The sequence below is a fragment of the Neopsephotus bourkii genome, unplaced genomic scaffold, assembly GCF_033783945.1.
Source record: "Neopsephotus bourkii isolate Nb327-2 ecotype Australia unplaced genomic scaffold, CSIRO-AGI_Nbou_v1 NB_1765, whole genome shotgun sequence".
Taxonomy (NCBI): Eukaryota; Metazoa; Chordata; class Aves; order Psittaciformes; family Psittacidae; genus Neopsephotus; species Neopsephotus bourkii.
The window spans coordinates 3,141,020-4,291,025 of record NW_026902239.1 but is presented as its reverse complement, the minus strand read 5'-3'; the positions used below and the strand labels follow the sequence as shown (position 1 = coordinate 4,291,025).

The window sequence follows — 1,150,006 nt, the reverse complement described above, 5'->3', positions numbered from 1 at the left end:
AACGGGGTTGGAGAATGAAATGACATTGAGGCATTTGAAGTGTGTTTTTAAACAGAAATGCTGTGAAATTGGCTGACTTACTAAATTTTTTAAATTCTTAGGGGTTTCTATTAAATATTACAGGAGAAAAAGAAGGACAAATAGTACTTACATATTTGTATGTCATATCAGTAGCTCTGTCCTGTTAAAACTGATGTTGATAAGGCTAAGCAACTTGTTGGCATGAAGCCTGCTCTTGTATCATTGTTTTCCATTATCTCTGTAGACAGAGGATCAATTTTGGAATAATTAGAAAATTAGTCACCGCAGTACCTTCAGTTGCTCTGTTTGCTTTTGTGTTGAGCAGTCCCCTTTTTTTGATGAGATATGCCTGGTATTTGCTTCTGCTGATAAGAAATGGGTAGAAGGAGTGGGAAGATGGGGAGGAAATCAAAGACTCATTTATTACAGGGAAAAGTTAATATTTGCTAATTGCCAGATACAGTAGGTTATTGTTTCTTGCTACAGTCTGAATGGCAATCAGTGTTTTTCTAAATTATGTCGTTTTCCGCAAAATGCAGATTCAGTGTTAATCCATTCAGCATTGCAGTTACATCACCTTACAGGAAGCAAGAACAATATGTCCCTGTTGCTCTCAAGAACAGCCTGTGTTTGTCAACTACAGAAGGAAGTCATGGACTGAAAGGAGACGGAAGCAGCATGCTATTCCACTTAGCATTACTGGCTTGTGAGGCTTGCTTCACTATCAACACCGTGTCTATTCCAAATTCAAGTTAGTTTTTCTGTTGATTTGGATGGGAGTGAGGCTTTACCCTAAACGGGGGGGAGGGAGGACTTATTCAAAATGCTTTTGAATAACAAACACAAATTGCCCACGTTTTTGTAAAGTGAAAACACACCTTTTAATCTGTAAGCTCTCTGAAGTCAGCAATTATACATTTAGGAGCTCTTGTGTTTTAACATCTGATTAGACAATAATTCCAAGGATTTTTTTAATGTTTTTTTAATAACACCTCATGTTTTATGAGAGGTACTCTTACCTTGTTTGCTTGTTTCTAAAGGGCTGTAAATTTAACATATTCAGCACCAGATGATTTGCATATAATCACAATTGGGTATTGCCCTGTTCCAACTCTGTTTTTTTTCTAAGGACAAAACTTAGAGTGGGTAGCTAGCTGGAAATTTTTTGAAATAACAACTCTTTCTTCATTATGTTTTTACAGGTATACATCATTGGCCTCTAGGTTTAACCACAATTATAGTTTTAACATCCAAGAATTCACCAACTTTCTTAGTTGCCAATATAAATGCAATTTTTGATGAGTGACAACATATGATGGATGACACAGGCTTGATTTAGCCACTCAAACTAGTGTAAACAAGACCCAAGACCAAAAAAGGTAGTTCAAATGTATCCAGATTTACAGAGATGAAATCTAAACCATACATGCATTTAACATAACTCTACCCAAATTATATTTTTCACGTATTATGGCCATTAGTGTCCAGTTAAGGGAGAAAAATGATTCTAGACTAATCTACATTTTGAATTTTAGTAGTAGTGCTGATAGAATTGACAGAATGGACTAAAATGCATCGCTACAGATACTGGGTTTAAAATAGACACTAGATTTCATCCATAATTTAACGGCCTCTTACTTAACTACATTACAACTAATATATAGGAATATAACTAACATATAGGAATGAGAGATTGGAGATGCACGTAAACTCTTCACTGATAAGAAGGACAAAGAAGTTTGGCGGAGTGAAGGAGTGAAGTCCAATATGCTTCAATTATGGGTGTAAGAAAAGGCCAAGAAATTTGCAGATACAAAATCCAAGTGAGATCTTGAAAGTACTTAAACTAAAGCAATTTCTGTAAGCTACTGACCAGAACTCTCACAAGCAGCAGAAATGATTAAAATAAAAACCTCGTTTCTAAAAAGTTAAATTAAAAGTTAGGGTAAGGGTATCACTGTAGACAATCAGAACCAGCCTTTATGTTCACTAGAAAGCGGGTAATTTTATTATGAGGCAGTCAGCCACCAGTCTTTAAAAAGAGGTAAATCTATGATTACACTGAACATTTAAAGAAGTATTTAAGTATCACAAAGGATCAGGTAAATAGAGACTGCTGCGCAGCAGCAGATCATGGAACAGTAATAACAAGATCAAGCTGTTTACCAAATTATGGCATGGTGCACATAAATGGCAGTCAGCAAATGCTGAGAGAGCAATGCAGATACATCACTGGGTTTGGGTATTTCATCAGTTAGAACTGTCCTTGGAGCCTTTGTCTGGTGAGCATAGTGAAGAATGTGCACAATTCTTGCTTTCCCCCCAGAACAATTCTCATGTTTCTTTCTAAATCTCCTCATCTAAATCTTCCTCTGCTCTAGTGTCTTTCCTCCTCTTGCGTATTTTGTTACTTTAAACTTCCAGAAAAGTCTCCATGCTAACTGCTTTTTCCTTCCAACTTCTACAACCCTCATTGTCCCTTTACATTCATTCCTGCACCCCCCTTGGCTAATTTCATTTGTTTATTTCCATTGTTGCCAGTTTTGCAATCTCATCGTGACCCTTGGGAAACTAAATGCTTTCCTTAAAGCTTCAGCTGATAAAACTTTAATGACTATATGGGAACTTCAGCTGGGAACAAACATCTCTATGTTTCTGTTAGTCAATAAATGCTCATTATTGTAGAAGAAAATATTGATGGCATGAAGCCTACTGAATGGTTCTATAACTAAGACAGAGAAATGTTTACTGCAGTCTGTGAGTATTTTCAGTTTTTTAAGCTACCTGTCCCTGCATGTGAGTGATATTGAGCTCACAATCTGGTAGAATTCTCTGGTAGAAAGCTCTTTTACCTTTGTTTAATTGTACTTGAGCCTTCCTGATTACTGTTTGTGTGGCCCAGCAAAGCTTTTGGGAGGATTTGCGTATACATCAGTGATGGTCACCAACTCAACTCACACCTAATTTAGCTGTCAGCTGACAACCTGAGGAAATGAGGGACGTGTTAGTAACAGAACAGAGCTTATTGGATTTAAAAGAGTGGTCAACCCAGTGTGAGGATATTGCTGTAAGCATCTCAATTAGCATTTAATGCTAACGAGGGGTACCAATGTGAACTGAAAAGTTACAGCCTAAGCAACTTTATTTTATTTTTGATTCGTTGAAGTGATATTGGGTTAGGAATAAAATAATCTCGGTGTAGTTGCGGCATTCCGCCCCAGAACCGAAGGCTCTCAGTTTGTACGTGGAACGTGGCTGCCACCTACCGCTGCATGGGGGATAAACAGTGTCGGCCGGTGGCGAGGCCGGTTTCAATGGCTGCATGTAAAATAATAATAAAAAATGAAATAAAATGCTCCTGTGGTTGCTGATCCTTCATGTTTCCTGAATTTACTCAGGCGGAGCTGAGGAGGAAACGCTGTCATGTTTGTCAGCTTTGTTTGTCGGGCCCTTCTCTCTTTGCTTGAACATATCTTTTGTTTCTTTAATTGCATTAAAATCTTCCTACACAAATACTTCCACTCGCTCTTACTACTTTGCTTCCTACTTCTAAATATCTTGAAAGCCTAAATTCGCAAGTCGGACTGAAAAAAAGAATGTTTTGGGGACTAGTCCTTCTCTCAGGACTTCCTTGTAACCTTTTATCCACTTCCTGATCTTGATGTCTACAAAAATTCTTTTAACCTGTCTTTAAAACAAAGCTGGGCCACTGATAAGAATAACTTCCTGTTTGTGTAACCTCTTTGTGGAATTTCACTCATTACAAAAGATCAACTAGATTTGAAAATGGACTTGAAACCTTTACAATACTCAGATCTATCAGCAATAAATTGCCCATAAACCAACTGGACTTTACCATCAAGCACTAGACTCCCAAACACCACCTCCCAAATGGCCATGTCGAAATCAACCTACTGAACCTCAACAGTGGCTGTGATTCTTTTCAAATATTGTTACTGGTACCCCAGCCACAAAGGGCAATTACTTTAAAAAAACACACTTTCTCTGAAAATTGTCTACAAATTTGGATTTTGAAAATATACATTGATTAAAAAAAGATTTCACAGAGGCTAAAATCAGTGGAATTTGGCCTGTAGTAGCCAATTCCGTAAGGTATTCCAGCGCCCCAGGGTTAAAATAACTCATGTTGTGTCTATCAATAAATTAAGCCTATAAATTGCCAGTTGTGAGGCTTTGGGAGCTGCTGTGATAATCCCAATGATACGCTAAATTGAGCTTCACTTGCAGTGGGTTTGCATTGATTTGATTGTAAAATCCTGGGGACTGTTCAATAGCATATTTGTTTTCATTTTTACCATGAGATCAAGAACTGCCTAATTAAGGGATCTGCATTTGAGTGCCAATTTAAGCAGTATGTGTGGCTTTGCAGTAGATTTTGTAGCCAAGGTTTAGTTTTAAATATAAAGCTGAGTAGCAAGAGTATGTAAATATCCTCCAACCTCCATGACGTAACCGCTGTACCTTCCTAATGTGTAAAATAATACTTTTACATTTTTATCTTTACACTTTTGGGTGGGTCACTAAAACTAACTAGGATAGTCTGTGTCCAACTAGAATACTTGTTGTATTTAAAGTTCTGTACAGCATATGCAGGATAGAATGTAATAAAACCTGCAGCTGATACTCTGCTGAAATACTTATTTCCTAAACCTGAACACCATCCCCTACCCACTTCCTTTCAAAGCCAAAATTCTCACTGGCTTGAATAGAATTTGTCATGGGTGTAAGAGGTCATGAGTTTGTTCATAAAAGGGCATTTAGCATAAGTGTATCACAAGATATGCATAAATATGCAGATAAAACATGCAGATGTACCCAAGAAACTAGAGAAATACCTTACAATGGGTTTTTGAAAGGAAAATGACAGGTAACATACATATTTACACTATAATTGAGACATCTTATGTTCAAGCTGATGTACACACAAGAAGCAGATGTATGTCTTAGTTAAAATACAAAAGAATGGATTGTGTCTCAAGTTTGGAAGTCACCTCCATCTCACCAGACGGGTGATTTTGCACAGTTGTTTATGAGAAACCGGCGGCTAGTGGTCCAAAGCCTGGTCGGGATCACGTGACCTTAACCGCAGATCAAGGTGCATGACAATCTAAGAGTACCAAGTGATGAATTTCGCAGTAGCCCTCCTAAGTTTGCAGCTCTCCCCTGAGGCGGTCAGAGGACAAAACTGCAACGGACTAAATAAGCTACCGAGGCCCAAGGCCGCCACCACCTCTATGGTCGGTCACAGTGCGACCCATCAGCCACGGCAGAAGGGGCCGGCCACCCACAGCCAGCAGCAGCTCCCTTGCAACCCAGGCAGGGGGTCCCTGAGGCAGCAGTGACGACCTCTCCAGCAGGGTCCGCCCCTTGCCATCGCCAAAGATGGCGGCGCCGGCACCACACGTTCAGCACCGCCCGTCGGGCGGGGCGCTTCCGGCGGGGCCGCGAGCGCGGCAGGGCTCAGTGGAGGCCCGGCCGGGAAACATGGGCACAACGGGAGGAGCTGTTTTGCGGCTGCCGGGGCTGCACGGCTACGCGGTGGAATTCTCGCCCTACTGGCCAGGACGCGTGGCTTGCGCCGCCGCGCAGTACTACGGCATCGCAGGTGCAGGCGGGGCTTCCGCGGCGGGGGGCAGAGGGAGGGTATTTGTTAAAGTCCCTGTTCGGTGGCGGCTCGTCACGGGGGCTCTTTAGTGGCTGGAAATCTGGGTGTCCGCCTCGACAGTCAGTTTCTGTGGAAGCGTTTGGGGATTTCACGTTGCTTTTGTCCCGCACTGGTGCAGCCGAGCTGGGGCTAAGGTTGGAGCAGGCGGCCGGCCGGTGCTTCCACTGAGCTGCCCGGCCCGGCGGGTCCTCCGACCGAGGAAAGCGCAAACCCGCTGGTTTGACGGTAGTCTCTCAAAACCCTCGCAGGGGAGTACTAATTTAATAGGGTCGAGAGTAAATGTAGTGGTAGAGACGTATCCAGTGTGACTAAAATGTCCTGAAAATAGTTCATCCTTCAAATTTTAACTCTTTATTCTCAGAGTCACTGAGTGTCCGGACACGTCCTGGCGATGCCCGGTCCTTGGCAGTGTTTAAGACCAGGTTGGACAGAGCCTTGAGCGACATGGTCTACTGTGAGGGGTCCCTGCCCATGGCAGGGGGGTTGGAACTAAATGATCTTGAAGGTTTCTTCCAAACCACATCATTCTGTGATTCTGTGACTCTACGGTCCCATTGAAAACGCAAGCAGAGCTTAGCAGTGGGGTGTTGGTTTTTTTTGTTTGTTTATTGTTTTATTTTGTTTGGGGTTTTTTTGTTTGTTTGTTTGTTTTTTCCAATGGGAGTATTGCTGCTGAAATAAATGATTTTCAATAAGTTTCTAAATGTGGAATGACTTTGACGATATCCCAGTCACATGGGAAAGCAGCACCCGTGTGTGTTTTCTCAAATTGTTTCATTTCTGTTGAACCATGTTTGTATTACTAGGTTCAGCAGAAAAAAAGAGTTTTATGTCTGCTCTGTTATCAAAAAAGATAAAAAGGAACTCCATGCTGGTATGTCTGTAATGTGAGGCTCATAGGGGAAATGCACTTAGGTGCTTTGTAAGCGAAGTGTTTCTTTTCCAAACTCATCTGCAGGTATACTGGAGTAAACAAAACAAAACAAAAGCCAATCTGATGTAAATGAATTACTGTTTAGAGAACTTGAGACAGCAGGATGTTTATTTTTATGCAACTAGTTGTTTGGTCTCTTAAAGTTCGGATGCTCTTTGGAGCTACCTAAGAACCCCAGTAGTTTCCTTTGGCATGAGTGAACTCGTTTGTGTTATTTTGTTCTGTTTTGCTGGTTTAGGCTGTGGGACTCTGGCAGTGCTGGAACAAAATGAAGCTGGCATTGCTCTACTCAAAAGGTAACATAGGTTTTGTGTTTTGTTTTCACAAGAGAAAATCTTATTATGTACCTGTGTGTACAAGATGCGACCCAAATATTTTGGGTTGTTGTTAGTGATAAGAAGTATTGTATCCATGCTGCAGTATCTACTGAATGTGTGTCTTTGTATTTACATACGTATGATTCTATTTGTATTTACATACAAATGAGAGATTTACATTCCACAGATTTTGTTACCGGAAGTAATCCAGATTGCACCCTTTCCATAATATAAAGCATTTTACAGAAAACTCACAGTGTAAATTTAAAAACAGCCTCGCTGCCCTACCTTTAAATGAAAAGTTTTAACCTTTTAGGAAGAGCATATTGCCATCTAAGTTTATGCCCTTAAGATTGACTTGTACTGAAAATGCAGCAGGAAGCTCTGTAAAGTCATAGAGGTCCTTCCTAGGAGATCCAATATTTTAAGGGTTTGAGAGGAGTTTGATTTGGGTTTGGGTGCGAGGAGGAGAGAGGTTAGGTCAACGGCAGTCAAGTAGTAAACCCTAAAGTTTTTTTTAAATGAAGTTTTGAAACAGCAGTTTTGTTTAGATTAACAGGGCTGAAATAGAAATGCTTAACAAGTAGTTAATCATATTCCGAGAAACTGTTTAATTCCTAATTATAAAGCAAGACTTGTTGAAGTTGTTAGTTATGCTAAGTGCACTGGTTTAGTACTGTTCATTTCTACGTTTCAAATGACTGCACTTATTTTGTGATAGAAAGTTACTCAATTTCCTGATTCATAAGCTGTGTCATTTTCTCTGTTGAAACATTCTGTGTGCATGCCTTTCTCTCATCATTACTGCAGGGTGCCATGAAGTTTAACCTGAACTTAGCTGAACCTTCAGTGAAAAGGGGGTAAACAAATTCATATTTGCCATCAGATAACAGCAGGGTCAGTGATAGTTGTTGCAGAGCAACTAACATACGGTATCAGATCACATATGATAAAATTGTTGGCATGTTGAAAGCACTTTTAAGGGAATGTATAGCTCTTTAATGTGCTCATGACTGTCTTTGTGTTGGTTTTAGGGTGTGACTCAGCTTCCTAATGGTGTTGTCAACTGGATAGAGCTCTCCCACCACAGTTTTCTTTCTTTACCACAATTGTTGCAGGCAAAGAGCTCTTACCTCTGTAGCAACACCCTGGAGAAACCATAGATTAGACTGAGACATGTGGTACCTCTGTCTCTGCTTGACACGTTTCAGACTGAAATCAGATTTAATTCTCTGTTTGTGGAAGGTCCTTGGCTCATTTATGCTTTAACTTAACCTATTCTGACATACAGTTGTATAAGTTGATACTATGACAAGTTATTTGTAAAGGGATTTACTGGAAACTAATATATAAAAATGCTGTTTAGGGTGGTAAAGAGGGTGACTTAAAGAAATGCTGTATTTGCATGTAACTAGTCTAGACTTTGATGTTATGCTTTCTCATGGAAAATGTCTTTATTGTTCCAATTTAGTTTTGACTGGAATGATGGCCTGTTTGATGTGACCTGGAGTGAAAATAATGAACATGTGTTGATCACTTCTAGTGGAGATGGATCTCTGCAAATCTGGGATACAGCTAAAGCCAAAGGTCCGCTGCAAGTCTATAAAGAGCACACTCAGGAGGTAAACCAGGCAAACATGAAAAATTTAATGGACAGTCTAATATTTGAATTACTAAAAGATTTATTTGTGGACTTACAGTCAAAAGTGGGTTTTGTTGTCTATTTTTTAATTTTATTTGGGTTGATGGTTTGAATTTATAACTTAACATTATTTTGAATATAAATTGTCTATTGTAAATATTTATATATACACTCATACCCTGTAGTAGGTACCACTTAATTACATGAATCCAATATATTCAGATACAGCTTTTGTGGTTTCTTACAGGCTAAGTAATCACTGTGTTGTATGAAAGTACTGCAGTCTTTCTGTGATATTTAGAGAGCATTATTGGATAGGTCTAAATCAGACAGCAGATGTATATAATCTTAGGACAGTTAGGGTTAGAAAGGACCTTAAGATCATCTAATTCCAACCCTCCATATAGCAGTATTATCCTTGAGGACAGAATGATAAACATAATGGAGATCCTTAGGACTTCTGTTGTACGTGGGAGCTGCTTATCATTTTCCATCCTAGTACCTGTGAGATCCTACTCAAGTAACAGTAGCCAAATACTGGGGCAGCATGTGGGGTTTCTAGCCTTGGTTTGATACAGTTTCTTTATGCAGTTCAATATCGGTAAAGTGTTATATTCATACTCATAATTGTATTTGCATCTTTTCAGGACATTTATGCTTTAGTATATTTATCTTCTCCCAAGTGATTCTGATTTTTCTACTTTTTTTCTTTTTCCCCATGCTTTCCTTCTAACCATCCACTCTCTTTGAACTTTAGATGCAGTCAGCCTGGGTTGCTGACACTATCTAAATGACATAAATCTTAATAAAATTATCTAATGGATGTGTAATCAATAAAAAATGATGGAGGAAATCCAGTTTTGTATTCCCAAAGACTGCAGTAACGTGACAGGCTGTCTTTTGTACCTGAATTCTTTGTTATTTTGCTACTTTGGTTTAATACATATACTGTGTAAATAAAGCATTTTGAGAGATGGATTTGTAGTTATGATCGGGATTTTATAATAGTGTTCAGAGGCTGATGGGAGAAACAGAAAGACGTAGGCAAAGCATAATAACAAATTGGGTTGGGTTTTTTTTTGTCTTTCGAAATTCTATCCATAAGTTTATTTTTGTTCAGCTACACCATCTGTTGTTTGTGAAATAAACGTTTCTGTGTCCAAGTCTTAATTCAGCAGGTAGCATGGGGAGGTGAATTCAGTCAACCATGAGTTAGGAAGACAGTATAGAAAGCATGGGCTGAGTGTTTATTGTGAGATATGAAAGGTTTGTGTTGACTCTTCATAAACATGCATTAACAGGATAGATCCCAGGGGGAATATACCTAATAGATTGTGGTAAACACTGTCAGATAATGCTCTTTAGAATGATTGACTACCTTCTTAGTACTTAATCCCTTCTGACATTTCTAATGACAACTTCGTCACTGCACTTTATAATTTTTCGAATGCAAGACTGACAGGGATCTGTTTCTTGTTTTCTAAATGAGGTCATTGTCTGTAGTTCAAAAAGAATGTGCATTTTTAATTTCAAAGCGCATCTTTACTATCAAAAGACAATGAGTTTTATTACAGCACTAACCAACTGCTGAATCTCATGAATAAATTAATCTAATTTACTTTCATTTTGATGAAGTCTCACTGAAATGCGAGACAAAAGAATGCTTGAATTAAATTTGTCTTGTAAAGTGAGCCCAAACATTTATTTTTGAACTATTATGTTTCTGTATATTTTTTCATCATGTGTTTTATGATTGAAGATAAAGCACTAGGAGATTAAACAATGAACATGAGCTGGCAGTGTACGCTTGCAGCCTGGAAAGCCAACCGTATCCTGGGCTGCATCAAAAGCAGCGTGACCAGCAGGTCGAAAGAGGTGATCCTGCCCCTTTATTCTGCTCTTGTGAGACCTCACCTGAAGTATTGTGTGCAGTTCTGGTGTCCTCAACATAAAAAAGAGATGGAACTGTTGGAACAAGTCCAGAGGAGGGCCATGAGGATGATCAGGGGACTGGAGCACCTCCCATATGAAGATAGGCTGAGAAAGTTGGGGCTCTTCAGCCTGGAGAACAGAAGGCTGCGTGGAGACCTCATAACAGCCTTCCAGTACCTGAAGGGGGCCTATAGGGATGCTGGGGATTGACTCTTCATTAGGGACTGTAGTGATAGGACAAGGGGTAATGGGTTAAAACTTAAACAGGGGAAGTTTAGATTGGATATAAGGAAGAAATTCTTACCTGTTAGGGTGGTAAGGCACTGGAATAGGTTGCCCAGGAAGGTTGTGAATGCTCCATCCCTGGCAGTGTTCAAGACCAGGCTGGACAAAGCCTTGGGTGATACAGTTTAGTGTGAGGTGTCCCTGCCCATGGCAGGTGGGTTAGAACTTGATGATCTTAAGGTCCTTTCCAACCCTAACTATTCTATGATTCTATGATTAACAGGGAAGGTTTATTCTGTCTTACTAGGCTTTTCCAATTGCTCAACACAGCTTCTATTGAAGCATCTGTAAATATTGGATGATAGCATGAAAAGCAAAGGTTTTAACACCTTCTGTTTTTCATTCTCTTCCCATCAGCCACACCTGTCACATGCCAAATAGAAAACAGCTCTTGGGTTTTCCTAGCCTGTTGTCTGTTCTGCTTGTAACTCTTGCCTGAAGGAAAATTTGCCCAGGTTCCATTGCCTGTGATGCAGCTGCAGAGGGCTGGGCAGTCCTAAACATGTCTGCCATATGTACGCAGATCCATGTCACAGCACATGTTCAACAGAGTTGTGTGCTGATAGCTTGTGAGTGAGTTGTAAGCCATATGTGTGCTTTGCCTTGTCTGTGCAGTAGATCTGATACATCCCAAATATGTAGGGCTGGGTGAATTGTCTGGCATGGGTGTATATTTCTCACACTTACTTCTTTCTGGGAGATCCTGGACATGAGTAAAAGAGCCAAACACTTCAATTGAGATGACTTATAAGGCTGTTGAGGCATATGAGAACTAAGTATCACATGGAAGAAGCATTAAGCATTATGTAGTGATACATTTAGGGGCATTTCCGAACAACAACAGCTTAAAAGGTGAAGACAGATTCAGGGGGAAGGAGAGAGGGTAATGTTTATGTGGAGTTTGGGTGCCACTTTGGAGAACTGTGATGCCTTCCCTTCTTAAAATGTAAACAGGTACTTGTGTGTCTCCTTTGTTACTGTTCTGATAGGAGTCAGGTTGAAAAGGAGGGTGTTCTAATGAGCTATAGTACTGGTAGTTAGCTGATGAAAGTAGAAAAACCAAGAGGTAAAGGCATTGTTTGGAAAAACAAACAGAAGAATTGACTCTTAGTTTGTTATTTGGTGTTTGTGAAGGTAATGTTCAAATGTCTTGTGCATTTGGATTATAAGGTCCCTAAGGAAAGGAGCTAGCAGAAACCGGTGCCAGAGCAATATGCCTTTCAGTATATAGAAGTGTGACATTGTAAAATGAAAAAGGAAGGTTGTAGAAAATCCAGTTTGTGGGCAGTGGTTGCCTTCCACTTACGGGAAATAAGCCAATAGATGAAAAACAGGTTAAGTTGGATCTAGCATGGATTGAAATATTGCTTAGGAATGAAAATGCTCAGAACTAGCTAAATGATTCCTTGTTTTTCTTTCTCATACAGTACACTTCCCATAGAAGACTTTGGCTTTTGCTAGATTTTTTTCCTGGTCTAGCTTCCTCTGCTGTTTTTGTCTGGTGACACAGGTCCAAACATTTTCACCTTCAAAACAGGGTTGCTGTTATTTGATGCACAATTCCATCTATCCAAGACAAATACAGCATCTAGTATGTTGACTTGCAAATTAGATCTAATGCTGTGCTAGAACTAGACTGTCCCAGCTGGAGTACAAACTTTCAGTGGTTACTGGCCTGGCTGTTTAGCACAGTGCCACTTACTATTGGTAGGTAGTGGCCACATTTCTGAGAAGTGTCATGGTGGGTCTGTTTGGGTCAGGAGGTTAAGCAAATGAACTGTTTTAGCTGATATCTATCCACCTTAGGACTGATATGGTTCGTGTCCCACTGCAGCTTATTGAGACATTTTAGTATGGAGTGGAACTAGACAGTATAGAATGCAGCTTCCATTAGTACATAAAAGATACGGTGCATTTCATGATGGAAGTTGTACATGGTCTTGAGACTTTCAGATTTGAAGTAATTTGAAGAACTACCTTACAGCGTTTTTTCGGTTGAGGCAGCAGAGCTGAAAAATCAGCAGTTAAGGAGAGAGATCCTCTGTCAAGTGCGAACCAGCATTAGAATAAACTGTCAGAGAAGAGGGAGCTTATTTCAACTACACAGGGAAAAGCAGTTTTTAAATAGCTGAGATGATTAGTCACAAGGGAAGTTGATTTGTTTATTTTACTTGTTTGACGAGATGAATGGTAAAAAAAGAATGTCATAGAACCTGGACAAGATGAAAATCAGGAGTATTTTATGACATGTATTTCTTAGGAGAATTAGATACCATAAGAAAAAGCATTTCTTGTTAGCTAAAACCTCGAAGTCAACTCCGTAGTCAGCTCTGAAGAGACAGAAAATTTCACTGCTAGCAACTAGAAACTCCAGATATTTGAATAAATTGGATCAGATACAATAGATCAGTCTGAATTACAGCTTTTTTAAGTGGTAGAAGCTTACAGTGATGGTGGGTCTATGTGAATTTTATTACAATTCCCTCTCCCCTCTCTATTTTGGCCCATCTTTACCTTTTTTGGGTACTTTTCTGAGCCTATGTGTTTCTTTAATGTCAGACTGGGAGGTTAAGTTAAATTTTTGTTAAGGTAAATGGCATTGTTGGAAGCTTTGTTGTACTTATCTGATTTGGTTTCCTTAGCTGGTTGTGATACAATCTGTAAATCCAAGTCTATTTTGTGAAATTTTGGCTGACTAGAGTCTCAGATATGTATTCTAATGCTCTTTCTAAATTAGGCTGTTATATCATTTATAGGCATATAGTGTTGACTGGAGCCAAACTAGAGGAGAACAGCTAGTGGTGTCTGGTTCATGGGATCAAACAGCGAAGCTGGTATGTTGAGGTGGAAAATGGGATTTGTTTTGGGTGTGAGAGTTCTTTCTGTTAAGAAACAGCATTGATTCGCTTTCCCTCTTTACTTTTACACTGTGGCTGAAATTCTGGTTTAACTGATATGTTGCTTTATCCCTCAGTTGATACCAGTTTAAATATAAAAATGCTTTTCATGACACATGGTAAAAAGTTCATTTAGTCCTTTCTGCATAAAGTTTTGTATGTATGAAACCTTTTCCTTTCTTTATTGAATGTGTGCCTCAACAGTTTTCTTTTTACTTTATTCAGTGGGATCCAGCTGTGGGGAAGTCACTGTGCACTTTTAAAGGCCACGAAGGTGTCATTTACAGCACTATATGGTCTCCACACATCCCAGGTTGTTTTGCATCTGCGTCAGGTAAACATGATCATAAAGGGGTTTTCACGACAAAAAAAAACCCTTGTATGTTATTGGATTAGTTTGGCTCTTTGTCCAGCAGATGGTAGTGTGTGTCATGCATTAAAATGGAAAAGGCAAGATAAATGCATCGCTGCAGCTGGATTTGTAGGTTCTGTTCCAATCTATAAATCATCCTCTTGGCCATTTAAACAGGGATCAGCAGTTTTCCAGCAGTTATTTTAGTGACCTTGTGACAATTTCTTTCGGGTATTTTATGTAGCTCTCTTCCATCCACCTTACTCTTGTTATTGACCACTAAATCATGTTATATATTTTATTCTTTTTCTGGCTTACATTTTTTGTTCAGATTTCCTCACGTGTCCAAACACTGTTCCTGCTCCAGAGAGACAACTCTGGAGTAAGACCTGGAGCCTAGCTGCTGGCTAACTGGGTGATGGGTGCTGTGAGCCATAGAGCTTGCTTGGGAAGTAGAGGGATAATAAGACACTACCTTAATTCAAATACTGGTAGATTAGCTCCAGTGGCTTAAATTTCTCTGATTTCAAGCCTTTGTCTTCAAAGGTAGTAACTGAAAATGTGTCTGAAGGGAGACTTTGTACTTCCTTTTACTTCTCTTAGTTCTTTTAGCCCTTGTAAAACAAAATGTTTTTGAAGGGTATTGTTGAAGGATGTTGAAACATCCCCTCTTTGAAGGAGGCTGTGCTGCTTTAGGTTTATAGTGTGTGTGTGTGTGTGTGTTTTCTCTCTTTCTTGCCCTTTCTGTTCCCTTTCTCTTATCCTACATCACAGATACCTACTCACAACCATGTACTTACTTATTATCTTAATAGCATAAAGTCTTAGCACTTTAGACCAGAAATGAACTGTTTCATGTTGCAGCATTTTCAGTTTTGAGTGTGTTAGCAAAATAAGTTAGGTGCGTTGTTAACCATAGATTGGAGGAAATGTTGGTCTTGAAATGCTTGTGATTTCAGTAAATTTAAGTAAAGCCAGCACTTTTTTTTTGCTTTTTATTTTAAATAAGGTAAGAAAGAGAGAAGGAGATTTAGGAACCTTTTGCATGCCTCACCCCTGCCCTTTTTCTGACATTATTTGAATCCACATAGATGTCAGCAGAAGTTTAATTTCCACTTAGATAATTAGTTTGTAAACACTGAAAACAGAAAACCAAACATGACTGTAAGCCACAGTAGAACAGCTGCTCAGAAGGACCATTATATGCCTAGACAACTTTTGCATGAAGCTAATAAGGTTAAATATTTGCTTTTGGGATATGACTTTTTCTCAAACTATTATGAGACTAGAAAAAGAATATGAGTGAAGAAAATGAGAAACTTAAAACTTCAATATAAAGCAGTTGAAAAATAATTTGATACTAAGGGTAGTTATTTTGCATCATTAGGTCTCCGATCTGAATACATGCAGGAAAACTAAGTTTGTCTGCAGTGGGCAGTAAAATGCAGTTGAATTAGAGAAGATAAATATGTCTGATGCTTGAGTTAAATTAGCTTTCATTCAGTATCTAATACACTTCCATTAACATTTACAGGGATGCATGAGGAATTTTAAAATGCTGTTGTCTTCACATGCAATCATTTGTATTTTCAGAAAGCAAGTAAATGGCTTACCATTTTCCTTTGTTTAAAATTGGGAGTTAATAGTAACAGAACAAACTTAATTCTGTGTATGTAAATAACTGCTATTGTGATGTCAGCAACAATTTCTGAGCTGATAAGATAAGCAAGATGTTCAGGTGTACGTGCGGCACCAAACCAGAGCCCTGGTAAATGTCTGCCTTACGCTCAAAAAAACACTGATATAGAAAATGTCATTAAAGATTTGACATAAACGTTTAACAGCATCTTCATGGCTAAAAGGGTTTGAGTCATTGTGTCATTTGCCCAGAAGGTCTCTCCCTCTCTCTCTCTCTCTCTCTCTCTCTCTCTCTCTCCAATTTTTTTTTTTTCAACCCAAGAGAGCAAATCGGTGAGAGGCACATAAAGACAGTACCAAATGCACACAAAGTTACTGTGTAGTCAAGTGTAAATCAGTTCTGCTCAATGATTCTCCCTAACTGCAAAGGCCTTGCCTGGTCCTGTGGTTTATAAAGAAGCTGTCCTTTATAGTATCAGCTATTTTTATTGCCCTTCAAATTTAACAGTGGGAAGTAATTAATTAGTACCATTTTACCCTTATTGGCATAACTGTAGTATGTTTTGGTACAGATATGACACTGGCAAATGAAAATATAAATGGTTTGGATTCAGCAAAGCCCAGATTTAGACCAAATGCTAGCTTTTATCTTAGCTGCTGGGACCTCAGTTTTAATGCTGCATTCACTTTAAAAACATTAGTGCTCTCCTTAAGTTTACTGATCAGGACAGATACATAGTTTTTTTAACATCTTAAATCATTAATAAGGGAAAGAAGCATTTCTTAAATCTGTAAGATAATGTCTATATTCATCAGTATTTAGATTAATTAATTGCATTCTCTGCTCAAAGGCTAATTTTTTTTTTCAGATTGAAAGCCCAGGGCAGAAATAAACAAAATTACTTATGCTACAACAAGGAGTGATCATTTCTAAGAAATTTTTGTTATGTTGATGAAAGTGTTTGAGAACTACAGATGTGCTGGTTTACAAAGGAACTCGTAAATCTAAGCTCCGCTCTTTGGAAGCCCTTGCATCCAGTGCTAGGTTTTAAGGTTAAAATTTAAAAATACAGGTTTTTTCATGTTCTGTTTGATTGCCAGCCCTGGCATAGTGTGTTGCCTTTTAAAAAGTTTGTCTTCTTCCCTACTGGTCTCTTAGTGACAAATGTGTGTAGTTACAGGGTTGTCAAGCTCGTAGTTTCGTAACTCAGGCTGGCATGTAGTCTTGGCACGCCTTTCTGTGTTTGGGATCCAAACTGTGAAAGAAGACTAAAAATTAACAAATTTGTTTGCATGAAGTAATGAGCTGGGGAAGTTGTACATCTATGAAGTGGATGGTTACTGAGTTAGCTGGAAAGGAATACTTCTCAGTGCAGCTCCTCAGTAAAGAAGTATTTTCCATGTGGACATTTGGGGTTGTGTCTTTGTCTTCAGCTTCCTCAAGCTTCAGATTATGTTCCTACTTCAGAAGCAGCACAGGGCAAAACAAGGGGCTGTTGGGGAGTGGGGCTTGCAGACAAGTAATTCCAAAGATGTTTGTGTTCAGGTTCCTAAAAAACTGAAGGAAATAATTTTCTGTTCTGCCATGGTTTGTCATGAGTTTGAAAACACTATTTGAGGCTTATATTCCATTAGTTTGTGTGTGGTGTGGGTCCACTCTTTGCTTCTTGCAAGTTCTTTCCTAGCTGTTTACCTGTTGAGTGTATTAAAAGAAATGCCATCATTATGAAGTGTCAAGGCTTTGCAAAAGTTGGTCATTTCTTGAATCCAGTTCCTCAAGGGATAAAAGAATATAAGAGGCTTCAATTTACTGCATGGTGCCTTGTTTACAAATCAAGCATCTAGATAGCAAGCTGACTACAGAGTTCCTGTTTTTTGTTGCAGTATAGCTAAACTACTGTTCACACTAGGAGCCGTGAAAATATAATTTGCTTGCTTATTTTGCTTGCTTATAGTATTGTGTCAAATCTGTGTATTGAAGTAAGGTGGGTATTTTCATTTGCAATCTGTTGCTTCAAGACATACCAACACAGAACTGAATTAATCTGAGTCTTGTGCTCAGTAAGCTTTACTAAATCAACCTCTAAAGTGCAAGCTGAAATATTTCTCAGGAAATGAATTTGGGCCTCAATTTATAATATGTGCTAACCATAGCAAAGTATTGTATGCAGCACATGCTAGAATCATAGAATAGTTAGGGTTGGAAAGGACCTTAAGATCATCAAGTTCCAACCCACCTGCCATGGGCAGGGACACCTCACAGTAAACCATCTCACCCAAGGCTTTGTTCAGCCTGGCCTTGGAACACCGCCAGGGATGGAGCATTCACAACCTCCCTGAGCAACCCTTTCCAGTGCCTCACCACCCTAGCAGGAAAGAATTTCCTCCTTATATCCAGTCTAAAGTTCCCCTGTTTAAGTTTTAACCCTTACTCCTTGTCCTATCACTACAGTCTCTAATGAAGAGTCCATCCCCAGCATATTTATAGGCCCCCGTCAGATACTGGAAGGCTGCTATGAGGTCTCCACGCAGCCTTCTGTTCTCCAGGCTGAACAGCCCCAACTTTCTCAGCCTATCTTCATAAGGGAGGTGCTCCAGCCCCCTGGTCATCCTCGTGGCTCTCGTCTGGAATTGTTCCAACAGTTCCATGTCCTTTTTATGTTGAGGACACCAGAACTGCACACAATACTCCAAGTGAGGTCTCACAAGAGCAGAGTAGAGGGGCAGGGTCACCTCCTTCGACCTGCTGGTCACGCTTCTTTTGATGCAGCCCAGGATACGGTTGGCTTTCTGGGCTGCGAGCGCACACTGAAGCCACCTCATGTTCATTTTCTCATCGACCAACACCCCCAAGTCCTTCTCTGCAGGGCTTTCAGGTTACACTATTTTATATTATAATCTCGTATTGTATGGTTTAGTGTTGAGAAGGAAAGTACAGTAAGTGTTTTTTACAGTGAATTAATATGTTTTGGGTTGTTTGGGTTAGACTTGGGTATCTAGCCAATATTGCTATTTGCTGAAGAATGGATTAATAGTAAGTCATAAGTAAGGTCAATTTTGAAATAAAAACTTTGTCCCAAGATTTATGGTTAATTATATTGGAAAACACTGAAATAAAAGTTTTCACCTTTTTTTTGTTTGTTTTTTACAATTTACTTTCTCCTTAAAAAGAGTCAATAGAGCCCTTCTGTGAAATAACTTAAAGCTCTTCTGATTTTTATCTCTACAGCATTTTGTATGAAACTGAAAAAATACCAGTTGGAAACTATGTTTCCACTGGTAATTATGTTTACTTGGAATCTAGGTTGTGCTACATGGAAATAGATATTTTGTATTCAGTGGAGTCCTGTTGGATGATTTCAGTAATCTGTTGTGTCACTCTGTAGCTCTCTTTGTGTGGAATCTCATGAGCTTTGTTAATCCTGTTCTAGGTTCGCTTATACTATTGTTGTGTTTAAACCCCAGCTGGCAACCAAGTCCCACACAGCCACTCACTCACTCCCCCCACATTGGCATGGGGAAGAGGATTAGAAGAGTAAAAGTGAGAAAACTCGTGGGGTTTTGTTGTGAGATAGACAGTATCATAATAAAGTATAGGCTACGCATGTAAGCAAAACAAAACAAGGAATTCATTCACCACTTCCCATGGGTGGGCAGGTGTTCAGCCGTCCCCAGGACAGCAGGGCTTCCTCACACGTAATGGTTACTTGGGAAGACTAACTCCATCACTCTGAATGTCCTCCCTTCCTCCTCCTTCTCCCAGCTTTATATGCTGAGCATAATGTCATATGGTATGGAATATCCCGTCATTCAGTTGGGGTCAGCTTTACCTCCTGTGTCCCTTCCCAGCTCTTGTGCATCACCACCCCCTTGCTGGTACAGGTAGTGCCTAAATCATTTAATCTGGTTTAGTATTTAAAAGTACATACAAGTAAGCAAGTAATGTTAACTTGTAAGCATTTGGTGGGACTACAGAAGTAATTTAATCGAGGTTTGACTTTTAAAAAAGCCAGTGTAGTGGTAGGACAAGGGGTAATGGCTTTAAACCAAAAGAGGGAAGATTTAGATTAGGCATTAGGAAGAAGTTCATCCCAATGAGGGTGGTGAGACACTGGAACAGGTTACCCAGAGAAGATGTGGATGCCCCATTCCTGAAACTGTTCAAGGCTGGGTTGAATGGGGCTTTGAGCAACCCAGTCTAGTGGAAGGTGTCCCTGCCTGTGGCAGGGGGTTGGAACTAGATGATCTTGAAGGTCCCTTCTAACCCACACCATTCTATGATTCTGTGATGTAACACCATATATGCCATACTTGTCTTTTATGCTGAATTCCTATAATAAATTGAAGATATATTATTAGTTTGTTATTCTTTTTCTCTTGATGAGAGAACAGTGCCAGATCAGGTTTCTTGCTTTAGAATAAAAAAAATTCCAACAACCACCTCCACCCCCCCCGAAAAAAATAATAAATACCCCACACCCCAAAAAATTTTTTAATAAAACTTTAAACTACCAGTACTTTCTTTCTTGAAAAAAGTTTTATTTATCCTGGTTAGAATCTTTTTTGCCTTCAGATGTTGTTTAAGGTTTCTTGGACTTTTATTAATCTTCCAAATACCTAGCTATTTTTTTAAAGTTAATGTTTTACCTCTGCAGTGTCTGACAGTGATGACTTAGGTGGTTGTTGTCACAGGATATAGAAGATTATGATTTATGGATTTGGGTAAAATACGTCAGTGTGTAAAAAGCCAGTATAAAACCTACATGAAATTTAAATCTTAAATAAACTGTATCGTTTCACAGCCATGCATTGTTATTCACATTAGCAGTCTTTATCCCATGTATGGGGTGATGTACTTGTAGATTAGCATCTCTTTCAAAATTTTGAATAGATGAGTATATATTGTGTAGTTCTATTGGTTCGGCCAAGATTTCACAAATATTCATTAAAATGAAAGAATGCAAGTACAATATACAAACAAATCTGGAATCATAATTATCTAACAGACCAGCAAAAATCTGTTGCCATAGAGAAATTGCTTCCTACAAAAATAGAAGTATTTTATGGGGGAAATGTTGGCTGCTTTTGTGGTTGCTTACTTTGGGATGCCAACTGGAAGTGGCTGTTAGTGAATATGATTGTACTAGGTGTGCTTTACTTGTACTGTTTATTATTGTCCTACTTCTGCTTTACCATATGGAAGAAATGCATCCTTTGTAATGCAGATTTGAAGGAATCATGGAAATGTGGAAATTCCAAAGTGTTTAATTGCATTTTTTGTTGAAATGAAATGTGAAAAAATACATATATTGTGAGGCCATGGAAAGATGTTTGAGGTAAAAAAAAAAAAAAAAAGGCTGTCAAAATATGTAATATGGCAAGATTACATTGGGGTTCCCCCCCCACCTTTTTTTTTTTTTTTGGCTATTAATCTGATTTTTCCACTTAAACGGAAAAGCTCAACTTGCCTGTGGCTTTAATTCAGTCTGTTCTATTCACAGAAAAGTTCGCTTGCATGTTATGTTACTCCATTAAAAACATCTCACAAATAGTGCCAGCCAGAATTAATAACAGCTAAGTCTAGCATTTTCAAAGAAAAAAAGAAAGGGAAAATAACTCTTTTTCCTGTGCATCAGCATTTTCTATTAGAAAAGAAATAATTGGAGCAATTGTATCTTTAGTGTCAAAATTGTTATTGGCAGAGTAACTGACTTTTCCAAATGTTTTTGGCTCTCATAATGCTACTGTGGTCCATCTCTGTAGCAGTTAATTCCAGTTCACCTGAATTTGTACATTTATGTGCTTGGGAAAAAATGATCTTGTCTGCAGTGAAATATGCATTTCCCCTTCAAATCTGTGTTATCTGATGAAATTAAAATGAAAGCTTTTTGAGAAGTCCATTATAATATTTCAGATGGACTTAAGGCTCAAACTGAAATCTGTCCTCTGCAGGCAAGCAGATTAGTTGGACTAATGGTGGGTGGATGGGTGTACCAGCTTTTTTTTTTTCTTGTGCCAAGACCCTGCTGGTCATGTTTCTTCCTCTCCATATGTTGTCCTGTTTTTATAAGCACCATAGTGATGTTTGGGGCTTCAGCTGACTGCAGGGTGTTACTGTCAGGAGTGTTGTACATACTATTCTGAGCAGCAGTCTTGCTCTTGACAGTATTAAAATAGGGGAGGGGAGTGAAAACCATGAGAAATCATGTGTTGTTCCCACCACGCAGTTAGGGAATTTACCCACCAAGTGTACAGTATCTCTTACATTTTGGAGTCTGAGGAAAAGCCCACCAACCATCAGAGCAAAGCTTCCTGTTGTCTGTCTGGTACTACAGCCATAAGGCCAGTTTTGTGTCATATAGTGGAACCAAGCACTTTCTAGCTTAATTTTTGTATTAAAAATTGCAAAACATTTTAGGTCTTTCTGCAAAGTCTACAGGGTATGTAGGAATAGGAATATTGTTGTGATTCTAGGGATGGTTTTGTTTGAACTGTAGCCAGTTTCTTGAAAAGAGGTACGATTTTGGTGCCCAGCTGTATATTTTAAGGTCAGTGACCAACTGGGCACTCAAACCATCAAAATGCTTGTATCTAAACAGCATGAAATTGCTATTATTGATGATAACTTATTTGAGGATTTTCAGAAGTGTTACTGGTAAAGAAATAATAGTAATTTCATGGATGTTTGGATATAGCTCTAGTGATCTTTTTTTTGTCTCTTGGTTGAACATAGACATAATCATGAACTTAATTTTATCTCTCTGTAAACAAATGGGCTGCAGAATCAGGTTTTGCTGATACAGAGCTAAATATTCAGGGTTAATAAGGGAACCCCTATTAAAAAAAAGTGAAAAGCATGGTTGTCTTGTCAGCTGATGCAGTTTTCCAGGTCTTTGTAAGCCATTATGAACTGAATTTGTTAGAAGGATATACGCAAATGCTAAAGTTCTTTAGGAGTAGAAGACAAATTTCTGACTGAAGGTAAAGAGAGGCTCAGGTAATTTGCAGCCTTAAGTGGGACACCGTTCATAGCTCTCTGAAAACCTTTGAGTTTGTGCGTGCACGTGTGCAGGTGTATGTATGTGATCTGAGGTTAAAGTGGACATTGCCTTTAATATGTGTAACAGTTACAGCAACAATTACTTTATCTTCCAATATTTCAATTATGAGAGTAACTGTGCAGGTTTTGCACATGAGGAGTACAGGTAATGTGTCTTAAATTTTCCTTTAGTTGAAAGAATCTGCAGCTAAGTTGCATTTTAGATACTACTTGCTTTTCTGTGTACCAAAAGCCTGTTTTCTAAGCTGGCTTGCGGAGAAGGTTTTTTCATGATTCTGGTTTTCTAAACCCTTTTTTTAGATGGACCTTAAACTCCTCCTTTAATTGAAAGTCATGTAAGCATTTTACCTTACGTCCTTTCAATCAAATCAGACTTTAAAAAATAAAAAAAGTTAAGAAAAAAAAATGAAGTGTTTGGTTTTGTTTTGCTTATTTGGGTTTTTTCCTAATGAAAGAGCAGTAGTGAGTTTTGATTCCTTTTGTGCATCAATCTGGCCTCTGAGCCTATAATGTGCTTGCTTTACTTGGCAGGAGTGTCTTCATATAGTAGTTTGTATTTCATACAGGTCAGAAGCAGTTGTCTACTAAGTACTAGTGAATTAACTGTATCCCGTAACTGATTCAACAATGTTGAATTAATTTCCTTTTGTTTCAGGGGACCAGACTGTAAGAGTTTGGGATGTGAAAGCCCCACGAGTAAAACTTGTGATACCAGCACACCAGGCTGAGATTTTGAGCTGTGACTGGTGCAAATATGATGAGGTATAAACCTGTTCATCCATCTGTTTTCCTAACTGAACCACTCTCATTAAATATCAGGGATTTTTACTGCAAAATTAATGCATCTTCCCTTTATAAAAATATGTATAGTTGCTTTATTGCTCTCATTCATGACTACATCTTCAGAAGAGCATTGTTCTAACAGATATATGGCCCAATTGGATCGTAGGTTTTGATTATTCTTTTGTATAGTAGACAGAATAGTCCATAGTGGAGAAACAGTTTGTATTTCTGTGTTCTCTTTTGATTTACGTGCTGAAGACCTCATTTATGATTTATTAATTTCTGTTGTTTGATTTACTTAACTTTCATAGCCAACACATGCTTCACTGCAGTTTAATAATTAAATTTTCCTGATATATCTGTGTTTTATCAACTCATCAGAACTTGCTAGTAACTGGTGCAGTTGACTGTAGCTTGAAAGGCTGGGATTTGCGGAATATCCGACAACCAGTGTTCATCTTGCTTGGTCATACCTATGCTATCAGAAGACTAAAAGTAAGTTGTATTTTATTCCCCATTGACACCACTGAATTGTTACACTTTTTTTTTTCTTTTTTTTTTTTTTTTTGTGGAAAGCAGTAGTATAATATCTAATAACTAGGAAAAAAAACCCCAACAGGTGAAGATTTTAGATGCTATGGTGACTGTTCTTGGAAACCTTCAGTTTAGCACTGTAAAACATTTTGATGTTTAGCAGTTTGCTGGGATTTCGAAGTAAATGACATCTTCAAATTCAGTATATTATCCATGAGGAGTGTTCAAGAGCTTGAGAGCTAAGTTACAAGGGAGATTTGGGAGAGGGGAAATACCTTCCCTTGTTTGTTTTTTCAATGGTTCTGTGCCTTTTTTTCTCCATACAAAAGGTCAGTATTCATGTAAGGGAAGGTATAGAACTCGTGAATATATAGTTTTGTGAGCACAAGGAAAGTGTTAATATGTCCAAAGAGTTTTTGAAACTTTGTACATGAAAGGCTACAGATGATCATTCTGGGTCTGACTATTACTAGATCAACCACTGATAAGAATTTATTCTAGATGCATACTTTTTAATTTTCATATTAATCAGTGCTTTTTTTCTATATTAGTCAGATAATATATGATCCTTCTAAAGGCTTTCAGGAACAGGAATGTTTAATAATATTTTCTAGGAAAAAAATATCCTGTGTCGGTATTTTACTTCACATGCCCTTGGAATTTTTTATGTGTTTCTAACAACTTAAACAGTTACTGTGCTCAGGTTGTAATTTGTCAGAAAAGGGTGTGGCTGTAGGGAGTAGTTCCATATCACAACTCCTGTTTGTGGCCAAACAGCCAGAGAAGCTTCTGTTCCTCTTTCTTTATCCCGGCTACCCTTGCCTGCTATCCCCACTGGTAGTAGCTGTCCAGTCTTTTTCTGTACTTTAATTCCTGCATGACCATGCTCTAACCTGGCTCTGTGAAATGTTCTCAGCAGAAGAACATTTAGCAGTGGTGTTTGAATTTGTTTTTTAAACAAGATTATTTTGTGACTCCAGTTTGACAACCATTAAGACAGGTGAATCAGTGAAGTATGAATCAATACAGACTGTCACATTCTTACTCTTTGACAGTTAGTGGTATCTTTGAAAAACAGCTCTGCCACTAAGGGATTTATAGCATATTGTTTTCACGATGAAATGGAGAAAGTGAATATAGAATTGTTATTCACCATAACCTGTGATAATAGGACTAAAGGACACTTGATGAAACTAGTAGGTGGATTTGCAAACAGATGGAAGTACTTTTACACATCAGGTTGTAGACTTCTTGAATTAGCTCTCAGCACAAGGGTGCATAGGCAGGCAGTGTCATCAGGTTCATGGACAGCAGCAGGTCAATAAACATACTAGAAGAGCTAGACAGGGATAGCATCTCTTAATTTCTCTACTCCCTATTATGCTGGGCTGCATTAAGAGTGTGCCAGCAGGCTGAGGCAGGTGATCCTTCCCCACTACTCACTGCACCAGTAAAACCACATATGGAGTGCTGCGTCCAGTTCTGGGCTTCCCAGTACAAGGGAAAGACAGACATACTGGAGTAAATCCAACAAAGGGTCACAAAGAAGATTAAGAGACTGGAGCCTGTGTCCTACCAGGAGAGGCTGAGAGCTGGATTTGTTTAGCATGGAAAAGGCTCAGGGAGGATCATGTCACTGTGTATGAATGATTGGCATAAAGGAGAAGACAAAGCCTGACTCAGTGGTATATAGTGAGAGGATCAGAGGTGATCTGTACAAACTAAAATACCAAAGATGCTATGTAAACATAGAGCGCTGGTCTTGAAGGCTGTTAGCGTAACCAGATAGGGTATTTTTATATTCTTATATCGTCTTGTCCGAGTTTCCATTTTATCATGCTCCCTGTTTTCTTAAAGTGCCTTGAAATTATTATTAGGAGTTGGCCAGCTACAGAATTTCAACCTCTGAGATCAGTTCACTAAGTGGGTTTAAGGAGGTGGTTGGGGTGACTATATGTGTTTACATGTGCAGTAGAGATGTATGTGAGAGTACATGACTTCTGTCTTAGCAGGATTTCATGCTTCCATTTCAAGATATACATGATCCCTGTGGACATGAGGTATGAGGATGTGGCCCAGCACTTAGAGGTGGTGCAGCATATCACAGAATCCCAAGGGTTGGAAGGGACCTCAGAAGATCATCTAGTCCAACCCCCTGCCAAGAGCAGGGTAACCTAGAGTACATCACACAGGATCTTGTCCAGGCGGGCCTTGAATATCTCCAATGTAGAAGACTCCACAACCCCCTTGGGCAACCTGTCCAGTGCTCTGTCACTCTCACAGTAAAAAAGTTTGTCCTGATGTTCACATGGAACCTCCTATGCTCCAGTTTACACCCATTGCCCCTTGTCGTATCACTGGACATCACTGAAAAAAAAACCTAGCTCCATCATCCTGACACCCACCCTTTGCATATTTGTAAACATTGATGAGGTCACCCCTCAGTCTCCTCTTCTCCAAGCTGAAGAGACCCAGTTCCCTCAGCCTCTCCTCATAAGGGAGATGTTCCACTCCCTTAATCATCTTCGTGGCTCTGCGCTGGACTCTTAAGCAATTCCCTGTCCTTCTTGAACTGAGGGGCCCAGAACAGGACACAATATTCCAGCTGTGGCCTCACCAAGGCAGATTAGAGGGGGAGGAGAACCTCTCTTGACCTACTAACCACACCCTTTCCAATACACCCTAGGATGCCATTAGCCTTCTTGGCCACAAAGGCACATTGCTGGCTCATGGTCATCCTCCTATCTACCAGCACCCCCAGGTCCCTTTCCCCTTCGCTACTTTCCAGCAGGTCAACCCCCAACCTGTACTGGTACATGGGGCTGTTCTTCCCCAGATGCAGGACTTTACACTTGCCCTTGTTGAATTTCAGCAAGTTTCTCCCCGCCCAACTCTCCAGCCTATCCAGGTCCCACTGAATGGCAGCACAGCCTTCTGGTGTGTCAGCCACTCCTCCCAGTTTAGTATCATCAGCAAACTTGCTGAGGGTACACTCAGTTCCCTCATCCAGGTCATTGATGAAAATATTAAACAGCACTGGTCCCAGCACCGACCCCTGAAGTACCCCACTAGTTACAGACCTCCAGCTAGATTCTGCCCCATTGACCACAACTCTCTGCCTTCTTCCTTTCAACCAGCTCTTGATCCACCTCACTACCTGATCATCAAGCCCACACTTCCTTAGCTTATCTATGAGGATGCTGTGGGAGACAGTATCAAATGCCTTACTGAAATCAAGAAAAACTACTTCTACCGCTCTACCATCATCCATCCACCTAGTTACTTCCTCATAGAAGGCTATAAGGTTGGTCAAACATGACTTCCCCTTGGTAAAACCATGTTGGCTGCTCTCACCCCTCATCCTTGATATGTCTAGAGATGGTGTCAAGAATAAGTTATTCCATCACCTTTCCAGGGATGGAGGTAAGGCTGACCGTTCTATAATTACCCGGGTCCTCCTTCTTGCCCTTCTTATAGACTGGTGTGACATTTGTCATCCTCCAATCCTCAGGCACCTCTCCTGTTTCCCATGACTTACCAAAGATGATGCAGAGTGGCCGAGCAATGACCTCTGCCAGCTCCCTCAGCACCCGTGGGTGTATTCTATCCGGACCCATCGATTTATAGATGTCCAGACTGCTTAACTGATCCATAACCCAATCCTCATTTACCAAAGCAAACTCCTCCTTTGTCCTTGACTCCTTCTGGGGCTACAGGAATATTGGGCCCCCAGGGAGAATCTGCAGGAGTAAAGACAGAGGCAAAGAGGCATTCAGCACCTCTGCCTTTCTTAAATCCTCTGTCTCCAGGGCACCCACCTCGTTCAACAGTGGGCCTATATTGCCTCTTGTGTTAGTTTTATCTGCTATGTATTTGAAAAAGCCCTTTCTGTTGTCCTTAACCCGACTAGCAAGATTAAGTTCCAAGGAAGCCTTAGCTGTCCTAATTGCCTCCCTACATCCTCTAACAACTGTCCTATATTCCTCCCAAGTGGCCAGCCCCTCCTTCCATAACCCATAGATTCTCTTTTTCCACATGAGTTTGGCCAGCAATTCCTTGTTTAACCATGCTGGTCTCCTGGCTCCCTTGCTTGATTTCCTACCCATTGGGATACTCTGATCATGAGCTTGGAAGAAGTGGTCCTTAAATGCTGACCAACTAGCTTGAGCCCCTTTATCACCTAATACCCTTTCCCATGAGACTTCCCTTAGCAATTGATAGAAGAGGCCAAAGTTAGCCCTTCAGAAATCCAGAATTGTGGCCTTGCTAGGTATTCTGTTCCTCCCACACAGGATCCTAAACTCCACCATCTCATGGTCACTGCAGCCAATGCAATTTCAACCAGACCCTCCTTGTTGGTGAGTACTAGATCCAGCATCGCTCCTCTCCTAGTTGGTTTGTCCACCATTTGCATTAAGAAGTTATCATCAGTGCACTGGAGGAACCTCCTAGACTGTGAATGATTGGCTGTGTAAGTCTTCCAGCAAATATCGGGGTAGTTAAAATCCCCCATGAGGACCAATGCATGTAGTCGTGAGGCTGCTTTCAGCTGCCTGTAGAAAGCCTCATCAACTCCTTCGTCCTGATCAGGAGGTCTATAATAGACCCTCACAACTGCATCACCCGTACCAGCCAGTCCTTTAATTCGTACCCACAGACTTTCCACTTGCTCCTCAACTGTGCCTGGACAGAACTCAACACATTCTAGTTGCTCTCTCACTTAAAGAGCAGCTCCACCACCTCGCTTTGCTGACCTATCTTTCCTAAAAAGGACATAGTCATCCATGACCACATTCCTGTCATGTGAGCTGTCCCACCATGTCTCTGTAAGTGCCACCAGATCATAACCTTTAGACCACACACAGACTTCTAACTCCTCCCGTTTATTCCCCATGCTGCGTGCATTTGTGTACAAGCATTTCAGGGAGTTGGCAGAGCTTGCTAGTGGGACCCTTGGGACGCAGGAGGCCTTCTGGTCTTCATTAATACTAGAACAATGCCCCACTAGTTCAAACCCAGCTACAACCCCCTCGTACTCTGAGTCTAACCTAAAGCTCTGTGAGTGAGCTCTGTTGACTCTTGCCCTGGTACCCTTTTTCCCCTGCGGGACAAGGTCTATCCTTTCCCTCAAATGAAGCAATACATTGACAGTCCTCCCTAGTACTTCACCCTTCAAGCCCTGTCATGTTTCTCTGTCCCCAACAGGCCCAGTTATCTCCCCTTCCCCCTTCATATCTAGTTTAAAGCCCTGTCAATGAGCCCTGCTAACTCCTGCCCCAAAAACCTTTTCCCCCTCTGGGACTGGTGTATCCCACCTGCCACCAGCAAACCAGGTGTCTCATACAGCAGCCCATGATTAAAAAAGCCAAAACCCTGCCTTTGGCACCAGTCACGTAGCCATACATTAATCTGCAGACTCTCCCCATTTATTTCTTCACCCTTGCCTGTAACAGGTATGGAGGCAAACACCACTTGCACTCCAGATGCTCTAACCAACCGTCCCAGGGCCCTGAAGCCTCTCTTCATTGCCCTTGCCCTCCTTGTAATAATTTCATCACTGCCAACCTGAAAAACCTGCAGCGGATAGTAGTCAGAGGGCTGCACCAGATCGGAGAGTTTCCTTTTAACATCTCTTGAGCCCCAGGTAGGCAGCAGACTTCCCTGTGGGATGGATCTGGTCAACAAATGGGCCCTTCTGTTCCCCTCAGAAGGGAGTCACCCACCACAGTTACTCTTCTTTTCTTCTTGGTTGAAGAAGTTCTAAGGCATGAGGGTGAGTGACAAGCACTAGGTGACTCACTAGATAGATCTACCCCTCCATCTCCATTTACCTGGCCCTGTAGTTCCAATACCTCATACCTGTTATTCAAGGGCAACTGGGAGGAAGGAAGGGGTTGTGAGGGTTTTCGCTTACCTCTCTGAGGAGGGACCTCCCTCCATACCTCCTTCTCCCTTAAGTTCACTCCTTCTGTCTGATGGTGGGAGGGAAGGGGATCCACCACTTGTTCAACCACTTCCCTCTGCCCTTGCCTTAGGGTGTGGCTCCACCAATCTATTTCACTTTCCCATTCTCTGATGGCTCTCAACCTTTCCACCTCCTCCCTCAGTTTAACCACCTGCCTGAGCAGATCATTTATTTGCTCACACCACACACAAGTGGTGTCACTGGCTCCCTTCAATACAAGTGGCAGGCTCAGTCATTTACTGCAACCAGAGACCTGCACGGCCGCGTGTCTGCAGGAAGGCTCAGTGTGGGTACTCACGTCATTGCTCACTATAGCTTTTGCTCGTGTTGTGACCATGATCTGGTCGATCGTTCCGTCTACGCCTCTCTGCACAAGCAAGCAGTCCTTCCCCCTCCTGCGCTGCAGACGAGTCCTCTTGACCAGGCGGTTATCCCGCTCTCCGACCCGCGCGAACTGCCTCGACCCGCTCTGGTCCGTCGCGCTCTCAGGGCAGGTTTTTAACCGCTCACAGCTGCCGCCGAGCCTCCTGGCTCCGCCCCCGGTGAGTCAGCCCCTCGAGTGAGCTGAGCTGAGCTGCCGGCTCCTGCGCAAGTCCTGTCGAGGAGTTGAGGCTCCCTCCTCGGTGGCTCTTGTCGCTCCGAGGTGAGGCTCCTGGACGCGGATCACGCTTCGCTTAGCACCGCTCCGGTGTTGCAGGCGTCCTCTCTCACGCTACTCACCCCAGCAATCTGCTCTTGTGCAGTGTAATTCAGCAGGCATACTAAATGGAGACCTGGATTCTGCCTAAATAGAGGCAGCTGTCCCTACTGATGTCCTTTCCCTTACATTGTGCTGATGCTAGCAATTAGAAAGCTGTGTAGCAGGCTGGCTCTCATATCTTCACTGGCTTCAATGTTTTATACTGAGATGTAGTTACAGTTTTTGAGTTTACTGAAAAGGATATATACATGAGTGATCTATGAAATGTTGGACATGCATCTCTTCTGTTTACATACAACTGTTGATAGAATTGTAGAATCTTACAGTTCAGTGGAACTGAATTTTAAAATACTCTCTTTGTAGCAGAAAGACATTGCGCAAATTCTTTCAACTTACGTGTTGAGATACTGCTAAGTATTTAGACAGTTTGCTTAGGTAAGTTTCTAGGATACTTAAGGTTAATGACAAAACTTTTCAGCTTTGACAAGATGTTTTTGCTTCGTCTGAAACTATGTGGACAAAAATGCAAAGGTGGCATGTGGGAAGTCTGACACTGGTTTTTGTTGCACATCAGGCCTCTCTTTCCCTCTTCTGAGGTGCAGAAGAAAAGATGTTTTGGCTTTTTTTTTTTTTTTCCTCTAGAAAATTTTTAGGAAATCTGAGGGTGGTAAAGTTCAAGCATGCACATCCCTCAATTCTGCTTTAGTAAAGAGAACTCTGTCAGCAGAGTTCAGCAGGCAGCAACAGACACAGATCTCTTGGCAACTTGGACAGTTATGGCAGTAGCCCAGGCTTAACTTTTGACTTTGTAGTAGCTGTCAGTAGCAGAGAAAGTCTTGCGGGGAAAAATTTTATATTTGAACCATGATCTGGGGGACCTGCATTCCAAACTGAAGTTACGTCATTATTTCCTGTTGAGAAATACAGACCTTAAAATAGGTGGAAACTGAAGGTTGCCAAATAGCTGGAGCCAAGGTGAAGAGCTTTTGCATAACTGCATCCTTATTGCTTCAGTTCTTAGCCCTGTCTGCAAGAGTCCACAGAAGAGCATGTCCCATAAAATGCCCTGCAGGAGAGGAGAAAATTATGAAGTGATGTTATATTGCTTTTGGTTTTTCAACATATCTCCAATTTTCCCATCTCTGTAAATAATTTCAAAACTTTAGGACATGGAACTGATGACAGTAATATAGCTTACATTCTTTGTAGTATGGAACAAGTTTTCTCTCTCTGAAAATAATAAACTGCTCACATAGCTTTTCTGAAACTTACTTCATATATGAGATGATACTCAGCTTGTCAGCCAAAAGCAGAGTTTAATAGCTGTTTATATGACTGTCCTAAAACTTCTTAACTTTACAAGAGGGTTGTTTGGCACTGTTGTAATAAAATCAAACCAAACCAGGGTTCCATAGAGCATTTGTTGTAATTAGAAGCATAACAGGGACATTTGTTGGTGTAGTCAGTTTTGTTGCAGCATGATGTGGTACCTACTAAGACAGTTTAAATAGTTAAACTTTGGCAAGTTTATATTAAGACTGCATATGTTCACATTGTTTTACTTTAAAAGTTGTTCTGGTTTGTTTTCTTGCAGTTTTCACCATTCCATGCAACCTTATTGGCCTCTTGCTCCTATGATTTTACTGTGAGGTATGGTATCCTTTTATTGGATAAAAATGGAAAGATAATCTGTTTCAATGTGGTTTGCATTAGAAAACAGTTTTAGAGTGGACATACTGAATTGCAGTTAATGTTGCTGTCCGGTGTTCTCTCTCTTTGTAAGCTGTGTTGAAAATGCATTGGTTCTTCACTTAAAGGCTAGCTAAGTGACTCTTCTGAATGATATCTGCTATGACAGATGCTTTCTGTAATCCTTTTCACATCATTCTGCTGAATGTAGTTGTATCTGGCTGCGATAGTGTCTGTCTGAAGGTAATAACCTCTGAAATGAATGTGGGTGGGTGACCTTGTATTTCTGTGGCATATTTTTATTTAAGTTTTTCATTAACAAGGTTTTTTTGTCCTACCAGTGCCTGAGCAAGCTTTAGTATTGTTCACAGTGTGTATGCTAAAGTTCTTCCAGTACTTCTGCAAGTTCCCCTGGCTGTTCAGTGTATCTGATTCTGCTGAGGATTTTACAGTACAGCTGATTTAAAGCTGTTTAAAAGTCCTTCATATAAGAACTTTTTAAAGATGCACAGTGTCGTAAGTCGATACACTATGAAGTACATTCTTAAATAGTTCAATCACATTCTTTAGTCTGCATTTTAATTTTATAACATGACTGAATATACTAGGCAGGACATTTACAAATGGGAGAAGCCTTCTTGCCTCCACAACTGTCTGCAGTTATCCCACTTGCCCAAATCATCCCAATTAGTGTCACTTCTGATTATGTCCTAAGTGGTCTGACACCAGACATGGTTCTGTTTTGTAAGGGAAATGTTGCTAACTGTCATTATCTGTAAATATTTTAAAATCATAAATTTATATAAATTTAGTCTTGTTCCATAACGTCATATAAAGTTGCATCATGAAGTTAGCGTGTTAAGCACTCTGGGAATTTTGTATACTTTCAGAAGTCTTAGTGGGAGAGAGGTATAGCTGGAAGACTCTGTTTTCATCCAGCCTCTTGGTTGCAGCACTCAGAATGCAGCTAACAGAAACATTCAGGGTTGCATAGGGGCTCCAGAGCTCTGCTATAGATGGTGTGGGACTGCTTGAAAGTGTACAGTGACAATGGTCGCATTCCACAGGGAGACAGTTGCTGGAGCAGTTGTTTTTGACATATCTGAGTCCTAACCTCAACAGTGCTAGAGAAGATGTTGCCTTTCAGGTCTTAGGCTGCAGGGAGATCCTGCTGCCTCTTCCTGGGGGGTGGGAGTGATGGTGGGCCCATCTGTGGGAGATCTGTTCTCTTTTGCTTACTGTAATAAAGGGAGCACCTTGCCAGTGATACCCACTGTTGTGGTTGGTGCTAGGAGCCTGACAGTGTAAGTGCTGTGATGTCCATGTGTGTATAACTTTCTAGGCTGCTGTACCAGCATTCCATCTTACATAAAGAGCTTAATTTTATTTATGTTTAAAACACTCTTCTGAGAATACTGCACAGTGTTCTGTGAAAGGTTATGGGATCTTAGTTAGCATTCTTTCCTGATGCAGTGCCAACTGGTTTGCAGCATACAGTTTTTAAAAAGTCTTCTAGGTCTAAAATAAAAAGCGGTAATTGATTTCTTCCAGTGGCCTTGTATGAGCAGTAAGACTAATAATCAGCAGACCGATGCATTGAAGTGACTTAATTGTATTGTCATACTCTTCCCAGTTTTAACACCAACTATACATCCTTCAGGTTTAGCATTAATGCGCTTCATGCAGTATCGAAATCTATTGCAATTTCAGCTCTGAAATTTTCGTATGTTGAAGCTGTCAGTAAACATGAGGAGAGCTCCTAGTTTATATACCCAGTGTATCTGTAAATGCAGAGCTTGGGAATCTTTTCACAAAATGCCGCACTAGGCATTACTTTTCATTCCAAACAATTACTTCTTGTCACTAGGGGTAGAGGGTGGGGTTGAAAAGATGAAGTACAGATTTCTAGTTTCCTGTAACCGTTAGTTGCTGGACTTGGTATGTTTGGTATGAGTGAACAAACAACAGAGAAGGCCAGGTGAAAGTCTTTGGAAAAGGAGGCACAAGCAAAATAATCTATATAATGGAGGAAATTTGTAATGACAACACTTTGGGAACATCTACTTTAAAGGATATAAAATGATGACCATGTTGTACCTGTACCACATATCCTGTGCTGTCATTTGCGGGAAGGAGCATAACACACAGCAAGAAGTGGAGTTCACTTAGAAGTGTTGAGAATTTGAGTGGATACACCATCCACTCCACATGCAAGTGCATGTACACATTCTGTCACATATGCACATGCCATATACAGACACATGTGGACATAATTATATATACATTTCAATTTAAGAACAAAAATACTTGGTAAATATTTAAAATATGAAAGGCAAGTACAGATTCAGTACATGGCTACATCTACTGAAGGCCTGTGACTTTAGCCACATTTAATAGTAATTCATAGAACAGTATGATGTGACAGCCCTTTAAAAACAGGTTCACTGATACAGTGTTATTTTAATAGCAACTTACTTATAATAGGGTCTTTTATTTTCTCTAACATTTTGTTTGAAGCTTAGAATTGTCTGTAAGCAATGAAATATAGTAGATAAATCTGTATGGCATAGCTTACTGTTTAAACTTTCTAATCTTAAAAGTTACTGAAGCTTTATAGTTTAATCAGACAAGTACAAATCTTATATAAGATTACTCAACTGTCATGTAAGAGGCAGAGGTTTTGCATGTTTCCGGTAAAACAGCTAGTTTGTCACATAATTATAACTGGATATCTAAAAGCAAAAAATAGTAGGTTGAAAGCAAAGTTAACAATGCTTAGCTTCATCCTTTGCAAATAGTATAATGATTGTAGTGGATATAGCATGTAGTGATGGGGGGAATGGCTTTAAACTGAAAGAGGTAGATTTATGTTTGATACTAGGAAGAAATTCTTCACTGTGATGTTGGTGAGGCACTGGTACAGGTTGCTCAGAGAAGCTATAGATGCCCCATCCCTGGCAGTGTTCAAAGCCAGGTTGGATGGAGCTTTGAGCAACCTGGTCTAGTGGAAGGTGTCACTGCTCATGGCAGGGGGGTTGGAACTAGATGATTTTTAAGGTCCCTTCCAAACAAAACCAGTCAGTGACTGCATGTGTGCACTGTGGTAAAGCCACTGAAAAGAAAATTATTTCACATGTCAGCTTCATACTGGGGGCTAAGAAAAAAGAGGGTAAATTTTCACTTGAGTTTTACATACTTGGGTGTAATGAGTTTGATTTAACTCCTGTCTAGTAAATGTCATTGAAACAATTTTTTTCTATACCATTTCCTTTTTCTTTGGAAGAGTTCAGGAAAAATGTAGGTTACTTAAGGAGCAGTTTTAACAGAAACGAATCATTAAAATGCCAGGAAATGCACAAAGTACTTAATATTTCCAGAACTTACTTAGATCTGTATGCATGTTCTTAAACGTTATCTCTATCAAAATTCAGTTTGAAAGAACATCGGTGTCATCTCTTACTGGAATCACTACTCTGTATTTTTGGACTCTCTTCAGTATTGAAAAAAAACATGTTGGTGCATTAGTCACAGACAGTGCTCACCAAACTCTAAAGAAAAGATTTGATAAATTATAGGACTTCATTAAGCTGGTATCAGGCCAAATCTTAAAGTGCATTCACAGAAGCTTGCCTCTGAGGCAGTAAGATGATTTTTGGTGAAAGTTGTACTATACTGGACACCATCTCTTCAAGATACTTTAAGGTAAACCACTCTCTCCAGCTGTCCATCACAAAGTACAGGTTCAGTAACTTGGATCAAAAGAAATCTTGAGAACTTGTGCAGTAATGTTGCTCTTAAGAGAAACTGGTTTTCACTGCAGTTAATTGTCCTTGTCTTGGGGGGGGGCCCCCCCCTTTTTTTTTTTTCCCCAGGGTGAAAAAGTGTTTGCTCATTTGCTCTTTTTAATTCCCCTGGTTGCTAGTGCTACTCAGAGCTTTGGGCATTACATCTGGTGAAAATAACAAAATTCAGAACTTTGTGTACTTTTCATTTACAACGTAACTGTCTCTTGCAACTACAGAATTAGTCAAAATAACTAATACACTAGTGTAAAGCATATCTGTTCTCTTACATGTGTTCATTTTGGACTAAAACAATAATTAAATTTCGTGGTAAATATTTTGACATATAAATGAATATCCAGGTCCTTGTGGTTTTTTAAGTTCACTGGCATTTTTCTGCCTGCACATGCTAGTTTTGAAATAAATATTACAAGATGCAATTTCTCTGAGAACTAGGAGTGTTGGTCGCAGGAGCTACTCGGCAAATGATTCAATCTCATAAATAGACTAATATATTTTAGCTATCAAAATAAATTTTCTGGTGCTACAAATAGTACTATAATGTTGAAAAAAACAGCAAAAGGATATTTTGGGTTTGGTTTTTTGGGTTGTTTTCTTTTCCCCCTCTTAAAAATCTGGTCTATGTAGGTGTTAAATATTTGTAATTAAAACCTTTAAGTATTTAGACTTGAATATTTAACTATGGCAGTGTCTGAATATTTTTTCTTTGAAAAGGGCAACTTGTTTCTTCTAAATAATCCCCTTCCCCGTTTTGGTTGTGAAGCTATCCATTGTTTCTGTTTGTCATACAAATACATTTAAATCTTTCTCTACAAAACGTATTCTGTCTGAAAGGCAAAGTCAAGGGGTATGTTTTTGTGGACAGACAAGGAAACAGAAGTACTGAGAGACAGCACACATACCTACAGTACAATCTGTATGTTAGTGACAACCACTTCTGCATTTGCCAGGCATCTGACTTAACCATTTTTTGCCAACTGACCTTTCCCAGTGCTTGATGAAGAGTGGGGCATGTCTCAAAATGAACTCAAGCTCCAGTCTAGGATTATGATACCAAAGAATGGGGAATATCTAAAACCTCTGATAAGAACACATGCGTCCATAAGTTATTAGTCGCCATCCCCTTTTAGTTAATTCCTGTTTTGGGGAGAAATTGGGGAACAACGAGTTAGCTGGATAACTTCACTCTCATAACTCATGGGAAATAAGCAGGAGGAGCTGGAAACCTGTGTTAAGTCGGGAGATTATGATCTGGTGGCAATTACAGAGACGTGGTGGGACAGCTCACATGACTGGAATATAGTCATGGAGGGCTATGTCCTTTTCAGGAAAGACAGGCCAGCCAGGCGGGGTGGTGGGGTTGCTCTTTACGTGCGAGAGCAGCTACAATGCGTTGAGTTCTGTCCGGGGACAGATGATGAGCGAGTCGAGAGTCTGTGGGTGAGAATTAAGGGGCAGGCTGGCAGGGGCGATGCTGTTGTGGGGGTCTGTTACAGGCCACCGGATCAGGGTGAGGAAGTTGACGAGGCCTTCTACAGGCAGCTGACAGCGGCCTCACGGTCACAGGCCGTGGTCGTCGTGGGGGATTTTAACTTCCCTGATGTTTGCTGGAAGGACTACTCGGCAACCCAGCCGCAGTCCAGGAGGTTCCTCCAGTGTATGGATGATAACTTCCTCATGCAAATAGTGGATGAGCCAACCAGGAGAGGTGCGCTGCTGGATCTCATCCTCACTAACAAGGAGGGTCTGATTGAAGGAGTGAAGGTTGAGGGCTGCCTTGGTTGCAGCGACCACGAGATGGTAGAATTCAGGATCTTGTCTGGTAGGGTCAGTAGAATAGCAAGTAGAATCGCAACCCTGGACTTTAGCAGGGCAAACTTTGGCCTCTTCAAGCGATTGCTAGGGGAAATCCAGTGGGCTAGGCTGCTTGAAGGGAAAGGGGCCCAGGATAGTTGGTTGACGTTCAAGGACTGCTTTTTCCGAGCTCAAGATCGGAGCATCCCGACACGTAGGAAGTCGAGGAAGAGGGTCAGGAGACCTGCGTGGTTAAATAGGGAATTGCTCGGTATGCTCAAGTGGAAGAGGAGAGTTTACAGGTCATGGAAAGAAGGGCTGGCCACTTGGGAAGAATATAAGGCTGCTGCTAGAGGATGTAGGAAAGCTGCTAGGATGGCTAAGGCCTCCTTGGAATTAAAGCTGGCGAGAGGGGTCAAGGACAGCAGAAAGAGCTTTTTCAAATACATGGCAGGTAAAACTAACACCAGAGGCAATGTAGGCCCGCTGATGAACGGGACGGGTGCCCTGGTGACAGATGATACAGAGATGGCAGAGTTACTGAATGACTTCTTTGTCTCTGTCTACTCTGCTGGAGGCAGTCCTGAAGAGCCCTGTACCGCTGAGACCCCGGATGAAGATAGGTCAACGGAGCGGTCTGCCTTAGTTGATGAGGAATGGGTTAAAGATCAGTTGAGCAATCTGGATATCCATAAATCCATGGGTCCAGATGGGATGCACCCACGGGTGCTGAGGGAACTGGCTGAGGTCATTGCTAGACCGCTCTCCATCATCTTTACCAAGTCTTGGGAAACGGGAGAGGTGCCTGAGGACTGGAGGAAAGCAAATGTCACTCCTGTCTTCAAAAAGGGCAAGAAGGAGGACCCGGGTAACTATAGACCGGTCAGCCTCACCTCCATTCCTGGGAAAGTGATGGAACACCTTGTCCTTGGTGCCATCTTAAGGCATATCAAGGATAAGAGGATTATGAGGGGCAGTCAACATGGCTTCACCAAGGGGAAGTCGTGCTTGACCAATCTCGTAGCCTTTTATGAGGAAATAACACGGTGGATGGATGATGGTAGAGCGGTGGATGTGGTCTACCTCGACTTCAGCAAAGCGTTTGACACGGTCTCCCACAGCATCCTTGCGGCTAAATTGAGGAAGTGTGGTCTGGATGATGGGGTAGTGAGGTGGACTGTGAACTGGCTGAAGGAGAGAAGCCAGAGAGTTGTAGTCTATGGGGCGGAGTCTAGTTGGAGGCCTGTATCTAGTGGAGTGCCTCAAGGGTCAGTACTGGGACCAGTATTATTTAATATATTCATCAACGATTTAGATGAGGGAATTGAGTGTACTATCAGCAAGTTTGCTGATGACACTAAGCTGGGAGGGGTGGCTGACACGCCAGAAGGCTGTGCTGCCATCCAGAGACCTGGACAGGCTGGAGAGCTGGGCGGGGAATAACTTGATGAAATATAACAAGGGAAAGTGTAGAGTCCTGCATCTGGGCAGGAACAACCCCAGGTTCCAGTATAGGCTGGGGAACGACCTGTTAGAGAGCAGTGCAGGGGAGAGGGACCTGGGGGTCCTGGTGGACGACAGGGTGACCATGAGCCGACACTGTGCCCTTGTGGCCAAGAAGGCCAATGGCATCCTGGGTTGTATTAGAAGGGGGGTGGTTAGTAGGTCGAGAGAGGTCCTCCTTCCCCTCTACTCTGCCCTGGTGAGACCTCATCTGGAATATTGTGTCCAGTTCTGGGCCCCTCAGTTTAAAAAGGACAGGGACCTGCTGGAGAGGTTCCAGCGCAGGGCAACTAAGATGATTAAAGGAGTGGAGCATCTCCCTTATGAGGAAAGACTGAGGGAGCTGGGTCTCTATAGTTTGGAGAAGAGGAGATTGAGGGGTGACCTTATTAGTGTATATAAATATATAAAGGGGGAGTGTCACGAGGATGGAGCCAGGCTCTTCTCAGTTGCAAACAATGAAAGGACAAGGGGTAATGGGTACAAATTGGAGCACAAGAGGTTCCACTTAAACCTGAGAAGAAACTTCTTCTCAGTGAGGGTGACGGAACACTGGAACGGGCTGCCCAGGGAGGTTGTGGAATCTCCTTCTTTGGAGACATTCAAGACCCGCCTGGACACGTTCCTGTGTAACCTTATCTAGGTGTTCCTGCTCCGGCAGGGGGATTGGACTAGATGTTCTTTTGAGGTCCCTTCCAATCTCTAACCTACTGTGATACTGTGATAACTATGCTTAAATTACTAACAGCAGCAGTGAAGTTACTACTCTTGTATGCCAGCCAGCCTGTGAAGGCTCATGTCTTCTTTTTACTGGATTAGACTAGCATGTGATGCTGCATCTTGGCCTGCATCTGGTTTTGATTTAGAAGTGCTAGAGAAAGCATATACTTGCCTAAATGGAGTTTCTCACTTGGATTTCTTAAATCAGATAGACCTTCTTAGTGACAAGAAGTGTATTTTGTGAACATGCCCTGTTTTTCAGGGCATTCTGTTTCTGGTTTAGGATCTTTGGCTGGTACTTCAGTAGGGTGATGATTAAAATATATTATGGTTTTAAGCATGTGATGATGAGAGTTATTCTCAATCATTGTTTGTGGTAAAGTATTAAAGATAATGGTAAGTTTTGCAAATTTTCAGAGCTTCAGAATCAGAAGGGGTATTATGAAGGCTAGTAACTAAGTTGTTCTTCGAAGTTATTCTGTTTAGTTGTGGCTGAAGAACTGAACCAGATAACTTGCCATTTTACCTTATAGCAAAATGTATGGGATTTCGTTTTCAGGACATCAACTTACACATGTAATAAGAAAAACCAGTGATGCATATGTAGGGTCATGCTCCCATAGGTGGTTTGTTTTCTCATACAGTTCGTAGGCAGTAAACTAAGAAGTGAGAATTTTAGCAAAAAATTACTTTGAAATAAAGCATATACATGGAGTCCTTAGGGAAGAGCTATGCTACTGGAGCAAACTCAAAAGTAAAACCTATTTCAGAATTATTTTTTTGGATTCTCTTCCATCTGATTTGGCTCTCAAGCAATTCCTCCTCTTTTCTTTCATGCTTATGGAAGGTAATACTTTGAATAAGTGCTTTCTTTTGTACCTGAGCAGCTTCATAATGTTGATGGTTTACTGTAATGTTAATGAAATAATCTCTAAAAGATACTATTGTGGAAATAGTTAGATTTTCAGTTCCCAGTTAATGCCTGAAGTAACAACATTTCCCTGATTATCCTGTATCCAAAAGTAGCTTACTCAGAAGTTTTTCTAGTTTGCAGGAAGAATTATTACAGGTAGCTATCTGCACAGGGATTAGAGAATGGGAACAGGAAAATTAAATGTGTGATACATGGGTAGTAAACTAACACTGAGTTCTGGGTTGCTCTTGAAAACTTAGCGGTTATATACATCCACATGCTACTGTAACTTCTGCCTGATGTGGTTGCAAGTGCATGGTGGCATTAGTCTTTGAGTTGGTTTTTATGGAAAACAGCCTCTAAATAGCCGATTTGCAGCCACCTAAAAATACAGTATATGAAGACATCTTAATTTAAAACCCAAGAACATCAGTAAACCTTTCATGAATACGTATTTGTCATAAATATTTTGTTTCCCAGAAGGAAGTGGACTTCAGGAGTTGTGTTCTTTGTGCTTCCATCTGTGCATTTTTCCCTGAGACATTTCCTGAAGTAACATTTGAACATATTGAAAACTTAATTGGATGTGACAGGGAAGCTGTAGTCCAAATTTGCTAAGCCTATACAAATTTAATGAAAACTCATGAGCATACAAGAGAAGGAAATCCAAAGGATTACCTTAAGGAAGATGAAGACAAGCACCACCTGTCTGGTGCTTGTCTGTCATAATCCGCTTGCTGATCTGCTGACTCCTCAGCATATAGCACTAGGCTGCCACATCTTCGCATAATGGCTTGTTTAGAATAAGCAGTTGCTTTCAGTATACATGCATGTGAAGTACATGTAAACCAAATAAGAAACTATCAAGAAATGAGAGAAAAGGAATACTTTCGACAGTTCCAGTGAAAAAAAAGTGTAGAAAATGCACTCATAAAGGTTGCAGGGTATCTATGGTCAATGCAGATGTGACTGCACTTGTGAGTGCTAGTTTTAATGTACATAATATGGCTAAACCTGTGATTGTACAGGCTGTACAAACCTGTAAGGGACCCTAAAAGCCTATGTGATTGTGTGGCTTCCTGTTGAAGTTCATACTGCCAACTGCATAAGTACACCTACAATTAAAGTAATGCAAGCACACTTATTTGTGCTATGAATGCATCTTCATTTTGCTCTACAGCTATCGTGCTGGGGTAAACACTATTAGAAAACTCACATTGTGCTTTCAGTCTTCAGAATGCAATGGATATTTACTCTGAGCAAGATACTGTTGTCACCATGCTGGTTTTGGAAGCTGGGCTGCTGAGTGTTTTTCACTTTGGACTGTATGGTTGATATGAAAAGCATCATTAATTAGTCATCAGTGGTTCTCAGTCCTGAGAACCATTTTCTTCTTTTGGACTTTCACTAGTAATTATTTTCACATACAAAAAAATGTCCTGGACAGTCTGTAGAATGTGAACTAAGTTGCAGTACTCTTAAACTCTGTACTGCTTCTGACTTTGCAAACATGACTCCATACAAGAAACACCAAATTGCCCTATGATTTTTAAAATTTATTAGAAAGTCTTTTCTAAGTTTTTGTTAATGTGGATCAGAAGTTGTCTCCTTTAATCTTAGTTTTCAGTTATGAGCATATTTTCTTTCAGGATCTAGTATAGAGCTAATGTGGTAAGGAAGGCCACCACTATTATTTAAAAACAATGAGATCTGTTTCTTACCTTAGGAACAAATGTGGGAGGATGAAAACGCTGAGGTGGTCTTTTTCTCCTCTCTCTTGCAAAATAAGTTATTTATCTTAGATCTCAGGTACTAGGAAAAAGTTAAGAGGGTTGTTGCTATGGCATGGTCATTGTGCTGATACCACTCTCCTCATTTATGAAGGAAATAACATCTACACCTTAAACAAACTGATCCTGTTGGCTCCAGTGTTTGCTATTTTACCTGAATTGGTTTGAACATACAGTGCTTTCAGTGTAGCTGGTCTGGTAATGAACTGTTCTTATTAAGTATTATCACCTTCTCCAGTAGGAGCAAGGCCGAGTGACCTCTGTGCTTGTTGCAGAAGAAGAAAAGCATACAATTGGCCACTGTGTGAAAATTTGAGCTATAGAAAATTTGAGTACAGCAGCCAACCCACAAAATGTGCTGTGCTTTGTGTCCTGTGGACTTTTCTAAGCAGTATATACAGCGCAAAAAAAGAAAACAAAACTTTCTTTTCTGCCATCACATGGTGTCTTGTCAGTGTGTTATTATCTGAAAGCTCTATTCCCTAGTCCTTTTCTCATTACTGAGGTTACCTGTACCTATACTTTCATTCCATCTCCTCTTACACCTGTCTTATCCTTGTTGTTAACTGCATTGGTGGACACTGCATCTAACAAACCTGTAACTGGGATAATGAGAGCGCTTCAGAAATCTTCTGAGCATTTATATCAAAGGAAAAAATGCTTTTTGAAATACAAGTTGGAGGTATTAACTGCATAATGCAACTGATCTTTGTATTACAAATTTATTAATAAATTATAATATAAAATTCTGTTTTCTAGGGAACAAATTTAAGATGGGTCTCAAATTTGACACTGGGAATGACCAATATTTCTGAATGAATGTGTAGTTTTCAGTAAGTAAAGACTCCATAGTGAACAAGATGAAAAACTGAGCAAAATTGTAAATTGTGCTAATGTCTTTCAGGGATAAAATTCCCCAGTCATCAAGAAACATAAGAGTATGCTAACCTACATTTTGTTCTGCTTTAATAATGTCCCAATGGCTGCTCTTTGGTGCCAACTTTGATCTCAGTTTCTGCAATAGGAGACAAAGATGGTTTTGCCCAGTGGAGTTTATGCAAATCAGCAGATGGCTTTGCAGGAGTATGATTTGTTATGTTTCCTAAGTGAATGAATTTGCTTTTTTAAATATCCTGGCAGCAACAGATTTGTCAATATCTTGCATTATATTTTTTTTAAAATGGCCTTTCAATTACTTTTATTCTGATTTGTTTGATTTTTCGGATTTTTTTTTATTCCCCCACCCCTCTCCTTTTTTCCCTCTTTCTATAGATTCTGGGACTTTTCCAAGCCTAACCCTTTGCTGGAAACAGTTGAGCATCATACTGAATTTACATGTGGACTGGACTTAAGTCTTCACAACCGTGGTCAGGTAAGAGCTGGGATGAATTTACTTTTCATTTGCCTATTATAGCCACTGTGGTCATGGCTGGGTTGTAGGACTCAGATCTTGAGTAAGAGCCACCAGGGTGCAGAAAGCTTCTGGAAGTGAGTCTGGCTGAATGCTTATTAAATAAATGTCACTTAAGGTCCATTTTTATTTATAAAGTAGTTCTTTGTGTTGGGTAGGAGAGAAGGGCGGGAGAGACAGAATTGTAAAATCAGTAGCTAAAATTTAGTGAGCTCAGGGAAAATGAGGTAGTGTTGTTTCAGAAGGAAGAGTAATAGAGAAGGGCCTAGAATGCTATGCTGAGATACAGAGCTTTCTTCCATCTACTTAGAATGCCAAGTTAAACACTGGTAGTGTCACACATGATACCTATCAGAATATTTGTAGTACTAGAATAGGCTTAATATGTAATTAGAATTCTAAAACCCTCGGCTAATGACATGAGTGAGTGGAACCTGTTTTATGAGTGGCACTTATTTCTGAATTGGTTGTGGCAGAATCCTCCTCTGCTTCTGTTGCTACTATAGTTTCTCCTTTGTAAACAGAGTATTGTTGTTTGTAGTAAGAACTGTTTTTTCCAGGCAGGAAGGGCAGAAATTTTTTTTTAAAATGAGAGACTGTAGTTTTCACACAGACATCACTGTCACTGAGTTAGCTGTGACTAATGCACTGTTTAATGTGCCACAGACATCATTTGCATCTAGATTCATTTGTAATTCACAGTGAAATTAATTTTTTACCCCAGATAAAAATGCTTTGTAACATCTGCTTGAAATTCTGATTGGACAAAGGAAGTAAGGCCATTGTAATTTGTGCTACTGATGAAAGGACACAGAAGAAAGGTGTAAGTTTGGCAAAATAATTAGCTTAATGCATGTGGAACCATTCTAGCCAGATGTAAGCTTGCAGAGTTTCCTGCCTGGCTGCTTGTTCCCTTAATTCTGTTCATTCATGTGGTCATGCTGTGAACCACATAAGGGGGTTTGTAAGGCTGAAAAAAATTCTCAAGTGTCAGGTTATTTTGTCATTGAGGAAGGGCATGAACAGGTAAAGGCCAGTTGCTGGAAATTAAAAGTTCATCCCAAATGAGTGCATAGTTATGATTATGGCGAATTGGGCCCAGAAGGAACAGCAAGCATAGTGTAGTGCATTAGGGCCTTACAGTGCTACACTGCTTTGAGCCTAGTTCAGCTTTGCATGAAGTTGGTGTGGGTTTTGCCATGAATCTGAATGAGGCAAGAAGATTTTTCTTCATTTTGTGTTGAGGATGTGGTTACCTCTTGATTATAAGCCTGTTGCAAAGAGCCCTATGTGTTACAGAATGGATCTCAGTAGATGATGTTTCTGACTGCCTGGCTAGATATGATGTCTTTTTCTATTATTTATCTGTCAAACTTGGAGTTACTGTTTCAAGATAAAAGGCCAAGTAAATGCTCATTGATGAGAGATAATGAATTGAAAGCAAACAGCTGCACGTGCACTTGTACGTTGGAAAAAAGAAAGTGATGGTGTGCATACCCATCTACATTAAGGCATTTGTGCATCCCGCAGGTATTTTTTTTCCACACAAAAATTCTGCAAGTCCAAAGTTGGACAAAATCTGTAAATCTGGGGTACATATCCATATACTTGCTATGCCAATATGCCTTCCAGACAGAAGTTTGGCATCTGCAACAGTTTTAATATTCCTCTGTTTTTTTTTTCTACTGAGTTGATTTAGTCTATTGTGCGGGTTGGCTATCACAGCAATGCAAAATATACACATTCGGCTTTTTAAAAGAAGTTTAAAACCTTGCAATAGAATTAAACTGTAACTGCAAGATAAAGAATGAACACAAGGGAAACATAACCTCCAGTTTTAAAAAGGAAAACAAGATCCAGGGAACTACAGGCCAGTCAGTCTCGCTTCTGTGCCTGGCAAGATCATGGAGCAGATCCCTCTAGAAGCTATGCTAAGGCACATGGACAATAAGGGGGTGGTTGGTGACAGACAACCTTCACTAAGGGCTTCACCAAGGGCTTATTTTGCCTGACAAATTTGGCAGCCTTCCTCAACGGGGTCACAGCATTGGTGGATAAGGGAAGAGCAACTGACGTCATCTACCTGGACTCATGCAAAGCATTTGACAAGGTCCTGCATGACATCCTTGTCTCTAAACTGGAAAGGCAGCCCAGAAAGCCAACCGTGTCCTGGGCTGCATCAAAAGGAGCATTTTCAAAATAGATGCTGTGATTAAGTACCTGGTCTAGGACTTACAAGACATTTCTGTGGAACTGATTAAGCTTTGAAGAGGGTAGCTACATGCAGGCAATCTGGTTCTTGTACAGTATCCTGCTAATGGGAGGCAACAGGTGGGAGAGAGATCTGTTCATAAGGAATGGGTCCCAGATTACGAAGGTAGGTCATTTAGCTGGATGAAAGAGAAAACTCTTTGTGTTTAAGATTCTGATATCTAATTTGGGGTATCTGTCACTATGTAAATGTTTTTTGAAAGCTTTGCATTTTGATAAAATCAACTGTTGCTTGGTTTGGGGTTTTTTTCCACCATAATGTTGGTGTCAGGTGCATAGCAGTTTCAGATGACTACCTAACAAACTTTCAGATGCACAGAAAAATGCGCATTCTGCAGTGCAAAGCAGTAATGGAAATGATCCTCATGGTGTTCAGGGTTTTTCTCTGTTAAACTGCAAGTGCTGATGTGAGAGCTTGCAGGGCAGGTTCTCTAGGAGAAAATGCCTCCAACTGCAGCTTTCAGGCAAAGTAGCTCTGGTATGCACAAGAACAGTGACACCCTAAGCACCAAAAATCTTTTAAATTTGTAATGTTGTACAGTACTAAGAATGGTACGAATCCATTTGCGTTGTCAGCAGTATTAAGAGCATGCAGTTTTTAAAGCAGACATGGTAGTTCTTTCCAGAGGTTGGGAGTAACAAAAACAAAGGATGTATATAGAAAATATGAAAATGGTAACCACCTCTATACTATTCCTCACTGATAATGCTAGACCATACATGGAATTGTACTCTGTAGCTCATTGTATTACTTACTTCTCTCCTGATACTTACTCTCCCTGTATTGTGGTCTGTGAATGTTTTGATGAATTATTTGTGCAGCTTTATTTAAAAGCAGCCTTTTTCTTCAGCTGTAGGTTTAATGTAATATGGCAGTAATGAATTATTTTTAATTTTAGTTAATTAATTTTGCTTTAAATTTGATTAAGTTTAAATGCCTTTTAGGCAATCCACCAATGAGAGATAAAAAGTGCAGATACTGTGAACATTCACTTCTTGTCTTCATTCTGAAATTATTTCAGTAAGTACATAAAGAATAGAAAATACATATATGCATCATGAATACCCAGCCCTTTCTGTTGTAGTTCTAAAGCTGTATTTTGCTTACACAAATGTAAGAAAACGCAAAGCTCTGAATTCTGTGTGAAACCCATTTTCAGCCTACACTTCATGTCTGTTCTGAACTCTGTAAACCAGCCAGTGGAAAGTAAAAATTAATGCTTTCCATTCAGCCAAGCTTTCTGTATGAGAACAGGACTAGGTATCTAATGGGAACGGGAAGAATCTTTCAATTTCTCTATGCTTGTACACTTTGAACAGTGACATTCCTAAATTGCAAGGATATGCGATTTTCAACAGAAGTGATGGCAAGTGGTGTAGTGATTTAGAACACTTGATATGTGAAGAGCACATCAGACATCTGTGACATACCTAATCAGACCAAGATATATATATTTAAACAATATACAAAACTGAGATGCTCTCTTTGGAAAATAAAATAGTTCTGTACCATATGAGGATAAAACAAATGTCAGTTTTCTGATCCAAAATCATCTGTTATCTGAATCTGTGTTAAAGGTTAGTTTTTAGAATAATTTATGTACACTATTTATGTACAAAACATAGTGATCACTTACGATTTTCTTTTACTGTGGTTGTCTGCGTTTGGATGGTAATTGTACTACAAATGGGCAGCTAGCTGTCTAAATAGCTGTTTGTGTCAGCATACTTGGAGAGGCAAACTTAGGGGGTTTTTAGCCCTCTGTGTATGGCTCCTTATGTAACTATTCCCCCAGAGGAGATTAGTACACATAAAACTGTTGTTGGCTTAACTGATATAGCCAAATATAAAAGCAGAAGATGTCTTTAGAGAGGCTGGTTTGCTGTGTATTTTACTGTTCATTTAAATTAATTGTGCACTCTCAACAGGCCCAGACTTGTTGACTGTTTCACATAAAAATGGAGTTACAGCTTGTAGAAATGTACAGAAAAAAAAAGAGACTTTATCTGTTTGTTTTGTGGTGGGTTTTTTTATTTTCTTTTGATTGCTTGCTCCTATCTTTTACACTTAATTGCTAAGGAATGTTAGCTTTCACCCAGCTGTTGGGGCTATCACACTCCTACTTTATTTTAGTCTCTCCTTATGGTCCTTCTCCAGGGTGCTACTGGTGTTATATAGTTAGTGATACTTTGAAATAAAAGGATCCCACTTACTTAATTTCAGAGTGCATTTTTTGCAAGGAGAGATCAAATTTAATCAGTTGCAAATGTTAAACCAGTTTGAACAACTTTACAGGGTTGGAAGGGGGCAAGGAAGGTGGCATTTCTTAGTGGTGGTTAATGTATGTCTTTTCCAAAATGTTAAAATTAAGTTTTCCTTGTGAAAGTCAAAGCTAGCCTTTCATGAGTAACGGTCATTCTTTGCCATTATCAGCAGAAGTCTCATCCTAAGGTGTTTGGAAAGGTTGCTGTCAGGTATCTCAATTCAGTAAAAGCTGTAAGTGTATGGAGAGGAAAATGCACTTCGATTTTGATTCTCAAGTGCTACGAAGAGGTGGGAGGCACTAGGTTCTTACTCAGTAAATGTGTTGCTTGTGCACTGTATTTGATTCACTGGCTTATCTGTGATTATATCCCAAAGGAAAGAAACTTAATTCTGAGGTAAAGGATGAGGCTGAAGATTGGGTAGGTTCATTAGGAAACACAGTTTCACATACTTTTGTGGTCACCAGGGTTAGTATCAGCACAGAAAGACATTTTGCAGTTCCAGTGTATCTTCTGAAAAAGACTTTATCAGTTAAAAACAGTCCTTGAAAAACTGGGGAGATGTCCTTCCCCTAAGCCATGGAGTACAGAGGAATTGCTACAGATTCTATGGAGATTCCAAGGGTTTCTCTCGAACCTGCAATCACATCTCAATTTGCTTCACATGTAATTGATGAAATGTACACTCAGAAGACTTGTGTTTAGAAATCCGTCAGCACAACTACCAAGTCATCTTCCTGTTGCCTATGTCAGAGCAATGACACAAATGTTGAGACAGGTCCATGGTTTTCAGATCAGTTCTTTGTGACATATCTTTGCAATCTGAAAAACAGTGCCCCTCAAATCTTCTATCTTTTCTCTCCTCAAGAAAGAAATGGATTTCTTAAGCAGTGTTTGGAACATCAGTTTCCGGTAACTGTAGTTTGAACCTATATCTTTATAAGAATTTCTGTCCATTACTGGAAACAATAATTAAAAAATGTAATTTTTTTTTAAAGTAAATTATAAATGGTATTATTTCCCATGGGAAATAAAAAGGTTTTAATTTACCAACTCCATCCACTCTCATGTAAAGTTAGGCATCATGAGCAGTTCAACCTGGCAACTGTGGACCAAACCAAAGACCACACTAGTGGTTTGGATTTCCTAGTACAAAACAGGTATTGAATGCATTTAAACTCATGCATGAGTCCTTATGCACTTAACCAACTAGTTTTAATGATCACCTGCGAATGTGATTTGATGAGTAGCAAACCTAATAGCTTGCTTTATCTCTATCCCACACACTTACAGAGGATGGTCAGAACCACACAAAAATACGTCATAATAATATAAATAGACCATTAAATTCTGTATGAAAAGACATAGAAGATAAGGTAAAAAAGGAAGGGAATCACAGTGTTGATGGAAGTAAGGAGCTGAATACTTCTTCTGCTGTCTCTTCTACAGAAAAAAAGACAGGTCTTATTAGTTTTATTTGAAAATGGGATGGGATGAAGAGAAGCTGAGAAGAGAGCTGGGTCACTCTCAGACACATTTATGTATTATCCTATGATTTATTATGAGCACTCTGGAGTGGCACCAAGATACTTCCAGAAATACTAATCTAGAGAGGGCTGTACTTTCTGCTGATGAAACCCCTTCCTAAAGGGGTTACTGAAGATAAAGTTTTTACTTGTTCTTTTAATGTATTTAATCCTTGTTAGAGCTTGGGGGTTTATTACACCTCCAAATATTGGAAAAAAAAAACGTTAGCTACTAACTTGGGAGATTTCCCTTGTTTTTCTTGCTGCTTCTGAATGGTAAAGAAGCAGAATGTCATGCAGGTAATTGCACTAGACTGAATGGATTGCCCTCGGGTGCTTGAAAAGGTCTAAATCTATTGCAAAGCAAGACGATTGTGATGAATAGGGAACAGAGGGCCTGTCAAAGAAGTAAATCAGCTAGTGAGTCAATGGAAATGGGTTTGATAAATGAATGCATGTCAATATTAAATCAGTTGGTGCGAAACATTGTTATACTCTGGGACAAGGATAAACACTTCAATAAAATAGAGGATAGCTGTTTCATTTGGGTTAAACTATGATTTTCTAGTCAAGCAATCAGCTTCCTGTGATGACTGCAGTTTTTCATTTGTTTCCTTGCTTTTTGGCTTTACTTAGGGGGAAATACAGCTATCCCCATTTTATGTGCTTCAAATAGACTTGCTTAAATCTCTACTGGCAGATAACTTGGCATGATGCTTTTTCTGCAGTAATAACAGTGCAGTACCCCTAGCATATATACTAGCACTGCAGTTTTGCTACTGAAATAAAAGCATTAGAAGCAAGTAGTAAATGTCATTTTGTTAGACTTCCTTTGTCCCACGTAGCTTTAGTTATAATTAAAATTATCAGGTTTAGAATGATTTTTCTATTTGCATTGTTTATTGATGTAATTTACCAGTCAGTGTAAGGTGGAATATTATTGTTTTACAGTTAAGCTCTAGTTATCTATCAATTTCTGATAGTTAAAAGTTGCTATAGGAGAATTCTATTTTATAGTTACAAGGGCAATTTAGTATTCATAAATGATAGTGATAATTGCATGGCATACAGATGTCCAAAATATTCAGTAATATAATTCTGTTACAATTCACACAGTTCTTTGCAATTGAAGTAAACTGTCCTCCACTCTGTTTGTGTGACAGCTTAAAAAAGTAAATCATGCACCCTCTAAACATTGAAATCAGTGAGATTTTTTACAATCTGAGAGTAAAATTTGTCCCCAAGACAATGGACATTTTCACAGAAAGACAAATCTATGTGCCTTCATATTCCTAATGGCAAGGAATTATATCAGGTATGGAAATAATGGGTGACTGTTTTCACTTATCCTTTGTCTTTCATCTTACCACAGGAGGATTTTCTCTGCTTGTTTGTAACATCATCTCATTGATTAAAATAAAAACTGTAGGAACCTGCAGCTTTTTTTTTTTAATACTGTTTATTTACTGTGGCGTGCTGGATCAGCCCTCATCCCAATGGAATTCCTGCTGGTATTGCAATATTTAAATTAAGTACCATTTATTTATTTTTATTTTTTTTAAGGGCTAAAGTGCTTTACAGTATGTATTTAAAGTGTTCATATGTCACATGGAAATTTACATTGCTAAATACTTTTAAAGCATTTCTATTCAGTATCTTACGTTCCCCTCTTCTGGGGAAAGGCATACAATGGTCATATGACTATTGTGTAAGACAGGTCATTAAAAAAAAGGGCAAAATGAAAAGGGAAGACATTTCATAAACTGATGCAGTAGTTGTGTGAACAGACACTTCTCTTTATCCCAGGAGTCATTTTAGTCATCTGTATTTGAGGCAATGATAATTGATGAGGTACTGCAAAGGGGCATGTAGCAGCTGTCCGTCAGTTAATACTGGCTGCAAGTGCTGTGAGTTAATGGTTGTTCCCTTTTTCTTACAGTCTTGGATGTATTATGGAGAAACTGTTATGGAGAAATGGAAATGCTATTGCATTTTGTAATGCCATTCCGTGGTGTTGTGTCCCAGTTTCCCATACATACCCATTTGCTGTTCTTTGCCTGTGTGTTTTCATTAAGGTTCCTGATACCAGTATTCCATTATAGACTTCCTGCTGCACAGGAGAACTTGAGAGACTATTATTTGCTGTGGCTTTTTGTTTGCTGGCTATCTTTTATCTTTCATATGCTACCATTAAGTCAGTGAGTTGAGCAAATCACCGCAACTGAACCTTTTCAAACTCCCTTTTAATATCCCCTGTTTATTTTTAGTGTTGCTAGATTAGATGGTTCTGTAACTATATTTGTTCAGAGGCTACTTCAGGGATGCTAATTACATTGATAACAGGTGGGAATTCCCATGGGATTTTTTTCAAATGTTATCTCTGTTTCTTGTTCCTTTATGAAAGTGGGAAGTGTTGCCTATAGAAATACGGATACTGATCTAAAGCTGTGGAGAGTATTAAAACCCCTCTGGTTTTTGTGATTGCCCCTCTCTACATAGCATTTAGTGGAGAACTCAAATTTTCTTTTTGGTACGATTTGGGGGACTGCAGTGCAGCAGAACATTACATTACACAAAGCTCTATTATGTCATATAAATACACAGACATATTATCAAGAGGTTTTTTTGATCCATTTAGATGTATATGGAAAGCACTTTGAATAACTAAGTAGAACCAGCTAAGGAAGTAATAAAAATGAATAATAGTGCTATATAGTAAACACAAAATGGGCTAATTATAGTCTGAAATAAAATATTGAAGTTGGATTTCCAAATTTTTAGTGTGCAGATGTTCATTCTGGCTCTAGAAGAGAACAGGAATTGCAGTCTGTAGCAGAAAGAAGCCTGTGCAGAGGATCCAATACTGTATCCTTTGTGATCCCAGCTGGAAAAGACGTTGTAAAGATATTGCAAGATGGATTCAGCCAGATTCACTGGAATATATCTGTGGGGCTCATCAGCTTTTTCTGTTTAGCTTTCCTCTTTCTTCTTCCCTTTGCCTTAGGTCTCACATTTTGTGCATATGTATTATTGGTCATCTACTTGAGTAATGGTCAGTGTGGTTAACCCTTTCACTTTGTTACAGACTCTAAAGTGCGTTATCAAATAATTTTCAAACCCAAAACACCCTGTAGTCATCTTCTGTGGAATCTTGTTATTTATTAAAATCTCTTAATCCTACAGAATAAGATTAAGCTTCTGGTTTTATAATTCTAGGTTCAAGACTGCATCTAGAATAGAGCTGGGCACTTGCGATTCAGAAAAGTTTCAGTTCTGTTGGAGTCAGTCACTGTGTTTGTAAGATGCCATTGGCACAAGCAGCATCACTTCTCATCAGACTAGTTGGGTTTAGGAAGTGCTTGAAGCAACATCACCACCCCCAGTTCTCAATGCTCAGCAAATAGACATCTCCTCAGCAAAATACAGCACAGTGATCTCATAGCCTATCAGTGTGAGACTGAAGTTCTGCCTTAATTCTTCCAGATGCTTCCTGCATCATTTTGGTCAACTTCTTTGGTTTTCCATTCCTTAGCTCTCCATTAGGGATGTGTCTATAATAATTTTCCATACCTACAAGTATGTGTTTATATAACATGGTAAAAGGGTCCTGAGACCTTGTAAAGAGAAGAAGCACCACAAGGTCTGGACTTCAGTGTGTCTTTCATTTCATTCTCAGTTATGTTCTTTAGTTTGTTTGGAACAATCAGTTGAAACTCAAAATTTCCCAGCTTTCCTAATAGGGAGTATAAAAAATAGGAGATTGCTAATTTTCATGGATCTCAGTAAAGTTAATACAGAGTTTTATAAAAAAAAAAAAAAACAATCAAACTAACTGTGTTATTATGTAATTTTGAAGCATTGTATATCAGAGTACCAACAAGCATTAACTCCACAATAAGCATTGATATTTCTTCTAAGTTCCTTCTGGTTTTTGGTTTTTCATTTGGTGGCTTTGTTGTTGGGGTATTTTGTAATAATGACATTTATAGAAGGATCTAAATACATTTGGATTCTTTTGCTTTGTAGGTTGTAGACTGCGCTTGGGACGAACTAGTCAAGATCTATACTCCATCGTGTCTGGCAGTTTCTGTCTAGAGAAAAAGTGAAGAACACACCAGGAACGTTTATTTCCTGACCCACAACCAGACTTGTGCTGAAGTGTCAACTGTATCACTAATCTTAGTGTCTCTTTTTAAGTAAAACTCTGCTTGAATGGAGTGTTGTGCACTTAAGCATGTGGAGATTTCAGGGCTTGGGTTACTGCACAGGAGCTAGCAAAAACAAATGGCCAAAGAATGGTTGTAGCAGACACAAGCTGGTGTCTTTGAAGTAAAATCACACAATTTTGTGATCTGTCTGGCTAATGATGGGAGCAGAGGCCTGAATCTTCTTGATCCTTATGCAGATTAAAACTGGTAGTGTATTTTGAGAGAATCGCGCTGTGGAAAAGAAAAAAGTGGCTTTTCATGGTCAAGTACTGTAATGTCAACTGAGATTTGTATCGCTCAGATGCATTTATATTTTTATGTTTTGCTGTGACTCACACTGTATTATTTTCTTGTGCAATATGAAGAATACTTTTGATAAAGAGTAAATGTCATAGTTTATAGCCAGCTGATTTGTTTGACCTTTGTGATGGCCGCTTCACAAAGATAGTAAAGATTATTTTCATACATTTTTTCCGTTAGATGTCCTTTAGTAAAACAGTTGATGGGAAAAGATACTCTGATGATAGAGAAAACACTTAGGAAAAAAATGAAATACATACAAAATAATTGGATCACAATCCTCAAGATTTAGAGATAGGACAACCATCTCCTCTATTAGACTTCTGCTTGCATTTAGAAACTTTTCTCCAAGAGACAGAAGAGGCCATGTATTCAATTTTTCTGAACCTCTGACAGCCTGGCCAAACTGAGAGCTGATGTCCAGACCAGCTGAACCTACAGATTAACCGCATGATGTAAGCATAGCAGATCCAGTATGGCCAAGCTATTATACTTAGAAGAATATGCCCAACATATTATAGGTAAATCGAGTACTTTGCATGCTTACTTTGACTCCTCAGCCCATGTGCTGGTATTTTCATTTGAGTTTTTCTGAGGTGATTAGAGACATTCAGTTTCTGTGCTTCTCCAGTCTCCTTGAATACTCTTTCACAATCCAGCTGTGATACTCCTGCAGTTCTCAGGGGTATATGCTAGGCATCTCTCTTCTTTTCCTTCCTGCTAGTTTTTTGTTTGTTTGTTTGTTTGTTTGTTTTTAACCTGTCCGCTCTTACCTCTTACCAACAGTCTTTACCATCAAAAGACTCTTTGCAGGTTGGGCCTTTACAGATCTTTGCTTAGGTTTTCATAGTCTCCTGTTAATGAATGCTGTACACTTCTGGGTTGCAGCACTCATCTATCAAGCAATAGCAGACACTGCCAGATCTTCTGGATGCTTTGAAGAAAGGAAAAATAATTCAGCAGAACTAAGCCCTGCAAGTAGCAAGGAAAGAATGATTGTGCTATCTTGGTGAAAGAGCCAGGGTACTAGCAGGTAGCCACAGGGAAATACACAAGTATTGATTTGGTAATAGGACAAGACAGAAAGAAACCCTCTTCTGCAACGTGAGAATTTGGATTCTGATAGGATCTTCTTATATTCTTGGTCAGTGCAAACTGACTGCAGAATGCCATCTTCTGAAGCTGAATTAAAAACAAACAGTATTTTCTTTTTTGTGACAGTGTGTTGCACCAAATCCCAAATGTTCACTGCACTTTAATTATGTTTGCTGAGGAATGATGCAACAATAAAGCTCTATTCTGTACAGTTTTCAGCAATACAGTGGGCCATAAAATCTAATTTTAGGCATTAAAATTGATTATTCCAACTTTAATAGTTTCCCCACTCTTGTGGTTTACCTCCCTTTTCTGCTTAGACTGCAAGGTACTGTCTGAATGAGTGGAACATTTTGATGCTGGGTATGTATTTTAGATGCATGTTTCTGGGGGGAGGGAGGAAAATGGTACCATAGCCTATCAGTTGCAAGGGCAAATTTAGAATACCTAGCACGGGGAGGGGGAAGGGAAAAAGAATGGAATTCTGAACACACGCACACATACACAACACATGAATTAAACCTTTCTTAACTGCCTCCTCTACCCTCATATCCTGGTTAGTTTCAGTACTGAGGGTTGCAGCATCCGGATGTAATTCTCCTGAAAAATTAGTGCATCCAGAAAATGCACGTAGTAAATAAGAACTGTGGCCTTTGATCTTCCTATGTGATCTTTGCATGGACAGAATGTGCTGTAACATTTCTGCACTGTAACAGAAAAAACGATCTGGCAATAGTTGTTGCTGATTCTTAATTCTCAGGGAATGTTCGCTGTAATTGTCATGAAGAAATACTTTACTAGCTTCTGAACTTCTTTTCATTTACTGAAATGGACCTTTAGCAGCAACAATCTGAAAAGACGTGTTCTACTTTTAAACTTGCTCCTGTGGAAGATTTTGTCTTATGGAAGCCCATAGGTTTCTCTTTGGTTCATAAAGCATATTGATTCATCATGTTCTGAAGGAGTGGATTTGCTGTTCTATAACGCTGTTGAATTAAGTGCACACAGTGTTTTGGCTACTCTTATGTTCACGTCTCTAGTTGAGAATTGTTGATCAAAAAGTAACTGCAGTGAAAGATGCTGACAGCATCTTATAAATAAAGAGTATCATAATCATGGTTTGTGTTTTGTATGAATACTGGGAGACGGTACTTTTATACCTCATGCAGCTTTGCCTACCTGTATGCCCCATCAGGTCTGCATTATGGTAAAGAAAAGCTAGTTCAAATGATTCTTTTTGTCTGCTTGTGTACACTACATGTTAGTGATGAGGTAATCTCTTTCTTCTAGCCAAGTACAACACTCATCTCAAATTTTGCTGCACAGGCATAGGTGTACTAAGCCTCTCAGTAGTGCTGCTCAGTTTTGAATGTGCTCAGGGTCATGTGCTGGGGAATGGATACAGTTCTGCACAATGCTTTCTCTATATGGTTGCATTAGACCCTAATTAAAACAAACTGCCCATTTTATACAGATTGATACAATTTTAATTAAAAAAAATAGAAAAAGGATGCCCTTAGGAATTTGACATGAGTTTGCTCCATGTTTGGTTTTTATACCTCACTCATGTCGTTGTACCTAGGTGAAATGCAAAGCTGACCATAATTTACATCAAAGGATTAGAGTTAAGGCATCATAATCATCTCCTTACCCAGAGCTGTTACTGTCATCTGTGCCCCACCGCTAGGTCAAAATTCTGTTACAGTCAGCTTCTGAACTGAAGGTCCATTGCTGTCTCTGGACACAAGAACAGCTAGCATAAGGGAAGTACCTTCACAATGGTGTTACCTCAGATTATGTCACTTTATCCGGTGCCTTTTCAGTGAAGTCCAGGAGAACGTGTATTTTCTGAGTGTGGTGTGGTGGAGAGGTGGTGGGAGGCTAGTACTGGGCCTGGCCTGGATCCATGTTGAGAAAGGGGTGGTTTGGCAAGACACAGCACCTTCCCCTCACCTCCTCAAGGCCAAAATCAGGAGTACCACAAGGCATGTCGCAGGAGAGGCTGGCCTTGCAACACCTGTGAGTTCCAAGAGAGGAGATGGTATTTGAGACATGGATGCCTGAGTTCCCAAATTTAGTGTGGCCTCACCTTGAGTACTGGGCAGTTCTGGGCCCCACAGTCTAAGAAGGATGTGAAGGTTCTTGAATGTGTCCATAGGTGAGTAACAAAGCTGGCAAAAGGGCTGGAAGGCATGTCCTGTGAGGAGCAGCTGAGGACTTTGGGTTTGTCTAGTTTGGAGGAAAGGAGGCCGAGGGGCAACCTCATTGCTCTCTACAGATTCCTGAGAAAGTGGAGAGGGAGGTGCTGATCTCCCTTGGATTCAGTGATAGGACACATGGAAACAGTTCAAAGCTATGCCAAGGGGAGATTTAGACTGGACATTAGGAAGCATTTCTTCACTGAAAGGGTGATCAAACACTGAAACGGGATTCCTAGAGAGGTGGTTGATGCCCTAGCCTGTCAGTGTTTAATAGGCATTTGGACAATGCTCTTAACAACAGGGTTTGAACCTTTGGTCAGCCCTGAAGTGGTCAGGCAGTTGGACTAGGTGATCCCCAGGGAGGAGACCACTGACAATGTCATTTTGCCTGAAAACTTCTTAGTTTCAGTACATTCCCAACTTCTTGTGCATCACCAGCTCCCTTGCTGGTACAGCAGCATGAGAAGCTGAAAGTCCTTGACTTAGTTGTTGCTGAGCAGTGCTTACACTAAAACACCAGGGTGTCACCAACATTATTCTCCATCTAAATCCAAAACATGGTCCTATACCAGCTGCTATGCAGAAAATTAATATATTCCAGACAAAACCAGGACAACTATCTAAGACAGGAATGGGCAGCATGATCATTTTAACATGTGATTTTTAACCATTGATCATTTAACCATTAAAGGTTGTTTTTGAGAGTCATAAGATTTGGCTTCTGCTCTTTGTTCTTCCACAGATTTTCTATTGGAACCTGGCTAAATCATTTAATCTGGTTTAGTATTTAAAAAATACATACAAGTAAGCAAGTAATGTTAACTTGTAAGCATTTGGAGGGACTACAGAAGTAATTTAATCGATGTTTGACTTTTAAAAAGGCCAGGGTAGTGATAGGACAAGGGGTAATGGCTTTAAACCAAAAGAGGGAAGATTTAGATTAGGCATTAGGAAGAAGTTCATCCTGATGAGGGTGGTGAGACACTGGAACAGGTTGCCCAGAGAAGATGTGGATGCCCCATTCCTGAAACTGTTCAAGGCTGGGTTGAATGGGGCTTTGAGCAACCCGGTCTAGTGGAAGGTGTCCCTGCCCGTGGCAGGGGGTTGGAACTAGACAATCTTGAAGGTCCCTTCCAACCCACACCACTCTGATTCTGTGATCATTTACTTTCTTCCCACCCTGAGTCAGCAAAGATTAAACTTTCAAGTATCCAGGTTACATCTCTGACTTTTGTGACTGAGAAATTCAGTGTTACTCTCACTTTTTAAAAGGTGGCATATATACAGAGGCTGGTTTTGTTGGGTTTTTTTCAGTTTAGTATTTCAATGAGTGGAGTTTTTAATGTAAGTACTCAAATATTATTAAAACTAAAGATCTGCATGTAAAAAGAAGATGAAAATATAACTGCCTTAGTAAGAACCAGAAAGAGAACAAAATGGAAAAAAAACTGTCATGGAAAATAATTAGGGAGCACTTAAGAGTCAAAAGGGGAAAAGCCAATTTAAAATTTCAAATATCAGGTGAATCTTCCCACAGATTCTGTAAAAATGAGGAAGAGAAAAGGTAAAGGAGGAAAAGAGAGACTGCAATTTTGAGTCAGGTGAGTATTAACATGGCCCTCACTGTAATACTCAGTCTTCTTCTTTCTTGTCAGCCTTGTCAGTCTTGTTCTTTCATTAATGTCATTCAAGCTCTGTAATGGGAATGGGAAAGGAAGGAAAGAAGGTGAAAAGCTGCCAGGCAAATAAGAGGGAGTGAGGAAGAGCAGCTTGATAAAAAAACCTAATAAATTGAAGATTGGAAAATAAAAGGCAGGAAAGCTGGAGACAGCCTCTGGTGTGAAAGAATATTTACCTGGGAACACCTGCCAAAAAGTAGAGGGAAGCACTGCTGTGTCTGCAGCAGCCACAGGCAGTCAGCAGCAGCTGCTGGCCCCTGCAAAAAGCAGGCTGATGGCACTGACATGCAAAGTGGGCTTGCACTCAGCTCCAGCCTTCTGGAAGCTGGCTGCAGATTAGATTCCAAACATCCCAAAGATCCCTTCTGCCTCCATCCACATGTTTACCCCAAAGGCTGAAAAAAAATAAGTTCTTTTAGGTTTTTCCTAGAGAACATAGATTTTTCTTGTGGCTTATCTTTAATTTCAATGGTACCCATGGTTTCCTTTCCCTCATTACCAGTTTTCATCTTCAAACACTCTTACCTTAATGTGTACCTCTGTTGTTTCATTTTAAAAACCTTGCCCTCCCTCCTTTCCCAGCTCCACTGCTAGTTCTAACCCTGGAAATACATAACACAACCCTTTGGCGCGACTGATGCTTGTGACCATCGAGAGCCCCTTAGTGCACCCACCAATAACCCTGTCCATACACAGCTTCTCCTGGTTCTGAAGCAGAGCCCAGTGCTTGCAGGTCCGGTAGGGTTTTCCTGCCACTCCTTCATCCTAGGGTGATTGTTTCATGCCCACTTGCTCACGTGGCAGTCCTAATGCCTGCTCTGCTCTTGTTGAGAGCTGTTGGCATCAGCATCCCTTTCCAGCCACTGCTACAGGTCTCACCCGAACACAGCAGTGTAACGACTGGGAAGAAGTACAGCTGGCTTTAGAAGCTGGGTACATCTAGTGAGCTCTGGGAACTGAACCAAGTGAAATGTCATGTTACATGCAACATGTTTTAGTGTGAGGTGTCCCTGCCCATGGCAGGGGGTTGGAACTTGATGATCTTAAGGTCCTTTCCAACCCTAACTATTCTACGATTCTATGATTCTGTTTCCACAGAAATCTCACAGAAAGTACTTGTGCCTTTTTGATACTGCCAAAATGTGTGCTGTTCTTGTGCTAAATTCCATACAAACCCACCAGACCTGGTAATCCTTGTCAGGATCAGGTCCACTCTTTTTACAGTTAATCTTCCAAAACCAAGCGGCTGTTATCAACTGTGCCGTTTCCCCCCCACCCCAAGCTGGTTCTAACACCTTTCCTGTGGAGAGGGGGCAGACTGCTTTTGTTTAAAATAGAGAGTAATTTTCCTGTCTCCTATTGATGGGTGAGAGAGACCTAACATGTATGATGTTAAAAGGCTCAAGAATACAAGCCACCTCTGAATAAAAGTATAGTTTTTCATTCCCTTACGGTGCCTGACACTGCGGGAGACCGGCAAAGGACTGACTGCTCGAGAAAACTGCTTTTTCATAGAGTTGAGGTGATCAGCTGCAGTCTCCTGTTAAAACCTTCATCTGGCAAGTCGAAAGAGAGAGTTTATTTGAACTTTAAGACATCTTTAAGACATCTCTTTCCAAGACTGTGTGGTGATCAAGTTTTAATGACTTCCCAAGGAAAGCTCCCCTACTAGACACAGGTTCTCCCTGCTTCCTCATCAACGGTTCCACTCTCCGCCGCTCCCCGCCGGCGAAGAGACTCTCTGGCGAGCCGTGGAACGAGCCGGACCCCAAAGTGAAGAGCCTGGGGCTGTGGGAGGGATGCCCCTGGTATGCTCGACAGATACTTTTACCTGGGAGGCCGTGCGTTCTTGGGGAGAGAAAAGCGGTGCTGCCCTGTTTGTGCACGAGTTGGGGGGCGGAAGGGGTGCTGCACTGAGCTCCCCGCTCCGGGAGACATGGAGATTCCTAAGGGCCTCCCACGTTATTTTCGGGCCGGTCGCGCCCTGTCGCGATGCGTTTGTGTCCCCTCTGCTGAAATCACCGCTCTGCGCTGCGCTTCCGCCGGCCGGCTCCGGGAGGGCTTGCAGAAGCCGGGGGGGGGGGGGGGCGGCGCTCCGGGGGACACCGCGGGGCGAAACTGGGGGAGAACACTGGGAGGGGGAGCACCTAAAACGGCGTCGGAGACGCAGTGGGGATAGCGGCGAGGCACTCGGGGAGCTGCGGCGGAGAGGGGGCAGGAGGAGCGGGGAGGCGGGGGGACACGTCGGGGGCGGTGGCCGCCCTCCCGGGAGCGCGTACTGCCTCCGCCCGCCCCCCGCCTCCGCCCGTGCCCGTCCCCCGGCCCCCCCCTCCCGCCGCGGCGGCGGGTGGCCGGGCGGGCGGCAGTGCCGCGGGCCCCGGCGGCGGGGCCGTGCGCGGGGAGGATGGGCCGGTGGCGGGGCCGTGCGCGGGGCGTCGCGGTGGCGGTGGCGCACGGGCTGTGCTCGGGCTCACTGAACATCCTGCTGAAGTTCCTGCTGGCCCGCTACCACTTCGCCTTCCTGACGCTGCTGCAGTGCCTCAGCAGCGCGGCGGCGGCGCTGGGACTGGAAGCGCTGCGGCGGCGGGGGCTGGCGGCGCTGCCACCCTTCGGGCCCCGCCTGGCGCGCCCCTTCGCCGCCGTGGCCGCCCTGGCCACGCTGCAGTCCACCCTCACCCTCTGGTCGCTGCGCGGCCTCAGCCTCCCCATGTACGTCGTCTTCAAGCGCTGCCTGCCCCTCGTCACCCTTCTCACCGGTGCCCTGGTGCTCCGCGACGGCATGCCCTCGCCCGGCGTCCTGGTCGCTGTCCTCATCACCACCTGCGGCGCCGCGCTAGCCGGTGAGTGCGATCGCGGCAGCGCCGAAGGGACGGGACGGGGCGGGACGGGGCGTGCGGCCGCTCCGCGGGACGCCCGACGGCAGCGCCGGCTCTGCACCAATGTCCGTCGCCGCTCCGGTTGGAGTCCGGGGCGGGACAGGGCGGGCAGCGGCAGCCCGGGGGAGAGGTGTGAGGGTGCGGGGCGTGTGCAGCCTTGCAGGGCAGTTGCATCCCTCCTGTGGCAGGCGCGACTTTACGGGGACCGGTGCGAGCCGAGGAACGCAGCCCAGGTGTGACAGGCACAACCCTACGGCTATAGGGGCGTCCTATGGGGATCGGTGCAGTCCTCTAGGGTCAGTTGTAAACCTATGGGAGTCGGTGCAACCTTATTGCAACCCCGCTAGGGAAGGTGCAGCCCCGTGTAGGGCGTTGCGGTCTTAGGGGAAATGTGATGTTCTTACAGGGGTAGGTGTAATGTTCTGGGGGGCAATTGCGACCCCGTGGGGGCACCTGCAGCCCTACTGGGGTAAGTCCAGTCTTACAGGGGCAGGTGCAAGCTTATGGGTCGTCTGTGGGCCCCTAAGTGTTGATTTCCAGCCGAGGTGTAGGTGGGATGGGAGGCAAAGCTGGCTCCGTGTGGCCTGACAACACTCCTGGATTGGGGGCTGCCCCAGGGTACAGGGCACACATATATGGGAAGTAGTTTGATCTGCAAAGTAGCTTGAAAGGGGGCTCAGCAGAGAGGCTCTCACCGCACACAGTTTGGCTTTGCTGGGGGGAGCAGGAGGGTCAGGGGGCTGGAGGGCATGTGTCGCGGCCAGCCAGAGCTGACATGCACCCACTCTGGCAAGAGGATGCCCAGGGTTGCTGTGTGCATGTGCTGCTTTGGCTGTGAATCTCTCACAGTGTCTTCAAAAAAGGGAGAGCACAATCTGATTTTGTCAATGGGATTTAGGGGGAGAGTTAAAGACATTCTGTAGGTTTGCAGCATGAAAAAGAAGACCACAAAAAGATGTACCTGTTGAGAGGTGAGTATGTACAGCCTTGGGAAAAGCATGACAAATGCTAGGAGTTACATCAAGTGCGCTGATGCCTATTTCCTAAATATCCCCTAGTCCTAAGCTGTGCTCTCTTTCTGTCTCACATGCAAAAACCATGCTTGTTTCTTTCTGTCACTCTCCCGACAGGAGCTGGTGACCTGACCGGGGATGCTATGGGCTATGTGACAGGAGTGCTGGCCGTACTCATACACGCTGCCTACCTGGTGCTCATTCAGAAGACCAGTATAGATAGTGAATATGGACCCCTCACAGCTCAGTACGCCATTGCTGTTTCGGCCACCCCTTTTCTCATCATTTGCTCCTTTGCCAGCATGGATTCCATCAATGTCTGGTCCTTCCCAGGGTGGAAGGACCCTGCCATGGTATGCATCTTTATCGCTTGTGTCCTGATTAGCTGTGCTATGAACTTTACCACCCTTCACTGCACTTACATTAACTCGGCTGTGACCACCAGCTTTGTAGGGGTGGTGAAAAGCATAGCAACCATCACAGTGGGCATGGTGGCATTCAATGATGTGGAGCCCACAAAGTTATTTATAGCTGGTGTTGTGGTCAACACCTTGGGGTCTGTCATTTACTGCGTGGCCAAGTACATTGAGACCAGACAGCAGAGCAACTACGAGGACCTGGAGAAAGAAACCAGAGAAGAGGAGGGGAAAAGCCAGGCGGGAGACCAAGCACTGTTTGCAATGGAGGCAATTTCCCATGAGAAGGGGGCTGAAGAAGCAGCAGTGGAAGGGTCAGCCACAGGGGGCAGCCAGAGTGGAGAGGAAGAGGACAGCACTGAGAAACCTGCCAAGGGAACAGTGATTGAGGAAAACGCCACCGGCACACAAGAAGTGAACAGGAGCTCACTGAAGGATGCCTATCTTGGAGTATGGAGGTTGGTGAGAGGTGCTAACTATATAAAGAAGGATTATTTGATAGAAAATGAAGAGCTACCAAACCCTTAAAAAGTGGGTTTGAGGACAGACATGGTCCTCTGTACAGGGGGAAAAGCAGAGCATACATTTCCACATCAATGCTGACAAATCCAAATCATGCAGGATGACTTTACCTCATTGTCAAAAAGCAAAGGGTCAGAATTTGCTCATGCTTTGTCTTGCTTTCAGCTGCTTTCAGTACATCAGTTTAGACCCACCACAGCTAAAGGTGCCAAGTCCTCTACTGCGGACACAGAGAGAGTTGGGTAATGGGAAGTCACAGGGTGCTTGCCCAGCAGCCTGGGCTGTGAGGAACATCAGTACCATGGAGTTAGTTGGCAGTGTCAGTAACACAGCAGTGGTCTGTAGCTTAGCTTGTGTCTGGAGCCTCATAATTTTAACACCATTCGGAGGCTCTGTCAATGTGCTTCCCTGTCTGTATCTGTCCAATTATAGGTACTCTACATAAACATATTCCTACAATATATAAGCTTCTAGTAACTGCACCTTTTTGTGCTCCTCTGTGTCTACAATTGCAACAGAGCTAGAGGTTGTGCTGTTTCAATTAGATTGGTGTAAAATCACCCGCTTGACTGAAGAATTGAAACTCCTTGATTCCATGGCCAGGCTGGGTCTTGGACCTGGTTTGCATTGGGTGGTTTGTGTCTTCAGTAAAAATACTTATGTCTTGCGGTGGTGTACATGAAAGCAGAACCAGATCTGAACTTTTGAAAAGCTTTGGTTAACAAAAGAAGGATGGTTTTCTATGAGCTTTAACTACATGTAGCATTGGGAATATTAGCTTCACCCAAATAAAGGAGTTTGGAAATGCTGGTATATATTGATCTGGGAGGGCTATTAAAAAATTAGTGAGGAAATGTGTGCCTTCTGCTATCCCCTCCTCGTACCCTGAAGTCGGTTGAATTAGAGCCTGGACTGGAACCTGGCCGTCCTCTCCCTCTCTCAGAAGTAAAGGCTGATAGCAGAGCTATGGACACTGTCTGGGAACCTTCTGCAGGGCAAGTTTGCTATATCCTGGCCACATACTGGGACATGACTTTGCGTGTATCAGCCCTCACTGCCCTGCACTCTGCTGTCCAGCGAAAGAAAGCACAGGCAGGAGCGGCAGCATGCTCCAGCAAGATCCCTCAGATGAGTGGGTTGTGGGCCAGGATGCTTGGTGTGCTTGGCACCGAGACATCCATGGCTTTGGTGGGAGCTGCTCCTCAGACTGTCCCTTTAGGCTGCATGGAGCAGAGCTGCCCCTGCACCATGGGCACTTGAGTGCTACTGAGGGAAGTGGGAAGCAGGAAGCAGGTGCTCCAGAGAGGCCTCGACTGCATATGCTAATATTTTGTACCACATACGGTTACCAGGAAAGACTGGGGAAATGGATGTTTGAGCATTTCTTAGCTTGGGGATATCCTTTTGGTATGTGAGGATTCTTCAGTCAAAACTTTGCTCATAACTAGGCAGAGAAGAGATTTGACTGAGTCTTCCTCATCTCAAAAGGGTGCCCCAGCCATCGGGCCATCTTGACCAGAGGCTGAAATAAGTTGTTGCCATCTCCTGAAAAAATTAGCCAAGTTTGGTTTTTATTATTATTTATTATTATACATTATTTATTTTTATTATTATTTATTAAGCTAGTGAACTGAAAATCAATTATCCCCACATCCCTAATTAATCAGCCCCTAGCCCAATACTCTCTCAAGCCAAACAGGCAGCATGAGCCTCACAGCGTGTTCAGCACAGAAATCCGAAATAAGCAATTTACCCAGCAGGGGATATTTGCAAAACTGATCTCTGGGGGAGCTTTAGATTCTTGACAATAAGTGTGCAGGCAGAAACACTGGTTTGTTTTTTGAGTGAGCACAGAAATCGGGTGATCTGGCATCACCCATGAAGTTTGGAAGAGAGGGCTGTGGAGACAATTCGGGCTAAAAGCTGAACTGGAGAACCGGGCATGGAGGTCTGTACATCACGCATTATGTATAACTTATGTTTAAGAGTTAAGAGATATTGGCTGTATGCCAACGTACGTTTACTTTCTGTTCACGCTCCATATGGCATCTTTTTCAATAAAAGCAGTATTTATTGTTCATAGGCTAATATAATAGGGGTTTTGTTAGCTTTTCAGGTGCATCCTAGACTACAGAAGTTTCTGCCTATGACTTATAGTTGATGTATCACTGAACTCATTATGATATTGAAGTCCTTTGTAATCATACAGACGGCTGAAGAGAAGCCCACACTTCTGATCTGTCCCCACTGTGCTCAGTGTTCTCTCTCCACAGCAAATATGGATCTTTTCACCATCTGGATGCCAGTCTTAGATCCCATAGCGTACACTCCGTGTTTGTCATGTGCTATAGAAAGCTCTCCCTGGATTCTTATTGCAGGACCTTTTCCTGGGGGAGTTCAGTGTTTTGTCACTTACTGCTGTTGAAGTAGTAGTAGAAACTTGTGGAAATTCAAACCTTTTTGACTGTTAAAAAAGCTGCTCTTACGATGTTGTATATTTGCATGTATGGTTGAGATGTGGTTATATTGTATTCTGTTTATACCTGTAAATTCCCTAAATTAAAAGGGGGTTTGGCAAACGCAATCCACTTTTTCAGTAATAGAGACTGTTGCACAATAAAATAAAAACAGTGCCTCGTGCTGAGGTATTTTAATAGCATCAGTAGAAGACTGCAGAATGAAATGTGGGAATAAAATGCACTGCTTTCCAAAAGCCTTCTTGTTTTCTTATTGTTGCTATTTATTTTTGGTTCATTTATAGTTATTCTTGTGCCTTTATACCGTCCAAGTTTTCTCAACATGTGACTGCACGCTATAAATGCTATCATGGACAGAGGGACTGAGGACAGGCAAAGGAGCACAGGAATCTGAAGTGGCCAAATCCTCTGTGCCTCTTGGAAGTTTCTGTGGTTCTCAGCAGTGATTTCTTTGGTTACATATATAAGATGATTTAGTGCCACTAGTGTAACTGCTGTAACTTTAGAATAAATAAAAATAAGAAGATGCCACTAGTAATAGATACATTATAAAATCATTTTATTATTAAAGAACTTAAAATTGATTTAGCTTTACAATATTAAGTATTTTTATTACCAGCTATGTCACATGGGCAACCAGGAGATAACTTGAGCTTTAAGTTTTACCTGTTTGCTTCTGATGAAAGCAATTATTCATTATTATGATTATGTGCCTGTGGCTCAAACTGGGTTGTGCCAGACACTGGGGCTGGTGATGATTGCAGAATTCATCTTATTGTTCCACACAAATGTGCCTGCAGGACACTTTAGAGAAAACAACTGTCCTTGTTCCAGGATAAAGAATGAACCTGATGCACAATGACTGCTTGGAGAATAAACATTAATTTCCGTGTCAACGCAGCATCGAGTGACACCTGGTGTAGCACTACTATATACACATGCACACAAATACACATGCAACAGGGAAATGAAAGCCAGAATGGCTGTCTTTTCTAAAATACATTATTTTTTTCAAATAAATAAAAGAGAGGTGAGATTATTTGGAGGCAGGGATAGTTAAAATTTCTAAGGATAAGTTAAAAAATTATGCAAATCACTGACAATGGTCCTGCATTTACCATCACTTCCAGGAGGAAAATGAAAAGCAACCTGCCACAAAACAGGTGAGAGGGAAAGAAATTTTACAGTTTATTAAGCAACACTCCACAGCGCCGTGTGTGCCTGGTGGTGGTTTATTTCCAGTGCTTAACAGCCTCCTGTAATTTGATTGTGTGTGTTTGCTGCAGGCAAAGGCTTGATCAGGCAGAAAGGTGCAAGCCCTTCAGCTCTGGTCTCTAAATTAACAACCGAACGTTTTGCTGCTTGTCACGATTAAGCTTTAACACCACAGATTCCTGTCTCCTTGCCCTCTGTGCCTGCATCCCGTATGATTACACATACTCGTTTGAAGTTTCTTCTGTGTTTTTTTAACCTGAAGCCTCTAAGTGCCGTGCAGGCAATCAATGCTGCCTCTCAATTAGCCACATTATTCATGCTTCAGTGGCTTGGAGCTCATCGGAAGCTTTTCACTTCAACCTTGCTCCTGTCGGGAATTGCTGAGCGTGCACATACCCTTATTTCTCTTCCCTTATTCCTACTGTATTTCCCAATTCATGTTTCCAGTGTCCAGCCTGAAGACTTCTGCCAGTGTAGAAGGGCAGGGGGGGAACGGACCAGCAGTATCTTGTATGCCCGGATTGCTTCTTGCTACCTTTGTGCATGTTTCTGCACGCCAGCTCCCTGCTTCTGAACTCCCTTTATAACTTAGCTGTGACTGCATACCAGGAGCTGGGCCAGGGCGTCGTACCAGGATCCTGCGGAGCTGGGCTGTGAGCAGGATCGACGCAGGAGCAAGGGCTATCCCTCTGCCAGCCAGGCAGTGCCGAAATCTCCTGCTCATGCACACCGCTGTGGATATTTATTATATGTAAAACCAGAAGGATGTTTTTTCACAGTAAGAGCATTTTGAGTAATACAGCTACAAACCTGAAAAGGGGTGGATGTCATTGATATTGAGCCAGGTTAATTTTTATTGTAGGTGGAGATTAACAAAGCCAGTCACATTTTAATGCTACACACTGTTTAACAGCAGACTGTGCCTGAAATGGAAGCCTGGGCAGAGAACATGAAAACAGTGCTTAGAGGGATGGATGGATGGAGAAAATATGAGAGTTAAAAATTAGAATGGATGGGGAAAATGTGATAGTTTGCAGAAAACCAAAATGTTCTTACATGGAAAGAAGCAGTGACAGCATCAGAAACCCAGAGCCAAACAATGCAGTGAATCTGCAGTGAATGCACTTGTATCTGGGGACCAGAAAAGCAAAACACATGAAGGAGAGAAGCAGAGTGAATGATCTGGCTTGGGGGAAGATGGGTAGATGTGCTCTTTGTGGTCCTGTGATTTTTTTCTTCCTGGACAGATGTAAGAAGTTCTGCTCTGTGTACATTAATTTTGTTGTTAAGTTTTTCCTTTATTAAATAAAAGCAATGTCAGTTCTCTCAAAATTATACCTACCATTTTTTAAAATTAGGTCCTATTGATTTCTTTTCTGACAAACCAAGACGGATTTTGACAATTTTTAATAGAGTTCAGGATTTCTCTGAAAAAGAGTAATAATTGCTAAGGTCACAGACTGTTTCTTACCTGACATGGAGGTCAAATGAGAGAGGATAATGAGCTGGAACTGGTCATTTGACAATAAACCAGTCAGGTTTGCTGGCTGCTGTAAATATTGAGTATTATCAATAAATCAAACCAGCTACAGGGTGCTGTGTGTATCACCATTAACTCCTTGTGTAATGAATTATCCTAGCTCTTTAAGTGAATTTTTGATTTTCAGAGTATCTCTGTAAATCTGTCCTTATGGTCCGTCCAATTCCAAACCATGTATGCTTGGTTAAAAGTTAAAATATGGATTTGCCTTTAGATTATCAGACCAGTAGCCTACCTGGGATCTGAAAGGGAAAGAGTTTCCCTCTGTCAATTTACCTTCTTGAATGGGTGAACATTCAGTGGCACAGAAAAGTTACAACAATTTTTGTTATTACAAACATATGGAAAGCAACTAAATGTATCCTCATTGCAATTTTACAGGGAAAAAAAGCATTTCCTCAAGCATAGTGGTTGAAAGGTCCCTGGTTCTGCGTATTTGCTGAACACCAGAAAGTTGATGCATACGCAGCACACCACAGCTGACAGGGCATGGTCACACAATTGCTGTCCTGGGATTTACGATATTTTCTAAACCAAAACAGACTGGGATGCCTTCACCTGGCATTGTGGAAGAACTTGCTTAACTTTGGGAAGTTGGGGTGTAGGTCTATGTGGAGAGGTCTCCTCCAGAGAACATCACTGTGAAGTCAGCAGCACATTTCAGGGATTCCTGAGGCAGGGTTGGACTTTCAAAATTGCTCAAATGTTTTATTTGGTTTTGAGGTTTTTTGGTTTTTAATTAATAACAGATAAGCATGAGCAGAATGATCTGTAATACCTGTGCTGCCTTCTGGGTGCTGAACTCTTCAAAACCACTTGAATGTTCCTTGATCAAAGCAGAGATAATCATGCTGCATCCAAGTCTGTCATCCAACACAACCAAGGCAATTTCTTTTTCCATTTGGAGGATTTACTTAACAGTGATTAAGTACATTTGCATACTCAAAAGGGCCTTTCATAGACTCAGCTTCTCCAAGTATTCAGTGCTACAGCTCAGGAAAGATGCTAAGCCATAGCTAGCTACCAAAGAGCAGTCTTTTGGGTTATTTGCTATCTACACTTTAGACTTTTCCCAGTTTTATCTTCTGCAATGCCTTCCCTTAAAACCTGCAAATTTTAGTCTTGACTGAGCTTTGGTGCTGATTTAGCACCATTCTTTTTTTATTCTCTTTCTGCAAGCTTCACCTCTGCCTGTCCCCCTGTGGCTGGTTAGGGAGGGCACAGTGCAGTCCTGGGCCTGGCACTCACCCTGTGAATCCTCTTCTGGGAAATTAAAGCAGCAGCTAGCAGGCAAAAAGCATCAGATCCTGTTCTCCTGGATGAAAACAAGGACATGCTGTTCTGTCACTGAGCTTCATTACAGATTTATACTGATTTATACTCATCATGACCAAGCAGAGCCAGTGAAGCCTTCAGAGCCAAGGAGGCTTCACTGCATCCCTGCATTTAAAGCATGGGTTGAATCCAGAGATTATTTCATGGTGGGGCTCCTCTTGGTGACTGTATAATGTGCTGGTGCATAAACTGGCAAGCTTTGAAGGCTCAGGCTGCTGTGTGAACACAGGTTCCTAGATGGCAATACAGAGAAGCTGCTGCAACACCTTCCCAGTTGCCATCACAGATGCTCTCATTCAGCAGTCCTTGCCCTTGTACCAAAATATTTAAGTGTATTTTTATTTTGTGCCTCAACAGAGCCTTCATTCAGTAGGACACCAACCTAAATGAAAACATTTTTTCTACATTAAGGGCTCAGTAGTTGCTGGTGTTTCACCTCCCCAACCCCAGGAGAGGCTTAGAAGTACCTGTGTGGGGTTACTTCTTTATCTCACCTAATGGAAGTCTGTTTGAGGAGCTGATGCTCACAGTTCTAGCTATGCAAAGTCAAAAAACCACCCCCTCCACTCCAAACCTCACACTGCTGTGGCAGGACAGCCAATGGCAAAAGCACCTGATGTAGAAGGGAGTTTTTGCTGTTCCAGATGTGCCATTGGGTTATGTAGCACAGCCGGGCCACTAGAGAAGGGCCACCAGCAACTAGGGCTGTGCCAGCACCTTTGAACAAGCACAGCCGTAACTGCAGAGGCTTTGGAGAGCATCTCTTGCCACTAATGCTGCACGGGTTAAGTGTTCTTCTGTGGGGTCATGGGTTTGCCCCTCTCAGAGAGCACCTCAGAGGGAGCTAGCATACTGCAGCTTGCTCACTCCCTCCCTCCACAGGGTAACAGGTCAGCTCAGACATTCGGTGGCATTGCAGTGAGGGAAGGGAATGGGAAACATTTTAACCTGTACAATCAAGCAGGCTGTTACCAGAGCATAAATGGTTCCTTTATTACTTTTTTTTTTCCCCGGTCACAGCTCCCTTTATGTTTTTGAAAGGAAGAATGCAAATCCACTATTAGTTCTTTTAGGAGAAAAGATTTATTTAAGAAACAAGTTTCTGCAGGCAATGCAGCACTGCTGAGCTTGCAAAATAATTCCGTGTATGGTATGGATTAGGTTGGCAGCTTCCTTATTTTCATTGCATTCAAAGTGGCTGAGAAAACGAAGATGTAAAGGTGAGGACTATAATAAAGAATGAGCTCTGTAAAGAGGCTTTGCTACAGCAAACCCTTAAACCCGTTTTAGAACATCAGGGATTTAGCATAATTCTTGATCTGACACACAAATCTGGCATCTTTGCAGTTAAGCCTCAGAATGAAAAATGCCATAAATTCGATCTCCTGCAAGATGAGGAGTAGCCAGCTGATTCCCAGGGCACAGGCAGTGCTGATATGCCCCTGCTACCAGTGCACTCTGCTGTGATGGGATATCTAATTTAGGTAAGTGCATTTCCAGCATTAGGGTGCAGGAAGTCTTACTGTGGGTGGCTGCCAATAGAGGCACACAAGATCAATTTTGCAGATTCACACAGAAAACTGCTCTCATTTTAACTAAAATGCTAAACTGAAGTAATAATATAATAGTATTATAAGCTATAAAGAAAGAAGAAAAGCCAAGAGAAGCAAAACAAACGGTCTCACAGACACGTTTCCAAAGATTTACAGTGCTGTTGCTCTGCATTTTTCAGTCAGAATAATGAATAAACATTTGAGTACTGACAAGATGGACACAGATAATTTAGATTATTTTAAATCCAGCATCAGTGTCTGATCCACATATAGGTGCAAGGAGACCATGACGTGCTTCAGCAGGAGCAGCCATCAGCATCCCAGTACACCACAGAACTTCTAGGTGCCTAGAGCTGGCTGGAGCAGGCGCCATCCATGGCACACAGGCAGCTGGGAGGCTGGAAATAAATACTCTGCTGCCTCTTTCTGTCCGAGAGTGCCTTTGTGTATCTGAAAGTTAGAACTCCACAACCATTTCAGGTCGATGGTCTTGTTTGCTGCCCTCTTTCTTTCAGGGGCAAATCTGTCCACACCCACATAGTTTGTAACAATGCCTAAACTGGCATCCACACTGCAGTGTTGGCAGGAAAGAAAGAAAGCAAGGCAGAAGTGTTGATTTTTCTCTTTTGACCACAGCCTTCAAACTAATTTAGTCATCTCTGTTTCTGCTTAAAGACTGGTGAGGGTTTGAGTGAACTGTTCTATTCACTTATGGTCTGATCATTCACCAGAGCTGGCATTTTTGTTACATCTGCTGCGACAGGAGTTGCTGTGTTCCAGGGTTGGTGTGCACGTTTAAATAAAGCCCATTAGACTTGGACTACAGCCAGGCCTTTCACTGCTGTAAGCAAAACTGCACTCTCTCTGTAATTGTATTGTCACTTGCTTTTGCGAGAGGAGGCATGAGTATTTGGGGATTTCACCTACTGATTTTTACTGTGACTTAATTCTGTAGATTTGGTGAAATCGATGTGCTTCAAAAGAAGTGAAGAGCCTGTTCTCTACTGCTACACTGGCACAGTCCCATAATGCAAATTAAATTGATTGGGAAGAAGTTGGTTCAGGACAAATAGGTCCCTCATGGGCTGTAAGCATCTCTCGTGGTCAGGAAACTATAGACATAAAGCTGCAGAGTTCTCTGCTGTGGCAGCACAGAGGAGTGTAAAAAGGCTGTGAGGGAATGTGATTTGGTATACTTGCCACAAGGGTTGCTGAGGGTTTCTGCCTTGTTACTGTTTCCCATGTTATGGAGCAGTTTCCTATGGGAACCGTTGTCTACCTGCATTTAGGGATGTTGAATGAAGAGCTTCTACTAATTATTTTTATCTTGGTGCTGCACAGTTTGCTGTCATTTTGTCATTAATTAAGGTTTTCACCATATTACTTTTGTCCAACCACAAACACTATGCTGGGAGGGAGATACCTGCTTCTTGAGTCCAAATGCAGTCTGCAAGTTGTGGATCTGCTACTTGGCAAAATTCATGGGTAGGAATGCCTGATGTAGGAAATGGGGAGTGGATGAACTCAGTGGGGGCTAAAAACTTCCTCCATCAATGGCAGATCCACTTGAGATAACTGTCCTTGTCCTCCTTCCAACTACCCACTGACAGACTTCCTACCTCAGTAGCAGGCTTCCTTGTAGCATGTGCTGAATAAACAGTGTGTGGTGCTGGGGGACTGAAAACATAGAAAAACTGTACATTTTGTTATTAAATAGTTACCAAAATGAGTGATTGCTTATGCACTAAAATTAGCTTCCCTATTTGTATGGCAGCTATGCCTAGGCATCCTGATGTATCTGTACTGTGCTAGATATATCCTGTGAATTCCTGAACAGTGTTAGACACTGATAGAAGCAATGTGAGCATTAGACCCTGAGCTGCAAGCAACTTTGAATTTCCCACCTTATGGTAATCAGCAAAAAATAAACCACACATGGCTAAAAGGATGCAGACAGGATCTGTCTTGAGTTGGCAGGAGGAAGATAATGATCACATTTCTGCAACTCTAGAAATGTTTGTGATTACAGAAATGACAGAAATCTATGATTCCCATTAGATTTCAGATCAGTAAAGCTGTTCTGCATTAGCAACCAGCAAGCTCAGCAGATCAAGCTCATCATGGGTTCATACACTAGCATTTGCTTTGGTTACTCAATTGGTCCTCTGGGTCCATGTAGCTGCTAAATCTGTCTGAAACAGCAATGGGCTAAAACCACTAAGTAATGCAATCCATGGACTGCCTTTAAGGGCTTCTTTTCCACTTCTCTGATCCCCTCTAAGAAAGTCCAGTGGTATAGAATTGTTTACTGGTTGAATTAATTCTGACGTGGTGGTTTGGTATCTTCAAAGGGAAGAGTAGGACGTGGGAAAGCTAACAGACTGAAGGCAGAGTTATATAATCCCATTTACATTGGCATTAATCGGAATTAATTAAATGACTGTTACTTGAATATCTGAAATGGTTAATCTTTAATTTAGCAGAAAGTTACATTCTTGTACTCTTTATTGTTGTGCTGCATTTCATACTGTCACATCTTGGGCCCATCTCACACTGTTGGCCCTTCTGGTCATGTCTACACTGCAAGTAGTGCAGAGTGATTGTGTCCATGTTATGTGACTATTCAGTGCCATCAAGGGCAGACTGGCCTTGTCCACATCTGGCCCTAGTTTTCATTGGGTCCCGTTGCCCTCAGGGGTAACTGTTATTTTCATTGTGGCTTTTTTCAAGTAGAATTAGCTGTTAAAATGTGAGGACTGTGCTGTAGCTCTGGATTCAAAACAAATAGAAATGCCATTCATAGAGGAGGCATTAGACTGGTGGCACTTGTTGCCAAAGGATGTAGTGGTAGCTTTACAACATGGGTGCATGGAAGAGAAGTCCACAGATGTATAGAAAACCACACATAGTTCAAGTTGAATCTGGGGGAGAATTCAGAGGATATACCATGCACAGCCTCCTGTGTTCTTGTCTCAGGCACTGGCTTATCACTGAGGATGGGATACCAGGGAAGGTGGACCACTGGTTTGACCCAGTATGGGCATTTGTGTGTTTACTCTAACACCTTCTCTAGGAAGAAAACCTGGAAGTTTCCTCAAGATAGTCTCCACCTTCCAAGGTCTTATAAAACCTGTCCTTCAGCAATTTACTTACTCCCTTCTGGCCCTGATCCTTATTTCAACAACTGTGCCTACCTGCTGTTAATTTCTTTGATGCAATCTCTGCCTCGGTTTTTATCCTCTGCTGTGCCAAAATACTGACTCAGCATGATTGAAATATCCTTGCAAAAGCCATTGAGTTCTGGTAACAAAGTTCTCCAGCACTGACTGCTTTTGGGCGCATGCCCTGCTGGAATCCCCCACCTCCTCAGCACTTACACCACTGTAATCACAGACATATAATATTTATAATTAAGAAAGGGAGTCCCCACTTACACCATATTCCTAAGAGAATACCCTGTAAGTGAATGATGTACCTACTCCAACCCCCTCAGGCTGCTACTAGACTATCCCCGGGTTACAAGCATGACATGGAGCTGTGTCAATAGATACTCATCAAAACCTCTGTGTTACTATTCCCATCTACCATGTTTGTAAAACACTTAACTGGAATTGGGCTGGTGACTTGCTGTGCAACACTGATCAGTTGCTTACAGTGGCAGCTGTAAGAGGTAATGGTCTTATATACTTTCCCTTTGTTTTATTCACCATTTGTTTTCTAGTCCCACATCCTGTGCAGGCTTTTTACATTGCAAGATATGCTAGGGCTTCAGAGTACTTTCTGACACAAAGAATATGGAAAAGTTGCTCAAAATCATGATCTGGATGATTGATCTAGCTGGATCTTACATGTAGCAGCAGAGGACAGTTTTAAAACAGCAAAATCTCTTAGCAAATTTTACATACAGGAGCTTTTAATGACAGTACAGCCCAAAGCCAGAAGACTTCAATACCCTGTAAGTGCCAATGCCTGGAATTTCGAAGGTCTAAAGGCAACAGAGAAAAAGTTTTACCTAGCCAGGCTTAAGGCTGTACTAAATCAAAACTTTCTTCAGTGTTCTTCTGCTCTGGTTTCCCCTAGTGATGAGCCTACACTTGAGGATTCAGGGGTGGTTTGGTCTCCAGTAAGACAGATGCACAGAGCTCAGTACCAATCTACAAGTACTTAATTGTCAAAGTTTTCCCAGCCGACAGGACCTATTTGCTAACCAAGTAGCAGAAAACCCATGCTATGGGCTGCAGGTGAGTGTTCAAGCATCAAATTCATGCTCTGTGTGCTCAGCCCAGGAGTATGTCACCCAGACAAGCAACAGCCATGTGTGTGTGCGAAAGGCAAACGGAGGCATGGCTCTAAAGATAGTCCTGGACTCTGCAGTCAACCATGGCTGACTGAAATCCATAACTGCATCTCTACAGTAATCCCAAGAGTGCAATAGTAAAATACTTCCATTGATTTTTATGTTTAACATATTAATTTGAAGACTGACACTTGATCTGATTTGAAATGACTGTATTCAATGACAATTTGATTCACATGGCTGGAAAATCTGCTGAAGCCCTAAAAACTGAACACAGGCAGGGCTGAACTTTCCAAAGATGCAAAACAACCAGTGACAAAGACATGGCCACAGATGGCAAAACCTGATTTTAATTGCTCTTGCCCCTGTGGAGGTCTCCACCCCCAAATTAAGGTGACCAGCCCCTCCCAGGTACAAATATATGCTGAGTAGATAATATAGAGGCTTTTGTGTGCTATGTGTAGCCATCAGGGTTGCAAAAAGCAGGATAGGGGCAGTCATGTGCTGCACATAAGGCTTGACCTCAGGAGCTGAACCCTGCACCCACTGGCTGTACCAGACAGCTCAGCTTTCAGCAGTTGTCTCCTGTGCCTCAGGGAGAGCTGAAACAGCCACAGTCACTACAGTAATTTTCTAAGGGCTGCAGCAAGGAGATCAGAGCTCACCTAAGAAGATGCTAACACATCTTCCTTTGGTGCAGGATTGTAGGTTTTTTCAGCAGATGCCTAAGTACCTGTTGCTACTGTGACTCTTCATTCTGGTCTCTTTTCTGGAGCCAAGGGTTTCAGCTGGTTCAGCTCCTTGTCTTTCAGTGTCTGCTCAAATTAGATACTCTACTACAGTGCTCACCAAAGATCAAGGTAATAGAGGAACCTGGTCTGGGTCTTGTTGGCAATGGTTGAATGTAAAGGTGGAAACTGGTAGTAAAACCGATGTGGTATAGGTGGTTAGTGATCTGACTGCAGTGGTTTTGTTTGGCCAGTGGCAGGAGACTCAATGACTATGGATGTCAGAGACAGGCAGCAGCTGAGGAGTATTTCTGTAAACATGTGTGTGTGTTTCTCTTTGAGCTTGTAGCTTTTATTTTAACATGCACTTTTGCAATAAACGCACAGAGGTTTAATTTTTTGTAAAGCAACTGACACGCCACCAAGTGGATTATACCAGCTTTATGCGGTGGAAGGACTTGGGAGTAATTCAATCTTGTGGGCTAATAATATTTAGAATTTACATTCGTGAAGTATCTGGAGCGCACAGACAAAATCAGGTCCCTATTGTATTAGGCTCTGCTTATACAAGAGATGGTCTTTGCTCAAATACTTTGTAATCAAAATAAAATGAGATATCCTCTGCAATTGTATGTGTTACTATAAGATAAAAGTGCATCAAGTGGTAATGAAATTGCTCACAGCTCACAAACCTGTCAGGGCAGATATATAGCATTGCCTCATCTAATACAGGTTTCCATCTGTGGGTAACCTCTTATTAGTAAAATACATTATGCAATATCCCTTAACAATTCATAATAGATTGTATCTGAAGAAAGGAAGATGAAGTAATGAAGACAGCTTACAGGTGTCAAAGTGAGATAAAGGTGTAGCAAGTCCTCTTGTAGAGCAGCTGCCCAGATGCTCTTTTCCTCTTTACAGAAAAGTCCTCTGAGCCCATAGTGTATTGTCTGCAATGAAAGACTCAGCTGAGCTGTTACTTGAGATCACATTGTCTGGTGTTCTGTACCAGTGAGCTGACGTATATATTGCAGATGGAAAACGTTGCTGCTACGTCTGACAACGCTTTTCACTCTGGTAGAAGAAAAAAAGATTCTGCCTCTGACTCTAAACCCAAGTAAGACAAAGTAAAGTGTGGGGTTTTTTTTTAAACCTGTTTCTCATTTCAGAGAAATAACTATTGAATTACTGATCATATAGTCTTGGGCATGTGTGAGCATGACTTACTTTAAAAGATAAATGGAGTGTGAGTGGTAAACAGCTTTTCTTGTGAGCTTCTTGTTTAGTTAATGGGAGTTTCACAGATGACTTCAATGGAACCAAGCAAACCAATAATGAGTGGTCATTTGAAAAAGTCCTGCTGAATTTTATAATATGAGAAAAGATGTTTAATGCATTTCACTAGTAAGTTTTAATCTATGCTGTACTGCTGTATTATGAATCTGTTGTGTTTTGGAGGCTCTCTAATAACTACATTTTGAAGATGGCATTTCTGTGGTAACATAGGACATGGTTAGTCCTTGTTAGCTCTGCAAAAATTACCAAATGACCAACTTTAAGCTTTAGACAAATTACAGTGGGCACCAAGTGAACAAAAGAGCTGAAATACCTTGCCAACAGTCATACTCAGATGCACTGCCTTGTTTAGCTTTCTCTATGTTAACAGTTCTTGGTTGGCAGTGCGTATCTACCTCCCACTCACACGCTGCGGCACCTGTCCCTACCCCAAGAAACCTGCAAGCCTGCGTCCCTCTTAAACGGCAGAGGACTGCAGGAGGGAGCCTCAAAACTGGGCACTACCATTCCCAAAGGGCTTTGAAGCTCTCATTCCTCCTCTGTAAAATGGGTTGTGACACTCCTGGGTTGGTCTGCTCTGGGGATTAGTGTATGTGTTACTCTCAATAACTCATTGTTGCTCTTGGGAAGGTTATCTAAGGTATGGAGTGCCTCAGGTGCAGAGACAAATGAGGTAGCTCTGTGTGACAGCATGGCACTGCTTGGGCTGGTTTACATGGGTGTAGCACCATGTGAACACAGCTGCATTGCTCCTGAGCTGTCCAACTCTCACACATGCCTGGCCCTGAAAAGACCTGGTGAGACAGCTTCCTGAACATCCATAATGTTTTATTTTCTTTGGGGTTTTTTTTCCCTGTTTCTTTGGGGTTTTTTGGAGTTTGTTTTTCTTTTCCAAGCTATCTACTATTCCTGATAACAGAGACCATGCTATAAGACCTAGAGGCTAGGTATCCAGACATCTCTGACAGTTTATCTGCTGTTCTTGTCACAGACAACTGTTTCTATAGCAGGAAACAACATAACCTCCAGAAGCAAGTGAAAATGGATATGAGCACCGTATGCTGCAGATGGGGAATGACAGGGTACTGACCATCAGAAAAGATGGTCAAGAAAAAGAGGAAAGAGGAAAACCAAGCTTGTCTTCCCCAGAGACTTACTATGTGGTCCTTAGTCTGGGACTGTCTGTGCAAGATGAGAAAACCCTCAGCTGGGTTAGGCTTCAGGCTGTATTTCCTTGTCCTTAGAGTCAGAGAGTTTGGAAATTTAAAGTCTGGAGCTGGAGCGCTTGCATTTTGTGAGAGGCAGCAGATGGTTGCCCTGTGCCCAGGAAAGCAGCAGCATTGCTCTGTCACAGCTGAGCATAGCAAATTCTTTCCTTTGGATCATACTGTCACTGCTGTGTTGTGCAGCAAACACAGCTCCTGGCTGCCCCCATCCCTTCCCAATGTAACAAGCGTGGCAAAGGCTTGAAATATGTTGAACAGCAAGTAGCAATTTCACTTAATCTGATATCTGCTGTAATACGTTGCATCATACTATAGTGCTTTGCTCCAGCCTCAGATTTTCCTATGGCCTCTACAGCTTTTCCAGTCTCTGGTCCTTCCTGAGTGTTTACATGAAACCACTTGTGATTTCTCAAAAAATGTTTTTCTGCAAAAGAACAGGATCCAACAAACTAAAAAAAAAGTTCTGCACTCTAAAAATAAAATGAAATTTTAAAAGGGCTATAAAAAACTGAGTCATTGACTGGATCCGGATGATCTACATGAAAGAGAACAATATTCAATTTGTTTAAACCCCCAAGTTCTCCTCAAAAGGAGCTATAGAAATGCATTCAGAGGCATAATGTAAATTAAAAAGCCTCCAACACAGTTCATACTTGAATGAAAATAATTCACACAGGATGCAGCAAATATGGTATAACTACAGCACCATTATTTTTTATACCACCAAAGCCTGTCTTTCCTTTGAAGGTTGGTAATTGTAAGGAATACAGTACTTTTGACTTCCTACATAGAATTGTTCTCCCCAGCCTCTCTATGTTGCACAGTGTGTTAGCTACAAATGATTAAAGTTGGCCTCCTGGCCATTTGGTTGTTTTTCAGAGACTGTCAGTGTCTCCCATGGGCTGAAGTTTCACAGAAGAATATTCTGTGTATGAAGATAAAAGCATGCTATTTGTCTTCAAAGAGAAAATCAATAGAGAAGACTTGACAGATCTCTTGATTATTTGGGTTTCTCTGGAAGAAAAAAACGTATTGCTTTTATTGCAATAAATTTTATAAAGAAGGTAAACTCAAAGCAAAATATGAATTAGTATTATCTCTGCTGGATTCTGCCAGGAGCACATTGTCATTCTACCTATGGTGTTCATACCTTCTGAAAACTTGTGAATCTTGAGCTGCTGATTCAAACTAAGATGAGGTTGTCTACAACGATCTGAACATGTTCCAGGGAGCCTGGACAGTCCAGCTTTATCTTCCAGGGCACTTGTCCTTCCAGAAGCAGAGCCCCCATTTTCTAGGAGCTCCATGAAGAAAAAGATGCAAGCACCATAATTTGCTTTTTCTGATGCGCCAGCACAGAAACTAAGAGGACTACATTATGTCTACCTGCTAGTGCAAGGTGAACACTATTTCCAGGCTTCAAATTCACTTTTATAGCATTGCTCTAGCAGAAGGAGGAAGCACTCATTGTGGAAGATGCATCCTTCTTCTTGCTGCATGTGAAGCATTACTGTGGGTGTCACTTAACAGCCTTACGATCTGGTATTATGGTCTCTTCATTGTAAGAGCAGCACGACATGGAGGATTGCTGTCAGCATCAATTTTTGAGTATAATGGTAACAAAATGTTCCCACTCATTTTGAGGACTTGCGCCTGCATGTGACCATAAGGAGATGGTCCAGAATTTGCATGAAACATAGTAATTATAGCACAGAGCCAAAGAACCAGAACTACCCAAATGTAATATAAAATCTGAAGAACTGGAAGAAAAATTTGTCTTTGTCTGCACTATTATTTGATCTGGCAGAAATTTGATTGTATTCTAACAGTATTTTTCATCCCATAGAAGGCTGGTTGTGATTAGCCTCTCAAGTACTTTGTTGAGTCTCTGTTATGTGTTTTATAAATTTGAACCTATAAGAGCTAAAGATACCTACAGTCATTTTTATCCAGTCTTTAATATAACTCCCTTCACTATTTTATGAAGCTCTTAAAAATGACCAAGTTTGGGCCCATTGTATCTACTGAAAGGCCTTTCCAGGGCTTTAAATCTCCAATAATGAGAAACTCTGTTCTCATTTCTAGCCTGTTTTTTCTCTCTGTGATTACATGCTCTGTTTCCAAATCATAGATAGCAATTTCACAGTTTAGCATATCCATCCCCCTGAGCCATTTTGGCTATGTCCTCCTTCTCATCATGTTCTGCATCATCTTCACTGGTAACAGCTGAAGCAAAGGTTTGCTAACATCATTGGATTATTTCTGAGTTTATGTCTGGTTGTTCAAGTCCTTCAAAACTGTCACACTGTAATAGTATGGTTTTTTTCTTACATGGTTGCTATAAATTCTACTCTTCCCTGAGACATCTTTTGATGTGGAATGTCTCTGACTTCTGTGGTTCCTATTTCTTTGTTAAAACACTTTGTTGAAAGTATTTCTTTAATGGCTGGAGGTGTGGAGTGTGTGGAACTGCGGTGTTTAAATGGTGAAAAAGATAGATAGGTTTGGATTTGGCAACACCTGAGTGAGTCTTGGCAGGGGACACACTTCAATTATGTCTCAGCCTGACTGGTATCCAGAAATAAATTGTTGGGTTTTTTTCCTAAATTTCCCTAAGGGCTTATCAATTTATCTGTTTTGAGAATGTCTCATACACGCTGACAAGTCCTCATACTTGTTGGCTGTTAGGTTCCCCTACAGGGCATCCAAAGGAGTCACCAGTCTTTCCCTTGTAGGTAGCATTTACATTAAATGCAATTTATGAATAAAATACATAACCAGTACTGAGAGACAAGAATAGATGACTTCTCATTGCTAACAATAAATTATTTAGTTGCTTCCTTTTTGCATTCTTCAAGAGATGTGGAAAATCTTCCTCCTTGAATTGCTATCTTGCCTCAAAAGTTCCTGGTGTGCTGAGTATTCAAATTGGTATAGGTTTGGATCCCTCCTTGGGCAGAGGAAGAGGTTAAATTTTGTGACTCACTTCCTGGGTGAATGATCCAACCTTTCAAATACACTGGTGATACCATTACTACCTAGTAATCCTGCTTAAGAGAAGATTAAACCCTTCTTGCTTTGAATTCTATGAACCATTCTACAGCTCTCTGGATACCTGTTTTCAGAAAGTATTTTCAGGGCTCAGGATACTGAGTATAGGGGCTTCCTTTCTTTACACTTACCACATCTTTCCTTATACCTGCTGACATTCCAGCAAGGCAAGAGATTTCCCCTTGCACATTCCTGTTTGGTGTTTTGGCTTGGTGGTTTAACATGGGCTCTCTGCCTTGAACACTGATTCCCGAGACCCTGTGAAACACCTGACTGTCCTTATTCTTTAAATAGCAGCTTTGGGAACAAATCAGTTTGGAGTTCACTCTGGGGTGGGTTCCTACATTTAAGACCCTTATTGGATTTTGCTTTCCTCTTGCTGTTTCTTAGGAAATTAAGAAATACAATTTCAGAAATGAGAAAATAGTGAGAACCCACTGCATATGGTATTATTAAAAACCTCAGGCTACATCTCTGCTATCTGTAAAAAAGGAAGTCAGTGACCACCTTCAAAATACAGAACTTGGTGGGGAGCTTTGCAGGCAGACAGATAAAAAGAGTTTCAGTATGGGTTCCTTTCTGGGAGCCTTTCCATGTGTTCTTCAACCACTGTCTTGGTGATTAGTGTGTGTGATTTAGGGCTGAGATGGTGGCTGGTAAAAGCTGCATTTAATCTACTTCCCTTTCAAAAATCCTGTTGATGTGAGAATATTTGTCATAGATTTCTCTCTCTGAGAATAACATAGAGAAAAATAGCCCCTCTAAGGCTATTTCAAACCAAGGCACACTCATGCAATTAGAATACCTACCAAGAGGAGGCTGTACTTTATTTTACTTGGAGGATACAGAGCAGAGCTGGCTTGAACTTTCTGAGCAGATACTAGAGCTGTTTCAACAGCTTAGGAGGATATCCCATACCATATGACATAGTGCTCAGCAAAAAATGTTCAGGAAAAGGAGGAGAAAGGGGAGAGTGTGGAATTTGTCTTCCCAAGTAGCTGTTAGGTGTGATGGAGCCCTGCTTTCCTGAGGATGGCTGCACAACTGCCTGCAGATGTGAAATAGTGAGTGAATTCCTTATTTTGCTTTGCTTGCATGCACAGCTTTGATTTCTCTGTTGAACTATCTTTATCTTGGCTCAAATGTTTTCTTTTACCCTTCTGATTCCCCCCAGCACCACTGGGGGGTGCTCTGCATGTGGCTGCATGGTGCTGAGCTACTGGCATGGGCTATCCAACAGCAAGGTTTCACAAACACAAAACCTCAGACTGAACAGAGGAAAAGAAAAAAAACCACACAAAACGTAGAAACAAACATATGTAGGAAAACGACACCGAGCACGTCTTGGCTGCTTGGCTTTCTGCTTTTGAAATACTGAAACGCAGAGTGGTTGAGAAACACGTCTGTCTGTTACTTCCCCTGAGATCCAATGCTGCCCTTGTTCTGTATATGGTAATGTGACCAGAGGCACCACCTCAGTACTAGGGCCAGACCAGCAAGTGTTCCCCTCACCTGCCAAAAGGTGTCTCTCCTCTCTGAATATAAATGTGTCTTCAGTCTCTGGTTTCTGCTGTCCCGCTTGGGATGGATGAACTTCTGGATGAACAGCAGGATGAACGTGTATGAGGTTTCCCTTGGCTGTGCTAATAAGATATTTCCTGTAGAGGAAAATGCCTGGCAATGTCATATGCCTCATAGATAAAACTACTGAGCTAGTTAAACCAGCTAAAACTATTTAGCTAGAGACACTAATTTTGATGAATGGAAATCAGACAAGATTATAAGCACTCCTTGAGATTAGATGCAATATCATGAGCTACCCTAATGAAAGAGGTCTCATTTGGAAACAAATACAAATGCACAGATGAAAGTGAGTCCAAGCAGTGTGTGTGCTCATCTGTGGTTGGTTACAGAGCCAAGGCTGCTCCAGGTTTATGAAGTTATGTATCACACTTATACTCCTTTGGAGCAGCCTGTCAAGTTTAGCCTTCTAACATTACCCTATATTGTAATGTATTCATCTGGGAGATAGCCATTTAATTTACATTTTTAGATACCAAAATAGCATGTGGATTTCACCCACTGCAAGGTTTTGTCTCTGTAGGTGTACTCATTGCACCCCAGAAGGTTCATATTGAATCTGCTACTCTGCCATTTTTGTCCTTTTTCTATTATTGAAAAGACTTGGAGGAGATGAGATGGGACTGAACTGTGCTCTGAAGCTCTTACAACTTGGACAAATAACAAGGAAATGGCATAGCTGAGAAAAAAAGGAGTGAACAGTGGAGCTCTGCTTAAGCCAGCGTGACCAAAGTCTCAGTCATCTTCTCTCTTTGAAACTGTGTGACTGATAAGTGTCTGGCTCTCTACTTCCTCCTGCACTGCTGGCAGCAACTTTAAAATGTCAAAAAGCTGCAGCAGATTTAGTGTTTCCATTTAGCCTATCCATTTTGTGCTTTTTAAACTTCCAACTCTGATTATGAAGAGATTTTCATTCCCTGGGTGGGCTTCCACCATGTGGGAAGACTCAAACATCCTTGGTTTCTTTAATGTACAAAGGGCCTGGACACAACCTCAGCCTCTGAGAAAGAGAGGACTTCAGAAAGGAAGGAACACCTCCTTGTCTGCGGTGTTCATGGACCTGGAGCCAGGCTCTCCGGCACTGTCCTGGCCTCCCCAGTCAGTAGTAGTGTGACAGATTTCTGCCAAGCAGCTTTTGTGGTTTAGAGAATGAATCAAAGGATTTCCCCTGCAGTTCCTGGTGTTTGTTATAAGAAGTTAAAATGTGTCTTGGCAGCCAAAAAGCTTCTGTTTCCTTCAGCTCTGCTCCAGCTCAATGAAAACCACCCAAGACAGGAACTGAGTCCCTGCATGTATTGCACTAGGCAGATAAAAGCTGAGAGAGGTTTGGGGAACTTTCTAAATACTAAGCACAGAGTAGTAGGGGCAGAAATAGAAAACAAGAAGAAATACTTTGGTTTGCCTGAAATCCTAGTGACATGGGTTGCAAGCCTGAGGATTAAATCCAAAAGCCCAGTCCTGGATCTGAACTGCTAAGAGTTTTCCATCCCTAACTGAAGCTACTTGTCCATGTTGGTATTTCTACTGTGCTTGTTGCTATGAGATTTCTATTTTGAATAGATAAAATTCAAACTACCTACGTCAGGTGCTTAGTTCAACTAAATTTCAGCTGTGTACCCTGGCTTTTGATGTTTCTTTACAATTAGGAGCACCAGAAAGGGCACTAGATTGTGGAGTAACAAGATTACCTTGGTGAGACTGTTAGGATGAGGTCCTTCCCAGCTAAATCCATGTGGAGTCTCATGTGCTCTCTTGCAGAAGAGACAAAAACAAGTAGTAATCAAATCAGACTGAAAGAAATCTAGCCATCTGCCCTGTGTCATGGTGACTAGAAGTTAGAAGATAAGCCAATTTAGAAACCTAGTCTCAGTGAGGTTGCTTGTTTTGGTCTTTATATATATTTCCCAGGAACTCTTATGGCCTCACTATAGCAGACAGCTGATAAATGCTAACAAAGTTAAAAGGAACAGATCTGCCTTCTTACTAATGAAAAACGTAACAGTAAAAAGCTAGGGAAAACAAGCCACAACTAGTCCATCCACTTAATGGATTTTAATTATTGCCATTTACTGGAATATTTGGCTTTGGATCAGTCAGGAGCCATAAAGACGCATGTTTTGTCTCTGTCAGGCACTTAAAACTAAATTTTAAGGGAGCCAGTGGTAACGTTACCTGATCACTGCACAAACTACAGATGATAGGGTGGGATGGTTTTGCTTTTACAGGATGGGCTTCAAAACAATCATAGCTATTAAGATGACACCTAGGATAAGAGATTCTTCATTGCTGAATGCCACACGAACATCAGAAAATCAAGTGTTAGAGAGTGTTTCAGGCATTCAAAACAAAAACTACAGTTCCAATTTTCTATCCTGACTGCATCTTCCATCAAATGCAGGGCTGAGCCCCCTTTCATGAGAGAAGGTGGAGCTTCTCTTCCAAATGCTGCTGCCCTTGCAGGAGTGTCCAGTGCTCAATGCAATCACTGAGGATCTCAACTGCTGGCCAGGTTGCTCTGCAGACTCAAGCCCTGTCATAAGAATGGATCTCTTTGTCCTTCCCCTTCCTCTCCCCTGGTATTGAGAAGGAAGATGGCAATGTGGCAATGGCTTCTAAATGACTTGCTTGCTTGGTTGGCCAGGATGCATGCTGAATCTGAGAAGCACTAAAATGTCAAGATTTTGCTGAGATTTCCTTGAAGGTTAGCCAGGAAAGGGAAACTTGTATTATCCTCAACAGACTTGAGGAAATAGCAAGGCAAAGGCAGCAGGGTAAAACAGCTATCGCTATAATAATGTACCACTTCCAGGAGAATGGAAAAAAATTGAGCATATACTATTCAGACCTAAGGCCAGCTCCAACATGTCGCACTGCCATTCTGCACTAGAGGAAGGCTGTGGGTTGGATCCTCTGTGTTACCTAATCAGCTTATTTTTATTAATGCTATTGATACAATCTTGGAAAACAGGAGTATTTTTTATTCCGCAAGCATACTCTGCATTTTGAAGAATAAAAGGTTTTGAGAAGCATGCTGAGATGCAGCTTGTGTTGATTATGCAAAGGTTTCTGTTACAGATATTGGTGTACGTAGGTTAGAACTGGTCCCTCCTGAGGGACCTGTTTAAGAGAAACTTATTAGCTGGCACAATAGAGCTAAGAGTCTCTTTGCCGCACAAATCAGTTGTGTTTACTAATTGGGTAAAAGGTGATAGTCTTGCCGCACCCCTCTGTGTTGGACTGGAATGTGTTTACAGAGACCCAGGACTGTTTTGACAAGGGCTGCCAGGCTGGGCAGTTCTGACACCTGTGTTTTTGACAAACAAGAAGTACAGTTGTCCCCAAAGATTATGATGACATATTTGTGATGAGAAATTAAGAGAAATTAAGGATGTTGCAAATACAGAAAGGACACAAATGGAAGTAAATTTATGTTTTACTAGCAGTATAAGGTACATCAAAGGTATTGTGGGCTACCCATCAATTGATGAATACAGTAGATGGTTTAGAGGGTTTTTTAAGTTCATTCTCACATTCATGCTTTAAAAGCCATGGGATCAGTTTGCTGACAAACCTCTGCTTCCTTAGTAGCGGAGGAGCATACAGACCAGCCGACTGCTGGTTTCAGAAGCTCAGCAGAGCAGGTGCCATTGCTGCTGGTGACATTGCTTTGGGCACTTTCTTAGCAGCTCCAATAAAGTCCCTTAGTGAGCAAGAGACTGAGAGAAAGGAGCAGAATTCAGATTTCCTATCACTACCCCTATATTTCCCTAGAAGTATCTTTACTTGTAATCCTTATAGGAAGCTTGAATGCTAGCTTCAGGCAGAGGTTAAACTTGTAGGTATAATTAATTTGGAGCCCTTTGACATATGCTTTCATTACTGCATGTTGAGAATCCTAGTAGGTCAGTGCTGGAATGTAGGCACTCCTATTTCCAACAAGATCCTGCCAAACAAAGTGGGTAGAAAGCTCCTGCCATTCCCCCAGCGCAGGTGCAAGGCTTCTCTACTAATTTCCAGCATGGTTAAATTCCCAATTCAGTAGAACAGAAAACAGCCCTTAAAGAGCTTTTATTGTTTTTCTTTGCTGTTTGGCAACGCACATAATCTTTAGTGCAACCAACTGCACTGCCTGGCATTAATTTTGCTGGCTATCCCTGAACAATTGCTGACTATCTCTTTCTGCCTGATAACTGCAGCCCTATTGTCAGGCTGCTTTTTGGCTACAGCTTAAAAATGTGAGGATCAGGGAGACAGAGTGTAGGAGGAAAAGCAAAAATAGCACCGAGCAGTAGAACAGACTGGTAGCCATGTTTTTCCACAGCTCTATGAAGTTTACTAGAACTTATATTGTGTTCTTATGGATCTGGGTAAATAATAAACATCTGTTTCCATCAATCTGTGAGCTATGAAAGATCCCTTGTATGCCAGGGAAAAGTTCACACCGCAAGTTTTGAAGTTTATCATGAGAGAAACAGAGCACACGTTTTAAGAACCGTGGGAGAGTAAACAGTCTCTAATTTACGCTGCACAAGCTGAATCCCTGTGATCTTTCTGTAGATGTAATGGGGCTTACATGACAAGGAGCAAGGGGCAGTCTAAGAAACAGTTCTCCCAGAGACAGGGTGAGAAACAGATGTACAGAAATATTCTGTTTATTTTGCATAGAGAATAATTAAGTAAACCTAGAAACACAAAACCACTTTCCAACAGTTGGAAAAAGAAGTGAAAGAAGTTCTGGTGAAAAGGTTTTGAAGAAGTATTGGTGAAAGAAGTTCTATGTTGGAGAGCTTGCAGCCAGAGGTCATTTAGGAGGAGCAGCCGGCTAAGTGTGAAATAGCTATTCAGAGCTTAAAAGACCAGAAGCCTGGAAGCTGGCACAGATAGTGAAGGGCACGGTTGAGAAACCTGAACACCAGCAGAGAAGACCCCATCTCAGCCCAGACAAGAGGTTTGCAAGAACAGACCAAAACCTCTGGTCATCTTGTGGGTCATCTCTGGACTCTGCAGCTGATTCACATACCAATTTTCTACTGTAAAATATCACATTTTTTTTTAATTCAAGCCAAACTATGTATGTGTATAGCATTATATGTCCAACAACTTCTGAGGGAACTGTGACCTTCATGGTTAGTTCATGGCACTGCAGAAGTGGGATCCGTGTTTAGTCCTCTCCTGCCCCACAGCCCACACTTACTGTGTGATGGTTTTCAAGCCATTTTAGCTTTTCCATGTACATGTATCAGTTTCCCTGTCTGTAAAACTGGGATAGCAACTCCTCCTCCTTTGAATTTAATAACTATGAAATTCTTGGAGGGCTTGAAATATGAACAGAAATAAAAATCAAGGCCAAAATTAAAATACACAAATGAGGTATTGGAGTGCTAACTTTCCTAATCCAACACAGTAAAAAATGCTTAAATCTTTTATTCTCTTTGTCACACTGAAAGAGTCCAGGTATTTTGTAGAGTTTCTTGCCGTTTTCAGTTGAGGGCCCTGCTGAACATTTTTCTTGACTCCCAGCTTGCGGTGACATGATCATTGAGAGTTTAGAAGCTCAAAGCAATTTTCTGCCCTGATGCTGGGCTATGCTGCTGTCAGCATGCTGACTTACTTTGGACACCTGGCAGATACTGTTTCTTAATGCCAACTTTTGGAAGGCAGAGCTGATGATGCATGTTTACAGCCCAGGCTGCTGCTGCTAAAGCCAGTAGCTGGATGAGTTACTGTGAAATGAGAATGGTTTCTGGCACTATGGGAGTCACTGCAGCAATTTTGTATCCTAGCAGAGAGCATTTGCTAAAGCTGCTTTTAGACATGAGGAACATCTAAAAGACTCAGATGAACAACTCTGTAACTTTGTCAAGGTAACAAGTAAAGCAGAGTGAGGCTGTCTTGCAAGTGATACAGAATTAGGACTGTTCCCTTTCCAAGTTTCTAAGCATGCAGAGACCTTACAGTATTGTAAAGAGCAGTGGCAAGCCATGTGCATTGAAAGCAGGAAGAGTGTGACTGGAAAACATAGCTGCCGTGCAGGATATTGCTCCACCAGTGAAATGGATGCAAAAGACAAGAGCTGTGTCTTCTCTCCACGAGTGAGGCTTTTCATAGCTGTGCTGCTAAGGAGCAAACCCTCTTCTTAAAACTCATCTTAGTCCAGGAAAATCTTTCTCAGCTAAACTGATTCTGGAGGTTTTAGAAAACAGAAGTCTGTACTTTTTGTTCCTTTTTTTTTTTTTTTTTTTTTTTGGTACCAGAAAGGGAAAAGATGGTGAGAAATCAAGGAGACCAGCTTAGTGCTATTGCCAGTACAAATTACCAAAAAGTCTTTCTGGTTTCTAGGTGACACTGAGCATGAAAATGACTTCCTACACTTACTGATACGTGACCCTGGGCTGAGGAAGCTTGAAACCTACATGCAAAACTAAAGCAGAAAAATTGACTTGCTACTGTGTCTTCCTTTTATGTAGAACACTGGTATTTTGAATGGACAGAGGGAGACAGCTGAACAGGTTTAAAACTTTGACTTTGCAAGACTGAATCATGTCAGAGATAAAGGCTGCAGTTGTTCAAAAATATGGTGCTTGGAGTGACTGTTTTTTAACTCCACTGTATAGATGAGCCAATATTTCTTATTTAAAGGGGGGGAAAAAAAGGATTAATCAGTTTTAAGACTTGACAGCATATGAACATCATTATACCATTCAGCATATTCCAGGCAAGAAATGCCACCCATCTGTTAGCATTATTGTTGAAGAAAGACATGCTTGTTTGAAAGACCTACAGGCATTGGATGATTTTCATAGCCCTTGTTAAACAGTCAATTGTCCTTGTTTTAAAATGTTGGAACCATGCTGCTGATCTATTTTAAGTTTCACTTGCTTCGCATTCTAATCAGTTCATGTTGGTTAAGTCTTTATTTACAGGTTAAACCTTACAAAGTCATGACTTAACTCTCATCTGAAAAACTCTGAGAGATTTTTGGTAGTCCTACATTCAGGAATTCATTCCTCTTTCTGGAAGTGCTAAAGCATAAGCTTAACTAATAATTTAATTTGAAATCAGTAGAAATTGAGCATGTTTTGGTGTGGTCACTTGCTAATAATGTAATTTGAAGTATTTCCTTGCTCAGAATATTTTCATATTGTGCATTTTCTAGATGTTGAGAATATTTTTTAGAGCTCTTGCTGGACCTATGTTAATATCCATAGGAAGAACTGTGCTGTTTGCTGCTGTTCCGAGAGCCCACCTCTCCTAACCATTACGTACTGCGAATGACTGGAACATCACAGATGTTAATACACTACTGGCATATCCAAAATGCACCTGCTTATCCTCTACCCACAGTTAGCCACTCCAAGAACACTTGCTGATTCTACTTTTGTAGAGAGCATCCTCACCTCAGCCTTGTCCAGCATCCCATGCTCCTTTAGTGGTCTTCAGCCAAGATGAGCAGAGTGCCCTGTGATGTCCAGGCAATACAGCTGCTTGCATCCAATCAATAGCTGTCCAATTTGGTTTTTCTTTTAACAATTTGATCATTTCCCTGTGCTTCACATTACAGGATATCCTGCATCATGTATTAAGCAGTCACCATGTATTCCTCACCTGGCTAACTTCACACAGTGGGTGGGCACTCTGGCTGCAGTCCTTATCATGCCAGGTACACAGCTGACACTGCATTTTTGCCTGCTGTATCTGGACTATCCCATCTGCTTGTTTCCATTGTGCAGTAGTTTTTCCAGGGCTGCTGTAAGTCAGACCACAGGTACCCTGCGCTCAGATGCCTGTTTCAGTCTCTCCAAGAAACCCATTACAGTTTTAAGGAGCAAAACCACACTTAGAAGTTACAGTTACTTTTCCAAAACTGTGTGTGCCCACACCTAGTTTCATCTATCAGTTCCATCACCATTAGATCTTATTGCGATAGTTAGGTTTCCTGTTTTCAAGCTCAAAAGAGCATTGCTTTAACCTTTTATGGTAGTATTTGGTTTCTACCTTCATGGCTTGACTTATATTGTAAATGCGATGCCGTTTTTCCAGTACTGACCGTAACAGCTCTGCCACAGTAGTCAAGAAATATACATCCTTTTGTTCTTGACCTACTGCTATGTAGTTCTATTAATTTCCCACATAATTTTCAAAATCATTGTTTTCAAAGCTACAAGTAGCCTTATGATTGTGTATAGCCTCTGTAATGTTTGCTTCTAGATATATGACCTTGCTTTTGTCTGCATTAAGTCTCCCAAATGTGGCTAACCAAAGTCTGATGAAGTGTAATAAAGACTAAGAATGGGTCAGCACTCTTACTGCTTGGCTCTTCCATGTAATTTACAGTTGCCTCTTGTTTGAAACCTTGTGGGTAAAACTACAAATTTATGTGGCAGTTATTTGCTCCTTACTAGCTTTTTGGCTTGCTCAAGGTATCACATCCGATCAGCTTCATTTCTTTAACATAATTAGAATATTTTCAGGAAAAATATGAGTAGCTTTCGGGATATTAAAGAAGAAAAAAAAAACTATGAACAAGTTACTGGTATTATATTAATGGATTTTTTTTTCTGCCTCATCAATTCCAGAACTTGACTAGTTAACATGAAAAATTCTTTTGCATACGAAAGAAAGTTCTCAGGTTACTTCCCCCCCCCAATTTCTTTTAAAATGCATCTTATACATATAAATGACTGCATAATCTAGTATCAGTTCTGATACAAGTTCAGATCAAAAGGAAGCAACATTGAAAGTGCTGCAAACTTCTATTACAAATATTCTGGCCCCAAAACTAACTACTATTTCAAAGCATAAATTTATCATGAAAATGCATCTATGATTGTATCTTGTGCCCTGATCACAAGGTGTGTTAACTAGGAATGAGTTAGAGGCCCCACACTGCAAAAGATAATTAGGAGATTATGGACAAAGAGGTCAGTTAAGAAATCTTCTGAAAATACTAAGAAAGGTTTCATATTATTTAAATGAGGCTGGCAGTAGTAAAAATTTTGAGTTTTTCACATCTCCAACTATTTTTCCTCTCTCACACTGAGCTATAACCCTCCTCTGTCACACAAATGTATAAGTATTTAGGTACATGATCTGTATGTTATTTCTGGTTTGAAAGTCTGTTAAAGTGTTTCAGAGCATGAATAGTCACAGAAAACACCAAGGTCATGCAACAGATACATTACCTGAGAGTAAAGATATTGGCAAGGGTCTTCCTTCAGAAATACACCTAACCATGTACCTAGTTTGGAGGTACAAGTTTTGAACACCATAGTTCGTTTGTTTTGCTCCATTAAGTGGAAGTGACATATAGGCTTTGAAAATGAAAATAACAACTGCCCTAGTAAGAAATTTCTAGAATATCCTGTTAATTTACTATCATAAATAAGTATCACATAATGTGGGGGGAAAAATGAACTTGTATCAGGGGTCCTAGTCAGGATATCAGGTAACAAAAGGAAGCCCATAGGCACACTTTCTGGGTCTGCCATGACAAGTGGAATATGTCTGAAGCAGCAGCAGTGTGTCTGGTACAGACTTATGTGAGTTATTCATACCAGCCTGCCTTTAAAGTCATTGGAGAGGAACAGACATGTGAAGGACACGAATCATACAGATGTTGTACTGCAAGCACCTAAGGGTGAAACACAATCCATCCAGTAAGATTACAGGCATCACACTGAATCCTATTGTGCCACATTTCCCCCAGTTTAAAATTCATCTAATTCTTCCTTTCTGCTCCCTTATGTCTGTTGAGCTTGTAAGCACACCTTCTAAAAGAAGCATCGCTGGCTGCCCACCTGTAAAACACAGTATGGAAGTGACCCCACACTTCAAGAGAAATAAATAAGACTTCATTGAGTAGAAGTATGTTTATAAACCAGAAACAAGCTATACAGTGGAATGCCCTTAATGTCCACAAAAGTCAGCCCATATCACTACAAGTAGAAGGAGCGAGTCCTACAGAAAACTGCGTTGTGTCAAGATACACAAAATAGCCCAGAAAAAAATGTCATATTATTGCTTTTTATTTGCTAAAAATAACTGCTTTCAAACACTGATAATTTCTTTTGGTAAGAATTATAATATGAAAGTCCTAACAGCATCCTGTGTAAAAACCTTTTTTTTTCCAAAGATAATCTCATAACCATCATATTTTGCGTGAGAGATTTACAATGAAACTCAAAATCACTTTTATCTTATCTAGAAACTGCTATAAGTAACATATGACTAATAAGTTGTTCAACTGTGATGGTTCCGAAAACTTTAATACATTCAGATGTGTCTGCTCCACTAGAGTTCATCACTCTCTTTGGCAAAGTCAGCAAGATTTAACATTTTAAAACATCTTGGAAAATTACAGTTCACTCTTCCATTTCTACATGCAGTCCCCATTGCTCCTGAAATCGCAGGAGATATATTTCTTGGTCCTCTGATGATTCATCAGATACCTCTCTCTCACACAGTCTGGATAAAATTCCCTCTTTCTCAGGATCTTCACACTTGAATGCTCTTTCACATACCTGATTTTCAACACTGGACAAAGTAGGAATATACAGTCTTCCAGTGTGAGGATCCCAATCTACTAATATGGTCTGTTCACCTTTTTTATCTGTGAGGCCCTGTGTTATTTTTTCCAGCTGAGGATAGGATATCTGCCCAGATTTTCCAGTATCCAAGTCCACCAAGTTGACATGCGTCACACCTGGCAATTCATCTGCCCCATCAATCATCTTCAAACTAAGTTCCTCTATTTTGTGTCCCAAACAAGGGTCTGCTGCCCTCACCTCTAGCTGGGGGCAATATGGCTGTCCTGTTTTCATAGTAACCAGGTTCTCCAAGGCAATCTGTGGCTCACCTAGTAGTCCCCTGGGGGCAGAAATGTTCTCTTCCAAGTCCTCAGCAGGACTGAAGTCTTCAGCCCTTACATCATGCTCATACTCTACAGTCTCTGTACTTTTCTGTCTCAAAGTATTCTTTGTTCCAGGATGGCCATAGGATGGCCATTTCCCAGTTTGGTCCCCTTCTGCTAAAATCTCTTCTTCATGCGAAATCTCTTCATGTGAAGTCTCAAGCTTCAATTGTTTTGTTTCCAGCACTTCTTCTGAAGGGAAATCCTTCTCTTCAGTGCCATTGTAAACAGTGTAGTAATGGGGACTTTTCCGTTCTGACAGATGATTGGATTCCTGAGATGGCTTGTACTCATCCCCGTTAACAGTGATAAGGTTGATCACTATTTTCTCACATGGTACGAAAACTTTCTCCCTGCATTTGTCAGTGTAGTGCCATAACTGGAAAGCAAAAATATTTTCATTTGTGTGAAGTATAATAAAAATACCATCTTGCTGCTTTTTACACTGTCAAGTATTTTTAAAATATAAGGCTAGGTCAGACCTTATTAGGAGATTATTTCAATTCAAGGAAGAAACCTCCAGGAATGTTAATACTTTTTTTATGTAAAGTAAAATTGTATCATGACCAGTTCTAATGTCCCTTTACTTCATCTTCCCCATATGTCCCTTTACCTCATCTTCCCCATGTCAAAATAATGAGTAGAACAATTCTGTCAAATTCTGGTTTGGTTTCCATCAGCACCAACTCCAGTGACTTTGGAGAAAACATTAGAGTTGTCCATGGGTCAACGGTTACAGAATCTATTCTGCTCTTTTAACAGGTAAAGAGCAAGTGCAGCCAAAACCACATCCCTTAAGCACAGAGTCAGGTACCATGTTACAGTATAGCTTACAGAGAATTAAATATCCCATTTCCTTTCAGAGAGGAAGCTATACATCAGGTTGAAAAGTGGTGTATGGAGCCTGAATTGTGCCATCTATCACAGGCTGCTTTTGTGAACATTTCTCCTGCCACCTCTGTGCTGCTCTAGATTTCTTCAGAAAGATCAGCATGTTGAAACCAGCTCCCTTACACCTCCCATCCCATGGTGTCATGCAGGTTGTATTAACACCAAAATGTTTATTCATTATTGTAATTTTATGTTTACAGTCCAGTGATTTGTTTAGAGACAGCTGGGAGAAAGGTCTACTGGGCTCATGACCTGGAAACCAGGAATATTTTTTAGACTTTATTACATCTTTCTAAAGTTACCAAACTTGGCAGCTATAAGAAACTTACAACCATTTTTACACAGCTATTTAAATAATAGAATGTGTTTGTTTATGCATTTTGGGGTGTTAGGAAATGGTGCCATATTTGAAAGTATAGTTGAAATGCAGATTAAATTACTCTATGATGCACACATGATGAATCCTTCACAATTACAATTAAGTGGAAAATACCCAGTAATACTCCAAGAAAACGTCACAGAATTTCTGTACTGCTTTAATTATCTTCCCTTCTTGTTTCTGAATTCAACCAAATAATAACTTTTGTTTACTAAATCTCTACAGTGCTTCTTCCTATATAAATTTAAGGAGTGCTGACTTCCTGACAGAGCTTGCCTCAGTGCTTATGGCAATGGCATTTTCCAAAAAAAAAACCAGCTCTGTCCTGATGCTCACTAGCTCTGGTCATCTTTTCAGATCTGTTCACCTTTTTAGACATAGTTGCTAACTTGAATTACTACTCTTTTTCTTGCATTTAATAACACTCAATGTGAGGTTCTTTTTGTGGTATCAGTGCCTACTAAAGCTTTTATTTGCAGATAGACAAATTGCAGTTAGCCTGGGACTCTGACTCAGAGCCCCAGAAAATACACACACCAGCTGTGAGTGTCAAGATTGGCAGTGACCTTCTGCAATAGAGAACACTTACCAGGTTTGCTGGATGTTTCTGTTTGCTGACATGAATATACTTGTGCACACAATAGCATATCATTGAAACAGAAAAGGCAGCTAGCACAATAGGCAGAACATATCCAAGTATGACTGTCATAGTCTCATCACCTGTTTTATCTGGTAACAAAACATAAGTTTTCATTATACTGAGCAACTTTTTAATGCATTCAGATAGTAATGTGTGCACACAACACATATTCTGTATCCAGAAACTACTTTCTAGATATGGGCTATAAACATCTTAGATAAACAAGTAATTTGCAGGAAATTAAAAAATTAAATTTGAGCTACAGCAAAAATTATTATCATTATCAAAATTATACATGAAATTTTAAAAAGTAGTAACAATCCCCTTCCTCAGGTTCTCCTGCCGCTAACTTCAGACTGACCCAGATCTGCTACTCCCAAATACCATTCAAGAAGAAGAAAAACATATTCTCCATTCACTAAGACTCCAAGAAGGCAGATCTTTTTCTTCAGAGGTAGTGATGTACCTTCCAGTCAGCAGATCCCAGCTATGTTTTATTAAAGGCAAAGGCTTTCTTCATCGGTACAAATACACAAAGAGGAAAAAACCAATGCTTCACTCTCAGAGTGGATACATAAAAAACTTACAAACCTAATCATCATGATTTTTTCTAACTTGCATCTTCTTTTTGAAATTTGCCAGTTTATACATACCTTTCAAGGTAGCAATGCAATATTCTTTGGAGAACCCACTCCGCAAAAGTGGTGTGGTGACACGTATCTGGGCGCTGACACAATAAGCTGTTTCAGGTTCTAACCAGGGCACAACCAAGGTGTTGTTGCTGATGGAGAACCACCACTGAAAGACATTAAAAAAAAAAAAACAAAAACAAAAACAAACTTTTTTTTTCTCCTGTACCTCCTGAGTTACAGAAAAGTAAGGAACTTCTGTACCAAATGCGTCACAATCACACAAACATTCTGGAAAGAATGATAATGTAAGAACTTCAACAGCATCCTTTTTTCTTTTTTTCCAAATGCAATAAAAACTCAAGTTATTTCATAGGCCACATCCTCTGAATACTTCATCTTCCATTCAATGATTCTTCTACTGAACGATTTCATGCTTTATCTGAAGTAGCACTATGTGCCGTGAGTCAGCCACATTCTCATTCTGATGTTGAAATGGAGCTAAAGCATCATTCCAGCACTGTCCTGACCCAAAGGCCAGTGAAAGGCACACAGTACAGTTCCACAAAACCTTTCAAATTGGGATGTTCTGATAAAGATAGGAGCCTTAGAATAAAGGCGATATGCAGACCTTGGAGCAAAGTAATTGTTATGCATCAAGTGTATTGATGAAAAAGAAAAAACAAAACCCACAACATGACCAAAATCCCACAAAACCCCTTTTGTCTACTTATAATTGCTAATCTTGGCATTTTAGTATCTCTTTTGACAGAAAGTGACCTTTCTGGTATAAAGTTTCTTGTCTCTTTTCAGGAAATTCTGAGACTTGCCAGAAATATACTGTGCCTGGAAGATGGGAACAGAAGAATGAACGTTTTTGTAACAGATCACTGAACTCTTCCTCACCTACTGTGCTTATGCTGGGAACTACTACTTGCTAATGGCACGTAAATCAGCAGAAGCATCAGATGTGATGAGAATGCAGTTTGTCATGATGTATTACGAATACTCCCACAGGACCAACTGGCTGGGGAGCAGCCCTGCCAAAGAGGAACTGGGGACAGGCAGCAAGACCATGAGCCAGTCAAAATGTCCTCACAGTAAAGGAAGCCAATAGAATCCTGGTCTCTGTTAAAAGAAGGAGCAGACAGAAGGGAGGGATTATCACCTTCTAGACCATGTCTAGAACATCATGACCAGTTTTGGTCCAACCTAATACAGAAAAGTCTGACAAACTGGAATGGGTTTAAAGGATCACCAAGCTCCTCAACCTCCAAGTGCTAGAGCACTTGCCCTGTGAGGGGCAGCTGAGGGACTAGAGTTTGGTCCATGAAGGGAGAAGTAATGGCTTCAGAGGGTACCTAACAGCAGTCCGCAGGGTGACCTATCAAGACAATAGAGACTCTTCACAGTGCTGAATGCAGGAAAGATGGAGACAGTGGACATAAGTTCAAAAACAGAGGTTCAGATTTGATAAAAAGAAATTACTTTCTCCCTAAGAGGAAAGTCAAGCAGTGAAACTGATTTTGCAGTCCCCATCCTTGGAGGCTTTCAGGATGCAACTGGACAAACCCTAAGTGACCTGGTTACAGCTGATGCTGCTTTAAACAGGATTTGGGATTAGAGACCTCCTGAGCCCCCTTCCAACGTGAATGATCCTACAGTTTCTCTAAGGCTATGAAGCCTATTTCAGGCAGACCAGAAGAAAGTGCATTTCAAGAGAACAGATTTAATAATAGCAGTTCCACAGACTTGTCAAATCTTACCCTCTTCTTTGTTTTTCTGTTGAGGACAGACACGTTGTATTGCAGGCCAGGATACACTTGAAGCAGAGATATGGATTCTCCCTCAGGACTCCTCTTCCACTTCTCAGGAGCAGTCAGAATGATTGAAATAGATTTCTCAGTAGAAGACACACTTACCATGGGTGGATCAATTTTAGCTGGAAAAATGAACATGTACAAAAAGCAGACAAATGCAGCAGAAGCACACTGATTTGACCATGAAAGGTTTCTTTAAAGTGATCGACATTAAATTTTCATTATGCTTTGGGGAGTCTAAGTAGGACTTCGAACAATTAACTTATATTGACAGAAAATTATTTCATCAGATAACTTAAGAGGATCTTTACAGTGAGAAGGTGAATACCGGCTTAGAATTTTGCCTAGGAATTCCTGTGACTTTGCAGGATAAACAACCTTGAAACACAATTCGCTGAAACAAGTTAAATTACCAGCATGTTCTCAGATTATCTGGCACAGATAAGAGATATTGTGCTCTGGAGTATGATTACTGCTTGGTTTAATAGAGCCTTTTCAAAATCTGAGTTCTTTATGCTATGGATGGGCCACAGCTTTTATTTGCCTTGAGTAAAGATTTACCATACCATAAAATAACATTCCATTTATGTGAGACCATACATACAACACACATCTAACCAAATTCTAATACAATTATTTCAAATTACTTCTGCCAAAAGCACAAATGTGAAACAACCGCAAAAAAATCTAACCTCATGTTCAAATTAAAGTATTATCCTCTATGAAGGCACATGCATTCTGAGCACACAGATTAATCAAGGCCATAGAACATCTGGCTGTGTGATTAGCTTTCCTTACTGTCTGTAAGAGGGTTGAATCGTGTGGTCTCTATCCAGTCAGAGCACATCCCATTCAGAAAGGCTTTAACGCTTGCATAGTATTGCTCTTCATAGTCAGAGGTCTCACTGGACAGGTCACACCATGTTCTGTTGATATTCCTGCATTCTGGCTTTCTAATCCATTTGCCAACACCATATCTATATTGAAAAAGAAAGAGAAAGGAGCTGTATAAAAGCTCTTGTCATGATATTAGTCAGCTGATAATATATCACAGAAACTGCTATTATGGCTGATAAAACAGTTTACTTGTTTTGCAGAAATCTGCACTTCAAGGAATCCCCAGCTTCAGCTGAGATAAAACACCTGATTTCCACAAGGTTTTGCTGAAAAATAAATGAGAGTAGGCTTCAGTCTCCACAGCTTTAAGCTGTAAACACATGATAACAGTCAGAGTAACTATTTATATATAGACAAGTAATTCAGAGTGGTCAGTGCTTCATCCTTGTGTAGCGACAGATTCTGCTCAGGGTCTTCAAGATGAGCCGACAGGAGACTACTTAGTAATAAGTGTTACTTCTTTTTCTAGTTGAAAAGAAAGACTCCATTGGAACACAGTGAACTTCAAAATCCTTCTAGTTAGAAAAATGGGCATATACCTGCTACCAACAATGCATTAGTACTAACCAGCTCCTATACACTAGTAGAAGAAATCAAGATTTCCTTGGAAAATTCTTGCCTGAATTTCATCAAAAGCTCCTGCTCCTCAAATTCGCATTATTAAGAATTCCCCCTTTGCCTGCTAATTAGTGAGGATGTGTGGCAGCTTCTGCATGACTGCAGGACAGTATCACTCACTGGCATTTTCCACCAAGCTCGAGGCATTGCTTTCCTAGGTAGGTAGAGGCACATATGTTTATGTAAGATGGCCATACCTAGGACTACATATTCTTCTGCAGACCAGCTGACCTGGCAGACAGTGTAGCTAGTGCTCTCTGAACATTTTGTCTGATACACAATCATCTTTCATTCCATAATTACTGAGTACTCTCCCCTTTTCCAGGAGGTCAACTATGTAATTCCTATTAGCAGAGGGCAAGATCTGAGCAAAAGATGTTGCTGTCTCTGACTGTAAAAGCAACTCCTTGTTTTTTCTGGTAGTCAGTTCCAGTCACTGGAAGCTTCTGGAGATTTACATTTGTTTTAGTGTCATGAAAACAGTACTAGATTGAGGGAAGTGTAAATATTAGAGGTAAAGACTGGGAGAATTACATTATCCTTGACAACAGTGCTACACCTATTTATAAGCCAGACTTCCAGCACGGTCATTTAGAATGATTCAGTGCTCTCTTGGAGGGAATAAAGGAAATGGATTCTGGTCCTCACTCAAATTCCCTGATACCCTACAAAGCTGCAGACCTTGAAAATATAAGGGCCTGATTCCAATCACGTTACTTGATTTTTTACAATACTTGATAACTTCAATGGATTTTTCAGGGGCAGGGTTGGATCTGTTAGAGGAGACCAATGGAACACTGGGTGCTGTTCATATTGTATTAAATGCTACATCACCAGATCTGTTTAAATACGTACAGAAGGCTAATGTGTACAGATGCCAATCCACAGCACAGTCCTCCTTCATCCTTCTGTCTCATTTTTCAGGAATGCCCTTGAAAGCTTTAGTCTGTTGCATCCTACACTTCCTTCACAGGAAGAAAGTCTCCTTACAAGTGTTTTTAATTGGATTTGAAATAAACAGTGCCAGAGAAAAATTAAAGTCCGTACTGCTTAAGTCTAACCCACATTTTAGTTCACACTTTTTTTTGCAGTCATATCTTGCAAAAAAATAAAAAATTTTTAATTGCAATTTAACATGCTAAAATAAAAATGGAGAATAAAATAAACAAGCCAACTTACACCAAATACTTCACCTTGTAGAGTACTCCATCTCCTGTGCCTTCTGGTGCTGACCAGTGAAGGACATTCTTCATGTTTATAGATTCAAAATGGACATTCCTAGGGTTGGGCAAAGAACAACACAACACACCTGAGAAAAAAAATAAGAAAGAACCAACATCCCTAAGAATCTGCAAATACACATGCTTTCAAGTTAAGAAACAAATCCAACTTTTAAGTAAGCCATAAAATTCTACGTACTGCCGTTCTTAACATTAAAGGCAGAAGGAAGAGGCCATGGAAATTCAATTTTTTCAAAAGTGTCCCTAGCTAGTGCAGCCACAAATTCCATCTGTATGAATGTTTTTTCTCTAGCAAAACCAGCTTTGCCATTTAGGGTAGACAAAGGTATGGAAACATCAGGGACTGGAAGCTAGAGCTAGAGAAGTTCAGCATAAAAGACACGTGCATTTTTAAAATTGTCAAGGACCATCAGAACAGTTTAACACTGGAAATTGTAAAAATATTCTTGATGCTTCAGTAGAATCTTGTTGTAGGTGAGCAGACTTTAAAAAGTCAAACCAGGTATTTTAAAAAGACATGTGGAGTCTACTGCGTATAGAGCTTTACATGTATGGCTTCAAACTGGAGAATCAGAGTGGACAATCACAATACCCCCAATGTCATTTGATCATCCATGTTGGTTCTCCAGAATGTCAGAAGTGAACACATACTGCTAGGTCACTCAGCTAAATTTCTGTTCATTGCACCACCTTTTGAAATTAATAAACAAGCAAGTCTGGAGCTTTTAAGAATCTGTTTCTCATCTTCCTAATACACACTCCTAACAAATCAATCTCATGGAGATGATCGCATGGCTTAACTGCTTCCAAAACAGAGGCCCATGGGCCCAGGGTTAGAATCCAAAGCTCCAAGTTGTGACTCAATCACCAGCATCTCCTCCATGATAACTGTGCCCATGGGAGCAACCCCTAGACCAGCCCTGAAGCTGGAAAGGAGGTTCTTATTTTCTAGCAGCCACAAGAGCATAACGGGGAAGAGAAAGCATGGCTCTGTGGTTGTTCTGGACTTTTCAAAACCCTTTAAGCTCTTCCTCCAGGGATGCAATTCTTGTTCTTAAGACATCAAAAGGAGACAAAGAAAGGGGGAAATAAAGCATATTAACATGAACAGTGGGAACCTCTCTGAATGAACAGTCCTTAACCTTTGTTATTTCTGTAAGCAGATCTTACTTTTTTTTGTCGTATATTTCACTATTACTAGAGTAATTGTGTTCATCCTCCTGTATATGCAACATACAGTTGCTTTTGTATGTAAAGGTTACTGATTAACTTGATCATTCTATGTGTCTTTGAGGCAAACAGCATCAGCTTTTCTATTTAATACATTTATTAGGGCAACGTACTTGCAATTCTGTAAAGATCAACTACTTTAAACTGTCTTGATGGAAACTGTGGGTATTCCAAACCTCAAGCTGTTTGTTAATGTTAAAAACAAACCAACTCCAGTATATGCCTGCATCTGTATTTTCAGGTCATAAAGCTGTTTACGGAGGGTATTTCTAATGTTGCTCTCTTATCTCTATTATTTAGCTTGTGTTGAGCGTCTTTCCATTTTTTTCTAGTATGAGAACAAGTTTTGTCAGATACAGTCCTTAGGCCAAGCTTACTTATTTACAAAAAGTATGTAGAAAGTCTCATTTCCTGGAATATTTGAAACAGAAATGCCCAGTGACAGTCATCTTGTAAGAGCTCGAACTATAGATGACCAGGGATGTGAAAGTAGCAGAAAGAGACCTCCAGGATTCTGCCTTAACATTTGCTTCCAAATGAGAGATACAGAACCCAGAAAATAAATGGTTTTGATTTCACCCAACATAAATGTCCTCTACAACTGCTTCACTAAAAGTAATTCAAATGCAAATATGAAGCTGTCCAAGAGAGAGAAAGAAAACAGCCTAAAATTTGCCACATCTGTTCAGTAGAATAGAGAAGCTCCTAAACCACTAATGTATATGTTACTAAGAAGAACAAACCAAAACCAGCATCATGTGGACTATGAAAAATCACCCATGCACCAAGTCTTATTCTTTGCACCAGATCCCAGCACTAAAGTGTATGAGAGTGCATGAAACATATCAACTGTTGAATGAAAGATTACAAAAAAAAAATAAAATCTTAAGTCACAAAATCCTGCCCAAGCCCCAGGAAAGGCAACGAGCCAATCCATGTAGGAAAAGGGTCAGTGACCGAGGCACAATCAAATTTTCTGATCCAATTTCCAAGTAGGAGGAAATACTACATAGATATTTTCTTAGATTGCTGGGAATCAAAGCCATAAAAGGCTTCTTATTAAACCTTTGGCTCTGAGCAAGGCATCTGCTTTGTAGCAGCCACAAAGAACAGAGGAAGACAAAGTCTTCCCTAGGTTGGTTTATCTCTCTAGTTAGGATGGACCAGACTGGCTGCATCTCTCTCCCTCCAGTGGAGATGGTGGTCAAGCCCATAAGCCCTGATGTCTGCTTCCTCAGCAGTTAAATTTATCAGAGATGCACCTTGTCCAGGGAGGAGTGGAGGGGAACACTCTATGTCTTTACATCTTTACATGAGAAGGATAATCTATGCTCCATGTCCACCACAAACAAGGAGGAAGAGAAACAGAGTTCAGTTTCAACAAGAAAAGAGCCACTGGGGAAGCCTTTTGGGAAGAGGAGTGACACATCATGATGGGTCACCTGAGAATGCTGCTGGAAGGTTTGAACAGCAGATTAGAAAGCCATCTGCCAGAAACTACATCAGTATAGCTGATTCTGCTTTGGGTCAGTGGGATGGATGGAGTGATCTCATAAGGTCAGTGCCAGCCCTATTCTGATAGTCCTTCGTATATCATCTAATAAATCTGGCTTTGCACTGCATAGTAAAAAACCTGGAAGGGATACTGCTGTATCAAGGTACAACCATATAAAGGTACAGGGCATCCCTAAAAGCTCACTTCTCGCATTTTTTTTTTCTTTAAGAAAAAGGGTTTTAAAGGTATGTACTGCTTATCAGGCTAATCCAAAATCACCAAACTGAACTGGCCAGAGGCAGCCAGGTGACCACAGACAAGGGAAATCACTTTCATGGTTTTCTGAACAGTTTTTGTTTGCCTATACCTTCCATTTGTCCATCCTTGCATTAAAAACATTCATATTCTTCAAACACATCTTACAGGAGCAAGAATCATGTATTTCTCTTACATGAAAATATTTTTAAACTAGAAACATATAAAGGTGTTTTTGTTGCCTCTTTTTTTTCCCCTCCTCCGAGTGTGGTTTCTGCTGTGGTAAACGAAGTTTCAAAACAGAAACACTGACTGCAGCAGATGAGCCAATCTCAGCACACAGAACCCACAGACTGTATCTTTACAAGATCTAAATCATTACAACACTGCCAGTGTTCTCCCACATACCCCCAGCTCCATGTGATTTGGAAGGTAGAGGGACCAAGACCATTAACTTTCCGTTAGCTGCAAAAGCAAAGGTCTGGTTTCCAGTTCTGGTCTTGCTCCTTTAGTGAAGGGTTGCGTTTGCCCTTACAACAAAACATGCAGATTTTTCATTCATCAATTCTGCATCTGTAAAGCAAGAATAAAACTAGTATGCTCCCCTATTTCTCCAGGAAGAGTTAAGAATAAACTCCTCCATGTCTATTCAGTGCTCAATAGTAACAGGAGGCATGTGTAGAAAGCACATCATATGTAGAGCTTGCAGGGTTGTCAGTCAGGAAAGGACTCAAGTATATGTATCAGCTGCTTATTTCGGAATCCTGTCTTTAAACACAACATATCCAGTTGTGTTCTAATTCTACTTCCATTAGCCAGGATTAATAGCATGAGTATCACATGGAGTATTTTCAGTTCACACTGGCCTACGTGACAGCAGAAATCAATCATACAGGTTGCTTTGCTAGGTTTAGTTTGTCTCATCGATAGTCTGCAATGGCTGTCATCACTTCCCAGCACGGAAAAACCTGCAGCCCTTATTACAGCCTTTGGAAACTCTGTAAATCAAACCTTGAGTAATATCATCCATCTCTTCATGACTCTGCACACCTGGACTGGAAAGAAAATAATAACTTAGGCTTGCAAACTTCACCACCACAATGAAAAGCCAAGTTCTGATCTTAGAATAAGCTACTGTGAGACTCTCCAAAATACACATGACTTAGCCTGAAAACACCCTCACGTGCAAGCAAAAAACCACACTGACGTCAGTGAGATTATTCACATGAGTAAGACTGCATGGCAGGTACCTCATCTTCTCTTTGTGGAAGTGTCTGCTGAGTTTACAAACCTGGTCAGTTTTAACGGCATACACCTCCCTACCTGGTATGTGCCTTGCTCAAGCTGGTACTGTTCAAAGATTGGTTTTGGTTGTAGTGGTATCTATCTACCTGTCTATACACATAAACATACACACAGACATACATATATATACACACAAATATAAACATACAATTTCTATGTTACAGCTACTACCCATTCAGTGTATTTCCTTTTCATCTGTAAGGAGGCACTGCTGCCTATCTCAGTGACAAATAGCTGTGTTTAATGCCAATGGAGCAGAACAACCACAGCTGCAACTACCTGTGAGCTCTCCTTATAAACAGACTTGTTAACTTTTCACTTGACTTGGGTAACTTAACAGCTGCAAAGCATAAAAATACATAAATATATAATAACAGATATTTTTTCTGTACGCTGGCTGCTAAAGTTCTGGGGTGGGAAGCAGGTAGAGTATCCACTGAAAGCTGACCTGCTGGCACAGAAATGCCTCCTGTGTAAGTACTGTCGTTAACTGCACTACTCCCAGGAAGAGCAGTATGTTGTATTTTACTGTGGCATGGCTAGAAGAGTGCAAACACCAAATTATCCAATAAAATAAAACAACTGAGAAGGCCACAGGGCTTCTCTAGAGAACTGCAAGATATAATTAAGGACAGCGAGTGACATGGAAAGCATTAAGACAGAACAGCGAGCCTTACTGCAACACAGCTTTTCCCAATAGCACAGCAGTAAAACAAGAGACTTATCTCCTACAGGATTTAAAAGAGGAACTTCTTTTCTGACAACACCACGGACTTCGTCTTCAACTACTGTTGCATTTTCTTACATGGAAGCAGCCCTTGGGAGCACCTCTGATGGAAGCAGCTCCTTTGTGCTGTGCTGACTTCAGCTGTGCTGACTTTATGGGCAACGCTGCAGGCACTCCCTGTGCTTTGCCATTTGCAGCTGCCACTTCAAGGCCATGGATGTGATCCATGCTTACACACCTATGAGGCAGGACAGCCTTTCAGATAGGCCAAGTCAGAGGTTCACCTTCTACTGGGAGCTTAGACCCACCAATGTCACATCAAGCAATTTAGGAGCAATCTAGGACACCAAACATTGGCTTCAGAAAATATTGTAAGCTATTGCCCTTTCTTTTGTCTTTCTGTTCAGCTTTGGGTGAGTTCCACCAAACTCCTATAAAATCTTGCTTGCTCCTCCTATGATGCTGCTGCTCTTTATTTTTTAAGGAAGTTTTGCTCTCTTCCGTCACCTCATCTGTTTTACTGGTTATGTTGCTCTCAGTGAAAAAATACTCCCTCAAACACATGCCTATGCAGAACTTAAAATGGCCAGACTCAGTCAGAACAAATGTCCATTTATCACCATATTTGGTGACACTCTAGCAGAGTGTTGGGGCTTTCTTTTCCAGTACATCTGCAATCTCAAGCAAGCTCGCACTGGCCATGTGGGAATGCGAGGGAGTACACCAAGTGGTAAACAGGGGAACCAAGCCAAAACTGGAGATCAGTAGTTACAGAGAGGAAGGGAAACCCAGTAAAGCCAGGAATAGATGTTAGTGTCATTACCTGCTATTAGTCATCTTAGCAAGAATTTAAATTAGTTGACTGTTTTAAGAGGGCTCAAAATTTTTTCTCTGTGCTGATTCTTTTGAACTCAACAGGCTGGATAACAAGGAAGAGAAGGAGAAGCACACAGAAGTTATTGCAGCTTAGCTGCCTTCCCCTTGTAGGTTGCTAGAGCTCTGGGACTGTCGGGTCTAAAGCCAGACTAACAAAACCCTTTGACTTGAGCAGCGCTGGTGGGAATGTGGGGAGGAGTGCGGAGGCGATTTCCTGTTTGAGTCACAACAGCACTCGAGAGCTAACCACAAAGCACTATCTTACCCTCCCAGAATTAGAGCCCATCACTCCATTCACAGCCTGTTCAGAGGGGGCACAGGGAAGAGACAGACAGGGACAGAAAAAGGGACATAATACTATATGAAAACCAGGTGGTGGAGCAGATAAAAAAGCATGAGAGAAGATGTAGAGAAACATTGAAGAAGGATGACAGTTGGGCATGTAGTTTGTTTTTGAAGAAACAGGCAGACTGCCATTGAAAACAGCTGAGCTTGAGGAGGTCATCTGGGGAAAGAGTGTGAGTGGAAATACAGCACAAAGAATGGGAGAGATTCAAAAGGGGGCTGAAGCTGCAGCTTGCCTTAACACATTCTCCTCCATGCGAAGCCTTGTGTTTGTTATCCTAACTTACAAAAACACTTCCACAGAGAATATTGATCAAAGAACATTTCAGACTCAGTCTAAAAAGACCCAAGTTCAGAAAGGTGGAGAAAGTCTCCCCAATCTATTGAAGGCTTGCTAGGAGATAGCCAAAGAAGGCCAAGGCAACTGACACCAATTCCTTTCTGCTAACTTATACAACAGAAAAGAAATAAACTGAATTTTTTTCTTGTTGGTTTGCAAGTGCAAGAGTAAAGCTCACACTACCTAACCATGCCTTGCTGCAAAAACCTTTCCTTGATGCACTCCAGCAGGATAAAACTATTGTATGTATGTTTTCTATTAATTCTGAGTGATCAGTACTGGCCTGAAACAAGGTGAGTAAAATTCAAGGTGTGCTTGTCTAAGGTTACTCACAACGCCTTCAAGACTTTCAGAGTCATAACCCATTTGAATGAATTTCTGTTGAGTTTGGAATGAAAAACACTTTGAAAAAAGAACTAAATTAATTTTAAAAGCCCATTGTTGGCACAATTCCATGACAACAGCTTGCTTTTTTTTTTTTTTAACAGGTGTTTTGAAGTTATATAAAATATTAAAAACATCCCAACTATTCTTGGTTTTGTTTTGAGGACTTCCTTTTCTCCCTGGAACATGTTTAGCATTACCAATGTATTAGTACTTTGATCAAGCACAACCCAACAGTCAATGAAATAAAAGCTTAATTAGAATACCTGGCATTAGAATACATCTTACATTGGCTTTTCAAAATACCCAGAGTTTAAATAAGTTTTCTTCTTGAAATACTCTAAAAATTATGCTGTGTAACAGTTACCTGTTGAATCTTGATACACCAAATTTTGAACACTCCTAATCTATCCCTACATAAAATACATGTTTTTTACATATAAACTGAGCAAAAGTTAGTTTGGGCTTTCATCTTTTAGTGCTGGCTATTATCAATTAGGCAACAACTGTCAATTATAACTTAAATAGGGGAGATTCAAGTTACGTATAAGGAAGAAGTTCTTTACTGCAAGGGCAGAGAGGCACTGGCAAAGGTTGCCCAGATAAGTGGCAAATGCTCCATCCCTGGCAGTGTTCAAGGCCAGGATGGACAGGCCTTTGAGTCAGCCTGGTCTAGTGTGAGATGTCCCTGGCCTTGGCCGGGAGGTTGGAACTAGATGATCTTACAGTCCTTTCCAACTCAAACCATTCTATGATCCTATGACAGCATTGTTTTTATTGCCTCATAGATGTTGCTACTTGCTCTCTGGTGTACTGATGACTTGTTTAGAGAAGGGATTTTACTTTTCTTGGAATCCAAACTAATTTAATTAGAGAAATTACTGATTCTGAATCCATTTTCCCTGGACAGGAGATCAAGTGTGATGCCAATGGAGGATGAAAACTTGTCTTCATTTCTGACGTAAAGGTAATTCTCAAAAACAAAACAAAACCAAACCAAAACCAAGTGAAATACCTTCTTCTGCATCCAAGATGTGAGAGGACGGACCAACACTCCCATCAAACTTGCAATGCCACCTCTCACAGGTAATTGGGCTGCCAAGGTAACACAGCCACCCCTGTCTGAATGATCATACATAGCCTATTTCCAGTCCCCAGCCAGTGATTGCAAACGGCAAGAGAAAATTTCAAGTTCCCCCTGTGGGACAGTCAGCACGGCTCTTGCATGGTGCTGCAGACCCGCCAGCAACACCCCAGCAAACATGAGGCAGCAGTGGGGCACATCTCTGCCTCTTTGAAGCACTCACAGAATCATTTTTCCCCTCCTGTGCTCCACATTTATGCCTCTCCCCAGAGATGATGAAGGACCCAAGTGCCTCTGGGAAGCAGCTGCTTGTAGAGAACCCACAAGAAATGAAGGTTTCCTGGGGTACACACCCATTTCTGTTGGCCTCCTGTCAGGTATGGGCTGGTGAGTTTTAAGGCACTGTATGACTGTTCAGTGTACCACAGTAACTTCAGATGTGAACATATCAGTAGCTCATTATAGGTATAACAGTATTTTTAGTATCTTTCCTGTACTCAATAAGCATTTTTTTGTTAAAATCACCAGTCATGATTTTCAGACTCATTTAACCACTACAGATTAAAGTGATTTTGCTGTAAAGAGGAAGTTATTTAGCATAATCATCTATGCCTTTTACATGTAAGTTCACAGAAGTCTGCCTCAGAAATGGTTTTAAAGATGGTACCATGCACAGCTGGGACAGCTGACATTCAAGGGAACAGCCAACACACTTCAATGAGATCAGGAGCCTGACCATCACCTGGGCTGGCAGAGAAGCTAGCTCTCGGTCATATCTGGATGACTGAAAGTTAGTTTGAACTTGGAGAGCTGAACAGGTTTAGATCTGTACCTGTCTGCTACCTTCTTACAGTGGGAAAAAGCCCTGTCAGCAATTACACGTGCCTCAGCTTTCTCAGGGCACAGTTTTTGGTACTTCTGAGCCACATCCTGTACATTACTATTTTGACTACAGTACCCCCTAAGAGCAGGATATTGATGTACTTTCAGGAAAGGCAAGGAAAGCAAAAAGAAACTTAAGTCTTTTGTAAACCAGATACAATAATAAATACTAGTCCAACTGCTCCCTCAAGCTTTAAAAAATTAGTAGGAAATAAATTAACCCCTTTCGTCTAAGAGCCGTAAATACCTACTCATGTGTGTTCTTATGCACAGAGTGTGACTAAGCTCAAACACACAGATCTTGGTAGCAGCATATAAGATCCTTTCAGCCCCTGAAGCAACATACTCATCTTTCATCTCTTTGGACACATTCCTATTCACATCATCGTAAAGGGGGTAGAAACAGCTGAAAAATACTTAAGCTCTCAGGTGAGGTTTAACTCAAAGTGGTGTAAAGACGGTATATACTGTGGTATAAGGAAGGGAAGTCTTCCTCCTGTCCCTTCACTGACCTTAAAATACTCTTGAAGTAGTCAGGCAGACAGGAAAGGTCATCTATTTTCCTTAAGAAAGAGATATACTCTCTTCATATGTAAACTATCCCATACCTCTAGTCCTAGAACTTGTTTCCTTCTCTTTCTAGTTAGCTTAGTTTTACTGTACTGTTTTCAAGCTAGGGTAAGCAGTCAGTAAAAACCTGCAAGTTACTGGTATACCAAGCATAAAGCACACAGATCTGCACATCATTTAAACACAGTTGTCAAGAGAAGCCTCATTCTTGTCTAGAGAAAGGCCTGTCTTACAGAATTCAGGCGTTTATAAAACTAAGCTTCTTAAAATATGGGAGCTTTTGTTTGGCTCGTGAAAAGGGTGATTTTTCTCTCTTTTAGCTATTAATCCTGTAGTTGTAGATAACCATCACCTCCTGGAGAGAAATAACCAGCAGAAATCAGTGTGCAAGCCACAACTATAACAACAAACATAAACTGGAACCACATAGGCACAAATGACTTGAGTAATCTTAACCACTTGCTTCTCTTGGAATTAAGACTATAAAGGCCACTAGAGAACAACAGCCATGGAAAGGTAAGGTTGTCAGCTACAGTGGTGAACCTGAATGTTCACATGCAGAACTGCAACCCACATCTAAGTTCTGGACTTTAATCACAAATCCAACAGTGTTGGAATTTTCTCTGTAGACTGAGGGGCCTCCTTCAATCATTTCCATTCCTAATTACCAGGCAGTAAGAATCTGTTAAGTTATGGAAATAATAAGTGAAGCCAAGCACTAGGGCACAGACTGCAGCAGTGTCTGAAAAAGCCTGCCATGAGACTGGAAGTTAAAGTTGAGAAGGATGAGCCTTTTGACCATATGAACATGACAATCCTTCATATACTGTAGTTCTCCTTATCAAACATTTCTTTTTATTTATTTCTATGTTACATTTATTCTTTTCCCCTTCACCTGGCAGTGAGTCAGGAAACATCACACACACACAAAAAAAAAACAACCAACCAACAATCTCAGCCCTCCCATATACTGACACTCTTATTACTGAAGCTTCGTGCCCTCTCTGGTAAACACATAGATTATCACTACCATGAATGCAGTTCAATCTTGATGTGTATATAGATATATACTAGGTATTTTCTACTTTGAATCATTTAGCTAATTAAAGAAGAAAATTACCTGCGAGTTCTGACTGCATTTTGGTAATCAAACTTCCCAGGACATACATATCACAGAGCACAGCCACAGGGCAATTAGCCTGCTTATTATTTGCACATTCCATTTCTTGTATAAGGAATAATCTTATATAAGAAATAATCTTCCATATGCTATTTCATACTTTAGCCACTACTTACTGGCTATGTCTATGCAACAGATCAGCCTCTTCCCAAATCCAAAACATACCTTAATTAACCCCATGTCAATACCAAAACATCTAAGCACTGCTCAACTTGAAGCCAAGCATTTCCCTTCTGTCCCTCACAAATTATGACTGGTGGTCGAATACAAGGTATTCATGCAGGAATAAAAGTGGTTTTCAGGCCTTGTTTCTATCAAAATAAGCCAAGCAAGTTGCTTCTGCTGCCCCAGTTTTCATGGGGAGTGAACTGCAAAGAGCAGTCTCTCCCTTCCTCTCAAGTTCCGGAGCAGCATCCACACAGGTTTTTAAAGTACTGCATACACACTGACCTCAGGAAGCCTTCTCAAGGATTCACTGTGTATATGCAAGGAAGAAAGGAAGTAGATTATTAGCACTGGAATACTGCCTGCCTTCTGGATGGTTGTAACATGATAAAATATGTCTGGGCATCTATGCGGACACTGAACTCCAGTTCAAGGCTTTAACTACAAAGCCCACATGGTGACCCCTTTTATCCTTTTATTCTGTATTTCCCAGGACGACAACTTGATCAAAAGGGATGTTTTGTATATTTCAGAGCTCTTGTAACTCTGACAGAAAACATACTGATATTTGCTTAAAGGGAGGCCTGCAGCTGCTTTTCAAAATGTAAATCTATTTTATAATAAAAATATGACAATGTAAAAGATGAAAGACAAGTAAATTAAATCAGGTGTGTCAATGCAGACCAAGCAACTTACAGAACTACCAAAAAAAATTAAGAGGGGGAAGCTTTCAAGGTCCCATCATAAGAAATGTAGTTGGTATAACCACAAACCAACTCCAGTGACATCCAAGGCTATGTCTACGTTAACGAGTAATGCAACCCAATAGGAGCAGGTCTGTTACATGAAAATATTGGTATTGAAAAAATCTTGTCTACACTACATGCATTTCAAGTTTTTTTTCTTTTTAAGACTGGACTAGCTCTACTTGCATTAGGTATGCTGATGAAGCATGTCTTCCAGGGCATCTTCATCCAGAATAAATTCAGTTCTAAGACTATGTCACAGTACAGACAAAAGCACAGTAAGTGAAATGACTGAGATTTGTATCAAAATCATATTCCTCACCTGAACAAAAATAGTAAGCACACATTAAATAAATATTCAGACTCATTTCCCTTTCCTCCTAATAAGTATATATTGTACTATCCCTGGCATTCTTTCTTCTATATAAATCTGCAAGACAGAGGCTGGATTCTACAGGCCATAAATTTAAAGGTTTCTCTAATTGCAGAAGAATATGGTTAGGGAAACCTCCACTAGGAGCATGGGGAAGGATTTAAGATGGAGCTTAGTAAATAGATTAACATTTTACTATTTCCAAACTTCAGGATGTACCTTCCTATCCTTATGAGCTTCTTGCAAAAATTGCTGAACTCTCCCATGTGGTAAAGAGGCGTATACTACATTTCTTGATCTTCTTGATTAAACAATCACCTTTTTTTTTCCCATTTGATTTTCCATTTTCTGTGCTTTTTCATTTATTCTGGAGTACAGATTTTAAACAGTGAGCAAAACAGCAATTTATAAAAATCTCACCAAAGTGCAGTGACAAGTGGAATTTTTGTCCTGGGTAAAACCAGGCAATGCTCAGAGCGCCTGTTAGGTTAGCAGATCATTAGGCAGCAATGCCCCAGAACAGAATGCGGTCAGACACTACCAAAACAGTAGATGTCATCCAATAAGGATGCACTTGTACCCACTAACACACCACAGCAAAAACAAAAGGTGTTTTGATGAAAAAGGTGAAAACTGAAGCTCTAAACCTTCAGTGTAAGGCACAGCTCTCCCTTCTGTGCTGGTATTGCTGTCAACAAAGCCCCTGAAACTATATCAAGCTAGAACCTCAGGAATGTGCAGATTCCTTTCTCCCTTGAACAACCATGAGACAAACCCAACATAACCCCCTTGACATTTTTTTAAATATTTCCTGGAATAAAAAAAAAAAAAGTAGTAATTAGATTTTTATAAATTCTTTCTTAAGGGCAATTAAATGACAGTTACGCCTATTTTCCAAAACACTTGTAGTGATCATCAACAGAGTTATATAAGATCAATACAATGTGGTCAGTTAAGTAAAAAGAACCTGGAATTAGTACCCTCTGAAAACCACTCAAAATCATTGATGCGTAATGGAGTAGGTTGGGAAGAGTTAGGTGAAACAGAGTACTCAGTGCTACTCCACAGTATTCCACTGTATGAAGAACACTCCTTACTACTGTTCAGCTCTCACAGAACCTGGAAGTTTTGCTGTGGATTAAATGGGAGCAAACTCTGTCCTTCTGTATTTAGTTTTGGAGGCAACATTTACAGTGGAGAATAAGAGCACGGAGTAAGTTTCTAATCTCTTCAACACCTTGCTCAGTTTTATACTCAAGGGATATGAAAAAGGAAATTGCATCTGATGCTTTTAACAGCAGCAGGGGACCCACCATGCACACATATTTAACAGCTGGAGTTTACAAGCTCATTCCCATTGGGGAATGTCAAGTTTCAGGTGGGAGAAGAGAATCAGAGCCATTCACGACACAGGCATACAAGATCAGTATCTTTGCCAAAACCCCACCCTGCTTTCTGTTTTAATCTCTCTCTTGACTGCGCAGATAGGACTCCTGGGCATAGCAACTGCCAAGCACAAACATATTTTGGGAATACAGGCCAAACGCATTTTGGGAATCACCCCAATGACTATAAACAAGGGCTATCTCAAGAGCATGCTATCAATTTACAGTTGAAAATATATCAACCTACAGCTTTGCAAAAATGTATTTCCAGCATAACCAGGGAGAAAAAGAGATGAAGCAACATTACAGAAACACACAGTCCTTGTCTTCCAGTTCAGTATCGGGGGCCAGAAACACGAATATTAAATACAGGCACCGTTGGCTAACACGAACGGCACACAGCAGCCCCGCACTGGCCCGACCGGCGGCGGCAGAAAGCACCTCCCGGGCTCCTGGATCGGTTCGGAGGGACAAGCCCGCGGAGCTGGGCCAACTCTGCTCGCCCCGGCCGGCCGCCCTGCCGGGATAACCGAGCGCGGAGGCAACCGGAGACGGGACCCGCAGCCCTTGGAGAGATGCGTACCCACGGAGGGCCGGCAGGCAGCGCCGCCACCTACCTGCGTGCGCCGCGGGGGGAGGCGGCAGGAGCAGCAACAGCATCAGCACCCATGCTGCCCCCAGCCGCAGCTGCCCGCAGCCCATGGGCGCTCACATCTCCCGGACCGCCGGTGCTCTGCTTCCCGCGGCCGCGCAGGTGGAAAGAGCCGGCCGCTGCGGTCGGGACGGGGCGGGGCGCAGGACGAACAGTAGCAGCCCTGCGCGGACTGGTGTCCCCACGGGGGGCCGTGGCGGCAGGCGGGGGCTGTTCGGCTGTTTACGGGTCCCGCCTAGGCAGGTGTCGCTGCTGACGGCTTCGTCTTGCGCAGTGGCTGTGTCTCCCAGACGAGGGATTTCTTCTGCTCCACCCCTCGGTGCTTGCACTGATGAGTAACTCTCCGTTGAAGCCACTAGATGTGCGTGGGATGTTGTACCTCTTTTTTTTGCAGCGGAAGGTGAAGGCCAACACACTACAGCTGTGGATGTTCAGGTGTCTTTTGTTTCCCATTATTTTTTGTCAATTAACATGTTTGAACATAGGAAGAGGCTACGGCATCACTACCCTTGGAGATACTCAAAATCCAGCTAGTCATGCAGCTGAGCACCCTTCCCTACCTGACTATGGTGGGACTACAGAGTCTGTAGAGGTGTGGTCCCACATCAGTAGCTCTGTGATTTTGAGAAAGAACACGTTTTTGTTGCAAACAGAGCTCTTGCTGACTTTGTGGGGAGCTGCTCACTGCAACTGCTAATGAGAGCGGAAGGAGATGAGGGAACCTGAAAGGGAACATGCTGTGCTCGTGGGATGCCACAGACTGAATACTTGAGGAGGTTCTAGCAGTTGAAGGTGCTGTGACATGAGTGCTTCTCCTCCCATCAGATGGACCCTGGCCAGCTAATTTCCTGCCAACTGATCTGATTTGCTGTTCTCCCAGTTGTTTAGCCCCCTTACAGCTTATCTCCACCATCTTTGGCACCCATTTGCCAGGTTCTTTGGTTTCTCCATTCTTTCAGCACCATTTCCCTCTATGCCATTTCCCTCTCAGCCTTTTCTGCATAAAAGAAGATCTTGCAAGCAAAAGCTGAAACCTGACTGCTACATACCAATCCACTTTGAAGTGATGGTCAGCATGGGTTGTGTTGACTGGTAAAATGAGGGGCTGTGTCTGGAAATCGGTTGTCTAAGTCTAATTTGCAGAAGAAACTAAAAACTGCATATGCTATATATATATATATATATATAGTGCCTGTTCTTATAGTGGAGCTCTTGCTAGATCTTTCTCCCCAGGTGCTGTTTCCATGTGCTTCACACTGGTTTCCCTCCCAGTTAGGTGTCTCTGTCACTCCTCCTTGCAACTCCCGTGGCTTTGCCCATTGTGCCATCCACATTAGAAATGGGGTATTTGGTGAGAAAATGAGGTTTCCAGACTCAGTTCTGGCTCTACAGACAAAATACAGTTCTCAAAGTTCAAAGCCATGGTCACGAGGCAAGTAATCCTGCTTGCTCGTGGGGTTAAATATACATGAAGTGATAAGAGGATCAATAGTAAGTTCAGATGGCCAGATTTTTCACAGAGGCCAAAAAGGTGCTTTGATGAAAGATCACACTGCTTTTCCTAACTGGAAATATGTCCACATTCAGTTGAAAACTTCTTGAACTCTTGTGGATAAACATAGTTGGAATTTTAAGCAGAAGCGGGGGAGGAGGCCTTCTGGTGTTTTTTTATTTCCCTACTCTTGTTCTTGGAAATGTCTCCACTGATTGGCTTAAAGCCTGAGGAAGGCTTAAGCCTGGATTCTAAACTGGAAACCTTGTCACAAGTGCCTAAAGTCTGTCAGTGTTATAAACAGTGAAACTGGTCCCTCAATTTCAGTGCCTCCCTTGGCGTTTTCTTTTCTTGATGAAAAAGAGTAATGCCATTTGTATATCTTTACTTCCTGACAGAGTTCCTCACTGTCCATACGCTTTGCTGTCACCTCTGACTGCCCCTACCACCTATGGCGGTGGAGCTTTCTTTCCATGTAATTTGGTCCTTTTCCTCAACTGCATTCTTTTTTCTAAAATAAGGCATATATATATGTGTATATATATATATATATAAAATATCAGTGATGGAAGGATCTAATTTTAGCAGGAGTGTTTCTGTTATTTACATCACAGGAAATCTGCATTAGCCCTTAACTGTGTAGCTTTACTCCAGATTGATTGTACAAGAGAGCAGTTAGGAGCTGATTTTAGCTGCTATCCAAAGTGGCTAAAAGGCTGAATTGGTTGAATAATCTTTGCTGTATTATAAAACAGTAGCTCAAGAAATGAGTTTATTTATACAATTGGAAAATCAGGAGACCATTTAAAATATGTACCAGTTAACTTTGCAAAAAAACCCAAACAAAAACACCAAAACAACAAAAAAGCCCTCACAACCTAGTCCTTGGTACATTGATTTATACTCCTTTTTAGCTGTTGGGGCTATCCATTGTCAAACAAATGTGGGAAAGAGATTATGATCTTTCCTGGTAAGAAGCTGCGTGACACATGTTAAGGAGCAGCTTACTTCTCCAAGGAACTTGCTGTCTGGCTTGGGATGTTTCTTGGCTTCTTCACCTGACCTCCTTGACCTAGAAGCCCAGCAGAAGGGAGGAGATTAATGTGCTTGACAGGGCTGTTCGTGGTTGTTAACCAGCTCAAATGCATCATCTGGAATTGCAAGGGTCCTTTCATTTTTTTCTTTCCCTGGAACTGGATCATGAGAGATGCAGTAGGAATCAAGTCATAGCTCTGCTTTTCAGCAAACTCCCTCTCATTCTGAGTATTGCTCATGTTTCTGAGAAATATGTTTATTTTATGGAACAGTGCACATGCATGCATGTGTACAGGAATACAGACATCTTTTGACTTCATCACTGTCTGTAAAATCCCATGCTCCTTCCTCAGTCTCAGTTCCTGTTGGCTTCCATTGGAGATTTGCCTGAGTGAGGCATGCAGTGTCTAGCCTCATGTTTATGCCAGATGACAGTGATATATTGACTACACTTGGGTGGTGTCTATTATTGGGTGTGTTAATAGGCAGAGAGTGAGGTAGATGGACTGCATAGATATTACAACCGATCATGTTTATTTTCCACAAGCAATAGACCCCCCCCGTTTGGACAAAATAGAATCTGAGTTTAGACTAGGACATCAGGCTGCTGATGCATCCTCCCCTGAATCTGTATCTGCTATCAGTGAAGACAAAAAACATTTTAAAGACTTTTCTTCCCATCAGTAAATAGAGAGATGGCCTCGGAAAATGAGAGCCTACGTTTTATTCTATAAACAGTTTAGCTCAGGAGTGTAAATAGAAGACTTGGAAGGAACTGGAAAGCTCAGATATGTGGCCATGATACAATCCAGCCTTGCAAAATGGATCATTCTATGGAAATATTTAAGTGGTTGTAATTAAACACACAGGGAGGCAGCCCTGGGCAATTTTTAGATTATACACAGGAAAGAGAAAGCGATACTGTTCCTCAGAAAACATTTCAGGAAATTTTTGGGATTTTTTTGCACTAATTTGATGGGGCAATAGCAGCTTAGTGTTCTTCAGTGGAACTTGAAGAAAAAGTGCTTGAAAATATTAAAAGATGCTCTCATTTATATTTTGAAACCCAAGTGTAGAACTGAGGAAGGTGTTGTGTTTTCTGCTCACTATAGGAACAGACTTGTGTGCCTTGTGTATCCTGAACACCAGCTACCTTGCACTCATGAGTAAGAGTTTTTGCGGTTTAACCAATTGATTTAGGGTCAGATTGGGATGCTTTTGTTCTGCATGTTTTGTTCCGAATGTTCCAAAGGTTTATGCCTTTCCTGTTTGCAACTTGTTTTGCCTACCCCTCAGTCGTGTGTTGTTGAATCTATTTCGCCATCTGGGTGAAAACTCAAGTGCAGGCTTCTAGGTTTTCCTCATGCAAGCAAGAGACAATGTTCTTACCATTCAGCTCAGCAGAAGATTGATGCTAAAGTGTGTATTTTGCTAGATCCTGGTATGTTTTACTTTGCTGACAGGTGCCTCTGATACTGTTGACGTCTATGGGAAGACTGCCTGACTGCTAGCTTTGCTCCCCTCTGTGCTGTTATTTGAAAAATCGTAACAAGAAAATATCCACAGAGCTCATTCAGTTGTGATTCTTCCTTTCTGATTGTAAAAATCAGTCACATTTTGAAAATGAAAGGAATACATAGTTAGGCAACAATAAGTTAATAGCATTTTTTCCTTCTTTGATATGTGACTCTGTCAGAGCTTTCAAAGGGAAAGCTGAGGAGAGCAAAATAAAATTGCTTTAGGTGTTACTAAAGAGAGTTTTGAGTGATGACTCATGTTCCTTCCAAGTTTATAGGTTATTCCTCAGCTACTAGTTTCAGTGTAACAATGGTTATTCATCTTCCCCAGAAAGTACCTCTTGTGAAAGAGATCCTACATCATCTTGTTTCCTAAGATACTTTTGTTATTTACTATAAAGGATTATATAAAAGTTCATGGTTTGCAAGGTATGCAAAATAGCACAGTTATTGTCAGTTGTAAGCTGAAACAAAAGGATCCAATGTTTGTATTTCACTAAAAACTTGGCAAGAGGTCAACAGATCTCATTTAAACAGTGGTCTTCTCCAGAACTTTGGAAAAATAAACATCTCGGAAAGTCCCTCTATTGCTCACAGGGAACTGGAACACCTTAAAATTCTTGTTGCTCTTCCTTTGCTCTTTATAGATTGACTGACTGTAAACTTAAGCTCATAAGTAAAACAAATCATCAATCAAAAATTATTCTTATACACAGTTGTAATTAGAAATACACCTTTGCAGAGCACTCCCTAAAGCACAAGCTCAGGATGAATGAGATTAGTGCATATTCTAAACCCTGAAGATTGTTATCTGTGGTTCTTTTGCAAACGCTTTGCCTCTTGCCTCTTACAAGCTGTTGCTAGTAAATGCAAACTTGACCAAGGAAGAAATTCTGATGTTCAAGATCCAGCGTGTGTGTGAATGCTTTGAATATAGGCTCCCTTCAGTGAAAAGGGTGAAAATGGAGATGCGCTTCCTTGTCCACTCTGTCTCCTTCCACAGAAGCCAGAGTGGCAGCGCTGTCTGTGTCAGATGAGACCGTCCCATGTGTAGCTGACCCCGATGTTTCCCGTCATGGCTGAATTGAAGCAAATCTTCCTCAGGACACTCTCTTGACTATTTCAGTCAAGTACAGAGATAGTACAGTACAGAGAGAGTCAGTACAAAGATAGCTAGTACAGAGATAGTTACACATGCATTCTGTTCTGGATTTTATCAACAAGGAAATTCCAAAGTAAAAGGTTTTCTCCCAGTCAAATGCCTCAGACTACTGAATCTACCATGCTGTCAATGATCCCCATAAAAATAAGCTTCTTGTTGTAAGCACTAACAGACCAAGAAAGCATGGTAAACTTTCCAGCAACCACACTTGCTAACACCTTTACCAGAGTTGTTGCCTCTCTCTAATTCAACTAAGAAGACTGATTTTGATTCACTGTTGTATTACATCATGTGTTATATGTAGGAGGATAAGGCATATGATCTTGATTGGACTCCACCTGCTGATATTGCCAAACCCAGTAAAGTTAAACCACTGCAATAAGGGAAGTGAAAATCAGCCTTCTGCCCTCCAAAGTAGCAGCTGCAGAGCTATTTTGAACAGTGTATTTACAAATCCTGATTTGCATAGTCTAGACAGCAGGCCCAAGCACTGACCACAGCCAAGAGCACTCCTGTTTTGTAAAACCAAATCCAAGGTGAGTGCACTGGGATGGAAAAATCTAACCTAGACAGAGAAGTCATAATCATAACAGCATTACCCCCAACTGGGCTTGACCCAGGACACTCACTGAAGCACAAAGAGCTCTGAGAAACGTCTGAGCCCAACAGTGTGCAATATGAAGCATGGTTCTGAGTTAAGATACTCTGCCAGTGGAAGTCAGTTAATGCATTCTCAAGAGGAAAACAACTGACATCCTTCCTGAAGAGACTAAATTTATCCTGTTAGCAGAAAACAATCCCCAGAATATCAGTTCTCACCCAAGGTGTAAGTGGGATTGAGAGAAGCTTGAATGAATTGACCATGAAATGTATATCACTCTGCTGACTCTTGGGGAGGGATAGTAGGGGAAACTAATGATTCAGTAAGACATATAGGGCTCACTGAGCTGGTGGAGCTATTTTCTTTCACTCCCTTCTCTTCATTAATTTATTGGATAGTTAAGCAACACAGTAAGATGCAATCCTGCCGTACAAAGGAGCAAGGGTCAAGCATGTCTCCCAGGATGACTCTTATCAACCTCCAGAAAACCAGGATCATGTTATGGTAAAGAACGTGCCAATCATGCAAATCAGACTTCTTAGCTTTTTTGTCTGACACATTTGTAGCCTTAAGATACAGCCTTGTAGAACAGAAATGCATCTAGAAAACACCTGAAACAGGAGGTAAAGGTATTCCTTTCTGTGTCCTCAGAATACAACCTGCCCTTCATGTTATGGCACCTGGCCTAGAAACTGCAGGTAGGTGTCTTAGCTATATCCCCTGCTGCTATTCATATGATTTCTGGCCTGAAAAGAAGAATGATGCAGTATCAGCTGGGTTTAGGTCAGACATCTGTATCTGTGGGCTTACTCTAAGTTTACAAATAATTTTTGAGCAGCTGAAGGTTTTTTAAGGCTGGAGGGATTTTTTTGGGTGCTACCACATTTAGATGGATAATGTGCCTAAGCTTTAAAAAGCCTGATTTTCAGTCACCTGTTCAAGTGTTCATATTTTGACAGCACCACCTTTTTTTAGGTATCTTCCTCAAATGGAGGCCTCCAATTCACTTTGGGAGATCTTGTTGTGATTTTGCCCTGCTCAAGTGGCTAGGAAACTACAGATAATTATTAATGTAGGTACCCAGAGTCAGTCGTGTCTTAAGTATTAGAGAAGCCTAAATCTGGGTAACTTACATTGTCAGGGCTCATCATCACACATACAATAAGACTGGAGCCACCACACACAGAACACATTCACTATAGACATGTATATTGAATGATCATCACACAGGTAGGCATGGCACATCCAAGTTGTACTTACAGTGTGCTTGCTGTGGGGATCGCCTTTCAGACCATGGCCTGGTTAACCCATTAATTCAGGACATTAACTACAGCTGGAGGATGTAAAAGACAAGTAACAGCATGTTTTATGCTGGTTCCTGCAAAGTGTGATACAAAGCTGAGTACCCTGATGGCTACTTTTGTTGCAGTGTACACTTTCTGAGGTTACTGTCTAAGTCCAGCCTGCGTTTGCTGTGACTGGAGGTAATACAAGGCTAGGGCATTTAAAGTAACTGGATGAGTGCTAATTGGCTTGGGAGTTTTAAAAAAGAATTCCTTGGATTTTTCTTTCATGTGGTTTTTTCTTTGGCATCAAACTGTCCAACTGCAATAAGGCTTTGCCTGCAATATGCTGGTAATGCTTTGGATCCAGTTTAAGGAGGCGAGTTGCCATCTTTCATCTGATGAAATCCCTCATGAAGCCTGCAGCTGGATGTCTCAGGACAGTCACACCCATCACTGAATTTCTTGGGAACAGAACATGATACACTACTTCTTGAAGAAAGCTAGCTCCTAATTTGCGAAGATATTGGCAATGATCATAGACATTATACTGTGGACAAACAAGGCAATTTGAATAAATTAATAGATTAATTAATGAACTGTATTCTAGTGCAACCTCATGCAATGATTGGTACTATGATGCATGTAAATCCCTTGAAACCCATGGAAGTGGAGCCTTATCTTAAAGCTCACAGAAGCAGCAACACAGCGAATGTATGCATATGGAGAAGTTCAACATTGCAAGAGTTTAATGGTGTTGCTGGTCAGAAATTAGACATATGAATCACAGCCTAGTTTTTCAGAGGCTAGAGGATGAGTTTGAATTTACAGTAGTAACAGCAAATATCCTAAACAGGAATTTTGCTTCCGCTGTAACTGTTCAGAAAGTGAGCAAATCACATGACTTCTGAATGAAGTTTCTGCTGATGTTATCTTCCCTGTTTAACCCCAGTACTAGACTGTTAACCTTTGTAATCAAGGTTTTACAGGTATACAAGTATTTTTCTGCTGTACGAAATTGAAACAAGAAATAGACAGCCTATGAAGAAGCATAATGGTATAATTTTAAAAGCATTAGCTGTAACTCAGACTGCTGACTTCTGAAGGAAACAAGCACTATTGCTACTTGATTTCCATGCAGTGATAAAGAAATTGATATGAACACAAAAATGCTTGCTAGCATGAATACATGAGTCATTGTAAATTCTATTAAACCTGGGTTTTTTTAATGTCAACAATTCACTCTCTCAGAAACTGCAACTTACTCATTATATTTATCAACATCGATGTCATATCAAACACATTTTATATGCATTTTATCTTTAGAAAATTTATATTTGCTACAAAAATTTTGAAGAGTTTAAAGATAAAAATTATCTTGTGTTTGCTTACTATACCAGCTCTAATTAGAAAATGAATAGGGGAATATCTGTATTCATTGCCCTAGACCAGTGTTATTTAGGAAAGTTGTACTCGAAAGCATCAGCTTACTTTTACAGTGAAAACCTGTCAAAGAGGAAATACACAGTCAAAGTTGAAGTTGCAACTCTGAGTAAGATTAGCCTCAAAATTAATGGCCAATTAGCCAGCTGATGAGGATGTGCAAGCCCTTTGCATGCCTCAGTAGTGTCCTGCCAAGCAGATAGCAACATCAGCCTCACCAAAAAGCAAGAATTACCTAAATGTGTAGAATGGAGCTGTGGTCTAAGTCGGTTTCTCTTCTTTGCTGTTATGATGTAAAGAACTATACTTTCCTTTGTTTTTCATTTTTGCCTTTCCAAAAGGATCCTTTGGTTTGTGACTAATAAGCCTCCTGCTCTTAAGATGCCACTTTGAGAATTATTCCCTATTTCTGGTGGAGGTGTTGAAAGCTCGAGGCTGTTTTTGAGTTCACATCTGCCTAACTGTGTGCACTTGACTTTATAACAAAGTGGTTTTTTTCCTGTTATCCACTCTGGTACCAGACAGTATTTCTAAGCTTCTGCAGGTTTTTGGTACTCCATTCATGTGGAGGTCATTCACATGCTCTTTGTTAGTGAAAAAGCTTGCAATAACCCATGAACTGGTGCTGAAACTTCTCCTGATGATCCCTCAATTATGCTGTTTTATCAAGTACTTTCATCCCATATCCCCACAATATTTATTTAACTGAAAGTGAAAATACAGTTAAAATTTTTTTAGGAAGGACTCCATCATTTGTTTTTTACTTTAGGAGACTCAGTCCATGAAGTTTCCTCCACATCTACTTTCTTTCTGGGATGGAATCACTTTTTCAGCCAAAAGGAGTCTTAAAGTAAAGGTTAGAGTCTCCGAACTTGCTTAGATACATATGTCTTCTCAGAATGGGCTTCAAGTATATAAGGTTTATTTCTCTATCAGTATACTTGCTTCTTTCCCTCTTTTTCTGAAATGTCCAAATGAACTAAAAAATTTACCCAAGTAGCAACTGGATTTTTTCTCACACTATCTACTGTGCCTTTTTACTGCAATGTTGTAACTTTTGTGACGGCCAACAAACCTGTACTGCGTGTTTGAACTGAAGGCACACCGAGATACTTGCATCCCTACTGATGGGGTCCTTGGGGACTCACTTTGGAATTAAACTAATTTTCAATATGGAATCATTTTATTGTGTGGGTGCATCTGCACATAAACTTTACATTGGGTTCTGAGCAGCATATAAAGGCTTGCAAGAGATAAATTAGACTAAGTAAATAAAGCACTCATCATTAATCAGGGTACTAAACAAGCATGAGCGCTAGAGAATGAACACAGCTGCCACTTCATTTATCTTGCTGTCAGGATGTAACTCTCCTACAGAGAGAACTTCAGAAGTGCTGGTTTGGGGTCTTTTGTGTCTCTCAGCTTGCAGAGAATATGTATGCTCATGTACAATAAATACATATCTATGTTACATGCATATATGTTATTATATATACTACACAAGTATACCACAAATAAGCCATTTTTTGTACTGGTGTGTGTATACTGATGTATATGTTCTCAATAGCCCTAAACTCTAGTTTGAGCTAAAATGTGAGAGATATGCTTGTTTATTTAAAAGGAAAAATATTTACTACTTATTTCTGTTCACACTGGGTATTCTGATTCAATAACAGAAATCTTGGCCTCAGTCTTACTGTAGAGTTATCTTCTGTGATAACTTTCTTGAGCTCTCCCCTCATGAAGACGTGATGTACGTGTAGCTGATATGGTAAATCAGAAAGTCTTAGCTTTCATTTCAGAAGGAATGTGATGCTGGGAGGTAATAAAACCTATTTTCCCATTTGCTTTGGCAGAAAAAAAACCAGATAAGTAAAGTACAATTTACTGAACGTCTCCAAGTGTTATTTTTATAGTAACTTCTCTATGCCAAAGGATATTTTGAAGGCATGCTCAGTATGTGACAAGCCATACCAGTGGCTTGTCAGCTACCAAGTTTATAAAGCAGCAGACTCCAGTGGCTGGTCTTCCTTAGTCTGACCTTTTGCATGAAAGCAATAAATCAGCTAGCCTTCCATGTCTCTTGTATTGTCCCAAGCTCTTAGAAAAAGGATGGTTGAATAGGAAGAATTAGTGCTGCTGCATAAAATTCAGCATAATGGATAGATCATTAACCTTTTAAGTCTGGTATCCTGGCTTCTGCACTGCCCTACCATGGCTGCTTCAAGTAAGCAAAACTATCCGTACTTAGCAGGGATGGTTTGTGCAGGGAAGGGTAAAATTTTCCTGGACTGGAGCCATGAGAACAGGTTTTGTGCAAGGCCAGGTGGCACTGCAGCCACAGTGGGACAGCAGTGTAAAGTACATCAGCCTGAGGAACACGAACATGGACAAGACACGTATACAACCTCAGAACAGTGGCTATGCACTCATTGTGCTATCCCATGGTGGCATCTAGACCTCTATCTGAGGTATGTGAGATACCTATAGCAATGCGCCTATGGCAATATTGAGCTCTGCATGGGCTGCCCTACTTACGTGGTTAGCTTCTGGGGGCATTTTCAAGACCACCCTCCTAACAGCATCCAAACTAGCTAGTCTGAAGTCATCATATGAGTGCACACCTAAACACTGATGCAGGATGTGCACTCATTTTGACTGCCATGTTGTATTCAGTCTTTAGTGTATTTGAACAAGGATGTGTGCTTCATATGTGTGATTTGCTGTACCTCAGCCACAAACTTGCACAAGAAAAATACATCACCACCTAAGAGGACAGTAGTATTAATATGCAACACTCTGGTAGCTGATAATATTAGATACCCTGTTTACCACGCCTTTGTGTATTCAGGACATCTGCAAGAACATGTATAGGGAGACCTATATTTTATAGGGAGACTTGAAGTCTCCTTTACAGCGGCATCCAGAGACCTCAGCACTTAAAATGTACTTGCTGTCCTGATTTAAGTAACTACATTCTGCCCCAGGTGTATGTTTACAGTGGACTCCTATTAAAATTGAAATTACATGCTGGAGTTAAATGAAACTTCTAGTCCCCTGTGTGATGTTTGGTCTGAAAAATGTTGCTCAAAGGTACAACTTCAATTCAATTGATTTGAACTTAACTCTTAGGATGTGTTTTAGTGCTTGAAAGAATATGCCAGGGGACTCAGCCTGACAGGGCTTCCTGCAAGAGAAAGCAGCTAGATGTCAACAAAGCTACTCGAGTGACAGTTAGATCAACCTCAAAAACTCCCATCAGCTAAACATGATCTTAATTTCTGGTAATTTTGATGAGTCCGCACTGAAAGCGTGTGTCCATAAGGTAGTTCATCTCTATAAAATCCTAGACTTTATGGTCCATGGGATTTAATTCATATCTTAGCAGCCTCTCACACTGATCATTACAATGCTTTGTGTGTTGTCTTGCCATCTGCCCACAGGGAGAAATTATAGTCCCATTGCATTAGACTGCTGGGACGATTTAAAACCCTAAGAAAACACCTGAGGAGTTTTCTGCTTGATTGATGCTGTGATGTTTCCTCAAATAGCAATAAAGGTTGAGAGTGTGTCAGTGTGGGCTGACTTTCACCTCACATTCACAGTCTCATGGAAATCTCATAATGATATTTTGTACTTCCTCCTTTCTCACTGTGCCTTTCTAACAAGCAGCAATGGTACAAGAAGCTGGAGTGACTGGCTGGCTTTAAAGGAGCTGAGAACAAACATAAACTTGTTTCTAGCTGTGGTGACACCTCTTTCCAGCAAATCACATGTCAAAGTGGGGTATTTACCAGAAGACCAAAGGTGGAAACTGACTGGACTGCTGAGAGTGCCTACTTCAGAGGTAATCAAGTATCCAGCGAGCTACCTGGCAGCCTGAATTGTGTGCATGTTCACAAAACTCTCTATAGAACCTCTGGGCATGTACTGGGGTACAGGTTTCTCTTTTAAAAATTATCTTATTCATGTCTAAGCCTGCCCTCTAGTGTTTAACTATTATTGCCTTTATATGGTCCCCTGAGGTTTGTTTTCATCAGGAGGTATACTGTCACTTGCCCATTGCCTGACATATCTCACCTCAAGAAAGCTTCTGTGCTAGGTACTATTTCTGGACTACATTCAAGACATGTCCGTCCTTGTCTGGTTTTGCTGTTGTGGAAAAGTTTTTACCAGTTTCACTAATAGATCTTTTAAATAGTAGCGAGCATCACAAGCATCTGAGTTTCACCAGTTATCTTCTGTCATTGGCATGTGTACTCATAGCGTAACAGGTTTCACCCATGGGAAATCAGATTTTCAGCTTCTACATTTGCTTTGCATACTGTTAATTTCAGCATATCGGGGAGGAGTTGGGGACCTAAGTTTGTCCAATAAAACTGAAAAACAGTTGGAGTGTAGGCCGCGCTGTATGGAGAAACTTCGTGAGGCTTCGAATTCACAGGTCACCCACTGAAACTTCCTCACATGGACGAGGTGTGTTGAGAAACCAGAAGACTGTCACATTGCGAGCCCTCGAGGTTTGCAGTCGGTCAGGAACGGGGATGTCGTCGCACTCCCCCTTCCGAGGAGATGCAGAAGTTCAAGAGGAAAACGAGGCACTTTGCCTCTTCAGGTACCTAAATGGCCAGATTTGAAATGCTCACGGCTTTCAAAGCAGGTTCTCAGTTTCAAGTGATACGATTTTCAAGCTAATACTTACACGTATCTGTATTGCAAATAGCAAGCTACTCTTATGTGGAGCAAGATGCTTTCTTCTGAAGACACATAATTTCCTGTCTGCATCCTGAAGAGGATTGCTAGTCATCATATGGCTTGTGTAAGCTTTGATCTAAACAAATCTGCCCTTTTGCCAGGGCTCCATGGGGCAGGGAGATAAATAATGAACACATTGCAACATTCAGCATTGCAGTATTCAGCACTGTAATATTTGATTTCTAGGCATCATGCTTAGCACAGTGCACAGTATCAGGTGAAGTGCGTGACTTGCTGGGGAGGAGCCCCACTGCTGTTACCATCTCTTTCATATTGCCATACTCCCACTCTGAAATCTTTCTGTGTCTTTCCTCCCTTGTTATAACCTGGCCTGTTAGTACTCCCTGAATGCTGCTTTCTTGCCCTTCTCTTGTCTTCCTGACATGCTGAAGAACCTGGATGGAGCCTGAAGCTGTCCCTGCAGCGAACTGCTGAGAGGGAAAGGCAGCAGTGGCTTCAAGTCATTTGGTACTTGTTCTGACATTATTTATTCTGACAATTGACATTTATGTCAGGACAGAAAGGCAGTGTTGGGGATGTGAAACAACTTTGTCAGGTGCCAGCAGCCACACAAAAATTATTGCTTTTACTATAGGTAATAATACCGCATGTGGTTCACCTCCAGAAAACATTTCCTCCACTGGCAGAACGGGCATTGCCTGCTCATTTCTGTAGACTGCAGGTTTCTTACCAAAGGAGTCACAGCTCTTCTGCAGCCTTCTGCTCCTTTGTGTGTGAGGAGCTAAGTACTGTGCAAGGCAACAGTGAATAGCAAAACTAAATTCATATCAATATAAGGTGCAGCAGAGTCAAAACTGCTATTTCATGCAATTCCCTTCATACATTATAGGGCCATTAATATGAATCTGGTTTTATTTACAACAGAGGTTAAAAAGTCAGGACATAGCAGTGTTTAAAACACCTGAAGCTGTATGTTGAGGATCCACATTTTTGCTGGCCTTAGAAGTAAACGAGTGGCATTTTCTGGTGAAGAAGAGAACAGACTGTTTTTTGTTTAGTGAAAACATCTTGCTGCTTTTCTAGTGTTTTCTTCCTAGTAGCAAAAGAAGGGATCCATCTTTAGTCATTGTAGGATGGACAAAGAGAAGGGAACATCATGCTGCCAAGACAGCCGTTCTGTAGCTTCCCGCATCTTCTGAAATGCTGCCAGAATGGTAATTTCTCCTTAAAACGACTTGGCACCTATGATTCAGGCTGACCTGTTGACTGTGATATGAACTCCATCATTATATTTATTGCAAAGGAATACTTACGTTCAATTTTGGCATTCATGTATTAGTTTGGTAATTGTTTTTGAATGATAGCCGGTGTCACAACAGTCTCGTATTTAAGGTCCTCAGAGAAAATAAGGTCCAGCTCCCTGCACTGCCTATAATCTTTCTAAGTAATCTTAGCAAATCACCCAGTTCAAAGGTGATTGAATGCCTGTATATCATTATAGACACCTCTGCAGATCGTTATAGACCAGATTAGAGCTCTTCCCAATTTCATGTGGATACTGCAAAGATAAATACATTAAAGTTTTTAAGACACTCTCAAACTAGGGGTTTTTAGATGACTAATTCCCACTGGAATAGTTTGGACTAATTTGGAGTTAATAGGCTCTGAATACTTTGTTCTTCACAGGAACATGTTTCCATTTACCCTAGGAAACATGAGCTTTGCCAGCTGGCTTGCTGTGTTAGATAACTGTGGTCTTCGTGGAGCTCCATGCTTCAGACTTTTATCATAGCCCTAAAATAAGGTGCACCAACTAATCCTGAGGAAGTCTTCCAGCTTGTGCAGCTGATGGTGTGGTGAAACTGTGGTTGGTGAACCTCAGTTCACATCACTTTTTAAAGAAAACATTAAAAAAAATGGGAATGAAAAAAACCTTTCCACAGCTGTTCTCTGGATAGGATGGGTTGTAGCTCTCTGGCGCTAGTTCTTGTCACTCTGTAAGTCCATACAAGAGGGAAAATTAGTACCAGGCATCACTAGATGGAGCTGGCAATATTTTATTATGAAAGGCTTAGGGCATTTGCTGAGAAGACAAAGGAGGGGTTCCACTCAGTGACCAAATTACATAGGGAAAGAGGTACACAGTGACCATGCTCACAGCTATTTTATAGCTGTCTTTTCTGAAATGGCTGAAGTTCTTAAAACTGCAATTCTCTCTGCAGGCTGGGGATGTCCTGCCTGACTGCCTGTTACCTTGGCCAAGGGGACTTTCAGGCCAGATAGCTTATTCATTGCCACAATTCTGGGAATTACTTTGTCTGCATGCTCCATTTCCTCTGGTGGTGTTTTTTGTTAGTGGTTTTTTTTCCCCCCAAAGCATTAGCGATATGGGAAAGATTATTCATCTGAGTCACTATCATGGGATAATTTTTTTGTAAAACAAAGACCTTTCTGAATGGCTGAAAGCCTGGAGGTTGAAGGCCTCCAAAAGCACAGATGTAGCTTTGTGCTCACTCTCTCCCGAACTAGATGAAGCTCTTCACTATACTAAGATGTGGAAATGACTCAGTTGTTCCTTATTGGAAGCAATAGTTGGAAGCATTGGAAGGAGCCAGTGATGAGGTCTTGCTTGTATATTTTCTCAGATTACTTGTCCCTGTCCTCAATCTGGGACTGAGACTTCTCTCTGCTCCTCAACGGGAGAGGGGGGGATAGTAGCAGATAGTTACAAAGCGATCAAGGCATTGCATTACTACTGTCTTGCCACAATATGTCAGTATAATCCTATGTGTGATTCAGTCAGGCTGTTTTCTTTGTAGTTCCGATTTATTTAGAAAGGATTGCCTTGTAATTTGGGATTTTGCTGTTGTCCTTTGCAGCTTTGGTTTTTTCCATCTGTAGAGAAACACTGTATAGAAATGTATCCGTCTTTTCTGAGAAAATAAAAGCAGACCTGTTTCAGGAACAAAAAAACCTACTTGAATTTGTTGCACGCCTCAGAACCAGTTTACACTTCAGAAATATTGCTACTGATACAGTATAAATATTAGTATTGATACACTACATTCATTAATACAAACAGCTGATTTCTGTATTCTGTGGTACCTGCTTGCAGGTTGCCAGCCAGGTGACATGGGGGTAGTATCTTCCACTCCATTCTTTTGGCCCACTGGTTGCTCAAGTTTTGAAACACATTAGAAAATAATTTCATTGGCAGTGACATTTGGATTGTAAACACTAAACAGATCATGATTAATCATGATTGTTTATAGAGGTACACCCTGTTTTGCACTATTCAGCAGATAAAATGAAATGCAGAGTGGGTAGTTAATACTCAGTTTGCTACATGGAAATCTCAGTAAGCTGTCTGAACCCCCATGATTATATAGCAGAAGTTTCCTGGGCATTGTTTCTGTTGTTTTATTCTTTTCTACCCAGTGCAGCAAGGAAATGTGAAATTTGCAGGAAATTTGTGAAAGTTTGTGAAATTTGTGACATTTTGTGAAATTTGCAGGAGCGCCTGCTGCAGGGAAGAGGCCTGGCCAAAGGCTGGGGAGATTATTTGGTTTTATGTCAATGTGATACTGATACATCAGTATCTGTTACTGAAATCACAGGGGTGTAACTAATAAGAAGCAGAATGTGACCGGCACAGCCTCAACTTCTGATGTGACTATCCCTCTTAGGACTGAAGGCTGTGTACAGCAGCATCTTTCTTACCTTTTGCCTTGGACCATAGGTGTATGCTGTGTTTCGGGAGGGTTATTGAATTATTCAGCTTTCAGAAAAATAACACTGATTGGAGTACAAGTTCTGACTGGATGTATTGGATAAAAATTGATCACAGCTGTCAAGGAAAATTTCCATTCCTGTCCTACTCTAGGAAATTTAGACATTGCACTGGAAATCTTACAGCATGGAAAATGAAGGACACAGATTTTTCGTCACAGAGGAAAGAAAGTTATTTTGGGTTTGTTTTTTTTCCTTGAAACCCATCATGTTATGAAAGATATTTTGATAAGTGTGGGTTTTTTTTTTCTCTGTAAAATTCCAGTTTTTCATTAGAAATATTTGTCTGAAAGTGTTTTCATGGATCCTATTCACATGTAGTGCTGGGGCTTATGGCAAATCTACTGAAGCTCTCTGCTTTTCAGTTTGCCCTCCCTGTTTGGCTCATTTCGTCACCTTATCTCATAGTATGACTGGCTACCACTGGACATTGAGTGGTCATATATCTGGCCACAGTTCACAAGGTGTTGAGATCACAGATACACAGTTCTTTCCTTTAGTCATGTTGATGGCCTATATCTAAAATATTACTTTTCCTGCTTTATCTGGAAGTAGCAGGATAGTTTTTGTTGTAATGATCAGTCACAGTACAATGAACAACATAATGTTCCTTTAGATGGTTGCTGGTAATATGAGCTGGTGCTTTCAGCTGTCTTTAATATACAGCATGTACAAAACATAAGGAAAAAATTCTTTCCCAGACTAAGCCATTTTGGCCAGTTTTACTCCAGTGCATCACAGGTACTGTGTTTGCCCACATTAAAGGACAGCTCTTACTTGATTGCGGCTCTACTTCATTTTTTGAGGTGGTAGCACAGCTTGCAAAGCAAGGAGGCACATGCCTAGAATGTATACAAAAACAGATCTGCCTGTGTCTCCCAGTTGGATTTCTTGTTTTGGAGAATTCTCCTCAGCTCTTCCTACTGCTTCTGCTTGACCCCAGCCTCTTCTGTTTCAAAACTTGAGGACAGAAAGTACGTTGCACTTTATGTCATTGTTTTTAGATAGATGTCTATCTAGATGCAATGACATAGAAATCTATCTTTTTGTGGTAAACAACTTCGAAGAGCAAATTGGCAGGAAATGGTGGCCTTGTACATTCAGGGATGGCCTTATCTCTAAATTGGAGAGACATCAATTTGATAGGTGGACTGCTCAGTGGATAAAGAACTGGCTGGATGGGCATATGCAAAGAGCTGTGGTCAACGGCTCAACGTCCAGCTAGAGACCAGTAACAAGTGGTGTCCCTCAGGGGTTGGTGTTGAGACCAGTCTTGTTCAACATCTTTGTTGGTCAACACGGACAGTGGGATTGAGTGCGCCCTCAGCAATTTTGCTGATGACACCAAGATGTGTGGTTTGGTTGATACGCTGGAGGGAAGGAATGCCATCCAGAGGGACCTTGACACGCTTGTGAGGTGGGCTGATGCCAACCTCATGAAGTTTAACCATGCTAAGTGCAAGGTCCTACACCTGGGTCGGAGCAATCCCAGGCACAGCTACAGGTTGGGCAGAGAAGAGATTCAGAGCAGCCCAGCGGAGAAGGACTTGGGGGTGTTGGTTGATGAGAAACTGAACATGAGCTGGCTTCAGTGTGCACTCACAGCCCAGAAAGCCAACTGTATCCTGGGCTGCATCAAAAGGAGCGTGACCAGCAGGTCGAAGGAGGTGATCCTGCCCCTCTACTCTGCTCTTGTGAGACCTCACTTGGAGTATTGTGTGCAGTTCTGGTGTCCTCAACAGAAAAAGGACATGGATCTGTTGGAACAAGTCCAGAGGAGGGCCATGAGAATGATCAGGGGACTGGAGCACCTCCCACATGAAGATCGGCTGAGAAAGTTGGGGCTGTTCAGCCTGGAGAAGAGAAGGCTGCGTGGAGACCTCATAGCAGCCTTCCAGTATCTGAAGGGGGCCTATAAGGATGCTGGGGATGGACCGTTCATTAGGGACTGTAGTGATAGAACAAGGGGTAATGGGTTAAAACTTAAACAGGGGAAGTTTAGATCGGATATAAAGAAGAAGTTCTTTACTGTGAGGGTGGAAGGCCCCAGAATGGGTTGCCCAAGGAAGTTGTGAATGCTTCATGCCTGGTGGTGTTCAAGGCCGGGTTGGATAAAGGCATGGGTGATACAGTTTAGTGTGAGGTGTCCCTGCCCATGGCAGGGGGGGTTGGAACTTGATGATCTTAAGGTCCTTTCCAACCCTAACTGTTCTATGATTTTATGATTATGATACATCTTGTTGTGCAGCTGAAAGAATTCAACTTATTTAGTCTTCTTCTGTAGCTTTGGCATAATTTTTTGTGATATTTATTCGATTGGAGCATTATTTCAGCAGGTGAGAGAATCAGCTTCAAAAAGATATTCAGAATAAGTGTGCTATCAAGTCATACCAAACTGAGGTTGCTTTCAGTTTATATATATATATATATAATTTTTTTATAGAATTTTTTTTTCTCCCTTGGAAGCATTTTATAGAAGATCTGAAAGGAAGTTGCAAAGCAGACTGTAACTTTCATGATGATGAACACCGGTGTCATTTCTTTTCCTCCGCTTCTCTGGAGAAGTACCTTTGTTTTGCGTCCTTTGTGGCAAAGTAGCTCTCAGGACTTTGGATTCTGTTCTAGTCTTTCTTCTGTTTTACCAGACAGATTTTACACATTAGTATCTTTGATTTTTGTAGCAAAAATTGAAATCCATAGAAAACCCACAGACACTCCCACCTATTTAAAATTAATTCCCTGCAGTTTGGAATATTTGATAATGTCTGATAGGTCTGTGACAGAAGCTAATGTCAGTTCACAACAGCACCCCATCCCTCGGCCATGAGAGCAGTTCTTAGCTGAGATCAAGTCATACAAGTAAATAAACCTCAAGTCCACATCTGATTAGAGCAGATATATGGGAGATATGAACAGGACTGGCCAGATGCTAGACCATATGATAAACACCAAGGATCATGGCATCATATAAAACTGGACATTTATATGGTACAGCTGGCTATGCATAATCTTCTCCTAATTTATAAGGCTGGAGCATCTGGTCCATTGCTGTTGTTCTATCAGCTTTATCAGAGCCTTGTTCTCGAATTTCTGGTAGCTGAATACTGCTCTTTTGAGTGCCAGTGGAATGGGAAGTTAAAGCCATCTACAGTGGGAGATAAGCTCTTATGCCATCTGACAGATGAGAAAATGCTCAGCCACTGTCATGAAAGAAAGAAGGGAGGCCCTTGTGGGATGGGCTCCACTTCAAGCAAAAGTCAGAAACTGCAAACTCTAAAAGATATAATACCTATTTTTCATTGGCAAGACCCTCAGCTGGCCATATGGGACATGGAGTCTGGCCAGCTGAGGCAATTGCAACAGGCTGTGCCCATGACTGCAGATATCCCCTAGTGAGGTGGCAGGCGAGGTCTTACCAAATAGGTTGTACAAGCCCCACTTCTGTTACACTGCTTGGTCTTCCCCACTCTATGCAATAGCCCTAGAGGCCAGCATTTATTTCTATCTTTCCTGAATCAAACCCAAAACTGGCATTTGGCATTTTGTTAGAAAATGCCTTCTCTGTAAGTGACTGAAAAAACAAGAAAAGGGTGTTTACAGCTGGGTCTTGCAAACTTATGGCCAGAAGGAGTCAAGCCAGCACTGTAAAGGTGTCTTGCACTGAGTGATGTGCATGTGCACCAGCCACTATGAAGCTCTGTGCTAGCCCAGGAAGCTCTGGAGGGGTGGAACCACAGCAGATGGCCTCCTTGTGTCCACAGGAGGAAGGGGGAGGAGGACTGAAGCTCACTTTTCCAGGTATTTCCAAAATAACTTGCTTGCAGAAAAGCACTAGCTGTAGTTTAGAGAGCTCTTCCTCCATTCCACCCTCATGGACACTTAAGCAGCTGTGCAGCATACAGACTAACGCACAGAGAAGCTGTTTTTAAAAGCTAGAGCAGTACCAGGGCTATCTAGAAGCTGTAGGTGCAGACCACCCAGCTACAGTATATGCTACAACAAAGTAGTCTGTTCTCTGACTAGGGTGAGTAGATGTTACTTTAAACTTCATCATCGTGTTAACAACAGCAACATGAGCTGCCCTTCAGAAAAGAAGTGAATTTGAGAAATAATTTAAATTACTACAGATAATATTTTCAGGCTGTGATAACCCACAAGTGGCTGAAGTTATCACTGCTGAAATATAAGGCTATTTTTTAATATTTTGCCTGGATTATTTTATTGTGGTTCTGCCCAGTGCAAGAGGCACGTCAGAGCAGAGCAGTGCTGGATCTAAGACTTGTCTGTATAGAACCTAGCGCTTGTCATAGCACTAGGTTCTATACAGAGATCTCATAAGCCCTGCTTCCCCAAAAAACCTGCTCTAAATTAAGAAACTGTGGGATATGGGATGGGTAAAACAGTTGGAAAAAATGGGAAAGAAGCAAAAAAGGGAAGCATGCTGAAAGCAACCTGGGTTTAAGGACTAGGTATGTGCACACATGTAGACACCTGCAAATCTAGTCATTCAAACATGTCATGTGTTACAATCAGATGGTGGAAATATTTAATACGTCAAGCCCTCTTTTGTTTTGTTAAAGGCTGACCACCATTCACTTACTGAAGCAGAATCTCCTCACAAACACCTACTGCCAGCATCCTGATGCAGCTCTCAGCAGCACTGCCTCCAAGTGAGGTGTTAGTGACAGACCATGAAAAATGCTTTGGATGTGGCTTAAGTGAACTCCAAGTCTGTTACTTAAACTGAACTGATCCACCTTTGTGCATGTTAATTAAGGGAAATGTGGATTATGTAGCAAGGGGCTCCCAGTTTTCCCAGGGCTTGCTTTGCCCTCTTTGCCCACTCCCACTCCTCTCATTTAATTGGCAATAAAAGAATGTGCTTAAGTATTAAGATTCTCATTACTTACAGAATCTGCAATGTGGAAAAGCCACTTTACCTCATCCTGGTGTGGCTTAGTGGCTTAGACCTTGCCCAAGAATTCTTTTCCCTTGTGAGATGAAGACTACTAGAAATCACAAATGGTGGTCAGCATTTGTTCATCATTTACTGAAATATAGGTCTCTTCCTTTTAACTGCCTGTCACTGACTCAAAGTGTTGATCTTTTCTGTTTCAGTTTAAATGAGCTCCTGCCTAATCACATACTGGTTTCACTATCAGTTATGTTGAGGGTACTATGAAGACATTGTGATCATGGGGTATACTCCTGTATTGTACAGTTCTTATTTTAAAGAAAAGAATTTTTTTTTCATTTTTGTTGCCACCTTTGTTCTAGAAGAAATAAAATATCTGAAACTTATATTTTATAAATTGTGTTTTGATTGCAAGGCTTAGAACAGAAAATCCCTAGGAACAATCTTCAGAATACTTTCACAACTGCTTTTTCAATATTTTTTTTTAATAATGCAAGACTGTTTCCTTTGTAAATGCAAATGTATACTATGTGAATTGTAATATAGGGCATACAAAAAGCCTTTGCCTTTTTGTAGCATAAAATGATTGTGATGAATCAAATCCTTTAATGCAGTAAAGGTTAATTTAAAAAGGAGCCATGTATTCCAGGCATGGACTACAGATGTCGATTTACAGCTGGATCTGTGATGGGAGGCATCTTCTGCTGTTACCCTTGTAGCTGGGAAGAGAAAGAGAATTGCTGCTGAAGCGCACATTTAAACCAGACAGCATTCCATTCAACCAAAAATTAAACACATCCCATTTGCCTGCATCTCTCCTGTACCTCCTGTACCAGCTCTAACCTGAGCTTTCAGCTTTTTATAGAACTTGGAAAGCAAGCAAAAATGCAGGAGTATCACCTAGAAACTGACTCTCTCCTTAGCCTAAACCTACTGAACAGTTATGAAGAGAGACCAACATTGTGCATTTTATTATGAAGCAGAAGGAAGAAAATCTATGATAATTAGAATACTGAACTGAGAATAAAAATACAGGTTCAGACTTTAATGCTGTTGCAGTTTTTCTCCATCACCCCTAGGAAAGACCCAAATCTCAGCTTGCTAAGGTAAATGACACTGAGGTCAGCTTTGACTTAGGTCTTTATACACTCTGCGCCTTGTCACCTGCAAGGCAGAATTGATAGTAAATCTCTCTGCTGGGCATATGATACATGAAGACAGTCTAGTGATATAGGCAAGTAACGAAACAGATTTTTCAGCCCAGCCAGTTGAGCTAGCTCTTGAATTTGGCATGTGGAAACTCATGAAATTTGATAACTGATTTGTTTTTAAACACATCACGCTGCAAGAATGGCCATAAAAAGAGAGGATAGCCTCATCCAAATTATACATCAGAAAAACTCCTGAACAGGATTGAAGAGCTTGCATGAGAATTGCACTTTCATAAGTGTCATTTTCCTAGTTAATTATTACTTGACAGCAATAGAAACCTGTGAAAGCAATACTGTGTATAACTGTTTAAAGAAAGGGAAGCAGGAGGCATTTCTGAGGACCATATCAGCATACAAATAATTATCCACACCATTCCTCTAACCTTCTTGGCCATATCATTCTTACCTGGTGTGAAACTATCTGAGATGATGTAAGAACTCTGGCTAATATTGTCATACGAGATGGCAGTTTTTAAGCTACACTTTTCTTTCTCATTTTCAAGGGTAACTGCCTTTGGTGAGGAATAGCTCTTGACTCCCAGAGTCATCTCCAGTTTCAGCTCTTACCTGTCACAGAGGTGTTAATCTTGTCACTGCAGCATGGTGCACTGCCTGCTGCTGTAGGCACTGCTGCGGTCCAGCATTGGCACATATGTTTTAGCCATGATGCAGTAGCTGACTCCAGGCCTCAAATCTTCTATCTTAATAATCTTGTGTTTTCCTTCATAGACCAGGACCTTGTGTTGCTTCAAATAGAGCGGAGTAAAAACAGCCAGTCAAGAACATTTCCCTAGCAAGTGTGCTATGAGTAAAGTTTGATAAGAATAGAGGATGGAGAGCAGCACATGGACTTGCACAATGTCAATAGCATTAGCAATTTATTTATTATTTTTAAAGAAAATTCCCCTCCTGTCCCAGTTTTTTAATCTATGTCTTAGAGTATGGAATACTAAGTTGAAGGAAAAAATAAAGGGAGGAATTACAACTGAAATCAATCAAATTAAATTCCTGAAAAATAATCTACTTCGGTTTTAAATATTTACAGAGTCATCAATGTTCTCACTATCTCAGAAGACTATTTCAGCTGTGAAACAAGAATAGTGTGCCCATACTTTCCTGGTTTTTCAATGGTAAAGGGTTCATATTTGAATATGCACTTACCTCGTCTAGCAAGTTGTTAATTATGAAGATTTGATATAACAGATCATAATAATTTGTCATCGGTATCTTGCTGCCTCTCTTCCTTTTATAAGGAGAACGTGGAGCCTGGAGCTTTAGTATTATGGATTTGCTGCTATGAACCACATCTATCGTCGGAGGTCCTATCACAGCTAAGATGAAAAACCAAAGCTATGAACACAGTTATAATTTATTAATAATGTTTCACAGAACACAATTTGAATATATTCAACAATTTACTGCTTTTGTTTACCAACAATCTGTTATGCTGTATTTACTATCAAAGTCCTTACTTCTTGGTGGTTGTTGCTTGGACTATTTTGTGGGTGAACTTTCCTGTCTTTTAAATCTCATTTTGAGCCAAACTTCTTGGAATCTCTTAATGCTGCACATTGATGACTGCAGGCTGGTCAAGGAAAATGCTTTGGATTCTTTGCCCTGATTTTCTCCCTGCCCCTTGAGCCATTTGTACAGGAGGCTCAAGGCAGTTTGCACTTCAGGGCTGTGAAGTGCATTGATACAATTCAATTTTGCACTGACCAGTGAGGGAAAACTGGTTAATTCATGGAGAACTTACTGGTAGGTATGCTGGTACTATTCAGTATTTTAACAGTCCTCCAATTTCTAACACACTAGGGCACACTATGACTGTACTAATGAAAAGTTTTGTGTATGTCTTTTCTAAATACACGGCAGCCAGGAAACACATAAATGTGAGAATGGTGGCCACACAGCTCTCAGTTCTCTTCTTTGTTTTCCCCTGAAGCAGAGAACGTTTCCTTCTTTTCTATCTTGTGTCCAGTTCTTCTAGCAGCACAGAAATGGCTGAAGAGAATTTGTGTAGTTCCATGAGGAAGAGGGTAGGTTCAAAACAGCCAAGCACTGCTGATCCCCTAATTATTGGTAAGTGGCTACTTATCCATAATTTGTAGGCTTTCAAGTGTTTATCACAACACTTCACTGAAGAGCTATTGACTTGCAAATTCTTTGGGTACTGCTTTGTGGCTAGAAAAGGATTACTCATGTTTGCAAACTGTGAGCAGAAATTATATATTCCACGCCACAGAAAATCCAGTTACTTTCTCAGAGACCCATATGATTGCACTCACTTTCTCTCCAGGGAGTGAATCTGCAGCTGAGGCTCCAGTTGGAATAAATGCCAGCCAATGCAGCTTTCACTCTGCCGTAGTAAGGTTCTTGGATGTCAGAAGTCTCATTTGTTAGGTCACAGACACGGTTTTGAATCCCCCAGCAGTCAGCTTTGTTTTGCCATGTGCTCTGCCCGTACCTATGAAGAAAGAAGAGGAAGGATGTAAGCTATAGGTATTGCTGACTTGGTCCACACAGATTTTTAGCTGTCTGTTTTAACTTGGCGGTACTGACAAGCCTTCTCCTGTGGAAATTAACTCCCTTCAATTTGATAACAGGGAAGACTGATTTCAAGGGTGTTTGAGAGCTACTGGTGTCTGTCTTTTGTAAAAGAAACCTAAATCAGAGGTACAGTCACCACCCCTGCAGGAAGACATTGCACACTTGCCCCTCTGGAGAGGGGACCGCTTTGGCTTAACCAGTGTGTTCAATGATGGGCAAAATCCCAGTTTCCACCAACTAGCTTCTCAAAGGCAGTAGCGATTTTGGGCGCTCACCAAGCATGCCAGGGATAGGAATGTACCTCTTATGAGGGCAAGTCTCTAGTACTGCCTCAAATTTGCCGTGTGAGGGACCTTGCAGCAGTGTTGTAAGGTGGGCCACCAAAATACTTTTTATGTCCTACTGCAGAAGTACCTGACCTAACTAAACCTGCTTCAGGAAGGCAGTTGGACCCAGTGGCTTCCAGAAGTCCTCTGCAAACCACATTTTTCTGCACCTCTATGCTGCAATGAGGATGCACAGCATATTGCTGGAGGTGCTTGTTCCCTGATGCCTTGGTCCATTCATCTGCATCTTACGGGCTGTTGATAAGAGCAGCAACAACTGAGAGCTGGCAGCCAAGTAGGATGTGGACATTCCCCAGGTCATGGAATATTCTCTCCAGTATGAGGAGGATATCATGTGACACCTGGGAAATCCCTTTGATGTGTCAAGCATGGATGTGCCCCTGTCCAGCAGGAGGCTGGAGTTCCCCCTGTACTTACACTTTATACTGCACAAAGTAGACTGTGTCTCTTGCATCTCTGGCCCTCCCAGGCTGCCAATGCAAAGTGTTGTTGAGGTTTAATGAATGAAACTCTACCTTCTGTGGCTTAATTGAGTCTTGCAGGTTTTCCAAAACTAAAATTGCTGCAAATAAAAGATAAGGAATGATAATACATCACATTTGTCACAGACATGAGCCTTTATACCTAAAGCAGCAGGTATTACTACAGCTTATTTGGCTTTGTGGCATGTTCAAAACTGTCAAAGTCACAGTGACCAGATCTAATAGTTACAGAACAAACATATTTAGTAATATGAAAAGAGCAATTTTATCTGGTTTGGTTTTGTGGAGTTTTTTGGAGTTTTTGCTTTTTAATGTCTCCTTATTTTTCCCAGTGATTTTGCTACTGTGAAAGATGCCTGATGGACATCCCAGGAAACAAGCCCTTCAGATCAGTTCACAAAGCCTGCAGTAAGCAGCACCATCAGTAGTTAAAGTTAAGTGCTCTTTCCTCCACATGTCAGCATTAACCTGCAGGGGTTATAGCTGTGTTGCCACAGCTGTGTTTATCAGCTCTTGCCTAGTAAAAAATAACCTGAGACTCACTGCTTTTCCAGTCGGCACTACAAGAAAAAGCTGTCTGACAATTTCAAAGACAATCTGTTTTCAAACTGATGGTTACTAATGGCAAAATCAGTTAGCAATCTCTTTGAAGTACCCAAATCCTAACGTGTTTTTTTTTTTTCGTTTCATGACCCATATGACTGCATCTTTATCCCTGGCATATAACAGAATCAGGTATGACTTGCAGTAGTTGAACTGAAACTGGTAATATAGATACGAATCATTTTAATTCTCAGCATGCTTGTTTTATCTGCATTTCAGAGCCTTAAAAGACAAAATAACAGACTGATTTGGAAATCACTGGGATTTTGAAACCACTGAAAGATCCAGAGATTTCTTGACTCATCCACAGATTCAGTAACAGATCCATAGTCCCCCACCCTACATAGGTAAAGAGCAGAAAGCCTTTACTTACTAGCTATGCTCTCCTGAAGCAGGTGCATCAGTAAGCAGAGGGAGGAAAGCATGATCCCTCTCATCCTTAGGACAGCAGCTCCATGACTAAAGAGCATCTCTCTCATGGGCATGTCTTATGAGGAAGTAATTGTTAAACATTCCAGTTCCCCTTTCAGCAGTTCCCAAAATGTCTGGTTTGCTTTCTTTTAATGTAGCTAGAAACATATGAGTTACTCTAAATTAAGCATCTGCAATTGTTCTTGCTCAGCAGCTGTGGTCACTCTGAAGTTTGGAACTAATGATGAAGAAAACCAGCATGGAAAAGGTCCTTTTTTTTTATTTATTTTATTTTTAGACACTAATTCCCAAACTATGTCTGGCAATATTGCTTTATCCTGTAAATTTGTCACACAAGATTGCTTGCTTGCCATGCTAAGATATTTATTCATTTATTTATGAGTTCTTTTTTAATCTATCTATCTATCTATCTATCTATCTAATTTATGTTTCAGCTCACTGGTCACTCCGAGTTGAAGAAGACAGGAAATTTTGCAGTAACCATGTGAAAGACCTACCCATGGCATGTCACCTGATTTGTTGGCCTGTCTTAGAGGGATATGCAAACGGACAGAGTTTGCAGGTGCATTTGCAGAAGGATGTTGTCTAGGAATACATCACTGGAAGAATGAAGGGACATGAAGTTGCTGCCAGCTGTACTGCTGGACAGCATGTTCATATCATGCCGGCTGCTGGAGAGGAGCCAACAGGGAATTCTTCATCTATCCATTTCCCAACACATTTTCAAAATTCAGTGACCTTTAAGTAGTTCCCCACACCAAATGCAATTAGAATTTCATCACATTATATGAACTCAAGTGCGGGAATAGGGAACTTTTATAAATGGATTACCAGACTAAAAGGTCATCAAAGTTTAGTCATAGATTGTCTATTTGCTTACTTGAATTGTACCAACACACCTTCCCATACTCCACGAAACAACCCATTGTAAGGAACTGAAGTGTAGAGCTTTGCCAGAATTGATGTTGATGGTGATTCCTCCTACAAACGCAGAGCTGAAGGCCAGACTGCCCAGCACTGATGGGTTTCACTTGGAAAAGGCAGCTTGGCCATGTGGTGAAACAGGGAAAGAAATGCCTATCCCACGGAAAAACTCAGAGTTTCCCACATGCCTCACTCTGATAGCTCTTTATCTGCAGTTGGGTTTGGCACTCTGAGGTAATCAGTAACTCTTTACATAGTTCTTGTGGTTATTGAAACAGCCACTGGTAATGCCCAGGTTACTAGCATTGTAACATTGTCCCACTCATCAACTTCAATCATGTTTCTTCAGTGCTTTTTGCAGTAAGGATAGTTGCAGTCAAATAAGTACCAGCTACACACACACATATACAGACATGTTCATACATCTTGAGTTTCGCAGAATCTATGTATTGTATATTTTAAAATGAAAACAATAGAGGAACACTATAGATCATGTGCATTGCAAAACAAAATTGTTTAAGAATACTCTGAAAAGTACTTTATGAAAAGATGGAAAATTAAAATGTATTACTTTACCCAGCAGAGTCCACATAGGTATCATACACTGAAGTATCTTTTTGATCCAAACCTTTGTGAAACAGCAGTACTGATGTTCCAGTGAACTGACATAGAACTGTGGGCATGCAAATTTTCTGTTCCTGGAATAAAAACCTATCTGAATGTTGGGTAAGCAGATACGTTTCTCTTGAGGACTGGATATTGCTACACAGAGGTGAAAGTCAAGTATATTCTTGCTGGAAGCCGCCTGACTCATCCAATTTGATATCACCACCTCGTTGGTTTTGGTGGTTTGTGTTTTTTCTTTTTCCCTTGAATAAGCTGTTCCCCATCCACAGGAGGAGAAAATTTAACCCTGGATCTGCTTCTGCAGCACCACCTTTGGCTTTTCAGGTATCAGTCTCTGATATTTGCAGTGGATGTGATGGTGGGTTTCACTTACACACCTGAATGAGGTTGTGGGAAGATGAAGGAAGGGGAGAAACTCCCAAAGGACATAGAGATCACTTCTAGTAACTGGCAGAGGCCAGACAAGTCTCTCCCATGTTGTCACTTCACGCAAACTGACAATAAAAAATGGGTGGTTCATATAATTCTGGACTGAAAGACTATTCTCAGTTGGAGACGTAGTTTCCAGTCTCGTTCTAAGCAGCCAGCATGGACTCACAGCAAAACCTGTCTTAAGAGGGGGCTCTAGAGGTCATCCGGTGCAGCCTAGTGCTCAGAGCAGGGCTAATGGCAGTTCTATCCCACACTTAACCACTTTCAGCATGAGTTTTTCCCCCACACGTCCAAGTGGGATCCCCCCACTGTAACTTCTGACAGCCACTCGCTGTGCTTTGATTGGCGGCCTCGGAGAAAAGTCTCTTTTCTGCCAATGTTTGTATCCCTGGCAACTGCAGTTAGATCCCCTCCCCAGTCATCGCCTCTCTCAGCTGAAGGGACTCAGCCCCTGATGTGTTTGTGGCAGGACAGCCCTTTTCCAGCTCAATGGGGACTGGCAAAATTACTTCACACAGGGAAAAAACTACAATACAGGAGAAAAAAAAAGAAATAAAACCACAAGAAACCCCCTCAGCCAGGCAGGAGGGACTTTCTGGATTTTTTTTCCCTGCCTTTCAGGGAAGAGGCATTGCATCACATCGGTTCTTACAGAGAAGTTTCTGGGGAAGCAAGCCTAACTTTCACTGCACAGTACGTGCCTGCACTGCTTCCTGCCCACAGGTACAAACTGTTTGACTCTCGCTGTTAAAGTTGGGTCAACATTTTAAAGATTACAGTTAGAAACTCCCAGTGCCGTGCTGCACTTTGATAGCGAGGCACTGGAACATATTAAAGATGAAGATCTGATGAAGGCTTGTTGTGTAGCAAGTCTTTATTTGCACATACAATATTTATTTAATGATGTACAAGATGCTGAATTGTACCAGGAAGTTAGTAACCAAGGTAGCATTCATTAGGAACTATAGATAATACCAACCCTCAAAACAGCTCGAAGCCTGTTATCTAAATGGCAAGTTCCCTAAAAATTGTCAGGTTTTCTCATTTGCAAAGCCCTGTGGTTTTTTTTTTTCTCTACCACTAAAGAGTGCTGTTATTTGTTTAAGCCCATTGAGAAAAGAGACACTTTTCCTTAGCTTTGGGTCCCTCACCAAATAATATGCAGATGATCTGATGATAAAAATCCTACCAGTTTATAGACACATGGAATTAATATGCTGGAATTAATGGAATTTATATGGGATTAGTAGCCTGGGCTGCATCAAAGTGAATGTGGCCAGCAGGATGAAGGAGGTGATTCTACCCCTCTGCTCTCATGAGATCCCACCTGCAGTGCTGCATCCAGCTCTGGGGCTCCCAATACAGAGTACATGGACCTGCTGGAGTGAATCCAGAAACCACAAAGATTATCAGAGGGCTGGAGCACCTCTGTTATGAAGACAGGCTGAGAAAGCTGTGGTTGTTTAGCCTGGAGAAGAGAAGGCTCCAGGGAGACCTTAGAGCAGCTTCCAGTACCTAAAGGGGGCCTCCAAGAAATCTGGAGAAGAAGACTTAGACATTAGGAAGAGGTTCTTCACTCTGAAAGTGCTGAGGCACTGGCTCAGGTTGCCCAGAGAAGCTGTGGCTGCCCCATCCCTGGCAGTGTTCAAGGCCTGGTTGGATGGGGCTTTATGCAACCTGGTCTAATGGAAGGTCTCATGCCTGTGGCAGCGGTTTTTGGAATTAGATATTTAAGGTCTCTTCCAACCCAAACCATTCTATGAATAATCCATAGTTTGTTGGTTTTGCTTAGGTAATCTTAAAAGTGCCAGGTGATCACTTAGCCAGCAGAAGCCACAGATAAGCCTAGAGAAGTAGGACACAGATATCACTCATGCTTTCTTGATCCACTTACTAACTTGAAGGAAGAAAGACTCAAAGCCTGATAGTGCCGATGCTTGCTCTCTCCAACACACTGCCACCAAATGCAGCTGAGGCAATGCCTGGAGTATTACCAGTGTGGCTGGGATACAACCCACGCATTGATTTTGTCGTAGGCGGTGTTTGGAACTCTCCATGCCTGATCACTGAAGCCTTGTCCAGCCCAGCTCACAGACCATGCTGGGCTGACTCACCACACAGCACAAGAAGGGTGGAAGGCTGGCAGGCACATGTTGGGGGAGTAGACAGAAGGAACTGGGATGCCTAATTCTGTATCTGTCATCAAAGCCTGGGCTGCAGAAGGAGCAAACGCTTCTGGTAGCTACCTTGTGCAATAAAACCTGGAAAGATGTATGCTCCAGACAGCCCTGGCTAGCGAAAAAAACAACCAAAACCCAAGAAACTGCCTTTGAATTATCTCTTCTGCAAATGGAAGTCTGTAATTGTCACACTTGCCAGCATGTGGCTCAGTTCTGTGGTTGTGTTTCAAATTCTCAGTATCATTTCTGTATCATTCAAGGGGCACAAACTCCAAAACAGGGCTCTATTCTAACAACAGTCTTCACCACCACCATCTCCAAATTGCGTTTGTAAATGTACTGTAGTTTTATGAGCCTTTTTTTAAAATGCAATGTCTCAGATCTTGTCTGGATAGTCTCTTGGCATTCAGGAATCAGCATGCTGAGCATTTTAGCACAGATTCCTTTGTGCTCAGCGTGACTGGGTTTCACACTTCTCGGAGGTGTTAGTTTCAAGTTTACTCTGATGTGACCATTTTACCAGAAAAATTTAGATCACCTTGTGATACTTAGTTGACAAAAAGCTTTGTCCCGTGTTCTTTTTCTTACAGGAGATGAACTTCGGTGCATCTCAAGTAAAATTGATAGTTTTGCCGCACACCCTGGAAGCAGTAGGTCAAGTAATTCTTACTAATTCATCACCTAAATTTGCAGTGTTTCATTCCAATTCCTATTCAGACCTGGGAAGGGGGCAACAGAAACTATACTAACACCTGATACAAGGCCAGAGTGATTCCTGGGATGAACAAACATGGAAGAAGGAACTAAGGAATGGCAAGGTGCCCTGTAGCCATTCAAGCAAGCTTCTGCAACCCTTCTTTACCTGTTAGAATCCCACGTTTAATCACATCTGCCAGTTGCAATCGTGGCTCTTGTTGTCCCAGGCCTCAAGTCTTCCACATCTCACAGCAGAAAGCACACACCCCTACATACAGTTCCCACCTTCTGGGATGGGACTGCATATGCCATCCACCCTTCCTATAATTAACTCAGCTGCTGTTAACTTGCAAAAAGACCCCAACCCACCAAAACACTGAAAATGTAACACAAAACCACCATACCTCCAAAGAAAATACAACATATTAGATTTTTATTCTTTCCCTTTGTAGTTTTTGTTGTTTAAGCAACCCTTCAGAGTCTGCACTGTTCAAGAGATGTTGGCACAGCAAAGAACCAGACCAGACTTGACATTGCTTACTGCTCTACTGCACGCATTTTGCAAGTATTGTGACAACTGCAGGATTAATTTTGCAGAAGACATAGCAAGCTGCCTGGCAGAAGAACCTGGTTTGCTTGCTCATCACTTGCTCTGCATGTAATGCATGTCCTGTGGTTGTACAGCAGAAAAGAAAACTGCTTTGCCCTGAAATAAATGAAAAATTAGTTTCCAGCATAATCGGCTACCCTGTCTTCCTAAGCAACCATCATGCATGATGAAGCCCTGCTGTCCTGGGGATGGTTGAACATATGTCTGTCCATGGGAATTGTGGAATTAATTCCTTGTTCTGCTTTGCTTGCGTGTGCAGGTTTTGCTTAACTGTCTTTAAATCAACCCACAAGTTCTTACTTTTCCAATTTCCTCCCCCATGCCACAGTGGGAAGTGAGCAAGTGGCTATGTGGCCAGCTGGGGTTAAACCACAAAACTAAACTAGCATGACACTTCAAGACAAATAGTTGATTTCCAAGATATGTATAAGGATGCACATGCTCATGGTTAGGAAGTAAACACCATACAAGCAAGACTTCTGTGATTGTTTAAAATACAGTAACAGGATAGTTTCAAGGAAGCCCTTTCTTTGTTCTGTAGCCATTAATCTCTTCAAATGGTGTGACCACTTAATCCTTACCCTCAATTTTAAAACAGAACTAGAGGAGAGGCCCCAGGCTCAAGCAACAGAACTGAAGTTCTTGCAGGCTACATCAACGACACCAAAGGGCAAAAAAGAAATTGCAAAGCCAATGATGTGGCCAGAATGAGCAGATCAAAGAGCTCCTGTGTGTCAGCCCTCCTATCTCTCAAAGATCTCCTACTGGAGTACAGCAAAAGTATCACCTCTTTCAAAACAAATGGATGTAAGTTGTTGTCCTCAAAGTCAGACTTCCACTGCTGCCTGGAGCAAGTGGTATTTTACCCGAAGTATTTCTCGACAAATGAGAAACCAACTTAGGTTAAAACTACTTCTCTATGCCAGTACCTCTGGTTAGTAGAATACAGTGACTAGCTACATGTAATTAAACACATGCTATACATATCATCCTCAAAAGTGTTTTCTATTAATTTTCAATCATGTTCAAACATATGCTACAACATACATAACTTGAACTGAGCAAGCTTCAAAAATGGATTTAGTCTCCAGCACAAAAACAGTAAGAAGAAGTGGAGCACACGCATTTGTCTTCTGAAATGTCTTTTTTAATTCAATGTAAAAGCATTTATAATTTACAGTATTTACAAGTAGTTCAGCTACAAATTTCACACAAAAATGAAAGTATGTTCAGCAGGTCCACTGTAGATAATGAAATGTCTGAAGTCAGGAAAACTTGCATTAAACACCAGAAAATACTTTCTAGACGTAAAGAACTCCTATAATAAATTGCCTTATGGGATTGTGGAATCCTTAAACAAATGGGTAGTGGGAATGATACATTTCTGGGGAGAAGAATAAACTGTGGACCCGTGGAGGTCCCACTTAGCCCAACGACTGCATCTATTTAGAGAATATAGAAAGTGTATTAATAAACAAGGCCTTCATTATTAAAGGACTGCATTTTTTAAACCACACCAAAGAAAACTATACAGCTTACTCATTTCGTAAGATGAAAGGTGCTTTGTGTCCAGTTTGGTGTTTTAGTTTTGTTGGTTTTTTGGGCGTTTTTTTTTTGTGGGTTTGTTGGTTTTTTTTTAAGACATGGTGAAACTATTAATTTGAACCAAGTATAACAGCTCGTTTATTAATATTAAGCTACATGGCACCACTTCAGAACAACCAGTTATTTCTAGCCTTGAAAAAAAGAACACCAGCTCTTCTCATGCAAGTTTCTTTTCCTGCCATATTAACAAGTGAAAAACTACATACAAATATGCATGTCTTGTGTCCTGGTTTGAAGCAACCAGGACACAAGATGTCTTGTTTCCAGAGGTCATTTAAGCTAAATTACTGATTTATGCAGAAAAACCATAAAAGCCCAAGTTGGTACTTCTGTGCCAGCATGCAGTATTGCCACAATACTTCACTGTTAACTGAAGATCTGAAAGTAAAAAAGTTACAATGTCCATGCAAAAATGAGAACCTAAGAAATTCTTAGAAATGTTGTCAGGTATTAGGCTGAAGTTTGTGATACAATTTTGATTACGCAGGATATAATGTTTTGGAGTTTTATATTCCATCATCCCCCAAATCATTTTTAGGCGACAGGAAGGGAGAAATGCTGAGCAGTCATAACAAGATAAAAATCACCTGAGAGAGCCCTGAAGTGGTGAAACCTTTCACATATGTCATATGGGTTGCTGGTATGCCTATAAAAGGCACAGATACTAAATGATCTTGAACCTGTAAATGTTAGGCACTTTGGTATCCTGTGTCAAAGCGTGATACATGAATATCCAGAAGCTTAAGCAAACTACTTCCTCATCACAAGAATATCTATTAATTTAAACTCATTTAGTAATTAAGTGAAAAGGCATAGATAAATACTACCTGACAGCTTCCAAACCCTATGGCTTAAGATATTTGGTACTATGGGACTGGAAAAGTAAGGCTAACTAGCTGTAACTAAAAGGCACTTCCCTGTCCCAAGAAGTCCTAACACTACAGGCTGCTAGACTGTACCCTAGCAGAAATATGATCATGTACTTACTCTTTTTAGGCTCTCTTTTACTATCACTCCTAGCAACTGCTGGAAAAAAGACTCGGGCAAATAGAGCTTGCTAATGCAGGGAACACATTCTTCTCTCACTTTGGCCTCACATTTTCAGCTAGTCACAGCTAGTTAGAGAGTCTAATTTGTGCACCCTTAAGCTTCTTTATTTCACAATTATAAAGCCTGCAAGCTGATCTGAGAAATTTAAACATCTAAACTATCCCTGTGCTACTGGCACTTGTGAAGTACACACTACATAGGAGATGCACCTTACCTGCAGGGAGGGTGTCAATTCAGTGGCTTTTGTAATTACAGTTCAGAAATTTTCATTAAAAAAAAAAAAAGGATAATACGTTTAGCCTTGTGATAGTTACAAGAACATGTCAGTTTGTGCTTATACCTATGCTCTCAGACTCCTGTGCTTTATTTTCAGCTTACAGAGTACCAGTGCCTTTCCATCACATGTAACTACCTGCCATACCAAATTTTTCCCATATGCTCATGATTTGTGTATCATTTCTGATCTATCTTAACATTCTTGTCATTAACTATTATCCCAGCATTCCGCTGGTCCCTTTTACTCACATTGGACTCCATGTGACTTGAAAGATTCAGGACAAAGCACAATGTAGTAATATTGCAGGGGAAAGTGAAAAGAACCAGAAACAGTCGCTTGGTTTTAAAATGAATCTGTCTGCCCTCACATAGCAAAAACCATCACTCCTCTTCCAGCACAGCAGCAGAGGAAAGCCTTCCAGAACAGAGAGCACTTAGCGACCCCTTATGTTCACACAAGTCTAAGAGGCTGAGTTTTGGTTAATAATTCTTTTAATAGTGCCATGGTTTCAACACACAATTAAGAATGTAAAGCTAGCATTTTCAAGAAATAACATACTTCCAGCAGAACAGTTCTGAGGCGGATACACCAAGTGGAATGATTATTGTGGCTGATTTCTGATCTTGGAGAACAGCAACCTTTTTTCTGGGTGGGGACAAAACTGATCTATTATCTTCCCACACAGAGTAGAGAAGGGAAAAATAGCTACTGCCTTTAAATCTTCAGTAACTGATTACGCACCATTGTGGTTAATGTTGGGTATCTGTGGGAATGGAAGCAGTCCAGAAACTGCTGTATAAACTAACTTTATCTTAGGATGTCCCATTCCTGGCAGTGTTCACGATCAGACTGGTTCAAGATCAGGCTGGCTGAGGCTTTGAACTGCTGTCAGCTAGACGGTCCCTTTGAACCCAAACCATTCTATGATTCTATGAATGCTCATGCCACCGAGACAGATGAGAACAGAAGTACTATGATACTGTTTTTCCTTTAAAACCACCTGCTATAACATGTAAACATTTCTAATAATCCTATTAAAAATATCTTTTAAAACAAAGATATTATTTGGTATAAATGCACCACCTTGTGTCTGTAAAACATCCTTTTTTTTTTTCTGAACTAAGCTTCATTAGGAACTATTGCAAACAATTCCTACAATCAGAAAATACCCCTCAGATCTCAACTAAAGGGAAATAACTGGATTGCAGGCATTAGGCTCAAAAGCTTTTAAATATGAAGATAAAATACTCATCCTTCAGTTTTCAACACTTTCATTTCATTGTACAAAATTCAGAGGACTGTCAGATGACAACTTCTGAAATACAACTTACCACATTTTCTATTCTCTTGACATGTATTTTTAGAGTGTGGTTATTTGGTGTAGTTATGGCATAAAAAGGGGGGAAATGGTAGTCATTCTCAACCTGCTAGAAAGCATGCTTGGAAGAAGTCCTGTTGATATCTGTTTCAAAAAATCATACTCTAAGAACTGGGACAAAAATGCTCCTGAGGAAAGTATGCTTCTGCACTTTGAAAACATTTTCTCAATAATTTGTTCAACCATGCATTACACATTTTTTTCCCCAATGAAGATAAGCCAGCATGGTAATGCAGGAGTTACCCAGAATGTGACATGGTTACACAATGTATCTAGGTGAACCAAACAGATGAATATATACAAAAATAACAGCACCTTTAAAATAGCTTTTTTCATTCACAGGACTTACAATTGAAAGGAAAAAGCCTACTGTTTACTCGCTGAAATGTACAAAGCAATGGTCTTGGAAATACATACTTCAGTGCAGAAAAGACTGTAAATAACTGGTTTTAGCCATAGACTAAATTCTTAAGATACACAGGAAAAGGCTATAGGCATATTCTCACTTAAAAGAAATAGCATTTTGTTTAATACAAAAATAGTTTTCAAGAGAAAAAGACAAGCAGGAGAAATACCTCCAGCAAAGACAAGAGCTCCCAAAACAGTTCTTGCACATCTCTATCATAACCAAGTGAAGGCCTTTTAAGCATTACGTTAAAATTAATCTTGAAAAGGCTTTGAAACTGGAGGAAATTAATACAGCTGCTGTTTTATACCCCTTCATGAAGAAACTCGTTCTCCACAGAGTACTGTTAAAGTGCTATTTCAAAAAGAATAGTGAATTATGTCATACAAACACTTCTAAAGTGGTTAATATGAAATTTCCCCCATACTTTTTATGCTGTTCTCAGGCACTATTCTCAGTGCCTGATCAGGATCCCATTGTCTATACTGTGCACTGGTTAATTCTCACTGGATCAGAGCAAATGCACCTTGTAGATTTTCATAATATAACCTGGACATTCCATAATCTTCAGTAATGCTGTTCGTCCTGAGTTCTGATTAAACACGACAGCTATCCTGGTTAGTCAGTTGGCCTGTAAGCAATCACAGGCTGTTCTTCACCAACATCTATCAACATATCTAATGGAACATGAGGCTTGTCATAGCCAGAAAACTTGAGACAGCTGTTTGGAATGACTGTTTGCTGTATTTCTGTGGCAGGAACCTCTGGACCTGAAGAGTTACAGCATATATCCGTTTGGCTACTGTCAGAAATAAAGTAATTCTCTCTTACTTTGTGATTTTGTTCATCATCAGCAGATACCTCCTCTGTGCTTTCCTGCACAGACACCTCTTCTGCTTTCGCTGGTGCTTCTGGCAGAAGAACAGAAGATACTCCTTCACTGGAGTTCTCAGGACTAGCAGTTTCTTCGTTTGGTTCTACCTCCAGTGAGGTTACTTGATCATTTTGTGGCAACACTGACTGGCCTGCCACGAAGCTTATTACAGACATGTATTTTACTTCCGATTTTGGTTCTGGAATGCTGTCTGTGTTCAGGTTTCTTATCACACTGACCTTAAATTGGAAAAAAATAAAAAAAAAAAAATCCCTTTTAGTTCCACATAACCTACTAATTTGCTTTATCGCCTGTCAAAAGTTTTGAGGTTGAAAAATAGAAAGTAACAAGTTCATAATACAGATTTAATGTTATTAAAACCAATCCCAACAGAAATTACCAAAAATAGAATCTGGCTAGGTCAATTAGACTACATCTGTGACTTGAACCGTTCCATTAACACTTTCATGCAAGCTTCTGTAAATGCTTTCTATGTGCAAACAAGTATGCAAGGACCAAATCCATTTCATGTTACCCACTGTATTTTAAGTTATTTCAAGTTTGCAATGTAGAGGAAACCAGTGAAGGAAGAAAAAGCTGTCATACTCTGCAACTAGCTGAGGAAAACTTTCATATTTAGAGCTAATGAGTGTAACTAAAATGCCTAATATTTTGTGGCAACTGTCTCAGCTAGGAGGGAAATGAATTTTGGCAAGAGATCTTTAAAACTACACGAGAACCTTTATGTGTACCCACTAGTCACATCTACGCTGAAGTCCTAATTATTTTCTCCTCCTTCCCCAAGCACTTCTTCAATGCTATGACAAGCTTTTAACATTTCACTTTGAAACTCCTCCCCATGAAGAACATGCCAATTCCTTCAATGGCCAGGCTGCACCCTGTTTTAAACATTTATGACATACTTTCAGGCAGTTTAGATTCTTTTATGTGTGTGTGTGTGTGTGTGTGTGTGTGTTTTCAAGGGCAATTTAGATTCTTTTATATACGTGTGTGTGTGTGTGTGTGTATGTGTGTGTTTTTCAAGGGCAGTTTAGATTCTTTTATATATATGTGTGTGTGTGTGTGTGTGTGTGTGTGTGTCTGTGTCTGTTTTTCAAGGGCAGTTTAGATTCTTTTATATATATATGTGTGTGTGTGTGTGTGTGTGTGTGTGTGTGTGTGTGTTTTCAAGGATACTTATGAAAATCAAGTAGGGTAAATTTTCAACTGTCTGATAGCATTTCCTAAAGCTAATAGAAAGCACAGGGAGAAAGGGTTACTCAATTAAAAAATGCCCTTTTCCAAATTTCACAATTCAATATATGTCTATAAGAGATGACCAAGTACTACAGATAAGCCAATTTCTTAGTAAAATGTACACACTCACTTTCTTCTGAGATACTCTGTAAACAAACAGTCTGACTGAAAAATCAGGTTGAGACAAATTTGGAAGAAAGGGATGTAGGTAGGAGGAGGAAAGGGAAAGAAAAATAATGTTGTTTTAAGAAAAGCTACAGATAGGCAAAAATAACCTCCCAGTCCAAATTAGTGTTAATAACTGAGCCATCAAAATCAGATGATCAAATCTGACTGTCCTTTTCCAGAATCTTCCTTGATCAGAAGGTTGTGAGGCTGTAACTTTGCAGTCTTGCCTTCACAGTGTGCTGACTTCATCAGAACTTCCTTCATCTCCCACTTCAGCCCCATACCTTCCCCCCCAGTTGCCCTGATATCTGTTGATGGTACTGTGGTTTAGACTGGATCAATGGAATTACTGGAGCTTAAAAACCAAACACCATCACTATAAAACCCTACCAAACACTCCCTGGAGAGCAGTTATTTGTAACCTAAGTGAGTTTTATAAACAGCTGGTTAGCTCCACTAAAGTGAGGTGGTCCCCTTGGCTACCACTGGAAAGCTAATAAAAATAGCATTAAGGTGACTCTTAACACTGAGAATATACCACAGTACAACCTAGCTGTCATTCAGCCATCATTCTCTCTGGATGTTCATTTTCTGTTATGCAGAAGCAGTCAGAATACTATATAAGTAATGTTCAGAGTGATTTCCATAAGCATGTATGGAAACCACCCATTCCTAAGAAGCAGAATCTTAGAAGATAGTTACAGAAATCAGAAAGCAATTAATAATGCACAGATACTAAAAATGTTATGAACAGCTGGTAGGATTAATGCACCTTTTGAAAACCTGTTCATACAGATACCTGAAAAAACACTGGATATTATGCTACACCAACACTGACCTTGAAGGGACCAGCACCTGTAATTTTAGGGGGAATAATGAAAATATTACTCCAATAGTCACACAGTAAGTGACAAGAGAAGACAATACGCTATGTAAGCCGGAATACTTGAGGAATGCAAATGAAAAGAAAATGCTAAAGAAGCTATGGCTAAAAGCTGCATTTACAACTTTCCATTTCTCTCCATACCAGTACATGCTACACTGAAGTTAAAACCTAAAACCAAGGACTTCTTGCTTCTGTTCTTAGGATTTTCACGTAGCTCTAAAAAAAAATAAAAATCAGTCCTAAAATGCGTTAAGGGACCACCTTGTACTCTCTGCAGTTTCAGCATTTCACAGTACCAGCTGGCAATACTAGAGATAGTACCCCCGAATAAAGTAAGTACCCTCTGTGCAACTACATCTAAGACTTTAGTTCTCAAAAAGGAAATTGTTTTTCTCTCAGTCAGTTTTTGACCAAAGCAAGACAATGCAAATAAACTCTTACTCCCATCCATGAAAGAAGACAGCGATCAGAATTAAAAGACTCTTGTAAGTTTCCTGGTACCAAAGGTTCTTTAAAAGTCACAGAGTGATGTCAACATAGCAATTCCTGCAGTTGTTTCTAACTTCCATGAGAAGTTTGCTTACTACACTAACTGGAATGCCATTCAAAGCATCTCAAGCAGCATGAGTAATTAAGATATGGTTGTTATATGAAGAGAATCATTTACTGCAAGCAAGTTGGTATTTTTCTTTTGTGCACATTATCTCATACTAGCAAACTGACAGCCAGTGAGTTTAAGCTGGATGACAGCAGTATTTCCTGGCATGTACTGGTGCTTAGATATCTTCCTGTCTTCAGTGGCAGTATCTGAGATTTCAGGTCTTCATTGTCTCAACAGACTAGCAAGATACACCAGTGAAAGCCAGGATAAAGGACACACATAAACCACATAAAAAAAAAAAAATCCATAGAACTTAAGGTACCAGTTTCTTAACTTTGTTTTCTAAGGGCTCATCCACCTACAAATTCCCAGTAATTTTAAGGTGCATATTTTCTGAGGAAAGTTTGAGAAGTCAGTTTCAAATCTTGTTAGGACCTTGACAAAATCTGCACAGCCTTTGCGTGGTCCACAACAATTTAATGCTGTGTAAATGCATGAACAGGAGACTGTGGTACTGCCCTGCAGGTGCTCACAAAGGGGGAAATATTCACAAAAGCTAATGAAGCAGCTTTTCTCTTCTAAGATGACAATTATTTGGGCAAGTATCAGTCAAAATTTACAGGACCAATTACAATCCTCCAAATCAAAAACATCGTATAACTAAAGAAGCCAAACAGAAAATTCTTACATTTCATGAATATCTGTAAGCGGTCTACAAATAATGTGAGAGAACACAGCCTTGACAAGTCAGTCAGGCTCACGAAAAGCATCAGCAGGTTGCAAAAAAGCTAACTTATGTATGAGCCAAAACACTGAAGCTGGTGCTTCTCAAGGATTCTCTCTCAGAGAGCGGATGTTTTCTACCCAGGAAAATATCTGCCACTATTTAAAGAGGCAGAGGGGGAAAAAAAGTGAAGTTAAAGTAGAGGAGATGCCTGTGGCGTACCAGTAAATCAAGGCCAGACTCCTTTGAAAGTGGGTATGCCCTTACCACAAATCTTACAACAAAAATCTAGTACAGGACAACTCACACAGAAGACAAACTGAAATGACTGAAGATGGTCGGTGGAAGAAGACAGCCTCCTGAAATACTTTTTTTGAGATAAACAAAAGAAAATGAATGCCTCTACCTACAGCTCGGCTCCTGTGATCCAGCAGAAGACTAGTATGATGAAGTCTTGTAAGGGAATCTGTCCATTCACTAAATACATATCCTGGTAGAATTCTACTAGGAAATGACTGACACGTTACTCTTGGGAGTCACAAGCAGCACAACGAAGACTAACTATAGAAAATATCTTTGGATCTAAACGGCAATGGATTTCTTTGTTTAATTTGGGTATACAAGAGCTGCAAGCGTAGCTGCTTGATGATTACCATTTTCTTAGTTCTCCTTCTGTTGGAGAATTTCAACTTGCTGAAAGTCACTCAAATGGTGTTTTAGCATCTACTTAAAGCCACCAGGAAGCAGATCATGGGAAGGCAGCAGTCCTAAGATACGACATCTTGCCTAGCCTTTAAAGAGATGGAAAAATCCCCCAGGTTTCATTTTCAGACAAGCTCAGGTAAAGCACAATGTTCATAATCTATACAGAAAGAAACGTCTAGTACACATTCTAAGGTCAGGTTCCCAATTTCAAGAAGTCTAGAGACAACTTCGTATCATTAAAGTTACTATTCAGATCATTTACATTATTTATTACTTTAAATGAGTAATCATAAAATAATCTATAATTAATTAGCTAAGTACTTATTTTACAGTCCCACATTAGTCATATCTGCAATTTGTATTTGTTACTAGAAACTTCAGTGAAAAAGGACATAATCACAGAATATCTTGAAGGAAGGGACCCATGCATCCAGTTGCACAAACTGTCAGAATACTAGACTGGTATAAATACTAAACATTTATGGTTAAAAAAAAAAAAAAGAGACAGGCATAAAGGTGTTATAGTTATAAAAGATAACTAGCTGGATATTAAAAAATCTGGTGCAGAAAAGTCTGAACTTACCAAAGACTTAGGTAGCTTTATGTTGTTCTTCCTTAGTTTTTTGCAGCCACAACATACTGTCAATATTAGGGTCAGGCTCACAATAGCGACACACAGAATGATGATGTTTTCTGTGCCTAAGGAGTTAGACAAAATCTGTTAGAAAGCACTGCTGTATCATTTAGAATAACTTCAAAAAAAGTAATAGCTCAGAATGACAAATATACATTATAGCCATGCAATTTACCACCTTTTTTTCACTAAAAAAAACCCTTCATTTATAAAGCATTATATCAAGTAAATCGAAATTAGAATTAGAATGAAGATTTTCAATTCATATAAACAAACGATGCTTTACAGAGCTAAAATTTTGCAATTAATTTTTTGTTCCTTAGAGATGATGGGGTGCATGAACAGATTTGTATGTCTTACATATACAGATTTGTATGTCTTACAGCTGTGTATGTCTTACACAGCTAAAATGTGACATTTTCCATAATCATAGAATCATAGAATAGTTAAGGTTGGAAAGGACCTTAAGATCATCAAGTTCCAACCCCCCTGCCATGGGCAGGGACACCTCACACTAAACCGTATCACCCAAGCCTTTATCCAACCCGGCCTTGAACACCACCAGGCATGAAGCATTCACAACTTCCTTGGGCAACCCATTCCGGGGCCTCCCACCCTCACAGTAAAGAACTTCTTTATATCTGATCTAAACTTCCCCTGTTTAAGTTTTAACCCATTACCCTTTGTTCTATCACTACAGTCCCTAATGAAGAGGTCCTCTCCAGCATCCCTATATGTCCCCTTCAGATACTGGAAGGCTGCTATGAGGTCTCCATGCAGCCTTCTCTTCTCCAGGCTGAACAGCCCCAACTTTCTCAGCCCATCTTCATACGAGAGGTGCTCCAGCCCCTGATCATCCTTGTGGCCCTCCTCTGGACTTGTTCCAACAGTTCCATGTCCTTTTTATGTTGAGGACACCAGAACTGCACACAATAGTCCAAGTGAGGTCTCACGAGAGCAGAATAAAGGAGCAGGATCACTTCCCTTGACCTGCTGGTCACGGTCCTTTTGATGCAGCCCAGGATACAGTTGGCTTTCTGGGCTGCAAGTGCACACTGCTGGCTCATGTTCATTTTCTCATCAACTAGCACCACCAAGTCCTTCTCTGCAGGGCTGCTCTGAATCTCTTCTCTGCCCAACCTGTAGCTGTGTCTGGGATTGCTCTGACCCAGGTGTAGGACCTTGCACTTAGCATGGTTAAACTTCATGAGGTTGGCATCAGCCCACCTCACACGTGTGTCAAGGTCCCTCTGGATGGCATTCCTTCCCACCAGCATATCAACTGAATCACACAGCTTGGTGTCATCGGCAAACTTGCTGAGGGCGCACTCAATCCCACTGTCCATGTCAGCGATGAAGATGTTAAACAAGACCGGTCCCAACACCGATCCCTGAGGGCCACCACTCGTTACAGGTCTCCAGCTGGACCCTGAGCTGTTGACCCTAACTCTTTGTTTGCAGCCATCCAGCCAGTTCTTTATCCACCGAGTGGTCCACCCATCAAATTGATGTCTCTCCAATTTAGAGACAAGAATGTCGTGTGAGACAGTGTTGAACAAGTCCAGGTAGATGACATCAACTGCTCTATCTCTGTCCATCAGTTCCGTAGCCCCCTCACAGAAAGCCACCAAATTGGTCAGGCAGGATTTCCCCTTAGTGAAGCCATGCTGGCTGTCACCAAGCACCTTGTTGCTTTTCATGTGCCTTAGCATGCCTTCCGGGAGAATGTGCTCCAAGATTTTGCCAAGCACACAGGTGAGACTGACTGGTCTGTAATTCCCTGGGTCATCCATTTCCCCCTTCTTGAAAATGGGGGTTATATTTCCCTTCTTCCAGTCATCAGGAACTTCACCTGACTGCCATGATTTTTCAAATATGATGGACAGTGGCTTAGCAACTTCATTTGCCAACTCCTTCACGACCCGTGGGATGAGGTCCCATGGTACCTTTTCATCAGGTAACATTGCTCTTATGTATAAAAAAAGGAACACAACCATGTCTATCAATTTTACCTCTCTTCTCTAGTTTTGGGCCATAATGAAGTAAGATTTAAAATTTTCTAAGAGGTTATTAGTAACATCTAAAATTTTCTAAGAGGTTATTTATATTATTATATAATGTTATACCTTTATTATATAAAGTTATCTCAACTTTATGACAAGTTTATAGCTGCTTCACACTCAAGGAAGTGTATGTACATGTTCCAAAATGACAAGACTAAGCAAAAAGCCATTTGTTAGAAGTGAGACAATCTTTCTGAAAACCATGTAACTTGATGAATGATCCATTTGTCATTTGTTAATTACATCAACCATCAGGTGCAATGGAAACAGGTTTTGTAATACCAATGAAGCAGGACAAGCACCCAAAGAAATTAAGGGTTACTTGAAAAATAATACAATTGTCAAAGGTCTGTAGAACTGGGAAGTGCTTTTGAGAAAGAATGACCATGTTTTCCCTTTTTTCATATTCCCCCACAAGCATCCAAGTCATTCCATGGCTGTATCAAAGCTTGAATACTTAGCTAGATCAGATCTCTAGTCAGACTCAGCATGTTTGTACTAAAGCTCTAGAATCCTCTTACTCAATGTCCACTTGAGAGGAATATCAATGCAGCTTTCTTCTGATGGGGCACCAATCATCAGACTGCCATATAAAGTTCCCTTTGCTGAAACACAGTAAGTGGAACCTTCATCAGGAACTGGGATGTTGACGCTACATTTATACATCGTACAGTTGTCTTCTGGGAACAATTTTTTGCTCTGTAATAAAAAAATTAAAGTCACATATCATTTGAGTCAACACAACAATATAGGTATTACAGTATCTACCAATACTTCTAAAAATCCTAAAACAGTATTTGGTATGGCTCCTACATTATCTATATGCCTTGCAAAAGCTGTGTAAACTTCAGCCACCAGTTTATGAGCTACCTTCAGATATTCTCTCTGATCAGACTTCCAGGTAAAATTTGTGCTGTTCATGGTCTAGATTTGCAGCCCTAATTCACTTATAAAACTTGTATATTGTCATGGCTTAACCTCAGCCAGTAACTCAGAACGATGCACCACCTGCTCACTCCCCACCCCTTTTTTCCCCCAGCTCCTAGAGGGAAGAGGAAGAGAATGGGAAGAATGTGACTCCTACGGGTTAAGATAAGAACAGTCCAGTAACTAAGGTATAACACAAATCACTGCTGCCACCACCAATAATAATAATGATATGGGAAATAACAAGGGAAGAGAATGCAACCGCTCACCACCTGCCGACTGACACCCAGCCCAACCCGTGCAGTAATCTAGCCCTTCCAGGTAACTGCCCCCAGTTTATATACTGGGCATGACATGCTGTGGTATGGAATACCCCTTTGGTTAGTTTGGGTCAGGCATCCTGTCTCTATTTCCTCCCCTCTTCCCTAGCAGAGCATGAGACTCACAAAGTCCTTAGTCAGAGTAAACATTACTTAGCAACAACTAAAAACATCTGCGTTATCAATTAGTGTTGTTCCCAGGCTGAAAGTCAAAACCACAGCACTGCACCAGCTACTAAGGAGAAAAATGACTGCTACTGCTGAAGCCAGGACATATGCATACGAAAAGGTAACTGTAAATAAACACATCTATTACAGTTTTCCAGAAAAACTAAATAAAATTATTATTAAATAAAACCAGTATCAGTTTCTTGAAAGGTTATCTTCCTAAATGAAAAGTCTAGCTAGACGAGTAAAAGGTGCATGAGTTACTAACGTTTTAGCATGCATGCAGAAACCATACCATGAGATCCAGTAACTATCTTGTGTACAACTAATACAATAATCTCATTTTTGTTATAAGACATCCATTTGGACAACTAAAATCCAGACCTTCCAGTCGCATATCTCACTGTGACACATTCACATTTTAGGGCATCAGTGGTCCTGTGTTACGCTCAACTCTTTTGTTGGCATCTGTTCCTCTATGTGTCACAGGAGTAAACATCTTGTTTGTAAGTTTAAGGTAAACAAGTATTTTTAATTTGAAGTTTTCATCTGGAACTCACCTGATTTTTACTATCCCGAAAAGTCACCAAGTACATGATCTCTGAATAAATGTCTTCAATCCCAGGAAAAAGCTCCACTGATGGGAATGCAGGATGGTAAATATCAACTACAATTTTATCACCACGCCTTGAGAGATTCAGTTTTGGTGGTCCTATTTTTCCTGCAATACATTGCACCTTTGCTATTAGGCCACAGCTTTTAACATAAAATATGCTATTTATAGGTACCTTTCATAAATTCAAAGATTTGAGACGAATTACATGCTTATTTCAATGCTGTTAATATTGAGTAGCTATGACACTTAGAGGTATTTGGATACATTCATGAATCTGCTTCTAAAACAGAAACAGAGATTGTCTGTGCAGAGCTTCACTGTTAAGCAACCCAACTGTCCTATATGCATAAGGCCATAAAAATTCAGATCACTGAAAACCAGAAAAAACTAGCAAAGGAATTAAATTTACATGTGAATAAGAACAAAATACAAAATACTTCTGACTAGATCCCATCATAAATTACAGTCAACTAAAAACAATACTGTTCTGAAACAAAAGTTACCTGAAAATCTAAACAAATCTCATCTTGAGCAACAGTACTCAGGAAACCTGATTCCCCATGGAAATGGCCTATGTGAATTTCCGGTATCTAATGATCTGACTAAACATACGCGTTCCAGCTAAAAACTTTCATACTTCATTTCATGCCAGACTCCTGAATTTATGACATTCACTCCCAAATGAGACACAACAATACAGCAAAAAGGATAATTACTAAGTTTTTTAACTTGGGAGGAAAATTACAAGGTTTAGTTTATGATGAACTTACCATGTTTTTGCAAAATAAACTCATTTGTCTCAACATACTCAGACTGTTGTGACCCAACAACAGCTTTAACTCGAAGCCAGTGAGAGGCAAAAGGCTCGTATATTTCCCCTGAGAGATCACAAAAATGGGCTGAAATGTTTACACAAGTTGAGACGATCTTATAGTAACCTAAACTGCAAAACAGATGAAAGAATAGTTAATACAATTTCAGCTGCACGGTATTGTACAATACACTGCTTGTGACAAAATATCTGGGAGGGTGACAGAGCACTGGCACAGGTTGCCCAAGGAGGCTGAGGTGTCTCCATCCCTGGATATATCAGAAGCGATCTCGACATGGCCCTGGGTGACCTGCTCTAGATGATCCAGCTTGAGCAGGGGGATTGGAACTACAGAGATGGCCTTCAGAAGTCCTTGCCAACCTCAACCACCCTGTTATTTGACAATTTCTCCATGAATTTACACACAGACAACCCTCACCTCATTGAAATAAAATAATTTACTATGGACTGATTGCTTTTTTATGCTTCTAGAGAATATCAGGTACAGGAAATGACAAAAGAGTAAGAACTTACTTGTAAGGTTTGATTTCCACAATAAAACGAGGAGTTTCAGACATAGGTGGGTACTGCCAATGCAAGACAGTTTTGAAATTTTCTGATGTTACTGTGATCTGCATTGGTGAAGGCACTACAAAAAACAGAAAAATTGCACTTTCATAAGCAGATCCAGCCAAACGTAAGAACAGCTAAATATATTTCCTAAATTACTTGGAAAAGGCAACATGCTAGAAATGACTGGAAAAATGAGACATAATAATCACAAATACTTCCCCTCAAATGGATTAGTTTGTCAACAGTATGAATAAGTACTAGTCCCATAAGATGATTTATTAATCTCACCTACAGAGACAGCTTTCTCACTGTTTGCAGTCCAAAACCTATATAACACACACACGTTGAAAACATGTCCATCAGATAGCCCATATCAGATTCTTAATCTATGGTGATTATACCCCTATGTTGGTATTATACGGGTATACCAACAAGGCACATAATATGAATCTATTTAAGTCAGAGGAAATTAATGCAGCTCCTGTAGATTTCTCTTGCTCTTAGAAACTGAAGTAGGAAGAAAATACCAAAGCTGCAGTACCAGGGTCTGTGGTTCAGAGGTGCCCTACTGAATCCTACGGTCTCTTTCCTAACTCAAGCTTGCCAAAACCACAACAGGCCTGCCAGGGAACACCTGTATTCAACACAAACTGCTGACAATGACATTTTTACCACTCCTGTAGTATTTTCAGAAAGCTGCAATGATGACTATAATAGACTACTAACATTTGTAAGGAATTTGAATACTGAAACTGTAATACAGTTCTATATACAGGAAAGCGCTTAAGAGTACATTCAGTAAACAACATCAAAGATAATGAAGTAAGACACACAAAAATAAACAGCAGCATGGATAGAAGCTTGCTGTATGAGACTATTTTAAGCACCAACGGTATTGGGGAAGCAGCTCCAGGGGAAGGAAAATTACATGATCTTCTAATTACTGAAGGCTGCCACATGGGATTCAGAAGGAGAAGAAGGAACCCGATGGTCACTCAACCTATTTTAATTGTTACTTCTTAGCTTCTCAATGTCTAGTTTGGCTTTCTTAATATATCTTTTGTGAAATGATGACAATTAACTCATATTTGACCTGCTCTACACTGCTGCTTGTTCATAAAGCGTTCCAACTTCACTCTGTGACATATTGAGGGAAAGTAAACATTTTTCACCTCTTGAGAACAAGACCACAAAGATGACACTCCACAGAAAGTAATACACAGAGGCCAAGATAATGCTATTAACCACGAAGACATGATACACATAACACACATCACTGCAAATGGTGCTGTGGTTTAGTTAAGTTTTAATACATTCAAAAGTGGTATTTCAGTTACTGGAAAAAGGAACACAACCATCAAATTCTCAACCACAAGAAAAAAAAGTGACAAGTTGACAGAAGAGGTGTCAAAGCACACAAGTGTTACCTCAAATTTTTAGCATTACTTCAAATTTTTAGTGTTAAGGCACAGCAGTAAGTCTTACAAAATTTTACTTTTGTGTACTCTTATACAAATAAAACTACGTTTAACAGAAGAGTGGAAAATGATGTCCCAGACCATATCTGAACTGATAGTAGAAGCTACATGGGCTTTTAGTTATGCTATTACATACCACTTGGCTTTCTCCTCCCTCATTCTTCTTCCCAACCCCACAATTTTGTGAGGTTTTTTTGTATGCATTCAAAGTTGCTACCCTGGATGCAAAGAAAGAAAACTTTCAGGCTACTCAGGGAGCTACTTAGCAGTATCCCCTGGGGATCTGCTTATGAGGGCTTTGGGATCCATGAGGGCTGGTCAGCTTTTAAGAAAGACCTTTTAGAGCACAGAAGGAGACAATCCCATGGTGTCCTAAGTCAAGCAAGCAGCTCAGACAAGCTTGGCTGAACAGGGAACTCCTCATGGAGCTCAGGAGGAAAAAGAAACTGTATGACCTCTGGAAGCAAGGTCAGGCTTTGCAGGAAGATTACAGAGCCGTGGTTTGGAGGAAGAAGACACAAAAAGCCAAAGCTAGAGCTGAAATTGGCCAGTGTTGTTTCAGACAAGAAGGGCTTTTTTAAGTACATTAATAGCAAATGGAGTTCTAAGGAAAACACTGGACCAATACTTGTTGAAGATAGTCACTTAACAGGGATGAAGAAAAAGCAGAGCCATTCAATGTTGGGGTTTTTTGCAGGTTTTTGGTTGGTCTCGTGTTGTTCGGTTTTTGTTTTGGTTTGGTTTTTTTTTCGGTCTGTAATAATCATAGAATCACAGAATAGTTAGGTAGATGTTGGGATACCTGATCCTCCAAGTCAGAGGACCCTGACTGCGGGAACAGTGACTTACTTCAGTGAGCACTGAAACTTTAAGTGGCCAGCTGTATCAGCTGAATGTTCACAAATCCATTGGGCCTGATGGGATTCACCCCACAGCACTGAAGAAGCTAGCAAATGTTAGAGTAGGATGCTTCTTGATCATCTACCAAAGTCCTGGGGAGGTTACCATTAACTGGAAACCAGCCAACACTACTCCAGTTTACAATACGAGCATGAGGGAAGACCCAGGAAGCTACAGATCTGATAGGCAACTTCAGTACCTGGAAAATTTATGGAGAAGACCATACTGGGTGCAACTGAAAGACATTTAAGAACATCACAGTCATCAGGCACAGTCAACATAGGTTCAAAGGAAAAGCCCTGTTAAACTAATTTAATATCCTTCTACAATAAGGTCATCTGCCAGGTGGATGAGGGGAAGGCAGTAGATGTAGTTTTCCTCTGGATTTCAGTAACACTTTTGCTAGTGTTCTTCACAGCATCCTTCTGGACAAATTGTCCAACTCTGAGATGAGCAGGTACCTGGTGCTCTGGGTGAAGAACTGGCTAAACAGCAGGGCTCAAAGCGTTGTAGTGAATAGGGCTACATGTGGGTGCCTCAATTCTAGGACCCGTTCTTATCAGCATTTTTGCCAATGATCTGGATGCAGAGGGATCTACATAGATTAGAGCACTGGACACTGATTAATGGGATGAAATGCAAGAAGTCCAAACGCCAGATTATGTACCTTGGACAGAGTAACTCTGGGCACAAGTATAAACTCAGAGGGGAGTGGCATGGCAATGTAATGCTCTGAAGTACTTGTGAGCTTCAACTCAACTAAAAACTAAACAATCAAAAGCAACTAAAAAGCAACTAAAATGACTCTACTCCTCCACAGCTTCATGAAAGACTATACAACTTAAGCCTCTGCTCTTCTACCCAGAGATCATTTTTAACACACTCCAGCTCTGAGACTACAAAGGGACTAGCAGAGAACAAACTTTCCTCAGTAAGACAACTTTCTTCACAAACGATACCACCATGCAAATCCCTTTACCAGGCACCAGGAACATCACCATCAACATCAATACCTCTGATGGCACTACAAGTTGGCTTTGATCACTTACAGGAACGAGCTTTACACAGACTGCTACCATATGGTGGCAAAGATTCAGTAGGTGGGACTACTATGTGATGTATTTACATATATATAATCAAATACCTTCTCAATGTGCAATTATCATAGAATCATAGACCAGAAAGGACCTGAAGACCATCTAGTTCCAACCCCCTGCCATGGGCAGGGACACCTCACCTAGACCGTATCACCCAAGACTCTGTCCAACCTGGCCTTGAACACCGTCAGGGATGGAGCATATACCATTTCTTTGGGCAACCCATTCCAGAGCCTCACCACCCTCACAGTAAAGAGCTTCTTCCTTTTATCTAACCTGAATTTCCCCTTGTGAAGTTTAAACCCATCATCCCTTGTCCTGTTGCTACAGTCTCTGATGAAGAGTCCTTCTCCAGCATCCCTGTAGGCCCCTTTCAGAAGGCCGCTATGAGGTCTCCGTGCAGAATTATTTTCTCCAGGTTGAACAGCCCCAATTTTCTCAGCTCATCTTTCTACAGGAGGTGCTCGAGCCCCCAATCATCCTTGTGGCCCTCCTCTGAACTTGCTCCAACAGCTCTATGTCCTTCGTATGTTGAGGACACTAGAACTGCACACAGTACTCCAGGTGGAGTCTTATGAGAGAATTAACTAATGTATTTCAGTTCTGTTAATTAACATCTTCAGAAAACTTACATAGTGGACAGGAAGGAAATACATGTGGGAGGAAAACCAATGCAACCAAAAAGACTTGTTTTACTGCAAATATGGGCTGCTTGGTTTCAGGCTGCTAAGAAATAATGGGTTCTTTTGGTTTGTTGTTTCGTTTTTTTTCCAAAGTAAAAGGAACAAGTATACCTAGTTGCATCTTCTAAGACTAACTCATACAACTAATCCACTAGTTGCATACAATATATGATGCCATTCTGCTTCAAAACCATTCATCAAGCCGGAAGAAATGCTTGCTTGTATCTACAAGACAAGTTAACTTGTCTTGACTTGTCTTATTTTGTACATTCACTTCCCCAAGTTGAAAATGCCACACCACACATCCTTCACAACTCTCATGAAGGTCAAACACACACAGAAAATTTTTATACTAGCTTGAAACTACACTATCTTATTCACTATATAAAAGCTCCTGAATAACACTATGTATAGAAAGGACTCAATGAAACAGAAGTTTGAAGCAAGCATAAATTCAATAAACTCTGTTTTTAAGCATATACAGAAGGACTTGATTTTTACATATATATATATGTATATGTAATACACGTATATGTAGATGTTTCACCAGACCATTGAGCCTCAGCAATGCATCACCCAACAGCAAAAATCAAAACAATGAACTACAGAAAGACAAGCTATGAAAAAAAAAATTAAAAAAAAATGAAAACATCTGTTGAAAGTCTCCTCCTTTCTTCTGGATTTCCATGAAAACCCAACAAATCCTTATAATACCCAAGTGATACACTACAGGAAAATAGTTTTAAGCCACTTCGATAGGCCAAGAGGGACAACAGTTTGAACTCTTCTGTGGATTCATGCCAAATGTTTAACTCGTTCTTTAACCAGCTGAAAGACAGCCAGACACATCACACTAACAGATCAGTCCCTTCTGGTCCTCTGACTGGGAATACAGTGTGCTTTCCTTATGCCAGCCCTGTGCTCCACTTGAGCTCCTATATCCACTTCAACTGCGTCCAGAAAGGGTAGCAGCTTTGGTGACTGCACAATTGTGAAAAACTAACTCTCCTCAGCTTTCACCACCACTGAAAGAGACGACAAGGGAAAAAAAGATCAGAAAAGTCCACACTACCCAAGGAAACTCTCACAGGACTTTGCAGCCATACACAGTGAAGAAAAAGAAAAAAATGCAAGTGTCAAGAAGGCAGCCAATGCCCTGAAAAACAGGCTCAGAGAGTAGTAAACCAGTGCCAAGAAGGGTGAAAAACAGCATATAAAAAGAATTAGTCTGTTTCTGAAAGCTGCATTTCCTTCTAGAATGGCCCTCTTTAATAATTCAGAGTCTCACTTCAATCTGTTCTGAATCAAGCAAGACTGGCCTGTATTAAAGCAGGGTACAGCCACCTGGTGACTAGAAGAGAGCTAGGAGCACTGCCCAGAACTGCAGGACAGAATTTTAGCTGCAAGAGGTTGGCACTTAGCACAGGCAGCAAGAGCATCAAGCACATGCCATAGGAAGAAACTGGAAGTGACTGATACACTGATGTCCAAGTACTGGCCCTGTCCACTGCCACGCTCCCCTTGAAGGTAGTACGCCTGGGTTAACATGCATCTATCTCTACTGTGCACATCTGGCACTGAAGACGAACAGCCCAGCTACTGCTAGTCAGGCTGCTGGAGGGTAGAGCACCTGTTTGGCTGGCTTTGGTGGTGTGAGAGACAACAGAGATCACATTCCACTGTCCAGTGTCTCAAAGACTGGTGTGAGGAGCCAAAGTCCACTGTCCCAAAGACGGGTGCGAGAAGCCGAGATCACATTCTGCTGTCCATTGCCTCAAGGACTGCTGGTGATGGGAAACTGCTGATGAGACTATACAGTCAACATGTTCAGCAGAAACAGCCTGACTACAGACAGGCACAGCTGCAGAGCTGATTGCAAGATCAATGAAACTGGATGTGGGGGATCAACCAGGAATGTGCAATACTTCATACTGCCATGGAAATTAACAATAAGAACACAGGTACTTCCCCCTAACGCATAATAATTGACAGACCAGCAAAAAACAAGCAGCAAGGTGCCAAAAAAAATTTGCTTCAGCTACCTGATCGACTGCCTTCTAAGTGGCAGCACCCACACAGCATATGTGGAAAGGTTTCATGTGCCAGCCTTTACTCATTTCCATTTGTCCCTCCAAAAGCAACCCAGAGCACATACATCTCTTGTAATGCTGCTCCTATACCCTGATTGTACTTCCTTAGCTACTAAAACCAATCTTAAATTAGTGCATGTAACAGCAATTTCATGCAGATTGTTCTACCAGAAGTTCTCAAAGGATCTTAAATTAAAAAAGGAAACCACATTCTATTTACAAATGAAGGAAGTACAAAGACCAGGGGTAAAATTTAAAGCTATTAATTTTTTAAATATTTAGTAAAATTAAATTAATGATTTCATAAGAATCAGGAATAAACACTATACACAGTATTTAATGCACTTTTGCAGCTTCTAAGTACAGGAGGTTTTCATTTTCCCAGGGCTCAGAGGTTTGACACTGTTCCACAAAACTCTTAAAATCATTGTTTACAATAAAAATCTCAAGGTGGTATGCTGTACCAAGAAGAGAGGCAGACCTAGACCACCATCTTAAGAATACCACAGGAAGTTGCACAAATGGACATTTTAAAAACTACTGTAGTAGTAGAAGCTAAATACTGTTTTATCTATTATATGACTCTTCTTCCCTTTTGTTACAGCTGATATCCAAAACCAGCACTTTCTCATCTAATCTGTTTTCGTTTGCAGCTGGACAGACAACTGCTATGATTGCCAATAATCTGAACCACAAAAGAACAGGTCAAGACTACCAAGGTTATCACACACACGAGAAAGTCAGCCACAAAAATTAAGTGCACACATCACCTTGGAAACCTGGCTTTCAATGTGCATGAAGCACCAGAACCTCTACCACAGTCTCCAAATCTTCTACTACTGTAATCTTGACCAGGGACCTCCTCTTCCAGGGTACTATAATGCAGATTGAGAGTTCCCATCAGCGAGTGCCCAGCTCCACTGATGAGTCACAGACCTGTCAATGCAGGCAGGTTAGGCACCCAGCTGTAGGAAAGGCAGGGGTGTTCACAGCTACTCAAACATCTGCTGTTAGGTTCTGGCTTTTCTAAGGAAAACTGTGTCCTAGAAAAGATGATAAAGATGTTCCTCATTGCACACTCAGCCTTGAGATACATATTACACTACTGGCACACTGAAAGCCCTACTGAGATTTAATAATAATAATAAAAAAAAAAACCAACAAAAAAACCCCAACACCATAAAACTGCAAAGGAAAGCATCTTAAACAAGCTTCGGAATTCCCCTTCTGGTTGTGGCCAACCTGAGTGCAAGGCACCAGGAAAACTTGTGTTTTCAAAACACAACTTGGAAGCATATTCTGCTTCTTTCATCTGAGGGTTTGCTGTACTCACGTGAAGCAAAATCAGCTTTTTTGCTTCTAGGGAGCTTGCTACATCAACTAGACCTCAGCACTGCTCTATAGTCTTAGACTGAGGTAACTGATGTGCTAGACTAGGCTGGATTATGCCAGGTTTGTTTTGCAAAAAGCTATTTACTGGCATTGTGTTTTTTTACCTTAAAATTGCATAATGCAATGTAAAAGTAGCATATTCTACTAGCAATAAAAGCAAGCCCTCGAAAGAAGTGAAGTCAAATCTTGAAAACCAGTATTTAATATATCAAGCCTCTTTACTGCTAAAATATGGAAAACAAGGGGAGATTCCCTCTGAGGTTTACCAGATAACTATTAACCACCAAGTCCAACAAACTGGATACACTAAATGTAAACTACCAAGGGAGAAGTCGGCAGGCATATTACCGTTTTTATTGCTCCTAGTCCACATCAGGTAAACCTACTAAAGTCCCAATATGTTGTGGCCTACCATGGATCTAAACAACATAAAACCCCAGCGTACCTGCACTGTGCAGGTGCACATTCCAAGGAGCCTGAGCACCTACAATCAAGTGGGTAAAACTCAGAAGAGTACTGCTACACTACCTAGTATGTGGACACGGTTCCTATTCAACCCCTTTCATGAAAGACATGTAACACTGTGTACAACTCTCAGTAGTAGAAACTAAATGCATGTTCTCTTTTGACCTGAGCTATTAGACAGCAACCTCTGGTTTTAATGAACTGTTCCGCTTTGAGGTGAAACTTACAAACCAGACTGAACATATTTCTTGCATAATTCATTTGCAACAACCCTGAACAGACAAAACCCTGCTCTTTGCTGACAGTGCTTGGCTGGAAAGTGCCCCCCCTTCTGAAGTCAATATCAAGGGTTTGTCTGGACCCCCCCCGACTCACACTCCCCATCTTTGCACTGAAATTCCCAATTTCTCCAGTTTTTTTGGACACGCACATTTATAAAGTACCGCGGAGTCGGCCTGATAGATGCACACCCTGCATCGCCTACCTTACAAAAAGTACAAACACCAGCGGCTGTCAGACACCTTACCGTAAGGGCATGTAACCATTTACTGCGGGCGCCATAACGGCAGATAATGCCTCTAACAGTAACCAGAAAGCAGGAACACGTTCAAAACACACCGAAGGCGCGGTGCCAAAAAAACGGGTTGGCGTGCCGCTTCAGCACTTCCCCGGCAAATCTGTCTCGCAACCCAAAGAGCTCAACCGGTACAGGGTCTCCTCGGTGTGACAAGAGGGCACAGACCTCTAGCAGGGGGACTATCATGTCTGTGCGTGAAGCCGAACAAGGCGCGACCCAAGCCACCGCCCATCCTCCGGGCGCAAAGCCAGGCGCCACCGCTTCCACTGCGGCTCCCTGTGCCCGCGGAGAACGGCGACAGGGACGCGTGGCCGCGGGCCCCACCGCGGCGCTAGCCCACGAAGGGCTCCAGGACAGGGCACAGTATCAACGGCGTCGCCAGTTCCGGGCCCGCCACCCCTCTCCGCGCCCCTCAGGGGCTCATGCTGACAGCCTCCAGCCCACACCGTCCCGTCCCGCTCCATCCCCCCTCCCCGTCCCGTCCCAGCCCGCTACCTGCGGGAGGCTGCTCGCCCTGGGAGGCCGCGCTCCGGCGGGGTGCCATTAGCGCCGCCAGCGCCAAGAGGGCCACAGGCACCCGCATGGCGCTCGCCTGAGAGGGAAAGCGCAGGCCACCCCTTTCCGTAATGCCCCGCCGCTCCCCTCTCCGCTCCTCGCTGGCGCCTGCGCGCTGAACTCCCAGCCAGCGAGGGCGGGAAGGGGCGGGTGATTCCGCTCACAGCGGGGGTGCGGAGGCGTGGGTAACTGACGGGCATCGGAGGGCCGGGTTTGGGCAGGGGCTGGGGTGGGCTTTAGGGGGCTTTGGGTTGGGGGCGGCCATGGAGCCTATAGGGGATGTAAGGGCGGAGTTATAAGGACTGTTAGCCTTCGCGGTGCCTTGGTTTTGTTAACTTCGTGTTCTAAGTGGCGATACTGCGTCATATCTCTAAGCCCCAGCCGCTCGCCGAAAAGCCATCACCCTCCTAATCACGCTGGGACTTGAGCGCTCTTCACGTCTCTTAAAGTACACAAAGTGTCCATCCTGTGGAGTTGTTTCGGAAGCAGTGCTTTGACTTCATACGTGTAGCGGAGTCGTAATGTACACTGAGAGATTTTATTTAACCTGAATTTTCAGGCATTTCAAAGAACTAAATGAAGCGCTGCCAAACAAGATGGAGATTGCAGCTTTTCCCATGCCCCTGTTTCTGTGTCTACCGCCCATTGTCCAGTGCCAGGTAATTATGCACCTTAACCATTCAACCTCAAGGTCATCCTGGGCCAGATGAGGAGAAGGAGACAGAGCAGACCCTCTTCTGCTATGCACCTCCCCAGCTGTAAGGAGCATGTAGCAGCTTCTTAGGCTCTTGTCACAGATTCTGCACATAACCTTTTCTAGACCTAAAATGGAGATACCTTGATAAATCCTTGACATGCTTCTTCTCAGTGAAGAGTGGGGTTGATTGAAGAATAGGGTGGATTGGAAAATGGGGTTAGTTGAAGAATAAGGTTGATTGGAGAATAAGGTTGTAAACAAGTAACCTTGTGCTTTGTTAGCAACTATAGAGAAAACAAAAATTGCTAAGATAAGCTTTGCCAGAAACACCTAGTGGTTACTGATATGACAATGATCCTAAAACAAAGTGATGAAGAAATAACCACTGGGGTCCGAAAGCCGACTACCACATCTTTGTATGCATACAGGAGGCATTGTCTAAGAAGTATGGTGTAATGTATGTGATCTAATGAATGTGTGTGTTTAAGGACAATATAATCACAGCCTGGTTGATGCCTGGGAGAGACACGCTTGGAGGAGCTATCCCCCGTGTCTCCCAGTGCCACAATAAAGAATACCTGCTTGTCAACTGAAAACTTTGTTGGCGAGTTCCTGGAGTTTTCTCTGAATCATCAGCCTTTCAGAAGTTAGAAAGGAGGTGACAGAGCTACTTGCCATTATGCTTCTGTTTTACACCTCTCTTGGACATTTACGTCAGCCGCTTCCTTGCCTTTACTTCCTGTCCCAAGTTTTGCCCTACTACCTGGACATAGGTGTGGAGGAACTGCTTTTCTTGCCATCAGCGTTTAAAAAACGCTGATTTGCTGGAGGGGTTGGGAATGAGTAGCAAAGAGAGGGGAGATAGGAAGCCAGCAGTGCATGTTGAGTAAACCACCTCACTGGTATGGCCTCAGAAATGGTGGTGTGCCCAGAGGTGATAAGGTGCTGCTGTGTTACTACACTCACAGACTAACCTTTGTGCTTAATGCAAATGCAGTAACAAGTTTCACAGCGCTTACCTGTCTTGATTGAAATACTGACTGCTCACTGGCATGTGGATTTTAACTTCCTGAATGGTGGCGTGCTTGCATAGTATTTTCTAGTACATAGAGATAGGGTGAGAGGAAATGGCCTGAAGCTGTGTCAGGGGAGGTTTAGATTGGATACTGTGAGAGGATTTCTTTAGGAAGAAGGTTGTGAAGCATTGCCCAGGGAAGTGGTTTGATTCACCATCCCCATAGGCCTTTAAAAGGTCAAAAAAAATATAGTGGGGTGCTTAGGAACATGGTTTAGTGGTGGACTTGACAGTGCTGGGTTAACAGTTGGACTTTATGACCTTAAAGGACTTTTCTAACCTAAATGAATCTGTGATTGAAATGGTATTTTACACAAAAGTAAGTGAGAACAAGGAATGACCAGCTGTGACTAGAGGCTGGGTATTGGACAGTCATATCAAGGCCTGACAGTGTGCCTCACCTATGTGTCACATTAACGGTGTTTAATAAGGCTAGGGTGTTTTATAACAGTATGCACAGACTTGGCAGGACATTATAAAAGGTGAAAACAATGAATAAAACTTAAGTCAGCTCTCTACAGAGAAATTAAGGAAATCTAATTCTAGTTATGAGAGCTGTCCCCAGCACATCTTCTGCCTGTGCCACTAGAACCCCTATAAACACAGCTCCCAGCAGAGCTGCTCTCACTGTGCAGCCAGGGGAGTCCTCCCACCAAAACATTACAAACTTACTAGAATTCTTTCTTGAGTTCTTGCACACTGGAAAGAAGAAAAAAAAAAATTGCCATTATGATTTAAAGCATCTTGTAACTTCCTCCTTTGCACTCATTGTTCCCAGCCTAAGAGGTGGTCACATGCCCCTCTGTGAGAAAGGTCTTGACGAAATAAACAACTCACATCATGGGACAAGTTTCTGCAGCCTTTTGCTTCCTTGCTTGTTTGCTTGTTTGTTTCTTAGCTGTCACTTAATTGTGTCACAGTTATTGTGCCTTTGTGCACGTGCATCTGCAGTAGCATTCCTTGGGGTATTGCTGGCCTTGCAGAAGTAGGTACAGGATGTTCACCTCACTTGGTCTGAAATGCCTACTCCTCTGATTTGTCGTAACAGTCACTGCAGTTACCTACACACTTTCTCACAGGCTACATTATGGACCTTCAGGGTTTTTAAATACTGCCCAAGAGCCTTTGAAAAACTCAGATAGATACAGTACCAATGCGGAAACAAGTCTGGAGTCTGTATGAAGCTGTTTAAGAATATTCTTAGGAAAAGTGCGGTTCAAAGGTAGCACCACCTTTTCTTTTAAATCCATTATAAAAAGAAATCACAGACAGAAAGAAGTTATCTCTAGCCAGAGCTTTCCCCCAGTGATTAGAACTTCTAGCTGCAGCTTTTTAGGGACTTGCTCATCAGCTCACAACCTTTGGAAAGCACCTTTCCCAAAGGTATTCTTGAACAGCCTTGTACAGACTCCAGACTTGTTCCCACACTACTACTGTATCTACCTGAGTTTTTCAAAGGATCTTGGGCAGTATTTTATAAACTAATGAATTGATATTGCCTATTTTGTTGAATGTCATGAATTTCTAAAAAGCATTTTCATAGCATAAGCAAGGTATCACAATTGGAGACACTGCAATTCTACATGGTACCCAGTGATTTAAAATTCATAACAGAACCATCATGTATAGTCAGGATAAGCATTAATCAATTCAATCCAAATTAAGTATTGCTTCTTGTAAATCTGTGTAGGGACTATTCAAAAGCAGAATGGAATTATAACTAATGATACTTTGAACAATACACACAATTCAGAACAAGGTATTTTAAGGGGGAAATGTAAGAACGTACCTTTAGGTTCTTTTTAATCCTCATGATTTAGGTTTTTAAATCCTCATGATTGGGTAGATTGTAACTGTAATTCCTGTATGCTCATAATATTTGTTATTATTATACTGATAATATTTATTATATATTAAATATAATGTTATTATTATCCTTGTGAGACCTCACTTGGAGTATTGTGTACATTTCTGGTGTTCTCAACGTAAAAAGGACATGGATCTGTTGGAACAAGTCCAGAGGAGGGCCACGAGGATTATCAGGGGGCTGGAGCACCTCCCGTATGAAGATAAGCTGAGAAAGTTGGGACTGTTCAGCTTGGAGAAGAGAAGGCTGCGTGGAGACCTCATAGCAGCCTTCCAGTATCTGAAGGAGGCCTATAGGGATGCTGGGGATGGACTGTTCATTAGGGACTGTAGTGACAGGACAAGGGGTAACGGGTTGAAACTTAGGGGAAGTTTAGATTGGATATAAGGAGGAAATTCTTTCCTGTAAGTGTGGTGAGGCACTGGAATGGGTTGCCCAAGGAGGTTGTGAATGCTCCATCCCTGTCAGTGTTCAAGGCCAAGCTGGACGAAGCCTTGGGTGACATGGTTTAGTGTGAGGTGTCCCTGCCCATGGCAGGGGGGTTGGAACTTGATGATCTTAAGGTCCTTTCCAACCCTAACTATTCTATGATTCTATGGCTCTATGATTCTATGATACTGTTACTATATTTGGGCCTTTTTTTTTTATTTATTTTAAAATAATCTAAGAAACATTTCCAGTGAAAGGAAGCTATGCAATATATTCTCTTTGGCAACAGCCAAAGAACATGGTATCTAACTACAACATGTGTGGATTGATAAGCCAAGCGCTGGGTGTATAATTCAGATTGGCCATCCAAAGTACTGGTTTCACATAGTGAAGGTATCGCAGGTGACATGACGTGAGGATGGGACTTGGGAAACAGCAACATGAATCAGTAGGAAACCAGGCTTTATTGATTGTGCTGCTTACAGTAAAAATCTGTTATATGAATATGTTTTTGCTGAAGCAAATTCTATTATCTTGAAAAAGAAACCGTAATTGAAATGAGCACCAGACAAAGAAGGTGGAGTCAAATAGAAAAATCAACATATTAAAAGGCCAGTGTGTGTACTGATACCAGCCAAACTTTTTTTTCTTTTCACAAACATTCAGGGAGAATTAAAGCCACTGCAGTAGATCTCCTATAGCTAACTAATAACAGGAAGAGGGAACTGAGGATTTTCAGATGCCATTTGTACACAATGTTATATTGTTACCCTTTGACAGAGTTGAGATGAGGTAGGGCTCAGTTCGGGATCCCAGAAGGAAAGGGAGTATTCCTGAGCCAGGATACTGTTGGGCTTAGCCATGGAGGTGCGTTGCTGAGAGATGTCTCAGAGGAATGGCTGAGATTAGTCTTCATTTAACTTTTTTTAACATCTTTTACATTTGAACCCGTCTCACCAAATTTGTCAACTATCCTTTGTTAACCCTTTGGATAGAATTTGTTGGTTTTATTCTTCTGTTGTTTAAAAAGAACTGCAGCATACTGTATAAATTAGTGGTGGGCTGGGAAACTGGCACATCAGCTGAAGCTGGAACAAACACTTATCTTTATTTTATACAACAAACTATGGGCAATGGCATTTAATTTTTATTTTTTTAAATTTTTTATCAGTTATCAAACTAATCAATTGTTAAGTGTGTTAAACCCAGCAGAGAGAGGAAAATACCAATTCCAGAATTTGAGGAAGCAGCTAGGTGCTGAACTTACATGTAAAGATAAAATCACTCCACTAAAAAGTGTCAAGCTGTCAGGAACAGAGAGGTATGGCTTGTCCAGAATATACAGGCATACTTTTTTATTGCTGTTTCTATAAACTACTCATGTTCTAATCCATTTTCCAGGAAAGCCAGTGGGAGACAGAGGTCACAGTGGGCTGTACGTGTACTGCAGATTTAGCATCAGCGTATGACAGGTGAAACGTAACTTTTGTCAGTGCATTTTATTTGGTAGTACAAACTTCTATAGGTAGAACAACAGACTTGAAATCATGCAGACCACACACATGGACTGTTTCACGATTTGGTTCCCTAACGACCCTGTAATTCAGGCAAATCTTTAAACCTACACAGTGAATGTGTGAGACAAAACTAGCGACAGTCACATCAGAAAATCATGTGCCGCCCTATGTTCTCATTCAAGGCATTCATTTTTATGGAAGCCAACCAGGAAACTAAAGTTCTTTCAGATATCTTAGATAAGAAATGTACCTTTGAGCTTGCTGTTTCAGTACAATTATTTAGTATGTGGGTATGTGCCTCTGAAAGACTTGCACGTTTACAAGTATACAGAATGGGTTGTAGAAAAGCAATCATTCTTGGCTTGATGATCATAATTAGTGTCATCTACTCACTCTGTAACCATCCACTGAGTAAAAAGAGAGGATGAACATGGAAAAATTGCAAGTCAGATGCACAAATTCCTAATTCCTGCTTCTGTCTGGAAAGGAAGCAAGGTGTTAAGGGATGTTAAGAGAGTGGCTGCTTCCTCCAGATAAGGCTTTTCCTTTAACAGGACCCACAAGTAGGGCTTACGTAAAACACAGACAGAGAAGACCCTCTTCTTGGTCTGGCAGAGGTGGAAAGTCACTAGTGCAGTCACACGCATCACACTCTCTGGGTTCATAAGCACGTGTGCACCCATGGATCCCTTGAGCACCAGTCTGCCTGCCCAGCACCCTGCATGCATTCCAGCTCCCCTTACCTGCCCCACAGGTATCCCACTTGCTCACTGCAAATACACACACACTCACTCCGTCATCCCACAGATACCCCATGTTCACAAGTCTCCCCAGGCATAGCAGCACTGAGTCCCTGCCTACCTGATACTCCAGACCAGAGGCCCCTTTCTTGCTGGCTGGTCCAGCTTAAGGGTTGCTGGTGAGCACACACTTTGCTGGTTTGGGGGAGTTCCTGTCCTGCCAGGACGTAATGGATGGAACATAGCTGACATTTGATTCTCTCTCATGACTGAGAGACAAAACAAAGTTTGTTTTTTGTCAAAGTGTATTCGGTAGAACATATTTATGTTTAAGTGTTGGAAAGAGGCAGGAAAACAGAGGTGTGCAGCTGCTCTATGACCTTCACACTTGGCTGCACTGGGGTGCCTGGCCAACACTCTCAGCGTGGACAACAGTGAGATCATGAGCAACTGCAAAACCTCATGAGTAAACAGTAAGAGATATGGCATAAAGCTGGTTGGTTTTCTAAGGGTATAAAAGCAGGACCCTGTTGGGGTCGAATCCGAAGCCTCACCTACAGGTAGTGGATGCACTGTGTAGGAATTTTCCCAATTACCTGAGACTCTTGGCATCAGCTGCAACAGAGCTTCCCAGCTTGAAGTGTGGGCCTGGGTGATGATTCGGTGGTAACTGGTGATGTATTTCTTCTTAATCATTATTCTCTCTATGCAGTAATGATTTGATGGATTGCTAATTTTTCTCTATGCTATACATATATATGTCTCATTCACTTTATTGTTCTTATTTACTAAATATATAGAGAGATACATAACCTGATTCGTGTTAGTGTGCTTGTTTGCTTTAGTGTGCTTTTTCACTTTAGTGTGCTCGTTCAATAAACTGTGCATGTTACACAGCTAGTGTGTGGTCGTTTTGTTGCATACCCTGCCTGTTAGCAGGACATTTTTTTTAAGATGAAGAAAACTGTTGCTAAGACAGATGTAGAGCTGGATATTCTTGGCTGGTAATAATTACCTCATCGTACTTCGGCTGCTGAGCGGTTGTGTCATGGTTTATGTGAGAATATGCACTCCTGTTTTATGGAGGCAGAACCCCTTGTTGTAGTGAAAAGTTTACAAAATGTTTAAGTGAATGCTCTTGGGAGATGAGGGTGAATTCTGCTGGCTGCATACTGAAAGCAGCATCAGCAGAAGAAGCAAGTATGTAAGAATAAGATTGATTTGGAGAAGCAAGTATGTGAATTGCAGGGAAAGATGTTATGTTGCAGTGCCCAAATCGACTATTAATGGATAAATTGGATACTTATCAAACAGCAGTAGAAAAAGCAGCTGTAGCCAAATATAAATATTGAAAGTGAAGGGGTTGAGTAAACAGGAAAAAAGTGTATGCAGTGATTGCAGAGGCAGGAATAAATTGGAACCCTCAGAAATGGGCCTGGAATGTGTGGGATTCAACCAACATATATAGTTGTTCAGAGGGTGAAATGTTTGCTGGCATGATTTAGGGGCTCGAGGAATGAGACTGAATTCAGAAGACAGTAAAATATTTTTAATGTTAAGCTCCAACTCATTTGTTCAGGATGCCTTCCGAGGCACCAATGGGGAAAGTAATTTATTAAGCCTGTAACAAAAACATACCCCATGGAAGGCAAATAGCCCAGTGACCTGTATGCCAACATACACAGGAAAGGACTGTACCACATACAATATGAGGGCAACTGAATTGGGGAAAATTACCAGGGCAAATGGTAATCTGACAAATGGATTATATAGGTCCTCTACTGGCGCATCAGCGTTCTCAATATGTGTGTACAGCCGTGGACACATACTCTGATGTTTGATAGCACATCCATGTAGATGAGCAGCCCAGGACAGTACAATTAAAATAATTAAAATTGATTATTTTATATTATGGCAGTCCTTTGCAAATTCAGAGTGACAATGATTCACACTTTAAAAACAGTACCACAATTTGCTGATATGTATTTATCAAGAGATATATATATTCCTCCTCCAGTCACTAGCACTGAGCCCCTTACTCACCTCCCTCACCCCTGTGGAGGACAGACTGTGGTGATCATACACAGAGCTCAGCCAGACAAATACACTGACTAGACCCATTTTACATGGGACTGGCCCCCTTTATACCCTTTTTTGCATATCGTCTTCCTTGTTCCTCCCTGTACTCCTTCCTCTCTGGGTCTCCCAGGGATCTGTACAGCTCTGCCCATTCCTGCACCCTGGCTTACAGTCCCAGCCATTACAAAGTCCAGACTGATCTTCCTGGAGTGGTGCCAGTAGTTTCTTGATAGGCCACCCATTAGTGTGGTAGGTTTATGTCATTGTTTTGCCAGATCTATGTCTTTGTCTCTTTTTGCCTTAGTCCCAATTGACAAGGTCCCCTACCAGATAACCTTGCTGGAATAAACTTTCCTATGATGTAACTCACCGCAACAATTAGTGTGACTGACAATGTCTGGTTCCTGTCACTGCCTTTCTTCACCATTTGTTGGTCAGAGTTGTGTTTCCATGTCTTGTGTATGGCTTCATCCTTTTCTTACTGTCATAGAATCATAGAATTATAGAATAGTTAGGGTTGGAAGGGTCTTACCCCTTTTCTTCATTGAATAACGTCCTTGTCCAGATGCCCTTGAAGGAGCAGACACTTTCCTCCCACTTACCTTTACACAAGGATTGGAGTATACATTGGCAGGTCTCCAGGAGATAGAAAATAACTAAGTTTTCAATTTTCAAACTAAACTTTGTAGTTGTTATTCTGGAGTGATCTTCACATTTACTATTTTTTTGAGTGCAAACTGAAGGAAAACAAGTGTGGCCTGGGAAGTCAAGTACTGCCATAGAAAAGCTTTAGGTCCAGCTGGGTGAAAGGGAACGATGTCCCAGGTTTTGTCTGTGGGTTTTTTGCTTTTGTTGTTCCCCACCCACTCCTATCTCCACCCCCCCCCGCCCATCAGTTGTCTTACATTGCAAATATGTGGTAGGAATGTATATTCTTTGTGTCATCACTTTGGCCCACCCTTTAGGATAATTCCATGTGTGCTGAGCTTACACGGGTAAGGCAAGGTCCTTGCATCTTTTTAAGAACTTAGGTTAGGGACTGCTTGCTGTAACATGGACTTACGGGGCTGCAAAGTGGAGAAAAAGGTCAGAGAATTAAAAAACACCACAGGTGCCATCTGTATTTGCAGGAAATTGAGCGAGACAATACATTATCCAACAGAAATTTGAATTAGTTTCTCATAAACCCTTGCCTGTGAGCACCCTGTTTCCTAGCAAGGGTTGGCCAGTTTGCTCACACTTTCTTAATTCAAAAGTTTGTTAACACTGTCGTGGTTTTAACCCACAGCCAGACAGCTTGTTACCCACTCCCCCCCTTCTTGCCTTCCCCCTACTCCTGGGGGAATGGAGAGGAGAATCAAAAAGAAATGCAACTCCCATGGGTTGAGATAAGAACAGTTTAGTAACTAAGGTATAACACAAATCACTACTGCTACCACCAATAATAGTAATGATAAAGGAAATAACAAGGGAAAAGAATACAACACCCCATCACCAGGTGACCGATAACTTGCCCCCCCCAGCCCGACCAAGCACCGACCGATACCTCCTCCAACCCTGCAGTCCACTCTCTCAGTTACATCCTGGGCATGACGTGCTGTGGTATGGAATACCTCTTTGGTCAGTTTGGGTCAGGTGTCCTGTCTCTGCTTCCTCCCAGCTTCCCTCCTCCCTGGCAGAGCATGAGGCCCACAAAGTCCTTGGCCAAACCAAACATCATTGTTTTTCAGCTCTGTTCCCAGCTGAAAGTCAAAACAGGCTGAAGCTACCAAGAAAGAGAAAAATGACTGCTACTGTGAACCCAGGACAAACACAGAGAGAATTCCTTTGATTCCTCTGTGAGGTTTGTTTGGCTCAGCTCAACTCAACTTCATGGTGCAGATAAACAGCAGTGAAAGTGAAGAGGAAGATTCAAGGTGTCATCTGGAGAAATCCGGGAGATTTTAACCTCAGAAAAGTACCCAACTGGGACAAGACTTTAAAAGGAACCAGAAACTACCCTAAAATGAGAGAAGAAGCAGCATAACTTGGAAGTGTGGTTGATTTGTAAATTTTGCTTTTCTGCAGATATGCATATGAAGACATCCAGATGGAATTGTCATTAAATGAAAGTATGTAGCCATGCAGCTACCTTTGGTTAGGTGCTGTTTTGTCTGTTGAAGGAGGCTGGTGATATTCAAACAGGATCTGGAATTTGCAGCAGACACAGTGGAGGACAAGAAAGTTTGAAGAGCATCCTTGAGAATGTACTGTTTCCAGGTATGTAAAGGACACAAGGCATAGCATTGATCATCTCACTAGCCAAAAGAGGTGGCTGACTAGGTTGCTACCACATTGCCATCTGTTTTGTGAATAACTGGATAATAAGTGTAATGGTGCCACCAGCAAGAGCCACAGCCCAGGACTCCCCTTCTCCTGAAGGAGCTTCATCACTGGCCTCCACAGCCAGGCTGCCTCTCTCCCTGGCCACATGCAGCTTCACATAGGGAATGGGGAATGGGGAGTGCCACACTCCCAAGACCTTCTGTGAAGATGCTCTATTTCTGTTTATATTGGAGCCCCTCAGTCAAGAAGAAAAGTTTTGCTCAGGAAAATGTGTAATGAGAGGCTAGGTGTGGCAGGATCTCTATCTGTGAATGCTCTTTTGGGTTTTGGCCTCTCTACATAGCTGCATATGTGCCATTCGCAATCTGTTGTTACTTCTTTTCCCCTCACCTTTTTGGGCTATACAGAATGTCATGCTTCTGTACTTCAGCGGGATGATGAGCAAAACTGAGAGAGTAGCTATTTTAATTACTGACACTGTGAAACTTCCCTTCAGCTATTGTGCATGACTGCAGTCCTGCATTGAGGGCATGTATGCTTTTTATAGCTGAAAAAAACAGGAGCCACTCTTCAAATACAGGCTGCTACGCAAGTCAGAAGTGGAGCTTTGTGAACGTGGTCAACAAGGGAGATGTGGCTATGAGCAGATATCCCTGCAGAAACACTGAAGAAGCACATGAAGAACAGGAAGGAAAAGTAGAAAACCCCCCAATGAACAGAAGAAAGAATTAGTAGGGAATAAAACAAAGAACAAGCTTCTGGAAAAACTTGAAGATATTAGAAAAGACATTTCTTCTTCTTGTTTGTTTCTTATAATTTTCAGGTTCTGTTAGAAAAGAAATCATGGCTCAGTCTCAAATTTTGCCCATAAAGGAAACCAAAATCGCTGTCGTTTTTCAGAAGTTAGAATCAAAAACCAAAATAGTATGTTCAGTAAATATCAGCAGATATGAGGTATACAATGGAGACCAAAACTAGCTCTTCATACACAGTGGATCTTGTTAATATAAAGCAAATATGAATTTTGATTTTACTTTACAGATAAAAGATGAAATCTTTTATCTATTGGTGTCAAGACACCAATAATATGGTAAGAATTAAAAAATGCTCATTTTTAATTTCCTTCCATTTTCTCTCAATGCTATGCATTTTGTGCAAAATTTAATAAATGTTAAGATGTGATGAAAACCCACTCAGTTTAACTCATTTTAAACCATGACATAAAAGTGCTCAACAAAAGACTCCCTTCCAAAGGATCTTCTTTCTTACAGCAGATACATTGTGCCAGGGCTGAAGTTTATCAGCAATGTCTGGCTGCAAGAAGGCTCCTGTACTCTCTGCTAACTTTTTTAGCTTCTGGATGAAGGCCAAAGATGTATCTGTCTTTTCTGATTATTTGGTTTTTGGCAGCCTACCAAAGTGCTGACAGGTTTCACCATGTGCTGCAAGCCCTGCCTTGATATACTGTCAATGCACTGTATACACCAGACTTTTGAAGAGGCATTTGTGTTGTTCCTGCTGTGTCTGGGAGGCGATTGTCTTTGGCTGAATGCATGAATAAAGCTGTAGGTTACAGAAATGTGGAGTGGGTCTAAAAGAGAGCCAGAAGTAATTACTTAGTTTTTAAAGGCAGGGGTGTAGTCCCAGAGAACTCTGCTCATTGCCAAGTCTTTGAATTATTCTGACCAAAGAGGCTGAGGGTATATTTTCCTCAAGAGATGGAAATTATAGACAAGCACTGGCCTACCCAGTCTGCGCTATTCTGAAAGATCAGTGGCTTGTTTGCCTAGAGTCAAGCAGCTGAATGTTACCCTTTGTGTTAACACTTCCTGGTATTCGGCTTTCTGCTGCAAAACAAATTTAACTACTGCTATGTTTCAAATAATAAAAACTAGATGATGAGATTTAATCATCTATCATAAAGTAGATGATTAAATTGCCCCTGTATTTAAGTGAGTGGTTGTGTTTAATGCACAAGAGCTGTGTTTTTGACATTTGTTGTTGGAAAAGAGAGGCAGGCAGGTAGAATTTAATGATTAAAACCCTCATACAGACTAACATTTATTTACACAGGAAAATTAACATAAACTTAGTAACTGCTTTTCTTTTCCTGTCTGAATACAACCTGGAGATCCATTTTGCAGCCAAAATGCTCCTCACAACCTGACCATAACAAAGGTTTTGCTATGTGAATGTATCCTGGGGGATACCAGAATACCAGAACTGGGTGGCTGGGGAGAGGAGGCCACTGTGTTTGGCTTTATGTCGCTGTGTGGCTGTTGTGATGACTGGGCAAAATATCTACATTCTTTTCCTATGAGCTTGCATGAGTCAGATTTCCTGCTAATTTTCAAATTGGGGCCTGCCAGGCTTGTATAAGTTCTTCAGGGCAAATAGAGCAAAATTGCATGAAGCTGTAAAGAGACTGTAAAGAGAACCAACAAGGAGTACTAATACAATAATGCCCAAGCCAGCCTCAGATGCACAGTTTCAGAAGAATGAAGATAAAACCACTGACAGTGTATTGACTAAACCACTTCACCCTTCCAGAGTGCGGAACAGAAGCTTTTATGGGATTTTTGAGAGCTGCTCAAGTGTGTTGGTTGAAAAGCTAACTTGCTGGTATGACCTGTAAAAAGGGAGGTAATGTTGCAAGAAGTAAAGGGGGAGTGGGTGGGTGGGTTGGTTGGTTGGGGTTTTGTGCTTTGGTTGCGGGTTTTTCCCCCCCAGAGATGAGGAATGTCATCCATGATGTGATAAGAAAGTTTAAGGGACAAGACCTGTAGATCTGTTTCTTGGTTTCATGCTTTTGTTTTCATGCTTTGTAGCTTTAGGTGAAAGGATAAATGATACTTCAATCCAGAAAAATGGATAGTAAGTCCCTCTGAGCAGCTGTGTCAAAGGTTTATGTGGAAAACACTGGGTGAGTCTGACTGCAAAACAAAGGGGTGGCTGGTGACTCTGAAACTTTCAAAGTCAGAGACTTTGGGATCATGTCCCAGGACAGGCAGAGATTTATCAAGGATTACAAGGGCTTTTGCTCATTAGCTATCATTTCACCATGATCTCCTCCTCCTGCTATGGTACAGGCAACTTGTCCACACAGCACTGCTCTGCAAGCCCTTCAGCTTTGCTTCAGCTCCTCCACAGCTATCAGCCCGCACAGCAGCTTCTGTCACATCTAGTCCCTGTGGTTTACCCCTTCTGCTCCTAAAGGCAGTGGAAAAATACCCCAAAACTGAATTACCTTTCTGTCTACAGCTAAGTGCCCTTGAAGTCTTCATTAAAGTGCACATGCAGGGAGAAATGAATGTAATGTGCACTTTTAACATTTTAAAATCTGCAGACTGAGCACTGAAGGGCTGCTAAGTGTAACACAAAGGGCTTTACATCTCATTTAAGTTGACTGACTACAGTATCATTACTTTAATGACAGAAACATTCTCAAGAAATAGTTTCTATTCTCAAAACAGGTACTGGAAAACTAAGATCACATGTATGTGGTCTGCTGAAGGTAAATGTGTGTTTAGCTGAGATTACAGCAAGCCTATTTTATTTTAACTTCATAACACTTGCTTCCTGTTTGTGAAAGTCAGAATATTATTAACATACACAGAGATAATTCTATAGGAGAACACTAAACAGTCAGTGGATAAATTCATAGGTCTTCCATCCTGCCAGTGAGCACTCAGAGATCAAAACAAGCTTTGCAGGTCTGACCTTTTGTCTTGCTAGCTTCTCTTTAAATTTAGTTACACCATTTCCATCCAAAGTCAAAATAAAACCTTGTATGGGAAGAGTCTGAGGCCATGAGCTGGATGCAGTTCACATTAGGAAAATCTTGAAGTGTTGTCACTGAACTTATTGTTTGGGGCATATACTTGTGGTGAGGATTTTTATTTTAATCAGGTCTTTGTACTACTCCTAGCAAAATTGTACTCAGATTTGTTTATACCTTTGTGTTGGTTTTTTTTTGGGGGGGGGGGGAAGAAATCAAGCTTAGCAAAAAAAAGCATTGAAAAAGCACTTCCTCTCTGTCAAACCGCGACTTCAGAAGGACAGTATGTTTGTGAGGAAGATGCCCAGCATGCTGTTTAAAGTAACAATATCAAATGTTTGCTTACTTTTCGTTCAAATCAAGTACAGTTGGCAATGTGCGTATCAAGTTATTGGGGGGGGGAGGAAGTATTAATGTCTACCTGTTTAGCATCATGTGGTGCTGGTACTGCATCGATGCGGAAAAATTTGAGTTTGTTGAAGTACTTTTTCAGAGGGTTTCTCAGTATGTGCACTATATCTAAATAAGTGCATATACCCTATTCTGAGCATCTACATGCTGTATCCTATGTGCCACTGTGGGGATAAGGACTGGATGGACATTTGGTTTTGCTTGGGATGCTGATTCCTATGAGTCCCCAGGAGGACTCTCTATGTCAGAGAGCTAGTCTAACTCTAGAATGCATAAGCAGGACAAGAGTGGAAGGGATACTATGTTATAACCATAGATAAAATAACTGGTGTAGGTACTTCAACCTGTGACTACTTATGGTGCCTGGATTGCTTAAAAAATTGCAGAGCATCCAGAAAAGAATAATTTGATAGGGAAATTCTTCCCAGTAAGGAGAAACTAAGTTGGTTAGTACAGTTTATCTGACAGAAGGCAAATTATGGTCTCCCTAGATGTTTCCGATAGAAAATTGATCTTCAGTCTAGGGGAAATCTTGTAAACAGATGCAATACAGAAAAGGTTGTCTGTCGTGGGTTAAGCCCAGCCAGTAACTCAGCAGCATACAGCTAACCACTCTCATTTTCCCTCCCACCTCCATGCAGGATAAGGAGCAGAATTGAAAGAATATAAACCCCACAGGCTGAGATAAGAACAGTCCAAAAACTAAAGTATAATATAAATCAACTACTAATAACAATAAAGGAAATAAGGTGAGAGAACATAGAATTTAAAGGGGAAAGGAAAAAAACAAAACAAAACAAAAAAAAAAAAAATACAAGTGGTGCACAATACAATTGTTCACCACCCACCGATACCCAGTCTGACCCGAGCAGTGATCAGTCTCTTCAGGATAACTCCCTCCAGTTTCTATACTGAGCGTGATGTGCTCTGTGTGTGTGTGAGTGTATATATATAAATCAACACACATATATCATTCCTCAGTCCATGGCCCATCCCTGTAAAGTTTGTTGAATTCATTCAGTCCACGATGTCAGGCTCCGTCTCTTGTAACAGTCTTTCAGGGCAGGACAGATGGTGTGCAGTGCTGGATTGTTGCCTGTTTATGACATCTCCAAGCTCGTCTGGTCACTGTTCAGCCTGTCTGGTTTCATCGAAGTTCATTCGTTCTTGGGGTGATGATCAGAGGGAAGTCAGGGTCAGTCGCTGGTGGCCTGAGGACAGTTCTGCTGCTGTTGCTGGCCTTTCCTGTGACTTTATTCTCCACTGATGGTCATGACAGCACATACCTCGTTTTCAAAGCTCAGAGTGGTGAAGATGGGCATTTAGCTGATGGGTTATAAAAGTGTTATGTAGCAGGCAACAGCATATATTTGAGCTCATTGGCTGTTTTACCCCCAAATTAAATCCTTTTGAAGTACACACTGGACTTCCCCATCTTCCCACATTACCCACCAAGTATACCTGGGTCCCTGAGTGAAAGCAATCCCACGAGTGGGTTTGCCTTTACCTGAAGCAGGAATAACTCAGACTGTCTTCTGCAACAAATTCTTTATGTGCAACACAGGAAATTTACCCCCCCTCTAGCATATGTAAACGTTCTGATTGAGCTGGGGCAGCCCTGTTGGCAGATGCCCTAGCGTTGACCAACCAAGTGGCTTTTGGTAAATATATCCCAGTGTTTGAAAGTCCCACCACCCATTGTTCTTGGTGTAGTTTTTAACAGCCCATTGTACTTTTCTGTTTTCCCAGAGGCTGGTGCCATGCTCTTTGACCCAAATGTCTATAAGGCTGTTCTGGAAATGAGTCCCATTGTCTGACTCAGTTCTCTCTGGGGTGCCGTGTCGCCACAAAATCTGTTTCTCAAGGCCCAGGATAGTGTTCTGGGCAGTGGTGTGGGGCACAGCATATGTCTCCAGCCATCCGGTGGTTGCTTCCACCATGATAAGCACATGGTGCTTGCCTTGGCAGGGTGGTGGGAGTGTGATATAGTCAATCTGCCAGGCCTCCCCATATTTGTACTTCAGCTATTGTCCTCCATACTGCAGAGGCTTTAACTTCTTGGCTTGCTTAATTGCACAACGTTTCACATTCGTGAATAACCTGGGCAATAGTGTCCATTGTTAAGTCCACCCCTCAATCACAGACCCATCTGTATGTTGAATCTCTGCCCTGATGGCCTAAGGTGTCATGGGCCCACTAGGCTAAAAATAATTCACTCTTATGTTGCCAATCTGAGCCACTTCAATCTTAGCAGCTTTATCCACTTATTGGTTGTTCTGGTGTTTCTCAGTGGCCTGACTCTTGGGTGCATGAGCATTCCACATGGGTACCTTCACCACCAGGTTCTGCACCCAGGCAGTGATATCTTGCAAGAGTGCAGCAGCCCAGATGGGTTTACCTCTGCATTGCCAGTTGCTCTGCTTCCATTGCTGCAATCACCCCCACAGGGCATTTGCCACCATCCATGAGTCAGTATAAAGTACTGGCCACTTTTCTTGTTCAGCAATGTCCAAGGCCAGCTGGATGGCTTTCACCTCTGCAAACTGACTTGATTCACCCTCTCCTTCAGCAGTTTCTGGAAGTTGTTGTTGAGGACTCCATACAGCTGCCTTCCATCTGTAATGCTTTCCCACAATAAAGCAGGACTCATCAGTAAACAAGGCATATTACTTTTCACTTTCTGACAGTTTATTATATGGTAGGGCCTCTTCAGCATACATCACCTCCTCTTCTAGTGGAATTCCAAAATCTGGAATCCCCCATCACTCCAGAAATACAAATGGGTTCTACCCCTTGATAGCATCAGGGTACACTGTGCACCAGTGTCTACTAGAGCCTTATACACCTGTGGGACTGATGTGCCAGGTTATCTGATCCACACAGTCAAGTAAACCTGATTGTCCCTCTTGTCCACCTGTCTGGAGGCAGGACTCCTCTAATAGTGATTGCAGATTCTTCACTTACTTCTTGTACAAAGTGGTGAGAAATCCTTTTCACAGGAGTTAGAGTAAAATCAGATCTTTCACTCCATCTAGGAAACTGCCCACTGGAGACTGGAGCAGCAACTTTCTTGGTAGTATCATCGTTCTTTTTGCACTGCACCAGCTACTCAGAAGGAGAAAAAAAATACCTGCTACAGCTGAAACCAGGACAGTATCTATATATTGTTTAATAGTATGTCCAGTCAGGAAAAATTATGCAGGGAATTGACAGGATCTTTAGCACTTGATGTTAAATCAAGAACAAGCATCTTTCTAGAAAATATAACCTAACGTAACAGAAATTCTAGGATTCATGCAGAAACTAAGAAGTATAATTCAGGCATTAAAAAATGGTTACACTGTGCAAAAAGATGGACTAGGTGACCATTATAGCCTCTTTGAATATTTGATTGTACTAGAGCATGTAAGAGCCTGCAAAAATTGCCAGCTGTGGCTGGAAAAAGAATGCAGAGGACTCACATTGTGCAAGTGCTACACAATACTGGATGTTTCAACTACCACTTCCCTGAAAGAGTTTTGAAATCCTTTTTCTGTGTTGTCTGAGGAACTGTAAAAATAGAAGAGAACGTCTGTTCCTAAATAAGCTGACATTACAAACTACAGGATGTGCAGAAGACAAATGAACCCTCAGAGGTTTCATAAAATCCATTTCCTGACCCTGATAGGGCTGACCATGTTGTGCTGCCTCTTTTTGACCCAAGCTGCTGAGCTTTGAATGCCAATGACACCTAGTAGGAAGGAAAACTGATGACAGAGCAAGTTATTTTCCTGAAGAAATTATGTTTATTTGCAGTAGTGTATCATAAGTTGTTTGGTTTGGATTTGACTTGGGACATAAAGAGCTGGAGATAATCATCCTGCTTGTTGCTCAGGTTTTGTGTGTGTGTGTTTTCCATTTGTTCTTGGAGAAATTGCAGTTGCCTCTTGAGACACGGAGGGATGCTATGGCAATGCAGAGGTGTTTGATAATGCTAATTGAGTAGTTCCACGTGGTTTAGGTTACTGCCATGATGTACCTTGTTTTCATACTGTGTTTTTGTACTCATGCTGTTTTCTGCTCTTTTTCTGCTGGAAGCTGTGATTCATTGCCCAGGACTCTGGGAATGTAGCTTGGGAGACTTTGTCCTCATGTTAGCTCTGCACAAGCTGTGAAAAATACTAATGGCATTTGAAATGCTAGTATCATGTCTCTTCCTTGGGATGCTGTTCTGCTATTAGAAGACCAAACTTGTGCTGAGTCACTGCCTAACAGGAGTTCAATATCTGAATAACTTGACTATGTGGCCCAGAGTTGTTCAGGCAAGTCTTAATGACTCAGCCAGCAGATTATAGGGGGTTTTGGCTATGACAGAGACTGGTGCCCTGGGGCTGCTGACATGCCTGTTTGCAGAAGATGACACTATCTGTTTCCTTACTCAAGTTCCCTGGAATCACAGCACGAGCAGGCACTGTGTACTTTCTCACAGCCAGTGATAGTAAGTTCATAAACTGGACCTGGTGTTCAGTGAAAGCTGCCTAGAGATCCCTTTTTTCTGCTAGCACATTTATCTCACAGGTTGTGAATGCCATTTGCAGCCCTTGCACAGCTGGGGAAACTGTGTTGAAGGGATATCAGTGGTCCAGCTCACTCCTGACACAGCTCTCCTGGCAAGATTTTGCACTCCAAATCCCTTCTTTCGGAGTGAGAGGAGCTGGGTGAGATTGGCCTGCAAAAGGGGTGTCTGTCCAGGGGGACTGCTCTGAAGGACCTGTCCTATCACTGCAGATGCTATGATTTGCTGCTGGTGCCAGGTGCCAAAGGTTCCTCTCATCTCCTGTACATGGCTGTTAATCTATGCATGATAAAATGTCCCAATCCCACCACAGCATGCTGCAAAACATAGCTCTGTACAGCTGCTAGGAAGAAAAATAACTATCCCATCTCAAACCAGGACAGCTCCCTTACTATGCACATCTTGTTTACAGGCAGAGAGGAAACTCATCTTGTGTATAAAGCAAATAATCTGTTGTTAGTATAAATCAAATCTGAGCAATCTAATCCAATAATTATTAGTAGCTATTACAGAAAGGGAAAGAATATATTGTTGCAGAAAAAGATAATGATAATACAGTTAAAAACATTATGCACACACTTAGTTTCTACCCCTTTCCTGATGTTTTGACTGCCCTTCCCCTGCTCCCTTGGCTTCTTGGGTTGGTGGCTTGACTCTGGTGGTGATGGAGTGGGTGTTGAGAGATGTTGTCAGTGTCTGGAGTCCTTCTCTGGAGGAATATAATGTTCATGATGGTGGTTTCTGCTTCCTCACTCAAGGATCCTCTTTAGGTCCTTTTTATAATGTTTGCTAACATACTTCTAAATCTTCCTCTTTCTCTGCTGATCTGCAAAACATTCTGGTTTAAACATTCAGTGTATGTTCAGAGAAATACTTCTGAGCCAGGATTTCTCCAGTTTTAGAAACTAATTTCTACTCTACCATTTCTTATTAAAAGTGTTTGTATTTACTAGAGTATAATATGAATCTTCTCCCCCTTCCTTCATGATCAGGCATTCATCACAGCAGCCTTCCTTAGGAAATCGTAGCACAGCCCCTCACAACAGCACACATCTTTTTCTGTGATATAAGTGCCATTCTGGAACTGATAACAGGAAGTTTGGTCTGCCTGTAGAGGTCTTGTTCTTCTAATTTAAAAAAGATACCACTGTTGCTTAAGCTTTTCCTGTGACCTGTGCTGCTTCTGGCCCTAGGAAATGAAGATATGAATGTACTGGTCACTCTCTGAAAATTGTCCTTCCTCAACCTCACAAACACATGATAGCTCTTGAGAATAAGAATTTTATTTTTTTTTTGGGGGGGGGGGGATAACAGAAAAATTAACATTAGCAGAATAAATACAGTTCAACAGCAGGAAAATATGGAAATGAAATTGCTACAGACACCCAATGCATTTAACATCCGAGCAGCTTCACTAAAAGGCACAGGCTGCCAAGCTCCTCTGCTCTGGCAACTGTGATTTGTTTCTTACTGTTCCAACACAAATATGGCACGTTGAAAAAGCAACATACCCTTTCTGTAGAACTACAGGAAAATAACATAATTCCTACTGAGCAGTGCCTGGTTTCCTATGAAAGAAGCAGAGATTTCTGGTCTTGCAGGGAGCATACATTTGTTGTATACAAAATGATCTGAGAACCAGATGAAGCATTTGAGGAAATTGCCAGCTATTCATTAAGACTTCTCATCTGGACATTGCTCCTCACACAGCTGAGCTGCTGGAACAGATCTGATGGGTGTTACCTACATAACAAAACTGGACAGCAGTGCTTTCAGCTAAGGAAGACTAATTTCTCCAGGAGCAGATTGGGGGTGCTCATAGAGCCCATCAGTGTTCAGCTTCTAGAATTGTGGATTACATCAGGGTGACCGTCAAGCAAGCAACTTTCCTTTAAAGTTTAATTTAAAACATGGGTGTTGAGACCAGTGTTTGCATACTTTGTTGTAAATGGGGAAATTTAGTTTAAAGGCTGTTTTGTTCTGGTTGTTCTATTGTTGAGAACACCCAGAGATTTCATCAACAAATGCAGAACTGGGGATGCAGAGAATAAATGAGATTTCAGCACCCAGGTTTCACATTTCCATGCTCTGAGAAACAGCACAGTAGGACCACTGTAGCCTGGATGGGCACAAGTCTGCGTCTTCTTTCATGTCTAATAAGGCTTCTCGTGCCACAGGAAGTCAGAATGTTTGTGTGTGTGCGTGTGAGCATGTTTCCCTTTTCTCCGATTTCTGAGGACTGGCAAGGGTGAAGCCTGCACTGCAGCTTCCCTTCCAGCAGGAGGCAGAATCTCTCTTTTATCCCTGGCGCTTTATTTTCATATTTGTAAGAATTCAGATGGTATTTAATTGAAATTGTCCCATTCATTTGAAAGTTATTTCAAGGGAGGATGGCCAGCCATGCAGAAGTACACATGGGGGCTTACTCATTGCATGCACACACATACACACCCCACTCCCTGAATGGAAATGAGGCTATAAATAATTTTTGTTTTATCTTTAAACTGTGTTTGTAGCTATCACAACCATTTCAAGAGAAAAAAACCAAACACAAGCATATGGGCAAAGATACACCTGTTTTTCTTTGCTGATCTCACATTAAGTGGCAAACCCAGAAATTAGATCTACTACAAACAAAAAAAAGAAGAATGCTCATTTAACATTTTTTGTTGCTGTTCTGCTCATCTGGCATAAATTTAAAAACAATAATAAATCTTTTGGGGGCTGTGATTGTTTTACCCTGCCAGTAACCCCCTTGAGTTCATCAAATCAAAAGACAGCAAAAGCCTGTTTATTGTCCAGCAGGCACCTACACATGTTGTAAGCAAAGTTCCATCTGGTCATAACATCGTGGATCATCTGGGTAACAGCCAGGCTTCATTTGCTTCATGTCCTGGACAGCATGGAGGCAGCAGAATAGGAATATTTAAATGACTGACCAACCGCAACTGAGTCTGCCCCTGAGGATTCACCTAATAATGGCTCCTTGCTATGGAGCAGTAGTGGCTCTGTGAGTTGTTTTCTCTTTTAAATGACTCAAGGTGGGCTCTGTGGAATAATTTAGCCTTTTTATTAGGTGCCAAAGATTTATTGGAGACATGTTCTGGCTCTTACTTTGGGAAATCTAGAGGTGGATGTTGCCTGTGCCTGAAATCCTTCCTGAAACATGTTTATAAGAAAAAAACCCTGAAAGAACCTGGATTGCTCAGCATAGCTGTTGTGGGCCTGACAGGGTGCTTGTACAGGATGTGTTTCACACCAATTCAGAAGGCATGCAGACAGCTACCATCAGAATTTTCCAGGCACTTGAAATTTTTCACACCTGTTTCACACAAGGGCAAAAGACAGAGAAACCAGACACACCACTTAGTTTGGCTTAACCCATGGCCTGAGCATCTCAGACTTTTGGCAGGCAGCAGATGGGCAGGGACCCCCAGGAAAGCCCTGCCTATGCCTCCAGCAGTTCCCTAGCTCCCTAGGCTGGGCAGGAGCTCCTCACTGCTGGCAGACCCAGAGGGATGTCCCTCTCCTAGATGTGTTCCCCTTACTGGAACAGCTTGCCTGGAGAATTTGTGACTGCCCCTTTCCTCGAAGTGTTGAAGGCCAGGTTGGAGAGGGCTTGGAGCAGCCAACAGAAGGACTGGAACTAGATAATCTTTAAGGTCCCTTCCAACCCAAACCATTCTGTGATCTAGAGGTGGGTGCTGGGCTATGAAGGGATGGCAGACAGCTGCCTAATACAAACTTGTGCAGTTTCAATGACAAATGTTGACAAAGGCAGCGCTTGCTAGGCGAGTAATGCCCTTCTGCTGGGGCTGGGAGGATATGCAAATCCCAGCATGCTGCATTAACTTCCTGCTGCATAAGCACTTAAAAAGATTCAGCCTGTCTATAAATACTTCATTGGCAGTGCCAGAAGAAGCCATTTTAAGCACAGCAGATCTTATGAAGCTCTGTAGGTTTTGGTTATTTATGATAACAAACTTATTCAGTGAGGTTTAGGGAGAAGTGCCTGAATTTATGTGGTAGCTGTGAGAGCTATTCCTTTCTGCTTTAAAACGTGATCATTTTCTATGAAGATGTCATTCATGTAAGATCCTGGAATAAAAATTATCCAGGGATGGTGCATGGGCTGTTCCTTTTGGAAAATCTCAGGAGGGGGGAAAGGTATCTAGATGATACAGGGGGAAAATCCTTACACAACTTGCAGTTCATTGATGAGACTCTCTGAAGTATTTGAGGGATTTGACTCATCCCGTAGCTGGGCATACCTGTGCCTGCGTCCTCCAATGGCCAGTCCCTGTGTGAACAGCAGAGAGCCGCCCAGCAGCAGTGAAAGGTTTGTTTGGAAGTTCAGGAAACTACATTTCAGAGCTTTCATGTCTGTATCTATCTCTCTATGTAATCTGTACCTAATGAACCTGACACAGGCATGCATGTCAAAATCCTTCTTCAGGTAAGTAAGGTCAACAAAGCCGGTGTCATTACTCACCGAATAAAGCTATGCCCGAGCCTAAGGAGGCAGGAAACAATGAAGTTTCATTCAGTCTAATCAAACTTAACCCGCAGTATTCCTTTCTCGGGCACGGCAATAGTTCTACAAATCCGCTTGGAGTCACTGTAACATAGCGGCGGGGCCGCAGGGAGGCGGGGGTCCCCTTCCCCCCCATCCCCGGGTTTCGTCCGCTGAATCAGGCAAGGGAGATTTCGTGAGCAATGGGACTGACAGACCAGGGCTGTCTTGTTCGAGTTGCTAATCAATAACAGACCCTTCTTTTCACGTTTACGTTAGGTGATGTGCTTAAATATGGCCATGAAAGCGGAAATCACCATAGTGTATTTTGACAGGTATTAGAGGAATATGTTTATGCTTTACAAAGTGGTAAAAGCAAAGTGCTAATTTGTTAGAAACCCAAGAAAATTATTTCATACCTGCTCGTGTCCTTGGGTACATGCTCATGCCCAATCCCATTGAAGGGATGGGGTTGCTCGTACGGTCCCGTGTATCTGCAGAGCTGTGCTTCCACAGGGATGGAAGCTCTGGGAGAAAAGGAAGTGCTGTTGGGGAAAAAAGCAGTTCTCTCGGCATCAAATAAAGACTGCAAAAAATAGTCATAGATGGACAACTACTGAGAAGGGTATTTACCTCAGGTTGTGATCTATAAATGGTGAATGGTAGATTTTATGTGAAGAATTTTATTTTTAAACTTCCATTTATTTTTTTTTTCCCCACTTCTGTCATACAGAATATTTCACAGATGCTGCAATGGTTAAGACAGATTAAAACACAAAGCATTTTATACACCAGCCTGAACTGTTCAAAGTATTTTTAGCATGATATTTGACAGGAGGACATGCCACATAACAAGCCAATATTAAAACAAGTAATTTACAATGGTGCAATTGACAGAGAGGCAAAAAAGCACTCTAGCTGGAAGCAACAGTATTGAAAGTCTATTAAGTTATTACCTTACAGTTTCAGTGACTAATAATTACTTGAATGGACACGAATGCATTTCAGTTTTGTAAAGAAATCTTGTGTGTATTTCAGAGATGGGATGATTCTCCCTGGGTTGAAACAGCATAGTTGTGCCTGTCATGAAATATTCTGCTATCCTCTGTCCCTTCTCCACATTACCATTAAAATGCAGATATTTAGACCGAAGTACTGAACAAGATGTTTACTGTACCACTGCTGCCCTAGTCACTGCGTCTCTCTTTCTTGAGCATTCTTGTTTCAAGGGTGATGTATTTGCTTCTGAATGATATCCTCAGCCACCAGACAGATGTGTACTGAGTTTTTTTTAGCAAAGGATTGAAACAGAATACAGAACTGGTGTTGAGCAGGCTGTGGTCACAGGCTGCAATTCTCTCATCAATTCCAGAGAAGCTGTGGTGATTGGTAGTTAATAGCATCTGTTGGAAGGGTGAATGTGGTGTAAAATGCTGAATAAGAAGGAAGGTACTGTCTGTAGCTTATTAATGGCAAAGGATATTTTGAAACTAACTTTAAAAATGCACGTCAGCCTTTGTCATTCTGAGTAGACAGTATACTGTATTTCTGAGTGAGACTGATAGAGTGTATATACTGATAAGTATAAAATGATAAAAAATAATTTAAGTCACAGAAAACCAAAATACATTTTAACAATAATCATCATGTAATAACATCCTCACATAAATTTACTTTTCAGATGAATGTTATTTTGTGTTTAGGAGTGATTCATTTATTTGAAATTGTTTTCAACACTGAAGTTTTAATGACTGTCATAACACTGATCTTGTCACCAAAATGTGCTGAAAGAAAACCAGAGGATTCTATCTTGAATATTTCTGTGAATGTGCTTACTTATCACAGAATAGGACACTGGTATTTTGCAGTGCTCCAAGTGTAAATCAGCCTGTGGTGCTGTGCCGACAGACATCAAAATGGAGTCTTCCACAGCTTCTGGAGGAATTTGAAAACCTTTCTTGTCTATCTATTCAGGGAAAATGCTGTGTTTTGCTCCTGCCTCAATCCACCTCCTGTAGACCTAAGCTTTAAGAATGTAAATGGCACTATTTAATTATATATCTCTTTTTCCTTCAGCTCATTACTTGACCTGAATTATGCTTTCCATTCAAAGCCTAATTTATCTCTGCTGAATGGCATAATTTCCACTGTTTGTATAATTAAAAATGAACAAATGCACACTTAGTTTCCACTGTGGAAAATGACACATTTCATTTGGTTTATTTACCTTCATTCTGTCTGCTCAATCCAGCCCCAGTTTACATGCTATCTATTTCTACAGCAAACCCCCTTCTGATACACTACAATATATGGAGTTGTTATACAGTATTTATCACTTGTGTTAGACTTTTGCAGATTTCATAAAGAGCCTGAATGCAGAGCAGCTGAGGAGTCTGAAATATTCCCAAGAAATAAAGTTCCAAGCAAATATGGGCATTTTCGATTTGAGCATTTTTAAAGCAAAGATAAACTTGTCAATAAACTTCCATAAATGTGCAGTCGTTTTTCTCAGAAGTGCTGTTGCAGAAAAACTACATTAACTATAATTTATGATTGTTTATACTATAAATGTGGTCATCCGGCTCTTCTTAGCAAGTTGTGACAGCTTAAAATTATCCAAATGAATTGTATTACAGCATTTTTCAAGGTAATCGTTGCACTAATTTTTCTATTTGTTAGACACAAAGTACCTTGTTCAATAAAACAAAACTTTAAGGAATTAATGAATTGGTGAGTACTGTAAATACATAAAGACTTCTCTTTAGCATCATCAGAAGCACTCTCTGACCTGGAAGGCAAAGAGGTAGGTCAGGAAGTTTTTACCATATGCTGCCAATACCTATTGTGCCACGAGGAGTTTCAGTGTGAGGCCTGGAGTCTAAGAGCTGGCACTGAAGCCGCTCCAAATCCCAGGTAATCATATTTAGCTCATGTTTCTGTGGTACTTCCTGTGTTAAACCACTGACATTAATTTGAGCTGAAAATTGCTACTAGATTTTAGGGGACATTTGAGGTGTTAATAATTAAATAAAGGCAACCAGCTCCTTGTGTTACACGCCCTAACAGAAACTTCCAGGAGCTTTTAAAGATAAATCTGTAACTCCTGGCCAGGACATTCCTCAGGGCAACCAGGCTGATCCCTCCTCTTTGTAAGAAGAGCACCTCAGGTGACCCCTCCCTGGAAGAAGGAGGATTCATTAATAAAGAATTAGAAAGTGTCCCAAAAGGGTTCAGGACACTGATGTGGATTTTCATAGCCACATGAGAACGGAGAAGATTGAAATCCAGCCCAGGAAGCCCCAGGGAAGGGCAGGTCTATGGGTACTTGTGGAGATGTGCCACCCCTTCCAAGCTGGTCCTCCTGTCTGCTTTTGGCCCTTTTGGCATTGGCACAGAAAGAGGAGACCTGGCCCTGGAGAAGACACAGGGACTGGTGGCCATCCAATGTGGCCCCTTGACAGGCAACCCCACCCAAAGCACCTCTGTGGGACTTGGTGGAGCAAGCATATTTCAGTTTTGGCAGAGAATAAATGTGTTGTGAGTAGGCCAGATCTGTCATAGCATTGCTAGGACATCTGCTCTGCTCTTGCTGCGTGGTGAACAACAAATGAGGCAGGAATTACACTGCTCCAGTCCATGCTGGTTTGTAAAATGTTGCGGATAGGCATGTGAAATTTCATGGTGCTTCTCCATGTTGAGCCTCTGAGAAGAGACAGACTGGTATTTAGAATGGTGGAATGAAAGCTGTCTGAGCCCATCAAGGCAGAGGGCAAATCCCCATTTTGCTAGGAAATGTCCTTGTGCTTTAGCTGCTCAGAGTTGTTACTAATATACTTGTGTTGGACCAAGAGTCCAGTTTTACACCATCTAGCAGCTGGGCTGCATTTTGCCTAAAGCCCTTCAGAAAGCAGATTGTCTTGCCAAAAAAAAAAAAGACAGATACTTCTTCCTAAGACTTTGTAAGGTAAAGACTCAGTTTAAGGGTGTAATCCTGCATCCAAAGGAGACAGGGACAAAAATCCCATTCATGCCAATAGGACTGGATTAAGCTCTAAGTGTAAATTTGGAGATTGGTCTCTTAACCAAGGACTAAAGCAATCACTGTAACCTGTGACAGCACAGACAGCAGCCCTGGCCATGGTGGGAATAGTCACAATTCAGACAAGGCAACATCAGGGAGATTTTCTCCCAGAAGATGTATTTTGCTTTGATTGCCTTAACTTTAAAAGTATTTCCTCATGTATTTGGCTGCTTCTGTGGGAAAACATGGGTAAAAAAAAGAGAAAAACAAAAAAATTCAAAATTGCCTCTAACTGGCATGTTGAAATTTTTAACTGGTAGAAAAGTATTTATAGTTTTCAGATTAAAACTAACCAGCTGGATGTTGGGGTTTTTTTAGTGTCTGCTTTACTTGCTCTCCAGGTTTTTAAAATTATAATGATAAAGATGTTGATAATCTTACCTGAAAAAGATGACTCCTGCATAGATTTTCACTTTAACAAGCCTAGCAAAATTAATTTTCTATTCATCTATCTTAAGTAATTGAAGCAACGATATAGATTATCTTTGGTAGTGTCCTGGATTCAGCAGTAGCAGTCATTTGTCTCCTTCTTAGTAGCTGTAGTTTTGACTTTCAGCCTGGGACCAACACTGATTGATAGCACTGATGGTTTTAGTTGTTGCTCCGTAATGTTTACTCTGACCAAGGACTTTGTGAGTCTCATGCTCTGCTAGGGCAGAGGGGAAGCCGGGAGGAAGCAGAGACAGGACACCTGACCCAAACTAACCAAAGAGGTATTCCATACCACAGCACGTCATGCCCAGTATATAAACAGGGGGCAGTTACCCAGAAGGGCTAGGTCACTGCTCGGGTTGGGCTGGGTATCAGTTAGCGAGGGGTGAGCGGTTGCATTCTCTTCCCTTGTTATTTCCCTTATCATCATTATTATTGGTGGTAGCAGTAGTGGTTTGTTTTATACCTTGGTTACTGGACTGTTCTTATCTCAACCCGTGGGAGTCACATTCTTTCGATTCTCCTCCCCATCCCTCCGGGAGTGGGGGGTGAAGAAGGGGAGAGGGGGAGTGAGAGAGATGCTGTGTGGTTTTGAGTTACCGGCTGGGCTTAAGCCATGACACATAGCTCAAATTGTTTGGAGTGCTAAAGCCCCTGGATTTTTTATCTCTACATAAAAATACTTTAAAGGACAAAAATATTATTTATATTGCTGTATGGCAAAGCCAAAGCTCTTCATACCAAGGCTCACTTTTGCCAGCTTTAGCATGAGATTGTTTTTTCTGCCTTAACTTTGTGTGTGTTGGCATGCATTACGAATACTAGCTCACATATAGCTTCACAAATTCACATGATGCTCGTAAAGTCTGAGTCCCTTTTCAGTCCCAGGCGGTCTTTCTCCATGCCCTTCCCCACCTGGCTGCCGCTCCCTCGCTCCGCGTTCCTCCTTCCCTGTGCTCCCAATTGCTCTGATGTGAACACTTGTTTTCAAAACCCTGTGCGCACATGGCTGCAGGGTCTCCAAAAATGTTTTCTGGAGTCTAAACTGTAACTTATAATAGATATTAGTAAATAAAAATATCCTTCGTTGGGGGAGGGAGAGAAAAAATAACAGTGGAAACATCAGAAAAGGGAGGCTAAAAGCTCTGCAGACTACTGTTTCTGTTAGCCCTGTGAGTATGAACACTACAGTATTTGCTGATCATCTTATTTTATGTCTCTTCCTGTAAGCCTTCACACTCAAACCTGCAGAGGCCAGCAGCCAAAGCTATTGGTTTACGTGGGAAGTATTTTTTATTTGACTGTAACTTCATGAGGAGAAAGCACATTCCCAACAGAGACAACAAATCGTAACACCACTAAACAGCGATGAAACTGACTTCAGCAGTTGTGATGTTAAATGGCACCAGAGGCATGGAAAGATAGCTTTCAGTATGTCATCCCTCCATACTGATCTGAAAAGGCAGGAGGAAGAGAAAAGAGGAGCATTAGGATGGCCATTTATCCTGCAGGGAAAAGAAAATCCTCAGCTTCCAGTCAAAAGCTCCAGAAGGCTTGTGGTTTATTTCTTACTGTTGTTTTGTATATTTTTACTGCAGGAGGTAGGCTGAGCACTACTCCCATTTCATTGCCTGGGGTAGGAGTTGTGAAGTGTCATATCCCATACTTACCACAGCTTAGTACTGGGTGATCTTCACACTGGATTGGGAGCAGATTCCATAGCCAGTGGATAACATCTCCAAAGCCTGAGAGAAAGCAGGGGCAGGCTGAGTCATTCCCTGCTTCCAGATTCTTCCCAGTTGTGTCTCCTGCTCCTTTCAGCCTTATTCATGAGCAGATGACTGAGGGGAGAGGATGGCGAAAGATATTTACATTCCAGCACTACATTTAAAGCTACAAATTACTGGCAACTATAAACAATCTCCCTGCTGATTGCACCGTTCATAAAAATCTGGGTTTGCGTATGTGTTGCATTCGCATGTGTGTGTTCATATCCAGCCTTGTGGGATTTCTTTCCCAGTTATGACAACAGTATTAATTCTTCTGGGCTCTGAATGCAATGCCCAGTGCAACAGAGACTTTTGCTGCTTTTTCTGACTTGATGTATGTCAGGCTGAAAGTTAGAGTCTTTCTCGCTGCTTTCAGTTAAGCTTTGCCTTTAAACTGGGACAAAAGATTGTGGAGACCTTGGTTAAAAGCTAGACAAGTATCAGAAATGCTTTTGAACCACTTAAATTTACTGTAGCCAAAATGTTGCACACTCTAATTTACTGATGAAGAAGTGTTAGAGGGAAAAAGGAGGAGCGGGGCAAAACCATGTTTGTTGTGTGTCCACAATCTGACTACTGAGTGCTTGGGAGTGAGGTTTGGAAATGAAGGGAAAACCACTCTATTTCTGCCACTGCTCTGCCCCCACCTAAAGAGGTGGATGTGAGAGTAAATTGAGTGGTAATGATGAGAGGTCTGTATCTCTGTTCTGCAAAAACCTGTCTGGTATGTGCAAAGGGGTCTCAGCAATGCAGTGATCCTTCTGTGTGCTTTTTGAAGTTTGCTCACATCCTCAGTTTGATGTATAATGGGAAGAATAAAATTCTGCTAGAAAAAAATCAGTGTGTTTCATATGTATTTTATGTACATAATTTTCTTAGGTAAACGTTCAATAATGAGCTGCCAAATTTTAGCTTATGGGGTTGAATTCCTAACATTGCTTCATGATGTAATGACCCCAAGCCAGTGATCTTCAGCCCTTGTTCTGGGGAGTTTCAAAAGCTTTGACTGTCACACTGCATTTCTGCAGCAGGTAAAAGAAAAGACTCAAATGCATTTCTGCTGAAATAGACTGAGCATCATCTGTGTACATCAAGAGTGGGCTGCGTATGCTTGGGTGGCCTGACTGAGGACCAGGGAAGAAGGAGTGTTGCAGCCCACCATTTCATAACCAGATAGGGAAAGGCAAAGAGTGCTGCAAGCGCTGTGGAGGCATTCATGGCAAGAACAGCAGTCTAGAAGAGTTCTTGGTTCAGGAATAGCTGTGGTCTTGGATAGTTTTCCATTCAGTTCCAGCTAATTGTGGTTAAAATTATTTGTTGAAAAAACACATAAACCCCTGTGACACCAAGGTCATGAGGTAAGGATTGAATTCTGTTATGCATTACACAACCTCCAAGAAGAGTTAGTATTTTCAGCCTCCAAGTAAGAAGACCCTTTTTGTCTGCAGACTTCAGTGGCATGTTCCATGGGGGAAGACTGAGCATGTATGGCAGGTCCTAGCATTCATATCCCAGCTAACAGTCAAGCTGCTAGGAAAAAGCCACCCTGGAGTTAGTGCTGATGCTGAACTGAGAATGAGTGTCCCCATTGTGTCTTTGGAGCACCTCAGAGAGAAGTAAGGCCCAGGCACAGAGATGGGGGAAAATGAAGAGGCAGAGAGAAAGGGTGAAGGAGATGGGGAAAGCATGTGCTGCCAGCAAAGTGCTAGAGTAAAGGATTTCCTGTGTCCTGATCTCTCTCTAAATACAGGCTATCACCCTTTCCCTGTGCCCTAGTCCTCTCTAAGGAGAGAGGATGGACAGGAATTGCATGTGCCATCTCACAGGCTATTTGGAGATGTGTTTTTTTCCCTGGATTTTGCTCTCATGTGGCCCAGTAGCAACATTTTCCAGGCCATTTTCCACATTTGCATTGGCCAGCTACTCGGGGCATGGTGGGATTTTGTCTGCCCTTCACAGGGCTTGTGCCTTGTGCTGGAGATCCATCAACTTCTCTTCACAGAAGGTTACTGGCTGACTGAGCAATCTCCCTGGCTATGGCAGGGATTTTATCACCATGTAGGCTATGCTGAGGCCCAGGTAATTCATTTCCTTGCATGCCAAATCTTGGTCTGAATCACCAGCTCAGGGCAGTTTTAGGGCTAATTACACTGGCCAAAAAAAACCCAAACAATACACTTCTGTTTGGATTTGTCATGGCTTGGGACCTCAGTGTGTCAGGAGCATGAGCCTGGACACTGGGCATCTCCAAATGGAAGCTACAGTTCATAGAGGATTTCTTCTCTGTATACCTTCAATCGTGTGGGTTGTTACTTGAGGAAAACCGCAAAGGAAAAGCCAAGGGAGCAAAAGTAAACCAGGTCTTTACTCAGGTGTCTGCCTTTCACATGGCTCTGTGATCTTTTCCCAAGATCATTTGTACTGCTGTTCTTCACGTCTTACCCACAGCATCAGATGAAGTCTCCAGTGGGGGATATCAGGGTCAAATCTCCCATACTGTGGATTAAAGAATGCAACATTGTGTGTACTGGCACATAAATGTGGTGGAGGGGATGCTAGTGAGGAGTGTGCAATGCTCTTGTGGCTCCCATGTTGGGTGGAAGGGATTGGTTAAAACCCCCCAAAATCAGAAGCAGGTCCTGTCCAGTTCTTTGCGGGCAATGAGGGGGAGAGAACAGACCCTACAGATCTCTATGAGAAGCGCCACTCGCTCGGCAGGGAGAGCAGAGCAGGCTATGCCTGCGGTTCGCATCTCTTTGTCAATGGCATCCAGCCCCTGGCCTTGGGAACTGACTGGCGGCAGTTTGCAAATGTATGTGCTTGGCTGGGAGCCTGCAGTTCCCTTTGTCCCCGCGGCGCAGGGGGGCTAATAGGGAAGCCGGAGCGTGTCATCCCTGACTGCCAGAGCTTCCAAGCAGTAACATGATGGGCAACTTTTCAGACAATATCCAACATGAACATTCAAGGCTGAACCTATTCTTCTTCTAGACACTGGTACTGACTGATTCCACATGCTGTTTTCCAGACTCTGTTGCTGTAACAAGGTCCAGTCCTGAATATGGACCATCCTCCCAGGGAAAAGTCCCATCAAATTCAAAAGGATTGAAACCATTCGGAATCCTTAAAAGCTGAATGTATTTGGACTTCGTGTATAATGCTTTAGAGGTAAACAAAAAAAATATTTGTGCAGAATTTAATATAAGGTACACAAAATTATTTGTATTTGTTCCACTTTGCTTTGCACACTCTGCTCCTGGTGCTTACATACAATTTGCATGGATATGTATGCAATTAAACTGTGTTGTGCTGCGCCACGTTTTAAGGCAAAATAAATAGAAGTTAGAGAGTGTTTGAGATGGGAATGATAATGGCAGAGGAAATATACAACTTGACTCACAGGAAAATCTGAATCAAGTGGCTGTAGTGGACAACCTGTTGGAGGGTCCGTTGAACTTCAAGCTAAAGGTGAGAAATTTTGTATTCTGGGGTATGCTAATAGGGAAAGGCAATTAGCAGAGAGAACTTGTGCTTCCTCGATTTGATGCTGGATCCCTCTGCTTCCAAGTAGTTAAGCTTCAATGTCGCCCCTGCCTGCCACTGCCATTGCTCCTCTTCCAAATTGTGTACTGGTGGATTGCACATCAAGAAAGCAAGGCAAATGGAAACATTCATAAAGACACAAGTGGGTTGGACATTTATGGGTGAGCTGTATCTGGGCTTACATCTAGTTTGATGAGTGTACAACTGCCATGGCTGATCTGATCCAGTGATGGTGATGGTCCTGCTTTCAGGGACAACCTCCAGGCATCTCTTCCAATCAGCATGGCTCCAGTCTGTAAGTCCATGATACTTGACCTGGTAGAATTACGTGCTGCCTGCATTTGTAATAACGTGTAATTCCCTTAAACCAGCAGACAGCACTGGTAAATAGTGTGGAATTTCTGTTGAATTTAGTATTTTCTCACCACTTCTTCCCTTCTTCCCAAAAGCTAAACACAAAAGCATCCCAGGACAATTTATAGCTAAAAGACTCAGTCAGCTGGGAGTGCTTTCTCACTGCCCCTCAGCTTCCTGAAATGGCTCCAGTGGAACCTAGCCTGAATTTCACCACTGCTTCTCTGGAAAAAGCTGTAATCTCATACCCCTGTCTGCAAATGCTGTCAGGTGACTGTGAAAGACAGACGTTTTTCAGTACTGCAGCTACAGCTCTCATTTCATCTGCCAGAAACACAGTAGTGGTAACATTTGATTTGCAAATCTGGCATACATGCGTCAGCCTGCTTGAAAGCAATCAACAGAAGCCATTTCCTCGGTGCAAGTAAATATATTGACATGTGTTGACAATAAACTGATTTTGTGCACTTTTGGAAAGGCAGACGGCAGCTCACGTTTCAACTGCTTAGCTCCTCTAAAGCAGTATGCAGAAAAATATCTTTCACAGCCTAAGTACTGTTCTCGTCCCTCCTGCCAGCCACAGTCAATGACAATGGTTACATCAGAAAAATCTCATTAATTAATTCCTGGCTCCATGACTGGTGTCAAAGTCAGAATTTTGGGGTTTTTAACCATGGGTCAGTCTACATGGCACCAAGCCTGCTGGTGGCAGATGGAAGAAAAGGGGAAAAAGGATTCTAGCCCAGGAGCAAGCAAGGCTTATAGAGAGGGATTTAACTAGATTTAAAGAGGAAAGGGGATAACACAAGGCTTGCTAAAAATGAGCCATAGGGTAGCATGCCACTGTTGGAGTCCAGATCCACAAAGTAACTTAAATGCATTTATGCCAGTGCCCACAGCATGGGCAACAAACAGGAGGTTCTGGAAGCCATCGTGCAGCAGGGAAATCATGACGTAATCACCATCACAAAAACATGGTGGGATGATTTGCATGACTGTAGTGCTGCAGTGGATGGCTACAGGCTCTTCAGAAGGGATAGGCAAGGAAAAAGAGGAGTTGGGTTTGTGTTGTATGTCAGGTCATGCACTGGCTGCCTTGATCTCAATGTTGTGAGTGAGAAGGCTGAATATTTGTGGGTGAAGATCAGGGGGATGGCCAACCAAGCAGATAAGCAGCTAGGATGAAGCTACAGATGAAGCGTTCTTCAAACAACTGTGTGAAGTTTCATGATCACTTGCCCTTGTTCTTGTGGGGACTTCAACTTACCAGATGTCTGCTGGAAGTACAACACAGCAGAGAGGAAACAATCCAGGAGGTTCTTGGAGGTGTGGAAGATAACTTCCTTACCCAGCTGGTTAGTGAGCCAGCTAGGGGAGATGCCTGGCTGGATTTGCTGTTTCCAGAGAAGGACTGGTGAGTTGTGTGGTGGTTGGAGGCCATCTTGGGCAAAGTGATCACAAAATGATTGAATTTTCAATCCTTGGAGAAGTGAGGAAGAAGGTCAGCAAAACCTCCACCTTAGACTTCCGGAGGGCTGACTTTGGCCTGTTTAGGATGCTGGTTGGCAGAATTCCATGGGAAACAGTACTGAGGGACAAAAGGGTCCAGGAAAGCTGAATACTCTTCAAGAATGAAATCTTAAGGTGCAGGAGCAGGAGGTCCCATATGCCAAAAATCAAACCAGTGGGGAAGAGAACAGCCTGGCTGAACAGGGAGATATCTCTTGAACTCAGGAAAAAAAAAGAGAATTTTTCAGCTGTGGTCTTCCCTGTCACTGTCACCCTATGAAAAGTACAAGGATGTTGCTAGGTTATGTAGAGAGAAAGTCAGAAAGGCAAAGGCACAAATGGAACTAAATCTGGCCACTGCCATAAAAAGTACTTTTACAAATATATTAGCAATAAAAGAAGGGCCAAGGAGAGCCTCCATCCTCTACTGGATACTAGGGGTAACCTAGTGACTGAGGATGGGGAAAAGGCTGACATACTGATGTCTCTCCTCTCAAGTAACAAGGAATAGAAGAAGAGGTAATGGTCTCAAGCTGTGTCAGGGGAGGTTTAGATGGGATATTAGCAAAAATTTCTTCACAGGGAGCATAATCAGGTATTGGAACAGGTTTCCTAGGGAAGTGGTGGAATTGCCATCCCTGGAAGTGTTAAAAAACTGTGTAGGTGAGGCCCTCAGTCGTACGGTTTAGTGATGGTCTTGGAAGTCCTAGGGTAATAGTTGGACTTGATGATCTTAAAGGTCTTTTCCAACTGAGTTGATTCTATGATTACAGATTAGGCAGTTCTTTCAGATCTCTGGAACAGTCATGATATCTTCTAATTACAAAAATATGATTTTTACAGAGAATTCATTCTGCACCAAGCATGATAATAATATCTAAAAATGTATGTATAAAGCATAAGTTTTAGCATACGTGATAGAGTTAGGGTTATTAAATAACAATTTTTATCCTGCTACTTCCATAAATTAAATATAAAATAAAAATAAAACATATAAAACTATTAGTAAAGGCTTAAAAACCATTTGCTGCCTTCATTTTGACTCTAATGCATTTGTTCCTTGCTGAAGAATTAAATGGCATAAACATCCTTCCACTATTGTCAATAATCAAGAAACATGTGACTTTGTAATAGCTATGGCCTCACAACAGCAAGGTCCTAAATCTCATGTTTCATTATGGTGCTCTTGCTTTGAGACAAGTTGGTGGGCAGGTGGGCAGCATGGCACTGAATTCAGTGGCAGCCCAGGCCGGTGGGAAATGCCCATGATGCCCTGCTCTGCTGGCAAGCCCCACAAAAATACGTACTAATAATAATAGCAATAATATTGCAGTCTAGTACTTCCCATCACTAGATCTCAGACTGAGTCTGTCCAACCCAAATGGCCACTTCCTTCAAGGACTGTCTTGCTGCCTTGGGAGGTCAGGAGCTACTGACGTAGTTTAGTGATGGACTTGGCAGTCCTAGGGGAATGGTTGGACTTGATGATCTTAAAGGTCTTTGCCAACAGAGTTGATTCTATGATTCTGTGATTCTACGATTCTGTGATTCTACTGACCTGTATGGCAGATTTAGGAAGCAGGCACTGAGAAAACGACTCGTGCTTGATGGGTTTTCTGGTGAAGAACTGACCAAGAGGAGGCTCCTGCATGCTACCCAGATCTCTGTAGGAGCTTCAGGGACTGGTGTGGCCCTCCCAGAGGAAGCACAGCTCTGCTGCTCTAATTGCAGGATCTTCCACCAGCATTCACCTGTCAGCACAAGGTTTTGCCAGCACATCTATATTAAGCGGAAATTAGAACAAATCCCTAGAATAGCCCTTCTCAATTGTAGGGACACTGTGCCTGCGTGACTTTCAGGTTCCCAACTGCTGAGCTGGAGGAAGTTTAGCAGTGTTTTTTATGGTGAAAACTCTATGGACATAGAACTATTTCTGAAACGAGCAAAGCCTGGAAGAAAGTTCATTAGAAGGAGTCTTGATGTGGGTAAAATGACCTGCCACAAGATGGAGAAAAGTCCTAGATCTGAGCCTCAAACAGTCCAGACTCTGCGTCTCTCAAGCTTCCTGGATGTGAACATGTAGTGAACTGATAGGAAGAATGTTGCAACCAAAGAGCCCCACCTCTAGGTTTGGACAGTGCTTGAAATCAGGGAAGCAAATTTAGTTTGTAACCATATGTTATCTGAGGCAGGGAGTCCCTCTGCCCTCTGCAGACGGTGTGATCCTGTCCCCAGAATCATCATAGTGCTGTTTGCTTGTAACTGAATTTTCCAGTAAGTCATATTTTGTCACTCAAGCTATCATCAGGTTTCACACATTTGGGTCTGTTAAAGACTGTTTATGGCAGCATGGAGAGTTTCATCTCTCTTGTCTGCTCCAAAGAATGCAAGAATTCGGTCACTAAAATAAACCAGATTGGTTTTATCCACTTTCGCTTTTCTGTTTTAAATTTTCTTTATAACACGGACATCACAAACCTCTTAGTGAAATTCTCACTTGCAAAAAGATGTGAACCTCTAACAGTCCTCTCTTGCAGCTGTTCCTGTAGAGCTCCCCACACAGCGGCTGCTGCACTTGAATGCACTTGCTGAGACAAAGACCTCTGCTTTGAAAGTCAGAGATTTGGTGGCCGCTGTGTCAGAGATGTGTTTAAACAGAAAGAGTACCTTAAACACAAGCTCTTCACTTCTTTGTGAGACCGCTTGTAATAACAGCTTATGACACTACTACACAGAAGGGTAGCATTAACTCATTGACACCTTCAGAAGATTTTTATATAGTCACCTAAATCGTACTGACACAAGCAGTCAAATCTGTGCCCACTGTAATTGTATTTACTCCTCTAACTGCTAATATTGCCTGGAGAGATCTGTGGAGGAAACCAGACACTGAGTGTGGAGACAGGCTGTTTGCTAAAGGCATTAATTTAGTAATTAATGAAGTGTCAATGCAGCTATTTAGCTGCATTGCATTTAGGCAGCATTTAACTTTAAGCATGGTCTCCAGCCTTTTGATGTCAAGGATGCTGCTAATGCTGAGTTGCCATCTGAAATTGTAGCAAGCAATTCTGCACTGCATTCTCAGGGTATTGGCTTTGCATAGGCTACTAACCTTTAAAGAGCAAGAAGTGTTTAACACCAGGATAAAACAGAACATCACAGTTTTGCAAGTTTGTACCCATATTATCCTGGGCTGTATTTTACAAATGAGTTAAGACAGATATTGGTCAGAAAAGCTGAGCTGAAAATGTCGGTTATCTTTCCTCAGGGTTTTTTTTGTTGTTGTTGTTATTGGTTTTTTTTGTGGGTTTTCTTGTTTGTTTTTCTAATTTCTGTCAAAATTTACAGTGTTTCACTTTTTTGTTGTCACTACAGAACTAAAACTGAAACAGTAAATGCCTCAGTTTTCAAAATAGTTTCAGGTAAACATTTTGACTGTGGATTTAAAAAAAAATCAGTTGAGCAACAAAGAAAAAATTAAAATCTTACAGAAGTTATTACAATTTTACGAGTTTGCATTTTCTTCCACTAAAACAGAATACTGAAAAAGAGATTTTTCTGCAGTAACTTTATGCCTATGAATTGGTTCACATTTGAATTTCTTTTTGAAAAAGGAAAAATTCTCATCTCATTTCAAGCTGCCTGAGAACAAGTTCTTCACATAAGGGAAAAAAGAAAAAAAAGTGCCTTTGAAGCACCAAGCTGAGGGGAATAATGGCACTTCCAGTCATCTCTAAAGGTCTTCCCCAGAGATTATGCTTTAATTTAGAAGAATTTCACAGGGTGTATTCACTCTCATCTTCTTGGGCATCTCCTTAAAACTTCCCAGCTTATCTCATCTAACTGCACTCCGAAGATTGTAATGTACTTACTGATGGCATCTTTTCATTAATACAACCCTGACCTGCCTCAGTGTACAGGAGAAATGCATGGAAGCCTGTTTAAAGATAGGGCTGGGCTTCCAAGCAGTTAAAAAATTATGACCAGTGAAATTTTTGCTCACATTTTAAAGGAAAATAATTCTTGAAACACTTATTTTGCCCAGACATATCCAAAGCATTCGTGCATTACTTTAGCTTATATCTGTTATTAAAATCATTGGCTTATATGCTGTATAACACAAAAACCCCCATCAAACCAACCCCCAAAAAAACAACCAAAAACCAAACAGCTACGAACATTTAGAATATTTTATCGTGACTGCTTTGCTGTGGAACTAGAGACAAAAATTGTCCCCAGTTGAACGAACCTGGTGTGATAAACCCAGCGCTCAACAGCCATTGCATTCAAGTGGAAATGCCAGTATTTATATATATATATATACGCACATTTTTATGATCATAGCTTATAATATAAATTCATTTCCTCAGAGCTCACATTAAACAAAGAAACATGCTAAGAACATCAGACCAAGTCAGAATTTAGTGCAAACTTGTAAGCAAAAGGGAGAAAAAGTCACTGATTCAATTTTTTTGCGATCACTGAACTTTCCCAAATTACAGTGGTGGCTGTTTTGTTTCAGTCCCATTGGCAAACACATTTAGGATTACCCACACTCTGTCTCAAACAATGCAAACGACTTTCCTGAGCTATTTGGAAAGTGCGTGAAACATTGCAAATGATGCAGTTTTATCATCAGTATGATTGAATCCTTTTGCAGCACAAGAAAGCAACTAGTTATTTTACCATGCCAGAAGATTGGTAACTATTTATTTACACATTTATTATCTGCTCCACTCTGAGAATAAAGAATGAGCCTGAACTACAAAAGCTGAGCCTGCATGAAGGCCCATCAGTCTCTCCACACTTCTGCTGTCAACCCTATTATGGAGGAAACATTATTCAAACTGCAGGCTCCAAACTCCCAGGTAACTAGAGACAGCAGGAAGCTCTGTTTGATATCAAGTATATTCTTTATCAAGCTTTTTGTTGCGATGGGAAGAAATGATTGAACTTTACTTTCATCTTGCTCTGTCCTCACATCACCCAGTAGGTGAATTGCTTTATTGGTGAGCCTTGGCCAAAAGCTCTTTGATATACGCTGCCCTTTGCAGCCATAAATTTTCCATCTTTCAGACAAGGTTTGAGACTTTCCCTGTCCTGCTATTCTGCCCCTAAGTGATTAGATGCTCTTTTCAAAATGAAAGATGAGCTTTCAGGGAAACTCTTGGCCCTCTCCTAGGTACCATAAAATAGCCATAATTTGATTTTCCTAGCAATGATAAAAGTTGCGGGGTTTAGACCAAGGCCCATCATGTGGAAAAGGGTTGGTGCTGAGCCTTACACCAGCACAGCTGCAGCACAGAGGGACAGAGAGCTCCTTTCCAGAGGAATGGCTGAGCTGAGAAACTAGGGTATGCTGGACACAGTGTTCTGGTGGCTGCACCCGCTGGCTGAGCCGTGCCTGCACATCCAGCTCACATATGTGTGCCCCTCTTCCCCGCTCTGCTTGGTTTTCCCACCCAGCCCCTCATACAGGCTTCCCAGTGGGGAAATCTAGATGAGCAGCCATGCTGTGTGGTATTCCATTGCTTTTGAAGTGACTGGAGGCAGGGGACTGCACCACTGCTGCCAGCCTTTCCTGCTGACCCGTGGAAAGCAGATGGAAGAAGGCTGCTGGTCCTTGCCATGGGGAAGAGCCAGCTGCCAACAGCCAACGTGTGTTGCACACAGGGCCTCGAGGAGAAGGATCCCTGTCCTGGCACAGAGACTTGCCATGTGGCCTTGAACAAGTCTCTTATAACCTGTCATGGTCCAGCAGCAACCTCCAGGTCTTCAAGGGTTCCGGTTGGAGCTCTGTGATTCTGAACACTTCGTCTTCTGCCCCAATCTACCTCTGTGACATGGGAAATATGGCAACTGACCACTTCTTATTCTGTTGTCTGGAGGGGTCAACTATCTGGCCAGTGTCAGGACGGGAGCACTTCCTGCTCGTACAGGGTTTTGAACATACGAGCACTGTGGATTACAGAGGATTATTTCCCAGGGACATCAAGAAAAGAACCCACAAAGAGCTGATGGCATCCTGCCTTCACAACTAGATGTCTGTGATTTAATAAAGACAGCTGGGAAAATATTTATTTATTTCTCTCCTGGAAAAGACCAATAAAAACAATTTTTCTCTATCTTGCCAAAATATTTCTTTGACAGCATTTGAGTTTTCATTAAAAATGAAAACATAAATGCTGCTGCCTGAAAACTAAGTATAAAAGCTTTTCACATGACAATAATACTAATGTGTGAACATTTCTGCTCAAAAAGGAGTTTTGGAAGAAAGCAGAAAGCCAAGAACTAACTGCATTATGCTCCAGGCTCTCATGAGCTGGCGAACACAACACTGATATTCAGGCTGCCATGTTATCTCTCTGTGGTTTCACACTCAGAGGTGCTTCGTGGTGTCTGGGGACTATAGGCGTTGGTAAGCGAGGTCCTGAGTTAGGCTGTGTACTCCTCTGCTCCAGGGCTGGCCATGCACTGTGCTGACTCCACCTAAAGCATCCCAAAGTCTGCTCCCAATTGCAGTGCCTTCTTGAGGCTGTAAAGATGGGCAGCTGATCAACCAAGTGATGGGGAGGGTGCTAGACCTTTACAGCTGAGCACACCCTTCAGAAGTAGAATTCAAACAGTGATCAGAAATGGTGTAGATTTGCTAAAGTATGAACCCCATATGCTCAGGGAAGGTCAGTTAGTTGAAAAAAAACTGAACTAAGCATGCTCTGGCTGCCTACACTGGAGATGACTCTTGCTTTTAAGAGAGGGCCAGATTTTTTCCCTGCACACCCCTTGACAGCTGACAACTGGAATTCCTGCACAAGTTGCTGAGCAAGGCCCAGACTCTCACACCGTGCCACTTCATCCCCCTTTTTCCCCGGCTCCTGAGCACTGTTTCAGCTTCCCTGAAAATGTGGATCATGCCCTCTGTCCCCATGAGATGCCAGTGTCCTGTCAGAATTAACCTATTAGTTGATTATTCGCTTTTGAATGGGAAACGAATAGGAATGTCATTCAGTGTTTCCAAGCTGGAGAGGCAGAAAAGACGCTTTCCGGATGAATGGAGGTCATTGTGCACCATCTCTGGCATGGGGCTGAGCATACACGTCGGGAACCTCAAACTAGTGTCCTTTGCAGTAAGAATAAGGGCCAACCCCTTTGCTCAGGGGTGATAATAGAGACTGTCATGCTTATAGCATCTGTTTTTCCTAGAGGACGTGGTTCTGATCTTGGGTTTTGCAGTTCGGTGTTGAGACTAGTTCCAGTTAGCTGTGCTGATGCAGTTGACGGGCGCTGATGCTAGAACAGAGCGGGGACAGAGGGAATCAGAGTGAGCCCACTAGCAGCCTGCTCAGAACCTTGGCTCTTTCAGCAGATAAGCTGCTCAGCCGAGGCTGGCTGTCAGCTGGCTATCCTCGGTCAGGCTGTCCAGGCTGACCCCGGGTGTGCTGAAGGACCAGGGGCCAGCAGGCTGCCCACTGCCAGCAGCACCCCGGCTAAGTGGCTCTGGCCACTGCCCTCAAGAATGGAGTGGGTTCTTCAAAAGGAGACCAACCTTCGACCCGCAGTCATCATTTTGGCCATCAGGTCAACAGTTGTTCCACAGAACATCAGCAATTGTCTTTCTCCTTGTGTCAGGAGGCTCTTGAAACATTATACGAGGATAATTAAGTGGTGAATAAGGGTCAGCATGGACAAATAAATCAAACTGATAGTTTGAACACAGACTGATTGAGCAAAAACAAGGAATTGTGCCATGCCTGTTAGCGCTGCTCTTGATGTTAACTGACTTTGTTAACATTACATCCAAAGGCAGCAAGTGGGAAAGCTTTGTGAGGAATCAAAAGCTGAGCAAAGAGACACGGGCTTTAATTGTTCAGCTTTATTTTTGAAATAAAGACATGCAGTGCATCAATTTAGCTGACTTTAATGGACCACAAAACTGAACCTATTCTTTAAAATGCTAATTGAGTTTGAAGATTCTCGCCCCTCGCAGAAGAGGGATGCAAGAAATGCCAGTGCCACTTTTGGATGTGTTGGGAGCTGTTGTACAGTTTCAAAGCAAGTGGGTGAAGTGCACATCATTGGGCAAGAAGAATGTGTGTTTATAACAGAGTAATCTATCCAAAGAGGAGATAGCGTCTAGGCAATTAAGAAGTCTGTATATACAGCCTCATTTAGAGGAGTATGTCTTTACATGTACCATAATGTAAAATTGATTTGTGCATCTTCACTACAAACACTGTATCGTAAACATGCAAGGTGCGTAAAAGCTTTCACTCTCAAGGCCTCAAAAATAAAGGTCATTAACTTATTTTAAGAAGCAAAAAAGGAGCAGTCAGCCCTTAAAACACGTTTTTAAGGGAAAAAATGTGTCCACAAATTCATGGGTTTCTAAAGAAAAAATTAGTTTGGACAGGGGGGATATAGAATATACATTTTATTCTATCATTACTAAAATGAGCACTGGAGACAAACCATATTAGCTCTGACTTCCAGGATCAACGTGATGTATTTAAAGAAGGAAACTCATCTTTCTACATATGCTAGTAATGTCCTATTAAAAACTAGCGTCTTTCCACTCTGCTATCTTTCCTTGTCTACTCATATAACAATTATATAAGTAAACTGGTAAAAATCAATTCTGAAATTGAAAGTGATTATTGAAAGAGCACAATTGATTGTCTCTAAAGTAGAGTTTGTAGCCAACACGAATAATGCCATTATTATTTTCTTTCTTACTTGTAAGGTACTGTGCATGGCACATTGCAGACACATAAAATGTGCCTGCCCCAAATACTTTACAGTCTAGTTCAGACAAACACAAAATATGGACCTAGTGTAATAAAGTTCACATCTTTCATGTGGCTGGGGTCTGTTATTTTTCCACTGCAGGTCATTATGTAATATGTTTGCATGTATTTATTTCTGTGATACAGAAACTTTCCTTCTGACTGGGTTCCTACAAATTTATTATTGCTGGGCTTTCACACTGCCAGGCGCAGTTACTCCTTAGGCAGGACACAGTGAATGCCTGAACATAGGGAGCTGACACTTCACATCACAACTGGACCGTACAAAGGCAAGTAAGTTATAAGAGATAAATTTAATGATAATAATGTAAAAAAATTCTATGGGAAATGTATCTGTGCGGCTACATGAATTACAAGAGTTTGCCAAGAAAGGTGTAATGGATTATGGTGGAAGATGAAGGGGAGCTCCCACCATATCCAATCAGCCTTTTACTTAAAGGTCAGGACATTCTGTCTGGGTCCACTTGAGTTTTTGATTCTGCCGTTTCACTATTCAGTGGCACAATGTAACTGTCAGTCTCAACAACGGTTCCTCGAGCCACTGGCTCCACTGCTCACAGGGCAACACACAATATTTCACAGCCACAAAACAATTCACTGTCTGCATAGGCAAACCATATGATTTCCATGGGGAGCAATATTGACACACCCTACTGAGCGCTCTTAAGGGGACTCTTAAAAGAGTTACATCTTAAAAAAAAAAAGAAAAAAAAGTCCTATGGCTCTACTATTCTTCTCTATGACTAAGTTACCAAATAGCATTTTAATGTTGTGTCTCCATGAGATGAAGTTAAATGCAAATATTCTCTATGCCTTCTACCCCCATTCTCATTTTACCAGGGGGAGACAGTTTTACTGCTATGCAGTCTTTCTAGCCAGTAAGTAGTAGCAAGATAGATACTAGGAAGAAATTTAGCACATGAATGATGGTCTGTTTGCATTTCCCCCATGAGTATTTACTGTGTTGTATTATTCATTTCCAGCCCTAAGATAAATCCAGAGACGAGTACAAATTTATAAACGCCCAGAACCCTGTTGATGGCATGTGAAGCACTGCAACACTGGGGCTCTGTTCTGCTTCTGGCCTCACTTTGAACGGAGTTATCTGCAGAAAGAACTTGGAGTAGTGAGTGGGTTTGCTGTGACACAGCGAAAGGGTTGCCCTGGAAGTTAAAAGGGAGGACCCAATGTGGAAGTGAAGAGTGGAGGTACCAAAAGATAAAGAGTCACTGCAGAAACCCTGGGGGCCCATTTGCCCTTCAGAAGCCCTTTAACTAGGCTTTAAGTTCTAAAGTCCTGTACCTTGCTTATGACAGGCTTAACATGTTGGGTAGTGGGAAGTGCCACATGCCCAAGCCTACAAACACATCACTACCCTATGGCACGTTTTATACCCTATGCTCTTGACATTGTCATATGTTTTTAGAAATTAATTTCTTTCATTGTCCCTGCAGTGCTCTCAGCTCTATTCAGATAAACTGCAAAATGAAAACAGCATCACACCATTGTTGATGCTTCACTCGTGCCCCTGATTTCGGGGGAAGCCATGTCCTAGTGCTGCAGAGAAAAGAGAGGTGCAAGAACCAGCCACTAAGATGTGAGCACTGAAGGCTGCATCACCATAGTAAGATCTTAGGCACCATGTGGCTGCAGCCACACTGCTGCCGAGGCAGCTCAAGGGGTAAGCTCACTTGATGCCAGGCCTGCTGCCCTGGATGGGCCCCTCTGCAGTGCCTCTGTGGGCTACGGTGCTTGTGAGTGCTACAGAGGGACATTTCTTACAAGATTTACACCTGGGTGCTCACCATGTCTTGGCAGGCACCTTTCCAACATTTGCACACAAGGTGTTTGTGCTAGTATGGGGCATGGCACAGATGGGGCTGGCTGCTGTGCTGAGCGATGCGGATGGAGTGCAGCAATGGCTGAGACTGGCCATGCCCATGCTAGCCAAGTACACTCCTGGAGGCCCTGAGATGCCTCCACCACGTTGCTCCACAGTCAACTCTGGGAAGCCTCCTTCCCTAAAGAGGTGGTAAGCCAGAGGGCCTGGGACTGCTTTGGCCCCCTGTCCTGGGAGATTTCCCCCTAGGCGATTCCCCCCTGATTTTCCTCCCTGCCTCTCTGCTAACTTAAACATCAGCTCTGCTGCCTGGAGAGAGCAGGTTGTGCCACACAGCTCCATGAGCAGTGGCAATCCACAGCTCCTCTGAAGACATACAGCTTTGCAGCAGTTTGGTCTAAGCCTTCAGCAAAGTCCTGACCCACTTGAATACACACACACACACACACACATGCCCCCCTGCCCGGGCTGCACAATCTTATGACTGAAAAGCTTCCCACTGTTAAAAGGGGGATGAAACAGTCTGGCAGCTGCTAAGAGCCCAAGGGAGCCTGATTTGTTTTAAAAACATCATGCTCTGATGCTTCCAGAACAAAATACTGCAGGGCTGGTTGTTCATTTGCTTTTGGGTTTGATTTGGTTTAGTTTTTTTCTCTTGCTGTTAAAGCTCTATACAGAGTTTGAGGATTTCCTGGGTTTGGGTTGCTTTATTTTTTTACTTTTTTTTTTTTCCCTGGCAATTTATTATAAAGCAGAATTTTTTTATCCTGATGAGCTTTGCTTGCATTTCAGCCATCTGTTGCCTGGGCAGCCCCAGCCAGGGCTGGTGATGGCATGATGTAATGGTCCCTTCTGGCCTTCAAAGCTCTGAAACCTGTGTGGCAGGATTCTGCTCAGCAGCAAGAGCAGGACAAACATATGGACCAAACTCCAGTGCTGCTTCTTCCTGCTAGACTGCTGCTGGCCAGCACACGCTGGCCTTCCTTGGCATCTTGGTTCAAGCTATATATCGTGATAATTTTCCTTTGTCAGGCAGCAGTTTGCTCCATAATGTTTGCATCAACATTGGGATTGCAGTCACAAATGCAACAATTCTGGTTTAATACCTGCAGGTTTTTTTTTTTTCCATGCTCCTCTACACGCAGCAGATACTGAGGTATACCACAGTACCTCCTGTCCTTCCCATTGGAAAGGGCTTGGCACAAAAGAACAGAGTTCTGCATTTCTTTTGCACTGGTGTCCAGATGAGATGTACTCCGTTTATAACAAAAAAGCTATGTTAATTTTCCTTTGCAAACTATGAAGGAATGTGAAATTCAGGCTGATTTCACAGTTGCCAGCAGATTTCCCTTGTACAACAGAAAGAAAAAATCCCTCCAAACCACCTTTTCTCAGCAGCAATCTTTGGTGCACAGAATCCACACCTCGTTTCCCCAGGCTGTGCTAGTTCTGCACTGTGGGCAGGGGTAAAGCATTAGGAGATCATTCTACTCAGTAAAATCAAGACTATTTGCTATCTAAAAGTGGTACTTAATATTCGTGTGCCACTGTCAGGTGGGGAACATAGTTTGTGGCTGAATACAGCCTGTGGTTTTATCTCATCCAGCCCACTGGTCACCCACCGGTGACGGCTGCCAGAACATTTAAGTTAGGTTAGCCTACAGTCTGCTCTAAATTTATCCCAGAGCTGGGACTCAGCAAGTCCTGGGGATGAGCAAGGACATCTGAGTCCTGTCAGTAACCCCTTAACACCTGCCTTTTTCTACTGTGCATAATTTGATCAGATCAAAAAATCTCACTTTACTGTGCAATCACTCAGAATTATAGTGTTTGTTACTGAGCAATCAGATGCTGCTATTGGCAGAGAATATATGAGGTCAAATAGACCTTGAGGTCTGAGTCCTTGTAAAACTCCTAACAGCAATTCTAATACATTTAGGTATTCCCTGAGCTGTTTCTGTAATGTGAGGAAAGAAAATATAAAGAAAAGGATAATAAATAACACTAGAAGCCAAATACACGTGTGTGTGTGTGGTGTGGTAAGGGCTGGGTTATTTACAAAAAAAAGCTAGCCATAGATAGACTTGTTCCTTGTCAGGAAGGTCAAAATATGGTAAAAATATCTCCTACAAGATGGGAAAACTTGCATGTGCAGCAGTCCATGACAGGCACATGTTGCATCAGACAGCCCGGCACTGGAACAGTGCTTGCATGATGGACATGCAGCATTGGAGTGATTTGTGATGGTAACGGCTCTGTTCGTCACCTTCGAGCCCAGGCAGCAAGAGACAGATCATGGCTCCAAGTGTTGTAACTTATTTCATGTCATCTGAGAGCTGATCAGCCATGCCCTCTTGGCCTGTGGGTGCTCCTTCTCCCCTTCAGGTGGGTCCCGTGGTTTTGCCTGGCAGAGGAGGAGGAAGGTGACATGTGTAAATCTGGATTAGAATAGCCCTAACAGACCTGAGAGGCTACAATAGTACAGAAGCTGCAAGGTAGCAATTTTCTAAGCTGTCCTTGATTAGCAGGCAGCTGTCAGTCCAAAGGGCATGAAGCTCTCTGTATTTTTAGTGTGAAAATGGCCCTGTGGCCCCAGAGCTGCAGCTCCCTTCTGATGGGGTAGGACCTTTCTTTCTGATTCACAGGCAGAAAAATGAGGGCTATGCCTACACTGCGATCTAGCTTCAGGGCTGAGTCCCGGATTTCCCTGCTGCTGAGGTCTCTGGAAGAGACTTTCTGCCTGATTTCCATTCCTGTCCACACACATCCTTGATGGTTTCAATGTATGTATGCATTAAATCCTCATGCATCTTGAGGTTCCCCAGCTTAGCTTTCACTACGTGGCTGAGCAGGGGCTCTCCTCTCCTGGGCTGGCATCCCAGTCCCCTGATTCTCAGATAGCATCCTCAACCCTGCAGCATAATTTGTGCTTTGTCCCCTGGCAGAGCAAAGAGGAGCTGTGTCCTTGTGCAGAGGGAGGGTCCCCGGGACCTGCCCATGAGGACAGAACTATTCAGCCCCTAACCATATTCAGGGTATTATTGCTGATGTGCAATGTGCTGTGTTCTGTGCAGCTTCAGAGTATGCTGGATGTGTGATTTCAGATGTACTCTGAATTATTGATCAAAGAACAAAGAACTGCTCCAAGCTGCAGACCCCCAGCAGTCAAAGGGAGCTCTGCTATTAAGGTCCCTGAGAACAGAATTGAGCACAAAGTGCATGTGTCTGTTTTCACTGTAATTTAAAATGCACATTGAATCTCTGCACTACAGAGTCCTTAATGTGTATGTGTTGGTGATGAATTTCTACAGCATATTTGGGCTTCACAGTGTCACAGATACTCAGGAATGATAAAAAAGAATAGGGTATATACATAGCAATGCTCTTTTTAAACCTAGAGTCATGTTAGTTCTTGCCATGCCTTTCTCCAATGAGATGACAGAAGCAATCATAAACCGGGCAGTTTATTTCCCCTTTTGTGTGCCTATTCATTAAAACCAGCCAAGCCTTTAAAAATGCTCTAAAAACCTGTGAATGGCAGGGGTGAGAGGGTGGGAGATAAGAGGAGGGGGAGAGGAAGGATAGAAAACTCCCTAGGAGAAAAACACCAATTCTTTCCATGCTTTGCGTGTTCAGCCTCAGGGACATGGGAAACTCTTTCGTTTATCCTCCAAAATCAGGTAAATGTGGGAGCTGCCATGCAGCAGGCTAGGTACTGCACAGAACCACACTTCAGCTGGCACCGTATCTCTCGTATTATCTCTGGGAAAGCTGAAATGCCAGAGAATACCTGTATTCCCCTTCCCTGCACACACTTAACATGAAAGTAAAATGTGGTGATGACATATGTTGATCTGGGAAAACTGGAAGGTCTTATTTGCATTGTCAGAGATATTAATTTGGTTTTGATTATTTCTGTACTGTATCAAAGATATACATTTGTTCTGTCCTTTTGATTTAAGCATGTGATCTTTATATACACTAAGGACACATTAGACCACTCTGAAAGCACAGGGGGGCCTTAATATGTGAGTAAATTATTTTTTATACCCACTTTAAAGTCTATTTATTGTAATTGAGCAAAATCCTAACTCTACTTGAAAACAGTGAGAATTATGCCATTGACTTCAGAGACTCTGAGATTTTGCCCAAGCGCAGTGTAAAATGATCTATTCAGAAGCGGCCACTGGCCTTATTTTCTAGAAATGGTGATCTAAAGGCTCAAAAATCCCCTTTTACTGCAGAAGCAAAGTGGATGCATGCTTTATTCTTTTTTTTATGCAGTGCTGGAGTAGTCACTGTTTTCTGCTCTAAAAAAATCAATTACTTTTCAGGGTATTAGCAGACCCCCTGGTTGCACAGGGTGTCATAGAGAGGGGTGGAAGGCAAGAGTAGCTTGTTCGCTGCTTGCATCAGAAGTCGTTCAGTGTACAACATTGTGCAGGAGAGAATTTAAAAGGGAAAAAAAGAAGCCAAATTTAGCCCATAACACGATACAGGAAAGAATGTCTCCCCAGGGTGCTTCTACGCCAGGCTACAGAGTGCCATCCCGGGGCTCTAACAGATGCCCAGCAGAGAAGCTCCAGGCCCTAAACCTCACTGTAGTCTCTTGTGTTAATGAGGACTCTTGATGCAGTTTAAGGTACACTGCTGAGCAGCCCTAAATCAGAGCCTGTCCTGCTCAGGGAAGGTGTGTGTGTGGCTGCGGAGGCAGGTCTGTTTGCATTCCAGATGTGGCGCCTCCAGCCTGCATTTGACCAGCATTCATTTCTGCACTCCACAGCTGGTCCATGTAAATGTGCCATATTGCAGCCCATCTGCTCAGAGAGTGCACAGTGGCACATCTCTCTCTGACAGTGGACCATTTTATTGAACGCTATAAATATTGAAATTCATAGGCATGAAGCAGCAGATTTTTAATGTTACTTAGAGAGACATTTGAGCCACAACCTTTGGCAGCAGCACACGCTGCTAGTATCTCAGTGCACTGCACGCCATTTGGTTCAGACTCATGAACAACTTTTCCAGAGATTTCATGGCTCTCCAATCCCAGGTAAAATGGAGTACAGACCCTGTGGGATGATATTTAGTGTGAATGTCACCCTGCATACAATGTGCATTTGGGATATGGACTTTCCAGCCCTGTGCTGTGTTAAACCATATGTTAATGTTTTCATACTCAGAAAAGATTAGATCGGGGACCAATAAAGTTTCAAAACTACAAATAATAGGCTAACCAAAATGAAATGTGAGGTATTCCTAAGCCTGAGTGTTGTTTTTTTCCCTCCCCAAGTCTTTGCAGGTTTTGTTTTTTAAATGGCAACACTGTATTTTGAAATAAGAAACTGGCATATTCATATTTTATAAGCTAATACATATAAATTTTGTATTAGCGAGTAAACATCTCTATTAATTTGAAATTCATGGCATCTGATCTGGAAAAGGAGCAAAACACCACTTTGTGGTTTTCTATTTGTCAAGTAGTCCCTAGTAAGTGTTCAGTGAACTGGAAAGAGCTGGATCCCAAACTAGGATAAATGTATATGTATTATTTTTAATGACTCTTGCCAAGGCAGCAGTTCATGCAGAGCATCAGGAACCAGCCTTTTCTCTTTTGGAATCAAAAGGAATTTTTCCATCTATATTAATTAGAGACAGATCAGGCCCTTAATGAAAGAAACTGCATTAAAAAGGGAGAACATATTTGAAACTCTCTAAAAGGCTTTGGAAAAAATCATGTTCATTTTTGTGGGGGTGTTGTGCCTGCCATGACATCCACAGTGTTTTCCACTCCTGGAGCCGTTCAGTCAGTAAGTAACATTGCACTCAGAAGGCAGTAGCTTGTGGAGTGAGATAAGGCATTTGTTTTACTCAGAAGTGTGTATCCCAGATTCTGTGGCAAGCAGACTAAAAAGTTTTCTGAGCATGTGGAGGAAAGTGGGGAGTGGGAAGGCAAAAAAACGAAGCAAGAAAGATGTGCTGAGGATATTGTTTTGCATGTATGTTTCTCAGAACTGCGTTGCTTTTTAAGTTTGCTTCATTATATCTTTTGCTCCACTGTCTTCATTATAATTTAAAAAGAGGCAGGGAAGACAGCATCTTTAATAGTGAAGTTGTACTGTTTGGACAATAAGCTATGTCACTGCTCAAGCCGGTCCCCCGGTTCCCAATCATCAGTGTTATGTAAGGTGGCAGGTTAATAAATGCGACACACTGAAATCATTTGTACCAGATTATCTCTCCTTCCAAACTCTGACAGATGCTAAGTCCAGCTGGTAAAAAAAGTTTATAGGCGAGTTGGATCTGGGGCCTTCACACACTCCACGATGTTGGCTACCAATGCTTGTTTTAATGAGTCACGAATTGCCTGTTTATCTTCTGCTCCCTGCTGTTTCTGCATTTTCTCTTCCAGAACAATCCTAGAAACACATGCTGCTACAGACGCTGGAGCAATGTGTGTAGACATTTGAGCCAAATTATTATAAAGAACTCTTTCTTCTCAGATATTAAAAAAAAAAAGGCGAGAATTGCACATTGCCTAGCAAATCGTTATCTCAGATGTTCGCTGTGACATGCTCAATATGGCCTACCAGAGAAAGTTGGAGACATTTGAAACCTTAACAACTACACAAAATGACACTGTAATTGGCGGGTTTTGTTGTTCATGTTCTGGCTCTGCAAAAACTGCTCTAAACACTTTGTTTAATGATGTTACATTATGACAACACATGGCTTCTATAGAGCAAGTCATCATGTTGAACATGCGACATCACAGGAAGGGGAGCGGGGGGCCAGTGGGGCTCAGCGCTGGGGAGAGGAGCAGGGTGCTCGCACGTGCCAGCACACGTGTGAACACATGGGGAAAGCAGCATCCCAGGGCTGATGCACTCCTATGGGTGGGCTCCTATGACCACCCCAGTGGCTTAAAACCAGCTGCAATGTCTTTCCAGGACTGCTGCTAGCTGTGGCGTATGTGGAGGCACTGGGCCTCTGCAATGTGGCAGCTTCCATCACCCTCTGACTCTTCTGTTGCCACGGTTGTAGCCCTGTTGTTTGGTCAGGCCAGGCTGACTCAACAGAGCAATGCCCTGATGCAGAGGGCTCTGGGCAGACACATGCCCTACCTCTGCCCATAATTAGTGGCCATGATCCTGTTTAAAACAGATTCCCCTTGTACTATCTGAAATAATACGGACACATGGCATGGGATGCAAGTGCACTACGGCCCTATTTAACTGTATGAGGGGCCCCAGGACAACCCTGGCCCAAGCTGCCCAGTGCAGGCAGAGGCACTGCTTTCCTCATGTAGCATGGGGAGCTGCTGGATCCTTGTGATCCTGCAGGAGACCTTCTGCCCAAGCGGATGCCTCAGGCTCTCCACATAGCTGCAAGGTGTGCAGGGTATGTTCAGGAAGGCTTGCTGGGCTGTGGTAGATTCTTGAGGAGCAGAAATGGACAGGCAGGGATTGTTCATCACATGTTGCAACATGGTTCTGCACCACCTCCATTTTGTTTGTGTGTGCTGAGCACACAGGGGCAAAACAACCATTTCTGATTGCTTTGTGAAAAGGGGGCCAGATGCTGTGGACCTTGGCACAGCCTTAGCTTGCTCGGATGCGCTGAAAACAGCTGGATGGAGCATCTCTCCAGTGGGATGGGAAACTCTACCTATGTCCACTGTGTTTCACAGGGCTGCAGCAGTGGCTTGCCCATTTGCGGGTTTCCCAAGGTTTCTTTGTGTGTTGGCTGCCCAGCTGCATGGCCTCCCTGAGGTCCTCAGAAAGAAAACAGTGAGGAACCCACTTCTGCCAGTGCTTCTGGTTATTAATGTTTCAGATTTGTCTATTCTTTGCACATGGGAAACTGTACGGTCATTTGGCAGATGTTGAAACTCACCAATTTTATATCCAGCAGCTTGGAAAAACAATGGATGTCATAGTCTGTTGAACAAAATATATGCTGGGCAGAGTCCATCTTCTGTGCTAGCAAAGTGAATCTTAATCCTACCAATCACTCACTGTCACAAAGCTGAAGGAACCACAGTAATGCTGTAAGATGACTTGTTTGCAGTTCTAGCTTTCACCTTAAATGGTGCAGCTCTCCCTTGCAGCCAAGATGCAGTTGTTGCCAATGCTGCCTTAACATCTGCCTTCTCTTTTTATTTAGCTGGTTTAGCAATATGCTAACGACAGGAAGAAAACATACATATAAAATATTGTAAGCATCAAGACATGGAAGGAGAAGGTAAATTTGGCTCCCAACCATGAAATCTTATTCTGCAGTTGCCTTCTTAATGTCATCTCTTGAGGTCAGTGGCTTTGAATTCTCTCAATTGTATAGGGTCACTCTGGAAGCATTGACCAAGTAGAAAAGATTCAGCCAGGGGAAACAATGGCAGAAGTCACCCTTTAAATGTCCTGCCTTCTATATCATGCAATTGATTCCAAGGCTCCCCACCACGATGTCACTGTTTGACCAGTTTGCTTTAAAACAGCTTAATTAGCTGAAAGGAAAGCTATGTCTGAGCATGTTTGTGAGAAAAAAACAAAAAGCTCTCGCCTTTCAGAAAGCTCATGCTCTGTCTTGTCGGAAATCTCTGGTTCTGAAATGAAACAACATTCCTTTCATACAGAGTTAAGTCCCTGACAACAAATTTTCCCGGATTGGGGAAACAACCGGTTGGGCAGCGCACTGATGTCAGCGGTGCTGGTTTGGGGAGCTGAGTGCTCTGCACCTCTGATAACTTCAGGGACCCCGCAGGAGGAGATCGTGGGAGCTGTAAACAGCTCCACTGCTCCTGGTCTGAGAGGCAGCTGAGACTGACTGCTTCAGCACTTCGGTGCCACTTCTGTATTAATGTCCAGGCCATCAGCTGGAGAAGGTTTAATACAAAGCAATAATCAACAGAGGCCTTTCAGTGCTTAAGTCCAACTTTTCTTATGGTGTTCTTCCTTTTCCAAACCACAGGAGCAAGTAAGCCCAGAAAATTGGTGGGATAACTGATAGGAACAGGAGGCAAGGCACCGGGTGCCCACTAGGAAGAAACCAAAACCAGAGGTCCCAGTCCTGCCTTCCTTAGCCTAATCCATAGAAAGAGGTGACACCTCGGGGCCTGAAGGCATTAAAATAGTCAACGTACCAAGCAGTGCAGCTGCTGAAGGATGTGCTGCATTGCCTTTGGTTTCCTCATTCGCTCCCTGAGCTGCAGTGTTTGCAGTGAGAAGGTCAAAATACAGCCTTTTGCCCACTGCGTGTTTTTTCTAGCAACCAGATCTCTTCCAAATGAATTTGGGTGGCTTTATTCTGTGACGGTCATGGCAGCTTGGTGACATTACCAGACTGCTGAGCAGCTCTGTAAAGCACTGCTGCCCCTCCTGAGGGGATGTTTTGAGTAATTTGCCTAAGGCTTTAGGAAGAATCAATTTCAAAGCTGGATCTACTATGCAAAAAATGAAGGCACAGTTTTTCTGCTAATTCTATTAATCCATGGCTCCTTGTCAAGCCTTTTTGCCTGTGTGTGTTCATGGTGTGCTTAGTGCCAGTAGTGATGGAAAACATGGGAACCATGCAGCAGAGGTGCAGGGGGCGTGGGGGGAATGAAGCACATGAAGCCAGAGCAAATCACAGAAAGAGCCATTTAGAGAATAGGATTAGGTTAACACGCTCTCTGAGACAGCCTGAACATTGTGATTTTATGCATGTACATAGCCATACCAGCTTCAGTGAAATTATGTGCTAAATGTATTTACAAAGGGGAATCAAACTTTGCAGAATCAAGGTCTTAGTGTACTTTGTAACATTCTGACAGGCTTTCATGCTTGTCATTCATTTTCCTGGGCATTTACAAGAAAATCTACTGCAGCTCATTTGTTCCTTTCCAGAAAATAAAAAAATCTTTTAAAATCATTTTGCTTTCACTGCATGAAGGATTCTGGCTAGGAAAGAAAGATATGCCTCACCACTGAACTAAAAGCTTTAGTTAAAATATTTTCTTTGTAAATGTTTTCCTCCCTAAATGCCTAAGCATCTCTAAATTCATGTGCTTATATTTGAAACAATATCCTGGTGAAGATGAGATGTTTATTAGTGGGTTTTTTTCCCTTCAGCTTTACAGAAAGGTGAAGGAAAGGATGATTAAACCAGAAACAAAGTCAGTAATTAGCAGTATAAATCTCTCAGTGATTTCAGTAGGTCACGAAATTAACTGGTACAGGCTTCGGACACATCTGCTCTTTTGGCAAGTGATGCCCTTCGTGAGGCTGCTCATTGGCTCACACTAACCACACGATGAGTCTCGGGGAACTTATTTGCACTCCCTAAGCTAAACACAGCACAGTGATGAAACCCTACAATTTCTAAAATGCTGAAGCACGTACAAGGGCTGAGTGTTCCCAATAACTGAGAGGCAGCCTCACACAGTTCTGAAGCTCTGCGCTATCGCCTTGAGACCCCTGGAGGGAGGGGGGAATATGAGAGTTTATTATGTGTGTCTGAATGCTCCTTTGCAAGGCTCAGATTCAGGAAATTATTTGGAGGTTTAGGGAAGAGGGACCTGGTTGCTATGCCTCAGGCTGCTATCAGGAAGTGGGCTATGCCCATAAGCCAGCAAAGAATGCCCCAGCACCAGTCGCTGCTCTGTTTCCATCTTGGCCATAGCATTACTCTCTTGGTGAGAGGACAGCAAAGAAGAGGCTTAAAGCACTAGAAATAGGGAAAAGGTGGTGAGGGGGAGGGAACCAGCAGTTCTGCCTGCTTTCAACCTCCAAATGTAAGTGAGCAATGCAGCTCTGTATTGCATCAAGTCTTGTTGGCTGTCATGTCAGGCCAGAGGTCAAGTGCCTGCTGCAAGCGCATCTCTGGGCTGCTTGTCTCAAGTAAGCCATTCACCTCTCTGCCTGTCAGGAAGCACGTAAAAAAGGAAACAAAAGCTGCCAGTCTGACATGTGTTTGCCTTTCACTAGCTATCGTTACAGGTATAACTCATAGGTTCTGAACTGACTGGGCTGTGTGGCAGTATGCAGAAGCAACAGAGCTATCTGCAGCTATTAGAGCAGGGACGGGGGCTCTGCCTGTGCTAGGTCTTAATTAATAGAGCAAATTCAGCTGGAAACTTTGACTCTCACCTTTGTGTGGAAATCCCATCAATCCATCAATTATGGCATTCATGGCTGTAATTCCAAATACATGCGCTTTATATGCAGGAACCCTAGGCCTAGGCTGGACCCCTATGTCTTAGGTAGACTTCTAGAGAAGACAGTGTAGCAGTAAGTGGGCATATGAGGTTTTCTGAAACCTAGTAATGTTTGCTTCCTTTCTAGTTTCATTATAAACCTCTAATGTCCTAAGGCCGTCAGTGCAAAGGCTGGTTGTGGGACCAAAGTGGAGCCAGAAGATTTTGTGCAAAGCTAAGCATGTCAGCTTAGACATATGTCTGCTCTCTGGGTATTTGCACGAGGGGGAATGTGGAGCAGTTTCCTAAAAGCAGGGCCAGTGTCTAGCTGCTCCCCATGAAGGGAAGCCTGCATAGCTATTGTAACACTAACTCTGTCCTGTTCCAGAAAGAAAAGAAAAACTGCATCAAAATGCTCTACCCTCTCTGAAAGCCCTACTCATATTTTATCATTTGAGCTTTCTCCCTTCCTTTCTTCCTTTTTTCCAATTTGTTCTCTTCTCACACGTAAACCAATATTGATACAGGACAATAGCAGAGCTGGAATAGTGCTGTATCCTGGCTACCATTTCTTCCACAGTCTTTGATGCTGCTCTGGATTCTAGAGCATAAAAGCTGTCAGCATTAGGGAACTTGATGCAAGTTTAGTGTATCTACACTTCAACATCTCTGTGTCACGGGATGTTTGGCTTGATGAAAGAAGTGTTAGTTTTATGCATATTTACATGTATTTTGACACTGCTCTTAAAAGCGTTTTGTATTCCCTGGTATGAGGACTCACCTATATATTACAGCCAAAGTTGGGGAAATTATTATCCTGAGCTTAAAATACTGCTCTACAGCAAACTGGGCTTCCAAACCTGCTTTGTATATTTTCAGATATACATATCTCCTACTATTCATTTTGCTCTTTTAACTGTATCAATACAAAGTAATTAGTGGTTGCCTTTTGATTCATGTTTAGGTTTTCACTCCACAGTCTCCCATTGACTTCCCTGGTCTGCAGTACTAGATGCTGTACTATACACCATGAGTATACAGTGACCAGGTCACCAGACTCCCCATTTTTGTAAGAGTCCTGGTTGTTATTGTTACTGCAGCAGTGAAAGGCAGTTGACTGATCTGGGAGAAGTTTCTTGATTTCAGCTTTCCAGGGCACAGGGCAGCAAAGCTACAGCAAGGTGGAAGGATTAGTAAGCTGGAGCAGATGAGAGCTTTCATCAGCACTGGTGAAGAGGCATGAGTGCAATATCTTGGCTTAAAGTCCAATGAGATGCTCAGGTTTATTTGGGGGTTGCATCACACCATACAACATCACCACCGTCAACTCTCCTGCATTGACTCAGCAGTAGCTTTTAGCTGAAACATCATCAAGTTCCCTTTTATGGCCCTCTAATACTTTTAAAGCTCCTCCAAGGGCCTTAAAAGAGTAAGAAAGTCCCAGGAAATGCTGTTTTGCTGACAAGCTATACTGCTGTATTTTGCTCTTACCAGCAAGTCTCAAAAGTCATTTGATCACCGAAGAGACACAACTAAGACCATTGGAAGTGGGTTAGAGAGCTCTGTGATAAAGCGCATTTGGATTATTTTTCTGTCTTGGAGCTCTGGTAGTTGAGGTCTAAATGAAGCCATTATACCAAAGCACAGAATCTGGCCATTAGGCACTTTACAGATTTCTTCTCTGAAGGATCAGAGCTGGCTGTTTAACCATCTGCATAGCACTGAGATGCCCACCCCTGTTTCTTCTGGTCTTGAGGGCAGAGACCAGAGGTCTGCAAAGTACTACTTAGGTTCCTGCACACCATTGTTGCACTCAGTTGCTCTTGACAGTGAATTTGGGTCCCTAAGCAGCCTCTGGAAACAGTTTTAGAAGCAGACTGCGAACTCGTTCATCTCTCTGTGCCTGCGGGAAGCCTGCACCCCCTGCTCCAGCCATCCACCTGGCTCACACCAATAGAAAAGTAGGAGCCAGTTTTGTGTTTTCACAGCACCCTGGGGAGCCCGCAGCCCCTGTGCCCCTGCAGAGGCTCGAGGTGCCCTCTGCTGCTCTGCCTCTCAGTTCACAAGACCTGGATATGAAGATGGTGACTGCCCTGACGCTCCCCGCCTGGTTCAAAGGGAGGCAGTTCACCGGGGAGCTGATTCTCTTTCTCTTGCACCGCAGCCATTGTGTGAGTGTCAAAGGAGCATCCCTCTCATCTCTCAGATTGATGGCATCGTCTAGGACTTCCAGCATAGACAAGATAAACTAAAGGCTTCTGCAGACAGGTATGTAACTGTGGAGACAGCAGCACTACAGAAGAGGCCTCTGATCAGAGGGATGTTTGTCCCACAGTCGAATCTCTGGCATAGCGGTCACCTTTGACATGACTTGCTGAATAGGAGTTTGTTTTCTAATTTCCATGGTTCAGCCATAGGCCATGAAAAGTAAATACAAGTAAACGGGCAACAGTGGGTTCAAAGGAGCAGAAGACAAGTATTTGCCCCCTTGGAAGAAAGTTTGGGTAGTGTTCGCATGTGAATCAATCTGGTTTGGGTCTTTGAAGTGATTTTGATTAAGGAGAGTGGGGCAGAGTATTGAAAAATGATGGGGCCAACAAAAGATTGGCCATTTTTTGGAGCATACTCTGGGGGAGAACTGATGGCATGCCAGTACAAAGCTGCCAGTGATGCCATCAGGCAAACGTGAACTCCTGAGTCACTTAGTAAGAAAGGCAAGGGGACTCCCCTGGTGCCAGCCTTAACCTGGGCAGCCCTTACTGTCATGCCCTTTTCAGGGCTCTTCTCTTACCATGATTGCCCTTGTGGGCACATCTCTGAACATGTAGTGCTGTGTCATCAAGCATAGGTCTGGTCAGTGGGTTTAAGTGACTTCAAGCTGTACTTAATACATAAAAAGCTTCACTCTGCCTGGATGCACCACTACAAGGTGTCAATCTCTTCCACAAAATCCAGAATAGAAACAAATTTATGTGGCAGAAACTGAGATTTGCAGTTTTGGAAGATATCTTTTTGCACGTTGAGGCCCAAATGGAAGACTTTGCCAGCAGCTTTAGGCTGTTTCCAGCTCAACACAGCCCCCAGACTGGCTGTTCTGTGAAGGGCTGGTTTTCTTTGTTTATTTCTTTGTTGTTGTTTTAATTTTAAGTAAGTGCCTTGTTTTTCTGCTGTTGGCTTTGAAGGAAAGAAAATATCAGATACTGTCATTAATGTTTCTTAGAGTGATACAGAAATACCACCAAGCTCATCCCATCAAAACACTGTCTGGCTAAAAAACTTTACCTTCCCCTGGCACTTTAATGCTTTTACCATTATACACAGCTTTCTTTCTGCTAATGCAAAGCATATCCCTTTCAGGGGAACAATCTGATATTTTAAACTACTAGTGTTCCGACTGTCACTCTGCTGAAATTAAGAGTGTGCTAGTCCTATACATATACATAAGTAAAGACTATTTGTAAGCATGAGTGACAAGTGTGGGATGAGACAAAAATGTGGATCCCAAGCATGGCTGGTCAGTGATTATTCCACAAAAGGTTTCACAGCACAACTTGTAAAATGACTTCAGCAAAGACAATGAATAGACTAATTTCTAACTTGTCTGTTGACAGTAGTTACTCATTTCCCATGCTTATTAACAGTAAAAGCTAAGTAGAGACTGTGTATATCATTACAGGTTTTAAAAGGATTTTAACATCTTTTAGGATAAAAGCAATTGACCAAACAAAATAAACCCTTACTTTAAAATTCTTCTGAAAAGCTGCAGGTGAGAAAAGTTTCCATAGATGTTCATCATTGTGCCTTGCAGACTCGTAAGAAGCAGGCTGGTCTTGGAGGGGATGTGCTGGTTTTGCAATGCAGGAAAACTCAATGTGCAAATGAAGCTGTCACAGAGCAGGCAGGTGCAGGTAATTTTATAGTAGAGCTCCTGAAATCCTGCTGAAAAAGCCTCAGTATAGCCACTCACTTATTCATAGTTAGCCATACTCCCCTCCAGCAGCTCTGCTAACATGGCAGGACTGAAAAGCCGCTCCTGAGATGAAGCAAAGAGAGCTGGGTGATTACTTGGCTTTTTTAAAGATGAACATAAAGCTAGTGATGCCAGTCCTGAAACCCCATTGCCATCTGAAATCGTGGTGGTACCTGGCTAAGGCTGAGGAAATGGGGCAAAAGCTGGCATAGTCATAGCCCTGTTGCTGCCAGGGCCAGAGACTTCATCTCCCCACATATGAACCTTTACTTCCCTGTATGAACAAAAAAACCAGGTAGGGATAAGCCAGGGAATGAGGAGAGTTTCTGTGTGGCTTATCCCAGTGAAAATGTAGAGCCTTCTCTGAGAGTATTGCAACCTGCAAACCTCCCAGGCATGCTGCCTCCGAAGTTTGAGCTTAGCGAACATGTACACCTGCACGCACTACTCGCTAAGGCTTCTTTTGCTGCTCAGTAAGCAGGAGTGTGGGATAATGTACAGAGAAAGGCATCAGCAACCAGACAAAAAAGACAAGCAGGAGCAAACCAAGTTTTCTTGTGCTGTTGCCTTGCTGGGCGGGGCACAAATGTGCTCCATCTGCTGTCTCATCCTTTGTTAACTCCATCTCCCACCCCTTTGAACCTCATTAACTGGTTATGGAAAAGAGGGCACCGATTATCACCCTAAGTGATAATCCAACTACCTGGGATAATAAAGTGCCCGTGTCTTTATAAAATGTAGTTCAGAGCAACCACAACAGACTCCTGACATCCCTAACTGGCACCAGAAAGGACTCAGGGAAGGAAGATGATAGTGAGGGGTACAGCATATCATCTGGGGAAGAGGGCAACAGAAGTGATCCTGGGGTTACAGCCAAGGCAAGCCTCTTGCCATGTGCTCACCCCTGTGGCATTTCACCTCCAGTGACCATAGCCCCCATCAAGGTGTCTGAAACTGCTATTACTGAGTGCAGAATTTAAATGCTATAAATGTAGTTTCTTCCCCAACATGTACCAAAAGAATTCTAATTCAGAACAGTGAGAGAACTTCTCACATGGCTGATGTCACTGCCTGTATGCCCAGGCATTGAGGCTACTCCTGGAAAAAGCTTGTATCTTTTCACAAAAACCAAAACTGCTACATAAGACACGGTTCCAGCTGTTCTGGCACCAAACCAGGACATCAAACCAGTTTGTGTTCTAAAACAACAATTATTTCTCATGTCTCTGCAAGTGAAGTCATATGAAGATGAGAAAAAAAAGCAGAGCAAGATGATTCATACATTCCAAAACTCTTCTGTAAAGACATTGCTATGATGCAGCAGTACAAAATTAGTCTATATAAAGTCCCAGGCTTTCCCAGTTGAAGGAATCCAGTTCCTAAGAGAGGTGAACAGTGCTTACTTACTTTGCTTTATTCTTTCTTCCGAGGAAGGAAAATTGTGACGAGGGTGCAATTCTGGTGGAAGCCAATATTGCAGGAGTGATGAGAGTGCACAAAGGGTTCATTGTTGGGCCAGCAGTCTGTTGTAGGGAGGGCTGTCATAGGAGTCTCCTCAGGGTTGACAATGAAACACCATCACTACGTTGCAGAAGGAGACTTTACCTCACCTTGGGCTGCCCAGCTCTGTTCCCCATGCTGGACCGCCCACCAGCAGTGGTGGGGCTGGCTTACCCACTGCTCTAAATCACTGCAGAGGAGGAGCAGCACGCAGGGCGAGAGGGCCTGGGGGTAGGAAGAGGAGAGGGATGGGATTTATAACTATGCAATATTTCTCTCTTTTGAAAATTAAATGCCATTTTAGAGAAAATAATATAGGGTTGACAGGAGGTAGTCAGCCCATGCACAGTCAGTTCAGTTTTCAGGGCTGAGTGGACAAATGGTTTAAGTACAGCAATTAAGTTGTTGTGGTGCAGGGGAAGAGCTGCACCAAGAAGGGCAGGCTTGAATTTTGAGGGTCTGTGGTGGAGCTCCTGTCCCGCAGCCATAGTCACCTATAGGGCAGTGTACTGTGACTATTACCAAACCCTGTCTCCCCAGTGCCCACAGTGCAGTGCAGGCAGGGTTGGCAGCCTGCACTCACTGATACTCTGGCCCCTAGAGCAGCTTCACTAGGCTCAGCTGCTGGCCACTTGCAGGGCCACCAGCCTTTGGGCTTTACAAGTGAAAGAGGCTGCATCAGGTTTTGTGTTTGCAGAAAGAACAAAAGCTTTGAGGCTTTCATCAATACCTGTGCAACTGGCACTTTGGTGGTGTGTGAGGCAGCATCTGGTGGTGATTTACTTTGGTAAAACACATTCATCCCCTGGGACGGGAGAAAAAGTGCCAGGCAAGAAGAACCTGCTGCACACTGGAGCTCTGCCTGAATGTCCCAGGCCACCAACAGGTTGTAAAGCAGTGCAGCTTTGCAGAGGGCAGTCCTGCACTGGCCAATTTACATCAGCTGAGGATCCAGCCCTTGGTATCATTAAAGACATAGTAGAAAAAAATCTGTTGTGAATGAAGGAAGCTCTGGCTAAAAAGTCTCAACAAGTTAGCTCTTTATTCTTTATCAGTGAAGTCTGCACACAATGAAAACATGGACAAGGGAAATTTGCACAGCATTTAACTTAGGTCAAAAAAACAAGTAATTTGTTAAGTGGCAAGGGCACCAACGCGTGCCATGTCACGCTGGATTTTCTTTAAAAATAAAAAAAATAACAAAGTTAAACTTTCAGTCAACCTGAAAATATTTGCTTTTTATGGGGGCAGTGCGGAACGAATGGGACAGCAAATCCTTTTTCGGTCACTCCTTTACAGAGACTGAAAAGCTCTATAGAGACAGTGGGAAAAGAAGGAAAAAGGAGGGGTTGCCGAGAGGGAGGGAGAAATAAAGAAAGAGAGAAAGAAAAAAGAAGGAAAGGAAAGGAAAGGAAAGGAAAGGAAAGGAAAGGAAAGGAAAGGAAAGGAAAGGAAAGGAAAGGAAAGGAAAGGAAAGGAAAGGAAAGGAAAGGAAAGGAAAGGAAAGGAAAGGAAAGGAAAGGAAAGGAAAGGAAAGGAAAGGAAAGGAAAGGAAAGGAAAGGAAAGGAAAGGAAAGGAAAGGAAAGGAAAGGAAAGGAAAGGAAAGGAAAGGAAAGGAAAGGAAAGGAAAGGAGGAAAACAGGGTGAGTGGAAAAGAAGAATGGAGGTAGCGCAGAAGGAAAAAGTGCACATGAGCTCTGAGGTTCTTGGCTAATAAAACAGTATCAAATAGAGTTAAAAAATATACCAGCCTGAGAAAGCAAACTCTTTGGAATGTTGGATGCATTTCTCACAGATGGCTAAAGAGTGATTCCTTGTAGAAGCAGAGACTGCAGGTACAGACTCTGATCAGGAACTCAAATGGAAGAGGAAACGTGAAATCTCCCAAGGAGGGAATGCAGGGTCTGTCCAGAGGAAAGAGGGAAATAAATCCTTATGCCCATGTGGCATGAAAAATCACAGGTATAAATTCAAGCTCTGAAATGTCAGGCATTCATTCTCTATAGGTATTTTTGCTGTTTAGATGATGTGCTCATGTTTGGAAAATATTACAAATGAGCAACTTGTGAATTCTCAGAGGGATTAATGACTGGTCACTGGAAACACATTGTTGTACCGAACTCATCTAAACTTGTGTAAAAGGAGGAACCATCAAAATAGATATTCTCATATGTTGCTATTATTTTTTTCCTTATCTGGTACTATTCCACAGAACTGAAAGTTCCCCCTTCCCCTTTCAAATATGCGTTCCCTGATCCTTGTCATTAATAATCTTGTTTCTATGCTTACTTTGTATTTCTTCTTTGGTTTCCCAGAATCTTTTCATCTGTCCCCCTTACTGACAACAAGCCCCTGTTCAACCAGCAGGCATTTTTATTTATTTACATTTTTAATTTCATTCTTTCCTTTTCCTTTCTGAATGCAGGCTCAGAAAGACAAAGGGCTCTTACTACCTACCTATTAGAACATGAAATCCTATTTAGCCTGCACTTGCTTTCCAGAGTCACTGTATTTTAAGCTAGCAAGAGTGTATCTTTAGCTGTATCTATTGCTATTGCTATTGCTACTTCATCTCTGTCTCTATGTCTAGCTCCATCTCTGTTTCCATATGTAATACACAGATGCACGTTCTCAGTGTTTTTGGAATTAATTTCATCCTATTAATTTCTGTGCCAGATGAAGAAGTAAAACAAGATGATGTAACATTGCACTGCCTTCTTGCTCACTCTCTGGCACACACAGAATCACACACACACACACACATGCACACACATACCACTGCATGAGGAAGGCAGGAATGTGGGCAAGTTTTGACCTCCAGTGTCCACACAATGAGCTGTGGACGATACAGAAGGTTGGCTGCTTCTATACAGACCTGCTTTTGTACTCTTGTCCAGGGTTTGATCCTTGGAGCCCTGTCTGCTCAGTAGACGCCAGAGAGATAGATGTGATCTGTTAGCCTCATCCAGCGCTGGCAGCTGAGCCATTTTCACGCAGGCAGGCAGGTATGGCAAAGCCTGGGTAACAGATGAGAACCCATGGGGAGCTCTTGACTATGGAGAATGAAAAATCAAAAGAAACCATATTGGACACAGATACAAAAGGAGTCCCCTGTTCCTATTCTATCCCCCCTTGTTTCTTTTCTCCTCTTCCTTACCAGGCTGTAATGAATGTGGAAAACAGCTTCCCCCCTCAAAGCATTTGAGGACATAGAGATTCCAGATGCTATTCTATGCAAATACTTCCACCCTTCCTTGCCCAGCAGCATCCTCAGTTAACCCTCTGCCGAGCTCTTTGCTGCTGTGGTAGGAAAGAAAAAAATATCTTTAATTAAATTCCCTAATCATTATTCTCAAAGGACAGATTTACACCCTACATAGCGCATTTGGGCTCCACGCAGCTGGAGGCACAAAGCAGCAGTTAACTTTGGCACTGAAGTTAGTTTGATGTTTTAATCACAGAGCATCATGAAAAAATAGAGGTTAATTCCTAATAGTGTCAACACTCTGAGCTCTCTCTTGAAATCACTGTTTGTAGCATATTCAGAGTCAAAAACATTTGTCTCAGTAAAACCAGTCTGTAGAAGACTTTTAGCATAAATGCATGCAATTTAAAAGGAATTGAAGGAGTGTACTTAAAGCACAGGAACCTTAAGGATCTACTTCTTGGACAGCTGCGTGCCTTTTGTCTCCCACTGGCACCAGCCATAACCCCAAATATTTCTGCTTGGTAGCTAGTACAGGAATGATTGTTTTACTCCCAGTGACTGGCACTTATGTCATAGCCTCCGAAAGCTATTTCCATACCCCAAAATAAAAGAGAGGAGAGCAATAGGAATAGCTAATCTAACTGAAATTACTTTTATTTCCAAAGAAAAATAAATGCCTCTCCTGAGATTTTAATTCCTGAGACTTTTCTACCACCAGAAATTACTTTCATGGTCTTCCTATTTATAATCCCTTAGCTCATGAGCAGGTCTATCCAGATACACATACATACCCGAGGATCACTCTAATGACAGCAGCAATGTAGTTTTAGGGTTTTGATCAATATGAACGACATTTTGTTTTAGTCCCTTCCTGAATTTAAAAATGGATCCCTTACTTCAATTTTGAAAGATTGATGGTAAGATTTGCAAGAGTATGGTAAGGGAGAGAGAGGTCTCAGTCATGAGCACAGAAGTCTCAAACATTCAGACATTTATTGATAGATAGATATTCTCCTCAATCATATATATATGCTTTTTGTATGGCACTCACACACTGTGATTCCCAGAAACAGTCTGCATCTCTCTGCATCTGGTTCTGTAGGAATAAAATACTTGTAAGGCTGTTTTGTCAGCATTTTATTAGGCTTTCCAGGGTTTCCTTAAGTTGAAGGGCATATTCTGCTCCATGAAAGATGTTATATTTAATTTGCATTTGAGATCTGGCATAGGGGTGGCATGGACTCTTGCACTGATTTGCACTACACATCAGGAGAACCACACAGTACTTCTTTATGAACCTTACTTTGATCATACAATGCAAGAATATCTACAAATCTGGAGAGTTTACCACTTTGGTTGTAAATTATTTATTTTTTTTTACAATATTTTTAAAAGAAACCACTAAATCAAGAAAATGTGCTAAGCAATTGAATGAGTATTGTATTGAAATAGTTCCTTCTGTAAGTGATGTGAAAGATGGCTGAGGATGCTCACCAAATTTTCCAAGTAACTTTGATCCTTTTTGTTTCAAAGCAATGAGCTGAATGGCGGTGAAGACCATATTTCTATTTATTTACATATTTGAGTTTGCATGACCAAAGATGAATTTTTCATCTGTTGCAACTCTCAAGCTCCTTAAAGTGGTGCTCTGACATTTATTTATTTCACATAGATAGTGTGATGCTAGATTAAGAAATTTCTGTGACTGTGAGAGGCAGTAAACATTTTATTTGTTCTCAGTTATGTTGGTTTTGCTTAAGAAGCAACTTCCCTGAAGAAACGGAAACTTGAAGATAAACCACAAGCAATGAAGATTAGCTAAGAGGATTTAAAAAAACCCACAGCATGGCTACATGTGTATGTGCAGCAACTTTCAGTCTGTGCTGAACCCAGAATTTCACTGATTTTGCTGATTTACAATTTCTGCTAACCTGATGTGTGCCTCAGAGCTCATGGGAGTCCTGACTCTCTGTTGACTCCAGGAAAATGTTTTACTTTTTACATTTGTGCTCTAAAAAAAAACATGACTTTTGGGGATGGGTATGTTGTTGTACATGTGACTTTGTGTATGTGTTGATATGTGCCTGAGTTTTCTAGCATTAAAGTTTCCTCTAGGAGCCATGTTTTAATACAAAGGAGGTGTTTCTTTGTGTACCATGAGTACCTTTTTCTCATCTCAACTATCTCAACTTTGAATGCTTCGATGAGAACTTATTGTGCTACTCAGTAATCTCAGTGCCTTCCTCACTATGGCTTCTGTATCTTAAAACAGCCTCCCTATGCTCTCGATACCTCCTCCATTTGGTGTCCAGGCTACCTGCCATGGGGTATTATTTGTGTCCTTCAAGGCTGCAAATCCTTTCCCTTCAGAGGAAAGGATTTGCTTTCTTTCTGATCTGGATTTGGGTTTAGTTTATGACAGTTCTTCAACTTTTGGAAGCGTATAGCCTACACTCAGAAATGGTATAGCCTCTATTGGCTGCCCTGATTACCCAAACTGATAGGAAAGCTGTCTTTCCAGCAAGCCTCACTGTCAAAGTTAAAACAGCAAGGCGCTGATTTCTCATGACAAAGATGAGAAATCTCAGAGCCTCACTGGTAGAAGTAAGCAGTGGAGACAGGTCATCACTTAAAAAAATGTCACCTACCAGACTTGGCTGCTAAACAGGGAGACCCTCCATTAACTGTGGCATGTAGACTCGGTGCTCTAGATGTTGCTGCTACAACAATTCTGTAGAGAAGAGGGGTGGGTCAATAAGCAAAGCGGAACTTGAGAAGAATGTATGAAAAGCATTGAATGCAGTCACTGATCCAAAAGCCAGAGAGCAGTCGATGCTGAACCTAAGAAATGACTGAGGTGATCTGCATTACATCTGCATCTGGTAAACTGGTGAAAACGTGAAGGGTTCTGACATTTGTAAATACTGCTTCACGCATATGAGAATTTATCTATTGTCTTTGGACACAGATATGGAAGTTCATGGATGAAAACTGCACTTCACAGCTTTCACAAAGTGCAAGAACTAACGGTCCCCAGTCTGGGAGGTCCAGTGAAAAAATATTCAATGTGCCTAAAAGTCAGTGTGTTCCACATGAACATGGGAATTCACAGATACAAAAATGGTCCAACACATATCATCATTTGAATGTGTCAACCTCATTAAAGATAACGGAAAGCTCCTGTATCTAATGTAGTCAGACATCCCATATGGCCTGGCATAAAATGTTGTGAAAGAATCTGAGAATTAGGAAATGAAAAATATTGCTGAGAGACAGGAAACAAAAATTAAATGGCATCTTGTCATTCTGACACAAGCTAATGTTTGTCTCTCCTGAAGTTATGCATATTATGTTTCATGTTATAAAGCTGTTTGGAGAAAAACTGGTGCAGGGGCTAAATAGTTCCCCACAAACTAAAATACCTCACCAAATATGATCAATTCAATTTGTAAAAAATATGGAGAAAGAAAAGTTCTGCCCATGTTTTATTTGAATGATTGGGAAAAAAATACATCCATCTTGCATTTGAACAGATTTTCTTTCAATAAAATGAAGATTTGGCTTATATTTATGGAAGATGATAGTGAGGGGTAAATATTATGGCTTATATTTAGAAAAAACAAATCCAAAATTGAAAATTCATTTGTGTAGCTAAAGTATTACTGGTAAACCAAATGATTCATGCTTATAACTTTCCTTTGTAGGAAATTTAAAACTAAAAACCCATGCAAGACAACACATAGCACATTGGCAAAAGAACTGTGGTGTCAAGAATTGAAAAGTTTATTAAAGAAAGAAGTATTATACTTATTAGAGGAAAAATATCATACTGTGACTGCAGTAAGGAAATTATATTAAGGCAGGAATACTGTCCAGATCAGTGGTGGAACTCGTTTTTATAACAAACAAACAACCAACCAAAAGAAAAAAAAAAGGCAAGGCAATAAAAAAAGTCTTGGATTGCCTGTTTTAGAAAGATAATAGATAAAAGAAAAGGTAGGAAATCCCAGACATCAGCAATAAAAATCTAGATAGAGCTGGTGTGTGATCTGGCATGGTATTTAGAGAGTAGCAAAGCTTGAGTATGTATCTCTGGTAAGACTTGCCTTAGAGAGACAGCATGACCTTGAACCATGGCTGCGATTTGAGGATTTGTGTGTTAGAAACCCCTGGTGTTATTTCTGCCAGCTGCTGAGAACAGGCAGGTCTGCTGAAGGGAGGAACTGGTTTATGAAGAGGTGAGATTGGCTCCCCAAGGAAAAGTGTATCAGATAATGAAGGAGGATACTGCTGACTTTTCAGACACTGAGTTGGTTGCCCATGGATCTCAGCTCCTGGAGTCCCTGAAGCACCATCACAGGTTAGATCTCCCTGCCAGTGCTGCCATCCTGATGGATTAGATGAGTGATAAGCATACTCTGAAACAAAAAGCAGCACTGACAGATTTAAAGCAGGAGATTGATTACTGACATATTTTTATACTGACAGCTCACTTCTTTCTCTCACCTTCCTGTCTACAATTTCTCTGCATAAGAATTTGGTTATACATTGTCATATCAATATCTACATATAAAGGAGGCAAGAGTTCTCCTTCATGGTGAGGTAGCTAAAGAGCTGCAAATCCAGGTTAAAATCATCTGCTGAGCAAATTCCCTTTCTACATCTGCACAACAGCAGCACTAAAAAGGTCTTGGAACTCATCAGCATATGGGGCAGCTTAACTACAGACTTGGGAGCAGTTGCAAGTAAGAAAAACAAAAATTGTCCATTTAGGAAGCATGAGCTCACCCTTTGGGGATCATAAGATTGTTTGAAGTGTTTAGGAAGGGTTCTGATTTAACGCCCAAACATTGAGGGATTCATTTGGCAGTGTTGCACTGTCATATAAAGTGTCACTTCCTTCATTAGTCCAGTGATGGCCCAAGCTGCCTATGCAACTAAAGTGCATTCAGAGCTCAGTATAAGCTCTGTGTAAGATTGATAATATTTTCTTGATTTTCCATATTTTGTGTCTAGTTCAGAGCAAGTTGGTGTTCCGTGTGCACAACTGGCTTGTCATACCAGTTAGGGAAGGGAAAAAGCAGTTGTGGAAGATTGTTGTTTCCAGCTCTGCAGAGCACATGTGGAAAGTCATGTCCTGGGCAGTGCAACTCATGTCCTACGTGATCTCATCTATGGGCTGGGCAAGGTAATTTAATTTCACTCAGACCCCAGACATTGCTGTTATTATTTATGGCATTTTGACCTGTGCTTCCCCACCAGTCTATCAGCATTAAAGAAATGTTTTCTCATCATTATGACGGCTCATGACAAGAAAGATGGTGCTGAAGTGACTGACATCACCTTTCCTTGCTCTGTAACATATGAGGTAATTTGCCCATCATATTCATTTTCCTGGGGAAAAAAAATAACACAGCAGTTCACATTCCAGCCCATTTTGGAAGTCTTTCCTTACCCAGGTTGTATTCTGGGCATGAACTGGATAAACTCAATCAATGCAAAAAAGGTTCACTGATGTCAAATAGATGGTTCCTAGTCCCAGATGTGTCATGCTCAGTTATTGAATAACAGAGTGTCAAATAAAGCAATAAATCTTCTTACTTGCTGGCTGCTGTGCAGGGCTGCCATGTGAACACACACACTCACTGATTCTGTGTGATGAGTGATGCTGGCTGCATCCCCGACATTTCCAGACTCCAGTAGAGAGGTGCAAACATACTAAGTTGGGACAAGTGCTGGATCAATGTCCCTTTCTCAACACCTTGAGGACATTATTGGAAATCTGACAGCGATATGCCATGGAAACACTGTCAATTTAAAACTTGATTTCAGCAAGCTGTTTGTGGTGTAAGGTGGTGCCAAGAGCAAGAAGTAATAGTACAGATGGGCTGTGTGGTTGCTAAATAATTTACTTTGCTTTCACTTCTTTGCAAACATTCATGCTGGGAGACTCTCTGGTGTGCTCTGGATAGGGTACTGACAGGACTTAGAGACATACAGCAAGTCCCTCACCTGTGTTCCAGATGAATCTTACTGAAAGAAAAGTTAACTCTTTATTTGGGCCAACCAATCTTTGTGTTGAGCCCCTGGGTAAGAAAGCTGAGGCAGCCTATGGAGACGGTAGGCATAAGTCATTGATTTGCTCCAGAAAATACATCTGACAGAGAGGTCTGTGGGTAAAAGCATAAGAACAAGTGGGAAGGCAAAATCAGGAGATAAAACCTCAACAGGTTGTTGCACAGTCCCTGTGTCTTAAGACATTTGGTATCACTGCCATGTGGAGATGATTCCAGCTGATAGTGGCCTGTCTGAATTTAGACTGCTATAAACTTCTGCTATTCAAACTCCAGACCTGTTCTGTTTTGGCTTTCAACAGAGAGACTTAAAAAACCCCCACCTTCTTACATCAGGCAAGGACATTTGGTGTCATAGCTGGAACCCATTAAAAAATAGCTTAACCCTTTCTAGTGTGTTATGTCGTCAGGCATTCACATAGCTAAGTCAGTGTGAGACATCATGAAGAAGCAAAACCTGAGTTTTAACAATTACCATTTAAATTTCAATCCCTTATTGCAGTGGGTTTTGCCTGTGTCCATGCCTGTGTGTAGTAGTTGGGCCATACTCTATGTTTTTCACTGAAGGATGTCTGGCTCGCCCCAGATTATACTTTTCCCCTCTTCAGTTTGATTGAATTATACTGCATACTCACCATCTCCCTTTTTTCGCTCTTGATGAGTCAATTTAACCTTTAGGTACACTTGAGAAAAGAAACAATGCTGGAAGCAGAGAAGAGACTAAGTTTTAATTTTACTTCAGTTAGTCAACATTTAGTGCATCTGAGGACCAAGAATTACCACTGCCATGAAGTGTTACTTTAGAAATGAATGCCATCATTTAACAAGGAATAACTAAGCTGCCCAGGACCACTGGGCACTGTTTGAGTGCACAAGGATTTTGCTTTGAAATAGTGACGGTAGCCTCCATTCAGAAAAGCACTGAATTCCGTACTTCATTTTAAAGCCTTGTTTTAAAAATTACTCTAACAGGACTTCAGCGCATGCACCTGAACTAGAGCAGAAGAGGCAACCCTGCTGCCAGGAAGGGTTCTGCACCCTTTTGCCAGCACCAGCAGCAACAGAGAGCTTGGGCAGCCTGCCAGTCAACTTGAGACGTGCCTGGTAGATTGTGGGTATGTTTCTGCTGTTAGTGCAGGAGAAGAAAAGCAACAAGGCAACACTGCAAGACTTAGGTTTGTCCCTTGGAAGATTTTGCAACTTGTCTATCTGGGAAATGGATTTGGATTTGGGGTTCACTTCTTTCTGTTTCAGGACAGTTACACCTGGCAGATATCTGTGATGTGTTCCAGAAAAAGTGGAATTACTTCCTTTAACTGCCTTACCTCTACCTTAATTTTTCTCTAAGGTTACTCTCATGGTGTAAATAGTTCTTCAAGTCTCCAGAGTGCTGTACAGGTAGAAATCCTACTACACTGCCTATGAGATGAGCAAGTGTGCTGTTGCTATTACAGCCCTGATTCAAACACAAAGTATATAAACACAGGTTTTATTTTTAAGCTTGTCACTAAGTCCATTACCTCCAGAAAGTCAGGTGTGTGCAGAATCAGGATCTCTGCCCGCTAAAAACAAAGGCACAGTCAAAGGGAACTGGGAGCACAGTCAGGGGAACAAAACAGAATAGAAATATCAGCCTCTCTTTCCCAAAGCACAGACCAAAACAGTCTGCCTCCTTTCCGAGATACTTTGTTTTCTCTCTGCCTCTAGGTAGTCTGATGTTATTTCACCTTACTGAAAATAAAGGGTATGTTTTGTAAATTCTGTAGCAGATCCTTTTCTTTCCTCCCCTAACTCAAATATTCAGCCACTTCAAAGAAGGTAAAGGGGGGAAAATAGAGGGGAAAATGAGGAAGTGCAGCAAAGGCTTTGATTTGTCTGTGGCATAAAACTGGATTATAATGTCATTTGCTAACTGACAGATCATTTAGTGTCCTGGAAGAGTCTGTTTTCGCACCGCTGAAGCTCTCACAGGGGAATTCTGTGTGGGCTCCTTATTGTCAGAGCTATTTTTCACCCAATTTGTTTCCAAATGATGTCTAACCTGAGGTCTTCCCACTGAGAGGGCTTTAAGCAATGATTAATGAGAAGCGTTTTGCCACCCACCTGGGGAATGGCCCATCTGCGAACTCAGGTAAGATGGAGCTGCCTACAAGGCACTGGCTTGTGAATGGCAGGCAGCTTCCCATGGCTTGAGGCACAGCTCACAGCAAAGGCAAGGTGTTCACTGTTTGCATCCCAGTGATTCATGAAAGGGCCGGAGATAAATGTCACTCACTCTATCATTAACATCTAGTTTGAAGAAACAATCTCCCCCTCCGGGGACTGATCCCCTTTCTGTTCCATATTCAATTATGTTATGCATTCAGCATAAGAACAGCACCTACACTGGATACAACTGGAGTGCCCTAAGATCTCCAGCCATGCAAAGTCTATTCAGAGATGGCAAATTAAAGCAGGCACATCTTCAAACACCCACCTGATTCTCAAATACTTACTTGTTTGAGCTATGAGCTCTTGTCCCTTCCTTCCAGTGGTAGCTCTGCATGTTGCTACACATTCACCCCTACCTATATCAGCAGCATAGTAGAGTGGGAAAACTGTGATTTTTAGTCTATATACATTTCAGCAATTGGACAGTTTGGTTCTGCTAGAAAATCCAATTACCCCTGACCTCCAAAATGGAGATCTTTTCAGACTTGAGCCTTTTAGTTACATGTAGGTGGGATAACATTATCTTTCACTTTCCTGAGGGACTTCTCATGTGCATAAGCTTGCTAATAGTAAACACGAATTTCCTGGTATCTGTCTAAAATGATAATTAAAATGCTTACATAGAAGTTAAGAAGCCCTGAAAATTTGGTTTCCCTCTGAATTTATGAGGCTGCAATCTGAACATATTTCTTACAGAATAATTTCCCTTGCCTGATTTATGTGGAAGCTCCAGGCTCAGCCATCATCTGGAAATACATTCCTATACAGTCTGTGTCATTTAAATGCAGCGTCCTACTGTCCCGTCTGTCAAGACCAAAACATAATGGGCCCAACTGTCTATGAATAAAACAGATTGTTTGTAGGGAATATTTATAGTCGATAAAGAGCAGGAGTTTATATTGGCAAAAGCCGTCCTTCTTGTAAATAGCTAGAGGCTCCCGACATCCCCTGACTTTCAGCAGCATTTATTCTGTTGAATGTGGATCCAAAACATTTCTCACTCTCAGCTTGGCAAGATGAGTTTGACAACGGTTTTCTAACCAACTGTTGTGACACCAGCAGTGCATTTTGCCTGGAATTTCACCTGCTAAGCAGTCTCCCACTTTCTTTAACTACTTCTCTTGCCAGCAACATGTTTACCATGATTTAGATGTCTATTATACGCATGAACGACTTGTCTACTTAATTTCATCAAAAAAATGAACCCTCATAAGTGGCACAGATGCTGGTATGATGGTAATCAAATTAGTTTTTGGACAGGTTTATGGCCACTTGCTGTCAGTTAAGCTCTCTTTGGCTATCTTCACTCCTAATACAGTTTTGATGGTGATTAATGGCTCCATTAATACACTGTTTGTGCTGTGATAGACACCACATTATGGTCTTGTTTGCTGACCACAGCTGAGCATGTATTTTTGTAAACTCGGTTCTGAAGAAAATATTAGTCATATTTAATATATCACCATTACATATTGCCATGCAGAGGTCACATGGAGACCTTGCTCTTAGTACCCTCCTCACCATGGATGAGCTTCTGTGCTGCTAAGAGAGGCAGAAGCCCCATAAAGAATGTGCTTGCATTAAATGTTCATCAAGTTTCTTCATGCTGGGAACATGCCAAGGGCCTTGCTACAGTGATTTTTCCTGGCTATGCTGCCATGCTACTTGTCCTCCTTTTCTCTAGCATCCTCCTAACTTAATTTCTTTGTCTTGAGATCCAAGACTAATGGCTGGAGTTTTTTGTTGGTTGGTTTGTTTGGGGTTTTTATCACTATTCTAGGCCTCTCTTTGCTCATTTTCACATTCTCCTCTTGATTCTGTTCCTTTCACAGGCTTTTCTGATCTTTCCATGATCAACAAGTCAAACTGCTTTTCCTCCATTGCCACTTTACCACTAACTATGGAAACACGGTAGAAACTGGTATTTCCTTTGGAGGATAAAAGGTAGTAAGTTGTTGGTCACATTAGTGATAGACAAATTACAGCTGGAAGGAGACCATGGGAGGTAAAGTGTCACTGAATTTCTCACAATACATGCTGGGACTCAGAGCAAGAGCAATGTCTGGCTTTACTTCTGATACTAAAAAAGCAGTAGCTTTTTTTTAACCTAAGTGTCATCATGAAGCAGACTTTATTTGGGAACAGTGCTGTACACCCTGGCATTTTGCCATCCTGCATCCACACAGAAACACACACGTGTACTCTCAAACTGTTCGCTTGCAAATGAAACAGTTCAGGGCATTGGAATAAGCCCACAAGTTCCTTTTTATTAGTCAGTGAGGAACAGAAAGAAAATGATGACCCTGGAAAGAGGCAAAGGGCTGTATTAGAGATCTTTGCACTGATTTTTAAAGTAGTTGTAACATATATGGGAGCTTTGTTTTGTTTTGTTTTCCTCCAGTAATTAAGCCTAGTTTCTTTCTAGCCATATTTGATTTTTATGTTCATCTGTGCACTCGCCTAAGCCCCACCCACTTGCTCCTCTGCAAATATTTATTATGCAAATGGTTTGTTTTGAATTGGGTGATCTAAGCAGATGCCCATTTCTGCATAACTGTTCTTTAGGAAAATTGCAGACTAGCTAGATAACATATTATTGAACTAGTTAAATAGTTATGATTGGTGTTGAATTGCTTTAAATGCTCCTTGTAGAGTTCTGTTTTCCAGGAGTGATGTTTAGACTTTTTCTGCCTACAGTTATCTCTATCTATATCACCTTGTCAGGCTAGCACCTGTGATTCTCCAGCTCTTTTCCTAGATGCAATGGCTCTCCCCACTTTCTTTAAATCCAAAAATTTTTCTGAAATATCCATTCACTGGCCACTAAAATTGTTTTGAAATTTCATTGATTTTATCTTCTGATAATGAAAACCTTTATTAAAAGCTGTTACTAAATTTCTCTTCCCTTACAAATTCTGAATCCTGTCTGTCCCAGTCTAATCTAAGTGCTTGATTTCCTGATCTGCTTCTGGACTCCTGAACAATCCAGGAGACAAAAAAAAAAAAGAAAAAAGGACCTATTTGAGAACTTCTGTGCTTGAAAGAGGCAGAATTGAGGGGTGCAAGGGGACAGTGGAGCCCTCTGGGTGGAACACAACAAAGGCTCCAGGTAAGACAGGGAGGGAAAAATACTAAAGCCACGTAGCAATGGCATTTCATCCACTCATCTTAAAGGTAACTTACGAGATCACTGAATGAGGGCAAATCATTTGCATACACTGACACAGATTAGCATATATTTAAATATGCATACACATGCATGGGCACACATATGCTTCTGCACATACATGTTTACCTATAAACATACACAGTTTTTACTGTATTGAGCTACCTTGGCTATTTATGTCACCTCTTTCTTTATTCTGGATGCTTTTGCTAAGGAAGTCACATAGTTCCCAAGTTTTTTTCTAAACACTACATAAAATCAAACCTCCAGAAGATATCCTCCAGTTTATCTGATACATGACTGTTATGAAATCAAGTGAAATATCCAGAAGCCAAAGTTATTTCACAAGCTGTCCTTCATTATGCTACTACATTGGTGTGTCTCCCCATTTATTGCCTGCCACACATACAGGTTACAGAATTAATGCAAGACTTTGGCATTATTATTTCTTAACTTGTTTGTTAGAAAGTGAAAGAGATTTTGTTCTTCTTCACTATAATGAGGTTTCCCTTCGACTTTCCTTCCCTTAGCCCTATAGTAGATATTACCAGCATGTTATAAAATCACTCATGTTGCACAAGAACAAAGACTTTTCAGTCTAGTCAAATCTCAGCTATGAAAATCAGTGTCACTTCAGTGAAGTATACGTATTGTTATATTGATTGAGAATTAAGTTGAAAGAGGCCAGATGTTAATTAATATAAAATATAAAATATAAAAGCTTTTTCAAGCTTTTGTGACATTTTAATTAAGTAGTTGAATACAACAAATAGTTAACTATTTCTGAATAATTCCCTTTGGTTTACAACCTGAATATAACAAAAACACTTATAGTTCAGAATTCACAGTTTCTGTGTGAATATGTAAGTCAGTTTACCTTACTTACCTGAACAGGATATTTTTTTGGTCACTGTATTTACTTTTTCTTTCAGCTTTTCAGAGAAAAAATTGTATGTGTTATATTTACAGACATACAACGCAGACATGGATGCATATAGATATTTATACATATATTTAATTTCTGCTTCTACACATAAACTTCTTCATAAAAATGTCAGTAAACTCGTATTTGCTGATAACTCTTCTCACCCCAACATCGTCCCATGGCTTATGGGATGGAATAGTCCAGTATAATCTCATATTTAAGATTTTTTTTTTTACTTAAAATGTAAGTAAGGTTACACAGATATACCCACGTTTGTCAGTAGATACACGCATATGTGGAGGAAAAAAATCTGATTGTTTCTTGCCACACATATATGAAACTATAGAATCTGTGACTGTCATCTGCCTTGGATGCACAAGGTCACAGTATGAAGAATCCCTAATCTCTCTGCCTGATCACTGATCTCTTTGCCAAAAGCTGGTGAGAAGGTTTACATGAAACAGTTGAGAATCTGCCTTATGTTTCCACAAGATTCTGATTTACACACATACCTATACATGTGCATACACAAACAAGATTAATTTTTGGAAAGGGATTTTTAAGGTGGCTTTAGAATGGGATGAGTAAAAAAACATCTGGCAACGGATTATAAAAAAGAAGCATTAGATGGTTTAGTTTGACCTCTGCCCCCAGGCCTTCGTATTTCACCCAGTTATTCTTGTACTCAACCAAATAAAAGCATCTGAGCCGAGCACAGCTCATATTTGACTATAGCTTGGCTGTTATTCAGTGTAACGGAGGTCCCCTTTAAATTTAAGAGACTAAAATTTTCTTGTTTGGGATGCAGATCCAGTAATACATGGGGAAATGGGCAACACTAGGCATTCAAATTACCGCTGGTAGCTTGCACTTCAAAATCAAGCCTTCTTCAGTATGCACAGGAACAATAAATACACACAAGAAAAAAAAACTCACAACCTCTTTTAAGGGTGCATTTCAGTACTGAAGGAAAGGTGTATAATAACTGAGCACAGTATGATCATGTTGACTACTTCATCTAAAGACTGGTTCATTTTTCCTACTAAAACAGCTTTTCAGTGGAAAACCATTGTTTTTGACTAAACATTTATGAAAAGAGTTTTCTTTCCTTAGAATATGACCATTTTTAACAAAAGCTTTTACATGAACAGAGACTAAATTTTTACTTAGAGTAGTTTCCCAAAGGAAAAGAAATATAAATCAATTCTTTGAGATTCACTGAATAGATTATTTACACTAAGTTATTTTATTGACACTGGGCTTTCCTCTCTACCTTGAACTATGGAACTACATTGGAGTCCATTTAAAAGCAGAACAATTCAGTAATCAATCTGACATCTCAGTGCATTTGCTGTTATCCTGTTACACCACTTAGTCACTGCATTGTAGAGTGGAAGAGATATAAAATATGGTGACACAACCTCTTTTCTCCCACTTCTAGCATCCCAACTCCAGGGTTTTCTGGAGGCTGTTCCACTATCTTGATATCATTTTAGGTCCGAGATGCACTACTGTGCCGGGTTATTTTGTCTTCATCCTTCAGGAAATCCTTCATCTCACTGAGTTTTCTAGCCCACCAGATCAGTGTGAGACCAGCAGGCTCAACGAAATGGTGGGGGTCACAAGAGGTAGTAGGGGCACATTCTGTCTGTTTGCCATGCACTCTGATACCACCTGATCCAGAGCAAGGGTGAAGCTTTTTTACTGGATTTAATTCAGGCTGGAAATGGCACGTGTAGGATAGGGCACTGACTTCGGCTTCTGCTTGAAAACAAGGTGCAACTAGTCCATCACGATGAATATTACAGAAAAACAGCTCTGCATCTCTCCTTGTTTCATTTCTGCACATTCACAGGCAGGGGCAGGTTGTGATTCTTCTCTGTAGTGCTAACCAGATTTTCATGTTTGTGCAGGGGGGAAAAGCCATTATTATAAATCTTCAGAAGTAAAGAATAACCTCAGAAGAGTTAATGCACTGTCATATCTACTGGGGCAGGGTGGTGATCTTGTGTGTGGCCATTTCAAACCATTTCTTCAGATTGCTTCAAAGTAAAATCATTTGGTATGATGAACCACGTTGTAAATTCAGGATGGGGCTGGGGGGGGAGTGGGAGAGAGGGGAATCGGATTACATTTGGAAACAAAGGCTTTAACTTCTGGCATCTAGACAATTAGTTTTTGCTTCTTCTATTGTTGGTCCTCGTGGTTTAATCTGTAATATGTATGGTGATTGTTTGCAGCCTGGCAACAGCATGAAGTTGTGTGGGGGAGGGAAAACTCTAGCCCTTGTTAGCTGGGATCCAAACTTCAAAGGCTTTGTGGACATTGAGCAGACAGGTTTCAGCCGCCCTTAAGGCAGACATGTGAACAAAAGGGCTCCTTCCATTGCCGTGGAGCAGGGGCGACTTTTTGGCCCATTTTTGTTGTTGTTTTCATTTTGTCAGGGGTGGCAGGGAGGAAAGCTCCTGGCACCGGGATGGTGCTTTCTGCCCATGACTGCGTGCCCTTCTCCTTTCCACGTCAGAAGCAGATATGGGCATTTATGGCCCCATAAATCACAGGCTAAGCCATACATGAGCAGCTGGTACATGTGCTAATAACTATAATTATTAATCATGTCAATTTCACACCCTTCAAATTTCCGCGTGAGGCTTTCTGCTGGAGAGGCAGCCCCGGCGCCTTGAGCTGCTTATGGTATGAAAATATGATGAGCTGATGGTCTTTGATGATTGTCCTATGACAGTATTGATCTCCCTACAATTGGGTTTGTGGGGTATCGTTACCCAACAAAAGTGGCTCTCCTCACCTCCCGGTATATATCATTGTCACACATGCCCCATTGTTATGGAAGGGAGTGAATTACTTTCAGTATTCGTCCCAGTCTTTAGCTACCAGATCACCATTATTCTAGCCTTATGTCAGTGTGGGGACATGTACTTTGATGTTTTCTTTTGTATCTTTCTTAGGGTGAAACCATTTGGCTATATAGAGCTGCTCCCAAATATATATATATATATACATATATATATATATATACACAAAAAAGAGGAAGAAAAAAAGTCAGCGGTTCAGGTTGGGGTGCCTGGTGAGAGCCAAGGGAAATATTCCTCCTTGCAGGAGCAGGCTCCTGACCTCCCTGATCCTCAGTGCTGGGCTACCTTCACCACTGAAGACTTCGCCCAGCAGCAGCCCCAAGCACCGCATCCAGCCCTAGCTCTGGCTTTGGCTGGTAACTCTTCAGCCATGGAGGAGGAAGGAAAGCGAAGCAATCTGCTTCCAGCCTCACCACAGTGGCATACACTTTCCACCGCAAGGCTTTATCCTTGCTAGCACTTTGCTGCTTAGCAGAAGCACAACCAGCGAGATGCAGCAACGCAGCAGAACCAGATTTATAGGTGACATTACCAGAGGACTGAAAACAGTAGTAACAATAAGCTCCTTTACAGAAAAATAACCCTTTTGAGGCCGGTGGGAGCACCTCTGGGGCTAATCTGCATGTTAACGTGACACCGTGGTGGCCGATCATCTCCCACTGGCCTGAATAAGGGCATGGGACTCTCCCCACTTGTTCTGAAATCTGCACGGCCCCCATTGGGCAGCTTCTAAATTGCTCCTGCTGTCTTTACAGCTGCTCTGTTCCAGTGACCCCCGGAAGGGCCGGGGACTGTCAGGAGAAATTTCTATTAATCAGCCCCAAACAGACTGTTACAATTTCACACTTTTTCTCTTTCCGTTTCACACAATTAACAAATTTTGGGGTCTGCTACTTTCAAAACAGCCACACTCAAGGCCACAAAAAAATTAATTAATGATTATGTACAAAAATAAAATGCTAAGGAAAACAAACGGCTTCCCCTCCCCCGCAGCTGACAGCATCGGGACAGAGAACTCCCCTTCCAAAGAGTTAACTGGAATGGGCCTGGAGAGGGGGTGAAGGAGAACGTGGTACAATCCAGGCAGCAGATTCCTGCCTCCTGTGGTCGTGATTCTGCTCTGTCCTTCCTTTTTCCAAGAGGAATTTTGCTTTTCGCACAACCATGAACTAAATAGCCGGAAGTCAGTAAGGGACAAAACACACAAACCTTGTTTGCTTAAGGGCTGACACCCACTTGCAATTACCAGGATTAAAAGGCAGGCTGCTATGTCAAAGGGCCACATGATCCCACAGATGGTTAGTGTAAGGTCATTTGCTCTTTTCCCTGGGAGCATAACTGTATCATGATTGGGGGTGCCAAAGACTGTGCCACAAGTCTCACCTCCTACTCCATCGCTTTCATTCTGTTCAGTGGTGCTGGAGTACACCACAGACTCCAGAAACCTCTGAATGTTACTGAAAGCCTCCTTTCACTCCCAAGCTGATTAAACCAACCTAGATTTCAAGTAAACAAGAGTCCAGCTTGCTTTCTGATGCTCTTCTATTAGTGCACAGGAGGGCCAGGGTACCAGAAATGGAGCACAGAGTGGGACTTTGTGCAAAGAGCACCCACCAGGCTCACTCACAAATTGGGCACGAGGCAATGAGTTGCCTCTGTTCTCAGGTGCCATTGCTGAGGAGAGGGTGACGGCTGGGGAAGCAGGACAGCAATGCAAGAGTATGACAGGCTTTTGTAAGTATGAATGATTTGGGCTTTTTGACCATGAAGTTACAGATGAATTTTTAACTTGAGGCTGAATTTTACAGCCCTTATGTTCTTCCTTGGGTGTACTACACAGGCCAGTGACCTCCGGGTCTCCAAATCTGCATAAAAGTTTACCTTTACAAAGGTTGTTGGAGATGCCAAGGAAGTGAGCTGAGTACTTATCCCTCTGGACTAAGGACAGGAGAAACACGTCCCCTGACTTTAACAGCTTCTATAGCCATATGAAACATAATGCTCTTGAGCTCTGCCCATGACCACCTCTTTTTTTTTTTTTTTCATGCAGTATGTGAAAGAAGTAGCAGAAAGGAATATTGGCAAGTAACAAAAAGAAAAAAAAAAAAGTCATCTGGGATAGAGAGCAGGATAAACCAGTCAAACCTCCAACAAGATTATAATGCCTCTTACTGAACATCCATTAGCAACAGCAGCCCCGCAACATCATTATTTATGTACCCACATGGATGCTGCCCACAGTGTCTGCCTGCCACTCCCTCCATGTTGCACAGGCACCTTCAGGCAGTCATGCACTACCCAATGCATCCTAGACACTCCAAGGGTGGGTGGCCACACTGAGTGAAGGACATTATATCCCCAAGCCATTATTGATTGCTGCAGGTTATCAAACTTACCATGTTGTTTATGATGCAAATGGACTTGACAGCTAACCAGTGCAACCTGTGCAGTAAAATCTCAGCCTGAGGTACTTGGCAGGTACAAGCAGCCTGAGGTGCTCTGAACCCTCTGGAACTGCTAGATCCACCTTATGAGCAAGACAGCATGCAAGAGTGCAGCTCAGGGTAAGGGAAGCAGACCAGAATTGAGAGGAAACTCTTCCTGCCCAAGGGGTACTGCAGACTAGCAGGACCTTACTTTGTGTCATGGTGCTTTGGGGGGATTTTACATTCATCTGTGAAGCAGCGCTTGATCCCAGCCACTGCTAGATACATTTGAAATTCCACAGGGATGGTATGAATTAGAATTTGGCAGGAATGTAATTTACACTGTGGAAATACATGGTTTTTGAGATTAGTCATATTTCTACCAAAGCAACACTTCTGACTCTTGCTTGGAAAAAGCTAGCATCCCTCTCAAGCACCCAGTACTTCAATTAGCAATGGCCTGTCAGGGGCTGGAGTTGACAGAGGCTTAAATCCCTCTGAATCACTCTTGCTCATTGCAGCCAAGTGGCCTCACACCTGGATTATTGCCTGGTTCATGCTCCAGTTCCTCTGTGTGTCTAACAGTTTGAACTGTAACACCTTCATGACAAGTTTGTTGTGCTAAATCTTTGTTTTCCGTTATTAATCCTGAGTTCATTTTTATTTTAGCTTAACCAAATGATTTGCTATCTCCTACTTCTTGTCATGTTGCCTGACAATATCCGTAAGAAGCCTTCTCAGGTGCAGCAAATTCATCTATAGATCCAGTACACTGATGTTCAAGGAGAAACACTTCCCTTGGTCACACAAATATCATTATCCCTTCAGACCTCTACACAAGTACCCTTTATTTTACTCCTCTGCATGACAGCTATCTCCATCAGAGAGTGGGTGGCCATGTCTAAACCAATAGCTATGGTCATAGCATGGGCTCAAGCACCCTTCCATAGTCATCCCCATTGGTTAGTAGTTAGCACTTGCCTCAGCAAAGCTCTGTTTGGGTCAGGTAGTGCTTCTCTAGGCAATGCCTCTATTTGGAGGATTGTCTGGAGAGTGCTGTGGAGAGAAGAGATTTCAGCCTCTCACATGGACATGAGCCTCATTGTGCCTTGGAGCCAGAAAACACAGTGATAACCTATTTTGTTTTATATAGAAGTAACCTACAGCCCTCATATACGCATATTCTATGCCTGCTACATGTAAACAACCTGGAATTAAGTTTTAATCTGGGGTGTCAGAGAAATTTTCCAAATGTTCAATGTCTCAGATAAATTATTCCACCTTGAATTTGCCGTATTAGTCTTGTTTCCTCTCATCTACCCTATCTTCTTATTGCAGATGGATGGCAACATGGATACCCTGCAGAAAGCAATTCCCCCCTGCCCCCTGCACCAAGACATATGCCAGCTAAACAGAACAAGGGACCTTCTGGAAATCCCCTGGCAAGCAAAGAACAAATGGTGCCAGAGCAGTGAGCTGAGAGCACAACTGAAATGCCTGCACAGCTCAAGCTAGTTAAGATCAGCAGCTCCCCTTCAGTGCACATCCTGCCCAGCCTGAGAGGCACCCTTTCCTACACCACCCTCACGTTTCTTAAATTCCTGCTGCAGGCCATGGTGGTGGAGGCCTTTGCTTTATGTCTTTGTTTTGAGTTTCATCATCCTATTCAGCGCCGTGCTCCTCATACTCCAATCCCTGCTCTCCCCAGGCACTCATTTTCAGAATATCCCAAGTATCTTTGTGCTTGCTGATTACTACTTGTGCTATAAGTGACTTTTTAAGAAGAATGCTCAGTACCCTTGACTAAATTACTTCTGAAATGTGACACTGAGGAATGGAAGAGGCTAACCAAGTTTACAATAGCCTGAAGTTAAGATAGTCATCCTAGTTCCTACCCATTTAGGAAGTGGAGAAAGGCAGTTCTCTGGAGAACTAGATAATGGTTCCCACAGTGCATAAAATTAGACTTAGTACATTTGGGCACTTTTGAACATTTATTCATACTACAGTGAATCCCCATTTGCTGAACATAACTTTATTGACAATGTATAGAGCAAAAAAGACCCATAGTTTAATCTGGCAGTTGGTTTCTGGAATAGAATAGGCATTTATAGATTATTCTTGCATGGAAGATGGTATTCCTGGAATGTGCTAAAGGTTTGCCTAGTGGTCTTTGTCTCGCAGTCCACAGTCCCCTTCACAATCCCACCACCCAGAATTTCTGATGCTGGTATCTTTGGGCTGCTGAGTACAGCAAAGTGGGGATTCAGATTTCTCTGGCAGAACTGCAAGCACTGCATTTGCACCAGTGCTCTGCCTTGTGCTCCTCCCCGGAAGCTTCCCTTTCAGACTGAGTGATTAAAATGGGTTCATAAGCTGCACTTCTGCCAAGGCTTCCTGGTTCTGTGTTAGAGAGGAGTGGTGTGATTGTGAGGTACCAGTGTTCAACATGTGACACAGATCGGACTAGGTTTTTATATCAGGAATCTTTTTTGTCTTTTGGTTGTTGAGGTTTTTTTAATAAAATAAACCCCTTATCACAGAATCACAGAGTCACTAGGGTTGCAAAGGGGGAATTATTACATACAGTTTTGGTCTGTGTATGAGAGGAAAGTTTCTGAGTTGTAAATACTTAGCTTGAGGACTTTCAGCTCTTGGCTCTCAGGCCTTTCCTATTCCCATACTGGTTGCTCACCTTCTGTCTCTCTCTTTCTTCCTCCTAATTTTCTGTAATACATGTGGCAATGTAGGAGAAAAAAGAGTAAAGGGAGGAAAAGCTGGAAAAGAATAAGTGGGGAGGAAGATAAAGCCAAGATTTTTAAACACAATCTTTGTCAGGTTTCTGCTCTACATTTTTAAGATGAAATCTCCTGACCTTCAGAAACCCACCACCCTCTTTGATTAGCTTTGGGAAGGTGTATCAAGGTGTTTGTGCATGAGAAGGATCACTCGCTGCCACTCTCCACCTCCACAGTGACTATTTAGGGTCCTTGTTAGTGCTCATCTGTGCATTACCCCAACAGTGATGGTCCCAGTAGCAGTGCTGCTCTCCTCTCACTAAATTCCTCCTAAATCTATTTCTTCACCCTCACCATACAAATAAACAGAGAGGGGAATGAGACGGCAACCATTCCCCACTCTGCCCAGAGCAAACCAAGTCGGCTCCGCTTGCCTGGGAACACGGTTTCAGAAATGCTTGCAAGGGAGCTGAAGCTGGGGGTGTCGATTTTATTTGCCTGCTGCTTCCGCGGGGTAGGAAACAACAAAACGCTGGGAGAAGGAGCGGGGCCGGGTGAATGGGTTTCCCAGAGGCTGGCTGGCCCCAGGGTGCAGTAGGTGTATAAAATGCCATTCAAGCGATTCAGGCTGAGAGGGTGCGGCGGACGGGCAAGGCTGCTCCCTTTGAAGATGCTTCTGTGGGGCTGGAAATACAGGAGAAAAGCACAGCTTCTTTCAGCTGTCCCCTTTTGTGTGCTTTCCCATACGAAAGTATGTTGCCACCGCTGCTCTGCACTTTGTTATTATGACAGGAAAAAATGAATTTCTAATGAGGTATCTGTGCCAGCTGCAAGCACCTTGTGGATCTCCCTCCGTGGCCCAGGAGCTTTGTCAGCCGCTCCTCGCTAAATGCTAACCAGCCTGGGGGAGGATGGGACTGTCAAAGCATGGCTTCTGTGAAAAACCCTTTTCTGTACAAATCCAAACAAACGGAAACACCCCAGTTCCCCTAATAAGCTATGCTGCAACATGTCCTCATTTCACAGTGACCAGCTCCAGGGACAGAAAGGGCTTGGGGAGGCTTTGACAATGTGCAAGGAGCTCTGATTTTTAAAGGCAAGGAATGGTACATTTAAAATTGATTAATACCCTCTGATTCCCAGAAGGCTTTTCATATGCAATGCAGGAAACGTTTTGCTCAGCCCCTAAAATGCAGCTGCATCTCCCAAGACCCGCTTCAGCTCTCAGGAAAGCCTCAATAACACAAGCACTTTGGAAAAGTTGTGGAGAGAGGATGCCACATCCACCATCTGCTACAAGCTGCTGGGCAGGCTGAGGGAGCTCAGGCTCTCCCCAAAGAGGATTTCAGAGGCAGGTTCAGAGGCTGAAGTTTTAGGAGTTGTTCAGATGTTGTCATGGGCTTAGCCAAGCAGCACAGAATTGCATTTGCTCTTTTGTGGCTTGGCCCACACAAATGGCTCCCCTGTTGCTTCCCTTCAGTGTACTTTTGCTGGTGCAGGGCCACTGAGGTTGGCACAACCCATTTTGCAGAGGACCTGTTCCCCTTGTCCCCACTGATCACACACTTCTCGTTAGTGAGGTAGTGAGTCATTTACTCCAGGGTAGGGAAACTGAGGTGTTTTGAAGGAGACCTCAGCATGAGTTTGAGACAGACCTTCAAAAGAAACCTCTCTGTTTCCCCTAACACCATTAGCTAAAGAAACACAAAAGTGGGTGATGAGATTCTCCTGTAGTACAGCTTTGTTGAAACAACAGCTTTTCTGTCTTTTCCCAGCCAAAGGCACAGTATTTTTGCATGGATTAATCAGCAACAGCCTCAAGCATTTGCAGTGACTATCCCCACTGTACCTGACCTCCTGAGGGCTTCTTTATGCTGAGAAACTCAGCTCAAAGTGCAGTTTCCCAAAGTCATTGAATGGTCTTCAATACCTCCATCTTAAACAAGCCTTAAGGATCTTACCATCTTTGATACTGACTCCTCATATCCTCTTCTTCTGCTCATGCTGATGGACAGAAATAAATGACCGAGTGAGTGACTGACTGGGGGTAATGTCTCTGCAGGTGGTGGTGACATTGATGGAGAATGATGGATGAGGGTGACAAGGCTCCACCCCACCCACTTGCCCATGTGCATGACAGAAGGTCCTGCAAGCCAGCCCCCTGCTCTCTGAACAATACCTTCAAGTAGGTATTTGGAAGTGTAAAAACAATGGGTTTGGCTCCAGCAGTGATTGTGCTACAAGTTTGGGGCCATTTAATGAGTTGCTAATGTGAAAATAATTTTCTTTTCTGACTTCAGAATGGAAAGAGTAAAGACAGATGGCCCCAAATGCAGGGAAATGCAGCCATAGAATTGGTAATGGCTCTGCCAAGGCTTGAAAGGCAGTTTATTGGGAAGAGGGGACGTTCCTGATACTGTGAGGAGTTGACAGAAACCCTCCAACTTTTTCCCTTCTTAATTCTCTGGTTTGGGCATTCCTGCAACGCTTACCAGACATCATCAGGCTGGTGATTGCTATTGCAAAGACAAGCTGCTGCATCAAGTTGAAAAGTGTCCTGCGGAGGGGAGAGGAAAACATTCCTGGCATATGCCAGAGAGCAGCAATCGATTGCTAATCCAGATACAGGAGGAAGTACTCAGTGATTGATCATTTGATCTCAAGCGTCAAAAGGAAAACTACAATTCTTGGGGGACCACAGGAACAGCATTAATGACTGCAAGGAATGTCTGTGTCTTGCATGAGGGTTTTGCTTTAGATGCAGATTGAAGTTAAGAAGGGACATTTGGCATTTAAATAGGAGCTGTCAGTTCTGTCTACACCAATTCAGCTTTCCGAAGCGCTCTCTCACACAAAAATTGATAAGAAATTTCCCAAGAAAAAAAATCTCATGTTTTTATAGATAAATATCACCGAAATCTTATCACAGGGAGCAAAAGTAAAGTTAATGTAGTTCAGTGTTAAAGTTGACAATAAAAAACAAAGGGGTTACTGGGGAACAGTGAGCTGTTTCCAGATTGGTTTGGTTCTAATGACTATGATAACAGATCTGGTGACATCTCATTTCCATGCTATGAGTAAGCAGAGATGCAAGACCAATGGTCAGTTTTTACCATCAGTACCCCTTTCAGGAGGGTAGCGTAGCTCTTTTTGGGCTGCCATTCCCCTTAAAAGCCAGCGGTTGAATTTCAAAAGTAAAGGGTTTCCATTGCCCAGCCTGACCTGGCCTCCTTAGTAAACAAAATGTGAGCTCTCTGTTTTCAGAGAGAAAGTGTTCAATGTTTTCTGAAAGGTGTAAAGGTGAAAAGGGAAGCATCCAGAACAACGGAAGGTCTGGCAAAGCCTTCCAATGCTAGGGACCATTGAAAAAGCAAAGAAAGAAACTGAAATCCCACTTGGATGTCCAGGAGAGTTAACAGTTGCCATTTAACCCTTGAAAGCTGCTCCAAACTTTACCTCTCACTTTTGCTTACAGAAGGTCCTAAGGGAGAAGTGACAGGTCCTTTCTGCAGGAATGGGACAGAGGTACTTTCAACTCCCTCCAGCCACACACAAGCCCACTCAAAACCTAGAAGCACTGTAGCCATACTTAGCCCCATAATGCATTGAAATATATTGGACTACATAGTATATATTTGTATTAAAAATATTTAAGATTTCCCCTATAATTCTGCAATTACTATATAAATTATGGGTATAAGAGTTATGATAATAGCCATTCCTCGTCAGAGCACTTTTATTCTCAGCCAAGGAGTACCTTGGTAAGTAGAGACAGGACTGCCTGCACCTCTGCTTTTGGACACAGTGGTCAGGACCTGTAACATCCTTTGGCTGAAATTTGACTGTTAATTGCTCAATATCCTATCTTTGCCCATGCCTAAATCCTGCACTGGGAGATGGACAGATCACATAGGAGAAACAGCTCCCATCTGACTGAAACCACACTCAGTCAGCATCATCCCACCTCAGGGGAGGGGGAAAAGGAAGGGAGAATGAGCAGAGCTGTTTGGGGAGTGCTAGAGACAAGGGAGGAGATGTTCCATGCTCTTTGCCCAGCACTGGCATGCTGCAGAGTGGCTCCCTTAGAACAAACCACAGCAAAAGGAGCTCACACGTATTAGTTCTATTTTAAGTGACTGTCTTCTGTGCCAGTTCCACTTCAGGCAACATCCCAGACCCTCTTTACCCACTCACCAGGTTAACTACCTGGCTGGGTTTGATTTCTCACACAAAACCTTATCCACACTCCTGACATCACTGAGCAATGGCACAGCACACATGCTTCAGCTGACAGCAGCACTGGTGGCAGTGCTCTTACCAGAAGCTTAGCTGGAAACCTCTGTCTCGTCAAGCAAGCTTAGTACAAGAGGCGTAAGCTAATCCTGTAATGGTGGCCAGACCTCGTTTGGGAGCACAACATGCAAGAGTAAGGGTCTACTTTGCTCTCTGTCTGGATTTGCAGCTCCTGGGCTCTGGGGTGCAGTTTAGGGCTTTCTCTGCAGAGTTCCTGGGGCAAACATTCCCACCCCATTCCCTCCTATATACTGTGCCAATAAAATCTTTGCAGCTGTAGGAGAGTGTGGGGGCGTATTCAGCACTTTGCAAAGAAGTATCCCTATTAAAGACCTCGTGGAGGTAAGCACTAATGATTTGATCTATTGCATGGCTAGTTCTCACTCACTTGTTCATGAGAATCTCTCTTAACAAAACAAAGTGCCATGACCCTAAGGCATACAAGCCATGGCAATACTCCTCCTGAATGCAAATATTCCTTAAGCTGGGAAAAGGGGCTGTAGCATCACCAATTAGATATGTGGAATAGTCACTGACCAGCAGCCCCCTGTCCTATTAATAGATGAGAAAGCCACGCTTCTGCTCCAGGGAAGCTCGCTTGACGGAGCTGATCTCCAGAGAGCCTACGTCTACAAAGCGCTAACATCTGGTGCCCATTATTTCACCAGCTCTGTTGTGATTAGTCCATATGATAAGTCTGGCCAATTGCTACCGGTAAAGGATTGCTTCACTCCCTCCACCAGCCTCCTTGAGCTGTCACTTCTGGTTTGTGGCCCCTGCTAATTTGCCACTGCAATTTCCAATATTTGCTCAAATCCCATAAGGAAATCTCTCTGCCTTTCAGACAGAAGGGTAGCAGTGATAATAAAAAGGGAAGGTTTATCAATTAACTCAAACCGCTCTATTGAAGCAGTCTCAAACCCCTCCTATTTCAATTATGTGAGCCTCATGAAATGCTCTGGAAAAACTTTTGCTCAGGCAAGCGTTTCGTGAGGGAGCTGATGGGATTTACTCAGGCTTTAACAAGTTGGAGAAGAGGTTAAAAAAAGAAATCTTCCTGCTTCCCAAAGGCTTTTGCAGCCACTGTGATAGCTGAGTTGTGTCTACCTGACAGAAAGGCTACTCCTCAGAGGTGTAGGAGAGGGATCTGGGGCCTTCAGACAGAAGCTTCCCCATAATTTTCCTGCTGATTTCTCTTTTGTTCCTTTGCCTGGTCATTTCTTCATTTTTCATTCATCCTTTCTTTCTTTTGTTCTCCAGATTCCAACTGCCACACTCAAACACTTGTATTACTGTAGGAAATTTCCATTACCTCTATTTCACATCAGTGGAGGTAGGCTAAGATGAGTATGTCACCAGGGAGAAGAATGGGAATTGCTGGTTTACACAGTCTTCTGCCCAAATATGTAAAACTATACAGTAAATTAATTGAATGGCTTTACATATTATGAAGTTTTCTTGAAAAAATACATGTGCTGGTTTTGGCTGGGGTAGAGTTGATTTTCTTCATAGTAGCTAGTTTGGGGCTATGTTTTGGGTTTATGCTGAAAACTGTGCTGATTGATAACACAGGGATGTTTTCATTATTGTTAAGCAGAGCTTACATAGAGCCAAGGCCTTTCCTGCTCCTCATGCCATTCCACTAGTGAATGGGCTGCGGGTGTGCAAGAAGCTGGGAGGAGACACAGCCAAGACAGCTGACCCCAACTGACCAAAGGGGTATTCCATATCATGTTCATGCTTAGCATATAAACTGGGGGAAGAAGAAGGAAGGGACAATGTTCAGAGTGATGGAGTTAATCTTCCCAAGTAAGCATTACACGTAACAGAGCCCAACTGTCCTGGGGATAGCTAAACACCCACCTGCCCATGGGAACTGATGAATAAATTCCTTGTTTTGCTTTGTTTGTGTGCACAGCTTTTACTTTACTTGTGAAACAGTCTTTATCTTAAACCATGAGTTTTCTCATTTTCACCATTCTGATTCTCTCTCCCATCCCACTGGAGGTGGAGTGAGTAAGCAGCTCTGTGGGGCGCAGTTGTCAGCTGGGATTAAACCACAACAATATGAAAGAAAAAACCTAACACAAAGAGGCCAAAATAATCCACAACTGTACAAGGATCAAATCTTAAGTTTTATAACTGACATTTAATATTGGTTTGATTAAAAAATTCCCATTCTTTCCCACCTTTTAATTAGTTTCTCTATAATTTCTGTATTAAGGAATTTCCTTGGAAGGACAGAGCTCCACAATGAGAGCTCCAGGAGTGAATTCAGATGAATCATTAGCTCCAGGCATTGCCTCGTCTTTGCAGCTTTATTACACATATAATATACTTCAGTCCTGAAATGTTCAGGACGTATGTTTACCATCTTTATGTTCCATCATAAAGTCATGCCTTTCAACAGTGGATGATGTTCAAGCATAAGTCAGATGTCAAATGTGACAACACTCCACGCTATTGTGGAGATGACAGCACTCAATTTTTCTGCTGAAGTCCTTGCAGTGCTGAGGTGATAAGAGCCGCTTGGCTGGAAAGGAAGGAAGCTAACATGCTTCCCAGATGAGTCACAAAAGCACAAGCCACAAATTCTCTGAGCTTCGCATGTTTTTCCTGGACAATTCCAACACATGATTTTGGCTGCACTCTGCAGTTTTCATTAGCTAAGAATCTGACCTATGCCAGACCAGATCCTGTGTTTCACCACCATGGTGAAAATGGCATCTCTTTCAAATAGTGCTCTAAGGCAGCAAGGATAATCCTGTTTAAGTGTAGAAACTGAGGTACAGAAAAGTTAAGTGAAATGGCCAGCATGCAGTAGAAAGTCACTGTTTGCATTGCAGCCTCAAACTTTTCACTCTCCAAGCATTAGAGTATGCTGATGTTATGATCAGAATGTATTGTTTGCCTAATGAACATAGATATATGTGCACACAGGTGTAAACACACAGCTGTGAACACCCATGGATGTACTCATCCACGCTTGACAAATTCCTGTGTTTTTTAGTGGCCAGTGAAACTAAAAGAGGTTTAACCATAGAGGGTGCCCTGTCCAACAATGACTCCCAGCAAAATTTATATTATCCTTATCTAGTTGTGCAGGGATAGCAAGGCTCCTCTTCTTGCTCCTGATGACACTCAGTATGAAGCAGAGCAGTCTTTGGAGCAGAACAAACACAAAGAGATTTGCTCAAAATCCCTTGTTAAACCTCTCACAAGTCTCTCTCATTTATCAGCTAGAAATCATGACCTATAAACAGATGCAGATGCAAAACTAGAGAAGAAGCCTGAATACGGTTGCACAAATATAAGACATATTTAGCTGTGCTCTCTTTAGCAACAAAGGAACTTTGCTTTCCTATGTCAGTGCAACAGCAACAGCTCATGAAAGATCTGGTGAAGGCCACTGAGAAGTAGCCAAGGTTGGCCAGTTGTCTCACTTTCCTAAAGGACCCAGTCTCCAACTCATGTTTAAGTCTCTTATCAGACTTTACAAAATACCCAAACATCTTCATTTTCCTCTAGAAAAGGGTTAGGCATGTGGTCCTCAGGGACATGCGAGAAGAGGGAACTAAGGGATATGGTTATTATGAAGAATAAGAGATGGGTGCAAAGGAAAGGGTTACTAGAAAATGTGGAAAAGCTTGACATCTGTGTTACTCAGGGGTCAAGAAACTGGAGACTTGTATTTGTTGAGAGAGTCTTTCCACAGTGCAGCAGAGACCCTCTTGCAGCAGAAGATGGACTTTGGCCCCAGGTTTGTCTGACCGCTCTGAAGCTGGTCGATATTGCAGGGATTAGCTGACTACTTTTCACTGTCATTTCTTCCTATGCAAAACACTGACAGTAATTCATATTTACATACCTCCCGAGAAGCTGTGAAAATTACTTGGTTTTGCAAAGAATCTAACTAGAAAATTTCAATAAACTAAGGTGATGTAGTCTGAATTTTAATCTACCTTCTTGGCTACAACAGAGGTCTTGTGGTGTTGTAACCATCTTTTCTGTTTCTTCAGCAGTGTTCCTTTCCAGCCTGCAGAAAAGCAACTAGGTCCCTTTAAGAAGTCAGAGCAGAGGCCTACAAAAGGTTCATTTTACCATTTTACTAGAGTTTGGGCAGCTCTCACCTACTCGGAGCTCAGCTGCACCAGGCTAATTTCCATAAGCATCATGTGGTGTTACAGAAACCACATTTTGCCAAGCTGTCAACTGTACAGCCTTCTCTTTGCTAAACAGACTCCCATTAAAACTGTCTGCACAATTTGTCAGTTAAATGAGGTACAAGAGGGACGCTCTATTTGCCCCTAATTAGCTGTGCAGACTACCTTTGTCTGTTTGATTAAGTATTCACATTATCAATTTTGTTTAATCTGATTCATTTCACACACCTCCCCAGGGATTCAGCCCATACGGTTAACTAATCTCCGATATCATCTCTCATATCAACCCGCGGTAGTCTCCCACAGCACGCTCTACCCACACTCACGCTGCTCACCAAAATCTTTGCTGGGGAAGATGCTTCCTGACCAGCAAAACTGATGCTTCCTCCCTGGAGCTAAGGGCTACAACATACAAGGTAAATCAGGAAAAGCCAGGCTCATGCTTGCTATGTTTCCCAAGCACCTCCGCAGTGGATCTTTTTAATCTTAGAAGTTTTTCAGCTGCAACCAGCTGACTCCAGTGAGATGGGATACGTGTTCTGCACTGGCATGATGCTTCCTGCTTCTCACTGATGCCTGCAGAGTGACCTGCTCCACCCTTCAGAAGGTGTCTGGTAGTTACAAGAGGCAACACCAGTGTTCCTATCACACAGTGAAATAATGTGTTATAGTGGGGGATTGACTTTATCTAGGAGGACCTGCCCAGTTCAGCATCATTTAAGAGAGAAAAGGGTCTGCTGATATTCAGATGATCCCTTTGCAAGTCCACAAGGTCCCATCCAATTGCATCTTTCAAAGAACACATTCCATTTTAAAAAGCAGAAAAATTCAGCTGAAAAGACATGGATCAGAAAGATCCCACTGAAAGCCACTTTCATGGCTTTGCTTGAGGCACCATTGGCAAATCCCTGGGGCAGACAGTGCTGGGTAGGGACCAGGCAGTGGCTAAGGATGATGAAGTATTGCCTCATCTTCAACTAATGGGTTATTTTACCACAAAATTTGATGTCCATCTGAATGGAAACTGGGTGCACTCCTATGCACATGCCTGACTACACATGTAGTCTGAGTGCTGTAGAAAATATTTCCAGCAAAAAATTTAAACCTTCTAAATCTGAGTTACAGCTGGCTTCTGTTAGAACTTCTATGAGAAGATGTCAAAGTCTGGTCTCACTTCTGACAGAAGTAAAGATTATATAATTTTGCAGTGACAAGTTTCACCTGAACAAAAAATAATGGTTGCACTTACACAAACCCTGTCCCACCCTCCACACACTTTTGGTGTTTTCAGTATAGAAGGGTTTGACTTTTAATATTTTCCAGCAGAACTGTAATTTCCCATTTCTCTGTTTTAAATGAAGAGTCAGATGCAAATTGTATTTATTACAGCAGATTACTATCCCCAAATTCTTTTTCCTGTGCTACTAATACTGAATACATGGCAAGAGCAAAAAAGCAAGGTGGTTGACTGGACACTCACTTGACAGTGACACTATTCTTTGGGTCTGGTTTTCTCATGGTAGTATATGGAAATGCCCTTTGCAACCTCTGATCTGGCTTCTGCCCTGAGGTAAACACTGTCAAACAAAATACAGGTAGACAAACATTGGTGCCGTTGTTGCTCTCCCAAGGCTCTGTGCATTGGCACAAAAATTGCATTCACATTCAGAAAATAATTTTACATGGTAGATTGCAATAGGAAAATCTATAAAACGTCATAGATTGGGAAAGCAATGTGCCACTGCATCTAACTGGGTGTGGTTTAGGAGTATAATCCAAAGAAGTTTATTTTACGAATCCCCAGCTGCCTCTGTGAGAGTGGTTTATAGCTGAAAAACTCCCCAAAATGTTTTGTGGAAAGTGTTTCCCTTTACTCATTCTAACCACGATACAAATTGTTATATTCAAGAGAACAAACTGTTTTATGGTTAATGTAAAAACTTAATACCGAGATCAAAGCTTGTGAATTACTTGACTGCTCTTCCCAACATTGAATTTCAATGAAGAGGTACAACTCAGGGTACTTAAAACCTGCATAGAACATCTGGCTTTTGGTGCTAATAAAATCAGAAGTAACTTTTTTTTTATTTATTTGGAAAGAAAAAAGGCTCACAAAATCTTTTGGGTTTAATATTCCCACAGACCTTTAAAGAAAGAAAACAATTTCTGAGCAATAACTGAAGAAAAAAGTGGCATGCAAAATAAATCAAAACCCCAAATTAAGAAAACATCCATATTTGAAAGATTACTTCAGTAGATGCTTGAAGTTAAATGCAGGTGTCCTGAAATGTAATGATATTGAGCAAGTATAGCTGAGTACATAAATAGGCCCAGGGGCTGAAAGCTGAAGAAATGATACGGTGAAGGAGTCATAGTTAATCTTTTCATTAATATTTAAACTAATTAGTCTCCAGAATCTACACCAATAATTCAGGAAGCAACTATTTCTGATGTATATTAGGATTTCCCCATATTCATTAACTCTGTTCTTTGATGACACTGAGTATCAATACTCATGCTCATTGGTATTGCCATAAATTTTATACCAATCTAATGAGTCATTCTGCATAGACAGAGCGTCAATTAAATGTGGCAATGAGTATGAGAGAATGTAGTTTCACTCCCAGTTGTACCAGTCAGCTCCAGAATTACAACCAGTTAGGGAAGAGTGGCTGGACAGCAATGTTCAAGAAGTCTGGGCACCAAAGTGAAAAAGGCAAAAATATCTTCACAGAAGGAAATAGAGGGAGTCCCAAATTGTCTTGATCCTCATGCTGTTGTCAAATTAAGAAAAGATTGGGGGTGTCATGCTGAGATCACATCTGAAGTTTCACTTTTGCAGGTATGTATTTAGACTTCTACAAATCCCCTACAAGTACTGTCTTCATATTAGTCAATGAAATGTGGGACATGAAGCAGAATATTTCCACAGAAATACAAAATCAGCCAAGCAGTCCCTGAAACACGCTTTTAATTGAAAGTACTAGAGCATGTTTTATGATGGTCAAATACTTGGGTAATAGTAATGCCTATATTCAGAAAATTACTGCAAAATGGAAGTTCTGGAAAGCATTTGTATCACTTATATCCTAATCCAAATCATACTGTCTGGGTGCACATTGCAAAGAAGAGTGTTACTGTTCTTTCTCATTGCCCTTAAACTCCATTGTTGAGTGCTGTGCTTGCTGAGGGTGATTTGCCTGCAGAAATCTTTTCCATAGACATATTTGCAGAATGAGGCTGGTGATTTTCTAAACTTCCTTTGAGTTCCTACTCTACTGCTGCTCTTAGCTGGACAGAGGAAAGCAGGACAAAGTGCAATAAGGCTGTGGATATCTGTTCAATTACACTGTAAGGCTGGACATACAAATCAGACTGCAGTGAAGGAACAAGCATCAAATTAAAACCTCAGAGCATCATTAGCCAGAGTCCTGTAACTGAACTGAGGAAAGCAGAGAGTAACACATCTGAACACAACAGGACAAGTTCCTTGGACCTCACACTATCAACAAAATAGTCAACTTTTGTTTGCTCTATAGAAGTCCAAACCTGGCTGAACATGTGGGAGCTGGTTAAAATTTAGCTGCAGCAATAACATTAGCATCCTCATTTTTTGCAGTGTTATAACTAAAGATGACAAGCAGTTGGCATAACTAGTTCATGTCTCCTCTGCAAAGTGCTTTTCTTTAGAAGAACTGGTGTTGCTAGGAACCACATCTTTTGGGGTCATCTAAGATAATTTTGTCTGGCAGATAACAATATCTGTAATATTTCTATGAAAACATGACACTCTACAGGAAAGGTAAACATCTGCTATCCCAGAAATATCTGTAGTCCCTGGCTGGTAGATGGTTGACAATGTGTTATATTGAGACTAATGGATTCTCAGTAGGTAAATTATCACAATTCTAGGTTGTAGAGTACCAATTTTCACTCCAGTGATTTTCAAGGTGGATATTCATATACCGTTATTGCTTTATAAAGCTCTCCAAGTGTGTCACGTCAGGATGCAAGAACCTGCCATTTTAACCAATATAAATTATTTTATCAAATCTGAGACAAAAAGGTTGGAAACATGGGGTATTTTGACCACCTAATGAATTTCAGAGGGTTTGGGGTCAAATTTTAGCAGGGGGGCAAGGGCATCAGACCTGGTTTGCTGTGAAGCTCAAGAATTGCTCTGTTGCTTTTGCTATTTCCAAGAAATGGTGGTAACTCTGAGGGAATGCACTTGTGGTTACTTAGCACAGCCAGAGCCTTTCACTGACATATCAGAGTCCCCGAAGCTTTGCCAAAAGTCTGAAGGATGCAGTGCCGATCACCAAGTGTCTGACAGGCCTTGGCAAGTTCCCCTAATTAACTTGAGGGCTCTTGCAGAGCTTCTGTGCCTTGTCAACATTTAAAGCCATGTTGCGAAGCAGATCTCCTCAGTCACCAAAGGGGTTCCTGTTAATCTCCCCAGCCCTACTGAGATCTTCAGCCGGAGATTCTTGTGGGGGAGCTGAGGCAGATCTGGTCGGGTTAACAGGTTTTATGAAGGCCCCAAGAGTACCTTGTGAAAATGAAAAAATAAAAGACAAACTTTAAGTCCAGTTCTAGCAATTAACACAGCTGCTATCAAGGATGTAATCTAATTTACATACTTTGTAGTGGATAAATGCTTCCATATGGCAGAGTACCAGTATTTTTGCCTTGACAACTTTATCAAGAAGCTGATGAAATTCCCATACAAAAACCCCAACTTTTTCCAGCTTGATAACAAACCCAGCAAAGTAAGTGAGAGGTATGAAGAGAAAAAAGATCATGTTCAAGAAAAGTAGATACCAGCAAGCTAGGAAACTAAGTTTCAAATATTCAGCTTATGGAGCAGTAGGAAAGCTCAGAAATGCGGTGCAATGTTCCCCATCTAACGTTAGGTGTTTCCTCATCTTCTTGTCCCAGTCAAATCCACAAGACAGCCTTGCGCTTGTTCATCCTGTACATCCACCACTGCCAACTTGAGGCAGATGCTCAGATGCTCAGGTGCCTGAAATAAGCCAGATGCTCAGATGAGGTGCTACTGGACTTCCTGATGCATGCAAGCCCACAGATCCATCCTTGCCTTCGGAGTTCTGGACTAGCACATAATTCACTGTGTGTGGCAGCAGAGCTCCCCATAGCACACATGAGAGCATCAGACTGCCTCAAAAGCCACATCGTCTTCCTGGTGCAGGGCAGTTCTCTTGATCAAATTGGTGACATCCAGAATTCTGTGTATGCCTCCTGTTCAGCTAGAGGAGCCAGCCTTATTGACCATGGCAGCAGCTGTTGAAGGTGGCCTCAATGATGGGCCACACAACGGACCACACTACTCTGAAGTGGCTCAGGTTTTTTTCTGACTAAACAAGACCTCTGTGTTGGAAATGTTTATCTGATCAATCGCAGGTTGGCCACTGAATTGGCCACTCAACAACACCGGTCTTAGCCAAATCAACAAGGTAATATAAGAGTGAAGATACTGATTTAGGGGAGTACTTTCCCCAGAGCATGGGTTCTTTGCCCACTGGAGCAGAAAGTGGTAGTCTGGGAAGATGAAAACTCACCTGGCTGCATGTATTCTTCAGCCTTTCAGAGACTTGTTTCATTTATCCTCCCTGGTTGTACATTATGAAAACAATCACAAAGAAAGTTCTGTCCCTATGGACTTTTCCAAGGAGGGATGCCCCCTATTAGGAAGACGCATCACCCTAGAGGATTTTCAACAGTCTTTTCTTTTCGGATCTTTACCTGAAACAGGGCTGTCTAAGAAAAGAGTACTTATTGTGTAATGCCCTCCACTTTGATCCTAAAAAAGGAAGCTGCAGATGTTGGGCATGTCTATCATTAAGTTGACAGTCTATGTTGGTCAAGGATATGAGCATCACATTCATATGACTAATACACACAAAAATACAACACATCAGGACAAACCAGACACAGGACTAAAAAGCCTAGCAGGTAGTACAGTAAGCTGAGCTGGGTTTAGGCATACCGATGTAAGGAGACAGTCAAGTGTGCTTAGCCAGATTCTAGAAAGTTTCCTACCTGAAATGTTGTGAGAATATTTATACATGTATTTAACTTCAAATGTTTGTGTTGTCCTACTCAGACTGCATGCTTGAACGCACTGCTGGATGCAAGCCAGGGCACAAGGCACCTACTGCAGATCGAGCTCAGCCTAGTCACCATTCCCATTTTGTACTCATTCTGATCTGTAGTGAAACAGGCATTTCCATAATTCTCACTGGGTATCTGAGTTACAGTTCCACTGCATTCTCAGGCAGATGGCATTACCTCAGATAAGTTCTGTTTTTCTCATGAAAAAATTTGTAGCCAAAGGAGGAGAATGGAAACAGACTTGTTCATAATGAAAAACCAGAATAAAAAGCCAGTGCTGAAACTCAGAGGAAATGGAAGATTGCTATATAGTTATATAAAGTTATATATAGTTTTATAACTTTATGCAACAGGACCATGATTAGAGACTTGATTTCCAGCTTTGCTTGTACATTCCACCTTCAGTAGTCTTTAAAAAATCTCTTCTGCTGAAGCAGTTGAAATTTCATTACAAGCCTGATTTCAGCTAAGTAAAATTTTTGCATCATTTCCCTTGTGGGTGGTTGTTGTCATTGGTGTTGTGTAGTTATCGTGTAAATTTGGGTTTGTTTATGAGTATTCCAGAAAGTAGCTCAAAGAGTTCATTGGAAAACAACATTTGCACTGGAAGAAGTGAATTTGCAGGGAGGTACCAACCATCATGAAATACAATTGCTGCAATATTTGATTTTTAAGAGACTGGAAGGTTTTATTTCAACAAATTACAAAATCTTTGTTTTGACTTTTAACTGCTTCATTATTTAGCACTTTCTATTTTAACACAAGTTCAGTGACAAAAAAGAAAAATAAAGAAATTGAAGCAAAGCGATCCAGTCTTTTTTTAGGGTATTTTATTTCAGATGGATCATTCTGATATTTTCAAGAGCAGTTAAAATGCCTCTTTTGCAGGACTTAAATTTTAGGTTAGTCTACATTTTCCTCAGAGATGGTCTATTTGGGATGGAAAGGAGTTAAGAGAAACCCTTTGTGAAAGGGAAATTCTGAAACCGGTTTTTCTCCAAACCTCTTCTAGCAGGTCAGAACTGGAGCAGCAAAATTACTATCTATAGTAACTGACACCAACACAGTCAGGCTTTCCCCTGGCCAATGCCTGATTTTTTGTGCATAGGATTGACACATACATCAGCTCTCTAACATATGTGAAAGCTGGAGAGCTGGGTATGCACCCTGCCTTGAGATCCCTTTGACGGCAGTGCCACCCAACCATGGGTAGCATGCATCACCTCTGCCAGGTGGATGATGTACCTCAAGGGGATCCCTGACCTCACTAAGCCAGGTGGAAAGTGAGGCCAGCTGAGCTTGTCAGCCCAGATCCTACTTGGGATTTTCAACAGAAATTGCTCTAGAGGCAGAAGACCCTGAGATAGCTGCTATGGAGAGCTTTTGGCTCTCCTCCACGGACTCATCTTTAAGATTTCTGCTGAAATAAATCATTTGTGGTTGTAGCTGTGTGTCCCTGAAATGTGGGTGTGCACCAGCAAGGTAATGGCTGTCACCGCAAGCTGCTGCAATGCTTGCAAAACTGTTTCCTGTTTCAAGGGGTGGGAACAGAAGTAGTTGGTCTCCCAGTACTGACTGGGAGATACAATTAGTGTTGTCTCCCATTTCTCCAGTCCTTCCTGTTCCCTGCTGCTGGGGCAAGGCTGCAGTCACAGTTGATACTGGGTTGGCTGGCTGCCCTCTCCCCATGCATATGAAGCCAGCAGCAAACCTGTCTGATGGTTGGGGCCTTTATCTGGTCAAAGGCTTTTTCCTGCTACAGGACAATGTCACTAAAGGCCATCTTCTGCTTGCTAACACTGGGTAAGAGAAATCTAAACTGAGCTTGGGAAAGGTGGCAGTAGAAATGCCAGGCAAAATCCTGACACCAGGAGGGGGTTGCGCTTGTATCTCCATCTTTCACCAGAGGTCAATATTGACTGTGGTAAAGGCAGCTTCAGCGCTAACTGCCTCGAATCAGAGCTGAAGAAACATCATCTGGGCCAGCACAGCCCTTATTTCCTTCATGATCCCCTTGTCAACAGTTTGAAAGTGAGATGGCTAATTTTGTGCCTGACGAGAAAGGACAGATCATTTTCTCGGATGCTGCTATCAGCGGAGTCAGTGCTGGTACACTCTCCAAGGGAGTCCCCAAACTACAGGTTACTGGCAGGCAGACAAACGCTCGCTGACAGCCATTTGTGACCAACTATGAAACACCATCTGCTGTAGTTGGAGGGAAGGAGCATATCCAGCAAGTGATACCACTGTGAGAAATGATTTTGTGTGTTGACACACAGCAGTCTTTAGATAGCCCCAAAGAATAAGCCTACTTTGTTTTTCCAGAGTTGTGTAAGGGGGAAAGAAACATTTTCTCCTGTTGTGGGTCTATGGGTGAGACTTCCTGGGCCTACTTGTACCAGAGCCAGAAAAAGAGAGGGCTTGATACATCTGTATTAACAGGTGTACTAAATACAACTGTGAGCTGAGCCAAATGTGTCTTTAGCAATGTCATGTTGGGGGGGGTGAAGCACTATCTGATGGTTAAAACACCCTCTGAAGCACGAATCTGTCACTGACTTGCTTGTGACATTGGACAAGTCTTATCCCTTCCTTTTTGAACTGGTTCTCTGTTTTGAGGAATGGCAAAAATGTTTTTCTTCAGAGAAGTGTTGCAAGGACTAGCTAATGTTGGTTCAGCCGTTCAGAATCCTTGGAGAAAGGGCATAAATATTTCATATTAAAGTTCTGGTGGCTGGTTCAGAGGCTATTAAGCAGACAACCACAAAGCCTTTATCATCACTATGGAGGGTGGGAAAAAAAAAGACATTTTCAGGCTTACAAAGGTATTCTTGGAAAAAAAAAAAAAGTGATTTAAGTGACTCAAGTGCAAAAATGCACCCAAGTATGTCCAAAATGCTGTCCAAACACAAAAGACTCCTCTTTGTAACCTGCACTTCAGCACATCCCAAAAGTTCCAGAAGAAATGTTTAGCACCCCTTACAGGGGGGGAGGAATCTTACTTGCTCATTAATGTAAATAAGGCATGCAGCCAAAGGCATATGCCAAGTCTTTCCTCCCTGGTCAGAGAATGAGGCTTTCATTTTTAAGAGTCTTAATAGTCCTGTGTCTCATGATTAAGTAATGAGAGCTGGCATCCAAAGTATCTGAAGTTCAGCTGATCTTGCATTATCTTTCTAGGCCCTGGCAGACTATAAACCAAAATGTTTTCGAGCAAAATGTGCAGATGAAAAATAAATGATACACCTTAAAATTACAGTCCGATCTTAAAGCAGAGGAATATCAAACTGTCATGGCAGATTATCACCTCATTTCTTTGAATTCCAGTGATTTTTTTAAACTCTGGTACATGTGTAGACGCATCTGTAATTTTATATGCATTTTTTGTATGCACACATACACACATAGATAAATGTGTGTGTTTCACATCACTTCTTTCTCACATGGCCTGCAGTTCTCTGAAACTGCAGTGATGTTCGTCTTCAGAGGCTTCCAATGATTAAATACTGTTTTAGTATAGAAAGCCTTTCTGTAGGGTGTCTGGATTCAATCTCTTCACACACACACACACACACACACACACACACACACATGCACATATAGATATATATATATGTATGACATAGCCTTGGCTATGGATGGGCTTGCTCCAGACCCTACTAAAGCCAGAAACATGTGGCTGTGCACCGTGTCACCTGCACAGGGGCAGAAAGGTTTGGCCTTCCCTCTGGCTGGGGCTGGACCCTAGAGGTAGCCTGTGGAAGCCCAAATCCTGCAAACTCCTATGGCAGATAAGAAGAGGGACCAGAAAGGGGGCTGTAATAGTGCTGTGGAGGAGAGGCAAACCCATCTCTAGTGTGCAGTAAGCGACATGGCCAGAGCATGGCCAGGCAGCGACAGCAGACAGAGAGAGAGAGGGGTAGATGGGGTCTCACAGGAAGCCTTATTTATGATTTAAATACGCTGTCACTTGTGCCCATGTGATATGAAAACCAAATCTAAACATTTGTCTGTAGAATCAGGTGATGGCTGGCCCTCTACTGTCTCAAGGGGGGCAGGAAAATGGTCCATGCACCTGCCACCTAATTCAGTTTAAAACCTGACACATTTACCAAGAGTGGGCTGGCATAATGAACTTCATTCATGCTGTCAGTGGAGTCAATAACTTATCCCCAACTGCTTTTGTCTCCCTGGCGGCAGTGCCTCTGATCGGGCTGAGGTACTTATTCAAGTAAAATTTATTTTCAATTGCAGGCCATAATACTACTGGCACAAGCCTTGCTTTGACAGAAGCTTTTGCTCAAGGCTAAACTATTGTTAAAGTTTGTGCCCATTGTCTGGGTTCTTTGATCTGTCAAAGCTGCTTAACAAGCTGGTTAAAAACTGTTTCAGATAACAGGTGTGTCCTTTGAGGACGCAGGGCCATTTTTCAACTTCTTTAGAAGACTAGTCCAGTAGCTGACTAAAATTTACATGCTGGTTGGTGGTGATATATGTAAAGCACTTTTAAAGCAAGAAATTCGATTTAAGGGTTTATTTCCCTGGACTTCCTTGTGGTTTGTTGTTGGTTTTGTGGGTTTGGTTTTTCATTGGGTTTTTTTTTTTTCCAGGGGAGTAAAAAGATTTATGAGGCGTTTCTCTGGAGCCTTGGAAGTATTTAGTGGGAAGACGACTGAGGTGCTAAATCTACCTGCAGCATTGCAAGGGAGCCCAGTTACAGTAAAGCAGTGGCTGGGGCAGCAAGCACCAGTAGATATGGCCAGGAGAAAGCTTGCAATGGAGAGGAGCAAAAGCGGGAGCACATGGGGCAGGCTTTGCTAGGATACTGCCGCAGTCCATGCTCTCCCCACCCTGAGCCTGCCCCAGTGTTACCGTGCAACCTCAGCCTACCCTTAGGCCTCCAGCTGCCTCCTGGGTCTGGTACTGTCTCCAAGAGCCTGCAGCATGGTTAGCATCTACAGGACCTGTTCCTGCTACCTAGAAAACCCAGTTCCTGGAAGAAGATCCCTGTCATCACTTGGGTCCCCACTGTATAAGCCAGGCCATTCATGCGTGGCCAATGGCCTGAACAAAATTTCCTTTGAATGGTCCATATGTCAGCTATATTCTTTAGGATGTGTGAAAAATGGTTCCTCCCCTTCACATATGTTTTAAAACACTACTGAGTTCCTGGGGGATTTAACCAGTTTTAACCTAGTATGAGCTTTTTTTTCCCCGAAAATCCCCATCAAAAACAAACAAGTGTTGTCCACTGTCATGCTGAAAACATGTGGAGTTGGCCTAGTAGCCTAGGGAAAGGGGGGAAGAGAAACTTATTGTATGTGCACTGTGTTGAGGAGGGAGAAGATGAGCATCTTCAGGGGTTATTTTCCCCCTCTCCAGATCAATATCACCTATTTGCAGATCTGCTGGTACTGAGATTTTGGTCCACATCAACAGTTTCTGTGCCTTTCCAAGTTTCAGTTGACCAGATAAATTGGGTAGCAAATCACTCATAACCTCAGACCCTCTGAGGTTATATCTGTAAAGCCCTGCCAAAGATCAAATTGGTGTCAACAATGCAAATAGAGGTGTCTTGCTCACATGCACCCCCAGACTGCTCACTACAGGCTGCTGCACAGGTATCCCAGCTTCCAGCAGAGAGGTGCAGAGGGTGCAGAGCCCCTGGGAGGATCACTTGAAACTGTGGCCAGGCAACTTTGGTTGTACACTATATCAAGTATCTCTTTATGGCCAAGTACTGTCATTCCCAGTGCTGGTGGGCTGCAGGGTCTGCACAGGAGTGAGTTGAGCAGAGCAGGGCCAGACAGCATCCTCACAGGCAGCTCCACAGCCAGGGCAAGGCATGAATAAAATGTGGTGTTAAGGCAACCCCTGCTCATCTTCAACCTGCAGAAATAAGCACTTTCAGCCAATGAGTGCAAGACCATCCTCAACAGAAAAAAAAGGAAAAAAAATAGAAGCTGGAAATTCCCTTTAGACAGCAGAAACGTACTGAAGCTTGTTTTCATCTTTCCCCTGAGCTGAGCCCAGCAGCTCCCCTTGCTGGAGAAGCTCACATGCCTTGAGAGCTGAGCATGATGAACTGAAGTAACTTTGCTTAAAAAGTGAGCCTGCTTGCTAGGCATATTTTCCTCAAACAAACCCATCTGTACTGAAAATCTGTCATCAGCTTGTTTGTTCAAGGCGGCTGGGGAATAAAACAAGCACTTTGTCAAACGTAGTGGTTTTGTGAACATCCCTGAACCAAATCAAGAATTAAAGTGAAAAACAAAGCTTTTCTAATACCACTCAGCTATGCTCACCGTTAGGATCATTACAACTGTTCAAAGATTACTTTGGCATGCATCTGTGCCATCAATTAGCTCCAAAGCTATGTTTAGAGCAATTCATTTTCAGCATTCAGATGTAGCCAGAAAGATGTAAGATTGAGGACAAATTACTGTTGCAAGGCTGCAGCTCTGCTACTGGCCTCTTAAGCAAAGCTGTCTGTGACTTAATTGGATAAAGCATCTGACTGCTACATCACCTACAACATGTTTTCAGCACCCCAGTGACTGAGTCCTTGTCCAGGGGTGGGTTAAAGGTCTCAATGAAGATAAAGACCTCTCTATAACCTAGATCAAAGCCATTTGCTTCTCTATACAGAGGACAAAGTACTGCTGAAGGGACTGTAGAGAAATTCACTGTTCTCACTTCTCAGTATTTTCCTGGTGTAAATTACTAAATGCGGAGGGTTGGTTTTAAAAGCTGATTTTCCCTTACCTACTGCAATTAATATGGTACCTTTAATGTTGTGTTGAAGAATAGAATAAGGGCCTATGTTTTGGTCTCTCCAGTCACAGAAGAGAATCACAGTTGGGAGCAAAGAGATTAGAATAATAATGAACACTTTGAAGAAAAATATAGAAATTATATATAAATTAGGCCTAGGACTCTAAACCTCTTTAACATTGCAAACCCCTTTAATATTGCCATATAATTGTGACCTGCAAAGTAAAATAAGAACATGTTATGAAGTGGTGGATGTCCAGTAAGGCCACCAGACTACAGGAGAGTATCTGTAGCTATTATTTGTCACTAGCTGTTATTTATATTGCACATGATTCAACAGATGGTCAGGCAGATGCAATGGCAAGGTGAGACAACCACAGCAGTGTAAGGCTGGAATAGAAGATGCTGCAGCTGGAGGAAGAGGGCTGTGCATGGGGAGAGATGGATGGAGCCAGTGGCCAGGTGATGGAATGAGCAGGAGATGTTCAAGTGACCGAACCTGACAAACCCAAAGAAAGGGCCAGCTGCTGACTGGAGCCCAGCAAGATGTGAGATGTGCTATAATCTTCATGGTGGCAGGCTAGGTAAAGGAGCCTGTCCCACTCCCCTCACAATATGAATAAGAGAGAAGGAGCTGAAATGTTGATATTACATTTATAGGAGGACTGTCCTTCTGTTATCACTGGGAACAGAGTTAACCACAAAGGTCTCAGTAAAATCCACATGGTCAGAAATGAAGAAACAATCAATGCTGATCTGACTTAGGGTATTTAGCTAGTGCGGCTTTGCTTATAGGCAGGGTCTGAGGCAGAAAGCCTGGACACAAAGACACTGCAAAGAAGTGCTGTGATTCAAAAGCATGATTGAATGCTGCCAAACTTATGAAATGCACTAGTAGGAGAAAAAAAAAAACAACAAACCAAACACTGCAAGTTTTTGAGGAAATGCAGTAAAAAAGGTAAATTAAAGTTTTCTCTTTGGAACACAGTTTTGCCTTGATCAGATGAGATATCCTGAAACAAGTGAAGAATGGGGCAATAAATGCAGTTTGTGTGGTCTCAGCAGGTAAAAATAAGAAGGGACTGATCTCAAGATTCACTTTCAACTTGTGACTGGAACCACTTATTCCTGATGAGTTACATGACCCTTACAAGGCAGAAGGCCAAATCCCTGTGCTTGCCCCAGCTGCTTATAAATTTTTGAGTGGAAAAACAAGAGAGGTAGTACCATTTTTTTTGGTGGAGATGTCATGATTGGTGAGGAAGGTCTGTCTCTGGACACCGGATGAATTCTGATACTAGAGATTACTTTATGTCTAGGTGTCATCTCTATGAACTGAAAAAGTCCCTGTAGAATATAAGAGCTCACTGCCTTGGACATCTTTTGCTCCATATTGATGTAAAATCCTATGGAAGATGGAAGAAGGACTTCTTGCAAATGGCATAAAAGTAGAAATAGACATTCTATACAGTTACACAACCGGGTGAAGCTAAGAAAAGGAATTCATAGAGTAATGGAAACAAATCCACTAATGGATGACTTGATCAGTTAGTAATGCTGATAAATGTCTCACTTCGCAAAGGATATGTATCCTGGTAATCTGGAGAGAAAGACAGAAAGAGATGGCAACAAGGGCAAAACCTGGTTTAAGAGAGGAAGACTCTATACAAAATGTGCCTGTGACCATTACCTAGCTCAGAAGCCAACTGGTACAGATTGGCATGTGTCCACATTATTAAATTCTTGCTTTCCAGAAGTACGGATGAATACAGACTGCCTGCTGGGATTGGTCTTTGGCCTATGCCATCCCCTAACCATGACTGGGAAATGTTCAGGAGAGAGCTAGCTGTTTGGACCCAAACCATGACAGAAACTGTTGTAACAATTTGACTCTATAAATAATTGAGCTCCTGCTCCCAAGAGCATTCTGTGGAACTGTTTCATTTACTAGGAGAGATGGAGCTTGTGATCCTAGCCTGGAACGGAAATCTTGGACATCTTAGAGCACCCTGAGAAATAGGAAACCTTGGGGCACCCAACAGACACAAAAGAGTGCTGATGAAATGGATGCAGGCATGATTTTGCCTACAGCTGCACTCACGTGCTCCAGTAAAGAATACTGTGAGTCATAGTAAATAATATCTGGGGTTTGAAACACAAAATCAGTCTCTTTGCTTTAGCTAATATATCTGCTTGAAAAGCTACATCTGGAAAGCCCACAAGACTGAGATGAGGGAAGCGTGTAACTAAGCTACTGAGGATTTGCCATTGATCTTCAGGATCTATTAAAGCATGGCCAAAGGTCTTATGGTTCTATTTTAGTGAAAGTGTAGGAGATGAACATTAAGTTCCAGAACATTATGCAAGAAACCAGGACTGAGCCTACTCAAACTAAGGGTTTCATAAAAGAAAAGGAATTGGGATAGGGACACAAATGGAGCCAGATACATATTGTTGAGAAGGATTTGGGTTATCACTCTTACAGAACAGTGTACCAGGGCCTGTAGCAACAATAAATTAGTCTTAATAAATAAAACCTAGTGAAAGTGTTGGTGACAGACTCCTCAATTAAGTTACACAAAGTAATGCTTGACCTGCTAGTGTCAGCCAAGTGACATCAAGTCCAGACCAAGATGTATCATCTGATTAACGCCACAGCTCAGCTCAAAAAAGATATATTATCCATTAAAGGTGATCAGCAAGTCATTTACATGGCACTTCATGAATGAATAGGAATGTAGAGGAGTATCATGATACATATAAGCATGAACTGTGGATTCTGAAGCAATGCATGCCACAAGTCATGTGTATGCAAAATTCTGGGCATCTGCTGAAAACTGAAAGCCCTAAAAACTTAGCATGACAATTGACTGAGAATATTATGGAGAAAATCTTCTCATACATCAGACTATCCACCTCTGTGACTCACTCAGGAAAAGCTCATATCCTGGCAGAAGTAATAAAAGATGTGAAATAGGGGAGGTATACATTTCCATATCTGGAAAGGGCAAAAGAACTGTGCTGGAGAGCCTAGGGAATGACAAAACCACAAAAAGGGAGAGCCTGAAGCTTTGGAAAGTCAGCCTGCTTCAAAACTGAACACAGGTCTTAAGGCCACCGAACAGGCAGCCCAGAGGGCTGTGCCATCTGTGAGCTGGCAAGTGTGGGCTGGAGCCTGGTAAGAAAGCACTCTCCTAAAACACACAGACCCCTCCAACCTAGCTGTGCTTGGAGATTTGCTGGACTGTAGGCACCTCAGGAGACTGTAGTCACAACAGTCATTCTGGGAAAGACATAGAGGTCTCACAGGTAGTCTGCAGAGTCAGACTGCCCATGGGCACCAAAGGCTTCCCTGCAATAACTGTTTACAGTGTTCCCAGAGCGGATGTGCACAGACAGCATGGATGTGCTGAGACCTCAGTGACAGAGGAAATCACTGCATTCACCTGCTTTGGAAATGAAGCTTTCAGAACCATCTGGATGTGGTCCTTTACCAATTTCTGTGATTCAAAGGTGTTCAGACAGTGTAGGGATCTGGGTCTTTGCATGGAAAATGAGAGTATGCACAAAGCTTCTATGGCTTCTAGACTTGAGAGGTTTGTTTCTAATGGATGTCTATCCCATTTTAAGTATTTGCATTTACATGCTATGGAGTGGTGTCCAAACTCAATTGTCAGTGTGCTCAAGCAAACCATCATCACACCAGCGATCACCACAGTTGTGACTAATTTCTGTTGCCATTGCATGCAGTTTTGGGAGGAAAGCCAAGTGCTGAAGCTGGGTATAGAAGCTCTCCCAGTAGATGTTTCAAGATGCCCTTCCCCTGAAAACTCACTTGCTGTGCTAAGATCTGGCAGCAAATGCCACAAAATATGCCATGGTCTATTCCTTTGCAAAGCACAGGGTAGAGGAGCACAGGCAGCAAACTGCATTTTTGTTCATCTACTTCCTATATATGACTCTTGACAAATATATATTACCAACCTCAAGTCCCTCAGGCCAAAGGTCAGATTTTGTAAAAAATAAGTTTTAAAGTTTTTATCAGTTGTGAAATATTTCTCTGCTTTTTAAAACATACAAATTAAGTTTCCTGGTTTTCAGACAGCCACCTAACAGTTTGCAGATGAAACATAGCAAAGTAGCACCTGGTGCATGACAGTCAGAGCCACCCAGCAGAAACCAATGAAAATAAAAGTGAAATCTATATATGTGTGTGTGTATGTATGTGTATATATATAAAACAACAACCAACCAAACAAGAAAACCCAGGCAAACAAAAAACCCAAAACAAGTAAGAAAAAGTACAGAAAAGTTGTTTAGTGTTGTCAAAAACAGAATCCTTTTTTTTTTTTTTTTGTAACAGAAGCATCAACTTTCTCATAGTGAATATTTCATAAAGTATTTCCTCAGGTGGTGTAACTAAAGCACCACTGCATCCTCCTCACTATCCCTGACATGGGACAGGGTTTTCTGGAAGTGACATGCGTATCCAGAAACAACAGCTCCTTCTCTGCTCTGTTCTGGAGTTGACTACACTGTATTTAAAGCTGCCTTTGAAAACACTGTATGTGACATTATAGGAAAAAAAGGAAGCTCTTTCTGAAGAGCTACCTGTTCTTTATTATAACTAAACATCTCTACAATGATTCTGAAACCCTACACACTAATATTTAAACACTAATAAACCTCCCTTTTATCTAGCTGGCCTAGATGACAGCTGAGGGGGATATAATACTGCTGGCTGCTGCCTGCTCCTACTTGCTGTAACCAGAAGCTTTTGTGGTTAGACTCTGCTGTACCATTAATTCTGCCTTAAAAATTGAGTCTTATCTGATTTTACTAGTTTACAAGGCATCAGGACAGGGTTCTGTGCAAATCTCTTTTATTGTCAGCCCTCTACATGTTTTACAAGGAATCCATTAGGTTTTGATTTGCAGGTCTCCGCAAATCGTCTTCATCATAAATACCAAAATTACTGCATTGCTCATAGTTTTTTCTTGCCCATCTGGCAGGGCTGATGCTGTTCTGCCAGGTAACTTTTAAAATGTACGTGTCCACAGCAACAACACTTTGGGGGAAAACAAACATACAAAGATTGAACTAAAATACTGATATGCAGTCTTCTGCCAGGGCTGTATAAAACCCCATCCCCAACCCCCAGCAGCTTCAGGATGCTCGGGGGAGCTGGGTACAGATTTTGATCCCACAGTCGCCACTCATTATAATAATTTTTAATAACTTTTTCCCTACAGCCAGACTTTCCTGCAGCTGCTCTGTCCTTACACAGGTGCTTACTTCAATATAATATCGAGCAAAATGGTTTCATTTCAACTTCAGGAGAGGGAAAGGGAGGCAGGAAAAGGAAGGCTGGTATGGATAAGCAGGCTGTAGACACTTCCACTCACTCTTCTGGTGTCTTCACTTCAGTGTTTCCTGATCAGCAGTTGTTGAGTGCACACCTACAGCTGGAACTTCATCAAAAACTGTATCAGTTCCCTGGTATGGCATAAGATTAGTAATTCCTCTTTGGTTTATTCGCTTGACCCTAAAACTTTTCATGGTTCTAATCAACCTCATTACTTGAAAAATCAGAGAACACAAAATGTTAAGTAATTAAAGCTCAAGTCAGCCACCTAAACATAGGTATTTGCTACCACTGAGAAGCCCTGGGATTTCTCACCCCACCTCTCCTGCTGGTCCAGAAGAATATGAGAGTTCAGCAGGTCCTGTGTCATTTTTTGTCAGCTCAGTATTTGTGTCTCAAGGCATTTCTAACAGCACTGAATACAAAGCTGCAAACTCAAATCCTTAGATTTCACAGAACGTTGTCTACTTATATTTTAGCATTTAGCCTGTACTTAGCTTCTAGTTTGCTGTTTCCAATTCACACCTGAGAAGGAAGGGGATGCCTCTGAAGCACCCATTTTCCCCCAACAATATCACTACATCTAGTACAGGATTAAATTCCCCGTAAGCCTTGCCCCTTTGTTTTCCTTGGCAGCAGCACGATGTCATCTTGTGACAGCTCTTTTAAACTCAAATCCTTATCTAGCTGCTTCTGTGGGAATGAAAATAAAATAAATAAAGAAAAAATAACTAATATTTGGGTAGGAGCAAGTGGGAAAACACGAAAGAAACTCAGAGGAAGGCAGAGCAGGACACATGAGTTTTAAGAGGCAGGCACCCTTGATAAACCCCGTATTAGTTTCACTCGGCAGCAGCGGGGATTGGACCTGGGGAAGGGGGTAGCAGCCGAATAATAAAATTACTCTTTTGCCCCTCAATGTCCCTCTCCATCTTTCCCCTCTCTCCTTCCACCTCCAATCCCCGCACCACCACCCCACCCCCCCCCCCACCTTCATAATGTAGCTCAAAGAAAAACGGTTTGCTCCTTTGGTAATAACTGATGGAGACCGTGAATTACCGCACTAACACCCAGCCTGGTGTTTATCTCCCGGCCAATAAATCTCTAAACTGAAGCAATGAAGCTAAGTACTGCTGCAATTTCTGCGTTTTATTTCCATATTAATCACAACACAAGCTCAACCAGCTCCTCCCCAACCCCGCTTCCCCTGCCCGTGTAGCCGAAGAGGCGCCCGTGAGGGGACCGCCTGGGTAGGACTTGCCAATGGGAAGGGACAGGGAGATGCGGGGAGAAACACCACAATTGAGGAGGCAGACCCCTGGAGAGGCGGGCAGCGGGATGAGCCTCAAGGGGAACTGGGAAACACTGAGAAGGAGGAGGGAACCTGCTTCCCCTGGGAAGGAGAGCAGCACCTGCCATCCCCACGGCCAGGTCGGGCCTGGCGGGAAGCAAGTGTATCCACAGCTGAAAACCAGCCGAATCCATTCACTTTGAATATCTTTGTATTTCTATTTCTAATTCTGTTCCTTATATTTATATATTTATATATTTATATTTATTTATTTCTGTGTGTACGCGCATGTATTTTATATATGTGCAAGCAGATACTATTCATTTTTGAGGTGAAAATAAACGGATTTCCTGAGAGTGCCAGGCTCCCGTCTGTCCCGAGAGAGGCAGCCCGTGCCATGCCATGCGGAGCACTGTCCTGGCCCCGCAGTCCTGCTGTGTCCTGCCTGCCACTTCGGGCAAGGACGAGCTCAGAGGGCAAGCAGTGCCAGACTCTGCCACCATCGGATCTTTCCCGCTTTCCTATTTCTATCTCCATACCCATTTTTTCCCTCAGTCTCATTTTTATTCCTCCTTCTCTCCCCCTGGGCATCTTCTCCAGAAGTTGGTTTTCTTTTTCTGGAGGGGCAGGGAAAGGGAAGTGAAACAGAAGGGAAAGAGAAGAGGAGGGAAAAGGAAAGGGAAAGGGAAAGGGAAAGGGAAAGGGAAAGGGAAAGGGAAAGGGAAAGGGAAAGGGAAAGGGAAAGGGAAAGGGAAGGGAAAGGGAAAGGGAAAGGGAAGGGGAAGGGGAGGGAAGGGGAAGGGAAAAGGAAACGGAAAAGGAAAAGGAAACGGAAAAGGAAACGGAAAAGGAAAAGAAGGAAAAGGAAAAGGAAAAGAAGGAAAAGGAAAAGTAAGGGGACTGTCCCTCCTGCAGCACTGGTGCAGGAGCCCGAGGCCAGGAAGAGACTTGAATTTGTGTTGATTGGACCGTAGTCTCCTCCTCGGCAGGAATCAGGCTAGCGGATCTCTCCAAGCGCCTCCCTGGCCGCAGCATCGCATTTCCAAGTCGCCCGGCGTTTCCCTACCCGACCAATCCGAAAGGAAAGGAAAGAAAAAGCATCTCTGAGGATGCTCTTTCCCTTTCCCTCTCACCACAGGCCAGTAAGGCGAGAAGCGGGGCCTTTCTCTCGCACCGCTAGGGGCACGTTGCCGCTAGGGAGGACCCGGGGGGGACAGGACGTTTATCGGCTCTTTTCTGGTGACTCAAACCCGCGGCTCAGCCTCCTGAGGCTTTTCGGTCCTAAGCGGCTTGTGCACGGCTCCCCAGCCTCCCTTCTCGGCTCCAAAAGAGCACGGGGCTCCCGGAGAGAGCGGGACAGAGGCCGGAGAGGCTGCGGGTGGGAATCAGATGTCCCGCAAGAGACCTTTTGCTCAGACAACGCGTCTCCCGTCAAAAGGAGGAAGGAGGGGCGAGCGGCAGGGATGCTCTGGAGAGAGGCGGGTCCCGGGCACCTGGCTGCCGGTCCGGAGCGCTACCCCGGGACTGAGGAGTGGCTTCGCCCTCCTCTCTACTGTAATTTACAGTCCAGCCCCGTCGCCCCGAGCCGGGAGGGCGATGAAGGGCTGGGGCGGAAGATGCTGCATCGCAGAAGGCGGGCCACGGCTCTGTGCTCCAGCCGTGCCAGCCCCATACTAAAGCGTGCTCCGGAGGGGTGGGGCCGGCTGCCCCGAGGGCAACTTGCTCCCCGCAGCAATCCCCCACTCCCCGAGAGCAGCCCCTCACATAGTGCACCCATCACACCCGGCCTGCTCCCCCTTCCCAGGCCGATCCCCTCCCTGTCCTCAGCGGCGCGGCAAGCGCTGGGGAGGGAGGATCGTGGGAGTGGGCACTGCAGTGACTTGGGCAGAGGGAAAAACCCTCATGGAAGGCAGATGGATAGTAGTGCAAAACTAAAGGGACGTTAAGGGAAAGGAAAAGGGAAAGGGGTGGAGCCGGGAAGGAAGAAAGGAAGGAAAGAGGGAAGGAGGGAAAGAAGGAGGGAAAGAAGGAAGGAAAGAAGGAGGGAAGGAAGAAAGGAAGGAAAGAGGGAAAGAAGGAGGGAAAGAAGGAGGGAAGGGAGGGAGGGAAGGGTGGAAGGAAGGAAGGAAGGAAGGAGGGGGAAGGGGGGGAGGGAGGGAGGGAGGGGAGGGAAGAAGGAAGGAAGGAAGGAGGGAGGGAGGGAGGGAGGGAAGGAAGGAGGGAGGGAGGGAAGGAAGGAAGGAAGGAAGGAAGGAAGGAAGGAAGGAAGGAAGGAAGGAAGGAAGGAAGGAAGGAACTGCAGCATCTCTTGACCGTTGACCATCTTGCTGAAGTACTGGAACGATTGACTTCAGCCTCGGAGTGGCTTTTTTACTACGTGATTTGTCAGTTCAGCCTGTTTTCGGAACACATATGCATTCTCCTTCTCATTTCCAAATGTTTGTGTGTGTGTGTGCTTAATGTCTTAATGATGACTATTGCTGCAGCATTGCACAGCCCAGCACAGATCACCCAAAGGTGTCTTTCAGAAGTTATTCCAGTTTAAACACACATATTCCCCCGCTTTCCCCTGTCACTGCTCACCTTGCGAGTCGGGGGAAATCGCCTTCTCTGTGTTAGTTCAGGTCACTTCAGAGGAGGGCTGGGGGTGCCTGGCCGGGGAGTCCAGGACCTGGCTCCCGGGTAGGGAGCCGCCGGCTGTGCTCCCCGAGGCTCCCGCTCCTCTGCCTGCTCCTTCACCGCGCTACTCCACCGAGCATCACCTCCCGGCGCGCCCAGTCCATTTCCCTCCCGGAAAAGGGCTGACAGCTGAATGTCCAGGAAAAACTGAGAGTCCGGCTGGGCCAGGAGAGTCCCGGCAAAACCCAGAGCGATCCAGTGCTTTTCCTCAGCTCCCGGTCCAGACAAAGGCGAAACAGGCAGCTTGTCATTCTTTTTTTGTTTTATTTTATTTGGAAATCTCATCCAGAAACACTGGTCAATAATAAATATATCGATAGTTATCAAGAATATATAAAAAATAAAGACATGGTGTTGTCTTTGAGGCCCTATCCAGAACCAAATAAACAGACGAAGCGAATAATAACAACAGTATCTCAAACGCCCAGGAAAACGTGCCGAAAGGGGAATAAGCAACAAAGCTTCCGATTTAGTTATACAAGTCACTGACCTGGCAAGAGATGCCCCCACATGCAAAATCAAAGCAAAGCAAAGCAAAAGAAAAGCAAAGCAGCAAAACAGAACAAACCCAAAGACACCGAGAGAAAATAAGAGACGAGGACCCCAGCCAGCTGAACTAGTACAGGAGAGACGGGAGATTTGGCAGCACTGTCCGGCGGGAGGGTTGCGCTGTGTTTTGCACCCTTCCCTCTCCTTTCTTATTTTTTATTTTCCTTTTTTCCTTTTCTTTTCTTTTTTTTTTTTTTTCGAACACGGAAGGAAAAGAAGATTCGTAACCAAAACGGCGTCGCAACAAAATGGGGGGGGGGGGGGGGGGGGGAGGAGAAGGAGGGGAGAAAAAAGAAAGAGAAAAGAAATAAAGAAAAAAAAAAAGCAGCACAACCCCCACACCCACAAAACTTGAATGGATTCATTCGGAAGTCCCTGTTGCCAGGGCAGCCCCCCCGGGTGGGAAGCTGCGGTGCGAAGCCCTGGCTGGGCCACCCCCTCGGGCAGTGCCGCCGCAGCCGGGCTGGGAGCGGGAGGTTCTAGAGGAAAGAAAGGACAAGCCAGCAAAAAGAAGGAGATGAAGTCCCAGACCGATCCCATCGTCTCTCAGTAGCTGCGAACGCTACAGTGACAACCATGCCTTTTTTTTTCCCCCCCTTTTACATCCATTTTAAGGAATTATTTACATTTGATCACCATCAGCGGCATCATCGTTATTATTATTAATATTAATATTATTATTCTTTTTACAACAGGGACTTTTTGTTTTGTTTCTTTCAGGTTTAGTATAATAAGAAAACACCGCCCGAGGAGCCGGCTAAAACATTACCTTTGCAAGGTCCTTACTACACTAATCCCGTGTTACAGGGGAGTGACGGGGCAGAGGGGCAAAGGGGCCAGTTCCGTCCTCAGCCCCCCCCGCCTCCCCTCCCCACCTTTGCCCGTGGAAGCCCCGGCTCCAGCGCAGCCCCGGTGGCCGGAGGAGCCCCGCCAAGTCACTTCAGGAGGTCCTTGGTCTCCCCCGAGATCCTGGCCATGTTGGAGGCGGTGAGGGCAGAGAGGTGGGGCGGGGGGGGCATCTGGCAGATGGTGCAGGGGCACGGCAAACCCGCCCAGTGCTGGAAGCCGCTGCCGAGCTGAAGGGCAGGGGGGGTCGAGGGGGTCTTGAGCAAGGAGTGGGGGGGCCGGATGGTGCCGATGGCCGGCAGGGAGGCGGAGAGGGAGGAGGAGGTGTTGGCGGAGGACAAGGCACTGCCGAGTATGGGGTGCACCTGGTGCACCGGGCCAGCGGCGTGGGGTGGATGCCCGGCGGAGTGTCCCACCGTGCCACAGTGGAAGGCCGAGTGGTGCCCCCCGTAGATTTCCCCCACCAGCCTCTTCATCTCCTCCAGGGAGCTGGTGAGCATCAGGATATAGTTTCTGGCTAGCAGGAGGGTGGCGATCTTGGAGAGTTTTCTCACAGAAGGGCCGTGCGCGTAGGGCATCACCTCCCTCAGTCCGTCCATGGCGAGGTTGAGGTCGTGCATCCTCTTACGCTCCCGGCCGTTGATCTTCAACCGCAGCTGCTGCAGGTCCTGCTCCGAGAGCTGTTTCTTGATTTTGTACTTGCTGCCTTCCCCTCCGGCCTTGGAGCCGTTCCTGGAGAGGCCTTCCCCGGACATCTTCTGCACCAGGTCGTTTTGGGTGGAGGAAACGGAGTTGAGGCGGCTGTCCTGGTGGTGGTGGTGGTGGTGGTGGTGGTGGTGGTCTCTCAGGTACATCTCATCCATGTCTGGCGAGGAAGCTCTGCTGGAGACAGAGCTGGAGTCAGAATTCATTGTATTCGGGCTTCTGAGCAAAAAACTCTTCCCTGCTCTGGAGGTGGTGGAACAAGACAACTCTCCTTCGAAAAGCAATGAAAACGGAACGAAAAAGAAAGAAACGGACGGCAGGGTCTGCCAGCGAAGGGCTGGAAATGCCGGAGGAAGAGGAAGAAAGCCCCTCAGCCCCCTCTCTCACCGGTCTCTCCCCTCTCTCTCTCTCCCCCCGGTTACTCTGCCTGTTTACAGGATGGCTAGTTAGTGTATGCTTGGACTAACCTCAGCCTGAAAAAGAGGGGCTTTTATAGAGCTGCAGCAGAGAGCAGAGACAAAAGGAGCCCTCCTATGTATAATGGTCTAGTTAGGATGACGTGCCATTATTCAGGGCGGTGCGCTTTGACTGTCCCATTTAGCAAGGACCCCTATTCATATTCATTGTGGTGCCACCCGGGACACCTCAGCCACGGACCATCAGGAGTCAAGGAGACACAAAACCCCTCTGATTGACACCGCACACTCATCGCTCCGTGTGCGCGCCACCTCCTCCCCCTGCCCCTCATTTCCAATATAAAACCGCATCCCGTCTACAGTAGGGAGGCGAGGGTCTGCGGCAGGCAGAGGCCGCCCGGCGAAGTGCCCCCGCTCCTGCGGGAGGGGAAGGGGGGCGTCCGTCCCCCCCCCGTCCTGCAGCGCCCCCGGCTCCAGGCGCGGCTCCCCGCTTTGTTTGCCATTCCCTTCCCCTGCCCCGACCCCCCACCGCCGGCCGCGGTTTATGGTGCGGCGCCGGCTGTTTCTTGCCCGGCCGGGCCGGCAGCGGTTGACTCGTACCTGGGCCGCCGCCGCTTTGTTTAAAGGAGCGATCGCTCGGGCGACCTCCGCAAGAAAACGCGCCCTGGGAAACCAGCCTCCCCCCGGGGCAGACTGCCTTTAAATAAACAGGGACAGCCAGGGTGCAAGCCGGTGTGCTGGGAGGCGGAGGGGCGGCAGCTCCCGGGCTCCGGCTGGAGGGCGGCGCTCGGGGGAGGAAGGAGCAGCCGTCGGTGGGCACGGGAGGCTGCGTTCAAAGTCGGACCGGGCCGGACGCAGGCGGGAAGGGGGGGCAGTGCTGCAAAACAAGCCCCAGGCGTTCGCGCCAGTAAGTAACCGTCCGCGGGCAGCGGCTGCAGCCTGGGTGGGACCTTCTCCTGTCGGCGGTGGGGTGTGCAAGGGAAGGGTGTGTGGGGCTGCGCAGGTCGGAGCACAGCCGGACAGGGGTGGCGGGGCACCGGGGCCAGGTGTCACCGCCCCAGCTATCGGCCGTGCTGAGCGTTCGCCAGCGCTGTCCCTGCCCAGGGGGCGGGAGGAGCCAGCGAGGAAGCTGCGGGGTCTAATGGGCTTGGGGATGAGCATCCCCCCGCAGCCGGCCTCAGCCGGACCTGTATCCGGGTCTTACACCGGGTGGATCCTCACAGTCCCCGGTGGTGTCTATGTGATGAGTGCGGGGCTGCCAGGGCCGGGTCCAGGAGGGCTAGCGCCCGGCTGTTCCCGCCCCGTCCCGGCTGGAGTCGGGGTGAGTTTCTCCCTGCCAGCAGGCACATAGGGCCAGGAAGAGACCTCCTTGACAGAACCTCGCTCCTCCATAGAGTCTCCAGGCCCGAAGAGAGCGAGGGGCCAGAAAAGCAGGGACATTTTCACCCGGCTGAGTATAACTGCGCTTAATCTGCTGAGCAAAATTAAAGCCTTCTGATTTCAGCACTGTCAGTGAATCCTGCGGTGAGAAGGAAAAAAAAAAAAAAAAGAGAAAAAGGAAAAAAAAAAAGGAAAAAAGAAGAGAAAGAATTAGGAGAATATACCAGATATAAGTGAACGTTACCTCGCTTTTATCCCCCTCCGCCGCGAAAGCCATAAACCCACCCAGACTTCCCCCCAGCTGAGAGTTTTGCCGGGCAAACAGGCAGAAGCTTGGCCGGGCCTGGAGTCCTCAGAGCACCCCGCGGGGCGGTCTCCTGTGCCCGCGGGGCCACTCTCCGGGGCGTCCGGGGTTGCCCTTCCCTCTCGTGGAGCCGGGACGAAGGAAGTGAACAAAACTTGGCAGGGTGACGGCGGCCGCATGAAAACGCACGGAATGAGGGGAGGACTAACTGGGACAGGGAAGAGGAAGGCGAAAAGGTGCCGTCGGGGGAAGCAACAGGAGAGGTCTCGTCCTCCCCTCCGAGCCTGGAGCTTCATCTAATGGGGCTTCATAGCAGTGCACCGGAGGCGCCGGTGCACCGCGGGACGAAGAGGGCCGAGCGCCGGGACGGGAAGAAAGGTCGGGTAGTCACTAGGAGGAATATTACGAGTATTTCTTCTCTCCTCCTTCCGGACGATGTCTCTGCTTCCCAAGGCCCCCAGCTCGGCTGGGGGGGGCCGTCCCCCGGGCGGTCCCCCGGGGCCGGGCCGGAGTCGTCTTAGGGAAAAGGGAGAATTTGGGGAAGGAACGTGAGGTTAAATCCCGGGCGCAGGGACCGTCGCCGGGGAAGTCGTTTCGGAAAAGGGCAGCACTGCTTCAGCGCTGTTGCTGGTGATAACGATGCCTGGTCTAGCCTCCCGCACTGCCGTCCTTTGCCGCTATTATTTTGCTGATGCTGGAGAGAGATAGAGGCTGGGAGAGGAAGAAAAAAAGGGGGAAAAAAAAAAAAGAGAGAAAATGAGAAAGGAGGGGAAAAGGGGGGGAAAACAAGGAGAAAAAAAAAAAAAGAAATACTGAGAAAGAAGGAAAAAGTGAAAGCTCTCAGCACAGCAGAGCATAGGAAGAACAAACGCACGGGCACTTGCTGGACGAGTTCGGCCGAACAGAGCCTTCCCGTCCCCTCGGCAGGCGTTCCCGGCGGATTGGGGTCGTGGTGCCCCGGCGCTGGCTGGCTGGTTTCGCTGCTGCCGTCCCGTTCCGCCTGGGCCAGTGCTTGGCACTGTCCCGACCTTGGGCATTTCGGAGGGGAACAGGTAGGAGCTCCGTGTGTGACGCTGTCCCGGGGCAGTCAGCGGCAAAACTCTTCCCTCCCAGACGTCGGTAGCAACGAATTTAAGCTCCGCGAGCCAGGAACGCTAGTGTTTTTCCTAGCAGGGGCGTCGGAGAAGGGCGAAAATGGGAGCTGCGTGGGAGCTGCGCCAAATTCACACGCACTCCCCTGACTTTTAATTCTTGTTCTCATTAAGGCAGAAGGGAGAGTTGGCGAGGGAGGGAGGGAAACGTGTTTTTTCTGGAAAGAGAAGCCGGCGCTCTGAGTACCGAAGAGAGGCCAGTCCCTGTCCCGCAGCGAGCCCGCCCGACACCGGTGAGCCGGCAGGAGCCGCGACCTGTCAGTAACGCGGGGGACAGCGGCAGCGGCGCGGCTGGCCCCGGGGAAGCTCACCAGACAGGTCTAGGGGTTTAGAGGCTGTTCGAAACGGAAACTGGGCGCTTTCAAACATCGGATTTTAATTTGTGGGTGCGCTTGAAGGCGTGCCTGAGTTTGGTACGGAAATCGGACGTACTTTTCTGCTGCGTAGCGCTAGTGTGAAAGAATATTAAATCTCGCGCTTCCCATGACTTTATTGACCTGGCCGGCAACACAGAATCTGATTAATTATATGAAGACTGGTTAAATCAGTATTACGGGGGGGGGGGGGTGTTTCAGTTTTAGTAGAAGGCTGTTAACTTTTATGGTGTATGGCTATTAAGCTTTGCTATCTCTGCTTGGTTATTTATTTAAATTCGGGACATTTGACAGCCATGCTTTCAAGTATAAAATAAGTTATAACCGTTAGCACCATAACAAGGTAGTTGTCGATGCCTTTGAAGAGCCGCAGACGATCGCGTCGCAGGACAACCCTCGGCCAGCCGCCGTCGCGAAGGGCGCTGCCGGGACCAGGTTGTGCGGTGCTGCGCGAAGTGCTGGCGCTGAAGTACGGTAGTTTCTAAACGGCGTTCGTTTTATTTTAGAGATTTCAGCCGATATCCCCTAACCGTAAGCTGGTTTTGCTCAAAATATATTGCCGGATTCCATTTAGATTGACGGTATAATTCAGATTGATAGTTTCTCACCATCTGACACTTTGACATCAGCAAAGTGAACAGGCTGAAAGACTGTTTTAGCTCTTGTGTATATCCCAGATTTGCTTTCCAGAAGTAGGGCGATAGGAGAGCAACGACTGTAAAGGGATGAAAAGGCTGTCCCAGGCTGCTGCAGTCAGATTCCGCAGTCCTATACACCTGGAGATAATTTTCCTCTGCCTCCATACAGGAAAGCTCCACTCTTGTATTTTTAAATTCGTTGGCAACAAGGGGTCAGAACAAAACTCCCCCTGCTTATTTAGTATGAATGTGGAGCCCTCACTCAGACCTTTAAAGCATCATGCAGATGACGACAGGATCGGGTCCAGACCAAGCAGTGGTTCTGGGAAGAATATAACTTTAAAGGAAACAACTGATGAACATTCCAGGGCAGATAATTAAGGACGGCGTTTTATTTTCTGTATTTAAATACTGATTTGCAAAACTTCTGGGAAAAATATGGCATAAAAGCTTAGTAATAAAATTAAAAATGTCAAAGACTAATTAATTAGAGATTTGAAATTGCTGATCCTCTGATATATGACATTTGCTACCAAAAGCCTGAAATTAGTTTCCATAAAGAATAAAACCCACTTAATCAACAGCTTGCATTTAATTCCTTTTTTTTTTTTTTTCCCTGTTGTGAATGCACCTGAAACCTACATTTTATTTGGAGAAAAGATTAAAACAAATTGTTTTGAAGGTTTCTAAAGCTGTCAGATGTGCCATGGTATTGGTCAACAGTGAAATATTTTGCTGGCTCTGAAATTTACAAAAGTACCCCAAACAAGCAATCAATATTGTTGAATATGTATCCGTTAAATAGTTTATTTTTAGATGCTTAGCAGAATTTGCACTGCCTCCAAAATTCAGCTCCGGAGCTGAGACTGGGATGCACATTTCCCCCATGCAGAGCTCAGACAGCCGTGCACACTTCACACACACAGGACAGGCTAAACCTGGCATTCCTGGCAAAAAAACTTGCCACATACTCGGGAATCACTGCTAGCTTGTCACTGCGCTAAAGGATAGCAAGGTTACTCAAAGGCCTGTATTTATTTTCTCTTTTGACTTTATGTTTTGCGCCCATACCCTCACCTAAATTGTTAATGTTCTCAAATGGGCAAGTTTCCTTTGTCTGTCTTTCTGGCTTTGCAGATCACTTGCATGTTTTGCACTCTCATTACTGCAAACTTTCTCCATCTTCTACACATGATACAGAAACTCAGCCACTGACTTCTAGGAACCCTCTCCCTCACTACTTTATTAGGTAGCTGATGGTTAGTGCATTACTCTCAAAGTCATGTAGGCTATTTAGATATCAGCTATAAAAAAAAAATGCAAGGTGCATTTTGAGAGAGTGCATGAGAGCTCTCCCCAAATCCTCCCCATCAGAAACCCCAGATGAGCTGCTCTTTAGAAAGCTTCTCAAATATTCAAAGTTATCTTAGGTCACAGTGAAAACATTGGTGTTTTAACAACTAAAGAATGAAATGTTTGCAGTCTCAGAAACAAATAAGTTTAATGCAATTTATTTTTCATAGTTATAGTGAAAGCAGATAAAGCCATAGAAATTACTGAATAACTCTTCCACTGCACATTCAAAAGCATGAAAGACCCACTAAAGAGAGAAAAAAAATCCTTGTCTCATTTTGCATCTCAATTTTAAACAATGTATTTCTCAAGCGAATATTTACGGGTTGTTAATGGGCTAGTACAAATTCTAGAAGACACAACAAAAATTATCTGCAGTCTATTCACAAACCTTTGCCATGTCTCAGTGTTTGGGGATGGGCGAATGGACTGTCTTCACCACCCCTGAATAGAACTCTATTGTGTGGGCTTGTTCCATTGGGATCAATGGGACGACATGTACAATGAGATGCTAATGAGCACCAGAAATGGTAAAATCTGGCCTAGCTAAGGCATAAGGCTGATTTTATAAATCGCCTCTGAGTCTCTTACTATACTGCTTTTAGCTGAGCTGTTCAAACTTCAAATGTTCAGAGAGGCTTTACTATATAAAATAGGTTTTTTTTTTTTAATCATTTAAATCACATTTCCCCACCCTTGTAATTTGAATCGCTCTCTGCTCTCATCTTGTTTAAAGTTGCAGCTGAAATGGGGCAGTCTGTTTTCAGTGGTTATTGCACTGTCGCTATGAATGTGGCTCCACAAGTGGAAAATAAAACACACCAGAGGAAAATAAAGTCAAGCACAAGTATAAAAGAGAAGAATGATGGTCAGAAAGCAGGCACAGGGGAAAGGACAGTGTTTGCAATAGTCATTGCCCCACCACACCTGCAAAACTCACTTCCTCTTCAGAAATGTTCATGTCTTGTGCAAGGTGGGCAGCAGTCCTAGGCCCAGCTCAGAGAAGTCCTAACACGGCAATCTAACTGCAGGGGAAAAGCGCTAAGTGAGTGCTTGAGACCAGACTCAGGGCTGCTGTGCTGTGGGAGGCTGGTGACGGCAGGGCCCATCAGAGCGCCCTTTCTTGGTCTGCCTTTCAGCCTGGGTTGGGATATAGGATTAAAATGTGGTGTTTGACTGGAAAACCTACAAACCCATGGATTTAACACTGGGAACTCATGATTCTCGGCAGCTTGGAGCAGGCTTAGAAGTGCTCAGGAACAATAGTAATGAGGATCATAAAAGAGAGAGGGAGAGAAGACTAGGTCCACCAACACCGTCTTTTCTCATCAGCTGACAGCAAACATTAATCATTAACTATTGAAACACTTACAAACTGTGCTGTTTGTTTGCTTATTATGAGGTCTGTCAGGGGCAGAACCAAACAACACTGAAGCTGAGTGAAGTCTCTTGGTTTCAATAGACTCAGAGATCAGGCCCCTAAAATTCAAACTGCCAGTGCAGTTCCTTGCAATAACGAGTCAGTGAGTACTGTAAGGAAGGGCTTAATTACTCCAGTGAGATAATTCAGTTTTTAAACAAAAATGCTTTAATTTGGGGCAGGCCATTTCATATTTGTTTCCCAAGAAGGAAATTGATTAACCAAATGTTAATAATAAGATCATATGAGAACCCATGCCAGCCGTAGACAACAAGCTCAGCTAAGGGAGCTCGCAGTTTCTTTTCAGTCACGAATGCTGAGCAAAACTGTTTCCAGGGAGGGAGCTGTGAGTGAAAAGCAAGGCATCTCTGGTTTGCTAGTATTGCTCCTGTAACTGTTTTGCCTGTTATTCTTTTGCACCTGAGCCGAAGGTAAGGGCTCAGTAGCAGCAGTTTCGCGTATCCAGATCTAACCTGAAGCCGTTATCTCTTGTTCTTTTTCAGGAAGACACTTGCAGGAGTGCTTAGCTGGGTCCCTGGTAAACCTCTGCCTTCGCACGGAACTCAGTGGCTTGAGATAGTTCCAGCAAGTTTAATTTGAAGAGGAGATATGTGGCACATGAAACTTGGTCGAGGTTAGTGCCCCGAGTCTGCTGCCTGGACGTCAGAAGTGATGCTGGCTGGGAGTGTGCGATTGTACAGGACCTTGGGAGCCATAGCTGTTTCTCAACCAGCTTGAACACAGCAAAAGAAGAAGGTGGCATGGCTCCTGTGTTACCCCCCTTTTTTCTTTCATGTATTTTGTACACTTAGGGGGGGCAAGAGCTCCAAGGTTCTTTCAGGCACAGAGATCATTCTGGAATAGGATGACACACACACAAACAAGAAAAATTTGCCTCTTAATTGCCAGAACACCATTTTGCACAAAGGTCAATAAATACTTTATCTCATCCACTTACAATTAACTGTCCCTAACAATCACTACCTGTAATTCAGTGAGACCAACAGACACCCCAAAAAAAGATGAATATCTTGAGATGTGCAAGACTTTCACTGAGGGGAGTACTGTGTAAATAGCTAAGACAGATGGGAGAGACTGGGCAGCAAGAAGCAGAACTATAACAAGTAAAACAGAAGAAATGAGAAATTATATATTTTTAATTTCATAGCTCTGTGTTCACAGCTGCAGTGGGAAGTAATTATTTTTACCACTTCTGAAAATGAGATTCAGTTTAAAATGAAGTTCATAACTACATATGTTTTGGGTTGTCTTCTCTTCTCTGTATCAGCTTTGTTACTAAGTGAACCTTTTCGCCACAGCTGGCAGGCACCTGAAACGGATAATGTGTGTTGTAGTTCCAAACGTATAGATATTGCTACCTTCTTCCTAAATTGCGGAGTCCTAGTCTTGAATCATTAGTGTATGTGAACTATTCAGAATGCCCTGAAGGTCTGGGGAGCATGTACAGACATGATAACCTGCCTGCGTTTCAGTGTTTTAAGGGTTCCCACCTTTTTGAAAACCTATAGCCATTTGTGCACCACAAAATTTTGTGAATTCTCAAGTCACCAGAATTCGTACACTTAATTCCTTTAATCTGGATATTCCTGGCACCCTTTTCCATGAATTGTTATTGAAGTAAGACTTGGAATTGCAAAATCAGCAAGTCAAAATATTAGCTCAAGCTTGGCCGATTTTATTAATGAGAATAAAGACCCACTGAGCTTTATACTGGCTTACTCTGGTATTAGTAAGTTAATATCAAATACATTTACTTCAGCTAATACTCACCCAGAACTCCACGCCTTTTAGAGATGAAAGTAAATCGAAATAATCAAGAGAGTCTCTTAGATATTTTAGAACATTTAGCAACAAATATTTAGCTTCCTTCAGCCTATATTTCGTATACTCTGACATTCCATTTCTGGGCTGAAAATTGTTCAAAAAGGTACACACTTACTGCAAATTAAAAAAAAAAACAAACAAAAACAAACAAAAAAAACCCTTAAAAGATATTCTGCAAATCATGAAAAGTTCTACATTTTCTATTTTTTTTAATGTGGTTGTGTATGTTCCTGTCCATTATAAGTCATAGGAAACAATATAGTATTCCACAAGAGCTTTTATCCTAGTGAGCAGAAAGTAAGCAGAAAGACTGAACAAAAGAATGAATTAATTAATTAATGGATGAATGTATTAAAAAAAGGCTCCACCTGCTCTGCTCCAAAAATCTCTCACTATACTACAGACAGGTTTCTTATACTGACTAATAGTAAAGCTCTCCTCTTCATTTTTGAACTATATGGTTTGTCTGCATTTGGAGTGATTGTCAAAATGCAAACTGTGTTATATAGTCTGTGCATTTACTGAGAGTCTAATATCAGCAAATCACTGCTGTCATGGATAAAAAGGCAACGAGGAAGGCACTTTATAAAAATGGAAGGGGAAAAGCAGATTTTTCTGCTGCTTTGTCAGATATGCCCAACACATTTGTTTAATCTTTAAGCTTTGCCTTGCCCACATGAACAGCTCATTTACATGTTAAGGATTTAACTTAGTATGAGCAAAGGCACTCTTTTAAGAATTTTGTGCCTGTATGCTGTAAACCCAGTGCTTCCTTGTCTTCCAGTGACAGACAAGTATGTCATAACAAACTGCATGGGAGAAAACCTTGATTTGCCTACCAAACCCCGTCAGAGGCTGCCAGAAGTTTGGAGAAGGGCTGCTCTAAAAAGAGAAACAGGAAAGCCACAGCACTTCTCTCTTCTTGTAGGGGCTGTCGCAGAGCCCCACCGGTGGTACTTAAAGGAGAGAGTTGGTGGCTAAGGGGGAGCTGGATTAAGGGGGTGGGGTGGGTGGGATTTGCGTGTCCCTCCCAGACAAAGGGCCCTGTCCCCCGCAGGAAGGTGCTGAAATGCAAAGCGAGGTCCCAGCTCCTTTTCTCTCTCTTGGTGGCATTTGGAAGTGTAAAGCTTTGAATACCAATTGCTTGAACTGGACATATGTGAATCTCTTCTAATCCTACTAATCCCGTCCCCAAGTGCTTCTTTGTATGTGGAGGCAACACACATAGATCTAAGTGAAAGTGACCGTAATCCTGGAAATGTGGAAAAATGTCCCAGTGTGGGAGTTGGGAGAGGGAAAAGCTCCCTAGCAGAGAGGACCCACTGGAAAAGCATTGTGTTTGTGGGGTGAGAGAGGGGTTTCAGCGGGGGCAGGGGAGACATGAAGGAGAGATCTTACCTTCCCTGGGCTGCGAGGAGGAAGGCAAACCCACCCAGCGGGAAGGCTCCCTTGCAAACAGCCATTGCACACTTGAGCAAACCTGCAGAACTGAGACAAAGTTTCCAAATGCTGGGAAATTCATCCACCGGCAGCTTTCAGCACTGTGAGCGCAGCAGGCTAGGCACTAATGTGCTGACTTCATTATTTCCCAACCTTGCCTCGCTGAATGGGAGATCTGTGTAGGGAATGGTGGGCTACTGCTCCATCCTTCCCTGTCCACAAAGATAGGGAGGGGAGCTGGGATTGCGGCCCCACTCAAGGGCTCTGGCTCTCTGTCTTATGGGAGACCCTCTTACTCTGCGCAGAAGTGAGAAGCAGGCCATGTAAGCAGATGTCTTTGCCAAACACTAACAGAGCAGAAGTCAGCTCACGAGTGCTCACTTGTATTACTCATTCAGCCTCTCCAAAGACTGATTTCAGGCACTGAATCTTCTAACCGTACATAGGTTAAAGAATAGTGATGGGGGAAATTTCTAAGTCTTTGATTCAACACTGAAACCTCAGCAACTGACTGGGCTGTTACTTAAAATTAACATTCACCTGGATACTAACAAACCCTGTGGGTTTCCAAATACACAAGTCATATAATTCAGCCACTTGAATTTCCCAAATGTCAGATAGTTAATTTACATTTTCTTGGCTAGTCACTGAATAAAGCGTGTTTATACCCCACAGTAGATACTGTACAAGGAAATTAATCTGGTTTTTGTATGTGCTTTCAAAAGAGTTTAAAATATGGAGCAATTGATAACATTATTTGCCAGCCAAATCTTTATTTTGCTCAATAAATCTCTAGATAAAACCATGTTAGGTAAGAAAATCTAATGCTATATATTCTCTGGGAGCTGACTTTTTTATTACCTCACCAGACTTTGTGCTTTCATAAATGTCAGCTGAAATTAACCTGCTGTTTAGAGATAGTACAAAGCATCCCAAAATCAGCCTGAGGACTGGGAGTCCATTTTTATTTTATTTTATTTTTTTTGTGCACATGAACCTCATGAATGTCACATGTACGAAAAATGAGGCTAGATCCTTAACTTTGCGTGGATAAAGCAATGACACTGTCTCTTGGAAACATGCTAAGCCAAACCCCATGACACACTAAAATAACTTCTTTAAAAAGAAAAAGCTCAGGAAAGAGTTTTGATGTGTGCATCACAGAACATGTAGGATAAAATGGGATGAGAATAAAATGCTAGCTAAGCGTAGTACCAGTGAAACTGCAAGGACCTGATCTCACTGCTGGCCATACCACCACCACTCACAGGAAGAGCTGTTATGTTACTAGTCTTGGCATTCAAGGGTACTGCACATATTTGAAAACTGAAAGAAGGTATATTTAGATGAGATATTAGGAAAAAATTATTTATTATGAGGGTGGTGAGGCATTAGAACAGGCTGCCCAGAGAAGCTGTGGATGCCCCATCCCTGACAGTTTAAGGCCAGGTTGGATGGGGCTTTGAGAAATCTGGTCTAATGAAAGGTATTCCTGACTATGGCAGTGTGGCAGGGGGAAAGGTTGGATGATCTTTAAGGTCTCTTCCAATCCAAACCATCCTGTGATTGTCTGGTATCACACTAGCAATCTTCTCTGGGGGAAAGAAAATATGCAGGGTCAGGAGATCGCCAGGGGCAGGGTACACTGTCACATTTGCTCCCTCACTTTAGAATTCCCAACTGGGGAAGAGAAGGGAAACAATTTGTCTGTAGGGATGCTGGCTTCATTTGCTTTAAATAGACCTGTGGCCCACGGGTACCTGTGGTGTGGCTATAACCAAGGACCTATTTGGTATGAAGTGATTGTTGATAATGGTGCAGATGAGGTAGATGTCGATGTCATGCCAGGCCAAGGCAAACCTGCATTATGCTAGGCAGTAGGAATGCAGGACATGAGGCACAATCAGGACAGGATTTAAAAGGTCTTCCTAGAAGCACTTCAAATGCTGGCCATGCCTGGGGGAAACCCGAAAGGGTAGGACAGTGCAAGTCAGCCTCAGCTTGTTGTGTAGCTGTGCAAGGGAGTGGGCTACTGCTAGTGGAGTAGTCCTCATTTGCAGTCAGAATCTGACCATACACACAGAAGTGTGGCACAGTGAAGAAGAACAGGCCTAGATGTTGCTATCTCTGCTTGTCTGCCATCATTTTGGCACATCAGTATTTAATCATGCGAAAATTCCCCCCCACACACCAATACTGCCATCAATCAAGGGCATTCTATCCAGGGTAGATAAGCTAGGATGATCATAGTAATTTTGATGTCTTTGATGGATTCACACCAGCTAGGGATCTGACCCTATTTCTGTAACCTGCCCAAATGCCGACAATTAGAATCTGTTTCATTTTAAATTAATGAAGCATTCATATCTTTAAAACAATTTAGTTTCAAATGGTTGCAAACAAAATGAAGAGATGTGACACCCTGTAGGCTGAAGGAAAGCCACTGAAATCAGCTGGGTGAATTTGGAACTTAATATTTACTATTGGGATCTACGCAAATTCAAAAGCCAAAGGCAAGATTAGTTGGATTAGTGCTTCAGTGGTCCTTCATTATCCATTTCTCCCTCAGTGACATGTCTTCAGTTAACTGTGCTTATTAAATAGAAATGATGAAGGATTGAGGCAAAAGTAGATAGGTTGAAGGAGGATGTTGAACCTTTCTAATCTTGTTAAAATGTTACTGCATTCCATTACACATGAAATTTCATTGAGATTTCCTACATGATTTCCTACGTCTCAGAGCCTCACTGTCATTGGAAAACAGAAATATGGAAATGTATTACGGTATAGTTACTTGCCAGCCAGAAGAAAAGCGAAAAGCAAAAAGCAGAAAGCAAATTCAGATCCACCAGAACATAGAATCATAGAAGGGTTAGGGGTGGAAAGGACCTTAAGTTCATCTAGTTCCAGCCCTCTGCTATGGGCAGGAACATTGAATTTCTGAGCACAGACCACCTTTTTCTTCTCCTAGCTTACATTGCTGTCTAGCCTGTGATAACAACCTGAGAACCACTTGTGTGTAAGAGAATCTCACTCAGCCTCCTGAGGTGAAAGCAGAGGGGAAGGAGCCCCATAATGGTCTGAGTTGAGGCTTGGATGTGCTGCAGACACTCTCAACACTATGCTAGTTTTACAGCTATCCTGCACAAGTTGGTCCTGATGTGCTGGAGAATCAGGCTGCTGCCCTAGAGGGCGAATGTATGTCAGTTCAGCCTGTGCTGTGGAAAAGTGAGAGCCATGTAAATAACTTGAACTCAACACATTTTTCTCTTGATGTTGAAGCACCAGCTGATGAAAACTATGAGGTTAGATCCAGTCACAGAGTAAAAAGATTTCCGTGGGGCACAGGTGATACAGGGGACATGAGCATAGCATCTACTCAAGCCTTCAGTTAAGGCTGCAGCTGAATTTGAGATCATCCCATTTATTTACTCATCATACAGATAGAAACTGTGTTTCCCAGGGCACATTTCAATCAGCCTTTTAAATAGCCTGTTAAACAAAAATAAATATGACCACATTACCTTTTAATTTCTTGCTGTTTCGAACCAGGCTTAATTAGGCACACCACAACCTTGGAGAAATCTAAGAAACAGGGAGGTGATATTGATTCTTTATTATCACTTTAATTGTCTATTCTGATGTGTTAAAACTGAAACAATCTTCCAGCTGCAATGTCTAATGAACTCCAAGATCAAACATGATCTTGCTAATTATGAAGTTAATGAGGACAAGTTCACAGGCAGAGTTAAGTTAGTAATTACATGTTTCAAAGCATCTTGAAGCTCAATAAGATCTTCATTTGGTGCTATAATGGTATACATTTTGCATTTCTACTTTCTGAACCTGTTACAGGAGGGCACTCTATGTATAGTATATGCTGCTAATCATGTGCAAATGGCACAAACACGACTTCAATGAATTAGGAGACTGGTTGTTTATAAATCAACTCAACATTGAAATCTCATTTACATTTCTGCTATCCTGTGTAACGTGTTTACACACAAATAATGCCAACATTAGCATGGGAGGGGGGTGAAATTAAATTCCGCAGCATGTTTCTGAAGCCAGACCGTCAAGAAAAGGCAATCAACATTTTAAATGAGCATACAGGCAACAAAATATTAAAGAAGCAGCACTACTAAATCAGGCCTTTGAACTCACAGTAGCAAATAAACCTTACAGCTGTATCCATTTCAAGGGAATGCTTACAGTGGACACAAGTGGGACAAGGCAACCAAAGCAGTGCGGTGTTTAAAGTGTTTTTCTCAGTCTTGTCAGGAAAGCTGGTGTCTAAAATTCACTGGTTTAGGACTTTTCGTAATCTCTGTTTATCCCCTCTTTCCCAAGTTTCTCTTTTGAAATCGATGGCAAGCCTTAGCTCATGGTTGTACCTTCTGTCCTTGCACAATAGACATGACTGAAGGATTTGCAAGATCTGTAATCACAAAAACCTATGGACAGCCAGATTGCTGCACCTGCATTGCTCAGAACAAGCAGGAGTTTGTCACAGTGGCAAGAATTTGACTGCATCCAGCAAATGACCGTGCCGGCTTAAGTAAGCTGTTTCATGTGTTCTGCATTAAGCAAACCCTGTCATTTGGAAATAAAGATCATCTGGCAACATATTGTGACTGCTTTAGAGCTCAGGGTCCTAGATCGAGAACGTTAGAGAGGGGGATAGCAGATAAAAGCTCAGGATACCAGCAATGAACATGAATCCCTGCATGATTCAGGCAAGCAATGGAGCCTGTGATAGTGCTGAGAAGCATGGCTACCTCTTGATTTCGAACTGTAAATATATACATATATATATATTGTTTCACATTTCTCTTACAATCTCTATTCAGAGAAGTGGAGAAGGCCAGGTGCACATCACTGAAATGCAATTTCATTTTTTCATCAAATCTGGTTTTATACAATGTAGCTCTTCATGCTGTAGTTCTGTGAGCTTTTTTTTTTTTTTTCTGGCATCAATCCTGGTTTATGTGATTCTTCCTCCTTCATCACCTCCTCCACCATGCTACTACAGCTGTTCTCATGACCCCTATGGCAAACCATATCAAAGAACTGATCTGGGTGAGAAAGAAAATGTTGTTAAGTTCTTTCTGGATTATTTTTCAACCAGGTTAGTTAATGTCCTCATTTACCACAGTGCTTCAAAACCTATTGTGCTCACACAGGAGGAGACAGACTGGAATGGAAGTAGAAGTGTAAAGGAAATGTGGAGAGAGGACAATCAGAGGTGGTTTAAACAGCACTGCCACAATATGTATCATAGTTTTAGTTTACTGATTTGAAACACACTTTCCTATCGCAAACTGAAGATAAAATTCCATTGCATAACAACTCTCAAGTCATGAATGAATCTTGCAATCTCTGCTTTTCTCCAAAGTGGAATCACCTAGACTCCCAGCCTAAGATTTGGGGAGATACCTGTTACTAAATCTGCAAGCTAAGATGGAATATTTAAACAGAGTATTTTGGAAACAGTTTTTAAGAAACTCGTAGGTGGGATGGCAAAGTTAAGATGCTTTCATTTGTGGTCAGCTGACACGGAGCATCAATTTCTACCATTTTGGCTAAGTTTTGTTTGGAGATTGATATTCATGTCAATTGGGAGTTCAGAATAAAAAGTACAATCTGTGTCACCAAAGTTTCCCTGACTGTACCCACACGGTCTTAAATCAGTCTTAAGAGCAATTTCCTCTCTTATAGCTGGTTTATGGCCGTCTGCCTGAACACACTGCATTGCATCCTTCCTCTGGCAGTACTGGCAAATGGAGGCAGGACAGGTCTCTCCCTTGCTGCTGCTCCTGTTTACTGCCAGATGCTCAGCTCCCTGCCATGGTAGTCTGGTAGTGTTTCTCTTGGCCATCCTCACTTTCTCAAGCAAATTGGATTCATTTCACAGCTCCATTTGGGAGATTTGGTGCCTGAAATATTCCTGAATATCCCTGAAATATCTGAATATCCCCGCAGACTCCTCTGACTGTGGAGGAGGGTACAAGGTGCCTAGGTTAGCTTCTCAGCATTGCCACAAGCTACTGTAGACACATTTTTGTTCAGCATGCTGACAGTTGTTCACCTTGTTCTGTACTGTAGAATTCCTCTTCAGGCCTGGTATGAAGAATATAGACCTCTCACTTGGGTGATGAATAGCATGGCAAAGGAAATCAGTGAGCCTGTAGCAGCGTCAAGGGTAAACATCTTATTCCTTGCATAGGTAAAGCTTTCTCTGGCAGATACCTGGAGATTTGGAAATACAAAGGCTCCTGGAGCAGCTCCTGGGTCAGGTAAAAGATATAAGAAAAAAACTAGACATGAGGAAAATCATGAGGTCATACTGGGTAAAGTGACTCTGATTTTGTGTTGTGCTTGAATGATCTGCATGAACAAAAGCTGGTGCAGCATGACACTGATCCTTTCTAACCTGAGAAGAGTGCTGGCCATCTGACAGATGAGAATTCTTTTCCTATTACTTATTCATGGAACTGAAAAATCCTCTAACATAATTTTAACTAGAATTATCTTTTTACTTACATCACAAACTCTAATTCATCTTTTTGTTCACTTTATACGTAGTTGTGCAACAAGTCCTTTTAAGCACTCTCCCAGTAGTACCAAAGGTTTTCTTATACCACTTAAAATGGGGAATGTTTTCCCATCCTACGTGGTCTTTGGTTTCCATTCCTTTCAGTGTGATTTCTGCTTTGTTCTTTTTCTGTGCTAGGAGACGATAATGAGGTTCACACACCTCCTGCTCTGGTGCTTGGAAATCTACCCTGGGTTTAGCTCAGCTGCAGCGCGCTGAGAGGTTTCCCCTTGCATGCCGCCAATTTTCAGTGCGCTCATATGTGGCTGACGCAGTAGGGGGTTAATCCCAACAGCAAACATTATACTCTTCCCCTACTCACTTACACTTTGGAATCAAGGGTAAAAAGTTCTCTTTGAAGCTCCTTTTCTCTGAATGGTCTGGCAAGCTAACATGGACTTCCCAGACTCTGGCGAGAATTCAAATGTATCGGGGTGCAGCTCAGTGACTGTAGCAATTGTCGCAGGCCCTCCCAGCAGACCAGTCTGCCTATAGCATGGGATCAGAAGGACATGCCTCTTTTTAAAGAAGTAGGAAGCCGTTTGTTTAAGCACAGCTGCAGACAACATTCTTGGGCAAAGTTTACCCACAGTGAATTTGCCTGTTTTTATCAGTCCACTGTCTCCAGTGCCTTATGCTGCAGCACGCACCACTGTGAAACAGAAAATAGTGATTTAATGAAATTATTTCTGATCGCCGGGCATAGGTTGAGCTGGCAAGTCTGACCACTGCAATAATATTAGAAAGCTCGTGCCCTTTTCCATTTCAATAACAATAGAGACACATTCTGTGCTCAATCTGGAAACAAATGTTGCCCATATTTGGATCTCAGTGGGAGCTACGCATGTGGAATTTGGCCCAAAGAGTCATGTTGCAAGATGTTGTTTCCCCTTGCACTGCTCCAAACTTTGGTTCTTGCTATTTGTAGACAAATAACAGCTGACTGCGACAGAGGCTGTGATGAGGTAAATATCTGCCTGAAAACAGATTTTTGCTGCAGATGTGCATGTGGACAGAACAGAATAATGCTACTGATCTCTTGGGGGTTACTCAGAACTGGATTGGCACAAGAACAGCATCTGTTGTATATCGCCCTGGATGTGCATTTTTATGCCAACTCCTTTTTACCAGTTCCTTGAATTCACAGGCAGGTCTTCCTTCTAGGGCTGATTTTAAAGAAGAGGGACAATATTTGCAGCATTATACATTTGCAATTGTTTCCTATTTAGTCTGATTTTATTGTAACACTAGTAAATTTTCAGATTAAGTGTACCGTAGAAAATTGGATGATGCTCTATGCAGTTGGTTTCAACTCTTCGAAACCAGGAAAATAAAAAGGATCACATGCAGGCATCTGGGGAGGAATCTCCTTTCTTCCTCACGTGAGGGAAAGGGGAAGTTTTCAATAGGACTAATTCAGAAGGGGGCCTAACCTTCATCAGTTTAGAATTGGAAATGTGCACGTGTTCTTCAGTGTGCACATGTTTTTAGCTGTGAATGTTGCTCATTTATGTTTCTTTGACACTCACAGGTAAGTGCATAGTGGAGACAAAATTTTGTATCAAGAGAGGAGTTGGATGACTAGAATACAGTCCTAAAAACTGGGAAGCAAAGGGATGATTCATTTCAATAGAAAGAACAACTGACACATGTGGCTTTCACCTCCTCTGGGCAGACAAGATTTCTGGACAGGGGGCAGCACCGCTTTGCAAGAGGATGAAGGCAAGAAGGAATGTTGTCATTTACCTCTGAACTTTTTCATCCAGGCAAATCTACCTTATGAATTTGACACAAAATTTTAATTAGATTGGGGTGAACCAGATTTCATTCAGAGGTGAATTTCTTAGTGAGCAGATAGTTTTCTTTCGTACTTCTTTCTCCGTGCTACATCTGCAGCTGAATCTTTGGCTCAAAAAGAAATCCTTGAGAGCAGCATGTTTTTCCCTTCCTCTCTTAGAGCCACAAGAGGCCACAGGACATCAAGGTTAACAGCTCCACAGTCAGTCAAGCTTGAAAGTGATGGCTTTGCTTTTCCCATGTGGCTAACATCTCCTGGACTTCATAGATATTCCGCTTTACATTATTACAGGTAGAAGCCTTGTTACTTGTCTTCACCTTGTCATGGTATTCCATACCGGAAGGTCTTTATGGCAACTTGCTTATAGTGCAATATTCTCGAAAGCTGCTGCATAAATGTGGCTCTGGACCTGAGAGCAGCGGGTGGACCATGATCTTCTGAGTCCATTTTGATCACTTAGAGTACCCCAGTGATGCTGGGGTACTATTAAAAGTAAACAAATGAAGAAGTACGTTTCTCCACTCTTCTACATAGCTACTCCTGGGACACTTAACAAAGCTTATGTAAATAGATACAACTGTGAAACATTCAGCAGTCACTGTGCAGTGTATAGCCTTAGCCTTGGCAGTTCTTAGGCATTGTTGCTAGAGCTCTCAAGCACACTCCCAGTCTCCCAAACTGCAAATGGAGGAGCACATGAAGAGGCTACTTCTGTCTAGGAGGACATAGTACTTTTCTGGCACGTTACATGTTAGTTTTCAGATGCATTACATTAATGAGAACAAGAACTTCTCTGCTCTTGAAGGTTCTACCTTATAAAGCTTAGAAATCCTTCCTGTGTAACTGCCTTTTCAGTTTGCTTGATTACTTACCAAGGTCTTTATTTTTTCTTCCAGGGAAAGGTGGGAGGAGGGGACTTTTTCCTTAGACCCCCTTGCTCTCTCTGTTTTGCTTTGAATGTTGCAGTGTGGTTGGTTTCCCCCCTCCCAATGTGCTTGGATAACTCAAAAGAAAGAGAAGTCTTTTTTTTTTTTTTCTATCCCTTTTCCCTGAGGAGATGGGGATGGGGGGTTGGGGAGAGAGAAAGATTAAGATGTAAGCTGGCTAGATAAGCCTGGAACTGAGTTTATTACTACTGCTGAATGAGAGTACAAGGATATAAAAGCAAACCTGCTTTACTAGAGCTGGAGCGAGGTTGGTGGGAGACCTACACTGATTGTGTGCCACTCTGAGAAGGGATGTTTCATTAATTACACATTAACTATGTGCACTGAGGAGGAGGCAGAGGATAAAAAATGCAGATGTTTCTGCTGCCCGACAGAATGAAAACCACTCTTGATCCTGTCAAAAGAACATTTTGAATCAAAGGACTCCACAGAAGTGGAAGAATGAGTTTTGTGGCTGAGTGCAATGGTGCGGCCTTTTAATCATTAAACCCTTTTATAGCGGTAAAATGAACATCCATTGTCATGGCCACTCCAATGGGGCCATCGGAGCTGCTGAAAAGGGAATGCTTTACGAAGGGCACTAAAACAGGACACAACCAGCCCCGCTGCTGGATTTCTAAAGGTAACAACAGCAGTGCATGACAAAGAATGAAAAGACAGCCCAGGTTGGTTTGCTTAAATTACTTTCCTCCCCAAGCCCTCCTTACAAGCTAAACATGCACCAGATATAATGAGCATTAGGACTTCACAGGCTGGCAGTTCCCCTCCTTTGTTTCCTCAGAGTTTTACTGTCTTGGTTTAATTTTTTTCTGTTCTTTAAGTGAAGGCTCCTTAGGAAAACGGATTGAAATGTTGTTTTATTCTTAATCACTCTCTACAGCTGTAGTAAAGCCATTAGCATTGTGGGAGGAATGATCCTCTGGTCTTGTAGCCACACCACCCCCACCTCCCCAAGTATGCAGGGACAGCAATGCTTTAGGACTGTTTTTCAAATAAAACTTCTCCAGGTCATTTTTAGAAAGCAGACTTAATTTTAATTTGTCAGGCCATGACCCTGGAGTTTTAGTTATATCCCTTCCTTGCTGCTTGCTTCTGCTTCCCTTTAATTTCTCAGTAGAAATGATTCAATAAACTATTTCTCACATCAGTCTAGGAAGAATTGAAAGGTTTATTTCCCAAAGTTCATATAAGCCTTGGAAAACCATATTGCCAGGTTTTTTGGAGCAGAACCTGTCAGAGAAAAGTAACCTCAATTCATGGGGAGTTTCATATCTAGGTTTTGCTCCAACAGGAAACAAAAGGGAATCAAATCCTGGCTCCTAGGTAATCTGACGGACACCCTGGTACCATGAATCTTGACATTCTGGACTGAGAAGGAAACCAGAAGATGAAAGCTAAAGATAGCAAGGTTTTCTGGCTCCCAGCCAGTCATCCAAATGAGCTGCTGTGGATCTGAGCACTTTGGAAACTCTGGCTTTGGAGGAAGAGGAATACCAACTAGTCAGCGACTTCCATAACATCAGCAATTTGCTGAATTTGAATGCTGAATTCTGAACAAACTCTGAAAACATGTCAATGCAGCTGAATCAGCAGAATGGGATGAAAAGTATTTTGATGGACTATTTTAGACTAATTCTTTGTAAATAATTTCCAGGGTAGAAATGATGTTGAGAGCTCTGCAGTTTCTGTGCCATTTGGAATGCAAATGTATTTAAAATGCTGAATATATTAATCCTTACATCAAATATGAAAAGAAGTAAATAACAAGACTTCTTAGGAGCCCCGGAGGTTAGTGTGTACTAACCACACTGTTTAGCTATGAATGCAATTTTATTTTTAGTTAAGGAAGGAAGAAGAAAAAAGGTGCTTGATTACTATGCATAATACAATCTATCTGAGCCATGTGTTTCTTATGTAAAGGGCAGAAGCCTGGAGAAAGTCATCAGGAATGTCCATATGAAGATAAAAGCTTCATGGCTCATCATCTGTGAGGAGGTTTGATGGGATCATTCCCTGGGTATATTGCTACATGAACTGTTAGCACACTTCAGCTGGAGCCAGCTCTTCAAAGCTCTGGAGGTGTCTAAAGTGTGCAGAAAAATGCTTCTTTGCAGACTTGTCACATGGTTTCTATCAACTAAAAAATTCTCAAAGCCATGTTTTTGGAGGGACTAAGACTGTTAGTTAACTCTGGAAGAGGCTGTGCAACACAGTGTTTTGCTAGAGAGAAAATAGAAACCCCTATATAAGGAAGTAGCACAGTAGAAAATAAACTGCTTTGTACAGAAGTAGCAAAGAAAACAAGTGCCATAAAAATGCTTCTTCCCTGGCAGCAATGCAAAGGGGTTGGAAGACAATTCTGGGTGCAGCTCCTAGGGGCAGTGAGAATCCAGTTGAAAACAGGAGAGGATGGCAGGGTGATAACAGAACTGCTGGGAGGAGTGACCTGCAAGAAGCATTAAAAAGAGCTATTCAGAGACTTTCTTTAGAATTATAGGTAAGTTAAAAGTGCAGAAGAGTGCCTCTGTGCCCTAGTATGTTTGGCTAATTATACAGTTCAGGAAAGGGCTTGAACACCTTAAGTCACTGATAAAAATTGTTTCAGGATCAAATACGGCTGTTAGATGATAATGAGAGAGGGGAAGATGATGCCCAGCCCAGTTCCTACTCAAAATAATAAAGGCACATGTGGGCAACATCTTGCACTACCCACAAGGGTAAGGATGCTATAGTGGACTGAGCTCAATAAACTCTAGCCTCTGTCATGGGCTTTGTAAGGACAGAGTGTGAAGCAGCAACAGCTCGGGTTATGTACACTGAAAATTCTGCACTGATGCTGATCTAGAGTCATGCTTATAAGAGTGAACATCGATTTAAAGTATTTCTAATTTTTCTTGGTTTTCCATGGTAAAATCGAAGTGTTGCAGTTGTCATCTTTCTGTTTTTCCTTCTCTGTGCTATCTATAATCTTTTCGAAGCATTTTCAGAAAAAAGTTTAAAATTAAACTATTTTAACATCAGTAGTTCCTTGCTTCAGAAATTTCTGGGGTGAATCAAGATGGAAAGAGAGCTAACATGAGCATGGTCCAATTTAAATAAATTCAGAGATGTTATTCTGTGACTGCAAGTAAGGAGGATGCTTCCCCTATCCTGACTGAGCTGAATTACACTAAATGAGCCTTCTGCATCTGCTAACAAGCAGCAATGCACCAATCCTTTGTTTTGGCTGGGGTTCATCTACCAAGCAGACTAGTGCTTTCAGTCTACTTTATCCTGACATCTCCTTGGTCAGATGGCAAAACATCCAATGCTGATGGTTGAATCAGGCAGGTGGATCTCTTTGGCTGGAGCTGAAAATGAATAATACATCTCCCAATTACAAGTAAGGTAAAACAGAAGTAAAGAAAAAGAGGCAAAGAACTGTAACAAATTACTTCTGCATTCAGCATCATAAAAGCATTTCCAACAAGACATTTTGATGCTCAGCACAGGTCAGGTTAGGGCACTCTCATTTCAGAAATGTTATGCTTTGAAAGTCGGGTATCTCAGTTTGGTCACCTAACCAACAGAAGGCACCCCCAGCTCCTGCTGGCTTTGAAAAACACCCTCCTAAGGCTTTGTCAGAGATGCAACAAGTGGGGTTGTTAATAAAGTCACTTGTTTGTAAACAAAGCATTTTACAATGCCCTACAAGACATTTTAAGTGAGCCTATGTTGCATAAAGCTCCTCGGGAATCTGTTGCAGAAGCAGCAGCACACAAAACAAAGTCACTTCTTCTGCTGCACTTTATTCTGTTGTCATGTTAAAAGCAATGAATTTATTTCCCCCTCTCAGCCCTCCCTCAACTACTGCAGCCCTGCAGTAAATCAAAAAGGTAAACTCTCATTCTTATTGTGCAGGGCTTACTTCCAGGCCTCTACAGTTTCCACAGTAACTAATTAGAAATTTGCATCTCTAAGAGAGAATTATTTAATACTGATGTAAGCCCTTTTATTCTTTGGAGCTTGGCCTTTTGCTACTCAACTTCTGGTAGATGTTGGGCCTTAAGGTCATACTGTACAAACTCTGAATGTAGGTGGCCCTAGTCTTGCTTTTTTTATTTCGGATGATTCATATCCTGTGAAGAAAATGTCTTGCCAGGTTTTTGTTGAATGGCATAGATTTGAAAGGCAGCACCCAATTCATTTAGTAGCCATTTGTTTTAAACTGTAACATCTTCCCCATTCCTCATTAGCTAACTCTTGTGTAATTGAGTCATGCATTTTTAGCCTTGTTAAACCAGTGGAGTTAGGTCACACTGATGCACCTTTCCCATTAGTTCCATTTTCTGCCCTGGCTTTCTGTGTTTAAGCAGGCCTTTTATTTCACATGGCAGGAAAGAAAAGCCTCAAATACTCCGAGTGCACAGACGTGTTTTATAGCTCAGCCATAGGTACTGTAAATCCAAGATACTGTCCCACAGTCTCAGAGAAGATATAAATACTGAGAAAGGAGGAAATGAGGCTGCAAACTGAACAAAAGCCTTCCTTCATGTTCATGCTAGAAAATGGCCTGGAACAGTTTTTGTCCCAGACAAGCAAGTACCCCTCACACAGCTGTGCTACCTCAAGCTTCAGCTGACTCCAAAAGGCTTTGCATCAGGCTTGCAGACAGTTTGTCAGCTCAGCAACTTTTCAGCTATTGCACATTTCTACTAATGATCTGTCAAGAAAGAAACACAGCTATCTCTATCCCTTTCTGACATCACATGGATCTTACACATCCTCTCCTGTCCAAGTCTTATACTGCAGTAGCTAAAGGGACTTAGTAGGGCTCATTTTATAAACTTGTAGTCGTGTAATTCTGCAACCTAGTATATATCATGTTTAAAACATTACACATATAATCTAGTTGTATGTATATATATATATATACAATGCACACATGTACACATACATGTATCTATACATACATATATAAAAGATTATATAACATTGTAATGGAAGAGGAACATGTGTTCTGATTTCTTCCCCTTGCAGTTATTTCCAAAGAAGATATCATAATGGAAGAAGAATGACTGCATCAACCAATAACTTTCTGATTCCGAAGTTGCAGATAATCTATTATTATAACCTAACCTAACTTCAATTAATTGAGATTGAAACAAATTGAACTTGAAGAGCACTTCCATTCATAATGCTGTCTGTAATGGAGGACGTGTTTGAGAGATGCAAGAATCCTGCACTCCTGTAAGTTAATCAAAGACCCAATTTTTTCTTTCTCCAAAGGACTCCTAAATTTAGACGCAAACCTGAAACATTAAACATTGCATGCGCATTATGATCTTGCGAAAGACAGCTGTCATGGTTTAAGCCCAGCACTGCACCAGCTACTAAGGAGAAAAATGACTCCTACTGCTGAACCCAGAACAACAGCCCAAAACCATAATTATGGGCACCCTACGTGAGACCCCAAATCCATCACAGTGAATATGTAGCTCCAAGAGTCCTGATGCATGAAGAAGTGTCAAAGAGCAGAAATGAAATAATCTTTCTGGGCACAGTTCTGTGATGCTGTAAGTGATTCTTAACAAAAATGCCTTGTTTGTGTTTCCTGGTATAGCCTTATGGTTTGATAGTTTCTTCTTCCATGAGTTCGCCTAGCTGCTTTCTGAACTCTAGTAAAATCCTTACACCCACCCCATCCTTAAATGCATATTGAAGAGATCTCTTTTGAAGGTGCTTTCCTATGACAAGTATTAAGAAATTATGTTTACCTGGCATTTATTCTAATCCATTTCTTCTTATATTGGAAAAAATGCCTAGAGCTTTTATGTTAAAGATATTCATCATTAATACTATGATTCAGCCCTGTGGTTTTACTGTTTTTTTTTGTCAAAGACTGGGTCTGTATTTAATATTTATAGGTCAATATCAGGATTTTTAGCCCCAGTTCTCACAATCTCATGACTCTTGCTGAGACTAAAGAATGCAATCCAGTTGCCTACACACAAGCATCTAATCCACTTAGTAAGCTTTAGGACATCCTGTCTGGTTGCCAACTGCCTCTCCAGAAGGGCCACTGCCTCCTTTTAGGCCTGTGTCAATCTCCCACCCCCTTGTCAGTTCACTGAAGTGCCCCTCCAAGGCAACACCTGTCTGATGATATTTTTAAGAGGTTACTGAAGTATAGTATTTTTCTGCAGGATCTGGAAAGCCTTTGCCTGTTGCAGTCTAGGATCTGCTCTCTCTTCTATCTCTTACCACTGAAAAGGAAAAAACCACACACGAAACACTAAGCAAGTCAAAGGAGAAGGATGGGACTGGCAGAAATCTGCCAGTAACCTAACAACTCCCTCAGAGTCAATTTGTTACAAAAGCAAACACAACAAGGTATAGAGAGTTCATTCAGTTTCCTGTGCCTCATTCTGCCATGGTAGCAAGCCACATCTGAAGAGATGTCTTGAAAATGTGTTTTTTATTGTAGTTTAGATACTAACCCAGTAAAAACTCAGCCCTATTAAGGGTGGCGCTTCAAGAGGGTAAATAAGAGCTCTAAAAAACAGAGAAGTTTTTAATAACATTTGTGATGTTTTAAACTACTTGTAAGAAAATAGTCTTCTTTTGGATAATAGGAGAATTTCCTAGTCAAAACCAGAGAAATAAGTTTAACGATAGTGCTGAAGTTCATGCTAAGAACTAAGAACTCCTGTCACTTATTATGTGATTATGTGAACAGCCAGAACACATCAGTGCTTTCTAGTATTGGTGCCACAAAAAATCTGACTTAATACCTTTAAAATGGAAGGTAACAGTTATAGATACATAAATAAGTATGGAAGAAGACAGGTATATACACCTACAAACCCACCCACGTCTACAAATTTCCTGTTGAATTGGCTTGGTAACCGCTCAATAAATTTGTCTGACTTTTTCAAAATCAAACAAAAGGGCATCTTTGGTATGAAGCAGGGCCAGCAAAAAGCCTTCTAGGAAAAGCTGTTACTACAGCTAGAAGCAATTGCTTCTATCTAGTTGAATGCTGAGTAGCTCTTTGATTCTGCCCTGGTCACTTGTCTGCTTTCCTAAGAACATTTACTGAAATGGATGTTTCTGCTTGGGCATGTGAATGATGCAGGGGGGTTGTACAGGGGGGTTGCGCATCATGAACAAGTGGCTATTTGCTTGCATGGTCTAATGATGACAATTAAGGCCACCCACTACTCCTCCCCCTCTTAATTTTGGGATGCTTTCTAGAACTCCTCCTTTCCTTCTAAAGGACTTGCTTGTACCTATGCACAAATAAATCATACCTTGAAAACTGTCACAACCAATCAGATGAAACTATTCCCCATGAGCCTTTCATGCAGCGCTCACCAGCAACTGAGAATAGGATGAGCCAGGGAATTTCAGTCGTGACTGCATTCAAAACTCAGCCACTCATTCACGGCACAGCCAAAGTGGTGGAGGTCCCATGACATGAGCCATCAGGCTGTCTGCCAATCACCCGGCTGCAGCTCCTAGGTCACAAAGAGGCAGTAAAATGGGAATTTCCCATTAAGAACAATCCACCTTCACACAACCCTCTCCCTGGAGATACCTCCATTCAGGCCACCTCATTAACACCTACTTGTTGAGAGCAATTAGGCCCTCAGGTAAAGAGTTGATGAGGAACGTGGAGGTCCAGTCATCTTTATGTGGCTGGGATTACCCACCAAGGTCCTTAGAGTGAAGGCTAGCAGTGCAGGTGCTTGCACAACAGAGCTGGAAACAAGCTTTACAATGAAGGGAGGGCATCTAATTATATTAGTAGGTTTTCATGCTTTGGATGTCCCATAATCCAATTAATTAAACTATGCTTTAATAGCAAGATCTTTCACGGCATGTGTCCCAAGGCACCACACAAAATAATAAAATTAACAGCTCATGTAATTATTATGGAGAGTTACTACTTTCTAGGTAAGATTTCATGCCTTCCACCGTAAGTCTGGTGCTGACCTTGCTGTCATCAGTCCTGTCACAAGAAATCTTCCTATCTCCAGACCTGCATCTCTAAAATGTAGCCAGAAAACAGCTTTATAACGCAGATTTCAAAAGTATCCAGTTATTTTCACTGAACAACTCTGGCCTGGGACCAGGCAAGCTATCACTAATCACACCGCCAGCAAGAATGCTATAGAAAATAATAAGCTCTGTCCATAAGAGTGAACACACACCCTTACTTGATTTAATGCTGCCTGAAATGCAGCTTTTTGTAATTACAGAATTCAGAAACTGTTTAAAAACACTGTACAGTACTTGGAGAAGAGTTCTCCATGAAAATCACTTGATAATACTGCAAGGCACTGGATGGTCAGAAAGGAGTTCATCACCACAGAAGTGAGCCACCTTGATGCAGCTCATCTCAGTGCTTGCAGACAGTCCAGCATCAATCTCCACAGTCAGGCAGACAGTTTCTTGTCTTATTCTAAAAATACCACATCCAGCATAGAACCTTCAAGGAAATTGTACTGCAGTTGCATCCCATGTGATATTCATATTACATTAATACCAATAATATCAATAATATCAATACATTATTTTAATAAAATCTGGCACTTGACAAATAGTTTTCCGTTTTTGGCATCTGTGCATGAAAGGTCCTGAAATTCATATCTGCTATATATTTATGCCATGGGTCCTGGGGAACTTAACCTCAATATGAAATGCGTCTCCACACAGGTGTGGTATAGAAAACTAGACAGAGGAAGCAATGATAAATTTCTGTTAAGTTAAAAAAGACGGCAGAGAATACCATGACAAGTACGAATGTTGTGTTGTTTGTTTTGTTTTCCCCAGAACTGAATTTAGCTTTAATTTAACTCATGATTGTGCTGACACTTGGAAACTCACACCTGAAACAAAGCAGACATGGCCATGAAGGTTTTTGCATTTTGTTTCCCAATTTGTGACCTGAAGGGAATGTTAAAGAAGGCATGTGGAATATTTACCCATTCCTGTGCCCACACCACCATTGCCATGTCTGCCACAGCAGCCTGCAGGGATGTGGTGCTTACTCCCACCCACCACTTCACAGGCCAGTGGAAGATGTCCAGTTGGTTTTAATGATGTCAGTACTGGGCTGACTTACAAACTGGGCACTTTATCTCCTCAAACATCCTTCTAATTGGAGCTACATGCCATGAATTAGTATGGCAGCTGATGCTCTGTTCCAGGACATTTTCATACTGGGATAGTACGGGATGGGATCTTTAAGCTGCTTTAACCTGGGAAAACTCTGGTGTAGAGCAGTGGAGCCAAAGGCCGATGAGAGTTCAGATGTGCCAAGGATGCTGCTCGGTGCATCTCTAAATATTTCAAGAGGTACCAGCTGACATAAGGGGGCCATTACGTAAATTTCCATTATTACATTACAGTTCTGCTTTTCAGACTGTTCAAGTTGTTGCTGTTATTGAAATCCCCAGTATGGTTCACACACATTGTCAGGAATAGCTGCCTGAGTGAAAAAAACAAAACCAGGAAATCTAAACCTGAAGCCAACTACCACCTTTTCCAGTTTACTTCTTATGAACAACCAATATTTTAACTGTTTTTTTGTGAAGCTGACATGCCATGCTCCTCTGCGGCAATTTAATATGCCAAGTGTTCCTCTCCAGCCCTGTGTTTTCAGCTGAGTCACGAGCACTTTAACTCACGTGAGGGCTATGACCAGCTGCTCCACCCTAACCATCCTTACCCATGTTGTCAGAGGCAACTAAAATATGCAGTACTGGAGGGCTGGGAAGCAATTCTCTCTAGTTCAGAGCCTGGAGTTCCTGCATCTGGTCAGATGACTTCTGCAACTTGATTGATTTAATGCTGCCTGAAATGCAGATTTTTGTAATTACAGAATTCAGAAACTGTTTAAAAACACTGTACAGTACTTGGGGAAGAGTTCAATCAATAATTTTGATAGTAATAGTTTGCTATCAAAAAGATCCGTGTGCTTCCTACACCACAGCTGTGACGAACCTTCCTGAGTCTGTTGTACAGCACTGAGAGCTCTTTAAGGTCTGCAGCAATGTCTCTATAAAGTTCAAGATTAAAATAATAAGAAAGCAAACAAACATCATAATCAGGGGAGAAAAAAAATCCAGCCACCTCCTACTTGCCACTGCATCCCAAAGAAATTATGCTGTTCCTCCTTATAAATAATAGGGGTGTGCAACGTGTCACTCCTATTCAGTGTTTGTGGGTTTTTTGGTGCTTATTGATGCTGCATCTGTTTTGTCAGTGCGTCAGCTAATGGAGAAAGTTAATTGTGTTGGTTGTAAGGCCACCTGTCACACACATGCCTCATTTCCATACTAATAGCCCAACAGTGGCAGGCAGTGTACTCCTCTGCAGTAACATACACAGCCTCTTCGGCAACCTGGGCCAAATGTGCTTATGCAGCAACTGCAGCCCTCTTCTCTGAATGCCTCCAGTGCTGTGGCAATGCAGCCCTGAATACAGGGCCCCTGCGCGCCTCCCCAGCCTGGAGGGGTTCTTTAAACCCTCACAGCCATGCAGAGTGTCATGCTTTAGCATGGAAGGCCTGGGGGAAAAGCTCTGCTTCCTGGTCAGGTTGAATGCCTTGTGCCCTCCCTGGCCAACTGAATATTTTGCTTCCTTTACGTTATCAGATTGGGTGCCCATTGCCAGCAAAACCTGGCAAGTGCTGTCAGTAACGATGTTCACATTGGTGGCAAGGGCCGGTTGAAAGCCCATCTCTTTTGTCCCTTCTGTTAAAAATTTGAACAAGAGAGGTGATGAAGATCGGAGCCTGGGAGAGGAGACATGCCTGCGCCTGAGGCAGACACACCGCACTGGGCTGCAGCGGGTCTCAGACATGGAAACAAATTCACTTTGGTGATAGAGCCAATGCCAGAAAAGCTATAACTAATGAATATTTTATTTTAACATATGGGAATCTATTCTACTCGGCCAAATGGTCGTAGGTTTTCCTTCCTTCTTTCTTTCCACTCCTCTTTTCATATAAAAGATTACTCAAGTAAAGGGATTTTTTTGAACTACCAAGCTTGTCCTTCATCAGGGTCCATGACTCTTGTCCTGGTTTTCCTCCAGTCTGCAAAAATCCCTCATAAACCTCTGACAGACTTTACCCTAAAGGCATGCCTCATGAAGCGATACCTGGCATCTTGTTGGTGTAAAGGGAAATAGGTCTTTTTGTTTTTTTAATCACTATAGATGAAATTAGAAATGCCATATGCAACTATTGGGCTTGCAGAGGAATGTCCCATATGTTAAGACAAGCAATGAGTTAGCTGCTACTCCTTTGCATCCTCTGTCTGCAAGCATTTTAGATAAAGCAAAACTTCAGATATAAAGTAGCATATAAAGATGTAAGCCGGTGATACAGAGGATACTGTGCATGCATCATGGTCAGGACTGGGAATGTCTATATCTATCATGCATGAAGGAACTAGACAGAATATCCACTGCTCAGTCCATCTGATATGCAAAGATGGATAAAAAGCCAGGGAAGAGGCAGAGGTATAGCACAGACTCTCACCAGGCTGAAAGCAACTGGGTTTCATGTGTAAAACTACATGGTTGCAGGGATTTTCCTCTTCTGTACTGAGCCTCTCTAGAGATGCCTGCAAGCATCTGTTTGGTAGCTGCTGGGGGTGTCCAGTTCACCCATGGGAGGGGGTTTGGGCACCTCTGGCCAGCCTCTGTGCAGACAGCAGGAAGATTTGGGCAAGCACTCAGACACTGTGGAAGCATTCTTGGCATCAGGAATGGAGGGGTACCAAATAGCTCATCCCAGATCTCAGGCCAGACTGGCCCCATATCATCAATGTTGTCTAAATAATGAAGGAATGAAAGGTGGTCCATTGCACATCATACTTGGTGTTGATATTTTTTGAGTTAAACCCACACAAACATACAGTTTGTTTAAATCATGGGTTGGTGTTTTCATTTTCTTTAGGGTTTTCAGCTCAGTTGTTCACATTTTCTGATTTCCCACAGTGACTATGCAGGCCAGAATTCTTCTCTTACTGAAGCAGGGTGTTTCAACAATCATAGAAGTTTTCAGATGAAGCATAAGCAAAACAGCAGCTGGGAGGAAAGCTGACTACACTCCCCGATACATTACCAGACCCATTCTATGAAATAAAACAAGGGGATTACTTTTAGAAATTTTGCAGAAGAACCAACCTGTTGTACAAAAAAAAAAAAAAAAAAAAAAAAAAAGTAAACCCCGTGTCTGCACATTTTTCTTGCTGGCTTGTCTTACACACTATGTAGTCAGATCACCCTGCTTGTTAAACAACCCTGCTGGTTAGTTTGAGAGAGTTTGGGCCATAAAATGGGCAGTCTTTCAGGCTGATGTGTCTCATTCTTGCTATGGCTGGTTTTATGGAGAACAGTACTTTCATTGTACTTTGGTGTTGAGGTTTGTTTATTTGTTTTATGTGGATTGGCTGAGTTAAAACATCATCCAAACATTTACAAATGCTAGAGCTTTATAACCTGTTCATCCATGGGACAAAGGCTGCCTCTCCAGCCTGTGTACAGACTGATAGTTTGCATTTGGCTGAAGCAAGAGGTTTATTCTATATATATAAGAAAAATATGTTGGCAGTGCCTCACAGACTGCAAGAAATCTGTGTTTGCCCAAATTGCTTTGGAGTGTACATGGACACATGGAGTCATGCTGCTGAGGAGATGAGCTTCCCATTTCCCCAGCTTCAGCAGAACAGAGCTACCCTACCCTCTGAGTAGGTCTGATGAATTTGTCTTCTGAGTCTTCTACCTTCTCCCTGTGTGGCTGTTATTTTCTTCCCTATGGAAAGGGAGAAAAATCTGTGCCTCCTGTATCTGTGCACATGTTTTTACCACCTCCCAGCTACACAGGAACATGAAGAACTGATATAATTCTGCCTTCTGCAGCATTAAGCTGCAGAAGCTGGATAGCACAGGGCAAGAGCCACACAGTAATTTCCAGTAGATGCCCAGCCTCAGACCCTATCTGCTCTACAACCTAGACATAGCCACAAAGATTATCAGAGCTTTGAAGCCAGACACACAAAAATCTTTTCACATGAACACAGCCTCTAGCAGCTAAAATTTTCAGAGAAATCTTTTTCCAGCAGAGTACAATCTTAGACATGGACATCCCCAGCTTCTGACATGAAACTACAGGTTACAAATGGCATCAGCAGTACGTTCAGCCTTTCTGTGAGACTGGTACTTTGATCCCTTGTTTAAACCTTGTGTCTGTTGAGATCACAGTAGTAGCACTTCGACCAAACTACAGGATTCAGTTTCCCACCCACATTCTTAAGCTTTTCATATCAAAAGCTCTCCAGCATGAAGTCTGGCTCTTTCTAGATGTGTGCTTAGACAGAAATAGCTTTATTTTATACATGTGCATTTATATATGTGTGTATATATACACACATATATAGTAATTTATACATATCTATAAATAGCTAATATACAGTATATTTATAAATACTGAAAACAAATATTGTTTCTAGAAAAGGTAAAAGAATTAATTTTGCAAAATGTAGTGGTCTAAACAAAACCAACACACTTTTTTTTTCCTTTTTCATCTCTTATGTTTTCTTGAGAGCAAAGCCGAAGTTGAAAACCTGAGTTTGAGCTTAGTAGAAGTTCTTCCCTCTCCCACCAAATAATAACATTTAATTTTGCTGTTACTTTTTTCCACAGAAATATATACATTCTTCTGAGCCAACACAATAGGTGACATGGTGCTTACGTACATATCCACCATACTGCAGGCTGTGTTTCTTCAGAGACCTCCTTGAGATTGTGTGATTGCATATATAACCTGGCTCCACACAGTGTCAGTATTGTTCCGGCCCTTTTTTTTCCCCACATGAGTTTTTATGCTCAGCATATCTTGGCATTGTGAACTCAAGGCTTTCTAAAGAAGGGCTCAATTTACCCCTGATTTACCCCTATAAATCAGCTAATAAACCATTGTCAGCACTGGTGTTGTTACACTTCATGGTGACAAAGGGGACGGAATATGCTGGTACAGACAGAGGCATTCCAGTGTTGAGGATTAAAATGAGCAGGACCCTCCATGTTTTGAGGATGCAGGGGGATAGTCTAAAAAGAAAAACCTGCATGGCAAATTCTACATGCATGATTTCCACTGCTGCTTCACTTTGATCCCTGCTACCAGTGACCAGCCAGACAAGCTAAAAGAAACAACTTGCTTGTAACGCAGGCACTCTACCTCCACTTACTATCTTTCTTTAAACTGTTTCCCTTTCTCTGCATGTTCATTCCTTTACATTGCTATTTCCACAGGTCAGTGTACTCAGTCAGAAGTCTCTTGAAGGCACCATTTTGGAACAAGTGAAAACAAAACTTTAATTTTCTTGTACAAAGTACCTGCAACGGAGATTAGATTGGAGGCTGTCTAAAGATGTGATTTTCTTCTCTACCATGGAAGCAAGACCTGCCCTCTGCCACCAAACCACCTCTCTCTCTTATCTACCCTTCCCTGGATGACATATGCATAGGAAGAGAAGCCATTTCTTCCAGAAAGAAGTGAGGAGGAGCCCGGACCTTCAGGATCAGGAAGGCAATTAGGATTTTCTTCTTATTCTGAGCCTGTTGTGCTCATGGGGCACCACAGTCAGGTGCAATCCCTAAACCAGGGATCATAGTCATGATACTGTGGGGTTTTAATGATGATGAAGGGCTCCCTTCAGCTGCTTTTAATGACAAAAGGAAGTCCAAGCTATTCAGACAGGCCTTAATTAAGTCCTTTCCTTCATCACATTTTCCCAAATAAAAATTTCCTAGTGACACAGAAGGCAAGCAAAGCCAAAGTGTGTGATTAACATTTGATGTAGTTATATTTTTCTCCTGGGGAATCCTTATCTAGAAATGCTATAGTTGCTTTAAGTAAACTTAGTAATAAAGCAATCATCTAATTGCTCAGCCAGCTGTACCAGGAAGGACCTGCTAGGTGGTCCTTGGAGCTGTGTCATTAGCAATCAAACAAGAAGAACCAGCCTGGTACTTCCTCTTCTTTAAGCTGAGCAGGGAAGGCTCAGATGGGAAAGATGTCTCAGCCAAAGGAAGTGTCAGCCTCTTTTAACACTACATAATGCAGCTCGGGTGCCTGCCAAATCGTAATATGCTGGAACAGACGGAGACAGAGTACTGTGGGAAGTGCCATGCAAGCTGCCTATGGGTGCAGCACCTAGATGACAAACTTGCCCGCACTGTCAGGAAATCCTTTTCCATGGCTGGGAGAATGTTTTGCTTATCTTTTCTGCTTTATTTCCATCCCCTGCCCCCCACACCCTCTCCACTTTTCAAGCCCTTGGCTCTTGGCAGCCAGCCTTGCCCAATGAAGCATCACGGGGTCCTGATGTTACAATATTTCATTTGTTCAGTGAGTAGCAGAAGGAAAATAAGTGTGTGCCTGTTTATGTAAGTGTAATATTGATTGTGTTAATGTAGGCTGGTGATAACACTATAAAAAAAAATTCTGAGGTTAATAATCAGTGCCAACAGCTTGGTTGGGATATTCAACCTCCTATTCCTTAAGGCAACCGCTGATTTCTTAGTGTCAGGGTGAGCCCTACTCTGAAGGCAGCAGATCCTCTGCCACTCACCCCTGCTTTCCAAAGCATTTCTTTTTTGAAGCAGCCAGGACCAGCCACTGCCATGGAAAGGAGAGGAGATGAGATGGATGGAGCTCAGGTCTGCTCCAGTAGGTAATCTTTGTGTCCTGACACAGGTGCTCTAAGTTCACAGTGTTGTTACTGTTTGGTGTCCACATTCACTTTTCAGGTATTCGTATAATCTGAGGCAATATCTTAGAAAAATATTATATTACACCTTACTAAATCAGAAGTACAAAAATCAGCCTTTTCATTGCTGGAAATATTTGGCGACTTCCATGCTACAGCTTAGTGCACAACCCAGGTGCCATGCTTCAGAGCAGTTTGCATCATATAATACTTTGCACCATGCCCAGACACTTTAATCATGAAGAAAGAGTTGGGATTTCATAATAAATACGATTTGTCACAAAGTTGTTATTTTACCCTTGTTACACTCCTAATAGTAGAAGACACAGCACAGAGGCAAACAAACTTCATTACACTTTTGTCAGGGACTACATGCTGACTGTGTCCTGTTTCAGAGTGGTAATTTCTCCCTGATGGATATACAGTAATGCTACAGCCATAATGATGTTATACAATGCTATGATTACCTGACTGACTTAGAAAGAGGCTTCTTTCTGAGACAAAGCTTTTCTGACAGGAGGAATAAAAGCCTGACTCCTAGCAAGCACGACAATATTATGGAGGGTAAAACAAGAGGTAAAACAACTTTTCTTTCATATAGAGTAATGGTTAGATAGTTGTCAGATGAGATAACATTGCACTGGTCGTGGACAGCAGTTGCAAGAAACGTCCTCCTTTCCCTGAAAACATGAGCTTTTACTAAAAGTGAATTTGGGCTCATGAATGAATTAAAAGGTCACCATGAAAGTGATCAGTATGTGTGAGACCTTCCTCTCAAAATAGAAGTTTTTAAAAGCATATTTTAAAGTGTTTAAGCCATAACTTTGATGTGCACAGGAACACCTAGTGCCAGGCGGAGCCAAGCTCTACATGTTGCTCACCCCCCCTGCCCATTTCTGGGACTAGGTCTTTCCTCAGACTGGACATAGGCTATCGTGCTTCACCTTTGTCCATCTTCCTCTCCAACAATGTGGACTCTGAGTGGGCTGTGGTTCAGATTTATCTGTCCATGGTGGACATCTATCTGCATTTCAAATACCTTCTACTCACTCAAAGTACCAGGGGTCAAACTCTTTTCTCCTCCACGACCATGCAGCTGAAACATAACCAACACTAGCAATAGAGCCACCTTGCCATCAGACAAGACCCCAGCACACAAACATTCCTCCCCACAACATGGTCATTGCTGATCAGACTGGCAAGGTCAGATGTGTGGGGCTGAACTCACTGCTTTACTTTTGCCTGATCCAGAGGCAACACCATGACAACACTTCCTTCTCACTTTTTCCTTTCCTCCTTTCCCACGACAGTTTTCTCAGCCCTGGAACTGCATCCAGTTCCCCAAGTGTGAAAGATCTGCTGTTCATCTTGCAGGCTCCAATACATGCATGTTTTGGGGAAACCCTGAAGGCAAAATGACATCTGCATGCTCAATGCTATAGAACAAGAACACAATGCTTTAAAGCCTCTCAGAAAATCTACAGGACAGTTAATATGATTTAAGCCTATATTTAAATTTTATGAGACTCATTTTCAAGGCTAATAACCCAGTTTACTGTGCACAATATCAAATGCAAATTTTATTACTGACTTGGTAAAAACCAAGATGATATTCATTAGCATATCTCAGTGTATCACCCTTTTTAGCCAAAAGGTGCACCAGGAGTAACAGTGGGAGTTTTTATATGTGCTGTAAATTACAGTTACTATCTCATTAGATAAACACATTTAAAATCAGGTTATCATTCACTTATATATCAGAAAGTTGTTTGTTCAATTGCACTGAGTCTCGTATTATAACATATGGTACATGAAATTCTTAGACTAATAAAATTTCAAGGTACAGGGAGCTGGTGTCTTGGAAAAAACTGTTTCTGCTCAACGAATGGCTCAATGTAATCTGTAATTGCTTTGAAACAATTATGCAGCAGGCTGTTTTGTACTTAATTGTATTTACATCCTTGGCTTTAATAGCAACAAAATCTAAGTGGAAATTGTGAAAGAGAAATTAATTTTTCCTCTAAAAGATGTAAACTTTGAAGTTAAATATCCAGCAGATTGTGGAAATCTAATAGATATGCAATAGTCTCTAATGTAACTTATTTTTCATGGAAACATTTCATTATTCTTTCAGATACCCACAGTTAAGATTATCTTCTCTGCACTCAAGTAATTCTTCAGCTGAGTTCCCCTGGCTTTTCTCCACTCTGGCAAAGCTTAGTTTTTTTGCTCAATGCATGCACTACGGCTTTGCCATCTCCGGGCCTGTTACACAACTAATGTCCATATATATATGATTTGAAGTCAAATTGAAAATTCCTGGACTTCTGAAGTTTTGCCTACAAAGTTTAAATGTGGTGACTGGAATGCTTGAGAGACTGCAGTCAATATTTAACACTACTTTGTATGCTGGTACTTAAATAAGCAGCTAGGTACACAGTGAAAGGAAGAGAGCCACATTGTATACAGAGAAACTGTTACACAAGTACGTAACAGCTTTGGATCAGGCTTCCCAGTGGTATGAACTGCTAGAGCTCCAGCAGCTTCAGGAAAATTCAGCCAGTTTGCACCAACATTGGATTATAACTGACTGAAGTGCTTCATTTCATCTGCTATACTGAGTGTTTCCACACATGCTCCTCCTGGTCTCATGCTAATGACAGTAATATATAAATCATCATATATGAAACTAATGTCAAATGTCTTATGACAACATTCAGCTAGGAGCAAGAAAATATATACCGATTCATTGTGTGGCTCCTGCTGGGCTTAAATGTGTGAACCAACTTGAGGACGGTTTACACATTTGGGTGTTAGGTTGGGGTTTCTGTCTTTTGTTTTTAACTGCAAAGAAGATTAAACACTGGTTTTCCTTGTTTATTTGTGATGTCTCATGTTTGTCTACACTGTGAGCTGTCTCCAACACTGAAGGAAGAGGCAGAGTTGAGTATTTTGTACAGACTTCCTTTCTCCTGCCAGCCAACTCTGCACACCAGTGCAGCAATAGTGGAGCCCAAGTTGTATAACCATTGTTAGTATAAGCTGTTCCCATCCTCCTCGCTACTGCTAACGTTAGGAGGACTCCAGCCACACAGCACTGCAACCTTTCAGTTTCCGTTGTACTAACATGTTCTTAAATATTGTAACTAAGATCCCCACCTTTGAGTTCAGCTTTATCTATCTGCCTCTTTTGCCGTAATGTCATTATTTTTCCTCTTGCTCTAATGAACTGCAGTGAATTAATTGCCAAAGCCCTGGCCAGCTCACACTCATGGTGACAGCTGTACGATTAGTGTATACAAAACATGTGTTATTACCATCATCTAGCAGAGTTTGTTAGAGTAGCAACATGATAAAACTTCAAGAAAAATCCTCATCCTCTCAGCAAGGGAATATCTCCCATCACTGCTTTCTAAGGATCTTTAATGAGGGGTTCTTATAAGTAAAAGCTCATGCAAAGCCTCACAGCCTTCCTGGCCAGTCCTGGTAAGAGCTGTGTAAGTTGTTAATAAATACACCCCCCTGGCTGCAAAATCCACCTTTAAATTTTGCAACAAGAAGGAGGCGTAACCTGATTTCAGCCCTGCCACTCCAAAGAGCATGGAATAAAATCACAAATATATTGTGGAGCAATGCTAAAAAAAAAAACAACAGGCTGCGTGTGGAAACTAAATCCCTGAACATGACAAATGCAGTCTGTTCCCATTCACCTCACTAACAATTCTCCCGTAAAGGTGGCTTTCCCCAGCCAGGGCTGGGACTCCCTTATAGCTCCTACCACTGTGATTTGTAGCACGGGCTGGGGCTGCTACAGCACTTTCTAATGAAGGAAAGGCCAAACCTAGCTGCTATCTGTGCCTTTGGGATTTCAAGCACATGTGGGTTTCTCTAAGGCTGCCTTCAAGCTACTTCCAGCCTGTAAGATTTTTTACATTCCTGTAGAGCAACACAGCTTTTTTTCCTTTGTGTTCATACAGCACCTAGCAAAAGGAGTGCTGTTTCTGACAAGGTCTCCTAGGTCCTGCTGCAAAGTAAATAATGTTAATGGTACTGAATGTATTTAATCCCTGGCACAAGTGATAAATTGATTTTACCTAAATTTTGTTCAGTAAATATGACCCCATCAAGATATGCCTGTCCATAATCATGATGGGAGAAGTGAGATTTAGAGAATGAATCCATTAAAAATGGACACCTTTGGCCATGGGCAATATGGCCAACCAAACATTAGCAAGGTTGGATGCAGCCACATTTAGGCAGGGAAAGTTTCACAGCCATGTGAATTGGGTTTAGTGCACTGGGCTGTGCTCATGAAGGCTAAAAATCCCTGGTTATTTGTGGTAATAATAGAAGTAGCATGATGTTTGAAGACCCTTCATAGGTAGATTCTCTGGCAATACCAAATATCTGCTCCAGTCTTCCAGCCTTTTTGATTTGATTTTGCAAAGCTCTCCTAAAATAAAATAAATAATAATAAAAAGCAGATGCTTTCCAGATGCTGTACACATTTTTTGCATCCTTGGCAAATTTGGCCCAGGAGCAAGCCTTTTGGGACGGACCAAGGATGTCACATTGACTCGAGTGGGCTGTTAACAGCTCACAGGTCCACGCACCCTCAGCTGCCTGCAGGTTGCCTTACCAGCTCAGCAGACACCCCACCCTGCTCCTGTGCCCAGCAGCCCAGCGACAGTTACAAATCTGGGACCAGCCCTCCCGGTGGCGGATGCTGCATGCTTTCCAGCGGAGCAGCTTGCAGGAGGAAAGGGCTGTTTTCAAACCAGGAGCTGTGGTTTTACCTGTGCAGGGAGGTGAAGGAAGTTGTCACCCACTGCACTTAACACTGCTGTGCTCCCTGCAGGCTGTCCCACTGCTACTACTGGGGGGAGGAAACAAGCCCCTTTTGGGGGTGCTTTGTTTGTTGGTTGTTTTTTTTTTTTTGTTTGTTTGTTTTTTTTTTTGAGAACAGCAACTTCAATAAACATAGAAGCAGAGCTGAGCCTGGCTAAGCTGATAACTCCACCAGCTTACCGTCTTTCTTCCCAAAGCTGCAAAGACTAAACCAAGCAGTGCCATCTATTGACTACACCAACAGATGCCTGCTAGTGTCTGGCTAACAGATACCACACACCGCAGTGCCACCTCAGCTTGCAGGGTGTCCTTCCTTGCCCCTGCTGCAGACCATAGCCCTGGTCCCCCCAGGTGGGAGCAGAGGGATACAGGGGCAGAGCTCCTCTGCCCTTCCCACCCAGCCTTCCCCAGTCCTCTTCCCTTCACGTCTTTCCTGCTATCCATCACTGCTCTGCCTCTCTATCACTCTGCCACCACAGCTGTCACCAGGTTGTGACTAAGGTAGAGAAAAATGAGCCGTTTAAGCACGGCAGGCTCTGACATGTTCAGGAACATAAGACAAATTAAGGAAGTGCGAGAAATTAGAGTGCATAAATCTAAGGGCATTAAATCATTGCACAGCTGCTTTTATTCAGAAGTAAAACAATCTGAGGCACTGCAGTTAAGCCTTTCTCAGCTGGCCCTGCTGGCATCCTCTTCAGCCTCCACATCTTTGTCTCACCTTGCAGTTAACTCACCTCACCATGCCTTAGTGTCTTTTGGAAAAACCTTACCTTACCTTTTTGCCTTCATCCCAGCTTACATGTGATGGTACTGGGAACTGTGAGAATTAACCTGAGCTAAATTTCTATCATCTTCACATGATTTTTGTCACTTTCCCCCAGGTAGTTGTCTCATCCATAATCCTAGCAATAAATCCTTTTCCCTCTGCTGTGGAGGAGAGAAGACAGCAACACTGACTCCAGATACATGAAGTAATCCAGAGACATCAAAAGATGCATTAAAAATATAATGAAAGTTGTGGCTTGCAATGAAATTATCCTTCTTGTCTGTAATTAAAATCCTACAGTAACTTTGTGAACATAATTCTACCACAAACATAACACCAAAGCAAACCTGATGCATGTAAAAGGAAACAGGGAAACATTTCTGTTGCAATGCTGTACCTAAAAGCTCCATTTTCACACTGATAAAAATGACCACCAATCTGTTTCTTTTTTCCCCAAATACTTACAGATTGGGTAGTATTGGAGTCTTTGAGTGATGCCACCAGAATCAGTTACTTGTAATAGTCTGCCCCAGATCACCTGGATATTAAAGATTTGATTTCAGGACAACATACCGATATACACAGATCATCAGACTGGGAAAGATTACTGGATACTATGACCCACTATCCCCTCTTATACAACAACAGCAAGGAAAAGACTGGAGAAACATTTAGAGGTATAACCTACTCACTATTTTGCTGTTGTTATGTTTTGATTTAGAAACTCATGATTATTTCTGTTTTCTCAGGTCACTGTAACCCAATATACTGGTTTTATTTGTATTATTATTACGGCCAATTCTTAGGGTCCCAGGTTAATAAAATCCATGTGAAGTTGTGTCTCCCACACCGTTCTGGGAGGACTTCCCTGTATGGTTAGTGCTAAATATGCCGTCTTTCTTTCCATTACAGAGAGAGGTTCATTTACCAACCCAGCCTCATTAAAGCTTTCTTCATATTTGCTATTTGCTTATTCTTAAACCAAAACATTATTTACAATCTCTGAGATCTGGAAAGCCCCAGACTTTTTGATCTTCCTTTGCAGGTTTCCTTTTAGACTTATGTTATCCTCAGGGTGGCAGCATGGGTAATGGTCTAACACTCTAGCAACCCCTAATAAACTGAGAAAACACACTGGTTTATGTTCAATCTCTTCTTGAAATAGCCACCTTCCTTGCTGTCTTAGAAACAGAAGGGTCTGGTAATCACAGTCTAGTCCCCATTTGTGGTCCTTGAAAAAGCATAGCACACTTTTGGTGTGACTACGTGTCAGGGTACTAGTTCAGGCTCTGTAATGACAGATGTTTTTAGTCAGGACCAACATTGTTTTGTGATAACCTCTAAAATTATACTGCTCATAATTCAAATAGGAAATACTTCTTTTGGCTTGGGGCACTGAAATTGTCTGTGTCTAACCCATTTCACCTGTAAACCTTTATGCTATTCAACTCATGGAAATAGTTTCCCTGTAACCACCATCATGGAAGCTAACCCTCCTGGTGTCCCAAGTTTTGCTGAGCAAGGAAGGAAGATTGGCTTTATGCATACTTAAGAAAAGCAAGTGAAACTGTGATGTTATGACATCTTGCTCAAAATGCAAGACTGAAAGGTTCAAAGCTATGGTAACTGCTGATGCAGGTGTATTGTATCTTGTAAAAAAGGGATTTGTAGGTATATTAAAGTTTATTACATGAAGATTACCAAAATGGGGCATCCTCAGTTTTTCTAGTGCTGCACAGCATCTGTGGCCTGTGACTCACAATGGCTGCGGCAGTGACTTCCAAAGTACTGTTTGGAAATGATTTAATTTAATTTCTAGTTGTCTTTCAAGATAGTTTAAAGCAAAGAAAAAAGGCAACCTGACATGATGGACTTCAGGAAACCTGGTCTGGATACCAGCTGCACCTTGTAGGCAATATTTTTTCACTCTAGAAACAGTCCTGACACTTTGTGAAAAGCCCTCAATTAGATTAAATAAGATATCTGTCTGACTCCAATTGATCCATAGGTTTCCTCACTCCACTGTCCACTTCTGTTTAGACTGATTTTTCCTTGAAGATTCACAGTAGCTAACCATTTCTCTGCTCTAGGTCCTCAAGTCCTGACGCAAGAGTTTCACAGAAGTTACCAAGCAGCAGGGGGAGCCCAGGACCTGAACAGCATTCTTGGCTTTTTATGGGGTTCAGTGTTCCTTTACCATTTGCAACAAGAGAGATTCATGTCATCCCTTCATTTTTATTGCCATCCTTAAAGACATCCCTCTAAGGTCGTGCTTTCTGGGATTCCCTGGTTGGTACTGTGAGGTACTCCATTGCCATAAACAAATATTAACCTTCATCTTGGATCCCTTACTGCTATAATCAATGAAGCTGTACCATGTTGTCAATAGAAGCATCTACTTGCACCAAGCCATGGATGTCAATGAGCAGAAGGCTTCCCATCAGTGCCATGATCCGGGTGCAGCTGAGTATTTGTACTGAACACCAAATATCACTCACTTCTTTCATCTCCATTTTGGATCAGAAATTAGATACGTGTAATTTCTCGCAGGCTTCTCTACTTTACACTTACTGTTGTGGGAATGCTGAGTTGATAACTAGTAGCAAGTGGTGCCCATGCTGGTTATTAAGGGTAGTTATCCCTCTTATGAGGAGCTGGACACTGGGTTGTAGCAACTGAGAAAGATGCAGAGCATCATCTTGACTCAGGTGAAGACTAGGTTAGTAATTTGCCAAGTAGGAACTTGTCTGGATGAGTAGCTGGAAGGGATTAGAATGGTCAGTGTCTTCCAAGGACAAAGTGACTAACCTGATTGGGGCACTTTTCCCCATTGGTAGGAACTGCAGTGCTGTGCAAAAGGGCTCACTGGAATGAAAGGGATGAAATAGAAGTTACTACTCAGATGGCTTACTCATCCTTCTCCTGCCACAGCCTCTCACCTGTCCTGTGAGGGGCTGCATTTCTGTATGTCCTGACATATTTTAAAACATGAAGGTTAAAAGAGCTCTCTCACTACTTTTACGTCACTCCTTCAAAACCAGACAGACACACTGCTAGGAAGCACTCCCTTTCTTGTGATCAGTTCTATTGCGCTGTAAAGAGAAAAAGAGAACCCTTTCAGGAAATATTTGTCATCTTGTGGAAAACATAATGTTAGAAAGTCCAAAAAAGACCAAAGTTTCAAGGAATTCCCATCTATACCTGCCAAGTTTTTATTCTCAAAACACCAGCTATGCAAGGTATTTACTTTGGCATATCCTGTAAAAAGCTCGCTGTATGGCACAACAAAACTGGAATTAGCTTCCTGTGCTGGGTTCAGAAGTGTTTCAGCTTCATGTGGTGTCTGAGATTTGAAGCAGGATAGCTCTCATTGACTGTTCTTATCTTAGGAAAGGACTTGTTTGATGGTTAAAATCCATGTTCATGTCCATACATAGTTCCCAACAATATCTGTCCATCTATCTGTATATCTGTCTCTGTCCCTGTATCTCTGTCTCTCTCTACCTGTGTATTCCTCCATCCAGCTATCTACCCATCTACCCATTTACCTGTCCAACTGTTTATTTCAGATGTTGTTCTCAATACTTTTTTAACTGAAATAGTTGGGGAGGGGGCAGGGAAAGCTTAGCAATTAAGTGATGAGACAGATCTCTGAGAGCCTAAAGAAGTGGGGCACACCATAATGCCATCCAGGGTCCATCTTAGCCTAAGGGTAGGGGCAAGGGGAGTCTTTTCTTCTGAGCTGGATGTTCTTAGGAAAAAGGCCTTAAGGAGAGGTTGTGGGAAACCAGAGCTAGTGCTGAAACAACTTCTGCACTCTGTTCTGCTTTCTGTAGTTTCTAGGGATTGATCATATTTGATGGAAGCTCCCCTTGTTGTTGGAAGAATTGTATTCACCCCAGCAAACCTACTTCCCTTCCTCCTACCCCACAGGATTGTCAGTCTAAGAATCACTGCCAGGGAATCCCCATGCTGGTTTTGCTTCCCAGAATCCCCAAGGGCTTTTCCACATGAAGGGCAACCAGGTCAAAATTTAGGTTTTTTTTTAACTGATCTTTATTAACTTTGGCCGTAACACATACTGATGGAATTTCTGAACACCTAAAAACCCTTAGGAGGAACAACAGCCTCCATTTTTCCCAGTCCCCTGTTTTCCCTTCACCACAAAAGTACTGCAGTCCTAACTAAGGGTATAAAAGATCAAGAATAAAGTAAAAAAAAAAAAAAAAAAAGAAGTCCTATTTGACTCTCTAAGACAGTGTTCAACCAGCAAGAGAGTGACTTCAAGCTTTAAACTGCTTTAGTCTGGCACTTCAAACAGCAGTCAGAGGTGGTGCTTCCTTTTAATTTTACTAGCTGCTTTTAAACACAGAGTTAAAGTTCCCAGAGCTTATCTTGCTGTCACATTTCTGAGGCAGTCCTCCTCCCACTTTGGGATCAGCCCCTCTCACAGCTCTCTCACCACACTTGAAACCGTGCAAATTCTGCACGTGAAGCACACGCTTAGCTACAAACGCCTCCACCAGCTCCACAGCAGACTTCAGATGCTAATTGCTAGCGGTGAGGGCAGTGATGGCCAGATAGTGGCACTTGGACTAAAACCGATGTGCCCTTTGTGGCAGGGTGGAGGATGGCGAGACGCAAGGAATGCAGCTGCACTCAGTGCAGAGAGGAGGGCAGAGAACGGATCCACGGATGGACAGACACCTGCAGAAAAATACAGCCCACCACAACTGCAGAGGGTGTCTAATTAAGACTCCCCCCTCCCTCCCTGAAAAGCTGTCGCTAGGTAAGGAAAACTGTTTAAAACATGTTCATCATTAAAGTGTCCCCCGACAGCAGGATGCAGCAGCAGATTCGGCGACAGAAGGGAGAAGAAGAGAGGCATATGGCCCCCAGCCCCATCCCCTGCTGACAAGCTGCCTCACTGCAAGCCCCCTTTTCACTGTCATCCGTGCGCGCAGCAGATTGCAATGGCCCAACTTTCCCATCTGTATCCCAGGCCTATGCCCCCGACAATGTGGCAGCCATGCAGTTTTCATCAGGACTGGGAGCAGGGAAGGGGGAGGCTGCGGAGAGGGGAGGGGTGGGAGGAGGAGGAGGGGGAGATATTAACAACCAATAATCACAATGCTATCCATAATGCATCGCCTCCATGAGATTACATGGTATATTTCCAGTGGGGATTAGCCCATCCATCACAGCCCTTTATTGGCCCTTTTTTTTGTTGTATAAAGCCCAAACACTGTCGTAAAATTCTAAACCGCTTAATTGCTGTGCTGTAAAAATTTGCATATCAGAGATATGTCATTCCTTCATTAAATGGCAGTAGGCATTTGTTACAAGGTCCTAACAATTGCACAAGAGCACCTCAGAAAAAGGTCACTTCTTGGAATTATGCAAAGTTTTCTGCTGAATTCTAATCTGCAGCAATTGTGGGTTTGAATGTATTGCAACTTAATGGATTTTGATTTTGTGTGATTCAAACTCCTTGGGTGCACAGACCCCTTCTTTTGTCTGATCAGACAAGATAAGCATGTGATGGTGATGGCACTGTATCTGTTTCTGTGTGGCCTGCAAGCTTGGCTGCTAAATGATTTCTTCATAAGACACACTATGAACCTTGGAGCAAATTTTCCATGATGGGCATACATTTAAGGTGATGGTTTAATTTCTTAGATTGATAGCAAGTTCTGTAGAGACTACTACAGCCATTGCATTGCCACTTCAAGTATTCATCATTAAAAACAGCCTGAAGATAGCTGCTTATGCATGTGTACTAAGAAAAAGGATCATTATAGTAATGAGCAGCTTTTATATTATACTTTTAACCAACAGATCTGAAAGATGAGCTTTGCAAAAGCAAGAACATAGCATTGTCCTGATTTTATACATTCAGAAACTGGCTTTGGAGAGCTGGTTTGATGCTGGAGGTACCATGGAGACCCTGATGGCAAGCACTGCTCTCATCAGTCCTAGCAGTCCCCCTCTCCTTCCTCCCCCCTGCTTGCCAAGAAATAGAAGTACCAGCAGGTCTTTAGCATGTGGCCAGGTCTTTCCTTCATACCTTCTCTATTAACTGCAGTAGACATTTCCCAGAAATAGTTTCAATCCACGTGGCAATTCTGAAGTTTTATCTATATTTAAAAGCATGCTTATTCCTTTCACCACTGTGCAGCACAATATCACTAAAAGTTGCACGATGGGAGAGGTGGAGGTCAGCTAAGTTTCTCACAAAACCCTGGTATATAAAATAGGAGAGAACAAGGAGAAATTCTGGGCTCTGTGTTTGTGATACCTTGGCTTCAGCTGGCATGTGCTGAGGTAGTGCGAGTTACTTTGAAGACTGTTCCAAGTTACAGAAGGTGCCCATCATGGTGAGGATCCAAAACAATCTAAGTTTCTTTTAGTTATTCAGTCTCTTCCTCTTTCCCACAAATCTCTCCCCACCCATAATCATCCATACCTCTAGATGGACACAAACTTACCTGTCTCTAGACATCTGAGGCATTGTCATTGCCCATCCTACAAATATGGTCAGATTCAGCCTATGAATATGCTTTTGGACATGTGTGAGATATGTCCTCCCCCAAGGGACTGCCATGCTCATTTTCTGTAGTGACTGACAGTCTTCTCCAAGGAAGGGAGCACCTCCAAAAAGCACCATATGGTGTTTGCATTTATGTATCTAACACCCAAGAGGGACAGCGGCAAGCGGGCTCCTGCTCCAAACACAGCAGTAAGGTGGAATGTACTTTTAAGTTTTTGAGTACTTAACCTCTAAGAGTTCAAACCTGACCTCTTTTTCCAAGTGAGACAGAGGCAGGTAGGAGAGGAGGAGATGGGCCACAAGGACTTCCAGCTCCTGTCTGTGCGCAGGAGGTCAGTGTAAGAATTTGCTTAAGCCATGCTAGCCTTTTGAACCTTCCTCAATGTGTTCAGCTAGCCCTGTACTCTGACCAAAATGAATGTCTTATGAATATTATTGTCCCAGGAGCAAGTGGATGAGCAAGAGTGTGTCACATAACCTGAACCTCCTCAGAAACTCACATGATTTCCTTGGCAGAAAACAAGAGGCAGAGCTAATGTACTGCTGTTAATGGGACCAATGTGATTGCTTGCCTTCAAGGCATCTTTCTTATCTTTGTAACTCAGCCTGGTGACTCCGGGAACTTGGTAACATACCAGATCATTTTGGGAAAATGTCCTCTTCCTATTTCAGCAAGCTGTTTATCTTCTATGATATCTATTTTACATGCTTATATCACAGACATTTTTTCTTTCTTCTGCTAAGTAAACTTTTCAGGTGTGTATCTCTTACCGGTGCTGTAAGCACTCATATTTAAAATCAATCTTACATTGTATTTAATCATCACACTATAGTAGTTTTATTATTATTACATTTTAATCTGGCAGTTGGTTTATTAACTAGAAAGAATTCTAACAAGCAACACAAATGTTCTAACATAACAAAAACATTGTATCTTTGTTTTCCTTTTTAATTAACAAATGACATCAATGCAAACTACTTGTCCTACATGTGAACTCAGCCACAGCTGAATCACTTTAATCTGAGCTCTTGATTAAGTTGGCCTCCTGCAAAGTAGTTCCACATAGCTTTCCTGAAAGAGATTTCCTGATGCTGATGAAACCCTCTCTCTCTGCAGCACCAAAGCAACTGCTGGTATGGCTGCAGATCTACACAATTATCCACACATGAATAAATACCTCCAAAAAAAGTTACCCCAGATTATTTCAGATACACAATTCACGGCAGTTGCCTGGAATCTCTCAATCCATTTTATCTTGCACCCACAAGCGTGTATGTGCCTCTTTCCCCCCTCTACCTCTGCTTTACAGGAGGAGAGGCAGAGTCTGATCAATCTGATCCATCTAAGGTTTTCCACTGCAATTATAGAGATCTTTTTATCATCTACTGCATTGATATAATCTACCATTTTTATCATCTATTGCAACAATAGAGATGGAAATGTGTCGACTCCAAGGGCCATTTCCTTTCTTCCTTTACCCTTCAGAATTTTCCAGCCCTCAGGAGCAAGCTCCCAGAATCATAGGGACAATCTGCAGAGCTCAGCGGACACTGTAATGGGGTCTTCAAAGGACAGAAATGGAGAGAGGTGTGCCAGCTGTCCTCTTTGAAGAGCTCATCACCCAGTGACGTTTATATCTGCCTTGGAAATGTATTTGTTACCAGAGCCCAGCTACCAGCCTCTCTTCTCCGCAGTCTGTCCAGGTTGCATGGAGACCTCATAGCAGCCTTCCAGTGTCTGAAGGGGGGGCTATAGGGATGCTGGGGAGGGACTCTTCATTGGGGACTGTAGTGATAGGACAAAGGGTAATGGGTTAAAACTTAAACACGGGAAGTTTAGATTGGATATAAGGAAGAAGTTCTTTACTGTAAGGGTGGTGAGGCACTGGAGTGAGTTGCCTGGGGAAGCTGTGAATACTCCACCCCTGGAGGTGTTCAAGTCCAGGTTAAACAGAGCCTTGGGTGACATGGTTTAGTGTAAGGTGTCCCTGTCCATGGCAGGGGCGTTGGAACTTGATGATCTTAAGGCCCTTTCCAACCCTAGCTATTCTATGATTCTATGATTCTGCTTCTCTCTCTCGTTTGCATTTTGCCCATACCAGACCCAGAGGAGTGTTTCTGCTGCCTTCACTGAGGTTTGAGATAGGGCTAAGTAATCTCTAAATACAATTTATTTTACCCTTATTGAGCATTATTAATGTTTCTATTAGGACTGAACAAATCATGTAATAATGTGTCCTTTTCTCCTGCTTGATTCATTATTCAAAATTACCCAGACAATAATTTATGTGAATTATTCTGCAATTAATTTGGCATGAGTTGCTTGCAAATACCCACTGAACAGTATCTGAACTCTCTTGGCTGGTTCCAAAGGTCTTCTGTATGCTTGGGAGCGTGGTCAGACCTGATACCAACAAATTTTAGGGAATGTCTACAGAAGAATATAGGCTATTTCTATTAAATTAGTACACAATCCCATGTGAGATCTTTTACTTTGTTTCATAGTATTTTTTTCTGTTTTAGCATAAATCATTTTTAATTGAATTAATTTAAATCAATACGCTCTAGGTCACATTAAAATAATTTCTACATGTTTTTTACTGTTTATACTCAAACCGGGGGAAAACCACAGCCTTAGTTAGGTTCAGTGAACACTGCAAGTAAATAAAGCCCTCTGAACCAGGTTTCTGATTTGATAGTTCCATTTTGCATAATCAGCAGGTTTCCCATCCCATTTTTGTTCATCAGCATGTTTCCCATCCTATTTTTTAATATGTAATGTTTTGCATCTGTCCCAAAGGCTTTTGAAATCAGTGAAAAAGTTCCCTCAACATTCACAACATCTGCATCTGCTCAATTTACAGTTAAGTGTCTTATTTGATTTGAAAGGACAGAAGTATAGCTGATAGAAATTGCCTCCATGCTACTGACTGCAGGTACAGCCCAATTTGCAGCACCTGAGGTGTAAGGCCCCAGGTGGAGGAGCAGCATGGCTGATGCGAATGACTGGACAGTTGCTTAGTGGTGCAGGATGTTCCTTCAGAGGCCTCATATTAATTTGTGATCAGATCCATATTTGTTACATTTTCATTAGTTCCTAGTAAATGTGCCTTAGTTAGTTCTTTTTAAAGTCATACTGAATACATCTTGAATAAATATGTGGCAGTGAGAACTGGCCCTTTCTTAACTTGCTGGAACTATAAACATTAACAAGCCTCATAAACACATTTGCACTTAGACACAAGAACCACTAAAAGCCTTTGAGGATACTGTTCATCCTTTGTGCACAAACATATTCCTGTTATTATTAGCCTGGTAATTAAAAACCTTTTAACAGTGCTAATTGAAGGCTTTGCTATCATAACTTTGTTGTCTTTAAAGCTGCTTGCTCAGTGCATAACTATTGGAAATGCTGGAGAGGGGGTGGGTCAAACAATCCCAGCAAGACTTTTCATTGCACAAATGAGTAAGAGTCACTGAGCTAAGAGGCAGGGAAAATAGAAAAGCCTGATATATGAATAGATTCCAGAAAAATGAGCAGGTTACGGGTACTGGAAGAAAGCCTGTCTCATGCTGCTACCTCAGCACCAGCACTGCCCAGCAAGGCCCATTAAACACTTCTCACTGCAAAAGCCATCTTCTCTGCTCCCTCCCCCTAGCCATTAACTGAAAAGTTCTTACCACAGCAACCTAGGGCACTTTTACCAATAATTAACTGGAACTGAGTTCATTAGGTAAAATAAGACATAAGCAAGTATAGGAATGTCACACCAGCCATAGATACAGAAAGTGAAGCCAATCCATAATCCATTGAAGCATAGGGTGGGGTAAAGCCTCACATATTACAGCAGTCACCAAGGTGTAGAAATAAAATAATAAAGTTCCACAATTGTCTTATTAACATACCAGATTTGATTTGGCTCCATTATATTTCATCTAATAGTTTACAAAGCACCCAGCATAAAACATCATCATAATTGTAATTATATATTTCGTGATTTAACGTGTACCCCATAATGTACCATTACTTACACAAATAACTAATAATTTGCTAATGACAATATTATGTTAAGTCAGTTTAGGGGCAATTAAAGTGAGTGATATTTACATATGCCTAATGAATCACAGTCGATGGCAGATTAAGAGATTCTAATGAATATTCATCCAGACATTCGCAACCAGCTTCACAGTTTATAAACTGAATTATGGTTGATTTGCCCTTTTAAAAATGAATATGTGAGTATCTTCTGCATGGGAAGAATGAACAATTGGGGCTGATTGTAAAATTTTTTTTAAGCAATGTACTGGTCAGGACACAAAACATTTTTATGCACTCTCATACCCTTGGCTTCTCAGCTCTTTTTATATCACATATCAACATTGATGAACTATCTCCATTTTCATTCCTCCCCATGACATGAAATATAGAAATTGTTTTGTGTAGAGTTAAATGCGATAGAAGTTTTATGCAACCTCACTAAGGAAATAATTACACAGGTAGCCTGCTTTCCCCAAGCAGAGTAGACAAACTCTCTCTGACATATGCTGACAACATTCTGCTTTTAAAGGTAGCCTTTAGGTATGCTCACTTGAGTGACTCATCAAAATATCATTCATTTCAAAGGAAGCTGTATAAGCTTTTCATAGGATGAAATTAGAGTTATTTTGCTACATTCTACGCCAGAAGTTTCTACTACTATTCATATCGTTAATTTTGGTAGCAGTAATAATAATAGTAGCTCAGAGCATGAGATACAGCTTTATGGTTTGGCTGTCAGAATTCAAAGTGAGCTCAGAGAATTGTGAATCATTTAATATGCATATGCAGAGTTTTCCTTGGAAATCCCTCTGAAGTGTTGTTGTGATTCTGAAACAGTCCTTCATGAGGCTGGTCCATGTGAGTGCCAAGCTAAATTCTGGGATAGTTTTGCATGATTCAAAATGTGGAAAGTTAAAAAATGATCTTCATTGTTCTCTTCTAGAAGTTTGGAAGTGACAGCACTGAGAAACAAACCTGTGGAGGGGGAGCTTGTTTTATTTCATTGAGATCAAACACAGGAAGTTTGTAACTGCTCTAGCAAGAGAAAATCTCCAGTAGGCAGAGAAACATCATTAAGGTACTTGGTTTTAGTTTGCCCAGATTGGAGATTTTAGATTTATCAGTCTTAGCCTCACAAGTGATTTGGGAGTTTGGAGAGTGGAGACGTTTCTATCAATGCCTTATGCAGGAACCTGAAAACTAGAACTCAACATGCCAGTAGATCCACAGAGTGATGTTTCATGAAGGCTTAGCTTGAATCCTGAAAGTAGGAGAAACACACTTTGTTTTATCCAAGTTGTCCTGTGCTCCGGAAATGTCCAGCTACAGCTGGCAAAAATGCTGCTGGGATTCAGTCAGAGGATGCTGTAATTGCAAGGCAGCGTTAAAGAACATGCAGCTGTAATAAATGATTTCACCTCTCTGTTTGCTCTAACCTAATCAGGTTAATAGTGTTGGCCAGAAGTCCCATTTTCCATAACACCAAAAAATGCTGCTGGCTGTTTTGCTTATTTTCAGCCACATTTCCTACTGAGAAAAATGGCTTTCATTTTTCAATGAACACCAAAAATACAAGATGAACTTTTAGAAATTTTTAAATTTGGTAAAAAATATTTTTAAAATTAATATTTTACTTAAAACATCAATTATGTCTTCATTTAAATTACTTTTCAACAGCAGGAATGAAATTCAGTTCATTTTTGGGGTGCTTTTAAATAACAGAGAAGGTACAGTTTCCTCACTTGCCTGTTTTTTTCTTATTTGCATTTCCTTAATGCAGTGTTTTATAAGACTATGACCAGCTAATACGCCATGAGAGGATTACTGTAATCCCTGCACTGACTTTCAGAAGTACTTGGATTTATCACCATTATGCTGGCTTTTTCCAAGGCTTCTCTTCTTCCTTAAACCAGGTCTGTTTCTGAAGTGCTAAAATGACAAATTCAGCTATGCTAATTTCAAAATCTGTGCTTCACCCTAAGAAGCTATTTACTGATTTTGTTTGAAGTTTATTGACTTTCTATATACTAAATCTTCCAGTCTACACCCAATAAGGATACAGGTTATTTTATCCTTCCCTCCATATTTCTCTCTCTTGAAAAGAATTAATCCCGTAATCATTCCCAAGCTTTCAAAGCCCAAACTTCACTGCCACCACACTGCACTGAGATCATCCTCCTCACACTGTTGTTTTAGCTTCAGTGTGCCTGATTGTTTAACCTCAGCAAGTTTGCTTCCTCATCATGAGTACAGATGCAATTTGTACCACTCATACTGCTGGCAACTGAGTAATTCCAGAAACTTCCATCTCTTAAGTTTAGCAACCCCAACAACCCTTACCTATTACAACAGTGCATAGCACTGTCATGAATAATTGGATCTGCCATTCAGACATTGACCTCCTATGATCTTAAGCAGGCTCTATGCTTGTTTCTAAAAGCATAATCCTTTTACTTTCATTGTTGTCTGTTTCAGAAGTTACCTATCTTTCTTACCCCAAACCCATGGGCTTTTTTCAACCATTACACTCATGGTTGAAGCATGTTCAAGGAACCGGGGGAGGGATTGGTTCCCAGTTTAGGATTTATTTGCATTACTATGTATTTCTGGATTGAGAATAGCCCTAAAATACATGGATCTTAACTTTTCATATTAAAGACTTCTGTGATCTCTCTGTTGCCACACACGGTACAGATTATCTCTTCTTGCCAGTCAAAATCTATGCATATATTTGTGAGAATATTTTATCTGTTCTGGTATATAGGGTGCAGTCTTAGAATTCATGACAGGCACAGCCTGTAGCAAAGGCTAACAGCACTTCTTAACTGGAAAAGAATCGGGATTTCACTCAAGTTCATTATTGCAATTGCCTGTATTAGTAGAGTAACAAAAAGGCACAGGCATTTCACAGGGTTACATTTTTTGTGGACACTGAACACAGAAAAAGACATTCCCTCCCTCAGTAGATTTACTGTGCAATAATTCTGTTTGTTTGTTTGCTCGTTTGTTTAATTTCTTATACATTCAGTAGTTCAGAAAGCCTCAGGGCTTCTTCTTAAAATGCAAATTGCAATAATTATGGGCCAGATTTAAAAGCAGCAGAATGAACTTTGCAAAACAGAAAAGAGACCAAAAAGCAAGGGATGCTTTTCTACACAAGAACTGTTTAGAAAATAATCAGAATGACTCAACTAGAATAACACAGGAAAAATGAAGGAAAGTATCTGGGGGCTTCCCTGTCTGATCTTATCCAAAGATAAAATCCCTTCTTTTAACCTCTAATTTGCAAGGGAGCTGTGGAGAAGCACTTAGGTATAATAGTAATGATTGCAATTTACTGTAGCCAGTGATAAAATGGGGTCAGAGCAAAGGTTAAACACCAAACAAGCAGTAGATAAAGTAATCTGCTTGGTGAGTAATTTTTTCCTCGGTTGAAAGTGAGTGAAATCTTAATTATACTGCTTACCCTGAACTTGCTGAGTACTCTGTAGCTATTGACTGTGCCCTTATCTTCATTGACCCTTCACAGCCTGTTGCAAATCTGGTACCTAATTAGTTTCACATATAAAGAATAGGAACTTATGAGTGTGCTGGTAATCCTGCTCTCCAAACTCCTGATGCAGCGAGACATGAAAAGCTAAAACTAGAAGCCAAAGAGAGCTCACTTGGCTTAACACAGGCGCTGAAGACAAACACTGCTTCAACAGGTGCAGTCCTGCAGCCCTCCCTGTCTCCTACAGCAAATGGCAGAACTGATAGGCTTTTTATGAACCTCATTCTAACCTGTGTGGAATAATCTTCTCACTAATCTTCTAACTGGTTTCTATCCATCTAGCAACAGCGGTGCTTAAATCTCTTGTTTGCACTTTACTGGCTGCAGATTGTAAATGTTTCATGAGCCGCTGAGCTTGCAGCATTACTATTTTATTAGAATGTTGAATATCTTGTGCTCATTGCTGTCTTACCAGCAAATTTTATCTAAACAAAAATTGCCTCCATACTTCTTGTGAATGACAATTTGGTAGTCTGATGGATGTTCGTGTTTCAGCTTGTTTTGCATCAACAGTTTGAAAATAGCCCCTCTGCCTTGCTGAGAGGGAATGGTGCACCTGTGCTGTTGACAATAAAAATACATACACATCATGAGTATATCCAATTTGGCTCCTGAAGAAAAAGCAGAGGTCCTGTCAGCCTCTGGTTCTGGTGTTAAGAACACAAGGAAGGTTCTCCTGCCCCCAAAATACAGAAAAGATCTTCCTAAGTTGAGAATTACTCATGATGTTGTTTCTCCTCAAAATAGCACCACAACGTTACTGAATAGATAAACTGGACTGGCTCAGAGTTTAGCCACAGATGGACTGGAATAATATCAAACACTGGCTGCCAAGGCATGCAACCTTGGACCTTTAGCCAGTTCTCACAAATCATGTGCACCCTTGGTAAGATCTTGTGATGCAGACAAGCCAGCTGAGCAATGTTTGGGATTTGCCCATGGGATTTGTTCGTGGTCTTTGTGGAAACTCCCTTGTAGACCAGGGAGCTGGAACAGTTGAGGGAAAAGATAAAGCCACAGAGATGTTCTGGACACACAGCTTCTGTGCAGCCCCACTGTGAAGTCTCACCAGCCCTGCAGCTGCTGCAGGACAGCAGAGACTAGGAGAGCCAAGATTTCTTCCCAGTGGAATAAATCACAAGTTAGCTCTCTTGGTTATCCCCGCCCTCTGAATTTTGCCAAGGTGAAGGGTGAGCAAGGACCAGTTCTTTTATCTGGATCTGAACTTCATCAAGTTGTGTCTTTATCCACACCTAGGCTCTGCCCCCAGTAGGTGCTGAAATCGCAGACGAGCCCTTGTCCCCCTCTGTAGTATGATGGAGGAAGCAGTTTACATAATTTACTATCTCACTTTCTTTGACATGAGGACTGGGAGCAGCTGATTTGGGGAGCTGAGTTTCCAGGATCAGCAAGCTGTAATGAGCTCTGGCACAGCAAAGGGTGCCAGACCATTCTGCTCGATGTCCTGTTCACACAACCACTCCCATACTGTTAGAACTCCTAGTTCTGCCCAGTGCCAGCAGCTCACTCACCAACACATAGAAAACCCCTGCCCTGGTCCTGCTGTTTGGAAACAAGGAAGTTTTCAGGACTTCCATGTTGAGATATCTGTTAAGGGGTGTAATTTCCTCATTCAGTTCTGGAACAAACAACTGGGATAAAAGAGCTGCATAAACCTGAAAACGAAACTCTGGAAGGATGACGCCATCAAGTGAGCAGCATGGGCAGTAAGCTACCCATCTTGCCAGCATGTCTAACACCCTATCCCCTTGCCCAGTATCCTTTCTACAGCAGCCAAAGTCACCCTGTCCATCACAGTTTCCCCAATTAGCTGCAAACTAAGCACTCCCATACCTCCTACTTCCTCTTCCCGCTACCTTCCCCCCCACTACTCTCAATCCTCTCCATACAAAGCATATCACCCTCTCCCACTTCTTGCTTCCATGGGACCTGCTCACTCACCCCATATCTCTCATTACACCTTCTGAGCCTCTGCTCCATCATGGAAACATCTTCCTCCTGAAAGACTGTAACAAACCTACCCACTGGCACTACAGGCACCAACCAAAGGCATTTGGGCAGCAGCAGGGCCTGCTTTCAGGCAAACAGTTGGACTGTAGTCTGTATGAGGCCCTTATCTCCTATAATCAACATGAAAGCACATTTTGAGCACCAGCCAGCCACCCAGAAGTCACAGGTGAGATGGATATCTACCCCACAGCTCAGGACCAGGCCAGGCAGTACCAAGAAAAGTTGACTGTTGGGTTTTAAAGCAAAGCAAAGCAAACCCAGGTTTCAGGATGTTTCTGGCTCCCATCTTTTTGTGAAAGTCCTTATTCAGCATTAGAAGAAAACAAATCTGAGATTTGTTACCTAGTTCATACAGCAGATTCCAGTCTGGTTTTCAAGCAGAAGTTAAAGTATGTATGTAAGCAATTGGGAACTTTCAGAATGGAGTTTGTCTGTGATTCACCAAGACTCACAGTGAGCACCAGGCACACAGACAGTGTTTTCTCCCCAGTGACTGACCTGGAGCATTACTGGTGTACAGAGGCTCACTGCAGAGCCAGGTGGTTTTGGCATTTTGGTGTCAGATGCCATTCACTCAAGGAAGTTTCTGCTTCTTGGGCAGTGTTAGGAAGCAAAGCTGCCACTGCCATCCAGGGCTGAGCACCAGTACACCCTGTGAAAGAATGTACTTTGCTACTTTTCCAGCTACTTAATTTGACTCTTAAAATTGTTCCCCAAATCTTCATCTTGTCAAACAACTGACTTGCTTTCCTCCCACCTTTTACCCTTAAATGTCCTTGATATCACTGTATGGGGGGACTGTGGTTAGCCTTTCCACTGTTTCACAGTTTGGAGCAAATGGGTACATGATGTTTCCCTCTGCAGAAAACAGAGCCTGAATTCATCAAAGAACCTGAAATTGCCTAAGGGCTCAGCAGCTCCTGTGGCAGTCCTGCCATGGGTGACACTTAGCTGGCCAACCTGTAAAAAACCAACGCAAATTTACCAGAGGGAAGGCAAACACCTCTATTTCCAGCAACACCAAGGAGCAGACTGCCAGGCACCACAGGAAACCCACTGCTCAGATCTCCACACCCCTCACCTGCACCCTGCACCTCTCCCCATCCCGCATACTGAACGTCCAACCAGTGGAATCTGCACCCTTCATCCTGAATCTCTCACCCTGAACCCTGCATGCCTCAGCCTGAACCTCTGAACCCCACATTCCTCACCCTGCACCCTTCACCGCATCCTGGAGCATGAACACCACATCCCCTACCCCCCACAGCACATCCCTCACCCCAAGCCCCGGAAGCCACATCCCTCACCCTGCACCTCTGAACTCTGCACCCCGAACCCCTCATCCTTTATCCTGCCTCCCGTACCCCTGAACAGGGCAACCCTCACCTCGGCACTCTGCGCTCCTGCAGCGCCACCTGGCGGTCAAGTCCTGATGCCGTCTTCTGTTGGGGGGGGTAAGGGTGTCCAAGCTGCGGCGGTTTTGCGGCTAAACTGTGCACGGGGAGAGACAGCTGAGGGTACACCCTGATTGCCATCCCTACGGGATATCCGTATGCAGAGAAAAGCACATATTCACAAATAAATGCCAATCTGCTTCCTTTTCTTTTTCTTTTTCTGAAGGCAGAGGGGTCAGACCATTACAGTGCAATAGCCATTCTCCACTAAAATATTTATGTTCCGCTAAACACAGAAGTTATATAAAGCCAGAACATGTCTTTAAATCTGCTCAGAAATACAATTCTATAAATGCTTTGTTCTCCTGCGGTGGGGGAAAACCCATTTCCACCCACTCCTCAGACAAAACCCCAGCAAAAGAAAAACTGCTAAGGGCGGTCTTCAAGGAAGTGCTTCCAGCTGTTGTTGTCTTTATTAAAAGAAGTAAAGAAAGAAACAAAAATAGGCCTTTCCAACTCCTGGAAGAATCTTCAGCTACTAAAACCACATACCCATTTACCTCCCAAAAGAAGTCTTTCATAATTGCAAGCAAAGCCCACAGCTGAACCAAACTCTTATTGCTTCTCCCCAGTCAGACTGCATGTGATCACTGTAAAACTGACTCCTAAGTGTTACTTTATGGCTGAGGTTACAAAGGAGTTTGGTGAGTGCAATAACAAACTCTTCTGGAACTCCCAAGTCTCTCTTTTCTGCACACTGAATGGGGAAGTTAAGAGCATAAGGATCAAGTCCTTAGAAATGGCAGAGCAAATGGGAGACATCTAGCTGGCCGAGAGGCCCGTTCTAGGTATGCAAAAAGATATCATAGAATCATATGATATGGGGTAGCTTAGTTTGCAAGTAGCATGCCTGCAGAGAGCTCTCTGGCTGTAAACATGATTTCCTACAAAGACCTGCTGATGCTTGCTGGATGCTTTACAAGGTCATACAGACCTGTCTGGTTTGAGGGATGCTCTCTGCAGCAATGTCTTAGAGCAGGATCCAGCCAGCACAGCTGGAGTTCTGGTACTCCATGAACACAAGGAAGAAGAGTACAGGTCTCTAGGGCTGGTACTGGGGACTGACCACCCTTCCCAGGCTTAGAGCTTTTTCCTGTACTCAGGATAAAACAACCATTCACTCTTGCTTGAGAACTTCCCTACTTGCCACGAGAGGATGTGTGAGCAGGGTGCTGTGGTCCCCAAGGCTGCCCAAAGCAGCATGCCTGTTTCCACTGTCTCCAGAAATACATCAGATACCACATGAATGCACAGTCCCACTTTCTCTAGGGCTCCAAGATATTCCTTGCCATAAGTGCTGGAGACTGAGGTTAGTGAGGATGGGCTGAGTGCCATGTTTCCTGGGAAGGCTCAGAGTGAATAGCATGTGTGTGTGTGTGTATTCCATCCCACTCTCAACCCAAAACTTCCTCCACCAGAAGCTGCGGAGGTGATTTTACGCTGCCTCTCTCTACTCGTGCTGTGAAATCCAGCAGCTAAACCTCCCTTCTAGCCCTGGCTCACTTGCACAGGTTGGTGGATCTGCCAACCCAGTGACCAGGGCTTGCCAGGCTCCACCATCTCCCTCTTTCGTATGAGGTAGTTGACCTGAAAACAGCAAGGAAGGTCTCAGAAACAGACTGTGGCCCTGCACTGTCTGAAGTGCTTTGTCCACCTCTGGCATTGCACATGTACAGGTCTCAAGTAACTCAGCCCAGTGGCACCACTCTCTTCATCCCAGAGACCTCTCTATGAGGAGGAGAGCATGACTGACAGCATGGATTAGCACTGTGGCTGATAGGCAAAGCATCTTCCTGTAAACGGCTTTGCTTGGCAGAGATTTAGAGCTGCTGGGATGTTGCTGGACTTTGCACCTTTGCATGAGGCAGGAAGAGCACTAGCAGGAATCATAGGCTCCTAGAATTATAGAATAGTTAGGGTTGGAAAGGACCTTAAGATCATCAAGTTCCAACCCCCCTGCCATGGGCAGGGACACCTCACACTAAACCATCTCACCCAAGGCTCTGTCCAACCTGGCCTTGAACACTGCCAGGGATGAACCATTCACAGCTTCCTTGGACAACCTGTTCCAGTGCCTAACCACCGTAACAGTAAAAAACTTCTTCCTTATATCCAATCTAAACTTCCCCTGTTTAAGTTTTAACCCATTACCCCTTGTCCTATCACTACAGTCCCTGATGAAGGGTCCATGCCTATCATCTTTATAGGCCCCCTTCAGACACTGGAAGGCTGTTATGAGGTCTCCACACAGCCTTCTCTTTTCGAGGCTGAACAGCCCCAACTTTTGCAGCCTGTCTTCATACGGGAGATACTCCAGTCCCCGGATCATCCTCGTGGCCCTCCTCTGGACTTGTTCCAACAGTTCCGTGTCCTTTTTATGTTGAGGACACCAGAACTGCACACAATACTCCAAGTGAGGTCTCACGAGAGCAGAGCAAAGGGGCAGGATCACCTCCTTCGACCTGCTGCTCACGCTCCTTTTGATGCAGCTCAGGATACGGTTGGCTTTCTCGGCTGCGAGCATACACTGCCAGCTCATGTTAAATTTTCCCATCGACCAACATCCCCAAGTCCTTGTCTGCAGGGCTGCTTTGAATCTCTTCTCTGCCCAACCTGTAGCTGTGTCTGGGATTAGGACAACCTGCAAGTAGGACCTTGCACTTGGCATGGTTAAACTTCATGAGGTTGGCATCAGCCCACCTCACCAGCTTGTCAAGGTCCCTCTGGATGGCATTCCTTCCCTCCAGCGTATCAACTGAACCACACATCTCGGTGTCATCGGCAAACTTGCTGAGGGCGCACTCAATCCCAATGTCCATGTCACTGACAAAGATGTTGAACAAGATCGATCCCTGAGGGACACCACTCCCTACTGGTCTCCAACTGGACATTGAGCCGTTGACCACAACTCTTTGTGTGCAGCCATCCAGCCACTTCTTTATCCATTGAGTGGTCCACCTATCAGATTGATGTCTCTCCAATTTAGAGACAAGGATGTCATGTGGGACAGTATCAAACCCTTATCATGAGCCAGATTATGTTTGAGAGCTGTTCACTGCTAACTCACAGGGATGTGCTACTTTCTGGTTTGCTGTGCCAAGGAGGAAGGGCTTCTGTGTGAGAAGTCTGGAGGGGGAGAATAGTGCTGGAGGAGATTACCTCTGGGGAAGCTGTGACCACAAGCACATAGCCTAATTTATGTCAGACTGGACTAGAGCTCAGGCAGTGGATGAAGTCCTCAACAGGCTTGAGTGGAGGACGCCTCCAGGGAAGTACAGAGCTCCTTTTCTGTGATCCCTGCTGCAGATGGGCCTGGGTCTCTAGAGACACCTACTGCATTTCTGTCAAGCTAGATCTTAACATTTATCTGTTTCTGGAACCAGACACATCTCGGTCTTGGAGCAGGACCTCGGACCCGCAGCAGGTCCTCTCCGTGGTCCATAGGTTTTTCTGGCAGCTGTAGTGGTGGTTGCTGCCACTGAGGAAGAAAACACTGTTCAAAGAACTGGCCTAGGGTTTTTCCAGAAGTGGAGACTTCATAATCTTGCAAGGGCCCAGGCTCAAGCTAGTTTTCCAGGCAGGTGGTGAAGTCAGGAAGTTTCACACCTGTGCCATAGCAAAAGCTTCTGTGGTGCTGCAGTTTGTAAATGGCTCTTTGCTCCAATGACAGTTTGGTGCCTACAGGGTCATAGTGCAGGATATTATTTGGCTGTAAATGCTAATACAAAAAGACCCCATTTTCCAGCTTTACAGCTTCTGGCAGCTTTCCTCATCTCTTTTCCTTGTATAGTCTAATGCCGATGAATCACTCATGTCATTTGCCTGTTTCTCTGAAGATAAACAGGCTGGGGGCACTTTGGTGTTTGCAGTGCGATAGTGTAGCAATCCATGTTTCCTCCTGCTAGTGTTTCCACTTAGTGAAACTTTTCTCTCATACATATACCTATTCAGTATGTTACAGAGTAAATACAATTTACTGGTCAGCCACAGGATGTAAGAGAACAGTTTTTACCATGTGCAACATGAATTCAAGCAGTAATACATACAGTGCTGGTAAAATGTACAGTCCAGTTCCATACTGTGCAGGCTTTGCACAGAGTTATGCATCCTAAATCGTACCAGTGGCTGGAGAGAGCTTTTTTTTTTTTTCCTTTTTTTTTTTTTTTTCCTACCGAGCAGGGAACGCTAGCATCCTCCAGCTGTGTGGTGTCCATGCAGGTTATTTCAAACATCAGTTCTTACCAGAGATTGCAGGTGGGTGAGGCTCAGGCTTGTTGCCTCTGCAAACCAAAGTACTCCCAGAGGAGATCAGAGGTGCCATGCAAGTGAACCAGGAGAAGGGGAGAGTAGCTTGCATAAGACAGGCTTAACAGACCAAAGGTTTAGGATGTACCATGAAAGGATAGCAAAGTCACTTTCTTTATGTTAGTATGTGCTGAACTCACGGAACAGTCTTTAAGAGACATATAAGTGATACACCCCATCTGTCCCAGCCTGCCTGTGCAGCAGGGACAATGGTACCTACTTCTGTCTCTCTGGACCACAGTTTTGGCAGCCATTGCAGGAGAGGTGGATGGAGCCAGAAATTCGCCAGTACTTCATTATAACGAAGAAGCGGACTGGTTAACCCCACATTGTTTGCTATGTTAGCACAAGTTACGCACTGCCTCCGTGAATTAAGGGATAAACTACTGATTAACCGCCTCTCTCATCCCATGCTGTGCCTCTTCGTGGGGACTTTACCCCGCTGCCGCCACGCCGCTCCCGTCGTCGTGCTAGCTGCAGTACCGACCTCTGGCACGGCACGGCAGCACATGTTACTGCAGCTCTCTGCCGGGGCTGACGGGGAAGCCCCTTCTGCAGGTACAGGAGCGCTGCATGGGGCAGGGCTGGTGTCCCGCAGCGGCTCCTGGCGCGTCCCTGCGAACCCTCCCCATTTCCGGGGGCTTCCTTGGCACGGATCAAGACTAGCAGGAGGCGGGCGGTTGCGCTGATTTATCTCTAAAAGAAGCCTGCGGGGCAAAGGGAACGTGGTTTAAATCACGGGAACCCGCGCAGATGGCTGCCGTAACCGGTGTGCCTGTAACTGGGGCCAATCTTGCTCTCCCAGGTTCCCTGCCCTACACCCGGCAACCAAAGCGACCAGCTGCGCCCCCAAAAAGTTCTGGGGAATTTTAACTTTGTGCCGTTTCCCCTACCCCCATCAAAACCAACCGGGTCCTGACAAGGTTTAGTATTTCCTAGAGGCCCTCCGAGCCAGGTTTTAAAGTGTGTCTTGTGTTCCAGGGCACAGAATTTCACTGCCTCAGAAACCACATTTCTCTCTCAGTTCTCCATTAGGATAATTGATGCCACGTTACTAGATTTCTGGATTTAATTACAGCTATTTACAAGTATATTTAGAGCTAGTATGAAGAAGCCACAACTTGTTCTAGTTGGATTCTAGTTATGCAAACAAGGATGAATTAGCTGTCACAGGAATGAAATAAACTGACCAAAGGGAGTTGAAGGGTTAGGAAAACAGTTGATTTTTAGGATGCAATTTAACCAGGAACTGAAGTACATATTTCTGTCCATCCCTATTCAGGCCCACATTCAGAAAAGCAATTAGTCACTTAATTAACTTCAAGCACACGGGCTGTTAAGCATGTGTCTAAGTGGTTTGCTGAAAACAGATAGCATTAAAAGCATGCTTAAAATTAAGTACGTACGCTTATCTAATTTCCTTGCCAGCTAAAGACACTTTGCAATCATAATGGACCAAATGCAGCAGTGACAGAATAACATCGTTTGGAATTAGAGTAAGGTACAAATTGGTCTGTGAATTTCTGTCCTTCGAGATAAGGAGGAATTAAACTTGCAAGCAAATAACAAATCAGACAGGTACTGTGAAGTACCACCACTGCACACTGAAATGGCATTGTGGGTAGGGTATGTACAGATATTTATGAGACCAGAATATATTTTTTGCATATCATTAACATTCTCAGGAATGTCTCTTAAATTTTTTCTTCTTCAGGACAGAATGGAGAAATCCAAATGGGAATGTTTCTGCTCATTAAAAAAAAAAAAAAAAAAAAGGAGCGGCTTGGCCTTTATGTTTTTAGTGTTTAGAAGAGCTTACATTTCAAAGAAAAATTGCTCAAAATCAGAAAGAAGAGTTTTCCTAAGAAAACTCTTTTTCCATCAAAACTTGTAATTTCTCTCCAGATTGTTCTGGGAGAAATAGATATTTTTATTTAATGAAACAGGAATTCCAATAAAAAAAAAAAACCCACACTAATTTTCCTTAAGCCTTATTTTTCACTTCTACTAATTAATAACCAGAAAGAAGAAAAAATAAGAGCACTGGAATGCACTGTGCCTTTTGCCTTCTCATCCTAATTTGGGCATTGCAACCCCTGGAAGAGCTTTGACAAGAAAAAAAAAATCCCAATTCACAAATCAAAATGAGGTCAGTTGAGGCGGAGGATCCTGTGTATTTTCTAAAATTACGTGGATACCTCCAGGCACTGATGAAAAATGATCCCAGCTCCTGAAAACCTAATGAGTGTTAGCAAGGGTGTACATGCTTGCTTTGGAGCTGGGGTGCAACTGCTTCAATGCCTGCCTCTATCCCTGCAAAACCTTGTCCCATGGCTGCCCTGGGCTGGCGAATGCACAGGGAAAGGGCTGTTGAGCCCTTGGTTGTGAAGGCCAGGCAATCCCTCTGCAGCACTTGGGCTCAGGGCTGCCAGAAGCCCATGGCCATGCCAGGACTTGGAGCATGTGGACAGGAGGGTGGGCACTTTCTTGCTCTCTGTTGGAGGCAGGGTCTGACCCATTGGAATTCTCCCCACAGGGGTGACTATAAGATTAAGGGGTCTGGGTTTATTTCTGCCCCCTCACCTGAGGTCCCCTGACAAGGAGAAGGAGGTGGCCCTGTGGCCAGGGGCTACCTGGCATAAGGGTACCGTCAGAGCCTGTACAGCTGCAGAGGAAACAAAGTGAGGGACAGGAGGGAGAGACTAAATTCATGGAAACCCCACCTGGCTCACAGAGGCACCAAAATGAAAACTGCTCAGTAATGTTTGCCATTTTGTTGGCTTTCCCTCCACCTCCACAGCACTCACAGTGTTTTACCAAACTACTATGAGACCTGTGAGGTCTCTGATGAACTTTGTTTCAAACATATTAGCCCACCTTGATTACGGCCAGTCATCTGACATTTAGACCTACAAATAGCTTTGGCTAAAATTAGTTCTTCTGGCAATTTGCAGTTATGTCAGAAGGCACCTCTGATAACAGAGCTGAGTATGTTCCCCCCTGGAGCAGATGCTTCAGCTCCTCAGCATGGAGTTTTAACCTCTGCTGAGATGGATCTTCATGTACATCTTCAGCAAACAAAAATCATGTATGTATTTTGTTAGAATATCAGAAACTGGAGAGGGACTTCTTACAAGGGCCTGTCGTGACAAGTGGACAATAGCTTTAAGCACAAGTGGAAATAGCTTTAAGTTGAAAGAGGGGAGATTTAGATTAGATATTAGAAAGAAGTTCCTCACTATGAGGGTGTTGAGACACTGAAACAGGTTACCCAGAGAAGCTGTGGCTGCCCCATCCCTGGCAGTGTTCAAGGTCAGGTTGGACAGGGTTTTGAGCAACCTGACCTAGTGGGAGGTGTCCCTGCCCATCGCAGTGGGGTTGAAACTGGACGATCTGTAAGGTCTCTTCCAACTCAAACAATCCTATAATTCTATGAAACTAAATGCTGATATACTCAGTTTCATATGGGGGGGGAGGGGGGAATAAATCACATTTTACCCCACCAGTGTCTATGTTATCTTTTTTAGCAAATCCCTGATTGTAAGAACACAGATATTGCAACTCATAACTTTCAAAGATCTAAGACAATTATTTCCCAAAGCTGCTGAGATTTTGGTCATAGACCTTTGTAGCCTTTTATTAACGTATTATGTGATTTTGCTATCAAGTGTAACATGTGATATTAATAAAGTAACCATAGTTCCAAAGACAGACAAAGACTTTGGGGGAAAGCTAATTTGCTCATACCTAGTAACTGGCAACACAGTACAACAACAAACTCAGTGTCTGAGTCTCATCTGCCTTACCACTGCCTTCAGACTCACACTCTTCAGAGGCAGGTGAAGAACTGGGTTCAAAATCAAGGAACAAACATCATTCTAGTCCAGAAATTACTCAAAACTATGTTTTCTTTTGTTAATGAGTAGCATTGGAAGCTCTTCCTTCTCAGATGGTAAGCAAAGAAGTCAGAAAGCATACGAGATCTAATCATAGCTCTGAGTAGTCCAAAGATAAGTTCAGAAGTCTGATAGTTCTCATTATATTGTCTTCCATTTCTTCTCTGCATTCCCTGGGAAATTCTTAGGATCTTTCCCTTGCCTGAAAAGTACCATGTTCCTGGTGGCACCAAAAAAGGAAGTTGTGTTTTGGTAGGAAAACCAGTTTGTGGCTTATTTAATACAATAGTGGTCATGTCTGTGGTTGGTGTACAAGGCCACCTTGAGTCAAAAGGATTTTTACATATATTTTTCATGTAGGTCTCAGACATGCACACACAGCCACAAAGATATACATGTATGTTCCTCCTTGAAATTACTTTTTCTGCAAGGCACGGGCTGTCAAGAGGTTGCAGCTTTCATGAAAATATAATAATTTAGTGCTATCAAAATGTATTTGTGTTTAGACTAACCAGATGGATTTATAACCAGAACATGTTTATAAAATATTCTTTACAAGGAAAAGAGGTTCCCAGCAGGTCCTTAAAACTTTTTCTATGTTATTCCTCTGATGATGATAATGGGGGAATCCAGGAGACAAGCAATTGCCTTTTCCCCTTTAAGGTGAAATCTATTAGAGAATTTCACAATGTGAAAAAAACCCTGACTGTCTCTAAGCAAAGTGCTGAAACAGAGGCTGTTTTCATCGTCTTGTAAAGCTGGCTAAAAGCACTCAGTATTGAAAGACTACTACAGGTCTGCACCTCAAGCCAAAAGGACTGGCACAAAGATACAGGACAAAAGTGGTGGTTTTTTTTTTTCTTTCTTTTTGAAAGAGTTTAGGATGTGAAAGAGAAAAGGATATTCTCTCTTCTAAGCTTCTTCATTTTTTATTTTTTTTTTCTATAGAGAGAATAAGGGAAAATATTCAGTCTCTTTGTTTCTTATAAGAAAAGAGAGAATATGAAAGCTGTGTTAATGACCCAACCTGAAGGACATGGATTGAATGTATCTGCTTTGCTGAGTCTTAACAGAAATTGCTTGATTGTTCATTAGGGACGACTAGGGCTACTACAGTGTATCACAACAAAATTATGATGAATGCAGTTTTTCACCTAGCAGAATATATTAATTCTCCTTGTAAATTTTACCTCTTTTAACAACTATGAAGAAGTCTGGGAACCTTTCTAGATGTGAGACTTAAAAGAAGTATACCATGTAGCTACTTCTTAGTTTGAGGGGTGTTCAGAGGGCTCTATATTAAAGCAGAAGGACTCTACCACTTCACACATGGTTATTTCATCCCCTGACCCTTTCTGTCCGTGTGACAGACCCACACAGAGAATGTCCCTGGTGGCTCATGGTGACTCTCATGGGAGGTTAAATGGGTGGGAGTTACACTTTTTTGTCCTTTAGTATCTTCAGGAGAAATCACGTTTAAATTTGTGCTGCTAGTTTTATGAGAGTTGTTTGCAATGGAAAGAGGAGTTTACCGTGTACTTTTGTGCTCTACTGTAGACATAAAAGGAAGTATCAAACTTCCACTGCTTATTGGCAAACTAGAAATAGCAGTGTTGAAGGGGAAGTCCAAGACGCTTTCTTCCACTCCCTTCAAAGTCGTTACTTCACAGCTTGCATGAACAAATGGTCTTTAGAGAGACAGTCAGTGATTTAGCCAATGCTGAAAGCACGTCTCCCCAGTGTATTCACAGCAAAGTCACAAAAACTGGTGTGTATTTTGTAGTGGTACCCTGCAGTGCCAGAAGACTGAACTTTGAACTCTCCATGTTCCTGCCTTCTGAAAGCTCAGCCCTTAAGAAACACATGGTCCTTCCACACCTTTTCCAGATTTGATTCTACCAAGGGAAAAAAAAAAAAAAAAAAACCAAAAAAAAATCATTATCTTTGCTCTCCTGTACAGCAGAGTGTTTTAAATGAAAACATTCTGCCAAGTCCTTTTTATGTAACTGACTTGGAGCTACGTAATATAAACAAATAGCTATTGCCATATCCTGAAATCTCTACAGCTCTAAGCAGGTTCAGTCCTGCCATCTCACATTGAGACAGGTGATCTTCGCTCTTCTTGGCACAGAGAGGTACATGAGAGCAGAGTTACTCATGAGCCTACACCCTTGCCAGGCTGAAACGGGTGACAAAACTTCCGGGGATTGCAGCAAGGCAGTGTGAAACTCTAAACAGCCAGTGAGACGATATTATCTATGACCATAGGGCAACCACAGCAGTGGGAGATAAGAAGCATTCCTAAGGCTGTAACCGTTCACCATGATGGTTAAAAAGGAAAAGGAAGAAAATTATTATACATCTGGAGAAGAACTGAGTAAGACTGAGTAGCCAAAGTGCAGGCACAGAAAATCCTTTGGACTCTGACATGCAAATGCTAGGTGTGCAGGAGTAAGTGTGTATTTACTGCCTTGTTGCCCCAGCTCACAGCTGGTTTATTAGCTTTTATTGCCTGGCATGCTAGCTTAAGCCAGGAAAGTAGAGGTACAGGCATCTCTGCATGGTGAGAGAAAGAAGGAAGATGGTGTTAAACCACCACAGTTGGTAGTGTGAGTCAGGGACCTGTGGCTCTTGACAGCCATCCATCTTTGCATGCCATAAATGAACTCTGAATTTAATGCCTCCTCTTCTGATTCGCATAACCAAAAGGATTAAGGGCAGCACTGGGGATGGAGAGCATGCATTAGTCTCTTCATAGATCTGCAAACACAGAAGTTAACTGCTTCAAAATTATCTTCTGGCATTAGACTGGGGAAATGAAACTCCCCAAACCCCTCTTCTCTTTTTCCCCACAGCCTTTGGGATTACATTCTGCCCCAGTGTGCTACCACAGAAAGCCACCTCTTCTCCAAGGTGGGCACTCTTATGTACTCTTATGCTGTGGTCAGTGGTTGCTCTGAAGCTTATGCAAAAAAGGCTTTGCTTAGACATTTGATAACATAGTGCTTTCTTGTGTTTTATGCTGTACCCATGTCATATGTATTAGTTCTGAGGTTTCTAGGGAAAAGCAACTGTCAATAGCAAACACTCCAGCACACTGGGAGGCACTCTGTCTCTTCTCTCGCACCAGGAGGTAAGAGTTCAGCATGGAGAAGGGCTGGGTTGGTTAACTCCTGCAAGCAGCTTGGGAGGGGTTACTCACAGGCTTCTGGGGAGTTTCTGAGTTGTACTTTTTTGATGGTGGGAGACAAGCTGGAAGACTTTCAGTTTTCTAAAGCTGTCACAATGCTGGTAAGGCTCAGTTGGCACAAAAGGCTTCAGAAAGCTCCTGAAGGGGCTCTGGGCTTTCCTGCTCTCATTTGGGAGCTTGCCCTGTAACTGGACTCCTTAATGTTCAGTAAAAGTGCAGCCATCTTGACATCTCCTGAGTCTGAATTCAGTACCTGACATAAGGATTTGGCTTTGAAGTCACTTCAGAAACAGACTGGGAAACCAGTATGGAGCCTGGAAGTCTTAAGCGCTGATCCTGGGAGCTCTCCCTGCAGAGGATGTAGGCAATGGCTCATCATATCATCTGCTGTCTCCCTGGTGCTCATGTTGAACTTGTTCAGAGGACTGTGGGGATCTGTTACAGACCGCCTGATCAAGAGGAATCTGCGGATGAAGCACTCTATAGGCAGATAGGAAAAGCCTCATGCTCACAGGCCCTCGTTCTCATGGGTGACTTCAATCACCCTGACGTCTCTTGGAATGACGGTACGGCCCGGCACAAGCAATCCAGGAGGTTCCTCGATTATGTGGAAGACAACTTCCTTCTGCAAGTAATAGAGGAACCGACAAGGAGAGGTGCCATGCTTGACCTCGTGCTCACCAACAGAGAAGGGCTTGTTGGAAATGTGGTGCTCCAGGGCAGCCTTGGATGCAGTGACCACGAGATGGTCGAATTTGAGATCCTCAGGACAGTGAGAAGAGCGTGCAGCAAGATCACTGCCCTAGACTTCAAGAGAGCAGACTTTGGCCTCTTCAGGAACCTGCTTAGTAAGGTTCCATGGGATATAGCCCTAGAGGGGAGGGGGGCTCAAGACTCTTGGTTGGTCTTCAAGGGTCACCTGCTACAAGCTCAGGAGTGTTGCATCCCAACTAGAAGGAAGTGCAGCAGGAGGACCAGGAGACCTCCTTGGATGGATAAGGAGCTGCTGAGGAAAATTCAAATGAAAAAAGAGTCTTACAGAAAGTGGAAGCAAGGACAGGCGGTCTGGGAAGAGTACAGGGATGTTCTCCGGGAAGCTAGGGACCAGGTTAGGAAAGCTAAGGCCCAGTTAGAATTGAACTTGGCTAGGGATATTAAGGCTAACAGGAAGGGATTCTACAGGTACATAGCAAATAAAAAACAGACTAGGGAGAACGTAGGCCCCCTCAGGAAGCTCTCGGGAGAACTAGCTACACAGGATTTGGAGAAGGCTGAGGTTCTGAATGACTTCTTTACCTCAGTCTTCACTGGCAAAGGCTCTGACCGCACCACCCAAGCCTTGGAAGGCAGACGCAGGGACTGTGAGAATGAAGACCTTGGGCCCACTGTAGGAGAGGAACTGGTTCGAGACCATCTTGAAAATCTGAACGTGCACAAGTCCATGGGTCCTGATGAAATCCATCCGCGGGTCCTGAAGGAGCTGGCGAATGAAGTTGCTAAGCCACTGGCCATCATATTTGAAAAATCATGGCAGTCAGGTGAAGTTCCTGACGACTGGAAAAAGGGAAATATAACCCCCATTTTCAAGAAGGGGAAAATGGATGAGCCGGGGAATTACAGACCAGTCAGTCTCACCTCTGTGCCTGGCAAAATCTTGGAGCAGATTCTCCTGGAAGGCATGCTAAGGCACATGAAAAGCAACAAGGTGCTTGTTGACAGCCATTATGGCTTCACTAAGGGGAAATCCTGCCTGACCAATTTGGTGGCCTTTTATGATGGGGCTACAGAACTGATGGACAGTGGTAGAGCAGTTGATGTCATCTACCTGGACTTATGTAAAGCGTTCGACACTGTCCCACACGACATTCTTGTCTCTAAATTGGAGAGACATCAATTTGATGAATGGACCTGTATGAAGACAGGCTGCAAAAGTTGGGGCTGTTCAGCCTTGAGAAGAGAAGGCTGCGTGGAGACCTCATAGCAGCCTTCCAGTATCTGAAGGGGGCCTATAGGGATGCTGGGGAGGGACTCTTCATTAGGGACTGTAGTGATAGGACAAGGGGTTATGGGTTAAAACTTAAACAGGGGAAGTTTAGATTGGATATAAGGAGGAAATTCTTTCCTGTTAGGGTGGTGAGGCACTGGAATGGGTTGCTCAGGGAGGTTGTGAATGCTTCATCCCTGGCAGTGTTCAAGACCAGGTTGGATGAGGCCTTGGGTTATATGGTTTAGTGTGAGGTGTCCCTGCCCATGGCGGGGGGGTTGGAACTTGATGGAAGGTCCTTTCCAACCCTAACTATTCTATGATTCTGTGGTGGGAACAATGCTTAACTTGTCCTGACCAAACTATTGTCCAGTCTAAAATAATGATGTTTCTTAGCAAGGAACTACTATCTGAAAACAAACTATTGGCAAACTAAAAAGTGCTTTTCCTATTTCTGCATCGAACCCAAAGTTATACTGCCATGTCACAACCTAGCTTCCTCAGCTAGCATGTGTACTTTGATGCTGTTTTGGGCTGTTGCTTAGACACCCAAAATTCTTGCATGGAGGCTTGTGTTTCTTGACAGCATTTTCCCTATTTCTGTTTCTTTCCTTATGCCATTCAGACAGAGAAGAGAAAGATCAAAGTGCAGTTTCTAATAGGCAATCACAGACTGTTTCTCACAGCTGAAAACTGGCTGATGAGTTGATTCTGTGTTCAGCAAGAGGTTCCACAAACTTTTCCAGGAGTTGCTGACAGCTGGCAGAAGCGGGCTGAGGCAAATCAGAGCAGCAAGTGACCATTTAGAGGCAGGGATGAGAGCAGTGAGTGCTGGCCAGGTGCTCAGAAAAGCCACGTTGCACCTGCACAGGCAGCCAACACTGCTTGCTCAGCTCGTGCTGCTTCCAGAGATGCCTGCGAGACCCTATGGCCAGGATCCAAGGCCCACATTTTAGTACATCTCTGTGCCATACAGCGTGTGCAAGGCCATGGATGTAGAGGCAAGCTGAAGCTTCATGCCATGGGGATGAGCTGGGCAGGGGGTAATGTGAGAACTCTTAAAAACTAGCCCCATCCACCCGCATGGCTTTGATCTTAGCTTGGTGCCAAGGCAGCTGCTCCTTGTGCAGCACCAGAGAAGCAGCAGTCTCAGACCTTCAACAGGCTGGCAAAGAGTGGGAATTCAATCATTTCTCCCTCTCTCCCTGAAACTCTGGAAAATACATTTAGTTCACCTGTTCTCATTCTTCTGCTGTTGTTCCCCATGCCTTCATTCAGCAAAGACACTTTCAGGCTTATTTGGAAGCCTGTTGAGTGAAAATGTTTTAAAAATCCTTGCAGCTTTTTTCCTCACCCAGGGTGGGTGATTGAGGGTGACACAAAACCACCCTGAAGAGAGGGCTAGGTGTGTGATGATGGCCCTGGATCCATTAAAAGGCTGTAGGAACCCAGGCTGGCTGCTGCTTGTATGTGCATGGCAATAAAACACAATTTTCCCCCAGTTCTGAGAATTTCTGAGCCAGCTTTGAAGGCAACTGACCATTTCACCTGGATGACAGGCTTTTACTGTCTTCATTTTTTTTTACAAAAAATGGTATTTTCTCTAGGTCAGATACAGACAAAAGGTCAGCTATGGTGCTAGTGCAGCAAAAGAATTGATGAAGCTGCTGTTGCATCCCCCATGCCTAAAATGACTTGTGGTCAAAGGTGCTCACCTTTGAGTCTGTCCTGTTACAATATGGGGGGCATATCTGTATGAAAATAGTTTTGCTTTGGTAGCATGTCCTGTTAACAGGATCGTGGGGGAGAACTATAAAACATTTTCTTTCCCTTTGATATTTGTGACTGTGGAAAATCTCAGCTATAGGCAGTAAAATAATAATAGTAGTGTTGAGCATGTGGCAAACAAACAGCAAACCTGAGGTTTCTCGCCACAGGCTACATGGGCTTGCAAAACTCAGCCAGACATGCTTGGCCAGCACCTGCACGCTTGCTTTGTTGTTGTTGCTGGTGTAGACGGAGTCAATCAAACTTGCAGAGAGCTGGTTTGCAACTGGACAAGGGCTTCAGACACTCAGCAAAGAGCCCCATCTCAGGTTACGGCAATTAGGTGTCTCTCCTCAGATGTGTGATGTTCAAAGCCCTGAGAATCCTGGACTTTCCCAGCAGATTCCTCTGGAATGTAAATAGTCTTCAGATCCCCCACCAGGTGCCAGCAGGCTCCTTGGGGTTGCTGAAGGGGAAGTCCTCATGACGTACTCAAACTATATAATAATAATAATAATGATGTTGATGATGATGATGATTGAGTTGTTGGGGGTTTTTTGCCTCGAGGAAGGATGCTAGTTCAGGAAGAAGCAGTGGCTGTCACTGAAGAATGTTATTCAGAACAGGTCAACTTAAAATAGGATTTGCTGGATATCAGTAAGATATCTGCTCAGAATTCTGGCTGGTGGTGCACTGACAAAACAGAGGAATGTTTTGCTGTCTTGAAGTGAAAATGTTGAAACAGACATTTTAAATGAAGATCCTGGCACTGCAGATAATGAGCACCTCAAACTACATTTGTGTGCATTTTGGAGATATTAAAGAAGTTATACATAGCAACTTTGGCTCTTTTTTGACCTCATGGACAGACAAGAGGACTGGTATCAGCTCTGGCCCTGCCTTCCTGGATAATCTTGAGCAAGCTGCTTTATCTTTCATGCTGCAGCTTCCCCAGACACAAAACCAATGTGTCTGCCATGGGCCTCCTTCATGGAGCAAGCCATGGAGAGAGCTGCACATGACAATTTACCAAGCACAGCCCTTAAAATGTGAATACTGGCACCGTTCCCACAAGATGGAACAGCACATGAAGGTGACAGGCAGCAAGGACAGGTCTTATGGGGGGAGTCCTTGACAGCTTTGATACCTGTTATCCCCATAGCACGCTACCTGAAAGGTACATTGGCTGGCACTAAAATATTCCTTAGGAAATTATTTTAATTTCTTTATTGCAAACCTCACCAAGTGTCTGTTTCTTTAAATCATATATATGTTGTTCTTGTCTCTTCCTTTTTTCGTTTTCATTCCCTCTCCAAGAGTTTCCTGTGGGCCTCCTGACTACTTCTGCCCTATCTCTCCCCTCTGTACCAACTTCTCCTTTTTCCAGTCTCTTCCAGTTTGCTCCTCTCTCTGCCAGCAGCCCTTCTGAGCCAGATGTCACTTTCACAGCACTCCACGGCCACTCCAACCAGCTGGTTGGGGGTTTCTGTTGCTCGACTATCCCTCTATGGGAAGCACACAGGCGTCATGGGACGATGGGTGAGCAGATAATGGTCCCACAAATTGAACTCTTTGGCCAAACATGGCTGCTCATCAGCAGAACATCACTGGTGGAGACCTGGGGATGGCCTGAGTCCCACTGAAGTGCCATGACCCATCTGGGACCACCTGGCAGTAACAGCCCCCCTACTCCTCCTGACCTCCATCCCATCCTGTCATAGGGATATCCAAAACAGTGAGGTGGTAGCTGAGGCCCTGGTCTAGGGGCAAGAGGGAGTGCAGCCCTGACAGCAACAGGAGATCTCCAAAAGTGGATCCAGGAAGGCTGCCTGGCCTGGGTACCCATCCTAAGCTAGGCAGGGCAGGCACTGGGAGATCACCCAGCCTGTGCCAAAGGCATACTGCCACTCCCTCGGGACAGCTGCTATGGGGGAAGTCACACCAGCACTGCTGCTGAGGCAGGGGTTGAACTGGTGGGGCAGGCGAGGTTTGAAGAGGTCCAGAGAAATACTGGACCCACTGGTTCGCCTCATTGACACAGAACAGCAGTCATGCGCTTTGGCTGCTGGTGCTGGTGTTCACTTGGATGGGGCAGCTCCATGAAAGGGAGATTCTGAAAATGCTGACAAGGATGTGTTCTCTTTTCTTTTCCCCTTTTTTTTCTTAATGCAAGCAAGAGTTCTTTGTTGCCAAAGAAAACACTAACAACAGAAAAGTGGGCATGAAGGGACAGACCAGGAAGCACGTGGCATGCCATGACGGGACTTGATACAAACACTATTTTTAAAGTGGCTTAATATAGTCCTGAAAAAAATTGTCATGAAATATCTCCTTGCTCTGCTTAAAAACATCCTGATTTTATGGGCAGCAGAACAGGCTGGTCCTTTGGCACCTACCAGTGATACTGCATTACCAGATCCCAGATATATCCTGTCTCTGGCAAATATAGAGTCCGTGCTGAGACTGGAGCCTGTTGCTAACCAAAGCTCCTTCTGCCTGTGCTACAGAAAGCATTTCATTTCCTAAGACACAGACACCTGAAGCAAAGGCTTCTAGTCAACAGAAGAGTGAAACTTATAGACATTCAGAATCACAATTACAGGAGCGGAAGGAAGGAAAATTATATCAGCATGAGGTCCATCCAAGAGATAAAGTTATTTAACTGATATGTACACGGAGAAAGATCTAAACCTCTTTCTGTGATGAATAACGGTGATTCACACAGCTGAAGGTGCAAAGAAATTACTCTACCTAGCTAGCTATCACCTGTTAGCCAGAAAGAAAACATTTCTTTATATTTACTTTAAGGTACCCTTTTTGTTGCACAAATATTTAAAGTACTATCCTGTAGCAATCAAATGGCAGGTGAAGTAGGAAGAGGAACAGCATGTTCTTGACTTACCTGGGTTCAGCTGTAAGAGTTATTTTTCTCCTTCTTGGTAGCTGGTCCAGTGCTGTGTTTTGGCTTTAGTCTGAGAACAATGCAGATAACACACAGATGCTTTAGTTGTGTTGAAGTAGCGCTTACCCTGATTAAGGATTTTTCAGTCTCATGCTCTGCTCAGGGAGGAGGGGAAGCCAGAAAGGAGAAGAGACAGGACACCTGACCCAAACTAGCCAAAGGGTTATTCCATACCACAGCATATTGTGCCCAGTGTGTGGACGTGGGAGAGTTACCTGGAATGGCCCATTGCTGCTCAGGTCAGGCTGGGTATTGGTCAGCAGTTAGTGAGCAATTATATTGTGCATCACTTGTGTTTGTTGGGTTTGGTTGTGGTTTTTTTTCCCTTTTTGGTTTCATATTCTCTCCCCTTATTATTTCCCTTATCAGTATTATTATTCGTAGTAGTAGTAATTTTGTATTAGCTTACTGGACTGTTGTTCTCTCAACCCATGGGGTTTATATTCCTCCGATTCTCCTCCCCATCCCACCTGGGGTGTTGGCAAGAAGGTGCTGCATGGTGCTGAGTTACCAGCTGTGCTTAAACCACGACATTGACACAAGAAATAAGTCACAGTTCCCTCCCACCACCAGAAAGGGAAGTCAACATAGCTGGAATGGCAAACAGCACCGGGGGAAATCACCTCTGTGTTTTGACCTCTCCCTTCTCAATGTCCTACCGTGGCAGTCCTGCAGGCTCTGAGGTCACAGGTAAGGGGGCAAAAGGACCCATTCAGCACAGATGACACTGCCCCAAAGGCATCTCAAAGCTTCACACTTGCACAGCAGAAGGCAGCATTGGCTTGTGGCTCCAAGCAGAGCAGCTGGGTCCAGCTTAGACCTCAGACTGGGGGAAGACTCTAGTTTTGCCTGGACCTCTCCAGTGCAGAATAGTCACCCACAGCCTGCGATGTCCCACATTGCCAGACAGAGTCTCTGGAGTCCTGAGCAGTCTGGGAAGAGGCATTTTTTTTTTCTCCTAGATAAAGCTGTAGGAACTATTTTGTAGTGAAGACAGGAAAAGCTCTACATAGCATGGCTTTGATGCAGGTTGCTCAGCTCCAGTAGCACAATTTAGCATCAGATAGGTATCAACCTGACCTGTTTCTGAGGACTTTTTTAGAAGTGAAATGAAGGTTCAGCAGAGGATACAAACCTCTCTGCCCCACAGCCCTTCCCACCTCCTACACCCATACCTCCCTCTGCCAGTGGGCACGAAGGAGCATGTCAAGGAGACAAAGTTTCACAGGGCTTCTTCCTATGGCAGTCCCACCCACTGTCTTTAGTAAAAGAGGCACATATGGCATCACAAAATAAAGTTGAAAAGGAGAAAGATGCACAATACAAAATGAAGATCAAATAATGACAGGAAACAAGAGAATGACAGTAGGAAAGGCAGCACTATGTTGCAGTGTCTGCCTTTTTGTTCATTGCCTGAGCCATACCTAGTGCAGCTGAATCTCAGGCTTGGGGTGCCTTAGACTGTGCTTCCTGCATGCAGAAGCAGAGCGAAGCCATGAGATAGTGTGGGAAGATGTTCACAGAAGATCAATATTACCTGACGCTGCTCATAATATGACTTTCAGCTTTCAGGCCTGATTTGTTCATGCCTAAGTGGCTGCTTTGGGATGAAGATTTCTTAGAAGTATAGTGAGATTGGGGAATGAATGCTGTTTATCCTAGAGTTTTGGCAGATACCTGATTTGGCAAAGCTGCATTGCCCCAAAATGCTGGAGCCGGGCTTTGCATTTAGCAGGGAGATATCTTTCAGTCCGATAAGGGAGTTTTGCTATTCTTGGAATAATCTGCCCAAATCTGGTCAAGATATAGAAGCTTTTGGAGAAATTTCAGTTTGCACAACCTCAGGAAAAAGCTCACTGGATCTTCCTCAAGGACAATTCACACTGAGCATGTTTAGTACCAGGAATTCAGAAAGATACCTGTTCAAGGCTTTAAGCACCAGAGTATGAGTAGTGGTGCTAACGCTTCTGGGGAGCCCTGGCTCCTTCTCCTAGGCCCAGATGTCCCAGAGAGACTGCGTGGCTGACTGGGTTTAAACCACGACACCAGACAATAATGATAAAGCAGATGCCTACCCGAATGCAGGTGGACCAAGAACCAAAAATAGTCAGGGATATGGGTGGAACAGGTAGGAATAAAAGCCTGGTAGTCAGTGCCAGAGGATCAGACTGGGACTACATGCAATGTGTGTCTTTTCTCTTATGCTGAAGGCTGAGACAGTATTAGTTATGGTGCTGCAGCCTCTTTACGTAACTGCCAGGTGAATCTGCCCATTTTATCTTCTGTTCCACAGCATCCCCTTTTCCTTGTCATCTCCTCTACTCCTTCCCCAGCGCCCTTCCCTCTGACTGACTGCTGTCCTTTCCCTGCCCTTCTCATAAGACCAGTATTTTGCTGCTGGCCCCTGTAATTGCTTAGCTGTTTATTTCTTTGTGCTCATGCTGTCATGCTACCTTCTAGCACAGCCCTCCCACATGCAACATCTGACATCTAGGGAACTCAGTTTTCTTGAAGCTGCCTCTAGCATTGCTGAGTCCTCTCTTACCTTCACCCAGCACTGCTAACTGATCCACATTACCTGCCAGGTTGCCTTTGCCTAACTTTCCATCCATCAGCAGTGATGTTAACTTAGATGCTCTTACATGCTCCCACCTCCCCCTCCCTCACTCTTGAAGTTACCAGTTCTCCTTAACCCACCTGGGATCCCCCACACACCTTCTCCCATGGCAAAGTCTCTCCAGGCTCACTTCCAGCAACTGGTTTGCTCTTCACTTCTGCCCCTCTGAGAATAGTCCTCTGGGTCTGAAGACCACTTCCAGTGAGTCTATGTCCAGGCTGACCACCTGCATTGCAGATTAATTTCCTTATTCCTCCTTATTCTTACTGAAGCATTTCTGCTTCTCTAACTTACTTAAATTATTCTTGCACCTGCCTCTCTACCAGCACAGATACAGTCTTTACCTCATAGAAAAGTTCTTTTCTGCCTTCCTTTTCCCTCTTGCCCAGTCATTTCCCCCAGGGGGCCCAGCCTATCTCTTCAGATCTCCTTTCATTACCTCTTCTGCAGCATTTCACGTTGGTGTTACACAGGGAAAGAGAAACAATCTTAACTTTCAGAGATTGACCTCAGACCCTTGTGTCGCCCATCCTTTCCAGCCCCCACCATTCACTAATCAAGCCCCAGAAGTGCCAGCTCACTGGGTTATTTCTTTGGGCCAGTTCAAATCACCAATCCTGCAGAAAGCATACTCTGAGGCTTTAAGCAGGTTTTTTTTTCCTGTAGGGTATTATTGGGCCGAATTTACAATAGTGAATTGAAAGCCAGTGGGCCAGAGGAAAGAGCAGCATCTGGCCAAGGAGAGAAGGGACACAATGGGTGGAAGAGTGGAACCTTCTTCTTTCAGTGGTCCCAAGCTGTGAGAGTGGCTCAAACCACTGACTGTAGTTTCACCCTCACTTTCCTCCTGCTCTTTCCTTCATATTATAAATATGTCTCCCCCTAAAAGAACAATAGCTCAATTTCACTTGCTTTGCCAGTGAAGATTTCCAGGTTCCTTTCCCTTTTAAGCTCACTGGCAAATGGATTTTACATTATTTCTAGCCTAGAGTCTCCAAACAGTACTCTGCTGACTTTCTGGCCACTTCTTCCTAGCTAAACCTCACATCAAGACACATTAATAGGTGTCTTGACCTGTCCATCCCTGTCCCTACAGACAGTGGTCATGAAACATATTCTCCGGCCTCAGGATCCAGCCTTCTCTGGAACTTGTTGCCCAACCTTCCCTTCTCAATCTCTGTCACCATGGGTAGCATTCAGGCCTGTTAACATGGAAGCCATCTGCATCAGAATACTCTCTCCATGTTTTCCTGTTCAAGTTATATATAGATTCAAGTATATGAATATTTGAACAAACCCTTTTGCACCAGTTTTAATGTGAATGCACCAGTTTACCCAGATGGGTAAATTCTCACAGTAACTTAGGCAAAGAGACCCTCAGCTTCCTATCTAGAAAACAGGCAGATTTTGCTATCATCTATTCTAACAGCCCAAGATGCTTGAAGGCTCTACAGGAGGAAAACTGTATCTTGTAGTGCTGTAACATTGAAGAGTATCAACTGCTTCATTATGGGAAGCAAATCTGAGTATAAAAGCAATTTATACTGATGTAACTGAATCTATGCTAGTGCTTTTAGTGGCATAACTACATTAGCAAAAAAAGCCCCATAATTCTAACTGATATAATATTGCTGGAAAGATTTTACACATAAGTGGATCCACAGATTTATTTGCCTCAGGCATTTCTACCTGTGGTTCTGGTTATTTATTTTGGTTTGTTGTACAAAGTCAGGTGCACAGCATGCCACAATGTTCTGTCACTGGAAAGCACATCTGCGTTCTCAGGCAGGGCTGGGCACACTGAGCACCTGTGTGAGTCCAGGTTTGGAAACCCTATGTCCTCTTTGTTGCTCCCTAGGGCAATACCTTGTAGAGGCACATAGGGAAGTCTCAGATGTCTATACAACTTCCTCCATCCTACATTTGCATCCCATATATTTTGCAGTATTTTAAAGAAATCCCTTTATTTCCATATGTTTTCCCTCTATGCAGATCATGCTTGGATCAGCAGAATTTGAGTATTGGTTTTACAGCAGCTGTGATATCTTTCTGCAGCAGGAAAAAAACATCACTGTAGTAACAGTGACTGGCAATTTAGTGAACAGCAGCCTTGCTGATGGGGGGAAGCCACATTCCTGGAATTGCACACCTGCATTTTCCCCATCCTCCCAACAGCATGGTGGTGCAAGGAAGGTTATTTTCCCACTGGGAAGGCATCCAGGGGTAGCAGGTCAGACAGAAGGTCAGTGGGGAATCATCTCAGGGCTGGAACAGCCATAAGCCTGGGACTAGCAAGAGCTGGGAGGGACCAGGGGAAAGGATGGGTGAGAGGCAAGTGTCCATGAGGAATATCTTCTGCATATGTGTAATAAAGTAGTAATTTCTAGTATCCTTGCATCACACTTGAAAGTGATGAAGACCTATGGAAGGTAGACACTACCTGAGGCTCTTGAGCCTGTTGATACCAGCAGCTTACAGAGATGGCCTCTACAGGATTTATTATAAAGAGCCTGTCTATGATGGAAGAAGCAGAGTGACTTTTTCTCATGATTGCAGATAAAAAAACGAAGAGCATCTTCCAGAAAACAGTGCAGAGATGACACAGACCAAAGGAGTATTTTTGCATAATTGGACAAGAGACTTTGCAAGAGCACCAAGAGAAAAGCCCACACATTTGAAAAGAAATAAGACATGATTGCATTGCAACTGGCTCCCTCCTTGCTCACATTTGCCTTAGTGCCAGCCCTGCTGTCTTTCAAAGATATCCTGCTTCTCCGTAAGGTTTGTGTGTTCATTTCACCTCAGAGTGACCTTCAGAGGTTTGTGCTGGGTTTTTGCAATGACAAAAAGGGTGGAGACCAGTTACCCATCCCTGTTTCCAGCCGTACTTATAATATGTGCTCCCTAGATCCTTTGCATGGAACCTCAGCTCTCTGCTGCTCCTGGCTCATATCTCCAACCTCAGCACCTGAGTCCTGTGGCTGCCCGGTAAGCTAGACTCTTTTAGCTGTTTCTTTCTGCAGGCTGAAGAGACTGAGGACATCATTCCTGATCTGGGCAGGGAGAGAAGATTTAGGTAGTGAAGCCCATTTATCTGCCTTTTTGGGAAGCTGGGCAGCAACAAAGAGGTTTCCAAAACTGTTGGTAGGTTGGGAAAAGGATTAAAGAGGATAGGAAAGTGTTTTGCCCAGGGCAGGTGAAATCTGTGATCAGAGCAATCACTGCTGTATGAAGAAAGTGGATGACAAGATTGTGGCCGCAACTGCTGGGACAGGTATCTCTCATGCCAGATCTACCTTAGCAATGTGCTGACAGCCAGAAGAAGAAGCTGCAACTGGTATTTTCCTAGGGTGTTTTCCATCAGCTGGTAGAAAGGTATTATTTTTCCAGCAGGAATAAAATGTAAAAGCATGCACAAAGTAGAAATATTCCTGTAAAAATGTTTTTCCACAGTTTATAGTGTAGTGGGTTCAGTTTAGAAAAGTTTCTGTGACATTAGATGAAAGCCTGAAAGAGCACCTGCAGTTAATACTCAGACAGAGCTGGAGCAGAAAAGTTGGTCCATGGCCCTAGGTCCATTTCTCAAACCTAAATCTTTAAGGTATATTTTTTTGACTCTTTTCTGTTACAGCCCAGGCAGGACGTTCATCTTAGTGACAAGGTTATTGCATGGTGAATCCTCATGGACACTTTCTGACTCACCCCAGGAAAAATGAAACAGTGTGTCTGTCATTCCTTGCCAAGGCTGGGACCCTTAAGATTAAATTTTTACACTTCTTTCTGAGTATCCAGTAGCATCTGAAAGCACCTGTGCAGACAAGTGACTGCCATTTGATGCTTTCTCACTTGAATTTTGCAGTCCCTGTTTGTTCAGATTTCTTTGTCAAAGGGCACATTACCAAAATTCCCCTCTCAGTAGCCCAAGGCATGGCTTGTTAGCTGAAGATTGTAGCCCACATAGATAAGATGCCTGCTGTCCTTATTTACACTGATACTAACCAGGCTTCTTGCCTTCCCTCTGGAAATCACTGAAGGTTGGTTGGACTAGCCTGACTCTCAAGAAAGTATGTTATCCTCTGCATAAATAACAGAAGACTCTGAAATCTCTGAGACAATCCCCAAGGCAGGGATTTGTGTTTGCCTACTAATACATTTCAATGACCACTAAGAGTATGTCTCTCACCTTTTGTCTAAAACATACAGAAGCAAAGGTGAGGTGTTTGATACACAGTGAAGTGAGAAAGCAGCTGGAATTCCTGAAGAAGACTCTGCTAAAGGTGTAAACTCTATTTCTACAAGTAAAAGCATGCTTGGTGCCTTCTTAAGGGGGCGGGGTGCAGCTAAGTTCTTTCATTTCTGAGGACTGAGTGTGTAGTTTTAGTTGAGTCATCCCAGCTTTCCCACTCATCCCTGGGAGGTGGGCCAGTAATGGCCAAGCTCTCCAGTCCTCTCCCTGATGCTTCCCTGTGCCTGACGGCTACAACACACCTACCACATACTGCATCACCATGAGATGAGAGGAGGGGAAATTCCAGAAGCAATGTGGGAGAGAGCAAGACCAGGCATGCAGCTGTGTCCCAGGACAACCCTGCTGGCTCTTTTCCCCCTGGGACTGAGGACTGGGGTTGCCCTTCAAATGGGGTAGCTTGGCTCTGGCTGACCTGGCAGTCTCTAGTAATTGTATTCTCTTTCTGCAGTTGGCTCCAGTTGGTCACTAGGTGACCCTCGGTAAACAGCAGGAAGGTCAGCCAGGGACAGGGAAGAGTGGGAGCTCCCCTTTCTACCTTTTTATCCCCTTTTCAGTGGGAGCATCCCAAGCATTTACACTGCACTTAGAGTAATGTGAAATTGCACCTGGCAATTTTATCTGGCAATCTCAGCAAAATGACAGCTTCTCTTGCATCCCCAAGTCAATGAGAATTGGGGTCATGGTGCCATTTCCAGGAAGTCTTCTAGATCTTGCTCTTTGATGGTAAGATAAGATCACTGGTACATATAGAATAGAATCAGCTGAGTTGGAAAAGACTTTTAAGGTCATCAAGTCCAACCGTTACCCCAGCACTGACAAGCCCACTATAAAACCATGTCACTAAGGGCAAACTGATCTTCTCTCAAGGTCTCATCATGGTGCCTCTCATAATCTCCACCCGCAGCCACGACTCATCAGTGCCCCATAGTGGCACACAGTATAGCCTCTGCACCTACCCCTCATGGACACCCCTCATATGCCCCCAAGATCTCCCTTCAGGGTCTCCCCTCATGCCCCATGGCTGCCTGTGCTTTCCCCTCATGATCTCCCTTCATGAATGCCCCTCAACCCTCAGTGCCGCACTTGCTCTCTCCTCATAATCACGCCTCACACTTCATGGCTGACCCTCCTCTCAACTCATGATCTCCCTTCATGGCCGCCCCTGCTCTACTCTCATGATCTCCCCCTATGGCAGACCCTCCTCTCCCCTCATGATCTTCCATCATGGCTGCCCCTCCTCTCCCCTCACAACTGCCGCTGATCTCCCCTCACAATCTCCCCTCATGGCCGATGCTCCACTCCCCTCATGATCTCCCATGGGTGCCCCTGTTCTCCCCTCATGATCTCCCCTCATGGCTGTCCCTGCTCTCCCCTCATGATCTCCCTTCAGGGCTGCCCCTCCTCTCACCTCACAATCTCACTTCATGGCTGCCCCTCCTCTCACCTCACAGTCTCCCTTCATGAGCACCCCTCCTATCCCTTCACAATCTTCTCCTATATGTGCCCCTGCTCTCCCCTGATGATCTCCCCTCAGGAAATCCCCTCATGGCTACCCCTCCTCTAACCTCACAATCTCTCCTCATGGCTGCCCCTCCCCTCTCAAACTCCTACCATGGCTGCCCCTGATCTCCCCTCAAGATCTTCCCTTATGGCTGCCCCTGCTCTCCCCTCTCAATCTCCCCTCATGGTCACCCCTCCTCTCACCTCACGATCTCCCCTCATGATTGCCCCTATTCTCTGCTCTCAATCTCCCCTCATGGCTGTCCCTTCCCTAACGATCTTCTCTCATGGCTGCTCCTGCTCTCCCCTCACAATCTCCCTGCATGGCTGCCCCTGCTCTCCCCTCAAGATCTTCCCTCATAGCTGCCCCTGCTCTCCCCTAACGATGTCCCCTCATGGCTGTCCCTCCTCTCCCCTCAAGATCTTCTCTCATGGCTGCCCATGTGCTTCCTTCACAGTCTCCCCTCATGGCTGCCCCTGCCCTTCCTTCCCGATCTCCTCTCATGGCTGCCCCTGATCTCCCCTCACAATCTTCCCTCATGGCCATCCCTCCTCTCCCTTCATGATCATCCCTCATGATCTCCCCCCACTGTTGACCCTGCTCTCCCCTCAGGATCTTCCCTCATGGCAGCCCCTGATCTCCCTTCAAGATCTCCCCTCACGACTGCCCCGATCTCCCTTCACAATCTCCCATCATGGCTGCCCCTCTTCTCCCTAATGATCTCCCCTCATGGCAGCCCCCGATCTCCCTTCAAGATCTCCCCTCATGACTGCCCCGATCTCCCTTCACAATCTCCCATCATGGCTGCCCCTCCTCTCCCTAATGATCTCCCCTCATGACTGCCCCTGCTCTCCTCTAATGATCTTTTCGTATGGCTGCCCCTGCTCCCCCCTCACAATCTCCCATCATGGCTGCCCCTGCTCTCCCCTCACGATCTCCCTTCATGGCTACCCCTGCTTTCCCCTCACGATCTCCCATCATGACTGCCCCTCCTGCTTTCCCTTCAAGATCTCTGCTCATGGCTGCTCCTCCTCTCCTCTCACGAACTCCCCTCATGGCTACCCCTGACCACCCCTCACAATCTTCCCTCACGGCTGCCCCTCACTCCCTCTTGATCTTCCCTTATGATCTCCCATCACTGTCACCCTTGTTCTCCCTTCACAAGCTCCCCTCATGGCTGTTTCCCTCCTCCCTTTAAGAATTCGCTCACTCCTCATGGCTGTCCCTCCTCTCCATTCACGATCTCCTCTCACGGCCATTCCTCCTCTCCCCTGATGATCTCCCCTCATGGCTACCCTTCCCCTCCCCTCCCGATCTCCTCTCATAGCTGCCCCTGATCTCCCTTCATAATCTCCCCTCATGGCTGCGCCTCCTCTCCCCTCTCAATCTTCCCTCATGGCTTCTCCTGCTCTCCCCTCATGATCTCCCCTCATGGCTACCCCTCCTCTCCCCTCACGATCTCCCCTCATGGCTGTCCTTCCTCTCCCCTCTCAATCTCCCGTCATTGCTGCCCCTGCTCTTCCATCATGATCTCCCCTCATGGCCACCCCTCCTCTCCCCTCAAGATCTCCCCTCATGGCCGCCGCTGCTCTCCCCTCACAATCTTCCCTCATGGCTGCCCCTCCTCTCCCTTCATGATCTTCCCTCACAATCTCTGCTCATGGCCACCCCTTCTCTCCCCTCATGACCTCCTCTCCTAGCCACTTCCCTTCTCCCCTCACGATTCTGCTCACTCCTCATGGCCGTCCCTTCTCTCCTTTCTCAATCTTCCTTCATTACCACCCCTCCTTTCCCCTCAGGATCTTCCCTCATGATCTCCCCTCACAGCTGCCCCTGCTCTCTGCTCACGAGCAGAGAGCACTTGGCCACTCTTGGCCACCCCTGTTCTCCCCTTATGATCTTCCCTTATGTTTGTCTCTCCTTTCCCTTCACAATGTCCCCTCATGGCCGCTCCTCTTCTCCCCTCACACTCTCCCCTTACCACTCATGAAAGAGGATGCTGTACTGGCTATGCTGTCATACCATCATCTAGCCTGTGACCTAACTCAGTCCCCCATAACTCCCACCCCTCTGCTCATCCACCCTGGAGAAGCACTTTCATTTTCCTTTTGGGAATGGGCGTCTGGTTCCCTCTGAAACAAACCCATGTGCAGCAGGGAGAACAGGTAACCCCAGGGTGACCTGAGAACATGGCATGGACAACCTGCACCACATTTGCATCCTTCACTCCACATTTTCCTCCAGTACTGTCCCACACAGACAACCCCAAGCACCAGCTTCTGCATGACCTCACCTCACATGGTGTGGCATGCAGCAGCTAGGAGGTATCCTCAGCTTCACACCGTAAGAAGAGTCCCAGAGAGGGACTTTTCATCAGTGGCTGTAGCAATAGGATAAGAGGCAATGGGTTCAAACTTAAACAGGGGAGATTTAGGTTAGATATAAGGAAGAAATTCTTTACTGTTTGAGTGGTGAGGCACTGGAAGAGAAAGCCCAAGGGAGTTGTGGCTGACCCATCCCTGGCAGTGTTCAAGGTCAGGTTGGATGGGGTTTTGAGCAGCCTGGTCTAGTGTGAGGTGTCCCTGACCATGGCAGGGTGGTTGGAACTAAATGATATTAAGGTCCTTCCCAACCCAAACCATTCTGTGCTTCTATAAAAGTACCTCTGCAGCAATGCAGCCCTCTCATTGCTTCAGACACTTTGAACTGAGGAAACACAGAAGAAGCATTGATCATGTCCTAAAGCCCCAGCACACTGCATGGAGCCTGAAGGAGGACTGAGACAAGCTCGCTGTGGTCTGGGTGTCGTCACTGTTCTCTAGTCCTGAGCAGTATGAGCATAGCCACTGGCACTGCCTGGCTGGGGCAGTGATTATGCATGCATTGGGGAAAACATGTTTAGCTGAGCAACAGTCCATGATGTCCCTATTGTGTTTCACTTCTCTTTAGGACACTAAAGACAGTTGTCCATATTTCATGACATCACCAGCTAGAGCACCGCTGCCTTCCAAATGTAATTTCTTGTTATATGTTTATTACCTGTAGGAATATTAACTTGCAGTTACTGGCATACCTTAGCTACTGATGAAAGATCCTTTTTACTTTGCTTTCACAGACATTTACTTGTTGTAATTAAGTAACTGCAGTGCTACTTTTGTTATTAGGGAGAACTTTCTCTTTCAAGATAACTGCCTGGAAGGTACAGCACCACTTGGGCCAAGGAACATTAATCAGGGGGCACACCTTCCCTCTTTTCAGTGCTTACCACATGGAAAAGGGCAGAGCTAGCAATGGAAGTATTGTCTCATGTGCTTTCTTTTCAAACAGATGTTCTGCCTTGCAAACAAGGTGGATATTTTAAGGTGCAGCAAAGGGCTCTTCTTTGTGTGGGCAGAACTTCTTCATGAAGAACAAGAGTTATTTGCATATACACATGTGATTCAAGAGAAAGTACTGTGAAAAAAAAAAAAAAGAAAAAAAAAGAGGATAATATATGCCAGCCTTATGTGTTTGCTTCTTCATATATCCATCTCTTTTTCCATATCCTCCTTTATGACTAGGAATGTTTCTGTAAAATGCCATGCTACATAAATGGAGCAGGAAAAATGACTGATGCCATACCAGTGATTATAGAGAAGATCTCTTGTTTCTAGTTGAGTGAAATGCTGCTCCAAGCTGGGACTTGTTTGACTCCTGCAGTGCAGCAGAACTGATGTGATGTACATCACTTACAGGGACAGGGCAAGATGTGGTATGGCTTTCTTTTTGCAGGAGCACCCAGGGGCTCAGGAGTCATCTGCTCTGCAGCCCAGCTTGTCCAATACAAAGTTGAGTTGAGGCATTGGCCAGTTCCTGGCAGTGATGCACCCAAAGGACAGACTGACAGCTGCCTTACATCAGCGAGACGTAGGCCACTGCTTCTATGAGCCCCTTTCTGTACATGCGCCCCATTTTTCTGAGATGAAGGTGCTACAGCTCTTATCTCCAGTGTGTATTTGTGTGTGTGAGGGTATGTAAATGCATAGGACAACCAATTCAGATAGAGGTGCCGACTACCTCCATCTTGGTAAAGCACAGGACCCCAAAGGCAATTGCAGAGAGCTCAGTGATGGAAATTAAAAAAGCTATGGATAATACAGTCAAAATATCAGAACTATCAAACTAAACCACAGCCCTGACAGTTGCGTATCTGGGAGGGACATAAGGATTTCCTTTCTATGAAACCACAGGAGGCTCTGCTATAGCAAAGGAAAAATTGCCATCAGAAAGCAGAGTTTTCCTGCTGGAGGATTAGAAAAGCATCCGAGGAATTGGCTAGGATGACTCACAGAAATGTTACTTTTAACAAGCAGAAAAATCAGCCCAGCATAACCTCAGCAAGTTCTGGTCTGTAGTAATTTGACACTGCAAGCTCCTTATTCTGTCATGCAGCCAAATTCCCCTGCCTGGTTTGGGAAGCACTGCATTTCAGTTAGCAGAAGATTTATAAGTTTTATCAGTAAGATTTTTTCCTTGATGTTAAGGCCTTTAGTCTCCAAACTAACCCACCCTCTCCCTAGAGTTAAACTGAGAAGCTGGAGCATGAGCTTCTGGCACAGCACAAAAAATGTGTTTATTTAGAGATTTTATGGGCCCTTAAAAACGAAACTTATATTTTCTTCGGGTTTTTCCCCCTTTCTCTTTTTTTTTTTTTTTTTTTTTTAAAGCCTTTGTTTATCCAGAAGATCTGCCAGAAGAGCAGAGTCTAGTTCTCCAAACTCATTCAGAGGAGACAGGCTTACTTCGTGGTGTTCATACATTGCGCATCCTACTGCATGGTCGCTCCTGTGATTAGTAAAAAGGTTGTCATATAGGTTACAGTGACACTGGCCTGAAAATAACATTTCCCATACAGACTCCAAATTTTAGTTACAGTACAAGAATGAAAAAGAGATTGGTAAAATCCTAAATAACATCAATCCTCTGGGGTTTGACTTTACCTGGAAGGTCTAGAAATAAAGATTGCCACTGTGATTTGTTTCACAATTCTTTCCCTTTCTGTTTTCTGAGAATCAATTCCAATTACACAGTCTCCAGTTAAGGGAGTTTAGAATGGAGACTTTCTCAAGTCAGAAAGGGGAATTAATCTTTAAATATACCCAATACTCATTGTGGAGAAGTAGGTCTCTTCCCAGGGAGAATTCAGGTTAACAGTCACCCAAACTTTCTGGCAAAGGCCAGGAAACGAGAAGGAAGGAAACAGAAAGTGGAGGAACTTAAAGCCAAAAAAAAGACTCAAAGCAAAAACTGTTTTTGCTGTGAGTCTGCCAAGAAACACTGAGGTAGCAGAGAATGGAAATGCATTTTTGCTGCTTTTCATGATGAGGCTCTTTTCTCCATTGTAAATGTTGTCCTTGAAAACATTTATGAATCCCTAGCCCTTACTCCACTATTTTAGACAACCAGTGCCCTGAGGGTTCTCTAACAAGAACATTTTAATATAAATTCACTCACTCATAATCCTCAGTCAGGTATTCAAATACCCACAAAACTTGAGTGTTTCTCATGATGACATGGACCTATATCTACTTTCTATGAAGCCTCAAAAAAATTCTCTAAATAAACAGAAAAATTAAGAACAATTTTGCCCATACAAAGATGTGCTCCTGTTACACCTCAGCAAGTAAGCTGCCTTAAAATCAGTTATGAATTTGAAGCCTATCTGAGAGTGCAGGTGGGTACTTGGTCTAGCAGACAGCAGGGGACTGTGCTTTTGTGTATGTGAAAGTGTGTGAGAGCCTATATACATAATCTTCAAGCATTTAAAATTCCAATTTCATTTGGTAATGGTAGGACACATTTCCCCCCCTCTTTCTGACAGTGAGAATGTGAAAAAGATTCACATGCAGTATTTCTTCAGCAGCATGGTTTGGAGGAGAAAGGGTGCCTATTTTGTGATTTTTCTATACTGTCTCCATCTGGGGAAAATGTGTGGAGGTGAACTATTCAAGCCTGTTAAATTTAGCTTTTCACTTTTCCCTAGGGCCAAATGTTAAACTACTTCATCATCATCATCGTCGTTATTATTTTACCTGCTCTGTAGCTTTGCTGAAGCTGAGAGGGATTTGAAAGCTGCAGTAGGAAAAAGAAAATGAAACATGACCTGGCAGTACCCTCACAGAATGCAGTCAGCAAAGTCTTGCAAGTCTGAAGACCAACGTGCACAAGTCAATCTATGTGAAGGTTTTGCTTGGATCACTGTTTCAGTGTGTTTTCCCCTCACCACCCCTTAAACTACCCTGATCTAGAATATGAACATCTTTATTTCCATTTCTAACCCCTGAGTACACACTGTCCCCTGATTCATCCTAGCTTTGAAGAATTTTTTTCCATAAACAGAAACAGAATGAAAATGGAATTCACATGATATTTCAAGTTTAGTTTGATGTTCATGTAAAAACGGACTTTTCCTGGATACGACAAATTCCCAAATGCAAGGAGTGATTTTACTACATGTAATTTCCCAGCAAGGAAATACATAAATAGAAATATTTTGACTTTTTTCATTATGATCTTGGAATCTTTCTGTTTGGGGGAGCACAGTTAATGGAGGTGACAAAACTTCCCTGAATGCTTTTTGAGAGATGCGCAGAAGGCAGGATGATGAGAGCCAGTGTTGTAACGATAGTCCCAACAAAAGTTGGATTACCTCATCACAACTTCCTCTGAACCATCAGGTTAACCAGCTCGGTTGGCTTGGAACAGATACAAATGTTTTGTTAATTGTCAGCACTTGTCCAACATCTGTTACCTACACTGGTGGGTGTAGTGACTATTGCCAGCACCTGTAAGTACAGCTTTGTTGTATAAGCAGCCAAAACAAATGCTTGTCTTCCTCTTCTGCAGCTGCACCTTCGCCACATGCTCCTCTCCAAACCCTCTGTGCAGCTACTGTTCCATGTAGAGTGCAAATCTCCCTGCTCGCTCTGCCTCTGCATTTATTTTTCTCCTTTCCTGCACTCGTCTCCTCCCAGATCCTTTCTGAGGTCTCAAAGCTCTCTGCTGCTGCTCTAGCCATGCACTGCATGCCTTCCATCACCCTCTTTCTCCTCTCACCCAGCCATCATCACCCCACTCCCCCCATCCCCCACCTCCTCACAGCACCCATCAGAAGGGATGCTCTGTTCATGCTCCAAAAACTGCTGGCCTGAATTACCTTCCCAGCACCTACCATGTTTGGGAGCTTGCCTGAAATGTACAGTAACAGTGGTCAGCGTGCCTTTGCACAGTTCCAGAAAGGAGAAGTAGCACTCTGCTATCAGTCAAGTAATTGCTTAGACACTTGGAATAGTGGCCTCTTCATTCCTGTGTCATGTCCTCTTTTTGGCATCTTGGGAACATCTTGAAAACTTCAGCACAGACCAAGTTCACTATCAGGATCTGATGTGGTCTGTGATGGTGAAAATGCTCCAATAAAATGTGAATTTCTACCCATCCTTTCTGCCTTACAAAAGAAGGGGTTAAACTCTCAGAAACTGTGTAAAGTCAGAGATGGGAAAATGTAGTTTGAAGTCCCCATGTAGTTTATCCTTTTCAGAAGAAAACAGACATATTTTCCAGCTCTTCAGGAAAAAGAGAACATAGAGGCCAGGGTTTTGTGGGACTTGGGGGAACTCAAGATTTTTCTGCTCCTTTTTAGATCAGTACAGTAAGAAAATCTGGCCACATCTATACAGGAAAGTTATGCTGATTTAACTGAAATCCATTTTTAAATTCCTTTAAAGCCTGACAAACTGTGGAAAACCCATCCAGGAAGATGAGGATGGTACTGACACTTCTGGTCCACCAAGAAACAAAGCCAGAGGTTTCCATTCCTATAAGGGGGTGAGTGGAACATGACATTGGCTCAGGTACCGAAATCTTACAACAAAGTCACACTTTACATTTCAGGTCCCTTAATATAACAAATGGTGACTCCAGATACTCCAGAATACCCAACTGTGAGCCAGGCACAACCAGGATGCAAGAAGGATGCAGATGCACCAGCTCTGCTGAGTGAGAGCAGGGTCTCCTGGAGAAGCAGTGCAGAGAGCTGCCACTGCTGGCATCTTCATTTGCTGCACCAAGCATCACCAAGGCTCCCCTGTCAGACTCCTTTCTTGTTTTCTGCCTACTAGGTTTAAACATGGCTTGTATTGGTTTGGCTTGTACTGGTTTGGTTTGCAATCATTTCACGGCAGTGAAGCCCATGCACTGGACTAGTGATGGCAATGTCAAATATCATGTAGGTGGTTTTGTCAGTGTACCTCTAGGATCTTTAACAGTCTCAGTAACTATCTCAGTAACAGTCCTGCTGGCTGTCTCAAGTAATAAAACCAGATTTGACAAGAGGACTTTACTGTCCTCCTCCCTCCAGCTGGACTCTCTACTCCAGCAGAGCACACTCACTGCCCACTAGGAGAATATATTTCCACCTTTCACAACTTTTTGTTTGTGTCTTTCACAAACTCTGAATATATTGACTTTAAGCAGGATGTACTGGCTTAAGCATAATATTGGCCTTCCCCTAAGACTTCTCCACAGCTAATGTGCCTGCAATATTTTTTCATATTTCTTTTCTGCTTAATAAGAAACCATATTTAGGTCACAGTAACTTATCTGCTTGTGCAGTACATTTCCTTAAGAGCAGCTGAAATTGCTGACTGTCTTTGCAACACAGCAACATAGAATATTTTTGGTTGATGGTTTACACTTGCTTTGCTGGACAACTGACACAAGAGGAAATGGAGCAGCAGATGGAAGTGCAGTAATACAGAATATTTAAACTGCCTCCCGCAGTTTAGGCACCGCTTAAAGAGGAACTGTGGAATCACTGTGAGGAATTTCCTCTGTACTTTTGGCTTCTCCTCACTTACTGCTTAGTGGTTTCCTTTGTTTAGTCGACCAGCATGCCCTTGCAATCCATAGGACTCAAATGAAGATGAGGAACCCTAGTCCACATCCTGTATCGCAAGTGTTTTAGCAGTTCCCCTTTAATCAGCTGCATACTTATTAAGGAGGAATCTGTATCTGGGCTTTTTTTAAACCTGATCTTACCTATTGAGTAGCCTGACAAGTCTAAGTTCTTTCTGGCTTTTGAATTAGAGATCTCCAAAACTTTTATCCTTTCTTATTCTTTAGGAATTTATATTATTTTCATTCATTCTGTCTTAGGAAACCACATTACAGGGAAACCAAAAGCTGCATTTTGCAATCTTTGTCCCCAAACCTCTGACAGAAAATAGGGGATGACATAGCTACTTATCAGCATATACCTTGATACACTGCATTTAAAACTTCTGCTGGGACAAGATGTGTCAGTGTTTCAAATGTATAGCACAGTGAAGTATGGGCTGGCTTCACCCACCACTCAGGCTGGCAAAGAAACAGCACAGTGAAGAAAGGATTGCTGCTGCAGAGGGGGAAGGAGCCTTCATGAGTAGGATTTGTGTGCAGTGTGATGTTTGGAAGTCGTCTGTGGCATAACAATCACAAAATGAGAGTTTCATATCTTTATCGAGGGTCTGGACAAGGGGATCAAGTGCACCCTCAGTAAGTCTGCAGACAGCATCAAGTTGAGCAGGAGTGTTGACCTGCTTGAGGGTAGGAAGGCTCTGCAGAGGGATCTGGACAGGCTGGATCCATGGGCCGAGGGCAACTGTATAAGGTTCAACAATACCCAGTGATGGAACCTGCACCTGGGCCACAACAAAACCATGCAGTGCTACAGGCTTAGGGAAGAGTGTCTGGAAAGCCGTGTTCAGTTTTGCGCCTTTTGTTACAAGAAAGACACTGAGGTGCTGGAGTGTGTCCATGAAGGGCAATGAAGTTGGTGAAGGGTCTTGAGAACAAGTCTTATGATGAATGGGTGAGGAAACTGGGACTGTTTAGCCTGGAGAAAGGAGACTCAGGTGGGACCTTATCATTCTACAACTACCTGAAAGGAGGTTGTAGTTAGGTGGGTGCTGGTCACCCCTCCCAAGTAAACATAGAATCATAGAATAGTTAGGGTTGGAAAGGACAGTAGGATCATCTAGTTCCAACACCCTGCCATGGGTAGTGATGCCTCACCCTTGACCATATCACCCAAGGCTCTGCCCAGTCTGGCCTTGAACACCACCAGGGATGGAGCATTGACTACTTTGGGCAATCTGTTCCAGTGCCTCACTGTCCTCACAGTAAATAACTTATTTATATAATGAGTGATAGGACAAGAGGAAATGGCCTCATGTTGCACCAGGGAAGGTTTAGGTTGGATACTAGGAAAAATTTCTTCACTGAAAGGCTGTCAAGCACTTGAACAGGCTGCCCTGTCCCACCAGGGCACTCAACCAGGCAATTTTAAATACCGTCCTTGGAGGTATTTAAAAGATGTGTAGATGTGGTGCTTAGGTACATGGTTTAGTGGTGGCAGTGCTGGGTTAATGGTTCGACTCAATTATCTTAAAGGTCTTTTCCAGTCTTAACTATTCTACTCTGTGACTCTCAGCAGTGTTGTTCTGGGTGCTTGTATGATATTACCAGTTCTTCTGGGATGGCTCTGCCCAAACCAATCCTCCATGCCAAGACGTAGAAGTTGTTATCCCTGGCACGGTGCCAGGCTAATAAAAGGATGCTGAGCTGTCTTGGAGATGCCCTGTGACATGGCACCATACCACACACACATCCATAGCAGCTTCACGCACTGCTATCTCTGCAGTGGGGTTAGGTATGCCCTAAAAGACTTGTGCCAGTGACACTGGTAGGGTCAGGCTCTGTGTTTCCCCAGGAGGATTTGTCACTAGGGTCTTTTTCTGAACATCGTTGTGTTCAGTGTCACAGACCTGTCTGCTACCGAGTCCCCTTGGCCTCTGGATTAGGCAAAGGGAGTTACTGAACGGCACACCTTTTTCTCAGATAAAGGGAAACTAAAACATAAACAAAATACCCCCAGAAAAAGAAAGAAGTTTCAGTTATTCCAAGTAAATGCAAACTAGTTGGTCCCTGCTTGATCCTTATGGGGTTCCGCTCCTATGACACACCTCACCTTCTCTCCACCCTTGCCTTTGGAAACCAGGAGCTCAGCAAAGGAGGCTGTACTGTGCCTACTGCAAGATGCATCGGTCCCGCCTGGCATTCTCAGTCCTGGATTTTGCACAGCACTGTACATTTTAGAGGCTTGCTTTTCAGTGTTCTCTTGCATTCGTGACAGAAAAGACTTACTTGACAGTTTCTGTATCTTGAATGGCTGTCAGGCGGTACCAACCACAGAAAGCATGTGCATCCATTCTGAAAAACTCCCTCTTTACAGTTGGAGGTCAGTCACTCCTACTGAAAAAGGAACGCTTCATTATTTTAATCCCTAAACACTGGTGTCAGTTCCCTCTTTAGACTCCAGAGTTTTATGTTCTGCACATATTAGAACAGCCTTTTAAGTGGTGATTCAACCAACACAGCCTCAACTGCCACTATGTAAATCTCTTCTCCTAGGCTTGACCCTGCATTAGCCCTTGTGGGGCTCTCACAGTGCATATCAGCAAGAGGAGCTGCAGTGCTCTGGAGACCCTCTTCACCTTTCCCACCAGCAGCAGGAATACCTGCATCCTGACCTTCAGAGAGCAGCCTGCAGCATTTCCCATACAATCTGAGTTAGCCTGGGGATGGAAGCTGAATGCTACTTGTCTGCTGGAGACAAGTGAAGTGGATTTCATGGGATTTTTGATGGACTTCCCTCACAAAACACTCCTGCTTTTTACCTGCAGGAATGGGAAATGTGTCTACATCCCCCCTCCCTGGGGTATAATACCAGCACAGAACTGCCTTTTCGGGGAAAAAGTTAGAAAGCCAAGCTGGCCATGCCCTTCACGATGGACTTTGAATCAAAACTGAATCACTGTTTGCTCTGTATCATATCATCCTAAGCCCATGCCTCAGCACTTCCCCAGAGGCTTGAAACCAGGAAGGCTTCTTTCCTGTCTTTGATGAATAACTTCCATGTCAGTGGAGCAGGGGCTGGGGGGAGTGGGGGTGCTGTACTGTCTGAAACACCACAGCTCAGCTACAGCAAGGGCAGCTCATAGCTCCTCAGCCTCAGGCACTCAGTGACTTAATTCCTGGTTTAATGTGCATTGCGCATCCAGGGCCAGGAAGGAACTGGTCAGGATTCATCAATGGGAAGCTCCCCAGGGATGGGGGTTGGATGCCAGCATGTGGATGAGGGTCAGAATCAGGCCTGGTGAGGGGAACTGGTGTTAAACATGGCCCTGGCATGTCCAGGCAGAGTTGTGGTAAGGCCTGCTAGGATAAGCCCCAGGTTTGTACTGCTGGTGGTCTGCTAACTCCAGCTCCATCTAGGCAGGGTCCTGGGGGCAGCAACAACCTGCCACCTTGGGTCACCTTCTGCCACCGAGGGTGTGGAGGGATGCTGTGGCAGGAGGATAACCCTCCTTGAAAACCAGCAAGTCTGCAGAGAAGGGGCACCTTAGGGAGCACACACAAGCCCATAGCAGGAAGATCTCCTGTCGGAGGTTGCCTGTCACAAGAGTTGAAGGCATAGCTCTGTAGGGAATGAGGCTTTAAACTTAAACCGGGGAAGTTTAGATAGACGTAAGGAAGAAGTTCTTTCCTGTTAGGGTGGTGAGGCACTGGAATGGGTTGCCCAAAGAAGTTGTGAATGCTCCATCCCTGGCAGTGTTCAAGGACAGGTCAGATGAAGCCTTGGGTGACATGGTTTAGTGTGAAGTGTCCCTGCTCATGGCAGGGGGGATGGAACTTGATGATCTTAAGGTCCTTTCCAACCCTAATTATTCTATGATTCTATAAGCTTCAGGGGTAACACACAGAACTGGCTACCCTAACTTGCTTTTCAGAGCCCCCAGTGAACGAGATGCTATGAAACAGGCTTGGGCTGTATTTATACTTCTACCCTCCTATCACCATATGCATTATAGTTTCGGGTCACCATCTTGCTGGACAGCAGCAAGAGAAGCTTCATAGAGTAGACCTGACTTGTCCTCAGAAATCCTGAAGTATGCTGTACCTGTGAAAGGATTTAATATTACATGTGTCTGAGGTTGTTTGGCTTGAAAAACAGATTGCAGAAAGCCTGTGATAGCTCCTCCCTGTCACTGTGTCACCATGTAACGTGCCCTCAAGAACAAAGGTGGCTTCACATCATCAGTCTCCCATATATCCTATAGGGATTGCAGAGAGTCACCTTTTTTTCTAGCCTTGTGACACACAAGCCAGGCAGACCGACACGTCACTGCATGTCATCTTCTCCTTTCTCTGGTGCGTGCTGGTCTTGCTCTGTACTTTCCAGTTGTGCTGGGGCTGTTGGCATCCTGTCTGCCTTAAGTCAGCTGCCAGTGAGTCACCCTGGCCGCCCAGCAGGACTTACTGAGAACAACCACAAAAGCCATCAGTGGCTGTGGGTCAGAGCTCATCCCCAGAAGACAGGCACCTTTCCTCCCCCCACTCCAAACTTTCACTGAGAGTGAACTTGCTGGCTCTCAGTAACAGCTGGTGCCGGTCCCTGCCACAGCAAAGGCAATAAAAAGCAATAGGGCTAACAATTTCCAAGAATAACAGAGGAGCACTTTTCTTTCTCATGCATCATTTTCATGAATGAGTTGTTCATTCAGTTTTGGTAATTCCTACATTCAAAAAAAAAAAACATCAAACCAACCAATACAAACACAGTGACTTCTCTTGGCTGCTGGTGGCTGCTCAGCACTGGGATCTGCAGGGAAGGAACAGACTCACACTGAGTTTCTGAGACAGAAGGAAAGAAGGAAGGAAGGAGGGAGGGAGGGAGGGAGGGAGTATGATACAGTGACACCGCTGAGCACAACAACTGCCCCACAGACAACAAGGGTGCCCTCGTCTTGGAGCTGAATTTGCACATGACTGATTTTGGGTTGGGAAGTAAAATATCCCAAATAACTGTAATTATTTTAATGCTGTGGTATAATATTGATTATGTACTCTAGGGAGATTAAAACTGTCAAAATTGGCTGCTGTTATATTCTTTGTCTCTGTGTGTATCTGTAGCTCACTTGCCAGGAGTGTGTACCCTGCTGGATAGACCTTGCTGGGTTTGTGTTCCGATCTATGAGTCTACAGACATCCCATCAGGCTCAGGCACTCCTGCATGATTGAGCCTTGCTTTAGCATTAGAATCTTCTCTGGCAACGGGTCATCATTCCTTTTTCCCAGTACTCACATCCTCTGAGCTCATCTTAAAATACCAATGTTTGGCAAGCAAACACACAAGCCTACTGCTTGATTACAGTTAAAGAAATCAGGGGAAATACCATTGCTGCTGGACTGGAGCTTAATCAGTTGGTCAAAGGTGGAGAGAGGGGTCAAAATATGTTCCTTTTATCTTTTCAACCATTCACCCAGTTCTGAAACTTTTCATGGCACTCAGAGTGTGGGACAATATCTAGACATGGGATCACAGAATATGGGGCTGGAATGGATGTTGATGTCTCTACTGCAATCTCTTGCTCAAAGCAGGCACAACTGAAAGCTTAGACCAGGCTGCTCAGGGCTCTGTCTGGCCAGTGTTGAACAGCTACAAGGATGCACAACCCTGGTTAGATGGCCTGGTTCAATGCTTCACTGTCCTCATGGTCATGTATCTATAGCCAGCCTGAGCCTCTTGTTTCAACTTCAGCCTCTAGTCTCTTGCTCTCCTAATGTATAATGCTGTGAATATCCTGGCACTGTCTTCTTGCTGACCTCTCCATACATGCTGGGGGACTGCTGTTAGGTCCTTACAAAGATGTCTTTGTGTCTAACAAAGATGCCCCAGGGCAAACCAGAACTGACCCATCAGTCTCTCCTCACAGAGCAAGGTGGTCTGGTTGTGACAATCTTGGTGGCCCTCTGCTGAACATGCTCCAACTTTCCTGTACTTGGCAGGGGAGGGGGAGAGTTCAAGAGTGGACATGGTATTCTAGATGTGGACTGATGAGCTCTGAGTGGACGGCGATAATCCCTCCCCCATCTACTGCCTCTCCTTCTGTTAACACAGCCCAGGATGCCGCTGGCCTCCTTTGCTGCGAGGACACATTGCTGGCTCACATTCATTTTGCTGCCTGCCCCCAGTCCTCTTTGGCAGGGCTGCCCTTCAGCCAGTCAGTCCCCTTGCCATATCACTGTGAGGTCTTTTCCTTCCTAGGTGCACAACTTCACATTTGATTTGCTTTTGTAAAATTTCATGAGGCTCTTGTCAGCCTCTCCAGGGCCTGGCAGCCCTGTCTTTTAATCTTCTTATATGTGCACAGAGCTGGAGTTTTCCTGCTTTCTTCAGTTCTTCTTCAAGTGTAGACATCACTGGGAAAAAAAACCCCAAATGTTCTCCTTAAACTAGACCTGCAAGCAGTCACAGCATATGACAGTTAAAGCTTAGCAAATTTGAAGTACTTGAAACAACAGACTGCCTTAAGTTGGCAATATGAAATGAATCCTTGCAGAAGGGTGAAAGATACTTTTGATTCTTTTGGCTCCACTGACAAAACACAGCACTACGTCTGAATTATAGACAGCAGAATACTTCAGCCAGCATAATCCTCTACTTGTATTATTAAATGTCCATTTTGGAGAATGCTGCATAATTTTGTAACTGAAATGGGGCTCAGAAAAGGACAGACAGGGAATAAAGGGAGAAGCGTTGTCTGCCTTGGTTTCCTGTGAGTAACAGCTGAAATGCCCTCCCTAATATATAAAAAATGTAAAGGTGGACAGGCATGACCCTTGATTCTGGTCTCAGTAATTCTCAGGGAAGTTCCTTGCCAGCCCATTGTTATTATTCTGGTCTGGCACCAGGAAACAGCACTTGGGACCTTCAAATGCACTCAGAAACTTCAGCGAGTGTTTAAATTGGAACAGGGGAAGTTCCGGTTAGATATAAGGAAGAAGTTCTTTACTGTGAGGAGGAAGAGGCACTGAAATAGCTTGCCCAAAGAAGTGGTAAATTCTCCATCCCTGGGAGTGTTCAATGCCAGGTTGGATGGAGTCTTGGGTGAGATGGTCTAGTGTGAGGTGTCCCTGTCCATGGCAGGGAGGTTGGAACTAGATGATCTTAAGGTCCTTTCCAACCCAAACTATTCTATGATTCTATGATTATATGACCTTTCTTTGGTGTGGCCATCCAAGACATGCAACACAGCACCAACACTAGTAACACAAAGGGGAGGCAAAGCCTTGCAGCCTGACAGTAGGAACAGTTGATTTTACTGTTTGTATTTACCAGAAAGAGAAAAGAGAAATACATGATTTAGCCCTGCCACGGCCCCCTCACCAGTAACCTATCCACCTCAGAGGCCTGTGTTTATTTTTATAAGGTGCCTGTGACTTGCCAGGATTCAACCCACTTGAAACCTGCAGGTTTCTTGACGGGCGGTTGGGGGGGGGGGAAACACCACCCACTGTGTGCCTCACATGCTACCAGCAACTGCCTGCAATCTGCTCCCTCTCCTTCCCACACACACCTACCTCACCCACACTGCTGTCACCAAAAGGGCTGCAGTAGAGGGGACCTTCCCTCGTCACCACTGCCCCACACTGCAATCACGAGCAAACATTATTCACAGGCAGGGAAGGGCTGATGAAACAAAGCGAGAGACAGAGGGTGAAGTCTAAGAGGGTGCATGTCATACCTAAAGCTGATGATGCCAAGCACACAGCCTCACTGAACAGGAAGCCAAAGGATCGATGTCAGCAGTCTTATGCCTGTAAAAACAATGTGCATGAGATCAGCCTCTGGCCTCAGACTCAGCAAGCTGAACAAGCCCTCTGGCACAGATAGTAATCACCTATATCACACCTATGTTTGCCAGGTCAAAAATGGGATAACCAAAAAGAGAGAAAATACACTTTTCTCCTTAGAGCTGACATCTTTATCAGCAGGACTACATGTCCTTAAAGGCAAAACACTTGTAGTCGACTGCTTGAAACAACTGTGCAGAAAACAGCTGCACTTCAGGAATTGCGGAGCTTTTCTCAAAACAGTATAAAAAGTAGAAAATCAGTGTACAGCAAAAATAAGCAAACCAGCAGTCTTGCAAGAACTGTCCATTAAAAATTACTCATTATGTGTCCAGCTGGAAACAGTAGCCACTTTTACAACAGGGCTGATGACCTTTCTGTGTGCCAATCATCCACTTCCACCTGCCCAGAGTTATGGTCTTATGGTCAAAGGTCATGAGGATAGTCTGGTAGAAAAAACCTTCACTTCAGCTATTACAAAATATTGGTTTCAAACTAAATTGGTTGTTGTTGGGAAATGAAAAATAAGAGTGGCTTTCCCTGGTCAGAGAGGTAAAAATCACTTCCAGTAAAGTGGCAGTCAGTTCTTGTGAAATTGCCACACATTCAATACACAAGCACTGGATGCATGAAGGAGTATTGGTAATGTGCTGTATGAATGATTCAAGTGGTTTTCCTTTGGTTTTTCCTCCATTATGTAATTGCAAGAGTTTGGCTAATGCAAAATTCTTGATAAGTTAAGCAGAGGCACAGGAATTAATTCATATACAAGTGGATATATGATATATGCATATATTTGAAGTTGATACTTGAGGACGGTCTTGTTGGGTAAGGAGAGAAGGCAAGGATGCCACCTTTGAAGGAGAAATTTAATAAAGGAATTGCTATACAGGCAGTGGCTGCTGATTACAATCCACAGCACCCAAAACTGCAGCTCTTGGCTTAACTATCTGGTTCTTAAATTGAAATAAAAGCTAAGTCTATAGGACAGGAAGGGGTATCTGAAGTTCTCTGAAGGCTCTCAAAAGACACATTTTTTGTCTGTTTCTGTGGAAAGCCAAGTCCTAAAAGTTTTGCTGGCATCCCCATGCCAGAAACATGACTTCTCAGGTTGCCTCATGCCACTACTACCCGTCTTGCTGCTCTGCCTTGGCTGTACCCCAAACCCCACCTGGTGTCATCACCCAGCCCACTGCCCAGCTCAGGCAAACCACTGATATCCGTCAGGAATTTCTTGTCTGGCACACAATCAGAGTCAGAAATACACCACATTTCTGTGGTGCTCATCACCCAGGACATGGCGAGAAGATGCTTGGGGATGGGTAGGTGAGGATAATGTCACTAAATGGGACTGTTGCCCTCCTGCCACCCACAGAGTGACTTGGTGACTTGCACGTGTTCTCACACACCTCCACCATGATGACCTCCACCAGCTCCACTGCAGACACAAGAAATGCCACAGAGAAGCAATGCAGGGGCTTGCAGCCCTGCTGACCAACCTGGGCCCTGACAGTGGTGGGACTGGCAGCAGCAACAGCATGCACCAGTGATGTGAGGTTTAAAACCTGGTGCTGCCACTGGTTCTAACTGCACAGGGGCACCTAAGATATCCAGCCAGCAGTGAATCTATGCTCTCTAGGCTGGCTTTTCTCTGTAAAGGCAGAAAGTATAGTCACAAAATAGGCACCTGCACTATAAATAGTTATTTCCCCCACATTTCTTTAATGGGAAAAAGAATCCTTCACTTCCTTCATACAAAGACGAACTGTTTGGTTAAAAATGATGTATATACTCATACTGCTCGGCTCCAGCTGCAGAGTGCAGAATTTAGGGAGCTCTAAGAGAAACGTGAGGAGACACCCCCTGTCAGTAAAGCTAAGGAGGCACTAGACCAGATTGTGAAACCCTTATCATTGCAGCTGTTTAACAACAGTTAATAGGAGCATCTGTCAGAATCAGCTGAGGTGTGCAGGGTCTTGCCTCAGGGCAGGGTAGGACAGATCACCTCTGAGTGCTGGGCTTCTTGTCTCTCATGACCCGATAAAAACTCATCTCAACCTGTTACTGTAAAGAGTGCTGTAACCTCTGCTGATGCTGAAAAGCGCCAAATCCTCAGTTCTAAATACTATGAGAAAGATAGTAAGCATGCAGCAACAGTTTCTCTGACAGAAAGCAGAGGATCAGCAGTGACTCAACGTTGCTTCCATTGTTCCCAAGTTACCATCTGCAGCACCTGGGAATTTTCTTCACCATCACTCACCCTCCAGCAGGGCGCAGAGAGCTTTATCTGTTGATGTGTGGCCATATGACAACCTAAGAGTATGGTCAATTTGCACAGGGTTGTTTCTCAGTAACAAGTGCTGTGTTCGTGCTAGGGAATAAAATTCTGTGGAGTCCCAAAAAGCACTTTCAATTCTCTAGAGAATAGTCACTTCTCTCAGACATCAGCCACGTGGATAAAAGTGGATTCTTTCTCAGGAAGAAAAGCAAAGTCAGTGTACCTAGGCAATTCAGACCATGTCTCTGCTTCTCTGACATGGATTAGAGCTGTCAATATGTACCCATAGCACAGCAGAACACTGCTGATTGTGGCAGGCCAGCACTGCATTCTGCCCTCTCATGATTCCTCTCCCTTGTGCACTGCTTGGGTCCACATTGCTCAAGAGACTCCACAAAGGAAAGCAGCATCCTCATTCACATTCAGTGAATGAGGAAACTGAGTCAGAGAGAGAGATACCATATCAGTATGTAAGTATAGCAAGAATGCAACTAAGGTTTTATAGCTGGTTAGTAGGCAGACAGTCCTCATGAAGATGCATGGCCATGTCACCATGATAAAACATTGTCTCTTTGGTCCCTGACGGGGCTGACATGAGGAAACTGGGCCAGAGTTCAAGGGGCAGACTGCACTTCTTGCCCTGAAGCATTAACTCACACACTAATACCCGCCAGGGGCTTTGTGCCTGCTTTGACCAGGCAGATATCCCAGCCACAGATAGCTCACTCAAATGCAAAAGGCATCCTCTGGTAGTATAAGCTACTGCCTGCTTTCCTGACAGTAGGAGGTGAAGGGAGGGGACATGCTTCTGCTGTCTTGATACTCAGCTGTGGTAAATAGCAGACTTTGGCCTCTCCAGGAATCTGCTTAGTAAGGTTCCAAAGGATATAGCCCTAGAGGGCAGGGCGGCCCAAGACTCTTGGTTGATATTCAAGGATCACCTGCTACAAGCTCAGGAGTGTTGCATCCCAACTAGAAGGAAGTGCAGCAGGAGGGCCAGGAGACCTCCTTAGATGGATAAGGAGCTGCTGAGGAAAATTCAAATGAAAAAAGAGGCTTATAGAAAGTGGAAGCAAGGACAGGTGGCCTGGGAAGAGTACAGGGATGTTCTCCGGGAAGCTAGGGACCAGGTTAGGAAAGCTAAGGCCCAGTTAGAATTGAACTTGGCTAGGGATATTAAGGCTAACAGGAAGGGATTCTACAGGTACATAGCAAATAAAAAACAGATTAGGGAGAACGTAGGCCCCCTCAGGAAGCTCTCGGGAGAACTAGCTACACAGGATTTGGAGAAGGCTGAGGCTCTGAATGACTTCTTTACCTCAGTCTTCACTGGCAAAGGCTCTGACCACACCACCCAAGCCTTGGAAGGCAGACGCAGGGACTGTGAGAATGAAGACCTTGGGCCCATTGTAGGAGAGGAACTGGTTCGAGACCATCTTGAAAATCTGAATGTGCACAAGTCCATGGGTCCTGATGAAATCCATCCACGGGTCCTGAAGGAGCTGGCGAATGAAGTTGCTAAGCCGCTGGCCATCATATTTGAAAAATCATGGCGGTCAAGTGAAGTTCCCGACGACTGGAAAAAGGGAAATATAACCCCCATTTTCAAGAAGGGGAAAATGGATGACCTGGAGAATTACAGACCAGTCAGTCTCACCTCTGCCTGGCAAAATCTTGGAGCAGATTCTCCTGGAAGGCATGCTAAGGCACATGAAAAGCAACAAGGTGCTTGTTGACAGCCATTATGGCTTCACTAAGGGGAAATCCTGCCTGACCAATTTGGGGCCTTCTATGAGGGGGCTACAGAACTGATGGACAGTGGTAGAGCAGTTGATGTCATCTACCTGGACTTGTGTAAAGCATTCCACACTGTCCCACACGACATCCTGGTCTCTAAATTGGAGAGACATCAATTTGCTGGATGGACCACTCAGTGGATAAAGAACTGGCTGGATGGCCGCAAACAAAGAGTTGTAGTCAATGGCTCAATGTCCAGCTGGAGACCAGTAACGAGTGGTGTCCCTCAGGGATCGGTGTTGGGACCGGTCTTCTTTAACATCTTCATCACTGATATGGACATTGGGATTGAGTGCGCCCTCAGCAAGTTTGCCGATGACACTAAGCTGTGTGGTTCCGTTGATATGCTGGAGGGAAGGAATGCCATCCAGAGGGACCTTGACACGCTTGTGAGGTGGGCTGATGCCAACCTCATGAAGTTTAACCATGCCAAGTGCAAGGTCCTACACCTGGGTCGGAGCAATCCCAGGCACAGCTACAGGTTGGGCAGAGAAGAGATTCAGAGCAGCCCTGTGAAAAAGGACTTGGGGATGTTGGTCGATGAGAAAATGAACATGAGCCGGCAGTGTGTGCTTGCAGCCCAGAAAGCCAACCGTATCAAAGGCTGCATCAAAAGGACCATGACCAGCAGGCTGAAGGAGGTGATCCTGCCCCTTTACTCTGATCTTGTCAGACATCACTTGGACTATTGTGTGCAGTTCTGGTGTCCTCAATGCAAGAAGGACATGGAACTGTTGGAACACGTCCAGAGGAGGGCCATGAGAATGATCAGGGGACTGGAGCACCTCCCATATGAAGACAGGCTGAGGAAGTTGGGGCTGTTCAGCCTGGAGAAGAGAAGGCTGCGTGGAGACCTCATAGCAGCCTTCCAGTGTCTGAAGGGGGCCTATAGGGATGCTGGGGAGGGACTCCTTATTAGGGACCGTAGTGATAGGATTAATACTTAAACAGGGGTAGTTTAGATTGGACATAAGGAGGAAATTCTTTCCTGTTAGGGTGGTGAGGCACTGGAATTGGTTGCCCAGGGAGGTTGTGAATGCTCCATCCCTGGCAGTGTTCAAGGCCAGGTTGGACGAGGCCCTGGGTGATATGTTTTAGTGCGAGGTGTCCCTGCCTGTAGGAGGGGGGTTGGAACTTGATGATCTTAAGGTCCTTTCCAACCCTAACTATTCTATGATTCTATGATCCCCTCCTAAGACCATTAGATGCTGGCCTTTTTAAAAGCAGAGCCACAGGCTGGTCTGACAGTCATCAGGCCAGGCACATGACCTTCAGCTCTGGGATATATGTGCCAGACAGTGCTGGCTTAAGGCAACCTCACATACACATACCAGCACACTTGCCCCCCTGCAGACTGTCCCACAAAGTCCAATGGAAACCAACAAAACCATTTTCTGTGCTCTCAGCAAAAGAAAGGCAAAGTTCCAGGGAATAGAGCTTAGTACTGACACTTGTTTTCCTAGGAAGACAATTACAGCAGCTGCAGTTGCTCTTAATTCACCTGAGCTGCTTCACAACCTGTAAGACTCCTTTTTACCATAAGGATTGGAGAAGACAACATGCAAACAATAACACATCTCTCACTTATCACTTTTTCTGCTTTACCCTCTGATGGTGTCTTGCCACTGACTAAGGCCTCAGCCGTTGCACATGTGCACATGGTCTGACCAGCACCATTGAGCTCACAAAGAAAGTATGCATACAGATCCCAAGTCCAAGCCAGAATAGCCTGGAGACAAAAATGACCTCTTTGATGTATGTGAGAAGAGCAGTTAGAAACATTCCTTGATCGCTGACAGGACTCCAGGATGTTTCCTTATAATGGCAATTGTATATGCTGATGCTTCAAATAGCTACTCAAACACTAATTTTCTGGCTACAGCTATGGTAAATGCCTTCATCTGAGAAACTGTCATGGTCCCCTAGGGGCACTGCACTACTTTGCCCTTCAATGGCCTATTTTTGCTTCAAAGCTCTTCAAGTGCTTTTCTTAGAAAAGATGTAGCCAAAACCAGATCAGATTGAAACAGTGGAAAACCACCCTGGGATACCTGAAAACCCCCTCACCTTTAGATTTCTGCATGATGTTGCAGTGCAGTTTTGTGTATTGTGCATTTATAATCACTGACAGACCACAATCACTTTTTGGAAGGAACTGGAGGGCTCAATTTCCAATCACATAGGTTTTCCCTGGGACATTTTCCCACAGGTTTAATTTGTGTGCAACTGAAATTTGCATGAGAAAGTCTGAACAGTTTTAAAGGCTTTCCCTCCCCACTTGCTAAGCGGAGAGCTAGTGGCTTCCTGTTAAGGAAACATTTAGTCTGCTCTTGTCTTTGTTAGTCAAGTCTGGCATTCCCCTCTGAAAAAAAAAGAAAAGAAGATACTGCTTAAAAAAAAGCTGTCAAGTGATGCTAAATTAGCTTATACCTATATAATAGTTAAAGAGCGTGGGCTTATACTCCCACATCTGGTACACAAGTGGGCTGAGATGACTGACCGCTACACTCACCACTTCTAGAGGCCATCTATTTCTAAGAATGTAGTGGTTTTTCGTTCCCACAGGGGCTTTTCATTCCCACATGCATATAAATTTAGCACATGGTTTTACTCCAGACCAGCACAGCAAGGATGAGCCTTTTGACTGAACACGTAGCAGAAGACAGACCAGTGACTTCAATCTGCAACCTCTTGAAGCAACTATGCCAGCAAGTGAACCAGATAAATCCATTCTGGGGTGATACTGATCATGTAACTAAGGCAGAGAAAATGCGTTGAATGTCAACAGCCATCCCTAAGCAACAACTGGTCTGTTGTGGCTACTGACAGTTATGAAAAGAACCAACGAGGTTAAGAGAGATTTAAGGTCTGCAGCAGCAGATTTGTTATTTGCAGAGAAAGTCATAAGCACTTTTTCATGCCAGTATGCTGTGGGGAAAAAAAGGAGACAATAGGAAAGGATGAAAGTGGTTTAACCTTCTTTCTTAAATCAGCATCTCATACTTAACACTCTTAATTCTGTAAATATGCACCTGCTAGGAGAAAAGCACTGTTGCTTAAAGCCACGGCAAACTTACAGATTTGTAGTATCACCAGCCTAAGTTACTGCGAAATTTTCAAACCACTTCAGCAGCATGTAACAGCAGCAGACTCTCTCCACTGATAAAATAATGGCAAAATATGGGAGATCAGGCATGTTCTCCCTCTAGAATAAAGGGAGAACTTATTCTAGTACTAGTACTACTACTGGCCTGGTACTACTATTGGCCAGAGGCAATCCTCACAAGGTGAAACTACATTCTGTCACGACTGCTAGGCAGGGAAATGCCAAAGGCTTATCGTAGCATTAAACACTAGTGATTGAAAACCATAGGCTCAATGCTTCAACAACCCAGGAGTAATGTTTGCCAAGAAGCACATTCCTGTCTTACTTGGGCAAACCATTAAAAAGTGACTGGTCACCTCACTTGTCTTCCTTTGGTGGCGTCTTTTTAAAAGGTACTTAGTCTAGATCCTTCTCTAGTGCTGCATGAGTGCCCTTCCTTGAGTTTCTTTCGGGTGTCCAGTACACAAAAATAAGACACCCCAAAGTAAACAGTAATCCTTGAAAACCTGAGTGGCAAAAGTAGCTATTTAAAAGACAATTACTAGTTAATATACTAAAAAAGATGCTTCTACATACCTTCCTAAGGAGGGTATTGATATTCTTGTGTATGCCGCATTCAGTTAAACTATACCTGTACAAAGGTGTTTATTACCTGATCTGGCTATTTTTGCTTTTCTTGAAAGTAAGTATAGCTTTATGAGCTGTAACTTCTTTGTGGATACAGTCCCTGCACAGAAAAGCCACACCTCCTCCTTTTTCACATGGGTTAACTGTATGATGTCTCATTCCACATGTTTTAAGATACTATAAAGAGTAAAGAGACAGTCTATCCAGTGTCCACACACAGAGGTCTATTCCAACTCAGCTAATCCAGTTTCAGGATATGTTTGAAATACCCACACTCAAATAGCCCTCTCACTCACTGGAGTCAGTATCCAGATGTTGAAATGGACTGCATTAGGGACAAAGACCTAAAGAATTAAAATGAGCAGTCCTGAGTCTGATTAAAATCAGCTGCCAAGTGATTCCCCAAAAAAATCTTTTTGCAGAAGGAGGCATATACCAGAAAGATCATCTTCCAGAAGTTTATCCAGATAAGACCTCCTTGAATGTTATTACTATTTCTGTGCTCTTTTCAGGTTGCAACGTACCTCTCAGGACTGCTCATACCCATTGCTACATCCATACCACAGGTCTCAATCCTGATTGACAATGTTTTTTGTGAGCAAATTTTAATATGTGTCAACAGCAAGTACAGTAGAGTATCAGTTATCTAAGTGAGGTATATGCTGCGATTGTGGTGAAGAAAAATGACAGGTCAAGGCCTGCAGCATTTTCTACTCACAGGTAATATTAAACGTTTTCCAGTAGCTGATGTTAAGGCCTGCAGTTTCAGTTGTAATTAGAGCTGCTGCAGATGAGAAGGTAAAAATCTGCACGACCTCTTTATTTTATGACTGTTTTCTTGGGGTTTCCTTGGAAAGGCTGAAGATACTTTTATATTATCCTTTTACTTATTACGTCCACAGTGTAACTAAAGAAAGTTCCATTCCTAATTTAAAGCCACATTATTAAATATTACAAAAAGTCGTTTGTCTTCTAAAGGGACACAAGACATTGCCTTCCTGCTATGAATACAGAGTATGTAAAATCTACTTGTCTGAGACCAAGAGAAGACATTAGTGAAGACAGCCACCAGGAAAACTGTATACTGAGTTTTAAAATATTACTGATAAATATTCCACATGGTGTCAAAATCATAGCTCTGAACCTACAGACTGTAATGACATTTGGAATAAATTCTACTCTGCTTTTATTTTCATGGTGGAGAAGTAAACAAAGTTATGGGTTCCTTATTGCTCAGAAATTAAATTTTCTGTACCCAAAATAGTGACTAGAGTAAGGACCTCTACTTGGTTCGGGGCTTTTATTTTTTCTCCACTGACTTTTTGCTAGTTAGCGACCTACATTGTAGAGGGTTGCTTTTTCCCCCCCTGCTTCCAACTGCCCTCACAGATTCCTGTGACTCATAGAAATTTTTAAAAACAAACCATCAAATGTGTGAATTTTGAAGTATCAGTTACAGTTTCATGATCAGTTATTAGAGGGGATTCCACACACTCTCAATGCAACGGAAAGGAGTACCCCTTTGTGCATTAGGGTACAGGTGAACATCAGTTCTAGGAAACTACCTTTAATTCCAAAGCCAGACCTCATCCGTGTCCCTGGCTTTGAGCTGTTGATACCAGAAGCTCTTTTGAGTCCATCACATAAGACTCATACAGACCCCAGAGATTTTTGTAAAATAAAGATTCATTCAGATTTCCCTCAGTGTCAGACCTGGATTTCTCCTCTAACATGCTTAGTGTTCCCAAATAATTATTCATCCCAGACCTGCCCCTAGTTATGTCAAATGGTGAGACAACCACTGAATTCCAAGGTAAACTGCAGACCTGTGTTTATCTATGCAGTGTTTCTAACCCAATGTGACTTGAAGAATAATGTATGCCTTGTTTGATCTTTAGGGGGAAAGTGCAAGATGCAGGGATTTGGGATTTGTTCCCAACTCTTCAATGTTCCTTTCAAATCTACATAGGACAGATCTGTAAAATGACTGCAATAGTTGCCCACTTGTCTAAAACCCTGCTCCTATGAATGCCAACATATTCATTAAAATTATTGCATGAATGACACTATTATTCACCAACAGAATATACTACACTATGATGAGGAAAGCATCACTCATCTTGCATTACAGACAGAGTGACCATTTCAGCAAACAGTTTGCCAATATGTTTACGTTGTGCACAAAACTGTTCATCAGACATTTAAAACCAAACAGTCATGGCAGGAAATCCCAGAATTTAAGTTACCTTTGCAGCTCTATTTTAGTTGCTCTTTGCCTTAGGAGAGTCCTTTCAAGATCTCATAATAACTTTTTCCACTCCACCACGGTCTCTTTGCATGCACAGTTAGTCATTTGGTGAGCAGCTCTTTCGGCTTTCATGTCCTCCTCTTTGCTCAGCACCTAGCCTCATGCTTTACTTACTATTCGAAAATGGCTCTGAAAATAACATTACTCAGACACTCCTGCCTCATTACTAAAGCATCTGAGTGTATCTGAATGTTAACTGCTCTTTGTTCGTAAACCCTGCAACATGAGGGGGTGGTACAATCCACATTTTACACATAAGGAACTGCAGTACAAAGTGATTAAGGTCAAAAGTTTCCATTCCTTCTGTGTACTCCCTAGGACCTGATTTCTCAGTTTATTTAATACTCTACTTTCTGTCTCCAAAGCACAGAGTGCACTACCTCAGCTACAGCTGTGAGAACTCAGCACTCCTGCATGTCAGACCCAAAATCTCCACCCGCACATGCGTCATATGAGGAGCAGCCAGGCAGTCATCACCTCTGAGAAGGCAGGTTTCAAAACTTGCCCAGCGCCACACAGAAATTTTGTGGCAAAGAAGAGGATAAAGCATAGTTTCCCAGGCCAGAATGTGACTGCCTTCGCCATGTGGCTGTGATTGCTCTTGGTGCAATCTCTTCCTCAGCCCGCAGCTTCAGAATGAGATGGAGAGCAAGGTAGAGGTCCTGGACACAGCAGGGGATGTCCTCTTCACTCCACCTTGCATCCCTTGCTCCCCCTGGGCAAATGATTTATGTAATGTGAAGGAGATGGGCTTTCTCTCATGTATGACACCTAGTGACTTTAGTGTTCTTTAATCCCAGGGGGAGTGGGACAAAGGCAATGGACAACCCCTGGTATAGAAATGGCAAAACTCACGGAGTTTGAACACCAGTCCGTGCCCGCGCACAGACTGCGCTGCACGGCATACATGTCTCTACCCACTGCCTCACATTTTCTCCTTTTCATTTCCCACACCTTCATGCTCAGGTTCCACCTGTTTCTTTCTTATCTCTTTTATTTTGTTGTCTTCAGCTTTCAGCCTCCATTCCTCAAGGTTCGCTACCAAGCTTCCATCTTCTTGCTTTACCAAATTTCACTTTTCTTTTCTAGCCCTTCTGGCCAAGTCTTCATCTCTTCAAAATCCGTATTAGACATTTTGCCGATAGTCTTCAACTTCTTTATTCTGTTTTTCAGCTCCTTGTCATAGCCTTTTCCTTGGGCTCCTCCTATCCCTGTCTCACTCAGTTCCTTAATTTACTCGATCTGTTTTTCTCCATACATTTCCTTTTCTTATCCTGTATTTTAGCTCCTAGTAAGACTTGGTGCTTTTTTCGTCATCAGTTTCCCCAATCCCAGTTGGTTTCTATTCTAATACCGTTGATGAATGATTTGATTGACTGAATCGCTTCCTTCACACAGCTTCTCAGCTCCCAGTTTCCTGTCTTCCACAGAAACTGTTCTGTGTACCCCATCTTCCCAAATCTGAAACTCAAGTCTTCTTCCACTTTAGTTACCAGAAGTCACCACCAAGTCTCAGCTGCCACTCAAGTAACACCAGGCTCTTCCCAAGTCACAGATATTCCCCTCTTCTACAGTGCTTGTCAGCAAGACAAAGGCCACTAATGGCATCAGACAGGGAGAAGCTCCCTTGTTCCCTTGTTTAATTTTCATCGCCACTCACCTCGATTTGGACTAGTGGAGGCAGGAAATGTAGGAGGTCCAGCCTTGTCCTACAGGTGAGGGATGCAGCAAACCATCTCTGGATCACCCTGCATGGCTGCACTCTTGCACAGCGGGCAGCATTGGATCTGTGAGGGGATGGCATATACTTCATCACACTGTGGGGAGCACATAGTTACAGAATGGCAACTTCCTCCAGCTCTGAATAAAGCTAGTTTAGCTTAGTAGGAGAACCAAAAACTCTGTCAAAGAAGTGGTTTAATCTGGAGACAAATGCAGATTTTTCTACTCCTTATATTAACCTGAAAAATTATATTTACCTGCATTTTTAGTCATTAGAAAATCTTTCATTTCCATTTATAGCATTGGAAACAAAAAACAAAAGGCACAAAGTGAAGAACAAGGAGGCAGTGCTATAGCTTTCTGCCTTTTAACTAACTAAAGAGCTTTTGGTTTACCTTTTGGTGTGTGAGGAGACCCATGCTCTTCTTCCACAGCTAATATCATCAGATGGTACAGCCCAGGGTAAGGTGCTCCCAACTTTGATATTGAGACTCTTCTAGTCTATTTAGAAATATATAACTTAAGTTCCCTCATTGTTACTCTGTGATGAAACCTAACTCTTTGGTGCTTTCTCTCCTACCCAGAAAGTAAATAATTAAGTTCCACAGTTAGAGCAAGAGGATCTCCCTCCATACCCTGTGCTTCAGCATAGCTTGGAGATTTTCTTACTTCACGAAGGAGGGTAAAGGAAATGTAGGTTTGCCCCTGTCTTCACTTAGCTTCCTGTGGCAGAGGCAGAAATTCTTTGGGTTGCAAGTAGCACATCCCTGATGCATAAGTCTTTCTGTTGCAATAAGTCAGGTTTCTGATCCTAAGAATCGGAGCAATTTAAAGAAAAAGTTGGTGAAATTTTTTACGTAGTCAAAACTATACATTCTTTCCTTAGCCTTGTCCCTAGAAAAGAATTAGCTATGTTAAGTCAGGCTTTCCCTCTTTCTCACCCCGTCACCAAATTCACTGTGGAGACTATTATTAGACACTCCATCCAAAAAAATATGTGGCTTGACAAACATGATAAAAAGAGGAAACCAGGTTTTAACACCAGTGACACCGAGCACTTAGTAAACTGGTTTGTCTGGTTCTGCTTATAATTAAGACCTAAGACTGAAACACATACTCTAATTTCATTCTTCAGAGACATTGTATCAGCTTTCTCTTAATAAGAATCATGACTTAACATGGAACAGATACACTGAGTATTGAGCTAAAGCAAAAACTGGGTGAGTGTGCGTAGGTGCCTCTAATCTGCAAAACCACTCCAGCAATGGTGAATGTTTAGATAGGGGATTTACCTTTGATGAGCAATTGAGATGTTAAATCAGCTATGGACTACAACAGTATTGTGGGGGTTTTATGCACAGTTCAGTGGAAGAAGGTGAACTACTGCAGAGCTTCATTAGAATAGCGCAGGATTTTGTTAGAAGGAGTTGCCCTCAGGATAGCTCCAGTTCTAGGAAGTATATCCAGAGTTTGCAGACTCCCACTTTGAAGTAACAGTGCTGCTCTACTTTGCTGTGTTATAAACTCTTCCCATTTTGGTGCCATCTGTCCTGTCTATAAAGGAACTAATGTCTCTGCAGAACATGAAGTCAGAGATAATCCTGGTTTCATTAATGCCAACATACGGTATAGATGCCAAGAAGCCAAGTGGTCAGAATAGATCTTCCTCCTGCAGTCCCCACAAGAACCTACCACAAAGACAGAAAGTGCAGAGATTACTTGCATCTTGAGGGATTCGATGTACTGAAGAAAGAGAACAGAGGTAAATCATATAAATACCTGCTCCTACAGCCAACATAACATACCTGTAGCCAGAAGAGTAAATAGTCACAAGAGCGCAGGAATTCCTGGAATGATGTGTGCTTAGAGTAAGGTCCTGATCTGTGACCAGGAACAGCTAATGACTGCTGTTTTGAATGGAGAACTTTTAAAAGACAGACATGTCCATGCTGAGTGTACTTGCAGCAGCTCGATGAGAGTGACTGTGTCAGAGTGTACCTAGTAAGCCATACAGACACTGAGATACTACCCCTAGAACTGATGATCTAGAAGGATCACAAGAAAAGCCTGAAGCTTATCACTACATTTTCCATCATGCTGAAGTGAATCAGATAAAGCCCCTCTCAGGAGGTGGATTCTGAATCATGAACCTGTTATAACCAATCACAATGCTGTTAGATCCACTCGATATGGCAGAAGAGATACTTTCTTGTTCAGGTAGTAGGATTATCAGTAAGGGTGCTGTCAGGGCAGACAGATGAGCTTACGGTATCCTGGCTAACCCCAAAGTCAGGAGCACAGGGGGGTGAAATGCAGGCAGGTCTGAGCAATGTGAACAGTGCCCTGCAGGTACAGCCTGGAGATCAGCTGCACAATAGCCTAGCGCTGTGCCCGTAAGAACAAAAAGGCACGAAGACTGGGAGGACTCATGACAAAGAGATGAAAAGTTATTGCTGAGAGTATCAAAGAGAATAAATTCATAGGTAATCTGTGAAAACCACCCCTCTGTACTCTGTCGATATCATGCCACAGTCTTTATTCCTGTTGTTTGCATTCTGCTGCGTCTGTCCTCTCTGGCTGGAGACCAGTAGCAAGTGGTGTCCCTCAGGAATCAGTGTTGGGACCAGTCTTGTTCAACATCTTTGTCTGTGACATGGACAGGGGGATTGAGTGCGCCCTCAGCAAGTTTGCCAATGACACCAAGCTGTGTGGTTCTGTTGATACGCTGAAGGGAAGGAATGCCATCCAGAGGGACCTTGACACGCTTGTGAGGTGGGCTGATGCCAACCTCACGAAGTTTAACCATGCCAAGTGCAAGGTCCTACACCTGGGTCGGAGCAATCCCAGGCACAGCTACAGGCTGGGCAGAGAAGAGACTCAGAGCAGCCCTGCAGACAAGGACTTGGGGATGTTGGTTGATGGGAAAATGAACATGAGCCGGCTTCAGTGTGCACTTGCAGCCCAGAAAGCCAACCGTATCCTGGGCTGCATCAAAAGGAGCGTGACCAGTAGGTTGAAAGTGGTGATCCTGCCCCTTTACTCTGCTCTTGTCAGACCCCACTTTGAGTACTGTGTGCAGTTCTGGTGTCCTCAGCATAAAAAGGACATGGAACTGTTGGAACAAGTCCAGAAGAGGGCCACGAAGATAATCAAGGGGCTGGAGCACCTCCCATATGAAGTTAGGGCTGTTCAGCCTGGAGAAGAGAAGGCTGCTTGGAGACCTCATAGCAGCCTTCCAGTATCTGAAGGGGGCCTATAGGGATGCTGGGGAGGGACTCTTCATTAGAGACTGTAATGACAGGACAAGGGGTAACGAGTTAAAATTTAAACAGGGGAAGTTTAGATTGGATATAAGGAAGAAGTTCTTTACTGTTAGGGTGGTGAGGCACTGGAATGGATTGCCCAGGGAAGCTGTGAATGCTCCATCCCTGGAGGTGTTCAAGGCCGGGTTGGACAGAGCCTTGGGTGATATTGTTTGGTGTGAGGTATCCCTGCCCATGGCAGGGAGGTTGGAACTTGATGATCTTAAGGTCCTTTCCAACCCTAACTATTCTGTGATTCTATGATTCTAAGATACAGGATATAGTCCTTCTCTGTTGCGCGTCTCTACAATCTGTGCACACATATGTACATAGATGAATATCCTTACTGGAGCCCATGTATTACTTTCATGACAGAAGAATTATTATTCACACACATATCCAGCATATGTTGTTCTGTGTTTCTCAGCAGATGACGTCACGCAGATCACTCTCTTTGATTCTCATTTTCTTTCTATTTTTGTTGCAAACCGGAACCACCCCTGAAATGCAGCCATTTTTTCAGGAGAATAACATAGCCACTTCTCAGTGCACACCTAAATTACTTTATTTTGTCCACAAAATGACAGCATGCCATAAACCTTCTGAAATTACAAGGGGAAAGTTATGTAGGCAGAAACACTTGGCCTTATCAAAACATGTCAAGCCAATGCAAGCCTTTACTGCAGTGAGAAATCCCATAGAATAGTTACGGAACTTCAGCAGCTCTCCCTTTTGAGAAAAAAAAAAATAAAAGGTTTAAAAACAACTTTCTGTAAAACTGGTCTACCAAATAAAAAAATGCTTCCTCAAAAGAGTATGGCAAATTCATCAATCCAATTAGAAAGCATGCAAAATGCTTTCGGGCAATGAGCTATAACAGGAGCATACTAAAAATCATAAATCTATGCCTCCTCAGAAGTTGCCTGTAACACAGTCTATGTTACTGTGCCATGAAAAGGGACTCCCACCCTGTATGAAAAAGGTCGGCACACAGAGAGATGCATTTGCTTGGTGTGGGTGATCCAGATGGGACAGTCCTCAATTCCAATGCTCTAGGACCATGACAGTAAAAAAACAGTTGGTTAGGGTGCTCCACATAGACTAGAGTTTAACAGATTTCTATAGTGTCTCCTAGACATGAGAAGATGTTTCTTTCTCTAATACTCCCAAATCTATCTTGGATTACTTTTAATTCTCTCCACCTTAATGAATAAATGGTTAATTTATAGTAAGCAGCTTGTGGGCTGTCTTCTGAAGCTGCAAAAATTACAGAAGTGCTGGCATGCAACATGAAAACATATTTCCCACATGTACACAGCAGAAATCTTAAAATATTCTCTCTGTGGAGATAGGAATAAATGATTATGTCATTGTTACCAATGAGTACTGTCATCACAAAAATGGGGATTCCCCTCTCCCCAAAATCAGTTTGAATCAGAAGAAAACAATGTATTTTTTGAGCTAAAACACATGATCAGAGTCATCTCACAGGCATTGACTAAATCCATATTTACATAGCAAAATCACAGTTTCTCTGGAGGGAGATGGTTGTTAGTTTTTAGGAAGCAATCTATGGACTCTGCTCTTTAATTCAGCAAATGTTGGTAAATTCCCATGTGAAAACAAACATCCTTCTCTGGAGAATTAATTTGGGGAATTAATAATTTCTTGGGGAAATTCTGGCACTGCTAATACAGGGCAAATAGAATTTTCTCTCCACTTGGAAAGCTAGCTTGAATCTCTGGCCACTCATATATGCCTCTTGTGTTATTCCCCATGAAAGAATTTGCCTCACAAAGAGGAAATGCCTTTCCTCTGCTTTTCAAAGTCCAGGAATGAATTCACTTCCTCATTGTCACTGAAAACGGCTGTAAGTTTTGAACATGCGCAGAATGTAGTTAACCTGGTAACATACACGATACTGAAACCTATTCAATACTTAACATTTTTCAGGTGAACATCAGTGAAACTGTTTGGCTGAGGGTGTGCCAAATAAGACTAAATCACACACCTACACTAGTTATTCTAAACCAGGATTTACAGTAAGCACTGGGGCTACCAGACCCCTTATACATTTCTATTCCCTTTGACAAAAAAACAGTCTCCTCCTGAGAGTGATGCTGAGCACCTACCAGCAGTTATGGGGCTGACACAGAAAATACAGATGAAGCTCAATGGCCTGTGCTATTGAAGATGTCAGACTAAACAATTATGAACATGAAAGTCTGAGCAGAGGTATTCACCGTGTATGGCGAAATTTATATTTGTTGGCTATTTCTTTCACATTTTGACGAAGCGGGGGAAATTACAAAAATTGCAGAGGGAAAAGAGTGACAATCTTCGTGCTCTATGATTGATGGCTGAAGACTAACTTCAGATGGTCACTTTTTATCCTCTTAGCACTCCCCACGTAATTCCACTGCTAGGAGCTGCTAAGAAGAGATATTTCCATCATGAAAAAGGTGTCAGCAGTTCTTCCATGTTAGCAAGGAATGATACAGAGTCACTCAGTCACGTAATCACCAAGCACATGGAAATTAACCACAATTTAAAATAGCTTTACTGATTTTAAAGCATGTAAGGCTGGCTTAATAAACGGACACATACATAAGAAAATACATTATTGGAAGTATCTAAAAGAAATGAGAACAGGTTGCAGTGATTTTATTTTTCAGATTATACAAACCGCACATTTTTGGGGAAAAAATAAAACCTTATAGTGAGACGGGAATTCACTGGGAAAGCAGCACAAGATGATAATGACCTGTAAGACTATCAAGTCTGCTGAACTGCAGGCTGCCTATATAAGAAAGTTTGACTGCATTGTACAAACAGCTCTGAAATCCAGACTCTGCTTTAGAGTTCCCTGCTGTGGTGTGCACTCTACATTTCGGCAGCACAGCAGCTGTCCCAACCTAAAGACCAAGAAAAAGGCTAAAATGAGTGGGCTTGCACTGCCTAAAGCCAGCCATTTGCTCTGTGCATTAGGGCAGAAAGTTTTCTACATCCATAGATAACACTGCAGAACCCATCGCTCTGCAGTGTTATCTATGCAGAGCTTTATGCTTGAAACTCTCAACCTAAATCAAAGACCATTATGAAAGTTGTAGTTTACAGTGTAGTGAAGTCTGCTACACTTAGATGGTAACTTTCTTGAAGCAAAGACCACACTGTTAATATGCACAGTAAATAACCATGTGTCTAAGTCTTAAGGTACAGCAAACACAAAACAAGAAAAGGCCTGGTCACAAAGAGTTTGTAGTCAGAATTAAACAAACAAGATGTGGAAAAATGTGAGACATGAAAAATCCTTACAATTACCATATAACTGAGAAACCGATAAGCCACAACCCCGAAGCCCACAGGAAAACTGTGGCAATGTATGGGCTGGAAAAGCATCAGGAACCTACCCCAATCTCTGTGCTCTTTCTTAGGCATCTTCCCAATCAGTGTGAGAAACAGGGCACTGAGCTGCATGGAGCTTTGGTTTGGCTTACTACTGCTGCTTTTATTTTCTTCAATTTAGCCACAAGCCCCATCTGAGCCTGCTTCAAAATCCACTGAAAGCACTTCATTCTCCTAGGCAAAAATAATGTAGGTCTTGTGCTTATTTCTTGCTGGGGCTGACTGGAATTCTCTGTACTGTGCATTGCAGAGGTCAGTAATGCTGGGCTGTGGTGATGTCTCAAACATAGCTGTATGTACCTCTATGTCTCTGCAGTCCTTACAGGCCTGAGGCTTGACCCACTATTTACAGATATCATAGGAATGTAAGACAGATAAAAATCGAGTTAGAAAGATATTATCACTACCACTGCAACCTCTTCACACATTTCACACTCGCATAAAACAGCTGGAAAAGCATTCAGAGATTTCAGTTTGCCTGTTACCTCCACATCAGGAGGTAAGTATGGTTAAGGCCAAACTTAAGTATGGTTAAGGCCATACCTAACACTCTTCTGGCTAATAGAACCTGTTAAAAATGTCCAGTGTTTGCTTCTGAAAAGTGAAAAAGCAGAGGAAACCTTGTTCCACTAGCATGAACCCCTACTCCCAGTACAGTCTCTTGCCACAATACCCTGGTAATAATCTCTCAGGGAGTCTAGAGTCTCTTACTGCATTCGGATGAGTGTAATGGAAAAGTCACAAAACCAGTTCAGCTCTTCCTATCTAAGTGGCAGAGACAAGTTTGGATACTCTATTTATTTATTTATTTGTTTGTTTGTTTATTTTACTATCACTACTGGATTCAGTAGTAAGCACTGGTTTGCTGTCTGACAGAGGCTTAAGGGATTTTCCTCCTTCTTGCTTCTCTGCACCAACAAGCTCTTCTCATTGCTTCTCCACCACGAAAAGAAGCAACAAAAGGGCTTCTGGAAGACAGAAGTCCTGAACTCAAGTGTGACCTCAACCACTGCTATTGCAATAGAAGGGATTTCCCTTTTACGATCCTTTTCCTCCCTTCTAGATGAATCACCCCTCTTACAGAATTATCTGATACTGAAAGACCTAGCAAACGATTGAGCTATTAAATGCTGAATACTACTATCCATAAGCATTATCAGAGTCATCCTCCTATGATAGGATATTACAGGAGTACTGTCTTAACAATGAGTCTTTCCTAATGTAATGTCTAAAACACTTGGTGGTGTTGTTCTGAATGCTCCAAGGTCCTGGTTTAATTTAGTGAGCATGAGCTCCTCCTTCCTGAACAGAAAAAAAGAAGTGAAATAATGAAAATAATTTAGAGATACAGAGCTGAATGGGTCCTTGAGGGATTTATTCTCCTTCCCAGGTACAATAAAGAACTATTAGTGACTGATATGCATGAAACCGATTACTTAATTCCCCTCAAAAAATGGATATTCTGCAGCTTTCTTCAACAGCCTGCTCCAGGGTTATACAAACTTCACCACTTATAAGAGTGAGGTTTTTTACCCTTGAGCCTAACCAGCATCTAGGTAGCTGCAGTTGAAATTATTTCTTATCCTGTTCTCTATGGCAAGGAGAACATCCCCCTCCCCTCACGAGATACAGATAAGTATACATACATAAAAAAATGTGTGTATGTATATATATAGATATGTGTGTATGTATGTGTGTCTACACACACACTTCAAAGAAGAAAATTTTCCTTGCCCTTACATATACGTACATATGTTTATATTTTGTCAGATATAAATAACATAAATGATGGGATAATCCATGGGGTATAATTACAAGAAATAGGAGTAAATCAGAAAAGAGGAATGTGTGTTCATGTGTTCTGTAATTGTTGATGTTGTTGATGTTTTTAATGTATTCCTACATTGCCTAGGAGATCCACTTGACAAAACTTCATTTTGTGCTGTGCAAACTCGGATCAAATGAATTCCTGCTATCCTGCTCAGATGTGTATAATAAACATCAGCCTTAGCCATGCCACGTGCAATCAACTTTCAGTTTATCAAGATGCAAATAGCAATTACAAATAATCAGATGTGCTTACTGTTTAGAAACATAAAAATAAGCTGTTGCCTTTTCAGGTTTTCCTGGGACTCAGAATCCTCCTCATAGGCTCATAGCTAATACCTGCAGAACCATTGGTCTCCTTACTCACACTTATTTTCCTTTCCTCTTTCTAGTAATTGAAAACCAGAAGGGGCTAGGACCACTTGCTAACCTATTTTCTGCAGTTTCATGTACAAAGCAGGGTATAAGTCAGCTTGTCTTTTCCTACTTCCTACTTTAGCTCCTCATTCCTACTCCACAGTGAAACTATCACTTCAAATGATCTCTGTAAAACCCTCTGAGGGGACAGGCTTCGTAACACGAGAGAAATGCTTTGGATAAAACCAAACACATATATATAGCTTTTTTCCTAATCAGTAATCCAGTGTCTCAGCCCACATGAGGCGACAGGGAAATTATCCAGGAGCAGGAAACAGGAAGATGCTGAAGGAAACACACTCTGGGCAAATTACACTACATCATACACATAGCTGCCCTGGCTACGCAAGTAATTACCCAGCCCAGTTCCTCAGGAATCCAGCCCCCTGGATCCCAGCCATCCCCCAGCCCATCAGTTTTTAAGTGTGGAGCCTTCCTATCAAACTACTATTTACCAAGGCAGCAGAGAGGCTAGGTGGGGAAAAAAAAAAGGGGGGGGGGGTGTTAAGGGGAGAAGAGCTGTACTAAAAACCTTAAAATTCCCCACAAAAAATGGGTTATTCTTTTTCCAGCCATACCCCTGACTTCTTTTTGAATAAATGCAGAGAAGGAAGGATGGCAGGCTTCACGGAGCCAGCCAAGAGCCTACAAATGCTGGGAAAGAGCATCTGCAACATAACCACGCCATGTAGCACAAGCACAGGAGCTGAGCCTGCTGCTGGAGCTGAGAGACCAAGAGGTAGCCCAAGGCTGAACTCTTCCAAAATCCACCTGCTCTCTGAAGGACTCAAGACCCAATTCTAAAGTGTGGCGTTACCCTGGCTTCTCCCCAAGTCAGAGCGGCGGGTGCTCAAGAATGGGTAGGAGCTCAGCCTAAGGCTGCAAGAAACCTGTTGCATTGTATTTCATTTCTGAGTGCCTTCATGTTGCAAGGCTGGTGAGCAAGGAACTCCCCTCTTTCCAGCAGAAATCTCCTCCGTAAGTCATATTAACAGGCCTTAAGTATTGCTTTTTATTCAGTGTGTTTTTACACTGCACAGATTTTAGAATGTTCTTTAAAGGTGTGAATTGATTAGAATTAAATGTCATGATTCCTACAAACTGCTAGATATGTCCAAGAGTTTACAAACACACTTGTGCACTAAGATCTTCCTGATTTGGTAACTTCAGGCAGAAGTTCCACCCTTTGCCTGCAACCTTACTTTGAGCAGGGCTGGATTAAGGCATATCTCCTGCCTTAAAATGCCAGCATATGGAGTCAGAGGATTATGTATCAGTCTAACCTCTCATTAGAGAAATGAAGCCACTTGTGGTTTACTTACAATACAAATTAAACCTGTGAAGCAAATACAAACTAAATGGGGAAAACGACAACTTGCTTGGGTTCGAAAACAGTCAGGAAAAACAATGGCTTCTAATAGGCAGGGCTCAATTTCCATCCTGTTAGGATGATACCTGCAGGGGTGTGGGCACCTACACCCAGCACCTACACTCTGATACCCGTCTCTGCATGGGCACAGAGGCCAGCGGGCCCTGTGCAACGCTTGCCCGTGTGGACGAGGTAACAGCTCCTGGAAATCAGCGCCTCCTTCGCTGCTGCTGCTGGTGCAGAGGGGATGCGAGTACACCGGGGTGCAAGAGAGCTGTCCCCCGCTCTGGACACGGCACCACAAGCTGCAGCTGCCGCTTCCCCAGCGCAACTCCCGCAGCCCAAGGGACCTTCTCCACCGCCGCGCTGGCGACAGGACGATACCCTACACCAGGACGCTGCTCCCGCCCCAGCCACTAGAGCCGCGGGCTGCCTCACACCCCCCCGACACCGGAGGGAGGTCCGCAGGACGAGACACACCCCCAACCCCCCCGGCGTATGGTGGGGTGCGGAATAAGGAAGGACCAAATGACAAACGGCTCCGAAAAACCCTCCGGTGAGCCAGAGCGGCCTACAGGCAGCCGGGCCCGGGCTGGAATGCGGCGGTGCCCCCTAGCGGCGGCGGCCGTGCGTGCGGCGGCTGTTGTCACATGTCGGAAAGTCCCCGGCGCTGCCGGTGGAAATCCCCGGTGGGGCTTTTTGTTGTTGTGTGTTTTCTCCTTTCTTCCTCGCCAGGGCGCTGAAACAGAAAGGGGAAAAAAAAAAACCCAAGAGGCTCGGCTCAGCCCCTCATTCCGCGGCGGCAACAGCAACAACAGCAACAGCTCCGGCGCGGAGAGGGCGGCGGAGGGAAGCAGAGCCCTGGCTCGGTTCGGGGCTTGATGGCTGCTGAATACAACTTCTCCCCACCGCCCCAGCCCCGTTGCTGAAGCAGGAGTTCCCGACCGGAGGAGGAGCCCGCCGGCGGAGGGGTGAGCACCGCTTGGGCATAAGAAAGGAGGGAGGGAGAGAGGGAGGGAAGGCGGCGGGGCGGCTTCTCCCCCGGCGTGCCGCTCGACTGCAAGGGGACCAGGTGGGTCCGCAGGGGTCGCGTTGGCCGCCTGCGGGCGTGCGGCGCCTCCTGCTGGCTGGGGCGGGAGCCGCGGGTGTGTTTCCTCAGCCCTGGAACTCCGTGGGTTTGTTCTTGCTGCTTTTCGGAGGGCAGGGAATTGGTGTAACTCTACGAAACTACTGGCGCGTCTCCGGACAGCGTGCAGCTTTCCCGAGCATCCCCGGTACTACATGTTCAGGAAGGATGCCGCCTCAGATCGCTGTTGAATCATTGTTTACAGCTGTTCTGGGAACTCGTAGTACATGTCAAAAGGTTAAAATAGTATAGTGTCTAGCAAAGCACAGCGCAGTATAAGCTAATCTAATTGTAGCTGTATTTTCTGACCTTTAAAGCCCTACCTTAGGTAGCTGGTAAGTTCTGCTTGTTTCATCGCATTGTTTTTGAAAAATAAGGGCTGTTCAGCTGTTGCCTTGATTGACATCTAATGACCATAAATAGCACAGTGATTTCCATATGTGGAAGGGAAAATATGCCTGCAGAATAGAATATTGAATAACATAGTTTCAGCAAACACTTCTCTAAACTCAGTACTTTTTGTTACATAAAGCTGGAAATAACCATTTCAAGGGTCTGTGCTGGTAGTGCTTAATCATGTGATTAGTCTTTATTCATGTAAGAAAATCCCATTGACTCAATAACTCTACTTACATCAGTAGGAATTCAGTCATCTCAGAGCAAAGTATAGCTATGGTTATTAAACAAAGATTAATAAAGGCTTGCTTAATTTTTTTAAATTATCCATACATTTAAATATGGGATTATAAAATAGCACATGTAAAACCATATTGGTAGGGAGAGTTGATGAGAAAATGTGTTATTTCCATTATATGGCTGTATGTTGGTGGAGGAATGATAAGAATATGCCATGTTTGTTAGCTAAAGAAAACATTTTCCATGTATTGCAGGAAGTGCCAGCTCTGAGCCCTGTCCCTAGTGCTCTTACAAGATCAGAGAAGGTGCTGTGTGAATTGCAGTTGCTCTGACTGAGCGGAGAGGACTTTGCAGCATCTTGTGTTTCACCTGCTTCTTTTTAGGGCTGAACCTCTCCATCAGCTGGTACTTGGAGAGGTTATAGAAGGCAGCTTTTGGCAGCAGGTGTTTAAGGCCCCCGTTGTACCCTGGCAGCGTCCTTTCCAGTGCTCTGGCTATGTGGTTGGAGGTGGAGGTTACCAATGGAAGTGTCTTGGTGAAGAGGAGAGAGTGGCTGGTTCCCCATGGGAAGGGTGTGCTAAGTCTTTTTGTGCAAGAGGGGTCTTCTGCCTCTGCAGACCTGGGAGTGTCTTCCTGGTCAATCCATCAGGCTGTAGACATTCCTCCTCTTCCTGGCCCCCCAGACTCGCATCTCTATGAGAAAGTTTCCTAATAGCTGCATAAACCGGTTTTCAGTTGCTTCTTGTCTGCCTGTACTAGGAAAGATGTATATTCAGCCCTTGATAGATATTTATGCCTTGATATTTGTCCCTAGATTAATAACCACAATGGTGTGTTCTCCTCATGTAGCCAGCTGTGTTCTAAACACCTTAGGCATGACTACCTTTATTTGTCTTAATAGAAATTTTGCTTGCTTTTTAAACAGAAAGACAGCATTGGGAACCTCTCCATGTAAAAATAGGTTGTTGGTGGTGTTACTGTAGTGCAAAGGAGTTTTGAGGGATGTGGTCCCTACGTTTGGCTCTAGCTAGCCACAAAATTAGTGTGCCGTGCATAAGTTTTTCAGAGATGTAGATAGTTTGAGGTTATGGGGGTTTTTGTTCTTCCTGCTATAGCCCATGAGGCCAGAGATACTGAAGAAAGGGATGCAGGGCAGCAAACATTACGTGTCCCACTGTGGAAAAATATTGGGGTTTTTGAGCCAAATGGAAATGATTTTTCAGCTATGTTGACTTACCTCTGAGTAATATCAGCAGTGCAGCCTGTACCCCCACACACAGCACGAGCATCTCTGGGCAGTAGCCCTAATGCTCACAAAATATAAGAAGGCTCAAGAAGAGCAACATAAGCTTGTCCTTGAGTACTTGCTCTGCAACAAATTTGCTCTCTTCAGCCACCGTAAGTATGGGGCAGATGCTAGCATGGGATATAATTCTTGGGGCTCATTTTGGACTGAACTAAGCATCCCTTCTCAGAGTGTATGGGCTGTGGAAATGTGAAATGGTCATTATCTGCTGTTTTTTTGGCATGTCATTGAAATGACAGCTTGAAACATGCTGGAAGTTCAGCAAGTTCATATGGGATTACACTGTGCAATTATCAGTCAAATTTCCAGGATAATTTTCCCTTCCCTTGATCTTGCTTTCTTTTAGCCTTACTTTTATTTAAATGCCTTTTTTTTTTTTTTTTTTTTAACAATGGTGCAGTTCCCTTAGTTACGGATAAATCGTCTTTAATGTCTCAGTAAATGATAGCAGAAAATGATGGAAAGTCAGTGTCTATACCCAAGTAATGCAGAAAGGCTGATGGGTATGAGCTTTAAGAAGCATCATCTATATAAGGCTCAGTGGACTTCATCCACTCTGTGTGCGTTTTAGGCAAAACTGCAGCCAGAGTCCAGCTCCTGAAACTGCCTTCTCAGTCTCTGCAGAAGTGATAGCGCCATCGTGCAAGGACGCTAACCTGTCAATAAAAGGATGCTTTTTCATTTCAGATGTCATCTAGAAACATGGCTGGCCAACACATCCTTCCCCAGGCTTTGTATCAGAGTAATATGCTGAAAGCCATGAAGATTAGAGAGAGGACACCTGAAGATCTGGTCAAATCCCCCAATGGAATAATTCACCACTTCAGGACTATGCACAGATACACCATAGAAATGTTCAGAATGTGCCACTTTTGTCCTCAATTTCGGGAAACGCTTCAGAAGGCCCTGACTGACCAGGCCACCCAGACTTCGCTGGAGCGCCAAAGGAAGCTCAACTGGTGCATGGAAGTTCGGAGACTTGTCCCTTTGAAGACTAATGGTAAGTTCTGAGCACGTCTTTTCACTTTCATTGAAATGGCTGATATGAATGTAGCACTTTTATTAATAGCATCGGAGTTCATGTTACTGAAACAGAAGCGCACAGCTTTAAAGAAGTGATGCCTTTTTAATCTTAGTTCTGTAAACTAAAATTCTTTCCACATGACGTAGTGTCCTGAGGCTGTAGCAGACCCCTGCCCATACCACAGGGTTATGAATAGCCTGAAAATCTCACAGATGTTTTCTTAATATCAGTAACCCGTGGCATGTCAGAGTAGAATACCAGCAGGAAACTTGAATCTGACTCTGTGGTGTGTCGGCTGCCTCATCAGAAGTGCTGAGCAGCCTTTAATGCTAGGCAGGAGGAGCCTTCAGCTTTGAGTGATGGGGATGCATTCCTGCTTGTGTATGTAGCAGAATTAATGTCCTGCCATAAGCCCTGCCTTTGTAGCTGTTAGGCAGGGTTCACTTGCTGATCCAGTTTCAACGGTGGTGCAGACAGGAGCGTCCTGGACATGGAGCCTCTGAGAGCCTGTCCTCACTGGCGCTGGAGTCGGCACCCTGCACCGGGCTGGCTCCCTCATCCTCAGCTACCTGGCAGGGTTTGCCAGCTCTTGCATTCCCTCAGCACTCACCAGTAACTACTGTGTGTTTGATTTATAGCCATTTTTGTGCAACACCAAGTTGCAGTGCCCTTTTCTTTCAAGGGTAAGTGCTGGTTTGAGGACTTGGCTTTTGGGTTAAATGGCGTGTATTGCATTAAATGCTGTAAATTAAAAGGTACTGCAGCAGCTCAAAGACTGCCTGAATGAGTTACATGTGTCCACAGCCTTGAGCAGGAAACTTTTGCACATGACTGTAAGGTTTGCTGAGCATTTCACATTCAGTGGAGAAAAGATTCAGTAATAGCTATGACTTATGGTCACATACCTGAAAACTTGGACTCAGGATTCCCTACAGCACAGATTGTCCCAAACTGGGGAGGTAGGCTGGGACAGTGAGGACTGCAGAAACATGGAAAATACATACTCTTTGCTCAAAGAGCAGATCACAGTGGCTGTAGAAAACACTGGGTGTGGTGGACCTCCAGCCTTGTTGAAGGCCTTCTGTTATGTTCTGTGGATGCTTCTTTTCTTATCTGCTTATATACTCATTGCCCTTATCTTCTAGTCCACATTCTTTCCATCCCAAGTTCTACCATGTTTCTCAGTCTGATTGTACACAGATGTGTTGTGCAAAAGAGTAGAACTGCTGTGCGGATGTTATTGCCCTGATCTAGAAGAGCCTGATCCTAACTTGTATCTCTGTAACTGTGATAGAGGCATTGTCCTTTTGGTGAGCTTCTGTGGGCTGCCTCTGCACTGGCATAAAATTCTCATAACTGTAATTAGGCTGTGCATGGAGATCATGTGATCCTAGACTTCCAGAAGGGCTGGAGTGGCAGCTGGGATAGGCAGCACTCTACAGGTTCTAGGAAGGTAACATTGCTCGAAGCATTGCATCTTCAAAACTTCGCCCCAAGAGATGCACTCTAACAGATTTACTAGGAAAATTAACAACGTGTGGGTAAATAGCAGCAGTTTTAGAATCCCTCCACCTCCTGTCAGTATGAGCCCTGCAGGGGTTAACACTGCCTGGACGGGCCCTTGTTGCTGACAACCTTATACTCAATAACCGTGACTTCTTGCCTTGTCTCATGACTGTCAGCCAGTGTTGCACATAGGGCTTGGATCTCATCTGTGAGCCAATATACAAGATGCTGAAATATCAGGGCAGGTTGAAGGAAGGCAAAGCAAGAACTCTGTGGCTCCCCTGTACCCTGTGCACTTGACTGCTCAATCAGCTTCAGTGCAGTGCTTTAGGGTCATCAGGGGCATGAGTAGCAGGAGTGGCTTTGTGAATCTGCGGTTTATGCAAACTAGTTGTAGTGAGAGACCTTAGCACAGGAAAGAAGGTAGATCGGACTGAGGGAGAGGATCCCTGAGAGAAGGAACAGAAGCCTGGAGAAGCCATGTATTATCCCAGAAAATAGCATGTTGGGTTTTATTTGGCATGAAGAATATTTTATTAAAGGATTTAGCTGCTTAACCTATAGATGTGGGAGGAATGTTTTGGTTCTTTCAGTCAGCGGTGGGCTTTCGTCAGAAAATTCTGGGGGGTTTTTTGGATGAAATTTGTAATTGTTGAAAACAGAGAAAGTATCTCCTATAGGATCTTTCAGTGTATATTTTACCTGATATGTGTATGAGTTTGTGGAGTGGTTGGGATTTTTTAATAAGAAACCCACCCTTTTGAATCCCCAAGCATTTCTTTGCAGACCTGTGAATGGAGGATGGAAGGAAAGCAGCAGGGATACAGAAATTGAAACTGTTTCTTGTTGGCTGCTGGCCGCTTTTTCTTTTTAATTTAAAAATTCTAGCCTCTCTTGGCTGCAGACATTTCGCTTGTATAATGAATTGGCATTCATTCCAGCTCACCCTGCCTGCCACACCCCCTGGGAAAGTCCGAGGGAGGCTCCACTGCTCAGCCCGGCACACCGCAAGAACAAAAAGTACAACTGTTACTCAATTGGTACTCAAACAGTGCAGGGGAATTCCGAGTGCTGTGTAAGGAATTTTGGGCAGCACGTCTCAATAAAGAATTGAAAGTGAGCTCTCGGAGAGAGAGCAAATACTTAATCTTATCTTTACTCTAGATTTTGCAAAGGGAAAATTTTAATGGGATTAGTGTGTTAGCTTTCTCGGTCAGAAGGAAACCCAGTCAGATTTCTGTCTTGCATGTTGTTCCCTGATTTTTGAGCTCCAGTAAGCAGCCCATGGACTTGAAGTAAACTTAGCAGGACAGGATTCAGAAACCAGAAGGCAGTTTCAGGAACCTGATGTGCACTGAGTCTGTAACAATTCATGAAGTATTGAGCTTTTTCCATATGAAAAAAAACCTAGTAGCTTTACCATGGTCATGTCCCCTATTCCAAGGAAATTGCTGTGGCTTTTTAGCAGTGGGCCAATCTCTTTACCACTGTAGTAAACACCAGACCTAGTTTTCTATCTAAGGATATGACAATAATGATTCTTGACGGCTCCCTTTCAGGGCAGGCATCCCCTTTTGAAGAAGATTGCTAGAGATAGAACTTGAAACCCAGCCATAGGCATATTTTGTCACACCTTTTAATTAAGTTAATTGACTCCTCTGAGTCTCAGTTTCACCCCCTCTGAAATTGCAAAACATCATTTTCCTTCCTACCTGTAAAGAGGACTTTTTCAGTGCAAGGAGGATGTCTAAATGAAAATCAAATAATTGTTTTTCATTTAATTTTGTGTTTTAAAGACCAACCCTCTAAATGAAATATTTAACAGCCCAGCATACTACCAGTTCTGAGAGGAAGGCAAGAGGTGTTCCTATGGTTGCTTTACATAAATCACTTACTCTTCTCTTTCTATCTTGTTTTTTATTGCAATTCCTCTATCAAGCAGGGCCAAGTGCCAGTCCTTTCAATGCAGTGCTTGCCAGGGGACATGAGGCTTGGTGTTACTATAGTATTTTCTTAGCGGTTTCTACTACTTCTACCACGTGCCATCATGTGTATGTTTGTGTCAACACTGATGAGGGAAAGTTACATGTTCTTTTGTAGTTTTAAGATGATTTTGTTGCATTCAAAACCTATTTCGACTATGTTTGACATTTGCAGTTGACCCCAAAATTTAGTTCATGATACCAGTCACAGTTCATAAGGGGCATTATTGAATGACAACTTAACACTGATCAGTGAAGGGACAAAACCAGTAGAGAGGAGACAGAGACTATCTTCCATTCTGAGCAAAGAGCTCATAGCTGTGGTCTCCTTATTAAAACCTTTCTGTCTGAGGCTTAGGGAGAAGTACATAGGGAATATGCATTTGTGCAGCATAATTCCATATCCTGAGTGCTTGTGGGATTTTGCTTGAGCAACCATTTAAAAATAATGTACTCTTTCTTTTTTTTGCAGGCGATGGCAATTGCCTCATGCATGCTGCGTCACAGTACATGTGGGGTATTGAAGATATTGACCTTGTGTTAAGAAAAACATTGTTTAGTGCACTGAAGGAGATTGACACACGGGACTTCAAGCTCCGCTGGCAGCGGGAGGCTATTAAATCCCAGGAGTTTGTAGAAACAGGACTCCACTATGACACCCGGGTAAGGTGGTCTGAGGGAATGCTGCTGTTTTCTGATGCTTGTCAGCATTGCCTTATTGATTTAGTTCGCTTTTTGGCTTCATGGATTCCGCTATTAGTGGAGAGTGGAAATAGTTTTCCTGTGGAGTAAATGGGAAAATGTGATTGAGTACTGCTGAGCTGCAGCTGGTTCCTGACCTCCATGTCTTTGAACTGTTACTAAGGGATGTTTCTTTCCCCAGAACTGGGAGGAGGAGTGGGAATACCTCATTGAAATGACCTCCCCAGAAACATCTGGGGCTCGAAACAGGCTTCCATATAATGCACTGGAAGAAATCCACATCTTCATCCTTGCTAACATCCTCAGAAGGCCAATCATTGTCCTTGCAGGTGAGTTGCCCAGCCAGTCATCTCACTGTGTTACTCTGTGCTGTGTAATGGCCTTCCATAATGGCTGCTTTCCGGCAGATGCGTTTCAGAACAGGGCACTTTCAGCAATTGTTCTAAACCAGCCAGAGTATGTTTTTTCTTGCCTGTAACACATACTTATTTGTGTTTGTGTTTTCTTTTTCTCCCTTATGCAGATAAAGTGGTAAGAAGTTTAGAGTCTGGCTCCAGTTTTGCTCCTCTGAACGTTGGGGGTATTTACTTGCCTCTCCTTTGGCCAGCTGAAGAATGCTACAGGTACCCAGTTGTGCTCGGCTATGACAACATGCATTTTACACCACTAGTGACTCTGAAGGACAGCGGACCAGGTATTTTTCAAGTACCTTCTTTGGTAGTTATGTGGCTTCCTCAGTATCAACATGGTGATAAAGCATTTAAAGTATAATCTGGTTTAGATTTGCATTCTTAAAATAAATGTAAAAGATTCCTTTGTAATGTGTTCTTGACGTGTGACCAAAACCAGCTTTGTCTGTAAACCTGAAACTAAATGAGAACTAAAGGTTGCCCTCAAAATGCCATCTGGAAGTAGAGTGCAACTCCCCTGCTTGCAGGCTGGAATCGGTCAAAGGGTGGCCTCTGCTTCCTTATGTTCTGGTCTCCTTTCCCCATCTCATCATAAGAGAAGAAGCTTTGAAGGACATGGTCTAACAGCAGTGTACTGCTGTCTGGCAGGGATCACGAAATATATGCTTTGTCATTTTTAATGCACTTCTGAATGGATACCAGTTCTACAGGTTCAGGTTAGGCATCTTCCTGTGGAAAGGCATAACAAACTAAGATCTACGATGGTGCCCGCACTGAGAAGAAAATTGCTAGGGGGAGAAACATAAAAACTCCATGGGATGAGGCTAAGTTTGTGGTCCAGATGTGTCTGTGTCCTCCCCCATTAGAAACTGATTGGTCTGGCCAGCCATTCTCCTCTGTCTTCAAAATTCACCAGCAGTGGTGACATTCTCCATGTTTTGCAACTTGTAGTTACTCCTGCCTGGTAAAATACATATATATCGCTAATCCATTTGTTTCCCCACAGAAATCCGGGCTGTCCCTCTGGTCACCAGTGAAAAAGGCAGATTTGAGGATTTGCGTGTGCACTTTCTGACAGACACAGAAGAGAGGGAGAAAGAGCAGCTGCTGAAAGACTATTTAATGGTGATAGAAATTCCAGTGCAAGGCTGGGATCATGGAACAACTCATCTAATTAATGCTGCAAAGTGAGTGTCATTCCTGTTTCCTCAAAGCCATCTTGTTTACAGAGATGGGAGAAGCTGGACAGTCCAGTGTGTTCCTTCAGCCTTTCCTTCCTTCCACAGTAGTGCCTGTGTTTACTGTCTGAAATACTAAATATTTACATTACTGTTGACATGCTTTATAGTTGTATGAGCTCAGACCAGTTTCAGATTTAAAGGCAAGAATGTCTTCAGACTTAGCATACTGAAGCTAGTATTTTGGAAGAGTAAACCCAGTGCATTACTTCCACTGACTTTAAATTACAGAGAAGGGTGGCTGAAAAGTAGTTACATCCAGGAACTAGTTAAACTCAACTCTTGTGCTTTCTGTAAGGGCACATTGCATAAAAAGCAGTTGGTGTAATTTTGGCTGCCCTAGGGAAAGTACTTAGTGGTATGTTCTTAGCACAGATGCCTCAATGCCCTGGGCTGTTGCAGTGTTGTAGGCAGGAAGTTGTGGCTGGTGGAGGAACCAGCGTCTGTGCTCATTCCACTGACGGTTAAGCATCAGAAACGTGCAAGGGGCAGCTGGTGGCATCCATCGTCTTCTTGCATTTATGGGATGCTGATAGCAGTGTCCGTCTAGCCCCTTTCCCAGAGCAGGGGGGAAGTGACTCCCTGTATCCTCTGTCTTTGCTTCTATTACAACACAGGAAGGTATCTTTATGCTGTTGGGTGGTTTTGGTTTAGAAGCCTTGTAATTTGAAGTCCTTCTATCCAAAGGTTATATACATACTTGAAGAGTAGAAATTGAGCTTCCCTAGGCCCACTGCACAGATATTACTGGTAATGTTCCAGAGCACACCTCAATTGTACCAGCTGTGGCATAATGAGGCTCCGGTGTGGGATTTTCCCCTGCTGTTCGGGGCAGAGTAGGGATGATGTGATAGATGCTAGCGCTACACACACCACACTGAAGCCCTGTGATTTGTGTGAAGAATTGCAGTGGTAGATACAGACCAAACAGGGCAAAACCGGGAGCAGATTTCATTGTAAGCTGTATCGCAAAACACTGAACCCACTGTAGGAGAGGCTCATGCTTAGCATGGGCTGGTGAAGACAAGGATCTTCCATTCTAACCCCCACTCAGCTGAGCACTGGTCTTCAGAAGTATTCAGGATTTGGGAGACTTTTCAGTTCTGAGTGATTATCCATATTCTTTGTGCAAACAGCTCTCAGATAGAAAACCCTCATCTAGAAAATCCTTTTAAGAATACTTCCGCTTAGGATCATATCAGACCACTTTATTAGATGTGAAAGTCTCCATTTGACATCACTGAACACCTGCCTTTAAAATTATTTCCATTTACAGCAACAGTTTTAACATCCTGGATCTTCTAGCTGAGTAATATGGATGTGCATTAAATCTACATTTCCTCCTCACATTGCTTGCATTTGCCTCCACCCCCACCATCTGCCCTTTTCAACCACTGATGCAATCTTTCTTTTCTGACTGTCAGGTTAGATGAAGGCAACCTACCCAAAGAAATAAACCTTGTGGAAGATTACTTTCAACTGGTGCAGCATGAGTACAAGAAGTGGCAGGAGAATGCTGAACCTGCAAGAAGAGAGAACTGCTCCAGGAACAGACAGGAACTGTCTCTTTCCCAGCTCTCCCTCTTACAGGTGAAATGTGAAACACCAAATTGCCCTTTCTACATGTCTGTGAACACTCAGCCCTACTGCCATGAGTGCTTTGAGCGGAGGTCACAAGGAAACAAAGGAAGAAAGCAGACCTCCGCAACAGCACCTGAGAAACTGATGGCAGCTGGGGCAGGCTCCTCCCATGGGGATGTTATTGAACCTGGGGGATGGACATCTGAAGGGCCTGTAACAGGGCCTCGCTCTGCACCTCCAACAGCTCCAAGCCTTTTCCTATACAGCGAGACCACAGCCATGAAATGCAGGACACCAGACTGCCCCTTTACATTGAATGTGCAACACAATGGGCTTTGCGAACGCTGCTACAACTCCAGACAGCTTGGTCCTTCCAACAACTTGGATGACCGGACACATTTAGACTATGCCACGTGCAAGGTGTGCCATCACAAGGTCAAAAGGACTTTCAATGGCACATGCAGCACTTGCTTCAAGAGGTCTACAGAGCGCTCCTCAAATGGCAGCCCTGCTTTTCTGCCCGCGTGCCACCAGAGATCCACATCTGACCCATCCCAGATCTTGCAGAGCCTCCTCCAGCACCCCTGCCATCAGGTTCCCAACAGCCCTGGCGAGGAGCCACTGCCACCAGTGCTGCCACCCGAGGAGAAGAGAGGGGGCAATCTCTGCAGGAAACCTGGCTGCAAGTTCTTTGGGACGTCGCAGAATGAGGGCTTTTGCACACTGTGTTTCTTTGAGTACAGGGAAAACCATGGTGAGTGGAGATGGGGTGAGCTCTGGCACACTTCATCTGCAGATTGGCCTCCTTGAGCTATGAAGCTGTGCATGCACTGGGTGCTAAAAGGGCAGGTGGTGATGGGAATGGTGTGGAGCAGAAGCAGCAGTGGGAGAAGGTGCTTTTTTGGCTGATAATATCTCATAAGAGGGCACACAGTAACAGTGTGAGAAATTGTGAAATGTCTTAAAACTTCCTGTCAGCTTTCATGGAAGCAAAACTAGCTCAAGGGCAGAGGTGGGGTTTGATCCCTCCCCACCATCCACTGCAGTCATCATTTGGTATGAATTTTCTTCACAGCTAGACAAGTTGTGTCAATGAGGAAAATGATATTGTATTGATGGTACTGAAAACCAGTTATGTTAGCAAGGCTTTTAAAAAGCTTGGGATGAATTTGAAGATCTGTATCTGTTCTAGATGTAACACTCTGGCATCACTACTGAAGTCACCTTGCTAAGCAGAGCAAGTAAAAGTTGACTGTAAATAATGTTCTTGTATTTTGAAGTAATTTAGAAGTGCATTGTTATAATCTATCTTGAAATCTTCCTTAGTGATATCATAGGTATGCGTGCACGTGTGTGTTTAAAGGCAGGCCTTCAAAAACGCAATACCCGGGGAATAAATCACAACATGAAATCTTAGTCTTTCATAGAATCATAAAATAGTGAGGGTTGGAAAGGACCTTAAGATCATCTAGTTCCAGCGCCCCTGCCATGGGCAGGGACACCTCACACTAAACCATGTCACCCAAGGCTTCATCCAGCCTGGCCTTGAACACCGCCAGGGCTGGAGCTACTGCCCTGTTACACAGGCAAAGAGCCTTTGGGTATAGAAGGCGAAAGGCACATGTAAGAGAGAATAACTGATTATCTCTTACATCTCATTGCTGACAAGTGTGCAAACAGAAACACAGAAATATAAGATGGTTTGGGTTGGAAGAGACCTTTAAAGACCATGTAGTCCAACTCCCCTGCCATGTGTAGGAATATCTTTCACAATGCTGCACTTTCAAATTAGGGAACCTCTATGCCAGCTTGCAATAGCTTATTTTCCAGTGTTGTTCACAATGAGAATTTTTTCCTTCTGATTGTGGAATATATAAGATTGCTTCATGAGACCAAAAAGCATAAGGCACTTTTTCCCATTAAGGTCTGTGCTACTGTACTACCATTACTCCTGAAATGGAGGAGGCAGGGGAATGTCAGGCTAGGTCACAGAGGACATGCTGAAGCCAAAGGTGAAATTCCTTTTGACTTCAGTGGGATCTGTTTTTCCCACTGGGGGCAAGTTTTTCCCAAATCAGTTGTTTCAACAGGTTCTGATGTGAAAATCTGGCTGTATTGGCTCCCTTATTTATGTAACATGTAGGGAAGTTCATCAACTGAGGGGCTCAGGATTGTCGCATGTTTTGGGTTATTTTTATTTTTAAATTGGGTAACTTTTCATAGTTGCTTTGGCTCATCAGATCTATGAGGCACATTCAGACTCCTCCTGTCCTTTGTATTACAGACAGTGCTTTGCTATGCCACCAGAGGAGACCTCAGAGAAAGTCCTCACCAGTGGGTCAGTCAGGGTCCTCTGCTGCCGCCTTCCGTAATACTGTGTCCTGCCAGCGGCGTGACTGTGACACCCTGGGCAGCACAATGCTCGAGGGGTACTGCCAGAACTGCTTCATTAAAGCCCAGAACCAGCGATTTCAGGAAGCCAGGAGAACAGAAGAACAGCTGGTGAGACAGCCAGAAGTAAGTGTGAACTTCTCACCGTCTTCCCTTTGCTTACCACTGCATGTTTTTCTCTTGTGCAGACAATTCAGGGTGCATACTAGAAAATCCTCTGCTGACTGCATCCTAAGTATCATGGAGAGACAAGTGTATGGCATGATTTTTGTGTGCTGCAACTGAGCAGCACTCCTAAAAGCCACTCTCAGTTTAGGGTTATCATGGCTGTGCTCAGTTTTACCTCAGCTGGGAGTTTGCCAGCCATTTCAGTGGAAGCAATTGGACCAACAGGTGATCTGTTTGCTGGCTGTGGAGAGATTTTAATTACTACTCTAGATTTATGCAACTGCATCGAGGACTTTAGTCCACTTCATGTTGCCTTTTTTATTGAGCCCATTACAGGATTTTTGTTCCACATTTTTTTATGTTTTATAAATTTGGTTTGGTTTGGCCCTTTTAGAATTGAGAGTTACCGAAGATAAAAACAATTATTGATTTTTTTCTAAGAAATGACAGAATCTGTGGTTTTTCTTTGGTAAAGCCCAACTTGGCTTTTGGTATTGCACTTTTCATAAGCAGCATGTGTCTGCATGTAACCTCAGTGATTACCTATACAAACCATAAGCAGAGTTGCAAATGAATGAAAAGCCACTTGTGCTGCAGGCACAGCAACTGATAGTGTGTTTTAATGTTTTTCAAGAGAACAGAGCAGCGCAGAGATCTTCAGCGAACAGCATTGAGTAAGCAGAAGAGACAGTGTGCTGTGGCTTCATGTAGAAACAACCTGGACTGCAGGAACAATGACTTGTGCCAGGAGTGCCAGCGCCTCGGTCTGCTTTCACCATCAGGGAGTGCCAGGAACCCATCTGCAGAGGAGCCCCCAAAGCAGCGCTGCCGAGCCCCTGCCTGTGATCACTATGGCAATGCCAAGTGCAACGGCTACTGCAATGAGTGCTACCAGTTCAAGCAGATCTACGGCTAGTGGAGGGGAGGACTTGGTAAAGAACAGGAAAGCAGTGCCAGCTACTTCCTTCACTGAAATGGTGCTATGTCCAGAACACTTAACAGTCCTGGGAGTGGGAGGGAGGGGAGGAATATAAACTGTGTGCTCATGTTCATGTTTATTCCCGACATGGGAATAAATGTCTATTTCCTCTAAACACTGCATACAAGGACTGCTGAGAAAAGCAGGTTGCCTTCTGCACAGAGCTTTCGTGACTAAGCTCCTACAATGCCATATTTAATTCTTGGACTTCCCAGGAGGAAGTGTGAAGCATTTGAATCCAGAGAACTTCCCAGTTCTGCCTCTTTCTTAATACCTCCCCTGCTCCCGAGTGAGGCGCTGCAGCTGCTGTCAGAGGTGCAGGACCTCTTTGTGTTCCCATACATCAGTCAGAGGCAAGTCTTTCCTGAGCAGGATCCTGCAGGACAGGCTGATGCAACTTGCAGTTCATGTCTGAAGAAACTTGCTGCGGGTTGCGTGTTGGTGTTCTTACAGAGCTGTTCTAGGTGGGAGCTCCCACAGGTGTTCAGGGTGTTAATGGTGAGCAGTGCTGTGTTTGCAGAGCCCTCAGTAAAACCACAGCCAGAGATACAAGACCAGCATTGGTCTGCTCCTTTAACACGTTTAACTAATCAGCATTTAGATCCTTTCCCATATCCCAGGACATCTGAAAAGACAGGTGATTACAGAAGCAACTTTCATGAGCATATGCATGTGATGGGAAAACAGAATCCTGCTGTTCCCTGCTCTTACAGAAGGAATTGCCTCCAACAGACAAAAAAAACCCCAAAGTCCTTCAGCTTCAGTTCTGAAACCAGAGCAAATCTTCTCTTGCATTGTAAGTGTTGGGAATATGTGTGCTGCTCTTCTTACCTATTTCTGTCTCAATTCTGTCATCCTTCATTTGATTCTGTTATCATGCAAACAGCTTGGAGCTCCATAGCAGAATGCTTTTGGTTTGAGATTTTACTCCTGGAATTCAATCTCTGCAGTACTTTCGTGATCTTGCTGTTACTGTTGTGCCCAATGTCTGCTCCTCTCTTCTCCTTTCATGTCTTTAAAGTTTTCAGCATCTATTTTGCTGCTATGATTTTGGAGGTGACACCTCTTCTAAGTTGCTTCTCAAATTCAGAAACTTTTTCTACTTATCAAAAAAACAGTTTTTTGAAAAGACAAAAAAAAAACCCAAACTCATGACTTATTTCTGTTAAAGTTCATATATTTGTGAAACTTAATGTGAACATGTTTTATTAAAATATTTATACTATTTGAAACAATGCAACTTGAAATTTGCACAGCTAGGATTTTTTTTTAATGTGTATTTACCCTTGTGTTGAAAGTTACGAACTTAAATGTATAATTGAAAAACATTCTCTTATATAAAGAAATAAATTATTGAAGGATTGACTTAGTGATTTTATACTGATAAGAGAGAACGTAGTTGAGCATGGGACACCCCTGAAGAAAGCATTTCTGTCCAGGACCACCATTCAGCGTGTTACCAAGTGCTACCTCATTCAGATCATGTAGCCAAGCACTTTGAAGAGGTGATAACTTACTGAGAATCTCTGCATACTCTCACCTTATGTCAGCATTCTCTCAGGAAGAGCTCTTGGTGCTGTCAGTGTGCACAGGGAGTTGCTCCTGTGGGTACAGAGTATCTCCAGTCTGCAAAAGGATGGATGTGGGACAGTAAGGATGTTGCAGGACCAGCTTCAAGGTAAGCTGAGCTAGACCAACTTGTCTTTGCTTTCTTCATTCTTCCGTCAGTTATACCGGGGATTTACAACCAATGGTAGTTGAGTGGTGTCTTGGGAGGTGGCAATGGCAGCAGGTGATCCCCAACTCTGCCCACCCCTTGTGTGCCAGCCCTACCACCTCCCCTCACGAGGAGGCCTCTTGCCTTTTGGTTGCCAAAGCATGTTGCCAGCTGCTACTTGAAAAAGTAGTTAACAGTGGTGTTTCCTTCTCATCCCAAGCTCAGTGTAACCTAGCCTTACATCCAGAGGATTTCTGTACTGTAACACTCCTCCAGTATGGCATGAGTATGCCTGTACTGGCACTCAAGTGTCTCAGACCTCTGCCTAGATAAGCAATACTGTACACTACCATGACTTTTACATGTTGCCCATAACATGAAGGATAAAAATGAGCCAGAGCTGCAGATGGTCCCTGTCTAGTTAGAAAAGAGGACCCTTTCCTAAGTGCTGACATCTCTAGGTTACCTGCTTTCTATCCTGGTTAACTCTTTAATCCCTTCCGACTGCTCAGGAGCACACCTCATCACATGCTTCAGTGCTGTCACAAGTGAAACCATGTAGATGTTAAGTTCCTGAGTAACTTTGCCATAGGTTCGCTGGTCCTTGTAATTCACTCATCTCTGTAGCCCATGTTCCTGGATGCCTGTCCGCCTTCCTAATGAACACTGCTCTCCTTACAATTTAGCCCAACTTCTGGACTCAAGTACCACTCCTTTTGGAACATAAAACCTACAAGTCAGCCTAACTCCTCCCCCCCCCCCCCCAAGCAGAGCCTGCTGGATCTCCAGCCCCATCCCTACAGCGTATTCCTCTTTTTCAAAATCTGAGTCTCTGTTTACCCATGCCCTCCTTCCCCTTTCTTTACAGCACATGCAACTCACATGCCCGCTCAATTCATCGAACTTCTGCACCAGGCAGACACCTTGGTGTTGAAAGAGTGGGCAAAGACTGGGAGGGATGTCTGCAGCCAGGCACCAGGAGCTGGAGGCAACTCATGGAATCCAGCCTCAGCAGCCATCAGTCCCTGCTTGCTGAAAAGGCAGAGCCCCCATCATAGCACCTTCAGTGTCACAAAGCTGAGAATTTCCAGTTGCTGTTAACTGCAGCTTCTACAGAGAGGAAGGATTTCAGCTGAAATGCCCCAGATCCCACTGATTTTTCTCTACTGCTTTCTGGGCCCATTGCTCATAACCCTGAAGTCACATGGGGCTTGTCTCATTCTGAAGCTCCCATGTAAATGAGTGCCCAGCCTCTCTTATGACTTACTTGTATGGGAATGTTAAAGCTAGTAGGGCCTTCTTTTATTTAACTGCTCTGGTATTTCCCTAGTGTCCCGAGGGGATTTTGACCCTGTGATGCTTTCTGCTCTTTGTCCAGACACTTCTTCAAGTTCATATGTTTTCCTTCCTGTTCTGAAAGAGAGAACTTTTATTTGGACTCTCCCATTTTGTGACCACTTCTGGAAGTCTCATTGCTAAGACACAAACCTTTCATATCCAGGGATTCTTTTCTTAGCAGAAAGACAAAACTAATATGAAACAATTGGTTTACTGACCATTTGCATTGCACCAGAATTCCTCATAGTGTAGTAAAGGCTGTGCTTACATGTTAATTTTGTTTGGGAAAGGGATACTTGACTCTTAAGTTCATCTGAGCAGGCATAGCAAGGGCTTCTAAGCTGTTATGTCAAGGAGGCGGTCCACCTACTGGAAAAGAATCTTAACCTGCTCATCCCTAGCTGTGTTTAGGAGGTGATGAGATGGACAGAGACATCTGGTAGGGCCAGACCTGGTAGTTCAGACACCCAGAACAATGCTTTGTTTGAGGGTCCTGCTGAGGCTTTGGCACCAAAAGGGCCCCCAAGCATCTCTGTAGCATGGAAATGGAGACACAGACTCACCAGAGAGACCATCAGTACCTGGGGATTTTACTATAACAGGGGCTGAAGGACTTCAGACAGTATTTGAGGGGGCCTGTGAAGATCTCAGCAGGTCTAGATGTTGGATATAAGTGTTTTAGATATAAATCTCCAAAAACTCACACTGAGCCTAACTTTGTGCCCTTTGGGCCATAAGGCCACAGTGCATGACATTAGCTTGTGCATTCAATCTGTGCAGAATCAGTGGCTTAGCATGGTGATATGTATATGTTTTGTTCAGATGAGAGCCACAGGGGAGCAGTGACTGCATAATTTTATTGTGCATACTTGAGTAGGACACTATAGTGTAATATGTACAGTACTGAAATAGAAAACCACGACACTGAACAGGTACAATTTCAGTTTATATTAAACTGCCAAGGCCCCTTAAAATCCAAAGTTAGAAGTACAGGTGCTTTTACATCAGAGTGCTCCATTTCTCAGGTGCCTGTATTTAACACAGAGTACAGCAAATCTGTCACTGATGAGAGCAGATTCAATCAGCTAACATAAACTTGCTCTGTCATTTCTGTTCTGACGCTTTCTCCCACATCAGTGATAAATATTGATAGCATCAACCCTTGCCTGGTTCGGAAGGGTTGTCCTAGCTGCATACAAAGAAAGACAAAATGCTTGGACGTGGATCGTTTGAGCTGCTACTTCATTAACTCCTCTTTCCTTGACCATCCATAGTTGTTTTGGAGGAGACTGCCACTAACAGTACATGTACTAAAAAACACCCAACATATTTAACGTCTGTCAAACAGAAACCTAAAATATGAACAGGTAATTTTGCCTGGGAGTTTTATGATTACTTCTGTTTGTACTAATGTTAATTTTCTAAAAAACCCCCGTGTCTAATATTGAAAGACAGCCTACGGCATGCTATCCAGACTGCCCCCTCCTCCAGCCCCACTGAAGTGAATAATATACGTAAGTAACCTCTCCCCCCTCCCACCACCCTCAGTCTCTGACAGCAATGATTCTTCTTATTATTGATTTCGTTTTTTTCTCTTTCCCCCCCCTCCCCTTTTTTTCTGGTTAAGCTCCAGTACATGTCCATGGTGTTGGGCAGGAAGTCAGATTTCCCCTGGTGAATTATTGGGGGGGGGGGGGAAGGGGGGAAACTTGGGTTTTACTCTTTGGTTATATTGCTTTATGTCAAAGGATTCATATGAGCTCATATGAATGCACATTGCGAGTTAGTCCAGTTCCCAGTTGGTACTGGTTTGTATAAAAGCCACTGTTCAGTGGCATCTCACAAGAAGGGGTCAAAATCCCCTTCTCATTTACAATGTAAAACTAAGCCGGTAAGGATCTGCCATGAGGAACTCAACTCTGTACAGTGGATTGCGCTTTGAAACCAATGCTTTTTTTACTGACTGCTCTCAGTGCCACGGGGCAGAATTTCTTCACAGCACGAAGTATGGCGTATCATGACATCACCTGGTCAGAATTCCCACTTACCAATATTACTTGCTGCAGGACTCATGTTGTTTCCTGTTGCCTGATGCCAGTAACAGAAGAGTGCATGCTGCAGTGATGCCCAGTAAACATCTTACTGCAGACTCCAATAACATTTATACTCATGTAAACCTGAATGATTCAATTGGCTTCTGCAACTTTACTCCAGGTATTCTGTAGGTTAACTAGGATGGGGATTTGGCCAGCTATCATATAAAAATAGTCTTTGAGTTGCTTTTATGTTTTCTGGAATGAAAAGCTGCATCTTAAATTGTTGTTGTTGCAATCCTCATGCCACAAAGACATGCCTATCTAGGCAGACCTCGTTGTTAAGACACTGTTTAAATAGATGCATGCCTTGGTTGCTGGTTACAATTCAATAGTAATTAGGAGTCTTAGCCTTTGCTGTGGTCCTTAATGCACAACAACTTAAAAGGCAAGAAAAGTAGCCAAACATATTTCAGCATGATTGGTTACAGCTTATTTATCCTGTAACTCATTAGCTGCAATGAGGACAAAAATTACTTTTACTGGAGGGAAGAGGTGACATTTTTCATTTCTGTATTACGAAGGCAGAGCACAACAGACAAGGAAGATGTTGCACGGGTTTTTCATTCTCATGTGCATGCCTCAACCAGCCTACATTTGCCTAAAAGAAAAAAGTCATCATTTCCAGAGACTTTTTTTTTTAAGAAAGGGAAGCTTGTGTGGTGGTGATAGAGCAATGAATGATGACCCCTGGCAGAGCTGTTCTCTTTGAAGGCTGGTGACAGGTCAGGTGCTTGGAGGCAGGAAAGCATCCGGTGCTTCTCAGTGCTCCTGTGCATTTGAGTCATATCAGTAGTGTGCACCATTAAAGAGCAAAATGCATTACTCAGACCAGACATGTAGCTCAGGCCCTGTCAGGCCCAGCTGAACCTGAGCCTACGTGAATGTCAAATCTAACAAACCCATCACCAGAATTTTCTTCCTCTCGCTTTTTCCTTTGGGCATGCAGCAGAGAAGACCTATTAAGGCACCATTTCATATCATTGGGGTTTCCTTATTTAATTAACTGACTTTCAGTTCAGACAGTTTTCTGTTACATTAAACCTTTAAGCTTTGCTCATCTCCCCCACACTGAAGCTATGTCAGATTTCCACTCTGGGCTCCATTATGCACTCTGTCCTTCTCAGAGTGGTAAGGATTTTTCTGAGGATTTGGGTTTTTCATGTACCCACATATTTTAAGTTGACTGCAGCCACAACATCATCTATGATGTTGAGTTTCCTCATTGTCACATGTCCATTCTCTGACTCAGGCTCACTCTCCTCTCCCAGAAGAGACACCCACCAACAGCTGGGATCAGTATCTTTAATGTGCGGAGCTTCATTGTACTTTCCACATCTGCTTGTGCTATAGATGGCACAGTATTTCCAGCTTTATCCATCTCCCCAGGTACCTGTGGTTTCATTCTGCACCGGAAAGAGTCTTCTGCCTCACTGCTCCCCCGACCCTCATGCCAAGTCTGAGTGCACTTTAGTTTGCTCCCATAGGTGAGCTGCTTCCCAGGGCAGGCATGTTCCTCTGCTCCACAAGGCTTTGGAGAAGGTGAGAGTCACAAGCGTGTCTTGCTGAAAATTTCCAGTCCCTAATGCTCTTCCTTGCAATTGCCTTCTTCATCTTGCAGATGGCTCCATCTGTAGAAATGCGGAAGTCCAGCCGTGCTTTGCAAAGTGCTGACCTTCCAAATTCCACAGTATTTACCCTTTTGAGTTAACAATGCTTCCTATTTGAAAATAACTTTGAACTAAGTTCTCATCAAAGTCCAGCAGCAAACACAGCAGTTACGAGTAGGTTTTCTCTCTTTTTCACTCCTCTACAATGAATTGTCAGCCTGTAATAATAACATTTGTAGTATAGCTGCTGGAGCTGCATTTATGCCTGACCTCTTTTTATTAACAGGCTCTTTCTGTTATGTTTCAGGGTGTAACTAAATGTTTTCAGTCCCGGGGAAAGTCTAGCTAGGGGAAGTTCAGGTTAGATACAAGGAAGTTCTTTACTGTGAGGGTAGTAAGGCACTGGAATGGGTTGCCTGAAGAACTGGTAAATGCTCCATTCCTGGCAGTGTTAAAGGCCAAAGCTGGATGGAGTTTTGGGTGACATGGTCTACTGTGAGGTGTTCCTGCCCATGGCAGAGGCAGTGAGAACTAGGTGATGTTAAGGTCCTTTCCAACCCTAACTGTTCTATGATTCCATGATTCTGTATAGATTGTGACTCATTTTTCTCCAGTCAAAAAGCAATAAGCTATTTAAAAATACTTGCTAATGTATAAAAGATTGGCTAAATCTCTATTTTAATACTGTGATGATGAAAATATCATCAGTAGATAAAATTAATCTAGCAAAGCCTATAATAAATGGAAAATAATCACAGGACATCACAGAGGTCAGCAAAACCAGGGGATGCTAACTTTGTAGGCATGTGGAGCCAGTAAGTGTTTAATCTATAACCTTTCTTGTTTTGAGCTGGGTGAAGCAGAGGCAAGTAGACACAAGAAAAAGTACAAACAAGTTCTTTATTCTGAAAGTGCATTAGAGCACTCTAAAGATAGCATCAAGGACTGTGTGGAAATCCCCTGGATAGGTTTTGTAATTTTTTCTGGTGAATCTCAGGATACCAAATACAAGAGGCAAAGGCAAGTGGATGACCACAGCTGGTGTAGGCTGCGTTTTGGTATTCTGCTTTTTCGGCGCAGACACCTGAGGTGGAATTTGCCTCCGTTGTCTTTCCTTCCCTTGACTACAAAGAGCATCCAGATGACTTGTCCAGATGTAGATGTTAACACTGCAAAGCTGACTTGTTTGATGAGATTAATCTCACAAATCATTTCTAAGGTGATGTTTCCTCTTGGAGAAAGTTAGAAAATCATGGCAGTATACAAACTGCATTTTACTTCACAGGTTCCTGACTAATCAGTTTGATGCTGGGCGAACCACAGAGATACTCAACACTTATGGCGACTACTGCCTCCTGAAAACTTCTTAGGCATTTAAATGCCTTGCATATCTTGGGGCAATTAATCACTCATTTCATCTACTTATATATTTGTTCTGCATGAAATTGGAGAAATAACACTCACCCAGCCCTCCTCAGTAGGTATGAGATTACATTCATTGACAAATACAGTGTGCACTGACATCCTCAAGTGAAAGGTCCGATACGTAAATAACAATACCTAATATTTCTGTCTGCACTGAGGATGTACTTAGTCCCCACTGACAACATAACTTTGGGACAAACTGACCCTCACCTTTTGAGAACTGTCTTTCATTTTTCTTAAATCACTTTGTCTTGTTCTTTTTCCAGGTACTACATGGGATATAAAAGAATCAAAAGGAAACGTGAATGTGCATGTGGGACAGGTGCATGTCTCTGCACTAAACAACACCTAAATACTAAGACCACTTCATTGCCATTTCCTTGGTTATTTTACCAATTTTCTATAAATGTGTTTCAATTCTCAAGTAATTCCAGTTCAGACCAAATGTGTTCCCAGTGTAGAAAATCAAAGCAAATGCAGTTATATCAGAGCAGGGCTGTTTGGAATAAATATTAATGGCAAGATACTTGGTATTTTTGTCAAAGACAAGCTATCCTCCACTTGCATTAATAACACATTCAGAAAAACAGGGGGTTTCATTGTAGTCAATGGAACTGTATGAAAGAACTACCTGGCTCCATCACTGATTCTAACAAAGCAAAAGATCTGAAATGTTGTCAGACGACAAGGAAAAAGTACTGGGTCACAATTCTTTGCATGCCATTTGCAGCTGGCTGCAGATTGATATGTTTAGCTTCTTGGAGTCATAACACAGTTGAGATGTACCAGGGAATTCATATCCGGCTTACACAATGTTTCATGTTACAAACTGGGGGAAACAGATGGCCCACTTGTTTATTCTGAAGTTTTCAACATTATCAATGGAGATGAGAATAAACCACTGTGGCATGAACAAGGAAGTTAAGTGAGAAGTCCATCTAGCTAGTGTTTATCTATTTCTGCAGTGAATTATTGCCATAGTCAAGTGATAAACACCCTTTTTGCAGTGGAAAAATATTCATAATAAAGATAAAATTGTCATCTCAGTGAGACCTGGGAAGTACTGACAAAAATACTTAGAATTACTAGCATGGAAAGAAATCTCAGCAATGAGAAGTACAGGGGCAAGAATCACCTCCTAGCTTGCTTATACACCCATGAATTGCATCATTCCCTTTCACCCCTGTAATGAACTGTAAACTCATGTTTGCCCACTGTGCCCCTTACCTCTTTGTTGTTTTCAGGATATAATACCCTACCTTGTATTTGCCTGTATTAAAGTGCATTTGTTTCAGTGGGACTAGTTTGCTAATCCATCTATTTTACACTGTCTAACTCAACTCCTCTGCCTCCTCCATTTTTACTGTTTTCCCAGTCTTCCTGTTATTTTTGTTATCAGTAGTGACTTAATATTTTCTTCCTGGCCAGAGATGAAAATGTAGAATGAGATCAAATCTGGCACTGATCTCTAGAGAAGTCATGTGCTGAAGATTTCTTATCACCAACCTATTAGTAATCGTGCCAGAGGGGTCAGTTCTCAGTTTAATGGGCATGGGGGTTTTGCCAGCAACAGTTGTTAGATTTTTTTCTGTCCAAACATCACATGATACCAAAACAAATGCCTCACAAAAGTCTACGTAATTGCTTTTATCAAACAGGCTGGTAACTGACATCAGAAAAGTGTGGAATCAGGTTTATTAAAGAAGCTCTGTTTTCTAGTAATTAACATAGAATAACACTGGTTTTCTTCTTCTTCAAGCAACTGTTGTAGGATTTGTGGGTGTATGTTGCATTCAGGGAGAAGTAATGTTATTCACTTGTATCACATATGAAAAACACTTTCCATTACATTAATATTTAAGGAAGATATTAGATACAGAAACAGGATGTTTACTGAACAATTTTCCCCTCTATCTTTGGAATTTTATCTGCAGAGGAGATATTTACTACCACTGAGAGTAATTTGATGATGAAAAATTCTTTCTTGCCTTCAGATTTGCCAAACTCTGATTTTCCCCCAATGTAAGTGCAACTTGGACTTGGGAAGATGTCCAAAATGTTCCTAAATTAATTCTTCTACAACTATTCACATTCTGTTTTGATAAAATGGATTCAACTTTCAGTTCTGAATTGCAAGAAACTTCAGAAAAAAATTGACTTAGGAAAATAACCTACAGTATAAAGGCTCTCCAGTGTCATTAATCTTTAGTAGCCCTTGTCTACCCATCTAATCCACATAAAAATATTAGCTAAGTCAAACCCTTGAAAAAGTTTCATACCAGGTAAAGTTTTTACCTACCCTTTGTTCAAAATGTGTAAACCACCCTATCTGCTGGCATCTTGTGCTAGACTCTGGGGAGTTTCGATCCCTGTATGGGGGAGAGAAGTATTTGTGCTGTAAACAAGTCAGATGTCAAGAGAACAAACAGATGACACACAGGGTGCTGTGTTAGAGTTCAACCGTCAAGTTTTGGCATTATGTGGCAATGCAAAAACTTCCCTACTCCTACGTGTCTGCACCATCCACCCAGCTCCATTGCCATACTCTGGCTGCTGACCTGCTCCAGCACAGCTAAGGAAATGACCCTTTGGTTCCCTGGTCTGGAAAATGTGACGTTCTTTATTTTTAGCTCTCCTCAATTACTGTATTGTACAAGGGCTAAACAAACTGCAAATACAATGAAAAGAAAAAGATCTTTTCCTATACTAAAGAAAAAACAGTGTGCCATTGGCTTCCTCCATCAGGTCACTGAAAACTTTCAAGAGGAAAGCATTAATTTAAGAAACTGTAATTCATGTATTTGCATTAAGATTTACATAGGGACACAAGCACAAGAGCTTAGAAGAACATTCGTTATCAGTGCAAAAAGTGAGATTTAAACAGTTCTCAGAATAATTTATATTCACGGGGAAAAAAGCTTATGTAGAATTTAGATATTTTTGTTTTTCCAACTAAAAGAAATAAAAAATGACAAATTTACAATAGACCAACTATCATCAGCCTCTGTGTTGTGGGGTGTTTCATGGTGGTTAGCATGACCGCACCTACCTTGTCTATGCCCCCAACTCACAAGGTGGGTTGCTGGATCGCACTTGTCCAGCTCCAAGCCTCCTTGCAAGTCACTCATTCCAGATTCAGGCTGTGTTCGAATGTTTTGTGTCCCATCAGCAGTTCTTCCCAGTGGGATCCCAGGAGTGGTGTCTCCCCAGGGCAAACAAGGTATGTGGCAGCTCACCTGGATAGGGCAGAAGGCATCCCACACCCAAAAGAGAAATGAAAAAGTGTTGTTGTACAGGGGATATTTCTTCCCCTGGGGGTCCTGGACCAACTCAGTGGTGGGCTGGTGTTGAAGCTGGCTTTGGAGATAATCCAAGGGAGACCTTTTCTCAATATCTCCATTGATCTTAGATTTCTGTGTCCCTCTCAGCTTCAAGGACTCTAGGTTACACCTTGCAGGACTGAAGGTGTCACAGGACCATTTTTCTCCAACAGATTCTAGCCTGGTAGGTCTGAAGAGCAATCTTCGTTCCTCAAGGCTGCACCTGGGGAGAGTCTAAACAGCGCTTATGCAAAGTCATTTGCAAAGAGGGGGTTTCCCATTTGTGTGACTACAGGAGATTGCTCTGCTGCCTCATTAAAAAAAGTTAATTACTAAGAAGGGCACCAGCCTTTGATAGAATTGCCACTTCTTTCATCTTCTCCATGCATTTTGTATGCCAGCAAACACCAGTTTGCTGGCAGTTCCCAGCAGGACAGTCATGCAGGTCAGGGCATGCACCCCTGCTCAGCAATACCCCGGGCAGTCCCTGGGCACAGAATCTGGAGCATTGCCTTCGGGTTCTCAATGGAAATGTGGTCTTTAGGATGTGTGCCAAAATAGAATCATCATAGAATCCCTTGAAATCTGCTGCTGCCATACACACAGACTAGCAGAACCTGCTTCTTTCACGTTTTGTCACATTTCCTGTGATTTTTTTAAAGCAAATGTTTCAGAAAGTCCCCAGACAAGTGTCTTTCCAGCATGGGAGGAATGAACACCTCAGCAGTATGTCTCCTGCCTGGCCCAGCCATTCACCCCTACCCAAACTGTGCGGTGAAGCATGAGCTAGGTATGAGTTTCTAACCACAGATACCACCACAGTCACCCACAAGGACACGACTTTTTTTGCCATTAAATTCTGGCTTATCCACCTCAGCTTTTCTCAAAATGATTCTCTAGAAAGCTGGAGGCACAAGTGTGGATGGATATTTTTATACCACACCAGTCACTCAGGACAAACCAGTGCACAGGACTGTTCTGAGTCTTGCTCACAGTGAATGAATGAGGGTATCTGTGCTCTAAATACTTCCAAGCTTTGAAATCTTGGGGATTTCCCTTTGAAATGAAGGGAATTATAATTACAAATTTAAGAGGACAAATTTTGTGCAACTAATTTTACCAGAAAAATTGTGATCAGGGTGAAGAAAGAGAAAGCAGATGTTCTTTTTAACACTGCAGCTTATAATTGTAAAATTATCTCTGTCAAAACAGCATAATCTTGCAGTATCATTGTACAGAATGTCAAAACGTCAACGTTAAGTCCTTACCTGGTGCAACACAGTATTACTGAAAGGCTAGATAAAAAGGATATAGTGTTTATTTACATTGTACCTTGCTTTCTTACGTAACTAACCTAAGTTACTTAACCAAAGAAACCAGTGAGAGGAAAATGAAGTCTTGCTTACAACATCATTTATCTTGTCACCAGAACTAAGTTTATCATGTACAGATAATAACTGCAATTCAAAAGCCATCATCTTGCTGAATAACAGTGAGAAACAGGAAAAGATAAGTCACACCACACCCAGAAACTTCTCTTTCAGATGATTTTTTCCAACCTTCAAGTACTCATTTTTGTCCTCCTACTTCCATATTAATCTAACTTAAAGACCACACGTGAAAATCTAAACAAAAAAAAAAAATAATCACCCTTAATACTCACCTTAAGATTCTATGAGTCTGTCCTCTATGCCCACCAGCAGTGCAGTGCACGGGCTTATATCAGCAGGGGGTCTCCCTGTGTCTCACCTTCTTGCCCCTCCAGACATGCAGCAGTAGGTGGTACCATCAAGTCACATAGCAGCTCCTCCACTACTTCTGCTTGGACAGTTTCCAGATTCTGCTATCCAGGAGAATCTGTACAAAAGACTATTTGATTTCATTTGATTGATACCCGCTCAAGAGTGATGAGGGATTACTTCAACAGATGTCCCCCTGTTCTTCCCTGGGGTATTAATTACGCATACTCCTCCCCACCCCTTGTCAGTGACACACAGGGGAAACTGCACAGATTTCATGTGGCTTGTCATGAGTTCTACAGACTGTGCAGCTATTTTGCTAAACAAAGTGGTTTATTCTGACTTCTGGTCATTGATGTTTTGTTCAAATTGAACAAATTTTCAGGATTTTGTTTTAAACAAAAAATCTGATAATTTTTAGATGGTATCTCTCCCTCCTTAAACCTCACTGCTGTAAAATCTAAGTTGGAAGTGTATCGTGATTCATACAACCGCTTCCTTTCCCATGTCAAAATAGTTCTTGTTTCTCAGGCACTTTATGTAGGTGCTTCTCACACACGTGTATGTGGCTGAGGTGCAAATGCTTGTACGTAAGTCTCAGTTTTTCTTTATTTCAGTTCATGATAAGTTCTTCCAGAAACAGCCACGTGTCTCCAAGCAACGTGAAAATATTGTTATATTTTTCCAAAATGTCACAGGTACTTCCATCCATTTCAAAAGTGATTGCTGCCAGATGTCAGATGGGAAGCAGACCTTTGGCTGGAGCAGCACTTAACGCATGCTCATCTGAGGTCCTCAAATATTTCCATTAAGTGATTAGCAGCCTACCCAGCTGTGAGTACTTTATTCATCCTGTGTTTGGGAGCATACCCAGGCTTTGGGCTTTCTGCTGAGCTATTTGCACTTTTTCACTGCAGTTCTTTTCAGTGGAAAGGGCTGGAGATGTGCTCGTTTTCTGAGAAAAATCATGGAAAGGCCTCAGGAATGGCTGATCCTGGGTGAGCTGCATCCATCCTCTAGTCCCACATGGGAATGACCAAAGTGGTTCCACTTCAACTGGGTAATGCAGGGCTGGCTCTCACACTGTCTGACTGTACCATCCGTATGTGTGGGTGTACAACCTCACCTTGCCTCTTGCTAGCTGGAACAACTGGCAATGCTGCCACCCTGGTGCAAGAGGAGAGGGTTTTTCTAATCACAACAAAAGCATGGCACAATGCACTTAATGGGCAGTTTAAGAAAAAATACTCTCAAGGCTTCCCAGAGAAACAATCCAATCATCTGTAATCCTCTACAGATGTCTTCTATACTTACTTTCCCTGAGATGTCACCTCCCCAGAGGCATTCAGGTGCCTTCTTTCCCTCCTCACTCAGAATGACCAGCAGCATGCCCACGTGTCCTGTGGAGCCAGCAGCCCACACAGGTTCTTTGAGAGCTGCTGTGCTCTGCTTAGATCAAGACTAAAAACAGCACAAGCGCTTGTGAGAATTGTTCCCTGAAGAACCACTTCCTGCCATTAAGCGATGCTTTGATTATTTTTTTCCTTGAAAAGTCACATAGCTACTATTTGTAAATGTTCCCATCCCCTTCAATAATTTTCTCTGTGTCCCCTCCATTTTAAGACAGGGAATCCAGATGGGTCCTGGCTTTTCCAGCATCTGATAGAGAAAAACACTACTAGCTTCAGTAGCTCACATACATTATAGAGCCCATTAAAATATTCAAATACCACAGCAATAAGCAATATATAACTATGTATAATTCATTCTTCAGAGCTCCATCATGAATTTGACCCATATTTCTTTCTAAAAGAAAAAAGAGGGACAGCACACTTCAGATGAATCAGGTAAAAACCCATACTTGCCTGAGCACTTTATTAATGAACTGTATTGTTGTCAGCTTGAAGGAGGCAGATAGTCAGTGGAAGCTTTCCCAGTGACCGGCATCACTTGGAGGTTCTCAGGTTCAAACCCATCACTCTGAAGACTAGGTTACCAGCACAGCAGAGGAAGGCCTCTCATGAGGAAGCATACTCATTCGTTGATTAAAACAGTGAGAGGAGATCATCTTCTTAAACTTCATGTAAATTTCAGTGTTGAGACTGAAAGCGACCCGAACAGCCATTAATATTCTTACTGTCCCAAGGGGCACCACCATCCAGGCCAGATGCTGCTCATCACCACACTTCAGTTCTTCCATAAAGCAAGCCCTAGAAAATCCCACTGCTACATGCTGCCTCTCTGCCTGTATTTTTACTATTTGATATGCTTTTCTTAAGGAAGGTGTCATCTCCACCTGCTTAGAGAAACCTATACAGAACTGTCATGGTTTTGCCTGAAGCTTGAAATCTTCCATTGCTATCCCCTCAAACCTTAGTGCGAGAAGTACGCCAGCACCCGGGTTAACACCACAAGCTTTGCAACAAAGCTTCCTGGCAGCTCTTCAAAACTTTTCTTATACTTTGATTGTTGGTGGAACAATACAATACCAAAGATAGGAAATGCTGGAAACTAAAAATACAGAGCAGCCAGGGGTATTGTGTGTGGTTGAATAAGGGGAAGTACTTGACCTTGAGCTGCCCTGGGTTCCAGATGAGCAGTCCTGAGCCTTTTGAATCAGTATCTGACAGGTTACTTTTTTGCCAGTGTTCATCCCTGATGTTACGTGTCAAATCTTTAATTAAACAATAACTTCATGCAAATGTTTGCTGATGGTTATTCATGGCAGCTACTAAAGGTACACAGAACGAACAGTATGTATGCATGAGGACCATGGCACAGTTGCCGCAGCACATTTAACATGCACTACTTTCAGCCACACAGAGAAAGATAGAAAAGGTGAACAAGATATTCATTACATGGAGAGAGGAAACAAGAGCATTGGAGTGCTGTTTCCACTACCTACCATTTAGATGTATCCTTTTTTTAATGGGTTTGGGGGCATTAGAGACAGTTCTTGAGTCTCTTGTGATTTTCCAATATAAGCTAGGCAAATAGTTTAACCTAACAGTGCTTCAGTTGCTGGGGACTTTTAATAGCATTCCTAGTAAATACTGCTCCACACAACATTTTCATATACTAGATCAGATGTCTGAGATAGTCTATAAAAATGTATACCTAATCCTGCCTCCTACTGCTAGTGCAGCAAACAAAAGACACCATCATCTCTTGAAGGTGTGATGTTTCTGTAACAGAAGAATGATGGTCAGAACTGGGCTCATAGTTGGCAAGCTCTAAAAAGAGGTTCATAATCACAACTCACTTTCTGTTTGGCATCACAGTCAAGGACTGACTAAACAAGGATGCAAGATTAGCTTGACAGTCTGTTAAGAAAACCCTCATTTCCCCATTTTAGAAGGCTGTAACCATGTATTTTCTCTGAATTTCCATGAGTCCTGGTCCTGTTATTAGAAGAAACAGGCAGAACTGTGGAGGCTTACTGGTAATCAACATAATGGACAAAAAAAGTTATAAATAAATCACCACTTGGCGTAAGAAAAGTCTCTAGCCTATGCTGTGTAACTCTTTATTTGCATAATCTGAAATTAATATATAACTATTGCCATGACACCAACATTTTTTTTTATTTTAAAAAAGGTTTTGCACAATTTTTATGAAGTCTTCTAAATAAATTTGTAGTCACTAGTTTCAGGCAATATACCCTGGAGGAAGACTCTTCCTTTTACTGAAAGACTAAGATGATGGTAAAAATTTGATTAAGCTACTTCAGCCTCGGCTAAATCTCATCTCAGACACTCTCAGCTGACCCCAGTAGTTTCATTTTGAATACAGTAGCTAATACTCTAAATTCAAATCTCACTGCTGGCACAGTGAAACTATATAGAAAAAGAACACCTATGCTCTTCTCCTGGGAATTTTCCACAAGATTTTGAATATGATTGTCATAGTCAACAAGATATACCAATGCCTCCTTGTGAGCCATTTATTTCGGTAGCCATCACCTCACCTGCCTGCCACTCTCCATCACTGTTTCTCCTTCACTCCTGGCAGTGCATCCCAGAGTCCCTATAAGTGTCAGTAACCAGGAACTCAGCTTTGTTGGGCAGAGAAGACTTTTGGTGCCACGGTGCTCTTCCAGGATACCCCAGTAATTAACCCAAGGGCTTTATTGAGTGCTTACATATCACTGTTTTATGTCAAGAAATAGGAATCTGTTCTAAAGATTTTATTAGATATAGATACAGAAGCAAAAATTTCCTATCACTAGGCACTCATCATAATGCTTGGCACCTGGAATGCAGAACTGCTTCAGGTCAGGCAGGACTGCCTTGAACTTCTGCTTCTTTCTTAAGATGAACCCACAATTTTCACCCTTTAAATGTACAAGAAACTGTTAAAACCTTTCTATTAAAAAAAAAATAAAATTCTTTTTCTAATCTATGTAGAAACAAGAAAGCTGCTCTACAGGGGAAAAAAAAATCCTTAAAATAAGTAATTTAATTGCTTGTCCAAGTATGAGATAGCTCCAGGAACCATAGGTGGAAAAAGCTCACTATACTCAAGTTGGTGATCAGTTTTCCTGTTGCCTGTCTGTGAGGCCAGGTTTTCACATTCTCCCTGTGAAATCAGCCAGATATCAAAACGATTATAAAAAGCAGGTAGTCAGGAAGAGAATGCATCTGACATAATCAGATTGTTTGCTTAAATGCCTCATTAAAAGAAAAAAAATATTTAAAAAATAAGAAAACCAACACTGAAACTTCAGGGTTTTCTTAAAGTGAAATTCCTGGGTGAGTCCAAGTTAGACTAATTGCAGGTCTATATTTCTTTTGCTGAATTATTGCTTGCCTTGTGTTCCTTGGTGACAAAGTATTCGGGTTTCAAAAATTTCAAAATCCTTTATGAGAAAAAATCTTCATCCCCTTTTAATTTTTATTTTTATTTTATTTTGGTTTTTAAAGGACTTTTAACATATCAATTTGATTTCTTAATGGTAAAAGAAACAAACCAATGTTTAATACACAACATTTACTCCACATGCGTTACATTTCCTTTATGGACTAGATCAATGTTTTCAAATATGACAGGCTAAAGCTAAGTTAAGTACTGCCATCCATGCATATACCACCTCAGAAAATGGAAAATTAGCATTTAATTCATTCAAGGAAGGTGACTGTACTTATGTAAAAGGGTAAAAGTGGATTTTACAGGGCACGGAAATCCGCATTAGCTAAGACATTGGCACCTCTGCTTTCACATGACCCATAGGCATCAGGAGCCAGAAAAGCACTTAAAAGAGAGAAGCGTCTTTGCTGTTAATTCCTGACAATCAAGAAAGAGGAAAAAACTTTCAGAGGATGCTAGATGGCAGGAATTTGCTGCAGTCAAGTAGCATACTGAGGTTTTATCCAGGGCCATTGCATTACCATTCTGCCTGGACTGTGTTACACCTGAACAGGACTGTTGTAACTTATGACCCAGCCTGGGAGATATTACCCCTACCCAACAGTTACCTCCTCTGCCCTGTTATGCTGTGCCCCTTGCTGCGTTTGTGGGTATGTCAAAGCAGTGTGGACATGCTGCCAAGCCACTGAGAACCATTAAAATAACACACCTGTAGGTAACTCATCTATGGAGTAGGCACAACATTTCATCTTCATCAGTCTTAACTTTCTATCTGCCTGAGCCACTGAAATCATTGTATCAGTTCAAGATTCACTGCAGACGTTTTAGGTTCATTAAGGTCCTAATATAGATGACATGGCTGCCTTTTCTGTCATGGTAGTGTACAAAACTGAGGAACAGGGAGCAAAGAAACAGATCTAGAGAGCTGTCTGTACAGAGAGAGACCTTCACAAAGCTGGCCTGCTATTTTATCACTAGGGGTGTGAATCTATCATTAGAGATAGCAAAAGACATAGGTCAGCCACCCCTTGATACATGGCAAATTGGTAAAGCTGACAGTGGTCAACATGGGATTACTGAGATAAAATTGAAAACAATACCTTTCTGGTTTACTTGCACCTCCACAGATGTGCAATAGAAAGACACGGATAACTAGCCCTCTTTGGCCTCTGTTTCAGGGCATAAGCCTAGCTTTCACATTGTAAAGCCACGTATTAGGAAGTATCCTTGGCCACTGTCTGCTAAAGCATACAGACAGGGCATCATTGACAGATGCCATGTCCAATAGCTTCCTTGCTCTGTTGGCAATGGTGGATGAACACTGCATTAACACAGGAGCATCACCAGCAAGTATGGTCAACCAGCAGCCACAGGGAACCTTCCCACAGGCCCAGAACACACTTCACATAAGCTCCCCAGCCAACTCCTTGGAGCTCCTGCTCTGTGTGCCATGGCTTTGTCAAGCTCTCACAGGAGCCTGGGGCTGGCAGTCTGCACTTCCGCACATGCTCTCAGAGACACTGAAGAAAGGCCAGATGTGCCCAGGCTGCTCCCACAGTAACAGAAGTGCTGGGAGCCCTTCCCAGTGTACCCAAGGACAGTTGATAATTGAAAGAAGGCTCAAAGCCAAGTAGCTACACTGGGTATTTCTTTATCATAATTTTTAGAGTGTCATCTGAGACTGAGGAGGAGGAAAACGAGAGTGAGTAGCAGCAGAGGGAACACCAAGGGCAGAGAAAGGAGGAAAAGAAGAAGGTGCTCCATAAGTGAGCAGATACCCCCTGCAGCCCATGGAAGACCCACAGTGGCGAAGATGGGTATTCCTGAAGGACTGCAGCTTGTGGAAAGCCCATACCAGAGCAAGTTTTTCCTAACAGGAACTGCACGCAGCCCATGAGTAATTCACACTGAAACAGAGGAGAAGCGTGAGAAGGAAGGAGACAAGAGAGAAACTACTACATACTGAACATACCCACCCCTGCCACCTTGCACTACTTGTGGTGGGTAGAAGAGTTTGAATTGAATGAGTGAAGTTGACCTTGGGAAGGAGGGGAGGGTGTTATTTTAGTGTTCTTGTTTCTCACTACCCAAAACTGTTCTAATTGGCAATAAATTACATTGATTTTCCCACATGAAGTCTGTTTTGCCCACAACAGTAATTGACAATCAATGTCCCTGTCTTCATGACCCTTCTTATCCTGTTTTCTCCCTCTGTCCTGCTGCAGGAGGAGGGGAGGGAGGAGGGAGGGAGCAGCTGGGTGGGCATTTTGCTGTTAGCCAAAATTAACCTACCACAGTCCTCTTTTGGCACTGTGGACTCCTTTGAGGGAAGGGACAGACGTGCCACTTTCGCCTTACCCTTCCTCTGCCATCCAAAACCATGGCTGGCACAGCCATAGAACGACTAATATCTGGAACTCCATATCTGGAACTTCTAGGAACATCTCAAACTAGGGCATGAGCACATCCCCATAGTCCTGCCAAGAAGCATCATCCTTAGCCTCTGTTAGAATCAGACTGTGTCTAGCACTAGAGGACAGCTCAGGATCTACACAGTCAGGCTCAGTGCTGACCAAGCAGTCCTGCTCAGGGTGGCTTTGTGAAGAGCTACTGCACCAAAATCTACAGCTCCTCTTCTTATCTGGGGAAGCCAAACTAGTAATACACAGAGTAACCAAGATTGCTTATATAGCCTATAACCGTGTCAGTGTTGGTTATCCTGCCTCTTTGGCCTATCAACATGAACCCATGAAAAGACTGATCTCTTGAAAATAACACACTTTTAGTATGGATTATAGCAGAATTAATAATGTGTGGCCTTTTGTTACTGAATACAGCCATCTAGTGGTTAATTCTTTATTCCCTACAGTTTTCAAACGAGAACAGAGCAGAGAAGTGGAGACCAATAAGGGTGCACGAGCAAGAAAATTCCCTTTTTCCTTGTACAACACATAAGAGTTATGTTTGAGGTCTGGCCTAAAGAGGAAAATTGGCCTTCTCTACTTGTGGCTATGGACAGACTTTCTAAAAAAGAAGCCACAGTAAGGCCTGGGCACTGAACGTGAATTTATACATGTTTTTTAGAAAAATGTCAAGTTTAGGGCCAGAGGAAGGATTCCAGTTCCCCAGTTTAACTTATTTCACTGGTAGCCTTCACTTTGATTGCATGTGAGTGTGAATATTAGCCTGCCTTGCGGGAAGGCAATGGGCTGGTCCTGCTGAGCTCTCCCTTTGAGCTCACACCCTCACAGGTCAGGCATGTTTCTGCCACCCATAACCTCACAACCCAGGGATTCTTGTGGTTGCAAGCCAAGACCCAGGTTTGCAATGCATGGGTTTATGACCTTGGTGCAGCTTTAGTAAGGGCACCATGACTATCAGTGCAGGAGTGTTTAAGTTGTACAGCATAGGAGAAGTAAAAGTAAAGACAGGAATAAAGTTGTTCAGGCAGAATTAGATTTTCGAATTACACGTAGAAAAAAGGGTTAGGGCCTTCCTGTTGCAAGTTCATTTATTTTAGTGCTATTTAGCATCATAGAGCTTTGTAGTGTTACAGGTGTGACCCCACAGAGCTCTGTGTGCATGTGTGCTCAGCACCCAAAAACACTGCACCCCAAAGCAGTATGTACAGTCACAGCTCCTCTGGGGACAGGGTTCAGCTGGGCTGGGCTTGCTGTGTTCCCACTGCTCAGGCCAAGCTCTTCCTGTGCAGACAACCTGTGGCCTCTTCCTCCTCTTGGACAGAGGTCACTGATCCATCTGCCTGTCCCCATCTAAGGGATGGACTAGTTGAAAATCCAAAGTACTTCTGTGAGCCTGTCCCAGGTTTTGCATGAGATTTTTTAGCTGTGTGGCATACTGCAATTGGAGACAGCAGCTCCCAAGCTGCATCAGGCAAGGCGGCAGCTGAAGCTGTTGCCTGGCTGCTGCTAAGTGCTTCTCTCAGGAAAGTGAGGAGTAGTCCTTCTGCACCGCCATACAGCATCTGGCCACTGCTGAGCCAGGGGCAGCTACCAGGAACCCCAGCAACCGCAGCGCTCCGCAGCAGCAGCCTGTCCCCTCTTCCTGTTTAACCTCACACATAAACTAAAAGCCCAGCTCCCTCCCTTAGGGCAATGAGAAATCCCTGGGAGGAGGCTGGGACACGCCGTTAAACGACAGACCGCCCAAAACGGCCGCTCCGCGCTTGCGGGGCCCGGCTGCCGAAACCCGACCCCGCCTTTCGCCCGTGGAGAGTCGGGAACGGCCCCGGTGTCTCCGCCCCGCCCGGTTCCTGCTGCCCGGCAGCGCCCCACGGCACCGCCAGGGGGCGGGCACGGGCTGGCGCAGTAGCGGCGGGTGTGGGGGATGCACCTGTGTGCCTGTGGGAAAACAGCGCTCCGTCCTCCCGGCGGAGCAGCACATTCCTCTTTCCGTTGCGCTCCTCTCTTCCCCTCCCCTCTCCTCCCCAGTAGCAGTCCTTGGATGAGGTCACAGTGGTGATTTAAGCAAGGAGGTGGCAGCTGACAGTTTCTAGGGCGCAGTAACCATTCATCTCAGATGGACTCCCGCTGGGAAAGTCAGCGTCTGGGTGTCCTGTTATCCACAGAGAACAAGGTGGAGCTCCCAGCTCCAGGTGAGCGCAATCGCTCAGGTGAGCCGGGAGCCTGCCAGGGTCTCTGCACAAGCCTGAATCAGGCTTGTGCCTCCCTCCTCCCCTTGGGCCACTGAAACATCTTCTCCCAGGCTCAGGCCAGCCCTCCTTTAGAGATGGCAGCTTTCTTGTATGGAAGTAAAGGTTTGCAGGCTGCCATAGCTCTGGCCAGAGTAAGCAGTCCAACCCCATATCTTGAGACAGGAATATATCTGCCATCTCTCTGCTATGGCAATGTTTATTACCAAAGACATCTGGGCAGGTCAGGCATTTTCTGATTGGTCATGCAGTTTTTCACTATTTCTCTATAGTCCCTGGGGTCCTACTCTTTCAAATAGAAGCACCCTGTCTTTATTGCATCAGAAGAAATAGGCACAAACCAAGAGAATTATCTCACATCAAAAAACGGTGCGTCATTCTGTGTGGAAAATCTCCCCATGGTACCATCCAGAATCCAGTAACTATTTCAGCAAAGACTGAAAATGGTCACTTGCTGCAGCCTGCGACACATTCAGACATCAGCTCACCACCTCAACTCACTACGATGGCTTGAGGTCACCCTGTGTGTGTCAGGGTGCACCTAAATTCACAGCCTTTCAGTATATTTATGCCTGCAGTTTTCACATTAATATTCGCTGTGCTTTTGCATGAGAACTAATGTTGAGGGCTCTGAGCTGGGAACCCAAAGTAATTATTTCTCTAGCAAACATAATCACCAGAATTAAGGCTGACAAGGACAATCTTCTAAAGCAGGCTATGGGGAAAAGTAATTCAAATTACCTTGGTGAATGACTGATTTTACCACATTAGGGAGACCATGTTTTTTCATGCAGTGTAAGCCCTTAGGGTCTCAATCATGTTTCTTAAAGTAAAGGAAATGGCTCAGATTTGTTGCCAAATTCCTATCTGGGTGTCTTTATCCAGCCCACTGGAAGTTCCCCTGCAGGTTCAACCACTGTTGTTACTGCTAATGCAACATACAGGTACTTTCCCAGTAGTTGTCCACTACCGTAGAACGTTGTAAATCAGCTCCTTTAGTAGGACCTGAGCAGTGTGGAGAGGTGAGAAACAAATTTCTGTACAAAGTGGTGATGTTGGATTCTTTTTTAAAGAAAGCTACTATGGTGGACTCATTGCTGCAAGTCTTTTCCCTGAGTCTGGTCTAACTCCAGAGTGAGGGCAGCGGAGCAGGACTGACGGAAAAGTGAGATAAGGAAATGGTATTTCAGTGCAGAGTTGCAAATTTCTGTGATAATCCCTTTAATCCTGTTCTCCCTCCTGCAAGGGGGCTGAGGCTGCACTTTGAATACAGCTCCAACGAAAGGAGGAGGAAACTAATCTCAGGTTACTCAGCCACTTTTATCTTCTCTTTAGCACGTGAACCAATTTGTGTCTAACCAATTTGTGGAGGCAGCAGCTTCCATCAAAGATATACATAACAGGTAATTCCCTCAGTGCAGAGGAGTTTAGGAGTTAGAGATTAGGAGCTGGAGAGCTGTACATGATTTCTGCTTTTCTCTGCACGTGGGGAGGCAGGACAGACAGATCAGAAGGCGCTTTCTGTTTGAAACCACCCTGTTTCAGGTGGAGCAGGCTTCACACAGCTCCAGATGACAGTTTCACTCTGTCACTAGGCCAAGGGAAGCAAATGAAACTGCCTGGAGTTGCTACAATCAGACATTTAATCTCTGCCTCACTGCTGATTAACTCTTTAATGCCACACTGCCTACTGGATAATTTGTTGCGCAGCTGTGAGCATGGATCTCTAACAACTTACTGCCCCACCTGCAAGCATGCCAGCAGTGACTCTTCTTCCCAAATCGACAGCTTTTGTTGCCCAGCTGTCACCCTCTCACTCCAGGACTTAGCACAGAGCTGGCCAGGACAAAGGCAGCAGCCAGAAAAGACTCCTGCTCCAGGAGAAAGGATGCATCCAAGAGAGATGCAGATTTCTGACTTGCTTCTTAAAGCGCTTTTAGAAGAAAGGAGGTGCCTACCAGAATGTTGATGGCACTCAGTCACATTTCCTTTGTGCCTCCAGGAGGCCTGAAGCTGATTCCCTAAGCAGCAGATAATCAAAATGCGGTTATAATGTGGTTAAGCTTTCCAGTACTTGGATAGGATCCAGAATGTATCTGTACAAGCTAAGATTATATGGTTAGACATGATTAATGTTGGTCTTGAATTGTTTGGAAAGGAATCACTTAGGTGACCACTTTATCCCTAACTCAGAGGACATGATATCTCAAATATTTTTGCTCATTATTCTAGTGTCTATAATTCCGCAGTCTTTCACCGTATTTATGCCTGCAGTCTGCTTATAAATATTCTCCTCTCATTCTTCACTATTGGACAGATAGGTGGAGATCTTGAAAAGACATAGCTAATGAAATGGTGCATTGTCAGAATGAAGCGCACAGATTCAGATCAGCAAACCCCTGTTTGGCTGCTGTCTGTTCCTGAAGGTTTGTAAATACCACAGGTGCCTTGCTTTTTGAAAAGCACCAACAGGTACTGTAGTCACAAGGCCATGGGAGCCCTAGGTTCAGCTGCTTCCCTTACAAATATGGCTATAGCCCCTTCTGTCATGCTGAGGCTCATGGCTTCGTATTCCAGCAGTCCACAGACTGTGCTGCAGCATAGAGATGAAGATGCTCATGTGGCAGAGAAGGGAGAAGACATTGGGATCTGGATTGCAGCCACCTCTTCCTATGAGCGTGAATACGTATACATTCAAGATGATATAACAGTTCTTAAATGTTTAACCAGTACTTTGAGAAAAGGCAGAATCTTAGGTCTTGCCTCAGGGTAAGGCATGCTGATGTCTGAGCTCAGGGTAGTGATCCCTTCCATTTCCTGCTTTGCTCTTTTACTTACCTTTTCCTCTGCAGTGTACCCACCTCAGGAGGGAGCATGAGTGCCATGTGCAGAAGGAAGCACTGAAGGGTTTGAGCTACACTGGGCAGCAGGGGGAATTGCATGTGGCTTCTCACCTTGGGAGCCAACAGCCTGTCTCCTTGCTTTAAGAATAAATGTAAGGGAGTTACCAGCTCCCTCAGTGTCAGAATTACCACTCCTTACTTTAGGAAGCTCTTGGTGTCTCTGTTAATGAAGATGGTAAATTATAGGTCGCACATGGGGGAAAAAAATGTATTTCTCAGCCCTGAAGAGTATCTAACACTCCAACTATGGAAATGTTTAAGAACTCCTCTTGCCTTCAAACATTTCCTGTCTTGCATCCTTAAAAGCACAGCTGTGTTTTACTGATTTATGCCAAGTGATTTCCGAAGGTATGAATGGCAGGCAAAACAATGAACTTTTATTTGTCTAGGTCCCCTGAGGCCTTGCATGGCTGGCTGACTATATCTCTCTTGTCATGATTTTATAAGGACAGAACAATGTGTATTTCAAGATCATGAGCCACCTTGCTGAGGGCATTGCTGTGGGTTTGGGATGGAGCTGCACTACAGTCAAGAAGCCCCAGGCACTGAGGAGCAAGCACTGGAAGCATCTCATTGCTCATGTCCCTGTCAAGTAACATGGCTGTGCTGGGGAGCTCAGTCTCTGTGGACTGTGCTCTCTTCTAGACTAAGTATTTTGATTTTCACTTTAGTTATTTCCCCTTGGTGAATCTGAATTACTTAAGTCATTTTTCCTCCTCTGGTAATTAGTGCAGCCAGCATTCTTGCTGAGCACAACACACTGCCAGCACCTAATGCCACCCTCTTTACTGGCAACACCAGTCTGGCCACATCACTATTCATGTGCTTGTACCCTTTACAGATCACTCTCCCACCCACACTCACATGCACCATGTTCTACATCAGCAAGTTTGGAAAACTGAACCTTCCCTTCTCTAATCTGGTGAATTGGGGGTTGTTGAATGGTTTCATAGCTCCCCCTACCCCTAAGAGCTTAACAGCTCTAAATGTGCAGACAGTGTCATTGGAATGTGACATAAAAGAGAGAAATGATGTTCTCACCTGTTGCAAACATGTGAACCTTGTAAATGACACAGACATATGCCCACCAAGTGGCATATAATGGCAGGACTTGGTCAGTCCATTAAATAATTCAACTGTCAATAATTTGAAATCAGAGTTGAAAAATCAAGCTTTGGTTTCAGTCTGGAGGGTCTAGCAATTTCGAGCAGGATCACACACTGGAAAATGTGTCAGTCAATATATGGATGAGGAGATTTCTATACATTTCTTTGTCTAAGCAGTTGCTCAGTATATCACAGCTCTGTACGTGTGGTCTGGTTCTGGGCTGAGTTGGCTGAGGTTTTGATGTGGGCTTGAGCTTGGACAACATGAGACCCAATTTAGACATATTACTCACAATAGATCTGTTTGCAGTTTTTAGCCCTCTGGGAACGTTCAGCCTTCTTTCTTACCATATTCACATTCAAAAACCCCTCAGGTCATGGGATGACCCTACAACCTGGGCATGGACAGTGAAAACTATCTGTTACCACAGGAGGCAGGGAAGCCAACACAGTTACTACAACATTTTCTCCATCTCTTCCTGTATAGGAGAAAAAGTGGTTTTGTTTACATCAATTCTGTCTTATAGAAGTATGAAATCATAACTATTTACCAAATTTACTTCTTCAGTTCAAGCTCATCATACCATTGAGTCTTTTTACTAAAATGTTAGTGTAAGCTGTTTTGAGCATATGTCCATGACAGAAGTTTTTTTGTCATGGACAAAATAAATAAAATTATTATATTAATAATAAATAAATAAAAATGAAAGCAAATAAAATTAATAAATAAATAATTTTTTTTTTCATTATTATAATCATATGGTAGCCACTGTTAGAAAACCACAGCAGCTACACTCGCTGGAGACCCCGAAGGATCACTGTAGGACATCAAAAGTGTTATGGAGAAACTGGTCAGATTAAGTTCTACTGATGGGTGCTTAAGCTTAAAAACATCAAATATACCTCTGACAAGATAATTTTTATGTTTTTAAGAGAATGTAAAACTTTCTGTTAGGGGAGGTGAATGTAATATTTAGAGCTTCTAAGACAATTAAAGTGCAGGTGGTCCTCATTTTATATAGACATGGTCTACATAAATTGTGCTAATGGAGGTGAGTTTCTCAAAGGATCTGAAGGGAACTAGGAACTCAATTGTAGTAAAAATAAATAAGAATGGGAATAATCCACAAATCCCTGTTTAAAAATCCACCTTTTCTCACTTATTTTCAAAGAAATCTTTTCTTCTGTTATATCAAGTTGTAAATTAGATCATTTCCAAAACAAACAAATGTACAAGAGACATGCAAATATCTGTGAGACTGAACTTCAGCCTTATTCATGTGAAATACTGCACCCTCACTTCAAATTCTTGAGCCAACATTGCTTCAATTTAATGTCAAAAGGGACATGAGACAGTTTGATAATGACTAGCTACTGGAAACTTCTTTTTCCAGATTTTCAACTAAATCTAGTAATTACTGGGTCTGGGATGTTAAAAGGCTCTCTAAGACCATCAGGCCACCTGCATTGATGGTAACAGCTCAGCTCTTCCTTCTGAAAAACAGCACACCTTTATAGCCACAAGATTTAATCAGCTCTGCCCACTGAGGAAACTAACCCAGGGTATGCACTTACGTTTTGCCAGGTAATCACTACCAGGGATTACAACCTCTTTACTACAAAAACTAGGTCTCTAGAAATTAAATAAAGAGATGTCAATGTTGATACTAATAATACAGAAAGCTAAGGTTGCTTTTAAGTCAACCAGCCAAGAAAAGTATCTCTTAAAAAATCAACCAGCCACCACATCAAAAAATAAGTTGTAGTCAGTAGTTGAGTTTTACATGGGAGGACTCACTGATCAAGTTTTAAAGCTGTTTTAGTCTTACATAAGAAATTATTATTTGTCCTGCATAATAAATAACTTCTTACTTGCAAAATGTGGTTAAAAGAGGGAAGTCCTCCCTCCTCACCACAGACACAGAAAGGCTGTCATGGTTTGAACAAGCAAATCAAGATGTAAAATAAACCTGAGTGAAATGCCCAAAGCAGATCATCGATACCTCAAGGTTTAGTTTAGAAGCTGCTATTCCAGCTGTACGCCCCCTGTGAAAGCAGGCTGCCTTTCCTAGAGCAGTTCAAAAAGTGTAAGAAAGATCCTTGAGATTCTTCTGAAATATTTTAAAGGGGGCTATTGGATGTCCTAACACTTTTCTACCTGGCAGGTAAACTTGCCCAGTACAAGAGGGTTACTAAATATGAATCCTTTGTATATTCTGATTAAGACCCACACCTATCCACAGTTAATTAATGTTTACTTGGACTTGTTTAGGAAAAACTTCAAAGAACCCCAGGGCATGATAAGCTGCGGTTGAACCTGTGACCGCCTTCCTGGTGAAAAGTGCTCCTAAGCACTATCTTCTGAATATTTTGTGCCATTAAAGAAAAATCTGCACAAAGTGAAGTATGTGTGTAAGTACTCTGTTAGAGCTGCAGAAGGTTTACCTCTAAGCCTGTTTAATAGCAAATTTGACATGAAGTTTGTACTGGTACCAGGCAGTAACTGTGCCTACAAGTACTGGGAGCCTTTCTGAATGCTGCAGTTAATTCTTCCTATTGTGTGCACCGTCCCCTTCTTATTGCAATATGCATGACAGGATGGACTGAGGCATTCTGGAGGGAGGTGGAAAACTCCAGCCATATAATTAGAATGAATGTTTTCTCTAAGAGATCTGTATAGTAAAGGTTAAGCTCAATGGGCTGTGAAGAAAAGAACTGAAATAAAGAGCTCCTGTGCTGCAGCCTAAACTGACGCTGTGGCTGAAGGTTTAACTTCAGTTAAATTATGGTTCTGATTGCAGAAGGCAGGATTACATCATCTCTGGAGGGAGACGTGAACTACTTGATAGATTCATTGGGCTAGAAAGGTGAATACAAACCCAGCACTTGAACTGCTTTCAATAAAGTGTAGTCAGAGGGGTTTTGCCATTCACTTTCACTGGGAACAGACTTACAGGGGAGCTGCAGGGGCACAATAGTGGAAAAATTTGCATGCTAACACACACAGGTTAGCACTACTGTGCTTCCTGGAAGGCAGGTTGAAGATTTCCTTTGTCCAGCTGATAGGGAGCACAGTAAAGGTGGCTCTGCTGGCTTCCAGCAATGTCACCAGCTCTCAGGGATTCAAGCAGTGAGACTAATTCCACCCAATTGTAACAAGCAGGATGCAAAACACAAGAAGTGTAGGCAACTGTGGTGTAATTACAGCCAGTAGCTTCTCAATATAATTTGATGTTTTTTATAGTAGTTCCTTCTTTAAAAAAATATATACATATATATACATATATACACGTATATGTATATATATATATACACATATATCCTATCATTGTGAAGCAGAATTCACCAAGCGTTGGATTGTTCACCCACTAGTAGGGAACATGAGCTGAGATTAGACCGTCATGAGACAGGTTAGTTTTACCCTACTGATGATGTGTTTTTGCAATAGTAATCTTGCTCAGTACGAGAGGAACCGCAGGTTCAGACCCCTGGTGCATGCGCTTGGCTGAGGAGCCACTGGTGTGAGGCTATCATCTGCTGGCTTATGACTGAAAGCCTCTACGTCAGAATCCCGCCTAGACGCTTGATGATGTGCTGTTGCATCATTGGTCCTCGAGATTGACCCAGGGGATGACAGTCTTGCTCAGAATATGTGGGTAAAGCCCACCCTGAATCTTTGTTAGCGAAGACAAGCCTTCCTCATAGGAGAAGGAAAACTCCTATCTTCAAACCCAGGCTGGTGGAGCTCACCTAGCCTTGTATGGTCTTCCATCAAAGAGAAGGACACTCTTACAAAACCTACGACCTGAGGACTTTGCTGTCACTGTCCTAGCTCCCTGGGCCATGGCAGTTAAACCTGAGGTGTGAAGGGTGGGGCCAGTTCTGCGCACGCTGCCCTCAGCTAAAAAAATCCACTGCGCAGGTTGGAAGGGTTTCCTCCCACTTGTCTGCATGGACAGGCGAGGGTCGAAACGGTAGGTGACAAGGTGCATCGGAAGATGCAGGTCCAACCTTGCATGCAGGCAGATCAGGACTTTGGTCACTCGACATTGCCTCAGGAGATGACAGTCCTGATCAGAAACTTTCTGATTACCTAAGCAGCCTTTTTCCAACCAGGTTTGCCTATCCCACATTGCCCTTGGTCACCGTGCTTGTAATAAGCGTGGGTAAAGCCCTTCCTAAATCTTTGCTTGCGAAGCCAAGCCGTCAATACACATATATATGTATATATACATACGTATGTATATGTGTGTGTATATATATAAAAAGTCTGGTTTTCAATAATTCCAGAAAACATTATCTGGGAAGACTGGGAAAGGAAGGGACCAAAAGAGATTATCATATTCTAGAGCCTGATTCTCTTCTGCTTTATGCCTGTTGTCCTCAGTTGCCCAAAAGCAACTTCTTTCTTCCACAGCAATTCTGTTGACAACACAATTGCAGAAACATTTGCTAATTCATGTCACTGTTAATCAGCAAGGCTAAATAATGTAAATCAGAGGAAAGTAAAGACTTTTTTGGAAAAAAAGTTTGAAATAGTTCAGCTGGCTGTGCCTGAAAACAAGTTAGGGAACATTAATGTGAGTCACTGCAGGTAGATCAATGAGGTGTGTATATGCAAGAAGGCAATGACAACTAACAAAGGGGGTAGTAAGAAATTAAATTAGAAGAAGATTCTTCTCTGCAGCTTTGAAAGACTGTCACAGCCATTTCCAGGCTCTGGGAAAGCAAAAGCTCTAGACACATCTGATTTTTATGATACAAAATTGATCTATCTAATATCAACAAATGAGAAGTCTTGAGAATCAGGCAGCTTCCGATATTAACAGAATCGTTATGGCTCAAGCAAGCTCAGTTTAGAACAAGGATTTCTAAATGACTGGGCTGAAACTCAGTAAGGGTTGATTTGTGTTTAAAAAGAAACAACATGAAATTAGTGTTTCAAGATATAGCCCCACGATACCTGGGCTAAGGGACAAGCTTTCAGTTGGTTACTTTTACATTCCCTCTTGGAGTCTCCCTGGTAAAGAAGTTTGCCTTCCAAGGTAAGGACTAATCTGTGCCACAGTTCACATACAACCTAAACCAAATGTATCACTATTTGCAGAGTCTCTCATTAGTGAAATTATAGATTTATACACATACTCAAAAACTGCATTTCATGGGTTGGTTTTCTTGTTTATTTGCCAATCTTATTTGATCATGTAATTTATAGAGCCTCACCATTCATTATTTCCTGGTTTGTTAGCAGGTGATAGGAAAAATTTGCATAATACTTGCTATGGGATATTAAATTCTCATAAATCTGTTCAAAGTTAAAAGAAAAATTGGTTGAGAGAGTCCATTTCTCAAGTCTGTATATGTTTCTAAAAATGGTACCAAATTTCAAAGCTTCTAATACTTCCAGAAGCCCTAAAATCCATTAAATTCACTGTTCCGAAAGCTGTTTCCTGGATGCTGTTAGTCTCTGTGTTCACCTTCACACACACACAAACATTACAGCCTTGCTTCTGTTTAATACAGGACAGAGTAATCCTGGGGGAGGGGGGAAATCAGAGTAAATCTCATTTATTTTCTGGTCACTTGATAAGGTTGTCTCTGCTACCTGGCATCTCTGGCTGTGAAGCTAGGGACTTTTCCTATTGCATGGACAGCAGTCTGTTGCTTGGGCTAGTCCCTGAGCTGGACAATGAGAACATCAGTGTTTTCCTGGCTTTGTACAAGATTCGTTACGCTGCTTTGTTTAGTCCTTTCTCCAAGCCAAACCCTGCCGAGCCTGAACCAACACCCTCATGATTCATCATCCCCCTATGCAACAGCAACATGTTGCTGTGTTACCAGGACAAACTGATTTCTGCTGTGTGTCGACTTCTAAAACACCCGAGGTAACCACTGCTGTGCCATAAACTGGGAGGAGAATGACAATGCTACTAGCACTGCTAAGGCAACAGTGATAGTTACCCTTGTGTCCTGGGGCACTGCAGTAAACCCAATACCAGCATCACTGCTGCTGGTCACAGAGAGGTAGGCTTCAATCTCTCTAATGTACAAAGCCTGAACTTTCAACCAGGCCTGCATTCTGCTAGAACATTTCACAGCAACAAAAGTTACTGAAAATATTCCTGGTATTCTGAGTGTGCCTCTAATTAAGTTGTTTTGTGCTGTCACAATTGCTCTTTCCATAAAATGTGGGAAAGAGCACAAAGGGCATTATTGCTTCACCATGGTGTCTGACGTGAGCAAATTGGGATTTCAGGGCACTCTGGGATCAAAAGGAAGGAAAGCAGCTTCTTCACTTCTTTTCAGATCAGGGTGGTGGTGGTGTTGCCATGGGTGTTGCCTTTGAGGAGTGGCAGAGTTGGCATCCTGAGGAACAACAGGCTCAGACTGTTTGCCAGCTTTAGCAATCAGTTAAAGCTAAATGCAAAAACATCCCCAGTGTCAGTGTATCTTTCAAACATTCATCTTCCCAACAACTCTGCAGGGTGCTGTTATCCCAGTTTCACATAGAAACAGATGCTTGGAGGAGGTAGTGGCACTGGAGGATTACAGCACTCTGTTCCTGCACTCACTGGATTATTGTCTATTCTGTTAATCCCTCATATCCACACATGTAAGCAAAATTGAGGTTCCCACTCATTAAAATCACAGCTTAGCTCCCTGTAGGTTCCCTTTCTTCCAAAACCCTCATACGCAACAAACTGCTGGAAGATGACTTTACTGAACAGAATTATAACATTGAAAGCCCTGTTTGTACACATTTGTACACTAAAATCTATCCTTTCAGTACTCCCATATGGACCACTAGCTGCAGCAGTAACAAGATGTAATTGAAAAATAACATTGAGAGCAATCCACTGCAGTGCTTGAAATACTGGCGTGTCACATCAGGATTAGCAGCCATTTCAAGCTCTTCTTGAGCTGTTCCCTCACTATCACCTTTTCTTTAAAGCAAGCTCTCAGTATGCTTTAATACTCCTCCTCCACACCACCTGATCCTTCTGTAGTTCACTTACTGACCTGACCAGTCATGGTAACTCTGCATTTTCTGGGAAAAATAAAAGATAAATAGAAGAAATAAAAGGTAACCCCTGATCCTTTTTATCATTTCTGTGTGGCTTCAGGGTTTTCTTTCCCTAGGACACTTAGGAAAAGCCTTCTTTGGGCTATGGAAGGACAAGTTGTCCTGAATTTCTACTATCAAAAGATTACAAGTGTAATCAGACAAGAGTGGATAAAAATGAGGGTTAATACTAACTTGTTGAACTGAAATGCAGACTCTTGCCTTGAACATGTACATTTGTTCTTTTCCCTTGCCTCTTCCTTGATTCATGGCTGAAGGATTTCCAATTAGTGCAGCTGCTGATCTCTCACTCAACCTTTTAGTCCAGGGTAGCTCAAAAAAGTTTTAACACTAATTAGTCCTGAAGAGCTATGAGCATAAAGCTTTGTCTTTCATGTGAGACATGGCTGCTTGCTTGCGCTGCAATAAAAGCTCTTACTAAATCAGTAACATTTCATCTTAAATCATTTGCTAATTATACAATTAATAGTCTTCACTGCTTGTAATCTATCCTGTACTACACAGGGAGCAACAGAAACGTCATAGATGCCACCCTCGATTGAAGAAGAAGCCAATACTTTGCAACACATTATCCTCAGCAATAGCAACTGCATTGGTCATAAATGGCCATGTTGCAACATCTCCCATCACGAAGAAAGAGGCAGGCTCTGATTCAGCTTTGTCCCTGGGTCCAGTTGTGTGTCCCCTGCAGCCTTCTCCAGATTTTATCTTCAGATAGGTTTAAAGAGAGCAAAGCGCCAGATGTGCAGTGACTTGAAGTACGCAGTGCAGTCAGTACTGGGGTGTCAGTCTGAAGGTGGCTTTGCCTTAAGGCAGCATCTTACCCAGTCAAATAGGCTCTAGCCCCAGTTACAGAGCTTGAGGTTTGGTACTCTCTTCAGATGGACAGGACATTCACAGTGCCCACTAGAATGGACATTTCCTCAGACTTTTTGTTCCATTACATCTATATAACTCTATAGGGATATTTATCTTTTCCACATTTATTCACATTTCTTTTTCCTTGTAAAGAAGTTCCTAAATGAAAAGTAACTCCTGGTTATCACCAGAATTAAAACTTTCATAAGATGCATCCACAAGATTTCATTTATTGACAGTGGTAAATGAAAAAAATTCTTTTCTGCTATTTATAATACTATGATATTTCCACCTGTTGTAAGATAGATTTTAAAAATCTAAAAGAAGTGTTATTTAAAAACATAAGCTAAGAATTTACTGAGGTTATTTTCGTAAGGTCAAAGTCTTTTCATTTTGATGAGATTAAAAAATTCATCTCATTAAGCAGTGTTTTTATCTTTTCACATGAATAAAAATACTATAATGAAGTGTCTAAGTCTGCAGAGGAAGTAATTCAGTCTGTTCTGTCTTTATTAAACCAAACTGATTCATAAAAGTTGCTTTGACTATTTTATCCAAATCGGCTTATTCCAGTGGGAAAGGTTTTTATATGAATTTTTTTCACTATTTCCATTTTAATAGCCACCCAGGCTCCCACCAGCAGCAAAAACAAACAAGAAAACTGTGGTTTATAGCAACAAAAACAGGCTGGTAGAAGGTTGAATACAACCCCATAAATGTCTAATAATATAAATTACATTTGTTTCTAATAATACATTCTGCTAGTCACAGATGATAGAACAAGGACTATTAAAGTTAAAAGGAAACTCTTTATTACACAGATGAAGGAAGAAACATCCTTTTAATATTGTATTGGAGAGATATTCAATTACTATCATTACAATGGGCAAAGTTGTTGCTTTAAATTACCCTCATGAGGTTATGGTCTTTCCTTAATTTATACCCACATTAAACGAGTGGATGGCTGCAGAGTTGTGAAACCCTCCTTCTTCCACCAGCCAACGAGGAAGAGGAGAGGGTGTCAGAGAAGGGTCTGTGTAATGGGCAAGTGATGTTCCCTTTCCTGTTGCAATGTACTGACCAAGCAACATAACCCATTAGGGGAGGACTAGCCATACAGATGTGGTAAAACAGATCTTTTTTAGCAGTTACTTACACCTTTTTTCCTCAATAAAAGAGATGCTGCAGGCCTCTATCACAAAACAAATATCCTGGTTTCATCTGTGCCATTTGACGTGAAGAGTGGCTTACCAGTCATTTAAAGCCACCAGGAAATTGCTATTGACAAACTTTTTTGGATGAAAATGTGGGTCTTACACGTGTTGCTTTTGAGTTGGGAATTGCAAACATCTTAAAAATCTGTATATACACCTGCAGTGAAAACCTATGAAACCTATGAAACAGTTCACAAAACTTAAGTGGGAAAATATTTTAAAATACTATTAACTCTACAGTTCTGATGTTCTACTTTTCAAAAGATCATGAGGTTACTGATCAGCATTTTTTTCTCAGTGCAATGTCTCTGACATCTAGGGTGAGGTAGGGGAAAACAGAGGAGCCCTGCTGGAGTAGACATCATCTAACCCCTAGGTATGGTTAGGGGAACAAGCTAGAGAAAAAGACATCCCTTGCTAAACATGTTTAGCCTACTGTTTCACCCTAGACAATTCACAGCTGACTGACAATATAAATAACATCCAGGCTGAAGTATTTTGCATCCTGCTGTCTTACTGCCTGTCTCAGCTTCCCCTCTTCTTCCATTCCCACCACTTCTCCATTCCACTCACTGTCTTCTTTTTTTTTTTTTTCCCCTGTGGCTTTAAATATACTGTCAGTGAGTCTACAAGAGAAATTAATGAGGAGACAGGGCTGGGAAGCTGCTGGTGGTGACATAAAGTAATTTCTGCAGATTGCTGCCTGCTACTGACCTACACAGAATGGTCCTTCCTCGCCCCCTCCCTCTGTTTGTGGGATATTTGCAACCTCTATTGGGAAGGGTACAACTGGTAATTGAAAATCAGGGCAAGAGGGTGGAGGCTCCTAAAACATAATTATAAAGCACCATGCTATGTCCCAGCTCTGACATGGGAAAGTAGCTTGTAACTTTAATTTCAGTGCTCTGGTGGCTTCTCTGCCAGCTGTCTCACTGCCCTCAAGCAATTTCAGGAGCTGCTCCCCAGCACCAAGTGCTGGATGACTGCACCGCCTGTGCCTCTTGCCTCTTTGACAAGAAGGTTTGGAGCAACCCAGCCCTCGCCCAAGGGGTGTTTTCTGCCCAAGAACTGATACTGAATGTCTCCTCACCAACGTCTCGGCCCAGGCTTTTCTGCTGATTCAGCTCCTCGGGACTGCACAGTGTGTTTCTTAATCTGTTGTGATTGTAGAAATACACTGGCTGCCCTAAAGCTGGAGGTTTTTTGTTTCCCAGGTCAACTGTTTCGTGCTGAGCTTAATTTTCACATGAGTAGGTATTCTAGGTGCTGACTATTTGCATCTCTACAGTATTTTGGCAGTCCCAAAGCCTGATGGGAATTGGTATTTCAGCAGTATAAATTCATATTTTTGGCTTACAGGAAGTGGATTGTAGCACTACTTACCACAGCCATGGTAAGCAGCTATGAGAGAAGAAGGAAGCACAATGATAAAGCTCTGTAAGGTGGACACAAGCACTCCCTTTCCCCCGTGCACATTAATTCATTTATTTTGTTTTTGTTAGGCCAGCCTGTATCTTCACTGTATTAGTGCAAATTAAATGAAGCTTCCTAATGCAAGGAAACTAAAGCATGTGTAGAGCAGTAGTGAGGCACAGATCACATTTTTAGTGGCAGCAGCACTGTGATTATTTGGCATTTATCTGCAGTGCCTCCCTCCCTTCAAAATGCTTTTCACAGGCTGTCAACGTCTTTATGTTTGCGTTTGACTTGGCAGAGACTCTCAAAACCAGCCGAGTGAGGAGGATCCCATGTACAAGCCCAATCGTCTGTAGCTTGGCTTGGTCTTCTGTGATCTCCCATCTGATAACCTTCAAAGCCACGCCTTTCTCTGCATTTCACTGCCTGTTTGTACTGCTGTCGCTTGGGACTTGAAAGAACCTCTTCAGATTACAGTAGCTATACTACTGTTTTTAAAAACAAAACAGCTATTCTATTTACAACAGCAGAACCAGGCCAGTTCTGGGGCAAATAGATTATTTGCTAAAAAGCAAGTAAGATCTCAGCTTGACTTTAAATGCTCAGATTTGTCATTTGTGAATATTTTCATGCACTGTAGAATAAAAATTATATAACTAAAATATTGTACCTCAATACTTCTGAAATAAAGTTTATATTTCATTTAATAATTTTATTATTCTAACATCTGGATAAAAATATACTGGGATAAAGGAAGCTAAAATAAATATTTTGGTTTGGGCTGAAGTTCATGAAAGCAGCCAAATAAAAAGAAATTTTAAAATGCCTTAAAGAATCAATCATTTAGGCAAACTTAATACCAAACTTATACATTTTTTATATATACACCGTAAGATACAAATAAACACAGTTCAGATTGGAGATGTTTTGATGACCTGAGGCGGCTAAATATCAATCCCCATTTCCAATATTAATCCAAGCTAGCACCCCACCTGTAGTAATGACTATACATTAGAACATAGCACCCTTTCCCAAAACATGGATTGTGTATATATATATATATATATATTTGTGTAATATTCTATGTAAACTAATATATAAGAGGCGATAACCCACTGGGTCTGAAACCATCTTCCCTCCTCAGAGCTATTTTAGTTTGATTGTTTTGTGTTAGTTACACTCCCATTGCAGGTTTGAGAGCAATCTTTGAGTTGTGTCGCTAGGAGGAGGTGGAAATGCATGTGGAAAAGAAACCTTTCCACCTTCTTTGAACTTTTAGAGGACTCACTCCCGTGAGCACCAGGGTTGCCAAGTGCCCTCAGGAGCTTAGAGGTGGAGGCAGAACATGTCGTTTCAGGTCCACCAGTGCAAAAAAAAGTGGTTTAGCAAACAGTTCTTGTGTCCTGATTTGTCTTGACTGTGCCAAATGGAGAACTGAAGAAGTTTGCTTTTACCTTGTTCTTCACTTTTTGTTCTTCATTTTTTTCAATGCTCCCTCCTGCTGGCCTAGATGCTGTTTAAGCGTTCACTGCCACAGAGATGAGCAGGACTCCCCTCCAGCAAGCTCACACAGATGGGATGAGGAATGTTCCTCATCTGACATCTGCATGTCCAGCTCAGAGTAATTGTGTTATGGGCTGGGAAAGAGAGAGACTCGAAGGATGCCCAGAACACTACTGGGGATGATAGTAATTATCCAGAGTGGCAGTCATGGGGAGTGAGGCAGCAGTCAGGACAGGAGCACAGATTTGGAAGGCAGTGTGCTGCTTGTGGAAGGATATGTTAAAGGGGATGGAGCAGACAAAATGCAAGTTCTTGCATTTGAAACAAGAAGCTGTGCTGCAGGAAAGCTCAGAGGACACGAGGTCTGGGTATCACCATAGGCTATGCCAGAGGGAGAGGTACTCTTGTCATCTGAGTAGTGGTACATCTTGGATGGAAGTCAGAGGCTGACTCTCAGTTGATATTTCAGATCAGCATCCTATGGAAGATAGATGGCAAAGTAGACCTGGGATCAGATAATGAATAAGATGATAAGAAATATTCTCTGATAGCCAGGGGCAGCATCGGTGACTCAGGAAGTCCTTACATGTCCTGTGACTCAGGACAAAACGCAAAGTTGCAGCCCTTTCTACTCGTCCTCTTGTTACTAATACAGAGAGTATTTCTTGGTGTTGAAGCACTAGGCCTAACAATTATGAAGATAAATACATGCATCTGCCACCTCCCTTTTTCCATGTATTATGCATGGGAGTACCTTAAGGAAAGTCGTAAATCTTGACACAGTGAATTTTTGATTTCACAAGAATATTTTTCTGTCTTGGGCTAACCACTATGAGTCGCCAAGTCTCTAATCTTTATTTGCCCCCAACATAAATCTCCCAACTGAATAAAATGATATTTTCAACTTAATAGTATCTCATTTAGGACTGTAGGCTAACACTGAGAGAAACTTTCCACTCAGATGGGTAACCATTCCATCCTGCCATGAAGGCACCAGCCCTACCACACAAGAGCCAAATAAGTCCTTTGGGCTTCCCCCCAGCCTTCCTTCCCTGGGTGCTGTAGGAGGCAGAGGCAATGGGCAGCTCCTCCTTCTGCATACTGGAGGACTCAGAAACCGGTGCCCGGAAGATTTACTGATGTTGGTGAAAAACTGAAAGGCAGCAGAGAGCGCACACTCCTATGAAGAGGGGGGCTGCAAATGTAATTTGACTGCTAATCACCCTAAACCATTTTACTGTCAGGAAAGCAAGCAGATTTAGGGTTATCATTTTTGGACTACACTGGGTTTTTCTCTTCAACCTCAGTTTTTTGTTTCTCTTCTTTTGTGAGTTAATTCTAAAGCAGCCTGGGAAAACCTTCCATTCCTCTAATTTGCCTAATGTCGGCAATATTTTATTACTTCAAACCCTTTTATATAGGAAGCAAAGAGGGAAGGTAAAGGAATTAAAGCCTACCTGTATTAATACTTCATATAAACTTCAGATAGCAGCACAGCAAGCATGGGTGTGCTTGCCAGGACAGGGCATGGCAAAACAGGAACAGTTCATCAGAAAGCAACAATGCTTTCAGAAGTGAGGTGAGAACGTTTCCAAATGGGAGGCAAAAAGAATGAAAAACTGGAAAAAACAGTGCAAACCCAAACGTGTTTTACATACCTTTGGTCCATCCTCACATTGATGTGTTGAGGTCAGCTGTAGAGTAATTGTTGAGGCAAAGTATATGTAGATATATGCATATGCCTTTATGTAACATTTTCCCCTCGCTGTTTTCTTTTTGTGTGTTTTGTGTATTTGTTTGATGTTTTGCTAAGGACAGGGCTCTAGGGTACTTGTTACTTTGCAAGAAATGGGAAGCTGGGTGAGTAGATCCTGAGATAGGTGAGTGAGTTTGCTTCGTTTGGGTTTACAATATTCTGTGGGAAAATCCTACAGGGAACATCTGTCTCTGTTTGAACCACATTTGAACAATCAAGGGCTATTTAAAGTCCTTTATGACGGGTTCTCCATGGATATCCAACATAATTTCTTTTCAGTATGATAGGATCATTAGAGTAGGTTTTCACAAAACTGTTTTTCTGGAAAAACAGATGGCTTAGGCAAACAGTGGCACAAGTAAAAGGGTGTATCATAAAAGCTAACAAAGAGAGGGCAGTTTGATGTACTCTCACCACATATATCATAAACGGTAAAACTGTTTTGAAAGTTGTTCCTATAAATACTCCTCACACCCAGCAGTCACACGTAAAATTCTATGATGCACCCACATTTTCACTCATATCATAAAAAAATGAAAAACAAAATTGAAAATATGGGTTTGATTCCCACATTCCAACAGTGTCCAAAAGGGCCAACTCCGTTGTCCCTTGTCACAAAGTTGATTGTTTCATTCTTTTATTAAATCTAGATATCTTCAGAGCACACAGAAATTGACTGAATATAGAAATGTGCAAGGAAGTGTTCTACGATACTGAATTATAAGAAGAAATAACTGTTGCACAACTGAGATGTGTCAAAAGGAAAGAGGAATCTCTTACTGTGACCATATGTGTATCTAATGAAACATGATTTAATTATGACCTAAATTCTACTAATCTTACATACATTGAATTGTCCTTTATTAGGGGAATGATCCTGTCTGCTGTAACTCTTGTTCCTTATCTTGTATGGATCAGTGTCCTACTCCAGAAGTAAACAGTGCTGCTGAAATCAGTGGAGCATCCAACAGAGATATTATTGATTCTGAGCACAGGTAAAACCAGGGTTTACACTTCAAGGATGAAATGCCAGCCTCAAGAAAATCAGTAAATGCACTGTAAGTGATGGCAATGGGGTCAAAACTTCACTCGTAGCATTAGTTCATATAATAAATATGTACAACTTTAATATCATTGCAAACTAGATTGCATTTGAATTATTGATTAGGCAGGCCATATTTTAAGACCAAATGGCAGGTGCCTGAAAAGTGAATACTGACATATGCACATGCTTGCAGAGAAAATTCAAAAGACCAAGATGTCCACATTATGCAAGCTGCAGCAGAAACATCAGAAATTAAATTGAACATCATAACTTACCTGCAGAAAGTTTTAATTATTTATTTTGTTTCAGTTTGTACCTCTAGGGCTCCTTGAAATTCCACTTGTTTTCAGCACTATTTTTCCTTTGCTTTTCAGTAGTATAGTTGGATTAGATACAATGCATTTGTTTGAGGATATTGTCCTAATTCTTAATTTGATGGGAACAGGAGTATTACCATTAGCAGTTAAGTCTTTATTTCTGCTGTTGTAACAGTCCTAGTGTTCCCAAAAGCCAAATCTTGCAGGCATCTGTTCTTTCCTGTTCTCTTTTTAGCATTGCCATTGGGCACAATGAAACTTTAAGTGTATACTCTTTTATTGTGCTACTCTTGATGGATAACTGCCTGTTTCTCTTGGAGGCAAAATTTAAAGTGAGAGCCCTGCAGAAAAGAGATGCAGAACTAAAGGGATGTCTTCCCTTCCTCTCATTTCTCCTTTGCTTGAAAATCTAAACTTCCTGATGCTGACATAGCTCAAATTAATGTAACAATTTGGTTAGTTAATAATCTACCTGACCTGGCTGTGGACTAATTTAACAATTCATAACCTAGCTAGTGATAATCTAGTTAGTTAATAATCTAGTTGAGGCACACTCTTGGCTTCTGGATTCAGCATCCTCTTCTGTCAGAACTGATTGCATTTTGCATGTTGCTTTTGCCATGTTCCCCTCTCTCAGCACTTACAGACAGGAAGCAGCACTGGGATGTATGCAACAGTTTTGTACTTTTTTCTCTCAGATTTTGTGCCTCAGGGTTTAGATATATTTTTCTAGGGATCTGTGGTGAGCTGGCCTGGCACAACTGGAAGCAAACTACCCTAAAGGCAGGGCATGGCTGGAAGCAAAGTACTCTAAAAGCAGGCTCTTGAGCTCTAGCTCCTGTGATGCTTCTGATTGCTGGATACCCACTCAACTCCCTCATGTATTTAAAGAAAGCCTTTTCCCATGGGAGCCTAGGGACAGGGATCCAGGCTAGGGTCCTGCTGCTGTGGTGAGGTCAACAAAGTTGCTTCACTCCTCCTCTGTTCCAGGAAGGGGAAAGTGGTAGTGGGGATTGGGGACCGGAGCTGCATCCCACAGAGCCATCAGTCCTGACGCTGCTGTGTTGCTCTTAAGGAGGAGGAAGAAGAAGAGAAGGAGAGAGAGGAGCTGGTGAAATTGCTGAGAGCAGTAAGGGAGAGGAGGGAGGAAGGGGGATGATCACCATAGATTTTGTTTGCTTTTTAATTATGCTCTGCTCTCTCATCATGGTTGGAGTCACACTCCTAAACCTTTCCCCACCTCCAGATGTTGGGTCAGTGTCCAGCTAATGCTAGACTGCAAATATAATTAGTAATTGCTCAACTTCCCATTTGCTTCCTTGGTGGATTGCCACATCTGTTGGAGCAAAAACTTCAAGCAGGACCACACCGGCTTCCTATTTGGTGAACATGAGTGTATTACACTCCCTGCCAAAAGGAGCCTTAACACACTATAGCAGAGAACTGTGCTGCGTGTCACCCCACTGACCATGAGCAAACAGACCATGTCCTCTATTGTCATGTGCTTGTGAACAAGACGTCGGAAGACAGCCAAAATAAATAGGACTGAAGAGTAACAGTATGTCATGATGCTAGATTTGTAAGTAAGTTACTCTCTCCCCTCTCAAAATCCAGCCAGTGTATCCAGGTGCTCCAAGCTGGTGCCTGAGAAGAGGAGGCGCTGAGGGCTTCCGCACTTCCCCACTCTTAGTAGAGAACAAAAGCTAAGACTCATCATTGAAACAATACACTGATACCATTATTTATTAAGTATAATAAGCACAATAAAAAATTTATGATGATATTTTTCCTGAACAGATCATATTACACAAAGACTTGCAAGCTATTTTATACAAACTGCTTTCTCAACTCTATTGCATTTTCATATCCTTCCAATTAGGAAACATCTTCTTAATGTATTTGCGAGTTCTTGTCTAACTATTCCCTCATGCATCTACTCTCCTCACTGGTCTGATACATCTGTCATGTTTATTGATCAAAGTTAGAAGACACTCCATAAAAGTGAACAAAGTTAAGTGCTTAAAAAAGAAACCTACAGGTTAAGTCTGGTGTCTTCATCAATTTTAGCTACCCAGAGCTTCTACTAAAAATGTTTTCTATCCCTCATTCTTTGCAGTAAAGATATTTGGCAGGGTACACATAGTTACAAAATTGCAGATGTGTTACAAGGCAATAAACCTCTGTAGCTAAGGATTTTGATATTTATTTCTCCTCATAGCAAAAATACCAATTTTTTCACTTAAGAGAGAAAATGGAGCATTATAAAGTCAGGTTTAACAAGGCAGAAACCAGAAGAGACTTGAGAATACTTCATTGCTTGCAGTATATTGATGCTTACAGCACTGCGGAGTGTGAGATTCTGAAATGTGCTTTATGACATGATTTTCTCTATGAGAGCCTTAGTATAAGATGGTAAGAGGTACTTATACATTTTACAGTAGTGTACAACAGTATAGCTCTGCTTAAGTCCTTGACCCTTCTACACTGTATAAAAGGGCTGGACCAGTATAGCAGAGCTTTTTAAAGCCATAGACCTTGACACAGCAGTTAAAAGAGGCAGATGCTCATGAGCAAAGCCACACCAGGAGTCTCTTCAAACCAGGTTGCAGGAGTGGCTTGAAATCGCCTCTGCCTCTGCCCGCTCTGTGCTGGCCCTATCAATGGCACACCATGATTTTTAAGTTTACTGAAGGTCCTTTCTTACTCTTACAGATATTTAGAAATAAATGCTTACATTCCACATGGATGGGTAAAAGTGAAGATCCTAGCTTTGATAGGGGGCTTCTCTCATCCTTGTCCTACCCTGTCCCTAAGTCTTAAGTGAATGAATGAGAACTGGAAGCAAAGCTATGAAGTGCTGGCTGACTAATACACTGCTCTGGCAGTCAGTGGGTAAAGGTATTTGGCTTCTTTAAAAATGTGCAATATCTTCAGAATAAAGATAATACATACAAAATGGGGGGGTGGGGGGGGTTAGGGTCTTCCTTTCCTTCAGGAAGATACTATATATTGTTTAGTTTATTGGCAGTTTAAAAAGCTTTTCTGAATTTAATTAGAAATATGAATGCATTTAAGATGCAGTGGAATGCACACGTACCTCACTCATAGGAATGAATGAGGAAACACAAGTGTTTTTAATGTTTAGACTTTATCTAACCAATCCACATCAACTATGAAGATCCAAAATAGAGTGGATAACTTTATTGCAGAATTCCAGTATCGTTTTTCTACACACATTTGAAAAGTTTCCAGCCATTTCTACTAACATACAATTACAATATTCTGAAAAATGTAGCTGGCCTGTCAGATACCTCTGGAGTATGAACACTTTTTTCCTGGTGCTTATGGGGAAGAGTAAAAATATGTGGGCTTCACATTACCCAAGATCTGATCTTCATAGTTAGGAAGGCAGCAGAAGAAGAATCCCAAGCATATTTCCATAATGGCAGTGGTCCATCCAAAGCCATAGGCCCAGCTGAACATATTGATTCCCGTCATTTCAATTTCAGTTGAGAACTTTACTGGATAAATAACCAGGCCCATGATGGAGAATACAGCTGAAGAAAGAGAAGAAAACAAAACAATGTTTAAGCTAACACCCCTCACGTTGCCTACCTCTGTAACCACCTGTAGCTAAACCCACCCGTGTTTTGGAGGATTTGAAAATCAGTTCACTGCCTTGACAGACTTTGTATTATTTGTTATAGAGAGCTCAGGTGCAAAGACTTGGGCATAGAATCAGCCGAGGGAAATACCAGTTCTAGTACGGATATACCTGCACAAGCTAAACTTGACTTCATATACTGCCTTACCAGCAACAAAAAGCAAGCCTCCAATCCCGCGTATGAAGTTGAATCGAAGCGTGTCGATAGCAAATGCTATGATGGCCAGAGCGAAACAAATGACTAGAAGTATAAAGCCAACCAGGTATGTGGCAGCAGCAGCTCTTCCCCAAGCTGAAATCAGAAGGAAGATACATTAGAAGAGAACAAAAAAATCCCTTGCAGTGTTTTTCTCTGATTTACAATGAAAGGCTAATTTTAAAAAATGTGATAAGGTCAGCTTCCAAAAAGGAAAGCATGGGAGGTTTCCCTTCTCTCATAGGTGAACATTTTAGCTCCACAAGAAACCATTCACTCAGTGCAGAATGCATTAAAAATGTCAGCTGTGACCTCTCATACAGAATGCAAGGGGGTTTGTGTGCAAGTTTCTCCTTTAGATTTAAAATTATGAATCAAGATAAAATGTCTATAAAGGTGTAAGAATGGACACTCTCCTTCAATAACAAATGTCATTAACTCAGCAGATGCCATAAAAACAGCAGCATTTTGGAAGGAGAATTAGACAGTCCCTGAAACTAACTAAATTCTTCCTTTGAAAGAAAGTGCCTGTACAAATGCTCGTACCACTCTGGCATGCAAAATTAAAGGTATGGCAATAGTCTATAAATGTCAAAATGCAGTGGTTCCTGTCTTTGTAGCCTTCATTTATCTCTGTATCTTAAATGGAGCTAAAGATCTGGAGTCTGTTTTGTGGGGAAATTTGACCTCTGTTTTTGATCCAAAGTCAGAATAGTTTCATTTTGAAAACCTTGTTCAGGATACTTTCATTTTCAAATTATATATCTGTGTTATAACATGTCAGAGGAAAGTGTATCATGCTAGCATAAGAACTGGGAAAAAAAGATATTTATTCAGTGTTTTATGTCTGGAGGGCAACTACTGCTCAAAGAAATCAAAGTGTCTCCTCTTTGGAATGTAAAAAGCCTGCTTTTAAAATTGTGTGTGTACATGGAGTAGGCAGTGAAAGTCTACTGGGCATCTACAGACTTCAGCCCATGGCCTATACTATGTGCTTGTAGGGTATCAGCTTCTAACCATATATATACAGCAGCAGTGCTGAAAAATTATCACAGCCCAAAGAAGCCCGACTGTAATTACAGCTCAAATGCAGTACACACTGTTCAGTAAAAGTTCACTCTGGAACCAAGCAACTTAAGATTATTGATACCCAGTAACCTGCCAACTAGTTTGCTTCAAACATGCAAGTAATAAAATGCGAAGTGTCCTACCTTTCCCCCTAGCAAGTGCCAGGGGGGTATGAAAGCCGCTATTCAAGTGACACCTTGGTGCTCCACCTCTCTTCTCCCAGGCCCCACACCACCTCTGCTACCAGACTAAAAAGATGCATCAGGATTTTCCAGCTCTACTTTTCTTCTGATCAGCCCATAAAAACCAATTTCCCTCCTTGTTTGCTTTTCACCATCCCCCCATGCTTTGTAATCCCTGCTGCTTTCTAGCTATTGCACTATATTTGCAGGTTTATGTCGTGTCCTTTTTCTTCCTTATGCCAAAAAGTTTCTTTCTGCTTTCTAACTGCTTTGTTCTTCCTGTAAGCAGGCAAATGACTGAGAAGGCTGAAAGCGACAGCAAAGATGTGCCTACATTTCATTTTCTAGCCCAGTATTTTAACCCAGACTCTTCTCTCAGGGAGTTTACAGGAGGCTTGGAGGTAGGATACGCAATGTGGAAGCACAGGAGGGAGGGCAGCACTTCCAGCAGTGTATCAAAAGAAACAGCCAGGAAGAGGAATTTAACGCACTGTCACAGTTCAATTCATCCTTGTTGAGGATGCTCCTGCCACCTGGCCATAAAATAAGTTGCTCTGCAGCACTGACCTCACTGCTGTTGGATAGAAGATTCACAGCTTCTGGCAGAAGGGTGAAATGACAAGGACATCTAGAGGTGATGGTTTCTGTTAGGTGTACAACTGCTTGTGGTTAAGAGCAAAACCCATGGGCGAATGGGTGTCTCTTTCCCTGAGCAGAGTCAGGAAGTCCTGAGGCACCACAAGACCTGGTGTGCTTCATCTCACCGGCTGCCACCACCACTGCAATGGGCAGCACACGGTCTGCCAAAGCTCAGTCTTGCTTCCCAAGAGCAGCTGATGGCAGAGCACCATTGCCCAGGGTGGAAGCATCACCTGGGGGGGGGCTCAGCCATGTGCAGCAGCACCTTCCCCATGCCACCATCTCACTTCTCTGCTGGGCTCGCCCAGGTGTTTCTCCTGAAGTAGTGTTACCGATGCAGTGACTGTATGAAGGCAGATTGTGTGCACACCCAGCCCGTCAGGCATTAGCTATACGGCAAGCAGAGACACGCTGATGCAGGATGCTTACATCTTCAAGAGGCATTGCTTAATCACCTAACAGCCAACTTTGTGACTCGCGCTTCTACAGAAGAGAAAAAATATTAACTCGATGTTGAAAGAAAACCAACATGCAGGTCTGAGCAAGGCAATCGGATTTCATGGAAGAGTCACTATGAGTTTTTTTGGGGGATTAATACCCTGACTTCATGTGTCCCTTACACAACAGTGTGCAAACACCTTACCTTTCTGAGGTAAAAGGTAGCAAATCTTCATGTAACAATAACTGCAATTGTTTCTATATATGAGATACTTATTTTTCCTTGTGCCAGCCAGAAGCACTGCACCAGCTTAGTGCCTTTACCAACAGAGAAGATACTTACAATTCTGTAAAAATGCCAGAATTAGGAGGACTAAACTGATCAGAGAACACTGACAAGGAAGTGGCTAATCTGGTCCCAGATACTTTCTTATCTTCCCACGGTGTGATTCATTTTGCTTTAACATAAAGCAAAAAACAGAAAAAAAAATAAAATTGTTCTAACTGCAAATCTTTCTTAAAAACGTGAACTCCAGGACAAAAAAATCACCTCAGGTGCAACACCAACTCCAGGTACACTTGACTGTAGAGAGGGCAGGTGAAAGCTGAAAGTGCCCCTATCATCAGAACAGAAACAGAAGGAGCAGCAGCTTACAGGACAACAAACGGAGTCTGTGAAAATATTCAGCTGTTTGTGAGATCTGTTTTCTCAGCCCCCCAAAATGGCAGTGAGGTTTTGCCTGTTTACGAGTTAATATATGCTTCTTGTGTTTATGCAAGAGTGTCCTTGAATACCTGCAGGATCCTGCAACACTTTTGTGCCAGTCCTATTTCTCCCTTTTCCAGGTCCTCTATCAGCTGGAAGTACACCAATGAACACTATGGAAGAGCTTGTAGGCAGCTACACACCATCTTGAAAACTTTCTAGCTGGCAATTTTCTGAGCAATTATGTCTTAAAATAAGGCTTTGCTAACCCAAACAAGCAAAAGGACCCATGTTTTTATGCTTATCTCAAGCAGAGGAAGGGCAGTGCTTTTATTTACAGTGCTTTGTGTATCAGCCAGCAATGATTTCTGAGAGTCTGACTACTCACAGTGAATGCAGCAACAGGTAACTACTGGAAAATGAAAAGAAGGGCCTGCCTTTTAAAACTCCCTTCTCTGTGAGAAGCCCCCTGAGCTAATTTAAAGACCAGAAAGAGCCCACCCATGCCATTATGGAGCTCACTGTAGCTTGTGAGCAAGATAATTAGCTGAGACAGTGTACAAGAACGATGCAGCTTTATTACTTCGCTATTAAAGCTAACTTAGTTCAGAGGTAGCATGACTACTTCTTGTATTGCACCATCTAAACACATTGCTGACTGCAGCCAAAGGGAAGCTGATGGACTTCATAATAGATCCAGGGCTTCAGGAGTGCCTCCAGTTTCCTGCCTTCCTGATTTTACTCCCTCACGTTTTCCAGTTTGCAAAAGTATAAACACTGCCTGTGCTTCACACATAAGGAAATAAACTTCCTTGTTCAGCAGCAAGTTGAGCCAAAAGTTTGAATCACCAGATGTAGCCTTTCCTTAGCCTGCTTCATTAAGTGCTCCAAATGGTGCCTCCAAAAAGAGCTGTCACACCTTGAAAATACCATGTGCAGTCTACTTTCCCCATGACAAATACAAGTTTTTGTGTTTCTGATGTGTGCAGTTCAAAACATGGGAAAACGTTAACAATTATGCTCTCATGTTTTCCTTGATCTGGTGCCCCCAAACCACATGCACTGCTGTCTCTCTCTTTTTGGGTGACATTTCTGAAAACAACCCCAGAGAGCTCAGAAGTACTTCTCCTGGTCTAATCAATAAGGAAATACTTCTCCAAATGTTCCTCCTGGCTGGAAGTTAAATACACAGCTAGCACAATAAACAACAAATGTTTATTGCCAGCTCACAGACACAAACCATTATTAGGTTCTTGCTGACTAATCATTTTAACACAACAGCCACTGCAGTGAATTGTCCAGCAGTTTGAGGAAGGATAGTTTAAATTCAAAAGAAACAGCGGGTGGAGGGAAGAAAATGTAACAGACTAATATTTTGCTTTGTTATCCTTCATACCACCAAGGGAAAGAAAGACAAACCCTGCAGTTCTAGCTCCAGCTTTGCAAAGCAATTCCTACAAGAACAAAAATCTGCCAGGGTGGTGATTCATGTCTGTGTCGTAAGTAATGAGAATGTTTCTGGGCTGAGTTTGCAGAGCCCAACCTGTTTTACATCTCTCTGATTAAAGGGAAAGAGCATTATTTTGGAAACAAAACTGAACTCTTAGGTTTCTCAACCTGATGGTCTTCATCAGGGCGTGGTGAACTTTTCAGGGCCCATGCTCCACTTCAAAAAGGAGCTGTTTTGGCCAGGTTTTATCCATTTCATTTTGGTATGTTCTCCTTAAGAATCTTTCCATGTGAAAGTGTGGATGTCTGCAGCAGAACGTGTGCTCTCCTTAGCCTGAACCTTAAGATGGCCCATCAAACTCAAAACCCCACACTTCAATTTATCAGCTGAAGAGTAACAAGCTGCTGGTGCATATTCAAGCCACTGTCATCCAGGACTCCCGATCCCCCTTGTTATCTGTGCAACAGTGAACAGTGCAAAACCCTGTGTGCTGGAAATCACAACCCTGAAACATGCCAACAACAGGGAATTTCTGTTCCCTTTTGTAAACAAGTGAACACTGAAATCTTTGCAAGTATTTGCTGATCACATGAGCTGGCATTGAAATACCAGTGTGCACGTGTTTGTACATAGACAGAAAAATCAGAAACTATTAAAAGCAGCTTCTTCTGAATAAATGGCATGTGCAAACTGAAAGCTATTGACTGAAAATAATTTCAAAGGAAGGCTATACAAATGAAGAAAACCACATGCTAGTCATGGATAATTTATTAACAGAATAAAATGAGGAGAAAAAAGCAGTAACATGATTGGATGTGTATTATTCTCTGAGTTTCTATCTTCATTGTATCTGGACCATTCTCAAAACAACTGTATTCTCTGAATATCTTTCCCATGGGGAGTCAGTACTGGATGTACTCTGGATGTACAGCAATCTGGGGGTTTTTTTGGTGTGAGTTCATATGTGAAATACAAAATATTTTTGTCCTTCTTTTTGACATCCTTTTTGGTAACTCCATTCCTTTTCCCCTGGCATAACTTCTTTAGGATGGATGTGAATTTCTCATTTAATAGCAAGGCATTAGCTCATAACATGCAGCAGTTTTCATGTGAGCAGTAACCAGGTTTTACCTTGCTGCTAAAGAGACAACCATGGAAACAGAGAATGACCTATTTAGGTTCACACTAAGATAGTATCATTGAAAAAGTTTCTCAGTGATTAGTAGCAGGTCCCATATACATGAGAAAGGATTAGAACCTTAGAACAATTACCCCATAATAATGATTTCAAATTACAACAGTAAGGAAAAGAAACTTCATGCATAGGCCATCTATCAATAAAACACAGGATATATTAGCAGAAAGCAGTGCCTTCACCGAAGCTTAAAATAATAGCTCAAGTTTGGCTTGGTGGACTTAAACACCTTTAAAGCAAAAACTTAATTCCCCACCACTGGCTTAAGCCACAAAAATACACCAGCAAAGCCTGTATCCAAGGCTTTATGTACTTCTGCAAACCTCTCACTGGGGTAAGCAACTCAACTTAGAAGCTATCCTGACTTGAAATAAAGGGGAGGAGCAATTACATCTTAAGGGAGTGGTTCAAATGCATCTCATCATAAGTCAAAGCATGTACAGGCTTGACTTAGAAGCTGGCTTCTGCAAATCTTGTATTAATGAGGGCTGCTCCCTGGTGCTTACTTAGCACTAGGGAAGCAGACGTGGCAGAGCGTATAGAGCCACCATGAAAGGGAACACCAAGGGAGTAAGTTGGCTATTAAATATAATGTGCACACAGTGCCTCAAAATTAAAGGTTTGTTCATGAGAGTAGTCAGGGAGTACCCTTATCTCACATATTGAGAACACCTTGAGATTAAAGCTTGGTCTTACACACTTAAATGTTATATTTTCTTTTTTCTCCAATTTTTTTCTATTTATCTAAAATTAAAGCAGGATTACTTATACTTCGTGTGTGTATGGGGATTAGGAGGGTAGGTAAATAAAACAGGTAAGGTGTTGATTAATAAGTAGATCTCCATAAGCTCAGCTAATCAGAGTAGCAAGAGGTACCTGCTCCCTAACTACCGCTGAGTTAAAGGTGGTTTAAAATATTTAATGCAAATTAAGCATAATCCATTGCCATGATAATAGAGGCTATGTACTAGGACTTTTATTTGAAAGAGCAGAGTGGAACCTTTCAAAAAAAATCTTTTTCAGTTTTATATTCCCAGGAATATTTGAGACTGAAGAATACTGAATTTACATCCCATTTCTGTATGTACCAAGAACTGTTCCTAGTCTTGATCCACAGTTTTCAACTGTGAGCAAACTTTGTTCTGGAACCTTCCTGAAAGTTGCCTTTTGCACTAGGTGTTTGCTCTCTGATAGACAGCAGCTGTGAATCTGGATCTAATTTTCTGTTAGAAGTGAAATTGTACCATTCGCAAAAGACCAACATATAAGCAGAAATGGTACTTTGTGATCATGAAATACATCATAAGCTATATTTACTCTTCTTGTGAATGAAATAGCTTTTACAATGCATCCTGAAAGTCTTCATCACTTGCTGTTTATTGCTGATGGGGTTGTTAATGAACTGCACAGAGACTTCTAAACTTGGGGGCTGGTTTGGGCACAGTGTGCATATTCAACATAATAGGTGACATTAAATGTATTCAATTGCAGATTAGTACTTCAGCAGGACTGTGTGTGATCGGAGGTGTTAATTAGTACCAGTAGAAAGAAGCAATTGGCCTCTGAGATATAAGCTTCTATCCCTACTATCCAAATTACCTGGAGTTCCTGGGCATTTTTGATTGGTGAGGTTTTGTAATGATACTTGACAAAGAAGAAACATGGCATTGCAATACTCAATGACTCAAGATTTAAAGGTTGCTTAGAACAATGCAAACTGTCAATGAGAACTATTATAAAAATGGGGAAAAATACCCACCGTGTTTTGAGGGTTTTGTATGTTTTCCTGTGTAATTCCTTTCCTTCTTAAGTAGCCTGACTGTTTAACCCTACAGTGTAATTCAAAATCCAGCTTGCAGCCCTTATCACTGTTCAGCCTATGGATGGGTTATTATAGCCTGCTCTATCAGATTACCTCAATAAACTAGAGGAAGAGATGAGGTGAAGAGAAATGACAGTTTAGCCACAAGTTTCCACACATTTTCAGCAGACACCACCCCATGTGTGTGAGTGAATGGTATCCTCTCGAGAATTTAAGGTCTTGACAGTGCAAAGCATGGAGGATCTTCACAAAGTACTCAGCATGGGAGATGAGAACCCTCAGCATGATTGCTATTTTTCCACCCAATTATTAAAGGAAGGTTTGATAATAAACAGTGGGATGCCATCTGCAATTGCTCTCTGTAGAGTTTCTTGCTGAAGAGCATAACTATTATTTAGAAGAGTTTGATTAAATGAATCTGCCACTAAATATATAAAAGGACAAACCCTAAAATTACAAGAGAAAGCATGTTAGCAATTGCAGATGAGGAATGAAAATTGCCATGGTAATTCAATGTTATGGGCTTGATTCCCTTCTGTTACACTTCTTTAGTAACTATGGAGTGTCTCCTACAAGCTGGGGAAAAATCAAATGTGCTCTTTCTTTCTTGCATCAGAGTTCCTTAAGTATACTGTTGTGATATTCTCATTACTGTACATATTTAACTGAGCCTGTAATTTCTAGCATTGAAAAATCTGAATAATGATTGAATATTCTACTTTATGAAGTAACTGATTTTATCTCATTTCTCACTGGTTAGTCCCAGGTAACATTACACTTTTAGGAGACTGATGACTTAGGAAATTATGTGCTTCTTTATACACTCATTAAAACTACAGGCAACCACCATATAAAAATATAACTGTTTCATGCTATGATGCAGCAGGAATAAAGGATAAAGGCCCCATGACTTGCATGTCCCTGCTTTAACAGCACAGTTACTTGTTGGCTTCATTTCTGTTCCTACACACAGACACCCTCTCATGTCAAACAGCCACTGGGACAGCTTGCTTGTCCTTCCAGACCCTGCTGAGAGGGGCTGTCTTCCAGCCCATCCCTCTGGAAATATCTCCATGTCACTGTGCTCACAACACTTGCTTTGGTTTGAGCCAAGTGAGAGTTTCCCCATGTCTGGGATTAGGTGCTGGCTGTCAGATGTCATGGGAACGATGGGGAAAGCAAAGCAGTTTTACATAGGCAGTGTGGCAATGGGGAAACTTGGTGTCTGGTCTGTCCTGTGCCCTGGGTGTCATGAGTCACTGGTCTGATGGAGAAGTCAGTTTTCCAGAGGCAGAACTGTGGGACCAACAATGCAAGGCCCATGGTAGGTGTAAGTACCAAGAAAAGTCCTCTGCTGCTTGGAAACTGATCATGTTGTAACATTTGTTGGAGATTTTTAGAAACTAATTTCATTTTTGTTATTCCTACATAATAATAAAGGGTGCTTTATCATAACCCTGGACCCAAAACCCTGATACAGGCAAAACGGAAGAAAATCTAGTCATCAATAGAGTTCTTACGAGAATAAAGCAGGATATTTCTTTCCCCAAAAAGTTATTACCTTTTGCAGCATTCCCTTATTTTGCCATCTATCCTGTAGAAATACTCATATTTGAGTATGCTCAAATATTTGCCATATTTGAAGTAATTTTGTGCATTATAATCATACTATACAAGCCATCCTATCTTGTAGTATTGCATTAACATTCATAGACCAAAATAAAACTGGAATGAGCTAGAACACAGTTACTTGCCTGGGAGACAAGACGCAGGAAGATGTCCTTTCCAGATGGCAAAATCATTCATCCCTCCGCTAATCTCCACAGCCACTAAACACTCCATACATCTCAGGAAAAGGCTGAAATTGCATACTAGGATGTGAAAATAGCTGAAGATCTGAATTCCACTTGTCATGTGGAAACGCCTTTTCCTGATTTTTTCTCCAAGATCTGTGTTTGCACCACGTTAATGAGCTGGCCACTTTAACATAAAATTAAAGCTTTAAGCTTGCAGTTGTTTTGATGGCAGTAGCTGCACATGGAAGAGCTGTAGGTCCAGGTGGAATATAAGATGGGACAAGTATACCCACAAGTTTTCTATCCAACTGTGAATCATATTGAGACTAATAAAATAAAATCAGTTATTTTCCTCCAACCAAACCCACACATGTTTAAACATCTTCAAAACCTGCAGTGGAATATATTACACACTGAAAAAGTGTTTCAGGTCTGCAAGACACACCTTGTTCAAGAGAATTTATATAGTCAAATACCAAGAAAAACAAAGGAGTACTGGGAGTACTGTGCCAGCTTCATGAAGGGATTTAACCTATATATTTTCTTTGCAAGCTCAGCCATGTCCCAGACATAGATTCCATATTGTGCTCATCATCTATCATAAAAGTCTTTGCCTTTGGAAAGGCTCAAGCATGTTATAAGCTTCAGACCTTTATTCCAAGTCTCTGAATGTTGCAGAGCTACAGTTTGCATCTCTCAGTCCCCTGACCTAAACTCCATGCATTTCAAATAAGTTCCCTAAAGCACTAGATGTTTTTCCCTAGAAAGTTCTGTTTATTTGAGCTAAATATGCTTGAAGAGCAAAAGACTTCTGGTAAAGACTAGACGAGTATGATATGGTTAAAGTAGATCTGAACCCTTGGAGAAGATCCACTCCAATGAAACATTCGACCTTCTTTCCTTCCAAATTGACTGACTCCAATGATGCTGGGGTTTTGTCTTCTGTCTGTGCATATTCCTATGTTAAGCCAAACAGCAGAGATTCAAGGGGAATTACAAACATCACAAGTGAAGAAATTGATTTGAATTTTCATGTTATATTGAACAGCTTGCAAGAATGTTAGAATTATACCTAATTTTGATAGGATGAAGACATCAGTAGTGGAGTAAGATAACTAAATTGTCCAAGTCATGATGAGAATATTTGCTGGAAGCTGCTGGGACACACATATGTATCACATATGTCAGTGAAACCATTCCTGCAGGAAGACCGTATTTTGGAACCTGCCCACCCTGTGGCAGATTAGGTAGCAAAGCTGAGAGTAAAGCTCAGAGGAAATAAGATGGGAACTGTGGAATAGAGGAGGGGAAAGAGAGCATTCATATCAGGAAACACGGGAAATACTTCTGTCCTTTCTGTTTACATCATGGCTTTTGTCTCTGTGCTCAGTAAGGCATGTAATTACACTTTGTTTATGCAGCAGTGTGTTTCGCTTGGCACAAGACAAAGATAAATATCCCACAGAACATGATGCTGAATGCTTGTTTCTTATGACCTTTCTGGAGTACTGTGGTTCAGTGTAATCCTAGAATTATCAAAACCCTATGTTTCAGGGAGGCAGGTAGACTCAAGCTTAGCACAAGACCTGGATGCTCACAAATGAGATGCTGCCTCATGGTCTCATCTATTGAGTGAAATCCAAGACCAGCATCAGGCAAATGCACCATGCATGAGGAAAGGCAGAAGCCCCAGAATTCAAACCTCACACCAACTGAGGAAGAAAAGCATGGTATGAAAAATGGAGAACAGGATTGGACCTGAAAACATCTCACCTCTGGAGAGGTGTCTGAAAAAGGGGGATGGAAAGGATCAGGACAGTGACAGTCAGGTCTCCAACCCTTTTATGGGTCAGAGTAACCCATCCCTGCAATGGCCAAGATCCACATTGTAATGACATAATCTTGCATAGGCAGAAGCCTGGCAGCATAATCCCCTGTCGCTCAGTTTATGTACACGTTTTTTACATATAGGCTTTATGTATTCTCCTATTGGCTAAATGACTTCATTGTCCCAGACATGTCTTCCTTTTCCACCTGGAAATTTTATCCAGGAGGATTTTGAGGATTTACTTGAAGTAAGGTAATAAGCTCAAAGAGGTCCAATGATAGCTGCATGCTCACTGAAAGCATAATGCAGCCATACAGCACATGAACAGTATTTCTAGTGCCTCCAGAAGCATCAGCTGACTCTCCAGTTGAGCATATTCTGCATGCATGTACTAAATCCAACATTTTTGTGTTAGTGCAGGACTTATTGTGGATATGATTCATGGTAGCCACAGACATTGCGGCTTTGGTTTGTCTGTAGATGCTGTCCAGTGACAAACTGCTTACAACTGCTGAATTTAAGCATGTCAGAGTGAAGCAGGACAAGCAAGGAAGTGAAATACCAAACAACTTTGTAGGACCTGAAAGCAAGTTGAAATTTTCCTTGTATTATCAAGAGAAGCAAGGTAAAATTTAGCATTTTCTGTCCAACTAGACCTGATCTGGGGATCAGGAGTCTTATGGAAACTCAGGACTGAGAAGGCCTTTGCTAAGCATCATGGTCTCTCTCCTACTCTCCAGTGCCATGTACCAGAGGCCAATTTGCTGGCCTGATCCATGCCAAGCCATAGACCTGATGCAGGAACTCAGAGCAGGACTGGGCATGATGCTTAATGGAGCTGGTCTTGTCCTGGAGCCCTACACTCATAGAGGCCTGCTACAATTAACTTGTTACAGGTGAATTTTGTGCACAGAAAGCAAACATGATGAACTTTCAGGAGCAATTTTCAAATGCTGTAATAAATGATCCCTGAGATTGTTTCTGCAAGTGCTTTTACATTCATTTTCAAGAAAAGCAGTTGAGATTCTGAGCTTTAGATAAAATGCTCTTCCTTTTAATTGGAATTAGCATAAATTGTAAGAACACTTGAACTTTCCTCCTGGTTCATTGATTTACAGAAAAAGAGACAAAATAAAGAAACAGGGCACATCCAGAGTGCTCCTTCTTTTGGTCTATTCTCCAAGATTCGTGGTTTACATCTTTTCAAACTGAGGATTGCTCCTGGGTGGATGTGTTTATTAGCATAGTTAATCAAAACTCAGTGCAAACAAGAAATCCTTTCATCTTTTAAAACTCTTTCACACGACCCACCTATCAGAGCAGTTCTGCAGCCTGACACTCCCTGGGAATATCTTCCTGCCATCTCACATTTTTACCTCCCATTTCTTGCTGGCATTCAGGACTGACTTATCACACTAATACTAGGCTTACCCACACAACTTGCTGTTTGGACATTTGACCAGCAGCAGCTGTTAAGTTTTGGAAAGCAATGATTAGTGAGAAGTTACTAGCTTCTTCTAGGAGAGGAAGAAAACATTAAATTCTCTAATATTTTCTACACTGGTACATTATCATGTGTGGACTTTTGTACCATGCATCCCACCATCTAAAGCAACCAGGCTGCTTTCTGCAGAGGGATGAAGGCCTTTATCTTCTTCATTCTGCTAGTCAAAAGCCTTGAGACATTTTAGTGACAGCCCCTATTGCCCATAACTTCATTTATAAATGTCAAATGTTAGGCAATACAGTTAGGAGAGCTGAGGGAAAGTGAGCTCGGAGACGCATCCCACTGCTCCAGATACCACTCGCCACCACCCTTGTAGGTGCTTACCGTAACCCATGAGGGACTCGCAGGACCATTCCCCACCCTGTTCAGGTCTCCTGCAGCTCTCCCATAACGACGCTTGGTGCACATAGGGCAAGGTCTGCGACTCCAGCCAGCCCCTTCCCGCCAGTGCAATGATACCGAAGATGACACCTATGCCCAGGAGCAGAGGTAGGATCCATCTGCATCGCGTATAGTCAAGGCCGTACTTCACCATCTTTTAGGGCAGGGGACACTGATGGGAGGAGGACAGCCGTCTCTGCCACGGACTCAGCAGCGCAGAGTAATGGAAGCTTCTACAAAGCTCCCGGAAAGTGAGCACTGGCTGGTACCTGTGAGCGCCTGTGCAGATGCTTGAGAAAAAGCTTTCTAATTAGGAGAGACAGGGCAGGCAGGGAAAGAGGGAGGGACAGAGGGAGGAAGGGAGCTCCACCTAAATTCGCATGAGTAAGAGCTGCCGCTGAGCAATAACCAGTTGAGCTAGGGAGAAGCTTCCAGGCTGGGTTTATCTGTGGGATCCTCTCTGTTCTGCTGACTTGGTAACAAATCAGGTGCTGTTTACCCTCGGCACTTAACGCTTTCCTTCCTGCCACTCCCCACCAGGAGCTTCTCACAGCTGTGTTTACATCTTTCTATCTCCTAAGGGATTTGCATTATGGCAGGTGAAAACAGGAGACAAAACAGGGAACTATTTGTGTTAGAGGGTGGTTGCTTCTGAAATTTGCCACCTGGAAGCTGAAAGCTGCCTTTCTTGGATCCCATTTAAAAATAAAATGATACCTTTTTTTTTTTTTTTTTTTTTTTTTTGTTTTGCAATAAAATCCCCTAACTGCTATAAAGCTGAGACAACGAAGAATATGTGTCTGGCCTCCCTTTCCCTTTCTGGACATAGCTGCAGGGAGAGGGAAATAACAAGGTTTATCATTAAAAACATGGTGTGGTCTGTATATAGCCTTCATGGGAGAACAAAAACTGAGTTTTGATTTGACTGTGCCTTATGAACACTCCCTGTGCATGGCTCTGGCTGTAAGTGCACTGCCTGAGGCCTGTCAGAGCCTGCTTGCAGTGCTCTATGGGAGCAATGCAGAGATGAGCCATCACCTTGCCATGTCCCAGGAGGCCACCCTTGCTGAGCATGGGACAGAGTTTTCCATCTGTCAGCTCAGAGGCAATATAGCCATGTTCATAGCGTTCTCCCTTTGAACTAACACGTGCTACAACCTAGTACTTTTGTAGGGTCCAGATACATTTACAAGCATGGAAGCAGCTGCACCCTTTGCAGATCAAAGCTGGTTTCTGTGAAGAATCATAGAATCATAGAATAGTTAGGGTTGGAAAGGACCTTAAGATCATCAGGTTCCATGCCATGGGCAGGGACACCTCGCTCTAAACTGTATCACCCAAGGCCTCATCCAACCTGGCCTTGAACACTGCCAGGGATTCAGCATTCACAACTTCCTTGGGCAACCTATTCCAGTGCCTCACCACCCTAACAGGGAAGAATTTCCTCCTTATATCCAATCTAAACTTCCCCTGTTTAAGTTTTAACCCATTACCCCTTGTCCTATCACTACAGTCCCTGATAAGAGCCCATCCCCGGCATCCCTATATGCCCCCTTCAGATACTGCTAAACACAGAGGGTGTAAAGCACCCTTTGCTCCCATGGTGGCTTTTGTCAGGCAGTGCTGTATGTAAGTATCAACCTCATTTACTCTCAGAGATTTGTGACTACATTGCAGCTGTCATGGTGAAATGTGACATCTATACTGAACTGCAAACTCCACAGCAATTTGCTGAATTAATATTCATAAATCAATAATGGCCTAAATAGAAGGAATTAATAATTTACATTAAATTGATACACTGTAAAGGGGAGTGCCTTGCACACATCCGGACTGGAACATCCATAGTAATGAGTTGCAGTGCCGTGGAGAGGTAGCTCTGTCACGAAAGCAATTTGAATGGGTTAATGCAGCACTGTGCCTTATCTCTAATCAGAGATAGCTTATTAGCCTGGTGATAGATTAGCAGTGGTGCAGCTGTTTTGACTTTCATTCTCCAGCCGGTGCAATTTTGGCTAGCTGAAGCATCCTACCAGCAGCTCCCACATAGTATAGACATGGCCAAATATGCCTGAGGTCGTGAGAGGCCCTTCAGGGGAATTCAATAAGCCTTTGTAAGAGCAGGAGACATCTTTACAGGTTTGGCCATTGAATTTGAATGTCACTGATAGTGAAAGTCAACTATGAAGACACCTCAGCTGCTGGTTGGGGCTGGAAATAAGGGAGAATAGCAAGTATTTTTGTAAAGTTCCCTAAAGTGAACCACCACTTCTTTAGAATGTCATGTATATTCCCTCGTAGTCCACGTCGGTGCTACCCACAAATTCAGATATTGTTAACTTAGATACAGTGTTTAAAATCCCAATTACCAGGGACGTGTACTGCATGCATTGCAGTGATCATGGTATTTTAAATTATTATCTTTAAATAAATGTCATTTGAAGTTCACCCTTAGTGCAATATGCTGGTACCTGCAAGCTGTTCAAATCTTTTTACAGATGTTCTTTCTGTTGCTACAGCTGAGGTAGAAATGGAAACAATAAGGGTCAAAAGATCAAGAAGATACAGATTTGGATATTAAATAGAAGCTCAGCCATTTTTTCTTTACTCAGAGAAAATAACCAAATCAAGTTAAAACAATTTGGCGGCTGAAATCCAGCATGAAGTCAGGCACTGCCAGGTATTTGAAAACCAATGTTTTTGAAGGAAAACAATCCTTTTCCCTGCTTTTTGGTAGTTGAACCATGTTTCAGGTAGGCATTTATGACTAAAGGATTTGTCATCAGTTTTGTTGGAACTCACATGTGGATGAATGTGTACTGCCACGAATGTTAGCATTCGCAAGATGGTACTACAGAACACATTATCACACTGAGAAAGAGAGATGAGTATTGTTCAGCCGCTCTGGATGTTTCTGCCCATCTTTGTCATCCTTAAGTTCCTTAGAACTACAAGCAATCTTCTCACTCAGTACCGGGGTAATTTTGTGGTATCTGGAACAGCAAAGAGGGAGCTGCATTCAAAGGCGACAAAATGAAGTATCTCATGTAATTCTGATACTCCTATGACACACAGGGAAATTGCTGGAAACTTTTGTTAAAGAATCTGTGATTTGAAGTGATGTCTTACCCTCAATGTGATTTGTCTTTTGAAACATACAAGCTGGGTGTCTACCTGAAAGCAAATGCTTGTTCTCTTTTTCCAGCACCTGTGGCAAACACTATCTGTTGAAAATTAAGATACATTATCAATGTAAAAACTGTTAGACTGTAGTGCGCTTTCTGCATCTGAAAATATTCCTAATGATGCTTCATTGCTACTTGAAGTAACCAAGTAAGCAGCAGAACATTAACAAACCAAAAAATTCCATGGCATTAGAGCTAAAAATAAAAATATGCCTGTTCACCCAAGACAGAAATGATTTTCTTAGTGGAAGAAGAAGCTAACTAATGATTGCCAGCACATTTTTGTCCACCGTTAGTCTGCTGACCTGGTCAACTGAGCTATGTAAATGACTGGATTGACTTGATCTGACCAGCTGTAGTGCGTGTTCATGACGTTTGCAGCAGTTGCATTTTCACTCCATACCACTTATAAACATGAAGTCCCCCAAGTTTGGTTTTTAAAAGCTTTGCTAAGATTGTTTTGTTCTCTTGTGTGCTACCTTACATCTAACAAGTTAAATGCTGAGTAATAGAGAAACATTTTTTGCATGAGCTATCATAAATCTTACAACTATTATTATAGTATTTATTAATCCATTTACAACCATTGGTCCTTTTTTTCCTGATTATGCTAATCTGCCATTCCCCTTTGGAGAGGGCTGCAACTTGCCTTGTTACTGGAATATGGCACTGCAGTTATAACTACAGCCTATACAGCGATGCAATTCAGTCAGTCACGTCCTACCCTGGCTAAATTGTACCTCGTGGTCACTCTGTACCCTGGATCACCTGTGCACCAAGGCAATAGTGTTCTCAGTGTGACTAATACTTCCTCCCTAGTAAGCACATAGAGAAAAATACCTTTATTTTTCAGGGTAATCCAAGCTGCAATTCATTTACATTCAGTAGAAGGATACTGGATTTTGTACAGGACCTGACTTCATTGCAAAATAAGAACATCCTCCTACATAAATGAACCCAGTTGAGATCTTGCAGTTTCTCACATGTGGGGCTTTTCTGAGAGACTCTCCCATGGTGGCTGAAAACCGAGGATCATCCATGATGCTTGTAGTGTGTTGTAGTGTAGTGTAGACTGAGTTGGTGCTTGGTCCTTCTGCCATATGCACAGCACAGGAAAGCTCTACAGAGGTTTGAGACCTCTGTTCCCTAGCTGCTGAGCCTGGAGGATAATTTCCATGGGGTTAATACTTTTAGCAAGAATTTCCCAGGACTGGTTTGCTGTCAGACCATCAAGGCCTGCCCCATGCACAGCACTCGCTGACTCTAGTCAGTAAGGCAGGCCTGCCTCAACAAGACAAGCACTTTTAGGCTTAAAAGGCAGTTTCTGCCTTTCGTTAGTGTGACTACACATACAAAACCAGAAGATTACCACAAGAGCAAGTTTTAGCAGCTGGTTTGAAAATATGAACCTGCACCCAGGGCTGTTATTTATGTGAGGAATTCAGGACTGTATTAGGAAAACACGAATTAGGAAAACACAAAAGTCTCTGTACCTAAGCATGGATTTCTTTTTCAGCCTGCTTGTGCTAAGGACAAGTTTCTTCAGCATAGGCTCTACTGGAACCAGGTTTAATCCCCAGTTATTCCTTCTAGATGCTCTGTAGAATTCAGTCGACCTCCAACCCCTCCTCCCCAGGCAAACGGCTGAAATCAAGAGTGTCCTGTAAAGCCACTACTCAGTTACCAGCTGGGATGGCTTCTGGACATTTGGTACCATTGCTGGAGTCTGTACCTTCTTCAGGCAGCTGTGAGGCCACACAAGAGTGGCATGGTACAGTCCTGTTCTACATGTAAGATAATTTTACTTAATCTACTTGCTTTGGGCTGTAGAACTTCTCTGTGGCATAGCTAGGCTAACTAGATAGTTGTCCTACGTTATGATCCTAGCCTTAGCTGCCTTAGGAGAGGAATATAATCTGCCTTACATAGGTAATTCCCAGGTACCACACTTTTTTTACTTACATTTCTGTGTCAGAGAAATGGCTTTCATTCACTGTGCCTTATGCGTCAGTTGGGAACAGCACCAGCTACTTCTTTTCAGCACTTCGAGATTTACAGATAAGACATGCGTACCAGGCATATCTTTAAGAGTTTCGGCCATGAATTTTCACTTTGAGATTCTCCAACCAAAAGTAGGGCTTCACTGAAACCAAAACGTCATATGGAAATGTCTTCTTCTGTATGATATGGAATTGATTTGGCAAGCTGGCTGAAATGAACATGGTGGTCTCCTATCAACGTTTTCAACTTTTCCTATTGACTTGATGCAAAATGTCAATTATGATTCCCCAAATTTTGTTTTGCAAATTGTTTTGTCTTTCTATTACAAATCAGAACAGAAACTAATTTTCACTTGTCAAAATTCATCTAAATCCTTTTTTTTACAGTAAGATCTGCTTATTTCTTGTCCTATGGCATTACTAATACAAACAGAGCTTAAAAATAGGCTATTTACTGAAAAGGGATTGTAATGGCCACATGTCAGCTCCTGACCCAATTATATGCCTTCAAGACCAAGGCAGTCAACTAATTTAGTTTAATCCATGACCATTTCCCAGTGCACCACACTGAAGGATGGGAGTTTGATGGCTTTTTGGCTTACACTTCCATGTGAGTGATTGCTCCAAACCTTTCTGGGCTCTCTCAAAATCAGTGAACACTGATTTCCAATGTGTCCCCTTGATGCTTAGCAATTCTTAGTACTTGTAAAATATTCTGTATTCACAAAGATCTCTGTGGAAAATAGTATGTCTTGCCCACGTTTCCATAAATAAATAAAAACCATCAGTCACACCACTCCTTCTAGTAAATATTATCCAATCTTGCAAAGATGAATCCACAAAGAATATAATTAATGGAAACATTTCTATTAATTATTTATTGATTATATTAATTATATATAATGCATATAGCCTATCATGCATCATTATCTATTTATATTGTTTATACTTATAATATTCATGTTATAAAGCTCTAGATATGCCTGCATGTTTTCCACTACAGTCTTTATGATAAATTCAACCTTATTAAATTTAGGTTTTCAACAATCATAATAAAATAACTTTGAATTATTCTGACATCTCCCAAGTAATTTAAATGGAATTTTATAGAGGCAAAATTTGAGGGCACTGGCTTTTCTGCCTGGAATTTCTGGATGTGGAGCTCCATAGCTGGAGTGGATTGGCCCACACCTGTGGACACCAGAAAACTCCAGACAAAAGACTGCTTACTGTACTAGCACAGACATGCACCATGGATACATCAGACCCATCTTACAAGTATGCTGCACATGCACAGCAAAATCAACATATTCTTGGTCAGTGGGATCCACACATATAAACTACTGCACCTGTGCAGTAATGCTGACATATCTGAGATGTTGTGCATTGCACATGGATTTTGCTGCTCCTGTACCAACACCTGTTACAGGAATCACATTCAGAAACTCAACATCCCTATTTTTTGCAAACTTATCCTCCAGATTTGATTGTACTTCATTGTACAATGAAATTGTTAGTATCATCTCCCATGTTCACTGTGCTGCTTCACCAGCTGGCACTGAAACACCCTTTTTTCAGGATGGTGTTCCTTATTGCCAGTAAGCTCCACTGCTTTTCACTGTGAACCAGTACCTCAGCTCCCTTGACTGCTGTGTGTCTCCTAAAGCATTCAGTTTCCATTGATATATGGCTCATCATTAATTCATAAGTGCTCAATTATCTCAGCAACTCTTTTTTTTTTTCGTGTGTGTGTAACCTTTCCTTTCAGCTTGTGGGTGGTTTGGTTTCTATAGTGCTTATCACCATAACAACCCTCTCCCCAGAAAAAAAAATATACCTTGAATGAGTTACTATGCTGTCTTGATTTATGTATGTATTCCAGGTCCAAAGTCCTTAGATGCAGGATGTTAACAGCAGGTGAATACTTCTGGAGAATTTTACCTTGTTAAGGAACTGCCTAAAAGAATGAGTCACTTGCTACATCAACTAAAAAGACAAAATCCCAGTGGGGTGTGGCAGCTGTTTCCCATATCCATGAGACTGAAGCATTAATCATTAATCATCCCATTCAGGTTAGCTGGAATTAGCCTTCCCTAGCACCCAGACATGCACATTTTTGATTGCTCAAAACTCCCCCTGAGTCAAGATCCAAGTGTGCTTGGAATCTTCTAAACTGCTCCCTCTTCTCTGGGGTTGGATTAGAAGGAGCTACCCTGCAGCCTGAAGCTTGCTGGAGTTGTTCAGTGGATTTTAGTGAGCACAGATTTAGGCTGCTGCTGCATACAGACTGGAGATAAATAAGAATACAAATGTTCTTCGTGGCAAAAAAGATGGTCATTATGGAAACCCTCCCATTACCTTCAAAGCATTTAGGAAAATCTAAACAGAACAAAAATGTTATCCCTTATTGTATTAAAGAGTAGTTAAGTGCAGGGTGGGGGGAGGACACACACAAAACCAAAAGAAACCCATGCAAGCTTCCAGCATCCAGGGTGGTGTGTTTCAAAACTAAGACATTTAAGGACTAGTACAGCTTAAAAAAAACAGAATAGTGAACCTCTTTCTGGAAATCACAAGCTGCAGGCTGCTTAAAGACAGTGGTGGCTAACAGGAGGTTTGCTTTCTGTAAAAGCACAGGGAGAAAGAGTTGTTCAGGATACAGAATGACACTAGCATAGGGCTATCTGCGGGCCATATATGATCCAAGTTTAGAAATGGGAATGTTTCCATCACAGGAGAAGTGCAGCCTTCCACTGAAAATAGCAGACTGGTACTGTCTTTTTCTCACTATTTAAAGCTCTTGAACAGCATAGGAAAAGTGCTTGCCCAGTTTTGATAAACAAAGAAAATGCTTCCCACATCTGAGACCTCCTGTAGGCTATTGCACGCTTAAAATGTTTAGAGTTCCCCCTCAAGTTGTGATGCATTAGAAAGGTTTTGAGTTCACAAAGAGCTCTTTTATGCCTGGCACTTCCAGTGGAAGTGCACAGACGTGTTTTACAGTGCATACTCAAGCTTATTTGGCTGGAAAATGAAGTTGTTGCCTCCTGGATGTGAGGTCTGTAACTTCATTTTGTTAATCTGACACTTCATAAATACTGATACTCATGTTAAGAGGAGGAAGGAATGGTTATTTGCTTGAGCTTATGAAATGAATCTGTGAAGCACAAACAGCACGAGGTTTCTACAACCATCAGTTAAACCAGTTTTAATTAAGCCACCATATTTGAAAGGACCGCCACATACATGAGTATCACTCGAGAGTAATTAATATTTGCAATAGCTTTGTCGCAAACATCTTAAACACATAACATGCTGGTTATGCTTCTACCCCTCCCAGTATATTCAGAGCCAAGTTTATTTTACATTTGTGCTTTTTTGACAAGTTATGACAATGCTTACAAAAAAACATAAAAAAGATATGTTAAACCCTATTGCTTATCCTCCCTCTCATTAGGAAGAGTGTCCATTTTCTTATGTCTTTTCTCCTTCTCAGCTTTAGCTGTGCAAGGATTTTCCACACTTGGGATTCTCTGCTGTGTTTTGAATTCACTAGGAAATAGGCAAGTAGGTACTATCACTACTCATGATACAGGTAAGTCAACACAGTATTCCACACCAGCCAGTACTGTACAGAAAAGGGGGGAGAGACACATTAATCACGGATTCTCTTCTTCACCAAGAATCATAAATGGAGTTGATTATATATATATGCAATGACTTAGCTTGTAACACAGTTCTGAAGTCTGCAGGTATTTATGCTCCATAAAGTTATAAAATACAGGCCTCGAAGGGACCTTCAGAAGTCACATGGCTTTTCCATAACAGAATCGTATGAATTATATATAGAATTACCAAATTAAAATAAGTATTACAAAATGGAAAGCTATATATACACAACAAATATTGAGCATTGAAAATGCTTAGTTCTAAATGACTGTAGCTTTACAGTATGCTGGTTAATGCTTTGTAAGTTTGATTTTGTACATGTGCATGAATACGTATACCCACACACCCTCTCCTAAGTGCTGGAGTCACAATAGTAGGAAGCAATTCCCCAGCTGCTCGTTACGGAGTAACACAGAGCATTTGCCTTCCGCTCTATCTGTACCCCCCTCAGAATCTGTCTCTACTAGACCTACTTCCCCCATAGCTGCAAGAGGAGCTCCACAAATGAGTCTCTTCATTCTTCTTCTCAAGATGAAGAAAGCTCTTGGCAAAGATAGACCATAATAAACTTGCTGTAAGCTGCTGCAGATCCATGACCAATACAGAGAAGTCTCCAGAATCGCTGGCTCCAGAAACACAAGCTAGGAGCCAGCCCGATTACTTTCTGAGATGGGTGTCTGCATGAAGTTTGCATATACAAATTGCTCACAGAACTGCTTTTCTATATTTACCTGTTATCCCTAGCGACTCACAAAGCAGTCACAAGTTTACTAAACTCTGGAGTACCTACAGTGTGCTTCAGAAACTTTTGGAAGTTTTCAGCACCTATGCCAAGATTTTCCTCCAAAGCACAGCTGATAACTAAAAACACTGCAGTTTAAAAGGACAAAGGGTAGTGTATGTACTATTCAAAGGTATTTGTATTTTCTAAACCAGCATCCCTCAAAAGCCATGTAAAAATGATGTGGTATAACATCCAAAAGTTTATTGACTCTCTGTGACAACGTAAATTAAAATTGTATGTGGCTCCATCACAAGTCCTGCAGCAGCCACAAACACACCAGCATTACATTAGCCACTGTTATACACACACCAGCTCTATGCTTTAGAGATCTTCATCCAACAGCACCAATGGGAGGAAAATAAATTTTTATTTTATTTTCCCCTTAATTCAAATGGTTAATAGTCAACAATAGTCCAGTAACCGCAATGAGAAGAGATTCTTAGGCAGTCAGTGACTGTTAGTCTCAGGGAAGTTCCTTCGTTGGGACTGATTTTGGTAGTAAAATAATTTTTTGGAAGGGTTTTTTTTTTTCCTAGTTCCATTTAAGGCAATTTTGTCAGAGGTGATAACAAAATAACCTGCAAGTCCTTCTGTGTTGTTTAAAATCCCTCCTCTTCCTGTCTACACTGTATTTTTATTCATAAGCAAGTGTTTGAATAAAATAAGGATGACTCATTAGTTGGGAGAGGAAAGAGCAAGTAAACCAAATAAAATTGACATTAGAATATGTAAATAATATTTTAGGTAAAAGCTATTTGCTTAATGTTTGCTTAATGATGACAATGTTTTTACTAATTTATTGCCAGGTCTAGTAAGAAATACTCTGGAGAAACTTTTTTTTCAGTCTCCTATATTCACACCAAATTTACATCAGGGGCACTCCTCTGTTGTTTCAACAGTCAATTGTACTTGGACTCAATCTTTCAGTTTAAGTATGGTGCTCTCTCTGGGGAGGAGTAGTAATAGGTAGGCTTGATGTTTCCCAGGACTTCATCTTCCCAGTTGGGGAGACAGCAGAAAAAGAAAGCACAACCTATTACAACAACAGTGCTGGCCCAACCAAAGCCATAGGCCCAGCTGAACATGTTATCTCCTATCAGTGGAATTTCTTCAGTGAATTTTACTGGGTAGATGACCAAGCCTATGATCTGGAAGGCAGCTGGAGAGAGAAATAAAGAAAAGCAGGGGTAAATAACAAAGAATGTATTACATTTCTCACTAAAAAAAAGATACCTGGAGATAACTGCGTATCTTTCTAAGATATGTAACGATTAGCTTCAGTCATACAGTCAGATCTGCGTTCTTACAGAGGTAAATGACTTCTGGCCAAGGCAGATCCCCACCCCTATCTGGCTGTCGGTGATGTTGCTAGGTTGCTAAGGCACATACCTGCATGCTGTGACTAGCCCTGTCCTACAGCTCAGCAACCGTGATCCCTGCAGAGTCAGTTACCACCCACTTGTACCATAGCCACATCTCTCTTCCTCCCCTTGGGAAGGTGAAAAGTGCCCAGGGCTCTCAGCTCCCATGTGATATGCAGGGTCAGAGGTGTTGGCTGCCTCCATACACTGCTTTTGAGAAAGTGCTAACTGACAAAAGCCACTGGAGCTTCTCTAACCATTATTCTCTCAGAGCATAAATCAACATTCCTTTGTTCCCCATAAAAATGAATCAAAAAATAGAAAAGGCAGCTTACTTCATAAGAGAATCTCTACCTATTATGTTTTCCTCTTAAGCTTGTTTTACATCTAAAATAACCTTGTCTTTGTGCCCAGCCTTACCAACAACGAAGAGCAAGCCTCCAATTCCTCGAACAAAGTTGAAGCGGAGTATCTCAATTGAGAATGCGATGACTGCAAGGGCGAAACAAATGACCAGGATCACAAAGCCCACAAGGTAGGTGGCAGCTGCTGCTCTCCCCCATCCTTGAAGAGAAAACAAGAAATACATTACACACAGCACTGCACTGAACTGCAGATCACTGCAGGGCTTTGGCTTCCTTTAATGATTTTTTGTTGAAACCCTTTACTGTAAGAAGCTTGTCCTATGTCAAAGCAACACTGGATGCCTCCAAAGTGCACAGCTGCAGAGGAGAAAGGCACTATTGTTGGTGGAGCAGCCACAGAACTCCCCACCTACTAACCTGTCCTGCTAAAAAGAGGGATAAAGTGCAGCATGATATTAGAGATAACACCTCCAAACTCTGTATCTGTAAGAGACCCACAGACACCTGAGCAGATAGGACACAACCACTCAGAATGTACTTGATCATTATTGTTCCTGTTCAACGTGCAAGTTTACAAAACCACTTTGATGCCTGGGGAAGTATGAAAGCAGGCAAGAGTGTACCATCACAGGAGATAATGCTGGGAAGTAATAGTGCTGTCAGCATACAGGTTCCCTCCTGTTTATGACAAGAATAATGCACATGGAGCAAAACTGGCATGACCAAAAAGAAATAGATCTGTAATAGCTGAAATGAGAGATGACAAAGAGAAAGCTCTTGAAGATAAATATCTATTCACAGCTGGAAAACAAATTAGGAAGAGCTAAAATGTAGCAGGTGGAGGAGAAACAGCAGAAACTGAGGTAAAGTGGAAGAGTCCTCTTTGAATCATTGCTTTGACATTTGAAGCAACTGGGTAGTGCAGATCCTTAGGATTAAGCAACTACAGACTGGAAGAGGCTCAAGCATGAAGCAAGTGGCCTCACTCAGGAGAGCAGCACCAGAAACCACAACTCACCCCCTAGAGGCCAGGACAGCAAAGGTAAGACAACCTGCCAGAAAAACAGCCAGCATTTTTCCCTTTCCATACTGCCACAGGCTTGTGGAAAGGCACTCATTATGGGCAGACCCTGTGCTCTTTAGAAACCAAGCAGGAGTTCAGGTGAGCCCAACACAAACAGATGTGTTCCTGCCTCCGGGGCAGGATACCTGCCCAAATGGACTAAACCATTGGGCTAGTGCTTTGGTTTTTAGTCAGCTGTCATCACAGCGCACTTCCTACATCTGCATAATGTGGGTTTCTACTTTCACACGTTCAGACAGGGTAGGGTCAGATTCCGAGCTCCCTCTAATGTAGGAATAAAGAAAGCACCAAGATTTAGGTCAGGACATTAAAAAAAACAAGTCTCTTTCATCAGAGCTCTGTTCCCACACAGCTGAAGAAACTCCACCTGCTTTCCATGTAGACCTCGGGTCCCTCTGTGCAAAAACTTGTTTGAGACACAGAACGCTGTAAAACTATTTCAGACACCTCTACTACATGTATCAATTTACTCTCTGAAAGCAAAACACTGTTTTACAGCCATTTTCATTAGAACAGTCTCAACTAGTTTCTTTCCCCCTACTCCCACAGCAAAGTGAAATACAGTAGCTATCAGCCACATCTCATCCCTACCACCTGAAGACAGTCATGCTGGCATAGAAAGGGTAAGGAAAAGCTTTTCTTTACCCTGTCACTTCTTGAAGCTAGTCAAGACAGCAGAATCTTTTCCAATTCTTTCTCCTTCACATAGCTGTGGATGCTTCATAATCTTTCCCTAACAGTGTTGTGGCGTGAGGAGGAAGGGAGGACGCCTGATGAATATCTGGAGATTAAAGCTGCATCAGTGGTCTGATAAAATCTTTTAATACAAAATATTCTGACATACCTAGCACAGGTACTGGGTATTGTCTCCACAATAGGATTTATTTAGAGATAACTAATACAAAGCAATAGTTAGTCATTACACACAGCCATCCCAGGAAAACTGATTCAGATTAAATGACCTAGGAATGCTATTTATCGATATTTGCCCTATTAAGAAAAAAAGCATAACCACCAGAAGGAACACCTAGTTATCAAAGCACATTCCCTTTCAAAAGCATTACATATGCTGGCACAGTACAGGAAGCCAAGCATAGCATCTGCCTGATAAAATTTAGGTTGCAAATTCAAATACCCCTGCAGGTCAGACACCTTGAGGTTGGTGCAACAAAAAAATGACTGGAGGAGATAAACCAGAAAGCCCCAGTGCTCTCTGCTATTTCCATATCCTCTGTACTTATTTTACAAGCATAACAGGCTTTTGGATACAGGTCAGCCCTGGCTCCACTCACAGTGATTTATTTTCTTGTCTCTGGCAATACGAAAGTGACAACACACAGCTGTAGGAGATCTTGTCAGGAAGTTAATATCAAGCCCAGCTTTGCTTCAAGTCTTTAAAAACAGGACTGTATGAGGCACCACCATTATGAAATTCAATGGGTTCTGTGCTCACGTGCAACAGAGCTCAGTGCTGGTGACCCTGTGTCTTCCCCAGAAGCAGTTATCAGTGGGTTGATAATGACAAGACTGATTCATAGGTGCTGGCCACAGCACTGAATAGGTCTACTCTGGTCTGGACTAGACAACAGCCATCAAAAAGCCACAAGAGCACTGGTAGGAGTCACAGGAGGAGCAGCAAAAAGCTTTGGACTTATGTATATTTGCACAGTATAAAGGAAATAAGAGAAAATATAAGAAAATACAAAGAATATATGAAAAAAATCTCCAAAAAATAACTAAGTCTTGCAATAAGTGACTGATGGGAGAGGTTCAGGTGGGAGGTTGCGCCCTTACCGAGCACAGCGTGCAGCCTGGCCACTCTCCTTTTCCACACAAGCCATTGCTACTCCCATCAACAGAGAGAGCTTTCAGCAGAGGGGCTGCTGCAGGGCTCCAACTGAAATTGCTGTTTCTCTGTGCAGGATCCCCATACCTATCAAGCCTGGCTTTCCCAGCTCCTTTTCTCCCGACTCCCGAGAGCTGATCAAGCCCCCTGCAGGCACACAGCTCTCCTGTCTCCTTCTGCAAGATCCTCCACCTACAGCTCCAAGCTGCTAGGAGGGGAGAACTGCAGGTTTACGTTATCACTGCTGCCTTCAGAACTGGAGCGACCTGCTCACACTCAAAGAGAGATCAGCTCCAGTTTCTAGGTGGTTTGTGCTCAGAAGTACCTTGTAATCATGAGACATTTAGCCAGAATTTAAAGTTTTTTCCATAGAAGATTCTCAGGTCCCTTCATTTAGCAGGGACAGTATTTCTTACTCAAAATAGGCACAAATATGATGTCTGTTTATGAAATCATACACCACCACCACCACAATGATTTGGGGCTGCATAAATAGAACAGAAAACCAGAATAGTTGTAGATATTAGTGTTCTCTAGCTCAATTTTGCCTCAAATGAGAGTCAAGTACTTTGTGTCTAATCAGCAGAAAGGTATTTATCAATTAGGTGGTGTTGAAAGAACATTAGAAAACTGTTCAGGGGCTGAAGGTCTATAATTATTAGGAAGGATTAAGACTTTTATTACATAGCTTGATTAATGATGACTGTGGAAAGGAACTAAGCTGCAAATATTATTGTGCAAATAACTAGGAGGGGTCAGGATTATTTAATGATGAATACCACTAATATGATGAAATTAAAAAACAGCAAGCAACAAAGCCTTAGCATAAGGTGTATTTCTTGATCTTATTCAGCCTCAGCCTTACCAGGAAGGAGATGGAAGCTCTACAGGGTAGGATATTTAAGTCTAGACTTCACTTTAGAAATTAATAAAGGCGCTGGGAAAATAGTCCATCAGGAAGATGAACTGCTATAGAATTTGAAACAACAAGCCTCTCTCATCTTTGTTCATCTACTTACAAAAGCAGAAACTAGTTTGTTAGCTTGTGAATAACTGGAATCTTGGGGTAGATGTTTTTACCATGATATGCATAGATGAGGCATGTTTTTACACTGTAGTTATAATACTTTTCTGTATATAAACGACAGTAGCAATTCTTGTCTTGTCAGTTCATTACATAGAATGCCCCAATATACCTGCTTTTGCTGACGGAAAAAAAAATAGCAAACTGCAAGCAAGAGACCTCTGTCAATATTTTTCTTGCTCACAGAATGTGCAAATTTCCATGGTAGCACTACTGGTGAAGGAAAGGTATGTGCATACCCACTGCAAGCACAGGATAGCCCAGAATCAAACGTTCACTGGGAGGGCTGGTTGGGAATTAGTGTTGGGAATCACAGTTCTGTTTTGGATTTAGAAGTGCTGGAAAAGCAATTGCTTACTATCAAACTATTAAATAAAACCCTCTGGTACAAACCTGGCTTCAGCCACTTAGCTCTGCTGGGAGCTCAGGAAAGGCACAGCCCTATGTATTTCCAGCTTTTAACATCTCCAGATTACCAGCAGCTGAAGCGTGCATGCCCAGGGGCCCGCAAAGCCCTCTGGCAAGGGACACCAGCCTCGCCTGTTGCTGGGATCTTTTACTGGGGAGATGCAATAAATGTTTTCTGGGTGTAGCCAGGGACACCAACTGCTACACCTTTGCAATTATCCTTTTCCAAATGCCTGCACTTGGCCAACACTATCCTGGCCCCATAAATCAGAGAAGCATGCCTGAAGAGGCACACTGAAAGGTAAGTGTACATGTAACAATCCTTCTCTGTTTATCTGGCCCCTTAGAGAAGTTAACACATGCACTCAGCTTCACCAATAACCTGTGGTTATTAAAGTCCAAACTTCTAAGGACACAGGTACAGTTGCACAGCCACAATGAAACATGATTCAAAAAAGCTGGGCTCCTACTTCTAAGTTCCACCTCTCCCACCCCCACCCCCCTTTTTTTTGGCACTTAACTAAGGATCCAGATGAATGCTTCCCTTTTTTACTTTGGCTCCTGTGTGCTTAATAAATACCGTCTGTTAGGAATACAAGCAAGAGTTAATCTCTTTGGCATCACCTTTACTGCACATACACGCCCATCTTTTACAGTGATAATTCAGAGTCAAACTGACTGCTACTGCTGAACCCAGGACATGGGAGCAAGCCATCCAGAAGCACTGGGAGGACACAGCCGTGCACATGTACTGCTCCTAAACTTAGAGCTTCATCACTATAAAGACAACCACCCTCTCCCAAGTAACCACATTGCAAACAATCCTTGTCAGATCTGATAGCTTACCAGTATGTTTAAACACACAGTCAACAGTTTAATCCTGCAGTGGTCCAGACTAAGTCAACTTGAGTCATATTCTAGTGCAGCACAGCAGCTCTGCATTGCAACACTTTGATAATACACAGGTGCTGCCAGCCAGGACACTTCCCAGACACAAACCAGTATGGAGCTCTAAACAAAATCCCTTTCCCACCTCCCTACTAAATGACATCCTACTCTTCTTTTTTCCCCACTTCTTCCCTCTCATGCGGAATTTGCAAGTGTGTATTTAGAAACAATGCAGTTGAAAAGACACTTCTATTTGCAAATCTTTCTCTGCTCCTGCCCTCCCCCCCCATTTAAAATAAGTTACCCATCTGCTTTTTCTCTTCCACTTCTTAGTACACAGCTCAATTAAGAAACTGTCTAATGAAGCTTTCAATTAATGGGGATCCATTCTGAAGTTTTCATTTCATCAGGAGAGGTGCAGGACATTTAGTGCATAGTAGTTACATTACATAGTAGTACAGTAGCAAAACACAAGCTATTCATCTCAATTAATTAACTTTTATTTTCCTGCAGCAGTGCTGTAAATGCCTGGCAGGCATTTTTTCCTTTGTAAATGCCCTCTCCTATTTTGAGCCTGATGGCATTAACATAGAAAAAAAGGGAACAAAATAAATCAAACTTGAACTCATATCCTGTTGAGATGTAAATAGTATTTGAGTAGACAGTGGCACTGATGTCATGAAAATTAGAGAAGAGGCAAAGTGAAGTTGGTGTAAATAAGCCAAGAATTTAAATGAGTTTTGGGTTAAACGAGGCAAGGCTTAACTGAGTGAAGTCAAAGATACTCTTCATCTCTGACAGCTTGTTAACTATTAAAAACAGCATAAAGTTGCTTTTGCCCCACAACGCCTAGGGCTGACGCAAAGCACACACCCATCAGCACTCAGGGACATGAGCAGCTGTGTCACTACAGGAGAAAGCAGAAGTGTATGAGCAGTTCTTCCCTGTGCAATGCAAATCTTGGCAGCTCTGCACTAGCTTTTCCTGTGTCTAATGGGGGAGACAGATACTTATGTCACTCCAGCCAGATTTCTGCCACCTACAATATAACCTGGAGTCATCACCTGGCTGAGGAACAAAGCCACTGCTCTTACAATATATTCAGGACTCAGCTCACGCATGAGTGTTGCAATGAAAAGCTGCTGGAAGTCAGTCCGCAGCACTGAGGCAGCAAGGGATCGCAGTCCCAGCTCTCCCAGCTGAAACACACCCTTCCAGCTTCCCAGTCCCCAAAGTACCCTCATCTTAAGGCGGGTCTGCTTATTTCTCCAGAAATATTTTGTGTGAGGGAAAATCAGATGGAATCAGACCCACGTCTTCTAGCAAATAACAAGAAGTCCCCCCAAAGCACCAAAAACTGGGAGTGTGCAGTAAGTACACTGGCAGTGCCAGATACAGAAGCATACAGACACCCAGCAAGTTAAAACAGAGGCACCATTATCCCCTGATTTAGGCCCCAGTGCAATAGAGAGGTATACAGAGGAAATAGCATTTTTTTTCCAGCCCGCAAATCCACATCAGGCCGCTTGAAGCTGTAGGTCAGGAGGCATCCTAACAGCCACATTCCCTTGAGAAGGCAGGGTTAAACTGAGGTGCTCTCCCACTCCTGTGGGCTAGGGGGAAAACAACTTTACTATTATCCAGGGGTGGTTCTCCACCAGACACCCTGCACAAACTTTTCCATGCTCACCATCCAACCGGCGAGGCCACCAGCACAAGGAGGGGAAATGGCTAAGTGCCAGGCCAGGCTGCTGAGGCTTGCAGCCAGCAGGTAGGCAAAAGGAAGTAGGGTGAGAAAGGGGCTTGTGGTCAATTAGTTCTTTTTCTTCGGTTGCACCAATAGAAGAGACTGAATGTTTGACTAACAGGTTGGAAGGGACCTCAAGGACCATCTGACAAACCAGATCGCTCTAAAAGTCTAGACCTGTATTTCTTTGCTGGTTTAAGCCCTAAAACAGCACTAGCACTGACTCTGCAAGGGCAACTCCATCCCAGAAAGCAGCAGCTCCACGACAGCAGTGGGGAGACCCTCCATGGCAAGGCACCCCCTGCTTCCCAGCCATCACTCACCATAGTCCATGAGGGACTCGCAACTCCAGTTGAGGTCCTCCTCGCCGCGTGTGCAGCTCTCCCAGAGTGACGCTTGCTGCACGTAGGGCTCGGACTCGGACTCCAGCCAGCCCCTGCCTGCCAGGGCGATGATGCCCATGATGATGGCGAGGCCCAGAAGCAGAGGCAGGAGCCACCGGCACCTCCAGCAGGCGAGGCCGCACGCCACCATCCTGCCCTGCCGGTGGGGACACCCGGCGAGCCCGAGCGCCGCGGGTACGGTGTGCGAAGACGCTGCGGTGCGACGAGACGGGACGGGACGGTGCGTGCGTGCCGATCCGAGCGGGTTTTTAAGGCGGCGGGGCGGAGGCAGTCCCACCCACATTCCTCTGACTAAGCCTGGCGGCGGCGGCCCTGACCGGTGTGGCTGGCGCGGTGGAGGGGAGGGAGCGCGGGACCCGGCGGGCCCGGCCCCGTTCCTGGCTCTGTCCCAGCTGCCGGCGTCCCGCCACTCACCTTACCGTGCTCTGGCTGGCAGTTCGCCTTTTAGTGGCTCCCACCAAACTTCGGTTCTCGTAGTTTCACAGGCGCTGCCCGGATGTTTGAACCTCATCTTTCTCTTCCCTGTTCCTTAGATAAACAGATCAATGTTTACCAGCATTGATAACACTAATGGTGTTAGCCGCTTCAGGTAGGAAAAGCTTGCAGTAAGTTGCTTTGCAGTTGAAATGGCCAACTTCTTGCCCAGTTTTTGGGCAGTTTTCATGCAGACAAGAAGGAAGAAAGGTGTTATTTGAGGATGGAAATGTGACATTATTACCAAGGAAGCCATCGCTTGCCTGGCATCAAGCTCAGCATTAAACAAATGCATGTTTCCTAATGGCTGTCTAGCAAGCATTTGGTTGCAGTTGTGCCCTGGATTCCAACCAGATTGTATTGGGCCCAGTCCAGCAGTGGCACTCAGGACCCATATGCCCTGATCTTTCCCTATTCCATGTCTAGAAATGGACCCCTGGGATGACCAAAATGAAGGCTTCCCCGTCACATGGCTTGAATAAACACCCAAAATTTTGGTTGTGGAGAAATCTTCTTCACAGTAAGATCTAGGTGCATCTCATCATGTCACCCCACTGCCCAACTCAATGCAAACTCTCAACATATAAACTGAGACATGTGTGTATCACAGGACTAGGGATCTGTGTGTTTTGGGCATGTAACAAACGTGCATTTGATCAAGTCTTGGAGCAGCTTCAAAGCCTCACCAAAAAAGGCCAGTAGAAGAACAAATCTTTGAGGTCTGAAGGGCTGAGAAAAAACAGTGGGTAGGGGGGATTCAGTGGGTTTCATGGAGGATGGGGACATATGAGTACTTACTGGACTGCATCAAATGGCATTTTGCCACAGCCATGGCAAACATGATTAAACTGTGCCCAATGTTAATTCTTCAAAAGATACTTGGGGGGGGGGGGGGAATGGGGTGTGTGTGTGTCCTGTGAGGAGGGATGGTCAATCTCCTTGAGTACCAATTGCTGGCAAATGCTAGAGAATGCACTGTGATGCTAAAATCAGGACAATAAGATGTTATCACAGTAGGCAAGTTGCAAAAATCTCAGGCAGGTTACCCCAAACTATGTAGAGTTCCATCAGCCCTCTCAACATCCTCCTCAAAGTTCCCACCAGAAAAATATAGAGATGTTATATTTGTCTAGGAAATATGTACTTGCATGTACTTGTTCATACAATATGAGTGAAAAATGAGATGTGAGAAGTATTAATTCTGCCAATAATAATTACACAATTTCTATGAGAAAGTCTCTTTAAAAGATTGTTTGCATATTTGCTGCATAGCATGTGGCTTTTCAAAGAGTGCAAATGAAAACCTATGGCTTGGAATTCTTGTATCATTTCCTAAAAACTGAAAAGAAAAAGGGGGTATTTTAAAGTGGATGCTTTTAAGAACTTCCATTTTTAAATACTGTGCAGGGACTACTTGACGTTTAACTGTCTCAAGGCCTTTCACTGGCAAAATAATGAAGGGCCTGTTTTGAGATATAATCTAGGTTTAAGTCACCTATCAGGAAAAATCAATGACCTGCATATTCCTGCGTAGTAACTTGTATTGTGACAAGGTATCAATGAATTTTTTATTTATGCACATATACACATATATACTTTTACACACAAATACTATTATTCATAACTCCACTTCCACTCTTCAGTTCTTGCCACTGTTTCCTTACAGTATTTATTCAAATCTATCTCCATTTGTGTTATTCTTGAAGCCTTCATTACCACAACTTTGCCCTTCTCAAATCCAACCAAATCATCAGTAGCACACTACAATCAACTTGAGGGACATGATGAGAAGCACCGAAGGCAGCCTCTAAGCCCACCTCTGGCATTAGCATCTCTCATGGTATACCCTGCTGCTCCCAATGACCCAGTAAAGAGAGAAAAGTCATCTTCCCTTTCCTTTTAAACACCTGGCTTTTAAACAACTGGGAAATCTAGCTGAAGTTAAAAGATAATATACCAAACATTTCATTCTGTGTGATAGAGAGCCTACAACACGGTTATCTGCCTTCAGTCCCCGTGTTGCTTGGATTTAGTAGAGGAAATCCAGCAAACTTATAAACCAGTGCCTCCTGCAGCAAAATAGGCAGCTCCAGCAGCATATGTAGTTTTTCTCACCTCCAGGCTGTGTAGCCCTCATCTTCACAGAGACCAGATGGCAGGAGTCAGCTTTGTGGGGCTGCAATGAAACATGCAGTTCTATGATCATGAGGAAAAAATGCCCTCATATATAACAAAATAAACCAGAGTTTACTTTAGTAAACACCAAAACCACCTGAATCTATCTGGGCATTCTGGATCAGGCTGTTCTGTCAAAAGTACATTATTTTCAGCTATGAACATAGCTTTGTGTTCTGTAGTAATGGAAGTCTAGATGCTTTTCCAAAATTTTTCTTTTACCATGGAAAAATGGGATCATGAGCTTCTTTCACCACTGCTACCCTTACCTTTAATATTTATTATATAAATAGATAATTTCATAATCTCTGGGGCTCTATAGCAATATCTTTTCTCTGCATGTAACAAAGGATATGCCCCTCTAGTAGACGGTGCTTTACATGGAGTAAATAATTTACCACTGCTGGCAATCATTCACCCAGCTATCAGAAAACCAAATGGCACCGAATGAAGGTCAGAGATCAGCTCCAGATGAGCATGGCTGGGCTCTCCTGGAGATGCCTTTGAAATGGGATGGTGGGAATCTACAGGCTGGTTCCCAAGGGTGCATCTCGGGGGGATGACATGATGGGTAGCACAGTGCCAAAGCATCCCTCTGTCCTTCAGTGGGCAGCCATGGGGCAGGGCAGGGGATCCCCTTAGGGCTGTGGTACCTTTCCTTTTTCTGTTTTACCTAAATATGTTTTTCTGGCCTGATTACCTCTCAGCTAAAACCATTAGGGAAAAAACAATGTCCAGAGACTAAGTACCTGTTGTAAATTGAATTATTTTATAATTCATGGGTGTTGTTCTTCAGCAGCGTCTTATGCTCACTTTCCTCCATGCCCAAGTAACCTAATTCTACTTAATCTCTCTTCAGGCATCACAGCCATAATACCTAATTAGCATCACCAAAACAAGGTAGTCATTCAACCCATAAAATAGGATAGGGATGGGAGGTACTTGGTATAACCCACAACAACTGCTCCAGCGGTATTTCCAGACCAAACGTCAGTTTCCTGGTGTGCCGAAAAGCTGCCATTATCTGGATTCAAAAGAAAGCCATTTTTCTGACCAGCTTTTGTCAGTAGACCTTGTTTGAACTCAGCTTACATTAGACTCATCTGGGGCTGGCACAGGTGAAATAAGCTGGCTCTGTGCAATTGATGCACTGTTGAGCCTGCTTCAGAAAGCCTTGTGAAAATACTAGGACAACAGCGTGGCCTGCAGAAGTGTGACTAACCTGTTGTCATTCCACTGAGAGACACCTTATGTGACTCCATCAGCCTGAGATGAACTAAAATGTTAGAAATAAAAAGATGTGAAAGAGCCATCCTTCTTCTGTGCATGCTCTGCCTGTGACTGCCATACAGATAGCCATGGAAGTTCACGTGAGCTAACTAAATACAGTTTTTTACATTCAGAGTTTGCAGAGGCCTCTGTATTGTTCTGGAATTGCACTGGATGCAATCCTGTCTCTATTAAAGGAAATGGAAGAATTCCTGGTGGCTGGAATTTTAGCCCAGAGCTCTCTAGGGGCCTCAGGTTCATACGTACACAATATCCAGGGCCTTCAGACAACTGAAGTCTATGGATTTGTTGCTTCAGCACTTCCTTGTTTACCTCATCCTCTCATTTGCATTTTCAAATGTAAAAAAGGAAAGCGTCAGATGAAGAACCTTGTCATCCATGACCTCCATATTCATTCTGGTTTTGTCTGTAAGTCCTTTTCCAAGGCTGCAAACTGACCATCTTCATGTGTGACATTACAGATAAGTAACGAAGTGCTAACAGTTGACCAAGCTGATGCTGAGGTTTTCACTGGGTTTTGGCTGTGTTTTCTCCCAGCGGAAAAGACCTGGGGGTGCTGTTTGATGGCTGAACATAAGCCAGCTTGTGCCCAGGCAGCCAAGAAGGACAACAGCATCCTGGGCTGTATCAGTGCTAGTGTAGTAGCAGAGCCAGGGCAGTGATCATCCCACTGGTGAGTTCTGGGCCCCTCACTGCAGGAGAGACATTGAGGTGATGGAGTGGGTCCAGAGAAGGGCAATGAAGCTGGTGAAGGATCTGGAGCACAAGACTTAGGAGGAGTAGCAGAAGGAACTGGGGTTTAGTCTGGAGAAGAAAATGCCCAGGGGAGACCTTTTCGCTCTCTACAGCTACCTGAAAGGATGATGGAGCAAAGCAGTGGCTGATCTTTTCCCCCCATGTAGCAAGTGATAAGTTAAAAGGAAATGGCCTCATGTTGCAGCAGGGGAGGTTTAATTGTATATTAGCAAAAATTTCTTCACCAAGAGGGTGATCAGGCATTGGAACAGGCTGCCCAGGGCAGTGGTGGAATCACAGTCCCTGGAAGTGTTTAAAAACTGTGTAGACGAGGCCTTCAGTGACATGGTTTAGTGGTGGCCTCGGCAGTGCTGGGGTAATGGTTGGACTTGATGGTCTTTTCCAACCGAGTTGATTGTATGAGTCTACAGACCGGTATACTCGGAAGCAGCGGAAGCTCTGACCAGCAGGGGGCAGGCGACACCCCAGAGAAGCGGGGCTGTGCTGCAGCAGGGCAGCTGCCACCTCCTGCCGAAATCATCTTCTCCTCCCTGTCTTTGCCAAAGGGGCTTCCCAAGTCCCAAGACCCTCAGCCGGGAGACCCGGGGCTTGGACAGGCTCGGCGGGGCCATGTCGTGGGCACAAAGCCAGCTATCCGTGCTTCTGCTCCCGTAGCAGTGAGGTACTTGTGTGCTCACCTCCCCTGAAACTGGAATTTTCCACCTAAAGTGGAATTTCTCTTACTCAGCTAATTTAGACTGAGGCTGAAGTGAAGGGTCTGTTTGTCTTCCCACATGTGATGGAGAGTCATCTGGTCTATGGGGTTAGCTCCTGCACCACAGATGTGTGTAAGGCAGAGCCTAACACATTTATGCCTTCCAGCGGGACCTTGACACTTCCTTTGGTCTGTAGGTACATAAGTTCATTCAGGGAGCTGGAAGCTGCTGCCCTGCTATCCATTATTTTATATATATTTTTATATATAATTTTATATTTTATATATATTAAATATTATATATAATATGTGCATATTTATATATTAAAAACCCTAAGTGTATATATATATAAATATATAAATTATATATGTATTTAGATATATCTAAAATCTCAGTGTATATATATATATACACACAGACATATGTGTGACACGCTATTTTTATGAAAGTTTTTATACAAATATCTCAAGGAAAACCTGAATTCATAGATACCTAGTGGAAGGTGCCCCTGTTCCACTAGGGGAGTTGGAACTAGATGATCTTTAAGGTCCCTTCCAACCCAAACTATTCTGATTCTATGATATACAGAAGCTTTATTTTCCACCAATATTTGCATTTTCTTGGATCAATCTGTATTTCCTGTCTCAATTCCTCCTTCCCCTCCATAAAGCTATGTACATCTCACACCTGCCTACACAGCGCTGTAGAAGACCATCACCTTCTTGTTCTTTCCAGCCTCAGCACAGGTAGCTTTTATAAAATGATGTCCTGGTTCCCAGCAGCAGCATCTGGAGGTTTTGGTATAAAAACCTTTCATCTAGAAGTCAACAGGGTATGTTACATTGCACAGTTCCACATTAAAGACCCTGTTTAGGGTTTATAAATGACTCACCCAATAGCTCAGTCCACCAAGGCCTGATTTCTAAGAGCAAGTCTGGCCTTTAAGCACATGCTCAAATGCAGGTCCACAACACCAAATTAGCAGTGCATGTGGATGTGACACATGACGCAGCATGCATGAACGTCAATACTTTGAGTCACTATTTTCAGGGACAAATTGGGGGTGCTGCTTCTTATGCAATCTCTCCCGAGCCTTGTTACAGCAGGAGCTGCCTCCGTGTTGTCCCTGGCAATGACCCATTTTGCTCTATGATTATGAAAAGCAATAGTTATAAATACTTACAATGCTGAGTCTTCTCTCTCCTAGTGCTGGACAGGTAGGAGAAAATTCCATCTATTTGTCCTGCTGCAAAAGACTCATCTTCTTCAAATCAGCTTGATCACACTTTCATCAAGGGTTAGCTTCCTATTACAGAAACAGCATTATACCTCTACTTTTAAAGGCATGCCTCTCTTGAGCACCTTGCTGTGAAAGAACAGAGAGCAGGAAGATGAAAGAGGACTTTGCAGAAGATAATGCCTGTAAATGCCTAAAAGAGTGGGAGAAAAAGTAATTTTAAAACTATGTGCACAGGCAGACTTAACACAACCATGCATGACCAAAAGTAGGAAGAGAGAACAGTAGAAAAAGGCTGGGAGATGGAGGAGGGAGAACAGGGGAACACTGCTTGGGAGAAGTTTCCATTTTGGCAGGGGTGCTGCAGGGAAGTGTTGATTCAACTCATGGGGTAGGACAGTATCTACCCATTTCCCTGAAGTGCTGGTGAGCTTATTCTGTATATGCTTTTGTGCTTTTAAGTAGTAAACACAGAGATGGGGATTCATGTAGAAAAGAGTGGAGATGTGGGATTTAGTTTAAGCACTGTCACCAATAACAAGTAAGTAGTGAAGATATGTGCTTACACAAAAGGAGAGGAATGGTAAGCAGGGGAAAAATATCCTCATCTTTTTGTTTCTCTCTTTCTAGTTTACACATCATACAGTAGTTAGAAATTAAATTGAAATATAGCCTGTGGTATAGTGTGATCAACTGGAAAACTGAGACCACCAGAGACTTCAACTGATCACACAGTAACAGATGGGGCAATAAAACCTGGGACAATAAGGAATATTTGCAGAACAAATGAAAGATCAACTTCCCTTGCAGAAGCAAGAAAATAGGCAAGCGTTAAAGAACAATCTAAAAGGCAAATTGATGAGTGAAAGAACATATGGCAAAAATGGAAACTGTTAAATACACACAGAGGAAAATGTATGTTTTTAAGTAGTCTTTACAGCACGCCTGTTTCTAGCCTTTGCATGGTTTGGGTTTGTTTTGGGTTTTGTTTTTTTTTTGTTTGTTTTTGTTTTTGTTTTTGCTGCTGGTTTTGAAGAAATAATTCCTTGGGTCTCTGCAGTACAAAGCATGAAGGAGCTGGGTACCAAATATAGATTCAGCAAAAGTTTAACGAAAAGCACAATAGGCGGAGGAAAGAGAAAAGGAGGCTTTATCACAGGTGATGTGAACAAAAATGCTACCAAGACTTTTTTTCCCCAAATATATAATTATAAATGCTTAGAAAGTGCATTCAATTAGAAATGGGATAGGAATCAGCTTTGTCTAGGCTCTGACACTATACTTATCAGTTCAGCACCTAAACAACAACATGCAGCGTATCCCATACTCCTTTCTGCTTGAAAAAGAAGAAACACAATAAACATGGGAAGGATTAATAAACTACTGGAATACTTAAGGAAGAAGTTTTTTACTGAGGGGTTGGTGAGGCACTGGAACAGACTGCCCAAAGAAGTTGTAAATGTTCCATCCCTGGCAGTGTTCAAGGCCAGGTTGGACAGAGCCTTGGGTGAGGTGGTCTAGGATGAGGTGTCACTGCCCATGGCAGTGGGGTTGGAACTTGATCTTAAGGTCCTTTCCAACCCAAACCATTCTATGATTCTGTGAATGTCTTGCAACTCCTCAGAGTCTGTTGGCAGAGTCTGCTGCAGGGCTGGAGGAGCACAGCAGGTGATATACAGTGCCCTTGCACAGGTTCAGGCTACAAGGACAGCCAGAGCTTGCTTGCTTTCTGGGGACCACACAGGACCTCATATATCCAGCACCTCAGCAACCCCTAATGGGCTGCAGCTTCTGGTGAGGCAGATATGAGAAGCAGAGGTACCCACATAAGTGCTCATGCCATCCCAAGCTCAGTGTGTTCAGAGCAGCATAGATGCGGCCAGTGGTCCTCATCCAGCTGTGGCAACTCTAGGGCCCATTTATAAGAAGTCCATCACAGACTCAGCGCCAAGCAGTCCAGCTCCTAATGTGGCAGGAAGGCTGCCTTTCAGCAGCCCTCTGGCTGTTTAAAAACAGTGCTGGAGCTGCAGATTTCAGTGAAAACACCAGGCCCTCTTGTTCTCTCACTCTGTGCCCAGCTCTTAGCTAGGGAGGTCCCTTAGAGTTCACTGGGACAGTCCTGTATTTAAAAGAAAGACCTGACAGCTCTCTGCCAAGTGCAGGGGTGACAGAGCTGTGACTCAAAGCCACTCATGTAGTGGGATAAGCAGCAGAGATGTATAAACCCTCCCTGAGCCCCATAGATGGATCTAGCCTTGTGCAATTCATTGCAAGATCAAAAGTATAGTTGAATAGAACTGATGTAAAAATCCTGGATTTAGAAGTAACATCTTTTTATTTATTTATTTGGTTGTTTTTCTAAATGAGTAATTGTTTCTTTTTATGCTTCATTTCCTCTTTCTTATGGTAGTATGAAAAAGATAAACATAAGAAAACGAAATCAAGAAATCTCTATCTATCCCTACATACAGCCCCATTTGAATACACCATAGTAAATCTTGTCATTCATGGCAATATGAGACTGACAACATGGAGAGAACAGTAACACTGATGCTTATCATCTGGGCTACATGGCAGAGCAGTGTGAGCTGTATCCTCAGCAAAGCTATTTCTGGGTTATGACTCATGCAGAGCCCTGGTTTTCTGTTCCTCTTCCACCTACTCTGACAAACAAGACAGTTACAGGTAAATAAATAATTAACCAGCTATTGTTATCAACCAGAATTCAGTAAAGACATTAAATATACTGTTGCACCTCCTGCATGCAGTACATCTGGATCCTGAACCCAGCATCACACTTGCTCAATGACTTGTGCCTTGTCCTCTCCCACTCAGAAGCCTCAGTTGAAGCTTTCCTGTTTCAGGCTTTGTTCTCATTTTCATTTTTTTACCTATAGTAGCAGGCCAGTGAAAAAGGGAGGTTTCTGAGGACTCTACAGGCAGGGAAGAGTAGGTGGAGAGGTTGGGAGGAAGAGGTGAAAAGGCCAGAGGATTCACACCATAGGGTAATGCAGAAACAAGTCTGAGAGCTTGATGATAGCAGCTCTGTCACCCTGTTTAAGATCTTTCAAATTATATAGATAGGGTTTGGGGGTTGGGGTTGTAAGGGATTCACTTTTCTCTTTTTTAAGGATGGGTGTGTCTGTGTGTCTCAGCACAGTTAAAGACAACCAGATGGAAGTTGCAGGAGCGATTTAAAGTTTATCTGAGGTTGGTGAAGAGTCCTCTTCACCCTACCCACAGTCTGCAAAGTTGAGCCTGCAGAGATTTCAGAAGCTGAGCTCATGGGCCCAGCCATCTTGTACCACCCAGTTAACTTTGACAAAGAGAATTAACATAGGAAGCATCCACACATCTGGATGGGAGAGGATTTGTGCTCTATGGGTCTGCTTTGTCTACACTGTGTTTCATCTTTTTGCTGGCTTAACAAGGGGGCAAAATCTTGACATAATCCTAAACTCCTGACTACCAGAAAGCAGGGCTTTCTTTATAAGGCTTACCTGAAAAATAAACAACCCTCAGTGTCTGTTTCAGATAGCTAGGCATAACCAGAATTTAAATAGCAACACGAGTGTTCATGTATGGCATGTTAGGATCCAATCAGGATGCACAGCCAAGGGACTTAACCTTCTATGAAGATACTTTTATTGGGAGCCCATTAAAAAGCTGCTATAAATTCATTCTTTTGGTTGAACTGGTACAAACACCTCAAAATATAGCAACAGCTTTCCAGTTTCTTGAGTGTTAAGGCGCTTGGGCTCATCTTTTTGAAACACTTAGCAGTTTCCTCTCCCTCTCCTCCAGCCATTTTATGTTATCTTCTTTTATTTTTGGGGAGGTGTGTGAGTGGAGTATTTTTCAGTGTGCTAATACTGTGACAGTGAAGCTCTTCCCTCAGGCTGGTTTTATTTTGTGGATATCTGAAACATTTGGGATCAGATTACATACTGGCAAGTGGGACAATGGCATTGCCATAATGAGCTGGAGGCTAATTTATAGGTTTTGCAGATGTGGATGCATTAGCATGCAAATCGTGAGCAGCCCCTGCCTATAAATAAAAGAACTTACCTTGCCAAGAGATGGCTGTCCCAAAAATATAATGAGTATTGTAAATTATAGGCAGATGTTAGATTTCAGCTCCCTTTGTATTCCTGTTTGTGCTTCTCTAAGGGAGCACTTAAAGGTAAAATATATAATCCAGTGCATGGCACAGGCAGTTATAATCTTTGCTGCCCAGTGCTATTATTACCTTTTGCCAACTGCCACTCCTTCTTTTGTTAGAAAAAAGAGCTATTCAGACTTGTCAGCAACTTTGAATAATGTTACTACATGGCAGCACTTTGAAAAGGAGGGATGAGTTGTGCTGAATGCATTGAACTGTGGCTCAGGAGTTTTGTGTTCAGAGCTCTTCCTCAGACATAGCTCTTCCCCAGACTTAGCTCCTCCCCAGACTTATCTGTGGCCTTGGGTAAATCATTTAAGCAGTCCATGCCATCATTTCTTTACCTAAGAAATAAGCAAAATTAAAGTTTGTTTTACCTTTTTAGACAGTGTTTTGGGGTAAAGTGTGTCTTTGCTGTGTACCAGTATAAAGTGCACACTCCTGGAAACAGAAATAACAACAGAAATAGCTTCTGAAGTTAGAACTTCAGAAGATATTTAGAAATTACCTCAAATCCTATGAGAGCAAAAACCTAAGTTGTTTTTATTTTTGCAATTCGATGAAAAGGACTTCATGAGACTGTAGTTACTGATGTCATTGGCTTTATCAAGCCATGAAAATATGCAGTGCTGATGTCTCTATAATTTTGCCAACTTTCTGTCACTCCCTACTTCCCCAAAACACTTTTAATGGCATAAAAGTAGAAGCAGCAAAACTGAGTATTTGCTACAAGTTTCATCAAAATACATTGCCTTGTGGAGGACAGAATCCCAAAGTATCACCTTCCTCCCCTAGAAGAAAAGCTCTACAGTGAGCTCAGAATCTCAGAACTTAACTTTTGCTGCTCACAGAGCTAGTTGTGTCCTCCTAAAGTCTTTTTTTGGGGTGCTTTTTTGGTTTTGGTTTTTTTTTTGAGGTTTATTCCAGTGGAAGAAAAATGCTCCTGAAAGTGAAGCAGGCCTGTTGGAGAGAAGGCTCACTGACAGCTTTGCTTATTTTATGGGCACATTACATCAACTAAGCCTTTGCCATCTGCTCTGCCCTGGATTGTAAATGGAAAAAAAAGCAACCAACCCAGCCAAACAAAAAGAACAAATTACAAGAGCATTGAAGAGATAAAAGTGATTTAACTGCCTGTATATGCTCTACCAATAATGCTTGCACCAAAGATGTTCATTCTCATGATTCAGACACAAATCACAAGGAAAACAGAAAATTTCCTGCTGAGCTTGAGTTTTCTTGAAGCAAACCTTACTCCACAAGAGCGTTTAGCTGTACTTACATGAAATTACATGAGCTTTATGTAAAGACTGTCTTTAAGTATTTTTTTATGTTGTTTGCAGCTCAGGCAGTAAGGCACAATGTTAAGGGATAATGCCTATGGTGGAGGAATGTGTGAGGCAATAAATGGCTTTTGTAGGTAACTGAACACCACAGCAAGCCTGTGAGATATCTAAGAAGCACAGAAGGCATTCATTGAAAATATGTCCCAGTGCCATGTTCAACAAGCAAGAAGTTAAACAAACATGAATGTGAAGATTGTGGTTTTCTGGCCATGTGAGAATTTGGGAAATCTGTGCAGCTAGTTTGCTAGAGAACCATCAGAAAGCACTGTGGTGAGTAGATTAATGGGGCAAAAATTCAGGACTGGGGAAAAAATTGATGAAATTCAGCATACACAGGTGTCAATAAAGATACTTCATCCATGGGAATAATGTGGTAAATTCTCATATCAACATGCAGCTTGTTACATAGTATTCTTGCTGTATTGTTAAGCATAAAGACAAAAGACATGAATCATCTGTACAATATATCATAAGTCATAAATAATATTGTAATGCCCATTTAACGGTTTTCCCTTAAGAACTGAAATTATAATCTAATGTGTTGCATGCATATGTGGAACTGGATTAAGTGTGAGCATAATGGGGAAAGATCATTAATGAAAAGATTAACAAGCAGTATATCTATTGCTTGAATGTCTCCTTAAGTTAATTAAATTAATAAAATTTAGTTAGCATCCAGACGCTTTATTTTCTCTTCAAATTATGAAACTAGAGACTCTAAATTACGGTGTGTATATATACTTCAGTATAAACAAAAATAGGCCTACCTCTTCTGCTGGTGTAAATCTTCTGGACTATCTTCTGTGACACTGAAGGACCTGTATCAGCTCAGTCTTGCAACCTCTATTTGCAGCAACAGCCTTTGGGAATGACGGCAGAGAATACAGGAATTGCTGCTGCCCTCCTCAGAGGGTAGAGTTCATGCACATACACTGAAGGATCCAGCAATGGCATGAAATAAATGAGGTATGTCAACTTGTTTCATTGGGAAGGATTGTGGTAGCTACAGGACTTGCTTCCACTTCTGAAGGGAAATGCTGTAACAGTGATTGACCCTTGCTGCAAGAAGGTGTGTCTTCATTCAGTGGCCAATAACAGTAAATCAGTTTACGACATTTTGCACAAGGCTGAATGGAAACAAATGGAGTGTCAGAGCTTAATTTAAAAATAAAAATAATTTATTTATATTTCATCTACTTTCTACTTGTACATCCTTAGGCAATATGACTAAACCTTCGTATTCTGATATCTACATTGCTATTTGATAATAAATCGATGATGCTCTGTTCTTCTGCACCATAAAGATCTGCCTGCTCTTGACATGAGCAACTATTGCATTAATTTGTTCCCAAAGGAAGAAATTATTCAAGTTAGACTCTTGGTATTTGAGAAGATAATGTTTTTATTTTTCACACAGATGAAAAAAAAAGCACAAAAAATATTCTAATTTCTAATTACATGCGACTGCATGAAATACTGTATCTGTATATATGTCATTTATAAAGTTGGCTGCCATTACAGATGGGACTACTATAAGGTTACCTGGCAACTGCCATGGTGCAATATCATTTTCACTCACTTTGCCAAATACTAACTGAGGCTGAAATCTTCCATCTGGATAGGAGCAGGAGTGATTGCTTTGCATTGCTATCAGATTAGTTTCGCTATTTCTAGACAAGAGAGAGAAGATATGTTTTGCCAATGTTAATACAATCTGATAACCTTCCTTTGAGAAGATGTACTGTCCCTGTTGGTTGTCATGAAGAATTACAACAAAATGTGATTGGCTTATCTGTCAGTGTTACCCATTTTGCTATGCTGTTGATAATTTGTCCAAATCAGCCTACACATGTTCATTAAGGTCAGTAGCTTTTATCAGTTAAAATCTCAGAAGAGTGTTTTTATAGTTATATGCTAGTAATCTATATTGTAAGGGACTAAACACAAGCTTTGCTGTATTTGTAAACCTCCACACCATTAGAGTGTAGCACAGGAGCTGAGAGCAAGGAGACTGGCTTATCTTGCACACTAATGATGTCCATGTAACTCACCAGTGCCCAACCCAGACATAATTTGGTTACTCATATCCTAAACAGAGAGTACTGCAGTAATGCATAGCTCAATACAAGTTACTGTAGCTTAATTCTAGTCTCAGCTCACACTAGAAGTGTCCCACACCCAGGAATATGTCATCTTACTCTATAGATCTACAAAGGATGTATTTCATTCTATTTAAAGAAAAAAAATATGGACAGAAAGATTGACTGAGGTTAGACACTGGCAAGGGGCAAGGCAGGCTGCTGCTTGTGAAGGGGAACTGGCCTGGCAAGAAGTATGGGACAGGAAGGAAGTGAGAGTAGCTGAAAGCACCTGCAGAAAGGTATGTTGAAGCACAGAGGAACGAGTTCAGAACTCGGCAGAGTGAACAAGGATGCCGGGATTGTGAGGAGGCATAAGGCTGGGTGAGCATCTCCACTTTATCACAATGCACATACTGCACCTCGATGTTCTTTTAGTTGCTGCACTTTTGTGTGTACATTCTAACTAAATACGAGTATGTATGAGACAGAATAGCAAAGACATGTGAAAAAGAAAAGAGGACAGTCATCACCTCTTGTAAACTAGCTGTCAGGAAATCATAGCAATATTAATTCAGAGCATCTTTAATTCAAGCTAAACATTAAATGTTATTTTACATGTCTAAACATTCATTAATGTTAAAATTTTTTACAGAAGAGCCTCTGTGTTTAGATCAAATGTCTTTTTGTAAAATGTGCCATATATACAAAATTATTCTGAGAAATTAAGTACCTGACAAGGTAAAAGGATACTTTGTCCTCCAATAAAAGAACAATCTTCTCCAGTCCAGTGGTTTGTCTACTTATTATCCCTATCTCCGAATTCCTTGCAGACCCAAACAAAAAATAAATAAGTGGGCAAATCAGTGCAGCTACTGTCCAGCAACTGAAGCTCTTACAGACCAAAGAGAGAAAGCACATTGCAAAATTAAAGGGCTATGGTAGAAAAGCCCCTATCTTTTCATATCAGTGAGACCTGAAATCAGATAATTTTTCTTGTTGCAATTGTGACAATAAAACATGAGGGAAAAGAGTTGCATAGGTCCAGCCATGTACTGCTGGACCAGTGAGGCTTACAGTAGTATAGAAAGCAAGACTGCTGCTAGGTATGTTTAAGATCAAGCCAATGAAATATATTCATGCTGTATCCCTATAAATAGTCATTGTTCTTTAAAGGACTGTAATTTTAATAATCTCCCAAACATTTTCATCTTTTTTTCTTTCTTCTTATCCTATAGTATATTGTAGAGAGGAATGAAGTAAGACTACTAGAACCCAGATGAATCTGCAGCCTTGGATATTAGATCACTTTCACCCCAAGCTTTTTCATTTACAGACTGAGTTCATTTGATCTGGAAGCTACTGAAATCCAAATGCAGAACTCTGCAATGCCATTCTTCAAACACCCTTTTCGAAATACATGCTGGGGAACACTGTCTTTCTGCTAAATTTTCCATTTAATGTAAAAGCAATTTCCAAAAATCCTTAAAAGAGATATATATGGATGAGGTTGCTCTCCTGGAAGCTTAGAAGTCTGTTTGCTTTTGTGACTACTGCTGTAATAAGAGCTTTTGTGTGATTCAATATCCACTTAGCATTGGATTTTCAGATCATGAGTTAGAGGCAATTACTGTCTGTCTACTCTTAGAAAGTTGGAAAATGAATGCTGTATTTCCTCTGATGATATCTTCAGAAAATGTATGCCAATAACAACCTGAGCATCAATTTCACATTGATTAATACTACTAGTGAAATATAAAAGGGCATCACTCAATGTGCAGGTTCATCAATCAGTTTATAGCAAACTGCTCTCTTGAAGAACATTCCAAGAAAGCCTCCAAGCATGCACCACAGTTGTACTTACAGGTTGACTTTACTGTTAATTGGCAGCGTCAAATACAGGAGCTCGGCCTTGTATCCAGTCAGATAGCAGAGAGAGATGTGTAAGTAATAGATAATCTTCCAATTCATGTTGGAAGTATAGACCACACTCTATCTTCGAGCAGTGTCAGCAGGGACAAGAGCATATGGGGAATAATAGATCTTTACACCCTTTGGAAGAGTTTTAGGAGTCCAGGACTTAACTTCCTTGAAATACATTCCCACTTATCATGAAGAAAAAGGCATACTAAGTAGGAACCAAACTATGTTCTGGAGCTAACTTCCCATCAATTCAGAACATTTTTTTTGTTTTAATAAAACCCTTTTTTTTTTTAAATTATATTTTAAGTTTTCTAAGTTGGTCTTGAAAGCTGGCAAAAATAAGCACCATTGACCAACAAAGCCAAACTACATAGAGAGTTTGGAGGCATCATAAAGAAGAAAAGGGAGAAATTTTCTTACGATTTTTCTTTCCATGTGACTGTTATATAAATGCACAAGAAGGCATCTCTGGCTCCAATTTTGCCACTATTTCACTGTAAACCTGACAACATTCCCCTGAAACCAGGGAATTCATTTCATATTGATCTATCTGTGGCAGAACAGAATCTGAAAATCAACACTATTAAATAAACTTATATTTAACCTGTCCATTTGTACTGCTCTTTAGTTTGAACTATACTTTGGAAATTTTGAGATCTGTCACAGAGGAGCCATACATTAAAATTTGAAATAGTGGCATGAAAAATTATTCCTCTATTTTGAAAAGGGCATATTAGGTTGAAACCTAGAGAATTTCAGCTTTAATAGGAGTGTTTCTAGTACTTCAATCCATTTATTTATATGCTTGACACCAAACAGGGTATGCAAATCACAATCCATTTCCTGACCAGGAGAGATGTATTTAGTTAAGTCTCGCTAACCTTTCTTCATTTTGCATCATAAGCATCTAACAGCTGTAAAAGCCATGATGTTTTTGCTGCCTCATAATGAGAGACATCTCTTTCTTAGTCAATGACCACAACATTTCAAAGCAGTTTATGGACCCAAATATGTATAATGCATTTGTAACTTTGAGTAACCTATATTTGATACAGTTACATGACAAGTTATCAGTTCAGTCTCTTTTTAGACACAGCTTCGGGTTTTGCTTATTACGCATATTCCAAATATATAATATACTGACCAGATGGTACAATTCTGATTTTTATATTCAGCCCTTGACTGTACTGTTGTACTTTTAAGATCTCTTTCCATAGATTAAGACTATGGGGATTTCTTAGATTATGGAGAGAAAAGTGAGACACGAGGAGTCCTCTGAAGTTTAGCTTTCTGGCCAACTTGGAAGGCTTGTGATATTAGGCTTAACTCCTCAGTTACTTGTAATTTTATTTCTCCTTGAAGCCTTGTCAGTAGAGCCTGTTGGAAGAAAGCCAGCTTTTACAGCTCAAATCTTCACGCTGCCTTTTCCTATGTATTCACTCTTCTTCCCAAACTCTTGTATTTCAGAGCAGAACTGGAATCGGTACAGACAAGGGCAATCAGTATGACCAAAGTTCATATAGGAAGAAAAATTAAATAGAATAGTGCAGTGTATACTGAAATAAAAACAGTTGAGTGAAGACACTCCCATGCATAAGGAATTATGAATGGTGGAGAGAAAACAGGGAATGCTCATGAAGTGTTTCTCATAGTACAAAAGGTAAGTAGCAAGAAGAAGCTAAAACTGTACAGAAAGTATTTTATTTTATTTTGTGTGCAGCTCAGCTATGGAACTTGCTGTCACAGTATGGCTGTAAAGGGCAAAAGCATTCAAAGGTTCACACACTAAACCATGTCACCCAAGGCTCTGTCCAGCCTGGCATTTTCCACAGCCCTGTTTCCAAACCTACTTCATTTAGGAATTAGATACATTCACAGAAGAAAAATCTGTCAGGTATTACCGGACACATCAAGACAAAGTCACTGTCTCAGAAAATACCTAGTCTGCAAAGTAATAGAAGCTGGGAGAGTTTACTAGAGGAAGGGGCACTGTATTCTTTCTACCCCTTGTTTAAGAAGCCCCAAATAACATTTGTGAGAAATAAGCTACTGGATAAAAAGAACCTTGATCTCATGTTCTGCATTCCCATTACCCTCTTCAATTGCCTTTGCAGTTCTGCAGAGAGCTGAGAAGGTTATGGGGTAGAATCAAGATAGTTAGGGGAATTTTTGCTTTTCATCTGTCTTTGCAGAAAGTATGTCTAAGCAAGGCCAGAGTCTTATCTCTTATTTCTATCCTGGCATGAGTCTCAAGACTTTATTTTTGCTTCAACTGTTCCTTACAGAATAAATGACATAAGGTTATATAGAGCAGACAGTGCTGAATATATCCTAACTTTATTCACAGTTCCCACTCCAGAGGGTTTTTCTCCCTAACTCTGTAAACCCTACATGCAGCAGCACCTGTTGTCATTGTGCTTTGTAGTGCTTTGCCTTTGTTCAGCAAAGTCACACCATGGAGGGTGCAGAAAGCAGCACCTGCTCAGGAATGACTTCACTGAGCACTCAGCCTCTGGTAACTCTGTGTAATCAGGCAGACAATGACAGATGCCACCCTATCATCAGTGATGTAGTTACAGTCTAGACAACCAAATCTGAAAACAAACCCCAACAAGGGTCTTCCTTGTCTGAGTCTTGCTGCCCTCTGGGAGAGGGAAGGAAGGGTACTTTTTGCTGGTATTGGGTGTCACAAAAGTGCTGGTGAGCTTATGTTCCAGCTACAGTCCCTCCATTTCTTCTGAGCAATTTGTCCTACACAAGAGGAGTTGCAAGTACAGAGCTTCCTGAGGAAAACTGAGCCCACCTGTCTTTTGCAAGTCTGGTTAGTCCAGTCATGTGGGTGTCTCTGGGATAAAAATGATTCTGAAAAATCTGGCTAGGCACCATTTTTGAACCATGGAACCAGGTGGGTTTCCTGCCATTAGAGGATATTGTTTAGTATTTTGTAATTAAACTTGGAATTCTCAGGGACACAGCCAGCATCTCTTTGGTTCAGTGTACAAGCATATTGTTAAAATGGCCAAAGCACAGGTAATACAGGAATGATAATGAATAATAGCAAATATATATGATTATTTCACAGCCTAACATACCTTTGTCTCATACTTTTCCACTGTAGACTTGGTTCTTTTTTAGGATATCAAAGGCTAGAGTGACAGGGCAGCTGTGTGCATGGGCAATGTGGGGGTACGCTATGGGAAGAGATTTAAACCAGCAGCATGTTGCTTTCCTTGGCTACTGAGAAAAGCCATAGTAGTATGGAGATCTCTGAAGGCAAGCATATGCTGCTCCTTACATCTGCCTACTAGCCTGGACAGAGAATTGTAGTAATACAACTCAATTACTCTGGGTATCTTGAGTAGCTTGCCTTTGCTTACAGCTTCTTGGCTGTGTTCAGAACCATGGATATATCCTGGGATATAATCTGCATTCACGTAATGCAAAAGATCAGCAGCACTGCCAAGTGAGAGTCACAAAAGCATACTGCGTAGCTGCTGCTGCATCTTACTGATGTATAGCCTGCAGATACCAAATCTGCATAGGATCTTTCTGACTTCCAGTTGGACAAGGCTTGAGCTGTGCAGGGGATCATCAGAGCTGTGTCCTAGCCTCAGGCTGCTGGCTTTCAACAGCCAGGACATGACAAGGAGTTGTCTCTTTGTAGCAGAAGGCAGAATTCAGATCTTACGACATTCTAGGCCACTTGTTTCCAAGGGGAGCCTAAAGCGCTGGTTAAATGTAACCTACTCCCTTAGCAAAGAGCATTCAGTGACTGAATTCCAGCAAGACATGGTTACTGTGTATTTATGTGCTTAATTTAAACAACAGAGACAAGGGTTGGTGGACTCCAGTTCATTTGGAGATGGCGGGTCTTGCATGAAAAGTATCAGCAAGCTGACTCATGGTGCTCTTGACATACAGTTCCTTGGAAAGGTCCATCATGGCTTACCTGGTTTTCTGTTTGCATAAGCATATAAGCAGACCTTAATATGAATATGGCCGTTTTTTTTTCTCTTGTCCTGCTGACATAATTACTGGGGGAAAGTGCTTATCAGTACAGATCCATTCTGCTTGAAGGCACTGGACAGCGAGTAAAACAGAAATAAATGCAAATCTTGGTTTTTATTATTTATTATGACATCAGCATTTGTGAAAATACTGTAGCTCTGGTGATGATTTCAGCTGCAAAGGGCTTCCTGTAAAGACCACAGAGAAATTAGCTACCAAGTTGATGACGTATAGAGCTAGAAAATAATCTAAAATGAAAAATTAATTTTCATCAATGGTTTCCTGAAAATAAGCAATTAATTATTTACTACTACTAGATATATATTTATCTTTTAGTGTTCCACAGGTTCAGGAGATCTCTGGTACATAGTTTCTACATTAAAAGTACCTCAAAGACCGCCACAGTTGTTTTTGTTGTTTACCCACCCACCCAAAAAAAAAAAAAAAGAAAGACAGGACAGAAACTGTTTGCTGTGCTCAATTTCCACAAAGCACATCATCCACTAAGCACACAGGTGGGGAACAATTCATCGTCACTTCAACTGGAGCATTAACTTATAGAGTCACAGTTCACTGACAATCCTGGCCATCAGCTATCACCAGTTTTTCACTCCAGGAAGCTGGCAGCGCATGGTCATAGATAAAAAAAAATCTGGGAAACTATTTCCAGTTTCTTAAAGGTTGGTTTATGCCCTAAAATCTGAAGCTTACTGGTCTTCCTATTATTGCTGCCAGAGTTTTGTTTTGTTTTTTTGGTTTGAGTTTTAGTTTTCTGGTTTTGTGGGTTTTTTTTTTGGGGGGGGGGTGTTTGTTTGTTTGGGGTTGGGTTTTTTTTTTCTTCTTTTTTTTTAAATAAAAATCCTTATTATTGTAGTTCTGTAGTTCTAGGCATTCCCTACCCACCTTCAAACCTTCCTGGCATCATTCTAAATTTCAAAATCCTTTTCTTCAGACACAAGTTCTACACTCCAACCTTAAAATGCAACAGTGGATTATGCATTCATAATACTTCCAAACACAAGCAGGATCACCCCTTGTAAGTATTTGGATAAGGGACAGCCCTTCAAAGCCCAATATCCTATGGGAAATGCTAAGGCTGATTCACCAGGTGCCAATATTCTGTCTGGTAATTCACAGTTGGTACTCTTCCAATTAGCAGTAGGAAACATAACCTCTAGTGCTGCCAGCTGCTACCTGAGCTGCCTTTTTTATCTATAGCCTTTTTATTTTTTTCCCTAGTCTGCTCTATCTTTTAACAAAGATTCAGCATCAAGACAACGGCATTAAAACACTCGATTAACATTAGCTGATGCCGTCACAAAAAGGGCAAATAGCATATCCTAGAGAGGGAAACAACAAATTGAAGGCGGCAGTTATACTGGGTAGAAAGCATTCGCGGTGCGAAGAGGAAGGTCTAATATAGCAGAGTGGCTGTTCTCTCCTTGGGGCTGGCTCGCTGTAGGGTGTGCGTTGTTTTCAAGGCACAGGCAAGTAGATTGAGTCATGACCCTCTGCACCTGCCATCTGAGGAAAAAGGCATAGGTCCTGCAGGGCTCACAGCCATATATTTGATCCACTGATTTCAAGGGATGACCAGCGCCTGCACACGTGCTGGGGTGCAAGCCTGCCTCCCCGTGTGGGATGTTGCGGGAGAGAGGGGTTGCCCTGCGGCAGGGCTACACGGAGAGCATCGCAGGCTGGCGGAGCTGGGAAACGAGATCCTAGCCCTACCGGGCCCGGCCGCGCTCAGCAGCTGAGCGGTGAGGAGGCCAGACAGGCCCGGGGCCGGTCCCCGCCTCAGTCCTGCAAAGCGCACAAGGCGTCTCCCGGCCCCGCGACTGCAGCGGCTGGAGCCGCAGAGCGTACACCGCAGGCCACACACCGCACGCAGACATCGAGCCCACCCCTCCCGCCTTCTGCAGGCAGGAAGGGGCTGCCATGGCAACCGGCCAGGCCGCATCCCGCCCGACCGCGCCGTGCTCCTCCCGTGGGGCGGCTGCCGCCGCAGGGTCGGGGTCCGACGGCGCAATCCCCCACTCCTCTCCCCGGGCCCTCTACGGCCAGCGGCAACCTCCGCCGCCTCTCCTGGCTCTGAGAAGGGACTCCCCGCGCTCCACGGGAAGAGGGAAGCCGCAGCCGCCGGGTTGTGTCCGTGGCGGACGGGACCAGGCTCGGCCCCAGCCCGGCTGCGCCACGGGGGCCTGCCCGGCGTGGGAGAGGAGGAGGAGGAGGAGAAGAAGGAGGAGGGACTCCGCAGCGGCAACAACTGACGTGTCCCCGCCATGGAGCTCGGCGTGATTCATCAGCGGCTGCGGGGCGGCAGCGGAGTGCCTCGCACCGTCCGCGTGTAGGCACGACAGCGGCGGGGACAGCCCCAGCCCCAGCTTTGCTCCGCTGTCCGCACCGCCCTCCTCCTCCTCGCCGCCTGCTCTGCTCCTGCGGCGACGCGAGGATCCCGGGGGAGGCAAGATGGAAGAAATCCTGCGAAAGCTGCAGAAGGAAGCGTCGGGCAGCAAGCACAGGGCCATCAAAGAGAGCTGCACCTGGGCTATCGGTAAGTGCCCGGCTGAGCCTGCCGCAGCCGGGCTGCCCGAGGGGGAGCGGAGCGGAGCGGGTCACGGCACGGCCTTGCCCGCAGCGGTGCGAGGCAGGAGCCTTGCACGGAGCGGTTTTGTAACGGCGGAGGCAGGGAAACCTCAACAAACTTGTTCCGCGCTGACCGCCGAGCCTCCAGCGGGAGCCGGGGGGCTGGAGCCCCTCAAAACGTCCGGGGGCTTCTCGCTGCTGGCAGGGGTTGTGGCACCTGCTGGCAGTCTCGGAGAGCTTCCGCGTCCCTCGCCACCTCACTTCTTGGGGCTGCTCCGTGGGTCTTGCGGCGCTGATACGGGTGTCAGTAGCTGCTCAGTTTCTGTTTGTTGGGGAGGGGAGTGCCCTCCCCGGTGCCTCAGTCATCGTAAAAACCCCTCGGGTACAGTTTTCTGCATTCTGGCATCTATTTCAAAAGCTGCATATATTTTTCTTTACTGGATTCCATGAGCTGTTTTATCCTTGTTGTGTAATGGAAATGATGATCAATAAAATGAGTTCTTTTAAGGGTATATGAGCTTAGGTACTTTTCAGCATCCACCCATTTCCAGAGATTGTCTGTGACTTGAAGTACTTTCGATACTACCTGGAGCACAAATCAGCAAGACCCTTAACTTAGATTAGCATAACTATAACACTAAAAATTGCTTTGATTTTTTAATTTTACATACACATCTAGCGACAGCAATCTATGATAGTTCATACCTGTTGCTGTTTTATTACTGGCCTTTCAGCTTGATGTGCCATGCATTGCCTCATTAAGTCTGTGTTACCCTTGCACAGCAGCCACACTAACATCCTCTATAGTGTTCCATTACTGTGCTGCCAAAATGCTGATACTCTTACTAATTTCCTCAGTCCTTTCACTAAGGAAAAGATGGTACTCAATGCCTTCTCACTGGGCACCCAGTGCCCTGGCAGATTTGTGAAATACTTTGTCAACTTGGAGCAGCAGTAACTGTTACTCTGTAAGCTGGAGTAGGTATAAACTTTAGGATCATTGGTTCAGAGATTGTAGTCAGATGGATTACGGTGACTGAACTCAGAAGTTTCTTTTAAAAGCCCTATTGTTTCCTTTGGTTATACAGAAAGCTTGGATTCTCCTGATGCTGCTATCAAGATACCTCCATATCAGCTAAGGTAAGGACATTTAATATTGAATCCTGTGGAGCTGTTGAGTGTTTGTAAAACTGAAGGAAAAATGGGAATTCAAAGTGAGGTAGACAGAGGAAGGGGATGAATCTATGTGATTTCTTTAGTTTGTAGATCTAGGCTGGTAGTAGTAGATAATTTGCTGATGAGCCCTTGGCCTCTAGCCATGAATGAAATATAAGGAACCATGTCAAAATGGGTGCAAGTATGTGTAATGGTGACACTTAGAAAGGAGGGCTGTCTTATGGTCTAAAGAGTTTTCCTTCTAAATTGCAGGCTTCAGCAAAAGTGACAATGATTCTAAGTCTTCTCAGTGTGTTTGTTTTCTTTTAAATCTAGCTAAGTTTTTGTTTACTGAAAATAAATATTCTAGAAACTGAAATGTTATGTCACCATATGAGTAGGACACTGAGTAGGAGCTAAACTCATACACTTTCTATGCCTACCACTTGCTTTAGCCTGCTAGGTTATCTTGACTAAGCCTTCTTCCTGTCTCCATTTGTACACCCATAAAATGGGAGAGGTGGTACTGCCCTCATTTGTAGAGCTATTTAAGATTTCCTTTTGGAAATTCTGTTTGCTATGGAGAAAGCAAAAAGGCAAAATTATTCACTGTCCCTTCTGACTGAACCATTAGGAAGCATGAAAAGAAACTAGCATGAACATTGCTCAAAACAGGACACTGTTTCATACAGCTTATTGTTAAGATGTGAAATGCTTAGGCTTGCCTTATTAGGTAATATGAGGAATGCTAAGAGGTTTGCATGGGTTCAAAAACCACCTGAACAAATTCATGGAAGAAATTCATTGAAGTCTATTGGATGCAAAGGTACCCCTTCTTAATCGGAAGTACTTTAGTCAGATGATTGAGTTTATGAGAGTAGGAGTATTGCTATAAATTTGGCATGTCCTGAGGTCCTCCTAGATATCTGCTATTAGCTGCTGATGGAGGTGATGCTTTTTTACTATGATATTACTCCTGTGAGTATTTTTATCACCTCATTACTCCACTCTTCTCCTTTCAGCTGTGCTTGGTACAGCTTTGTGCAAGGAAGATTAGTCATTGAAGAGCTAGTTATCCCAGAGCAGTCACCACACAGGAAAGGAGTAAGAGCAGTTCTGCTGCTGCTCTGAAGCCTGTCAGCTGCAGTCCACAAGGGGCCTCAAGTCAATGCAAAATGGATGTAGCACAAGTCTGACATGACCACTGCCAGAGAGACATTTTCAACACAGGCTGGACAGCTGAAAACAGCTGGATGAGTAATTCCCAGTAGCTCCATTAGAATTAGATTATGTTTACTTGGCACTTCATCTTCCCATTTATCACCCTTCATCTCTAATACAGTGTATAGTCTCTGTTTTTAAGTGCTGTTACCACATTTTTTCCTTTTCCAGTTGCCTAATGCTTCTTTGCAGATATGCTACCTTTTTTTCTTCTTCCTCCAATATTTTTAATGTTGTCTTTGCTTAGTTGTTCTGTTGTTCGGGTCCTGTCCTCCCCCCCCAATCCTGATCTTTTTCAATAAAGCTAGTACCGTCACAGGTGTAGCTACGATGAAGTAAGCTCTTAACGTTAGACTTGCCAGCAGCAATTCATTCTATTACTGGATGCCTTGCAAGATGAAGGGTGCACTACAGAATTTGAATAAAAAAGCTTTGGTTGTGGGGTCCTTGGTAAGGTTCTGTCATACAACCTCACACAGTGTGGGAGATGTTCCTGTCACCAGTACTCTGAGCTTAGTCTTCATTCTCTGCCAACAAGCTACTGCACACTGAGCCGTATCTTTGGTCTGGGTTTAACCTGCATTATGTGCAAATTAGGTAAAAGTTCATCTTTGCATGGTATTTGTTTAAGAACAGTGCTGTGGTGGCTTGGTTCCTAACACTGTAAAATAATAGCCTTGAAAATAGAGCAATGGCCAGAAATACAGCCAAGTACAGATACCACGTAGGATGGAAACAATCTGACCATGCTCCTGGCCTGCTTTCATCATTATTAGATGCAGATTGGATCATCTGCTGTAATACAAATCAGCCCTTTGCTGCTCATCTGCTTTGAATCTGCTATTCACCCTTTCTGCTTCAGTATTTCTGAGTGTAGTAGTGGAGCCTGGAGATATGTTCTGGAATATTTCATGATACTAGAGTTAGAGTGAAGACAAATATAATCTTTCCACCAGGTAACCCTGGTCGGATCTCAGATCCATAGCCACAACATACTGATAGTGTTAAAGGCAATATGGCAAATAGCTCAAGAGAGAAATACATATCTGTGAAGTCTCTTCCTCAGCAGCTGAATGAGTATTTTGAGTACTGTATGTGCAGGGAGGATGTCCCAGCTTGTCTAGTAAAAAAGTTTGGTGTGTTCTTAGAGTATACTGGATACAAGAGAAGGATGTCAATACTTCTCTAGAGTACATTTGGGGAACTTCATGATGTAGGGCACATTTATACTGCATAAGAGTGGGGGACACAGGTTCATGAGCCAGTTGAGATAGACACCTGGCTCGGTTTCAGAAATAGTGAATCTGGTGAGTACCCCAATCAGTATTGTTTCTGTTCTCTGCAGAGCAGCATCTAGCTTCCAGTAGCAAGCTGTGCTGGTGTTATTGACATCCAACAGATTTGCCATGTGCTTACTTAAGTTCTTTTCCTTCTATAACTGAAGAATGAACTCTGCTCATGAGAATAAGATGTCCAGAGGTTTTTCATACTATTGTCTTTTAAGACCATGATCCTAGGGTGAGAATGGGGAATACAAGTAGCTCTTTGCATTTCCTCAGACTATGACTAGCTGAGTCCAAAGTCTTTTTACATGAGTTATATCAGCTACATAGTTATCTCCATGGTAGATTGGGGTAGATTGCTTCTAAGTTCTGGCTTGCCTGCAGCCTGTCGATAGCTTCCTCTCTTGTGTTGGGCCTCTGTAATGAACACTGGACAGGCTGCATTGCAGTTCCCTGAAGCCTGTGTAGTTAGTCAGGGGGTTCAGCTGTAGTGTTTGTAAGGGAGCTGTTCCCAGCACTTTTCTGATAGCAGTTTAGATAGCACATGCCTGCTGTGCTTGGGAGCACCTGGGGTACCTTTGCCCAAGGAAGTGCAGTGACTGGACATTCAGTCTGGAATGTCATTCTTTAATTAGTTTGATAGAGATATTAGGTGTATCTTCAGAGAGCTAAATGAGACTATTCTGCTGTTCAGCTTTCTTTGGTGTTAATTGGATTTACAAATCAAAATCCCAATTAATGACCTTGCATATTAATTCTAGTGAGGGGCGTTACTTAAATATCTCACTTTTGAAAGAAACACCAATCTCCAGTAAATGTGGAGTTTCCCACAGGGTCCTCTCACCTCTGCCTCAAGAGAAGAAGGTGTGTGGGTTTTTTCAGTACTTTAACTTGTGACCAGTGTATTGAACAAGGGTATGAAATATTAAAGAAAATTAAAGTGGACCAGGATGGAAATTACCTTAACTCAGTTCAAGGCTCTGCCATTCACATTGTCCTGTGAATTCCTGAGAATATAGGGTCACATAACCCATTGCTAACAGATCTGTTGTTGCCTGCCTAGTCAGGCGGTGATTCTCTTTGATGAACAGGTCTTGTGAAGACTAGGTACATACTAAGTGCTTAAGGAGTCTGAATGGATGACTTATAAATAATGAATTAGACAAAAGGAATTGATGTGCTGATGTTTTAACTGGTGAATTGATCACATGGAAAATAGCTAAAGAGACCTTAACGTTGTCTGCCAGCAAACAGTTGTTGGCTACTTTGGGCTGCATTACTTCATTTATTTTCAAGATGACAGATTCTTCTCTAAGGCTAGCTCTTGGCTAATTCCTGACCAGTTTCTCCACTGTTATTTTCAAGGCTGAAGTATTATCCATAAAAAGTAACTAAACAAACAGAAGAAAATGAGCCTTGAAAAAGAATGTTTGATCAGCACAGTTTAATACTTGTGAAGATTATCTACATGCCAGAGAATAAAATAAAAGGCTAGACAGTGCTTGCCAGTCACATACTGCTTCGGAAAAGACTCGGATTTACTAGAGTTTCTTGGAATGCTTTATGTAATGAAGTCAGGCCTTATCGGCTATGTAAAACTCAGTGGCTTTTCATCAGCATGGACTTGGTACTGTGAAGAAGAGGTTGGTTGGGACTGCTGAAGGAGGCTCAGTTTAGTTGTTCTGTTTTGATTTTGCTGTCCTCACTGTAACCTGGAGTCTTATGTACAGAATTTCTTACCACATCCTTGCCATTTTTTTTTTTAACTATCCTAAGGAGATTTTTTCTCATAGTTCCAAGACATCATATATAATTTTCAGGTCTTGCTACTGTCCTGTCATTACTTTTCAGTACAATGGCAAAATAAATTATTTTTTTTTGTCCATTCGTCAGTGTAGCAACTGCAGACTTGAGTTTGAGCTGTTCTGTGGAGCTTGTGTGGCTGTTGTCGACTCCTAGAGAAATGTGTCTGAGTGCAGAAGATGATGCTCAGGCAAGACTCTCAGTAGTATAAATTGCTGTTCATGGTAGTTTAAAGTTTCCCCTGTGGACTTTAAAGTAATGGTCATGAGACATGTTGATGAGTGAGGCATTCTGGTGTAGTAACTGATGTTCTGAAAAAGAACCGGAAAGGCTTTCAAAATGCTTATTTAGCTCTTCGGCATATCTGCATACTGTATGTCTCTGTACCTAAAAGCTGCAGAAGGTAATTGATACCGAATGGAGGTACAGGTCCAAACCTTCAGGGTACCAATTCTGTATGCCTAGTCAGAGAGGTACAGGTCCTGGCTCTCAAAGGTGCTGAGCGTTCCCAAGTACTGTTTGTGTTGGTAGTAGTTCCTATGTTCATTACTGGAAAAGCTTACATCCCTCTGGTATTTCACATTGGCCTTGCAAAAACAGGCAGTATTTCTGAAGTTGTAGCTGGGAAGTCAGAAGTCGGTGGTGAACAAGGTCCTCTGTAATAACCAGCTTATGTCTTGTTTGGATCCCAGTCCTGTTCATCTTGATGCTAGCTTTTGAGGGTAATTTGTGAACTTTGGGAAGCTGGTACAATGAAGAGAAGTCAGGAACAGAAGTGAGCTTTAAACTGGGCTGAACTCTGAAGTAGTTGTCCTTACTTCCGCTCCGCCCCCCCCCCATAGTCATGGGTGTTTGGGGCTGAAATTGGTAATGCTACTCTGCCATTTAATTTTTGCATCTCTAGCTTTGCATCTGACATACTTCTTGAGAAGTAGCAGCAACTTTACAAACTCTAAATAAAACATTATTTTAGCTTACATGTGCTCCACAAATAATAAAGTCAGTAAGTGCAGTGTGATCACAAAACATCTAATGCCATAGAGACTTCGCAGCTAATTCATCCTCTTAAAGAATCTTGAGGCTGGGGATGCATTTTGGCTTCTCCATTGTGAAGAAATATTTGTGATTTCATAATTTCATGCTTCTTTAATCTACTTTATTTTGTTCATAATTTCTGTTAGTTTCTTTCTACTGGAAGAGAGTGGATAGGGAAGCTGATGTATATAGCAGATTCTCTGACCAGAAAAAAAAAGTAGAAATGGAGGAATGTTGTGGGTTTTTCTGGGCGATGAAGGTGTTTTTTAGCACACCTCCCTCTCTTTCTTTCTTTTGCTTTTTTTTAAGCACTTTCTTCCTGCTCTTGCTGCCACAGCCACCTGGCATTAAGTGCTCCTGTGCTTTCCTCCTGAACATGACTGCTGGATATGTGACTCATGCTGTTCCACCATTACACAGTCGCTATTTGACATTCAGCAAGTAGATGATGAGTTCTCTGTCAGGCATCAGGCCAAGAAGAGATTCTAGTGACAGTATGGATTGCTGGGCTGCATCTCCTGTGATGGCAGTTTGCATGTTGCATCCAGACTTTTGTGGGGCATATATGTAGATGATTTGGTGTTTGAATCGTAATGTATGGCTTGCATATATATAAATGTGCTCCGGTCTTGATTTTAAATGTTGCACTTCTAATGTTAGGGAGTGGGTGAGGGGAGGAGATTAGAAAGGCAGAGTGGCACTGTCTAGTACAGTATTGGATCATTCTGCATGTTTAATATGGGATATGTAACTGGCCCTATTTCATGTCTGATAGGCAGATATTTTTATCTCAACAGAGCTTTGAATGTGTTCTGAGACCCCAAAAGACAATGTTGGAGAGGAAGAGGGTGTATAGGTCAGTTTCCATCATGCATGTGTTTTGTGGTTTGGTTGATTGGGGGAAAAAAAAAAAGGGAAAAAAAAAAAACCGGCAGTGCTTGCTCTTTTCTGAAACTAACTTTCTGCCTTTCTTCACATTCTTTGTAGTAGTGAACCTTAATACTCACTACTTCTTTAGGTCTTTGTTCCTTTATGGATTCTTCTGAAACTTCATTCTAGATTTGTGACAAAAACCCATAGTGTACTGGGTTGATTCTCTTCACAGAAGCCAGTAGGGTGGGAGTGTGGAGCGTCTGCTGAATTGCCTATTGGGGTTAACCCTCAACATTCAGTTACTGTGTGGTGTACATAATTCATTCAGTACAGGAACAAAAGATGAAACCAGTTGTAGTTTTGAACGTTTATCTAACTTCTGTTAAAAATGTAACTGAAATTTGCCCTGAGGGTCTAAGGATGATAATGGGATAGCAGTGTCTGTGTTTGTTTTAAACATCTGATCACTTGTAGTGCTTGCAGGGAAGAAGAAAGTGAGAACTTCGAGAGGCTGTTGATAATTGCCTTAAGGAATGAAATGGGGTGGGAAGCACTGAGAAGTGACACTGAAACCTAGAGGACTGGTTTTGTACTAAGGCTTGACTCTGCTGTGGTCTTTGTGTGATGTGCAAGTCATGACTTTGTTTTGAAAATGGAGGGGTGATTTGAAATAATAAAAGTCTTTTCTTACAGTTCTTTTAATTACATTCCATGAAAAGTAACAAAGCTGCAGGAAATGCAGGAAACCTTTGGTTTCCTTGAATGTTTGTTTGCTTAAGAAATTGAATATGCTAGTGCAGTAAGTATAAAATTACGTAATGCATTGCAAACCTGAGGATATTTTTAACAATCATCCCTTAGGTCTGTTAAGATCTAGCATTGCACTGCTGTGCAAGTGGAATTGCAGATTGCAAAATTAACCTTCAAAGTGTAACTACTAATGACCAGGTGTAAATATTATCCTCCCATTTCCCTATCAAACTTCTGTGACTAACTCTAGGTCATTCAGCTGTAATGGAGGAAATAAGGTCATCTGCAGGATACCTGCCCTATAGTACCTCTGCATCTCTTCTATGTCCCTTCAGTCAACCCAGACCCAGCCCTGTAAAACTTCTGGTGGAAGTGTGTAATTCTTATGTTTTATTTGTTGTTTTCAGTGTACTGAAATTTTGAAGCAAAAATGTTTTCACTGGAAAGCATCCCCTCCAGGCTTATCAAATACAGGGAAGAGAGGTTTCATGGAATAGCTTGATAAGCTTTGAAAATTGTTGCCTTAGCAAATCCAGTGTATGCAATACATGCTGGACAAGGAGGTGTACACTAAGGGTGGATACACTGCTTCTCACCTCATCTTCATGCTGTACTTCAAATGATAATCAATACTAGAGGATACAGATAGCTTTGTAATGAAAGACCTTTGAGGTTTCTGTGAGTCATCAAATTACTTAAGAGCAGAGTTAGTAAACAACTGTTATACCTTTTGTACAAAGGGTGAAAACCTACTGGGGTGGATGTTCTAGAGAGAGTGACGATAATGTATCATGGAGAGGTTATGCTACAGCTTTAGGGATTGGAATAATTCTGATTATTATTTTGGTCTTGTCCACTTTAATACTGTGTATAATCTTTTGTTGTGTCTTTTCCTCTCCTCTTAAAAAAAGGTACATCATGTGTATATGTTTTTGGGGTTGTTCTGTTTCATCTTGACAATGGTGTCAGGCTCCTATCTAGGAACTTTGTGTTTGTGTTGAAATCAAGATGTTATTAGTGAGTATAGCAAGGAAGCAAATGACCTAAGAAGTGCTCTCCAGCTGAGCTATTTAATTAGGATTGTATGAATTCTCTGCTCTCGGCTGCATTAGGCTGGATGGAAGACTAAACTGTTCACATTTGCCTTTCCCATGAGTAGATCTAAACTTCTGCTGTTATGGCAAATCCATCTCTTTTGGAAAATATGTAAATAACAAAGATAAGAAATGCCACTGTCTCACTGGTTTAATACCAACTAGTATTAAATTACAGACTCATTTGACATTCTAGGTTGAAAAATTGTTAAAGTTCTAGCTAACAAACTGTACGAAGTTACATTATTGCTCACTTCCCTGTGTCATTAAGGGTCGTTTGATAACCAGTTCATATGCCTCCTTGCAGAGGCAGGTTCATTTAAATGTTGGGTGAAGTGATTAGCTTATCTTGGTTTGAAAAGGAAAAAGATTGAAGGGAAGAGGGAATACATGAAGCAGAGAGGAAGGAAAACTTAAATACTGAGCTGGAAGAGATACCCAGAGGGAACTCCAAGAGAGAGCTGATGTCAGCAGCTGAGGTGAGAGAGAATCTGATGTGGAAAGAAGAGTTAAACCTCAAGTCAGGTGAAATTAAAAAAAGCCATTCCATTTTAACCAGATAGAAATGAAGAATTTTGTACTGTGTGGAGAAGAATAAGTGGGATTTTTTTTTTTTGTGTGTGTTTTTGTTTTTTTTTTTAAACTGCAAGTGGTGAAGAAGATGAAAATCCTTTCATCAAGAAATTACAAAGTCATTAGTAAAGGTGGAATTTCATCTGGTTGTGTGAGTGGCAAATCTCTTGACATGGGAAACATGCACACAACCTTCTCTACGCTTGTGAGTAACTGGAGTAAAATCCTAATCCTGCTGAAGCAAATCAGAATTTATATCAACACAGTCTGACAGCAGTCTCTCAACAGGTTTGGTTTTTTTCAGGACCTGCAAACTGCAACTTTGCTTATTTGTTCTTTTGTAGCACTTTAACCCCAAAGTTGTCTAAACAGTGCACGATCGTCTTACAGAGGTATAACATCGTAAAGATAATTTATTGTTGGGATTTTTTTCTTCAAAAGGAGGATTCTAACTGGAAGGCTTCAGATTTTGTCTTTTATCTGATTGCTCATAAGAGGTCTGTAAGTGCTATCAACAAACTTATATTTCCATAGAGATACAAATTTTAGTGCTGGAAGGGTTGTTGTAGTAATCTGGTCTGACTTCCACATTGTGGAGGCATGAGAACTTGCTCTGTATTTATACACTGTAAATTCGAAACTTCTGTCTGAGCTCAACTGTAATATTCTTTGTAAGTGGGACAGTCACATTTCTGCTGTAGATAAAATTAATAATTCCTTTAGGATGTGAGCAAGGACTTAAAATCTGCTTTCTTCTTGAAGAGCTGTTTCTTGAAAAATGATGTATTTATTTCCTGTTCCTCTTCCAGGTTTTAAGTGCTTTCTTTATGAACCGTGAAGTTGGTGGAGCCTTTTAGCAACATTCTCTAAGCTAGCACAGGAAAAGAGTTACGGATATTTCTACTTGTATACATACACGTGTTCATATGCACACCACTGGAATTTGTTTTACACTAAATAAATCATCCCCTTTTGTGTAGGGACAGTACTTGCTTCTGTTTGGTTTATTTGAGGGTAACAGCTGGGACTACCTCCAGAATTCTGATAATTCATCTTTGCCATTTATTTTCTCATGGTGGGACAGCTTTTCTGCAGGAGTAAGTGAGGCTAATGGAATTGCATGCTGGGATACTTTGTTCATTTTAAGCAGCCAAAACTGAGAAGCTCTTCTCAGCTGTCGGTGTTCCTTTGACTGAAAAATATGAGACTCTGGCTGTGACTGTTATCCTGCCTAACAAACAGCATATCAGAAAATGACAGCAGCTATGAACTGAATCCTTATCTGTTCTTTGGGCTGTGAATTATGCTTTGAAATGCAAAGTACATGCTGATAAGGTCCTGAGATTCTGGATTTTGTGTCCCCTATATAATTTTCAAAGGGATAATAATGCAGAGAGATGTCTTATTTTTAATCTTTATTTTTAATTCTGTTTCTGAAAATTAATGTGGTTATCACCATTTGCATAAAGAGAAATAACTCTTATGGTGGTGACAAATATTTCATTTATAGTGCCCCCTTCCCTAAGTGGAAGGTGAATGTGGGCCATGAGAGTGTGTTCCAGACACTAATAAGGAGTTAAGATTAGGCTATTTCCTATCTTCATTACAATTTTCATCATGGGAATGAATTAATGAACCATTATTCTTTTCTCAGTAAAGGCTTTTTCCACTACAGTGAGGATAGAAAGATTTTTGTGATCTCTCTACTTGCAATAGCAATCTGTCTCGCTCCAACCTTTTTGGCAGTCTATTTTGACTGGCTTGTCATAGCATCTTTTGTGATAGCCCTTCAGGGAAAGAGGTCAGTTGTTGAGCCATGGCAAACTCAGGCAACTAGAAGGGTCATTGTAACCCAATGTGCTTAATATAAAGGCTGTTTATAGTCTCATGACGCATTCTGCAGTTTACAAAGCCAACAGCCATGGAATAGGGTAGCTTAGGAAGGACAACCTGTCCTCCTGGAGATACTGGTCATGGATTACACACATGGTTCTGTCTCTGATCTTTCTGCTTGAGCCCAGGCAGATCACTTGGGGTACCATGGAGGTCTAGTGACAGAACTCCAGATAGCCTCAGTAGGAACAGGTCTGAGTCTTTGTCCTTGGTGCTCTCAGATTACTTAGTTTTGCATGTAACAAGGTTCAAGTTTACCAAATGCTGCTTTCTGTAATGGAGTTCCTATTAGTGCAGATGGCTACTGATTTTTAGTGACCTTTATGTGTGTGTGTGTGTGTGTGTGTGTTGTGTGTGTGTGTGTGTGTGTGTGTGTGTGTGTGTGTGTGTATTAATTGGCCTTTTGGGTCAGGACAGGGGTGGCTTGTCATTCTTTGCTTTGAATGGAGGGTGCTGCCATGTTATATTAATTTGCAGAGTATTTATGTGTTAAACCAGATTTGAGTAGAAACAACATGATTAGGAAAGCTGTTTCCTGTCTCTGCAGTTACTTTTTTTGCTGAAAAATCATTCTCCCAGACCCTTTTTTACAGCCAGAGTCTGTTATTGCAGTCCGGGTTGAGTTTTGGTTTGTTTTGTTCCCCCCTCCCCCCTTTTGTGTGTGTTTTGATTTGTTTTTTTAAACTGTCTTTCCAGAGCACTACAGTATAGATATGTGCAAACTATGCAATTAATGTGAATTTTGGCATAATACAACACTGATATCTGACCACATCCTTTTTATTTATTATTGTACTTTCTTCACACCATCTCAACTTCCTTCTTCCCTCTAGCTTCTGTTTTCATTTCTTTGTTTCATCTATCAATGCCCAGGATACCTTACCCTGAAGCTTTTGGTAGCCTCCCCTCCTCCAAGTCAAAGGTGCTCCCTTCCTTTCATGCTCTGGGCTGTACTTGACTCGTCTCATTATGTTGGTATAGGATTATGTTGGTATAGTTGTCCACACCTTCATGCATTACTTAGGAGTTCCAGTGTGGAACTAGTTTCTGTACAGTAACATAAATGGAACATGTTCTTAAACATGGTTTGAAATATATTGATGTGCACTAGCTTATTCTGAGAACTTTATGTATGTATGAAGTGCCTTACATACGTAGCACTGCAAAACATGAATGAATTGTCACTTGACATAAGCAGTGGAGCAATGAGATCCCATGGCATGGGACCACCCAAAACAGGGTGGAATTATAAAAGGGCTGTAAGTTGTAAGAGGAAACCTCAATCCCTTTCTTGTTGTAAACTGAGACCAAATCCTGGTCTGCATTCTTTTTTGCAACCTTATTGAACCTGTTTTTTTAAGTGGTAGACCTTAGTATGGATTGATTGTGTTAATTTACATTATTCTCTCCCATGCTGCCTGAGGGTTATCTGCCATGTCCTTCTGTGTTCTCATGCAAACAGATAATGCATTTAAATGTCAGGTTGAACTGAACTGTGGAAGTTGCTTAAGCTAATCAGACATTGTGAGGTACCTCTGCAGGTGTTTCATAGCTGTAGCATGGAAATACTAAGGATTTAATTGACTGAGTGTGTAACAAGAGCAGGAAATGACACAATGGCAATTAATTTTCTCTGAGAATACAGTGGAACACAGGCTGCAACAACCTTAATTAGATTTTCAGTTAAACATTTTTAGCAAGGATGGGAAGTTCAGCTAATGGAATCTGTTCTAATTTCCATTCTCCTTATTGTCATTTTTGGCTCTTCATTTTGGGAGATATCTCAAGAAACTACTCTCATTGTTCTCTGCTCATTGCAGTATCTAATGACAGATGGTAGGCAACATGCTGATGTGCAGGGTAGCTACACATAAGCCATAGGAGCTCCCACCTGTCTTCATTAGAATGAAACTGGACTGGATCCACTCCAGGGTTCCCTGTTTCCTTTCATCCCAATCTCCGTCCACTTTAACATGAGAATAAGTTTGTTGTGTATTAATGATTCCCCAAATATTTATACACTGTTGCAGGGAATTGTAGAGAAGTCTAAAAGAAATGTGGTGGTCTGTCCTGAATAGGTGCAGGTCTAAATAATAATCAGTTTTTAGAATACCCACAGTTAGTACTATACACTGTTGTGATTCTTTTTTCCCTTCTTTTTTTCTCTGTGTGTTTCTGGCTGATGGAGTACCAGTTAATGAACAGGTACTTTGTTTTGACACCTGTTGATCTACTAATTTCAAATGTGAATTCTCCCCCAGAGGGTGATAGTGACAACTTTCAAAAGCGAGAGTATGTCAAAGCCACAATGTAAAAAATAGCACTTAAAGGTGGTTTGTGGGTCAGAGGTGTATTGCTGTGGCACCTCTTGAAACTAGAAAGTCTTATCACAATTGACCTGCGTGCTACACGTGTTCACAGGTTTAGGCAAACCTGGCAGTAGATACACAGGCAGTAGCAGCCAGCTCTGTGTTGTTAGAAAATTACTGTCTGAACCCTGGGGTAGATGTTCTGGCAGTTTCTGTAGATCTGTATGATACAATGCTCCATGAAGAAGTATTTCCTAGATGTTCTGTAGTTCAAGCTGTTTAGGATGTTAAACTCGCAGGTTGTAAAAGTCCTTCTAGTTCAGCTGATCCCAGAAATGTTCATGAAAGGAGCTTCTGAGAAAACTGGGATTTGTACCAGCCTGTTATTCAGAATACCCTAAATTAAGCAAATGGCCAGCTTTCAGTTAGAAACCTGTTATAAGATACATGTGTAGTCTTCTTAGTTCTTTAGAAATCTCTGTAATTCATGTTTCTTTTTAAAAAGCTTCTTGTGATTTTATGCCAAATAGCCTTTAACAAACTCCAATAACCTGGGAAGAAGGTACAAATATTAAGAGACCTGCAGATTCTCAAGAGGTCTTTGCCAAGTACAGAATCTTGCTAGATGTCTTAACTGAGCCATGCTTGTGATTCTCAAGTCTTTATCATTAAAGGAAGGGGTTGTATTTCAATGAGCAAATAGCATATCAGTGCTCCATGAGGTAGCTTGTGGTCTGTGCTCTTTGGGGAAAGGTGGAGAGAAAGGAATACCAATTGAACACATGCAAAACAGGGGACTTTTTAGTCCCTTCTGCAAGCAGGCTCTGCTGAAGGAGTTTCAAGTTATGTAAAGCTGTGACGGCCAGTGTTTGGTAATCTTGATTTAAGCTTTTTAAAAACCAAGTTCAGGTTGTAGACTGCCAGTTTTGGAGGGAGATAAGTAGATTATGGGCAGATTGTGACAAAGAATGGCTTTAGGTAGCTTTGACAATATGTGTGAAACTCTGGTAATCACTATTGCTCTAACCTAGGGCTTCTTACTCAGGAAGGGAGAAATTGCAAGAGCAGCAGTTTAATGTTTATTTTTGGGTCCTGAAACTAAGTGAATTCAGGACAAAGGCAGCTCACAAGAGCAAAAGAGGGAAAACTTCATTTTGAGATTTTAAAAAAATTGAACATTTTTGATAATGTGATTCCAAAAGGGCTTCTTGGGGTGCAGTGCAGAGAGTTGGAGAATTAGGACTCTTATGGGCTGGCACAAAATTGTTTGCCAAAAGCAAGTAGGTCTATACATATGCCAAAATAGATGCTGTATTTACGGATAAGTGCCTCTTATGTTATGTGACCTAATGAAGTGTTGCAACCCTTCAGGGAGGCTGCAGTTGGACATGGGCTGAGCATTTCTGATGAGGAATGAGTTTCCTGCCAACTAGCAGGATTTGGTTCAAAGGCTTGTGGTTGCTAGGTGTCCATCAGACAGTGCAGCCCTTCTCTGACAAGGAGCAAGGAGAGAAGTCACAGACCCAGGCACTGTTTGGTTTAGTCACCAAATTTAAAAGAAAAAAACAAACCAAAAAAACCCCAAAACAAAACCCACAAACAAACAAACCCTCCCCACAAAAAACAGAGAAATCAGTATCTGAGCACTGCATCTAAAATATTATCCTAAACAGTGGCTTATTTTAATATTAAAAAAAGAATATTACCTATTCTGTAATCAAAGTACAGCTTAGTCACAGCATGTGCTAATTCAGTTGTAAACTAAACTCATTCGTGTACATTTGCTTTTGTCAATATCATTTATAGTTGGAGGGAGCTAACGTGACAGGAAGTAGCTGCACACTACTGTAGAGGAGGGTAGAGAACAAAACTTGACTAATTGAAAGTGGATTATAAAAACAGTTTTCTGGCAATTGGAATATGAAACAGAAGGTAGGTGACTGAAGTGTAATGCTTAACACGCCGAGTTGAAGGACCACTAGTGAGCTGCAGATCCCTTCTTTATGCTTAGCACATTCATGTATGTACACAGAGGGCTAACAGTTTGGAAGTATTTTGTGAAATTTCAATTAAAAGGCCATTCTTAACAGTATGTGAAGAAATATACCGGCTTTCTCGAGATGGTAAAAGTGCTTCACAGAGCTGTGAAATTCTCCTTGATTACTGTACACAAGTCTCATCTTACTTAAAGTGATACAGCTCTTCTGGAGTGTTACTCCTTTGTATACCAATTGTAGTTCCATTGTTCCTTCTCACTTATATATATTTTTTATTTTTTTTATTTTCATCAGGGAGAAGTGTCTCCTTCCTCTCCAACTAGCTCTGGAATCGAAGAGCATGAAGCTGGCCCAGCAGGCTCTAGCAGGGATGCAGGTATGGTTTTAGAGTGGGGGTGTGTTAGTGGGCAGTGACTGTTAAGGAAATCTAGGCTTTTCTTTAGAAAAGTACTACAGAAAAAGTGTCTGTCCTTGTGTGGACCTAACAACAATAATGTTCATCTTTCTGTAAGAGTGTTTAGAAGTTAGGATGCAAGTAAAGGCTGGTGTTTCTGTAGGAGCTAAGAATGTGATGCAGATAGGTTGGGGTTCCTGGCTTTCAATGTTGAAATGTAGATGTACTGTTCCTTGTGTGGCTGTGTGCTAGCCTCAGTAAGCCTTGCCACTGCTAAATGTCTTAGAAACTAAACTGAGTCAAGTCTTGCTGTTTTCTTTGATTAGAAGAGAGGACAGCAGTGCTTGAAAGATGAAGAGGTGAATAAAATATCTGGGAGCTGCATTCTCTGTGTGGGCACTTCTCAGAGGTTTTTGTACACTGAAAACAGTAGGAGTAGCATCTGATTTGGAAGTTTATGAAATTGCAAAATGAAACAGCACTGCAGCACAAATAACAGAAAGACTCTCTTGGGTTTGACAGTATAAAAACTAAAGCAGTTTACCTTTCTTTTAATTGAACAAATGAGTATGTATCAGTAAATACTTATCACTAGGGAGATACTAGTTGTGGAAAAGGCTGCTGCACTGCTGGGGCATGAAATGCATGCCACCATTTTCCGAAAAGAAATTTCTCCTTCAAAAGGCAAGCATGAAGTTTTTTTGAGAGTATAAGCATGTAAGTTCAAATCTCATTTAATTCAGCATATGAGATGTCAGGCATTTGGTTAGAGAGTGCCCCATATTGTGACACAACAGGGCTGTAGGAGGCTCTGGCTAGGGAAAAAAAATGCCCTTTCTGAAGGGTTCCTGTGAGGGAACTGAAGGGTTCCTGAAGGGTTTCTGGATCTGCCAGAAGACATATATCACCTTCTTGCGGCATAGTACTCTGGTCCCACCCTGAGATCCTGTGCCCTGTATTTCAGATATATGGGGGGGTGCAGGGGTTGCTCTTAAAGTAAAAGCAACAGTATGCTAGTGGGCCTGGAACATGTGTCTGCTGTTGTATCAGTGCAAGTACATCAGTTAGAACATTGTAGAGTGATTGTCAGCCAAAAATAGTGGAGGAATTGGGGATGACCCACTCTCCACTGTAGTATAACTTCCTTGGAAACACTCAGTGAAGACAGAATTTATCTTTTTACTCTTTTAACTTGCTGCACATGCACTTTTGTTCTGTATGAACTGGAATTGCCAAGTTGCAGATTTGCAGCATGGTACCTTAAATTAAGAGTGTTACCTCCTATCTATAAGCCTGAAAAGATAATCCATGCATCAATACAGTCCTCCATCTGGATTTATGATATGGAATGGCAGCTGATTTGAAAGATTTTAATGGTTCCCTCATCGTGGCACAGATTTTGCTGTACTTTCATATTTTGTATTGTTAGATCAATTTGAAACATGTACGTAGAAAACCTAGCCATCATAGTACCAAGCACTAATAGGTTTAGGTGTAGTAGTTGACAGTAGAATTAAGCAGAAGCAGTTTTGTCTGAACCTGTACGCTGCCAATTTCTCTCTGCAGAAGCTGCTGTCTGATGAGAGGTTTGTATCCGTGGAAACCGATTCAGATGAGAAACAATTGCTTAATCAGATGCTGAATGCCGTCAAAGTGACTCCTTCACTCAATGAAGACCTGCAGGTTGAAGTGATGAAGGTTAGTGTTGCACACGCGTCAGTGATTGCAACAGAGATTCCATGACTCTATGCTGGTGTTAGCAAATAAATTAGCTGTTACCTTGGAAATTTACTTTAGGACATTATTTGATACCCTCCTTCCTGCTGGCAGATGTCAGTTGTTTTCATTTCTACTTCATGTGGGTTAAAAAGGTTTCCCTGGGTTAAACAGGAGATTGTTTATAGTAAGTCAGTGCAGTGTTGGTCCCAGTTTTAGCAAACTGAAATAGGGCAGGCAATTTAGTCCATGGGAGCTCACAGATCGATGACTTCAAGATTTGAAAGTTTGTGTTTGGTATTGAGTGTTAGGGCTCATGAGGTGGGCTGTGCAGGTTTGTAGTTTTGAATTGTGTGTGCATAGGTACTTTCTAGTTTGTTAGCTGTATGTTTTCTTTGTAAAATACTAATGATGGAGCATGATTTCTTTTAGGCACTGAAGTGTCTCTGTACTAGTGCATATGGGAAATTGATGTTTTGTATACTCAGGAAAAGCCTCTATTTCTAGAAATGCTTTAGCATTTTCCTGTGTGTGTTGGTTGTATAACTTGCCAGGACTGCCATAAAAAAGGTGGTGTGTACTTCTCAAACGTCTGGGTGTCAACTTTGTACTACAGGTCTTGTTGTGCTATAGCTGATCAGTGGTTGGTACAAACCTGGTGATCCTTTCTCTGTGCTTACTATACCTAGTACTGATTGCTATGTTTGGATCTACTGCTTGACTGTCCTTTACTTCTAAGTTCATAGATTAGATAGTTTATTTTTCTTACGTGAGACATCCTTGTTCTAAGGAATATATGTTATCCACTCTGAAACCTCTCTGTACTAGCTATACTCTTTGCTACTGAAGATGACTACTTGGGTGCAATATGCACTCAGTGTCAGACCATACAGAAGAGTGAACATAGCAGCAGAAAAAAGGAAGAAGAATTTGTGTAGACTGTTACCTGGTTTATGGGAGCAGGCTTCTGCTCACTTACAGGTATAACTGGTGACACCCAGACCTGCATTAACCCAGCATGCCTCTTTCCTTCCTCTTTTGTCTCTACAGTGGGAAAAGGTAAGAGTTAAGTAGTACTACTGAACCAGCAGGTCTCTCTTGATATGCAGTAATTTCTTGTAAGTTGTTTTTTTACCTTCTTGAGTATTGCAGATTTGAAATCTGCATGCACACTCTTTCCCTGAAAGCCTTGACATGCATCTGTGACGCATTGCCCCCAACACTGAGAAGAATGTGAGAACTCTTATTTTACCACAGTTGTGAGTGAATATGTTCTGTAGTTGTCTTGATATGCGAGAAGAAAAAAAATCCAACCAACCCAAAATACCAAATCACATAAAATCCAAGCCAAAACCTAAGACATTATTTATGTACACTTTTTTAAAAATCATATTTAGTTCCAGTTTAAGCACTAAAGAGAGAGGGGAACATTGTCTTCATTCTACTGAGTGAAATTTTGATGTAGAAAGCCTTTTTTTGCTAAAAGCACAGTGAAATGCATATATGGTAAAAATCAGGCTATATCTTCACATCCTGAGAACAAAACAAAACTTCTGTTTTGATTTAATATTCCAAGAGACCAGAGGGTCAAAGTATTCTGTAATCAGGGCAGTTAAAACTCTGAGGCATTAAATCTGAACACTGCCTAAAAGTCAGATCAAGTAGCGATCTTTTTACATTGTAACCTGAAGATTACAGACGCCATTGCAACACTTGAATTGCTAAAGCCTTGGGGGTTTTTCAAGCAGCTGGTCTCAGCAATGTGTTTATATCCCTGAATCTGCTAAAATGTGTCCTCAAGGCAACATCTGATTGTACATTTAGACTGTGTTATTCCATCCAGAGGAGATTAAATACATCTTTTTCCAGTGCAGATACTAGACACTCTTGAGCGTGAGTGGTTTGCATGATGCTGAGTCAGCAGTGATACTGGCCTAGTTCTTTGGGATTTGCTGCACATTTGCACCAGTCTTGCAAATATTAAGAATATAACCATCAAGGATTAGACAAAATTTTTTACTTATGCAGACTAGATGTGAAAATATTGGTGCAGGAGTCCAGACCTCACAGTAAGTTGCTGACATGTAGGCTCCTATATCGCTTGCATGTGTTGTTTGGAAGAGATATATCGGTCACTAATCAAATTCAGTGTTTTATCACTTAGGCACCAAAATGACTCACTGCTCTATTTATACAGTTGCAGATGTATAGAAAAAATGCGGGGGAGTGGAGGTAATAGTTCAACACTTACCTTTAGATAAACATGGCCACAGAATGTGTCTGGCCCAGAAGTAGGAAGAATTTTGTTGTGTGACATGGGTATGTCTCATATTGAGCAGTAGGGACATTTTGTTGACCTTAAGCATTAGACTAACAATTCTGCAGCTGAAAGGGAATACATTCTGGACAGAACATTAATACCACAGGCTTCGGTTTGGTTGTGGAGTAGGGGAATCCTGATTTATTTAGAATCATAGAATAGTTAGGGTTGGAAAGGACCTAAAGATCATCAAGTTCCAACCCCCTGCCATGGGCATGGACACCTTGCTCTAAACCATATCACCCAAGACCTTGTTCAACCTGGCCTTGAACACTGCCAGGGATGGAGCATTCACAACCTCCCTGGGCAACCCATGCCAGTGCCTCACCACCCGAATAGGAAAGAATTTCCTCCTTACCTAAATCTAAACTTCTCGTGTTTAACTTTTAGCCCATTACCCCTTGTCCTATCACTGCAGTCCCTAACGAAGAGTCCCTCCCCAGCATCCCTATATGCCCCCTTCAGATACTGGAAGGCTGCTATGAGGTCTCCATGCAGCCTTCTCTTCTCCAGGCTGAACAGCCCCAACTTCCTCAGCCTGTCTTCATATGGGAGGTGCTCCAGTCCCCTGATCATTCTCATGGCCCTCCTCTGGACTTGTTCCAACAGTTCCATGTCCTTTTTATGTTGAGGACACCAGAACTGCACACAATATTCCAAGTGAGGTGTCATGAGAGCAGAATAGAGTGGCAGGATCACCTCCTTCGACCTGCTGGTCACGCTCCTTTTGATGCAGTCCAGGATACGGTTGGCTTTCTGGGCTGCAAGTGCACACTGCTGGCTCATGTTCATTTTCTCATCGACCAACACCCCCAAGTCCTTCTCCGCAGGGCTGCTCTGAATCTCTTCTCTGCCCAACCTGTAGCTGTGTCTGGGATTGCTCTGACCCAGGTGTAGGACCTTGCACTTGGCATGGTTAAACTTCATGAGGTTGGCATCAGCCCATCTCACAAGCATGTCAAGGTCCCTCTGGATGGCATTCCTTCCCTACAGCGTATCAACCGAACCACACAGCTTGGTGTCATTGGCAAACTTGCTGAGGGCGCACTCAATCCCACTGTCCATGTCAGCAACGAAAATGTTAAATAAGGCCGGTCCCAACACTGATCCCTGAGGGACACCACTCGTTACTGGTCTCCACCTGGACACTGAGCCGTTGACCACAACTCTTTGTGTGCGGCCATCCAGCCAGTTCTTTATCCACAGAGTGGTCCATCCAGCAAATTGATGTCTCTCCAATTTAGAGACAAGAATGTCATGTGGGATGGCGTTGAACACTTTGCACAAGTCCAGGTAGATGACATCAACTGCTCTATCCCTGTCCATCAGTTCTGTAGCCCCATCATAAAAGGCCACCAAATTGGTCAGGCAGGATTTCCCCTTAGTGAAGCCTTGCTGGCTGTCATCAAGCACCTTGTTGATTTTAATGTGCCTTAGCATGCCTTCCAGGAGAATCTGCTCCAAGATTTTGCTAGGTACAGAGGTGAGACTGACTGGTCTGTTGGTTGGTTGTTTTTTTTTCCTGGGTTGATGCTTTTAAATTCTGGCTGCAGATGTTTCTAAAATGGATAAAGTACTTCTGCTTCATGCAATTAGACCTTTGCTTATAGAAGCATATATAGTATCATCAAAAGCACTGTCAGGTATGGTCAGATCAGCAATGGGAAAAAAACCCAAACAACCTGTAACTGAACCTCTGAACTGAATTCCCTTCCAGCCTAAATGGTTCTGTGATTTTTACTTCGATTTTTTTCATCTCTTACCCTGACCCTAAAATTCAGTTCCTCCAGAAACTGGCTTCTGGAAGAACTAGAGGTCAGCTTTGAACTTAACTGTGGCATTGGAGCAGCTGAAACAAAATATGAAGGAAGTGGGCAGGGTGGAAAGAAGCCAAAACAGCAAAGACTCCCCCTCTCATTTTCTTCTCACTAATGTTATGGTGACTTTCATTTATAAGTTGACAAGCTTCTTAATAATGCAGTACATATCTCTCCATCTGTGATGACATTGCTCTCCAGTAACAATTTAATGAATAACTGCAAATTAGTAATGAGTCCTCACCCAGAAACAAGCTCTCCAGATAAACATGTTACACTGTAATGTAATGGGTACTGACAGTAACAAAGTTGGTTTTAGAAAGAAAGGTGTGATTGATCGTTGAAAATTTCCTTTTCTACTGCATCCTGTTTTCTTCAGTCACCGATTAAAGCTGTGTCATGTTATCCAGTGCATGTCAGTGCAGTCTGTGCCCACATTTCCAAAGAAATTTAGAGTTATCAAGAAATTTTCAAACAAGAAGAGAATAATTACCTTTGATGAAGGAAACTCAGGGGTTTTGACGTCTTTTAAAATACTTGGTCTTTATTTCACTATTCTGATTAATGCTGGACATTTTACAATTAGATATATAATTTTTCTGTCAGTGGAGCTTCCAAGCTTTGTTTCTTATTACCTCTGAGAAGACTTAACACAGTATCTGTGGCTACTCAACTTGTGGTGTTTTTTGAAATAGACTTGAGGATTTTCTGGAACAAAAAAAAAAAATTCTTCTGAAGTGCCTTGAGAGAGAAAGCGTTTCTAATTCTCATTATTTACCTGTTGTTCATGGTAAGCATCTATTTCATTTAGGAAACCTTAGTTTATTCCCAGTGACTCAAACTTGTGTCTGTTAGTGGATTAGCTGTACTGCTTGCTGATGAGCGAAGTTTTCATCGTTTCCTTCTGTAGGCTTTCAATGAGGAGTCAGCCAAAAGACTTTTTAATCTGTAAATGAGGTTTAATGAACCCTTGCTAAATCTGCTGGGTGAAGGTAATTTTTTTCTCTTTGTCTCTTCACTGTTCCATCAATGCAGCATTTGGAAACTCTCCAATAGTACTACCTGACAGATACTAGACAGTTCTTTTTGTGATTTCAGTTTTCATTTTGGATATGTTCAGAACAAAAAATCTGCATTAGAGTTCTGTGGTAAAACTTAGCTTGTGTAACTACAAGCAGAATGGAGAAAATAGCTCTGCCTCTGAAACACACTGTCTTTAAGTTGGGTATTTGTAGTTGTTCTTTCAAAGATTAGAATCATAGATTAGTTAGGGTTGGAAAGGACCTTTAGATCGTCTAGTTCCAGCCCTCCTACCATGGACAGGGACACTTCACACTAAACCAAGGCTCTGTCCAACCTGGCCTTGAACACTGCCAGGGATGGAGTATTCACAACTTCCTTGGGCAACCCATTCCAGTGCCTCACCACCCTAACAGTAAAGAACATCTTCCTTGTAACCAATCTAAACTTCCCCTGTTTAAGTTTTAACCCATTACCCCTTGTTCTCTCACTACAGTCCCTAATGAGGGGTCCATCCCTATCATCCTTATAGGCCCCCTTCAGACACTGGAAGGCTGCTATGAGGTCTCCACACAGCCTTCTCTTCTCCAGGCTGAACAGCCCCAACTTTCTCGGCCTGTCTTCATACGGAGATGCTCCAGTCCCCCGATCATTCTCGTGGCCCTCCTCTGGACTTGTTCCAACAGTTCCATGTCCTTTTTATGTTGAGGACACCAGAACTGCACACAATATTCCAAGTGAGGTGTCACGAGAGCAGAATAGAGTGGCAGGATCACCTCCTTCGACCTACTGGTCACGCTCCTTTTGATGCAGTCCAGGATACGGTTGGCTTTCTGGGCTGCAAGTGCACACTGCCGGCTCATGTTCATTTTCTCATTGACCAGCACCCCAAATTCCTTCTCCACAAGGCTGTTCTGAATCTATTCTCTGCCCAACCTGTAGCTGTGCCTGGGATTGCTCCGACCCAGGTGTAGGACCTTGCACTTGGCATGGTTAAACTTCATGAGGTTGGCATCAGCCCACCTCACAAGCATGTCAAGGTCCCTCTGGATGGCATTCCTTCCCTCCAGTGTATCAGCCAAATCGCACAGCTTGGTGTCACCAGCAAACTTGCTGAGGGCACTCTTAATCAATGTCAGTGACACTGTCCATGTCACTGACAGAGATGTTGAATAAGACCAGTCTCAGCACTGATCCCTGAGGGACACCACTCATTACTGGTTTCCAGCTGGACATTGAGCCATTGACCACAACTCTTTGTGTGCAGGCATCCAGCCAGTTCTTTTTCCACCAAGTGGTCCATTCATCAAATTGATGTGTCTCCAATTTAGAGACAAGGATGTCGTGTGGGACAGTGTAGAACACTTTGCACAAGTCCAGGTAGATGACGTCAGCTGCTCTATCCCTGTCCATCAGTTCTGTAGCCCCATCATAGAAGGCCACCAAATTGGTCAGATTGCTTCTATAATGCTTTAAAGATGCAAAGTGAATCTTTGAGTGCTGAGAACCATCTCTCAGTCTGTTATTTTTTTTCTGTAATAACTGATTTAGTTGATAGGGCCACAGTTATTGTGTCAAATTAGGCATTTGAGAAGGTCACTATTGAAGATCTATAAGGTGTGGTAAAAAGTTTGCAGGCAATTTTTAATTTGTTCTTAGTTTTTTAAATGACAGTTGACCTTTGTTAGGTTCTGCACAACCATGTTGTTACAGGTTCAGGGAGTTAGTCCTGATCTAATGCAAATATTGGATTAAGCTGGTTTGTGTTTGAGCAACTGAGCAGAACTTATTGTTAACTTTCTCAGAGAACTTGGTGAAAATTTTGTTGCTGTTGAACAGAAAGCATCTCTTTTTTTTTTATTTTAATTTTTCTCAGATGTGGAGGATTTGATGGGAGGCCAGTTATTTTTCTTCTCTGTTCTTCTGTGACAGAGAACAAGTTATAACACATTTGAAAAGTAGTCCTAAACTGTCTGATCCAAAATGTTGATGGAACACAACTGTAAAATCCCAGCCTCTGTGAATGATTGTATTCTGCATCTTTTCCTTGAGTACTGGTAAATGAACTGATCACTGTAGTAAACTCTCAGAAATATATATATATATATATATATCTTCTTATTGTTTTAAGGTTAATGTTTATGAAATGTATCTTTCCACATACAACTTAGCTATGCTTCATAGAATATAATTTGCAACCATCCTGTTTTGTCATGAATTGTAAAATGAAATGGAGGAGGAAGCTGGACTGAAACAACTTAGATTTAAAAGTGTATATAAACTATGTTATTCCTCATGCTGCCTCTTTGAGACAAGGCATGTGTGATAGTTTTATATAGGAATAAAAATAGTGACTTTACTAACCATAAAAAAAAAGAAGTCATTGGTGCAACAGTAAAAATGCAACTGGTAAATAGAGATGGACAAGAAAGAATGTCATCAGGATGAGAATCAGCAGCCCAGTTGCTGACGCTTGCTGTTAATCTGCGTATTTTAATTAATGCATAATTTTTGATTAAGAGATAGGTGGGGGGATTCTTAGTATATTTTATGCACTGCATTATTGCAAACATTTTTCAACATCACTTAAAATATAAATTGCAGTGCAGTCTCTTTCTGAGCAGAGAAGGACTATCTTTCAAATAAAGTAAAAAATAAAAACCATTATTCAGCTTTATTTGCATGCTTTAGTCTGGAACTGGTTTAAAATTTATATTAATAGGAAAAAATAAAATTCTGAAAATTTATAGAAGAAAGTTGTACATGGATGTAGACGTATTCATTAGTTATGGTAACAGTGGTGCCTGATACGAGCTGCCATAAGCAATAACTGATTTTTGTCCAGTCCATAATTCAGACATGTTAGCAGTCTGCAGTGTTAAAAAGGGGAATCTGTAAAGACTTGCACAATGTCATGCAAATATGATTCTTTCCTAAGGTCACTCCTGCCCAGCAGTGCTAACCAGAGTTCTGAGTGCTTCCTTCACTTAGACTTTTTGTGAGCTAAATTGCTGTAATGTAGTCCAACTACAAATCCAGACTCTCTAGGGTATACTTTTTTCTTTTTTCAATTTTTGTCTTTTGTTACTTTTTAAAGTAATTTTATTTGTTTTCTTAGTTATAAGTTACCAGGTTAATTCCAATGGACTGGGTGATCTACCTTGGGTGTTTCAAGATAAGGTCGTCCTTTCCTGAATTAATTAGAGCTATGGTAAATGCCTAGTACTCATAATTAAGATTGTGATTAAAGAACTCCCCTGGTTCTTAGGTGCCTGGCTATTATAGCAGAAACCAGTCTTGAATTAAATACCTCAGCTTTTTCCTTAATGGGTACAAAAGAATAAGAATGTAATGACCTGAATATGGCCAAATGGATACTGGACAGGAGCTGCCTAAACCTTTCAGTAGTAAATGTAGTATCTCAAGAATTCAGCCTCTTTCCAGGATATGTGGCTCTTCCTGAGTACCTTTCTGTGCTTGAATTCATAGCCCTACATAGACCAACAGTCTCTGTTGGTCTGGGCAGCTGTGTTGTTTTAAAAATGTAAGCAGAGGTGTGGTTGCATCTCTCAAGAGATTTGCAGGATAGGAAAGTAGGCTTAATTTCTTGCCTGGAGAAATTCTAATGCAAAACATTTAGCTTTCTCATTGCTCCATCAGCTTTGAGATTATGAAGGTGTTCTTGGACAGAGAACGTGCTTGTTCTGTCGTGGTTGAACTGTCCTGCTTGGTGAGGTGTGTTCAAACCATTAGGGTCAGGCACAAAAAGCAGTAAGTAGAAGAATGCTCTGCCCTGGGACTGAGGCAATAATGGGAAGGGTAAGGGGGGCAGGATTTCTGTCTTCCATCCTGTCCTGGTGGTCATTTCTCCTGCAATCACAGGTGGATAGCAGAAGGGTTCCTTAGTCTAAGTTAACTCGGCAGCATCTTGTTTTTCAGGTTTCCTGATGAATGATTGGTCTGTGAAGAGGAAAAAAAAAGTTACTTGAGATAAACTGCGATCACATACTGTATTACAGTGTACATGCTCTGGGGTAGACTTAATAGTGCACAGATTTTGCTGTTTATGTGGGGTGTTTTGCTATTTTGGGGTGCTTGTGATTGGCATTCTTTTTTGCAACAGTGCAGAATTTGCAAAAAAGAAGAAACATAGGCACTGTTGGAGTTTTATCACTGAGCTGTTCTGTACGGTGCAGCATATGCAGGCAGTGAGTCACGCCTCAAGCAGTGAGTCACTGGGTTATACCTGCAGGTTTTCCAGTGCCAGTGTGGAAAGCCTCAAGTCCCTTGTCATGGGAAGTGTAAATTAACACCTGCTGTAGTGGTTTAAATGTGAAAGTACAAGTTCTTACAGACTTTCTGTAGACTTAGACCCAGATCAAGAACCTGGAGGTTGCTCAGCCATTAAGAAAATGAATTGGAAAGACATTGTATGATCACAGAAACTCTTTAACTTTCATACATTGACATTTAATCTTTTCCCTGCTGCCAGACATTGTTGCATACTGGAGGTGACAGTGCCAAGTTCTGCCAGCCAATTTGGCCACATAATAGTGACATGGAAGGGTCATTGGCCATAGCTTTTACATGCAATTATACACATACTTCAGATGTGCCCCACATGACATGCTCCCAGTTTATACCTTCCCATGATGAGAGCTGCTGCCACCTTAGTGTTAACACCACTTGGCCCTGGGGGCAGCTGAGGAGAGAACTTGTGTCCCGGTAAGTGGTTCTGATGCTGCTAGCCAGCTTCTTCCCCAGAACTGCTCACATATGTCTCTTGTGAAAGGGGAAAAAGATGTGGAAGCTTCATGTGGCCATAGTGGTTGATGCTGCAACCACAAAACCAGCTTATCTGGCTTTTTAATATCTCTTTCCTGGATGTAGGTCAGGAGATGGTCTGGGATAGGGTGAAATCCTCTGGGTCGCCAGACAGCCTGTGGAACACCACTTCTTAGGTTGTCTTCACGCTAACTTCTTGCAAATTCATCTAGTAACTCAAAACAGTAGTTTCAAATTTGCTGTTGTAACGTGTATTGTCACATGGAAAGTTCCCCTGATGTAATTTTGGTGGAATTGCAGGTATCTGAGAGGAAGGGGCCTGTCTTCCCTCTCTTCCATCCAAAAAATTCCCTTGTTGTCAAGAATGAAAGTCAGAATTTTCCATCCAGGGGATAAACTGGTTCTTTTCTTCCTTGACAACTCTGAATTTACTAGCACCCATGTTTTGACATCCTTTCTGATCATTTTAGTAGTGGATGCATGCAGCCTCATTTTTATTTGAGAACTCTTTAAGCATTTTGTTGGTATTTTCCAGTTTGGTATTTGTCCTTTTTCAGTTTTCAGTTTTGTTTTACTCAGATATATATCTCCAGTTCATAAAATAATGTAGTATACCTAAATGGGCTGTAACCCATGAATGGGAAATGCCATTCTAGCAGTGCTAGTCAGCCTTCTTTTTCTTTTTTTTTTTTTAAATCTTCCCTGCCTTTAAATGTTACAATTCTAAATAAAAAAAAAGCCCCTCTCAGAGCCGTTAAGAAAACCTCTTAGATTTCTATTAAGCAATTGCTGTAAATAATTTCTTTCCATCCACAACTGTACTACATAAGTAGAAGCCTTCCACCAGAAAGAGTGTTCAGCAGTAGTTCTGCTTTAGTCTAGTGAATTAATGGGCAATGTCTTCTGGGAGCATTCAGCATGTCATCACTGATGATGTGTGAAGTTCTTCTATGCCAGATACAACCCTTCTGTTTGAAGGTCCGGTGCATTCATAATGCTGAGCACCAGTTGCCGCTGTGATAACAAGGCATTTTATGGCTTTACTGATTCATGGGAGACACTGTCTCCTTTCCCACTGTAATTAATATCTGCTGTTTTGTACAGTGATACATGGTGACACAGTGTACATAAGTTCATTAATGCACTTTGTTTCTCTTGCCCTTGTTTTCCTTCAAGGCCAAAGAATGCTACATGGGCAGGTTACTAGTTATTCTGCCAAGCAGTAGGACACCTCCTGTCCAAACTCATAGAAATACTGGATGACTGCTTTACATGTCAGATTACTGAATGAGATAAATGGTTGTCCTGCCTTGTCTTCTGGCTGAGTATTTCCTCCTGAGGGGAGGATTTAAGAATCATCCAAATATACATTGCATCCAAGTTTGCAAGCCTGCAAGCAAAGTAAACTAGAAAAGGTCTCCTCTTTGAATCCCACACAGGGATTAGAGGTCGCTGCAGAATTTGGTACTCTAAGGACTAAAGTGTCTACATGCATCTCAACTAGGAGGAACACGAATGTTCAGAGGATTTTGTCAGTGGGACTTTGAATGCTGGAATAGGAAAAGGATAACAGTAGCGTATGGATGTTGGACTTGACACTTAAATGCAGTGAAGTGCTGAAACGTCCTTAGGTGATGACAGATTACGGTTGCTTTAAATTTTTGTACCTTTTTCCTCTTTCTCCATCTTGGGGATACTAACTTCCTTACACACCTTGTCTGACATGATTCCACCATAAGCTGTTCAATGTGAGCTAAGCACTTGGAAAACTTGGCTAGCAACACTTAGCAGTCTTACAAGGTGAAAAAGATTCCTCCTTCAAGACACCTATCTTAAAATATGGAACAGTTGTACCTTTTGTGTCAGTTAACCTTTGTTGACACTTCGTTACCATCAGAAGCACTTTTTTTGTTGTTTTGTTTTTTGTTTCTGCTTGTGAAAATTTTCCTTGTGCGCACTCTTATACTACAATTGGTACCCTGGGATGCCAGGGAGCAGAAATTTCACTTCTTGTTCCATGACAGTCGACAGTAATTAGAAATTATTACGGATGTCATTTATGGAAATGTGCTCTCATCCAAGCATTTGCAAGATAATGCAAGCCAATTAAAACATCTTGGAGGTTGTGTGACTTTGAAACTATCTCTGTAGTCATGTAAGTTCCCTCTTGAAAAGAAAAAAAAAAAGAAGAAGAACTAAAAAGGTGTATTTTAGAGCCCATACCAATTAGGAATTGGTTTGTAGTTTTAGTTATAGGCTTCCACTACTAGTGGTTGCAAACCCCAAATGTCATTGTTCAAGAAAACCTATCTTTCTTTAATTTTTTTAAATACACACTGCTTGAGTTAGTGTTGTGACTAGTTGAGCAGCCTGTGGGATATGCTGTCTAGAGACTTAGTGTTTGTAGTAGATCTGAATGATTAAGATTGGTTTTGTTTGTTTATTTTTAATCCCATTTCTTAATTCAGTAATCTCAAAGAGAAGCTTGCTGTCTTCCTGCTTGTTCCACATAAATAGGAAGACACGCAAGTTGAGTGCCTGGAGCACTGCCAAGACTGTAAATGAGCCCTGCAGTGGCACTAATGGAAATCATAGCTGAGAGCAGTCTTGAGCATGGGTTAGAGACCATCTTTCAGATCTCACAAATGATTTGTGAGGAAAGACAGTAGCCAGTGGAGAAAGCCAAAAATATGCTGGCTGATAACTTGTTATGCTTCTGTTACTTGATCACATCAGATCATATACCCTTTCTCTAGCTAGTAGGTTCCCAGATTTCATTTTATTCCAAGAGTAGCAGTCAAAACTTAGTAGTCCTTCTGCTGAAATTCCGTGTTGCTTCATAGCAAGGTTTTGATCACCACTTTCTTACTGCACTTGGTATCTGACTTTTCTGTCATTCACTGTTACAACAGGTTATTGGCACTTGTGACACAAAGGATTAGGCATATATGTGCTAGCTTTTCATAGTTCAGCTAGGAAATCGAAGAGAAAAAAAAAAAGGAGAAAAAGAGATTTTGAAGAGAAAGGGTTTATGAGAATGCCTAAACTGTTATGTACTTCCAGGTACTGTAGTATATGGCTTTCAGGTTTTGATCTGTGGAAAGCATTAGGTATTAATGAACTGTACAAACGCAAGATGGTACAAGAAGCAGAAAATCATATGAAGCAAACAAGGTTTTACAAGTAGAGAAAATCAGGACATGCAGTCCGCTGAATAGGATTAGTCATGGGTCAGGCTGTCCTCCTTGGACATGTTAAGAAGAGCTTTGTCAGTGGGGGGTGATAGTTGTCCGTCTCTGGGACTATAAATGTGCACATTGTACCTGTGTTTTACACAGCAGTGAATGGAGAATACAAATCACAGTTTTTCTTTACATACTGAATGTATTTTTAGCCAGCTGCTGAGCCCTCACAACTATTAGAAATGTCAATACAATTTCAGGGTACTTAGCAGCTGAGAAAGTGAGGCCCAACAGCTGTCTGTGAGGTTGGCTGCCAGTTCAGAATTCACTTAATACCGAACAGCATTGTTCAGTTCTGAAGTTTTAAATTTTGCAGGTATGGGCTGAGCAGCAGATGGAAATAACAGCCCTTATAATTTATGTACTTACTAACCAAATGAGATTATTGTTTTACACTGACCATTTACTTTTCAGCTATTCTGTAGGATTTGCTCTGTGGACAGGAAAAATTTATCTCTGTTCCTTGTCACTGGCACTTGTCCATTTGCCAGCAGTTGCATCAGATTGCAGAGAAATTTGTAGAGTTTGTATCAGGAAATACAAAGTATGGCATTATTAAGAATTGGCAATTAGAACTGTATTTACTTCTCCTGCAAGTTCAAATGCTCTACAGCTAGTATCTCTCCTTGTAATACTGAGGTAGGCTGTGTAGCACTCCTTTGATGAGAAAACCCATTTTGCCTATTTCACAGAAAAGGGAAACTATGAAGAAGAGACTTGACTCAGAAACTTTGCTTTGCTGTAAAAGTCAATGCTAAATATCTGTAAAAGAGATTATAATCCAGGACTATTGTACTTCAGAAGAATAGCATGTCCTTTGCTGTACACATTATCTCTAGTATTACTCATCTGTTTAATCCACATTACTCATCTGTTAATGAAGAGCTGAGTGAGAGTTAAGGCAAGAGAACATACATAGACAAATGTAAAACTGTCATTACATCATGGTTTTCTTGGAAAAAAGTTTATAGTAAAACCATCTTCTGTAAGGATAGGATCAAGCTCATGCCTGGTATTTTATACACAAAACAAAGAAGCAAACAGAACTAAAAACAACTTTGGAGTAAGGTGTGACATCCTAGTGAAATGCAGCTTTTCTGCTGAGAAAAAACACATTTGTAAAGGTACAGTGCATTTCAGTGTGTAGAAATTTTTTAGTCCAGCTCTGAAAATGCAAAGAAGGTCCTCCTCCAGAAAAATGGCACACTCACCTGTGGACAGGCTCCTCTGCAACTTTAAGAGTGAGTAGCTAATTCTCAAAGCTGTTCTTGTACTGAGTATTCAAATTCCCATCCAGTTATTAAATGCCTGCTTTCCAGTAATGGATTTTTCCCCCTCCCTGGTGGAAAATAACTGCAGAGTGGTATTCTTTCAAGCAGAGATTCAGTAGTAATGATGGGTGTCCAGTGGCTTCAGCTTGCTAAGCAATGTTATATTAGAGTTCTCTCCTTCTCTTAACACACACATCAGCATGTTATTTATTCTCTATGAAAGCTCAGAGGTGCTTCTGGAGATCAACACTACTTAGAGAGAAGATACAGCTTGCACAGTTTTAGTTGTTACTTTGAATTTTTTGCTGTTCCACCGTAATGTGAAAACTGTGACACAGTAAAAGGTCAGTAAAACGATGTCTTACAGGAACCAAAGGGCAATAATCTTTCAAAACATGTATCCCCCTTTGCCTCCTCCTTTTGTTTAACATGGAAGTTCTGATCAGACACTCTGTGGCAAAGTTGTTTGTTTGTTTTTCATTCTAAGCTAAAGAGCTCACTGAAGGGTGTTGTGCATTAGTAGCTGTAACACAACCTAGACTAAAAAACTGTAAACTGGAAAACCTAGTACCACTGCAACACACATAAAGAGAAATGGTTAATAGCCAGTAAAGCTAACTTAGCTGATATCCCAGATTTCCTTATGAAGCAGAAAACAGTAGTTCTTGGGGACTGGGAAGTTGTAGGGATCAATACATTAGTGTTAATGTGATGGATATTTGCTGGTATGCTTAGCCCAAGAAATTCATGCTATTTCAGGCCAAGAAAAGCATAAATTCTGGCACTGGGGGAATTTTATAATTCAAGGGAGAGGGAATGGTAGTTCTGACTCTTTCAGTCTTCTGTGGGGCAGAAGGGATTGGAAAGAAAGACAGGGAGGGAAGGTGGGAAGGAGGACATCTTTAGACACTGAAGGCATCACACCACAGCACCTCTCACCATGGTGCTTCACTGCCCCACCACGCTTTCCCTGGTAGATCACATCACATTCCCACTCCTCTTCAAAGTAAGGTGTTGGATGGGGATTTCAGTTCTTATTGCTCCTGCTGAGGTTAAGACAGGGCAAGCCTGCTCTCATGAAGCAAGTCTTATCAGTTGTTTTTTAGCTGCTTATTATAAAATGACTATAATACACTTACTGGAAATATCCCAGGCTGGGAAATTCTTATGTCAAGCAGTAATTAGAATTTGTTTCACATAATATCTGTGTCACCTAAGTAATAACTTGCAATGCATTTTTTTCTTCTTTTGTTATACTGAGAGAAATGAGTAGAAGGACTGATCATAAATCATGCAAAGCTTATGATTAAACTAAGAATGGATTCTGGCTGTCAAGTCTGAAGCCAGAGCTGATGGCTGGATTTTCTTTCCTTCTGTGGTCAGACTTAGGAGATAGCATGATGTAATCATTAGGCTGTACCTCTGGGACCAATCCATTAGGCTGTACCTCCTTCTCAGGAGGAAACAATTGTGCCGTCTCCTTTATCCCAGTAACATATGGTGCTGAGAATCTTCTGATTTCTCCTCTAAAAATGGAAAGAGCTGTGACTAAAAGAACATGGGTAGGGAAGGGAGGCAGTAACAAATAAAACTTAATTTTTTTCCTTACTCCTTTTCTTTTGATTCAAGGTCTTGCTCTGTATAACATACACCTCCACATTTGAGCTGAATGGGAGTTCAGTGTTAAAGATTGCTGAGGTAAGTGCCTCTGTTGTACCATTGCTTGTCTTAACATCTCTTAATGTTCCCCTGCTATCTAGAGTGTGTCTTTCATACATACTCTGAAACTGAACTAGTCCAAATCACAGTTACTATCTTAAGGAGTGGTGCTACCTTATGCCTAGTTAGAAGAAATAACTGCAAGTTGGGCAGGGTTGATGGGCTTGCATGGGAAGGCACTTTTGGAAACTGACTGACGATTGTATATTGCAGTGTTGTGCATTTACTGCTTCTCATATTTACTTTGCTTTTTACAAGAAGAAAATTTCCTCAAGTTCTTTATAAAACAGCACTGTTCTGGCTTATACTTGCTGCTGCAAGTATAAAACTAATGAAGCTTCCTCAAGAGAGGTGTGTACGTCATAATGTGCCATGTTAACACAAGTGCCACAGTGTGCCTTGTTAGCCTTGTGTCTTTTTACTAATCCATCCAAGTAAAAGATTTATTACACCTCCAGATACGTGGTGTTGTTCTAGTGCCATTAGTCACTCTTCTTCCTTTATTCCATTAAATTTTAGTCTGAATTAAATTTCAAAGGAGCTTTGGCTGTATGAAAGCATACCTGCAGGTCTATTAAGTGAGCCTTTGTAGATGGCTGATGTTTTTAGTACAGTGTGTAGCAAGCCACGGGAGCTGCTTGTTCAGGTTAGATAAGATGCACAGGAACACTAAATCTTTCTGCACAGCACAGTGCAGAATGCATTATTATATTGTTAATGTGGTATGAGGAGAGCTAATGTCCATGGAGTAATGTAAAAGTTGTATACATGTCCTACACTCTAAATGTATGTAGACATTTAGACACCTGTTTCAGGTTTTGGTATTTCAGTTGGGGTGTTTTTTTTATTAAAAAAAAAAAACCAAACAAACCCATGTGAAAATAGCTCACTTTACTGGGAAGTTACAGTATTTTCCAAGTTCAGGAATAAAATTGACTTTGCGTTGTCTTATTGGAAGCTGAGGACGGGGGCTATAGGAATAACAGGGAACCAAAGAAAACAGCTCCCAGTTTCTAACAAATAGGCTTTAAAAGGCAGGGATACAACATAAACAGTTTGTGTATATAAAGTATACAAGATAAAAAGAGTAGTAATCATTCCAGGTGTCCTGTATAGCTTAGGCTTTGGTTTCTCTTTTGCTATGTGAAACCATAAGGTATGGATATTTTTGGAAGTCTTTGTAAGCCCTGCCTGTAGATGCTGCAGCAAGGATGAACTGAATTTGCATTTAGAGCAAGCCACAACTTTCTGAGCTTTACTAAACCCTTTTATGTGTCTCAAACTGAAGAAAATAGATAGTCTTCTCTGCAGTTTTTCTCAGCAGACTTTCTAATGTGAAAAGCAAAAGCTGATGAATTCAGCTTAGTGCATCACTTTACTCAAGGTACAGAGGTCTAGCTTAGACAAAATACTGGCTGGGAAAAATATTTAATGGCTCTAACCCCTTCAGATTTCACTCTTTAAGAGCACTGCCTAAGACTAGGAAAATGGTCAGTCAGTCAGTCAGTCATGCTCTGTGTGCTCTGTATCAGAAATCAGATTTTCTGTTCTCTCTGTAAATTTGGATAAAAACAGGGCTGTTATTCATTTAAGGCATCCTGAAAGTGGCAGTTTTCTTTCATAGATCAGAGTTAAACTGCTGTTCTTGGTATTTGCACTTGACTTTTATTCCCAGAAAGCTAGCTTGTCTCTTAAAAACATTTGCTAGTGTAGTAGTACAAATCAGCACAGTGGTAATTTGTCCTTTTTCTGTTAAAGTGAAAGAGGAGCTCTTCTGCAGGCTGATGAGGTGTACCAGCAAGGCAAACAAAACTTTCATTTCTTTCAGGGAATTGGAACAAGCTGTAATACAGAGCATGCATGTTTCTATTTTGAATGTTTGGAGGTACAGCTATTTCCTCCTCAGTCCTTAAGAAAATACTGCCTCAGTGAATGCCTAGGTCTTTCTAATTAGCAAGTCCCATCAGGCACATACAAGCTTCCTCAGGTTCCTTCCAGACAGGTTTTAGGTAAAGAAAGACACTTAAGAGCAGGAACCAGTATGCCTTTGTATCTGAATTCTGCAATGTATAAGCAGTAGAGAACAAAAAAAAATATTTCTGAGTTCTGCATTTGCTTTGCCTTGGCATTTATTGGTCTGACTTACTCTAAGGGCAAGGTGGCAGAGAAGAGCTTTCTGCTTCAGTGCCCCTGCTATTTGACATTTCTTTCCAACTCAGTCCTTTAGTTTTCCTGGCCTGCCCTCTGTAACAAAGTGGAGCTGCTGCAGAATTAGAAAGTGCTATCTGCATTACTGGTAGAACATTCTGAGGACTCTCTCTGACAAACAAGGCTACAGTCTGGACTTTTTGCACTATGGGATAGTTCTCAATTAATGTGTACAAAATAATGGCACCCCAAATCTCTCTGAATATTATCAGCTTCAAACTGAGGAAGCACCTAACATGAAGTGTACAATTTTTTGTGGCTTAAGTACTAATAGAATTGAAAACTGAGTAAATCTTGCTCCGTGCACCTTCCCATGTGTGCTTACACTACTTCAAGAAAATTTAGTTTGTACTTGTTTTTATGTGTGTATTTGTTAGTCCCATTTACCTTTTGGAGGTTTGTTTTGTTTGACACTGTTGTGTTTTGTTGGCTAACCCTCTGTGTTTTGCTCTTAGTTGTGTTTTGCATGCTATAGAGCTGGAAGTCCCCGAATGCATGAAATGATCAAAATGTCCATTGCACACCTCCTTGGGGCCCTGAGCTCTCGCATTTTTACTGGTGCTTCTTCATCAGTGGCTTTTCAAAAGGTACCTTGCCCAGCCATTTTAGAACACAGGCCTTCTGCAAGATCAGACCTCAAGTGGACAGTACTGTTGCTAATTAGCTGGCATGGGGAGGGGAGAGGAGATACCAACCATGCTCTCTCCAGAAAGTCAGCCTACCTTTAAGAATGGTATTTCATCAATTAATTCAGGTACACTAGAAAAAGACCTACAGCTCAAGAGCAGCAGCAGCTGCTGGAATGGTTCTGCCTCTGTGGAGGGCTGTGCATGGTTAACAGGCTTTAGGGTTTTTTGTCCACTGGAGTTCAAGTGATAGCTGAATGATGGGCAGAGTTGGTCCAGGCCTTCTTTTAACTTAGAAGGCCTTCTTCATCACTGACTGATTGATCTCAAGCTATATAAACCCACTTATGTGTTTGGGGGGATCTTGGAGTCTTGAAAAAGAGCAACAAGAATGAGATGCTTTCGGTTTGGTCCCTTATATCCTGCAGTTGCGTACAACTGCGACCTAGTTCTAATGTATTGTCAAAGGAGATAATCAGTCTCAGTTTGTCATCTGCATAGTGTTTCTAACAAGTGATGTACACACACTTGAAAAGCTCTGGAATACTATCTCTCAGTTTAGATGGGAAGTAAGGGAAAATAAGAGTCATAATTAAATAGCTTCCACATGCAGTGTCTTGAAACACTCACTTAAGATACAGTTTGTATCCAAGAAACTCAGTCATGTTTTCTTGTCCTTGTGGCTTCATTGAAATGCTGAAATGTAAGGTTCCTCGAAGTGTGGAGGTCAAAAGAGTTTTAGGAACATAGCTGTATTGTTTTCCACTCTAACAAATGCAGAAGTGTGCCAGCAGCATGTTAAACTTCGTAGCCTCAAGCCCACTGCCTTTCTGTCTTACCCAATGGAATAGGTTGGTTTCATTTTAGTAGGAGTTAGAAACAATTGAGAGTCTTTGTCCATGTGCTTATGTCAATTCTAATTAGCCTATGTAATCAGATCACTTTAATTTTTCCCTCTTAAAATCTCATCCTCATTACGGAACTATAAAAATGGCTTTACATCATGTAATATCTTTCTAATTTAAAAGCTTACAACAGATGCATTTATGTCTACTCATCATGTATATAATTTATACTATATGTATTTTCAAATATATTTTTCACAGCTAGTTTAATCTGTATTAATGGTTATTCTCACTAGCTGTATATCCAAACAATGGCAGAATTAAAATACAAAGACTGAAAAGTCTGTGAACAGTCATTTACACTTTTTTCATCCTGGTAATTATTAATGATAAAGCTCAGTATAGGCCAGAGGACCAAAGCTGCATGTTTGGTTCACAGTCGTAGGAGATTGTATTGTACAATTCTGTCACAAATCTACTCAGCTCCATCAAGACTTATCCACTTAGTAGTTACTGTGCAGTAGTTACAGTGGTTACTACAGTTACAGCAGCTCTTATAGAGACCAACACCTCCCACAGAAAAAATCTGATAAAGGACAGGAACTACAGTTGGCAGTGTTCTGTCCCCAGGGTCCTACCTGTGTTATGTTTTGGCAACTATTTGTATAATGTCAGCTGGGGCAGAAGTCTGGCACAACTCTGGTGACAGCACAATGTCAAGCAGCTGAGCATGGAGATAGGAACTGGATGATCCATGATTTCATTGCTACTTTGGCTTCCATGGGATCCCTGAGCTGAGGAGCCCTCAGCTTGATTGCCAGTTATTAAAAGGCAATCATTTGTGTTATGTATGGTAAAGCACTGTTGTATTTTCTGTATTAGGAAAGGCCTTCAAAAGCTTTCCAATGTGCTTCAGCATGTAATAATCACATGGGTTGGACAGAACCCTAGGCATTGCCATTTTTGCCCTACCATTCCTGCTTCTAGATGCTACTTAGTTTTCTATATTGCTGAAAACTTCTGATGTGCTAATAAGACAATATGAAATAGTAAGGAAGGCTGACTATCTGCATGAGAGAGACCTTGGTATCCTCCTCAAATGTGTTCCTGGTAACTTACAGTTCATATCTATGTGCTGCTATCTTGTTTCCTCATCAGGTTTGTATTGAGACATATGTATCTAGCTGTCACCAGCGAAGCATTAACACTGCTGTGCGGGCAACCCTCAGCCAAATGTTGAGTGACTTGACTTTACAGTTGCGACAAAAGCAAGAAAACATGGTGAGCCTTCTGGCATCAACAAATGGTTCCATGTCCATGGCTGCATGTCGTTTTGTTTTTTTTGAGTGCAGTGTATTGTACTGGCTTGTTGTGCCTTATGGCTTTTATTTGACATTTCCACATTAACCCTGTTTAAAAGCTTTTGGGGGCTCTGACTCTGTGCCTGCCTCAGAGCAGTCTATTGGAAAGGCACCTCTCACATTGTCAGCTCTACTTGGCAGATGTTTTTATTTTTTCCCTCTTCCATTAAACAAAAAAGGCTTTGTTCTGATATCAGCCTGCCTTCGCCCTTGCCTTTTACATTCTTTTATTTTGTTTGCTTGTTTTCCTATGGTTTGTTGAAATTCTTTTGCCAAAAGATTTTGCATGACAATTTGCCTAAACAAAATACATTCTCAGTTAAGGAAAGAGACTTCTTTAATCCATTTATGCTGGTTTGTATATTATCATATTATCAATAACATACTATTTTTTAAAGTCAGTTTATATTTCTTAGGAAATTTTAAGCACTGTAGTTGTACAGATTGCTAGGGTTTTTTCAGTTGTTTGATTATTTTCCTTACATCTGTATTGGATTAAGATGATCACTTCTGGTTTGGATTAGTAGACTAGGTTACTTTCCCTCATGAGTAACTGCAAAACAGAATTAATTGGTTTACTTAAATTTCTCTTCTGTCTGTGTTAAGTAGGTTCATTTTAATAGCCAAAACATTTACAAACAAACAGACAAACAAAAAAAAAAAAAAAACAAAAAACCCAAAAAAACACTAAAAAGGAAACACCCCCAGTAGTTTGAGTCTGAAAGTGGGGTTTTTGTTAGTTCTGCTCTCAGCGGAGCAGTAGGTGAAAGTATATGAGAGCTGCGTTTAGCTCCTGGCAGTTTGTTGTTGATGCTTGAGAGAAGAATTTGGCTTGATCTCTTTGTGCAGTGATAGGAAAATCCTATACTGCAGCTGAACTGAATGATGCAAGAGGTCGTTTCCATTTCCTCACTGCCATTAATTGTGTTGGCACTGTAACATTAATGATGACAATGTGATAAACCCTCTAACACTCAATTGATTTTGGTTTCTAAGTACTCTGTGAAATCTAGATTATGGTTGCCTCTCATTTAAAATGCAGTTTACATGCCTAGTTATTACTGAGTTGGTTTAGGTGTCGGAAATCCCTTAAGTACATACAAATCAGCCGAATGAGATGAGAGTTCCTTAAATCTAAAATACTGTTAAAACAGATCTTACGAAATCTTTGAAAATGTTTTGCAAAAGCTTCACCTAAAAAAAACACAACCCTCTAACAAACAAAGAAACCCAAAGCAGACAGAAGGCATTGATTTGTTAAGAAAGCTCTGCTGTTAAAGTGCTGCTTCTGCAGTATTTTTGTCCCACTTGCACCAATTAAGCCACTTTTGTCTTTCCTCAACAGACAATTGAAAACCATGACACCTTGCAGAAATTCAAGAGTCAAGGTATTTGTAACACTTTTTAGTGATTCTTTCCAATCCAGCTGTTTTATTCTTTGCTTTCATTCATCAGCACAGTTCCTGATGTCACAGGAATTGCATCTTCAGGATATCTTACTTTCTCCATAGCTTTGTGCACTCTGCTACCAGTAAGAACTGAGACAGCCATGTTAGCTCCTGAAACTTTCACTCATGTCTTCATTTGGAGCATGGTAACAGCATCACACTCGACATTAATAAATGATTGTTTGAAGTTTCTAACTTATGTATTTAAGGAGTTGGAGTGCTCTAGAGAAAGTTTTAGTAAGTGGCTTTACTTTCTAAATTGAAACAGTTCCATGGAGTTGGATGTGGAATCTGGAAATGATTGTGTTATATCTCAGGCCAGAGATGCAGTTTATATAATGGTGACTTTTGTAAGCACATCGCTAGTGAAGGTCTGTTCACACTTGTCAAATGATTATTTTACAAGAGAATTTTCTTCTGCTCTCATTCTGTCTTAACTTCCAGCCTCTTCCCTGATAGGTAAAAATAATGCCTGCTTTTGACTTTCTCACTGGATTTATGTAGGAGAACTTTTGTGAATGGAGGCTAAAATCACTGAGGTGCATAAGCATCCTCTTTTAAGATCAGAACCTGATCATACATGAAGAGCTGTGTAGCAGAGACAAACTGCAGGGAGAGATACAGAAATTTTAGCTGCCATGTAGTATTACTGCAGCCAGTCCTTTTCTTATTATTTATTTGTGTCATTATTGTATTATCTGAATTAGATTTCAGCTAACCTCCTGTAAATGCACGTAAGCAATCAATGCTCTGTGGATTTAATACTACTGCTTTTTCATTGTGTGCAAATCACTTTCCAATCTAGGACTTTTTCCTACTGCATCTTCTGTATGAATTTTGGCAGCCCTGCTCATTGTTTAGAAGCTCTAACCAGCTCTGAAAATCCATGCAGTAAATTGAGGTTGTAATCCAGCTGCACATATGTAATGCTTCTGATCTTTGTCCTTTTTGGAGGTACTTCAGCTGAGTCTCTTTGTGATGATGTTGTATCTGTCCTCACTGTGCTCTGTGAGAAGCTCCAGGCTGTCATAAAGTGAGTTATTTCAGTTTATAATTTGAATTTATTACCTGGAGATTGGGAGTTTCACTGATACCTGTGATTGTACTATTGTAGTTCTGGAATTATGGAGCAAAACTCTGCTCAAACTAAGAGTGTTTATTAAAGGAAGTATTGTTCAACATGCATTAATTTAACCCTCACTTGAGATGAGAAGCTAATTTGCCTTCTTTATGCACTGTTCAGCTTTAAAGGCCTTCCAGTAAATCTAATCCATATGTAACTTCCATTTCTTTTCTGCCTTGAAAGCAACCGTTGTAGGGAGAGCAATCACAAGAGGCATGGAAAACCCTGAGAGAAATAACATGCAGAATGAATTAATATGTCCTCCTTAGAAAGGTGGCATTCATCCAATTGAAATAATTTGCATTACCAAAGGGTTCCTTAAATTTAGAAATATCATATACTCTACCTACTTGGAAATGCATGAGCCTAACTTTTAAAATGCGGTTATTATGGGCAGTAATAGGGCTGAGAGACACTGAGTCTCTTGTTGGCTAGTACTGTAGAAGTAAATACTTACGAGTTAAAAATTACTTTCTGTGGCATTCTAGCATAGCTTGAGTAATGGTCCATTAAGAAATAAGATAAAAAAGCCGTAAGTGCTAGAGGTGAAAACCCTACTAAAGGCAATGCAAACATTATACAGCAGTTATTAAAAAAAAACAGAAATATAACAAGCTAAAAATAATTTGAAAGTTTTAAGGGAAAAACAAGTTCTCACTTGACAACATTGTTTCTGTATCACTAAAATACAGTTTAACTTGCTACCACTGCCAATTGCAAATCACCTGAGTGTTAGCAAAAAAATGACCTGAAACTGTTTTTTTGAAACATACCATGATGTTGTCTCTTTGAAAATTGCCTGTGATGAATTCAGGAAAATGGGAGATACACAAAACAAGCATGTATCAGTACTTCCTTTTATATATTCTACCATTTTCAGGAACCGTATGGCTTAGGAACTACCAGAGCCAAAGACAGCAGACATCTTTTTGTGCAGTTCTATAGACTTTCCTCCCATGGGTGTCTCTAATTACAAGAAGATTTGAAGGGGAAGGGTGCCTTACTTAGCATTATTTAATCAGTGTCAGCATTTGGTAAAACAAAAGCATGTTTCTGAATCTCCTGAAGGAACATTTATATTTTTTTTTAGTTGTATGCCTAATTACAGGACAATAAGAAATCTTCAAAAGTGTGTACTAACAATAGCAAGTGGCCAAACCAGCTGAAAGATTAATTCTTTGTATCAAATACTGCCCACAGGTGATGCTATATACAGCTATCACCTGATAGGTATTGTCCACCAAATGATGACTGATTATGAAATATCAAAACTACCTGACAAAATCACTATAAATCTTTTAAAAAATATTTGCAATCCCACGTCTTCATAAAACTGTACTGAATTAGAACAGACTGAGGCACACTGTAGATAAAGTACAATGCAGAATTCAGAGGACTTAAAAGTACTCACAGAGTCATGATTTACTGCATGCTTGTAAGTATGTACCTAGACTGTTAGGATCTATAATTATGAGCAAAGCATAGAATCATAGAATACTTAGGGTTGGAAAGAACCTTAAGATCATCTAGTTCCAACTCCCCTGTCATGGGCAGGGACACCTCACACTAAACCATCTCACCCAAGGCCTTGTCCAACCCGCCCTTGAACACTGCCAGGGATGGAGCATTCACAAACTCCCTGGGCAACCTATTCCAGTGCCTCACCACACTTACAGGAAAGAATTTCCTCCTTATATCCAATCTAAACTTTCCCTGTTTAAGTTTTAACCTGTTACCCCTTGTTCTGTCACTACAGTCCCTAATGAAGAGTCCCTCCCCAGCATCCCTGTAGGCCCCCTTCAGATACTGGAAGGCTTCTGTGAGGTCTCCACTCAGCCTTCTCTTCCCCAGGCTGAACAGCCCCAACTTCCTCAGCTGTCTTCATATGGGAGGTGCTCCAGTCCCCTGATCATCCTCATGGCCCTCCTGTGGACTTGTTCCAACAGATCCATGTCCTTTTTATGTTGAGGACACCAGAACTGCACACAATAGTCCAAGTGAGGTGTCACGAGAGCAGAGTAGAGGGGCAGGATCACCTCCTTCAACCTGCTGGTCACGCTCCTTTTGATGCAGCCCACGATACGGTTGGCTTTCTGGGCTGTGATTGCACACTGCAGCTGGCTCATGTTCATTTTCTCATCGACCCCAGAAGGAGTCAGGACAAAGGAGGAGTTTGCTTTGGTAGATGAGGATTGGGTTAGGGATCAGCTATGCAATCTGGACATATATAAATCGACGGGTCCGGATGGAACACACCCGCGGGTGCTGAGGGAGCTGGCGGAGGTCATTGCTCGGCCACTCTGCATCATCTTTGGCAAGTCGTGGGAAACAGGAGAGGTGCCTGAGGATTGGAGGATGGTAAATGTCATGCCAGTCTACAAGAAGGGCAAGAAGGAGGACCCCAGTAATTATAGACCGGTCAACCTTACCTCCATCCCTGGAAAGGTGATGGAACAACTTATTCTTGACACCATCTCTAGACATATCAAGGATGAGGGGGTCATTAAGAGCAGCCAACATGGTTTTACCAAGGGGAAGTCATGTTTGACCAACCTTATAGCCTTCTATGAGGAAGTAACTAGGTGGATGGATGATGGTAGAGCAGTAGATGTGGTTTTTCTTGATTTCAGTAGGGCATTTGATACTGTCTCCCACAGCATCCTCATAGATAAGCTAAGGAAGTGTGGGCTTGATGATCAGGTAGTGAGGTGGATCAAGAGCTGGTTGAAGGGAAGAAGGCAGAGAGTTGTGGTCAATGGGCAGAATCTAGCTGGAGGTCTGTGACTAGTGGAGTGCCTCAGGGGTCGGTGCTGGGACCAGTGCTGTTTAATATTTTCATCAACGACCTGGATGAGGGAACTGAGTGTACCCTCAGCAAGTTTGCTGATGACACTAAACTGGGAGGAGTGGCTGACACACCAGAAGGCTGTGCTGCCATTCAGCGAGACCTGGACAGGCTGGAGAGTTGGGCGGGGAGAAACTTGATGAAATTCAACAAGGGCAAGTGTAGAGTCTTGCATCTGGGGAAGAACAACCCCATGTACCAGTACAGGTTGGGGGTTGACCTGCTGGAAAGTAGTGAAGGGGAAAGGGACCTGGGGGTGCTGGTGGATAGGAGGATGACCATGAGCCAGCAATGTGCCTTTGTGGCCAAGAAGGCCAATGGCATCCTAGGGTGTATTGGAAAGGGTGTGCTAAGTAGGTCAAGAGAGGTTCTCCTCCCCCTCTAATCTGCCTTGGTGAGGCCGCATCTGGAATATTGTGTCCAGTTCTGGGCCCCTCAGTTCAAGAAGGACAGGGAATTGCTTAAGAGTCCAGCACAGAGCCACAAAGATGATTAAAGGAGTGGAACATCTCCCTTATGAGGAGAGGCTGAAGTAGCTGGGTCTCTTCAGCTTGGAGGAGACTGAGGGGTGACCTCATAAATGTTTACAAATATGCAAAGGGTGAGTGTCAGGATGATGGAGCTAGGTTTTTTTTTTCAGTGATGTCCAGTGATACGACAAGGGGCAATGGGTGTAAACTGGAGCATAGGAGGTTCCATGTGAACACCAGGACAAACTTCTTTACTGTGAGAGTGACAGAGCACTGGACAGGTTGCCCAGGGGGTTTGTGGAGTCTCCTAAGTTGGAGATATTCAAGGCCTGCCTGGACAAGTTCCTGTGTGATGTACTCTAGGTTACCCTGCTCTTGCAGGGGGGTTGGACTAGATGATCTTTTGAGGTCCCTTCAAACCCTTGGGATTCTGTGATACTGTGACCAGCACCCCCAAGTCCTTCTCCACAGGACTGCTCTGAATCCCTTCTTTGCCCAACCTGTTGCTGTGCCTGTGATTGCTCCAACCCAGGTGTAGGACCTTGCACTTGTCATGGTTAAACTTCATGAGGTTGGCATCAGCCCACCTCACAAGCATAGTAAAGAATTCTGACTGAATCTGAGGAAAATAAATCCAATTAGGATGGCTTATTAAAGAACTACCTCCATGAATGAAAAGCCTTTATTTCTTTCAAAGCCAGTTTTGGTATCTCCTTCAAAACATTTTGTTGCCAGCACCTTAACTTTCGAACCTCCAGGTCATTGAAGAGAGGGTTTAGTATGTTATACTGCCTGTTCTAATCTCTTAGTCTGAAGATTACTTTAAGTCTTCCTTCTAAATTTAAAACCTATTGCAATTTGGTTTTGAGGGAGGCACAGCTGTGAGTGATGAGGAAGAGTTCAAGGGGGTGATTTATTTTTTTTCCTTGAGATCACTGGTGACTTTAATGACTTTGTGGCAGCAGTGATATGAACACACCAGCTATGCCAAAGTGTGCAGTAGTCCAGTATTCATTTCTTACATGCAAGAAAACAATTTGGTAGTAAGAGGCATCAGTGCTGTCAAGAGTACAGCAATACCCTGTGCATGCCCATGCAAGTAACAACAGCAATATGTTGATCTGCATGAAGACGCATTGCAATAGAAGCTATGAGGAGAAAAGGCAATTGTACATGGAGTGTGTGCATCTTTCCAAATAGGTGTGGAATGTTGTGAGGAAAAAGCAGTCACCTCTAAAATATATAACCAGCCAGCAGTTTTAAACCCTGTATAGTGTAGAGTTGGAAATCTAGCTTCAAGCCTCGGGATTCACTGTTTTCTGCATGACATGTGGAACAGGTACTGTTCTGCTTCGGTGCATGTTCGGCTATGTGAACAAAAGGAATTCAGGCAGTGACTGAAGAGCAGACATTTCTCATTCCTTAATTTCAGTTAAGATAAATCCATTCTTTACATCTTCCTTCACCTACCATCATATATCAGAAAATACATTCCTCTAACTCTCATCTCAGACCAAAGAAACAGTGATTTTAAATCCTAGTATTTTTAGGAGTGAAAACCAGTATGTGAATGCAATAGGCATGGGGGAATCCTTTCATAAGGCAGATGTCAGCCTTGCTTGTCTCCTGAATCCCACGGCTAGTTCTAAGAGTAGGTACAAGCATATTGTATGTAAAGTGTGGCAATTCCTGGTGTCCGCAGGATCTTTGTGTCTTTGTCATGAAGCTCACTTTGTGTAGATGGTTTTGACAGAGTAACTGGCAATGCCCTGAAAGATAACCATGTCATCCTGTGACTTTCTGCCTGTAGACACTGACTTTTGACTATGTGACTGTCACCAAGAAAAGAGAAAAAATAACCAGAAGACAGAAGCCTAAATGCCCTTCAGATTGCCTGAAGAAACTACCCAATAGTCCAAAATCTTCCAGTTGTCTCCTTTTCCTCTGTTTAAGGGTTCCTTTCACCTCAAGTTTTTAGGTTGAATTTGAATAATTATTTTTGCTTTCTTTTTCATTTCTTTTCACATAGATTTTACTTCTGTTAAGTAGCGGACCAATGCATGTGGTCAGCACAACATAAATAGGATGATAAAGGTGATCACACCAGAATCTATAGGAAAGAAGCAAATTAAATCACTACTGTAGACTGTGGTATAATTTTCAAGTGAACTAATGTGGTTATTTTAGAAAATTAAATAATCTGTGCTTAAATGTGACATGAATGGCATCTTTTCTCTTTGCCAGTGACAATCGGCAACTTCAGCTTCTTTACTTGGAGTGCATCCTCTCCATGTTAAACAGCTCCTCTCCCAGCATGCACCAGCACAAAGGATTCACTGATCTAATATGGTGAGTACATCTGAAGACTAATGCAAATACTCAGCTGGTAAGTATAAAAGGACCTTCTTCCCCAGCCATACAAACTTGTAATAAATCTCCAGATGTGAGCAGACCTTGCTGTTAATCAACTATCAGTTTGTCCTGTGCCTCGTATAAGACTGGTTAGAACCTCATGCTCAGCTAGCACATTAAATCCCTGTATGAATTATCACTGTAACAAAGTCTAATTTATTTAGCCAAAACATAAAACCTCTTATGCTTTCTGTAATAGTTTGGATTTGTGTGTGGCATTAAACACATATGTATCCTGTTTACTGTAGAAGGGTGCTGTAGAGATTCTTACTAGTCCAATGCAGTAATACAGGAAGATAAGCAAAATTAATGCTAGATGGTGTGCTGGTGACCAGAAATGTTTATAACCTGCATCGTGTAAGGGCTGGGGCAAAACAGTCTTCCTAGTACTTTCACTTTATCAAGAAATTCTTTTTCCAATACCCTTCATCAGAAAGGCCTGATGTCTTTAGTGTTCATATCTACCTCTGAATTGTTTGATACCATCACCTCAAAGCATCTGAAATAATCCTTGTCCCTCTTTTTGTTTGCAGTAGTGCTTTTTTTGATAGCATATAAATAACTAAGGAATAGTAATAAAGCAAGAATGTAACTAATCTGCAGTTCCTTGTAGTCCATGGCCATCCTGTGACCCTGGCAGGTGATTATGTTAAGTAAAATGTGACAGATAATGGCAAATGTGTTTCTTTTGCTTTTATCCTGTAATTTTTGAAATGGAAGTATTTGACTTGGGCTCAGTTTAAAGTATGCAGCATGTAGAGGCACCTGTAACTTCCCTTGCTGTCAGGAAAATCAGTGGCTGCTAGACTTAGAAAGTTTTCAGGTTGGTAACAGCTGGCAGTGTTGCACAGGGACCCTGTACTGAGGCCCCTGGAAGGAACTGATGTAAAAGCAGAATTCTCTCTTTCATTGCAAACTCATTTCATAGAGTCATAAAATCATAGAATAGTTAGGATTGGAAAGGACCTAAAGATCATCAAGTTCCAACCCCTCTGCCATGGGCAGGGACACCTCCCACTAAGCCATGCCACCCAAGGCTCTGTCCAGTCTGGCCTTGAATACCGCCAGGGATGGAGCATTCACAACTTCCTTGGGCAACCCATTCCAGTGCCTCACCACCCTCACAGGAAAGAGTTACTGCCTTATATCCAATCTAAACTTTCCCTGTTTAAGTTTTAATCCGTTACCCCTTGTCGTATCACTACAGTCCCTAATGAAGAGTCCCACCTCAGTACTGGAAGGCTGCTGTGAGGTCTCCACTCAGCCTTCTCTTCTCCAGGCTGAACAGCCCCCACTTCCTCAGCCTATCTTCATATGGGAGGTGCTCCAGTCCCCTGATCATCCTCGTGGCCCTTCTCTGGACTTGTTCCAACAGTTCATGTCCTTTTTATGTTGAGGACACCAGAACTGTACACAATACTCCAGGTGAGGTCTCACGAGAGCAGAGTAGAGGGGCAGGATCACTTCCTTTGACCTGCTGGTCACGCTCCTTTTGATGCAGCCCAGGATACAGTTGGCTTTCTGGGCTGCAAGCGCACACTGCAGCTGGCTCGTGTTCATTTTCTCATCGACCAATATCCCCAAGTCCTTTTTCACAGGGCTGCTCTGAATCTCATCTCTGCCCAACCTGTAGCTGTGCCTGGGATTGCTCTGACCCAGGTGTAGGACCTTGCACTTGTCATGGTTAAACTTCATAAGGTTGGCATCAGCCCACCTTACAAGCATGTGAAGGTCCCTCTGGATGGCATTCCTTCCCTCCAGCTTATCAACTGAACCACACAGCTTGGTGTCATCGGCAAACTTGCTGAGGGCGCACTAAATCCCACTGTCCATGTCACCTACAAAGATGTTAAACAAGACCGGTCCCAACATCGATCCCTGAGGGACACCACTCATTACTGGTCTCTAGCTGGACATTGAGCCATTGACCACAACTCTTTCCATGCAGCCATCCAGCCAGTTCTTTATCCACCGAGTGATCCACCTATCAAACTGATGTCTCTCCAATTTAGAGACAAGGATGTCTTGTGGGACAGTGTCAAACACTTTGCACAAGTCCAGGTAGATGACATCAACTGCTCTACCCATGTCCATCAGTTCCGTAGCCCCATCACAGAAGCCACCAAATTGGTCAGGCAGGATTTCCCTTCAGCAAAGCCTTGCTGACTGTCACCAAGCACCTTGTTGTTTTTCATGTGCCTTAGCATGCCTTCCAGGAGAATCTGCTCCAAGATTTTGCCAGGCACAGAGGTGAGTCTGTAATTCCCCAGGTCATCCATTTTCCCCTTCTTGAAAATGGGGGTTATATTTCCCTTTTTCCAGTCATCAGGAACTTCACCTGACTGCCATGATTTTTCAAATATGATGGGCAGTGATAATTTCATAAGATTCTGCCCTTGAATATCACCCAGCCGTTTGACTATGCATATGTGTCTTGACTGTGGGGCTATTCCATAAGCAAGCTCACTGAAATAAACTTTATTAAAAGAAAACACTTCCTGTTTTGTTTTAAATTTACATCATTTTGATGATCCACTGTATGCTGCAAATCTACAGTTGTTTATATCTGTAACTATGTATCATGAAGGCAAGCTAACAGGGGCAGGACTTACTAATCTATTAAGGAATATGCATCCTCCAACTACACGCTTAAAATGAAGTGGGGGAAAAAAAGGTATTAGGAAGACTTGAAACAGTGTAAACTGCAGGCATCTTTTTGAATACAAGGAAGTATAACTACACAGTAATCCATTAGCTGTCTAGTGAAGCTGTGAATCAGACTGATAACTGTTTTTGTTCTTTAAGGAGGTGTTACCTTCATGCATACAACTTTCTGGCTGGCACTTTGTAGTCAGTTCTCAATAGAAGATAAAGAAGGAAGCAGAAAGGAAGATTAAGCTCTGTTCTCTTGACAGTGTTCTCTATAGTTTATTACAGAAGCACTTCAGTGGGACGAACGTGTGGGGAATGTTGATGTTGTAACCAGTGATTACACCTGCTTTGAGGGAGCCACATTTCTTACAGTGGATTGATATGTTCTGAAGTGTACCCAATGGGAGAAAGAAATAAGCAGACTCAAAGTTATCATTATCTGGTGTCTGATTAAAAGCTGTGTTTCCTTCTGTGACTTCAGTAAGCCAAGCTGTTCCAGCAAACACATTAAGAGAAACAATGAAAGTTCCGTACTGCATAAAAATCTTGAGAAAATAAGATTTATTTAGCTATGAAGATATGTTACTTTTTATGTTGCATCATTACTTCTCATTGGATACTTGCTCTAGCCACCAACTTGTACGTCTGAGGCATGTGGGTGAAAATCAGGTTTGGGACTGCATTTTCATGCAGCACTTTGCTTTTTTAATTAGGGTCTTGTAGATTGAAGTAAAATGTCAAGTGTGTGAGTGCAAAGCTGAACAGCTAATGGAGCAAAATGCTGAGCTGGTTTTGGCTCTGGTTCCACAAGAAGAGTGATCTGCTGGTATGGAATCACTAAACTCGAGTGTTCATGCAGAAGGACATTGAAGGAAGAACAGTGTTTTTAGTGTATAGTGGCTGATGAGAAGTTGCAGTGCTTTGAATTACTGTAGAGATCTTTATGTTCTCAAAAGCCAGCAGAACGGAGAGGGTGCTTACTAAAATTACATGCATGTTCAGTTCAGAGTTGGAACATCAGGCCTTCTAGTTAACGCAGACTGGTTTGGGGTTTCTTTTAAGATTGCAAGGTGGACTGAAGAAGAAACACTTAGCAATGTAAACTAGCATTTCTATCTTGTGATAGGTTGCAGAAAGGAAAGAGGTAGCCATGATACCCTGTAAATGAGTGCTGTGCAGCACCATGAATTTGCAAAATCAGTACAATGTTTATAAAGCACCCAAAAATATTTCCATATGTACTAGCATTCTGGTGCTTAGGAGGTGAAAAAAAGCCTGGCATAATTTGTTATTCTATCTAACCACTGCTGCTGACTGATCATTAAAACAAGAGTGTGTATCTCGTTTAACCATGGGCTATTTTCAATCTGTTCCTATGAGATTATTTCTTTCCAGTTACCATCTGCTGCTTTTCTCTTTCTCAGGAAGCAACTGTGCCCAGCCCTAGTAGTAATCCTGGGAAATCCTATCCATGACAAAACGATCACCTCTGCCCACAGCAGCATCTGCCTTGAGGCTGATTCTACTTCCTCGGGGATCTCTGATCATGGACGGGGTTCAGGTTGTTCCTCCACAGCACCTGCCCTTAGTGGGCCTGTTGCACGAACCATATATTATATTGCAGCAGAACTGGTTCGACTGGTGGGATCAGTGGAATCCATGAAGCCTGTGCTGCAGTCTCTCTATCACCGGATATTGCTTTACCCACCACCTCAGCACCGAGTAGAAGCCATCAAAATTATGAAAGAGGTAGGATAATCACACATTAAAATCCAGACATATAAAGCAAAATGTTTATTTAATAGTAAATGTTGCTGATGTGTGCATACCAGCCTATTCCATACTTTAGCACTAGGGATGTTGAAATCGCCTTTTCTGAGCAAAGCTGTTACATCAAAGCCCTTCTGATGGGCAAAGCCATAATAGCTATATTTGTCTCCATAATGCAAGCTGCTGTGGCAACTCTGTCAGTGTTCGTGTTGTGGTACTGCATGGAGCATATCTTATAATTGAGTCTAGACTGCTCTTTTGGGTGAGATACAATATAGTGAACCAGTTCTCAACTTTGTTGGCATCTTTCCTCACTCTCTGCTGTCGCTAGAAGGAGACATTCATCCTCACAGTGTAGTATTCCAGGCACTGAGGTGAATATGTGCTTTGATTACATGCCAGGTTTTTGAAGTATGGTTTCCTTGAGCTTTACTAGAATAACCACAAGGAGCTGCCAATGTCTTAAGCAGCAGTATCAAGACCTCTTCTGGTCTCCTGCCGACTGCCTCTGACAGCACTACAACTGGAGCATTGTGAGACTTCGAGCAGCAGCTGAAATCACGGCTGCTTCTATTTCACATGTGCAGCTTTCTTCTCATGGTGTGAAACAGAAGGCAGCTTACATAATTTGGAGGAACAGTGGTCTCTTACATGATTTTAGTTCTAGCTTGTGCATACCAAGGCTGGTCTGAGTCTGAAGATCTCTCCTAACACCACACAGCCACCCACTGGGTTGTTATCTGAACTGTCAGTCAACCTGGCACATGTCATCCTCTAATTTTAAATGATAGCAAGATGAAAAATGAAGTTTTAGGAAAAGCTCAGTCTAATGCTGTTTCCTGAAGGACATACCTGTTGCCTCTTTCTGCTCGTTAATATGAGCTTGTTGGTAAAGCCTTCTTGTATTTCCAGGTGGGCATTACCAGGATGCCACTCAGCAGGTTGAGTCAGAAGGAATCACTGCAGGATTCCATAATTTTGTGACTGAGTGACTGAAGGAAAAGGCTGCCTTTGGTATATAGTACAATGCAAGATACTTGCTTTATATTTAGACATAAAAATTGCCTTGTGCAGTATCAATCGAAATACATTTAGTCAAAAATGTAAAGCACTGGAGAACATTCTACGTGTGATTCTTGTTGAATATTCTGCTCTTCTCTATCTGCTTTTCTGCCTATAAAGAGAGGAAAGGTAGGTTTCAGAAGGAGAACATCAGTGTGCTGTTTTCCTTTGCTGTGAGAAGTTACAGTACTGCTACCTTGGGATCCAGGGCTTGATAGAACTATGACTCGTTTATTGTATTTAAATAATGCTTAGATAATCCTCTAGTAACTTCTGTTCCCTTTCTTTTCAGATACTTGGCAGTCCTCGGCAACTTTGTGATTTAGCAGGGCCCTGCTCTTCTGAGTCAGAATCCAGGAAGAGGTCTATTTCTAAAAGGAAGTCCCATCTGGATCTTCTCAAGCTGTATGCTTTGTTTCCTCCTTTAGCCTCTTCTCTCTTAAACCTATGCACACAGGACACTTACACAGTTGTATCTTCAGAAGCATGCCAAAATATGAGCCAGGATAATCTCCCTGGTTTAAATAAGCTCTGAAAATGGAAGAAGGGTTTGTTGTCAGTCTGGGCCTATTTGTAAGATAGATAGGTAGATAACTACCTTCTAGAGTTTGGCAAAATATCCAAATATGTTCGTTTACAGTTGGACATTCTTAGGTTTGGGTCCCTAACTTTGCAATGACAATTTAAGCATTGTCAGGTTGAGCAGAAGGATTCTCAGTTCTGATCTTTAGATCGTATTTTGTAGTAAAATAATTTTCAGGACACAGATTTAAATTTAGCTTCAGCTAGGTGTTGAAGGGTTTTTTTTCAGTGTAAGTGATTGTCTGCAAGGGAAAACATTCTGTGCACACTGATAAAATGCACGGTAACTGTTTCCCTGGTTGGCACTCCCTTTACAGAATGGCTGTGTCCACCTGGGAGACTTAATAATTCATTTTAGTGCTAGTTGTCTTCCTCAGGAGTGTCTTACAGGATAATTTTGCTTCTTTTTTTTCCCTGGTTATGGTTATGGAGGGATGGTGTTGGATGATAGTGATGTGTTCACTACATGTGCTGTATCACTGAAATAAACTCTGTTTAATTGTAGTATCATGGATGGGATGACAGAAGCATGCATCAAAGGTGGTATTGAAGCATGTTATGCTTCAGTGTCCTGTGTCTTTGCCCTGCTTGGAGCATTAGATGAGCTGAGCCAAGGGAGGGGTCTTAGTGAAGAGCAGATCCAGCTGCTGCTTCGACGCTTAGAAGAACTGAAGGATGGGACCGAGACAAGCAGGGACTCCATGGAGATCAATGATGCTGACTTCAGGTGGCAGAGGCGCATCCTGTCCTCAGAAAATCCTGCCTGGGAATCAGCAAATGAGAAAAGTCCTGATATTAGCATTAGTGTTACCACAGACACTGGTCAGACCACTTTGGAAGGGGATATGGGACAGACAACTCCAGAGGATAATCCAGGAAGTCAAAAAAACTCACTACCATCTCCAGCTGCACGTGAAAGCAGAGAGATTCATTATAGAGAACCAGAATCAGAAACCATTGACCAGCCAGATGTTGTTCAGAGAAGCCACACCATAGTCTATCCAGATATAACTAACTTCTTATCAGTTGATTCCAAGACCCGGTCATATGGATCCAGATACAGTGAAAGTAACTTCAGTGTAGATGACCAAGACCTTTCTAGGACTGAATTTGATTCATGTGATCAGTATTCCATGGCAGCAGAGAAGGACTCGGGCAGGTCAGATGTCTCAGACATAGGCTCTGACAATTGCTCCCTGGCTGATGAGGAGCAGACACCACGAGATTGTCCAGGGCACAGGTCCCTACGTACTGCTGCTCTGTCTCTGAAGTTGCTGAAAAACCAAGAAGCAGACCAGCACAGTGCACAGCTATTTATCCAGTCACTTGAAGCTCTTCTTCCTCGGCTTATATCTCTTCCCAGCATAGAGGAGGTGGATGGAGCACTTCAGAGCTTTTCTTCAACATTCTGCTCAGGTTTGCAAGCAAATATTTACTGTCTAACCTGCATGCACACTGTGACAGCACTGTTCGCAGTAGGATTTTATCTTCAGAGAATATATCCAGAATAAGGAGGTTTGTACACCACAAAGCATGTTCCTCCACAGCAGCACACTTCATTTAGGGCAAAGCAAATGGAATATGCAGGTACTGATTCAAAGGGAGGTCAGTCCATTGACTGTTAACAGGCTCTGGATTATGTCCACAGTCAACAGAAAAATGGAATTTTCTGTATTAAGATACCTCTTTACAGGTTTGCGAAGATCTGTTAAGAAGATTTGCACATGATGCCATTAAAGAGAGGCTGGGCCGTCACCTATTTTGAAAGAGGTTTAAGTAGCTTAGTACATCACTGTATTGATATTAGTAATGCCAGCCTTGCAAAGAAAGTAATAAAAATTCCACAACAGTAAGCTCTTGAAAGGATAAGAAAAGAGGAACAACTCTCTTCTTCACTCTTTTGTTTTTCTTAATACTGCTATTCAATGTAACAGGAAATGCAGAGCTCTCAAAGTCTAGACCAAGTGAAAGGTAATTAAAAATCTTACCTTTTAAGAGATTAAAATCCTGCAGTTCTTTCAGGGTTAGAACCTTTGGGATATTGATTTGGTCAATCATACAGAAAAATGCCATGCAAAGGTTAATTTGTCCTGTTGATAAAATGTGCATAAGTCTGTGTGTGTGTACATGTATATATATATATATATACACACATGTATATATATTTAGAATGGTTTATTTTTCCTGACAGTGGCCAAAGTGGAAATGTTTATTAGAATGTATTTCTGTTTCTTTAACTTAATTCACCACAATTGCCTTTCCTGTTGCTCCTCTCCTAATCATTGCTTCATTCATTTGTGCTCTCTCACACACATTAAATTCATAGAGAGTAAGAAAAGATGCCTCCCATCATCCTACAGCATAATTTAGGTATGAAGCTGAGTAAATAAGCTAATATTCTTGACACCTTGTCTAAATACTGCCCAAATAAGCCATAAATCAGGAATATGGTAGATAACATTCTTAAGAAACACTGGCCATCTTACATCACAGAAAGGAGAGATCTTAAAGAAGTCGTATTCATTACATTCCTAATTGAGGTACTCAAAAGCATCCTTTCTGCCACAAGGGATTTCTTTTTCCTGAAAAAGATCAATCTTGAGGTTATGACAAAAAAACAGAACTCTAGTTCAAACTTTAGTGCACCTGTTCCCTCACCTATGAATAAGTATACTGCTTCTTTTCTCTGTTGCTTGTCAAATCCTAAAACATTCTAAAGGAATGTTATAAAGGGTTGGAATAGGTAGACCTAGCAGACTTCTAGACCTTAAGACTAAACATGGCTTTTGTTGTCGCTCACTATGACTAATACAGTAAGAAAGGTGAAAGAATGTAACTCAATTTCTGCATTAAGTGAATAATTTCTGGTTTATATAGAAATACATATATATATATCTCAAAAAGATACCTAGTCTTGTGCTTAGACTTGAGACAGACCTTTCACTTTCCTAAAAAAGCCAGCCCTGTGACTAAATCTGTACTTCAAAATGTTTCCAGTATGATTTGGTGAAGTATTTTCTGGGAGATGTCACTTCATAAGGAATCATGGAAAAATACAGTAGCATGTTACTGTGTTAAAATAACTTGGAAGAGGTGTCCTGGTGTTTTAATAGAGCTGTGGCTGTTAGAGTTGTAATTTTACGTTCTCACAAGGTCTGTGTAGTTCGTGTTTCACCTGGACACCTGGAATAAGTTTCAATCCAGCTGAAATAGTCCTTTAATTTGTACCTCAGATATTAAGCAAAAGGTAAGGGCTTGTGTTCCTGTGTAGGCGAGAGAAGCTCGAGTCTGAAGACCGGTAGCTAAGTTGGTGGAGGTAGGAGCTCCCCCTGGAGAGTTTCCAAATACCAGTCTGATCTGCAGGTACAGGCAACGTCTGAGTCCTTACTTCGGGACTCCTTTATTATCACCAACAGTTCAAGGCATAAATTAGAGAATGAAGTTAGAGGAACTGGTCATATTCATTTTATGTACAACATCTATTCATCTATAATTCCTGAAGAATACATTAGGAAATCTGAATACTGGTTGAGACTGAGTTGGGAAAAGAGACAGGTGCAGTTCTGAGAGCAGTCAGAAACTGTATTTTTGTGTTTCTGGGAAACGTTATTTAACTTGCTTTGTTTAATTTTTCAAATTTGCTTACAATCTGGGGCGGGGTAATACATTACCTACAATTTAGTAGCCTTTCCTACAAATTAGGTCCTTAAATAGTATTTTGATTATATTTTCACGGGATTGAAACGTGATGAAAGGAGGTAGGACTTTGAGGCACTAGCATGGGAGTATAAGCATGGGAAAAGTGATGTCAGCTAAGCAGTGAAATTAAGATTTGGAAGTCACTTGATTAAAAGCCTTCCTAATCTACATTTTTCATCTTTCCTCAAAAAGTTCCTTCTTGTTGCTAGATAAAACCAATGCCAAAAAAATTCTTAGTGACACTGGAGTGTGATGTCTGTCTCAAAAAATACAGTATTTTCTAAAAAGTCTCAACATTAACTTGACTTGCACAAAGCATCAAGTTTGCATTTCTTCAGAGTCTCCTTTACCTGGCCAATTTAAATGAACTGTTGTCTCTGTTAAGACAGTGTGCTAACCTCATTGTTTACTATAGCTGGCAGATTTTTATAATTGATATAGAATATAATCAGTATTCTCTTAATTCAGACATAACTATTCTCATGAACTGCAGCATCAAGAGATTAATTCAAAACTGTGTGCCATTGTGCAAATAATCATAACAAACATTTTTAAGTACCTCCTTTCAGTTTTGATTCCATAGCTTTGAGCAGAAAGGTTTTTATGTTAGTAAGCATCATTGCAAGTTTACACATTATCTAATCTGCTTTTCAGATCTCAGCATCTCTTAAATGTAGCTGTTTATTGTCCCATATGTTAGAGGAAATTAGGCACTGTATTTTTCCCCACATGCTTTTGGGTGCTCAGATACATACCGACTACGCAGTAGCCACTTTAATGTGCAGTTGTACACCTTCCTTTTTAGTTGCAGTCTTGGATAGGAGGTTGTACACATTTTAAAATATTTTAATGCAAAATAAAGTGGGCTGTTTTGTTGTTTTTTTTTTCTTTTACGTATCTCCCTGCCTTGAAGTTTTTATTACTCTAGGAGATTCTAGTCCTCATGGTACATATTTGAGAGCTGAAACATCAAATCAGTTCTAGCTACATCAGTATCATGATCCTCCATCCAACAAAGTATTAATATGCATCTTTGCCTGCAGTGGTGGAGGAGTCACTGGAGCCACTCACAGGCTACTTACAAGCACATAGTTGCAGTTTTGGAACTAGGTAAAGTTTCTCTGTCAACATTCACCATAAGAAATCTGTCCCAAGCATACACCAGCCGATCTGGGTATGGTTTGTGGCCAGCCCTATCACCACTCTTCCACAAAGGTTGCTCCTTGAACAGCTATTCGTTGTTTAGACCCACCCTGGAACAGTTACTCTCTTTCTAAATCCACCCTCAAACAGTTACTCACCTTATCCACGCCCCCAAAGTGACGACAGTGGAAAGTCCGAGAAGGCAGCAGCACAGAGCTTTCAAACCCTCACGAGGCAAGAAAAACATTTGCTTCTTTTCTGTGTTTGGATTTTTATTTACTTTTTTTTTAATGTTAATGGTTTGATGTATTCTGTTAAAGACAAGACATGAGCTTTATGGTGGGAGGAATATATTCACAGTAAACCACTGCAGCAGCTAACAAATGACACAGCTTTGCTTCACCATGTAACTAACGTTGGAAGCTGTTTTTTTCTTTCGTTGTTGTTTCATTTCAAATGTTCCTCTAGGATAAAGCTTATTCCTTAATCTTCCTTAATTGACATTATATGAATGGGTTTCACAGTCAATGTGAAACCCATGAAATATTGTGGGTCATGTGGGGGGGTCTAATATTTCTAGGTGTTTTCATGGCTCAAACTACAGATCATGGAAATTCAATTAGGTATTGCTCATACTTGATTTATGTTTTTCTACAGCTAACTCAAAGGAAAATGTATGCGCTGTCCATCCTACCTGGGAAGAAGGGATTGGACCACTGGGCATGGTTCTAGGCTATCATTTCATACAAATAGTGTTTTCAGGAATACTGAGTGCTTACAGGTGGCTTATTGTCTGACAGGGCTGCAAGTGCTCAGCTATCTAGAAAGCAGGTCTTGTATGAACTAAACGGGTTGGAGTTGTAATGAGTTCCAGCCAGCTTGGCCCCAAATATTTATTCACATACCTGGAGAGGCCATGGAGAGAATGACGATTACAGCCTGATTCTGCAAGGTGCTGAGCACTCCAGTCTCCATCCAACAACTCATTTAGCTAAGGCAGATTTACAGGGGGGTTGAAAGGGCTGTCACACTCATTAGCACCATTTGGTGCAATGTATGCTCAGTTAAGTACTGCAGGCTTTGCCTCTGCTTGTTCCCACCTCACCTTTCCAGTTAGCATTGCAGATATATCTTGCCCTTTTCTTTGTATCTGTCAGTCATCCTAATGAATGCTGGTGCTCCTTGTGTATTCAGATTTAGCATGTTGCTTTGCTGGACTGTGACTGGAGTGTTCAGTTTGCCTTTTGCAGCACTGTGTTCTAGGTGGACTACTTATTTTTCTATCCCCTGTTCTAGTGCATTTAGTAATTTCTACTGATGATTCATTAACTGTTCTAGCAATCTATTGCTGCTGAAATGCTAGGGTTGGTTTCTGATCTTCTTTTTTCCAGGCAAAATCTGTGTAAAATGTGAGAGCTCACATGGTGTTTTTGTTAGGTATGATGCACTCACCAGGATTTGAGGGAAACCTAAATTTCAGCTTCCAGACTCTGATGAATGCAGACAGTCTCTACATGGTCTCACATTACACTCTGCTGCTCAACCTAAAATTGGCCAACTCTGACTACTACAGAAAGAAACCTGCCCAAGCCCCTGTGTTGCTGGTGAGTTGGAGAATATGGGAAAACTGTTAAAAATCCCCAAATTTCTTTTGCTTCTTTTCACATAAAACAGCCCATGCAGAAAGACTTCAGACATCTTGCTAAACAGAGAAATAATAATTCCAATGAAGTGTTCTCCAAGCTGCTTATGAATCCTGAATGATAAATGTCATGCATCTGAATTACACAGCTTCTCTATAATGGGGGATTATGGGGGAGAGGAAGGGGAAAATGAGTGCTACTTTACTGGTTGCTATTAAAGTAGCAGTCATTTTGATGGATATTCTGTCTTCAGATCTTCATTAGCATCATGTGATACAGCAAGCATTGTTTGTGCACATTATCACAGGACATACTTTCACCTGGCAACTACTTTTGAGCATAATGACAAATTTGTTGCTTAATACTCGATGTGTATTTACATGTGTCATGGTTTAAGCCCATCCAATAACTCAGAACCACGCAGCCGCTCACTCACTCCCCCTCCTTTCCCTTCCTCCCCCCGCTCCTGGGGGAATGGGGAGGAGAATATGACTCCCATGGGTTGGGATAAGAACAGTCCAGTAACTAAGGTATAACACAAATCACTGCTGCCACCACCAATAATAATAACAATAAGGGAAATAACAATGGAAGAGAATACAACTGCTCACCACCCACTGACTGATACCCAGCCCAACACAAGCAGTTATCTAGCCTTCTGGGTAACTGCCCCCAGTTTATATACTGGGCATGATGTGCTATGGTATGGAATACCCCTTTGTTCAGTTTGGGTCAGGTGTCCTGTCTCTGTTTCCTCCCGAGTTCCCCTCCTCCCTGGTAGAGCATAAGACTCACAAATTCCTTGGTCAGAGTAAACATTACTGAGCAGCAACTGAAAACATCAGTGTTATCAGTGCTGTTCCCAGGCTGAAAGTCAAAACCACAGCACTGCACCAGCTACTAAGAAGGAGAAAAATGACTGCTACTGCTGAACCCAGAACAACGTGGATGAAGACATGAGAAGTTAGAGTGAAAAATAATTAGGACTTTTTAATATGACCTGATTGTTTTTGTGGCACCTGGTATTTCTCAGCTCCTTGGGCTTTCTAAACATTGTTTTCAGGGCTGCAGGAGTTATAAAACATGAATCTATGTTTTACAACTAAGTTGTCCAAGAGAAGTTGTTTCAGATTTCTCCTAAAAATAATAAAAAAAAAAAGTTGGTATATGGAACAACAAAAAAAAAAAAAAAGAGAAAAAAAATCTGTCAAAATTTTCCATTATTGCTGAGCTTCCAGTTGAAGATTTATTTTCTGGAAGTTCTCAAGAACAAGTGGGGTTTAATGTCATCATTGGTTCTGCTGTGTTCTTCAGCAGCTGCAACAGCAAATCTGTGACTTAGAACCTTCTCTAGGGGCAGCACTGTGCACAGCAGACCTGAGCATGACCTAGTTACCTTTGAAAATAGTTCAGCTATCTAGCTGGACCCCAGTTCATCTGTGATGATTGTTCAGTGCGGAAGGCCCTGATTGCTGGACAGGCAACAATAAGTGCCATAACTTCTTTTTATGGGAACTGAGATCTTACCCCTACCTTGTGAAAATAGTGAGAGCTCAGCATATCCCATTGTCACCGTGCAAGAACTGTCACTGCGATTTATATCTTGCATGAAATGCGGTAAGAGAAGGGAAAGCTTCTTATTCACATCTTTCTCCACTGTAGACACTGTAGACACATCTTCTTTTTGCATAATTTCATTTCTACTGCTGCATGCCATTACACTCAGGAGTAGATCTACGGGCTGAGGGTCATGCCATAGAGCTTAGTGTTGTCTTACATCTGGTTTTTATGTTTCTCTGCAGAAGGAATTCATGAAGCAGGTCCAGTCCAGTGGAGTTTTGATGGTATTTTCCCAGGCCTGGGTTGAAGAACTGTACCACCAGGTACTAGAAAGGAATATGCTGGGAGAAGCTGGATACTGGGGAAGCCCTGAAGAGCACAGCCTTCCACTTATCACCATGCTGACCGGTCAGTAATACGTTATGTTGGCAAGGCTAACTTCCAAACACATGCCTAAAGCCACCTACAAAAACACGCTGCTTCACTGCATTACATACAGAACAGCATGTCATCAATGCAACACATGATGTTTTATGAACATATTGGTAAAGAAGGAATCAGACTTAACTGTGGCAAGTACTTAAGTATTTGTTTTGCATCACACAAAGCTTTTGAAGTGTGGGTTTAAAAACAATCTGTCCCTGGGAGACAGGAAGAGTAGGTTTGTTTATTGAACCAGTCTCCTCAGCCTCAGTTCTGGTAGACTTGGTAGCTGTTAATGGTAAGTGGTAAGGCTGCTGTTTTCTTGCTGCCATAGCAAAGCCATTTCAGTGTGCCTGTGGTGCAGTACAAATATAAATTATGGTGTCTGATCCTGGAAGCCTTCCACAGATTTGGCTCCCCTTAGTTCAGATTTCTGCTATGCCAGGGATATGCCAAATGGCCCTGGAGAGAAGCTGAAAACCTGGGGCACCTTTAACAAATGCTTAAAAACAATCCTTAGCTTCATTTGAGGGGGGAAAAATCAAATTGTATCAGCTGAAAGGCAGCACAATGCCTATGATACTGTATTGATATACAGTGCACTGTCTGCTTGAATGTGTATACTGTATGATTACAAAGAGGTAATTAAAACATTGTATGCAGGGAGAATACTGGCTTCCGCTGAGCTATTAAGTGGTAATCAAAGGGCACTGCTCTGATAGTTTGTTGCTGATTGTATTGAGCTCACTGTTGCTTTTAGCAATTGAGCTGGGAAGCTGAAAGAAACAATTGAGAAAAACAATAGCCATGAAGTATGTGGAGAAGACAAGACAGTCACAGGCTGCTGGAAAGGAAATCAACCTGACATCCTTAACATTAAACTATCTGTGAGACACTGGTCTTTTGAAGTTTTGGAGAAAGGGTTGTAATTCATTTTCTTTATTTTGTTGAGATTGAACTTATACAGGTCTACTAAAAATGGTATTCAGGACATAGGATTCCAGTGCATCTTGAGGACTCAGGCGGATGTCCAGGAACATCTAGATACAGGATTTAGCAAAATTTCAAAGGTTATACTAAGAAATGTGGAGATTTAAGAGTGTTGGAAGTTCTCAACTCTAAGAAATACTATTAAATCTTTGCTGAGAGTTCTGTTGACTGTGTAACTGGGGGGGGTAAGGGAGGACTTTTGAGAGTGGAATATTTCCCTTCCTCAAGAAAATGTTGATTATACTGGGTAAAGCATAAGATGTCACAGCTCATGTTTATGCCAAGGCTTCAGAAGACTGGCAGAAAAGAGCGACTAAAAATCATACCAGAAAGTCGGGAGTGCCTAGTACTTATTTGAACAAAAAGTGAGTAGGAGATGCTTTCCTTATACCATCTGTGCCTCAAATAGTAATCTGTTGTTTTTAATGTTCTGGCAGACATTGATGGCTTGGGAAGCAGTGCAATCGGTGGCCAGCTAATGGCATCTGCTTCAGCTCAATCGCCTCTTTCCCAAAACCAGAAGACAGATGATTCTGTTGTTGCAGGTATTAAGATTGTTATAAGTGTATAACTACCAGCAGTGGGTTTTATAAGCAACAAGCATATGTGGTTTAGAATAGTTTAATGGTTGAGGGATGTATGTCAATGCATCCTAAATGTGAATGGGTTGTCCAGCATGCAGAGGACAAATATGATACATTTTTTTTTTGCCGCTGATAATAAAGCTGCTGTTGTGTTGTTTTCCAGTAGTAGCAGTAGTAACGCATTTCTCATTCCAGGAGTTGCTTTTGCCCGATACATTTTAATCGGCTGTTGGAAGAACTTAATTGACACTTTGTCCACACCACTGACTGGCCGCATGGCAGGCAGCTCCAAGGGGCTGGCATTCATCTTGGGAGCAGAAGGAGCCAAAGAGCAGAACCAAAAGGAGAAGGACTCCATCTGCGTGAGCCTGGATGGACTGAGGAGAGCAGCCCGGTTGAGCTGTGCTCTAGGTACTGCTGCATGTGGGATGTCATGGCAGACTTCTTACAAAGTAGGATAGTATCCTCCCTTGAAGGAATTTGGGAGAGAGAAAAGCAGCATCCTGTTTGAGTCTTGAATAGGAACCTGGACTGTAGGACTCCCCATACCTATATGGTACCTGCCGTACAGCATAGACATATCCAGCCAACTTTCCATCACACAACCTGTTGTTGGGACTGCATGGGATTAGGAAGAAGATGCTGGTTGAATACTAATTGTGTTGTTCATTTACAGGAGTTGCTGCTAACTGTGCATCTGCTCTTGCCCAAATGGCTGCTGCCTCCTGTGTCCAAGAAGAGAAAGAGGAAAAAGAAATCCAAGAGCCCAGTGATACTATAGCTCAAGGTAACAGTGTGATTAAATTACCTGTCTTACCTTGTATTGCCTGTAAGGATGCTACTGGAAAGTACTTTGCTACATATGGAAGAAGGATGTAGGGGAATGCCACTGATGTGCAGCACTCACTTGTAAGTATATGGGACATATGCCTAGAGGCTTCAGTACATGTCCTGCTCTCTTAACATTATGCCACACTAATTATATTTTAGGTGGAACTGAAATCAGTGGAACAATAGAACAGCATTTTTGCAAAGTGCACTTTTTAAGCTGTGTAAAACTAGTACAACCAGAGAGCATCAGAGAAACAATTTATGTTTTTTTAATGCATTGGGTGGTAGTATAAAGCTGAGTTTGCATCCCTATACCAGTCTTGTGTATACATCCTTGATTGTCTTTTGTCATTGTCAGCTGTTTAAAACTATTTCTGAATCATGTTAAATGAAGCTGGAATAATAAATATATATATATATATTTATAACAGGTAGAAAGTTCTGCATCTCTATACCATAATTCCAAACCCCCAAACCCAGTGGAGGTCAACTTTAGTTGTTGTCTTCAACAGTTTTTGTTGAATTGTTCTCACTGTTTGGAGAAGCACATAAGATTTGTCTGATAACACCCTATTTCTAAAGACAAGAAGCCCATAACAAAACAGTGGTGCACAAATGACCCTGCCTGGCACTCAAATTTGGTGTCTCAGTAGAGAAAACAAAGCTGAATATGCCTGGGCACAAACTAGCTTTTGACTTCTCTGCTGGATAGGACTGAAGTGAGTTGGCCAGGCCATGGTGAAGCAAACAGGAGGCAGTAGCAGTGGCCACAGGCCAACGGATGTGTTCTGTGAAAGCTTGCAAAGCTTCAAAATTTGGTTCCATTCCAATGCAGCATGAAAACTAAGCTTTTCAGAGATTCTCAGGAAAAAGAATGAGGTCAAAATGCGTGTAGTTCAGGTCAGGATTAGTTTTACTTTGACAGGATTACCCATTAACAAAATTTTTTGGTGAAACTTTTGCATGGAAATAGATGTGACATACACAAACTCTTTCCTATAGCAAAGGAGATTTTGGTAAAAATAAATATCCAGCCAGCCAGCTCCAAAGAGAAGCATGTAATATCGCTGGCAATCTGCATCTGTTCTGTGGGCAACAAGATGTGAATTTGGGGGTGGAGGTTGTCAATCTGGCATTGATTTTTTTTCCATGCATATAAGATCAGTCAAAAAGGATTTTAATTTTAAAACTGCCTTATGTTTCTTAGCAAGGAAGGTGTTTCTCTGTTGATTTTTTTGGTCTAACTTCCATGTTCTTATATAGCTCTCAAACTGTATGCATTTGCCATTACCTTATATACAAGCCAGTGCTTGTTCAAAAGCTGGAGATGCTAATGTGGGTTGTCTGTTGTTTTTTTTTCATGCTGCAGTGAAACAGAAAGTGGAGCAGAAATTGGAACAGATGGGCAAAGTGCAGGGAGTGTGTCTGCACACTGCTCATGTTTTGTGTATGGATGCAGTTCTTAATGTGGGCCTGGAGATGGGAAGCCACAATCAGGACTGTTGGCCTCATGTATTCAGGTACTCACCAGCATTCTCGAAAGAAACAGAATTTATACCATGTTGCCTGAAAATAACAGACTGAGAAAAAGGACTTTAGGTACTTTGGGAGTGTTCTGTATAAACAGTGTTAGAGAGAATTAACCTCCAGCAACTGTAGGAGGAAAGATGTTACTGTTTTCCACCACTATTCAGAGACAAAATCAATGCTTAGAAACGTTGAAGTTCTGACTCTGACCGACCCAGGAACCTAAATGGGCTCTTCAGGCAGCTTCACTGAACTATTTGCTGTCTAGGCACACAGGAGGCCAAAGGATATAAGAAGACAAGTTTTCTACGTCTGAGTCTGAGACTTTGAGATTGCCTGTTTATGGTTTGAGGAAAATGTCCTGTGCTTTGTATCTGGTTCAGATGTAATCAGTGCCTGCAAATTGGCAGTGGGTTTCCATGTAAACTGGCTTCTCGCAGTGATGGGGCTTTGAAGCAGCCAAGAGCTGCACTTGTACAATCCTTCTGACTCACCTCTGGAGTAAGCATTTATTCAGTGAGCCTAGTGATTGGTGGGGGGAGGAGGTGTTCTTTTGTGGGTTTTATTCATTTTTTTCTTCTTTGTTTGTTCTCAGGGTTTGTGAGTACATCAGCACATTGGAGCACACCCACTTCAGTGATGGTGCTTCCCAGCCCTCCCTTACCATCACCCAGTCACAGCAGGCACCTGCAGGGCTGCACACAGACTCTGAGCCTGGGGACTCTGCCCAGGCACTGACCCCTGAGCAAGAGACCACCCTCAGCAACAATCCTGTCATTCAGCCGGTTTCTATCCAGGAACTCATCAAGGAGAGCAGTAAGGGCAGAGCTTTTGACTTCCGTGGAGGCAGTCTGCTGTGTGGGACCAGTGCTGCCAAGGCTGTTCTCACGCTTTCTACACAAGCTGACAGGTACAAGCAGTGCTCTTGGGAACCAGCAGCTTTGTTCCCAAAACAGGATCAGAATGGACCTTTTTGTGGTGCAATGGGGAGTGACCTTTGTCTGTTGCAGGCACTTGCTTTCAGTTGAGTTTCACAAGAGTGCTGCACAACCAGCAGTCCCTAAAAGACCTGCAGGAGAAAGGGCCATCAAGCATGGTCACAGAATGGCTAGGTTAAATGTCCCTAAAACACAGTCTTCAGACAGATATGTCACAGATATTTTTGCTATTTCTGCTATTCTTTCAACAGCTAAGGCAAGAGTTTAAAATTTCCTGGCATGCTTCTAGTAACCTTTTTATTTCCAGGTGACATTTTACATTCTTTTTCTTTGCCCACAGGAGGGTGATATTTGTAAATTCAAGGAAAAAGCAATGCATACTGACACTGCTTATAGGAGTTTGTGCATGGAGAGTATCTTTTATTTAGGAAGTTCTCAATACAACTTACTTCCAAGGATTAGAGAATAGCAGTACTGTAATTTAATGATGCAGGTTTGAATTCTGAACTTTTACTTCAGTGCTGATTTTATTAGGACTCAGTCCCCAGTTTTCTAGGACTATAGGACGTTTTTCACGAAAAACAAGGTCAGAAAATTGTATTTGTATCAACTTTTGGCTGCACCACGTGAACTTTCACTTTAATCTCTCTGGAACCCACCTCCTACATAAGCGTGTTTGCTGGGTTAAGGGTACAGATTTTAAGTCTTAAGAGCTCATTGCAGCTGAAAATAACAACTATTGCTTATATTCCAAAAGAGAATTCTGGTACAGCAACTTTACATCTAAGACTTGAATTAATTTGTTTTGCACGTAAGGGGCTGTAACTGGATGGAGCAGACTAGTGCAATGCCAGTGAAGCTGTGATGATCTGTGACATGAGGACCAGGCATATTCTTGCTGGTTTTTTGATTACTGGTTCATGAACTGCTTACAGCATTAATGGGAATGCATCAGTTCCTTTAAAAAGTGACTTTTTGTTTTAGTACCTGAGTTTAATCTAGGAAGGTGTCTGGCTGGTCCTACAGCATCCTACGTTCCACCCTCCAATTAAAGTTTCTGGATCAAAGTCTTCATGAGGCACCATGTAAATGAAAATAACCTCATGTGTCACCAAATGCAGCACATAGCAGCCGTGTAAAAGATACAGGTTTTCTTCTTAGATATTTAAGTCTGCATCTAATGAATTTTTCAGTTAGATTCAATTCTTTTACTACAGGCTCTTTGAAGATGCTGCTGACAAGTTAAACCTGATGGCACTGGCAGGCTTCCTTTACCAGCTCAAGAAGGCTTCTCAGGCCCAGCTTTTCCATTCAGTCACAGATACAGTTGATTACTCCCTAGCAATGCCAGGTAAAATCTACTGAAGATCTCTTGCAGAGCTCTGTGTTTCATATACAACTGAACTGCTTATAGGACTTGCTTTGTATTCTTACAGGTTTAATTTTTCTGATTGAAATTTCAAGTTATACATAAACCACAGTATTTAGTCTAATAAGATCTTTCTGTAGGACCAATTCAGTCTTTAGAAAAGGTTGAGCGCTTTGTTTTGGACAGAGATCACACCCACATCTTCTATGAAATACTCCAGAGGACATTCATTTGGTTCTTGGACTTCGGGAGTGTTAATTATACACAGATATTTCATCAAAGCTCCATTTTGGAATCTAATCCGGTAAAGAAACTTGGGTGAATGTAGACTTAAGAGAGTGGATTTAGGTTAGACTTTTGACAGTGGGATAGCCTCAGAAGTGTTTAGAAAATGGGTGACAGCAAACAAAGCACGCAGCTGGAGAATATTATATAAAGCAATGGGGTTTGTCATGCTTTTTCCTCCCCAGCAGAGTGGACCATATACCTCACAGCCTGTAAATTGTCATTTCCATCACTGTGTCAAACAGGGCAGAAGGATTGAACCCAAAGGAATATATTTCACTTAAATTTGTATTTTGCCTTTAGAAGTGACATTAGTCATATGGGTTTTGTTTTTGTCCTGTGTCAGGCATGGATTTTATCTGGTATATGTCTCCAGTGTAATTGGTTTCCCCTCTTCCAGAAGTGCTGCTTGTCATTTTCTCAGTCTGACAAGCTTCTTGTCTCAAGGCCACAACGTTCATCTTTTTTTTTTCCAGTAAATAGTGATCCTCTTATCATGTATGTAAGACTTGGAATGGAGCACATAATGGCTTTTAATAGATATTAAAAGTGATATGCCCCCTGATAATGTCTTACGTTAAAGATAAAAGTACTGGCATATTTTAAATGAGAGAATGATGCGTCTTTCCAAATGTTGTAAGAGCAATGGAAGATTAGTTTCTTTCAACAGGAAATAACAACTGTTACTGGCCGAGGAAAAGTGTTTTCTCATGTTCTCTGCTTTGTATCCTTTGCTTGAGAAGAAATAAAAAGGACAAACCGAAACTAAATCATTTGTAGTTTATATTTATAGTTTATATTTCCTGTAGATGTCACTAAAGGGTTTTGCTGCTACTATTTTTGTCTTAATTTCAATTAATTCCTTGCTTAATTTCTCTGCACTACTTCTCCAAGCCTTTTTCTTTAAAACTTGGGTCCATCTTTCTTTCACCTACACAGGCGTAGGTATTGCAGTAAAATTCAATCATTTCAGTTGCATTGCAGTTCAAACCTAAACATTAATTCCTTTATTATTTTTTTCTTCCACCACCCTCCCACCCTCAACTTAATACTAATAATTTCTTACCTGATTTAAATTCCAGTTTAGACCTCCAGAGATGGAGGAGCAGCTCCATTATAAATATCCATTTATTTTCTCATACTTCCTTGTAGGTGAAGTGAAATCTACCCAGGACAGAAGAAGTGCACTTCACTTGTTCCGACTTGGTGATGCCATGCTCAGAATCATAAGGAGTAAATCTCGGCCGTTGCTCCACCTTATGCGCTGCTGGAGCCTGGTGGCACCCCACCTTGTAGAGGTAGGAGTAGGGGAGAGAATGGGAATGTGTGCAAGACATGGCAAAGTTGAAAAAGCTGGAGAAGTCAAGGTCAGCATTGTCAATTCTGTTTAGACTCCTGTTGGGACACTGTATATAGTGTGTCACATGTTATGATATTGTTTGTCCAAAAACTGTATTCATACCCAGCGTGCAGTAAACCAATTCCACAAGCTCAGGAGAAATACTGTTTACAGGCCTGGGTACTGGGTAGACTTTTCCACAAATCAAACACACCTGAATTTCATCTTACAAAAGCTACAAGGTTGTGCGCTCCCAGTATTTGGTCAGTAATCAACACACAGTATTTGCTGTGTCATTCCTTCTAATTGCTATGCATGCTAAGAGGAGGGCTGGGCTGGGCTGGGCTGGGGTCTTTGTCACCTGGTGGTGTGATTTGCAGTATTATAATGAAGGCAGTTCACTTCAGGACACCTTAAAGGTTAGTTTCATTGCCAAGCTGAATAATCAAATAGTCACTTTGCCAAGCTGTCAAATAACTTATCCTTGGTGCAATCAATCCTGGATGTTGCCCTTTGGATCTTTTGAACAGAACCAAGTCCTGGTTTCACTCATTAATTTCTTATAGTTACTGAAGGTCATCTTGACCCATATTCAAGTTCCTAACATGTACAACTAACTATGACTACCACCAGCAGATGTACAATATATTGTATCAATACTGCTTCTGAAAAGAATGTTTTTGCATAACTGAAATGGGCAGGTCCAGTGGTAGTGTGTTGGATTTTTGCAATATGCTACTTCCTGTGTGTCTGTGGTGAAAAAACTGAAACCACCCCAAGAGGTTATAGGTAACTCCTCTATCTACCTATTTTCCCAGCCTAGGTCTGCATCCTTGCAAGTCTTCCCATAAAAGGATGCAGCTTTCTTTTCCCACATAAAGTCAGCTCAACTGGCAAGATGGTGACATTTTTCCATTTCCTTCTGCCTGGTGAACCCTGGTCAGTGGCATGCTAATAGCAGCCACATAATGGATTTCAGTCATAACAAATGACATTTCCACAGACAAACTTTTGAGTCAACTGGTGAAACACTGGTGGGTTGACTTCTCAGAGCTTTTTAATTTGTATCATTGCGACAAATAAATGTGCAGTACTTCCTTTCTTTCTGACAGTAAGGTGTATGTAGTGTCATCTGCCCAGGTCTAATGGGAGCATGCCTCTCTGGAGTTTTAAGATGAGCTGTTCGCTTAATTGCCATAGCATTTTATTTCATTGACTCAAAGAAAAGTGTAGACTATTTTATAGAGGAGTTCAGACACTGGGGAGTCTTTGTGGAATTCTTTTAAGTGAAGTAGAAACAGCAGAGAATTTTCTGTTGTATGCTTTAACATCCCTTTATTTTGAAAACTGGTGTCTCACCTTTGGATGCCAGCCTGAGACCACTTTAAATGCTTGTCATGTTTTGAATGCTTTTAAGACTTTCAAGATCCCAAGCCAGTTTAAACTCAAGTGCCTTCCATATTTTTAGAATACAGGGCTGGTCAGTCTTTTTGGTTGACTTGAGTGCAGATAAGGGCATTACTGGGAAGGAGAAACATGAGGGAAAGGACATAATTTAGCATAACCTGTGTAGTTCCTCAATACAATACCTTTATATCCAGTTTCTCATTTGTTTAATTTTTTAATAGCTCTTTCAAAAGTGATGAGAACCTTCTCACTGTAAATTCCATAAACAGCCAAATAAAAAGTGGCATTTGGTCATGCATGGATATGTAAGGTGAATATATGCAGGAACCACCTTTTTGAATAAAAAAATGGTCACACAGTAGAAACAAAAGCCAACATTTCACACAAGTTCTATAGGGTTTGTTATTTAACTTATTTTTAGCTGTACTTTTTCAATTGTCAGCAAGCCTTCGTGCATCTCTGGGAGTCTGAGCAGCTCAAGAGTCTCAGCCATCTGTTTCTATGGCTGTGACTCCCATTTTCATTGCAGTGGGGGCCTTAAATCACTTAGTGGTGTAGCTGTTTTTAGGGTTCAGCAACTTGAAATGCTTACCTCCATTAAAAGTGTCTCACTAAAAGCAAATTTTTTTGTTTGGGTAAACTAATGTTCCTCCTTTCCCTGTAGGCTGCTTGTCATAAGGAGAGACATGTGTCTCGGAAGGCTGTCTCCTTCATCCATGACATCCTCACTGAAGTGCTGACGGACTGGAATGAGCCTTCTCATTTTCACTTTAATGAGGCGCTTTTCCGCCCCTTTGAGCGTATCATGCAGCTAGAGCTGTGTGATGAGGATGTCCAAGACCAGGCAAGTCAACCCTGAATAGTGTGTCTGCATCTAGCCTACCGTGTCCACAAGAAGGATCTCCAAGTCCACATGAAGGTCTCCAGAGTGCACTTGGTCCACTTGAGATTGTTTCCCAAACTCCCTTCAAATGGTGCCCCTCAATCATCTTCAAGGAATCAGAAGTGTGCTGCCTCCCTAAGCCTGCATTGTGGTAGAGCACACAGAGAGTACACCTGCCTTTGAAACAATTTAATAAAACTTTTCTATTATCTAAAATAAAGTAATGAATGAGTCTAGATTGACATAGTGAAATCCAGGAATGTGTGTAAAGCCATCCTCATTCCTTCTGAAGGTCTATTTATATATCAGTTCTGGTTTGGGGCTTTATTCTTTTAACCTCTCCTACACTGTCTGCAGGTGGTCACCTCTATAGGAGAATTGGTGGAAATGTGTTCTACCCAGATCCAGTCAGGATGGAGACCCCTGTTCAGTGCCCTGGAAACAGTGCACAGCAGCAGCAAGTCAGAGGTTAAGGAGTATCTTGTAGGAGAATACTCTATGGGTAAGGACTTACTGCACTGACTGTTTCATAGATGCTTTTGTTTCCCTATCTTATTCCTTGGGGATGCAATAACTAACTGAATATATTTAAATGCCCTACCTGAATAGTGGTACTTAGCAGTGGCACTGCAAGACTCCACAACTATACTGAACTATCTGGTTTATTAGCTGGGGTGGGAGGGAGAGAGAGGTATTGTTCTGACTTTTTCTCCTCTAGATTCTGGCAGACAAATAGAATGAGGAAGAAATGCTTTAAACATACTTGAATTTTTTCTTCTTTCTTTGATTTTTTTCTTTAATACTTGAAATTTTTTGAGCAAAACAGTAGTGAGGGAATGCTGAGCTTGGCTGGGTCCTTGTCACTGTCCTGCTAGAGAAAGGGAAGTATACTGTGTTAAACCACCATGTCTCATATGGCCTGTTTTTCTTACTATGTAAAACCTGTTGCTCTTACACATGAAGGTAACTTAGTGGGATAATCTAGCCAAGTGCTTGTCCAGACATTTAACCTCAAGGCTTCAAATTACTAGTGCTATTTCAAACCATATTTGCTGTAATAAGAGTGATTCTGCATCTCTCGCAGAGATGTTTGCTTGTATGGAAACTGGGTAATAAGGGAAAATCACTTTAAGCTGTTCTTTTGCTTTTAGAAAGTATTTTAGTATTTTTAAATGTTACAAGTCACGTGTAAGGGATATGGTTTTCCTACTTCTTACCAATAATCTACATAGAAAAAGTAAGGCTTTTTTTGTTACTGTATAGTCTGAATAGTTCTCAGTGTGACTGCTGTCATCTTGGCAGTTACCAGGAACTAAACCACAAGCCTCCACCAAACAGAAGTGTTAGCTACTGTGCTGAGATCAAGACCTCAAGCCTGCTCTTACTATCTGGGCAGACTTAAGCTGCTGTTTTTCACAGATAAGGCAAAGCAGGGAGTCTGCATCACTTTCTCCTAAGGACTACACAAATTACCTCAGGAGCAGTAGAAAGTCTTACTTGTAAAGTAATTTCTTTGTCTGCCCAGAAGAGAAGAGATTTTACAGATTCAGTTAAATTGTTGAAAAACTGTTGGAAAATCAGCTTTACGGGACATGGGGAAGAGTTCTCATCTTGTTATTTTCACAGGGAAACGCCAGGCTCCTGTGTTTGATGTCTTTGAAGCATTTCTAAACACAGACAGCATCCAGGTCTTTGCCAATGCTGCCACCAGTTATATTATGTGCCTTATGAAGTTTGTCAAAGGACTGGGTAAATATTTTTATTTTCTTTGTATCCTATTAAGTCATGATATGTCAAACTTGGTCCTGCAGAAGAGTAGAATTCAGTTTTGTAACACGTAGTATGGTAGGGAAGAGAGAGGCAGTGACGAAATTGCGTTCAGAATGCTAAAATAAAATATAATGTATAATATAATATAAGACTAAGGGATTATTTCAGGAACAATTCTAATGCTATCAATTCTTCAAGTTGTTACAGCAGCAAAGATGTATCTCTCTATTAAATGTCTGCTTCATTTTATCCTGATTTGCATCAGGACTTGCTTATTGTGTGTCCTTTCTTCCCTTGCCCACCTCAGCAGCAGTAGTCTGGTGTATGCAACACTGAAAGCCTGCTGACCTTCCAGTAGGATCATGAGCATGGCAACCAGCAACACTCTGTCCCCATGGCTCGTGTTTTGTTACGTTACTGAGAGCAGTGGAGACCAAGCGTGTCAGGTCAATGTGACTGCAGAGTAATTGTGGTGCTTCACCAAACTTCAGAACAAAGGCAAATGGTGGTGGGTCTTTTTGCCCCATTTGTGTTCCCTGTCTTGCCTTGATCAACAGAATTTGACACTTCTCCTTGAACTGTGGCAGTGGTATTTTTCTTCCTTATGTAATATGCAAAACTTCTAATGAGTGGTAAAATGGGGCTTTCATGTTTTACATTTATATTAGTTTACAGAAGTATCTGGGTCTGTAAAGGACTTTGATTTAAAAGACGCACCTAACTGCAGCAGATCTACTCTTTAATTTTACTCTCACCTTGTTAAGCTATTTTACCATCATTTTCAGCAGGGTCAAAATTCAGCTTGTGTTGACAGACTGGAACTGTAGTTATTACTATGAAAGAGAAATAAACTTGCATGTCCAGTGCCAGTAGAGGGAACTGATGTTCCTTCTGGAGAACTGAAAAGTCTCTCATTTCTTTAGGTTTCTTACTTTTATAAGGTAAGTTTGTCCGCTTTATGGTAACATGTCAAAATGCAAGATGAAACATTGAGTAATGTTTCATCTTCATTCACATATAACTTTATATAATTTAGATAACAAAGTTATGTAGAGGTTAATGGTAATACAAAAAAAGACCCTGTTTTTTTATTAAAGGTAATAGGACTGTGAAATACTTCAGTATTGAGCAATAGCAAATATGCTAACATTTATGTGCATTTTAACATAAAACTAAAGGATTGAAACTAGCTGACTTAGCTGATCTCAATAGCAGACAAGACTTTAAAATACATAATGGAAGATACAGTTACGGGCATAGAAAATGCTAGTAAATGTAGTGAAAGAAAAATAAAGTAGGATTTAATAAAAGGATTTCATATTTATCTTGCAGGATTTTATGAGAGGAATAGCTTTTAAGGCAATAAAATGTTAATGTATAAGGGCACTTGGTAAAGCTTCAGATCTGGCACTGAATGGGAAATATTCGGCTAAATTGGAAAAATGGTTATGAGCCAAATATTCTAGGGTAGGCAGAACACTGGCTGAGAGGGGAGGAAAAGAGACTGTGCAGGCAAGGAAAATGTTACAGTGAATGGAGTTATCCAGGGAGGACCTTTGGATGCCTTGGAACCGATCTGCTTATTTAATACACTTGGTAAAGCTGACCTGAAAGCAGGAGTCTGCTGATGCCACAGAATTAATAACAGCTGCGATACTGTGACACTAGAGCCTGAAGCTGTCATAGAGATGAACCTGAGACCTTGACACCTGAATTAGACAGCAAAAGGAAATACTGTAGCACAAAATATAAAATAATCTAAAAGGAAGAACTTTTGGTAGAAGAATTTTCTAGGGCACTGGGGTGAAAATGAATAGAAAAAATGAGCATACTAATTAAGCAAAGGGTGAATATGAGCAAGTAACTTATACAACCATGGAAAAAAGTGGAGTGGGTCAATATGACAGATGACTATAAAGTATGATTATAAGAACTCTCAAAGACTTTACTGAAGAGTTATGAAATAGGCATGTATTTATTAAAACATTTATTCATATAAAAGTCCATGTATAAACTGTGACCAATATTAATGTACTGTTTGTATGAGGATCATCTGCTTGTCATCTAATAATATCAAACGAAGGATGGGGTTTGGATTCTGTTCAGATATTAGGGCACAACTGACAGAAAATGGAAACCTAATGCTATGTTTGTTTCTCTTCTGTCCTTCCCAATGCTGCCTTTCCTGTCCCCAGGGGAAGTAGATTGTAAGGAGATGGGTGACTGTGTGCCAGGATCAGGACCTGCATCTACAGACTTGTGCCTTCCCGCTCTTGATTACCTCAGGAGATGTTCTCAGGTATGGTGAACATGTACTAACCTGACCTAGGAAACGGTTCTAACCTCCAGACTGTGGTAATAACCTTCACTGGAGAGTGGCGATCTGAAGGAATCTCATACCTTCTAAGCCACCTAAAACTGAGGAGTTAAAAACACGCAGACCCAAGGAGCATGTGGGAAAATGTGAGTGTTCAAAACCTAGCAGTAATACATCTAAAGCTGCATTCATTCTTACTGAAACAGGTACTGTAAATAGTGTTTGGAATGAAGGCAGAAAAAAACCAAACAAACCACCCAACCAAGAATTTTCAGACCTTAAGAAGAGCAACAGGTTACACCCTCTAAAATGCAGCTGCAGCTTATCTGTACTGTGAAAACATATCTGAAGCTCAGGGCAGATCTCTAAGAATTAGAATGCTGACATGTTTCCTGTAATCTCCTTGCACACAGCACAGACTATTATCCAGGGTTATTAGGGTGGGTTTTGCTGATGTGATGTATTTCTGTAGCACATACAGGTCTTTTTGTTGGACTCAGGCCATGCTTTCTCTGGGTATAATACAAATGCATAACAAAGGATATTATCATAGCTGAAAGGATTTAATATCTAAATTCAGAGATAATGGGTGGATTCAGTACATAGACTGAGAGGAGAAGAAAAGAATGAGGCAGCTCAAAGTAATAAACAGCAGACATATCAATCTGTACTGTCTATCTTGTTCATCTAAGAAAATGTAGTGAATACCTGTCTGTATATCTAATGTATGTTCTATCTATAGGCTGTGTGCATTGCATCACATCACCTTTCCTCATCCTTACAAAACCCAAATCACAATGAGGCAGAAATATTTTCTCCTCTTTAAAAAAAGTAGCCATTTTTTATCTTATTATATCTTTTAACCTGTCAGTGGAAGAACAATAGGAATGACTAAAAAGAAATCCTGTCTGTATATTGCAAATACAGCATTTACTTTAGAAAGGTCTAGTAAAATACGGGTAGCTTCCCAGCTATAGCAAAGTTCCATGAAGTGTGTATTATTTGTTGCAAAATGGACAACCCAGGCAATGAAGCTCTGAAGTAAACCTGTACTTTTATCATTATTTACTTAGTCCTTCAGAGCTCCAAAATATTCTGTGTACAGCTGATTGATGGAGCTTCTAAGGTCATAGGTGCAGTTTCCCTACACATTTACTTTTTCTTCTCTTTTTTTTTCTCTCTCTCCCTCCTCCACCCTCCAAGTTGTTAGCCAAAATCTATAAAATGCCCTTGAAACCCATCTTCCTCAGTGGCCGGCTGGTTAACTTGCCCCGAAGAGCGCAGGAGCAATCAGCCAGCAGTGAGGATGGTATTGAGTGCATCCTTTCCGACTTTGATGATGACACTGGTAAGTGCGTTGAAAGCAGTAAATACAGAACTAATCAATTGCTTCTTCCACACGTCACTGTAAATTTTGCCAACTGCCAAAAGCAAAAAGGAGGGGAAAAACTTCATAGTTTATTTCCTCTTTGTTGTCTATACACACAGATGTGCACACACAGAGCTTGGAAGTTCAGGTCATGTCACCTTCTTTACATTAAAAGATACAGCTCATATATAAGAAAAATAAAACCTCTCTCATAGGACAAGATAATAATATTTTAATTACTCTGATATCCATAATATAACCAGTATTGATTTCTGAGAGCTAATACAAGAATACTTTCTAGAGCACAGCTGAAGGAGTGAAATCCTTTTAAAGCTGCTATTGGTAGGCCTGCCTTTACCAGGAAAAATAAGTGTTGAGTTAGAGTTTAGAAAGAAAAAGAGTACATTTAAATATGTTTCCAAACTTCTGTCCTGTGGTCTATTGAATTAAATGGTGTATTTCTGAAGTCCATAAAAAGTTCTATGACCTTCAGAAAAACAAGCAGCATTTGTCTCCTGATCATTTTTGTGGTTATATGAGTTGTAGATTAATCAGATGTTTGATGAACTAGGTCTGTGTGGAGCCAAGCAGTAGAGGAATGCAGCATTACTGCTTCTGGACTCATGATGGCACTTGGAAGCAGTACACTTTTGAATATCGGAACTACTGAAGTGTTCTGACCTGGCTGTCCCTGTGAAGAGCCAGCCAGCTCCAGCCAGGCAGAAAGCAGGCTGACTCCAGTGCCTTTCATTCACATGCTTCACCAGAATAACTCTTGGTACCTACTTTTATCTAGGCTCTTCCATCACATGGGTTGTTCTGTTCCACTGCTACCTTGGAGACAAAAGCTGCTCTCTGAAAAGAAATTAAACCATAAATGCTAGTTTAAAACAACAACAACAACAAAACAAAAAACAAACACAAAACCCAAAACAAAACGACAAACAAAAACCATTAACACACTTTTACTTTTCTATGTTTGGTTTTGTTTGGGGTGGGACTGACACCCTCCTTGCTACAGCCGCCTTTCATGTAGTTGTAGGGAGTGATAAAGTCCCCCTTCAGCCTCCTTTTCTTCAGGCAAACAACCCCGGTTCCCTCAGCTTCTCCTTGCAAGACTTGTGCTCTAGGCTGTTCACCAGCTTCATTGCCCTTCTCTGGACCTGCTTCAGAATGGCTACCAGTGGCAGAGAAGGTGGGCTCATTAGTGAACCAAAGTAAAATCATTTTTCTTTTAATTGAAAACTAGTTGTATCCTGTAATCTTTTAGAGCATTCATGTTTGCTAATGTAGATATGAACTCATAGTACTACCTGCATCCTAACTGCTGCTTGGTAGTTGTCCAGCTGTGCCATATCCACATTTAATAGACTTCTGTCTGTGACCTGTTAACATCTAAACATGACACGTGAAGCAGCTTGTGATACTTCATGAGGCATCACTGCTGTTCAATTCTGGGTACCAGACAGAGCCAGTAAAATTACGGCTAGTCACCTTGGATCCTTACGCAAAAGCAGAACCTAAATGAGTATGCTCCATTCTGGCAGCGTTTGCAATGCTCGTGAGATGTGTAAAACCTCCCATTAAAAACAAAAAAATAATTAAAATTCCCCACCCAAGGTTAAAGAGGCTGGACTAGCGGGAGTAGTAAACTAAGAAAGAAGACCAGAATGAGGTGTCTGTGGAGGAGGAAGGATGGGATAAAACACAAGCTTAATAAAAAGGGAAGAAAAAGGAGGCATTCATTTCAAAATTGATATTGCCCACAACCATTACACAGCAACAGTCAACATGCAAGAATCCATGATTTCTTAGCCTCCATAACTGTCTGAGCGAAAGTTTGGTGGACAATGCAATATCTCACTCATGTTTTTTAATCTTTTGTTTCCTTACTTGTAGGCCTTATCAATGTCTGGGTTATTCTGCTAGAAGAATTAACAACAGCCATATCAAACTGTCCCCGTCAGCACCAGCCTCCTACTTTGGATCTGCTGTTTGAATTGCTGAGGGACGTTGCCAAAACACCTGGTAATGAAAGAGGTTGATTAAATACAAGCTAGTAGAGCCCTTACCCAAACCTTTTAGAATCCTAAACCAATTCTGTAAAGTGTGTTACTCATGCTGGAGCTGCACAGAGACATTCTTAAGTGGAAAGGGATTTTCTTAGAGCATGATCCAGTTAATGCATTGTTCTATGTTGACAAAAGGCATCTTGTGAAAGTATGTTAAGTATATTCTTACTCTTGTTGCCCAAATAAAGAGGTGGAGTACTCTATCAATGTCCTACTCACACAAAATGTTTGCCTGGTGTCCAGAAAACAGAAAATTATATAGTCCTGTAGACCTGCTTGGTAAAGACAGCAGGTAAACAGTGTAAAACAGGCTAAGGTAAACAGGCTAAGTGTTCATATCCCACCTCACAACTAGATCCAAACCAGCCTACTTTTCTCTTCCCACAAAAAAAGTTTCAGGATCTGCTTTCCTTAGCATCACCCCTGGCCTCAAGCTTGGAACAATTTAGCAAATTTACTGTGCATATAGGCTTTGTAAGAAAAAAATACATAACCACCATTATGTTTATTTTAAGGACCAGGATTTGGCATTTATGCAGTTGTACATCTTCTTCTTCCCACGATGTCTCTTTGGCTCCATCGCAGCCATGGTGACCATTCATACTGGGATGTGGCATCTGCTAATTTCAAGCATGCCATTGGCCTTTCCTGTGAACTCGTAGTGGAGCACATTCAAAATTTCATACACTCAGGTATGTCATTGCACTGTCTCATCTACTGATAGACTCAAGTGACATGTTACTGAATAGCTACTTGGGGAGATGATTTCATTGCTTTTTTGTTTGCTCAAGCATAAAATAAGAGCAGGAGGGTTGAAAATTTCTGTTTGTTTGGGTTGGGGTTTTAATTTCTTTATAAGGTTTAGAATTATGGGGAAAAAAAAACAAACTTGTTAGAGACCTATGGAAGTTATGTAGTCCAGCTTCCTGCTCAGAGCTGGGCTATCTTAAAAATGAAGTCATCACAGTGTACATTATACTTTCCAAAAGAATATTCTAAGGCCTTGATCATAAAGAACTAGAATATCAGAAACAGGCTTTAACTGAAATTCTCCAGTACCACTTCAGTTCAGACATTTTATGTTAATATCAAAAGGATTGTTCTTATTTCAGTTTCATGTGATGCATAGTTCAAAATAGAACTTCAGTGGTAGCTGCATAAAAATAATTTGGGCTTGTAAAGTCTCTGAATAGCAGTAAGTGTAGCAAGACTTTAATTATCGTGAAAAAGCAATGATATTAAAACCAGTCTGTATCTTTTCCTTGTAGATATTGGTTATGAAAACATGATTAATACTATGCTGAAAGAACTTTTCAAGTTGCTGGTAGCCTGTGTAGCAGAACCAACAGAAATTATTTCCAGAGTTGGCTGCTCTTGTATCAGGTACACAGTCTGTTCATTCTGTTAGCCTATTCAAAACAGGTTGTCTTTATTTGAAGAACTCCTCAACTGATAAGTTGTCTAAGATCCTGAAAGAAGACTACAATACATCTATCTCTTTTTATTTGAATAATAAATTTTGGACTTACTAATTTTCTCTTGCTGCTTTCAGTCTGCTTCAGAACCTGTGATTTTAGGCGTTACTATGTATATGATTCCCATAAAAAGCACTTGTATATTACATATATGAAATTAATCTATAATTAATCCCTAGGAAAAATAATCAAGGGTCTTTCTGCTGGAATTTGCAGGTCTTTAGAGGTAATTAATACCTTTCACAGTCTCCAGGTTCTTACAGTCACAATCAAAATAAGCAGTGCATTATATAGTTACACAATATGTGGTTCTTGTCCTGGCAGGATGACTACTTAAAGAGGAAAATCAAAGGAAAAAAATAACCTCAAAACTACAGTGTAATTACAAAAATAGGTCAGAGTAACAACTGGGGAAGTTGAATATCATTAGCTAGTCACCAAGTAGGCCTTTTGTTCTGTTTTCAACCTTCTCCCATTATAAGTAAGAATTGTCCAGCTCTTTCTTGAACATGGTAATGTTTTCTCATATCTTTGCAGGTATGTGTTAGTGACAGCAGGGCCTGTTTTTACTGAAGAGATGTGGAGGCTTGCATGTTGTGCCTTGCAAGATGCATTCTCTGCCACTCTGGAGCCAGTAAAGGTAAATTGCCTTTCTTTCTGACAGTCAAAACATAATGACACTAGTTACAGATTCGCTAACTTTGGACAGGTTGCTTTTTTTTTTTTTCAGAAATTTTTTTTGGTACAAAGCCAGGAAAAGAAGTGTAAGGATTATGTGGTAGCTTCCGTTACTTTGTCAATTCACAATGAAAAGTGTTGTATCAACAGTGGAGATTATAATCAGTTTTTCTAAACATGTACAGACAACACGAGCTTCTAACAGCCCATGCTGATTTTATATGTCCTTGCCAGTATGAAATCAGAAGGTGAAAACTTACCATTTGATCCATTTATTCCTCTGAAATGGCAGAAACTAGGCAGAAGACAAAGTTGCTTACTTGATCCTGTAGCTGCATTCTCCATAGGTCTCCATAGATTATTTCTCAACTCACTATCTTTGTTGTAACCAAAAAGTCCTGTCAAGTCACCACAGGCTGGAGCACATAAAAAGCTGGATTGCCTTTACATCAGATACATCAAATGCTAAGGAACAGGTGACCAGCCTATGGTAATGGGACTGATTACTCTGAATCTTGTGACACACAAAGAGACTGGACAATGCTGCAGTCACTGACTTTGTTTAACGCACAGTGAAAGTCTGATGTTGTGTCTCTCTATAGAACCTATTGGGCTATTTCCACAGTGGTTCTGAAAGCTTTAGTGGAGATGCTTGTGAAGTGAAGGTGGCAGCCCCCTCCCTTTCGCCAAGCGCTGAAGCTGAATACTGGAGAATCAGAGCCATGGCACAACAGGTACTGACTGATGTTTCAGGGAAAGTTGAAAAATCTTTTAAACTTGGGACTTTTCTTTATGAAAGTACATTTTTACAACCACCTTCCTCACAAACCCTATGGCAAAGACTTCCTCATCACCTAACATTTATTTGTCTAACAGTAGTATTGAGAAAAAGTAATAAAACCTAGGAAAAAAAACAAAATGACTTAAAAGTGATTCCATGTAACTAGGAATTAGGAATGCCTAGGGTGGGGAAAGATGCCTCAGTACCTGAGGAGGACTGATGATGAGCCTACTGTGTAATGTAGTTTTAAAACCAGGAACCCTAGCATACATCAGTGGAAATGTTTCTGATGGAGAAGGGGAAATGGCAGTTTCACTATGAATCCTAATCTAGAATGTCATATACATTTCTCATTACTCTGTTGAAGAATAATACATTCAAAGGACAACAAATGCAAGAGACTGTGATACAAAACTAGAGAAACAATATTTGTTCAAACTATCAGAGGAGAGTTTGAAGAGGAATTTTCTCTATAAGTACCTGGTATAGATTGCAGAGAACAAAGAGAGGTTCTGAGAACTAGAGGATAATGCTGACATTTAACAAATGGTTTAACACTCACCACTAACTCCTAATCAGCAGAGCAAGCTTAGAGACAACCTTCTCAGGGTCCTTTTGACTACAGTAGAGGTTGTTCATTTTGTAAACGTGGTAATATGAAACAAGTTTTTGGAAATACAGCAGACTGAACTTAATGACCAGCAGGGTACTGTAAAACTGTGAATATAGTATGACAGTTTCAGCATGGGAAAGCAGCTGAATTAAAAGAGCCAACAGCTGTTTGGTGTCAGTTTCTGACTTGATTAATCATACCCTGATGCTGCTTGAAAATCTGAAACACACAGATCAGGATTTGTGATCACAAATAATGTGGCAGGGGCAGAATTTTGTCTGAATGGAAAAAAATGTTTTAAGTTTTAAAGACATAGAACTCAAGAAAGCAGGAGATGTGGCATATATGCTTTTCTACTAGACACTATCAGCGGCAGTCCCCAAGTCTTTCTCAGTGAGGATTTGACACAGCTAGCAAGCTACAAAACAAAGCTACGGCAACTGAGAGTTGTTTTCCCGTTTCTCACCTAAGGAATTGCAAGTTGGGTGTCTGCTTGATCTTCATGGCTGAACATAAACCTTCCAACTAATCTTCCTAGGTACAACAACAGGCTAACTATACAAACAGGTCCTTTTCTCCACTATAAATGGTATTTCCTGATAGTAGCGTACAGACAGCAGAAAGCTTGTTTTAGCATTTGTCATTATGTCTTAAAGAACTTGAAATAAAAAGATGTCTGTCTCTTGTCCTGTGCTTTGCTGGGTGTCTGGAGGTAGCCCATGCCTCTGAGGCTATTTTACCAAAGCAGCATACTCCAGCAAAGGTCTTCTGGAGTGATACCTTGCATTGTCTCCATCACTGTAAAATAAGTCATCATAACAGATCTTTCACAATGCAGGAAATACTTTTCTCAGCCCCCAACAAGGACCTAGTGCAAATGCTAAACTGTTTGTTTTATGTAACTTGTTGGTTTTTAGGTCTTCATGCTGGAGACCCAGTGCTCCCCAAAGACCCCTAGCAACAAGGAAGGATTTGAACATGCCCAGTCATGCGTGCTCATCATTGACCTGCCACCAGATAAGAAACCAAATGGGCATACCCAGAGAAGGTAAAATAACTTATTAGGAAAATGCTGTGTCACTAAAAACAAGATTAAAAAGACTGGCAGAGATGTGAACAGAGCCTGACAAGCCATGCCTCTCCATAGGTCTCAACAAAAAATGAAAAGCACCAATCAAATAAAAATTAGGTTTTGTGAGAAAGGAGACAATAGATTGTTACTGTCTGCTCTCCAGATGTTACTGTGATCACATACTGGTCAGCAGATATGTGCAAGAGCTGTTATAGTGATAGAGGAGCCTGTGTCAGGGTCCTTAACATGGCCCTTAGAAACCTAAATAAGGAAGCTGCTTCTGATAGATAGTAAAAAGCAGTAGGTTACAAATACCTGAAGGATACATAAGGTCACTTAAAGCCTTCAAGTAGAGGAAATGAAAGTTGAATTAAGAAAAGAGTTCTCATAGGAAACACTAGGAAAATCTTTCCAATATTGAGATTCTTTTCTTTAAGTAGAGTCAAAAATTGCTGTTTGAAGAGAGCTTTGGAAGTACTGTTACATTTGTAATGATACCTAGCAAATGAAATAGCGTCTGCTTCACTAATAGTCTTTTAAAGTCAGTATTACTGGATTAAGAAGGTAGAAAAAGTTAATGGATAAACTGGAGAAGTATAAATTGAAGAAACCACACCCAAAGCTGCAAAACTGTCAACATATTGATCTAGGGAACATTGGTTTTGCTTGGCACTTTATTTCTGTGGAAATCCTGAATGTTACCACCTCAGAAACTCATGCATTTGCATGACAATCTGATCCTGTCAAAGAATATTTCTTTTTGCTTGCACTCAGTTGCTCAAACAACTGCTGTAACTTCAACAGGGACAAGAATTAGAATTTTGCATTCAGGGTTTGTGTTTGTATTGCAAGTTATGTAACATGTGGCATGAAATTGTCTTTTACTAGATACCAAACCTGCTTCTGTACCACTTCAGGCATTCTCATTCAAAACTAAACTATTGCTTGCAACAAGGATCCAGAACGTGATGGACAGGAAGAAAGACCATGCAAGATGTTTGTATTCTTACACAGCTGTACAGAAGTTTCACCTCAGAGCACATGCTCTGTTGCCTCACCTTCAGAGAACAAGGCCCTGCACAAAGAAAGGTTGAGATCACAGTCTAAACCCCTTCCCTTGTGGCAGGAACATACCTGCTTTATCCAGAGGTTTGCGTATCATTCTTCTTGTTATAATGATGCAGAACAAGACTGGAGTACACCCCTCACGCCACATAAGGCTATGCAAATCTAACAGGCTGTGTTCATAAAGGTAGTATGGGTCTTGCTTGTCTTTAAACTAACAAATAAAGCTTGCAATTAATACAAACTCTGAATGCTCCCACACTGCACTTTGTCTAAACAACTGCAAAAAGTGTGTATGCCAATAGGCAGATGTTACCCCAGCAGTGCTCATTTTTCACCAAAACAGGGCTCAAAGGTTGACTGTGACACTGTTTTTCATATTATTTGCTACAGCAGTGCAGTAATATGCCAGTCTTGCATGCTAGTAACTGTAGCTTTTCAAAAGTTTTACTTTAACTTTAGTGGGGTTTCTCTTCTTCCTTTTTGCTTTTGTTTCCTTAATGCTGCATCGTTTCACAGGAAGCTGGGGTAAGGGAGCTTTTCTTCTTCCTAAAAAGTAATAACATATTTCAGTTTTAAACTTCAGGCAGAATAAGAAAATCCTATCCTTAACCAGCTTTGGCATTGTGTGTTTTCACCTATAGTTTCCTTTGGAACTGAGCAGGACTTCAAACTGGCCTTGTAAATTGCCTTTTTGGCTTTTACAAGGAAATCAGATCTCTTTCATCCTAATCCTGCTTTTGGAACAGGATTAGTCTCTTGAAATCAATACAAACACTCACTTAACCTTATATATGCTCTTAAGAGCTTTTCTGAGTCAGTCTCTAATGATTTTTACAGCACAAAATGACTTCCCCATAAAAAGCTCCAATGTATATATTAATCATCAAGATTTTAGCACTGTCAGATAGTAAGACTACTACATTTTACTAATATATCAGCAGTGACAGCTGTGTCATTGTAAGCAAACTGACACAGGTAAATTAACCCAAGCATCAGAGTTTTGTCTGAACTTGTTTGTTTTAATGTTGCATTCTCTAAATTTAGATTTCTCAAAAAAAAAAAAAAATTTTTTTTTTGTTGTTGGTATTTTGGGAACACTTTTGAAAGTTGTTTAATGAAAGTAGAATAATTTTTGCAAGAAAAAAAATTAAAGGTCTACAACTGACCATCAGGTATTGCATGAATTTACTTTGACTTAGACCTAAACTTTAGTATTGCAAGCAAACTGAAAAATTTTTCTCACTTGATAGCAGTGCTAATTAAAATGTGACCCATCATAGTTCCCTAAATCAAAACAAATATTACTATGTGTAACAGTCTCAGCTCCATTTAAAACATCACCTCTGTAATCTTAGTCGAAGGCTCTTTCTTAAATGCCTTAAGATAGGTTTCACAGTTCATAATTTTAAACCCATGAGATACCAAACAACTACAATCCTGGCCACTCCTTCCTCCTAGCCTCCCTTGCCTGTAAGCCTCTCAACATTATTCACTAGTGGGTGACCTGAAACTTTGGTGGGAGGAATTAGCCATTCCTGGGCTCCTGTGCAATTCAAAAATCAGTGAGATCTAGAACAACTCACAGCATCTCTAACAGGAGCACAGCTAGGAATCATCCAGGATTATATATGAGAAACAGGGTTAGGAATAGTTATTTCTATGCTAGGTCCTCAGTGTTCAAGTTGAAGTCCTAAGAGCAAACAGTGAAATGTGCCTTCAGCAAGACTTAAGCTATCTTGCATGCTCCATTGCACTGCTGATGTTTCTGTAGATGTTTTTTGTTCGTTGGTTGGTTCTTTGTATTTTATTTTTAAGTAGTACCCCTGGCATTAATGGAAATAGAAACCAAGTATTTAACTAGTTTTGGCCTCCATTTGTCATGGCAGAGTTAAGGTTGCCTGAAATACGAGTGCAGGAACTGTTAACAAATTCCTGAGTTATGGCAGGTTAAATGTTGAAAGAACTTGCAGCTGCCATGAAACTGAAACACATTTAATCCCTCAGTGTTGGACATCTCTGAAGAAAAACACAAAAATTATAATAGAGCTTTGTTTTAATACCATCTCTGCAACAGGTGCTATTAGCATGCTTGCTATAGGCAGATATTTAGCTTAATCAAGATGTGTCTTCCTTTCTAGAACAGTATTTGAAAAAGTAACTGAAAGACACCTTTATCTTCCTCCACCTTTTTGTAACAAAGCTGTGAAAATTTGGCCTTTCACGTTATATTCTGAAACATGAAGTATTCCTGTAAAAGCACAATGCACCATTTTAATTCTTTTTTTCCTTCCCATGCTTGGTTTACCAAGTATTCCTTTCAGGACGATAGTGGTGAGTTTGCTGTCCCACCAAGTACTGCTCCAGAATCTATATGACATCTTACTGGAGGAATTTGTGAAAGGCCCTTCTAACTTGGAGGAAAAAATGACAATACAAGTACCAGAAAACAAGTTGGCTGGTTTTCTCAGGTACATCTCCATGCAAAACCTGGCTGTCATCTTCGACTTACTGCTGGATTCCTATAGAACAGCCAGAGAGTTTGATACCAGACCTGGATTAAAGTGCTTGCTGAAAAAAGTTTCTGGCATTAGTGGAGCTGCCAATTTGTATCGCCAGTCAGCAATGAGCTTTAACATCTACTTCCATGCTTTAATTTGTGCAATCCTGACAAACCAGGAGAGCATCACTGCAGAGCAAGTGAAAAAGATCCTCTTTGAGGATGATGAGAGAAGCACAGACTCATCACAGCAGTGTTCTTCAGAAGATGAAGACATTTTTGAAGAAACTGCCCAGGTCAGTCCTCCACGAGGGAAGGAGAAGAGACAGTGGAGGGCTCGAATACCATCCCTGAGTGTACAGCCTGTCAGCAATGCAGACTGGGGGTGGCTTATCAAAAGGCTTCATAAGCTCTGCATGGAACTGTGCAACAACTATATCCAGATGCATTTGGACCTGGAGAATAATGTAGAGGAGCCTCCAGCATTCAAAGGTGACCCTTTCTTCATTTTACCATCCTTTCACTCAGAAACCTCCACCCCATCGACTGGAGGGCAATCTGGGAAGGACACACCATCAGAAGATGATCGGAGTCAAATCAGGGATCAGCTGGGAGACAGCCTGACACCCCGAGGAGGGACTGGAGAAATATTGCTGCTACCCCCACCCCTAAGTCCTAAACCAGAGAAGAAAGAGCAAACCAGGAAAAAAGAATGGTGGGAGAGTGCTGGCAACAAGATCTACACCATAGCCACTGACAAAACTATCTCCAAGCTCATGACAGAATACAAGAAAAGAAAGCAGCAACAGGCCATGACATCCTTCACCAAAGAGGTCAAAGTGGAAAAGAAAGGAGAACTTCTTGGTTCAAGAGGGCCAGACTCACCCATACTCCAGCGTCCACAACATCTTATAGATCAAGGTCAAATGAGGCATTCATTCAGTGCTGGTCCGGAGATCCTGAGACAAGAGAAGAGACCACGCTCAGGATCCACAGTCAGCTCCCTGAATATATCTGTTAGGGATGCTGAGGCCCAGATACAGGTAGGATATGCCTGTAGAATGCCAACAGTAATAGCAATAATTAAAAAGATACCTATTTTTTATATATTTTGATTATTATAATGTCTTCATTACTTAAAGAATGCATCATGATGAGGATTGAATGTTCAGAAGCTGGCACTGATAAAAAACCTAATTCTGCTTTATCCAAAAGAAAACAGTTTTCAGGGAAGTGCTATCATGCATACACTAGTACAGCTTTCAAGGGTGCTTCTGTGCCTGGGGCCAAAGTTGCACTTCTTAGTCTTAAGAACTAGCAGCCTACAGTGAACCCATTGCTTACTGCTAAGGGCTCTAGCCCACTTAAGGCTTTTGAAAATGGCATGCAGCTTGTCACAATGCTTTTGCACTTAAGAAGGGGTTTTGCTAATTCCACAGCAGAAATAGCAGGCTCCTTGCTAAACAGAAACTCACTGCCTGCCTGTTGATGTCAGCAAATTCGTGAAAGCATCAAACTTTGTTCACTATGGGGTGAAATTAAAGGTGATGAAAGATGAGCATGATATCTGCAATACAAAACCAAATAATGACTTACAGGTCTTCTAAACAGTCATTTTTTGTATTGAATTTGTTTGTTTGTAGGCATGGACCAACATGGTGCTGACAGTTCTCAACCAGATTCAGGCCCTGCCAGACCAAACTTTCACAGCCCTGCAGCCAGCGGTGTTTCCCTGTATCAGCCAGCTGACCTGCCATGTGACAGATATCCGTGTTCGCCAAGCAGTACGGGAATGGCTGGGAAGAGTGGGACGAGTGTATGATATCATCATTTAAACCTAGCTGTGCTCTGTTGCAAAGGGGAGATACATCAAAGGTATACAGCAAAGAAGTACTTGGGGTTTATTAATTGCCTGTTTGTTGGTGGCACATTAAGAAACAATGAACTTGTCAATGTATATCTTATGTCTGCTTGAGACTGTGTCCCCCCCACTCGCACTAGCAAAGATGGCATAGCATGAGTATGTCCAGCATGGTCTGGAATGGCCCCAGAACACAGAAACTACCAGTAAATCAGGCTGGTACCTAAAGGGGTGATACATTTCAGTAGCCTTCATTTAATTCAAATTTGCAACAGTGGGAGCCACAATAAACTGCAGCAGAACTTCCACACTTACAAATAGCTGTGAACACAACTGTCATCTGGATGTCAAACCAGGCCAATAAGCCTATGTAACTTTAAAAAAAGAAATAAATAGAAGGCAGGGAAAAGGTGGGGCTGTGGGACAAGTGAAAAACTGACAGTTGTTTAGGGTAACCTTTTTCCCTTCTGAAATAAGCATGAGAGAAGAAAGCCAAATAAAGATTACTCTCGTAATTGTAATTACTAATATTCCTCACTCGAGAAAGTAAGTGGAGATTTATTTGTCTCTGAGAGGAGCCTTTGAAATCTGGTCACATTTGGGGTAGCTAATGAGTGACTATTAAAGTATCCCAAGCCTAAAACTGGTGAACAAAGCATAGACTATTCATCCTTTCATTGCTTTTGCGGAGTATTGCTTTAAGACAAATAGCACTGTCAAAGCTGCTCTCTCTACACCACTACTCAGTCTGCCTATTCAGCTACACCTACAGCTGATCATTTTTCCATGGTTTTAGTTCCCGCTAAGGGCAACAAGGAAATTTGTTTTGCTGTGTCCTATGAACCTGGGGGAGAAGACACACCACAGAGCAAATAGCAGCATGTGCCAATATTCAACATTCAGCTTAACAGAGTAAAGTGGTCTGGTTTAAGCAACACTGAAGCTAAGTTAGTGTATGCTTCTATCTGGAAATGTTTGTTTACATAGGCGGCTGTAGCCAGGAAGACCATTATCACCTTTGTTAAACTTAGCTTATCACTCCACATTGGGCTGAACTGAGATAAAAAATAGACTGAAAGGAAGGTATTTTTCTTGTTTCTCTCCCATTTCTTGTCTGCTGCTGTAAATTGAAAGGGAGAGAGTCTTGGAGGTACATCCCCCTCTGTGCAGCACTCCTATAGGGACTACTACCATTTGCTGATATTATTAAGGGGAAGGCTTTACTACCGTGTTATCAAATACACATGTGATGCTGTTCACACTAGAAACAGCAAAGGGTTACCTGCTGCACAAGTTACGTTACAGCCTCTGAGACACTCCATCTCATACTCCCATACCACATAACTTACTGATTAGAAGTTGAAATAATTTGTTGAAAATAAGTTGATTTTAATCTTAGGTGACCACTTAATGATATTCTCCCAAGGCTTTTAAAATGTGCATACCAACTAAATATACAGCTTCAGTCCCTGCTCCCTCCATCTTCAAAATGGCATCTCTTTGTATCAGCCCTTGATTTTGCACAGCTAACCCCTTCTAGCATCTTAAACATAGAGAAACAGAGGGAGCCAAAAGGCTCCACTGAACAGCCGTCACCCAAGCTGATGTGTTTACAAAGGGTCTGACACTATCCTCCTGCCTTTTCCTCCCAATTCCCATTTATCACTTGCTAGACTTGTGCAGGGAATATTTGTCCCTTAACTTTCTGTAGTGTCAGTCACACCATTTTTTCTTTCAAAACTTTCCTTTGCTAAATTCTTTCAAGGACATAAAAATTCTGTAAAACCAACTCTTTCTTACCACCAACACTGACTTCACAAATAAGTAATTAATTTAGCGATTTTAGCAATTGTCAATTTTCCCCAAACAATTTTAATATTTCCTTGGGGAAAGGTACAATTAGACCTTGTTACCTGGGAGGGTTTTTGCATGGTTAGATTTCTGTTGCCATGTCTTTCTTACACATCTTCTGGTAGGTAGACGAAGAAGTTTGTTACAATTTTGTTAAAGGTCTTATTGGCCATCTATACAGAGCTGCTTTTAAAGCAGTACATTAATTAGGCAACAACAGAAATCAGAATAATAAACTATGCAAAACATCCAATTCTGTTTTTCATTATACGTGCATGGAATGGATGCAGATCCTTGCTGTACTAAAGTAAATCTCTAAAACATGTTGGAGAAGTAAGACTGATAGCAGTACCAGTGGAATCACTCCAGACTCCAGCAGAGGGCCTAACATCCAGGAAACACTGTGGTTTTGTGTCACAGTTGCAATACAAAGTCCTTCTGTACAACAGAAGGAAGAACTCCAGGAATGACAGTACCACCCCAATCATGTCCAGCTGTACTATGCTACAGTATAACAGGAGCAAGGTTTGATCAGGGTATGTTTGCACTTCATTCTGCAGTGTGACTATGTACACATATGAGATGACTGGTGTGTCTATGTATAGATTCGTGGAGCTCCAGACACTTTCACGCTCTGAGCATTCTGCATATTTACAGAGCAATACCCACGTTTGTAATACGTTTATCGTGCTCCCTGCATGTTTGTGTCACATTGGCAATGCATAATGGTTGTTCTGGTAACTTCCCACAGCAGTCTTTTCTAAATGTTCAGCTGCCATAGAATTATGACCGCTATCTCTTGGTTAACACACTTGCATGTCTTTAAGACATGAAGATACAGATTTAATACTCTCCTAGGGATAAACACTCATGTGAGAATAGATGACTTATTTTAGCATCTAGAAAGAATTATTAGGGAAAGATAGACCTGGGCAAAACTTTCCTTGTAAAGCTCCAAGCACCAGCTTTTGCCTCATGAGAGATAAAAAAATCATGTCCTCTGGACTGCAGTTGGGTCATGGCAATGCCAAGCCAAGTTTACAGCTGTGACATGTAAGGTACTCTGCCTTTCAATATGAGCTTCAAGTTTTGTTTAAAACCTAAATCTTACTGTAAAATTCACTGACAAATCCTCAGCTGCCAAAGATCTAACCCCACCTCTCAATACGTTGTGTTACCACACATAATGTCCATCTACACTTGATATAGTAGCATCTCAGCATCTGCAGAGCACAGTGCAGCACTACTATGACACCAAGTGGCAAGCAAGTTAGCAAGTAGAGAGGTCCAGGTCTGTGTGCTGCCTGCATTTTGTACCTCTCTTGACAGCTGAGGCCCTCACTCAGAGTGCCTAAGCTGTCGGAATCAGTGTGAGTTACATACCTGGTCAATACGCCAGACCCAGTCCTTGAATTCCCCTACACACAGGTTCACAGGTTCTCAGGAAAGGGGAAGTCCTGTACAGCTCCTGATGTCATCAGCTCTGCTGCTGTCCTCTATAACCCTCTTGCTTGAAAAAGCCACAAGAACTGGCACATACTCCCATGCATCCCAGCACCCCAAAACGAGAACCTTCATTTTTGCACAGATACAGTTTCAACATGTAGGAAGCTGACCATAGCAAGCCAAAGCAATTTATTTATCCCTAGTTCATCTGCATAAAAGCTTATTCAGAAATTGAGCACGTGCTTTAGCTAATTTCACCTTCAGCAATCCACTCTAGAAATGCCATTACGCAGTGATGAATGAAGTGCTTTCTTTCCTTGTCCTTTTGTGGGGTTGTGCTACAATTATGCATAAGCAAGCTATTTACCTGTTACTGTAGTTAAAGTAACTTCTGAGAAGATCTATGTACAGTGCTAATCATGGCACATGACACAGAATACAGTTAGTTTTTTCCAATTTCTGGTCATTCCACAATTGTTTGAAGAAATAATGATATACTGTCAATTAAAAAATAAAGTTTCTTTTTTAGCACAGAAGGACCAAGTTACCATAGCACATAAGCACAAACGTTGGATTTTATGCAATGTAGGTAACAGCCTCCGGCAGCTAAAGAGCCCTCTTCACTGAACCTCCCTATTTTCAGTAGGGCTTCTATAGGGATACAACCTAAGGGTCTCTTGGCAGCCCTCACCAGCAACATGCCTGTGACTTCAGGAAGTTGTACAGCTGCAAGGAAGAAGTTGTAGCACCTCTTTCCATCATTCCCACTGATCCCCCACAGAACATACACTTTATACATGGCACTAACTGTATGGTATCATATTAAAAGAAACAGCTTTGGCCAAACATGGGGTGCTGGCTAATTAAAAAGGAAAAATAACACATGGTGTAAGTATGCATCAACCTTTTCACTGAGTGCTCAGAGGTCTCCAAGCTAAAAATTAAAAGCCGAGGGAAGAAGAAATGCCCTAATTCTGTGGCTGTCTCTGTGGAGCTACACTGTATGATCCTGGATTAATGCAATAATGAGCTTGCCTGTGGGACCATATCCCTCAAATTCTCTTTATTTTTGGCAAGTTCACAAGTTGAGGCTCAGATAGTCTCCACTGCCTCACTGAATTAGGGAACTGTGTTCATGGAAGTCATTTTTTTGTAAGAAACATGGCAACAGGATCTATTTTAACCCTTTTACCCCAACATCCCACTTTTGAAAAGTAGTACGTGTTTCGGTAAATTTCATCTACATAACATGGAGCACCAGAGCCCTAGTTCCTGTCCTTGCATCTGGTTCACCTGGGCTGCAGTGGAATGCCATGCTTCCACAAAAAGCAAGATGAAACAAGAGAGCTGAGCTAGCAGAGAGGCACAGGTACACAGCTTCAAGCAAGGGACAAATATCACCTCCACAAGCAGGCTATGGCTCCTGATCCCCTGCTCTACAGAGGAAATCAGAATCAATTCTTCCAAAGGGAGAACAATCAGGAAGCGCAGAGCACGGTGGTGACACAGCCCTACACTGCATGCTGCTTGCTGGAGGAGATGGGAGCAAGAGATTGAAAAGTGCAGTAACAGCAGCGAGCATCTTCTTTCAGTTCCCCTCCCCACCCATTTTCTCTCCCTACCCCTTCTTTTTGGTATCATTTGAGACTGCAAACATGTCCAGGGCCCCTTCAACCAGAGCTGAAAGCAAGCCAAAGGGAGTGAACACTCCATTCTGCCAAAGATCTAAGCCTTTCCTGTTTGAAAATTTAAAAATTTAGAGTTTATTTCCATGATGATGGCTGCCATAGGAAGCATTTTACCACAGGACATGATTCCCAGGACTCCATCCCTACCTAGCTGTATATTCAGGAGGAGCTAGTAATCCTTTTTAAGAGAGACTGTAAATGCCTTTGTCAAGCAAGTGCTTACATTGGTTTTACCTTCTACTGAGTTCACACCTAGCTGCAATTCCCCAGTCTCACCCATGTTTCCTCCCTCTACCCATCTGCTCTTCTTTAGGGAACCACATCCTGTGTCCACCGCGTTCTGTTGTGCTGCTAGCTTTGTTTAGTCCTTGGATGTCCAGTGGTCAGGCAGTCACTGTCAGCTGGCTTGCAAATTGTATTTTGTGTATATTTTATTCTGACTGAACTCTGAAATGGAAATATTTTAAAACAAACAAAAAAAAAAAAGAACTATTTACGTTGCTTGTGTTGTAGAATAAAGAGGCAAATGCAAAATAAAATATGCTTTGGTTTTGTCTAAAGAAAGTTATTTTTACAGTTACTGATGAAGCAAAGGAGCAGAACTAAGAAAGAGCACAAAATACTTGGTATGTACCAGTAGGGACTGCAGTTTTCACAGGCAACCTGGGGAATTTAGCACTTTAAAATAAATGAGCCGTATGCCACTCCTAGCCAAAGTTTGGGCTTGCAGGGGCAGAGAGGGATGAAGGTAATAAGACAGCTGAAGGTGCAAGTAGACACTCTGCAGAACTTTGAAACATCTGAAAAGATGAAACATTTCTCCCTCCATTAAAATGAGGAAAATACTTTTCGCTTTATTAGGGATGCAGTAAAAAAAAAACCAAGCAAACAAAACCAAACACACAAATATGGCAGAAAAGACATCTACTTTCAATCACATAGATAACTTTGGAAACCGTCCTAAAAGGTAACCTTAGAGACTGAGCTCTACAAATTCCATCACACACCAAAGTAACCACTTTACTGCCACCGAAATCCAGGCAGTGCCTGTCCCACCACCACCCCATCCCCAGCATGAAATCCAGGAACAAAGAGCCAAGCAGCCATCACAGGACAAGGCTCCTCTGAGCACTAGTTCACTGCCAAAGTTCTGTAGAGTTTTTAAGCTAGGCATTCCCCCACCACACTCGGTTTAGCTAGCACTGAAGAAGTGCTCCCAGCTTACAGGTGCATGCAAGCAGCATGTTTCATCCCTCTAAAAATCTCAACAAGGGTTCTCCCTTATCACCAAAATCATTCTCTTGATTAAAAGTTGGATCAGCGATCACTCCTGCTAGAGGAAAATATGTAATGGAAATATTTAATGAAAGCAGTAAACACCTTCACAGCCACAGACTTCCACATGCAACCAAAGTTTAGGTACAGGAGAGGGAGTTGACCAGTACCCCTGTCAAGGAATTTCCATGGGGCTCCCTGAAAGCAGGAGCATTTCAGTGACAAGACCCAGCAGCATGCAGAAACCTTTAGGGAACATCTCTGTGCACTCATGTCTGCATCCAAAAGGCAAGCATTCCACCTAATCTCAAGAGTGAAAACACAGCTGCATTCCCACCTGGCCTCACTGGGATCTCTGGCATGGGCTTCCATGCACTGAAGCCATACAAATTCTGGCCTTCAGTGCCTGTTACACAGCAGCCTCATCAGCATGAAGGTTAAGAGCAGATTACAAAGCAACTAAATGAGGTTGTGATGACTTAATAATATTACAGCACTTCTGGCAAAACAGAGTGTGTTAAATCCCAACAGTTGGATCAAATTCCCTTGCAGAAAACTGCCTTCTGCTGCTCCACACATGTCATTTAAATCCATTAGAAAGGTTTTAATTTCCTCCTAGAGAGCATTCATTAATGTAAACCAGCAACTGGGTAAATACAGAAAGTACAGTCCTGCTATTTCACTCTGTCCTGGGTGCAGCAGTAGCAGTCAGTTTTTCTCCTTGGTAGCTGGTGCAGCATTGTGTTTTGACTTTCAGCCCGGGAACACTGCTGATAACACCGATGTTTTTAGCTGTTGCTAAGTAATGTTTACCCTAACCAAGGCCTTTGTGAGTCTCATGCTCTGCCAGGGAGGAGGGGAGGCCAGGAGGAAGCAGAGACAGGACACCTGACCCAAGCTAGCCGAAGAGGTATTCCATACCACAGCATGTCATGCCCTGGGAGGTAACTGGGAGTTACCCAGAAGGACACAGGGTCTTCTGGGTCGGACTCATTTCAGGGGGTGGTATCGTATTCTCTTCCCTTGCTATTTCCCTTATCATTGTTACTGGTGGTAGCAGTAGTGGTTTGCGTTATACTTTAGTTACTGGACTGTTCTTATTTTAACCCGCGGGAGTCATATTATCTCGATTCTCCTCCCCGTCCCTCCGGGAGGGGGGAAGGAGAGAAAGAGGGAGGAAAGGAGGGGGGAGTGAGTGAACGAGCTGTGTGTCTGGGTTTAAACCACGACACACTCACTCCTCGCATGTACCAATCCCCAGCTGCCTTCTCACTTAACAGTGGAGTCACACAGGCACAGATTCTGCTGCCACTGGTGCAAGAAGAAGAGATCATACAAAAGAATGAACAGTCACACCATTAACCCTCAAGCATTGTTTTTCCTCTTCAGTGAAGTCATTGAGTTTATACACCAGATTCCAGAACAGGAAAGCCAGTGGCCATTTAATGCACTGCTTTGTAGACAAAACTTAACAGATTGCTTTTGGCTTTGTTAATTGCCCAGTGATGAAAACTTCCCACAGAAGTTGTTACCAAACATATTTATCAGAAGAAAGTGAGCATGGTTCTATTTTAAAAGGTTGACTTTTAGCTCCAGGAAGGTCAGCAGCCTCAACTCCCTTCAGAGCCTCCTGCAAGTCAGACCCCCCAGGAGGCTCAGGGAGGAACAAAACTCGCCAAACCACACAAAACCAGATTTGGTAGAGCTCATCCTTCCTCTGCCATTGCAACAAGTGCCAAAGACAGGTGCATGGACATCAAGTTATCCAAGTCTCCCTCCATGATACACATTTATTTATAACAAATAGGATTTCAAGACAGATGTTTTTTCACCGTGTGGGTTTACCACTGGCTGCATTGTATTCATCTGTGGTCAACTAAAAGTTAAAAGCTCTCCTGATACCAAGCCAGACATCTTTTCTAACCATTATTTTTTTGCAAGGTGCCAAGACCATGCCCAGCATCACAACAACCATTTTACAGATGGGATGAACAACTGAGCAAGTCAAAACTTTGTCCTTGAGCTTAAAAGGGCCCAAAGTATCTACACCACATGCTCTGGCCTCTTGCTTATTCCAAAGCTGTAGACCTGTAGGATCGTCTGGCAAGAGGGAGAGAAGAAAAAAGCAAAGACAGTTTACAGGAGGGACACTAGAAAGGCAAATGAGATACACCAGCAGATACTTCAGGTACACGGCTGAAGAAAAAGGAAACACTTTGGAGGAAACAGCTAATGCACAATAGAGTTGCATAGACCACTGGCACATCCATGCACCTAAACACTCAGAAAGTACCAACGTGGTAATAACGAAACATCTGTGGTAATCCTGCTAGAAACATGCTCTCTCCAGGACAGATGTTTCTTGATCCATGTTTCACAGATGGAGAAACCTTTCTTTTGGCCCCCTGAGCACTGTGTCAGCAGTAGCAAAAAGAAGTAGAACCAGGCTTCTGTTCTATCCACTGAGCCATGTGGAACACGGGGTCATCTCCAATTTCTGAGCTTTTGGCAAAGAAGCTAGCATCAGGATAAACCTCTTAACGTCTAATATCACTGTAAACAAACCTGAGTTGAACTCTTTATCCAAATGCCCAACACAGTGTCCTAGAACAGTGCACTCAGCATCCAGGTCTCAAACCCCAGCAGAATCCAAAATAAACCAAAACAATTCACATTTAAGCACAAGTCACCTAGGTCCTAGTCTTACCCTGAAAAAAATAAACCCAAACCCCAACACATTAGCCAGGCTGAGTGTCCAATTCACAGGCTCATGATAGAAATCCATGGTAGTAAATCTGGTTTGGATTTTTGCTTTGTTTTTACAAGAGAACTGTACCTTTACCTACATCGTACTTACTGTGAAATCTGTATCCATAAAGTAGAGTCAATACCTCTGAGCAAATATGCCCAAGCTGAATTATTCTTGTTTGCTGTGGTGACTGTGACCACTTCTGAGGAGGTCTCATCATCCTCATTCCCTACCACAGTCAAACAAAATTACTTAAGATTTAATCAATTTAGAATGCTTTCCTGTGTGGCATTTGTAAATTATTTACTATGGTTTTGAACATTACATTACATTCCTGGCAGACTGCTTTGTGCTTCAAATCAGGTTCTCCTTTGTGCCAGAGATTATGGGGAGAGGAACAGATCAAAATAAAACCGGGTAAGATTCAGTACTGAAATCTATCCCTGTAAGTAAGCATGCCCAGAAGGTCAGAAACAGACAAATCTTCAAGCTTGGGAAACACCAATGTCAAATATAATGAGAAAGTGAGAAACAGCTTTCAAAAGGTATTGCAGTAGCTCACTTAAGGAGAGGAAGGTGACAAAGTTCTTGGTTGGGTTCAAAATGCTCACCTGCAAAAGCAATTCATCTTCCCTTGAGAAAACACAGGAACTGGTTTCTGGGTAAAATTACAGTGGTGGCACCACAAGAGCCAGTGCCCTGATAAAAACATCCTTTTAAAGACCCAGCTGCAGGGATGGTCGTCAGAGCAGAACTTACATCTCTCTTGCATACAGTACCTTTTCTTTTAAAAGGACGTTAAATAATTGAATATCTCAATGCAGGCTCTTGTGGCCCAAGCCCATGAGAACAAAGATCATTAGTCTGCAAAGCCAACCGTGAAAAAATGAAACAAAAGACAAAGAAAACAGAATCAAGTGAAGGTTTGCATCTAGCTCGCTAATAAGTTTTGACAAGTTTTCAACCAAGTCTCCTTTAGCATTGCAGGGGAACAGGAGGAATGATTACCACCGAGTGTCTGTCATGGGTGGCAGGGCAGGGAATAGGGTAAGCTGTGCTACCTATCTTAGACAAAAGCACACATCTGCAGTGACTACTAAAGAAAAACAGGTGCCAACCTATATCACTTTGAGTGCCTTTTAGAGCCTGAAAATCAAACCATGCCAAGCTGACTGGATAAGCCAGACAATCCCTTTCAAGGAAGCACCACCCTGCACACGGCAAAAACCAATGTTTGGAGCCAAAAGAAGTTTAAAGAACAAAAACTGGCAAGCAGCACCAAAACACAAATGCCTCTAACCAGTCAGGCCTAGTGCTGCTCTTACAATATGCCACTGTTACACGCATGCAGGCCCCATTGCCCCACAGCAGACACCCCACTGTCCCAAGTGCTCTTGTCCTTATGTGCTCTGGTTGACTCTGGAACATTTTTATAACAGTTAGGTTAGAAAATGTCTGCCTTCCTTGTTTAACTCATCCCTTTTCCCCCCTCTGCCTCCTGACAGTTTCCAGTCTATAGCTCCATAGTAAGAACTCTTCACCATTCCCCTCTCAGTTTTTAGTACTTAACCGAACTTCAGCACCTACTAAGGTAATGGCTCTTCATTTAGCCAACAGACATTACCCAAAACCACATATGCACAAAGCTAATCAGCACACAGCACATGCACCACGTTGTGTGATGTGATCAACACTGAGCATCATAAGCAAAAGCAACTAAAATGGAGTTTGAGAAGTTCCCAATGAAAGCAATGCAGTCATGCTCAGCAGAGAGTTCTGGGCACCTACTGCACCCAGAGGACACCTCAAGGAAGTGGACACCGGCCTGGGACTCCCTTCTCTTCCTACCTGACTGGTGGGGAGAAGTGTCTCCTTTCTCTGCCCCTTCAGGTAGCTTTGTGGTTGATGAATGCCATCAGCTCTGCTGATAAAGCTTTGTGCAGTTAAGGCTAGCTGACCTGCCCTTGCACAAACAAGGGTCATATCCTCGAATCTAGGCTTGACTGCCATGTTGCTGACAAGTTGAACATGTGCACTTGAGAAAATAAAGCTCTTGCCAAGCCTGCAGATTTGGGGCCTTTTTTATATGAAAGATTTTCTTCATGCATTTCATTTACACAGCAAACTTTACAGGTTGCAAGAGGCTGCGCATCTTCTCCCTAAGTTAGAAATCCTTAGATACGCAACAGGAAGTTCAGCTTCAGACCTTGAACTGTGACTCGCAACAGTACACAAAACGTGTTATTTCAAGCAAAGAGATGTTTCGGTCCACTTAAATTAAAACAGCACAAAATTGCCCAAAGCCTCTCGGCTGATGGTCTGTTAAATAATGCACACTTCAATTCAGTGAGTTTTATGTGGATTCAGAACTCCACGGACAAGAATAATTTTCTCACTTGTCCTGAAGGGACAAAGGCCAAATGTCTCCCTCGCCCTTTCTGTGACCACTGAGCACAACACTGAACAAACATCTCCCAGTTTACAGCCCCAGTTCTCCTATGGACACAGTCTACAGCTTCAGGGAAGCCACCTAAACAGTGATGAGCTGCGGTTAAAAAGAAGCTAGAGGCTAGTCAGTGAGAGCTGTGGGTAACCCTGAGCTCACCCTCCAATACTACAGCTTTCTCTTTATGGTTTCTCCTTCAGCTCTCAGAGAGACCACTCAAGGAACTGGAAGTTTAACTTTTTAACCCTCCTTTCACAGAGCCTGAAGGTTCCCCCATTGCTGTGTGTTTGTCCAGTTTGTCACACTGGTTATCCTCACATGTATACTGGCAACTGCAACCTACTACCAGCTTATGTACTGGTAGTAGGTTCATACAGATAATTTTCAGACTCTCTCATTATTATTGCCAATACATCTCAGGGCAGGAATGGATTTCAAAAGCTGTATTTCCTCATGCTTGCAAATGTTTCAAGTATTTTAACAATGCCAGATGGAGACTTGGAGATTCATTGTTAATGCCAGGAAAGTGAACAGAGCTTCTCTACATCGGTAATTAGAGATATTAACCTGTCAGAGAGCACATTAATGCCTACAGTTCTTCTGCTCTGGAGCTGCACCTGGCCTGAAAGCAATGACAAAGGACTAATAAGTATTTTTGATTTTTTCCAGTCTGATGAAGAACTGAGTGAGTTTTAGAGGGCAGAAGAGCTATTCTTTCTCAAACAGTGCTCTCTTGGCCACACTGGTTCTAAGCAACAACAGCAGAAAGACTAGTCCAGAATCAGTAGGTTTTTGGCACCAAATGACACTAAGCAAATCAAGCTACGAAGACAGCTTTTGTTTAAAATTTACTGTGTTAACAACAAGTACTAACAAAGAGACCATGGTATTTAAATACAGTCTCAAGGGACCTGATACAGGAATTCACAATATTCCAGCAGAAAATTACATATTTTTGAACAAAGAATTGCTAAATAGATTGAAACACTGTCATTAGAGGCAAAGCAAAAATCACATCATCACTGACTGCACTTTTCAAGCATGGTTACACTCACAAAACTTTAAGGGATATTCTGCTGGAGGCAATCCTGATCTGGCAGTGACTCGAGGTTTGGCACTGTCATACTCCAAAGGTTTTGCAGCAGATCAATGCCTCAGCAGTACCTGCTCCTGCTCCCCTGGCCACTGCTGCTCCTATGCCAAGGTACGTACCATCAGCATGCACACGTTTTGTAACCAGATCTCCTCTCTCCATTTCTACAGGCTGTGAGTATGCAGAGCTTGTCCACAAATGCTGCTCCCCAAAATGCTGGTTTGCAGCAGGGGCCATGCCAACTTGCGGCAACCCTTTGAAGTGACAGTGGTTTTAACTTGAAAGGGGGAAGAGATTGCTCTTCAGAAGGTGCTTTGATTTTGAAAAACAAACTTATTGAAGCTTAAAACAAAGCAAAGCCAGAATCTCGATATCATGAAAAATTTACCAAAGAAGAGCAAATCACTGAACTGCTCTATTACCCAAGTGAATAGGAATGGACAGGAGCCAGCACCACTCCAGCTGAAGGACACAGAACATTACAGGCAGCTGGTTACAGGCAGAAGTCAGCATCTCCCTCCGTTTCATCAGATGAACCTACACCTGACCACACACTACCATTTGCAGTGGTAACACCTCACCCACTGTAATTCCTAGTTTTGCACTGCTCAGGTCAGCCCTCGCACCCTCCCTCACAGCAGCGCACTCAAAGCAGGGAAGGTTCTCCATCACCTGTGGAAAGCAGCAAAAGAAACTGGGCAGAGAAAGCAGCAAGAAATGTGAAAGGCAACTAGGGCACTGTGGATATACTGCTCCCTACAAGCATTAGTGGCAATACAGCCTAGACTACAGGGCTAGCCTCGAACATCCCAGCAAATCAGATTATTTATGGCAGACAGTTTCAGGTTCATACTGAGGACAGTAGAATTGCCTATTTTCTGCAATAACTTCCTCAGAAAGTCTCTCCTTGCTCCCCTCCTATAACACTGGAGGTGATATTACCAACACTGCCTCAATTAAAACCATATTGTGGCCATTGTTTTACAAATCTTTACCAAAATTTAATCAACTTGGTGGTACCATTCCATGCCAGCTATTTCTCCATATCATTTGACAGGGCAACTGTTTCAAAGAACAAAACCAGTGGAAGGAGGGGGGAAAGTTTTGTCCATGTCAAGGTCTGAAGACCTCCAAAGGTCAACCTCCCTGGCTCTTCAAAGCTGCAAGCCTGACATCTGACCATGGGTCTTGGAATCAAGGATGTTTCTCCTCACCCCAGTTTCCATACTCCAGCATGCACAAGCTACGGGTGGTATTTATGAGCTCTTTGTGAGAAGGAGAAATAAGCATTATCTGTGTACCACAGGGCTGGTACAACTCTGCAACAGATATGCCAACACAAATGCAGTCTTAAGTGGTACTGTTCCAGTTCTGCACAAGAGCAGATCTTCTCTATAAAGGCAGTATGTCAAATGGATGTCCAACCACTGGCACCAGAAAGTCAGTATCCCCATTACCTTCACTAGTTTTCCTGCTGGGTCCACTAATTATATAAAAAGCTAGAGAGAGAATCACTATTTTATATTACAATTACCTGCATGACAAAGGCCACCACATTTCCCCAAATTCCCATTTGGCCTCAGCTCTACAAAATCAAATCATTGTTAAACATTTTCCAGAGGTCAAGAATTCAAAGCAGTACTTGGTAAATCAGGTCAGTGAGTCTTAAAAGCACACACCTTATTTTCTGGATGCAATTCATTTAACTAGAATCCAAGGATGCCAAAACAGTGTTTATACTGTAAGATGACATAATTTTTTTTACTTCTCCTCATTATTCATGACACAATCCCAAAGGAAATTTACAACAGGCTTTTAAAAGTAGCATTAATAATCTTAGGGGCTGTATTAAGACCCTAATTAAGATAGTGTATGAATATTTCTTCCTTACACGAGATGACAGATTTAAGCTACGTAGTCACAAGACTCCCTAAGGAATTTATTTTCTTAACACCAGTTTGGGAAGGATGGTCCTCATTCCTGCTTTCATACAGGGTGTTGGGGCATCAAGTCAGAAGTATTTCATTGTCTTGGTACAACCTGTTAAGCCATATTTAGGACCAGGTGTCTCAGGGGATGTTGTAATTCACAGCATAACTCCTCCAGTCTCTGCCTGCAGCCGTAAGCACTCGCCACCTCTGAAAGATGACAAGCGAGGCACTGAAGAAAGGACACAAAGGTTTTACTGAGGTGTCCTTTCTAGCTTCATGCAGGACCTCCCCAGCAGAAACAACAGCAGGGCCCAGTTTCTGATAAACAATGCAGCTGCTTGAGCACCAAGAGTGACCCGACGTTCGATGCTAGTTCTCCCTGTCCACAGCTTATCTGGCAACTCCAGTTACAAAATGGGATGGATTGATCAAACCATCCCCTCTCTTTCCCACCACCCAGATTCACCTGCAGGGTAGATCCCTCCTGCACGCTGCAGTAACAGGGGTCACAGCCAGACCTGGAAGAGGCTCTTCCAAACTCCCCTCATCAGAAACATCAAGCTCCTGCATATCGGACTGCCACTGTTGGAGCTGCAAAAGTTCTGCCTGGTGCCAATGAGCCTGCAATTCTCTGTGAGCCATGTGCCCAGGAGTTATGGAAAGGAAATCCAAGGAAGAAATAAGAAGTTACAATTCAGACCCCAGTTTTGTGTCATCAGTCCTGAACACAGCTTTTGCTTGAACAGGTTAGCCTTGAGAAACCACGCAAGATTCACCACAGTCAAATGGGACATTATCACTAGCCTCTCCCTCTGTTCACAGCAAGGCAGAAAAACACACCACCAACATTTCAGTAAGTGCTAAACCTTGATTCAACTTCCGACTTAAATACTGCTCCCTTCAGAGGGTACCAGACATTAATGAAGTTTTCTGATTAAACAGCACACAGGCTTCTCGCTGGAAACAACTGCCATTTAACCGCATGTATCCTAGAAAGCAGCAAGCAAGTCATGATTTAACTGCACTGACAACTTGTTACCACTGAAAGCAAACCTACACTCCCAGTGACCAAAGCTTTCCTGGCAGAGCTCACTCTCCGGATTTATCATTAACATCTACATCCTAACACTGCTAAATAATTCAGCACAGCATTTAGCCTTATGTCCTTGCCTCTCTGCGCATAAACCGCTCTCACTATTTACTGTATGCTCCAGCAACAGGGAGAAAAAACCTGTCTGGACCATGCTCCCTCTTCGCACTGTGTAACTGAGGGACAGCCTCTGCTGTCAACACAGCGGTGTGGGGTTTACTTATTTTATTTTGTTGGGAAAAGTGTTTATTAGATACCTAAATATAGAGTATTACTTATGTGCGCAGAGTCATGACCGCGTGGACTCAGATTCACATGCAAATTCCCCTTTTAATAATCCTAATGCAGGAACTCTCCAATCAGAGCGCTATCAGCCCCAGCTCTCGGATACCTGATGCCAGCTTTGCTGGTAATGTAGGCCACTGAAGCAAATCCAGAGAGATTGAGTTGGAAGTGGAAAGAGGCTCTATTTGCTTGGCTTCCCGATGATGGGGGGGGCGTCGGGGTATAACTTCTTATTTTCTTTTCCACTATAAATGGGATATCATTTAAGAAGGATCATTAGCTGAGAGCAGCCCAGCTCGATCAAGGCTGGGAGGCGGGGACACAGTTGCAAGCAGTGAAGCAAGGTGGAAGCACGAAGACAGGAGACCAGGTTAATGAAAGCATGAGGTGGCTCTTGGGCAGCAGCTGGACAAAATTTGGACATGCTGACAGGGGAAACTATGACTGGCTAAACAGTGAACCAGGTGGGCCACTTCTGGAAACAGAGCTTCAGGTCAGTACCCCCTGCTTGTCTCTGTGGCAGGTCCTTTGACTTTGCATGTGTGTGTACGTCTGTGTAATGTCTCAGTGTATAGCATAGAGTAAATACATGGGTATTGATACGTAGCAAAGCAGAACTGCCTAATTACATAGAATCAGAGCATTTACTTATTGCTGCTAAGCTGCTTTAAACATATTTGTGGGGAAAGAACAGTAGATGGAAAAATCTTGCTGGGGCAGCAGGTAAAGAAGTTTAATTATCTCTTTTAAGCATAATGCATTCTCCTATTCCTTCATTTCCTTTCTTTTAAATGCATGTTTATGCTTTGGATCTGGTCCCATGAAGCCTTTCTGCCGATGCTAAGTCAGTAGCAGTCAGCAATGAACTCTTGTTCACTAAGCTGTGCACTGATTACTTCTGTGAGAGAGGATCACATGCAGGCAAACAGGGGGAGGGAAGTAGCCCTCAGAGATAAAAACACAGTCTGCCTTTCTGCCTTTGACTGGGATAGAGTGAAAGGGTTTCTCTGATCAGAAATCATAATTTAAGGTGCACACACATCACTAGTAAATACCTGAGTCAAGTAGCATTAGCTAATGAACTGGCCACACTACTTAGCTGGGATATCAAGTGTCCTGTTGTAAAATAAAACAGGGTAGGAGTACGTGTGTGGGGGTTATAACAGAAGAAAAAAAAATAGTTTTTAAATGCTGCTACAATTTTAAAGAAGTGTACTTCACCAGTAACACTGCCAGCGTTAGAATACCAATAGCAAGGTCTTCACACCTTCGGACTGGTTTTGTCTGACAGTGAGAAACAAACAGCAGAGTTGCATTCTAACAAGTATTTAAGAATCTGTATAAATCTAGGCTCACTTTAAAATTGTATGTCATTAGTAATATATCCAAACCCCCAGCAAAATGTTTTCCTATTTGCCAGATTTATTGGGTTTTGCTTTTGACAAGCAATAATGAAGCAGCTTTAAGAAGCAAGCACCTATTCACAGACCACAGCCTAATGTCTTCAAAGCAGACTTTGCTCCAAATCCACTAAAAACATTTCAGAAGTATTCGTTTCCTGATTCAGCTTCAAAAGACGTTAGTATAAATATGGGCTATATTAATAAAAATAAGTGTAATAAAGTTCTAAGTAGCCTATCAAATCATTAACATAATAAATCTTAGCACCAATCAAACAATCACTTCAATGGGAATGTCAGCAAAATAAACTTTAATTTTATTACCCTTACACAAAAGCTCTCTTTAAACTAATGTTTGGCCTTATTAGGTCATTCCCTTCCCATCCAGGTAGGAGGCTCCTTTTGTCTAGACAGAGTGTTCAATTTTAAACCCATTCCATTACTCATCATGGAAATACCACACAACTCGGCTGCACTCTGCATTCCATTCCTTTACCAACAGGCACAAGTAAAGAAGCTCATCTAAACTGATACGGTTCATGTAATCTGTAAGACTGCAATTGTACATGTTCAACATGTTATAAAAACATAGGCAGACAGACTACTAATGAAAGGCTTTACTACTCCTAGTCTGTGCTCAGTTTGGGAAAACTGACCCCCTGCTTCAGTCCCTACAAAGGTATAAATGAAAGAAAGTGAATAAATATGTGTTTGCAATGGCCAAACCATCCTACTAAAATCAGTTCTGGGGAGAAAAAAAGAGGACTTTTTAGAACCATAATCCCTTTTACCCTCATGCCTTTGTCTGCCTTTTTCTTTATAAAAGGTCCCTGTACTTCTGTGTCTCCAACTTATTCCATGCTGGGAGCTGTAGCCTTATTTTCATCAATTATAAACCTGACAATAAGGCCTGTGATGACACAGGCAGAGCACACCGACCAGTATAGCAGCAACATCAAAACTAAACCAGCCAAGAGAACACCACCAAATAATTCCCTTAGTCACTTCATATGCTCGCTTTGAAAACTTCTAGATGTTAAACAGCAGAGGATTTTACTTTCTTTAGCTGATTCTAAGTATTTACTATAACAGTATTGGTAACATAACAGCATCCATGAGCCTCAACATATGTAGTGCTCAAACACAATAGTGAATGCATTTTCCTGTAAAGTGCCTTATGCACCTCAAAAGACATGCTAAAAAAGTGCTAACAAACTTTAAAAAACAAAAATCCCCTAATTTTTAAAAGAAGGATTTAACATCTGCATTAGAATAATAGCTGAACAGTTTCTTCCAACTCTGCTGTTTCCTTCAGCTCATTTAATGTTCAGGTAAGACAACAGCTTGTACTGCCAGAAACTCTTTAATAAGAAATGATCAGTAAATCTGAAATAGTTCTTTAGTGTGCATTTTTGTGGTAAAAGACAGCTGGGGAAAACAGCTTAATAGCTAACCCATGAAAGTTTCAATGTACTTTAAACTTGCCTTAATGGGTTTGGCTTTAGACCCAAAATACCTCAGGAAAAAAAAAAGAAATAAAACAAAAAAGGCAGACATCTTCACTGCACTATTTGTTAGAAGTCAAAACCTATTTACTGTATTTTTCTTAGGCATGACCACATACTAAAAATTTCATGATATGACAACAAAGCAAGGAGGTAACAAATGGCTGATAGATAATCAGTTGAACACAGGTTAAAATGTGATTTTGTAGCTAAGGAATGACCATGATTCTTGGAAGAATAAGCAGTAAAAGTTTTCATAGATCAAGAAGGGGACATTGGAGTTCCCCACCCTTTTCACAGAGCCATTACTACCAACAGCCCATTTGCATCCCTGCTTCCAAATGCTTTGAGGAAAGAATCACTCGAGTTCTCCTTACTTGCAAAGCTGCCTTTGTTCAAAATAAAGGAAATCTGATCCATTCACCTGTTCAGTCTCACCATAAAAACGTGAAAAAGCCATCTGATTACAGTCTTTAAGTACTTAAAGGGAATGAGTTGATAATACACAGGATTTCAGGGTTTGGGTTTTTCCTACTCTCTTGACTAGTCTCTAAATGAGATCGTTATTATAAACTAGAGCTAGATAGAGTCAGACTGGAAATTATCTATATTGAATTTTTAAAGTGAAGCTAATACAACAATAGAGCACAAATGCTATTTTTATTCCTGTTAACACTACAGCACAATTCAAAAGCTGTGGGAGAGACATTTTGGGACTACATTTTGCAGGACACAAAGCTGTCACAGCACTCATACAACCAGAAGTTATTTTTCTACAGTTTTAAAACTATTCTGGCATAGCTGGCAGAACAAGCTCAAGAAAGAGCCCAAGTCCAGGCTGTTCTGACAAACTGTGTTTTACCTGGAGCTGGCCTCCAAAGTTAGAATAGCCCAAACAATAGGTATTGTATGGGCTTCTGATGAAAGGAGTAGCTGTTGTAATATTTGTTCTTTAAAGTAAACAGTACAGTTTTCTAAATGCAAACAAACACTAGGAGGTGGATCACTAGCCCTATTCCTTTGCAATTGGCTGTTCTCCCTAGCTTTAAAAGCTTGACCAACCTCCCACAAAAAGGACAGCTCCTGGTATAAGCCAGGAGTAATAAAACTTCATACCAAAACATATACAAATCCAGGTTGTTGGGCTTTTCCCCACTGGAGACAGGGTTTCCTAGAAACCCACCATTCTTCACAACTTCTTCATTTATTTTGTCATAGCTGTCATTTGTTTTAGTGGGCCAGTACATAGAATCCAGCAATCTATAAATCTGCAAAACATATTGCTTGTATATCCCTGAGGCTGTCAGAAAGTAATTTAGAAAAGCAACTGCTACATCATAGCAGGGGAGATGGAGAATATATCTTTTATTTTCTCTATGATTAAGAGGTCTCCAGGAATCCCACACACTACCTATTTGCTTTGATTACAGAGCAGTCAACAGACAAGCTCAACCAAAGATGACATAGAACCATTTCTGTGCATCATATTGCCTGCCACCATGATGCTCTTCCTGGCATTCCTGCTGCTCTTCCTGTACCACCGTTGCCAGCGCCAAACTCCACAGGGCCAGATCTTCAGCATCGACCTCCCCGAGGCCCTGCCTGAGCATGATGTGTCCAATTTCCTTTCCGTGCTGCCCTGGAACACTGAACAGAGCTTCCACTACTCCACTCTGCTCCCTGATGCCACATTCCTCACTGTGTGCTTGCCTCCATCCTACGAGGAGGCCACCATGAAGACTTCCATGGACGAGGCTCACACTGAGCTCTCTGCAGAACCAGTGCCTCCTTACGAAGAGAGCGCGTTGCAGTCCAACAGTGCCAAATAAACTTCCTACGGAAGCACATTAGCTAAAGCGTGCAGACCCTCAAGGCACAAACATGGAACTGCTATAAGGCCTTTAAAATGTTCAAGAAGATTCCAAGTAAGGCGCCAAACCAGTGAACTAACGAAAGAAGAAACTTGGAGTAACAGGGAACGAGCCTCTTCACCTCATTCTACTATGCTTTTCTACTTTCCATTTGTTGCAAGCATGTACACACAGCGTAGCACCAAATCAGTCCCAGACTGGTAACATGGGTATTCTAGCTCAAAAAGGGTGTCACGCAAGAATTAAACTTAAGGACAAGTGGAAATCTGTGCCTCTGCAATCCCTCAGCTACAAGGAACATGGATTATGCTATAGATTCACCCCAGAAAAGGGGTTTTAGCATATACCTGTTCCAGTTCGGCTTTTTCTTTTTCATGTGTTTATTTTCAATTGAATTTCTGGCAATTCTGACTATTTCCAATTCATCCTATCTGTATGTGTCAACATCACATCATTCCACAGTGCTCTGGAATGATCACAACAGATCTCAGGAAAGCAGATATATATGTAACCTCCACAAAATTTCCAGCAATTGTCCCCAAAGGTTCAAACGTGTGCTGTGGATAAAGGCTGTCTTATCACAGCTGAACAACAAGGAGAGCTAGAGAAGACCTGATCATTCTGGGTGAGGAAGACTCTAGAGCACACAAGAGTACACTCACGCTGATTGCTCTGAGCTACTTGCCTGGGTCTGCAAGGTCCTGATATTCCAGGCTACTGCCTTGACTTCTTTTCCAATTTCCAAGTCTACAACAATAAACCCCGTGACTATTTGGTGCAGCATGAGAAGGAGTTGGGGGAAAATAAAAGCAAATGCACACACACAAAAATCTGGTCTGTATTTCAAACCAGCATTATACCCCCTTCCCCTTCATCACTAGGGCAAAGTAAATCTCATTCAAGTGCATTGGTGGCAGTGGTTCAGTTTCAGGAGGGCTTGCACATGCATACTTTTAGACAATGGTGTATGTTATTTTTAATTCTTTCTTACAGGATAACATTTTTGCTGTGTTGATAAATGCTCTTGTTACAGAAGGTGGTTACTACAGAACCTGACAGCCTTAAAAGCTATGACAGCTTCTTCCTTGCAGGTGTTAGCTATTCCATGATACCACATTTGTCTGTGACCTGCCAATATAACAACTACTACATACTGCTGTGGGGCAGTCTTGGTGTAATCCCTAAACCCAGCGGCTGTGAGTGACACACTGTGATTCCAGCAACTGTCATGAGGTGTCAGTATGAGCCAGTCCTCTTTTGTGAAGGTACCACATCCCTTTAAAAACAAAACAAAATCCAATCAAAACCGAACCAAAAACCAAACAAAACCCCCAAGATAATGGGAGAAGAATTCATCACTGTACAGCAGAAGAAAACCAGACAACTTTCGAGCTGCAAGTAGTTCGATTTCATATTACTGCCAACAATGGCACAAATCACATCACCACAGTAACCAAGAGCAGTGTAGGTCAAACCTGATGATTCCACTCACAGAGTTCACTTAAATTAAGAGCAAAAAGATCTGCTTTATGTAATTCAGAAATGGATTATTTTCCTGAACTACACTTCTGAGACCATTACCTTTTCTAACATTCCCTTTTTGTCTCCAAACTGTAAGAGCAAGTGTTTTGGACAAATCCAAATTTACTCACCCTTCTTCTTTCCCAACCATGCCTGGGACGAGTTCCTGTTATTCAGGAGGGAATTTAAAAGTACTGTGATTTTACTGTCTCCTTGCCTTTTTTTTTTTTTACCATCTTAATATTCAGTACATGGAGTTTCTGCCACCTACAAGGAAAGCTACAAAAATACAAGAGACCCAAACAACATATGCTACCTAATCATCAAGGTACAAAGGTTTCAGGTTCAAAGGTAACTCACTTTTGCCTTTGGTGTCTGTATATTCCACTAATTTCAGCAGAATCGTACAGATATGCTTGAAAATTCTGCCTTTGTCATATCAATTTGAATGTATTTTGCCTTTAAAAGATCTGCTTTGTTCTGGAATGAGTTACACTGTTGTCAGCACAATTTCTTTTTTACCCTTAATGAGAGTAGCACCTGAAACCCAACCCTGGGCTCATCGTTCTAAACTGCTCTCCAGTTACCTTAGTTACAATTCAGATAACTTTTGACCAATATTTCTTGTGACCAAGGCCGATATACTTCTATAACTAGTCAAGAACTGCTATTGTCTCCGCAAGTATAGAGAATGACTCTTTCTCACATAGTGTTTCTCAGCTAACTCTCAAATCCTGCCATGTTTTTATTACAAAAGTAGCAAGTTAACATATTGGTACCACCATTTTAGTGTGAGGTGTCCCTGCCCATGGCAGGGGTGTTGGAACTAGATGGTCTTAAGGTCCTTTCCAACCCTAACTATTCTATGATTCTATGATCTAGACCTGTGTGCCAGGGGTTGTGGTAGACTGTAAATCAGGCACAAGTAGATTTTGTAGATTTTACTTTTTCTTCCTAAATTTATGACCCAATATGAACTAGAGCACAAGGAAAGAACTGCTGTTTGATATTGCATTTTATGCTTTGCAGGTCATCCTGTAACTTAGCTTATTTTTCTAATCTATTATTCTTTACCTAGCTTATGCAGCCCTTATTTTAAATATAACATCTAATAGGGATTTTGGAGATAAGAGACAAGGTATGCTGTTAAGTATGAAGTATGTCTGAATACCATATCCAAGAGCTCCACACACACAGCTCACTCTCTTTAGCCAACATCACCGAAGTAATGCAAATATTCTTCACTATGAGTTCCAACACTGGCACAGGCTGCCCAGAGAAGCTGTGGCTGCCCCATCCCTGGCAGTGTTCAAGGCCAGGTTGGACAGGGCTTTAAACAACTTGGTCGAATGGAAGGTGTCCCTGCCTGTGGCAGGGGGTTGGAACTGGATGATCTTGAAGGCCCTTCCCGAACCAAACCATTCTGTGATTCTCTGATTTTGGCAGCTACCTGGACCCTGTCCAAGCACCCCCGCCGCAGCCAGGTAACCACACCATTGTCAGAGGCATTTATGATTCTGGTTTGTCCAGTTTTATCTATCAACAGATTTTCTGTGTTACCTGGGACCGAGTATTTACACCAAATGCATTAGTTTCCAATAAATACAACTTTCCAGCTTTGTTACAAGACTGTTTCCAGAATGGCTTGTGTTTAGGGTGATCAGACTGATTTTTGAAAAGCTGAAAACACATTTTCACATTACAATGACAGCCTGCCTCCCAGGAAAGGAGAGCATGGAAAGGCATTCTCTCTGGCATCATGTTTAACACTACATACAGAGATTAAATTCCACTTTGTCGCAGACTCATCGTGTTTGGGGACATTGGACAACAGCACACCCGTGAGCTGCTCTGAAGGAGAGGCTGGATTTCGCTGCTGGCTAACCTTAGGGAATTACAGCAACTCCCTTTCCCCCATTATTTTGACCCTAGGGCCGTACGAGCCCTTTTCAAAGCTGTACGCCTTCACTGAGTAATTTTTACCAATTACTGTAATAGTACCCAACTACGTGTACCACTACAACTGGTATTTTCCCAGTTAACGCCGTTTTGCACCGCAAATTTTGGCAAAGTGCACCTGCTCTCTGCATCCTTACACCACCCCTTACCAGCCAGCCCTGCGCCGAGCAGCACCGCCCACCCCGAGTTTAAACACGCGGGAGGTTTATTTGAGAGCCGCAGTGCACCGGGGGAGGGCGAGAAGAGACGCGCCTGATGGGGCCAGCATGGCGAGGAGGGTGCCGAGCGGATCCGACGGGATCCCTGGCTCCGGGCGGGCGGAAGGAGGGACCCGGCTGCACCACCGCCCAGCCCCGCCCCGCCGGCTGGCTCCGCCCTTTCTCACCAAGCAGCCAATGGCAGCCAGCCCGGCTGGAGCCAGCCCATAAAAGGCGGGGGGAAGGCAGAAGGCAGGGAAGGTGTAATTAAGATGGCTAAGGGGTTTGTTATGTACACGTGTTTATCACCCCAGTTAAGCTTCTCAGGCCTCTTTGTCAGCTCCGGTTGTCTCACTCCAGGTTGGCGGCAGTTGCAGAGAAAGCCCCTTTCCTCTCGTGCGCGTCCTGAGCAGCAAAACAGCTGCCGGTGGTAAATAATGACTGGCACCTCAGACAGTATGCGGTCAGCTGCCTCTAACAGTACAAGGGCTTTTGTCCACCTTTAAACATGGCTGCTAATTAAGACAGGCAGGAGATGTTTTCCTATGTCCTTCGAGTTCCTGGAAACGAGAACAAACTGCCAGAGTCACCCAGGAACAACAGGGGTGTCCCGCAGGTCCAAGCAGCAGCTCCATCCAGAAACCTCATGGTTCAATAGCACCATATTGAACATAGTCTGGTAAATCAGTCCAGCTGTAAATACTTAATACCAGATACTTTGCTTAGTAGGCTCACGCTAAAATTTTGTCCGAGTTTTCCTCACTAAACTCTCCACACAGCCCTCCAAGCTCGGTACAGCATTAGCTCCCATGTCCCCAACCCACACCCCTTCCTTAGGGGTGTCCATGGCCATCAGGTACCCTAACAATGTGATGGCATGAGGAGGTACAGGGCCTTACAGGCAGCAAAAAGCAAATGGTGTGTATGTAGGAGAAGCAGGAATGCTTTTGCCAACATCAAAGGGAGAGCTCGGACACACGACAGTTTCCTAGATGTCACCAAGCCCCTGCTGGATCCGGAAAGCTTGCTGTGCAGCCACAAGGGTCAGTCAGCAGTGGTTTTCATTACCTGAATTCACTAAACACAAAAGTGCAGCAGTCCTGAAGCAGATTCACACATCTGGCTGTAGAGAGGGCAGGGATTTTGTCTTGCAGAGGGTCTGGTAATTAACAAAGAAAATGCCTACTGCTGTCCAGTTTTAATCCAGAGCCTCCATACGTCTCACAGGCAAGGCACCCTTAATCTATCTGTTGAATCAAGAGCACAGCATCTTAATGGGTTAGGAGTAGTCCTTTCAGCAGTCAGTTTAAGGACAAGAACGGAGAGGGCTTTAAAGCCACACCTTGATCACCAGAAAAAGCATTTAACACAGCTCCTCCAAAATCTGCTTTCCAGTTTCTTCCTCTTGAAGGTCTATGTATGCGTACTCTGGTTTCACTGCTTGCACTACTTGGGAAGCTGTAACTTCAGATTAAATGCAATTTATACTGAAGATCAAACATCAAGAGAACAATTCCTATACTACTTAAAGCAACTTGAACATTTGACCTACATTGAAATTTCTTGAATACAACCATACTGAGAGGATTTCCATGGCTGTTTCCCATATGTACAAGGTCTTTCTTCAGCTTATGATGTGGCTCTCTGTACAACAGGTTTTCCCCTGACACAGCATTATAAAAGCAAAGATCCTTCCAACAGAAGAAACTACTTCCATTCTGGGTCACAGTCAGTAAAACAGCAACAAACATTGTAATGTAACTCAACATTTAAAAATACCTGTAACAGAGGTTGCCTGACAAGCCACAGGGAAGCAAGGTTCAGCATTACAGATGCCTTCAGATGTAACTGCAATCTTCAGTGAACTTTTCAAAGCTCACTCCCAAGCTAATGTGCAATAAGATTTCACCTGTGGCCTGGGTTGTGCAGAGCTATCAAGGAGTTCCTAGGATTTAAAGGGACCCTTAAGCAATCATTATGCAGCCAAAATCTGTTTTTCTTGGCTGGTTTCAATTAGATGCTAGTGCTGCTCTTGACTTCCTTGAGAATTACTTAGCTGCTACCACCTGGCTGAGGCTTTCCAATCCCACAGGCTGCTGTGGTCTTTTCCTATGCCCATCTGTGAGTACATTTAACTTTTTCCAGTCCTCAGAGAGGGGAAAACTGGGAAGAATAAGTATCTTCTAGGGACAGGGACACTCTTGTTGTCAGGTCTGTAAAAGTGCTTGGCCCATGGAGAGCTGCCCTCCACTCCTGACAGGCTTGCTACAAAAAAGCCAGTGTTCAAGACCAGTAGTGATACTTCAGACATACTCCGTTTTGTCAGAGTGCTGTGAGCATACCACATAGGCTGAGGAGAAAGGGTGGGCAAAGTAGCAAGGTTTCTTCAGAAAACTAAAGTGATATGATTGTATTGCATGGGGTGACAGTCTTCTCCTCCCACTGACTTTTCTGCCCTGTTATGGCCTCTTTGTGAAATCTGCATGAAATTAAATAATTCCAAAATTATAAAGTTTCAGTTTCATGGAAACTAAAGCTTCAAGGAAAGTGACCGTGATGGTGACCTCACTGAGGGGAAAACTGTAGTATTCATCTCTTTTAAGACACCAAGAAAATCCACGTAGACGAAAGACTCCATAACTACAGTGAGCATGTTACTGCAATGTGCCCTGTGCGACACAGCAGAGAATACCCAACAAGGAACAGAAAAACAGGTGTTTGTATTTGGTTGCCCACAAAACTCTGGCAGAATAATGAAGTTATGTTAGTTTTATTTGTGGTATTATTGCCCCCTGTACACAATTAAAGGAGCAAATGCAGCCTTTGAACAAGCCACTAAGATAGATGTTTGCTTGAACTTCATGCTCTTTAGCTGAACTATGAGTTTCTATGTGCCACTGAGCTGTTTTTACTTACCTGGTCTTCTAAAGGGATGAAAATACAGATGATGCCGCAGTGAGCCTGGTGCACATCCACTCTGTGTCCACTTTTTGCAGTCCGTTAATGCCACTCAAGCAGCAGAATGATAGAATTAATCTGATAGAACTGAGTATCTCCAGTTCCGCTGAAGAAGGAACAGAAATGAGTGTGTCTGACAGGTGTGGATTAATTTGTGTGGTGCTGCCAAATGGTTTGTGTCCCTATAGTCCAAAGGGAATTTCTAGAATAATAAATTTAGTAACTAGTACCTACTTTCCTGCATTAGGGAGCTGAGGTTTCATTTTTACCAAATAAACCTTGTACTACCTAGAGCCAAAGCTTGGTCTTAATTAGCCTGTAATAGAGCAAAAATTATTACCCACTTACCATAGGTATTCACTGGGGTGATTCTTACGCAAACCTCCCCCAATTTTTCTTTTTTCCTTACAAAGGCCACAATTTATGTAGATTGTATCACATCAGATTACATATTACTTTCTACAATCACACATTTTTCCTACTTAGCTGTGTGAGTCAGCACAGGCAGGATGCAGAACAGCCACAAACCCATGGATGAAATGAAAGAGTAAGTTTATCTTCATTACCTCACCAACCGGGGGATCCCCAAAGCAGCACCCACGCAGGGAAGTAGGCACCACGGAGCTCAGTCCATGCTAGAGGATCATCATACTTGCTGGTTCTGCCTGTGTATCAGGGATTCACACAGGCTCAGTTTACCACTGTGCTTTGATCTTTCCCTTAGCAGGGCAGGAATCTCAGGCATGTCTGATAGGGTGCCTCTAAGTCTATGGCAGGCCTGTGTTATCTAAACACAGATGTTCTATTTGTCAAACACACAAGGCTAAACAACAATTACCGTGATGCATGTGTTTTTCTACACCCCAGCTGCAAGTCACTTGAGCATGTTTATAATCCTCCTCACCAGCCTTCCGTTATTATCCCACATTGGTTGTTCATATACCACAATAAAAACATTGTGCCAACAGGAGCCAGGGAGGAGAGGAAAAAACTTGGGTTCTTTGCAGACATGAAGGAAACAAACTGAATTCCAGGTTCCAGTATCTTCTCGACTTACAGGCTGGTGAAAAGTGCAATTGAAGACTACAAGAAAAAACATAGATCTTGTCTATTTTTTTCAGTATTCCCAGTTAGGTCCTGTTTGATGCCTAAACAGGCATTCTTTTCCAGGTAGCATTTCTTAGGACATCCAGTTCTTGAAAAATGCAAATTGAGATGTTTGGCCATTTATCTTACCAGTTGGCTCACTGAAAAAGTATTTAATACATGCTTCCTTTTGTCCCAGGGCCATCTCACAGATACTTGGGAAACCCAAATATTTGCAAGTGAAGAGAGCACAGTATAACAGACTGTTCCAAGACAGTCTTGGAAGGTGTAGACTAACAGCCTATAGGAGAGGGTCCAACACTATGGGCACAAATTGATGTTGGGTGCTGACAGCAAAGACATCTCCCACCATGCATATAAGGGCATGTTGGGAGTGCCCGTCCATACCATCATTGCTAGGTGGTGTCACTACTATCCATAGCTGGTTGCAGTCCTTTCATGGGTGTAAGGTGGGGTGGCTGAGGACACAGAGCTGAGCTAGTTTGTGAGAGCTGGGTAGGAAATGGGGTGATGAGCAAGAGCTTGGAGGTCAGGGTCAGTCTCTGGAATTCCGCTGGAGGAGAATGGAAAGAAGGCATCTGGGATTGTGACTAAGGAAAGCAGACATACTAACGGGGGGAAGGTAGTGGAGTCAAAGGATTGGCAGATTATGTTAGAAGAGGTGAGAGAAATGCGGCTGCAGGAAGTACTCCTCTGAATCCACAGTCTAGGAAACCAGCAGGTTTCAGCTGCCTGCAGTACCTGAAGAGCCAGGAAGGCTGGAGGCCCCTGTGCTGTCAGGCATATATGTGGGCTGGCACCGGAGCAGGAGTGGCTTCTACTGATTGTATTTTCCGAGACAGATGAACTTCAGGAGCCCACAGGCTACATACCAGGGCATAAGGGACAATTAGGATTAGACTCCATCATATTTATTGCTTTTAGCAGGCCTTTCAGAAGATACACCAGTATCACAAAGGAATCTTGATGCTAGCAAGATGTCTGCAGCAGGATGAGGAAATACTCCTGAAAGAATACTACTAAGGCAGCCTACATAAGTTACTAGATGACATGAAGTGTGGCTTATCCAAAAAAGGAAAAGTCTGACAAACAACAGTAACAACCGGAATGACTTTTGAGGGAGACATTTTCAGTTTATTGTCAAGATACTTTCTTCCCTCTTTTCTCAACAAGTATTTTAGGTAACTTCTAACACGGACTAACAGTTTCACGCTTAAGAGGTCACTACAGTTTCCCACACACTGGTGATAATTTCAGACAGAGCATGTTTGTGGCACAGAAAGTGATTTTTGAGATTCTTTGTTCCCAAAATCCAACCTGGGTCTACAGAGGCTGTCACGTCACACAAGAAACTCATGCCATGAATTAGATGACCAATTTATTGCATAGTCCATGCTGGGCTCCAGACCTGCCCTTCAGAAAAGGCTGTAGTTTTACTCAAGCTCACTTGCTCAGGGTTGTGCTTAACAGTCTAGAAACAAAGTAATGCTGTGTCTTTTTAAACTCGGAGGAATAACCTATCAGCTGCTTTGTTTTCTTTTTTTTTTTTCCATGTCCCCCCCATGCCACAATTTCCACGTCTGACAAATTTGGTAAAAAGCTGTATCAGTAAATGGAGAAAACCAGGCTTGTCAATGTTCTGTGTGGGAATAAATAAAGGGCTAAAACCTCTTGAATATTACACTGAGGTAACACCTTTTCACCTGTATGACACATCACAGAGACCTTTCTGTCCAGGATTTTCTCAAGTGATTTTCTCACTACCATTAATGAGGGCAGTGACAGAAACAGGGACAAAATCCTTCAGACCGATCCTGAATGATGGTCTGGATAATGGATAAAGTGTGCTGTGTATGGGAATATGCCAGTTCCATCTGGGATTGCCAGTAGTTTGGTACTGCATGTCACGCCCACAGCCTGCAAGTGGATATAAGCTATCCCAAAGCCACATTTTCACTTGTGTGCTACTACATGACCTCTGCTCCTGGCCACATTCTTCCTGGTGCACACATTCTTGTCTTTAAGATCTCCTTTCTGCAATGTGCTCTGTGTTAGGACCCTATAAAAAGGTAAATATATTAAAATCATTATCACTCCCTAGTTGGTGACTGTTGTACTGACTGTAGAAATCTGGCCTTTCCTTTTTTTTAATCCTTTTAACCACATTGCAGCTCCCAGTTGACACAATAATTTACAACAATCACCGTTTCTGAAGTACCGCATTACAACATTCTCATGAAGGAGAGAAGGATGGGACCATCTTTCAGACTCTGCTAGGGCAGCTTCTCCACTGGTGATGCTGCCTTGGGCACTGAATGCTCTTGTCACTGTAGTACTCTTCCACTGGTTTTGAACTGGCCTAGAAAGCAGTTTGCCTTTTCCAGATGAAATTACTAGCTACTTTTCTAATACTCTTTTAACACTGGGCTGCAGAAAAATGGACACAAATTCCTGCCTACAGCACCTAACAATGGATATTTGACTGACTTTTAAAGAAGACATTTGTTTACTACTGTGACGTACAAGAACAACTTGTGAGTTCTTAAATGCTGCCACTGTAGAACCATTCTTCTTCAGATGCAGGTGGGACATTCTATTTTGGGTACTTCTTGTTTGTTGCCAGATTTTATCTAATTGTTTTTGTAATTTATATCTTCACCCCCAACCAAATAAGTTTTTATGATCTAAACACAGACCTTACATTTTTATTGTTTTTTTTTTCACAAGGTAGCGAATATGCATAAACTTCTGCAACCTACATGTCTTAATAGATGTTTACTTTTTTGTTCATTCAGTACCTACAATTTCTGTTTTACACTGCAGGCTGGTGCACAAATAGAGCAGTATGCTACAAACAGAAGCTATTTGGGTACACTGGGGTTGGCTTTTCTATATATACCCCCCAACATGCATATACTCTCACATTTGGATTCACTATTAACAGGCAATTTCAAACTAGAAATCAATGACATTTTGAATTTGCATTGTTGGCAGAAGAACTGATGGGCCCTTAAGTGTTGGTTGTGCATTATGTGAAAGAACCTGACTGCATAAGAGGTAAATTTGCAACATAAAACATACTCAGTTCTGCTGGGGCAGCACTATCAAGGCTTTTACCCAGTCTTTCAAAACAACAGATGATATAGCACATCTTTACATCTTTAACGACATCTCTCTCTTTTACTCTGCTGAGTATTTACTAATTCACACCAGTGTAGCCACTGTCATGATCCAGTACTGAATACCTGGCAAGATTTTAATGCTGCACTGTGATTTAAAGTTGGTAAGACCTCTTTAGAACCAAGAAAATTACCTAATTTCAGAAGGCTTTCTTTTCTAGTCTTATCTGGGAAAGAAATGAACTTCTGAAAGTTCTTCAGAAAATAAAGTATATGGCAGGAACTCAGAGCTAAGACAATGTACTTTGAACATTATATAGCTAATGTAATTTGTAGCTTTGTGGGTTTTGTGAGTGCTTAAGTTATGTTAAATAAAATAGATAAAATTATTCCTCATTGCCACTGTCAGCTATTTAACACAGTTTTTTTGTCAAAGTCTGTCCTTTTCATTTTCCCTTAGAGAAGCAAACAATGCAGCATTTTGAACCACTTTGGAAGTCCTGTAGTAACAGTTCTGTTGGAGCAGCGAAAGTCACTATAAATGGCTTTTCCAGAACTTTGTGGGAGCCAAACAATACCTGACAAGATGTATTTGCTTGTAATATTATGAATCCATGTATGCCTGTGCTGCATGCACAAGCGGCCTCTCTTCTCTCCCAGAAACAACTGAAGGCGTAGCAAATACCAGAGCACAGGTGTCTGTGGAGAGCTGGAGCAAGTCCATGGAAATCCCTGGATGCAGGGCTCTCGGCAGAAGTTAGGCAGGATGAACTTGAGCTTTAAGTTCCTGATCCTATATTCTTTCCAAACTCCAGGCACAGCTTTTCTGTGCAGAACCCTTCCCACAGTTGTGCCTGTAGTCACCTGCCTCAATGTTGCCTGGGCTCTCCTTAAGCATTCCTCCCTTCAGCCCATTACTGCTTCTCTAAGCTCACACGGTTTTGCTCTTTTTCCTTTTCTAAAACATTTTTCCTGTGTTTGACTAACTTTGGCCTTCTATAGCCTTTGAATTGTAAAAAAAAAAAAAACAAAAACTATTTTTTTCTTACCCCTTGTTGTGACTGTCCTGTTGTTCCTTTGCCTTTTTCTCTCTTCTGTACTTAATGAAACTTGTCTTCAAGAATCTGCATATCCTGCCCACCTCATACCTTACTGTTGTTCTGTGCATTCACTATACTTTTCTTCTCAGCAATCTTCCTGCTTCACCCTTTCTGCCATTATTCTGTGCCTTCCTTCAGGCCAAGCCTTATGCATGAACCAGCATCTAATTCTGGTTCTTCAAAACCCTGCCTTCATCAAATCTCTTTTCCCGATTCTTTTAACTGATTTCCAGTAACCTTCCAAACCTCCTCTCACCAAGCTATTGCTCCTTGCATAACTATCTTTCATTTAAGTTAATAAATTCTCCTCTCTCCAGTATATAAACAGTGAAGGCTTGTAAATGCCATAGAGCCTCACAAATGTATTAATAACTGAGGGGCTCTAATTCTAAGGCAGACCAGGGCTGCCTACATCTGACAGCAGTAAGAGAGAACTCTGAACATCAACAGAGGAAGCAAAGAATGAGTTAATACAGAGCAGAATTTCGGAAAAGACTGATGCTGAAAATCATTCCCAATAAAAGGAAAACCAGAAATTAATCTCCCATCTAGCTTCAATTATGAATTTTGGTTCAGAGGCAAGCTGTAAACCAGCTGTAAGCTCTGAACAAGCCCTCTAAGTGACAGTAAGATTCATTAAACATCAGGATGACAAGTCTCCTTTTTCTCCTTAGCACGGTCAGTGCGTATTTTTCATCCTCTTCTACTGCTCTGGATGTCTAGCAGAGGTTTGCTAAACTTCAGCTATACTTGTTGACCAATAAAGCCACAACTGCAAAACCTCCCTATGAAGGAAGCTTATAATGGAAGAAAGCAGCACTGAAGTTGGATGCATGACAGAAAATTAGTAATGTTTTCCTTAGCATAATTACATACACACCAAAGTTGTTGCCAGTACAGAAAATACAGCCTAAAGCTGTCGTGCTTTTAAGGTTTTGTAGCAGAAACTTGGGCCAAGGAGTGTACTGCTGAGGAAACTGAGCTACTGACCAATTCTGTGTGCTGCTTCAGAACGTGATGGCAGTGGGGAGATGACACAGTGGTATCTCCTTAAGAAAGTTTCCTCAGTTGCCTACATACGTATCATTACAAGCACTATTAAACATATTTCAGCACATTTAATGTATTTCACTGTACCTTATACTGTATACAATGTAGTCATGTAGCATTATCAGTAGGGCTACACAAGCACTGCCTTCAGCCAAAACCTGAGCCTCAACCCAAACTCACCTAACAGCAGATGCAGGTTTTAGATGAGCATCAAGGCTACCTGTTGCCAGTGGAGAAATCCAGTCATGTAACATTCATGTTAAATGTCACCTACCCGCCTTGACAAGATGGTGTGCCATGTGAGCTGGGACTTCCCAAAGTGTTCCCCATATCACCTATAGCAATACGCAGAAGCATCAGCTGGCCAGCATGAGGGAAACAAGCTGGCCAGGCTCCCTCCCTCTCCTACAGGCACTTCATGCAAAATGCTGCCAAGTCCTGCACGAGCTGCAGACACTGTAATTCTCTCCAATGCTGCCATTTTTCATTTAGATGATTTCCCCATTTGTAAACACGAAAACAAAGCCTGAGCATTTTCCTGCTGGGATGGTGGCATAAGGACTAGTCAGCAGTTACACATAGCTCTAAAAGGGGCAGTACCTGCTGTTAAAAGGACACTGTGCTCTAAGTTCCATGTGGTCAGCTCTGGAAGAAACACCAAAGCAATACTCATGAGACATTTAGCAGCTGCAGGACGTTTTGCACTCTCTCTTTGAAACAGTATGTAATTCAGATCAGTATTAATAATACCTGAAACACTCTATCCAATTAGGTTTGCATGTAATTAAAAGAAAATCCAATGGTTTAAAAATATATTTAGCATTGAAACATAGTAGAAAGTTTGCTGTGCGCCACTTAATCCCACACATGTTCCAGTGAGTGCAGCTGGATTCACCTTTTCCATTTCACTTTTCACACACTGCTTATAATCTGGTTCTCCAGGAATTTTAGTTCTCGGGGACAGGTTGCAAGTAAGAGGGAAGTAGTAGAAACTCTCACAAATGATAACTGTCAAAAGCTTAGGATTATTTCATTTTTTTTAGTCTCAGCACTGAGATGCCAAAATAGGAAGGATGGGTAAGCAGGTTTTAGTTGTCTGTGAAGTGAATTAGTACATTTTGCGATGAAAACCGGAGATTAGTAGCTGGATGCATGGTTTATGGCATTTGGTGGGTTGCCATATGCTGTGGGACACATCTTTTGAAGGAGATTTTAATCATCTCAAAAGACAATATGGCAACTGGCAGCCTTTTTCTTTATTGAAGCAAAGTCACAGCATTTTCATCACTATTCCCCTCCTGGGAAGGGAAGAGTTAAACAAAGGCCCCTGAAATTTACATTACTAACAAGTAGAAGGATTGAAGAAAGAGATTACAAGCATATTTCTCTAAAATAAATAATCTACAAAGAGTGCTTTTTCTTCTTAAAAGCAATCTAAAAATGTATAAATTCTACAGTACGGAGATCAAAAGATATTTTAACAACTTTCAGTATTTACAAACAATACAAAAACTGCGCACGCCATCAAATGATGCAAAATTCTCCTTAAAAATTAAAAGCTTCATTGCTACTAAGAACCAAAAACTCCAGCCAATATTTCAGTTTTAATTAATGGTCTTCTTTGCAATTGGAAAACCGTTACGTGTTTTTATTATCTGTAAAATATACAATAAAACTGAACCTCACTAAATTATTCAGGTTAAAAAAGAAGAGAAATACTGCAGGCAAATCAAAGAGGAAAGTAACCGTAACTTATTCTTTGGTAACCAAAAGTTAGCAAGTATCTGTATTTCAAGTGATGAAAAGTAATAAATCTTCCCATTTTGACCAATGGAAGACAGACTTCTGGCAAAACACAGCTCCCATTTTAGTTCTGAAAGACAGGCTCCACCTGCAGCTCTGTAGTGCAAGTTCTCAAAGTCAAATTTTCCTTTCTAATTCAGAAACGTCACCCTTCCAAACTCTAGCAGTACACTGCATAATTCCTCTCCCACCTTTCTGCTGTCTGCTCGCATCCTCCCCACACATCCAGTTGTTCCAGTTCTCTAAGGGAATACTCCAGTCAAGGAAGCAATTCACTTGGAAATGAGTGCTTCTCCAAGCGTGTGTGTGTGTGGCTGCATAGCAGCTAGTGGGGTGTTATAAAACTCAGCTCCCTTTTCCATGTTAACTACGTATTTAATTTTCCCTCAGGAAAAACCAAAAATAGAGGTACCCCTGGACCAATTCGTAACTTGGTGCACTAACTGCTTTAGCAGGACACGCTCCACTGAACACTGGGGGTATACATACCCCAGTAATAAGCCATGTAACACCGCAGCACCAACCCTACTCCCTTCTCATAGGTGAATGGGCCTCTTTGTGCCTCTCCCTGCTTAACAAATGCACTACGCTGCACCACTACAATGCTTTTGAAGCAAACATCCAGCTTGTACCACAGGAGCCCTCCCATTCCTCTTTTTCAGGCTTATTCCTAAATGTTGCTTGCGCAATTGCAGTCAAGAAAAAGAAAAACTTCACACCCCTACAGGTTCTGTGAAAACTGGCCCCCCCCTCCCCCCCGCCAAGAGGACTTCTAAGGCTTTACACTAAAAAACCAAAATTCAACTGTTAACCTTCTTTAAGCCACAGACCACTCATTCAACCCAAGTCCTCCCCACCCCAACCCAACCATGCAGAACTATCATTGCTTTAGCATTTAAACACACACATGCAGTTCATGGATTAAATGCTCAGCAAAGTAAACTTGTCCTGGTCTGGACTTTCTTCTGGAATCTAGTCCTCTGTCATTTTCTAGACTAATATCCAATGCCTTTTGTCACCACTGTCTTACAACTTTCATTCAGCTGAAGGGCTTAGATACTTCCTTGAAGTACCTGGTTCAGTCAGTAAGTCTAGATGGGTTGGATCCAAGGTCTCCTTGCAGCCTGCCTCCTCAGCATACGGGAAGTCATTCACATCCACTTCATCACTGTTAAACATATCAAGCTGTCTCTCTTGCTGCTCTTCCAAAGTCCGTCGGACCCTGCCCTCTGACTGTTCCACCACCTCCCCATCTCCTTCACTAATGACGGTCATGGGGCTGCTCTGGATGCGGTTGCGGACATTGTACTTGCTGCTGGCAGCAGAGGGGGGTGTCCGGGACCGGCCGTACCTAGTACCAGAGAAGGACATGCTCCTTGGCATCAGACCCTCACTCTTGGCCCACTCTTCCTGGGCCCGTTTGCTCTTGCTGGGTGAGCAGCTGGCAGGGCTGTCAGAAACGTCCGGGGACACATCTGTTCTTGTCCGGTGGAACCGCGGGTCCGTGTTCTTCAACATCTCTGCTGCGGACATGCGGGAGCTGGTGTCACAGCGGCTCCCTTTCTTCAGCAGCAGGGCTTTGAAGTTGTCATTGCTGGTGCTGCTCTTGCGAACGCTCCTCTGGATGGATCCGGCTTGTTTAAGGGTAGTTAAGGTGGGGGAAGCACCAGTGGGAGTTACGGGGGGCGACGGAGAATGGTTGCGGGTACGGTCGTCTTCTGAGTCTTTACGGCCAAGGACTTTCCTTTTGGATCTGAGTGGGGAAAATAGCAAAAAAAAAGAGGACCAAACAAAAAATTAAACTTTTTACCTCTCCTAATTTAACTCATCTTAAAGGGATGACAATGAATTAAGCTAAAGCAGAGAGAGGGATAAGGGAGAAGTAATCTAAATCTAAAGCATGAGTAAGAACACCACCAAAACTGTATAGGCATTAATGCAGGTATTACAGGTATAAGCTAAATTTTATTGTTCTTCTTCTGCAAATCTGGAACAATGAAACTACTAAAACTGGCAATATGATGTCCAAAACACTTCAGCAAGTTTAGTGAATCAGGTTTTCTGGAGTCAATGTTCAACTGCTAAGATTAATGCATTATAAAGATTATACACAGTGCCATTTATCTGTTAGTTTGGGGACCTGATTAAAAGTATGTCATCTACAGTATGTTTGGGGTTTTTTGTTTTCTTTTGGTCTACTATTTCATTTGATGCTCCTTGGAGAATTAGAAGTGCAGTGTAGTGCACTTGCTTTTAGAAAAGGATACTGCAGTGCACTGCTGCTGAAGTTAAGACGGAGTAAAGGGAGCTACAGGTGACTACTCTGGATTAAATAATTTAAAAACAAAAGTCTCCTCCTCAACCTAAATATTAACTGAATAGTGAAAATTGAGACTTCCAGCTTCTATTAAGATGCACAGACAAAATTCACAGTTCTGTTGGTGCTCTGTCATTGAAACTCTGCGACTAAATGAAGGCAAGACCAACTTCCTGACATGAAAGTGCTTTCCAAATGGAAGGATGCAGCTTTTATTAATTTCAAGTAAAGTGCAGGGATAACAAAACAAAATTAAAAAGCAGTTATGGAGGTGGGAATAAGTGGAAACTGGACTTCTATTGCCCATTTTCCCATTATTAGAAATGTTTTACATGCCTGGTGTCTGCAGCAAAGCTGCTTTGCTTTTTTGCAGGCTAAGCAAGAATTAATTCAAAAACATCGTATAAAGGCTAATTTTACATATGCTATTTTGGCCAAATTTTTAAAACAAGTCAGGAAACTTGTTACAAGATTAGCATGCTGTAATTTGGTATGAATTTTTATCAACCATGTGTTCAATACAGATCGTTCCACTCGTAAAACAGGTTTCTACTTAATGTGTTCTTTAGCTCTACTTTCTTAAAGGCCGTGTCAGCTGAGTAGGTGAGAGCAACAGACATTGCCATAAACTCTGCCAAGACTTTGGAGTGATGCTGTCTCTCTAGTGGTGAAGTTTATGCACAGATCACTTATGATGCCCCCCACAGGCAGCTGTAACAGCTGTTACTTTCTGCTGCTGCTGCCTCCACCTGCCTTTCTGGAAGAAGAATGTAATACCAGCATCCAGTCAGCCTGAGGATGAATGGACACCAGAAGATAGCACAGGGATAAAATTATGCCTTTAGTACTGGCAAACGTAAGAAGCTTGTCTGCATTTAACTGTGTGTCAGTACCGTAGGCAGCAAGTGGATTTGGTGCTTGGATGCTCTGTGCATCTATGTGAACATGGGCGTGCATTAGTTACAGGGAAAAGACTTTCCCTTCATTAGGGTTTTGGCTGCCTATGGGTATCTTTAAACACTGCAATGCTGGGGTTGTACTGCTGCCAAAACCCAAATGAAATTCCAAATATGCAGAAAGCAAAATTCAGTTGCAAAGATCTTCAGGGCAAGACTATTATCCTGGTTTGATTCTGAATTGCTAGACTGAGAATGCAGTGTAGAGTATTCCATGCTTTTCTCAGCATGTATGAATTATGTCAAAAACTTAAAATTAAGAACCAGATTTGGTTTTGGTGGCTTTTCAGACTGAGATAGGGTACATATTCAAAGAAAACTGACTTAAACTTAGATTGTTCTTCCTGTCCTTAACACATGTACCACTAAATTTTTCGTCTTACTCCAAAGCTCATATTCAGGAGTTATCAATCCCCAAAATAACACCTTTTACAAATTGTGTGGGGGGGGGGGGGGGGAACAAGCCATTTTTAATTAATTAACAACCAAGGAAGATAGTAGTTCAAGTCTAAAGCCAGCAAAAGCAAGGTCTTAATAACAAATGTGTGAAGCAGTTCTAACTATGTCACATCCAGTTCCATTGTCCATTTCCCCATAAACTCACGAATTACATGTATGTGCATACACACAGAGATCCACTCCCTATCTGCATACAGAATGGAGAAGGGCTAGTGGCCAGAATACTTCATTCTAAAAACAGATTTGTCGCAGTCCTGCTAAGTACCATGCAACACAAATGCAACAGACCATTTTTAGAACAGCTCCCACAAGCCAAGTCTTAAGGAGTAACCATGAGTTGTAAAAAGGCAGTATCATATGTATGGAATTTTCTTTAACACCTGACACAGAATAGTTTCAAAGATGAAAAGAATAGCATTTGCATCCCAAGTGATGCAGTCTCTCAGCCACGTTCTCACAACAGGCTTTCTCCATCCCTCAGTACTCCTGATGCAGAACTCATGCACAGCTTCACAAACTGATCAAACCTAAATAAACCTATACAGATGCTGCCAGGTGTTCTCTACGACCAGATAAAGAGGTGGCCCCTGTATCTTTTGAAGTTAAAGACAAAGCCACAAGATGGCACTATCACTACATCGATTCTAGTCTAAAAGCAAAAGCAAGCTCAGTAGTTCAGAGCGGTAATGGTCTTCTGTGTGTACTGTTTAAATGGTGCACACGTTTCATTTTGTGGTTTTAAGCCTTTTTTTTCTCTTTTTTTTTTTTTTTTTTTGCTTAGAATCTCAGGTGAACAGCACAAAAATCTAGTTGCCTATTGAAAGTGATTTTGTTTTTAAGGGAAATGAATAATGTCATTGATAATAGAGCCAGTACTGTACATTCATTCATGAACCAGTTTGACACAAGACACCCGACCTCAGGCTGGATTATGGCAAACTATAATCCAGCATTTGCCATATGTTTTGCCATATGACTGACATGTTGTGTTACTTGCCAGTTTCAGCCACGCTTGCCATGAAGCATTAGCGTTGAGCCTCTGTCCCAAACTGCACCATATAAGCAGCGAAGAGAGTAAAAAGAGATGGAGAAGAACAAGAATGAAAACAAAAAGATACACAGAAAAAGCAACAGTAGAGTTAATATGGCAGATTGAGAACAGTACAATAAATACTAGACGTAACTGATATTTTAAGGGACAGGATATTTATAATACAATTTACATTGATTTCATCTGCTAGCTTTTAGGTCAGAATTGATTAAAATATTATTTGTAGAACAATAAAACACTTTTTTTTTATCTTTTTCATATATCACCTTACTAGAAACCTGATAAATGTGTGCTTTCTGTTACAGCAATGACTGTTGTAATTGGGTGTTTTAGTAAATGTTAAATTGATTTCTGACAGAACTACAGGACCTGACTGTGGGAAGAGCAATTTCTGCAGTACCTGTGAATGGCTGCAAAAAGATCTTCGGTAGTCCTTGGTCTCGCTGGTGTTGCCACTCCATCTGCCTCTTCCCCATAACTATTGCTTGGCAGGAATGAACTATGCACTGTATCCGATTCGAACACCTCCACTATACAGAGAATGAGCATACTGTCAGTCCATCGTGGGAACTCAACAGGCATACAGTCCTGAAACCTGCTCGCACTGCCTCTGATCAAGGGAGTGCACTGCTGTCATGCTGTGATTTCTGAACAACACTTGCTAAGGAAACTGCAGTGCACAAAATGCCTGTGCTTGCTCACACACATAGACAGAGAACAACAGTGAAAGAAAACGTGTATGGCTTTCACTAACAAAAAATCAAAATTAACAAAGCTAACCACATTTTCATAGCATGAAATCTCAGCACAATTAGATAAAGCATCATTTTCTTTCCATGTCTGCAATAATGAGAAGTCAGAAATTGTAAGAAATCTCATAAAGTATTAATTGGGTCCCTGCAACTTTCTTTAGGCTTATAGTTGTAATTATTGCAAGGGGTTATTTTCTCTACAGAAGCCCACCTTAATGCTAGGATTGATATTCTCACTCCCCAGCTTCTTTAAAATACTGCTGCATCTGAAAAAAAGGCAAAGGAAAGAGACTCACCAGTTTCGTTCTCTTGAGATAGGTGCCCGTCAGTGTTACTGCCGCTGTCTTGGCTGCTGCCTGAACTGCTTCCTTCTTCAAAAGCAGACTGCTCCTCCTGCCTGGGTTCTTCTTGAACTGGTGATGCAGCAGGCTGTACCACAAAGGCATTAGCTCCCACTGTCTCTGAGAAGGTGAATCCAGCAGCTCCTCCCTCAGGAACCAGGCTGCCAGAGTCCATCTCGCTAGAACTGAGTCCATCTGTAAGACAATTTCTCGCCTCCTCGCAGTGTGCAAGCACAGCGTCTCTCTTAGTTGGGCTTGATGTGCTTCTGACAGTATCACTCACTTCAGCTTTTTTCTCCACTGTAAGATCTAACTGTGGAGGTGGTACAACAAGGAACAGTTTGGGTTTCTTTGAAATAGGAGGTGGTTTCTTGCTTGGCAGTATGACCTGAGTCTTGTCGGGAGATGCTGGTGACCCCTGAAGTGACATGCCAGAATGGAGGTCTTCACTCTGCACTGAAGGCTCAGGTATGTCTTCACCAGTTGTCCCCGGTGCATCAGCTTCAAAAGACTTGTTTAGACCCATGGCACTCGTAGGCTTTTCATCCCTGTCAAGTGCAGGTACATTATCGGACAGAACGACAGGAGAACCCCGAGCCAGTGTTTGAACTGAGTTTTTAAATGAAGTGCCTTGAGTTTTCATTTCCTCTTCACCTAAGCTGCTGCTGAGCCTTAGTGAGAGAGATGGCTTTAGGGAAGACTGAGATGATGAGCTTACAGCACCCTTTTCCTGAGAGGCAGTTTCAGAAGCAGATTCAGGTGATGGTTCACCTTCGGTTGCTTTTTTCACAGATCTCAGCTGCACCATTTGCAATGCTTTGGTAGTTACTAAGGGCATCACAGGTCTCGATGGATCTTGCTTGTTGAGTGGCTGTTTCACTGGACTGTAGCAAGACTCTTCCTGGTTACGTTTCTTAAAAGAATACTGTGGGCATATTGTTGCACCTTTTGTTAGTTTGGGATCAAGAGGTGGTGCTGGTGGCGGGACAGCTAAGGGGAAAGTGGAAGGAGGAGGACAAGGGGAAGAGAATGAACTGATGGAGGCTTCTTGTGGAAACCATGGGACAGTCTGGGCGAAGGAAGAATTTGCATTAGCTTCTGGTGGAGGAGGGGGAAACGTGGGAGAGGCTGGCAGTGGTGACAGATCCATGACTTCTGCTGGAGGAGGAGGAGGCGGAGGAGAAACTTCAGGGCAATGTGGAGGAGGTGTTGAAAGAAAAGGTGGCAGAAGGGGAGCACCAGAATCCGGAGCAGAGCTCAGGGTGGAGTCCAGTTTCTTCACACTCACGCTGCCTTCAGTAGATGTATTTGAAGAAAGAGAAGTGGAAGAGGAAGACATGGAGAGCGAAGACAGAAGAGAGGATTTCCTTTCAGGCACTTTAGGCTTCAGCTTGGATTTTCCATTTCCTGATGATGCAGATTTTAAAATTACAGGCACTGGAGTAAGTGCAGTGGGTGTATTGGACTGGCTGGAGTACCCACTTGATGGCGAAGTGACTCGGTGGGATTTCTCCGGAGAAGTGCTCTTTGGTTTGGCCAGTCCACTGGGCACTTGTGGCACAGAAGCCCTTGAGCCATCACTGAAGTGGCTGATGCTGTAATCACTGAGAGCAGATGATGTACTGACAGAATGGGTCACTGGGGATTTTACCTGATCATCTGCCACAGCTGCATAGTCGCTGTAGTAACCCCACTGGTCTGCATACTCTGACTTGATGCTACTTGTTTCACTCTGAGAGGGAGTGACTGTGCAGATGGAGTAGAGGTTTGGAGCAGTGGTGGATATCATGCTGCTGCTTGCGCTGACTGAGCTTTGGCTGCGGGAGCGCAACACCCAGGGATCCTCATAATCACTGCAGGGACTCTGGGAAGGGGAGCTGCCATTTTTGCATTTGAGATTCAACTGCAGAGAATGCTGAAGGGTGGCAATGAGGGTTTCATCAAGTACCTGTCCATTTGACTGGGCTTTTTTCTTGGGCATCCTTCTGAGTGAGTCTGTTCTGGATGGTGGCAAAGGCGGCTTCTTTGCCTTTTTCAGAGAGATGTTTCTTACAAGGGATTTTTCACCTTGGCCTGACTGATCATCCTGATGTTTCTTCTCCTTTCCTTCAAAGACATTTATCACACTGTCTCTGGAGTTCCCAAAACCATTAGTACTATCACAAGACACATCCGACTTCAGTCCAGAGTCCATATGCGCAGAACCATAATAACCATCATGGTCCACAGAGTACAGAGAAGTAGAATCATCTCTGACAGAAGTCCTCTCCAGGCTGCTGCTGCTCATGTTGCTACCAGGAGTGGCACAACCCGATGTGGTACAAACCACCTTGTGTGAAGGAGTCTCACTGTTTTCTGCAGACTTGTACAGCCAATGCTCTGTGCTGTTCACTGCCGCTTGTGCTCGCTCTCCTGAACAGCTAGAATCACTCCTACCGTCACTGTCCTGGGAAGGGTTTGGTAAAGTGAGATTGTTCCTACAGCTGTAGCCCATGCTCTGAGACGCAGCCTCTGCATTTCCAGGAGTGCTAAGAGAGACAGCAGAGTCACCAAGAGAAAGCATCATGACAGCATTAGATGGGATGGTATCTGACGTCTGTGAGTGACGGGTGGAGCTACTCTCACTCCAGTTACCGCTTGAAGAATGGTGATCTTCTTTCCCACTTACTGCACTGTTGGCAACAGGATTGTCTCTTGGCTTTGGGTAGGAAGTGGAGCTGGTAATTTTATTGTCCAATGATCCAACACTCTGGGCAGCATGAATAACTATAACTTCTGAAGAGGATGACAATGTTGCATTGGGTATGATGCTCGTTGAGTATGTGGCATGAGGAGAGACCACACATGCTGGGCTTGAAGACTTTTCACTATCATAGCTTCTCACCTCTTGAGACTTTGGCCTCGATAGGGTCCCTGTCGTGGAATTATTCCTCAGATGCACAACACTATCATCCACTTGCAATTTGCTTATCTGGTAGGGTAAAGAGCCAGCAATGTCTTCTGTCTGCCTAGAGAAGCTCTGTGTCTGCTCTAGGGACTGCAGAGACACTCTTGCACCAGCCCGAGGCAAGCTGTGAAAACCTATGTCACTATTTTGCCGAGAAGCAAATATAACTGCAGCAGAATCACTCATCACTGACATGTTTCCAGATGAGCTGGAGAACTGAGACATCTGGGCTGCAATGCCTTGTCCTTTCTGCGCTCGTATTCTTCTCATTGAAGGGGGCACAACTTTAACTTCCTCCGTCTGGCAGCTGGTGTCCTTAGTTTCAGAGCGCTGCATAGCAGAGCGATAGCTCTCTAGTCTCCCTAGCGTGGAACAGTGATCTGGGACATACATCGAATGCCCTCGGAAATCACTTTGGCCAGTGCCAACTGCTGGAGTCAAAATAAAACAATTACTTCTTGAAGCACAAATTCACATTTATCTTGTTACCCATTTAAAACCAAAGAACCCCAGCAACCCGCCTGACTGATCCCCATGCTGTTGCAGGTTATGCCTTCTGAAAAAAGAATCTGCAACAATGGATTTTGAACAGGCATCCCGTGTTTTCTGCATTTCTCTTCCCTTTTCTTTATTACCAGGAATCTTTGGCTTACAGATTTACCTGCATTCCTGCCACACATTTGAAACATGAAATCCTCTGTTTATGACATGGTAATAATTTCCATAGTAATCAGTTATGTCAGAAACCAAGTAGTACTGTTTTACTTCCAGTAGGCAAAGGAGCAGGCACAGACAAAGCCTGAGAAATTTGAAATGTGTTTCCATGCTAATGCCTTGTGCAATAAAGAAAAGAGGAAGGAAATCTGAAGACTAATATGAATAATCAGATCTGCTTTTTTAAAGCATTACACTTCAGAAAACAATTTCATGGGGTAAGGATAGCTCTCCAAGCCTTGCTGTTCATCTGAAAGGAGGCTAACACATTGAAACATGCATTGTTTGACCACAAATAATATATGTGCTCTAACAGCATTTATAAAAAGACATTACCCAGCACTGCAAAGAAAAAAAATAAATAACATTTCGCCATACAACTACTTTGTATTTTTCATTTAGAAAAAACTCCTAAGAAAAGGGCAAAAGAAACAGTTAGTACTGATGGTCGTCTCATCCTCAGCATGTCAGCAAATAAAAAATAACTGTACTTTTAAAAAAGAAGTGATAAACATATATTGGCATAAAAAAATGTCAACTTTGAGGATAATGGGAAAACAGGTTTAGTTCAAAATACAATTAGCACTGAGTCAGTAGAAGGGACTCCAGGGTTCCTTTAAATTTATGGTTTTTTTGGTAGCTGCCTTTTAAAATCACAAACCAGAGCACTGCTTTAAAATTAGTCTGTGTAAGGCTGTTGCTTTTCAAATCAGTTGCATTACTGTATAAATAGCAGACACAAACGGCAGGCGTGCTGCTGGAGATGCTTGTAAGGATGCTGCATATGTCACTGCGGGGGAAAATTGGTTATTTCAAGTCTCTGCCTTAGCTAGTCTTACAGCAGCAGTGAAGTAACAAGCACGCCTGATAGGACTGTTCCTCTTTCATATTTACTATATGAAACTGGATCAGGTATTCTTAGCATGTAGCTTTAACCACCACTTAAAGTATATTTAATTATCCTTATTCTTGGCAGGCAAAAGAGGGGTTTTAGAACAAAAGAGGGCTCTGAAAAGGCTACAGTGAAAGCAGCACACACAGAAAGATTGTTTACTTCTTTTCCCCAGGCACATAAGTAGTCTTTTAGCAGCTTGAAACCTATTTAGTTTGCTTTGTATAGATTCTCTCGCTCTCATGAAAATGTAGCCTCTTTCTGCTTCTGGTAGAGGTTTGCAGCAAAGCTAGGTACTCAGATGCTGGCAAACGTCTTGGATAATCTAATATGAGATACTGTCAGAACAGATGGACTACTGCAGCCAACCAAGAGAGGTATTTGCATATTCTGTATACAGTTATTAAGAGCAGTACAGTGATAAAAATAAATCAGCTTTGCTTTCCGTGTGTATTTTTTTGGTATAGAATCAGTGTGTGCACCTCTGGTTAAGAGAGAGATAAACATCAGAGCAGACATCACAAATGTCTGTGGAACTGTGACATTGCTGATGACAATTATTAGCCAATTAAAAATATCCAGTAATAAAAATCTGTGTACTAAATAACCAGAGATAGGGTATTTTCTTCTTCTACCACTGTGAGATACACACATGCATACAAATACATCCACCCACACACAGAGACAGAAGGATGGGGCTGGTGGAGACTGAAGCTGTCAGCGTTACACTACCACTGTCACATACTGACCTGTGGCTGAGAGCACCTCATTTCAGTATGTTTGTATTCACAAAGGAAGCTAAATGCACTCTGTTTCACAAGCAGTGTAACAGGGATGGATGGGTTATGCTTGCTTACAGCGTTACTGCTCGGGAAGATAAATGGCAAAGTGGAACACCACTGGACTTGCTAACCAACCTCTTCCTCCTTCCAAAACTAGGAGTGTTAGAATGCATTACTGGGACATGCTGTTTATGGCAAATGCACAACCATGTCCAAGATACCAAATTAAACCTTGGCACTCTATCTGTGCCACTAAATAAAAGAGGCCAACTACTTTTTGTAGAAATGCAGCGTATTCTGAAATCACCTCATCTTTGCTTTTGGCTTCATATGTATGCACAACCTCATGCAAAGCTCTGAGAGTTTACTTCTCCTTTATAATACAGCAATTGCTCTTTTTACATACTTGAAGAGAGACAACAGAAATCTGCAGGGAAAATGGTCCAAAAAAACTCAGCTGAAGTTTGTTGACTCAAGTATTCTCTTAAAATGTTGAGGGGTTTAAGATTTTGATGGAATTCAGGAGGGTATTGAGGAATATTTTGTTTGCAATTTATAAATGAACTGTAAAACCCTTACTCACTTCCAGCATAACACTGAAAAGCAAGGGTTTTCAAAAATCCTTAAAATTAAGCCACCTGTCTTGGTACTGCAGCTAGAAGACGCACAATCCAATTCTAAGGGACAGCTCAAACCTTTAATTGACAATGACACTGAAAGTGCTACATTTCTCAGAAAATCCCTACTTAAATAAAGAGCAGTCAGAAGTTAAAAGATTTCTGCAACACCAAAATTTTGGAACTGAATCAGTGCTTTTAAAGACTGTCATCCACAAGTCCATCTAGCTGCAGGGGTGATGTCCGAGCAGACAGCAGCACAAAATAGAGCAGAACATGACATCAGAGTGTCCTGTTACAGATGCTGAATGTTATGATGCCAGAAGTGGCTGCAATTTGGTAATATGATAAATGTGGCTGAAATTAATTAATAATCATCTTGTCTGCATTTTATATTATAAGGTGTCCAGCAGCCAGTGCTACACCCACCACAGGAGACCTGTATCTATATTCCTTCTTACTCTTTGCTATGCTGGAGAGATCTCTGAGGCAAATGCTCTTCCCTAATGCACATGTTCAATGTAGACTACAGCAGCAAATAACAAACACCCACTATCTGAAAAAGCAAAATATGACATATTTTAACAAATCTTGCATGGAAGCACAAAGAGGTTCAAATGCACACCTTAGCTCCAAGCACTTGATCCAAGATAGGCACATACAGGTTACACCAGTTTTCCCTGGCTCTTCTAGTTACTGGTGTTGTTCATTAGAGCTGACAGGGATTGAGACTGAAGGCACATCTGATGGAAATGGAAGGTGTCTGCATGCAGGGCCAAGTACTAGCTCCTAGAATATCCGTGACTGATCTGGTGGTACCAGCAGCTTGCTGCTGAGAATCACCAGAAAGGTACTCTGCATTGAAATTAGTGTACAGAATGAGGATCTGAGAGGATATAAAGTGTGTGTGTGTTGGTATCACAAAGAACATGCTTGTTTCAACTAGTATATAGAAGTAATCTTTCTTCCCAAACTTCTTCTGTCTAACCATTCCTACCAGAAGCACTCCTTCTCTTGTGCCACAGGCACATTCCTAAGATCTGTTGCTTTCATCTTCTCGTCCAGCCCCACCTAGCAATCCTCTTCCAAACCTGGTGACCTGGCCAAGTCACTGTGCAGGCACCAGAACTTCCAGTGTTGCAAAAGAAATTGCTTATCTATTTTACCCTAGTACTCACATAACAAATGATTTTTAATAGACACTCAACAAGAAACAGACAAGTACATCAGTCATACAGTAATTTTGGGGAATTTCCACTGTGCTCCATGAAGCATCTCTACAATCTCTCTGAGGGGAGAAAAGTACTGCAGAGAATCCTGTGATACTTTTCAGCACTGCCAGCTAAAAAATATCCTGATTTGTTGCATATACCCCTATCACCGTGAAAGGGGGAATTTTGATGGAAACATAAGGAATTTCTTGATTCTGTTCATTTAACTAAAGAGCCTCTCGTAAAGATTATATTCCTGGCATTTCTGTCTTTCATCCCCCATTAAGAAAAAGCAGACAATACATACTCCAGATGTATCTCTAGATGAATAATGCTGGAAATGTACAATGTTGAGAAACTACAGCTATAAAACCAGTATTATTTAAAATGCACAATTAGTTGTGAAATTCAGAGATGCATAACTCTCCAGATACTGTTAAAGTTGCAACTTGAAGCAGGTACAGAATTACTTTGCTTGAACACCTGGGTATTTGCGTTGTATTTCTATAGATAATGGGGATACCACTGGATATCCAGGATGCTTTTTAATTGTGGGACCTGAAACTTGAATGACTGCTAGTGCTGAAGGGACTAATTGGAAAATAGTATCAAATAAGAGTAGTCTTCAACAGAATAGCTTAGTTCCCAAAAATAAGAAGGACTTACATGCCCTCATGTTGCTGAGATGGAATTGTTTCTTCTAGGACATTTGAAAGGAGAAACTTCAGCAGTCCCAAATGATCCCAGGGACACTGCCAGCTGTTGGGACAGAGCCAGTGGGGGGCTAAGCTGTGCCACAAGAAAGCAAATGAAGGACTGCCAGGTCAGGTGACAGTCATATCCATTCTAATGACTGATGGGAGGTCCTATAGGTGACAACTCATTATGAGCTACTGAAAATGGGAAGCAAGGGAAATGGGCTGAAGAAAAGTGTATGAGATCAGTCTGAACCCTTTGGTAAGGAAGAAAAGAAAAATGCAGATGGCGGTGGTGATGGTGGAAATCACAGAGCTGTAAAGCCCCTGAACTGCACCTTAGAGTGGGGGGGGGGAAGCACTGAAATTATCCAAAGAAAATACATGCATAGAACTGTTAGACACTTTTTTGAAAAGCAAGAATGGACAGAAACTTCTGTTTGATTAAAGTGCCTGGGCCAAGAAGAAGAAATAAAATGGTGCAAAACTTTAAGATGGTTTCCTTTCTCCTGCTTTTGTTTATTTGGAAGAGGAACTGTGGTGGACCTGTTCCTCCTGTAAAACAGGGAGGGAGTCTGAGACATCAGAAGCTGTCCATCGGTGTCTGGGACCGCACCGGTCCAGAGCTTGGGAGAAATACTCACAACCAGGTAACGCAGTACCTTCACAAAAAGAAAGTATCATCCAAACCCTAGAGCACTGACACAGAAAAGGGAACATGGAAACATGATGAAAAAAAAGTATTTTGCTGCCTCTATTTCATGTGTGGTGCTGGAAGGTGTGAAAGGAAGCTGAAGATAACCAAGAGCCAAGAAACAAGCAAGGCCTGAGACAGGTTCTCCCAGAGAACTGATCATCCCTACTAAACTTCTGCTTGGAAATCATCTTGTCTGAGGGAAGAATAACACTTTGCGTGTCAGGTACCATCTGAAGAAGACAGCTAGAGGCGACTGATAAATGGCAACACAGAGCAGAAAAACTGAGAGCACAGAAACCTGAAGTTTCATCGTCTGAAAGTTTCTTGACCTTTCTGCAGTTTTGATCCAACACTGACTCAAATATATATACACATGTACATACATATATATATATGTATTTATGTTCTGTGAGACAATGAAAGTAATCAAGAGGTATGCAAACCTATTTTTTTTCACTGCTGTTTTTTGCAGAGAGGAATGCTTTGCCTTCTCTGCTTAGTTTGGTGTCACTGCTAAATAATACTAAGAGGGTTCTACTGTTAAAAAAAAACCGATCAGAAAACAACTGGTGTCGCTGAACTAGTAGGCATCTCATACTCTTATTGTGTCTCAGAATCCCAGCTACCACAACGCATTTTATTGACAGAGCACTTTTTTACATGGGAGTTTCCAGTCTATGCAGAGAGAACGGTTCATCGCTGGAAGACACCTGTGAAAATACAGCAGTATTACAACACTCAAAAGTAGGAATGTTTAAAGATAATTTCAGCACATGCCTCATGGGTGCAGTTAATGATTTCTTTCAGTACATTTGGCTAAATTCGACGAGGGTACCAGAGCCATTGAGCTCAGGCCAGCAATCAGCACAGGCTTTCCCTTCTATTTGGTCTTTTTTGTTCCAAAGGAACCAAAGCAGCCAGGGGAGAACCCCAGCAGCTTGGCCTGGCAGAAGCTCTTCCAAGCTCTCTCACAAGAAAAGAAAACAGTTCAAGCTTGGTTGAAGCTTTGAGGTTCTCTCAAGTTTCTGCTTCTTTCTGAAGGATAAACAAGATGTAACAAGAATCTGCTGTACATGTTGGTTATTTAGCCTGTGCACAGCAAATCTGGTGTACCAAGGGATTTTAATCTTTGTATAAATATTATAGCCATTCACAGCAATGCTTTACGGGAGAAACAAAGAGATTTATTCAGCTGAAATCACAGGGAGAATGTCAATACGCACAATGCAATTGCTTGATTTGGAATTTAGTCCAGATCCTTGTTCCGACCAAATGAACTGTGGAATGTTTTAAAACAACTCATTGTTTGTTTTGGGACAGCGTAAGAGAAATAGGGAACGGATGGCTACAGAAATATTTGGGGAGTGATAGGGAGAAAAGGTAGAAAGAGCACTGAACAAGGATGGGGAAGACTTAATTTATTCCCAGCCTTGCCAGGAGCCTGGTGGGTGACTCCAGCTAAGTCACTTCACTGCAGTATGCCTGGTTTCCCCATCTATAAAATGAAGACACTGATAACTCTTCTCAAGTGCACTTTGTTTCTAGTGATGGAAAGCAATACGCTAAAAGGATGGATACTGCCATCAGAGAGTTATCCTGGCATACATTTTGCTGTCCGGACAATATGCAATCACCATGGAATCAACATGAAGCTTCTAACACAACTTCCACTGTAGGACAGATGGCTGAAGCCCCATGGGCCTGCTGGTTGTGGGCCAGGAAACTGTCCAGAGAGAACTCTTTACAGTGAGCTACTGCCAGCCGTACAATTTCTGCAACTTAAAAATAGAAGCCAAGGAAAACCTTCAAGCAGTGCAACATTAAGTGTGCTCAGCACAGAAATGAAAGACCAAAATCAAGACCATAAAACCTGTCACCCTTAGCAAAGAGGTTGGCAAAAGTCACAAACTTTTTTTTAAGTGCTTAATTGAGGAATTCTTTTTAAGATAGATGTCATGTGCATTCTGAGTTTACTCCACTGGGTAAACTACAGTTGATATTTTCAAGCATGAAATAGTTACAAACAAGCACGAAGTTTTGGAAATGCTGCCGGCAGGAAGCATTCTCCACATATCCACCCAAGTACTGTTGTCACCCATTTCAAAATCCAAGTGCCCTGAAAGACTGGTGGGAAACCCACCAGGTGACAAAGAGTAGCGTGGCAGAAAATGTTGTCTTCTCCACTCCCTGCCCTTGAGGTAGGTCCTACATGTGTCAAAGACAACCCCTACCAAAAAGTATGACCTTGGCGTGTGTATCATTTTCAGAATACCATACTGGACTCAAGACCACTGTAACAACCATGGAAATGAACAGTTGAAGCAATGCCCTGTTACCAGTTTTGCATTTAAGCTGCACAAGCATTTTCAAGGAGCACAAGTCATTTCATCTCAGCTGTAGATGAGAGAAAAGCGATTTAGTTTAAGATAGAAGAGGATGTAAAAAGAATCCATCCTGAATGGATGAGAGGATGACGGTTATCTGCTATTACACAAACCATCTGTAGACATGGTATCTGAGCGATTAGGCTCAAAGACTTATAACAGGAGAAGGGAATTTTTGGTTAAGAATAACTCAGTATTAAGTTTTATGTAGCTTTGTTTCCAGATTTGATGTTTCTTTGGTTACAAATCTATTTTATTTAACTACAGCAGGCACAAAAGAGCCTCCATCCTACAAGAAGAGACAAAGATGCCTGACACCTCTGGACAATTCTCAGAGCAATAGTTACAAATAAATTCATTAAATGAGATACAAAAGTAAGGAAATTTAAAGCTGCCTAAGTTTAGCTGTCCTAACAGGGGTTAGGGCAACAAAATTATACATGCTAAAGAAGTACTGTTCCACTCACAAACTGTTCTTCATGTACTTGCTTATTTCTTGGCTTTCTTTGCACATGGCCCTCTAGCTCATTTCAAACCCATCCAGACAAGCTACATCTTTTTGATTCTGTTTCTGAAAAATCTCAACAAAGAACCAAGTATTGAAAAACATAAAAGAGACGCAAAAATGCAAGATAATAACACTTACTGAAATCGCCTATATATGAGACGATTCCATATGCAAAGAGCCTAAAATTATGTTCTGCCAGACTGTTTTAAAAGACATTCTTCATTTACTAGAAAAAAGAAAAAGGAGGGGGAATGTCATTTTATCTGTGGAGTTATCATTTGGGGAAAACTGAAACATCACTTTAAAAAATAAGTAAGAATGACCAGATTCACATCAGGAATTTCTGCAGAAAGAGTCTGAAAGGTCTGCCAAAATCCAGACTGCTTCATCAGCTTTGAGTATCACGTATGCTACTAACTGTGAAATAGAACAGCCTGAGGTAGTGTAAATGGGACCGGGTAGGCATTCTTACTTTGGAATACATGCAATAACTAATGAACCCATGTAAATTACACCCAACCAAATAACACTGGATACTTAAGGGTCACCAATTACATCTAAACTGAACTGGAAAATACATGGGTTTTCAGAGTTGATGCAACTCTCAGCAGACTGGGGAAGGCATCTATAAATTCTTTTACTCCACTGAGTAATTATTTGCAAGCCAAAATGCCTGTCCACTTCAGTTTTGCTTCAGTGAACATCCTGGAAGAGTAGCCCAAATCTCCAGGAAAGCATTAAAGGCCCGAAACCTTAAATCCCTGCAGATTTCCGCTGTACCAATACACCATTTTCCAAATACCCTGATCCTTTCAACAGATAGAAGTCAACAGATAAAAGGTCCTAATTTCCAGATGCACAAGATGGCAAGGCGGCGCAAACATATTTGGAACTGTAATAGGCTATCAGACTGTATTGGTTTCATGAGCACTGGTAATGTTATTAGTCGAATAATGGTAAGCAGTGACAATGAACAGTGTATGGAATACAGTTCTGATGAGCCATACCTAGCTCCTTTTGTATGTTGTCAGGGATTCCTGTAATAGTCTTTCTCCTTTTGACTTTCTTCGGCCGTCTTACCACCGTGTCTGTGTAAATTAGAGACCGCCGAATGCTGGCTTGGCGGTCGAAATTCTCCCCTAATACATGGTGGAACAAGCAAAGCAACATTACTTCCAAGCACGCTGACATCATGCATTTTCTTCCACTAGTTTTGTTGTAGAAATGGAAAAAAAGGCATTAATAAATGATGTTAGCTTGGTCCTACAATGAAGGTTTACATTGAAGGAAGATAAAGCATATGGTCACAGTAAGGCTTTAGACACACACATCTATTACAAAGTACTGCAGGTTTTAAAAGCAATTTTGACTTCCTGAGCCCGGTACAGACCTGGTGAGAGCAGCTCTAATTCCACAAGTGAACAGAATCCTTGCTTTGTGGTTTTTGTGTGGTTTTGTTGTTTTATTTTAAAGAAATTAGGTGCAGAAAAAGCAAATCTGCTCATGAAAATTAAAGATCCCAATGATGACCAAATTGTACAGGAACAGACACTGCTATTGGCAATAGCTATTACAGTATCTTTGCACAGCTCCATCATTAAATCACACAAGACGCTTCTTTTTCATTCCAAGTTGTTCTGGATCTGTCAAGTGTACCACATTTCTGGTGGTGATCCTTTAATGTCAGTACAAATAAGTACTATAGAGCGTGCAGAGATCAAACTGATCTTGCAGTCTCATAAATATTTTGGAGTGGAAACTGCTTAAAACTGAAACTTTATAAATGATTATAACAATATACAATGGCAAGAGCTGAAAAAATGTGTAAGCGCACGTTGCCAGACAAAGCCTTATGATGACCATGTGCCGTATCATAATGGGACCCAGAAGCACCACTATCATTAACCAGCTTTTCTTTAGGAATTCACTTTTGTTTAGAGGCTTATAATTTGGCCATTTTACTAGTAGCAAGATATAACTTGCTCTATAGATTGTGAGCCAAGTTAATGTTCTGTCACTTCTAAAAATCTAACAACCTCTCCCCAAATATTTCATGTAAGTTCCCTTTTTAGAAGCTAAAGCATTTTAAAATACTGCTAAATGTCCCTCGGATGACCCATTTAAATGCAGAAAAAACCCTGACATATGTATATACTTTTTTGCCTTGTAAGCTTTTTTTGAAAATTGATGACCAAATTATTTACCTCTAAAAAGTGATTAATGCACAGTAACTAATATGTCATAAATGCTATCCCGGCTGACTGCACATCAGTATGATGTGTGTCATGCAAATAGTATAGAAAACCTCATTACCTCTGTAAGTTATAGTCATGTATTGAAGTATAGCATGTGGACTTGTGAAAATGCAAGGAAAAAACAAGGCAGTTTCATTCACCACATTGTAAATATAAAGACTCTGACTCTGTTTGACCAGAGCTTTGTACTCCTATGAGCTGCACTTGTGCTGAGCCGGGTCCTTGCATCTACAAAGTGCCAGTTTCATCCAAATTTGGGACTGACTGAAGTCAAGGCAGATCAAGGGAGGAGGAAGGCCACGGGGTCTATAAATTTAGATCTATGGATTCCACTAGCTTAGTAGAAGCCCTGTAATATTAAGACTCTTCGCTGTCTGGGGCATTACATTAGGACCCTTACAGGATCAGCACCATTAGGTAATCCTGCCATAAAGGATAATAGTAATTCTAGCTAAATGATAACAAATCTAAAGAATTTGAATGAGAAAGGGTTGCATTTCTGAACATATCTTTATCCATTCAAAGGCCAATAATTATGCCTGAGATGGTAAGTTGCAAGGAAATGAAAATGCAGCTTTGAATGCTCTGGAATAAAATGTAAACAGTAAGTAGAGGGTGCAAACAAGGACAGAGTCTTTTACATGAAGCCTCAGACAGCACGAACAGGATGACCATGAGAAAATTTTACTGTGTCAGTAACTTCTTCCCCTGAGCTACCCAAAAGCTAACTCAACTTCAATGGCTTTTCGTACACAAAAGGCTTTTTCGAAGCCACTGTGCTAATTTGTAGAATTTCAAAGTAGCAACTTCAATAAATTCCAATAGGACAAATCAGAACATCTCATTTTTTCCTTCTTTGCTATCATCTTTTTTTTTAAATGAAAATATCAGTGTTAATGTTAAATATAATTTGCAGATTTAAGGATACTTTTCTCCTTCTGTTGTTGGTTTGTAACAAGTCTGTAACAAATCTAGGCATTCCTTATGCAGTTCCCTTGGATTCACTGAAAATATTTAAGTATGTGCTTAAATCTCACTGGAGTCAGTCAAGCTGGACTCAAGCAAATGCTTAAATGTTTTGCAGGATCCAGCCTTGCACTGATCACCTCCACCATCACCAGCCTCCTCCATCTGGAAAGAAAGTTAGTTCCGGAAATCCCATGGCAGCAGACACCATCATACATCTTTTAATCCCCAGGTATGTAAAAGCAAAGACTGGCCACCACTGAAAATTCAGCCCAACCCTTTCCAGGCCAGAACAAGCTCAGCCCAGGCACTCCCAAAGACTGAAACTGCTTCCAAATCTGGGCGTCTAAGTCAGCAGCTTGTCAGCCTAATGCAATGCCCCTGCACCTTCAGGCTATCCAACAGATTTCTACTACTACTGTATTAGTTGCAATCTGTTCACCAAAGAGCCCTGAAAGCTGAACTTGTGGAGCATTTATTGCACAGCCACGTGAGATGTCATTGTAGCAGAAACATTACTAATGCACTGCTGAAAATGCTGTCAATTGCCAGCAGCCTCTTCAGAGGTTAACCTTCTATTTCATGCCAGGATTAACAAAATAGAAGTTTTTGACCTCCCTTCTTGGAGAATGAGAAAAAAAGTGAAGGAAAAAGCCAAATCAAAACAAAAACCGGCAATGGTTTGTTCCATGGCACGTTTTAAAAATGGCATAGAATTTTTGGACGTTTTATTTCTCTACCTCATGCAGTAACATAAGGAATTCACAAAATATAATTACTCGGTGTGTGGGAGGGCAGAGGAAGGGAGCAGATTGTGACTTTTTAAAGATGTACAAGGACAGCAGCTTTGTGTGTGTGTGTTGTGTATGGCTCATAGTCTGTTACTGTCACTTGCTTGCTTCATAGTAGCAGTATAACTATTCCAAGGAAAAGGAAATGGTGGATTCCAGAGATCAGTCCACACACTGCAACTGTAGTCTTCCTTCACCACCCTCCCCATCCCGGTTCCTTTCAATTACCATGTTTATAAGGGAATAGATGCTCAACAGAAGCTCCAGAAAGGTGAGGTGTGATACATACAATTTCTATTTTTATCAGAAATGTTGAGGACCACTGAGCTTGCCACGTGCAAACCAAACAATTCAGGGGACACCAGGTTTGCTACGTCAGTTGAATTAAGCTGGTTGAAGTCACAGGTGTAATTTATCCAAACACTGTAACGTTCCCAGTGACAGTGATTTAAATTTATGAGTTATTTATCTCTTTTATCTCATTTTTCTTTCCATCTGTTTACTTACCCCATATATTATCAGTATGTAGGGTCATTACATTGAACAGCAGATTACTCTTTCTGTTAGTATACCCTGTTCCTGCTGTCACAATACCTAGCACTGCTCAGGCTTATTGATTATGTCAGATTATCCATTGTTCCAATAACTTGACCTTCTGCGCTTGTATCCTACATTTCCTAGATAACACCAATTAGCCTAGTAACACTTCATTATGGCATTTATTTTCCTTCTATTAGTTTTCTAGAGATGGGGTGTTTGTAATTAGCTGTTGTCTTCATACTATTTCTTTCAAATATTTTCCGCTGTTTATTTAAGGAATGTTTCTTGTTTATTTCTCATCTCTCTCTGATGTTTGTAACAGAAGTCCTGCTCCTATGCTGTTTAAATACTATCAAACAGTACTAGTTAAAATACTAGTTTACAAAAACATAGGTGAAAAAATTATTGGCAGACACACAGGGGAAGAGAACACCTAATTAATTTTAAAACAAAACCAAACATTGCAAGCTACTGATTGTAAGACTGAGCTTGGAACCAGTGTACCATATGGCATTTGAAATAAATTGGATATTGAATATCATCCTGGTTTTGGCAGGCAAACGGTCAGTTATTTGAATTAACTAATAATAGACAATCTTGATAATGTGCAGAAAAAGAGGGATTATTAAACTGAAGTGGTAATTCTGTCTTTCCCAGAAATTCTATTTACACACAACAAAGTATCTATTCAGCATTAGGCTTTAACATAATTTAACTTCCACAGAGTGAGAGTTCTGAAACTGTAAAACCAAAGAACCTTTTCAAAATGAACAGTTAATACCCAATTTGTAACAAGAAAATGTGGACTGTGGTCACACTAATGCAGTATCTTACCAAGAGTCTTGCTCTAAGACACAGCTCCATTAACTTTTGTTGTTCTTATCCTACTTCCCTGAAATCTAAATCTCTTGTTGCTGAAATAAAAGTAAGACTCTAGAGATTGTTTTCTTGAATTCTGTACCACTTGGTATTTTGGAATACAGAAGTCCCTCATATATAACCATCCTTATATAAAATTCCTAAAAGAAAATCCTGAAATATCATTAGCATTGCATAAAACACAATTTCTCATTCAGTGTAGTCTACAGCAAACCATTGCTATTTATCAATCCCCCTCTTGTATTTCATGAATATCTAATGCTGTTTCAAGCCCATGTTGTGTAAACTGTGGTCATTAATGATAACTTTAATTACCCATACAGTTTGGAGGTAGGCTATTAAACATGCAACACTTTTGCGCACTGGTGCAACAAGTAACTTACAATTCCTGCATCAAATATATGTCAAAATGCTATGCAACTGCACGGATCCCATTTTATCCCTTCCCACCCTCATCAGTCTAACATAACCACTGAAATTAAAAGCCTACCAGTCACATTAATAGGAACCACGTCTGTTTGGACTGCCTGTGCTTGTTGTCGCATTTTCTCTTCTGGCGTTGGCAGCGGGAGTGACTTAGTCCAGTTGGTTTGGGTGTTGATATCTGATAAGTCATCTGAAACTGGAGTTTTAGGCCTTTTGATGGTAATAAGCTTTTCTTCTTCTGGGGAAGAGACGGGACACTACCAACAGAAATACATGCAACAATGTAAGTTTATAACCAGATAAAAAAAGGTAGGACTATGGTATTACTAAGGTATTGCCGCTGCAGTCAGCATGACTGCTTGTCAAATAAAATTCACTCTCATAAATATCACACTTTGACCTACATAAAGTGATTTAAAAAGCATACAACCACCCCACAACAAAACACCTGGAATGTTATTATCCAAGACATCGAACCAATCTAAGGAATGTGTATAAATGAGAGAGATAAGAGAGGTACTGAACATAGAAAAGAACGGTAACTGATTATCTTTCACACTAACATCGTCCCTGAAGAGATTAACCCCTCTCACTGTGTGGCGGTTTGGCTTCCCTTCACCTCTCCCTTCCCAGTGTCCTATTAGGAAGATGAGATTTGAGCGTTTCTTTGATCCAGCTGTACTAGGATGTTCAAGGTCTCAGCAAGAAGCCTGTTATGAACAGACAGATTTTGCATTAGCTCAGTAAAAGAACCAGCCAATGCACTCTACAAGATCACCAGTCTACAAAATCAGATCAGTAGGGCATCAAAGACAACTTTGCTTTGCCCTTTGGAGAAACTCGTGCCACAGTCAAGGGGTACATTCTGCCCATTTTTAGGGGTGAAGCAGTTATCAATACTAGTAGCCCTATAATGGTAATTTTAAAAGTAATTCCGTATCAAAGTGACAGATTTCACCTCCATGATGGGTGTTTCACTTAAACAAAAACAAAAACAAAACACCAATGAAACTAAAAGCTTTTTGGATCAGAAAAACAGGTTGGAACAGCTTGTGCAAACGCTTCCATCAGACAAAGTTATAAGCCAAAAAAGCCATTTGTTTTTGTTACAAGGTCTTTGCTCGCATGTCAGTAATGGCAGAAAATGCTGTATGATAGCTTTTATTGATAAGGCAGTACTAGCACATAGCAAACTCAAGGACAGGCAAGTTCAGGGCATGCAGAAGACATCACTGGGGCTTCTAGCAGGCGGTCAAAAGCTACAAGCAAACGCAGGAGAAGCTGCCTTCTCTCCTTGCTGCTCCTGGCAGCAAGGCACCCCACGGAATCTCAGAAGCAGGAGAGGAAGTAAAACCTGGAGGAAAACCAACCTCCACCTCCTCCCACCCCCAGGCAAAACAAATGAGAGCAGAAAAATATTGAAGAGGAGTTGTGTAGCAGCTACAGCACTAGCAGAGATCTCTGCAACCTCCAGATTCCTCTGTTTCAGGAGTGTTTCCTTCAGGACCTCCCCCTCTACCACCAGACCAGAGTTACAGTCCTCAACCCCTTTTTATTGCCCTCTCCCTTCAGAGAGCAGAATACTACTCAAAATAGGGCTGTCACTACTGGATCACTGGGTCTCCTGGTAGTTACTCCCTCACTGCTGTATCCAGGTGTGGAAAGAAACACCACAGCTATTTATTACAGATGGATTTTTACTATTGTGGGTTTGCAGTCTGAGTGATCTGTTTTCTCTTGAAGCTTAGTGCTATACAAAAGACATGCCCAGACACTGTGCTGCAACCACTGTTTATCGTTTCTATTTTCTTCCTGTTACCATGAGGTGTTCCCACTGTTTATAAATAAATAACCATTTATTTATTCTATTATACTTCAACTCTACATCCTTTAGGCCACTGCCCAACACTAAACTTACTAAAAAATAAAAATAAAAGCAAATTACAGGCAAAAAGTAAAATAACAGAAAAGTAACATCTCTTCAGGTCATACTAAAAAAACATTTCAGCAATGAAATTATTACTAATGCCATCCTGCAGAGTTTGGAACCACACTTTGAAATGTCGGAGCTTTTCTTTGAGGAAATAATCCATTTCTGTCAGGCCTGCGTTTCTTTACTAGGGAGGCTGCAGATGGGAGAGATGCGGTTTCCAGGAAAGGGCTCAACCCTGTGAAAGCCCCAGCAAATTCTTTCAAAACAAGCTTCTTGGAGGATACCAGTAATTTTTTTCAGGCCTACACTGTTTTTAAAAGGCTTTAAAACCATTCCTGTAAAATTATAATGTGAATGCTTTGAGTGTATGTATATACACTGTTTATACACATATACAGTGTGGGTACACATATGTATATGTACTTACACATAAGGACTTTTCCACCTCATATTCATAAAAACCTTCATTAACTTAAGCAAACTGGGAAAGAAATGCCCTTGGAGAAGGGAAAGCTGCCCCCAGGCCATGCTTCCCCCCAGTTAGGTTTAAAGACAGCTCAGATAAAGGGTTTGTAAGGAATGTAGCACAGGGGTACTAGCTCAGTGTCACTGGGAGCATTGTGTGTGTGCACTTAAAGGAGTAATCAGGGGCTGAGGCAAAGGAATATTGCTTTCCCTGTACAAAGAGCTTTTCTCTGTCTCAATCTGGTCACCAAGGGAGACACCTCAAGCCTGATTTTGCATTCTGTGTGAGGTGAAGATGAGCTCCAGTGACCTTCAGATACTCTGCTTGGTTGATACTGTCAGCATCAATATCTGTCACATTCAAACTACACTGCAAGTGCCAGGCCTCAGCTGTCATGTAGCAGTACCAGGGGCTACTCCAATATGTCAAGTGGCAGCAATACCGGCTGCAAAGCCACCATTCCTTTTAAAGGAAATCACTCAAACCAAGCAGGACACTTTTTCAGTTACAGTATATGAACACATAGAAAACCTGAAGAACTGAAGCATCTACTACAAGGGAATCCTAATTATAAAAAAAAAAAATAATAAAATATGAACGACAATCACATATTTTGCAGAGTTAGAAGTTGAGAAAACTGGGGACAGATGGAGGAAGATGGCCAGAAATGAATCAGCCCAGTGAGCATGTAACACATGAAAAGCAACTGAAAACTCAATTGTGCAGTTGAGCTCAAAGCACTGTGTCAGTAAGAATGATTTTCTGCCACAGGACAGTGGAGTGTACTTCTACAAAATAATTCAGTAAAAGAGTTGCGGGCAGTTTTGAGAGTACAAATAAATGTTCCCTGTCATGTTTCACCTGCAGGTACACTTTCTACACTTCCCTAAGAAGCATGACTCTACTTACATTTTTTCTTCCAAAGTACTCACAGTGATAGTGGTATAGGGTTTTTTTTGATGGGACGATACTTTTAACAGGCATGAGAAAGCCATACACAGCTTTACTGCACATAAAGGAAAACAGCAGCTCATCTTTCAGCTTGTTCGCAGAGAAATTATTTACCTCTATAATCAGGATGAAAACAGGGAATTACTTACTTTCAGCAAATATTCCCAGATTTACAACACAAAAGTCTGCCAGAAGATGCAGTGAATTGCTGCTGTGTAACAGGAACGTCTTATCAAGTAAGGTCTGCTTATCAGAAATAGAACTGGACTAGGCAGTACTTTGAGATTATGTATCTGCTTAGCAAAGCTGATAATAAAACACTATGCTCAGACTAGAAAGCACTTTTCCCATTTTTAAGCGTTTCTGATTCATAACAACTTTATTGCTAGACATAAATGGCCAAATTCCTGTGCAATAGGATGCTACATTCATCTCCTCAGGAAATTTTGTTGGAATTCATTCTTTTTAATGGACATTGGAAGAGAGAGAAGTGGAATATAAAAGCAGCAGCCTTGGACCTTACAGTGTTTCCATAAACTGGCATTAGAGGGCAAGGGGCATGAACTTTCAAATGGGAACTGAAATGAGAACCTAGGAGAAAAATGGCCTATAAATACCATAACAGACAAGCTATATGGCTCAGTAAGCCAGAGCCTCTCCAATACATTGTTGACATATTGTCCCCCAGCCTACTCAGCTGCTGAGATACAACAAAAGGGTTTGACTATCTTAGCACATTCATGCTATTTGAGGTCTCAGGTGATAAGTGACTATATGCTGCATATCTTGCAGCACGTTCTGACTAAATATCCTGTTTATTCTTCATCTTTTTATATTCCAGGGGTTTATACTACACTGAAAAAAGATGGGAACTCCAGGAGGAAAATTCAATTCATAAAAATTTTACCTTTCAGCAAAGGAACTTCAAACTTCTAGTCTCATCTCTGACCTCAGTGTACCACAATCACTTCTAAAATTGTATTTCTCATAAAAACAAAATTGAGAATTTAAATCAGTGTTACAGACAGGCCATACCAATTCAGGTGTCTTATTACCATTTGCCAACATCCTATTTCTTCTCCAGCCTTACTAGGTTTGATGGCCTCAAGTGCCTTTTTACTCAGCACAAAGGGATCAAGACAAACAGTAACAGGGGAAAAACAAAACAAAACAGAACAAAAAGCCCAAACAAACAAAAAAAAACAAACAACCCAAACCCACAACCAAGCCCCAAACCCTTATATTCCTTTTCCTTGGTCAATTAAGAACATCACTTTATCTGCCTGCTTCAACACACAGCATTTCACATTGTGTTATGGAACACTACCACAGTATAAATTTACATGAATTTACACGTAAGTTGAACTGGTCATTATTAGGGACCATTTGGTATCCTCTGGACAAAGGTCCCCAGTCTGGTTCCCCCAGTTTTCACAGAATATTCCCTTTTATTACTCTTACACACAGATCTTCAGTTGCACTAGCCCACTTTGCTATCCTACTAAATCCTTCACTTCATAACCTTCACTGTCTCAGTAAGGAAGGGATTCTACTTCTTTCTTTTTTTTGTCAGCAGAAACTACTGGCCATCAAGCAAGTTACTGCCTTAACCAGCACTTCAGAAATGGCCCTTTCTTCTTCCTAACTGTGCTGTAATGGGATTAAAAACATAAGAGCTGTACTGCATCAGTTCAGATCTCTAAAAGGCTACCTAGTATATCTGCCTTACAATAATGGTCAATGATACACAGGTGAAATTAAATTAGAGGATGCTTACAGTGGATACCTTTCCCTGAATGTTCTCTTAGCACTGGATGTAGTCCTATACCTCACAAGGATTTACCCAGTTGCTTTCTGAACCCATGTAAACTTTCATCATCCACAATTTCTGTAGCAGCTGCACCATATCAGTATGCTGTGAGTGAAAAATTCCTCTCTTTTGTTCGTTCAAAGAGTTTCTGTACTCACTTCCTCATGCTTTGTCATTTTGGGATTTGAGTTGCTGTTTCAACTGAATTGAGCAGTTCTGCTACAGCCCATGCCTCAGGGCTCTCAGGTGTTCCCATCTCTGAACTGGAGTGGCCCAACTGCTTTAGGCCCTCTTAACACCACACAAAGTTTTACATTAAGCCTCCTCAAGTCCCTCAAGACAATACAGTTAATACATCTGTTTGCACTTAAGATACTTAACAGTCTCTTGAAGACACTGAAGAGCCAACTAACAGTTTGGCTCAGTACAGGAGCAAAAATATACTTTTTTCCGTATGAATAAGCAAAATAGACGTTTTTTCACCCAAAGATTAACAACTGTATCAAGGCAAAGTTCATAAGCCAAATGACAGGACCTAGGGAAAAACAGCATGAGTTTTTGGCATACAAATATTTTCAAAGATGGAATAAAGACATGATATACTACAAGCCTGGGAGCAAGTACTCTCTCTCTAGCTCACATTAATCATTTAAGAAAAATACATTACTCCAAATTAGTAAGTTTTTCCTTAGCTAATTAAAAACCAATGAAGCAGCCAATTAAATAAAACAGTGTTCTTTGGGAGAAAGGTTTCAAAGGAGGCAAATGTTAATAGACAAAAAGGAACTACAAATTTCATGGAACCAAGTAAATAGAGGACACCGGACTGAAGACAAAAAGGAGTAATGAGGAATAACAAAGGAAACAAACCTGGCATGGCATTCCTCTGTTGAGCAGCTGATATTTCAAATTATTATGTTTTTCAAGCAGAAAACAGAAGCAGGCAATGAGTGAAGGCTAAGAGCAGAATAAGACTGCATATATGCTAAATGCTACAAGTAACATCAAGCTGCAGATATGGCAGCTGGATGATCCCACTCTTGGGCAAGGTACCTTGTTGCTCCAGGGAACCAAGTTACAGCAGGCGCTAATGCAAGACTGAGAGATGCAGTCTAACAGACTAGACTGTTGAGCGAGACAAAAAGAAACAAAGAGAATGAGTGATAAAAAGGGAAAGAAAAAAGAATGAGAAGAAAACACCCAAAACAGAAATACATTTAATATACACAGTTTATGCGTTTCAGAACATAAGGTGAACCAGAGTTTGAAAGCAACATCTCAGTGCATCTTTGACACGGAACACAAAGCAATATTGAAATGCAGGAATAGCTTCCAAGTCACATCATTATCAGTGGTATGTAAAAAGCCAGGAAAGGAGGACACTGGTCACAGCAGTCACATGTAAAATCTAGATAAACCAATTTAATCTCCAACAAACTCAATTAGGATCAGAACTGCAGTGGAGATTGGCCTGTGCTTCATTAATGTAACTTGTCAGAATCGACGTTAAAAGCGGAGTTCCAAGAACTTCCTTTTATATCAACTGCTACTCAGAGGCTTCAGCTTTCTGTGCTTCCCAATTTTGTTTGCTCATTTTTGAGTGGGATTAACTTGCCTGCTTCTTCCCAGTGGTTCTCCTTTGGAATAGCAAATGTTCTGCTTATCTCAGACATTTTCTAAGACTCACACTAAATCACATGCTGCTCTGTGATATGAATATTACCCTCTGCTGACAAGACACCCACCTACACAAAATCTGAGAATGTTTGTGGATTGGGGTCTCCTATCACATCACCTGGTCATGGTTTTATATTGTCTCCAGACAAGTGGAGTATCTGCCTACATTAAAAGAAAATACAGATTAAAAAGAGTAGGAGAAGATGGTTTCCTATCTGAACTCACCATGCAGCAAAACACTGTTTCTTCTGCAAGTTGGCAATTATGTCAACTTAGAAGTAAATTTCTAAACAGTAAATAGCTATTCATCCACCCATCATTATTCTGCTGGTCTTGAATTTCAACTATTAAGTGCTGCATGTTCAGAATTTAAATGTTCGCTTTTTTGCCTTGAATAGACAACAAAGCTACAAAGCTTTCATCTAATGGCAAAGGGTTCACATTCTAAATCATGGGATTTTGGTGACCCCAGTTCCACACTGTTACTGAAGAACTCCTCTGACAGCTGAAATACTCACTCAAAGAATAAGACTTATTAGAATTACTTGGCAATTTACCAGTGGGATTATAATTCAAGCTCAGAGATCTCTTGTGGTAAGCATTCATTTAAAAAAAAAAAAAAAAAGAGTAAAATTTTAGGCCATTACAAAAAAAGCCAGTTAAACAAAGATATTGGTCAATGGACTCCACAAAACACTGAGTTATACAATATGAAGGCAGAATCACGCTACAGTTTAGAAGGAATTAATGTCATTTTGAGCTGCAAATAAGAGCAGCAGGGTTAAGGTTAAAGTTCTGAGATAACCAGTAACATCCAAGACTGTCAGTTTGGCAACTATCTTTCTCCACAGCTGTGAATTATCCTTTCAGCTAAAAATATTTGAAGGGAACTACTGCAATTTGAAATGGAATTTCTATTCTATTATTCAATTATACTTAGTTCACCATTTTCTTTTCCCAGAATGCACCGAAGTTGTTACTAACGTGTTATTTTAACATTACAATAAACCCTTAACCAGGATAAGGGTGACAGCTCTTAGTCTGTTGAAGCTTCACCCATGTTTATATGCTCTTACTCAAACTGTTGAATAAAAGTGTATTTATACATTTTTAAATGTTGTATTAGTTTTACATGCTGCACAGCACTGGCTGAGTCCAGTTGATAGCACTGATGTATGCATATATTAATAGCCACAACCAATAGGTCAAAACTTTCTCCAGTGGAAATTTCACTGATTTAAGCAAGGTTTTGCAAATTGTTATAATGCATTCCACAGTATGAACATGTTTTACATTCTCTTGTAACTTCCAGTACATACCACACACAGCTAAACAAGATGCTCTAACATTCCCTGCCAATACATAGATATAATGCCCTCACCACATGGATGACAGACTGTACATATTCCACACCTTTTATTATGTGACTTAAAACCATGGAGGACAGAACTGAAAACACCTTAAAGTGAGTTCTTAGGATCTGCACACTTTCTATGCAGGCAGTTATTTGGTTCATGATATAGACACACATATGGTTTACTAATGATTTAAAGAAATTCAACTGTGTTACAATCAAGGATAACCTCCCACTCTCTAAGCAACAGTAGTCTGTGGCAAAGCATTCTAGAATATCTATCTAGAAAATCCCAGGAGCTCACGCATTTCAGCTTTGGACAGACAGGCTCCAGTTCACCTTGCTGTCACCCCAGCAGTAATGTTCTAGCCCACAACACCAAAGTCAGTTTCTCTTTCCAAGCCACAGGCACAAGAGGGTAAGGTAAGGACAGGGGAGCAAAATTTCTTTTCTTCTTTCTTCATTAATGCAATTTACTAGTTCTGCAGTTACATAAGGACCTATGTATATAACAATGTGTCCTCACAACTTCTTTGGGACTTGTGCTGAGCTGTCCTTTCTCTATTTTTTTTATTTCTAGATTTTAGGCTAAGCATACTTGGAGTTAAGATGTGTGCATACAAACATGAAAACCATGAGGAAAACTGAAAGAAAGCTTATAAACCCAACTTAGTGGGCAATTTTTTATTCTTCTGGATGTCTTCACATGAGAAGTTGCAATGCATTAGGACAAAGCCTCTACATAATGAAACTGCATTAGAGCCTATATTAGCAATTCAACGTGTGCACATGTCCCTTGTTACAATGTGAGTATGCTAATGGCTGGTTAATAGCTCCTCCTGCTACCTGAATGTAAACACTTAACAGATTCAAAACAGCTGCCCTTGCTGGGGTCTTCCCTCCAGAACATTATCAACTCCTTCTGGCTTTCACTCCCTGAATATGACAGCAGGAACTTTATATAAATGCATGGGTAGAAATGTGATCTTTAAAAGACTATGTAAGTCAGATAAGCTAGTATCACTGTAATTCAAAGGAGTAAGAATCTTCAGGATCTTCTAAAATCCTGCCTTATTTGAATAGTGTTATGGCATGCAATTAAACTGCACCGGGCATGTTATACTTTCCATCACTTTGCCCCTGCCATTACCTTTTGTTCAATTTCTTCATAATCATCCTGGTAACTTCCACAGATTGCACTGGAGGATGAGGAGAAGGTGGGGCCCTGAGAGTAATACTGTGAGCTCCGGTAGCCATCCCGACGCAACTTATCACACTCTGCAGAAAGAGAAAGAGGAGACTTATTCATTACAAGAGTCATTACTGTTTACACTTGGTGTACAATGGCACATACAAAAGTACAGGATATTATTCTAAAAAATTCTGAAAACGTTTGCCATGCATTAGCATTGTCTGTCCCAAGTAACAGAACCCAAAGGTGCATTTCTCCTATTTGTATCTATATTCCCTCTCCCTCACCTATATTATATACAGAAGCCCACACATAACATATATACCCATGACTTTTTTTAACCCAGGAGATGGCAAGAGCTTTGGAAAGAATGGGGAAATGGATTTATGTACTTATTTGAAGCCTGGCTCAGTGTCTTGACAGATGGCAGCATCTTGCAGGATGAGAGACGGAAGCATATGAGTAACACCAGGGGTCTCATTTGCCAGGCCAGTAGACATCCATTATGCGCCTTACACTTTAAACGATGATGTTGCTCACTACTAGAGCACCATCTGCTAAGTAACTTTGGCACTGACCACTTGTCTTCCTGCCCGCGGAAGAGACCATTTATTGGGATTCTGGAGAGAGGAATGCATATCACGAGGATATCAAAATCTCATGTTTCTGCAGAGCACATGTAGTTTAGTACTGAAGAGTTTTCAAAGTTCAAAAAGATCATGAAGCAAACATGCATCCCCACTCAAAGCAGTCAAAATCCCAGTCAGCATGTCATCCCCCTCACCCAAGTTTTCCATAATCATCTTCCCGCCTCTTAATTGATATTCAGTGTGACTGTGCTAAAGAATAACAGACGCCAGAGCATAAGGAAAAATTAAATGTTCAAGATGCAGCAACCAAACTCATCAGGCCAGTCAAACTGTTAGCTTTACAATTCCAGAGACAGAGATCTGAATCTCTTGAAAGACAAGGAAAGCAAAAAGAAAATTAAGTATTTGGTACATTTCTAAGGAACTGAAATATCTGCACAATATATGGGCATTATCAAATTACAAAGCGCTTTTATCATCACATGCTGAAGACGGACTTTCTGTGATAGTAGTATGTGTCTCCCTATCTTGATTTTTTGAATATCCCTTACAATGGAAAACATGCAATGTTTGTATTGAGGGCAAGGTTTTAGAGAGGCTTTTGCCTGGCAAATGATTAACTGGAGTTACAATTCGCAACTCCAGCATATATTTCATCTGTTATGCTCAGAAGATCTCAGATTGAAGCCTGGAAGACTTGGTGCCAATGAGTTAACTGACCTAGAGAAATCACAGCTCTACAAGGATTTAATCAGCGCAGACTCCCCCTGTATCTGCACATGCACACTGACACAGCACGCTTACAGTTTGACAACTAGCCATTTCCACCAGAGCCAGATGTATGTCCTGGCCTATTACGAGTTTCCCTATGGAGTCAAAAAGGACAGTGTGGCATGAACCTGTCACTTATCTCTCAATTCAAGGACCAGTGTCAGTGGTGGTGGAATTTGAGATCCAGAGCAATTAGTACATCTCAGGAACAGAGGGTTGGTGACCCTGTTTACCTGTTTCACAAAGGTGAGCATGCCAACACTGCATGCATCTGGCAGACAGCTGCTGTACTTCAGGTGGGGTGTGAAAAATGACTGCCAGCAACTGCAGTAAAACAAATTTCTCCACCGCCCTTCCAAATCTGGCACTGGATCCAGCCAGATCCAACACACAACACTCACAAATGTGAGTGCCCCGATGGGCTGTCTGTTGGTTTGAGCTACAAATCACCAGGCATAAGTGAGCTGTGCAGAACAAGCCCAAAGGCTTGCTTCAACTTGTAGTGTGGGTTAACATGGTAAGTTGTCAACTTAGACATTGCAAGTTTTACCTTCAGACCAGCCACTAATCACCACAAACAAACATGAATACAACCTAAGTTAAGAATGCAACTCTTGTGACTTTTTAACATCGGGCATCATGGCATTTCCCAAGGGTGAAGGCCTCCTTCTGGAGTATGACAGATGCATGCTCTGATATTAAAATTGCGTGATCTTATTTATTCTGCTAACCAAGGAGATGAAGATGACGAACAGTGCAGTTCATGAAGCCCAGAAGAGCTCCAGAAACTTAAGGAAGTCAACACTGAAGGTCTCAAGTCCACCAAAAGTTCAAATGGATCAACAACAAAAAACTGGCTGTTTATCAACCTCACAACCTCTATTTGTCAAAAACGCAAGATCCATGCAACATAAGAAGCTATTGCAGCATTACTGATGAAGAAACCAAAAGAATAGCTACAAAACACCAGGGGAACACCACCAACAAAAAGGTGATTTGTCCCCAAGAACAGACTTTTCTATGTACTGTCACAGTACATTCTGCAGCATAGCACTGGGGATGTGACCAAAGGCCAACAAACCTCAGTAGAGGTTTCAGGCAGGTATCTTTTGCTTCACCTTGCAAGAGCCCAAAAGCACAACACAAGCTCAGTCACTGCATCTAACAGAAGCTCCTGTCACTGCCAGACCAAGTGTGTCAACTTATGTTTAAACACTGTTTTAGCTGGAGGTAGGCCCTCATTTTGTCACTATTATTGAAGGTGCATATGGTCTTCTGTAAGCAATCAGGTTTGTATTTTTCAGATAAAATACCAATAAAGAAGCTAGAAATACTTACTGTAGAATCCAGACATGTTCCCTCTTACCCAGAGAAGCAAAACTTTGTCCTATTTCCACAACCCCCAAAAGAGAGAAGCATTATATACTCAGTTGAATTTAAAAGTTCTTGAAGTTATGCCTGTTGTTTCAGAGAGGTCTGTACTGAAACTAACTAGTTAACAGAAGAATACAGTTATTAAAAATCCTCAGTTTTAAGAGTGGGACAATACATTAGTGATAGCTGAGGCAGGACAGATACAATCTTGGCTAGACCCAGTGGCAGAGCTGCCATTACCCACAGTATCCAATATGCATAACTATACACGGCTTCTGTGTATATACATATTTCTGCCAAAGAACTGCCATGTTGAACCCCATGAGACTGCACCAGGCAGGACACAAACACCCGCTCCTGAGGATGGGCTCACCAGTTCAAATTTGCAGCACATACTGTAGTCAAGCTCAAAGTCATAATCTTGCATGATGTGAAATCTGCGACAACATTATTGTGCCCCAGATGAACCAGTTTTGTTTACACAAACACTGACTATTTGCCCGAGAGGACAAAAAGAGCCACTGCCGTAGCAATTGTGATCAGTGGCTGCACTGGACATTTCCACAGCGTGAAGGCTGGAACTACCTCCCTTTTCTCCTTCCACCACGCTGGGGCTGAGGGCACAAGGATGCTGCCCGTCATCTGCTGCTGCCTGCAAGTGCTTTTCTGGCTAGGTAAAATTATAGCTTAATTCTTGTCCTTCTCCTTCTCTTCTAGTGATACCTTAAATTTCAAACCCTTCTCTGTATTATAAGCATTGCTTAAAAATTACTGTAGCAAATTATATTATAATTTATCCCTACTTATGTGGTACAAGTTACACCATTCCTAGAGAAGAAAATTTTGCATGAAGTTGAGTTTTGCTCTTCACACTTAGAGTGTGAAGGAAGTGCATGGGAAAAGTGGTCAAGAACATTTTAAAAGCCCCCTCATCATTTCCAGTTATTAGAACAGAGTAGATATGATGTTCAGCAGATGAACGATGAAAGAAAACGTGTTAAAGCTGTCAGTGCCATTATATCTGAGTCACTGTCATATATACAACCACTCGTACATCTGCTCGGGACTGCAGTACCGCAGGGTTTGTTAAATCCTGGCATCAGACGGAAGTGTGCTGGGGATGTGCTTCTCATCAACAGCAGGTGAGCGCATCACCCCTCTGCTCTCTTCCCATCTGCTAAATAACCGAGGGAATGGACAGCTATCAGCAGCACCACACCGAGAGCAAGGTTCTCAGCTGAGCCAAGGGTGATTCTGCACCATAGTTTTGAGCCACAGGAACTGAATTCTGTGCTGTTTTGAATAACTTGATCTCTCCAGGTTAAAAATTTATGGCTTCCATGACAGGCAGCCAGGCAAAGTATATGAAAATACCTCAAAGGCCTCTCAGCCCCAGTCTCCTCTCCCATTTTATACAAGGAACCTGTGTGTAATTGCATCTAACCCTGAGCTGGTAACACAGAGTAGTATATCTTGGTCTTGCATGCAGAGGTGATTTACTGCTTTTCCAGCAACTTGAAATCGTATTCTTACATGACCATTTGAGCTATAAATGGAGTGAGCAGAAGGCACAGCACTGATACCTCGGTAACTCGTCTGACACGGTATTACCGTAGGAAACCAGGATTAATGTTTCCCTTGTCTTCTTAGTCAGACTTACACACCACAGTGCTGTGCGGCAGAAGGACAGCTGAGTTTGCTGGGGGGGACGACTGTGTGTGTTGACTTTTCTTTAACCAGCTTTCGTATCAGCTGAGCTCCCTACCACCAAAACCAGTCACAGTTTCTTGAAGTTTATATAAAGTAAAATGCATTGCCCTGACAGCAGCAGAACTGGTAAGAGGGAGACAGATGCATGGTCATTTTCAGAAGTTTTCCATATTTATTATTTTAATCGTAAATGAACTGTGCAAGACTAGGTATCATTTCTCACAAGCTGCTTCATAAAACTATTCCTTTTCTTGCCCCATATTGACCTGGCTGCAGGAAGGAAGGCTCCAGGTGCTGGTTTTCAGGGCTGGACCCCATCTTTGCCTGGGATATCTCCCCACAGTGCAGCCCCCCAGTGCAGAGGCACAGATTTCTGCCACCTCCCTGGACTGGTCAGTCCTCCACACCTCAGGCCTGAGCGTGCAGCCATCACTCACTTAATTAGCCCTAATGAGATTATTCCTGTAAGTAAACACCGCTCATGCGACTGGTGCAGGATCAGCTCTGTAGCCGCCTTGCATCCACATGTACACGCTCAGACATGCTCATGAGCATACATTAAAGAGTTTAATATATATATATTAAAAACCCACATTTTTTCTGTGTTTCTAAATATTTATTAGTAATCAGTGAAGACACTGGTTAAAGAATTAAATTACCACGATATTCACAAATATACCAAAATTTAGAAACTTGGCATCCAGGTTATTCAGATATCTAAATAGCTCCAACTTTGCTTGGCATAACTAGCCACCCCACTGGATGGATCAAGCAATGGAAGACAGAAAGATAATGTCCCAGAAGCATCTGAATTTGCCTCGTATCCAGGAGCAGCACCTGGAACTTGAGACCAATCACTAAAACCCAAAGAAAATGTTAGTTGGACCAGGGGCAACTTCCCAGAGAAGCAGATACGCTGTCTGCCTGGCAGAGCTGCCCAAAGCCACCAAAACAGAAATTCCTGGGTGCAGAAGAAGGAAGGGGAAAGACCAGCACACACTTGGCTTTCCTTTGCACCATCCCCCATTGTCTCCTTGTCCAACAAGAAGGGACAAGCGATGAGCTGACAGCTGCGTCTGCATGCTTAAAAAATTATCTCAGCTAAAGTCAGGGTGACTTCTTAGTAGAGCCTTTCATGTTGTAACTTGCATTCCGTAGAGTGGGATTTTTTCTTACCTGTTTTTTTTTTTTGCTGTTAGAGAAAGGCTATTAACTGCAAGAGTCAGCTAAAATGTCAACTAGAGAAGTAAATCTGCTGACTAGTATCTTAAAACACATTTATCCATTCAGTGCACGTATCACCAGAAAGCCACTGCACTCCCCGAGGTCAGAAATCTTCAAACACCGTAGCCAGCCCCTTCTTCTGTACATACCCACAAACCATACTCCTCCGTATGTCACAACTAAAAACGCTATCTTACAAACAGCTTTCACATAAACCCAGGCAGGCTGCAGTACAACATACATCTGTCTTGTAAAAGTAAACTTTTTTAAATGACCCATCACTTTATAGGTCACAATGCACTTCAATAACCAAAGTATTTGCTGTATCATTACTTTTTGTTTTAAGGAACCTTCTGTTTCAAACCTGATAAATAACTGCATATAATTTTAATTTACTTCATGTGCATTTTGGGTTTGTTCTTCCAGTTGAACCGAGACAACTAAGACCTTGTGGGTTTGTGACAGACAGGCATGGATGTCAGAAGACTCAGCTTCCCAACCTGGCATTGCTGCACCTGAGAAAATCACTCTGGGTTAAATCCAGTCAAGAACTTAAATCTACAGACAGACACAGCACAACCTGAATTTCGTGTATGTGCCTCCTAAGCACTTCAGGATAAAGCCCACTAAAGAAAAACCTGAGGTGTCTTGACTCTCATCTTCACCACACCAGTAAGGACCAGCGCTGGGTCCAATGCTGCAAGCATCCTTTCTCATGAGGGGCAGGAGAATGTAACAGGGATTTCAAAATCTTTACGTCTGAGGATGATGTGCTTTTCATCCAAAACCTGCTTAAAATAAAGTGCTGCAAGTTAAAGTATTTTTCATGCAGACATAAATTTAAATTCTTTAAGTATGAGGTGAGCACAGGCTAAATCTCCAACTTCCTGACACGGTGCTATGAACAACATGCAAAAAGGGTGTCACCTGAAATGCAGTACTCAGTTACGCTTTGCTTGGGACCGGTCATATTGGTGCATAACAAGACATGCTCTGAATATACCTACCAAACTGGGACCTCTTCAGAGGGTGCAGCTGCCACTATGCCTGCTTGCAGGGCTGTAGTAAGATGTGGATGAGACCAGGGTAACTCTGGACTATGCAGTTAATCAGAGAATTCCAGGGAGGCAACTTTTCAAGATAAAGAGCTTGTTGAGAATGATTATGCCTGGGACCGTAATTAAAGCAGATACCTTAGTTCAAAGGTCTCTTTGGTTGGTAAAGCTAACTAAAATTGACGCCTTTTGCTCTGTGCCCCCTTATGAGTCCCTCATTTGTAGAGTGGGGATAAGAATGCACAGCACTCTGTGTGTGGATGAAACGGGCTGTATAAAAGCACAGCTGTACAAAGGTTATCTTGTTTTTTGACAAATATCTCATGCAAAATATGACTTTAAAAAAAGAAGCTCAATTTAATTCCAATGCAGCATCTATTTTTGTCCCTGGATCTAAATGAGGCAGACAGCTTGTCTCTACCACTTTATATTCCTCCCAAAAATTCATTCAGCTAGGATCAAGTCCCATTTCCCCCAAATGTATAAGTCCCCATATCATCTGCAGAACTTGACTATCACAGAGAGTGCTTCTATATCAAAGCTTTAAAACATGTTGTAAAGCCATAGCAATGATGCACTTGAGTAACAACTGAACTGTAACCAGTGCTGACTGCAAAGCAAGTTCATGAACTTCAGCTGTGATATATCCAGTGTGCTATTTTGTTCAGGCTCACAGTTTAATGGATCAGGAATTCCAACAGATGTAGTACCGTGACAGCCCAGCTGAAAAAACTTCAGCTCAACAGCTCAATCTAAATGCTCTGGCTAATCCCAGCCTTTGCCAATCTAGCTCCCTTCCCTAGTATACCCCCAAATGCAATTTGATATTGCTATTTCTGCTTTTATCAGTACATACAGAAAAGCATAAACCAAGCCTGGAGACAATAAACACTGGTACCCAACACACTTATTCCATAAGCAAGTGCCATATGAAGTGGCAAGTTTTTAACCCACCGGCAAAACTTAAATCATTTACTGCAAGACTTTCTTATTTGGTGCTAAGAAGAAAGGTCTGTCAGATTTTTTAAAGACTGTTACAAGTGTTCCCTCTCTTGAATAAACAGCCAAGCCCAGCCCCATGGGTAGCTTTTAATGACACATGCTGTTCAGAGTTTCCCAGAAACAAAAATGTCTCGGGCTCCACAGGTTGAAGGTAACTCTAACAGAGGGCTGTTGGACTCTGTGATGGAGAAGTCTGTTGAATGGGCACTTCAAAGAAGCCTGTACTGAAACTGATCAGATCTATTTATGTTGGGTCTATTCCCTCCAACACACAAGTGATCACTTTCTCATTGGGAAGGGCACCCTGACATGGTACCTGGATTCCCAGCCAGGCTGGGAAGCCCACCCTTCTGGACTGGTTCTCCACATTGCTTCAGAGCTCAGCTGTACCGATATTTGTAGTAGTGCAAGGATGAGCAATGAAAGCATAACACTGAAGTAAAGCAAGTATGCAGGTAATTTTCAAGGCTCCAAATCAGATGGAAGTCTTTAAGAAGGATTCAAACTAAAAGGAACTCTGCAACAGAAAAATACCTTTAACAGGGTTAAGTCACTGCAAACATGTTGATCATTCCTTTCTTTCTTTTCTTGAAGCTTCCAAAAAAACAATTTAATTTAATCCCACCCAAAATCTCCAAGGTAATCTGCATAATTTAGCCATAGAGAAAAACCTTTCTAATTACACTAAAATGCAACAGCCATGACAAATTATATTTGTTAACAAGCTGTCTCTAGGGAGTGCTCAAAATAATTATCACCATTTGCTTGTGCTAATTTAGATTTCTGAAGTGTGTTATACAACTACATTTAGTGGTAACAAGATGTCTGAAGCTCTAACAGTTTATTTGCTTCCTTTTCCATGTTTGATGCTGGCATTAAAATAATTCTCCCCACTCTTTCTCTAGCATTTATATAGATATTTGTTGTTTCTTAGACAACCAAACACAGCTAATATAAAAATATAAAAGGAGTTTTTATTGGGTTTCCTCCAAGGACACAATGTTAAACTCAAGGTAACTAAAATGCTGTAAACAAGCATGTGTAACAGCCCAATCTAACAGGAAGGAGGAGGAAAAGCAAAAAGGTAAACAAGTGAAAGCCTAATATTCTTTGTGATGGAAGTTGCTTTACCTAGCACTGGAACAACTACACCACAGACAGTAACAGTTCAAATTTCTGCTCTCCACTAAAGGCACAGGTCTGAAACGGGATGAGGTTCAGCAAGCTTCCAGCTCAGTCTTCCTAATGATTCAGACTTGTATCATAAAACATTAATTTTTCACACATTAATCTGGTTTAAGAAAAACAATAGCATCACTAGCATTATTTTAAGACAAATTTTCCTCTTTCAGCACTTTCACTGCAATTGCGTTCACTTATCATGCATATCAGGCAAACAATCTACATATAACCACCCTGTATATCTTTACACTCAGCACTGTACCATATAATTGAACTGAAAAATAAGGAATCCAAACGCTTCCACATAGCTCATTTTTTCAGCACAAGAGCAGCTTTCAAACACGTGCAGTGTAGACTCCCAGTCAAATTCTGTTAGTTTCACTTGAATATTTGCTCTTTAAAATTCTTTATTAGAAAGGGCAGCTGGAGTACGGAACTTGGCCAAAACCATCAACAGATGTACTGTGAATTATTGCAGGAGCAGTAAAAAGGGCAGGATACATGGGCAGAAACTCCGGTACTGACTTGACTATTGAAACTAAAATAATGAGAAATACATTGATTTCTATTGTTTTATTTTACAGCTCTAAGGCCTTTCCAGAACATATGGTCTACTCCTGGCCTTTAATGGTCTTTTACTTCATTAAGGTTTCCAGTTGCTAGGAAGCTCACATCCTGACATGTCTCTGAACCTGAACCAGACCAATTGTTAATATGAAGTGGTTCCCCCTATTTTGCAGCTCTTTAATGAAACATAAGATTATTTTAAGTCCATAATCTTCTCAGCAAGATTATTGACTAGTAGGGCTGACCCTAATATTGCTCATCTGAACAGTGATCTGGCAGATGCACTGAGAAAACAAAGGCTAAATGCATACCTGTCTGGAGGGTCTTGCAGCAAGACATAATAGAGGCTTTATGAGTAACTACTTAAATCCGGTTTTATTTGACAATTCTAACCAGATGTCTTCTGGAAAACAAATCAAGTGCTTCAATCACTGCTGCTTAAATACATTCCTTGCATTTGGCCAACAAAGCTAAACAGAAGCTACAGTTAGCCAAATCCAGCTCTTCGAAAGATGAGATAATAAATGAATCATCAGAGACATTGGAACAAAGAGTCCTACATTATGTACATAGCTTGAATCAACACAATTACCCAGGTGGAGGGGGGAGTGCAGGCAAAAGCATAAAGTACAGGCAGTTGTGCAGGAAGTCTCCACAGCTATAGTCTTAAAAGGAGCATTAAACCAGCATATAGGCTGTTCCCACTATTTACAGTTATACTTTCCTTAGTACATATCTGAAACCTTGCTATCCACTGGAAAGGACAGTCAGCCTGGGCAATAACCTGCACCGTGTGACAAGACCTTGCCCCTTATCTCCAATGTGAACTGCATAGTGAGAGCATTCACAAGAACCCTCAGGAGCTGACTATCTCCTGCCAGCCCAATACCATTTCAGTCTTGCTGGTTTTGTCTTTTAACATAACACAGTTCTTTCTTCCATTTCTGCCTGTTGTCCCCCATCTCGTGGACAAGTGACAACACAGAGCAGTGGAGCTTGTCCTCCTGCATTATTTTATTTTTTTTTTTTATGTCAAAAATGCTCTACCCTGCTAAATGTGGGAACTGGAAGATTAACTGCCGCATGGGAATCTGGCTATATATGCCCTGCTCTGTCTCCCATCACTGCAACTGACTTATATCCACATTTGAGGAAGAATATAGGATAGTTTGAAAAATATGGAAGCAAAATGAGTTCAGGCATGTGACAGGAAATTTTATGTCTTTTCCTTCACTTCAACACAGTTGGCAAGATTATCAAAGGCCAGTGCATTCCAGATTACTTTCTTTTTAAGACACTGGACTTACACCTGTGAACACACTGCTAATGCTGCAGACCCATCCAGAAGGTAGATGGGCTAATTAAGACAAACCAAGCTGTGAAGCAAAGCAATGCTACACTAGTGCTGTGTCTCCTCCCCATTTTCATGCCTTATTGTCTGTCCTTTTAAAGATTATAGTACAGTTAGCTAAATGAGGATTTCTTACCGAACCTCATCACTACATATTACTGCTGTTGTATTTGTGTTCCCAGTTGAAAAACGCTGTACTTTAGGACTTCTTCAAACAATGGTCCTTTAAACACGACCATGCTGCAGAGCAGCATCTGTCAATGCACCATATGTCAATGATGAGGGCTGTTTCATGGTGCTACCCTCTTGACTCTGGTTGAACATTCACTCAGACTCTTGGTCTCATGGACTGAAAAAGCTGTAGGAAACACTGCAGTATGTGGCACTTGCCCCTTTAGCACTGATAATGGTCTGCCTTAAAAAAAAAAAGAACCAATGCCACTTTGGACAACATTAAACTCATGGCTCTGCTACCGTCCAGACCAGACTCAGAGCTGGTCCAGCCACCCAGTAGACATTGGCAACGTAAGACTAAAGTCAAGCAGTCCTTCAGCCTTGGAGCAGAGTGCACAGTGCAAGGGACCAGGACTGATTTGATGATCCTAACCCCATGCAGAGCCTGAGCTCTTCCTTCTCATCCCTTTTCTTCATCTCCTATGTTCGTGAGTCCCTAGGAGGAAACAGTGACATGGAAGACAGAGTCACACAAGATTCCTCAAGGGTCAATATTGTTTTGTTTCTATCTGAACATTTGTATGCAAGGAAACACCCTCCATAAGGTCACCATCAAAACATGAGGAAGAGGCCGCTTCAAACAGGCTCTCAGGAAAGGCCAGCTAGAGCAGCTTGGTCCTGACAGTAAGGAAACAGGCACCTTGGATGGTGCGTGTACTTGTTGCCCAATCTGCTTCACCAGGCACTCCAAGGTCCTGGCTCCCTCAAAAAAAAAAAAAAAAAAAAAAAGAAAGAAAGAACCTGTTTTATCCAATGCAAATAAAGCATTTTTTTAAAATGGAATCTACTGCCACCACCCAAGAACTACATCATTTTCTAAACCTTTAAATCATATTGCAATAGCATCATGACTGTGTGTCCTGGTTTTGGCTGGGATAGTTATTTTTCTTCCTAGTAGCTGGTACAGTGCCATGTTTTTTGATTTAGTCTGAGAACAATGCTGATAACACACTAATGTTTTAGTTGTTGCTTACTCTAAATCAAGGACTTTTCAGTCTCGTGCTCTGCCAATGAGGAGGGCCATAAGAAGCTGGGAGGAAGCAGAGACAGGACACCTGACCCAAACTAGCCAAAGGGGTATTCCATATCACAGCACGTCATGCCCAGTGTATAAACTGGGGGAGTCACGCAGAAGGGCAGATCACTGCTCAGGGCTGGAGTTGGCATCAGGCATCAGTCAGCAACTGTATTGTGCATCACTGCTGTTTCTTGGGTTTTATTGCCCTCTCTCTTTTTCCTATTATTATTATACTTTACTTGATTTCAATTATTGAACTGTTCTTATCTAAACATGCAGGTTTTACCTTTTTCAGATTCTCCTCCCTATCCCACCGGGGTGGGGAAGAGAGAAAGCAAGTAGCTGTGTGGTACTTAGCTGCTGGTTAGGGTTAAACGACAACAGCGTGAAGTGCAGCTGAATCTGCTCTTCTGCCCTAGCCACAAGATTAAGTGCCACTGAGAGCTTTCATTTAAAACGTAGTAATGCAGCCTGGTTAAGCATATAAAGCCATTGATTTTAGTCAATGACAACTTTAGATTTTAATATGTTATGTAAAGCCGCTGCAGTTATCAAGAACAGATATGCTGTGCATCACAAGCTTTCCAGCTTCAAGGTGCTTAATTTTCTAGTATTGGACAATGCTGCTTTTTAAAACTTCAGATGGCAGCTGAGCACCTGTATGTCTGAAGAAGGGTAAGTAGCTTTACCTCAGTCGTGAACAAATTTGAATGCAAGATCCCAACATGTATACTTGAAAGTAGCTTCATAAAAGAAAATCACGGTACTTTCCCCTTGACTCCAAAAGGGTAAAAGGCTAGTTCAGAGGTACAAAAATGTAAAAAATTTCACCCATGGAACATCTCCTATCACATGCTGCACATATCTGCAAAGTGTGATAAGCAGAGTACACTGAGACAAACTATACCAAGTAAAAGGCTAAACTGCACAAAAAAATTAATGGAAAAAGTCTCTTCTGCCTCTAAACAAAACACTGCTTCCTCTAAAGGCATGCAGAGATCACCAGGCAGAGTACTTGATTTCTCTCAAGACAAGTTAGATACCATACATTTTAGTATCTCTATCCGTAACTTTTTACCCTTAAACTAATTTAAGAATAAGCAGCAATAACAGCTTTTCTGCTCCTTAAGTGGTGCTTAAAAGTTTATTCTAGACAACAGACAGCTTCCTATCTATTTCACTGGATATTTTTAGCTAGGCCCATGCTGCCAAACATTTGCTGTGAAAATTGTACCAGAATAAATAGGTTTGACCTTGCATTGTCTTAAAAGATGTTTCATCTGGTTAGTATGAGATGGGTGAAAACACCTTGATAAAAAGCGATACCTTGCTTGAGTTATTTTGAAAGCTGTTACACATTTAGTATCTTTACAGGTAGCTTAAATGACTGCTTGTGCTCTATTTGTTACCTATGTTTTATATTTACTTTTCCATTCCCTGGGCCAGTAACAAATGCAGTAAGAAATTAATAGTCTTCAGTCAAGTTGCCATGTACCAACAATGTCAGACCTCATAATACAAACAAGACAAGTGGAGTCCAAGCAGACTGGAAAACTTTCAAACGTGTGTTTTAATAGTCTGAACTAGGTTCAGCCTTCAGGCCCACACGGTCATGTTCATGGAAACCACCACAGGTTCTCTCTTTCTCTAAAGGTAGGTTTAAATATGCACAAATGATTTCTAAGTAGTGTTTCTCTCATCTATTCTTAAAAACCTTCTATGATTTCCTAGCCCTCCAAATTTATTTCAGCGCTTCTGTATCTTTCCTGCAAGGAAATTTCCCCTACTATCAAACCTAAGCATCCTCAACTGCCATGCACGTCCAGTACTTCATCTCTGACTCACCACGAAGAAAAAAAAATAATTCTGCTTTTGCTCCACTTCTTCCCAGTTCATGCCAATACTTCCTGGAGTAGAGGGGGATCCATCCCACTGTTCACAGCACACCTTGACATCCAACATCCTTCATTGCCCACATCGGGTCACACAGAGCCAGTTCTACTGCCCCACGCTTCACCTCAACCAATGAATTTGAAACACCAAAAAGATGTCAAAATGCAAGCTTCATCATCAAGCCAGAAAACACGGAATTGAAGTTGCCATGATAGCCCAATGGTGCTTCTCATGACACCACTTTTCTTCAAAGTTTTCCACGATATAATCACGTAGCACCAAATTTACATCCTACCCATTAAGAAGATTTGGAAAACTGTATTTTCTAAAGGAACATGCAGAAAAGCGTATTGGCAGTTCTCACAATTACTTCACAATTTCGACAGCACTTTACACCCAGTGAAACTCAGCCCTGGCTACAGAACTTTTAATCTGATCCTCCCAGTGTGAAGCACTGGTGTCTTCCTGATTTCACAGTGCTGTCTGAAGCCACAGCAGAGTAAAACTGATAAAACTTTAGTCAGTGCCTCTCTTAATACTAGAGGCCCTACAGGCACGAATTAAATCACTGAAAATGGTATTAAACGCATGCTGTGGCTACTAAAGGCCACAGCAAGGGGTTATTTTAAAACTGTTCTTAGGGAATAAACACAGCCCAGGGAAAGAGCTTGAGGTAAAACAAATAAATAGCACAGTTTTGTTGACTATGTTAGCAGTTTGAGGTCTGGTGAAGGCAGGTTTTCAGGTTACTACCCTGAAAGTATGAAACTGAAATTCACTTCATTACTAAGGAGGCCTTCATCACATGCATGAGCCTGTTTATTTAAAACAAATGGCTAACCAGTAAGTTGGAGTAGTAGCTTTAGTTCTATAAAGAGCAGCAGCTCTAAAGAAAAATCCCAGCAGCCCGAAATAACTTCAGATGTGTAAGCTGATGGAAGCAGCATATATTACTTAGTTTCACACAAATACATTAGATATAAATTTATTGAAACAGAAGATGAAACTGCAGTAGATAAATATCTGATAAAACACAAGAATATCAGAGCAACATTTTTGTCTGTGCAGGTTCTTTGATAATAGTTCCAAACAGAGAACCGAAAAATAGAAGAATGAGTAGTTTAATTTACAAAAACCTACCCACAAGCAGTATTCTTTTTAATCTAAAGCAGGCAAATATTTCTCTTTTGTAAGGAGCTGGTAAGTGTGCCTGCAAGGGAACAATAAGCATTTCAAGGCTAAAAGCCTGCACATACGTATTAATCCAATAATAAGTATAGAGCACACACAGGCTGTCTGCTGAGCCATGCATGAGCCACTAACCCTCGCTGTCAAAACTGCCCTATGAAACGATAATACAAAGCACCTAGTAAGAGATGGTGAAAATCAATTACCTGGAAAAACAGCAAGAGAAATAAAATATGACAGCCAAATACTTCTTTATTCAGACATACAAAATGAAGTTTTCTGCATGTTTAGAAAGCAGAAATGCCGTGTTAAACAAGAATTACAATGTTCTTTTCTATCAGGTTGACTCTGCAAGGTATCAAGTACCCGCAGCTCTTGCTGAAACAACAAAGGACTTGAAATGAGTTGGCTCTTTGCAGGGTAACCCCCTTTGTTGAATAGCCAATGTAAAGGAAAACCTAGGTTAGCCGTTTCCAGAACACGGACATTAAGCTGTAATTTTACAGTTTCACTTCTGGCCCAGAGACAGATGTTCTACAGTCCTCCCTGCTGGCTGCCTGCCTCTGTCTTCATGGCTGCACTAATGCAACACAATGCCTCCTGCATCAGACCATACAGGTATACCCCTCGATAAAGATACTAAGGGCAAAAATTAGTCCTTAAAAATACACTGCATCCATCTGTCACAAAGCACTTCCACTACTGAAAGAGTTCTTGTGAGTGTCTTGTTCCCTATTTGCCTTCTCTGCCCTTAGTGCCTTTTCCCACTTTTCACAACCAGTCACATCCCTGGAAATGACACTGTACAACAACAAAAGAAATCAGAAACTGAAATACCTCTGATGCGGTTCTTACACTAAAGTATAAATGGTGTAACTCAGGAATTGAAGGTACCGTTTTGGAAACGCTCCAAAGGCGGAATGAAAATGGACAAAAGACACCCTTTTCCATTCTAGAGTGCTCTGCCAGGTAACACATTTCCATTTCCACATTTTCTTGACAGCAAAAGCATTTTTGCCCTATTCCTACATTTGAATGGGTAATTCTCACTAACATTCCTGATGTACTGCAGAGGCAGAAAAAAAAAATAGGCTTCTTCTGAAGCCTGCAAAATTTAGACATATTTGCAAAGACTGTGGCCAAAACTACCCTCCCTTTAGGACACATTTGTGTCAGCAGCAGAACCTTACCTCTCAGCACTGATTTGAGGTTCAGTTTGGCTTGTCGGTGGAGGTCCTCCACACAAGGGGGTCTTGAGGAGGGCAGGAAGACATTTTCCTGCTGGTGCCATGGAGCAGTGTAGTGCACAGTCCATCTACTCTCTTCATCTAGGTTGGAAACAGCTGCAGAGAGAAACAATAAGAAAATTAAATGCTATTGTAGATAGTTACATCACGAAACCCCACATATCATCTTAAAAATGCTTGTCAGACATCATCTTAAAACAAAAAAGACTGATTGCCACTGTAGTCCCATCAAAATGCTCTCCAGAACTTCACTTCCATGACAGTGTAAACCCTTATTTCGTTTCTAGTCTAAATTTATGTTATGTAGGAAATACCCTTCCCTTTTCCCACTTTTATACCTGCTGTTGGTTTTACTCTGAGCTTCCTACTCTGTTTTCTCCCTTCCACCCCCAGTCTTCGGAAACAAGATCAGTTTCCTGGTCCCCTGATCCTACCAGGCACTGTGTACTGCAGGATAGCTTCTTCTTGCTCAGAGGTGACCCTAGGAATATGACAACCACCATGAGAGATTACGACAGGTTCATTTGTATCAGGAAATAACCTTCTCTGACCTTACACTCGCTCAGACCAGGAATGAAGATTTCACTGAGGCAAACAAATCAGCTACTTTCAATTGCCATGAGTGGAAAGCAGATTTGGACAACAGCAACTCCCTGGGCAAATACTGCTCAGAGCACAACTGAAGAGGGATTGCTCTGGCCACCTCTTCTCAGCCAGTACACACATGCAAACAAAATACAGACCTTGCTCGAGTTCAAAGTTCCTCATGGATAATACAGTAATGAATCAGCCAAAGAACATATTGCTAAGATTTGTTTACAGTTTATGCTTCCCAAGAGAGAGCTATTACCTTTTGTTTAAAGTATATCAATAAAAACTTCTACAGCTGAATGGCCTTAACCCTCTACTCTGTAAATGGGAAAAGGGCAGTTGGGGATCATACTTTATGATCCTGCAGGCACCCTTTTGCCTTCAGCCCACATGCTGCATACCCTTGCTTTTAGTGGCAGAAAAAGACACTCCTGTGGCTGCACTGCCTTACAAGCACCTGCCCTGCCACTGTGGCCTCACTGCCAGCTCCCCATCTTGCCTTTGCTCTCCTCCTTGCCTGGGCATAGCTCACTCCTGTGCTGCCTGTAGCATCATTTCATGAAGTTTGGCTGATGCCCCTGTGCTGGAGAGGAGGTGTGTAAATTGAGAAGCAAAACAAAGTCAACAGCCTCTTGTCATCTGAAAAATGACCCTCTCCCTAACACCACTGTGCCTCTGCCAGGATCATTTCAGATGGGAAGTAATCAATACTCATTAAAGAAAATAAGTTATGCCTTCTTGCTTCAAAACGTATCTACAGCCTAGTGTTCAATGCCTATTCTGTGCTGAAAGGACTTCGGGCATGTGTCTAGGTTCTCAATTTCCTTTTTTCACTTTTTATAGATTTGTATCAGACCTCAAAGAAGGTTTTTGAAGACTTTCCATTGGTCTCTTCATTCCTGAGGCAGCTTGGTCCTGCATCCCCTCCCTTCCTGCAGACATACTGGGTGCAACAAGGCAGTCTGTGCCTGCTTTTCCCATCCTGGCTAATTAGAGGTCAATGTCAATCATGGTCAAACTGACACATCACCACCTACTTTACAGTATCAATCATCCTGATATTACAGAAAATGTGATAGGTACAGTTAATGACCTGCCTGAAAACCGCACCCTGCCATCCCCAGATTGAGCAAGCAGGGAGCAAGTAAGGCTGGGAGGAGGGAAACACCAGTCTCCAAGCTCAGTGTCTGGCTGCAGTCCCACCGTACCAAAATGAAAGTTTACCGCTCATCAGAGCAATGGTCATCAAAACTAGCAGACAGAAGTACTGCACACATCTGCCAACTACTCTATCCAGCGCAGGTTGTCTGCCTTCATGAACTGAATAAAGAATGGCGATTTTACACACCATTCTGGAACTAGAGCACCTTTAGAAAACAAAACTCAGAACAAGCTCTCCTCAAGCTTTCCAAGAACAAGCTTACCTCAGAGATGCAAGCCCATAGCTACAGATGCACCTGGCAGCTGCACAGGCAGAGAGAGATGCCAGACAGATGCTGGGAGGATGCCTCAGCACCCAGCTGGACACCGGTGCAAGACCGCCGGTGACACCAGCACCTCAGCTTCCTCACCAAGCTGCTCCTTTCATACCAGGAAGTTCTGGCTCCTTAAAAACCACTGAGACAAAGGACTTCAACACAGCATCCCAAAGCAGATGTCCTAAAGCACCTCATAATGCTGTCTCCACACATTACAAAATATTCAACGAAGGAGAGAGTGAGATAAAAAGAACCTTCAGGAAAGCAGGAGCAAAGACGAAGGGAATTGCCTTTTCCTGCAGGACTCAGCTTCCTCCCCAAAAGGGCAGTGAGCATGCACAACTACTTACTCTTTCTCTTGAAAAGTTTCATGAGAGATTTAAGCTTTGTGTTGATGAAAACCACCATTTTCAAGGTGTTGAATTGCGATCCTGGAGTTTAAATCCCAGAAGAAGGAGGAGCTGCAGAAAGGTGACTGTTTTGCAGACTGAACATGCACACAGAATCTCTCTTCTCCAGGTTTCTCCCCTCCACTTTTCTTTGCTTAAACCACAACTTTAAACCTACCTAGGTCTTCCCGACACACAAAACCATTTACAATTCTTTAGGCTGAATTTCTCCTCCTCACATGTAAGCTTGTGGGCTGAAAACAGTTTCAGCACGCAAAGCAGGAGGAGGAGTTTAAAAAAAGTTAATTGATGAATGTTTGCACCGGCACAAAAATCAGGCTTTCCTGCTACCCATGAATTACTCAGCTCTTCTCATCCTCTCCTCTGCTTTCCAAGTGCGGCTGCTCCGGAGCCTGCAGGTGATCCCTGTCCTTCCCATCGCGCCAGCCGGCTCTGCGGGCGGAGCACAAGGCAGATGCTGGCACCTTCCCCCTTTCGCCCTTTGCACCTCCCCGCCGGCCCCGGCTGCCGCCCTCCAGCCGCCTTCCAGTTGCAAATAAGAGTGCATTTTCGTGCAAATCAGGGTGCCCCGCTTTCCCACCCTACCCCCTCAACCCCCTTTATTTTCACCCTCTCGCCCCCACTTCATTAAGGACCCAAAGCCTCACCTCCCCTTCCAGATCCACTGCTCCCCCCTCCGCAGTCACTGCTATTGCCTGGGACTAGAGCTCACTAATTCTACATATTGAATTTCATTCAGCAACACTCATAATTTATTCTTATTAGCGTCATGTCAGACCAGATACATGGGAAACGAAATCCAGTTAGTGCTGGCTAACAGAGAACCTGCTGTTAGTCAAATGAAACTTGTGCACAGAGGTGGAATAGCCCAGCTGTTTGAACTGCACATTATATCCTCGTGGCTTAAAAAATATGTATCTGTACAGAGGCTCACGGCCATCCTTCCTAGGAATGAACTGCAGTTTTGCAGAAGTTAAAGGGAAAACACTAAGCACCAAATGAATGTGCTCAGCAGGGCATGCCCTTCACACAATGCTCAGACTCAAGAAGCAAGCCTTCCCTCACAAAGCAACCGTAGGAATCCCCCTTGGCTTAACAATGACATGTTTTTTTCCCTCAGGAAAAGGAAAATGTGAGCGGCAGGGGGGCTCAGACTGACCCCTGCTTTGCAGCAGGATCAGGCCTCTCGAGTGCAGCATGTAAAAAGCAGATGATTCACAAGAGCTTTACTCTCAGTTTCTCTAAATGGCTGAGACTCAGCACCATGCATAACAAACCATAAACAAAGTCTGTTCATCATTGTCTGAGCACACTTTTATCAGCACTTTACCAGTATTTCCAAATCCAGAGATTTTACAGTTGCAGTGTTGGGCCAACATCAAAACCACCATTAGCAGCAGGTCTCTGCAGCAGCTGCTGCCCCAAGAGATTTTGACTGGCTCACATTGGCAAAGGGACTGAAGACCACAGTACCATAGCAACAGTGGTGAGGAAGGCACCTCTGCTTTTTGCATTTATTTCCATCACACACCTTACACAAAAACAGTGACCTCGGCATCACTCTGATAACAAAATAACCACTGTTGTTTTTATAAGAAAACCCACTTACACAATAATCACAGAATGGTTTGGGTTGGAAGGGGCCTTAAAGACCATTCAGTTCCAAACCCTGCCACAGGCAGAGACACCTTCCACTAGGAACACCCCCATGACAAATTTGCCATGACCCACACATCATTAAAACCACTTTAAATGCTGCTCACAGTTGCTGGCCACACCCTGTACCTGATGAGTACAGAATGACTCCCTTCCTAACTCCTGTGGCCCTGCCGTCCAGGAGCAAATGCAGAAGGTGGTAACTCCTTTTTTAGCGTAGTGTATTTTTTAGGACGTTGAAGTGTCTCTGCAAGTGGTAAGAGGAGTTACTGTTCATTGGCACAGAAGAAGGTGACTATTTCAAGCTACCATTTGAGGAAGACTAATGGTAGTGAGACAGACTCTCCCTGAGGTCTTTAGGGCACCTCACAGAGGCTTGCAAGCCCTGGTAAGCAAGACTTTGTTCCCATTTCGTGTTCAAGCCCTTTGGATCAACACGATCCTGAGTACTTGGCAGGGCCCAGGGAGCCCCCTTCCCTCTATCACCAGGGGCTGCAATGTGTGCCAGGTGCAGTGTTGCTCTTTGTTACTGGATACTCAAGCCACCCTGAAGCATTTCTCCTGCCAGAGAATGAGTGCTTGATCACTGTCCTCTAGCCATGACCTCCAGTATGAGGCAGCTATTCAAACCCGGTAACAAACATGCATAAGATGATGTCTGCCTTTCATCTTCTCCCTGCTTTGTTTCCACCTTCCCTCAGGTCATGCTGACAAAGAGGTCAAACATCAAGACAGTTCTCATGAAGGGATACCCCAAAGGAAACAGTTAGCTACCTGTATCTGCAGCTCTCAGAATCTGCACAAGGTCAAAAACAACCAAAAGCTCTTCCCCACTTGAAACAAATCCATTGACTTCCATTGAAGTCAGCATGTCGTCTCAATCCAGCTTTTTTAAAATGCTTTTCCTTTCACAAGAAACTGTCATGCAATTGGCTTCTAATAGCAGCTCTCTTAAAGCTAAAAGCATGAAATAAGAGTGCTTCTCCACAGCCCACCTCTCTACATTGAGAAGAGAAAGAAAATATGGGGCAGGTTGAGAAAATATATATTGTAATCACTGTGCAAACAGATAAAGGACTTTAGCCTCCAATGCTGCCAATCCATCAGACAAAACCACAAAACACCCACCACCAAACTACCTCGATAGAAAAAAATGCAGTTTTTTAAAACTGGATAAACCCAGCATGAACACTAGGGGTGCACACACTGTGATAACAGACTTTGAAAAGTAATGACTCAGACACAGGCAGCAGACTCAGGGGACCTTCCTCTGTGACACACTTCCTACTTCACCTTGGACAAGTTAATATTAACCCACCTGCCTCAGTTCCCACTTCCTTCGAAGCAGGGATCACACTTGCCACTGCACAAGGATACCATCACAAGGACTACAGAAAATATGGAGAACGTGTTCAGCAAATACTAATTATCATCACTTCATAGCAGATGGGACTGTTAACTTAGGTTACAAAGTTTGGAGAAGAAACTCCTTCCTAACTAACAAGTCAGAGGTTGAAGCAAAGAAAATGAGAAGCCCAAGATGCAGTGCCAAACAGCATGCTCAAAATCACAAAGGTGTAACACACTCATTAGCAAAACTGTGTCTTTTTTTAGTTCACATTATAATAGTTTTTAATCCCTGAGTGGTTAAACTGATTTTAATTTCTAGTAGAGGCCATGTACACCCAGAAGAGAAGCAAATGTGAGCAGCTGCTCAGGCATGGCGTGCCTGAAATGCTGCAGCCATTCCTTCAGTCCTCTCCCTCCTCTTTCCCCTCTTTAGGGGGGCTTTCCAGCTGACCTGCTCTGCGACAGCCATCTGGGACAGCCACCCTACCCCACATAACAAAGTAATAGTTAAAGGAAAACATCCCTGCTCCCTCCAACAAATCAATTTCACCACTTACTTCCATGAAGGAGAGATAAACCCAATACGCATTTCATATTTAGTTCATGAATGGAGACGCATCAAGGTACTAACATGTATTGTAATCTCAAAACCTAAAATTTAACTTGTAAGCCTTAATGACTTTATTCAGGCAATAGAAAAAATCATCCATTAAACAACTGTGTACCACTGGTGGCATTTTAAGAGGCAAGAAAAGTAGAACCATACAACTGAGTTGGAAGAAGCACTGCAAGAGCTCTTCCAGTGAGTCTCTGTTCGGTAAGTAAACAAGTAGAAACAAACAGATAATGTCTTTACTTTTTACAGACATGTCAAAAATAAGTTTCCACTGTGCCACCCTCCAGCAGCTCACATGGATGCGTGGAAAAGAAGCCGTTGGAGGGTAGTTGCTGCACATCAGAAGGGATGGGTCCATGTAGGACCTGCTTGGGATTGCCCCCTACAACCCCCATTCACCCACTCCAAGCAGCTGTGGTGTCCAGTGGGGAGCAGCTGTGGGACTGGACTCCCAAGCACCTCATCCCCACGCTGCACATAGGCACCCAGGCATTGGCAGTTAGCCTGACCCAAGAAGGGCGATAAACCCCCTCCTGGGAGCCACAAGGCTCCTGCCTGCTAAGACCAACACCAGTAAGCCTTGAAAGCCGCACCTTGACTTCTACACTTCCATCATTAAGTCTTTTAGACTTCCATCATTAAGAAACAATCAAGCACCTGAGATAAGAAAGTCTGAATGCCTTGTTTCGTAACTTGTGCCCAAGCTTTACGCTTCTTCTGGCCACCTTAATCATACCATCAGCCACTTCCTGGTGCTTAAATGGAGCTGAAGCCACCCCACCAGCCACAGGAGTTAATAATTTATTATCAGAAGGGGTTTCTGCCTCCCTTAGAGCCAGTCCCAGCAACTGGCCCTCTCCCGACATCTTTCAGGAGAACAAAAGTGCTCCCTCCACAAAGGCAGTCCCAGGCAGCACCACACTCGGCTGCCCTCCTGTCTCCAGCTCACAATGGCCTCTTTCAAGGCAACCTCAGCCTTGGTGAAGCACGATACTTCCCCAGCTACTGAGAAATAATTCATTAAACCTGGGATCAGGAGGAAGAGGAGGAGGAGAATGCATGGGGGAGATGGAACAAAGGAGAAAAAGTATTTTATCACAAAGCCACTGCAACAAAAAGGCAAGAAGGACCCATACTCCAGTGAAATGGCAGGGGAGCCAGGTGCTGGGCCTGTCTGCACAGGCAATTACAGAGCAGGTATTGCTTTAAAGGGGGTACCCCGGCAGCACCCTCCTTTATTCACACTCATAAAGGATTATGGCTGCAGGCTCTGGGAAGGGGCTGCCCGGTGGGGAAGGGGGAAGAGGGAGGAAGATGAGAAGGAAAAGCAGCATAACCTAAGCCAGAGAGGACAGAAAAGCAGCAGACTGATTGATCTGATGATCCTATTTAGGTCACAGCACAATAAAGCTAATTCATTCCTTTGACAATTCAAAACATCTTTCCACTGGATCCTCGATCATTCAAACACATCAGCAGAGAGAAAAGGGAGCAGTTGGGCAGGGCTGCCAGCAGACAATGCAGCAGTTTCTTTTGGTTAGAGCATCTCCCCACACACTGTAACTGCAGACAGGATAACTGAAAATACTTCATGAATATGCAATTTTGTTTTGTGGTTTTGTCTTAAATTTCAGGGCACAATACTTTTTTCTTTGGTCATTTCTGAACCCCAGCTAAGGCAACGTCAGCTTCCAGAAGAGTACTTTCTCTGTCCCTAGGAAGAGCCTTTTAAAATTCCACCACGAAATATTCTCAGTTTGAATTCCAAATCCACATGAATGCTCCTATACCACTGCTTATCTTGAAGAACTGATCAAAAATGGCTGCAGTAAGTTAGTCTGTAAAATCCTGACCCTTATTTGCCCTAATAATGCACCATAGATATGTTTCTCTTCTGAATTAGCAATGGAAAAAAACACCGGTCAGGCAAGTTTGCGTAAGTCTTCTCGCTGATTCCTGTAGGACTCAGAGTGAAACCAACAAAACCACACTGCAGAAATGCCATTTCTGAACTTCTGTTCCAAGCTGTCTCCCTCTTCAGCCTCTAATTCCATCTTCGGCAGCTGTGCACTTGTGGATCCACACCAATATCCCAACAGATATCTTCAGCTAATCTCATTCTGCATTCTCCTCACAGACGTCCCCTGAAGGGGTCACGCTTCCCACTCATTTCAGTTATTTAAAGGTCACAGAAAGAATTTTTGTAGCCTATCTCTATCTGCCTACCCAACATTGCTCTTTTAAATACTGGTCTAAAATACTTCTATTTATATATGGATTATCGTGGTATAAGGAGTTAGAAGTTTTTTCTTCTTTCTGCTGAATGAGTATATTCAGGGTGAGCTGCATTTAAGCTTGCAGACACCCTCTCTTAAAGTTACACCAGTAGATCCTCTAGTTTCCTAAAAACTTTGCAATTTATTAATGAAAAATACTTAAGCTCCTTGTAAAATACCAGCCTTCATACAATTATATAATTGCTCATGCCAAAATCAAGCACTGAACGCTCATTTGCTGTCTTACACAGCAACTTGAAAAAGCAGCTTTGTTTCTTAGTTAGAAACTTTCAAGAACTTCACCTGAAAATGTTATCTGCACAACACAACAGTAAAACGGTAAATAAAAATGAAGGTTCACAAATAATAGGCAGATTTCAGCAGTTGTGACATTTGGTATTGTTTCTAAAGCCCTAAGACTTTTTCTTACAGAATCTGAAAACCTGGGAGTGTTCCAATTAAATAATGGCACAATCAGCCCTGAAAAACAGTATTCTCCAAACTAAAGGAAGTCATCAAATCTATGTAACAGTCATCTAATATTTATGTTGCTGCAGGATTCAGCAACCTGTTTTAAGCTCCTAAGAAAACAACTGAACCAACATCTGTACCACAGCATCTACAGAGAATGTCTTTGGCTGGCCTTGGACATTTGGAACTCAGACATTGCCATGTGATCAACATTAACATGGTGAGTTTCGTGATGCACACCAAAACTCAATTTACATCTGTTTTTAAACCGTGCCTGCTTTGAAGAATGTAGTTGAAAATACAGCCATTAAAAGCATTTGTCACATCTCACAACATCTAATATTCTGTACAGAGCATACACCCTGCTCCAGGAATGAAGAAATAAAAACACTGTGTTCATACAGGCTTTGAAATAACTTCTTTTATGTCAACTAGCATCCTGCTCCTCATTGGATTAATTGTCCTAATAGGACAAGGTAAACATCACAGACAAGAAAAAACTCCTGCTCACCTTCAACTACTGGACATTAAAAAAGTGTCTTTTTCTCTGATGCTATTAATTAGCCTAACATTGCTACCACCATCTGCTTGTGGCCCTGCTCACACCCACCAAACAGCAGCCCACTGTCACTGGTCTAGCCATGCCATTGTGTTTGTAGCAAACATCTGACAAACAGGAAGACCAGCCTGGTTAAAAATTGATGCTGAGGACAACCATGAGGGATCATCCAGTTAGGACAGGTGCCAGACCTCCTTTTGAGATGTTGCCAGCTTCAAGTTTAATTAGTCCTTCCTGGAACAGATCATGAAACTGCAGACAAATGGGTTTATAAACCTCTGTCGATCCTTTTGGACAATGACAAATGTACTCCAAAGCTCTTGTATGTAGAACTTTACTGTTCTTAAACTCCTTGTCAAAGCGTCCAAAGGACAGCAGACAAACAAATGACAGCACTGAACCAGAGGAGGAAAAGTGCCATACTTATTGTGGCTTAAATCTGACGGACAGGATACAAGATCTTCAGGATGAGCAGCACATGGTCAGGGACCCCTCACAGGGCAAGCAGCTGAGCACTCCCACAGAAAAGGCATCACAGACAGGTAATTTGCCTTTCAACCACAATATTTACAGGATTTTCTCTCTTTTCCAGAAGCCTCATCTCCAATGACACCAGTCCATGCTCAGCTGATGGGACAAGCCCTAACATAGACAAACGCCAGCACATTAAAAACTAGTTTCCAAACAAAAGAAAGGAGCTGCAGCCTAACAGCCACGAGCAGTGCTTTGGGGAATTCGGTCTTTACATTAGTAATAGTCAGGTCCTAGCCTGCCTGCCTGTATGCAGAAGACATGGGGAGGCTGATTAAGTACCCTTCTGCTGTGACGAGATGCGGCATCATAGGGTTTTGTATTTATTCTCTTCCTACGACTCCAAGTCAAAACTGGTCAGTTCACAAGTCAGGTGCTGTTTCTGTAACTACTGTAATGGCAGGCATCGCCTGCAATCCAAAATTCAAGCTGTGTCTTTCCAATCATGCATCATCCCTATAATCCAGATCCCACTGCAGTGTATTACAGAACCAACTGAGATGTAATTTTGATGAGCTACTTAAAGCATTTTTCTGATTAAGAAACCCCAAGAAAACAACCCCTCTGCCCCAATTTCTGCTTAGGCATAAGAATTATTGTCTTGCAGCACATATCCTTCGAATAGATGATATCCAATCTACTTATTGATTATTTATTAATGCAATCCTTGTGTCTCCTTTTGTGCTTTCCAGTATTGTTTGTAAAATGTTTTTAGGGAGTGGTTTTTGGAACAATGTGTTAATTAAAACAAAGGCTGTGTCCCCTTCTGCCCCCTCCCCCCCCTTTTTTTTTTAATAACCAATCTCTCCCAATCCCAGCTTCTCAAAGGTGTTTAGGAAATGCAAGCAAAATGCCATCTGTTGGCAGTGAGGTGGGACTAAGCTTTTAATGTTGAAATTCTCACTTTAGAAAACCCAAGCAGGCATATTTAATCAACCAACAAGACTGAGTTCTCTAATCACTGCATATTCCAGGTCCAGTCCTGGGCTTCCGTTCACATAATTGGACATAGTCTATTTGGTCTGGCATTAATTCGCTGCTTCATTTCTAAGAAACCAATGAGCTGTCCTAGGGTCTTCCTCCTACCAAACCCGCTACCCCTTCATTGGCTTAAAAATTCCAGCATGGGGCTTTGCTCACCTTCCTAAAGAGATATGAAGGGGAGGAGAGAGCAAATAAACTCAGGGTGGACATCGGGTGGTTCTTCTGTCTTGTTTTAGTAGGCTTTCTTTGCACATATCATACTAGTTGTCCCTGCTGTGGGTGCCTGAAGGCAGGAGACAGCCACCTCTCAGCCCCACCAAAGGAGCTGCTCTACAGACCGTGATAATGTCAGTCTGGGGTGACAGGAGAGAAGTCACTGTATGTGTACTCCCAGGCTACTCCCAGCCTGCTGCCTGACAGAATAGCCACAAATCTGTCGAGAGTGGCTGCTGCCTTCACACAGCAGAAAAGCACAAACAGAAAAGAAGCTGACGGTAGCTTTTTTAAGTCTTCCTTTCAGGAAGAGCACCATTCAACATCCTACAAGGTAATCTGATTTCACATACATGCAGCAGCTGGTCCACTACCTGTTTGGTTTTTGCTGTAAGTATTTTACATCAGCTAACCCACCTGTGTTGAGGGGTTTCTTTTTCACTCTAAGAAGCCCAGTTCTGCTCAAGACTTACCACTGTTATCTAAGAAGACTACATACTTGCAGCAAAATGGTGTGAAGTCTAAAAATCATAAAGTGTTGTACTCCTTTTGGCTCTTGCAGCCTTGCTCCTGTGAAAAGCGATTCCAGGCAGTGTGGGTGCATCCATCAGCACAGCAGGCAGACAAAGGCAGACAGCCACATGCCAGCAAGGCTGCCTCCTGCAAATTACCAAATTCAGCACCAACATGCACAGCAGTACTTTCACAAATACGCTGTCACCACACAAGGCACAATCATTTCTACTCAAATCCCTCTCACTTTTAAGTGCAATAATTTATTCAGCTTCGGTAAAGAAAAATACAGATTCCTTCCAAAAATGGGATGTCATCGGCAAGCTCCAGGCACCCTATCATTCTGAGATTTGTCCTCTGAAGTTACCATGCTGCCAGTTCATTTTCTCTTTTCCACTACTAAGTAGCCTTCACTCCACTCCACTCTCCCCCATATGGTTAACATGAATGTGGCAATTAATATGCAATTAATAAAATGGTGTGATCAGCTGCTTTTGTTCACAGCAGCAGCTGGTCTGCATGTTAGAGCATAATTAGACAAATTAAGATGTACTGCTTTTGTTTGTGGATGAACTGACAGCATCACTCATGCTTAAATGTCACTAAGGCTATTGGCATTTGGGATTATTTAAAACATGTCTTTTTTTATTAACACTACTAAGGTATCAATAAACCAGACTTATACGCTGCCAGCTGCAATGCCAGCAAGTCTGCTGTACCTCCAAGGCATTTGCTCAAGCCAACTGAGAGTTGAGAAGGGATGTATTTCAGAGAACGAGAGCATTTTTACTTACAGTATCACAGCCCATACAGTATGAAGCAAGTGGCTCTGGATGTGGGACAAAAGCAGAGTTGATTTGTTGCTGTGTAGAAGCAGAGACTTGAATATCTTAAGGATCAAGCAGCGCACATATTTTTCAATGATTTGTCATTGTATTAGGGCAGGAACACAACTGAGGACTAAAAATTTGTTGTCACCTACCAGAATTCTTAATACCATTTCCTTTAAAAGGTGTTATTTTGGCCTATGCAGGAGCCCCAAGGAGGAAAAGCAGTATCAGGGACAGTCCTGAGCTCTTCGAGAGCTGAGAACAGGAGCAAAACCCCTACACCTTGGCATGGCAGTGCGGCAGAGACCACGGCACCAGCAACTTACTCAGCCCAGATCCCCCAGCGGGAAGAGGCGCTCCGGCAGATGACAATGATGCTCTGCCAGCCTGGTCCCCTCAGGTCTCACCAGAGCAGCTGCCATCCAGGAGCCAGACCCCTTTGCCTGTCCAAGGTCCCCCAGCAGAAGCCCATGTCCCCTGTGGAGGCTGTATGTCCTTTTCCAACTGTCCTTCATTGATGGTATGCTACACAGCCCATACAGCTCTCTGAGCACAACAGAGAGGTCAGTGTACCCACCATGTAAATGGCAATATACTGTTTTAATCATTGCATTACCAGCATGGCCTCTGCAAGAGCAGCCCTGCAGGATACCTACATTCAGATTTGGGCAGCACGCACATGAAGCATCAAACATGGTACTTGATAACCAAAGTACTGGCAAGGCAACACACATTACACCTTTCCAAAGGGTCATTAATGAAGTTTCTGACTACCCAACAGTGTGAGAAAAAAACATGGGAAAGCACACTGTGTGAGGAGCAGTCGGCACAGGAAAAATAAGGGAGTGGCAAGGAAGCCTTTGAAGATTTTCACATTTACTAGCAGTTAACAAGAAAAGACGACTCACCAGGAGGATTTCTGCTGCGGAGCTCTGCAAATGTGCCAAATGCCACAGAAACCCTCTACTACCATAACCAAGCATGCACAGGCACACAGCCTGATTCTGGAGATGGGTGGAAGTCACCTATTTGCAGAGTCTAGAAAATGGGCTCCAGAAGGGGTGATGTGAGTATCTGCCTTGTTAACCACACAATTTGCCTCTCTACTCTTTCAGCACAAGAAAATGCACTGTAGCTATAAAACCTGGTTACTGTTTATCACTTCATGTCAAAGTGTTGGCCTAGGGGAGGGATGCAGTAAGAAACATGGAATAGTAAAATGGATTTTGATAATGCTGCCACAATCTGTTTCTGATTACTAGTGAGACTCCATTAGCCAGGCTGACAGAGGCATCCCTTAAAATGTCTGTGCCTTTTCTGTGGAGTTTCACGTTCTCACTGCATTTCAGCTTTAATCTGATCTTCTTAGAGCACTCAAAATCATTTCTTGACTTCACTGCACTAGATAAAACAACTCCCAGTAAGAACTGCAAACATGCTGTACCTACCATCCATAAACCCCAGGATTTTCAATCAAATTAAGCACTTAAGAGCCTAGTCAGTCTAACATCAACCACCATCTTCAACTGCAGGCTTTCCAATCTCACCCGTTTTGAATGTGGATTTGCACTTACATTGCTCCACCTCCTTAATTACAGCAGCAGCTCTCTGCTCCAACTGCCGAAAACATACCTCTCGACCCTCAATTTTTTCACTCCTCAAGATGCACTGCAATGATGTTAATGAGCTCTGTTCCAAAACCTCCTTTGTGGTCCCGAGTGGCACACACAGCTTCTCATCTGCTCACACACAGGGAAGAAGGTGTGAAACACCCACCACCAGCACCTCCTTGTAATGGTGAGCACAAGTTCACACCCACTAGTGGGCAGCCAGGCTAGCAAAGCGTTGTCTTCTGGCCAGGCAACACAGTAAGGCCTTCATACTTCATGTGTTAAAAATTCACTTATTAAGAATTTTACAACACCCCAGTTTTAACCTCTTTTTACCCAGCATATCCCAAATTCTTCATCCCTCCCTGCACCCAAAACACTCTCACATCTGACTCTCAAAAGAGATTAAAAGCCGCCTGGCAACTGCAGAGGAGATCAAGAGCTGGACCTCCATGGCTTGGCTAGAAACATACAAGCAGAGAGGCTTGTTCTCAATGGCACACATGGGGAACATGCAGCAAAATGAGTCAAAATGCAATATTCATACAAAAATGCATACCAGAAGAGTTTCTATTTATCCAGGACCTGAAATAATTTTGTAGAAATAGGTATGTTTCTCTGCTTTGCAACATTTTGGTGGCTTGCTTTGGCCAATTAACGAAAACTCAGCCATCAGACAAGCCTTTGTGAAAAAAACCAAGAGAAAAGGGGGAAAAAAAAAAAAGATCCTCCCCCCCCCCCCCGACATGCAGTAAACCTTGTATTCAAGTTACTTTTTCTTTTCAAAACAAACCAGTTCCCCGCTTTATCTGATGCAATCCAATATGTCATCTGTTGTGGTAAGAGTGGGATGCAGCAGATAAAGCTGGGAATGAGGATGGTCAGTCACTTGCATGAGGCTCTGTAAGTAGCCATCCCAGCCATTCACCACCACAGACTGAATCCTTCTGTCACTTAGGTCACGAAAAGCCACAAAGGCTGGCTCAGTGCTCCGCACAGCCTGGTATCTGCAGAGATGGAAAGCAATTCAGTCTTTGTTTTGCACTGGTGATTGACAAGGCAAAAGATGAATCCCCCCAAGTTGCAATGATTCTTCCTTTTTTTTTTTTAAACATAATATCCTTTAATTGGGAAATCAAAATCTCATCACTATAGGAAGAGAAACGTGAAAAAAATCATAGCAAATAATGAACAATAAAATACCCAACTTGGTTCAAAACATACTGTTCATTTATAAATAGATTTCGTTATTATTCTTTCAAATACTATGTTTTTCACAAAACACACATCATGCAGAAATGTCTTCACAGATAAGACAGAGCTGTTGTCCTTAGAAAGACCAATGAATGAAAAAGAAGAAAGCATTCTCTCATGAGCTAGCACACAACAAAACACTGAGAAAAAAAATCCCACTACCTGAAGCTACTGTTTAACAAACATTAGAAGTAATCTGATATTGCCAATGGCTCGCTCCCATGTCTATACAAGAAACCAAAAACCTCCAAAATCATTACCAAAACCTTATTGTCACAAAAAGTCAGCAGAATCCACAGTTTACCCAGGTTAGCAACAGCTTACCACAAATTTAAACTTCATGACTTTCATAAAATACGAAGCGTCACTGGGAACCACAAGAGGCAGGCGATGCTCTGACCAGGAGGTGACAGCCTCCCATGGTATCAGTCATGCCAACAACCTCAGACTCCAATACAAGAGGCATTTAAACCAAACCAAACCCTCCACATTTCTGCCAAACCTGGTCAGTGGAGGCTCTCAGCTTTGCTGCAGGAAAACCAAGTACTGAGCACCCAGCACCACTGGAGTTTGTCTGAAATCATGAATGAACGCATGGTGGTGATAGTCCTTCCACCACTGTAATGCCGTTTCTCTGGCAGTCAGGCAGGCTGTTAAAGGATGCATTCACTGCTTCACTCCAGATAACTTCAGTCCTGTGTTGTCTACTTACAGTCAATCTGGCAGCAAAGAACGGCAGAGAAACAGCATCATGGATGCTGAAACAATGCTTAGCTGGTAAAGCAGAGCCTCACTTTGCAGTGTTTTATCAGAACAGCTGCTGCAGCCTGAAAAACCCCAAACCCTAACATGGTCACTTGATCCTCTCAGCTGCTACCTCACACCACAGGTATTTTCATAATTAAGTATTTTGTAGCAGAGATGCTGTAGGATGAGCAGGGGCACCAGGAACTACCGTTGCAGACCATCAAGATCCCTGCAGTGTGGATGCTCCCCCAGCCCGTGAGGAAGCTCAATAATTTGACTGTATTATGTTTTCAAACAACCCTAACAGTACTCAGGGGCATTTTCTATGGAGTACCTCAGCACTGTGAAACCTCTCTAAGCACAGTTCTCATGACACTCGATAAGGACCCCAGAGGGAGGCCTTTATCAACAGAGATAAAGCTCAGCCAATAATCCCCTGCTGTGCTCTACAGTTATCACTTGACCTGGTCCCAGAAAGCACTTCCACTCTTAAACACTTTTGTTCCTTAAAATAAACATTAACAGAGTTTAAAAGCAACACAGCCACCCTATCTCAAAAATAAATAGTACCTGTCCTGCCATTCTTTTGTTTCTACATGCTGGGAATGATATGAAGGAAGGGGAGCCAGCAGGGCAGAGCTGGTGTCCCACATGTACATGCATGTACAACAGTGGGAAGCCACCACTGAAGCACAAGCGGTTCGCCTGGGAAAAGTCAGGGCAGGAAGCACGTTAACTGATATTTGCCATTCACCGTTTCAAGGATCCAACATTAAATATTGAAACGTCAACAATCTGTAATTCAAAAAGAAATTACATGCATGAAACTCACCATAAACTTAGCCAACAATAAACTTGGTCTGAAAGAAGTGAAAGTTTACTGCTAAGGACCAGAAACTGCACAAAAATCTAACAATTCAATTGCTTATAGAAGTGACATATTGTAAATGAAGACAACTACACATATGCACATAATTTTTAGAATATTAAATAGAATTACACAGAATTCTTCTCACTTCATTAGGAATATGCTGCAGCAACAACAAAAAATGAATGCACCTAGACAACGAGAGCAGACACTCCCACTGCGTGTTTGGTCTACACCACACCGTTCAGAAAGGCTAAGTTTCCCAGGGTCTTCTTTGCACACCTATTTACATCATTTTAGTTGAGAGGTCATTAAGTTCTCACCCCAAAAGACACTGGATAGTGCCTTGAAGTGACTCAGGTATTTAAATGCAAAAATTATCAACAAAATATCCGTGAGTTTCAGTTTCTAAACTTTTTAAATGCAAAGAAGCCTTAGGATCATCAGCGTATGTTCTAATACTGTAGTAACGTAAATCTTTAAAGTACTGTTCTGCTCCCAATCCCTCCGTCCCTATTCAACTTCTGACAAGTTTTATAATTTCAACTGAAGTGCATTTTAGAAAGGAGGGGAGGACACTTTTCCTTGCAGGCAGCACAAACAGAAAAAGGAGGCTGGCTGCAGGGAGGGAGAAGGGATTTCTGAGCACCCTATCTATGCTCCTGAATCCCCTTTCCACACTCTGGAGAACCTGCTTCCAATGCCCTCAGCTCTGCTGGCAGAGCAACAGCACCTAGCGCACTACAAGAACCAGCTCTGAAGGTCGATGTCACGACTTCATAGGAACTAACTAAGCTGTCACCCAGCAAGAGATACAAAATCACCCCCTCCAAGGCTGGCCAGAGGGACCATGTCCTTCTCCCCAGGAGCACCCCTGGAGCTGCTCCCTAGCACTTAGCCTCTTTAGAGTTTGTCCAGGTCCTACAGCACAGAGATTCTATCATTTCACATAAAGGAAGAATTTTCACTTTCCGCTCTGAATGAGCCAGAATTGACCCTGTGCTCTAAAATATTCAGCCAGATGAGCTGGATTTTTCTTTCCCTGCATTTTAAGAAATTGCTTCTTCTTGAAGAAGGCCTGAAACACCCATGTGGTAAATCACACTCCTCCTAGAGGAGGGGACCTAAACCAGAACATGGTTAACACTAGATGGAGAATACTGTAATACAGAAAACAGAAATACAGGTGGCTTCACTAATGAGTGTTCGCATCATGTGGCTAGATGGTGATTTTTCACTGCTGGTAACAACTAGTCATTGTCAGATGATCAGTGTGATACTAATGAGGGGGGAAATCAAAACAAATATATTCGTGTATTATTATTATTATATTATTATTATTATTACTATTATTTTAAGACATGGTTCAAGATAGCCAGTCAGCTGGCTTTTGCAGGAAAAGCAAAAGAAATCTTTTGAAAAGAAACCCAAGAAATCTTTGTCTTAAGAAATTTCTCCCCATCACCCTTAAATAATACACTTTCCTGAGCAACCATTACAAACAGCTGGGTGCCTTTGTCTAGGTGGTCAGAAAAAAAAAGGGAAGGGAAGCAATAAGGCTAAAACCACAAAAAAACTAAACATTACCATTGTCTGTCCTATTCCCTATTTCCCATCTGTATTTGCCAGTGAAACTTGAAACTATACAGATTTAAAGAAAAGGACAGAGTCATCACAATTCAGAATTCTTTCTTCTCATGTTCAGAGGGAAAATAACCTTAGACCTAAGGTTATTCAAAAGCAGATTAAAAAAGTACTCAGCAACTGCATTAAGCATCTCTGAGTCTGTTAGACCTTTTTCTTATATTTCCTGGCCTTTTCATCCACTGATTGTTTCTATGGCTTTCAATTAGAGTGCCATGTCAACAGCTCCACTTGTCTAAAACAATTATGTTGCTGAAAAGAAGCATTATTGAACTCAGAGTGCTCAAGACCTCTCAAACATAGATGTATCACGTGCATAAAGACAGTGTCATCCTGTGTCAACTTAGCAGCCCCACTGAACACAGTCTTTATGTACACTCTCCTGAGGTGGAAATACATTCTCTTCATAAGAATACTGTTCCCAATACCTTCATCCTCCAAAAGAGTAAGAGAAACAGGAGTATATTCCTTGTTTATAAGTCTGCTTTACTTACTTATTTCCTTAATAACAACACAATGCTAAATGACCAAAACAACTAATGAAAGAGAACTGATTTTCTTACTTGGCCAGAAGCAGTTGTCATCTTTGCTCAGTAACTTTTTCTTGAGGCGCCCGGGCAGTTTGGTGTGAGTGTTTCCCATTTTGCTGGAATACAGCGGGATAAGTTCCTCCTCATCATCGTTGCAGCTGGGCTGCCACTTGCTCCTGCCGAGGCACCCGACCATCGGGTCCGCAGGCAGGCAGTGCACATAGGCAATCATTGTGAGATGCTCCTCTCAAAGATGTCCCTGCTGTCCCCAGTGGCTAGTTTGGAGCAGAAGGGAGTGGCCTGCTCATAACCCTTGAACAGACACGTTCAAAAGACTCAAAGGAAAAGATTTTCTCCTCCTCTGCACTTAGGCAAAGTAAGCTATTCGGTTATGCAGGGAACTGTTTTAAATAATATTCTGTCAGCCCTTTAAGGAAAAAGGAAAACAAAAATGAACCATCTGGTTAAGCAATTCACTCCAGCTGCTGGATGCTCTGCCCCTGCCCTAACACCAGCCCCCAGCTCCCAGCCCCAAGTAGGAAAATACAGGCTGGGAGCTGGGAAACCCAGTCACCTGCCACAGCTTTCAGGCTTCTCTCTTCCTGCTTCCACTCCAGTCTGCTGCTTGTCTTAAGCCTTATCCCTGATTATTCACCACCCTCTGAACAACAGGTACTGTGGCCATACACAGATGGCCATATCCAAGGAGCTTATTTAAAGCTAACTTACAGTAATTGCTGTGACATGACAGCTAGAGAACTGTAACTTGGCAGGAATCTGCCAAGAACATTTACCACCTTCCAGAATGCAAAAGCAGGAAAAACATGCACTAAGAGGAAAAAAAAACAACAACCAAGCAAACAAAAACATAAGAGCAAGGTGTTGTGATTTCAGTACTTGGATTTTAGAAAGGAAACTACCTTTCAAAGTCAGAATCATACCAAAAGAAGGCATCTCCAGGTTAGACAACTGAACTTATGCCGATTACAAAGCACATGCAGTTACCAGTTTGCAGTCAGTACTGCATAAATATATAAATCCTCACAATGCCTTTAGAGCAGCTATTATTCCTATTTAAAGATGAAGACATAGTCTCAAAGGGATTTAGTAACCTGCCCACAGAGTGGAAAAGCCAGGATTAGAGTTGAGGTATTCTCAGTTCTTCAGCCTCATCCGCAAGCCATTAGTCCATGGCACCTGTCCCAAATACTGCACTACTAAGCAAGGTTCCATGCTGGTAACCACGTCAACCCTAATCTCGCATCCTCTGTACTGTTTCTTTTGCTGGGATCCAAGAAGCCTGCCATTCCTGGGCTTTTGAATTGGCTGCAACAGCACAGTCAGATTGGGACAGCAAGAAAAACAGCACATAAAGAAGCACGCACCCTGCATAAACTGGTGTCTTCAGCAACTTTGAAGTTTGCCTTTTAATTTATATTGTCCAAAATATCACATGGAATAATGTTTGGGTTTAAAAATGGGAAGATATTAAAACCCTAAGAAAAGTACAACAAAGGCCAATTCTTACTCTGCTTCCTTAGCTCTTCTTTACAAATGCTTTGGTGGCAAGCCATACTATTCATCAAATTGGCTGCTCCATTCAGTGTCAAGTATTTATCCATTTTAGAAAAGGCTTTATCTGCTATTTAGTTTATATCTACAATAAACTTTTGGACAGAAAAAACCCCACTGTTTAATAACTACAAAACATCAGATCAGACACACATCTCCTCTTTCTCCCTGACACACACACACGCATCTCTTGCTGCCTTGGCACTGCTGCTGTCTGCACTGGCAACCGCAGTCAAGGAAGAGGGAGTACACACCAGCTGCCTGCAGGCGCTGCACCAGGGTGGCATCAGCATTCAGAAACACAAAACACAGAGCACCGCCCAGCATAAACTGTCTGCAACAGTGACTCAGTAGTGCTGGCAAAGTGCAGAAAGTTAGCAAGAAACTGGCTTGTTTGGTATTTGGAGTTTTGTTGTTTAACAGCTCGTTACTTTGAACAGCAACCTGAACAGTGATTTTCACTTTACAGTGTTCTATACACACCTCGCATGGTCAAATCTCAGCAAACTTGCAAATAGATGAAAACAGGTCTTAGAATGAAACATGTCAGGTAAGTTTAATAAATAGGGATGAAACAAGCCCTGCCTGCATTTTTTTATTTTTTACAACAATTTCAAGTATCTGCAAAACTATGGATGGAATGGGGAAAATATGCCAACAGCATGGGTGATAGCTGTCAGCACCTGTGGCTCATCTGTACATACAACAGAAACTCACCAGCATAAACTGAACATTGGCAACCAAGCACTTGAAGCAAATACAGATTTACAAACCCAAGTACATTTACTCATCAGGCTCTCAGAAAGACAAACTGTGATTAACACTAGCTGAGTTCAACTCACTCATCAACCATGCTGATATTGTTGCGTCCGCCAGAATAAATGAATGTCTAGACAGTCCTCCTGGGTGGGATGAAGCTCTGGAAGTGCAGTCAGTGAACCAGTTCATAAGGAGACTATTAATGCCTCCCTAGCGGGACATGGGACAGCATCTCCTTAACCCATTTGTCTAGCCACTGTGCCTGCTGTCTCACCCTTTTGACTCACTATGACTATCAAGGTCTCAGGAAGAGTCAACTCTTACAGATGTGATGCATAAAACTTCAGAGCATCAACAAGCTATTGATAAAAGAGTGCACTGGGGCTTGTATTTATTTCTCCTGCAGACAGGAAAAGTATATTTTATTATACAAGAATACAGCTGGATTTCTATTATGCTTTTTATTTCAATAACTCAAAACCATGTTATAAAATTTCAAAAGGATAACAGCTGATGCTTGAGTACAGTCTTTGTATCTCAATGCAAGCATGTTTCTTGACATAAAACTTAAGCACAGATCTACACATTAAACTAGTATTAATAGGTAACATACAGTGAAAACGGAAGAGCAAGAAGACAGGACACAGACAAAATGCAATGTTCAGCAGACTCAGATGTTCCCAAACACTCAACAGAACAACACAGGATAATATATTGGCTTGGAGTTCCCATGACATTTACCATGCACTTCTTCTAGACTACAGACATACTCTATTAGCCATGTTTCCAATGCATGCTCACGAAGTAAGGCTGATGCACAATAATGAGATAAAGGCTGAAATCCAGTTGAACAAGTATATTTACCATATGGTAGGCATTAATGTCCCCATAAATTAATCTTTTACTTGAAGAATAAATCTGTTTTTCCCTGAAGCCTGGAAGACCTTGGTAATGTAAATGATATATGATTTGGTGATGGTTATGGTTTCAATTATTAGCAAACGCAAAACCATAAAGTGTTAGGACAAGGATGTACCATCTCATGTGAGAAAGACATTGTGTACATTGCCTCTCCCTCTTCTAGTCTTCCCCCAGATATCCTATTAAAAGAAACTATTATTTTATACCATGTCTATTTGGAGCAATTCTCTAAGTTGGGCAGAATTAAAATCTCACCCAAAATTTTACCACAGAACTTCTGATTCAACTTCACTTATTCTACTGCAGCTATAGCACCATTTTATTTTTTCCATACACAAAAGTGAGACTCTTCATTTTTCTCAGCCTTGGGCTATCACTTATATAAAGATTTCCCCAAAATAACATTTTATTGCCTTACTATTCTTTTTCACGCCTTTTCAAAACGGAACTGTTAGTAATGCAAGTATGTGTGTTCTGAGCAGACTGTTAAACATGCATATTCATCTTTATCAGCATATTTCATCTTTGCTAAACCAACTCTTTACAGCCAGGCTCTATTAGGGAGAACTTGAATAATTAAGGAGAAAACTGATTACATTAAATTGGAAACAACATTCGGTCTAAAGAAAAAAGATCGTTAAGAGCTTGACAGACTCCAAAACCTGTGACTAACACACGGATTACAGGAAAGAAAACTTAAAAAAACCCCAAAACAACAAACAGAAAAATCCCAGAGAAAATATTAGAGTTTTTATTAGACAAGCATATATCCTCCCAAGCTCTAAGAATAGCAATGATACTGATAACTTATTACATGTAGGAGTTTAAAAAGCATACAGAATATACCTAATGGGAACTCAGAGGATTTGGCATCACAAAGTATCATCATGTCAGTCCTAGTCTTGTATTAAGGGGATCCTTATGAATATGCTACATTAAGATATTGTATCAGTCCTTATGTACAATTTAGAGATCTTCTGGATAGAAGAAAAACTTTAATATGCACAATGTAGTGAAATAAAGGAATATTTATGAATGCCATACACAACAAAACCATCAAATTAAGTAATTTCTGATGCAAGCCCAACAGCCACATTGGAAATTAAAGAGAGCTTGCAGAAATCCATGGGGATAAACTTTGCCCTAATTAGACAGCTATCCTATTTTTAGCAGTGATGGTTTGATGTATTCTGAGGGGTTTGGCTCATTATCAGGAGGTTTTAAGCTGTAGATAAAAAAAAATAAAAAACAAACCATGAAAAAAAAAATATACACATTAATTTTTTTTTTTTGTCGGAGCCATATGACATTAACCAAGCCTTAAAATAACAGACCTGGAGAGAAAGCACCCTCCCTTTAGAGGTGGACAACTTGCGACACAGCAAGAATGAGGACATGCCCATCATGGCAGAGCACTCCAGTGTCCCTAGGAGCTGGCAGCAACAGATCAGACACAGGATGTCCTATTCTCATGGCCTGTGCACGTACCTTTTCTCTTTCCTGTGCATTAATTTAGAGTGTCTGAAGTCTTAACTCATGTTTCTTAAACACACATACAACAGACAAAAGCAACAGGATTTCAAAATGAAGGGGGCGGCGGGAGGGAGGGGGGGGAGAACAAACCTGAAGGTATTGTTATTCATTTCTTAACTGAATGTGAATCTCTCAAACAGGAAGCAAGCAGGAGGTATCAGTTTTATGGTGTTCAAAGCAAGCCCAACATTTGACAAGCTCATACAATACCGACAGACATCAGGGCGCAGGGGCGATGAAAGGGACCCAGGGCAGGGGAGCGGGAGGCACCCCTGCCAGGATGCACACAAAGCTTCATGATGCTCCAAAAAGCTCTCTTCACATGGCCACTTTCCCATTCTACAGCATTAGTTCTATCCCCTACTACTTTTATGGATGTATTTTTATCATATGCTTGTGATCACATAGAATCTATCAAGCTTTAAAGTGTGTTTTTTTTTAAAGGACATAAGTAATAAGGCATGTGAGGCTTAAAGAACTTGACTGACCTAACAGCTAAAAGCAACCCTACCAATTCATATGCTTTGTGAAAAGTTACAGCAAGTGTCGCTGTCAACTGCATGCCTAATAAACTGTATGCAAACCTCTGAATGCTGGGGCATTTGGCTAATATAATTCCTGGTACTGAAACATGCAGTCATAGTTTCAAAGCATCACGCTTAAGCAAACCTCAGCCCTCTCTATGCAAGGGACATCAAACCTGCAAACTATTCCGATATAGCAGGCACCCATAAAACACAACAGGAAACAACAACAACAAAATTTAAAATAAACTAAAAGGATAGTAATCAATGGGTTGGTGGAAAGCAAAAACAAAATCTTTACAAACAGACCTGGCATAAGTTTCTTGCTTTCTTCACTCTCCAGTAACTACAGTTAGGTTAGTTACTACTAGTTAGTTAGCCCTACTAATAAAACAGCTCCTCTGATTTCATACTCAGTGTAAGCTCAGAATTAACACTCTTCCCATTAAAACCATGCAGATTTTTGGTATTTATGGTATCTTTCTTTCCATCAACAGCATTTTTTTGTCTCTTCATATACAAATCCCTTGTGCAGACAGTAGGGCAAAGTCTTTTCTTACTACCTGGAACAGTTTCCCCGTATCTCTCCACCACATTAATTCTGAATACACTCACATTACCCTCTCTTCTATATCTTAATTTAATTCTTCCTTTTCTGTTATCTAATAGCCCTCTGTAACTGCTTTTAATCCAATAAGCATTTTAATACAGAGCACATATGTAAGACACTAGAAGAGAAAAGCACACTTTGCATTACCTTACTGGCAGTCTCTGGGCACTTAAAAATAGACTTTTGTGTTCCAATTATTCATCTTTACTTTCAATTAGAAAGCTTTCTTAAGAGCAACAAGCAATGTCATATGTTTAATATTAACTCTTGATCACCGCTTTGCAATACTTAAATGAAGAAAGCAAATAAAGCCAGCTGTACAAGCTGCAGGTAGCTCAGAAAAGCCTTTCTATGCCTTTCTGTTTTAGCTCTCTTTGCATACAAAAGATTGTATTTTGGTTGGTTCATTCTTTGATCTACACCACCTTTAGGAAGGGGTAATGCACATTTGGGACAGAAGACAGAGCCATTAGCAAGACGGAAACAATTAGATATTACTGCTTGTGATTGAACAGAAGCTATTCTTGCTGCTTTACTCCACAGGTTGGGTCCCACATATCTGTTGATCTTCTGAATACATGGAGCAAAAGATGGTGCTGTCAACAGTCGGGGGAGAAGGCGGCTTCCAGTCTGGAGCTGCAGTGGATGGCAGTGCTAACACTGGTACACCCACCCACTCTGTGAACAAGAGAGTCACATCACTACCAGCTTATTTTACAACTCATTAAATAGCAATTCAGACAGAATTGGGTAAGATTACCCAGTTCAGGTCTGCTCATTAAACTCATTACCATGGTAACAGGAAGAGAAAGAAGTCGTCTCTCTGCTCTTATTTTCTCTCACAATTCCTTTAATGGATTTAAAAACTCCAAGAGGGAAGCACCTTTCCTATACGCAGAGCAGCAGCGACCTCCCTGCTACCCACACAACTCACCAGAAAAGTCCACACACAGAGGGATTTTTCAATGCAAAAACCAAAGCAACTTACACCACCTCACAAAAGCCACCATAAAAAGGAGCCTTCAGTCAGAAGGCTACAGCATCCTAACCCTCCTCCTTCTGGAGAAGATGCTTTGCTGAGGCTGCCTTCTGTTCATGGACACCATTACTACTGTCAAAACCAGTGCCACCCTGTGGACACGCACATTCCCAGGAAGGCTTGCTTCAGCCAAATGTGGAATGGAGGGCAAGGAGGCCTTTCAAGATTAAATTGACAAAAACGATTAAAAGAATTCAAATCTGTATCAAGAGAGTTCATTATTTTTAGTGGATACTTCTAAAATGTTGACCTGCTTTACAGCAGGAAGGCTCTACAGAGGGATCTGAACACACTGGATCCATGGGCTGACGCCAACTGTATGAGGTTCAACAACACAAAGGGACAGGTCCTGCACTTGGGCCACAACAAACTATTGCAATGCCACAGGCTGGAAAGCTGCTCAGTGGAAAAGGACCTGGGGGTGCTGATTGATGAAGCTTGAATAGGAGCTAGCTTGTGCTCAGGTGGCCAAGAAGGGCAACAGCATCCTGGCCTGGATCAGCAATAGCATGGCCAGCAAGACTAGCGAAGCCATCGTTTCCCTGTACTGGGCACTGGTGAGGCTGCACCTCAGATACTGTGTTCAGTTCTGGGCCTCTCACTACAAGACAGATACTAAGTTGCTGGTGCAGGTCCAGGGAAGGGCAACAAAGCTGGTGAAGGGTCTGGAATACAAGTATGATGAGGAGAACCTGCGGGAAATGGGGTTGTTTAGTCTAGAGAAAAGCAGGCTGAGGGGAGACCTTACTGCTCTCTGCAACTACCTGAAAGGAGGATGGAGTGAGGTGGGTGTTGATGTCTTTTCCCAAGTAACAAACAATAGAACAAGAGAAAACTGCCTCAAGTTGCACTGGGGAGGTTCAAATTGGATATTAGGAACAATTTCTTTACTGAACGGGTTTGTCAAGCACTGGAAGAGGCTCTCCAGAGAAGTGGCTGAGTCACCATCCCTGGAAGTATTTAAAAGATGAGTAGGTGTGCTTAGGGACAGGATTTAGTGGTGGACTTGGCAATGATGGGTTAAGGGCTGGCATTTATGACCTTGAAGGTCTTTTCCAACCTAAATGAATCTTTGATTCTATGGCAGAAAAAAAGTGAAACTCAGTTTTACTAACAGAGTGCTGCTTCACTGAATAGTAAAGAAGTCTTGACAGATCAAAAGATGACCTTATGTGTGCTCACCCATTTTAGCCAGAAACCACAAGGTAATACCCACCCCACAAGGTCAAGACTTTCCACTCCGTAAGCACAACATTCAACATTGAAGAGCATCAGTCAGGGCAGAGGCATGCATTTGCTTACCCCTTCTCAGACCACAGAGCAGTACTTAATACATTAGATAAAAATATATGACAATATAATGCAACAATATTAAAACATTAAAAGTTGATAAAAGAGAAGAATACCAAAGCTACTGTCACAAAAATAAGAAATACAATGGTCATATTTTTCACTTTGCAGCCTGAAAGAGTCTTCCTGCGTATCAGCACAAATTTCAGCCACACATTAGTTCAACTCTGGGGTGCTCCTTTTGGCATGACCCTGGCCACCTCCACATCCATGCACTGCAGGCACAAGGACCACACACGATGGATCCTATCTCCTGCCTGTCATGCTACTTGTTGGTGTAGACACAGCTTCTCTTAATCATTGTTGTGTGTTTACAGTAAGGTAGTTTTATTATTTTTAAATGCACAAGCAATGAAAAAAGTAACTTTGTCACACACTTGTCAGCAGCCTAAGGAAAGGTTATACCTCAGCAAAGAGAACTATGTTAAAAGAACTAAAGCAATACGTTATATCAAAATAATCACATTAACCTAGTATGGCTCAAAATTTGTAATCTGAAGTGTCACATTTACTTCAAAATTGTATTTATCCAAGATAAGCTAGTTAGCACTAGCTTCTTAGGAACTACAGCTAAATACAGCCCACCTACTTTCCAACAGGTCACATAAAGGCTTTTTAAAAAGAGTGAGTAAACTCTTGGATTTAGAGATCACAGCAGAGGAATTCACCAAATTCCATTAGAAAGAGTAATGACAAAAATGCGTACCCACTTTGTACTGCTAATCAGCAGCAGTACAAAGTAGTAACATATCAATCCACAACAAATTTACACCCTAGGAAGAAAGTTCTTCTTGAGTCCTTGATCAATAATGTATCTATATGATGTGTAAACTTTTTAATATCAATTATATAGTCTCAATTTTAACACAAAATTTATATTAACTTGTCCTTTTTGTATCTTTAACAACAAACTTTCTGGACTGCTTTTTCATGCAGAATATGAAGTTACTGAAGTCAAATGTCCTTACAGTATCTGATTTTCCAACTCTTCCTTCTTGGTACCTAGAATTACTGCTTTGTAAAAAAATACATGTCAAATGAGCTTCACAAAGTCAACTGGAAAGATCAGACATCCGTAAGTGCCACAGTAAGCACACAGATCCAGTTATCTCTGGGTTTCATTTTCAGTCTGTTCATTAGCAGTAAAAAAATAACATTTATCCTGAATTTCCAAGCACTACTCTTGAAAACAAATGTCCTTTATGATTATCCTCCTTACATGATGACACTGTGTTAGGAAAGGATCTCCTCTGTAACTACCCCGACTGAGCAATGCAAAATGCCTTGGTTATAATAAAGCTCATATTATAGTCATAAACCAGGACATGGAAAATTTATGTAATTCTTCAAAACCATGCTTCCATTAATTTCAGAATTACTTATTCTGAAATTCTATATTTTGACAAATTACATCCTTCTCAGGCTACCAAATCAAGACAAATTTGAACCTGAACAGATCATTACAAACTTTTCTTCTTAAAAGGAGTCACTCAACCTTCATGTGTATTCTGTACTACACTTTTTCTAAGAAAAATACCAGTAAAGCCACATAAATCAGGATGACAATTCAAGGACAGACATCAAAATTGTAGCAGAAAAGTAAAATTATTTTTAACTTATTTGAAAATGATCCTTTAGAAAGTAATCAGAGCAACTGCTGCACAGGTGAACAAGATGAGAAACCCTTAAAAGATCATCAGGGTGGAACTACAAACTGTTTGATCAAACAGGGTGGGACATCTCTCACCACAGCAATCCCCTGGAACAGCTACTAGGCAGGGGCACTGCCCTTGTTAGGCATGCTGCTCCAGAGCATGCACTGATTCATATCGATACACATGGACACAATGAAAAATAAGGCTTTGAAAAGAATCAAGAATTGCCTGACAATTAGCCATTAGGCAGGAAAAATAGCTTTTCATTTTTTCTATTCTTAAATATATTCTTGGCCTCACTCCTACCAAGGAGGGATATTCCCATCTCAAGTCTTGCCACAGCTTCAGAAGAGAGCCGTGTACTCTGTGTCAGGGGAAAATGTTCTTCCGAAGCCTTCAGAAGGTAACGAAGGAACAGAGACAACTTGACAGCGTCCATTTACCCTTTTAAATTCACTTTTCCAAAGAGGTGAATAAAAATTACTTTACTCATCATAAATTTCTCAAAAACATAGCTGTATAACAGGCAGGAGAAAGAATGTATTTTATTTCTTTAATTCTAATTAAGATACTAACACATATTCCTTCTCCCAGTTTGACACCCACTTCAGTCCAACACTCTGCCTGTAAGGAAAGAAGTTTAACACCAAACCTTGCATCCTTACTCCTCAAGGAGGACTCTGTGTTCCCACTATCTGTGATTTTTCAGCATGGTTTGCATGGGGAAGGGCATCTATCCACAGGGTGCTGCACAAATGACGGCTCCAGGTTGCCAGCAACTACGAAAACCTCATTGTAATCTTGAATTCATCTGAGGTATGAAACTGGGACAACAAGAAGTAAACCTGACTGACTAAAGAAGGGTGCATTTGTGCATTCAGGTGGTGGAAAGCTTTCCTCCTATTTAACACAAACCTCCCTGCAAATTAAGCCTTCAGGCAAGAGTGTCCAACTGGTTCATCATAATAACGAAAGGAGGAAAAACCACCAAAGGATCTTAATTATGAAGGGGGAGGGGGGAAAATACAAAATAATCAGAGACTTTATGACTGAGGTACAGACAGAATGCACATTCCCCTCCTAAAAAGCTGTATCTGCCGTTGCTGAAGATGCCTTTGCTTCAGCACCAGAAATATTAGTCCTTGCCACATCCCGATAGGATATGGCTAAAATTCTTGGTTCGTCTCTGTTCCAGCAGCTATTGATGGGCTTAAATTAAAATGGATGGATTTAAAATCAGCAATGGAAAAGTGCCAGGATGCTGTGCTGCAAAGAGCAGATTTCCAACAGGTCTCTGGATTATGAAAATCCACTGGCCAAGAAAGACCTTATAGCAAGCAGCCTACAGATAGACACAACAGCATCTCACTGTGTCTGCAAATAAAGCGCATCACAGGAAAAGAGCAAGATCAATCTGAAGGCTGTCAGCAAGGTCTGCAGCCCCTGTGACAGCAGGAAATCTGATAGATAAACTTGTAAGGAGAGAGCAGCACTAGAAGAGGACAGGAAAAATCCCAACCACTCTGAGCTTCTGGGGAGGCTCCCACCTCAGCAGTACCTGTTACTCAGTCTAAAGGGAAGGATGGGGTGAGCAGGGTACACCTGCAAGCCAGCTGGATGCTGCAAGGACCCACAGCACACTTGGCTCCTAGTCCTGCCTTTCCCTGTGGCCAGCCTCCATCCAGTGAAGCAGAACAGAATGAAGAGAAACTTCAGAAGCTAAAATTACATATTTAAAGGGATAATTCTTCCTGGTCTTCACTTGAGGACCAACAGAAGCACTTAAACATGGGATGACTAGAACACATGCACAGTAAAAATGCAATCCTGTCCCCAAGCTTCCATGTAGCCCAGTGTCCCTCTGTCACAAACTTCCCTTACCAGCTCCAAAAATTCTGACTTAAACTCTCCCCCAGACTTATCAAGAACCATCTTAAAAACACTTCTTTGTCCATATTATCCTGTTTGGAAGTCTGTTCCACAACTTCCCTCCTCAGACGGTTTGGGACCTTTTCATGTCCGACTTCAGTTAACTCAGAACATGCCCATAACCATTCATCTTGTGCCAATACGCTCCTTGGACCTCTACAGGTTTCCTCTCCTTGCAGTATTTATCTCCCATGCTACCATCTAGACTAAATAAGCCACACTTTGTAATCCCTCTGCATATGACCAGCAATTAAGTTTAAAATATTTTAAGTCTGAAAGGCCAGATAAGTTACAGAAGAGCTTCAAATACCAAAAACATTTTCTGACTTTTTTTTTTAATATAGCTAGAAAGTGTGGAATGCTCTAGAGGACTGGAAGTCAGACAACACTGGGATAGTATTAAAAAAGAAAGATGCCTGGGGTAATTATAGACTGTTTTGCCAGCCATTAACCACAGGCAACATCACAGCTGTGACAGGACTCTGAATAAAAGAATTAATAAAATTTCCATCTCTGAATACCAGGCAGTGTGCTTTGACAGGAAACGGGTCTCCCATTTGACAAAGGTTTACGGCATTTTCCCAGAGACAACAGCAGCCTTCTGCGCAAATGCTGTTACAGGGGAAAAACAAAGGCAATGTACAAGAGTGACAAGCATAGACAATACAATTTGGTAACACAGTACTTAAACAATGTGAAATCATTACTGTACTTAAACCACTGAAAAATGTATGAAGGTATTTATAGGTTCCAAGTATGTGCATGCTGGCTTAAAGATCACTCCAACATTAAATTCTTTCAATGCTTATGAATCCAATCAGCTGTGCATGCTACTTTTTACATCTGTTTTAATACTGTCCAGCCTGCACATTTTTACTGTTCAAGTGTGACTTCTTGCTGCAATTTGGCAGAATCTCACTGCCCCTGGGTACTGCTTTGACCATCTGCACTGTACTCGCAGCCCTACAGATGATGGAGGGGTTAACATATATTGTTTAAAAGCAAACACTAGCAGGTCAAGGAAAACAGCAGATGATCTTTCTACCTAAGATTCATTTAGCAGCAGGCCCTCTTCCGGATTTCAGTGCTGTGTAAATTGTGCAAATGGCTCCTGTTGCAGCCTGCAGTAAAGAACTAGATGGGGAGGAGAAAGGCAGAGTTTGCACTAAATGTTCATGTGAAAGTAAAAATAGTGTCTAAGGAAAAGCTGTGTTATTAATTATACAGTTGTGACAGCAGATGAGTCAATTTTCATAGTCTTAAAGACTGAACATCACCTGAGTAAACTAATGGACTACAAGCATCAAGTATTTTTGTCTGTGTGTATTTATACTGCTGTGTGTTTGAAAAGCATAAGCTGAATTCAAGTACTGAAAGCTAGGCACATACAGAAGCCTATCCTGACCTTCATATTTCTGCTCTTCAGCTAAAGATTTACTGAAGAAGAGGTTTAATACTGAGTTCGCAGCTGAAGCCATATGACTTGCCTTGTTACCATATCACTTCAGGGTAAAAGCCCCATGTGCCCTGGGAAAGGCTGGCATACCTGCTGGAAGAGATTTTAATCTAATGCCTGACTATGCTCACCCTGTTTCACCCACTGCCATTGGCCTTCTTAAAGATTTAACGGAAAAAACAGGCACCCACACCCTCTTCTATGACCAAAAAAAAGCAAAATAAAACCACAGCAAACAATAGGCATTCATTCTGCAGGTTCTGTGCCTGTGCCATTTGGTGCTATCCAAACAGCTTCAAGGAGTGGAGCAACATGCTTACACAATGTGGTGAACAAATGTATTTACGGGCAACCTGAATAACAAGAACAAGAGCTGGCGTAGGCCACTCTCCCCTCCAGCATGGCAGAAGTACTATCTGAGGTTTCCATTTGCCCCCTCTGCTGCAAACAGAGCCAGGACACATGTGGGGTAGGCAGTGCAGGCATAGCCACAGCTCAGCCACCTAGGCACCCTGCTGCCCCTGGAAATTCACCTTGCTTTTGTGTATGCTGCCTCCTCTAAACAAACTTTAAGCAGTCTTTTTAGTAATCTCTTTAGTAATTAAGTAGAAACTGGGTTGGGTTTTTTTCAACAGTATGTGAATGCACCCTGCTTGACAGAGCTCTCTAGCTCTCCTGGTCTACCAGGAGTTCACACAGGTGTAACTGAGCACTTTCAATCAGCAGATAGAGAGCGAGCGGCAGACCCCAGCTGCATCCAAGATGAACCAGCAGCCATTAACTTGAGTGGGGATAGGAAAATCAGTGGCAAAAAAAAACCCCAAAACAACGAAACAGCACAGCAGAAAGAGTAATTCTATGAGATACATGAGAAATAAAAAACATAGCAGAGCTTTTCTCTCAGTGGATTTTTTAACTCAAAGTCAAATACTTGATACTTAATTATCATTTGTTTGTACTAATTCTGCATTTGTTCAAACTGCTTTTATGGACCTGTTAGAGAGGATCCAGAGGAGGGTCACAAATCTGAGGGCTGGAGCACCTCTTTGAGGAAAGTCTGAGAGTTGGGGTTGTCCAGCCTGGAAAAGACAAGACTCCAGAGAAACCTTACTGCAGCCTTTCAGTTCTTAAAACGGGCCTATAAGAAAGATGGGGAGAGACTTTTTAGCAGGGCCTATTGTGACAGGATATGGTGTAACGGTCTTAAACGAAAAGAGGGGAGATTTCAGCTGAATGTGAGGAAGAATGAGGGTGACAAAACATTGGCACAGGTTGCCCAGGGAGGTGGGAGATTCACCGTCCTTGGAGACATTCAAGGCCAGGCTGAATATGGTTCTAGGCAACCTGACCTAGTTGGATGTGCTCATTGCAGGGGGGTTGAGCTAGACCTTCCAACCCAAACAGTACTAGGGTTCTATGATTCTACTCTATGATTCTATTTTGAATTAATACAGATGAGAAACATCCTCACTCCATCTATTAAAATAATACATATCATACAAAAAAAACAACTACAAAAGAATGGGTCTGACTCACGAGGCCCATTGTGATTACACACAACTCAGAAAGAAAAATACTGAAATGAAGTCAGAGGAACAAATGCCATACAATCAATCTTAGGTTTAAACTAAACTCACAAAATTTTGCCAGGAATCTTCACTTTGGCAGATACCTTCATTTAGATTACTACATCTCCCCTCCCTCATTTTGGACTGCTGTTAACACACGTACACGAAAAAACCTTTAAACAAAGAGAAAGAAAAAAGAAGAAAGAAACTTGTACAAATTTTTGCTTGCCCAGTTCAACTTGGAAAATGCATTTGTTTTAGAGACATCAGAGAAAATCTGTTTCTGATTTCAAATACTGGATATTTTATGAGAACATTTCCAAGAAAGGAATCCAAGGAATGTCCTTACATGCACAGAACACATGAGACAACTGGTGAGCAGCCCTGTGATCTTTTACAAAAAATAAATAAAAAGAATCTGCATTTCTAGCATGGAATCCTTCTCCAGGGAGCAAGCAGCACATGCCTGGGATTTTTCATGGATAGCTTCTATCATAACTTCTTGCTATTATTAGTATAAAAGACTTCCCTCACAAATCCACAGCTGTAAGACAAGCAAGGATGGAAAATACTTCCCAAGTGCAGGCAAGCAGAAAGCGCACATGCTTGCCTTACAGAGTTTCTTGGCACTGTTCTCCTACAAAAGCTATAAAGGAAAGAGAAACTCTAGGCAAATATTACAGAAACGAGCTCATTTTCTGCACATGCCAATGAACTGGCTCATGACCATTCTAGCAATTAACTGTTTTATAAGAAAATTTATTTTAGTCTTCCATTTATAACTCTTTAGTCCAAAAAGATCAATAACAAGCACACAGCATAAAGCACGCAGCATTGCCTCTGCTGCAGATGCCCAATTTCGATCAAACACCAATACAACTCTTGTTTCACTGGGTGGGGATCACATCAAGGGCTGTGAGGGCCACCAAGCACCCCAGCACTGGAGAGCTTGGATAAGCCTGCAAGGAGATGATGGGTCACCCACCATGCACGAGCTGAGGTGCCCCGCTCCTGCCACCTCTTTTCCCCAAGTGCCTTAAAGGAGTGCTGGGAAAGGCACAGCACCAAGAGGCTCTGTGCTGATAGCATGGACTATCATAAAGCAAACATATATATATAAAAGAAAAAATTAAGAGGCAGCAGGCCCCTAGAGCTCCTGGAGACCGAGTTCCAGAGCAGGGGTTTCATCACCAACCCCATGCACACTCAGCACACCCACATTCAACAAATACACCCTAAGCAAACCTGGGTCTTATTCATCTGATCAAGACTGTCTGCTGGATCAGACTGAGAAAACACTGTGCGAGGTGGTAGCCAGGGCAGAACCTAAGTAACTACATCACTTTCCTTGAGCCCTAAGAGCCCAAACATACCAGACCCTGACAAGCCCTGCTGTTTCAAAAACAAACCCTCCTTCCTACACACACTGCCATCAAATCAGTATAAGGACTGGTGTGTAACAACTTCGCTCCTTCATGTGTACAGATTATCAATAATGCCCCAACTGAGTATTTCAGGATCATGATTTTCAGTGCATAATAATATAATACACAGTGACTGTGTCTTGTTAAGGTAGGCAGAAGTCTACTACACATTAACAGTGTGAAGCATAGTGAGTTGGAGAAAACAGTATGTAAGTGCACACTAACAGGAAAAAGTTAACACGCAACAAATTACACTGCTATACAGCAAAACTACCCAGCACTGCTTTGAAGTTGAGCCTTAAAACGGGCTTTTAGACCTTGTAACTAGCAACTTTTCTTATTCAGAAATAAAACCTGAAACTTTTGAAAATACTTCTCCCCACACGTTCAAGATAAAAAAAAAAAAGCAAGCCAAACCAAAATATCATTCCATTGTTATGCAAGTCAAAAATACTTTGCTTCTTTACAAACAAATTTGCTGCACATGTGACAATCTCCAAAAACTTTACCCCCTGGTTCATTTTCAGCCAGGTGATGTAGGCTACAGAAGCCTTGTCTTCTTAGCTGCCTGGCTATCCAACTCACCTGAAAACCTTTTAGCTCTTATACTACAACATAATTTCATCTATTATACTTTTCATTTAAACAACTTTTGTCCTGTATCTTTAATGCTTTAACAAAGATTTCATCTTTCACTGCTTCTAAATTCCAGTGATCTGTTGAATTATCATGAATTGAAAACCTCTTGCGCAGTTAAAAAATTTAAACATTGCAGGTTTTTGTTGACTTTGTATATTGGAACAATTTAAGTTAAACCACTGCATAGCAAGTTGTGTTGTATGATCCATTAAGATTTTCTCTAGAAACACTGGTTTACTACTCCGAAATTGACAGAAAAGGAACATTTTTTTTATGTCCTTTTTAATTTATGGTTGGCAACTGTACCAAGATCCTTAGTGGGGATCCTGCACAAATAGGAGTCATTAGTAAAATTAAAGCAGTCAGTGTTCAGCAATCAGTGAAATCAACTTAGAAGAGAAAAATATTCTGAGCAAGCCTTGATAAGCGCTCAAGTATTTAACTTGATTGCTACTCTTTCCCAGGGAAAGAAAGTTTCTTACAGCTCTCCAGTGTCATCTTTCAACAACTGTACTTCAGTAAGAAGAGCAGCAGTAATATCAATTTCTAATAAAACCAGAAATATGGACATTAAACAAAACCAGTAAGCTTTTCCTAGCCTTTTAGCTTCAGAACCATGCTCTTAGGAAGTGAAATCTGCACTACATCTGAACGCGAGTCAGCATAGCCTGGCTGAGCCACGTAAGTTCGTATCAAGCACCTGCAACACCAGAGTCATGACCGATTCTCTGCTCTTCTGCGGGAGCCCCACACATTTCATCCACGCGGGGTGGGGACAAAACCGAACCAAGGTAAATGAAGGCCTGGTACCACCAGCGGAGATGCTCCCACACCAGGTAGTTCCCCCGTACGGGCAGCCCCAGCCAGGCCTGGCCACGCCACCTGCCCCGCGCCCTCCTACAGGACCCGCGCCGCCGGAACAAAAGGAACAGCAAATTCAGACGCTCTCTCACCAACGCACTGAGAACACTTCATTTGAAGGATTACATTTCACTCCTAAAACCCGCTCTCCACCGGACTCGGGGCTCCAGCTGGAAACGGCGGCACCCTCACCTTTCAGGCAGAACATCCTGCCTCCTCTCCGTCCTGTCCAGTCCCGGCCCGAGGCGAGGCGGAGCCGTGGCCAGTCGGGTCGGGCCGTGCCTCCCAGGCGCGGCACCCCGCAGTGCCCGGCCCAGCTGCTCCCCAGCACGGCACTTCCCACCCCATCCCGCGGCTGAGGGGCAGGCGGAGAAGCGCGGCCCCGGCCCTAAGGACCCCCCGCGGCCGCCCAATCCGAGGGGGCTTCCGCCTCAGGGCTGAGACCTGCCCCCCCGCTCACCCCACAGCGACACGCTGCCTGCCGGGCACCGTCCTTCCGACCCAGCAGGACTGAAGGCAACTGTTGTAGCTCGTCTGTCAGCGTTTCTCACCGCTGTGCATTCAGTTTATGGGCATGAGAGAAACCGTAATCCACAGGACTGTTCATTATTAATATCAGATATTTGGAAGAAGTTCTTCACTAGGAGGGTGTTGAGACACTGGCACAGGTTGCTCAGAGAAGCTGTGGCTGCCCCATCCCTGGCAGTGTTCAAGGCCAGGTTGGACGGGGCTTTGCACAACCTGGTCTAGTGGAAGGTGTCACTGCCCATGGCAGGGGGGTTAGAACTAGGTGGTCTTTTAAGTTCCCTTCTAAACCAAACCATCCTATGATTCTGTGAATCACTAACTCTGTTCCTGGTGATTTTTGTTTGTTCTGGAATCTATGCCTGGTCTTGGAAAGGGTTCTGCTTGTGCAGTTTTCTATTTCATCCAACATACATGGCAATGGCAGGGGGGTTGGAACTAGGTAATCTTTAAGGTCCCTTTCAACTCAAATCATTGTGTGAGCCTATGATTCTATGACATAAGCTTAATAAACAGAAATCTTGCAAGTGTATCTGAACAGCAGAGCTAGAGAAAATGCTCATTATTTGAGTACTGTATATTCCTTTCTGTTCACCTTAAGACTGCTTCCCCAGCTCAACACCAGAGGTGATGTGGCTAAAAAGATTTCTTACATACATTCTGTTTCTGTGTAGGAGACCTTCAGGAATAGAAACACACAACTTTGTAAGCATTTTATTTTATAAGGGTCACAAAGAGCTGCCACCAGCCCTAATGACATTTGGGGCTAAATGCAGCTTTGTTGTGTTGACTAACTTTTGTAGGGCCTGGCCTTGTAGAGCAAAGAAATACAAGAATCAGGAGCAAGGTAACTGACCTCGCCAAACAACCAACCAGTGCGATGATCTCCAAATGTTTGAGTCCTAAACCCCTCCATGTAAAGCCCAATGAAAAGAAAGAAATGCAAACACATGTTATCTTTGGGTGGAGCTCCAGAAAAAAGCCCTGGTCCAGTCACCTTGAAAAGGGCAGTTTAGACCCCAGATAAAGCAGCACTAATGAGATGCTGAGTACCAGTGATGGTGCTTAGATCTTAAAGTATCACATTTCAAAAATCTGTCATTATATAAGAAAAGTTACTTCATTTTAGAGTGGGCTAAGGCCTGGCTGCACTTGCAAAAAAGTGGAGATGTTACAGTGGAGTAGCTCAAAATCCAGAAATGGCGTTTATATAGCTCAGCCTGCCTTTTCTTTTTTAAACCCTGCTAGAAAATGTACAGACTAATGTAATTTCCTTATGCTCTGAGAAGCAAAAGGGCTTTTTCCCCTTAATTCCATTTTCTGGTGTTCGAGGCATGCAGGCACTATTTCCTACCCTAACTCTTCAGAGGGCTCCAGGAATAAACACTTCATGGAGGCAAAACAAACAAAAATCATACTGTAGCTGGAGGAAGGTTACTTCGATACCAGAGGGACTTTAAGGTCCAATCTTGTTAAATCTACTCATTAATTACCTGGAAGGGGAAGTAAGCACCACATCAGTGATAATCGCTGGGGACTGAGAGCAGCTGTAAGCAGGCCACTGGGGACTGAGAAACCACACAACAGGCTCTGGAGGAATCGCAGACACAAGTAGAAAAATACAAAAAAGATACAAACCCAGCAGCCAGTTCTGAACACAGGCAGTGGGAAAAACTGTCAATAAAACAAGGAGGAGGAAGAACAATAATATTGCCTGAGAAACTAGACACAGCCTGACTGCACTGTGCTTATTAAAATGCTGAAAAGTCAGAAATTGCTCGGGGCTGTAACACTGGTGGCACATACCCCTTTGTAAGGGTTTGGACCAGGATCCCTTCCTCAGGGGATACCCTCAGTCCTCTTCACCAGCTCCTCCCACCCTCACTGGGAGGAAAAAAAAGAAGCCTGAATGGGACCCCCACATTCCTGATGCCCACTGGGGAAGAGGAAGTGCTTAAAATAAATAAAAAAAAAAAAAAAAAGGAAAGAAAAAAAATCACATATTGGGGAAAAGCGCAGAATTACCCAACCCGAGACAGGAGTCAGACCCCTCTCTGGAATCTGTGACACCTGAAAGACATCACACTTGGTCCTGACTTTGAGTCGCATCAGGGAACTAGTTCACTGACTCCCTACATCTCATTTTGCTGTCTGTGACACTAGGGAACCAATTTATCCATTCTACAAGGTGAATGCTATGGAAATAACATGTAAATATCTTCCAACAGTCAAATTAAAGTATATACTGACTGTATATAGCATTACCTGTCAAGCTGCATATGAAGAGACAGTTACAATGTGAAGTGTGAACATAAGGAAGCACATCTACCCCATGAGGAGATAATACCAACTGCTGCCACCACCTCTCACAGGGGCACTGCTCCTACTCACCAATTGCTCAGTATACTGGCTGCACAGAGGAGACAATTACATGGAGAACTGTGAATACACATCCATGTTTAATGAGGACTGGTCATGGTCTTCTGAATAGAAGTGTTTTAACCACATGAAGTCAGGAATTTTAACACACCAAACCATGTCTTCCATTCTCTATCTTACTCTACGAAGTCAGTGAAATACCAGCTCTCTAAGAACTAGAAGAAATAAGCCAGTGTCATTTTCCCCTTGCTGAAATTTAGGGGAAATATGTATATACTTCCAGCACTTTTTTTGATACCAAAGATTGTACCATTGAAATGAGTGGAAGAAAATGCAACTCAGACCTGCCCAACTCACAGAAAAAGGATGAGGGCTGTTTCTCTCTTGCTGCACAGCAAGGCACATCCCAGTCTGACTGCTAGCTAGCAGGGCTGTTGGGATGTCTGATTAAATCCTTTTTCCTTTTAGAACCAAAGCGATCTGTGGAGATGTATGTTTCTGACACCCTGGATGGGTGCCAACTATTGAAAGAGATTTTATTTTCTAAAGCCTGAATCATTCTGACACATTTCCCTTTCAAACTGTGCATAAAACACACAAACAAAAGAAAAATCTAACAACCCACCCTGAAAAACTATCCAAAGAAACCAGCTGGAGTAGAAGTAAGATTTTCAATGTGAAGGTTGTCACAACCCAACACTGTTTGGTCTGCAGTCTGCTCAAGCACTAAGGAAAGCCAGACCAAAAGCTCAACAGGCCCTGTGGTTCCACTGGTGATAAGAGGGGGGAGAGATAAAGAGAGGTCAGGCCTGCCTCAGCGTATCTTTAAAGTGGCAGCATTGACTCGGAAACCAAGCACTAGCTGAAAAGGTATTAACCATTATTGTCATAAGTAAAACCAAATATTCTTGTAACTCCAAAGTGAGAGAAAATATTTTGATATTATCTCTTACAGTTGATAGTGTGCATTATATTACCCATTCCAGTTGAGGACTGATTAGGGTGGAGTTTCCTCACACAGTGAGGAAGGAAAGAAGTATTTTAAAAACTGTTATAGAAGATGAAATTCACTTAGGGAAAGTCACAGCAAACATAATGAAACAAGTAACTTACTGAAATGATCAGACTGGAAGTATGTCCTTCAAAACGGAATCCACTGTCAATAATCAGAATAACCCCATGCTTTAACTCAAATGGATAAATACTCACCATAGCAGGAGATAAAACAATGTGTCCTGTCCTGCTAATAATAATGCAGGCAGGTATCTTGTGAAACAAGTGAAATTACCAGTGAAACAAGTAGTATAGATCTGGTCACACATCCCCAGATTCGCAGCTTCAGGGCCTTGTCATACCTTTTAAGACTGGCACAAGAAACAGAATTTTTCACATATTCAAATATAGATGAAATAATAATTTTAAGCACTTTTAAGCAACCAGGATGAATAGAACAAGTAACTTACTCAAACAACCAAGCTGGAAGTAAGTCCTTCAAAACAGAATCCACATTTGAAAAAGAGCTCTAGCCCATGATTGAAATTTATTTCTAAAACAGCCTTCTTCCAATAAAATCTTTGAAACCATTTGAAATTGTTTTCCTAGAGAATTAAACCTAAAACACTGACCTCTTACTTGAAGAGGGGGACATAGTTCCACTTTAGTCACATATACATTCAGGAGCCAAAGTAAAATCTGTTATGTATGTGTATGTTTTTTTTCACCAAAAGGAGATTTTCAGTGAAATGACTTTCATTCTGTTCCTACCCTCGCTATAGATATACAGGAAGAGTTTTCAATTAGGTAATAGACACAGCATTTGTGGAATGGTTTCTGATTACTGCAAACAAACTTCTCCTGTAATAAACCCAGCAATGTCTGAAGGTGCAAAGTGCTCAGCATTAAAACTAATAAAATAAATGGGTTTTAGGAATGAGCTATCTTCTGCCTTAAGTGAGGAAGAAAACAAATACAATGAAGTCATGAATTAGTTTGCCTTATCTTTTGTTTGCCTTACTCTTCAGACAAAGGGTGCAGAAAGGGCAAAATCTTTTTAAGAGCTGCTGTAGGTCAAGAAAGGAATCTGTAACCAACCTATCCAAATTCATTAAGGAATTTTTTTGCCTCAGAAGTCGAACAAAGAGGGCATTCCTGGTTGTGTGGTGAGGACCAAAGTGTATAGAATCTTATCAGATGACAAGGAGAAAACTAATTATTCCAAAACAGTGACTGACAATCCTAAATTTAAAGAGAGGCTAGAGACAAAATTCTGAAGAAGCCTCGAAAAACACCAGGCAATCCAGTCATTTCAACCTGCTGCTATAAGACCTGCTTCTAAATTAAGAGTTCATAGTTTTGCAAGGGTTGTGTGCCAAATTACCTTTGATTAATGGATACAACAGGGCTGCAGTGATAATGTTTACTATTTAAAAAACACAAAAAAAGGCCCTCGGGGCAATTTCATTTGCCCAGTCACCTGTGCGTTACTCCAGAATGAGCAGGTATACCACAGGTTGATATGGGCTTGCTCCTTCAGACTGATGTCATTAGTATTTCACTAGCCCTGTCACAACAAGCCACTGAGGAATGCTCTGAGGCCGCGTTTGGCCAATTGAGAATATCAAAATCACCCGTTATCATCCTGGCATCCAGAGACAACTGTACTGTTACACACTGTCCTACAAGGTGGAGAAGAACAGAACAGGCTGCTTCCCGAAACGTGCACAATTACGGTACATTGTCACCAAATACAGAGCAATGGTCTTTTACTGAAAAACTCCCCAAGGCTGAATGACCAAACACAAAGGAGCAAGCAGAAAAATCAGTTTCTCTTTTGCCCTAAGGGATACAACCTTGCAGGCATACACCATCAGTACCAGCTGGGGATCCATCTTCATTCACATCATCAAAATGCTTAACTAACAGACCAGAAATAGTTCACCGAAATTTTGATCTAAAACCAGCAGTACTATTAAGTAGTTCTCTTTTGATTTAAAGCAACAGGCCAAAATACACCCAAGTCCTTGAAAACAAATTACAGGAATTGGCGCTTGGGCATTCGCTGTCCTTGGGTAGCAAACAGCCAGCTCTCTCATCAGTAACTATGCGCAGAGCATGGTGGCAGAGCAGGTTTGTAGGTTATTACAGCTTCACTTGTGTGTTGCAAAGGGAAACATTCCTGAATCCCCACCTGTTCTACCTCTTTCCTTTCTACAAATCTGAGCCAGCCTTGAGGCGTTTTCTGCCATCATCCCACGGATGATGGCAGAAACTCAACTGCTTCTTCACTGAGGCTCCTGCACCTGTGTGTGAAGTGTCAGCGCAGAGCAGGGAGAATGAAATTAGTTATTTCTTATTTGACCTAATTAATTTAAGAGGTTATCTGCCTTTCCTGAAGTCTCAACTGAATCACAATCACAGCCTCCCTCTCGGCGTTGGTCCAGCTCCATCATCAGTGGAAGGAGTTGTGCTGCTGAGCACAGGGGGTCTTTTCCCTTTGCAAAAGCAGATCAAGTTGGCTACAAGTCAAACATACAATTTCATCCCTGATCCTGCTACTGCATGTCAAAATGACCTCATTTTCATTCTGAAATGAAAACGCCGTATTTATCGTATCAGGCATTATGTGCTTTAGTCAAGGTTAATAAAATGGAGTTAATAATTCCTGGATGAAAGTTTCTGTGTAAGTGTATGGTATGCTGTAATCACTCACCCTTACTCATCAGTACTTCAGCAGTCTTGACTACAAGGAAAAAAAACAGATACAAAGGACTCCATGGAAATTACAAGCAAGTACAAACAAATTTCAGTTTCCATAAGGCAATAGCCTCCACTATTCATTAGTTTCTGTATCTATTTCAGGCACTAAATGACAGAATCAAAATTAACAACCTGTTTTTTCCACAGGTACCTCTTTATTAAAGTCACTAGTTAGGTGCTTACAAGAGTGTGATTCAGAGTTAAGCCAAATACGTAATCTGTGAGCATCCCTGCTGCATTAGGGAGCACCTGCATGTGCAAAATGAAACAAAGCCACAGGGAAGAAAATTCACAGATGCAAACAAGCAGTAGGAAACAGAGGCAGCGGGTGAGGGGAGCGGATCTGATGGGACCCAACTGACAGGAACACGCTGCACCTAGGCACACTGTGCTCAGTGGGCAGGTGCTGTTCCTGGCCAAAGCAGCAAGGAGGCCAAGCCATGCCTCCATCCAGCAGCCACTCCTATCAACCCTGACCTGCCAACTGGCAAGCACGGTTTCAAGAACATGGCCCACAGTCCATGTAAGAAGTGGCAAGAAGGGCCATGTCTCTGCCTACCTCCTCCCTTCCAATGTACCTGCACACAAGTGTGCATGCACTATTATGGACCTGTGTTAACTGCAAACAGAAATAACTTCTGTTCAACACCTCCATGAGCTACTCTCAAGTAATATTCAGCCCTCCTAATCCCTCTGCTTCGGTGTTTGATTTGACAGCTTCTGAACAACTCTGCTGAAAGCTTTCTACGCACTTCTCACATCATCTTGTTTTGAGTGAATGGGCAAGCCATACACCAGTTGCAATGCATTTAATTCACAGCTCATAACTGTCATTGGTACACTGCAAGTTCATCAAGACTCAATGTCCACAGAATCCATCTGCTTCAGGGAGATGCAGTGCCTGGCAGAAGGGAAGGGAAGCTCTAGAAGGAACAGAGGGTGTACATATTAATTACCTTTCCTCAGGATGGAAAATATGCCATACTCATATGTGTCCAACATACAAGCTCAGATACTGAAAATAGACCTTGAGTAGATACCATGAGCGCCTAAGCCTTATATCTTAACAGACTACTTCAGCTCAGGCTTTGGAACAGCAAGCTACACAGAAGGTTATAGAAATTTACATTTCAATTCCCCAGGAAGAAAAGAGAAATATAATAAAAGGGTTTCTGTCTGCAAATGGGCAAGAACGGCTAGCAGATGAATTAAGAGGTAAGCATCAGCAAAAAAGCCACAGGTGGATGGAAAAGAGTTCAATTTCTTTATTTTTATTGAGATTCTGCAGCTAAAAGACAAAAAGAAAATGTATTTCACAGTTTAAATTACAAACTGTCAAATCCACCCTTTTTAATTGTTCCAAATATTGTAATAGAAGCTAAATACACTCTTGCAAAATTCATTAACTTTAGTCATAAAACCACATTCTTAACCTTTAACTTCACTTTCTTTTCATTTATAATGGAGATTGGAGAAAAACAAGTAGCTGTAGTATTTGCAATGTCCTGCCAGAATGGTGAGCTATGCCCATGCTGGAGACAAAGGCCCCCTCAGTTTTAGGGACAATTCATGCAACAGTTGCATAACAACTGCAGGGAAATAGAAATTTTCATGTATTCTCCTACTTGATGAGCAGTGTGTAGGAAAGCACATACAGCACGTTGTTTCAGCTCTAACTGTGCATACAATGTCTCACTGGAAAACATCCAGTCTGCTTTATAAAATACAGCTAGCTAAGAGTAAAATGTGAAGGTCAGGAGACTCAATTTTGACCCTCTACTGTGTGAGAAACATTTCCCCAAGTTTTCAGCGTAAGGATTAGCTGCATTTAAGAGGGAACAAGAAATATCCTAGGAACAAGAAAAAGCATGTAAAGTATATAGGAGTATATAGGAGTGTGTACATCACAAGATACAACTTGAAACCATTCATAAAGGTGAAAATAATACATTCTCAGAAGGAAAATCATAGTACCCATAGTATTTTTCTCCATCACTGCAAAGCAGCAGCAAGAACAAGCTATTCTGTGAAGAGCACTGCTCTAGCTGCACGGCTAATCCAAGCATCAAGTAGAGGAAGACAAATTGGTTTGCAACATCCTTGAAACTCTGGAAACACACGGTTAAGTCAGGTGCTACTCCATTTGTTTGCATTTCCCAAGACTATGGTCTTCTACAGCGACCAGCCAAGAAAACTCTTCCTGGAGCTACTCTGCAAGTGTACTCTGCAAGGTGCACTACAGAAGACAAAATCAGGCAGGGTCTCCCTTCACAGCAGCACAGAGCTGCCCAGAAGGAACCAGCGTCTGCCCTGGGAGCAGCAACCCAAGGAGCTTCATGGTTCTCAAATACCTGTGGTTAACTTTCTCTTCACCTAACAAAAGCAAACTTCTGAGAAAGCAGCTCTAACATGTTGGTTCCTCAATGTAACACCATACAAATGTGTTCTTCCCATCAGCTTCTTCATTGTAACAAGAAATATTTCACAATCCCCTGGAAGATTAAGACCCTTCAACATTAGACTTACATGAGTATGAGGTTATGGCTGTTGGAGTAGACAGCATATAAACAGTGAAACCAGCCACAGTCTACTTGGAAATGTCCTTTAGTACAGAGTGTGGACCTCCAGCCACTGCTTCCTGGAGGCACATGGACTCACTGGGATAGTAGTCAGTGAAGAGGGAAGAACTGCAGCAAATGTTTGGAAAGTTTTGATCAGATAAAAAAAAAAACAAACCAACTTTATTTTTTCTTTTTTAGTATAAAAGTTATTTGTACTATAGAAATAGCAAAAAATTGAAATTTGGCAAGGATTTTCTTGAATGAATAGCAATGATGGCTGGGTCCATTTCTTTGATAAACCAAAAGCAGAGATGTGCTTTTGAGCAAATGATTCTGTGGTACATATCAACATTTCTTACTTAAACTTAATTTGTTTCTGTAACTTACAAAATTTTGTAGCAAACCCACTTTCAGTTTCCCCTGTATAGCAATATTTACCACGAGTCATGGGAAAGAAGTCAGAGCTTTGATTACATTTGCGTTTATGTACAAACATATAAAAGTTGCTACTTCAAGTTGTATTTAAATGCAGGACTTTCGACTGTCTCCAGCTGTTCTACCAGCATGAAAAGTTTGGATTGCCACTGTATATCACGACAGTTCTACAGAACCCTCTGCTGCACCATGATACAAACATGCTAAGATAGATAGTACATGGCTCAGTAATTTAAGTAGCACCCCTGCTCCCAGCTGAGGACTGCTTCCATAAAAGCACAACCCCCAATGGTTTCAACCACAAATACTAAGCTGCGAACTTAACCATACAGGCAAACTGTTACAAATGCGTGGAACTATACCCAGTTTTATCTTTGCACACAGAACCCATAAAAGGATAAGGTATGATAAAGGCTAATTTTCTGTCTTGTATCAAATCTGTCATTATTTTTCCACTTAAATATTTAGATTTGTATATGTTTGCTTATATATACAAAATTCCCTGCCTATAAAACATTCCTTTTCTGAAAAAAAAAAAAAAAAAAAAAAGATAAGCCTTCCACAGAAAAGTACATAAAACATGTAGTATTTCTTTTGGAGTTCTTCCAGTCTCTTATGCAAACACTTTTTGAGGTTTCCATAAATGATTATTTATGGACTTGCCCAAAGCTTCAAGAATCCTTTTCACAGAAACACATGCCCCAACACTACAATCCATCACATATTACTGCTTCTACAAATGTTAACAGCTCCCTTTGGGTTTACGGGTCCTTATCTATGTAGTAACTGCCATGACTTTTCCCCCCTTGGCCACAAGATCTTATGCAGAAAAAATTATTTTACATTAGAATAGCAACAGCATGTCTGGATTAGTAATCTTGCTTATGGGGATTTCCTAGTTCTTGGCACTCTTAAATCTCATTACTAAAGAAAAAATGTGATTGCTGCTTTGTCCCTGAAACCTCCTCATGAACTGTGTTCATGACTTAAAACACACCCAACTTAAAAATTCATTTGGACTTCAAAAAAAAAAAAGGCTGAGCTGCTAACATCAGACAATGTTAGAGTCTAAAATCCCTACCTTGAGCTTCTACAGGAAGCACTGAAAACACAAACTCCTTGGTATTGCAAAAATGGCAGTTCTTGAGTCCCAACTGCCTCTGGAATGTGAAGGGAAACTCAGTATAAAATTTATGCTATATATATTTAAACTGACCACAGGTAGTCTAAGCATAGCTGAAGAACATAATTTTTACTGACATAGCGAGGCAGCTCAATATTGCTACTGTGACAGAAAAAATTAATTGCTCAGCTCATGGAAATTTAACCCCTTGGTAAGCCTGATGTTCTCAGACCGTGACGTGCAGTGTAGTTAGAAAGTTAACTGATAGCTTCTGTAAGAGTTGTCCTCAGGACATCAGGATTGGCTCCATCCAACATGCCACAAGGACACAAAAGGCTGAACTCACAGTAACTACATAAGAATTTAAAGGATTTTTAGCATTAAAAGAAAGTTTCACATTTAGACTGGTTTTGCAAGGAAATAATGGGAATTCCCCATGCTTTTATATTAAGGACTGAGACTTGGCCAGCAGACTGCAGAAAGCCAGCGGCTGCCGCCTTCTGAACCATGTTTGATCAGCCTTTAAAAGACTGCAGTTACTGAGAAATTAGGTTTCTCTGACTAATGACTCTAAGTTTCCCAGGTAGTGCAGCCTGCAGTAAAAAAAGCAGCCATGGCTTTTGACTTTCTTGTGATGCAGAAAGGTTGGAAAGTGACCAAGTTAAATGGAGGTAGTGAGTAAAAACTCCAAGCAATAAACAGGGACAGGAGCTGGGAGGAAGAGGGCGAAACCTCCCCACTGGGTGACAGGTTCTTTGGATGCATTGCACCTGTGGCCAGGCATGACTGCTAATTGTCGTTCCCCAACTCCTGAGCAGAAGATCACTGCTGGAAGGAAGTAACAGGAGAAATAAGGTCACTGCTCCAGAGAAACATATTCCCTTTCTCTGCATCCCTGCCAGCACAGTGAGGAGATCAGCAAGCCCAGCCGTGAAGGCAGCACTGCTCAGACCTCTTCCAAACCTCAAACCAATAGGAAGGAAGAAATGAATAAAAAAATAAACAAAGCAAAACCAACTAACCAAACAAATAGCACAACTCAGGAAGATGTTCTGATGCTGAAATGTGATTAATGTCCTTTTCTGCAAAGTCAAAGTAAATATGCTGAGATCTGTACCATAAACTCACCTTCATGTTAGTTTTGAAGAGTAACTGTCAGTTATTTGTGTTTTTAAAAGAAAACAACAGTTCTGATGTGGTTTTAAAGGAGAAAAACACTCTGAGCTTCAGTCTGAAAACACCTCCTACCCTACAAAGTAAGAAACCTGAACTAAAAATTCAGACCAAAGAAGAGAAACAAGAGAGTTACAGTGTGCTCTCATTTCAAAGGTTCTTCAGCTGACCTGGAGGGAAGAGGGCTGAGCAAAAAATGTTTTAAACAAGAAACCTTTATTTTGCTATCAACTTTTAACATCTCTTTTAGCAACTGCTTTATCAGATGTGAAGACTAATTGGTGCCACCAGTTCCAAAATGATCTTTAATACTACATAACTTTTAAAAACACAGAGCGAAGCAGCAGCCTCCACGTTGACTTTCACACAGAGCTCAGCTGTGCAGGACATTGGGGTGTGTCCCAGGTTCACAGTTAGCATTTACGTCTTGTTTTTCTTGCTCGTTTTAAACTGACAAATCCAACCAGTCTCGCTGCTCACCACTGTTTGCAAGTCCCTGTTTGCAGCCAATGCAGATTAGCCACTTTGCTGGTGAAATACCACGCAACACATGCTGCCTTGTGCCTGTCACCTAGCAGCCCCGTGGGAATGCAGTATGAGCGGGAAAGAGCAATGAAGCGGCAAGAGAATGAGAGGTCTAAAAAGACAGGAAGAGAAACAGCTGAAAGAACAATTCCTTCATTTCCAGCGCTGTTAATGCTCCTCCTTTACATGTACACTTAGGCAAAGAAAAAGGTAGGAGGAGAGGCTGTGATTTGTCAGGTTTATCTTTTTACTGATTCACCTGAGGAAGAACTGGAGGCAAAATTATTCTGATAGATGAAATTTTGATAGCTTTTCAGCTAACTTAAACACTCTGGGTTTTATGTAAAACTAGTCATCTTTCCAGCCTGCTGTGCACCTCAATTCTTTTAGTCTGCATAAATTCTAAGTGATGTGGTTAATTTGAGCACCAAGTACAATACTGTTTTGAGCCCTCAGTCCTACAAAGGCTGGCAAGCAGCAATGCAACAGTCCAGTGGAGCAAGCTAATTCAAGAACACAAGTATTCATTTATCACATATGCTTTGCCTTTGAACACAAACCAAGATTACATCTCAGCCAGGTACCAATATTCGAGCTGTTCCAACACTGTGCAAGCCTGACTCACAGTCCTGGGTGAAACACTTGCAGCCATGACAAGTTTCTCCTGCCAGAGTGTGTAAGCTAAACTCTCTTCAGCCCTGGCATCCTCCATCAGTTTGTCAGCTCCCTCCAAGCAGATGATCCCAGTCGGACAGAACTACACAGTTAGATTTATGATCCAGCCAGAATTTATAAGTTGAGGCAAATTGGGCCCCCGCAAAGTGGAAATAAGCCTTAAGAATGTATCCCTCATTCCACCTTCCTTCAAAAAATAACATACAATCATCTCTGCTATAGGCAGGCAGGGAAGCTATCATACGGTTAGTGCCTAATTATGGGAGGAATTCTGGCCTCCCCCTCCAGCTTGTACAATGGGCTCTTTATGTAAATCAGTCAGAAAAATTAATACACCATTAATCCTTCAGTAAAGCTTCCTTTCCCATCTCTGCCTTGTGGTGTGAGCGCGGGCTAAGGCAGGCAGCATGAGAAACTTCGTGTAAGTTACATAGTGACCAGTAGCAGGAGTGCCTAATATACCAGCAGGAGTACAGTGGTTCTGCTCCACAACCGGTAAGATCCCAGAGGCATTGGAAGCATATCTGACAATGCTGAAGAGTATCAACATGCCAACAATCAGAACTAAATATTAGCCACTGATTACAAATCCAAACTCCCTCTTTGGAAGTTTTTCAGGAGCAAAAGGGGTTAAAAATAAATCTTCAAAGCACAGATTAAAATTGTCTTCTAGCATGCTGGGAGCAAAACACAAGGGTATACATCCTGTGTTAGTGTTCCTGCATCCAAACCATTTACTAAAGCCACAATTCATCCTGACTCAGAACTGAAATTCTGGTCAGACAGCTGTTAACTGCTCCCACAGATGAAAAGAAATAAAAATCTCTGAAGTTCAAATGCCCTTGGAGAACCTGCCTGCTCTTACTGGAGCGACCTTACAACAGAACTGAGTCAACCTTACACTTTCCATTAACAGCAGTGCTCTGGCAGCACTGGAGAAATTACAACCAAATCACTTCAAAAAGTATTTTTAACCACACACACATGCCACTGCCTGCCACTGCTAACACTAGCTCACCATTTCGGAGGAGCAAACTTCTGAGATTTGATTTATGGAAAATATGAGGTATGCTTGAATAAATACCTGACAAACTCCATTCAAAATAATGAACACGCACAAAAAAACCTACTTTTTAAAAGTCCCGTATAAAACACACTGCAGGTTTGAGTATTGCAAGGGTTCATTCAGAGCTGCCTATCATGCATCCTAGATCTCCCTCCTCCTCTCTGTGGAGCAATTCCCATCACCATACTATCATCTCTTTTATTTTGCATCTGGGACCTCTTCTCAATCTGCCCTCATAAACCGAAACACACTTAACATTTTCCAGTAGGACCACAAGGCAGTCATCCAAAAAGCCACCCAGGGTGTTACAAGTGAAGTCTTAAATGGCTTTTGGTACCACATAACGAGGAGAGATTCCTGCAGCACCTGCCCAGAGGATCTGACATCAACAACTATCAGCTACAAGAAGCATAAACAAAACTTACAGACACACCTTTTTGCTGCCCAGATGGGAAATTAAAGGTTTTCCCGTTGATTACTATAAGCTTTCGCAATTTTAACCTGAGAAAAACTTGGCAAGGCAGTGCTGCTCCTGGGCTTTTGTGCTGCCCTCCTCCTCCTACCCCACCTGCAGCTCCCAGCGGGACCTGAGCAGCTGGACAACAGCACGGACCAGGGGCTGACACAGCAGCAGCTATTACAAGGGTTAAAGAGAAAGCTAAAGAGTCACCTTTTCTCTGCTGGCTCCTGTAGATCCAGTTCTCATCATCCTCGTCTACCTGCTGCATGCACATGGAGGAGAGTTCACCATCGCTGCGAAACAATCTCTTTGTCTGCCTTGACAAGGAGGAGAAATTTATCCAGCTTACAGCACGCGAGAGGGAGCCTGGGTTTTGTTTGAGTTTGAAAGGTCTTGAAACACACTCCTTTTTCATTTTCTTTCAAGCCAGCTACTGGTCTCAGTTCCAAACAGACCTTTCTGAAATCGCTCCTGTCCCCCTCCTCACTGGTTTTCGTGGGAGGCTAAACAATTTCAATCCGATTTCCGTCCAGGTTTCTTCTCGCTGCATTTAACCCAGCACCAGTATGGAGGTAGGTCACCGTGCCAGCACAGCTCCCCTGAAGCTGTTTTGATACAGCACTTAGGGAGCTGCCAAAGAAAACAAAGGGCAGAAAAGCAGCAGAAAGTGGCACCTTGCAGCAGCAGCTCAGAGAAGCATGTAACGGCTGAGCAGAATATAGCACTAAGGCACGTGTTTTCCCCATTCTCCACTCAACAGCAAAAACTGTAGCTCCACTCTTCACCTTGGCATCGCTCCCCAGGAGCGTGCATGCATTTCAGTCCTCTCTTCTGGATCACCAAAAACACCCCACAGGGACAGAAGAAGAGGCAGAGATCACATCCCGGCATGGTACAGCTCAGGAGGGGCAAAGGACTCGCCACACTTCTGCCTCCTTGTTCTGGCTGCCCTGATCTTCCTTAGTGAGAAAAGCCTGGTGAAGGAGCTCCAGGAAGGCTCTCCTAACAATAAAACAGACTGCGTGGCTATCGCTTAGGATTAGAGTGAAATACGATAGGCTCGCTCTCCTAAGAGCACGACCACAGAAGCAAAACTCCTCCTTTCCTCAGCCTGCTCGGTGGCAGCACAAACTTCTGAACTCTGAATGCAGAAATAGAGAAGCACTTGTGCACCTCTGCGGACTTGGAAAGAGGAACAATAAAACTCTGGGGCGTCCTGAGCAGCGTGCTGAAAACATCAGTGCCCCTGTAACCTGTGGTTCATTTAAAGAGACATTCGCTCACAGGCACAAAACAAAATCTGCACGTGAGCAGGCATTTCTAGTAACCACACTGCCACTGGTGTGGCTGCAGCTCACAAACCAGGTTTAAACTCCCAGCTATGCTGTGTTCTGCCACCTTCTCTTTAGGCTAGCTACTGGAAAAAGCATTATAAAGTTAGGGTCTACTGAAAGCTACTGCAATGCCAACCACTTGCCCTGCATGCTGACACCGGTGCCACTTCCTAGAGGGAGTAAACCTGGAAGCAGGTGAGGTAAATGCACCATTTTAAAGCAAACAGAAGTTAGCAATACAAAGGTCTGTTACTAAGATGAGAGCTGACAAAAAGCACACAGGCTTGTATCTTGCAGCAGAAAAATAGATGTGAACATATGAGATATCAAAATCAGCTCAGTGAATCCTCAAGGAGATGCTGGTAGTGAGGACCCCAGGAAAAAAAAAACATAAGAACAAATGAAAACAAAACCACCAAAACAAAAAGTGACACCTATCTGAAGGATAAGCATAAATGCCTTAATATCCTCATAGCTGCAGATGATGTTAGGAAAAGGACAAGAAGCTTAAGAAAACAAGGGTACAAGGTTCCAGCTCCTAAGCTGTCAGTCAGATTTACACTACTGCAGAACACGCCCCAACCCCCTGGCAGATGCGCTCGCAGCCCATTGGATTCTGCTGCACAGCCACTTCAAAACCATTAAAAACAAAGGCTCCAGCTTTTTATGAAACTTATGGTTCTCTGACTCATAATAAGAGGATAAGGTTTAACCCACTGACTGGGAGGCAAAAAGCTAAGTACTGTATCAGATTACCCTATGAATCAACCAGGCAACCAAAGTGACCTTTGGCTCCTACTAACACAGCACAATGGGCTGGCCAACTGTCTTCTGTAAATAATTTAATAGGCTGCATTTAAATTGAGCTTGCCCAGCAAGGTAATGTGTATGTGCATATACGGGCCTTCCACAATTTCCCAGAGTCAGTGGTGGTGTAGTGGGGTTGGGAAGGACTGCCCAATGGGAGCAGGCACTGCTAACATTTGCTTTTCTGTCTGTGTCACCAGGTCTTTCTATTATGGAGGGTTTTTGTCTTATAGAGACACCACTCCTTACCCCTGATGAGACAAGAGACTTAGGTGTGGTTTTGGTTTTTTGTTTGTTTTGGGGGGGGTGTTTTGGTTTTATTCTTTAGGCCTTTTGCTCAGAAGAAGATTTGGAGAATGTGGGGTGACATAGCCCTAGACATCCAACACTGGAGTATCCATTTTGGGGCAGTCCATGTTCAAATAGCCAGGATATAATGTGAAAATCAAAGAATCAAAGACCATGTTTTAAGTCAACTTGTTTCTTTTGAGAAAGAGCAAACATTTAGAATTGCCAGTACTGCAAAGTACACAGAACTGTAAACTACCACAGCTGTACCGGCTAAATTATACAGAGCCATATGTATAAAAACCCTGCTAGGAACTGTAGAATCACAGTCATCTCCATTCCACTGTACTACTTAGAACATTAGAGAAACCAACAAGAAGGAAACCCTTTCAGGTTAACCCAAAATGCCAGGGTAAATCCCAGAGACCTGCCCAGTCTTGGCAGCAATTTGATTTTAGGAATTTGCCTCACCTGTCTGGAGCTCTGCCTTTATATCATGGTGCTGAGTCACACCTTGGTGATGCAAGGGCAAAAATACTGCTGTGGGTGACTGACCATAACATTTCCATTGTTACTGTAAATACAAAGTGATGCAATGCTTTGCTCAGAGTTTGGCATTATGGTATTTCATTGCAGGAAAAGATCCATCATAATACTGTTGTCACCACAGAACGCTTTTTATTTGTAGGTGGCAAGAAGCATAACATCTTCATACATTGTTGCCCATGTGGATCAAAAGTAAATTTCCCAAGATCAAGAAAAAATAGTGATTACCGTCTGAAAACCACCACATATTTAGGCATTAACACCAACGGAATTGCAGCTTAATCCATGCTTTAATCAGTAGCCAAACGCAAGGCCAAGGATTTGGAAATTTTAGCAACTGACACACTTTAGAGGATTAATTTTGTAAAATACTCTACAAAGCCATTTAAGAGAAACCAGGTACGGTTCTAATAAGCTTAGCTAGTTTTCCAGCCTGACTGTTTTCTCCCTTATGAAGTCATCATACAAGTAAGCAGCCTTTACATTTTCCAGGCTATGCATGTAAAGATTAAGGCATAGTTTTTTTGTTCACTTAATACAAGCCCATCTTAGTAAAAAACCATGAAGGAATCACAGAAGAAACTCAGGGTTTGAAGTAGAAAGCTAAACTGCTTCCTCCTCCTTCCCTTTTCTTTATTTTTTAGAGGTGAACAAAAGCAAATATGCACAGCCTCACATGCCATCAGGATTTCTACCATCTATCACAACCTGATCATCAAAGAATTCTCTCTGAAAGTTATTAAGAAAACACGTTTATGGCTCAAAGCTGCTGTGTTCCCCTAAGGCCAGCAAACAAAGAAATTATTGCACGGAAAAGTTTTCGGCTCAGTGTAAAAAAACAATGATACGGAAAAGCAAAAAAAAACCCAACCCAACCTCAAAACCCCTCAGAAGTGCTCTGGTTTTGTTTGGGCTGTGGTTTTTGGCACAATTCACCTGTTAATTTAATTCCTACATTTCCTAGTCTATCATTTGTGATGACTCAAGCAGACAGTAACAAGGGTGATTCACAGCCACTACTCTAGCAGCAGAAAGGACACCTCTCTTGGACTTCCTGGGTGTTTTCCTTCAGGTGGTAACAGCTCATCACCAGCTAGTCATAAAGCCATTTGGACTAAGCACTGTTCAAAGCCCATTGAAAACACCTTGCTTGCAAACTCAACCCTTTGCTATGCAGCTCTTGCTGCAGGCAGCAAAGGGCATGGGGTGCTCCTGATGGCCTTAAGAGACCCTCCACCTCCAAAACTGCCCCAGCACCACCAGATCTGCTACATATGGTCACCTCCCTGGTGCCACTCACCATCTCCAAGCAGAGATATATGGGAACAGCGGTAGCTATCGAACCCTTGTGAGCCTGACCTTCACCAGAGCTCTCTACAGTGTGCCTGTTCTTATACAGGTATCCCATAAGATGCTCACATAGCAAACCCACAAAGTAACCAACATTCCTGATGGATTATTTCCAGCAAAGCAGCACAGAGAACTATCGGTATTACAACAGGGCCTCAATCTTCCACTTAAGATTGTGTCCCTTCTTGTGCAGAGCACATAGTGAGAAACTTACTTCCAATGTGAATGGACCTGAAAGGGGGGGAAAAAAGTTAAGAAGGAAAAGGAAAAAAAATAAAGACTCTTGCCCAAGATCACAGAAAGGATAAGCAATAAAGCCAAGAAAAGAAAGTAGGTCTCCTGGCTACTGGCCTCGCAACCTACTTAAGTAGGCCCTGCCTCACACAAAAACATGCCTATTAATTGCTTCTATCGCAAGCACTAAAGGGTCTCTGAATGCCCTAATTACAAATTAAAATCTCCTTTCTGTTTTGTTACCCATTTTATCCTTTGGGGTTTTTTTCCCAACTTAAAAATATGCCATGCTACAAATGATCACCTGAAAGAGAAGAGAGTTCTGCACTGTAGGGCTGCTTCAAGCATCCCATCCACATTTCAAATTTGATTAGGTCTGTGGGGAAGGGAAAGCAATAAAAAATAACAAAACAGAGTGCAACAACCACAGAGAATAAAACAGGTTTTGGACCAGTCTGCATGATGCACCTGCCACCAGCCTCCCCCCCTTCAGCTTCTGTACCCTGGAAGGATTCACTGTATCAGGGCAGGCAATATTTCCAGGGTGGTGTGTGAGCAGGGAGTGCAGGCAGGGATCCAGCCACCCCACTGTGAAGTCCGCTCCAACTAGCTAAGGGATGCTGGAGTTAGAGATGCCATTAGCGACACAGTTATGGTGACACACACACTCATGATTTGGCTTTTAGCAATTTGCTTATAGAAAGCTGTTATTATCTCTGCTCAAAATGTAATTAACAATTTTAGTGTTTTATGACTCGGGCATGACAGCTCACTAATTAAGACAGCTCTGCTAAAGCTCTAACTGTAGCCACTGCCTCGATTCCTACATGGGTCCTCCGGAGTCGTGGGGCTCGGCTTTCATAGCAAAATCCTTTATAAAAATCTCTTAACCACAGGGTCACCTCCCCTCCAAAGCTGAAGTTTGGCCAAGGAAGTACTCCACTCACAACTGTTAGCCAGCCATCACAAGTGCTGATTGTCTGTGAAAATTAACTATCCAAGTATTGAATTTTTGAGGAGGGAATAAGTTTCCTGAAATCTACTCTCCCCCCCCCCCCCCCAGGCACTCATCTGTTCATTGAATCTCCAAAAGTTATCAATAACAATTCTGATCAACATGAGAAGTCACAGGGTCTGGGAGAGAAGCTCGAGCAGTGCTACAGAAGGAATCCAACACTCAGTGCCTCCTCGCCCCTTCACTGCACCATTCTGCACTTCACCAGGCACTCACCACTCCAAACTCCAGCTGAGGATGTTCTGAGTCAAACAACCCCTTTATCACAGCAGGCAGCTCCTACCTCCCAGGAGAAGAGAAAAAAGCTCTGTGTGTTTGTAATACCCTGTCTCCACATATATTTCTGCCTGCTCTTGAACACTCTGCAATGAACACATGGGTTTAAAGAAATTGTGACTTAATAAATGCAATTTGCATTGCTTTCATCTAAACTGTAAGATCAGTTTACTCTCTCTTACTTCTTTACTCAGCATATGCTATGTTTGTACTAAGAATGAACTCAAATCAGTTTTAATGCCTGAATATGCATGTGAAACTTTGCAACACAGCAGTTAACATTAGAAATACCAGATTTTGGGGAAGCACAAGAAACTTCTACTAGATCATCTAAGTTTCCTGTGGAAATGCTGGCGGCTGTGCTAAAAACAACTGTAAGCCAGTTAAACCACACTGTAGAAAAAACATTAACACGAATTAAGGACCATTCTGCCTGCAGGAAAGTACCCCAGACAACCAAATAAATGCCTGTTTCCCACTTCTCTGATTCAGAGAGGATATCATTGAAACTGCAGAGGGGATATGGCTGTTTGCTTTGTGGTGGTAGCCCTCTGCTGGTTAACATAAACTAATTAACGCTCTAATCTGAATGTTTTTGTAGATAGCAGAACCACAGAGCAAGAAAGGAGAGAGTGGCTACAGAAGTAGCAAAGAATCATCATCAGTAAACTCAGAAATCTCATTCTTCATCTTATTTACTAGGCCCATGAACGCAAAAGGTATTTATTTTGTTTTCTTTCCTGTTTGTATTTACATACTGTTTGACTTACAAACTATGCAACTTAATAAATCTTACTAGGTGTTTGCAATAATCAGTGCTAAAAGGGAACATTAGAACCCAGTGAGAAACTTGGATAGTGCTGACTATTCCAATACTGAAAACGTAGTTCACACGTGTTGCAACCAGGTCTCACTGACACGCAGAACACATTAAAAGAAGAAACACAGAAGAAACTGTTTCTTACTATAGATATGATTCTATTTGCACAATCTTTTTTTCTCGAATCCTGTATCACTAAAACATATTTCAGTGTTACTTCACAGCCAAAACAGCAAAATTATTTAACCTCACTGATGCTGTACTTTTTTTTTTTTTTTTTTTTTTTAGGAAAAGAGCCAAGAATGTGCTGTTTCTGTAAACTATGCATGAACATTGAACTTCAGAAGACAGACAGAAGGCTCACTTTTGCATGTGTGTGCACAGGTACAGGATCTCTGTCATGGTTTTTCAGCTCATCTGTAAGTTTGCATGCCTGCGTACACATGGTAAGTACAGAGGAGTGTGTTGCAACTCTGAACAAAATTTGCAAATGAAACCCAGCCCTGCCACGCCTGGAGGAATGCTGCAATCTCCTCTCTTCCTCACAACAGGCTCTAGTTTAAAACAAACTCATTTCTAGGCGGAGGATGAGCACAAGGAATGTTGCTGACACACAGAGTGAGCAAGAACAGTTTGTGTCTTACTGTCCCACATAGTTATATTTAATCCCAATTAAAATAGCCTGGCTAAAAGCTTGATTAAAAAATATAAGAGAAAACAAAACTTCTAAAATAATGAACATATGGCCTATGTACATGTATGTGCTCTCTCTGGATGGAGTGCCTACACATGTGCTCGCTCCATAGGTACACATCCACGTAATTCAGCAGAAACACCAACTGTGACCAACGAGAAAGATTTCCCCCCTCCTGCAAGTTCCCCTTCTGTCATATACAGGCCTGAAATCGACCTTGATTCTTTGTTTTTGCAACCCTGAAACATTTAAACATTTTCCGCTACAAGTAGCAGCTTCTAGGTGGAAAAAGACCCAAGAATACAGAATAATAATACACAGTGTCATTCTCGTAGAGCCTATGGTTCACCCAACAAACCCTGTATAAAACATTTGACACACAGGAGGGGCTCCTATTAATTGGCTGCTAAAACAAGGTAAGGACAGGAGGGAAAATGAAAGCCCAAATTATCCTCAGTAGAAGAGAAGACAGGATAAATAAGGACATTTATGCCAGCAACACGAATAATCTGGTGCTGCCTCTCAATCATGTGAAATAATCAGCCTTAACAGACAGCTGTTTAGTCGCAGTTAAAAAACTGAGAGTGTCAATTCTTAAATCGTATCTCTTTGCTCACAGCACAGAGAAAACCAAATGAAGGCTCTGCAATCTTCTGTAATTTGTACCACAGCTTCTTGTTTACATATCTAAAGAAAGCTCATCTTCTGACATCCCCACTTACTTAGTGAAATGCAGGGTGGGAGGGGTAGAAAGTGAAAGAGAAATTACATATTATTGAAATTACAGGTGTAAAAAATGTTTGTTCATCAGATACTAATCTGCTGAGAGCCCAGTGGATGTCTCCCACAATATTAACACCCTAAATCAACTTCTCCCAAGGAGGGAAGATTTTAGAAATCAGACTTAAGACTTCTCACAGCCATTGCCAACCACCAATCACTATTTCAGTTGGTTTCATCAAGGCAAAGAAGATTCACACCTTGATAGTCATTTTTAAATGAAGTCACCCTGACATTTCACTATTAACCAGTGAACTAAATTACAGGCTTAGTTTTCACCTAGGGCTTTTTCCTGCCCATGAGACAATCTACAAGCCCGAAAGCAACTCTAAGCTCCTCATCATGCAAGTTCTTCAAAGCCTTCCTCTTCAGATGTATGGAAACAGAGTATCAATCCTGATGCATCATTAACTCCTGAACACCTCTGTCAGCATGACTTCTCCTATGGGAAATGCCAAAATACCGCTCCCGTACCTTTTTTTCCTTTTACTAAATGAAGCAAAGCAATTGGCACAACTGGCAGCCCACGTGCCAAATCCAGTATTTCATGAGGTCTTTCACCTTCTTCTTGGCAGAAACAAGGAACATGGCTCAAGCTCGATAACTGAGCTTGCACACAATGTAGGAAGAAGTGGAACAGCAGAAGACCTCTACATGAACAGGCCTAGGTCCCAGGACAGTGCCCCACAATAGCAATACATATTTACATCTTTCAGGAGGTGAGGGCTGAGGAAAAGAAGTAGGACCCAAAAATGGAAGATAACCCCTTTCTTACTGTATTCTCTGTGTAAGCAAAAGTAAAAGCCACTAGATGTAAAAGGAAATGTCAAACTAATCTAAATAAAACACATTCCCAAAAGAAAATATTCAACATATGGTTTAAAAGATAGATTTTTATTGTGAGGAAATCAAAACGAAGATTTAGTTGCTGTGCTTTTCACCTAGTTCAGCCTGTAAAGTCAAGCCACCTTCATCAACATGAACCCTATTGCACCAAATGCAAATGGAAACCAAAGGACATTGAGAAGTAAGAGAGATTTATTATTCCACTTACAATAAATATTCCCTATTTACAGGCATCTGGTAAACCGCCAGCAGTAGAAACTTATGCCGTATAGAGATTCCTAAAGAAATACTAATACGGACACATGGGATTACACAGAAAACACATTTATGCAGAAATACTCCGTATCTACCCAGGTGCTCTATCACATACCACATTCTTGTTATGCAACCAGGTTTATTCACCTGGACGAGTCCGCTGACAAACAAGGAGAATGTTTCATATGTATTTATTCATCAAATAAAAGTAACAAAGGTTTCTAGATGGGAACTACTACCTTCTTTTGATTCATATGCCTCCCATGCTAACGTTTCTAAAACTCCTCAAATTGCCAAGATTATCAAGATTGCTTAAATAGCCAACACTTCTCTGCATTACTTTTTTTCCTGAAATAGCCGAGTGGAAAACATGCTGGTTTTCTCAGCCAGCTTTGGCATAAAGATAATGCCATGCTCTGTGGTTAATCGCTAGCTCTTTTTGCTCCAGGGCAAGTGACTCATCTCTGCTTTCCACACTGGTGTCTTCCAAACAATTCTGGGTAAAACTCTGCTAGTTCATTCTCACCAAAGACATTGTATGAGAGCACAATTACACAGAAGGGATCACATATTAAACGAGTTTTTTAAAGCATTCCATTAAAAAATGTGCAAGGCAAATATTGCAGTAACTATTAATCAAGTCTAAAAATAAATTAAAACTAGCTTCATGAAAGACGCCTTGGCATTTGTTGGCATTTAAAGCTTTTCCTTCAAGTATGAGCATGGCCACAGCAGGAATTGCTCCTCTCATCCAATGGCACCTTTTCCCAAGCTTAGAAAAACAGATGTGAGGAGACGCTTTCAATCTTCACTTGCAGACAGTATTGTTTTTTCATTATGACAAAGCGTTACTGAGCTTGGCGGCAGAAACCACCCACTTTCAGGAACTCTTCGTGCAGTTGATATTCCTCTGCTTAACAAAAGATGCCTTGGTTTAAGGCTGTGTCTGCAGGCTGTTGTTACAGCACTGCACCCAACTGACCTTCATTTATGAAGGGCTGCTCTGGTTACAGGATCCTGAGTTATTCTGTTTAGTTTAGGGCCAGCAAAAGGCAACAGACAGTTCTAAAGAACACTCGGGGTGGAGGGAAAAATCACGTCTTGGCTAAAATACATGTATGGTACCTGCAAGTATCCTTCATCAGTGAATGGGCCATCTTAAAAGGCACAGTTTAGCTGTTGATTTAGCATCCTACATGGTTTCTCTTAAAAAAAAAGAAAAAAAAAAAGAGGAAAAAAGTGCCACTGTTTAGACACTTGTAAGAAACCTAAAGCAACAGACAAAGCAGCTCCTTTATGGCCCTCAAATTCTGGCCTGCTCTAGGGGTCACTGAGAGTATCTCAGAAGAAAAACTTGGGAGAGCACCCATAAGAGTGCATGCAGCCCACCCTCAGTGGGTGTCTACTCTCAGGTGGGGTCATTACAAAGCACCTTTTCTTTTGCTATCAAGTAAAGCCAGAAAATAAAGTTCCCATCTTTCCCTGGCCTCTGCATGCTTGTTGCTGTGCAAGCACAGGTGCTTCAGGGACTGCCCGGGAACCAGTGCAACCACATTCAGAAATTACAGAATGGTTTGAGTTGGAAGGGACCTTAAAGATCATCTAGTTCTGATCCCCTGCTATGGGTAGGAACACCTTCCACTAGACCAGGTTGCTGAAAGCCCCATCCAACCTGACCTTGAACACTGACAGGGATGGAATGCCAAGATTTAATCTAAATCACTGCAGTGGGCCTATTTATGGCCCCAAAACAGCTGTGTCAGCACAGCCAAAGGGACAGCAAGCTGAAGCAGACAGGTGGACATGAGCAGTGAAAGAATGGGAACTTCTTCAGGAGCAAAGTGTGTCAGGTTAATCAGTCATGCCCCCAAGGTTACATCTGTCCAGGGGCTTTTACAAACTCTCAAGTTTGTTTCTCTTTGGACAGTTCAGGGTACTAATAAGAAGGCCACAGCAGAGTGCATTCCTGGATCCCTGTTCACCATTTACCTTAAAAACAAAATAAGATTTGATTTTCAGTTTCAAAGAGAACTCTTCTTTGGAGGAAAATCTGTTTGCAGAGGTGGGGTTTTTTTTGTTTGTTTTGGGGTTTTTTTGTTTGGTTTTTTTTGTGGTTTTTTTGTGTTTTGTTTTGGTTTTTGTTTGTTTTTTTTTGTTGTTGTTTTTTTTTTTTTGTTTTTTTTTCAAAGAGTGCTTTATTGTCACTATGTGTGGGAAAGTGATGCCTGGAGTCTTTCGTAGTTTTCAGCAAGGGAAAAACTACTAAGGAAACTCCATAGTGGGTTGAGATCAGGGTTGGGCAAAGAGAGCGCTTAGAACATTGATGTGAAATATGTCACCAAAAAAGATTCAAAACACTTCACGAAGATGTGTGGAAAAGTCATTGCCACAACACAGAAGGAGTATGGTATCCAAGATCACAGGAAGGTCATTACTGGATGCACACTCTTTTTTCACTTTTAGGTTTGGCAGTCAGTTTTGCTATGCTGGAAGTTCTCTCCTCTGCTAAGGAGGTTTCATTATATCCAAAAGCACCTCAGCAACCAGCCAAGACAGGGATCAAGAGAGGGAAATACTGTTATGTTCTCCCCAGTTCAGGAGATGATGAAGCCAAGGTAAATAATGTAAGAGCTGTCTTCCGAAGTAAACTCTTCTTTTAGTTCATAGGTTATTTCTGCATTGTCAGCCAACTACAGACATCACAGTTAGCTAGGGCAGCCTGTTGAAATTAAGTAGAAGCATATTTCCAACTTAATTCCAGCGAACCTGATTTCCTTTACAAAGATTTAACTCTAGGCCCCCTTGGCAAAGTTGATGCCTGCTGCTTGGCTTTCAACACTGCTTTTTAATCATATTTTTAGTGGAAATCTTCACTTAGGGCCTTACTGCAGAAAGCCACTACAACACAGGGCAGAAAATACATTTCTGTGCTAGAGCAGCAAGCACAGAGTAGAGGGAAAAAAGTCATTCATGTGAGTGGAGGGTAGGACAGGCATTGCTGGCCCTTCAGCCCTGATGGAAAAGAGATGTCACTGTCTTGTAGCTGAGGTGACACAATCTCACTCCCCAGCCAAAACATGCAACACACACACACACCCCTTCCTGGAATACCAGTTCAAGATGCAACCTGAAATGCACTCCTAGTCTTCAGCAGCAGGTCCACTGGACAGACACTCATCCTTTAGGCACCACCAGCTACTTTTAAGCTTAGGGGTGCTGTTGCCTTTGCATGTCTTCAGCAGAGGTTCATCTGCAGTTGTCCTACAGGTTCTGCCTGTAAAACTGGGTCTGCATCTCCTTGTGGGAAGGCTGGCCTCCTTCGTACCTTTCCTTCTCATCCCACAAACTCTCCATAATGACTGCTTTTTTCTATAGTGATGTACACGGTTAGTCAGAGCCACACACAGACACATGAGAAAGTATCTTTAACCTCATCAAACACTTTCTCTGGTATCATTCCCTCTCCATGTGCAGCTTCCCAGGATAGTGCAAGTGGGAAACCGAGCCAAGGAAGGCAAGGTAGTACAGAGCAACCACACTGCTGCTCTGCATATGGGATGAGGGGGGAAACACCATGCATGTGTTGCCTTTCACAGTGTTGCCAATTTCTGCAAAATTCAGGGTGAATCATATTTGTACTGCTGCTTCCCACATCCCAGTTCTTGGGAGTCACTTATCTGGGCGAGAATCTCATCTTTTATCTTCAAAGAAAAGAGAACATTTCTAAACTTAACTTGAGGGATGGGGGAAATTCACACAACCCAAACACCATAAAAGAACTATTACAAATAATCCTTTTTATTTTCATATTTCATTATTTTTGGGGGGTAAGCTCAAGATCTTGAGTGCTTTGGTTAAACACACTCCTACAGGTGGGAAGATCTTAGCCGAATTCTCTGTAATGGAAGCAGTTACACTGCAGGAATGCAGTCAAAGCAAGATAAGGGATGCTTTCCTGGGGAGGGTGCTGAATGCTTGCATTCAGTAGTTTTAATGCCACTTCTGTCAAGCTAATGCCTCATCAGGGTGGAAGCAAGAAAAATACAGGCTTTCATTATTGAATAATTGGGTGCACACCCTTAGTAGTGAAAGCAGTTTACTAAGTAATTGCTCACCACTAAGTAGCTAGGACAAGCATACTAACAAAAACACTGCAAGATCCCAAGTGTTAGAAGAGAAGCAAGAACTGAAGCAGCACCTCTATGAAAATAAGTAAAATAGCTTTCTATATGGTAAAGACTTTAGCAAGTGTGAATCACTAACACAGTCTCTTCTCCCAGAAAACTCACAGCCAAACATAAGTGACTAAAATTATTTCACTTAAAAGCTAATTAAAGAAACTTAAAATTCTTGTCCAACAATGCTTATTTTAGTCAAAGAGTTTACTGAAAATCTTAACAGCTCTCATCATTGATGATTACACTCAGATTTTAATCAAACTTTTTCAAAACAAAGGAAAAATACCAAACCCCCACTTCATCTTTAAAAGCTCCTATTCTTAAAAGGGGTAACTTCACAGGGTCTTTTTAAGCACGAATTAAGCAACAGTTGAGATGACCAGAATGTGATCACCACTAACATGTCCACCTCCTTCCCTTTCTTTACCAGCTCCATCTAAAAGAAATCTCTTTCTCAATCACCCGAAGCTGGGTGTGTGTAAAGGCAAGGAGGCAGTTCCGCATGAATGCCTCCACCCAGCTATCAACTACTGTCACAAGATTGATACTTCATCTATTTTCTTCCTCTCCTGTTTCATTCTTCTGGCATCAGTAATACATTTAGGACAAAAAAAAAAAAAAACAAACCAAAAAATTCAATCACTGCCACCTTTTGAAGCCAGGTCACCAGTACATGAGCTAACCAATTTTTATACTGCTTGGTGTGAAAGATTAAACAAGTACCCATTGAAAAATTTCTGGTTTATGTTTCCTTGTTTTCCTCTAGGAGACAGTTTACTTCCAGGTTGCAGATCAGCTCCAAAAAAAGCTGCTTTTGTTCTCAGAAAAAGCAAGAAGGGACCAAATCAACATTTAACACTTCATACCTAAAGGTGAAATATGGCTGATTTAGTCAAGTGACCTATATCTCTGCCAATACAGACTGACATTTTGTCCTTTTGTCCTTTCTCAGAGAAAACTAAGCCAATATATTAAAGAGGGTGAGAAAGAAAAAGCATAAATGACTGACTAGATACACTGGAGTACGTTGAAAATATTTTTTAAAACAAGAGTGGTCAACCCAGATTGCTTTTTCCGGTTTTATGATGAAATGAACAGACAGCTGGCAAGAGATATGCAACGCAGAAGAGTCAGTTACGCAAAACGAACCTTAACACTTTGCAATCATACAGTGTTTCAGTATTAGAACTAAATAATGGTCTGGAACATTTACAACAAATGTCACATGCTTCTGCCACACAAAAGAAGACAATGACTGGAGTGCTGGACAACACATGAGCTTATTAACAGGGATTTGAAGGAAAAGATACTGGGCAAAACAAGAGCTGATGTTTCTACTGCAAGAACAAAGATGACCCTTTGCCACAATTTCAGGATGGAAGAGGGAAGAATTTTCCTTGCCCACAAAAGGCCTTTAACCTAAAGCTTCTTTGTCTTCAAAGATTTTACAAGTATGGGTCATTTGAACATCGGTTGATTTTGGTTTGGGTTTTTTTGTTGTTGCTGCCGGTTTGGGTTGGTTGTAGTTTTGGGTTTGTTTTGTGGGTTTGGGGTTGGTTGTTTTGGGGTGTTTTTTTTTTTTGAGAACTCAGCACAGCCATACTCATATGATATAAAATGAAAATTTTATCCCATTTTATTGATCTCTTATACTGCTCTAAAACACAAATCTTGTGTAAAGAAACACAAGCTATGCACTACTGTAAATGAGTTGGTCCATAGCTGAAGCAGTCTGCTACAGCTACCATTCTCCACTACCTTTATATTACTGCTTAACTCCCTCTTCTACTTGATTTATAGCATTTCTGTCTCCATCAACACAAATGCCAAAATAGGGTCCTGATGATTTGATTGGGAAGTTCTTTGGAAACTTGGGGATAATATTAAAGAGCAGGAACTTTGGCAAACAAAAGAAAAGACATACAAGGAAAAATAAACTTCATTTAGTAGGATTATATAGTCAGAGTGAAAAATGATTTTTTTATCTGATCTATGGCTTGTTGGCCCTTTGTTAAAGCAGACACACGTATGTTGAATGTCTATTTAAAAGCAGACTACATTTGCTAAACCATACTGAAGCTAAAATACTATTTGTAGCCAAGCCCATAAAAGGGAGAAACCTATGGAATGTGTTATGTTCACCTAGCAAAGCTGTTCTCTAGCAATCAGCATATTCAATCCTGTTCTTAGACACAATAGAGTCTGGTCTGGAATACAACAGTAAACTAACACAAACCATTACAAAAGCTCGCCAGAGATTTCACCTTTTTTTTCTTCTTTGTGGTATCAGACACTGTTGGCAGGAAATCCTGATGGCAAAACACATGATGTGTTCAAAGTTTACTGCTCAGACTTTCTAGCAAGAGGATGGGATCAAAACACTTCCTTACATATTGCACTTAAAGAAGACAAAAAAGGAAAACATCAACAAAGGTCTTCATCATGGTGAAAAAATGTCTGGAAACAATTACTGATTAAAAAAGGAGAAGGAAGAGTAATAAAAAAATACTTAGAATGCTAAGTACTTAAAGTACTGAATTATTATGACTAGAACACCCTGAATATTGCAGAGATGTAAGTTAAAGTTTGATATATGTTTCCCCAGAATTTCACGCTGTCAAAAATAAAACCAACCTCTCTGATTACCAACATTCCAAGGCCATAAACCTACACAGCAAGTTATCAAAGCAAAACATCTGTGCACTGTCCACACATGCAGTGCATGCTTGTGAAACAGAAAAGAATGATGTCATTTCAGCCTGGTTTTTATTATATTCCATTTTCTATATTCTCAGCAGTTTGGCCCTACCTCTGCCTCTGAGAAGCAGCCCAATGTTTCTTTGCCATCATTTGGGGAAAATGCTCCATGGCCCAAATGCTCCCTGTCATAGGGTAAGGAAGATATCGGATGGTTTCCTTTACCTGACGCAGCTGCGCACAAGCCCTTGCCTATAAATGAACCTCAAGTGATATGGATTTTGTCAGCTTCACTGTCATGACACCAGTGCCGCCAGTAGTCTGCTCCCTGAACACAGCTGGCCTCCAGCAAAAGCGTGCGAGTCTACACATAGGAACATGATGCCAAAATCAAGTTTCCTGTGGAGGTAAAATCTGCTCTCCAACAGAGAGCTGCAGCAACCAAAGCTGGAGTTCTCAGACACCTACTGTCCCCGACGCTTAGGTGCCCAAGCCCACTTGATGTGGCAAGCAAAAAGGGAACTGTGTGCTTGACAGAAAATACCTGTGGCCATACAGGTCATCACTTCCCCTGGCCAACTACATTGCACCCATCAACCTTCATGCTTCAACCTCCCATCACTCAGAACCTTCATTTGTGCCAATCTCCTCACTGCTGGTTTGAAAATTGCCCCAAACAAGTCTCCATTTTACCACCTGCTGGTGATTTCATGAAACTAGCAACCCTCTCCATCCTCCCACCATTTCTTTCATCCTCCCCCTCACCACTCCCCTTCACCCATTATTTCAGTCACAATATCAACACATTTCTACAGGGGGAGTCACCAGGGAATTGTTCTGTTGCAAACTGCAGAAGCAGTAGAAAGAATGGCTACGCTAACACAGCACTGCACTGCTTATTTCTTCCCTCTGGGGGGAAGTTTACACAAATATAATGAACAGATTTCTGGTACTAAGGCTTAGAATATTCCTAGAAACTGTCAACCTAACTGGCTGCCCATTCTCTTGGTGATTCATTTTTAATTATTTGAGAAGGACTAGTACATTTCAATATGGGCTTTGTAAATATGGACACTAGGTAGTTTCATGGAGGAATAGAGAGTACATGTGCTCCTCTCAGAGCAGTTCTAGGAGATGGTGGAAAAAAGCCATACCCCTGGATTCTAATGAAGTCACTCCTGCTTCTCTTCCAAAAATTACAATAGCACCATGTACGAAACTCATCAGTAACTGGAGAATCTTGGACTTCATTATTTAAACCTGGATTTGATGCAATATGAACTCTTTTCCTAAAACAACTTTTCACATAAGAGCATTAATATAAACTCAGTCATATGTATGGGTTTTTTTTAATGCATACCAACACTTTCTTGTAACTATTGGACTGTGCAATATTGGCCCTACGCACTGCATGTAAAACCAGTCTGTCTTCTTACTAAACAATGGGATTGAGGAATTCCAGGGTTTTTAAACCTGGACAGGCTGTAGAAGAAACATGGGATCTGCTTACAGACTCCACCTGAGAAGCAAGTGCCTCTCCTAGTACTGCAGAGACCAACCTCCCTGCATGATGGCCAACCTGGCCACCCCTCCAGCCAGAGCAGAGCACTGAGCAGCACAGGGAAAGCCATGTTCCCTGCCAGAGTCATTGCAGCCGCCTTGCTTTCTTTCCATCTCTGTCATCTTTTCTCACCCTTGCCTGCTCCAATACGGGTATTACCAAGGTAGCAAATGCATATGGTATCTGAACAAATTGCACAGCGATAAAACGTCTTCTTTACCTGCACCTCATGCCTGCACCATGTTGACCCATACATTCATCAAAACTTTCACAAGCATTGTACTGGTTCTGAAAGGAATACAAATTTTTCAGATTCCCAAGTGCAGTAATTTCCTGCCTTAAAACAGCTTTTGCAGAAAGGTGACCTAAGCCAGGTAAAATCCACAATCAAGTACCCGAAAAATCTCCTTGCTAAAAAACTGAATGGAAAAATATTTTGACACCCTAAATTAAAGCCCAAACTTCATGCTTATTCCAAACCAAAACATCAAGTAGAGGAGCTACTAGTAAACAGATAGAGAACTTACAATTGCACATTTTGGCTAATATAAATGAAACTATTTTAACTGGCACTAAGAAAGAAAATATTATTGGCAGCTCACCATTCTTATAAATGATAATAAATTCTTTAATCTACTTTAATATGAAAGCAATTTATAGTTCAAATTACTTTATTAAAGGCTTTGTGCTGTTCTGTAAAGCATACATAAACACATGGAAAGAAGAAAAAATCAACAATGTGGAAGAACAGAATGTATTCAGTCACCATCTTCTCTTTGCAGGAAATTACTCTGATCAGATATCTGCTTATATTTATTTATATAAATATATTTTTTGTTCCTTTTATATACTGCTTAAATCTACCCAGTAGCTAAAGTCCTACATACAAAACAGCTAACAAAAAGATATGCTGCCTCTGCCATACATAAAACATTCTAAGAATCTTATTACGTATACTTCAATTGATAAGTCTCCTCCATAAGGAGTACGCAAGTGTGAAAACACTGACGTTGATTTGACTGTATTGTAAATCTTAATTTTAAAGACTTCCACGTAAAGGTTCACTTCACTAGTACTGCTTAAAATGCAAGGAGTTGAGAGTCTTTGCCTTGGCTTACTATGCACTTTGTTAAAACGTTTCTCCCAAGCATTCACTGAGCTAAGTTTACTCAGCAGCATTCTCTGTTGTTATTTACACTTGATTTAAAACATATTATGAAATCAAAAGGACATATACTTAGGTTAGAATCTGTGCACTTAGACTCTGACCTGACTTTTACACACACACAAAAAAAAAGTGTAAAGCTTTCATCCATAAACCAAAGTGCAGCCTTTATCTGCATAATCATAAATGCCACGCAGTTGTAATAAAAAAAACTCATTTGCTCCTTCTATATTAATTATTCCTTTCTAAATATAGAAAAATTCCAAACCTAGAGACTCGGGTCACCAGGTAAAGCTTTACAGAGCATAAATCTGTCACCACCTTTGCTCAAAGCATCTCTTAAATCAAAATTCATTTACTGTGACAGTAAAAAGCAGCCAATTTAGACAGCACAGGCAGATAATTTTGAACTCGTTCATCCTGTTTTCAAAGGAAGGAGATCACAGTGGAAACTCGGAGAAGTCAGCAGAAACTCTAGCAAGTTGTCAGCCTGCCAACCAACCTTTTATCTTTTTGTTTGTTTATTTAATCTTCTTTAAAAATGCATGTTCATTGCAATCGTTACCAATTCCCAATGGAATTCATGTAGCATCAGAAAAGATGTGCTTGTTTTACTTCTTTGTAACAATTATAATTACTACATACATGGGTAGCCAACCACTAATGCAAATAAGATCATGGATTTCTCATAATGATAAGGGGAAACATTAATACCAATATTGTCCAGTTTTTCTAATTAATGTAGTTACCACTGAATGCTAATTTGGCCCATGTCTGCCAAAGTGAACAGGGAAAAGGTTCATAAGGGGAGGGCATTTCAACTACCAATGTCTAAGGCATCAGTAAATGCATTTGTAGTAAGCTTTTTGAACACCAGGGCAACTCTACATAATTTCTTCCATCTCTTCAGCTTCATGCATGTGTTAAAAAAAATAAATCTACCATTGATCTACAACTAAATGAATGCATTTGCTTAAAAAAAAATATCCAAGGGAGATGGTCACGTTCCTCAAGCAACTTACATTTTGTGAGACACAGTGGCACTGAACTTTAACAAAATAATAAAGCTGTATTCCAAAAAGATCTGTTCAAAGTACTTTGAAATATTTAAGTACTCCTATTAAAACACAAATGTAAAAATTTAACTGGAAATGAACATTCCTTTACAACTTCAACAGATGCTTCAATGCAGGCTTACTGGAATAGAGACGCAGCCCTAACACAGCCTCATGGGTTACTGAAATCCAGCATTCTTGGGGGAAAAAATGGAAACTTCCAGTTCCCTATGGCATATCATATGGTTAATAAGGGAGGAATTAGACAAGCAATGTTATTACATTTAAGTTTTCATAACAAATGACTTTCTCTAGGGAAGCCAAACCAAATTAAACTAAGCATTAGAGCAGCACGAACTGTATTTAAGCAGCAATCCAAAGTCTGGTGGCAGCACTGCTCCAGCAGCCACCAACCACAGCCACTCCTGCCCAGGACTGCTGGACAGGGACTGCCCTGCACTGTGACAGACAGGGATTGGTGCTGCCTCAGCAGCAAACAGGTCCAAGGAACTGATCTGGCTGAAAAATCATAGAATCGCAGACTGGTTTGGGTTGGAAGGCACCTCAAAGACAGGGACACCTTCCACTAGACCAGGTTGCTCAAAGCCCCATCCAACCTGCCCTTGAACACAGCCAGGGATGGGGCAGCCACAGCTTCTCTGAGCAACCTGTGCCAGTGTTTCACCACCTTCATAATAAAGAATTTCTTCCTAATGTCTAATCTAAACTCTTTCAGTTTAAGGCCATTTCCCCTTGTCCTATCCCTACATGCCTTTGCAAAAAGTCCCTCTCCAGATTTCTTGTAGGTCCCATTTAGGTACTAGAAGTTGCTCTAAGGTCTCCCCTGAGCCTTCTGTTCTCCAGGCTGAACAATCCCAACTCTCTCAGCCTGTCTCCATAGCAGAGGTGCTCCAGCCCTCTGATCATCTTCATGGCCCTCCTCTGAACTTGCTCAAGCAGGTCCACATCCCTCTGGTATTGGGGGCCCCAGAGCTGAACGCAGTGCTGCAGGTGGGGTCTCGTAAGAGGGGAGCAGAGGGGGAGAATCACCTCCCTCAACCTACTGGTCACATTCCTTTTGATGTGGCCCAACATACAGTTGGCTTTTCACTCTATCTGCTTCCCCATGCAATCTCACACACACACGTGCCAGTGCAAGGAGGGCACAGCAACAGGCATTGATACCAAGATTTTGCTTAAATCATGCCCCAAATTTTCTTTGCTTTCCAGCAAAGCCTTTCAAGAGCACAGGAAGACTGACCAGCTCAAGAGCAGGTAGAAACTATTGCTGAGGCATAGGTCTAGCCACTGCATTCCCAGGAGCTGTGCTGGCACTTAACCCCTTCCCCAGCCCCACTCCAGTCACAGCAAAGACTGGCTAGTTAAGAGCTGTGAAACGAAGCAGAGGGAAGCCCTGAGGCCCCAATTTCGTGCAGCTGAAGCCCATCTAATTGCTGTCTGCCAGCATCCCAGGCCTCTGCTCCTGAGCCACTTACCCAACAGAAAATAATCTTGTTTTTCTGTTATCCCATGGGTTTTGTTTCTGTCTGCTTACTAAAATGGCTGAGCAGAGAGGGGAAGGTGGGACTGCAGCAGTGGAGGAGACACCATTCTATTCACAGATAGGTTTTCTTGGGCTGCTGCCAACCTACAGCCTATATTAAGTAATCACTTTGCAGTAATTTCTACTGTCTTCTTCTAGATATAAGACAGCATTGCAACAAATCTTTGCAACACCTGTATTTCTAATTTGGTTTTGCCTTTGCTTACTGACTGTACATTAAAGCTAATTAAACAGATATTGAAAACCCTTCTTGTGTCTTTCAGGATTGCAGAATATACAGGCCTCACCACAGCACTGCTCCATAACGCTGCCACAGAAAGTCGTCAAAGAGATAAAAGGGCTGGCTGATGATTCCTATGTGTCTCATGACTTGCATACTAATTCCCAGATCTGTACAGCAAAAGCAATCAGGACTTCCTTCAACGTTCCCTCTTCAAAGCCACAGAGAATGGCTGTGGTGAGACATGGGAGGACGGCATCTGACCACAGGTTGAGGGAAGCCCTGACTGAAGCTCCTGAAGGATCACTCAAACTCCCATGACTGCTCTTTAAGCTCAGAGGAGGTCCTGAGCCAGGCGCTGAGCAAGGGGCGGGTTATACACCCACCTCTGAGCAGCACACCACTGGTGGGATATCCACCGCCACGCCTGCCGCATCTCTGTGCACCTCTGACAGGAGAGATGCAATGCAACACAGCCTGCATAACCTCTCATCGTTGGCTTGTGACGGCATGGTATTTACTACAAAGGAACACAGCATGCACTGTGTGCACTCACTATGAAAGCAGGGCCATGATTCTTTAATTTCCTGTAGTAGGTGGAAAAAAATACAAAGAAAACCACCATCAGGATCATCAAGGAGGAAACGCCCTTGTCTGAAACAGCCATCTAGCTGCAGGTACCTTAGGAGAATTAATTGGTACCTGCTTAAATATGCCTTCTCCTAGTAAAGGAGATTTCTCTGCTATGTTTCCACTAGTGAATTAATGTACAGGGAAGAGACAACTCTATTATTTACAAGAGACTCAATAACCTATATACATATCCACATCATGCTTCAACCAAAACAACCTAACACTCCATTAGAGATTATTAATACACGAAGCCCCATGACCACCTTGTGATTTATGGTATCATTTCCTCCACTTTACAAACAGAGAAAACTACAGAACAGCCAGTTATCTTGGTTGAGTAGGTTATTAAAAAGCTCTGTGAGGAAACCCACAACAGAAGTCAGCTAATTTCCATGGGGCCAGGATTTCATGTCTGTTTTTCTGACTCTGCGCCTGTGCTATAACTTTGCAATTACTACCAAACTTCAGCGAAGCTCAAATAATTAAAGAGACATAGCCTTGCACCAAAGCCAGTAGCAAAGCTCCCATTAATTTTAACAGAAGCAAGACTAGACTAAGTGTTTATAAAGCAGTTGTGATCACTGGAAGGCGCTCCTGAGTTCTCATTATTAGCTACAAGACTACATCCGACAGCAACTTTTCATTTAAAGCATTCAAAATCTGGTCTCAAAACCTACCAGGTTTTTAGAAGTACTTGTTTTTCAGAAGAACATCACTGAAGAAGCACTGAATGGTTATAATTAGATTTTTTTTTTCTATGAATAACTTAAATGTGTTGCTAAAAGGCATACCAAAGGCCACTCCAGTAAGGGATGGAGTCCCTCTGAGGATTCTTGCTTCTTTCATATCTGCTCTTGCCCCTGGTTAAAACAGCTTTTCATTCATTTTCCAATTAAAATGGTAATGTAAACAGATTTGAAAGATTTAGCCAATCAACAGGTTTATTGCTGTTTTCACTGGAAAAAAATGAAGAAATACCTCAAAATAGAGGAAGGGAAGCTTTCCAAATCTTTAGATCAAGTTCTTAACACGCAACTGTTTAGATTATAAAGCACAGCAGACACAGTTTCTTGCACCTGGCTGACCTGTATCTTTCTTGGAATTATGAGTTTTTCTCTACATAATGTTCCACACTGAAACAAATCTGTCATGATTTGACATCAAAGATCATGATGTATTCCACCACACTGCCCTGATCCATTTTGAAACAAAAGTTATATCCCAAGTATGAGATACACCTAACACGAAATACACAAGTTTTCACGAAGTCTTTTGGGCAGCAAGTGAGTGAACAAGCAGGAACTTGTTATGCTTTAACTATGACCAGATCAGTGCAGCTGAGGGCCCTCAAGTACAGAATCATGCCATCAGCATCAAAGAACCTACCTTTATTAAGCGTGAGCAAGAACTACACTAACAAACACAAGCACAGCAGCTTTCACAGGAAAGGTCACAGGCAAATCACTGATGTGAGCCACACCAGGCAGCAAGGAAGAAGTCAGCATGGCATCTGTGACTTTCCCTGCTAGGAAAGTGATAAACAGGCAGGTCTGCTCCACTCTGATCTTGCTATATCTCTCATGGGATATTAAAGAGGAGGCTTCATTAAATGTCTCTGGAAGCCAAAAGAACATAGCTAATAGCAATAAGTTTCACAAGGGAGAAAAATGCCACAACGGTTATATCAGACGACTCCAGGAAACAAGGGATGCAACAGCATCCTGAAACCACTCACACCTGTGTGTCAAATCTCAACATATTTTTTTTCCATGGGCTTTTGTCTATTCTGCAGCACAATGTAAACATTTGTATGATGACTGCCATGTCAGCATAGCTGCTTAGACAGATTCACCCAGATGAAAGAGAATGGAAACAAAATCCCAGAGTGCTGCTGCTTAAAAGAAATTCCAACATTTCAAGTGTTCACACTTTTCACTAAAAACATGTGAGGCCATGGTGAGGCAAAGCATACAACTTCAACAAATGCTGCTTCTATCCTACCCACAATCACAGAACAGGATCACAGAAGACTACAAGTATTACAGAAGCTTAGATTGCTCTTACACAAGGATATCTGTGAATACTCAACGCTTTTCATTATTATTTTAAGACATTTTTTGCAAATCAGCATTACAGAAAAAACAATTATTGTTCTTTGTCAGTCATAGTCTGCAGGCCCTGTGAGCTCAATAGTATAAGGAAATTTAAGTTTTCCATAGTCTCACCTAAGCTTCCAGGATTCATTACATCCATGTCCCTCACAGCTTCATCACATTATAATCCCTAAATTTTTACTGACGATTAATCAGTGAATAAATATGTTCATTTATAGGCAAAGAATACTTAGCAGCAGACCTTGTGTATTGTGTATGCTTTGACTTTTTTTTAACTAGCTTCATTTTCAGATGAAAAAGCTAGATTATTCTCAACAGCAAGAACAACTTGTTCTTTCACAAGCATGAAAGCATGCTCTTTCTTCTGTTTGGTCAGCTAAATGCCAAAAATATAATCCCTTTTTAAACCTACCTGCAATAAACAGGGACTAGACATACGCCCATGTTATTTTCAAACATGAAATCTAATTTACAGGGAAACAAAATTAGTTATTTCCTCAATAAATGACTGCATCCAGAAATAGCCCTACTCACACCTGTGCCAGGAGACAGAAGTTGGCAGCTTAGCCTCTTCTCCATTTCAACTCTAGCAAATGGGAATCCCAAAGCTGCCCATAAGTGATCTTCCTTCTTCAGCACTACACACCATAGCTATTTGCCTTACCCCTGCGATTTTCTAACTCTCTCTCCAGATAAACTCATGACAGATATGATAACTCAAAATACACTTACAGCAATCATTACCTGCTGCTTCCTTGGGTGAACATCTACAAGTAGCTCAACTTTCCATAATGGAACTGGAATCTTCTCCATCATTCATAGCACAGGGGCTTCCCATACCCCTGTAAGGACTTCCCCATGCTGGTGAGCACAGAGCAGACTATTTCAGCTCTTTAAGCCACCTGCACCACCGGATCCCTTTATTCAAACTAATCAAATTCAATCTCATTTGTGTCTTTCCATGTTCTCCCAGACCCTTTCTAAATCTCAGGCACTAACCAGTTTCAGTTACTCCATGATGTGCCAGGTAAGCATCCGTCTCGTTTCACAGCTGAAGACACAGCTATAAAAACAGTTTACTGACTTGTTTAAACCAATGGGAAAAAAGGAAAAAATGTGAGAGTTAATATTTGTGATTGACAGACACAATAAAAGAACTATTTAAGACACTTTTACTGTGTTCCTGAAACCCGAAATTAATACAAAATTATCTATGTTTAGCAAGGCAATGTTTTGAAAGCTCTCATTAAGTCCAACATTCATCACAAAAAGGCCGTTTGCTACTACATCAGATTTTTAAAATATAAACAGGGATGTATAGGACTGACATTGGTAAATATTCAAAAGGAGCCCAAATGTAAAAATAAAGGTGAAAAAAAAAAGCTATAATTCTTCACACAACCATTCATTCTATTTAAATTGTACTATTAAGCTTTACTACAGAAAGAAAAAAAGAGAAAGAGGTAATCCCTTACTTTATATACCCAGAAACACACAGGGTGATTAAAGTACTTATTATATTTGATATCAAAAAGAATGGAAGAAAAGAAAAAAGAAACTGGTAGCAGATCTGATTTCACACTTTGGAATTACAATGTAGAGAATACACACAGGCATTCTTCACTGACAACAGCGCTGTGAAATGCTCAGTAGATTGCCGACAGTCTTAGGACTTAAAAGATTCAATGTTCTGCTTCGTTACTTCACAGCATGTGAAACTTTGGAGGACGCTGGAATATCGAGCAGCTTAGCAGGGAAGAAAAACACAAGAAAAGGGCCTCATCAAACTTACAGGATCCTGATAGACCTTATTTGACAGCATTTTACTGTGCTTAAATTGCGGAAAATAAAAAACAGAGTGCTTCTGTTCCTTTAACTTCATAATCAAGGCCATGTACTGGGTGCCACACTGACTGCCCCAAAAGCAGACCGTACATGCACCGATGTCCTATTTTTACTTAACCTAATAAAAGAACCTTCAATCCTTTCCTCCCTCACTTCACAAAGTATGAAGACTTGGAAGAGCAAAAACCAGAAACAAATTGATAAAACTTACACCTGGATTAGTTGCATTAGAAATTCTGATTATACCTGATTATGGGCCAATTCTTGTCTTAGATCTCCAGGAATGGACATTTGGCAAATACATGCTTTCCAGTGGTCAGCACTAAGGTGGACCATTGCTCCTCAGTGAAGAACAGTAATTACGGGAAAGCATCTCTGCAAGCAGCAGTAATTTCTCCCTTTTCTCTGCTGTGCAGCCAAGCAGGAGCAACCCTGCAGGGTAGGTGACAGTGTTATAATACCTAATCCCAACAAGTGAAATTCTCAGCAATGAAAAGTATTCTGAAAATGCAATATTTATTCTAAAAGGATGAGACTCCCAAGAAAACAGAAAGCCTCAGTAATGAGTCTTCAAAGATGAGAAGAGGGCTCTTCCACCTAAGAATTCTTTTCAAATCTTTGGTATTTAGTGTAGCTAAAAGAAAAAAAGCTTTTTTTGTAAAGCAAATATGTGAGCACTTGGAAACTTTAGAGGCACAAAAAAAACTTCAATGAAAACTAACCTTCAAACAACCAAATTCTGTGTTTAAGTTGTTCTCTAAATTATCTGCATAACACTAAAGGTTTTGTGGTTTCTTTTCCACCTTTTATGAAAAAAAAAACCCAAAACACTTGGGGAGAGGTTTTTTCCTCTTGTTCTGTTCAGAAAGGGCTTGAGAGGAAAGTCAAAATCCACCCAAAATCCACTGGTCCTTCCCTTCTCACGATGCCTCCTGAGGCATGATGCAAGGCTCCCCCAGCACATGGGAGAAGAGCAATGGATCCAATCCACAAGTGCAGCCCAAACACCACAGGGGAAGCTGCCACTGTCCACATGCATTATTCCCCCACTTCTTGGAAACCACTGCACTGAGACCTGCCCTCACACACTTTTTGCCATTTGCATCCCTACAGAAACCCACCTGGACCAGGAAGAGCTCATCCCAGGAGGAGATGGCACGGTGGCTCCTCAGGGAACACGCACAGGAAAAGATGCGGTTTCTGTGTTATGTTCTCCTCAAAAATTACAACCTGTTAGCAGAGAGCTGGTAACCAACCTCCCATCGTCCTGAGCAGTCCCAGCTCCATTGTACAGATTTAATACAGATTAAATTTATCATATTCACTTAGTTAAAACTGTCCACAAACAGTGGAAGGATCTCAAGCTATGCACAAAAACGTCAAAGCCAGCAGCAAGTCAATCGTCACCAGCTGATGTACTCTCAGACAACCATGTTAAGGCTCAAAGCAAGAGCCGTACACTGGCTTGAACAATTTCCATTCCTCACCACTTCATCCTTCCCCACTAGTCATACCCAGCAAGGATCTGACACTGATGAAGAAAGCCTGCTTCTTTGCCTTTTTTCTTTCTCCACACCAGCTCAGCTCCCAGCGCCAGATCACAGCAGCTGTACAGCTCATGGCACCGAACAACGAGCCCATGGTGCAAGGCCACACAGCCAAGGGAGTAAAGGACACGGCAGGTGAGGGGACATGAGGTGGCAAGGGAAGGACAGCCAACACATTCGAAACCACTGCAAATATACAATTTTTTGGCAAAACAGGCAGCTTCACACATGCTCTCCCAGCATGCTGCTGCCACAGTTCTACACATCACAGAGAGCTTGAGGACATATTTTGACAACCAGAATTTGCGTAAATGACTTTCTAATTTAAAATAATTCTGACTGCATTTCTACAAGGAGGATCATGTTCTCTGGGAGTTCATCCACTTCTGACCCTTACTGATGGCCATCACCCAGCTCCTAACCCTGCCATATTTTTCCTAGTACTAGGAAAAGGCACAAGGTTAGCAAAGGGTATTCAAACACAGCTACTTTCATAGATAAAACACAGGAAGCAAAAGGAAGACAAAACTGAAGAAGATGTGGACACCCCATCCCTGGAAGTGTTCAAGGCTGCTGGATGGGACTTCAAGCAACCTGGTCTAGTGGAAGGTGTTGCTGCCCATGGCAGGGAGTTGGAACTAGATGGTCTTTAAAGTTCCTTCCAACCCAAACCATTCTGTGATCCTATGAAGAAACAAAACAGGATTTCCTAAGCAGGTCTAGTATTTATTTTATATCACATATGAAAATGCTTGTACAGCAAGTACAGCACAGAATGTAAGCAGTAATTGCTTTGGAAGCAGCAATAATATGCAAGATGAGAATAAGTACTGGAGCAAACATGAAAAGCTAATTTGCAAAAGAAGGCTATTTGAATAAGAAAACTGAATTTGAAAGTGTGTATTAGTAAGCAAAGGAAACATCAATGCAAGATGCACATGTACCTTCATCAAGTATAAGGCAAATCTAAACACAATATGAAGTAGCTGCCATTTACAGGGAATTATTAGAGCCGTATAATATACTGTTTCATTTTGAAAGCTTAGTGGACTTAAACTAGACTGGGTAGACAAAGCAGACGGTTACTTATTATTTAAAACAGCACTCATCTCAGAAGGGTATTAGGTTTATAGCCTGATGCTGCTTACTCATAACAAAGCGTAATTACAGCCTAACAAGCACACCCACTAACTTCAATGAGACTAGTCAAAGAATAAGACAGGCTCCAGTGTACATCAGGTTTGGCAGCTTCCTGATGAAGTACTCTAGAGGAAACAAACTATTCAGCCAGTTAATAGAGGAAACTATTTAACACGGAAGCCAGGGTAGAAGTGATGCAACTTACTCAACACCATGGCAGTCAGCAGCAGTGCCAGAAGCAGGACATGAGAACTTCACAACTTCCGTGTGTGTGCATAAGGCCATAAGCTCTCCTCATGGAAAATGATCACCTTCAACAGACCTTTAATTCTGATGTTTATTTACAGCTTTGATAAACAGTTTCTGAATCATTTCTTTTTATTGTACCGGTAATTGCGTAGGGAATTCAGTCATATATAGGTCACTGGCTTCTATTAGAGGAACATACACTTTTGCAGCTGTAATAAGATGCAGAAAGGCAATAAAGGAAAAGTAACTGGAGAAGAAACTTGGGACTAAATAGCTGTTGTTTTCATGCTCCACCTCCCACCATGAGCCAAACATCAAGCAGTAAATCAGGTCTGCATATCTGTTTGGCATATTACGACACACACAAAACATACCCATCCAACTGATAACTCTTTCAAAACACTTAATATTCAATGCCAGGAGTATCAACCTAGATAGATAGCTATTTCACTCTAAGAGCTATCTCTTGGTTTTGAGTAGGGTGCCCTGCTCTACTATTCAAACTGCACTCTGCATTGCCTATAGAGTACTCCTGATCATAGTCCCTGCTCAGGCCAGTCAACTAGGTGGCTGTAAGGTCCCTCTCTTATAGGGTGTCATGGCTGGGACCACTGAATGTTACAGAACCGTCCCACGGAGAGAACACTGAAAAGCAGTGCGACTAGTAATGCAGGGTTGGAACAGTGACACATCATGGGGAAACTGCCAAACTGATTAAATGCGGATTGCTTTCTAAATTTTGTGTTGTTTATATGAAGTTACATTCTGACTGCACATGGATTTGGTTACACAATGACATTAAATAAGAGATTTTAAATATTTATATTTGGATTTGTGATACTATGATTGAGCCAGCATACTCACATTTCACACACCATTTACATTCCTTCTCCTTTCATTTCCCTCCCCTTCCACCTGAATTACAACCACCCAAGCTCCCATCAGCTCTGCACACATGACTTCTCTCACTCTGCTTTCAAACCAGGCTCCTCCTGGCTAGGAATGCTTTCCCCTCCAACTGGAAGGATGGGATCCAGACAGAGCCCTGCTGCCAACATCACCCTGCTTAGTGGCAGGCTGACTCTATTCATCAGAGAGCTAACGTAAGCACCATTAGTATGATCTCAGTTACACAGGTATAAGGGTTAGGCACATGGGTAGTCTACATTCAGTGTCTCTGGTGCCCATCAGACAAAGCCAGACCTTCTTAAACTGTGCATGCTCAGTCACGGACTTGAACCCAACTGCAGTTCAGGGCTGGTGATTTATAGGGGAAAGTCTGTGTTGTGTTCATAACAAGCTATGTATAATTAGTTGCTACAGTTGAACAATGGCCTGGATAAAGAGAATATCCACAGCAGTTGTGTTGCTGATGTACTGCAGCACTAGCACAGTCTGAAAATATCCAGGGGGGTCAAATATCTGTGTTTCTGAAAAAAGAAAAAAAAAAAAAAAAAACGAGAAAAAAAATAATGGCAGAGGAAGGGATGGAGTGAGGGTGGATCACAGCACATACCTCCACTGAAAATGACAGCTTATGGCTCTCTGGTCAAAAGTTCAAATCAATGGTACCCATTTGATCTATCACAAAACCATACTTGCTTCTGAAATGCTTTTAAAGCCATGTCATCAAAGCTTTAGCTTTGTAGCTCTGTGTACCCAGCTGGCCATGCACACGTGTGGTCCTCCTGTGCTGAAGCTTGCCCCACAGCTCACCACCCGGCTACAACAGCCAGGAGGAGGAGGATGTGCTGGTGCAGGCATCAGCCACAGCAAGGGTTAAGAGGGATACCCTGCACACACTGTGCTCCCCATCCTGTTTTCCAGTTCTCCGGAAATGCTGTTTTGTTCATGCATTAAGCAAAGGGGAAATTGCAATCATGCATATACAAAATGAGCTGAAGCCTAACATGACAAGACAGCTTTGGATATGTAGTAACTGGTGAATCAGGCATTTTTCCACCTCTCCTCTTTCCTCTGTTAACCGAGAAGTTAAACTAATCCCTCCCTTTTGAAACTCTATTATTCAGATCAGAGGTGTAAAAGCAGACTCAGGTTGATCTTTGTAATTTCTACATGTATTTTGGTTGCAATCTTAATAAAGGCATGCTAAAGGCCCTTGGGTCATTTCCTTTCCTTTTGATTTTATCTCACTTCATTCAAATTACTATGTATAACTTTACACAATTTAGCAGTTCCAAGCACTAAAACCAGAATGCAGTAAGAATCACATGATCACCAGTTCTTACAACTAAGGCCACCCCAATACACAGATACCTGCCATTTCTTTTGCATGCCAATCCTAGCAATGCTGCAGGATTCTCTACATTGCAAGTATGGATTGGTGTGCTGCTCCTCAGTGAGCTGAGAGAAGCAGAAGGAATGAAAGAAAAGGATAAACAGAACAGGGTGGTCATTATGTCACTACATCCATTTTTCAGGACACAGTCCTAAGGAAAAGCTCTCGGGGCTCCTGTATCAGTAGGGACAGCCAGTTGGGATTCCTGCCTTGCTCAGGAGGAAGGACTTCAAAAAGCACACACAGCTGGTTCTCAGGCTCTTCAAAGGGCTCTAGCAGCAGGAAAATACCAGACTACAACATATTCAAAACATAGCAATAACAGTGGCAGCTCCTGTCACCTTCTCACATTAGAGATGTATCTGTAACCTACCTCAGCAGCAAACAGAGATGAAGAACAGACCGATATAATCAGCCTACGGAAAAACGAAAGTCAAGAAGACGGAGGATGGAGGCTTTTTCCCAAGTATTTTAATGCAAATATTTTGGTCAGCTACTGCATTGGAAATCTCAAAGACTAATTTGGAGGGAAGGGAAATAGGGGGTAAAGGGTAGATGTTGCAAAGAAGTAGAAAAATGCTTATTTTTGATCAGTGATGTCAGATGAGCTCTTCAAGTAGTAGCTCTGCTTCCCTTGTGAAGAAAAAAGGAACATACATAGTAAGCAGGTAAACATCTCAAAGACAGTGCTTCAAAAGGAACTGACACTGCCAACAGCATTAACTGGAGAGACTGCCTGCATAAATCCATCCATATTTGAGTATGTTAATTTTCCCAAAGCTTAAAAATGAATCAAAGGCTATTTCATACCTCAAGAAAAGGGAAGAGGTCTGAATGAAGCAGGAAGAAAAGACTGCTGGTGACAGGAGGACGGGCTGACCAGTGCACAGAAGCCCTGCAAGACCACGACATGACTTCATCTACCAGAGCCTCCCACAGTAGTGCCTGTTTGGAATGCTGCTGCCCGCCCTACAGCAATGCCAGCGTGCCTGTTTGCACAGCCACACTGAGAACCAGATCTGGGGCTTCACTGAGCAAAACAAAAACTGCAAAACACGTTGGGTTCTGTCCCCCCTCCCTCCTTGCCTTTTTAAGTCAGACCCAGTCCCAGCTCTGGGTTACAGGAGAGCTGTGCGGCTGTGCTGGAACAACTGAGAGGGGTGTGCAAGATGGAAACACGGGATATGAATTCATCTTGTAAAAACACAGTTTAAGCCAGTTTTCCCTGCCACAGACAGATTTATCTAGGCTCAGAGGAATTTATAAATGAGCAAGTAGAACCTATCCACATAAGCCTTTTTGGAGACAAAGCTGCATCTCATGCAGTACCATATCATGTATCCAACAGGCTATTTTTGAGGGATAAATAAGTAACACCATGTTCTGAAGATGCTGACTCCCTTACACTGACATCTGCTGCCACTAGACTGCAGAAAAGAGTCCCCTACAGCGCACAGGACACCAACTACTTGCTGAAGGAACTGCCTGTGGCTAACACACCCAGGCTACAATCCCAATTTTAGGTCACGAAAGGACAAATCATGACACTGCATCCCAAGAGAGGCACTGGTCCAAGGCCTGTCACCTGCACGTGAAGAGCCACGTACAAGAAAGCGCACACAGAAAAGCTTCACTGGCTTTTGCCAATGCTCTGATGTTCTAGTGCATGTAATACCTATATTCAAACAAAGTTTTGAATGAAAGGAAAAAAAGCAGTTGTTAAAACCCTTGTGTTATAAGCAGGGTTCTGAGTGCAGGTAAATGATTGTTTGTTTTATTCTGTATCAAATACCCAAAACCAAATTTACTACAACTTTTTAAAAGTTCTCATTCGTTTGCACTACTTCTGCAACCTCTACATTTTGTTTCCTTCATGCATTCACAACTGTTTCAGTGATCATGGATTTCGGAGACTGAATTCTCATTTGTAAGGCAAACACCGTTCATGCCTGGAGAAAAAAACGTCACTAATCGCTTTTATTAGAAGACCTTTCCAACTTTCAAATGCTTGATTCCTGTTCCCTTGGGGTTTAAGCCTTCTGCAGCATTCTTCCAGCACATTCAAACAGACCTTTTCCACCGCTAGAGTGAGAAACCATTCAGATGTGAAGTCATGCTTTGAAAGAGAAGGGAAAAAGCCTGGCAGACTTGTGCAGAACGTAAAAGCAGCCTCATGAACAGTAAATATCATGTGTGCGACAACTCAGCGGAGAGAAGTTGCAAATCCTTGGTTTGAGTAATTCTTGCAAAAAGAGATTTTGGAGAATAAAGTAACCATATATAAAACTCATGTGCTCTGAAAACCAGTCTGAAATTGGCAGCTGGGCTTGGTTTGTGCCCCCACCCCAGCAAACCTCACGATTACTTAATGAAAGGTAATTTAATACTTTTTATTAGCAGAGAAACAAAAGGTACAATGCCCAGATGCACATGTGCACCTTCCTAATCTATATTTCATTTATTTTTATGAATTAGCAATTAGGGAAATTAGTATATTCGCACCTGAAAGTTTAACCGAACAGCAACTCTAAGAAGTGTCCTAGTACTAACACATAAAAGCTTTCAACTCACATAAAAGTTAAGTTACAAGGCTTGATCCTTAGCTCTGGATCTCTCAAAGGCAACTCCTAGCACTGTACCAGGGTATGCAAATAAAAAAAAATCATCAATATTTGAAAGCACATCCTAATGATGTTTACTTATGTGAAAACTGGTGCAAGTAGTCAAATTTGCACAAAGCATATTTTATCAGCTCTCCCAGCTACCTTCCTGGGGTTTACATTTATTTGCATTTAACAGCTATTTTCTTCTCATCTCAGTATTTCATCGAAAGCCCCAAACCAAGATGATTATGCTTCTAATACTGCATTTCCTTCAGCTCTGCCAACAGCAGGAGAAGCTCTGGCTCCCTGGCATCCCACTGCACACAAATACACCACAGGTGCTGCAAGAATATGATGTTGCTCATGAAACCTGCTCAGAGCATGATGGGTACAGTTGCAGTACTTCTGCACAAGGATACATTTGACATACAGTCTAACAAAACTGACTGTAGTGGATGGAAAACAAAAGGAATAGAAGAGCGAGCTGCTGTGGTTTTTTTGCCTGCTGCTTAGAAAGCCATCATGGACTGACACCGTGCCATGCTTACTGCCAGCTCTGCCTATTTGGTAAAAAGTGTTAGCATTAGAAATTCCCCTGTTGTGGGGATGCAAACTTCATAGGCTTGATCAAAAGTTGTATGACAGATACAGATCCATAAAGCCCCTATTTCCAGCTTCAGAGCTGCTAGCGCTTGGACTTCATTTGCTGAGTATGTGGCCTCTGTAAGTCCTTCTGGGTCTATACGCTGAAATACTGCAAATTAACGGCAAACTGGACATTTCCATAGACATAGGATTACACAAGTAATGTCAGGGAACCCAGGCTTACTAGAACAAAATATTACTCAACTTCAAGTATTTTGAGGTTATTTATTCTTTACTGAAAAGAATTACAATTTTTATTTCTCATGTATGTTACAGAGGGCAAACTCTTAGGGAAGGGGAACAGATTTTGAAATACATTTTCAGAACATTTCACTTTTAAGATTAAAAATACTTTTATTTGTCAAACATATTTCTAAGAGAGATGATCAGCTCGGACACATGGTGCAGAGATTACTGGACGAAAATCCATTAACCTCTGCAGGTCTAACCAAGTGTTCTTGGAGACTTTGCTCTGTAAGAGTTTAGCACGGAATTAAGAGACTCATGCAGAACAGAAAATCAGGCTACCCCAATTTTGACTCCAGATCATAATTTGAAGCTTATGCTCATGCTAAATTTGGCCCCACCTCTTTACTTTAATGCTGGTGCCAAAACTGCTGTCTTTTGCCTGTGTCACACTCACGGAAAACTCTCATTGCCTACAGTAAGAGGCTCCAACCTGAGCTGTACAAACACACACTATAAAATGTTTTCTGTAAGTCATTTACAGCCTTAACAGATAATAAAATAAGTGGGGATAACAAACAAATGGTGGGGTTGATGGACAGAAGGAATGGAAATAAGAGAAGAGAACGCAAGCAGCTTCACAATACTATTAAAAGCCTGGTTAATTGGAATGAAGCCTATGGATCTGTACTGTTTATTTTGCGTTACAAGATATAAATAAAATATTGTGGCTTAAACAACTCTATTTCCTTACTCATTAGACTCTAGTATTTTTTAAACCTTTATGTATTAAAATGATGAATAATTCTGCATATATCACTCAGCAAATGCTCATGCATGCTGTATGACATGAAAGAAAAATAAAACAAGCAAGCAAGCCAGGGGAAGACATTCAATGACTTAACATCACAACTGCCAAGGACAACAGCAATGAAGCAATAACTCCACTGACAGGTAATGTTAATACAGAATACAGACAGCGTGGGCCAAACTACCTGACATCAGGAGAAGGCAGCAAAGATTGGAAGAACAGGGTAACAGCAAATATTTGGAAAGACTGACATGCCTACTGCTTTCTGATGAAGAGCAATGGTGGGATGAGCACTAGCTGCTACCCTCTGCCCTGGCCTGCCAGCTCAACAGCAGGGGCTGCAGAGAAACACCCGCAACAAAAGGGGACATAAGACAAAAGCATAGAAGACAAAGAATCAGAAAACACATGGTTATCCAGCCAAAGCTCACTCTTTTTAAAACACTTGACTCTCTAATATTACCAAAACCATCTTAAATATTCATCTATAAATCAAGCACCTGCACAATGTATTAAAGCAGTCAAAAATGTGAAAGTGTAGGCACATGCTAATTGCAAAACAGAAAAATAGCAACTATGGACAGATTTAATGCTTTTAAGGAAGTCAGATACCTGCTGGAGAGGGCAAATTTCCAAGAGTCACAATGACACCTGGTTTGAATTTTTACTGCCTTGAGTTTAATGCAATAAATTGTGGTTAAGAAGAATTTGTGTAAAAATTGGAGCAGGTTATGCAGAAGTGAACTATTTCTGAATTTGTAAAAGGAGCATGAAAATATTCTCCCTTATTTACATCTTTATTATACTGAAACCTCAAAGTAGATTGAGGGTAAATTTTTTTAAAGAAGCTTCATGGTAAAGCACTTGATAGATAAGCTTTAGGAAATCTTGCTGCCGGGGCACTAACCTGCAGCAGAGGGCTCAAGCAGGAACTCCTTAAACTCCGTGGTAGTTCCTTCCTCAGACACCAAAACTCACACCAAGTTTCTGACAGATTTGTAGCAGTTGGTAAAAGTCAGACAAGTAAAGTTGCTCCTATCTCTACCCACACACCCTGTCCCAAGGCAAAGGTGCCCAATTTGCACATGAAGCAGCTTGGAAACAAACGCAGATTTCCTCCCAGAAACCAGAGTGTGTTTACCTTGGTATACGCCCAGTTAAAATACCTAGATTTCTGCATATGAGCAAGTAGAAGAGCTTGCCAGGTGTAGCCTTTCCTTGAAACACTGTTTTCAACCTCCCTATCATTTCCCATCACAAAAGCCAGTCAACAACACTAGGAAATCGCTCCAACAGACCCAAGACTGAACTGGGAATGAGCAGTCACCAAACCAGGTTGGGACAGCACAGGCTGAGGCCAGCTGATCCTTGTTGCTATATCCCACAACTCAGCTTAAGGAAGGTTCTAACTAAAGGACCACCTTTAGACTTGAAGAGCAACCTAATAAAATTTTAACTTTAAATTTTAAAGGATATTGTGTTACAGCACCAACCTTGTTGCTCTGCTTTCAACACTACACCTCCTGCTAAAATTGCTTTTATTTCAGCAGCACTCACTTTGAATCTGTTCTATTCCATATGTTTGTGTAACGTTCAATGTTATGAACTACCATTTATGCTTGACTTCAGCTTTAATCACACACAGTGAAATTTACCCAAGAGTAGAAGAAATAAAAAGGAAACATCTGATTAGACAACAATTGTGAACACTACAATTAAATGTAACAGCCAGTTATAAAGATAACTTTATAGCCAAAACCAACACCCAAAATATTGGTTACCCCCAAAGCAACTTCAGTATTCTCCCAAAGCCAACCTGTCTGTATAGACTACAAGCACAAAAGGATGTCCATCTTAATCGTGGTCTTTCAGAACTTCTACCACAATTTCCACACCACACCAAAATCTAGCATTTACCAAAAGCATCATCACAATTTTCCTACATTGTTACTTATAATAAAGATTTGTTGTCCTGACTTACGCCAAACCTGCACTGATTCCAATGGCACTTGGCTTGACAAATAATGGCAAGACAGATGATGACATACCTGACAAATACTAAGCTTGAAATGAGAAATGTGAATACCAGCAAGCTCCCAGTCTTCAATATATTGTTTTCATCAACCCAAGCCTAGCTCTAATTTGGGAGCATTTTATTTTGGTTGAAGAGCTAATCTAGTAAAACAAGTCAGACCTTGTTGGTTCTTGCCAGGGGGATGGGTGCGTTTTTCAAATTATACTCTCACAGACTAGAAGTAAAGGGGATTGGTTGGAAAAGAAAATTGTGGTGGAGCTGGGCTTAAATTTAGTTGGAGACAGTGGAAAAGAAAATATTGGCAACATACTAGCATGCTTAGCTTCATACAGTGACATATCAGAAAAAACATTCCAGCAAATATAACTCATTAAGTATCTTCAATGCACCTTATTTAATAAAATATGGTTTAGTGTGAGGTGTCCCTGCCTATGGCAGGGGCGTTGGAACTTGATGATCTTAAGGTCCTTTCCACCCCTAACTATTCTATGGTTCTATGGTTCATTACTCTTCATGCTTCACCTTCTAACCTTATGACCCCGTGCAAGCTCCTGAACAACCTATTTTGAACATGTATTTTCTATTCAGCTAGTATCAACTCTACAAAAAGCAAATTTTACAATAAAGCTCCCAAAACTTAATCCTTGGGCATTATTGGAGGTACGTTATATGTATGTATACATATATACACACACAATCCTGAAAATTTGTGGATACTGCAATATTTCACATTTCAAAGAAAATCACTGCAATTGAAGTGTCTTCGGTAGTTTGGAGTAAATTAATTAGCATTCATGAGAAGGCGCCAGGTTAATAGCTCTGGAGAAACTTGTCTACTTTTGTTCTGTTTTGATCTGCAAAAACGTCTGAATTTTTGTATTAAAAATGCTGATCCTGTCTAGCCTGGAAGATCAAGAGTCTGCAAAACGGTGACACTGCAAGAGTAACAAAATCAAGAGTGCGCACACCAACACAATGGATGCCAGAAAGAGTTCTAAGTTCCACAAAATTTAAACTAGCACAGTGGGTGAGGAAACACTGTGTTGCTTTCCTCATTAAAACCCTAAAGTCTTACCATATAGCCTTTACAAAAAAGACCAGATCTGATTTTTTTTGGTATTGAGTAGCAGAAGGAAAACAACGGTTTCATTCAAACTCTACTTTTTCATTCCACAACATAAGAGATTATTAAAAAATAAGCTGTAAGTCAACTAAAAATTATGACTTTTAGTTGTTTTTTATCATTTTTATCAAAGTACCATCAGCTACATCTATATGGCACTGCACAAGGTATAGGTGATGCCACTGTCCATATGGTACTACACTACAATACAGCGAAAGGTGTATGTGGTTGCACCAGTTATTATATATAAGCTTCTTTCCTCACTTCTGGGGAGGGAGGAGAACCCATCAAGCTACTTATGTCAACTGTTAAACTTGGTTAAAACCCAAGCTTTATACCTGCTTTTAAAAGTTCTGACTTATGTCTCTCCTATAAGACTGTGAAAAGTCTTTAAGTTTATGCTAGCCACAGTGATGCCTTGGAAAGATGAATGGTGTTTGAAATACAACTGAGATCAAAGATTTCATGTGCTACCAGAAGCATCAAACTGCAATAACTTTTGGTTCCAAACAATTCACACTTAAAGAGATCTAGGTCTAAATAAAAAGAAAGAAAAAGGCAATTTCATTTGGGCCTCCAACAAGTTTTTAAATCATTTTGAAGAAATGAAGCAGCACAAGTAATTTTCCAGTTAACCAAAACCAGAACTTCATTCTTTTTGGCCAACAGGTAAGCAAGGCTGTTTCATATAGGTCATAAAAACTGTCAGGGGTATTTCTGTATGGCACACAGAAGGCATGAGGCCCTCAACGACACTGTTTCTGAATTACCCATAGGCAAATCTGCAGGACTTGAAATAGTCAAAAAAATCTTAAATTTCAGCTCTAGCTTGTCCTATTCCAAACACAAATAGATAGAAAAACCAGAATTTATTAAAACTCCCATTGTTTGTATAACTTTCTACATTTAGCTTGATGATGCTTTCCTTTTTGGAGGCAAGGGACAAAAAAAAACGGAAAAAGAACTCAGATTCTACATAAAAAAGTCTGTATTATTTTATTCCCAATTATAAGACTATTAACTATTTAAGAAGTCTAGACACAAATACATAAACAAGTTGACTGCAGTTTACTTGAGCTCTACAATCATATGAGCAGCATCTCTATATTAATTTTTCAGTGCCTTCAGTTCTGCTATCAACTATTGCCTGGGAATTTGTACAAATTACCTGGAAATATTATATAAAATATCTGGACAATATACACATTTCTGGTATTCAGTTAAAATAAATAAATAAAAATGCTTCATCGAAATCTACTAACATCAAATAGCGGTGGTTCTCTCCCTCACAAATCTTTAGACTTGTCTTAAGCCTACACTCAGTAAGTACAGGCACATTTCTGCATTTATGCTCTTCCAAAAATAACAGCCACCTAGAACTTCTCCCAGTGGGTAACGCCAATTTAAAAACAAACAGGCAAAGCTTTATAAACTAGCAGTGAACAAAAGAGGTTTCTGGTGTCGTGATGAAGCCAGCACTGACACAGCAGAGTTATTAGCAGGGCATCCTATTCCCCTTAAGCAGCTACTGCAAGCTTCAGCAAATGGAATGACCAGCATCACACTTTAATTTCTAAGTTCAGGATCAAAGTGCCAGGCTGGCAAACTTCTGCAGCTAAAAAGCAGGTACAGTCAGTTTGTCAGGGGAAAAATAATTAGGTGGAGGACCAATGTGAAAATTAAGAGTAAATTTTCATTCCTGTGCTGGTTGTCTCCTAGGTGCTAAGCCTGCAGGTATGTCCCCACCCCAGTGAATGCTACTCATGCCCAAGTGCATCTTCAAGCAACCCCAGTGCAGGGCCTGTACCAGAGCTGAAATCTACCATGCATCACCCAGGACCACAGCAGCTACTGGAGCACCAAGAGCTGCAATCCTGCTCTTCACCTCATCAACATTAGATACTACATTGCAACCACAGCAGTGCCTATTACTTAAAGTATGGCAAAGAAAACCAGCGTGGATTTTACATAATATATAATGAATATAAATGAAAGCAACTTTAGGTTTAAGCCTTCCCTCAGACTAAACTTCTTCACTCTGGTTTTCCAAAGCACCATTTATTCCAACAAGATTAAAAACATGACCATGAAATAAAACAACTTAAGCAAATGTACAAGATGGGATATAGCACGTAAGATTCTCTACTACATGATAGCAAAATACCAGTTTTTATAAAATCTAAGGGGAAAAAAACTGGCAAGAAGTGATTGATTTAAGCAGCGTCCTGCTGTGGCAGACCTGTGCAGCAGAGCAAGGCTGCTGGCCACTCAGCAATGGGTAAGGGCTGAGGAACAGAAACTGAAGGGGAATAACTGCAAACTGTCACCTTCCATGAATACCCCTGCAGTTTGCCATTTCCTAGGAGGGGTAGGGAAACACAATGCGGTATTGCTTGTTTCGTTGTGACAAAGAGGTGGTCCAACTTTTACCTGCTTTTAAACAGGTTTTAAATTCACCTGAGAGTTGTAGGAGAATAAAATTAGAGCTACTGACTACAGTTATGAATAAACTCCCTTTTTTAACTCAATTTTCCACACGTAATCAAACAGCAAATTACATGTGCTGTGGAAATGAGGTTTTATTTGTGCTTTCCCCTCTAATCATTTACATCTCTCCAGCCATTTCACAGCACACTTTGGTATAGCTGGCATTCATGTATTTTAAATTTAAATGAATGAAAGCAATGCATGCTGAAGCACAGCAGTAACACATCTCAGTCCTGCAAATGGAGATTCTGGCATTGATAGGGAATAACCTGGATTAGGGCCACACTGTAGGGAAACCACACACACCTCACTAGAAGGGTGAAACAATGTAAAGGTCAGGTCCCCCTGGTGCTGCTGTGTCCACCTCTGTCAGCAATGACTCAGCTGACACCGAACATCCCAGCTAAGCACCACCAGACCATCCCAATTCTTTATTTTCAGCAGCCCAGCACTGCTGGGGTGCAGAGCTGATACAGCCTGCAGACCCGGTACAGCCTGCAGACCCAGACACCAGCAAACAGCACCTTGCAGCCAGCAGGGTTCAGATGCAGTTGCTGGCTGCATCTGAAGGCTTAACACCTCAGTTTCCCCTCAGCCACTCATTTCTCTGGTATTTTGCACCTTTCCTCCCAGTTACATTCCCTTTGTTCAGCCCACTACGCGGTGTTTAATCAGATGTTTCATTTCCCTGATCTGGAAGAAAAAGACACCATAGTCTTATTGCACTCTCTCCAGCTATCCCTCTCCACATTGCTCAGACTGCTACCTCTCTCCCTGCCTAAGACACCCAGCTCAGGACGCAGCTCCCCAGTTCCTGCTCCCACCTCCATGGCTTTCCCCACATAAAGATGGCAAGAAACACCTAGGGTTGCTGGCTCTCCCCCGTTACTGTGTCTGCCTTCCTGATATTTTGTTTTGAAGAGAGCCATATGAAAATCAGTGTGACAGCGAAGCAGGGCCAAGCCACTAATCAGAGACCATTCAAAATTAATTTCCTTTAAAAAGGAAAGTATAAACACTTGCATGGTCGGAAGAGGAACTAAAGCTCTCCAACATCAACATGAAAAAACTGTCCTTTTTAAGTATGACATCACTGCGGTGCCTCTAGATTTTTAGACGTAATTATGAAAAAGTATCTTTTGGTTTGTTGAGATAAAAAAAAGTAAAAATAGAGAGAATGCAAGAGAGGGAAAAACAAAGAGAAACCGTCAAGCAGAGGTTTGCCACTGTAGAAATTATGCAGACAGCCAAGATAAAACACCAGCTACACGCACGTCTTAAAAACAGTTTAAAAGCCAAAAAATATTTTAGAGATCTTATTTTTTTACACCATTTCAGATTTACTCCTGCAAAGGCTTACACATTTGACTGACCATGTGAGCAGGTCCCTTTAGGTGATGCAAGAAAAGATTAATTGTACATATTTGCAGAATCGTGCCCTGATAATTGTATTAATTCCTAAAACATAAACAAGAATTCTAGAAACCCGTCAGAAAGGTTTCTTGGCAGCACTCTTACCCATCCCAGTTTTCAGTATTTGACATGACACTGAGCAGAAAAACTTCTAATAAATTGAAAGTGTAAAGAATACAAGATGCAGTGATGGACTCCTTTATACCCATTTCACCTGCATCTGTAGATTTTTATGTAATTTTCTCCCAAAAAATAGCTCAGTGTGCACCCATACTTTCAGTCTTTTCTACATTTTTCTCCTCTTTCACCAAAACAGACATTCCAAACACCTTTTTCCAGATAGTTCCTTCCCAGTTCTTGCTACTTAGATTTGAAGAGCCTGTAAAGTCACATTTCATAGAAGACACTTATTCACTAACAAATATTGTTATGATCCTACATATATATGTAGGATTTTAATGATTTCAGAAATAACAGAAGACAGAAATCTTCCTTTGATGACAGCAATGTTCTTCAAACTTTTTTTCTGCATGGTTTATCTGTTTTCTACTCATTTACATCCATGGGGTTTTCTGCTGATATTCAAAGCTCCAGATATTCAAAGCTCCATGACCTTGTCCACATTCAATCACAGTCATAAAAAATGTTCTAGACCTAAATAAAATCAATATATCTAAAACCAGTGACATAAGTAGAAGACTCATATTTACCATTCGGTTCAGAATATTCTGCATCCATCATCAGGTGCCAGCTGGGACAAAACGAAGTATCTCGGAGCACCAGCAAATGGGCTGCTCCAACTGAATAGTTTGGATGCAGTTCGAGAATGAAAACACTTTTTAAAACAGCAAACAAGCAAGCTGAATAGTGGGTGGAAAGCACTAGTAAGCGCATTCTGTGACACACACTGCTGCAAATACAACAGGCCGTTCCATTGGTTTGTCAACAGATTGTTACAAGTTAAAACAACTTGCAAACAATAAATATAATTCTGGTGACTTGTTAGGAATCATTAACTTAGTCGCATTTATCAGATATAAAAGAACCTGGCCTTCAAAACAAATTACATCAGGTCCTCATTAGTGTATAACTTTAGAAACAAATAGGAGTCAAAGTTTTCACAGTTTAAAAGGCACAAATAAAAATGGTTTTAAATCAACTATAAATACAAGCTTAACAGAATTAAACAGTTATATTCCCAGCATTTGTAGCAGGCAAAACACCCATGCAGATGGCTTGCTCAATATCACTTTTTCTGTGACAGAAGAATCAATGTTGTTCATTTGCATTAGAACAGCCAGACAAAATCTCTGTGTGTGATAATTTGCTGTAGCTGGACAGAATTTGCAATGAGAGCTTGAAAGTTTTCATAGCAACCCAGAGTGTCCCTGTGCACATGAGGGATTAAAAAGGAGACACTTTTTTTGCTTGCTGCTCAAAAACACCATCACACAGGGCACAATCCCAGTGCCACACACCTTTAGCTTCGTCCAGGCTGAGCCCCAAACTTCCTGATCTTTCTTTGAGTGTTTTACTTATTCATTTTTATCTTGCCTAAAGACATTACCTTCTATTCCCCCTCTTCTCTAGCTCCTCATTCGAAGCCTTTAATTCAGGTCATGCAAATTCTTGCAATGGACACACGTATTTAGGGAGTTCAGCTATATCAGTTTGGCTCTAATTTCTCTCTCAGTACTGTTTTTTACAAGTCCTCTAAATGAAGGGCAGTTCTTGAACTCTAAAAATTTATGCCAGTCAGTGACTCCATACACATATATTATTTTGAACATACAAACACAGTAGTTGAGCATCAAAATATTTTATACTCTGACTCTTTTATGCAATACAAAAAGAGAAGTTCAAAAGAAAACCCTAAACACAATAAATTGTTTCTGATACGAATCAGGAGCTGGAAGCATATATCTCAAATACTTTTTATGAAAACAAACGCCTGGCCAGTGAAGTCAACAGATTGCAAAGCCAACAGACAGGTCTTTTTCAGGTGCAGGTTTTGTTACTGCTTAAGATTCTCAGAAGGCTGCACAGTTCAAAACTGTAAGCACAGGACACAGTACAGTGGTCTTCTAAAACTCTTCTGGCCGATTCCTACAAGTTCATATGATAATGCACAGACAGACAAAACACTACTACCACAGTGCCCTCCCACAATTCCTCAAGAGTCTAAAGAAAGCAGATTTCGTTAGGAAATAAGAATACTTCATCCAACTGCACTGCTACTTACCATGCAAAGCTTTTCCAGAATAGATGGAAAAACTCCATTGTGTGCCCAACTCTCATTCAGACTAGCTTAACTCAAGAACCATAAATATGTAGAAATGATATACACATTGAACAGTTAAATGCGAGGTACACTTAGCTAAAAAAGAAACCCTTTCCTGGCTGCATAAAATAGGCAAAGTGAAAGGAAAACTTTTAAGAATTACTTGTAATTAGAATAAAATATGGAAGTCTGTACTGGAGATCAGAAAACTTACTTTACATTATGTAATGAAAGGGAAATGATTAAACATCACCCAACATGAAATCCCTGAGAAAAGACTGGGGAAAATCCAACCTGACTGCAGAAACACAGATTCAGAAATCAGCACAAAAATTAAAGCTGTGTCTTAACTAATATATTTCACCATTAAATTTTATCTTTTAGTACCATAAGCATGGCAATTGTTTCTTAACAAAGCAGAAAATGACAGCAAAAAGCAAGGCCCTTGCAGATTAAACAAAGACACGAGTTGAATAGCTTATCATTGTGAAATATCACTAATGCCTTCCATACATGGAGTAGATTTTGTAGGATACATAATTAAAACAAAAAGCCCTTCGTCAGTGTCAGTGACAATCAAAGTTAGCATTACCACCTTTATTAAGTTGGAGAAAACCTGTGAAGCTTTAGAGAGCCATTCACCATATTATCAACTTTACGCGTGTAGAGTGGTGGCTCTGAATTCCCTTATGACTAAGAGACAGGTAGGAATCAATTGCTCATCCTCTACCTCATCCCAAGCAGCAGGAAAAGGTGAGCCACTTGTCATGTTTATTGTGTTTAACGTAACATACTGTGGACCCAAGACTATGCCTGTGGTACACTGCCTCAGATGCCAGTGGGTACACCGGTCTTCCCAACCAGCAGAAAGGAGTGTTTACAGAAGCCCCTGAAAGGAACAAAATCTTAAAATGCCTTTTCCGTATTCCTACGGCCTCTGTGTTTTTCTGGTCTCTCAACAGGATCAGTTTCTCTCTCCTTTTATACCAGGTAACAGCCACTCACAGACAGCAACCACTGGGAGGAGAGAAGATGCAGGAGAGAAGATGCAGCTGCTTGCTGCCTGCCATCCTGTCCTATGCCCCTTCAGGGACAGGGATAAAAGGGGAGATGAAGAGTTACAAGAAGCACATGAAGCACTGAAGGCTGGAAAGCAACAGCAAGAGCCCAATTCACTAATGCCTAAGCTTATTAAAAGAAAAATGAAGAGAAAAACAGAGGAAAATGGAAATGTGTCCAGGCATCTTAACAGTGTTTCAAATCGCATAACTAAACCTGACTCTAATACATGTTTTAATTATGTAGATGGAGACCTGCAGACAAGTAAATACAAATCTCCACATTAGGAAAAATTCAATCACAAAGAATAAGTGACCATCCAAATTTCAGCCAGATTAAAAATCATTTTATCTCATTAATAATCACGTAACATGTACAGCATCTTTCCTTTCTTGAACAGGCATCACTTACAAACCTTAATGCATTTCATTTGTAACATTGCTTCCTGTTCCTGATAGGGAAAGGAAAATTCATGAGGCAAATATTTAGCTCCAGGCAACTGGCCAGTATAGCAACAGAAAGTTTTACACTTGTGCCAAGATTTCTTGGTTTCCTTTTAAAATGAAAATCGTGACAATTATCTTGATGCTCTCTGATGAATCAGATCTGTCTGTATGAAAAAAAGACTTTTTTTGTTTCCAGCACCCTATTTTACAAGCTTATTCACTTTCTTTAAAAAATAGCAGCTTATGTACCAACTTAAAAGCTAATGTGCTTGCATGAAAACATTTGTAACCAGTCGCGCCACAGAGATTTTCAGTCGGTAAACCCAAAATGCCAATTGAAAGAGATACAGAATTTCACTGAGGGGACAAATGTAGACACTTTAAAAAAAAAAATAAAAAAATACAGTTATTGTCCACTTTGCTCAACATTTTCCAATCCACATCATACATCTGACTGGCTTCTAGTGCCGCCCCTTGATAATGTCAGCATTTCAAAAACCATCTTACCACAAATTAAGGCTTCAATTGAACTTACAAAAAAGAAAACCAGCCCAAGTATTTCACATGCCATGCCCATGCTTCTTACTGCCACAATACTAAATTCGAGATTATTGTGCTCATTTTTGGTCTCATACATGCTTGATTTGTTCTGAGGTCTTTGCAACACTGTTCTTGTACCAGTTTCTCACCAGGCATGGAAAGTGTCAGTTGTTATATGATTTGCAGGTAAGGATATGAACTCTGCTTGTTTTTAATCTCCTGGTTTAGCTCTGGTCTCACACTAAGCACCAGTTTAAGAAGGGTTGAGTTCATTCCAGTTTGTGAAAAATCCTAGCTCATCTCCAGAAGGCTTCCCGAAGCTAACGTTATCCTGTGATTGTTTTCAATTTACTAAGATTTAAGATGCTAATCTATTTCTACTGTACATTTGTTTCCCTTGCTTCTGTAGCTTTTCCCCCAGAAATCTCCTCCTGGCTCTCATGAACACACTTCTTGACCAGCAGCTGATTGCTCCAACTGGTAAAGATGAATCCAAGAGTGCTGCAGGTACAAAAGTTCACAGCAGAAAACAGCATTTACATTCAGGCAAGAACTTAACATTTTCTGGACTTTTGCCTCTCCCTCCTTCTCCCCTCCCTGGCAGAGCTGCAAGTTCACTTTCTGTTCCCAATAGAATGAGCACACAAACACATTTTCAACAAGCAAATTCTTGTTAAACACAATGTCACACACAGGCTTCAAACCCCACAATGCACAAAACCCAGTTCCTTTGGCAAATTCCTCCACTGTGGATTACCAGAATTTGTGACTGTCAGACTGTGAGCAGAAAGTAAGTTAAGGAAATAAATACAGACAACTTGACAGTAACCAGGGAAGCCCTCGCTGTCACACAACAGCTTCTCAGCTTTCAACCTGCTTCACCACTGTAGACACAACAGATCCCCTTCACCACTCTGCTTACACAGTTACTATACAGAAACCTTATTTTTAGTATAGGAGGAAAGACTCTGAAACCAGATATTCTGTAGCTCTTCAACTGGTGCTTGTAATTCTTTACAAGTCCATCCCCCAAGACAGCTCCCTTCAGAAGTATTTCAAGTCCATTTCAAAAGGAATCATTCATTATGCAAAGCTCCTTTTCACAATAGACACCAAGACTACAGATCCACAGTAGAAAGCCAGTAGACCTACAAATAAAATACAAAAACAGGACTTATGGCACTGGATTCTGTGTTTTCCTAAGCCATTCACTTTCTACCTTATCTAAACCAAAATCTCCTGCCCTTAGTAACACTGCTCATCAGTCACATACAAACACTGCTCACTTGACTGCATACTTGAGATACTTGAAGACATTATGACAGTACCCAATTCTAATTGTTAGATCTTTACCCATGAGTTTGCTGTATTTTTTTATTACATCTGACATTAGTCCAATGATTGCAAAAATATCCAGTTACTAGCTTTTTTACTGGAAGTTTCCATCAACTGTAGTTAATGAAACTGAATTCCAGAAATAAAAACTGACTCTTTGGGGATTTTCTTGAGAACTGATCTCAAATCAGTTTAGCCCAACCAGAGCTTTTGACCTGAGAGGAGAGGAATCCTTCTGTTCTTTTAAGCATGCCCTGACGAAATCTCGTGGTAAAAACCACTGTTCTCCTCCGAACATGCTTTATTTGGAGCTAAAAGGTTGATGCCCAAAACCAAACTACTAGGGACTGTACACAGGGAAGAACATAAAAGAAATCCAGAATATAGTGTATTATTACTCCTGAAGAATTGTATTATTTGTGGCTGAGTTCTATTCCTGTTAGCTTTTAAGGGGACTCATGTTATACAGTTAAGTATAATTTCTATATTTGACCTCCCTTGAGATCACCTATTATGATTTTATGGAGTTAGTTCATTTCATATAACAGCTGGAAGTGGAGAAAACACCCTTACACAAAGACAAGCTGGATCATATTTCCACAGAAACTGTACTGGAGGGAGCAGGAATGGTCCCTTTTTTAATTCCCCTAATCACATTACTTACTTTGTGAAAGATATTGAACCTGTATTTTAGTATGAATCTGCAAGTCTAGGGAAAAAACTAACAACATGGCTATTCCTCTCGAAACATACAGCAACCATTACTGGGAAAAGGCAATACACACAATTGCATATGCTAAAATAATCATAATTGTATTTCAATCCTTGGCAGTTAAACAGTCCTTCAGAAGGGTCAGGAAGCAACCATTTCATCATGACTGGATTACCTTTGGTTTTACTGAATTCTGCAAGATCTTAACCAACCTCAGGCGTGACAAGGAACTGAGAGGGCAGCAGAGAAAACCCCTGTTAGTAGGAGACACATACATACAGCAGAACACTTGCTTTTCCCAAAATTGCACATTCCAAGCTTAAACCAGAAATCTCAGCAGTATTCTCTCAAAGTATCAGGTTTTGTACAGGGGAATACAGGCACTAGGTTCCCATGCTTACAAGCACAGTAGCTGACAGTCTTAACCAGGCTCCAAGCTTCAGTTTGTTTCTCTCAGCAAAGGTCATCTCATAACAGATTTCCCACTTGTTTGTTTAAAAACAAACAAACATGAATACTCTCCTCCTCCTTCTCTCACTCCTGCTACTTAATCTGATCCATTCTATCTCCCTCTAGTAACCTTCCATGCTGGCCTGACCTCTCCTGCACTGACCACTATCTCTTCTTGCCACTCAATATCTCCTTCCCTTTAGACTTTCCACTGCTCCATCAGACCCCCCTGCCCACACCCCTTCCAAGACTCCCTGCCTGCACAGCTTAAGGTCACAGGGAAGTGCTGCCTACAAGCACTTATGAAGATGTGGGCTTCTGCTTTACTATTTCTGCGTCAGTTCCATACTTAAAACTCTGATGTGGGGGCACGAGGCAGCAGAAAGAGAAGCAGCTGAAGCCCCAAGTTCAGCTGAATTCAGCACCCTCAATTAAAAGGATTGGCCCTGCCCTTCTCCACCACCCAGTTTGCCACAATTTAACTCTTGCTCACAGGCAGGCAAAGGGAAGTGCAGGGCAGGAAACTGCCATGGTGGAGGATGCAACAACCTCCTCCTCTTCATCTTGAGCTAGAGCAGAGAAATGTGAGTCACAGCACCATCTTAAGAGGGATTATTAATGGTAACAAGACTAAAACAGGAACTAGAGAGAGGCCTTGATTTCAACAGGAAGAACTGAAGAATTGTGCTCTTCACTGGATTGTTCAATGCTTCCTATTAGCTCACTTAAATTAGACCTTCTAGTAAATCTAGGGACACAGCAAGAGTTTATCCCTGTTTTTGTGGGCGTTTAATGGTAGAGCTAGAATTCAGAGTCCAAGCCTTGAGTCTACTCCAGTGGTTAGCAAACTGGACAAAGCTGTATATGCATGCTTAAAACAGACTTCAGTGGTATGCTTCTGTGCTGCTTACAAAATGCCCATCGCTTTTACTTCTGTTGCATTCCAAAAAAAAAAAAGCTACCGAGAGGTCTAAAAGTGTCAATGACAGAAGGCAAGGTTAAAAGAAAAGCCTTGGTCTCAAAACCAGAGCTCTTCCTGTTTTTTGGTTCTGCGCTTGCATACATATGAGTACATACACATTGAAAGACAAAACATTACTATCACTGTGAAACCTCTAACAGCCTTCCTTCTATCATACTGCTCACAGGCAACCAACAAATCCATTTCACAAAAGCCAAGGGGCATGAGGAACCCGACCAACACATAAGTATGGTTCACGCCCAATACAGATTACTAATGATCAAAACCACTATAATGGTAGCTAGTCCATCACCTCAGCTTTTGTGGAGGCAATAATTGATCAGTTCTCTCGCTATAATTGTGGCTGTAATTACAGACTGGACAGGCACAGTAAATTCACATTTGCTTAATAGATGCAAGAAGATTTACTGTCCTTTGATGAAGCTGGTGCCAAAAAGGAAGTGCATGCCATGCTAAAATCCAAGAAATCCTGACTCAAACTACACTGCTGAGAAACAACAATCTCAGCGCTCAGGATAAATGTTGGGAATGACCAAGTGTTATGGACAAGGAAAAGAACCACCATTAATTTTAAACATTTCCTTTGGACAAACAGTTTTCTATTAGTGACACTGAAAACAAAGTAAAAACTTTGTGTAGTGTTTGGATTGCGGTTTGGGGCTGATTTTGTGAAAGGTGGTCTTCTTGTGGGGAGACAAAGTTCCAAAAAGTGATCAAACCCAGAACATCCTAGATACAGTCCATGGAACGGCATCAGCTCACAACCTTAAAGACAATTTCCCAAGCTGTTTAAGACTAGCCTGAAAAATGGAAACATGCATAGAGGTGGAACCAGCTTTTTTAAAAAACCCAACTCTAATGAAAAGCCATTAAGCAATAATTGTACACTAGGCAGTTAATAGTTACCCACCAACATGCCTACTCATAACAGCATGTATGCTAGTTATCATAGGCAGTGTTCTGAGCTAAACCATATATACGCTTACAAACACAGTAAAAAGAAAGTGTGCTGAGCAATAACAATCTCCCCACCTCAACGAGAATTTCACAGTCTGTCCCCATGTGCACCCTGAATTGAAGGAAGCTGATGTTATGGTGCATGCTTATTATAACTCTAAACACATCATGAACAGGAGAACTTTTGGGGAAGCACCAATACTATAAGCAATGTACAGAACAAATGAAAACAGAGTTGAGATGTGCAAGAAGGAAATAAACAAGCAGGAAGAGGAAACTTGATCCTAATGCAAAAGGAGATGAGACACCAATGAATGTAGGAAGAGCCAGGCAGGGCTAGACACAGAGAAGCAGAAGTTCTCCCCCTCCAGGTCCTGGGCAAGTCGGATAGCGGGGCAGCCTAAAAGCCCTTAGTTTTCACTAAAGCAGAAAAGAAGAAAAAGAAAGAATTACAAGCTCAGACCTGCCTGTTTGGACATTAGCACAATCCATAGGTTAAGAATAACCATCTCAAAAACCTTCCGATTCCTATTAAAGCAACTGCGAACAGAAAGGGGTAATATCCTGCCTTCTACCTTTTAATATCTGAGAGGCGTCTGCTGTGCTCTGAACTCTAAACCAGCTTTCTGCCACTGCAAAGTAAGTCAGAGACTGTTGTACCAGGCTGAGAAGTTCAGTGACTCAGGTTTTTCAAGACATTAGGCATTTTTAATTAGTGAGCTGTGATGCAGACTAGCGTTGAGCAAAACTGGTTTAATTTGCATTTAATTACAGCAGTAGATCAAGCAACACAGGTCTGGCGTCAATTTCAATAGGGGAAACTAATGAATACTCAAGGTGTGTGAGAGAAACAGGAATTTCAGCTAAGGGAAAATTCCAGTCCCTACAGACAAAGGCAAGAGATGGCAAGAGCATATGGGGGTATACTGTAGCGAAACATAAAAAGGAAAGTTTTCTATTTTGACATGCCAAAAATACTTGGCTATCTAGGTAAAATAATTAGATCTATAAATGATGTGGACTAGAGAACCTAGAAGTGGATATACAGAACGTTTTATTAACAATAGTTTTATTATTATTATTATTAAGACATGAAAAATGTCACTGGACTAAAGCAGAAAAAAATCCTAGAGTGCAGACCAAAACCCACATTAATCCAAACCAGACAAGTACCCTAACTCCCAGGCTACAAACCCTAGGAGGCTGCTTTCCCAATTTCTTCCTTTCTGGTCCCATGACATTCAGCAGGAGGGATAAGTGCTATTTCACACCAGCCCAGTGACTGGAGCAACAGCAAGAGGAGAGGACAACGGGCAGCAGCAACCTCCAGTTTCGCAGATGAGGTGTCACCCAGAGTGGTGGACTGAGCACACCCACCAGCTTGCTGGCACCATCAAAGGGGGCATTCACATTCTTCTACCTTCTCTTCAGGGTCAAAACACATCTGAAAGATGTCTGGGACATTTCCGTGGCTCCTCACAAACACCACACCAAGCTCTTCTGGTGTTTTAGGTATGGTTGGACAGGTTATGCCAGGACATAGCATAGATACTCCAATAGATAAAAGTTACTGAAAAGACACAGAAACCAGTCTGAAGCAAAATCAGCATAAACTGAAGTGCACTGTAGTTTTATACAGAGCACCATTCCAACAGCTAAGCACACACATTGTACATGGCTCTATCACATCAGATCAGACAGGGAAAACCTGTTCATAAATTAGGGTGTAAAACATTTTGTTTGGGAACAAGTAGGAACCATACCATTAATATTTCAGGACAAAACAATAAGAGTTAAAATACAAAACCCTCTCACAACCACTGCACAAATTCTCTTCGCTGCTGTCCTAAAAATCCAAACTCACTCTGTGGATCTGTTAGATCCCTGGAGGCAGCTCAAGAGATACTGCTGACACAGGTGTGACAACTCTCAAGCTTGTGTCTGAGAGCAGTTGGTGCTACCTCCCACAGCCTTGCGATGCAGGCTCCAACTCCTGCATCGGTGAATCCTCTCTGGGCTCCCTTTGCTGCTGTGCTTTAGAAAGTGACGTGAAAAGTCATCTGGAGAAAAGCTTGAAAACAACCATGGCTGGGTAAAAAACAACAAAGAAATAGGACATAACAAGCAGAGGAAAGAAATAGCAAACCCAAGCATTTTCAAAGCCTTCCATTGATACATGCATAAACTAAAAATAATCAAAGCACCTGCATGCAGCAGGCATAGACTTCATTTAACAGGTGATGAAAGGCACTTATTTGTGTGAAGGTAGAAGGCTTCCATGGCAGCAAAGAAACCAGAAATAGAACATTTGTTATCAATTCTGTGCTCTAAACTGATACCTCACTGTTTTTCTCCCTCCTACGTTTTTCCTACTGGCTGCTTTTTAAACAAGATACAATGACTAACAGATGCTACAGCAGTGCAGTCCTCAGTGAATGGGTAATTAACAGATGAAAGTTCAGCAGTTGTTTCTCGTTACAGCCAGATGAGCTGTACACTCCTTATCCTGTAACTGAGGGAAGGGGATGAGCAAGGCAGCTTCCACCCCTGTTCCCTACTGTAAAATGGCACAAAGCAGTAAATACTGAGCTGGACTTGGAGGTGTCAAGCGAAAACAAACCCAGACCACTCACGTTTTATAGGTCACCTCCAGGACTGAAGAACTGCAAATACTTACAATGCTAACTTTGCCAAAAACTTAAGAATATTCACTACACTTACTAAAACTGATGAAAAAAAAAAAAGAAGTCAGAATTAAACATCTGATATTGGCCAGTGACATACATATAATACAGATTCATTACAGCTTGTTCAGAAAAACTTGTACTTCTATTGTAAATAAAGCTTTAAATAACTCCTGAAGTTCTGCTGATCTTCAAAATGTAATTTATTTCCTACAGCACAAACAAATAAATGGAACTATATGAAGAATTTGGAGGAACAGCCACATATGAATGAACACAATGTATGGCTTCAAATACCTCTAACCCAGTTTAGTTGCTGCTCCCACTGCTCGATAGCTGTCACTGTTTTCATTGTTGCTTAGCTAACCATAGAAATATGCCAACTGGGACTTGTTTGCCATTTCTGCTTCAGCGTTTGATTGTCAAAAAACATAAGCCGCAACCCTAAAAACTAGCAAACAATACATAAAGTAAGGACAAGCCTAGTTAGTCTTCAGAATTATTCAGCCAAACCTTAATTATTGCAAGAATAAGGCGACATGCGTCAAGAAGATTACAAATTAAGAGAGTTGATTCATGCATGTATGTTAGAGTAACACTGTTTCAGTTGGAAATACCACTATTGTAATAAACACATGGTGCTGCGACATTCACTGTTTCACAAATAAGAAAGCATTACTTTAGGGAATTATACAACCCAGAATATATTTCAGCTGGCAAGAATGTGAATGACTCCCTATCAGGCCACATATGCTTATAGGTAGCAGCAGGCTTGGAATGAGGTTAATAAAACCCAACCTGTAATTTCTGAATTACTTCTGAGCTAAAAATAATCTTTTACAATATTTTCCTTTGTGGGGAGGTGGGGGTTGGGAGAAAGCACAGCATGATTTGTGTTAAAGATTGTGAGGAGAACTTTTTATTTAAAAAAAACCCAAAAAACTAAAAAACTAAAAACATCACTACTAGAAATCTGCTCTTAAGACAATAAATGGTATTTAGATAAAAAAAAATAAATCTGTTTTAGATTAATGCATTTATAAATGGACGGGAACTTCTTTACCCCACCCTCCAAGCAGTGGGCTATCAACCCGTAAGTTGAACAAAAAACCTGAAAACAAACTCATACCATTAACTGAGTTAACTACAGAGTTAACAGTGCAGAACTCTTTACTCAAAACCATTTATTAAAGAAAGCATGAAGCCTTAGATTTAAATATTTCAGTATTTAATATATCCTTTGGAATGAGTTGAACTACACACCAACTTACATCAAAATAACTAAACCTGTTTTCATGTCACACTTTGCGTTAATTCTCAGCAAATCCGCATGTGCACATTATTTTGGAATTGGACAGTTTTTCAAGATGTTGTCACTGATGCTGAAGAGGTGGAGAGAAGTACTGCCAGCACTCAGTGGTCATAAAGCTACTGAGGCCTGGCCAACAAAGTACCAGAGCAGGCTCCCATTTGATGGGTTTTTTTTCCTTGAGTGCCACCGAAACCAAAGGCTGCCCTAACTGTTGTTGACTGGTAGAAGCCCCAATGGCAGCATTTGGCCACAATTGCTCGAATCATTCCCTTCATTTGCCCATCAGCAGCTGCAAGATGCCTCACACTGTCCTGTGCCACCTCTCTGCCAGCCAGTGATTTTGCCTATCCTCCCATGGAGTCACAGGAGTGCTTCCTTTGGGTCACTTCTTCTTTGGGGTTTTTTGGTATGTGCACACCAAGACAGAAGAGTGTAAAGTCAATACCTAACTGAACGCAAGTGTGGACTAATGTCTCTCATCAGCATAAAAAAAAACACCCACGTGTGACTTACAGAGCTTTATAAACTCCAGTTCTATATAACATTTGCTTCCCTGAAATCCAAATCTATTTTAATGTCCTGACTTAGAGCTCGAGGCTCATAAAACCACTACTACTCATCACTCCAATGATGGTACATTTTCCTCCTCACTTCTTAGTACTCTCATGCATATCTAATTATTAGTTTCTGATATGGACTAACTATGGACCAAGTAACACACTACAGCAAGAAGCTACTGGTCACCAGCTGAAGCACTTCAAAAGATCCATCTTCCCCTACAAAAGAAAGGCAGAACTGCCTTGCACAATGGACTGCAGATGTGAGGATCCTTAAAATAAACCAACACAAAACACACTTCTTACATTACCAAGAATTCTCTTTATTTTTAGTAATTATTCAAGCACCATCACTACAGTATCCCAAGGTCTGTGCTACAGCCTTCTAAGGAAAACAGTAACAGCAAATCTATCAGCTGTGTTTAATAGCTGCCACATTAGTCAGCTGTGCAGAAACAAATTCAGTCTGATTTCATTTTTATTTGTACCTATGCCAAGATCGTCCCAGCATCCCAGAAGAAAAGAGCCTGTAACCAAAGCAGGAATGGTCCCACAAGTAAGGTACTGGATGAGCCTCTCTGAACTGACGTTTCTTGTGGGAAGACAGAGCAAAGGGGGCTGCCGTGAGCTCGCATGGAGCTGCCATCAACACAGCCGGCATGTGCTAAGCTTCCCCTGCTGCAGCTGGGTGCAGGCAGTTAGGACCTGTAAGCCACCACTGCCATGTAAACAGGACCAAAACCACAGTTGGCGTGATACCATTCAAGAAGTTATCAATGAGTGGCAGACAAAGCCCAGCACAAGGGAACATCATCTGAAGAAACATGAGCGTGTCAGCAGCTTCATCATGTTTTTAGCTAGTAGTGAGTGTAAGCAATGCAGACGAGATAAGCACAGGCTGTCTGCCTATCTGGATTGGAGATCTCACACTTTCATGTCTTCAGGTATGCTTTCCTTCACCACAACAAATGTTTTACTACATTTCCTTTACACCTAAGCAGAGGAATTGTTCACTGTACCCATCCCCTACATGCAGCAGGCCAGGGCTCCCAAGTCAATGCTGATCTCAGCACTCCAGCACAAGAGCAGCACCCCTCTCCTCCATTCCTCTAACTGCCTCAACTCCATTTTCAACCAAACCCATAGAAAAACACTAATTTTGTGATCCTCAGGTATTAGCACCAGTACCATGAACCTTGATATTTAGTTTTCTATACATATTGAAAACTTCTACACACTCATCCCAGCATTGGTTCATTCCCAATTTCTAGGTTACCAGCAGAAGCACTCTGAAAAATTTAGGACTCCATGTAACCCAGGAAAACTGTTAATCATCCTGCTGCCAAAAAAATGTCCTTTCTGAGGTACTCAGAAATAGTACCCTATCATAGAATCTTCAGCGTATTATAGCAGTTTTTCACATGTAGCAGTTAGAATTAGGTACCTACCTTTCCACTTTCTAGTTTTCACTTCTCTGCCTCAATGTAATTGCTTTGAATACACTCAACTTTTGTTCTGCCAGAAGCATACGGAACAATTTATAGCAAAGCCTCAAAATTTTAAATCACTGGGAGTTAAACACAAGGCCTTAAAAATTCTAGACCCCATCTTTACCTTGGGAGCTACGTAAGGCATTTTTCCCATTAGCGCTTTTCACATCTAAGATTTCAAAAGCCACTGCAGATGTTTACATCTACCATTCACAAACGTTTTATTGGGAATCCTTTGGAAATTCATATTACATAACTCAGCTGGGATAAGTATTTGAGAGCGATTAATCACCAGGGATATCACATACGCATACCTCATCTCTGAAATTTACTGAACCGAAGTCAAAAAGCATTTGACCCTTTCCTCAGGCATACTTCATGAAGTGGTTTCAGTATGTATATGTACATTATCATCCTTTCCAATCTAAGCGGTAGAACCATTCTTCGATTTGTTTGCAGGGGGTTGTTAGAATTAACCATAGTGGGGGTTTTTGAAGAAGGCTTTTCAGGATTGTTGAAGCAGAAGGAAAGACTTCATCCCAGGCATTAAACAGCAGACCAGAGAGAAGGCAGCCAGTGCAAAATGGGTTTGAAAGAGCAAGAATGAAACACGGTGTTGCAGAGAACACCTCTGGCCTCGCACGAAGTGGAGCAGGAAGTCCAAGACACCTTTGGACCGTTCCAATATTGATCATTAGGGAAGGTACTTCTGTAGTGAATTTCCTATTGTAACAAAATGAAATCTTATAATAATAAAATTAGTAATTTCATACAATCTCAGGGTAAAAAACCCACAGTGCTTTGTATTTAAACATCTATAGAATGTTACAGGTTATAATGTAATTATTTTCCTTTATCATTAAAGTCATCTTAATCATCACAAATCAGCCCAAGTCTGCAAAATACCAGGCACTCCTACGCCCTTCCTCCTCAGATCTGGTGGGTAGGTTTTGCCACTGTTGCCCTATTCATCAAAGCCAAACTGATCAAAGTGAAGTTCAGAAGGCAAACCAATTCTAGACAGATCAAGCTTATGCAGCCTACAAACTGGAGAGCAGCTTTATCCATTGGGACATCTTACTTCACCATGATTGACATGCAGACTCTGATACTAGCTTACTTGGACATGCCACTTGACCATTTTGAATTTTCTCTATTTTGGCTGTAAAATGGGAATTCTATCACCCTCAAAGTTCTTTTGATGTCTATAAGTGAGAATGTCTTCTAGCCATAGCTATGGCCACATCACAATGGCCACATCTATGCTGTGGTTCACTTTGAAACAAAAGCCTTTAAAGATGGGTTGTTGCTCTTCCATTTAAGGGTTTCTGTTCTACTTTTTTTATGGTGGTTATGGTATTCTCATACAGAGGCTTCTCAGTTCTCAATGCATTAGTCCATTCTTCCACATCCATAAATTGAGTATTTCCAGTTTCCAAAACCAAGATCTGTTTCTCAAGACTTGCAGAGGAAGATCTCCAACTATGATACTAGAGGAGATCTTGCAAGCTTACACTACAAGGCTGCTGGTCATCTTTAGAGGTCTTATGGTGGTGCTGATAACCGTCAGCACTCTAAGCACCAGTAGTACTCAGGGGATTTCATCCACAGCTCCCTGTGGGGAGCCACAGTGCCTACATGGCACAGCTTGCCCCACTAATGTTTTACAGAGGTCCTGCTCTTACATCATACTCATTACTGAATATTAATAAAGCCTGATTAAAAACAAAAGGACAAGCTTTAATTAGGAGGATCTCTGTTTTCAAATTTCATTATTGCCAAATCCAGCTTCCAGAGAGCACTCTTGGATATACCACCACTGCTCAGGCTGCTACTTCCACTGTGGGCAATTTCGTCTCCTCCCAAAACAACCCCCTGTCTGTTTTTAAGGCATTCCAGTGAAAAAGAACCAGGGGTAATCTCAGTAGTTTTTCCAGAACACAAACCTGTGACAGCCAGAGCTACTGAAATAAATGCAGGAAAAAGCTGGAGGGGAACAGGTTTCAGAAGATTAATTTTTTTTGCAAAAAAATAAATTATTTTAAAAAAAAAAAAAGTACTTCAAGCACACAAGCAAGCTGTTTACAGAGGGATATAATATTCTATAACATGTTATAATGATATAATGCTACAAAGGAATATAATAGCATGTCCTAAGAAATAGGCAAAATGTTGATCTAAAGCAACTACCTAATTAGGAAAGACTGGGGGATATCCTCCCCACAAAGGATAAAATAGAAGAAACCCAAAACTTACCTACACACTTTTCACTTTTTCTTTCTCTCCTACACCTTCACTATTGTAAACACACTCCCAAAGTGCCAATCTCAGCATTTTTAACTCCTGAAGCAAGCAGGCTCCTCCCTACAAAGACAGCACTTCAGTCTAAGGACAGACTGAGCTCTGAGGATGTGAGCATGGGGGAGGGAAACTTCAATATTACAACCCATCCATCAACCACTTCTGTAAAGCTCTTTTGTTCCAAGTTCATACTTAGCAACTCAACGTCAAAACTGATGTTGGAAAATGCAAATCCTAAACTAACCCAGACTTGCACCCCTCCGTGTCTTTTTGACTTTAAACACAAGCAAGGAATAGTGAAAAAGAAATTTTCGCTACACAATCTACTTATATAAAAATGTGTATCAAGGTAAATAGTCCACTTAAAAATGACTGTGGATGCAGTTCTTAGTCTACACTACCAATGATACAGATTAGAAAAACAAAATCAGAACATACGCATCTAGGACACAATGCCTTTACTACTTCGGTTCTCTTACAGACTGGGCAAAGTCAATCAGTTGTTTTCACCTGGTGGGGCTTTTTTGTTGTTTAGCTGTTTTTTGTTGGTTGACTGATTGCTTTGGTTGGTTTTGTTTGGGTTTTTTTTTTGGGGGGGGGCAGGGAGAGGGGATATCGGTTTAGGGCTTGTTTTTTTTTGACACACACAGTTTGATTGAAAACACCCAAGGGAAAACAACTGGTTTAAAAAAGAACAACCTTTTCCTCTCTGTTACAAAAACAAAAGAACACATCTCTTAGCCTTTGGCTTATGAAGTCCTAGGTCAGATGTGGGCAGCCTTAACAAAGAAGGAAAATAGTAGGCATTCCAAATGAAAAGCAAGGGTTTCATTGCAGCAGAGAAAACAGGATGTATTCCACAGGCTGTGACTATGCTCCTTAGAAACACAATAGGGGAAAAAAAATAAAAAAAATCACTCATTATGCTCAAATAGTTAAGGGCAGACTTTTCAGTGAGCCCCATTTTTGCAAGGTTCCATGGCTGAAAGCACAGAGGTGCCAAATACCTGAGATTACAAGCTTATCCAGTGGATATTTCCCAGAGGTGCCAGTAACAAAAAAGGTCAATTTACATGTACAGTACAATGATGGTGTAAGATAAGAGAACTCTGACACAAAACTGTGATCTAGTATGCAAATGTCTTAATTTTAGGATAATCTGGTAGTCTTTAGAATCGTCATCTCAAAACTTCTTAAAGCTTTCTTCCAAGAGCTTACACATAACATCTTTTGTATGGGACATGTCCTGCCAAGAGCTTTAAACATAGCTTTATCAAATACCAGTTTGGCTTCCTCCATGTGAGTTTGGACAATTTAACAAGAGTTTATGAACTTTCATTGGAAAAAAAAATATGCATGTATAATAACAGTTTGCTGTCCATGTGTGTAATAGGTTATGTAAAATGCCAGATAATCCTGCAGTCTAACAGAAACATCTTAAAATAAGTTATTTCTCTCCAATAGCTTTTATTTGGCCTTTAAATCACAAGTTTCTTTTAAAGCACCATCAGACATATGAAGCCCTGGCAATTAAGTCAGCCTAAAGCAGTGCTTACTCAGGAGAAGGATAAGAAATGCATTTAATTAGCAGCAACTCAGGACACCAAGAACTACTTTATTTGATCGGCTGCTGTGGTGGATGATGAAAAAAGTGTTTCTTATAATTCTCATTGGAGGGCACTCACTTGCCTCAAGCAAGATGAACAGAACTACACGGATTCTTTTCCAACCTCCTTTATAAAGTTCCCATCAGCAAGAAAAAAAAAAAAAAAGGGGGGGGGAGGGGGGGATTGTATTAATGTAACCTAGATCCTAGGCAGCTTCCAAAAACCCAGCCAGGAATCTTTGTCAGGGTTTCAAAAAGAAGCCGCTGCTGAAATTCTTAAGCATGCAGCATGGTTGTTCAGGACTCCTCCTGTGAACACCAAGTGCTTTTCACTCTCTAAGGTACATTGTCGACCGTATCTGTAAGGTGAGACACTGGAAATAGTTTCCACTATCACCACTGGAGGTGGTTTCCATCTGAGATCAGGTTTACCACCCTGACTTTCAGGAGAAGCAGCAGGTATTTCACGGAGAGTATTAAAGCTCTTCCAAGGAAGCACTGCACAGGTACAAGTCCTCCAGTCAATAATTATATAATTTTGATTATACAATTTTAAAATTTTAAATTTTAATTTTTTAAACTATAATCTTTAAAAATGTTATTTTTGGCTTCTTGATTTTGTTAACTAGCTAATTTTGTTACTTAACTAACACCCTCCCTTAACCATTCTTTTTCAGATAAATGTGCTAAGACATTTACCTAGGGCCACAGAGTACCCCAGTTCTCTCGATTAGGTTGCCCGTCTTGGCTGGTTATAGCAGCCTTTCAATACTTCAGTGGGTCTTATAAGAAAGGTGGGAACTAACTTCTTATCAGGGCCTGTTGTCCTGATAAGACAGGACAAGGGTAATGGTTTTAAACTAAAAAAGAGTAGATTTAGACTACATATAAGGAAGACATTTTTCACAGCGATGGTGGTGAAACCCTGGCACAGGTTGCCCAGAGAGGTGGTGGATGTGCCATCCCTGAAAGTGTTCAAGGTCAGGTTGGACAGGGCTTTGAGCAACCTGGTCTAGTGAACTAAATTACTTTTATAGGTCCCTTCCAACACAAACTGTTCTATGATCTCCAGAGGTGCTATCCCACACCTGGGATTCTGAGATTTAAATGACCACAAAGAATGTTTAGCTTTTCAGTTCCAAAGCTCTCAAAGCATCATCTCTGGTGAGTGCTCAAGCAGTGCTGAGAACTGTTCCTTGAAAATGTTCATTCCATTCCAACTCATGCAGTCACAGCTTCAACAACAGCCGCCAAGGGTGTGTGTGTGCAGAAATAAGAAAAGGTACTGCAGTAAACAGCACACAGTTCAAGCATCTTTTACAACACCCTGTAAGTGGAGACTGTGCTCTAGTGTTCACTGAGATCACACAGGGCTTTCAGGCTAAGTGATGAGAAAGACTCTGGTCACTTCAGTGTTTTCCTACAGAGTTCATACCAAAGGCTGCTATTCACCTTTTGTCAGGCAGTGACTTTTCCAATTTGTTATTTCTCTGAAATGCTGAGATATTCTGGGGTTCTCCCTGGTAAGCTCAAACTTATACTAGAAATTCACCCACACTTTCATTTGTCTTCAGGATTAAGTTTATTCATATTTTATCTGTATCATAATAATAATCATAGTTATTAGTGGCTTATAAAATAGCTTAGAAATACCATATAGACATAACCAGTGATAAAGCCAATGAAGCACAAACATGCCAAGCTGACAGGAGCTCAGATGAAGACAGGCTTTTGTCTGTCATTACCTAATTCACTTTTCTACCAATTGCACCTCACAATGCATTTAAATCATTTAAATATTTAATGTGCTAACCTGCAGCACGTTACCTCTATGTACAAAGCTAAATTACATTCCCTTCATCCTACCATTTACAAGATGATGCTAATTTCAGACTGCAGCAAGTTTCACAATTTGTCAGCAAGATTATTAACAGAACAAAATGGCTCATAAGAAAAAAGCTACTGTATTTTGTGTGTTGGGAAAAGGGGTGGGAGAGGAAAACATGCTCTGTTAGAGCAACAGGGTCAAAACAACACGCCTTGCAGAGCACTCCCTCGCAAGCTACATACCACACTCTTCAGAAGGGACATCACAAATTACAGAATTCAAGCCAAGCTCAGCAACGAGCAGGAACAGGCAGGATAATAAATAGTGCAGATGGTTTTGGTCTTCATTACCATCAAGTAGACACAATGTCTCTGTAGCAGATACAGAGCAAACAGAGGCTCTTGTAACATGACAAACTACAAAATACCAAGAGCTCTATGTGTTTGTGGTATTCTTCACCCCAGGCAAACACTCCATGGATTTCTAATTACCTGTTCTTCTTGCAAACCTCAAGAAGGCCCATAACTATTGTGAAACTTCGGGTTCTTCAAAACAGACCTTTTCAAACCACACTTAACTAAATTGCCATCTTCTACCTTGACTTGTATGTGTTAAGACTAAACTCTCTTGGGCAAAAAAGCCTTATGCTCACAGTTAAATTGGTATTGTGGCTGTACTGAGTAAGTGCTTTCTAATGTTTTAAGGAAATTTGCGATTGCAAATAGGCCAACACTGCAGTTTCACCTTCCTTCAGGATAAGCATGCACAGCCTCCCTCCTCTGCGTGAAGGGCACTTCTCACTGAAGGGCAGCCCCATCCTACCGCCAGCCACCAAGACAAGGCAGGGCAAGAGAACTGGCTCACACTCACTCCCTTTCTCCAGCTTCCCTGCCTTTCCTGAAGGTAAAGATCACAATTACAGATTACAATTCCATACATTTTATAATTATTACATAATTACAACTGCAACTCTAATTTCAAAATCAGCTGCAATAATCTGTTTACATTTAAATCATCCTTGTTAAGATCATGCTTTGCCTCTCCAGGACAAGGTGAACCCTACACAATGTTACCCGGGATTTCAGCAAGCGCGGAGGCAGAAACACTTTGGCACATGTTGCACAACTGGGGCTGAGCCCAGCTGCAGCCTAAGACGGTCAGGGCCCCATTCCCTGCAGGACTGCTCCCCACGGGGCTTCGGCCATCCCAACCTGCCCAACAGGACAGCACATGCTCCCCACTCCGAGGGTAGCAGCCAGAGATATGGGGAAGGGTGTTGGCTCTGGGGAAATCAGCTGTTATTCCAGCTTCCTGTATCTTGCCTTCCATCAGGCTCCCAAACACAAATGGTATCTTCCCCCATTGTCACCCTTCTATTTCCTACCCTACCCGTTCCCTATGGCATCCATTCAGCCATGCAAGCTGACTTTTGGTGATAAATATGCTGCTATCTTATATAAAGCTCTTGATACTCTATTGCATACACACGCTATTAAACAAAAAAAATTAGCAAGAGGAGCCACACAGTAACTATCTACCTTTATTTTAATAGAGTAAGAAAATGGTTTAATGAACAAGTTCTAGAAAACTGCATCTAAACACACCGAGGCATATTACAAACATGACGGTATTTTCATTCTTTCTCCCTCGTAACGCACATAAACCAAACTTGCCAAGTTCTTTCTCATATTCTAAGCATTAAAGCTCACAAAACAGGGCCTCCATCTTTGCAACACTCCAAATCAAAATAGCGTAAAGGAGACTATAAACATATATTTCATTGCATTATTGTTCATAAACGCATTAGCATATATCTCAAGACTGATTACTTCCAGAAATCCCAGGATTCCTGGCCTTCTGGTGTGTAGCGTATATGTTGAAGGCAGGAAAAAATCATTCAAAATTTGAGAAAAAAGGATTTTATTTGCTTCATGTCCAGAAAGGAGGGGGAGGGAGAGGAGAATCTTGCTGTGTAATCAATCAAGCTTTGCTTGCACTGTCTTTCTTCTAAACTGGAAATCAAGGACCACAGCTAACAAAAAAGGGAATGGTTTAGGTAAGTTTTGTAAGAGCTTGTTCCCATTTCCTGGTAGCTGGCTTCTTTTCTCTAATTCAGAATGTTTTAAGCACTTCTAAGAACAATGTGGCTAACAACATTTTGAGTTTTTCTTTTTAACATTCAAAGATACCACATTTGCTAACATGACTTGTTTTTTCAAGCCACTCAAACATATTTGGTTACTCATCATCATCTAGATATTGAATAGGAAGGGAAAGCCAACACCACTCACTTGGGAGCTCCTTCCTCCCATACAACAGGAACAAAAGGTGCCAGTCGAGATAACCCACAAAGCACTCCTCTTAGGCCCTGCTAAGCCTCTCGTAAGCAAACTCATCTGTTGCCAAAAGCCAAAACTCTCCGCAGTAGAAAACAGAAGACAGATGTCTGTTTGCCAAGAGAAAGACTGAACTTGCTTTCTTACTCAAACCCAAGCTGTTGAGAAAGCTGACCCAAATAACAACCAAACACAAAAATGTATGTAAGCCAGTGAACAGCAATATTTATCCCACCGCTTAAAAGCTGATGAAGGCTGTTCCTTAGGCAGCATTTTGACACTAAAAAGAAAAAAAACTGTGAGCAGCAAGAACATACGTTCCACTTGGACATACCGCCAGGAGAATAAAATAAAATAAAGAACCGCCACTGTCACCCAAAGCAATACACTTGAAATCTTCATCATTTTTTCCATTATGATTTACATCAGTATGTACTGCTAATAGAAAAATTAAGTGGCCTAACTCTTCAGATAGCATCAATTTTGCAATTTGTTTCAGGAGACGTCTGGTATAGACCTAATCTCTGAAACACAGCAGCTTAATTAAAAACAAAAAATATGATCGTAATCAAAATTTGCTTAGACTACAGCCTGATTCCAGTTAAAGGAATATCCAATTAACTAACTTAACAGATCTACTGGTTGTCAAGATGTTAAATTTCAGATTAAAACAGAGCTGCTGCTTGCTCACATGTAGATGAGGGAAATACAACCTACTGAAACATTAAGGTGTCCTTTCAGTTCAAAAGTTGTAAGAGCTCAGACACAAATACACACTGAAGTATCTTTGAGTTTGTTTGGTTTGGGGTTTTTTTTGTCAAGTAATAACTAGATACTCTTGCTTCCACAACTGTAATGGTGTAAATAGTTTTGTTCTCAATTTATACTCTGAAAGCAGAGCAGTAGACAACTCTGTGTTTGGAAGGGAAGCATTAAAAATGAACAAAGGGACATACTTGGACAGGATTACTACGGGGTTATCCACTGTCCTACAACCCCAGCCAGGAAGGCCTTACACTGGAGGTAATGCTGACATGGAGGAGTGAGAAGGGGGGTGCCATGAGAAGGGGAGTGTCATGAGAAAGCCAGAAGCTCCATCAAATTTCATCCTTTCTTTTCTCTTCCTCCCATTCCCTTCACCTCCTTCCTCCCAAATCCTACCAGGCATGCAGAGGGTGTTGCATCTGAGGAAGGGGAGATGCCCAAGATCAGTTTTATCAGGCAGAACACAACTGGCGAGGTGCAGGCACTGAAACTGTCACACCTCAGAGCAGGCTGGACTGGACATGGAGAGACAGCTCAGAGTACACCTAGGGTGGGGAGCCTGAACTACTGAAGAAAAGGAGGAAGAGAAGATATAAGAGAGGAGGAAGGGAGAAAAAAATAACAATCAGGCCTTAACCTAAAAAGTGTGCAGACCAGTGGCTCCAACAGGGAAATTACCAAGCAGAGCCATGGCAAAGCAATTACTTGGCACTGTCTCTTTGCAGGTGTAACTACCTGCCTCCAGATTGCACAGTGACGTAAGTCCAACCACATTCAGGAGGACCTTAAACGTTCATATTCTAACGATTCATAGTTCTCAAAGAGCAACAAAATCTCATATGCACAATGCTGATTAAAGGACAAGAGGCCAATAAATAAATAAATAAAAACAACCTGACTTAACACACCATAATTCACAAATGACAAAGTAAAAAACCATGACAGCCCGAAGCCAGAAGCAGCCCTGCCCAGCTAAAACACAGTATGATATAAATACAAACAACTTGCAAAGTCCACCCACATTAATCTGTGCTTCACCCACAGGTAGAAAGGTATTTTTCCTAGTCTCTTAAGTGGCATGTCATCCAGGCTCTCTGGAGACTGCCATCCAACCAGCAGGAGGTTTCCTGTCCAACCTACGGCTGAGAACAACATTTAATTACCATGCTTAATCGATCTTGTTAACTGTTAGGGTGGACAGCTTTGATCTTTCCTGCTGATAGCTAGTTTATGACTACAAAAGAAACTGGCACTTTGCATAATTGCCAAGCCTTCAATGTGCATTTTTTAATTCCTTCTATTTCTCAATCTCTCTTTCTGTTTGTGCTACAGTAATGATCCTGCTAACAGGAACCAAAGCACATCCCCTCATTTATGGTATTATTTATTTGGACATGCAGGAGGTGAAGGGAAGAAAGATGAGGAAAGGGGAATTGCCTCTCCTTCACCCAGAAATACAGAAAAAGATCAGAAATCACCATAGTAAATCTGGCCTCAGCAACATTGTGTGGCTGATGGCAGCCAGCACTAAAAGCAGAAGGTGCAGGAATCACTAAGATGTCTGGGATAATCTGCTCCCCATCCCCCTGAAAAGCCTCATCTGACTCTTCACTGATTAAAGGCTTGTTTAAATTCCAGTACAGAGGTTTTGAGGAATTTCAGTGGCTTTCCACTGTGTTGTTTTATGTTTGTGAATAGGTTTACCCAAAAAATGCCTCTTCTACAGGAGCTTCATATTAGCAGCTTAGGAGAAAAGCCCACAAGACCAAGATTACTGGCTTGTACATAGCCAAGCTGAGACTGTGCCAATACCAATAGGAAGAGAAACTTCTGAGGACATTCTACCCTAAAATATCCAGGAACCTTCAAAATAGATCCTAATTTAAAACAAGTAAAGACAAGCAAGCTTAATTCATTAACTACCTCTCCTAAACACCCTTTTCCTCAAGGATCAAGCCAATCATAAGATCTACGGAAATAAACGTTCATAGGTGGTGTATAATGGGCTCTGAGAAACGTACAAAGCAGCCCTACATTTCAGCCAAAGAGTGTCAACTGTTTTCAAAACGGCAAGCTAAACCCTCACCACACTGAATTCAGCTGGAGCTTTGCCACGCAGCAGGACAGCAACTTGGCCCACCGTCCCCATGGGAAATCTTTTCCTAACTTGGACTTTCTTCCTGCTTATTTCAAATGAAATCTCCTTTGGACCAGGTTGAATCTCCACAGATAATTAGTCTTGCACCAGCTAAATAAAACAAGAGTTATATCACTTCTGAATGGCAACCCGAGTAACTACAATAGGGTAACAGAGAAAATTTCTTCTTCTTTTAATCCAAGGGGAACTTGGCAACGAACTGTTTAACAGGGTTTGAACTTCGCTGCTGAATCTTTGCATTGCACAGCAACAGAGAGAAGAAAAGTATCACAGCGCACAGCCACCTCAAGCATCTGCAGAATATCATAGCTGAACTGTAGCTCCCAAATAGGGCTAGAACAGAATTATCCACCTAAAAGTCAGTCCTTTCTCACCAAAGCTTCCTCAACAGCACACCATGGTTTTTGTGGTTGGTTTGGGGTTTTTGGTTGTGGCGTGTTTTGGGGTTTTTTGAGAGTTTGTCTTCTTTCTGGTGGGGGCTGTGTGTTTTGTTTGGGTTTGGGGCCTTTTTTTGCCTAAACCTTTTCCTTCTTGAAGGAAAACAAGGTTTCTTCTTATTATTACAAGATGAGAAATACATTGTACACTCTATCCTTACACCAGAAGCTACTGAAAGCCCAGCAAGTCAGCCAACCCATTCATCTCCTGCCTACTGCTGATACTGCCTTGTAAAACGTTCATTTTTGGTGGCCAGGGATGGAGGAGGGGTTTCCCTAGGAATAAGCTGAATAAAGCTTCCTGTTCGGCTGAAGCAGGAAATGTGCTCCAGTACTGCCTTGCACACAAAGAGTGGAAAACACCTACTAAACAAAATAGCAGGAGATGAAGTGTAAACTGGATTGTCCTTCCATCATGCAGACAAATAGAAAGCCATACTTCCCATCCCCCCAGCTCTCTTGCATTAATGTACTTAAACTTGGGGGGGGGGGATGGGGGGATACATGCATATGTGTATATATTCTGCATGGACATCAAATGATTATGCTGTGCCTTTAAAACCAAAACTGAAGGATTTTAAACAACAACAACGCTAATTAGGAGGTAGCATTTCCTCCCTTCCACAGAATCAGTTTCTTCTTGTTAGGATAGGAGGTACAACTGGCCAAACCCCATCCTACTACTGGAGAAGCTGAACCGTAAGTTGTCATTAGGTTAACCTCCCAGCATTTCTCTCCAAACATCTCTTCAGAAAGACTAAAAATAAATAGCCTAGAAAATGAAGGGACAGGCTTTCAGTCTGACAAACCACCAGGATCCACAGGGAAGAACAGCAATATTACATCTGGCATAAGAATCTGCAGATGGTAGAAGACATGAACAGAAAAAAATGTCCTTCTTCATGCCCTATTGAAAACAATGACTGTTTAAAACTTCACAGTGCTTCCCAAGAGCTGGCCTTGTAATTCATGCAACATTTCTTTGCTGCCACCATACATGCCTTTTGATGAGCTGTGATCACTTCAAAGCTGCACTTGTCCTCACTCACCCTTACGTTAGAGAACTGAAAGTGATGAAAACTACATCACCTAATCCTAGATCACTGCTACAGATGCACACTGCTAGAAGGTGGAAGATGAAAAGCTGTTAGGCAAGTTCCACGGTGTAAAACATATTACAGCAGCTGGATGCTGGAAACATATAACAAAACACCACACAAACAGAAAAGCACATAAGCTTAATGAAAACCTGATGAAAGACTGTTTAAATAAAAGCACTGAAGTCATTAATTCTCTAGACATGGCTAGCACAGTTAAACTAAGGTCACAGGTACTGCAAGCTACACTTGAGTATTATAAACCACCATGAGTTATAAACCAGTCACTGGCCCCACAGGAACGTGTCTCATCATATTTTCATGTCCCTTCTTATGGCACAACACACTGCTTGTCATGCAAAGCCCAAATACGTGTTGGGAAAGCGTTTTACTAAATGGCCTTAAAAATACCCTTGTATTGAAACAGAGTCAGGTACAAGTTTCTCAGCTCGGGAACATAAGAGAAACTTCTCCACCACCCTAATTGGAAAGTTTAAGACAGCCAAACCAAACCAGAGAGTGCTGAACCGTTCCACTGAACCCCAACATCAGCACCGAACCTTGAAAAAACCAACCATTGCTAAGATCACAGAGCTGAGAGCTACCTTCAAAATCCTGAAGCTGCCATGAAATTAAACTTCACGAGGTGCATGTAGCACACTAATACAAGCCCCTTGAAAAGCAGGCATCCTAGTCAAAGGGCATGGCAGAAGTCCAGCCAGTCTTGATAGATGAGGAAGTTTCCCCTAGTATGGGTTGCAAAGACATAGCACCTACTGCAACACAGCACATTATTAACTAGTTTGCTACATCAGAAAGTTCTTTCAAATGTGCAACAAATGGATGTACTAGGACTAATGCATTTGCTACAGGGTACCAAAGAGGACATAACACAAGAGAAACAGCAGAGATCATTCAAGACACATTCACCCATGAATAACCCCGTATGTGTATCTGGGAGCATATGGATCCTACACACACACAAGGACACAGCGTACAGCCAGACAAGCAAGCATAGTCCATGACTGTGAAGAATGACTAACTGAAGACAAAGAGCTTTGTTCTGCCTGCTTTCCCTCCCTCACACCCCTACCCCTGCTCAGCAAGGCACAAACACTAATGGACCCCTGTTATCTGAAGGATACTACGTAGAAACATTACTTTGCAACAGAATGATGATAGTACACAAATAAAAACCCCTTGCAATTTCAAAGTTTGTACTTTCCCAAGCACCAGGGACATATGTAGCATAGCTTATACTGGATGCCATTCTGCAGCTACTTTCCAAGAAGTTTTTGTAACCCAGATCTGAAGTTCACTAGTCCTCTTCTGGTCCTTCCCATATAAGCTCATGCTGGGATCACAAAAGTCATCCTGTGACCTCCAGTTCCAAGAAGAAATTATTGTCTGGGCCTCACAAAGAGAACAAAAGCCATTTATTCAAGTAGAAATTACCCGTGATTTGAAAAGCAGGTGTACACTGTCCTATCCCCTCATCCTGAAAGCCAGAGCAAAATACTTAAGTCATCTGATACAACATCATGTTACCACAAGTGATACAGTAGCTTCCAATATTTTCCCCACAAGGAAAGGTTTATGAGCAATAAGAATCTAGTAAATGGGAAAGCAACTAAATTTGCTTACAATCCTTGATGTTCTTATAGTCCCATAACAGCAAAGAGCTTTCTCCATGAAGCTTCAGTATCTTCAAAACCGGGAAGGAAAAATCCCCCTTGTCACTGTCCCCAGACAAAGCCAGCATTATTGAACCATTCTCTTTGTTTTGCAGATATTTCCCTTTAATGCCAGGAACAGTGTTAAACTTGCAGATGAGCCTTGACGGCTTGCATTATAGAGACATTCATGATGCTAACTACAACTGATCATCCCACCTGACCTCCCTGGCCAGATTACAACATCCAGAAAGCATATAAGAAAGAACTGACATCTCTTTATGTGCAACTTCACATCAACATGCTTAGCCTACACATAAATTCCCAATTCCTTGCAACCCATAGGCAAATAAAGAACTCTTCCTTTTTTTTTTTAAAAAAAAAAGATGTGTTTCATATAATTAAAGAAATATTAAAAAGAAATCATTAATTTCCCTTGACTTTAATAAATAAAATCTTTAGAAAGAAACTATTAGCAGCAGCGATGCAGCTGGTAAGTAGCAAAATCAAACTTGACAGCAGAGACACCACTTACCAAAGAATTTAAAACCAAATGGAGAAGGCCAAACGTAAGAGCAGAGTCCAGTTTTGGGAATTGAAATGACAAGAGCAAAGATCATCAAATTAAAAGCAATAAGAGGCTTAGCTCAAAGAACTGAGCTGTGATTAAAAAAGTAGCAAATATTTAACTTGTGCAAAACGATGACAAAGAGCAAATAGAATAACTGTCTGATACATGTAAAATGTCATGGTTTGCACAGTGCAGCACTAGCCTTATTTTACTCTTCCCTCCAGATGTATTACATCAGTGTACAGTAGCAATTAGCTCCCTATTTAAAATAGAGATAAATAAAGACTGCTTTCTATCAGGGCATCAATGTAATAAAGCACCATACTGCAGTATCCCCAGTGATAGAACATTCTCACTTCAAGTCTGACAGCATCATGCCATGCCAAACTACCACAACTATATTGGCAGAAGAGGATAAACCTGTCTTGGTGAGGAAGAAAAGCTCCTTAAGTTTATCAAGCAGTTACAAACGGGTTATCTCAAAACTTTAGCCTAATGCTTACAACCTGCAGAAATCGCCTATGGGTAAGGGTGATGAAGGCTTTCTCCTTTGGAGGAATCATACAATGAAGTATTCCATGAGGAATAGTTCTGCAATGAACTACAGATCACTACCGGTGGTCTCTGAGCAGCAATCCTATTTAAAATCAGCTTATACCTTACACAGCTGTCCCAGAAGTTGCAACATAGTTCTTTGGATGCCTGAATGTTTCCAACACATTGAGACAGCTAAGCTGATGTCGCAAGCCTTCTTTCACTTGGTCTGCAGGGAGCAGTAATGAAACTCCATGTAGCAGATTTTACAGGATCCTTTCTCCAAAGCTGAACCAAGCTCAGAAAAAAACTTCCTGTAACTCTATGTAGATGTACAGTTAGTCGCTTCTGAGGACCACTTTACAGGCTCAGAAAGAAACTGAACAAGCACTACCCCATACTGCCACTACTTAGGAGTCGTCCTAAGCTGAATCTGTATCTGGCTGCTTGTGCTCCTCATGAAGTTGAAAATACAAACTTGGGATCAGTTCTGCACACGGAACAGGAGCTCGGGGGAGCCCAGAGATATAAAACCAGCTGCAAAGTACCTCCAGGTTTCTATTTACTGAGGTTTTCCCATGCACATACAAAAGAATTAATCAGGCATGTGGGCTGACCTGTCAGAAGCGCGGCTGAGCCGAAGTCTAGCGCAAACCCGGCATAAACATACAAACCAACCCACCCAGCCCTGCCTTAGGATCCCCGCGCTATCTCCCGGCTAAAGCCTCCCCGCGCCGGCACTACCGGCAGTACCGGCCGCCGGCTGCCCCCGCCGCAGACACCCTTCCAGTGGTGGATTAGCGCTCTGCTAGAGAGCGGCAGCGGGGAAACACCCGCACCACCAGCCCCGCACGCTGACACCTCCCCGCCCGGGCGGCAGCCAGCGCCGGAGCCGCCGCGACGAATCCCGGGGCCGGTGTCACTGGAAGGGGGACAGGTCGCGCCGCAGTCGGCGGGTACCCGGGAGGAGCCGCGGCGGGGCCAGGTACCACCACCTGAACAAGGGACGGGCGAAAGGAGGATGCTTAAGTGTCCCTCTTTTTTGTCTTCCTTACAAGGATGAATAAATGAATAACGCAAAGCCCGCCGAGCACCCACCCCGGCCGATCCCCCCGCCACCCGGCCCGGTGAACGGGAAGGGTCTCACTTACGGATCTTGACTTTGCGGTGGTCGAGGCGGGCAAGGAGCGCCTCCAGTGCGCCGAGGCGGCGCTGGAGCCGGGCGTTGCGATGGCAGAGGGAGTCCGCCTCGCTGAGGATCCCGCCGAAGATGTCGCCGGCGCAGCGGGAGAGGTCGGAGAGCTGCATGAGCAGCGACACCAGCGCGTACGAGCTGACCTGCTCCAGCGCCCCGAAGAGCGGCACCGCGCCCCGGCGGCGCCCGGCGCCCCCCTCCGCCGCCCCGGAGGGGTCCCCCGGCGCCGGGCCGCCCCGCTCCGCGCCATCCCCGCCGGCCTCCTCCAACCTGCACAGCTTCAGTGGCTCCAGGGTCCGCAGGGGGAACGGCATCGCGGCGGGGGAAGGCGGGCAGTATAGGGCACGGCTGGGAGGGGGGAGAAGCTAGGCGTCCCCGCCGCGAAAAGTCTTCATCCGCGCAGCGGCCGCGGTGACAAAAGTTCAGAGAGAGCAGAGAGAGAAAGAGGGAGGGAGAACAACAACAAATGAATCGGGGCGGGAGGGCGGCCGGGCTACGAGCTCCGGGGCTGGGCAAGAACAGCCGCTGCTGCCGCCGCCTCGGCGGAGCCCCGCTCGGCGCCCATGTGCGGGAGCGGCCCCGGGGGCGGGAGCGGCCCCGAGAGGCGGGAGGAGAGGGAGGGAGCGGAGCGGGGCCGCACGGCGGGCGCGGGGAAAGCGGCGCTGCCCTGCGGCCGGGAGACAGGAAAGAGTCCGTGTTTCTCTCCCTGAAGCGGAGACTGAGCAGGAGGAAGCGTGGGAAGGGGGCCTGAAGCGCCCTGGATGCGGCCACAAAGGAGGAAGGCCAGCCAGAGGGAGGGGGAGGAGAAAGAAGCGAGCCCGCAGCAGCCCCACCTGGGGAACCCCTCGCCGTTGCAGGCACTTTTCTGAGCGCACCAAACTCCCAACCCGGAAAGCGAGAGCTGAGAAGGAGAGAGGGAGGAAGGGAAAAAAACCTCCGCGAACCTGGGAAAAGAGGCCGCCGCCTACCTGTGGCTCCCCGAACTGGAGCCTCTGCCAGAACCTCACCCTGCCGGCCCCGCCGCCCCCCGGCGGACACCAGCCCGCTTCTGCCCCGCTGCCTCCCCCTGGCAGGAGAGAGGAGCCGAGCAAGAGATGGCGCAAGGTCGTCGCTGTCCCCCCCTCCGCCCCAAGCCTCAGCCCCCTCCCCGCCTGCACCGCAGGTCTGGCCGGAGGTGCTGCTCAAGGCAGGGGAGGAAGAGCAGCCGGCCTGGGAAACGGGGGTAGCCGTGTGAGCGGAGCTCCGACTGTTGTTTGTGGTTAATTTTTAGTACGGTCGACGCTAAGGTGGGAAAAGCAAAGTCTGAACCAGGCAGCATGACATCGAGCGTTGCAGCACCAAACGTTACCCCAGCGCGTAGTTCTGGTATGGGCCAAAGGCAAGTTTAAACCATAGAAGCCCCTACGAGACACAACCAGCTCTTCACCGGGACGACTGCTCTAATGAGCTATTCCCCACAGAACCAATTTAGTCCACTAGCAACTGTCAGCAGCTGCTCTTTAATTTTAATTGGACAATGCCCTGCTGGCTCCAGCTCCTGCTCTATGATAAAGAGGGGAACACAATCCCTCTCTTCTTGAGGAAAAGGACCTTGGGGAAAAGTGTCTGTACAGTTCCCTCCTGCCCTGTAGTTTGCTGCAGCTGATGAATCTCAGTGATGAAGGAAAGAGAATCAGCTGGGGAATGAAGGATCTAGAGACAGACCCACTGTGTCCTTTCATTAGCATCCTGGGGACACATAATTTATAACAAAATATTGTAGTGATTCTCATATGTAGTTTTAGCTTTGGTTGTTTAAGGGATACCTGAAGAAAACTATTCCGCCAGTAGTGTTTCAGAAACTCCTTGGTGCATAGAGGAGTCTGGGAGCAAGTCTGCATGCAGTGGAATACAAACCAAGGACTTGCTGGCATGCAAAAGAGTTAAGATCTACAAGAAACACATTTAGGGGTGATACTCATATGCAAAAATTGCAAGTGACTAATTCTTCTCTTACATTAATCAAGTTTTTCATCTTCAGGTTTTCCTGAGGGAGTGAGAAAAGGAACCAGCAATGCAATATAGTTAAAAAAAATAAAGAACAAAACTGTATTTCTTCAGACCTCAGTCCAAAATAGGTTACCAGTGGATAACTTTGCAACTTGGAATGCTCCTACTGATTTTCTGTTACAGACAGTACCACCGAGTGCATATGTGCAGTATTTGTAGAACCTGATGAGAAGAACATGGTGCAAACAGGCTAAACGGCATTTAAGCACAGAAGGAATCCTAAGCAATAGTCTTTCAACAGGGAAGCTGTCAGGATTGATTAACAGAGGATGGAAAGCAGTCATTCTCTTATAGTGAATTCTTCTGGTTTTATTTTGGAACATAATGTCTTCATTACTTCTTAGACGTGTTTGGGATAGTTGTTTGATAAAAGCTCTGGCCTGTTCACTGACATGCTTGAATTGAGAGGAGCATACCTTTGTATGTTTTATTTAAGTTGTAGGAGTGTGATGTGGAAACCAAGTATGAAGTGGACTTAAATATAAAACACAGTAGGAAGAGCACAAGCAAAGAACTCATTCAGGTGTCAGCTGAAAAGAACCCACAGCAACTTATCTGCTGGGGCGAATATCATATAAGACCGTGAGCATGTTTGTTTGACTGAAAATTACCGATTTTTACTCTGAATTTTAGTGATTGGTAGTTTAAAAAAGAAATAATTACCAGTCTAACAGCCTTTCTGAAAATTCGCATCAAATCCTGGTATTGCAACTATTTTTGCATGTTCCTATCTGTAAGCAGGGAAAAGGATTTAAACCAGGTTTGAGGAGAGGGAGAATAATAACAAGAAACCAAAATTTAGGTAACACCTAAACATAGCAAAGAGCCTCAGCTACTGTGAGTGAGCGGAATTCCACTGCAAGTGAAGCCTACTTTACCTATTTCACTGGTTCCTGTGTTTGCAAACTGGAAAATTAATTAGTGTGACACCTTGAGCATTTCTGGTGCAAATACTGTCTCATAACCAAGTTAAACCAAGTTAAGAAATAAATCTGAATTTTAAATGCACTGACATTCTTGAAGCATTCGAAGTCTGTGTGTTTATTGCAGATGATACTCTGTTTCTTTTACTTGGGCCTGTTTTTCTGGGATGAGCTGTTACCACATGGAATACTCAGAAGGAAAACAAATGTGAAAAAAATTTAGATATTGGGTGACTGTGAACATCAGTTAACTGAAACCAGTAAAGGACGGTCTCAGAGATTGTTTCTTCTGTCAAAAAGTAAGAGACATAAGAAGGGCAACAGAGCTTAAATACTTATACAGTTCAAGATTTAAAGTATTCATCATGCTGAAAAGGAAGCATTTAAAAATTCTAAGTTCAGTGGAAACACTGACTTTCAAAGGGGCACCCTGTCCCTCTCCAGGACCTGTGCATATTGTCTACTTCAAGCGGTTAAGGTTGGAAAATGTTTACTTTCCTGTCAGCACTGCAAGGATGGGGAGGCCCAGGGGAGCACTAGGGCTAGGGACAGTGCCTGGCAGGGCAGCAGCAGTGGCTGCCCCAGATCTTCTCCCCATTGCCCTTGGCGAGCCACTCCTGCAGCTCAGGGCCCTGCACATTCATGTCAGTTCAGTCTGTGGCAGTTGTGCTGCAGCAGTGGTAGGAGCAAGGTGCTGCTTTAGCTGCATGTGCTGGAGAAGGAGGTCTGTGAGTTTGGTGGACAGCAGTCACTTTCGCTCCTGCAGCTAAGTCTGGCAGAGTTGTGACCCAAAGTTCTGGGTCGCACACCTGCAAATACGCACAGTCAGGAGTGGGAGGTCCTCTGAGAGGAGGAGCAGAGCCTAGAAAACCAAGATGCAGAGGAGGAAGGCAGGCAAAGGGACAGTAGAGGCTTTACTGAATATTTCAAGTTAATATTGATTTCATGTTTAATGGAAGTTCAAAGTTCACTGGAAAATTCATCCCGTCTGAATTGTAGCTTTCTTCCTTCAGCATTTAAAACCTCAAGTTAAATTACCAAATTAAAGACCTAATAAGTTTCATGTTCTATTTCAAGAAACAGAAGACAAATCTTGTGGGAGTTACTCATCACCTATTACGGAATGAATACTGTCCTTCCCTCAGCTTGCTTCTGCAATCTGTTTGGGTTCTGAGAAGCAAATGGTGAGCAGCAGTACAAAAGTCATGTGGCCAACCATGAAACATCAGACAGTTCTTCCTGAAATTGTCAGTACTGCCAAGAGGGGAGTTTAGATGTGGTCAGCTGGTATCACCAGGCTTACTCACTGTAGCTTAGCCCACAGATTCAAGCTCCATGCTTGTGTAGGCTAGGAAAACTCAATCAAGTTTCAAAACAGAAATAGACATCACTACAGCTTGGAGGGATAAAGGAGGGCATTCCTTTGTTGCTCCCAGAGCAGCACTAATGGGCTCTGGTTTGTAATTTAGAAAGCAAGCTCAATGTTGAGCTGCGGAAGTTTGGTGTAAGCTTAAAATAGAGGCAATTATGCAAAAAGAAGGTTGTTTTCTGACATTGAATAAAAGAAAGGAAAGAGTGATTTCCTGATTAACCAGAAGTATGTGGATGTTCCCAGTCTTGTTGGACCATTGGTCTCTTCTAATCATTGTACTTTTAATTTCTGTCTTCAATAGAAAACCTTTTTCAAAGAAACCTGCATAAGATAGGCAGAAAATAGGAGTAGATCTGACTCCTGACAAGATTAAATAGTACCAGAGTTTTGCCAGTTTCTTTTGTGGTGTGTCCCTCATGACTGCTTACATTTTGTGCTTTATATAAGTGCTACCAAATGATCAAATTAATTACCACAGAAAAAAGTAGTAGCTGTTTTGCTGGGTTCCTTTGAATGTACACACTGGTATTAGCCTGATGATCACCTTTGCCTGATGATGCAGCAGAACTTCCAAACATCACTTTTCTTCCAGTTTACCAGTGCCAGGAACTGTTCTTGATTTTTTTGTGTGTGCTGAAATTAGTATGCAGTATGGCCCAAAAGACTCCTTCCTTGTCCAGAAATGGAATCTTGTGGATATTCTTTTAAACCTAATAGCAGAACTTCTCTGATGATGACAAGCATTCCTTTGACACAGGTTGCTTTACAAAGTCCTATTTCCCTGGACATTCATCATTTCAAACTCCTGTCAGCCCCAGCCTGCTTGCCTGGCTTATCCCTGGGTCATGCACATGCTTGAAGCCTGGAGCTGAGCTCCCCTGGCTGTTTAGTTCTGCACTTTTTTTTTGATGGTTTTCTTCACCATATTATCTTTCCCATTAAACAAAGGCTAACTCCAACTCCTTCACCCCTGATATTCAAAGTGCTTAGCAGATGAATCCACACTTTTCCTAGTAGATGAGTTTGGTATTTTCTTGAGCACTATCTTAAAGGTTAGTGGTTTGTTGCACCAGTCCCAGTGATTTATTTGTCCCTGCTCTTTTTTTATCCTAACATTAAACTAAAACTTACTGCTGGAGTCTGTCTGGTTTGTGCTTCTGCTAGCTGCTCCCGGAGCTCTGAAGACCTATAGAGCTGTGTATCTACAGAAATGCAAGAGTCAGTACACTACATTCTGCCAGCTTAAAGTTTCTCAAACACTTTCTAATTCTTCTACCTTTACACAGTTGTCTGTGGATAAAAGTCAAGCTAGCAATGGTGCATTGAAGCAATCAAAGCTAACTGCAGTAGGAACAACCCCGTGGAGGAAGTGGTAGTTATGATGGCCTAAGGATATGATTCAACAACACAACAACCAGGCATTACAGCTTTTGCCTCTAAAAGAGGAGCTTTTCTACCCCTGCTTCCTTCCTTCCATTCCTGCTGTATCTTGCTCTGCAAGCATCTGAAGTCTTCAGTGTAGAACTACTGCAGCTCTGCTGTGTAAAATGAGGCGGCTGACATGGTGTGAAGAAATTGCCGGAAAATGTACTCTCTGCACTTCAAGACACAGCAGTACGTTGGATCGTTCTCAGGGGAGCAGAACAGTGAGGCAAAATTTAGGCTGTGAACAGAAACACATGCAAGAGATCATAGAGCCTAGCGAAGCATGACTATAACGTTACAGCCCACTCAGAGCTCAAAGTGATCATCAGAGGCGTTTTAGTTGTTGTGTTCAATGGACTACAGCATGAAGAGAAGACTGCCACTGTGTCAGTGTGGAACTGAGAAACAACTCACTTTTAGGACTCCAATTCTTGGAAAATGGCAATAATTCCAAGATGCATCTCCCCATATAGAGCCCAAGCTGCTGAGAAATTATCTCAATGGATCAATACTAGTCTTGGAGTTTGAGATGTCATTCTAGTTTTCTTCATTTGGTTGGAACATTTATGTGTCTTTTAACAAAGTGCATTCCTCGCTTCCACTTTCTCTGTGGCAGAAAAAACTTCTGAGATATTCTTATCCTAACTGATAAAGCGTTTATCTTTCTATTTTACAAGGACTTTGGCCATCTAAATATCATGGAATCACGGAATCAAAGCATCACAGAATGGTTTGGGCCATAAGGGACCTTGGAAGACCACCTAGTTCCCATGCCCCCTGCTGTGGGCTGGGACATCTTTCACTAAATCAGGTCACTCCAAGCCCCACCCAGCCTGGCCTAGAATGCTTGCCAGGGTGGGGCTTCCACAACTCTGGGCAACCTGTTCCAGAGCTTCACCACGCTTATGAAAAATTTCTTCCTAATATAAATTTAACCTAAGTAATGTATAAATTATTCCTTATTACTCAGTTCCATAGCTACAGGTTTGCATACAGCAAGGAATTGTAGGACAGGAATATGGGTGTCATTATTTGTGAAAGAGAAAACATTCAGCTGGAAAAACAAAGGCTGGAGGAATTATCAGCTGAAAATCAGACTCAACATATGGAGATTTCATAAATGCGGTCCCTAGCTTTAATGAGAACAGTTTTTGTTGAAAGCTTTTGTAAATTCCATATGAAATTTTTATTTATCTAAGACAGTGACCACATTTATGTCTTCTCTAATTGTATTATATGTAGCCTCCTTTGAAGTAATTACACTGTTTACATTTCGATTCATTAGCTAAACATCATCACAAAAAAAACCTAAAGCAGTTTGAAAAACAATTCAGCCAAACAAGACTTGAAATTGTATTCTTTTAACAAGGCTGATTATCTTCTCAAATGAATGCCTCAGGACTCAGGGCAAACGACACATCCAACGGACAGGAGCCTCTTAAAATTGCTTCCTGGTGTGCAGACTGTGCTGGTCATTAAAACAGAACACAGCTTCTCCTTAGGTATTAGCTTTCCAGCACCAGTCACTACAGCTATAGTGAAGTATTTGTTTAAATTATATATGTAGTACTTTCTAAAAAATATGCCACCCTAGTTTTTTTCAGTGGATGACCACAGATGGATACTGGAGTATGCCAGTCTGTCAAAAATGAATTTTGATACATTTTGATACAGCAGGTAAATAAAATATGGGCTTTGGTCACCGAAAAAACATAGGGTGTGATAAACCATCTATGCACCAACACAGATTCCCCCATTCTCCTCCTTGCAAGGGAGCACGGTTTGTCACTCTGACCTCCACCATGAATAGAACCAGTTACTGGTGAGATTATAGTGGAACTGTGTGCAGCAATCTGCAACAGACTCCATCACCTGTCCAATTTTGTAGAGATTTTGTTTGGATACCACTTGAAACTTTCAGATTGAAAAAAAAAAAAAGACAAAATACTTCCTAAATATATTTATTATACTATCCATGCTTTGGGCATTTACAGGAAGCCAGAAAAAAAATATTTAGGTTTTAAGCTGATTTAAAAAAAACATTTATTTGGGAAGAATATATCACTGCGGTAGATCATAAAAAGTCTCTGGCTGCCATGTTTATGTTCCTCTGCATGATTTCATGCTGCAAAGCTCAGTGTTTCTGTTTATATACCCAGTCAGTCTCAGACACTGGCATATTGCTAATAATTACTAGCAATTAAAGTCTAATAAAACATTTTCAAATTCCCAAATAATAATTTGGAAATTCGACAATAAGGGGAGAACTATTCTATGGTTATCTAGAAATTACACTGAGTAGTAAAGTCTGCACGACATGGAGTAATAGTTGAGGATCTATATGCCTCCAAATTGGGAAACTGAAAGCAATACCTGTGATTGCTGCCACGTTTGTATTTTTTACAACCCTATGTGGTGTCAGTACTACTGCTTTACAACCAGTATGATCTGGTGTTGCAGAAATGTTACTATTACAATGTCTACTTATACAAACAAAACCTTATATTAAAATAAATTGAACGTGATATTAGAGAAAGTAAAGGAAATTAGGATTTTTAGCACACACTTCTCTCAATGTTCCCAAAGGTTTCTGGGTACCAAATATGTGATTGTGCAATCACTGTAAGAAATGCAGCTGTGTTTATTTCACTGCATAGATCAGACAAACTGTGCAAACTAAGCATCAGCCTCTTGTTCATACATCAGCCTCTTGTTCATAAATCAGAAAAAAAAAATGCAGCACAATATGCAAGATTTACTCAGACCTTCTTTCTGTTCCAAGTGTTTTCAGACTTGGCAGAGCACACGTCCCTTAGAGGACTATGAACATGCTGAGTTTTAAGCATTTCTAGCAAAATAGTTTTTTAGTTAGTTCAAGAAAAATGTATAAACACTTTGCTTAATAGCATAGGAATCAACTTTTAAATACAGTGAGATACAGCTAAAAAAGTTCTGTTTACTGCTTCTTAAAAGTGGGGTGAAAGAAAGTGTAAAGAATTTCAGACTATTTCCTATTTCAGGAATAGCCTCTTTATAGAATTATAGAATAGCTAGGGTTGGAAAGGACCTTAAGATCATTCAGTTCCAACTCCCCTGCTATGGGCAGGGACACCTCACACTAAATCATATCATGCAAGGCCCTGTCCAGCCCAGCCGTGAACACCACCAGGGATGGAGCATTCACAACCTACTTGGGCAACCCATTCCAGTGCCTCACCACCCTTACAGTAAAGAACTTCCTCCTTATACCCAATCTAAACTTCTCCTGTTTAAGCTTTAACCCGTTACCCCTTGTCCTGTCACTACAGTCCCTAATGAAGAGTCCCTCCCCAGCATCCCTATAGGCCCCCTTCAGATACTGGAAGGCTGCTATGAGGTCTCCACGCAGCCTTCTCTTCTCCAGGCTGAACAGCCCCAACTTTTGCAGCCTGTCTTCATATGGGAGGTGCTCCAGTCCCCTGATCATCCTTGTGGCCTTCCTCTGGACTTCTTCCAACAGTTCCATGTCCTTCTTACGTTGAGGACACCAGAACTGCACACAATACTCCAAGTGAGGTCTCAAAAGAGCAGAGTAAAGGGGCAGGATCACCTCCTTCGACCTGCTGGTCATGCTCCTTTTGATGCAGCCCAGGATACGGTTGGCTTTCTGGGCTGCAAGTGCACACTGCAGCCAGATCATGTTCATTTTCTCATCGACCAGCACCCCCAAGTCCTTCTCCACAGGGCTGCTCTGAATCTCTGCCTAACCTGTACCTGTGCCTGGGATTGCTCCAACACAGGTGTAGGACTTTGCACTTGGCATAGTTAAACTTCGTAAGGTTGGCATCAGCCCACCTCACAAGAGTGTCAAGGTCCCTCTGGATGGTATTCCTTCCCTCCAGTGTATCAACCAAACCACACAGCTTGGTGTCATCGGTAAACTTGCCAAGGGCGCACTCAATCCCACTGTCCATGTCACTGACAAAGATGTTGAATAAGACCAGTAACAACACTGATCCCTGAGGAACACCACTCGTTACTGGTCTCCAATAGAATTAAATTTTAAAATTAAAAAAGAAAATGCAGACTATATTTGAGCCCCCTTCCAGGAGTCTCCCTTACGGTATCTTTCCAGAAGTTTACAAATTTATGCCCTGGTTGTACATATGCAGAAAAAACCCAACTAAACCCCAAAACCAGTCTCACAGTGATTCCACTTTGGTTCTTTAACGTGTTGATTTTTTCTGTGCATTGTATTTCATGACAGTTACAACTGAAGTTTCCAATACTAATACATTTACTGTGATTCACAACCAAAACCTATAGGTGCATGTAGTCATCTATGTTTCACTGAAGTCTGTATCTTTTTACCATGCTTTTCCCTGTAGCTGTTTTTTTAATATACTTTGTTAAGGATGCCTTATTTAAACCTGTTATTTTGTGAAGATTAATTTAAGAAAACCTTAAAATAGAAGCCTTCTCAGTAATATCTATTGTACTGTGCCATCATTAACTATTAGGCTACATACAGTTGCCTTCAGTGAAACAGTGCTACTGATTCCCCACTGGATTCTGTCATGTATTCAAGCCTTAAATCTTTTGCTACACAGGCACTCTTTATTCTACAGGAATATAGAACCCGCAGCCACAGGTGTCCTGCTTGGACCTGAGACCTCTCATTGCTATTTCTTTTCAGCCCTTGCAAAGGAAAATGCTTCAAATATTTAACTTTTCCTTTCTTAATTAGAGTTACTAGAGTAAAATCATATTAAACAGAAAACTCTATTATAGTGTTTACCATATGCATTGCTTAGAAACAGCTTTCTGTATAAATATTTCTATGTACATTTATTCTCTTTAGGGCATGGATTTTTGTTTGTTTTTAGGTCTGCATTTGTATATGTCTAACAAAACAGTCTGAAATAGCAAACATGCTTCCCAGTGTCAGTCTGGGAGAACAGACACGTAGTCAGTGGAACTTCTCAGCAATATATCTTCTATCCTGGAAAAATTAGAATCACGTGGTGATTTAAAACATCATAGCAGTTGTATATTTACTGAGCCCCCAAGCTATAGAGGGGGAAGGGAACTAAATTTCCCAAGAAACATGAAGATTTGACTCAAGGCCAACTATGAATCTGACCAAAAAAACTGTAGACTTCAAATAACTCAGTCCTACTTCAGTACTAAGATAAAAATCTGAGTTATATTTCTAGAATATAACTATACATTTCTATATTTCTGAAACATAACTTTATTTCTATAGCTGTAACTATGAGAGCTATATTTCATGCTCTTCAGACATTCAGTAAAGGAAGTCCACTTGCTTGTCTTCGCAGACCTTTTTAGAAAATTACTGTGTTTTCTTGAAGTTTCCAAATGAGGCCCATGAATTAAGATTTTGCATATGGAATTTGCCATTTAAAAAAAAAAAAAAAAAAAAAGAAACAAGTATATTCAAGTTAGTTTTATGCTTTGAGTCTCAAGAAGAAAATTCTAAGTTTGCCTGGTTTTCCTTTAAGCCAAAGGATTAATCAACAGAATTCACCTCCAAATTCTTTCCTGTAAGCTACAAATTCATCCTTGCTCATGATGCCAGCAGAACCTTTGACAAAAATTAAGTTGCTGCTGTGCTTAAACCATAGTTGATCACATAGATCCTAGTTGTCTAGTTGTTTCCTTTTTTTTTTCTTTTTTCCTCTTCTGTCTCATATCCACCTGTTCTATGATCTTTCTGGTAGGAATTGCCTTTATGTGCTCCCTATTTTGTGCCGTTGTGGTTCTTTGCCATGACTGATGATTCAGAAGTCTGTGCAGGTGATTGTGTCGCCAAGCCCATGTTTGTGTATGCTAGAAGTGAGGCTGAAACTGCTTTGAAAAGTTGAACTTCATTTACTGGACCTTCCCTGGCAGGCCTGGGTTGCTTGGTGGTAGCAATACTCTTCAGTGGCATTTCATAGAGAGAATGTGAATAGTGGCTTCTTCCACTGGCATTAAGTGTAAACAACGGGAAAGAAAATAAACCAATATTTGTAGGCACTTCAACAAATTATTGAAACAGCTCAGCAAGTATTTAATTTCAATTGCTACCTTAAGACTGGTTTGGGTTTTTTTCTGCAAGGTCTTCTTCCATTATGGTCGTCTTGTGATAGATTAATAAACAGTTTAAAAAGCAGGCTACAGAAAACAAAAGATGCACCTTGGTTCTTTGTGATATGAGCTGCGTGTTCTATCTTGTAATAAATTAACATTATTCAACATTTAAATATTTAAAAAGGAAAAAAGTAGGTGCCTGCCAAGAACAGGTGTTACAAATTTAAGGTTAAATAAAATGCAAGTCTTTTCCACATATTATTTCCATCAGATACATCAGAAACCATACTCTGCACTAATACACCCCCAGCTGCGCAGAAAAGGTTTTTGTCACATGTTTTCTGGTTTGGGCTTGTTTTTAGAATTCCCACTTTGGTTCTGACCTTGATACAATTCTGTAAATATCATGTTGCTGATCTTGGAGTAATAGTAAACATTGTTACATTTACAGTGAGTAGCTCAATGAGTACCTGCAAAAATAATTCAGCAGGGTGCCCAAGGATAAAGGGTTTGCCCAAGGTATACTTTGAATTATTTTAAAAGCACATGTGAAATTCACTGCTAATACTGAACATGTCTGTAAGCATTTGAAGGAGTGGTGCCATATTACCCAAGCCTTCTTGCAAGTCTATCAATGGGTCATTTCAGTCCTGTAAGAAAGGTTATTCATGATAAAATTAGTGAAAGTTTGGTAGATGGAATCATTTTATTATAATGTATTTCAAGATGTGAACAAGTACTGTCCAAGCAAGACAATGGTGAGAGATGGAGATTAGCAATCATCCTGCACTAAAAGTCTTTTTCCTTCCCACTTTCCCTCCACATTTCCCTTAAATGACTCGTAGCCTTATCCTTCAGAAAACCCTACACTTTTTAGAATATGCCAGCATTTAAAAACATGGAAAACATTTTGAAATAATACTAAATGAGAATACATTATCCCTATGAGAAATCCTCTATGCATTTCTCGCCAATTTTAGTTTTAGATCCCCAACAGAGCTTGAAAAAAATGTATTAGGTTTGGGACAACACGTGAAACACTGAGTGTGCTGGCAGAGCCAATGGCAGACTTTCTTCCTTTCCAACTGGAGTGTCAGTGTTAATAAAGGAACTAATGTAGAGCTCCAAAGTGATTTTTCCTTGGAGGACCTTAGTGCATGTTAAAATATTTATATATTTAGAAGAAGACAAATGTAACTGTAAAATAGCTTCTATATCTATTGAACACATACAGAATATTAGCATTTTTTTATATAACTACAAACTGTTTAAGGAAGAACTTCCTCACTAGGACTAGCTTTGAGCAGTCATCCTACTTCAGAGGCATGCTTACATGTTAAGCGAGAAGAGTCTGCTTCCCGACTGATGCAGCAAGTCCCCTCTGTTCCCCCTCCTTCCTCCCCTCTTCTACAGTGTGGATGACTAAATCACCATACTGCTGATGCAAGGAGATGGCTTATTCAGCATCCACATTCTGGCAGAAGATTTGTTTAGTTTTTAAGCAGGTCACACATGTAATGCTTTGGTAGCTAACCAAGAACTGATTTTTTTTTCAGTAAGGTGAGACTGGATTCACACATAATACTGGTGGAGGTTTTAAACTGCTTGCTCTCATATGTAATAGTATTGACTTCAATGGACTATTCATGTTAGAGATGTGGAAACTGGTTAGTGACAATATAGAAGTCTAAATATTTATATATACTCCGTCGCTTAGCCAAATCATAGTGCATGTATGTACAGAGATACAGTGTAAGTATACATGTTGACACATTTTCAGTGACATTTCTTGAGAGCATATCTGTCATTATTCTGTAAAGCAGAATACAGATGGGCCTAATCCACACAGTTCTACATCCATATTAATCCACTGTTAATTTTCTTTATATATGATTTCAACTTTGCTGTATTGTTCTGCACATTTAACTGGCTGATACACACATACATTGTTATGCTGCTAGTTGTATACCATAAACAAGTGCTTCACTTCATTTGCACAGGTATGTCACAGACTATGCTCTTCACTGCTCTTAATGAGAAGTTCAACGCAACTTGGCAGTGTGCTCCTGCAGCCCAGAGAGCCAGTTGCATGCTGGGCCACATCAAAAGGAGTGTGACCAGCAGGCTGAGGAAAGTGATTCTCCTTTTCTACTCTGCTCTTGTGAGACCCCACTTGAAGTACTGTGTTCAGCTCTGGGGCCCCCAACACAAGAGGAACATGGACCTGTTGGATCAAGTCCAGCAGAGGGCCATAAACATGATCAGAGAGCTGGAACACCTCTGCTATGAAGACAACTGAGAGAGCTGGGCTTGCTCAGCCTAGAGAAGAGAAGGCTCTGAGGAGACCTCACAGCAGCATTCCAGTACCTAAAAAGGACCTACAAGAAATCTGGAGAGGGACTTTTTACCAGGGCATGCTGTGATAAGACAAGGGGAGATGGTTTTAAACTGAAAGAGGGCAAACTTGGATTGGACATTAGAAATAAATTCTTTAATGTGAGGGGATGAGACGCTGAAAGAGGTTCCCCAGAGAAGTTGTAGATGCTCTGTCTCTGGAAGTGTTCAAGGCCAGGATGGATGGGGCTTTGAGCAACCTGGGCTAGAGGAAGGTGTCCCTACCCACAGCAGGAGGGTTGAAAGTAGATGATGTTTAAGGTACCTTCCAACCCAAACCATTTTATGATTCTTTTTTGGAATGTGATGCCATAGTAATGTCATGCTTCCATGAGTACAAGGTGCCAATCTGTGAAATACATCCGAGATTAATTATAGATGCCAAAGAACAAGGTACTTTCATCACTGTCTTGGAAGCCTTTACAACTGACTTGCCATCTCATGTTAATTGAATAGGGTGTTCAGAAAGAAGAATCTGATTTTATTTGCATGCATATCTCAACACAAAATGCAGAATAACTTCTTTGAAGTTCTTCTTCAAAGCATCTTCAAAGCTGGGCCTCTAGTTTGTAAGGAGATATACATGTAAATAAAATCAGATTCAATTGACTTTTTAATTTGCTTCTTTAACAATAACATTGTTACTATTAAAACTGTTACCCTTGGAGCAGTTCAGTCAACAAGTATATACAAACGCTGCCACTGTAACACAATGGTGTCAGAAAAAAAGCCTTATTAAGGAAGAAAACAGCATTTTCTGAACTGCGAATCATTACCACAATACAAAATTATGCAAGAGCTCAGGTAAATGGAGATAATCCAAAACAGATATTATTTTTTTTCCTGGTGAATTTATGATATCTTTGATTTCAGACAACAATGTTATCTGCAATAGGATTTGCAGTATCACATCAAGACCATGGTACCTTTGATTCTTTGCTCTTAACTTACTGTTATCTTATATAAGAAATTAATTATTCACTATAAAATTACTTTCATTATGAAGACATACAATAAAATCTCATGCTTTCCCAGTTGCCTGCCCTTGTGGGCTCTGCTAAATCAGATAGAGAAGTTAACAGAAATATTTTAATAATAATTCTAATGTCATGTAGCATGCAGTGATAAGAAATGCACTTGGAGCAAAACATTACCTGTATGCTAAAATGGATTGTACATCTTTGTGGGGTGTTCAAGGGAATTCAAAACCACACTGCTATCTACAAACTGCAAGGTGGGTACACTCACCTGCTTATAAAGCATGTGAGAAATTGGCTGAATGAACAGAAACATTTCCGGAGTTACCCTGCAGAAACAGTCATTATCTCATACAGATCTCTCAAACAGCTACAAAAATCTGTCCGTAAATCTTGTTTTTTCCAGTTTTTGTAGCCACCCGAATACATATACACACATATGTATGCGTGTGAATGATTCTACTTGGGCAGCCCTGTGTCTGAGAATTTGTAACTGGCTTACAGCCTGTGTGATTTTTGCTAGTGTGCCAAACTAGATATCATACACTTTTTGTATTAAGGAATAAAAAAGATGATAAAAAACTATTCCTGCTTCCCTGTTTGCCCCTTCAGACTTGTACCACCACCTTCTTGTTTGATCTGTCTCCAGTGTTGTAGAGTTTTCTTCTCACCCAGGCCTTTTTTCTTTGAGACTTGTAGCCTACAGGTAAACACCCATAGACTGTTTATTGTACAAGTGAACTGTCACTGTATCACCAGTATGGCTCCCTTGCAACAGAACTGTTCATAATGTATCAGAACTGATCCAGCACATCAGACCCAAGCTGTATCCTGCTGCAAGGAATCACTTTTCTGTGCAGAGTTACCTTCAGTGGACATTTAGTCCTAGTCCTTCACCTAAGAGTCATTGCAAACAATCTCCCTTTAACAGCACCACTTTCTGGACTCGGAGTGACCGCTCAGTCTCACTGGTGCAGTGTCCCACATAAGTCTTGATGAAGCACTGTTATATCTAATAGCCCCTTCAGTATAATTCAAGATCCGTAAGAAGGTTCAGATCAGGATACAAGTAGGGAATCAGTTTCTGGTATCGCACAAGGTTTAGACAGAGGTACGAGTGCATCCTAGCTGCATATCTGTTAAGCTATGCCATAGCTTTTTATAGAGACATACCCTTGCAAACACCAGCAAAAGCTTCTGGCTGATGTTTTCACTCTGTCTGATGAGGATTATACCGCCTTTCACAGCTGGTAAGTAATGTCTTACAGTTTATGTCAGAAAACACACACAAACATGTTTCTCAGGTAAAAAACAAGGTCTTGTTGCAAGTAGAAGATATTCCAATTGAGACACAAATTGCAGAAAGGACTTATAAGTTCATCTTGCTAGGCAACAAACTACTGCCACATTGAGTAAAAAACACCATGAAATACCAGCTGCAGCTGGGAAAGATGTACCAAGCATTCCAGTCCACAAAGCCAGGAAGCACTGATGAGATAAGCAATGACCACAAATGCAATTGAGTTCCCCCACAAGAGCGACAGCATTGGGAAACAGACTTGGTATTAATTAATAAGGCGAGGTAGGCATGCCCTGCCAGTATCACCTGCCTTGAAAATTACGTTCCTACAAGACAACTGCTCAGGGCTGGAACCAAGGTTGGGAAGAGACTGAAGGCTGCATCAAGCTGAACACGGCAGCAGGGTCACCCGCATCTTAACTTGACTCAGTATTCTCCTCTCCTCCCCCGGAACGTCTGTTGCGGTGGTGAAGCTGTATGACAGAAAAGCAGGTCGTCCGTGTCTATCACACGGTTACCTACCGCTGCTACTGCTGAAGGGATCTCACAGCCGGGGAGGGGGAAGGCTAAGAACGGCCGAGGCTGAAAGCGCTCCGGAGCGCGAAGCGGTGCTGCCCTCTGGGGCACAGGACTCGCCACTGATGGCAGCTTGTCCCTAAACCTTGTAACCTGCAAAACCATTCACGCTCGAGCTACTCTCTCTGTAGGCGACAAACACAGATCTCCGAATGTCTCAAGGAGCACAGAAGACGCTACTGCTGAGGCGGCGACAACCCGTTTCTGCTCTCCCCCCGTTTCTCGCGTTTTAGAGCTATGGAATTCGTTGTTTCACCAGCATTTCCAGCACGGCCAGCGACGCCTCCGTCACCAGCCGGACACGCGTGTGCACACTGGAGGGCTCCATAGCAGCAAGAAGGGACGGGGCCCGCAGCCAAAAACAGCTGTCCATCTGCGAGCCGGCTGTCGCGGCAGAGACCCCCAGCCTCCTTTTTGCCCCCAGCTGCTCGTCAGCACGGCCCCGCCCCTTTCGGCCGTTAACGGCTACGCCGGCCTCGCGCTGGAGGGGGGGGGGAGGGGAGGAGTTAGCGCCCCTCTTACGCATGCGCAGAGCGTGCCGCGGGGCATTCTGGGAACGGTAGTCACTCTGCCCGCACGGTGAGCCCGGGGGCGGGACTCCCACAATGCCTCTCGCAGGGCGGCAGCCGGGGCCGCTCCGCCCCTAACTGCGGTCATGTGACCGGAGCCCGCCGCTTCCGTAGGGGAGGGGTGAGAGCCGGCGAGACCTGGGGAAGGGGGGGTGTCCACGCGCGGGCGGGGGGCGGGGCTGGCCAGGGGTGCGGGGCTGGCCAGGGGTGCGGGGCGTGCCCTTCGCCGGGCGTTTAACGAGTGGCGGGGGGCGGTGGTTGTAATTCTGCGGGCGTTGGGGTGGCCGGTGGCGTCCCGAACCTCCGTACCTGTAAAATGGCGGTGAGCACCTAGGGCCGCCCGCGCCACAGGCGGGAGCGGCCTTAGGTGTGGTGCACAACGCTGTGCCTCCTTCACGGCACCCTCTGTCGCCTCCTGCAGCGGGGGATCTCGGAGGAGGCGCTTCCCCAGGTGTGGAGATCATGAGTTAGAGCCCATAATAGCACGTATGATAGCGTGAGCAGTACCTGTCCCGCCCACATGCGTGTGTAACCGCAGCGATAACCGGGCATCAGCTGAGTGGTGAGAAAGCTGTTAGCCTTCCCTTTAGCGGAGGTTGTTTGGTGAGGGTGGATCACAGCATTCTTATGCCACCGTCGTTTCTCGTGTTGGCTGTCATGGACTTGACTAGTCACGGTGTTTTCTAGCAGTAATCTATGGGATGGAAAGCTTGAGATCGTATTGAGGTACCTGTCGGCTGAAGGTAGTGTAAGGATTTGAATTCTTGCCTGTTCTGCAAACCAGGCAGGCCTGGACAGCTTTTGAAAACTGGTTTCTCTTGTTTAAATAAATGAGTGACTGCTCATCTTTGAAGAAACTGTAAAGCTGTATGTCCATGCACTGTGACCTGTTTTTTCCCTTGCTTTTATTGTAAGTGCCAGTTTTAATTGATGTTTCTTTTTTTTCCTTTTCCCTTTGAAGGACACGAGATTAGTTTAGATGCAGTAAACTGGAAACAATGGAAGAAAGGAAGATCAAGAGGAGGAGCCCCAAATCATCTACCAGTCACCCTGCTCAGGTTGCTAACTCCAAGAAAAACTCAGTGCCGGTCAGTAAAAGCACAGCCTTTTCAAATCCTGCGCCACAGCCGGCGGTACAAAAACCAAAGTTAAAACGGTAAGCTTGGGAGCGTCTTGCAAGCTGGGAAGTTGGGAGCAAAAAACCTGCCCCTGTTCAGACGGATGAAAGGGTGTTTCGTGTGGCTGGGGCAGAGTGTAAAGGGTGAGCTTCAGACTTGTGAAACTCTTTGATGATGCGTCTTTTTTAGCAAAGCAGTTTGTGTTTAACACAACAGAATGGTTATTTTACAGAAAAGGAAGGTGCTCAACACTCCTCTTGTAAGCTTTTATTACGCAATGCTGCAGACTCATATTTCAGCTTAAATGAAAAGATGATAGCCTAATGGGACTGGTGAAAGACAAGAGATGGGTGATCAAATATGGCAAATGTGGGCATTGTGTGGGAGATGGCAGAGCCACATACGTGCAACTGTGAAGAACAAATACATGACTGCAAGGATGGGACTGATGAGTAGGGCAAGAAACGAAGGATGTGAATTGAACAGGATGTGCTAGAAGTGGAATTTCCTGGTGTTTTTTTGCTTTGGGACCTATCAGCAGGGGCAGCAGTAGTTCCCAGGCCATACTTGTGTGCAGAGAGAGACTTTCAGCTCTTAAAAAAGCACCTTCTTGGAATAGTTTGTGTTTGAGTTTGAGAGTGTTGATTTTCCTTAATGTTAGAAAACACATTTCTTGTCCATGGCAGGTACAGTAGATAAATGAGTGAAGAGGAATTTTAAAGTGAAATGTTAGCTAGAGAGAGGCAGCTGAGTTTACTGTCCTCTATTAGCTGAAGATTAAATACTGCACTGTCATCATAAGCACAGATAGTCTGTGTGAAGGATCCAGTATTGGCCTGATGAGTAATGAATTTCTGCAATGTAAAGTCTGCTGTTTTTCAGGGAAAATGTATTGTGCTATAAGTTGGTGGTTACTGCAGCTTAATGTACAGTCAAGCCTCAACGCTATTATAGAATGTACTAGAAAGTAATTTTGTGCAGTCCACAATACTGGCTAGAGAAGAAAAGGTCCTTTTCACTTTAAGTTTTGGGAAGGGACATTTCTTGCCCAATTATTAAGTCAAGTTTAGCAAGCTGTGCTAGTATAGACAATTCCTTGAACTTTCCAAGCAGGAATGGACACAATAAGGTGAAAATGAACTGTAGTTATGATAGCAGAGTAGGAGTATTTTAGTTTTCACCTGATCTGCAAGGCTCTAATAGAACTGATGGACAGGGATAGAGCAGTTGATGTCATCTACTTGGACTTGTGCAGAGCATTCGACACTGTCCCACATGACATCCTTGTCTCTAAATTGGAGAGACATCAATTTGATGGGTGGACCACTCAGTGGATAAAGAACTGGCTGGATGGCCACATGCACAGAGTTGTGGTCCATGGCTCAATGTCTGGCTGGAGACCAGTAACGAGTGGTGTCCCTCAGGGATCGGTGTTGGGACCAGTCTTGTTCAACATCTTTGTCAGTGACATGGACAGTGGGATTGAGTGCGCCCTCAGCAAGTTTGCCGATGACACCAAGCTGTGTGGTTCAGTTGATATGCTGGAGGGAAGGAATGCCATCCAGAGGGACCTTGACACGCTTGTGAGGTGGGCTGATGCCAACCTCATGAAGTTTAACCATGCCAAGTGCAAGGTCCTACACTTGGGTCGGAGCAATCCAGGCACAGCTACAGGTTGGGCAGAGAAGAGATTCAGAGCAGCCCTGTGGAGAAGGACTTGGGGGTGTTGGTCAATGAAAAAAGGAACATGATCCCGCTGTAGTGTGTGATCACAGCCCAGAAAGCCAACCGTATCCTGGGCTGCATCAAAAGGAGTGTGACCAGCAGGTCGAAGGAGGTGATCCTGCCCTTCTGCTCTGCTCTCATGAGACCTCACTTGGAGTACTGTGTGCAGTTCTGGTGTCCTCAATGTAAGAAGGACATGGAGGTGTTGGAACAAGTCCACAGGAGGGCCATGAGGATGATCAGGGGACTGGAGCACCTCCTGTATGAAGATAGGCTGAGAAAGTTGGGGCTGTTCAGCCTGGAGAAGAGAAGGCTGCATGGAGACCTCATAGCAGCCTTCCAGTAGCTGAAGGGGGCCTATAGGGATGCTGGGGAGGGACTCTTCATTAGGGACTGTAGTGATAGAACAAGGGGTAAATGGGTTAAAACTTAAACAGGGGAAGTTTAGATTGGATATAAGGAGGAAATTCTTTCCTGTTAGAGTGGTGAGGCACTGGAATGGGTTGCCCAGGGAGGTTGTGAATGCTCCATATCTGTCAGTGTTCAAGGCCGGGTTGGATGAAGCCTTGGGTGATATGGTTTAGTGTGAGGTGTCCCTGCCCATGGCAGGGGGGTTGGAACTTGATGATCTTAAGGTCCTTTCCAGCCCTGACTATTCTATGATTTTATAATAAAATAAGTTTTCCAGAGTGGTAATGTATTATATTAAACCTTATATACAGGTGCGGGAAAAAAAAATCAATGACCTTTCTGGCACACAAATCTTAACTTGATGTCCGAAATTGATGTAGAAATAGCCAAAGTTAAACCTAAATTGAGACACACTGCTCTGAGCTGAACCAGATACGATAATTGTTGGACCATTAGTTGTTCCAGCATATAGATTATGAAGTCTATATGATGTTTATAGATCACAGAAACTGTTAGGCTGGAAAAAGAATTTTTCTTTCCCATAGGAAAGAATTTATGACTTACAGAGCTTGGAAGTGTTCAAGGGAAGGGTGCGGCTTAGTATGCTGTAAACCCTAGTATCTTCACTAATTAAATAAAGCTTCTTTATTAAGTCTGTGATTTTATTCAGTATCCCATAGTATTCTAAATTTTAACTTTTAGTATCAAAATTTCTCACTGAATCCAGTTCTGAAAAGACTTACTGTAAGGCTGCAGAAGCAGCCATGCCCGTATGAGAGAGGCTGCTTGCATGCATGCATGGATGGGCAAATCAGGGCTGAAAACAGCCCCTTACCTGAATTGTATTAGGTTAGGATGCAGTATATCTGGCTGTCCAGCTGTAACTGTGTGTTTAGCTTCCATATCAATTACACATTAATATGGATAGGAACTAGGAAAATTTACCTGGAGACAAGGTCACCTTCCTGTATAGATTGTTGCAAGTTGTTTTCCAGGCTGGTTGCAGTCTATAGGTGTTTGTGAGAACAGGAGCATATGCTTGCTGAGGGTTTTTCCCTCTGACTTGAAGAGAGTTTGCAGATGCCTTTTTTGTGTCACTGCTGGTCATCTTTAGCGTATTAAGGTGGCCATAACACACATGTGCTTCACTGATGTTTCCCAGTACTTATTAGTAAGAAAGCAGGTTATTGGAATTTTTCATTCTGCAGTACCAAGCTGTCAAGATAGCGATGTTGTTCTTTAATCTTCAGGCAAACAGGCAATCTGTATTTTTAATTTAAATGGAGTAATTGAAACATATACTTATTTTCCATTTCATTTTCAAAACCCAGATGTACATTTATCTTACATTCAGATTCTCAGGGAAAGTGAAAGCAGGAAGTAATCTTTTTGGTTTGTTTGTATTTTTCCAGAGTAATAAAAGAGAAAGCCAAACCTCCAGGAGGCGAAGCAAAAGGGGCACAGGCAGCACCAATCCAGCATTCTTTTCTCACAGATGTATCTGATGTCCAGGAAATGGAAAGGGGACTTCTGAGTCTCCTGAATGATTTCCACTCTGGCAAACTTCAAGCATTTGGTAAGTGTCTGAGTTGTCTGTATGCAATGTTTGTATGTTTTTATACCTGTATGATGGTAACATTTGCAAGCAAGTGTGCTGCTGTACAGACAGGCTGCCACGTTAACAATAGTGGACTCCACCATATGAAATGAAATTTAACAGTCTTCCAGTATCTGAAGGGGGCCTACAAGGCGTGCTGGGGAGGGACTCTTCATCAGGGACTGTAGCAATAGGACAAGGGATAAACTGAAACAGGGGAAGTTCAGGTATAAGACATAAGGAAGATATAAGGATATATTATAAGGTACAAGGAAGAAGGTCTTTACTGTGAGGGTGGTGAGGCACTGGAACAGCTTGCCCAGAGAAGTGGTAAATGCCCCATCCTTGTTCAGGTTGGACAGAGCCTTGGGTTACATGGTCTGGTGGGTGGTGTTCCTGCCCATGGCAGGGGGGGTTGGAACTAGATGATCTTAAGGTCCTTTGCAACCCTAACAGTTCTATGATTCTATAATTAATAGGTCTTACTGCATTTTTAAATTATAGTCCTATTTTAGGGTCGTCTTTGGTGTGAGATTATTCAAATGCCATTTCATTGTTCCTTCCAGCATGGCTTTCCAAAGGCAATACCTTGGCTTATGGATTTAAGATAGCAAGTTTCAAGCCATTTATTTTTGAAAGTGTAAGAATAATAAAAAGTAACTGTATTTAGCACCTGATAACACTTATGTAACATATTAACACTTTAACACTATTGGTAACAACTTTTATGGAATCCAATACAAGTTGCATTTTACCCAGCTTGCTCTTCTGTCTTAGCTTCTTACTACTTCACAAGTCGATGGAGGGTTCAGAAAAACCATGATGCTCTTCTGCCTCCTTCTTTTCTCTCTACTAAGTAGAAAGATGCATACGTGCATTTGCAACTTTAGTGTTAGGTCGGCATGTCATGTTAGTTCCACAGTGATTTTTACAAGAGCACCTGAGAAGAGTTATATAAGCCGTCAATTACAAGGAACAAACCCCAAGATTAACCAAAATTAGAAAGGACATTTATTGTGATTATACTCAAAGTTAAAAACTAGGGCCTTCCTAATTTCACAGAAATTCAGAAGTAGAGAAAAAACACATTTTTAAAACCCAGTTAGTTCATTCAGTAGTTATCTCAAAACCAGACAGATGACAAACTTCAGCACTGAAATGGGGAGAAATCAGTGAGAAAGCAAATTAACTTGTAAATTTGATGTTTAAATGCCTCTTCTGTGATGTAAAAAGTTACACCTTTGCACCTTCATTTTTCTCTCTTGGGTTTCTTTATCATTGTGATATTGCTCATCCTTTTAGGAAATGAATGTTCCATAGAGCAGATGGAGCATGTGCGGAGTATGCAGGAGAAACTTGCTCGCCTCAACCTGGAGCTCTATGGAGAGCTGGAAGAACTCCCTGAAGATAAAAGAAAACTAGCCAGTGACTCCAACCTGGATAGGCTGCTGTCAGATGTAAGTACTGGGTAGGCAGAAAACATGGAACTTTGCCCATAGCACTCAGCTCAGGGAAACAACATTATTGGGTGAGCAGTGATGTACAGCTGAGGAGGATATAGCTCTGTAATGAGCCAAGATGTAAGTCCTGCCCTCATGTTAGTTTTGAGGAAACATGGTACCTTGTTCTGTTTTTATAGGCTGCTGCTTGTTTGAGTGAGTGGAGCAGTCTAGCTGTAAACTGTCTGAGGTTTCAGGCATGTTTAGAGGCAGCCCATGTATCTGGGAACTACAACTATTTTCCCTGTGGCCCATCCTCCCAATTATAATTTTATATATATATATATAAAGCATATATTTATAAAATATATAATATATATATTTATATGCAAAACCTATATATAGAATATATATAAAAATAATGTGTGGAAGACCACACATAGCAAAAATTCTACACTTTCAATTTCTCCTTTCTGTTTTTAAACTTCTTTGAATTTCCTGAGATCAGCAGATTGAAACCTAATTTGGGACTGAGCCCTGGTATAGAATTCAGTTCAGGTTTGCATTGCTTTTAGTAATAAAATTACACATTTTAGCCCAAACTACTAGTGATTTTCTCACCAGTTTAATGTAATTATTTCACCATATCAGCATTTATTTGACTAACTGAAATGCTGTTACTGATAATTTCTATATTTATATTGCAGCTAGAAGAACTGAATTCATCTATGTATCCTTTCCTTAGATGTCTATTTTGCATTATAATTATTGTGTACTATAATTGAATTACAGTGTATTTCCCCAGTAACTAGTGTCTTTACAGGAAACAAATTGCTCAATAACATCCTTTAAGCTGGTACCGTAATACCTCACGATTCTAGGTGATTCTGCATAAATAGCTGGATCTTAACACTTTTAATTACAGGCTGCTTTTTCATACGGTGATTCACTTAGCTAGTGTGTACCACTTCAGACAATGCATTGACAGTCAGTGGCAGAGTCTGTCAGAAGCACAGTCCTTCTATATGTGTCTAGCTGAGATATCCTGGAACAAACATACACAAAAATCTTCCCTCTATAGTACACAGAAGCATTCTGAGTCCTATTGCTTTTTATTTTTTTCCTAGAAGTACATGTAGCTATTTACACTGATTTTAATGTGCATTGTGTACTGACCTAATTAATTATTTCTAAGGTCAGACTATGGTTGAGTCAAATACTTCAGCTGAGCTTTGGTAATTGGATAAGCCCTCCCAGAAGAAGATAAAGCTGAATGTTCTTAGCTTGTCTTTTACACCATATTTTTGATAAGAACAGAGCTGAGGAGTGTTGCATTCAGTTTATACTGTGGTCTGGTTATTTCTGATGTTTACACACTTCATATGCATTGAGGGAGGTGGGACTGAAGATATGGCTCTGGTATATACATTCTCTGTGGAAAGCTGTTTAAGGCTAGGCCTTATAAAGAACACAAGTATACTGTGACAGTAATATCACGTAATAGTGATAAAAATAATCTGCCATCCCCCTTCATCTGCCAACTAATTCTGGAGGTATGTAATACTTACATCTTACTGAGAAAGATTAATCTGCTGGCTGGAAACTAGCATAGGACACAAAGGAACTGAAGTCATTGGACTGACGCATACCTGTCACACGACTGAGCAGAGTTTTATGTAACATTGCTATCTTGTTTATACCTTATCTATATGTGAAATTTTTATTCCTTAATGTCTGATTCAGACAAAAACTACATTTAGCAGATGCTCAAGATATTCCAAATGGTGCCACAGGCTGAAAGAACAGCTTTGTCAGATGCTTTTCTTTTGTTGGGTTTTCCCCCTCCCTGACAGTGGAATCTGGAACATTTGTGGGTTTGTGCGTGTTTGGTGTTAATTCTATACACTGAAGAATCAAAGTGCAAATCCAGGTGTTTCTTTTTGCACATTCCTCTTTGAGCACTGCATTATGCCAGTACTCAGTATTTAGAGTTTTAAACAGATGATTGTGATGCTGTGCTTTTTATTATTGCTTTATTTAATAGAAAAACTGGGCAAATGTGAAAGTACATTTTTTTCTGCTCAGTGTTGTTTGTATGGTTGAAAATGATGTATGTATATAAGTTCATTACCATCTCCCCATTTTTTATCAAGGTACCGATGTTGCCTGTCTGATCAGTATGTAGACAGTCTGCACGCTATCTTTAGTATTCTGTTGATCAGTGATCTCACAGATTAATTTATTGTTAATTAAGTAAAACATTTTAAATAGACAGTGTTTCATTTAGAGAAGCTGCTATTTGTTTGGCTGTGTTAAGCAGGTCCAAGTTCTTTTATGGTCTTAATGGTTGCAGAGTTTACTTTATTTTCCATTACTGTGAATAATTATAGAATGTCACTAGATTACAACTAGCATGTGTGCTAGCTTGAGGAAGGATTGTAAAATTCCAGAATTGGGTAAACAGTAAATAAAGCCAGTATAAGCAATTGTGTAGTCATGCCTGTCTTATAAGCAGCCTGGTATTGGTATCTTCATTGTGTTCACAAAGAAAAAAAATCCTGTAGTAGGGTAAAATCAAGCTGGTTTTAGATCCAACATTTGTATCCTGGTACATCAAACTATGCCTTTGGTTCTAGACTTATTTTGTGTGAAGACCCGCTGCTTGCTGTTAGTTTTTGGCAGGTTGAGTTCTACAACTGTGTTAACACAAAGGCACAAGGAGCAAAGGCACAAGAGTGTGGGTTAAAAAGTAGCCTGGTTAAATTTGGATCATGACCTGTAAATTTAGTTCAGTCAGAATTAAAGCAATAGAAAGTATTTGCTAGACTTTAGTTAGAGTCTTATAAGTAATATGCAACATATTGAGACTTCACAATTCCATCACATTCTTCATATTTTGTTAATGCTTATTCCGTATCCCTACTAATCCCAGTTTGTCAGGGTTATGTTGTGGTTCCAGGTGCTTCACCTTTAACACAGTATATACAGAGATTCTGAAGCATCAGCTTGTGATGCTTTGCATTTTTCGTCTGCTTCAACTCTTGAAGCATTGTATTGTTAATTTTAGTTCTATTCACTACAGAAAAATGCAACCTCACTCTCCTGACCTCCCCAAAGCAGACAGAAACTTGGTATTTCTTCAAACACAGGTATATGATTACTGCAGTTCTGCTCTAGGCTTTCCCACAAAAACTGAAGGGGATGACACATTTCCCATAAAAGGCAATAAAACCCAATGCTTGCCCTAGGACAGGAGCAGGCACGGGTATGCTTTTTCCCTATGAAGGCTCAAGTTTCTGATAAGAAACCACACATCCTGTTTTTAAGTGGATCATTTCCTCAAGTATTCCCTTCCTTGACCACTACGGCTATTGTAGGTGTCACGGGTGCTTTAAGTGTAGTTTGTTTCTAGAAAGGAGCTCATCTATCACAGGGCCACTGAGCACAGAAGATGTGTATCAAATTCAGCTACCAGGTAGGGCTTACTGCATTTTCCGTACAAATGTGCTCACGTTTCATCACTCCTCGTGCAATCAGATCCAGCACTTCATGTCAGAGGTCACATACAGGAACTGTTTCTGTCCATATGCAAATGCTGAGTTCAGAGACTGTTTAGGATTACTAACACAGAACATGTTTTATAGCCAGCAATAGTGGAAATTCATTCTTTTTTAATTACAAGTAATTAAATTCACTGTCAGTGATCTGTGCTTGTGCATCTCACTGTCGTCATCACAAGACATGGGCTTCATCACAGCCCTCTTCACTTACTGTAAGAAACAGCTACAAGATGAATGAGTACACATCAAATCCACAATTAATTGCTCAAAGCACTAACTAGCATAAAGCATTTGATAGTGGGAACACGACATCAGAGCAGGCCCCATGTATGCCAAGTCCCTGCTTTCCCAGACATGGCTGAGGGCCTGCCTGCTGATGGGAGGTCATGAATGACACAGAGCAAGAGCTTTAGGTTGGAACAGCCTTTAGGTGACGGGTTAATTGAACTTGGTCAGACAAAACTGGTGCAAGTGAAACAGTATTTCTTAGTGCCTGGAGGAAACAATAGCTTAGTTACTTCAATATCTGTTCTCACACTAACAAACAACTTTGTTGTACTACGTATATTTACACCTTTAGTTACATGACTTTCCCTGGCACTGATACCAAGGCATTCCTCCTCTTCTCCCTAGACCAGAACCCATATTAGCCATGTGTCTTGTGGTAAGTAGCTGCTGAACACAGAAACTACCTGAAAAAGACTGCCTGCTGTTGCTTAGTCTCTGTTTCTGGTCAGAAGGTGAGTCTATAAAAGACTGATCAAATGCAAAGATAACCCTCCAGTCAGAGAAGCACCAGAGCTTATACTGCCAAGCTGGGAGACAAGAAAAGAGCAAAGGATTCTTAACTGTCCGTTCTCACCATTTCTCTGTACAAAAGGCCAGAAGTACAACTGAGCCTGAATTACTATGCAAACAAACTAGGATTTTTCCTTTTAGAACTGCCAGCATGGTCAAACATTCAAAAAGGCGTGTGTCTGCTCCCAGTGAATGGCATACTCCAGGCATATCCTTTGATTGATGGTCTGGTTCTCAGACTAAGTGCAGGATGTCTGGATTCCAAAGAATAATAAAAATGAAAGCTGCAGTTTATGACCTACAGCAAAGAAAATCAGTTTTAAATTAATACTTTTCCTAATGATCCTTCCCAGATAGGTTCTGACAGTGACATTTTACATAACACTAAGAAATGAAGGTCAACCACTCTTAATTCAACAAATTTCTTGTAATAACAGTGTACTATATGATTGCTGTAAGCAGGTCTGAGTCTGGAATAAGTACAGATCCCTATAATGCTAGTTGGCTCTCTTTAGATTCAGTTCAGTTTTGATAATTTTTAGCTTGAATTTGAATTTTGACCCAAACCAAAGTTCACAAAACAGATGTTCCGCTGTCCGTTTTTTACTATTTTCAAAGTCCCAAAATAAGGAATCTGTTAACAGGGAACCTTTTTTGAAAAGAATAGCGTCATTAGCTTAGCTCTTTCTTACAACTTACCTAGTTTCCTTTCAGTTTTGACTAGGAACCTGCAAGTTATTAAAACCTCATCAACCACTCTGAACACATGCAAACAGATGACTGGATGAGCACAGCTCAGGTTTGTGAACTCAACATAACCACCACATAGGAGTCACTACCTACGCACAGTACTGGGATAAAGACTGCATGATTAATCCAACCAAGCATCATGCTGACTCATTTGTGGGTAAAGCATTCACCTTATTGTTGGATAATAAGGAAAAGCAATTAGTATTTGCTTTATCCACCACTACACAGTTATAGATACAGACTGCAGGCATTATCCCTGTGTGGCGTGTGACCTGGTCCATGCCTTCAGGTATTCTGCTCTCCTGCCAGTGTAACATGCACCCAGAGGCTAGAGCTGGTTAACCCACCTACCCGTCAGTTCCTTGGGTGCAGCTTCAGTGTCTGTTTTATGTCAAATCAATGTTTCATGGCTCACTGTACCTTCTTAAATGACAGGCACACCTCTGTCAGAAAGACACAGCTCAGATGGGAGCAGTGCCACACACACAGATGGCCTTGGACTCTTGTAAGAAAAGGCGGCATGAAATTACATGAGCCAAGTTTGCTTCTCACAGTCTGTCCTGTAGGATGAATTTAGACACCTATGGCTGAATGCCATAGGTTGGGGATGCAAAGCCTTCAGAAGCATTTTCTCAGGAGTCTATTACTGCAGTAGAGCTTGACTGCATCCTTAATACTTGCTTGAAAAGCTTTTACCAGAATCATAACAGCCAGAATCCTTGTAACACATACCCATTTAAGACTTCTGCCAGTCAAAAAAGCTGACACAAGCTACAGTACCTAGACCAATGAACAACTTCAAAAGCCTAATGCAAACAATGTATTTCCTACTCAAATGCAAAAAGGTTTCTATTAATTCTTAAACATATTGCATAATAAGGTACCTCTGAATCACAGGACTAACCACAGGGTAATAATGTGTAAATCATGAGGTACAGCCTGGAAGCAGTGAAAATATTTTATGCTGTTTTCCATACATTTTTAAGCTACAGCTTACTACATAAATGCTAGGAGATGAAAACAACCAGGAAAATACATATAGAAATGCACATGCCAGTATTTCTGTAGCAAGTGCTGCTTTTTGCTACACAGGTGTCTAGAGACCATTTTTATATTGGAATTTGTAAGCAGTATTCAGAGCTGAATGCCTCAAGGAATACATAATTTTGGTCTGTGTACTTTTAACAACACATAATGCTCTGTTCTTACCCTCTGGACAAAGGAAAAAGCATCTATAGGTGTACAGAGCAGGGGGGGAAATCATTTTCTCGTTTAAACCATCATCAGAACAAAGCGAAGCTTGAGGTGGGGTTCAGCTCTTAGCCCCTAACACTACAGAAATACAACCCTACTACTAAGTTAACAGCACCAGGAGTTCATCCTCAGAGTGGAAAGGTCCCTGCTTCATGCAGGAAAACTGAAAATACAGCTTCCTTTCAACACCACTGACACCACATTTTCAGTACAACTTCTGCTCTATCCCAGAACAAAATCTAAAATGCTTTAATAAGGTTTTATTGATGGCCGAGGCTGCTGATACAGTTTTAAACTCAAGTTCAAGTTGTCGATTTGACAGGTTGCCCTGTATTTACTTAGCAAAGAACACATGCTCTTCCCATTAATGGCTAACTGTATCTGAGTAACTGCAGAACAGCTTAAATTATAAGGCCCTTGCCCTTCTGTTTTACAATTAAAAAAAAAAAAAAAAAGTTTTCTTACTCTCAAGCCCTTTTAACCTTATCCTTACCGTTGGCTTTAAAGTGAGGCCACAAAAATCAAATAATACATCATATTGCCATCTTGATAAAAAATTTTAAACCCAAAACTGTAGCTTGAGAATGATCAATATCATCTATTTTCAGTTCAATTTTTGCCAGTTTTCAGTTTGTATGAATTCACATCAGGACAGTTTTGACAGTTGAAATGCAACCCCACTTAAACCAATACATAGGGTTTTTTTCCACAGGTGGAAGAAGTGTCTTCCTTCTACTGCACATTCGCAGCTATTTACAAAAAAGGAAGCTTTAAATTGTCAAAGGATTCCATTGAAAAGGCTCTAGGAAGAAAGGATAAAAAAGCAGTCACAAAACATTTGAAGTTTTTGTCCCGTAAAGTTTAAAATATTACCAGTCTTAGTGTTTTTCTTGGTTAGTGAGGCCACCTGTGGAAATAACTTGTGAGAAACCATAAAATCCATCAGAATGACCAGCCTCTCAATTTTGATAAAATGACATTTGAATTAATAACTGCTTTTCCACAGGAACTTTCTTGCTTTATCTCCAAAGTGCAGGCAGGTACTTTCAAGTACCCTTCTACAGCAAAAGGACTTACTATTCTTTTATGACCTCTTATGCTGAATTCCATGGCAGTTGAACGAAACACACTCCTAAGACACAGCAGGTGTTCCCAAAGCAATTCCTTGTGACTTCTGATGAGAAATCATACACTGCTGAAGCACTCACTATACATACCTCTTTGCCAAGCCTGACACAGCCAATCATACGTGCTAGACCCTCAGAAGCCCTTAACAAGTGTTCACACACACACACGTTTTCAGTTCACAGCAACTGTTGTAATGCTTATTCCACACCCTACTCCCCCAGCTGAATGTCAGGGGGACATTGCCTCCTTTCTCAATAGGCAGCTGTTCTTTCAAATACTAGTCTGCCTTATTTGCCTTTTGAATGGATACTAAAGACAACAGGCTCCTTGCAGAACACACTGATTTCACAAGTGAACTGATTCAAAGTTAACTTGTTCCTCCCCATGGACATGCCCTCTTCTGTCAGTTTAAATGAAATCTTATTTGAACCAAAGAGAGAAAAATCAGCTGGACCTCTGACGTTCTGTAACAGAAAGCAAAATCCACCATTCATGCTATATGGGATATACCCAAGAGTTTACATGTGTTGTAGAGTAGGATGTATCCTATAGGCAGGAGGCAGGGAAACAAATATGTAAGGTTCAACAGCAGTATTACTAGAATGTTTTTTTTTTCCATCAATATAACATTGAACATCAGTTTAAAATTGCTTTCATTATTTCTGATGTCCGTTTCTTAGATTGCTCATAATCAAGACCAGTCAAAATGACAGAGGAATTTCAACTCCTTCCAGATTAGATGCATGCCTCATGTCTGTAAGAATGGAAGTGACAAGAACATACTCTAACAGAGATGGAGGAAAATTTATCTAGCTTTCTGTGCTACAGTATATGCAGTAAACATGTGACAGCACTGTCTTAAGCTGTGAGATCACAAATTTAGCACTTTGTAGTGTTACGATTCTGAATCCAAGTATTACAATGAAACAAGGGCTGTTTCTGACAATAACTTAAATGCAAGACACTGAATACCTAGTATCAGTAAGCTGGAAAAAAGTACTGTAAAAATCATTTTGGAATACAGTAACATGTACAACCAGGTACTACTAGTGTACAATCTGGCTTTAAAGCAGGAGTTGCACCTTTAAAACCTATTTTGTCAAAAACCCCAAACAAACAAACAAAACAAATTGAAAGGGAATTACACAGTACTAAATCTTCTCCCGAGACACAGAACTGAATTTTGAAAAGCAATTAATTCAGACTCCTGTGGGGGGAAGTAAAAATAAAACTGTACTTTGATGAGTACTGTTTATCAGGACTAGGCTGTATAATCTCATTAGTATATATAGGCATTTATAACATTGTTTCTATACAGCCAACAACAGTTCTTTTCAAAGACCATTAAGAGAACACATTTAAAATAGGTGGGGTTTTTTGCTATTAGAGAACCAAGTCCTTAGTTATCATGTGCTTTATTCTAGAGAGCTGTATTATAAATGATTAGTACAGCAATGTGCATGGCAGAACAGGCTAGAATTCTGCTTATGAAATTAAGTTGTCCAGAAAACGGAACTCTGGGGAGTATAAATGCTCAACTGCACATGAACTGCTTTATAAGGTATTTAAGCAACTTCAGCATGCAAATATGTTCGAAATACTCTGAGGAAGACTGAAAAATAACTTGTGTAAGAATTGCATAGTTATTACTCACTTGGGAGTAAGATGTTTTTGTTGTAATGTCACCATTCCATGAAACTACATTCTACTAGCAACTAAGGCTAGAATGAGTCAGGAAACAGTGGGCTGGTTTGTTTTGTTTGGTTGGTTGGTTTGTTTTTGGTTTTTTTCTTTTAGGAAAAAGTGATTCAGATTAGGTCATCTGTACAGCTGCATTTAGAGACAAACTCCATGCATAGCTGAAGCCTTGAGAGTTAACTCACCTTTGCCCTAAATGCAGAGCAGAAACAAAGCGCAGCCCATCCACAAGGGACAGAGACATCTCACACAGGAAACAATGCTGCAAATTTATTTTCTTTAGTTTTAAGTTTTTATAACCTCAACTTTGTTTATCCCACATAAGACATTTCCAGTAATAAGAGATCGCCCTGTTCATGTACTGTACAATTGCAAGTAAAATGAGGGGCATGTGAAATACAAAAAAAACCTGAAAACACTAGCTTACCCTGGGCAGACTTGAAATACTGCTCAAAAAATTGGCTTTTCAGCTTTTTACCTTTGCGTTTTGGAAATCTGCTCTGCTGTCCAAAGATAGGCAATGAATGGAGAAGAAAGCAACTCCAAAGCAGGTAGAATGAAGAAAGAGGCGCATTAGCAGGAGAAACAAAGGAAGCATAAATCAAAGAGAAAACAGACACTCTTCCCATCACAGAGTCCAAAGAAAAACATTTTTCAGGTGTTTCAGAAATGCATGCTGCTGTCCATCCATCCATCCTTCCCAGCTGGGTACGTTAATCACAGTCCATACTATTTAGTAGTCTATGTTTATACTTGCAATGTAGGCAGCACATCCCTGGTACGGTACGCAATTCCTTGCTCCAAAGAGCTTACAATCTAAGTTCATTAAAAAAGAATGCATTAAGTAGCTGGATCAAGATCAAACACAGAAGATAGGAAAATTGTTTTATAAGGGATTAAAGTTTGGTTACATTACTAAATGAGGTAACTTACGAACATCGTTGGCAGTGATGTTCTTAAGACACAACTTTTCAGTTAGAAGCTCTTCTGATCATGAAGAACTGGTTAAAAATGTACTGAACGATGCATTAAAAGTAATCCACAAAATTCTTAACAGACTTGTTGGCAAGACACAATATTCGTGTTATTCTACTAGAAAGATATGGATGTTACAGAAATTTGTATGTATATGTCACATTTGAATGTAAAAGGCTTTTTACATTAAAGTTTAAAACGTTCTGATTTAAGAACCCTGCTGTTACAGGCTTAATACTTAAGTATTAATATGAAAATAGTACTATTTTAAAAATGTATTTTTGACTTTAAAATAAACTGGACAAGATACAGTTGGGGTTTGAAATCAACAATCTAACTTCATTAAGCAACCCACACTTTCCCACTTTTTTTAAACACTGTTCTTGCTACTTGGCAGTTATAATACAAATCATTAGTCCATCAACTTCAAGGTTTTTCAGTTTTGTTTTGTGTCTTCTTTTGTGGTTTGGGTTTTATTTGGGGTTTTTGCATTTCTGTAGGTTTTGGTGTTTTTTAAAAAATATATGTATATGTATGTGTATGTATCTATAAATATATATTTTCTAAGTCAAAGCTTTGCAGATTATCTACACAGTTGGAATGTAATTTATATGTAACCTTTACACATATTTAGCTATCATAACTTAATCCCCTTACGTGCAAAAAGGAAGTACCATCTTTCATGCAGCTATGGCATCTGTGTCTCTCGCTCCAGGGAATCTTGCTTTGGACTATATACATAAGCTGTCTGCAAAATGTACATAACATTTGGGAAAAAATGTCGGAATAGTTATAGCAATAAAAGGATGATTATCCAGTCGGTAAATTATAACAATAAAGACAAATACTTCTTTTTCACTGTAACAAACAACACATCCAGCAGAAAAAAACTAACTTGAGCTATCCTTTTGGAAGGAAACCAGATGTTAAGAAAATTTCATTTAAACGCAGAAGTGAGACAGTGAGGGTAAGGACTGCTAAGAGGCGATCATTTTGCTTGAATTTTGAAAGGTATGCTCAAGGATATGAAAACAGAAATGAAAACTAAAGAACTACAGATTACTTTGACCCAAGTCAATGGTAGTATTTAGGTTTTAGAAGTAACAACCGTATTAAATTTGCTCATAAGAGGAATATTAGCCACAGATTACCAAGAGAATTCAATCATTTCTGATCAACAGCTAAAAAATGAGGGAAGAAAACGAGCAAGGGATTATGGATCAACTGTTTCTTGTACAGGCCACAAAACTACAAAAAATTCCCTTTAGACTGGCAATAAACCCCTCCCCCCCCTATTTGAATGAGTTTCAATTCCCAGGTAAAGATGAATCAACAAAATTAAAATATTGTGCTGTTTTATTGGTGTAAAAATCACACAGTTGCTAGTTCTGATTCTGCAGAGATACATCCATGCAGTTAAACATCTATGATCCCACAGCCAGAAGAAGCCATTAAATAGAATATCTGCTGTTAGTCAGCAATTAATGCAAATTTACATATGAGATCAAAAGGTGTGTATCGTACAATATACAACAAATCCTAATACAGTACATCAACCTGAATAGCAGGATACACTCAGGGAACTGTTTGTTAATGGTGAAGCCTGTCTATATGCCAGAGAAATAAGGCCTGGAAACAAGATGACAGAAGGTACCCCAGAATTCCTAAGAAGCAAACTGTTCATTTTTTGTTTTATTTGTTTATTTTTGCTGGGAATTAGAAGTTCATAGAGGTATTGACACATTACTTGACAGTACAATTTGTTATCGTGAAGACTGGTGGATGTGATCTGTTATTAAAAGGTAATGTGTGAAACATGCAATTACAGGTGGTGCTTAGGTAATGTGTAATTAATACGTTGGAGATTTACACCCAACTCTTTTCGCAAAAGGGAGGGCTGAAAAAGGTCTGTTTGACAGATTACCAATTGTACCATAAATCTTCATATGCATGCGGCTGAGTCAGGATCATGAATGGATAAAATGTGAACACCTGGCAATCTGTGGTTACATACTTTATAGTGTATGCAACAAAACAAAATAAAATCCAGATGATGTGGCAAACAGCCTGCAATAACCCTCTCAACCTGAAAAAGCTGGTTTATTGCAAAGAGGCAGGCTTTCTAGAACTGTGAACAACTTTCCAATTGTGAAAGGCAGCTTGAGAAGTAACATTGGCCAATGACAGTTTCTCTCTTTTCCGGCACAATAAGATCAATGCCATAGTGAAAGAAGACTTTATGTGCTTAAAGTTTAAAGTCAACTGGTTAGCAATCCTCTTCTGCAAAGATGTTTCAATAGGAAAAAAGAAACCACTAAAAAATTCCAGTTGGAAATTTTGGCGACAAACTTTGCAAACTCAAGCCCAACAGAGACCACGGATACCCACAGAAAATGATGTGAGAGGCAGTGTCACATTCAAGGAAAAGGTTTTTTTTTTTTTCTCTCTGTACTGAAATTAAAATACTTAAATACAAAAGTGGACAAATTGGCAAAACAGAACCACAACATTTAATGTAGAATAGAGTGCACTGAGCTAGTGCATGGATCTTTAAATAGGCTTTGAAACCAATACCCCTTTCAAAATTAGTAAATTCACAGTTAACGGGAGTAGGCTTAGAGGTGAGAGAAAGGTCGAAGTTGTTCCAGTTGGACTTCCAGGGAGATTCTCTCTTCAAGAACATCCTACAAAAGAAAGATCTTCTACTGACTGTCCACAGTGAATGAACATTCCAAAATATCCTCATACAAACAAAACTGGTAAACATCAGCTTCACTTCTGAGAACTAACATTTTCTAGAATCTGAAGAACTCTTCCCATAATCTGAAGAAAAGATTGGCTATCTGGTACTTAGTCATAAGTGAAAGTGTACACTTTGCTCAAAAGGAAAAGCCATTTAGTATTCTTTCATTTCTTTCAAAAAACCCAAACCCACAAAGTTGTAACCAGCTGCAAAACCAATCATAGCATTTTCAAATAAAGTTTAAAATGTTAAGGGGCAAGCCCTTATCTCAGTTAAAGGACTGGAAACTTGCCATTTCCCCCCAGTTTTTCCTCCTATGTATTTTTTACATACTTTGTCTCTCATAAAAAGTAACAAGTGAAACTCAGTCTGGATAATTTTTAGAATGGCTTATCTTTCAGACTAGGCAGTATCACATTTATTCATGTTTACATTTAAGGTTTTTAACTGATTTCATAAGTAATATTGGATATCTTAGGATAGCAAGAGAAAGTTGTTAAGATGGTGCCTACAGATAAATCCAAAATTATAATAGCTGACCTAGATAAACAGATGACTATTGTTGTTATTAAGCTACAAGTTTTGTATTCCAGATTACTGTATTTGTTTGAAAGTAACCAAGACTTAAGGTTTGCTTTTCCTTCAGAAGCAAAGGAAGGAAAGCTGCTCTTCTCAATACTGCTTTTAGAGTATCTGATGACCACAACAGCTACCTTGAATTATTAATACTAAGTTAATGTTTCTGCTTTTTTATTTTTAGTGTAGCTGAAGGCAAATCAGGACATTGAAAAATGTGTTTTGTAGTAGCAAAAGCATCCTTTGTAATTTTACAGGTATATTCCATGGTCTACAAAACCATCTAAATATTCTATAGTGATATCCTCTACTATGTATATCATTGGTTTGCAGAAATGCCCATTATTATGTATCACTAACATCTTGCCTTCTCAGGCTCTTCTCTTAAAGAGACAAAGACTATGGAATTACCTTTAGTTGCTGCTGTAGTTCACTATTCAATCTGGCCAAAACAGTGTTGGTTTCCTTGTTACGTCTGATTGATGCCTGAATTGCCTTCTTGTCTTTCCCGACTGACCTAAGAATATATAGAAGTACTGTAATAAGTAATTTCATAACTTAGCTGAACATCTAATTTATCATAATCTCCTTTTTAAATGAGCAAACTCCTCTTTAATTTTTTAAAAAATTTGTTACACTGTTATTTTCCCTTTTCTGCTTGGCTCGATTGTTTATCTGCATGGAAACCACACATTTAGTTTCAATGAAAGAACAAGCAGCAGATTTAAAAAACTTACCATAATCCATTTTCCAAAGCCACAACACACGGTACAACATTCATTTACCTCGAAGTGACTAACACAACAGTCCCACTTTCAAGCTAGGACACAAAGACTGCACATTTTGGACTGTTCATAGTTACCATTATTTGAAATTCAACACTACATCTTAATACTTCTGCCACTTGTTTCCAACATACTTGCAGAAGTTACAAAGATGATACTCCAAAATCCAAGACCAATAAAAAGTCTCCCAGTAACAGAGGCTTTGGGATGATCTTGTTTAAAAGCCAAAAACTTTTAAACTGTTAAATTAATCTAACTCAAACACAGTGAAGTTGTTTGCAGCTCCTGGAACAGAAAGTGTGTATGCTGTTTTAATGTAAAGTTTCCAGTAACAGATGTATTTATACACTTCTTGGGTTACCTAGGAATAGATGGCTGTGAAGCAAGAACAGCAGCTATGACACCTGTTTTCTGTGTATGTTCCTCAGCTTCAGGTCTTAGCTCATCCTCTGATTTTAATCTTCTGCGAATAGGCTTTGGTGGTGGAGCAAGCGGGGTAGTGCCTTTACCCTAGAGAGAAAAATCACAGCCTATCAATTCTCACAACTGCACTAGACTTGGATTATAACCTGGTAGCTTTTTTACATTACATGCTTTTAAAACCAGTTACTGAGTTAACTGAATTTACAACCCATCTGATATTCTCTGGTGGACATCTAGCTGCATTCTCATATGGTCTGAAAAAACTGTGCAAGCAGTCAATTGTAAATACACATCATCTCAGAACAGGCCTTCCCCCCAGTAATTATGTAACACAAAAACCAAAACAAACCAAACAAAAAAAGCTTCTGTTAACCAATTTCTGCACTAAAAGTTTTGCTGTTTCAAAAATCTGAACACTTAAGGATCTTCATTTTCTGCTATCTCAATAAAGGTAATCATGAACATCTGATGCAAAAATTCATCACACACATGCCTATTTCAAGCCCACACTGGATCTAAGGAAACTGGGTTCGAGTGGAAGCATACGGAGTTGCTGTCACAAATCAAACCAGACATAATTTCATATGCATCTGACAACTACGCTCTCCTTCCAAGTGTTCTTTGCGTACCGCACTAGTGGGGACATTAGCAGGTGCTTTGTCTTCAACTCTTCCATCTGCTTTGGCAACTCTAAGAGAACTTGCAGAATCAGAGGGCTTTTCAACCTAGGGGGATATACACTATATTTAGAAAACTACTTCTCAACAAATATTTCATTCAGCAACAGTCAATATGCTGTGTTCTGATACATGAATATAGTTAACACCTAAATTCAAGTCTTCTTTAGAAGGACAAGCTGGAATACAACAATAAAACCATGCTTTGAAATAAAACCATCTAAAACTATCTTGGTCACAAACACTGGTTTGGCCTGGAAGCAGCTTACAGAATAGGCACAAGTAAAATCCTGTACTTCCTGCCAGACCTGTCTTTTGAGAAGTTAAGATTCAATACAGAATATAAAATTGTTATGAAAGAGACAATGGTTATTTGAAAGTACTCTGCTCTCAAGCATTTTACTCGAAATAAAGTCAAAACCCCAATGTTATGAGGCACTGTAGAGTAAAAGAGGCTGTGGCCTGATGATAAAATGCTACAGCTGTTTTTGCTACTACATTACCACCATTATCCATCTCTTCTGACAAAGGTTCATCCCTCCAGTGGAGCACAATGCCACTGTTCCCTGTCCACCCCAGTACAAAACAATCAGCAAGCTTAACTTCAGCAGTTTTCAGTGGCAGCTTAAGCTAATGCAGCTGATTTTGCAATGAGGTACATGGAGAGCCCTCAAACAGTTCTACATCATTGACCTTCCCGATTAAGGGAAGCAAGAACATGCTGCTGATAGTTGGGAGAACTTTAAAGCACCACAGGTACTTTTGCAACTGAGGATGCCGAAGTGCGCCAGAGAATTTACAATCTGGGTGAAGGCTACAAATTATGACAGGAAAATACAAAGTAACTTGTGTAATAGTAGTTTGCTATTATGACATTAATAGGAATAACCCCAAGGCTTCCAAACTTTTAAGTCCTGTGTCTGTAGTAGGAAACAAGGTTTTGTAAACATCTCTGATGATCTACTATAGAAAGATGCTAGACTTCTATTCAGGCTAGATGTCTCTCCAACAGTGTTGAATAAAAAAAATTAATGGAATTGTAGCAGAAGTTAACGATATCTGTCATCTCATTTATTAAGACAGACTAGTTTATGACTTAGAAGTCATTTGAAAGGCTGACAAGAATGAGCAGAAGAAAAGTTTTGCCTCTGCAAAATCTTAAATGCACCAATACAATGATGTTTGTGCACATACATGCTAATAAGTACAAAATCTCTCGAATTACAATTAAGAACTGAAAGAAAAGAACTTCTGTCTAGGTATTTAGCTATTACTAAATAAATGTAGCAATGTGTAACATAATTGCTTTCTGCCAATGGATTGGGACATCATTAAAAACACTAAACTACTGAGTTCAAACAGCAGAAGTAGGTTTTAAGAAATTCTCATAACTGCTGGTGGTGTTAAGCAATTTACAAGATCTTCACTTCTGCTCACCTGCAAGACTTCTGAGTGTGTTTCAATTTCATCATCTTCCTCTTTGTTTGCACCTGAAACAGCAAATGCCTCAAACTGGCTGAAGTCTGCAAAATTTGGCTGCTCTGGTATTTGTTGAGGTGAGGTACTGGTATGAGCTATTAGGCCTTCAGCATCCACTGGGCGATGCACATGAGGACCTGCACCCTGCAACAAAAAGACAAAAGTATTTAGTGACATTGTCAGTAGGACAAAGCACATCTCATCCAAGACACAGAGAGACCACTCTGTGTTTATAAAAATAGGGAAAACTTTAAGAGAAAAGGAAGTAAAGCCCATTGACTGACTTCAGCTGATGGTAACTCAGATTCTAGGAAGTAGATGCTGCTGCAAAGCAACTGAAAACCAATTTTATCTGTCCAGTGTCAGATCTGCAGAGCGGTTGAAGGATTCAGCTGGTTGAGACAAAGGAAAAAAAAAACACCAAAAACACACCAAACCCAAACTTATGCAAGATTTGTTTTCTACCAAATCAGCCAACTGAACCAACTCTGGTTGCAACTGAACCAACCAGGACTGCAAAGATTACAAACTCTCTGACAAAGGAAGAAGTGGGATATCTCCTTTAGGGAGCAGTCATATTATGAAAAAACTATATCCTATGCCAGACCCATGGAAGACAAACACTTATTTTGCAACTTTTAAAGACTGCTCTCAGTCTGTGTTAACACCTACTAGCTAAACATGGACAGGTAAAGAAATGTGAAAGTGTGACTTTCTTTCCTACAACTCAGAGCTCCAGAGCCACTCATTCCTTTTCACTGTCTAATTTAATCCCTTTCCATGGTTCTACCAGAAGCAGTTCTTTATTCAGGAGAGGCTAACATCTGGCTTGTCTAGGTTTTGCCATCATTCACAAATTGGTGGTTTCAAAAATACCAAGCAATGCTACTCATGTTAAAGATAAGTTAAAATTCAGAGTTAGATAGAAATGATGCACTAATAGTATGATTTTTTCAAAAGTGACATCATCACCTGTGAAGGCTGTGGTCTTGGAGGCACTGCAGGGGGATAGGCAACAACTCCAGCCTGTTGCTGTCCTGTAAAAGAGGCATCACATTTGGCCAAGATTGTTACTCTTCATGCTACAGTGCTATCTAATATTTTTGACTTGTCAACATGAAGAAACACTGCTTTTGCCTACATATTAACCCATCACATTGACCACAACTGTAATGGCACCTCCTTTCAAATTTGCAACAGACAAAACAAGGAACCAGAACATGGATCTTGTCCTTTGTTCCAGCTCAAAGTACAGACACGGTCATGCTTTGCTGATCTTAGTCCTTTCTTTTTTTGCTTTACCCTCATTATACACCACCTTCACATTTTCTCATACTCTGTGATCCTGGATTGAAAAGTATGACAAGTCAGAAGTACAATAAAAACCCTTAAGCAGAATCAGAAGTACAATAAAAACCCTTAAGCAGAATCAGAAGTAAGCATTAATATTTCCTTTGAGGCGAAATACTTAATACCCCTCTCTAATACATTTGATACCAAAAGATCTTCACTTGAGAATATTCTGGCAGATGCAATTCATTGCACATGGGTGCACCACCAAAATGTTACTGCCTGACTTTGCTCCCCCCATTCACCCAAAGGACTACAATGCCAGCATTTAGAATTTACTTATAAATTATCTGTTTAAGCAAAGTGGACTATACATTTTTATACAAACAGAAAGAGTAACACGATTTTCAGCGTTTTTCATTCAGAAGACACAATCTTTCTTCAGAGAAAAAAAAAGAAAGGTATGCTTCAGCAATATATATGCTGAAAAACAGCATAACATACAAGAGCAACAGGGTATATCTACCTGGGGTAACTGAAAAGGATCTGTTCATATCTAAAGATGATGATCGAGAATGAGAAGGATGAGGCCTTGGAGGGGGTGGTGGGGGTGCAGTGTTATCTGGAGATGTTCCTGAATGCGATCTGCAAAACAAAAGTTTCCATAGTGATTTTAGGCAGCTACAACAGAACTAAAATTCAAGAGCTTTTCAAAGTACACAATTAAAAAAAGTTTGACAGATGGAAAAGAGCCTTACTGCCATTGAATTTGCAGATTACAAAATCAGTTTTAAATTTCTGATATCCTTCGATTTCACAATTGTTTTTATATTTCCATTTTCTTAAACCTGTTATCCTAATTGTTCTTATATTACCACAAGTAATTTATCTCTGCAAAATCAATAGCTTGACACACATCCTAAACAATAATAGTTCAGAAACACAGAATCCTAAATATGGTAATTGCATCCAGATGGTAGTCACTATAATTTGCAAAGTATGGAAGATGTACTCAACATCCTGATTAGGTTTTAAACAGGTTAAGTTTAATGTCAATGAAGAATATGAAGTTTCTGTTGGACCTGCCTCAATGCATATTGAGCTGACTATCTCAAATAGCTATCTAATTCTCTGCCTGAAAGTTTCCAAATCCATATACCAGGTAGCAGCATTGCTACTCATTTCCTAGGTCAGATCACCATCTAGTGGATACCTGTTGTAAGTTCATCGAGCACACATGCAAAAAGGATAGAAGGGTGAAATAGCGCCCAAGTCCTTTGAGTGGGAATTACTGTGTACACCTTCCATTTAAAAGCAGCTTGCACAAGCTTCCTAACTACTTAAACATGAGCAAGACAGATTTACTGAATCACCGACAGGAATACAACTACTCTATTATTCAACTCATAAATAACTGATAAGTTCTTTTCTACAACTGACTTCTGCAATGTTCTTCTGAAACTACCATAAAACAAAACTAGGAAAGGTAAGAGGTACCAAAGTTCCACACAGAACTTGAAATTCGTCCAGAGAGAAATGTGAGTTATCACAGGAGAAAAAATTTACTCTCTTAATATACTCTCACAGACAATTCTTCTGTATATAACACTGATGAAATGTATATATATCCAGCTGATGAAATGAAAATCTAATTACACTGAGTCCTAGGGTCATCCATCTATCTACTCTAGTAAGGCGCAAGTAGGATTAAAGGGAGAAAGTGGTTTAAGGGCACTCCTGAAGTATTATTATCTGACATAATCTTGTCAGTTTTTGGTTTTTGAAAATTCAAAAAAAGTACTATGGACTAATGGTAGGGTTAAGGACAATGTAATCTCTGTAGGTAAAGCTGCAATCTGTTGATAAAATAGCAGTGGTAGGAAGTAAAAGACAGTGGGAGAAAAATTTCCTGGATGGATACTGCCAGAACTGCCTGGTCTGGACAGAAGCTGCCTGTGGCATTAAGCAGCAACTCATCATAAAGCTTCACTTATCTACACAAGTTCAGCAAGAGAAACCTAACACAAATATCAGAGGTGAAAAGAACATGTTGAAACTAACATATTGATAGTGCAAAAACATACATAAAGCAAGACAGAACCAAATTTGCCATTAAATATAATGGAGGAAAAAAGGTTTTAAGCTGCTGTGCTGACAGGCAACTGCAAATCTTTCTTTGCTATTGAAGTCTCCCTAATTATTTTTGTTTTGAACCTTACCTCTGAAACTGATTGTAAGATGGTTAGTGGCATAGCTGGTTTTTAATCCTATTCAGGCAGATTTAATGGGAACAATTAGCACCAGCTAGTACAGCACATTCTCTTATGTCAAATGATGCAGTTGTTGGTTATGTGCTTACATAGCTTCCCCCAATCCCTTAGTTTATCTTGGGCCTGTGACTGCCCTTCATTTACTAAAAGTCCCTTATTAAAAGAGATTCAGTTACTGCGGTGGTATTTATTTATGTTTATTTTTCTTGTATGCTGCAAAGTCACAAGGTCCTTCTCCATTAATACCTCATATGATTTTAAAAACACAAAAAATTGGTTTCAAGTAACATCATGATCTCCTGTTCTTATATTTCCTTGTGTTGAGGGAGAGTCTTTATCAAGATTTTTGACTGAATGTGGAGTTTCATTTGATTGGCCAATCCCAAATAACTTTTTAGACCACTTTTTTTTTAACTTTACACATGAACAGGAAGAGCACACATTATTAATGCATTAGAAAACAGACTGACTCCGGATTCCTGAGTGTTAAGACTCTATTCCGCCCTCATTTTACAAACTCGTTGTCAAACAACAGAAGCTCAGAATGGGCTTCTTTCACCAGCTTTTATTTATTTTTTTCAGTTGCTACTCTACTGACCGTTGCCGCGTTACGGTGCTTCCAATTTGCTCTGGATCTGAAGTATACGAGTCCGAACTGCTATAACCATCTGCTGGCAAGAGAAAAGTAAGAAGTTTCATATTTGTTATGAATCATTAATATACTCCAACAGATACAGGTAACAGATAATTTCAAATACGCAATTTTTATTTTTAAAAAAGTTTTATATATTTTTTCCCTGAAAGGTATCATTTGGGCAGGATTCAAAATCCTGGAATCTGAAGAATTGAAGGGTTCAATACAAACCAACTCCCCTCATGCAATACTTACGAGTTCTTGGTTACTACTGGAATGTACTAAGAATAAACAACAACAGTAATGTTGTCGTTAAAATACAAAATGTACGTTTCATAAGCACTGATTTTTTAAGCATTTGACATTCTATCACTTCGACAATCTAGCCAACAAGAGTAAGAGACATCCAAGTAAAAATAAAAGGCAAGAAGTAGGACATGCTTGATTTTATAAGTGCTGAAGGACTGTCACAAACCTGAGAAGTAAGAAAAAGGAAAATATACGTAGAGATGAACTCAGTAGCTTTACTACTGCTACAACTTCTGTACCTTCAAGGCTAGTAGTCAGCTCTATTTTGGACTAAATCTTTTCAAAAAGCTTCTGGTTAAGGCAACCTCTATAAATGAAAGATGCTATTACAGCACCACATACAGTTTCCTTAACGCCTTAAGGACACCCTTACCCTTAAAAGCTATGCAAAGCATGAGGTTTTTCCCCCATGACTGAGAAATCTCAACAAAAGTCACATTTGTGTGGAATGAATATAGACAAAAACGGATCTGAGAATAAGATATCACAAGGGATAATTCCAGAGCACCCTGTAAAGCACAGTTCAAGGTGGAAAATCACCAGAGCAATGAGACTTACCTGATTAGTTATCAGTGATGAAGAAAATTCTAATAAAGAACATCAAGATTTTTCTCAATTACCCAGCCTCAAAAGATTATTTTAACCTCGTAGGGCACTGAAGCTTTCAGAAGTGTTAAAACACATCAGCCAAGACCCAGAGATAAGAATCCTGCAGAGATGACTTTCCCGTTTAGTAAGACACATTCTTACCTGGCACTTTGTAAATTACTTCTGTATTATAAACCAACCAAAATACTACTGTCTTAATAATGCAAAGGACTCAAAGTAATGAGCTCTTCAAATCTTATTTTTACTGAAGTTCCCAGTTTAAAGAACACAAATCTCAGAAACAGATCCCGAAGACTCATTTAGGCTACATATAATCTGGGACTTCTCAATATTAGACAAGTGGACTGATCAAATCAAAAGACTGTAAAGTTTTGGACATAGGAGTTACTGAAAAATCAAAAATGCTATTAGAAGGCAAATAAGCAGTTGAAAAGCTGTACCTAAAAAAGAAATCTAGCAGTCTGTTAGCATTTTCTTAGTAGCTAAACTAGACGTAAATTGCCTGAAAACTGGTGAACAGGTTTTCACCCTTCAGAAAACATTGTTACACAGTTCTGAGGTAGATTCAAATGCTTAGTCAGTTCCACTTTTCATACATTTCAGCTTCTCATCCTAAGACTAAAAGAGAAAATAGGAAGATGGAAAAGAGCTTTCTTCTACGCATGGCAGGAAAACATCTCCAGTCACATCTAAAACTTTCTTAATTATTACTTATATACTTCGTCTCTGTTCTTTGGATAAGTTTATCTCACTTTAGAGTTTCTGCTATCTAGTAAGTTTTCATTCACAGAGGAATATATCAGACCTACATTTTGTATAATATAAAAAATTAGATCAGAAAATATACTGTGATACTTACTAACTGTATTTCCAGGTGTAAATTTTACAGATGAACTCATTTTGTTTTCTTCTGGGAGATCCGGTGGTTTCACAAGTAGTGGGCTAGTAGGGTTAGCATGATCTAGATTGAAAAATAAGTCTAAATAAATTCACGTATTCAAACTAGCCTTTACTTCTGAAGCCAAGGCCTTACATTAGTTTTCTACCCTTACCTAAAGTGCTGCACTCAAGGCTAAAATTGGTGCAATAGTGTTATTTCTATTTCTATAGTGTTAATGGCTTGGAATCTTTACCCATTTACAAGGCTAGGGATATTCTGAAAGAAATGTGTTGTTTATTCTCATATTCTGCATGAGTTACCTGACCTTAGGAAATACCAGCATGGCACACACCTATAAATTAAGACTCTACTGTTCCTCCAAAAAAAATATTACCAAACTTCCTTGTTTATTATTATTAAAAACCCACCAAACCAAACAACCAAATAAAAAAAAAAACCAAACAAAAAACCAAACACCAAATGAACAACCCAAAACCAACCAACCCAAACCAACAAAAAAACTCTACCAAAACCAAAAGGCTTGCCAATCCTCCCAAATACTCTCAGGTTTCAAAATAATAAACTCAGTGTTTCTGACCACAGCAGAACAAGCTTTATCAGTGCAAGCTATGTTCTCACTCTTCAGTGTCTCCTTCAGAAAGCAAGAAACCTAGACATCCTCCCGGAGGCTCATATCCAATCTGTATCATCATGCTCCTGAAACTACTTCAAGCAGTGATCTCCTGTAGGTGGTGGAATTTTTACTGCTGCAAATGGCCAATTCAAAACCTATCTGAACAACAGTACTCCAATCCTTAACTCAGAGAATCTGATTAATTATCCTGGTTATAACTCCAGATATATTCATCCACAGAGAAGAAAAAAGCGTGTTTAAGGAAGGAAAGCCAACTGTAATTGTACAAATACTTTCTCATTAGCAAGAGAAAACATATTACCACTTCCGGTTCTTTTAAGCTCCATTTCCTGCATGTGGATTTTGCTTGGAGTCATTCTTATAGGAACTGGGTGCACAATTGCAGTGTCCTGCAAAGGAAATCAGAGTTAAGTGATGTTAACCTATTTTTAAACAGTTCTATTAAGTGTGTCTGACACCATGCAAAATGTCATCTCTAAACAAAATTTCATAAATTTGATTTTTTTTTTTACGCAAGTTCCAAGGACTTCAATATACCCACAAAACCAAAGCTCTATAAGCTGAAGTTTCTGTAATGATTTTTAAGGCCTAAACTAGCATACTACAGTGATGTATAAGGTGTAACCTAGCATACTACTTTAAAAGGGCACTAGAAATGTTTCTATAGATAATCAGGTTGTAACTAGGATAAGAGCTGAAATTTACCAGCTTTCCACAGCTTCACTTTTCATGGTGAAGTGGATTGTTATATAATGTAATAATTCAGATCATTAATCAAATTTTACATGGAACATCATGTTATCAACTTTCACTTACAGTAAGCAAATTATGTTCCCATACTGGGAGATGAATATACCGTTTTAATCTTCTCACTTATCTTTTACCTCCAAAGCAGCTGCTTTTCCAACAAAAAGGAAGAAGACCTGGTCTACAAATATACTCTTTAGTTAGTTAATAACTGCTTGAAAACTCCTATTCTCTCCTTTGGGAAGGCTGGAGGTGTTCAATAAATCAGTCCTAAGCATCAAAGTTGAGCCCACTATACTCAGAAGTCTGCAAACTGCTACTGAAAATTTGGTGCCATTTGTTCTTATTTTCATATGAAAAGACTCTGAAGTGTCTATTCGCACAGTCCATTACCTTAGTAAGCTTTAAAGATGCTCACCACACTAATTTTTTTCTCAACTACAAACACTGTAAGAAAAACTCAAAAGTGTGATCTCCCAGTATATATTCTGTATTTCTACTGAATTTCTATTTAGACAGACATGCATACAGGCATATACACACAAACAGCTATATATGAATTTCCCATATATCATCACTGTCTACTTTTTAGACTATTAATGTATGGGAAAAAATCAAATGGCAGATTTCTGTCATTTACTAATTATGTGTAAAATAAACTACTATCTTATTGTGGAAACAGGACAGTGATAGCTCCTTATTGTTAAGCAATTACACACAGTAAGAAACAACTATAAATTGGTTTCCATCATGTTTACTTCGTTAAAGCATAAAAATAGCACATTTAAACAAAAAAAAAGTCAGATGGAAAAGAGCTGTTTTTCACTTCAAGTATGACAATTTCACGTGTTTTGAATGTTAGCTAAGGGCAATTCTGAGCATAAGGAACAGCACAGTTTGATTTACATTTTCCAGCATCTAGAAATGCTATTTCCACATAAATATCAAGGTTAGCTTCGAGACTGGAGTACTGATGTATTTAAAAATATATGTATACTTACATATTATATCTTTTCAGAAATTATGTTTTTAATACTAAAAGCAGTTAAATGCATATTAAGTACACCTACAGTTTTGTTACAGAATTAAATGGACACCACCAACACTGTAATTAAATTGAAATGGATATTAACAGTGGTAATTAAACCTGTAAGAAAAGCAGGATGAAAGCAGCAGCTAAATACTAAAGTAATTTTAATGCATCTCAGAAGCACTACAATGTCACATGCTGTGAAGCTTAAAAACCAGCAGAACTGGAAATGCCATAGTGAATTTCTGGCTCCCAAACTTCACAAGCTATTTCACTATATAATTCTTCAGAGTACTCCTCATTGAGTAAAGCATTAGAACAGCAGATGTTTAGCTGAAAAAATACTAACATCCTTATTATTGAAAGTAACTTGGTAAAAACACAGGAATATGAAATACCACACTGATTAAAGCCCAGTAGTTTTTCAGTGAATTGGCATTATCAACTCCTAAAATTGTGTACAACTTGAAACACCAAAACAACACTTAAGACAAAAACTAAAACAGGACTGGTTTATCACTGGGAGTGGCCGTTGTATTGACTTATAAAAAAAAAAAAACAACCATTACACATTTAAATACTTTGCATACTACAGGTTTTGATAGCAGTGTTGTATTACCTCAAAATTAAGGGAAAAGCATTCTTTGCACTCTGGTATTGAACACGAGCAGTACCAGAAAATTCGTATTTCTAAAATGAGTAAAAATCTGAAGAAGTCTGCCACCATTCCCCAAAAAGCAGTTCATGGAATCATGCATAACAGCTTAATACAATGAATGGAAATTCAGTGTTAATAAAATTAATTTCAAACAAGCAAGCTAAGTGATTGACTTACAGGATCAGCTGGTGCAATGTTAGAATCAAATTGGGTCAGAGTTTGTGAGCTTGAAGAGCGTTCGCTAAATGTCTCCCACTGCTGAACAGACAGAGGAGAGAAGTCAGCATGATGAGAAAGATGGGAGTAAAAGATCACTGAGGAGATTTAGCATAGTAGTTCAGAGGTTGCACTGGAAAGTACTGTATCTGCATTGGGCAGTACTTAACTTGGAAAGCACAACAATACACACTAAGTATTGCTATTTCAGTCTGAGCTCGCTGTGCAACCAAGTTTGTTACCTGTCAATATTTATCTTTACATTTTCATTTCACAATGAAGATACAGGTGCACAATCAACAGAAGTACCTTCAAAGTTCATGTTTGCCAGTGAAAATCATACAAGAAAAAAATACCGTTAAGCCATTCAAACACTGTAAAGATAAAAAACAGTGACACATGTTGTGTATTTGTAATTATAAAACACTCAAAAAGGTTCTTCAGCTTTGTAGCTGCCAAGTTTCCAACATATTTTGTGAATGCTGATTTTCGTACAATATCCCAGATGAATGAACATTGAGCAGAGTACTCCAACTACACCAGTTCAGCTTGCCAGTGCAACCCCTCAGAAGTGATTCTATGCTTTAAAAGAGCATTTTTACAAGTCTAAATCACTGACAAGGCAAGGAAATAAACTCAAACACACTACTGATCACTAAAGGCAAATAAGTCAATCTCTGAACAATTCTGTAAGATACAGGCATGCTGTACCAATACATGGCTGTCAAGAGTCCACATGCTTGTCGAGCTACAGCCACAACTGGATCAACAAAGTACCAAAGTACATAAAATTAGTCTGTGATCCAGAAACCAGATAACAAATCACAATAGGAATGCTAAACTTGTAATGTATTGGTAAATATTAACCAAGTCTCAAACGCTACAACAAAAATTAAAAATTCAAAACTTTCAATGCTCAGAAAATTTGACAAAAAATTATGTTAATATAGTTGTGAGTACAAACCAATATTTTTGTCTCATCTCTGTAGGCAAATCAATGTAAATGATTCCAGAAGATACAGGACAAAATATATGATGTAAGTCAACCTTATCTCATGTGCTCATCTACACCGAAATATATTCAGTGAATAGCCTGCATGTGAAACTAGTCTAAATCAGTTATTTCAGAAATAGCTCTTAATAGAAGTTCCTAAGTAACTGCTTTTAGTCAGCTGAAATTAAATTCAGAATGTGTAAGTGCTTTCATGTGTGATGTTGCTCCTTGTAGAGACAGAGCTTTATCTCCTCATTTTAAACTTTAAATTAAGGCAAAGATTATGGGATACTGTTCATATATTTTTTGGGGGTGGCTTTTTTCCCAGGTTGGTGGGGTTTTTTGATTTTTTTTTTTTTTTTGTTGGAATGGAGTTTTTATTTGTTTTAGCCCACAAAAATACTCCCTTCATGGACAAAATCTAATGAAACCGTTTTAAGGAAGGATGTAAGGTTTCCTTCCTAACTGCTCTGTCATGCTATCTGTATTGAACAGTTTATCTCTGTGTTGCTCCACCCCTTCATGAAAAGGCAGCACTGCAAGTAGTTTGGAGCTAGCAAAAACTGGCTCACTCAGGAGGTTTTTATAACTCAGAAACTTAACTGCAAGGTTGTGCCAGCATTTCCCCTAACTTTTCTCTTGCATTTAAACAGCTGCTAATTCTTATGAAATTAGTATTAGTATTTTTCTTAGTACTACCCTTTGAAACTTTATTTGGCCAGTGGCTTCAAAGTTAGTGGTAAGACTGGCAACCTGACCACTACAGAAATATTGTTTCTTGATTTTTCAAAATTCCCATAAAGTCATACAGCATCTATGTCATAATTAAGATCAACAATAAAATATTATGTCTTACAGATGGATGCTGAATTTACCTCTTACTCTACTCCTCTGAAGTGAAACTGCAGGTACATTTATTACTTGTTCTCAGGCTCCCTAGGTGAGCACAGACAAATGAACAACAACTCCTCCTGACTGCTTTGGGGAATATTCTATTGTGCTCCACTCTGAAACACTACCAGAAGCTAGTTACTGCTAATTCCCTGGTTAACAGGAAGCTACATATATTAAGAATCTACTAGACTTAATCTCTAACTCTATGCAAGGTTTAAGAGCATTCACAATACAACTGATTTGCTACGTTTAAATTCCTACTAGCTGAACTAAAATACTTGTCTTCTAGACTTGCAAAAAATGTTTCAAAAGTACTTTCAAAAGGTTAATTACTAGAAACTAAAACTCACAGTAATCTGAATCACTACTACAAGAACATCAAGACAGTTGAAACAAGGAGTAAAGGGTGAGAACTCAAATGCAAATCTCTGTATCTGTGTCAAAGCTAGTATGATCATGACACTAGACTGTTTCCAACAAAAATTCAGTAGGATGTTTGTTTTGTTGCGAGTTTTTTCTTTTTTAAAGCTCCCAGAATTACTTGCTCAGCCTTGAGACTGAACAGAAAACATGCCTGAAGTGAGGAAGAACTGATGAATGAAGAGGTGAGGATATGAGGCATGTAATATCCAGAGCTAGGTGGATTTTCATAGAATCATAGAATACTTAGGGTTGGAAAGGACCTTAAGATCATCCAGTTCCAACCCCCCTGCCATGGGCAGGGACACCTCACTCTAAACCATATCACCCAAGGCCTCCTCCAACCTGGCCTTTAACACTACCAGGGATGGAGCATTCACAACCTCCTTGGGCAACCTATTCCAGTGTCTCACCACCCTAACAGGAAAGAATTTCCTCCTTATATCCAATCTAAACTTCCCCTGTTTAAGTTTTAACCTGTTACCCCTTGTCCTATCACTACAGTCCCTAATGAAGAGGCCATCCCCAGCATCCCTATAGGCCCCCTTCAGATACTGGAAGGCTGCTATGAGGTCTCCACGCAGCCTCCTCTTCTCCAGGCTGAACAGCCCCAACTTTCTCAGCCTATCTTCATATGGGAGGTGCTCCAGTCCCCTGATCATTCTCATGGCCCTTCTCTGGACTTGTTCCAACAGATCCATGTCCTTTTTATGTTGAGGACACCAGAACTGCACACAATACTCTAGGTGAGGTCTCACGAGAGCAGAGTAGAGGAGCAGGATCACCTCCTTCGACCTGCTGGTCACACTCCTTTTGATGCAGCCCAGGATACGGTTGGCTTTCTGGGCTGCAAGCGCACACTGAAGCCAGATCATGTTCATTTTCTCATCAACCAGCATCCCCACGTCCTTCTCTGCAGAGCTGCTCTGAATCTCTGCCTAACCTGTAGCTGTGCCTGGGACTGCTCCGACCTAGGTGTAGGACCTTGCACTTGGCATGGTTAAACTTCATGAGGTTGGCATCAGCCCACCTCACAAGCGTGTCAAGGTCCCTCTGAATGGCATTCCTTCCCTCCAGTGTACCAACCGAACCACACAGCTTGGTGTCATCGGCAAACTTGATGAGGGTGCACTCAATCCCACTGTCCATGTCACCAACAAAGATGTTGAGTAAGACCAGTAACAACACCGATCCCTGAGGAACACCACTCGTTACTGGTTTCCAGCTGGACATTGAGCCACTGACCACAACATTTTGTGTGCAGCCATCCAGCCAGTTCTTTATCCACCGAGTGGTCCATCCATCAAACTGATGTCTCTCCAATTTAGAGACAAGGATGTCGTGTGGGACAGTGTCGAACGCTTTACACAAGTCCAGGTAGACGACATCAACTGCTCTACCCCTCTCCATCAGTTCTGTAGCCCCATCATAGAAGACCACCAGATTGGTCAGGCAGGATTTCCCCTTAGTGAAGCCATGCTGGCTGTCACCAAGCACCTTGTTGTTTTTCATGTGCCTTAGCATGCCTTCCAGGAGAATCTGCTCCAAGATTTTGCCAGGCACAGAGGTGAGACTGACTGGCCTGTAATTCCCCGGCTCATCCATTTTCCCCTTCTTGAAAATGGGGGTTATATTTCCCTTTTTCCAGTCATCAGGAACCTCACCTGACTGCCATGATTTTTCAAATATGATGGCCAGCGGCTTAGCAACTTCATTCGCCAGCTCCTTCAGGACCCGAGGATGGATTTCATCAGGACCCATGGACTTGTGCACATTCAGATTTTTAAGATGGTCTCGAACCAAATCCTCTCATAAAGTGGGCCCAAGGTCTTCATTCTCACAGTCCCTGCGTCTGCCTTCGAAGACATGGGTGGTGCGGTCAGAGCCTTTGCTAGAGAAGACCGAGGCAAAGAAGTCATTCAGAACCTCAGCCTTCTCCAAATCCTGTGTAGCTAGTTCACCCGAGAGCTTCCTGAGGGGGCCTACATTCTCCCTAATCTGTTTTTTATTTGCTGTGTACCTGTAGAATCCCTTCCTGTTATCCTTAATATCCCTAGCCAAGTTTAATTCTAACTGGGCCTTAGCTTTCCTCACCTGGTCCCTAGCTTCCAGGAGAACATCCCTGTACTCTTCCCAGGCCGCCTGTCCTTGCTTCCACTTTCTAGAAAACTCTTTTTTCATTGAATTTTCCTCAACAGCTCCTTATCCATCCAAGGAGGTCTCCTGGCCCTCCTGCTGCACTTCCTTCTAGTTGGGATGCAACACTCCTGAGCTTGTAGCAGGTGATCCTTGAATATCAACCAAGAGTCTTGGGCCCCCCTGCCCTCTAGGGCTATATCCCATGGAACCTTACTAAGCAGGTTCCTGAAGAGGCCAAAGTCTGCTCTTTTGAAGTCTAGGGCAGTGAGCTTGCTGCGCGCTCTTCTCACTGTCCTAAGGATCTCAAATTCAACCATCTCGTGGTCTCTGCATCCAAGGCTGCCCTGGAGTGCCACATTTCCAACGAGCCCTTCCCTGTTGGTGAGCACGAGGTCAAGCATGGCACCTCTCCTTGTCGGTTCCTCTATTACTTGCAGAAGGAAGTTGTCTTCCACACAATCGAGGAACCTCCTGGATTGCTTGTGCTGGGCCGTACCGTCATTCCAACAGATGTCAGGGTGGTTGAAGTCACCCATGAGAACGAGGGCCTGTGAGCGTGAGGCTGTTCCTATCTGCCTATAGAGTGCTTCATCCGCAGATTCCTCTTGATCAGGTGGTCTGTAACAGATCCCCACAGTAATGTCTCCCATCGCTGTTCTCCCTTTAACCCTGACCCACAAACTCTCTGTTAACTGCTCACCAGTCCCCAGACAGAGTTCCATACTCTCCAGCCTATCCCTAACATAAAGGGCAACTCCCCCTCCACGCCTGCCACGCCTGTCTTTTATAAAGAGCCTGTAACCTTCCAGTCCAACACTCCAGTCATAGGAGCCATCCCACCATGTTCCTGTGATGCCTATAATGTCATACCCCTGTAGATGAGCACACATCTCTAATTCCTCTTGTTTGTTCCCCGTGCTACGGGCATTTGTATTTTCATAATGCTTTTTATTCTGAGTTTGAGATTGCCTTGGTCCATACTTATGATCTTACAGTAACTGAGCCTGGCAACTAGAGTCTAAAAATGAAGTATGAGCTAGAAAGCACAAAGTAACCAACAGTTTTGAAACTAATGGAGATGAAACTGCCTGAAAAGGCAGATGATCCACAGATGCACGGCTTTTTCAAGCAATTTGTTGATAACAGTTATAAGATTTTCAAAGAGGAAACAATCAGACTGGTGCCTGCAGTACTACTAGGAATTTTTTCATGGCATTAAAACCTCACAGACTTTGACCTGACTCATGCTGAAAAGAAAATACAGAGGAGCAAGAAGCATGCACAGCAATATAGCTGGAAAATCAGAAATTCCTTTGTGTTAGAACAAAAACCTCTTAACATTTAATAAGTGTTCAAGTCTTATTTTAGTATAGTTAGTATCTGGTAATATTTAGTATGAGAACTTTGCCAAGCCTCTTAAAGTTTTAGTAGATTTTCATAAAGAAAATACCACATTATCTATCTGAATGGACAAAGTCAGTTTCGTAAGGCATAACTGGCTGACAGAATTGTCATTAAATTTGTTGCATTAGTGGAATTACCCTATTCAATTGCTTTGAGTGGCACTGGACAAGGAAGGAATCTTTCCAATTACAATTTAGATTACCAAATTATTAGTTTATTAAATCTTTATTGCAAACATGGAGTGTATCAATGCAAATTTTAATACAGTGGCATACATTTACAGCTTTTTAGCAACAACCAAGTATCTGCTCATCTCCCTCCTAAAGCTTATCCTACAGGCAGTCTAAGAGTCATTCTGTCAAACAGAACAACTAAGAACCAATAAATAATTTTCTACATTTTTTATTTGGAAAGAATATCACTGTGAGGCCAGCATTTACCCTTACGAGGAACAGCAGACTTTATAAAGACCTTTCTCCTGAGAAGAAAATTTCCTTTGCTCTTAACTTTAATCCTAAAAATTTGCTTATTTTCTGTTTCACATTGCCTGTCCTTTGATTCATCTAAAACTTTGGCTATCAATTTTCCATTCACTTGAAGTCTGAAGAAGAAAGCCACAAAAAGCTTTTTCAATAAGAGGAGCAGGGTAGGATAATACTCAGCTACTCACAGGACTATCTCAGATGTTAGCTTTAGACTCTTCTTGACAGCTTTCAAGACACAATTTCAGTAGTTTCCCCCTACTCACCGTAAGCCTACACCATCTTTTTAGTATGGCTACAGTAAGGAACTCATTTGAGTCTCTGAAGTAGCTCTTGGAGTAAAACACTGGTTTATTCTAAGTCAAAGGCAAAAATGTAAACCAGAGCAACAAGACTGACTCTAGGAATCAGTTTCTTACAGGCTTTAACAATGGACATTTTGTGGTGGGAGGGGGGCGAGGAGAAACCACAAAACAAAAAATCCTGTTTGGTAGCTTCAGTTTCAAAATCTGACAAAATAGAGCTTTCGTATATAAGACTGCTTATATAGCAAATATGCATGGTAAATGATGATAAAGCAGCAGTATATAACAGCATAAATTTAATATTTAAATAAATTTAGCCAACAGATTCAACTTTGATTCTTTGCTTCTGACACAAACCCAGAGCTATGACTTGGCTACATTACTTGTGAGGTAACTTATATTTCAGGGTAAAATCATCTGCAGAAATAAGTCTCAATGTTCAGTTCCATCAGAAATTTATTTTGACGTTTCACAAGTGTTGATTATAAAAGTCCTTCAAAGGTAACAAAAAAAACCAAACACCCCAAACTCACCTTAAATAAAAAAATTGGGAATGAATTCAACCTATCCAGTAAGTGCTATGAGTTCATTCTATCACTGATATAAAGCTTAGTTACTATTAATGACAACATTTTAAACAGTAGCTCATCTCACGAGACAGAAAAATTACAAGGAAAACATTAACTTTTTTACAATTTAACAGATTTAGAACCTTCCTCTGTCTATTTGTCCTGCTTTTTCACAATTTGTGATCAGAAATCTACTTATGATAAATTACATATGCATACACAATTAGTTACTGACTAGGAATTAAATAACTCTTAAATAAAAGTGCTAACCTCATTGCTCTGATTCAGTTCTGGCCAGGTCTGGTTTAGCGATGGCATTGATGGAGACTTGCTTGGAGGTGCTTCTGCTGGAGAGCTGGAGTAACCTACCTCACCTGTCTGTTCCCCAACTTCTGAAATGAGAGGAATCATTATAAACCAAAATCATGAACTGCATTCAGTTTATTCTCAAAAAAGCTGCTCACATCTCATGGAAAGTGCAAAGTACCCTTTGGTTTCATCTTTTCCAACCAAGTAAATACTTAGCACCAGACAAAATACACTCATTCAAGTAAAGCATTCTATTTATCTGGTGCTACTCTTATTTTGAGGATCTTTCTGAAAACTGGACTTTGAAGATTACTCTGTACCATACTATCTCCCTGTACTTTGACTTTTAAATAGCATTTTTAGATGTTCCTTACATATTGGAATAAATGTAATTCATTCTTACATTGAGAAATTTTACACTAATGTTTACTGCATCAAATCCAGCACTGAGTTTATCTTACAGAATAAAATACTTCCTTATATGAAAAGTTAAAGCAAAACCAGTATATCAATGCAAACACTGACCAGAAATATGAGAAGAGATGAAGAAAACCATACTCACAGGTTATTGCCAAAGAATATTCTAAGTTTTTAAGCCTCCTTACTAAAACAATAACATTTCCATTCCCTACATTTTGCAAATTGAACAAGTGCAGCAGCTGTCATACTGCAACTGCACATTGTTGCTGTTATTTCAGTTTTCTCTGAGCTTTCAGCAAGTGCAGTTCCTTGCAGAAACACTCCTTCAGAGTTGTACCAATTTTCATGATGCCAAACAACTATTTTTATTCTGTTCAAACTGTAAGAGAACTGGGTAAAGTAAATCTGAACAGCAGCTTAGACATTCTACCTAACACAGTAAAATCCTATTTACAGGCTCTTCAATTTTGCTAGATACCACCATCCAAGCTAAAGCAACACACTGAAAGCCCCAAAATCCTGAAGTTCAGATTACAACTGTATAATGTAACAACAGGAACAACTGAAAAAATGATTGATAAGTAGCTAGACATATTAACAAGATGTTTGTAGTCCAAAGAATTAAAAATCTGAACAAGAGAAAATACTGCACAAGAGGAAAGATGGCTTAATTAAATTATAATTTAGAAGAACTGCTTGACAGATGTGAGACTGACTATAACTGCCACAAAAGTGTGTGATACATGGTACCAAAAATTGATTAAAAATTATAAAAAGGATTGGGTTTATGCTCCCGAAGAGCTGAACTCTGAAGTGTGCTCTTCTGCTGTGACAGCTCAGTATTCTGTCTGCTGTCTTCCATTCAGAAGAAACTTGTAATTAATCCAACGTCAAATTGAACTGGAAACACTTTAATTGTCAATGGTGACAACAGCACCCATGAAAACTAACAGCTCATTATTTATAGTCTCCAAGGTGTTACTGGGACACTAAGAGGCATAGCTTAAGAAGAACAGACAAAACACTGAAATCCCAAAAGAACTCACTGTCCCATCTTGAGGCCAGAGGAGACTGAGTGCTGCTGACATCAAGAAAGGCACAGAGAAAAAAGTAACTCAAAATTTTGCAGGTCTTTAAGCTTCCTGTAAATAGTCAGACAACAGGTTGAGATGCAGTGTTCCCAAAACTGTGCCCAGCACTTAGCATCAAGTACTATTGTCTTTTAGGGAAAATGGCTTCACAAATTATTCCAGATAGAAACTGCATCTAACACCTGCTTCAGGCAAAAAGCATCTGTCAATAAAAACACAAACCAGGCTATATCAAGATGATATTTACAGACACAACCATGCCTTCAAGCAGTCAAGATGACATGCTGGTCATGGTATACAAAATGTACTAAGCCATCAATTAATAAAATAAATACATAAGCACTCAGAGAAGTATTTATAGAACTGCCTGACTTCACGCTCTCATTTTCATTCAGTGCAGTTCTAGCTGCTCTTACGCAGACAGATCTCCCTCACTCTGAAGAGCAAACCACAGCAGAATGTCAAATCTTAAGTGGAGCAGCTGCAATAGAAATAATTTTGAAGTATATGATACAATTCAAAATACTAAGCCCATTTGAATGTATTGTAAAATTACCACATTATTCTAAGGGCTTAAACACCTCAATTTATCTCTCTAGTCAGCAGAAAGATATAGAACCTCATTTAACTTTTTTCCTATTACAATTCTTTAGAGGCATAGTGCTATACCAGAAAAATCATCAATATAAATGCTTTATTATACAGTAGGTCTATGTCATGTGAGAGAAATACGTATCCCTGGCCATGACACCAGATGCAAGACAAGACCATACATTAACAGGTTTGGAACACCTGCAGTTGGTCGCATAATAGATTCACAGGGGCTGATGAGGGAGAGAGAGGCTGCCAGAGGAGACCAGGAACATTCTTCCCTTCCTCTGTTTGAACAGAGACATAGGGGGTAGGGAGCCCTCTGCTACTCTTTTTTTCTGCTGGCCACTAGTTCAACAGGCAAAATGGAAAAGAGACAGCAAGTTTCAAGCACCAAGCAGAAGTATAGAATATCAAGTTGAAAGTTTCTAACAAAAGGACAGAATTAATATGGTATTGTTAACACTTCTGAAATAAAATTTACTGTCTTGCACATTGGTTTAAAAAGACATCAAGTAATTCACCTTCTTGAGCAATTTGAAACCATGTTATTCACACTGAGACTTTAGTCAGTAGAAGATCATTAATAATTTCTTTCAAGAAACTGTTATCCCATGAGAGAAGTGCACTTAAAAAGACACCCCAGTGTCACACTTCACAGTTCTGAGAAGGCTGTTGGAAGCAAGCTTAACTGAAATACACTTCTTATGAGAACTAAAAAGAAAAAGTTACAGAAGTTTAACTGGTTTATCTTTCAAGGCTGATTTTTAAGTTGAATTCTTGCAATTTAACATGTGCATTAATATGCACATACACCTATGAGTAATCTTTAATTTAGATTAAAATAGTCAATGTATTCAGGAGATTTTGACTGTTGTACCTACAAGTAAAACTACAGCCACATCAATAATCATTTCTACAGTTTCCTATTCAATATACAAGTTCTGGTGATGAATCATGTTAGATGCTAGAAAAACTATGTCTAACACTGGGGGCCCAAACTTAAAAAAAAAAATCTAGTTAGATAAAATTCAACAAGTTAGCAAGAACTGTTACTTTTCATTGTAGCTGTAACAGCAGATTCGAATAGAAATCATAATGTTTCCTTTTAAGCAGAGCTTACACATTCTTGTAACTTTTTAATATTCACTAGAATATGGTAACTTTCATTTAATCCCAGAGGGAAAAAGACTGATTTGTACCTCATGGTAATACATCAAAGTTTTATATTAACCACAATGCCTTCAATACAAAAACAATAAACACATATATAACACTTTTTGGGTTAGTGTCCAATTTATAAAGTTACCAGACAGCTTCAGTTAAATGATAAAAGCCTTGAAATCTACTACCAGTAAAGGCAGTAAAGTATCAGGTACAGATATAGTACAGTTGTACAACAGTTGTTGGATGGTTTGGTTTTCTGTTGTTTTTTAAAAAACAACCCCAGCAGTTTATACAAATAAACACTACTCCATTTCCTATAAAGGCTTTTGCTTGGCAATCACCTTAAATACAGAAATAGATAAGTAGTTTTTAAGACACTTGCTAGTTATTCACCCAATTAATTGTAGTTATTTCTCATGTACTTGTCATAGCAAGATGTTTATTCATCCTGAAAACAGTTCAGTTGCTGTTGCAAAGGTTCTTTGAGGAACCACAAAGCTACTCCCACAAAAAATGGTTTAATTATTAAAGCAAAGGTAGTAAGAGCTACAGTATCTAGTTTAAGAACTCATCAGTAGTTGTCAGCTGAAAGTCTCTGACATACAAACACAGTACTGAAAAGACCCCTTTTGAAGTATTTACTAAAAAGACATAAAATTCTAGGAAACTGTGCACCTAACTTCCCAAGCCAAGACTGCTTGATAAAAAGCAATCTAAGGCATAAAATACTCTGTTTCCTTTGTTTTAAAATCTATATAAATACACCATTCCATGTAAAAGTGGTGTTTCAAACAGGATGCTTGTGGCCAACTTCCTTTATACACACACACACGTGCACATATATATATAAAAACATTATATATGTAACACCTGTTTTTAAACGCCACTTTTTCATGGAGCAGTAGTTTGCTTTTCAGTTACAGGAGAGTTTCTGGCACAAGCAAAATCATACATTCAATGTTTTACCTGGAATCATCTAAAGATAAAGAACTATGCACAGAAAGACTAGGTGCCAAAGCAACAGAGGATAAATCCAGCTGTCAAGTTAGGAACAGAATTTAAAGAAAAAAAAAAAGACATTTCTGTGTATTTTATATACAGAAGATTCTGTACTTTTAAACTACAGTCTTATCTCTAGCATTGAACCTGGTAGCATTTTCCAAGTCCTTTAATTACTTAGAAACTCATGCCGTATTTTCAGAAATGAGAGGGAACAGAAAATATATTCATCTGAAATCAAATCTCAAGTAGAGCTGGACTGGGAATTTGGAATACAGTAATAAAAATCGATAATGTGACAGTTTTGTTTTCCTTAAAAGGCCACAGGATTTCCAAATGTGATAGTCAATGTGTACTGTTCCTAAATAACATCTCCCTGTACAGAAATACGTACGTGCTCAGATTAGCTGTGAGCACTAATTAAGATTTCTAAAAATTACACATTGCTTTATTTCATACTGACTAATGGATTATGTTCATACAAATCCATAAGTATCTGCTGATACACTGTAAGAACTATCCCATCACTTGAAAATAGTGAAATTTAACTTGATGTACATCTTACCTGTCGAGTCTTCCAAATCAATCAGTTTGGGCATTAAACTTTCAGGTAACTTTTGTGGCAAATCATACCCATTCTTCCTAGCAACTACCAGGTGAAATGCAGCACAGAACTCATCCAATGTCAGTGCACCATCTTTATCAAAATCTGACAGTTCCCTAAAAAGAAAAACCTTAGTATAATAAAATTTCTTAAGGTTATGTTATTTAAAATTACATACTTCTGCTATTTGGAATATCAAAGAATGCAGTTTATAGTTCATTTTACCCTATTAAATACTTCACATTAGTGCTACATGCTTTACTCTTCAAAGATGAGCTTTCATTAATAACATTTCTTAGGGCTTAAAGATAATTTAAACCCACTTTTATCTCTCCAGGTTTTTAACTCATTAAAGACTACTACATAATATAACTGGCCTCACTTTTGGCAAAAATGCTGAGGGGATGTTTATTTTAAATGGGAAAACAGTTGAATTACAAATCAGTACAAACAAAGATGAAATCTGCCAAGGTAAGCCATTTAATGATAGCATGCAGCGATGCAGTACAAATTACAGAATACAGCAAAATATAAGCTTTGCACCAAGTCAAAGCTAAATTTGTTATTAAAGCCTACTAAACACATTTAAAAATATTTGCATCTGCACATGTCATTTAAACTTAGCCTTGAATAAATAAATATAGGTAAGGAATTACTTAAAATACACCTTTAGCGATAAAATGCTCAAACTGAGTGTTTAAAATTTCTTCAAAAGCTCAAAATGCTTTGTAAATAATGCCAGCCTAGACCTTTTAAAACCCATTAAAGTAATGGTGGCATAAACATGAGTAGGACTGAACATACTGTAGTACATACTCAAAGTATGACTACATGAAATTCCACTTAACATCTTCTAGTAAGTAGATTATTAAATGACTGCCAGATAGATGCCATCTTTCTAAATTATCCTGAATAAAGACACATCACACTTACCAAATATGAGAAAGTTCAAGAATAGGTAGTTTTGACTTAGTGAAAAATTCTTTAGCTGCAGACCCTGAAAAATTACAACAACCACTTTCAATATTTAAAGCAAGTTAAATCATTAGAAGAGTAAGAGTTACGGTAAAGGAGATGAGCTATTTAGCAAAGGTTTTGGAAAAATGGCACTAATTACTAAGGTTAAATGAAGGAAAAAAATTAGTTTCAAGTTGCTTCCTGAATTACACTGGAGTTCACTAGAACATTATAAGTAAAACGAAGAACTTTGTTCAAAATGGTATGCAAACCTAAGTACACAACAAAGTCTTTGTAACAGAACTGCTGCACCCACAATTATATTTTTTAAAGAGTAACTTACCTGGTATAAATCCATTTAGATCAGGTTGAATGGTTTTAAACTGATTAACATAATACTGCCTTTGTTCATCAGTTATTTTCCAGGGGTCATCATAACTACTTGATTGCCTACGAATTTCATTTGTTGTTGTAGCTGATGCTACAGTTCGTACTGTTGTCTGGTCCTGAAATGAAATATTTTTCCTCAGTATTATCTACCTAAAATGCTTCTATGAATTCTCAACTTCTTGCCTTCAAAAAATAAAGCATAGTTAAATCTCAAGGTAGTTTAGAAACTGCAGGAAACCATCCACAGGTTGTGTCTACAGGATAATGACAGGGTATTCTGCACACTGATACATATGAATAGGAATGACTGCAGGTATGAGAGCAGAAAAAAAAAAAAAGTATGGCACATATGCAAAAAAGCTAAACACAAATGTTTTAAAGTAGTAATTGCTGATGGCTTTTTAATGAGCTTTCAGTTAACCATTCCAAATTAAGTCAACGCAATGAGTATCTGTTGGGTAAACAGCACTGAACAGACTACAGCACAGATACACAGTAAACATCTGCAATGAAGATTATTAAAAAGAAAAGTAAAATAAAAATTGCAACATCAATCTGAATGCAGCAAATCAAATACCAATAAAGTGTCACACCTGGACAGAAGCAGGATGCATGGCTAAAAGAGCACTGGTTGGTGGGGTATCTGCAAAACTGACCCAGTTTTCTTGATGGGGTGGTGGTGAATGGCCAGACCATATGGGATCACTAGAAGTAGATGAGCCTGAAAGTAGAAGAAACATTTCTTTTTCAAAAGACAATCTTGAAAACTGAGTAAGAATTATGGATATGGAAAGCAGTAAAACAAAAATGAAATTAAAAAAAAAAAACAAATCCTGAAACACAAGCTCCTGTCAGGGAAATATACACTTGTAGAATCATGAAAGAAATGAAATGCAAATGGCACCAACAAAACAAGGTTCACCTCCTGTCAACTCACTTCTGTAGATTTTTATGTTGTCAGCTTGAATCTTCACTAAAAAGACATAAGTGAGGAATAAGCTTAGAGCAACATGCGTAAAATGTAAATGGATTTTTACCCATTTAATAGGTTTTGAATGAGTTAATACTAAGCATTTTCACTTAGTTGAAATGTGAGCAACACTTGTATGGACAAAGATCTATTTAAAAGTGGCACAAGATACTAGCATGCAACTTTTTTTCCTAAATGATTTCTAGACTAACTTAACTCTGCTGCTTGAAAACAGGCCAAGAATAATAAAAGGCATCCACAGAGAGTGCTGACATCTGCTCTGCATTAACTATCTGGAACACAATAACTGAGATTCACCCAGTGCCTTGTTATATCTACTTCTGAAATACTGCCTATGTTCAATGCCTTAATATTAACATAACCATGAAGTAACTATAGAAAGATTTGACGACCCACTGCTCTATGTAGAAACCTCTCAAAATTCTCTTAACTTGCAGTTACAAATTAAAAATTTAAGGAACTTGGATCAGAGAGAAAACTAACCATCTAGAACAAGTCTAGAAGAACCCCAGGACACCATTCTACTCTGTGACTCTTAAAAGAAATGCTGGATTCCTTAAATCTAAACAGCAGTTCCGCGCAATTAAATGCTTTCCCTAGGAATTTGTTAAATAAAGTCATACTTAGATAAGAATTTCTGCCTCATACGTAGAAGCAGGTTTCCTTTTAGAAGGCAGGCAACTTGCTGTGAGTTTCTTTAAGCCCTCCACACAACCCACAAACAAGAAATATGACATTAATGACATAATTTTAATACTGCTACTACAATCTAAATTGAAGCAATAAATATGAAGAATTTATTGTCAAGATACTGACAAAATATATTGCTATGAGATTTCCATCTAGACATAATCTATTTATGAAACTGATGAATATCAACAATTTCAGGTTGTACACTACTAGTATACAATCTGCTGTAACCAGAGTGAAGGAAATCAGTGAAGCACACTGAGGGTTAACATCTAAAGGGGCAGTAACATTGTTAGCATCCAAAATTGCTATTTAATATCAGTATGATATTGCAGTATGCAATTACTCCTTCACTCCATAAATGACCTTTTTCCTAGGAAAAAGTAACAAGAGAGTAATGTGAGAAATGCCAAGTACTGGTTTATCTTTGCTCTTCTATACACAGTAGCCATAATTGTGCATAACACATTTAGCTTGCATTACAGAGAGTAAAAATTGAGATTTCCAGGGGGAGAACCACTTTTTGAAGGAGGAGGAGGTAAGTAGAATACACAAAACTGAGAGTTTACACTATTTCTGAATTTCATAAAAATGTAAGATTAATAAAGCATGGGTTTTTGGTGTGTGGTTGGGTTTTTTGTTTGTTTTTAAATGAGCTTTACTAGCCACTATTAAATACTCTGTTCTCAAATTCGTCTTCCACTTCTGCAGTTCCTGATGTGGCCTGAAGCTTCCAGTGACTTTATCCAAAATTGACAAGAATAAAGGCAATGAGTTTGACAATGCTTTTTACCTCAAGGTTCAGTAGCTCACCCAACTCTAAAGCACTAGAAAGAAATATGCCGAAAAGCTCAAAGTCTCTGCCTGGTCTCTTTCTGCACAGAACTAACACACAGTAAGATTCAAACACGTCCTTCCCATCACTCCTACAGACATGCTACACAAATTTTACTTTTGATACAATGGCTCTCCCCTTCTCTTGTCCCTCAGACACCGACATTATTCTCACTAACCTTATAGATCTTTACTTCCCTCAGCAACTTGTCTTAGAACAGTTCAATTTGTATCCCACTTAGCACAGCACCTCTTCCAAAGTGGTACTTTGACAGTAACAAATGCAGTAGCACCAAACTGTCATACCTTCAAAATACAAGTATTACAAGAACTGTTTCCTTTCTCCCCTGCTCAAAACCTCATTTTCTTCACAAACTACAAAACCAGACTGGGGAAGGTGGAATAATAATGGGTCTCAGAGAAGACTTGGAACAATCCGTGTGTTCTTATTTTATGATTTGTAACCCAACAAAGAAACAACCTTCAACACTCTCCATGCATTTTCATCAGTAAGAATACCATTAACAGAGAGAAGACATCAGAGACTGGAGAGAAGACACCAGATTTTTTTACTAGTTTAAAATCAATATTTGGGTACTACCAACATAAACGTTCAGTACAAACAGACCACAAGGTAATAAAAAAATATCTTCTAGTCCCTATTCAGACATGCCATTCAACTATCATTTGAAGCAGGGAAGGGGTTCGTTCTCTCAAATTTGTCACCATCAGCATCCTTCTAGCAGCTGAAGCTGGACTGCAAAATGAGCTGGAAAGGTAAAAGTATGGAGTACATTTTTTCTCTATTGTAACTATAGGAACAGGAGGCTCTCATATGCAGTTCTGTTTCCTACAAGAGGTTCAGTCATCCATTGTATTTTTCTCTGAAGAAGGATCCAGATCAGAGATGCAAGCCAGAACTGGGACATCTACTGATGAAGCATCACTAACACTACCATTACTGCACAACACAGTGTCAAAAATATTTGTAAAATCCAAATTCTTTTGCTCTGTTGAAATAAGAACAGTTTTCTTCCTCAAGCAATTGAGGGCTACAGCTGTAAGTTATGCTTAAGACTCCAGATGCAAGATTTTTAAAAACAACAATTAGGCCATTATGTAATAATTACAGCTCAATTTGATACAGAAAGCACTATTTAATTTTGTTCATGATGGGAGTATGATGATGCAATGGAGTGTCTTTACAACGGCTAAGTCAGAATCTTCTCATTTAAACAAGATGTTCCCCTAAAAGTTTTGAAATTTATATTTCTGGTTTAAGGCAACATGCTACTCGTTATAGACCCATCAAACATTTTCACAGTTTCAAGTTTCCATGCTTTCAGTTGATAACCCCAATACCCCCAAACAATGTTTTCACATAACGTGACATAAAAGCTGAGACTTGGGTTCTTATTTTCCTTGGATCACAAGTCCTGCCTTAAAATCCTACTGAAATAAAATCATGCACTTGCAAATTACCCAATTTTTCAAGAACATCTAGCACTGGAATCAAGATGAGCTTGCAGTGCTGATTTTAAGAAAACTAATCAACAGTTTATCTGGTTCTACCTGAATGTCAGATATTTTTCTACAAAATACTGTCCTTAAAAAGTAGGCTCACGAGAGGGAAAAAGAATGACAAACTATCTACACAAACTGAAATTCAAAGGAATAATTAATCCTCTGCACTGCAAAGAATCAGGATGAAAATTTTTTGTGCAATTAATGTATGAAAATCCATTCTGTCCTTCACATTGGCAGAACAGACAATCCTTCTACAACAGTATCTCCAAATTGCTTTAAACACACTATGGATGTGTTTCCACATGGAATATTAAAATGGAGAATACTGAGCTAGTTCAGAAACGTTTTCAGACTGCTACTGAAAAATTTATCCACTAGACATCACAGGGAAACCACTGACAAACATGGCATCACAACTTTATTTTTAAGAGTACAATATTGAACTCTTCAACAGTAGGAATAGTTTGCATACTTTCCTGGAGTCCTTGACTTCACAAGTTAGAAAAGCTTCACAAGTAGAAATCAGCTACCAGACAAACTTGTATTTCAGCTTACAAGAAAAACAAATCAACTAAACTGTGCAAGAAAAAAAAAAAATCAAGAAATTGATGAAAAATCACAGTGCCTCTGCTGAACCTTTGAAAGTGATTATATATACAATGAGAGACTAATTGTTTTTGTCTAAATTGACTGGGAACTTACTAGCAAACAACATCTGGGACACTGACATAAATCTCTGCATACCACCCCTTCTAAAATAGTGTTTTATTTCCTTACCCAATCAACCCTAAGAACAGAATCCCTGGTCCTCATAGATGTTTATAACTAAAGAATGACTACAGAATAAATTGAAAGGTAACAGACCAACTTTGAAATATCGTAACTTAAATAAACCAATCAACCACAGTTTAATCTGAAACTACAGCCTATAAAATGCATCATATTATTCAGCAGTATCAAAGACAGCACATGAATTAGATTTGCTCTGCTAAATTTATTAATACTCTATCAGATACTAGAAAACACAACAGAACTTACTGAAATATGAGATATTAAGGGGGAAAGCTTTTTAAATCTGAGCACAGCAATATAATAGGGAGAGTCTTCCATGTTAAAGGAAGAACAACAAAGGATGAAAAGTTTCACTGAAATAAGTGGTTCTACCTTGACAGACAGGAGATACAGTAGCTTATGTTTACATAAACTTTAAAGAAAGCAAAAAAAGTTAAAAGAATTAGTTGTTCTGACAATTCATCTAATCTACGAGAAACACTAATCCAAACAAACAATGCATTATCTGCTGCTTTCCCTTGAGCTTCCCATGCTTTCAACTGTACTGACAGTTCCTGCACAATCTCAATAGGATGTCAGTTCTGTATTGGAAAACTTTCCACTGGGAAGCTTTCATACTCTCTTCCCCCACTTCCAAATTCAAGCATTTCCCATACCACACTAAGAAATGGATCCACCATATACACGAGCTCAGATTCCACAGTGTTGCTGTCAATGTGAACATTTGAATCTGCAAGAAAATTTACAGGATTGGAAAATACAAAGATTAACTGCTCTAAACGAATTTAATATACTTTTTCAAGAATTCTTTGACTTTGGGTTACAGCTGAAGTATAACATAAGACATTTATACCTGGTTGTGCTTCACTAAATGGAGCCCAAAAAGGCCCAGGTCCAGCAAGAGGTCGTTCATTATTCCCTCCGCTGGGATGGCGGTTGTGCTTCCTCCATGTATGTGGAGAGGTTGGTGGGGATTGCTGTGGTGAAACAACTGGAGATGTGGACTCCTAATAAAACAAAGGAACCTTTTAAGTTTTTACTAAACAACTAAATACATATCTAAAACCTTTATTTCAGTTAAAGCCTCATTTTAGAAAGTGTAAATTTTAGTACTTATTAAAGTGAGCGAAAAGGAGAAGTCAGGAACAGTATGACTGGACACGTCCACTTCAAACAACATCATCTAATATATTTTTAAAAATGCCTAATATATTTTTAAGTTGGCATCCTTAAGACAACAGCAATGCCGAGTTAGATTACTTAGCTACAAAGCAAACTAGATTATAAGGCTCCCTTTCACTTGTGATAAAAGTTACATTTGAAACCAGGTCTCAAAGGAGTTACTGTAAGTCACTGCACAACTTGCTATCATACCTAATTATTATCAAATGATTCACAATCAGTTACTTTCATTTAAAAAAAATGAACCAGAATTAAACATTTGGGGGGGGGGGGGGGGGATAAATATCACTAGACAGGCCACATTTTTTTAATATGCAAAAACACAGATGTAATTTTTTCAAAGAATGATGCCTTTTGAAAAGTATATCATTCTTTTTCTTAAAGAATGATATACTTTTCAAACTATATCTAGGATATACTTCTCTGCTGTACAAATTACAAGGTAACTTTGCCCTGGTGTCAAGGCTCAAGTTTCTCTTTAATCCCATATTGTACTATATTCTCCCTGAAGAGGCAGGAAAACAAAGAATTACATGTGCAATTTCTATGTGGAATCAGTTCTCATGAGACATTCAGGTTATCAGATTATTCCATTTCAAATAAAATACAAAGGAAAAAAATTTGTGTTTCACAAAGTAAAAAAATAGTAGAAAGTCATTTCCTCCCTGTATCTAGATGTTTTGAAATTGCTGTCTTGCCAGATCTCCTAATCTGAATGTAACCGTATTAGTGAAAAAAAAAAACAAGAAAAAAAGCAAAACTTGAATTCCTAGTTTCCTAAAAAGTAAAAAACAAAGCTAAAAATCTCAACATCTGTTTCAGCAGCAGACCAAAAAAAAAAAAAAAAAAATCAAAAAAAAAAAAGGTAGTCTATTTTAACAACTGTTAACATATGATCAAGTAGTAATAGCCAGACTGAGTGCAGGCTTCCACATGATTACCAAAACTGACCTGGTTTTCTCTGCTGAATATTCAAAGGCCATTATGTTTTTCAATCAATATTACATCTGCAAAAGTCTAAAAGACAATGAGAAAGTGTCCTAAACAAGCTTTCCTCCAAGCAAGGTACATACTAAAACTACAGGTTAAGGTTGTAACCTTATCTAGGTGTTCCTGCTCCGGCAGGGGGATTGGACTAGATGATCTTTTGAGGTCCCTTCCAATCTCTAACCTACTGTGATACTGTGATACACACATCCTAATAAAACAAGTTTTAAGGCCATGATGAGTGGTTACTTCCTAACATTTTGATGTAAACTTCCACCTTTAAACCCCTCTGATTTTCATGTTTCTTGGGATACATAGCCAGCCTGGTTGATTTGGCAACAGGTATTTTTTGAAAGTTCTGATCATTGAGTTGCATTTCCTTAAATAAGTACCTAGGTCACAGGATTTTGAACTTTCCATTCAAAGCACTTAAATGATGCCCATATGTATTGGCAAAAAGTATTACAAAGCAGCTGGGAGCAGTACTAACTCACTGCAACTGTTAATTTAGGGACCAACTGAATGCCCAAAGTCACTGTTTTATCATAGTACCTCACCAGTTCAAGATGTTTTTGTTGCAGCTACATGCCTTTCTGAAACTTGCCTGAAGACTCCTCCTCTTAGAATCTTACTTGATATTTATTGTAGATGTCAGTACATTCTTACCATTACAAGTACATGGGGGCATGAAGCAAAGGAGTCAGGGTGTTCAAAGTGTCACTGCAGGCTGGAAGCTAAAACCGAGGTTGCATTGTTACTCCATCTAGCACAGTACAACAGGTGCTAGAAGAACTTGATGATGCATCACTGAAATCAATTACAAGCTTCCTCTTTCACTGGCTTTTATACAAACCATTTTTATCAAACAAGATTTGAAAGATGTTTGAATTTTTAGACAAAATATTGTGAGTAAACCTAGGGAAAACTATCCTCAGTCACTGACACTATCCATTTACTCCAGTAGACTTACTCTGGTAAGTCAGATGGTCCAGAAAGACACAGAAGAACGCCTGAGGCAGATAAACAAACAATAGTCTATCTAAAGGAAACCACTTGCTACTTCTAGTAACTGCACATGAACATTAAAACTCTTGACACATAGACCTCCTGAAGCAGCCCTGCCCTAATGAAGCTGACAACTGTGCCTATTAGTAAAACCCACCTAGTATTTGGCCTTAATAGTCAAGGCATAGGAAGAAATAGGAAGAAACTGTATGATCTTCAACTTGAATTCTTCTAAATATTTACATGCCATGCATGTGATTCTGTAAAGCAGCATACAATAATGATAATCAGATCATGAGACGTACAAGCATAATAACTAATTAACTTTGTTTTCGGTGTTCCAGTCAACATTCTATCAGAATCCTAAACCCTTACAGATTTCCCACAATTGATTTGGAGCTTCAGCTTAGACTCCACTATACAGCAAAAGCGTACCACCAACTTTGACATCAAAAAGGCTTCTGGAACAGGGCCAAACCACATCTTCAGCTTTACCATCACTGACACCCCACATTCATGAAACAGTTCAAACCAAATTCAGATGGCACTACTGTGGCACTGCCTTTTCGTTGTGCAATCCTGGTCACTCCTACAAACCACTCATGACATTCACTGATCTAGCTTACTGGAAGCTAAGGAGAGGTAATTTTTGTTTTGTTTTGTTTTTTAAGTATGTCTATATGTATTTATATAAACACCCCCAAATATGTGTCTGTGAAAACTGAAAAGACCGGGGAGGAGGCAGGACTGTAGAAACATTAACTCTCACTCAAAAGCAGTCATGGAAAAACACAATGAGTAAAGATTTATTGAAACTGCAATTACACACAGGGTCATTTACCCCTTGTCCACAGGTGACCAACTAAGCATCTGCCTTTGCAAGGGTAAGAAGCTGTCATTTTCATATATTCATGCCTAGAAAATGTGGTTTGTTGTACAAAGTTTTCCCTTCAATTTTCCACTCGGCTTCATGCTTCAGAAAACAGAGGCAGTATGTTCATTAGAACCACTTCTGTTCAGCTGCAACACACAGTCATGAACTGAATGCTTTGAAAGCACATGCTGCAGCTGAGGAAGTAGGGCTGTTCAGTTTCATCTGTCCAATCTATTAATAAAAGAAACTAATTATGACAGCTTGAAATATCCAGGATCAGATTTTTCCGAGAGTATTAGGTTCAGAACCTAACTTAATTGCTCTCCAAAATCTTAGCATGTAACAACTACAACAGTTTGACTAATTTGTGTTACTGATAATGCAATGACTTTGAATTTCACCGATTTTAACAGAAGTTACTCACGAATCTCTTTGGGAACTTTGACAATTTTACTCACCATCTGCATGCTGCAGTTGATGATTAATTAGATTAGCCTTTATTAAAATCTTATTTTGATAAAGTGTTTTAGCACTTTAAATTTGAAACACTAGCTGTTGTTTTTTCTCTCCAAACCAACTTCAATAGAATTCATAGCAATTACAATATTCTGGTTTTTACTATCTTAAGACATTCATTCCTCCTCTTTAAATTATTCTTGAAAACAGATCTAACAAAAGCACATTTATGTAAATAGTTAATAAGTACTTAACATTTTCATGTTAAATCAAACTGAGAACATTCTTCTCAATAACTCAGAAAAAAAGTTTGCAACTAACAGGCAAAAATTAAGTAATCCATCTTAATTTTTGAAAAATCATGGTTTAAGAAAGTTGTAAAAAAGCATGGGTTTTGTCAAACTGGAATTACCAAACCAAGACACTATGAAGGACTTGGAAGTTGGACTTTTTTGGACTGACAAGCAGTTAAAAAAAGTAGCTTTTAATTAAAAAGGTGACATAATACATGGCTTTACAAGTACCACCTTAGTGAAGGTAAGTCAAACAAACTGGTGTAAGGAAACACAATACTGCGCTAAAGCAACTCTGGAGGGATCTCAACCTCAAAAGGGCATTGCAAGCATACATGAGTGAAACGAGATTATAAACCTTTTCCTGGATCTCACACCTCAGGCCAGAAGAAAGCCTCCTAAGGAGAATTCCAGAGACAATGTAGCCAGACATGGTATCCGAAGGGTAGCTCTAATGGTGTTGTGATCCAGGTCCTGATACCACACAGCCTGCATAAGAGTCAGGGAACAGATCCATCATGAAGAAACATTATGCTAGAGCTGGTAACTGCATTGCAGAACCCATGTTTTTGCAATCAACTAGCATTCACACTGAAGAACAAAATAGTCCAAGGTTCAATGTGAACTTCTCCACATGCAGCACTACACATTTTTAGAGACGGGTGCATTTTTAGGGAGGGGTGCAATTACAAACTTCTTAGTCTGACCTCAACAGTTTGAAGGTTTTAGACTAGGTTTGGAAGAAAACAGTAATTAAAACCAGCAACAAATGGAAAAGGGGCCAATTACATAATGGGAAATTTTACTTAAATTTGCCGATACTCTTTTTGTGATTTTTCTAGACAAAGTATCTGCACTACATTTAACCTGTACCTCAGCATACTTCAGTGGGGTGCCATACAAAATAATTCCAACACTGTGGAGATTAATACAAGAATCTAAGGTGCAAAAGAACTGGCTACAGAAGGAGTGAAGTAGAATTGTATTAGAGTGGGAACTATGGGTCTGAAAAAGTTTCTAGTAAAGCTCCTGAATGACTGATTTGGGGAATGACCTAATCTGATACTTTAGGTAACTGATTATGCACACTAAATAGCACGCTGATGAATTTTGATAACTGTAAGGAGCCAAATGGATAGGTTCCTTTCAGGACATAGGTAGCAGTAAACTATAGAGTTTAAAATATAAAGTCAGTTTCTTGCATAGTTGAAATTAATACCAAAATGCATAATAAGACTCAAACAGCTGAAAACAGAAGACTGGATGCATAGGTCAACAATCAAGCCACTACGTCATATATGGCAGATTTGCTTTACTCACAGCTGCTAAAGTATATGAGGTAAGATGTCAAGCAGAAGTACAGAAATACTATTTTGTAGAGTTCTAATACTGGTGACATCTCATTTGGAACAATAAATACAAATCCAGTAAAATATTTTCAGTAAGAACAAATTCAAATTGGATCAAAGTCACAGAAATATTATAGGGATTACTGGTAACTACTTTATGAAACAAAACTGAGATACTGGATTTAGTCAAGCAAAACAAAGCTAAGGGGTAATACAATGGCTTTCTAGTAAATACTAGTGGTGTTCTGCAGCAAATACTAAGTACAAAGTTGTTAAAAGAATAGGTTTTACCTCATCTGAGTAAAGTTAAGTGGGAATTCCCACCACATTCCTACTAATGCTCTGCAACGCTTCTCCCCAACATAGTCAGTGTGGATAAAAGGTTGTGATTTCAAAACAAAACCCTGATTTTTTAAAAACTCATTATTTAATACAATTTATCATGATAACAGAAGGTTACACTCAATAAAACAAGAGGTCTTTTCCAGTTCTGTGGTCCTAAACAATTAATTTAATGCCAGGTATCTTTTGCCGAGATTATCTGATTATCAAAACAGAACTGAACAAAAATGGACTACTGGCAAAATCTTAAAGTCACACAATTCACAGAATTAAAAAAGCTGAAATGGTCAAATTTTGACTGCTACAGGTACCAATTTTGAAATGTCCCCTCCTGAGGCTGCACTGATACAGCAATAAATTCATATAGAGTGCCACTATTACGTGTGATGCACACATAGGTAGATGAATACCTTCAGCTTTACCTTTTATGTTTACCTGGATGTAGCACAGTTCGGTCTACAACTGTCTGCCAGATACACATTTTTCAGCTGTTACAGCCTCAACATCCATTGAAACTAGCTGTCCACTTTTCCCAGTAAATGGAGGCAAGCCAGTAAGTATCCTAAAGCAGTACCTAATCAACACCGAGATCACACTCAAAGACACTGGAAGAAGTATTTGCCTTTTGGCTCTAACAACAAAACAAAAAACATCCAAAGGCAGTATCTAACAGACAGATATTGAGACTGTTGCTTTTGAAAGTATCTTGTAAAACAGAATATACTTTTAAATCTCAATATCGCTGCTTCTGCGAAGAAACTGTTTTAAATGCATTTGTCCTATGCCTTCAAAAAACACCCAAAACAGAACAAAAACACAACCAAAAAACCCCACCAGAAGCCAAAAAATATTCTATCTACAATAACAGCTCCTAATTCTACTAAAGGATTTCTTCCTAAAAAGCACAAGAACTCAACAGAAGACTGGCCTAAGTTAGCATAGCTGCTACTACCAAAGTATGTAAGTATTTATATACACTATGGTTACTATATCTATGCCAACATGTCACATAGTCAGCAAAAGTGTTCAAATCTACTTAGCCTCTATTATTTGGGAGAAAGAAATTATGTCAGTGGAAAAAAAAAAAAAAATAATTATTTTCTCCCAGCGTTTTATCTCAGTGGGACACATGGTCACCATGTCACCTGCTAAGTGAAGGCATGTTTCAATATTTGGCTTGACTCCTAGAATCAGTTCTGCAGCTTCCATGACACCTGGGCATGACTTCAGTCATCTTCTATTAACACTAACAGTATTAAAAAGACAAACTTCTGGCCAGTGCCATATTTACATAGTACATAGCCATTATGAACTAAAAATGCTTCCACAGAAATGGACAGAGACAGAAAAAAGAACTTAGCCCATGCTTTTAAAGATGACCTCATTTATAGCTAGCTACTCCTTGGAAACGCAACCTGATTGACATTTACCAACAAACTGCCTCCAAATGAAGCTCGTTGAGGGGAGCTGCCAAAATAATGCACTGATGAAGAAATAGTATTAGCCAAGATATTTCAGTAGACAATACTCTAAGCACAATTCTTTTACATAAATAATTTGTTATTATAAGATACTAACATATGCATGACATCTCACTAACACAGAAGTTGCACACAAATGAAAGCAGTTTTAAAAGACAAAGGTTGAGGAATCTTATGATTTCATACAAACAATATTTCAGCCAGAGTATTTTATGAAATCAATGTATTCTGAAGTGCCAGAAATATTATCAAAGCCAGTAAACAGCTTAAGAAAAGCAAAAGAAAAACCAAACACAAATTCACTAATGGAATATCTAAGAGGCTACTTGACATATCCAAGCTTAATTTTGACACTTGAACTCCTGCAAAAAGAACAGCTATCCCTAGGAAAATGACATGCAGTAATTTACTTCTTAGACTTTTGCTCTGCTCATTCTCAACACGGAGAGAGGTGGCATATAATGAGAATTCACTGTCTTAACCTCTTTCTAGATTTTATAAATTTCAGTGATATCTCTGGGTAAAGACAAATGGATCAGCAATTTATACAAACACAAGTATAAAAGCTGTATCCACCTTTTGGAAAATAACCCAATTAGCGGTATCTATGTGGTTAAACAAAAAACCTGGATTCAGGCCCTCTCTCAGCTTGTTTGTAGCACAGTGTCCAAATCTATAAATATTAGACTGGATGGTTTCACTATACAGCTAGAAATGAAGAAATGCAGAAAGCCACAGAAAATGACGCTTACAATCGGGTGCAAAATCAGACAGTACGTCCCTGATGTTCTAGACCATGAATATAACTTAAAACTGCTAGACCCAGTGCTGTGCTGTCCATTATGTTTGCTCCAAGTCTGTTTTCTGGGCCAGATATCTCAAAGAACTTAACAGAGTACTTTTTTTTCTGATGATCCTATAGAGACATGTGTGAAAGAGACACCACGCTGCTTCTGTGAGACAAGATGGAGAAATGAAATTTGGATGCTTATATATTTTTGTGAATATGTGTCTTCTTTATCCAGAAACTGAAGACTTCAAACACCACAGGCGTTTTGGGGGATTTTTTGGGTTTTGTTTTTTTTTCTTTAAAGTTACACCAATTTGATGCAGGTTCCTGTATCAAATTGTAGCTGTTCACTAAACAAGCTCAGCACCATGAGGGAAGCATACAAAACATTATTTCAACCACAGTAAAAACCCATCAACAGATCAAGAAGATCTGCACTTGTTGATTCTTACTGAAGCACTTGGGAGGTCTCTCAAACACACCTACCCAAAACCAGATGACAAGCTACTTTCAGAAATACTGCCAGCCCTCCTTTTGTTATAGGCCCCATCTCCAGTTGCTGAGAAAGGAAGTAGCAGCCAAACACTAATTATGGATTGCCTCTGCTAATTTGGTTTTTCTTTATATTGGACCAGTGTTGGGCTATTCTCAAAGAGATTAATAAACACCTATGAGCTATTCCTTGAGTCCCAAAGAGATTAAGGTATGCTTGCAAGTTTCTCAATTACTTACAAAATAAGCTCAAAAGACAGTATACCATGGGGAAGAAAAGTCATTCAGTTACGCCCACAGACACATACAGTAAGCAATATTTATTATTTGTATTCAGTGTTCTAGCTTGTAGAAAAGACAATAAGAAAAGATTTACCCACAGAGAGAGTGTAAAGACTATAAACCCCAAGGAATTATGAGGAGGCACAGAGCTATAAGCCTTCAGTTTTCATTTACTCAGCTGAAGATGAAAGAACCAGGGAGCAAAAGGAAATCAGTCTTCTCATCACTAGAACACAGTATAAAGCTATGTGAAAACTTGTCTGTTATTTCTGATTCTCATTGTCTCTACTTAAATGTTAAATTAAATATTCCAGCTGCTCCAGCCAATGACCTGGATTCATTTGGAGCTCGGCTCAGATGCCTCTATACAAATGCCCATAGCATGGGGAACAAACGAAGAATTAGAAATGCCTGCACGTCTACGGGGATATGATACAATAGGCATCGCAGAAACATGGTGGGATGGCTCCTATGACTAGAGAGTTGGAATGGAAGGTTACAGACTCTTTAGAAAAGACAGGCCTGGCAGGCATGGAGGAGGAGTTGCCCTTTATGTTAGGGATAGGCTGGAGAGCATGTAACTCTGTCTGGGGACTGGTGAGCAGTTAACAGACAGTTTGTTGGTCAGGGTTAAAGGGAAAATAGCTATGGGAGACATTATTGTGGGGATCTGTTACAGACCACCTGATCAAGAGGAATTCTTTCCTGTTAGGGTGGTGAGACACTGGAATAGGTTGCCCAGGGAGGTTGTGAATGCTCCATCCCTGGCAGTGTTCAAGACCAGGTTGGATGAGGCCTTGGGTGATACGGTTTAGTGTGAGGTGTCCCTTCTCATGGCAGAGGGGTTGGAACTTGATGATCTTAAGGTCCTTTCCACCCCTAACTAGTCTATGATTCTATGAAATAGCTGAACAACAAAACGCACAGCAAAGTAACTGTGAGGGTTTTTTTTTAAATCTCTGAAGTATTTCAGATTTAAAAGTACTGGAGCATGTTGAAGGACTAGAAAACCAGTCTTCAAAGGCATTCAGTACTGCTGTTGCAAACACCAGGAAGCCCATCTGATCTAATAAACAAGAAATTGATATCTTAATGATTACAAATTGATATTTGCTATATCTTAGATATTATTTTTCTCTTCTGTCTCAATTCTGTCCATTGCCACCAGTACTTTAATTGTAGATTATAAGACTTCACGAAAAAAAATGTCTCCTACATGGAAGTATTTCAGAAACATGTGGTCTTCACATGTAATATATATCAGTGTGATTTAAGAAACTACTTTGAAAGCAACAAAGCTTAGAAGCCCTATCAAATTTACACCTATACAGCAAAGTAGTGATTAAGAGTCCTATTTAATCGTTTAAGTTAACTTACCTGTTGATCAGTTGATGTACGTTGCTGAACTGCATCATGGCTCACAGAGCCTTTTTTGACTTGTATCCTGCCAGGTGGAGGAGGAATCACGCCTGAATATGAAGCTGAGTTATCAGCATCTGAAGGATACAAGGCTGCATGCCTTGATTCTTGCTCATTCTTTGTCATAACAAATCTGGGAAGAGGGAGGTCCTTTACTGTTAAAAAAAAAAAAAAAAGAAAAAGAGCAGGACATTTACTATGCAGAAGTATGATGCTTGAAAATAAAAATGCAGTTCTGTTTTGTAGTTAAAATTTCGTACATGCCTCGACTACGTAAAACACTGAAACTGCTGCTATACCTGTACCAACATCTGCCAGCTGGAAAAAAAACAAATATTCCTTCTGTGTTATGTTCCATGATTCTGCTACTCAAGTTCTGGTGTTTGGTATACAGAGGACTTCACATAGCTCTGTAAGTGTAGCAATACAACTCTGCATTAAATGCAGTAGTAATCAAATAATCTGCATTTAGCTCATTTTTTCTTAGTTTTGCCAACATTTAATTATTGAAGTGTTATTTTCAAGATTTATCTACCATTTCTAGCACATACATAAAATTAGAGAGTCTTCATACAGCAAACCAAATGCTAAAATACTGCAGTATATTCAACATCTTTTAGTGATCTGATGCCAGGTTTATATTCACAACAGATACCATCTTATTGCAACTACTGCAACTTTGCTCTGTGCTGCTTAAACGTATTAGTGTACATTTTTCTACAATAGAAGCTAAATTAGTTTTTTTTACTGTGATACTCTGTCACAAACACCTATAAAGCAAATTTTCTAAAAAATTTTAGAAGGTCCTTAGCTTTATGTACCATAGTTCAGAGTAGCTTAATATAAAAATGAGTCTACATAAGTCTTCAATTTTTCACTTTAAGATTCCTATGATTTCTATGAATCCCAGGCACAATTTTCTTACTGGTCCACCATGAATAAAAAACAAACAGAAAATTTGCTGCACAGCTTACTTGGAAATTATTTTTCCAACACGAAACAAATTGACAAGCATGGCTCAAGTTTTATTTCTCCTGCTGACTGCTTACATCGATTACTTCTGGTATTCAAAATGAGTCAAATAAAAAAATACCAACTCTATTCAGATTTGAGATGAAATTGCATCCAGTTTATTACATCAAAATTAAACATTAAACCGATTTGTACTTGAAGAGTGTAATTTGAATTCATAGCATTCAACAACTACGCATCCATAAACATCTTTATGTACGCAGCATTAAAGAACAACGCTCCAGTAAGAACATAAATTCTTCATTTAAGCCTCTGTCACTAAGCACAATTCAACATGCTAAACAGGGAAGAAGCATGCACCACAGCCTCTTCACTATGTTTGTGGCTACCCATTGTGTGGAAACACTGTTAAAGCAATTCCTGATGCCTTCCTCATTCCTAGATGCCAATTTTCACATCAGCATTGTACCCCGCATTACACTAGGGAAGTTATTTGCTTAGCTAAACAGTGAACTACAGCCAGACAAACAAGGAAAAATTCATTGCATACAAAAGTGAAAATCTGTATGCTCACAAAACAGGGGATAAATCAGACACTAGAACACCCAACTGGCAGTCTATGCAACTCCATGCAAATCTATGCAACCAGTTGTTCTAACACAAGGCTTTGGTGTAAGTTATCTAGCACTAATTCACAAAATAATACAGAAGGCTCAGAAGGAACACAAATTACTGTACAGTCTTCTTTAAAAACAAGACTAGATAAGGACAAAACTAGACAGACAGGTTTGTCTTGCTGTACTAAGTTTCTTCATCACCAATAGAAATTTGCTATTTTTACCTCTACTGTGTTTTCCCTGTACAGCAGAAAAACCTCATTTTCAACACCACAACATCTGTTACCATTCAGAAATCCCTCAATTATAAATGCAACAGAATGATTGATACTGTTATGAACAGAATACTGATACTGAATAAATTAGAAAGTTATCTGCACTTTTTATGCTCACATCCTTGTTAATTTCCTCCACCAAAAACTGCACTCCATACTTAGAAAACAGACATTAATTTCTCAGCTTCCTGGAAGGAAAATTTTCTGGGACCACAAAGGAACAACAGATTTAGAGGCTTGTAGCAGAATAATTAAACTAGTATTTCTGCTACACTGCACATCTGAGTAATCAAAAAAGTACTTAGTTAACCAAGAATCAATTGGATGACACTTGTGTTGGATGGACTTAGTACTCAAAATCTGACTGCAGTCTGCACTCAGCAACTCACATTCCTGTCTACTGAAGAGACACATGGTGAACCAAAGAGCAAGAGAAAGAATAGAAGGGGAGAGAAAATACCAAGATGACAGAGGGAATAAGAGCAAAAAACAAATAATGGAATAAAGCATGCACAGAATGCAGATTTAAAAAACAGATGTCCCAAAATATAAGCTTTAACTAATTGTAACTGGTTTACTTTGAAAAAAAAGAAAGAATGTACAGTTTCGCTTGGTATGCCTCTAACAGTTCCTCTTCCAGACTTTGTGGAGATGGACTGTGGGCAGAATCCAGCTGGCCAGCCTGCTGAGCCAGTTTTCAAAGGAAGGTAACACAAGCTCAGAATCATTTTACAACTCTTCAGGCTGCTCTATTTTAGCTATTTAGTAGCTGCCACAACACGTGAATCATCCTAGAAGCAGGAACTTCATAGACAGGACTGGAACCACTGCAACCAAGGCAACAGACAACCAAAGCTAAAAACAGTTAGGGCAAAAATAAATGTTCTGACAATTGTACTTGATGTATTTAGTAGGCTTGGAACCAGTTACAGAAAATTATTCCTAGAAGTCCAGAAACCATTACCACTATTTCTAGTTTTACTGTGAATCAAGAAAACATATTAAATCATAAAAGTTCCAATGGCTGCTAATTTTACAGCAACATATTTTATAGTTTAGAATTAATTCCTTCCTTCAAGTTTCTTCTGATTTTTTTTTTTTTTTTGGTAAATACAAAAGTTCCTTCCAGTTAAGGTATCTTGCATTAAAATAAACCATATAAACACTCTGGAAAAAGCTACATACACAGATTTTAGTCTTTGCCATCTCCAATGGGCATTTGATGAGAAATCCCACACTTGTTATATAAAGTCCCAATTCTATCAGATATTAAAGAGTTGAAGGACCCTTTCCAACTTTCTGATTCTAGGGCGTTCTGCTACAACTTGCTGAAAATGATGGAATACTCAACAGGAAACAGGTTCATAAACACAGGGTGGGTTATGAATGGAAAGGAACTTGAATACTAGCAAAACATTGACCGAAACCATGTACTTCTCAAAAAAACCACAAAACCACTCACAAAAGCAGCACATACTGTGTGTACAATCCTCAAATAAACATAACTATAAAAATATACATGATTATTCTCTTCTTTTTTTATAGTTTTGTCAAATACTTCAGCCCTATTGGATTGTTTTTAACAATCCTTAACTACTGTTTAATTTAGATGCTTTAGACAAAAAACTCCTAAGCTTTCTTTTAATTACTACCATATATCAATTCTATCATAACATGTTTTCTACAGACATAAAATCTACGAGGGAAGTCACCTCAATGCAAAGCTGTGCTCCTAAGGTATTTTTCAGCTCCGAGTCATGTACTATGCTGCAAAAAGCTACAGTGGCTTAAAACTCAGTACTTCATCTTCCCAAGTCTCTTTTCATCTTACAGAGCAGTACTGACATGGATCTGCTTATGTCACTCTGAAGGCTACAGTAGAGCCTCATCTCAAAGCTCTTTCTGCTGTTCTGAACCATCTTCCTAAAGCCTTCCTCCTGTTCCTATTGCACTACCCCAACCACAGCTGACCTTTGAAAAGCAGGATAACAGGTGTTTTGGCTGATAACAGACTTCAAAGATCTCTTACAGGTCAGGTTTTTCAATAGGAAAAAGAAAAAAAAAAACCCAACCTTAAACCACCAGTCTTCATATCTGTGCTAAGAAAGGAGAAAACTGTCAAACCAAGAGCGAAGGAATATGACTTCAAAAAAACAACCTTTCATTTGTTGCAATCAAGGCTTCATAAATTTAGCAACTACAAAAGCCTGCAAATGCCACAACATTCTTTTCCTTGCAATTCACATTAGTCCCATTAGTACTTTATTCAGAAGACATAGCACACAAGTTCTAACATTAGTAATCTATGGAATGAACTTTTATCTACATAATGGTCAGTAGTAGTTGCTCACTTACCCCATGATGAACAATACTTTTACTGAATAAGAGTAAGGTATTTCACATCATTTTTCGCACAGTAAGAATACACTCCCTCAGTCTCTCCACAGTATCTTTTTAAGTCATAAATGTGTATAAAAAGATATACCCCACTAGTTTACAAGGTAAATTTACAAGGTCTGTGAGCCAAGTATAATAATTTTGCTCAGCAACTACATTTCCCCTCAGTCCTGTGATTTACCTGTATTTAAGCTTTCCACTCTTAGAGGGAGACCAGACTGGGCCACAGCAACCAGTTTCAAAGCAATGTAAAATTGACTTCTTCCAAAATAGCCAAGTCTTGTTGCACCACACTGCTCCATGATCTGAAATAAAACACAGTTACTTGTACAAAGAAACTTAAAACACGAAGTGCTTTACAGAGGTGATTTCATACACTGAAGACCAGCATGCCCTGGATTAAATGTTGTAATAACAGCTTCCTAGTATTTCAGTAACAACTTCACATGCAATCTTTAAATATGTGACATGAGTCAGAGTATGCAATTCCTCACAGCCAGAAGTACCAATGCTAAAACTTAGGGTTTTCCCAATTATCCACCTTTTTTTTTTTTCACCTAGGCTTTAGATGCTCTGCAGAGTTGATGTGTGACAGAAAGAGAATAACTGGAGTCATGTTCCTTAAAAAATAAAACCCAAACAACAGAACCAAATCACCCAAGCAACAAGAACCCCAAAACACCAAGAACACAAAACCAACATCCCTTGTCTCTATTTGCTAGTTAGTTAGTAATTAGCTAGGCAACAGCAGCTATACTGCCTGTCTTCAGCAACTGCAACAACAAAGGAACAGCACTCAACATTTTTAGTATTATGTCGTCAGATGCGATTGAAAAACACAAAATGAAGACTTCTAAATAACTCTCAGACAAAATTGAACAGTGTGTTAGTGACCAAGTCAGAGAAATGGTCTGCCTCCAAATTTCTCCCAAATATTTCAATAATGAGGCTGGAATTTATGACAAGTTAAAAAAGCTAGACAATTGTGAATGATACCTTCTAGCCATTTCTGATGTAGGCTTGGTATAGCTCAACTTCAAGCTTATAAAACAAACCTATAAATAATTCATAAAACCAGAAAAAAGTATCCATGTATACATGCATGGAATTAATCACTGGAGAATGCAGAACTTCAGGTTCTCCAAACAATGCCATAGGTGCTGTTTCATTTAAAAAATGCAACAACGCAGCGGTGGTGTACTATTCCTCTTTTCTTCCCTGGTGTTCTAGATAATGAAAAGGTGATTCAGTCTTTCGTTGCAAGTTGTGAAAAATTCTGGTCCATGCAGAGAGCAGCTATGTATTCTAACATACTGCCTGCGCATCCCTCTATACTACAGACCTGCAAACTTGCTGAGGGTGCATTCTTCCATGTGCCAGATCACCAATAAGATATTAAGCACGACACATCCTACACCATACTCTCCAACTGAAATGATTGTCTTTTTACCTACCCAGCAGTCTGATTGAGACTGTAATGTTCCAAATAGGACACAACGATGCTCTTGGACAATCATGGTGAAAGCCTTGTTGAAGTCAAGGAAGACGACATCACTGCTTTTCTCTCTTCAACCACAGTTCAACTCTTTCCAGCGCAAGTACCCTCGGTAAATCCATGCTTGCTAACCCTTATTACTGTTTTGCCCGTTATATGCCTAGAAATGGCTTCCAAGCACTTGTTCCACAATTTGTCAGGGACCAAAGTGCAGCTGACCAGCCTGCAGTTCCCCAGATCAACTTTCCTGCCGTTCTGGAAGACAGCTGCAGCATGTCTTTCTCCAGTCACTGAGTTCCACCCCTGATCTCCACAACTATTCAAAGAGAAAGCTGGCTTGCAATGACACTAGCTAGCTTTCTCTGCCCTCAGAAACATCCCATCTAATCCCACGAACTTGATATTCCTCAAGAGAGCCATAATTTTCTTGTAGTACTACTAGTTTCTCTCCTCCTTCAACCCATCTCTAGGCACAAAGGCCCATGAGACCTTGTCTGTGAAGATCAAAGCAGAGAGGGCACTGAGAATACGTTCATGGACACTAATTTCTCTCTCTACCCTTCCCACCAGAGCTCAGTCATAAGTTCCCTGTTTGACAAAGCTCTTGATACATCTGATTTTCCTAACTACTGGGATGTACTGTTACTGGGTTTAGAGAAAGCTTTCCTGAAAGACTTCCCAGCTTTCAAAGGACGCAGTTCTGAAGGGCAGAAGAGCCCTGCTTGCAGACACATTCCAACTGAAAAAACCAGCTACATGTTGAAGTAGCAGCAACTGAACCACATGATCCACGAGAAGTTACGTCTGTATGCTTCAGCACTGCTGAAACAGGAAATAGGCTTCAGTAACTCCATACAATCAAACAGATGGTTTATTAACTATAGCTGAGCTAGATATGGCTCAACAAAAAGCTGCTTGCATGTTTCTGTACCATGCACCAGGACACTAGGACCCCATGAACATAAACTGCTGTATAAGCTATCACAGGAAGGTGTGGGAAGTTGACAAACACTTAGTTCTACAGAAATCCCAAGAGGATCAGCCGATCTAGTGCTACATGGAGCTCAAACCCTGCAGGACAGAAGCTAGCTGAGTTAAATCATTTGGCTATGTGTGCATTATACTTCCCACAGTGTCCTACAGCACCTGTCTTATTTGTATTTTCTGAGTACAGTATTTCTGTAGCATGATATCTGGACAGAAGTCAGGGGATAACAGAGCATTTTCTAATGTTCACTAACTAAAAGAAAATAATTCAGTATAGTTGAATACACTGTGCTAGTTTCAACAGGTTAGTTGCACTACAAAAAGTGCCATGAAGAAAGAAGTGACAGTGTAAATTGACAGGTGACAATTCAAATAGTCAAAAACTTTGAGGCATCAACATCTAAAACAAACTGCCTGTACCCTTTCTAATGCCAAAAATAATAATGCTAAGTTTAACTAACTTACAGAACTAAAGCAGTGAAGATTCAAGAGACACCTAGCAATGTAAACCGGTGCAACAGGAAGAACAATTCATTTTTTAAAACACTGTATCCTGGAAGATTAATGAACGTCCACGTACTTGTCTACACCCAACACAGAAAAAGCCTGTGGATCCAGCAACCTAGCACTGACAGATGAATAACTGGTCAGACTCTGGGAAAGTTTCTTATGAAAATGAGAAATGACATAGGTATTTATAACCTACGGAATCATTAGGCAGTAATGGCTTTGGGTAATTTCAAAGCCAGTGCTAGACCAGAAATTATCTCTTTTAGAGCTAGTCAGTATTGCCAGATTGACAACAACTTCAGTTAAAAACTGAATCAACAATTAAGCTAGCATGGCAGATAAGCATTAGAAAGGAAAGACAAGCATGGATTCAAACCAAATAGATGTAAATGTAGAAAATACACCAGATGTAAGTATCAAGAAAAAAAAGGTAATAATACAAAAAAAGCCCACTAACCAACAAAAAATAATGTCCCTCTGCTACTGAACAAGTAGCTGTCAGATCCACCCACAGACAGCTAAAGGAGTCCTCTATTTCCAACACAGAATATAACCCAATCAGAAACATGAGTGCAGGTTGAGCAAAATTATTAAATGCAAACAGCTTGTGGAGACTCCCCTGCTGACTGACAGCATGCTTGAGCATACTCAAACCAGTATCTACCTATAATCTCCTTGAAGGAGGATTTAAACATTCAACAGGTAGTCAGCTATACTGATGGGGGAGGGGAGGAGAAGAGATTAAAAAAAAAAAAAAAAAGAAAGTCAAGGGATTGCTTCACTAAGATTTCTGTTTAGAGCTTTCATCTCCTTAGAAAGAGAGAGCATAAGGAATTTCCTTAAACTTTTCAAGCAATGCAGAGCTACCTTCCAAACAAAGTGCTCCATAACTGTTTTCATCTCCTTAGATATAAGGATCCTGATACCACATTACTGCAATTAACTGGACTAAGGCCAACAATTCTGTGAAGCTCCAGAACTGCTAAAAGCTGTTGATAAAAAAACCCAAACAAACAAAACCCAATAGCCCCCCCCCATTCAACTCCCCTCTCCAAAAAACACACTCCAAAACACAAGTTAAACAAACCTCAGTGCAGTAAATTATGAAATTGCAGTCATCATACTGCAAAGAAGTAACAGCATCACCACCAATACCAGGAGTTGGCACAGATCAGACACGCACAGGGAGCAGTATGTTGATGACAGGCACCATTTCAAGAACATGCCTTTTAGAACTCTTACAGATTTCAAATAAGAGGTCCTTAAACTTGGAAAGGTCTGTGCACCAAAAAAACTTTGACTTGAGAACACTTAAAAATTCCAGGTGAAGTGGAACAAATCACATCTCTATCAAGTGTTGCAAAATGCCCTCTCCAGAACTGAGAAAGTTTCTCTGGGAGAGTGCTCCAGAACATCACAGTGCCCCTGCCCCCAGGTTTTTCCACAAGGCAAATCAAGTCCATTATCTGCAAATATTATTCATGCAAAAGTACAACAGTATTTAAGCAGGGATGACTTCAATGGTAAAACAATAAATAAAGCAACATGCACACTACCTACCTAGTAAAGATAAAAAGATAATAAAAAAATAAACCATGCACCAGAGGTGCAAAACAAGTTTTCACATCACTTTTACAGTACTTGACACAAACTGAAGTTAACCCAGAACATGAGCATACTTGTGCTTTAGTACTCAGTACATGATCTGAGTTTTATTGTGCATACTGACAACAACCTTCTAATGAAAACCAAGAAATGCATTGAAAAAGGTAACGTTTCACTTCAGATAAAAAAAAGGCTAAAAAATTTAAAATAACCATCTGCATTCAGTTTTAGGCTATTTAATAAAATTGTAACCAACTATAAATTGATTTTGATTCACAGTTTAAACCTAAACACACTATCATGTCAACAACATTATTCTGCATCCCATATGCAGCAATTCATTGATGAGAATTCTAAAGCTCTTCGCAAACTTAAGCATTAAAAAGATATGACAGGATGTTTTCCAAATAGAGTTTATTAGAATACAATCTCAAAGTGGGTACTAGAATACACTCTCCGACAAAGGCACTCTCCTGAAGTCATGTAAGCCCACCCAGCTGAGACATAAAACAAATTAACCATGTCTGTACGGTTTAATGTAATCTGGGGGTATATAAGGGAATTTGAAAAAAATACTTCCCAAATCATTCCTACTGTAGCAGAAAAAAAATCCCTGACCATTACTACATGTTGAAGACCTACAGAAAGCTCCTCTGTGCTTTTTTTACAGGTTGAATACATTTCTTTCCTCACAATGTTACCTTTTAATCTTGCTACTCCGCAGCCACTGTTCAACAGGTCAGTTCTTGTCACTCATTTATCTCAATCTATCGCACGAGTTGGAGACCGCACAGCCTGACATAGTTTTCTAACTACAATCACTCACCTATCATCAAGTGGTCAAAGCAACACTTACTAGTTATTCAGTATTTTTTCAGTTTTCTTCAGGAAAACCTCACTTGACAGGTAGCTTCTCAGATGCAACAGTTGTTGACAGCACTCCATAGCAGGAACAAGACAGAACTGACAAAGATCTTTCTTTTGATGAGTTATTTTTAACCAAGTCAAGTCTCTGACCCAGTTCTCCACATGGCTCCACAAACGTTGCACACAAAGAAAAAAAAAAATTGGAGACAGGACAAAAAAATGCCACTAAAAGAAACAGCCCAAGTATTGCTCTGAATTCTACGTTTCAGCACTAACAGCAGCATATGACAAACATTTAAACAGTCTTACCCCATCTGAAGATCATTTGCAATATCTATTTATGGAGGATATCAAGAACTGCTATATTTAATGCATTAAGTGTGAAGTAGAAAACGTTCATGTGCTGAACTGCAAGTGTAACATTACCTATAATGCGTGCATTTATCTTATTAGGTACTTCAGAAGCACAGTAGTAAATACAGTTAATTAATCGACACTAAGAATTCCCAGGCACAGGTTATACTTGGACACTGTTGCACTTTGTTGCGTAACCAACAGTACGCAACAAATAGTAAGGTCTTCCTTTTAAGTTTTACTGACAGTTCCATGAAGATGGATCTTGGTCAATGCCATAAACCTGGCTTCAGAACACAGGCCTTTAAAGAAATAAACCCAGTAGTATTGGAGGACTTCCAAGATGACACACGTTCTCTGGCAACAAACTATTTAGAGTCCCCTACTGTCTGAGCCTCTCCTAATACTTCTCCACCCTTGATTTTCACGCCGCACATATCCACAGTGGAAGCAGACTACTGAAATACCAACAGAAGGAAAAAGCTGCTTATCAGCTCTGACAACTAATTCCCTCTCATAGATACCCAGAACTAAACTTTCCCATTCCACAGGTCATTTTGGGTTCAAGCACACATGTGTTTCAATCAAACGAAATTTCAGAATTAATCACTTCAGAAATAGAGAATTGGCTGTTAAAAAAAAATGACCCAATATTTAAGCCTCATAGAAATGACTCTGCCTCTGTACTTTGGGCTGAGTTTTACAAGAGTGTTCACTCCCCGAGTAAGGGCTGTCAGATCTGAAGTCATGTTTTCACTTTGTTAATAAAGCAGTAAAAAGCACCAACAACTTAGAACTCTGGTTTACAACACATGCACATGAAAAATACATACCTTAACAAATGAATGTTGAACGCCACACACAAAAAACATAAACAAAACAAAAAAAACCAACAAAAAACCCCAAACAAACAAAAAACCTACCTCCACACAAAACCACCACCACCACACAACACCCAACCACACTGAATTTTCCATCTGCTGTAGTACTTTTTGAACCAGCTGTATTTTAGGTAGTTTCTGACAACACATTCCCAAAGTGGTCTGCAGCATCTCCTGTTTTTCCTGGTAGCATATATGTTCATGGTAGATTAGCCTCACTTAACAGACACTTCCTAATGCAGCAGCTTTGATCTTTCCATTTGCAATCAAAGTCTGTGGTCTTGATAATAGCTCCTGCAAAAGCTGTCACAACCCACACACATGCATCTTACCTGCAGAGCCTCTTTATGCAGAGCACCACAGCTCTCTGAGGTCAGTGGTTCCCTTCTTGATTTGGAAGTACAGGGTAACCACCATCAATCAAGATGATGCAGATGCACACTACATGCAACTACAAAAAAGTCTAAGATACTGATTTAGAGGGGATATTTCTCCAAAGATCTAGACCCATAGGCCATTCTATTTGACTATAATTCATAAACAAATTATTGCCAAATAACCTCAAAAAAAGAACAGAATAAAGAAACATATTCCTTTTTTACATGTTCAATAGCACCAATGAAGGAAAAACCAGGCAGCCAGATGAACACTCACCTAGAAAACAATTACTATCCTCCCAAATAAAAAGTCATAGCTGGAAGACCTCAAGGCAGAGTCATTCTTTGCTTGCATTAACTCTCTACTGCTGTTCTTCCAGCAGAGTAGGTGCTCATGAAAAAGGTACCTTACGAGCAGTAATGGTAATAAAGCAGCAAGTAGAACTGGAATAAAATACCCGAAGCAGCAAAAGACAGTCTGGGGACTTAGAAGAACGATTTCTAATTCCTGAAGCATAAAGAAAGGTTCTTGTTTTAAAAAAGGAGATATTCCACGAACCCTTCCTATGCAATTTTACATTACTGCTTAACCTAAACAGCTCCTTCCTCCTCTGCTCTCAAGTTTCCCAGTTCCCCAATTCCTAAGCACCAACTGTTGCTCATCTATCTGATCACACAGTATGATTCTACAACTCAGTAAGCCAGCAAAAAGGTACTGTGATTATTAAGCTGAATCTGTCTACTGTACAACCAACACCTACCTCAGGAGCTAGAGGGCACATGGGAACATGTGGCTGGTATTAACAGTTTGTTCATTTGACTCCAAACTTCTTATAAGACTGCAGCCTCGAGACAGTTGTGTTCTTTGCATTTAGGAGGGGCAGAAAAGGCAGAAATGAGGTAACTGAACAGAATGTCACATCAAGAGCACTTACAACTCCAACTGATTTGCCCAAAGAAGCTCTCCTTAGCAAATGACATAGTCACATATCAGGTTGCTAAGAACTGCCCTCAAAACAAAGGTGTCTTTTTTCATGGTGGTGCCATGAAGAGACCAAGGAATAGGAGATGAAGAAACACACTTCAGCAAGAATGCCTGAGCCAGTCTGTGACAATTTGAGACTCCATCATGATTCTGTAACACTCAAGTTATTGTATCTTCTGGAAAGAAAAAAACCACCACCAAACAACAGTAGCAGCCAAAGTATCTATGTAAGCACCAAGAAAGCATCTAGCTGTGGCAGGCATTGGAGGGATATTTTGCAGCACTAATATATTTAGTATTTCAATCATTACTCCAATAACAAATAGCACAAAGAAGGTCACATGGACATTCTAACTGTCAAAGCTCTTGCCATGCAGCATTAGGTTGAATATTTTTCCTGCAAAATTCCTACTTAAGTGCTAAATGCTGAAGGGAAGAGCATTCATATAGACATTTTGATTCCTTTGAGACATCTTTATAACCAAAGCATTCCAGTAGTTGATATTCCTTGCTAATAATTATTTTCTTTCTTGTCTTGATATTTTCTACACACATGACCTCTCATCAATATGCCAGAACAAATGTAAGAAATGAATGTGCTTCTCTTTGCTAATGTAACATGAAGATTAAGGCATCATCTGATCCCAGAACTAGTGAATGTGCTGTAGCTTAGCTAAATAGGACTGCTCAGATCTGGTCTTGTTATTCCTGAGCACTTCCGTACAAGCTTACCCAAAGCAACTGTGCCCATTACTTGATGCTACTTTCCCATCTCAATCTGTTTTCCTCTGAGCATCAATGTGACCAGTGTTAATTAGTTAACTTAGCTTTGCACTGCTCTCCTCCCAGTAAGACCTACAATTCTTAACAATGTGTCTATCAAAGTTTAAACAAAGGTCAGTTAAAGTTCTAAGAAGTGCTTGTTTACAGAGGTACATTTGAGACTCAGTATAGAGCTGCTAACACTTGGTCTTAAACGATCTAAGGCATTCAAATTCAGAAAAGAAACAACCAAAACCAACAAACCAAGTTGTACACACTACTGCAGTAAGAACATTTTGACAAAATTAACAACTAATAGTCTGAAGCAGGAGTAAGCTGGCACTTAATGCTTCATGTTACATAGCTCAGTCCTGGTCACCCACTGAAGATGAATTTGAAACTGAGTCTACTCATTGTTCTGTTACCACACTTAAGGAGCATTTTAGATGCCAGAAGTCAACCATTCCAGAATTTCACATCAGACTGTCATCTTTTCTAAGTCCTTTAACCTAGTAAAACACAGTTCCTATACATCCCAGACAGACATGCCTAAGTTATAACATGGAGGTTTTTGTATAACAAGCGCAGGAGATAATTCACCTCTTTAGACACCAACAATGGCTGGAAAAACAAGCAAGTCACAAACATTATCAGCAACCCAGCACATTAGTTTATAAAGAATTACATTGCTGGCTTAATGTTCTAAAGATCTTACCATCTAAAAAATAGTAAAGGAAAAATAAAAGAAGGGAAATATATTCTTACACTAACCATTGCTCAAGCACCAGCAAGAAAAATCTGATAGTTGTAATATTGCTCTCATACTCGTTTCTGTCTTCAAATTCATTTAAGCAAAGAGCGGAACTCCAATTTTAAGTCTAGGGATTCTACAAGCAGGACTAATCTAAACAGCAAATATTTATGATCTAACAGGTGTGAAACGTGTCTGTAAGAAATTATATTTTGAAAGCAACTATAACTGAAAAGTAATAGAGACTGCCAGCTAAGTCCTACAATATTACAGCATCTGCGTTAATATTTACTGAAGATAAGACTAAGATGAAAGCACGTTTGCCATTTTTCATAGGCAGTGGGTAAAGTGCTCAAAACTTCTAATACAACAGAATCATCTTCACAGGAAAAAAAAGAAAAAAAAAGATCAAGTTTGCAATTCATAATTTTGTACAGCTAACTTGATTCTAAGCTGTATTTGCCAAAGCCCCTGATATTTCTGGATAGGTATTAGAATTCTATCCAGTCATGTCAGAACGGATATTAATCATTCCTGCTGTCATCTGAAGGCACATTTAAAAAGGAAAAAAAAAAAAAGAAACTGTTTTCAAGCAAAGCTGAGCTGTAATACCCGAAATTAGCTAAGTGCAGTGGCGGCATAGGGAATTATAAAGGAGTTATTTACTATATAAGTGACTATGCCCAATGAATGCCAGTCAATTTCAAAAGCTCAAAACCAATTACACTGAGAAATCAGGTGAAAACAAATGTAAGTCTAACAGACTTAATTCACAGTCCTGAAGTTTTGCCATTAACTTTTCCCTTTCAACAACAGTGATTGTTCTCTGACTAAATGCTGCTGAGATATGAGACTACTCAAACTAATTAACTGCGAAGAGAAAACAATTTGCAGCCCACTATAGTGTCTGTGAAGGTAACATCATTAAACTAAACTTTTTCACCAGAAAACTCAAAAGTACAATTCACAGTATACAAAGCAGACCAAAAGCCATTTCTGGCACTAGCAGAAAGTAGACTACTTATAGATCTCATAATAACAGAGAAATAAAACTAACTTACTGCTCAACTGAGAGGAAAGGAAAATACTCTATTACAGTAATATCTGAAGGGAAAAAAATACATACTTCACAAATTGGATATTCTTAATTGCGGACCCAGGCACTGCTTGCATTTACAACAGCTTTCTAACAACCCTTTGTTTCCTAAACAAGATCTTAGATACAGCATAATATATGTACAAACATGCTTTAAATATATTAAAAAATGTATATAAATTACATAATATTACAATCATAAAAAGCTCCAGACTTCATGGGTAAAGTTACATATTTCTACACTGCAAGAATGCCTTAACAATGACCAGCTGTGAATATTGCCTCAGAAGTCCAATTTTATTTTGAAAAGTCGTGTACAAAAGCTGTAAATTTTAAAATAAAAAATACCAACCCCAAATATATGGGCTCCATTCAATAAAGTGATTTCTTTTTAAGATTTGGGCTTGTTGGTAGATTAGGTAAGGGTCAGTATTACAAGAGAAAAGCTTTTTTACACTGCAGACCCTTTTTTTTAATATAATCTGAAAATGCCATGTATTTTTAAATATACTCCAAATCACTGAAACGAAGACAAAGGCCTCCTATAAGGATTCTAACTTCTTATCCCACCAGTTCTGAAAAGATAATAAATTTAGCAAATGAACAAGAACCAGGCTGAGTTTTCTGCATGTCGCCACCACACAGGTAATCCCACATATGCCCTGGCTCAGCTTTCATTTGCAGTTGGCATTTAGTAAACTCAACTGATTTGAAAAACAGGTAGTCTTTGTGTAGGAAAATGGACTGAAACACTAACTGCAACAATAAAATCTTTGTGAACAACTTTGTTTTCCTAGATCCCTTTCTCTTGGCACCCATTCTTCAACAAAGAGGCTAGCATTTTAAATCAAGAACCCCGAATTTTGTTTTGCCATGTTTTGCTATGGATTATACTTCCAATTACAATTGCACCACATGCCAGCAGACAAACTCTGGCACCTGAGGAAACTTCCACTCTATGTTGGCTGTTCCATTTGTTTACCAAAAGCTATCATCCCAAGAACAACAGAAGGCAGCATATGCTTGCACCTTAGCTGTTTTTCTGCACAGTGCAGAAACTGCAGCTAATAAGCGAGGCGTTACACCAAGAGCCTGGACTTCACAATGAAGCAGCTGCATCACAGGCATGAACTTTCTTACAACTTCTGATGCGAAGACAGCAAACTCAGATAGAACTGAGGTAAACAACCAGAGACCGTTTTTTTCCAACAATGACACAAAGCAATCAAAACTAATCTGTCTGCAAAGGCTCCTAGAAATGAAGGATAAAAAAAAAAGGGGGGGGTGAAAAAAAAAAAAAGAAAAGCTTGAGACTGGCTAAGAAGCCAAAAATAGGCTTTACTGTAATTGATGAAACTGGGCATAATCACCCAATTCATCTGTCATTTCAAAGACTTTCTAACACTAAATTAGAAGTCAGGTAACACTGCTGCACAAGGCCAAAACTAAAAATGACATTTCATTTGTTCTAGAGAGAGTACATGTAAATATTCTTGTATTTGTTGTTTTATAATAATGTTGCATTTTAAAGCAAGATGTCTTGACTAAACTTCGGATGCATATCATATGCGCGACTGATTACTTCTTGAAGTTTCTATGATTCATAACCAAAGAGTGTAAATTCATAAAATGTTCTCTGATTAAATCACCCAAGAAAGAATCCTACAAATTGAACAAATGGGACAGCTATTACATTAATCCCACAGACAAGTAACGAATGTTACAATTCATTTTTCTGTCTGACAAAACAGTTGCTTTTCAAACAACTTCACCACCAGTAAAGAAGTACCAAGAACTGACTTCAATAGCATAGCTATGTTAGGGTTTTAGGTCAGATGTGGAATGTGCTTATAAAGCCCATTTCCTGATCACCCTCACTGTTCTGGTTCATACTGTACAGGCACTCCAGAATAGGCAACTAGATTTCTTTTGTATGAAGCTAACCTAGAAGATACACTCTTGGAATACACCTAACAAATTGCAGCTAACCAGGCCAGAATTTTATCAAAGGAAAGCTTCTGAAATACATATACTGGGTGGATAGCAGCTCCTCAGCATCACTTGTGTTGTGTTACACTACTTGTTAATACAAACACTAATGCACGTGCAACTGAGCCATGAGCTCAGGCAGCTGAGTCAAGTGAAAAAATAACTTGACAAAACCCCCTAACTCTCCGCTGAACAAGCTTCCTGTAACAGCTCACTGTCTGTTCAAATAAATGCCAGTGCCAGCACCAACCAGCTCCAGCTTCTACCGGTTTAAGCTACCATGAAACCATGCCAGATTACAACTGAAATGCCCAATTGCTTTAGAAAAAGCGACAGCACTGACATTCATTCAACCCCAGTGTTAGCTGATACAGAGTTAAATCAACAAAAAATTGTGATTTTCTTCCTGCACAGCCCCTGATGCCAGCGTACAACAGCACTGGACAGGCACTAGACTCTTTGCAAAGAGAAGCAGCAGGAGGAGCACATGGATGAGGGCAGACTGAACCTCCTCCTTCAATGGCAACTCACAATTACATTGGTTTAGCTGCAATGTGAAACCACACCCTGAGAGCAATTTAAAGACTCGCATAACTGTTGTGAAGTAGCTGGACTTATCCCAACACAGGTATTTCTATTCACTATTTTATGCAAATCTTCTACCTTAATGCTAATTTCCATGATGCGCACAAAAAAGGCAGAAATATGGGTTAATAGAGGCTGGTGTTTTCACATGTGCAGTTAAGGTTGTAAGACCTTTGGTGTGGTATTTTTGTTTGTTAGTAAGGCTGTCCTTTTGTAGGTGTGTACTAAGTGGACATAGAGCTTTTCCTGTGTTTTGTTGCTTTGTGAGCATGTGATTCGGATACAGCAACCGTATCTGTTTCAGTCTTCCATATGTCCATTTATTCCCATTTAACAGGCAGCTGACATCGTCCCTTAGAGGCAGAAATGAGAATGATTAGCAACGATTAGATGCATATATTAACTTTTCCTGCCGCAAGTCAGATCTCACATAAACAGAACTATTTGCAGGAAAGGTTGTATATCTATCCAGCCTTCAAACAACACGTTTGCAAGCAGAACAAGTTATGGGTCTAAAAATGCAACTGTCACCAATTTTCATTTTGAACAGAATCAGCTCTGAATTACCTAAAGGTATCTACAGGCCTGTACTACTGAAGAGGAAAAGCTTTGAGAATTCCTCAGGAATACTTGGTTCTCGTGAGGTTGAAGAGCAATGATTTTGTGCTGTTTTGCACACTTACAAAGGTACTTAGCATTCACATGACTGCTACTACACTTGCATGCCATGATTATACAAGAATTGGGTAACTGAATCAAGCTCCTTTCCGCACAAGCATCAGGTGCTTCAAATGAACAGGGAAGAACACAGCAGCACATGGTCAAAAGAAAATTCCACATCCTTCACAGGGTTTCCTTATTCCTTAACCCACATCATCTTGAGGTTTTAGTTATAGTCACAACTTCCAAAGCATCATCAAATGCAACTTCCCTTCAAAGAACCCCCTTCTATTACATTCATGCCGGCATTAACCTGATAAACAACTGCAATTTGAGGAGAACATAAAAAAAAGACAACTAAATTCTCTCCCTCACAAGGACAAGGTACTTTACAGGTGACCAACAGTGACTGCACATGATATTTGTAATGGGTCAAGCTGCTACGGGCATTCTGACTTTGTGTTACTTACAGTCTCATTCCTCAGGCAATCTAATATCTTGTTTGCCGTTTTAGCTCAAGGTTTTGCTTGAGATTACTACAGTGATAAACCAGGTCTGCTTCTCAAGTTAATTTATTTAGAACGCATGGAATGATGCCAGAGTAGTTTCTTTTCTTCAGATGTGATCTACTTCACAATAAAATATCTAACCTCATCTGCAACAGATAAGGATACAATATATGGCCACTTGTATTTAAAATTCCAAGTACTTCCAACTCTTTTGAAATTCTTAACACTACATCTGTGCATACATAACAAACTCTCTAGCACTATGCTACTTTATCTCTACAGTGATCTGGACAAGTTCTATGGAAAATAGATTTTAAGTACAACATGTAAGCATTCACTTTCCTGGGATGATTTTTCTGAAACTGGTTGGCTACACACAAAAAGAAGCAGTGGGTGGCCTTGAGAAATCTCACTCATCATACTGAGTATGCAGACACTCTTACCATTAAGTCCAGTCTAGCAAGTCATCAAATAAGAGATTACTAGTTTTACCAGTTAAGAAGAAGCACTTCTTAATTCAGCCCTCTTCCGCTTTTTTGCATCCTAAACTTATTTTAAATAAGTAACTTACTCTTAGGAGACCAAAACACGCTACAGGTAAGCTGGAACCTGCTATTAAACTGCAGAATGCCGAAATTTGTGTACAGCACTTCTGGCTATAGTAACTTTAATGCTTTGTTAAAAGGGCTGCTTATTTCACTAGGCTGAGGATGAAACTGCATAAAAGGCAGCATGGCTTCTTAGATACAGTTTTACCCACAGCAGCTCAAAACACAACATAAACTCTGAAGCACTGAACAAGGCCAGAGAGAACTACAGAAGCAGGAATTTATTACAAGTAGCTCTTCACAAGAAGAGTTCATTGGGAATACTTTCCCCAAATAATTACACAAGCCACATTAGAGCAGATTTTCCCTCTTCTATGTCAGCAGCTCTGGAATACTGCTACAACTTTTAGACGTAACAGGGCCAAGGAAGTAAAAGCTGAAAATGTGAATATATATATTGCAAGCATGGGCCCGTATCACTCTTGAACACTGAGTTTTTCACTGTTAGAAATGTTTTGATGACTAAAGGTAAGGTAGTACCTGCCGAGAACTGGTGTCCAAAAAAGACTGCATGGCTTAGATCAAGTGGATCAGCGTCAGTGGCACCCGACAATACAAACCCAGATTTCCTTCTGTGCTGTTGCTCTTCATCAGCAGACTGAGGAATGAATCTTCCCCGCATCCCCAAAATGCTTTTGAGTTCTCATGCTTCGGATGGCCTCTGCTGACACGAAACAAGACACTTTCCTACCAGTTGCTAGACTTGGCCAGCAGCGATGACCAACAGCCCCTTCCTAGCCCTGTACCCGGAGGCCCCACAAGTCCATAACCGGGGGCTGCTACAAGCGTGCTCGTAGCAGCGACCAGCTGCACCCGCCGCCCTTTCCTCTCGGCCGGCGAAGCTCAGCCTTCCCCCGCTGCACGGGCTCAGATGCCCGGCTCTTGCGCCGGACAATAGCTCCCGACTCTCCCGGCCCCGGCCCGCCACCGCCAGCGGGACGACCCCCGCCCCGCCGAAGGGCCGAACCGGGCGCGGCAGAGTAGAGCGATGGCATCCCCGGCCGGGTCTGCCTGCCCTCGGGCAGTATCGGCGGGGCGGTGCCCGGCCCCACCGCCCCCGCGGGGGGCCCGCAAGGTTTACCTGCATGACTACGTCGTTGGGCAGCTGCGCGGCGCGGAAGAGCTCCAGGACGCGCCCGTTGGACGCCACCTTCTTGGTGCTCTCGGTGTCGCAGTAGGAGAAGAGGTCGCAGTAGTAGCGCTGCTCCGCCTCGCTCAGCGTCAGGCCCTCCATCTTACGCCCCGGCTCCGCGCGGCGCTGCTGCTGCTGCTACTACCGCCGCCCCGCATCCAACAACGGCGGCGGCCCGGCCGGCGGAGGGGAGGAAGGATTGGAGGGGTGGAGGGAACAGCGGAGAGCGCGCGGGGCCGCTGCGGGGAGGTGGGGGGGAGGCGCGGGGACGGAACACGCCGCCAGCCGCCGCGTACCCCAGCCAACCGCCGCGCGCGAGCGCCTGCTCACACCTTTCCCCCACCACCACCAACCGCCCACACGGCGGCGCGCCTGCGCGCCTCCCCCCTCTCCAACCCCCTCCCGCGCCTGCGCCGACCACCCGGCGAGCGCGCGCCCCGGAAAGGCGGGCGCGGGAGAGTAGCGCCGCGCCACGGGGAGCCACCCCCCTCCGCGAGAGCGGCGGTGGCGGAAGCGGCGGGCCCGGTGGAGGGGGGCGGGGCTAGAGGGGAAAAGGGCCAACGGCGTGACACACCGCCTGCGGCCCGCCCTTCCCTGCGTCGCGGTGCCGCGCCCCCGGGCGGGCCGTGAGGGGGTGTGGCGGCAGCACCGTCCGCCTTTCCGGCGCCCGGATGTGCTGTGCGGCTGTGCGCGGCAGCGCCTCCTATGGGCGCGGCGGTTCGGGGACGCGGGTCGGGGCGCTCTCTTCTGTCTGGGATTGTGCTGAGCTCCCTTCGGGGCGCCGGGCCGGTGCGGAGGCACTTCGCTATCCTCGGCACAGCGGCTGCGCCTCTATCTCACTGGCTTGGCCATGGCTGCGCGCAGTGACCGCTGCCGCAGGGACCTCGGCCGCCGAAGGAGTAACCCAGTAGCTCAGGCGGGAGTCCTGGGCACGCACTCGGCCCGACCCCGCGAGGCTCGGCTGCGGCGGTGGCGAGCCGTGCCTTAGCCGGCCTGGCAGTGTGGGCTCCGGGCACACGGCGGGAGGTACCGCCGGTACGGGTTCTCCCGGAGACTTGTGGAGAACGGCCCCTTGTGCTGCGTCGGCCCTGCTGTGGCACCCTAACTCAGCAAGTGTTCTGTCACCGTCCGGACTTGATGCAACACCACGTAACGCACAGTAAGAAGGGACCTGGTTAACTCCGTAGAAGAAAGAATAGGCAAGAGCTCACTTGCCTGTTCAGCCGGAGCTGTTGTTCTGCATGGCTCTCTTGGCTGTGTTTTCCTGGACTTGCTGTTCGCCTGTGTAAATCCATGCTGTAACTGCAGTACACTTAACAAAATTCCCTCCAAGCGACTTTGGCCTCTGGAGAGAGTTTGACATTCCTGACACAGTAAAGTGCCTATGAAGAATGCAGTTGTCTTCTAGATAAACCCTTTTGACCACCTGATCTGGTTTAAGTCCTGCTGAGGTGGCAATCCAGCACTTGATGCTTCGTTTATCCTTCTTCCCGTACTCCACTTTCCACCTTCCTTCATAACTCTTCCAATGTTTCTCTTCCCAGGCTGCTGTTGCCAACTGCTCTACCTCCCTTAAACACCTCAGCCTTTTTGCCTTCTAAGATATACTCTGAACTGCCATCAGAGATTCATCTTCTTTGCTATTTGAAATATACAGTATATCCATTTGCTGCTAACAAGTTCCTGAAAACCACTGATATGTTAGCTTTATAGTTAAAATAACAGACAAAAGGATCTTCCCAGAAATGTGACATTATCAAGCTTTTGGAATCCCAAATGATTAAACCACATAGATTGATCACATTTCTCAGTTTAGATTCCTGAAAATAAGCTATACAGAAAAAATAACTTTTTGTATAATATCTAATTATGCTTTTACAGACTTAGATAAGGCAAACTAAGCATCATAGGTCACCTAATTGGAGCCACTCTCACATCAGTATTTCTGCAACTAAAATGAATGTACCCTTTCCTCCACAGGTAAACTGCACGCTCCAATTCTATTAGTTTTACAATGCCATTTCTAGAAAAGCTTTTAAAATCACTTACTAGCAGATGATTGGGTTCAAGTGCCTTTGCTTCTTAAAGATTGATTGTATTATACTTAGGGCACTGGCATTTGAAAGATTAATGTATGTATATGGCTGTAGTTACAAAGTTCTTTGTAAGTTAGTGTAAGGACCCAAAACACTTTTATTGTCAAAATAATTTTGACATGTCTAAAAGTAATCTGAACCTGTTGTTTAGTTGAGCTGCTGTTTTATTATTTGCTTTTTTTTTGCAGCAGGAGCACTCTTTCAACATTAATGGGGATCACTCGGCTGCAACAATCTGTATAATGCACAAAGAATAATACAGGGAGGAGGCTCCCTAGTATGGACTGTTCCCACTTGCCCAATGCCAAACTATTCTGGAATAGGTAGCTGTTTTGGAAAACAGGTTGTTGAGTGTGATTTCCAAGCCCACACCATAAACTTACCTTTTTGCCTCGTGCTAGTTCAGCGACTGAACGGATAGAGTAAGAGTGTCAGGACACGTAGCAAACTCATTTCTAATTCACAAGGTCTACATATGGGAGAATCATCTTTGCCTCGGGGAGTCCCAGTACAATGTTTGTGTTTGGCTGTGAGATCTCTCTTCTACTCCAATTGGCCCCCTGCAAACTTCCAGGCCAAGGAGAGATCAGCTGTTCAGAACATTACCTGTTCCCGTCAGGGAAGATTTAGCATCTACTGAGATTTAAAAAATGGACTAAAATCTTTTAAGTGGATTTCCACTGAGGATTCATTTTGTTTGGCTGGAGAATTTGCTACAGGATGAACTGAGGAAAATAGTATTCCTGCAGGTTTGTAAGCTGTATTAACTTCTCCGTATGCACACTTTTCAGTGCAACTGACCCAAACAATGACACCATATTTCAATTTTGAGTTACTTCGGTTTTGAATGGTCTATATTACAGCATTTTCCAGAGCTCATACTAGATGTGCAAAGAAGAAGGTTTATGGCAAAATATAGATTCAGCTTTTGGTACATTAAAAACTTGGTTTAATTGCCTTGAATGATGATTTAAGCAGAGCAAGAGGGTGAACTTTTCTGGGCTTTTTAGGTAGTGTACCTTTTATTCTGTCTTTTTAATGTACTTTTTTTAGGATCAGAGCTCTGAACAGCTAAGAGAAGCTATTCTCCACCCGGTGCCTAATCTTACTGTATTTTATTTTCTTTGAAGCAGCTATGAGATGACAGATACTGATATCAAAACAGCCATCCTTTTAAGAGATCAAAGTCAGAGAAAATCATCATCGTCATAGGAATGCCAAGTCTGATGACCCAGATGGAAGGAAGTGCAAGGTTATTTTGCTGCCCATAACAACTCTTCAAATCAGAGCCAAACTATACATCAATAAAACACTATGTTTTTAGAAAAGTAATACTTTTACAATTTGGTGTGTGACCAGAAATATGTATGTCCATTCCTACTAAAATAAAAAATGTAATGTTTTATTCATTTAAGGGAAATGCCAGTTAAAACACTGATCAGGTTTCAGTATCTTCTAACCTGTGACTTACTATTGGTTCCTAAAAACTAGTTTTACACATGATGAAACTAATTTATAAAAATAGACATAATTTACACAATATTCAGGGACTTGTCTTTATCAAGCGGTGTGGGAACCCCATGTCTAGGGCCTACCTGCTTCTCATGTGCCTCTGAATTTCTGAGTTCTTATTACAGTTAGTGGGTCTTGTGTACTACCTTATTTGGACTGAAGTAAGTTACATGCTCAGATGTTTATTTGTTTTACTAGAATATCTTCAAATAACTTTCAACCAGGTAACAGATGGAAAGTGGACCCAAATACATACGTTATATGTAGTTTACATGTATTTGGGTCCACTTGACCCAAATATGTACTTTATATGTATTTGGGTCCACTTTCAATCTGTTACTTGGTTCCCCAAGTTCAGAAAAATGACCCTGAGGTTATTTGTCATTGCCTTCCTAAATTCTTTTGCATACATAATGCTGTGGAGCAGGTTTTGCAGTCTCTGTCAATATACTCCTTTAATTGCAGCTCATCAGGAGTTATGGGAACTTGTTCTGTCCTGAGTCTTTAGTGTAAAGAGAAGCAGATTAAGGCTAGAAATGAATGGGAGATGTTTAAAAAATCCCTGCTGTCTCAGGCTTTAGAGCGTTTTATTGTTACTGCCTGATCTTTGAAAAAAAACCAACAAAACAACAAAACCAACCCCAAGACAAAGAATCCTTTGGAGGTAGGGTACAGGGTACTTTATTCCCAGGCAGAGAATATTTTGAGAATGGTGTTAACACTTGCAAATGAAAGAAGTTCCTGTTCTGTTTTTCTAAAAGCATCTTTACTTTGTGTAGAAGCAACATTTTAATGCAAATCTAACCACCTTACAGATGCTTGTTCCAAAACTTCTGTAAGTTTCTGCATGTATGTTCTGTGTGTGTTAGAGTTTACAACCTCTTTCCAACCTTGATGTTTACATTCGTGCAATTTTGAAAAACACCAGTTTTGTCATATGGTCAGGCTTCACCTGCTGCTGATTTTACCTACCATGAAATGGCACCTGTGTTTCAAAGAACTAACCTCCCTGCCTGTGCCATCTTGGAACCAGATGATCTTTAAAGTCCCTTCCAACCCAAACCATTCTATGATATTATGATTCTATGATTCTGTGAATCTGTGAGTCTCTGTTCTACCAGTCCTGCTGGGATTGTTTCTCCATCAAAAGGGCATCCCACATTTAAGGCTATGAGATTTTTTTTTAAACAGTTAAATCCTTTCTCCATAGAGCCATGCAGCAGACCATAACAATGAGGGGGAGGTAATTTCTTCCTTCTATACAAGGAGAGCACCTTTGCAAGGAGTATACAGCAAGCAAACAGCGGATCTAAAGTAATGTTAGTCACTTTAGTGTGGTCATTCTGGTCCCTCCTGCATCTCTGTGCAGGCACATTCTATAAGGGAAAATAACTTTCTCAGCAACCTCCCAAAGTGTGTTGTGTCACCACTGAAATACGTATGAGATCCTGGCTGGAGACATCCAATATCTGTGGAGTATTTAGTAATATTTCTCTGTGTAAATTTCCTCAGTGGAGAATGAATAATACCTTTCCCATATCATTCACCATTGTGCCTGCTCAGTTTTCCCTGGTTTCTCCTTTAAGGTTTTAATTTGTATGTATCTATCATAGTCCTTGTAGAAGTTGCACATTTTTAAAATTGCCGCCTTTTCTCTTTCATCCAAATACATCAAATGATTGAAAGGAGTACACAGTCAAATGAAAGCCTCTAAAGGAAAACTTTTTCAATTAAAACAATCAAAGTGGAAGATATTGTAAAGGAGAAACCTTTTACTCTTGTATGATTTCGGCAGACTTCTGCATGAGATTTCATCTCCACATCTCAAAATGGGGAGGGGGCAGCTACTATCGCCACAGAACAGCTATATGTATTTGGTAGGTTCCAGAGAAGCTAATGGATTGCAGGGAGGGTGACTTTTCATATGTACCTCAACACTTCAAAAGCCTGAGCAGCTGTTCAAATCCCACCTCTTTACATTTTAAAACTATCTTTGTTTCTTCCAAAGGGAGGGGATGTCTCCTGCTTGCATGGTACTGTAAAATGGATCTCTTCTTACAGAAATTAAAGTAACTTTTAGAGTCTTTCAACATTTAACTATAAATCCCTCTGGTTTTGCTGCTATATTTATTTACAGATTATTCATGACAGTGCATGCATCCTCTTTTATAAATATATTCTCTACAATTTCATAGAGTCAGGAGGAGTAAGAGAGTTTAACTTTGTGCTTTTTGGCACTATCTCACATAAGTCTTTATAAAATTATTTACATATTGATAACTTCTTTGAAGTATGATAAGGTTATATTCAAATTATTTTTTCTTAATTATTTGGGTTACCATTATAGTCCCTTCTTTGTTTTGAAGCCCTAAAATTTAAATTATGGAAGCCCCAGCTAGTCTGAAAACAATCTTACACCTTCTTCAGTACCTTTATTTACTTAGCTCCTGTCAGCCTGAAACCTTGATCAGTTCTTATTGTTCTGGTACCTCTCAGTCTTTCCTCTTGCTCCCTGAATGTGGAAGTGCACTGTAACTTGCTGATGGAAGAGGATCTTATCCCTTCCCAAGGGATCATTATTCCACTGAATAATGATTGCTGTCTGGGAAAGGTTGTTAATGGCCACTTCAGGAAACTTCTGGCACATTAATGAATTTGTCAGAAATTGGTTACAAGGCGGGAAGAGGTGCTGAAAGCAAAATTTCACGTCTCTCACGCATACTCCTTTTCCTATTCTGTGCTTCTAGCTGTATATATAAATGTATCTTTTCTTTTCCATTTACTTAAATTTTAGTTTCCATCTTACTATTTTTTTCTTAACAGTTTTCCTTTATAATCTGTTACTTAAGGATTTTAATTTCTCCCTTTAACCTTTCCATATATTTCTTCCTCACACTAGCAATACAATCCTCCACAATACTGATGTTCTTGGGATTGATATTCTAACTAGACTTTTCCTTGTACTTTGGTACCTTGTTCTGGATTCATGGGTTTGTTATTTCAAAGTGTGATTCTGCCTCTTGGTCAGAATTTGACTTAGCCCATTCTTTTAGCTATTTTCCATTAAGATCAGTTTCCCAAGGATTTGTGTCCCTTCCTTTTTGTCCATGGTGGTGTGGGCTGCTCTTGATATGTTAAGATACATAAAATGTAGCACTCACTCTATTTCTTTAAAATAGCATTAATCTGGCTTATTTCTTAAAGTCTTCTAGATCAAAAACACCCCAATGTGTTTTTTTAAATCTTATTTTGTTAAAAGCAACACTGTTATGACATTTCTTTGATGTTTGAGGTATAGGAGAGATATTAAGAATGCTGTATGCTCCATCTGTGGTGGCTGTAGGAAGGAGTCTGATAAATAAGGTCTCTTTCTATATATATAGCTTTGCTGTAATATGTTTTACACTCTAATTTCTTCACACTTTCTAATCTTTATGTGCGGGGGGAGGGGTTCTGTTGTGTTTTTTTTTTCTTCTGAGCATCTTGACTTATTTTGAAGATCTATTCCCAATTACATCTCTTTATCCACCCATTTTCAGGGAATCTGGGAACCAAGCGTGATGAAAGGATATGCAGTAGACATATCTGCCCATGAAAGTCCCATCCCACCCCCCTGGGCAGAGCACCAGGCAGGGCTAGGAGGTCCCTGGACCAGCGGCCCAGGGACAGGCAGGGCTGCAATGTGGTAGGGCTTCAGCTCTGGCTGGGCCCCATGGCACAGCCCCAGATGAAGGCAGCTCTCATGGGACAAGGTCAGCCCTGGCTGTGTCTGCCCCTCTGGCAGCTGGCTCTGACCCCCACAGCCAAACCCCTGCTTACTTTTAGGTCATTGATCTCACTTCTATATCCCCAGCTTACATATATTGTTGTAAAATAGAGAATAGCTGAGGAGTATAATTTTGCATCTATATTAGTGTTTTGGGGAGCATAAACTGTTTTGAAATACAGTAGTATTTTCAATGCACTACCGTTCCTATTCACGTATATTCACATATACAACATACACAGAACTGGAAGTTCTTCTGCTTTCATTAGGAGACTCAAGATGTCAGAGAAGAAAGATGTAGTTTTCCTGTTAGTGTATAAATAATTCCTAAGGCAAAGCTCTTACCATTATATCTTCCTGCTAAACTTGACTCAGTTAGCAAATGCTAATAACAGTCCTATAATGTAAAATCAATAAATGTTATTTGAACTAAGCCTATTATTTGAGGAGAGTGGGAATATACTTAATTAAGACACATTCAAATGTTCTGAAGAAATTACATTTCTTTGGTTTCGAAACATCATGTTCTGTTCCAGTCATTTTAGAGGGACTATATTTGGTAGAATTGGGGCTCAGCCTATATAGTACTACAGCTCTCTGAATTTAAGTGGAATCATTGCCAAGTACTTTATTTGTCCCTGTTCCTTCTAGAAAAAGGTTCAGATCTTATAGTTCATTAATCATAAAATGAGCTTATTAGAAACTGGCAGGATGGAATGAATATGTGTGCACAAATACAAAGACAGTTGCATCTTTTGCTATCCACACTTTTTTTTCATGTAACTGCTAACTTGTATGTGCCCTTTTATGTGCTTCCCACCAAAGCCCGCCCTTTGCCAGGATTTGTGTCTGTGACAGGGTGAAGAGAATACTCTGAGTGCATGAAGTGTGTATCTCTCTTTTTCTGGAGGGTGAAATAAAAACAGCTGTTTGTATCATTGCTCTTCCCATGCTCCTTTTCTTTCAGGCTAAGAGGGATTAGAAAGTATAGCTGCCCCTCTGATTTGAAAGGCTGTGTCCTGAATTGGTATCTCCTTTGTACTCCCCATTAGATCAAACAATGGTTGCAATAAAAAGCAATGCTGATTCTTTGCAGGAGTCCATGTACTGCTGCTACCTGGCTGAAGTAGCAGCCTTGAACTCCTAGCTTGAGCAGGTGCTAGAAAGTAGCAGGCTATCTTATCCTCCTTCTCCCCATGCAGAGAGGTATGTACTAGCCAGTTTCTTCATGGCCTGCTTTGGGAAATGTCTGGGTAGTGCTTGTTTTTATAGGTGTCTGAGAGATGGAGAGGACAAGCCTCAGCCACGATCCCTGCAATTCTTTCAAGGAGGATCTCCTACAGATAGAGGAAATAGCACTGGACAGCACAGCAGGGCTTGCTGGGAGCATATAGCATGGTCATGCTTGCTTCTCCAGTTACAGCTCATAGCTGAGTAAGAACAGAAACTTCTCATACCACTTTCAGTTCATTCCAATGAGAATTACTGCAACCCTGGCAAAATGCCTTGGATTAGGACAGTCAAGAGTGGGCCAAATGTACTTCAAACTTCACTTGCTTGTATTTGATCATCATACTCCAGCCATTCAAATGACTGAATACTTAGGAAAAACAGCTGAGAAAAAGGCAGCTAATTCATTTATTTGTAGTTTGATCTTTTGATCTTGGAAGAGTGAGGACGCTTTGAATGAACAGCTACTCTATTTTATATGAAAGAAAAACAGGCAGCAGCTACCTTTGACGTTTAACTTTTCTTTCAATACAGGCTTTTCTGATATTGTCTGTATACTGAAACAGCAATTTATATACTATTAAACACCCAAATACACTAAACAGAGATGATGCACTCAAAGTAGCAGACCCTTCCTTTTTTGAATGAAGCATAGTGAAAAGGAGGAAGGAAACTGTAAGAACAATAGGTCTGGGCCCATTTTCCTCCTCTCTTTATATGGAGATTTTGAAGGAAGTGAAATGGCTCTGTTTCCTCACATCTGACCTGTGAAAAAAAATAGGCTGTGCAGTCAGTTTTTAGCTTGGGAACACACACAAACTCTGCTTCCCAGTAACAAAATAAAGGATGTGTATTCCTTAGAAAGTAAGTGAATGAAAAACTACCTGCATTTCTTCTGGTGTTGAGATACTAGCTTTTCCACCTTCTGTTTGCCTCTGTGATGGAAACATTCTGATCTGCAGTAACCAATTAACTGATGTACCAAGTCTTTATTGATGACTACTTGCTATTGTGAGAAGCTATTAATACTGAGGATAATTTCTGGTTTTGCTTAGAGAATCTTTGGTTAATTGATAGAATGGGGTCAACAATACAGCCTTAGTACTTTAGCTTATATGTGTCTTAGCCTACAGCTGTGACAAATGAACTAGTATTTTGCCATGTGTCTTTAGCTATCTGAAAGTTAGTTGCCATCTCTGACCTACTTATTGAAGCTCTCTCTACAGTGGTGCTTTTTGGAAGGTGAGGTATTTATCTGTCTTCTTTACTGTAGAGACATAACTATGTATACATGCAGAGAGTTAGTAAAGTAGCTAACTTGAAATAGACACCTTATTTTCAGGTAGCTAAAGTCTGGTGAGATGAATACTGATGTAAAGTGTATGCACAGGTAATACAGTTTAAAATTCTTTCTGAAAATTAGGGATCTTTCAACTCCTACCCAAAATTTTAGCCACTGCACTTTACCCAGTGTTTATGAAATGCCTCCTAGCTTTTTAGGGACATTGTTAATTGTTCTTTATGCAGTTCACAGCAGTCCTATTTTGCTAGCATCTGCAGATAAAGAGTTTTCCATGGCTAATATACATCCTAATAGACAACACTGGCCATTTTAAACAGTGTGCATCATGGTCAGCCTTTCTTTTGAAAGTTGCACTGAGAAGGTGTTAGCTGAAATCAAGGGAAGTCTTCTAAAGGATTAGAGCATGAAAGGTCACAACCCACCCTTTTAAATAAAAACAAGAGGTTAGGCTCTGACTACATTTTTCCATCAGATCTCTCTTCCCCTTTGCTTTCACTGGCATGTGAAATAATTCAGTAGGACAAAAGGGGAAAAGTTGGTTTTGCATGCGTCCCTTAGTACTAGACAGAACTGACCCACAACTGAGCCACTGGTCAGTAACGATCAGTTGCTTTTGATTTAGACTGTTTCTCCAGTTTTTCTCCACACAGAGGACTTCTGTCAAGTGTCCTCTTATGGCTTCAGCTTTGTGACTCTGTAAAACAACTGAGAAAAAGTCCTTGTTCTGTTTTTTATTTCCATTTTAAGACCCACCTCTCCTGAATGTCCTCTTGAGAAAAATGGCTAATATTTCCTCTGTACCTTATCCCAAATACTGTACCTGTGCCCACATGTACATTTTCTTTCTGACGGACATGTGTACCTTGGTTATGTAGCTGGGAAGTTCTTCATCTTTCACTGACTTACTTTGCTTAGTCTATGATGCAACTGATTGTCTAAAGAAAACAATAGAATTACACCTCCCATTTCTATTTCCTGTTAGCACTGTAATACAGTTATTTATATTTTTAGAGCAGAAATGCATATATAAGTTCTGGAATCATTAGCACCTCCTCCCATGTTTGTTTCTGCCAAATTTGCAGACCATCAGAAGCATACTTCCATGTCATCTAATATTATTTTATAAGCTTCTATGAAATTCAAAGTGGAGATGAATTTTTTAGAATGGAGTAATATGCTGGTTCCTAGTAGAGGAAGGAAGTTGAAGCTGGTCTAAACTTACATAAGGAAGGTTTGGATTCAGAGACAGTGCATTGGGAAGTTTCTGTAACTGTTCACAAAGAAAGCACTTGTATGTGTGCAAGACAGCTTTTGTGCTTCCTTCAGTAAACATAAGGGAAGTGAGATTCATTTGTGCTATTTGTGTGACAGAGAACAAATAATATTTTGCTTCAAAATATGATGTCACAAAGCTTTGAGAAGCAAATATTTATATATGTGTAACACAATTACATAGGTTAGCTAGGAACCAAACAAGAAGATGGTTGTACTTAATTTTCTTAATTATATTTTTAAATCTAAGCTTCTCCAACGTGTCAGAGATGCTTGGACAAAATTTCCTTGAGGAAAAAAAAAAAGGGGGGGGGTAAGATTTTTCCCAGAAGCTTGGGATTCACAATTAAAGTTAACTTTGCAGATGAAAATTGCATGAAAATTCATAAATATTAGGTGTTATATGGAGGAAACCAGCACATCATTTGGAATCAAACCATATGGTGTGTTTAAAAATGTAAATTAATTTAATGTTCTTGTAGTACTTCCCTAGTAGATATTTGTCTACTGTTTGAAATCAGGATACAGTTTGACCTTCTACACCATGACAGAAATTCCCTCATATGCTATTAGGTCAATAGGTGAGAACATTAGCAATGCACTATTGAAAGGTGTGTTGAGAGTCTCATCGTTGTTCTGTGTTGCAGTTTCAGGTTTGAATAAAATTATTTAGAATCAAAAGACCTGTGGCTGCAGTTCCAGTGAAATTAATAAAGTTTAGTCAGTTACAAATTTGAACCTCATTTGGATTTCAGAGCTGACATTTTATCTTGAAACCAGAAAAGAATTCTTAGAAGACATTTTATATATAAATTTGTCCCCCAAAATAAACTTACTCCTGTACTTGACTTCAAAATACAGTATAAATTCAGTGTAATTGTGAAAATTATCAGATTCAGATGATCCAATGTGCACCTTAAACATGTGTTTTAAGCTAAGAACCCAAAATGCTGACTAGCAAAATTACAGGTTTATCCCTAAAAAATGCTTATAAGAAGGTTTTTTGTATTAAATTGTTATTAACTGTCATAATCTAGTGATTAAGAAAGTTTTCTTATGTTTTTTAGCCAACTATAAACTTCTGTGAACCATACTTGCATGGCCAGCAGGAGGTCTTGACATTTCGCTAAAAAAAAATTTCAATGTAATGGCTTTTGCCATGATAATATTTTGTATGTTAAATAAATGCATTCTGACAAATGTCAATCCACAGGTCCGTTTCAATAAAATTTCCTTCAGGACAAGATGTGATGTACTTCTGTCACAAGTCATTATAAATGCTGAGATTTAGGAAGGAAATTTATGTGAAACTAATAAATAAAGATATTATACCTACAGCTATATTTGATGTGGATGTGAATAGTAATTCTGTATTACTGTAACTGTCATCTCCGCTACTGTTTTTTGACATCCTTATGCAATGCCAGTATTTTTTGTTTTCTGAAAAGTCCCCAAAATGTCAATATGTATGTATATGTGTAGAAGGAAAGAGAGAAGGGGCGGTGATTTTATTTCCATGATGCATATCAAAGAAGTGGACAGAGGGACTAAATGATTCAGCTGTTACCATGCTGGCTGGAAATCAGGAGATGTACTGGAGTTTCCTTGCTACAAGAGATTTTTCATACTAGAAATCTGAGGAAGTAACTAGTCTTCATGTTCCTTTCTCTCAAATATTCAGCTGTTATAGCAAAGAACACTATAAAATACACTAAATACAATCAGCTATTTATATATTTATTTTTCTCTTTGTAAACTGTCTCCAAACACTTTCTGGTACTCTGCTGTCTCAAGACATAGCTGCACATCCTCTTCACATCCTCTTGTGCAGAAAAGCATCACCCAAGCTCAATATAAACCCTCTACTAATTCTGATTTTGTGCATATTTACGGAGGGTTTGAATTCAGTCTTGCAGTTTTCAAGTAAGTACTCTCAGATACATGATGATGGTCACCCCATAGTTCTTCTTACAGTGTGTGCTATATATATGTATAACTAACATTATGGGCACAGTCTTTTAACCTGCACTGATACAGCATCATTCTATGCAAAGGTTTATTCTTTGGTTAGGTGTAGAGCAAGTGATTTTGGTGATCCACATCAAGACTTTAAGTATTCCTTCTCTTTTATATTCAACTGTAGTGAAGATTTACAGGCTTATTTTAGGAAGAAGCAGTATTACATTGTTGGAGGTACCTAGTGGATAAGGGTATGATGCCCTCTGAAATAAGTCCCTTCCTAGACAGACACAGGTGAGTAACAGTGTGAGTCACTGTATGAGTTCCGTTTACCTCAATGAAAGTGTTCATTCAAGAGTCAAGACTCTCAGCAGGCACTGTGGGTTTCAAGTCTACTACTTGAAATCTTTAACTCATGCGAGGCATATTTTTAAAGACCTGTTTCAGCCTGGGCTGAAGTGGCTTTACAGCTTCATGTTGAGTCACAACCCTTCAGAGGTTTGCATAAAACGGCACACCCATGTTGAGAAGTGACTCACTGCAGGCCAACAGCACAGATACCTGATGGGGCTGGCTAAGGCAAGGCATATATGCACACTCCTGGTTGAATCACAGCATTGTAGTTTCTGTCCAGCTTTGGAGACCACAGGGAGAATATCTGGCACTTTGCGCAGGTATGAGTTGCTGCTGTTAAAGCAAAGGGATGGGACACAGGCACGTCCAGCAGGAACTTGTGTCTCTGCTAAATCAACAAGTCATACAAAAATGTATTGAAATAACAAAGGAAGACCTGGACTGTGTAAGAACACAGATAAGATGATCTCTTCTAGCAGCGAAATCTGAAATCGCAGTGGCAGTTCTAGTGGTTTTTAGCTGGGGAGGATCTCAACAGAAAACTTTGTATGCACATGTGGTGCATATGTCTGCATATTCACAAGCACATGTAATGCAACAAAAATTCAAGAGAACAGTATTGTACAGAACAAGTATTGTACAGAACAAGAACAGGGGTTATCAAGTTATACTAGTCAAGTAAGAATATTCAGTCAACATATGCTGGCAACCCGAAAAAGAATGGCCATTACCTAGCAGATGACCTTGTAACATTCTCCTACATTTTTCAGGCTCGGTCAGTGCTGCTACGTGCCTGTCTCTGGAGAAACCTGTTACAACAGATACGTTTACAACACGTTTACTGTAAATGGATCTGTTGGAAGAAGTCCAGAGGAGGGCCACGAGAATGATCAGGGGACTGGAGCACCTCCCATATGAAGATAGGCTGAGAAAGTTAGGACTGTTCAGCCTGGAGAAGAGAAGGCTGCATCGAGACCTCATAGCAGCCTTCCAGTATCAGAAGGGGGTCTATAGGGATGCTGGGGGTGGCCTCTTCATTAGGGACTGTAGTGATAGGACAAGGGGTAACGGGTTAAAACTTAAACAGGGGAAGTTTAGATTGGATATAAGGAGGAAATTCTTTCCTGTTAGAGTGGTGAGGCACTGGAATAGGTTGCCCAAGGAGGTTGTGAATGCTCCATCCCTGGCAGTGTTCAAGGCCATGTTGGACGAGGCCTTGGGTGATATGGTTTAGAGCGAGGTGTCCCTGCCCATGGCAGGGGGGTTGGAATTTGATGAGCTTAAGGTCCTTTCCAACCCTAACTATTCTATGATTCTATGATCCTATGTCAAATCACACAGTAAAATAGCTGATAGTACTGAAAAATGCAAAGTAGTAGTGGGGGGCTGGGGGAATAATCCTAATTGTCTGTAACAGAACAATTAATTACTACAACTTTGGAAATAGTTTTTGAACCTCTGTGGATAGCTCTCAAGGCTCTTCAAAATGGCAAGTAAAATGTTGGGAATGAGAACAAAACAGAAAACATCATTATGTCTGTATACCCACATGCTATCCCAGAAAATAGCATGGAACTATTTGAAAAATTATAAAGAACAACAAGAAGAATCAGAAGCATGGAAAGGCGTTCATCTCACATGAGATTAAATAAAACTAGGGCTCTTCAGCTTGAAAATAAGATGAGTGATGGGAGAGCTATAGGCATGAAAGTGATGGAGAAAGAGAAGATGGAGTCATTACTTGCTCCAGTAAGTGCCAGGAGCCATGAGAGAAACCAGGGGATCAACTGATAGATTTTGTTGATTATAATGTTTTCCAAATGCCTGCTTCTGGTCACTGCTCGAGGCAAAATGTTGGCTTAAATTGACTGATCGGATCCAGTACTTATCCTGCAGTGTTCTCAAGCCATGTTTTTTAAATCTTGTGTTGCACAATTCCTCTGTTTGGCTGCCTCCATTTAAAACTGTGCACCTGGGGAACAGCAACAGTACAGTGAGACACCAATAAACGTCAAATCAGAATAGTCAGTTCTAAGGCAGAATCTCATGACTTTCGGGGAGCTTAGTAAATGCAGATAAAATGCGCAATGAATTATGAGTCCAATGATGACCTTAACCAGTGGTATGAAATATGCATGAGCAATAGTTCCATGTCCTGTGGACTTATAACGGACAATTTTGCACTTTTTTCTTTCTTTTTTTTTTTTTTATTAAGTATCATTTTGTGGAAGCAGAATGACTGAAAATCACCATCTCCATAATTTTCACATTTCCTGCTCTCTGCTGCTGCCCCTATAAGGACATAGTCACATAGCCCTGATGCTGGCCAGCTCATTTTCATACTTCGGCAGCATCACTGTTCCCACTGTCATGGTAACAGATGGCTTTGATTACTTATTTGCCTAGAATTATTTGAACATTACATGACAAAGAAGGGCCATGACATAAACAGTAACGAAAGCATACCATGTGTCGATAACCTCCTGATGTGTTCCTGGGGACCAGCACTTGGGTGCATCCCACTTTCTTTTCAAAAGACAGAAAAAATGCACTTCCTCTAAAAAAAAGGGTTAAAAGAAAATAAGATAAAGAATTATCTGAGAAAGACTTGGGGGTGCTGGTTGATGAGAAAATGAACATGATTCGGCTTCTGTGTGCGCTCGCAGCCCAGAAAGCCAACCGTATCATGGGCTGCATCAAAAGGAGTGTGACCAGCAGGTCGAAGGAGGTGATCCTGCCCCTCTGCTCTCATGAGACCTCATTTGGAGTATTATGTGCAGTTCTGGTGTCCTCAACATACAAACAACATGGAACTGTTGGAACAATTCCACAGGAGGTCCACGAGGTTGATCAGGGGACTGGAGCACCTCCCATATGAAGATCAGCTGAGAAAGTTGGGGCTGTTCAGCCTGGAGAAGAGAAGGCTGCGTCGAGACCTCATAGCAGCCTTCCAGTATCAGAAGGGGGTCTATAGGGATGCTGGGGGTGGCCTCTTCGTTAGGGACTGTAGTGATAGGACAAGGGGTAACGGGTTAAAACTTAAATGGGGGAAGTTTAGATTGTATATAAGGAGGAAGTTCTTTACTGTGAGGGTGGTGAGGCACTGGAATGGGTTGCCCAGGGAAGCTGTGAATGCTCCATCCCTGTCAGTGTCCAAGGCCAGGTTGGACAGAGCCTTGGGTGATATGGTTTAGTAGTCCCTTCCCATGGCAGGGGGGTTGGAACTAGATGATCTTAAGGTCCTTTCCAAGCCTAACTAGTGTATGATTCTATGATTCTGTAAAACACAGATATTTGTTCATCTTTCGCAGATGTATAGCTTTTTTGCTTCTTTTAAAGTATAGGCTACAATTCAAAATAGAAAAAGAATTTCTGACATTGATTTCATCATCATTGGGTCTGAAAAGTTCCAATCTATTACTCAAACATAACCCCAGATATTCGTAATAACAATAAAGCAAAGGCCCACATTATTTGTGCAAATGTAATGGTGTTCTGATCATTAAAAAAGCTAGAGTATGTGCATGATACAACTGAAAGCATGCTGTTAACAATAAAAACAAAAGATAAGCACTTCCATGCTGCTAAATAACTGGAATATTTGCCATATTTGCTAACATACTAATTAGATTCTCTTTTGAAAGTTTTATCTCAGATTTTCTTTAAAAGTCTATCCTTATTACTGTAGTATTTACCATTGTGTGGCCAACAAAATGAGGATCTTAGGAAAAGCATTATGCCTTAATGTAAGCAATATGCTATTATATGCACAGAGCATAAGTGCTTTTCAGATACATTTTTCTGAGAATTCTCCATTGTCTTTTGATTCAATTCAGACAGATTTAAATTTCATTAATTTCATTATTGACTCAGGAACATAGCCCTTTCAATCTTAACTTGTTTTCCTATCAGGGTTTGCTTTTTGAAAAGAGTACCCCTTAGTGATGATAAAAACAGTTCCTCTGTTCAGGAAAATGTTTTGATACACTGTCAGCCATTGAATATATAGCTCCTGAAGCAGAAAGCAGCATGGGATTTTATTATTTTTTTTTTTACTAACCAAAGATTCTGTTACTGATAACTAGTGTTTATTCTAAGGAAAAGATAATCTTTTAATAAAAACACCAACATCAAAAAAATCCCTCGGAAAAGCAAAAGGCTTTGGTCTCCAGTTACACATCCCTAAAGTGGTAAAAATGTGATCTTCTTGGCATCATTTCCATTGTGCAAATCAATTTATCTAGCTGCAGGTTCTGACAAAAAAAGCCGTAGCAAAGCTTGTTGTAGTGGTTTAAGGTGCTATTAGCTATTTATTCATCCTTACATCAGGGGTGGGAGAATGTAGTAAGGGAACAGACCTAACTGGCAAAGCTCACAGCCTGAGAAAATTTCTCTGCCTCACCTTCAGAAGCTTATGCATAAAAATGTGAATTGCAAGGGCTGCAAATAGCTTCTCATACCAACTCTGCTTGAGGGGCAGTTATGCCTGATAAGGAGGTGGGAGAGACAGATGGGAACGGCAATGCCTTGAGCTATGCCAGTGAGAATTTTCCAGAGACATGTGGTGAGAGCCTTGCCTCTGACTAGTGGGTTGGCGGCAGCCTCACTGCTTTGTAGGAGTTAATGCAGCTCTTGCTTTTAATGCCTGTGTCCTTGAGAGAAGATGTAAACATGTCTGTGAGGTGAAGAGGAAGCAAGAAAGACAAGAGGAGTAGCAAATACTGAGATACAAGACAGAAAAATATAAATTGTATTCTCTCCACAATATAGCATGCAAGGATGTGGCACTGAATGAGAAATTAGATACACTGCAATGTGACTTTGCCAAAGGTACATGATGTTAACCTAGCTTCTTCACTTTCTCTGGAAAGAGTACTGCTTTCCTAGGAGAAAACAAACGTGGGCAGCCTTCCAGTGTCTGAAGTGGGCCTACCAGGATGCTGGACAGGGACTCTTCATCAGGGACTACAGTGATAGGAAAGGGGCAATGGGCTCAAACGTAAACAGCAGAAGTTTAGGTTACATATAAGGAAGTTCTTCCTTGTGAGGGTGGTGTGGCACCGGAACAAGCTGTCCAAGAAGTGGTGGCTGCCCCACCCCTGGCAGTGTTCAAGGCCAGGCTGGACAGGGCTTTGAGCAACGTGGTCTAAGGTGAGGTGTCCCTGCCTCTGGATGATCCTTTGGTCCTTTCCAACCCAAACTATTCTGTGATTCTACGATTCTAAGAAGAGAATGTGTCATGGTGTCACCTGGGGAAGCCAGTGGAGATGGAGCATATGAGACATGGTACAGTAACATAAGGTGACTGAACCAACGCAGCATATTATGTTGAGAGCTAACCTTGAGAGTTTCTGAAGGGCCATGGAAGCCATTTTACCTAACAAACTCACTAATCCTTTGCCATGAAAAGAACGCGGTGTGCTGGTGAAATCCGTAGATGTGACGAAGTTGGAAGTCGCTGATGTGGCGGAGAACGACACAGTCGTTCAAGTGGGAACGCTGGCCCCGACGGGGAGCCGGGTCTGGCGCCAGAGCCGGGTCTCCCGGCGCACACTGCCGCCCAGCAGCACCCCCATGCCGCGGGCAGAAAGGTCCCGGCGGGGGGACCCCTCCTGCAGCCAGCAACAGCACAAAACAAACCGACCGAGGGCGCCGCACTGGGAAGCGGCTTGGCCCCTGTAGCGGCCGGGCGGGGCGAGGCCCCACCGGAGTCCGAGTAGCCGCCGCCCGCCCCTTCGCCTTGCCTCCGCCTTCCGCCGCCAGCCCCGGTGCTGCCTCCGCGGTGCCTGGCGGCGGCCCCTCCCGGCGACAGCAGCGACGACAGCGGGTGAGTGGCGGCGGGGAGAGGGAACGGGCCGGCAGTATTACAGGGAGCCGTCCTTCCCTCCGCCCCGGGGAAAAGGCGCTGCCCGGGCGGCGGCGGGCGGGAGCTCCTCTCCCGGGCGGACCCGTTTGGCGGTGGGAGCCCCGGCCTTCCGTAAAGCCCGGAGGGTTGGGGGTGCCTCGGTGGAAGGGGCCCGCGCTCTGCCTCTAAGCGCGGTCCGTCCGGCCGAGGAGCCATCTTCTGCGGTATGGGCTGGCCCTGCAGCTCGGTGCGGCGCTGCGGAGGTGTGCTGGTGCTAAACCACCGTGAGGTGAATTGCCAGCGGGTAACGAGAAGTTTGGGTGTACGGAAAAACCATGCTGGCTTCTAGCAGCGTAGCGGCGTCAGAAACACTAGAGTTTAGTAGTTGGCGTGCACTCTTGATAGCTGCTGTGCCCAGTATATGACGGTATAAAGTAAATATTTCAGTGTTCTTAAAATACCTAGAATTCCTTCTTCTTCACTCCTTACACAGCTGCGGTTCTCTGATCTTAAAAGTCTTGCATAATAATCTAGAATTATTTTTTTAATTCTAAATATTCCTAATTTGGCAGTGTATGTAGCTGGGGTGAAATAATTTTAAATTGATGTGAATTTAGAAAGTTAAAGAAAAAAAGCCTTTAGAATTAAAAGAACATCTTTAATGTGAAGCTAATTATGCTATTGTAATGACCAATATTAGAATTGGCAGTTTGACTAATGATAGCGTAAGCTTTCTGGTAGATGGGTTGTATTTTGTGCGGTAACTTGGAATGACATGTTTAGTGTTCACTTAAACAAAACCTAGAACTTCATAGAATTCATGCAAGGCAGTTGAAGCTGAGGAGCTCTGCTGCTGTGACTTCCCAAGGCAGCCGTGCAGAGTACCACGGCGGTGCATCCTGTTGCAATGTTTCCTCCTAGTCTGTTGATACCCACCTCAGTGTTGTTACTGTGCGTGAAGTATGAAACTGCAGTTTGAACGGGGCTTTACCTACAAACCCATGTTGATACTAAGCTTGCTCAGTGTTGCATGTTAAAAAGACATATTTTTGCTAATGAATTTGGGATCTGAAAGTCAGACTCTGTTACAAAGGCTTTTTACCTTTTGGATAGGTCAGGGATCAGGAGGTGGAGCTATGTCACTTAGTTTTAATAAAAAAAGAAACGAGGGGAAGAGTTTGTGGTGCATCCAGATGTCAATTTTTTAACTCTGCTTCTTTACCAGATCTGTGCAGAAATCCTGGTTTCTTGAACCACAGTGAAGGTCTCCGTACTCACTGAGCCCTATCAGGCACTCAGTGCAGAATCTGTACCACTTTTGTTCCCAACTGCATCCTTAGCACCTGTAGAAACTGCATTTCATGCTTTACTTCAGGGGGCCCAGTTCCTTGTGCTTGACACCAGATTTTGCCTGAGGAGTTCTACATGTAACAGTTTCATTGTGTTTATTTGGCTTAGCACAGCATAAATCCCAAAACACCTTTCAGGCGCCTGCAGTTAACAATTCTGGGTGCTTTATAGCCAAACAATGTTTTGTGTGACTGTAGTGTTGCCATCTACCAAATTTCATGTAGGCAAACTGTTGCGAGGCATTGGTGCAGGTTGATGAAAATAGCTGTGTTTCACAGCAAGGGGGTGCACAGGATGTTTGGCAGTGTAGTAGTTCCTTGGGATCACTATGAATGGAAATAAATGTTGGCCAGCTTGGGACACTTGTATAGTTTGTCTCTGGTTCAGTTCTGCTCTTGGTAGCAGGTATGTGGTAGCTGCTGTCCTCTCAGGCACTGCGTGCATCTACCTGCTGTTACCAGATGGATGTCGGAAATGTCTTGCCAGGATAACTGGAAAGCTGTGGCGTAGTTTAAAAAAACAAATCTACCACATACCCCAGCGAGGTGTTAAAATAGAAGATGTTCCATTTTTATTGAGGACACTGATGCAAAGTTGCAAGGCCTCTGAAGACCTGTGACGTTAACAGGATTCTCAGATTCTGTGGCAGCCTACGCTCTTGCTTTAAAACAACTTCCTGCCCCCTGTCGTCGTGTCCGTCCCCCCCCCCCCCCAGCCTTTCCACATTTCTCATATTTGGAGATTAACATCTGGTCACTTCCCCTCCAATATGGAGGTGCGGAGGCACTCTACCCATTCAAGGTTGAAATCAGTTATCCTGGAGCCATCTGTCTCCAGGCTACTGGGATTTATAAAGTGCTGTGACATTCCTGATGAATTGAGAACAGGTCAGGACAGCACAAAGGATTTATAGGTCTCCTAATAACTTTAACAAAATTTAATTTACCTTTTAGACCACAATGAACGTGGAACATGAAGTTAGCCTCTTAGTTGAGGAGATTCGGCGGTTGGGAACCAGAAGTAAGTATTGTAATTTCTCTTGACCCTACAGACAGATACAGTTATGTTATACATACATGTCAAACAGATGTAGTCATGCTGTATCAAGGTGTGAACTTGACAAATCTAATTAAGCGGGCTCAGATAACCTGAAAACATGGATATACACGTAATGTTGGACTCTATAGTGTTCTCTGTGTTCCATCCTGTAATGTGGTTCTGTTATGAAGTTAAATGTTTAAGCCTCTGCAGCACAGAGAATGTTGGACTGAAATCCAGCTCCCACAAAAATAAAACTGCAAAGTGACCCTTTCCTTTAGGTTTTCAACGCTTGCAACAGCCATCAAAGAAGAAGGCTACACTTTTTCCTTGCATCTCCTTTTCCTTCCATCTCCTTCTAGTGACTTCTGTACTTCAGAATTCATCCACTTCAATTCTGTTCATCACGGTGTTTGGAATTGATCTGTATGCCTAGAACTGATCTAGGAGTTACAGGCGTAGTGCCAACCTTCCGTAAGTTTGCTTAGGAGGTAGCTTTTTCTCTTAAGATTGGTTTTCAGTGTTAAAAGTCCTCTTTCTTTAGAAATATTTGTGCAATTTGTGGATCATAGAGGCATAGAATAGTTTGGGTTGGAAGGGACCTTAAAGATTATATAGTTCCAACCCCCTGCCATGGGCAAGGACACCTTCCACAAGATCAGGTTTCTCAAAGCCCCGTCCAACCTGGCCTTGAACACTGCCAGGGATGTTGTAGCCACAGCTTCTCTGGGCAACCTGTGCCAGTGCCTCACCACCCTCAGAGTGAAGAATTTTTTTCCTAATGTCTACCCTAAGTCTCCCTTCTGTCAGCTTTAAAGCCATTCCCCTTTGTCCTGTCACTACATGTCCTTGTAAAATGTCCCTCTCCAGAGAGGATGTGTTACCTGCTTGTATATTTCAGTTCTGATGCAATTGCCTTTTGTTCTACTTGTTTTTCACAACCTAAGCAAGTATGTATGGTTTAGTGACATGGTTTGGTGTGAGGTATCCCTGCCCATGGCAGGGGGTTTGGAAATTGATGACCTTAAGATCCTTTCCAACCCTAACTATTCTATGATTCTATGATTGTATGTATGTCTTGCATTTTGTGTCACTGCATCTGCCTTTTAGGAATAACCTAGCCAATCTTAACATGTATTTTAAAATTCTTGCTTTGTATGAGAAATAAATTCACATTGCAGCTTTTTCAGTGTGAACCTTAAAAATTAAATAGTGAAAAAAAAAGGGGAAAATGCTCCATTTTTATTATTTTAAATTTATTTCCTCCTAATGCTTTGGGGAGGAACAGCCTGTGCTGGTTTCAGAAAGTCATCAGTAAAAATAAACATAGCAGATATATGGTCCTTGATATGAGTCTCTGGAAAAAAGGCAGGAGTTCTGCCTACTTTTTATCATCAGCATTCATAGTATGTTCCCCAGTACCTTGGGAAACACTATGGGGTTTACTTTCAGTGTTCTGACGACATGTCACTTTGTTTCCCTAGTAATCGCCTAACTGAAACAAAATCTGCATGTGTTTTCATGTTGTGTCTTTGATTTAGATGCTGATGGACAAGTCAGCGTGAAATTTGGTGTGCTCTTTGCTGATGAAAAGTGTGCCAACCTCTTTGAAGCCCTGGTGGGAACTCTTAAGGCTGCAAAACGACGGAAGATTATCACTTATCAAGGGGAGCTACTTTTACAAGGCGTTCATGATGACGTTGATATCATGCTGCTGCAGGACTGATGCAGTGTTTCAGCTATGCATTAATGGAATTGTTTGAGATGATGACTTGCAACGTCCTTTGAATAAGGCTGATCATTCTAAGGTGCTTTTATAGTCAAAAGGAAACTGTCCTATTTTGGAAAACATTCCCTTTTGTAATTATTCCTAAAATTGTACTGTATGTGAGTAAGGTAAAAGATGGCATATCTCTCCTTTTTTTTTTTTTTTTTTTCCAAATCTCAGGTAAAGTTCTCAAATGTGTGATGGTTATTTTTCAACATAGGAAGAAGAGGACCAGTAATTTAATGTTTACAAATCAAAGCGTGCCATGAAAATGTAAAATAAAAGCACATGCTTAAATTTAGGTAATTCTTATTGCTGTTGTTTCTCTTTTTATTTGCAATCTGGAATGAAAGCAGACTGAATTGTGTGGTTCAGTTGATACACTGGAGGGAAGGAGTGCCATCCAGAGGGACCTTGACAAGCTTGTGAGGTGGGCTGATGCCAACCTCATGAAGTTTAACAATGCCAACTGCAAGGTCCTACACCTGGGTCGGAGCAATCCCAGGCACAGCTACAGGTTGGGCAGAGAAGAGATTCAGAGCAGCCCTGTGGAGAAGGACTTGGGGATGTTGGTTGATGAGAAAATGAACATGAGCCGGCTTCAGTGTGCGCTTGCAGCCCAGAAAGCCAACCGTATCCTGGGCTGCATCAAAAGGAGCGTGACCAGCAGGTCGAAGGAGGTGATCCTGCCCCTTTACTCTGCTCTCGTGAGACCTCACCTGGAGTATTATGTGCAGTTTTGGTGTCCTCAACATAAAAAGGACATGGAACTGTTACAACAATTCAGTTGAAAAATGACCATCTTTTGGAGTGACCTGATTGTGCACAAAAAGTCATGAATGGTAGCTGTACCTCATTCATCTCTGGCAGCATAATATGCATTTGTTTTTCTGTCCTGTAGAATTTTGAAGGAAGCCTGTGAGGAACTCACTGAATGCCTTCATGCAGTGTTAACCAGAAGATGGTACAGCAGGCTCAGATTTTGATTATTTTACTCACAGGAGTCATACTTCTTCTAAATCACTCAAAGCAGAAAGTGGGAGGGGAGGAAAGAAAAGCCCTTTTGATTGTTTTCTAGCTTACTGCTCATTCTTCTTAGTATATAAAAATTCTCCCTCCAGTATGGAGTAAGGGTTGCTGCATGAGGAAACCAGCAGTGGGTAAGCAAACTGCTTGCTGGTCTGTGCTTCCACTTTGCAGCTGCAGCTCTTAAAGTTGCAGGATGGGCGAATTTCCCTTTACTTAGCAGCCTTTTACAAGTACTGAATGCTTGAAAAGTGTCTCCTTATTTCCAGATACAGGAAATGCATGCATGGTTATGGAGTCTCCACAAAGCTGTGTAATTCCAGCTGCTGCCCCTTTCATCTTTGTTTGCTCTGTTCCTCACAACAGGAAAACAACTTAAATCCTGTGTGCAAACAGATCTGGGCTGCCTCTGCCTGGGCTGGCCCTAGAATCTGGAGAGCAGGGAAGTGATACACAGAGAAACTTGAGCTGTCTTGGGTCCAAGCCAGCTGGAGCAGAGAAGCAGAGCAGGAGCTCAGCACAGCTTGCTTGCTTCAGTGCCCTGTTTCTCCAGTGCACCTATTCTGCTTCCAGACCTGAGCTGACAAGTGCTTGTACCTCTGCACTCCACAGGTGGAAAGAAAGGGGATCAAGACCATGCCCTCTGCGTTAGAGGTAAGATCAGACAGCTCTGCATTGCCAGATAGCCACAGCTGTTTTTTCTTCTGCCTCTATTTTGTTGAAAGCCTGAGTCATTGTCTGGGTTCACAGGATAGCCTGAGTATGCTGACAGATGCAGAGTGCTCTGTGATTGTCTGAGATGCTGGGTTTGGTATGGGAGGGCACCAGCATGCCCAAGCCAGGATATAGTTCTCTGTGCATGTTCACAACAGCTCTTTAAGCTCTGAAGGGGACTTGGTCTTGAAAATGTAGTGAAACTCCCCCCCCAAAAAAAATCCCAAACCAGTAAATTTCAGGCTCAGTGCTGAGTTGGAGCCAAGACATGACTATGAAGAGATCTTTACATCTCTCTCATTTTGGATTTATCCTCTTAATAATGCTGATGTGTTTGGGGTTTCTGGGAACATCACAGAAAAAGAGAGAAACTTGGCACTAAAATCTGTAAAAATGAGAGGAGAATGTGACTGTGTACTGCTCAGGGGAGCTGAGATTAGTTTTTCCTCTGTTTCTGAAAGCAGAAGAGGAACAACATGAACAAGGATGTATATCCTTGCCCTCAGAGCAATGCTTTATGCATCTACTGGCTCCAGAACTGTGTGGCCTTCTTCACTTCAGGTTATATACCAGCACTGTTGACTTTGTTTCTAATTGTTTGTTTTTTTTTCAGAGGAACTCAAATACCGTACTAACATTACTTCACATGCATGGGAGCACACCTCTGTTAAGGAAACAATGACTGCAGCAAATGGCCTGGACAGAAGATGTAGTTCCTGGAGTGCTTGACGCAATAATAGAAAAGCTAACTATGGGGAAGACATTACCTATAAGCAGTAGAACAATCAGCAGCCCCTGTAATGGGTTCATGACCTTGCCAGCCATGAGTCCGGAGGAAGTTTGTAGGTCAGCCAGGAGCACCAGTAGTTCCAAAACAGCAAGTCAATTTCCTGACTCCTGGAAAGTACAATGATACAGAGATCTTTGACAAATGTTTAAAAGGGTTGTCAGTAGGATTGTTACCTGCCTGTGATAGTGCTAGGAAATTACTGAAAAAGTAGTTTAGCTAACTCAGTCTGCATCTACATAATATCTGAGAGCATCGTGGAATCTCAAAGCAAGTTGAATGAGCTCAAAGCAAATCTAGCTGGTGCAATTTAAGATGTTACCGTTGTATGTCTTCAGCAGGGACTGTTAGAGTAACCAGTGGAGTGGAGTGTGTGCACTCACCTCAGCTATTTCCATGAAAAATCCAGTGACTGGAGATGAAAGTGCTTTTCAAAGTGATTTTTACTAAGCTGTGAAGGTGTTGAGGTGCAAGTTTGTGTAACCTCCAGTAAGGGTTATTAACATATTAAACTTTGCAGCCATTTGTCTTGTGAGCATAAGTTTGCTCTGTGAACTTGAGCAAAGGAAGGGTTGAAGTATATGCTGTATCTTTTATGTGCCTCTCATGTTGGAATGAATTTTAAAAGCACATGTTGTGTTTTGCTTGTTTCTCCTCTTCCCTTCAAAGCTTTGCTGGAGGCATTCCTTGCACTTCAAGCGACTTCTCTCAGTGACAGTAATGTCACTTTTGCCATTCATATCTGTGTAAAGTTGGTTGTCTTTACTTAGTTTCTTTGTCACAAACACTTGAAGGAAAGAACAAATGTAAGAGGAGCAGGAAGTGCTTACATGCTGAAAACTGATTATATTGCTACTGATACTTAACATTTTTATTTAAAGATAGTTTGATGTTTTAGAAATAGGCTGAGATTCTCAGAAGCACAAAGTATTAAGTGTGTTTAAACAGTTGCAGAGCCTTTGCTAAGATTACGCAGCATGAACCGATGAGTGTCACAGGACTGGCCTTATGGTTCCATATCAAAACACTAACCATTAATGATGCCTTTGTATCACCTCCACCTCAAGCAAACATTCGGTCTGTAACAGAATCTTTTTTTCTGATATCTAAGAAAGATATTCATTCCAAAGCCATCCGTGAAGTGTAGAACTAAATATAAACAAAGCAATTTGAAGGAAAATGAACTGTTATACAAATATATATATGTACTTACATAAATATATTTGTATAGCAGTATATATATATAACTGTACATATATATATACACGGAGCACTGTTTCAGTGCTCTGACAGCTATTTGGAACAAGCTGGGTTGAAGAGTATGAGTTTGGTGACCCAGTGACATATTTTTAAGCCTGAATACCTTTCAGAACAAAAGTCAGTATGAAATGCTTTGTTTTGCAACCTGAAAGGTGATGGTACGTGCCAAAATGCTTGCTTTCTTTTCCTGCTTTCCTACAGACCAGTCAGTTTTCACTCTGGAAACTGTCCCAACAGTTTGGAAAACGCCAAGATAGTCCCTTTGGTGTGTTTATTGTGTACAAGAGAAAAAGACAAGGACAAAAGAACTGCTTAGTGCTCTCCAATACAAGCAAGCAGATTCCAAGTCAAGACTGTTCATGTTACAGGTGACACTAAAACCAGCAGTCTGCCTTTGCTCAAAGGTCCAGCACCCGTACCAACTTAGATCTCTTGAGGTCTGATTTTCAAGGCAAGAGTTCTTCATTGTTTTGATCTGAAATGGCATTCTCAAAGAAAATCAATAGCAGGTTGAAATGTTCCTCCAGTGCAATGATTTCAAGGGATCCCTATGGTCAATATTTCCAGGTACTCTTAAAAAAAAAAACCCAACAACAACCAAACCTGAATAAATTAGCTAAGGTTAAGTGTTTGACATTGTTTCTAGAAAGCCAGTGTATTTAAGAACTAGTTGCGTAAACTGCTTAGTGTGAAATTGTTTTCCTGAGGGTCGCAGTAAGGTTTAGTTCTGCCGCTCTGAGTACAGCTTTAGCCTCAAATGCACTGTAGGTGCACATTTAAGTAGCTGAAGTTAGTCTCATGGCAGGTATTTTGAAAAGTACACTAGACACGTTATCTTGCAGTGTAGCCTAGATGTCATCACAGATTATGCTTATTTCTGCCAGAGCACCTGAGCGACTTGGGGAGGTTGAATACCATGATGGTAACCTGGGGAGGGAGTAGTGCCATCTACAAACACACTCCTGAGTCTTGTCAGATCAGATCTAGATCAAACCTCATTTCAGAGAAATGCTTAGTGTCAGACCTGAATATTTTCACAAATACAGCAGCATGATGCCCATGACCTTGCTCTTTTTTGGAGCTTATGCCTGCACAACCACTGTAAGCTGAGTGACGCTTTTGACAGCCACCTTGCCATGCTTAAAGCTGTTCACCAGAACACATAATAGTATGTACTATCTATTTGCATATGCATATTATGCATACGTAGTGGTACAACAGGTGGTCAAAACATGACTATTTTTCCCCAGTGGGGAAATACTAAATGACAATTATGTTTGAATGGGAATATAGTGAGCTGCATTTTCTGGTCTTTGCTAAGTCTGCTAAATAGAAGATCACAAACATTAACTGAGAGTTTGTATCTTGCAGAATTAGGTCTTTCATGAAGCTTTGGTGGTAGAAGACGTATTATTGCCGGGTCTTTTTTAGTCAAGGGGCCTTGGTCTGTCTCTGCAGCTGATGTTCTAAAGAGTTTCCTTTATAAAATTGTGTTTTGGAGCACAGTAAGATTTTCCTGGAAATCTGCTTTAGTTTTCTTAGAAAAATAAAAATGACATAAAGGCAACAGCAGTTGTAGACACTTGCCAGTGTTCAGCAGGCATTCAGCACTATTTAGAAGTTGAATTGGAATCAAGTTCAAGACATGGAAATAATTGTATTATAGGTACCTTCAGTGGCATTGGAGTACTTAAATTCAAGTATGTGACATCTCCAAGGTATTCTGACAGCTCCAGGTCCACAGGCATCTAAGGTTTGACTGTGAAGCTTTTCTGCGAACCTAAAAGCAAGCCTCCATATGCCCAGAAACATTGCCACATTGTGTGCGCTGAACGCCCCCATCTCAGGCTTATGTCCACAGGGGATCGGTACACACTGATGCCTGAACCTCCCCCAGGGTTTGTGCTGGGAAGCATAGACACTGAGTAGTCCTCAGCCCTGTGCAGAAATGCCTCTTAATTTTCTTCTTAAGACCTCACTGAGAGACCTTTTGTTATCTTGGCAAATGGTTCTGGCTTGAAGGGGGTGGGAGCATCTGCAGCGGGTGGGCACTAGTTGCTCCTAGGCCCTGTGTGCTTACCCCCTACATGGCACATGGCGTGCTGAAAACCGTGTTAGCAGATGAAATCACTGTGCAAAAAACTGCCTTGGGCTCCTTGGGAAGTTGGTCTGTGCTTCTGTGTTAGCAGCACTGAGGATGAACAGTTTGCTCAGAGCCAAGAGTAAGATTCCCTAACTTGTGTCTTACTTTGTGTTGTGGAAAACAATACAACCCTGTGTGCTTACATTTGTATTGTATTACATTCGAGCGAGCCCAGCCAGCTGGCTTGATGGTGAACTGCCGTAGTGGGACTTCTCAGAATTGTTTTCCTCTCTACAAACACATTTGGCACTTTATAGAATCATATCTCAAGTTAGGAACTCACAAGTTTGAAGCACACATCAGCTTAGTTCCATCTGAGATGCCTTGCACAATGGAAGAAAGAGCTCCCAAGCACACTTGGAAGCCCATTCATAGATGTGCACTGTCATAAGGGTCTTGACAGCTTTGTTGACATTACTGGATGCATCTTGTCTTAGAAGTGTAACAGTGGTCCAGAGAGTGAAGGGTCCAATAAATGGCACTACCCCAGTGCCACTGTCATCACCAAGTTTAGGCTTTTACCCAGCATGCTTCGCTTACATTTTTTAGACAGCCAAAGACAGCAGGCTTTGCTTTTGGATGTGAAAGTCAAACCTTCCACTCTGTGGTCTGCAGCCTGAGTGCTGGCAGGATGTAGTGGTGGGTGACAGCCAGAGGTGAAACACACCCTGCACTTGTGCAGGGAAACGAAACCAGCTCATGCTGGCAGAAGCAAGAGGAAGCAAACGGTATAAACAGTGCAAAATAAATGATACTGCAGATTTTTGTTTGATTGCAACTGCTAGTGATCATACAAGCATGTTTAAATCGCTGTGTTGATAACCCCCACTTTAAACAAAAACAGAAACAACACTGAAGCAGTCCAGAAAAAACATGACTTGAGCTGTGCTTGCAAGCTGAATGTGTCGCTGTCAAGTCTTATGACACTCTCCATTAAATTTAAGAAACAAAACTAATCATCTTTGCATTATTAGTTACAGATGACAACAATAATCTTGGCCAGTTAATGATGTCTTGAGGGTAAAATGCAGACAGCTGGCATTTTATCTATTTATAATAATCTTTAAAATGGAAGTGCCATCCCCTCTCTCCCACTCTACTCTCCCACACACACTCAGCATTTTATGAGTCACGCTGTGAAAATAGCGAGAGGCTGATGCAAAGATGAGGTTCTGGAAAGTAAAGACTGCTTGAGGTGCTTTTCTTTGCCTTCCTTTTATTCTGGCTGTGAATGGGTCATATTTTCAAGCCACTGTCTGCAGTCCAAGGGCAAGGTTTTTATTAAATCTAAAATCTGAGGGCAGTCTATGGGTGAGCTGAGGCCACAAGAGAAAAGCATTTTTTTTTGCATCAAATTTCTAAGAATGTTTCTGCTTTTCATAGGACCTTTATTTCTGTAAACGTTTAGTAGCCAATGATACCACACCATTGACCAGATGGTACTAACGCTACAGCTTGGACATACAGTCAGATTCTAGATACTTTTCTCTTATGAGAGAAGTTTGTACTAGCGTTTTAACCCATTAACATTACCGTTTAAAAAAATACACGTGGCATGAGATGTGTCTCATTGGGGTAGTACAGGTGTGAAGACTGCTGGGTGACCTGGTTCTCCAGCTTCGGAGGGCAGCAATCCTGGGGGAGAGGCCCAGGCTGAAGTTCCTGAGTATGCCAGAGGCCCTGCTGGGTGCTCAGCCCATGGTTGCAAATGGAGCTCTGGTATGGCAACACTGCTGCCTTTACCCAGGAAACATCCATATAGCTCCTCCTCACTTGGCAGTCCACAGTGTGAGGAGTGGGCCTCCTACCGCTCTGAGATGTGGCTTTGTGGGTGGCTATCTGAAAGGGTGACTGTCTATTCAAGAAAGTAAAGTGGGAGTTTGTCTCTCTCTTTGTAGTGGGTTGGCCCTGTTTGTATGCCAGGTGTCCACCAAAGCTCCTCTGTCACTCCCCTCCTCAGCTGGACAAGGGAGAGAAAATACAACAAAAGGCCTGTGGGTTGAAATAAGGCCAGGGAGAGATCACTCAGAAGTTATTGCTGTGGGCAAAACACACTCGAGTTGGGGAAATTAGTTTAATTTATTACCAATCAGATCAGAGTAAGATAATGAGAAATAAAACCAAATCTTAAAACACCTTCCCCCCTGCCCCTCCCTTCTTTCCTCACTTAACTTCTGAATTCTCTATATCCTCCCTGCCAGCAGCACAGTGGGATGGGAAATGGGGGTTTCAGTCAGTTCACCATGCACTGTCTCTTGACACTCCTTCCTCCTCAGGCAGGACCACTCACACTATTCTTCTGCTCCATGGTGGGTCCCTTCCGTGGGGTGCAGTCCTTCAGGAGCAGACTGCTCCACTATGGGTTGCAGGTGGAGATCTGCTCCAGCATGGACCTCCATGGGCAGGAGGAGCCCAGCCTGCCTCACCATGGGCTGCACCACGGGCTGCAGGGGAATCTCTGCTCTGGTGCCTGGAGCACCTCCTCCTCTCCTTCCTCACTGACCTTGGTGTCTGCAAAGCTGTTGCTCTCACATATTCTCACTCCTCTCTTTCACTGCAGGGCTTTTTCCTCCTCCTTGAACGTGTTATCCCAGAGGCACTACCACTGTTGCTGATGGGCTCAGGCTTGGCCGGTAGTGAGTCCACCTTGTAGCTGGCTGGCATTAGCTCCATTAGACACAGGGGAAGCTTCTAGCAGCTTCTCACAGAAACCGTCCCTGTGTCCCCCCCCGCTACTAAAACCTTGCAGCGCAAACCCAATGCACTGTAGCAGCAGCAGTGCATTTGACAGGTCTCTTTTTTTTAGTTCGTATCTCTAGGGTAAAGAATTAAAGAGAATCACATCTCTCCTTGATCTCTTCCATTCCCTAAAGCCCACGCGGCATAATCCTACTTGTTATACTTGCAAAATATCTCAATCTTACCATAACAAATGGTAGACAAAATAACCTTTTGAGAGGTCTTAGTCCATACATTCTGAAAAAAACTCTTGTAAAGGCATCTGATTACAGAGCCCATCCCTGTGGCTCTCCAGAGGCTTTCAGCTTTTTGGCATAAACTCTCCAGAGTAAGTATTATCTCTTTGAATTTGTCCATGTGTGTTATGCACCACTAACCTGCTTCTGACTGGAACGCCTGCTTTACTGATGTAATGGAGTAAATGATAGTATCAACTGAACTTGTATTTAATAAGTAGTTTTCAAATATTTTTTTTCACATCAGCATTTGTTTCCCACAAATACAGCAAAATGTTTTTTAAGACGTCTGTATAAGACTGTTTTGTGTCATGGCTGGTGGTGAGGTGAGAAAGGTGGAGAGAGAGAAAGATGGTGCAGGGGTCTTTATGGATGTCAGTAAGAACAGCCAACAACAGAGAGATTAGTAAAATAACCATTTTAATAACATAGAATAAAGAGAGGAACACAGTGAGGAATTCTTATGTCCCCTCAGGCACTGGGCACCCCACATCAGACAGGCCTCAGGTGGATTTTCCCATGGAAGATCCCTCCAAGGAGTGGTTCCTACTTTTTGGTCCTTCAAGCTATTAAATATTTTCCTTATGAGAAAACAACTCTATTCCTAAATGATGTTTGTGTGAGATCATCTCACTGCACTTTTAGATAAGGACAAGACCAGGCGGGTGGTGTAATTGCTGGCACCAAGCAGGACCTGCCCGCAGGCTCCTCTGTTACAGTGAGGTAGCTGAGTTTGCCCCATGGCCAAGGGGTCTGTACAGCAGGTCTTCTGGTCAGCATCACTACACAGATGCTTTCAAATCTTTAGTTTATTCCTTCTAAAAATCTGCTAAGCTACCCCTTGGCTCATCTTCAAAATGAAGTCATTTAGTGTACTAGTGCTAACGGGAAGAAGAATTGGGGAAGTGCATTCTGTTGTTTTCAAGTGGAGTACTAGTCTTTCAGAAAACTTGGGTGTTTCGCGAGTTGGAGTGGGAATACAAAACTGTCTCAAGGGGAACTCTGCCAAATGTTATGGAAGGCCTATACCATCTCACATAGAGTTAGGATAGTAATAGATACCTAATCCTGCTGGCTGTCATGTCCTTTTTCTGTGCCTTCCTATTCTTACAAAGACTCAAGACTATTTTGATTTTTAAAGCTGCCAGGAAATCTAATGTCAGTCTGTGTTATACTGACCCTCACACTTGTTTTTCACCCTGTCGTGTCTAAGCTGCTGATTCACTGTCTGTGAAGCAGACTGAGGCAACTGTGGTTGCGGCCAAGCAGGAAGTTTGTAGCAGCAGCAGTGACGCAACCGAGTTTTACTTTACTTTATAATATTCACTTGCTTTGTCCCAAAAGACATGCTCTCTCCTGCAGTGTCCTGCATTTGCTCTTTGCAGAAGTTTAATTTCCTACATGGTGGAGCAAATGAAGCAAGCAGCCTCATTAACACCCAGTCTTGCTCCTTTTTACTGTTCTCACCATATGACAAGCTCCCCATGGGAAAAAAAAAGTAGGGAAGAACAACATTTAATTAAAGGTTATCTTCCATTGCACATACACAAGGAACCAAATTAAAGCTGCATGGAAAGTGTCATTTATAACTCTAGAGTCTTCAACCTCAGTCTAGAGCATATTGTATAAGGGCTGTGTGTACAAGCGTATATACATATTGATAAGCATTATCTCCATACTGATAAGCGTGTATATACACAAGTGCTCTGTGAGGAAGATAGATAAGGAGGGTCTTGCTCTGGATCTGTGTATGCGTTATTCCTGTAGCACACTCTGTCCTCCTTCGGAAGGCCTCATGCTCAATTATATTGTCAGGATCTTGGCAGTGCAAATGCAGATGGCAGAAGGACCGCAGGAACGTGAAGAAAGGAAGCTGTTTGTCATCCAAGCTTGAATGGAGCTCCATGGAAGGCAGCAGAGCACTTGTCACCACTCCTCTCCAGACTTGCAAAGGCTTGCTACGAGGCAGAGGTAGCAACTAAGCTCTTCCAAAAAAGGTCAGATATCTTTTGCAATAGCAAATACTAATCAAGCTAAATATGTAACTCCTCACAACCTGAACATACAAGTCCAGTTTGCTCTCTCATATCATCCTTACTGCTGAACTAAGTCATGGCAAAAGGCAGGGAAACTTCAGAAGAAGAATGAATTTGGCAAGCTTAGAAGTTTGGTAAACTTAGAAATGTGTTTTATTCTTTTCTCTGTGGATAGACAATGTCTTTTACACATCCTGTATGTTTAAAACACATCCTGTTAGTGTCACTAATTACATCTTACTGAGCATCACCAATCAACAGCTGTTTGTTCTTAAATCCTTTTTAGAGCTCTTCTTTCTCAACATTTCCTATTAGCACAATACTAGGTCTCAGGCAGTACAGATCCAGCATAAATAATAATATCCATAAACTGGATACAAGCTGTGTTTTCCCTCCAGTCCTCAAGACTACCTGTGAGCAAGGTTAGATGACAAGATGGCAAACATGATAATGTTTTCCTACTGTCTGGCTGATGCTGATCATAGGAATGAAGTTGATGTGCTTCCATTGTTTTTCTACTTCCATTTCATGTGACTTCCACAATTCTGTGGGTGTCCTTCATCTTTCCATCTGCTTATTATAGCTTGGCAACCTTGCTGAAGCAAGAAAATTGCTTCTCCAACTTCTTTCTGCTTGTAGAAATCATTTGTTCACTGTGGCTTTGCACCTCACAAAGATGGCAAAATTATGTACAATTATTATAGATCAGAAAAGGTGTTTGTGCTCAGCTTGCACAACAGCAGGTGATTACACCCAGTGCAAACTGGTGTACATTAGGTGAAGTGTTTCTAACAGAGCTAGAAAGTGTAAGTTTTACTGGAAGTTTTCCAGCAGGAAGTATTTGATCTTGCAGCTTGTACTTTGATGTTTGTTGAATATGTCTCAATCAGGACTGGGCTCAGCACAGTCAAAGCTGTTTGAATCTTTCAAGATCATGCTTTTTTTTTCATTTCCAAACCTGATGGTTTCAAATCATCATATTCCACCCTAGCTGAAGTGATTTATATGTCTTAGCAGCACTGCAAACTGCAGTCTTCCAGACTGGAACTCTCCCCGCAAGGTATTAATGCTCCCCAGTGATTTCAAATCACTTTCACACACTGTAAAAAGGGCTATGTGATTAACACCCTTAAAAACTCCTTATGCTTTGCAAAGATTTACATTTAAATCCTAGGCATGTAGAAAGCCAGGCTGATATAAACCACTAGTGTATTATTCTGTACATTTGAATGTGAAAGGTATTTCCCAAGCTCTTTGCTCTATCAGTCAGCTAAACATGTCAGAATCTGTAAAATTATTCTCTGCCTCTTAACTTCAGCAAGTTCTGGTAAAAACAAGTCCCAAGAAAACTGGTGGGATTTTTTTTTTTGTCATAAAATGCAAACTCTGCCACTATAATATTCTGCTTCCTTACACTATATACTGTCTCTGTTTCTCATCACCCTTTCTTCTCTCCTTTTTCTTCTCCATGGGCTGCACAGAATTGTCTTTTCAACACAGGACATTGTTTATGTAGACAACGGGGTGGCTCTGAGACCATACAAAGCAGATCCAAAGCTGCATTCAGGGATTAGAGTAAATCCACTGGATTCTCTCTCCTCCTCGTTTCTATGATCTGGTAAAATGAGGGGACATAGAGCATGTGAGATTGAATCACTGGGTCTTGGTGGGTCAGTTGGACACAGACTGATCTTTCAGATTTGTTGCCAGTGCATACAAAGATATTTGCACAGGTGGAGTAGGAACAGTCCAGTGCGTAAATTCTCCTGTTTCCCTTTTATTTTTAAATGCAGAACAGCCTATCCTTTGACTTTGAAGAAAGAAAAAGGCAGAGCTTATTCCGTTCCCTTACCAGCTGCAAGCACAATATTTGTCCCCTCTACCCTTGTGCACACGAACACCACCTTCACACATGCTGGGTCTGTCTGGAGATGGACTCCTCCAGACAGCTTCAGATCCTTATCTCTTCATCATATTCCTTTTGTTCTACTGCACTTTTGTTTCCCTGTACAGCTGGAGTCCCTGCTGATATATCTAACCTCAGAACTATGGTGAGCTCTAATTGCTGCTGCTGGGCCAGTGACTTCAGCCTCTGAACCCTTCTTTTCTCCCAGCATACTAATACAACATCCATGAGGCTAGTCTTGTGAATTTGGATCAGCAGCTTTGCCACTGAGTTAGTAATGTCCACAGACACCTACTCCTTAATATTAGCCACCCTGAATATAAATGCCAAAATCTGTGCATTCTGACTTATCCCATCAAACTGGGGCTAAATTCTGCTGTCAGCACATCGCTGACACATTACTACATTAAACACACATATATACATATACCCATTCAAGGGTATAATGGAAGGGTAATATTGGTGCAAAGAGCAAAGCCTTTTTTAGCTCTTTTGTAGCACAGAGAATTACTGTTGTGTTAGTACGGTAAATCAACTGCCAGCTCCCACCGAGAACTAGGTTTGTCTAAGCATCTTGTTTTCTCTGACAAGTTTGATGTTGGTTTTTTTCAATTATTTATTTTATTGTATTTTCTTTCTTTGTTCTGTTGTACGATGGAAAGAGCTGCAAGCACAACAATACCTGCATGCTCATTTCAAGACAGGCAGTCTCCTGGGCCCACAAGCAGTGAATCAGTAAGGTGAACTGAGTTATAACAACAGGAGCAAGTAATTTATATTGGTATGTGTCCTGGGTTCAGCAGTAGCAGTCATTTTTCTCCTTAGTAGCTGGTGCACGCTGTGTTTTTGACTTTCGGCCTGGAAACAGCGCTAATAACACCGATGGTTTTAGTTGTTGCTCAGTAATGTTTACTCTGACCAAGGACTTTGTGAGTCTCATGCTCTGCCAGGGAGGAGGGGAAGCCAGGAGGAAGCAGAGACAGGACACCTGACCCGAACTGACCAAAGAGGTATTCCATGCCACAGCACGTCATGCCCAGGATGTAACTGAGAGTTACCCGGAAGGGCTGGCTCACTGCTTGGTGGGCTAGGTATCGACAGGTGGCATTGTATTCTCTTCCCTTGTTATTTCCCTTATCATTATTATCACTGGTGGTAGCAGCAGTGGTTTGTGTTATACCTTAGTTACTGGACTGTTCTTATCTCAGCCTGTGGGAATTGCATTCTTTCGATTCTCTTCCCCATCCCTCCAGGACTGGGGGGGGAGGGTGGAAGGTGTGGGTGGAAGAAGGTGGGGGGAGTGAGGGAGTGGACTGCATGGCTGGCTTGCTGACAGGGTTTAAACCACAACAGTATGTCTTTGGAAAGGGCAGTCAGCTATGGGACCTGTGAAGCATCTACCTTGATGTCTCCAAATTTAAGGCAAGTCCTGACTGTCTTTTTTTTTAATTTTTAAATGAGGAGCTATTAATCTGCACCTGTGTTTGTATGCATACATACAAAATGTTGAAAATTCAATGGAAATGAAACATTAGTTTATCTTCAAAGCTTGTCACTCTTGTTTTTTGTGCCTTCTGTTTTGCTACTATAGAAACCTGACCAGAAGCCCCTAGAAGTACTGCATGGGGCTCCTTGAGCCCCTAATTCCTCTCAACAAAGAACAAGTTACAAGAAGCCAAAAGTTAGGAATCACAACGTTCTCCTGTCAAAGAACCAGGTCTGGCTGCCCCAGACAGCCCACAGAGTATCAGGACAGATTGGCTGCTACCTTGCCCTGTTTGTTCCAGAGCAGCTAGCTCATGTCTGACTCTGCAGGAGATCAGTTTTGTTGTCTGAGTAGGATGAAAGCTAGTTCACTGGAGAGTTTGCATACCTGTTTCCTGGTTGGTCCTGTCATTGTCGCAGCTCTTTTTGTGATAACCCGATGACTCATTTTTCCTGTATGTAAGATGAGGGTAGTAGCATTTAGTTACTTGGCAAGGTGAAATGATGATTAATTGGTCTTTGTTTCTGCAGCCTGATGCACAGAGTGCGATTAGTTGCAATGTATGTGCACATCCTGCCAAGCAGGCCATCTTCAGGATGCTCTGGTCAGTGTGACCATGAAACCCAGCAGAAGTGGCTGCTTTCAACTCTTCCTGAGCCAGTGAGGGACATGCCTGGGTTTTCCCTTCCTCTGTCCCATACAAAGGTGGTTGGTTGTCTTTTACCTGAAGGCTCAGTGCAGATGTGGGTGTTTTGAAATCACTTTGTTAACCATTCTCCAGATTCTAGGCTGGCCCCATGGTGATGAAGATCCAGTGGACATGAGCTGGCAGCTGTAGGTGGCAAATTGCATTGCAGGTTGCCCGGGAATATCAAGCTCATTCTTCAGTGGGGGCAATGCCTCCCAAGAAGACAATTTCAATCTAATTGTAATAATATTCTTTGAATATAATGAAATATAATACAAAAAGATTGTGACGACAATATAAATCAGCACAGCAGTTAATGAGAAAACCCTATGAGCCATTCATGCATACACTGCCATTAACCCGTCTTCATTCTGTAACTTCATTTTTTTCCTCTTTCACTGCAAAGGATTTTCAGGTCTGGATGTTAAATCTATCTGACTTTTGTAACAGAGTAGTGAACAAAACTGCGATCTAAATCTAAACTCAATAGCTGACAGAAGTACTCTTGTCATTAGAGATGAGGGAACTTGGGAAAAAAAGGCTCAGCTCTTCCAAGAAACTTCAGCTACTCTCAGTGTTTCCAAAGACTGAAACGACCTTCACTCTCGCTACACTTTTGATCATGTGCCTGGGGCTATCCTCTATGAATTCTCTATGGATTCACTAGAATTGCTAGAGCTTGTGGCATCCCTACAGGTTATAATGCCAGATTCTCTTTTCTGTAGTGCAGAAGTCTGTACTACAGAAAAGGAAGGAGCCTTAATGATCTACCCCAGAGCCCACAGCCTCACTTGGAGAAATCAAGGAATGATGGCAAATTAGAGAATGAAAAAATCCTCTTGTTTCTTTCCTAGATCCTCCTTCCTGACTGGTAGCAGACTTTTTGCTGCTAGAAATGACATGCATGCTACAATTTTACTGTACAATTTTTTATTATCATTTACCCTGATTTCATGATATTTCCTGGTGTGAGAGTCTGTGATACACATTTTACTTTTCCTCTGGGAGCTGAAAAAATACTTCTTACAGCAAAAAAAAGACCTTTCAGCCTGTGACAGGAATAGCTTTGAGGTTGAATGTGGCAGTAATGGCTGTGCCAGCTGGAGATGCTGTTGGCATCCATGTACCAGCTTTGTGTTCCTTATCACCTTTACCCATGCCCATCCTGTCCACATCTCCCCAAATATTTATTGTGGCAGAAGTTTACTGAATTTTTACCTAGTGGAGTCTGCTCCTGGAAATCACCAGTCTCAACGTTCAAAGCAGCAGCCAGGCCTAGACTAACAAACACCCTCACATTAATGGTGTTTTGTGATGGTGAAGGAGGTACATCAGGTGTTCTCTTCTCCTTGAGGTTTCAGATTGCCCTGAGAGCTTTTATTTTCTACTTTAATCAGAAATTATCTGGGGCAGACTCCATTAATTTTATACTGTTCCAGCAGCAGAGGTTTGGGAGACTTCAAGGTGCAATACTCACTGCCTAGATGGTGCCTCCATGCAAGCAGCCCAGAGAGGCCTGCATACCCAGGAAGAAGGAGGTAAAGCCAAGCATAAGTTATGGTGCAAATAAGCACAGAGAAGACAGTGCTGGGAATATATCCTGGGATCTTTCTGAGCTGAGAGCTGGTGGCTGGCCATGTCGGACCCTCTTCTGAGAAGCTGTCTCCAGCTTGCTGGTTTCTGCCTTGTTCAAGGAAGCAAGGTTTTGTACAGTGTTTGTAAACAAGTGGAACACCTGTCTCTCTTATCACAACTCTTCCTAGCAGAAAATGACTACAGAACCATGAATTCTGGTTAAGTGTTAGGGTTAAAACACAAAAAGAAGAGGAACAGTGATTTAAATATTCAAGCTGTGCCTACTTCTCTTCTGGCATTCTTCAAGACTGATTTTCTTTTCCTCCTTACCCCCCAGCCTGAAGCAACCCATTGTCTATAATGCAAGATTCACTCAGGAATGTAATTTCTTTCAGAAGCCATCATACTCTGGTATTTCTGATTTACTTTTTTTCCTCTTCGAACTTTCCATTTGTGGGAAATATTAATAACTTCTGAGTTTGATATGATTTGGGCCAAAATTGAAAATGGGAAAAAACAAAAAAGCTAATTGGCCATGAACTGGGAATACAGCCTTTTCAGACAGCTTTATCTGACTAGAACACACCTTCATTAATGTACGCATTTTTGTACAGTTTCAGGATAGCATTCTGAGACTCTTCTGTAAACGCATACTGCTTTTGGGTTTTCAGTGTAAGGCTCGATTTCATTCATGGCTTTCAAGGAAAAGGACAAACATATCATGGTCCTTATTCTATTACTGAATGGGAGATTTTAAACTAAAGAGAGAGGACGGTTTGCTCAACATCACACCATAAACATGTGGAACTTCTGGGAAGAGAAAGCAGATCTCCTGGAAGGAAAATTATTACAAAAAATAGCCAGTGATCCCCATCTCTGTATCTCAGCATGAACCGTCAGTTTAATTGGCTATGTAGATGATTTTGATTCAGTAGTACAAGGTCTATTGGAACTGAATCTATTTCCGAATGACCTCTCTCAAAGCCTGCAGTTTTACTTATTTGGGGGTTTTATTACTGTATTTACAGCACCCCATTTATCTTGTTTTGTTGGCATGTGGAAGAACAGAATGTACTGTTCTGCAGAACCTAGTCTATACAAAGAATGACAGGCTATCAGCAGATAGAACTGGAAAAATATGAAATAGCTAAGCTACCTTTGGCATCTAGTAACTCAAGTTAGATTAGTAGAGAGAGAAAGGTCAAAGTACTGGCAAATTCCTTCTTTCAGCTGGAGGGAAGTGAGCAGAAATCTCAGAAGCAGAAGTACATTCTTTGATAGGGAATTTTGACTGATAATATAATAGACTGAGCTGAGAAAGAGGGGAAAGAAAATCTCCATTGTTTTAAGCTAAATGTAACTGCCATGGCTGTAAAACAGTAGGGTTTGCCTCCATTTAATAGTAATGTGAAAGGTCTGGAAGTAAAACAATTAGTTGAAAAAATAATTTAAAAAATAGTTGGAAGAGATCTGTGACTGACATCATTGAGGCTAACAGAAGATTTTTTGAGTTTAATTTCTTTTTTTTTTTTGCATTATTTTTACGTAGCTGCATATTATAGCTTCCCCTTTTTCCTGTTCAAAGCAATTTCTCAAAACCTTGCAGATAATGTGGTGGTGAACAGCAGAACTTGAAACCAGAACCAGAAATTACCTGAAAACCCAGATAGTCTTATGTGTTTTTTAAATGGGAAACGATGGATTTCATGCCCCTGAAAGCAAATGACTGGGACCTGAGTCCGTCAGAGACCGTGTGACATTTAGTACCAAATCTTCTTTTCTTTCCTATCAATTCATTATGAACTCCTTAACTCTCCTCTCGTTTCGTTTCCTCTTTTCTCCTCTTCTGTCATTTAGGGGTCCATGTAGAAAAAAGCCAGAAGTAGCATTGTCCTGTGACCTCTAAGCTGCATGGGTCAGATCAAGTCCTGTGGTCACAAGGAGACAGGCTCCCTGCTGAGACATACCGCAGGCTCTTCTTTGGCATCCATCCATTTTTTGTCAGGCACTGGACTCACGGCTAGTATCACTGCTGGCTTAAGTCACAATTTGACCTATATGCTGAAACACAGAATATGATGGATGTCAATAGCAGGGTAGTGATTCACTGCCTGGCATTATCTATTTGTACCAGTCCACATCTCCCATGAGTCTGGGGAAAGAAGTTTACAAAGACCTATAAGATGTCCTATGACAGATTTGAAGCCTGGAATACGCCTTTCTGTAAAATATACTCACCCCTCACTATACTTAGGCACGTTCTCAGAATGATCAGTCTGGATTAGCTCTTAAAATAAAATGAAGCTTGCAGCAGCAGCAGACGTAACAGGGTTTGTCACCAGCAGGACCCAGACTCAGCGCATGCTGAGGGGAACAGCTGGTGCAGAGAAATGAATAGCCAGCCATTGTCCTTGCACCTGGCCGGTACCGGCTCCCACAGCCAGAGATGATAAACAGGGCGACCAAGGAGATGACTGCTGTATTTGCTGGAAACGCATAAATTAAACTGTAATTGTGGCAGGAGTGTATGATGTGTAAGAATTATGTATAAAGGAGATGTGATGTACGTGATCTTCTACTCCCCCCCATCAACAAAAGCCTTTTAGCTCTCTTGTCTTAGGGACAGAAAGACATTGGGGGGGGGGTCCTTTCATGAAATGGAAAAATGGGGGACAGATCAGGGAATGCAAATGAGCCTCCCGGCACACTGGACGAGACTTTAATCCTCATTATTCTTTGTGGACGCAGTGGTGATTTTGATTGCTAGCTGAATGCAACTGAGACATGACTTGTACACGAGGCCTATCTGTTTAAGAGTGAGGATGGTGGGAGAAAAGCAAATGCTGAACTCAGCCTGCCCTGCTGCTTACAGTGGTGGGGTTACGCAGTCATTACAAACACCGGTGATGTCTTCCGACATGGAATATGGAATAACTGACAGTTACCACCATGCAGGGATTTACCTTGCGACTGGGAAGGGACAGGTAAGCCTGCTGCACTGGCTGTGCTCAGGAGGCTGGGGAAACCCTGTTCCTGTGGCTACAGCCACCCTCGTCCCAGTATCATGAAATAAGGTCTGGGGAGATGGGAATTTGTTTCAGCACAAAATGAACATGCTAATGCTTTGCTGGAGTCAGGGCCTTCACCTTCGTTCATCAGTGCCCAAACTCACTTGAGCACAAGGGACTGCACACAACACCACTTTCCTTAACCTCACGTACAGCTCTGCAGTGCTTTGCAATTTCCCTACCACAGATGTCTAAACCAATCTTCCTGTTCAAATGAGTAATAGCAATTAGTAACAGCAGAACCCGTCTCCTGAGACCTCATTATAAAGCCCCAAACCCAGACATTTACACATGGTTAGCAATAGTGGGAGACCAGTCACCTGCCTATCGCTCCCCTCAATGCAGGAGACAGATCCTAGGGATGGCAAATGCTTCCCCACTGGATGTTTGGAAACTCAATCCAGTCTTTCAAAAGTAAACACCACAAAAATGATATGGAGACTTATTCATCCCTTCTCTTCCAAAAACTGTTGCTATACCACCTTCCTACAGATGCTGAGAAAACTTGCCCATCGTTGTTTGGGGCCTTTGCAAAGAATAGCATCCATTATTCAAAGAGTGAGTAACAGCTCACAGATTACATCTTGTGTTTCCTTTTTCTGCTGACAAATGCTTGGAAGAAATGCTAATGACTTCTTTCTTCTTCATGGAGAACTGGAAAAATTTCCAGGTTGTGGATAATTTTGTGTTTTGCAACTTCCCACAAAATGGGTATTTTTCACAGATCCCTTGGAAAATCTCTGCACTGCCTGTTGTCTCAGCAATAACTATGTGAAATAGATACAATTTCGTTTAACTTCATCACCTACCCACTCCTGATAGCAGCAGTGAAGGTAACAAATGCCACCAATTTTCACTCAGTACTTCCAAAAGCTCCGAATGTTCTCCTCTGGAACTAAAGCTCACAGGGCTTGAAAAATACTTGGGGCTTCACAAGGGTCTGCTTTCAGCCAGCTGCCACAAATGATTCCTGAGCTGAGAAGCTCACATTTTCTGATTAAACCACTTTTCCCTGGCAAACTTCACTGACCAGCTGTGACGAGAACGGCCTGCATGCCATTATTCCACATTAAGGACAGAGAAAGATGCTTTGGGAAACCCAGGCTTTATTGTTTTTAAAAATTGGAAGATTCATATAACACTACTTAGGAAAAATTGTAAGTGACTTGTAGGACCAAAACTACTTAGAGAGTAGGCTGAAGGACCTATGTCTCTTCATCTCTCACTTTCTGAATCTCAGCCAAAGCCACTGAGGAGAGTGGAGCTGCAGTGCAGATGTTCCCAGGCACTCAGCTAGGGGCTTTAATAACAGGGAATGGGAGGAAAAAGACCACTTTCTATTATTAATGTTTTCAAGCTCATTTTTTAAACCCAGAATATATTGCTTATGGGAATTTTTCTTTCCTGTAGAAAACAGTACATTTTCTCAAAGTCTGTTGATCCTTTTTATATGCACCTCTTCTGAAGTAGACAAATAAATGGTGTTCACACTACTACAACTGAGTTTCAAGGTGTCTTTTATGTTCTAAATCAAAATTCAGTGAGTTTTAACAGTCTGTGAATGTCTGCAAATCAAGCAAGCTAAGGTCAGCTTTCTGGAACTGCGGCTAGCCCTTTGAATAGGGAAAGAAATAAAATATTAAAAAACACAAATAAATGAGGAAATTCCACATGGCTGTGAAGGGTGGCTTGCTTTCCTAACATCTTCCTTGTTTAATTATTAAAGGAGATCATACCTATTCTGATAAAGGAACTCCTGACAAAGTATGATAAATGGAAAAAATCCAAGTGTGAACAGAAATCTAGTTAAGCTATTCAAAATTTGTGTGACTAATGTAACTACTTGACCTGGCTTTTAAAATAACTCATTTCAGAGTGAAATGGTCACAACAACCCTGAGAACTATATATAGAAAGAGATGCTTATTTCTGACTTATGAGAAACAAGGCTTCTGAAAAGGATTGGACTGGGGAGAGAAAATCTGCAGTACTGGTTGGTGTGGACTAACTGCATTCATCAGAAAAATGCATCTTCAAAGCAAGTCCTGGCTGATGATGTGCAGTAAGGAACTGCATACCCAAGCAAAGCCACCTAAGCCCCATGGGATGGGGAATGGGAAGGCCTTTGTGGAGAGGCTGGTGGGGACCCCTCACGCTCATGTGAAGGGATCCTCATAGAATCATAGAATAGTTAGGGTTGGAAAGGACCTTAAGATCATCTAGTTTCACCCCCCCTGCCATGGGCAGGGACACCTCACACTAAACCATGCTACCCAAGGCTCTGTCCAACCTGGCCTTGAACACTGACAGAGATGGAGAATTCACAGCTTCCCTGGGCAACCCATTCCAGTGCCTCACCACCCTAACAGGAAAGAATTTCCTCCTTATATCCAATCTAAACTTCCCCTGTTTAAGTTTTAACCCATTACCCCTTGTCCTACCACTACAGTCCCTAATGAAGAGTGCCTCCCCAGCATCCCTATAGGTCCCCTTCAGATACTGGAAGGCTGCTATGAGGTCTCGACGCAGCCTTCTCTTCTCCAGGCTGAACAGTCCCAACTTTCTCAGCCTATCTTCATATGGGAGGTGCTCCAGTCCTGATCATTCTCATGGCCCTCCTGTGGAATTGTTCCAACAGTTCCATGTTTTTATGTTGAGGACACCAGAACTGCACACAATACTCCAAGTGAGGTGTCACGAGAGCAGAGTAGAGGGGCAGGATCACCTCCTTCGACCTGCTGGTCACACTCCTTTTGATGCAGCCCAGGATACGGTTGGCTTTCTGGGCTGTGAGTGCACACTGCATGTTCATTTTCTCATTGACCAACACCCCCAAGTCCTTCTCCACAGGGCTGCTCTGAATCTCTTCTCTGCCCAGCCTGTAGCTGTGCCTGGGATTGCTCCAACCCAGGTGTAGGATGTTGCACTTGTCACGGTTAAACTTCATAAGGTTGGCATCAGCCCATCTTACAAGCGTGTCAAGGTCCCTCTGGATGGCATTCCTTCCCTCCAGCTTATCAACTGCATTTTTGCAGTTTGCTCATTACCCTGCAAACAACTGCAGGCTAAATAGGAAAGTGCATGTACCAGGAGACTGTGGCAGTCTAGCTCCCCTGCCAAACCAGGCAAAGGAATTTAAGCAGCATACATGGTAGCATCATGCTTAGGTGATCTGTTTCCCTGTCCAAAACTCGTATGTACCTTGAGCCTTCTCCTACCTAGCATGCCTGTTCCTACTTGCTGCTCTGCCAAAAAACTGTCCTAGGTTACATCACTAGTTCATGACTGGCTCAGAGCCATGGGAATCCCTCAATTGCCTAGATAAAGCTACTCCCTTTCTGATGCCATAAGGGATCTGATGCCATAGGGGTTTTCTGGTGCTGACCACAGACACTCCCTTAATGATGCCCAGTTTGTCTTTACCAAGACATCTTAGTGGCATCATCCCACTTCAGAGAGGAAATTCCACCTTGCTGTGATTACCTAGGACATCCTGCTGATACTCACAACCCTTCTGTTCTTTGTTAACTGACACAGGTCTTTGGTTCAGGATGTTTTGCCACACAGCTACAAATCTGTCCTCAGCATTGTTAACAAGAGGCCTTTCATTTGGATATGCATTTAGTTATGGTGCTCTGTACCCACAGAGGGCTTTTCACTACCTCATTAAGTAGATCTGAACAAGAAAAGCCTGAGAGGCAGACAGCTCCTCTGTGTGAGCCAGCAGGTACTTGCCACACTTGCGGAAGACTTCTTTTCACCCCCACAACATTACAGCAGATCTCCATGACTACCAAAAGTGTCATGAATCACTTGATCTCTGCATGTACTTCTATGATTTCACCCTGAGAAAGTCCCACCTACATATGGCACAACCCTTGCAATGCGTAAAGGCTGATTGGACATCACCAAGATTTCACCTTGCAAACCAGGAAGCTTAAATTTTGCAAAACTGATGCTTGAGATGTTACACATTTGTACCCATCCACAGCATTTAAGCAGTTACTCGTCCAGCTGCTCCAATTCACAGTAAGGAGTTGCTTCCTTGTCTCAAACTGAGCCACTTAGTCCAATGCTCTGGACATGAGAATCAGGCCCCTCTTGCACACCCATGGGGTTTTCACTGTTTTACAGGCACATGAAGACCTGAAAAGAATTTCTTGAAGGTCTGAACCCCTGTTACTGCAGGCAGCAGTTTATGAGCTTGCAACTGTGGTAGTGGAAGGGATACACTTGTAAACCTTAAGAACCAGGGGTGAGATTTCCTCTTGCCAAAATAAACTGAACTTCTGCAGCTGGTGGGTTGTGAGATGGCTGGGACCAGGATTCAAAGCTGTGAAGTAAGGTAGGCAGGACATTCAGCTACAGGAATGCAAGATACTGAAAACCGCATCATTTCAGAGGGTTTCCACCAACTCAAGAAAATGCCTTAAAATCTTTCTAAAACGTTGATGCCTGCAGGCAAAGAAATTAGGCCATGTGACTCAAAACTTGTGACAGCTGCTTCAAGAGCATTTGAAAATACAGTGGATAATTTTCTTGGAAAACCAAGGCCCTGGCTACGGGTACAAGATGATCCAGGATGTACACTCAGCTTCCAATACAAAGAAATCTGGGAACTATTCCAGGAAATCAGTATCTGCAGGCCAGTCACTGCAGATAAATTGTAACTCACAAAATGTGGCACCTTCCCATCAGACCTCACTTACTACAGGTTTTGACCTATCCACTTTGACTTTACCTCTAAAGCCTAAATCATGCAAGTTACTTATCCTTGCAGCCTGGATCAGTCACAGACCACTAACCATAACTGCTCTGTGAAGGCGCATTCTTGCATGCCTGTGTACTTCTTCTGTAAGGGAATCATGGAAATCTAAGCTGCAGGATCTGGGTCATAAGGAAAAAAAAGTTAATTTATGTGCAAGGAAAAGGTTGCCAAGCTTGGAGTAACTGCTCAGGCTGGGAGCTGGTGCACTGTTCTTATAACAGGTTGTACTTTCTCTTCTCAAGTTGGATAAACTGGTAGGTACTAATGTGGCCACCAGTTCTGCAGCTGGTTGACAGCATCTCACCTCCACGGGTGCAGGAATCCTGTGAATATTCGTTACCAGTGTTTCACAGTGCCTCTCACCGAAACCGGACTCCGGCAGAAGCCGAGGCTGCTGCCCTTCCATAACGCCTCCCTCGAGGCAGGGTGGCTTCCAGCTCTGCTTCAGCCCAGTTTGACAGTTTTCATCTAACTCCTATGTATTCTAAAGGTTCATCCCTGCTCCCCATCACCCACGGAGCTAGCCCTACCAGTAACTACCTGAGATGAAAAATCTCAGCTCAGGGTTGCAATATTGTAAGGCTTTGGGCTTCCTAACCCGCCCCCAAACACGAGACACGAGGGTGTGTTTTTTGGCACACACCCTGCCACTCTTTTATTCCTGCACCGCCAGGTGACATTTCCCAACTGTTCCCCGCTTGGGACACCCACACCGCCAGGGATGCCAGCCGGAGCCCAGCCCTCACCGCACGGGCCGGCACCGGGACTCCTGCGAGAAGCGCGCAGAGAGACCGCGGCATCCGCGGGTCCCCCTCGCCCGCGCTCCAAACCCGCCGCCCTACCTCCCGCGGCAGCGCTTCCCGGGGCGACCACCCGCCCCGCCCCGCCCCGCCCCGCCCCGCCCGCGGGGAGAGCCCGGTTCCAGCTCCGGTTCCCAGAGTGGGGAGCGCTCTGCTCCCTCCCGGGAGGCTCTGCGCCTCCCGCCCCTTGCTACCGGCGGCGACTCCCCCCGTGTGCCGGCGGGAGCGGGGCTTTCCCCCTCCCGATAAGCCCCTCCCGCTCCCCCCGCCTGGCTCAGCCTCAGCCCCAGCCCTCCCCAGCGCGCTCCGCTTCCCGCCGCCGCCAGCGCCCGCGCCTGCTCCGGGAGGAAGCGGGGCGGCGGCGGCAGGCCGAGCGGGACACGCCTTTCGCCCTCCCCGTCCCGGCCCCCCGGGCCCTGCCGCCCACCGCGGGCGCGGCGCAGCGCAGCGCGGCCGCGACGGCCCCGCCATGAGCCGGAGGTAGCGGCGGCGGCGCTTTCCGCAGCCGCCGCCGCCCGCGTCGCCGCGGCGGCGGCCGGGCCCGCGATGCCGAACCAGAAGGGCGGCAAGGGCAAGAAGAACAAGCGCGCCAACAGCAGCGGCGACGAGCAGGAGAACGGGGCGGCGGCGGGCGGTGGAGCCGCGGCGGCAGCAGGCAGCGGTGGCACGGCTGGCGGCGGAGCTGGAGCGGCGGCGGCGGGCGGCGGCAGCGGGGCGGGCGGCGGAGCGGGCGGCCCGGCGGCCGCAGGCGGCGCGGCGCCCGGAGACGTCAAGACCGGTGAGCGGCGGCCCGGGCCCCGCGGCCTCCCGGGGCCCGCCGTGGCGCAGTCGGCGGCCGGGTACCAGGAGAGCGGGGACGCGAGGGCATATGCAGGGGGAAGCTGTGGCGGGGCCTGAGGGGGGGAGACGGGACAGGCAGGCGCCGCTCGGGGCCCTGCGGCGCTGCGGCTGCTGCCGGGATGTCCTCGAAGTGCGCGGCGGGGCGGGGGGCTGCTCGTTGGGGCGTCCCCGCCCGCTGACCCGCCGGAGGGCGGGTGTCTCCGCGGCGGCGGTGCTGGAAGCGGGAGGCTGCCCGCCCGGCAGAGCCCGGCAGCCGTAGCTGCGGGCAGGCGGGGGGCGGCCCAGGGTGCGCTGCCGGGGGCCGGAGCGCATCCCCCGCAGCGCCTCGGCTAACTCGGTGCTCGGGGGCAAAATCCCGACTGTATTTCAGCATGAGTAAAAATGGAGTCCTATTCTTGAGTCCGGTTTTGCCGTTTTACAGCGGTTGGGTTCGGCACTTTTTTACCAACCATTTTATGCTTTGATCGGCCGGCTGGTTTTGGGTTCGGAGTAATTTTGGTAAGATGTTTCTCGCAGAAACTTGCATTGCTGTCCGTGTTTGAAGGCATTCTTGCAAAATGGCATTTAGGGCTAAAAGTAAAGGTAGGCGAGAATTTTATTGCTAAGCCAGAGCCTCCCCCCGACCCCCCTGCCACATCCCCCAAATCTTCGGTCAGCTGCTAGGTTTACAAACCCAGGTGCAGAGTCCCTACTCTTGACTTTTTCCGTCTCTCAGGTTGGTTTTCAGCATTTTACATCCGGAGCTTTGGAGAAAGTGGGAGGGTGGCTACAACTGGTTTTATACTTTGTGGCGGTTGTTTTGCGTGGCTGCTGTCAGCGAAAGGTAGTCCCAAGAATCTCGCTTTGTGTTTCAAAATGTCTTGATTCCCGTGTATTATTTCATGGAAACTTTTCCTTAGAAATATTAACAATTAATTACGAATCACTTTAGCTTGCAAAGGCTTTGCCAGACTGCTTTTACATGAGTATTACTCCAGAGAATCGTGGAGAATGCTTAGAATTTCCTTTTCTGGTTGATTGTTGAGGGTTTTTTTTATTTTTTAACTATTTGCTCCAAGTGAGTGAGCAAGGGAAAAAAATAACAGCTAGCCAGAGTTAGGGAATTTCTAGAGCATTTTTGTTATGACTTCAGTCTGGTGATGTAATATGTGCGACATCCACTTGCAGGTGGTGTCTCACACAGACACTTGGCTTTTGTTTAGTTTTTGAGGTGGGGAGAAACAGTGTTTCCAAATTTCTTTGCTCAAGCACAAGTGAAAGCAGAGGTGTGTTTATGGTGCGACTGTTCCCCTGGGGACAGCGCGGTGGTTGGTGTTTCTTGCGCAGATGCCACTGGAGGTGGTGCCAGTGAACGCTGGTAGCGGTCCAGCTTGCTCGCTGGACAGGCTATCAGTCTTCAGCTGTCAAGCTGTGTGTCCCAGGTGCCTTATGCATCCTTCCTCTCTGCTGGCCAGCTTCCTCAGGAGTTGAGGCTGCCTTTTGAAGAGCTAACATGGGATGCTCCTTTATTCTGTCTTTCTGCTTCCGTATGACTTCAGTGGTCAGGAACATCCTTGGCTCTTGTCAGATTCCCCCCCCCTTGCCTGCTCCTCTCACAAGAGAGGTACAACTCTGGCTTCAGCATTTGCTGGAAGTGCCTGGTCAGCACACCTCATCTTTGCTGTGACAGGATCATTGCATCTAGTCACATCTTTCATTTAGATAATCATAAAGGCTGGAGGAGTGGATGTGGTTGCTAGCTTTATTTTTTGCATGGATTACTGCCCATCAGATTATCCTGAGCTGGAAGTTTAGTAAATTGTTTTCTCACTGGTAAGTTCAAAGATTTCAACAATTTCGGTTCAGGAGATGAAAAGAGAAACTGCTGCTGTCGTGCTGCAGAGCTGGGGATCTGGCTCTTGTGTGCAAGGAAAAGATTAGATAATGATAATGGATTCCCCCAAGTCTTCAAAACCGATGAATCTGAAATGAAGCTATGTAGTAAAGCCAGGGCCTCGGGGGCAAGTATCCTATTACTAGACTCGAGAGGTTTGTAAGAGTCTGTTCACTTATGGTTGGTTACTTGGTCACCAAGCAGTTTATGGAGGAGGTGCCTGCTGCAGTGAGTTGTGAGGTTAATAGAGTTATGCTGTATGCAGTCAGTCCTATTTGCAGGAGCCTCTCTAGGTTGTGGATTAGGTGTGCTGGGCACAGGGAACTTCTCTACTGCTGCTTTTGGACCGTTAAGCTCCATGCTGTGGCTTGGGCTGCCCAGAATTGCTGGTCCCGTGGGTCCCTCATCTCTGGGCTCACTCTTCTGCATCGTCACTATATGTTATTCTAGAGTAATTTGCATGTGTGTAATGTTACCACTCTCCTGCTCCATCCTGGAAAAGTGGTAGATGATCATAATAACATAGCCTGTTTTCTTTCATGAATGTGACAAGACAGAAGTACGCAGAGATGAAAGCAGCAGATCTAATAATTGCAAAATTAAGACTGTCTGTTCAAACCTTGGCTTTGCATCATGGTTTCAGTAAGACAGGCTAATTATGCAGTCCCATCAGGACCCTGCTTCACTCAGGGAAGGGATGGTGGTTCAGATAATTTTTTGAAGTCTTCACAGTTCATTATGTGGTCTGGGTATTGTTTCTGCGCTTATCCATTTGCCGTAATGAAACAGAATTTTTCATTTCCTTTGGGCTTCTCCGCGCAGCTCTGATTAGGGGTGCCATGTAATATGGAGCTGCTGTTACAGCACAGGTTTACCGTGGAAAGATGTTCCCTTTTACATTTAGACAAATTTAGTTTCAGTCCCCGCACAGTTTTCCCTCCAAGTGTCAGTCATGTTTTGGCATGATGATTGAGAAATGTGAGCTGATTTCTCCCCTGCCCCAAGAGGGCGTCTGCTTATGCTGTGTTTTTGGAGGTGTTTTAATGTTTGAATGTTCTGAGCTCAGACTGCAACTGAACATTCCTAGACTCCCACATGGGAATCGGGAAGGTGGAGAGCATAACCATTGACTAGATGTGGCAGCTTACCTCTGTCTTGCACTGGAGCTATTGTTATGATGCTCACAAGGAGGATTCACGTTCTATAGCTGTGTCTTTGTTTCCTATCTTACCATCAGACCAAACAGGAATTATGTATATGATAGATTAATCTTTCTTGACCAAAGAATGAGGGACAGCTCATGGAGGGGGAGGTATGTGGGCTAGTTTAACAGTATCACAGGGCAGAGGGAAACTAAAATGCAGTGTCACAGACAGCCTCATTTCTTAGAACTGCTGTCTTCAGAACAGCTGAATGATGCTCTTAATAAATTTTCAGTCTTCTAGCTAATTTTCTGGTTTACTTTTTATAACCAAACTGGAAAATCCGACCTGTCATCATCTAAAATTATACCAGCAGCTTCATGGAATTGAGCACTTGCCTCTGACTCCAGTGTTGTGGATTACCAGCGTTCCCAGTGGCAATAGTAGGTTATCTTCATCTGCAGGCATAAGTGAGTGTAAGAAGGCAAGACATTTTGTGATACTTTACTCTGAGCAGCAGAAGAGAAAAATCCAAAAGGCTTACTTCAGATCTGAGGGACTCTGAGTAGCAAATTCCTTTTCTGCTTCTGCCTTGCTGAGGCTGGGCACTTTTAACAGTTGGCTACAACTGTTTTATTTATTTATTGTATAAACTCCTTGCACTGGTTTCCACTTATAGTTGTTTCTGACCCTAATATTCTTTCTTCCATCCATTTTCTTTGCCTTAGTTCCATTTTTGGCCTCATTGTGTCCAGGAGACCCCAGTCTTCTTCCTCTTCTTGATGGTTGCTGTCTTAGCATCTTGCTTCACCCCTTGTCCTTGTATCTCTAGTATATCCAGCTTTGGTGCTGTAAGATGAGTGAAAAGGAGGAGCTGGCTCCCCTTATCTGTGCTTTTCCCCTTAAACATGGGGTTCATTAGAGCCAGCTAAGTTAAACTAAAAAATATGGCACAGCTATCTCTGAATCACTGGCCTACAGTGCACTGCCCCCTGTTTTAAGACTATACTTTTTTCCCTCCAGCAGAAGTGAGCCCTTAAACTGCAGACATGGCAAAGCTGGCGAATTGGTAGGTTGTCAGGTGGAGTGGCCAGAGGTCAGATTTGTACAGGACTCCTGGGCATGAGGGTCTCTGGGGGAAAAAAGGCGGTGGGGGAGCCAGCGGAGGTGGTTGCTGCAGGTCTCACTGGGGCGCAGTTTCCCGGGAGTGGAATTCCTGGCGCGGCAGCTGAGAGGTTGCACGAGCAGTGCCCACTCTCAACTTATCTGTAGTTAGCTGGGTGTAAAATGGCCAGCAGTGCTTTTGCACACTTGTCACCTGGGCTTCACAGATCTGTAAAACTGGGTTACTTTCAAATGAAAATGCTAATGTGGGACAAGTGTGTGAAGAAGAAAATCAGTCAGTGCAACAGTCACTAATGTGTTGAAAACTGTGACTGGCCAACAATTAAGATTTACTAAAAAGAAAAAGATGCTATTGTGGAGGTGGGATTGTTAAAGAAGGTCAAAAAATTTCTCAGTGCAGTATTTAAAAATGTATTTTTAGAGCACAAATTGCTGTAGTATTTAGGCATGGATTAATATTTGCTATCAAATGTTCCCTGCTGCATATAGCAATCAGTTCCAGTTTGGCACTCTAGTGATGTTCAGTACTGGCACCTTCTTATTGCTTAGCTTGAGGGAGTCCTATTGATATCAGTGAGACCACCTGGAAAATTTAGTTTCTGTTCTGTTGCAGTGAGTACAAAATTTAATACCTATTAATTTTCTGAAGAGAAGCCATTTTGCTTCATAATTCCATTGAGTTCTTCTAACTGCAGAAATCGGTTGAATGTGGATTTCACCGTCTCTATCAATGCAAATTGGGTTTGAAAGGACTTCCACGTTAGTTTTAGGATTTTTAAAACTATGCAATTACATGCTTTTGTAGCAAATGTAATTTATGTACTGCAAGTCTTTGCAAATTGAATCATGGCTGTGGTATTACTGGATACAGTAAATTCTGTCCTTTCATGCAAGCAAGTACACACGTTTGTTGGTTTTTTTTTTTGTCAGTTATTTGCTATCAGTATGGTTATGGGTGCCCTGACAGGATTCTTTGTTCATGTGATTAGTCATTTGCTCAAGTGTAGTGCTTGCATGAATAAGGGTTAGGCTTGACGTTTGTTAGGTCTTATATGAAGAAACATAGCTTTTGAACTGATTGCTTTACTTTGCCTGTACTCATCCCATATTTTCCTCCCAATGATCTAACAAGTAGTGACAGAACAATTTCTAGTCCTTGGAAATATTTGTAAGTTTTTGTCAGCCTCGCTTACAGCCTTGCATATTGAGACATGCTTTGATATTAAAGTACCGTGATGAGTGGCAGATGTCCATTTCCCTCTGCTTTTCTTCCTGCAGTGTATGTGAGGGGAAAAAAATAGAGATAAACCTTGCATCCAGGTCAGGCTAAAATACTCCAGCTAATCTCCAAGGTGTCTAAATTACAACAGCATAAGTGGAGCATGAGCTTTCTTTAAACAGTTTTGGTGGAAATTCAGATAATGTTGGAGAGGCCTTTTGAAGCAGTAACCTAGTCACCAGAGTGGGTAATTCCATATGAAAGCTTGTGAGATTTTAAGTGGAGTAGTGGCATTTCCCAGTAGACTTAGTGACATTTATCTTGAGAGCATTTACTTTAACCTCTGTCTGTGTTTCTCCTGCAGTGGTAGAGTCTGTCAGCCTTCCTTCCTAGGCTTGAGAGGGATATTGCTGTTGTTCCTGTCTTGGAGGTAGCTTCAATCAGAACCCGGCTGTTGAGTGTTCCCGGCACTCCCAGTTTCCATTTCTGTGGTACTGATACCCGTTTTGGGAGCAGCGTACAGTTGAGGTCCCTGTGCACTGCACAGACGCCAAAGATGGCACATGGGCAGGGCTGGGAGCCAGCACAGCATCATGAGGGAGGTGTCTTTTGGAACCGACAGCTCCACATGCCAGAGCTGCTGTCTTGCAGAGATGCTAAGTACTGCAGCTAGGGTTACTGCATCTCCGGATTCCTACTGAGTTCCTTACAGCTCCTTCAGCCTTTAAGCATGGAAAATAAAAATACTGTCATACTGAAACTTGGAGAGGATAGATTAATAGTTCAAGCATACCTAGACGTGAAACTAGAATGGATGATGGTATCACTTGATTCAACCTTTTCTCTTTTGCTCTTCCCTACTTGTGCTTTTGTGCTGGGTCTTGTGGCTAGCTGGCTCTCAATCTGGGCAAATCCAGCCTGTGGTGTTTACATCTGTGTTTGGTATTGGGCCATCTACTGCTTGCCATGGTTATCTCTTTATTCCCAGCATGAGTTAGTATTTCTGTCGTGGTTTAAACCCAGACACACAGTTCGTTCACTCACTCCCCCACCTGTCCTCCCTCTTTCTTTTCTTCCCCCCCGACCCCCCCTTCCCCACTCGTGGAGGGGTGGGGAGGAGAATCAAGAGAATGTAACTCCCACAGGTTGAAGTAAGAACAGTCCAGTAACTAAGGTATAAAATAAATCGCTGCTGCTACCACCAATAATAGTAATGATAAGGGAAAACAACAAGGGAAGAGAATACGATACCACCCGCTGAGAGCCTGTGCCCTTCTGGGTAACTCCCAGTTACCTCCCTGGGCATGACGTGCTGTGGTATGGAACACCACTTTGGCTAGTTTGGGTGAGGTGTCCTGTCTCTGTGGACAGTATCCATCCCTTATTCCATACCATTCACGTCACTCTCAGATACCATATTTTCAATCTACCATCACTCTTACCTCAGTGAACTCTTATCTTAATGTATGGACCAGTCCCTATAAAGCTGCTGAGTCCATCTGGTCCATGGTGTCAGGCTCCATCTCTTGTAACAGTCTTTCAGAGCTGGAGAGGCTGTGTGCAGTGTTCACACTTGTGAATAACCTGGGCAATAGTGTCCATTGCTAAGTCCACCCCTTGATCATGAGTCCATCTCGATGTTGCATCTCTGTTCTGTTGGCCTGAAGTGTCATGGGCCCACCAGGTGCAAAATAATTCACCCTCCCCTTCAGCAGTTTCTGCAGCTTGTTGCTGGGGACTCCATACAGCTGCCTTCCATCTCCAATGTTTCCAAAGCACTGGAGGGGCCCAGTGGACTAGATACTCGCCCATGCTGTCCCACACACCCTGCCAGTCATGACTGTCCAGCCTTGGGGAAAACCTCTTGGTCCTCCTATATTGTCGTCTAACCCCAGACAAGACCCAAACCCAACTCTGCTTAACTTTTGAGATAAGACAAGATGGTCATGGGTAAAACACACTCTGTGTGTGTGCCAACATGCTGATCCCCATCACAATCAGCAGGCAGGTCCCAAGGATACCCAAAGGCCATCCAAAACCTTCAGAACTCTCAAGCGATGCTGCTGTACTTGTCACTGGGGCTGGTGTAGCTGCTGTGCTTGCCGGCTCTCCCACCACCAGCTTCTCTTTTCCTGAGTCCAGATCTTCCTCCTCTGCCTTGCTGGGAAATGCTGCGGGGTCTCCTGCGTCCTCCTGGGGCTCGGCGGACGGCTTCCGGGGAATGCTCTCGGCCACCGCGGGGCGGGGCTTGACCGTGGGGCTCGGCTCCTCTGCCGCCTTCTCCCGCTGCTCAGCCGCCGCCTGCTCCTGCTCCTCGACCGCCCTGACCTCCTCCACCGGCAGCCACTCCCTGCCGGCCTCGGGCCCCGCTCCCGTTTGGTCCCCGGGGCCGCTCTCCCAGGCTGCTTCAGCAGCCGCCGGCTCCCAGGCCCGCTCCCCCTCTGCTCCCCGCGGCCTCACGCAGACGGAGGCGAGGGTGAGGGCCAGGATGGTGAGGAGCAGCCGGACGGCCAGGGATCAGTCCACGGCCACGTCTGTCCCGTCCTGCTGCTGGAGCCTGCCCGTATTACAAGCCATTGCCATAAAGTACAGTGAAACAGGAACCTTAGCCCAAGCCCCACACTTGATAAACACTAACACAGCAAATACCGGCTCTAAGTAAGTTACAACATTCTGAAGCTGTGAGATCAAGCGGAACAACTCTGAGATCCAATAAATCAGCATTGTGATGGTCAGATCTGTCGTTATCTCAACCCCTCGTGCCCCACGTTGGGCGCCAAAAAGAACTGTCATGGTTTAAACCCATCCAGACAGCTTGTTTACTCACTCCCCCCCTTCTTCCCTCTTTCTTTCCTTCCCCCCCCTCCCCCCCCCTTCCCGGAGGGATGGGGGGGAGAATCAAAAGAATGTAACTCCCACAGGTTGAGATAAGAACAGTTTAGTAACTAAGGTATAACACAAATCACTGCTGCTGCCACCAATAATAGTAATGATAAGAGAAAATAACAAGGGAAGAGAATACAATACCACCCGTCAAAACGAGTTGGACCCCAAAAAGAGGCCCCATGTCCTTCTGGGTAACTCCCAGTTACCTCCTGGGCATGACGTGCTGTGGTATGGAATACCTCTTTGGTCAGTTTGGGTCAGGTGTCCTGTCTCTGCTTCCTCCCGGCCTCCCCTCCTCCCTGGCAGAGCATGAGACTCACAAAGTCCTTGGTCAGGGTAAACATCACTAAACAGCAACTGAAAACCTCGGTGTTATCAGCTCTATTCCCAGGCCTCAAGTCAAAACACAACGCTGCACCAGCTACTAAGAAGGAGAAAAATGACTGCTACTGCTGAACCCAGGACAATTTCCCACTAAAATCTTGCTAGGGCAGGTGCATTAGAGTCTGCTTTAGTATTAGGCTGTCTGTTTCTCAAGGCACCAGAGTTACTTTTCTGTAATGTTTCAAGGTATTAAAAGCTATTGGAAGGCTACAGTGAGAGAAGTTAATGGTGAAATGCTTTTCTGTAAGGATGATTCATGTGCAGACAAAGCAACAGTCACTGTTCAAAACATGTAGATGCCCGCCAGTCTTGAGACAGTCACTGATCTCTGCATTCACCATGACAAAGGCCACCAGAAAAATCCACCCTATGCTGAAGAGTGTGAAAAGTCTTTCTGACCCAGGCATGATTACTTGTGGCATGAAGGACCAATTGTTGCCTGACCTGGTTAAGACAACTCAGAATTCACATGGGAGTATCAGGAGTGCATTGGCATTAGTTGTACTGGTGCTGATACAGGTAGAGGCTCAGACCTGTTCTCATTGGTTTGGTGAACTGCTGATATTTTCAGTTGGAATGAGGGTATTGCATCACAAACCAGCGCAAGATTTCTCCTATGCAGATAGGGTCTGTACACACTAAGCAAAAGCTGAAACTGGTGATTTGAGTTTTCTCTGTGTTTGGACAACAGGTATTAAATGGAAAGAAGTTGGCAAGGTAACTGTGCAGATTATAGTGACTTCCACAAGAACATGTGAATTCTTATGGTGGGTTTATGTGGCGTAGTGACTGTAGAGACTATAATGAATTCCACAAGAACATGTGAATTCTTATGATGGGTTTAAGTGGTGTAGGCAGTTGGTCCAGCTTGGAGCACAGATGGCTGTGTAAGCGAAACTACTGTGCACATGTGAGTACCTATCCTCTTTAGTTTGTACAGTTCCAGTCTTGACTTTCTGACTTAGTTTGGTGAGATGATGATGGAGCTGCAAATGAGTGGTTGAATAAGAGCCACGGGTAACTGACTTACTTCATCCCTGGCAGTGTTCAAAGGCCAGTGCCTTGAGCAACCTAGTCTAGTGGGAGGTGTCCCTGCTCACGTCAGGGGCGTAGGTACCATAGGTACTAGATGATTTTAAGGTCCTTTCCGACCCTAACCATTCTATGATGCTGTGATTCGATGACTTTCTGTCACATGCTAATTGGTGATTTCATAATCAGGCGCTAGTTCTGACTGTGTAGTAAGTTAGAAGGTGCTAATGTGACAGGTATGAGTTGAGTCTTCATGTTTTCCATGGCATCTTCCCACTGCTATGTAGTTGCTAGGCTTTTTTGGTTTTTTTTCTGAAGGCTGCCTTGGAGGCCAAGCCTGAAGTCAGTATAAGTGAAGTGTGTGGAGATTAGCATCTACTCAGGCCTCCAGGAGACCTGTTCTCTGAATTCCCAAGTGAACTGGGGTTTATCAGCTCCAAATTACCTTATTTTTTCTAGGCAAGGTGATCACTTAATATGACTTCTCACCTAATAGAACTAGTGACATTGCACATGGGGTAAGCATGCCAAGGAGAGCTGGGCTGCTTACAGCTTGTTCTCTTTAAGCCCCATCAGAGCATAAATATTTCCTGCAACCACTTAGTCCTTGAGCTCCATATTGGTATGTAGGTGCTTACACATGGAAACCTATTGGCCAGGCTCCCTTTTCGAGGAGGGGTTGTCTGGAGTCAGTGGCTTTTGGAAGGCAGGGGAATCAGGTGGGTGGGTCTGTGCTGGGTCACACCAGCCTGAGTTTGTGTACTGCACACTGAAGATGGACTGCTGACACTGGCTTCTTTTTCCAAGAACTTAAGAGGGAGTCTTGTGGCACAGAAGAAAGCCTGTGGTTTAGGTGGGTTGCCAGGTACTGCTGTCTTGTTTTTTCCCTCCTTACTGGAGGTGATTGGAAACTTTCATCTCAACTGGTCTGCAAAGACTGCTTAAGTTTTGGAGAGGCATCAGTGATCGTCAGCGATTGTTATCAATATATGCCGTGAGTCAAGCTGTTGTAAAAGACTTCTGTTACTATTTATTGGCTGTTACTTGTTGCTGCACAGCAGATCCAAGCCTACCTTTTATATCTATGTTTTTCCCATTGCATTCTTCCTTCTGCATTCAGGCTCCTGGGAAGGTGGCTGATCATTTCTGTATTGCTCTATTATTTGTACTGTTTAACCAGTTATATGTATGGCAATACCATTTTGTCTTGGTAAGCTTTTGAATATTAGATTATATTCCAGGGCTCACCAAAGCAAACACATTGGATAATTAGTGCAAATTCTTTGTTCAGGCTGTTTTGTTGTTGTGGTGCTGGTTTATTTTATACAGCTGCATTGCTGTATTAGCAGAATAATATTGTATGACTTCAATTAAAATAAAGCTATGCTGATGGCAGGGGAAGTTTGGAAAATTCATGCAGATGGTTGGTAGGGAGTAGCCTTCCACAGAAATGACTCAGCTCTGGTTCAAGCTGGCAGAGTGAACAATTCCTAGCTGTTCAGGGCTGTGAAGAGAGCACTGTTCATGGGAAAGCAGTGGTAAGGGTTAAAAGTGCTTACTTTGCAAAGTATGTGTCCCACAGGTGCTGTTCTGACCTAGGTAGTGTGCTGGCAAGTGCAGTGTCCTTGGCATAGATGATGTGATGCTAGAGTGAAGGTGAAACATGAGTCATGATAAGGGTCTTGCACCCGATTCAGTGCTAAGACCTTACCTCTTTGTGGGTTTTTCTTTAATAATTTCTTCTTCCAGATCCATAACAACCTGCTGTTACCTGATAGTTGTTTTAAGTTGATAGTAGGTAGTAGGGCTGCCTCTTCCAACAGCTGCCACTCTTCTCTGTCTTCTGCCCCCAGCCTCACCAGCTCCCTTGAGCTTTACCAGCAATCACAAGTCTGGGCCCTGAGCTGAAACCTATGCTGACAATCACAGGAAATAATTATCTGTTTTTGTCCACTGACTGAAAAACTCTGGTGCCTAACACAATGGATACTGTGGGAATGTGGTGGGGGAAGAGCGAATTTTGCTTCAGGCATCTGCATTGAGGGCTTGGAACAAATGAGAGCAGTCACAAAACTGGAGTCATGGAGTCACTGCATTTGGCTTTCTGGGTGCATCTTTGCTTTTATGATGGGTATGTAAACTGAAGTAAACAATATTCTCCTCCATTTACTTAATCAGAGCCAAGTTCCTCTGGCAGCTGTTCTGCTGCTTTCATTTGGGTCATATAACAGGAATGGTAGTCTTCATTTACCCTGTTTCTGGTTTTTCTTTTGGTTTTGTTTTTGTTTTTAAAGGTAGAATAGTTACTGTTTTGGGTTTTTTGTTGTTGTTGAAGGTGACTTATCTGTTTCTGTTCCTGGCTTTTATTAATTTATTAATAAACCTGGAAGAAGAAACTGAGTAAAAGCCAAACACCCAGATCAGCTCCTTTGCAGTATTGTCGTGTTTTCGTTTCTGAAAGAAAAGTTAATTTTATGGTAGTTCTGTCAAACATAAAACATAACCTCGTTTAAACAGTGAGCTACCTTTGCTCAAATGTACATTTGTTTGGAATAGTTTATGTTATTTCTGGTTTAGAGGACATTTATGTGCTGCCCTTTGCAGCTATTTTCTGAATTACTGATCAAAATCACTACAGTGGAATATGTTAAAACATTTATTTTTTATGTGGAAATCTAACTTGTTAAAAGAAGCAGTGTGCAATTGCAGTTGCAACTTGGCAGCCTCTCTATTCCAGCCGTGCACTTGTGTCAAAATGTCGAAGCCGTTCTGCTACACAAAATTGCACACTGTCTCATTTTGTTCTCTTAGGCAGTGAAAATCATCTTGAAATTGAGAGGTAAAATAGAGGTACTTTTATGGTCATTTAGGTATTATTTCACAAAGGTCTGCTGGGAGAATGGATGCTGCTCTCTCGTACCTCATAATCTTTCATTTTTCTGAAGTTCAGTTTCACAGCTCTGGTGAGCTATTAGCTTCTTGGAAGCCAATTATTTTTAGGTGACAAACCAGCTTGGTGCTGCAGGTGTGGATGGGCAGTTTGGTCATGTGAATTTCTGTTTACTCCCCTTTGTTGTCTCTCTTCTTAGTAACCCTACTGTTATCATAAGACATTTAATATTATGATTCTAGTTCTGACTTTGTGAATAAGAATTTCAAAACGCATTTCTAATAAATGGGAAATAAAAGGGCTTTGTAACAAAAATTGTTGAAGTTTTGTCATTCTCTAATAAATACTTTGTCTCACAAAATGATTAAATAACCCAGAGTGCTTTCAAGGGTGTGAATTGATGGGATGAGCTCTTTACATCTGCTAATGGGGCTCCCATACTAAATGATCTGAATGTAGTCTCTTTTGCTCTGAAGGTGTATCTGTTGCTGTTAACTATGAAAGATGCACCCCAAAATTGCTTTGTTTTCTTTTTCTCATTTATTATTTATGTAGGAACATGTGGTATGATTATGTTTGACAGGAGATACGAATGGAGAGAAGTCTGCAAGGGATGTTCAATCCTGCACAGTCTGTTTTGTACAGATAAACCTGCTGGAATTTGAAATATTAGGCAGAACTAAATGTTGGCTTCAAGTTTCTGTATGCTTTTCAGGTAGTGGAACGGTTTATCAAGGCCTTCTCCAAATCAGCAGACTTCGCAGTAACAAAAATGTATTAGTGAAAGGAGTGGCTTTGTCTAGCATGGCATTAACCTTGATGTGGCAGAGATACCTGTTGGGTTTCTGAAGTATTAGTGACAGTAGTGAAATGTCAGGTGAGTGCCCAGAAGAGGTGAGTAGGGACCAGCTTCTCCTCTTAGTAATATTTTCCAGAGTGATCTCTATGCCAGCATTTAACAATTCAGTCTTTTGCATGGGGAATGGCACTTCATTCCGTTGCTTTCTTGTAGCTGCTATAGACTTGCTTTTGCTATGATGATTGTTTGACCAGCCAAATCACACTGAGTAAATAGAAGATCAGATGAAGCAATGTCGTCTAGTAGTCACCTAGTTAACTTAAATGTTGAAAATGACATCACTGTCCAAAATTTGAAGCTTTTTCCTGCCCATACTTATGCTGTGTGGGAAGTTCCTCAGGTAATGTGGAATCTGTAAGTTCTCAAGGAGAAGCTGGAGAATATCCTATTCCCCAGTTCTTCTACTAACCACCAGGAAAAAGGGGAAAAAACTGTTGAAAGTCACCTTTACAGCAGCCTCTAGACACCCAGTATATAATGAAGAGGCTGTGAGCTTCTAAGGAGGCTGGAGATCATATGTTTTTGCATCCGAACCCAAAAACATGTTCAAAGGCTAATCAAGGAAACTCTTCTTTTTTAGTTAGCTAACTACAGCAGTTTGGATGACAAGTGTAAAGCTTTTATTCTAAAGCGGAGATCTCTAGACTTATTTGTATAGTAACTTTCTCTGCTGTCAGCTATAATTATACCTGCAACTGCTAGAACATTTACACTCTGAAACATGGGGGGCCCATAAATGGATTTTTGGCATGTTCTTTCTTCCTGCCTCCTGGCAGTAGTGGAAAGGAATATGCACGGAAATAGATGAATACAGGAAATGTGTAAGAAAGTGAGAACTGTTCATATTGGTACCTCCGGTATTTTGCTGCACATCTGACTTCTGATGATTTACCCGTAATGGTTTCAGTTTAACTGGTTTCTCTGACATATATTGCATAAGGTCGCTATAATTGCAAACTATACTTTCAGACCCTAAATATGATGAAAGAATGAGTTATAGGATCGTAGAATACCAGCTTGGAAGGATCCTCAGGGATCATCTAGTCCAACCTTTCTAAGTAAGCATGACCTAGACAAGATGTCCTAGCCCCCTGTTGAGCCAGATCTTAAAAGTCGCCAGTATTGGGAAATCCACCACTTCCTTGGAAAGGTTATTCCAATGGCTGACTGTTCTCATTGTGAGAAAGTTTCCTCTTGTGTACAACCAGAATCTCCCCAGGAGTAACTTGTGCCCATTACCACTCATATTTTCCATGTAATTCCTTGTAAAAAGGGAGTCTCCATCTTCTTTGTAGCCACCCTTTAAATACTGGAACATGATGATAAGGTCTCCCCTGAGCCTTCTTTTCTCTAGGCTGAGAGATTAGTCATTGGTAGCCAATAAAATTCATGCTTCTCAAAGGTATCTTAAAATCTGCATGTTCTTAGTGGATTTTTCAGAGACCTGAGACAGATTATCGGTGTCACATGTGTAGAAGGAACTTCCAGGGAGTCCCTAGGGAAAGCCTTTGTTCTCTCCAATTTGGTAACTTGTTTTTAATGACTGAACAAGTTCATATTTTGAAATGAAATAGACTTTTTTTTTTTTGCATTAAAAGAATGTTTTTGGGGAATGTGCTTTGCCTGCAGTTTATAGGCCAGACCCTGAAAGAAAGGTGTTGCAGAAGACTCTCCTTGCAATTGTGCTGCTTCTGGCATTAGAAATGGAGGCAGAGAAATGAGATGAAGATGTGGTATCTTCCAGGAAATGGCTTGGGAACATTTTCTCATGGTCTTTGTGCCTGTCTCTTCTGGGTAAATAAGTCTTAAGAGCTACCATAATCTTGAATTTATAAAAAAGTAACCTTGAAGATTTTGTTTGTTCATAGCCTTTTAACAAAAACTTGATGGGAAGGGACAAAGCCACTAGCATGGCAAAGATACGTTGTTGTAAAGCATGGCATGTTCTTTTTTCCTGCCTCCTGGCAGTAGTTTGTGTATTGCTGCTGTAGGATGGGTAAGGCTAGATAGTATGTCTGTTAATGAGAGTCTGAGTAAAAGTAAATATAGCAGCATAACACCTGCAAATTATGTTTGATTATTTGTGCTGGCATGGACAAGAAGGGGATTAAAAGCGATGGAACCAAATGGTGGGCTTTTTCCCTGGTTATCAGAGAAATTTAAAGTCCTAAGGAAAAACAACTAAAATCCTGGATCTCAGCAGCCTCTCTCCACAAGTCTTGGTGTTAACTCTTTTGAAAGTCTTGGAGCTCTGGCTCAGGCTGGAAAATACAGGGAGCCATTTCGTCTGTTTTGCATGGGATGAGGTGGCACTTGAGCACAAAAGACCCTGAGGAAACCTGCTTGTGTTTGAATGCTGCAATATAGAGGTGAAAAGGCATCTTGCCAGCCCTGTTGCAGTAGTAGTTTTTGGTGAAGTGGAGGAAGTAAGAAGTCAGAAATACAGAGGAGAAATATTTGTAATATTTGGGTAAACATTTAAAAACTTCATAACTAGAAACTCTAAAGATCAATAGGAACTCCAACTGAACATTTCCTATCCTTTCTCTGCCTGCAAGCTACCAGTGAACAGCCACAAATGGAGTCATACGTAGTCTGTGGTGCTTTGGTGAGAAAGAGGGAAACGTCACTGGTCCATAAATGCAGAACATTTTTTGTAGAACACTTTTGTTTAGAAGCTGATATTGTTGCAGGGAGATACTTGAGATAAACTGTTCTTTGCTGAAGGATATAGCAAAGGCTGCTACTTTGCTGCTAGTAACACGTGGCATTTGTTTTTTTCAACTTGTCTGTGTTGTAGGACTATTTGGTTTGTGAAATTTAGCTATCCAGGAGGTCAGTGATGGTAGTATAGTCTATAGTTGCCTAAGCAATGTAACAAAGGCCCTCCTTTCTGTACTAGAAACATAAGCTGTTTGTCTTGCTTTTCAAAATCCTCTGCTTCCTCCTTCTCTCCGTAGCTATTGTCTCTTGCTCAGTCCCAAAGAAAAGATCAGTTCCTGCCTCTCCGTGTGATTGCAAAGCTAGGCTGTATTGCCTCCTTGTTTTTCAAACAAACATCTGTGTGTTCTCCCCATGCTGCCTCTCAGGCTTCAAAGCAACCTTCCAGAAACATACGCAAAGCTTTCTCCTCACTTCTTAAGGCCTTGCAACAGTATCCACAAACCTTTGAGGAAGACTAATGCTTCTGAGGTGCTTTGAGTATTAAACAAGATGTAATGTCATTTTGTTTCTTTATTCCCTCATTTCCATATCTCTTCACGTACTTAACTTTTTCTGGCAAAGACTGCTTTTTGCCCTAACCCACAGCTAGTGCCTGTGGGCTCTTTGATAATACAGGTCACGAGTAAGAGCTCACATGCATGTTTAGCACAGTGTTTGAGAAAGTACTGCAATAAGTGGGCTATTATGTTATTAATGCTTCTGTTTTATCTTCCACAGAAGCTCCCTGTGCTACTCCACTGATCTGTAGCTTTGGAAGGCCGGTGGACCTGGAGAAGGATGACTACCAGAAGGTTATATGCAACAACGAGCATTGTCCATACAGCACCTGGATGCACCTTCAGTGCTTCTATGAGTGGGAAAGCAGTATCCTTGTCCAGTTCAATTGCATTGGCAGAGCCAGGAGCTGGAATGAAAAGCAGTGTCGCCAAAACATGTGGACAAAGAAGGGCTATGACCTAGCTTTTCGCTTTTGCTCCTGTCGGTGTGGGCAGGGTCATTTAAAGAAGGACACTGACTGGTACCAAGTGAAGCGAATGCAGGATGATAAGAAGAAAAAGTCCGTGTTGGAGAAGAATATGGGAAGGTCAATGGCGGAGTCAGCAGAGGAGGCCAAAAAGGGCAGGCCAGCCAACAAGCCGCAGAAAGGCTTGAGTAATGACATCCAGCGAAGGCACTCGATGGACCGGCAGAACTCCCAGGAGAAGGGTGTCATGAGCGGCAGCTACGCCATCCGTTCACCTTGTGTCTCTCCTGGCCAGTCCCCACCCACTGGCTACTCTATTCTTGCCCCCACACATTTCAGCGTCCCTCGTTCCTCCCGATACCTAGGAGAGTTTCTGAAGAATGCCATTCACCTGGAGCCCCATAAGAAGAACATGGCCGGTGGGGGCATGTTCAGGAACACGCATTTTGATTATGGGGCAGCTGGCTTGCAAGCACATAGGTCAGGACACTTCGATGCCCCTGTGCAGTTTCTGAGAAGGCTCGATCTGTCTGAGCTGCTTACTCACATCCCCAGGCATAAATTGAATACCTTTCATGTGCGGATGGAAGATGATGCCCAGGTGGGCCAAGGGGAGGACCTTCGGAAGTTCATCCTTGCTGCTCTTAGTGCCAGCCACAGGAACGTTGTAAACTGTGCTCTATGCCACAGGGCGCTGCCAGTGTTTGAACAGTTTCCGCTGGTGGACGGGACCCTGTTCCTTAGCCCATCGAGACATGATGAGATTGAATATGATGTTCCCTGTCACCTTCAAGGTACAGGTTGTCTGTCAGTCATGCTAGGTTTCACTAAATGATGGAACTGCCTTCTGTGCCCTGTACTCCCCATTGTAGGTTTTCATCCCAGTTCTGCATTTTTAAACAGTTCTGTAGAGCCTGAAGTCACATCCAAATTAATCACGTGGATCAGATTGAAACACTTGGGAGGAATTACCAAAAGCAAATGCTGTATAGAAAGATCCATGCCCTGTGTTTCAGTTTACAACTAAAATGTTTCTCATCTGGATTCTAGGTAGATCGTGGGAAGGTTTCCCAGCCAATCTGTTCTGCAGCATGTGTGTTCTGTTTTATCTGTTGTGAGCTTTACTCCAAGATATGCATCAACCTTTTAAACAACCTTTTCTATTTAAGCATGCTGTGCTGCAGTGTGGGTGAAGGTTATATTTGTGCCACTGGTGAGGTGAGATGCCTCTCATCTGCTTTCAGACTGGAGAATGTCAGTTCTGTTTTATAGCAAACTGTTTTGGTTTTTTTAATATGGAAAGGACTGTAGTCTGGCCTGTGTTAACACTGGCCTGGAGAGGCTAGACATAGTAAAAGTAAGCTTTTAATATGGTGGGTTGAAGGAGCAAAGGCGTAGTGAGGAGTTTAGACTTACTTTCTGCCTGTTTGGATTGCATTCTGATCATGCCCCAGCTCCGAGCTGAGTTGAGACCAAGGAATGTACTACTTTTCTCCTCCTAGAGGAACAAAAGGATGTGGGCTAGGATGCATATCATCTCTTCCTGAAAGCTGTGCCCCAAACTAAATGATCAGGGTGGTATGTGGCAAAACATGCCTGTCCCTCATCCTGCGGGTAGCCAGCATGGGTCAAGTCAGTTAAAGGATTCATAGTTGGGTGTTCAAAAACATAAAATTGTATGTCAAAAAGGGTGTTGGGAAGGCACTAACAAGAGGTATTTTAACATTTCAGTTTCTCTCGTTTCAATGAATTTATTATATCGTATGCATGGTCATACTACATGTTATGCAACATTCCTTTGCTCAACAAACTGTTGTTTTATTTCTTTCCTTAAATCATTACGCACTGTGTCACTGAACTGTATTCATGCTAACGTTATTGTTTCTGCATTGCCTAATGTACTTCAAGAAGAAGAAGTGATAGGCAAATATACAAGCTCAAAAAAGCTCCAGGATAAACAGAATGTATGTGTGTGAGATAACAATGCTTTTTTGCTTTCATGGGGAGGCATGCACAATGGGCTTGTGATTTCATCAGTACTAAGAGCTGGTCTAGCAATAGAGAAACTCATCACTCTTCAACATTTCCCACTAAGAATGAAACTCTGCAAAAATATGTCTTTTAATTAATTGCTCCTTACCCATTGTCTGATACATCTGAGAAACTCGATCAGACAAGATGCTGTGAATAATTAATTGTTAAAATTTTTACCTCCTTATCCTGGGTAAAATGGTTTATTATCACGAGTACTCTTTGAAATGAAATTAAGCTTTTAAGGTGCGGTTCCAGGGTGTATGCAAAATCACTTCTTTTATTTCAGGCATGTTTAAGATATCATGTGCCTCATTTCCTACATACAAAAGAATTTAAACAGTGGGGGAATACAGTATTTTAACTTGCAGGAACAGTGCAGAACTTCAGATGGGGAATATTATTTTATCTTCCTGCACAACACAAGTCTTCTGTGCTTGAAATTATTTGAATGTTTCCAATCTCACTTCAGTCTCACGTTTTCTAGAGCTGAACACACCAGTGAGGAATAGCTCAACTTTTGCCAGCTCATACTAGCAAGTTTATTTTGTATATATATTTTAGGAAGAATCTGGTTTTTACTTCTGATTTTTCTAAAATAACTGGCTGAAAAACCAAAACATTTTAAACTCAAACTATTAATTTTGAAAGTGTATGGTATGGACTTATCATAAATTGTCAATATTTCATTCCCTTTTATCTAGAAGAGGTACAAGATGTGTGTGTTCATTAAATTACAGATTGTGATCAGTACTTTGCTGAAGAGCACAAATCGCAATCCGAAGTAAACACATATTACATGCAAGTAATAAGTCTTGTTTTGTAGCTCTGTAACTGCACTTCTTAGCTTTTCTTACGTAGCAGTACAAAATATGGTATATTACAGATTACTACTCTGTGACAACCCACTTCTAATAGCCAACTAGTAAATAAGAAATGAATTCAGTCACTACAAATGATGCATAATGTAGGTGACAGATCTCTGTAATTTATGCAGGACTTCTTGTTTTGTGTGAAATTTGTATCTTGGATTTTGCATCGGTGAGTTTAGTCAGATTTATGTAGAGAAAATGCTTCATTTTCAAGTCTGAGCCACTTGATTTTTATGGAAGTCAGTATAACTCAGGTTTTGAAAGTGACTGCGCATACAAGCCTAAGGTCGTGATAGGGCTCAATAGATTCGTAGTTCTGAATGGCATGTTGAAGTTTGTGTATGTGAAATACATATAATGTTTTAAAATATACTTAATGGTCAGAAAAAAAGTACATGAAAGAAAATTGCTCTTCTTGCTGTTGCTTTTTTCCAGGAGGAATATCAGGTCCTTAATTCCATCTTTGCTGGAAGATGTTGTCAAGTTGTTAAATGAATCTGTACCCAGCTTGCTAATAAGCTTCAACACTTCTCCACTCTTTCTGTCAGGTGGAGATGAAGCTAGGCACAATCCTGGTTTTGGAAACACTGCAGCTGATTATGTAGCTTAACCTGGCATCTGTACATGGAGTTTCAGCAACTTCTTTTATAAAATATATTGCTAAGCTGTATCAGCAAATGGGGGAAGGGAGGGTGGTCAGGGTGATGACTAATTCCTGAGTTTTACATACACAGAAGATAGCTTCAGTCAAGCCCTATGCATTTCCCATAGAGAAACATTTTTTACTTTATCATTTATCCTTAAAAATAAAAATTAATAAGGTATGATCTGTATCACTATTGGGCAGATAACACATTGCAGGAAATGTCTGTTTTGATCTTCTGTTCTGGTCTCCTTAAGAAGTGTCTTTCCTGTCCGCAGGAAGGCTTATGCACCTTTATGCTGTTTGCGTAGACTGCTTAGAAGGGGTTCACAAAATTATCTGCATTAAGTGCAAGTCTCGATGGGATGGAAGCTGGCATCAGCTGGGAACTATGTATACCTACGATATTCTGGCAGCATCTCCCTGTTGTCAGGTTAGTACTGTATGTAAATGAGACTCATAAGGGGAAATTCCAACTGATGGTAAGTAAAGCCAAGATTTATATATCTCTTTTCCTTTCTCTTCTTCCATCCTTCTTTTCCAGCGTGTACCTGTGAGTGCAATACAAGACAGCTGACCAAGTCCCTATGCCTTTGTCTTAACTTATGAGGCCCAGTGGCCTATAGCTAGACAAAGGCCAGTGATCAGTAGTTACATTTTTAAATAAAGCCCCTTTAAGTGTACTAACAATTAAATCTGATGCTTAGGATTATCACTAGCAAGTATGTTCAGTATCTGGTATAATTCCAGTAGTAACAATTGTAATCACAGTTGCACATTTCCAGCAGGTGTTTCATGTATGCAGGTTTCTTTTAGTTGGTTGAATTGTGTTTTACCATAATTGTAGCAAAAAAAAGCCAATGGATTGGAAAGGTCTAAAGTGTCTTTGTGCTTAGAGACTACCCAGCTCTGCTTAATCTTAGCCATGGCTGACTCTCGTGATGGTACTCTGGCACAGCCTGCAGCAGCTTATTTTTCATTAAATGCTCACTGAATCTATACCTTGGGTGAGAAAGATCCAAAGCCTGGGCTTACTGCAGAGTAGACATCTGCCTGAGGGAGCAGGATCATCAGCATCCAAGAAAATTGGTCATGTGATGGGCAGAGCACTCTGTTGTGCAAGTAGGGGTAGACAGCCACGGAAAAAGCATTTGTCTGGGAATAGCTCAGTGGTCCACTGAGATGCTCAGGAGAGGGCTGTTGCTTCTGGTGTTGTTACTGACTTAGGACAAGAGCCTTGCAAAGTCACACTCACTCAAAGTGTGATCACTTCATGGTAATGTGTGTGCTTCAGAGCAATCTAAAATACCATTTTGTCAGTATGTGAAATGCCATTTTACTTTACTTTCAACATACTTAACAAAATGTGTTGCTCAAAAGACAAGTGGTATTGCTGCTACTGGTTAAAATGACATTGACAACGATTATAACTAAAGACAGAGATATTGCCTCCAAATTTAGTGCCTCTTGAGACTGACTGTAACCTTCTTTAAAAAATAGGCATTTCTAAAGATAAACCACTGATGCTGATATGCTAGCTCTGTAAAAGCCAGCAAATTTAAATGTGAATTGCTTCTGTTGAATGTACAAGACAAGAATTAAGGTCTCATTATACGAGAGCCTTAATTATATGATTAATGGGTAGTGTGACAGTACATGGTAAGTAATAGAACTGACTATGAAATCATTAGCTGCAGTGACTGTGATTGCCAGATAGCATGCATTAATGTTTCACCATGATTGGTACAGATGATTCTGTGCATACAGAGGAATGACATTTAAATATGGTATATGATTTATTGTCCTGGTAATTTTATTTTGTATAGTTGCATACCTTATTTCAAAGTATTTAATCACACATTACAAAAGGGCATGTAGGATAATGAGTTGCAGCCACTGTCAGATTACTAGCACCTTGTTGATGTGCTGGATAGTAGCAAGAGGGAAAGCAACATTTTACTGAAAAAAAATTCCTACAAATTCATACCGTACTAGATTGTATTTCTTGAAATTCCTGCTTTTCAAGCAGAGCAGCTGGTTGTGGAGCTGGTGGTTTGTTTCTTTTTGAGTCTTGTCTCAGTGGTAATAGTACTTTAATAATTTCTTCTTCTCATCCCAGGAAAATTCCTTAAATCAAGATTGCCATAGAAAATGTTTTTTTGTTCTTTGCAGTGAAGAGCTGAAGCTTTCATTAGTGTATTGGGCTTTAAGTGAGTTTAAGCTATGGCGCAGCTCAGGCCCCCACTGATCATCTGCTACCTTTACTCTTAAACTCCTTTATAATCTCAAATCCCTTCTGCTTCTTGTGCGTATTTCAAATGGCCTGCTGAGCTTTCACACCGCCTGTTGCTTTCTTTACATCAGCTGGGCTAGGTTTCTCAGCTAGGTTTCTTCTGAAGGCTTACTTTTTTCGTTACTTCTGAACATTAATAGCTCTGTCTGTCCTCACCCTTGACCTTTAATTATTTCTCATATCCACCCAGTTGATGTTGGATTTTATAGAATACTTTGTGTCCTTGAAGTGATGTTTAGTTTGTATAACCTGATATGTATTATAAATGTTTAAATAGATACTTAAAGTGATACAAAACCATGCCGTGCTGATAAAGTAGATCGAGCTATAGATTTGTTAAGACAAAAGATTAAAATGCTGATTTATTTCATAGATCATGTTCAAACATCAGCCTAAACAGTTGAATTGCATGGCACAAATGTAAAACTTCTCTCTTCGCTTCGGGGCTTCATTAATGATTTACTGAGACAGCACTTCTTGTGCTGGGGATTGAGGAATTCTCTCAGAGATTAAGCAACACAAAACAATCATTTACATAAATAAACTTTGAAATTCACTGCCTCCCATCAGTCAGAGTGGGAGGTAACCTACTCTCCAGAATTCAGTGATAGTATTTCATGTGGAAAGTGTGTATGCCTGCAAGTTACCAGTCCTGGTGAGGAATGTCTTTACCATCAGATCCTGTTGTTGCTGGTTTTCTGACTTACCCCTTGTCCTGCCAGGGAGGGCTGGGCAGGGACTGTGTGTGATGCCCTTGTTTTCAGTGGTGAGTATGGTTATTTCAAAAGGGATTTTTTTGTTTCTTTGTGTTTTTACAGGCTCGACTGAACTGTAAGCACTGTGGGAAGCCAGTAATAGACGTACGGATTGGCATGCAGTATTTCTCTGAATACAGCAACGTCCAGCAGTGTCCCCACTGTGGAAATCTAGACTACCACTTCGTGAAGCCATTTTCTTCATTTAAAGTTTTGGAGGCTTATTGACGAAAGCTTTGCTTTAGTGATAGCTATTTTATGGGTATTTCAACTTTATTACATATCTTTTTATAGGATTCATTCTGTGATGAAATTTAATTTTTTTTCTAACTGAAAGAGCAGCTTCTTTGTGTACATATTAATATGTATATATACATGTTGTTAAAACCAGAATCCTCCTGACAAGATCTCTGTGAAGGTTGGAGGCAAGCCAATTTAATGGCCTTTGAATATATCCTGAGTGGGGGGTAAAGTTCAGCTAAAAATGATTTGGGTTTATTTTTTTGTATAATTGTAATACAGTTTATAGAAAGGGTATGGGGAGACATACAGGACAGAGAAATATGTCCTGTTGGAAAGTGGGTAATTGTGTAGGGGCTGTTGTCCCTCCAGCTTGGTGGAAATGGGAAATCCCTGGAAAGAAACCATCCTGTTACTGTTGAATTCCTTCAGCCTTTTCATCGGTTCCCACGGGCACAGGAGCTGGCCCTGTGCTGCCAGTTGCCTGAGCAGGCTTGCTTTCAGATTTCCTGAGATGGAGTAAACTAAGGTATCGTGACAAGTGAATGTAAATGTATGCCAGAAAATGCAATATTGAAATGAATTATTTTTTTGGCATAGTGTCTTCCTGCTGTATGCATTTGGTGTGTGTTGCCTTCACTGATGGACCGTAGGGCAATAGTGCTGCTTCCACTGGGGCTGTCATTGTGTCCAGCCAGCTCATCTGTCCATACCAAAACAAGCTGGAGGTCTTAAAATGCTTTATTTAAAGGTGTTTCTTCACAGCCATTTTTTGGGGGGAACAGGCTGAGCCGAATGGGGATGTGTTTGTATGTGTCTGCTGGGGCTGGGGCTTTGCTGCCTACTGCAGACTGCTGTGGCTGGTGTGGAAGGACCATGAAGCAGGATCTGGGCTGTCAGACCCGCAAGAGCTGAGAGGTACTGAATACAAAATACAGCATCGCTTTTTATAACAATTAGTTTCTGCACCTTTGTCTTCCAAAATGGCATTAAGTCCAGGATGTAAAAACTCGGAGACTATGCAGACTTGGCATATTACTGTCTATATGCCTGTGTGCTGTATGAAATAGACTATGCATTAGTCAGTGAATTTGTATCAGAGGGCTTGGCTCTGTAGACTCTGCGGTTGTTGTAGACTGCAGTTGTTGTTTCTTGGTTCCCATTTCTTCCTTCCTTAAATAAAATTTTTAAAATAGGTCATCAATCTTTTGCTTGGTTTCTCGAGGCTATTGAGATTTACAGGAGAGTTGGGGTTTTTTTTGCTTTTCTCCGTAGTGTGTTTATGGAGCGTTTGTCCACTTGAGAGGTGTGGGGTTTGTTTCTATTTACAAGGTAGGATTTTTTGTTCCTTCTGAAGTTATTTTGTTTTTTTCCAAATACAAATCTTTTAAAAGAGTGTATCTGTTGAAATCATGATCCTGAAAATGGCCCTAATACTCTGCCAACCCTGGGAAAGAAAACAAAAAAGTCAGATGCCAAACAAGTGCTTCATATGCTGGTCTGAGAATTATGTTTTCTGCTAAGTTAAGAAATTGATGTGCTTATAAAACTAGAACTGAATATCCATGTTTCTTTGTGCATAAAAATGCCAAGTTCACAGTTTTATTTCCTGGAGTCTTCACTGCAGAATTAGCTCCTTCTAGTGTTAGCCACTCTTCTAGTAATACTCAAGCTGCACAGAGGGCTTATGTTAGTACAGATGACTTACTGCTAACTTGAGTGGTAATGTCCTTAGAAGCCAGCCAGCAGATGTTAATGGTATTCTCGTCTGGACTGTCTGTCTTGTACAGTTACACAGCCTAGTTAGCTGTGCAGTCAGATTTCCCATATGGAGAACAACCATAATTTGAATTAACTGCTTGAGGAGGATGAGCCCTTTAGCTTTGGTGCATTGAGCAACCTGATGGAGTTAGGGTGGCTAATAAGGTTTGGAGTCGTGTTGCCTGGCAGTACCATGAGAACCAGACCAAATGGACAATGGGTAGACTGTTCGAGCAGTCTGAAATCACACAGCAAAGACAGCTTCTGTAATGAGAAAAACTAAAGGATACATCTGTTACTGTAGTGTTTGTTCTTGAGTGCCAGTCACTCATGCTGTGAGTCTAGGGTGTTAATTCCCACATGGGCTACATGGTGCTCTGTATCCACTTTTTATGCACTTGAAGAGGGGAGGTGCCATGGTACAATGCACGCAGTAGGGGAGATGTGGCATCTGGAGTCTTTCTAAATACTTGTTTATTTGGTTTCCTTAGAGTAGCTTAATTTATCATTCTGTTTTTTAAGTACTTAGATGCCTCTCCAGACGTGTGTGTGACAATCGAGAATGAGTAGACATGGAAAAAAGGAATTTGGCTAGCTTTAAAAACACAATTGTGTGCAAGGTTGCACAGGATATTCAGGTCAAAGCAAAGAACGCAGCAGAGTGAGAAAATGGGAAGGGGTAAGCATATTTAAAGTCTTAACAGTGACAAGGACTTATGTACAAATTCATCCAAGAAAACCATTTGGTTCTCCATCAGCTTTTCCTTTTAATTCTGCTGTTCACTGAATCTTGTCTACCACTGGAGGAAATGCCTGTTTTCTTCCAAAACACATCTCTCCACTGGAGGCTAGCAGCACTCATAGCACTGTAAAAATTATCCTCGATGGAAACCAGCTGAGCTATGGAAAGATTCCTCTGAGCTTTCACTCTAAAGTAAATTGTAGAGAATGCTTTCCCTGCTTTTTGCTGGTACTGAAAACTGGTCTTCGGTTACTGCAAAATGCAGTATTTTCCATAACATGCATCAGATGTCAGTGAAGCAGTCAGGCCCACCCTTTGGCCATGAGAGCTTCAGCTGGGCTTTGCATAAGTGGAAAGGCAAAGGTAACTTTTTTGGGACCTAATAGCTACTTCTGAGTTTAAACTAGACTGCAGTTGATTTGCTTTCTGCCTTGATGAGCACTGGAAGTTGTCATGATCTTTTAAATGTGTCAAAAGGGAAATGATTTCCCTGGCTCCTTGCTTAGCTTATTTGGCTAAAGTTTATTCTTCATTACCTTTCATTTTTCTGATACTGTGTAGGTTTTTTTAATCTGGCCTGTGATCAGATTAAATTGCGCCTGAAATACGGTTTGTAAAAGAGAATACAGTCCTCTGGATTTGGAGGTTCATTCTACTCTTCATTAGTGCACGATGCTCCTTGAGATAGTAATAGGAGTTGCATGTGCAAATGCTTTTCTTTCCAGTAGTTAACTGTTTTCCATAGGAGAGGCTTGCATTTAGATAGACTTCATGTTTTGGATGTATAAAAATGAATTAATCCATCAGTGGGGTGTTTAAAATTAAATTTTGGTAACCATAACTAACATGATGGACATCTTTCACATGCTCATGTGTAATTTGACATCTACCAAACTGAACAGCCTGAAATTCTTGTTCTGCCTAATGCTGCAGAGTCATTAGAACTACAGTATTCTATAGCTAGCCCATAGACTATCCTATAGTCTATTTCCATTGACATCTCCAGTAGTAAGCATTGTATTCCTTATGAATTTAGTTGGGAAAACAGGGACTATTCCTACAAGGGAGGCATCTAGTCCAGTTTCTTTTCTCTTTTTCTCCTTTTTTTTTTTTTTTTCCTTTTTTTCTTTGTTCTTTCCCATGTACTCTTCATTTTGCTGTACTAGGTAACTGAGAACAAACATGTTGTAAGGTCACTGGTGAGAAAACCCCTCACAAATATACTTGTCCATAAAGGTTTCTTGTTGAGACATTCTTTGCACTTTTGCAGGTGGGAGAATATGTACATAGCAAATGAATGTTGATGAAATTAAAATAATTGGTTATTATATCATTTGCGTGTGTTGTTAGAGAATATTTTGTTGTGACTTCTCTGTATTAAAAAGTAATAAATACCAGACAGCTAACAGTGTGGGTTCTTCTTTCCCCCTTCTTCTCTTGACTATTTATTACTCCTGCTCTTTATAGAGAAACTTACTCTAGTTGCCCTAAGTATTAAAGGGCACAGAGAAGACAGATTTTCAGTGTCAATTAAAATGAATTTTTGATGTCGTACTGTACTAAAAGGGATAGAGGGAGGTGTTGTGTACCCTTGCAAAACAGAAATCTTGTTCACTTTGTTGACATAGAAATGCTCTCCCTGTAGTGTAGTATGCCTTTTAGGAGCTGATTCAGGAATACCTGTGTGCTGCACCGGCCATTGGCTGTGGGGATGAATAGATGACAGAGCGTTGAATCCTTCACTTCTGGTTGAGCCTGTTAATGGAAATATGCCCTCCTGTGCCTGAGAAATATCAGAAGGGCTTCTCTAGGGGGTAACACAAGACGGCAGCACAAGGTAAAAGGTTTTCTACGTTACAGCTGAACACTTCACCTCTGAAACTCTGTTGCAAGGGAAGGAGCCTCAGATCCTTGCTTCCTGCATAAGGTTTTCAGCAGTTCAACTAACCATCTAATCATACATTTCAGCAAACCTTGCTCCATATGCTTACAGCATGAATTTTCAGCCCTTGCGTATTACCACAGAGAAGTTCAGGAAGGATGTAAATGATCAAGGCAATCTGGACTTAGATAAAGCAAATACTGCCACAGGGGAAGGAGGGCCACAGCTTGAGAGAGAAGTGTGATTTGGGGATTGGAAACACTAAAGAGCCAGCCGTAGTTGTCCAGGTCTAATTTTGGAAGCAGATTTTGTAGCTGGCTTGAATAACCTTGAAGCTGAAAAACTGTATGTTGTGTTAATTATGAAAAGCACTTTGGATAGCTAGCTGCCTCTTAAAGATCTGTTTGCAAGGTGAAAATATAAATAAGTTGCCATCAAGTAATTGCAAGTGATTCCATATCGGTATTTTGCTGAAGGGATCTTAGGTCATGGTTTAAGCCTATGTGGAAAAACTAAATGAAAATTAATGGAGACTGTTCCCCTAGTTTAATTACTGCAGTCGTTACCACTTTTGGTAGTGAGCATTAAAGTGCGAAGCTTCAGGTTTGATCTGCTGCGGTAATTACTGTGTTGCTAAAAGAAGCTGAGTAGCATTCTGGGAATGTGGAGGAAAGAAAAAGTTACTGAAAAAAAAAGCTTTTCAAGCTGTTACATGATAGTGTATGTAGTTAAGTAGGGGTGGCACAGGCAAATTGGGGTAGGAGCATGCTTGGGCTCATGTTCCTGCTGGAGGCATCCCTGATTGTATCAGAGGAAGTGAATGAGCTATTCAGGCTGCCATATGTGTGTGGGTGTGTGCACCTAAAAATACATGTCCAGGTTTCACACAGCTATATTCATATTTGATTTCTATTCTTACAGAATTCTGAGAAACAGCTTCTGTTCATTCTGATGCTAGTAAAACCTGGCCGTAGAAAACAAAACTTGCTTTCCAAAACAGCCGCAGCTGCTGTGCTTTGTCATTGACTTGATACGTTAGAATTTTTTGGCATTAAATATGTGTATTAGTCACTGGGTTTCCTGCACATTCGCTTTTCATTCAGGGATGGCCAACCAACATCAATGGGATGTGCAGAGAAACTACAGCTGGTATAGCTCTCAGCCGTAGCAGCATCGAGGAGTAACTCTCAAGCCATGTTCCAAGGAGAAATTTGCCCCTTCCTCCTATGAAAAGAAAGGTTTGCTCTTAGGAAGGCACCTGCTGGAGTGCTGTGTATTCAAGAGTTTACATCTGGCTCCATTATCTAATGTAACCCTGAAGCTGTTCCCTTTTGTTAAACATGCAGTGCACTTGTTTTCTTGTGAGAAAAACATGTGCATGGATCACATCCATCTTGCTGCTGCTGTGTCCCATTTTCCTGGCTACACTCTCATTTAACAAGCAGTTGAAAAAAATAAAAAGCTCCAGCAGGATCTTTTCAAAATAAAAACCTGGTTATCCAGTTACAGAATAACAAATCAATGCTGCCTTTGTGTGATGCCTGCATGACTCTTACTAACACAACAGTCGTAACTGTGGAATGGATTCTTTGGAGATAGAAGGTAATCCAGCCATAAAATTGGGGAGACTTAAGTAATAAACTAAATTGCCAACTACTTCTGACTTTTCTTCAGTGCCTGAGCTTTTAAGTGAGTTTGGCTCCAACCTAACTAATACCTTGTGTTTGGCATGTGATTAATAGCAGGCTCAGTTTAATTGCTTGGGACTTGTTCTGAGAAACATCCCTGCTAGCTGATTACTTGTATAATGTTCACAGGCCTCTAAATCCCCACATGACAAACTGATCCTTTTTGTATTCGTGTGTTTAGGAAGCATCATTCTGTTGGCACAGGACACAAAAACTAGTTGAGGTTACTCAGTGGTTCTGAGAACAGCTCTTCCTTTCCTACGTCTTCTATAAGACTTGGAGGCAGATGTGCTCTGAGATCAGAGACGAGAGGAAGATCAAGAAACTGAATCAGAATTGAGGGTGAACATTTTAATAATGAGGAAATGTTTTCTTTAAAGCTTTGTTTAAATGGTTGTTACGGTTACAAGCTCTGTAACCAGGATACTCCAGTTACACAAATAGTAATTTAGCTTGCTTTTTAATCTCATTCTTCTGCCAAAGAATATATTGAACTACATGGGAGTCTTTCCTTGCCATGGGGCAGCGTTTCCACTCAGTGCAGTCAGCTCTAGGTTGGCTGGCTGGGCCAATGAGGGAAAGGGAGCAGGCTACAGACCTTGGCGTAGAGCTCTGGAGGACATGGGAACCAACTGGTTGGTAGCAAAATACTATGTAAGCTGTAATTCACTGCTGAAGGCCGTATGGCAGCCAGGCTGGTTGGAGTACAAGTTAAGTGCAGAGCAAGGGGCATTTCATGACAAAAGTTCTATGACAGTTTTTCCTGGTGTTTTTGTATGCAGTCCTCACTTAAAAATTTGTCAGTGTTTGTAACTTGCTGAATTTAACTTCCTGTAGCTCTGGCTGGAAGTCCCTATTCTGCTTCTTCACCTCTTCCCTGTCACTCATGTTGTGGCTGAAGGGGTGCTCACAGTCAGGGGAATATGGACCTGGCTCCTTCCAGACCCACTAAGCTGGCTGTCCTGGGTTCAGCAGTAGCAGTCATTTTTCTCCTTCTTAGTAGCTGGTGCAGTGGTGTGGTTTTGACTTTCAGCCTGAGAACAACGCTGATAACACCGATGTTTTCAGTTGCTGCTTAGTGATGTTTAGTCTGACCAAGGACTTTCTGAGCCTCATGCTCTGCCAGGGAGGAGGGGAAGTCAGGAGGAAGCAGAGACAGGACACCTGACCCAAACTAACCAGAGGTATTCCATATCACAGCGTGTCATGCCCAGTATATAAACTGGGGACAGTTACCCGGAAGGGCTAAATCACTGCTTGGGTCAGGCTGGGTATCAGTCGGCAGGTGGTGAGCAGCTGTATTCTCTTCCCTTGTTATTTCCCTTATCATTATTATTATTGGTGGTAGCAGCAGTGATTTGTGTTATACCTTAGTTACTGGACTGCCCTTATCTCAACCCATGGGAGTTACATTCTTCTGATTCTCCTCCCCATTCCTCTGGAAGTGTGGGGAAGAAGAAGGGTGGGGAGTGATCGAGCAGCTGCGTGGTTCTGAGTTACCGGGCTTAAGCCACAACACTAGCTCTGCACCTCAATGCTTTGCAGGTAAGAGATGCAATGTGGAGAGGCTGAAGCCAATCCTGGAGAAGGCCACTGTGGGTATGACTGAGCTGAACTATTTTGCCTCTGTGTTCTGCCTCCCTCATCTATAATATGCTTGTGACCTGCTTCTGAGGGCTATTTGTCTTTAAAGTTTTGCATGGAAAAGGAAGGGGAAAAAGAATGCCCCTGCTGCTGCGTGTCAGTGGCATACCTATTGCTCAGGGGAACATCAAGAATCATGAGTTTGCTCAAACTTCTTGTACTACATAGATGTGTCATGAGGGTCCTTGCTTCATTACTCATTTTCTGGAGAATGCTGGGGACATACTGTTACCATTGTGATGTGACTGCTTAGTGCAAGGCATTATGCCTATGGAGGTAGAGCAGCTACACAGCGGGTGCAGCAGGATCACCCAGCCATCTTTCTGCTCTTGAGGAAGATTCTAATAGAAGGAGCTTTCAGGAGCTACCTATCTGTGACACGAATAAATGATAAAAGAATAGCTTCAAGGGAGCAGGGAAGCCAAGCTGGGGTTTTTTAGCTGTCCTCTGTCTCCTGAAGTCCGTTGAAATGGTGGTATGCCTGTTTATGCCCTAAGAAGATTTGTACTAGTGCTTCAGATAGATAATTGTTGAACATCAGAAATTCAGAGTACAGGTACTGCTGAGAAAAAGTACTGTATAAATTAGTCTAGTGTTTGGCAGTTCTCTCATTAGCAAGGACTTCTTAATAAGAATTGTGATTTTCTTACTAATGAGAAATTACCCTCCAAATCCTTTTCATGGGAAGACAATCAGAAGTCTGACTTAGTAAGGTGAGGACATTTGGCTTAAGGCATGAAAGAGGTGATGGGAGAATGAAGATCTTACTTCCCGTCTAGAGAGCGTAGAGCAGAGCATGGTAGAAGAGAGGAATGTCCTGACACAACAGACTGGAGAAAAGGCAGAAAGCATTTTGGTGAAGATGGGGAGACCTTCAATTAAGGTGTTCTATGGCTAGTTTGGTTTGCCTGCAACACAAAATATGGCTTGGGGGAAACCTTTCAAGTACAGAAGGCTTCCTTTGGTGTCTCTTGCTATGACTGTCACCAGAGCTGTTAGGAGTTAATACAAGTAGCACTAGGTACAGCCCAGTGCAAGAACACCTTGAGAGCAGACTCTGTGGGTTGCACTGAGCTTTTGCTGAGGATTGTGTCTGAGCACTGGCCCTCTCCTTGGTGGGAATGGCAGTGTTGTCACGGCCTCGCTGGAAGTTTGTTATCTGTGTGGATTTTGGCATGCTCTGTGTCTGACCTCTGATGAAAATGTGCTGGCAGGAGGGGAGCACGGGAGGACCCAGCCCTGCTCTGCTCCTGCACTGAGAGCACGGCTGCTCTGTTTTCGCCACTTCGCTGCCACCTCTGTGCAAACACAAAGTGGCTAAAAACCCTAAAGCAGCTGGACTTCCCAGGCTATATTACTGAATCCTCTCTCCTGCCTTGTGCTCAGCTGCTGATTAGTGGAAACGTAGTTTTGTGAGCCCAGCCAGAGAGAGATGGACAGATTTTGAAGTGGGTGTGTATAATCTGCAAACCTGCATTTAGTTCTGACTGTTCTGACAGAAGTCAGGGCACAATAAGTGTACATGTAAGAACTTGCACTGGTTTAACTGCATCAATTTGAAAATGGATGGGCATGAACAAGACCCAAAACCGTGTGTATTGCACTTTTGAAAACCTGCAGTGTGGTAGTGAGGACCCCAACATAAGCCTGACTTTCCTCCATAGTACTGTCACTCCCTCTGACTGCCATAGGCACACACTGCACCAGCACAGGAGAATATATTTCAGACAGGTTCAAAGCTGAACCAGGGGAGGTTTGGACTGGACATTAGGAAGGATTTATTCACTGAGAGGGTGGTCAAACACAGGAACAGGCTGCCAAGGGAGGTCGATGCCCCAAAACTGTCAGTGTTTAAGAGACATTTGTCCAATGCCCTTTGCAACATGATTTAAATGTTCATAGAATCACAGAATCAACTTGGTTGGAAAAGACCTTTAAGATCACCAAGTCTAACCATTACCCCAGCACTGCCAAGGCCACCACTAAACCATGTCACTGAGGGGCTCATCTACATGGGTTCTGAACACTTCCAGGTGATTCCAGGAGTTCCCTGGGCAGCCTGTTCCAATGCCTGACCAACCTTTTGGTAGTGATTTTTTTCCTTATATCCCATCTAAACTTCCCTTGGTACAGCTTGAGGTTGTTTCCTCTTGTCCTATCACTTGTTACCTGGGAGAAGACACCAGCCATCTCCTTGCTCCATCCTCCTTGTAGAAGTTGCTGTTGGTCAGCCCTGAAGTGGTCAGGCAGTTGCACTAGATGATTGTTGTAGGTCCCTTTTAACTGAAGCCGTTTAGTTCTGCTCCATTTCATTCCATTCTATTCTACTCTGGCTTTTCAGTGTAGGCTGGTATGACAAGACATCTTTGCAAGACTGGCTTAAGCTTCTTAACCTTTAAGGATTAGAAAAGACTTTTGCTTATTTTGTTTTCTCTGGTTGAATGCAACACACATGGGTGCTTTAATCAAGTCCTCATGGTGCTGCATTTTTCTTCTTATTGATCCTTATAGCATTTTGCCTGGGAAGTAGGAGCAGTATATGCGGAAAGTTCATACAGCTGTGTAAATGTTATTGTCAACAAGTACTGCTCTGCTGAAGTCTTGGACAGATTTGCCAAAGCAGCAGGAGAACTATATTAAGCGTAGGAACCTGAGATTATGGGTGGTACACTCAAGTAGCTGATGCTGTGTCACACATCCAGTTGGAGCTGCACCAGCAAGGGAGTGAGGATTTCCAGCGGATCTGGATGAACCCACCTGTTTGCCAACAGTGGCTCCTCCACCCAGCTACACAGCTGCCTACATAGTCATCCTCTGAGCAAAGACACGTCAAAATGACCTGGTTGCTTGAGCATTTTCCCACGTAAATCTAAAGCTTCCTGATTTATTTTCACCAGGCTGGTTTAAGAAATGAGTACATGAGCTGCTACACTGGCAAAATCAGTGAGAGGTTAAGCTGTGGTGGAGTTCATGGTGAGGTACTGGAAAGACTAGGGGATAAATGGGATGTGGAGGCTGCTTCACTTGGATGGTAGCAGCTCAAGCAGGCAGAGAACTCACTGCTGCAGTTAAGCATGTACTGGGCTCTATTGTCCTGAAATAGGCGTGTCCCAGTGTCACTGCAACAGAAGAAGAGCTGGGTTTATTCAGCCTAGGGGAGGGAATGAACTGTTCATCCCCATAGGGGGGGATGAACTGATGTCTAACTAATGATGAGAGGCTATGGAGAAGACAGTGATACACAGTGGCAAGGTGAGAGGCCAAGGGCATTGGCTGCATGAAGAAAGATCAGAAAGAACAAAAAAAATTTCTCTGTGAAGGTAATCAGGCATGGGAACAAGTACCCAGAGATGTGTAATCTCTACCTTTGGAAATATTCAAAAGTGACAGGACCTGAGCAACATGATGTAACTTCAGAATGGGCCCTGCCTCCCTTAGGAAGGCAAGATGGCCTCTAGAGGTCCCCACCAACATAAAACATTCTATGATTATAATTTTTGATGGCATTTTAAATTAGATGAAAGCTGTTAATCTCACTGAGATGTAACTGTTGCTTGCACTCAAAATAACTCACAACTATGTTCACTACCCAAATTTTACAGGTGGAAAGGTGAGGCAGAAAGATCATTCATTTGTGTGGGATGCAGCAAGGATCCCAGCTCCTCTTCTTGGGGGAGAAGGCCAAGAAGCAGAGCAGCTTTGTTACAGGGTTTCCCTGCAGCTGTGGTGTTACAAAGCTTACACCATCAAAATGCCTTACTACAGGTCTGTAAGTCTGTGTACTTCACAGCTATAATAGAACATGCTACATCATATGACATGTTACATTAATATATAATTAAAATATTAGTATGGTATAGGTTAATTCACTAGTAGCTGTGGAGGACACTGTTCCAGCAAGAATCCTTACTGGCATATGTGTAACAGAGACGTGGAAATAGATAATAACAAACATAATAAACTGAAGATGCGGAAAGCCTGGGTGGGTTAATAGCAGCCACTGTTCTGCACAAGCAAAGTAAACGTGATCTTTTATCAAAAGAGAAGTCCAATCTCCTTTCTGGGGAGCTGGCTGAATATAGGAGGCTGTTGTGTACTGAGTTGGTAAATTGCAGTTATATTAATCTATATGTTGTGGATGTATTTAATGATGCAGATAATGATAGATGGAGAGGAAGGAGTTGACAGAGGCAGGTGCAGAGGGCTGCTGCTGAGTGAGATATCTCTCATGATGGCAGATCCATCTCTTCCTTACTCTATGTCAAGCTGCTATTTCTGTTGTCAATACTTTTCTTAACAAACTTTCTAACTATACAGAATAGCACCAGTCAAAAGTGTGGTTTTGTGTAATGGCCAGGCAGCCTAGCAATAGTCTAGAAACACAAATGTAAAACCAAAACTGTCTCCAAGTGATGTAATTCAGAAGCAACCCCAAATTTCAGGAGGTAACCCTGCATTAGCAACCCACAGAAAAAGCCTGCTTCTAATAAAAATGACACAGTCTTTTTTCCTTTCTTTGAAACAAATACCTCATTTTCTTCACATTACATTCAGCCTCTGGTGTAACAGAAAGATGAGTCTTTTGTGTTTTGTGATGTTGTGTTCTATAGATGTTGATTTAATGACATTTTGTAGTACAATCAGCAAAGAAAGAAACACAGTACATTGATACTGCTGAGAGAATTTGCCAGTTAGGATCTACCAGAATGACTGGGAGCAGAAAAACGATCCTTGAAATCTGAACAATAACCTTGCTGCTGGCGCATGACCTGTTCTCATGTGTGAGAACCCAGGGTGTCCACATGGATGCATGAGAGTGTTCATTCTCTTTGTGAACAGAAGATGTAATGCACAGTTCCAAACACTCGAGCTGGTCATTATCGTTATGTGTTTGGTACTGTGCCTTCCCTGTCTTTTGTGCAGAGGGTCAGACTGAGATTTAAAATACAACTTCTCAAATTCTGTTTTCAGTCCAGGAGACTTCTTCTAAAACAGTCAGTGGAAAGGCTATCATTAACTCTGCTCTGAGAATAGCATACGCTCCAGAGTTAACACCCAAATGTGTGGATTCCTGCACAAGCAAAGGACAGGTGAAGTTCAATTGCCAGTTACTGTGGCCAGAATTCAGGTTATAGTTTCATGATATACTGTCACAAAAAATCCCCAATTGGATCACTGCAGTGATCTGTGTTAAAATTAGCTCTTTCTGGTGGTGATGGTGGGGTATTTTTAACTGAATCGTTTGAGCGACCCAGTTCAAGTGCAGCCGTGCAGGAGCATGCTGGCGAGGGCAGCAGGTGCAGTGTACGGGTGGGAGCAATGCCTTGAACAGGGGAAGAAGCTGTCAGTCATGTTACTGCTAGAGCCAGCATGTTACTTCTGATTCTGTGAAAACTGGTGGAATGAGCCGGGAAGGGGTAGCTGAGTAATATGGGGACTAGCACAGCTTGACTGGGGATAACTGGGACTTGCTGCAGGTGTTTTTCTGTGTATGATTGCTGTGGCACTAGAGGTGTTCAGCTCGGGACTTTGTTTTTCTGAGTTAGAAACTGAGCTAGCTGGCAGTCTGTAGGCTGAAGCTTTCTGGTGTGAGCTGTACGGCACCAGGACTTAAGCTGGGAAAACAGAAATTCCAGAAAACTGGTGAACCTCAACAAATGCTGATTTTTAAAAAGCCATTGCTTTTGTTGTTGTTTTTAGCGATACCCTTCAAAGAGAGGGATTGAAAAGGGGACTCAGCACCACAATGGCCAAGTTAATGTTGTTGGCACCTGGCAAATCATGGAATGATAAAGCTAGGAGGGACCTTGATAAGCTCCTTATCTGGGTGGGGTCAGGATGGTCTGTGTGCCCAAGTTGCACAAGGCAGCTCTCCCAGCCCTGTGTGCATAGCTCACCACAATGAGCTGGCACGTGGTGATGGGACCTCAGAGATCTCTCCAGTCCCTTGGAGCCTAGACCATAACCCTTACTTAAAGAGGTCCACAGTGTCTTACAGCACACATTTTCCCTCTGGGCTGCAAAGGCAGATGCTGCCACAGCCTGCCATTCAGGGTAGCTTTTTTTGGCCTAGAAAACTGCCAAGCAAAGTGAAAGTGATGCTGATGTGCAGTGAGTCACCTGCACCCCATTTTGCAAAACAGCTGACAATATAATACCTTGACTCTGCGTGTATATTGGTGTTTTGCACACCGGGTAATAACGCCACCTGTGGGACAGCAGTGTGAAAAAAGAGGGATCTGCCATAGGAGCAAATCGGCCTATGTGTTATTGATGCGTGGGCAGTATGGATGCTCAAAAGCCTTTAACTCCTCTCAGCTTCCATACTGAGAGGAGCACTAACACCCCAATTCTGTAGTAAGCCAGTTTTGGAAGCCCTCAAAATATAGGTTTTGTTTTCTTTGCGAGATTAATTTTCTGCCAGGTGTCCTGGGTTCAGCAGTAGCAGTCATTTTTCTCCTTCTTAGTAGCTGGTGCAGTGCTGTGGTTTTGACTTTCAGCCTGGGAACAGCACTGATAACACCGATGTTTTCAGTTGCTGCTCAGTAATGTTTACTCTGACCAAGGACTTTCTGAGTCTCATGCTCTGCCAGGGAGGAGGGGAAGCCGGGAGGAAGCAGAGACAGGACACCTGACCCAAACTAACCAAAGGGGTATTCCATACCACAGCATGTCATGCCCAGTATATAAACTGGGGGCAGTTACCCAAAAGACTCAGATCACTGCTTGGGTCGGGCTGAGTATCAGTCAGCAGGTGGTGAGCAGTTGTATTCTCTTCCCTTGTTATTTCCCTTATCATTATTGTTATTGGTGGTAGCAGCAGTGGTTTGTGTTATACCTTAGTTACTGGACTGTTCATATCTCAGCCTGTGGGAATTACATTCTTTCAATTCTCCTCCCCATTCCTCTGGGAGCGGGGGGAGGAACAAGTGGGGGAGTGATCGAGCAGCTGCGTGGTTCTGAGTTCCTGGCTGGGGTTAAACCATGACACCAGGTTAAACCCCAAATCATCCTGCATCTGGCTCAAGGGGTGACAGCACCCAAATGGGAGAGGAGGCTGTGATACCCATCAGAAATGGGGGAAGGAGGACTCCTTCTTAAAGAAATAACTAATACCCTTCTCCTCGCAACAGTCTTCCATCTGGTCCTGTATACTGGCTATGGCTATGGCAATAGGGAGGTCACGCTTCAGGTAGCACTGTGATTAAGTAGTAAGTGAGCAGGATTTTTGTACACCTTAGCTGATCTAGTAGCCTGCTGCTACCAGAAGGACTATCGGCACTTTATCCATCAGTGCACTGACATGCTGGAAAACCATCCTTTTTTCCTTATCTGGATTACTTTTCTGTTGGGTTGGTGAGTTACATCAGTTCATAAGGGAGCCTGATAAGCTGACGCAGAGGAGGGTCTGCAGAGCTGTAAGCTGGTGAGAGGAGCAGGACATCCCCCGCTGTGAAGACAAGGAGCTGTTGCAGCAGCAGGTGTTGTGAGCCCTGACCCAGATCTAGTGTGAAATGAAATCTGAATCTAATCATACTTTATTCTATTTTTACCAAGAGCTACCAAGCAAGCAGAATAGGTTTAGGCCCGTCATTGGGTGGGAGAAGTGTGAGAAAGAGTAAAGAGCTGCAGGAAGTGGGTGAAGAAATCATAGCATTATAGGATGATTTGGGTTGGAAAGGACCTTAAAGCTGCAAACCCCTGCCATGCGCAGGGACACCTTCCACAAGATCAGGTTGCTCAAAGTCCCCTCCAGCCCGGCCTTGAACACTTCAAGGAACGGGGCAGCCACAGCTTCTCTGGGCCACCTGTGCCAGGGCCTCACCACCCTCACAAGAAGAATTTCTTCCTAATATCTAATGTAAATCTACCCTCTTTCATCTTAAAGCCATTCCCCCTTGTCCTGTCACTACATGTCCTTGTAAAAAGTCCCTCTCCAGCTTTCTTGTAGGCTCTTTATGGGTACTGGAAGGCTGTTATGAGGTCTCCCTTGAGCCTCCTCTTATCCAGGCTGAACAACCCCAATCCTCTCAGAAAGAACTCTTTTGATAGCAGAGATGGTGCTCTGCCTTTCATCCTTCCTGAGGAGAGGACGTGAGCTGGAGCACTGTAGCACTGGTTTGGAGGAGCTGCAAAGCAGAGGCTGTGGCCACATGTGGTCAGTAAAGATCGGGTTTTTTGGTACTTTTCCTAAAAGCAGCTTCATTAAATGCAGGGTGTTGGCCAAATTCTGTTTGTGTAAATCCATTCTGTCTCTCTCAGGGCCCCTGAAGTATTTTATTCACTTCATGTTCACTTCATAGAAAGAGAGGACTTGCTGATGGTGTGGTAATTCAGCCCCTCGGATGGATTCTCATTGAACAATCAATGTGTGGAGCTGGCTTTCGATTTACTCCCGCAAGGAGCTGGACCTGTACTTTCTGCTGATGGCAGTGCCAGAATTATTCTTTCTATTACCAGATCAGTTTGTGGTTGGATTCCACTCTGAAGCTTTATACCTAGTGAAAGTCTCTGCCCTAACTCTCTGTATTTCTGCAGCATATTGCTGTTGTGTTACAACCTAGAGCAGGTGGCCCTCAGCCTGAAATGAAGACATAAATAATTCCTTAACATTAGTACTTGAAAAGCATTTTGGGATCCTATGAAGGCACTCTCTGCGGTGTATTTTGGTAATCAGTGTATAAAATGATTCATGAAAAGAAGAGGGCTTCTTTAACATCCTTCCCTCCCCCCTATTTTTCTTCCCCCCCCCCCGAAAAAAGGAATATTCTAGTAATACAGAACTTATTTGCTTGATCAGTGGATGTGAGGTATTTTCTTTCTCTCTTCTTTTTCTTATAGCTCATGGCTACAAGGTGCAACATTTTAGCACAACTTCAGAATCATTTTCAGTGCTGAGTGTAGAGTGTTTTGCTAAGACTGCCTTTCTCTCAGGCTGGATTGCAAGTATTTCATCTGCACGTCAAAGCTGAAGCCTACTAACTTTGTCAGAGACAGACCTGCACTCAAGCCTCTCCATTTTCTTAAGTGTAAAAATATTTTCCATAGGATAAACAGAGATAGCAACTTCAAATCAGAGATGCATGAAGAAATAATAATAATAATATCCAAATGCAAGAAAAGGTAAAGCCTTTCACAGTCTTCCAGTCAGGACTACAAGCAGCTGTGGCAGAGAGTGAGGATGATGTGGTTATTGCCTCCTTACGGGACATCTGTTCCTTATGGGACACAGAGCACATGCCTCATTAGGCAACATGAAAAGGTGTATGTGCATGCCTTGCTAGCATCATCAGAGTAAATCCAGGACTAGCCTGGATGAATGACTTCAGTTTCTCTGTCTGGGCATGTTTGCACTATGTGGCTTCCTTGAGTAGGGGCAAAGAGCAGTCCCTTTAGACCCTTGTCCATACATATTTCTGAACCTCTACCTCTTTTGGCTCTTTGCATGTACTTCCAGGTCATCTACAAATATAAGCACTGTGGAACCTACTCTGCTGATGTAGAAAATTACTCACAATACCCTGGCATCTTTCTCTGCCACCCAACTTCCAAGGTCAGGATCAAAACGTAAGAACCTCCACCATGTGTGAGCTGAGGAACTGGTCCATGTTTTCTTCATCCATCTGTGGCCCGCAGGCAATTACCACTTGACTTGCTGTGTTGGGTCAAGTGTGATGAGCGGCCGGGGCTGCAGGGTGACCTGAGCTGTCAGCCATGTGAAGCTGTGAGCAGTGGGGACTGTGGATATTGACATTTCTGGGTTCCCCTGGGGTTTGAGCACTGACTGAGCACAAAAAATTCAGCAGAAAGGAAGCCCGCCAGTGCAGCAAGCACACTTTCTCCATGTCTGCCCTTCCCTGTCCTTCCAACTATCTCATTCAGCTGGCACGTGCTGATTTTAGCGGGCAGGCTGACTTGAGGACAGGGTTTTCTTCATTCCTCATGCTTGCCCTTGGATCAGCAAAGATCATGGGTGAAAATCAGTATGAATGGCAATGCAGGGGTAGTGTGTGGGCCCAGGAGAGAAACAAGTCCTGCTGCTGTTTCCTGGTAGAATAAAATCTAAATTCAATACCGATGAGCACAGCGGTGTTAATTGTAAAGAGAGAGTGATGGTGTGAATCCAAATATGATTGCATATGTGGTGGATTGCAGGCTCATTGACAAAGTGAATTTAAGGATGACATCAATAATGAAGCCTAGAATAAAAGTTGCACTGTATTTTGGCATGTTCTGGGTCATTTGCATTACTGCTGCAGTTCTGTCATCTGGATTGTATATTCTATGCCCGTGTCTACTTCTGTTCAGTTTTGTGGGAAAAGTTAAGTTGAAACAGATCAGCTGTTTCATACTAAGCTCTCATCAGCAATATTTACCATTACTGTGGCATGCCATAGGGATCAGAAATTAGGTGAGAGGGTCGTGTTAGCATCATGGATATAATTCTAGCTGTCATCATGAAAATCCCCTCACATTTGGATAAACTGTGGGTTATTGAAGAATGTTGTGCTTTACATGTTCAGGAGGGGAGCTCATGAATTTTTGCGGTGACAAAGGTCAGGCATGTAGAAAGGGAAAATATTTTTGTACTTTCCTTGAAACTTTTGCAAATATAGGTTGTTTCTGGTTTGGAAGTAGTGCAGCAATGGATGGTTTTAGTAAGGAGAATATAACTACCATCATCACCTTTCCTCACCCTGAAATCTGTGCCTGGTGGTGTGGAATTAACTGTGTGAAATAAAAGCAAGACTGAAGGAAGCAACCACAGCACACACCAGGACTGGGGAGGCTGGCTGTATCGGTAGAAGAATGATAAGGATGATCACTAGGGAAGATGCATGTCTCACTGCTACTTACTGCCTCTGAAAGACCACAGAAATGTGGTGGATTTCTGTGTTTGAGTGCAGAGATACCTGAGGAAAGTGCAGCAGAGCTGATACCCAGACTGCAATCTCAAAGGCTTTTCAAAAGGACATTGCTACCATACAGAGGCAGTTTTATATTGGGTATCAGTACAAGAAGAGAGCAAGAGGAGGTCAGCAATTAACATTGAAAAGGAATGAGAAAGGTTAACACCCAAATCTGTGATGATGTTGGTGGTTTGACCTGCCAGTCTGATGTAATGGATGACAAACAGGTGCATGGTTAAATCTTACAGATTTTCTACCTCTATGCCTCTTTAGCCTGCCACAGCTTTATAGACCATGAGATTACACATAAAACTCCCTATAGTTTAACTATAAATGCTCCATCCATCCTGGGATCAGCCAGAGTTTTCCCTAAATTGCTTCCTCCCATCTCTTGCAAACATGTGAGGCCAAATCCTGGAACTAAAATCAGGGAGGGTCACCCTCCTGTTCTTTCAGTGTTGCATGTATGCACTGAGAACAAGGAGAAAACCGCTGGGGAAAAATGCAGTTGGTGCCTGGTATGGAAGTAGAGAAACAATAGGTATGTGGGTAGAAACTCACAGAGTAATAGGAATTGCAAGTATGTGAGTGTTTTAGATGCAAGAATTAAAAGGGCGAAAATGAGGAAGGTGGAATAGAGTGGGAGTGATTTTCCCAGAAGGCTGTGTAATTATTCATGAGGGATGATACTGTAAGAATCAATCATAACTATGTAGGAAGTTTTTATCTGTAGGATCCTTGTCTCCTTCTTGCTGAGGTTGGAAGGGATGAGGCAACAATTATACAATTAAAGATGCAACCATAATGACTGCACAAAATGGAAGCAAGTTAAAGTTGCAAGGCCATGTTGATCATTATTATTATGTAATTGAATATTTGAATGTATAAGAAAACTTAAACAACTAAAGGCACTCTAAGGGCCGACTTGAAGAAAAAGAAGTTGGCTTCCTGCAGGTAATTAATAGAATGGCAAAAGAATCAAACAAGACTAAGAAAGGAAAAAAGCCATTAACGCATATATAAATTATGTTAGTTTTAAAAGTCACCCTAACAACAATCAAAACTTGTAATGGAAACTATATTTCTACAGTCTTAAGTCAGTGGAAACTTTAAAAAGTGTATCAGGTGAGTATAACTTTTAATCTTAGGATAAGGATTTGTTACAGGCTAACTTTTTCACAAACACATAGCTGGCTTGGCTTTCAGAGATGACCATTCACTGAGGGCTTTGAATCTGAACATTTGGTGGAATTCATGGCCTGGTTTAGACACCTAATAATGGACATTTTAAATTTAAGCTAGTTGTCTTAGGCATGCTGTAGAACAAGCAAAGAGAAAAGGCATCTTCAGAGGGAAAATAATTTCTTGTTTTGGATGCCAGTTTTACCATGAGATGACCTGTCCTTGAAAGATGCCTATTCTTCTCTACTGCTTATAAAAGAAGCTTAAGGTAACTAAGACTTGAATTATCTACTTTCAGGTGATTAAAGACATGAAATAAATCCTGTCAGTCTTGATATCTAACATAAGGCATCCACATTTGAAAACTGTAGTCATAGCTGTTTGTAAGGCAGTATCAAAACAAACTGCTGCAAATCACACTGTATACTCCAACAGTTAGCTCTCAAAAAGGCTCGGCCAAGCAGTGCGAACACAGACACAGACGTACTTAACCAGGGTGTGGGCCATGTTGGCAGTAAGCAAACATTCAAACTGTGCTTTTGGAGGATGGTGGGCTGGAAGGTCTCTGTGACCGCAGTCTCCCATGGGCTGCCAAAGATGGCATCTTTTCTCTTGGTTTACCTGTATTTCAATTTCAGCTTGAATGAGTTGCTTTGTCTTCTGGGGCTTTGTGGTATATATCTATAAACATGGGTTTGTTTGATTGTAACATTTCCCTTTCCAGACTCTGGACATCTTGTTTAAATGCTCTTTTCAAATTTCTAAGCTATCCAGCTCAGATTCCAAAAGGCCTAGACTGGATCCGGAGGAAGGAGATGAGAAACAAGAAATATGCCAACAGGATTTTTTTAATCTTCCAGAAAGTCTTCTTACTGTCCTTGCTTGTGACCATATAGCTCTCTGGGTAGGTACCCTCTCTTGTCCCCTTTTTTTTTCATCTTTGTTCTTGGTGCCAGAATGAACCAGTTTCTGACAAGGTGGCTGTATTATGATGGATGTGTTGGCAGGCAGACAGGAAGATCTGGCTAGACAAGAGAGGGGATGAAAATAGCCTGCTCCTGAAGGTGTCTGTGAGACAGATTCTTGCATTCCTGGTACCTTTTATTTTTGCTTCTGGGCTATTTACTTGTGTTTCACTACAGCGAACAGGGTGACAGGTGAGTGTGCGCAGCCTTCTGGGGGCATCAGCACAGTCAGAAGCAGCAGGAGGAAGTTGTTGTGAAGAGGGTCATGTGGCTGTGACTGGGAGAGATGACACCATTCAGAAGCATGATCTTAGGGGTATCTTCTGGAGTATGTCCTGGTACCTTCTAGTGTATCTCCAATGTGTTCCTCATCTAGAAGCTGGGATCTGGCAACCAACTGCTGAACTTTTGACCCCATCTGTGAGCTGGAAATACTCATAAACCCCTCTCTTTGGTTCATGATCCCAAACAGCTTGACAAACTAGCAGGTTTCTGTTGGATACAGAAAGGGGGTTGAGACCCCTACCTTGGGAATTGTGATCAATTTATAAGTTGCTGTTGTTTTCAGCCATTTTATGAGGAATCTAGAAAAGATCTTCTCCCCTCCCCTGCAGTTCTGCTGAAAACAAAACCTCTTTTAGAACACTAAGCAGAAAACAGTGATTCAAGGTAAGGCTAAGGGCTTGTGGGTGTTCAGGCCACAGTGCTGAGTAGTAGCTTGCTCATACAAAAATTCACCTTTTGCTATTGCATCTTTCCTTGGATACGGCTGACCACATTGATGGTTTCACTATTTTACTTTGTAACTACAGATTCCTTTCACCTCATTTATGAAAATCACTATGTGTCCAAGTAGGCCATATTTTACACAACCTCGTAACAGATATAATTAATGATGAGTCTTTAAATATATGTATGTGAATAGCAAGGATTTTTGAAACATGAAACTTCAACACTTTAAAATTGTTTTGCTGAATTAGATGACTCATCATGCCTGGGAAAAAAGATCCTGTAATTTCATTGTATTTTCCTGTCATTAAGAAAATATGCTTCAAGGAGATGAAAGACAGCAAAATTTGCAGACCCATTATTACTGGATAGTGGTAGCAAGGAGAATTGCATTACATTTGCTACAGATATGTGAGTGCGTTTTAGCACCCACTTTTTGTTTCTTTAAAAAAAGAAAGGTATCAATTTAGAGGACAAAGTAGAGTTGTGGTTTTTAGAGGACAAGGTTGGACACACCAGCATCTTCAATCCACTGCTTCCATGTCTGTGTCACCCATTTCCTCTGAGGACTGACCTTGGACAGACTGCTCTGCTGGGTCATCCACACACTCTGCAGCTTTTGGTGGACTTATTGTGGGTGCTGGCATATTCTCAAGGGGAACAGGCATGTTTTGTGCTGGTATTGGCAGGTTTTTGGGGGTTGTTGGCATGCTTTCAGTGGGTTCTGGCATGTTCGCAGTGGGTACTGGCACACTCTTGGGCGGTATTGGTGCACTTTCTGTGGGTACTGGCACTCTTTCTGGAAGCACAAGCATGCTTTTGGTGGGCTTTGTCATGTTGTCGGTGGGTGTTGTAGTATTTTCAGTGGGTGCTGGTGTGCTTCCAGGGGATGCTGGCATGTGTTCAGTGGGCGCTGATGTGCTCATACTGGGCTGCTCACAGGGATTCTCAGCCTCCGACTGTGGGGTTAGAGGAGAGGGGAGCTCTGGCACCAGGATGGCATTACATGTCTGAGGATCACTGGCCTCTGGATTGCTGCTGTTGCTTGGGATGGACCCCTCTGCCTTATGGGACACCCTAAAGGCTTCAGCCAGCTCCTTCAGCATCCTCTCATCATTATCGTGCAGCTCAATGCTTGCCTGCTCAGAAGAGGAAGGGCTTCTATCAGCATCATCATCTTCTTCTAAGATGTCATTTCCATTCACTTCTTCAGGGAACTGTGCTTGCTTTATTTTTTTGTACAATTCGTTCCTCTCTTCCTGCAGAGCCCTGCAAAGGTTCTCTAGCCTCTGGATTTTTAGCACGAAGCATTCATATTCCTTGGTCCTCATGGCTTTCTGTGGTCAAAGACATTAGACAAAGGTGAGAACCGAGTCTGGGTGCATGCAGTCCCTTGGTGGAACTGGCAGGTAGGAGATAATTTGAGATCTAGGTAGCTCTCACAAGGCTGCCAGGTAGCTGGCTTTTGCCAACTGCTCTACAATAACTATGGTCTTTTGTACTGAAGCTTCAGGAGGAAATTCAGCCATGTTACCTCACTGTATTAAGCATTCTCAGTCTCCATACAGATTGAGATCAATTTCACTCAAATATATTTGCAGGAGTACCTGTTGGTCTGTGGAGGTGGAAAAATGTAGTGGATGTCTGTGTAGACAAGCATCCAAAAGCCTACCTGGACATCCAGCGGGTGTGAATTTTGGGGAAAACAAGCTGTATTATATTTTTTGCTTATTTTGCTTCTAGATTCTGTGAAAGCAGCCTGAACCGGAACATTTTCTTGTTTCTACAGTCAATGAGGAAACAAGAGATACAGAAACCCAGAAACAGCAATAGCACAGATCTACAAGTCTAATCAGAAAGGTCTCGTCCGAGTTCAGTGTAAATTTGGGGTGAAATTTCGAGCAGCCTCTTATCTTATTTGGATGAGTTCCAACATGCTTATGAATTTCCTCTGCAATGCCCCTGTGACAGCAAGTTTAAAACCATGGTGAGCCACAGTACTTGCTTTTGGCTCTTAGAGTTTGCATACACAGAAAGTTAATGAAAGGCGTAAATTTGAAGTTCATTAGCTAGACCACATTAATTCCCTGGGAGGATGCTCTTATGCAGAAAGAAAGTTGCATGAAGTGAACTAATGCCAATTTGCTTCTGTGTGACAGCATTAACAATCACACATTTTTAGAGCACTTAAAATTCACAGTTACATAATTCAGATTCTCATGGACGTAATGAATGCCTCTGAACAACCTAAAAGCCCCAGCAGCTGGGGTTGTCTTTTTGTGTGAATATATCTAATTACCAAGGGAGCTGGAAAAAAAGACCCTTAGATTCAAGAACAAATTTTTCATTGACTTCTGGCAGTTTCAGGTCACCACATCTCATAGTTAAAGCTTTATGTGGGGAAAGAAGTGCATCCTGAGAAGAAAATGACTGTTCACCTCTTCAATCATGTCCAGTAATGCTCTGTTACAGTTCTCAAACCTGGATTTCCATGTAGCAGTATCCTTTTCCAACTTCTTCATTTTCTTTGTCATCTACAGAAGCAGGAGGAAAAGCTGAATCACAACAGGAAGTACATGCTGAAGATTAAATTAGGACAGTCCTTTTATTCAGGTCTTTGGCTGTACTCATAACTCTGCTACCAGCAGCTGTAGTGGCTGTGCTAAGTAATAATTTATGGTAAAGGATGGATTTTGTTTTATGTATCTGCCATATAACTTTCAGCCTTCAGTCTGCAGTCCTAAAGTAGGACCAGTTGATTATGTGGATATAAGTATAGCCAAATCCCACATTACAAACTATCACAAAAACAAAAGGCAAAGAAAATGTGACATTATTCTATTTGTCTCTTTACCAGACTACAGTGTTAGATTGCTGGGAAGTCAAAAAAGGGCTTGCATCTTCTGAGCCAGCACTGCCAAGGAAGTTCCCTCTGGATTAGTCATCTCTATGCTACCTCTAAAATACACCACTACCTAAACAGCATCATTTTTCCATTTGGTTTTCTGCAGACTGAACTGTCTGTGCAAATCCTTAGTGGTTGCTTGGGTCAGGGCATCAGGAATATGGGCCCCAGTGGCAGAGCAGAACATCATTTATTGTGAAAGTGGATTCAACATGTGGGTGTGTTTGGTTTTTGACTCCTGTTCACTACAGGAAATAAGTACACCAGCAGCAGCGAAACATCCACTTGGGCTTAATGGTGGGAAGGTGTTGATGGGCTTCAGATCTGCCTGTCTGTGCCGGTAGGAAGATGTGTAGCCTGTGTCAACCTTTCTGTACCAGTGTCAGTCACCCAGCAGGCTCTGGGCACTCCTGGAGACATGGGCTGACATGCAGCTTCAGACTCCCCATTCAATATCTCTGGAGGGGTCTGTACCCAACCACCACATTAACTTCTAGGTAAAATGATTGTTCTTCCAGGGAAATTTTGGTTTTATCTGAAAGGGAAAGTAAAATGTTCAGGTTACATTGCTGAAGTGTAAGCTGCTATCGGTTGTGGCTAAGTGTGCCCCAGACCTTATTTGAATGCTGATGAGATTGTTCTCCAAAATGTGCAGAAATGGTCCCATTCCAGATGAAATTATTGCAGGGAGAAATACCAAAATTTAAAAGGAAAGTGTGAAGCATAGAGTTCAGGTATGAGCTGCTACTCACTTTCTCCATCTCCTGTTTGAATGTGGCAAACACTTCATTGCTTTTGGTCAATGTTTTCTGAAATTCTTCAAACCTTTCAGAGTAGAGAGTGATCTGCATTAACACAGAAAAAAAAGCACAGTAAAATTTCAGAGTCTCCAGGGTGGTGAACTTCCTCTTTGGTAGAAGATATTAAGTTTTGTGTTTGGGCAAGCAAATTAGCTTCTGTTTGGAGACCATGAAACACAAACATAAGGGAACTGAGACTCTCTGCATCTTTTTAAGGTTGCAAGCTATTATGATTCTCTGTTGCAGAAAGGTAAATGGAGGAAAAATAGAAGACCGAGGCCAGTGATTTTAAAAAGACCTGGGAAATATGGGTGCCTTATTCTCCTGAATGTTGCAGCTATGGCATCTCTAAACTGGGTGCTCAGAAGCAAAAGAGTTCTCTAGAAGCAGAGACTTCTGAAAACATTTCTCTTGGTAACTACAGGGACTATAGAGGGCAGCATCAAAGTCTGAAAAGCTTTCTACTCCCTTCCTTTCCTCACAGGCCCTGTATACTTCTATGTAGAATTGTGGTTGAAATCTAAAGGAAAGGACTCCTAGGATGACCTACAGAATGGAAAATGATAATGTGATACCTGAGCCCATGTCCATGGTCAGGGACTAACCTGATCTGGTCCAACCGCTGATGCTGTGCAGAACCAGGCAGTGGGATTAAATCAAGGTGAGAGCCAGCATGGTGAGGGCTAAGCTCTAAGCTTTGTTTAACCATGTAGACATTGCCAGACTCAAACTTTAACCTGTGGACATAAGCTCTGGCAGGCTTTAGAGGGGGAGCTGAGTACTACCCTGTGTAAACTGCTTCTGATGTCCAAGTGAACTGTGGGAGAGGTATCTACACCACAGCCACAGTTTCCCCTCTTCCATCTTTCCAGTCCCCACTTGGTGGCTCAGGCTGTGGCTAGGAGCTGCACCAGGCAGCACTTGATGTGCTTCACTGGACTCCACTGTTGGAAGAGGAGCATTGCTGTTCCCTTCCTATGTTATCTGACATACAGGGTAGCCCCAGCACTAAGCAAAATCCACCCTTGGCTTCACACCCCTGTAATCCTGCACTAGATCCCTTCCAGCTTTGTCTCTGCTCGTGGTTTGAGTGAGCTGAGAGGGCACCTTGTCAGCTCTGTTTCGTAGCCTGCCTGTGTGCTGCAGCTGCAGGCAAGGCCAGCAAAGGCAGAGAAAATAATCCCCTGACAGCCTCTTCTGCCAGTTTCACTTCACTTCATGAAGCAGAGCAGAAGAAAGATCTGTTGCAATGTACCAGCGTTTAAGACTATTAGGGCTCCATATTTTGCTATCAGTTTATACTAGGTAGCCATGTGGAAACTCATCTGTGGCTGTATTTTGTCAGTGATCCAGACTTTTATATATAAAAAAACCCACTACATTTCCAAAGGTCTGAGATCAGTTTTTCTGTAAGAAGAGCAGCTCCATCTCATCCACTTCTATCTGGTTCCAGAGCACCCCCAGCAATGTTTAGGTGACTGGAGATTTCATCTGCCCAGCCTGACAGCTCTCATTAGAAGAGTGACTGGTGTTACATGCAGTGGCTGAGGCAGGGTGGGTGCAGAGTGATGGGAGATTCAAGAACAGTCTGCACTATTCAGGTGTCTGGCTGGAGGCTAACTGCCCTCTTCACACCAGCAGGGTGCTGACTAAATGACCACCTAGGAGCTTGTATTCTGTGTGGTGCCAGCCAACACACACCCTCCCCTGGTGCCTACTCTGCAGTTACTGAGGAAAAGAAGATTTAGAAAATGTGGTGAATAGTGGGTGGGTTTAATTCTGATTTTGAAATCAGAACACCTAACGTTATATTGTGTTTCACATTCATTCTGGCTAGTTGTTATGATGCCCCATGTCATGGCTGTAACTTCAGTGTACTATGGATGTGCCTGAGGTAAGTTTAAACTAGGTAGTTAGGGTCTTGGTGGCTGTGAACAAGGCACTGGCTGCAGCCCTTGCCCACTGAGCTGGGTGAAGGCATGGGAGATTAGTCTGCGTAGAGCTTGTGATGCCAAAATCAGAAGTAGCTGACAAAGTGTATTTGCACCAGGCTGTAGCCAGAGCTGTGACCTATGCACAAACATAAACTCTAAGGGATTTGTTTTAGCAGCTAGAGTGCCACAGCATAAGTGGGACACTGATACTGAGACATTTGAAATAGATGTCATGGCTCTAAGGAGAAATGCCTGAGCATCCCAAAGCCAATTAAAGGAGCAGGAGTGAGAGCAAGTGAATTGAGATTTCTAGCCCTGAGCCATTGTCTTAAAAACCTCACCTCAGTTCTCTGCCTCTGCTTTTCCTTTCCAACTTTTGCCTATTGTTTAAATAGACTGAAAACCTTTTAGGCTTGAACAGGGCAAACTCTGATCTCAGCTGGGGCCTGAGGCAATATCATAGCACCAAGAATAGCTTATGCAATTTAAATTTGAATAATAAATTAATGTTTCCACAGTGGCTGGGAACAGCATGTGAGAGCTGTCTCTCAGTAGGAGCATGCACTCCTGCTCCTCAGTTAGGGAGATGAGGGCCCCCTCACTGCTGCGCACCATCCATCCAGTGGCCCTGACAACATGGGCAGGGGGAGCACAGGCAGTGCTGCTGCCAGGTGAGGACTGAGAGCAAGGCTTCGGGAAGTAAGGATATCTCAGCATCATCATGCTGTGAGGGTGCTACAGCGAGGACACCCCTTTGGCCCGGTTAAGTTCTTGATTGCCATAGCCCAGTGATTGCACTATGCCAGCTGCTGAAAATTAAAGGCCTTGGCTGACTTTTATCTTCTCACTTTGTTTCAAAGCACAAAGCTAAAAGTGTCTTCCTAAGCAACATGCCTGGAGAGGGTGTGAAGCGTCCTGGGAAGCACCAGTGTGGTTTGGGTGTATTCCCTCAGCTGGTGCCAGATCTCTGTCACCATTTGGAGGGCCAGATTTGGCCACCTCAGGCAGACTGTGCTACCCAGAGACAGGCTTGAAAATCATTTCCCCTGATGTGGCAGGCAGGTGTGAAAATGATGCCCCCTGATTCCTTCCAGCTCAAGGAAACAGTGGGTGTTCATCATCTCCTCTAAAATGGAGTGATATCTCACTCACTCACTATAGCAGACCATGGGGGCTGTATTATGGCTTCTCCTTATCTCACTGACCAACGTCTTCTCATAGTTTCCATGGAGCTGTTCCTCTGTTAATATCTATTTGTTGTTTTTTGCTGTTTGCATCAAGGAGCTCTTTATGCTGTTTCTCTTCTGTACTTCCACAATGGCACCTGGTCCATGAGGGAGGCCCTTCAGTGCCTACTATACTGGAAATAGTAATAATAATAATAGTAGTAATAATAATAATGATGTTATTCTTTCCAGTAATTCCAAATGGAGGTTACTGTGTAGGTGACAGAGCTCTCACACTTGAGCTCTAACTAATGCATATTTCATTTCAAAAAGTGAATCACTTAATTTTCATGTACCCAAGTCTGCAAAAGGCACATATATTACCAATGCCTTTGCAGACTTGTTTGACTGGATTGTTCTAAAACCAATTTTACTATTTCAAATGTATGCTTCATATATTCTTGCTTTTATCAGTATCTTCAGTTTCATTAAACTGTCTACAGAGGTCTGCTTCCATACAAACTCTTTCTGGTTAAACATAAAAGTGTAATTAAAACCACTCTGAGAAAATTGGGAGCAGGTTTGCAGTTGGGACATACTCAGCTGGAGGCCTTTGAGGTTTGATTGCAGAACCTGTCAAACTGGTGTCAGCAGCAGTTTATGGGATGTTCTTTGGTGCATTACCAGCTTATCTCAGCCTTTGAAAAAACATGTAAAGGACCAAACCCCTCTTAGCGTGTTTCCAGGTTATCTGTTTAATGATAGCCTTTCTTGACTGCTCAACAGGTAGGAATTAGAACATCTATAAGGGCAGAGCTGGAACAACTTCCCAGTATGACTAACTGTGAACAAGGGCTTGGAAGGGACTTCCTGAGGGGTGAGGAGATGAGCAGCTGCAGGGGGGCTGAAGGACTGACACCCTCCCCACTCCCCAAAGCTCTGCTGGGGAGGACCTTTCTTGCAGACAAGTTAAAGAAGATAAATCTACATGGCTGTTTTTGTAAGTCTAGGAAAATCTACTAATGCTATCTCTTTTTGATGTGAAAGTCCAAAGTCAAACATGTAATTGTGTGTTCTCACTTGCATTAAAGGTGGATTATTGCATTACTTTCAAAGTGTAGCATGTACTGCCTGTTTCTTGTTTTTACTGCTTTTCACTGCAGCCTGACTCTTACTATAATTTTGGCAAGCATTTTTACTTTGTTGAATGTTTCAAATTCCAGCCAAACACTGAAATCCTTTGTATAAGCCCTTAGCAGGCAGAATTCCTGCTGAAGTTAATGAAAATGTTGCCTTCACACCGCAGTACAGAAAATCCCATGAGCACATCAGCTCCAGTTTGGTAAATGTGTTTCATGGTATGTACGTACTCCAGTGCTTCGTTGGATTAGAAACCTGCCTGAAGTGTAGTTACAGTGAATAATCAAGCCAAGGCACACATATTGTTATGTAGTTGAGTACTTTAAACACTCATAAATCATAGTATTATAGAACAGTTAGGGTTGGAAGGGACCTTAAACATCATCTAGTTCCAACCCCCTGCCACAGGCAGCGATGCCTTGCACTAGACCGGGTTGCTTAATGTCACATCCAGCCTGGCCTGAACACTGCTATGGAAGGGGTATCTACAACTTCTCTAGGCAACCTGTGCCAGTGCCTCACCAACCTCATAGTAAAGATTTTCTTCCCTAGATCTAATTCAAATCTACCCTCATGCAGTTTAAAGCCATTACCCCTTGCTCTATCACTACAGGTCCTGATACAAAGCCCATCCCCACATTTATTGTAAGCCCCCTTTAGGTACTGTAAAGCTGCTATAAGATCTCCCTGGAGCCTTCTCTTCTCCAGACTAAAAAACCCACATACCACAGTATGATTTGCAGTATGGATTTTACCTTACAGTTGGCTTGAAAATAACCTGTCCCCTTTGCAATAGCCTATGGGTTGCAGAATGAGGCTAGTGGGAATACATATAAAGTAGTGTGGATACTTTACCTGGAACATGTCTCATGGGTTAAAAACGGGGAAACAAAGGCACACCATGCAATCACCTCTCCTACGTCACCTGTGCCTGCAGGACAGTCTCTTGCTCCTTTAACATTTTGGCCTGGAGCTTCCATTCTGCAGCTTGATTCAGGAGCTGGGTTTTGGGCAACAGAGAAAAAAATGTTAGGTCCCTAGTGTACCAGTTGGGAATCCTCATCCTCCACCTACCTGTGATTTGCCACTACTACCGTGATAAGGAGTAATCTAACTCTTGGACGAATGTAGAGGAGTTAGGCAAGATAGAGTACCTAGTGCTATCCTGAGACATGGAACAGGGTTTCCAAAGGCATATTTGAATATGAGTTCAAAACCTACTTGGAATGAAGTTGCAGCACAGTGGGCTCTAGAAAGTGTGGTATTTAACCATATCTTCAGCAGACTTCTAGAAAATGGTTATAATACTTTCTGGCACTTTCATTTCAGCACAGCTCTGGCCAAATTCCTGCTTTCCAGTGAATGGCAAACTCCCCTTTGCATTAATGACCAGGACTTAGCACACAGGTATGGTCACAGCCAGATGTGCCTCAGAAAATCTGTGAGCTTTCAGAAATTTATTATGTCATTTCATGACATAGTAAATGTCATATGCTTTTTGGTACCTATTATCTTTGAGCTCCATTTCCATTGACACGTTCTCAGTGGAGTATCCCAGCTCAGGGTGATAAATGCCTTACTTAGATCAAGGAGGCAGCCTGGGAAGAACTTGGCTGCAGTGTTATCCCTGGCTGCTCCTGGGAAGATGTGATTCCCCACTTTAAGGTATTTGGCAAAATGATATTATGAAGTGCAGGCTGCAGATGGAAGGGTTGGTCAAGTCTGAATGAATTGTAGGAATGAACTGTACAGAGACTTTTCCAGGCTGCAGTTCTGAGTCAGCACTTCTAAAGTGCATGGCAATGTTATAGCAATTGGTTTAATCTGAAAGCCGAAACATTTACTGAAGTGTTAAAAGAAATGTGCCTATTGCCCACCATACATTTGTAAAGGGTTTTACTGGTTAGGCCAAATGTGTTTTAGAAAAAGAATGTTAATGATAGCTTTGAGAAATGAGGTAGAAACAAATCAGTTTACCACAGGACTTTCTTCTGTTGGATTAAATTGTACTGCTTATAACACCTCTGTTGGGCTCTGAAAATATGTTGATAATAAAAGTACCATGTAAGTCAATAGATCCTACTCTCATATTGGAAGTGAAAGGTGAGGAGAACCACATGCAGAAAATGCATTTGACTCCTCATTAAAACTTTTATTCTAACCATTTTGCTGGAAATAACACACATAAACTACTTGAATACCACCTGGCAAAAGAGCTAAGAATGTACCCTACAAATGCTGACTGAACAACAAAATGAATTCCCTCCTTACCACTATTCATGGCACAGAGACTATTTGAATTAGACTTGTTGCCAACACATTTATATATATATATAAGGTCTAGAGAAATATTTCTTCCATCAATTTGCCCTTTTGATTTAGACCCACTTATTTTTTACCATCTACAATTACCTAGACAAGAATCTACACAGCTCAAGTACGCATTTTATGAAGCAATAGTGCATTGTGTTTTATACCTACATCTTAATATTTATTTTGAGAATTTAATCTAATGCTTGATTTAATGGAGATGAGTCAAATTCTTGTGTTAAGATCTTGTTGACTAAAATTTCAAATAGGTTGTGTCGTGACCAGTAAAAAGAGATGGTATGAGTAGGCCTGGATTAAATGAGCCTCAGTTCGTGCATTTGTTTTCTTGGGAGACAGTATGTTTTACATACAGAGAAATAATTAGTTTGGCCTTTTTTTTAAGTTTGGATGAAATCTGGATTTTTAAGATTCCCCTTTTTCTTCTTTTTTTTTTTTTTTAATGAATTCTAGGGTGTCTGGTTTGAATGATTTAATGAAAAGTGCTTTGGAAAGCTTCAGAGCTACCTAGTCTATAAGGCCAATTATTACTTCCAAGAACTGGGCTATTATCTGTATTGTTTAAATCTCAACTACGATTGCCTTCATGCCCATGGTGCTTGGGATAATGTAGAGGTCCCACCTCCTGCACCACATCTTCTGCCACAGCACGAGATGGACAGCAAAGGCTAAGAAAAGTTGCTTCTTTTGCCTGTACTCTCTCTTACTGACCCACATAACTTCTGCAGCCAGTACAAGTTCAAAAATTACTAAAATCTTCTATAATGAAAGAAAGCCACAGAGAGGCTTGCTCAAATTAGCATGTGCTCTTATGCAGCCTGAGGTCATCTGCAAACACCAAGCTGGGAGAAAACAAGTCAGGAGAACTGATACATTTATTAATAGGCTATGAAGTGGTAAAAAGGAGGCCAGAGTATAAAGAAATGAATAAATATTGCATGTGGTGTTTACAAAGCAGCACTTCAGTGAAGTGTAGTGATCTTACACTATATTATTAGAGCAGTGATAGCTGCTGGAGGCCCAGACAGCCACATCATGCTCAGGAATTAAAGAACCAGTCCCCAGGAACATACATTCCCATTTAATGACATAGATCTAGGGACTGGCTTAGTGAAAATTAAGCTTCCCTTTTCGCTGCAAGACTCTGCAAGTTCCAATTATGTAGAAATCTGATCAATACCTTCCAGTCATATACTTGAAAGCCACAGAGGATTTAAATTGCAATTAATTGCACATCAAAGTTTCCATTACAAGTGCTAACAATGTACAGTATGGGGAGAAAGTCCAAGGAGTGCTGAGCAGTTAGGGGTTATAGTAAAATTGAATCTTTAGGTCAATCTGACCCTTTGGAAAGGCCACACAGTATGAACCATTGCTGCTTATATAGGAATTGCATTCTTTGTTGCACATGTAGAATGGATTGTGGAAGCAATGAGACAATCTGCCTACTGAGATGTGAAGTACAGAGGTTGCAGGAGACGACATTTCTCCTAGTGTGAGGTAAAGAAGTTTTGTATAGGGGCAAAGATTCCTACATGAAAGAACTACCTAGGAAGACATCAAACTGAGCCTACAAGGAGTAATCAAATGGACAAAAGAATAGAGAAAAAAATCATTTAAAGACCTTTGCAAAATCCTGCACCAAAAGTCATGTGTAGAGATGTAAGAAAATGGTGCCGAGAGAAAGGTTTTGAAAGCTGTTGCCTCAGATGACAGGATACTGAAAAACAGTAAGGCTCTGGCTTTGCACACTACTGAGCTGGAGAGAAATTAATCTGAATGAGAGGACTCCATCAAAACTACTTTGATTTCATACATACAGATATATATACATTACTCCCACAGACATTAGCACAATAGCTGGGTGGGTGGGACTAAGAGCTCAGCAATAGGATTAAGGTGGGAGACAAGTGTAGGCCAGCTCTCTGGGTTCTGGGCTACCTGTGATGAATCATGGCATGCTAATCATGCCTTGACTTGTAGCATGGCTTTTGGCCAGTCACTTCAGTTCTTCAGCTAAATCTACTTTGCTCTAAGGTGATGTTAGCCATACATCACCAGCCTCCATCAAAGGCAGGGTTTTTAAGCATTACTTTGGACAGTATAAAAAAGTATTCTTTGTGCATGGTGCATATCATTATACGCCCACTGCCTAAAGGCTTTGTAGCTTCTTTTCAAACCTGCTGTTTCCTAGGTGCTAGTCATACATAGCAAAGCCACAAAGGAAATCTCCCACTCCCAAATGTAGATAGTGATGACGTTCACTGCCTTAGAAGAAATTAAAATACCAAAACTGGGCATATCAGTTCTGGATAAACTACACAAAGATCTGGCTAGGAACAGGGCCAGTCACAGGCAAAGACAACCCCAAAATGTTCTGTGGGGCACAGTAAGAAAGATCATTGATACAAAACTGTATATGTCAGTTTTCTTCTGTTGTTTTTGTTGGTGTTTTTTTTGTTTGCTTGGATTTTTTTTTTTTTTTGTTTGCTTGGGAGTTTTTTTGTGGCTTGTTTGGTTTTGTTGTTTGGTTGTTTTTTCACCCAGTATCTGAAATCTGGTACTATGTAGCAGAACTGTGACAGCAATAAAGTAAGCCCAAATTTGCTTTGTCATTGCAAGGGATTTCTTGGAAATGTTTCCTGGGATTTGCACCTGCCAATAACCAATGGTCATGAATGAAATTTTGGGGTTTGTCTTTACATGGGCATCACAGGGAAAGAAAATAACTGAGCTGGACCAAAAATTGTCATGCAGTGACATGCAGATGTGCACACAGTGAGCCCTTAGCTCCTCTTCCCCCTCAGCCTTTAGCTGGGAGTAAAGCTGAGCAGGAGTGGGTATTCCAGCCACTAGATCAGTGCAGAGATCTTGTGCAGTTATGGGATGATAGTAAAATTGAATCCCTAGGTCAAATTGAACTTTGGGAAGTCCATACAGTATAAGATCAGTGCAGCCTCCTCCATCAGACCCACAGGAGGATGTCTGGGGACGTTATGAGCCTAGGGGGATAGTAACCTTCAGCCATCTCATGTTAATCCCATGTTCTTGTTCTCCTCTCTGGCTGTTTAAATATGCTCATTTATCATGTGGGGAGATAGAGTATCAAATATCATAGCCTTTTGAAAACTAATGGCATCACCTGACCAATCATGATGATTCAACTGTGTAGTAACGCTGAGTTAGCTAGAGCAGTCTGTGCTCTAACCTACCACTCTGCAGTTAGCTTCCAAATCTGTAAATGGCAATGGAAGCAGCCTTTCAGATGCTGTTTCTTTACATTCAGCATTGACAGTAGCAATAAAAGCATCTCTGCTACTGTAACCCAGCTCGGACCCGAAGAACCAATGCATTAGTGAGATAGCATGCAGGGCTCATTTTGACCTAAGGTTAGGAAAGAGGCAGGCAGATTAGAAGGACAGGTACATATTCCTTTTCTTTCTGATGTCGCTCCTCGGCTTCCTTCATCATTTCCTGAGACTGCTCCAACTTGGCATCCACCAGTTTCTGTTGAAGTTCTCTGTGCTTAAATATTTTATCAAGGTGCTGTAAGAAAATAAGTTCTGCTGAATGTGCAGCTTTAGTTATGTATACAGAGCTTCATGCTCACACACGTACAGCTGTCTACTGGAACGCTCATAAGAAAAAAACATTGCAAAACAGGAAGAATCCCACCCTACTGCAATCATTAAAAAACTACAGCACTGACAAGAACAAATTGTGCCAGAATTTGCATGGGAAAAGAAACCTGTTTACATTACCTATTTTGATTTATTTTATGAATATAAAATAAAATAATAAAGTAAAATAAAATAAAATACTTTAGAGTCTTTACCAGTTCCATAGTCTAGATATGAAGTCATCAGTACAATCCAATATAACTGAAGATCAAATAATTGCTCATCAATAGAAAACATGCAGGAGGGACACTTTTTTAAGCTGTTAACTGGCCAGCAGATCTAAGCCACTGTGTAGATAAATATGTAGATACATTGCACCTGCTGTACACAGCTCTGTAAGTACAAGCCCCGTACACACCCTTTGCTCTGGCCATACACACACAACATGGGCTTGGAGGGCCTGGGTGAAAGTACATGAGTGGGGATGTGGAGATCAAACCAGCTGAGCCAGAGGTATCTTCTGCCCTGTATAATGTCTGGCTTCATGGTGACCTTTGCGAGGTAAATGTTGCTGATAGACCTCTTCATTCACTTTTGATTCGTTCATATAAAATTCATAGGAGCCAATATTCTGATTACACCCCTCTGTTTTTCATCTTCTTCTAGCAGAAACCACAAGACAGGAACGTACATTACCTTCATTCAGCAGAAGGCTTCATAAATGATTCAATAGATTTGGTAATGCATGTATTGTATTGGGCATTCCATATTTTAAGGACAGATTACTTATGTTTTATTCAGTATGATAATGTCTGATTGCACTGAGGCTCACAGTAAAAGTATTTAGAAACAATAAAAAGACCCCTTGTGGTGTTTTTTTAGCATTTGTCATAAAATACTAAAAAAAAAAGGTAGTTTGGGATCTTACTGAAGAGATGTTTTTGTGTCAAAATTTTCTGACCAACTCTAATGTGTACAGAACGAATAATTTCCCAGCTGGCTATTATCTGCCTGATCTTACGGTGAGCATTGTGCCTGCAAAAAAGAATCTATTCCAATGCAAAGGGCCTCCTTTATCTGTCATCTTAATTTTCTGCTTCTGAGAAAGGGTCAAAGCATTTACACCAGAGCCCATCAGACTCGTGTCTGAAGGGAACACAAGTGTACCTGGCATCAGCAACAAAGCAGGCTGTCCAAAAAGATGGCAGCTGGGAGGTGTTCTGGGGGTGACTTAGGGGAAGCAGGAAAGGAGAGCTGGGGAGATCCCTGGCGATTTGGGGAAGCTGTGAGAGGGACAGGGACGGCTGGCACTCCTCACTGCTTGGGTGTCTTGGCCCCTGTCCCCAGAGCGACAAGGGTGTGGTGGCTGCTGCAGGCAGGGTGCTGGTTCACACAACCCCTTGGCCTCAGAGTTTGTCACACAGAGTCTGGTTGGCTTGTTACATGCATAGGCCAGCTTGGGGTACTGCCCTTGTTATCTCCATGAGACATGGTAGCCAGCAGGAAGGACAGGCTAGCAATGCTTTCTGCTTTCCCTCAGTGAAACCAGGTTTGCTGCCTGTCCCTGTGGGCAGCCAGGGCATTGCTCTCACCTCTTCCCGCAGCTCATACTGGTCGATGATGCTTTTCAGCTTCTCTGCAAGCTCTGTGTTCTCCTGGCAGAGCTTCATGTTCCTCTCACTTTGCTGCTCGATCTGTGCTTGGATTTCACTCAGTGTGCCTTGAAAATGATTAGTTATTTCTTTCCTCTTCTCATCTTCCTCCCGTGCCCGCTGAATTGTTTCTTCCTGTTGTTAAATGGGAGAGAATGCAGTCATGTAAGACACATAATAAGAGGTTCGAGAAAGATACTGTTTCAGAGTAGCTTAATGCTTCCCTTTGAAGGATTATACATGTTTGTATTCCTCTGTGGAGATTTTCTTGCTTTCATCTGCTCCAGCATTAGGCATGATTCTAAATTTACAGAGCAAATTACATACTGGCCTTGAAAAAATTAGGGAACTAAGAATTTTCATTTACAAAGATGGATGTAGAGCAGTTTCAGATCAAAGCAAGCCTGGAAAGGGGGCATACATGCATGTCTTGATTCATGATACTGCAGCACAGCTTTTGATTTGGAAGAGGATATTCAGTGGAAGTAGTCAAAAGCACTTTTATCAAAATTCTTTTTGATTGAATCAAAAAATCACTCTTTAAATTGCCTCCTTTTAATTAGGAATCCTCATATCAAATTTATAGTTTTTTGGACTTCAATGTTTACGAGAAATCCATCACTTTCCACAGAATTCATCCCAATTCCTCAATCTTTCTTCCCTAGTTTTTTTAGTGACACCAGCATTTGCACTGATTTATTAGGTAATGCAATCAAGGAAAGCTTATGGTCTGTTTCTTACAGAATCAAAGCAAAGAATCAGAATTTTGCCTGGAGAACCCTGGAGATTATTTTTTTTTCCTTTAAAATTACTGAAATTCTGGTTTGGATTTGGATATAAAAGACAATGCAGAAAGAATCTGGATTCATTGCTTTAGATCCAGAAATATGGACTAGTTTTATTCCCTACTCATTTTCTTCCAGGGCAGTCTGCCCTTCTGTGGAATGTAATCCTGATGTGCAGTGGCTAGGACAGTATCTGCTGTAGTTACAAATCATGCCAGAATCACGCTAAGAATCCACTCTGCAGCATGTAAATGGCACACTCTAATGAGGTTTCAGCTATCGTAGTCATTTACATAAAAATCTCTGGTAACACTGCATATGGATAGTTTCTATAAATGTACTTGAATAAAGCCTTAGCTGACTCTAATGAGGTATAATTTATATCATAATTTTGACTTAAAAGGTGTCTTAAAGTAAGATGAATACCAAATGACCCTAACTCTACTTAGCATGCACTACACAAGCCTGATCTTGGACAGCTGCTGTTCAAGGCAGGGGATGTTTGTCCTTTAGCTCACCAGGGAGTGACAGAGATGACAACACCTTGGATGAGGGGAGGAAAGTATTGGAGCCATTAGTGCTAATAATACCATAGTGCAAAGAAATCACCAAGAAGCCCTGCTGTGCTCTTCAGTTCACACAAGAACACATGTGAGTACTCACAGACAGAGTAAAACAAAGTGTAAGCCCAGAAGGATTCTCACTCTTAAGTGGAAGAAATAGTTTCAGATAGAGCTGAGCAAATGACTTGGAGGGGTCCTGGTTCAGTCCCTGTGATGAAATTGGACACACACAAAGTTTGCAGCAAGGTGAAAGAGAAGCCCTCCAATATTTATTTATTTTTTACATTGGTGAGAATGATTTTAATTTAGCCTGAAACATTTTGCTTGACCAGAAATAGGGCTGTGTTGTTTGTAATCACTTTAAGGTTAGATCTTTTTAGTGCAATATTGAAATAGAAATGCTGTTCCAAAGTACAGTTAAAAATGCTACTTAGAAGGTGTTTTAAATCAGCTCCTTTAGCATTCCCAAATGAAACATTTTTTATTTCTTTTTTGAAAGGGTATGTTTACAAGCAGGTCCTTTTTATTTTTGTTCAAAACTTTGCCAGATTAAACTTGAATTCCTGGATAGCTTTTGGTCAAGTCAGAGCTCCATTTTACCTCTAATACACTGTTTGAAAAACTGCTCAAGCTTTTTAGTTCTCAATTGGATAGGTGCAGCCCTTGGCAGGGAGAAGAATGACCAGGTGCTCTCACATCAAGAAATCAAAGACAGAGTGAAAAATTGAACTTGCATGTCTGAAGTCATATTTCTATGGCTTCAAAACATCCTTCCTCAAAAGTACTTTATTGTTCCAGTGGATGAGATGGTGTTATAACATGTCACTGCTGTGATTTATAGCTCTCCGGAGTAATAAATCCAGCTGAATATAAACCAAAAAAATCAGTGGATGGTGCGCATGTCACACTGAACATTTCTGTTACAAGGTGAAATGAGACATTCCCTAGAGTAGCAATCACAGAAATGTAGGGGAAAAAAAAAAGAAAAAGAAAAACCAACCAAACCTCTGTGCATGTGTTACTCAGGGGATCTTATTTCCTCCTCATTCTCTCCTCTGAGCTAGAATAATTACACAGCACAGAGACAATACAAATATTCAAGGTTAAAGACATTAAGCCAGGAAGCATTTAGTTGCAGGGCACATTATTTCTCTTGACCTCTTCTGCTTCAGAGAAAAAGATATCTTAGGAAGATATTTGCTTGGGGATCTGGCTGTGTCCCAGAGGGCTCCTCAGAGTCCCTCATAAAACAGCAGTGACTTCTGAAATCCCTAAAATCCCAGGCAGATTAAGGGTGGGTGTGGGTGAGAAGAGCTGTCTGAACAGAAGGGCAACTGTGTGGCTAAGGCACTATGCAGGGACTTGCAGGCATTGCCTCTTCCCTGCCCAAAGGAACAAAACCTTCTGTGTTCCAGTGCTCTGCCATGCCAATGCTGCCAATACCCAGCTGATGGTAGGCTGGTGTCTGATCCCTAAGTTTCAATGTCAGAGGTTTCTAGGTTCTACTGGTAATACCCTGGAAATAGTAATAGGTCTTTGGAGGTGTCTATTTAAACCTGAGCCTCTACTAGCTGTAAAAGCCTATGCCTGAGGCTGCATCTACACTAGAGCCAGGGAGGGGGTCAGATGCCCAGATGCCACAAGCAGAGCTTTGCATCCCTGCCAGCTCTGTTCTGGGGCTCTGGTGCCAGCTCTGCTTTACCCACCTCACTGGACAGGCACAGTCTGGCAAACCCCAAATCACTGGCATCACCCAAGTTTTATTATCACAAGGCTGCAGCCCCATCTCTGCTTATACCTGTCTCCGTAAACTGAGAAAATGCATCTTTTTCCAACCAGTTCCTTAGTCTTTCCCATTTCAAGATGCCATCATGTAGACTGTTTTGTTTTGTGCTATTGCTGTAGAAGCTGAAATAACTGTGCAGAGTCCAGAGCTCCTGGCTTGCTTGGGTGTAGGGAGCAAGAGGGTGTCTGGGGTGGTGACTCAGCATCATCATGGTGAATTCGTAACTTGCAAACCATGATCGGCCTTGCCAGCTGCTTCACTCTGTGCTTATTCTCTTAATAGTTTGAAAGCAAGTGTTCAGTTTTAGTGAGAAAAAGAAGTCATTGAAAATTCTTTTAGATTTCTCCTTGCAGAAGACTGAAGTCTGACCAAAAACCATTATTGCCTTTCCTCTGCCCTTTCTTAGTCTTTGTGATCCACACCTACCCTATCAGAGATGTATCAAAGATTCTTGTGTCCTATTGCAGTACTGCTATCAGTCTTGCGATCTACTGCTTAAAACATAAAAATGCATTGAATAAAACCTTGCAAAATTAAGACAAGGATATTCCACAGTTTGGGATTTATCACGGGAATGTGTGATAATTTGCAAACAGAAGGGCAGGATTGTCTCTGGTCCTCATGCCTCCTTGGGGCAACTCAGGAAGACTGTTCGTCTGCTGAAGCCATATCAGCTGAGATGATATGAGTGCAGACTCTTCATTTTCAATTAATCATTCTCTTTGTTCCCAGGCATCATGGTCTGAGACAGTTTGGAGCTGAGCCTATAATCAAAGCTGTTGACTTTCGTAACATTTGCATGAAAGTCATTGCTTAATGCCTGATAGCAGGAAGGACAAGGGACCTGAGATGTTCATGTCACTACAAGATGCTAAATAACCACCAAACTGTCAGATAATTGACAGAACATGAATACGATGCAGAAAAAGGTGTTGCTGTTGGTCTTACCAGAGCTACTCTATTGCAGTGGGAACACATTCTGCTATTTCACGAATATTTATTCCGCTTTTATTGGAAGGAGAATTAAACATCTGTTTTCTGCTGTGAAGTGTAGCTGCAAGGAAATAATCTGGATAGCTGGGCTGTAAATAAATCAGATTTTGAGGCCAGTATCCAGTACTAACCAGAAATTTTTCTTCTCTGATCTGTCCTGTGGATTTTCAGCGCAGATCCACACTGCATATTCATCACCACTTGGCTGCACTGATATCCAGTTAATGGGAATTCCACACACCAGATGAGCGAAGATGACATTTACATGACGTGATGTGCATATAATGTACCACATGGTAAATCAGAGGAGGTTCGTGATCTGGACAGGCCAGATTCTCCTTTGCTATTGAAATGACGGAATCTCCTACACTTTGGAGCATAATCAGAAGTGTTAATCCCAAGAGTTAAAAAATTCTGAATCAGCTTTCAGTCCTGCCAAAACCAAAATAAAAGTTACTTAAGCAGAAGATTTTAAAAATAATATTTAATGGACTCTGCTGTTTTGGGCCCTCTCGGTACAGTCATAAGTGGAAGAAATTGGTATTAATTTAAATAAACAGAAGATGAGATTCTGGAGACGCACAGATCTCCAGGAGCTAAAGCTTAAAGGCGAATATTCCAAGAATTATGTTAATAATTCTTAGAGACAAAACCAAATAAAAATATTGAATGCTTTTGTTTATTAATTTACATTCCCATTCATTCTACAAGTCTATTTTGTCTTACTGTCTTATTTAATTATGGATTTTTTTACACTGAAAGCATAGGAACCAGAGGAAAGCTAATATTCTGGGTTTCTTGGAAAGTCTCCAAGTTCTTAGAAAGAAGTGGCAAAAATTTGAACACTTCTTCCTGCTACCTGATCAGCTCAGGTACCTTTCCTGGCTCACCTGGTAGAGGTACAGGATAAAAACCAGAACTGAGTCTGAAATTGATAGGTTTGTTTAGGAGACATAGTCCCAAAATAAAACAGTCCAACAAACAAAAAGATGCTGGGAAAAAGGCTTCTCTAAATGTAAAGATGAAATGTTTAATGAAGTATTTATATGCAAAGAGAGAGGAAAATCATGCACTCCTGTAGTGAGATTAATAAGTGAGAATAATAAGTATCTGGGCAATAGTGTGAGGAATTCAACAAGTCCTGTTCCAAAAAAATTTACAAATATAGTAATTTTTTTTTCTCTATAATCCAGTTTCCACTGTTTTGTTCCACTTATATGGCTTGTTTAGAAATCTCAGTTAAGTCTATGCAAAGCACTGTACACTGTTCTCTTAAATGACTTAAAAATTAGCTTGTATCTCCATTGAAAGATTTTGCCCAAAGGAAGTCCGGTAAATCAATGTGGATCAATATCAAGGTGTATGGTTCAGGTCTGGTACAATGACAGACACAAATTTAATTGGCACTACCAGTTTTGTGCTACTATAACTGAGCACACAGAGATCTGCTTCTAGTTTTCCTATCTCTCTCTTATACTGCTTTTGTCCTTCTACTGGTGCACAGTTTGAGTGTATATGTGGCTGCTCCCCCTCCCAGCTATATTCTTACCAATGTACAATAGAAGTCAGATTTACACTCTGAAGGCCTGCTCCTGAGCTGGTGAAAATGGATGAAAATCCATTCCACTTAATAGAGGTTATATCAGGTGAAATTCTTGCTCATGACAATTTATATGTGTAATTTTGTACATAACTATATCCCCATAAGGAAGGATTTTGAATAGATCAAAGCAGAGGATTTTGTATAATAATACCACCACCATCACTAACATGTACTCGGGAAAAAAGAAGGATCACAACAGAAATATATTTCTTGAACCTAAAGTTTTCCAAGAAGTATAATCATGTTATAAATTTCACATTTAAATGGTGTGATGCACCAAGCAACAGGCAAGACATGGCATATGGATCCCAGCCTTTTGACACTCCTGAAAATTTCCTTTTTGAACTGATTCTTGTAATCCAAACAACTTCTACAAACAGAGCTGGCATTCTTCTTTTCTTGAGGTTTGATGTCTTTAGGTGAATGTCCTGATTGACCCTCACACATCACTTGAAAATGCCCAACTGCTCAAATTACATGAAAACATAGCCCAGCCTTCAGTAAGTCCCCTGGAGCAAAGCTGTTATTCTTCACACTTGCAGTCCCATGGCCTGGTCTGTTAGCACCACTGGTTTTCTCTGTGCTGGGCTCCCTTATAATGCAACGGGCACTTACAGCTAATGTGAGCAAACTCAACACCCAAAAATGCTTGGCTATTTCCAAGCAAGAAATAAAGACGACTTGGTATAAATGGGCCTCAAATCTACAGCATATGCATAATTATATATTGCATGTGCAGTTGAAAATGTCTCTTTGTTTTGGTACTAGAGCAAGATGGAAGGCAGCAGCATCGTCTTTTACCCCCCTGCCAGGTATCTTGATAAGGCCACTACTCACCTTGAGGTTTTTGTTGTGCCTCTGGAGCTCCCGGCACAGGCTCTCAAGCTTGCTGCGGGCGAGGATGGCTCGGCTGTGCTCACTCTGTAGATGGTCCTTCTCCTTGGTGATCTGGGCCTGCCTCTTCTGCAGGTACTTGAGCTTTTTTTGCTCAGCACGATGTTCTTCAAGCTGGGCAAAGAACAAGGATTAAAATGAAATAGAGACAGGAGAGGAAAGAAATCTAGATCATTTGGGTTTAGGAAACTCTTTACACTTTCTTAACCGCTTAGGAAATGTTCCGTTTTTATCAGCACTAATGGGAGAGGAGAGAGTGACCTGAAGGGAGTTGCAAGCCCGCTGCTGCAACAGTCCCAAGTGTGCTGTAGTGTGGGTGGGTGAACATAATTTTTACACTCTTGTCACACCATTTCAGCCTTTTCTTCCCTGGTCTGAACTTCTTTGAAGGACATCCGTGAGGTTTTTATCTGTGTCAATGTTAGGAACTTGAGCGGCTGGTGAGATTTCTCCACACCATGAGACAACGCAGGAGTTGCTCATTCTGGTTTTGCAGCTTCCTGAAAAAGAAACAGCTTCCAGCAAATTGGTGCTGGAAACCAGGGATGCTGTTTGTGTGGGGTCTTTGCTGCTGATGGAGGAGAATGCTCTGGAGGGAAGTGTTCCCCAAAATGATGAGTGGGCACCTCCTCCTCCCAGGCTCCTCTTCCTCACAGGAGCACATGGGAGCACTCCTCACTTGTGTTTCTGGAGCTGCCATCAACAATGCAGGTGGGTTACGGTGAATCAAACCTCTTTTGGGCTCTTTGGCTCCATATAATTGCTAAAGAAAACATGGACAATCCCTGACATTCACTTGGAAACCTGCTGTTCCTGTGGGTGCATGGGTCCTGCCTTCCCCAGACAGCTGGCAGGGAGGAGGATGTATTTGGAAGGGGAATGAGGGGCATCAACAGAATTGCTAACACCAGTCCCCACATAGGACAGTCACTTCTAGCATATGCCTGTTACTGCCTGTTTTGGAAAAATTCCCTGCATTACATATTAACACCATAACAGTCACATCAAAGAAGCATTTCACCTCTGAAGCTTTTACAGATTTTCTCCCTTTCCAAAACACAGCAGCCCTCCTTGCTGTATTACAGGCATGCATGCGTTGAGAGATATTTCTGAAGTTCAGATGTTTTTTGGTTGAAAAATATCAGCACATGAGCTGCAGTGTGCAAACCTTGATAATAACATCTGCTGTTAAGACTACATCATCTAGCAATATGGTACCACTAGTATTATTAACCCTGGTATGACTGGGAAAGTCTGTGAGTGCAGGGGAATGATGTGTAGCTCAAACAAGGTCAACAGCCATCATATATTACACTTTCTCTGCCTGAGGTTTTATTTTCTGCATATGTTCTGTAATTTATACTTACAGTACAGAGCTGTGTGTATTATCAATCAAATCACAGCTAGGCATGCCATGAAACAATGCAATCAGCAGCTTGGAGTATATTTACAGTTTATGCCCAACTTTCAGCATGTGTAATTGTGTGTTTTTACCCCAATAGATCAGAACAGGGGCTTTTGCATCTAATCAAGCCGCACTAGCTGAAATAATATTTCTAGTATTGTAGGGAAAAAATAGCTTCTCTGTAATGAAGGCTGACATTTGTTTTCCTTTATAAGCTTGATTTTGGCCTTTTCCCTTTCAAAAACACACAAAAAGGTTCCTATTTTGCATGTGCAGCCTGTGCTGAGTGGATAATGATTTATACAAATCTGAGAGGATTCACTCAAGCTGTGTGAGATATGGGGCTTAGAATAAAGTAGGTCTTAATTGTGATATGAGAAGTCTTCCAAACATTTTCTGCTTTTTTGTTTTTCCCCCCACAGAAATGACTTGTGCTAAAAGCTTGTATTTTAAAGTTCTCAGGAATGTCTCAGACACAGTCTTACTTTTGCACTGAAGAAGGGAATTCACTGGTAAACAGGAATGACAAAAGGGCCACCAATGATAAATTTTTAAGAATAATTAATGTTGGCTAAACCTAACTACAAATAGAAGGAATTCTGATTTTGGAAGGCTGACATAGAGAGGTGAACTCTCCACTTAAGAAAAAAAGTTTTATCTTGATCTCACTGAAGACAATGGTAACACTTTTATTTATTAGGGCATAGTTCTTGCACCCAGCACTTGCGAGACCCTCAGGACCACTGAAAATAAGCTGGTTACAAGCAATTCTGCAACAGCTGTTTGTAGAAAAAAGCTGAGGTAAAGCACAGCCTGCTTTACTAGCCCCAAGCATTCTGCCTACATCAGTATTAGTGAATAAAATGTTCTATAATGGCAAGAAGTGTGGCACAGCTGGTACCCAAAGGGCTATGCTATCTTGCTTTCCCGTCCCTGCAGGCATGGCTTCCTTCACACTAGCCCTGCCTTCCCTGATGACTTCCATCTTTTGGGGTAGCCCTTGCTATAGATTGTGCCGGGGCTTGTATTAACAGTTAAACAGTATATAGTCTGTGGGGTAGTGCTGGTGCTGCATAGTGTGCCTGAGCAGATCATCTTAAACCACAGCTAGCAGTAACAGCACTAACAGGGCTGAAGCCATTGCCAGCACCCAGCTCAGCCTGCACATGGCTGCACCTTCCCCTGAGCTGTGCTGCAATAAGTGTTTGTGTCACCACAGGGTTCACCCAGCCAGTGAGCTGACCCAGTTGGAAAACAGTGCGGCAAAGGTAAAAAGTGACCTGAAGTGTGTGATGGGGATAATAAGAGGGAGCAAAGAGTGATAACTACTGCAGCTTACTGCTGATAAGTTGTTAACCACAGTACACCCCTCAGCCATGCTAAGTAAGCAGTTTCAGGTTTTATCCAACAAGCTTTTAGTTGTATTTATCAAGTGGTTTAATTTAGTCACATTGCCCAGGATGTCAAAAATGAATACTCGGTATTTTCTTTTAGCACCTTTCTCCCACAGGGCAATATGGCCCCTGTTTTATAAAGTGCTTCAGTGATATTTGAATGCAGTGGAGAGTACATTACAGATGAAGAAGACCCATTTCAGTTAATCTGTGGGCATGAAGTCCCTTTAAGCATGAGCTAAACCATAAACAGCCTGAGATCATATTATGAAATCAGAGGATTTTACATGAAAAAAGGGAAAGCTGAACTTCACACTATGATGAGGCATGGACACATCTGTGCATAAAACCAGTTACAAAGTCAGTGTTCTGCTTAGCACATTTTTCAGCACTCCACATACTGTTAAATGCTGCAGTCTTCTCATTTGTAAGATTTCCACAGCTTAAGGCCATACAGCCCTTTAAGTAGAAGAAAACACTTGATCTGAAAATAACCCACCTTATGGAAAGAATAGAGTAGGGAAAGAATAGAGTCAGGGAGGTGGCAGTGTTACAGAGGTGACATGGTGGCAAGGGCTTTGACTCTTCATTTCACTGTGTTGTAGTTTCTGTCATGATCAGCCTCAGTTCTGCGTTTTCTGATCTTCTGCTCTCTAACATTTTCTACTAAGCTCTGATTTATTTTCATTTTGGTTAAATCACTGATACACAGTTTAAAGCAATGCTCGCATGCAGAGGTATGTAAAACTCCTTGCAGAAGGGGGAGGCGGGAGCCGAGACACTAGTCTCCGGTGTGAGCTGGTTTACTAGAATTGCCTTTAAGTACAAATATTCTGCCTCATCAGTTTTTTAACCCAAAGTCCAGCTTGTTTTCCTCATGTTTTACTTTCTTTCTCCTTCTCACCCATAATTGATTATTTGACCCTGACAATTATTTTGGGATATAACTACCAGCACAGACGGTATAACTACATGAGGTTTGACCACACTACATAGCATATGCTTTTTATACCTTCCTGTATAGACAGTTTGCACAGAAAAGAACCAATGCTGTACTAACCAGCTCAGCATACTTCTTAAATAACAGGTCCAGCTTCTCCTCTGGAGTATTCAGCTTGTTCAAGCTTTGCATCAGTAAGGTGGCTTCCTTCCCTTAAAAATAAAAAAAGCAGCAAAGATGTGATAGTAGAGGTAGTTTGTAGCTCATGTATTATTATGAAATTGTTTGTTTGATGCATGGATCTGTAAAAACTCCATGAGAAATGAGGTATTTTGGAAGGAAGGAATAAATTTTGCAACAAATTTCTGGATTTTTCTTCTCCCTGTATGAACAAACATGCTTGAATCTTCCTCCATTTCAGACCTCAGTAATGGGCTGTCTTCTAGCAAAAGAACTGGCTGTGAAATGTCTTTGTCCTGTATAATCTGATTTTCATTTAATATTTTTGCGACATTACTGGATCACATATATGGCACATTTGACTGAAACAGGATGCAAACTCTGAAACCAGATCTATTTGCAGGCAAAAACTGATCAAAGCTGGTGTACTCAGCTCCTGTGCTGCTCAACCCATACAAGACATGAGGAAGATTAAGTCAGGTATGAAGACTGTGGTGTTGATGGAAACACTCAGAGAAGCAGTTACTGCCAGCCAGGTGTGGACTACATGATAGGGGTGCAATCAGTTCCCTGACCTGACAAAGACAGTACAGGTACCAGAGACAGTCTAATAACTATCTGGGCATGCATAGCTAAATCACTACATAGCCATTTATGCATTGCTTCTCTTCTGATACCTCTTGGTATTCATTCCAGCCCTGCGTAAGAGCTTAAACTTGAACACTATTTGTTCATCAAATACAAAATCTCCCTGGTGTCCCTGGAGATAAGGATGGCTGGGGCTTGAAAGGTCTTTCCTATATGATCCTCTTTCCTGAAGCTGCGAGAGCAAATTTGTTTTCTGCTTTATGTTGGACTCATTCTGCTTCAGGCCTAACGCAGTTCAGGAATACTGCCTGTGAAGAAAATCCACTGTTTCACACTCAGTTCTTGCTACCGCACCAGTATAAACAAGTTGAAAAGAGCTTAAATAAAACCCTGGAGCGAAAACTGTTGCAACTGCAGCTGGAAAACTGAGCTTTGGTAGTGTTTTCACTGATAGTAGAGAGGTACCAACAACTGCACCAAACCCAAACCAGTAGAAGCTGATTAGCTTTCTTTTCCTGGATATTCAAGGAATTCGGGGAAAAAAAAAAATCCTTGCTCTGTCCTATGCTTAATCCCTTGTCTGTAAGAACGTCCTTTAGTGATTTTTCCCATAGGATTAGTCTGCTGTTGGGTTTGGGTTGTCTGGTGAAGTAGAGGCTTGAAGACTGTCCTGAGTTAAATGCAGAAAGGCAGATGACTTGCGTTTGCAAGATCGGATGTAGCTACATTGCTCTCTAGCGGCTGCCCAGTAGGAAGGACGTTACAAAAATCTGAGACTTCTTTCCAGCTCAGCTAACAGAGCCCTGCCATAGCCGAGCTGCTCTCTACGCACTGTACTTAGAGAAGATAAGCTTATTGGCTTATTTCATATAGTCTGTGATGAGTCTGGAGGTCTGCTAGAGGAAAGGCAACTCGGGCATAACAGTGAATTTGCTCTGCAGATTTCCACACCACATAGTAGCACCATTAACACCGTTATAACCGGTAATAAATAATACCTGAGGAAGCAGGGGAAGAAATAAATTTACTGAGGCACAAGCAAGAGGCCAGGTTTTCCTTTGTCTAAGAGGCAGCCTTGCACAGTGTGTCATCAGACTCATAGCTTTCGCTAACTAGTTTGGGCAGCCCAATAGTACATCAGAATTATGTGAGATAATCCAAAGATTTTGCCTTTTTAAAAGGAATAATATCTGACACAGCCTACATGTATCTGTTGGGTAACTGCTGAAGATAGTTATCAGTTAGAAGAAGGTTGTAAGAGCCGCTGTAATTTTCAGTGGTAACTAGAGGTCTGTATCATCCATAGCAGCAGCTCAACACTAGGAAAAGCAAGAACCAGGGAGTTTTTACTTCTGTTCACAGAAGGGCTGTATAAGTATGCAAGTACTTGCCTAGTCCTTTCAGGATTTTCTTCTCTAGCTTTTGCTCCTTGCTGCCACTGGCTTCTTTTGCTCTGGAAGCATCCCCAGGAGCCAGCTTCTCTTTCTCACTCTCCTCATTTACATCTTCATACTCTGCATCCTCCATGCTGCCTGGCTCTCCCTTCTCAGGCCTGTCAGTTCCTGTAGTGGCACTTTCCTTCTCCATTAGGCTCACAGCAGACCCATAGGTTTTAATAATGTCCTCCAGCTGCCGGCTCAGCTCCTCTGAGATATCACACACAGCTGCTTCAGGGCAGGCATTTGGTTGCTCCATGGGTGCTGGATCAGGGGCCTGAGAGCCAGGGGCAGATTTATCCCCTCTCTGCCCCTGGATGTCCTGCCCAGTTGAGGTGGGAGGCTGGTCATTCTCCATGGTTGGTGCTGTACCTGACAGCAAACAAATGGAGGATTAGTTTAAAAACACACAGAATTAGTCATCTAGCTGTTCCCAGAGGCTGGCCAGCACCTGAGTGATTTTGTGTGGAATTTGGGATGGCAGCTCATCTGTTGGCTCTGGCTTGATAAATACGTCACACTTAAATAAACAACTGAGGTGATTTGCCTGCAGGGAGAAAAGCAAACTACATACGTTCCAAGAGAAAAAGCCTGCCCAAATCTAATACTTGAAAATCAAAACCTCTTATTCCCATTGCCAGTGATGGCACACAAAATAACACTGGCGTCATTTATACCGTTTCCCTCCCCAAACATACGATTTGCCACATGTTTACTTTTGTTGATCTGTTTACCTGCAACACTGTCTACCAATATGAGCAGCTTCACTTCACAGCTGTATCAATTTCAATTCCCATTTTTCTCCCATCGGCACATCTTAAATCAATAAGTACAAAAGAGGAATATTTTAAATGAAACCTGTGCACTGAATATTGCTCTGTGGTCTTGGAGAGCCCAGCATGGTGCTTGATCTGCAAGAGGCCTGGCTTGGTACTGTCACAATAATGGCTAAGAACAAGATAAGCAGCTATAACACACTCTTCTTTTGTACTTGATGCTTGCTGTTGACAGATTGTTTGACAAAGTACAAAATATAGAATAAATCATAGCAAGGTAAAACTGACTGGGCGTAACATGATTTTGATAGTCTGGTATTTTCTGGGGTGAATTTCAGCTTACTTGTTCCCAGTTTGCAAAGGGAAGCTTCTGTTTTCTCACGTCTTTGAGTGGCTGCACTCAGCCAGATGAATACAGAGTCCCCATTCTGTCTGTGCTCCTCTGGAGGCTCCTCCAGCTTACCCAGGACATGATGATAAGGGTGTCAGTGAGAGTGTCTCAGGCACCTGCTCCCAGCTCCTCCAAGGTGTGTGCCAGCAGAAACAGCATCTCTGACTGTTTGTGGATGGTGTGTAAATTTCTACAGCTTTCAAAATCATAAACTCACTTGTCCAAAGACAGTCTATGATAAGAGAGATGTAATTTACTGTAATACATGACTCAGTGGTTGTTATTAAACTCTTTTCACTCAAAGTGATATTTGGAAGCACAGTGATAGCCATCACTAAGGCAACATTTTTCAAGTTGTCTAGCTATTTGACTGGGCATACAGGCAATACAGTCAAATATTATGGTTATCATGTCTCAAGCAAATAACTGAAGGCTTTGAGTGGGGGTCAAGATGTGCGTGAAAACTGTTAGCTGTAAATTCATACCCCTGCAGTTCTTCCAAAGGTACAACTTGCCAGCAGGAATGCTTGGGAAGACGTCTGGACCTGATCTCACAGACCCTGCCAGACAGACTCATCCCATTCGTTCCTTCCTGCTTGTGACATGGTCATTTTATCACTGCAAAGTGATTGTGAAATTACATCCACCTGATTTGATGTTACTGAGTTTAATTTACGTTGAAAGATTAGACCCTACATGTGCAATTTAGGTAAATAATTCGAGATAGCATGGGTGTAAGACTAGTTTGTGATCTTGTTTTAACTGAAGTTAATTGACTGCAAAATAATTCAAGGTCAGTAAGATTATTGTAAATGCTAAACTAGAAGCTCCACAAAATATATGATTATTTCTGACATGTTCAGACTAATGTTTACAATTGTATTCAGTAATTTGAGCTAATTGGCAATCAAGCAGCTAAAAATCTCAGGATCACCAGCTCTTGTCTAGACAGAACAAAAGTCTCACAAAGTATATTCCCAATTTAAACTAGCTATTTTTGTCATAGCATTCATCACAGAAGGAGAACAGGATCACTAAATGCTCCATTTCCAAATATTAATTTCTCTTCCAGCTATCTCCCCCATTTTGTGAGAAGGCACAAGTCAATGCAGTTCTCACTGCACCCCGGCTCTCTCCCTTGGCTGCCTCCCAACTCCCAACTGCATTGCTTATGGAGCAGCACTGTCCAGCTAATGGTTTCCTCCTACATGAATCACGAAGCATGCCTGCAAACACAGTAGGCTTTTAAGTCAATAGCAACAAACGATGCACAGTGTTTCTCAGTAATAAGGGAAAACCATGGGTGAATGAAGGAGAAACTGGATGTTTAGAATCAAGGACACAAGATGTTTAAAAGCAGGCACTGCAGGAAACCTTTTCTAACATACATTACTGGCTAGAAAGGGATTAGTTATAATCAGTTTCTAAAACGATGGCAGTTCACATTTGCTGAGGTTCAGGCCACCAGCATGGAATGGTGAGTGGGCAGGAACCACAGAAATACCCAGCAATGAACCTTTAACCCAAGGGTGCCAACCTGAGGGTCATACCAGGGACTGTATTTGCATGCATTAAAATTAGTATTTTAACATTTTGTTCCATTCTTCTCCAGGCTAAAGCAGATGACTGATAACAACTTTTAATCACCAACATTACGCCTATTAAGACTTCTGTACCATGTTTTGCATAATGGCTTCCATGCCTCACAGAGTTTCCATTTACGGAGACAGGGCAGCTCTCATCTGCTGAAACCAGCTCACTTACAGCCTTTAATGCTGGGAGACTTTACTGCTATTGGCCCCAGTTGTCCTAGCCCTCTAGCCTGTTTAACCTTGATGTATATCAGAAATTCTTCCTTATCAGGTCATAAAAGACTTTTGGTGCCAATCTCAGCAACACACAAAGTGTTTACATTATATGCTATCTTAGACACAGTAATGCTGAAAAATTAGGTGACTGAGCCCAGAAGAGGAATTCCTTGGTTCCTCCAGGAATTTTAGACCTGCCCAATTTTAGACTATCCACCTCCTGAAGTTTGTGACTTCTGCTACCCTTACAGTTGTCTACCGGCACCTGAATTTCCAACACAGCCTTATACTCTTTTATGGCAAGGGTTGCGGGGACTGACCAGTTATTTGACCAAGACTGAGCATTGCACCTTGTTTGCTGTTCTCCCCCTGCAGTCCCAAACCCTGGACCTGTTCCACAGCCTGAGATCAGCCTCTTTCAGGGCCCTAGTGTCTTGGATTGAAACTTGATCCCAGTCCCTTGTGGTTGCTGCCACAGATAGTCACTATGCCCCTCCTCCAGTGGAAACACCCCCTAGAGTCAGAGGGTGCTTCGGCCTCCCCACTGTGGGGGAGGCTCTTCTCCATCCTCCTCCTTCCTCTGGGATAACCCAGGAGGGAATGGAGCTCCTTGGGGCACAGGTGACCTCCAGTCTCAAGTGGAAGGTTACACTGGTCCCAGGCTGATGCCCTTCTGTAGGAGGACTCATGGCCATGCCTGCAGTCCCTCAGTGAGACTGTTGCTCGCAGCAGCAGCCGTGTTTGGCCCCGGTGGCACAAACCCGGGCGGCCTGAGCACACAACACAGCCACAGCTGCACTCAAAGGCAGCAGAGAAAGGTGGGCGGCTAAGCTCAGCCTGGTACTATGCAGAGTTAATTTGTCACTGACTGTACCCCTTAACATTTCACATTAGGGCACAATTTACCTTCTCTCTGCTTTGAAATCAGCCAGTACTTCCAAAGTAAAAGGTCAGTCAGCAAGAACCAGTGCCTGATTTAGCAGAGCTGCAGCAGCCATTCCTCTGCTGCTGGGAAAACCATGCCTGTGCTGGGCTGTGTCAGCCCACCCCTTGCACCCCCAGCGCTGACCTTGCTGCGAGGCACCATCCTGCCATGGACAAAGCACAGAACACATGTCCTTAGCTTCTCTTGCAGATTGTCCTGCGTGCTGTTGCAGAGTTTTGTTTATCTTCTTTTAAACAGAGTGATTCCCCTTCCTTCTTTTCTGGGATTTGCTTTCTCCTTCCCTTCTTGCAGCTTGAAGTTATGGGGGTTTACAGACTGGACTATATTTAGCTCTTGCCTCCCATGTATCCAGCAGAAGGACACATGGCACCTGCTCTGCAGCCAGGAGTTATTTTAAGCGCTTCTAAAATGGGTGTTGGTATTTAGCACTTTACGCTCAAAATTCTCGTACACACACAGAGTTCTCTAAAACAAAGCATTCCATATACTTGGCCCAGCCAGCATATGCTGATAAAATCTGAGAGTTTACCTCTACATAACACCAGACTTTACTACAGTAACACCTCAAAGCGGCAAACATGAAGCTCTGGAATGGCCCACACTGCTGTAGCTCCAGTTACCCTCCAGAAAGTCACAAATGCCTTATTATAGCCTAGGCACTGTCCCGTGTATTACTTCAGAAAGTGGAGATAAATCAGCTTTATCAACTGTGTGCTACATTTGAAAACCTTTATGATTTATGCACAGTTTTCTAGTGCGAAACTGAACAAAAATTTGGAGGCTTCATGGCAGGTTTTTCTAAAGGCATGGAAAGAACCAGACTCAAAGACTTTCTGAAGTCCCCTGCCTCAGCTCTCATGCCATACCTGAGTCTTGATCACTTACTCTTGTGACAAGTCAGCTATAGCCCCAGTCTTACTTAAAGGCAAGCTCTACCAAAGTCAGCTTCTCTTCAGAGAAGCACTTCTTACTTTCGCCAACAGCCTGAGATACTTGCTGGTTTTTCTCACACATCACACGGGCTTTTAAGGCTATTCCTAGAAAATGTGGTCTGAGAGTCTCAAAAGTAAGTACTTTACTTAGATTAAAGCCCTTGCACCATGCCACCAAACAGTGACAGCAAGAAAGCTGTTCATCAGACTTACCGGAGCAAAGAGGAGAGCTGAGCAGAGAAAAAAAGTCAAGCAGAAAGCTCAGACAAGGGCACGGCAGCAACAGGACACTGGTACTTTAATTCTGCCACCGAGGGAAGAGGGATGGGAAGACCAAGAGAGGGGGGAAGGACAGAATGACACAGCAGGAGCAAACACTGCAGAGACTGAATGCGTGCTTTGCAGGGGACCGGCTCTGATAGGCGAGCTGGGAGGCTGCGGGCTGTCTGGCCGCGTAAGCCAGCTATGTTGGCTATTCCCTGCTCCAGCAGAGATAACAGGAGAGATTCACCACTAGGGCCCTCAGAAACTAAAGGAAGGATTTGTACACAGCTGCTACTCTTCAAAATTAAGTCTTAATCCTTCAATGTCTTGATGCATTGCACTGTGTGAAATTTGTCTGTATTGACTATGGATTGGTCAAATTTGGTCTGATTTTCCTGTCAGTACCAGAAAGATTGGGATGGCTTTCCATGATGTGAACCTGGGATTTTTTAGAAACCAGTCTGCATTTTAATCATAGAATCACTGGCTGGATGGGGCCACAGGATGTCTTTAGTTCAACTTCTTGCTCCAAGCAGGCTTAGCTGTGATCATTCTGGTCTCTCAGGGCTTTACATTGATCTTAAAATTCTCCAGGGATGGAGACTGCATAACCTCCCTGGGAAGCCTGTTCTCCTGCCTGCCTGTCCTCATACTGAAGAAGTTTCTCCTTATACCTAGCCTGAGCTTCCCTTGTTTCCGCCCATTGCCTCTTGTCCTCACACCTTACACCCCTATGAAGAACCAGTTTCTGTCTTCTTGATTGGGCTGCAGTTTGGGGGCCTCCAAAGCTGTCTCTTCTCCAGGCTGAACATCCCACTTCTCTGGCTTCTCTTTATGGGACAAGTGCTTCAGCCCCAGCCACTGTGGTGACCTTCCAGTGAATTGACCAGCCTCTCCCATTGGGGTGGCAATACTAATGGAGATTGCTAGTGTAGCTGTCCCCCTGATCCGAGTAGTTCCCAAACAAATGTTATCATTGCTAGTAACCTGTCTGAACTACTTTCTGCATGTTACTGAGCCAACTCACATTGGCCCAAAGTTGTTTATACAAACAAGAAGAGCATTCCCTAGGGAGCTCAGCTGCACACTTCATCCAGCAACCAGCATCTCCCAATTCTGTGACCCACAAACCACTCAGGCAGCATCTTGAGATGCCAGATGGCCTAGGGACCATCTGCTGCCCACTCCCTAGGGAGAGATGTAGGTCAGTTTAATGCACAAATATGCAAACAACTGAGAAGCAATAGGCTGATACTGGAAGTGGCAGCCAGGGCTATTAGAAGAGAACTGGGACTTTGGCTCCAGTGAAAAATAATATAATCAAGCTCAGAACAAGTACAGGAGGAAAAACACATGTATGCTACAATGATCTGGAGTAAGTCCTTAAACCAAACTATTGTTGCATGGCACTAGAGGTCTCAGAAATGTTTTGCACCTGATTTACAAGGGTATGTGAGAGAAAACAGTACTGGGCAGTACTGGGCAGCTCAGTATCCAAAAGTACTGGTTTAGAAATAGTCCATGTTATCAGCATCTCAGACTTTCACTGGAGAGGACTAAATGTCCTGCTATATTTGTTAGGACAGTGTGTGTGGGTTAGAAGGAACATACTTAGAGTGGTTTCTCATTAGTCTTATCTACTTGAAAAGGCAGCTCATATTATCTGGGGGTGCATGGGCATTGTGCTTCAAGGAAAAATTAGTTCTTTGAATCTTCTTCAGACACTGGTGGTGGCTTGGTAGTGCTCCTAAGGAAGTTACAGATTCAAGGATAATGAAAGGGAGATTGGAAGGTCAGGGGCTTTTGTTGTGAATCTTTTGGAGGGGGTTGGAAACCAGCTGGATGTTTTGGGAGAAGATGAAGCCTGTGACAGGGTGTCGTGAGCGAGAACACTAACAGTGAAGATAAGGGTGTTTGTGCAGGCTCCCTGTGCTCCTCCTGTTTTAATTGCACATTTCTCCTGTTCCAGTCCCCTGTTCATTTTTCTTTTGAAACAAAATCAGCTCCAGGGTTTCTGAGATCAAAATGCACAACTGAGCTACCAAGGACCTAAGCAACAGCTGGGCTGTGGAAAGTTACTCCAGCATATCCTCACTCCTTGGCAAACACAAGGCAAGACATGTTCAGCTTTGCTGTCTTTCACTGGGGTTAAAGCTATTACGTGCAAGCTCATTTTTGCAACAGCCCGACAGTGTGCACACAGTCCCTTATTACAGCTCAAATGACATGCAAGGATTCACTGGGCAGTGAGAACTTGGTCATGTTCTTGAGCCGTCAGAGCATACTGATAACAGGAAATTTGTTTGGGTCACCATAAAAATTAGCTGCAAGAAATACAAAGCTACATGTTCTGAGTTGTTCCTAAATATGCAAGTAAAGGAAACAGTCTGGTACAGTGAGGGAGTGGAAAAGGGCAGGAAAAACCAGTGTTCATGAGTATGTGGGGAGTATGTGTGTGGAGTTCTGGAAGATTAAAAGAGATCTGCTGAATTTGGTCGCATGAGTTGAAGCAACTACCTTAATAACGGAAAACAAAACTCAGGCTGAGAAATTTAAAGGAGTGTGTTGAAATTGCCATGGAGGCAATTTACATGCTGACTACAACCAGCCGACTGGCAGCCACACTCTGTACGCTGGCATGGTTGCATCTGGCGGGCTGAGGAGAGAGCTGACTGAAAACGCTGTCTGTGAAACCTACACTGCTTCTGAGGCTTCTGCTTTTGCGATGCATTGGGTATTTCATGTCCCCATTGAGGGGAAGAGAAATAAAAGCTTTCTCTAGTCCATGAGAAAGAGGAGAAATGTACCTTCTTCATATGAAAGCTAGACCACTCCTTGAGAATTTGCTTTAATAAAGCTGAATTTATTTTTCAGTTGTGATCTGGACTGCATATCTATAACCCTACACTTTCTTTGTTGTGCTGTGGCATTTCCACTGAGGTTGCTCACAATGTCACACAGAAGTTGCCTATTTCTGCCTTAAACATAATCATCAGCATAAATATACTGAAGATAGAGGCTATCCAGGGGTAAAAAACTGATAGGTGATTTTCTACCTATATGTACAATTTGCTCTATATGATATTCAATGCATTCAGCCTTATCAAACAGACAGACAAGTTAATCATTAAGTCGATGCTGCTGAAGCATTTTTAGTTTTCTTCCTGTCTTTTTCTGTCCTGTTTTCCCTTCCTTTCCCCAGGCCATTTTCCTGAACTGCAACATTCAGCTCTCACCTGCTGATGCTCTCTCCCTCTTTCCAGGGCTAATGTTGTTGGCATTGAAACAATTACTTTTGGGGGGGTTGTGTATTGTTTTTGCATGACATAGGAAGGTTTAGGTAAGTGACCAATGCTTCAAGTTCAGAGTCTCTCTTGCAGATGCTGAAGGACTTTAAAAATGCAGACTTTGTCAGAAGGCAGTACTGTGTTGGTTAAAACCACTTTTAAGAGTTTTGAGGGTTTCTTTTTCACCAGCAGCAATGGCAAGCCTTAATTCTTCTTCCACCTAAAAACCAGCTTAATATCTGCAGAAGCCCTAATATGCTCTGGAAGCCCTACTGACTGATTTGGCCTTCAGGCCAGTCTCCTAACAGAAGAAAAGGTTAAGGGAGGGTCTCCTGCCTTTTGCACTTGCCAGAAAAAAAGGCATCTGCACCCTCTGAAATTGTAGCTGCTCTGCTCCATGAGACCCTGCTTGCCAGCAGCACAAGAAAATCTGGAGGCAAGCATTCCTGGTTCTGTCATATAGGGAGATGCAAACTTCAGTGAAATCATAGAATTCATAGAATCATAGAATAGTTAAGGTTGGAAAGGACCTAAAGATCATCAAGTTCCAAGGTTCCTGCCAGGGGCAAGAGCACCTCGCTCTAAACCATCTCACCCAAGGCTCTGTCCAACCCAGCCAGAACACCGCCATGGATGGAGCATTCACAACGTCCTTGGGTAACCCATTCCAGTGCCTCAGCACGCTCACAGTAAAGAACTTCCTCCTTATATCCAGTCTAAACTAGCCCCTTGTTCTATCAGTACAGTCCCTAATGAAGAGTCCCTCCCCTGCATCCTTATAGGCCCCCCTCAGATACTGGAAGGCTGCTATGAGGTCTCCACGCAGCCTTCTCTTCTCCAGGCTGAACAGCCCCAACTTTCTCAGCCTGTCTTCATACAGGAGGTGCTCCGGTCCCCTGAGCATGCTCGTGGCCCTCCTGTGGACTTGTTCCAACAGATCCATGTCCTTTTTATGTTGAGGATACCCGAACTGCACACAGTACTCCAGGTGAGGTCTCGTGAGAGCAGAGTAAAGGGGCAGGATCACCTCCTTCGACCTGCTGGTCACGCTCCTTTGATGCAGCCCAGGATTCGATTGGCTTTCTGGGCTGTGAGTGCACACTGAAGCCAGCTCATGTTCATTTTCTCATCGACCAACATCCCCAAGTCCTTATCTGCAGGGCTGCTCTGAGTCTCTTCGCTGCCCAGCCTGTAGCTGTGCCTGGGATTGCTCCAACCCAGGTGTGGGACCTTGCACTTGTCATGGTTAAACTTCATGAGGTTGGCATCAGCCCACCTCACAAGTGTGTCAAGCTCCCTCTGGATGGCATTCCTTCCCTCCAGCATATCAACCAAACCACACAGCTTGGTGTCATTGGCAAACTTGCTGAGGGTGCACTCAATCCCACTGTCCATGCCAGCGACAAAGATGTTGAACAAGAATGGTCCCAACACCGATCCCTGAGGGACGCCACTTGTTACTGGTCTCCAGCCGGACATGGAGCCATTGACCACAACTCTGTGCGTGGGGCCATCCAGCCAGTTCTTTATCCACCGAGTGGTCCATTCATCAAATTGATGTCTCTCCAATTTAGAGACAAGGATGTCGTGTGGGACAGTGTCGAACGCTTTGCACAAGTCCAGGTAGATGATATCAACTGCTCTACCCCTGTCCATCAGTTCTGTAACCCATCATAGAAGACCACCAGCTTGGTCAGGCAGGATTTCCCCTTGGTGAAGCCATGCTGGCTGTCACCAAGCACCTTGTTGTTTTTCATGTGTCTTAGCATGCCTTCCAGGAGAATCTGCTCCAAGATTTTGCCAGGCACAGAGGTGAGACTGACTGGTCTGTAATTCTCCAGGTCATCCATTTTCCCCTTCTTGAAAATGGGGGTTATATTTCCCTTTTTCCAGCTGTTGGGAACTTCACCTGACTGCCATGAGTTTTCAAATATGATGGACAGTGGCTTAGCAACTTCATTCGCCAGCTCCTTCAGGACCCACGGATGGATTTCATCAGGTCCCATGGAGTTGTGCACATTCAGGTTCTTAAGAAGGTTTCGAACCAGACCCTTTCCTATAGTGGACTTAAGGTCTTCATTCTCACAGTCCCTGTGCCTGCCTTTCAAGATGTGGGTGGTGTGGTCAGAGCATTTGCCATGGTCTGACGCTTCTGTGCCAGATCTATATCTGTGAGAGCGTAATTTTTGGATTCTAGCATAGAAACCCCACTAAGTACCTGGAGGAGTTTTTCACAGCTCTTGTGATGAATAGTTTTTCATTTATTTTTGGAAAGACACGAGTCTTTCAAATGATATTGTACCCAGGAAGGACCAATTCCTGTAATACCACTATTTCAGTCAATTATGTTGGAAACAAAATTGATCCATTCTGTTTAAATATGTACCATAGTAGACGTACACCATTGCATAATTATATATTATACTTACAAATTGTCAATATATAGTAACAATCAGGCATTTAAGGTATATAATGAAAATACGCTTTTGAAGAATTTAGGAATGTCTATAACATAAAACAGAATTAGACTTTAGAAAGAGCCCTCATAAAGGTCTTGAGACACAGAAGCACAGGGTGATGTGTGAGCAGCAGTCTAGAAGTCAGAAGCTTGCTGAATCTGGCACAGACTCAGTCTCTGCTGTGGGTTGCTACAACTTAGCTGGTGTTAGGGGAGTCCTATGCGGTCGCAGTGCAAAGTCTGTCAAGACCGCCCTCCACTGGGTTTAATTTACTTCTATAGAATGTCATAAACACCTGGACCAATCAGACATTTTGCATGGTAACCTCTTGGGAATTATTTCTCTCTTGCTTAGTCCTGTGTCAATGAAAAAAAAAAAAAAAGAAAAAAAAATAAAGTGGGGGAAATAATATATTTGCATTTATTTGCATTCACAAAGCAGGTGTTCCACACCGTATCAATTTTCTTTAGGTTTCTTACCTCCAAATCAATCTCAAAAAGGTTGGGAGGTTAGGATTTGCCTTCTAATGAGATTTTATGGCCTGAGGGGTTTATCATATACCTAAGGTTTGCCAACCTTTTTTTCCTTCTACAGCTCAAAGATCCTGGCTAACAATGTCAGTTAATAATGCAGCCAAATTAGCTGATACATAAAATCCCAATAGGCAAAAGCCTTAACTATTTTAAGCAAATAATTCTTAATCTACATCAGTAAGAATACAATTTCTGAATTTTAGCAAGGAAACCACTCTAAGAATCTGGAGGAATTCCCCATGGTTTGCTACTGAAGAGTTTTTGATTTATTCCTGGAAAGATTCAAGTCTTTAGAAACTTTAAGAGCAAGCAAAACCAATTATCAAGGTTTCAATTTTCTCCAGGCAATTTCAACCACTTCAGCTTTCCCAAGAGACAGACTGTCCATGAAACATTATGCTGTGTGCTATTTGAAGAATTTGTCAAAATGGAGAATAGCTTCACTTTAAAAATCACACATGAAGTAAAGGAATCCCTCAGGTGAGGCATGCAGTCACACCTCAGTGCAGCTCTGCAGTTTGGAAACAGCTCTTCTCCAGTCTATACAGGTAATACATTGGGAAGTAAAGGAGCAGTAATAGCTGTTGCCAGTTATTCTGTTACTGCAATGAAGTTACTGCTGATTTACACCATGATAAGCTAACATAAAATCTAGCATGAAACTTCAAAAAGATACTGAATCCTGAAACAGTCTATTTTTAATCTAATTCAACTTTAAAATGATGCTCTTCTATCTAGAAACAATCTTCTATCTTCAGTAGACTATGGGAACAGAGCCGGGCCAAGTCAACTGTCAACCCTGGGCATTTTGTAAACCTGCCAAGGGAAACTTCCCGGCCCAATTCAGATGTGATTGTGCTGTAAGTCACATATCAGATGCAATTTGGAAGTCTTTTAAATGCCAATGATATATGGGACAAGGGTGAGTTGTAGAGAAGAAATTATCCATTTGAGTGAGATACTGTAAATGGACTTGCTTTGTATGAGGTAGCTCTTTGCCTCTGCTTCCCTTTTCTAGCACCTTCCATTTGCTAGCAATGTTCACTTGCATCAATTTAATTATCAATAAGCAAAGTTTTTTGTGGGTTTTTTTTTTTTTTAGATTGCTGCTAGAACTGGGTTCTAAAAATTAGACATGGAAAATCCTCATTAAAGAGGTTCAGTCCTGCAGCTGCTTCATGTGTGGAACAGCCATTGATTTCCCAAGCAGCACCTGCTGGTGAGCAGCCCAGAGAATGAAGCAAATTAGACATTGAACCTAGGTCTCTCAGCTGTACAGGCTGTACCATGGGCAGTAAAGCATCTTGTAATTCAAGACAAACATCTTCCTCTGGAAAGGACAAGGTCCAAAGTCTGCTGACAAGTAAGCTGAGTGGGGTGACAGGGCTGAGCAACACTGAGGTTATGGGTAACCTGTCTGAAACTACAGAGAAGGGAAGAATAGAGACTGACACAGTGAGAATGACACAGATTGATATAACACTTAAAGAGTGCCTGGAAATATGGGGAACGTTTGTGGTGAAAGATAAAGACCTGTAGGAAGAAGGGGGAAAACAACAGAGACAGTGATGGTGAAAGAAGTCCCAATGAGATTCTTGTTTTATAGGATAATGACAGGGTGGCTGATGAACTGTTAATTCAGAAGGAACCATGGGGTGATCTGCAGAGCTGGCAGCACTACTGTGTGATGTCTAAAACTGCTGCTGATGTAAACACGAATGACCTATTTTAAGACATGCACGGAAAGAGAATGACTGCATGGGAAATAAAAAAGGATGCAAAAGGTATATTGGCATTAACAGATCAAAACTGTGAAACAGTGTTTTTTTTTATGAAGGTTTTCTGGCTGTCTTGGTAGAATCATCTAAGCATAACAACATTTGGGGGACCAGATAAGTAAAGAGTAAAGCCCAAGCGATGAAAGAATGAATAAAGAAAATATCAGGTGAGAATGACTTTCGTATGTTACTACGCAGGAAGATAAACGTGAGAGATACCACCAAAGTCACCAATTGTTAAGACTCTAGCAGATCTTCATTTTGTATACATCAAAAGCCTGTGCAAGTCATATTTATTGTGAAAGGCAAGTTGGTCTCTAATTTAGATCCTGGACTCAAATAGGACAGACATATATGCAAAATACTTGTGTATCTTCAGATGTGTCTCCAAAACTCTACTACAACTACAGCAAAGTTTAAAAGTGTTTTTCCTCTAATGGCACTCTAGAAGAGAGAATGGGTTAATGCTTCTCAAGTGCTTCTCATAGCCTCAGAGCTGTTATGGAATTTGGAGACTCCCAAACCTGTTGAAGTACAGGGAATTGCAGAACCAGGAAGAAATCAACTATTTAGCACCCCCTTGGAAGCCCAGAGAACACTTCTAGTTCACTCAGATACTCTCAAATCTTCATCAGCCAATCTCTAGTACTGTGTCCCGATAGCATTGCAAGACACATCACTAGTTTCTGTTTTCCCTATTATTCCCCCCCCCCCCCCAGCTATTAGTGCTGTTTTCTGAGCACAAAATGTATTTTACTATAAATCATGGTTATCTAAGGGTAAATATTTAAATCAAACTTTTAGAATGAAAGACACAGGAACAAGCTTCTGTGGCAGTGATTTCCAGTTGTGTAGTACCTTGCATGCAAGGATCTAATATAATCTATTAAGCAAGCTCAACATCAAGCATCAATGAACTGCAAAAAGCACCTTGTAGTCATTATTTGAAAGGGTAAACTGAGACATAAAGTGTTACATGTTAACACACAATAAATAATGGCTTGCCCAAGGTCATGCAGATGGGAACAAGATGTGCTCAGTTTCTTTTCTACTTTAATTGTGGCCTGCTTGCTTGATACATGAGGACCAGAGTTGCATATTTAGATTGAAGGGAAGGGCCACTTCACAAAAATGTTCAGTGTCTTTATGTGCTTTATGTGCCTTCACTTTCTGCAAGGGTTTTGATTTGTTGTGAAGTTCATAGGACTTTTCTAGACAGCTTGAACAAGGAGGGTCTAAAAACTGTACTGCTTTGCACAAAGTAGGGCTAAATTAGGTAAATTTTAGGACAGAAGGCTCTAAATGTTAGCGAATAGAAAGTAATTCTCCCTATACAAAGGAACTTCACATGACTGTGGTAAATTCAAATTTTGATTTTCATTTAATTAGTAAGATATCTGTGAGATCTGTGAGCCATCTCAAGGGTTGTGACTGTCACAACCCACACAGGACAATGTAAATAAAATTCTGGGACTGTCATATTGATATTCTAATGACTAATAAATATTACCTTTTCTCAGTTTACCTTCTTTTTTTCTCATCATCTGGTCTCCTGCCTGTCTTCCCTGTCTTTTAAGAAGGCCGGTGGGTAAGTCCCCAAGAGCTCCCTTTCTTTTGCACGCCCTTGGAAGCATAGGGAACAATTCTAGTTCACTCAGATACTCTGAAATCATCATCAGCCAATGGCTGATGCATGCCAAGTTTGCATGATTGTACTCCCTTGGCACAGCAGGCTTCTGATCTCAGGTTGCACCTCCAGGTTCTTTAGTGTTAGCTTCTGTGCCATAACCATTTCTCACTAGGAGATCAGCTAGCAGAGCACGCAGGAAGAAGAGTGACTATTTGTAAGAATGTGGATTGTTTCACCAACCAGAAAATGGCAAAAATAAAATACATCTTTAGTTCTATTCTTTCTCACTTCTTTGCCAGTCACAAAAAGCAAAAGCTATTGGAGGGTAAACCAGGCAGTAAGTCCTCCAGAAACCTCCTATGCTTCAGGCAAGAAAGATACAATTCCTTTAAGTCTGGCTTGTTCTGTCTTTTCTTGCTTTTTATGTCACCAACTAGCATTTGACTAGCTGGGTCCTTGTGAGGCTTTATCAATTTCAAAGTCTTGTTCTGTCATCCTGTTTCTTCTGAGGCTGTCAGGTGTCAAGGATGCCCACAGGTCATCAATCTTCCAGGTAACCTTCATAAAAAGTAGAAGAAGAGAGAAATGCAACATTTCAGCATGATCATTCATCTCAGGCAACAAATGCTAAGGAATCATGAACATGATAACTGCTGGAGCAAACAGGTATAAGCTGGTAACTTGCCTTTCTAAAGGGAAGTGTGAAACCCTTGATAACAGTGGATACTTTACTGGCAATCTGAATTGGTTCACTGTTCACTGAGAACAACCAGAAAAACAAAAGTGTCTATACCGCTAAGATGTGACACACATGAAAGCGAAACATGCATTTATTTAAGCTTCCTTAAAAAGTAACATGCAATTTCCTCACAATGCAAGAGGCTGGCAAAAGCCACAAACCAAAAGCAGTTTGGAGCTGTTCATTTTTGTGAGAGAGGAAAAAGAAAACCAAGGAAAATGTTAGTCAGTCAGATTTCCATCTACTTTCCTTTTCAGTAAAGGCCACCTGCTACCAGGGTGATAAAAAAAAAAACAAACCCAAACTCTTCCAAAACCCAGAACTAAGAAAAAAGGCATTTTCAAGTCATTTCACCTTACATGGGGGAAAAAGTTATCAGAAGGTCCCACTAAACAATTATAAGAATGATTTTAACAGTAAATAAGCTAATGTCAGAGGAAAATACGGATCAGAAAATACTCTAATCCATTCCTGACCCAAACACCACTCTAAGGTTATACTTAAAGATGTGATATTATACTTGAATTAAGTTAATAAGGATCTCAGATGTGCTCTTGATCATCACAGTGATTGTGAATCCTGACTTAATCCAGTCTGAAATATCATCATAACACAAGTTGTTGGAGTTACAGAGGACGGCTAATATCTGCATCTACAGTGCTGTGCTCATGCAATGCTTTAACTTGGTCAAACTCCAACAACACCACTGCAGACTCTCAAGAAGGACTTAAAAGACCTGAGACTGATTTAGACCCCTGTGGTGTACTCTGGCCAAGAAATGTATTGTTCTTCTAAAGTGAATAGTGTGCTCAGGGCACTTTTAGGTACACTGACACTAGTGGGGTGAAACTGAAATAACTGTGTTAGACTTAGAATATGCAATGTAGTTTTAACATAACCTACTGCCTATACTCCAAAAGTGATCCCAAGGGTATGGCTGTATTTGGTAAGCCACCAGTCAGGCCCTGATTTTTGACTTGATTAGTTCTGACTTGAAAGTCAGAACTAAACCCAGAGTATCACTTATCTCAATTTTTTTGGTGAATATTACCTGGAAAAATCACAGGTAAATAATAATCTTAATTCCTGTTAATCTTCACAATTCATAAATGAAAATTACTGAAATCTAACCATCAAAAAAAAAAAAAAAAAGGAGAATGAGGAGAATGAACCCTCCTGAACCTGGCTTATGCACCAGGTCTTTTCTTATTTTGCCTTATCTTCAATCAAAGTCATAAGGATACAACTCAGGACAAAGCTGTTATGTACAGAAAGAACTACAGAGATCTGAAGGAGAGGCAAGGAAGCAAAATGTTCTCCTTTTCTTCCTTAGGCCAAAATACTAGCTAAGAGTTCAGCTTTGGAATTCAGAAGTGTTCTGCTTCACTGGTTTCTGTGGAGCCAACATCCTCTTTTAAACACAGAACTTGGTAATAAAGCCTGGGGGAAAAACACACAGTCCTGTAGTAGAGGACTTCACTGCTTATGATATTTACGTACAAGATGAACCATGTCAAAAAGAGTCCTGGGCTAGAAGGTCTGGACTAGTGGAACCATAGTCCTTGTGCATAGTAACCTGATTTTTGTGATGGGATTGTAGAATCGCTGACGTATGATTCTTGCATGACGTAAAGGCTCCATTCCATAAGCATCCATCACTATTCACTCTGACTACATTCATTCAGTTAAAACGCATACAATAAATCAAATTAAAAGGCTGCTCTTTTAAAGACTTTAATCAATGAGAAACGCAGGGTGTCAGCTACACCTAGTGGACAAGCTCTGAGTACTGCAACCCTTCTGTACCCACTCCTATAGCGTGGTTGTATCTATCATGTTAAATTACTCCTGCTTGCTTTCAATACATAAAATGTGAACTGAAGTAAGCAACAATTGTATCAACGTTGTATGAAGTATGAACAATTCAAACCGCTCCTTTCAAAAATCTGTGTGATTATCTGTGCATCTCTCTCTTTCATGTAAATGGCTTGATTAAATGGTCAGGCAAGAAGACTCTGTCACAAAAGGCAAGAGGTGAGGCAGAGGGAAAGAAGCCCTGTGATGGGTCGGTGGGCTGTCTGACAGCAGGTTTATGCCTGCAAAGCCATGGATGGGGTGACATACCCATCAGAAGTTCCTCTTGTCCTTACACGGCAAAATCACACACAAGGTGACCTGTGACAGGCTGACTGTCGCACTCCCCTACCATCCCAGGGCACAACTGCAATAACCCACTGCTCAGGCTGACTGTTCATCCCAAAGCAAGCTCACTGCTGCTGCCCCCAATGTTTTCAATGATGTGTTTGTGGCCTGAGTAAACTGAAGTGAGGACATGAGAAAGCATGGGACCTGTGGTTCCTGACCACTGATAGAGATTCCCACCAGATGAGGCTGAGATACTGGATTACAGAGGTGTTAAAAAGAGAGAAGGTGTTTTTTAGAGCAGGACTGAGCATAGAATTCAAATCCATCTTCTGTCTACAACAGTTTTTCCAGCATCGTGGCTGACTGGGAATGGGACTGCTCCCTGCTCATCTTCCAGGGGCAAGGTCCCTCCGCAGCAGCAGAGCAGACAGCACACAGGCTGCAGGCTTCATCAGTTCCATGTGACAGCAGCTTTGCTCACTTACATCCACCAGAGCAAATTCAAGTTTATGTTGTAAATAATGGTCTGAGGAGAAGACTAACACCTCACGTTTCCTCAAATTCAACACATCTCCAGAGTATAACGTGCCCCATCAGATAGGACAAGTAAAACCAAGCTGTCCCCATTGCTGCAGGCACCTGTTTATAGCTTGTGGGTTAGGGCTGGCTGGTTTTCAGACCTATCCCCTAAAACTTTCCCTGTGATGTTCATAACTAAGTTGTTGGTTTTTTTTCTGCCTACTACCTAGAAAGATTTTATATTCATCTTTGTACCCATGTTCAAACTTTGCCCTTCATAATTGTATGATTCTATGATCCTATGATCTCCTTGTCAGATCACACACCAGCCTTAGTGCAGCCTGCTGATAAGCAACCCAGTAGCAACCCAAAATATAAGCCTCATAATCCTATAAACAACCTAAAATGTAAATGGCTAGATTCTATACAAACATACCCATGCAGAGGCTCGGTGTCACTTCCTATGACTGGAAAATCCCAAGTATCCATTCTTTCCTTCTTCATACAAAATTGATGGAGGACATATAACTATACAAGGTTAGTAGGCAGAGATACCAATTATTACATCAAATAGTGCAGCTGGCAGAAAACAAAATATTTTGCATAACAAGCCTTTAAATACTTATCTCGGCATAGGGAGAAAGTGGAATCTGAAATTCTCTGTGTCACTTCTGTTTGAATAGCAGCAGGTAAGACATTTTATATACTTTCAGAAGCGTCACCCTCTCCTGTGCGGTGCGCTAGTGTGAGCAAATCACATTGCAGCAGGAAACTCATGGTACGATTCTTAGAAGGCTTTCAATCAAAGCTGGACATAAGTAGGTTGCCTTCAGTATCTTACTAGAGCAAGCAGCTACCAAATTATTAGCTTTTGAGCTTAAGAAATGCTGTGTACTCAAACCGGTAACTTCAACCACAGTTTTAAGGAGCCTCATAATTCTGAAGGTGTCTTTTATTTTACTTTATTGCTGATAAATTAGGGAATATACTGTCAAATGAACACATTGATACACAGAGAAAACAAAACGGCCCAGTGAAAGAAAAAGGTGAGAAAATTGGCCGGCATTTTATGAAGCCTGATAAGCTGGAAAATCTTCTGCTTATTTTTAATAAAGTAAATATGTCTGTCAAAATCTCTTTCAGGTTTGTGATCAGATGGCCCCTCTGTAATTTTTTAAGAGGGGGAAGGGCACAGCAGATGGAGAGGGGCTGCAATACCTGATCCATCTCTATTAAAAACCTGGTGTTGCAGATTTCTTTCTAAAACGAGTCAAAGAGAATAACAGAGAACCTACTGTAACAGCGGCTCATCTGCTCAGTTATTTGATGTATCTCGTTATTGTTGCAGTTACTGAGACTCAGCCTTACATTGTGTGTGAGCACAATAGTAATAGTGGCACCATATTGAAATGTGTAAATATATTTTCATAAACTATGTAAAACACCTCCTCTGTGCTGACAAAACGATGCACTTTGAATACATGAAACCCTGAGAAAAAGCTGCTGCCTTGGGTTCCAAATTCCTTTGATTCCTCACCTTAGCTTTATTGCACATGCAGTGTTATCTGACAAATATATTTGCCTATTTAAAAAATACCTTATCATTTAAACAGCTCCTGTCAATGTTACTCAGTCTTTGATCACCATGTTATCCCTATGAGTGATGGTACAGAAATAGACCAGGTGAAGGTCAGTGTGTGTAGCCAGGTCTGTAACATTTGTATTTCTTATTCCTGCTTGCAGTAGCCTTACAGCGAGTATTTTGGAGGGTATGAGGGCTTCAAAAAGAATAGCAGTAGGGTGAGGGACAAGAACTGCTTTTCTGACTTCATTCTCCTCCCCTCAAACTGCATACCCACCCTGATTTTGCTGAGGGGGTATCAGCCTCTTGGGTACCAACTCGCATCTTAAGGCCTGCTGTGCCGCACAGCCATAAGGGAGTAGAGGCAGCAGGCAGGGGGAACACGGCAGGAGTCCTCTAGCAAGAGATTGATGCGTAAGCTACCTGTGCCCTGAAGAAGCATTATCAGTAGCTTTACAGATGCGTGCCATAGCTTTTGGCCAAGCCAACAGGTATGGAAAACGTCACCTTGGGGAAAACAGGAAAAACAACCAAAACAAATAAAGTAAAAATTAAAAACAAAACCAAAACAAACAAACAAACAAAACAAAAACAAACAAACAAACAAACAAAACCGAAAGGAACTCTGCAAATACAGAATTCTCCAACCCCCATAGGAGGACAGGATAAGTATGGGATAATCCTCGTTTACGTAACCTTTTTTCTTTCCTTTTTCAAATAAAACCTGAGACGGGCATGTTTTCACACCGTTTGTTTGCTGCTTCTCTAAACCCACTCCGAGAAATTAAGGGGGCCCCGCACCCCCTCTGGCCGCCTTGCCATGCCATGCAGTGCGGCTGTGTGCTGGGCAGAGCTTCGACGGGCACCAGCTCTCCTGGCTGTGCAGGGCTGCGCCTTTTCTCTCTGTCCCGCCGGGTGAACGCACAGTCCCACGCCGCGGCGGAGACGAGACCCTCCGGTTTTAGAGGGGAGCCCCGGTCGCTTTGGCCCCTTCGCCCCCCCAGCACCCGGCGGCGGCTGCGCGGAGCCCAACAGCGCCAAGGGGTGGGCGGTGGCAGGGAGGGCAGCCGACCACACGGGGGCGCCGTGGTGCCGCCGGCCGCGCAGCGCAGGTGGCAGCAGCAGCCGCACTGAGCCGGGCCGGGCCGCTCACATCACCCCGGGGGGTCCCGCAGCGCGGCAGGCCCGGCGGGCAGCAGCGGCGCCCCGTCGATGAGGACGCAGCTGCCCACCTAGAGGCCCCAGCGCCCACCCGTTGCAGAAGGCATGGGACTGCGTTAATCGGCACCTAGCTTTCCACTGAGCATGTGTAGGGTGTCGAGGAGGTTTAGAGCTGATCTCCCTTCCAAATAAAGCGCCACGTCTATTTATGACCATGGCTTACAGAGGAGCAGATCTCACGTACCACGTTGGAAGTTTTTGAAAGCCAGCCAAAGCACAGAGGTCAAGTTTCCTGAATGCAACTTAACAAGACACAAGACAACGTCCTTTGCGAGGATCTGGCAGTAGCTGGAAAAGTGGGTCACTGCGTGTTTCACTAATCGTTGAGTTCCAACGATAAATTACTTTGGCATATTTCTAAACAGCGTGGGGGCTAGAGAGGATCTACGTAAAGGCCTGTTACAGGTTCAGCCGTGGGAGCCAGTGGGAGCACTCCCAAGAGGTGCACATTGGGAACATGCAGGTCAGGACCCCAGTATTGCTTGGGGGATGATACTATGGACACGCAAATTTGTTGTGCTATCCACTGGAATCTAAAATACGAAATAAAGGGACAAAGTAGGCAATATGATTGTTTTGAAAATTTCCCCTGAGTCTACTTTTAAGACATCTTAAAAATCCTTGCTGATGCCTTGCCCAATGCCAGTGCCTTCAGGAGCTGCTGCTGTTCAGAGGCAGCAGCTCTCAGGAGTTCTACGAGGAGTCATAAGCAAATAGACTCTATTGGTGCGCAAGTGAGACTGCTTGTTCTTAGAAAAGCTTAAATGGATGCATTTAATGTTTACAGACTTAAGTAGTGATGTCTCAATTGTGAAGAATCTGTTGTTTAACCAACTGTATGACGCAAAATTGCTTAGCATTAAAGCGAGACCATTCCCTTTTGATTTAGGAGGTCCTACAGGCTTTAAACATCTCTGCAATTTGGTATGCACATAATTTGGTAGTTTGTTCTGTAAGAAGTTGATTAGAATCAGAAAAATCACCCTCCCAAACTCCAGCAGAAGAGGGCAATGCAACGCATGCAGATCAAACAGACAAAATGGGAAAAGTATTTTTATAGTGGCAAGTTGGGCAATGGCTACAGCTGCATTCTTCTAATCACTCCTTTGTTATTGGCGAGTCGGTAAGTTACGATTCACTGACATTCGATGTTAAATTTACTGTCACAAAAATGTCAGCAATCCCTGGCTGAAATCGGGTTGACTTTTTCAAATTCTTGGGTGCTGAGAGTTGTCTAAGAACAGGCCGTTACTGCCTGCAGAGAGCATTTTGTCATAAGGCTTTCACAGGTGTGGAAACAGTTCCTTCTGTCTACTTTTGCTAAGACTTTGATACCAGCATGCATTTATTTACTTACATTCATAAAACATATTAGCTGCTTTGTGTCTGCAAGGCAAAGGCGGCCAAGTATCACTTTTCTCACCAGCTGGGACAATTTTAGCAATAGTCATCAGTTTCATTTCCCAGCTTGACTCAAAACACTGCTATTTACACTCCCATTGTGTGGCAACATCGACCCCTATTTACATGCCCAGGCTTAAAATTTAACTACATCCACCATGCTGGCTTTCTTACTAATAGATTCAGAAGATGTGGCTGAAAAAGTAAGCAGAAAGAAAGTAGGGTGTTATCACCCCTGTATTGAACCTGGGAAGCATGGCTAAATGGGATTACATGTATTATTAGAGTCCTGATCCCACAGTCCTCACTTAAGTAATAACTTGTGCAGGAGCTTTGCCAAAGGCTGGGTGGGGGCAGAAAGCTGTAACTGTTGGCATTAAAGGAGCAAGATGTCAATTGCCTTATGATAATGGGCATTTTTCTCCCAAATATTTAAAGTAGACCTGTATGGATTTGTATCGGTGGCTTCAGTTGGTCCCAAGTTCTGGGAGAGAGGGGTCAGAGATGTCCCACGGTGGAATACTTTCAGGATATATTCTCCTTTTCCCAGGTCACTGGAAATTAAACACAATTGGTTCTGGTGCGATGCAGAGCTGGATCGATGCAGCAATCTCCTGTGTTAGCCCTACAAGGCGAGAGGGACGGGACGACACCCCCACCCTCTCTTCCCAAGTTACAGATACTTGTACAGCACTTAATCTGTTTACATAGCTCTTCCAGGTGAGATAAAAAATATACAAAAGAACAAAGTCTACTATATAAATGAAAGCAGATTTATAAAATTACAAGTTTAATAGATAAATATAATAAATACTTTATGCATCATAACTCTGGACAACTACATTTAAAGCAAGTATGTTGGCAAGTCACAAAAAAGTTGCACCCTGGCAACTTTATTTTTCATAAAACCACACTGACAGGCATATTACAATGTTACGTATGAGGCTTTATGCTGTATGTTTAAATCCCACTCACCTACCAAGTTCACCATGACATATATATGGGTGTAGTGTACCTTCTATTTTGGAATGTCTTTTTGCACACTAACACGGTTGTACAGATAGATGTTCTACTTACCAAGGGCAGTGGGGAAGAGTTTTGAAGAAAAATACTGGTAAATGATTTCTAGAAAAACTAAAGCATTTCTTAACTTTTTATTGACATTGGCAAATTAAAATAGAATAAATTAACAATATTTTCTCAAAAAAATGTTTTGTACAAAAATACTGTCAAATTTTCCTGAAAAGCTTTCAACACAGTAGTATCTTTTCATGTACTGAATAAACTATATTAGCACAGTGTCAAAACGCTGAAGACGGAAACAAAATAATAATAATAATAATTAAAAAAAAATAATCTGTGAAATGTTTGCCACTAGTCAACATTCCATCCACACCATATTATTGTCTGTACATATATGGGGGAGGGGGAATGGGTAACAGACTTTTTAAGTAATAGCATTACTTGTCCTGATCTGGAAAGGTTTGGCCCACATCCGTTAAGATTCCAGTTTAGCATATTGGAAAAAAAGATAAATTATTGGTCTGCACTGCAATGCATAGTTAAAAATTAAGCAAGATGGCAGCATTTGTGCTGTAGGATCTGCCCTTCAAAGTTCATGCAACCAACTAATGCAGGGTTTTTTTTGTCCCTGTTCACTCAGAATTTGAATGCGGTTCAAGTCGTTGGAAATCATCGTTTACAAAATCCACCAGATTAAGCAATTTGCTAAGATTAATGTCTAACAGTTCAGCACTGTGGGAATTATGGGCACGTTACTGCAAGGAAATTAAGAGAACAAGGAGGGGAAGGGGGGGCAACCAACATAAAAAGGTAACAGTTCACTAGAAATTATGGCTACGGGAGGGGACGTGAATGTCAAAGCTACAAAACAAAAAAAGTGGCAGCAATTAAAAAAAAAAAAAAAAAGAATTTATACAAGCGCATAGTTGACTCTTGCTTTCCAGATTCTCACCTTTTCAAGCCCTGAAAAGTGAGACACCGTGTCTAGGGGAATGTTTTCATTCGCACCGATAGAAAGTCCTTTGTTTGTTTTAAATGAATCAGCAGCTCACCCTGCTGGGCTGCTGTTTGCAAACGAAGTCTGTCATGAAGTCAAACTCGTTCTGTCCCAACCACAGCTCGGGAAGCTCCTTGATGCGATCCAGCCCCATTTCGATGACTAAGGACATGAGGACCTCCTCGTCGATGAAGTCAGTGTCTATGACATTGGGCGGCAGCATTGCTGCGGGGACGTGGGGGACGGCAGGCGGTAGCCCGCTCCCGCTCCCACCGCTCCCGCCGCCGCCGTGCTTGGGGTTGCAGTCCCTGAAATGCTGCTGGCTGCTGCCGTTCAGCTGGTGGCTGCCGGGGTGCAAGTCCGGCATGTAGTGGCTGTGCGGGTAAGGGTGGTGGCTGAAGTACTGGTTGTTCAGCTTCTGGAGCTGCATGCTGGCACTCAGCTGCCCTCCCGGGCTGGCGACGGGGGGGGCCAGGAACTGGGAGCCGCCGAAGCGGGCGGCGGGAGCCAGGCTGCCGGCCGGGTGCCCTCCGCTCACGCTGCCCGGCCCCACGGCGTGCCTCCCCCCGCCGCTCGCGTTCAGGCTCCCAGCGCCGTAGTGGAGGTGCTCGCCCATTAGGGCGCTGAAGGCGTGCTGCTGCTGCGGTGGCGGCGGCGCCTGGTGCTGGTGGTGGTGGGGGGTGGGAAACTGCCCCATGCTCATCCGGTGCGCGGGGTGGTGGTGCAGCCCGCCGGATCCGTCCGGGAATCGCCCGTGGTTCATGGCCATCATGTGGTCTGCCATCGCCCACCTGGAAAGTTAGTGTGTGAATACATTAAGAAAATACACCCTCGGACATCCATCTAGCCATTCAGCCATGCAGTCAACTGCCCTCTCCCGGCCCGGCTGCATCTGCCTGGCTCTAGGAGCAGTTACTTCTCCGGTCTCGCCGTCCTCTCTTTCTCGGTGGGATAGAGGGGGAAAAAGAAAAAATAAAAAAAGGAAAAAAAAAAAATCTCCTACCGCGGCTCTACCGTACCGTACAAAGGGAAAAATAAACGGGGAGCAGATGCCGGTCCCCTCCGCTAATCCGGCGAGCAACACACGCCTTCCCACTCGCTCGAAGTTGTCCAGCACCCACCGGCGGGGAGCGGTGCCGTTCCGTACCGTGCTATACCGTACCCTAGCACGGGCAGCCACCACCGCCACCCCGTTAGGGCAAGAGCCGGCCGAGACCCCTCTCCGGCGGGGTAGGCGGTGGGTTTCCGCGGCACGCTCGCCAACTTGCGGGGAACAAGGCGAAGAATTGGCAAGTCCCACCTCGCCGCTGCCGGTAACTTTTGGCATGGAGTCCGAATTATTTTGGTAAAAACACGGTTACGCACAGATAAGGAGGCAGAGCCGGGCAGCCGGGAAGCACCTTTCCTCGCGTGTTTAAACAGTCCCATTTTTCCTGTTGCACACAAAAGGGACACCCGGCATCAGCTACGAGAACGCCGCACTCACCTCCCGGCTTCTTCCTCCTCTTGCTTCGAAGGTGGCGGTGAAATCGGTTAGCAGAAGTCACCCAGCATAGAGAGGGCGGCCCCGGCTCCCTCCCCGGCGCGGTGGTCGCTGCCGCAGCCCCGGCGCTGCGCTGCGCTTCACTCCTCTGCGAGGCTCATCGGCACTTGCCAACAATGAGCTGTGTTTCTTACACGGCTTTGGCCACGGCTAATATAGGATTTCAGAAGGGAGGAGCAAAACCCTTACAGGCAACCAGAAGTAAAACCTGGAGCAAGCGAGGGGAAAAAAAAAGAGGAAAGGAAAAAAACCCCACCAAACCCAGCCCCAAGCCCAGCACCCAGCGCGCACACGCGCACAGACACAGGCAGGGGCACACGCGTGCAAAGTGACACGCGAGAAGGGGCACGGCGGCTCAGGGAGGCACCCAGCACCCCGCTCCTCTCAGCTGGGCCACACATGTGTCCGTAGGTTGCTCTCCCGAGAACAAAGCGGGGCTCCGCAGCGGGCAGCACCCCCCCACAGCCCCTCACCCGCCTCTGGTCCGTTCTCTTCAGGCACCGCCGGGCTTCCTAACGCCCCCGCCGCTCGTGGCGCTGTGGACACGCGTGGTGCTGGGCGTTCCGGGACGCTGCCTGGGCAGGGCGAGGTCCGTCCCGTCTCCCCGTAGCCTGGCTCCGCCGCCGTGCAGGTGCCCGGCCCTGCCGGAGGGAGTCCCCGGACACGCGTGGGTGCCCCTCGGGGCCCTGCCCGTCTCCCGGAGGCGAGATCCGAGATCCACCTTTTTCCGCAGACAAGGGTGCTGCATGCAGGAGGGGAAGTTGGGGGTGCTGCCCCCTCCACCCCCCTTCTTTCCATCTCTGATATTTGCCCCACGGGCTGTGGAGGGTTAATGCCCACCCGCTCTTGCCCTTGGCCTGGTTGGTGGGTTTGAGTTATTTATGACTGTTTTTCGTGGAATGGCAAAGGAAACCTGAACACACGGGGCACGGTGGGTACACTCTTTGCAGACTGTCAGCCTGGCTGAGCACATCCCCTATCAGTGGCTCCTGCCCGGCCCCACAGCACCGACCTGGCATGGCCACGCGTGTGTGCCAAGCCACCATCACCACCATCACCCCAAGACTAGCACTCCTGCCTCTTACTCCACATCCACCAGCAACCTGTGAACGGATGGCCAGATTGAAGCAGCGGGGAAGTGCAGAGGGCCTGGGAGGCCTGGCCTGCAGCAGGGAACTTTTGGATGGTGGCCCATTTTCAGCAGTGCTTTTGCCTGGCTTTTTGCTCCCTCTCTCCACTTTCCTCCTTTCAGCTGCCCACGGGCACACCAAAGGGGGCAGCGGTAGGCAAGGCACAGTTCCTGGACATTAGGAACTGTGGTGGTCCGCTTTTGAGGTCAAAGCTGCCATCACATAGGTTGAGATGCAGGATGGCTTCCCCAGACACAAGGAATTCTGTGTGCCTTTTTTTGAGGTCGACACAGCCATCATGTAGGCTGAGATGGGGTTTCTGCCCCACACACGAGCCGCAAGGATGCAGGAAGTCCCCGGGGAGGCACAGGAGAGAGCAAGTGGGATCCTACAAGATGCTGTCCATGTGGCAGCCCTCTTGGTCCTTTTTGGGTGGGCTAGGAACTCACCTGGCTGCAGTGTGCTATGAAGGGAGGGTTAGCTCCAGCTCACCTGGGGCTTCCATCATCCCCCTAGATGGAAGCAGTTAGGTTCCTGGGCACAGTGAGGTGTGCCGTGATGGATTAGACAAGGGTAATTCCCTGTGTGGCTGCTGTAGTCCTCAGCAAAGCCATGCGGGAGGCAACAGTGGATGGGCATATACGAGACAGCAGAAAAATACCAGGCTGCCGCCTCAGCTATGAGGGACAGGAGGGATGGAATCAAAGCCCTGGAGGACAGGAAGTGTTACAAGTGTCAGAGTTACCTCAAGGAAGTGACCTCATCCTGCAGCTCCCTTTCCAGCAGTGATTAAGTAGGGTGCCCACCAGGATTTCACCTTTTAGTCTTCAAATGTGTGCAAGTAGGTGGACATCTGGGAGTTGCTGTTGAACCAGAAGCCCCAGTATGGGCTGGGATGGTGAGGAAGGTAACAGTACGTTTCTGGAGATTTTTCCTTCTTGTGACTGTGCAGGTTTTACAGGGCAAAACCATGAATAATAAGAAGATCCTGTTCCATTTGGCAAGTAGTCAGCTGTGTATCATGACAAGTGGTTTGTTTAATGTCACATATCCATGGTGATACTGGTATGCCTTTTTGCTCTCCACTGCCTTAAGTTTGTGATCCTTTTTAAAGCCAAGCACACATCATATCACCGCCCTGCAAATGCCCTTTCCTATTTTTGGCTTTCAGATGCTGGAAGCTGCCAGCTTGCCAAAGTGAATGATGGAGAGTTGGCATGAGACTGCCAGAAACAACAGTAGGGAAGTCGCAGCCTCCATGACACCTCACTCACACAAAGCATGTCTCCAGATATTTACAGCACAAACACAAAGAATTAGGCAGGATGGAGCTTCCTTCATCAGTGGTTGCATAGAGGTGCCAGATGAGCCAAGTTTGTTGTTGTTTATGGCCATAGCAAAGTGGGAACACAATCAGTTGGTTGCTTTCCAGGAAATGGCTGGAAGACTGGTGACAGGCAGCTAGGGGAATGCAGGACAAAGCATGAGCCCATCACCTCTGAGCTATCAGGAAGCACTGAATCTCATCAGTTTGCCTCTTCTGATCTAAAAAGTCTACAGCTATTTAAAGAATCTTTTCACACATATTCTCCGAGGTCTTCAACATACCTGAGCTGGTTCTTCTGTCAAAGAGCAAGAAAGCAGGGCACTGAGAATCAGGAGAATGCTGGAGATGGCCTGGGGTGAGAATGAAAGCAGCAGGGTTTTCAGTGCAGAATCCGAGCGGAGTTGAAAGCAGGTTGTGACTGCTGTGTCCATCTAGGAAGAATCACTGAGAAAGAGCAAACACAACAACAGAAAAGGAGGGAAAAGATGGATCCTCAGTTAGGTGTTAATATTTGGGATCAGAAGTTCAGGCAGGCACTGAGGCTGGGTTGCAGATGCAGCCTTGCTCACTCCTTCCAGACTGGAATGCCTGCAGAGTGCGGTGAAAGGAAGGAAAGGAAAATCAAAAAGAAGAATCCCAGATGGTGTTTTTCCAGGTATTTACTGAAAGTGTTCAAGCCAGATGAATACCTATAGTTCCAGGGATATACCACTGGAGCAAAAAACACAGGGAAGGGATTTGAGGGGGACTTGGACCTTTAAGTCCGTTTTTGCAGTTCGGAAAATACAGTCCCTAACTCTGAGACTTGTCTGTCCCAGATCTCCATGGAGGTGAATGTCTATGTGTTCCCTCCAATGCTGACACAAAGCAGTCAGTCAGGAAAACCCAGTTCAGGACATCTGCTAGGGTTATCTGGTAGGAAATTTTATATTAGAATGATATCCTGGAATAAATGCCCTTGCTGTAGAAATGATTAAGCTCTGCTATTGAGAAGACAAGCTGATTTTCTGGCTGCTCTTGCTTTTGACCTCCTCACAGCTTCCTTTAATCCCACCCTTCCCTGGGGCACCTGGCACTTGGGAGGGAACTGTGGCGCAGGAGGTCCCCAGCTCTTTGCTTTACTAGTGCTGAGCTGGATGGCTGCCACTGGTTTCACTGGCCACCCTGAGGAAAAACAATAAACATGACAAGTTTGTTCCAGATGGGCACCCAGGAAGCAGAGAAATCTGTTTTGGTCTCTCAACATGCCTTTTTCCCCCCCTGGAATTCCCTTTGTGAGAAGAACAGTGTGGGTTTTTTGCCTGTGGGGTGAAAAAACAGGGGTTTTGATTAGAAAAAGTTCCATTGTCTGACATGCTTCAGTGAGAGATGTATTAGTCTTGTGTGACTAGGGAATAAGAGTGGACACAAGATTACCTATGGGTCTGGATGTGAGATCCTCAAGAATCCAGGTGGGAAGGAATTACCTTGTCAAATTTGGCTGTTTGAACAGCAGTAAAGTCCAGACAAAGGCAGAACGTTGCATTAACTCAGTTCATTTAGTTTGATACCAGGCACAAGCTTCCTAAAGCCAGTGCAGCTCCCCTCTGCTAATTCGGACACCAGCCATGGCAGGACTGAACACCTGCCCTCCCATTCCAACCACATACTGTCCTGGGGAAGGCCAGTACCTCAGCTTCAGTGAGGTACTGCCCCTGATGCACAGGGAGGCAGCCCAAGTGTGGAAGAGACGATACACTGGGGATTTCATCCAGTGGTGGTGTACATTACAAGGAGTTACTGGAGTGATGTCAAAGCAAATCTGTACTCAGTTCACAGCTGGCTAGTGTAGGAGAGTTGGTGGAAACAAAGAGAGGGATGGAGCATGCGCTATCTCCATTAGTCAGCACAGGACTTGCTTTTCCTTTGCCAGGTTTCACAAGGCAATCCATCACTGCCCTGATTGGAAGTGATTACTCTGCTGAGAATGGGGGTTACCAGTGTATTTGTTGGCAACCAATCTTTATGAAAAGCAAAGGGTTATCCAGAGCAAGGAACTTCCTGAAGCATTTGGAGGTATATTAGAGTGCTTTGTATGCTTGCATCCCTTGTTGGTGTGCCAGAAACCAAAGATGTACACATCAAAGTGCTGTTCTAAATTAAGGAGCACAGCTATGCAAATTGTGCTCCTCTCTGCCCACCCACCTTTTCCTGTTTGTTTAGATGGCTCAAGATAGTAACATGTTGATATATTTTATTTTGGTAATAATGAATGTGGCTTTGCACCCTTCATCTGCATTGTCTTAGTCTGTGAGAATATCTTGGGAAGGGTGACAAGCTCCATTGTTTTACTGTTACAGCCCTCTCTGCGTGCTCCTTCAAGCTTGTGTGATTGCAACCAGTGTTCTTCCTTAAGTGTAATTTCACTGCAAGGTAAGTTCTTTGAAAAAGTAACTCTATAAAAATGGGAAAACTTATTAAGAACATTATTTCTTAAAGAGTCTCAAGAGGTTGTAAATATGCAAAATAAACAGACATGTAAGTAAATCATTAATCAAGTATCATTCTGTTTGTATCCTGTCATGCAGAACCCCAGCACTGACAATTTTGCTACTCTTTCCTTTTGGGTATCAGTGGGAACCAGAAATAACAAAAGGAAAATGTTCGGGTGCCTTTGAGAAAATGCTAGCAGTTTCTGTAGTAAACCAAATGACACCAGGTTCAGTTAGAGCACAGAGATGGAAAGCAGTCACCAGATAGGCTGCAGGAACTGAATTTTGTTCTGTTTGGAGACTGAGCCATGTAATAATGCTACTGTTTTGGGTCAACAAGGACTTTAAAACAATTTCAGGTAGAACAAAATGTTTTATTTAATTAGAAATTATTAGAAAGCAGAGTACCTAGTTCTAAGTACGTATTAGACCTGGATGATTACACCTGAAGTGTTCATTGCATACATTCTGTAATTAATTGAGCTGGTAGTTGACAAGTAATTTATTTGAAGTCCACCAAATAATTGAAGCTTATTATTAGAATGAATTGGAATGTTCCAAACCCAGAAAGAGTTATGATTACAAATATAGGACTTAATCCAGGATATGTTTATACACACGATTAACAGTCACATATTTTAGGTAAATAATTTCATGCAGTGCCCTACTCTCTCATGTCTGCATACAAATACCCTATTTTAAATCAGTGGGGCTGTGCAGGAGGTAAGGTACTTCTCAGTATGAGTAAGGCTGACAAAACTTAACTTCTCAAACCACCAACCAATCAAATTGACAGTTTAAATCCAACAGTGGTCTGTACTTGGGACTGGATTTCCAGGTGCTTGCATCTTTACAGCCCAACAGTCCACTTGAGACACTGATCTGTGTGAGTGTCTGGCCTGGAGTTTAATAATACCCAATCTAAAATGTAATTATATTATTCCTTTGATTAAGTCCACATTTTGCCTTTGCAGTTCCAATATTTCTGTCATGAAGAAAATGTTAGTAAAATTAATGTAATGGTTACATAAGAGAAATGTTCTGTTGCTGTATTGAATGTTAATGTAGGTTTGGATAAGCACATATTTTGGGCATGAATATTGGACCTGACAGTATTATATGCAGCAGAACCTTTGTAAATCACATGAGAAATACTGACTTACCTGGCAGTCTACAAGGGTTCAGTGTACAGCAAACAAGTGTGTTTCAAAAGAGTGTTGTAGCATAGAGGAAAATAGTTCTTCAGTACATATATATCACCATGGTCATTAATGCTTCTCCAGCATCCTTGCTACTTTGAATTTTATTTAAATACATAGGGAAGTAGTTTAATCCTCTTGATGATGATAAAGGGTTACAAGCAGCTGTGGTGTTGGTCACGTGTCACACATTGTCAGCAGACAGTTGCAGTTTCAGTTACATTTTCTCCTTTGATTTGATTATGTTTTTCTCCTAAATTAAATAATGTGTGTACTGTGTGGTAATGGCAGCATCATTCATTCCAGGCCTTTACGAATATGCTGTGGGTTCAGGAGAATTTGTAAGCAATAAAATCTTTTCATCTCATTCAGCATTATAGGCAGCTTATTTCGCTACACCTTCTCCAAGTGTGGTTTCCTTTTATAAGTATGAAGGATCTTGGAATTATTCTAGTCTGACCCATCTTTTCAGTGGATTTTCACTGTGTTTCTCTAGTTGATAGCCTGTAACTCTTTTTACTGCAAGCCTCTCTTTTGAGGCTTTACATTTCAAGTCGGATCTCATCTCAATCCAGTACTTCACATTGTTTTTCTCTGGAACAGTGATACGTTATCTTAGCTTTCTGTGGCAAGGGTTAATCTCGCTCAGACAGGCCATTCTCAGTGTAAAAGATGCCTATCTGTGCTTCTCCCTTCCTGAAGCTTGCTGCAGAGGAGGCTTGCTGCTATCCCTCACAAGATTAGTTACACACTTTCTGTGTGGATTACTTCCTGTTTTCCCTCAGCCTTTCGTTTTGGTTGGCACTGGGAAGTGTTGTTTCCACTTGTGTAAGTAACTGTTTTGTGAGCCATAGGATTCAGAAGCAATGGACTTGATTTCAGTACATTTCAAGTTTTGCTCTGAAATATGTACACTAAGTCGGTTGGACCCCTGAAAAATAATGCAAACAAAATAAATGTAAAAAGTTCAGAATAGTTCCTATTTTCTAAAACTAGTTAAACCTCAAGTTTTGTTGCCTCTTATTTGGCAACATAAAGATAAACTCAGTTTTCTTATCAGACATGTCTTTGTGAGAGCTGCAAAATTATGATACACTGATTTTTTCAATTGATTAATTTCACTTTAAGTTTGTTTTAGTAAAGCAAAACAGATGTATGTGATTTTTCATACTTTGCTGTTCTTACGCATCAGCCTGATGATATCATACTTGAGTGCTAAGAATACTACTACTTGCCTTTTACATAAATTAGCACTTTACAGCTTCAGAGCATAATACCAACATTACCTAATTACTCTAGAATTGAGCATGCACTCTTCTCCTTTTAAAGTAGAAGCCGATGGATTTAAACAGTGGTATGTAATCAGAAAGGAAAACAAGTCCTTTAACAGCCTGTGTAGTGGTCTCATCAACAGGCCAGGAGTCAGGGTATTTGTTCTCCCCCCTTCTCCCAGTTCCAGCAATGCAATGAAAATCAGACTTAAGAACCCAAATTCCTTTCCCTTTGTGAAAGTCTCACACAGACCTCAGTTTCTCTTTCTATAAAATGGAAAACTCCTAGAAAGTGCCTAAGAGATCTTTTTCGGTGAATGCCTAAGTGTCACTACTGTGGCCACAGATATTTGATGTCAAAAAGATTTTAAAGCTATCCTAGTTTTCCGCTTTTATTTTAGAGTATGAGTGGGACCCTGGCCATCTTAACGTCCGTCATTATCATCACTGACTTCAGTGGAGGCAAAGTCCACCCTGGTACTTTTAATCTCACACAGAATGTAACCCAACAACCTCTTGGCAGCACCTCCTTGCAGAGCTTCCTCCCATTCAAGCCACAGGACAAAATGCTCCCCTCTCTTCTGTACCTTGTCTGTGTCCTTGTCTGTGTCCACTGCAAACTTTCAATCCTCATAGCTCTTGTCCAGGAAGATCACTGCATTTTTTCCTTCCAAGTAGCCCATTTCCTGCAGCTACATGCAACACTGCCCACCAAATCTCTCACACTGGGAATGGCAGCAATCCAGCAACATATTGTCCATCACAGAAGTTACAGTCTTCAACAACAACTTCTTTGCATAACCACATCCACAGCTTCTTTCTTCCCTCCAGACTCTGACACCCCAATAGCCACTTTCCATTCATGCAGAAAATGTTAAATCTAATAATTTCCCTCACTATAATAATGCCCATGCTCAATAAAACCAATACCCTGTAGTTCACTCTCGTATGGAAGGTGTTCAGTGACAGGAAGAATGTGTGTTAGGGATTTTACATGCATCTGAAGATGTCTACAAGATCTTTAGTAAAATATGTCCTTCAAGTGTGAGGCTAGTTTACCATTCTACCTCCTGAGGTTGCTTGAGATTCCAGTCCTCTCCTACCAGTCTCATGCTAGGTTAGGAAGGTGGTTGTTAGTACTAATAAACATGTACATATAGCTTTTACTCCTCCAACAGTATGAAAAATATCCACTGCTCTGTACTTTTATTTACAGATTTTCTAAAAGTGTTCACATTTAAGGGCAAAAGTCCTGTCAGTTTGGAACATTTTATGAACATTTCATTCATTGTCTATGTATTGTGTAGAAATTTTCAAGGCTAGTTGATTGCTCAAGGATATTTATGTTGCTTGTGGAATAAAACAAACAGCTCTTTGACTAATACTGGCTTAAATTCATTGTATAGTTCTGATTAATGCTATTTTTAACTGTAATATAAGGTTCATTGCTGCTCATGCATTATGGCTGGCTACCCCTGACTCTATTTTTGTTAGCACAGCACAAGGGAACTTGATTTCAGAAAGAACAAATAGCTAAAAGGGTATCTGAAATTCAGTCACATGTATTTTGCTTGAAGATAGGTATTCATAGCACAGAAAACTGTAGTTTTCTAGATAGGTATTCATAGCACAGTACACTGAGTTAAGTATCTGCCTACTAGCAGTGCCAACACTAACATCTTCTAAAGAACTCATAATGCATCAGGCATTCAACAACACTATACCTAGGGAAAGATTGCCTTGTGGCCATACAACTGAGAAGACAAACCTCTAATATAAAGCAGTTCACCAGTTATATCATCACTGATGGAGACATAAATCTGAGGGATTTCTATCTTAACCCTGACGGGTCTTCAACATTCAAAGTTGAAGGCTCTTGTCATTTTTATTTTCTGTACAACAACTGATGAAATGGTATCTCCTTGGCTTATATCATCAGTTCTACTGATTACATCAGTTAATTGACTAACTGTATTTTAATGTATATTTAAGACTCCTTATTTTGGTGGCAAACAAAACTATTTACCATAAGAACAGTTTATGACCAGCTTTCTAGAGATTAGTTAGCTATACACTGCATTGATAAGCTTTGTCCTTTTGAGTGTTTCGTTATTATTGAACAAGGTACACAAGCATGCCATGTACCATGTCAAGGTTATCCTTCATTGTACAAACAGTCCTGTACTCCTTCTGTAAAGGCTGCCATTCTGCTCAGTTAAGGTGCTGAGAGCCTAGGATGCACTGTAGTCAGTGACAAGCGAGATGACCCTGGCACTTAGCAGGACTGACCACTACAAGGTCATTCAGTTTATTCTGTAGGCAGATTTCTCTTTCAGATCCCTCTAAGGCTGGCTAACTGAAACTTTCTATCAATATTTAGTATAATCATATTACAATATTTTCTGTCATCCACTTTTTTATTACAGCTTCTTTTCTGAGTTTGACCACTGCAGCACACTGAGCAGACATCTTCATTAAGCTGTCCACACTGATGCCTCAATCTTTCTGTTGAAAGGTTACAATTAATTCGGAACCCATCTGTGTATGAGTAGTTTAAATCATGCCTTCCAAGGCAAATTGCTCTGCACTTATCTACACCACATTCCCTCTGCTGACGCATGGCTCCGTTACTTAGTGTTGTTGAGGCTTACTGAGGTGCCTCATGATCCACTGGCTCTTGTGTGTTGCTCTGATGTATACAGCCTTTACAGCAAGTCCTCAGAAAGTTCGTTAAACAGTGCTGCTGTTTGTCTTGATCTTTGAGGCACCCCACTACCTAAATGCTGTGAATAAAGCCGGGCAATTGTTCCTGCTCTGCCCTTGCGTGCTATTCCCTAACAGGATTTGGATCCACAATTGGCATGGTTTTACCTGCTCTTCTCCTCCTGGCTACTGACTTTCCTTAGTAGCCCTTTGTGAATGGTCTTTATTCAAAGCCTTTTAACTGCTTAAATAACTTCCTCTGGTTCCCCATTACCCTGCATTTTGCTGTTGCTTCACAAAATAGCTCAAAATCTGAAGATCTGGCATCAAAGCTTGTTTTCTTTTCACAAACTTTCGTCTGTTTTCCCAGAAGTTTTTGTTGCTATGAGTGTTGTTATTTCACTGTTCGGTACATGCACATGAGTTTCAGGCCTGTTTTGCTGTGACTGGGAGCTAGTCTATAAACTAAATCCATCCAGCGGGCTGATGGCTGTTGTACAAGCCACTTTCTCTTCAGAAGGAGCTCTCCCAACCACCTGAGAGCTTCAAAACTAAAATAACATTGAGAAATCATGTTCTTTCAGCAAGGACACATCCAAGTACTCACATCCCAGTTTGGGGCTGATGGAGATTTCACTTTTAACTTCGGGGTTTGGTGCTTGTGTGACTAGATTTGATACAGGCTGGTCAGTAGCTATCATCTCCCTCAGGAGTTTTTGCTTTGCCTGCAGGAGATGTTCCTTTCTGACACCAGGCTGAGCGAACCAGTGCTTACCATCCCCTTGAAGCTCCTTCCTCCCTGCCACCCCACAGGCCCTTTGCCCTGGCTCCACTCATCCCTGGCACTCCTCCTCAGGCCTCATGTCACATCTTCTACCCCTCCTTGGCCCTCTGGGTCAACATGGTGGATGCTCTTGCCTGCACTGGCCATGGCACAGTGGGGCCAACACATTGGGAGCACCAGAGGCCAGCGGGTGCCCCCCTGTGCTGGGAGGAGGGCATGGGCACAGTGGGATTTCTAGTTTTGGGGATTTGGGGCAGGCTCTGCTTTAACAGCAATTTTTTGCTGTCCGTGTGAGCTGGGACCCGCTGACTTTAAGCAGAGTTGTGGTCCCTAGTGTCAGTTCCCTAGCTGGCCCAGGAAACCCTCCAAAACTGTGTGCAGAAATCACCCAGCTTGTGGTTTGGCTTTGCATGGGTCACCTTTTTCAAACTGTTCTTCATAGGTGTAAGGAATGGAAAATTACTTAGAAAAAAGAAAGGAAGAGTTCAGGTCACCCAGTGCCAAAGTACTAAGTACTAGAGACAGCATGTGGAAGGGAAGTGGCACAGCACCGGAGAGCAAAGCTGCTCCAAAACTGGGGCCTTCCACCGGAGGAGACACACTTTCTTCTGTAATGGGATTTTGAGGTGTTTTTTTACTTACTACCTGCCCCAGCTGTTAAGCACTCCTAATGGGTGAGGCACAGCTCCTGTTAAAACTTTGGAAGTGCTAGTGGGGATAAAACAGTCACTGGTATAGGCAGCGATGGGGAGCTGCATCTGCATCTGTGCACCGAGCATCGCTGGTACTGCTGGGGTTAGACTGGCCTTGTCAGTCCTGAGATACTCCAGAAAAAAACACTAGTGCAGACAAGGCCACTCTGCCCCGGTGCAGACACTGCAGTTTTTGAAGGCTGCCTTGTTTATTACTTGTAGGCTTTTGCTGGAAAAAAAATAAAAAATAACCCATTTAAATGTGCAAGACCAGCTGTGATTCTGGACGAGACACGACCATCATTCCAGCACAGGGCACGAGGCAAAGATGGCAGTTTGGTGGCATGGGGGGAAGGTTGGACTGCCTATTTTGTTTCTGTACGTAGTGTGCAGCTACTGCATATCAGGACTGCAGATCCCTTAAATGATGTGCAGCTGGACACTGTTTTCTTTATTCCAAGCAGCAGAAAGAGAATCAACAACAGCCTGTATCCAGAGCAGCTTCTATGCTGACTGTTCCCTCAATAGGATATACTTCAGGGCACCATCCATACTCTGTGGATGGTACTGTTGATACCACCTTGGTTTCTGAAAGCTTTCAGTTAATGGTACTCCAGTTTGGCAGAGAAAAAGCTTAAAGTATTTTTACATTCATTTTCACATTAACCTCAGAGTAGACCTGCCAAATCAGACATGCTGAAAATAAGTGATACTCATTTAGGATTAATTTTAAGGCGCTCTTAAAAAAGCATTACCCTTCCCCCCTTCTGATAAAGGAATTTTGCAGTTGGTTTCAATTATCCATTTAAAATCTTACTCTGCTTTTGAGGTTCTTTTTGCAGTTAATTTAAATTCCTACAGCTTGGTAGACCTGCTAAGAATTCTTAATTGGCATATGGAACAGTAAATATAAAAATAAATGGCAAATAATAGTGGAAGAGAGCAAAACACTTTGAATAAAATAGAAACAAGGGGTGACTTTGTTGCCACTATTCCAGCAATGCAAACTTTTTCCTTTAACAGCATACTGAATGTCAGTTCTCCGCCATAACATTTTATCCCCTTCTTACACATACAGGATTTTCCTTTTCTGAATTATTTTTGGAATCATAGTTCTGCAAAATTCAATTTCCTCTTTTCACCCCTCTATTCCTCTCTCAACTTCCTTGAAACAAGAAATTAATTTCTTTCTCTAATAATTGCAGTATAGAATGGAGATTATATCATACAAATTAGAGATGCAAATAGGCAAGTTAGGTCATTCAGCAGTGCATCTGCACTGCAATGTGTGATGACTCCGCACACTGTAACATGCTCTCTAGTGTTTTGTCCAATCCAATTTTGTAAATTGGGTTGACTTCTATTTAAATTGGGAGGCTGTTCCATAAAACAGAGAGAGTACCAAGAGGAATGTCCTACATATGGCCCAGTTTAGGGATTTTTTTTTTCTTTAATCAGGCTTTTGCCATATGAGTTTTAAAAACTTCTTGCTAACACCATATTGGGGAATGTACAGAAACATGAGAACTCTGGAATGGTGATGCAGCTTGTAATCACTTTGAAGAAAACCTGAGGATTAATCTTGTCAATAAGTGTGTTATGGAGACTGCTTCCACAGCAGTTCTTCCCACACAAGTGCCCATTGCCCCGAATAGGAGCTGCTCAAGTACAATAGCTGCAAAATAAATCCCACTTTATGTAGCATCCATAGAATAACAAACTAAAAGTGCAACGTATTATTACTTTATCTACGGCATGAAAGCCTCTCAGCTGTTTTGGTATTTGAAGTGCAAAATTATTATATAACTGCCTGAGCACAAGTCCATTATTCTAACCCCAGAAATTTTAAAACTATTTTCCTTAGTTTATTTGGTGGAGAAGGAAGCAGGAGGCACAATGTTATTAAGGCACCTAACTGGGCTTGAATGATTTCAGTGTGAGCTGGCTATCTACACAGCTGCTTGGTGCCTTAGACCTTAGTAGATTTGGCTACTATTTGGCCTCCAATTCCCTTCCCTAAACACTGTTTAGGACTTCTAATTCAGTAATTTGTCATATGAGGCATTAGAAAGAATAGAAGAAGCTTCAGTATTTCTTTCTGTGTGTGGGTTTTTGGTTTTTTGTTCGTTTGTTTTTTTTTGTTTGTTTTTGTTTTTGTTTTTTTTTTAATGAATTGGCCATTGTTGTGTAGATTAATGTTGTGTTTTTGTTTCTGAAGATAAACAGTCAGTGGGTACTGTTTGCACTTGGCTGCTTTGGAAATCCACATTCCTTTTTCAGGTGCCTGAGGCTGTATTTGGTGTTCCAAACTGGAGCAGCAATGCAGTTTTGAAGTTAATTCCCCAATTGTCTCCACTTACCGAGCTCTGGTTTAGTTTGCAAAGTTTTTTTGGTATGTGCTAACTAAATTCTGTTTCCTTTCAGAGGAGCTTCCCTCTGCCCGTACACTGAAAACACTTTGACAGCTGGTGATGGTCCAAGCCTGTAATGGGTCCCTTCAAGAGCTTTGAATCGGCTGGGTGAACACTCAGTTAAGGGGGTTGGTCTAAACCTAGTCTGAAGTGAGCTCCCCCGACTGCTTGAACTGCAGATAGGAGCCTCAGTACTAACACCTTTGATTGATTTATCCGTGCCTATAACGTCAAATTGTTGGCTAATGATAAACTTAGCCTGAGATTTTAGAAATATAATTTTTGGCCCCTCTGGCAGTTTGGACTCCTGTGTGCATTAGGGACTCCCCAGATGCCTCTTCCAATTCCACTGGAAGAATAAGTCATCTTTCTCTCTGGCTTAATCACTTGGAAACTACATCATCTTGAATTATAATTGCTTTTTCCTATTTACAAAACCAGGAATGGTTTCTAAGAGCTCTGCTCCTCCCACATTGCTTGCTTTGCCACTTTTCCAGCTGGGTCCAGCATGATTCCAGTGCTCGGATAACAAAGCACCATCCGCAGGGTGATGTGGGTGGAGGCGCATTGAGAGGGTGTAACTGCCCACCACACATTTAGATCTCTTTTCACTGAATCAGGTGAAAAAGATAGTACTTAATGCCTTTAAGAAAGGGCTGCCTGCGTGACAAGTACAAATTATACTTCATGTTCCTGTAATTTGACCAGTCAACACCTGGTCTAAAACAAGTGATATACTGTTAAAAGAGAATTCCAAAGCCACATCTAACACACAGAGGTATCATTTTGCTTATGAAATAAACAGGCAGTTAAGCTCCCATCTGCACCCAACCCTTCCCAGAAACCAGAAAACCCAAACATTAAAAACTTACAAATAAGATTTTTAAAAAAGAAGAAAAGGTAGGTAATAGTACACCAGTTTACACTTACAGATGTGCTCCTTTTTGTTTGCCTTTTTTTCCCCCATGTAATGGCTGTAAAAATAAATCTTCAGTTTTGAGTCATTATAAAAATAGAAACATTTTAAGATAAAACCTGGAAAATAAAAGTTCACCATATAGGGTCTCTAGGAAAATAACTATTTTGTCTTGTCTAGTAAATTTAAGTACTACTTTAGTTTTTTGTATATAAATAAGAAAATTGGAGTGCTCAGGTGACATTGGTGTAATAACTTCTGCTGAGAATTATTCCTTAAATTCTATTCACTGCCAGAACTGAGTGTAGGTGCCCAAACCTACAAACCAAAAACAAAACAGTAAATAACTATTCAAGAAAGTACTTTTGAATTGTGGCATTTGGAGTAATATAGTTTGGCTCTCTGTAATACAATATATAATTGAATCAGCTTGGGGAAAAACAAAAACAAAACCAAACAAACCAAACTTGTTGAGATAGAAGGGTGTCTGTGTGTGTCAGAAATATGTGGACAGAAAGGAACTCAAGCGAGAACAAGGGCTTAAAATGAGGGCAAGGAAGGAATGAGTCTGCAAGATTCAGTGGCTACAAAGGCAGAAAGGAGTATGGGGGCTGGTAGTGAGGAAAATGCACCCTCATCTGCTTAAGGCAGAATCAGCTGAGCAAGCTCAAAGGCCCTTTCTTTGCTGCTTGACCAAAATCAACAAAGCTTGAACAAGTTTGGACTGACTCCTATGAGCCCTGCAGTTTCATGAGGGCAGGGTTGTCTATCAGAAGAGAGCAATTAGTACGGAATATTTGCACACTTGTCTCCAAATTGGGCATCTGTCCATAGCACTGGCTTTAAGAAAAGTAATTCAGACTGTGCTTTAAATGTGACTAAGTATATATTCTGAGGATGTCCTGTAGCTGGAGCCATGACTGAGGAACATCTTACACTGTGTTGTGTGAAGAGTCTCTGTCCTAAGATGTGCTGGGCATGGGCCAGTCATTCCTCCTGATCTTGTTAGAGCTCCTACTGTGAATGAGGGCTTGTCTACACATAAAGCTATTTCTGATTAGTGCCACATGTGGATGCTCTGGCCACACATGACATTAATCAAGAACAATTAATCAGGAACAACTCCATGTGTAGACAAGCCCAAATTTAATGTGAGGGTGGTCACAGAATGGTGCTCTGCACAAGGGAGACCTCAGAACAGATGAGTAATTGCCTGTCATTTCCATGTGGATAATAATGTTTTTGGCAGGGAACAAATAGATGTTTGAGAATTATTTAATTTTTCATTACCAGGTACACACACACATACACCATTGTCAACAATAACCAGTTCTGTGAACACTGGAGTGTGGATTTAAACTAAATGAGCTCTAATGCTGTTGCTGCCTGGTATGTGTAGTATTAGGCTTTGATTGCATTTCTAGACACTTGCAAGCATAACCGTGTTGGCCAAAGGTGTGAAGAAATGCATTTATTCCTTTATTTTAGGAATGGATAAGCATACAGAACCTAAGCCTTCATCACTAAATGGTTGTTTTCCTCAGGACAAAATTAGTTTAAATTTTCTTGTTTACAAGCAAATTATTGCTAGTGCAAGGCTGTTGACAAGTATTTCTTGTATGGACAGCATTTCAGACTGGCATGGTTCAATGTACCACAGGATAACCTCTTCCTGTTACCACCAGAGGAGTTTTCTGAGCTGGGGCTGATAGGAATCAATATTATTCTGGAGGTGGGATGGTGTGTTTAGGGAATAGTTATCCATACCGGAGCTAGCTCCCAAACTGGCTATTTAAGTTCTTTTGTGTGCCATTTTGTGAGGAGCCAATTGCTGATTTGCCATGCTGAGCTTGCTCTGGGTGTAACCAATACTTCTTTGTTCTTTTCTTATCACTGTCCTTTGGTGCTCAGTGCAAGAAGTTGCTGCCCTGGCTCAGTGCCTGGTTGGGTTGGTAGGACCCCAGTTCCACACTGCTAGGATTATATGCTTTTTCTACTCAGAATATTTAGTGGAGTTCACTCCAGTATATAATTTCCCATGAAGCAATATGAAAACCCTTGAAAGCCAGTGTATCACAGGTTAGGAAAGGGAAATGTATTTTATTTTATTTCATTTTTTGTTTTGTTTTATTGTCTTGTCTGGTTTGGAGCCTCGTGTGAACATAGGTTTCCAATATCCAAGGCCATAGCATACTTTTTGGCAAGCATCTCCTACTGAAGCTCTTGTACTTCCCTGGGAATAGGAGCCTGTAAGATTAACCTGCTAGTTAAAGTGGTCATTCAGGAGACCCAGATTCACATGTGTGTTCCAAGAAATGTACAAATGTTTATACGAAGTGGAGTAGCTATAGCAGGACAGATTGAGACAGATTCTTTTCAAAACACTGAATGGCTTTGACATTTGGCCACTTCCCAGAGAAACAGGAGAATGGGTTCAAGTTCATTCAATGAATCATACAGAGAGGAGACTTCAGAACACATTTCCAAATACACATACATGTGCCCTAATCCTGACAGATGTGTGCCCTGACCTTGCTGCTCCCTCTTTCCTCCCCCATAAATGCTGAATGTGAGATTTCCAGCAGGGATTAAGCATGAGGTAGGGCTGTGAGCAGCTTCACAGTCTCGTATGTGCCTACCTGTTGATCTGCTCTGCCCTCAAACTTAAGCAGTGACTGAAAAGTATCTGTGGGTTGTGGTAATGCTGAAATGTTATCCTGAAATACCTAAAGGTGGAGTCGGGCAGCCAAGTCTTTTCTAGGTTTAGTTCATAAAATCTGAAGTGTGGTATAGCTTAATAATTGGTTTCTATAATAAGCACTTAATTTTAGCAATAGAAATATGTTTCATGTATGTATAAATTGGCATTTTTAATTACCCATTTTTCTAATACTCTTATGAGGATATAATTTATATTGTAATGGCATGGCACTCAAATGTAATTCTAGGAATAGCTGCTTTGGTATGAACACGTTTTTTCCTTGTTACATTTTACTGAACCGTTTAAAATTACAGTCAGCTGAGAGAGCGTGTGCAGCTTTTATTACAGATCCCTTCTTATGCTACATGTGATTGTAGATGTCCAAAAGCTGAAAAATAGTGGCTTGGCATTTGTAATCTTTCATTTCAGGAGATTCGTGCTTTTAAAACCTCATGATTAGCTCATGGCAAAATGCTCTTCATGGTGCAACACTTTAGAGGCCACCTAAAGCTCTGGCAGGAGCAGAACATGTCTATTCTATTGCATCCCCTACGCGAGCATGCTATGATCCCATTTTCTGATCTGTGCTGCCTTTTGATGTGCTTAGGGTTGTGCTATAAAGGGCTTTAAATCTCAAAGTCATAAATAAGCTTTTCTTGGTTAACAAAGAACATCTCCTTTGCATCTGTGATAATATGGAATTGGAGACCTCTGCAAAACTTGGGCTAAGAGTTAGCTTTGGGTTGGATACAGGTCACATCTGAGTCAGGAATCTATTACTATGGAGTTTGCTTCCTCCATTTATTGTCAGAGCATGAATCTGCTGACCTTTAGGTTGTGCTGTGCCTTCTACTACCTCTTCTCTGGGGAGGACAAATGAGAGGATCAAAGACACGCTTCTTGGAAGACATTTTTTTTCTTGTTTTGAGGGTTGAAGTAGGAAGTTCTAAATGTTTGGACTTCAGTGTTGTTCATTAGGACTTAAACAGATGGAATACAGATAGTTTGACTATGCTTAAATAAATAAACAGTATCATAAAGGGACACAGCCCTTAAAAATGTCAGCTATTGAAAGTTACTGCAATTTGGGTCACTTTAATTCATGGAACTGGCATTCATATGACAGATACCCAAGGTTTTGCTGACCTTGGGAACATTACTGAGTAATCAGTCATTAAGTAAGCATGAAGTGTTCTTGAACAATATAGTGAATGTCTTCAGCAGTTAAGATACTTTCCCTTGAAAGCACTCATCCTCTTGTTCCATCTTCTATTCCCGGACACATATTTGTTCTAATTTAAAGGGAACACCATTCCTCATTTTCCTTGTTTGCTTTTTCCTGTCACATCTCTTGTTAATGGGAGTAACAGCCTTCTGTTCAACTTTTGATTTTGCATATGTCTCTTAATAAAAGTATAATAAAACTTAAGGTTTGTGTCTTCAGAGAGCAACACAATCTTGACTGTAGAAGGGCTGAGTTCTGCCTTCAGATGCAAAAGCATAATTCCCATTGAAATAAATTAAACTGAAACATGTATACAGAGAGAGTGAAATTTTGATGTCAGAGTGTTTCTTGCAAAATCCTGTGAGGAAGGTAAGCAAAGTGTTATTATACCAAACTTTGCAGATAATCTGAGACAAAGAGGATTAATGAATTGTCAGGATCCATTCAAAGAATCATTAGTTAAAGCTATTACTAGCACTCAGCAGTTTCTGGGTTCCCAGTGGTATGTGCAATCCACTCGGCCAGATTGCTGAAACTAAGGCACCCTAAGATGGTGAATAACTCACTCCACCAAGAGGTTACATGGAAAGTTATTTACATTTTCCAACTTAGGATGCAGACAACCAAATTGGAACTTCAACCTCCACTTTTTTGCAGCTTATGGAAACAAATCAGCAGTGAATAAAAGGCTCTGGAGGCCACGGCTGAAGGATGAGTTGTACTGTTTGGTGCACTGGGGTGGCAGTGTTGATGCTCAGCAAGTGGGAGGCAGGACAGGAAGGAGAGGGGATATGGAAGAGGGAATGTCATGATAACAGCAAATAGGGTGAGATGAGAGGAAAAGGAAATAGGAGGGGAATAAGAGAACAAAGCAGAATGTAGTGGAAATGGATCTTAGAGCTAAATTAGAAAAAAAAATAGCCCTGTATTAATTGGCATTATATCTCATAGTTTAAACAGTGCCCGTTATATATATCTGTTTATTTTCTATGCATTATGACAACGTGACTTTTGAATATGTATTCCAAGAATTATTGATCGCTTCTGCAACACAAAAAAAATATGTGTTTTAGCCATTCTTAATTTGATTTTCTGGGTTTAACATAGTTAGTGTTGTAGCTTGCAATAGACTGGAATCAGAGTTGCTAGCTGAAGCACAAAGAATTAAACTGATTCCTGAAAAAATAAAGGTTTGCACTTACTCTGACTGATACTAGTATCATATTTCAAATTGACTTTAATTAAAGCAGAATTGTGCCCTTACATGAAAGCCATGATTTCCTAAACATTGCATTTTCTATTAGATGCAATGAGCATCTCATTCATGGCTGGGATTGGAATATATATGCCCACGTTTTATCACTAAAACTCCAGTGTAAAATTTACCCAGGGCCACTTGACGTAAAGATTTTTAGTCTGAACTACTTAAATGGACCCTCCTTAAAACTTCGTGGTTAGAAATACGCACTTTCTGGTGAAGTGCACTTAACTAATATTCTCTGACTTATTTTTAAAAAAAGAGGAAGTTTTTAATTCCGTGATGAAAGGCATGAGATCATTGAGTAAGGGAGAAATGAGAGCTTGAACATGCAAAACATGCTTACACCAGCTTATATAGGTTGGGCACATAATCGAATGTCAGTGATACAGATTATATTTCTCTGTTGTTTATTTCAGTTGGAGTTGCCGTGAGTGTTATTCTTACTGTTGTGGATACCATGTTTGATAGGCGTAACAAAAATGTGGTTTTCAAGCTGACCCTTTTAAGGCAGAATAGCCTGAAGGAAATGCACCCATTCTGCTTCAAAGAAGATCTGTCAGTAGGAAGGAGGAATAATATGCATGCATAAGTAATTAATAATGATCTGAAGCTTTGATATTTTGTAAGGCCCAGAAAATTACATTTTTACAGGATGTAAAATATTGTTGGGTTAAAACCCCATGGCTTAATTCCATATCCTGCAACAAAATTTATGTTGAGATAAATAGGAACTGAGCTTGAATAAGGACAGAAGTATCAAAAGCACTGGTTTGAGTGCTGTGTGCGTCCTTTTATTACACCAGTGAATACAGTTGTGGGTATCACTGCAATCCGTAATAGGATAATATGGATGAGAAAGATCTTCAATAAAGAGTATAATGAGGTGCTCAAATAGCCTGACTTTTCACTTAATTTAAAGAATTCATTCCCCTGAAAAGCTCAATTTCTACATACCTAATAGTACAACATGAAATTCAGAGGCCAAATCTCATTGACTAGATTTTGTTTGAATATGTTTTAAAACAGCTGCTTTGACTTCATTACATGTCTTTAATGTAGCCATTTGTAAAGTCCTTTTCTTGTATAATAGATTAACTTGCAGAGAGGAACCGGCTGATACAGTGATGCCTTTTGACAGTCCTATTTTTAGAAACAGAGGGAGGTACAGTCAAATAAAACATGCTGCAATTAATAAGCTAGATATCAAGCATGGATCATTATGGGGAAACTCCCTTTGTATTTTAACAGTCTTCTGGGGCTTCCTGCCCCTCTTATAACCACACAGAATTCTACAGGCATTTTCTGCCTGGCGAGAAAGTACCTGTGCATTACCTATTAATCTCTAATAGGTATATATATTTTTGTTTTCAGGGACAAAAGATGTGAACCTGTCAACTTCCACTATTCTTTTCTCTCTCCTCTTGTGTTGTTTCATCTGGACATAAGGACACTGAACTAACATGTAACCAGCCTAATTATCTGCCATGTCTCTAGCAACACCACTCTGGTACTTTACACAGCAGTGACTGACCATTGTTTGAAAGCCTGGGGAATATGTTGTTATGATGTGTTTTGGTGGGGTCAAACTACTCAGGACCCAAATAGTCAGTTATACAGAAACATGGAAAAATCCAGGAGGTTTAATACTAAACCTGACAGGTTTTAGTAAAAGGAAAATTGCAATTATGGGATCTAAAGAAATGGACTAATCACAGTTTAGTTTTTGCTGCACTAATAGTGCATGGGACTATTAGCATAGGACCCTTGTGCAGGGAAAATATCTTCCTGATGTCAGACTTGTTGATGTCAGTTTAATTCTGTGCCTGAGACAGAGTTTAGATGCTATCTTAATTGAAACATTACACATTTAGATACTGGAGTATCAAGCTAATGGAGTTCACAATTGAAAAACCTATGTATTTTTCTATGGATAAATTGCATTTTGTATGAAAATTGGGTGCTGGTTAATTTGATATTACCAGATTATGGTTATTTCCATAGCAGAACTTTTCAGCGAACATCTCTGCCCATTAAAGCTATCAGGAAAAAAATGTTCAAACCTAGGCTTCCTTGTCTGGAATCTTGGGTTTGCAAGGTGGGTCTAATTAACCTAATTCAGGAATCCATCCTTTTTGGTACATTGGGAGGTGTCTGGTGAGAAAGGCTGAAGATCTGATCTATAAATGCAATTTCCCTGCAGGTCATTGACACTCACGTGCCTCTGTTCTTTCAGTGTCTTGTACATAGGTGATCTCCAGAAGTTCCTTCCAAACCAAACAGTTCTGTGATTCTGTGATTCCCCTTAACTTTTCCCACAGATGCCTATGAAAATTGGGTGTGCATTCCCACTGAGCTCTGGAGAAGAATGGGCAAAGCAGCTCAGATTAATAGAGACTAATGGTGCAGCGGATGTGCTCCCAGAAAGTCTTATAATGCCCTGGATGATGGTATTACCTTTGTCAGTGCAGGCATTTGAATGCTATGGCACATTCTCTAACTATATGAAGCATTCCTGATATTTCCAGTTGCTACATATTTTGATCACATTCACACAGCACCTTTCAAGGTCATTAATAAACAACAGAGAGCTAGACAGGCATCCCCAAAAGGAAGGAAACTTGTTACTTCTGTCTTCTGCAATCCACTGTCAGCACATTGACTTTTTGTTTACACCTACTGGAACAGTTTGTTATCTAATTCTGTATACTTACATCCTACATACAAGTTATCTATTCTAATGTTCTGTCTAGACAAAGACGTAAAAGTGTGAGGTTAGCATGTACAACCAGCTTTAACTCATGCTAACTCAGTAGAGCCTATGGTCCCCATGAGGCTTTAAGACAGACTATTTAGTGTGTGTTAAAGGCGATGTGTCTTGTCTGAAGCTTAAGAAAAATATAGTTTGACAAAAGCTTTAGGAAGACAGCAGTGTACATTGCTAGTCTCTTTGTGTAGCAGTTTGATTCCACAAGCTCCTGCTTCAAGTTGGCATCATATATTTTTGTAAAACAATGTGTCTTTGTTTTATTTATAAACCTGCCTATCACTTTTGCTTTTGTGGAAGACTCCAGAGTTTTATCTTGGACTGACTGAGGCTCTGTTCTCAATGAGTTTTGAACTGATGTATTTGTAGTTGCACCTAACCTGCAGTGTGGACTTCTAGCTCTGCACTGAGCTAGACAGTTAACCCTCAGAGGGTTAACTGTACTAACAATACTTGCTTTTTCACCAAGGTAGTATGTCTGCTTTAGGTAGTGTTGCCACAGTTGTCCTGTATAATACAAGTTATACTGAATTATGTGGTCAAAATCAAGTTTCCTGTGAAACATATGTTGAATTCAGTTTTTCTCAGGGCAGCATTCGCAATAGGTATCCAGAAAAGCAGGCTTTCTGAATATCAAAATTACTTGTATATAGTTTGTCTGATTTCTCATTTATTAGAAGAGTTGATTGATGCACAGAGTACTTCATTCTGAATCAGATAAAACATGTGCATAATTTTTCTCTCTAGGACTGTCTTGGATTTCCATATTTAAAATCTTGACAGCTGAAACAAGAGATGTAACCACTGTATGGGTAATGAAAAAGAAAACCAAAAAGAGACAACTTCCCCCCCCCTTAATGTCTATTGACAGCAGCCAAAGATTGGTCTCCCCTGTATTATTTTGATGTTTCTCATTTTCAGTTTCATCCTTTTTTTTTATGTGTAAGGCAAAAAAAAAAAAAAAAAGAGTCTTTCTCTAATATATTGATACACCATTTATGATAACATGAGTTTCTTATTTGTGCCAACTTGTTTTCTGTATCACTGAATATTGCTAGGTGTCAACCATTTAGGACCAACAGTATTCTGAGTTCTTATTCATTTAGATTCACTTAAGTCTTTATTGTTCAAGCCTAATGGTGGCAGATGTTATACCACTCTTTATCTCTTATTCTGCAATACACTTAAACTATATTTTAGGATATTCATTATCCACTTATTTTAATGCTGGCCTTTGTAAAAACCCATTACAGATCCTCAGACATTCTTATGTCCCTGTCAAGGTCTCTGCTAGTTCAGTTTTCAGTATTCCTACATCATATTTTTTGCACTGCTATGCCCTTTACACATTGTCTCAGTGATTCCTCTTATACATGCCCTACATAACTCACAGAGATGAGTTTCCATTTCATCCTCTTGCCTCTTTCACTACCTTTCCACTTTTTATAGTGAATTTTTCTTTTTCGATAACATAATTTTAATCTCTTCAGTAAGCTGGTTTGTGTTACTTCTTGCATTCTTATAAACCAGGATAAACCTGCTTGAAGTGATATGTAGAACCAGATTTAGTATATCCCCTCTTATCTTTATTCCCCTACTATTAAAACGCTGCACTGTAGTTCCAGTTAGGCATTTTGAGTGTACAGAGTAAGATCTTTGCTTTTACTTCACATTTGAGGAGCTCTGTCTGACCTGTCCAGGGGCCAGAGAGCCATGAACAGAGCTGATGTTGTCAGCAGGTCCCCTAAATTCATCATCCACAGAAGTTCCGCATGATGAGTTAAGCAGCCCCATGACACTTGCAGACCTGCAAGGTGGTTCTTTTTTCACAACGTGGTCAATTGGAAGCACTGTCTTTTTATAATACATACTCTGATTACAGTAATCTTCATTAGCATTGGATTTATTCACATATTTGATTTTATTAGGCAGCAGGATGATGAACACTCATCCTGCCTCATAAATGTAACTTGCACTAACCTGGTGTCACAATCTGGTGTGAGTTGCATGATCATCGTTCACACATAAGTTCTTGTGGGAGGAAGTTGTATTTCAAACGCAGACAAGAGAAATTTGATGCCATTTTGACTTGATGGGAGAAGAATGTGAGTGTTCTGTCACAGGCTGTTTGCTGTACTTTGTCTATTAGCAAAGAGATTTCATTTCATCCATAATGCACGCAAGCTGTTTCAAACGATAAGGCAGAACAAGAGACTTGTTAAAGGGTGGTCTGCTTTTGCTGAGGTGGGCATGAAACTCCGGTATTGTTTGTCATTACCCTGCCAACATAATAGGAATGAAGTATGGAAAACACTCCAGATCTTCATGTCATAAGACGAAGAAGTTAAGTCATAATTATTTGAAAGTTCAGAAACTGGGCACTATCTTCTGTGGCAGAGGTATTCTCTTAGGTGGAAGGTGAGCATAAGCCCATGTACTGTTTTTTTAGGTTTCCTCTCTTACCCATAGGGCCCCAGTATTCTTATGGAACAGTGGGAGTATAGAATGATCTTAATTTTCCCTTGTGCTGCTCCCCTGAGCAATATAACGACAACAAATCATCTTCTTTTAGAAAGAATAGATCCATAAAAAAAAATATTCCCCTTTCTGCATAAAGTGTGATCAGCCCAAGGTTATGGGTGCCAATAGTGCCTAATTACTTGAGCTTTCTGTAAAGTTGTAAGAACAACTTTACATTCTTTCATTATCTTGAGACAGGTGGAACACTGATCATTAAAAATTTAGTGCTCTTCTCATTTATTTAGAACAAGTGCAGTATGAGAGGTAGTTGCAATGAAACCAGCGATGCTGTTACCCTTGAGCCAGATATGAGGCTCTTTCTTGAAAGAATGCTGTATATGCACACGGTTTGCTATCATTCATGGTAAAGTCACAGGATTTTTCAGAAGTATCTATTAGTTTCAGATGCGTCACTTCTGTGGTGCTTATCTTCATACAACTTAAGAGGAGCCTGATTTTCAAAGAGCAGGTGTCCATCATTTTGTAAAAATCCAGCTATATTAAAGTGTCACTCAAGTTGAGGTATCCAGATGTACTAAGCCATTTTTTGAAGTCTTGTTCAAACCAACATCTTCTGCAAGACTTTGTAGTCTAATTCAGCCAAATACAATGTATAGAATAAAAACAAGATGAGGCTTGAGAAGAGAGAGAGAAACATCAAAGGGAACAGAATGAAAACGTAGAATTTGTCATATCAGAGCAGACCATTGATCTGAGGAGGACGGTGTTCTGCTTCCAGCTGTGGTCAGTACCCTGCAAAAGAAGGGCCAAAAAATGTGATTCATAATGTGACACACAAAAACCCCCCAAAGGTTTTTCTTGTGTTGTTCACTGTAAATAGATTGGTTAGAGTAAGAATGAGGCGGAACTAGAAGTCATGCATGCCACTTGATAGTTGATGAAGGAAGCATATCTGTGTCTAACACACAGGCAAAATGCTATGAGACTGGTTCATCCTTAGAAAAATATGATCCCTGAAATGCTGCCAAATTCAGTGCCTGCATGGATTATGTCTGCCTTTTTTGTTTGCAAGGTGAATTTATTTGGAATGATAAATCTTATTTTTTTCTGATTGCTCAGAAAACTTTTATGATACTCATTTCTCCTTTGTGCAGGAACTGTTGCTGAAGTTGGAAAACACAGCTCACCAACTAAGGCATTACTTCCTCAAAATGTGAATATAAAGTTAGGCACTGGAGGTTAACCTGTGTGTCATATCCTTTTTACTCTTGCATCAGTTCAAACTTGCTTCTTCCTAATTATCATGTTAGAAGAAGGTCTAGGAAGAATCACAGGATGATTGAAGAAGGTCTAGGAAGAATCACAGGTTAGAGGGGATCTTTGGAAGTCACCTAGTCGAAGCTGCGCTAACATTTGGTCAAGTTGCCCAGGGCTTTGCCCAGGAAACCTTTGAATATTACTAAGAATGGAAGTTTCATGATCCCTTTGTGAGCCTGTTGCCTGTTCCTTTTCCTGACCACACTTCTTATGATTTCTTTTTCCTTTGATGTATAACTGGGGATGAGGATTTGAGCCACCTGGTCTAGTGGAAAGTGTCTCTGCCCATGTTACGGGGGTTGGAACCAGATGATCTTTAAGGTCCTTTCCAACCCAAACTATTCTGTGATTCTATGATAATTGGAGTTTCTCATGATGTAAGTTTTGAGGATTGCCTCTTGTCCTGCTATGCAATGCTGAGAAGAAGCTCAGCAGCCTTCTGTCTGGCTCTTCTCCCTGCTTTAGGAAGTAGAAAACAGAAACTAGACTCTCCTTTAGCCTTTTCTCTGGGTTGAATGAATCCAGCTTCCACAACTCCTTGTCATACGTCATGTGCTCCACTAACTTTATTGGACTTCTCAGTTTGCAAATGTCTGTTTTGTCCTGGGGAGCCCCCAACTACACACAGTGCTCCAGGTGGGGTCTCTCAAGTGCTAAATTGCTGAGAATAATTGCTTATTTATAAAATGGCTCATGATTGGTTTCCCCCTCTTTCCTCTATACTAATACAAAATTGAAAACAAAGTAAGAAAACAAGATTCTAGGACTACAAAAAGGGAGAAAGACAAGCTATAACGCTATAATGCTGTGCTTAATTTTTCCTTCTGGTTCTTTCAGTTTTGCTTTTCTTTCTGCATAACAACCCAACTTCATAAAAAGGGGCCAGTGGTGCTGCTACTGATCTCAGCTAACAAACACCCTTTTGGGATGGTGGCAAGGGTTAGAGGCTTCAGCCAGTTCCAGTTTGGTCCTGTTAGTTGTTCGGGAGTGATACACCATCCATTCAGGGATGATTGAGCATCAAGTTCAATATTCCCACAGATGTCTTCTTGCATGCAAGAATGTTACTGTTTTGTGTTTTGAGGCTTTTCTGTATTTGTTCATACTGCAGACACTGCTGGCCCTATAACAAGTAGAATGTGTGTGCAATATCTTTGGCTGGATTTTTGTGCTTTTGGAAATGCTGCATGCATTAATTTGTTTGGGGAATGAAATGCTTACATGATTTAGATACAGGAATTGCTTTTCTAGTTTCTAGGTTTCGTTGCAGCTTAGACTGGGGGAAACGTTTGTGCTGGAGAAGCAAGGCACTTTCAAGACAAAATGACAGTTGAGTCTGGCTGCTCTCAGGTGGGTCATCTAGGCACATAAAGTCCCATTTAACTGTCAGAGTCCTCTGCAGGGGGAATATAACCTTAAGAGTAAAATTTTAGAAGTATTGTCAAATTTTAGAAGTATTTAGGCAACTAAGTGAACAGATAAGATCATAACACTACTTAAGAAATTTTCAGCCCTGCCATGCCTTGGTTTCCTGTTTGTGATATGGACGTGGTGTCTTCTTGCAAGGGTGTTACTGGAGATGAAATTGCATATTAAGTCTGCAAAGTTCTCAGACACCATGTTGAGTGTGGGCCATAAAGTTATTTCACCAGCTGTTATGATAGAGGGGTTTAATGTTCCTCCTATCTCAGTTCAGTCAATCTTCTGCTTTCCTTCTTCTTGTTTGCCTTTTTTCTCCTGTTTTATTGTGATATACTTCTGTTCTTAGAGAAGCATACATTGATGAATATTGACGTGTGAGTGAGTGTTGTGGAAGAGGTACATACTCGTGGATTTCTTTCTTCTGTGACACTTCTACAAAAAATTTCTGCAAAGCCATTCATGAATAAAACCCAGGCACTCAATATCACTGTGCACAGTATAAATCAACAAAGAGGCAGCCTTATGTTCGACTTTATAATATGGAGCAGAAGTGCCATCACATCATCAGATGTTGATGCTATGTCTTCCATTCCTAACTGGTTCCCCCCCCCCCCCCGCTGCTGCTAATAAATTACAAACACATTTGCTCTCATTAATCATTCTTTGCAATGGCAGAATAGTCTTTGCTGATTGAAAATAATTATTAGCTTCTCAAAAGGATTAAACCGCCTGTTTAGATTTTCATTTATATCACCATTTTTGATGGAGTGATGTGAGGGTATGTACACACCCTTTGTCTTAAAAGTAATAATAATAATGAATGCTCTGTAACAAAGACTTTCAGAAGGACGTCAGACAGAGAAAGAAAAGGCAGGCAAGGTGAGCTGTGGAATAAATGTAGGACACAGAACTGAATATAAGCTTGTGTTAGGCAGGAAGCTTCCTACTGTAGCAGAGCAGTGATAAACACAAAGGAAAATACAGCATTCTCAACATAGCAGTGGAGAGACTTGAAATTTCTGGCTAACGTTACAATCTGAGTGGTGTAATTAATCTGGAATTGAAAGAATACCACAGATGTTTAAAATTATTTTTTCTACTGAGTCAGTATCCTGCACATTCACAAATTGTAGGTTGTGGGTTAATAGCCCCTGAGGTTCGTTACCCAGTGGGCCTTGCTCCAGGCTTTGAATTTGCACTCAGCAAAGTGTATTTGGATTGAGACAATTTCCGAAAGTTTGGGCCCCAAGGTTTTAAAATACAGTGTGTTTGCTCTTCAAGTGTTCTGCAGACACTGGGATGGAAGTGCTTGCTGGAGAGCCAGAGGTATTAAAACAAACAAAAAAAGGGTGAAAAAAAGGATGCAATATAGGAGTTAGCACATTATATTTCAGAATGGGATGTGGTGCGAAGATGCCCAGATAGTATAACCCTATTAACGTCTTATGCCCAAAGTGTAACACTGCTAATATGGTATTATATTTGCCTGCTGAAGGGCAGGACTTACTAACTAGATTCATATTCTATACTAATTTGATTGCGCTGTCTTGGGACCTGATCTGATGTATTCATGTCATGCAGTACAGCTCTCTGTGTAAGTACTAGCTAGTTTGGGTTCATTACATGATACAGGCACACCTTCTGGAATAGCTGGATGTTACAGAAAGACACATGATATGGGTCATATTCAGGTAGTGTGAAGTCCACTGAAATCCCTGTGCTTGATATTTCCGATCGGTTTTCTGTAGGCACCTTTCTGCCTTGAGCCTCATTTCATTCTAAATCATTCCTTAGAGACGGTCAGACGACCAGTTTTCTAAACATGGCACTTAGATGTGGATGGAGCTGTTAAAATGAATCCTGTGACTGTCCTGTTTTGTTCATCCTCTGTGGTGTGCTTTGAAGTGAGAGCCCAAACACTGGGAGCTCAATAACGGATTTTCTTCACCTGTGGAGATGGGACACGTGGCATTCCAGTTTGTACTCAGAAATATTTACATATTTTTTACAAAATGGAAAAGCCCCAACAAAAAGGTTGGAGATTTGATGTGATCTTTTTGTTTGGAAATCATGATGGTCATATAACAAATCTCTGAAGCAGAGCTTCCATAGCTGTTAATGAGAGGAGCATCCAGAATTGTTCTTTATGTGTTGCTGTTTATTGATGTGGCTTCTGAGAGGGAGACTGAAGTACAGCTCTTTTGTGAATTTTTTTTGGACTGATTGGTCACAATTTAGATGGTTGTTCACACACTCAACAGCACCTTGTTGACTTTAGCAGTGGAAGAAGTAGATGTTTTAAGCACTAAATGTTCAAATGGCACCTTAAATCTTAGGCTCAGAAACCTAAAGAGGTACGTAAGCATCTTGTGAACCTAACTCTGGCCAGCCCAGCATTCATTTCCTTGTGGTAAGCACTGAATATTACTTTTTTCAACTAAGATAAATTGTATGCAGATGCACTGAAGTAGTGTATCTTTTGTTCCCCATCACAATTTGTACTGAAAATCACAATAACAAAAGCTTATTAGGATTTCTGGTTGTATAAATGGTTTTGTGACATGGGTCAAGGAACCCTTGACTTAATTATATAACTAGCCTCTGGAGCATTACTTCTATGACTGTAGAATGGGAATCTTAATTTCTCTTGCACTCCGCAATGTTTAATTAGTGTGCAAGGTCTTCTGGCAGGTTTAATTTCTTAAAGTGTATGCAAGCATTTTAAGGACCTATGCACCGGGATCCCCATTTCCACCGAGTGCTGCAGTGAAACAGATAAGATGTGCCATGTGACAGGGTGCATGGCACAGGGTGCTCTGCAACTATAAACTTGAAGTCAGTGTCTACTCCAGACAGCTTGCAATCTAAATACCAGTGATTTATTTTAGCAGATGTTTACATAATTCTTATATCAGTGTGAAAATTATCTGTGAAAATATTTAAAAGTAAATGTAATTTATTCTCTCAAAGTTCAGTATCCGGTTCCTAAACCTGGAGCTCCATATGGAGGTTTATTTACTAGAAGTGTGTCTGCTACATTATGTGTAGCAGTATATGCTCTTCCTTCCCTTTTAACAGGGTGTTCTTATTCCTATGTGCAGATTACATTCTGAGCATACTTAGTACCAAACACTTTATTTTTGGGTCACCTTGGAAGACATTTCAAAGAAATGTGTACACAGAAACAAGCTAATGAATTTCCTGTTTTTCTAACAGACCACCTTAATAAATATTTGAATTGATTCTTTATTGTATTGCTACTGTTGTGTCCTTAATTCAGACTTTTCCATGCACAGCTGTTTAAATGTACAGAGATCAACAGGTTCGACTAGGTCAGATCTGCCTGTATTTTGCATGCATAGACCATTTGATTTTATGAGGGAAAGGAACTGATCTAACCTTGCAGCTAATAGTTACAGGTTGACTTGCATAATGAGCTGATGGCAAAGCTTTCCTTGTCAACAAGGAAAAGCAATATTGGATTCAAATTAACAAAGTTGTAGAGAAGGATAAATTATAATATACTGATCCTGGGAATTAAGGCAACAAAATACATGTCTGTCTTCCACATGTCGATGTAATCCCTACTGTCTCTGGATTCAGACCTCCTTTGCAAGTCACTTCATGCAGCCAGATGGAAAAGAATTTTCCTCAACTCCCAACATGTGTTCAGGGAAGACTCTCACTCCAGTGAAAACCATGATAACTTCATGGCACAGCCATCTGATATGTTGGTGGAAGGACCCTTGACTGGGTCACTTCGGACACCAACAGCATCATGTGGAATGGGAAGGAAAGTTTGGGAGGTATAGAGTTGCTGCTACATCTTCCAGTATGGGCCAAGAACTTCCTGAGCTTTATACCACAAAACTTTTTTGCAAGTCAAATTTGTTTGCATGCTATCTCCCCTGGGTATACCTCTGCATGTTAGCACCCAGTTACGTATTTCTACCCAAAGATCTTAAAATTACATGGTATATAATTTTAACCCCTGAGCTCTTTGATTATGAATAATTCTACAGTTACAAAGCAGAAACACAAAGGATGACGAAAATAAGGGATTGAAAACCAGTAACTTTGGAGGGTAATTTTTAATAAAAACATTGGCATGCTTTATTAAAATAAGGGGTTCTGTACAGCAAAATACATTTACTTCTAGAGACATTGAGAAAGTGGAAATAGACAAAGTAGCACTGAACATTCATTCTCTTTTTATGCACTTTTCCTTTATTAACTTGGTTATCATATCTTTTTTATTACCAGCTCTGGATTTATTTTTATACTGTTTGGGGCTGATCCAGTATCTTCTTACCAGGAAAGAATTTTCTTTGAATAGGGAAAACAGGTTTTTGTACTTTTGTTTGTTGATTTTGTCTGCTCATTAGAGTTCACTTTTGTTTGAGCTGTTAACAATCTGTCACTGTACCTTCAGAGTGTCCCTGGATTATTCCTTGATAATTGTCAGTCTGTATAATACAACAAATTATATAAAAAAGGCATAGGATATAACAGAAGGTTGTTCTATAATTTGTTGTAATTGTTACTTTGACTCACATTGTCTATTCTAAACAAATATTATTGCAATTACTGGAAGTCAAGAAATGATTAAAAAAAAAAAAAAAGACCCCAAAACGTATAGGCTTCTATTTCAAGAGAGTTATTAATAGGAGGACCAGAACTTAACTGCAGCATTAATAAACAGTATGTGGTTCTGTGTTTTTAAATCCAGCAAAACTAAAATATATTGTGTGGATGAAACTGAAGTGTATTTAGACTGTTTTATTTTGCTTGGTGCTAGGATAGAATGTGAAACTAAATATATTCATCCAAAGATAACTGAAGTTCCTGCTCCTGCTTCTATTTCATCATCTGTTAGAAATCTCCTAGGTGATTAAACTAATGCACTGTAAAAGAATGAATCAGTCCTGCAGAGCTCTTCTCTGTACAGAGAATAACTTGCTCAGTTAAGTACTGTTGGGATTTTACTAAATTAAAATCCTAGGAATTTTTGTACATAATACATTTTATCTGTGAAAACGGAGCAAAATTTTATATGTGACTCTTAAACTAAATTCCTATGGTAATTAATAAAGAAGATTTGAATACCTTTCTGGTAGAGTCATCTTTGACCAATTTAATAACTTGATTTTCTTAACAGAGGAAAACCCTTATCTCTCAAGGCTTGTGGTAACATTGGGATACACCATGAAACTGTTAGAAGAATCAGAGAGTCTGTTCTTTGTTGGGAAAAGATGAATTCAGACTGGAAACTTATCTTTTACTGATTCAGGTGTAACATAGGCTTAGTAATTATTTAATATTTATATTCCAGTTCCTGTGTGGGCTCCAGTAGATCCCTGAAACTCTTATCTGAAGCATCAAGTCTCCATTGTGTACCAGCACATGAAAATATGACCTTCCCTAAAAGCTAAACTCACTGGACCTAGATAAGGCTGCTTACATATCCAGAGCTGGATGATTTTAACTATTCACTTGTTTACAGATAAACATGAATATTGTTCTTTGTGTGTCTGGCAAAGATAGGCAAAAACTGTAGTTGGAGATATTCTCTTCTAACAAATACATGCGTTTGCCTTTTTTTTAGTAGCTTTATTTTACTTATGTTACTTATTGCCACTCCTTCTTGGCCTATTTTCTTGTGACTGGTATGGTAAAGGGGAATGACAAGAGTTAAAAAAGAGATAGAGAAGTTAGTCAGCACAGAGATGGCATTTCATGAATGGCATTTTGTGATTGTCGCATGGAATAAAAGTACATAAATGTAAATAATAAGATATATATAATAAATTTATGTTTTTCAGAGCATTCCTTCTGGAACTTTTGGTCTCGAGCTGCAACTTACACTTGTCCATTTTACTCAGTGTAGTTGTGCGTAAAGACTATATGAAATCACTGTAATCTAACAAAAGCATCCTTTTATTATATGGCATAGCATTTATGTGTGCATTCACTATCTAATTCTAATACAGTGTTTGATTTTTGACTGTAGTAAACAGAAATAGTTCAGCTTTAATATGGTATAGGCTCTTCCAGTTTTTAAAGTTTTCTTTCAAAATTCCATGTAAACATCTTACTGTACTGCACCCATAGTATCTGCACAACATACACAATTCTGTAGATTGCTAAATCATTGTTAAATCTGATTGAAATTAACTGAATTGTGAAAAAAAATAAAAATTGTACGCACTTATTTGGATTTATAGAATCACAGGATCACAGAATGTTTTGGGTTGGAAGGAACCTGAAATATCACCCAGTTCTAACCCCCTGCCACAGCCCGGGAGAGCTTCCACTAGACCAGGCTTCTCAGAGCCCTGTCCAGTCTGGTCTTGAACACTGCCAGGGATGGAGCAGCCACAGCTTCTCTGGGCAACCCGTGTCAGTGTCTCACCAATTTCACAGTAAGAATTTTTTCCTAATACCTCATCTTAATATACCCTTTTTTAGTTCAAAGCCATTGCTCCTTGTCCGGGCACTACATGCCCTTGTAAAAAGTCCCTCCACAGATTTCTTGTAGGTCCCTTTTAGATACTGGAAGGCTGCTATAAGGTCTTCACAGCTTCCTCTTCTACAGAGTGAGTAACGCAAACTCTCTCAGCCTGTCTTCATGGGAGAGACAGCTCAGTCCTCAGCCCTCTGATCACCTTACTGGGCCTCCTCTGGACTTGATTCAATAGGTCCATGTTCTCCTTACGCTGGGGGCCCTAGAACTGAACACAGTACTCCAGATGAGGTCTCATGAGAGCAGAGGGGCAGGATCACCTCCTTTGACCTGCTGCTCATGCTCCTTTTGATGCAGCCCAGGATATGGTTGGCTTTCTGCAAGTGCACAATGCCAGCTTGCTTTGAGCTTCTTTGTGAACCAACACGCTAAGTCATTCTCCTCAGGGTTGCCCTGAATCTATTCTCTGCCCAGTCTGTAGGTGTGCCTGGGATTGCCCCGACCCAGGTGTAAGACCTTGTACTTGGCTTGGTTGAACTTCATGAGGTTGGTATTGACCCACCTCTCAAGCTTATCAAGGTCCCTCTGGATGGCATTCATTCCCTCCAGTGTATCAACTGAACCACACAGCTTGGTGTCATTGGCAAACTTGATGAGGGTGCACGTGATCCCACTGTCCATGTCACCGACAAAGATGTTGAACAGTGCTGGTTTTAATGCTGATCCCTGAGGAATACCAGTCATTACTGGTCTCCACTTGGAGCTGTTGACTGTAGCTGTCTGAGTGCAATCATCCAGCCAATTCCTTGTCCGCCTAGTGGTCCATCCATTAAATCCATGCTGCTCCAATTTAGAAACAAGAGTGTCATGCACAACAGTGTCAAATGCTTTGCATGAGTCCAGAAGACGATGTTGGTTGCTTTTCCCTTACTCTCCAGTGCTGTAACCCTATTGTAGAAGGCTACCAAATTTGTCAGGCATGATTTCCCTTAAGTGAAGCCATATTGTTCATCACCAATCACCTCCTTATTTTCTACATACTTTTCCAGGAGGATCTGCTCCATCCTGGGCTGCATCAAAAGAAGCGTGACCAGCAGGTCGAAGGAGGTGATCCTGCCCCTCTACTCTGCTCTCGTGAGACCTCACCCTGGAGTACTGTGTGCAGTTCTGGCGTCCTCAACATAAAAAGGACATGGATCTGTTGGAACAAGTCCAGAGGAGGGCCACGAGGATGGTCAAGGGACTGGAGCACCTCCCGTATGAAGACAGGCTGAGAAAGTTGGGGCTGTTCAGCCTGGAGAAGAGAAGGCTGTGTGGAGACCTCATAGCAGCCTTCCAGTATCTGAAGGGGGCATATAGGGATGCTGGGGAGGGACTCTTCATTAGGGACTGTAGTGATAGGACAAGGGGTAACGGGTTAAAACTTAAAACAGGGAAAGTTTAGATTGGATATAAGGAGGAAATTCTTTCCTGTTAGGGTGTTGAGGCACTGGAATGGGTTGCCCAGGGAGGTTGTGAATGCTCCATCCCTGGCGGTGTTCAAGGCCAAGTTGGACGAGGCCTTGGGTGATACTGTTTAATGCGAGGTGTCCCTGCCCATGGCAGGGGGCGTGGAACTTGATCTTAAGTTCCAACCCTAACTATTCTATGATTCTATGATTCTATGATCTTGCTGGGCACCAACGTGAGACTTACTGGCTTGTTCCCTTTTTTCCTTTTTAAAAATTGGGTTATGTTTTCCGTTTTCCAGACAGTGGGAACTTCACCAGACTCCCATGACTTCTCAAATATGTGGCTTAGCCACTTCATCTGCCAGTTCCCTCAGGACTTGCAGATGAATCCCATTTGGTTGCATGGACTTGGGCACCTTATGGAATTCAAGAGGTAAATTTAATTCAGTCATGTCTGTGCCTTTTTATGCTTTCTGTTTGTGAACACTTAAGAACTTGATGCTGAGAATATTCTAGGAGTATTGAAGGCTGAAGACTTTATGAAAACCATTGTTTAATATAGTACTAACACAGTGAGATTCCTTTGGGCCTTTTGTAATAATGCTTGTGATGGCAATGGGGAATAATGCTTGTCTTTATAAAGAGATGGTGGATGTTGAACTTGATTTGGTATAGGGCCTTTCTTGTTCAAATTCAATGTTACACCAGTCGGGGAAGGCTACCATACTTAGGAAGTAAAGCTGATAGTTTTCCAAAGGAAAATTACAAAGTGATGTAGACCTATTATAAATCTACTTGAAAAGACCAGTATTGTCACGGAAGGGTTTCTTGTGCAATAGCACTTGGCAGAATAGAAAAGAGGATTGCAGTTTAGAGAAAGGAGTTTATAGCAGCTCAGCATAAAATGCTTTTCTTAGTTATTTTGGAACAGTACATTCAGTTGGCTTTTGACCTGGTGTTCTCCTAAATCAACAGTAAAGGTCAGACATAAATAAGATAATTTTGATGCACTGGTAATTAAGAAGGTATTTTAATTCAGGGCAGTAACTTATCGGAAATGAAGAATGCAAACAGACAGATACAAATAGAGGGGAGAGCCTTTCCGAGGCTACTGCCTAGGAATAACCTTTGAGCTCTGATCCTGCATAGTACAGTACTTTGTCCACTGTGGAGGGAGGGCTGATTTAGTTTTCTCTTCTGCTTTTTTTTTCAGTGTAAAGTCACTGCAGAGTTCTCTGCTCAAAGAATGTTAGTGACATGGCAGAAGTTGTTGTAAGTGAGGATTGCCAACACGATTTCTATGTATGTTTTCTATTTCCGTGACAAACATTGCCCCAAACAAGGGAGCAGTGGTAGCTGACAGATTAAGTCAAGGCAGATCCTGAAGGAAAGGTCTCCTTTTAAGGAAGAGGTGGCATTTTGACAACTGGCAGGTCAAGGAATTTCATCAGGAAGGTGACGATCTAAATTGCTAAGGAGTCCAAAGGTAGCAAGGTAGTGAGCTAAGGGGAGCAACAAGATGGCTGGAGCATGAATAGGCATGTTAATGAACTTAAGAGTAAAATGGCTGCTAAATAAAATAATAAAGTACACATTCTCTTATTTAAGTCAGCAATTGTATTGGAAGACAGCAAATATTATACTTCTACTTATAAAAAGCTTCAATGATAACCTGGAGAATTACAGCCCAGTAAGGCTTATTTCAGCTCTTTGCAACTTTATTGATAGGATGATTAAAAATACAGTTATAAAAAAATTCCAGAAATACAGTCTGATGATATGGTAGGGAATAATTGCACAAATTTGTAAAGGAATATTTACCTTACTGATTCTTTGCATGTATAAATGGTACATTAGATGAATGAAAGACAGTTGATAAAGTACATTTCTATATGTAATCACTGATACATCTGAAAGTGACAGGAAACAAAGCCAGGTAGATTTCCCTAAAAAGGTGGCAAGAGGAGGTAGAAGACTGAAATTCATGTCTTCCTTCTGAATCAATGTAGAAGACAGGTTTGATCTTACATTCTCTATGTTCAAAATAGCTGCTCAAATCGGTGAATTTTGGAGATCCCAAGGAGTGAATTTTTTGTTCCCTTTGTTCTGATAGGATTTACAATCCCTAGCAGAATGCCTGTCTCAGATGAATTGATGCCTAAACCCCACCCATTTCCTCTGTTTCACTGCTGACTTGCTTAGTGGTGTCACATTCAGACAGCTTTGGGAATGTCTTTAGCAGCATATTAATTTCATGCAAGTGTGCCATTAAGCATCAAGGTATATCTGAGCTAGGCACAGTAATGCTTTAGCATTTTTGATGTTCTGAGCAATGTAGTACTCTGAGAAATTAACATTCTGTGTGGATAAAAGAGTACAAAGCAGAAAAAAGAATATTTTGTTTTTCTCAGGGTAAAGAATAACTTTTGAAGTACCTCAGGGTCCCATATATGGGTAGAATTTGGTCTAATTATTAATAATTTGGAAAATGGAAGACTAGTGAGGATTAAATTCTATATGTGCTCCCAAATAATTTAATTAAAGTCAAAGAAATGTGAACAAACTGGCTGCAATGTTGCCGCAATGGTGGGATAAAATCAGAGTTGCTTTAAAGTGGTGATCCTAAAATGCCAGATTACTATCACACCTTCAATGGCTTTAAAAAAAGGGTGTGCAATGACACAATATCTCAAATGAGTGTGCAGATGATATAATCAGAAGAATTCAGAATAAATTTATGAACGAAATGACTACTAGTAAAAGCATGCACTTTCTTTTCATCAGACTTTTAATGGATGAATTATAGTATTATTTGATATGCTCCTGTGTGCTGTCCACAATCTACTTTTCACAGCTCAGCAGAACTCCATGGGAACCACAAGAATTTGGTTTGGGATCTCTTGGCCTAAGAAAAGCACTACATATTGAAGGGCACAATTTTAAGTATTTTTACTTCTTAATGGTTTTTAAAACCTGAATATCACTGCTCTTTGCTCAGTGAAGTGCTTCGGTTACTAGTGCCTGGAGCTGAACTCAGGCTTCCTGTCTGCCTACCCACCGGCTTCAGCAGTTCTCTGCCAAAGGTCTGCCTGCCTAATGGTGTTCAACCTTTTTTGATTTGTAGTACCTTGAGAAATTCCTTGTAGAGTTGCAGGCTCTGAGTAATAAGTGCAAGTGTTCTGATAATAGGCTTGCTTTCCTTTTTTTTTTTGTTTTTAAATGACCACATGCAGATCCCAGGAGTAGTCCATAGGGATCCAGGAATCCTTCAGTGATAGGTACCAAAAAAAACCCTCCAGTTCAACAACGGTTTTTAAAGGAGCCTTTAGTTGAAAACTCTGATGATTAAGATTAGAACAATTGTACCTAAGCATATGCTAAAGTGTATTTTGCATTTCATGCTGTACCTATTTTCAGCATCACTACTTTATGTTTTCCAGTTTAAATGCAGGCCCTTTGTTTTCACTGAAGTTGAAAGGGAAGACATTCTGAAGTAATTAGAACATTACTGCTCTTTTCAGCATTAGTGTTCCCTTTATTCTTACAGTTAAAAAGTATAAAAAAAATCAAATTAATGGACTTCAGAGACTTGGTGGGTGCATGGGCCTGGAGAAGCAGCAGGGAAGCAATATACTTAATGTGGTGAGAGGTGAGATAGCAAACTTTTGTGTACCCTATGTACCATGTATTAATCTCCTGATAACTGCTTTCACATTTGAACCTTCTGTCTCTTATGTGAGATCCAGCAATCTCTGCTTTTTCTGTTCTGGGAGCAATTTTCCAAATCATTAATTTTCAGTGGCCAGGCTTCAATTAGCTTAATCAGGCATTGATTAGATTTCTCAGGTCCCTGGCATTTATTTTCCACCTTGCCTATATGGTTCCTTGACTCCATTACCTGATTGTTCACTTATTGCTTATAAGGTTGATTCCTCTCCATTAACATTCCCTGATGAGAGGTCTCGTTAGCCTTCCAGCTAGCCACTTTCATTAGTGATGGTGGCAATTCATGGTAAAGGCCAGTTTCTACTGCCCTTTCAAAGCAGGATATTTTCTTCTAAGTAGTGTTACTGCTTCAGCAATCTGTTCTTAGATGAGATGAAGGTGATGCTTATAAACAATTCTGACCCAAAGAGAAAACACTTTATTTGGAATATACTTCATACTTTGTTTAGAAAGTTGTGAAATCGTAGGAAATGAATGAAGTGATGGTTTTTCAAAGCATACTTCATGCAAGTTTAGCTTTTTTTTAACTTCTGCTTTTCTCAGTGTCTAGCTTGATGTATTAAACTGCATTTTCATAGCCAGCACTCATGATGTGAGGGAGTTTGATGTGGTTTTATAATCAAGGGTGATGTGAGGCACATGTAGACTCCATGTCTCCATAGACTGCAGTCCTTGTAGACCCCATGCCCTGTTCCTAGATACCAGTTGCTCAGCAGCAAAAACTTGGGTGCAGACTCATTCCTCATGATGCATGTTTTTGAGGAGGTTTGAGCAGCAAGACAGGTGAAGGATGAACTTGAAAGTGAGGGACTGGATGGAGCTGGAAATTGGGACTTCAGGTGAATTTTTCTAGGTTGAAAAGCACTTTCTTCTCTCTAAATCTAGTAAAGTCTAACACTGTCTGTGGTCAGATCTGTTCATTATGCTTTGTTTTTGCAAACAATGTGTTCTGAAGGCACAGACCTCTCTTATAAATGTTTTGTTTGAATCATGTTTGCACTAACTTGGACGAGACAGACATGAACGTAAATGAGCTTGTGCCAAAACTGATAGCAGGGAAACTCTGATAGCACAGAGTTTCATTTTCCAGGACTTTGTTTACTATCTGTGAATTTAAAACTCTAATAAAAAGTCATCTTAATAATAAAATATAGTTTCCAATTAAAAAATATGGAATCAGATCTTCAAACATTTTTTCTATGGCTTTTCGGGAGAGTTGCCAACATTTCCAAGTTTTTTTGTAATTAAACCAAAGTTGCTTAACTTCTGTTTTGATCAGTCAACATTTCTGAAAAAATGACGTTTTGCCAGGAAGCTCCTAAACCACTCTAATTTTCACACACTTGTATAATTAAATATATGATTTTTCTTCTCTGAATCCTAGGACATACACATGCCTTCTAATTTAAATAATAATGGATAATAAAGGATCATCTCAAGATTTAGTATTTGGTGGTTTATTTTTGCAGATTGTTCTGAGAAATACTTTGAGCACTAGTTTCAGCTTTTGTTCAAAAAATGATAGTACAAGGAATGTGTAAAAACCACTTTTCATGATCACTTTCTTCTTACTAGTTAGGTGGAACAGTGATTAGGTTCAATGTGAGACTGTTCTGAAGCTCATTTTCTCTTTTTTGTACTCTTTGTTTTAAAGATTTATTGTAAATTGCTGGATTCTTTATTCATTTTGTTGTTTATGCTTTGTGACATTATGATGTTCCCCCTAACTGTAATCACTCATGTGAGATGTGTAAAATATGGCTTTTGAAAATAAGTTTTCTGTCTTGAAATTACTCTAAATTTATCTTTTAGGGGATTGCAATTTCAAATATATGAGAAACATTCTTTGGCTTTCTTAACTCCCTCCCCCCCCCCCCGCTGTTTTGAACCTTCCCCTCCCTTTTGAATCAGAGGTCCCCTTCAGCAAAGAAATTTTCAAGTCTAAAGCTATCTTTCTGTAGGAACCATGGTCTTCTGTGATTAAAAAACCCTTTGAGAACATCTGACAGTTCATCTCTGCAATTAGCGATTTTCAATTACTACATACAGTATGGCAAGGAGCATTAACATATAACTAGCTCAGAAGTCACATTCAGTGTCATCACTCTTTCGGTTTTGGTCATTAGCTGTCACTGAGGTTTCTGGACTTATTGGAGCCATCTGGGGGCACCATGAGTTTGGATTGTTGCCTTTTCTGACTAGTGAAGGCCATTGCTGACTCATTGTATTGCTTAGGCAGTTAATAACGCGCTATGAAGAACTACTAGGAAGTGGTATTTTGGTACTCACAGAGGCAATAATGTGGGGCTCATGTTGCTCCAGAATCAATGGTACAACTCTAACAACCCTGCCAGCTGTCCCATTTTCAGTTTTTCAGCTAGAGGTTATTGATAGAGTATGGGTAAATGGCCTGTTCAACAGTGATTCTTTTAGGAATAACTTTACCTTGTTCACTCAGCTGAACCATCTTAGTGTATAGCAGATGTGAAAATGGTTGCCCTGAGATGCTTTTCCTTCCTTCTTGGATGGTCCCAAAGGGCACTCTTAGGTGCTATACTTCAGTATTCTTCTATAGGTGTATTCTAATAATTTATTTAGAAACCCCTCAACTCCAACATATGCATAAAATGAGATGCTGGATTTAGGGAGAAGTTACAGGTCTTGGTGGAAGGTACTTGTTAAGACACTTTGCCTAGCTCTGGCTAGTCGGAAAGCTGGTGTGGCACATGTTCCCATATTTTTGTTTTTTCTGCTGATAAAACAAATATGCCCATGTATTTCACATCCCCACCTTGCAAAAAGCTGTGTGTCCTTTTTACCTTCTGCGTGGTCCATGGAAATATTCCTCTATGAAGCAGTATCCTGAGATCTCAAAACCGAGCTTAGAAATGTTGCTTGAATTTATTTAAATGAGTTCTTAAGGAAGTCCTGTGATATCCTTATGCTGACAGCTCAAAGCTTCTGACTAAAGGTGAAGTTATTGGTTTTAATTAGAGCTGATCTGGATAAAAGGAACAAGATCACAATAAAATTCTCATAAAAAGTTAATTTCTATTTTTCATCAAAGCTTTCTTTCCACTGAAATTTCCTTAGAGGCAGAGATTAGATCTATCTAAATTTAGGTGCTTAACTAAGTTGCCAAAAACCAGAGCTTAGTTTTCGTAGATTTTCTCTGCAGTCAAGGGAGAAAGAGAGACAGGAAAATTCAGAAGGATTTTAAGTCTGGTTTATGTAGGCTGGGTTGGACATTGAAGCAACGTGTTTTCCTCTATTGACTATACAGGACAGATAACAACAGCCGCGTAATTTTGCAGCTTGAGAAAATAAGCTTAGATGAATTGCAGAGATGTAGGAGAAAGAATCTGGACCTAAGCATCTTCACTGCAATGTGGATGATGTGGCTCGACCTCCAGTTGTCCCATATGGTCTGCCTCAGGGAACGTAGCTGGTGTTGGGCAGGGAGGTAGTGATTGAGCATCAAAGTGAGCCACTGGCCCCCCCGAGTTGTATATTGCATAAATGAACCAGGAAATATTTATGACTGTTTAGCAAACCTGCTTCTGCTAGAGAGACTTAGCTGTGGCTGAAAGGCTTAATCTAAACTCCAGAGAGTTAGCTGTGGAGAATTTTATTCCTTAATAGATATTCTTTCAAGAAAGCAAGAATAAAAGCCAAGAACTGGTCAAAACCCTAGTACCTCTTTCCTCCAAAACATTCTGAAGTAGCTTGAACACAAAACTTATGGCTGAAATTCAGCTTTGTATAAAACAAGAGGTTTACAGTATTCGTTCTTCATGTATGTTTGTTCTTATTTTGTCTTTCTAAAAAATAACACATGAGCATTGTAACTTTGGGGACTAATGCTCTGAATTAAAATTATTGCATACCTTATTAACTGCTTCAGCTTATGTGATGATTAGAAGTAAGCCATATATTCTTGCTAAAAGTGAAAATAAATATGGTACATTTTGTTCAGGATCTAAATGGAAATAAATTATTTTAGTTCCATTTAGATCCTGAACAAGGATGGTTCAGGATCCTTGTTTAGATCCTGAACAAGGGTAGGAGGGGGCGGGGAGGGCTTTGGTTTGAGCACTCGTTTCCTGAACAAGGAAGGGGGGTGGTTAGTAGGTTGAGAGAGGTTCTCCTTCCCCTCTACTCAGCCCTGGTGAGACCTCATCTGGAATATTGTGTCCAGTTCTGGGCCCCTCAGTTTAACAAGGACAGGGACCTGCTGGAGAGAGTCCAGCGCAGGGCAACTAAGATGATTAAGGGAGTGGAGCATCTCCCTTATGAGGAAAGACTGAGGGAGCTGGGTCTCTATAGTTTGGAGAGGAGGAGATTGAGGGGTGACCTTGTTAGTGTATATAAATATATAAAGGGGGAGTGTCACGAGGATGGAGCCAGGCTCTTCTCAGTGGCAAACAGTGAGAGGACAAGGGGAAATGGGTACAAATTGGAACACAAGAGGTTCCACTTAAACCTGAGAAGAAACTTCTTCTCAGTGAGGGTGACGGAACACTGGAACAGGCTGCCCAGGGAGGTTGTGGAATCTCCTTCTTTGGAGACATTCAAGACCCGCCTGGACATGTTCCTGTGTAACCTTATCTAGGTGTTCCTGCTCCGGCAGGGGGATTGGACTAGATGATCTTTTGAGGTCCCTTCCAATCTCTAACATAGTGTGATACTGTGATGCTGTGAAATTATTGGTTTTAAATGGTGAAGAGTAGTGTTATATATTTTATATTTATATATATACACACAGAGAGAAAATACATTATGATAGGATGTTTTTTCAGTGTGAATTGGGGTCAGCCACACTATTAATGATTAAAATACAGTGGGTCATCTCATGCTGGTATGAATAGTACTATTCTATCACAGCACTTTGTTAATGAAATACGATGCATGTATTGTGCCAACAGAAAAAATATTTTCAATTTTTATAAGAAATAAAAAAAAAAATTCTGCTTGTAAACTCTGTTAATTTCCACCTGTATATTTATCCAAGGCCTCGGAGGCAGTGATAAACAAAATCCTGAAAATAACTTTAAAATATAGAGAGTTTAAAATCTGATATTTGAAGAAGTTTTAAGAGCTAGATGTAAGAACAAGGACCTGTTGGAAAGGATTGGTTTTTCCTTTTAGTTACCTTTTCTGATTAACAACACTGGAAATATTCCAGGCTTTAAGTTATGATTTTTATTAATACAAAAATCTCTCTGGGATAGATTTTGTCTGCCTTTGTCTTTAGGAGTAATCTGGGGAGAAAGAAAAGCAAAGATTTCTGGAACTTCTTATGACCCTGAAATATTAAACTAAGTCCCAGAGAGCAGGATTAATATGCAGAGGTCAAAGATGCTTGATAAAGTTATTTTTTATACAGTTAATTTCTCACATGGCTCATACTGAATGTGCTGTTTTGCCATGTCACTCCACAATGACAGCTGGGTAAATTTATTGGATGGCAAGCACAGGAATTTCTGCAGATGGAGGAAACCTTTTTCCTGGCCAATTGATTTAAAAAGAAAATGGTTTGTCAGTGTGCAAATGCATCTGAAGGAAAAAGGGTAAAGGAATGAATTAGAGGTCAGTAGTATAGTCGTAAGTGAATCACGTAAACGCATATGTGTGCTTAGGCTGTGCAGACCTGACTGAGTATTCATTGTTCTCATGAATATTATGCTGGACCGTGATTTTCTGAGGCTTATTGGAGAATGTTGATTCAGTGAAACTGAACCTTTTTATAGACATATTTAGTTTCACCTGTATTTGGCTGGGAATGTTTTCAGGTATTAGGAGAGAATTTGGATGGCAGGAGAATACCAACCTTTCCCCTGGAATAATGCACTGGCTGAGGCACCCAGTGTGACTTGAGAATGTGTAGAGCCACCTGCCCGGGTGGGTATCCTTGAATTCCCACATTTGCTTTTGGTCCTATATTTAAGGTCCTTCACTTAAGAGAGTATTATTTAAGAAATAAGTGTCTACATACATTCTCTGAGTGTGCTGCTTCTTCCTTTTGATTTCTCCTTTTGTTTTCTTCTCATAATTTTGGATTCTGCCATAAAGCCTCTGGACCTGAGGCACCCTCCTTTTCCAATATCCCTGTTTTCCCTAAAACTTCTGATTCCAATCACTCCTAAACTCAGCCTTTCCTTCTTTTTTCTCTCACCTTACTTGCAATTATCTATCTCCTCACACTGCTCTCCTATGTTGTAGAGATGAGAGTTCCAGTTTTGTAGCTGGGCCTTAGCTCTTCCATTATTCTTCCAGAGGTGCTCTTTTAAAACATCAATAAAGTTTTAAAGGTTTAAAGACCAAACTTGAGAGGAAGATCTCATAAGGGTGCAAGAGATTTTGCTATTATCTGCTTTACCCCATTTTTTCTTCTTGAAATGTTTTTTCTGTTTGCAGCTTTGCTCCATGAAGAGCAGCCAGCAGCTCCTGGGGCCTGTTTATCCAGTCGCCCCTATTCTTACACATTTTGGGTGGAATAAAACAGACTCCAGATACCATCAGCTCCTGCTGTTGGGCAAAAGCTTGACTAATATTATTTTGATAAAAAATAAAAGCCACTTCTCCCCACGGGATTCTGTATTTATTTTATGCTTTTAAATTGAATAGAAAGAATCTATCATTTCATTTAGCATCTCCTCCTCCTAGCTGGTGTTTGGAAGACTGGAAAAGGTGGGGTGTACTGGAGAACCCCTGTATTTACATTGCCAATTCCCCATGCTTGTCTTCCCCCCTAAGCACACACAGGCAAGCAACAGCCTATCTGCAACTCTTTTACCACCGCAACTCTTTTACCACCGCGAGCAAATACAGCTTTTTGTTTAACTGTATAATTGCTCTCTTGGTGGGTTTATTTCTCCCCCTGTCTCAATTTGTTTTCTTAATAACTAAGATCAGTACATCTAAATGGTCCTTTTCTTTTGTCTTTTCATATTTTTTGTTTTTTAATTTTTAACAAGCACACTCGGTTTGTATCTTTAACAAGATACTTGTCTACAAATATTAATCATATTAAAACTAATTAAAAACTGAAAAGTTTCTGTGCATTCCAAGCACTGGGGGTAGGAGGGGGCGGGGAGGGCTTTGGTTTGAGCACTCGTTTCCTGAGTGCAAGTAAATGCCTGACACATGGACTTCGCTGAGTTCCAAAATGTAACAAAACAGTGCCTGCATATTTGGCAGGAACCACCACCAGTTCAGGTCAGTGTCTGTTTCAGCAAAAGATGAAGGTCTGCATGTTAACAGAGGAAAACGGGAGGAACAACATGTGACATTTTGTAATTGCAGCACTTCTGTTACCCAAGGAGCACCACTCTGCTCCCGCTCTGTAAACACTTCCTCCTATGCAACTGCCTTTGAACACATTTTTAAAGGGGGGAGGCAGAGGGAGGGGTGAGGAGGAGGTCAGGGCTTTCAAGCTGTTAGGATATGAATGAGCTATCTCGTATTCTCTCCCCCCCTCCCCTTTTATTTTCTTACTTCTTCTTTTTAAATGTTGGCTGCAATAAACGTTTTAAGGAGACACCAGTGAATCTGTGGCCAGAAGGATGTGCAAGCAGTGCTACAGGACACTGAACCCTACAACCAGTGGGAACCCAGAAAGGCAAAGGGGCAAGACTGCTGGAAAAAGGGCAAGTGATGGGCCTCTGCCCAACGCAAGGGGGACCAGCTGTGAAGGATGTGCAACCCCCTGAAGCCCCAGCACCTCATCTTGCTTCCACTTTGCTTCTCCATTAGCCTCTGCTGTGGGTCTTGGCCACTGGTCCCCAGTATCAGGGTGGGAGAACCTTCATCCACTCAGGGGCACAGCCTGACCCCAGTTAATATAGGACCAAACCCATCTTTTAAGCCTTTCCCTGTAAAAGCAAGAGTAGATCATGATGATTTAAAATACTGGTTTGGGCATAGTCTTCTTTCTTGAATTTTGGCACCTTAATCTGCCTTTGTTGTTGAGAAACTTGCTATTTCTTCAGAGATAGGGCTGGATCACTTGTTATTGTAACACTTATTGGTGATAAAGTTCAGTCTAAAAATTAAGCAGCTGCAATGTTGCAGCACAAATTAGTTTAATGTAAGCAGTCAGGAGCAGCTGTTTGGCTCGGGACTCCGGCTCCGCGGTGGGGGAAGGGCCCTGTGATGCTGACAGTGTTTTTTTCTCTACATAAACATTTTCGGCTGTTGCAGCTTTTGTGCCGATCATGTGACAGTGTCCCTAGGCAGATAATTTATTTCTGTAGCTTTCATGAGCAATCATTAACCTTCAGACACTGAGCTTGCTTTCTGCTTTGTGGCATTTGTTATTTTTTTTTGTATCCTAACTAGTTTAATTCACAGAGTGTCAGGAGAAAATTACAACCAATTTATAATAGACTGTAATGCATAATACTTATGTTTCTATTAAAACAGACCTTGCTTACAAGACTATTCTTATGGCTTAGCTTGTGTTCATGGATCAGAATAATTATTTTCAGTGATGTAAGTGCAGCTGTCATCATGATACTCCCATAGTGTCTTATTCTGAATGCAGAGCCCTTCAGAGTCCTGATTTGGGACCACCCTTTTGAATTCCCCCTTTGCCAGAGACACTGAAGAGTTTATTGAGATGCAACAGGCTTGGGAGAAAGGGTATAGCATTTATTCTGGCAATTGCTATTCTCCCACCATGACCAGCTGCTGAACAGGTATTGACCGCTGCAGAAAGTGCGTCTAGAAGAGAGGCGAGGCATTACTGATCACAATTACAGCTCAAATCTGCACTAACTTAGTCTGGGGTTTGAAAGCCGACTTAGCAGATAGGATTGGATCACAAAGCAGTTGAGAATGTTAGAAAAAGACTTTATTTTCATTCCTGTCCATTTTGTTACAGCAAGGGAAACAATAAATTAAGTGACTTTGTCAAGGTCACTGAAGAAATAAATGTCAAGATAGGAATTTCCCCTTCCCCGATCCTTTTCCCCAGGTTCTGTGCTTTTGTCTAGGGGAGGTGACAAAAGAGTGAAAAATACAGAGTCTTGGGCAAAAGAACTAAAAAGTAAGCAATCAAAAGGGGGAAGGAGAAATCATAAAAAGAGCTGAAAGCCTGGATGACTGCCGGCTTACTGTGAATATAATTTTCCTTCGGATCTGAATGTGATTTTTGCTTTTGTTCACTGCCTCCCTGCCCTATCTTAATTCCCTTTTCTAACTGGTCATTCACTAGCACTAGGAAGTTCATCTTTTTTGTAACAGAGAGCAAGATATTACATTCGTATATGCTTGTGAATAGGTGTAATCTAGACATACATATACCTTACTTTATTTTTCATACCTTGTGTCACCGTGGAATCAGACATTTATGATAGAAGTGCTACCAACATAATGTTGCAGATACAACGGACATGCCAGACACAGGGTGGATGGAAAGAGAGATGGAGAAATAAAAGATTTTTCCAATGCCCCAAGGAGGAAAAGAGGTATTATCATAATCTGGGCAATGGAAGAGTGGTAACATCCAGATAGCTCAACTATTGCTCTATCGGCTTAGGACTCAAAAGATACTTTGGCTATCCTGTAGTTGCTCATTAACGTATGAAAAGGGCATGTAAGTGAAAGAAGACCAAAACACACAATCTGAGACGCAACAACAGTGCTACATGCTGTATGATCTTGTAAAGTAGAAAAATGGGTGGACAGATTTAGCTGTCATTGTCAGGAAAAACATTTCCTTTCTGATTAGTTAAAAATAATAGTCTGAAATTGATAGTTTAGTGATGCTAGGTTTCTGTGTGGAAAGATGAATGAAAGAGCAGCTCACTGTCTGAAACCTTCATCTTTCAAAATGTTTAATGAAAATGAAAGCACAACATATGGTAAATGTGGACTGAAATCGGGGATGAAAAAGCAGAAGCCCGGGATGCTCACTGAAGGGCAAATGGGACTACAGAGGGACTTGGTGTTGTATTACATATAGAAGTGAGTAACATTTTTGGATGCATTAGAGTGATTTAGGAGACATCATCCCATTGACTTTTGACTAGAGTCAGGATATAACTGCCTAAGTCAATTCTGAAAATGGGAATTAGATTTCTAAGTCATTTTAAGGTGCTTTTGAAATTTTTATCCCTAATCTCAGGGTGATTAATTTGTAACAAGGTGATTAATTCGTATCTTTCTTGTCTTCAGAAGCCTGAATGACACATTTGATATGCACTCTAAAAGCACAGGTAATAGTCAGAGCGCTACCTCAGCTGCTTTAAAAGACAATTGATTAATTGAATTCATGCTTTTCTTCACATGTTTAAAGGATTCTGAAAGTAGTAATAGTGCTTTGGAGCTGCTTGGTTTGAATTGTCACTTCCATGCCCTTGCCTTCATTAGGATTTTCCTTCCCTGGCAAAAATTGTCCCTCTCCCTCCCCATTGCTAATAGCAATGCAGCCCCTCTGGTCACAGCAAAATCAGGAGGTCTAAGGTATTATTTGCTTTGCTGCGCAGAACCTCCTGTGAACTTGTCTCTAGTTGTCTGCACCAGCAACTACGGGTACTTTTGCTGGAGCTGGCCCACAGTTAGCAATGCTGGGAGAAAGGGCTGCTCAGACACAGTTAATAAGCCAAGCCTTTCTTATGGTAAATTCAAGCACCTAACCTGCTAGTTTGTCTGAATATAAAGTAAGACTGATCACTTTGGTATTTCACCAGATTTTGTTAGAATCTCGCTAAGAACTTACTGTAGTGTTTTATGAACTTAATTTTTTTTTTTTTGTTATTACTGTCTTGATCTACAGTTGAAAAGCTGGAACTGTAGTAGGACTTGTATAGATTTGGTCAAGACATTATATAAATCTATATATACTGCTGTCTTATGTCAGCAACGTTATTGCAAAGGTCAGTTTCCATTGCTCCTGTGAGCCTGTGTGTTTTAGGGTGTAACTGATGATACAAAATCCTTTCTGGAGTAAAATGAAGACTGCCAAGCCTATCTATGGGACTTCTTGAAAACATTAGTGCTTACCAAAAACAGCACACATCAGAAGCTCATCTAAATATTTGACTTGACTGTACTTTTGGAATTGAAGGATCACAACAACTTTACTCTTTCTTGCCCCCTGATACAGCCACAACCAAACAGGCTTCTTAAATTAATTTAGAAGGCAATGGTTGGTATTAACTTTACTGTTTGGAGCAAGGAAGCCTGTTTTGCTTGAATGTCTTCAAGGAGAGAAATAGAGTAGAGGGACTAAATGCAATACAGGTTTGATTTATGGACTAATATCTCCAACTTTTGACTGTGGAAATTATTTTTTGGAATGATTTGTTTCATGCAGTTTCAAAACAGTCTCCCTGAAGGCTACAGAGTCACCTAAGTTTTCTGTGTTGCAGGCTGGAGAGAATCATAGTCCCAGGGAGCCCTCACACGCCTTATGGTGTGTCAGCAGTCTTGACCACTACACATCTTTTGGTGTAAAGATCCCCAAAAATTCCTAAGGAAAACAAGGGACTTCTGAGTAATAGGGGAAACATGCTTCTAAGAACATCTTCTAAAGTTCCCTACCCTGATTCGCGGAAGAATAAGAGAAGGGTAAAGCTTCATCTCAGTCTGGGCTGTAGATCTGGGCTTTTCTTTCCTGGGTTCCTTGGCTGGAAAAAGGGCTGCAAATCATTTAGTGTTTGAGGAATGGAGTGTCTTGCATTGAGAGCAACCCTTGCAGGCACCTCTGGCTCAGGTTGTTGTTTGGGACATTCAGCACTAAGTTAATGAGTGACAGCTTTCCTGCTCAGCAGCCTGGAAATGTTGAGGGTATATCCAGAAGAACTAAAGGCTACCGTAAATTTTATCACTATCAGTCCTTTGAGCTTACTTTTTTAAAATATAAACTGATACCACATGAATGTGTATGTAACACTTAAATAGATTCTAAAGCAGAACCCAGACTGCCCGCAGTGCTCTCAGGAGAGAATGATAAAGCAGGTTGCTTCATGCAGTAACAGACAGAGCTCAGAAATGGTGACAAACACAAGGTAAGAACATATATGGAGCATAGTAAACCTGCTCTTTGAGGGCCTTGAACTGGTGAATTTCTTTCTCTTGCATTTTAAATTAGCAACCAATACCCCCGAAAAGCAAAACCACAATACAAAACCCTAACCCAAAACCCTGCAGAGGAAACAAAACCACAAGAACATTTTTCACACTAGCTAATTTCAAGGGACTGGCATATGCACAAGAAGGCTTGACAGTTCACAGGTGCCATTGATTGGTATCAAGGAATCAATACAGGTGAATTATACTATTCTCCAGAATGCAGATGCATTGGGCTTTCTTGTGATGTACAACACACGTTTTAACATAGTTTTAAACATTTATTTTCAATTTGATTTTTTACCTCCTGTAATCCACTTATTCTTTCTGCCATTCAGCTGACTAGATCCAGAGACTTCACACTGAAGTAATCTCTCATCCCAGAATGTGTATGATGCAGGGTAAGCCAAGCAGATGGAAATTATTTTCACAAGAGCAAGGGACACTTGGGTAGAACAAGCTTGCTGTTTGCAAATCAGAAAATATTTCACTTGTCTGAGAAAAGAAGGGAGGAGTTGCACAGAAACAGGAAGCAAAGATCTAGAATCATAGAATCAACTAAGTTGGAAAAGACCTTTAGGATCATCAAGTCCAAACTTTACGCTGGCACTGCCAAGTCCACTACTAAACAATGACACTTTAGGGCCTCATCTACATCTATGAATGAATTTTTGACACAGTTATTCTCCCCTGAAAATTAGCAAAATGGAAAAAGCAACGGCTTGCTAAAAAGAAGCATTAGCTCTTCTGTGTGAGTTTTAGTTTCTCTTTAGGGTACCTGGCCACAGGTTTAGGAGTCTGGCTACAGGTCAGTATATTTTGTCCTTTTATTTTCCCTCTTGAGAAAAGTTGTCAACTTGAAAAAAGGTGGTATGTTGAGACCAACGTCATTTTATGGAGAATGTGTTTCAAACAAAAGGATAACTGTCTTGGAGAACCAACAGGAAATATATGATTACAATTTGATTAGTTCAATTTAAGGTTAATATAAGCTTCTGAAATGCATTTGTTCATTTGTTTACTGGCAGTTTGGTTCCATTTTCTCCCTGTTTGACATTGGCTGGAAGACTGTTGTGCTTTTTTTCATGGGTTTTCCTCCCTGTTTACTGGAAAAAAAAATAAATCAATAAAACTTTCACTTTCTTTACAGGGGATTAAATGTTAAAGTTCTTAGAAACTTGAGAATGGGTGAAAAGAAAGAGAAGCAATATGCATAATACTAGTTAATATTACTTACACATCTTTCACTGTTTTCTCTTACTATACAGTAGGATTTCTACCTCACACCATTACTGATAATATTTAATTGACTCTTCTTACAACTGACTTCTCCAGGAGGCAGTGAAATACCCAAAGTATGGATAAATGGAGAAAATTTCCCAGAATCTCCCAATTAGAGAAAATTTCAGAGGGAGATATACATAGAGCATGATTTCGACTTAAGTGTTACATACCCTGCTGTGACCTTCTGCATAGAGGACATATTCACCCTTAGCTATCATAACCATCTGAGCAAACTTATGTCTGGTACTGGTCCTGTAGTAAACAAAAATACATGCCTTTCCTTTAAACATGAACTACTATGGGATCTGCAGCTCCAGCACGTCAGTTCAGTTTTCTTGAAAGGGAAGAATCTGGTGTCTGTAAGCTGCTTTCTGAGTGCTTTTTAAGTGGATTTGAGAAGCAGCCATATACTTGGGGGGACAAAAAATTGGTTGAAGACAAAAATTGATCTTCAGATTTCCCATTCAGAATTTAAACAGCAATTCTCTTTGTTTGTATGCTCAATATGTAGTAAAAATAGGACCTATTATAACCAATCTCTACTCTGAGTTTCTTCACTGAAGCTCAGATTTAGCCCAGTATCTGGGCTGAAAGAAATACGGACATGAGAAAAAATGATGGAATTTGATGTAATGTAGAAATGATACAACCAGGTATAACTAGAAGTAACAGAGTGAAAGTGAACAAAGAAAAATCCGTGCTGATAATGAGAAAAAAATTTCTAGCAGTGAGATCTGTTAATCTGCTGAACGCTTTCCCAAGGGAATGAGTTGAACCCTCATTGCTTTAGCTATTTTTAAAATGAACAAAACAGTCAAGATCCTTGTAGGAAGACTCTTAATTAACAAGAAGATGGAAAAAATGACCTAATGGGTCTTTTTTTTCTCATCTCCACTATTCATGACTATTATTGTAGGCAAAACCAGGTTTAGCAATAAAATTATGGATTTCCAATTTTCACAGCAATTTTGTAGCACTTTTATTTCATAATAATAGCAGTACTTTCCCACTCTTCATTTCCGTCTGTAAACTTTTGTAACTCACTTTTCTCTCAAAGAAAGAGGGCCATTTTATAGGCCTCTGACTGAGTAGAGCCATCAGGTAGCACAATTTACTACAAGTAATACTACTTGTAAGTATAAGGTAAATATTTGGACCTTGTGTATCCTGATTTTCATCAAAAAATCTTCAGTCAGACCTAAGGGCTAGGGCAATAATACTGGACAAAATGTCATTGCCTGTATCTGTGGGTCATCTTGCAAAAATAAGGAGCTGTGACATAATACAGTGAAGTCTTGTGCTCATGTTGATGTCTACAAACATAAACTATGAAGGCATGAGTTGCAGTGCATCTTTGTGGTCAGTATTTAGGGCTTTTTGTACAATTTCAATGCTTTTCTTCTTTCCACAGAAACTAGTCTTTGACATGGTGTGTATTCACACTAGTAAGATGTCTGGGCAAAAGTGACTCCTGCTCCTCTGGCCAGGCATCTTTGGTACCTGCCATCCACATTTGCTACTGTCCTGCATCCACTCCTTTCTTCCCAGAAAGCCCCCATTGACTTGGATGGTGAACTGGCTCAGGCAACTGATAACTGATCAAAAATATGAAATACTGCAAGAAGAGCAGCAATGGCACATGGCCCTTTATGGGCCTGATTCTCAGCAGCTGGTTTTTAAGAAGATAGTGACATGAGTTTACATGGTTAATACTGATGTAAAACTGAATTAATGCTGTGATGACACAAGTCCTATTTCTTTGAAGTGCTGTCCAAATATTTATCAATCACTCTTCCACATATCCAGCAAGCTATGCAACTTCGTTTCTGCTTTCTTTATCAGAAAACAGATTGGTTGAGGTAAAATGCAGGAAGTTCTGATTATTTTGTTACAGTTATACAGCAAGTATAGACGAAGGGTGTTGAAGCCAGTACTACAAAAACAACCACAGATAAATTTGTGAGTGGTACGAGAAAGATGACTAGCGTATAAAATGGAGAGAGACATGATGCTAATGTATATTTATTAGTGATTTATTGAGATGAATGTTCATCCCAAGAGTTAATCCAGAAATATCCAAACCACTATAATTATCCTTGCACAAAGGCTCTCTATTATTTTCCTGTTAAATAACAAAGCCTTTTTCATTACCTAGGACTGACATAAATTCAGCTGTAGTGTTAGGTAGTCAGCGAACAAGCTTCTCCTGTTTGTCAGAGATGGGATATCATGGGATGAAGCCCTCCCCAAAGCCATAGCAGAATAGAAATGGGATGGCCAAACTTTTCTTTGAATAAAAATTACTATCATTGCTAACACGCCAAGTTTCCTGTATCACAGATAGCTGATATCTTATGGACACTGCAAAAAGCACAAACTCCTATCACACAGAGAAAGGAAAAAGTAAAAGTACCAGCCACATGAATGTAATGTATTAAAATTGGGAAAGACTCCAAAATCTGTAGTAGCTCTCTAATCTGTGACACAAGAACAAGGATTTTCATTGTGCTTTGCATTCCACATATGCCTTTGCCTTTGAGCTCTTATGCAATTGGTGATGCAGTAAAACCATTGTATTCATAATGATTTCAAAGATGTGGATGCTTCCAGGGTTTGACCTATTTTACTGCTCATGCATTATACACTGGGTAAAGATATTCTTCTAAGTCAGAGTCATTAGTACTTAAAATGTGTCCGTCTACTGCTGCCCATTTTTTCTGCAAGATTGCTGATTTTTTACAATTCTAAATCAATTATGCTTTATTAAATCATTTATGTTTATATGAATCAAAAAACTGCCCATACATATTTTATGACAGAGCTTAGCCTATAAAGGTAACGTAATGGGTTGCAACTGTTATTATCCCATAACAAATACTTCCTCTGCTAAGGGTTTCTTAACTAAAGTTTAGATATTCTTTTTCATTATATGCTGGTTTTTTTACTTTAAAGATATAAAAACATACCTGTGGTCATTACCTCCAGACCAACAATACAACTCAGTTTTTTTGGAGGCCCAGATTCAGCAAAATAATACTATGCTTTGCTTTAAGTGGGATGAAGTCTTTTCTAGTTAAGTATGCTTGAGACCTACAGAACTCAAACTTTCATCTGCTACAGTAAGGTACAAACATCTTCTTGAACATCAGTGTAATGCTTCAGGAACTTTCCATGAGCCAGGCTGGAAATTTTGTGTGCTGTGGTCATCATTGCAAGGACAAACCACCCTGCTTATTTTTGAAATCTACTAAACTGCATTAAATCATTTAAGGAATTAACATCTGATCCCCAAACAGAGTACTTCAGAGCTCATTTTCTTTAGATCCCCATAGCCATCCTGCCTGATACTGCCAGCAAACTTGAATTGTGAAGAGAGAACGGATTTCTCCAGACTCTAGCATAGGTTAACATAGTAAGAACAGGACAGGACAAATGTATTCTGCTCACTGCTGAAGTGTTACCATCGGTAAGACATACAGCATGTATGCAAGATGCTGAGAGTAGGCTCACACCAAAAGTTTGCTTGCAGTGGTGGGGGAAGCTAGTGAATACCACCCTTTCCCTCTCCCTCCTCCACAGAGGTCTTGTTTTCTGTGGGTCAGTTTTTTCCTTACTCCACAAAAATGGATTGATCTCCCTGAAGCAGTTGCAGAGGAAAAGCTTGGGCATATGGTCACAAAATCTTCCCTCTGCACCAGCTGCACCAGTAGTACTGGGGCACAGATCTTCCCTTTACCTACTGGGGAGAGAGAGGTTCTTCACCATCATGTTACTCCTCTTGTCTCGTCTGAATTTTTTGACACCATTAGGAGGAGATGCCAGTGCACTGCTGAAGACCATACACTGATCACTTCAGCATTAGGTGACCCAGGGCAAAGACCAGACCTGCTCCTGGGGGTGAATTCAGGGCAGAACTGAGGATTTCCCCGCTTCCCTGTTCTAGTCTTACACCCTGGTTCTGGGCTGAGGTGGATGGTGTTTCTCTGGCTGTCTCTGTGCTCCTGAGTGTTTTAGGGCCAACGTGTGGTCTCTAATGAGAAGTTAAATGAAACCTTTGCTGTTTCTGTGACCTCCACAAATAGTAGGAAGGTGAAAACAGAGGCAAGAGTCAATCAGTCAGTGATTACATTAAAGAAAATGGCTCTCTGTGGAAAGCATTAAAAAGAAAACAGACTGGGTGCTGGGACTGAAAAAAGGAAAACAAGGTTGGTGGGGTTTGGAGGTCTTTTACTTTATTTTGATCCTTTCATAGTGTATTTTAAATTCATAAATAATGGAATAAAAAAGACCCCAACAAAACTCAGCTAAATGATCTTGAGCCCTCAAGCCTCAATCAAAAAATAAACACTATAATACTTTCAAAAGGAATTAGTAATGCACAGTTATAGCATTCTATGTTTAAAAATAAAGCTGTTGAATAAATGAACAATACCATGGCTGAAAAGTATTTCAGCTGAAGAGTGAAATCCCTGCAGAGAGTGATCTGTGAGATTCTGCAGGAAATCTGCATTACAATGCACCATTTCCATTTCCAGGGAGGGACTCACAGAAGGACACATGGAGGAGAAAAAAGAAATGAAAAAGCCCCAGTCCTTTATGCCTAGGTGGTAGGGGGCCTTGGCCCATCATTTTTATGCTAAACAGTTACTTTTTCTACAGGTACCTAACTAAAATGAATATTTTTGAAGGAATAGTGAATGTGAAAAAGGCTAACTGAATTGGCTCTTTGGTTAAAGAAAACTGTCTCCATAGCTCACCTTCAGGCAGCAGACCCACATTTACCTCTGCCTTGCTGCAAATGAAGTAAGGAGTGTGGCTGAATGAGGTAAGCACTGGACTACTGTGTTGCTCCTTGTCTTTTGCTCCTCCATCCCAACTACTCCACCTCTTGTTACTAACTAAATGTCTTTGCATTGGAGGAAAAGTTCCAAGATAGACTGCCAGCCCACCAGGCAACCAGCTCAGGTGGGATGTGGGAGGCCAGGGTCCTAAGGCTGCTCCAGTGACAGTCTCGTGTAGCTGTTCTTCAGTGCAGGGGCTATGATTAGCCTCGCCTAGGCTTGAGCCTTCTGGCAGTGGTTTAGCAGCTGGACAATGGCCATCCAGGGACTTGGCTACACAAAGTAGTATGTCCTGGCTGACTGCCCCTATCTGAAGGCTAGTGTGGAACAGGCCAGCCTTGCTTGTGTATGGAAAAACTTACACAGGGCTGGTTTCCTTTTGCTGCAGAGTGGGAAAATTTGTGGAATCTTAGTTAAATTTGTGGGATAGGAAAAAGGGAAAGCCAGCAAGTGGAAGAAAAAGGAATAAAATTCCTGGCTTCTAGTCCCCAGGTTATTAAGCCATCCATAGCAGAATGTGACTAGGTCACTGGCATGAGGATGTTCATGCGGTTACATTACTGAAGAGTACCACTAAACATAAAGTGTTGTGTGCCCTATGCACAGCATGCATAGAAAATGTTTTGGCACATGGAATGAATGGGCCCATAAGCTGCAAAAATGTATTTGTTGCAGTCTCTACCATAACTAATACACTGGGCTACCACCCTGTTATAGCAGTTGAAGACAATCTTGAAGACAGGTAGGTGCTATGTTTCTGCTTCCTTAGCATATCATTACACAGAGAGTGTCTTTTGCTATTTAAAGGAATAAAACCACAAAGCAATGCGCATCTGGTTATTTCTGCTAATCAGAAGCTTACAGTGATCCCAAATAGACACAAAATTTACCCATAACCTCTACTGGAAAGTACTGAAGGTCAGTCATAAGCGTTTCCTATGTTTTCCTCTTAGAGTGCCATCTTTTATGGCAAATATATATATATGCTTATAATTCATTGTGGCTGTGCATAATGCCAAATTAGCAATATAATAATTTGAAATTTCTGCATTTGCACAAACACAAATACCTGCCTTCTTACATGGATTTATTCACATATACATGTGAAGCCTGTTGCATGTTCTTATGTATGTGTATGTCTATGAATCTGTGTGTTTATGTTTATGTAAGCATGTGTATGGCAAACTTTTCAAATATGTGTGTATGTGAGAAGGCAGATTTAAAAGCATACCTTACATGGTATAAAATATACTGCTACATAAATCACAGAAAGAATTCCATCTCTAAATTAAAGTACACTCCAGAAAGAGCAATTATTGCCTCTAAGATGTTTCTGTTAAATTCATGAGACACCATACAATTTTATTCATGTTATCATCTATGGTTGCCTGAAAGTGTAAAAAAAATCTTAGCCACTAGCCGGCAAATGTGCAAAATACTGTCAAAGGAGTGGTAAAGGTCACTTCTATTGCCTGCCTTTTTATGAGTTTCATTTTTGTCTTCTTTTTTCTCACTGCAGTTTGTTTGTGTACATTGCTAAACTTTAATGGAAGAAAATATGAGGGGGCAAAATAAATATAAAGAAACAGAGTGCTGTTCAACAGTGCTGAGCTGGTGTTTCCATGAATGCTGTTAGACTCGTGTTTAGAATAAAAATTCAGAAGGTCCACAAACAGAAGGCTGCAGCAGTGCTTTTCTTCTTTTCTCTCTCTTTTACATTTCATGCATTTTAAAATTAACATTTATTTCTGTGTAGTTAGATAAATATTTTATTGCTAAGCACAGCAGTACTGATTCTGTGAGCCACAGAAAGGAGAGGCTACGAAACCTTAGTGTATTTTCTTTGGTACTGTAGATAGCCCATTGCTCTGTGCATGGAATTTTGTTTGTGCAAGTTCAGATTCCAAACTTGCTTGCTTAACCCCTTTAAAAATAGGAACTGATTAGGGTTTAACCCAGCAATAACATTTCCATATGCACATGCCTGCCATCAGGCATTGAAGCCCCAGTTGAGGTCCTTAGGAAAAAGGCGTCATTTTCTAGAGGTTGCAGGAAGCATTTGCAGTTATTAATGAATTCAGTTGTATCAGCATGTCCTTTGTATTGCTGAGAAGGAGAAGCCCTTAACTCTGGCTAATCAGTTGAAATATTATCTTGATCTTCTCAGTAAAGTGCCTTAAATTCAGATGAGCTTTTCTTGCCCAGTATCAGCCTTAGCAAAGTGTATAAATAAATGCCAAGACTGAAGATAATCTGATACTTAAGTGCTTTGCTGTATCAGGGCACATCTTAAGTATTTCCTCAAGTCAGGCCCTAATTATCTGTTACACGTCTTGAAATGGTGCTTTGACAATGGTGAAAAGCTATTTCATAACCATTTCTACAGATACTTCTTTAATTTTTTGTTGTAAGTTTGCTTCTTAATGCATCACTCTTTCAAGAAGTGAAAAAAAAATCCACGTGAAGTATGAGCACAGTCCCCAAAGGAACAGTTTATTCTTTGAGATAAGAAAAAACATAAGTTGACCTCTATTAAAAAAAGTGTTCCTGTTTCTGCACAAAATAGTATTCAGTAGGTGATGGCACAGGTTTTTCAATCCTCACAAGAGCCTGCACAATTGCAAACCTATAAAAGTGAAAAATGGTGGAGAAACAGTGACATTACAGTTAGCTACTGCACCTCCTGTGCAGATGCAGAGATAGCAGCTAGCAAAGGTAGTGCAAAAACTGGGCAAGCCTTTCCCACCTGCAGACATGGCACTGCTGATGGAAGTACTCTCAGAGGTTACTGCCAAAGAGGGGTGAAACAGTAGCTGAAACAAAGGTGTCCATGTTACTGGACAGTGCTTGAGTGCCAGGCAGTCTCAGCTGTACTGCCAGGACCAGAGTAAAGCCACAAAACAAGGTGTTGTATATAAATATTTCCATTGAGAAGACAGAAATTCCTGAAATCTCCTTATGTTGAACAGTCTGAGGAGGCTTCCAGCACAATTTTTCAGATTAAAAAGTTGAAACTTCGTGAGTTTTTAGATGCTTAAAACATCTGAAAACTGTTAGTCCAGTTTTTAGATGGACTGACACTAGGATTGCTAGGGTGATGTTACAGAAAAGAACACACTGAAAACTCCAATCTAGCAATGTAAATAGTTTGTCTAGTAGCAACAGTTTATTTCAAGATGTTTTAATATTTATTCCACCTATGGAAAAGGTTAGATCCAGGCAAGGAACATTTTCACTGCCCTATGAAAGTGTTTATGGTTGCAACTGTTTTTCCCATTGGAATGAACCCAGCATTCTTTTAAAGTTTTTCTGAGAGAAAACACATCACTGAATGGTTAAGGTCCTGCTTGCAGTGAATTAAGCCAGGGACCTTACACATCTCAAAGTATGGATTATTTGGGCTGGAATTTGTATATTCAAATTCTGGACAATCTATTTACGAACCTGCAGAACTGATGTTTTCTGTTGACAGGGATTTTATGATTGAAAAGACAGGGAGACAATTATACCTCACTGAAAAATCACTGTTTGCAACTAAGGTCCCAAAATGGGTTGAATCCTTTTAGCAGAGACTACCTTATGGCTTTACTACCCACTTACCTAGCCAATAAATATGCCTGACACATTTCATCACTAACTTAGAATTAATGTATCAGAAAATCCATGTTTGATTTCATCTTATCCTGGACTGATATTAGCCCTAATTTTTGGCATGAACTGAGCTCCAAATTCCTTAAATTAGCATTGGCTTCTGACTCAGACACTTGTACCTTCTCCCTGATCCACAAACACTGGACTAGGCCAGATAGCTCTCCTTCCTAAGATAGCTCCCCTTCCTAAGATAGCTCCCCTTCCTAAGATAGCTCCCCTTCCTACCGATACATCTATAAGCATGCATTTAAAAATATAATCTCCCTGTTTGCCCCCCAGTGAAACAGTTTCATCAGTCTAAATTTCTCAGGCCTTTTTGAAAGGGATTTTCCTTTAACTGTGACTTGTGCAAGCAACTACATGCATCATTTCTGTTTGGTAAACAGTAAAAATAATGTTAAAATTAAAACATTCCTTTTGTCAACATATGTAGCTGGAATGCTGAAGGCTGTTCTGCTAGTAGGGAGAGATCTTGCACACATTTATTTATCTGGTTAAACTTTGCGGCTCATCTTTAAAGCCAGCAACTTCTCAACCCCAAGCAGCAGAGCACAAGTAAAGGCAGATGGCCGAATGAAGCAGAAAAACTGACTATAAAAAGCTCAGCCTTCCAATAACGCTGCTGCCTCCCAATTTTTTCATACAAATCTCTCCATTTTGCCTTCCAGAAACTCACAATTAAAATTCTGTTCTGCCTGTCTAATCAAGACAGCAAATCTATTGAATTGCATAATGCTGGGGATAATCAAGGAAGGATGTGACATGAATCCATTTTTCTTTACAGGTAGAAAATGAAATATTATCTCTCCTCCCCTGAAAACAGATGGGTGGCTGAGGATATTGTATTTGGCCTATCTTCTCCCTCTTGTTCCTCTCTACCTTTGGCACCAGCTGTTCACTGCTGAGTAGATCTGCTGGCATCAGAGCAAACAGGTTATGACATTTCAGTGGTGATAGTGTCTTACTGGTGTGGGAGAGGCAGTGCATGAAGCTCTGGATGCAAGTGGATTTAATTGGCAATGTTAATCTCCTCACTGCCCACCCCTTTACCAAAGGTAATTCTTCCAGTAGCTGAGAGAACTGAGTAAAAAGAGTATGTGCTCCCTAGTTGATGTAGCTAAGCCCTATTTACTAATGAATATTGAAATTCCTTCTGCATCTCCTCTGTTTCATGTTTACATCCTTCAGGGCTGGTCTAGGTAGGATTTGATCCTTCAGTCTGTGGGTTCTCAGACTTAACTAAGGGACCAAATGCAACCCTGGAGCAAGGGCATGTTGCTTCTATTCAGCTGTTTTAAGAGGAGCTTTGTGGCCTTACCTCATGATTGAAATGATCACGTAGCTTCCTATCCACCAATAAATTTTTGTGCATCAGGTGAACAGGCAGACTACTTTTGCGTAAAGTCAGAGAGAGAATCAACCCAACTGGGGTGAACTGGTTTGTAACCCAATCATGCTTAATTTGGTTACAGGAAAAATAAGGCCCTTGGAGTTTCAACCTTGTTTCTGAGCAACATCAGGAATCTGATTTGTGCTGATCTCATAATCGGGTGCAGACAACAAGGAAAACAAGTCCTTGCAGTGGTTTCTTTACTGAGCCTAACAAACCACATCTGATAAGCTATATAATTTGCTACAGCAATTTGTGCCAAAAATAAAAGGCACAGTCCTACAGTGCAGCACGTTTCTGAGAAAAACAGAACCCCACCCCTTTGTAGCATCTTTCTCTTGCTTTTGCTTGCTCAGTGAGACTGAGCTGATGCCTTCCATCGTGGCTGACTGACTCTGCGCTGATGTTGGGGTACATTCCCTGCCCTGCTCCCCAAACTGCGTTTGTGTCCCCTACAGCTGAAGAGGATGATGCAAGGCAATGACACTGGCAGGGTAGGAAATGATGACAGTACCATGATGACTTAAGCAGTAAAGACTCTTTCTTGGCTGAGTGGCCCTGACTGGAGGGAAGGAGGCTGAAGTTCGAAGTCATCAAGTAATAAGCTACATAGCTTTCTCTAAAAAACCTGGGGTTTTATTGTTGTTGTTGATTTGACAGAGTTATTCTAAACTTGTAAGAAATGTGTCTCTTTTTAGTACAGTGACCAGAAAAGGAACTAGCTCTTCATGGTGTTTCACATATCAGGCCCCCAGTGGAGTAAAAATTCTTGTGCTTTTTTGGGGTTATTTTATTTTTTTTTATTTTTTTTTTTTTTTGTCCTGCTGCTTGCAAAGAGAACGGGGAAGGAATAAAGCAAACAACACAAAGTTCTGAGGAATGCAGGCTCTCAGCTATGCTGCGAAATGTGAATCACTGCAGCATGTTTTCTAATTTGGATTTTGCCAAGGTTACCTTAAAAACCTTAATGCTTTTTGCAGTGTTTACAGCAAAAACTGCAGATGTGCTTCTTGGATATTAAAGGGAAAGCGTATGAAAGGGAGGTGGGCTAAGAGGAAAGGAGAACGAAAGGTCAATGATTTTAATTCTACCTGAATGAATTCCGAAGTTTGAACGGATGTATTTGCTTGAAAGGTCATGCTATGGAAGGTGAGCACCCTGAAAGCAGTGTGTTCGGAGTTGTACAGTGGAATAAACAAAAAGGTAACTTGCTGGGATGTTTGTGTGTCAAAGGTGACAAAACCCTGCCTTTCTTTTCAAAGCCTCTCAGCCCTCTGCAAACTCACTGGGAATAGGGCTGGAGTTTAAAGGCAGCAGACCAGCATTTGCTTTAACTCCTCAGATAAAAGCCTGATCCAGAAGCCAACAAGATTTCACTTTTTACTGGAAGTAACTAAAGGAGAGAGCAGCGGGCTTCATGATAGAGGAATACTTGGAACTTTTAGTGCTTGTGCTTGAGCTCACACTATGTTCCCTTGAACATAAAAGCCCTATGAAAACAAGTGCTGGGCACAAAGATCTTCAACAGCGGCTTTAGTTTATGCAGCATTATGAAAATCCTACTGATAGTAATTTTGAGGCCAAATATATCACACATTGGTCCTTTGCTTGCACAGCACCTAGTACAATGGTTTCCTAGTTTGTGACTAATGCCTACAAGCACTACTACCAGCAAACAGTGAATACTGGTAATGTTAGCTGTTCTTCAGCTAAAGTTACCTGGAAGGAAATGAGACCCTTCACAGTTTCAAGAAAGTCTTTTTTAACACCCACCCCTCCCCTCTGCCTCCTGGCCAATTCTTGCTTGGTGCATTAATGCATTTCAATTTTATAGCACTACCAGAAGGAAGGAATGAAAGTTCTTACAGGTGAAGACAACTGAGGTGCGTGACAGAATAAGTGACTTACGCAAGGTCATGCAGGAAATCTGACACTGCACTAAGAACTGAGCATAAGTTCCTTGAATTTTAGTCAAGCTCTTTCTCCATCTACCTGTCCTCCTGCCTGCTTGCCTAAGCCAAATAAACAAAGCAGCTGCACACATGCACACACACGTGTACAGACATGTGCACACATTACAAGACACTATGGCCACAAACTCATATGTTTGGAAGCAGAATGCAAAACATCCTCGCACATTTTTGGTTTTAGCAACCATGTCTGTGTGAATTTTGATGGATGGTGCTTATAAAATTGCAGGCCATTGAACAAATGGAAAGTGCAATCTTGGAAAGGATTTTCATCTGGCAACATTTTGGTATAATATGGTTCATCCCAGCAATAAAACACACCGGGTTTTAAGTTCCTTCCCCTGAGTGCCTGTGCGCAAGGGCTTTCAAAGGAATTGTCACTAGACTTGTTTAACATGAGAAACAGCTGATTTAGCCCTTGCTGCATTGTCAGAAATCTTACTTGAGGCTGAAAAGTAGCATTGTTAGCCTGAACCATTACAGTCGGGCAGGCACAAGGAATGGCAAACAGGATTGTATAATGGTGTCAGCAGCTTTAGGAGTAGCTGGTGCTCTTTAATGCTACAGCGAGTTTGTCTCTGTGATTAGGCTCTACTCCTGTATCCCTGCTAACAGTTGAAATTTTGTGTCTGCCTTAAATGAGAACAGGACCAGGCCTTAAAGAAAGGGGCTCTTATTTTTTGCAAAGCTGTACTCAATGAGCATGTTTTGGAAATACATCAGCATGACCTTTCAGCAATGTGCCAAAAAATGGGAAAAAAGGGAAAGACTTTGGGAACTGCCAACCAGGAAGCATTGTTTTGTTTGTTTAAAAAAGAAAACCAGAAACCCGTCCAAGAATTTTTGTGTAAGTTAGAGGCTAAGTCACTCTTCTTTATAATCACTCTTCTTTTTCTGGATACTGTATTTTCAGTGAGGGTAGATAAAATCTGGCAACACACTCATTGGCTCTGTGCTTGGATTCAGTCCCCTTGATGCTCATCTGCCTCCATAAACTTTCATCTCCTAAATCCAAAGCAAGTTCACCCAGGAAAAGAAAAAGAAAGAGGAAAGGGGGATGGGGAGAAGGCTGGCAAACTGCACAATAAAAATCCACATTGCAGCTTCTGCCATTTCTCAATGAAGAAAACATTAGCAATGGCCAAGAAGTGCAATAAAATGCCATAAATCACCCAGCTTTTATTTCCTGTATGGGAACCCTCCATACAGATGAAGTTCTGGCAATTTCTAGATACACACAGGTTTTGCAAGTGTGATTATTTCATCAGGTTGTGTTGCGCTGAGTGCTCTCATAACACTCGCAGAAAGTAAATTGAATAAAGACCAAAAGGTGAAAAGCTGTGTATACTACTCCTTCACCCTCTCCCTGCTCCCTTCCCCCCACACTGGCTGTTTTGCAGCGTCAGCCCTCCATGCATCATCAGCTCCCTACAAGCTATGAAAACCCCTCTCCCCAGAAGTCAATGGCCTTGCGCAAAGCCTTAGGATTTGGCTATCCCAAACGCACTCCTAGTGCATTTCTTATTCTTCTGCTCCCCCCTGTTTACATTCCAGCTCGTTTCTCATTTACCATGGGAAAGAAAGAGATACTAGCAGGTAACAAGGGGCCCTTTAAATATTT

The 1,150,006-nt window shown here is 41.8% G+C and overlaps 18 protein-coding genes and 4 long non-coding RNA genes across 61 annotated transcripts; 9 read left to right on the top strand and 13 right to left on the bottom strand.

Annotated features, from left to right (window-relative positions):
- Nucleotides 1-5,454: 5,454 nt before the first annotated feature.
- PEX7 (peroxisomal biogenesis factor 7) lies at nt 5,455-56,312 on the top strand. Its single transcript, XM_061378462.1, has 10 exons — nt 5,455-5,647; nt 6,880-6,937; nt 8,430-8,580; nt 13,574-13,651; nt 13,940-14,048; nt 23,420-23,526; nt 23,929-24,042; nt 32,341-32,396; nt 44,231-44,330; nt 54,458-56,312. Exons 1-10 carry the CDS (start codon nt 5,527-5,529, stop codon nt 54,524-54,526), a joined length of 963 nt encoding a protein of 320 aa, XP_061234446.1. The 5' UTR covers nt 5,455-5,526; the 3' UTR covers nt 54,527-56,312.
- A 5,950-nt stretch (nt 56,313-62,262) lies between these two features.
- Nucleotides 62,263-67,455, top strand: SLC35D3 (solute carrier family 35 member D3). Its single transcript, XM_061378149.1, has 2 exons — nt 62,263-62,754; nt 63,921-67,455. Exons 1-2 carry the CDS (start codon nt 62,319-62,321, stop codon nt 64,745-64,747), a joined length of 1,263 nt encoding a protein of 420 aa, XP_061234133.1. The 5' UTR covers nt 62,263-62,318; the 3' UTR covers nt 64,748-67,455.
- A 12,851-nt stretch (nt 67,456-80,306) lies between these two features.
- On the bottom strand, nt 80,307-89,357 carry LOC133225664 (uncharacterized). The gene is made up of 4 exons (XR_009729234.1): nt 87,213-89,357; nt 86,729-86,791; nt 84,972-85,117; nt 80,307-81,422 (listed from the first exon to the last, which is right to left on the bottom strand). It is a non-coding gene; the product is annotated as an uncharacterized LOC133225664 (long non-coding RNA).
- A 5,537-nt stretch (nt 89,358-94,894) lies between these two features.
- Nucleotides 94,895-117,144, bottom strand: IL20RA (interleukin 20 receptor subunit alpha). Of its 4 annotated transcripts, none has more exons than XM_061378120.1 (7): nt 117,024-117,144; nt 103,003-103,132; nt 101,107-101,285; nt 100,255-100,430; nt 98,513-98,657; nt 97,809-97,948; nt 94,895-96,328 (listed from the first exon to the last, which is right to left on the bottom strand). In XM_061378120.1, exons 1-7 carry the CDS (start codon nt 117,106-117,108, stop codon nt 95,402-95,404), a joined length of 1,782 nt encoding a protein of 593 aa, XP_061234104.1. In that variant the 5' UTR covers nt 117,109-117,144; the 3' UTR covers nt 94,895-95,401. The 4 variants fall into 4 exon arrangements, with proteins under 4 accessions (XP_061234104.1, XP_061234106.1, XP_061234105.1 ...); XM_061378122.1 differs by having other exon boundaries at nt 103,017-103,132; XM_061378121.1 differs by lacking the exon at nt 117,024-117,144 and adding an exon at nt 116,714-116,846.
- A 22,250-nt stretch (nt 117,145-139,394) lies between these two features.
- IL22RA2 (interleukin 22 receptor subunit alpha 2) lies at nt 139,395-145,295 on the bottom strand. Its single transcript, XM_061378143.1, has 6 exons — nt 144,578-145,295; nt 143,537-143,681; nt 142,511-142,689; nt 141,384-141,553; nt 140,790-140,968; nt 139,395-139,730 (listed from the first exon to the last, which is right to left on the bottom strand). The coding sequence occupies exons 1-5, from the start codon at nt 144,687-144,689 to the stop codon at nt 140,813-140,815; spliced, it is 762 nt and encodes a 253-aa protein (XP_061234127.1). The 5' UTR covers nt 144,690-145,295; the 3' UTR covers nt 139,395-139,730; nt 140,790-140,812.
- Nucleotides 145,296-155,209: 9,914 nt separating this feature from the next.
- Nucleotides 155,210-175,461, bottom strand: IFNGR1 (interferon gamma receptor 1). The gene is made up of 7 exons (XM_061378105.1): nt 175,326-175,461; nt 166,110-166,224; nt 165,535-165,707; nt 164,709-164,869; nt 163,255-163,432; nt 160,620-160,735; nt 155,210-155,934 (listed from the first exon to the last, which is right to left on the bottom strand). Exons 1-7 carry the CDS (start codon nt 175,411-175,413, stop codon nt 155,440-155,442), a joined length of 1,326 nt encoding a protein of 441 aa, XP_061234089.1. The 5' UTR covers nt 175,414-175,461; the 3' UTR covers nt 155,210-155,439.
- A 118,620-nt stretch (nt 175,462-294,081) lies between these two features.
- Nucleotides 294,082-296,065, bottom strand: OLIG3 (oligodendrocyte transcription factor 3). The gene is made up of 2 exons (XM_061378215.1): nt 295,779-296,065; nt 294,082-294,936 (listed from the first exon to the last, which is right to left on the bottom strand). The coding sequence occupies exon 2, from the start codon at nt 294,918-294,920 to the stop codon at nt 294,147-294,149; it is 774 nt and encodes a 257-aa protein (XP_061234199.1). The 5' UTR covers nt 294,921-294,936; nt 295,779-296,065; the 3' UTR covers nt 294,082-294,146.
- A 123,382-nt stretch (nt 296,066-419,447) lies between these two features.
- On the top strand, nt 419,448-435,250 carry TNFAIP3 (TNF alpha induced protein 3). 2 transcript variants are annotated; one of them, XM_061378200.1, is made up of 9 exons: nt 419,448-419,810; nt 422,595-422,907; nt 426,892-427,082; nt 427,303-427,450; nt 427,645-427,815; nt 428,538-428,718; nt 430,194-431,104; nt 432,635-432,867; nt 433,544-435,250. In XM_061378200.1, exons 2-9 carry the CDS (start codon nt 422,595-422,597, stop codon nt 433,823-433,825), a joined length of 2,430 nt encoding a protein of 809 aa, XP_061234184.1. In that variant the 5' UTR covers nt 419,448-419,810; the 3' UTR covers nt 433,826-435,250. The 2 variants fall into 2 exon arrangements, with proteins under 2 accessions (XP_061234184.1, XP_061234185.1); XM_061378201.1 differs by lacking the exon at nt 419,448-419,810 and adding an exon at nt 420,168-420,300.
- A 320-nt stretch (nt 435,251-435,570) lies between these two features.
- REPS1 (RALBP1 associated Eps domain containing 1) lies at nt 435,571-934,623 on the bottom strand. Of its 15 annotated transcripts, none has more exons than XR_009729212.1 (21): nt 934,324-934,623; nt 918,403-918,526; nt 913,919-914,115; nt 903,862-904,015; nt 898,768-898,895; nt 898,128-898,290; nt 897,761-897,824; nt 896,789-896,943; nt 891,917-892,038; nt 884,401-884,481; nt 882,090-882,177; nt 881,113-881,214; nt 879,300-879,372; nt 876,958-877,076; nt 876,114-876,178; nt 875,100-875,285; nt 873,615-873,710; nt 872,924-873,072; nt 872,189-872,294; nt 870,998-871,142; nt 435,571-435,581 (listed from the first exon to the last, which is right to left on the bottom strand). XR_009729212.1 is itself a non-coding variant. In XM_061378191.1 (21 exons), exons 3-21 carry the CDS (start codon nt 918,521-918,523, stop codon nt 871,074-871,076), a joined length of 2,238 nt encoding a protein of 745 aa, XP_061234175.1. In that variant the 5' UTR covers nt 918,524-918,526; nt 933,803-933,903; nt 934,324-934,463; the 3' UTR covers nt 869,797-871,073. The 15 variants fall into 15 exon arrangements, 14 of the variants coding, with proteins under 14 accessions (XP_061234175.1, XP_061234164.1, XP_061234162.1 ...); XM_061378191.1 differs by lacking the exon at nt 435,571-435,581 and adding an exon at nt 933,803-933,903 and having other exon boundaries at nt 869,797-871,142; nt 934,324-934,463; XM_061378180.1 differs by lacking the exon at nt 435,571-435,581 and having other exon boundaries at nt 869,797-871,142; nt 876,958-877,072; nt 879,296-879,372.
- On the bottom strand, nt 477,587-493,234 carry LOC133225629 (p53 apoptosis effector related to PMP-22-like). The gene is made up of 3 exons (XM_061378208.1): nt 492,686-493,234; nt 479,683-479,826; nt 477,587-479,427 (listed from the first exon to the last, which is right to left on the bottom strand). Exons 1-3 carry the CDS (start codon nt 492,894-492,896, stop codon nt 479,213-479,215), a joined length of 570 nt encoding a protein of 189 aa, XP_061234192.1. The 5' UTR covers nt 492,897-493,234; the 3' UTR covers nt 477,587-479,212.
- PERP (p53 apoptosis effector related to PMP22) lies at nt 501,121-511,828 on the bottom strand. The gene is made up of 3 exons (XM_061378118.1): nt 511,487-511,828; nt 504,162-504,305; nt 501,121-503,539 (listed from the first exon to the last, which is right to left on the bottom strand). The coding sequence occupies exons 1-3, from the start codon at nt 511,695-511,697 to the stop codon at nt 503,304-503,306; spliced, it is 591 nt and encodes a 196-aa protein (XP_061234102.1). The 5' UTR covers nt 511,698-511,828; the 3' UTR covers nt 501,121-503,303.
- ARFGEF3 (ARFGEF family member 3) lies at nt 533,797-626,516 on the top strand. 8 transcript variants are annotated; one of them, XM_061378332.1, is made up of 36 exons: nt 533,801-534,265; nt 535,386-535,437; nt 550,578-550,659; nt 552,244-552,375; nt 568,478-568,546; nt 571,231-571,362; nt 573,405-573,527; nt 574,953-574,995; nt 576,010-576,088; nt 581,738-581,842; nt 585,982-586,306; nt 587,682-587,794; nt 588,477-589,387; nt 592,964-593,047; nt 594,251-594,417; nt 596,259-596,424; nt 597,867-597,974; nt 598,209-598,424; nt 598,690-598,800; nt 600,214-600,364; nt 600,967-601,281; nt 602,527-602,660; nt 604,116-604,261; nt 606,374-606,553; nt 606,950-607,094; nt 608,219-608,341; nt 610,558-610,661; nt 611,883-612,027; nt 613,948-614,076; nt 614,636-614,812; nt 615,389-615,503; nt 616,133-616,235; nt 616,876-617,007; nt 618,585-618,715; nt 622,117-623,347; nt 623,948-626,516. In XM_061378332.1, exons 1-36 carry the CDS (start codon nt 534,181-534,183, stop codon nt 624,137-624,139), a joined length of 6,756 nt encoding a protein of 2,251 aa, XP_061234316.1. In that variant the 5' UTR covers nt 533,801-534,180; the 3' UTR covers nt 624,140-626,516. The 8 variants fall into 8 exon arrangements, with proteins under 8 accessions (XP_061234323.1, XP_061234316.1, XP_061234315.1 ...); XM_061378331.1 differs by having other exon boundaries at nt 574,950-574,995; XM_061378339.1 differs by lacking the exons at nt 622,117-623,347; nt 623,948-626,516 and adding an exon at nt 620,324-620,444 and having other exon boundaries at nt 533,797-534,265; nt 574,950-574,995.
- On the top strand, nt 639,613-645,087 carry SMIM28 (small integral membrane protein 28). Its single transcript, XM_061378109.1, has 2 exons — nt 639,613-640,512; nt 644,355-645,087. Exons 1-2 carry the CDS (start codon nt 640,402-640,404, stop codon nt 644,751-644,753), a joined length of 510 nt encoding a protein of 169 aa, XP_061234093.1. The 5' UTR covers nt 639,613-640,401; the 3' UTR covers nt 644,754-645,087.
- NHSL1 (NHS like 1) lies at nt 659,045-834,670 on the bottom strand. 9 transcript variants are annotated; one of them, XM_061378311.1, is made up of 9 exons: nt 834,305-834,670; nt 708,522-708,674; nt 692,131-692,258; nt 682,854-683,046; nt 677,940-678,071; nt 665,441-668,863; nt 664,793-664,922; nt 664,339-664,390; nt 661,199-661,362 (listed from the first exon to the last, which is right to left on the bottom strand). In XM_061378311.1, the coding sequence occupies exons 1-9, from the start codon at nt 834,660-834,662 to the stop codon at nt 661,336-661,338; spliced, it is 4,596 nt and encodes a 1,531-aa protein (XP_061234295.1). In that variant the 5' UTR covers nt 834,663-834,670; the 3' UTR covers nt 661,199-661,335. The 9 variants fall into 9 exon arrangements, with proteins under 9 accessions (XP_061234286.1, XP_061234287.1, XP_061234290.1 ...); XM_061378302.1 differs by lacking the exon at nt 664,339-664,390 and having other exon boundaries at nt 659,045-661,362; XM_061378303.1 differs by lacking the exon at nt 664,339-664,390 and having other exon boundaries at nt 659,045-661,362; nt 665,441-668,860.
- On the bottom strand, nt 838,252-840,657 carry LOC133225626 (uncharacterized). Its single transcript, XR_009729215.1, has 2 exons — nt 840,532-840,657; nt 838,252-840,355 (listed from the first exon to the last, which is right to left on the bottom strand). It is a non-coding gene; the product is annotated as an uncharacterized LOC133225626 (long non-coding RNA).
- Nucleotides 851,972-879,313, top strand: CCDC28A (coiled-coil domain containing 28A). Of its 6 annotated transcripts, none has more exons than XM_061378194.1 (6): nt 851,972-852,126; nt 852,967-853,161; nt 856,672-856,835; nt 858,159-858,313; nt 859,003-859,025; nt 860,039-860,781. In XM_061378194.1, exons 2-6 carry the CDS (start codon nt 853,004-853,006, stop codon nt 860,091-860,093), a joined length of 555 nt encoding a protein of 184 aa, XP_061234178.1. In that variant the 5' UTR covers nt 851,972-852,126; nt 852,967-853,003; the 3' UTR covers nt 860,094-860,781. The 6 variants fall into 6 exon arrangements, with proteins under 6 accessions (XP_061234178.1, XP_061234183.1, XP_061234181.1 ...); XM_061378197.1 differs by having other exon boundaries at nt 852,036-852,115; XM_061378198.1 differs by lacking the exon at nt 851,972-852,126 and adding an exon at nt 852,545-852,567.
- Nucleotides 934,624-953,621: 18,998 nt separating the features above from the next.
- On the top strand, nt 953,622-958,168 carry ABRACL (ABRA C-terminal like). Its single transcript, XM_061378124.1, has 3 exons — nt 953,622-953,693; nt 956,015-956,081; nt 957,641-958,168. The coding sequence occupies exons 2-3, from the start codon at nt 956,021-956,023 to the stop codon at nt 957,823-957,825; spliced, it is 246 nt and encodes an 81-aa protein (XP_061234108.1). The 5' UTR covers nt 953,622-953,693; nt 956,015-956,020; the 3' UTR covers nt 957,826-958,168.
- A 25,373-nt stretch (nt 958,169-983,541) lies between these two features.
- Nucleotides 983,542-1,011,779, top strand: HECA (hdc homolog, cell cycle regulator). Its single transcript, XM_061378352.1, has 4 exons — nt 983,542-983,876; nt 1,000,790-1,001,830; nt 1,004,861-1,005,015; nt 1,007,694-1,011,779. Exons 1-4 carry the CDS (start codon nt 983,645-983,647, stop codon nt 1,007,856-1,007,858), a joined length of 1,593 nt encoding a protein of 530 aa, XP_061234336.1. The 5' UTR covers nt 983,542-983,644; the 3' UTR covers nt 1,007,859-1,011,779.
- Nucleotides 1,011,780-1,013,331: 1,552 nt separating this feature from the next.
- Nucleotides 1,013,332-1,015,786, bottom strand: LOC133225685 (uncharacterized). The gene is made up of 2 exons (XR_009729236.1): nt 1,015,697-1,015,786; nt 1,013,332-1,013,479 (listed from the first exon to the last, which is right to left on the bottom strand). It is a non-coding gene; the product is annotated as an uncharacterized LOC133225685 (long non-coding RNA).
- An 11,479-nt stretch (nt 1,015,787-1,027,265) lies between these two features.
- TXLNB (taxilin beta) lies at nt 1,027,266-1,062,669 on the bottom strand. 2 transcript variants are annotated; one of them, XM_061378460.1, is made up of 11 exons: nt 1,062,552-1,062,658; nt 1,057,937-1,058,032; nt 1,057,441-1,057,857; nt 1,055,402-1,055,493; nt 1,051,486-1,051,656; nt 1,044,859-1,045,053; nt 1,043,073-1,043,192; nt 1,038,244-1,038,318; nt 1,033,031-1,033,123; nt 1,031,812-1,031,907; nt 1,027,266-1,030,710 (listed from the first exon to the last, which is right to left on the bottom strand). In XM_061378460.1, the coding sequence occupies exons 3-11, from the start codon at nt 1,057,841-1,057,843 to the stop codon at nt 1,029,898-1,029,900; spliced, it is 2,058 nt and encodes a 685-aa protein (XP_061234444.1). In that variant the 5' UTR covers nt 1,057,844-1,057,857; nt 1,057,937-1,058,032; nt 1,062,552-1,062,658; the 3' UTR covers nt 1,027,266-1,029,897. The 2 variants fall into 2 exon arrangements, with proteins under 2 accessions (XP_061234444.1, XP_061234445.1); XM_061378461.1 differs by lacking the exon at nt 1,057,937-1,058,032 and having other exon boundaries at nt 1,062,552-1,062,669.
- An 18,000-nt stretch (nt 1,062,670-1,080,669) lies between these two features.
- Nucleotides 1,080,670-1,083,864, bottom strand: CITED2 (Cbp/p300 interacting transactivator with Glu/Asp rich carboxy-terminal domain 2). Its single transcript, XM_061378486.1, has 2 exons — nt 1,083,403-1,083,864; nt 1,080,670-1,082,707 (listed from the first exon to the last, which is right to left on the bottom strand). Exon 2 carries the CDS (start codon nt 1,082,698-1,082,700, stop codon nt 1,081,960-1,081,962), a length of 741 nt encoding a protein of 246 aa, XP_061234470.1. The 5' UTR covers nt 1,082,701-1,082,707; nt 1,083,403-1,083,864; the 3' UTR covers nt 1,080,670-1,081,959.
- Nucleotides 1,083,865-1,089,214: 5,350 nt separating this feature from the next.
- LOC133225657 (uncharacterized) lies at nt 1,089,215-1,141,825 on the top strand. The gene is made up of 3 exons (XR_009729227.1): nt 1,089,215-1,089,315; nt 1,119,748-1,119,881; nt 1,141,193-1,141,825. It is a non-coding gene; the product is annotated as an uncharacterized LOC133225657 (long non-coding RNA).
- Nucleotides 1,141,826-1,150,006: the final 8,181 nt, after the last annotated feature.

Excerpts from the sequence above, each read along its gene's own strand:
- PEX7 (XM_061378462.1), top strand. The coding sequence starts at position 5,527 with ATGGGCACAACGGGAGGAGCTGTTTTGCGGCTGCCGGGGCTGCACGGC. Across the intron at positions 6,938-8,429 it reads GGCATTGCTCTACTCAAAAG|TTTTGACTGGAATGATGGCC; the intron begins GTAACATAGGTT and ends GTTCCAATTTAG. Across the intron at positions 44,331-54,457 it reads GTCTTCACAACCGTGGTCAG|GTTGTAGACTGCGCTTGGGA; the intron begins GTAAGAGCTGGG and ends TTTGCTTTGTAG.
- SLC35D3 (XM_061378149.1), top strand. The coding sequence starts at position 62,319 with ATGGGCCGGTGGCGGGGCCGTGCGCGGGGCGTCGCGGTGGCGGTGGCG. Across the intron at positions 62,755-63,920 it reads CTGCGGCGCCGCGCTAGCCG|GAGCTGGTGACCTGACCGGG; the intron begins GTGAGTGCGATC and ends CTCTCCCGACAG.
- IL20RA (XM_061378120.1), bottom strand. The coding sequence starts at position 117,108 with ATGGGCTGCGGGCAGCTGCGGCTGGGGGCAGCATGGGTGCTGATGCTG. Across the intron at positions 98,658-100,254 it reads ACAGAAAAACAAAGAAGAGG|TGGTGGTTCTCCATCAGCAA; the intron begins GTAAGATTTGAC and ends AATGTCTTTCAG. Across the intron at positions 97,949-98,512 it reads TTGCATTGCTACCTTGAAAG|ATAAAACAGGTGATGAGACT; the intron begins GTATGTATAAAC and ends TTTTGTTACCAG.
- IL22RA2 (XM_061378143.1), bottom strand. The coding sequence starts at position 144,689 with ATGCCCATGAGAGAGATGCTCTTTAGTCATGGAGCTGCTGTCCTAAGG. Across the intron at positions 143,682-144,577 it reads GCTTCAGGAGAGCATAGCTA|CAATTTTAGTTTTGGAAAAC; the intron begins GTAAGTAAAGGC and ends TTTTATTTGCAG. Across the intron at positions 141,554-142,510 it reads ATTCACTCCCTGGAGAGAAA|CTGTGATAGGACCTCCGACG; the intron begins GTGAGTGCAATC and ends TTTTCATCTTAG.
- IFNGR1 (XM_061378105.1), bottom strand. The coding sequence starts at position 175,413 with ATGCGGGTGCCTGTGGCCCTCTTGGCGCTGGCGGCGCTAATGGCACCC. Across the intron at positions 165,708-166,109 it reads GTGGAAATCAAACCTTACAA|TTTAGGTTACTATAAGATCG; the intron begins GTAAGTTCTTAC and ends TCTGTTTTGCAG. Across the intron at positions 155,935-160,619 it reads TAAAGCTACCTAAGTCTTTG|GTCAGTGTGATAAGAAACCT; the intron begins GTAAGTTCAGAC and ends TTCCAATTTAAG.
- OLIG3 (XM_061378215.1), bottom strand. The coding sequence starts at position 294,920 with ATGGATGAGATGTACCTGAGAGACCACCACCACCACCACCACCACCAC.
- TNFAIP3 (XM_061378200.1), top strand. The coding sequence starts at position 422,595 with ATGTCATCTAGAAACATGGCTGGCCAACACATCCTTCCCCAGGCTTTG. Across the intron at positions 422,908-426,891 it reads TGTCCCTTTGAAGACTAATG|GCGATGGCAATTGCCTCATG; the intron begins GTAAGTTCTGAG and ends TTTTTTTTGCAG. Across the intron at positions 427,816-428,537 it reads TCTGAAGGACAGCGGACCAG|AAATCCGGGCTGTCCCTCTG; the intron begins GTATTTTTCAAG and ends GTTTCCCCACAG.
- LOC133225629 (XM_061378208.1), bottom strand. The coding sequence starts at position 492,896 with ATGGTGAAGTACGGCCTTGACTATACGCGATGCAGATGGATCCTACCT. Across the intron at positions 479,827-492,685 it reads CGAGTCCCTCATGGGTTACG|CTTGGGGAAGAGCTGCTGCT; the intron begins GTAAGCACCTAC and ends TTCTGATTTCAG. Across the intron at positions 479,428-479,682 it reads AGGCTTGCTTTTTGTTGCTG|CTGTATTCTCCATCATGGGC; the intron begins GTAAGGCAGTAT and ends CTCTTTCTTCAG.
- PERP (XM_061378118.1), bottom strand. The coding sequence starts at position 511,697 with ATGGTGGCGTGCGGCCTCGCCTGCTGGAGGTGCCGGTGGCTCCTGCCT. Across the intron at positions 504,306-511,486 it reads CGAGTCCCTCATGGACTATG|GATGGGGGAGAGCAGCAGCT; the intron begins GTGAGTGATGGC and ends TTTCTCTTCAAG. Across the intron at positions 503,540-504,161 it reads AGGCTTGCTCTTCGTTGTTG|CTGCCTTCCAGATCATAGGC; the intron begins GTAAGGCTGGGC and ends TTCTCTCTCCAG.
- ARFGEF3 (XM_061378331.1), top strand. The coding sequence starts at position 534,181 with ATGGAAGAAATCCTGCGAAAGCTGCAGAAGGAAGCGTCGGGCAGCAAG. Across the intron at positions 606,554-606,949 it reads ATGAGGATGTCCAAGACCAG|GTGGTCACCTCTATAGGAGA; the intron begins GCAAGTCAACCC and ends CACTGTCTGCAG. Across the intron at positions 610,662-611,882 it reads ACCTCAGGAGATGTTCTCAG|TTGTTAGCCAAAATCTATAA; the intron begins GTATGGTGAACA and ends CCACCCTCCAAG.
- SMIM28 (XM_061378109.1), top strand. The coding sequence starts at position 640,402 with ATGAGGTGGCTCTTGGGCAGCAGCTGGACAAAATTTGGACATGCTGAC. Across the intron at positions 640,513-644,354 it reads TTCTGGAAACAGAGCTTCAG|AGCAGTCAACAGACAAGCTC; the intron begins GTCAGTACCCCC and ends CTTTGATTACAG.
- NHSL1 (XM_061378302.1), bottom strand. The coding sequence starts at position 834,662 with ATGCCGTTCCCCCTGCGGACCCTGGAGCCACTGAAGCTGTGCAGGTTG. Across the intron at positions 708,675-834,304 it reads CCACCGCAAAGTCAAGATCC|CTGTTTCCAACCTAGATGAA; the intron begins GTAAGTGAGACC and ends TTCTCTCTGCAG. Across the intron at positions 661,363-664,792 it reads CTTTTTGCAGCCATTCACAG|ATCCAAAAGGAAAGTCCTTG; the intron begins GTACTGCAGAAA and ends TTCCCCACTCAG.
- CCDC28A (XM_061378194.1), top strand. The coding sequence starts at position 853,004 with ATGGAAGAAAGGAAGATCAAGAGGAGGAGCCCCAAATCATCTACCAGT. Across the intron at positions 856,836-858,158 it reads TGGCAAACTTCAAGCATTTG|GAAATGAATGTTCCATAGAG; the intron begins GTAAGTGTCTGA and ends TCATCCTTTTAG. Across the intron at positions 859,026-860,038 it reads GAAGAACTGAATTCATCTAT|ACAAAAACTACATTTAGCAG; the intron begins GTATCCTTTCCT and ends TGTCTGATTCAG.
- REPS1 (XM_061378180.1), bottom strand. The coding sequence starts at position 934,476 with ATGGAGGGCCTGACGCTGAGCGAGGCGGAGCAGCGCTACTACTGCGAC. Across the intron at positions 914,116-918,402 it reads AGTGGAAAGCTTAAATACAG|TAAAGGACCTCCCTCTTCCC; the intron begins GTAAATCACAGG and ends TTTTTTTAACAG. Across the intron at positions 881,215-882,089 it reads GCTTAAAAGAACCGGAAGTG|ATCATGCTAACCCTACTAGC; the intron begins GTAATATGTTTT and ends TTTTCAATCTAG.
- ABRACL (XM_061378124.1), top strand. The coding sequence starts at position 956,021 with ATGAACGTGGAACATGAAGTTAGCCTCTTAGTTGAGGAGATTCGGCGG. Across the intron at positions 956,082-957,640 it reads TCGGCGGTTGGGAACCAGAA|ATGCTGATGGACAAGTCAGC; the intron begins GTAAGTATTGTA and ends TCTTTGATTTAG.
- HECA (XM_061378352.1), top strand. The coding sequence starts at position 983,645 with ATGCCGAACCAGAAGGGCGGCAAGGGCAAGAAGAACAAGCGCGCCAAC. Across the intron at positions 983,877-1,000,789 it reads GCCCGGAGACGTCAAGACCG|AAGCTCCCTGTGCTACTCCA; the intron begins GTGAGCGGCGGC and ends TATCTTCCACAG. Across the intron at positions 1,001,831-1,004,860 it reads TGTTCCCTGTCACCTTCAAG|GAAGGCTTATGCACCTTTAT; the intron begins GTACAGGTTGTC and ends TCCTGTCCGCAG.
- TXLNB (XM_061378461.1), bottom strand. The coding sequence starts at position 1,057,843 with ATGGAGAATGACCAGCCTCCCACCTCAACTGGGCAGGACATCCAGGGG. Across the intron at positions 1,055,494-1,057,440 it reads GAAAATCCTGAAAGGACTAG|GGAAGGAAGCCACCTTACTG; the intron begins GCAAGTACTTGC and ends TTTATTTTTAAG. Across the intron at positions 1,045,054-1,051,485 it reads GGCACAACAAAAACCTCAAG|GAAGAAACAATTCAGCGGGC; the intron begins GTGAGTAGTGGC and ends ATTTAACAACAG.
- CITED2 (XM_061378486.1), bottom strand. The coding sequence starts at position 1,082,700 with ATGGCAGACCACATGATGGCCATGAACCACGGGCGATTCCCGGACGGA.